Source organism: Lycorma delicatula, chromosome 10, assembly GCF_047948215.1.
Source record: "Lycorma delicatula isolate Av1 chromosome 10, ASM4794821v1, whole genome shotgun sequence".
Classification (NCBI taxonomy): domain Eukaryota; kingdom Metazoa; phylum Arthropoda; class Insecta; order Hemiptera; family Fulgoridae; genus Lycorma; species Lycorma delicatula.
This window is the reverse complement of record NC_134464.1, coordinates 31698478-32851910: the sequence shown is the minus strand read 5'-3', so window position 1 is coordinate 32851910 and position 1153433 is coordinate 31698478. Positions and strand designations below refer to the sequence as shown.

General features: G+C 29.9%; 2 protein-coding genes across 2 annotated transcripts; one reads left to right on the top strand and one right to left on the bottom strand.

Moving 5' to 3' along the window:
* Window positions 1-74556: 74556 nt before the first annotated feature.
* Window positions 74557-150389, bottom strand: LOC142331368 (protein 5NUC-like). The gene is made up of 10 exons (XM_075377219.1): window positions 150207-150389; window positions 140211-140394; window positions 110762-110962; window positions 102617-102818; window positions 100010-100210; window positions 97742-97905; window positions 88953-89049; window positions 82368-82529; window positions 79272-79475; window positions 74557-76053 (listed from the first exon to the last, which is right to left on the bottom strand). The coding sequence occupies exons 1-10, from the start codon at window positions 150371-150373 to the stop codon at window positions 75944-75946; spliced, it is 1692 nt and encodes a 563-aa protein (XP_075233334.1). The 5' UTR covers window positions 150374-150389; the 3' UTR covers window positions 74557-75943.
* Window positions 150390-227691: 77302 nt separating this feature from the next.
* rsh (Rap GTPase activating protein radish) lies at window positions 227692-1139838 on the top strand. The gene is made up of 21 exons (XM_075377737.1): window positions 227692-228004; window positions 235219-235542; window positions 239273-239811; window positions 256821-257128; window positions 278607-279031; window positions 744025-744300; window positions 1059146-1059356; window positions 1059636-1059824; window positions 1102170-1102350; window positions 1107748-1107892; window positions 1109138-1109277; window positions 1112195-1112356; window positions 1114041-1114285; window positions 1116078-1116314; window positions 1117950-1118105; window positions 1118797-1118948; window positions 1121000-1121118; window positions 1127278-1127460; window positions 1127906-1128010; window positions 1132213-1132449; window positions 1139579-1139838. Exons 1-21 carry the CDS (start codon window positions 227692-227694, stop codon window positions 1139750-1139752), a joined length of 4821 nt encoding a protein of 1606 aa, XP_075233852.1. The 3' UTR covers window positions 1139753-1139838.
* The last annotated feature ends 13595 nt before the right edge of the window (window positions 1139839-1153433 follow it).

The following is a 1153433-nucleotide window of genomic DNA, read 5'->3' as shown; positions in this document are numbered from 1 at the left end:
GGCTTGGGATAGGAAATATCATTGATGGTGCATTGACGGAAAGGACCTGCAACCAGATAGAACGCCAGACGAATGATGTTGATAATTACTAATTTAGCCTGTATAATTTTCAATAATAAAACTCAAATTTAGGAAATAGAAGAATTATTTATTTAAACGTGACCCAAAATAAGATGAAATTTTAATTTTTTAATAAAACACATTTTTTATCTGATAATTGATATTTTTTTACTTCATTAGAAAGTAGTGAGTGATATGAAGGTTAAATATGATACAAAAAAACCCGTTTCGGCATACCGGTAGGCCGAGGAATTTCCCCAGTGTTAAACAGGGGATTTCCACCTTTAAAGTTAAGAAAAACTTCAAATTTGTTCAATACGACAATGATTGCATATGAAAAAATGTTGCACATGTATAACATACGACAACCCCCATCTTCTTACAATTTCAGCAACATAAAAAAGTGTTTATGACAAAAGTTTTAGGTAATGTTTAGATGACTAATGATCACTTTAAACCGATATGAAACAGTGTCTATTAAGGAAGGTATGATTTTTTTTTGTCTTCGAAACCCCATCTTTTCAATCTCCTGAGCCAATGGTAGATGATATCAAAAAACTTTACTTAGATAAGTTTTAGGCCCTAATCAAAAGAATAGTAGGAACTTTAAGCGAATTCGATATTTTATTTAATAAGAAAGTTAAAGTGATATTATTTTTTTCGAAAAAGTTCCCCTTTAACAAAACTTTAACAAACTCGACAGAGATTTTGGGTCGTTATATATTATCTATCAATTTGAAAGTGATTGGCGCAAGATTATGGCAGTTATCGCGTCCACAAGAAAGTGAAATATTTGTATAAATTATAAATGTATATATAAATATTTGAACTGACGGTGGTTTTAGGGTCTGGTTTAGGGTTTTTAGGGTCTGCAGGATGTGAAACGCGAAGATATATCAAAATTTTCCGGAAGTCGAATCATGGTATCATTACAATAGGTAGTTTTTTTATGAAACCCACCTTAAATCTGAGAAATAAGCTCTGCACGTGTTCACTCTTTTGACAAAAGCTTTCTAAACATGTTGTCATAATTGCTGGGAAGTGCCGGCAATGTTGCATCGAATTTTTTCTTTAAGATCTTCAGTAGTTGTGATTTATTACTGTATACTTTATCCTTAAAATAATCTCAAAGAAAAACGTCCAACGGTGTCAAGTCATATGATCTTGGCGGTTAATTCACAACACCTTGCTGCGAGATAACAAGACCGTTAAATTTTTCTTCAATAACTGCATGCTTTCATTAGCAGTGGGGCTTGTTGCACAGTCTTGTTAAAACTTCATGCCTTCCACATCTATATCATCAATTTTAGGCCATAAAACATTTGGAATAATCTCACTATGTCGAACTCTATTGATGGTAATTTTCATTTTTCATTTTCAAAGAAGGTACAATCAATCCCTCAGCCCAAAATCAGCACCAAACTGTGGCCCGCCAAGGATGCATAGAAAGTTATCCAATCTTCTTTGGATTTTCTGATCCATAAATTCGACAATTCTGTTTATTGACAAAGCCTGTAAGAAGAAACTATGCCTCATTGCTAAAGATTGATTTTTTCGAAAACCTGTTGTTATTTTAACAATTTCTACGCGTTTTTCAAGTGTGTTCTTTTCAGTAATTTAACCTCAATGTTTACTAATAACAGCATATAAAAATCACTACTCTGGTTTACTCACAAAAAAAGTGGCGAAAAATTTTAAATATCAGTTCATTTTGGAACATCTTTTAAAATTAAGCAAAAGATAAGCCTATATTCACAAATAATAAACATAAAAATATTATCTCGCAAGTGAAACAATTAAAATTTTTCTCCAAAAACAAAACCTTTTACTTAAATTATTACTTACAAAGGTTTTAAATGGAATTAGCTAATATTTTTCTTATTTTTAATAACTGCATAAATGATCTCATCAGTGATGGAGTAACGGAAAAGATATTTACGTATACAGTAGGACGTAATAAGTTATAGAGTCTTATAATGAAAAAAAAAAATTGTAGGATGGGTCGACATATAAATAATTAATGAATACACAAACATTAGATGAATCATAAAAAAGTCACACATAAATAAATTTTGCCACAATTTAGACTAAAAAGCTTTGATTAAGGTTATGACCATTCTCAAAATTAAAATAGATTTCATTATTTCCATAACTGCTTATATCTCTACCACAATTCATTGTATTGATTATTATCTAATTCCTCCGATGGCTAATTATTATTAATTAGTCTAATCATTGTAGTTTTTTTTTGTCCTACTAAATATGGTCCTTGAGTCAAAGAAAACGTTAAGAGCATCTATATAAGACATCATTCCATTTATTGACATATCCAGACGTTACAATTAATTTTAATTGAATTACAGCTTTCGTAAATGGTTTTAATAAATATAGTATAAACTTGACCATTCTGTTTTAAAAATTTAATTAAAAATGCTTTAATATTCTAACTGAATAAAGAAGTTATGAGTAGTTTTGGTCTAATAGTGAAAATTCTTGGTACATGTTTATTATCTCGATCATCCACTCTTTTTCGTAAAATATTAATTTTCATCATTTTATATAATCACTACCGGGAAATTGGCTATGTTTTTATTTCAAAAGTAATACGACAGTGGTTTTCATACCTTATAATTCAATAATAATTGCATTTTATTCAATAGTGTAACCGATGTCGAGATAATAGACATGTACGCCGAGACATCAAATCTATCACCTTAAGCCCGACTTTCGTTAGAAAAATGCTAACTTTACTTCAGACAAGAATATTTACAAAAAAAAAAGAATAAATGTATAACTTCTAATTCTTATTCTATTGGATGTTGGGAATAATAATTCGCCAATTAAGTGTATGATTCTTTGGATTATAATCGGAATGTTTAACATGAAATATGAATTTGGCTAAATACGATTTAGTATGTGTTGTACCATTTCACGGTATTTTTTATTCCGCCGTTAACGGAGCCCCTCAATCGTTTTATATGCTGTGAATGTGCTCTGGAACCGACATATGAATGAAATCTGCTGCCTCCAGTTCGTCGTGTTTTTACACCTTTTAGCAGTCGGAGTAAACTGTAGAACCAATTACAAATGAAATGAAAGAATTAGAAATGAAATGAAAGATGACACAATCTTTCACAATTTTAAGTAAGGCCGACCGGTTAATCATCTCAACAATAAATAATTCTTTTTTCTTAACATATTTCTACGAAAAATCCGTTTTTCAGGCAGTTCTCTGTCTACATTTGATTTTCGGCGGTAGAATAGACTTTGATCAATTTCGACAGCATATTAGGGATGCCAGTTTTTACATAACTATTTTTGTGATGGGTACAAACATATTTCGCGCAAATACAGTTTCAGTTGATAATCGTACCCTTGCAGATATTCAATTGGCGTTCGCAAAAATTGATAGAGATAAGCAGTAATAAGTATAACTTAACGACAGTAACAAAAGGAACCTTTGATCCTTCCGATCAGTTTCCCCTATGCATCTCAATTTTTCCTTCCTTGTACGAAGTAAGGAAGTATTGTAATTGCGAAAAATTTCAATATCAGATTTCAACGAAAATATCCATTTTGACCATCCCTGAATCCATTTTGATTAGTTTCGGCGTGATGTCTGTACATAAGTAGTATTTTGCATAACTCAAAAACGATTAGCCGTAGAATTTTGAAATTTTGGATTTAAGACTGTTGTAATATCTAGTTCACCTTACTTTTTAATTTCGATTGACTTGACCAAAAATCTCCAAAAAATTCAAAAATCCAAAACATTTGGATTTCTTAACTGCAGTAATAAGCCCTCATCCAGGCCTTTTGAACTATATATTATGATTGGTACTTATGGTTCCAGAGTTATAGCCAAATATAATGTTAATTAATGAAATATTTGGATCTTACAAGAGGAAGGCACATCAGTTCGAATCAGACTTCATCTCTTTTTTTTAACCTCTTTTTTCTAATTTAAATATATTGATTTATTAATAATTATTAACCTCAAATTTTATAAAAATATTTTACAATAAATAATAATTCAATAATAACAATAAAAAAATAATAAATATGAAAAAAATTATTAATGAAAAAAAATGTCTGTACTTTTTATTTAAAAAAATAATGTATATGTAATTTAATAGGCGTTCAAGGAAGTCATAAGGTGTCCACATCAGATTTTTTTTTTCTGGCACGAGTTGATACTGCACTTCCAGAACGGTAATTCGCCGAAATGCAATTCATTTCATGACGGATTTTCATACGCAATTCCTAGGCATCATTTCTTGCTCTTTCAAAAATAAAACAGCTTGTTCTGAAATTGGAAGATTCGACATATTTATCGCATAAACGGATGGAAAGAGAAAGTATACTGATGAGGTAACGTGCGCATTTATATCAGTAAGTAACAAAGATTGCGAGGGTTCTTCAGGAGAAGGATCGGGTGGCTCGGGGATGAGAGATACCCCTCTGCGGAACTGTAGTTCGCAAGTGCTTGCAGGAGTGGGCGGTAGCGATGAGGCACGGGGACTCTCGCACCCCCACCGAAATATACCAAGTCCCGGCGGGGATGCCACACTCGGGGTGTCTCCGTTAGAGGCATTGACGTAAAGACCGAGTCCCGGCTCCCAGAGTGGGAACTCAGGGACGGCATAGCCGGGCCTGCTGGATCCAGCTCTGGGGGTTTGAGGCGGGCGCAAAGTGAGATCCGACCGGCGGGCCGAGACGTGGAGGCCCGTTTGAGTATAGGACAGCCCCCTGGTCTGTGTGACCACAGTGCACCTAAGTAATACTTAGCTGCAGAATCTGGCCCGGGGGAGAAGAAGAAAAAAAGAAGGTAACAAAGATCAAAACATGTACGTAAAATGCAGTTTATTATAAGCCGTTTTACTATAATTCATTTATATTATCGGTATTTATATTGCAAACGAAAATACAATAGGGTAATTGTGTTTTTTCTGAGGAATTTGAGTATTACTTTTTCCGAAAACCTACAAACGGTAACGGCTTCCTTGGAGAGATAATAGATATCAGAGAGATAATGATATCAGTACAGTGTAGATAATAGTAATATTAGTTAACTGGTATTAAAATTGTCAGTATTTTTAAAATACTGAGGAAAATACTAGGACCTAGAAATGCAGTATCGTTGGAAAATTACGAAATAACGATGAATTTAACCGGAAGATGGACAAACTATCAGACCCAATTAGCAAACTTAAATTCTACGGACACCTGATGAGAAAGGACAAAAACTGACTGTCTAAGGAAACAACAAAACGACAAATACTGAGCAGTTCAAACAGACCAAAGAAGATTTAAAAGAAACAAAGTTAAAAAAAAAAAATATCACAGATAGAGAAACGTGCAGACAAAACTCAGAACATGTAAAGGAAAGCACAAGAATAGAATATGCATCTAGCAAAGGCGAGAAGAACACTCATGCAAAATGAAAAAGTACTGGGAACAAAAGAAAAGATGTTACTAAATCAAAATATTCATCGTGGCCTACAGGACTACGATTAACAAAAAGAAGAAAAACGTTACCAGCAGGATCATGGCTATTACTACCTATTCTCCTAATGCATTGTACAATAAAATTGAATTTATTTTAGTTTCGACATTAAAAAGTATTGTTTTTGGCAGTAACGTATCATAACGGCCTGATTCATGAATACCAAGAAAGTCTAGATAATTAGTAATTGAAATTTTTATTATCACTAATTTATCGGGATATTATTTGTTGTTCATTAATGGATGTATTATAGTTCAAAAAAAACTTCAAAAAGGCTTGAAACATTACTAACTCATTCAGATAATTTGGATAAATCCAAATTCCAGAATTGTACAACAATGACTTTTGTGATAGAATTAATAAATGTTTCATACAATAACAATAAATAATATTATATTTTACTTTATTTGTGATATTTTGTTTGATATTAAACTATAATATCTATTGTAAAAATACAGACAGATATCGTTTATCTTGGATTATAAGTTCGTTTCAGTATTTAAATTTCATAATACTCAAAATAATTCTTCTTATTTTAAAAACTAAAAAATATATCTAAGCTAAAATTATTGAGTTTTTTAAATAAAATTTAATGAAATTGTTATTTTTTAGTAGTATTTTGTTTAAAGTAGAATAGAAGAATTATAGCTTTCTTAAACGTATAAATATTGTTAGTATCGAAATATAATTACATTCAGTAATACGGTAAATCATATTTAAACAGCTTTATCAACTCATAGTCTTACAATTTGCTTGTTGATTACGTACGTGTCTCTCAACATTTGTAGTTTGATTTCAATCGCGTGTTACGTGAGAGATTAAATGATAATTAGTGTACCGAACGTATCACTGAACAGATTCAAACTAAGGTAATCATGCGTAACTATATCTAATATGTTCATCAATCTATTAAATAACATAAATAACATCATCGAATTCATAGCATTGATAGATATTTATAAAGGTCATTTATTTGTACTGCTATATAATACGATGAATAATCGAAATAATGATTATAATTAAAATGATTAATTATATACAGATCTAATAATGAAATGTAATAAATATTTTGCTTGTAAATATTAATCTGAAATGGAATGTATTTTTTGAGCAGAATTTTTGTATTACATTTTTGTACTTTAATTTAATTTATGATCATCTCGGCGACATAGCTAACCTGTGTAGGTCGGTGACCTTCTTGCAAAAGGGCACAGATTTGATTCTTGGTTCAGGTCAGGAAATTTGTAATCCGAATAATTTGTTATCATTTACAAATTCTAAAATTATTTTTATTTTTTTTCCTTGCACGAAATAAAGGAAGTATTGTGATCGCGAAAAATTTCGGTTTTCAAATTTCAACGGATATATTCATTTTGACCATCCCTGAATCCATTTTGACTAGATTCGGCGTGACGTCTATACGTACGTACGTATGTATCTCCCATAACTCAAAAATCATTAGCCGTAGGATGTTGAAGTTTTGGATTTAGGACTGTTGTAACATCTAGTTGTTCATCTCTCCTTTTCATTACAATCGACTGAACCAAAAGTGTAAAAAAAACCCAAAATTTAAAAAAAAATGGATTTTGGACTGGAAGTATTGTGACCGCGAAAAATTTCGGTTTTCAAATTTCAACGGAAATATCCATTTTGACCATCGCTAAATCCATTTTGACTAGTTTCGGCTTGACGTCTATACGTAAGTACGTATGCATCTCGCATAACTCAAAAATTATTAGCCGTAAGATGTTGAAGTTTTGGATTTAGGACTGTTGTAACATCTATTTGTTTACCTCCCCTTATGATTGCAATCGACTAAACCAAAAGTGTCAAAAAAGCCAAATATTCAAAAAATAAAAATGGATTTTGTACGTTTTCTTAACTGCAATAATAAACTCTCATTGAGAGCTTTTCAACGACTAATCATATGCGGTACTTATTATTTTATTGGTTCCAGAGTTATAGTCAAATAAATTTATATTAATGAAATATTTCTTTCTGTTAGGTGAAGGTACATCGATTCAAATCAGACTTTATCTCCTTTTTTTAACTGTTTTTCTTTTTAATTATCTATATTGATTTATTAATGATTGACAAATAGTTTACAGTCTCTGACTGTAAAAAAAGTTTTACTATAAATAATAATAATTCAATAATAACAATGAAAAAAAGAAAAAATATCCCTAGTTGTTAATAAAATAAAATTTTATGTACTTTTAATTTAAAAAAAAAAATGTGAATATGGAATTTAGTAGAAGTACAAGGAACTCATGTGGTGTCCACATCAGGTTTTTTAAAGTTGTGAACAGTTTCAATAATTAACATGAAAAAAGACCAGAATGCGTTAATACTTTTACGAATGTATTCAACAAACAATTTAGTTACAAGATTTATGAAGCTTATATTGAATTAATTATTGCGCTTAATATATTATAATTCTTTCACAGACGGTATACTATTCTAAACTAGATCTCGTATACCGAGTAAAAAACGTGTTTAATAATTTCTAAACAACAAACGCTGCAGAAAAACGGACGTGTTTAACTAAAGAAACACATGCCACTTTAAGAAAAAAAGTCATTGTTACCAACGGTGTAACAATAATTTCTCTTCATCTTCACGTTGCAAAGATATAGTTTTCAGATTCTTAGGTTATGTAATTTTTGGATGATCTGGTATTATAGGTGATGAAAACACTCACCTAAATTTCAGTTGAAATTAATTTAAAAATTAAATAATTTGTTATAATAAAAAATCTATTTTTTGTGCTTTTACGGTTTCTAAGGTCTTTTAGTTTGTATAAAAAAATCCCAAAACGGTGTTTAGGAATTTTAATAAAAATAACATTTTTATTAAAATTTTAACTGTGCAAGTGAAACTATACGTTCTTGTATCTTCAAGTTGTTAGTAATAAAGGATAATTACCACTGGCATCCTGATGATTCTTGTATACAAATTGTTTTTTTTAAGAAAATAACTTCATTATTAAAAGGATTTTCTTATTGTCTGGATATTTATAGCTTCAAAAATGCTACCATTACCAGAAAAATGATAAAATTACTAACATGATTAATATAATAATTAAAATTAGATTGGTTGAAGGTAAAATTGCTAAGTTCGCTTTAAAAAAAGAAGAAATAATCAATTCTTCCTAAGAAATAAAATCATACGCACCATTATTTATATCGGACAATAATAATGTTACTGTAAATCAGTACAACTCGTTTTTTTATACGGATTTGAATACTAGATCGTGAATACCGGTGACACAGTCATAGACTGTATGTTATCAGGGACAGAGAGGTTTCGTGCGGTAACTGACTTTCTGACACGGATACTCCAGCACAAAGCCAGGGAAGATGGGCGACGAGAGGTTGAGGGACAGCCCCCTGCGGAGCTGCCGTTCGTCTGTGCTTGCATGGATGAGCGGCAATGATGAAGCACTGGGACTCCCTCCCTCATCCCTTAGCGAAAAAACCGAGACCCGGTGGGAGTGCCCTCACTAGAGGTATTGTAGTCAAGACCGAGTCCCGGCTTCTGGGATGGGTTCAGGAACGACATAGTGAATACCAGTCCTAGGGGTTAGAAACATGCAATGAAAAGATCTAACCGGGGGGGGGGGGCTAACTGTCGGACTAGACTTATGGTCGGAGGATGGGGAGGTCCGTTTGAGTAGATAACCCCCTGGGCTGTGCTTTGCTTTGTTGTGGATCCGGCCCGGTGGGTGGGGTGAAAAAAAAGAAAAAGAAAGACTACATTTCATTCACACATATCATCCTCATTCTTCCTCTGATGAAATACGTTACGATGGTTCCGGACGCTAAACAGAAAAAGAAAGTATTCAAATCCTAATAAAAACAACTAACTACCTTTATTAAGATTCGAACCTGAGAACTTCGACTTCGAAATCAGCTGATTTATGACCACGAGTTTACTACACGGGTTGGTCTAGTGGTAATTTAAGTACAATAATTAAATCTATGAGAAACGGCTTTATTATGTTTTCTGCCATTTTTTTAAAATTACTGAAGTATTTAAGAGATGATTTGATTAATTTATTTAAATTAAAATACAAAAATTTTTATTGAAAACATAATATTAATCTATCAATAAATATTGATAAAAAAAATTTTTTAATTAAGTTTTCTAATAAAATCTAAAGGTTTATGCTCAAATAATTTTCATTAAAACCTCAGAATCATTATTGATTTCATTTATTTAATATATTTACATTTTTAATCGACTATTATTTCATGTATTCATTATTTGTTAATTATTAATATGGACTTAATACATTTCTATTTGTTATTGTTATTTTACAATTAATTATATATTTTGGGAAATTGCTCTCTCATCAAAGTTTTATCATGATTTCCCTTGATCCAACCGGAAAAATACTGGATCAGTTACGTTTAACCCTTTCCGGAGGAATCTATGAAAATTATTATGCATCGGTTAGAATAAAATATTCATTTATAATGTTTTGGTGTAAAATTATTTTAAACACATCACATAAATATATATATATATATATTTTTTTTTTATCTGTTGTAATGAATTTAATTAAGAAGTGATAAATTTTCATACCAAAATTTTTAAATATAAATTAAATTAAGCCTTATTACTTGTATATATTTCATTTAGACTCTTTAAATTAAATATTAAAAAAAAAATATTATATAAACATATTTTGAAGATAATTTTTTTGGTAATATTATAAATATATTTACTTGTAAACAATAATTGTGTTTATATTAAAAGTTCCTTATAGTAATAAGGCCCAAATTAAATTTTTAAAAGACTTAAACTTTTAGATAAAAGAAAGATTCTTTAATAATTACATGTATTGTTCATAAAAATTCAGAATTTTATTAAATTAATCCTATGGTGAAGTTTTAGAACGTTAAATTAGTATTTAGAATGTTAAATAAAGTTGAACTTTTTACGCGGTCATTAAAATCGCCGTTCAAAGGCGTAAATTAATAATTTTAAAAATAAATATTTTCATAAACAAATTATTCTAATTATCACAAGTTTAGTCTAAACTGATATAGAATTAGCACGCTTTGATTTGGTGTAATAGTTATAAGAATATAAGACATCTATCAACTCGCCGGGTTAGTCTAGTGGTTAAACTCGTCATGGTAAAACCAGTTCTACGGTTCGAATCTTTGTATCACAGTTGCACTTATATGAATATTAGTGCTAGATACCGATGTTTATTGGTGATTGGGTTTCAATTAGCCACACGTCTCAGGAGCGATCGACCTGAGTCTGTTCAAGACTGCATGTTTACTGGTACGTTTACAATTAACCCACCGGGTTGGTGTACCGATGAACTCGTTACCACAAATCAGCTGGTTTCGCAGTCGAAAGTTCTAAAGTTTAAATTCTAGTAAAGGCAGTTACTTTTATACGGATTTGAATATTAGATCGTTGATACCGATGTTCTCTGGTAGTTTGGTTTCAATTAACAATACAACTCAGGAATGGTCGACCATAGACTGTACACGATTACACTTCATTATATCATATATTCATACATATTATCCTCATTCATCCTCTGAAAGTAATATCTTACGGTGGTTCCGGAGAGTAACAGAAAAATAAAAAAAGGTACATTTACACTTACATCGGATTACGACTGCAGCTACGTCAGGCCTGGCAAGCCGATAACAATGACTGCAGTTGCTAACCTATACTTACACATTCACTGCCGGCAGTAGCTGGAAAACTGGATTAAGAAAACAAGTGTAAGAATTTTTTACTATTCTATTAATAGATTAAAAATCAGAATTTCTTGAATTATCCAAACTACAAGTATAACTGATTTAATGGTTCATTTTTTGGGTAGTCGTATAGTTGTATATTTTTACGAAAAGAAACTGATGCTTCAAATTTTACTTACGTAATTCTTTCTCTTAAAATATTTTTATAAAATACATCTCCTAGCGGATAAATCACAAAAAAATTTCATTAATAAGAAAACGTACTTCTGTTTAACATTTTTAAAAGTTTCCCAGTTTAAAATTAACAGAAATTTGTATCCCTTGAAATTAAAAAAAAAAAAAAAAATAGATCCTCATAATATATGTTACTAAAATGTTGTTTTGTTTAGACAGGGACGGGCCCTTGTTGATAATTCTGACGCAGCTAAAATTTTAATTAATTATAAGGGATGTTCAGATGAAAATTCGTAAAAAAAAATATTGAAATATCGATCTCCTTTCTTATCTATAAACCCAAGTAACTGATGATAATGGGGAAACAAATTCATGTTTTGATTATTTTATCGATTCAAACATTTGCATTATAAATTGAAGTCTTATTATAATTACATATAAATTATTAACAATCTGTATAGGAGTAATTATTAACAATTTTTATATTAATATCAGTACAGATATAAATAATATACAAAGTCAATAGCTACAGCTGTATTCTGTACCACATAACCCACTTTGTACATCATATTATGCGGGACGGAAACCACCTAACCATCTGATAACCTAAAAACTACTCGATGAAATAAAAAGCATTTTTCTACTATATACTTTTCTAAATACTATTTATATTTCTAATATACTAAAATGGTTTTCGGATTATTCAACTTCACAGTTGTACAGTATCAATTTATCTTATTAAATATGCTTCTATTCCCGTACAATAGGGTACTACACATACTACTCATACTACACGTTCTTAACGTATTTTTCCTCTTGTGTTATACATTTGGTTTATTTGCTCGGATTAAATTATGTCAAGGTTACAGAAACTACAAGAACCGCACCTGATACAAGTAAAGAGAGAGAGAGAGAAGTTATGATGCTATATTTTATAAAAATCGACTTACATGGTACTCTAGAATTAGAACTGGTGAGTTTAAGACTCGTTCTATGTTCTAAATATTATTTTCCACCTAATAAAATTACCCCAAATAATTATTCCGTAAGTCAATATTGTCTGGAAATATAATATAATATAATAGGAAACTATCAGCCTAGATTTCATATCTGAAACCTATATTAAACACTTTATATTGAAGGATACAGCCAATAATCGATTATTAATATTGTTATAGTGAGATCAGATAATAATAACATACAATTAAAGTGCGTTAATAAATAGAGCTCGATCTGATAATTATGTCTTTTCCCTAATGAACAAACTGACACAGTTTTAGAACTTTCTGATGCACGATCACACACACACATTTAATTTAGAATATATATCATATTATTTAAATATAATTTTTTTTGTTTATTTATTTCAATAATTCTAACTAAAGCGCGTGCGCATAATGTATTTCATTCCCGCAGGTGTACTCGAGTTCGAAACCCAGCGAAACGAGTTACTTTTTTACACTTGAAATATTATTCATTTATTTAATTCTACCGTTTATCTATGACGTCACAAAATAGAAGACGACTACATCAGCTGTACGTCAGTGCTACACTAGCGCTCCTTGTGGTAAGAGTAGGTACTAATAACGCAGTATACCCACTTAGCCCCTAGTTTATTTAGAGAATTTTTTTTGGAAATATTATTTTTTAATTGTTAATAAATGTGCCTAAGAAAAATAAGACTAAATATTAGACAAAATATCGAGATACTGAGGGTGACCTTGCTCTATAGCCTCACCTTTTTAAGTTGAAAATTAAATGGCATCAATGCCTCATACACAGAAGTAATCTGACCAAGTCCGGACAAAATCCAGAGTTCCAGAGCTGTTCTGGAGATATAAGGTGATTTAGGATGCAACACCTAACACCGAACAGATACACACGTTCATACGAACATCCGGAAAATTTCCATCTGGTTTTTGGGTTCCTTAGGTGTCAAAACGTAATGATCCGGTGAAAACCACATATACTCAAATTGGATCGATTACCCTTCTATAGCTATAGCGATAAGCAGGAAAGTAAAAGAAAAATTAAATTAAAAAAAGATCACAAATTTGTTAAGGAGAGATAATTTTAATATACTGTTAAGAATGTATTATTTAAATTTGATAAATTGAAAACCAAGAGTCAAATTTCACTCTATGAACCATGTAACATAAAAGAATCTCTTATAAAATGTGATTTAGTAATTGACTTTAAATGTCTACCTCCGACGGCAAAGGTGTTGGTATAAATTATATGAATTAGTTTTCGAGCATACGCAATAAAATGCTGAACTGGTAATCAACGCTATCGATTCTCCATATTAGCATGAGAAACTCGGATCAGAATTCAAATACTTGAAAAAAATTCGAAAAATATATTTGAAAAAATTATTTAAATAATTATATAATTCTTCAGGGAATAGTAAGTCGTTTAGAAAAAAAAAGTATTGAAATATGTCAATCTTTTCAAACGTTATAAGAATGAACACAATTTCTCGTCGATAAACATTCTATCTTTCTGGTAGTCTACCAACAGCAGTAATAAAAATGACACAGCTAATTATAAAGTCTTTTCAATTTAAGTCGTATAGTCCTATTATTAATAAGATTACGTTTAAAATCATTTAAAAATTTCAATTAATGTAATGGTAACAAAAGGATTCAATTGGGAAAAGCGATTCCTAAGATTAAATTGATTATCTGTGTACTAAAACCTCTGCTATCTCTTCTCTGCAATTTGGATACATGTTTACTAAGATGAACTTACACTTTAAGGAATTTATAAATATCAATAAACAGTAAAAAAACCAAAAACGTAAAAAAAAAACATTTTTAGATTGAGGCTAATGTCGGTAAAATAGTGTGTGTGTGTGTGTGTGTGTGTGTGTGTGTGTGTGTGTGTGTGTGTGTGTGTGTGTGTGTGTGTGTGTGTGTGTGTGTGTGTATAAATGATGGGATTTGAGATAAAATGTTTAACTAAAACGAAATTGTTATGCTTATATAAAATATTAAATAAATTTCTGATTTATTGAAGAAATGAAAATAAAATAAAAGTTATTTTTATGTATTAATATATTTTGTTTTATCTATTTGTTAGCATTTACAATCGTTACCACATAGGGGTACCATAAGTAAATTTGAGTCATTATAATGACGTGAAGAAATTAAAGACATTAAAGTATACAAAGGTTTTACATCTCAAACATAAGAAAAGCACTTATACAGGTGGTCCACGTAAAGTTCAATACTTAACATATCAGTAGAAATAAATCACAGGAAGAAAACATAAAAACAGTATCATTAATACCAATATATAAAAGCAACACTTGAAATAAAACAGAAATTCGACGGTAAATAGAAGTAGCTGTAATTCGTAGACTATCAAGGTGACGTTCACTGCATAGTGAGAATCATCCTTCGTTTCCACTTCTAGGTTTCTTCTCCAGGTCATTCCTCTGGTTACATCTCCCAGATCCAACAGATGGAAACGTTTCTGTCGCCTGATGTCATCTCTGTAATCCAATAGTATAATCACTGCCAGATAATTTAGATCTTCGTCTAACCTCTTTTTTTGTACTACGAGACAGTTTTTTTGGATCTCTTCGCAAACAAAATGTAATCCTTCATAATCATGAATTTTTAAAAGTTCAGTTTTTAAAAAAGGTATTAAAACGTGTTCAAATAATATCGAAATTTAAAAAAGGTTAATCGATAAAAAGAATAACAGGTGGCTACTAGCCTCTAGTGGTGGAATGGTTAGTCCTGCTCCCAGGATTGTGGTAATAGAGTTGAAACTGTACTTTTGAAAGGAACCTTTTATAAAAGTTAATATTTATTTATAAATTATCTGTAACGATTTAAATCGTGTCAGACTGGAGTCGCCGTCCTGTTAGCTACCGGTCAAACTCCGTTGGAATGATGGTGGAGTCCTTGAAAAGGCTTCAGATATTCTCGCTGCTTCCAGTCTATGCTGAGGAATGCGGCGACCACGGTCGTCTGCCTGACTGACTGCCTATAGATCGAGTACGACTGTAAATTTAAGTGATTGACTTAGACAGTGAGGTCATAATTCTTGTTATGTATGCTCACGATCCTGATACCGTGTAGAATGTTTTTGATACAAATAAATTAATTAATAATAAATGTAGAACATTGAACCTTCCAGAACAATTTTAAGCATGAAGATTGTCTAAATATTATACAATAATTGTATTCCACGATACTTTTATATTAAATTTCTTTATTAATTGTGTTAGGACAATTATTATTATTGCAAAAAGAAAAAACAGCAATAATTTTGATTTTATTTGATTAGTGTTGCGTAAACCTTATATAAATTACAAAAGTTATTTTTTATTGTAATAATGAATAAAAATTAAAAGGTACGAAATATAATTGTGTTTTTACATCATAGGTTCTTGACATATGTAGAGTACTAAATGTGAAGATTGATTAAAATATAACCAAGTTAAAAAATAAAAAATACAAAAATAAAAGGAAACACAATAACTTCTTTTGCTAAGCGCAAATTAAGTTTAACGTGAGTATTTCACGAAAAAAATATTTAAGGACATATCCCATGGGCTTAAAAATTAAGTACCATAATGACTCTTTTTTTTTTTTAATCGAAGAAAGGAAAACTTCTACCAGCCGCCATGTGCCCGGACAGAACAGGAGTGTCGGGCTCTCACCGACTACCAACACGCAAAGACCGGACCCGTCTAAAAGCATTATTCAGTCACGGGAGCGAATTGAAGGATCGACAGTCAGAAGAAGGATATGGGAATCCTACAGGGATCAACGAAGCTACTCCCATCCACGACCGGTTACGGACGAACGCGTTGAATATTTAATAGTACGAATGACTTTAATAGAATAAATATCAATAAAAAAATTTATTGTGCAGACTTTTCTAACCGAATGTTTTTTTTATCCTTCTTAAGTATAAAGCATGAAGAAATTACTTGTTATAATCTTTCTGGTTATAAGAAATAAATACTGGCCTCTGCTTTGTACTTAGTACTCAAGTTTTTTGGCTAATAAATTTACTACGTCCAAATGGATGCGGAGTTTAATTTGCTTGGATAAACTGACTTACTTCCTCGTTATAAGTTGAAATTACTTTAAAATTGTAAAGGTTTTAAAAAATCCCCTTTTAGGATATTTTTTAAATTAAATTTTTCTTTTTTATTAAAAAAATTTCCAATTATGAAGAGTGTGATACACAATGTATTGTCTCTGCTTTTTTAATTGAGTAACCCCTTCGAAGTGCTGGTTGATTCTCTTTTTCTGTTTGTATAAAATAATTATTAACCATCAGATTGGTCAAGCACAATCATGAAGCCCAGTTATCTAATTTAAAAGTAGAAACGTAACTACTGATAAGGTATGATATTTCCCTATTTAATTTGTCTATGGAATTGGATAATAGAATTAATAGATTAAAAGTTTCATTTATCCACTAATATTAGTAAATGGAAAAGTAAAATTATTTTTTTAATTTTATTTTATTTTTATGAAAGGTATGATTATAATGGAAAAAAAAATTAAAAAAAGGTAAAATAGTACAAAGAATAAAATATAAGAACATAAAAAGAATTATACAGAATGATTCAGGAATAACTTCGTGCTTAACTAACTTTTTTAAATTCCCAATAAACAAATAAAACTTCGCAAGAAAACGTTTACAGAATTTATATAAATAAAGTTAATCGAAAGCAATTACAAGGTAATTAAATTTAATTTTTACTTGATAGATAATGTTGATAATATTGGAAGGACAGGTAGAAGGAAAAAATTGTGTAGGCAGGCCACGTTTGGAATATGTAAAACAAATTGTTAGGGATGTAGGATGTAGAGGGTATACTGAAATGAAACGGCTAGCACTAGATAGGGAATCTTGGAGAACTGCATCAAACCAGTCAAATGACAAAAAAAAAAGTTTCTAGGTCTATATAATAAAATAGCACATATTTTGTTGTCCCTTAAATTATTATTCTGTCAACTTAATTGTGTATTTGTATTTATTTGTATTTATTTGTAATTGATTATTGAATTATTATTTTTTGTATGTAAGAAAAAAGTTCATATAAACTATAGGTCTGAAAACGATTCGTTTGCGAGTTTTGGCTTGCGATACATGTTATGATTCTAAACAAAGACATCTCCGTGGCGGAGTACTAACATTTTGTATATTCATATGGAATTCCCGGGTTCAAATCTCGGTCGAATCTTTGGTCGTAATTTATTAATTAATATCTAATATTATTATTAATATTAGATACTACTGCTATTAATACCGGGTGATTCAAAAGGAGTTCACAAATTTAAAAGTATATAAAAATTTATTTAGATAATTTACAGATTCGGTTAAAGGTCTCATTTCCTATGAGAAAAACTCATCTTGTTTTGAATCACGTAGTTTATTAGGACCGTATTTTGTCACCAGAGCTGCCACCAGTGCGTTAAAAATGTATACATTTACTGATGCGAATCATGCTTGCTGTGAGTTGTGGTTTTACAATTTGCAGTCAGCAACTGCAGTTCAACGTAATTTTTGTAGAGAGTGCGGTAGGGGACTTCCTTGTAGGCATACAATTTATTACTCTTGGCACCAAACCTTCGTTGAGACAGGTTTTTGGGCCCTAAGGAAACAAAGACTGTACGGTCCGTTCTTCTAGGAGGAAACCGGAAACGGTATCGTTTATCGGGACATGCTTCTAAGTTTTTTAATTAATCAGTTAGACGATGATGACCAAGATGGACGCCATTACTATCAGCAAGAGGGGAACCACCTCACTACAGCCTAAAAGTCAGAGATTTCCCCGGTCGGTGGATTGGTCGTGAAAGTCCAATTGCTTGGCTACCTAGCTTCTTAGATTTGAACCCGCTAGATTTTTGCTTGTGAGGTTTCATTTAAGATCGGGTTTGTATACTGCCTTTGCCTGCTGATCTTGTTGAGCTAAGACTTCACATTAGCGTCGCAACTGCAGAGGTAACGCCCGACTTGCTGGCTACAGTCTGGGATGAAATCTACTCCAGGTTGGATGTATGTTGTATTACAACTGGAAGCCATATCGAACCAGAGTGAATGTTGGATAACAAACTTGATGTGTTTTTCTATGAAATGAGACCTCAATAAAATCTTTAAAGTTATCTAAATAAATTTTTATATGCTTTTAAATTTGTGAAATCCTTTTTGAATCACCTGGCACTACTGTCTGTTATGAATGCCAATTTATAATATAAATTTACATTCTTATTACGTTAAAATGTAGTGAGAATTTTTATATATTTGAATAAAGCAATTGTAAAGAAATAATTATACTTATTTGAGAATTAAGTTCTTTGCAAAGGATAAAGGATATTTTATGTTTAAATAAAAATCTATTACTCTTCTATATACTTTAAATTTGTTAAACCATATTTACTAATAAATTACTGAAATTAAAAAAATTAAATTATAACTTAAAATCTAAGCGGTTTTTAGATGTACCAAATATTATAAGATTTTTCTTTGTTTTGACGTGAAGAAAAGCATATTCCCATGAATAAATTTTTAAAAAAATCTTGAACTAAGCAATGTTTAAAAATCTAGATATTTTTCTCTAGTAAGTTTAAAATTCGTAGAGAGATTTTAAATTAAATAAAAAAATCTTCTAATATAAAAATAATTAAACTTTAAACAAAATCGAGTCGTCAGTAGTTCTTCATTTTTTCACGTTTTGAAGAATAGCTATGTTGATTTATTTTTACATCTTTAAATCTTTTTACTGAATAATCTGTACATCTTCATTTTGTTGATAAGTAATATTTTAATGAATTAGTGGTTAAAAAGTGTGTGAATGGGAAAGTGTGTATGAAAACCAATTCAGGGAAGGGACCGTAATGATATAAAAATTACAAACTTTTGAAGTCTTTTCTATAGAAGTAAGAAAACCCGGTTCTCCTCTATTACTAATTACTAGAGTTACCAGTACGCAAGCCTAATTATATTACGGCCTGAGGAGTTTATTCATGTTAAATAATATGTACTAACATGAGACGAACGATAGCAGCACTGAACTTGATAATAGTAACGTTCTATGTGTAAATGTATATGTGATACGGTGTCTGTATAAAGGGAATCAAAGTTATGAGGAAAAGTTTATAACTTAAAAATTTTACTAAAAGTTTCAAACTGATAAGTATCAAGTTACTTACTTTTCTTTTACTTATAAAATACGGACTTAGTTACTTAAGTTATACACATGTAAATATATATACATATATATACAGGTTGTCAATATAAAGTTTGGCTTTTAGAGATAAAAAAAGGTGCCTACTGTACGATTGAACTTTCATGATATTTCCGTAGAGTAAACTTGTAACGATATTAGAATAGAAAATACATTTTTACTTCCTTGTACGAAGTAAAGAAAGTATTGTACGTTTAAGAAAAATTTCGGTTTCCAGATTTCAACGGAAATATCCATTTTGACCATCCTTGAATCCATTTCGACTAGTTTCGGTTTGACGTCTGTACGGACGTATGTATCTCACATAACTCAAAAACGATTAGCCGCAGGATGTTAAAATTTTGAAATTAGGACTGTTGTAACATCTAGTTGTGCACCTCTCCTTTTGATTTCAATCAAAAGGACTACAAGTGTCCAAAAAAGCCCAAAATTAAAAAAAAAATGGAATTTGGAATTTTTCTTAACTGCAGTAATAAACTCTCATTGAGAACATTTCTACAATATAAGTGGTACTTATTTTTATTGGTTCCAGAGTTATAACCTAATAAATTTTTAATTAATGAAATATTTGGATCTTACAAGGGGAAGGCACATCGGTTCGAATTCGACTTCATCTCATTTTATTAACTCTTCTTTTTTTAATATAAATATATTGATTTATTAATAAAGCATTAACCTTTGATTGAAATAAAGTTTTACAATAAATAATAATTCAATAATAACAATAAAAATAAAGTATGAAAAAATATCAGAAGTTATTAATGTAATAATATTTTATGCTCTTTTCATTTAACAAAAAGTGTAAATGTAATTTAATTACAAGGTACAATGTAATTACAATGTAATTAACACAAGGAAGTCATGGTGCCTACATCAGATTTTTTTTTCTTTAACGTTAAAAAATACGTATAATAGTAATTCTGGCATATTTGGCCGAACCATTCTATTATAACCTAATTCTAATAATTAGTAAAACTTGTATATTACATCGTAACTTTTCTCAATTTTTCTCTTAAGTATTATTTACTTTTAACAGAAAAAAAATAAATTCAGCTCTTCTAATCAGAAAAATTACAATTGAGCTTAAAAAGTTTTAAAAATAAGTGAAATTATTAATTGAATGAAATTTACGTAAGTTTTTTCCTTATCAAAAATTTTGTTTATTTCTCTGATGATACGGCAGTTTGTAGTGGTTAAATTAGTACAGAAATTAAATAATCATTTCACAACCCTGTAGAACGCTGCTCAAATTTTGTATTTTTCTGTATCGTTATTTGCTTTGGATCTCGGTGTACTCTACGAACAAAATGTATTTTTACCTGAAAAATGCCAACAGTTTTAATGGAAATTCTTTTCCCTCATTACCGTTTATCCATCTTCAATGTACATATTGTACTAATATTCTATATACTGTCCGAATTAAAGGTCTGAATAATTCAATATGAAAAGGATGAGCAAGATAAACAAGTGTGTGACGTACCAGTATTAGTACTACTATTCAAACTACTAAAATTAATGAACTTATAATTTACGATATATACTGCAATATATTTCATTCAGTTAGTAATATCTATCACCGAAAAGACAGCTCGTAAAATATTAATAAAACAAACACTCCTCCGGTGCAGTACTGTTAACACACTATTCTTTCTATTTAGTTACGATCTTAGACTCTACCAGAATTTACAACTCCCAAGTAGGAAGACATCACAAACTAAGGTAGTTGTGGCATGGAGATGCCACAACTACCCTTGAAATATATAGTCTGTTACTTACATAAATACTAATTTTTATTTCTAGAAACGCTTTTTCTCTATCTGAACAGTATTAAATTATATAATAAACTGATTAAAGATAGGCGTTTGACCTGTAAGAAGATGCACATCTAAAAATCATTGTTACAAGGCAGGTTGAACTGTAAGGTTTCGAAACATACAATAATAGAAACAAAAGTGCAAATACATCATCTTTCAATAATTATATTATGTATAACTTTTTTTTGTTACCTGAAATATTCTGTAATAAAATAATAATCATCAATTAAAATATAAAGTCTCTGTGACAGTAGGAAAAACTCACTTCTCAGCATTTGATCACTGTAAATTTGGAATGATTTCCTATACAACACAGTCGCTCATCGTACGCGTTCTCACAATCATCCCTTAAGCATACTGAAATTCAATACTTTCTATATTAATGTTGTAAAACACATAATTCATTTAGGGGAAAAACAATATTATACATTTACTTAGAACCGAATTAGCAATTAAAAAAAAAACTTGATCTACAGAAATCATTATTTTTTAAATACGTAACCATCAGGTTAAACAGTTTTTAATTATAATCACACAACAAAGTCTTATATAACTTCTTATAGAAGTTACATAACGGTTAATCGAGAAAAAAGTTATTTTATCATTTTTTCTGAATTTTTGTCTATTTTTTTATATTTTCTGCAGTTATTTGTTTTTAATTGAAATATTTAGAGCTTTCTGCGAGAAATGTTAAATACCAATTATCTATTTATGAAGTGGTCAAATATATTTTCTTTATAAATCTATTAATTATGTGTTATTAACTTATCATTTATTAAAAGATTATTTTTTCCTAAATATTTCAATGCAAATTCTTATTTATATTATTTTGACGTTAACTAATCCTGATTTTCTATCTTTATAAACTCAAAATTAATTTATTTGTTTTCTCTTTTTTAATTAAAATTAATTTTTTTAAGTAAGAAAAAAATTTAAGTTTAACAGTTTGATGAAAAAGTTATAAAGTACGAAGTAATTACAGAAGATCCAACTTGTATTTTTTCGTACGCTAATACAAATTTAATTGATGTGATTTCCCAATAGATAAATTATGTTAAACAAATGTAAATTTAATTATTTAAAAAATAAACAGCTAATAATATTTTCTGAGATTTTATTTCAATTTTCATCTAATTTTAACATTATTACTGATAATAAATAATATATAATGCTAATCTCGGTTTTCGAATTTGTAGATAAAAATTTTTATCATGTAAATTTTTTTTTTAATTGTTATGAAATATCACCATTTTAACCAGTTTAGAAAAAGGAAAGATGTTATTTCTATTTTATAAAAGTTGTGGTTTTTTTTTCTTTCATTTGATGATATTAATGTTGGAAAATACTGTCTTTTGGGTCGGCTTTAACATCGATATTACGTACTTTATTATTTACGATCAATTTTCTGATCTTACATGGGATTTCTCGTGCAGCCAAGATCCTTCTCATATTTTCGATTACTTTCTTCGTTTCCTGCCGTTCGTTTCAAGGTTCATTAAATTTTTATAGTATTTTATACGTATTGAGTTGGCTAAAACAGCAATAATAAACCCCTGAACGTGCTTATATATATATATATAATATTACGCGTTAATAGTGATTATTTCGTATTGCTTTTTTATTATTTTTATAATTCTATCAACTACTAATAGAAATAATTTGAATTAATTTTAAATAACAACTAATGCAGTTTATTTTTGTGACCTAAATTAGATTATACTTTTTCCTTTTTTTTATTATTCTTACTAATCTAACCAAGAGGTTCCGCCCCATGAAGCCCCAACCACTTTCGATATCCTCAAGGTTGTGAGAATATTAAATATTTTACTAATATTTATTAAAGAGATTTATTTATATGATAGAAGCGCCATAATTTGCACAAAAAAAAACCACTGAAATATACGATTATCTGGGGTTGCCAACCGTTCCAGAGGAGATACGATGATTCGGTACAAGATTGTACAAAATGAGAATGAACAAACATGTGAACTGGCTCGCGATTAGCCTTCTATTTAACAACAGCGATAACGTTAAGCGCCTCAAGTAGTGGCATATATTAGATTTGTAAATTCTCCAAGATTTGAAGTTACAGCTATCCTATAGTGTTGTGCAACTGTCAAAATTCTTCATTTCGTTTTGCCATTTACTTTTGTTGGTTGATTTGTTTCAGTGTTTCTTTGTTTGATTATTTATTTTTTGTGTGATTAATAAAACTATTTTATGACATTTTCTTTGGACTTATCTTTGTTTGTACTCATTTATGTTTATTATATATTTATGCATATTGTATAACGTAAGTATGCATATGCATATATATACAGTTCTTTGAGGGATTTCATGGAAACTCCTCTCTGCATGTGATTTTTTTTTAATTCAAATTTACTTTTTTTTTCTTTTTTTAAACTCCCCCAAGACGACCAGCCTACGCTAAAAAGCTTAACACAGTCGCCTCAGGGTTTCATGGCAGCGCAGTCTGTCCTCCCTAGCTCGTCCGAACTCGGACATCCCATCGGGGTTTCTCGTGCCTCCTCGAAAACATACTAATCACCTCTTCCGGTGATCAGAATTTTTATCCGCAGGAGAGCACCCTTCCAGTCCCTATTGTACCTGGTCAAGACATACATTTCGTTTGTCCTTCACAGTTACGCGTCCCCCCATGCACACCTCGAGGGTCCCCCATGCCATCGAATTCAATTCAAATGCCATCAATTCAAATTTACTTATGGTTCCGGTAAATGTGATCCTATGGTAAATTAAAACTACGGCAAAAAAATCGTTAACAAAAAACAATCATTTTACTTCATTATATTTCTGTTGCCGTGGTGACAAAAATATAATTAAGTAAAAGGATTGGTTTTTGTTACTTTAATATCTTAACCCCCAAGAGGATTCACATCTTGATCTATGACTTAAAACCTTTCATAGGATAACACAAATATATCCTAAAAATCTGAAAGCAATCGGTCGGTTGGTTTTCACGTGATGTTATTGCGGATAACAGAACAAATTTTCACAATTATATATAAAAGTAATTTATTTTAATTAATTTTTTCTTACTGTATATTTATTGTAAACAGCTATCTATTACGTAAACCCACCGGGTTGGTCTAGTGGTTAACGCGTCTTCCCAAATCAGCTGATTTGGAAGTCGAGAGTTACAGCGTTCAAGTCCTAGTAAAGCCAGTTGTTTTTACACGGATTTGAATACTAAATCGTGGATACCGGTGTTCTTTGGTGGTTGGGTTTCAATTAACCACACATCTCAGGAACGGTCGAAATGAGAATGTACAAGACTACACTTCATTTACACTCATATATATCATCCTCATTCATCCTCTAAAGAATTATCTAAACGGTAGTTACCGGAGGCTAAACAGGAAACAAGAGAGCTATCTATTACGTACATTTTATTTTAATAATCTTAAACTTTTTTGAAACAGAAAATCCTTTCAATCACTGTATTTATTAATACAATCATTCTACATTCCAAACAAGAAATCTATTTTCGTTATGTTTTATCGTAACTTCTTCAAGAATTAATTTTAAAAAATAAATAATTCTGACATATTTTATCACTCAAATATCAATTTCACCTAGGAAGGTATGTTAATAGTCAGAACTATCAGACCTGGGATACTGTGCTCATTTTCTCTCCTCTAATTCCACAAAGAATAGGCATACGGCATGCGGTTTCAAGGCGATGAATAATAGGACCTTTGTTTTTTTAAAAACTGTGGTTGCTACCGTCTACCAAGAAATTATTCAACAGTTCATAACCTTACTGCAAGAGAATAAGCGTAACTGCTGGCTGTAACAGAACAGCGCCACTTGCTTTATAGCTCGCTGTACTATGGAAATCCTGCAGGATTTTTATGGAAGAAGAATCATTTCTAAAGGATTGCGGCCACCAAGATTCCCTGATCTGACTAGTCCAGACGTCTTTCTGAAGGGTTACTTAAAAGAAATTGTTTATAGAAACAATCCACACAGCCTGGAGAAATTGAAGACACACATTCCCAATGATATCAAGGAAATAGATAGCGTACATCGAACAAGAGCAGCCAGGAACATGGTCAAACGTGTTGACAAGTATGAAGAAGTGAATGAACATAATTTTCAACAACTTTTATAAATTATTATGTAAGCGCTTGCTATTTATAGACTAAACTAAGTGATGAGGTTTTTAAGTTGAACTACGGATCAAAATAAAAATTTTTTATTACTGAAGCTGAAATACTACGCGACAAGGCGAAGTTCATATTCGAGGAGGAGCGCAGCAACTGTTGTAATTTGCTTTAGACAGAGATGGTGATATAACAGTACAGTCTGGACTCAGTCCTACTGAACAAAGTGACATGCTTTCAATCCGTTCTAAACAAGAAATGTTGTAAGTTTAAAATAGGTTACTGTATTTTTTGGAACCTGAAATTTCTTTCTGATTACGGTAATAACACAAAAATATTTATTTATATTACTGTATTCATAAATGAAATAAATTTTACTTGCAATTAATTACTATAATACAATTAAGTAAACGTTTTCAATAAAACGGTATCATAGTTTACAGCATTACATTCAAAGCTGATAATAATAATTTGGACCTATAGGCCAAAAAGATCGCAACAAGCCTATATCTAGCTTGTTGCGATTCCGTAGCTATCTACGGAATAAAAAATAAAATAATATTTTTATTTTAATGTGGTAAATAATTGAACGATCAATTCTACCTTAATACAGTCCTTAACCAGTTTCATCTGTAGTTTCCGTACAACTACCTTCTGTGATAGGCTAACAATTCTTGATTTCTCAGCTTGTCTCAGTTTCACATCCACCGGAGTTAATTTCCAACTTGTCTTCACTATCTGATGTCTCATAATCGTCCATGCCTATATTTATAATTCCGCTTTCAATGTTTTTTTCGATTAACGCATCTGTTTTTCAGTAAAAATCCATTAATCTGCTGAACTGACTTTTTTCCAGTAATCTACAGTAATTGACGAAATTGCATCTAATGTTAAGGCTCTCACTTCTGTTAATGATATGTGGGACGTATTGTTTTTCTTGAATGTTTTTTTAACTTCATTCAAAATAAATTCAATTAGGTTATAATTTGGGTGGCAAAGTGGCATTGTAATTCGTTTATTATTTAGTATTTCGTTTAATTCATATTGTGTTTCTGAGCAATGTACAGTAGTTTGACAATTTCTAAAAGTTCTTTTTTTTTTGTTAGATCTGGACCGTAGTTAATTTCTTTGGAGCCATTCTTGATCGTTTTTCAGTGAATTGGATAACGGAGGTTTATTTTTTTGTTTATTATTGTAAGGTAAGGTAGGTAATCTATGACTAAAATATAATTTTTCGGTGGTCCTGGGATAACTTGCTTTTCAATATACTTCAAAAATTTTCATTATTCATCTTTTTATGATAATCTTCTGTTTTACTCTTGGAATCGTAGACTAAAAACAACTACTTCTAAGTAACAATTGTTGCAATTGTCATGCAAAGAACACAGAATATTTGTTTTTATCAGTAATAACAAGTTAACAAATAACGTAATGGTTATAAGTACACGCTTATTTTAAACTTTTGACCCATAATTCTATGACTTACACATCTGAACAAAGTTATGAAATATTAAAATAGTAGTGTCCAATAGCTAAAAAAATATACGGTATTTTTTAACTGTAATTTGTAGTAATTTCTACAGTAAAATAAAATTTAACATCTCCAGAAAAATAAAAATAAAATAACCTTATTACTGTACAAAATTCAAATTTTTCTATTGAGTTATTCTTTAGATACAACTCTTCTCGTAGATAATTTTTTTTTATCATGACGCTTATTCCAGTGTACAAAATAGGATTGATTTTCTAATAGAACCCTTTTCTCAATTGCATTATTTATTCTACTACTAATAAAACATCATTTTAAGCATGTGTTTATTACAGTTGATGAAACGATGAATGGAAAGTTTAGCTAGGTATCAACGAAAAAGTGGAAGCAGGGATCGGTCTGCGGTTAAAAGCAAAGTTCAGAAGCAGATCGAAAGTTTTGGCTAACGGAGTACGGATGGTGACGAGGCAAAACAAGTTGCGAACTGTCACAACCGATCCTTTCCTTATCCTTTATTACAACGTTATAATATACAACTATACACATTTTCTTCACCTGTTCTATCCATTTTTAACTTTTCCTCCCAACTCCGTTATTCTTATCATAGTTTTAACTATACTATTTTCATCTTTCTTCTTCTTATTATTATTTTTTCTTAATCAGAGAAAACGCACCTGGAGTTTTACTTGTTTTTACATTAAGAAAGGTAGTTTAGTCCGGTCAATTTTTTTATCCTTTTGTGTTAGCAGTTGTTTATTATTTTTGGTTTACTCTTTGTTACATTATACTAAGTTTAACCGTTTCTATTATCTTCTTTTTGTGTTGCAACTAAAACATACCATCCTTTTAAACAACAACTTACGTAGAAAACTTATGAAGTATAACTTAGAATAAATTATAAACCGCTAAAAATCATCATTTCAACTAATTAAAGTTGAACACGTCCAAGCGCTTTCAGAAAGTAGTTTCTATCATCAGGAACACACTAAGTTATTATGTATGTAATAATGAATAAAACTTTACATATTAATTATATAATTTTTTTGTATATATAACAGTTGATCGTCATGTATGTTAAAATTATGTCAACATAGTTCATTTTGTTCGTATAGTGAGTGGGTTTCAATTGTTATGTATAGTTGAGGGAGAGGATCAGTTTGGCCACCCTAAAAGTCAACAATTATTATTCAGTATTTGTTTGAATAAAATGTCGTTATCAAATTTTGTTTCCTCATTTATCAGCTTGTTATTATTTAAATATATATGAAATTTTCCAAAATATTAGTTTTATATTTATTATTAGAATAATCAAGTATATTAGTAAAATTGCTTGGTCGTAATTATGACTTTTATTTAGAATGTGTTTAGAAAAATAAAAAAAATATATAAATAACGTAAATCCTTCTAAAACAATATTAATTTAATTTAGATAAAGAGGGTATATATAATTTAAAATGTGAGACTGTGATTTAAAATACGGTCGGCATGAGTAATCATTCATTTAAAATCAGGATCAAAGAGGATATAAGTAAATAAAGATTATATAGAAAAATCGAATTTTGCTAAACACATTCTAAATAATAATCATAATAACGACCCAGAAACCTTTATTAATATACTGGATTGTTCTATAAAACTAATATTTTGGAAAAATTTCATATATATTTAAATAATAACAAACTGATAAACGAGGAAACAAAATTTGATAACGACATTCTATTCAAACAAATATTGAATAACAATTCTTGACTTTTATGGTGGCCATGGTGGCCAAACTGATTCTCTCCCTCAACTATACATAACAATTGAAACCCGCTACAAGGACAAGACGTACTACGTTGACATAATTTTAACATACATGACGAGTAGTTGTTATATATACAAAAAAAAAAATTATATAATTAATATGTAAAGTTTTATTCATTTTTACATACATAATAACTTAGTGTGTTCCTGATGGTGGAAATTACTTTCTGAAAGCGCTTGGACGTGTTACATATATAACTAATGGTAAGTGGTTTATATATTTGCAATGCTTTGACAACTTATTTCTGTATTTAAAAACTGGCTCATCGTTTTTCTAAAACGTAATATTAAATTAATTTACATTCTTGATTTATTGTACGTAATCATAATAAATATTTACGAATGATTACTAGTAAGAATTTCACTAACACGCTTTAAAACGAAACAATGTGTTTTGATTTTTTTGCAGAGGAAATTAATTTTATCGTTACTTGAAAATATAACAAGATATTCAGAAATTTCACAAATATAGGCAAAGAAATGCTATATTTATCATGAATAGGAGTTCTACCCAGATAGTTACTTGTTTTAAATCTACCTGAGAGGCATAGTTCAACTATTTATCCATGTTACATTGTTACAATTCACGTAAAAGTATGACGGGAATGGCAGTTTATAAATTAATCCCAGATCGAATAATAAAAACATAAACATAAATTAGAAAAATATTTTCAGTAAAGAAAGGTTATATACATATTTATGTTATTTCTTGGCATAGTCTCCAATCAAATTTAAGTACTTGTATCTTGGAACCAACTTTTCAAATTCCTATTCAAAGAAAAGTTCCGCTAAAGTACCAATTCATTTGGTTGACGTCATCCATGAATTCATCATTGCTTTTAAAGTGTTTAGCCAGCCAATTCTTTAATTTTGTGAAGAGGTGAAAAGCAGACTGAACCAAATCTGGACTGTAAACGAGGTGGTCAAAGTTAAATTTTACAATGGCGGCGGTGTGAGACGGTGCGTTGTCATGGAAAATACGATAACATTCGTTAGCATCCCACGCCGTTTATTCTGTGTCATTCTTTTAAGCTTTTCAGCCTTTCACAATAAACGTTTGTGGTTATTGTCGTACCAAGCTTCATAAACTCTGGCGACAAAATTCCTTTACCGTCCCAAAACATAGCAGCTATCATTTTTTTGTTCAAATGTTATAATTTTTTTTCGGCTTGTTCGACAAGTAAGGTGACCATCCATTGTTTGGACTGTTCGTTTGTCTCAATTTCGATAAATCCATATTTCGTACCCAGTAAAAATCTATCTAGGAATTCGTTTCTTTTATTCTGGTATTACTAAAGAAATCTCTATGCCACTCTTTATTTTTCGTTATTTTTAATTTGCGAAGATCTGTAAATTGTTTCGGTATGTATCATGCATAATACTTATGAAAACTCAATCGGTCTGTAACAATTTTGTAACGAGTGAACCTTAAAATTTGAGGAAAGTGTTTACTATGTTCAGTATTTGTGAAGCTCCGTTTATCAAAATTGAGCATAGTGATGAACATAAAAATAAAATTTGAATTTTCACTTTTTTCATCAAACTTATCACTCGCAATGGAATGTTAAGCTCATCCTTTGTGCACAATAATTCGCCGTCTCCTGAATTATCTGCGCCATTCCCTCTGAAGATTATACTCATTAAATTATTACCATAAACTATGGACAGCAGACAGTGAAACTCGGCTGCAGATATTTCTTCTGATTGCAAAAAACAAATTACACTACAGCCTCCTCAATATTTCATCACGTACAAGTCGAGCGGTACAGAACGATTTTATGTGTGGCGATATTTTATCTTAGATTACATCTACTGAGGTTTGTCAGTCGAAACCGATTTGTTTGTAACGGCAGACTTGTGTTAATTTATTAATTGGTTTCGTATATAAAATTTTCCATGAATGACTGAAATTATTTTGAGTTAAATAAATTTTTATAATCAGTTTTACTTGATATGAAATGAAGATTTAAGCTGGTAAATTTATTTATCTTGTGTGTTTCTTTTCATGTTAGTTGTACGAACAGAAGTCCTCTTAGTCAATTACTTATTAATAAATTTCAGTGAAATTTTTAAACGAATTTGACAAATTATTATCAGTTGAAATGAAAGATAAATTTATTTGTTTGTTACAAATATTTTTTTATAAAAGTAAAATAAAATTATTTAATTAAAAAATAAATATTTTACATTAAATTAAAGAACAACACTCACATAATTCCTTCAATTATTTTGACAATTTCTTGTTTGATTATCTGACTTCTCTTTCAACTGGTCTTACACGATGACGTATATACGTTTGATTATTTAGTTCACCGACGGTTCTGTTAAGTACTCAAGGTTTTACATTATACGTAATGATCATAAATAATACCTTCTTTTAATCCAAAAGTTAATCTGAAAATTGGAAGTGTTCATTAGAAAAAAATCAAGTAATTTTCCGATGAGAGAAAGATTTAAAATACCTGAACATTGCTTATATAGTGAGTAAAAGAATGGTTTGCAATTACTAAAATTTCAGTTTTGTACTTGAATGGCTACCTATTTTTTTTCTATTATATATCTCAAACACACAAACAATTTTCAAAATAACGATGTTATTTTATCACGGATAAGGTTAAATGATAGGAAAGCTTAAGAAGTTTATGTTATCAACATGAAAAAGCGTTATTGATATACTTTGTTGCTAGCAGATGATGTAGCTTATATATATTTTTTCTTTTCTTATTCATGTCAAATTGACCGAAAGTAATATTTCATTTTCACCTGCGCCTATTGTTATTATTATTATTTCTTTTACTATGATCTCTTTTCTTCATCATTGTTATCCCCATTTCCTTTTCTTCTCTTTATTTCTTGTAAACTACAAATATAAGTTGAGTGGAACAAAAAATGACATCTTCTTTCTCAAAATATTATCTATAATCTGTTCTTTTTGTGGTGCCTTGATGTACTTTATACACGATTCCTTGTAATCATTATTACAAATCATCATTCTTAGCGTTATTATATAATGGAATGAAAACATACTTAATAAATTTCAATTTCTTATATGAATATTATCGTTTTTTTTTTTTTTAATTATTAAATAAACGTAGCTGTAAGTAAACCTAATTTATTATTTAGTTAAATATGATTAAATATTAGATACTAATGCAAAATTTTGAGTTTCATATAATAATTTTTATCTTTTTTTCGAACTGGTATCTCTGGCCCATGTGAACAAACTTTATTTTTCCTTTGAAGCTTTAATCTTCTTCCATCTCTCAAGACATCATTTTTCTTAATCTTTCCCTGTGTTCTTTTCTGATTCTCCTGCTGTTCTTTCCTCTTTCATCTTGATATACTTTAAATCTTTTTAAACTCCCGTATTTTTTCTTGAAAATTTCCCTATATAAAATTTCTACTTCTCTTATTCTGATTTCATGGAGGGAGATCCTTTCCTATCTCTAAAAGCCAATTTTTTTTACTTTTGTCTTCATTTATTCTCTTTAAATGACAGTAAAACATTATTATTCGATTTTTAAAATTGTGTCGATTATGTTTTCAAAGTTTCTGTAAGTTAAAATAAGTTTATTTGATCTTAAAACATTTTTATTATTTTCACAGTTTGAGTCTAATATTTTTCTTACTTTTTTGAAAATATTCTCTAATTTTTTTTGACTATTTAATGTTTATCAAATAAGGACTTTTAGTTTTTATAATCGTGTTGTAATATCTGAATTTCATATTATAAGAAATCGATGTTTTATTATAAAATTTTTGGTTTAGTTGGAAAACTATTTCTGTTTTACTTGTCCAATTTTCTTACTCATTTGGTCTAGTCCATTTTTGTTTGTTTGATTACTTCGCCTAAATATTTAAATTTGTTCGTCTTTAATTTTCCCAAATTTTTTTTTCTATTTCTCTTGGGTGTTTTATTGGATTTGACATTATTTCCGTTTTTGAAATGAAATTTGCAGTCCAGTTTTTTTGGCGATTTACTTCAAAATTTCAGTTTGTTTTTGGATTGTGTTTAGGTTATCAGCAAAGATTGCTTGATCATCTACAAAAGTAAAAAGAATCATTGATATTCCTTGGTGTTTTGTTCCAGTATTTGTGATTGGAAGTTTTAGGTTTTCTATTCGTTTCGCCATTCGCAAAATACTTTATCTTAAATAAAGTTAAAAAGAAGTGGCGAGAAACCACTGCCTTGTCTCACACCCGTTTCAGTTTTCATAGTTCTTTCATGAATTTTATTTTTGAAAAGGTTTCTTTAAGAGAGCATTAAAAGATTTTTATGGCAGAAAGAATCCTGGGATAGACGGGTTACCTGCAGAATTACTGTGCAACGTAGGTGAGGAAGCAATAGATAGATTATACAAACTGGTGTGTAATATTTAGCAAAAAGGGAAAGTTCCGTCATACTTTAAAAAAGTGTTTATTGTCATGATACCAAAGAAAGCAGAAGCAGATAAATGTGAAGAATACAGAACAATTAGCTTAACTACTTATGCATTGAAAATCTTAACTAGAATTCTGTACAGAAGAATTGAGAGGAAAGTGGAAATGGAGAGGAAAGTGTTAGAAGACCAATTTGGTTTCAGGAAAAGTATAGGGACAAGGGAAGAAATTTTAACGTTCAGATTAATACTAGAAGGAAGATTAAAGAAAAACAAACCATCATACTTGGCATTTATAGACCTAGAAAAGGCATTCGATAACGTAGACTGGAATAAAATGTTCAGCATTTTAAAACACATTAGGGTTCAAGTATAGAGATAGAAGAACGATTGCTAAAATTTATAGGAACCAAACTGCAACAGTAATAATCGAAGAACGTATGAAAGAAGCCGTAATAAAAGAGGAACTTCGACAAGGGTGTTCCTTATCCCTGTTACTTTTTAATATTTAGAACATACATAGAACTAGCAGTTAATGATGTTAAAGAACAATTTAGATCTGGAGTAACAGTGCAAAATGAAAAGATAGAAACTTTACGATTTGCTGACGATAGTAATTCCTGCCGAGAGTAAAATAAATTTAGAAACAGTGAATGGCATGGAGTCCTATGCAAGAACTACCACATGAAAATAGACAAGAACGAAAGGAAAGTAATGTAGTAATGTAATGTAATGTAGTAGAAAAAAGGTAGATGGACCATTGAAAAAAAAAGGAAGAGAAAAGAATACGGAGGTAGAAGAATTTTGTTATTTGGGAAGTAGAATTAGTAAAGATGGATGAAGAAGGAGCGATATAAAATATCCAATAGCACAGGCGAAACGAGTTTTCAGTCAAAAGATTTTTTAAATTCATAAATATCGAATACTATTTTATCATTTATATAGTCTGAAATTTTTAATTTTATTTTTTATCTTTATTAAATAAATACTATAAATGAATTATATACCATTATAAATTACAATAAAATAAAAATTTGTCATATTTTAATAAAATATTGGCACGGAACTATCTAGCAAAATCACCTTTAATAATTATAATGAATAGACGCTAAATAAGAATATGTATGAAAGAACTGTTTCTACTACAGTTAGTTCACATGTTTTCTGAGAGATATGGTAAACTATAAAATCATTTTAAAAAATATTTTTAGTTGTAAAGAGAAATAAAATATTTATTACATACCGCACATTATGTTCCGCAACGCACGGTCAAGTACAATAGGGCAACAATGAGGCCCGTAAAGCAGAAGAGTTAAATAACTTACCGTTCATCACTGTACTGGAATTGACGCAAATGATGACAAGCACACAGCAATTCCTTATTACGGCACATATATGCGCCGTACCGCAGCGAACGTGTTTAAGTTTTCTAAAAGAAGTAATGATGTGCTATAATTGACAAAACCTATAATCCATTATACATGGTCTAATAGTATCAACTCTGCCTTTCATCTGAAAGTTGCTGAGTTCAAACTTCTGCCAAGCTTGGCTTTTTAATCGTTTTTAATTAGGAAAATGGGAGGATCTCAATTCGATGCGACTTTTTTTAATCTATGTTCACGACTTACTATTGTTCAAATACTCAGATTTCAGTATTTTTTTAATTTTATTTCGTAATAGAATTTAGTGTAGTAATTCTGTTGGTAGCTTTTATCAGATAACCTTAGTAAACGATTTTTTAATAAGACAAATGATATTATCGATATGACAATTTGAACATAATACTTTTTGTATCGACTTCATTGTTCGGTATTGGATTTTTCACAGCGTAATACAGGATATACAAAAAGATATATATCCGGGTTTTTAACTTTGAATTAGAGGAATCAGTTACAAATAAAATCAAACAGTAACACAATTTTTCCTTACAAATTTTCAATGTGATCATCTTTCTCACACAGTACAGATCTAACCGATAAAAAAGTTCGCCCTATACTTTACCAGCAAGTCTGGAGTAGTAGAAATGACAGCTGTTTAAATTCTGTGATTCAAAAAGAATCACATAGGGTCAGGTCAGGTACCTTGAAGGACATAAGAAAAAACTCTTATCATCAGGCCATACCGACCGATCAGCAGTTGGGAAAAAAGTTATAAATAAATCGTTCTCATACAGAGTTATGCAAGAGAGAAGACAAATAAAGGATCTAGGAGAGGATGATAGGATCTTGCTGCCAACTAGAGTTTTCTGGTGCACCGTGCAGTTAAGGAAAGAGCTATGTTTGCAGCATAACCAATTAAATTACTCTTGTTACGAACGGCCCATAAATTTTCCATCGGGATATTGCACAGAAAATACTTAATTTAGGAGAGCCTCTTTCGCATTGTAAGATTTTATTGGAATTTTCTGACTTTCAGATAGAAATTTTATGAATGTTAACTTTTCCACTATGATTAAATGATGACTTGTCATTAAATACAATACGATCAAGAAAGTTGTCTTCTTCATAATGCAACATTTTGATTTCGAAGTCTGCATCCACAACGTAATTGGTAGCTTCCAAAGCCTGTAACAGCTGTAAACTGTATGAAACATATGTAAACGTTTCCTTAAAACCATAATGTACACATTGTCATTACCTGCATTGTTAGTTCACAGTTGGCCTTTCTAACAGATTTTTTAGTACTAGCAGGAAAGATTCCTTGACACATTCAAAATTTTCTTCAAATTCCCTTGATCGACCCGTACTCTTCCATTTATAGACATCCAGTTGTGTCAAACTTATTATGCTATGAACGTATGTTATTGTTACTTGGAGATTTACAGTTAAACGTTCATTAAAGTTCAACATTCATTTCAACGGAACGCATACAGATTCACGTTTAGTTTTGTAAACTGCAAAACAGAGAAAGCTTTCTTTAGGATTCACCAAATTTGCTACTGGCACTATCTAGTGCAAAGATAGGGAATCAATCTGTACCCATGGGCGTAACTAAAACCTTATTTTTTTTCTCTTTAGATTCTAATGTTAAGTTAACAGGGTACAAATCACCCAAAAGAACAAATTGAAGCCCTGATATTCATTTTCTCTACCCGGTACTACACAACAAGAAATCATCGTGATATTCAAATTTTTTACGAGGTAATTGATAAAAATTAGTGAGAAAATGTAAGTAAATTTATGTATATTAGACTTTCAAAGCGGAGTCGTAAAATATTTGCCTTTAAACCAGAAATTAAAGGCGTTAAATTCTCGTCAAAATTTAACATTTTTCAGATGACCAAATTTCATCCGGCAAAAGTAATTAAAAGTAAGCCTATAGTTTTGAGATTAATAAATAAATTTAAATAAATATTCAACATTTATTTAGTTTTATTTTATTTAGTAGAAGCCGTCTGATTACTTTGCTTCTTTTCACTCTTTTTTTATTTTCATCTAAACAGGGATATACTAAATTCTTAGAATGAACTTTTTTCGAATAGCATTTTTCATAAGTTTACTCATACTTTAAATAAAATTAAACAAATAAGTTTTTTTAAAAAAAAATAGCAAAAACGAATATTTAAAAAATAAAAATGCCGTAAAATGTAACATTGATTGTATAATATACATTTGCTTATAATACTTTTACAATATTTTACTTTAAATCATGATTTTTCATTTCAAGGCCTAAATTTTGAACGTAGCTTTACAGCTTTATATGAAGGTGAAACTTGGACGATCGGAGTAACAGAAGAAAAGATTAGAAGCTTTTGAAATGTAGTGCTATAGGAGAATGTTAAAAATCAGACGGCTGGATGAAGTGACAAATGAAGAGGTGTTGCGGCAAATTGATAAAGAAAGAAGCATTTGGACTAATATAGTTAAAAAAAGAGACAGACTTATAGGCCACATATTAAAGCATTCTGGAATAGTCACTTTAATATTGGAGGGACAGTAAGAAGGGAATAATTGTGTAGGCAGGCAACGTTTGCAATATGTAAAACAAATTGTTAGAGATGTAGGATGTAGAGGGTATACTGAAATGAAACGACTAGCACTAGATAGGGAATCTTGGAGAGCTGCATCAAACCAGTCAAATGATTGAAGATAAAAAAAAAAATAATTAATTTTCGGTTGTTATTAATGAATATCTACTTTTAGAAGTCAAACTTTAAATAAATATTTAATTAATTTTTTAGAGCATTAATTTTTGATAAATTGGATGGTATCTTATTATACTATCTTACCATGAGCTTCAAAATTCATCTCATTGTAACAAGAGAATTGATATCTGTAATTAAGATTTGTCTTGTAATTAAAAAAAGCTGAAAAAACTGTGGGATGTTTCTGATGCACGGCTTAAACATACATACACATTTAACTTAATTTATAATTTTATTAAAATATAATATTTTTTCTTTTATTTAATTCAGTAATTCTAGTGACCGTATTTAACTCTCGCGGTTGTGGCGGTACTAGCGGCGACAGTCGGCACTAACTAAACTAATGTAATTTTACCACTTAATGTAATAAATTTCGGTTGTACGATCGGCAGGATGGTGTAGCCGCGAGGCTTAACGGACCAGTACTGAGTTAACAGGGCAATCGAGTCCTAGACCCAGCCAGACCAGTTACTTGTTATACTTCAAATATTATTCATTTATTTAATTCTACCGCTCATCTTCCTTCCTTTTTTCCTGTTCAGTCTCTGGGAATTACCGTCAGGTATTACTTCAGAGGATGAATGAGGATGATATGTCTGAGAGTAAACGAAGTGCAGTCTTGTACAGTCCCAGGTCGATCATTTCTGAGATGTGTGGTTAATTGAAACCCAACCACCAAAGAATAATAGCATTCACGATCTAGTATTTAAATCCGTGTAAATGTAACTGCCTTTACTAGGACTTGAACGCTGGAACTCTCGACTCCAAATCAGCTGATTTGCGAAGACGCGTTCACCACTATACCAACCCGGTGGGTTGACCGCTCATCTACGACGTTACAACGTATCAGATGACTACAAAAACAATTTTTGGGGTGGGGATGCGATTTTGCAAAACGTTTTTTGCAGGTATTGTTATTTTTTAATCGTTAACAAATGTGCTTAAGAAAAATATGACCTTAATTAGGCAAAATCTCGAGATGCTGAGGATGACCTTGCTGTACAGCCTCACCACCTTGACCTTTAAGTTGAAAATTTAATGGCATCAATGCCCTTTACGTTGAAGTAATTTGGTCATGTTTGGTAAAACTCGGTTCAGCAGTTCTGGAGATATAACATGATTTAGAAGCCTACACCGAACACATACACACGTACTAAGGAACATTAACATCTGGAAAATTTCCATCTAGTTTTTTGAGTTCCTTATGTGTCAAAACGTAATGAAACTGTGAAAACCGCATATGCCCAAATTTGACCGATTACAATATTTTGCCTTCCACAACTACAACTCTGGTATAGCGCAATCTAGACAGGAAAGTAAAAAATATGATGAGATTTATATCTTTTTTCCCCTCTGGTTAAGGGAGTAATCTCATTTATGGACAAAGTGTCGGGATCGCCAACAGGTTCCGCAGATGTTACGGCGTATGTAGCCTGCGCCCTACCGACTAAACCTCCACCTCACCAGCCCCCCTCCCAAGGCCGGAAACCGCATTTAAGCATTAGTCAGGCCCAGGAAGTGCCTTCGAGCACAGTGTGTTCAGAGTTCCCGTACATCTTCACTGTCGCCCATCCACGCAAGCACGAACGAACGCCAGCTCTGTAGAGGACTGTATGTCCTCCCTTCGCTCTCCACTCCGGTATCCTACACTTCACTTCCTGAGATTTTCGCTGGTCTTCTGTTCTGACGGTCCGCATGTTATTATCGGGAAGCCTTTCCTCCTCATTTGAGTCGAGTCAGTCATGGCACGCTAAACATGGTTGCATCCCATATCTTCTCATTATCTGTTCACATATCCACCCTGTTCCTTCTCTCGTAGAATCTTTTTGGCTAATTCTGCTACTGCAAGCCACTCTCTATCTCTCCTTAGCATACAATCCAGCATTTTATCTGGTGTCAGTTGGAGGACCCCGATGTCTCTCCGTAGCGGCACCCACTTTCCACAGTCGAAGGTGTGCTGAAGGATATCTACCTCCCCGCTGTAAACACACTCAGTGTCTGCACGTAGGCGGAATCTGTGCAAGTAAGCTCCAAAATCGCCGTGACCAGTGAGGAGCTGTGCAAGGTAGTAATTCAGCTCCCCGTGCCTTCTGGTTTGCCACGATTCAATCCGTGCGATGAGCCTCCAAAAAAAGGTTAACGTAAGCCTGCAAAAAAGTGTTAATGTGAGCCTCCAAAAGCTTAATGTAAGATTTATATCTTACATTAACCTAATTTAGCAAATCCACTTCTGTATAAATATATGTAATTTACAACTACCGTTATTCAAACACGATTTAATTAAAAGTACTTCCCTAAACGTATCGGTTTTTATTTTCAAAAATCTACAATAATTTTAAATAAGTAATAATTAAACATTAAATTTTAACAAAATGTTATTTTATTGTAATAAAATATTTTATATTAAAATGTAAATTAATTTTTAAATTCTCCTTGAACTGTAATAAAGAAAAAGTTTCTCATGTTATGAAAAAAAATTTATTACATATTTTTAAATATTAATTTCTGTTTTTTTCCCCATAAAAATTCGTAACTTATTAAATTATTCAGAATCAAATATTTTACTTTCTATATAATAAAATCTTTTCCTGGAATTTAATATAATTGAGTTGCTAAAACTTATTTTAATAAAAATACCTTACTTCTTGTAAAATATAAATATGTAGGATTTCCAGGAAAGAATGTTTTTTTTCATTTTATTTTTTTTTTATCATCTCTCATTTATTAATAATTTTACGTTGCCAGCTCTGTTGTGTTTTATTTTTACATACAATATCAGCTATTTGTTATTTAACTTAGTATATTACGCTAGTGGTAGCGTCTCGGCCTTTCATCCGCAGGTCCCGTATTCGAGTTAGGCAAAAAAAAAGAAAAAAAACAGCTAACGATAAAAAAATTACGCACCCTCTACACCAGGATTTTTTCTTCTCAACGTTTACTCGACGTTAAAAAGAGTAATAAAAATGGTCATACTCGGCTACGCCTAGCAAGTTATGCAATTCATTTTTAAATTTGAAAGAAGCTAAAAATAACTTTTTTTTAACTTTGGGGGCTCCCATATTCAAGTGAAAGCATTTGGGTAAAATGTAACATTAAAAAAATAATCCTTAAGTGGTAATAAAAGATCTTTTTTAAATTTTTATTTAAAAAGTACTGATACACCATAATTCTAAATAAACAAAGTTGTAATTTTCTAGGAAGGGGTGAAAATTTTGGTTAATTTTTTTTTAAGAAATGCTCAATAGTAAGGGTTATAAAAAAATTAAGATTTTAAAAATTTAAATGTAATGGCTTGTTAAATGGATTTAAAAAATCTTTAAAACTAAAAGAATATCTTTTGTTACCTAATTGGGATAAGCAAAGACTTTTTTTAATGGTTTGAAGGACTATTGATTTAGAAAATATAGATACAAAGATGTCAAAGATACAAAGAAGGGTGAATATTAAATAAAAATTTTTGTTAATTTGTGATTTTGATAAAATAACTTCAACTGTTGTAAAAATATTACTTCCCGAAAATGCCCTAGTAAAGATTTAAAATTTTATTTCGGCCAAAATACCACCCACCCCTTTAACCAATATTTGAAAAAAATTAATATATACTTTCGTCCCAAAACGAAAGTAACGGGGTCCAACGGACCCCGTTTTGGGACGGTCAACGGTCAACGTTTGGGACGGTTTTGGGACGGTCAACGGGGTCCAGAGTTATGATACCAAATATAGGCCAACATACATATATATGTATACACAAACATCCATCTGACTAAAATAGAATTTTTGAATTCTTTGAAGCTTTGGAATAAAAAAAAAATTATTCGCAAATTATTTATAATTAATTTTTATTTTATTTTTTTAAAATGTCTTCTGAATGCTTAAAACTTAGGAGTCCATTTTTTTAGATCTTTTTTGACCCATCCATAAACTTAACCGTTATTGTTATATCGCTATAGTTGGGGGATTTAAAAACTTATACACACACACACTTTTTTTCATTTTTATGTTTTAAATAATTTTTATAACAGACGGTGGCAAGGCAATGTAATTAAACTTCATTACAACAGAAGAAGTAATCTCAATATAGAATTATTATTTAATATAAATAAAATGCTTGAAATTAAAGGTAAAAAGGTAAACCAGGCTCATCTATTTGGCTCTTATCAGAAAATCTGTGATGCTTGCAAGGTCAAATGGTCCGTACACCATATACTATTTGATTGCCCAATCTTTGGAACCATCCAACATAACTTAGAACTAGGTTCAGATATGAAATTTCTATTAAACCAGAAAGACGGTATAAAACGTCTGTTGCGGTTCCTCTCCTACAGTGGAATGAAAAATACATATTGGTGATTTTTGTCTGATTTCCGTATTTTAGTTTTTATTTTTTGTTAATTGTCTATGTTTATTATTTATTGTTTATTTTGTTGTTTTATGTAACACTACATGATAGTGTTAGTTTAGTCACTAATGACTGTGTTGATGCGACTGTAAAAAAAAAAAACAAGGTAAAAATTTTATTTATCCATATTGTGATATAAAAATATAAAGAATTATAATATTTATGGTCCATATTTTTAAAATTTTTGTTTACACAGCAAGTAATACACAGGCACAGATTTGTTTAAAAAATAATAATAGTAATAATAATAATAAAAATTACAATTATAATATGAACAAATACATAATTAGTTGGCCTCTATAACGCGAGTGGCAGCGTATTGCCCTTTCATCTGGAGATCTCGGGTTCGAATCCCGATCAGGCATGGCATTTTCTCACGCTACAGAATTGCTATTTCATCTCATCTTCTGGATGAATTCCTAATGGTGATCCCTGAGGCTAAAAAAAAAGAAATATGTAATTACAATATTCATTTATAGTAAAAAAAATAATTTATTGCGTTATCATAATTCATATAGTTAAGAAGAAAATATTATAAATATACAAATAAAGTTACAATTTTAATTTTATAAAAAGTAAAGACAATACTAGTTTGTTTTTTTTTCTCTTTTTTTTATTAGAGTTTTCTTTTTTTTATCAAAGACAAGAAAATTATGGAAGTTACTTTAGGACATAATACAATGTTAATATTTAAAAATCATACATTAGATATGCATGGATTTCATGGTAATTTGTACTTAGTACCCATCTACATTGATTAACTAACCAAAATAATTTAAAATACTGTTCCAGGAGATATCCGAGAATATTTTTTTCCAAAATACAGTACAGCATCAAGTTACCTGCATTTAAGAAATTTCTTTTTCTTTTGTGTTGCTTACTAGAATTTCTTGGAGGTTATTAAAAACATATATAATCGAATAGTATAGAATTTTCTTACATAAATACATATAAAATCGGAGTGCCTGGGTGTAAGTTCATTTATACAAATTAAACTGAGAGAGAGTTATCTATAAACAAAGATTTAATATAAAAAAGGGCAAAAACTGTTAAATTCTGTACTTGAAATCAGCAATATATTAAGTAGGTTTTTTATATCGAACCCATGTGATGACGAGCTCACTACAAGACCAACCCGGTCTTGTAGTGATCTCGTCATCACAATTCAGTTAATTTCGAAATTCTAAGGTTCAAATCCTAATAAAGATAGTTAATTTTATACGGATTTAAATACTAGATTGTGGATACCGAAGTTCTTTGGAAATTGGGTTTTAATCAACCACACACCTAAGGAATGGTTGACCTGAGACTATACAAGACTACATTTGATTTACATGTGTACATATCATCCTCATTCATTCTCTGAAGTAATATCTTAGGGTGGTTGCGAAGGATAAACAGAAAAAGAAAAGGGTGTTTTATATCTGAAAATTTAAAGGAAAAACAAGAAATTATTTTTAAAAATTCAGGGATTAAATAAATATCATCATTATATTACCCCTCCAAAAATGAATAATTATCACTTTGTTTCTTCACACGCACATGCGCATGTATAATGTCTAAGTTAATGTTATCATCGTTGTAATCGCTAAAACCCTTTTACCTAATTAAATATTCTTAAACTTGGCAAAGTTTAGTTTGTTTAACGGTATTAGATGCTATAAATGATATCATTATTAAACTCTGTAGTAATAAACTGATATCCTTTTAGCGAAATTCTACGCTAAGAGAAATTATTTTATTTTATGAACCGAGAGACCAACAGTCATGATATTAAATTTCATAAAAGGGAATGTGAATTGAGTGAAGGCTGGCCAATCATGTAATCGCATTACTATTTAGTAATAAATGTATTTACATGTATGTGTGTGTGTGTGTGTATATATATATATATATATATATATATATATATATATATATATATATATATATATATATATATGAAGTCACATTATTAAAATTTGGTGCCATGGTTAAAGATTTTCTGAATATTACTTCTTATTAAGTTATACATATTTTAAGTTGCACTCGGCTTTAAATTAGTTAGATGATATTACTTTTATTTTATTTTTTCAAAAAAAACGCTTAATAACATTTTGATTTAAAGGTTAGCTACGTAAATTTTATAAAAAGGTATCCTGTCTTTTGGGGTGAGGGAGGTTCTTAAACTGTTAATTATACATAAAAATCGAAAACCATTAATATACCAGTTTCCAACTATTCGATTGAAATTTTTCGAATGGATAAATAATTCGCAAGTTATAAACAAAAAAAAAAAAAAAACGTTTTAATTACATTATTTTTCGTTTACATAAAAAACCAATATGATTTTTTATCTGCTAAAATATTTTTTTATTGATATTGTAAGACTTAGTATTACTTTAGATGTAATTAAATAATTATAAATAACTTTGATAAGCAGCTTTTATAGCTATTAATCAAACGTAAAGTTTATTTTTTATCTTTATTTATTACATATCTTTTAAACTAAATTCTAGAAAAAAAAACAGATGTTTTGTGTTTATGTTTACTTGAATATTTGTATTAAGAAATTATAATATTATTTTGTAATTTTTATTTATGTTACAGAAGGAATTTCTTTATCCCACAATCGACTGTAGCAATCATTGTAAGTAGGCAATATACAATTTTTTTTATGTATAAATAAAAATATAAAATATCATACGAGTAAGGCATGATAATATAAAGAGTGTTACCATCATACGCATCTTAAAGATACAAAATATATTTTTGGCATGCTTTTATAGTTCTGTATACTTTTTAACATCGTGGAATGTATCTAAAAGTAAAATTACTCTGTTATTCAATCTGTTTATAAGAAAAAAAAGCAATATTTTTAATTAATCATATGAAAAAAATTATAAATTAAAAATATTGTGCTTTTTTACAGAGTAAACGTGAATTTATCATTATATTTAAACGTTCTTTATTCAGTTAAATTACTACTAATGACAGTTTTGATGATGTTTCATAAATTGAATTCCTTATCTTTCCAAAACAATTTTATTTGTGTTTAAATTGAAATGGAATTCTTATAAAAAGACATTTACTACAATAATTTTATGAACTTAAAAAGCTATAAAATCAACATATTCGAACTTTAATAATATAGAACTCTAAAATCCGCTAATTTTGGAAAAATAAAAATATAAATGCATTAATCAATATACTATTTAACTTCTTTTAAACAAGTTTCCTTTTCCTTTTCAGACGAGTATATTCCCGTTCATAAAGGAACTATATTATTAAATACTTAGTACATTTACAAAGTAAATCATTTTAATTTAGTTTATACTTTTATTTTAATGATTTTTTAGAAAGTAATCCTCGTATTGAGGTTACAATATTCTTGCAGAACAGAAAATAACAAAGAATACCATTAGACTAGTCATCGGAATAATATTTAAAAAAATCAATTCACTACACTTATCAAAAGAAAAACCTATATAATATGAACTTGAAACGTATTATTTTTATAAAACTTTATCGGACTTAAATTTTTTTATACTAATTATTTGTTCCACTATAAATTTCTTTTGAAATATCTTTTAATAGTTAAGCCGTTAGGTAATAAGTATTACTCTTATTAAATATTATTATAATTTTATTTATATAAAAATAAAATGAAATTCCACGTAACCAACTACAATTCGTTCTCGTTCTCTTTTCTAGCACTTTTGATCATTCGACCATCCTCAGGAAAAGTTATTCTTCAATTTGAGATCATTAAAATTAAAGTATATAGAAAATTTATAAAATTTTAAAATCACAACTGGTCGTTATAGCATAAAGTTAGTCAGGTCTGTTATTTAAGAATGTCATAGTTGTTGAAACTGAAAAAACTGGATAGATGAAGAAAACTTATATTACGTGGATGTGACGATACAGTACGTTCTTGTGTTAAATAAACTATTGTATCTATTTTTTTTTTCGATTTCCACATTCATTCATTTCTAATTAGAAAATATTTATTTTATTGTTTTTTTCACAAATATTTTTATTATATTTCTCTTATGTTGATCTATTCTATTTTAAATGTAAAACGTTTTATTACCCCTTATTATTTTTATAGATCTATAAAATATTATACTATTTTTAATCTGAAATAATAAAAAACCTTTTTTTTTAGTAATTCACATTAGATAAATATTTAAAATACATATAAATCAACTGTAAATGAGACAATTAAGTGATTTTTATAAATTTCAATAATTTTAGTAGTCCTTGGTGTAAAATAATGCAAATTTCATAATATAATCGTATAAATCGAAAAAAGTAACTGTAACTTCTTTAAACTATTTTTTTTTTTGTCTTCTGTTATTTCACTGGTTTGATGTAAATCTCCAATATTCCCTATGTAGTGTTAGTCGTTTCATTTCGGTATACCTCCTACAACCTACATCCCTACCAATTTTTTTTACATATTCCAAACGTTGCCTGCTTGCACAATGTTTTCCTTCTACCTGTCCCTCCAATATTAAAGCGACTATTCCAGGATGCCTTAATATGTGGCCTATAAGTCTGTCTCTTCTTTTAACTATATTTTCCAAATTCTTCTTTCTTCATCGATTTGCCGCAACACCTCTTCATTTATTACTTTATCTACCTATCTGATTTTTAACATTCTCCTGTAGCACCATATTTCAAAAGCTTCTAATCTTTTCTTCTCAGGCACTCCGATCTTCCAAGTTTCACTTCCATATAAAGCCACGCTCCAAACATACACTTTCAAAAATCTTTTCCTGACGTTTAAATTAAGTTTTGATGTAAACAATTTATATTTCTGACTGAAGGCTCGTTTCGCCTGTGCTATTCGGGATTTTATATCGCTCCTGCTTCGTCCATCTTTGGTAATTCTACTTCCCAAATAACAAAATTCTTCTACCTTCGTAATCTTTTCTCTTCCTATTTTTTTTTTTTTTTTTTCAGTGGTCCATCTAGATTATTACTACGACATTTCATTACTTTCCACTTGTTCTTGTTTATTTTATGCCGTAGTTCTTGCGTTGGACTTCATCCATGCCGTTCATTGTTTCTTCTAAATGTTTTTTACTCTCGGCTAGAATTACTATATCACCAGCAAATCGTAGCATTTTTAACTTTTCACTTTGTGCCGTTTCTCCGGATCTAAATTATTCTTTAACATCATTAACTGCTAGTTCTATGTAAAGATTAAAAAGTAACGGGAATAGGGAACATCCTTGTCGGACTCCCTTTTTTATTACGGCTTCTTTTTTATAATCTTCAATTATTATTATACTGTTTGGTTCCTGTAAATGTTAGCAATTGTTCTTCTATCTCTATATTTTAACTCTAATTGTTTTAAAATGCTGAACATTTTATTCCAGTCTACGTTATCGAATGTCTTTTCTAGCTCTATAAATGCCAAATATGTTTATTTGTTTTTCTTTAATCAGACTATCTAGTACTACGTAAACTAGTAAACTATTTCTGATACCTCACTAGGTAAACGATAACCTTTTTTATACAATTATAAAATTTAAAAAAAAACCTTTATATCAGTTAAAATAAAACTGTCGTTTTTCATATTTAGCTATATCTGATAACATATAATTTTTTTTTTGCAATTTTAAAAGCTTGTTGTAAATTGGAAAATAAAATATCTTTGTTTTTTGTCTCTCTCGCGTTTAAATGAAAAGTAATGTTACAACTTTTTAAAAAGTTGGAAAGTCTATTATATCATTGTAATAACTCATACAGAAATATAGTTACTACTCGTATTTCTGTTTACACTGTCTGCGATAGATATGATATTTTCGGCAACTTATTTTAATGTAAACCGAAGTTTTTCTTGATTTATAGTTGTCACATCTCATCCTGAGTCTTGTATCTCATTTCATGGAAATATTCCTATTAATAATAACATTTGTATGTATACGAAACTCATATCTATCAAACAAAAAAAAAAAATGAAAAAAACTTTCTTCGTTTTTTTTCTTAATATTAATGAAATTTAATGGTTATCGCTTTCAACTTGAAACTTGCAAATTATCTTAAGTTTTTAGCTTTTTATCTTGTTACTTCTTTAATATGAAATATTGTTCTTTGCCCATATTAATTTTCCCACATTTGTAATTTTCCCTTCAAACTCAATATCAGTAATAATGGACCATGTACTTGTAATAGACTGGCAATAAAACAACGAGTTATATACCTGGGTGTGATAGTTAAACCTATATTGTAAAATTAGAACTTGTCTGAATAGGTTTATCACCTCAAAAATATCCTTCACGTAAAACACTTTTACTAAAGTATAAATCCCTGATAGATTCTTTAATAATATTCGGTGTGCAGATATGGGAGTTTGGCAACTGACTCGTATTTAAAAATGATATTTAAACTACAAAAAATAGCGTTTAAGCTGGTTTCAGGCATTTTTTCAAACGACCCAAATTTAAAACTTTATAAACATTTTAATCTGTTGATCCCTCTAGAATTTCTTTTTTTTCTACTTTGTAAATTACTTTTCCAAAATAATAATTACCTAGTAAAACCCAATGCACCCTTTTATTTGCGACGCAAGAAAATTTACATGTACCAAATTATTTTAATTTATATGGTAAGAAGTCTTTACCATCTCAACCAGAGATTTAACAAATCTCAACCATTTTTAATAAATTGTCTTCACATATTTTAAAAATAAATTAAAAGAAAATATCTGAGAAAGAAGTTTTTAATTTTTTATTAGCGAGAATTTCGTAATAGTTATTTTCCTATTAAATAAACGAGATTTCTATTTAATATACGAATATTAAATAAATATTTAACGTATAGTAATTATACTATGAGAAACCCTCGTATAAAAGGAAGTTTAAATTTAAGCCAAACATAACCTAGGCTGGCTAACCTCGCCTAATTAACGTTAAATATACAAATTATATATGTTATTTTCCAACATTGGAGGCAATTAATTAAATTCAGCGCATTTAATACGCACTGATGGTGAAAGTTGATAAAAAAATTGAACAAAGTACAAATAATCTGACTATTTATTTGTATCGTTATCGTTCACCTATGTAGTTAACATATTCTACATATCCTGATTAGCCCTTTCAGTTTATAAAATGCTGAAAATTTGATTAATCACCTCCAGTGTTGGAGAATAACATATTTAATTTGTAATTTTAACCTTAATCAGACTAGGTTAGCGAGCATAGGTTATGTGTGGTTTAAATTTAAACTTCTGTTTTATTTTTACTACGGTTTCTCATAATCTACGCGTATTTACCTTAAAGATTGGTATTGGGTAATTTTTTAATTTCTAGTTTCTAGACCTTACCTGTGATTGTCGGCATATGCCGGGAAAGGTCCGAATGTATAATAATATAAGCAAATATTTCGGTATTTCACCGATATATTACCAAATATTAGGCGCGCGCGCAGAAACACACACGCATACATATATATATAAAACAAGACATTTTTTACTAAAAAATATTAGCTTTATTAATCTCTTGGGCTAACCAGTCAACTATACAAACTTATAAATTAATTACTATAGTTGATCGGTTAACCCGAGAGATTAATAAAGATATTTTTAAGTAAAAAATATGTCTTATTATATTTAATTCTATCCAATTAAGAGGAAAATAAATTTATATAAATTACATTAAAGTTAATTTTCATATATATATATATATAGATACTTAAAAATTAAGTTCATATCGATGCTAAAAATAGGTACCTAGTTAAATATATGCACTCGAGCGCATAATCAAACATAAATTTTGATAAAACTTATATTTATATATTATATTAAAAATAAACATGGCCGCCATTTTGTAATTTGCAAAGGTATTTAAGTCATGATTTTTTGATAATTTTGAAACTTTATTTCAAAGACGCTTACCAAATATTAAGCCCAATTCCTCTACCCGAAGTTGAGATATAAATTTTTATATAAAAATAACAAAATTTTGAACAGTGGGAGAACGAAGGAGAAATCGCCATTTTTCCTAAGTATATTTTTTGTTTAGTTCTACAAGTAGAATCCGAAAAAATATAGTCAGCCCACCATTTTAGAAACACTCTGTATGTATATATATATATATATATTTTTTTTTTTTTTCAAACACGTCTATCTAAATTAAATCTTTTAATTTATGCGTATTTAACAAAAAGTATGAAAAAATCGTTTAAAAAACGTTTATCGGAAATATTTAATTTATACTTTTTTAAGATTATTTTTCGTAAAAAAAAAAAATATTCGAATTCCATATCATCCATTAACTCAGTTCATTCTTGCATAAAAATTAAAATCAATCTATACAATTTTTTTTTTTTTAATTTCATGGAGGAAAGAAAACCAATAAAACGAAACAGATGTTCAGATTATTTTTTCCCCTACAATTTTTAATTGGTATTTAATAAAATATATATAAAATAATCACAAATTCTTTTATGTACTATACATATCATTATTATGGATTTCTTCTTTTTTTAAATTTATTTAATACTAACAATAATATTTAAACAATCTTTAGTATTAATAATTAAACGGATTTAATCTAATACGCTTTGAAACTTTGCAAGTATATCATTGAGGCATCAAATTAAATGTTATTTCATAAATGTACAGCTTATTCTATTACATAGCTAAGTTGTGTTATATAAGTTTCATAACATAAATTAATATATTGTAACTTTGCAATACTTAAGTTGTAATAAGTATATCGTTAGTAAATTATTATTAAAGCTTGTTACATTTATACTTTCTTGGCGCTAAAATATCTAAAACCGACTTTATCTAAAGTCTGAAAAATAACTTTTCCTTCTTACATTTAGTCGATCTATTAAAGTTACTTCCCTTAAATGTTTATTCATATAACATTAATAAATAATTATTATAATTTTTATATACTGTACGGGTGGGGGGACTGATCCGATTATAGAGTATATTAAATGCAAAAGATATTACGATCAATGGACAAAAGTCTGAAATTATATTTCTGTAAACATATATAAAGTGAAACCTATTTTTACTACTAGTAATAAATCCCGTTGAAAAAAAAAACACAACGGAAACTGGAAAATGTATATTTTTTGGCAGTTTTTTTTTTATTAAAATATTAATACTGGAAACGTTTACAGGATGACATCCTTCCAGGAAAAGGAATCTCTGTTCTCATAGTTTTAATTCTGGTTATTCGGGGTTTTTTTTATATGAATTTTAAACTAATATTATTTTTTTGTTCTTTATTTCTTAGAATACTTCACGTATATATTGTACCACTATTTAAAAATTAGCAATGCATGTTAAAAATTAATATCACAAAAAAAAATAAAATAAACAAAAGATATAAATATAAATAATACAAAAAACTAATATAAATTAAACAAAATATATGTTACCTATATATTTGTAAAAATATATTTTGTAAAAATTTATTACAAAGAAAGTAAATGAACATTGGACAGTGTTCAACTTGACTTCAAAATTAAAACTGGTTTGTTGGAATGGGCATCTCGGCTGTAATGTTATGGGGGACGGAAGTAGATTCAATACAATTTACTAAGCTCTATGTTTTAGCACAAGAACTCTCTAGCTTTCTTTATTAGAGAATTAGATCAAAAAGATCCCAATTATATATAAGGATTAGATTGCTTTTTCCGATTTTCCAAGAAAAACGAAATTTTAAGTGTGATTGAAGAATATTCTCAAGAAAATGATTTGAACAACTTAAAAATCACTAAATCGATCCTGTAGAAATTCTTGAAATAAGATTATTTTAATATAAGGTTTTAATCTACTAAGTAATATAAGATATGCGTGAAAGCACCGAATGACTTATAACGAAACCTGTAATGTATCGCAACGCTAGCGTTCGGTAGTCTGTGCTGCCTTAAAGTAAGCGGTGAACTGTAACACCCCAGTCCATTAATCATGCACCACTAAACATTCGACTGTTTCTTGAATCCCTTTGGTTGTTACTAAGTTAGTGCTGGTTACATGTTTTTTTATCGTTCTCATCTCATTCAACTGACACCCATCATAGTTCTTTAATTAGTACACCATAATTAATATATGGTATGTAAGTGTGCAAACATTTTTGTTTGTTATTGTGTGTCAACTTTTTATTTAAATAAAATTAATTCTTATTAATTTATAACTAACAATTATTATTTGTTTTGTATTTTTCTTTTTCCTGTTTAGCCTCCGATAATTACCTTTCAGATAATACTTTAGAGGATGATATGTATGAGGTGTAAGTGAAATGTAGTCTTGTACAGTCTCAGTTCGATCATTCCTGAGATGTGTGGTTATTTGAATCCCAACTACCAAAGAACACCGGTATCCACGATCTAGTATTCAAATCCGTGTAAAAGTAACGAACGTGTAAGTGACTTGAACGCTGGAACTCTCGATTTCCAAATTAGCTGGTTTGGGAAGACGCGTTCACCACTAGACCAACCCGGTGGGTTTATTTATTTTGTACTAGGTGCATGTCTACTGAACGCGTCTTTCCAAATGAGCTGATTTGAAAGTCGAGAATTCCAGCGTTCAAGTCCTAGTAAAGGCAGTTAATTTTATACGAATTTGAATTTTATATCGTGGATACCGGTGTTCTTTGATGGTTAGGTTTCAATTAACCACACATCTCAGGAATGGTCGAACCGAGATTGTACAAGACAACATTTGATTTACACTCATACATATCATCCTCTGAAATAATACTTGAACAATTATTCCTGGAGGCTAAACAGGAAAAGAAAGAAAGCTGCGTGTTTACTGCAAGTTACAATTTATAAAATAATATATGGATTTGTAAAAAATGTTTTTTCTGTAAGATGTGGCTAATTTTAAATATGATTTAGTAATTTTAATTGAACATGTAGAAAATAAGCCCTGCTTGCGGGATAATTTTAATGATGATAATATAAATAAATTAGAATAAAAAGATTTTTAGTAGTAAAACAGTAGGCAAAAATCACTGAATAATAATAACAGAATAATTATTTGTAACTTCTGTAGTTTCCACTAATTTCTTAGTTTTTAAATATATTATACACCCACATACCACACCCAGGTTTAGGAAATTGAAAAAAGAAAAAACAATACTGTTATGTTTTTACATTTTATTATAACAAAATCAATGTGTGTATGATTGAATTTGCACAATGCCAATTATTCAGTCTATGCTGTAAATATTTAATTAAAATCATAGAGATTGTAGTAGATATTTACCTTAATTACTGTCATCATTGTTCGATTTCCATCATCCGTAGAATTTCGATTACCTTCATAATCACTTAACCACAAATAATTGTACTCAATTCCATCGAGAACATTCGAAATACGACAATTCTTGATCGATATTTTAATCAAATCAACTGATATTTCAGACCGAGCCGCAATAATCCACTCACAAATATGTAGTAAATACGATTTCTTAATTTTATTATATATCTCGTGTGTGGTGTTGGTCATTCGATTTATGTAGTGTGTATGGAGTTTGGTTTTTAAATGGTCGGTTTACACAGATATCTACATGTTGAAGAATAGATGATATTCCACCATCGTAACATTCGTCACGCTGACGTGACATTCGCTTTAAATCACGCTGCTATGACTCGTAAAACTGTTCATTATAAGTACGAAGGTTTTCGAAATAAAGAATCTGGTCGACGCTCCCAGATGCATTTAATCTACTTCAGTACTAATTCATTATTCATCCATCTTTTTCTTGTTCTTGTAAGACAATGTCGGGTGGAAATTTTTCACCTTTCGGCAGATGTTTTTAAAAATGATATATGGTGTAATCTTTTCCCGTCCGAATGTATTGTCAGCATCGCCGGGAAAATTTGTTTTTCGTAACCGGTATTTCCCATCTGAACACTCTTTTTACCTAAACTTACAGTTGTTGATGGCATTTCGAAAGTCACCGGTGTCTGGTCCGCATTCCAAATTTGATGTACGGAATAATTTTTTCTTTTTCATAAATTTATGATATATCTTTGAAACGTTGTAATTTATTTTCGTATACTTCTATTAGCTGCTGTGCTATTGTAGTCCTTCAAATAAAAAAACTCTTATCAGCATAGAAATTGACATACTCAGTGGTCAGTTCCGTAAGTTTCCTCTCCTCATTATTTTTAATATAAATTGAGATATCTACTGTTGTTCTTTATGTAAGTGTAAACACGTGTGTTATGTTGATGGCTTAGTTATCAGTTGATTATATTATGTTTAAACTGTATTATTATAATTAACTGTATATTATTCTTTATACATTGAATTACACAGCCATACGAACAGCAATACAGTACAATTCTAACACATAAAATATGTAATCGACTTACATGTTTTAAATTAAGAAAATTTAAAATATGACTAATCAGTGTTTTTAATTATTATCCGTCAATTAGCGCTTCAATATAGAACTAATATAACAAAGTTGGTTATGTGATTCAACACCAAGTTAAGTCTAGGTTTTAATTTAATCCTACCGATATTTAATTAATCGGCGATTTCCAAGGTTTTCATATTACATATTTCTGTAGAAATCGCGTATCCAAACTGAATTACATTCCATATATTTTGTGTTTTTCCGCAGAAGAATTATTTTTTTATGGGCTGAAAAAAATTAGGTTTTTTTTTCTTTCACCATTCACATATCCACTGTACCAAATTTTCTCCCTGTAGTATGATTTCTTTTCTTTTCTAAGGTAAATTATTTTGCCACCAATGTTTTTGTGCATTTTCTTCTGTTATTTCCTATCATAATGAATGCAGCACTGACAGTTTATAGATGCGACATCATTCAACTGACTGGTAAAAAAAGGGATAATTTTTTAATCAAGCATTCAAAATGAGGATTCGAGAAAAAAAAATTATAACATTATCCTCATGAATGACATTACATTACAAGTCATTCGTCACCTTGCAAGTTACGTTAATGAGCAAAATACGATTTATGTTACAGTTTTAATCTGCTAAATTTTTTAAAGTAACAGTATTTTATTATAAAAAAAAAAGGTTATTACGTATTTTTAGACTTGCTAGTTAACGATTTATTGGTGGTATTACTTAAATTATAATTTTTTTTTAAATATAATTTTTGTAATTTTTCAATAATTACTTAATAGAGTAACATATTTTTTCTTAGAATATTTCTTTTTTTAGCAGGGATGTCTGCGGTCTTGGGGTAGGCCCCGTGGCCCCGGGATTCACCTGAGCCAACCTTGTCCTCGGGGGTTCATGTCGGTCCTGGCTAGGCCGGCTAGTACACACATATAATTAAGAAGCCAAATTTTATTTATATTCCACAAAAATAAGATCTGAGCTTGTCTTTTTCGCCTTACCTCCCACATTACGAACATAAGATTTCTGGTGGCTCTAGCGGCTTAATGTGAGATTGGCGAGTTCTGTACCAACAAAACTAGTAATACTTTAATTTAGCATGAATAAAGGCAAGTTGTACATTTTTTAGTACGTAAACTGGACAGACTTTCTTCAAATACTAAAAATTAGTATAATTTTAGAAATAGTTTCGTACATGCTGAATATATCCGATCTGCAGTTTACTCACAAAAGAAGTGTTAAAGCTAAAAACGTTTTAAAGCTATTTAATGGCTCTTAATTTTGAATTACAGTAATGAATTACAATAAAATGATTGATTACTTGTAGGGATAAACTGTAATGTTACAGTTTTTTCCTACAAGGAGTCAGTGTAAGCACCTTTCCTCAATCGCCACACATCTAACTGATAGAATAGGAATGGAATGCAAAGTTAGCGGGAGTTTATAGATTCTCCCTTCGGATCGCAGAACCTGGACAGAGTCCCTAGCTGCTGGATGATTCTAAATCAGGCGTGTTTTTTAAAAGGTTTATTTTAAGTGACGGGTCTAATTTTTCAAGTTTTGTCTTATTTAATATTTAGTATTTTTAAGGACGGATTTAATTGCATTCCAATCCGTTGTTAAACCAGCGTTATCGAACCCACTTTTATGGGCCGACCGCGGAAGGCTAGGCTTATGCAACCTGTCCTCCTGACGTAATTCCCCTTCAGATCGTCCACTGAACTCCTTTCGGTGCTAACGCTTCATAGGCCAGCAGGAATACGCCACAACGGGGCACTAAATATATGGAGGAAGCAATGCGCCCCCTTTTCCGAAGGAGTCGCAATTGCTGATTTATGTTAATTTATATGTAAGTTTTAAAGGAAGGGTTGTGTAGAAGCTCTTCATCCAATTCTGTTATGGCTGCCTTTCAGGACGCATCTCTGCTGGGCTCTTTTCCGGACTCCAGTCCGTGATGTTGGGACGAGTAGAGGGTCTTCCTTCTTCTTCATCTTCTTCTTCACCCTCTTCTTCTTCCGATGACCTCTTCATTCTTCTTTAGCCTGCAATTTCCGAGAATTGGTAGTAACCGAAGTTACATTACATTAACCTTAGTATTCCCGAGGCCCCGAAGGGCTGAACGGAGGAAAGTGCAGGTTTCTTCTATCTTCCATGCTGTCATTGGCTGCTGGGCAGGTGACTGCTGGGTTTGTGACTGCTGGGCTGATGGCTGCTGAGCTCGTTCCCTCATTCTTCTTTCTTGAAAGGAAAGGGAATGGGGAATTTACAATTTGGTGGTACCTATTCGCGATCGCGGTTTTGGGGCGGCGATTGCCTTTTAAGAAGCAAACAGTAGTTCTTTACTCTACATAATATTAATCTCCAGACACACGTGTGCCCGGGAAGGAGTTGGGGGGACCGCATGGCCACAGTGAAGAAACCATTTGTTTATTGTGGTGGCTGTATTGAATTTTTATTTTTGGGATGACAGGATTAAAGGAAGGCCGTTTCCCTCTCTATTTCGGTGAGTGCTTGGTCAGAGACCAAGACGGCACGAGGAGTCGTTCCACACCCACATCTCTCCCGTTTCTGAAACAAGAGAAACAAAACACACGCGGAGCGGAAGTTGCGTCTGGAAAAAAAAGGGGGAACCACAACTTACCGCATTTTATTGTCCTGAGACCGTATAACTCGCTGATTTGTACAGTTTACACTCGAAAACTATTCACTCGCGACCCCGGAAACGTTTCTGACGCGTTTTTTCAGTTTGTGGCTCATGCGATATGGAGGCCCCCAAGCCTGGTTTGTCGATTCTCGGCTCCCGCACCGCACCATCACGGTGGTTCGTCTAGTACGGCGTGAGGCCGCTTCCTTACAACTGTCGGGGTTGGGTCCTCTCGGCAGATGTCCCGAAGTGTTCGGACACAGCCGCTCTCCCGAACAGTCTGTGCGCCTGCGCCACCCCCACCTCGGACACGGATTGCAATCTCGCATCGGATCGGAGAGTGGCGTTCCTGACGAACCACGGAGCTCTAAATATCGTCCGCAACGCAATGTCTTGGACGGCCTCGATCTTCTTTTGAAGCGACGAGCTCAACACTGCCCCCCATGCCGGGTAAGCATATGTCAGAATCGGCAGTACGTACAGCCGAAAAATAAGTAACTTGGTTGCCAGTGGGTACGGGCTGGCACTGTTCAGCAGTGGGTATAGTGAGGCTCTGGCGGCCTTAGCCCTCCTGGTCGCATAATTTACATGTTCGCCGAAGGTAAGCCGCCTGTCCAAGACCACCCCCAGGTACTTGACCGTTTTCTCAAAAGAGATTTTGTCCCCTGAGATTTCCAGCTGCCTGGCCGGTTTGCGTGTCTTGTATGTGAACATCACGGCCACCGATTTTTCACCGTTGACCCTGATTCTCCACATATCGAGCCACGGTTCCACTAAGTCCAGTTGCCTTTGGAGCCTCCGGACCGCGTAATCCACAATTGCGGATTCGTAGAAATTTGCCGTGTAGTCTGCATAAAGGGCCGTTTTAACCCCTTCCGACAGCGGCATATCGTTCACGTACAAAGTGTACAGGAAAGGAGAAAGCACTGCTCCTTGGGGAACCCCAGCGCCTATTTCTCTGGTGGAGGAAATCGTTTCCCCTACGCGCACGACGAAACATCGGTCTAGCAAATATGACCGCATCAGTCTGACATGGCGGTACGGAATCGCCGAGTGCGCTAATTTATAAAGCAGCCCGCTATGCCAAACTTTGTCAAAGGCCTTGGCCACATCCAGAAAAACGGCTGCAGTCACCGCATTCCTGTGCAGGCCTCCGACAAGGTCATCTATTATTTTTACCAGTTGGAGGGTCGTTGAGTGACCCTCCCTGAACCCAAATTGCTCTGCCCGCACTTCTCCCTCCATGTATCGCCTCAGTTTTTCGAGGAAAATATTCTCGAACAACTTAGATAATACCGGTAACAGGGAGGTTGGCCAATAATTCCGTGGGAAAAGTACACTTTTCCCCGATTTTGGTAAACATACGACTTTGGCCGTTTTCCAACAATTCGGGAAATATCCAACGTACAAAATGGACGTGAATATCACCGAAATTGTTGTATATACGGAGGCCGGTATGTTCCGGAATGCACGGGCGCTGATTCCGTCGACACCCGGGGCCTTGTGTCCTTAATGGCTGCGGAAACTTCCGCTTCAGTGACTTGATCAATCTCTAGAGGGGCGTCAGGCGGGATTTTCTCCCGCCTGACGGTAGCAGGCTGTGATGGGCCACCATCATCAGCCTGAGGAGTGGCGGCTGCTGCAGCCCGCTACGGGCTCCGTCTCCATAGGAGGCACGGAGTCCCGGCGTTTCTGGCGCCCGCCCCGCTTTCCTCTCCACCTTCGGACAAATCCGGAGTGGCAGAACGGGGTGGAGGTAGCCTTATTTTCCCCTCCATTAAGGAAAAATAAAGCTACAAAAATTAAAAGAAAAATTAAAATTAAACTTAAAACTACACTTCCTGTAATAAAACACCACACAAAGAAAAATGAAATTAGAAATTAATCTTTCCTTTCATACAGAATAATTTAAAATTAAATTATTCTATATAACTTCACAATAGACCTATACAAAATTTGTATTGGCTATTAAAAAATGTATTAGTAAAGACTTTACAAAGTTCAATTTACATAATACAAAGAATCAGTAGAAATAGAAATCTATTGTAATCTTATCTGAATGAAGACAATGGCCTGCTATACAGGCAGGTACGGCCCGGCGGGTATCCTAACAGCACTCCTGTACATGGTCAGCCAGGTAGCCAGTTGATTTAGGTATAAAGTACTGCAGAAACCGGTCCTAGTAGCACTGCACAGAGACACACTATAAATCACAACCTTCCACTACAAAAGCCAAGGATGGAATCGTTCCTGATAGAATAGTTAATACCGTGCTTTAACCAGTATGTCTGGAATAAGAGAAGCGACAGCTGCTTCAATCCTGTACTTAAAATCGAGCAGATCAGTAGGTAACAGAGACACATACACAAAATCCTTTATAAAACCCAAAAGAAAAAAAATCACATGGAATCAGATTGGGTGATCTTGGAGAACACGCAAACAAGCTTTGTCATTGGCTCCATGCCGACCGATCCAGTGGTCGAGGAAAACGACATTCGACCAAACCAGTGCAGAGTTGTGTCAATGTGGAGACCCACCATCTTGTTGCCAAATGAAAATTGGGGAAAAGTTCTCGTATATAAGAGAAATCGGGTAAAATTTCGCATGCCGGGTTATTTCACGATCTTATCGTTTGATGTACAAACACAAAAGTACAATTTCACTATGTATATATATATATATATATATATATATATATATATACGTGGGTTATTTTTTTTTAAGGTCCAATTGGTCACGAAATTAAAACCACAGTGAAAATGAATTTTTTTTATTTCTAAAAAGTACTTACATAGTTACACTATTTCTCTACATAGTCGCCACTCCGATTAAGATATTTTTTGTAGCGTGCCAAAATGTTGTCCTTCCAGCCAGCGTTTCATGTGAGCAAAGAGTGAAAATCGGATGGAGCCAAGTCCGGACTGTATGGTGGGTGATCAAACACTTCCCAACGAAAACGTCAGTTTCGAAATGGACCAATATCTCGTCCCCTGTGACAATTTTGTTTAAAAAATCTTCTCCTTCGTTGTGGTAGCGCTGGAGAAACGTTAGGGAGGCGTCCATTCTCATTGTTTTTTGATGATCGGACAGCATCTTGGGAACCCATCTCGCACATCGTTGTACTGAAGACTTTCACTTACAATAGTATAGAGAGCTGACCTTGAAATTTCAGGAAACGAATCATTCAATACAGAAATTGTGAACCGACGATTTTCTCGAATTGCCTCATCCACTCGCTCAACGAGATCATCGGTTGACACTCGCTTCCTTCCCTGACCGTCTGCATCATGAACATCTCTACATCCTGCTTTAAAGTAACTGCACCATTGTCGCACTTTGCTGTCACTCATTGAAGTTTCACCGTACACATTACTTATTCGTCGATGAATTTCAACTGCATTACATCACTCATCCTGAAGAAATCGAGTAACCGCACGCTCTTCACACTTGGCGGGAGATGCTATTGTTGTAGACATGTTTACGTGATAGCTGCCTGTTCAGGACTAAACGAAGTGCGCAGCGGGATTGAAGGCCATATTAGGGACGCTGCGCAACACATATGCGCAAAGGTTTATCCGATTTTTGTGCGGGTTTTTAATTTGCGACCGATCGGACCTTGAAAAAACCCTCATATATACAAGTCATATATATTAGCTTGTTTTTTTCTTGATATTTCCTGACCTGATATACCAATTTTAATGAAATTTTGCAAGGTGATTTCTATAAATAAGGTATTGATGACATTCAGTTTTGGTTATAATTTGTCCAGGGAAAGCGCCGATACGTGTCTCAGTGTGGTTTTTTTTCACATAATTTAATGTCTCTTAGATTATTTAAGATATATTCTGATAGTGTTTAGTCTTTTGCAAATGCCTATGAAGAAGCGGTACAAATTAACATTTTTACACTAGCATAACGGTTTAAATATTTTTTTAGAATGTTTATTTAGGAGTCTGCTTCATTTTTAAAAATTTTTATTTATATTTTATGGTTTTAATTAAATTTTTTTTGTATTATTTTGTTACAGAAGGAATTAACAAAAGAGCTTGACAATCATTGTAAGTATAAACGTATTTTATTAAATTACAAGTATCATTTAATTATTTTTGTCTCTATTATTTATGTAATTTATATATTGTGTGTTTAATAATAGAAATTTAATGTACTTGTATAATTTTTCCGTATTATAAAAGAGATAATTAAACTTCCTTACTAATATTCATAATTAATATACATATTTCTTGTGCTTTATGTTTTCCTTCAGCTGTTAAATCTTTCTTTTGTTATTAATTTTATTATAATTTCATCTGTAATTAGTTATATTTTATTTATTAGAATTCCATAACTGGAGTAAAGCGAGTATTCTAAGCCATGATATTTATTCATCAGCTGCTAATTACAAGATCAGACTTATTACATGAATGTTTCGTTATAATAAAAATATCTTTCCATCGAACAAAAAACAACTATTAAATTATTTTGTGTTATTTCAATTTTTTATTACATCACTTATAATACTTTCTAATTAAGTCGTTTTATGTTTTTTTTTTTTTTTTTTTAATAATATTAATTTGTATATTTTTGTGTATTTTGTACATTAAAATTGAAATGTTTCACTGTTATTTTTTTATCTAAAATTAACTCGCTTTGCTTCTCTTATTTTTTTTTTGTATAATTTAAAAATAAGTAATCAAATATTTTTTTTCTAAACTAATTAGAAAATTTGAAGAGCGAAATACATTTCGGACACTTCTTTATCAGATAATTACTATTATTAACGAACAAACACACACACACACATTTACATATATATAAAACAAAGAAAATCTAATTAAATTATTGATAGAATAATCATTAAACATAATAGATTTGAAATACCTATATTTAACTAGGTTATCTGTTTAAAAGTTGTAAGCATATTTTAAAAGTTTGTCCTTGATCAGAAGGAAAAGTATATAAGAGAATTTTACTACCTTGTACAAAAAGTAAAATAAAATGTTTATTTTAAAATATATTTTAAAAGCAAATAATAAACTATAATGTATGTATATATAACGTGTAAAAATAAAAACGTGCGCATGGCTATAAATTTTCAAATTCTACGTATCATAATGAGCAATCTATGAAAAAAGCGATTTATCCTTTTTTCCTTCTGTTCGCCATTTTGTTTATTAAAGAAAAATTTATATCTCAATTTCAAATAGGGAAATGATTATAATATTTAGTGTACATATTTACACTAACTTTCTCTAATAAAAAAAAAATTGGTAAATGTTCGTAAATTTCAGAATAACGACTTCCTCAATTTTTTCATCTTTTATATCTTATAAAAGATGTGTTTTGTCAAATACTTCTTTTTTTTTTTTTTAAGAACATATTTTGTTCTCTAAGATGCGAAGAATTCGAAAATTAATTAGCTAGGTACGTTTTGTAACACTATGCATACATAATTATTTATAAAAATAAGTTCTTAATTTATTTACCAATTAATCTTTTTCTTTATGTTAAGCGTTTTCCCAGAGATTTTTTCTTTCTCAGAACATATAAAAAAATAATTAAAATTATAGGTGGAAAATTAAAATATAGAATGGTTCGTTTCTTTCTTATTTACTGATAGGTAATCAACTTATCAACTGTAATTATAATTTTTGGTAAATAATAGAATTATTTTTGTTACTACCATACTTTTAATATTTGAACGTGATAAATCTAATAATTATCTTTAGAGACTTTATTTGTTTATTAATTATATTTTTTTAATCATTTATTATATGTATTTTTTTATGAAAAAAGGTGTTTAAATTTACCTTTATTTCAAATATTTTCATGTTATTATTGACGATTATTTCCCGTTAGGCGAGCTCGTGAAATTGAGCTAATCATAACTTTACTTCCTTCTTCTCTTTTCTTTTCTTCCCAAATCTCTTCATTCGTTCATTATGTTTCTTCTTCCTCTCCTCCACCCATCATCTTCCTATCGTTTCCCTTTTCTGCACTGCATATGGTTTATACTTGAGAATATATGTTTATTATTTCTAGAACGTTTAGCATAATCAGATTTCTATTTATTATAGTTACTATGCGAGAAGTGCCTAACCGAGCAAAGTTTAGCGTAGTAGCTCGCTCTCTGGACTCCCACTGTGTTCATTATACTCATGCTAGTGAGAATAATGCTGTAAATTACAATTAAAGGCTGTACGAATTGTAAAACTTATCAGTGTACTGTAACCTCTTCAGAGCAACGGTTTGGTTAGCTCAACATTGAAACTTTGAATTATCTGTAGAATGCAGTTTTCAAAATAATCAGCACCTATGTTAAAAATAGTAGTTATAGATGGTTACCCGTACGAAGAACGAGTAAAAATGTTTTTTTGTACAGTTCTTAGCATTACTCGAGAAACACCACGAGGAAGTGTGCATTACTTCTTTTCTCATTTTTTTAAATTTATTTATTTTATTTTTTCATTTCATCCTCCAAACACTAGCACCCTCGTAAGACGTATTCCTGCTAGGCCGGAAAGGGCTAGCACTGAAAGGACATCAGAGGATGGATTGAAGTGGAAACAGGCCGGGAGAACGAAGCTCATACAACCAAATCTCTCACGATCAGCCCATGTCAAAGAATTCTTCCCGGTCTAAAGGATCAGAACTCAAATAACAATTCCGTCCATTAATAAAACAAAATAATTTTAACCGCATCTAAATAAATAATAACCCGCCCGATAAATGAAAGACACAACAGCAAGGGACATTTGGCCAGGTTCTGCGATTATTAGGAAGATACAAATTCTCCCGCTTTGTTTTCCGTTTCGTTAGTTATGTAACTGCTGTGCGCGTCACGCACACAGCAGTAGTGACAATAGCTGTGTTGCTTGAATCGGCCGTGCCGCACACCTTCGCATCATTAAATCTTCTTTTTTCGATCATCAATAGAGATATAAAAAAAAAACATAAACTTCTTTTGTTTTTATTCCACATTTTATTTACAATCGGTTAAATCGTATAGAGATCTTATGTAAATTTGATCATACATATGATTTGAAGGGAAAGGAAGTTCCTATCGAAACTCTACAATAATTACAAGCTAGTATTATAACTTGTGCGGAATGTTCATACACTTAAACTAAGTTCATCAATAAAATGTAATAGGAAGAGATGATGAACTCTGAGAAAGAAAAATGAAAAAAAATAAGTGAAAAAAAAAAACAAAAATAGGGAAGTTTAAATAAACATAAATTACTCAAAGGATGGGTTACCATAAATTAAACAAAGTCATTAAGATCCGGCAAGTGGAGAGATTTAAGCCTTCTAAAGTCCTCTCCGTTACCCAGGAGGTTCAAGACCGAGTGGTTCACGTGGTTTTTCACGCTTCAGTTCCAGATATGAACTGAACCTGAACCAAAAGTTTTTGTAGAAGATTTCATTTCAAATGCTGTAAGTTGTCTCCGAAAACTATTTGGCCAGGAATATAATTTAGTTGTTACTGCAAGCCATTAAAACGGCCACCTTGAAACGGTGAAACATTTTGTAATTGTAATACTCTTATGTTCTTTCCAGGTATAAAAAATTATTTACATGAAACACAACCAAGTAGGCACCGGAATGTAGCGATCACTAGCGGAAAAACCCAATTCGTTCGTATAATTTCTAGAATTAAATTATTAATGTAACTTTCGTTATATCAATTTTTATCATTAAAAAAAGATATTTTTACACAAGAGGTAATCAGTTTTGGACATCTAATAATCCCATTCAGAGACATCGCCCGGAGGGCCTAGCTGTGGAGCTGTACCTAGCTGTGGCAGGGCTCTATCAAACCACCTGATTCTGTCTTCTGTGACACTATTTCAAATGCCTCAGTTTTATCTCTACAAACGATATGCTGGGTTTTTTTGGTTTTTTTTATAATACCTCCCGTACCACCGTTAGGTATTGCTTCAGAGGATGAGATGAATGATTTGTAGCGTGTGTGAAAATGCCATGCCTGATCGGGATTCGAACCCGGTAGCTCTGGATGAAAGGCGAAGACGCTTGTTTTTACTAATCTACCGAAATAAACTCCTTATTTATTATATATTTAATTCATTATTATCATTTTCATTTAGTATATATTATTAACTTTATATATTTGTTTACTTTAATTTAAAATTGAAGTTTTCCTGTTATGAAACATCTCTGGAATCTTTCTTTCATTATTTCTTTTAATATATTACTAATTTCAACGTAAAATAATTGTATAATGAGCGCATATTTATTTTTTTTTATTTTTTGTCATTTTCTCAAAATTCTCGCCTTCAAGGTTTTATTGTTTCTTCTCTATAAAAAATGCAACAGAATACCCCGTTGTTATCTAACGCCGCAATTAGTATTGCAGTTTACCTCATTTTTTACGCTTATTACATTTTCAGTGGTTCTTCTATGCGTATTGTAAATTAACTCTACTTTTTTATATTTCATCAAAAATGCCTAACTCAGCGGCGGAGTAGTAGTATCTCGACTTTTTACCCGGAGATCCCGGGTTCGAATCCCTTTCCTTATTCCTGTTTAGCCTCCGGTAACTACCGTTTAGATAATACTTCAGAGGATGAATGAGGATGATATGTATGAGTGTGAATGAAATGTAGTCTTGTACATTCTCAGTTCGACCATACCTGAGATGTCTGGTTAATTGAAACCCAACCACCAAAGAACACCGGTATCCACGATCTAGTATTCAAATCCGTGTAAAAATAGCTGGTCAAACACGAAATTTTTCATACGCTACAAAATTTTTTCCATATCTCACGCATAAGCTTTCAAGCTTATTTGGGGTGACATATCATCAAGCCAAAAATAAAAATAATTTTATATTATTATGAAATGAATCTATTTTTGTGACACAATATGGTTGCTTTATTTTTTCTTTTTAGATTAACGTATTAAAAAGGTTTTCTTGTACATATTTATTAATTATATCAATATAAAAGGAAATTTTTTAATCATTTCAACAAATAACATTTTATAATTTACGCTTATAAAATGTTTATAATAAATTATTGGTTTTAATAAATTGGTTTTAATAAATTATTGTTTTATAAAATAAAGATTGTGCTTTACGATTTTATTCGACGGAATGTGTTAGGATTTCAGATATTATTTAAAAGACATTATTATTTTTCTACTTTTTTATACTAATTAAAAAACGATATTTAAGATAATTTTATGTTCCTTATTAAAAAACATTCATTCAATTATTAATAATTTAAATTACCTTTAAAACATTCATAAAGTTATATATATTTGTAGGAATTATAAATAACACCAGGTACGATACGAAATTTATTCTTAACTGGTGATTTTAGTTTTGAAAATTTATTATTTAATTATTTTTATTACATTACTTTATTTTATTTTATTATTTTTATTATTTAATATAGTAATATTTTAGTTTTGTTAGTTTCCTTTTTATGTAATTAAATTTACAAATTTTATTGCATACTTAACATACATGTTTTAACTTTATATTCAGTTGATATACAGCTACTGAGTAATATTAATTTGAATATTTTGTAACCGATTAAATTCAACGAATTTTATTATTAAACTTTCAGTTTGATACTCAAAACAATTTGATATTATTTATTATGAAGTTAATTGGAAATTTCTGTTAAATTATTTTATGAATCAAATTTATCATTACAGTTTTCCTGTGAGTAGCAGACTAATAATTGTTTTTACGTCAGGTTTTTTTTCCTGCATTGCTATGTACATAGCACAAGTCTATAGCACAATTAGGATTTTTTTTTAATCTTTGATTTACATTTCAAATTTGAGATGTTATTACTGACTTTTCTAATGTTGGAAGTGGGGAGATATAAATAAACCTTTACGTTTTCAGATATAAGGAGTACGAATATTATTTACATATATCTCTACTTATAAAGAAACTTGTCCTAACTGACCGATCCACTCCTCAACGCCCAGCAAAAACTACTGAAGATGAATTGATGAAATTTTGTATACACCTTCTTACGGTGTAAGTGTATAGTAAGAAAGGATTTTTTGAAATTCCGAGTTTAAAGTGTTAAAATGAAGTAATAATGAAATTTACTATTCTTTATTTTTAGTTTCTGGGCAACAAATAAAGATATCAACTTGATTTTTGGTGGGTGTATTCTTCATGTGAATATCTAAAAACTAATATCTAGATTTTTTGAAATTCTGAGTCTTTAAATAGATGAAATGGATTTTTAAATTCTTTTTGAAACCCATTTATTTTATTTTATTTCTCTAACAAATGAAGATATTAACTTGTCATTTAGTGTGTGTATAATTTTCTTGTGAGTATCTGATAACCAATATCTAATATTTTGAAATTTAGTAAAAGAAAATTTGAACAATGATTGCAAATTTTTCGACTATACTATAGAGATATTCATTAAATTGGAGCTGGTAAATACTCTTCAGATAAATATCTAAAACCCATTTTCGGGTTTTTGGTTTTTTTATTTATTAAGGGAGTGCGCAGTATACGGTGTGGTGGTTCAACCAACACACCCACTTACTTCCTCTGTACTGTATTTGCGACGCGACTGGCTGCACCTACCTCCGGTTACTTGACTAAAAAACATAAAATAATAGTAATTAAACAATTTTAAAAATAATGAGAAAAAAGAACTGTCATCACCTGGTAGTGTTTGTCGGGTAACGCTAAGAACCGGGGAAAAAATATTTTTACCTCTACGAAGGACGGGTAACCAGTATAAGTAATATTTTTAAGATGGCGGCAGACTATTTTGAAACCCTCATTCTTCAGATCACCCAAAGGTTCGGGTTGTGTACTGACCAAACTGTTGCTCTGAAGAAAATACAACAAATTGATATTTTTTTTATAAATTGAAGAGGTTTTAATAATTATTCTCATAAGCATGAGTTTAATGAACACAGAAGTGTATAGAGGGTAGAACTCCTGGCTAGAATGGATAAATATCACTGATCTACTAAATATTCCCTGATCCTGACGGTAAACTACCTGTAGTTTATTTAATAATTTCTTTACCTTATAATTCTATGAATATATATATATATATATATATATATATATATATGAAACACAAATAACCATAGCGCGGGCGAAGCCAACGATGGGAGATGCTGGAATATATAAAATTAATGCTATATATGGAATGCTATGTATAAAATTTTGTTGCTCGAATATCTCCAAAATTGTTAAATCAATTTCATTGAAATTTAGATACATTGCTGTAGTGAATCTGAAGTTTTACATGAGAAAATTTTATGAAGAATTTCTGACAACAAAGCTGCAGGAATTTCCTGTCACGCGGCTATTTATAAATAAAATATAATTAATGACATATTGAAAAAATTCCACATTATAATTACAAGAATATAATATTGGCTTGACGTTAAAACCACAAATTTCAAATCTGGTATTATTAAAAAATAGCATCTATTTCAATACCTTTAAATATTAAAATTATTTTCAGCGCCGTTGAAAATGTATAAATTGATACCTCACACGACCACGTTTGTTTCATTTTGAGTGAAACCCAAAGTGCGAGTCAAAGTTCAGTTTACAAAAAAAATATTTTTTAAAAATATCTTGATTACAGTAAAAAAGGGAGAGAAGAAAATGTTTAAACATACATGATTTTTGTTTTTAAAGCAGTCTTGATTACACTAAAAAAAATTAAAGAAGAAACATTTTTAAAAATGCATGACTTGAGATTGAACCCGGGCTCTTGGTGGGTGGGGTTTGTGACCCCAAATCCAACCAAGAGGTATTAATTTAATCTTTACTTTTTAGTACACATTAATTTATATTTGTTATTAGACAACATTAGAGAAAATCACAATGAAAAACTACCATCATAACGATCAAAAGAAAGCTTAAAAGATTAGAACTTTTTTTTTGGGAGGGGGTGCGATTTTGCAAAAATTTTTATTTCGGATATTATTATTTTTTAATAATTAACAAATGTGCCTAAAAAAATAATACATTAATTAGGTGAAAACTCGAGATACTGAGGGTGACCTTGTTCTACAACCTCATCCGCTTGACCTCTTAGGTTGAAAATTTAAAGGCATCAATGCCCCGTATACAGAAATAATCTGACCAAGTTTGGTCAAAATCGGTTTAGTAGTTCTGTAGATATAATGTGATTAAGAGGCCAACACCGATCACATACATACGTACATTCGAACATTAACATCCGAAACATATCCATCCGATTTTTTGGGTTCCTTAGGTGACAAAACGACAAGATTTGATGGAAATCACATTATTCCTCAATTGGATTGATTAAAATGAGCTATAGCGCTATCTAGACGGGAAAGTAAAAAAATTGTTCATAAGCGTTAATGAGAATATATTAGGTGTTTATAATAATAAGAAAATAATAATTTTTATTATTATTGGAAATGAAGGAATAATTAAAAAAAATTATACATCTCGGATTGGTCTGTCTGTCGTCCTTTTTTATTTTTTATGAATTTAAATGCAGATCAGATTGAAAAATGAATTATTTAAATTATTAAAGAATTAAAAATTAAAAATATACTAAATAAAATAATTAGCTTATATATTTATATATATATATATATATAAATGTTTATATATATATATATATATATATATATATATATATATATATATATATATATATAATACGTAAACACACACACACAAACTCATGATTGTACATTTAAATTATGCTTTCTTTTTTTGAAGTAATTCTGTCTTTGTTTCTACACTCCTTCCCTTCCATGCCCTTACACACACCATCCCAACCTCTTCCTGATCCCACCCTCACCAGTTTCTCTTCTTTTTTTTACTGAGTAGAAAAGAATGACAAAACATATCATACCAGTCCAGTGATTGAAAAAATGGATCTTACATTAATTCTGTATGGATTCTTTCATGAATTCAAAAGTCCTAAACGTAGTTACAGATTTTTTTCCCTATTATGCACTTATACTCTTTCATCCGAAATTTATTGTTTTATTTTTCTTTTGATAGATCCTTTACTCCGTCATCCTATTAATTAACAGTCAAATTCTTTTTGAAATCATTCTTTTTACACTACTGGCCAAAAAGGAGTGTTAAGTTTTTTGGATGTCTGTATGTACTCGTATATATGTTTGTTCCGCCGTAGCAGTTCAACGGCCAAACCGATTCAGATGAAAACCCCGCGATGGAATCCTTACTTTTCCGGGAGTGTCATAGGTTATATAAATATTTATATATATATATATATATATATATATATATATATATATATGTATGTGTATACATATAAATATATGTATTAATGGAGATTTCCCGGTTGAAGCACAAACTTTACACAATTAAATTAATGAAATGTGAACTGTGAGCCTCTGCAATCGGGAAGGCTAATTCATAATTTCTTCAAAAAATAAATTATAAAAAAACATAGCTGGAACAGGTTTTGAAAGTTACAGCTATTTTGTTAGGCATGCACACAATATGTAATATAATCTGTAATATAATATGTATATGATCCGTAATGTACTTAGTATAACTAAGTACATGTGTTTTCTTTGCGAATGGGATAGCCGAGCTAGGGATAAACATTATGTTACCAAAGAGTGGAACAAACGAAACAACTTAACTCCAAATGGGAAAAATATTATTCATGAGCCCTTAGTTGAACACAGAAATATATTTTTACCCGCTCTCCATATCAAACTAGGACTAATGAAAAATTTTTTAAAAGCAATGAAGAATAGTCTCAGATTTTTGTACATCAGGTAGAAATTTCCGAATGTAAATGAAGGAAAAATTAAAGAAGGAATATTTGTTGGTCCTCAAATAAGAGAGTTGGTCAAAGATTATGTATTTAACTCAATGTTAAATAATGTAGAAAGTAGAGCTTGGGCTTCATTAAAAGATGTTTTGCAAAAATTTTCTCGGCAAACAAAAATCTGATAATTACCACGATATTGTTAATCAACTTCTTACTTCATAAGGGCTATGAGATGTAATATGTCCTTGAAAATACATTTCCTCCACTCACATCTGGATTTTTTCCCGGACAACCTTGGAGACGTAAGTGACGAACAAGGTGAACGTTTCCATCAAGACATTTCGGTGATGGAAAGTCGCTATAAAGGGAAATGGAATAACTAACATGCTAGTCGATTACTGTTGGACATTAATTCGGGATGTGCCTGAAGCTATTTATAAAAGAAAAGCATCAACGAAATCATCCTAACACAGGTATGGCTATGCAAAATTATAAATTTTACAGATTTTAACTATATTTTTCCTTAATGTTTTTTGAAGCGTAATTTATTTAAAACTAAGGATGATAGAAAAATTGTATTTACAGATCTGTAATGTACGCAAAAGAACAATTCAAGAAATGGTATCATACTTAGAGAAACATTGAACAATTTTTTTTTTATCTATCAGTGATATACGACACACTAGAGACTAAGATCAAAGAGAATGACCATGTAAAATCCAATTCATACCTACTTTTGATCACGTTAGACTCTTATATATAAATCCTAAGAAATCATGGAAGAAAAACGGATGAAATTTAGTGAAATTTCCATTAAGTCTTTCCAAGATTAATGACATAAGAACAAAATAAAAATCTTAAGAAATTAAACCCTGATGTTTAAATTAGTTAAAGTGTTAGTTTTTTTAGTTAGTGTGTTAGTGGTCTAGTGATTAACTCATCATTGCAAATCAGCTGATTTCGAGGTCGAGAGTTCTAAGATTCAAATCCTAGTAACAGCAGTACTTTTATACGGATCTGAATACTAGATCGTGGATACCGGTGTTCTTTGGTTGGGTTTCAGTTAACCACACATCTCAGGAATGGTCAACCAGAGACCGTACTACACCTCATTTACATTCATATATATATTTATCATCCTCATTCACCCTCTTTAGAATAAATAAATTTATGGTGGTTCCAGAGAATAAACAGAAATAAGAATTAAATCAAATTGAGAATTTTAAACAAAAAAAAAATATAATTTATTAACAAATACAAAAATGCCCTGAAAAGTAAAAAATAAATTATATAAATATCTAATAAATAACCAATAAATAAATGTAATAATTTATAAATTTTAAAATTAAAAGTAATGAAAATATTTAGTTAAATAAAAGCGTGGCGCATACTTTTAATTTTAAAATTTAATAATTATTTCATTTATTTATTAGATATTTATATAATTTATTTTTTACTTTTCAGTGCATTTTTATATTTGTTAATATATTATACTTTTTTGTTTAAAATTCTCAATTTGATTTAATTCTTATTTTTTTACTTTTTAGTGGGTTTTTCTAATTTGTTTCCTTTTTTTATTAATGTTAATATTAATATTAGGTAAATAAAAGTTTTTGTAAAAAATAATTTTTTATATGTATTCAAATATAGTTTTGTAATTTTTTTTTGTTTTTTTGTATTTTTTTAAGACCAAAAAAAGTATAAATATTTATTTTTACACATCGAATACGTGTACCAAATTTCAATCATTTTCATACGATAGTTCATGAAAAATGAAAATTTTCAACTAAATGCATGAATTTAGCATAGGGGTAGAGCGTGGGGGTGGGTCATATCAAATACCGACACCGTAGTGCTGTATTATCATCTAAGTTACATACGTGTACCAAATTTCATTGATTTTCATACGATAGATCAAAAGATATAGCAGTTGGAAGATTTCATTATTCCTAAAGGGAGTTAAATAAAAGCTTTTAATAAAAAGAGAGATAGTTTGTTTTTAGAAATTTAAAAAGCCGGTTTTGGAATTAGTTACCGAGTTGCATTTTTATATATGTGATCGATTTTGATATTCTGATGAAAGCCTAGGTATTTGTATGTTTCGTTTTTGAACGTATTATTATTATTATCATTATTATTATTATTATTATTAGTAGTAGTAGTAGTAGTAGTAGTAGTAGTAGTAGTAGTAGTAGTAGTAATAGTATCTTAATTGACTAGTTAAAGTGCAAGCAGATATTTTATGGTAGGTTAAATAAACGATGAAAAACTGTAAAACAGAATATAAGTTTATTTTGTCCTGATAAATAATTTTGAATGATATACATCCATTGCCGATGGTATGAAACAGTGGAATAACTGTAACAATATAATTAATAAATACTAACTAGAAGACACTACACCTAGGGGCGCATATAATTTTCTTCTAACTAGTTTAACCTTAAATTATAAATTAAAGTAAGTCATAGTATAATTTTAACAGGAGATATTTGAGTCCTTAGGAAAAAGATATTACGCAACAGATCTTTTTAGATATTTCAACTGAATTTATTAAATTTCATTCTTTGATGTTCATAAAAAAGCTCTTTGCAATGTGTCCTCATTACTGAAAATGATAACTTGGTCGTTAGCAAATAAAAGCGTGCAGATACTTCAACTTGCTTCAAAGTTAACACAACAAGAAATTCGTTTTATTTATTCACGTATAATTTCGTCAGTGATAACGGTTAAAAATATATCTTTGTCTCAATAGCGATTTAAACAGAATTTTTTGTATGAAAAAAAAAATTAAGTAATTAATTTATCGTACATTGTCTTGATATAGTTAAAAAATTAACCTAATAAAATTTAGAAAACTCAAGGTAATTTTTTTATTCATAATTTTAATTCGTTATTAAATAAATTTTTATATTCTTTTGATAGACCAAGATGCAGAATTACAAAAAAAATTTAATTGGTAATACACAATTTATATATTATATAAAATCAATTTTTTTTTAATTTTTAATTATTTTTTTGTGCAGTCATCACTCATTTGACTGGTTTGATGCTACTGTCTATTCCTTTCTCTTCTGTATTAATCGTTTAATCTTAGAATGTTTATTAAATCCTATATTTTCAAATATACGTTTTATATAACTCAAGTTTTCCCCTTTTCCTTCTATATGTTTCTTTACCTCCAAATTAACTAAACATGTATGAGTAACGAATACAATGCTAGTTTATTTTACAAGATTCTCCTCTCCTACAAATTTCTCAATTTTCCTACACGTCTTGTTCTAATTTTAACGATCCATGTAGTTTTTAATACTCTCCTGTAACACTACACATCAAAGGCCTCTGTTTTCCTTTACTGTTTTTCCTATTATCCTTGCTTCATTACTATAAAGCGCGACATTTCAACACAAATATTTTCAAAATTTGTTTTCAATTAAAAATTTTTTTCTTTTCTTCATGAAATTTCTTTCTCCTTATAAGTCTACTTTAATATCTACATTATTTTTTTCGACTTTTATAATATTACCATAAAATAGCAAAACTATATAATTTTTAATATATTATATTCACATATTTCAATATTTAATACCTGATTATGTTATATTTTTTTTAAATTCCTTAGAATAATTTAATTATAGAAAATTCTACTGACATTTTAATTTGTTTTCCTTGTTCCTCTCAATTAATGAAAATTAAATTGCTTTATTTCCATTAATTAGCGTAAATCAGTTTATGAATTATCTATTGTACATGAGGAAAAAGAATATGAAAAATAACAGGCTTAAAAAATAAAATAATATTACTTATAAAAAAATATATATAATTACTTAATTATTTGTAATATTATACATTTATGATTATATTAATTACAGTACGTAAATCTACGAAAAGCTAATCAAAGTTTTTTTCTGTTATACTGTTACATATATTTAATGTATATTCAAATAGGTTTAAAAATATTAGGAAGACGGGTAAGTTCAGATATCTTGGCGAAGTAATAAAAATCAAATGGGGTAGCTAGCGAGGCAAATAAAGCTAGAATAAATAAACTACAGAAGGCCTTTAAAAAAATGTATATAAAAAAAGAGGATGGGAAAGATTCGACATTATACCACAATGGTCAGGTCTAGTCGGATATAATGTATAACTCTAAATCAAGGAGAAATCGATAAATTAAATTAGCTGAGTGGAAAATACTAAGAAAGATACTCGGATACTGGAAAACCGATGAGGGTTGGAGATTACAGAAGAACGAAGAACTCTACTACCGTATCACAGATGCCATTAAAAAAAGAAAATTGACCTTTTTAGCGCACTTGACTAGAATGGATGAAAAGAGATTGACAAAAAGGATTTTCAAGAAGACCGATAGAAACAAAACGTAAATTAAGTGGTTTCCTCAGGTGAAAAAATATCTCGTCATTGCAGAGATAAATCCAACAGATGTAAGGTAAATATAACATTTAGGAAGAAGATTCAAGTTTGTGAAGGTTTTCAGAATTGAACCAAAGAGTGTAGCAGTAAAAAATGATCCGCCAAAAAGGAAGGAACAATATAGTTTGAAAATTAAGTTGGAAGAATAGGAGATCAGCCAGGAATTAACTGTTAAACTTGGTCCTGCAGTGGCCGGTAATGAGAGAAAAAAAATAGTGCAATAAAACTAAGTACAGAAAATCAAAGCTATCTTAAAGTTTAGATGCGCAGTAGTCAATTTGCCAGTCGAAAGCAGAATAAAATTCTGATATGTTACACAGTGATCTCTACCAACGCCAATCATTTTGATTCTAATTTTAATATTAACCTGCCTATTAATTTATACCATACACACCTTTGCACTCTCTCTACACAATAACTCTTATCAATACTTTAAAACACTTATGTTAAATAATAAAAATTGAGTAATAAAACTATTTTCATAAAAATAGTAGTATTTTATTATTTATTTAACTTCGGACATTTTTTCTGTTAGATCACACAATATTCAGATAAAATTGCTCCTTAATAACAATGTAAAATTTTTATTTTTTATTATATCATTAAATTGAATAAATTATATAATTTGTTTTTTAAAAATCGTTAAATTATATCCTCTGCTATTTTTAATGTTTCACTCTAACACTTTTTATTTTTAGTATTGGATATTAGAAAGCGTTAGCAATGCGTAATAGTTTTACGTTTATTTTTTATTACCTCTTTTAGATATCTTTACATATTCTTTCCGTTTAATATCAGTACATAATAAAAGTTTTTAATGATATTAATATTTACTATTATAAAAATTAAAAAAAAAAAAATATTAATAATCTCTTATAATAATAAAAATACTTAATTTAATAATTAAACATATTTTAATAATTCTCATTTTCTCCTCCTAAAATCGTAATTCTTCCTGATACCTCAGGATATATAGGTGATTTATGTATTACATATTCCATTATAGCTTTTGTATCAGTCACACCTGAAAGAAAACTTTTATCTATTAATTAATCATAGAATATATTACGTTAAGTTGTTTAAATTAAATAATTTACTTAAATCAGCCTATTGTTGGTACTGGCCATATTCCTTTACTGTTGAAAAATGATAACGAAAGTAGAAAATAATAAATTATACGGCATTACAATTTATTATTAGTTGAAAATTTTTTAGAATAATTTTGATAAAATCAAATCACCATATACCATAAATTGATATAATAATTAATTATTAAAGTGATTTTTCATTGATTATCTTAAATATACATAATGATTCCAAATTTCACGGCAATTTCTCGGGAGATGATTCTATAGCTAAAAATAAGAAAAAAAGTTCATATAAACGTAGGTCAAGTAACGATTCGTTAGCGAATTTCGGCTCACGAAACATTTAGTTCTGCTTTCTGCTCCCTCTGTGAAATTAAACCGTACTAAAATTCTTGGGATAAAAATTGAGGAGTAAATTTGGTGTTTACTTATGGTTTTTTATCTAAGAAATTAAATAAAAGTAATCCCAGACCTCTATCTTACGTAGGTTTTAAGAAAAATGGGATGCATTAAATAATAAAGAAAACAATTTAATTCTCTCATTTTCTCTCTCCTGTTTCCTTAATCCTCTTGGGAGCTCACTCTCTGTTATTTCCCCCTCAATTATTGAAAAACATTTCTAAGAATGTTTTATCTCTTCCAACAAGTGATTATTTGTTTTCGTTGAAAAGAAGATTAAATAACATATTGGTTTCTACTTTCAATAATTGTTAACCTATCATATTTTGTTCTACTGGAAGAGTTTGTACGGCAATTATTATTTTTTCTTCTAAATATATATATATACTTGTTTGTCTTCATGTACCTTTTCGAATCATCAGGGAATTGCATTTATGTTATATTAAACAATATCTCTTACATTTTGTTTTTTTTTTTTTTTTTTAAATTAAATGCTGTAATCTATCAGCATTTAATTTTACGATAGAAACAAGTATAGTCAATCGTGACTTTATTACCTCTTGTAGTTTTGATTAGTAATTATTATAGAACGCACCTACTACACTATTCGTTTGAAAAAAAATTAGTTGATATTTTTACCTTCTTTATTAAAAATACATTTATTATTATTATTATTATTATTATTACTATTACTATTATTATTATCATCATCATCATCAACCCACACTTTCACAGCTTTTTCTTTTGCCGGTGACATTTCCTAAACTCGGAGTAATTTATACCAACGAGATTAGGCTTGCTACTGTTGACTAAGTGCCTTCCGGGCAAATGGCAGGTGTCAATTATACGCTCCTTTGCATTAGCGCGAAGGTCTTCCACTGGATCTTCAGTTTTTCAAGACTGCTGTGCAAAGTAGATGGTATTATTCCCTCCGCAGATATAATTATCGGGATTATATAAACTTCTTTTTTATTCCACATTTCTTTAATTTCAAAAGCAACATCTGTATATTTCTGCAGCTTCTCATTGTGTTTAATGTTTTTGTTACTTGATGGGATGGCTACATCTATTAAGTCGGTTAGTTTATCCATTTTGTCACTACTACTATATCTGGCTTATTACAAGTGATTGGTTTTGCTGTTACAATTCCTTGGTTCCAGAAAAGTTTTGCGTTGTTGTTCTCCAAAAAGGAGGCTGGCTCATTAGTACAATAGGGCCTATTTTGAAACTCTAACTTGTATCTATTGCAGAGTTGTACGTGTACAATTTTTGCTACGTTATTGTGCCTCCTGGTGTACTCCGTCGGAACTAGAATCAAACAACCAGTGATTATATGGTCTATTCTTTCATTGTGTTACATACATAGCCTAAATTTGTTGATATTTTCTTTAAGAATAAATTTCTTAAAATTTCTTGTTGCTACTACTTGATCATGTATGCTACATATAAACTCCTCCGTCTCGGAATGTAACTATGTTTGCACAAGCCAATTGTTTGAAGCTGCTTTGTCGACTCCTTCCTAGTCTAGACGGTGCCTATATCTCCCAAGCAGCTCTTTCCTTCCCCAATCTAGAATTTTATCTGCATTGTTCTCTTTCTTGTGTTCTACGTTGTTAGTCCTGTTGGCTAGGTTTAATGGCGTATGCCGCTACGATGGCTTGATAGAAGGGGTGTTGCTTGCTATGGAAGTAATCCCTTAAGTTTTCGTTCTGGCCGTAGCATAGATTTTTAATATCGAGTACTACTCTCTACTCTTCCACCTTCCTTTATCAGGAGCGTGAATCTTTCTTTTGACGAGTGGATATGATGGGACTTTTCTTGGTAGAATATTTTTGTAGTGACTCGTCTAACTCTGTTTCTTCTTCTTCTTATTATTATTATTGTTATTATTATTCATTTTTGCTCTTAAGGACAGTGTTTAAACTTGAATATTTCATGATTATGCGATCCTAAGTTGTTTTCTCCTTTTTTTCTCTTCCCAAAATCTCTAAATTTTACATTCTTTGACTGTGTTCCTGTTTCCTTTGTTCTTTCCAGTTTGCTCCTTTTTCTTCTTTTCTTTCATTTCTAATTTTGTGTTCATAATTCTGTTTCTAACTTTTCTTCTTTCTCCATCATTTCTCTGTTGATTCCTGTTTGTCTTAAGTCCTCTTCTATTTCGGGATGCCAATTGGTTTTCCTGACTGAGCCGTTCACTACATCATAGATCTTCTTCTTGAGTCTGTTGTTATTCATTGACTCTATCTGCCTGTAGAATGTAATTCTGCACTTTTTTATCATGTCTATGAGAATGTCCGTTCGTTCATATAATTCCCTGGTTGGTCTCTTCATCCATAAGCCATCTCTGCGTACTGCTCAAAAACGTTTTCTAAGTATCTTCCGTCTACTTCTTCTGTTTCTGTGATGTCTGATGCTCTAACTGTGGTAGTTCTGATGTGTACAGACCCTCCGATAGCACAACTGTCTGCACAACTGTCTTATAGTGAAGGAGTTTCGCCCGATTCAATATACTTCGCTTGTTAGTGCAACCATGTGATCTTTTTTATTTTATTGTCAATAAACAGCTTTACCTTATTTTCTTACATTTATTTATTATTAAATAAGTTTGATTTTATTTTAAATAACGTATATTATTGATAAATAAAATATATTTATTGATTAGAAGAATAAACATCTCTATCAAAAACAAAACAGTCATCATCTATACTAAATTGTAATATATTTTTACTCATAATTTAAATTTATAAATTCTTACCAATAGGATTAGCAGCTAATCGTTTTTGTTTAATTATAGTGTATCCATCCCCACCTTCAGCAATAAGTTTACTTGTTAAAACTGTATAGACTTTAGTAGTAACAAGAGGTGTATATCTTGGAACTTTACAAGCACCACATCTCAATTTTATACTAACAACTCTATTACCTGGATCTTCGGTAATATTATATGTCACTTGCATTCCTGAAAAAAAATTTAAAAAAAATTATTATTTTATCTTTTGTAAAAACTTTTATTCTAAAATTTTAAATATCCAAAACGAATAGAAAATGAAAACACTCAGTCTAAATAATGTTACATTCTTTTAGTAAATCTATATATATAAATAACACATATTAGCTTTACAATAAAAATAAAAGAACATTTAAAATGTTTAAAATACATCAGTGTTAATTTTACGAAAGTTTGTAGATTTATTTAAATGGAAACAAAGCTTTCCAGTCGTGTGAAATTTTGTCATAGTTCTGTATACTAGATCATGTAAAGAATGGGGTGTAGTAGACAGGGATTTATTTCAACAATAATCTCTTAGACCACTAGTCAACTTATTTACAGTCTCCTTAACAGTTCGGAAACGAGGTCCTTGAAGATATCCAGACAAGATAATACCACTACTCCTTCAAGGTCTACTAACCTCTCCAGTATTTTAGACGGACTTAAAGTGTGTAGTCAATTTTGCTCAATTCCTATGTTTACATTTAGGGAATAAGACCTCCTTAGTACAACAAAAGGAAAGAGTTAATGTAAGTGGACTATCTAAACAAATAAAAAAAGTGATCGCTGTGGGAGATCAAACCTAGTCTAGGGTTAGGCTTGTTAAAAGGCCTTCAAAAAAAAGGAAAACCTTTTTGAGTACCGAATAGTTTTCTAATTCTACCTGATACATATATTTATATTAAAATTTATGGTATAATTTCATTTTCATAATTCTTCTTTCTTTTTGTAAACATCACGTAAAAAATAAAATTTACTTTTTCTAAAAAAAAAAAATATAAAAAAATAATAAAGTATTCAAATATGTATATATAATTTATTGATTAAAATATACGTACTAAATTTTACAAAAATACATTAAAAAATTAGGTAATTGTAATAAAATTAGATTTAAGTTAATTCTTGGATTCAAATTTATTATTTACTGATATTGAGGTATAAAATTTTCGTAATTTAGATAATTTATTAACAATTTTTTTATGAACAAAATCTTTTTGAAAATCTCTGATAAAATCATAAAAATGGCATGTAACTTTGGTTATTGCCAATTCTCGGAAAGTGCAGGCCAAAGAAGAACGAAGAGGTCATCGGAAGGAGAAGAAGAAAAAGAAGATGAAGAAGAAGGAAGACCCTCTACTCGACCCAACATAACGGACAGGAGTCCGGAAAAGAGCCCAGCAGAGATGCGTCCTGAAAGGCAGCCATCACAGAAGTGGATGAAGAGTTTCTTCTTAACCTTTCCTTTAAAACTTACAATTAAATTAAATTAAATCAGCAACTGCGACCCCTCTGGAGAAGGGGGCGCATTGCTCCCTCCATATAGTTAGTGCCCTGTTGTGGCGTATTCCTGCTAGCCTATGAAGCGTTAGCACCGAAAGGACTTCAGTGGAAGGGGAATTACCTCGGGAGGACAAGTTTCATAAGCCTAGCCTTCCGCGGTCGGCCCATTAAATGGGTTCGATAACGCTGGTTTAACAACGGATTGGAATGAATTAAATCCGTCCTTAAAAACACAAAATATAAAATAAGACAAAAATTGAAAAATTAGACCCGTCACTTAAAATAAACCTTTAAAAACACGCCCGATAGAATCATCCAGCAGCAAGGGACACTGTCCAGGTTCTGCGATCCGTAGGGAGAATCTATAAACTCCCGCCAACTTTGCATTCCATTCTATTCCAAAATCATAAAAGAACTTTTGAATAGTCAAGATTAGAACAGTGAAGTATTTTCCTTCCTTTTATTTTCCCGTCTAGATAGCGCTGTAGAAGAGCTACAGATCTGGAAGGGAAAGTATGATAATAAGTCCTATTTGACCATATGCGGTTTTCACCGGATCTTTAAGTTTTGACACCTACGGAACCCAAAAACCCCAAAATGGATGGAAATTTTTTGGATATTCGTATGTACGTGTATGTGTTTTCTGTGTTGGCCTCTAAATCACCTTATATCTCAAGAACTACTGGACCGATTTTGACCAAACTTGATCAGATTACTTCGTCTATATATGAGGCATTGGTGCCGTTAAATTTTCAAGTTTAAAGATCGAGGGGGTGAGGCTGTAGAGCAAAGTCACCCGCAGTAACTCGAAATTTCGCCTGATTAAAATCATATTTTTCTTATGCGCATTTGTTAACAATTAAAAAATAATAATATTTACAAAAAAGTTTTTTCAAAATCGCACCACCCCCCAAAAAGAAAATGTTCTAAACTTTGAAGCTTTATTGTGATTATATAATGGTTATTTTTCATTGTGATTTCTTCTATTGTTGTCTAATTGCTCATATAAATTAAATTTTATTAAATGGGTGCCCCAAACCCCACCAAACTACCAGAACCGAAAGAAAATCATGCATTTTTTAACATCTTTCCTATTTCCCTTTTTTTATTGCAATCAAGACCCCTTTTAAAAAAATATTTTTTATGAAATTGAACTTTGACTCCTACTTTGTGATTCGTACAAAAAGTAACAAATACGATCATGTGAGGTATCAATTTATACAGTTTCAAGAGCGCTGAAACGATTTTAATATTTAAATTCGTTATTTTAATCTCAAGTTAATATTATTATCTTGTAATTATAATGTAGGATTTTTTTTCAATATATCATTAATATATTAATTATATTTTATTTATAAATAGCCGTGTGACGGGAAAATCCTTCAACTGTGCTGTCAGTTTTTTTTTATATCTATTTTTTATTATAATTTATATTATTAACATTAAATTTAGAATTTTTAAAATAAGTATTAAATCAAACTTTAATTAAATCAAAGTTATATACTTGACCGATATAATTTGACTGATATTGTGAAAATCATTTTGTAAGCTCACAACTTATGTATAAGAAAGATAATTTACCTGATATTTGTAAAAAACAACCAGACCATCCTTTATGTGATGTGTTATATTTAGCCACATTCCATTCCAAAGCTTGTAATAAATCTTGACCTCTTATTTGTATTTTATATATTTCATTATTGTATGGTAAAGCTGTCATTATATCACCAAGCGTCATAACATCTTTAAAAAAAGTCATAATATATTATAAATTTTATTTAAAAATATATGTATATATATAAAATATTTGTATATAATATAAATTAATTTTAAGTGGCATTTTTAAAGAATTTTAAAATATTTTCTTTAATATTTTATAGAAAACAAGACGAAAAATTATGAGAAAAAAAAATTAATCTTTTCTATCAAATTTCACTGTCATCCTTCACTTAAAGGAGACTTGTTTTCAGCCTCTTTTCACTAATCGTCTTTTTTCTGAAAAGAATCGTGCCTGATAAGTGACAAAGTGAAATGGAATGCTACCATGAACAATAAACATCGTCCTATTAAGTACGCCATATCACCTTGGAGCTCTTCATGCAGGAATAACCGTCGAGAGAAGGTTAATATTTGCCGTTTGCATATAGTCCATACTCATGAATATCTCTCATGATTCAGACTTATGCACCCGTTTTGTGTTCGCTGCGACTGCCAACTAACTATACACCGAATCCTCGTGGATTGTATCTGTTATGCGGCTTTGCGTCGGAAGTATAAACTAGGTGCTAACTTCCGAAATATGTTAGGGAATACTGAGACGACGTTATCGAATGTTTTGTGATTTTTTAAGGCCGCCCGTTATATTCCGGTATTTGATTTTTATTATAGTATATTTAGGAATTTTACATCAGTCTAATTTATAAGTTAATTTTAATTGTTTACGATAGTAATATTGTGTCCGGGCGCTGATAACGACACTTAATTGTGCGCCCAGAAAAAAATGGCGTCATCTGTCACCTGGCGTCAATGGCGTCACCTTATTAAATACAAAAAAATTAAATAATTTTTCTACTGGAAAATTGTTATCCAGAATCCACAATGATTTAATTTTGCTTTGATTATATAATTAAATTCTACGTAATATTTTAAGTAATTTGAATCAGTTTCATTTCCCCGGTTTTTCTCTTTCCCTTCCGGGAATAATTATAAGCTTTTTAATAAAAATTATTCTTAATACCCTTCCATTACGTAGAAGTTTTTTTTTTTTTAATTTTACTCTGTAAAAAGATATATTTCACTTCAAGTCTTTATTGAGAAGTAAAGTATTTGCTACACGTATTCCCTTAAAATATCTTTGGAAAGTCATTTCAGTAGCTTGGATAACACTTGACTCTTGACCTTTTAATCCTTAAGTTTCACGATCTTACACACAAGAGAATAGCCTACAGTAACGGTTGTAATAAATTTATAATAATTTAATTGATTCTACTAACGCTTAAATTTTTGTTCGTTGCTGTACAGAAAACGTTTAAGAATTTCTCTACTAATTATTTTTATTATAAATTAACCCTTCCAATGCAAAATAGTTTATCTCCTATACATGTCTTATCTCCTATTTATGTCTTTAAGGACAGGTGATAAAATATAATTATTAAATGTTAACCGGGTATACCTTTGAAAAATTTAGTGTTTTTGAACAATTTAATGTTTTTTTTTTTTTATATGAACCTTTTATACTATATATAATATAGAATATCTCCCTTTGTACGTATATCTTTTTACATTTCGTTCTAAAGCTCAGCACATGCTAATTAAAATTAAATAATTCTTTAGCACGGTATTTGTTGAAAATATTTTACATATAAATTTTTTTCCGGATATCGGTGTAATCTTAAACCAACAGTTTTTGAAATTTATGATGATATTTTAGTTGTTCATTAAAGACTTTATTATAAGAGGTTGGTATATAGTTCACGAAAATTAAATGTTTAAGATTTTATAATTTACTAAAATAAAATCTATGACAAGTATTAAAGCATTTAGTATTTGAACAATAATCCGCTCTTAATTAATTCTGAGATTTCAAACGAAGTTCTGTTCTTCATAATAAAGCGAAATATTAATTTGAATTTCAACTGAGAATTCCCTACCAAGTAATAAGTAAGTATATGTACTCGTAATAATCACAGATAATTAAAATTAACAAATCCTAGAATAATTTTCATTAGCTTATTTGGAAAACATAAAACAAAGTTTTTTTTTCATATTAAGTCTCATTTAAAATGATTATTTTGTCTGAAAATAATAATTTATGACATTATTTTAATTATTATAGAGATAAATAGCTAATAAAATGATTATTTATTCGATGTCAACGGAAATAACGTTACTTTGCTACATAATTCCCGGTTACATTTAAGCACGTGTCCCATACTTCTGTGAGTATTTCATTCCAGTAGTAAATAATTGTTCATCTTCCTGTCTGATTCATTCTTGTTCATTCACTATTGATCCCTTCATTGTTGGCTAATCTGGTGGCATGTAAACAATTTTTGAGAAAAACAAACAAAAAACCTGTGGTGGTCCGAGAATGGGAATGTAAGGTGGATTTGGCAACACCTCCCGAGCTGTGTTGAATATCGTCTCGCGGTATAGGGAAGGTGGAGTTACCATGCAGAAGAATTACGCCTTTTGAGAAAGAATCAGGACTTTTTTCCTTATTGCAGAGTTTTCTCTATTTTCTAGAATGCCTTAATAAATATTCGCTGTTAATTTACGTTGATCTTCCAAATCATTATAGTCTTAAAACACCATTTGTGTTATTCTACCACCTAACGTGTAGGTGTAAGTTTAGAATTTTTCCTAACGGGAAAACTCTGCTGGTTGGATTTCGTTTCAAAATTATGAGTCCACGTTTCATCATGAATTACTATGCGATCGAAAAATATTATTATCTTCTGCGAAAAACTGTTATTTAAGTTTAGTATAAAAATAAATTCGAGTGTCCTTGTGATTTTGATTCGACTATCTTGGAACCACCCTGTGGTAATTTAGCTTATTATGCACAATGAAATGAAATATTTTCATATTCGTACTACAAATTTCAGCATTTTTATAAATTTTTATACGTCAGTACCTGCAAATAAGATCATTAGTTCTGGGTTCTACGTAATTTTTTTTTTATTTTTATTCTACGTTAATATTTTTGTAGAAATATTAACGTAGAATAAAAATAGAAGAATTTTGTTATTTGGGAAGTAGAATTACTAAAGATGGACGAAGCAGGAGCGATATAAAATGCCGAATAGCACAAGCGAAACGAGCCTTCAGTAAGAAATATAATTTGTTTACATCAAAAATTAATTTAAATGTCAGGAAATGATTTTTGAAAGTATATGTTTGGAGTGTCGCTTTATATGGAGGTGAAACTTGGACAATCGGAGTATCTGAGAAGAAAAGATTAGAAGCTTTTGAAATGTGGTGCTATAGGAGAATGTTAAAAATCAGATGGGTGGATAAAGTGACAAATGAAGAGGTACTGCGACAAATAGGTGAAGAAAGAAGCATTTGGAAAAATATAGTTAAAAGAAGAGACAGACTTATAGGCCACATACTAAGGAATCCTGGAATAATCACTTTAATATTGGAAGGACAGGTAGAAGGAAAAAATTGTGTAGGCAGGCTACGTTTGGAATATGTAAAACAAATTGTTAGGGATGTAGGATGTAGAGGGTATACTGAAATGAAACGACTAGCACTAGATAGGGAATCTTGGAGAGCTGCATCAAACCAGTCAAATGACTGAAGACAAAAAAAAAAAAAATATTTGTGTTTCAACATTACCTCATATGTCTTAAATTATTTGTTTCTTTGTTATTTTTTTAAATTAGTAATTAAGAATTTAAAAATAATTTTAATTAAGCCTATTTATAAAATTAAAATAGATCAAATTTAAATAATTTAACACCATAATGTTTTATTAGTTTGAAAGAGATTGGTTTTTAATGAATTACATACATTAAAGTTACCATCTTCAATTAGTCTATACGTTGTGTAAAGATTTATAAATTTTTCATATGCAATTAATATAATTTGAGTTTAAGCCAAGAAAGAGATAATATAATAGTACTAGCTCAAAATAATTTATCATTTTCGGATGGATTAGTCCTGTACAAGTTAATTAAAATGAAGTTTTCCAGTTTTTATAAATATATCAGTAATTCACTATACTTTGTCAGAAAAGTTTAATCCAATATATTTTCTTCAAATACAGTAATTAAAAAAAAAAAACGAGATTAATTATGGGAAAAATTTTAATTTACGTATCATTAACACATTTTCTGCTCAATTTTACAATAAAATATTTTTTAACTCATTCAATTAACTATTGATATCACTTCATCTACAGTTACTGTTGGTAATTAATAATTAAACTTTTAACGAGTAAAAATCACAAGCTGAAATTAACCCGAGATCTTCTGGATAAAAGAAAGACAGTTTTCCACTCTGTCAAGAAAACCGGGATTATAATTTTTTTTTCATTTTGATAATATATGAATTTTGCATGAGAAGATAGGAAATAAAAGAAGAATATTATAAATAATGAAGGTAACGAAATCAGTCGATTATAAGGTCGTTTTGAAGTCTATAACCTTCGGGAAAATTCCACACTTTTTTTGTTATTAATTCGATCAAAACAGAATCAACATACACGCAATAAATAAATATAAGTCTCCAAAAGTATGCTACACAAATTACCATAGCCTAACTGCATTGTTTTACACTGGGAAACAGCCGAAGTTACAAACAAATATAAGCTGGAATTATACAGCGTGAATCCAAAAGAATGACCCGATTTCAAAACCTTTTGACCCATGCACGGTAATGAAATTTTCACCATTTGAAAGTATCCGTCCTAGAGTTTCAAATACCTGCCGCCAGATTTCAGTACTAGAGCTCAAACGTACAGTAACTGTCGTAAACAGCAAGCCGTCTATACAACTGAAGACGTTTTATGATCTACAATTTAGCAAGATGAGTCCGTGAAAACGGTTCAGTTGCGTTTCAAGATCGATCCATCATCCGCTAAGAACATTCGTCCCTGTGATAATTAATTTGAAGAATCGGGCTGTTTATCTAAGGGGAAGAGTCCATACTTCAGAGGAAAATGTACAACTAACTCAAAAAGTATAACCCTTATAGGATATGTGAATCAAAGTGTTTATGTTCCATTATTACCTGCTAATTTGGATTTGCTGAAAAAAAATCAGCTGCAATAACTTCTGTTGCAGAAGACTGTCACAACGCGTTGTAGAAGAACTCAGCTATCATCTTGGTGTTATCCGTGCAACAGATGGAGAGTATTTAAAATTGTATAATTTAGTAAAATATTAAAAATTTTTGAACTGCGCGGAATTGTAACACATTTTTATTATGAAATATGTTCCTTTTCTTATCTTCTCTCCACTTTTTCTCATTATGGATTCTGTAGATACCTGCTAGATATTTTATATCACCCACGGGGCTGGTCTAGTGGTGAACTCATCATCGCAGATCAGTTGATTTTGAATTCGAAAGTTCTAGCGTTCAAGTCCTAGTAAAGGCAGTTACTTTTATACGGATTTGAATACTAGATCTCGGATACCGATGTTCTTTGGTGGCTGGATTTCAATTAACCACACATATCACAAATGGTCGACCTGAGACTACACTTCATTTACATTCATACATATCATCCTTATTCATTCTATAAAGTAATATTTTACGGTGGTTCCGGAGGCTAAACAGAAACGAGAGAGATATTTTATATGAGATTACTAGGACCTTAATGAAACACCAGCACATCCTCCTTTAGTTATATGTATATTCCAAATTGGAATTATATAAACATTTAAAAGTACTTATTATTAGATAAAACTGGTCTGTTTCATTTTTTCAAATGTCAAAATCAATATTTTTTTTAACTACGATAAAATTACAAGTCGGAAAAATAAATAAATTGTGTGGTTAAACAAAAAATGAAGACTTTGCTAGTCAGAAACATTACCTCGTATCTCGCATCAAAAATATTTAATACCTTACCTGACATTTTTTTTATCTAAAGCTGAGATGAAAAAATTCAAATTAATTTAAAAATATTATTTATCAAGCGTTGAGAATTCGATGAGCAGAAGCTTCAACAGTATTTGTAATTTAATTTAATCGTGGACTTCGTTGATCTGAACCAGATTACGACTCTTCATTTTGTTTTCTTATCCCCTGTTATTTTTTTTCGTTCTTTTATGTTTTTCTTTTAATTTAATGAAGTTAACGTATTTTATGCTCTCATATAGGATTTATACAATACCCTAAAGTAATTTTAGTCGTACATTATTACATTCCTATAAGTACTTGCTTTAGTCCTTTTAGGGAAGTGATACAGTTAGCATTGTTAAAAAAAAAAATATGTTTATTACAATTATTAATTTGTTAAAAAGATTGCAATATGAATGAAAATAAATAAATAAACCATATACGTTGTTATAAAATAAACACAAAAAATGAACCTGAAGATCAAAAATTAATTGAAATTTTCATAATATAAAAATATTAAAAAAAAATTAAAATAGACAATTTAAAACGAAAAAATTAGTAAAAATTTTTAATTAAAAAAGAAACAACGCTTACCCTCTTCTAGTTCAACCGATTTTCTAATGGCACCACTAGAAATCATACTAATTGGAGCATCTGTCCATCCTTTTTCACCGTTATATAATTTTGCATTCTAAAATAAAAATGGTAAAAATATAAGTTAAATAAAATGTAGCGTTATTTTTATTATTATTATTATTATTATTATTATTATTATTATTATTATTACTATTATAAAATAGTATGCAATTAATTAATATAAAAATATTTTTTTATTATTTTTATTTGACCTATTTTATAAAAATAAATAAAAATATAAGGTAATATCTTTTTGAAAAATTCTCTCCTTGAATCAATTTTTTTTAAATTCTTTTGTTATTATTTAACGTTTTGAATTCATTATATGGAATTGGTTAAGACATGAAGTAAAATTTTAATATAAAAGTAAGAAACTACGTTGATCCCTGATCAAAAACAATGTAACTCTATTATAAAAAAAAAAAAAATGTATTGGATAAATTCTTTTTTATCTAAGCAAAAATTTATCCGTAAAATATTCAGAAAATTTCGCAATATCTACATGCACTTTTATCGAATCTGAGTCCATTAAGATGCATCCTGTTTTGGTTTCCTGACATCATATACACACATCTACATGAAATCATTTATAAGTATATACTTGTAGCTTGTTACACTCTAGACCAGGTGGGTAGGATGTGTGTTCGCTGCTCCAACTTTATCTTAACTATCATATTCTGATGGTGTCAAGTTTATAAAACATTTATGTAATAGTTGTCAGAAGTTGTGTAACAGAGCAAATAGATTTACTAAAATAAATACAAAATTTGTGATGTACTCATATTTATAAACATATAAAAGTTGGTGTCAAGTTTATAATACATTTATGTAATAGTTGTCAGAAGTTGTGTAACAGAGCAAATAGATTTACTAAAATAAATACAAAATTTGTGATGTACTCATATTTATAAACATATAAAAGAACATGTCGTGAGTGATTCATAATCAACGCCTTGAAAAAACTAGAGAAGGTAAATTTATGAAAATTTATATACGCGTTCTTCTTACAGTGTAAAAAGGATTTTTTCAGATACCAAGGGTTAAATGGAATAACAATGAAATGTAATTTTTTTTTAAATTTCTTAGTACCAAATTAAGATATCGAGTTGATTTTTGGTGAGTGTAATTTTCATGTGAATATCTAAAAACTACTTTCTATATTTTTTGAGATTCTGTTTAAAGGTTAAAAATGAGGTTAAATTAAATTTTTACTATTTTTCGAATTTCACTGTAACAAATGAAGATATCAACAATATTATTAGTGTTCGTACGTAATCTTCATGTGAATATCTAAAAATTTGTTTCTAGATTTCTTAGGTAAAACAATTTCGAACAATGGTTGCAAATTTTACCCATTTCCGGCTATACTAAACGAGATATTAAGTAGATTTGAGCTTGAAAATACTCTTCAGATGAATATTTATTATTCTTTTTCCGGATTTTTTTTAAGTTTTAATATTTTATGGGGTAAAAAACGTAAGTTGCTTTTTATATTTTTATCGTTTTATGCTACAGCTATTAAACCAGTCTTTATGAGATTTAGTTACATTTTGATGGTATTTATGTTTGTAATTCTGATTATGTATTTTGCGTGCGAAGCCGCAAGGAGAAATCGAAAAACTAATTAGTAGTTACTTTACTGACGAAACTGTTATTCTGAAAAAATTACTATACACTGATAGTTTTACAAAATGAACAGGGTTTAATTTTTATTTATCATTAGTATTCTCAGAAGGTGCGCCTATTTCTTGTATAAATGGTGTAAAACACCGATACCCCTTTGCGAGTGTAGTGAAAATCAAACTGTTAAATACATCACAGAAGTTTGCCCTAGGACAACTTATGAAGGGACTCCTGAAGATTTCCTAATTGCGACTCCAGAATCCCTTCCCTCCCTTAATAATAATGAAAAATCTAACAAAAATGGAATAAAAAAATTACATAATGAAAAAAATTATATTTGATAAAATCCAACAGGCGAGTGACTAAAAATTACTACGAGAGACGTAAAGTTAATCATTTTAATTCCGTATTTTTCAGATACATTTAATTCTTTACTTTTTCGTATTGTCTGTAAAAAATAGCAATGAAGGTTCTATCTTTGTCATATTTTTCAGTAGTTTTTTTACGTAAAATTTAATTTAAAAGAAGAATATATAGTAATTTGACTTTCAAAAAATTTCTCAAATGATTACGTTATAGAAAGTATTAAAGGTAGCTAATGTAGCTTTACTATTAGGACTGGGTAGAAAATAATGTGTCTTTGAAAATCACTTAGCTAATATTTCTTCACTATTTGCATAATAGGAACGTTAAAAGAATTTTCTAAATTTTCCCTCTTCAACTGAACAGAAGTGAATTGTAATGTATTCTTTTTCTTTGATCATGTAACTAACTGTATTCTTCAAATCAATTCTTACAAATCCGACATCCTATACATAATTTACAATCTGAATAGAGAAAACGCTGATTTCGCAATTTCTTCCTTCAATTGTAACAAATCTGTCCAATTTACATTAAATCCTATGTTATAACTAAACCAATCTTAAAACCCTTTTAATATTATTAAAATTCTAGTTTTAATTTTTTTTCATACTTGAATTTATATTCTGGAGTAAGTTATCTTTCCTTCTATAAAAAAAAAAATAAAGAGGAAATATTATTTAAATGAATAAATAAAAAATACAAATAATCTGTGTTGTAATATTTTTTTAATATTTATATTTATGTATGTAATCTTTTCTGAAAACAATAACCACTTATTTTTTTTTTAGATTACAATATCCACCTCTATCAGAACAAAACTTTTCTTTCTTTTTCCTGTTTAGCCTCCGGTAACTACCGTTTAGATAATTCTTCAGAGAATGAATGAGGATGATATGTATGAGTGTAAATGAAGTACTGTAGTCTTGTACATTCTCAGTTCGACCATTCCTGTGATGTGTGGTTAATTGAAACCCAACCACCAAAGAACACCGGTATCCATGATCTAATATTCAAATCCGTGTAAAACTAACTGGCTTTAGTAGGACTTGAACGCTGTAACTCTCGACTTCCAAATCAGCTGATTTGGGAAGACGCGTTAACCACTAGACCAACTCGGTGGGTATCAAAACAAAACTATTTTCGTTTAACTCAACACAATATATTAGTATAAGAGAATGGGATTTATTATTATGCTTCTATTGCTATTTATAATAAATTATTAACTATTTGATCTTTACACAAATTTATCAAAAAAAACTGAAAAACAAAAATATAAGGAACGGAACGCAAGAATAGCGGGAGAGTTTTGTATCCCCCTACTAATCACAGAACCTGAACGACTGTCCCTTGCTGCTGTGTCTTTATCGGGCGGGTCATTATTTATTTATTTATTTATAAACAGTTATAGTTATTTTGTTTATTTATGGACGGAATTGTTATTTGCGATCCTTTAAACCGGTGAGAAGTTGTTGACCGGGACTGATCGTGTAAGACTAGGCGCTCATGAGCTTCGTTCCTCCGGCGTGATTCCACTTCATTCCGACCCCCGAAGTCCTTTCGGCGTTAGTGTTTGGAAGAAGCAATGCGCTCCCGTTTCCAGAGGGATTCGCATGTTCTGGCTGGGATATAATTGTAAGTATTAATAAAAGGATGGTGGGTGTTTGGTGAGGTGAAGTTAGAGGACTTTCTTCCCTCAGGCTGTTTTTGTTGCTACTCGGTCATCAACAACTAGTTAGAAATAATATCTCATGGTATTTTCATTACTGAATCGATTTCAATTAAGGTTAGTGTGTAGCTTTTTTTTAGTAATGTTTTTTTTTAAATTTATCATCAATTTAATTGATAATAAAATCAATATATATATATATATATATATATATATATATATAACCTAAATATATTTCTAACCTAAATAATCTTTGAGATAAAAGTTCTATTTATTTTCAGTTTTGTTTACCGTATCACCTGCACATTTCTTTGTCTTTCGTAATAGTTTTTCCCTTTCTGCTCCTTTTTTTTTATTAATTTAACTCACTCTGAATACTTTTCTATATTGCTCGTAAGTTTTGTAAGTTTTTCCAATAAACTTCTCTCTTTTTCGTTAATTAAAAACTCGTCATTAGAATATATCATCTTTAATTTTCAACATTTTCCAGATTATTATTAAATTTGAACAGCTTGTATGTTTTAGCTTTCTAGTTTTCCTATTGCTCAGGTTATATTTCTTCACAAACCCTACACACACACACACACACACACACACACACACACACACACACACACACACACACACACACACACACACACACACACACACACACACACACACACACACACACACACACACGCACGCACGCACACACACACACACACACACATACACACACACACACGCACACACACACGCACACACACACACATGTTTGAAATTTCTTTTAAATTATTAAAAAGTAAGTTATGTTTGATACTAACAGAACTCACTTTTATTTTATGAAAGGTTTCCTTATTTGTACGTCTGATTCTTTGGATTTTTTTTCTTGAATTTTGTTATGAAATAATATTTTAATTAAACTGATATTTCATCAAAAGAAAATGACTAGATTGAAGTAGTTTTTTCTTTTTTAACCTTTTCCCAGTCATGTAATTGATATAATCCGGACTGTTTTTTTTTCTTTTTTTGTGGAAAGTACTAAATTTAATTTATTACGAGACATAAAACAAATATACGTATACAAATACGTATAACAAATATAACATTTTTTTATCCGTATTTGTTACTGAGTTCTTTTAAATAAAATGTATTATTAGTTTTTTTTTTGTTCTTACTTTCTATTTTATCCCAAATTTGTATGATTTCAAGATCTTTCAATATTTTTATTTATTACTATTTGTACTTAGCATCCCTCTTTGTTAATATCCTTCTATTTAAAAAACTTTTTTTTATAAAATCCATTCGTCTGGTTTTAGGTCTATGCCTTTTTCTTCCTCTTTTAACACCCACTTCTATGATTATAAAAATTATATTCATTCCTTCTTACTTCATAATATTGCAAGCTTTCTATAATATTAAAATACAGCAGCTTTCCTTTAGACTGTATGAATTATTACTGATATTATCTATTTCTTGATGACATTATTTCAATTTTGTTCTTTTCTTCATCTCTATAAACCTTTTCAGAAATATTGTCTTTGATAGAGAAAAGGTTTTTAATAAAAGAGACATCTTTCAAACAAATTCAAAAACTAGAAATAATAAAAATGTAAATGTTTTAAGGATATCTATTTATCATATTTCCTCGGTATTATATATGAGCACACATACAAAATATAAACTATAAATAGTAAGTACTTTAACGTTTACAGCTTCTTTAAATTTTTTAGGAGTATTTTAATAAAATCAACTTTAAATTTAAGTTCGACTTAATTAAAAAAAGGAGTAAAGATAAGAATTTTTTTTCTGTTATTTTTAATTTTCCACTTTTATAAGACAACGCCAAATTAAAGATTGATTTTTGTTTTTAATTTGGGGAAAGCATTAGAAAGTTCTTTAAATTTATTTTACACATTTTAATTTTTTTTTTTTTTTCTAGTATTAGCCCAGTTGAAACCGCTACTCATTTGAATAAAGTTTTCTAAGAAATGCAAATGTTAAGAACCATTGTAATAAAAGAAAATAATGCAAAGAAACTACGTAAAAAGTTTCTAGTTTCAGATAAGACCGTCTGGGGGATTTTAAAAATATGTATTATTTCCGTTCAAGTTTACCATATAACATATCTAAAAAAATATTTGAAATGTAAAATTATTATTTATACGAATATATATATATATATATAACAGTATATAAAAATTATTATAATTTTATAACAATGTAATACCAGTCAATAATGAATCAAAATAATGTTAAAATTTATTGCGTAACAGACAATTACTTTTCCTGTAAAAGTATGTGTGGAAACCTCTTTTAACGAAAGCACCAGAGAAATTTCCTCTATGAATTAAAAAAAAAATAATAATCAATTATTCCATCCGTTTGATTAAGAACAAACCTTGAGTATACGTAAAGATAAAAATAAGCAATAATAATAACATACACATTGGTCGAATAATAAACAAGTTCCTTTCATTACAATCGATAGAAAAAATTCTATTTCTTACATAAGTAAACCAGCTTTTTTTATTTTTATTGTATAATTTTTTTTGCGCAAGAAATATTCAAAACATATATAAATTAGAAAACTAAAAGTGGTATCATTTTTTTTTTGTCCAATATTAAAATATATATTCTGTAATTTGTTGAAATAATTAAAAATGACGTGTAGACCGTATACAAATGCATCAAGTTTAAACACACTTACCCACTCTGGCTTATTGTATAAGCGCGTATGAAAAATACATCATTATACAGTCAACATAACCTCAATTTGAGGTTATGTTGAGGTTATTTTGTCTGTTGTTGATATTAAATTGAGCGTAACTCAAGAACGACTCAACCAATCTTCATAAAATTTTCACATGCTCAACTTCACATAAACTACTGCAGCATATATAAGTTTTAATGAAATTAGTTCTATACTTTAGGAAATTTTTGAACAACAAAATTTTATATATGAATGTTATTTTTGAGTTTAGAAACAGAGAATTTTATGTACGAATGATGATTTCATAATCCACATACCTCAAAACTTAAAGAAAATTAATTTTCACTCTAAACCCCACTATGTGACAGAAAAAATACCTCAAATTGAGGTTATGTTGTCTATTGTCGACATTAAATAGAATTTCACTCAGGAACGACTCAATCAATTTTCATGAAATTTTCACACGTACAATATTAAAGCTTATTTAAATTTCAGTAAAATTTATCAAGTAGTTTTGAAGAGATTATCGAGCACAAATGTTATACTTAGGCATAGACTATATATATATATATATATATATATATATATATATATATATATATATATATATAAGGAAATTACATTTTAATTGAATAGTATTTTCGTACTCCTCAAACCTTAAAACGTAAAGAAAATTCAATTTCACACCCTAATCCCATCGTGTGACCAAAAGTAATACCATACTTTTCTTTGAAAATTCGAAAAAAATTAATTAAAAACCGATTTCGGTTTTTATTTACACAAAATATTCAATTTTGTGAATTTTGATTTTTTAACATCAGCTATAAATTTAGGTATAGTTAATTATTGGTTATAATTTTGTTTTTAACTAGGTTTTGTTTATATTTAAGAAAGATTTTTCGCACAAGTCGGTAAGGGCTCACTTCGCCCGACCTTCTTTTCTAGCCAAAGGATTCCAATCCCTGACTCCCCGTTTTGTTCACTTTCCTCATACTTGTAAAAATAACACTGATAAATAACAATTAAAGTCTGTTCTATTAATAAAAACTATCAATATATTGTAATTTCATCAGAGTTGCAATTCGGACAGCATAGGAGTCGAAACTTTGAGGGATCTAAAATATTCGGATTTCAGAGAAATCGAAAGTCGTCCCATCTTAAAAAATAGTACTTATAACTTGTTAACTCGAGAAACAATCCTTTGTACAGATAAAAAAGAATTTTTCTCGGTCTTTATCGTCACCGATAAACACTACGAGTGACCATATTTCGTTTCTTTTTTTTTATTTTTTTATTTTGTTTTTTTAGTCAAGTAACCGGAAATAGGTGCAGCTAGTCGCGATGTGATTGGCCAAAATATATAGATATCCGAAAAAGACAAAAAGAGCTTTTGTGTAGAAAATTTAATTTCATATATTGCATGTGTTCTTCGAATTCAATTTGATCAACGGTTTGGATACATTAATCATCGGCAAAGAAGATACTCTGGTTCTTACTGCTAGCTATTAAAACGGCCACATCTTGTAATGCTGAAACATTTCGTTAACAGTCGTATGCTTTTTCCAGGTATAAAACCTATATTCACTCAGAATTGAAGTTCACAGAATGACTCTGTTCACAGAGGATAACTGTTCACAGAGTGACAGATTCACAAACATGACTAGGTGTTTAAATATATATGTATATCAGACATCAGAAGAAAATTAGGCTATGTATTATTATGCTATAAATATTTAATACTAAACAAAAATGAAAATGATTAAATAATCTTAAAGTAATCAATAAAAATACCATAATTTTTTTTAAAGATTTTTCAGTGGATTTATGTGGGAAAACATAACAATGAAACCCTGATTAGAAAATTCTCTATGGAATAAAAAAAAGATTATCGATCGATTTGGTGAAGTTTAAGGGTCGGAAATGTTTTTAAAAAACGCCAGGAGCTTACTGATCTCTTTTAAATTGATTGAGTCATACAGATGTTTGATTTCTTCTAAAATGAACATTTTTCACAATGTGAAAGAAATATTCTGTAGCTTAGTAACTTAAAAGAAAAAAGAAAAAATATTATCAGAATTATGAACCTTCTGAAATTATCCTACACTTTTCTTTATAGAATACTTATAAATATCATACTGTAATTTTTTGTACGAAAAAGGTTCTCTTGAGTGTAATTTGCATTTGCCAGATATGGAAAATACAATATAATTTTAGAAAAAATTATTTAATTATTTTTAGTACAAAATCATGTTGTAAATATTATTTACATGAATATATTTGTTTTTTCCAGATGAAATTATCCTCAAGATAAAACTAATTAGTTTCATACCTTGTTCAATATTTATTTTTTTATCTATTAAATTATTATTAATTTACGATTCTGAAATAAAAATTACTCACGTAATCAATAATTGCATCTGTTACTAAATTTCCTAAATTACACTCACGTAGTCTACAATAAAAATTATCACCATCTAATTGTACTTTAGATACTCCTATTTTTTCTCTAGTTTTTTCTTCAACTTTTTCACGCCAGTATTCCAATTCATATTGGACTTCTGGAGCTGTAAAAATAATCAAAAATAAATTGATCAGTTATATATAGAGCAAATTATTATATATATATATATATATTTTTTTTTTTTTTTTTTATTAACTATATTAATATTATGAATTCTAAATGGATTATTAAAATATTCTGATGTGTTTTTTCGGTTATTATAATGATTCAGACTAACGTCACGTCAGAGAATCCAATCAACATGCGTTTTTTTAGGTACTGAATAATTACAATAAGAATTGGATCAGTTTGAAACAAAAGTCACTAGAATTTATCAATTTATCAAACCCATATTTATAGTACCTAATTTAATTATTTTTTTTTTTATATTAGAAGGTTAAATTTGCAAATTAAATTCTTAAATTGAAATTAAAAAAAATTAATAATGAATTTAGGGAAACTAAAAGATATCTGAAACAACTACAGATAGTAATCACAAATGTAGTGTAGAAATAATATTAAGTCGGTTCAAATTTTCATCTTTCATCTCGGTTCAAATCCCGATCAATCGTGGTATTTTTCATACGCAAAAAATTCCATTTCAATATGCCTACGTATAAATTTCCCTATAAGCTTCTGAGTTGAATTAATTCTTCCAGCAAAGAAAATAAAACTAATAAAAATTATATTATAATATCAATTTTTCTATATATGATTGTAATACACGAGATCTATACTCGTAATTTATCTATTTTCCTAATGTGTAAGTGTTAATCTGTTCTACTAGTGAACAATAAGCATCTCCCCTCGGCTCAGTGAGATGAGGATGACATGTGTATAAAAAAGAGGGGCCAGTCTTGAACAAATTCAGGCCGACTATTCCTGAGACGTAGCGTCTCCTGAGGTAGCGTCTCGGCCTTTCACCCGGAGGTCCCGGGTTCGAATCCCGGTCAGGCATGGCATTTTTCACACACGCTACAAATCATTCATCTCATCCTCTGTACAGTAATGCTTAACTGCGGCCCCAGAGGTTAATCAGAAAAAAAAAACCACCAATATACTCCGGCCTCCGTGGCGCGAGTGGTAGCGTCTCGACCTTTCATCCAGAGGTTTCGGGTTCGAATCAGGGTCAGGAATGGCATTTTCATACTCGCTACAAATTATTCATCTCATCCTTTGAAGTAATACCTAAGGGTGGTCCCGGAGGTTAAAAAAAAATTATAAAAATAACACCAATGTGTACAGGTATCCATTGTCTAGAGTTCAAATCCGTATAAAAGCGTCTAACTTTTACTAGGAATTGAACCTTATTACCTTCGAGTTTGAAAATCAGTTGTTAAACAATTGATTTGCGATGACGAGTTAACCAATAGACTAGCTTGGTGAGCTACAAAGTATTTATGAGCTGTATTTATGAATTGTATACTATATTTATGAGTTGTATTTAAGTTGGTTTTGGATTCAAATCCCGGATAGGCATGGCAATTTCACGCGCTACAAAATTGTCATTTCACCTCATCTTCTGAAGTAAGACGTAACGGTAGTCCCAGAGGCTAAAAAAAAATTGTGGCAGGAGCCCCTGATATGCATGATAAGCATCTAATATCAAGCAAAGGCAGCCCGTTAATTTTGAACTTCTACTGGAGAAAAAAGCAAAGTCTTCGTAGCGGTTCGAGAATATACACACTACACCAGATTATATTAAGGAGTTACTGAACAAAATTTCTCAAATTCTGTTGAAAGACCTATTTGAGATTTTATTTCTTTTATATATATATATATATATATATATATATATATATAATTAAAACTGTTGACATCTGCTATCTGGAATAGATCTAAGCCTTTTTCCACTACTCCATTCCTGTACCAGAACTTTTTTCCGTAATGGAAAGTACCCAACATTGATAACGACATTTCACTGACCAGATCAAAAATATTGTTTCCATTAAAAACAATACCACCTTAGAACATGGTCAGTTTTCCCTTACCCACTCCAACACTTTTATAGAATACTGAATACCCAATTGTATTATAAACCAGTTATCCTAACCCGCTTCCTTCTTGAGAGTAAATATTTATTGTAATATTCTTGGTTAATATTCCAATTTTTAATTTAAAAAAAGATATTATTAAATAAAAATGAAAAATTCTACGTATTTAATAACCTTGTTCATATTTATGGTTAAGAAGTATTGGATTTCCTTCAGTATATATCATTTCACCATCATCTTTAAAATCAATTAACAAATATCCAAGATATTTTGTGTAAGCATATGCTTGAACAACTGGAACTTTTCTACCTGATGATTGTGTCACTATTGTTGGATAATAACCAACCGGGTTTTCTGTATCCGGATGATCTTTTCCTAAAAAAAAAAAAAAAATTATAATTAAAAATATATTTTAAAAAAAATATATATATCAGACTATAGTAAAATTATACGGGTGTTCAAGAATTATCTCATCAACTTTGGTGTCTTATTAAAAAAAAAAGGTAAGAGTATTTGTCAGTCTTTTTTTCGCAGCCCTGGGATGTTAACTCGGACTGCAGCGCACGAGTTAAATCTTCTGCGATCTACCATGTACGATATTTTGAAGAAGATATTAAAATTACATCCTTTAAATTAAAAATATTACTGCATTTTACACCACAAGATCACATTGCTAGAAAGGAATTTGCTGTGGAAATGATGACCCAAAAATTGAAAATGATTATTACCTTAAAAAAGTAACGATGTAGCTTCGTCTGAGAACAGATGAGATTAGATTTCACGCGTCTGGAAAAGTAAACGCATGGAATGTACGAATGTGGAGATCAAAGAACCCACATGTTACACTTGACTTTATTAGTCAGCTCAAAAATTAATGTTCGTGCGGATTGCTTCACGATCGTGTGATTGGACCTTTTTCTTTTTGCGGAAACGACAGTTAACGCGAATATCTATATGGAAGAAGGGTTTGTTTACCCTCAACTTGAAGAGTTACAACCTGAAATCATATTCCAACAAGATAGAATGCCACCACATTGGGGTTTATTAGCACGTGAATTCCTAACTACACATTCCCAAATCGCTAGATTGGACGTGATGGACTGATCGCTTGGCCACTTCGATTGCTGGATATAACTTCATGTGATTTTGTCCAATGTGGTTTCATCAAGGATACAAAACTCCTGTAGTGAATATTGATGACCTTAAGAAGAGGATTTTTAACGCATTCGAAGTGATATGGTACAACGAACATGGCATGAAATTGATTTCCTCTTCGATATTTTGCAAATTACTAACGGTAAACTCATTGAATGTCTTTGATTACAGGTAAAAACAAAACTTTCAGTTTTAGTGTTTCTAAATTCATGCAACCCGTTTTTGTATCTTAATAAATAAATTATTTACTCAATATCAAAGTTATTTAGATAATTCTTGGACACCCGGTACTTAGTATTTGTAGGTAAGTAAATAATAATTTAACTTTTTAATAGCTATTTAACATTAATACTCCTTTTTTATAATTTAAAAAAAATTATAAATCTACTGAATTTGGGTCTAGATATCACAAACACCAAAAATAAATGTAGCTTGTTTTTATTATATGGTTAATTTTTTTGGTAGAATCTTTTTTTTCAATTTTAGTTCGCTTTTTTGCCACTTTGATCATTGATAATCGTTGACTTCTATTTTTTTATTATCTCCATTACCACGAAAACTAAGATCAAGGAATGACTACATAAATTTTTAAAAAATTTCGATTTTAAAAAATTTACAGACATATAAACTAATAACCATATGTAAATACTCTCCTCTTGGAATAATTTGGTTGAAAATAAACACCCCTCTTAGAGTTCATTGATAATGATAATTTCTCTTATTTGCTCCATAAATCTCTAATGGCGTTGTTTATTTATTTATTTTAAATCAGTAATTCTATACATAACCTCAAAGTTTGTGCATGGGAATATATAAGAAAATTTTATTTCGTAGAAAATGAAAGTTGTCATGGCCTGAATGGAATTCAAAATCCAGGATCTTCTAGATTAAATGTTGACTCACTACTTCCCCATCATGCGTTATTTTTTTTTTTTTAATGTGTTTGTAAAAATCTTTTTATATTTATTAGAATAAAATATTTGTTAATATTATCAAAATTCATCAGTCATTGGAAAAAATAAATTCTGTCCTTAATAAATAATTATATCAACATTTTAGAGTTATTTGGTCTGAGATCGGTCACTTTCGCGTTTTTCATTCCAATTTTCTTTTACTCCCAGATAAACTTTTAAATCTTTTAAACTCCTATTTCCTTTTAGGTGTCTAAAGTTTTATTCTTTATCGGCATTTTTTTAACCTTCTTCTAGACATATCCTTTTCCTTACACGATATGTCCTAACAAGTTATTTTCTCAACTAAATTGTTTTGATTAAGCTTCTATTCTCTTTCTACCTTCTCTTAACTTCGTCACTTTTCACTTTGTTTATATAATCTTCTCCGTTTCCACATTTCAAACACTTTAAATGACCTCATTTTTTTTATTTCTCTTTCTCTTAGTGTTTATGTTCTATATCCCTACATAAATGCATTTCAGACACAACATCTTAAAATATAATTATATCTTAGTAGATATGAAGTTTTTCTTCCTGTTAATAATAATTCTTTAATCTAAATAGTGGAAATAAGATTAAATTTTAAAATAATATTAATTTTTTGAATTTTTATAGGTTTATAAAATAAAATATTATTTAATTATAGTATGACACATATATATAACTAATATACCTGTGTATAAAAATGTATTACTATGTCCGCCAACAACTAAATCTAAATCTGGTACAAATTGAGCAATTTTAAGATCCATTTCAAATCCAGAATGACCTAAAGCAATTAATATATTAACTCCTTTTGCTTTTAATTTGGCCGCTTCTCTACTAACACATGCAACTTCATCCAAAAATATTACACCTCCAGCTTTTGATATCGTCTATAAATAATTAATAAAAATTTAATTAGTACACATATATAATATCTATATTTTAGAATATTTTTATAGATATAACTAAATATATTTAACTTTTTTTTTCTTTTTCAGTTTTTTCCTACCTTCATATAAATAATGTTCCGTAGTTAATTTTAAAAAAAACCCTAATTTCTTGATTAATAGAGGGGTTGTTCTAATCCAGTGTGGGTTTTTTTTATAAAAAAAAATGGTTATTGGAAAAGAAATTTAGGAATCAAGTAACAGTTTGATTGTTGTTTTGACGAATGGAAAATATTCAGTCATTTACTTTAACCTTTTTTGTGTTTTTTCCTTACAAGCTTTAGATTCTACATTTCCTTTTCTTTGTAAATTAACTAAACTTGGATATACGAACCATCTACTCGTATTTAACCCTTAATATACATAATTGTTTTCTTAAATTTCTTTTTTCTCCGATTATTGTAGTCTTAATATAAAAAAATATTGGTCTAAAATTTTTCAAAACGTTATTTTTTCAATTTACCCATGTAATAATTTTATAAATTATTGATTTTTTTCATATTCCCATTATTCATCCTTTTTGTAAAATTATCATTAATTTTTTTTTTAATTAGTGATACGCATTTTCTATGGGATGATTTATAGAATAAAAGAAAAACATATTCTACTGCATTCTAGTTAAATTGTTAAGCACAAATATTTTACAACCAAATATCAAACAATTCCATGGATATTCTTTCCGTTAAAGAACCCATTCTCAGGTGTCTATAATTTCTTTAAAGATAAAAAACGTTTATTGCAACTAATATTTAAACTAGCCAATCCAAAAATGATTTAGCAGTAATAACACGATCCTAATCAGGAAAAAACTTCCTATCTCCAGAAGTATTTCTGGTGGAATGAGAAACCACTTGCTGGAAATTTTTTTTTTTTACAAGTTTTGTTCGGTAGTGCTGATATATCTTAATTTTATATCACTTTTCGTTTTCCTTATCAATATTTAGATTTCATGGATCTACCTTGGAATTTTTTAGGTACTTGCTAAAGATGCTGGTACCTTTCGAATTAGTGTATTCTTAAAAAAACATGGGTGCATACTTAATCAAACCAAGAACTCTCTTATTGGAGACTATACAATAATTCTAATAATTGATGTATCTATCAATTAGGCTTTCTAACCCTTCCTAGAATAAACATGGAAAAAAGATTATTTCCTGTTTCTAAGGAATATTAAAATAACTACTAGCTAAATAAAAAACATTAAACATTAATTACATTACTTGGCTACGTAAAATAATTACGTATACTTGGTATAACGTGAAGAAAACTAAGGCAATATATAAAATGTATTGCGTTGTTTAAGGAAATTATTGTAACACATGTAGTGTATTGCGTCATAAAATGCACTGTATTAACTGGTTTAATTTTCAATTTTGTTGCGTCATCTAATTTATTAATTAAAAATAAATTTTAAAGGATATTAGAAAACATTTTGAGTATTTTACAATGTGTAATTCAATGTAAGAAACTAAGTTATAATACTTGGTTTTATTATATCAATCGATGTATACTGCCAGTCGAACTGTATGTTTTAAACAGTAAGTTAACTTAATTTTAAACGTATGTTTTAAACTAACGTGAGCTTAATTCAATAAAATGTATCATTCTTACCATTGCAGTCAATTAGGTCATAGAGGGACTATTTCTTTTTCAATTATCTGCAGTTAAATTAAGTATTTTATATCAGTTAGTACAACTTGTAGATTAATAAATATTAAAGTTAGTAAAATAAATTTTTTATTGGAAATGTTATTTAAAAATTAGAAGCAAACAGTACCTTCAAATATAATATTTGCAATTTTTATTAAAATAACACGGAACTTAATATTTTATACTGAAAAATAGTTTTTTTTTTTAAATAAATCTAATTTAGGGGCATTCGCCACTACCTCTATACCAAGCTTACTGGTGGAATCCGATGAACTTCCATTGCGTTACAGGAGTAAATACAAGACTATCAAACTCGCGATCAACTGCTTACGACAAATGACCAGAAACGCTCACACTTCGCTAAATAAGGACGTCCTTGACCGCAGTCTTTCAGCCTCAGGCTGCTTCGCTATCTCCAAGAAATAGATCTTCCTGCCCCGAAGATCCTTGAAAAGGGAATTGGATGCGGCGCTCCTTGGTTACGCTCATCTCCAGAGATCGTATACTTACAATCTGGAAGTCGTAAACAGGACACATGTTTCCAGTCAGCTAAAGACCAATTTAACAACACGGCTAAGAAGTACAATGGGTACACTCTCATCTACACAGACGGCTCTGACTCGGCCGACGGATGTGGCTGTTCTGTTATATGTTATACTCCCTGACACCGAGATATTATATAAACTTAATACCTGTTCTGTGTTCTTTTGCGAGGCCTTTGCAATTTACTCTGCCTTGAAAGTTATCGAAACCCGAAGATAGTTTCCTAGTAATTACCGATTCTAGGAGTGTACTTGAGAGCTTAAGCTGCAAACGTTCTGAATCCATCGTCCAGATTATTCATGATATTCTTTCTAGGATAAATAAGACTGTGGTACTGGTATGGATCCCTGGCCATTGTGGCATCCTCGGGAACGAACGGGCCGATGAGGCTGCCAAGAGAGCTGTAATAAATGGCATCCGAGTACAATAGACATGTGAGAGAGATTTCATGAGATCAGTCCGTGTAAAATTGCTGGCTCAGTGGAATAGGTTCTGGCTGCTGAGTCCTCCCACGGCATTACGTAACATACAGGAGAATGTGCTCAAGAAACCTCTTTCACCAAGCAACAGAAGAGACCAAATCATCTTATATCGGCTAAGGATTGAACACACCAGGGCTTACCCACGCTCATCTACTTGGCTCTCCTCAGAAGATCTGTGAGGCTTGCAAGGTCAAATGGTCCGTGCACCATCTGCTCTTTGATTGCCCAATTTTTGGAACCATCCGATAAAACTTAGACCTGGGTTCGGATATGAAATTTCTATTAAACAAGAACGAAGGTGTAAAACGTCTGTTGTGGTACCTCTCCTACAGTGGAATGAAGAATACGATTTAGTGATTTTTGTGTGATTTATGTATTTTATATTTATTGTTGTTACCTTTTATGTTTATTCCTTATTGTTCCTGTTTATTTTTGTTGTTTTATATAATACTACATGATAATGTTACTTTAATCGCTAATGACTATAATTGTTGATGCGACTGTAAATAAAAACGTTAAAAAAAATATAATTTAAACATATTTATTATAATATTTTTATTTATAGTTGCAACAACAATTAAAGTCATTAGCGACTGGAGTGTAACTGTAGACCGCTAAACGTGTTGACTTGGAACAGACTCAGACCGACCATTTTGAGACGTGTGGTTAATTGAACCCCAACCACCAAACAACAGTACCGATATCTACGTTCTAGAATTCAAATTCGAATAAAAGAAACTACCTTTACTAAGTAAAAAATTTCTTTGAACCTAAGAACCATCGACAATCAGCTGATTTACGATGACGAGTTTTACCACTAGACCAACTTGGTGAATTATTTAAATAATAAAACAAATTTTATAAAATTTTTGCAATATTTATTTTTGTAATGAAAATTAAATTAATTCATTCATGTTTTAATTTCGTAGAATTTAATTTTCTCTATAAAACATAACAAAAAAATTTATTTAAAAAAATTTTTAATTTTACTTTTATTATTATTATTCTTTGTTATTTTTTTTTTCATCTTTTTATAGTGAAAAAAATACGAGGTGGAATTGTGAGAAAGAAAATATAGGAGGGTGAAATCTTGGTTGAATATCCCTCACGGGATTTTTGCTTCAATCTTGGTTACATGTTTTCTCAGCGTATTATAAGACAGCAGCAATCTGTAGATTAGCTTCAGGCAACTGCCTTTAGCCACAATTTCATTACTTCAAAACAGTTACCCAACTTACTTAATATATCGTATTATTAAACGTATTATAATAATTATTTCATACAATTTTTTATGTTTTTTTAATTTCTAATAATTTTTTATTATAAATACTTTTTTTTTTAATGTATTGTGTAATTCCTACCGTTTTTTTTTTTTTATATTTTAGGCTTACTTTATCTTTTATAAACATTGAAAAAATTCGATTATCCCATTGTGTACGCATCATATATAACATGATACGTACATTTTTAAAGTAACCTCCCAGACGTTAACTAAAGTATCATTGCCAGACTTAACTAAAATGCCTAGTTTACCCGTTAGAATGCATCTAAAAAAAATTGATGAAAATACACAAGACAAGTTAAACAAAAAATAAAACTGTACATTAAATACATTACCTTGAACTATAATTGAAAAACTAATATTAATTATAGGTATTTTTACACATAAAAATGTACTATAAGATAAATAAAAAAACGATTTTAAGGGAATAATAAATATTCCCATTTTGCAGTCAATCTTTAACTCATATATTTATGAAAAGAATAAATAGATTTTTTTTTTGCTACAGATAAAAAAGCTGACAACACAGTCATAGGACTCTGAAAAGACCTACAACTATGGGTTGAAAAATAACCATCATAGCGATTACAATGAAGCTTCAAAGTTTAGAGCATTTTTTGGGGTGGGAGAGTGATTTTTCAAAAATGTTTTTTGCAGATATTGTCTTTTTTTAATGTTAAAAAATGTGCGTAAGAAAAATAAATCAGTACTTTACAAAAAATAAATGCATTAGAAAAACAAGCGCATTAGAAAAAATAAATATTACATCATAATTAATGTTCTACGAAATAAATAAGCAAATGGTGCAAAACCTTACATTTCATCTAATAACAGTATTTTCTGGATAAATGTACGTATTAAATTCAATAAACACACAGGTTTCATAAGTCTAACAAAAAGTTTCAAGTGAGTATTAGTACAAATAAACGACACGAATGTTCTGATTTTTAAACAAGAGATAGTTTCTCTAGGATAACGATGAAAAAATAAAAATGAAAAAATTATTTACTCAGTTTATGGCAAAGTTGAATTTTTAGAATTCTGAACAACGAATTTCTCGACGTTACTAAATCATAGATCTGTGTTCAAAACCGTTTGAATTACTACCATACTTAACAGTTACAAATTTCTTACATCACTTCTTTTCAACAATACGCTAAAATACACTCAATACTAAAAATACAATACCAACAATACACTCGGCCGATCTCCGCTGCGGTGTGGTAGCGTCTCGGCCTTTCTTCCCGAAGTCGTGGGTTGGAATCCTGGTCAGGAATGACATTTTTCGTAGGCTACAATCTTCAGTTTTCACATTCTCATGTAAGAACTTTTTTGAAAGCTTCTGTAGTTAATTAATACTTTTTTTTTAAAATAAAAAATAAAAAATTAAGCGTTCCCTCATGTTATGAAATATTTAACCCTGAAAATCTTTTCGGAACTCACTTGGTGAAGAAATTTCTTTTTATAACGGTATACAGAGTGTATCATGAACTTCTCCTGGAACATTCATAACTTATTCTAATTGTGAAAATCATGGGAAAAGTTGATACAAACATGTGAGTTGATAAGTTGCTAAGATTTCACTCGGATTTCAGTTACCACGGTGAAATGAGATCGTAATGAAATTTTTAGGATGTTAATTAAGGGGTAAGATTAGTGATTTATTATTGACATTGACTTGAAAAATCGAATAAAATTGATCCCAGAACAGTATCTGCAGTATGTTTTGAGAAATTTCGGATGAAAACCTTGGGTAAAAAACGCTGTTGCTTATGTTTGACGAACCATAATCTTGATAAAAAGATAATAAACACATAAAACTCTTAAACCAAACTTGTACAGAATTCAATTCTGAACAAAATGCTATAAGTTGAATGAAACAAAGAAAATTTAGAATTTTATTTAGAAACAGTATACTAGACCAAATGTATTATACCTATCAGTTTATAATAAATGTTCAAAAATGATCCATTTTCAACACATTTTTTGGCACACTTCTGTGCTTTTGTTCCTATATTTCCTCCTTTACGCTTGTCCTTAAGTTGTTCCACCGCATCTATAATGCGGACAATTAATTCCTTAGGGAAAACATATTTTTGTTTTATATACAATATTTTCCATCAATCTCCTGACGCAAAAATCTAAACGTGTTAGATCAGGCGAACATGGTGGCCAGGAATATCACCAAGTGATCAAATGTCACTAGAAATGATAGTGAAATTTTTCACTAGCCGTAACTCGCAAACAAATCACTTTAGGACGTATGTTTATATGAATTTTTTCCACTGCTTTCCTTGTATTTCTTGTTATTCCTTGTTTTTCTTAGTATATCTGGCATACTATACTTGTTAATTAGTGTGAATGCTATCTTTTTTTTGGGGGGAATAAATAGTGATTCATGTCACCTTCAACCATCACGGTAATGACATTTAACATATATCCTGAAAAGTGGCATACTGCATAGCTACATACTATACATTAGTATAATAATAATAATAATAAGTGTTCTGCCCAAAAGACAGGTTCTAATATGGTCGCCTTCCATTCTGCTCGATTTTGTGCCATCCGTTTCATTTTATAGTAACATCTTTCACATTTATATTGTCTAGCATTATTCGTCTTCGACCTCTTACTTTCCTCCCCGTGACAAATCCTTCCAATTCCATCACCAACAGGCAGTCACGTCTTATCACGTCCCAACCAACCGCATTTTCTTCTTTTTATTATTTCAATAATCGCCCTCTCTTCTCTCACTACCATTAGTATAAAAAAAAACAAAATAAACATTACCTTACAATCGAAATTAAAATTCTTTCTAATGTGAAAAAATTATTTTATTACTCTCATGTTTTTAAGGTAAACATTTTCTGAATTATAAGCAAAAATAGATGCCAAAACTCACGTATGTATGTATGCACGCACACACAAGTACTATTGCGCAATATATATTCATAGCTTTGTGACCAAAATGTTATTATATTTTCTGGGCATAGGGATATGAAAATTGAAACATAAAGTCAATGTTCAAACCTTTTTTTTACGTAAGATAGCAACAAATTACTTTACCTCTGACATGTACAATAATATCATAAAGGCCAATGTAATTTAATATTAAAATGGCTGAAAATTCTTTTGATGATTGTTTTATAATTAAACATTGTATTATAACTTTTGTTCTCATTTTATAAATTAAAAATTAAAAGGAAAGAGAGATGGTTAATTAATATAATATGATTCTTTTAATATTTAAATGAGTAATATTTTAAATTATGTTAAACTCCTTTGTAATTCATTTTATTAAAAAGTCAGTTTTTATTTGCTAAAATTTTATCAGGAATTTTTGTTTAAGTATCTTTTCCTTTTTTTCAAATGGTTTCCTGTCTTTTTGTAAAAGTATACTCTTTAGAGGTTGGTTGACGATAATTTTCAGAATTCTTTCCTGTCTTTAAACAGATGGAATATTGAAGGAGTGATTCTCTTTTGTGTGTAACAAAACTCAACAGATTTCTTCTTTTTATTTGTTGAAATTCTTTTTTCAATCAAGACCTCTTTTACTCTTAGTCTTGATTTTCGTTTCATTAATAAAAGTGAAATATTTTTGTTTTTATTATAATTTTTTTTTAACTGTAACAAAAATATTTTTTTCTTATATTATTTTCTTTTTTAGCTATCTTTTGTTTATGAGTTGATTACTAAGTCTACAGGTTGATTTAGCGATCGACCTGTATGATGTTCTACTTTTAGCATATGAATATATATATATATATATATATAGACATGTAAATATATATATATATATAATAGTTGTATGAAGGTTAAAAAAGATATTAAATCTATATTTAATTTTGAAAAACATAAAAAAGAAGTAATAATAATAATAATATAAATACATATATATATATATATATATATATATAAAATTTCTTTACCTTAGTTTGTGGTGTAACATAGCCGATAATGCCAATATCTGTTCCATTTACATTCAGTACAAGTGAAGATGTCAGTTCCGGTATTTGTAAATCTTCTTCCTCAGATAAATCTATATTACAAGCAACAGCTGGAGTCGAAATATTTTTTAAAAATTTAACTAAATTTTCAACACCTTCATCAAATTCATGATTACCCAAACACTAAAAAATAAAAATATAAAAAACAAATTATAAAATTATTCCCTATAATTAACAATATTATAAATAAATATATATATTACAGAACATATCGTGAGCGATTCATAATCTACGTCCAGCATAGTTATTAAAGATAAATAAATGAAATTTTTTAACAAGTTGTTCGTACTGTGTAAGTCCACACTAAGAAAGAATTTTTTTGAAATTACGAGTTAAAGGGTTAAAATGAAGTAACAATGAAATTTACTACTTTTTTTTTTAAATTTTTCAGTAACAAATGAAGATTTATCAACTTGATTTTTGGTCAGTTTAATCTTCATGTGAATATATAAAAACCAATTTCTAATTTTTGTGAAATTCGGTCTTGAAAGAAATGAAGAAAGGTAAAAAAATTTCGAACAAAATTTCCCATTTACTACTATGCAAAACGAGATATTCACTCGATTTGGGCTTTAAAATACTTTTAAAATATCTAAAAACCATTTTCGGGATTTTTGAATTTTATTAATATATTTTTTTACATTTTTACCGTTTTATGCTACCGCTATTAATCTTTATGAGATTTGGTAACACTGTGGTGGTAATTTATGTTTGTAATCCTGATTATATATTTCGTAAGCGAAGCTGTGATGGGATATCTAAAAGAAAAAAAAAATTAGTGGGTCCTGTACTGATAAACTATTGCTTTGAAGAAATTATAATACATTGATCGTTTTTATAAATTCTTCAGGCTCTAATTTTTATTTATGATTATTATTCTCACGAGTATGAGTTTAATGAAGACAGAACACAGGGGGGTCTTCCCAATCTTCATTAGATTAGACTGGAAGCGAGCCATGACCAGCTAAACATCCCCTAACCGCAATGGGAAACGCAAGTAACCATATAGCGCGGGCGAAGCGGCGACGGGTGTGCTACAAACTCAAAAAAAATACTAAACCACCATATACAGTAAGAAAAACCTAAAAACAAAAAAACTAAACCAATAGACGATTTTCGCGGGATCCCGCATCATCAGTCGGTACATACAGTAATTCTACAATTTCATCAACAAATAACCAAAACAAAAAGAAAATAAAAATGTAGAAAACGTAATACATTTAAAAATATGTATGTGCGCATTTGTGTGTATAGTAATTAATTATATTTCAATTTTATTCTGTAAATACAGAATGATAGATTTAACGTAAAAAATCGGGTGGGGCTTTGTCGGGGCGCACGGCCCCCGACATACATCTATGGGTGATATCTTCACTCGTTATTTCCATTAGTTCGAGTACAGCAGCGGTAGAAGTGCTCGCGCCGTCGGTGTTGTTAACTGAGCGCGCCGTGCCAGCTTTGCGACGCTTCCGAAACAGTCTCGCTCGCTCAGCACCGGACATTGGAGTACCTGGGCGTGGTCCATAATCTCCCCTTTCTAACCTCCGGTAACTACCGTTTAGATAATTCTTCAGAGGATGAATGAGGATGATATGTATGAGTGTAAATGAAGTGTTAGTCTTGTACATTCTCAGTTCGACCATTTCTGAGATGTGTGGTTAATTGAAACCCAACCACCAAAGAACACCGGTATCCACGATCTAGTATTCAAATCCGTGTAAAAATAACTGGCTTTACTAGGACTTCAACGCTGGAACTCTCGTCTTTCAAATCAGCTGATTTGGGAAGACGCGTTCACCACTAAACCAACCCTGTGGGTATCTCGACAAAATCTAGACACAAACACACGAATCACCGCGCTATCACGTCTAAGTCGTGAGCTATACTGAATAGAAATGAGCGAGAGCGCCAATTTTGGCCGAACTGAGCTGTGCCTCCTCCTCGTCAACCCGCTCACCAGTGATCCAAACTCAAAGTCATAGTGACGAGCTGACTATGTAAGTTATAATATGATAACGCATTTACGTCTTTCAGACTAATAGTTGGGAGTTATTAAGGCAAGACGATGTAGACCTTTTCGTTACGCTACGAATTTCTATTCTGATATCCGTACGTTTCGGTGTGATTTTAAAGACGTTCCACATCAAAATATGAAAATCCTCTGATTGAATAAACGGTTTTTATAATTTTCACATGTGGAGATGAGATTTTTAAACAGTAACTTGTTTAAACTTTTCTCTGTTTAAAAGTCGTTCTTAAAATATATTTTCATAATCAATTAAATAAAGAAAGTTTAAAATTTTTTTAAAATTTCTTATAAAATTATTTGATGACCTCTTATGTTAGATCACGGCTTATTTTTTGAGTACGTTATATTTATAATGAGCAAATTAATTTCTCTTCTATTCATTAGCGGAAGTGATAAACATAAAACTATACCCGTTGAAAAAACGGAAATCTCTAAATTGATTGATAAAGACAATAATATAATTTTTTAAATGAATATTGTATTTAATATTTATTTTATCATTACCTACATAAGGGGTCATGGTAAAGGTATACGGGCCATATCGAGTGAGAATTTTTCATGGTTTAGACTGTAGTGAAAAAGATAACGTTTCGCCTTTGACTTTGACTACCTAAAACGAAATTATATTATTTCGTCGTTATTAGTTGTGTTTATTTGTTGATTGTTTCCATTAACGTATATAACAATACTCTTATCGCAGCTGTTGAGAAATACTTTTATTTAAATTATTATAAAGAAAAAAGCTGCAAACGTGAGGTACTATTTATGTTATTGATATTTTTTATGTTATTTCTGTGGACACATTAATCGACATAAAGTGGAAATGTAACTTTTATTATTAATTCATTAATAATAATAATAATAATAATAATAATAATAATAATAATAATAATAATAATAATAATAATAATAATAATAATAATAACTTTTAAAAATTTAACACAAAAAAAATCTATATTAGGATATTTTTCGTAGATTTTTGAGCGTCTCCCAATAGGAGACAGTATCTCATACTCATATTTTTTACAATAGTTTTTATATATTATTTATGAAATATATTTTTTACAAATTATTTAGAATAAAATATGTACACAAATATTTCATCCATGATTTTAATTGGTAATAGAGTAAATTTCATTAAAGAAAATCAATGTAATTATTTATAAAAATTTTCAAATTATAAAATAAGTTTTTCACAACTTATACTGAAGTCGAAATATATATATATAAAAAAAGTAAATGTAAAGATGAACAACTTTATACAATCAAAAGTCAACGAAAAAAATGTATTTAGTCAAAGTTTAGTGTTTATTACAAAATGAAAAAAAACCCTAGTTTGTTCCCCGTCTTCTTTACAACATTGACTTTTGTTTGTATTATCGACTCGAGCAACCAAAAGAAAATTATTATTAAAATTGTCTTAATCAAATTTAAAAAATGCTATTTCTTTGTATAAATCACTATTTGAATCAATACTGTTTTCATCTTGCATTTGGATTGTTTTTCGATATTTTTTTCTTGGCAAAGGCACAAAAAAAATTATAGTTGACAACTTTCGTACCTGTTCTCGTGCATAATATTTAATACTGATTTGAAAAAATAAAATGTCATTTTACTCAAAATAAATTGCAGTTAATAAAAAAAGTAATTCAATAAAACTAATATTTATGGAGGTATTATTTATTAAAATAGCTACCATTTTTGAATTTTTAATCGTGTTTGTTTTACAGAATTATTGGATTTTTCTATAACATTTTCATTAAAATGCCTCAGTTCGTTCTTAAAATTTACATTTTTATTGAAAAAAAAAACACAAAAGATGATGAACAGAGGGAAAATAAAATGAGATAGGGCATTTTTTTATAGATTTTTTATTTATATATGTTAGCTGAATTAGTTCCTTAAGTTTGGCTAACACCTCTTTGGACACTTGTATACTATTATATATATACTAATATATACTATTAATGATTAAAACTTTTAATGGCTACCACTTATGAATTATGTCTATGATATCATTTTAAAATATATCCGAAGTACAATTAAGAGAATCTTTGTTACTGGTTTGAAAGGAATTTTATTGAATATGTATACATAAAATTTTATTAAAATATTTAAATCTGTTCTGAAGATATAAATTATTATTTAAAAAGTACAATATTACGGAGGTAGGGAAAATGAAGCGAGATAAGAAATTTGCTCCCATAAACTTTTTTGTTTATTTTGGTGTCTTGAATCAGTCCCTTACATTTGGCCAACATCTCCCGAGACTCTGTATATATTTTTTTCAGTTCTACCATTCATGATTTTTTAACAATAGAAATATGCTTCTACGACTTTTTTTTTAAACGCTGTTAGTGTTTTATTACTTATAATGGTTTATAAATATTTAAAAGTATAGGCGTTGGATTATTAAATTAATTAGTTATTTATCTTTAATATTTATTTTGTCATGTTCTGATTGACATAAATTTATATTCTGTTTTAAATTCTGTTGAAAGGATTTAACAATAAGAATTATTATTATTATTTGCGTAGGTGTTGTATTTAATAGACTGTTCTGATGACAAGTAGACTTGCTGTTTAATTATTTAATTAGGGTACTATTTACCTACGTAACATCTGGTTGCATAAAATTTATTCATTTCTTTCTATTCATAATGACTTATGTACAGGTAATTTATGATAAATTACTTTAAATATCCTAAATATATGTATGTATAAAATGATAAATATCTACACTAGAAACCCGTTTGTACTAAATAATCTGCATACGTGATTATTTTTATTACTATTATTATTATTTATATATATATATATATATATATATAGGTTTATTTATAATATTTTATTCGAATTTATTGTAGGTTGAATCTTTTACAGGTGAAATCTGTGCCATACTGTCTGGTTTTATTACTATTATTATTTATATTATTTTATACCGAATGTATTTCCTTATTTATTTTATCAAGAGAACAGTTAATAATCATAAAAATATTGTTGATAATTTTGTCAATGGAGCCCTACAAATAAAAAAAAAACCTTCACAAGTTTTCTTACTTAATGAAGATTAAAAAAGTTTTAGACATAAAAGTTATATGAAATTATTAAAAAAGAAAAATAATATTAAAAAAAATTATAACATTATAAATTCTATTTAGCCTGTTAATATATATAAAAGTTAAAATATATATTTAAAAGTAAAATAAAATAATTTTGTTTAAATTTTTAAGGTCTCGATACTTTTTTTTAATTGTATAACACATTTAAATAGGTTGGAAATTTTTCGTTAAAGATTAACAAGTAAAAGATAAAGTTTCCGGAAAAAGTTTTATCAACAGTTTCATTAGATATAAATTACACTATTAACAGCAAACTTAAGTTTTTGAATTTCAAATAAAGACTTAAAAATCACAGTCAAAAAAAATCATTATTACAGTTATTGTTTAATTCTGATTTTCTTTAAAACCTAAAACTTTTTAAACGTCTTTTCTAAAAATTTCAACCAATTTATTGTATGCAACTTATTTTTATTTGAAACGATAATGTATCTCACCCTTACTAAATTATAGCTAACAGAACGTTATAATCAATTTTTTCGAGCAGTTTTTTTTTTATTATTTACAGCTAAAATTAACGACAGTTCTTTCATTTTCTAGTTCTTTCCCTATCTCCGTAGTAAAGTGGTAGCAATTATTCCTTTTATTCAAAAGGTCTCTGAGTTTTAATCCCAATTAAGCATCGCATTATTCACACGCTACGAAATTCATTATCATCCATCATGGTGAGTATTTTTGGACGGTCAGCCTATTGTTGTTTATAAATAAATAAATTGGCATTCAGTAGGACAGACTTTCAAAAAAACTTTTAATTCTTATTTGCGTTAATTTTTTTTATTTTGATATATTTTCTATAAAATTTAGCATGAAAAAATATACTCTAAAAAAATGATAATAGATAAATAAAAGTTTATGAAGGAAATTGGAAGTTCTTGATCAGAATTATCAAAAATATTTTACCGAAATTAGTTAATTTCATCAGCTGAAGGTAATCGCAGTCGAGACTTGAAAAAAATCCTTTTTCATTAATCATTCACTAATCATTCTTTCTTATTAGCCGAAAAATCATTTTTATCAAAATTTCAAACATATTTCATATAAAGATTATTTGAAATTTTATTTTCTTTAATTCTTCATTATCACAAAAGAAACGTCCCCGTAAAATGGAAGAAAACTCCCATTTACAATTTAAAAAAACTGTATTATAATTCTATTTTTCTTTTATTTCCATAGCTTAAAATATCTTATTAAAATTCATTTTCTAAATTAAAAAATAATTTTGTAATAAATTAAAAATCTTTATAACCAGTTTAAAATTATTAAAATATTGCCTTTTTTGCTTAATTAAAACCTAAGATGCTGACTTCTGTGGCTGAGTTGGTAGCGTCTCTGCATTTCATTTGGAGGTACCGGATTCTAATCCCCTTAGGCATACGGCATCTTTTCATAGGCTACCAATTTCCACCTGGCTAATGACCATAGCTGTTGATGTCTGTTCTTTCATAAAAAAAAACAAATCTAAGAGAAAACAATTAAAAAGCAAACAACCCAATCAGGGATGAAAGGTAGTGTACAGAAGTCGGAAATAGTATATCACTTAAAGAATATATATAAAACAAGAAATCCCTTTTAAAAAATACAAAATATAGCCATTATAAGACTGTAATACTTCCAAAAGCTCTATAATGGAGCAGAGAAACAAAAATTATCTGGAAAAAATTAGTAAAATAGTAAAAAAAGGAACTTTATGAAACTTACACGGTCAAAAGTATAAAACAACATTAAAGCTTAAGAAAAAACAGAGGAAATTTATAAATATTTTGAAAAAATACTATGTTTTGTAGGATTTTTGAACGTACTATGACGAAAAGAAGTTCAAATTTGATGGACACCTTTATAAAATAAATACGAGCACATTGACTAAAACATATTTTTTTTTAAAAAAGAAAAACTAAAATAAGCTTGTTTAGAGATGGTGAAAGGATCTAAAAATACTCAATATATCAGAAAACAGAATTCAGAACAGACTAATTTCAGAAAAAGGATAGGTGAATGTGAATTTCCAGCAGATCAGAAGAAAAAACAAAATTGTAAATGGAATGAGAAGATGAAAAGAAAGATGAGTCAAGCGATGAAGAGTTTCTGGAAAAAAATCATATCTGTGTAAATATGATCCTTAGAGGTTAGATCGAAAGAAAAAACTAAGCATCCAAATTAATAAAACTTTTCACCATAATGGGAGAGAATAATTTTTGACCATGTCACTTTTATCTTGGTAGAGTATAACCTGAGCAAATATATGCCAAAAATATATTATGAATAATATATATTTTAATCAAGAGACTTCAATCCATTACTAAATACCAAGTGATAAAATGGCAGCCATCACTTTAGTTTTAGTAAATGTAAGTTTCTTCTTGTTAATAAAGTTCATTAACAACTTTCGAAAAATAGGTATAGTCATTCATGCATAATCATATGACACTCAAGAAAAATAATCATAATTCGAAATAATGAATTGAAATGTTACTGGATACAAACTAAAATTATAAGTTTTTGTTTTAGCTTCGAAAGCAAAGAAAAATTTTCTTTTTTAATGTATACGTTGCAATCTGTTCAACTGGTGAACAATAAGAACCCCCCCCCCTCCCCATAAGGCCCAATGGGATATGGTATGTACGAGTATAACATGAAAATGAGGAGAAGGCTTGTACAGACACAGGCCAATCATTTCTGAGACGTGTGGTTAATTGAACCCCAACCACCAAAGTACACCGGTATCCACTGTCTAGTATTCAAATCCGTATAAAAGCAACTAACATTTAGTAGGATTTGAACCTCAGTACCTTCGATTTTGAAAATCAGCTGTTAAACAACTTATTTGTAATAAAGAGTTTACCAGACCAGTTCGGTGGGCTAAGAATATGAAAAACGTAAGATAAAATGAAAATAAAAATTATATTATAACTTTATAAATAAGCTACACAGATAGCGAAAGTTAGCATGAGAATAATTAATTTTAATAAATAATATTAAAAGAAATAGTTTTTTTTTTTATTTCCACCATATTCCCCCTACTACCTTTTTTTCATTTCTGTTTAGCTCCGGAACCCCGTAAGGTATTATTTCTGAGGATGAATGAGGATGATATATATGAATGTAAATGAATTGTAGCCTTGAACAGTCTCAGGTCAACCATTCCTGAGCTATGGTGGTTAATTGAAATCCAACCATCAAAGAACACCGGTATCCACAATTTATTATTCAAATCCGTATAAAAGTAATTGCCTTTACTAGGATATGAACCTTAGAACTCTTGATTTGGAAAACAGCTGAAAAAACTGTTCTCTTGGACACTTGCAGAGTAATAAGGAATGATGTAACTTCTGGTGCATCAACAATTAGTGGTAGGGAATGGAAAACATAAAGCTCAAATGTGATTAACAGTTCTTTTTGCACACGGGTAATCTTCTCGTCTTTATAATATCGATCAAATATAGATAAAATATTACTTCAAGCCTTGCCACTAGTGGTTCCCAAACTTTTCCGAGTCAATTTGCGCCCTTTTTCAATTAACATTTTTTCATTGGGCCCTACCCCAAGTAAAAGTATGATTACTCGTAAGTAAGAGATAAAATTAAATAAAATTCGTGTGTCTTCATTACTTTTTTACATTATGAACATTAAATTAATAATTATAAATGTCTTGGTTCAGTTAGTTATGAAGCTTTTACAATATTTTGCGGCGCCCCTGTGAAGAGCCACGGCTCCCCGGGACGCTGTGGCGCACTGTTTGGAAATCACTGCTTGCCATAAAAGTCAGTTGAAATGCTGAAAACTGTGGTAAGCCATGCAATGAATAATAATAATAATAATAAAAGTAATCGAAAAAAACTTTAGGAATGATTGATAATACTGGGATTACAGGAGGCGCTATACAAATCTATACAGAATGCTGTAAATACTAAAACCAAAATACTTGCAGAAAAGTATTTGAATTCATGGGTTCTCATTAATTTAATAAAAATTTAAAATAAGTTTTATCTTCAATAGTTTAATATAAGAAATATCTGGCAAAATGGAAATATTTATGTCGTTCTTATTCGAGTTGAAACTTTAGATCGCATCGTCTTGTCTGATTTGCACCCAAATAAGTCATTAAATAGAACACATAATCAGAAAGCTGTGACAGAAATGATGAGGTTGCGTAATCTATCCAATTTATAGGTTTCGTTATTGCAAGTAAACATTTGGACAAGGTTTGCGAGTACCCGGTTAAAAAAAGTGTTTATAACTACAGAATATTATTTATTGAAAAATGAATATTTAACTCGTTTCAGAGTGATGTCGGTTAAGAGCTTGTTGTATGACTATTTATTTAGTATCGCAAAACTAGAATTTTTATTGGTAAATTAGAATTTATTATTGCATATTATAAATATAAATATTTATATTATAATTTTGTAATTAGAGGTAATACACTTTTTTACCATTTTATATAAATATTAAATGTAGATTTAATATTCACATAGAGATTAGAGAAAAGAAGCTAAGTAAAAAAGGAATGATTGTTTAACGAAGAAAAAGAAAGAAATGCCATGGATATTTCCACGGAGAATAAACAACGACAATATAAACTGTTATTTAATAATATCCTATCAGAGCAATACGGTACTGGTGCGAGCGGTCAGAGACTAAGTGTGTCGAACCGTTCGGTTTTTTTTTTTGTTATTTTTTCTAAGATTATCATAGGATTTGGTTAAAATTTATACGGGACCATTATGAAAGTATACTCTTTCGATTAAAAAAAATTATCAAAATCGGTTCACTAAGGTCGGAGATGCGTAACATGCATTTAAAAAAAAAATTGATAGTCCGTTAAAAAGTTCATTCTGCAATAACTTTTTGTAAAAAAAAAAAAGACCTTAGTTCATAACTAATTCTTTCCTCCATAATAACAATTATAAAATTTAGTATTTTTCTAAATTTTATTTCTGAAAATAACAATTCAAAATATAACGATAAATGATTGTAAAAAACATACAGTCACCGTTTTAACTTTATTCTTCACCTAGTAATACAGTTGGATAAAGTTACTCCTAAAATCATAAATAAACTAATAAATTTTTTTTTAAAAGAGTAATTTAAATCAGCCAAGAAATTTTCAATTTTTAAATAAACAGCCTTTATGTAAAACATAATTTTTATGATTTATATATTCTTATATCAATTTTATTGGTAAATAATCCCGTTATGAAATATCATATGGTTTTATTTTCTGTAATTTTTTTTTGTTTAACTTCCGGGACCACCGTCAGAGGATGAGATGAATGATTCGTAGCGTGTGTGAAAATGCCACGCTTGACCGGGGTTTGAACCCGGGACCTCCAGATGAAAGGCCGAGATGCTACCACTCGCGCCACGGAGGCAGGCTTATTTTCTGTAATTGTTTGTTTGTCATTCCGTATTTTTTTTTAATCTTTTACGTAGATTCTGTTAAATATTATACCTTTTACGTATGTTCTAGAATTTTTAACTAGTTCTTAATGATGTATTGTACGTTCAACATTTAAAGTTTAGCATATTATAACTGTCATCATTACACGCCGTTAATGATCTCTAACGAAATAAGAATTGTTCATTAAAGAATTAGAATAATAATAATAATTATGTATAAATAATTTATTCACCATCTTGTCACTTTTTACGTCTTGCCCCTTTAAATGATTTTAAAGGTATAATTATTATGAATTTAATAATAATTCATAAAAATATTATTAATTATTATAATTCCGACTTATTTTAGTGCTATTATTATTATTATTAAAATACTTATTAATATACTTATATTATTCATTATTTAAACTCTTCTTTAATCTTATTGGTATAACAGATTATTAGGAAATTGCTGAACAAGATAATGTTCCACTAGTTTTTTTTACAAAGTTTTTTTGGCTAATTATTAAACGATGTTCAAAAATTTATCGTTTTTTTTAGCAGACGATTTAAGACCTCTGCGGAGTCTTACGTATGATTATAATGCAAAATATAGAAATTATTTTTTACTTCAAATGTCTCTATCGGTATTTCATAAAATAAAACTATATACACACATTCACATGAATTCTTACTTGTATTTTAAGGCATCATGACGTAATGCATTTTAGTATAAAAGGTTGTAAAATAAAAATGACATATAGTTCTTTCCATTATACTCATTTCCCATAAAATTTACACAAGATAAAACATAGGTAGAGATGAGTACCATCATTTTTAAAATCATCTTGAAGATATCATCAGATGTAGAATATTTTAAAATAAATGTTTTATATAGTCTACATAGAAGTTGATTTATTTTGAAGATTTCTTTTAGAAGAAAATTTATTATATCTAAATATATAAAATTTTAAGATTGATAATTCTGATGATAAATAAGTGTAATAAAAGTGATAATAAATAGAAATACTACGTGGAAAGTTTAACGAATTATTTATTAGATGAATTATAATCATTTAATTTTAAATATGGATAAAACTGTTGCATTTCAGGTAGATCTGTCATTAATAATTGTGTTTACAAGTCGTATTAATGATAACGTTATTATATCTGTTTTTCATAGTAAAAAATTGGGTGTTTTATTAGACAAAAGATTTTACTGTTAAGATCAAATTTATTTGTGTTATAATTAAATCAAACTGTATTGTTATTATTTAAAATTTCTTAATAAAACACAAATCATGTCGTCATAAATAAACACATATATTATAGTTACCTAATACGAGTCTTAATATTACCAGATTCGCGTAAAAAAAAAAATCATAATAGTACAAAAAAGGCTGTCAGACTATTGTTTCATGCTCATTAATAAGAATAATGTAGTTCCACATTTAATAAATCATAAAAGTTTATCTATTTATTAATATATTGATAAATGTGTAACCTTTCATAAAAACAATACTTACTTATTCTTAAAAGATAGACACTATCAATTTAGACAAAAGAATTTAACTAAACATAATACGAGAAAATCTGTTGTTAATTTTTTGATGTCATAAATATTTAGAAAAACAGCCATTTAGAAAAAAAACTTTCAATCAATTTAGTTAAAAGGTTAATGAATTTATTTTATAAAAAATATATATATTTTTCTTCCCTGAATTTTTAAATAATATCAATAAAAAATATTTTAAAAAATTCCTCTGACTCTAACGTTTGTATAAATATGTGTTGGACTAATTTAATCCGGAGGTCCCAAATTCGAATCCCGGTCAGGCATCGCATTTCGCTACAACATTTCATATTCCTACTACACAAGCTTCGAGTTTCTGTAGTGAATTTCATTAAGCAAAAAAAAAATAATAATAATAATTCATCGCGTTTTTCTAGGATTCTTTGAGATTGGATTCTTTTTAGGATTGTATATTGGATTCTAGGATTCTTTTAACGTTCTTTGAGATTGGATCGGGTGGCCCTAAGGGCTCTGTGTTAGGCCCTGTGTTGTATTCCATATTCGCTGCGGACATTCCGGTCCTGGATGATTGCATTGTCGCCACGTTCGCTGATGACACTGCTATCCTAGCCGTTAACAAAAACCCTGGCCTAGCCTCGCAGACCCTACAAATGGCGCTGGATCGTGTGCGCGTGTTGCAGAAAAAGTGGAGAATTAAGGCTAATCAGGGTAAGTCGAGGCACGTCACATTTGCCATGCGGAGAGGGACTGTTCCGATATGTACTTCGATAGTGTTTTGATCCCGCAAACGTAGACTGTGCGGTATCTGGGACTTCACCTGGATCGGCATTTGACCTGGAAGTATCACGAGAGGATGAAGAGGAAACAGCTACACACAAGGTAGAAGGAACTTCATTGGCTGCTACGGAGGAACTCAGGCCTCACGTTATCCAACAAGATCTTAATTTACAAGACTATCCTGCGCCCAATCTGGACGTACCATCTAGAATTGTGGGGAACGGCTTGTACTAGTAATGTGGAAATTATACAACGATTTCGGAACAAAGTAGCGAGGGTAATTGCCGAAGCTCCGTGGTTCACGCGGAATGATGAGATTCAGGATTATCTGGAGCTCCCATCGGTTCGTGAGATTGCACGACAGCGCAATGTCAAATACCTGCAGAGGCTTGAGAATCATGTAAACCACTTTGCAATTAATCTAACAGCATAGACGTCTGACGATTGAAACGAGCCCATATACTCGACTTGGGTCTGCATAACGGTTTGCAATCTAACACCATGTGTCCATTGAAATTTAGTCGTCATTTTTTTATTATAACTCCTAGGTCTTCAATTCTATTGTTTTTATCTCTTTATTTATGATCTCAGTCTATGGCCTTCTTGTGTTCTTGGATCATAAATTGTTATTAAAATTCTTCTTTTTTATCTTGAGTTGATTTCCTATTCCAGTTACATTTGTAGTTTATATACCGTAGTAACCTTGTACGGTATGACCAGTAGGTCATAACAACTGTGCTATTATACCGTAATTTTGAATTTATAGAAAGGTTCTTTTTATTGTAAATATTTTTTGTGAAAAATTTAGTTGTTCTATTTTTTATTTCTTGATCTCTATTTCTAGTTTATCTGTTCTGTGTCTATTAATTATTTCTTCAAGATTTTTAAAGTGGTCTGTGATCTTAATTTTGTCATATTTTGTTTCAATTCTCTTTTTTAAATGTTTACTGGCACTTCATCATTTCTATCTTTGGAAAGATTTGCAAGCCTGCTTTTTCAGCTACTTCTTTCAACGGTTAATTTGGTTGATTACTTCTTATTCTAATTTTGCAAAGAGTGCTAAGTCATCGGCAAAAGCTAATTCAATCTTGACGTTCCGATTCTTTGTTCTTATTTTTGCATTTGATGCAATATTTTCCCAGTAAGTTTTCATGACTATCTAAAACCAAATTGAAAAGCCGTCCGTTCCTTGCTTTATTCCTGTTTTTATTTGGAAGATTCGCTGACTTCACGTTGAGAAACAGTTTTGGTTAAAGTGAGTTAATTTAAATTTATGATTTTTTTCAGCATTATATTCTTTTCATGTATCAAATATGATTTCTCTATCTATTGAATTATAAGCCTTTTGAAAATCAATGAATGAAATAAATATGTCTTTGCAATGTTTTAATATCATTTTTATACTGAGAATTTGTTCTGTACAAGATTTATTTCTTCTAAATTGAGTCGATGTTTGGTTCAAGTCTGTTAAGAAGTAGTTTGGAAAATATTTTTTACGTGTCAGGTGATAGTGAGATTCCTCTGTAATTATTGATGACACCAGTTTTTGATGTCAATAACTTTTCTTAAGCAATGGATGAATTAATGTGAGAAGACAATCATCTAGAATTTTTTCTTTTCTCAAAATTTTCTGGAAGAGTTTGGTTGTTTCTGTTATGAATTTCTCATCAGCAAGCTTCCATAATTCTTCGATTAAACTTCAATTTTTGTTTTATAATTATTTAATGACGCTGTTCTTTCTTTTCAAAGTTTAACAACGGTTTCCTTTTAATGCGTTTCTACGCATCCATTTAAAAATTTGGGGAGATCTTTTTTTATCCGTACCACGTACTCATTTCTTACTTGATCTATACAATGCATTATTATTGTGAGCTAATCAAAAGAAAAAACTTTGTGATCATTTTATTTAAAAAATGGATTTATTATAAATAGGTAATATCTCGTTAAAATTTTATTTTTTATTTTACTTAATACAATGTTTATTCAGTTTACTCACTTCATTCATTTTATCTCACTTACTGTTTATTTAAAAAATTTTAAATTCAAATTTATTTTTATGCAGTTAAATTTTTTTGCCTTTTGTTTAAGGATAATAAAAACATATTAAATGCTGCAATGGTTTTCACATCCGGATAACTTAATTGAGATTGAATAAGATATAAAACAGTTAATATACATCTTTGATTCAGATAATTACACGTAAAAATATTTTTATAAAGATAAAAACAACTGCTTGTATTTTTTTAGTAATTTTCTTTTCGGTAATATTAAGTTATAAAAACGAATGTTTTCACAAACAGTGAAATCTGAAAACGTTTGCATAATTGAGTTTTTAGTTATAAGAAGGAAGGTTAATTTTTTTAAATTATTGAAAGAAGGTCCTTTAATATAGGAAATTTGTAAATAACTGCTTTATATTCGGTTACTGAACTAGAATTATCCATAAAATAGATAGTAATTTAATTCAGTGTAATGATATGTAAAATATAGATTATACGTCAATCATGTTTTAAAGTAAAAAAATTATGTATCTCCCTTAGAAAGTGTTAGGCAAATTTATTGGAATACTAATATAATGAATATAAAGGATCAAAATTTTTTATAATTCTTTACAAAAATTATAATTTGTTTAAAAATTTATTAAAATTATTTTTCATAATAAAAATATTAAAACCCACCGTTGGTCTAGTAGTAAAACTCGTCGTCGTAAATCAGCTGATTTCGAAGTCAAGAATTCTAAAGTACAAATCGTAATAAAAGTAGTTGCTTTTATTCGGATTTGAATACTAGATCGTTATTTGGTAGTTGGGTTTCAATAATTCAACCACTCGTTTTAGGAATGATCAGCCTTAGTCTGTTTAAGATTATATATTTACCAGTACATTCACACAGATACTGATGATTCTTAACGATTTTAATTGATGTGAATATGAATAAAAATATTTTTAAAAAAATGTGATCACACAGTTGTAGTACTTACAACTGAAAGTCCACAGAGTTGTAAGTCCTACAAATGTGGGTTGTTTCCGATGGACGGCTTAACACACATATACACACAACTTAAATTAAAACATTTATAATTTTATTTAAATGCAGTATTTCTTCATTTATTTTCATCGATGATTCTAACTAAAGCAAGGGCGCATAGTGCATTTAATTCTCGCAGGTGTGGCGGTACTAACGGCAACGATCAGCACTTATTGTTATGTAATTTTATAACTTACATAGAAAAAAATTCGCTTGTACGATCGGCAGACTGGCGTAGTCGCGAGGTTTAACGCACCAGCTGCCGAGTCAATCGGGCGATCGAGTTTGAGATCCGGCCACCCGGAGTTACATTTTACACTTTAAATATTATTCATTTATTTAATTCTACCGCACATCTGTTACGTCACAACAGAACAGACGACTACAACAGCATTTTTGGGGGTGGAGGTGCGATTTTGCAAAACGTTTTTTTTTTTAAATATTGTTATTTTTAATTAACAAATGTATTTAAGAAATGTATGACCTTAATTAAGCGAAATCTTGAGATGAAGGTGACCTTGCTCTACAGCCTCACCCACTCGACCTTTTACGTTGAAAATTTATAAACATCAATGCCCCCAATAATCTAACCAAGTTTGGTCAAAATCGGTCCAGTAGTTCTGGATATGTAAGGTGATTTACAAACCAACCGAACACACATACGTACATTAATTAATTCGGAAAATTTCTATCCGGTTTTTGTGGTTTTTGGGTTTCTTTGGTCTCAAAATGTCAAGACCCGGTGAAAACCGCAAAAGTCCAAATTGGACCGATTACAATATTTTCCCTTTTTCTTTCTTTTTCCTGTTTATCCTCCGGGAATTACCGTTCAGATAATACTTCAAAGGATGTTATGTATGAGTTTAAATGAAGTGTAGTCTTGTACAGTCTCAGTTCAACCATTCCTTAGATGTATGGTTAATTGAAACCCAACCAGCAAAGAACAACGGTATTCACGATCTAGTATTCAAATCCGTGTAAATATAAATGACTTCACTAGGACTTGAACGATTCGACTTCCAAATAAGCTGATTTGGGAAGACACGTTTACCACTAGACCAAATCGGTGGTTTCAATTCTTTCCCTTCTAGTGCTACGTAATTTTGCTATAGTGTATCTGGACAAAACAAAAAATAAACTAAAAATAAATAAATATTTATTTAATTAAAGAAAATTCATTTCTCATAAACCTTACAAATTAGTAAACATAACATTAAAAAAAAATAATTTAGTAAAATATTTTAATTAGTGCATGTTCATTACATTCTTTTTTAATTTTCAACATGTGTTTATGGATACTACAAAAAGTTTTCGTATAATACATAAAAGACAATTTTTACATGATTTTAATTACTACATTATGTTGTTTAATTTTAACTTAATTATTTTACATTAGGAACAATCTGGTTGACATGTTAAATATTTTTTTTTATTTTTTTTATTATTATAAGTAATGTAATAAGTTTTCCAGTTTATTTTATTTATTTATTTTTTTACAGTGTTTTTGTTAAAAAAAAAAAAATTATAAAATTATGCGCATTGTTTGCACCCTCAAGGAATTAGCAATTAATGAAAAAAAAAGTAAAAACAAAAAATGAAAACATGTATGCGACAGGCAGCGTAGTAGCATAGGCATTTTCAGCCAGCTGTGACCAGCAATTTGTTACTTTACTACTGAGTAGCTATACATACATAACTCGTTTGTGCATATTATTCATATATATATATATAATACTTGTTGAAATACACCAGTAATAGTAAAACGCTGTTCTTCTGCATTATTTTAGTCAAAAAAGATATTTTTTCCGGTTGTAGAAAAACCTTTTTTTTTGTACAACAGTATTCTCTGTTATATTTTTCTTGTTTCCAATGTAATGAAAAAAAAGCCAGACTATATCTTTGGATTTATGGTTTTATTTAAAATACTCGGAAATACATATTCCCCATACACACATATATTTGTTGAAATAATTACTTAATTTTTATTCTGTATTACATTCAGAGGAAGCGATAAATATTCTTTTTCTTTTAATTGACTTTTTCATATTGAATTTTTTAAAAATAAATGGCTTACATATGTATAATACTTTTTGTAAAATTAAATTCTTCATAATATATAACATTTTTCCATGAAACTTTTGTTCATATTGTAAAAATGTTTCTATTTATCGTTCAGTTTCTTTCAAAAAAAAAAAAAGAAATATTTTAATATAGCGTAAAAATTATTTTAAAATAACAAATGAATTCGCATTTTTCCACTTGTCGGTTGCTGTATTAGGTAGATGGCGGTTTCATGTAGCAATTCAATAGCCGTTATAAAACGTAGAACAAGTTACTGGTACCTCATTATCATCCTTAGTCCTTTCCAAATCGATTTTAAGCTTTATAAAATGGAGAAATATTGACTGAAGTCAGTCGTTATTTACCAGTTACAGTATTTACGAACTGGTATAAGGTAACGTTGATGTAGCTACCGTCTTGAGGAAAATGTAAAAATACAATCCAATAAAATATTTTGAAAAATATCGCCTATGAAATTTTTTAATATTTTATATCTAGCAATATTTTTTTTTTCAAAATCGTCATGAACGAATAAATAAAAAACAATCCCGTTTTAAAAAATAGTATCTTTACGATATTTATCTTTGAAAATAAATCAAATTTTAATGTTTTACGAAATAAATGAGTAATAACAATATGTTTTGTTATCAGATATGCTATTTTTTGCTGATACGTTGGAAATCTGATTGAAATACAATCTTTTACAATTACAAAGAGAATTTTTGTATAACATTTAAATTGTCTTTGAAACTCAATTTCCCCCCCACCATCAAAAAGCTTTACTTACGTAAGTTTTAGGTCCTTATCCAAAGAATAGTAGGAAATTTAAACAAATTCGATATTTTACTTAATAAGGAAGTTATAGCAATAGTTTTTTTTTCGAAAAAAAAATAATAAATGTATATATAAACTTTTGAGCTGACGGTGGTTTTTGGGTTTGGGGAATGTGAAATGCGAAGATATGTCGAAATTTTCCGGAAGTCGAATCATGGTACCCATTACAATAGGTAGCTTTTTTATGAAATCTACCTAAAAATATAACCATTCCTGCCTGAAATAATTATTACAGTAAGAAAATTACAAAAACTTTCATATCTTAATTAGAAAATCGGTTGATCTATAAATGCTTAAATTAGATCAGGATAATCATAAAGGATTACTTATTAGGCAAGAAGTGTCAGTTTTTTTTTTTTTTTTTTTTTTTTTTTTTTTTGCTTTTACGACCTCATAGGATCACTTTAGTCCAATTTCTGGGCCAGTCCATTTTGTAATCGGTTCTTCTTATTTCGGAATCGTGTGAGTTGTTTTATTCTTGCTTCTTTCTTTTTGCCCACAACCTTTTGAGGCGTTCTGATTTTTGGTGCCTGTTCTGGTCTGAATACAACCTGTTGGATTTCTTTTTGATTTTAGGTTCAAATGTTATCATATTAGTTTTAATTAGTTTGTCGTATTTTCCAGATTTTGTGATTAGATCTTCTTTGGAGATTCTCAACTCTTCCATTTTTTTTTCATACGTCCTTTATCCATTTCGGTTTTATTGTTCTTTCCCAGTATAAGTTGATTATTTGGTTTGCAAGTCCGGTGTTTTCTGCTCTAAGTAGGTGCCCCAAGAATGAAATTCTTTTTTTCATGAAGAAATTTGTTAGCGGGGTTATTATTTTATATACTTCTTCATTTGGGATTATCCTCCACTGTTCTTCTACTATGTTTTTCTTGTTTATGCATTTTCTGACTATCTTCCTTTCTATCTTTTCAATCCTTTCTACTTCTCTAATTTTGTATGGTCCGAAGAGAGTCTCAATGGTGTATTGTCTTTCTGGAAAAATTACTATTTTGGTAATTTCTGATTTTAGTTTTTGCTGGAGGGAAGGGATTAGAAAAAAGATAAATTAATAGATAGGGTGAAGATAGGAAACTACAACGGGGGAAAGAGAGAGCAGAGATGGATAATTTCAACAGTGGCGTAAGGAACCTGCGGCCAGGCAGAATATCAGATGATGATGAAATGGAAGAATAAATTGATAATAAAAGACTATACAAATAAGGTGTGTTACCATTATTACGATCAAATTTATTTAGAGTTGAACCTAATTGGTAATGTTATAAGGCAATTAGTTGAACATATTTATTTTAAACAAATATAAATAATGTTACAGTTCGTAGGTAACTTATCATAGTTTGAAAAAAAATACAATTATTATTATTATTATTTGAACAAAATACATATAACGAATATGACACAAAAAAATATTTATCATTATCTTTATTGAAGCAGAGCAGTATAAAAATTAAGTTGCCATATTTACTAATGTATATGACACGTTTTTATCGCGTGCGTTTGGACGTAGATAAAAGATCTTATCTCCGTATAAAGCTGATTTTATGGATATATGTAACGAAACATGACGTTTTATTATAGTAATAAAAAATAATTCATTAAGTAACGGTGCAATTTCCTAGTTTTAAAACCATATTTATTGACGTTATTCGTTTTTATTTTCTCTCTTTTATTAAGTACGTGTGTTCTTTAATCTTTAATACGTTGTGACTGAATGGTTTTATTTGTAATAATAAATAATTAATTGTTTAACAATAATCACACGCTATAATAAATCTATTAACACTGTAATTCTATTATGCCTGTCCCTCTGCAAGGTGAAGTGCCTGTAACTATTGGTTATTTGTTTTATATATATATATATATATATATATATATATATTACATGTGATGATATTCTTACCTCCGGGTTAAAATCAAATGAAATTTATAGTTGGTATAAATTGGATCTGCGAATTATAACGAGCGTTAAAGATAGTAATTTTTGAGGTATTGTTTATTATTTTTTATTAAAAAAAAAAAAATAATAATAAAAAAAGAGTTTTTAAAATCGCGTAACAACCAATTAATTTTCCAGTAAAGATATGTGGAAACGTCTTGTAACGGAAATATCAAATAAGTTTCCTCTACAAATTAAAAAAAAAATGATTCCGTCCTTTTGACCAAGAACAAATCTTGAATATACGTATAAAAATAATAATACGCAGTTATAATAATAATAACTTACATATTTGTCAAATTGTAAATATGCTCCTTTTATTAAAACCAATTGAAAAAAATTATATCTCTGTTACTTTACTCACGCTTTTTATTAAATAATTAATATCACTTTTTCTTAGCTTGATATTTACTTTTCAAGTCACAGGTTATTCGCCTTTATCCTTTGGAACGATTAGTTTTATATCGGTGACGTTCTACTATAAGCCCACGTACTATAAATAAAACTTATGAAAAAATAATATTAATTTAAGCAAAAAAAGTTGTTGAGCAGTTCTACGCAAAAAGACCTAATTTTCGATATTTTATTTTGCGTAATTTTATTTCTTGAGCAAGAAATAAATCATTAATTAAATGAAAAAATTAAGGAGCTGAATTTTTTTAAATTTATTATTTTAATATATATTTTGTTTATAAGAAAATTAAAGTATTATAACCGTAATTTGATGAAATAATTAAAAATAAAGATTAGATTTTACACACAAGTATCAACTTTAACTCGCTCACCAATAAGACACTGTATAAGAGCGTATGAAAAATACACCAATACGCCAAACCTCAATTTGAGGTTATGATGTCAATTGAGTGTAACTCAAAAACGACTCAACTAATTTCCATTCCATTTTGACGTGTACAACTTAAGATATACTTATATAGCCAATCTAAATTTCAGTGAAATTGATCAAGTAGTTTTTGGAGATTTTCGGGCCACAAAATATTATACGTGAATAGTATTCTAGTGATCCTCATACCTCAAAAAGTAGAAAAAATTCTTTTTCACCCCCAATTTCACCATGAAATCAAAAAAATAGCTGAAATTGAGGTTAGGTTATGTGTTGTCGACCGTAAATTAAGTGTAACTCTGGAACGAACCAATCTTCATCAAATTTTCACATGTATCAACTTCAGAAACATTATTACAACATAAAACCGTATAACGTTCTGATTTTCAGATCATAATGCATTATATACGTTTGGTTAACAAAATGACCCTACATACAAACATCGAGTTTAAACTTACTCACTACTGCGGGTCACTGCATAAGCGCGTTCGAAAAATACATCAATACAAAGTCAATATAAATTCAATTTGAGATTATGTTGTATGTTGTAAATTAAGTGTAACTGAAGAACGACTCAACCAATGTTCATCAATTTTTTTTTGCTTAACTTCAGATAAACTACTACAGCATATCTAAATTTTAATGAAATTGATTTTGTAATATTGTAGATTTTCGGAGCCACAACTTTCATACATAAGCCTATATGTATAGAAATTACATTTTAAAACAAAGGTATTTTTTTACTCCTCTTACCTCAAAACGTAAAGAAAATTAAATTTACCCCCTCCCCCTCCTTCAAACATGCGACCGAAAAAAATCTTTAATATACTTTTCTTCGAAGTCGGTAAAAAATTTTGTTGTAGAAATGGTTTTTTCAACAAATTATATACATTTAATTTTGCTGTACAAAAATTTTTATTTGTGTAGTTAAATTTGGTAAAATATATTCTGATTAATGAGAAAAAGGTTATTTTTTATTTTTTTATGACGTAGGTAATCGGAAATCGATGTAAATTTAATCTTAATTTGGGACAAATGAGATTTCAATCATTGTTAAATAAATACAAAGAATAGGTTACGATAAATAATTATCATAAATATAAAACCTTCAAAAACTGAATAAATCTAAAAACAAATGCGCATTTCGACTGTCAAGCAATCATTATCAGTATATTATAGGAAAATTGTTAAGATAATTAAAAAAAAAGGAAATAAATAATAGTTGTGCTATATAATAACAGAATCCTTTTTTGTAGCAATTTTGAAATTTTTTAGATTAAAATTCTTCTTACAAGTGTTTTTTTTTTATTGATTTACCGCTACTTTAAATAAAAAAAGATAATATTTTTCAAAAAGTTCCTTTAAAAAATAATAAAACCAACTTTTAGCAAAAATTATTTTAAGTAAAAAAAATATATAGTATTCACATTTGCTCTAATTTTATTTTTTTAACGAACTATGTTCTTGACATCCTAGTGTTCAAGAAATCCTACTGTTCCTTTACCTTGAAACAAGATTAAAAATCAGTTCTTTTATAGGTGCAAGTGTTTTTGATTGTTTTTTTTATTTGTGATGCGGTCTATGAAACTACTCCATAAGTCGGTACGCGTTATTTTGCCGCGTGTCAAAAAAATCGATTTTTAGGTTATAACGACATCTGTTGAATTAATTCAGTAATTAAACTCTCAACTAAATTCAAATTTTGCCAAAAGCTTTTAAAATACCGAAAACGGATCATGAAATACACACTGCGTGCCATTTTAAAAACTATCCCGTAAGTTGGTAATGTTAAAACTCCACTGCAACTTATGGCATGGATTCTTCAGAGCTTGTTGCGATGAAAGTACCGTAATATTTATTATGTTAATCCATTTTTACGAGACTTAGATAATTATTTTTTAAATAAAAAATATTAATTACAAGTTTCAGTCAATTATTTTGCACAAATTTTACTACTATTTTTGTAAAGTTTGTAATGACAGCCAGATGTCTCTATTTCTTTTTTACGTTGTGTATAGTGATGTTCGTGATTTTCTAAGTAATTTTTTTACAATAAGTTGTTTGTTTTTGTTATTCATCTTGTTTCAACTTTATTCATAACAGTTCTTTCAATATGTATTATTAGTAATTTTTTATTTGTTTCTTTGAGTTCAGTAAATGAACTGCCGATGAAATTGGAATTTCTAAAGAATTCTGGAATTCTTGATGTGAAAATAATGTAATTTCATCAGTACTTCCTATGATTCTTCGTTATTAAAAAAATGTTAAAATGATTCTGTTTATTTTTTTAGAATGTATAACATAATATGTTATTCATATTATGTTATGTATAAAATAATTCTACACAAAATTCTGAAAATTTTAATATAATATTCTCATGTAAACATTCTTTCCTTCCTCGGGTATTTAATTTTACTTCTCAAAAACTTTGAATGCATTTTCCCGAAATCAACATTTCAAAAAACGGATTTGAAAAAGGAATTAAAAATTTCATATTTATGATAGAAGCTTAATTTTAGTGACAAAATTTTCAGAATTTTGTGTTCTATTAGAAACAGTGAAAACAAGAAAAATGATTTTTCCTATTATGGTTTCATAGAATGCATTTTTTTAATTAAATTAAACATCGTTTAAACCGAATGGAAATTTGTAGCGTATGAAAAAATGCCATGCCTGACCCGGATTCGAAGCCAGGATCTCCGGGTTCAAGGCTGAGTCGCTACCAACCACGCCATAGAAGCCGGTTTCTTGATTGTTATAAAAACTTTTATTTTATTTAATAACTAATTATTTTATCATTGTAAATTTTTTTTTCTCAATACATAAATCTGTATTTAAAATAAAACTGAAAAAGAGGGAAATGTTTAAATATATTACAGTACTAAGATAACTTCTTTTTTTTTTATAAGTACCATCTGGAGACCAAGAAAATAACTGAATGAAGGAACGGTTTAGTTATTCATCTCAAAGTAGTATTTTAATAACTGTTGAAAAAGTTTTTAAAGAAAATAATTATAAAAGTTCAAAACACGTCGCATACATTTATTTAATTATCATCCTTATTACTATTCTTATATTTTAAATTATTATTATTTGCACATGTAGCTGTAATTTATCGTAACGTTATTAAAATTATAAGTTATATATTTCTAAGTAAAGAAAATTTAAAAACTTATATAAACTGAAATTAACAATTTTCTGTAATGAATATTTATTAATAATAACTAATGTAAGGCCATCAAAACTTTATTACTAGGATATTTATTTTAGTTAGTTTAATTTTTTTTTTTTGTTTAAATCACGTCTTTTCTTTATATCGATTATTCAAAAATGTAACATTACAAAATTTCACTATTTTATTCGAGCGTTATCGTAAATTTATATTTAAATCTTTAATAGTTATCTAGATATAATAAATCAGCTTATTATAGGTATTATTTACAATAAATTGTTTATCAGTAGATAAACCTTTGATTTAAATTTACTTTAGAGTTCGTTACATTATTAATATATAATAAACTCTTACGGCGTCTCATATTTTAGAGTTAACTTTAAAGTAAAATATAACGTTTACGCTTCCGTTTCTTTCTATCAAAGTTTTGTAAAGGTGCATAAGTTCTACTTGGGTGGTTTTGTCATCTTTTGTTATCTTTGATATTTGATAAAAAGTAATTCTTTTCCCATAAGTATATTTTACAAATATAAACCCACTTTATATTACGCTCAGTAGTATTTACGTACATTCTTATCTTAACATTTAAAAAAAAATTGCTTACAATTCTCCACCTTCCCCAAAAATCGAAAATAGCTATCTTTTTGCTGCATATTTTTTAATCGATTTTTTTGCCTTCCTAAGCATAGTAAGTGACAAAAAAAAAATTGGGGACAATATCCCAATATTTTCCACAATTTTTCTTTTCCACTGTCAGAAATAATCTTAGGTTATTTTTTATTGGTCGCATATATTTTTGTGGAATTTTTTCCAGCTTCTTCCACTTAAAATTGTAAACTTAAAAAATCAATTTTTTTTTGGGCTGGTGATTTTGGGGGTTGAGAACGAAACAAACAAAAAAAATACTTTTTTAATTTTTAATTTTTCATGTATCATTATTTTTTCATTACATAATAAAAAATATCCAATGCCAGGAAAGTATAACAACTTTGTTCTCAGCTTTTTACAAGTAGTAAATTTTACAGTCATATATTCTGGATATTGTTAAAAATGATAAAAATTTTAAACATCAACTACATATCCATTAGATTCTATAAGTGGTATTACTTTGGTAAGTTTGCATTCATAAGTAAATATAACCCAAAACAGAATGAGAAAGCGAATATTTTGGTTGAACAATCAATGTTCTACAAAACATTAAATTAAAAAAAAATCAAGTCGGAAAGTAATACCGTACTTTTATTAGAAAAGTCGGTACAAAATAAATGAAAAAAATGGAGTTTACGCTGTTGTACCGGAAATCAGTATTTTTTTTTTTTTTCATTTTAAGACATGCTTAATATTAGATGAAATATATATTTTTATAATTAAAATCAGAGGACTTTTATTAATGTATTGTAGAGTTCTCTATACAGTAATCGTTCTGAAAAGAGATAAGAAGTTTATAAGCATGTTTACACTTAAAAAATAATTTCATTCTAATTCTCATTAGAATCCGTAAATATCTGCGTTGATTAACCGACTAAAACTAAAAATGTTTTGGCTAAATCGACCAATTCTATTGTTCCTTAATTATAAAACATTTCTGATTAAGATCATGAAAAATACAGCCCCACTTTAAATTTATTTTAAAAATGTTAACTAAAATGGTTTTTCAATTGATTTTTATTCCTGGGTTTTTTTTTTAAAAGGAAAAATATTTTACTAATATTACGCTTAAATTACCAATAAATTTTTTTTCGCAGTTTGCTTTTATTATAACAATTCAGAAATTTCCGATTTTCGGGTAGAAGCGTTTGGAATTTTTTCATTTTTCAGGCAACGGTGCAATGCCTGAACAATAAATTTGCCTCAGCAACAAGTTTGACAATTTTTTTAAATTACTAAATAATATTTTCACCATTCATTTTATTGTGATACTTTTAGGAAGAACCGGATTCAAATACCCATAAACTACAGTTCAAAAACCCATTTTTACTTCCTACTTGACATTAATCGTTTTCATATTCCAGCCGTTGTTTTTACCCAAGTTGACAAACCTTTCATAAAAGAGTCTTTGCATTCTTTATTTGATTATCCACCCATATCTTTACCTGTGCATTTATCGCATTAACTTAAGTTTCATCTAGATAATAATTTTTTTTACCTTCTTCCCGAAATCGCTTAATTTTTCTTAAATATTCCCTACGTCATGAAATAACACCTTCGCGTTCAATCAATGAAGAATTATTTTTTTCTGGACATGAAACGAAAATTCATTGATTTTAAAATATGATGGAATGTACTTCTAGAAAACTTCTGCAATTCAGAACCGGTATTCACGGCATTTAATTTTTTTTTTCAATTTTGGAAGCTCGTTATTGAAATGAAACAAATAAACTTCCTTTCTGATAGCGGCTTTAGAAAAATCATCCAACTTTTCAATTGTTTTCATACGCTTTCGAGCCTTTTTAAGGCTAATATGTTTACTATCAAATTTGTGTGTATTATATTAAAAATTATTCTTTCGCTAACTACTGCACTATTTGCTTTCCGAGCAATGTTTCTGACTGCAGTTTCAGGGTTATCTCTTGTTTTAAGGTTATATATACTCTACTGATTATTTCTTTTTCGGAACTATTTAAGAGTTTTACCGGTTTCTGTTTCAAGACAGAATCACTCATTGTTAAAACCTGATTGGTATAAAAATACAGGATAAATTAAAATGAATGAAAATAATACTGAATAAAACTGTTATAAAAAATAACATTTTCTTTTTTCCTGTTTAGCCTCCGGTAATTACCGTTTAAATAATACTTCAGAGGATGAATGAGGATGATATGTATGAGTGTAAATGAAGTGTAGTCTTGTACATTCTCAGTTCGACCATTCCTGAGATGTGTGGTAAATTGAAACCCAACCACCAAAGATCACCGGTATCCACGATCTAGTATTCAAATCCGTGTAAAAATAACTGACTTTACTTGGACTTGAACGCTGGAACTCTCGACTTCCAAATCAACTGATTTGGGAAGACGAATTCACCACTAGACCAACCCGGTGGGTTATAAAAAAGAACTATAAAATTGTATCGTACCGTATGGTGTATAGGGGGCAGCATATTGCTGTGTACATAGGCTGACAGCTGGCTTACCGCGCTGTTAACTATCCTGAACAACTCTGATAATAAACTGCATTCTGTGAAGTATACGGAGCTGTACGAGATGTTTTCGTAAAGGAATGACTATCTAACTGTTCCACCTGCCGGCCTCCGTGGCGCGAGTGGTAGCGTCTCGGCCTTTCATACGGTGGTCCCCAGTTCGAATCCCGGTCAGGCATGGCAGTTTTACACAGGCTACAAATCATTCATCTCATCCTCTGATGCAATACTTCATGGTGTTCCCGGAGGTTAAACAAACGAAAAAAATTTGTTCCACCTGTCCTATCATGCAATATGCACAGCTATACGCAGCACCGTATAACACGATAACATAAACTGAAATAGTTCATTATTTCACTGAAATGACTAAGCATTATAAATTATGTTATTGTTATTAAACATCAATAACAAATACTCAACGAATTTTTTAATTCCTCATCAACGGCATCTTATGGCTCCATACAAGTATTAGATTACAGGACATTATTATACGCATAAAACAATAACTGTACTTGCACGTGGGAGTGACGTGTTCAGCCTAAACTACTGAGATAAACTCAAACATGTTGAATTCATATTTATTTCTGCTTAGTGGTGGCTCGCGTACAGGCACTGTGGAACTGCAGCTTCAATTTAAAATTACCAATAAAATTTAATATAATGAGTTCTTTTTTATTCAATTCTTTATTGTTGTGCAATAAATAATCCTTAAGCTTAATGTCAGTAGCCATCCCCCAGTTTATGAAAAAGATACAAAAAACTTTGTATGAAACTATGCGCTTCACAGTTCCAGCGGCGTGGTATTTGGCTGTTGTGCACATGCGTACATAGGATCCTGCACGCGAGGCTGCAAGGAAGTGAGAGCACTGTCTATCCCGCAGTGCTGACCCTGATGTGCTGGTGGAAGGTAGTTTTTTTTTTACTCCGCGTGTGTATTGTTCGTTGTTCGTTCCCTTTTCTAGTTTAGTCGGTGGAAAGAATATGAAAATGGTTGAGTTGTTTTTTCAGTAGTTATCAGAAGATGGAGGAAAGCAAGGGCTCTTTGATTGTCCAAAAACCCGCTGGAAGGGTGAAAGAGAAGGTAATTAGTAAAACCTAATTATGTATTTGTTTCTGCGTACATAGAAATTTAAATTAAGCACTATTGGACTATAGTGTTTTTAACCGGACATTTTATTAAGTTATTATCTAATAATACTAAAAAATATTATGTGTATTAGCATTTTATTATTTATTCGGTTAAGCCGAATACTGTTTTTAAGCATATTGTGTTAAAAAACTGTGTACCATATTCTTGAATGTGATAAAATGTAGAATTAGATTATTATCCTGCATCAAGCTATTCTATTTGATTCATTTTTTCGGTTCTTTTATTTTACAGAATACTTATCCATGGCCTTGAAAAGGCCCAGAAAAAAGTTTCTTAAGCAGCACCCCCGCTAATTTTAGCTACGAGCTGCCACTTCCCGTAATATAAGGCTCGGGCAAAAAAGAGATTAATTAATTACTCGTAACTTACCATAACATCCAAACCGATTAGGTCAATAAATTTAGCTACTACTTTCCAGTGATGTACAAAATAATATCCGGTACCGACAAAAGTGTCACCAGCATTTAGAAACAATACATGACGTCCTTGTGATTCAGCCTTTTGTTTTAATTCTTGAGCCGCTGTTCTTAAACGACCAAATCCACCGATACATCTGAAAAAATAAAATAAAAATGTGTAAATGTATAAAAATATCAGTTTATTTAATTTTATCAACGATATCTTTTATCAACATTTTTTTATTTCTTTGCTAAATAAAAAAAATAATTTTATAAGTTATTTCATTATTTAATGATAGTTGTACATTTATCATACATATAAGAAATTTTAAAATATCTTGTTCTGTATAAATAAATAAAAATTATGTGGCCACCACATGACTTCCTTGTAGCCCTATTAAATTATATATACATACTTCTTTTTAAATGCAAATTGCATCAAATTTTATTTCATTAATAACTTCTGATATTTTTTCATATTTTTTAAATTATTTTTATTTTTATTGAATTATTATTTATCATCAATTCTGTTTTACAATCAGTGGTTAATAATTATTAATAAATCCATACAATAAATTTAAAAAAAAAATTATAATAAAGGAAAGGAAATCTGATTCGAATCGATGTGCCTTCCCCTTGTAAGATCCAAATATTTCATTAACTAAAATTTTATTTGGGTATTACTCTGGAACCAATGAAAATAGATACCACTTATGATATATTGTGAAAAGCCCTCAATGAGGGCTTATTACTGTAGTTAAGAAAAAGTCCAAAATCAATTTTTTTGGATTTTGGGCTTTTTTGGACACTTTTGTTTCAGTCGATTGCAATCAATAAGGGAGGTGCACAACTACATGTTACTCCAGTCGTAAATCAAAAATTTCAACATCCTACGACTTATCGTTTTTGAGTTATGTGAGTTACATACGTACGTACAGACGTCACGCCGAAACAAGTCAAAATGGATTCAGGGATGGTGAAAATGGATATTTCCGTTGAAATCTTAAAACCGAAATTATTCGTGATCACAATATTTCCTTTACTTTGTTAAAGGAAGTAAACAGAAAAAATGGATTGAAAAGAAAAAAAGGAGTATTCAGAAGAAAATTTAGGATCTAAAATAGAAAATGAAGAATATAGAAAAAGATGTAACAAAGAAATTTTTTAATTTTGAAAATGAAAAAACATCACATGCAATTAGAAAAAAGAATGTTTTAGAAACATTTAATCTTATTTCTTAAGGACAGATTAACTAAAATAATATTTGCACATTTCAATTCTTTGTATTTGAATTTAACAAACGGATAACATAACAAATCATCAAATAGATAAGACAAGTTAAAAAAAAGACATAAAAGAATGGACACTAAAATGAAAAACTTGAAGAAATTAAGAAATTTAAATTTTTTCAAGAAGTAGAAAAAAATCAAGAATACCTGCTCAGAAGAAAGAAAGAAAAATTTTGTGAAAGACTCAAAGAATACTAGAGAAAGAGAATAAAAGAGAAGATATCCCAAAGTTATTTCATGAAATTCAAAGGAGGACAAAACTAGCGGCAAAAGGAGAAAAAAAGATTAGTTGACTTTTTATTCAAATATATATATATACATATATATAATTAATTAATGATTAAATTGTAAAATTTATTTAAGAAAAATATTTTCCTGAATAATAGATAATTCTATTTTTTTTTATGCCATCAGTAACTTAAAGAATCTGATGTTACAGTCACTTTTGTTTCTGACTCGAGTTAATTTTTTAACCACGACATACTTATTACATCCTACATTCTCGATTATCTATTCCAGGTTTTGTTTTTCTTTACGATTTTTACCTTCTCACATCCCTTTATCGCTATAGTTACTAAGCCTGAATGTTTAAATGTCCTATCAACCTAGTTCGTTTATTTATAAAAATCTGCTATAAATTTCTCTCATTTCCAAGTTGTCTTAAGATCTTTCTTGTTTTAATATTATCGAACCACCTGATTTTCAATGTCCTTTTTGTAATACCAAATTTTAAAAAGCCTCTTATTATTTTCCCCTCTCTGTTTTTCCTGTTGTTCATATTTCATTAATATAAACCGCCACGCTCTACATAAACATTTTCAAGCATCTCTTTCTAATTTTGAGATCTACGAGAGCTGGATCAAAAAATAAGTTACACCCTAGCCCTGTTCTTGAACTGAAAGGGATATTTTAAAGTCTTGTGGTGGTAGCATTAGTTGTACTGTCTGCACGCTTTCCCAGAATCAAATCTGCATGACATTCAGTGCGTGTGTAATGTCGTTCTCAATATGGCGGTCCTCTATATGTTTCGTCCAACATAAAACTTCGTTCAATAATTCGTTTTTTGTGGGCAAAAATTTACAATCGTGAAATTCATCGCCAAATTGTTGAGGTATACGGTGAGAATGCAATGACACGCCCCATAATCACAAATGGTGTCAAATGTTTAAAAACGGAAGAAAAAATGTGAGTAACGAACTGCGTCCTGGGCGTCCTTCAACTGTAAACGCAACGGATAACGCGGAACGCGTGAACGAAATGATCTTAAGTAACCGGCGCATTAAAATTAGAGAAATAGCAAGTGAACTTAACATCAATTATGGTAGTGTGTTTACGATTATTCACGATCAGTTTGGTTAGTGTAAGATGTGTGCACGATGGGTGCTACATCTGTTGATCGACAACGACAAACATCAACGTTTTGCGAGTGCTCTTTCTTTTCTTCAACGTTATTCCAGGACTGTTCCACAGTTTTTGAAGCAAATCATCACAGGGTATGAGAGCTGGGTGCTTAATTACACTTCTGAGACTAAACGAGCATCACTTGAATGGAAGTACAAAAATTCACCGCAGCCAAAAAACTGAAAATATCCCCACATATTCTGACAGGATTCTGATGGAGTTGGAGTTGGCGATTCTGATGAAGTTGTTTACAGTAAATTTGTGCCCCGAGGAACAGCAACCAAAGTCAAATGTTTCTGTGAGACTTAAAAAAATTGCGTAACGTCATTAAAGATCGAAAACCGGTAAGATTGAGCGATGGGGTCGTTTTTCTTCACGACAAAGTTACTCCTCATTCAGCTCATGTGACAAAGAAGTTACTGCAAAAATTCAAGTAAGAAGTGTGATCTCATCCGCCTTATAGCCCTGACCTAACATCTAGCGACTATCACCTGTTTGGTCTTCTCAAGCGAGATCTGGGAGGGAGTGTTTCGCTAATGATGAACTGAAAGAAGCGGTTCTTAAACGGTTGAAGGAAAGTGGACGAAATTTTTATGAGAGTGGAATTGAGAAACTTGTCACAAGGTATGAAAAGTGTTTGAAAAAACTTGTTGATTACATCGAAAAATAGATAAAAATATGTAGTTTTTTGTTCAAAAAAAAATTATCTTTAAATACGTGTTTGTTTCATAGAGATCGTGTAACTTACTTTCTGATCGTCCCTTGTAAGTTTGATGTTAGCATAGTTTTATTTAACTTGAAATCTTTCCTTGCTCACCCTAGTCTCCTTTTATTTCTTCCATCCTTTACATTTTTTCTCCTTAAATAACATAATTCCTCCTTTGTAGTTTATTGTGTTACTCCGTACTACAAACACCCATTTAATACTGGGTGTTTGTTTTAAAACACAATCCAAACAAAATACTTTTTGTTAATAGAATAATTTCGGATGAAGAGGTTGGCAGTACTATTTATTGTTGTTATTTTACAATAGCGGATATAATTTTCTATTTCTTTTTTGTGAACAGTTAGTTATTTTTTGTTATCTGTATTTTTTTTTATTAAGAATAAATGGTTTGGAAAACGGAAAAAAGGATTTTTATTGTGGAAAATTGTTTAACAACTAAATTTTTTACTTTATGCCAAGAAGCTTCTCAATTCAGTTCCCGGGTTGTAATATACCAAATAAATCTTCAATTCATCGTTTGATAAAGAAATATAAAGGGACTGGTTCTGTTTGCAATCAGCAACATAGCCGGAGAGGTTAAATACTTAATGACGATACACTGGAAAATGTTAGGGTAAGCTTTTTAAACTCACCTAACAAACCATAAGCAAAAAAAAAAAAATTCTCTGTATAGTACCTTTAAAGCTACCCGTTTACTTAACATAACCCACCAGGTTGATCTAGTGGTAAACTCGTCATCCAAAATGTACTGATTTCGAAGTCGAGAGTTCTAAGGTTCAAATCTTAGTAATGATAATTTTATACGGATTAACTTTTATAAGGATTTGAATACTATATCTTGCATACCGGTATTCTTTGGTGGTTGGTTTCAATTAACTACAAATCTCAGGAATGGTCGACCTGAAACTATTCAAGACTACACTTCATTTTCATTCATATATATATATATATATCATCCTCCGAAGTAATACCTTACGATAGTTCTGGAGGCTAAACAGCAAAAGGAAGAAAGGCTATTTAATATAAAGCCATACCGAATTCATCACGTATCACATGAGTTAAAACCAAATTTATTATGCTACTGTCCACTATCTCCTAGGTTCCACTACTGTCAATAGTTTAATCACTTTATTCAGGAGTGCATTAAAATGTTGGATAATGTATTTTTTACAAATGAGGCTTGGTTTCATTTGAGAGGTTACGTTAGATAGTCGGAATGATCGCTATTGGAGCTCTGAATATCCTCGCATCATCCATTCACGACTTCTACACCCGCAGAAAATTGCTGTGTGGCGTGAAATTTCCAGGCAAAAAATCATTGGCTTCATATTCTATGAAAACACTTTTAATGCAGACCTCTACCGTGAAATTGTAACGGAATTTATTGCAAATCTAGAATTAAATGATAGAGATTCCTGATTTCAACAAGATGCGGCCTTAAGTCACACGGAAAGAGTAACAATGGACCTTTTGAGAAATTCCTTTGATGAAGAGTAATATCTACTGAATAATGGCCAGCTAGGTCACCTGATCTTTCTCCTGCAGATTTGTTTCTCTGAGGATGTCTAAAAAGTTGAGTATTCAAAAATACACACTGTAGGAGAACTGAAAGCAAACGTAAATAAAAACCTAAAAAAAAGGAAGTTAAATTTAAGCCAAACATAACCTATGCTCGCCTCGCTCACTAACCTTATCCAATTAACGTTAAAAATACAAATTATATATGTTATTTTCCAACGTTGGAGGCGATTAATCAAATTTACTGCATTCAGCATGCACTGATGGTGAAAGTTGAATAAAAATAGTTTTATAAGAAAGATTAACCATTTATACAAAGGGCAAACCATTTGACCATTTATTTGTATTGTTATCGCCATCCATGTAGTTAACATATTCTGTATATCCTGATTAGCCCTTTCAATTTATAAAATGCTAAATTTTGATTAAATATTTTATAAATCCAGTGAATTTGATTAATTACAGTAATCTACTTGCACGTGGAAGTGACTGAATGATTCAGCCTACACGATAAGATATTACTCATTCATGCTAAATTCATACTTATATCTGTTGCATCGTTTCCTGAGTTCAATCTTAGATAAATTTATAATTTCAATATTACTCCTAGATTAATTAATAACTTTACTTGACTTGTAACGGAAGAGAATTAATTTAATTTATTTACCGAAAGATTTGGAATTTTTTTTTGTCTTCAGTCATTTGACTGGTTTGATGCAGGTCTCCAAGATTCCCTATCTAGTGCTAGTCGTTTCATTTCGGTGTACCACCTACATCCTACATCCCTAACAATTTGTTTTACTTATCCCAAACGTGGCCTACCTACACAATATTTTCCTTGTACCTGTCCCTCCAATATTAAAGCGACTATTCCAGGATGCCTTAATATGTGGCCTGTAAGTCTGTTTCTTCTTTTAACTATACTTTTCCAAATGCTTCTATCTTCATCGATTTTCTGCAACACCTCAATCTTTTCTTCTCAGATACTCCGATCGTCCACGTTTCACTTCCATGTAAAACGATACTCCAAACATATACTTTCAAAAATCTTTTCCTGACATTAAATTAATTTTTGATGTAAAAAAATTTTATTTCTGACTGAAGGCTCGTTTCGCTTGTGCTATTCGGCATTTTATATCGCTCCTGCTTCGTCCATCTTTAGTAATTCTACTTCCCAAATAACAAAATTCTTCTACCTCCATAATCTTTTCTCTTCCTATTTTCACATTCAGTGGTCCATCTTTGTTATTTCTACTACATTTCATTACTTTCGTTTTGTTCTTGTTTATTTTCATGCGGTAGTTCTTGCGTAGGACTTCATCCATGTCAGTCATTGTTTCTTCTAAATCCTTTTTACTCTCAGCTAGAATTACTATATCGTCAGCAAATCGTGGCATCTTTATCTTTTCACCTTGTACTGTTACTCTGAATATAAATTGTTCTTTAACATCATTAACTGCTAGTTCCATGTAAAGATTAAAAAGACGAAACAATTTTAACCGGACCTCAGCAGTTTCTAAATATTTTTAGTGATTATGTATAAAATATTAATTTACCAAACCAGAAAATTCAAAGAGGGAATAACGTAATATTTATTATTAATTCTTATTAATGATCATAAAATGTATAATTTAAAAAATCTTTATTCACTATAAGGGATTTAAACGCCAGTACTAAAATTCTAAAGGAATAAAACTTGACATTTACGATCAACCTATAAAGAAAACAAAGTTTCAACGGTTTTTCATTTTGTGGGAAATGTCTGAAGATAAAGCTTAGTAAGTGAGTTTTTGGAGAGGAAATCGAAACAAGAAAGTTTTTTTTTTACGAGTGTTATAACCAGTAAAACTGAAAGTTATTAGTCGTTCAACTTCAACCACAATAGGTTACTTTCCAATTGTTCAACTGAAAATAATAGAAAAATTTTGAAAAATACCTACTTAACAAATATAAATTTTGTTTTATGAAGGATTATATATTTATTGATTTATTAGTTTTTGAACTTTAATCGATGAAATTTTATAATTTACGTATAATTATTTCTAAACATTTAAACGATGAAGTATGTTTTTTTTTTACATTAATAACATCTCACAGTCAGTTATTCTTACAACTTTCATAGAATGGTTAATGTTTGATTTTTTTATAACTAAATTTTTTAATTCCATGATATTTATGTATAATTTAAATGGATCTTAAGAAATTATTTTGAAATAAATATGTTTTTTTAACTTTTTACTTCCATATACGAAGTAAAGGAAGCATTGTGATCGCGAAAAATTTCGGTTTTAAGATTTCAACGGAAATATCTATTTTTACCATCCCTGAATCCAGATTGACTAGTTTCGGCGTGACGTCTGTACACACGAATGTATCTTGCATAACTTAAAAACGATTAGCCGTACGATCTTGAAATTTTGGATTTACGACTGGTGTAACATCTAGTTATGCACCTTCCATTTTGATTGCAATCGACTGAACCAAAAGTGTCCAAAATCCAAAAACAATTTGATTTTGCATTTTTTCTTAACTTTAGTAATAAGCCCTCATTGGGAGCTTTTCACAATATATAGTGGTATCTATTTGCATTGGTTCCAGAGTAATAGCCAAATAAAAATTTAGTTAATGAAATATTTAGATCTTACAAGGGGAAGGCACATCGATTCGAATCAGATTTAATTTACTTTTTTATAACTTTTTTTTTAAATTTAATGTACTGATTTATTAATAATTATTAACCTCTGATTGTAGAAAAAACTTTTACGATAAATAATAATTCAATTTTAATAAAAAAAGAAATATAAAAAAATATCAGAAGTTATTAATGAAATAAAATTTTATGTACTTTTAAAAATGTGTATATATAATTTAATAGGCGTAGAAGGAAGTCACGTGATGTACACATTTTTTAAACATTAAATTACTTGTCTATTATTTATAAAGTTTATTTCGGTGGGATTTCTACATTTTTAAGGTAAATTTTAATTCTAAAGATCAATTTGTTTATTATTATAGCAATCTTAACATCACTTTGTATATCTTTTATTCCTGACTATCGCATGACATCAGTGAAAAATCTTTTAACGAGAAAAGGTTGAGATGTTTCAAGGCGGGATGAGACAGCCCTTCCCCAAAATTGTATTCCACAAACATAGACCTGCGTAATTCTCTTTTTTCGTCTCAATCTTTATCGCTTTATCGATTAGGTATATTGGCATATCAGTTCCGAAACAAAAATTATTTTCATCTGGTATTTCGACTTCCCGGATCTTTCCTTCCTTTTCGATCAATATTTCCATTTATTCATGGAAATCGTCCACTATTAATTCTCTGTAAAATTTCTAACAATCTGACGCGATAAAATTTGAACCTCAGAGATGCTTTTAATCTCCAGTTCATTCGAAATATCCTCATTTTTAAGCCTACAATTCCTAAACCTGCTCTCAGGACTATATTTTTGTAATTTCTATTCGTCGCTCCTGCTTTCTGTTTCATTGCCATATAGCAATGTTAGTACAGCTATCATATAATTTTAAGTGGGTATGTCTTGATGCTTTACCTCGTAGTGTCATTTTAATTCTTTCGTAGATGTTATTTTTTTTTTGGTTCGTCAGGACCACTAAGGATAACGTTTGCATAACAGTTCGGAACTTTTTTTGTTTTTCAAATATTTTTTTTCATTTTTTCTTTCTGTTGTTTTTCTTCCTCGGTCCACTTTCTTTCTATATTCCTCTTATTCTTTTTCTCTGTAAACAGATTTTTTTATTAATTTTCTAAATTGGTCTCTTTTTAAATAGATTTCTTTGTAGTTTTTTAAAGTTTGAAGATCGTTTTCTACTTCCCTAAACAGGCTAGTTTTAATAGTTCAACTGTTATAAAAGTTAAATATTTGTTTTGCTATTCGTCTTTTTGCTCATTCTTTATAAAATTATAATCTTCTTCTCTGGATGGTATCTTTTATTTTTACTGTATTTTTATAAATTTTTCTTTCACTTTTTTATGTTATAAATTTCGTCCTAGTAATCGGATCCATATATGTTTTTTAAAATTCTTTTTTTTTTAAATTCTTTATCCGAAAAAAAATTTGTAAACACTCGGCGCTATATAACATCTCCAGAAGATTAACCGTTTTGTAATGTCGGAGTTTAGTATTATGTGGAAGCGATTTTTTAATACATAAATTTCATGTTAAGTTGAACGTTAACACGCCATTCTCTGCGTTCGATCTTTTAGCGATTTATTTTCTAGAACTTTTGGCGTTATTATTTCTCCGAGATATTGAAATTTTGTTACTCTTTTAATTTCCTGATTTTCGAAAATTTTTATTTATTTTTTTTTATTGTTGGGAACCATTTTGTTTTTTCGAAAAAAAATTTTTCAGCCGTTCAATTTTATTAGCACACTCGCTTAATTTCTTTATTTTAATTCGAGCCTCATCTATGTTTTTGTAAATATCCCGATATCGTCTGAGAAGGTTAATAAGGTTGTGTTTATAAATTATTTTTTATAACCTATTTTAACATTTTCTTCAATATTTCGTTTCTCGTGTTCTTTCTTCCATTCTCTAATTACGTTTTCTAGTGTGTAGTTAAAAATGATCATCGAAAGTCCGTCTCCTTGTCTAACGCCTGTTTTTATTTCAAATGGTTCAAAAAGATTTCCAAGAAATTTAACTTTGGATTTTATAAGCATTTTTTATTGTATTTTTTGGTTTTAGAGTATTTATTATTGTATTCATTTTTTTTTTTATTATTATTATTTTGATGGGTTATTTTATTTCTTTAACTGTCAGATATTCTTATAATTATTAATTTTCTCATGCAATCTGTAACCTTGTCGAGAATCAAACCTGGAATCTCAGTTTAGTAATAAGAAATGCTAACTAACATTTGGGATACCAGTTAACTGATTATTAGTTTTTTTTTTATATGATCAGGAAAAATAACTCGCTAAACCTTATTTTATTTTGTTGTAAACAAAGATTTGTATTTAAATTAATACTTAAATTAATAATATTTGTGTATTAACCAACCTTTTTACTTCGGCTTCTTCTGGTTCACATTCTTGTGATTTATAATTTGTTTGTTCAAAACGTGAATGCATATCATTTGTATGTAATACTAATAATTTAAACTCACCTAACACATGAATTCCATAACACAAAAAATTAAAAAAAAAAAACAAAGTACAGAAAAACATGTTTAAAAAAACAAACAAAAAAAAAAACAATAACTAGACAACACTTTTTAAAAACCGTAGTAATTCTTCGTTAAATATCCCTTTTTACGTTAATTAAAAACTCAAATAAAAAAAAGCACATTTCTATTCTCATATTTCACTTGAGTTATACAATTTATTACTGAAATAACTTTGATTTTACTGCAGTCGTAGAGTACATAATATTTGTTTTATTTATTATAATATATATATTCATTAAAAGCAAGTTGTGTAACTTCTACTGTTTATCTCATAGTAATAACATACAGAAATTATCAAAAGACATTTATCTTTTATGATAACCATCTTCGCTTCTTAGTTGTTTATCTCAATGTATATATATATATAGATATATATAAGCCTAATTTGTCTTTCATTGAATCTCTTTAAATATGTTTCTATAATAATATATAGATGTAATAAATAAATACTATCACATGATTTTACTGTGTTTCAGAAATTATATTTTACTAATCACTTAATGGGAAAAAAATGAATTTTTTATGTAATATAATTACTATTTATGAGTTTTATTTTAAATTTCAGTAGAAATTAATAGAAAATTTTAGTTAACAATTACCTGATTTTCACTTATTTTTCAGGTAGAAATTCAAAACTATCGTTAAGATTTACTAAAAATCAAGATCAAGAACTTTTAACGGTGATTTAACTAAAAAAAAATCCAATTAATATTTCAATATGGCGCCCATTTAAAAAAAAAAAAAAGTTACTATTTCGGTTCTCAGTAGTGATAGGAAGTTATGTTTTTGTACTGAACTATATCTGAACGTATGTTTAAACGATGCGTACGAACTAACATAACTTCAGAAAAAAAGTCCCATTAAATCTGCTGGAATCTCGACTGTCTATAAAATACTAAAAAATTCTTGTATTATTCTACTCAACTATTATGCAAAATTTTGGAAACATTGCATTTGTGTTCTCTTTCGTGGTTTAGATTATAGGTTTGAATTCTAAAAGACTGTAATTCATCTAAGCAAATTTCTACTAGATTTTTAGTGTAATAATTCTTTATTTAAATTATGTCGAGGCTGTAGAATAAAATAAACATCTAACAAGTTGTTAAAGATATATCTTAATTAGTCTATAAACTAAGTTGGAATCTCCAACTTTTTTTTATATAAAATTAAAAACAAATAATGTGCAGTAATATAAATATTACTCCAAAAATGACAAATATTATTTTTAAAATATTCTTTTTTCTCTAAGAATAAAATTTACAATCTGTTATAATATTAAAGAAACCATAAGCAAGTACATGATGCAGATCGGCTTCCGACAAAGCTTCTCAAAAATTACATATTAATATTCCTACACAAAACATTTAATCTAAGTTCACATACAAAGTCTAGTCAAGAACAATAACATTTGTTGCTAAACACAAAACAAATATTAATGAACAAAAGAAACGAAGAAACATTGAGAAAAAAAAGAAAAGAAAATTAAGAACGAAAGAATATTAATTAAAATTGAACGAAGTAAAATGATCGATTGATTGGAACACTCATTCAGTTGATGCAGCTCAAACTAGAATCATATAAAGTCACCAAGGTCCAATATATAGAGTCGTTTATACCTTCTAATATCTTCGCTACTGTCTAGAAGGTAAATAGCTAAATAATTCAATTGGTTGTTTAGCCGCAGTTTATACATTATACCGAATCGCTATATTTCTTTCTAACATACGGTGTACCCAGATATTTGCGAATCTCACTGTTTCTTACAAAATTCTTTTAAGAATAAAATGTCGTACAGAAAAAATAAAAAATTTCGGTAGAACCTCCAATTGTTTTTTGTGTAGAAAATAAAAATTAACAGTTAAAAAAGAAATAGGTTCTTTGCATATAGAGAGTCTCTGAGTATACTGGTTTGACAGCGAATAGTATCAAATGACCTTTTTTAAAATTATGGTATCCTATAAAACCCAAGTCCTATTCACAGATTCTAATTTTGTAATTTTTTTTATATTATGAATGACGAAAATTAAGAATAAAAAAAAAAGATTAATTTGTATTACTAAGGGAGAAATTAGTCGGGAATTCTCACGAAATAATTATTTGAGTTAGAAAGTTACCTTTAAAAATGAAAAAAAAACAAACTTTTGTTTGATAATTTAAAAAATCTGCTGAAAATTGTGCCCAAAAATGAAACAGATTATCTAAGGAAAATGAGAAATATTAATTTTTAACAAGTTTCTGAGTTTTATTTTTAGAATTTTTTGTACATTTCGTATGAGAGTTCGTTTTAAGTTAAAAGATAATTTTATAAAATTCTTGCGCAAGATCGACTTTTCGTTACCGACGCCCTTACTATTTCGCAGTTAGAAATGCAATGAATTTCAGGGTACAACGCACTATATACGTTCGATTTACGAGTAGATACACACAAATTTCGAGTTTAAATTCACTCACCACTGAGATTTACTGCTTAAGCCTGTATTAAAAATATACCGTTACACAATTAACAAAACCACAATTTGAGGTTGTTTGTTCTCGTCTTTAATTGAGCGTAACTCAAGAAGGACTCAATCAATCTTTATCAAATTTTCACACGCATAACTTAAGCTACACTACTACAGATATCTAAATTTTACTGATTTACTGAATCTCTAAAATTTAGTAGTTTTGGAGATTTTAGAACCAAAAAATAGAACAATTGGCCATAACTGAAGAACGACTCAACCAATCTTCATAAAATTTTCACATCCTTCAAAACTTCAGATACACCACTACAGCATGTCTAAATCTCAATGAAATTGATCTAATAGTTTAGGAAATTTTCGGACAGCAAAGTTTTGCACAAGAATTATATTTTCGTAATCCTCATACCTAAAAATGTAAACGAAATTCATTGTCACCCCTCAATTCCATCGTACAACCGAAAGTACCGTACTTTTCATCGAAAAGTTGGTAAATATAATATTTTATTTGTTTTTTTTTTAATAAATATTTTATTAATGAAATAAAATTGTATAAATAACAAATGTATTTCAAAATTAAAATTTAAATCGCCCACAAATGTTTAATGCTATTATGACATTTCAAATTACTTGGTAAATAATAGTGTAGCCCAGCTAGTATAATCACCAATTGATAAAAACGAATTAATGACATTAATTCGTTTTTTTTATCACAACTATTATTGTTGATATGTTTAAATTGGTCTATTTTAAAAATTACTTAACTGAATAAAAAAAAAACAAAATTGCATTGAAAACAATAACTGCAATAATATAAATCACCATTGTAACATGTATCATCATTAATATAAATTTATTTCATATAAATTTTATAAAAAAGTTTTTGATTAAAAACATCATAAATCATATTTTATTTTCCTGTTTTATTTAAATAGATATTTATAATAATTAATAACAAATATTTAAAATAATTATAAAACAGTTTAAATTATAAATAACTCCCTATAATTGCATATAATTTGAAATTAACTCACTGCTATGTTTATCTATTTCATAGCAGGGGAATAATTTTCCCATAATTCAGTTAAACCTAGATAAGTGGATCTTGATTAAATGAGAAACCTCTACTGCTGAGACTCACAATGAGGTCCCGAGACTTTTGCATCGAAATATCTCTATTACTGGGAGTAATTAAACCCCTTTTTCTGAGAATTCGTTTTTGAGATTTGTATATACGAATTACATGAAATCAGTTCAGCACCAGTTATATGGAATAAGAGAGGAAAACTATTGAAATTCAGAAGCTATTATACTATACCTTAACTTGAAAACCATTAAAAGTTTCAATAAATTAAAGCCTATAAATTTATAGTAATAATTTGTGCTTATAAAACATGTTCTCTCTCTTTTTCTGTTTAGTCTCCGGAATCGCCGTAAGGTATTATTTCAGAGGATCATTGAGGATGATATGTATGAGTGTAGATGAAGTGTAGTCTTGTACATTCTCAGTTCGACCATTCCTGAGGTGAGTGGTTAATTGAAACCCAACCACCAAAGAACATCGATATCCACGATCTAGTACTCAAATCCGTATAAAAGTAACTGCTATTACTAGGATTTGAAATAAAACATGTCCTGACTGATTCATAATCAACGCCCAGCAAAAACTAGCAAAGATAAAGTGATGAAAATATGTATACAAGTTCTTTTACAGTGTAAGTGCACACTAAGAAAACGGTTTTTTTTTTTTAAATTCCGAGTTTAAAGGGTTAAAATGGAGTAACAATGATATTTACTATTTTTTTTTTTTTTTTTAATTTCTCGTTAACAAATGAAGACATCAATTTGATTGTTTGTGTGTGTAATCTTAATGGAAATATATAAAAACAAATTTCTAGATTTTTTAAGACTTTTAAAGGTGGTGAAGAAAGGAAAAAATTTTATAATGATATCAAATTTTCCCCATTTCCGACTATATTAAACGAGATATTCAGTAGATTTTTGGTTGCAATACTCTTCAAATAAATATCTAAAAATCTCCTTCGATTTTTTAAATTTCGATTCTTTAAAGGTTACGGTGGTGTACCGCGCAGTAGCTTATTCAACATAACCACAACCATGATACTACTGTATAAGCGACTCAACTGACGGCACCTGCCTCTGGTTACTTGATAAAAAACATTAAATTTTTTTTAATGAGAAACGAAGTACGGTCACCTCTTAGTGGTATTTGTCGGGTAACGCTAAGAACGGGGCAAAAAATATTTTTACCCGTACGAAGGGACTTGAACGCTGGAACTTCCAAATCAGCCGATTTGGGAAGACGCGTTCACCAACCCACTAGACCAACCTGGCGGGTTGCGTACGTATGTATGTATGTATCTTACTCGAATAACTCGGAAACGATTAGCCATAGGATGTTGAAATTTTGGATTTAGAATTTTTGTAACATCTAGTTGTGCATCTTCCCTTTTGATTGCAATCAACAGGACCAAAAGTGTCTGGACCAAATAAATTGGATTTTTTACTCTTTCTAAACTGTAGTAATAAGCCCTCATTGAGCGCTTTTCAACGATGTATCGGAAGTGGTACTTATTTTCATTGGTTCCTGAGTTATTGCCAAATAAAATTTTAATTAATGAAACATCTGGATCAGGTAGAAGACATATTGATTCTAATCAGACTTCATCTCCTTTTTTTCTTTAACTTTTTTTTAAATTTAAGTATATTTATTTATTAATACTTATTAACCCATGATTGTATAATCAATAAATAATAATTCAATAATAAATTTTTTTTTAAATATGAAAAAAAAAATTAGAAATTATTAATGAAATAAAATTTTATGTACTTTTCATTTTTAAAAAATGTATGTATATAACGTAATAGGCGTACAAGAAAGTCATGAGGTGTCCACATAAGATTTTTTTAATCTTTAAGAGTTTACAAAATATTATTTTTATTGAATTATGTTTTATTACATAAAATTATTGTGAAAAAAATTGCACATTATTTGTTCAGATCGGATGACAAACAGTTGATATATGGCTGAAAGTTTTTAAGCGAGTCGCAGAAAGCAGGTGTGAAAACAAACAAAATTGTTATAGTGATTAATTTCCACTCTGCACACCTACCGGCAAGCGTTAAGACACGGTCATTTCACATTTATTATTTTTGTTCTAATATCACTAAAGAGAAATTTTTAATTAAAGTGTGAAATTTAAATTAAATATTTCCTTATTAGAGAATCATACAATTATTTGTTTAGATTTCTTGTATAATTTTTAATACTTAATCTTTTTATAGTTGTGGCTGTTATTAAAAATGCTATATGATCTAAGTTTTGAGAAATGATCACTTCGGACCCAAATATTTTTACATTTTTTTTTTTTTAGAAATTATATTCAAAATACAGAGGATAATTTTGATGATAAAACCCACATTTGGTCATGAGAATCAACTGGGTACCAAAATATTTTATTAAGAATTTCGATTTTATTCATCTGTTTTACAGTGCCATCATTTTATCGTGCACATCCTGATACTATACATATAATGTCATTATGGACTATAATACAGAGATACTCATATTTCACTTGATTCATGAAATGTAGTTATATACATACAATGCTGTAATACACATACATACTTGCTGTAAGGCGGTAATGCCTTACAGAAAGTGTTGGAAACGTCTACCATTCTCCTGAAGGCAGGTACGAACCCTTCACACCATATTTTTTGACACCCTTCGTAAGACATCAAGGTTAATGAAATTCATCTCTGCAGTAATGGTTCGCTCCATGTCTTGTAGAGTACGTGGGTTTGCTCGATATACATGTCCTATCAAAAAACCTCAGAGAAAGAAGTCTGGTGATGATAAGTTACATCACCAAACATTTCTTCCAAAAATTCCATGGTTTTTTTGGATGTATCGCATGTTGCCCCGTCTTGTTGCAGGTAACAATAGCGTTCCTTATTGCAGGTAACCTTCATCAGGCTGGAGAGGAGCTTCAAATTGCATAATTATACCCTGGTATGTCGTACTTTCAAGGATTTAGTAAAAAAAAAGTCGGACACTATTCATCGTTGAGAAATCACACGCAAAACCCCTACCATATGTGAGTGCAGCGGCGATTCATGTAAGATTATGGATTTTATGTTGACCATTATTTGTTGTTCTGAATATTGATGTAACCGGTAAGATGAAAATACGTTTCATTACTAATAAAAAACACGTTATCCAGTATGCCATCCCATTATTTTCCAACTGGTTGACAAACCTCTGGTAGTACCTTATTTTTAACAGTATCTGGAAGTTTCAGTTCCTGTACGCAATGTATGTGGTATGCATGTGGACATAATTTCTTTGTGGGTTTTTGTGCGCTTCCGTACGGTATTCCTGTTTCTGATGATGATTTACGCAAACGTTTCCTTGGAGACTATTCAAGTAATGAACGTAGGGCGCAATAAAATGATCGCACTGTACTTTTAATACTATATCATTTTTAAGGAAAAACTCAGTTGATCAAGAGGGTCAAATCAAATCCAGATTTTTTTACAGAACATTTTGATCTTTTCGTAATTTAAATATTTTATATTTAAGTCATTAATATTTAAAAACCGTATGGTGTATGCAAAATTAATACGTATTTTGTTTATTAATTTTAAAATTTATATTTGTCAAGAGCAAAGCTATGCTAGGAAGTTCTGTTTCACAGATTTTTTATTTATTGCCCGGTAGATTTTTTAAGATAACATTTTCAAAAATCATATTTTTTCATGCAAATTTTAAATTCCCTAATTAATCCAGAATAAAATATGTTTATCCACCGGGATGGTCTAGCGGTAAACTCGTCGTCGAAAATCAGCTGATTTCTAAGTCGGAATTCTCAGGTTACTTTTATTCGGAGTTGAATACTAGATAGCGGATACCTGTGTTCTTTGGTGGTTGGGTTTCAATTAACCACACGTCTTAGGAGTAATCGATGTGAGTTTCTTCAAGACTACAAATTTACCGGTGCAGTTACACTGATAAGTCGCTAATAACTTTTATTGTTGATGGGACTAAAAATAAAAGTACTTAACTAAATATGTATATATATTTTATAAAGAAATAAATATGTTGTAAATTCTATTATAAGATATTATTCTATTTTTTTTTCTTTTAAAGGTAAACTTATTCACACATAATCATTACCTTCCGTGGCGCAATTTATTATTCAAAATTTACGAGAATTATCAACACAATGCATAAAAATGATCTAAAATGTACCTTTATAATCTACTTAAATTATTACGTTTTTTCTTGTTTTTTTTTTTTTTTCTTTTTTAAATAAAACACAATAAACATAATTAATAGGGAGCAATTTCCTGTCACATTGTTCTAATTCCATCTTGCAGTTTTTTCACATTTTATTTTGGAATTATTATTTTTTTTCTTTGATAAAATGCTTGAAGCGAGACGGAATGTTTGTATGTATTTTACGAAAGAGAAAACAACAGCTTTTTAAAACAATACAACATTTTGCACAGACTTTATATATGTACGTAATTTTTCTTTTTCAGTGAAGTATATTACATTGATTAGAGTAAAACGTAAAGTTTTTCTCCCTCATTTTCAACCCTTACCGCGCTAATTCTTTTCTTTTTTTCTCTTTTTACGGTTTTTTTTGTAGTTTTCTTTATTTAGAGGCGCTAACAATTACTGCTATTAAATCTCTCTAATGTTTGTCATTTAATTTATAAATTATAAACAAAATAATAATACAAAACATTTCTTTAAAAAAATTTTAATTAAGGAAAAAATATATTAAATTTAATTTCTTTAAATGTTTTTCCTTTTTGCAAAACATTTAAAAATATGTTTTTGTAAACATAGAAACAGTTTTAATATCATTTAAGATATTAATTTAACTTACTCGTTCAACGTTAAAATATTATATATTGTTTAACGCCTTTGGCTTTCAATTTTCACTGCTAAAACGATGTTTTTGTAAACATAGAAACAGTTTTAATATCATTTAAGATATTAATTTAACTTACTCGTTCAACGTTAAAATATTATATATTGTTTAACGCCTTTGGCTTTCAATTTTCACTGCTAAAACGATGTTGATTAGGTATTAGTAAATATTTATATTATTTTTATTGTAAATTCCCGTAGGATTTTTTTTAGTGTTCCCTTTTTATTGCTTATTTATTAATTATTATTCTTTATCAGTTTTCTGGACCAGGAGTTATCCAGGATAGGACGGACGTCTGGAACGCTTTTCAATATTTTCATCTGAAGAAACATTTTTTTTCATTCTTTCAAGGCCATACCTTTACTTACTTCCTCCTTGAATGAAATCTATCTACCATTAAAGTTGGCGAATTTTTGTATGCTTATTTCAATTTCTTTCTGCATTTATAATTTCATCGATACTTTTTTCCTTTATAGATTCGATATAGATGAGCAGATAATTTAAAATTTTTGTTAGTTACATTTTCCAATAAATTACACATAGTAACTTTTATATGAGTTTTTCATTTCTCTATTCTAAATTTTTTGACTGCATTTCTCAAAAATCTAATTTCTGTTTTTGTGTCTAACTTAGACTCAATATCCTTCCAGATGACTACAAGAAATAGTTTTTATTACTTTTTTATTTTAAATTTTTCTAGTTTTGTTAATTTTTGTGTTTACTTTATTGTCAATTCTTTTTAATATACTGATTTTAATTAAATGAAATGTTCATCTTAATTTACATGTCTATTTATTTATTTTTTTATTGTCTTCTATTTACAAATTTATCTGAATAATTGTTTAGCTCCGTAACCACTAATTTAGATGACTTTTTTTTAATATAAAATTAAAAAAGATTTAGGTTAATTTCACTAATAAAAAAATTCATTAATTTTTTATGTCTCTTGGATTTTTGTTTACTTTATTTGAAACTAATCTCAATTCTTTTGCGGATAGACTACAAGCTACTTTAACATTATCCTTATATACATGTAACTAAATACGTATTTGTAAAAAATTCCTATAAAACTTAAAATTTTCATATAATTTTTTATTTTTGCTCTTTTCAATTCTGTACCACTAATAATAAAATATTATCTACTTAATCATTTTTTCCTCACTTTTTCTAATTAATATTAACTGTTTTTGACTGTTATTATAATACGTAATAGAGGAAAATCATTACTGTTCTTGTTAAGCCTTTTAACCGTCAAATGTTTTCATATATATTTTTATGTTAGGTATAAGTTTTTCAATAGTATTTCGATAAAAAGACATGCATAACCTACAAATCGTTCGTTTCAAGAAACATAGTGTGTCGTTGTGTTTGTTGAATGTGCTCACATTTTATTTTGAATGGTGCACTACCATCTAGCGGAAAAAATTGAACTAACAACTGTATTTTTTTTTTTTTTCCCTACTCTCCCCGACCGGATATCCATTTAAGTATACTCAGTCGGGGAGAGTGTCCTTTTACTCTAAGGGAGTGTCCCCTGCCCACCGGTTGTACACCCGGCACGGCAGGTTAGCTCCCCCGGTCTCGGATCTTTAATTTTATTTTATTCGCCTGCCTCTAATCCCCCGCCTCGGAGACGGGGTATGGCTACGCCACCTCCCATCCCCTCAGCAGGGAACCGGGTCTCGGTCATTATGTCTTTGCCTCTAATCAGCGGTACCGCCCCCACTAAGCGCCGAGGCACCCGCAGGAGCGGCACCGCCAACCGGGACTCGGTCTTTTATTTGTCCCACACTCCCCAGGAGTTCCCCCCCTTCTCAGGAACCCGCACACCACGGCGTACGGGCCCTCCACGGAGGGACTGTCCTCCCTACCCTAATTTCACAAACCCCTTCTTCTGTCCTCTTCTTCCTTGGTGCGTAAGATTTCCCCGGCAAACCTACGGAACCAATCCCAGTTATCGTCACTATAGACCATCCAATTTAAGAGGTTTTCAGGTGTAAGTCCGTTGTCCGAAATTTCTCTTCTATTTGGAGCCCATCTTGGGCATACAAACACAGTGTGTTTCGCATCATCAGTGTCTGGGCAGTACACCCATTGTGGGGTAGGTCTTTTTCCAATTCTAAACAAGTAATGGCCGAACGAGCCATGCCCCGTCAACAGTTGTGTCGTATAAAAATCTACATTACCTATTCTATTACTAGTCCACATATTTATGTTAGGGATTAGTCGCCTGGTCCAATCCCCAACTCTAGAGTGTGTCCATTTATCCTGCCACTCTTGATCAATTAGCCGTTCAACCTCATCTTTGGACAGACCCCTATATCTAAATGTTCTTCCTTTAATTTGTAAATCAATGGGTAGAACCTTCGTTAATATACACAACGCGTCGTATGACACTGTTCTGTATCCCGCGGCTACACGCAGTAAAGCAAGCCTGTGTACTCTTTTTAATTTTGTTTTGTTTCTCTGAATATTCATTGTATCTCTCCATATCGGGGCCGCATATAAAATTGCTGACGTGGTAGCCGCAGTTATCAGTCTCCTTATTACCATTTTCGGTGTACCATGGTTCTGGAAAAGAGTCCTCAATGCCTTAATCAAAGGAGTGGCCTTCTTACAAATCATCTCTACGTGTTTGCTAAATCTTAGGCTTTTATCCAAAAGAACCCCTAAATACTTTGCTTCTTTGACCTCCTTAATTCTCTCTCTTCTAATGTTTATATTGAGGTTTCTAATAGGTCTTCTACCTGAAAACACCAAACAACAGGATTTGTTAGGGGATATCTGTAGCATGCTTCCTACCAGCCATTCATCAATTATTCGTAACGCCTGATTTGCTTTATCCTCTAGGTTATTAACTTCTCTGTCTTCTACTAAGATAGCAATGTCATCAGCATATCCAACAACAAAAACCCCCTCGGGATAATCCAATCTAAAAATTTTGTCATAAAAAATATTCCACAGTATAGGCCCAAGGACTGATCCTTGTGGAACTCCTCCAAATATCTCAAATGTGGATTTTCCTTCTAACGTTTTAACCTCAATGAATCTATGGTAAAGGTATTGATTAATCTGGTTGACTAGATAATCACTTATATTCATGGCTTGTAATGCTGCGATAATGACTTTCCAAGGAACAGATCCAAAAGCATTTTTTATATCCAACATTATAATAAGTGGGATTTTCCTAGTTCTCCACGTGCCGTTTCTACTATTTAATGCCCAGGTCTTAACTTTGTCGATCGCGTTTATCGTAGACCGGCCTTTTCTAAAACCATATTGCTCCTCATGTAAACAACCTTTTTCCTCGATTTCTTCTCTGAGTCGGGTTTCTAGTAATCTTTCGACTACCTTACCGATGTTATTTATTAGTGTGATTGGTCTGTATCCTACTTGTTCTTGATTTGGTCCTATTTTAGGAATGAAAACAGTTCTGGCTTCTTTCCAACTATTGGGGAAGTTACGGTTTTGTAAGCCATAACTTGCAACATCCACTAATTCTCAGGGTATGATCCCACTAATTCAACATCCTACTCAACACTCTACTAATTCCCAAGGTCTTTAATGATGGCGGCAGGTATACCATCCGGTCCTGGACGTTTTTTATTTTTTAATTTCATGATGGCTTCCAAAACCTCCTTTTGAGTGAACCTGCCAGCCTGACACTCAATTACCTCTCTATTGAGATCTTCTATTCTGGGAAATAGCAATTTAACCTGTCGTGCCGACATTTCAGCACTCAATGTCGGCACGTATCTTCCCAGGCGTTTGGTCACTATCCTAAATGCCTTTCCCCAGGGATCTACGTTAAGCTCTTCACACAACTCCAGCCATTTCTTTTTTTTAGCTTGTTTGATAAGGAAGTTGAGTATTTTCCTAGCTTGTCTGTATTGCTCTATCGCAAGACGACCTTCTTCTTCCGTTCTATTTCTAGCGCGTAATCTCTGAGCTGCTCTTTTGTATCGTTGCATGATTCTTCTCTGCTCTTCTATCTCTGCAGACCACCAATAAACCGGGTGATATTTATTGTTACTCGGCGGTATTTTAGCTATCTCCTCTTTAATTATATCCTGGAACGCCTCAGGAGTTATTTGTGGACAATTTTTGATTCTGTTTGCTGCGTTGTTGGTAACGCGGTGAATCTGTTGTTCTGTCATTCTACTGAAGATGTTTAACTGTCTTCTTCCTGGTGGGTACTTTCTAAGGGTGACTAAAATGTCCCTATGGTCACTAGCAGTTTCTTCGTTAAGGACCTCAAAGTCGATTGAGTCGGTACGGATCCTACTGTCGATTATAACCAAATCACTCTGGTCTCTCTTCATTACGTATAAATCTTTCGCCTTTTACTAACAACTGTAGTGTGTGCTATAAACAGCACGTTGTTTACATTAACATTTACTGTACATACTATTTTTTTACATTTTGTTAAAAAAAACTATTGTGATATAATTTTTTTTTGTATTTTATAAAAATAAATAAATATAGAATAAATTTTAATGTAAACAACGTACTGTTTATAATACACAATACAATTTATTTTACAGTAGTTAGTTTAATAATTTGCCATTATTTTTCTTCATTTTCATTTTTTGGCATTGTAATGTTTTTATTAATTAATTTTTGTTATAAATATTTAACTAAACTTATATTTTTGTTTTGGGAAACACTGGAAAAAAGAAAACATTGTGGTTAGAGCTGTGTTAAAAAATGATAACTCAAGAAACAGCTAAATATATTCAGGATTCTGAAGCTTTCCGTAGTAAAAGTTTTGTTGTTGTTAGTACACTAAATTCAAGAACATTATTTAGTTACAAATGGCAAAAACATTTAACAAAGTCATGTGTAATGAAAAATAAACCATTTAATAATTTTCGTGATGGGCCATAGGCCCGCCTTTTTTCTAGTGGAACCATTAATGATTGTTTTGTATAACGTACACTTAAATTTATAATATTAAATTATAAACATCTAATTTCATTTACTTTTAGATGCAGTAAAAAATATTCTAATTACATAACTATATTACATACATTATAATCTAGTTCCTGAGTTTAGATCGTTATTATACTGTTAAAAACACTGAAAAAAATTAATTACATCAGTAAACAACCGTCGGCTATGATATCTATGATTTTATGTTGATAGCAACATAAAAAATATAAAATTAATTGTAGCTATACACTTTTTCATGGTATGAGTTTATGTTTTATCCATAAATAAAAAATTTAATTGACTTAGTTCAGTTAAATAATCCTTTTAAATTTTATCTGCACGTTATCAAACCCACTAAGTTAAAAAATTATATTTATAAAATTCTGCGTTTTTTGTGGTAGCTTTATATCTAACAAAGGATTTATGAATTTTTACCTAATTATTATTATTCTAATAAGAAAATTTATTACTTTGAATTTTTAAAAAATTATTTATGATGCTTGGGAAAATCATCAACCTCTTAAAAGACTTAAATTTCAACTCTGAAACAGACTTTAAAAATTAATAACGAAAAAATGTTAATTTTTAAAACTTATCAGTAAATTACCATCCATTTATTAATAACTATCCATATTAATTATATTTTCATGATAAAACCATATCCATTACTCGAATTTTTAATTTTATTTTAATTTCTAAATCTTGCAATAATTTTTGTATTGTAAAAACGATTCTAATTATATAAAACTTAAAATAAATTAACCATTATACTAAAAATACCATTAATGAATTAATCAATAAACCATTAAAAGTAAAAGTTATTTGATATCTAACTTTATCTGAACAGTGTATTATTTTATAGGCACTTATAAAGTTTTCTTTATTAATAAAAAATAAACGAAGATCATGCAAAAGTGTACAGCGAAAATTAATTTTATATTTTTTATGTAGGAAACGCTAATGATTATTTACTGATATAATTATATTTTTTGTTCAATGTTTATATATGGTAATATAACGATCTAAACTCAGGAACTAAGATATAGTGTACGTTGTATAGTTATGTAGTTACGAGTACTTTACTATTGCGTTTAAAAGGAAATTAGGTTTTTAGAATTTAATGTAAAACACGTAAATGTATATTGTACAACGTATTTATTAATGGTTTCATTTAAAAATTTCGTTTTCCTTTTTATGAAATTATACGTAATATAAAATTATAAGAAACATATGGTGGTCAAAAGGGTTGTCAAAAAGAGTATAACATTAGTGCAAGCGAGAAAGAAGGTCCATAGGACGATATGTTTATTCGATATTTTTTGGGTCACAAAGTTTCCAATCCATGTCCCTCGGGCAAAATGAGGGTTTCAGCTGTTCCTTCCCCCATGAAATTGCAGCTGATTTACTAGTTTCTCTTATTCCATTTTAAGGTCTACCCTTCTTTTACTTTTTATTTCTCTTCTTCTTTTTCTTCTTCTTGTTTCATTCTTTTTTCTTTTACCTTGATAAATCCTGTCTGTAAGTCAATAACTGCAAATAGGGTCAATTGTGTCAGTAAATTTTTTGCCATAATTTTAACCTGTTTTCTTATGTTCTTTTTTATTTATTTAGAAAGTTCATTGCTTTTTTAGATTTATGTTTATAATTATATAAGAGTTATGTTTTAAATTACGTAAATTTTTCTCCTTAAGGGTTAAATTGAGTTTGAGAATTTTCATTGATTTTTTATAAAGTAAAAGCAGATATCAATAATGTAAGACGTTTTTATAAAAAATAAATAAATAAAAAGATGAATGCATAAAAATATTGTCTAAGTCGAATAAGTAATTAAAATTTTTTATACAGTATGCAATTTTAAAACTGTAAAAAATTAATTTTAAAACGGTTCGAAGAAACTTATAAAAAAGATTTGTTTATTATTATTATTTTTGTGCAGAGTTCCCGGGTTCTTATCCCGATCAGGCACGACATCTTTTCATACGCTACCAATTTCCACCAAGCTAATGACCACAGCTGTTGATAACCGCTCTTTCATTAAAAAAAAAAAAAAAAAAAAAAATTATTTATTTTTAAGCAGAAAACTCCTTTTATATTATCATAGGATATTTTTATCAACTGCCATTGATTTTTTATACGTATGGAAAAATTTCTTAAAATTTATAATTATAATTTATAATTTATTTTTACATGATTATTATTAAATTTGTGTCATAAAAGTATTTATTTAAGTTAATTTTTTTAAATTAGTTATTACAGTTCCATATTTAATTTTTTTTTCCATTACGTGTAAATTCACGATTTACTTTTTTTTTATAACTTCAGGGTATAACAGTTTGTACGGTATTCAGTTACATTATTAATTAAAAATTATTATTCGTATAATGTTTCCGTTTGTCGGTGATATATATATATATATATATATATATATACATATATATATATAGTTATATAATTTATTTTATCTACATCATCTATTAAGAGTAATTAGGTAAATTTCAAAGGCAAATCTTAACGATAACTCTAACTTCATTTCGTTGTATAAAATTAGACTTGTTTCTCTTTCATTTACTCCATCACCATTTCTTTTTTCTCTCTCTTTATACATATATATAAAACTTCAGCTTCTCATTCCAATCCCCTTAAGATTAAAGGCTCAAGGCGACTGACTTCATTGTATAAATGTAAGCGTAAGACCGCTCTCATCCTACTTAGTATATTTTTATTTTACCTATAGAATCCTTCATACTTCACCCTTTATGAACTTTTCTCAAATTATTTATATCTGTATCCCTTGCATGATCAAATAAAATCAATAACATCAAAGCCAATATAACAATTTTTCTTGTTAAACCTTTAAAAGAAACAATTATAATTAATTTACAGAAGGGAAATTTGTTTATTAATTTATTATATTTGTTTGTATTGTATTCTATTTAAGTAAATCAGTAAGAAAAACATATATTTAAATATTTTTTTTCAAAATTGGCAGCATATATAGTAAATGTTTTTGTATTATTTTTACATTCTCGCGGAATACAGCTAGGTTAATTATTTATTCAAAGGGAAGTATAGTGATAATGTCAAAGATGTGCTTTCGTCCTTTTTTCTTTTTTTTCTTTTGCAAATCTATGTTTTAGGGTCCAACTAGTTCATCTAGATCAAAAAATTTGATGTGGACACCATATGACTTCGTTGTACGCCTATATTAAATTACATATACGCATTTTCAAAAGTACATAAAATGTTATTTCATTAATAACTTCTGATTCTTTTTAATTTTTTTTTTAATTGTTATTATTGAATTATTATTTATTGTAATTTTTTTTACAATCAGAATTTAACAATTATTAATAAATCAATATATTTAAATAAATAAAAAAGTTAAAAAAAGGGAAATGAAAAAAGGAAGAAAATATTGCAAAGAAATAATAAAAAGATTAAGAGAAGATGAAAAATATAAAGAAGAAGAAAACTTTAGGAAAGAATTAAAGGATTAATAGAGGATGATGAATATAAAGAGAGAGAAAATTTGAAAACTACAGAACGTGTACACAAATTAAAATCAGAAGAATTATATCAAACCAAAGAGCGATTAAATGATTGGCAACAAAAAACAAATAAACCAAATGATGATCAACTCCGACTTAGGGAGAATATTGTCCGACAATATCAGAGGAGTAATGAACTAAAAGAAAATAATTTTTTGTAATTTATCAAAGATCGGGCATGTATGCCTCAGTGTATATGTTCTTGTGAGGGTCTATTTTTAAGTCACTCTACTTAACTTTAATGTAAATAAAATTAAACAAAAATTCCAGAATAATTAAATAAAATTAAACAGATAATCCAAAAATAATACGATTCTTAATTATAATTTTCAATTGATATATTGAATAATCAGATGATTCACCAAATCTATTACATATACACATATGTAATAATCCATGTTAAATTACATATACACATTTTTTAAAAGTACGAAACAGTTTATTTTACTAATAATGTCTGATTTTTTTCATTTTTTTTATTTTATTTTTTTTTTTTATTGTTATTGAATAATTATTTATTGTATTTTTTTACAATCACGGATTAATAATTATTAATAAATTAATATATTTAAATTTAAAAAAAAAGTTAAAAGAAAGGAGATGAAGCGGAATTCAAACTGATGTGCTTTTCCCTTGTAAGATCCAAATATTTCATTAATTAAAATTTTATTTGGTTATAACTCTGGAACCAATGAAAATAAGTAGAACTTATATCGTTCAAAATCTCTCAATGAGGGCTTATTACTGAAGTTTTGAAAAAGTAAAAAATCCAAATATTTTGGATTTTGGAATTTGTTTGGACACTTTTAGTTCAGTCGATTGCAATAAAAATGGGAGGTGCACAACTAGATGTTACAACAGCCTAAATCCAAAATTTCAACATTATACGGCTAATCGTTTTTGTGTTATGCGAGATACATACGTACAAACGTCACGCTGAAACTAGTCAAAGTGAATTCAGGGATGGCCAAAATGGATATATCTTAAAACCGAAATTTTTCGCCATCAAAATATTTGCTTTACTTCGTACAAGGAAGTAAAAATCGGAAAAATATAGCTAATAATTTTTAAAAAAAACTTGGATCGTATGTGGCTTTCAAAACAAAACAAAAAAAATCATTAAATACAAAGCACAACCACTAAACAAATATAATTATAATGAATCTTTCTTTCCTTTTCCTGTTTAACCAACGATAATTACCGTTCAAATAATACTTCAGAGAACAAATGGGGACGATATGTATGATTGTAAATGAAGTGTAGTCTTGTACAGTCTCAGTTCGACCATTCCTGAGATATGTGGTTAATTGAAACCCAACTACCAAAGAACACCGGTATCCACGATCTAGTATTCAAATCCGTGTAAAAATAACTGACTTTAGTAGGACTTGAACGCTGGAACTCTCATCTTTCAAATCTGCTTGCTGATTTGGGAAGACGCGTTCACCACTAGGCTAACCCGGTGGGTCATTGTTAATGAATCTGTAATACATAAAGTGAACTACTTCTATTGAATTATGTTCTTCACTTATTAACCGTGAAGATGTTTCAGATAAATTAACATATGAAGCCCTCCGTAATACACTGATATATGCCAACACTGCCAGCATTTTACAACCATCTTATAGACAAATCATATATCGACCAACCAATGAAACCAGTCTAGAATGTTTATATATGTAGAATGTTAATTCTACATATATAAATACACTCACACAAAAGGAAAAAATTTCTTAACACGATAAACGTTAAGAAAAACATAACAACAATAAACCAAAACCATAGATAAAATTCAAATCTAACACTTTTACAACACAATTAAACCGCGACCAAGTATAACCTCAGCTCCAAGGGGTGCCATCGCCTCAAACTACTTTGGAAGAGCACAAGGCTCCGTCCAGGAGTCTTTCTTGATTGCCATAGGGGATCGGAAAAGATTCCCCTCACCGGGACTCCGGTCTTTTTTTTTTTTGTAGAGCTGGGGAATCCATTTTACAGACGCCGAAGCAGTGTCGGGGTCGCTAACAGGTTCCGCTGGTTTTAGAAAGAGCGTATGTATACCTGCGCACTACCGACTAAACCTCCACCCCTGGCTATCCCCCTCACTGGCATAGCTAATAACCCATTCCATCAGGTAGGGGGAGATCGCCCACACACAGTCATACGTCATATCATACTACAAGAACAGATCTTAAGTTAGAAACACAATACAGATTCTTACATGCGATCATGAAATAGTTCAAATCACAATACAAATTATACATGATACATGTACAAATATAGCTAACCATATACAGCAATCAATGTAAGTTTTTTTTTTTTTTACATATCAAAAAAACAAACTAAACATGATATTATCATTCAGAATAGGATAGATACATGTTACATAATACCTAAAACTAAATATTATATACGTACTAGAAGATAAAAACAAAAATACAGAGTATGTCACAGCAGAAGCGCAACCTACAGAAGCTGTACACAGCTGTTACTCATTTTACAGATACAGTACCTACCTAAAATACCAAACCACCCAGACTGCCACCCAACACCTGTGCGAAGTGCCCACAGCTTCATCGCGCCAAGGCAACCCCCACGCACCCGGAGGGCCCCTTAGGCGCTCCGCCGAGGGCCTGCGGGACTCCGGTCTTAACACATCGCCTCTAACGAGGAACCTCAAAGAGATCCCCCGCCGGGGCTACGGTCTTACTTTCTCCCCAACGACACTGCAAGAAAGTCCCCACCCGATCATAGATGAGACGCCGGAGATACAGATGACAGATAAGGCTGTCCCTCACAGATACCACAGTGCAGCTATGTACATATTCATAGTGCTGACGTAGGTGGGGCCACCTTACATCCTCGACCTATGGGTGCATTTCCGTGCGATCTACATGACAGACAGCGAGGTTCCTGTGTGCAGCCCCTCCTCGCGTGGCCGGCCATACCGGCCATGTACATTATTTTAATGTACAGCTTTAAAATAGTTTATCCTTCCTATCATCCGACGATCCTTACAGAGAATTATTTTGTTTACTCTATTTTGAGCTTTTTAATTTTTTCAGTTAAATAATTTGCTGTTGAACTCCATACTTCATCTCCATGCCTAATTAATGATTCAAACATTGATTTATATAGCAAATCAATATTTTTGAATGTAATATAAAAATGAGATAGTCAAATTTACTAGTAATTATATGAAGGTTTTTTAGTAGATTTGTTGTATGACTTTTCCATTTTAATTTACTATCTAAAGTAATTCCTCAATATTTAAATCACTCTACATTTTGCATCACATCCGTTATTATTGATAGTACAATTACAATCATGAGCTTTGATAATTGGAAGCTGATTAGTAAGCTTGTGACTGGTTCTGAAGTGAAACACAACCGTTTTATCTTTATTTAGGCAAAATTACCTTTCATGACTCCATTTCATAAAAGAATTAAATTCTTCCTGAAAACGTGATTTACCTGTTTCAAATAACTTTGAGCAGCCAAGATTACTATGTCATTCGCATACATGAAGACTACAGTATTTTTGTTCGCGGTAAACTTTATCTAAGTACATTAAGAACAATATCGGCCTTAAATGACTTTCTGAGGTACCCCAACGTCAATTTCGACAGGATTACTCAAACTAGAACCAATTGTTACCTCCTGCTTTTTAAATAATTTTAAAATAAGATTACTCCAATTTTTTTCAAACATTGTATCAGAATTGAGAGATTTAGAATGTCAAATGCCTTGATGAAGTCAACAAAAGCTTTAAATATAATTTCCATCATTCAATAATATAATTACAAAAATCTACACCAAGGTTACCATTTTCATAACTAAACTGACAATCACTTAGTAAGAAAAAAATCACTAGAAATAATATCACGTGACACTAGAGCAAGAAAAGTGGCACCAATCATTTAAAATCATCCCAAGAGTGACTCAGAAGTTTATAATTTTAAATTATTGTAAAACATTGAAAAATATCTTCTAACGAATCATTGTCATATATTTTACACGGTAATTAAACGTTTTATTTGTCCTTAACGATCCTAGATGTATCCTTAATATAACATTGGAATGATCATTGTTTTATTATATACAAAATGGCCGAAATCACAATATATTGTTTACTCTACAAAATTGTAATAAATAATTTTTTTATAGTAAAAAATAAAAAAAAAGATTCACCCTCATATTGGAATAATCTGAATACTGATTACTTTCAAAAAAAAAAAAAAAATAGAAATGTAACAGCAAAGAAGACAACACAATCGATGATCAAATAATAGAAATGTGCAACGTACAGTGACAGAGGAGAATACAATTGTATTTGAACGATATTCAATCGGTCACGAACAACTGCCATCATGATCATTCATTTTGCTCCCTTTTTTTTAGTGTCTCCCTCTCTCTCTCTCTTTTTCGATCTCCAGTTGCAAAGCCAATTAGGTCATACCATCGTCAATATCCCTGTTAACGATCTCATTAATAAATAAACGTTTCTAGTGATCTGTGATTTCTCGTTTTTTAACAACGTATTATTATCTTTCATATTTTATTAAATATAATAATACTTTAATATATTATATAATTTACAATAATAACCTTAATAACTAATATAAATTAGAGAGACTTGTATTTTATGTACATTGAAAAAAAACGGCATAAAATTATTTCAGCGCAGTGTTTCTAAAACTTTTATATAAATTTTTTATTATACTTTAACGGAATAATTTCCGTTAAATTAAATAACTGATAAAATTTTTACTGTTTACTTAACAATAATGTAAAAATAATGCAATACTCCTGAATTTTTTAATCCAAAAACTGTCGATTTCATACTATATTTATTTCTTCAAAGAAATGTCTTCTTTTTTTTTTCTTTAATTCAAATTGAAATAACAGGTTTTAATCAAAATTTGTATAACATTATTACTAGTTTAACTATATTATATGAACTTTTCTTTTAAATCTATAATTTGCAAGAAGCTTTGATAGTATAAATACTGCATTTAAAGAAAAGATATTAAAATATAAATATCTTGGGCAAACTTTATTCCTTGAAGTACGCTTGCGTGTAAAAACTGACTGAAATCTTTTCACATAACTGCTCAAAAAAGAGTGTAATGGATTTAGGGTGTATGTATGTATGTATGTTCCACCGTAGCAACTCAACGGTTGAACCGATTTAAATGGATGAAGCGTTGGAATTCTACTACTATCTATATAAATAAAAATATAAATGTTCATTTGTTCAAATTCTTAAATCTGCGAAAGTTCTTCACCGATTGCTTTGAAATTTTTACACAACATTGCGTTTGAATACGTGCGTGTTTTTATATATCTACTATTTATCTCTAAAATGTCACATCTGTGATAGGTAAAACATGCTTTTTTGAAAAACAGCGCTATCTGTTGGACGTAAAAGCAACACAAACTATATTAAATATTTTACAGTTCCATTTCAATATTTCCGATATGTGTGTCCGCTATAAACTAAAAAACGACTGGACAGATTTATGCGCGGGGAAAAGGGAGAAAAGAAAAACTCGGAAATGAAAAATACGGAAAAATTTTAAAAGTTAAAGGGAAGAAGGTAAAAAGATAAAAAGGGGAAAACGGAAAAAATAAAAAAGAAGAAAACTGGGAAAAGGAATTGGAAAGGGGAAAAAGAAAGGTGATGGGGAAAACAGGAAGAGGAAAGGGGAAATAATGTAAGAGAAGGGGTAAAGTAAGGGAAAGAGGTAAAAGGGAAGGGGGGAACGGGAAAACGGAAGTGTGAAAGGGAATATAACAACAACGAAAATGTAAAATGGGGAAATGGTGAAAGAGGGAAGAAAGGGGGAAAAGGAAAAGGTTAAATTTTGTGAAGTTCTGTAATGTTCATTTTGTTAATGTTTTATCAAATTTTCAATTTTGTTCATTTAATATTAATATACATACTCAAATCTAGCAATAGCGAAGCATTTCTGGTTTGCTAGTATATGCCTAAATATATAAATGTAGTAGTGGAGATTTGTCGGTTGAAGCATAAACTTAAATGAATTAAAATAATGAACTGTGAACCTCTACCACTGTATGAACTAGGTTTGAACTTAATGATTCGAATCAGTCGAATGAATAATATCACAATAATAATAGAATTACATTTACGTTAAATAGAATAAAATAATATTATATAAATTTAAAAAAAATCTGTTTAATAATAATGGGCTTCACATGGGGATTGCGTGTGAGGCTAGAATGGTGAAGTGATGCGAGCACCTCGTACGAGGCTAGACCAATCATCACCATCAACTGATAACAAATGGGCTGCCCCTGGGGAACTGTTTTGGGAGGTGCAATAGGGTGCTCTTATAATATCTCGGCAAACAATCGTCCGATTTTCAAAATTCAAACGGAGTATTTGTTAGTATGTTGAAGGCTAAATTTTGCATATGTTAGGTACAATTTCCATCTTACAGATCACGGTTATTGGGAAATGTTTTATTATCTTCACAACCAATTTTCACAATTCAAACGGGTTATTTGCTTGTATAATACAAAAATCGCGATGGAACCAAACCGGAACAAAAAGAGCAACGTTTGTCAGCAATGTTTTTCTTCGACATTCCTGTTTTTTAATATTTAATATTTATCTCTTGTTATAAAATTTTGAAAAAATGCTACCCAAATTGAATATACTGTATAATTTATGTTTGCGAATTTAAATAGAAGTGATGTATTTTATATTTTCTTTAATGGAGTGGAATTTTGGACAACATGAGAGTATTAAAAGCTAACGTTTTCTCAACTGTAAATTTATCGACGAATGCGTAAATTAGTTTGATCGGAAAGAGTGTACACTAATGTCCTTTTAGGGAGTTTATTGACAGTTTCAAAAAAAAATTAGAAGTTATCAATAATTAACAGAAAATTTCAGTATTAAGGCATATTTTGAGCAGGGAAATATATTCTTTACTTCGGTCACTAATTTAAGAAAAATTCAACGGTAAAGAAGTTTTGATTGGAGAATGATATTCACAGGTCTGGAATTTATTACAATAATTCCATTCTTTATCAATAAAATTATTTGTAACCATAGTTAATATACTTATGATTGCACTGATATTTGTCATCCTTCGATAGAAATTGCATGTAAAGAAGATGAATTTTATGTATTATTTGAATTAATATCCGTTTACAAAGATTATAACAATAAATTATTTCATAAAATAAATAAGACGTCAACGAAATTAAATATGATTAACCGAAGTCCATTTATTTGAGCACTATAAATAAACATTCTTTAGATGAAATTAAAATTAATGAGATTAAAATGTATTTTATTATATTAAAATATATTTATATATAAAGACTGTTAGCATTATAAATGTTTTAGACATTGTAAAAGTAAATACATATTTGTATTTTATCATTGTAACTTTTTGATAGGTAAAAAAGTCACGATGTAGATTTTTTAACCTTAAAACTTTTCCCCTTTGACATATGAAAATCGAAACTGTCATGACGTCAACATATTATTATACATAGGAAAATATACGTGCTGGAAAATGATTGATTACATATTTTATGTAAAGAATTTTCCTTTTTTACTTTCCTTTAATATATAACTCAACGCATCTGGACAATATGATAACGGACTCATAGGTCTTAATATTTTATACTTTTAAATTAACTGAAAATGAAATTTTTTTATACGGTAATTAGTGTATTTTATATAGAATTAAAAAAAAATTCTTCTAATTATTTATTTGTAATTAAATTACATATATTTTTGGTTTATATAGTTTAACGATTAGAAATAAAAATATAATTTTAATTCTAATAATCTTTATAGATTTTATCCCAGAAATATAAATAAAAAATATATATTAAAAGATTTTTATCACAACTAATTGAAAATGATTACAAATTTTATTTCTTGTAACATTCTTTTTGCTATAAAAATTTTGAAAAAATTAAACTATATCCAAAAGAAAACAAAAATGAAATAAAAAAATATTGGTGTGTAAAATAAAAATATGATTTTTCATCATTACAATACAATCTTGGGATTCTATTTTTTAAAGTAGAAGCCAATTTTTAAATGAATTACGAGCGTTCAAGATTCGAGTAACGAAATTAATTTGAATTAAGGCTTCATGATAATTCCAAAATTTTGTGCTGACTTTAAAAAACAATTTTTAAATATTGTATTGAGAGCGTAATGGAAAATAGTTTTTTTCTTTTTTAATGTTCGTTTTTTTTTTATTTCAAAGTCTTCGAAGCAGAAATATGGGTAAGGCTACAAAATAGACTGATCGTAAGAGAAAAGAAAATTCTTCTGAAATTAAAAGATCCAAGGAATAGGATGCATAGAATCGTAGAATTCAGAGTCAGGAGTCAAAGTATCGTACATGAGCGCAGAGTCGTCTGTCTAAAATGCGATAATACATGAATGTAAGTTAACAAAAAAAAAAAAATACAGTCTGAATGAGAAGTCGACAAAATTTTATCGGAAAGCGATTTTCAAATGAGATTCAAGAACACAAAGAACATACCGTTTTTTGTTGAGTCATAAAAATATTTGTAATGAAACGCTATATAAAGTTCACATCGGTTGACTATTGCAACAAAGAGTCAACGAGAAAAATTACAAAATGAAAGAGTCGATGAATGATATACTTGTGACAGAAAAGCTTAAACCTAAGGTATTTAATACAAAAGCTTTACAAAAAGCCAGAATAATTATTCTCAAAAATTAGGTAATTTTACAATCTAGATAGTGTATTTAGCCCAATACTACTTTATGATTTAGTTCCACTTGAGGATAGAGAGGGAATAACGTAGGATCATATTGTAAAAAAAATTGGTACCCTTGATTAAATTTTATGCCCGGATAAAAAAAATAATATATATATATATATCAAATTGAAAAATTTTTTGAAGGATAAAAATTCAACCTAAGCGAGAAAATTAAACAAAACATTTAGACGCAAAAATTTAATTCAGTGCTTTTCACTAATGTGCCAACGATCTACGAACCTCTTACCGTAATTTATTTGACCATCTAACAGGATTTATAGTCATTTACTATTATAATTAGGACTACTTACACTCTATATGTAGAAATCATATTTTTATTTCTATTACGCGACTGCCCAAAAAGGAATGTAATGTATGAATGGAATGTAATGTACGATTAAACCGGTTTAGATGTATGACCTTGCGTTGGAATCCTTATGGATCCCCAATCATATAGGAATTTCAGGAAATGAGCTCGCAGATAGTGCGGCAAAAGAGGCTTGTTTTCAGCCTCCTTTTACCAGTTGCGTTTCTTCTAATGATCTCTTCTGTTTCCTGAAGAGGATAGTTCATGACGTGTAGCAAAATGAGTGAGATGCTACTATGAACAATAAACTTCACCCAATTAAAAACATTGTTTTACCGTGGAGTTCCTCATGCAGAAATAACCGACGAGAGGAGTTATTATCTGCCGTTTGCGAATAGGGCACTCATGGATAGCCGACTGACAGTGCACCACATACTTGTAGATTGTATATGTTAGGCGGCATTGCGTCGCAAGTTTAAACTAGGGGCTAACGTGCAAATAATTCTTGGGGCTAGTGAAGTGTTGTTATCTTCTGTTTTATGATTTCGTAGAGCCATTCATTCATAATCAAATATGTAAATTACTGTAGTGTGTTCTAAATATTCATGCTACTTACTGTAATGTAGATTGTCTTTATTTTTTGAGACGTATAATGCGATATTTCTTTGCGTTGTTATTTCGCTTTTAGCATGAGTTATAGGCTTTTTACTTTGAAGACGTATTTTTGCGTATCTTGGTTTTTATATTTTAATTAATCTTTAATTGTCCAGTTTTTATAGAACAAATATCGTACCCGGGCGATGATAACACGAAAGTATTTTCACCCTGAAAAAAAAAACAAAAAAAGTTACAGTGAATGTTTTATATAATCAGGTGATTCAAAAAGAAAGGGAAATAATCTGAAAACTGATTCTTGAGATTCAAATAAGGAAAGATTCACACAAACATATTTCCGAAAACACTTTGTTATCGAGTTACGGGTAGCGAAAAAATTTCGCGCGGAGTTTAGTTTCCCCGGTGAAACTTCAATATAATAGGGGTAAACTTGATGGTTTCTTATGTTTTTTTATCTGAAAAATCGAATTAAACTGGTTTAAAAATTTTACTTCCCGTAGTTTTTATGATGTCCAACGTAAAACACAAATATTCTGAATGAAAAACATTTTTTTAGGTTTGAAGTACAATAAATTTATTAAATGAATAATAAATGCTTAAATTTTATTATCAATAATTGTAGAAAATATTATTCTGAAAAAATTGTTTATGAAAAAGAAACAAAAAACCTAACTTTTATTAATAACAAACTTAACAAAAATCTTATGAATTTGTAAAAGTTAAAAACAATTGTTTTTAGTACAATAAATTCAGATTTTTAAAAATTAAAATATTTGTTATTTACTTTTAAAAATACTCACGCTGGGTTATATTCTAATAATTTATTACACGACTGCCCAAAAAGGAGTGTAATGTATTTAGCGTGTTTGTATGTATATATGTATGTATGTTCCACCGTAGCAGCTCAACGACTGAACCAATTTAGATATATGACCCAGCGTTGGAATCCTTACGTTACCGGGAGTGTCATAGGTTAAATAAATACGCGCGCGCGCGTGTGTGTGTGTAAAATACCTGTATATACAGATATATGTTTAAGTAAATTTAAAAAAATTGAAAACAAAATTATACTATACACAAAATTGTCACTCGTGCGCTCTTTAATTATCCTATATTAAACAATTTTTTTTTTTTTGCATTTATGTTATTTTTAGTTTTTATCTTTGGATATTCTTTTTTTCTTTTTTTTTTATTATTAAAGACAGAGCATTTCGAACTAAATAATATTAATATAAATAACACCTATTGTAAATGCGGTAATTTAACATATGCTTGTTGGTGCTGTTTTATATTGTTTTTCAATGTACTTATCAATTAAATTAGAGTATTGTTTAAATTTAATTTTATTATTCCGTTAGTGATATTAAATTTTTAATTTTTTTCTGTTTCCTTTTAATTCAAATACTCTCTCATTTAATTTTAACGTTTAACACAAAGATTTTAATTATAGTTGAATGCTTTACAGCATTGAAATTAAATTATACTTGTTGAAAATATACATTACAAATGTGATTTATTTTTTTTTAATGAGTTTCAATTTTTAATTAATGATCCTATTAATAATTAATTCCCGGTATTTTTTTATTTAGTTTATGTAATATATTCCTGATTAATATGTTAATTACAACATATCTGTTAAACTATATAAAATACAATTTTTGGAATTTTATACCATTTAAAAAATTTACAAAATATTATATTGCAATAAAAACATATTGAAGTAAAAATGAGTAGTTAGGAAATAAGTTAAGATTTTCTACATATTTTTTTTTTATAATTAGTTTAATATTATAGAGTTCTGCAAAATAGGGTTATCTTACAAGAACTGGAAAAACATAGATAAAAAGGTTTTTTTTATAAATATCTCAAAACCTATTGATTTTTGGCAAGATATTATTATAAAAACAAATTTGAAGCTTATATTCTGTGCAGTTTGGACTAATTTTTGCACCGTACAATTAAAAGAAGCCCAGTTATGATTTACTTATTAAAATTTTTGCATTTATCGACCCCTCTTCAGGAAGAACTTATACTCTTTTTTACATTTTTTTTCTCTTAACTGGAAAATTAAAATTTAGTAAAGAAAAGAAGATTTCAGGGAAATTATTTCTCTACAATTTATTTATTTTTTCTTTGACTATGAAAATCGTATTTTTTTATCTGATATGTTCTAAATATTTTTTTTTTTTAACCGATGAATAAATAAATAAAAAATATGTTTAAAAGGTTATTTTAATTGTAAAATTTAAATTGTTTTAAAAATTTTATTTTAATTTAAATTGTTACTTTTTTTAATAAACTTTTATATTTGATAACATAAGTTAGTTGATTATGTTTGGTTTGTTTGTTTCATTGATCTATTTCTCGTTATTATTTTTTGTTATTTTATTCGTAATTCTCTTTATATTTTAATCACTGTATGTTGCTTTTCATAAATGTAATACCTGTAAATACGATAACTTATATGTATTCCTTTCAGGAGTTTCAATGAGAATTTTTCTTCGTGTCATTGTTTCGTGATTCAATTTACTTATGGTTTCTCTATTTGTGGAACGTATTGTAAATAAACTTTGACGCAAAAAAAAATCTTAAAGGTTATAAAATGTACAATAGGAATGCTTGAAGAACCAGTTTCCTAAATAACGGTAAGTTATATGTATGCGTGTTTCTCTCTCTCACTCTCTCTCTCTATATATATATATAGACTGATTCATGATTGTCAATCTCTCAATATCCTAATCGAGCCGCGAACACGCGACAATTCTGTATAGTATAGTATATATATATAGACCCTGAGCGGCTAGCTCGTAGTCTCCACCCGCTGGATCCACACTATATTCATTATCCTCATGGTTGTAAAAATAGTACTGATAAATAAAAATTAAAGTAATCAGGCTTTACAAATATTTAAAAAAGAAACTAAATTGCAAAAACACAAAATAGTAGTAACTACATTCATTAAAGGCCTTTGACGAGGAAAACTTCATAACTTTACTCCCAAGTGAACTAGTGCCTCGAACTATATCTTAAAACCGTTTCTGGGATAACACATAAAGGTAAATAGATAATAGATATGTGTACGTAAAATATTTTCAGAATTAACTAAAGTTCTTTCTGGCAATAATACTTGTTGCACATTTTCAACTAGTTTTATGAAGTTTTAATTCAAAAACAGAATGTTCACTAACTTATATTTTATTTAAGGACTTGAAGTATAGTTTAATATCATTTTATTTTTAAATATTTAAAGCATGACCAAGATTCGGTCAATTTTGAAGGTATAATAAATAAAAAAATAAAAAAGGAAATTATTGAAAAATAATTTCTCTTAAAAATTTGTTAAATGTATTTTTTTCATTCTTAATTATAAAGTTAATCGCTATAAACGAGTATAAAAAGCATTTTCCTTCAGAGGATTTAAAAGAAAAATAAACATTTAAAAACGTCATTAGTCGGTTTTTTTTATTCTACGAAATAAACAAAGATAACTAATTCTGGAATTTTTCTTTTAAAAACGCTTTTAAAATAATTATATTATTATTTTTTCAAAAATCAATAGTCTTATAGATATAAAAACAAACCCTTTTTTCATTTTGATTTTTCTTCCTTTCGAACCACTATAGACTACTCTATTCGGCAGAAATTTCCAGAATTTTAAATATAATATTTCAAGAGAAATGTAAAAAACCTCTAATTAATTGCTTATTCATTATCTACTACTTTAATAAATTAAATTATTACACTTTAAATTATTACACGATTTGTATTTGTTCCTATTTGTACAAAATACGTAAAGTTAAATTTGTTTCGTTCAATAAAATAGTTAATACTAGTGTTATTTAATGAATTTGAACGTGAGTAGAATGCAATACCAGATTATATAATAGTTATCCCTTTCCTCAGTCCATTCTATTAAAGGGCGCAGGTGTATAGAAACTGAATTTAAGTCGGCGACGGCTTTTAGCTTAGGAAATATCAACTAGATAATGAGCTTAAATCACTCCGTTACACCATTACACTATTAAACTTCCTTTAACCTCATTCCTTGTATAATCCCCCCCCCTTTACACTGCCTTTCAATATTACATTCGTACTCGTATTATGTACTATTGACCTATTATGAATCAAGTTCACTTCATTTTGTTAATTGTTAATCTGGGTAATACAGTTCAATAATTTATTATTACTTAGAGTATATAATGTAATTGGCCGAGTATTGAGAAACTATTTAATCAATAAAGTATTACTTAATTTTCATTTTAAGTTGCGGTGTTCTTAATTATTAAGGTCTCTTCTTTACCGTCTTATCTATTTTTCAGTCTGTTATTCCTAATGTTCTTCTGTCATTTGTTTCTTTTTTCCTTTCCTTTACCTTCTTCGGTTTTTACTTATCCTCCTCGCTTCTTTATTATATATTTTCTCTACATTATCCTCTTCTTTTCCTCCTTCGTCATCTAGGCTATGGTTATTTTTTACCTTTTTCTAATTCTTTCACCTATTCTATTTTCTTTCTATTTATTTTTTTGCTTGTATCCTTTTCTTAATCATTGATTTTTCTTGTCTGTCACCTTCTTTCCTCTTATTTTTAGGTTCCCCCTCAACTTATCTGTATTATTTTTTTCATTGTCTCCTCTTATCTTACTTCCTTTTTTTTCTTATTCCCAAACATCCTTTTTTTATATTCTTTTCTTAAGCTTTCTCTTTTCTTCTTCAATTTTTCTAAGATCATTTCCTTTCTTTCTATTCTTCTTCTTTCTACATTCATAGTTTCTTCTTTTCCAAGGTTTTTTTTATTATTTATTAAAATAATGAGGATAGATTACTTAATAATCTAATTAATTTATCTTATTAGATTATTTATCTTAGAATCTTTTATTACATAGAATATCTTCTTTTTTACCACCTACTACATTAAAAGTTATAGAAATCATTGTAGTTTTTATTAAGAAAATAAATAAATAAAAATTAAATAGTAATTAAAAAAATATTAGGTTCCGTAAAGAATAGAAATTCTTTCTTTTTTTTTTTGTCTTCTTGTCTTTTTGTCTTTTTTGTCTGAGAATTTTTGTAGGGTGTGAAAATGCAATTCTTGACCGGGATTCGAACCCAGGATCTCCGGATGAAAAGCCGAAACGCTACCACTCGCGCCACAGAGGCCGGCTCACTTAGAATTCTCTAAGCTTCCTCAGGTGACAATACACATTCACACACACATCATACAAAATTTTCTTGCGTGCCAAGAAATTAACTGGTGTACCCATCACATCACAGATAACAATATCGATGCAGGTAGGCTTCAAATTCACCACGCCCAGAAAGGAGCTGCGTGAGATACAAACCTACCTCACCCACACATCTATTCGCGGAATTAATTAGCATGTTCATCCACCATTAGGCGAAGTATTTTAACCCTCTTGCCACTCGGTCAGAAGTAAGTCCTTAACTTCGGTCTTTAGACCGAGGCTAGGAGGCTTAACTCAGTCTAAGGTTCAGCTAGCCTCTTAGGACCGAGGCTTTACTCAGTCTGGCTTAATTTTACCAAAGGCGCAGAAATCAGGAAGAAATCTTTTATCAGCCGACGCTCACTAAAGAAGTATTTCCGAACCTATGTTTATATAAATTTCTTCTTTATTTTCACGAATGGAACATGTCCTGAAAGCTTGTTACATTCTGCTTCGTAATCATTCTGTATATATATGAAAATACAATGAATTAATTAAATATCTCTTTAATCTATTTTGCTCTACTTTATTAAACTTTTAATCTGAAAATATTTTACATTCTAAACTCTTAATTACATATTTTATTTGTTGTAATTTATAATTAATTCTGCTGTATACATTTCTTGCAATAATATTTATCATTGTAATAAAATATTTGGTTTTGAAAAGTTTACCCCTGCTTTTAAAAGAGAAGTCTCCGGGAAAAAAATTATACAAAATTTTGTACTTTGTACAACTGCTCTTTTTTTGTGATTAATACATTCACTACATACGCTTAATGATTGTTTGTTGGGATTATGAAATATAAGTTTATTAGCTTATGAAAATTGCAATACTTGATTTAACCCATTTTCCATTTCGTTAATTTAAATTATTGAATTATTACAATCTTACGGAAATAATTTTTTTAAACACTTACTTTAATAAGAAAATGATTTCCTGTCTTTACCGAGAACTATTAATTATTTTTAAATTTTAATGACCACCATATTGAAATTTACCATTGTAAAAATTTGTACAAAAACTACCCTTTTTTTTTTTTTCTTCAGTCATTTGACTGGTTTGATGCAGTTCTCTAAGATTCCCTACCTAGTGCTAGTCGTTTCATTTCAGTATACCCTCTACATCCTACATCCCTAACAATTTGTTTTACATATTCCAAACGTGGCCTGCCTACACAATTTTTTCCTTCTACCTGTCCTTCCAATATTAAAGCGACTATTTCAGGATGCCTTAGTATGTGGCCTATAAGTCTATCTCTTCTTTTAACTATATTTTTCCAAATGCTTCTTACTTCATCTATTTGCCACAATACCTCTTCATTTGTCACTTTATCCAACAATCTGAATTTAACATTCTCCTATAGCACCACATTTCAAAAGCTTCTAATCTTTTCTTCTCAGATACTCCGATCGTCCAAGTTTCACTTCCATATAAAGCGACACTCCAAACATACACTTTCAAAAATCTTTTCCTGACATTTAAATTAATTTTTGATGTAAACAAATTATATTTCTTACTGAAGGCTCGTTTCGTTTGTGCTATTCGGCATTTTATATCGCTCCTGCTTCGTCCATCTTTAGTAATTCTATTTCCCAAATAACAAAATTCTTCTACCTCCATAATATTTTCTCCTCCTATTTTCACATTCAGTGGTCAATCTTTGTTATTTCTACTACATTTCATTAGTTTTGTTTTGTCCTTGTTTATTTTCATGCGATAGTTATTGCGTAGGACTTCATCTATGCCGTTCATTGTTTCTTCTAAATCCTTTTTACTCTCGGCTAGAATTACTATATCATCAGCAAATCGTAGCATCTTTATCTTTTCACCTTGTACTGTTACTCCGAATCTAAATTGTTCTTTAACATCATTAACTGCTAGTTCCATGTAAAGATTAAAAAGTAACGGAGACAGGGAACATCCTTGTCGGACTCCCTTTCTTATTACGGCTTCTTTCTTATGATCTTCAATTATTACTGTTGCTGTTTGGTTCCTGTACATGTTAGCAATTGTTCTTCTATCTCTGTATTTGAACCCTAATTTTTTTAAAATGCTGAACATTTTATTCCAGTCTATGTTATCGAATGCCTTTTCTAGGTCTATAAAAGCCAAGTATGTTGTTTTTCTTTTATCTTCCTTCTACTATTAATCTGAGGCCTAAAATTGCTTCCCTTGTCCCTATACATTTCCTGAAACCAAATTGGTCTTCTCCTAACACTTCTTCCACTCTCCTCTCAATTCTTCTAGTTAAGATTAACTTATTATAGTTACGATTAATCTAACTAGTTAAGAAAAACTACCCAGACATCAGTATAAGCCAGTCTTTAATATATTTTAATTTTTTATACGATTTTTTTTAAAGAATTTATGAAACATTGAATTGCATTACTGGAAAAACAGACAAGAAATAGAATACTTTTTATGCTTAATTCTCCCAAGAAAAACATACAAGAAATATATTATAAAATATATTTTATTCTATGAAGTAATTCTTTAAATATTTTAAATAGAATTATGCTAGTTGCAATATCCATCGCCAGTTAGTTTGAAACTTAATACGCTGGTTCCTAATAGCGATATTAAATCGTCTTATTTCAATTTCTAACCACTTTTCTATCAACCTAACCAGTTTTATTTAATTTTTCATATTGAAAAAACCTAATTAAAAGCATTTTTTATTAATTTCACTTTTATTTATTTATTTTGAAGTGACTCGAAACACGAAAAAATATTATAAAAATATTCCCGTTAACTAGTTAATAAAAATTATTATTCTGATTGTTTTTAACCCAGTTTGAATGTTTCTGTTATTATATATATATACTCCATTTTTATTCTAAAATAATGTTAATTTTATAAAAATGCTTTTATGCAATACAATTTTTTTCGGTGGATTATGGAAAAAAATGTAATTTTACGTATGTTCAATATAAAAAATATTTGAAATTATTCAGATATATATATATATCTTCTTTTTCTTTTAGTACACTTATGCATACTTTTTTGGCGTAACTTTTATTAAGACTACTTTAACCCCTGTAGAAATATTGACCTGTAAGAATATTAATAAATGCTAAAAACGGATGTTGTTCGTATTTCATGTATATTATAATTTAAGATTATAGATAGAATTTAAGATATCATTTCAGTTAGTATTAATATAAAAGTTATAAAACTTGAAAATTTCATTAAAATCAGTTCAAACTATATTATATATTTTAAAAACAAACCTTCGGTTGATTTATCCATACAATATTTTGAAAATTTTCGGATGTCTTTTTACGTACTCGGGGTCTGAAAACAGATTCGTATCTTGTTTTTTTAAGTTATTTACACTAATTTGTTTTATCAGTAGATAGCCAGCCAGGATTTTTTGTTAATTAAAACTTAGTTCTAGTTGCTAGTTGTTAAAGTATGGTTAATCGGATGATTTTATAATAAATCTTTTTTCCGGAAAATAAGGATTATTCATCTGTACCACCCCGATGCGCTACATTAAGTTATTAATAAATATATATATGAAAAAAGTAATACTGTTAAAGAAAATAACAGGTAATAAAGAATATATATATATTTATATATAAATGTAATAAAAGAATAAATATTGGGAATGGTATAACCGTGAAAAATGTACTATGTAACCTCTACACTAAATTATAACGGTAAATAAATTGTAATCGCCGAAAGAAACTGATACAGTAAGAAAATAAATGAAAGTAATGCTGTTGATATAAAATTGTCTCCTGCAAACATTACTTGATTGATTGGTACTATTGATGTAGAGTCTATCATATTTACTTTTTCTTTTCCATCATCCACTTTTTTCCTTCTTTTTATTACTATTATTATTATTATTATAATAAAGAAAATATACCAAAGTAATTTGTTTTTCTTTAATTTTTTCAGTTTTTTTTTGCAGGAGATGTACAGATTATTGAATAAATTAATCTATTTTTTTCTCGGATTATTTCAACTTATATTACTTTAAGCTGATGAATCTATTGCAATAGATTTTATTTTAAATTAACATAAAATTTAGGCAAATAATTGTAGCGGTTGACTTTTAAATCAAATATTCCTGAGATCAATTTTTTAATAAATGTATGATCTCTTTTTAATATTATTTCATCCAATTTGTATTCCTGGTTTAAATATTAAATGTATGTTAAGCTATTCCTAGGTTTTAATAAAAAATATTTTGGTTTCCTAAAAAGTAAATAAATTACTGTTAATATGAAATAATAGAAAGAAATTAGTTACGTAGGGTGATGTGATGGGATTATCTTATCGAAAATGACTGTAAATCTCATGGATTGCAAATCTTGTTAAGGTATAGATTGTTGAGTACAGCTGAATGCAACTGTATACAGCTATTAAATATTAGGCTGAATTAGTAAAAAAAATATTTTGTTAAACAAATATGTGCGTCTCTCTCTCTCTCTCTCTCTCTCTCTCTCTCTCTCTCTCTCTCTCTCTCTCTCTCTCTCTCTCTCTCTCTCTCTCTCTCTCTCTCTCTCTCTCTCTCTCTCTCTCTGTGTGTGTGTGTGTGTGTGTGTGTGTGTGTGTGTGTGCGCGCGCGTGCGTGTGTGTGCGCGCGCGCGTGCGTGTGTGTGTGTGTGTGTGTGTGTGTGTGTGTGTGTGTGTGTGAAGGGTGGGAAGGGGTGTACATAATATTGTATATGAAGAATATTAATAAATGTTTAACAAATAAGAAAAATAATTATGAAAAATATTATATATTAAAATATATACGAGCATATTAAAAACTTTATATATATATATATTCAGTATATAAACAAAATTTAAAGAATTTTTTTTTTTTTTTGCCACAAGGTTAAATTTATAATCCGTTCCAATTTAACGGAACCATAAGTAAATTTCAACACAAAAAATGAATGGAGAGAAGGGTTTGCATTGAATGAAATGTATGTGTACACATATCTTAAATAGTGTATATTGTTACGTTTCTACCCCCTCTTGCCATCGATTGCTGAAACCTAGCGGTGGCTAGGGTGCCCACAGCAAACTATGGTCACCAGACCATCACGCCACTCTACATCACTAGCTGCTCCCTCGAGCACTGTACGTAGCATCTTATACCAGTCTGCACTCATACTTGACCCAAGGCGGTCCTGTCCGGATTGTCTCTCTCAATTCTTGTTCGGATGAACATAACTTTTGTTTTATTTAGCTTATGTTTGCTATCTTTAAAGTTAAATTATAAGTTACAAGTGCTATGTTACAAAATCATTTTAAACCGCCGAGACGGCGTACAATAAAATAATCCTTCAGTAATCAACAACGTGTTGTCTTCATTCATCACCTTTGAACACATACAGTCCACCTCTAAAATCTACCGTAACGCTGTTAACAAAGGGCGTCTCGTCGACGTCGCAACATATATATATATATATATAATAAACATATATAAGTACATACAAAGATGTGTTTAAAGAACATTGATCAAGTTCAGAATATAAAACTCAAAGGAAACATCAACGAATAGTCTTATCAATCGCACAAAGAATAATTAATCAAACAAAGAAACAGTGAAACAAATCAAAGAACCACCACAAGAAAATTTCAAAACGAAATGAAGAATTTTGACGATGCACAACATACTAGGTTAGCTGATTCACCTCAAATCTTGGAAAACTTATAGATCTAATATATACAATCACTTTAGGCGCCTTTCTCGCTGTTGTTATCTAGGAGGTTAATCGTAAGCCACTTCACATGTCTTTTCAGTCCGTTCGATATTGGATATGTGATAATCGATATAGACGATATCTCTCGTATATATAACGACATTAAATTTAGTAAAGGAAGTTTTAGGTTATCTATTTATACGTTGTTTTTTTTTTTGTGATTCATATAGTAGTGAGATTGGTGAGGTTTGAACTGTGATAAACATTCCGGGGGTCATGAGAAGAAAGAAAGAAAATTAATATTGTACAATTTATTGTTTTCGTAATATTGTCCGTTTCATTTTTTCCGAAAGTTAAAACATGTAAAAAAGCGTAAATATTATTTAAGTAGAAGATAAAACTTTTATAATTTAAAAATAACATTGTGTCCCAAAGGGTAGAATATTGGTCAACACACAATTCGAGCCAAGAGAATGAGAGAATACAGAAAAAATGAAACAGAAGATGAAACGGCAAAACGAAATGAAATAGATTACATATGTCACAGTTACGGGCTACAACATCATCACAGGAACGTAAAATTATCGATTGCTTCAATTGGTAACACTTCATCGTATTTCATTTCAGTATAATTTTGGAATTGAATATAGTTTGCATCCAGGTGTGTGAAAAGTATGAATAAAGTTTGCATACATTGTAAAACATTAAAATTTAAAAATGAAGCGCCTGGAATATGTTGTTTGAATGGATAAAGTTAAATTGCCAGTATTGAATATACCGCCTGAACCACATTTGTTTATATATGCGCTAAATGGAATCACCAAAAACATCGTATATCCCAGAGCATTGGCATAATTTTGATTTATTTAATTGAAATACAATTAATATTGAACACTTTATTATTTTAGTAATATAATTTGTCACATATAATCCAAAATTTATTTAATTCATACACTCAAATTTATCAATAACGAAGCTTTGCCGGGCTCACTAGTAAATGAATAACACAAAAGCTGAATAATACACAGTTGTACGACTTTGCTGTCACGCAGCTTTTTTCTGATGCACGGCTTACACACACAACTTAATTAAAAATATTATAAGTTATACATCGAACTTATATATAATATAAGTTCACGCGCATACCATTTCATTCGCACGGGTGTGGCGGTACTAGAGGACACTTTAAATATTATTCATTTATTTAATTCTACCGCTCACCTATGACGTCACAACGTGGAGGACGACTACAACAGCTGTACGTCAGTGGTATACTAGCGCTCTTTGTGGTGAGAAGGGGAACCATTGACGCAGTATAACCACAGCCACTATTTTATTTAAAGCTATTTTTGTAGTGGGGGTCCGATTTAGCAAAAATCTTTATTTTGCAAATTATCTCATTTTTTAATTGTTAAAAAATATGCCTAAGAAAAATAAAACATTAATAAGACGAATTCTCGAGATACTGACGGTGACCTTGCTTTACAGCATCACCTCTTTTAAGTTAAAAATTTAATAGCATCAATGCTTCATATATAGAAGTAATCTGAACTAGTTAGATCAAAATCGGTCCAGTAGTTCTAGAGATATAAGATGATTAAAATGCGACACCTAACACGCACACTTACATACGAACATCCGGAAAATTTCCATACGGTTTTTTTGGTATTTTCGTTCCGTAGGTGTCAAAACGTCAAGATCCGGTGAAAACCGCATATGCCCAAATTGGACAGATTAAAATAATTTCCCTTCTACAGCTACGGATGTAGACGGGAAAGTAAAAACACTAAAATATTTAGATACTTAGTTTTTAATTCTTCTTTAAATTTTTCATTTTGTTAATTTAGTCCGCAGTAAGAATTATAAATTTTGTTTTGGTAGGTGATTTTTTTAATAGAAATATGTTTATGTTTAATTATTTTAATTTTAAATTCACGATTTTTTTTCCGGCTTATGACCACGTGAAGCGACATTTTCCATTCATTTCTTTTTCTTTTAAGCATTCTCTTTCCTGGTTCTCCAATAATTAATTCTGTCGTCGCTTTGTTGTTATCTCTTTTCTGAGCAGACGTTTTTGATTTTTTTTTCTCCTTATTTTGGAAACCCCTGAAATGTTATACTAATTTTCTGAACGTTTTTGAGAAAAATATTTCTTCAGATATTTTCATTTTATTTTAAGCCTTTTTTAAACCTTTGAGATCTACTGATTTTCATTCTTTTTGTCGTAAATTTTTTTTTGAGCCTGTTATCATGTATTATCTATCGTATGGTGTTCAAAGTAATTGGCTCTTCTTTTTCTTATAGAGTTTCAGTTTCATTGTGTTTTTAATGATCTGTATTAAATCCTTTTTTAGTGGTTTTAGGATTTTTTTCAAGATTTTCTTTATTTTTTTTCTACAGCATTTACTTCACTTGATTTCAAACTGAAGATGCATTCTATTGCGTACAGGCCTTTTGAGTTGAGTACCGTATTGTAGTTTCTGATTTTGGCCTTTATTCAGATGTTCTTTTTGTTGTAAATATCTTTTGTTAGTTGATATGCCAATTCTATTTTTCTCGTTCTTGTTCGATTATTATGAAACAATTTATTAATATAGAAAAGTTATTTGAATAATTTTAATTATTATTTTAAAATAATAATAATTAAATATGTAATAAAATAGTTCATTTATAACTTCATAAAATAATGTTGAAAAACTTAAACGTATTAGGCTATATTTTATTTATCGATTTTTAGTATAATAAATCAGCGTTGTATTAACGACATAAAATTTGAATAAGTATTGACCAAAAGCAATAATAATTGTAATTAAAAAAGAAATAAAAAGGGAATTTATATCGAAGCTAATACGGGTAGTTAAAACAAATTATAAAACTACTAAATTAAGTGTGTGCTATTTGCATATCAAACGCAGTTCACTAAAAGGAATAAAGAAAGCGTAAAGCTTTCTATTAAACAATTTTATTGGAATTTAAAGCTTTATGCTGCCAGTAATGAATACATAACTTGTTTCTGTTGAAAACTGTTTTTATTTATTCTAATGATCCAATTACGTTTTAAAATTAGAAAACTTTACATTAAAAATGAAAACTTTATCCGATAATGGAATTCTGTTTATTTAGTCTAATAATGAAAATAAAACAGTTTATGTTTCATGTTCATAAAATTATATTATAATTTGCATCACGATATTGAAATTAAATAAAAATCTGGTAGAACGGTTGTGGGTTAAACTAAAATTGTTGGATACTTCAACGCTAAATAAATTTTCGGATGAAAAACTATATATCCTGGATAGGTCCTTTGCACATATCATTTTCCATTATCTTTTATTTCCGGTTAAAATTTTTAGTTGTTGATTACTTCTATTTTTTTTTTTTTAATATTTATAATTCTTTCCCGATTTCCCTCCGCTACATTTTATTCGTTTATTTTTTTTTTAATCTTTAATCAATACAACAACAGATCGATGGCCAGTAACAATTTCCTATAATGAATTTTGATAGCCTGTGAATAATGCCACGCTTAATTGTACTCAAACCTGGAACTTACGAATGAGAGAGTCGTTCAAAAACCACTCTGCTACAGAGATCGATACTGATTTTCATCTCCACGGAGATGAGACGTAATATCCATCCATCTAGATGGATGTAATGTTTATTTTTAATAAACATTCTTCCTTGATAAGTTCAACTAAATTCAAACTAGTGTCTTTTTTACTCTGAATTCTTCAGATAAGTTTCTTCTGTTTCCATCCATTTTTGCCGTTATTTTTTTATCTGGTTATCCCAAAATAAATATGTTTCAGTTTAATTTAGGTAGATGAATTTTTTAAAGGAAAAATAAAATTTCTTTTTGGGAAATTTGAAGTTGATTTTCTTTTATTTTTTATTGATATCTTTAGTTAGATAATATGGACTCTGATCATAAACCAACCATACATATCAGTTCTTTTTATATTCAAAATAATTTCACGTGAAAATTCAAGTAAATTAAATTTTAATTTTGTGTAAATAAATAATATATGCATATACTACAAATAAAATAAATAAATATTATATACATATTCTTATATTATATAGACCCTTAAATCACACTTCACAGTTACCACCCTCTTATTGTTTTTTTTTTTCAGTCAAACAACACAGATATCTCGTCTTTTTGTCCCTTGGAAATGGATTTTTTAGGTAAATTTCATAAGAAAGCTACCTATTTTAATGGGTACCATGACTGGATTTCCGGAAAATTTCGACATATCTTCGCGTTTCACATCCCCCAAACCCCAAAACTACCGTTATCTCAAAAGTTTATAAATAGATGTATATATACATATTTCACTTTCTTGTGGATACGATACTGCCGTAATTTTGCACCAATCACTTTCAAATTATTCCTTAAAAACCAACTCGTCCCAAATCTCGGTCGAGTTCGTTAACGGCCAAAATCGTACCATGGAGCTGGAAATAGGGGGGAAAACAAAATATCGCTATAACGTTTTCTTATTAAGTAAAATATCGAATTCGTTTAAAGTTCCTACTATTTTTTGGATAAGAGCCTAAAACTTATCTAAGTAAAGTTTTGGATATCAACCATTGGCCCAGGGAGTGGAAAAATGGGGTTTCTAAGATAAAAAAGAATCTTACCTCCCTTAATAGGTATAGTAGTATCGAATCGGTTTAAAGTGGTACTAAGTGCTCCTAACATTACCTACAACTTTTGTCTGAAACAGTTATTAATATGACCAATCCTTACGGCAACGGATGACCTAAATGTTGCTGGAATTTTAAGAAGATTGGGCTTGTCGTATGATAAACATGTGAAACTTTTTTCACATCTAACCGTTGTTGTATTGTGTAAATTTAAAGTGTTTCTTAACTGTAAGGAGGAAATCTTTTTTATCCCCTACTTAGGACGGGTGAAATCTACCTCCACCTTCCGGCATGGCGAAAGGAATTTTTTTCATATGGGCAGCATTTTTTAATTAGTTATTTTGTATTTTAAATAAAAATAAAAGTAAAAATGTAGAATTTCATTTTATTACTTGTGTGTTCATTGCAATCTGTCCAACTAGTAAACAGTAAGCAACCCCCTGAAGCTCAATGAGATGAGGATGATATGTATGACATACAAATAAGGTTTAATTCTGTACAAACTCAAGCCGACCATTCCTGAGACTTGAGGTTAATTGAACCTCAACCACCACAGTACTCCGGTATCCACCGTCTATTATTCAAATCCGTATAAAAGCGACTAACCTTTTTTCGAATTTCAACCTCAGAACATTGGACTTCGAAAATCAGTTGTTAAACATCTGATTTGATCCAATGAGTTAACTACTAGAACAGCCCGATAGGATAAATCATACGTTTTTAATAATAAATAAAAAAATTTTACAATCTGAATTCCTCAGATAAGTTTCTATCTCCATCCATTTTTTACGGTACTCTTTCTTCTGGTTAACCCAATGTAAATATTTTTCAGTTTCATCTAATATTTAGACAAATATTAAAGATGTTCCAAAGAATAAGGAAAAATTAATGAATTTTTCTATGTAAAATAATTAAACCCAACGCTTTAGATAAAAAATTGAATAAAGTTAGAACTAGTAAAATGGATCTTGCACATCACTTAACAAACCATTTATACAATAAAAAAATCAGTTTTCAGAAAAATAAAAATTAGGCATTACCATACAGTTATTAGACCTGAATGGCTTTATGCCAAGGAGAGTCTAAGTATGAACAAGGTAGGCAAAATTGAAGAGCCAGAGAAAAAAGAGAGGAAAGTATTAAGAAAAATATTAGAATCAGTTAAAATTGAAGAGAATATGTGGAGGATTAGAAAAAATGAAGAGATTTATAAATTTAATGACAATTTTTTAGATGTTATAAAGAAAAGAAAACATATTTTTTGGCATCTTTTCAGAACGAAAGAAAAATATACTGACTAATAGAATTTTGAATTTTATCTATAAGAGATCAAAATTTTCTTTGTCCAACAAGGTCTGCTCTACAAGGATTTCTTGAAACCGATATGGACGTACGGGATTGAACTCTTGGGAACCGCCAGTAACAGTAACGTGGAGGTAATTCAACGGTTTCAGAACAAACCACTACGGAACATAACCCACGCGCCGTGGTTAGCGAGGAATGCTGTGATCCACGATTACGTAGGCATTCCATAAGTTGGATGTCTAGTTTCAAGGTATTTGTCCAGGTTGGATAAGCATCTCGCTTTGAATCTGCTTGACAACACCGAGGACGTTAGGAGACTAAAAAGGGTCCACGTACAAACGTAACCGGTTTGGTGTTCACGTTTATTGTTTCTTGGTTGTTTCAAAATTACTGTTTTGTTTACTGTTGTATTTAAAGTTGTTATTTATTTTGTTGTTTTAATGTTAATGTTAACTGGACATTCAAAGTCACTATAAAATGTTATATTATTATGTTGTACTATTGTTTGTTATTTTATAATATTGTTTTTGTATTAGTTGAGGATTATCAATGGGTGGTCCTCTTTCAAGAAATGGTCTGTCATATGACTTACTTACATCCTCATTGTAGAAGCTGATTGTAACTAAATAAAGAAATTCAGCAAAAGAAAAATTTGTTTATAATCAAAAAATTTTAAAAATCTGGTTTAATGAAAATTTAAAAGAAATGAGAAAATTAAATATCATGGAAGAAATAATTTTAAATAGAAATAAATCTGTAAAACAAAGGTTTCCAACAAAAACCGAAAAAGAACTACAGAGTGAAGAGAGAAAGGGGATCTTGTAGAAAGAATGAAGAAATATTGGGGGGGAGTAGAAGTCAAAAGAGAAACATGATTAAGATTTGTAGTACTAAGTGGGACAATTCAAGAAGAAAGAACAAACTAAAAAAATCCTTAAAGAGTAAAAAAAAATATAATTTTTTTTAAAGTGGTAGCCAAATTAAGGAATACTAAAACAGGTTTATTATTTATTTTTTTTAATTTTTATTTTTTATTTTTTTATTTATGACAAACTTCAACAAAACGAAATTTTAAAGAATTGAAAAATTATTAAAGTCTTTTAATATTTTTTAAGTTATCATATAAGTGAAAATATTAAACAAACTTCCATAAAAATTTAATTGAAAGATTTTAACTTTATACCTCAAAAATCAGTTACAATAAATTCCCAGAAAAACATCAACAAAAATGTACTCCATAGATTTATTAAACGGATGATCCGGATTAACTGAAATAAAAATGAAAGGAATTTGGACGTAAGGAATTTAAGAGGATGTTACGATTCATTGCTTAAATGAAATAAAAGTAAATTTATTTTCTTCACATTCTTTCTACCATCAGTTTCCTCTATTTTTGTCACGTTACTCTTTGTACTAATCCCTACTACAAGTTCAATCTCTCATTCTTACGTTATGAACAAGTGCATTCTTTAGATTTCTTCCAAAATGTCCGTCATAATCTCATCTTCAGTATACAAGTATACTTTTTCTAATATTTTTTTTTTTTTTTTAAGTTAGTACGAAAATCTATTACATTTTATATATTTATGACAATTTTCAATTGTTTTAAATTATTTATTCCAAATTTATTTCTTTATAAAATAAATATTTTTTTTTAAATTTACCTACAAGTAAGAGAAATCAATAATTTATATATTTTCCCTTAAATTATTTTCAAATTTTTCAAGTGCATTCTTTAGATTTCTTCCAAAATGTCCGTCATAATCTCATCTTCAGTATACAAGTATACTTTTTCTAATATTTTTTTTTTTTTTAAGTTAGTACGAAAATCTATTACATTTTATATATTTATGACAATTTTCAATTGTTTTAAATTATTTATTCCAAATTTATTTCTTTATAAAATAAATATTTTTTTTTAAATTTACCTACAAGTAAGAGAAATCAATAATTTATATATTTTCTCTTAAATTATTTTTAAATTTTTCCTTGTACTCATATATAAGACAAATTTTTCAAATTTAAAATTTAGAAATAAAAGTATTTAAAAATAATATTTTAATACAGAAATGTCAAAAGAAATTGAGTTAATTTACTCTTAAATTCATTTTAATTGTGTATTAAAATTGGTTAACATATTTTTAATTATATTTTGACGAAAAAATAATTAAAAAAGTCAACGAAAGGTAAATTATTAGCATTTAAAACTTTTTAACCAACTTCAAAAAAGGAAGAGGTTGTCAAATCGACTGTATTTTTTTTATGTATGTTACGAAATATATCCGACGTTAGTAAACCGATTTTGATAATTTTTTTTTAAATCGAAAGAGTATACTTTCGGAATGGTTCCATATAAATTTTAACTAAATCCGGTGATAATCTTCCGAAAAATACCAAATAAACCAAATGGCTCGACACCCTTAGCCGCTGACCGCTTGCACCAGTATCGTATTGCTCTGTTCCTTGTATGAAACCTATAAATTGGATAGATTACGCAACCTCACCATTTGGTATATTAACTGGTTATTTGATTTAACTTATTTGAGTCGAAATCAGACAAGGCTCTACAGTTTTAACTCGACTAAGAGCGATATTAATCTGTCCCTTGGCAGAATTTTTCTTGCCGAGGTCTATCACAGCCCTGTCAAAAGTTGTATCCTGCAGTTTCTGAACAGATATAGCCCAGTTTAATATTAGAGGTATTATGTTGTGCTCGACATCTCCGTATTCCCTTGTCGCATGGAATTTGTACAAACTGGTGACATGACTATGTAACCATTAATTTCTTTCATCCTAAGACCAATAGTCTCGTCATAAAACGTTATAAGTATATCTTCCGGTAACTCTACTTCCTTGTATATCAAGTCAAAGTTGCTCTTGTGTTTCGTTTGATAAAGGTTTGTGTATTAAATTGACACGATAAGCATGACTCTGTAGACTTTCACTCCGTATGAATCGATTGTTGCATGTTTTCATTAGTGAGAATCTACATCCTTGTTGTTGCCATGAATATTTCTCAGAGAAAATATTCAAGCCAGTTCATTCTCTATTTTTCCTTAAACGATCATTTCTTTCTTGGCAACGTCCCTTTAAATGTCGCTGTCTCATTTGAGCAGTGCGTTTAGTAGGCTTATCCATATTTTAATTGTATAATAATAAATATTTATATTATATTGTAATTATTATATATATGTATGTGTGTGTGTGTGTGTGTGTGTGTGTGTGTGTGTGTGTGTGTGTGTGTGTGTGTGTGTGTGTGTGTGTGTGTGTGTGTGTGTGCGTGCGTGTGTGTGTGTGTGTGTGTGTGTGTGTGTGTGTGTGTGTGTGTGTGTGTGTGTAATTTATAAAAATTAAAAAAACCGAATTCAAAAAATAATGGCACTAAAATATGTTACATATAATTATAATTCTATTTATTAATTAAAGTAAAAGTATTTACAACAAATAAATATTTTTGAAGTCGGTACCAGCCAACACAAGTTGGAAAAAACAAAACAAAAAACGATGGATGATCTATATAATACGAGTACAATCATACTTCAAAAAATGCAAAATTGGTAATTGAAGTTTTTCTACAATAAAATGAGATCTACAACAATAAAATGCTACATATAAAAATATGATATTAGAATACTTTATAGATGCTTAGGCACATATATTATCATATAATACCTTAAGTATATATGCCTTAAGGAACTCATGATGAGGTATGATCGTGAGACGCTCTCACGATTTGTTCTTGAGATCCCATTTTACATGTGGGAATCCCGTTTAGCCGCCTAGCGGTTGGTTCAGGTACTAACTTTACCTAACTTTGATTTGTGTTGACTGGCACCGACTTCAAATATAGTTATTTGTTGTAAATATTTTTACTTTAGTTAATAAATAAAAATATAATTATTTGTAACTGTTTAATACTATTATTTTTTGTTTTTTGAAATCGGTTTGCATTTTTATGATTTATTAATCATTTTATTTTTTTATGTTTTTTTTTTTTTCATCAAGGGTTAGGCAGGGGTAATTTGATGGGAACTTTCCTAGCCGGATTTCGATTCTTATGGTATCAATTTAGTAGAGGGTACAAAATACTGACATTTTATTTTAACCTCTGAAAAAAATACCGTTCCTTTTTAGAATTATAATCGAGAATCTTGCAAATCAGATATTAAACGTTAATAATTAACATAATTACTATTTAATATTTAAGTGTTAGTTTATTTTTGAATTTTTAATGTGTAATACAGTGGTCATTGTTTTCAAATATGTATTTTCTTATCAATTCGGATAATTTTTGTACATTAATTACTTTTTTTTTATTAATTTTTATATAATTTATCTTTTTTTTCTACGTTGATTTTTTTAAAGAAATATGATATAGTTTTTTCTTTTTTGAAGAAAAATAAGTTATACTTAATTTTTAATTTTTCAAATTTAAAGATGTATTTTAAGAAATATATAATTTTTTCATTATTAAATAATCTCTTCAAGTATGATAAATAAAAAACGTGTCGTATCTGACACACAGGCTCTCATCACTTCATAGATGATCCTGCTTTTTCCCCCTCCCTTAAAAACATCATGACGTAATTTCAAAAGATTCCTTTGTATCATCACATTTTCTTAAGACAAAATCAAATTATATATTAACAAAAAAAGTAAAATAAGTTTTTTATAGGAATCAGGAAAAACCTTTTTATAATTTTAAACTAAAAAAATAAATAACTCTGCTTCATCATTTTCACCCATAGTTAATTTAATAATAGATAAAAATATAAAATATTTATAATATATATAATATAAAATATGTAAAAAAATAAAGATTACTTTTGGGATTTTCTTTTACTTCTTCGCTTCAGGGATTAAACAGGATTATCTGTTCCGGAAATCGTCTTTGAGGTGAACCAACATCTAACAATCAGATCTTTAGTAGATCTGTATACTTTAGAAGCACCAGCAGCAGCACAACTATCTTTCCTTTTCAATATTTCACAACAATTAATTTTACCTTCCACTTTGAAAAATGTTTGAATGTTTAATTATATCTTCATTTCTTGTTCTACCTTTTAATAATCAGCAACTCACAACTTTTAAACATCGCTTTTACTTTCCCGGCAAATATTGCTATAATAACTAAATTAAAGGGGGCTGATCGTGTCAAAAATGTGCTATCGATTTTATTTTTCCAAATCTTTACGTTGTAGGGCCAAACTAGTTAATCTAGGCCAAAAAACATTTGTATTTGCGTACGTATGTACGAATGTGTATATTTTATTCCATTTAACCTTATATTTCAGGATTGACCCAATTGATTTTCTTCAAATTTGTCTCAAATATTTCTCTGTATAACTGATCATAATAATTTTTTTTTTTAATTCTTAAGAAGGTGGGGCGATACGGTGAAAAAAACGAATTTCTATTTTCTTCAGAGGCACTCTAGTAAAAGACTTTATTTTGGCAATTATGTTTTACCTTCATTGCATATTTAAATAATTCAATAATCTTTTTTTAAAAAAAATCATCCCCTATCTCTTAACTTTGAATTTTTTTTCTGCTCTTTCTCCCTTCGGTTAAAAATATTTTTAAAAAGTTTTTTTGTTATTTTATACGTAATATATAGCGCTATCAAAAATGTTTACAATTTAAAATTTTTGTTTATGTTTACAACATAAAAAACCTTTTCGTTCTTGTTTTAGCCTTTATTGGAGGAGGCGTTAGGTTTAGAGAAAATATTATTTTAAAAAATTTGTTAATCGTAACTTATATATGAATATTTTTAGGAAAATTATTTTAAAATGTATTCCCCAACTTTAAAATATTATATATTCCTTTTAAAGATTTTTTTTATTTTTCTTTGTCACTTTAAGTGCAGTTAAAATTTAATTCAAAAAATTACAATTAAATTGTAAACCATACGGTAAGAGTCTCGCAGATATCATTTCTTAACCCACCGGGTTTGTCTAATTGTGAACGCGTCATCCCAAACCAGCTGATTTGGAAGTCGGGAGTTCCTGCGTTCAAGTCCTAGTAAAGTCAGTTATTTTTACAAGGATTTGAATGTTAGATCGTGGATACCGGTGTTCTTTGGTGGTTGGGTTTCAATTAACCACACATCTCTGGAATGGTCGAACTGAGACTGTATAAGACTACACTCCATTTACACTCATACATATCATTCTTTGAAGTTTTATCTGAAAGGAATTACCGGAGGCTAAACAGGAAAAAGAAAGAAGATATCATTTCTTCCGCACAAAAAACATAAATGTCTGTAATATAAATAAAATTGTTATTAACAAAATTATACAGATTTCAAAAAAAAAAGATTCTATTATCAATCTGTTACTAAAAAATTTAGAATTTTGTCTTAAAAATTATACATGTTAAATAAAACTCTTACCGATTTGATTTTATATGTAATACATATCACATTTACAAAAATAAAACAATTCTTATGATTATTAGTTGTTTAATAAATGAAATCAAGACGGTAAGAGTTTTATTTAACATACTTTTTTTTTAAACATAATTCTAAATTAATAACAGATTTTTATATTAGAAACGTAGTGTCTTTCCTTTTTTGATACCACTATCATTTTGTTAAAAATAGTTTTATTTACAGTACAGAAAGTTTTGTTTTTTGAATGGAAGAAATATCTGCAAGACTCTTACCGTACGGTTTAAAATTTCATTGTAATTTTTTTTGGATATCAGTGCATTTTGTTAGATTATTATATTATTTTTTTATGAATTCCTGATTGTTATCTTATGGATTTATTACCAAAATTTATTGCCTTTCTAGAATAAACAAATAAATATATTTTTTTAATTTCTCGGCCAATTTTTTTGTTGATAGTCGTATCATACACTTCATACCATATTTTTCCTTTTTTTAATAAAACTAGTATAAAGACTTTCAAGAATCGAAGGTCCGTGATATAATATTGCACTTATTACTTTGTAAGTGTAACCCTCGATTTTTATATTATCCATGGTACACTTTCTATATTATTATTAAATGATTTTTTTTTTATTTCTCCATCAATCAATTCAAATAGTTCTAACTGTAGAATAAATCTTTTACCAATCGAATTTATTTCTGTTTCATGTAACAAATTTTTGTTGCCACATTTGCAACACTTCCCTGCAGTTCGTGTTTTATTAGCAGTTATAATCTCTTGTAAACTAACACTTTTATTTTTTTTAATGAAGTGATAGGAATTAAAAAAATTGTTTCATCTTACGTACTTTCATTTACATAATAGCATTTACTATTAAAACAAGCTGTAGTATATTTTCTTTTAAATATTATTATTTCAAGTACATTATCAAATTTTTGTACGCTACCTAGTACTATCAAGTACTGCTACCTAGCGGCGCGATTCGTAGACCTACCTTTGTGAGGAAAACGTGACATATCCGTCCAAGTCCGTCCAATGGAAGAAAAAAAAACGTTTTCTAACAAAATTCGAGGTATTTTTTGAAAGCATTCTTTATTAAAAATCTAATTGAACTGAAATATAATGTTTTCACGTTTTTTTTTTTACCTCATTTTAATTTCACTTTTAGGTTAGGTCATGTATGTATGTGTAGTGCGCGCGCGTGTGTGTGTGTGTGTATGAACATACATGCACGAAAAATATTATGAGATTATAGAGAATAATATAACTTTTATTCTTTCAAAATTTTTAACGGATATTTTAATGCTCAAATTAGAATATCAGTATAACCTAGATAGCAAAAGGAAAGGTAGACTGATGTAGAACGAACGAAAGTGAGAGAGATATATAGAGAGAAAGTTAGAAGTTAGTGATACAGAGAGACCAAGGCAACAGGGAAGGGAAACAAGCGGCAGATGTTGCATTAATAACGGTGTGGGGTACGAGCCATTACCCGGGATAATGATTGTTCCCTCAGGATCCTAGCCGGACTTTACAGGACCTCTTCTTATCCCTCCATTTCCGTTTCAAACATCTCTCTCTTCTTTTCTACTAGTTCATTTTATTTTGCTCGTGATAACCCCCCTCACCATTTAAAGTCGACTTTCTCTTCAACCGACATGATAGTGATATGCCATCTTAAGCTAAGTAAAAAAAAATATACATATATATATATATATATATATATATATATATATATGAAAAGATAAAGAGTTAGACGGTATAAATGTAGAAGGACTTAGATAAAAGCTCATTACTCCTGCTAGTTTTTTCTTCGCACTTACTTGTTTTCATATATTTTTAATATTTAACTTTAAGTCATACAGAATTTTATAACGTATTTTTTTTTAATAACACATTGCATTAATTTGTTCTTTATAGCAACATTTTACTTATAGGAAAAAAAATTAAATGTGTGTTTACTTTCTTAATCGATTTTGAATCGCTTCTTTTATCAGCTAATATCGATATCTGCTTAACTATATGAACAATTATGATAATATTTATGAAATAGTATTGTTTGTTATTGCATTAGAAAAATTAGAATCTAAATGTATATAAAAATTATTATATCTTAGAAACTTTATTTCCGTGGCATATCTGTAAGTTAAAGTGAAATTTAAATAGAATGCAAAATCATTTAGGGTAATTTATAGGATCTCTTCAAAACCTCTTTTCTTTTCATTAAAAATATTCTCAGTTCGATTCCCAGTAAGATTTTCATTTTTCACGTACAATAAAACTCATACAGCCTATAAAATAACTGTTTAGGTAATTGTGAGTGTATTATAATTTACAGTTAATAATAATTTATATAAGTAAAAATGTGAATGTTCGTTTGTTCAAAATCTGAAATCTCCGAAAGTTCTTCACCGATTGCTTTGATATTTTAACACAACCTTGCATTCGAATAAGCGCGTGTTTTTATGTAAGTAAGATGTCACACCTGCGACGGGTAAAAACATTTGTTTTTTTTTTTTTAAAAACAGCGCTATCTGTTGGACTTTATACTAAACTACACTACACTATACTCTATACACGATAAACTAAATATTTTACGATTCCATTTCAATGTTTCCGATATGTGTGTCCTCTATACACAAAAAACTACTGGACCGATTTACGCGCGGGAAAAAAGGGAGAAAAGGAAAAATCGAAAAAGGTAAAAAGGGGAAAATGTAAAAAAGAAAAAAGAGGAAAACGGGAAAAGGAAAAACTGGAAAAATTAAAAAGGGGAAAAGAAGAAAGGAAGATAAGGGAAAGAGAAGTGGTGGAAGGAAAGGGGAAGGGAGAAAGGGAAAATTTTGAGAAGTTCCGTAATGTTCATTTTGTTAATGTTTTATCAAACTTTCAATCGCGTTCATTTAATATATATATATAGTTAATTCTAGCAACATCGAAGTATTGCCAGGTCTGCCTGTAAATAATTAAATTAGTAAAACTCCGTAAACATTATATCTACGCTAATTTCTATTTTGTTTATCTGTTTATATCATAATATATTATGTAGTAAACAATAATTTAAAAAAATAAAACGTAATAATACTAAGTTATTCTTATAAAGATATCTCCTCTATAAAAAAATCTGTAAACTAAAATTAACATTATTATAAGAAAATACAGCAAAAAATTAAATATCAAAAATTAAAGGTTATTTTTAAAATGAACAAAACAGCACGCAATGAAATACAATGCAACTAACATGAAACATTTATGAAATATTTCAGCCTTTTCTGTAATCTTAATATTAATTTATGTGGAACCCTTAAAAAATATTTAATAAAATAATTACTACTATTACAAAAATTGATTTTGGGCAAAATTAATGATTTAATTTTGCCCAAGTTCTGGTATTCTATTCCAAAAATTAGAATTTGGATTTTTAGTTGTAATAACAAAACGCGTTAACTACAAATAAATTATTCATATTTAAAGAAGATTGGGGAATCATCTGGTTATGAAATGTGATAAGAAATAGACTATTTTGAATTGTTATTAGAAGCCTGATTCCATTATTATTTGTTCCCTTATCCTTGCAGTTATACTGTAAATAACCATGTTCTGGTACAAAGTAAAATAAATTATCTTTAAAGTTTTAGAATCAAGAATTTTACTTAATCTTTAGCATATAAAAAGGAAATAATCTTGTCTTCTTTAGTAATTCCTTATATGATTATTTTATAAATTATCCGTGAATACCTCGGTATTTATAAAATTCTACACACTTGATTTCCATACAAGTATTAATAATAATTAGGGTAGAAGCAGTAGTCTTACTATATTAAAACAGTTTATCTACATTCAAGATCAAATGATTAACCTCTAATCATAGATTATCACCGAAATAAATTCATATTAATTGTTGTGCTAATGGTTATTAACTTTTTATTTAACCGTAAAGAAAAAATCACGGTATCATTAGAATATGATACAAGACCGTTTGTAATAAGTTAAAAAGAATATCACAGTTAGGAGATATAAATAAATGCTCCAAGTATAGTTCCTTGAGGAATTAATTTTTAAATTTATAGTTTGTTTTAAGTTTAATACCGTACAAGAAATTCAATAGTTATCTTACTTAAATAATAGAAAAATAATGTGATTTATTGTTTCAAATGATTAACTAAGTCTAATGAAGTGATCAGTACACTAATATTACCGTCAAATCTTTTATAAATTCAGTTTACTACTAAAGCATAAATATCTTGCTTTTCCCTGAATAAAATCAAACAGTTTGTTTTAAAAAATGATTTTTATTAAGAAAATTAATTATTTTAATAAATTCAAATATTTTTAAAACATATGATACTCGTGAAAAATATGCTTTCTATTTTTATTTTGTATCATTGCAACAAGTTATCAACAACAAAATTATACTTTTTTTAATTATAAAATATAAAATTTAAGTTTTTTTTTTCGTTATTTGATTAAAAATACGGTTCAAGAAAAAGACTATTTCTTTTTAAATATTTTCTGATGGTAAAAGATAATCAAGTCATGGTTGAACAACAACCTCTTTCATCTTTGTTATTCATTTCCTGCTATACATCATCTCAATTTCTAGAGTTAGGAAACCATTATGAAAAACGACGGTGTCATATTTCATTCTTTAATAAAACATATGTATATCATCCTCTTTTAACTCGTAGATGTCAAATAAACAGATAACATTTTAGTAATTGTTTAAAAGTAATACAATATTGGTTAACTTTCCACGAATCTGTTTTAAATGCATTAAATCTATTCCCATAAGTAAAACTTGTTTTCATTTCACAACTTTGTTTACTTATTTTATTATATAAAGAAAAACAGAACATTTGTGATGAAAGGAAAAATTTGTTTTTTGAAGGTTATATTTTACGAACCGTTTAATGAAAAAATTGTTTCAAATTTTTACAACGTTTTTTTTTTACTGAGTTGTAATTTTTTTAATTTTATCATAATTACGGCAAATTTCACATAAAGAGAATTCAGATTTTCGCCAGTTTTGCCAGCGGAACAATTATTGAAAGATCCATAAACTCAGAGATTATATTAGAAAAAGATTTAACGTATCAATGAATTTTAAAAACAGTATTTTGTCTGCCGTGTAAATATTAACGAAATATACTTTCAATTGGTAAATTTTAATACGGAAAGGGTATTTTTTAATGTTATTTATCTTTAAATAAAGTTAGGAAATATTATATTTTTACATTTAACTATATTTTTTTTAACAAGTACATATTTTCATAATTTCAAAAACACCATGATGAAAATCAAATCACAATAAATTCAATTATTTTTTTATATAATCTGTTAGCCAATTTATGAGACTTTGAAAGTACACTAGCGGGAAAGAGAATGAAAATGCTTTATTTTATGGTTACTTGGCGGTAACTCACGTAAGTTTTCTTCAGATAAACATTTTAAAAGATAAATCACGAAACTCAAAGACTTAATACTGATTTTTTTCTATTTTATTATTTGCAATTTATAACTTTTCAAAGACAAATTTTTTTGTTTCATTAATCATTTAATATTGAATCTGATTACCTGTTTAACTCCACAACTTGAGACATCTTACTATAATATACAGTACAGAAACCTATAAATATTATAATTGATTTGAGTGATATTTTCTGCCCTTCCTAACATTGTCATTCTAACAATCGTAGTTGACGTATTTCGGAGTACCTCAATTTTCAAAATTACTTTTAGCACTGAATCTTTTTGAGTTGGGATCGTCGAATAAATAACTATGTTAAGCTCCTTTCCCATCCCTACTATCATGGCGTCTTCTATTTTATCCCTTCCTTCAAACGATTAGTTCAAGAAATTATATAACCGTTAGAGATGGAGGGGCAAAGCAGAAGAGACTATAACAGTAGGGATGAGGAATGGGAGGAGCATAACATCGCTATTTATTCGATGATCTCAACTCAGAACACTCAGTATTAAAAGTAGTTTTGAGAGTGGAGGTACTCCGAAATGCATCAACTACGAATGAGTGACAATGTTAGAGGAAGGATAGAAAATAACACTCAAATCGATTACGATAATCCTAACGGTAATATAAAATATTGTGAAAATTTTACAAATATTATCATTATACATATCGTTACATCTTAACATATATTATATTTATTAATAAACGTTTTATATGTTGTTTTTTAACCTGTACTATAATTTTAGTTTTATAGATATTTTTTATGTGTACAAAACCTTAATGTAAAACTTCACACTTTTCATAACATGTTATTAAAGTTATATCTATTGATTAACTTTAAAAAAAAAAAATCTATTAAAGAAATGCAAAACTAATGAAGTGATAAAATGATAAATGCATTTCTTTGATATAATATGTTACTATGTCCAGTATTGTACTATGTTTCAGACGAACAGGACTACAGACGGCTGTGTGAGAAATGAACCATGGCAATGCCTTCTCCTCGTCTCCGACATTACAGGTGTTGCGTCAACGCTTGCTTGCTTCATCTAAATCGCTCTGCTGTGCTTTTATATATTGATTTACATTTTGTGTATCTGTACAGTTACTTTTTCTTTTAATGTTCTTTTTTTAACGATTTTATTATTAAATGTTTCTTGAGAATAAATTTTAATTATTATAATTTAGATTAAATTTTACATAAAAAATTAACACGGTAAAAATTAAAATTAAATTTATCATAATTTAAAAAAATATATATAAATTAAATTATAAAAAAAACAACTGTACAGGCCGTGAAATAAAAAAAAAATCAAGTTTCTGTCAGATTTTTCAGTGTCTGAACATGATATTAGTTCAAATAAAAAACAAATAGAAATTATGGTTGAGATTTTTGAAAGGAAATTTCAAAATCTTAAATTTCAGTCCATAAATACATCTGATTTCATTTAATAAAAAAAAATTATTTTGATATTTACTACTTTATAAATGAGTCGTTCAATAATGTTTTTTTCTCTCATTTACTAGTGCTATTTTTAATCTTTAAAAAAAAAACTTCATATTTTTTTAATTTGCTAAAAGTTCTCAAGATGTTTTACACAGTAATTTATTTAATCTTCAGGTATTGAAAATTTTAATAAAACCGAATAATATCGTAAGCCATGTGACTAGATTTGTTTTTTAACAATTTATTTTTACAATCGGTCGCCAAAAGGATTGCGATCATAAGTAAACTTTTTGGCTAAGAATAACGTGTAAGCAGACTAACCAAAGATATGCATCATCTTTGATAACATAAACAAAGCAATTAGTTAACAAACACAAAGATAACATATAAAGAATAACAAATAATAAAGTCACAAAACATTAAAAATCATCCAAGAAAAGTCACAAATATTAAAGGCAGATAAAAGTAGTATAGATTCTGTAAGTTTAAACTACCAGGATATTTTGTAAATTATAATAAAAATAATGTTGGATAATCCGAAGCTTGTTGATTAGAAGAAAATACTTAAAATTTAATTGGATGAAACGAATATTATATAATTAGTCCGGTTAAATCTGATCTTATTAATTACCCAAAAATAAAAGCGGTTAAATACTGTACCCAAAACAAATATTTGTAGTAAGCGTTTTCAATTTTTTTTTTTAGTAAAATGTAAAATCAATTTTTTTTTAGTAAAATGTAAAATCAATTTTTTTTTGTAAACGTAATAAAGCTTCACTTAAATAAAACCAGTTATATTCATATTTATCATTGAATTTATCTAAAGAAACATAGCACAATAATATATAATCAAATCACATCATCTAATGCGTTGTAACCATAGCAACAACCTAATGAAGTACAGGGCCGATGGTGGAAAGCCATCTTCGGTTAATTAAATATGAAATTTACCAACCATCGTACGGTGTCATTGACCTAGCCGCTTGTGAAAATTTCCTTTCTCAAGCAAACACCACCCGACTGAACACACACACACACACTGTATTATCAGGACTATATATACCAAAACTTACTAGATGTGTTTACAACATACCTTACGTTCATTGGTTATTCGACTGGTACTGCAGGAATCATCAATCTTAGTCTGTTTCTTTATTTTTTTTTCTGAAACTTAAAACCGATAAAATTTCAAATAACTTTCAAGGTTCGCAGCTTAAAATCTTAGCTGATCTGCAAACTGTTCTTTGGCTATACCGAATGAAAAGATTGCCCGGTTTACTGTTCAACGTTTGGTGTGTGAGGTTAATCCGTTACCTGAGATTTTTGCAATACTTAGTGTACGCCCCCTGCTCCAGCTCCTGCCGACACCAGTATACGCCTTGGGAAACTATCTCACCATCCCGATACCATATTTCTTCCTTTAAGTAACACTATTAAATATTCTTTTTATGTAAATATGTCAGTTGATCCTTAGTAAAAATAAACTTTCTATATATTTTTAAAAACTAATAATAAAAACCTTTTGTTGCTGGATCTCTCAGTATTTCTGCTAAATAGAAAATCAGAAAAAAGAAGAAAAAAGACCGTATATATTCGGGAATATGCGGTTTAAACCGCATATTCCCAAACTGGACTGATTGGAATACTTTCCCTTTCAGAGCTATAATTCTGCTATAGCGCTATCTAGACGGGAAAGTAAAAGAATTTGTTAAATTAAAATATTCAGTAAATTTACAATAGAAATTTATAAAATTGAAGCTAAAATACAATTTGACTGAATTTTTCTATTGTGATTTAAATTAGAAATTATTTCATGGTCTGTACGTTATTCAAAAATGATTAATAATATTAATTAATAATAAAAATAATAATTTATTTTTTATAAAATTCAATTAAAATGTAAACAGTATTAATTAATTATTTTTAGAATGCCGGTATATTATGATGAAAAAATTATTTTAAACGATTGATTAGCTCAGCAGAGTGATAAGGCTTGACAATGACAATGACTGATGATTTTTATAATCAGAATGATAATGATGATTAGGATGATGATGATGACAATGATTATTATTTATAACATAATTATGTAATATTTTGATGCTAATTTATTTTAATGATAATGGAATTGATTTGATAATATAATAATTAAGCCTGACGATTTTGAAGCGACTGCATGTAACTTTAAATAGCATAGCATGAGTACATTTCTTTAATATCGCTGCTAGTTTTAATTGTATTGTATTGTATTGTATTGTATTAATGGTTTCTTTAGCATGTTGCTTTCCAGCAGCGGTTATCGTGGAGCGTCGTCAATCTACTTTGATTTCTTCAATTCATTCTGCTTACTTCTTTCTATTATTTCAATTTCTTCTTATGAAATGTAAATTATAATAAAGAGCAAATTAATTTATCAGATTTAAAATTACAGGATTGACATTTTAATATTATTTTAAGTAATAAAGATTATTATTATTGAATATTAATTTGCTTCTTTTGTGTAGTATATTGTTTATCCGAATATATAACTTCAGTTTTAGTTAAATGGAAAACGTTGATGACAAATCTATACAGTAATAAAATTTATTTGCCAAAAAACTTAATAATTTTATACTGGTGTTAACGCTTTGCGCTCCACTTTACTAGTAAGAAAGGTAACGTAATGAGGTAAAGTGTTGTGATTAATGAACGACTCAATCATATTTACCGATTCGTCTACAGATTGCCTAATCGAATTTTGATATTCTACTCATGTTAAGCGGTTCAAAAAATAATGACTTGTACCAATGAAATTTACATTCAGTTTAAAATTATTATGATGTTAACTATTTTACTACTGTACCAAGTTATACAATTAATCCAAATCAATAATTAAAATTATAATTCGTTCAATAGTAAATTATATAATTCACCATAATAAATTAATAAATTTTATTCATTTATTGATATAAATATTTATTTTTATGTTTTTATATTTTATACGGCAATATATAATCCTTAAAAATATTTTCGGGTAAGAAAAGAAAAGCAGTGTTTTCAACACATATAAGATCATAAAAATACGAGAAAAAAATTCAAATTATCCAACAAATTTTATATGGAAAAGAACGTATTACCAATTAAATGACGAAATATATGAAAATATTACATTTTCCAGAAAAAGGAAAACGTTCAAATATTCTACAAAAATGAAAATATTCATACTAAGATTAAAAGAACAGTAGATGATTAATTAATGAACAAATAATCACTCAATCCGATATAATATTTAACAATTTTTATTTGTTAACAGGTTGAGTGCAATGAGAGACATATTTATCTCTCGGGGAACAAATCCAAGACTGATTATTCAAAAAAAAAAATTTTGGATAATTTTTGTTGAATGGTTTTTTTTTTAAATATTTGAATTTATTTTAAAGTAACAATTAATCAGAAATATGTGAAGTATTATTATTGTTTTTTGTACTATTTATAACCAATAAAATTTGAGAGATAAATTTAACCAAAATACGGTGTAGCACTCAACCTGTTAAAAATAAATAATCAGAAGAATTAGTTTCAAGAAATTGTATAGCCGTTAGAGCGGGAGGACAAATCAGAAGAGGACATGACAGTAGCGTGAAGAGTGGGAGGAGCTTAACATCGATATTTATTCGACGATCCCAATACAAGAAGGCTGTTGGACAGACTGAAGGGGAATCGAGCCAAAAGAAAGACGCAATATATTTTTACTCTCCTAAGGTCATCCCAAATAGTCTTCAAACTGATCTGTAAGGATCATAACGCAATCCACAATTCCGTCCATAAACAAAACCAATATGTAACTGACACTAAACAAACATATCTCTCCCCCCTCCCCACGATAATTAGAATGACATAGCAGCCTTTTGTTCAGGTTCTGCGATTAGTAGGGGAATACACAAATCTCATGCTATCCCCTTGCGTTCCGTTCCGTTTCAGGAAAGATCAGTGTTAAAAGTAGGTAATCTGAAACGCCTCAATTATGAATGTTAAGTGACTATGCTAGGAAGGACTCATTCAAATCAAACACGCAGGAAGGACACTCAAATCAACAGCAATGTGTATTATAATTTTAAAAATCAATTAAAATCAGTTGTTTGGTCAAAATGTTTCTTATTTCCCAGTATCAGTTTGGTGGCCGATATACTCGTATAGTGTTTCTATAGAAACAATTACACTTATTTATTTACTATTTCAAAGCCCGTTTGCTCTAATATACTTTTGTAAATGTTACACGTTTATAATTTTAAATTTCTAAAATTTTTATTCTGTTTATCTCATCTTTGATTTTCATAAAACATCAATTAAACTAAGTCAAAATATAATAATTGAAGTGAAATTAAATCTCAAAAAAAAAATTCAATCAAGGTATGTCTCATAAGTATCAACGAATTTTTTAATTCCATTACTAAAGATGAAATGAGATCAAAGAAGATCAAAACATCTCTTTCAAGAAGTTGATCCACTTTAAAATGATTTTACTAGAAATGTTTAATTTTATTATTCTATTCATGCCCTCTTACTTAGCCCCACAATGAGACAAACCTCTCTTTTTTTGAATTAAGTACCTTGTAATTACAATATTCGTGTATCAGATTAAATAGATATTTTTTCTTACACATCAAGAGAAATCGAGAATAAAGGTTACTTTAGAATACAGAAATAATACTTTTAGAATGAAGGTATTACTTCTGAAGAGTATTTCCTGAGTACAGTACTTAAATATCGACTTATATTTTGATTTGAAATAGGCTAACGTTTCAGATTTCATCGAAACTAAAAGAGAAGACTATCTTCTCTTTTAGTTTCGATGAACAGGTAATTAATTTTTCTTTTCCAATTATTTTCAATAAATATATTAATATTTCTACTCTTTGTAATCCAAATGACAGAAAAAAATTCGTTAAAAATTGTATATAAACGTTAAATTTAACTGTGTACTTGATTTTAATTTTTTTTTCGTATCGTAATGTAAAATATTTTTATAAATTTAATTCTCTTTAAAGTATGGTTGTTTTCAACTGATTTACATGATGACTAATCTCATTACTAACCGTCATTGCTGAAAACCAATAATAACCTTTACATATGTAAAACGTATCCATAGTAACGCACATTGTTACCAAGATTATTATGATGTTAAAAATTCGTGTACAATGTCTCAAAATAAAATTAATTATTAGCAATGACAGCTCGTAACTAAAATCAGTGGGAATGATGTTCCACAAAATTATTTTCTGGGAATTTTCAAGCCCATGGTTAAAGTTTTCTTTAAAATAAAAAAACCGAAAAAATGAATCAAACAGAATAGCTGGAAACAGGATAATAATCTAATTCTACACTTTACCACATTCAAAAATATGGTACACGGTTTTGTGCTTAAAAACCATATTCGGTTTAACCGAATAAATAATATAATGTTAATACAGATAATATTTTTTAGTATTATTCGATAATAACTTAATAAAATGTCCGCTTAAAAACACTGTAGTCCAATGGTACTTAATTTAAATTGCTATGTACAAAAGAAAAGGGTACATAATTAGTTCTTACTAATTACCTTCTCTTTCCGCCCTTCCAGCATGTTTTTGGACAGATTTGGTAATCAAAGAGCCCTTGCTTTCCGCCATCTTCTGATCACTACTGAAAAAACAACTAAACCACTTTCATATTCCTTCCACCGACTAAACTAGAAAAGGGAACGAACAAGCAACGTTTCATACACACACGGAGTAAAAAAAAACTACCTTCCACAAGCACGCCAGGGTCGACACTGCGGGAGCGATAGTGCTCTCTCTCTCTTGGAGCCTCGCTTGCAGCTTCCTATGTGCGCATGCGTACAACAGCCAAACACCATGCCGCTGGAACTGTGAAGCGCACAGTTCCATTACAAAACGTTTTGTATTATTTCATAAAATGGGGGATGGCTACTGACATTAAGCTTAAGGATTATATATTGTACAAGTATAAAGAAAGAATTAAAGAAAAAGGACTTATTATATTAAATGTTATCGATAATATCAAGTAGAAATAGGAGGTGCTGTAGTTCCACAGTGCCTATACGCGAGCCGCCATTGATTATTAATCTACTAAAGATGACAAGAATGGTATGTAAACGAAATTTATTCCATTTGTTTACATAATTACTATTTTACTCGAATTATGTTTAAAAAATAAACTGATACAGTTTGAAAATATTGTACGTATTTGTTAGTACTTACTGTTTGATCATATTGTTACTTTTTCATTAAAACCAGTTTTTTTTTTTTTAGTTAAAATTAAAAAACTAAATTTTTTTTGTAGTTGCCGGTTTGAGACGGAACTATTTTACATTAAAAAACAAAAATGAATAAATATTTATTCTACCTAAATCGTTAACATTGCAATAAAGATAGTTACTAAAAAAAAAAATCATTAATTTAATAAATTAAAAAATATATATATTTAAGGTAAAGAAATAAAAGTGTGTTTTATTTTTGTTAACGTTTATTTTCAACAAAGTTTTCTATTTAATTATAAAAAAAGAAATGTTTTAATATAGAAACATAATAAAATATTTTTATTAAGTTATGGTAATTTTATATAAATAAACTATCCATTTAACTAAATACTGAAAAATTATACTCGGATACTCTTAAGTAGAATTAAATACTGTATATCACTAAGAGGCTTTTTCATCATTTCACAGTGTTCTTCTATTAAGGAATATTCACAATAGCTTAAAACGCAATACATAATATATGCACAAATTTAAAAATATATATTTTGCACAATTTTTTTACTATTACTATTATTATCATTATTATTACTATTATTATAATTAAAATTGTTGAATTGTATATGTAATGAGTAATGCATGAATTACAAATTACAAATATTTCGTATATTGTAAATTATTTATATATTAAATTATTTAATTGCACTTGATTTTTTGCTTTTTGACACGTGTTCTGGTTATTGCAGAAGCACGCATATTTCTTTGCTATTTTTATTTTTTAAATAATTTTTTGAAAGTATTTTTGACAGTACAGTATATCATATTTTGAAGTATTTTGTATTTTGTGTAGGTTATAAGGTATAAATAGGTAAGTGAAACATTTCGTGTATTTTGTAATCATAACGGTTTAATCAATCCAAAAATATGGTTTTAAATGAATTTACAAAATATATCTAATGTAGTTAGATATTGTCGATTTTTTTTTGGTAGAGTGGTAGCTCTCCGCCTTTCATCCGGAGGTCCTGGGTTTGAATCTCGGTCAGGTATAACATTTTTCATACCAAACAAAAAATTCATTATACATGTACAAGCTTCTTTGTAAGCTTCTGTATAATTCATCAAGAAAATAAATTCCGGATAATAATTTATAACAAGGAACTAAAGTGAATACAAAATCGTTCTGTTACAGCCGGAAAATTATTTTGAAAATTTTTTAAAAGAATTTTTTTTTTTAATAGTTAATATTTATGTAATATAAAAAACCTGTTAGTTAGGTTTAAAACGATAAAGGTTTTCTGCCATTGTTTTATTTTTTCTTCAGATTAATTCTTTAAAAATTTGTTACAAATTTTTATTTGTTTATGGGTAATTTAAAAAAATAAATTTACGATAAACCTAAAAAATTTGTTCTTCACTTTTCCACTTTTTAACCTTTATAATGATTTTCTCAAAATAACTGAAAATACAGTTGTGATAGCCATTTCCTTTCTTTTAATTTTTCAGTTCAAATAACATGTAAAATTATCAGTTTGTTTTACCATACTTTGTGCCTCATGATTTTTAATATAGCCTAATTTTTAGTGTTTGAAATGAAATCAAAATTAATTTTTTTCGTTTTTTTGTCGAAGTTCTTACATTTGTATTTTGTTTTCTGTAAACTTTATTCATGCCATTTTATTCAGACCCAATTTTTTTTTTTTTTTTTTTTTTTTTGTCTTCAGTCATTTAACTGGTTTGATGCAGCTCTCCAAGATTCCCTTTCTAGTGCTAGTAGTTTCATTTCAGTATACCCTCTACATCCTACATCCCTAACAATTTGTTTTACATATTCCAAACGTGGCCTGCCTACACAATTTTTTCCTTCTACCTGTCCTTCCAATATTAAAGCGACTATTCCAGGATGCCTTAGTATGTGGCCTATAAGTCTATCTCTTCTTTTAACTATATTTTTCCAAATGCTTCTTACTTCATCTATTTGCCACAATACCTCTTCATTTGTCACTTTATCCAACAATCTGAATTTAACATTCTCCTATAGCACCACATTTCAAAAGCTACTAATCTTTTCTTCTCAGATACTCCGATCGTCCAAGTTTCACTTCCATATAAAGCGACGCTCCAAACATATACTTTCAAAAATCTTTTCCTGACATTTAAATTATTTTTGATGTAAACAAATTATATTTCTGACTGAAGGCTCGTTTCGTTTGTGCTATTCGGCATTTTATATCGCTCCTGCTTCGTCCATATTTAGTAATTCTACTTCCCAAATAACAAAATTCTTCTACCTCCGTAATCTTTTCTCCTCCTATTTTCACATTCAGTGGTCAATCTATGTTATTTCTACTACATTTCATTACTTTTGTTTTGTTCTTGTTTATTTTCATGCGATAGTTCTTGCGTAGGACTTCATCTATGCCGTTCATTGTTTCTTCTAAATCCTTTTTACTCTCGGCCAGAATTACTACATCATCAGCAAATCGTAGCATCTTTATCTTTTCACCTTGTACTGTTACTCCGAATCTAAATTGTTCTTTAACATCATACCCAAATTTTCGACATATTTTGTTTAAATCACTTATGTATCAATTATCTGTTTAACAATATTACTTTATGCTAAACATAAACTAGTGTGTTTTTCAACCCCAATTTTTTTTTGTTTTTTACTCTAGATTTCTTGAAAACTATTAAAAATACAGTTTTGGGATTTATTTTTATTTCAGATTTCATATAAAACCAATAAATTTATTCCTTAATTTGGGTCCCAAGAATAACAGTTTTGCTTAATTTTACCGAAAGCGCAGAAATCAGGGCGAAATATTTCACCAACCGACACTTGCTAACCTTCGAAAACCAGCACTGAGTGTAAAAAAGTATCTCGGTCTGGCTGGATCTCGAACTTGATCGCCCGGTTGACTCGGTACCTAATGCGTTAAGCCTTGCGGCTACACCAGCTACCGACCGTACAAGCAAAATCTGTTTTATGAAACTTGTGAAATTACGTTAGTTTAGTTAGCTATTGCCGACCGTCGCCGTTAGTTCCGCCACACCCGTGCGAATTAAATACGGTATCAAATTGAATTGTAACTTAAAACGGTATGCTCGAGCGCTTTAGTTAGAAACATTGAATTAAATATATGAAAAAATATTATATTTAAATAAAATGATAAATACTTTAAGTTGTATGTGTAAGCCGTGCATCAGATACACGCAGATTACGCGGCTAAAGCCGCGTTTCGGGAAAGCCCTACAATGTTGTCAACTTCTTAGCTTATAATCAGATTAATGTTGAACTTTATTTATAACTAATAATTTAATTCTATTACTTGCTAATACGGGAAAAACATCGTTTAGTAAGATTTGCACAAAATAAATTTTTTAAATATGTATTTTAAAACCATTTAAAACCAAATTTATGATTGATTAGAACTTAAACCACCCTTTTATAATCATTGCCTCTTTTCATGAATTTTTCACTTATCTAACTGTACCATGTTTTGTATATATATTTTCTATTTTCCAAAAAAATAGTGTATTGCATGAAAATATTATTGATATAGCCGGAGAAAAAAAAAACAATTTTAATTCTGACTAATAATCTTTTTTATTATATATATTTAAAAAAAAATAAAAACAATAATTTATTTTCCTTAATAAGAAGATTGAATTTTTTAAGACAATTAAAAAATTGTTAAATGAATTATTAAAAGTAATTGCCTAAATGTAAAAGAAATTATATTAAAATACTTTCATTAATAGTAATCGAACAAATAAAACTAAAATGGAAGAATTAACTGACATGGTATTTTACATAGAATTCAATTTTTTTTTAATGTAATCTATCTAAATTAAGATATGTTTTTGCTAGTCTATTTTATGTAATAATTAATTAATTCAAAAATATTTTTACTAAATAACATTATTTTATGAAGCAAATATATATATTCTAAAATATTACTTAACTTCAAAGTGAATTAAAAATAAATAAATATATAATTTTTTTTAAATGTTTTTAGAAGCTTCGTATCAATTTTTTTAAAACGTTCCTTCTTTAATTTCTACATAACATAAGTTCGTATTATATATTTTTTTTATTTTTGTTTGTAGAATTTTGATATGTTAACTTTATTAGCATTATACTTTTGTAGTTATTTTTTTATTTTTTTCCCAAGTAGATAAATCTTTTTTTCCAATTTTTGTTTGTATGCATGAATAAAAAGTATCTTGATTATTGTAACTTAAAAATATTTGTATAATTTTATAAAGTTATTATTTTAACCTGCATTTACAATACACTGGTGAAAAAAATCTGTTTATTTTTTTATTAATAGATGAAACTTTAAAAGTATAAAAATTTATTATATTTTATTTAAGATTTTTTATTACAAAAGAATGCAAATTATATTAGTTGTTGTGTTAATTTAATTCAGTCATGTTTTTTATACTTTTATGTTATATAGGTTAAATTAATTTATTTATTCGTTTTTTTTTTTTAAGTGGGAAGCAGTGTGGGTTAACTGTAGGTTGCTGTCTACCATTTCTTTTTTTTTTTATTTTAGAAATGCACTTTTATTTACTTAACTCTACTCCTTTTACATCCTTTCTTTATAATAAATTAATTATTCAAGCCAGTATATATGAATTTTCATATACAGATATATATTTGTATATAAACATACACAAAATATATCACGAAGTTTTCCCGAAACTTTTATAACCTATTTTACTCGTGTAAATAATGGGAAACGTTCATGTAAAAATATTTCCTAAAATGCTTCGTTTGCGAGTTACGGCTAGTGAAAGATTTCGCTCAGATTTCAGCTACCCCGGTGAAACAAGGTTTGTACTGAAATTTTTAGGATGTTAATTGAGGAGCAGAATTGGTGAATTCTTATAGTTGGTTTTTTGAGTTTATAAATGTTATTGATTTAGCTTACTGTATTATTATTTATTACAACTATTTCCTTTATAAAATAAATTTCTTAAACCTTTGAAAAATAGAAATTTAATCAAAGTTTGTTATTACTTTGTTTATATTCAGAAAAAAAAGATGCTGATCTTTTGTAGTGAATTTTGCTTTGTTTTTTATATTTATACGAAATTTCAACTAAATCAGCCGTAATTATAAAATAATAGTCGAATTTCAAATGTAAACAACTTCGTGAAACATTCTTTTTAATAACTTTATTTATTTCTATTTTTGTTTGCGCAATTTATGGACAGCGCTCAGATAATTTATGTAGCGTTTTTTTCATGTTTTGAGTGATAATTTAACTTATTTTCTTTCTTCTTTCTTAGGTCCAGCTCTTTCCACAACCGTCTTATTTTTCTATTTTTTTAAACTCACGATTATTATTAACTTTCTAAAGAGATCCCTGGTTAAAATATCTTTTTCTACAATTCCGACTTCTTGGAGATCCTTTTTAATTGTTCAAACTATTTATTTTATTTTTCATGCAGATATTTGTCAACTTTTTCATTACTATTTTATTAATAATATAAAAAAATACAGTTATTTTTTTTGGAAATTTTTAACACTGAAATTTGAGATTCTGAAAGAAAGGAGAGTTGTTTGGAAGGGTAAGAAACTGATCAGAAAAATGTATATGAAACAAAAAGAAGCTGTGAAAATAAATGAGAATCTCACAAACTCGTTAGAATTATGCAGATGAATGAGATAAGTCTGCTGTTTATCACGATTCACCCTTTAAGTCGAGGAAATCTTGAAAGAAATACTAAATTTCCAAAAAGAGTAAGCATTGTTAGAAACAAATAAATAAATTTTGTCAGAATTTCTGACGATCTGCCGAGTGCAGGTAAAGACACTCGTAAATTACAAGGAATGATAAAAGGTTTGGAAATAGGGATGAGGGAATACGGGATGAAAATAAATATGAGGAAAACAAAAATCATAAAGGTGAACAAGAGGAAAGATTTTTGTAACAGCAGAAGAAAAGATTGAACAAGTATAAATATAAAGATACCTCGGGACAGTACAAACTGAAAAATGGAGGAGTAAGGAAGCGATTAAGACGAGAATTGCAACGGCAAAGAAGGCTTTTTCAGAAATAAATACCTACTCTGTAGCAACATGCATCTGAACGTAAGGAAGAGATTGGAAAAATGCTGTGTTTGTAATATACGGTAATATACATGGTACGTTAGTGAAACATGCACAAATGTGGAAAAAGGAAAAAAAATAGATTGGGGCATTTGAGATGTGGGTCTGAAGGAGGATGGAAAAAATGAAATGGGTGGACAAAGTGGTAATGTAGAAGAATAAATGAAGACAGAAAAATATTAACGATTATCAAAAGAAGCAGAGGAAACTGGATCGGGTATACAATTAGGGGAAAAAGAATAATAAATACAGTCCTTGAAGGCTCCGTTAAAGATAAAAAAAGAAGATATAGGAAGAGGCTGAAGTTAATAAATGACATAAAGGGTAGTGAAGGTTTTGATGAAACAAAAAGAAAAGCGTACAACAGAAACAGATGGAGACAACCCGTAATTTTTTTTTATGGGTGAAAAACTCCATGGCGTTATCAACGCCAGGATATTAAATTTTATTGAGAAATAAATAAATAAACTGCTAAAAAAGTACAACATTGAAACTAAAAAATTAAAACAAAAACCTTACAACTAATATCACAGCTAAATTGTATTTTTTTTTTTTAAATAGACTTAAAACTAGTATCGCAGTTTTAAAACTAAAATTAGAAATAATCGTAAAATTAAAACCCAAAAATGAAACTAAAACTGAAAATAATTTATCAAAGAGAGGTGTAAAGGGCCCCAACTTGGATAACGGAAAAACTAAAAAACTAAACCTAGGTTAAAAACGTAAAACTAAAAACTTAAAAACTAATATCACTAAAATAAATATAACTACCATCACAGATAAAAAACTTAAAAATAAATAAAAACTATATAAATATATATAAAAACAAAATAAAATTGAAATAAATTTAACAAACTCCGAGGGGAGTGTAAAAGGCTTCTTCTCGGATAACAGACGAAAATATAATTAAAAATCAAACATAACAATAAAAAAAAAGACCACTATTAAAACGTATGTAAAATATTGATATATCTAAGATATAAAAACACCCGGTCCAAAACTTCCTTATTATTACCCAGAATTTGACGAAGGTTCCTGGGCAATTTAAATTTACGACGCAAGACCGCATAACGCCCACAATCCACAAGTATGTTGCGCACCGTCAAGGGGCAGTTGCATCGTACGCATATTTTATTACGTTTACTGGTGACATTAGATAACCGTATGTAGCTCGTATGTCCTATCCGCAATCGGTAGAGGACCACTTCCTCACGACGAGCTTTTGTACATGAGGATTCCCATGGTAACACAGAATCCTTAATGTGCCGGAGTTTGTTGTCAACCGTAGCCGTCCAATCCACTTGTCACTTTGTTCGAAGAGACTGTTTTATATAATTAACAAAGTCAGATGATGCAACATGGGTAAAAGGAGGTTGATTGCATGCGTCTTTAACAGCAAGATCTGCATGTTCATTACCTGCAATTCCCACACGGCTAGGAATCCAACAGAAACTCACTTGTGTGTTCCCATGGTTCAACTCAGCGATTGAGTTATAAATTTCAGTGACAAAAGGATGACGAGAGTAAAAATCTTCTAAAGCATGGAGTGCACTATACGAGTCGCTACAAATAAGGATATGACGGTATTTTGGGTTAACGATATTTAAAGCCTTATTGATGGCATACAGTACTGCAGTAAATATACTTGTAACGTTAGGTAGACCAAACATATCGATTCTGCTATTAACAATAAATTCGCATCCAACGGTATCATCCTGTTTCGATCCATCTGTGTATACCACTGCGTCTCGAAAGGATATGGTGAAATGTTTGCTGATAACCAGTGATGACAGGGACCTGCCAACAGGCATAACATCACAAAATGATTAACACTATTACTAAATTTGATAAAATTATTTACAGTTTGATTTTTTATAAATTTATATTTGCTTTCTAGAGGATATTAATTTTTATATTCAGTCAGTTACAGAAAGGGGATTTTTTATTTAAAATTTATCCAGGAGATAAAATTCTACTTTTAACATCTGTGTAAATTTATTAATTATATTTTTTTATTTATTTTTTACTCATTATTTCTTTAATTGCATAATTAATTTATATACTACATGAGTTTAGAAAAAGTCGAGTTTATCGTTTTTTCTTTATGGTGTATTCATGCATTAAAATTTCGATTTCAGAAAATAATTTGTTGAAATATATTTTCTTTCCTTATTTTCTAATAAAATTAATAGAAAAAAGAACATAGCTAGCGAGGAATTATTCATCTAGAATTAAACTGGTACCCTTTTGAAATTGATCTTTTATAATCCAAAGGTAATAGTAATTTATTCGTTCTTTGAAAAAGACCTGATAGTCCTTTATTATTAATATTTATCAAAAATCCTTCAGATTAGTTTTTTTTTTTTTTTTAACTCTGTACTGCTTTTATTATTTGCTATCTTGACGTAGTTGTATCTAAGGTAATTATTTCAAAAGGTAATTTAATTTGTAGTAACAAGAACTATAACCGTTTCTCTATTATTTGTTCAATGCTTAACTACGTAATGTTACTCTGATTAAATGGTTTCCCTATTTTCTGCTGTTCATTCCGAATAAATGTTGAAACAATATTTATTCATGGGTAGAATATTTACCATTTCAGATGTAATCAATACAATTTATAATTAATTATATTCTTCTAAGCTGAATAAATATTCAACTCATTTCTTTAATAGCCATTAATTTAATCCATTTTCAGTGATATATTCTAATAAAAGTATACAATTAACATTTAAATCCCTAAGTAAAAATGTTAATTCTTTAAATCATTTGAATCAGCGTCATTTTTATATTTTAAATCTTAAATATTTGCCTCTATCTATAACAATTTCTGATTATTCTACATACTTCGGTGTCTCCGAAATACTCATTAAGTATCTTTGTATAAAAATGATTACAAGAAGGAGGACACTGCACCCGTATTTCTTATAACAGATCAACTGCGCATCGTTTACCTGAGTTAAATGTATTTTACTAATGTAAATATTATTGTGATAATACGAAAACACTAATTTTTTTTTTAACTTTCATTTACCCCGCCCCCCAGAGCCTGAACAGCATCTAAGCATAACCCAGCTCCGGAGGATGCCTTCATCTCAAACTATCTCGACAGAACACAAGGTCCCGTCCAGGTAGCCAGGACTTGGTCTTGCAATACATGCCACGCCTCTAGTGAGAGGAATTCCCGATGGAGGAACCCCCAAGGGCATTCCCCATTGGGACCACGGTCTTATATTCCCTCCCTCAGAGGTGCTGCGATGGAGTCTCCGTCCAATCATTGATGTGACCACCCGAAAACACTAATTAAAAAAGAAAAGTAAATTTGTTTACTATTAAATTATAAGAATACAAATTATTCAATTTTGCTTTAAAATTCAGTCATACATTTAAAATGATTGTTTATAAAAATATTTCAAATATTTCATGTACTCCAGTCTGCCCATTTACGTTTACTTATTTTATTTTTTAAAGAAGTCCTTTTGACGTCTGGTTATAGTATCTGTAATAGGTTTGTTTACCCTTTTTTTATTTCATATAAATACGATATCTGTAAAATAAAGACCGCTGGGAAATTTCTTTCCTTAAGGTTGGCAAACCGTGTCGTTCATGGCCATGCTAGTAATGTATACACACTGCATTGTTGACTATAAATTGTCGCGGTGTAGTATCTTTAGTTACGTGTGAGTTATTACGTTACAAAATGAAAAGGAAATTCGACGATGCAGCCCACTGTAAAATACGTGGAATCATAAATTTTTTTAAACCATCAAAACGTTAAGCCGGCTGAAATTCATTGGCAGTTGGTTGCTGTGTACAGTGATAATGTAATGAATGAAATAATTCCGAAGATGATGTGAAACGTTTAAAAATAACAGAATTAATGCGCATAATGAAGAACGTTTGAGGGCCCTCGAGGACTTGTTGAAACACGTCGATGATGAAATCAGAAAAGATCGTCGCTCAACGATTTCCGACCTGCCCCTTCTTTTCCTGATGTTTCAATAGGTGTTATTGGTTCATGATCATTTAGGTTTCAGAAAGGTTTGTGCACGTTGGGTGCCGCACGTCTTAACGGAACGTCACAAAAAATCCGATTGGGATCTTTTCGGAATTTTTCATGCGCTACACTGAGCAAGGGGATGATTTCCTTATTTCAACTGTTATCGGCGTTGAAACATGGATTTTGTATTACACGCCAGAGAGAAAACGGCAGTCAAGTGAATGACGTCATCATCGATCGCCAACCAGACCGACAAAGGTCAAGCCAAGGCCATTTAGACCAAAACTGATGACCACAGTCTTTTGGGATCAGTTTGATTGATTCAGTGCCACGTGAAACGACAATAAATGCAGAATCTCTAATGCGAAACTCTACCTAAGTTACGGCGCGCCATTCAAATTCAGCGACGTGGGCAGCTGACCGAAGTCATCATCCTGCTGCACGATAATACACGTCCATATGTTACGGGTCCGACACGTGATTTTCTGAGAATATTTGGATGGGAAAATTACGATCACCCACAATATAGTCCGGACTTAGCTCCTTCTGATTACCATTTGTTTGGGAAATTGAAAGAAATTTTGAGCGGTAAGCAATTCGCGGGTGAAGATGAACTTAAAAATGCTGTTAATCAGTGGCTAGATGGACTGGCTGCAGAAGAATACGACGAGGATATATTGAAGCGGGTGAATCGCTACGATAAATATCTTAATTCATGTGGCGATTATATAGAGAAATATAAGGTTTAAGAGAAATAATAAATATTTTTAACGTTTTCAGAAAAAGATTTTTGGTAATGAAATAGCCTTTACATTAGAGGTAACCTCTCGTAGTTCTAAAACTGTAGGTGAAAAAATTGTGTTTCTGATACGTATGAAAAAATAATAAAATTTAAATATTTTTTTAGGAAAAAAAGGAGAAAAAATGGAGGATTAATCAGAATAAATCTAAACACGTCACGCTCTCCACGAGAAGGCGTGACTATTCCCAGTCTGAACACGGGTGGTGTCTTGATCTCACAAACAGTGCGTGCGGTGCCTACAATGCACCTATATCAGCGTTTGACCTGTGTCACGTGAAGATAAAAAGAAAACAATCGAACGCGAAATACAGGGAACGGCATCGGCTGCTGCGGAGAAACTCATACCTCTTGTTATCCAATAAAGTTATGATTTACAAAGTTATCCTGCAATCAATCTAGACTTATGGTGTGGATTTGTAGGCAATAGCAAGTAATAATAACGTAGATATCATTCGACGCTTCCAAAACAAGGTAACGAGAACAATTGCAGAAGCACCATGGTTCACATGAAATTCATGAATTTCTGGAGCTTCTGACGGTTCGTGAGGTTGTGAAACGGTGGAGTTTTAAATATCAACAACGATTAGAAAATCACGTCAATCATTTAGCGATCAATCTGCTTGATAACAGTGGGGAGAAAGTTGAAACGTCTCCATGTGGGTTACTGAATGATAGTTCGCAGTTAGTTACTATCGCCAAATCGACTGATATTATTTTTGTTTACTTCTTTATTTACTTTTATGTTTGTAATTAAAAGTCTTGTTCTTTGTTCAACTAGATATTGCTTTATTATTTGTTTGTTTTTTTATTGACTATTTATTAGTTTTTTTGGTTTTATATGTTAATTCCTTGTTTTTATGAACTGTAAAGTGTTGGCAGATGGTATATTGTATACTAATGAACTTAAGATTATTGCTTACTGATAACTTATTATGATTGACTTGTTATGGGAGTTCCTTAAGAACCCCTTACCATGTGCTAATTATCAAAGGATTTACTTATGGTTCTACTTAAAAAGCCGATTATAAAAAAATTATGGTAATAACAGGTTAATGTGCAACAAAAGACTTGCTGTATTCGTGTTGTTCGTTGCAGGTGCACTCACCAGGAAGAAAAAGGGGATTAAGTGAGTGCGCAGTTCGTGAGTGCTCATTTATTAACCTTCCTTTCATTATCTACAATTTTATTTTAACTGTCCAATCACTCCATTTTCAAACATGTATCACCAATAAATTTCCCTTGTACTTTTTCCTGGATGGTAACGTTGGATAATTTACTGTTTAATGTTAAAGCTACGTTCAAATGTAATCGAGATTTATGGTTTTTAAATTCCCGTATTACTAATACATATTATATTAGATTAAAAAATTGATTCGATGAACGTTACTGTCGTTGAAGGGACAAATTCGATAACAAATTGCTAGATTACATTATTTGCAATATATAATTACATAATTAAAGAAAATAACAAAAATTAATAATTTTAACTTTTATGATTTATTTTTATTATTAATTGAACTGTAGAACAATAAATTTATATCTTATAATTTCTTAATATTTTCTAAGTCGTATGAAATTATTTTATGTATGATACAAGACAGAATTTTTCGAATTTTTAAAAAAATGTTTGATTCATTTTCTAATCGACCTTAGGGATCTCTTATGATTTTTTAATATATCTCTTATGATCTTCTTTTAATATAAAGTGATCTTTAGACAGATGAACACATACGTGCGCGCGCAGACAGGCACACACCTTCATTTGACTGGTATAAACGTTTCTTGTATAAGTTTCATTTTTTTAAGGAGTAGATAAAACATATTTCAATTTTTTTTTCTATTTCTAAAAGAATTTTTCTTTTAATTATTTATTACTTAATCTTTGCATTATTATTATTTATTTCCCGTAGTATTTATTTTTTATACTAAACCTTAAAGATTAATTTCTATTTTTATTTTTTTTATTTTACGGTAATTATTTTATTTTTTTTAGATTAACAAAATTTTTTTTTATCAAAAATATTTATTTGTACAAGTGTAAAAAAAGTATTTTAAAATTATTTTTCATTCTGTTAATTTGTTCGTGTAAAATTCATAATATTTTTTTTTATCTGACAAAAAATAATTAGGAGAATATTCAAGAACCATCTAAATAGCATTTAAAAAAAAATAGTAAAAATAAATTTTCGTTTTATTAAATATTTTTTATCAGAATTTATAAAATATTATTAAAAAATTAATGGTAGGAAATTATATCCTAGCAGAAAAATAAATCTTTTTATAAAATGAGTTTTTTCAGTTACTGCTTTGTTTTTTTTTTTTTCTTCTGCATTTAGTACTTATGCAAAGATTTCTTTTATCAAAATATCTTACGTAAAATTAAATTATTATTATTTAAACTATTAAGATTATAGAGACTTGTTTATAATCTTCGTAAATATACTTCTGTATAATTTTTATCTTAAATAATTTTTCTAACTTAATAATTCCACATAAAACCTTTGATGAAGCAGAGATCTATGCGAAAGTACAAAACGTGAAAAAAAAACAAAGCAATAAGCAAAAAAAAATTTTTTTAATAATTAAAAATAAAAATAAATATTATATTTTTAAAAAAAATCGCTTACGATCCTTTATAAATAAAATAAATTAAAGAGGGAATCCAATTAGAAACTGACAATTTAATTTTTAATATCTAAACTCATCTTGATTAGTAATCGTGTTCTAGTAAGGGAAGGTGCAGCCATTTAATCTATGGATTAACATTAAAGGTTAAGAGTTTAACTGATAAAAAATATATATTATAATCTACAGATTTAACCATTAGTTTTACTCTTGGACTGCTTTTGTTTGTTTTATATATTTAATTAAATAAAATCTTACGTTTCTTCCTAAGAATTATTTTTTTTTATTTCCATTTTTATATTTTATTATTTGTATTAATTTTTATTAATTATTTTATAACACTGATGATGATTGTCAAAAATTGAAATGCGATTATGTTCTTGAATGTTCTCATAATCATTTTATTTCGCTTAGCATTAGTATAACTCTTTATTTAGATTTAATCCAATTTTATTATTTTTATATTAGAAGAAAATAAATTTAGTAGATATGTAATTTTTAGTCATTATTAATCAATATAATGGCCTAAAACAAATAGTATTATTTCGATCAAAATAAGTAATATTTATGAAATATTTTAACAAATAATAAATTCAAATTTCTTATTCTAAATTAAAGAGATGTCAGTTAAACTTTTCCTTGCGCTTTTAAGTCAACGATACAATTAATATTTTTATAATTATTTTTTTTTTTTTTACTTAAAATAAAAAATGATCATTTACAATTAATTACGGATAAACTGTAACGAGTGAATTTTAAATTGTACTTATTTTGTTTAGGACAATGACAGCGATTTGTTTCGTGTGCAACCTTCCAATCCTGAGCCACCAGGTGGGTTTGGTTTGGCAGGGAGGCAACGGTTGGGACGACCTTGTACGGGAACAAGTAGAAGAATCGACTTTAAGACAGAGATTGGGGGCGGGCAGAAGGGATTCTGCCGCACAGATAACCAGCATATCGCCACCGACAGAAACACAGGAAACATCTCCACCGGCTACGGCAAGAAGGCGAAGATCCTCTTTAGCGCAACTTACAGATATTCTCAGAGAATGGGGCGGAAGTGGTACAGGAGGAAAGGGTGGTCGCGGTAACAAAGGTATACAAAAAAGATTTTCTTTTCTTTTTTCTCTTTTTCCATCATTTTATTTTTTTTTTATCTTCTTTTTTTGTATAAATTTTTTATCATAATATTTTTGAAAAGTATTATTGATACAAAGAAAGTTTCCTTGAATATCTTTTTTCTATTTTTAAAAATTTGTTCGTAAAATTTAAAATTATTTCTAAAATATTTATATCAATTTAAGCTAAGTAAAATTATATTTAAATGAATTATATTTTAAGGTAAAATATACCAAGAAGCTTAAATTAGACTATAACAACTTTTACAAGATAATAAGTTTAGGCTTACCCTATTTCATAATAATTAAGCAGTATTTTACGAAAAAAAATCATTTTTTTAATTGGTTATAAAACATTGATGTAAATATATACAGTACAACCCCGATATAACGCGGCTCGATATAACGCGAATTATAACCTGTTTCCCAAAATATATCTGAGGATCTGAAAAAATAAAATAGGGTGAAGAAATGCTAGTCCTATCACTTTATTCGATATCGGTGTAAAACCCATCATAAATCCTTTGAAATTGTCAACAATACGCTTCTAATAAAACATCTGTCAATTAGTCACGACCAATTTTAAAGCCTTAGAATTTCCAAAAACATGATACAATAAAACTAAACTATGATTCTAATACAGTAATAGAAAAAATTCTTGATATATTGCACGTGACTCATTTCCTGTAACAGCGATAAGACATCAACGTTGCTGTCTGTACAAGGCACAGTATACGGTACCTGAATTTTATTACGTATTGTGATTTATTCGAGCTGCTTTAACTGTGTTTATCAGTATCGTTAAGTTTTATTACTTGGTTATTTTTTTAGATTTTGTAGTGTTTGTTTTAGTTTGTATTTACCTAACATGTGGTCTAAATGAAAAAAGTATTCTGTAAAGGAATTGTGATTTAAAATTTACTTCTCGAAATAACGCAGGTGTCACGTAAGTCCCCGATAACCGCGTTGTAACGGGATTATACTGTATATATATATATATATATATATATATATATATATTTCTTTAAATTAAATTTTTTTGTAGTCCATATCTCATCTGTAAGTAAAAGTTAGCTAATTATATAATATAAAACTTATTCGGCTACTCCATAAAGTACAAAATTGAAGAATATTCTTACCTTACTTTTTTTTTTTTTTCATTAAAGCGCTTTCGGGCATAAGACCATCTTCAGTAATATTTTTTTTTTAATTTTATTTTTTTACATTTACACAATAGATAACATGATACGTTAAAATTTAAAACAAATATTTGTTCAGTTATATATAATTTATATATATAAGTTTAACATTAATATTTCCTTTTTTTTAACCAATCACAGATCATTAAATCAAACGAATTTTTTTAGATATACAAGTTCAGTTATAATCAAATGTAATATTTATCAGCACGTTCAGTAAATCTAAAACAATCAGCTCTATCTCATAATTATAAAATGTTTTTATTAATAAGGAATAAAAGTACATGATATGGGTCTTATTTTATTTTCTAATAGGGTACATAATTTTTAGTTAACAGAATTAAATTAATTTGATAGTTGTGGGATGTAAGTCATGGTAGGTTGTTGTGGTGGGAAAGCACCATACGAAGGCAATAGCAGGTTGTGTAAATACAGTGATAGAAATGTCTGCCAAGGTATTTGCCTCGGTATTTGCATCTTGACAGAGACCAAACGATGACTTTGTTGTTATCAAGCTTAGAGCATCTAAAAGACAACTTCCAGTAAAGCTCATCAGGGCTAGGAACAAGGGGGTGGTCTGGTGACTGGGATCGTCACAAGGTTATGTTTTCCCCTATGTAAATCAGAATGTATTTTTGAGAAACATATGGCTTGATTCATTTGTCAAGCCATAGTGAAGGTGTGAATGGCTTTCATTTTTTTTGGAAACTTGTACTTTTTTCTTTTTCCTGTTTAGCCTCCGGGAATTATCGTTCAGGTATTACTTCAGAGGATGAATGAGATGATATGTATGAGTGTAAAAGAAGTGTAGTCCTGTACAGTCTCAGTTCGACCATTCCTGAGATGTGTGGTTAATTGAAACCCACGACCAAAGAACACCAGTATTCACGATCTAATATTCAAATCCGTATAAAAGTAACTGCCTTTACACGAGGACTTGAACAGTGGAACTCTTGACTTCCAAATCAACTGATTTGGGAAGACATGTTCACCACTATACCAACCCAGTGGGTTTGAAAACTTGTACTTACCACACCTTTACAGAACTGTTTGTAACACCTGCTTTAATAAGCCTGAACCTCTACATATATGACAATTGGAGATATCAATCGATAATTTATTCAACTTTCAATTACAGCATCACAATGTTAACAGTTAGAGGTTATATTTAAATGCTCAATGAAAAGTAATTAATTATTAATGTGCTACTTACATCCTGAGTAGAAATAATTTGATCTGCTTGAACATTCTGGATTGAATATGCATTCATTGTCTGGTGAAATTTTTTATTGTGTAATGCAATCCCTTCACGGGTAGATTGTTTATTCTTATTATCTTTATTATTTCATATTCTTCAATCCTTTTTCTTAATTTTTGGCTCTACCTGTACCCAGAGTACAGGTAGAGCCATGCTTATGATGCCAGAAGGTATAAATCAACGAATCCTTTGTGTGATCAGGTTGAAGATAACTGTCAATACCTTTGTTTCTTGTCCAGTAACTTCTTGTCAAATAAATTAATTCACCTTAGATTACTGAAAACAGTGTCTTGGAGATTTAATAAAAAATATTTTCTTCAAATTAAAACTGTAAACAAAACTGTTCAGGTTATTACTGGACTATTAAGTCCAGTAATAACACAGCACAATAATTAGCAGTAAATCAAAATAATTTGTGCTTTATACTTTTCTAAAATCAATATTAAAATCATTTAAGTAGGTACTTTTTCTTCCTGTCTTCATTTAATCTATTTATCAATAACTCCTTTAAGTAAGTTTTACTTTGTTTTTAGTCAGTAAACTTATATGTCTAATTTACTTTTGCAATAAGAACGTGCAATAAGTAATGTGAACTGACATGGATGGGTAACCAATGCGAAATAGGTGTTCGCTCCTACATACAGAAAACAAAGTTTAAGTTAAGACTTGACAGGCATGTTGAAAGATTTCCTATATGTTACAAGTTCAAACATTTCAAATATTTTAAACATTAATAAAAACATGACAGTTAAACTTGTAACAGTAAAATTCATAGATTTTGTACTTACCTGCCGTGCTTATATTTTGTATTTTTTAAATCTTAAATTTTTTAATATTTTTATTTTTAGGCACTTACATTTAGGCAAATAATAAGTAATTTTTTCAGTTTTACTGCTCTTGATGATTATTTATAAATTAAATTTATACATTTGCCATAACAATTTCACACACATTATTTAAATAAATATAAATAATGTAAAAATAAAAAGTAGGTACAAGAAAAAAAGATTAAATATTGAGATTTGTTGATAACATTCCTCTGGCAGAAATTAAAAATGAGTTGGCAGAAATTCAGAATGGCATTGGATTTATAGCTAAGAGAGAAATTCAACTTGATAATAAGTAATAGTAAAACAAAGAAAATAAAATGTGAAAGAAAGGAAGATAATGAAAAATAATGGGAGCATAGTAAAGTTTTGGCTTTTAGATACCTTTTTTCTTTTTTCTGTTTCGCTTCCGGTAACTACTGTTCAGATAATACTTCACAGGATAAATGAGGATGATATGTATGAGTATAAATGAAGTGTAGTCTTGTACATTCTCAGTTCGACCATTCCTGAGATGTGTGGTTAATTGAAACCCAACCACCAAAGAACACCGGTATCCACGATCTAGTATTCAAATCCGTGTAAAAATAACTGGCTTTACTAGGACTTGAACGCTGGAACTCTCGACTTCCAAATCAGCTGATTTGGGAAGGTGCATTGACCACTAGACCAACCCGATGGGTTGGCTTTTAGATACCTAGATTTAGTTAATTTGGTTGTAGAGGAACATGCAAAAGGTATAAACTGGGAAGAAAGATGAAGCTAGCATGTATATATAAAACAGATTATTGAGGGCATAGAATATAGTAAATAAATTGAGTGTAAAATATTAACACAGAACAGAAGATAATAAGCAACCGCATCAAACCAGACAACTGACTTTTAATTACAAAAAATATGAAAATAATATTTTTCATATTAATTAAAATGTACTACTTTTAATCTATTCCATGTAATAATTTTAAAAGTATAGTGTAGACAACAGCAATTTGCATAAAAAAAATTAATACTCCTATACTAAACGCCATTTGTTGGTGTGTCTATGTGAGCATTCCCCTTAGCTTAGCACCGAAATGTACCGATCACTAGCGGAAAATCCTGATTCGTTAGTATCAATTTCTAGAGTTAAATTTCTTATTTAACTTTCGTTATATCAATTTTTATCATTCAAAAGAAAATATTTTTACCCAGAGGTAATCAATTTTGGACACCTAATAATCCCATTCCAAGAACCCGCCCGGATGGCCTAGCTGTGGAGGTGTGTCGTAAGCACGCCTTGCAGCTAAGTTACTTTAATAAAATCATTTCTAATTAAGAATTAAATTGAATTTTATGCTTTTGTGTACTTCACAAACTTTATTCATTGTTTATAAACTTGTGGTTCATTTAATATCTGGAAAAGAACTAACTTTAGCTTTAAATTGTAGTCCAGTAAATTTTAGTTTGAACATAATCAGTACACAACTTTTATAATTAATCTGTTTTTTTCTTTTATTTTCATTAAATTTATCTAACATGTTCGTATAAAAGTACATACTACATTATTAAAAATTCAATCAAATGCTTAAAAAGACAGATGTGCTAGCCACCAATTAAGCTACATAATTATTGTACAGAAACAAAATGTCAAATGCAAAAAAGAAATAAAGAAAAGTTGAAAAACTTCTTTTAAAGTGTTATTTAATATTAGATGTAAAACTCGTGTTACTTGCAATCCAACTTTTAAATTTAAATTGAACTACTGGAAATGCTTTTTAGTTCCCAATTGGCATACAAAGACAAGACACAAGTTATAATAAAATAGAATATAAAAGAAAGATTGAAAACTCTTGTAAAATAAAAAAAGGAAAATTTTAAATATATTGGTTTATGTTTCTGTACGCAAAAATTAACTGGTTTATTATTTTTATTAATACAGTAAAATAAATAATTAATTATTAATCAGAAGAGAGAGAGATGCTATCATCCGGGTATAATTTATAACATCTTCCAAACTCTTTCAGTTTTAATTAAGTACTTGATTGAATCAATCTGTAAATTTCATTAAAACAGATAAATCATTTATGAATGTAAAAAGAACAAACAGTTATATAGACTTTCATTTTCAGTCTGTAGTCTAAAAACCGTTTTTTTAACATGTAATTATTTTTTTTTAGTATACATTCATATATTTTTAAAAATGGTAAAAATTTATAATTTAGACATGTATAAATGCATTCAAGACTTGAACAATTTGACTTTTTTTTTAGATAACAGGTATCATATGGTTTGGTCATTTTGCCCTAAGAAAGTTTAATGTGTAAAAAATGCCATGCCTGACCAAGATTCGAATACAGTACCTCCGGATGAAAGGCTTAGATGCTATCACTCCGCCATGGAAATTGACATGTTGTCATAAAAAAATGAGTAAAATGTTAAAAAGATAGAATTAAATTTAAAGAATTTTTTGTGATATTCTTAAGTCATGTACACAGCAATCAAAAATTTGCTAACTTCATAAAAATATTTCCTTAATGCAATCTTTAAAAAACTATTCCTTAATATACTTACTTTTTTCAAAGATCTGCTACCATATATTTTTTGAAAGGAACTAATTTTTTTATTATAAGTAAAATGAATGTGTTTTATCATAAAAAAAATTGAAAATAGAACAATAAAATTATTTCTTTTATATTAAAATGAATATTTTCCTATCATTGACAAACTTATATAAATGAGACTAAGTTTTAAATTAAACTGTAAATATCTCTGGGCTCAAAAAAGTGAGAAATGAGGATATTAGAGTTAGCTTTAAGACCCACCGGGTTGGTCTAGTGGTGAATGGTCTCTTCCCAAATCAGCTGATTTGGAAGTCGAGAGTTCCAGCGTTCAAGTCCTAGTAAAGCCAGTTATTTTTATATGGATTTGAATACTAGATCGTGGATACGTGTTCTTTGGTGGTTGGGTTTCAATTAACCACACATCTCAGGAATGGTCGAACTGAGAATGTACAAGACTACACTTCATTTACACTCAAACATATCATCTATACGTATCATCTATATAAGAATTATCTATATGGTAGTTACCAGAGGCTAAACAAAGAAAAGAAAAGAGTTGGCTTTAAGGTGACACCTGCAGTATAGAAAGCAAAAAAAAATATGAGATTACTTTTGTTTGATCATGTATCAAGAAAAAATATGAAAATAATATTATAAAAATGTTACACATTTCCAACAAATAAAAAAGGGAAAGAGAGAATGGTTCCAAGTAGGTTTCTAAGTACATAAGTTTCTTTATTATAATAATAAGAAACATACTGAATATGAGATGGGGAATTTAGGTTTGAGTGTAGACAAAACCTAGTATAGGAAAATCAATCCCAGGTGATGTGGCAGTTTGTGTCGATGTTGATGTTTTTGCGAACACCAAACTATTTGAAATGGTGAAGATGAAAAGAAGACAAAATCATAAAAATAATTAAATTCAGACTAGTCTGCTTTAATAAGCTGACAGATCTCTTTAAAAAGACAAATAAAATAATTTTAAATAGAAATAAGTTATATTTTGAGAGGTAATAAGGTTATTCATTTATTTATTTAAATAAATAAAGTTATATAAGGTTATTCAGTAGTAAAATAATTTGTCTTAAATAGTTGGATTTTATTTTTGAAAACAGTTTTTTGTATTTTTATAAAAGTCAAAGTGTAGAACTTTGAGGTGTTTTCATCAAACTTCAATGGGTAGTCTTTTACTTTCATAGAGATATATTAAAGTTAATCAAACATTTAGCTAGCAATATTATCCTTTTGTTAATTATAGAATATAATAGTGTTATTTTTACCCTTTCCTTAGCATTTGATTATGATTTACAATATTTTATAAACCAAATACTTTAATTATAGTAATTTGACTACTTTTATTTACAGAATCACAGCTTATCAGACGCGAAACCTTAGCAGATTTGGCACGTTCATTACCTTGGGCAAGATCATCGACCACAGAAGTTGCTAGCATGCGTAAAAGACGGGAGTCATCGGCTGATTCAGGTGTTAAATCTTCATCCACAAAATCCCGACGAGAAAGTCATTCAAGTGCTATATCTGATTTTCGTTCAGATTTAGCTCGTCTTTGGTCTTCTCGACGTGAATCTACCGTGATAATTGCATCATCCACAAGACGTGGATCTGGTGAATCAGCCAGAAGTGGTCGTAGAGATTCAACCACTGTTATCACATCTGCTTCACGTAGAGGTAATTTATTTATTTAAAGATCATCCTACTAAACTTTATTGATAATTTTTCTTTCATTAGTTAGTAGTTTCTTAGTAATAAAATATTAATTCGTTTAATTTTTTTATTGTATTTGTAATTTTTTTAATAAAATTCTCCATCTTTTTGCATTAAGAAATCAAGAGGATGGGAGGACATCTAGAGGAGATCACTTATTTTGTTTTCTTTAGTTTTGGCTGTACATTTTTATAAATGTTACAGGAATATTTCAAAAACAACTCGACCAGTTGAACTGAAATTTTAACTGTAGCTTCTGCTATCCATAGTGATGTTAAATAGTTAAGTCACAAATGAATATTCAGATTCAGATTTAGGTCCAACTTGTGATATATAATGATTCATCCATATGGACTGGAATTCTAACCATTGCTTTTACTGAAAATATTAATTAAATTTAAATAAACATAAATGTTGAAAATGTATATGCGATTATTTGGTGCTCTGACTATTTTCGATGTAAGGTAACAATATTATACTGACATATTTTTGAGCTAGATTATTCAAGCCAGGAAACTAACATCCAGTTGAATTTAAACAAACAATGCCGCAATATACCAAATCTACTTAGAAACTAGGATGGGCCTGCAAAATTTGTTTTGACGGTGCAAAGGTCAGGAGTTGTTTCACTCGCAGAGGTCGTAGAGTACATTGTGTCTGATTGTTTTCTTGTATTAACTAGTTTTCACCAAGCCCACAGAAATGCGGTGTTTTACATTCAAGTGATAAAATACGAGGTACAGAAGAACTTAATTGATACTTTATATGTCAGCATAAAATTACAGGGTGAATACAGGGGTAATTATAGGGTGAATATATTAGACTTATTTTGTTGTAGAAATAAAAAAGTAGATTGTTAAAAAAGTGTTTCTTCTATACTAAAAACTAAAAACTACTGACTCTAGCAACACTGAAACATGAAGAATTTTAATTAGAAAAAACTGATGAATATTTCACATTGTATACCAAACACAAATATGAAATATTTAAGTAGAATAAGTGGAGGTTCAAAGAAATTGGAAAATTTTGGTAATCCAGAGGAAATATGTTCTTAGATTATTAAAAGTTTCCAATTTCTTTACACAATTTTTCACACGCTACAAAAATGTTTGTTCATCTCATCCTCTGAAGCATTACTAAACGGTGGTCCCACAGATTAAGAAGTACAATAATATTAAGTACAATAATTTCTTTACACCTCTACATATTCTACTTAGAGATTTACTCTTTGAGTATCAGTATACCATGTGAAATATTTATTTAATTTCCCTATTTCTCACCAATTAGGTCAGTAATTTTTTTTATATATTTTAGATAGGAAGAAAATTGTTTGACCCTTTTTATTGACTGTTTATTATTGTTTTTAGATTAGAAGAAAAATTTGTACTCTATGATATTAAATAAATTTCATAAATTTTCACCAAGCTTAATTTGTCAGTAAAATGGAAGAGACCATCGGGAACATAGCTGTTAATTTTAATAAACAATTTTATGTATATATTTATGTATTTATTTAAAGTGAAAGATATGAAGTACACTATTTTTATCAGAGACCATACAGTCTTTTAGTATACCAACATAACAATTCTTCCAAAAGATCCTTGTCCCACTACATTAGGTAATAAAGGGCTGAGATACGTTGCATATGGGTATTTCAAGACCAATTTTTGACTCGTTCCATAAACATTGGAGATATAAGATCATCTTTGGGAGTGATCACAAAGTACTCAACTATGCTCAGAATAGTAAATTCACCAGGTTATTCAAATTTGTATAAAGAAATCAACATCTCTGTTTTGCAACACTTTGTGTTGAATTTTCCTTGAAACATGGAATGGAGAAAAGATATAAGAATTGGACCGTGGGCACAATTGACGTTTTGTAAAAATTGAATTAAATCTCTCACAAAACGTAGTTTCTGAGGTATTTACCGTCCATGATTCAGAATATTCTTTCAGTGATAATTATCATCATTCTCTCCATTAGAAGCAAATAAATCCCCTGTGTAACCTAGCTTCTTAGGAATTACTTTGTAGTTTTCATAATTCAAAATTTAAACTAAAAATGCTCAGAAATAATCACTTTATTAGTTTGATCTCCAGCTTTCCTTACAAATAATTCGTCACTGGGCAAAACCACATTTGAAATTGAAAGATCTCTACTTTCAAATTCTACAACTTCAGTACATGATTTCACTGCAGTTCACTGAAAAATATTAAATTAATTTATATTTTCAGTAACCTCTCTCTTTCTTTTCAACTGTCAATACAAATTTATAAACAGTTATCAGATTATTAATTACTGTAGTAAAACTTTTATTACTGTTAAAAAATTGTTTTAATGGAGTACCAGGGAATGGGAAGTAACTTTAATAAAAAAGCATTCTATGGAAGTTTGCTGAGAATAAAAGTACACCAGGCAGTGAATCGGGCGACTTTGAAAACATTATTAAGGGTAATTATTAATTTTATTTAATTTTAATAAGTATGAACGCAACACAGATATGAAAGCATTAACTATTTTTGATTTTAAGTCACCGGAAAGAGAAATTTATCGTCCAAAAATGACATCTTGCAGATTACTGCCATTTTGCCATACACACTCAGTAAAGTTTTAGTCTTGCTAAAGTTGTCCTTTCCATCTTTGTAGAAACTCTACGGGAATTTTAGGATTTTTGGAAGCCCAGTATTATGCTTTAAATTTTGCTTGTTAACTAGCCCTGACATATGACAATGAATCGTTCATCAGTAAATTGTTAACAAGGTCTTCCCTTACATTAATTAACTCATGAGATGACAGAAATTTATCCTATTTTCATATTCACGTTCATGTATTGCATAAGTTGTTTGAATTTTATACGCGTGAGGTTTGAGGTCATTGTGTGTAAGTTCCCGTATATTGCGGTCAGGCCGAGTGACACAGAATGACAACGCGCTGACCAGCGTGGACTTCGATCAAATGCTTCTCACAATCGCGATATTATTAAGGAAGGATACGTACTTTTTTTAAGCCACCACCTTTCTTCTATAGCGTAGAAATCAAAGTTTCAAACCCAAATCTTGATAACATTAGCAGAAAAAACAGCAGGATTTCAATCATTTGCGTAATTTTTTTTTCGAAGTTCACGCTGAGCGATTACGTAACTCCCACCATATTTTGTAAAACATTTTCACAGAGAAGATACGTTATTCTCCAGTCCACTGTTCCATTGCAACAAAACGCTTTTCAGTAAGGTACAAAACGGCAGTAACGGTTTCATCCCTACTCAACTCTATCTCTGGGGAAAAAAAACGAAGTTGCAAATTCACCCGATTCATTGATGAACTATATATTAACTAGACACTGTTTTTTGGAAATATTTTTGCCGAAGTGATTGAAATAGAAATCGTTTATTAAAAAAAAGGCCCTGCTTTTTTATGAAAAGTATAATGAAATTATTTTATTTTTAAATAAATTCAAAAAATAATACAAAAATTAATAATAATCAATATTTAATTTGAATGATTGATCATGTAATTTTGCTCAATCGATCTTTTCACAAAAATACGTAGTTCAAATTCCAGTATTTTCATTTTTTTATCAAACGATGATCAACGAGACAATGGAGGTATTCACTCTATTGATTAAAGACAAATGATTATTTGTTCTTCATTAATTTGAAGTAGTTAATAAACTCTTTTTATAATTTACTTAGGTTCAGGTGAATCAGCTAAAAGTGGTCGAAGAGATTCAATAACAGCAGCGACTCCATCACCGCCAAAAATTCATCATCACCATCATCATCATCACCATCACCACAGGAATCACAGACGACGTGATTCAAGAGCAGGAAGTTCAGAACCGCCAAAATATTACCGAGATGAACAGCGACCATCGACATCATCGACTGCGTCCGATTCCGCTCCTGCTATTCCGCCGTCCACACTATTACCATCGATTGACACAGCATCTCAGGCGCTACCGCCACCGACTATAATTACAAGCTCGGTAACACCCCCACCTACTTCTCCTATCGCACCTACGACACCCTCTGTAGCAACACCTTCCACTCCGACCGCAAAATCTGGTATTGTACCGTCATCGCCTACCACAACAACCGCCGCACCTATACCACCGACCACAACTATAACCACGACTACGACCACTGCCACAACCCCTTCTACTCCACAGCAGCCGCCGATTACAAGTTCTCAACATCCACTAGTAGCTACTAGAAGAGACTCAACAACCCAGGTTTGTTATAAATATAGATCTCACAGTATTATGTGAAATAGACATTATCATTCTTCGTATGGGGAAAAATATATTGTCCTTAAGTATAAATACTTATTGATTCATAATTCAAACATGAACATTAATTAAATACTTAAGTCTTCCTATCCCAATCATTTCCAGGCTTATTGCATATAGAATGCCTAAATTACAAGAACTCCAAACAGTTCATAACTGTCTGAAAAAAAATCATTGTCACTGTACAGTTATTTTCTTACATAAAGAAAGTTATAAATGTCATTATTTAAAACTGTAGACTATTGGAACGAAAAAACCAAAAAAAGTTTAGTAATTCTGATTTTTTAATAAAACATTTTTAAGTGTTTTTGGATGCTTTTGTAACCATTTTCAGGTACTGAAGATGGTCAAAAGAGCAAGTGAAAAGAATTTTAAGTTATTATAAACACTGTATTTACAAAATTTATTGTTTCAAAAGCTTATACAAATTGGTGTTTTTAAACTGATATTTTCTACAATACTTCTAGATTTGCCAATATTTGATTTGGTAATTATTTAATTTAGTGTATATGTTCATGTTTTGACTACTAAACATTGTTAATTGGTCAAGGGGAGCTCATACCATGTATATCACCAATTAAAGTTTGGTAAAGTTAGGTACACTTTTTGAAAAAAAGCAGCTAGGAAGATGAAATATTTACACAGAATATAAGGTATTTAGTTATGCTTACTGAGTTTTTTTTATTGAAAGATCTCTAACTTATTTTTGAGAATTGTTTTTTCACTTTTTTATCAGTTTTTGGGGAATATTACTTTTTTGTCATTTTTTTCTGCACATATTTTTTTCTGCAATGCTATAAAAATCTCAGTAGATGTCCTAGATGTAGATGACACCAAGATGTTCTACATGCTGTGTAATAAGTTCACCTTCTTAGTTGCAGTAATTTTTGAGAAAATGTAGCTTTGGTTTAAAAAATTAAATTTACAGGAATATTAAAAATAAAAAAACTGTGACATAACTCATGTACTTAGTGCATTCTTGCTCCATATTCAGAATCATTTGGGTCATCTTCTTCTATTCTATGCTTTCTCTTGCATGTATTTGCTTCATTTCTTTTTGAAAGTAACTTTTCCACTTCCTTTTCTGCTTTCCTCACCCTTTGTGTATCAAACTGTTTAAAGCTGTTCCCTGCATTTCTTCCAACTGTCAATCCCAGTTTTTCTATCACTTTCACCTTTCATGTTTACATCAATGAAAGTTAACACAAAATCATAAATACCTAATTCATGTGATTTTCATCCAACAAATATTGATATTGGCACCCTCGACCATATAACGAAATTAAAACAATCATTAGGATTTTGTGTCTTCCCATGTAGACACTTACTTAGAAGTTCATCTTGCGACAATTTTCTTATGATTGGTTTTATTGAATCTATGGCAGCTACAGGTACTACATTATTGTGAGTGTAAGGAACTCCATCAGCCAAACCTTTATTATTCTTACACCACGAATTTTCACCTTACAGGCACAGAAAGTGTTGTGGTTTGTCGTCGATCTACTTTTTGTGCAAGTACATTGCCCAGATGTCTTTTTGCATATTGTTCACATTATCTGCATCTCTGCAGATGGCCAAACCATAAGATTTTCATAAGCTGTCAACAGCTTTGTCTGGAAGCCTACTCTTACTACTGATCTTCCCATCCAATACAATATTTCTTTTTAATTCTTGCCTTAGATTATGAAAGGTGAGTATCCATGCGCTTTGCAATATGTGCTATGCATTCTAGCTTTCTTTTAAGTCCTGAAAATTACATAGGAGTTCTTTTTTGTAAACGTATTCTTTCATCAAACGCCAATAATAAAAATTCCCTTTCGGTACGTCAAAAGGTGGAGGTAGATTTCACCAGTGCTAATTAAGTAAAGGATAAAAAATATTTCCACCCTAAAGTTAAGAAAAATTATTAATTTACTCAATATTACAATGGTTGCATGTGAAAAAAGTTTCACATGTTTAGGGTACGACAAGCCCAATCTTCTTACAATTCCTGCAAAATTTTGGTCATCCCTCATCATAAGGGTTGGTCATATCAAAAATTTTAGATAATGTTTAGAGGACTAACAACCACTTTAAAGCAATTCGATACTGTGCCTATTAAAAGAGGTATGATTTTTTTGTCTTCAAAACCCAATTTTTTCTACTCCTTGGTCCAATGGTTGGTGATATTAAAAAACTTCACTTACATAAGTTTTAGGCCCTTATCCAAAGAATAGTAGGAACTTTAAAAAAATTTTATATTTTTCTTAATAAGAAAGTTATAGCAATATTTTGTTTTTTTTTGGAAAAGCCCCCCTATTTCCACCCACATGTTCCGATTTTGGCCGTTCACAAAATCAACCGAGATTTTGGGACAATTTATTTTTAAGGAACAATTTGAAAGTGATTGGAGCAAAATTATGGCAGTTATCATCTTCACAAGAAAGTGAAATATATATATATATATATATATATATATATATAATCTTTTGAACTGACGGTGGTTTTGGGATCTGGCAGATGTGAAATGTGAAGATATGTCAAAATTCTCCGGAAGTTGAATCATGGTACCCATTACAATAGGTAGCTTTCTTATGAAATCTACCTAAAATCATATTATAATTCTTTGGATGGATCATAAATAATTACCAACAATCCTTTTTTCTGTAAAAAAAATAAGGAAGGTGAAGTAGAGTTTATCTCAATGTGTGACAGTTGGCCCTACGTTGTAGAAATTAAATGAACATGAGTTCATTTGGGGTCAGTTAGAAAGCAAATTCTAATTTACCTCACTATTCATTAAAGATATATAAGTACACAACAGTATTCATGGTGTTTTCCAAGAATATCAGAATACAATCCAGATAACGCAAACCACACACCATCCTTAAAGTCATGAAGAAGTCTCATTTGGAGGTCGTGGGGTTTACCCCAGACCAGTGTGGCATATTTTTTTACGAATTTATCCTGTTGAATGAAATTATGCTTTATCCTTAGAGTAAAAGAGAAAAGGATCCAGTATTCCTTGTTCAATGTCACCCAGGAATGATTTACAAAATGTTTTTTGGTCATTCTTAACATAATCCTTAATTTCCTAAACAAAATTTACACTGTAGGGGTTTAACTTTATGCAGTACTCATTGACAAAATTTTCACAAAATACTGTTTGTTATGATAAACACCATATCGACTTATTGAAATTCCAATCAACTTGAAAGCAAATATCAGAGATATTTTTTTTTAAGTATGAACAGCACAAGTTCTTTGTTTCTTTAAATCTGTAATAGAATTGTCGAATGACATTTTTTTCTGTGAATCTTAAATACTTTTTAAGATTATAATTAAGTAGTAAATCTCAATTGATTGTCCCATCCTCGGATATTTCAAACATTAAATATCTAAAAATATTAAAACTTCCAGTACTTCTTTCTTGTATTTGTAAATAACATCTTCTTTCATTTTGTTCATATCTTGACATTTATTAATCAGTATTCTACTTTTCAACATGTTTATTTTTAAAGTCCATTTTTCTATGTTTTCTAGAAAAGTAATAAAATTATACTGCGCTAAATTTTCCTTTTTTCAACGTAATAATATTTTACATCTATCTCAGAATAGAATAGAAATCATAACACAAGAAATTTATATTAAAAAAATTAGTTCAATTATCAACTAACATACCACCAAGAGTTTGTATGTTAAATTTATTTCACAATTTCAGTAAATTTATACAATTGAGTTAAATATATTGAACAGTTACGTAGAAGTTACAAAGTGAAAATTGGAAAATGATTAGACAATTAATGAATTCATTTTTTAGTGAGATGTATACCAAATACAAACAACAAAGGTTAACTTCTCCACAGTGAATACTTTACATTGATGTTTCCACACAACATTCTATATTTGTTGTAACGTTTCAATATTATTGCAAATCACTTTTTTTATCATACTGATTTCATATAATATTTCTAGAAGCGCATAAAATGTAAACCAACGAAATAGTTCATGATACAACTAACTTTTTTTGATTGTTTGCATTCCTATATGGATATTAATCAAGTAGAAATTGAAAAGTTTATTGAGGTTCCAAAGAACTGAGACAGATGCTTGTAAGTTGAACATAACTGGTTGATAAATACAGTGCTAGAAGTGTGATAACTAAAATATAACATACAAAATATACAACTATTCATTACATGATCCAAGGATGTGAGTATAGAGCACAGCTCTATACTATAATCAGGTTATAAACTCTATTTATACAACTTCATATTTTTAATCTTTAGTTAAAATGTAATGCCTTACCAAATTTTTAAAAATCCTTTGTAAATTAGAATGGAGGGAGACAGTGTATAATAACGATTGAGTTTAGTTTAATTGTAGTTAATACCAGGGAATTTTCATTTATTTAAAGGTAAAAATCAAAGAAACTTTTTAAGAAAAACATTTTTCTTAGAAAAACTTCTAAGAAAACAAAAACAAACCTATTGTTTTTTTACAGTCATACCTGTATAAATATCTGAGAAATTTTGACGTAAACTTTATCAATTGAAAAAAAAAACAAATTTAGTGTAATTTGCAATAACTTATAAAAATGTTTGGATTGTTATCTAAACCACTTTGAAATATACATTTTCTGAAATTTTATGTGTTTTTTAAAGTTTAATGTATTTACTTATTTATTTAATAATTTAATTAAATATTCCATATGCAGTAACTATTCCGTATACCTTGCCATACTTCATTTTTACTTCCTTTTACATACTAATTAATTATGTCAGTTGCCTTAGTATACATCAGTTTGGTTTTACTTTATTTGCGTATTACTATGAACATTTTTCTTCTCCAATTCATTCTAACACCTCATCATTTTGAAATTTAGCTATCTAGGATTCAACATGATCCTATAATCCATATTTGAGTTTCTTGTATACCATATTTGTTTTTATTTTTAAAAAAATATTTAATTAATTTAATTTTGTTTAAATTAATCACTTTTGAGTTCCAATACATATAACTGTTATGAATCATTATGTATAAATTATTATATTTGTATACTACAATTCACTACACAATCAACTTTGTGATCAACACAACAAAAGTGTACACATGGGTATCACATGCATTTCAAGGGACTTGTAGAATATATCAACAATATATTTGGTTCAGTTAAGAAACCACTAGGAAAGCCTGGTCAGGTATGTTAATTATTGTATAAATAAATTTCCACTTACCAACAATTTAAAAACTGTAAATCCTAGTACTCTCAGATCTGTTACTCCATCTTCAGCAATATTCTAAAAGAAGTTAATTTAAATCCAAACCTTATTGACGTATGAATTAATTTCATTCTTGATGAATGAATTGGCAATGGTACACTGCCAATACACTGTTTCAATGGTACACTGCCAATGGTACACTGTTTCCAATCTCATTTTAACAATCCTGTCGTTTATCTTGTAAGAATCGTATCTGTTTTCTAAAGAGGGTGGCCCATAAGTGGTAAAGTGAATGGAATGTTAATATTAAAAATAAACTTTGTCCATTTAAGTACACTATCATCAAGAGGAGATTATTGTCTGCATTTGAAAATAGGACACACTAGGCTCACTTACGATATCAAAAACAGAATAACCTTTGCAAATTACCCATATATACTGAACACACATTCAAAATATTAACCATGTCATCCAATTTATGCACAGTTTTAATTAAGCCTAAAATCAACACAGAGAGAACTTCTGTATCTTCTTTCCGCATGAAACAGCCTAAATATCTTTTATTATCATTCCTTATTACACCAGTGGTGATTATTGAGCACCAAACATATTGAATTTAATCTAATCATAAACTTATAGTTATCTTACTTATTGTTTCAACTTTCTTATTCCAAAGAGCAAAAAAGTTCTTTCATGGAGTAAAAAAATTGTACAATTTAAAACTGCTTAACAATTTTTTTGTAAAAATTATTCAATCAAATCAAGTATGATTGTCAAATTTCTCCTGATAATCTGGTTCTACAATGGCTTACGTTCAAGTAATTTTGTCCTATGAACCTCCTACTTGTTCACAATTTTAAACCTATGTGTTCCATTTCTTATAACGTTAGGGAATGTCTAATTTTCTTTTAAATCTGTCTTTCTGCAATTGATTATTAACACATTTCATATTCCTCATTTCTATCTTGTGTCTAATTGCTTTATTTGATAGTCTAAAACTCTTTTTAAATTTTGTTTAGGTGAAAATCCTAAAATCAATATGGAGGAATAATTTATATGAGAAGTTATCAGTTTATAAGAAAATACTCTACAGTAAACTCTGTCAGTTTATAACTATCAAGCTGAAATATTATTCTTGGATAAAAAAAAAAGCTGAGCTTCATGTTTTCATTGTAAATTTATGGCTGATCCAAGAGAGGTTATGATCAATCATTATACCCAAATACTTTTCTAGTGATGATAATTCTTTTGTGTTATATTTATCATAACATTAACATTTTTTTTTCTTTACTTACTTTTAATGTCAGGAATTTTTCAGTTAAAATTAAATGGCTGTGAATGATGTATTGAACGACTAATGTATCTGTTTTCAATTAATTGCATCACTGTTGATGCTAGTAATCAATGGTAATTTCATCTAATAGTAAATAATTCATTGATATTTATTAAAAAATGAAGCTGGAGCTTTGAATTATTAAACTCTGTTGTATTTCAGGTAATAATAGTTTAATTAATGGACCAATAATTTCTAAAAATTCCTTCTGTCTTTTGGCTTAGCTCTTTACATTATTTTATCTATAAGATATCTCCAAAACCATATTAGTTACACATTTTTTTCAAACATTTATATAATGAGTTTAATTCAAACAAAAGCTTATTAATTCTTTTAATGATGAGTAAAAACTCATTATTAAGTTTCAAAGATATGTCCCACAACGTATAGTTAAAACAAACATCAGTACAGTTTTTATAAAGATACCCACTCACATATGACTGATTATCTTTGATTAAATAAAAAGCTCACCAAAGGCTTACAATTCTAAAAGATTAATATAGCATTTCTCCTGATCTATTATAGGTATTATCTTTTATATTTAAATTCTATTAAATATACCACCTAGAACAGAATATTAAGAAAAAACATATCTTACTTTAATTTTTCAGGAAAGTACTTTTGTAGGATCCTGCAGTTATAAATCACTGATGTAAATGTCTACCAAGGCTTTTAGATTGATGGCATCCCAACGAGGCCTGGCTTATTACTATGAGATGTAAAAAGTTAGAGGGTGAAAGACGACTCCCGTTAAAGTCCATCATGGCTAAGAATGGGGAGATGGTGTGGCGACCGGAAGCGTCACAAGGCAGGTGTCTTCCCCTATGGGGTTGGGATGTTGATCCAATCACTTCAAGGATCTTTTCAATCTAATCTTTATATAATTAATATCTTATTAATGTATAGTAAATTATTAAGATAATATAGATTGTTATTATTATTATAAATTATATTATATATATAATATAATTATGTATTATAATATATTATTATACAGGTCAACAAAAAAAAAAATTAAAATAATAAAATAATTATAAAAAAATAAAAAAATGAGATAAAAGTAGGTGAATTACAATGTATTTTTTATGCTGAATCTTAAAATGAAACATATTTTCTTCATCACCCTCAGATTTTTAGTTATGACCCTTTAAAATATTGAGAAACTTCTTAAATAATAGAATACAAAAATAATAATAATTGCAATTAAAATTCCTACCTTTATTTTGCAGACATTTATGATTATCTTAATTTCTTTTTTTTTATTTTCCTTTTGTATTCAGTGATCTCTTTTTATCATCCAGCAGTAGTCACTCATCATAGATTCATCCCATCTGTCTTGATAACATTGTTGCAGCTGCAATATATCTTGGTGGAACCTTTCTTTTTGTTTGTAACTGATGTCACCCAAGTTTAAAGGGAGAAAATCCAAATTACAATGTAAAAAATGAATTTTCAGTAACATTTTGCAACCTAAATTATTGTTGTTCACTACAAGTTCATTTATAAGGTGATCATGGTTTTCAGCTTTTTTGTTTCCAGGGAAACCAGTAACGACATCTTTGAATGATCTCCATGCTGCTAGTTCTTTAGAATTCAGTTTGCTGTCAAACGTATTTTCACAAATTAATATTCTTTTTTGTGGTCCAATGAATATTTCCTCTTTTAATCTGGCTTCACTTAATTGTGAAAAACTTCAGCTAAATATTTAAAGCCATCTCCATCTTTACCTAATGCTTTTACAAAAATCTTTATCAGGCCTAGTTTGATGTGTAGAAGTAGTAAAATAATACAATCTACTTCGACAAGGGGAATACTGACAACATTTTCCTTTCCTGGGGATAACTGGTTTCTTTTTGGCCAGTATTTAACTGCGTAGAGTTTATCTGTAGCTCGAGTATCCTAAAACTGCAAGAAACACATGTATTTTTTAAAGCCACACTGCAGACAAGGAAGAAGCCCTTTCACTTTCAGATCAGCAATGATTTGCTGTGACTTTTCGTCATACTTAATAGCTTTTAAAATTTTTGACATACTTTCATATGTTTCTTTCATTCCTACAGCATGTGGTACTGGTATAGAAGAAAACTTATTTGAGTTATGCAACAACACTGCCTTTAGGCTTCTTTTTAAAGATGAGTCTATAAATAAACGCCAATCATGAATAACACTATTCAATGTCCAGTTCTGACATCAGCCCCCTAACATCATGGCAGGAACAAAGTAAATCTCTTCTAAAGTATTTCAATAAATTTTCATTTTTATTTCTATATACTGATATTTTTGTATTCTTGTTTAATAAATTCCATTCTTTAAGAGGTGAACCTAGGAGTTTTGCATGTTGTTTCAACAAATACAAGTCACGAATTAGGTCGCTAAGTTCTACTTGTGTGATGAGGTGAGGTTCAATATTCGGTTTTTGTGGAGTATAATTAATATCTATTGAAGTTGTGGATTCACTGGTTGATCCTTCTGGGGAATCAGAAATTTCTTTTCAAGAAGTTGGAGCAATCAGAATCAGTAAATCAATACCATGAAGTACTGGTCTCATAGCTGAACAAATATTTAGGTATGTAATACTTCTTTTATTGTTTGAATTTAAACCAGTAACATTTGTTAAGCAAAAATAGCAGTCATCATAATGGTTAGTAGGCTCTTTCCAAAAAGCAAATGCTCTTTATTTCCTTTTGACCAATGGGTTAGTAACTTAGATGCATTTTACATGTAGAGCCCAGGATTTATCTCGGTCTCCCAAAGGACACTTAAAATAATGTTTGTAAGCAGTTTTCAGCAGATTCAATACTGGTTTTCATTTACTTATCGTGGTGAATTCTCTGCAAATGTAACAAAAAATATTTGGAGAATTTTTACGCCCAATTTTTATTCATTGTAAAACTCAAAATGTTTTAATGAATGAAAGTAAAATGAAATATTATAAAAATACTTAATTATAAAAATAATTAAGTTTTAATTTATAAATACTTAATTACTTAAAATACTTCATAAAATTGTTTCACCATAGAGTGCAAAAAACAGAGTGAAACACACACACACAACTTAATAAATCTTATGAAACAATCTTTATGTATATGATAAAACCACTACCACAACTAAAGAACATAGCAGGTCATATCAAGAGTTTAACTTACAGTTTAAGAAAATTTCATCAAGTTGTATTATTCATTACTTGGCTCACTGACATGTCTATACATGTCTGGCTTGACATGAAATGACATCATTCAATTGTTATGTATCAAATGTAGGTCTGTAGCATGCATCACTATATAAATCAGATGTGAATAGCAAACACACAGATGTACTAACTTATTTGTATTGCTTGTCCCCAAATGATGGAACAAATAAATTTAATAAATTTGGGTTGTTTTGGAATACATATTCAGATTCAGCATATAAAATAGTATATAGAACACCTACTCCCTTTTCAGTTCCAAATTTTATATTGACCAGAGTTACTATAAATAAAATTTAGTAATTAATTAATCTAAATAGTTTTAATCTCTATAAAGAAAACAGGACCCACTATAGACTAAGACCAAAATGAATGACAAAGATAAAATCCAATTTATACCTACTTTTGATCCTGTTTAACTCTTGCATATAAATCCTAAGAAATCTCAGATGAAACTTTAGGAATTAATTTATTATTTAAATGAATCAAAGCTTCATCTAAAATAACTCAAAAATTATTTATGTATTTAAAAAAAACATGGAAGAAAAATGGATGAAATTTAATGAAATTAGTTTTAAAAAATGTTCAGTCTTTCCAGGATTAATGATGTAAGAACAAAATAAAAATCTTAAGAAACTAAACCCCGATGTTTAAACATTTGGTTCAGCATTTAAAAGGTGATTTTCAAGAAAATCAAGTAGAATAATTTATCATTCCAGAATGTTGACCACGTTTTAAAAATTTTAATAAAAAATGGCTGTATAAAATTTTATTAAAATCCATTCACCTGCGAAAGTGTTAAACTTTGTAAAAGTGTTAAATCTTAAACTTTGTAATGACAAACTAAATTTCTATAAACATTTAAAAATATTTTCTTTTTTTAAATATCTTGGTTTTTTTAAACATAAATTGACTTAATTATAAAATTACTTACTAAGAAATGCAGCACAAAATTCAATCATGTTATTGAAAATTTTATTAAAAAATAAAATATTTTCAATACAAATAATGTTACATACCAGTTCAAATAGATCTTTAATTTCATGAATTACTTTCTTTAAAAAGTATTTAATTAAGATTTTGACTTTCTGACATGGAATCCCACCCCTTCACTATCATTATGTCTTCAATTTCATTAGTTATTATTTTCTAAAATATTTAATTAAGATCTTGAATTTTCAGTAGGGGGCCCTCCATCCCATGACACTTAATCCCACCCGTCCACTATCATTGTGGTTTTAACAATTCTGTTTTACTTTTCTTTTACTTGTTAGTTTATAAATTAGTTTTTTTCTTATATTATTAGTGTCAACCATTTTGTTTCTATTGTGTACTTTTCTCATTTGGATTTTAGTCCCTTCTTTAAGTTTTTTAGACTGTTGCCTTTTATTTATGAAATAGTTTAAGGTTATTTAGTTTGTTCTTTAAGCTTTTTTAAACAGCTGCCTCTCTTTTATTTATGGAATATTTAATTTAAGGTTGTTTCTTATTTCTCTTTTTATAAAGAAAGTTTCTTTTGTTTCTCTAAATATTATTTACAACTTGTAAATAAATAAAAAAAAAAAAAAAAATGATAATTTTTGAGATGGGGGCCCTCCACCCTACCTCACTTAATCACACCCCACTAATATGGTTATGATTCTACCATTTCTGTTTTACTTATATTATGTTATTTTTAGTTTAATTTATAAATACCTCTTTCCTTAAATTATAGTGTCAATTGTTTTAAATTTCCTTTTTTACTTTTTCTCCTTTGGTTTTTAGTTTCTTCGTTAAGCTTTTTTAAACTGTTTTTAAACTTGCTACCTCTCTTTATCTATGAAATACTTTAAGGTTGTTTCGTAGTTTTCCTTTGATAAAGTTTATTTTGATTCTTTAAACGTTTATTTACAACTTGTATGTCCAATTTCTAGTTTTTCTTGGTTTTAAAACCTTGTTTTGAACTGTTAAGAAGTGTTTTCCTTTTTCTTAAAGTTGTTAATTAACTGATTAAACCTTTTTCAGGAAACTTGACTTTGATATTTAAATTGTCTATGTAGGTCTCTTCCTTATATGTGGCTTTTGTTTTCTTTATTAAATTATAAAATCTTTTTCCTTTTTATGTAACTTGTAAGCTTTGTTAGGCTGAACTTGTATCAGTTTTTAGTTTTTAAGCGATGTTTAACAGATATATTCCTATCAGCTATTTGAATAGAAGTGAATCTTATAATAACATGATGCTGTGTTACTGATTAAACACTTAAAGAAACTTTCTAATTTTGCTTCACTATTAATATTTTTATTAATAAAAGTACAAACACTTTGTAAATATTCTTTATTTAGTTCTTACGTAATAAAAATATCCTAATATTGTGCAGTATGAGCATATGAATATTATCTACTGTGTTGAAGCAGTGTATGTAACCCATTGTTTCTAAACAGAAAGGGACACATTTACTTGTAGCTTTGCATTGTATGTCCCAGTTGCTTTTTATTACTATAATGCATGTAAAGAAAACAAGGCAAAAGTCACAGTTAGAGTAGTCTTCTCTGAGAGCAGCAATGTTCACTAAACAGCCACTCTAAATCTGTATTTTATAAACAATGTAATATGTCAAATATTGCATGACTTTCCTGGCTATTCTGATCAAGTATACAATACTTTGCGCAGTCTTTTAATTGTAAAACTTTCTGGCATCAGTGGAAAACTTTGCAATTAAATCAGTAAAAGTCTTATTTTTATTTTCATAAAAAATGTTTAAGTACAAGTAACAAAACAAAATTTTCTGTACTTTTTAAAATTTTGGGGCATCCATATCAACTAGTCTTTTTTTATTGACTATAATGATTATCAAAGTAAGATTTCAGCATCAAAATTCACAAATTCAAAATAATTTGTTTTATTTTGTGGTCTTTTTTACTCTGTGGGGACAAACTGACAGTTTTCTTTTATAAAAGTGAACCTTAATAAAAAAAATAATAAATCTAAATAAAGGATTGTTTAAAAATATAGTCTAGTGGTGAACTTGTCATCATAAATCAGCTGATTTTGAAGTCAAGAGTTCTGGGGTTCAGATCCTAGCAAGGTTAGTTACTTTTATACAGATTTGAATATTAGATTGTGGATACCGATGTTCGTTGATGGTTGGGTTTCAATTAACCACACATCTCAGGAATGGTTGACCTGAGACTGTAGAAGGATTAAATTTCATTTACATTCATACATATCATCCTGATTCATTCTATGAAGCAATACCTTACAGTGGTTCCATAGGTTAAACAAAAAAAGTATTTAAAAATATTGAAAAAATGAATTATAACTTTTATGGCAGTAATGAAAAAATTGTTTCTTATCTTGGTTCTGAGCTATATTATATGGGTCAAAACTATGGACATTTTAATTTCTCTTAATGGAACAAAGAAAAATAATAAATTGAAATAAATTAAAAAAAGGTTTCTAAAGATATTCATATGTAGGTTAAGCTAAACATAATTGCTTAAATAAAGTTTTCTCTAAATTTAAACAACCTCCAATAAAGGCTAAAACAAGAACATAACAATTTTCAAAAAGATTTTTTTGTTTAAGTTGTATAATCCATATATATCTTCTATTCAGTATTGAAAACTTCATTTTATTTTCAAGCAATCTTTGTATTACTGACTATTGATAGCATGCTGACCCTCCAAAAATCATAGAAAATTAAATTTTATCATCACAAAAGATCATAATTATCACTTTACTAACTGATGATTGGATATTGAATTTTTCCTGACTGGATAACTGAGGTCTTTCCATTTTATGCTTTGTCTTATGATCAATATGTATTCTTTTCAATAATTCACTTCTTTGGTCAAAAAGGTTTTGAATTCCTTACACCACATGAAGTTTGCCACTTTTATGAATACTGAAAATATGTTTTGAAAGCCATCTTATAAAATTTTACAGTAGTTCAGTTTTACAGTTAATAATTAAGTGAATTATTCGAATGCTTAATTCACAAGTTTCAGTAATTATTTCTGTTATAATTCAATTGTGTCCTTGAAGAAGTTTATTAATATGAGATTCCAAAGTTCAAGTTGAAATCTCAACAGTTGTCCTCCATACTGGTCATCAGTAAAACTTGTTTGATTGTTTTGCCCTATTCATCATTTGTACAAATAAGCATAAAAATTTGTTAATTTTTATAACTTTTATCATGTTTTTTAATATTCACTAAATAAATTTTTCTTAATTTTTAGAAAGTAAAGATTTACTACTTATATTTATGTAACATGTAAAATAAATTGTTAGGGATGTAGGATGTAGGGGGTATACCAAAATGAAATGACCAGCACTAGACAGGGAATCTTGGTGAGCTGCATCAAACCAGTCAAATGACTGAAGACAAAAAAAAAGCTTACATCAACAATTTTTCAAAGACATTTTATAACTGAATGGTATTCTTTAAGACTGCAATTTTCAAGAAACCTTGCCATTGTTGAAAGAATGATGGTAGTTCTATGTATTAAAATATTTGTCAAGCATTTTTCAAAAGTTCTTTTTTAGAGTTTTGGTTTTAAATCCTAGAGCAAATCAATCAATTTTTTCTGTTATGAGCTGTTTTATGAAACAAAATCCATTTGTTGTCTAAACAAAGTGAGTTTACGTTATAACTTAAGATTTAGGCATTTTATTTGTAAGTTTGTGTTCAAACTTGTTTTCTGATTTTTTACGAACATTTTCATTCAGTTTCCTTTCTATTACATAGTATAACATGCGTATGTATATCATAAAATTTCTATTTTAATATTTTATGATGTCATAACATTTGTCTTAGACAAGAATGAAGCAGATATTTTATGGAGTAAAAGTTTCTCTCACCAAGTCACTGTAGTTATTCATGACATTATTGTGATTTCCATTCTACTTCCAACGAAATTCACTATTTCCAGTCTGTTTTTCTGCAGCTGCAAGTTAGATACTTCATATTTTAGCCCATCTTTAAGCCTTGCCTCTGTGACCATTCTCTTATTACTCCTCAGTATTTCATCTTTCTCAGTGTAGTACTAAATACTTTAGCAGTTATCGACAATTCTCTTTTTACTTTTTTTAATTTTCACTTTATTAATTTAGTTTTGTTGTAGAGCACAATTTGTTAAATTCCGTACAAAATAAGTGAGGTTTATTGTTTACAGAAATCACTATTATAATAGTTATTATTTTTATGTTATTTGTTCTGACAGCTGCTAAACTAACTGTTAAAAAATTTCTATTGCCATGATTAACTACAGACTAAGTATTTCTATAACAATAACTATGAAGTGATGGATTTTGACTTCTGCTGAAAATTTTTCCTTACCTATCCATTAAAAATATATTGGAATTCTATCCCAGTATTTTTAAAAGTTGGTACTTAATTTGGAAATGTTGTATGGATGAAAGAACATCACAGATAATGTCACTCAATAGAAAATTATGTAGAATTATTATTAATTTGAAATCATAGGTTTTGCTAGATAAAACCCAATCATTTCAGAAAAACTAAGCACTAAATAAATATTAATAACATATATTCTCATGAAAATTTATACAAATTAATAGATATCTGTCATTTAATAGAGTTTTATGAAACTTGGGTCTTAAAGATGTTTTATAGTGTAATTATTATTTTTTGGTCAAAACAATAATATTTTTAAGCAAGTTCAGGTCTAATCAACAATAAAAACAATAATTTACACAAATTTTAACAAAACTAAATTAACTGTGGAAAACTGCAATGTATGTAATCTTGTAAAAAACCCTAAGCAGGGCATTACACATAACATCTTGCAAATCATAACTAAAATATAGAAAATATATAAAAAAATTATAATAAATAATTGTTTTATTCATAGTACATAATAATACATTACATAGATTGAATTAGAAATGGATAGGTGTGATACTCCATGAATAAAATAAAGAATTGACCATCATTTGCCAGGAGAGGTCAAGGAACACCATGCTAAAACCTTGATCAGACTAGTGTCATGAAACACACAATCAATTTTTAAAAATAGAAATGATATTATTGTAAAAAGTAAAAATCCACATTAATAGGCAAAGTAATAAATATGTGAAACAACAGTAAAGCATACAAGTACTAAATAAATAAAATAATTACAAAAAGCATTAATAGTAGTTTTTTAAATACACATTATTGATATCTATACACAACACAAAAGGAGAAAATTCAGAGATTTTTAACTAAAAATAATTTAAAAACTCATTGGTTATTTTTTGAAAGAATTTTTTTTTAATTTTATTTGAAAAAAATTGATAGGAATTTTTTTAAAATTGTTTGACAAGTTATTAAAAAAGGCAATGTGGCATAACACCCTACCTTGCATGCCAAAGTAATACAGTAGTTACATGAAAAATAGTTCTGTTGTCCGGCTTTAATACAGATAATATTTATTAAAAGTCTATGAGGAAAAGAAAAATGTCAAAAATTTTTCCTATGCAAAGTTATAATACATTCCTAAATATAAATAGTTAGATAAGTTAGAATGTTTCATTTTCAAAATGTCAGTGTCATAACTCATATTTGGAGTGTTCCAACGCCAAAGAATGATCTGAGAGGCTATATATCATAAAAATTTATCCTTCTGACTTCTCAAAAGATAATATTACATTTCAGATGGAAATGTATACAGGCATAAAAACAAGAAGGTTTACGTTTTTTAAGGAAAAATTGTAAAACTTATAGAGCACGATATAAATTAACCATTTAGATAATGTTCTGTTTTTTCTATAGGTCAAGACCATCTTAAGAAAATTATTTTTATTGTGTGTGTGTGTGAGCAGAATGTTTGAAATGTAACAATAATAATAAAACAAAACGAGCCTACATGTCACCAATAATTTATTTTCTTTCTGCTACCTTTTTATTTCAGTTCTGAAGTCTGTGTGTTGTTTTTTAGTATTCAAAAGTAGCAATATACCTTGTGTAAAAGTACAACTTGATCTAACTTCTACCAAATTTTAATTTGAAAACAAATGGCAGCCCAGTAATTTACTTTTCAGTCACATTACATTTCTCTTGAAACTATACATTAATTTACTCTCATTTTATTACAGTCTAAATGTTCCATTTTGTTTTTCTTTTACTAAAGTTATGAATTATTTCAATTTTGTATATTCAAAATATTTATACGTAACTGGTAATATATCAAAATTAAATTAAATATATTTATCATGTATTAGTAATAATATCATTTTATTTATTTTTAGGTTTACTTAAAAAATAGAAGAGATTCTCGTTCACATGCCTCTCCAGAACGTCGTACAAACAATAAGGAGGGTACACCTAGTAAATTTCCTAGACTTCCAAGACAGTCAACTGCAATAGATGAAAGCTGCCTTCCTGTAAGCTTACCACCACCTGGTAGAGCTTCTTGTCGTAGGGGATCACAACCGACTGCACTCAGTCCTGATCCTGAAGAAGGTGGCAGAAAAGCTAGAAGAGACTCATTATCCCCAGATTCAGCTAGTTATTCCCGTGGAAGAAGAGACTCTAGATCACATCTTTCTCCTGAAAGGTAATGGTATTAACTTTTACTAGACTGCTCTAGCAGGGGGGAATGTGCTTAAGTGATACAATTATTTAATGTTCTTTTATATTTGTAAAGCCTCGGTAATTACTGTATTTTTTTGTTAAATATTTAATGTTGTGCTTGTTTAAAAAGAAATATATTCTTTGTGTTGAGCTCAAAGACAAGCATGACTTAGATCTTTGGCTCACTGTATAATCTGTTTCATAATAATATTTTATACAAGTGAAAGTAAACAGCTCTAACAATGCAGATTTGTGTCACATTAAAAAGTTAAAAGGCAGATTTTGCAGTCTTTAGAGGCATTATAAGTTTGTTTTAAAAATAATTACTGTTTTAAGAAAAAAAAATATTTTCAACAATAGCTTCAACTGTAACAAAAGTATCATCCTATTTCAAAGATGATGACTACCAATATTTTGATGTTTGAAAAAAATTTTGATTATACTCTGATAATTAGGAAATATATTTTAATTTAAGTAAGTAGTATTTGTTAACAAAAAATAATCATTTGCTATTATTTGGTAATAAATGAAATAATAACAAGTTGAATTAAGTTCGAATATTATTAAAATCTTGTAAGTTCATTAAATTGTACTTTAAAATACACATAAAATTTTTAATTAACTTCAATAAGCTTACATTTAGAGCGCAATAATACAACTAGCCCATATTCCTCTTTAAAACATAAGATTTTAAAAAATAGAAAGAATTCATTAATTGCTATCCCGCTGCTACAATAATACCGACATAAATACTAAAAAATACGAAAATAGATTAAAAAGCCAAACACAACAAAGGCCTGTACATTATGAAAAACCCTTTAACAGTGATTTTATTTTAAATGTACAGATTAATGTAATTTATTTTTCACAAATTTATATAAAATATTAAAAACAGTACAACAGTGACCAGGTTTTTATTTCGAAATTGCACAAATTTTTCAAATTAAGCAACATAACCTACAATGCAGTACGTGAAAAATTGTACGTGCAACAGTAACGCTATCTATGATTATTTCTCCAACAAATTGTGTTATTAAGATTGCAACCGCCACTTAAATTGAACATTTTTATAACCTGTAAAAAGTAATTACTAATTAAACGCGGGGTATTTCTGTCGTTATTCATTGATCAGTACAGTGCATTTACGTACTAACGTTTAACATCTTTATTTTATTAACGTATAATGAGAGAGTAAGTGTTTAAAATTGCATTTTATGCTATTTTTGAACAGGGGAATTATATATTTCTGAATGTAAGAATATTATTTACTTTAATTTTTGGTTTATTCTTTTAACTGTATTTAAAAGATAAATACACAATATTTACTTTAACATAGCCATTTATATTAATGTTAAGAAATCATTATAAATTGATAAAAATGTCTTGTTTGAATATTTTTAATTTGTAGTTTATTTTATTGTTTAAAATTATACCTTTTGAACAGTAAACCAAACCAATTTTATATATAAAATATTTTTAATAACTTACTTTAAAAGTTTTTAGTTATTTTTGTGACTATCTTAATGAATTTTTGCCATTATTCTTATCATTATTTTGTAAGCTAGTCATTGATACTAGTATTTTTAATTGAGCAGATATTTATAATATGGGCAAGAAGTATGTTGAATTTTAATTGCATCACTTCATTTAGCTTATTTCTTTGTGTTTATATATTTCATAATGTTCAAGTGGCTTAAGATGCCCTCTTTTTTTGTATTTAAAGAACATTAAGATTGCTATTAATATTGAAGGAATTGTAATTTGAATCTATTCAAATCTATTTGTATCTATTCATGATTCCTGTGGAAGGTTTTCAAGTGTTCATTTTACATTTGTTTTAAGCTGCTTTCTGTTTGACTACTAATATACAACATTTTGCAGTTGGAACAACATTTTTATACTCTTGGAGCATTATGTTTATTTGGAGATTGTGTTTTTGTGTAATGATTTGTTTTGTTTGCTGTTGTGAAGACCAAATTGTATGTAATTTTCTTTGAGTTTGTTTTTGTTAAAGTGACGTATTTTTTGCTAACATGTGCATATGAAAGTACCATATTATTATACTTGAATATTATGAAATTAAACATAAATAGTAATGGCATATAATGAATTGATATAATTCAAGTCTAAAATAATGTTTGACCTCAGTCTAATTCAAAACAGCTATCAACTAACATAAAATAACAATTATGTTATGCTAACATAACATGTAACATTACATTTCTGTAACATCAGTTACAGAAGACAAGAGCAATTGAAAAAGTTAAAACTAATTTATTAAACAGTTTTATTTATAAAATTGATTTGGTGTCTGGTTGTATCTTGGAGTGAGAAGCTACATTTTTTGTTAGTTTCTTTATGAAAAAATAAAATTTCAACCTTCAATTTATGGTTGATAATCATAGTTTTAGTCAGCTGTAAATAGCTTCCTTGATGTGATAATAGCCTATGGTTTTTTTATAATTAAGAACTGTGGCATGTTTTAGTGAGAATATTAAAAATAAAAAAGGGTTTTTATAACATTTAAAATATTTTTTAAAGGCTGGGAAATAGCTATTAGAAGACAAATTTTTCTTAAAATCATACAAGTTTTATCAATTTTTTTTGAGAAAACTTTAAAAGTCTGTTTTACACCATTTTTTTTTGGAAAGCTGATGAGTAACAATAAATTTTTTAAATGAAATGAACAATTTGGTTAATTTAAAAACATGAATACAAAGAAAATAGCCAATAATTTTGTCAATCAACTTTAGTCCTTTTCTTGTGGAGCATCTTTATTTTCAATAATAATTAGTGCTCTACAATTTAACGGCTACAAAAACAACCACAAGAATATCTTAATGCAATCTTTTTTTAAATATTATAGAAATTGCAGAAGAGCATGTAATTCTGGTTGGTTGTGAGATAGAAATATTAGCATTGATAAATCAAACTGAGTTAACAGCCAAAACTAAATTTCCCAAGAAAATTAACATCAGTATCATAACAAATTATGACATGTAATTTAGAGGGAATTTTAAAGGTATGGTTGTTTATTTTGATTGGTTTTAAAAGAGCCAATTGAAGACTTATGAGTATATATTTAGTTACATAGCATTCAAATCTAATTCTGCACTGAAAAGACAACCTTTATTAAAAACTGAGGCTACCATTTTCATAAGCAGTTTTATAAAATGTTTCAGCAACCTTAAAATTTTCTATATCTAAATTTTCTCTTTCGTGATCGTGTTCTGAAAAACACATAAAATCCAGAAACTTGTTACACAGAAAGTTAATAATTAAATTGTGATAAAACAAAATAATTTTATCATGGGAAGTTGAATAAAATAAAATACTATGCTTTCTTCCATGACACCCAGCAAAAAAAATTTATTTAAAAAGTTTCCCATTATCTTCTCCACTTGACTATTCTTCCATCACTGCAAGTAAGGGATCTGAACGCTTATTTACTGGTAGCTAATCTTCACTATGTCATATTCATTCAATGTCATCCTTTTCAGTTTATGGCATTTTATAGTGATTCCTAACTCCCACCACTCATGAGAACACCTCAGACACTGATGCTACTTGTCCATGATTGTTTAATAAGAATATTTTTATTTCAGTTAACCATCATAACTGGTGGCCATTCCCCTATCCAGAACCCAGGGACTTGCCCTGACACCCACAGCTAGGCACCTAATCTTTAAGTCTCCTTGCCCTAAGGATTGGAAGGATCTCTCTTTTACCTCTCTCTCTTTTTACCTTATTAAATATTTATTATATTTCTATATTTTCCCATTAATGCATAGCATCATTAATATACATGAGGACTGTTTATAAAGTCAGAATAAATTGTAATGTACAAAAATGGCCTCTTAGATCATTATTTCTGTATAAATATTAGTTATTTTGATCCTTAATTAAAAATTGCATAATATTTTCATACAATTTATGTGCTATGTTTGTGAAAAGCATGTCTTTATTTCTGAAAAAGAAATAACAAAAATTACCCCTATTAAATCCATTAAAGAATTATGACACATATAACTCAGTAAAATGCCTTAGCTTACAATAAAATGCATTATTATGCTCTCTTGGCATTACTGTAATTACTGATCTGTCTGTATGTGTAAATTTACAGGATCTAAACAAATAATTTCATTAAAATGCCTTCAAAATTATTTTATTTCATATAGATTCTATTTGCGTATTATTATCTCATTTTTGCTTTACTATTGTTTCATTCATTAAATTTTTATTCATTAATGTGGAATCTAAATACTTCTTCTTTATTATAAATTATTTTATATTTTGTGACTTCTCAGATTAAAATTTTACCATGATTTCCTTAATTCTTCAAGTCTGGGGAAGTTCATTTTTTTAATCATAGAACAGCACATCTGCTATTCATCTCAACATGATTTATACAATCTTTCAGTAAGACATAACATTGCTTATTAAATGAATACAATTCCCATTAATGGTAACGATAGTATTTCTGTTCTCCATAAAGCAAAATTTCTGGTTGTTTTCTTGAGATAATCAAATTGATTTGGTTTGTAACAAAATTAAACTTACTTTTTGCTTTGAAGTGCTTTTTAAAATGCTGTCATCATTATTAAATTTGTATTACACTTATGTAATTCCAGCCTAATGTTCATCTCATCTCTTGGGGCTCCCTTAAAAACTCAGAATGAATTTTTCAAAATATAAAAGGGGGTCGTCAGGTCATTGTTTGGTGCACATAAACATGAATAATGTAGACCAATATTTAACAAATTAAATATATTAACTTTGTGTTCATATTTATGAATGGATTATCTTTGCTAAAAACAGTAGTTGTAGAATAAACCTGAAATCTGAGTTATTTTGTTGTTATTTTTTATATTTAATATCTTCATGATTTAATATATTTAACATTATTTTATGTATTTTTATTTTAAATAATTAATATGGACTATAGCCAAATATATTTTTTATCTAATAATTAATTGGTACTCATTGCTGACAATTTATATAATGTACCGATTACTGATATTTATTATGTACTGATCAGAACAAAAGATTTATGTGTTCAATTATTTATTAATCTCAATAAAACAACTTATTTATTAACATTATTTAACAACAAAATTATAAAGCAGAAAATTTTGTAAATTTTAAGAGACTTGGCTTGAAGAACTTAGAAGAATGTACAATTTAAATACTGTGAGCTTAGAAATGAAAAGAAACATTTACTTTTTTGTACTTTACATACTTAACACCTACCATGTTTGTTATAGTGTTAATTTAGTTATAAAATGGTTAAAAAATTATTCATGAATAAGGCTTGGCTCAATTGATTTATATGATGTACCTTCTTTATTCTTTAAAAAAAGAAAAAAGAATATTATTGTTAAAGTAAATATGAAAGTGTTTGCTCATCTGAATATTTTTATTTACTTATAACAGTAAAATTTGTTGTTATTTCTATATTGAGTAGGAATTTTTTAAAATTTTTAAGTGTGTGAACTTGGAATGTTGAACATTTGTGTTTCTATTTACTTTTTCACCAAACAACATAAAGTTTCCTTAAATAAATAGTATATCATAAATAATTGCCAAGTTTAATTAAATAGACTTTTCTGTTTAGTATAAGATGAAGTAAATGTGTTTACCTACTTATTCATTTCGCACAGTATAAATGTATGTTTAAACTTTCGGCAAATACTTAATCCTAACATAATCAGGCATGTAGCATCTGACATGAAATGAGTTACTGTTTTGAACAAATGGAACAGGATAGTTTATTTCTGGCAGTATATCAACAAATATATATAGTGATACAGTGAAAGTGTATGTAATGTAATATAATATACTTTACAGTTACATTTGAATTTTATAAAAAAATCACATAATTTAGATAAAATATGTTAGATAATATTATATGATTACATTAGATAACAATGCCTATCATAAAATTAGGTGCATTTTAGGCTCTTGGCTTTTCAAGTGAGCTTGCCATCATAATAAACTAAAAAAAAAATTATTACTAATGTCACCAGCTAAGCAAAAGTGTTAAATACGTTAGTAAAATAAATATTATTTATTTTGACTTAATTCTTCAAGTCAAAATATTAAAGCAAAAAATACATAAGATGCTCCTTGTATCTTGTACTCACTGTATGTACAAAATAGAAGCTGTATGGACATGGCAAGGTATTTACTTCTTTCTTTTACGGCCAACTACATGCCGCTTTAAGATTCCTTAGTTTAACATTTTCTCTGAATATATTCTAATTATCAGTCTTGAATGGTGTCCTTGTGTGATGTTTTTTTTGGAATTCAAAGTTATAAACGTTTTTCCTAGTTAAGTCTATAAAATATCAGCGGAAATGTTTAATTTTCTCAGGTCTTTTTTTGTTTTCGTAAAGTTTGGTGTAACTTTATTGCTGCTACAAAACTCAAAAGACTTTTTTAATTAATTAGTTATTATTCATACAGAATTTTTTTCTGTAAAAATATAATCTTCACTTTTAAATTTATGTAAAATATCTCGTGATCTTTTTGTAAGGTATATTATTAGATTTTAATAATTGAATCTCATGTGTGTTATTTAGGGCTAGGATGTTTCTCAGAATATTCTTCTTTTTTTATTTTCTCTCATTTTTTAGCTTTATGTAAAGTGAAGCATTCAATTGTACAAAACCTTTCCAGTTATATCACAGAGTTAAAATGCCCTAATTTTATGTTAATTGATAAAGATTTTTTTATTGTGAATTTGTTCATGTTAGCTGGTATGCATTTTCAATTCTTATTCATCCGAATTTCATTAGGTTTTTTATCATTACCGTTTAGTTGAATTATTTTTCCCAGATATTTAAAATAGTTTAATGTTTTCTGTATTTTGTGTTCAAAAACTTTGTTGAATCTTTTTTGGAGAAAAATTCAGTTTTTTCAATTTGTAATCCTGTTTACTCTGTATTGTCTTTTAAAATATCAAACTGAATTTCAGTCTCTTTTTTTTTCTGTTTGCTAAAACCAAAATTAATATCAATTCTATTTTTTTCAGTGCCCATTTTAAAATTTATTTTATTCAGTTTTGAAAAAAACAAATTTTCATAGTTTTGTCAAAAACTCTCTTAAAGAGAAGAGTAGCCCATCTCCTTCCCTTAAATCTGTTTTAATCTCAAAAGGTTTTGAGATCTTCTTCTTGTAGTAATCAATCCTAGGAGTTTGCAACAGTCTTCCTGCTCCACACAGTCTGTTGTGCGATGATCTCTTTGTTTCCATTTACATTTTACACCCAATATCCTGTATGATTTGTTCAATATACCCTAGTCTTGGTCTTCCTGTTGCATTTTTCCTTCAACTTGGCCCTCTATTATGGTGTGCAACAAACTGTTATGCCGTAAATTCATGTCCTGTCCATATTTCTTGCTATTTCTTTAATAAGCTTTGTAAACCTGGCACCTCATCAATCATTCATAACACTTCTTCACTTTGCTATTTTCTCCTTTTATGTAATCTTCAATAGCCATTGGTAACACCACTGCTCAAATCCATCTATTCCCTTTTATCCTTCTGACCCTATGGTCCATGCTTGTCTGCCATATAGGAAAACATATGAATGTTTTCATCAATTGTTTTCTCAATTTTTTGTTTATATTGTTTGAGGTGAATTTCCTAATTTTCTTACTGAATGCTAATTTTGTCTGCTATATTCTGATATTAATGTTTTTCAAGCTTTGTCCATCTGACATAATTTGAGATATCTCCTGTAAATTTTACACTTGAGAATGTGTCTGTTAATTTTAATTTCTTCACTATTAATTTAATTATTTTAAATTTTAGTATAAAATTTGTATACTTTGATTTCTTCTTTCCAGTTTTTATCGACTTTTTGAAAAAAGGTATGGTATTACTTTCAGTCGCATAGTGAGAGTGGTACACACATTTACCTTTTCTGGTATGAGGAGTATGAAATTACCATTCACTTAAATTGGGGTTTCCCTATATATGCCTATGTAAAAGATTTTGTGGCTAAAAAATCAACAAAACTACCAGATCAATTTCCCTGAAATTTATATATGCTGTAGTAGTGTATCTGAAGTTGTACGTGTGAAAATTTGATGAAGATTCGTTAAGTTTTTATTGAGTTACGCTAAAATTAATCTGGAAAAAATGTGAATGGGGTAAGTTAGAAGATGGTTCGTTTTGATGCTGCAAGTTGGAACGTTGACATTTGTTTATCTGCGATATCTATTGTTAGCTATATTAAACTAAATTAAAAAACAAAATTAAAACCAAATTAAATTAACGAAAAGTCGGTCTTCTTGCGCAAGAGTTTTTTATTATGTAGGTTATGTATTTAAATGTAATGTGTATTTTTAAAAAGGAATCTTACATTCCTCTAATTCCTTTTTAAAATTTTCCCACATAATTGGATACTGTCATTACTATGAATATTATTTGTTTAAATTATTTTAGTTATTTATAAACTGATGCATGGATATTCAAAGTAATAAATACAAAAAAATAAATTACAGTTTAGGTAGCAATAAACTGTAAATAAAAATTAATAATTTTATTATACTATATATATTTGTTGATGATGGTTGACAATGAAAGTTATCCTAACTATCATCTTTCTAAACTAGAAAACTGAACTGAATTTATACAATCTACTCAAAACTCACACTGGGGTTTTCCATCACTCTTCCAACCACCAGTGACTAGTGGATTTCTCTTCCTGACATCAGCTAGTGTTTTTTATGTTGTTGAGTTAATTGGGCCCTTATTTGGAATGTGGCTGAAAAGAGTTAACACAATGTGAACCGAGTTTAAATGACTTTAATTTACCCTAGTTCCCGGGCATTTAAACCAAGAAATTTAAATTTGCGTATGCGTTTAGAAAAAAAATTATATCTTCATTCACCATTGTCCAAATTCCACGAAACTTGCTGAAAATCAGGAGGGGAGATTCTAGTATTGCTTCAAGGTGTGGTACCTCTGAAAGCAGCTTTCTTTATGAAGTGGTACCTGGCAAAACTTACAAATGTACTTTGTTTCTTTTCTAAGTATTTTTGCAACACACACTCTACATGATCTTGTAGGATCATCATGTAGGATTTTTTCCCTCCAGAACTAACAATAACATTAAGAGCATGTTTCTTCATGTCACCACTCAGTCTGTATGTGGGGGGGTCACTAAATGGGGCACGTTTGGTTGGTTGGGAAGGACTTGGTTGAACACTGTCAGTGTCTGGTTCAAAGTCAGAATCTTGTGAGGTTTCCCTTTCTATTGGTGTCCAATTCTTTTCCACAGCCAAAAGAAAGTTCTTATATGTAATTTTTTTGGGGAGGTTCAAACAATTGTATATTCTGAATAAATTCAAAAGACTACAATTTATTAGGAAGATATAATCTTCACTTTTTAATTTATGTAAAATATCTCGCTGCTCTTTTTCTAAGGTACATCATTAGATTTTAATAATTGACCTAATCATTTTTGAATTGCTACCGTATTATACCATTTTCTTGTCTTTCTCATAATTGAGTAATATGACAAGAACTGATCTGCACGAACCACACCTGGTTGTTTTATTGTAAAATGCATACATGCTTGGTTATTTCGTCTCCCGTTTTTCTAACCCTTTTACCAATTGTTTGCTGTTGACTATCATGGATTTTTGAAATCATTCTGATCTCTCTTTTATCTTTCTATCCAATAAGTAGCACACCACCCTTACAGACAAATGTGGATTTCCCTTTTTTCAATTTTTTCAATTTAGCTTTCAAAATGCATGGTAAACCTCTATTAGCCCTTATTATTCCACAAACTGTGGTTTTATTTTCTAATAACCTTTCAGCAATTGATATATTATTGTAAGTTATCTTGGTATACATGATCCCATGAACCAAGATTACAATCAAAGACAGAAAGAATAGTTTTTCTAACCATCTACCTTCCCCAGTATACAGTTCCATGTTACAAACATAACCTGTATTACTTCCACTTACCATTCTGACTAATAACCTATATTTTATCATTTTAGCAGGATTGTATGTTTGAAACTCCAGCCTACCCTACCAGGGAATCATTCCTTCATTTAAAGACAAATTTTGCGTGGGTTTATAAATAGTTTTGAATATATCCAGAAGATTTGAAATAAGAGCTATAATTTTGTACATCTGTCTGTGTTATTTGTTCATTGTTACTAAAATGCCAAAACTGCCAAATTTGTTCAAATCTACTTCTGCTCATCATTTTAGAAAAAAATGGTGTATCAATATAAGAGTCAGTGGCCCAGTCTAATGCGGTCTTTTTGTACTTGTCCTATTACCAAAAGAAGGTCCAAGAATGCTTTCATTTCATTTACAGTCATATTTTTCCATTTGAGAGTTTTAGGTGATTGTCTATGTACTCCTATCAGTTGTTAGTGGTACCTAAATGTTTCATTACACATCAAAACAAAACGATTTTCTCCACAAAAATTAGTTCTATAATATCATTTTTTATTATTGTTATATTTATTAATAATATTTATATATTATTATTTCATTATTAGTAGGTAGAACCATTTCAAAAGGTTCTAAATTTGGTAAATTGTCTATAACTTTCCATGGGTTACCTGAATTTGAGTCATTACTTGAATTAGTTGATTCTGAATCCGAACCGGTATTCAGTGGCACTGGCCTTTTACGAGTACTTTGTTGTTACCCATCAGGTTGGTCTAGTGGTTAATGCGTCTTCCCAAATCAGCTGATTTGGAAAGTCGAGAGTTATAGCGTTCAAGTCCTAGTAAAGCCAGTTATTTTTACACGAATTTGAATACTAGATCGTGGATACCGGTGTTCTTTGGTGGTTGGGTTTCAATTAACCACACATCTCAGGAATGGTCGAACTGAGTATGTACAAGACTACACTTCATTTACACTCATACATATCATCCTCATTCATCCTCTGAAGAATTATCTAAACGGTAGTTACTGGAGGCTAAACAGGAAAAAAGAGAGAGAGTACTTTGTTGTTATATAACACTTCCACTATCACTAGAATCTACATCATCATCTTCACTAAGACAGTCTGACAGTATATCAAAAAGTAATTCGCTTAATTCGTTATCTTTTTCATTGTGTTTATGATTTAAATCCATCAATTTGCACGACGCCATTTTTAGACTGGCTGTAAATCCCATCTTACACAGCTGATATGAATGACATTTTCAAGGTTAAGTATGAACGGGCATTCATTAATGAAACACTTGTGTAAATGTTCAGAGAATATTCAGTCAAGGCTGCGAACATTTAGAACTAATAAGAAGTTCATGAAAAATATAAGAGATGGCATGAGAGTTACCAATGTACTAAACCTGGTGATTCTCGTGAATGGTGTTTTGACAAAACGATACAAATCACGAGAATTCTCACGACTGGTCCACAATGCGTTACAAAAATATAACTCTTTCCATCCCAAACCAAATATTACACAAATGGTCTTACATTGGCCAAATATAGAAGAAATAATCATACTTCAACACACTTCTAAATAAAGTAAATATAAATAAAACCAAAAATATACAACACAGAAATATATCACGCTGACATGCAGGAAAAAACTTGGAGAAAATATCAAATAAATTAAAAAAATCTGGATAAATTTTGGCCATCAGAATAAAATTACTACACGATACAGCCACAAAACAAATGTTGCTACTCTAAAACAGATAAATTGTGTTGCTCTCCTAGTACAAAATTCTAAATATTTAATAAAAAAAAATAATATAGTATATTGTTTTATAGCAGATGCCTTTACATTCGTCATGGTTGTAAGAAAGACACACTTGGTCTCAGTTTTTTCTTGACAGCCAGAGAATGTCTGTCAAGAATCAATGCTTTACATACACTTTCACAACTTAATAGAAGAATTTAATACATTACTAAGTTATATGTACCTTTAAAGCAATTTGTATTGACTGACTTACTGACTGATTCATTAGTTCCCAGCAAAAACTACTACTGAAGATAAATTGATGAAAATTTTTATACATATTCTTCTAAAGCTATAAGTGAACTCTAAGAAAGGATTTTTTAAAATTCCAAGTATAATGGGTTAAAATGGAGTAACAATGAAATTTACTAATATTTTTTTTTAATTTCTCAGTAACACGTGAAGATTCCAACTAGATTTTTGATGTGTGTAATCTTCATGTGAATATCTAAAAACTAACTTCTAAATTTTTAAAAATTTGAACTTGAAAGGCGTGAAAAAAGGTAAAAAAAATTTAAACAATGATTGCAAATTTCTCCCATTTCTGAATATACTAAACAAGATATTCACTAGATTGCGGCTTGCATATACTCTTCATATAAATATCTAAAAACAATTTTTGGGTTCTTCAAATTTGGATTTTTTAAGGGGCGGCTCAACTAACACAACCACTGCTACTATCTGTGCAACACGACTGGTTGCACCTGTCTCTGGTTACTTGACTAAAAAACATAAAATAAGAGTAATTATAAAATTTAAAAAATGAAAAATGAGTACTGTCACCTAGTGGTGTTTGTAAACACCATACTAAGAACTGTGCAAAATACATTTTTACCTGTATGAAGTACGGGTAATCAGTTATAACTAATATTTTTCAGATGGAGACTGATTGTTTTGAAACCCATATTCTTAGATTACTTAAAGTTTTGGGTCCAAAAAAAGTTTTGGCTGACCAAACAATTACTGTGAAGAAATTAAAATACACTGATTTTTTTTAATAAATCAAACAGGCTTTAATTTTTATTTATCATAATTAGTCTCACAAGCATGAGTTAAATGAATACAGCAGGGTCTAAAGGACAGAGCTCTCTGGCTAGACGAGAAGGACAAGCGAAGCGAGCCATAACCAGCTAAATAACCCCTAACTGTGATGGGCATTGCAAGTAACCATATAGCGCAGGTGAAACCATGATTGGGATGCTAAAGATGATGACTAATAAGTCTCAAGGACAATAGTTACACTAGTAAAGTCATTTAGAAATAGCATGTTTAGAACAAAATACAGAAAAAAAAGAAATCAAGATAAACAAATTAAAGAAATAAAAATATTATTCTTACGTAAGGACATTATCTAATCAAACCAAATATCTTGACTTCCAAAAAAAACCAATGAATGAAAAATCCAGAACATAAAGAAAGAAGTTACTTAAAAATAGCATGAATCAACAAATGAAGAAAACTAAATATTAAAGAACCAAAACAAAGAAGAAAAAATTTAACTCCCAACTGTCTTAAAGTTGAAAAAGTGATAATTTTCCTTAAATCATCAATCATAAGGATACTGCTTCAAACAAAAATACCAAGAGCAATTTAAACGCTTTATAATAAAATAAACGTGTATTTGACAACCATTTAATAGATGCAGAGCACAAGCCTATTAATATTTACAATAAACCTAAGTATTCTATTTTTACAAGAAAAAAGTATTTGTTTAAGCTAAAGTTATATTTATCTACAAACTGTGTAGAACAGAGTTATTAATTGAAACTGGTAAACATGATATTACAAATGTTTTTAATTTTATATTAATTATAAAAAAACATGGTAATACATTTGAAAATTAATTAAAGTTCCATGGCTTATTTTTTCATTATCTCATTTTCTGTAATTCCAGTAATAAAAATAAAACGAGAAGCTAATGACCATTGCTGTTGATGCCTGCTCTTTCATAAAAAAAAAAACTATAGAAGATTTTAATGAAAGAAAAACAGAGAAAATGAATGCTTTTTTAAAACAAAGTAGTGACAAAAAACGATCTTGCTTAACAGCGAATGTACATAACAACATTTTTCTATTTTCTTAATATTAATTTTACTTGAATAAATTAATTAACAATACTATTTCTCATAAATTTCATTAATATTTATTTAGTAATTGTAAGAAACATTAATTATGGAACAAACTTTTTATACCTTTGTTAACCTTCTTTTATTAATAATTGCATTTTTCATGACAGTTGATGAAAATTTCATAATGCATCTACAAGATTTCTAAAAAATTATCCCAATATTTGGTATTTTATATTTTATGTGCAATAAAGTATTTAAACATTAAGAATTATTTCTGTTTTAAAAAATTGGTGGTTCCACAATACAGTTAAACCCTGATAATCTAAGACAGTGAAAATCAAGTAAAAAAGATTGCTGTATTCAGATCAGTACATAATATAATACATTATATAAAACCAGATCAAGAGTAGTAAATATAATACTGCAGCAAGGAAAGGAACTGCTCCAAAATTTGCCTGGAGAAGGCAGTTAAAGTCTCAGGAAAATCAGTGGGTCATTACAATAGAATGTGTTAAATAAAGGGGATTTAATTATGACTCTTATTGATGGATAAAAATAATAATTGCTGTAAAACATTTTATCTATAATTTACAACCTCTCTACCCTTGAAATAGGATTTTTTAATAAAACATTCTAGAAGGTAGACACTCTAAAGGAGTAGAAGAGAAAACAAAAGTCATAATAATTTGCGAGTTTAATATTTTTACTATTTTCTTATGTGTGTGGATATATTTCCCATTCCTTATCAAAAAGAAATGGCATATTATTATTGGTTACTGTATGCGATATCACTTGTTTATCACAGTTGATATTTGTTTATTCAGCCAAATATGCAACCCGAAGGTTGATTTTTCAAATCAAAGTAATTTTCTCATTTAAAGTTAAAATGTTTTCTTAAAGCAGGATTTGTTAAAGGAAATTTTATTTAGTTTTTAAATATAGTAAATGATATAAGATTTTGGATTTGATGAATAGACATCAGACTAGATATTCTTCACATCTATAAATTTTATATATTTTGTTCTCGAGCAACAAGCCTTAGGGCATAGTGGAATGAATTTTCAAAAAAAAAATCATTTTATTATAAATCGTATCATATTAAACTTATTTAAAAAAGCCTATTAAAGGTTTTCCTCTCGATTTTCAATGATTTTCTTGGCACCAAAATATCAGCTGAACAGTTCTGTCTTGCTGATATTTATAAAATAAAAGTGCAGTTTTTATTGGATGTAGACTGTCTTTATCAGAAATCTTATTTGAATTATTTGTAATGTCCTTGTCAGCATCATAATTTTCATCTTACTGTCCTTGTTCTATTACTAGATTATTCATAGTGAGAATGATCATTTCATTCTGTTTAAAATTTTGTTAATAGAATCCTTTTTTCAGTTAAATCTTCCATAACTTTTAGATTTTTGAATTTTAATAAATTATATTTATTTGATCAACCTAAGTAGAGAACATAAAATAACATAAATAAAGTAGGATGACTCGTTATTTTATCGTATATGCAAAAATGTTTTCGCGAATTTCTTGCATCATCAGTTGCAATACATTTTTTTTCAAGTGGTTCACATCGAATTACATATTACACATAAATATTATAAAATAATATTTTTTTTTTTTTTTTTTTTTTTTTTTTTATGAAAAAAACATTAAAAACAGTCTAATTTTTAAATTTAATATATAAAAAATGTATATAAAATTGTCCAATTTTTAACTTTGATTCATTGATTTTTATAACTCATATTTAAAAAGTCTAATCATGAAATTTTAACAAAGTTTTTATTGTTTTTTTTATAAATAAATATATATATATATATATATAAAATATTTATGTGTAGTATGTAATTTGATGTGAACAATTTGAAAAAAAAATGTATTATAACTGAAGATGTGGAAAATTTGTGGAAACATTCTTGCATATATGATAAAGTAAGTTAAGTGTCAACCTTCTTTATTTTTGTTCTGTACTTAAGTTTAGCAAATAAATATAATTTTGTGGATTAGTACAGAGGAATATGATTCTTAAAAGAATTGATTTTAGAAAAGTAAATTAATATGAAACCATAGTTAATCAGAGTTTTAATAATTGGGGGTTCTACTGTATCTGTAAATTTATCTATATCTTAGTAGAGTAGTAAACAGCAACTTGTATTTATAATTGCTAGAATTGTGTTAAATCAATTTTTTTCCATTATCATTCATTCATATTAATTAATACTTAATAACAACTTTAATAATTGTTTAAACTGTTGACAGCAGGTTGTTAGCACATTATAATAGCTAATGACCATTTAATATTTTTTCTTACACAGTATTGGTTACTATCAATAACTGAGGTAATAGTTAAATAACAGTTTACATTATAGTTATTACCATGATGCAAATTAAGCATCATTATATTAAAGTTTTTTTTCATATATACTATCCTAATTATTGAACATATCTGTAACCTAATTTTACAACCTAATTTGCAACCTAATTTTTTTTTTTTTTAAATAGCTAGGATACTAAATAACCAATTTTTCTAGAACAAAGGGTAATTATTTAGATTTTACTGTATTCTGAGTACTGTACTATGAGGCATGTTTTTAAAGTAAGTACCGTTTTGAAATTCAGCCACTGCTACACTGCGATCGGTATCCACACATGTGCACTGTGTACCCGCATCCATTTTCTGTAATGGCATCTGTTGGCAAGCCACAGATGTCATTACAGAAATATTCGACTGTGTTTTATGTTTGTTTGTGAGTATTTAAAATGCCTCCTCCTCGAGAATCCCACCGATTCTGAAATATGTGGTGTGATTCATTTTCTTAGCGCTAAAGGCATGAAAGCGGCTGAAATTCTTCATCAGATCAGTGAAGTGTATGGAGAAAACATTATGAGCAATGGAATAGTATGAAAATGGATTAGAGTTTTTAAAGATGGCCGCCAGAATGTTCATGATGAGGAACGGAATAGACGACCTTTCAGTCATTACTGAAGATTTGGTGCAGAAAGTTGATGAAAAAGTGAAAGAGAATAGATGTTTTACAATTTCTTTGCTATCTGAAGAGTTTCCTCAAGTTTCAAGAAGTATTGTCTATGAAATTGTGACCGAAAACTTAAATTATTGAAAATTGTGATAGTGTTGCAGTGGTTATTAAGTCAGGTGGCAGATTTCTATGATGATGGTGTTCAAAAGTTTGTTGCACGATACAAGTGCCTTAATATTGGTGGCAATTATGTAGAAAAGCAGATTAAAGTACAGGCTTTTACGTAAAAATAAGATTGTTAAGAGTAGTGGTCTGGTTTTTTTTTAATTTCAAAACAGTACTTACTTTAAAAACATGTCTCATATGATAATTCAATAAACTGATATATTCATCCAAATACGAGTATGACATGTGTTATCTTTGTGTTTGGGTGGAGACAAATATTGTTATTATGTACAGTTCCTGTATGTATGTGATTAGATTATACCTAATTTTATTATTTTACCTCTCAAACTAAAAAGAAATAAAGAAAAAAGCTATAAAAGAAATATAAAATGTTTTTGTATGCTATAATGACATGTTACTTATAACTACATGTTACTTATAAGTAACATGTAGTTACTTATAATTGTTACTTATAAGTTCCTTTGCAAATGTCAATTTTTTTTTTTTTAATAAAATAATGCTTACCTGTTATTGTTATTAATTTTACTTCAGATTTTATATTATATTTATTACTTTTTTCTAATATGTGTAAATAAATGTTTTGAACAAATCACATAAAAGTTAACATTCTTTTAAAATCTTTTATGTAATTTATGATGAGAAATTTTGTTTAAGATATTTGTTTTCATTATTTCATTAACTAATACTTTACATATAAGCCTTAAGGTAAGATTGAATGTAAAAGTTGGTGAAAATATTTTCATGTATTTTATTTATAAGTTAATTTATTTATTTTAGTATTTTATAAAGATATGTATCATTGTATTTTATAATAAATGTTACAATAAAAATAATAAAAAATACATTTTAGACACTTTTATCACTTAAAAAGGTCAGTAGTTCAAATGCATCAATTTGTGAGGGATAATAGTAATTCCAGATTGTTCCACGTTAACTAGTTCAGTTTTATCTTTAATTGTAAGATTTATATGGTTAATAGTCAAAAAAATAATTTGGACAACACACAGTAAAACTGCATTCAGTATTTTTAACTTTGGCGATCTATATGAAGTAATTCATATGAACATTGTTTTGATCGCATGGTTTTATCTTCCCACTCTTCAACTTTTAGGTTACTACTCCTTTGTGTGTGTTTCAAAAGTTCTAGAACCATCAGATGTAGGGTTAAGTATTTTATAATTTTATATAAATTTTTTTTTTCAGGATTATTTATTATTTTACGTATTCTTATTTTGTTTATTTATTATATTTATGTATTATGGGTTATTATTATTTATTTTTTTATTTAATATTAATTCTATATTATTTACTACTCTGATCAAGGTTTTTTTTCTATTACAATTCTTTCATCTTTTCAGGCAAATGATACATAAATCCTTTTACCCATGGAAAAGCACACCAACCCACTTCTGATGTGAACGAGATGGAAAGACTATTTATTTAATATTTAGATAATGTACTCTGGTATTATTTTTTTACTGCTACCATATAAAACTATAAAAATAGGTTATTAAAAAAAAGAAAGTTTAATGCTATAATTTTTTTTAAGTTGACAATAATGTTGATGAACTTTCTATGAATTTCAATAGAGCTTAAAATTTAACTTTTCAGCAGTTTGTAAAGTCTAAAATTATTATTATTTTTATGAATATAAAATAATTATTTTATATATGAATATTTTTTTTAAATTTATTTGTTTTTTTTTTCAAAAGAGTAATATTAGAAAGAAAATATTTCCACAATGATTCTTTAAATAGATTTTAACAAAACAAATCAACCTTATACTTAGGTACTGGTGAAACTTTTATAAAATGAAATTCATAAAATATTTGGGAATAGAGTAACTATTAAAGGAAAAAATAAAATTGTTATAATTCACTGATATTTTGACTGTCCACAAATTAGTAAAATAACATTTTTAACAGCATGGATTACTTGTGAGGAGAGAAATTCAATTTTAAAATAAATAAATGTAAATAAAGGTTATGAAGTATGAAAAAAAGTAGGGTAATGGGAACTAAATATTTAGGTCAGAGGTCATAACACATCAGAATTTTGTTATTAAGGTAGAAAAATTATAATCATTGAACGAAATGTGGTAGAAGTTAAAAGCAGACTGGCATGAGAAAGTAAAGCTTTCGTTCAGAAATGAAGACTACCAGTAACAAATGCAGATCAAGAGTTAGAAAAATATTATTCAAAATATTTGTTTGGAATGTTGTGCTCTATGATAATGAAATGCTAGAAAAAACAAAAGGAAAAGAATAGCGGTTTTTAAAATATAATCATCAGTCTACAGGAGGATGTTAAAAATTAGGTGGGTTTTTTAAATATGAAGTTAAGAGGTCTTAAGATATATACAGTGGAAAAGAGAGGTCAAAATTGTGCCTCAAATTTCTTTTTTCTTCTATTCATTTTAAGACTTTTTACAATTCCAAATTTCATTGACCCACATAATTTTCAACATCGTCGTGTGGGAGAATAATTATATTTTATATTTTAAAGACCTGTATTGTTTTTCTTTCTGTTTTTCCTATTGTCCATGTTTCATTACGATAAGTGCTACACTTTGCATAAGTATTTTCAAGAAATCTTTTTCTAATTCTTGTATTTGTATAATACTTATTTTTGCTTATAAGGTCTCGTGGCTTTTACCTATCTGTTTTTGATTTCTGTATCATTTCATCCATCCTTCCTAATTTTATTTCGTAAATTAATTAACTGATCAGGATAAAGATTTAATTAATTAAAAGAAAGAAAAATTTAGTTTGAAAATAAATAGTAACACAAAAATAATTAAATTTGACAGACGTGAGGATAATGAGAAATTATTAACACAGGTAGAACATATTAATCAGCAGTCTATTATACTGTTATTAAGTATATTATTAATTAAATAAATAAATTGATTTTTATTGTGATCAGTACATAAAAATACATTATATAGATATTGGTAGATAGCATTATTCTATTACTGCTGGTGTATATTACGGTTCATCTGTCTTAATAATTAATCATTATCCTCCTACCAGTCAAATTTAATTATTTTTTTGTACTTCTATTTATTTTTAAATAAAATTTCCAATAAATCCATGCCATTCAGAATTTCTAGTTACTCATTTTTTGTTTCTGTAAAAGGGTAATGTCGTCTGAAATTAAACATTTAATTTCTTTTTCCTTGGATAGTTACTCTAATCTCAAATTTTCCTGCATTGCTTTGTCTTCAAGTTAAAAAGCAATAAGAACAAGCTACATCGTTGTCCTACTTTTTTCTGATCAGAGTTTGTCTTTCTTCATCTTCTCTTCTTAGCACTACTATCTAATTTTTTGTACAGACTGCATTAAGTCTTTTTTTCCTACACTTCAGTACCATTTTCATTAAAATTTTATGCATTTTGCTCCATTTTAAATTACCAAATGCCTTTTTTAGCTGCTGTTTTGTGGCTTTATTCATTCTAAGCTTGCCTAAATTATTCAGAGCCAAATCTTTTCTTTTGCCGTTATACTATTTCTAAAACCAAACCGGTCTTCTTTTACTATACCTTCTACCAAACGTTCTGTTGTAAATATATCTTATTAAGTATTTTCATTGGATAAGATGTTTAACTTATACTGTAATAGCTGTTACAATTATTTGCCCCTAGTTTCTTTCGTACGGTAACAATTACGCTCTAAAATTTGTGGGTACTTCTCCAGTCTCATAATCTTTTCTTACTGATGTACAAAGCTTATTGAGTCCTACTACTCTTAGACAGCATACTACATTTAGATGCGTGGCGTGAGTGGTAATGTCTCGGTCTTTCATCCAGAGGTCCCGGGTTCAAATTCCAGTCAGCATGGCATTTTCACATGCTACAAATCATTCATCTCGTCCTCTGAAACAGTACCTAATGATGGTCGGGAGGTAAAAAAAAAAAAAAAATATGGTATATCTTACATATTTAATGCTTTGTTCTTACTTAAATCTTTTAGAACTTGGTCACACAACTGATGAATTAAAAAAAAAATAATAAAAATCAGTTGTCAGTTCCTTTTGTTAGTTTTTAATGATTTTATAAGAACAAAGTGATTTATGGTGTTTCTTTACATGCACTCCATCAACCTAATTATGAGTATCATGTTTTAGATAATACTTCAGGTAGATTATAAACAGGTAAATAGATGATTTTTTTAAAGCTTTAATTTCTCCCAATTCAAAAAAAATTGTAATAAATAAGTTAGGTCTATTTAACTACACATCTCAGGAATGGTCGATCTGAGACTGTACAAGACTACACTTCATTTACACTCATACATATCATCCTCATTCATCCTCTGAAGTAACACCTGAATGGTGATTCCCGTAGGCTAAACAGGAGAAAGTAAGTAATATAGGTTTATTTAACTAAAGAAATTCTATTTGTCATATAACAGAACTAATTGTAAAAATCAGTTTCTTCATAGTAAGCAATAACTCAATTTAATTATTTGCTTTTATTTATAATTTTCCAGATCCGGTGAACGTGATGTTTCACCAGTCGGTCGTAGCCGTAGAGGTCGCCTTAGACGACAATCTACATCGATTCAACAGGGAGGTAGACGAGGATCACATTCACCTCGGAGTCCTGAATCGTCATCGACGTGTTCTTCTCGTGACCCTTCGCCATGTAAACCGGTCTCTTCTGCTCCCGTACACGCACCTGCCATTCGTCGACAATCTACTACCGAAGAAATTCTTATCGCGCGCGGATTCCGTCGTCAATCGACGACGGAAGAAATGATACGTTGTCGTAATTTTCGCCGTCAGTCGTCGCAGTCGGAAGATTGTTGCCGGTATCGTGGTCGACGGGATTCGTGTGCTCAAATTACTGATGGTACTCTCGCTACAATGACGGTTGAAACAACAAGCACCTTCTTCGATTCCAGTACACAGACAGGTAAGTTACAGCACTATTTATATTTTATTTGAAATTGTATATTATGTTTTTGTCTTTTTATCTAAATTCTTAAAAACTCTATTCATGTTATCCCTAATTTCTGATACTATATATTTATTCCCTCAAAACTGCTGAATCCTTCCTCTTAAGGACTTTAAAAAAAGCAGAAAAATATTTTGTTGTGTTGTCAAGCAAATTTATTTATTTATGTAAGAATGTTTTATATAAATCGTGTTCAGTTACAACTAAACAATCGTTTTTAATTTTAGAATATATAAATTGTACTTTGGGGTTTCAAATTAAGGGTTTCAATGAAATTTGAAAGCGTGAGTACTTGCTAGGAAAAAATGAAACTTTTTCTATACATCTTATATTGTTGAAAATAAAATTATGTTCTGTTTATGTTTACTCCATTCTTTTTAGATTTGTTTAAAGGGATGTTATACATTTTTTTATTTTCATTGTAATTATCTGTTATGGGGTAAAACTATTACTTCCTATCACTCCCAATTTACTCTGGAATTGACCTACCTAGGCAATCAAAATTTGGAGGGGAAAAAAAAATTTTAGAACTGCAAAAATTTAATAATTTTTAAGAAATTAGTTCCGTAAATTATAAAAAAAAAATTATTGCTTGCGAAGCTTGAGTTTGAGCTATAACAAGATTTTTGCAGGACTTGTTATCCGGTCATGGTAATTTTGAAGTGTATTTGCATGGTATAGGGAGGAGGGAGTCATCCGCCTGCATGTACAGTGGTGAACGGGACTCGGTTGAACACATCCTATTAAGATGTGGTGAATGGATGGATCAATGTAGTTGAGCTGGTATGGCAAATCCAGAACCGGAGGACATAGTCCTGTATATACTATCATTGCATTGTAATTGGAGGAAAGTTGAAGAATACTCGAGGGAGACGCTTCAACGCAAAGATGCAGAAGGCAGAAGAAGAGGGTTCTAGTGTAGGAATGGGTGGACAGCCTTAATCGGGAGGGCCGGCATGCCAAGATGTGTCCGATGATCGATTGGGGACTCCAAGGGAGAATAGGTTATGGAATATAATTGAAGAGACCCAGTACCAGTGGGGGAAATCCAGTGACCTGGGCCCGGTCACCCCCCTCGGCGATTAGAGGCAAGCCGGGGAAGATCCAACCGGTAGGGCCGACCTGCTGGTAGGTGGGGAGGAGGCTCCTTAGAGTTATGAGGACACCCCTGGCTTAGCTTTACTTAATTGTATGACTGGCCCAGGGGAGCAGGGTAGGAAACAAAAAGAAAAAATATCTTTGCAGAAGTGAATCAAGTCGTCAAGTCTTACATAATTAAAATAAATAATTAAATAAACATTGCTAAAAGTCCTACAACTGCGTGTCCTACACGGCAAAATACACATACATACACACACACACACACACACACACAACCTAATGTAATATATTTATCATTTTATTTAAATATAATATTTTTCATTTATTTAATTCAATGATTCTAACCAAAGCACGCTCAAATACCGTATTTAATTCCCGTGGATGTGGCGGTACTAACAACGATGGTCGGCACTAACAAAAGTAATGAAATGTCACAACTTACACAGAACAAATTTCGCTTGTACAATTGGCAGCCTGGTGTAGCCATGAGGATTAACGATCGAGTTCGAGACCCAGCCAGACCGAGTTACTTTTTTACGCTTTAAATATTATTCATTTATTTAATTCTACTGCTCACCTGTTACGTCACAACATAGCCATAGTTTAAAGCATTTTTTTGGGGTGGGGGTGAGATTTTTCAAAGATTTCTTTTGAAAATATTGTTTTTTTTTTTTTAATTAAAAAATATGTCTTAAGAAAAATATGACCTGACTTAGGAGAAATCACGAGATACTGAGGGTATCTGCTGCCTCTCCCCCTTGACCGTTTAAGTTTCAAATTTAATCCATAAGTGTCCCATATATAGAAGTAATCTGACCAAGTTTGGTCAAAATCGGTTTCGTAGTTTTGGAAATATAAGGTGATTTAGAGGCCAACACCGAACACACACATGTACATACAAACATTAACATCTGGAACATTTTCATCTGGTTTTTTTGGTAATTTGAGTTCCTTTTGTGTCAAACCTTGTGAAAGCCGCATATGCCAAAATTGGACTGATATAATACTTTCCCTTTCAGAGCTATGCTTCAACACTATCTAGACAGAAAAGTAAAAATATAAAATAATTCATGATTCAGAAGCTGCTATTGAAAATTATTTTGAGAATATATTTATATACATGTTGAATGGAAAGCAGACAAATCATGTGTGTTATTTTTTTAATTAGCGTTACTTAAAAATTCATTGACAGAAATAATGTTTTTGTAAAAGAAAATTTTTTAATTGTTTTTTTTAAATAAATTGGCGGGAAGATTTTTCAAAAGGTTCTGCAATTTGTTAAAAATAGCAACAGAAACATAAGTTTCTTAGTCAAATTGTTGTGTTAAGTTATTCAAAAACAGTTCTGTTATCTGGTTTGTTAAAGGTAAATATTGTTATTTCTTAGTAAAACAATAAAAATGATAAATTGTTATTTTTCAAGAATAACTCGGCCTGAAGACATTTTGGTGTTTCCTGACCTATTATTTTACTTTTTTTTTGCAAAGATATTGATGTAAATACCACCTCGATTTGCAGCCTAGTGAATTGTGAGTATGTATTATCCAAGTTCCTGGGAAAAATTACTATCCTTTCTTTATTTTACTCACTCTGTCGCTGTAATTTTTGGGTTCTACCATTTGAGCAATTATTCGTATTGGGTATTGTTGCTTCAGTTGTCTACCAAATTCTGAAACTGGTAATTTTACTATTTGAATGACCTCTTTACATACCAGAAGAAAGTTCTTTCCTCAGATATTTCTCCTTTTGCAGGGTTTGTAATAATAAAAAAAAAAACCTGTAACAACTGTATCAGAACTGTTTTGGATATTTAACAGAAAATACTTATCAAATACTTAACTGTCTGTGAATAGATATAAAGCACATTGCATTTACGGAATGGTGAATGCTGGTCTATTATACAAATTGAATAGTTTCAGAATTGTAGAAATGCAAATAAAGTAACAATTTTAACTAGAAACAGATTCTTTTTTCTAATATTTTAGAAAAACATACATTTTACATTTTAGCCTGACCCTAACTGTTTTCTCATTCTCTCACAATACTTCTGTGGCTGTGTTGGGTCTCCATGGGAAGCATAGAGGTAGTGGGCTTATCCAAGAACTTAAAGATTTCTTCATCAACATCTTTCAAATCATATGGCTTGAACATATCACTTAAGTTTGTGTCAAACAGTTCTGTCTTTTGGCTGTCGCAGTATGCTCATCCATTAGGTAACCTTACTGGTGAGAATGGCACCAGCGGCCTTTTGAAATTTCTGATAGCCTCTGTTTATTTATAAATATAAATATAAATATAGTGTTTTACAATAAAAAATGGAGTTGATAAATAATTAAATCGATAAGAAAAAATTTTAAATAAAAGAAAAGTTGGAAAAAATTGTGGTTACTATTATTTTTGCTTAGTAATGCTCAGTGATATATTATTATACTTATTAGATTATAATGACCACATAATACAGATGTATTAAGTTTTTACTGTATCATAATTACTAGTAAAATCTATATATAAGTAGTAATGCGTTGTGTTGTATTATGGTATTACTACTTTTTTCACTTGTTCAACCAACCAGTACAATATGTCAGGAAGTGGTACTAAACCTTGATTGATCTGATTCTTCAAAATTGTTTCAGTTGATTCTGGAGCTATTTTTACATTTTGTACACAATTGTTACACATATGGAAATGTTATGCAAACATTACGCAATGTTATGCAATATTATCTAATGATTTGTGTGTGTGCTTATGCTGAAGTGGAAAGGGTGGTATTTTTATTGGAATTGTACAACAAATTTCTTTTACATTGAAGTTAAGTGTTCCAAGTTAAGTTTTTTTATGTATTATATCATTCATTTCTGATCTTCACACCTCATTTATTAACTTCATCCTGCTTCCTCGCTTCCATTGCAACTCTCAACCATATGTTATAACCATTTACCTTTCCTTTTTTTCTTCCTGCACAATTACTCATACTTTTTTAAATTCTGTTCATTACTTTGTCATTCCTCATTTTATCGGTTCACCATATCTTTTCTATATCCACATCTCAAAAGCCGCAGTCCAATATCTAAAACAAATTGTTACTATGTTAACAGCGATTTATACTTTCCATTATAAATACAGCTTAAAAACATTTTTTTAATTTTATTGACTGAATTAGAATTTTCACATAAAAATTTTAATTTCACAGAAATTAGTTTTACATATGCAATCAAACTTCTTTTTCTAGTTTTTTTTGTGACATTACCACATGCCATTTGTGTTATTCCATGTACCCTATTTGAATGACAAATAGGATTTATCTTAGTGTTCAACTTACTCAAAATTTTACTATCATGAATAGTTTTGGTTTTATATTTAAAAACCTTTTTATTTCCTTTATGTTTATTATTCTTCCTTCGTGCTTTTTACATTCATTAAATGTTCTACTAGCTGAATAACTAAAATATTCAAAATGAATGAATTGGACAATTAATATCAGTTAGTTTAAATTCAATTTGCTTATTACCTGAACTTATTACTTTTTTAACAAGATTTATTAGTTATAACATTATTTTACATTCATAGTATGTTCTGGTTGTATCAGATTAGCAGTACAAATGAGCTCTGGGTCTGTGTGTAAACAGGATGCTCCTTTAGCAATCATCAGGTCTCTTATTGTACTTGTCTTTGTTTCATTACTTCCACTGCAATTGTTGCGGGCAGAAAGAATAAAAGTTACAGTCTCACATTAACACTTTCAGTTTACAAACTAATGTGAGTTAGTGCTTTAAGTTATGCCTAAGAGTCAATTTCGATAAGGTTTCCTACTACAGTGTCACTTAAGTGTATTATTCTAATACAGTACATAGGTTTTATAACTAGAGTGTTTTATAACTAAAGTGTAAAACAATGTATGTTTTGGGTCTATATCATCCTTAACCTTTGAAAAATACATCCAAGCTTGAAAAAACTTACATAGATGAAACTTGGATTGTTTGAAAACTTTTACAGATGCAGATTTGTGTTAGATAAAATAAATAAATAAATAAGCATTCTGTTTATTTACTTATTTTAAAAGATAATTTGTGATTACCTTTCTTAATTATCTTTGATGGGAAATATTTTATAGATTCAGTGAACCTTTTATTAACCTTCTTAACAAGTAAAAATACTATTTTTTCCATGCAATTTGTGTTCCAAATAATTATAATAAGTCTATTTACTATTGGAGTAGAAATAAAATGAAATTTTTCATTAGTCAAAACAAATTAAAAAACACAGCGGTTTGCTACCAATAATTATGTAAACCTTTTGCTTATATTCAACAGAATATTTATCGTGAAATTGTTTTCATTTTTTTGTTAAACACTGTATTAGTATAAAGATAAACTGTAGCCCAGAGGTTAAACAAAATTTTAAGTTAATCACTGAAAGAAGGTTCTCTTGAAAAAAATGATGAAGTTTATAAAATTGTTGCCAATTTTTTAAATGTACTATTGTTTATTTATAAGACTTAAGCTTTTACTTATTACAATGTTAGGATGTGTATATTAAATTCATTATTATACGTCTAGAATATATATATTTAATATGCACATTGTGTGCGAAGACGTTTTCTATTTAATATAAATGTTATATGCATGACTTCATTTGTCTTAATATCCTTCAGTTACGAGCACTAAAGAAAGCGCAATCATAATTTTAGTTTTTTCTTTTCTTTCTTAAGTTTTCTTATTCTACTGTTATATAAAACTGACTTTATATGTACTTTATTTTAAAGTATGTAGTTATTCAGACGTACAGACGTCAGGCGTACAGAAATCTTACTCTTTTTTGTTTTTGTTGTTGTTTTTTTATCATACGCTTAAAAAGTAAAGTAAATAAATTTATTCATAGAAATGTTATTACATGTTTTTTAATGTTTACATGTTACATTAATAACATTAATATTAATAACATTACATGTTATTAATATGTTTTTTTTTACATGTAATAGTGGTACACATTTATGAAAATTACTACATAATCTGTTTCATTAGTAATTTTTTTCTTTCTTCATATTAATCTTAGTAATTCATACCATAAATTTTATAATTTGGTTACAATATTTAATATATTCTTAAAACTATGAGAGTTTTAAATATTCTATTTTACCAAAGGTGGGGGTTAAAATTATTTTATGAATTTATATAAAGAATTATTCGTAGTTCATCATACCTTATTTCCGAATAAAAACAATGCTTTTTATTAAGTTTGAGTGATTATTTTATCCAATTGTAACCATTTGATATGAATTCATAAAAAAAATTTATTAAGACAATTTTTTTATCAACTATTCTTATATATTTCTTTAAAGATAGGAAAATACAAATTGAGATAATCTTCAAATAATTACTGAACAATATACTGTTAATTTATTCATATTTTTTTATTTAGTTGTCAGTAGGTGATTTGATGTGTGATAACACTAAATAATGGAATAACTATTTTCAAGAACAGGCAGTAAACATACTATTCCAAAGCAACTAGGAGAAATGCGCTTCTTCTCACTTCCCATTTATTAGAGGAATATTTAGCTGCTCCTCACTACGGAAAGTCCATTTGAATGTTAATAATTATTTATTCAGTAAGTGAAATTTTCATACTGATCTCAAAAGGACTGATTAATGAACACAACTGTTGTTAGAATAAACAACTGTGGTTGGTACCGTTTGTAATTGAGGTGTTTCATTTGTTGCATAGTCATCATGCTGATACCCTGATCTACCATGAGAAAAGTTTTTTACACCATGTCTGTTCCCGTTTTCTTTTAATTCTAGCCAAACTTTTGAGTTCATGGTAGTTTTGATCTCCATAAAACAGTATCTGTTATTTTTAATGTTCTCCAATCTCCCTCTTTTTTGCATCTTTCTCTGATCCTTCCAGCATCATTTTAATCAATTTTTCTCCTGTCATGATATATCTCTGCCAATTAGCTTTCCTATTCTAAATTGTTCTAATTAAGCTTCTCTTCTTGTTTATGGTTGTTACTTTTTTATTCTGTTTGCCTATAATCTACTCCAGTCTCCTCTGTGGTCATATTTCAGATGCCTTCAGGTTTCTTTTTTCCATTTTTATTGTATCCTTACATCTTATAGAAGTTTTATATTTTATATAGAAGTACATTTCGAAGATAACAAAATACAAAATGGATCTGAGTTTTAACTCCATTTTACTACATAATAGCTGTTTTCATGAATTGCTTCTTTAGTAATTTATTTATTTTTTATAACTATTTGATTTCCACATTTCTACTCTTCTGTTAACATGTGTTAAGTATGTGTACTAATTTATTTATTCTGTTTTACTTTTGTGTAAACATTGGTTTATTGTCTCTTATCCTTATCTTGTTTTCACAACATTAATTTTTATTTTGTATTCTGTCATAATGTTTTTTAATTTTGAAATCATCAGTTGAACATCTTGAGCTTCATCTTAAAAAAAAATTATGTCATTGTGAAACCTAGAGTTATTCTTCTTTCTTTAATGCTCTTAATCCACTTTATGTCATACTTAACTTATCTGAAGGACCCATTCATTCCTTCCTATGTTTTCCAAAATTGTGGAAAAGATTGTGAAAAAATGATGTTTGAGTTTCTTGATTAATAATAATAATGTCTATGTCAAAATCAATTTGAGTTAATAGAAGGTGAGTCTACTGAGGATCCTCTGCTTAATATTTGTTTTACAATATTTTGATATTGTAAATCAAGTTATTTGATTCTCTGAACCACTATGTGGATAATGTGGAGATTAAAAATTACATTTTTAATGTTAGATACTTTGTCAAAAGCTGGCTTTAAGAGAATAGTCTGAAAGCTATTAAGTAATATATTACAGTCTGTTAGAATTCAAAATTGTGTTAAATCTTTTAAATTAGTAACCTATGGTGTCACTCATGGCTCAGTCCTTGGAGCTATTTCATTTTTGATTTATATCTTATCTTTTGATTCATTTATGTCTTATGTTCTAAATTGTTTAAGGGGTCATTAACTAACATGGTAGATGACTACTGCACTAAGCTAAAACTAAACGTTTGCTGGTCCTGAAAAAGGATATGCAATATGGTCATAATTTTGGTTTAGATTTAATAGGTTGTCATTCATAGTAAAACCAAATATATACAGTTTAGTTTAAGAGATCCTTCCAGTTATCTTGATACATCGTATTTGAACTTTTTTTCTACTTGAAGATACTGTATGTAAAAATTGTATGTCAATTGAACTTGTTGATAATATTAAATACTTACATCTGTTGATTGATAAAAAGTGTTCTAGGATTTGCAGTTTGAGAGTGCCAGCAGTTATACGTTGTCAGTACTGAGGCATTTTTATTTTTTAAGGAATATATTTTCTCAATGCTTTTAAGATGGTTTATTTTTCAACTGTTTTTTCTTAACCCCAATATGAGATTAACTGCTGGGGTGAAACAAACTTTTAAAATATTAGTCTTATTATTATTATTCAAAAGAATATTGTAAAATTAATTACATACATTAGGACGATAGAAACTTTCCATTTTTAAGGATTTCAGAATTCCGCCTTTTAGAATTTATGGAGTACTGAATAACCTTTTTGTGAGAGGTGATCATTTAAAGGGTAATTTCATTGTTTTTTTTCTCAAGTAGGTTGAGGGCTTTGAATCATGTTGAGTTCAGGCTAACAATGAATCCTCTAAATGGTTCTGAATCTACACGTTCTCTGCCCCTAAACTATTCAACATGCTGTCTAATGTTACCTCAGCTATGTCAACCCAAAAATTTCTAAAAGGACTTAAAATTTGATTGTTTTTGTTAGACAATGTTGAAAATTTTCTCTTCAAATTGATAGTGAAAATATGTTTTGTTTTTCCCCCTTTGATCTTGTATTTTCGGACGGTATACTGTCTTAAACTTTTAAGATTGTAACTCATAAAACCGGTTTGTTTTAAATTGTAACTTATCTTGTTTTCTTGCACATTTATTATTTTTTAGATAATTTTTTAATTTTGTGATCTTTCATTTTGTATGAAATATGGTGGAGCACCATAATAGCATCATCAACTGCATTTTTTCTTCTTCTGATGTTGCTGATTTCAGTATTTTATTAATTAGGTATCTATCCTCAATTCCACATTCAAAATGTTAATCTCTTTAACTTTTGTTTTGTTTTTGTTATGTGTTGATAATGTTAAGTTAAAAGTGATTTATTGTTCGCTTTTTATGTTTAAATTGTCCATATCTATTAAGTCTAAGTTTGTATTGTGATATTTGTGGAAATAAATAAATTGAATTTGAATCGCCAAATAAACCATTAAATCAATTAAATTATGTTTAAAATACCTTTTATTTATTTATATTTTTTTAAAACGTAAAATGTAATTAACAAAAATATATTTTCCTTTCAAAATTAGCCTAAAATCACAGTTAATTCAAAAATACTAAAATTAGAAGGATACTTATTCCTGTATGAAGTTAATTGTATGTAACACAATCTGTTGGAACGTTTACAAACTTGGTACTCGTTATTAGTTATACTGTTTCCCTATAGATAGCGCTGTTAATCAAACTGCAGCTTGTAAATCACGTTATAAGTAAATATGTGATTATTTACTTATAAATTACTTTTTTGCAAAGCGATGTTACTTATTTATAAAAATGATTATTTTTATTTATGCATTAATAATCCTTAATAAATTGGCTTACCAGAATTTGTTTATTCGAGTTTATGATTTGATTCAAATATTTGATTCAGATTAAAGCCCATCGTTTTTAATTAATTACAGTTAGTTTTCGAAAATTATCTCAGAGTTAAAAAACTATATTTTAAAACCCTAAATGCTAAATGCTTATTCTAAAATAAACCATGAGAAACCGTAAAATGATTGCATTTTCTGATCACTAAACATATGATACCGTTCGGTATTACTAATGCTCAAGAATCTTATATATTATATAATAGATTCTTCTATAATAAATTGTAAAACTCGAGATACAGAAACAATTCATGGGTTTGCATTCAAGACGATTATATTCAGTTCATGCTTGCTAATAGTTAATGTCGTCTATTGAGTTTCTCATAAACGGCTGGTTTCATAACATAATTCATAGTTTTTTATTTTCCTATCTATACAGCAGGTATAGCTATAAAGAAGGGAAAGTATGGGGATCGATCAAAATTAGCCATATCCTGTTTTTCTAAATGTTATACCCACCCCTAAAAATGGTTTTAGTTTTGAAGGGTTATACAAGGCAGTATAAGGGCCGATTTTCGTTGCATTTTTAAAAATATTTTTTGAAAAATTGCACTCTCACTCAAAAAAAATTGTAATAATTTTTAAATGTTGTAGAAAGCAGTACAGTGAGTCTTTTCGCTGCAGTTTTTTCTATTAGCATTTCGGTGGATCCACAAATTTGTTCCCATCAAAGTAGGGTCTTACCCCACTTTGATGGGGTACCCCCTCAGCCATCCCCTCCTTACACATACCACATCCCACTTATCGGCCGGACTACTGCTGTAGTCGCCTACTGTGTTGTGACGTCACAAGTGAGCGGTAGAATTAAATAAATTAATAATATTTAAAGTGTAAAAATGTATTTAAAGTGGCCGCTAGTAACGCTACACCCGCGCTAATGAAATACGGTATGCACGCGCGCTTTATTTAGAATCATTGAATTAAATAAACGCAGCTCCGCCCTCTGCGAAGCTGCCGTTCGCACGTGCCTGCACTAGCGGGCGGTAGCGATGAGGCACCCCCGACTCTCGCACCCCCGAGTGAAAAAGACCGAGTCTCGGTGGAGATGCCCCACTCGAGGTGTTCCCGTTAGAGGAATTGGCATAAAGATCGAGTCCCGGCTACCGGAGTGGGGACCCAGGAACGGCATAGCCGGGACTGGTGGATCCTGCTGTGGGGGTTTGAGGCGGGCGCAAAGTGAGATCCGACCGGATGGCTGAGACGTGGAGGCCCATTAGAGTAAAGGACACTCCTATGGGCTGTGTAACAAGATCCGGCCCGGGGGAGAAAAAAATTAAATAAACAGAGAATATTGTATTTAGATAAAATGATAAATATTTAAAATTAAGTTGTGTATGTGTGTGTGTAAGCCGTGCATCAGAAAAAAAGGCGCGTGATGGGAAAGTCCTACAACTGTGTTGTTAGCTTTTTTTGTTGTTGCATTAAAGTACAAAGTAGAAAATTAATTTAAACAATTTTTTTAAGTGGACGCACAATAAACAATTAATAATTTGTTGTTTGTAATTTGGCGCAAATTTAGAAAATATTTAAAACGAGTAAAGGTTTTTTCAAAATTACTACAATTTTATAGTAAATATTTGTTATCTTTTTTTATATCTGCTTAAAATTTATTTTAACTTTTCGCTGCAATTAACAAATTTTTTGTCACAACTGTTTATTTATTTATTTTTTTTATCTATTTTTAAAATCGTGAGTTACATAAAATTAGAAAGAACTTAGAAGAGTCACGCAGGATCATTTTAAAAATATCATAGAAAAATCAATTATAAGCACATGTAGTAGTCGTAAAGATGAAATTCTAAATTTTAGTTCTTCAATTTAATGATAATGTCAATTTAATGTTTTCATAGCCCGTCGTCTTTAATATCTTTATAAATCAAAGGAGATATCTTATGCGGTTTACATTTAATTAAAAAAAAGACACCGTAAAACAGACACCAGTGTGATTATGTACAAATGATCTTTTTTTTTCCAGCCAGTTTTCCAGCTACTCTCTGGTTTGGGTGTGTGTATAGGCAAATGCAATTACCGTTAATAGCTTGCCAGACCTGAGGTAGCGGAAGTTAGTGTAAATGTACCGGTAAACATAAAGTCTGGAACAGACTCAGGTAGACCACTCCTCACACGTGTGGTTAATTGAAACCCAAATAACACCGGTACTCGTAGTCTAGCATTGAAATCGATAGAAAAGCAACTGCCTTTACAAGGACTCGAACCTTAGAACTATCTACTTCAAAAATCAACTGTTTTTGCGATGGTTTTTTTTTATTTAAATAAAAAAGAGATAAATATTAAAAAACACAACTGTTGAAAAAAATTGCTCTTTTTGTTTTGGTTTGGTTCTACCGTGATTTTGTATTATAGTAGCAAACACCATGTTTGAATTTTGAAAATCGAAAGATCGGTTGCGAAGGTATAACAATATTTCCAAATAACCGTTCTATTAGATCGAGAGTATACTATGTGTGCAAAATTTAGCCTTCAACTTACCCGCTTGAATTTTGAAAATTGGACCATTATTTGCAGAGATATTACTCGTATAAGAGAACCCCATCGCACCTCCCAGAACAGCGCCTAAGGGGCATCCCGTTTGTTAGCAGTTGATTGTGATGATGATTGGTCTAGCCTCGCACGAGATGCTCGCATCAAACACTCTAGTCTCACACGCAGTCCGCACGGGAAGCCCGTTAGTATTAAACAGAAATTTTTTAAAATTATTTAATATCGTTTTATTTTATTTCATTTAACATAGATTTAATTCTGTTTCTTTGTAATATTATTCATTCGATTGATTCGAATCATTCAGTTCAAAGCCAGCTCAGTCACAGTAATAGTGGCTCACAGTTCACAGTTCATTAATTCAGTTCATTAAATTTTGTGCTTCAATCAGCAAATTTCCACTATCACATATTTATATATATAGACATATTTATATAGCCTATGACAATCCCCGTAATGTAAGGGTTCCAACGCGGATTGAACTGCTATGGTGGAACATGCATACAGCCTAAATACATGAAACTACTTTTTTGGGAGTAGTGTAAAAAGAAACGAACATAGTTCATTGTTTTGCATAAGAATAAAGTTAGGAATTTTGTTATTACTCGCTGCATGCAAAATATAACTAGTTTCTTTTTAATCATCAGCTTTATTTTTATTATTTATTAATTTTCATTCAAAATATTTGAATGAAAATGAGTAAAAAATGAAAATTTAGTTTTTACATAAAACATCTCAAAAAGAACTCCTAATTAACGTAAATAAGTATTAAAAATACGTCACAGAAGGTAAAATTAAAAAATTGAAATTGGTTATTGACTAAAATAAACATGGAATGCTAATTTTTATAGTAAATCTTCAAAGAAATATGAAAATATATATATATATATTTTTTTTTAATGTATAACTATATAATGAGTGTTTTAAAAGAGAAATTATTACGTGTCGTAGATATAAACAAACGCTGCCCTTAGACACAATTTCCCTTTACTCTTATATTTTGTTCACAACTGTTAAAAATAAAATACAAGTAAATTTGATAATGTATAATTAAAGATGGGTTTAAAAGGCTTTAGGCAACCACATCCCTGCTGAATTATCTGCTAGAGATAAAAAGTTAATTAATTTAAACTGAACACATATTAAATTAAAAGAACATATTTTAATTAGACCTATATAATATTTCTACTCCAGTATTGTTTCTGTCTTCGCACAGGGTAGGTCTGGTATATTTCGGTTTATTATTATTAGGTTGGGTTTGTGATTCATTTATTTCCTTAAATAATACAGCGTGATTCAGGGAAACGAGAAAGAAGGTTTAATATTTCTATGAAGAAATTACATGTTATTTTTACAAATAACATTTAAATAAAAAAACTGTGCCGTTTAAGAATCCATACGCAAAGTTCTTTGAAAATCAAATTTTGTAGAGTAGCTCCGTCTCTGCATAGAAATTACGCAGCCTCATAGGGAAACTGCGCGGTTCGTTGCAAAAGGTCAAGAGGAATTTCAGCAACTGCTGTTCAGATTTTGGCTGTTAGTTCTTCTGTCGTAGCAGGAGCAACTATAGCAACCCACCGGCTTGGTCTAGTGGTGAACGCGTCTTCCCAAATCAGCTGATTTGGAAGTTGAGAGTTCCAGCGTTCAAGTCCTAGTAAAGTCAGTTAGTTTTACACGGATTTGTATACTTGATCGTGGATACCGGTGTTCTGTGGTGGTTGGGTTTCAATTAACCACACATCTCAGGAACGGTCGAACTGAGTATGTACAAGACTACACTTCATTTACACACTCTTACATATCATCCTAATTCATCCTTTGAAGTATTATCTGAAATGTAATTACCGGAGGCTAAACAGGAAAAAGAAAAAGAGCAACTGTAGAGGACGGCGTATTACTATGCACATAGGCTGATGGCTGGCTTACCGCGCTATTAATTATCTGTGTAATACTATCTAAGTATACGGAGCTATACGAGATGTTTTCGTAAAGGAATGACTATCTAACTGTTCCACCCACTCGACCTATCAGTCTATCTTTCTCGCACGTAGTATGCACAGCTATACGCTGACCGCTGTACTATACACTTTTCGTGTAAGCTGACTCAAAAAGAAGAAATCGTACACCGATAAATCAGAATAGTAGGAGGCCATGGAATGCCACAATTTCTCGAAATTATACGGTTGCCAAACGATTGGCGTATCAATATTCGTCAGGCGTTTGATGTTAATCCATGTTGTTGCAACCACATGCTGTGAATAGGTAATGGAAATGCCTGTAATTGTTGCGCAACAGAATTTTCAGCACGGTGACATATCAATCTGATGCGACTGTTTGCAGTATGCCATCCTAGTTTTAAATAAAAATAGAAGCCTATTATGCCACACGATGACACAGCATACCACACTATAAATTTGTTACTGTTTAGCGGACGCTGGTGTAGCTGTATAGGATTTTCTTATTCCTGAAAACGAAAATTTTGTTTACTAACAAATCCTTAAAGGTGGAAATGGGCTTCGTCGGACATCCATAGTTTGTTAACAGATTAGGATGATATAGGATTTGTTAACAAATTAGGATGATATGTATGAGTGTAAATGAAGTGTAGTCTTGTACAGTCTAGTTCGACCATTCCTGAGACGTGTGGTTAATTGAAACCCAACCACCAAAGAACGCTGGAACCTTCGACTTCCAAATCAGCTGATTTGGGAAGACGCGTTCACCACTAGACCAAGCCGGTGGGTTGCTATAGTTGCTCCTGCTACGATAGAAGAACTAAGAGCCAAAATCCTAACAGAAATTGTTGAAATTCCTCTTGACCTTTTGCGTCGAACCGCACAGTTTCTGTATGAGGCTGCAATAATTTCTGTGCAGAGACAGAGCTACTCTACAAAACTTGATCTTCAAAGAACTTTATGTATGGATTCTTAAATGGCACGGGTTTTTTAAAATTTAAATGTTATAAAGAAATTTATTAAATATAATTTCTTCATAAAAATATTAAACCTTCTCGTTTCCCTGAATGACGCTGTATTTTTTTTCCTCGTTTATCTTTATAGTCGTCCATTTACAGAATTGATAGGGCATTATGTGATCGTTTGTTTTTCTTCCTGGATGATCTGAAAGTTGTAAGGTTGGTAAAATACGTCCTGCAGCAGTATTCTTCTAACACTTAAACTATGCAACTGTAAAGATACTGCATGACAACGATTGAACGGTGTGGGCCTCTTACGACAGCAGCTCGAATAGTCTGATATTGTCTGGCGTTCGAACGGTCCGCACACTGCTTGCAAGTTTTTTCGTTATACAATCTTTTTCCATTCCACAAAATTACGTATCTATGTGCTGACAGTACACGATCGTGGCGTTCTAAATTAAAGTGGCGCGAAATTCTCTATGTGCAACCTCCACACCGTTACTATTTTCATAAAAAGCTTTGATGGGAAAAGCACGTTGTGCATCACCCCCTGTATTCATCATAACTAAATGGCAACATGGCGTGAGCTGGCTTCTGTAAGTAATTGGTTGCTGGCACTCGTTCAGGGCTACCAACACAAATTTAAAAATTTTCCCTTTCCCTAAATCACTCAGTGTAAGGTTAAATTTGTCATTGACATATGTGATTCGTAAATTTGAATGTAATGTTATATCCATTATATCCATTACATAAAAAAATATTAATTATTTAATTCTATTAATAGTTTTGATTGAATACGTTTTATGTTTTCAACAATAATAAATTTTGCTTCGTTTATCCAAATAGATATTAAAAAGGATTTATTAACGTAGATTTGTACATGAATTAGACATTTTGAAGACATGGAGTCCTTTGTAGAGCCGCCTTCGATTAGTGTCCAAAGTGTTACGTTTATGCCAATATTTTTATTACAAGTCAGGCGTGTAGATATTAAAATATTTCCCTGTTTTAGTTTAGGAAATGTTTGTAGGGTACAGATAAACAGATATATAATGTTAATGTCGCAAAGCAAAAACAACTTGAACACTTTTGTTATGGTTTAATTTTCTTTAAGTACAAGTTTGTGAAATAGGAATTGAGGTTAATAAAGGAATTTTGTAAATTTAAAATAATATATGATGGAACGAAAAAAATAATATGACGTACCTTATACATTAGAAACTATATTTGTCAAACGGCAGAAAGTTATACCTGGGTGTATATTATATTGTAAAGAATGAAAGCCATAGTTGAACCTTGAGGAACGCCTGCAAATAGTGGAAGACTAGACTGAGCAGTAGCTTGAAAAACTGACTTTAGAGTTTAGATTTCAAAGGCTTTTATTCGTCTAGGACAGCACTCTAAAAGTGTATTGCTTCCTCTCTAGAAAATTACTAGAAAATTAATTTCCTTATGTAGTCGATGGATGTAAAATGATGAGATCTGAAATCAAATTGATTACTGGAAGTTATTTGAAGCTGTTTTATTAAAGATAAAATTTTGGGCGTGAACAGTTTTTCAAATAGTATGGAATAGAAAAGAACGAGGTTTATTAGGCGATAAGAGTTAGGATAAATTGAGGAGCTTATAAACTGTTGAATCAAATCTTGCAATTAACATAATTGTGATCGTAGCGGTAACGTTGCAAATGCGCCATTTGCCACTTTCAGGGCATAAAATATAATAATTTTTAGTATTTATAGTTATAAAATTGGTTATATCCGTACAAATATGTGTGTTAATTTATATATCTATGTGTGAATACGCACAAAATTATATTCAAATGTAATTTTCAATTGTGGTTTGGGGTTTGCTGTTTTTTTCCCCTTTGAATATACCTTGGAATTTGCGCGTAGTAAATTTTTTTATATTCTCATATTATATATATATTTTATTATTATTTATCTTTTAATTATTATTATTTCCAGTTTTCTTTTGTTTTGAAAAATCTAATATTATAATAAGTTTTAGCGGTCGGTAATTTTATGTATAATAATTGTACGGAATGGAAAAGACGGTAATAAAAGAAACTGTGTCGTGAAAAAATAGAAAACCCTGTTTCGTTTTTGATATTGAACACGCACAAAATAATAGATACGATGACGGGTGTAGTACTTGCCGTTAGTGCGGTATTGAAAACTTCTTTTATTATAAAAGTGGAACGGGTAGAGAGAAAAAGGAAAAATATAGTACAGTACAAGGACATTTCATCTTTCTAAGAGGACTGAAGAGAGCTGACTATTGGTTGTGATGGGTTCAAAGAGTGAGGAAAATAGGATTGAAATGGTAGAAAAATAAGGGGAAGGGGAAGAAAATATGGTGGGAATGAATACAATACCCCCTACATTTACTGATTACTTTTGTAACAATCACCGGGTTCAGATGTTGAAGATAACGCGTATTGTTACAGGGTGCAATATTTATTTATATATAAAACAAATTATTTGTAAATGTGTTTTTGTTTTTATTTTTGTTCGTGTTAAAACTTTATTTTAATTGTGAGTATTCCAATATTACTTTTTCCTGTTGTTAGGATACAAATAGCACGTACCAAGGGAATATATTATTACCATTCAAAATGCTATTCGCGCCATTTGTTTAATTTCTTGAAGTTTTGAGGCCCAATGGGTCGAAAAATATAAAATAAACTCTTAACACTTAATATGTGTATATATATGTACAAAATGGTGGGGCATTTAATTTCACTCATTTAAAAAGGACATTTATTGTACACAGAAATAAATACAACGTTAAATATGACTGAGACGGTTTAGTAAGTTAATGTATTGAATTCACAAAACAGGCCTAATGTCTTGAATGCATCTTTGAGATGTCCTGTTTACAATGACGACATTGCTGCCATCTCCCAGGTGAATTTGCTATGACAAGACGTTAAGACGTTTGTTATGACAAGACGTCATATTCTGGTGGATTCTTTGTAAAGAATTGGATTGGTAATTTTAGAGAGGGTGTAAGTGAAAAACATCTGCTGCAGTAATGTCTGGTGAGTGGGAGGCCACTGAATATCACCACATCGAGAGAGAAATGCCGCCTAAGGAATGCAGCTCGTCCTTACGTGCGCATTGAAAGTCGTGTCATACGGGCTATGGGTTGTGGCACCCTATTGCCATTCCTCAACCATTCTCTTGACATATTGCAGTTGTGATGTCTCACCTCAAATAGGAAAAACCCTTCAAACATGTAATTATAATGTTCGGTATTCACCGTCATCACCCTTGAAGAAGAGAGACTCATTACTCGGTCTCTCTCTTTTTGGAATTACTTCCATGTAATAAGATTGTATACCACACAACAACACTGGCAAAATGGGTACCTTTGGGACGATTCCGTTCGTCACACCAACACCTCCGTTCCTAGCCCTGATGGGCTTTACCGAAGTAATTGATCCTCTAACTCTTCATTATATATTACAGTCATAGTTTGGCCTCTTTCAGGATGTCACTGATGCAAATGCCTCGGTAAACATTTCCTCGCGGATTTGCATGCACTCAATATTAGCAGTTTTATTTATTTACAGAGAGGTTATGCAAGAATATTGCTTTACCACTCATGATTAGGTGATCCTCTCAAGGTCATCGTGCGTGTAATACAGCTATGCCATCTGTTGGCAACGAACGGCAGCGCAACGTTTTTTGCACAGCAGTTAATTTCTGGACAATTTGAGTTTATCCGAGTGACGATGTAAATCATTGTGTAAAATTCATCACAAACTTCTGCCCGATAAATTCAAATGATGGGAATATCATCGCACCGTGTGCCCGTTTCTATGGCTGTTTTCACGTGCTTGATATTTTGCAGATGATTCAACGGTATTTCAACGAGTAAGAACCTTATCCTGAACATTTTTTTGTAAACTGTTTTTGAGAGTTTTCTTGTCTTCTAATTTATTTCATTAACCATTTAGCGTATCTATTTGTTTATGTAAAAAAAAAAGTAATTTTATAACTTATGTATATAAATATATGTATGTATATTTATTATTTAAGTAACGAGTCATTAAAATCTATAAATTTGTAAACATCTGATGGACCCCTTTAGTCTCCTTACGATTCAACATGTCTTTCGTCTTTTTTTTACTTTGGAATGTACTTAAGTAAAGATTTTCAAGTAAGAGTATATTAAACTAACAACTACTTTCTGAACTCAAAGTTAAAAATTAATTTACATCATTGGATGTAACTGTTTTTAATTTTTTTAGTCTATTTTATATATATATATATATATATATATTTATATATATATATATATATAAAATAGACTAAAAAAAAGTGTTTTTTTTTCTAAAAAAAAAGGAATAAAGAAAATAATAAAGTCTAGAGTCCCCATTGCCGAAATACTATTTAAAGATTAACCTCTGGGGTTCATTTAAGTAAAAGGACTTAAAAACAGAAAAAAAGTTAAACCTCACATAATCTAAAATAAATCTTAAGACGATATTTACTTTAATTTCACTGATGTTTTCTTGTGTTGATAAAACAATTTACTCGTAAGGTGCTTAGCTAACCTATGTTAAATCCTGCAATACTGTTATTTCAGTTATTAAAAAAATAATATTGAAGTTAAACCGTAGACCTTGTTAAAACTAAAGGTTTATTATTGTTATTTTCGTTAAAAATCAAATTGAAACAATATGTTTACAATATCAAATGATCACAATATCAAATTTAATATAACTTAACCTTTTAAGGTTAACTTTCTGCGGTAACCAGCACTTTTCACCACCTGTTACACCGTAGCTTCTTCACTCACAAGTAGCCTTGGATTTAAAGTGGGTTGAAGGAGATATGTTTAGGTGTTGTTTAAATGAACCTCATCTTTCTAAGAGGCTAAAAAAAATTTGTTAGTATTAAGTAATCTTTACACTATGAACTGTTATTTTTGCCTTATCTTATATAAAACACAACATTTGACTCAAAGAAACTTAATTATTTTTTAATTTTGAATAGAAGTTTATCTAATTTTTACCAGTTATGAGATAATTTTAGATTTAAAAATTGATGATATTACTGAATTTTCACGGGTATAAAATTTAATCCAACCTAAATAATAAAGTTAAACAAATTCTTATCTTTAACAAATTCTTTCATGAGCCTTAAAAAAATTTGGAAATTAACGTAGCATTAAATGCTTTGTATTTATCTAAGTATATAGTTGTTTTTATATTAACATCAATTTTGGAAATCAATAAAAAATGGAAAATTCAATATATTTAAATAAAGTAAATTAAAAAAACTGCTCAAAATCAGCACCAAAAATTTTTATAAATCTAAGATTTCGATTTTTAATATGTCTCTAAAAATACTGAGGGAATATATAAAAATGCTGGCAAAGGATTAAAAAACTTTTCCGTAGCTGTCCCTTATCTTCAACAAAATTTTGAAATGAAATTATTACAATAAACCTAGTTTTTAAGTAATATTTATTTAATTTTAAATAAAGATTGTAACTTTTATTATTCAGTTTTTACAAATGCAAAAATCAAAATGTATTTAGTGCCATGAAGTTAATAATTTTTCTAAGTAAAATAGAAATGTTGAATGTTATTATTAAATATAAATTATAAGTTAGTTTAATTTTGTTAAACATAGATGCTTAACCAAATATAAGGGGAGCCTTACCATTCACGTAAAATTAATTTTTAAGAAAATAATCCCTAAGTGGTGATAATAAATTTAAAAAAATAACTTTTTGAAAAGATGCAGCCATAAAAGAAAATAAAAAAGTTGTAGTTGAAGTAAATTTTTTTATTAACATGGTGAAAACGTTTGTCTAAGTTTTTTTTTTTAAAGAAATACTAAACGGTAAGGACTATCAAAAGTTTAAGATTTTTACATTTTAAATACAGTGGGTAATTTGCGAGATGGATTTAAATTCAAAATAAATTTATAAAAGATTTTTATAAATTAAAAAAAATTATTTTGTTACCACAAATCACTGGAATGGGAAGGAAAAAAATTTATGGTTGTTTGAAGGCTATTTATGGAAAAAATATAGATGCAAAAACTCCCATTAACTCCTTTCTGAAACAGTATATAGATAAAAAAAGTAAATTATATAAATGTGTATAAGTCATTTTTTGGAAAGGGGGTGAATATTAAATAATGATTTTTGATATTTTATGATCATCATAAAAAAAACTTGTAAGAAACGTTTTTTCCTTAAGTGCCCCAGCAAAGATTTGAAATTTTATAACGGACATAACATCTTTTCAATTTCTCTTTCCAACTTTTGCTAAATTTTATTACTTTATTTCCTCCAAAGGTAGTTTCTGTCTCTCAAGTTTGAAGAAAATCGGTCAACGAGGACCATAGTTGTACAGGCCACGTAGATGAGCATAAACGTCGGTCTGACAAAAATGTTTTTGGATTTGGAAATATTGGAAAAACAGTTTAAAAAAAAATTATTTACTGTTTATTTAAATCTATTTTTTTAACATTTTACTTCCTTGTACGAAGTAAAGGAAGTACTGTGATCGCGAAAAGTTTTCGATTTTCATATTTCAACGGAAATATCCATGTTGACCATCCCTGAATCCATTTTGACTAGTTTCGGCGTGACATTTGTACGTACGTAGGTATCTCACATAACTCAAAAACGATTAACCGTAGGATGATGAAATTTTGATTTAAGACTGTTGTAATATCTAGTTGTGCACCTTCCCTTTTTTTTATTGTAATCGACTGAACCAAAAGTGTTCAAAAAAGCCCAAAATTCCCCAAAAAATTGGATTTTTAACTTTTTCTTAACTGCAATAATAAGTCCTCATTGAGAGCTTTTCGACGATTTATCATAAGTGGTACTTATTTTCATTGGTTCCAGAGTTATAGCCAAATAAAAGTTTAATTAATGAAATACTTGGGTCATATAAGGGGAAAGCACTTCGGCGAGAAAACGATTTCATTTCCTTTTTTTTTTTACTTTTTTTAATTTAAATAGATTGATTTATTAAGAATTATTAACTTGTGATTGAAGAAAAAAATGACCATAAATAATAATTCAATAATAAAAAAAAAAAAATGAAAAAATAAATGTAATGAAAAATATATGTAATTTAATAGGCGTACAAGGAAGTCATGTGATGTTCACAGATTTTTAATTATTATCTTTCAATGAAATCTAATCAAAGGATCAGAATAGTTTATGTTTTTTCGAAAAATTAATTTTTTAATGAGTTTTGTTATAAAAGCATATTAGTTTTGATTGCTTTAATAACTCTCAAAAAAGGTTTTTACGTTTTAATTGGTGAAAAAGTAACAAGAAAAGAAATATTAAATGAAAAGGATAAAAATTGTGTAAAAATATCTAAACCTGCGCTGTATTAATATAAAAGAAAAAGTTACACAATCCTCATTTATTTCAACTATCTAAACGGGGAGTAGGAGTGTCACCGTCGGTAGTCCGGTGTTTTTATTTCTTTTTTTTTTTAAGAAAGTAGTATGAGTTGAAGTAGAGAGTTAGTTACAAATCCATCAATTAAGGGGAATGTAGATCGAAACCATGTACCAGCAAATTGAGTTACATTTCAATTTGAGAAAGAAAGGCGTGGCGTTATATAAACCTATATCTTTTACGACCAAATTTTCATTTGGTGATGTCGTTACAAAGGAAACAATGTTCGTTCATTCTTTGACAAACGTAGTCAGTTCAACTAATGAATATTTATTGTCTAAATGTTGGAAATTTCTGGTGTGGTAGTCTTATTAACTTGTATGTAGAAGTGAGATAATTCAATCTTAAATTAAGTTAAATGATCTAGTTTTGTAATTAAATTCATTAGTAATTAAAATAATAATTATCGTAATTAATTGAGAAAAAAATAAATTTGTACAGTTTCTGTTTAATTACGGAAACATGAATTTCTTAAAAGATCTCTGAAATTTTTATAGTGTTAAGCTAACTCCTTAAAAAAATTGTAATTGTGAATACATTTATTAATGTATCTCTGCTATTTTTACTTACCCGGCTATTATAGTATAAAAAATTCCCTTTCGGCACGCCGGAAGGCGGAGGTAGATTTCACCGGTGCTAGGTAGGGGATAAAAGAGATTTCCACCCTAAAGTTAAAAAAACGTCAAATTTACTCAATACGACAATGGTTGCATGTGAAAAAAGTTTCACATATTTAGAATACGACAAGCCCCATCTTTTTACAATTCCAGCAACATTTTTGTTATTCCTTGCTGTAAGGGTTGGTCATATCAAAAATTATTTCAGACAAAAGTGTTAGGTAATATTTAGAGGATATTAACCATTTAATACCGATTCGATACTGTGCCTATTAAGGAGGTATGATTGTTTTTCTTCGAAACCCCTTTTTTCACCCCCTGAGCCAATGGTTGGTGATATAAAAAACTTTACTTACATACGTTTTCGGTTCTTATCCAAAAAATAGTAGGAACTTTAAAAGAATTCGATATTTTACTTAATAAGAAAGTTATAGTGATTTTTTTTTTGTAAAAGTCCCCATTTCCACCCCCATGGTCCGATTTTGCCCAATAACGAACTCGACTGATATTTTAGGACGAGTTATTTTTAAGGAACAATTTGAAAGTGCTTGGCGCAAAATTAAGCATTTACCGTGTCCACAAGAAAGTGAAATATATATAAATGTATGTTCAAACTTCTGAGCTGACGGTGGTTTTGGGGTCTGGGGGATGTGAAACGCGAAGATATGTCGAAATTTTCCGGAAGTCGAGTCATGGTACCCATTAAAATTAGTTAGCTTTCGTATGAAATCTACCTAACAGTGCATAAAGAAAAGTATTGTGAATGGGTCAAAAGTTTTTGGAACTCGACTTATGGACTTCTTAACATTTGAAGTACCTAAATTAATTAATATAATCAAAAAATTCTGAACAACAATTTTTCATACATTCCGGTCATAAGTGAGATAGTTCTAGAGAGGTTATTATTCGAACAATTTGTTGTGATGATTGCATACATTCATAATTTGGTGAGCTGTCAAACAGGTCTCTAACAAATAAATTTTATTATTATTCAGTAGGTTCGTAAAGTCGCTGTACAGTATGCTTTAGAATTATGCAGTGCTATCTGTTCTTTCAGCGTTAGATTGGTTGCTTTGTGGGTTTGTTGGACGTTGCTCAGTAATAAAGCAAGACGTTAGTTGTTGAGTTGTGATAGAACATGTTTCGTTTCGTGTTTTTCGTTTATCGGAATCAGTCGTTGCGAGAAACTTAATGGTTATTTTGGCAAAAAAGCGAATTTTTCTTATTAAACAAGTCTTTCGTGAAGGTGATAATTATACTGATTGAGTGAAGCACAAGTTTCTGTAAAGTTTCCAAATATTCCTCACCGCAGTGCAGTTGCAATTCTTATCGAAAAATTTCAGGCAGCAGGCTCTGTTGAAGCCGCTGATCGAAGTGGAAGACCTCTTAAAGTAAACGAACACTAGCTGCTTGATATTTCGGATGCTATGGCTAAAAGCACATTAAGGTACTTGAGCACAGCAGCAAGACTTGCTACCTCACATAAAGCTATAAGAAAAAAATTGAAACTTTTTCCCTACAAATTAATGTGTTTTCAAGAACTGAAATTTACAGATCATTCCAAAAGACTAAAATTATTGTTGTTTTATTGACCAAAGTTCCGTAGGTATCCCCGACATTAGGTTTTTTACAGATGAAGTGTGATTTTATCTGGAAGAGTATATTAATTCACAAAATACACAACTGTGGTCGACAACTTACCCCCATAAATTACACGGAAAGTCTTTTCGTGAAACGAAAATTTGAGTCTGGTTCAGTGTGAGTAGAACGCGCATTGTGGGTCCAATCTTTTTTTTTGAAAATACAGTTAATAGTTATCGTTATTGCACTGTTTTAACGGACTTCATTAGTAAGTTAACATAGGTGAAAATCAATCAGGATTGATTCCAACAAGAAGGCGCCACAGTGCACACAACGAACGGGTCAATGGCCTTTTTACAAAATGGCTGGTGAACGAATCATTTTGAGGAGTTTGTAGCCCAGATAACATTCTATAGGGGTTGCGAAACAAGCAGTGTATCGGAACAAACCAATCACGATTGACGGAACTAAAAACCGCATACGTCGAGACATTCCAGTACATCAGTTGATTAAGTGTTTGCAAACAAATTAAAACGTGTGCACTGTTGTAAGAACTCAATTTCAGCACCTTTTATGAACTATTCCAGTTATTGTAATATTCATTTATAAAATATTGAAACAAAGCTGCAAAGTAATAATGAAGATTCGTCATTACATTTCCATAATTCCAGTGCACATCAATTTTCCAACGAACCATATTATTATTATTATTATTATTATTATTATTATTATTGTTATTTTAGTCACATTACCAAGTATCAAATAAATTGGGGTGAAATTAGGAGGAGGGGTTGGGTAGGAGATAAAAGAGGGGGAATTGATAATTATTCTTGCCTTTACGTTGGAAAGAAGTTAACTTTTAAACAACGAAGGTATTTTCAAATAATTAATAATCTGATATGACTCACTTAATTCAGGATGATTAAAGACTACGTAAACTTTCAGGACATGTTCTATCGCGAAAATAAAGAAAAAACTTGTCTAAACATAGGTTCGGAAACGCTTCGTTAGTGAGTGTCGGCTGGTGAAACATTTCGTCCTGATTTTTGCGCCTTAAGCCAGTCTGTAATATTTCGTATCCGAATTAAGGATAAATTTAATTGTTTTATATAGAATCTGACCTGATAACACCGGTAAAAGTATATCTCAGAACTGTATTTTTAGTCGTTTTTGAGAAATCTGGAATAAAAAACCAAAGATTGGATTCGAAAAACGCACTATTTATGTTTGGCGTAAATCATAAATAAATCAAAATCTGCCACCAAGTTTGATGTATTTTGTTTCGTTTAATAAACTTCAAAATTCTTACGTTTATATTTTGTTTTTGTGGATTTTATTTATCATTGTATTCAAAACCAATTTTTCTACAACTTTTGCTTAAAACTTTTATGTGTTTATTACTCATTAACAAAGTTATTTTTCTCCAAATATAAATTAGTGTATTTATTTACCCCAATCGTTTATCTTTTACCACAGATTTCTCAAAAAACTACTAAAAATACTGTTGAGGCCAATTTTTTTTTTCAACTTTTTAAGTCAGATTCCATATAAAACCACTAAATTTACCCCTCAATATGGGTCTCAAGAATTACAGCCTACCTTAATCAAATTATAGTCTAACGAAGCGTTTTCAAATCTACGTTTATATTGATTTTATTGTTTATTTTCACCAGTAGAGCATGCCCAGAAAGTTTGTTAAAAATTAAAATTCAATTTATAAAAATTATCGGTGTACGGTAATTTCTTCAGAGCAACAATTTGGTCAGTACAGGACCTACTAAATCGTTTTTAAATATACAGTCGTGGCTTCGTTCAAGAAATACGTAATCAGAATTAAAAAATAAGTTATCAGTATTTCTTAAAAACGATTTAGTAGTTCTTGTACTGACCAAACTGTTGCTCTGAAGAAATTACAGTACACCGATAATTTTTATAAATTGAATTTTAATTTTTATTTATCATTATTACTTTCTCAAGCATGAGTTTATTGAACACGGGGTCCAGGTTGCAGAGCCCTAACCGGCTAAACATCCGCTGAGTGCGACGGGAAACGCAAGTAACCATATAGCGCGGGCGAAGCCGCAATGGATCTGCTAATTAATAAGTAAAAGTAGTTATTAAGCATTTTTAATACATATGGGGTGATCTATAAATTTCCAGTAATGTACAGTTTATATAACAATTTACAGAAAAACTTTTTGTATTGTTTTTTTTTTGGGATGGGGAAGAGGGTTTTTTTGGTGTTTACTTATAAGTTTGTAAAGATTTTCTGTCGTCATGTATTAAATGTTAGAAGGTATGTAACACCATTGTTATCTCAGCACTAGAAAAAAAGGCATATATACATAAATACATGATTTTTTTTAACGCTAAATTCATGAACGTTATTTAGTTACAAGTGGTAAAAACATTTAACAAAATCATGTGTAATGAAAAATAAACCTTGTAACATTTTCGCTGCGGGCCTATAGTAAATCATTAACAAAAACGTGTAAATAAATAACCTCTAACTTCTTTTACTAAATTAATGTCATACATTCATCGAAAGATCTCTATATCGATAGTTATTGTCTACATCAATATTTTCAAAATAAAAAATGCTGTAAGTACGTATAGCAAACAAACCAACTTCTGGATACCAATGATTACTTACAAATTATTATTTTAAATCTTAACATAACTTGTTAGGGATGTAGGATGTAGAGGGTATACTGAAATGAAACGACTAGCACTAGATAGGGAATCTTGGAGAGCCGCATCAAACCAGTCAAATGACTGAAGACAAAAAAAAAACATAACCAAATATTTATGTATTTTGCATGGATTGTAATTAAGAGGAAATAAAGTAAATGAATGTTTTGGTATCCAGTTGCAGAATATAACAGTACAGGATTTTATAGCGCTCTACGTACATAGCAAACAAAAAATACACTCCAATTTGGGATATCAGATTGATTTCCTTTATTTGCCGGAACTGTTAAAGCGAGTAAATACTAAGCAAAATTACGAACCATTTAATAAAGCGTTGCTTTATTTTTATTTTGTTTACAGCAAATAGGGAATGTATTTTAAATTGAATAACAGGCGATTTTAATTTGTTACAATTTCAATTTAGCGTTGCCGTTATAAAAAAAATATTAACTTTTACAGCTGTCGTATTGTTGGTTTCGTTTTATAATTTCTGCTGCGGTTATAGAAATTATTTAAAAATCTATTCTAGAATTCCTTAAATTACTATTGACAACCCATTTTAGAAAAAAATCATATTTTTAACTCCAAGTTATAATTTGATAACAGTTATACGGTAATCAATTGAAATCGAACCAGTTTAGTAGGGAATAATACTATTAAGCCTTTCGAAAGACAGTCTTTATTTCCTCCACAATTCTATTAAGTTTTTAACATTTTAATTAATTTTTAAAATAGGTAATTAATTTAAGAATTCGTGTTTGTATAAGGATTCAAATAATGGAATTATTTCCATGAAATATTTATTAGAATGGAAAACATATTTATTTTAATAGAAAAAAATTATTTAAAAAATTATGAATTGGTGTGCTTTTAAGAACGCTTTGATAAATAAGAATATTATAAATTAGATCTTTATTAGTTTTCAATTTTTTTTTCTTTGTTTCAAGAAATAATAAAAACTGCTTTAAAAAAAGCCATTTTTCTCATAAGTGAATAATAATTTAATTATAACGATAAATAAAAATAAAAATTTGTCCAAAAAGTAGTTGCACGTTCCAGTTATATTTTTATTTACTTTTTGTACGGTTTTTTTATATATTTTTTTACGTTCATTGATTAAAAAGGATTTACACGGTAGGTAGTAAGGCAACGTCATAGAATAATATTTATCATTATAATTTAATAATGTATTTACTGGTATTAATAACATTCCACTAGCTATTGTTATACGTAGGTAATTTAACAATAATGATAATGATTATTATTATTATTATTATTATTAATAATAATAATGTAATAAAATATCTCGCTGCAACATCTAACGTAACGAAAACAATATGAACTATAATTGAAACATTACAGTATGTTTCTATCCGGGTACGATCAAAGATCCTAATTATTAAATTAAGAGTAACAAAATAAGACATTAACACTCATGCACGCATAACTTTTTCAAATTATCGCATTCTCTTCGTTTCTTCTCTCTTTTTGTCTTTCAACTTCCTTTTCTTTTTAATTTTAGGGAGCATTTATACTATCAGTTATGAACAGTAGTAGATTTCCACCGTTTTTACTTCCTTGCACGAAGTAAAGGCATTATTGTGATCGCAAAAAATGTCGGTTTTCAGATTTCAACGGAAATATCCATTTTCACCATCCTTGAATCCATTTTGACTATTTTCGGCGTTATGTCTGTACGCATATATGTATCTCGCATAACTCAAAAACGATTAGCCGTAGGATGTTTAAATTTTTCATTTAGGACTGTTGTAACATCTAGTTGTATACTTACCCTTTTGATTGCAGTCTAACTGGATCAAAAGTGTTCAAAATCTTAAAAAATTCGGATTTTGGACTTTTTTTTAACTGCAGGAATAAGCCCTCATTGAGAGCTTTTCAACGATGTGTCATAAGTGGTACTTATTTTCATTGGTTCCAGAGTTACAGCTAAATAAAATTTTAATTAATGAAATATTTTGATCGTACAGTGGATGGGGGTTGAAAAAGTTTTCAGAGCGCTAGGGCTGACCGTTTTTGAGATATTTGCGGTTTTCGTCCGAAAATCGGATCCGGTTAAAAAGTAGTAAATTTTCCTAAAATTTCGATATATATTTCACATATGTATCGATATATACATATTGTAGTATATCGATATATAATAATATAACAAGTATTCACCTTAGCACCACGAGACTTTTACTAACGAATCGGGATTTTCCGCTAGAAAAGAAAAAGATCGGTACATTCCGGTACTAAGCTAAGGGGGCGCACTCACAGACACACATACAAATGCCGTTTAGTAGGGTTGGATTATGCTAATGTTCGAGTCGGTGTTTAAAATCGAACGATTAGATATCTAAATTATAAATTATTTTTTAATTTGTTTTATTACAATTCGAATTTATTATGAAAATTATTTTTCTTGTCGATAAAACTGTAATTAAACGAATTGAAATTACGTAAATAAAACTTCGAATTTATTTTTTATAACGTAGATGAAAGTTTAAAAAAGTTTATTTCATGATTTACAAAATTCCCATCCTGCGAACATTTTCTTTTTGTTGTGCCTATTTCAGATTAACGAAGCATTGCACCTAAAAGTGTAATCTATAAACTGACGATGTTTCTAGAGTCAAGAAAGCGGTTATTTTTAATAATTAAAAAAATATTTTTGTTAAATAATCATTAAATATAATAGAATTTATTTTTACCTTTATTGGTCTTTTCTTTTAGGTTTTTGTTTTTTTTTTTTTAATTAAGTCTTATTGGTAAACTTTTAAAGAAACTAGTATCGTAAATTTAAATTACATTAAAAATATTGTCTGAATATGTTTATAATTACTTTAAAAAGAAGTGAGATGTAAGCAATAACAGTAAGAGTAGACCGCATGAAAAATGAAAACTACTCAAGTAACTCCATCTGATAACCCACACAATATAGTATGGGTGTACTCTACTGTAATATGTGGGTATCCCTGTCATCGTCTTAGAGCTCTAGTATACGTATGTATTATAGCGTACTACTTTGTCTGCTACTTTTGGTGAGACGCCAACGCAATAAATTTCATACCCTTTATTCTACGAGTATGTATACTAAAGAGTGCATCTGTGAAAAGGAAATTGCATTCACTACCTTTTCTTCTTTACTGTTCATATCTCTTAGCCGCTTTATATGCATATATATTCTGTACATACATGTAGCCTATTTATATGTGTGTATATATATATATATATATATATATATATATATTTTATAGTATTGCAGTACTTATTCATGTAAGGGGGTAATATTTTTTTAAATACACACCTTCTTGCACGATTTTTAATATATTCTGAGGTTTTATTATAATATGAAAAGGCTATCAGTTTTTATATTATAAAGAAATTATGAACCAATAAGTTTCTCAGGCTTTCGTATACTCTGTGTCATTCAATGTAGTATATAGTAAGTTTAAATTAAATCTAAATCCTGTTTTATTCTACAATATCTACACTAAATAATCATAAATAATAAATAAAATTTAATAAACATTAATAGTTGAGAGTAGTTCTTACATTTTCATTCCGTATGTGTGTGACACACACACACACACACACACATACATATATATATAATATATGTGGGTGAGCAACTTAAAAACGAGCCGCCTATTTGCAGTTGAGTGTCACTTTTAAAGCTGCTACTATTTGCCACCGCTATTGATGTTGCTAATCTCGTCCATAGTTGTCAGTTGTAAAATATTCATGCTTCAGTGCAGTATAGTTTCGTACTTTATAGTTTTTTTTTTTTTAAATACCTTATTCCGTTGTGGAAAGGATTGCTACAGTGGAATCTTATTTGGGTTCTGGATCCTTTCAAAAAACTCGTTAAATATTTTCAGAGAATTTTGCTAACGTCAATATCCCTGCAAAGAGTAGCGTACATAATTCTGTTAAAAAGTGGCATACAACGAGATCGGTTTCAAATGCTAAACGTAATAGCAAATAGAACGCCGTAGGCCATTGCTGAAATTCAAAGAATCTTTCCTGGCCCGAAAAAAATTTACACGTAAGCTTTCTCAACAAAGTGGTGTAAAATACACATTTTACCGTAAGATTCAGTTTCAAGAAATTTAAAACTATATCCTTAATGACTTAGTGATTAGACGTCTTAATTATTTCCACTGGCTTCTGTTGTACTTTGTCGATTGAATGTAGATCTGTCATGTACGTCATCTGTGAAGAAATTGGTTTCGTTTAACTGAGCTTATTAGTTTTCACAAGATTAGGGTATCAGATTATTAAAATTCCTCACCAGAAGTTTGAGCGTTCTCTTCACGATGAGAAAATCGGTGTATGGTGTTTGCTTTTGGTAATAATACGAGTATAGCGAGTTCAATATTTATTGACCTGATTGTCAATACAGAAGTGTACCGTACAATTTTCGAATGCTACGCTCAGTTTACAGATCATGGAAAAGGGTTTTTTTTTTCAACAAAACGGAACAACGTTACACATCAAACGATGCAATAGTACGGGTTCATGCGGCTTGTACTTAAGATCGATCATCAGAGGGCGATGACCAGCAAATCATTCCTCAAATTAATCGCAATTTTTTCCTTTGAAGTCAGTTGAAGGATAGAGTTTTTGAACCAAATCCCTACAATATCGATACACCGGGCTGGATGAACATTGAAAAATTCGAGATTTAATTTGAAATAAACCTTTTTATTTCGTTTATAAAATGTTTTATGTCGCATTTGTGTTTATTCTGTAGGTTTAGGTTTTAAGTTGCTTTCGAAGTCTACCGAAACTTTTTTCATACAAACTTTTATAAAAGGTTTTTAAAGAATTAAATTCTCTACAGGTTTTGTTTAAAAGTTTTATGTGTTTATTACCCAAATGTGTTTATTAACCAAAGTATATTGTACGTCAATTAAAAAAAAAAAAAGGTTGTTTTTACTCCAACCACCGGGTTGGTCTAGTGGTGAATGCGTCTTCCCAAATCAGCTGATTTGGAAGTCGAGAGTTCCAGCGTTCTAGTCCTAGTAAAATCAGTCATTTTTACACGGATTTGAATACTAGGTCGTGGATACCGGTGTTCTTTGGTGGTTGGGTTTCAATTAACCACACATCTCAGGAATGATCCAACTGAGATTGTACAAGAGTACACTTCATTCACACTCATACATATCATCCTCATTCATCCTCTGAAGTATTATCTGATCGGTAATTACCGGAGGATAAACAGGAAAAAGAAAGAAGAAAGATTTACTCCAATTTATTGGTTTTCGCTCCAGATTTCTCAAAAACTACTGCAGATACGGTTCTTTAACCTACTTTAATCGATTTTTCAGGCAAAAAAACAATAAAAAAACACTAATTGTGAATTTTAATTAACGTTCAAAAAGTTTCAGTAAGACCTCATTTCACCGGGGTAGCTGGAATCCCAGTGAAATGGAAAAGATCCAATCTTGATCCAATCTTGAAAATGGACCGTAACTCGCAATCGAAGCAATTTAGGACATATGTTTATATGAACTTTTTTCCATTATTTTCACGAGTAGAACAGGTTCTGAAAGTCCCTGGAGAACTTCGTGATACACACACACACACACACACACACACACACACACACACACTCTCATATATATATATATTTTCTTGTAAATAAATAAATATATATACAAGGTTTCCCATATAAAACGCAACCCAACCTTATATTGGTAGGTATTGAAATAATAAAAAGGCAAGTGTAAATGTAAATGTAATTTTTATTATTACCATCCATTACCTTACATTTAGAGTAAATGTTGGAAGTGGCCGCCATCTTCTTGAATACAAGCTTCAATTCTTTTTACAGCGTTTCTTGCAATTTTTGTCAAAGTTTGTGGCTGGATATTTAATACAGCTTGTTCAATATTGACTTTCAATCGTTCAAGTGTTAGTGGTTTGTTGCTGTAGGCTTTTTCTTTGAGGTAACCCCGTAGAAAAACATCCGCCGCAGTCAAATCTTGAGATCTTGGTGGCCACAAGCCTCGACCGATAACACGATTACCAAAGAATTCCTCGACGAAATCGGAAGTTGAACCTGCGTAGTGCGATATCGCACCGTCATATTGTAGCCAGCAGTGTCTCTGTCTTTCTCTTCAAGAGTGCGATGAACTGAAATAAAATATCCTGATATCGTTCTGCATTAATGGTGTACTCGAAAAAATAGGACCGATTATTTTCTTCCGCGATATCGCGCACCACACGCCCGACTTCTGCGGGTGTAATTGTTTTTCGTGATAAACGTGGGGATTTTCAGCGCTTCAAATTCTACTGTTTTGGCTGTTTACGTAGCCATCCGAATGAAACCGTGCTTCATCTGTGAAAAATAACGAATCCATAACATTAATTCCCTCACGCAGAAATCGACGGAACCGTTGACAATATTGTAGCAGTTTTTCTTTGTCGGGCTCATGAAGTCGATTAACCGTTTGAATGCGATAAGGTCATAATTGTAATTGTTTGGTCGCCCGATGAACAGTTGATTTAGACAAATTAATTTCAGCAGACAAACGTCTGATCGATTTATTTGGCGAGGCGAGTAATCGGCCTTTGATTTCAACGACTGTATCTGTATTCAACACTGACGCAGATCTTTTGTGTTCCTTGTTATTAACAGAACCGGTCTCTCTAAATTTTGCAACTAACCTTAATACTCATGTTTTGTTAGGAGCTGGTTTATCTGGGTACTTATGGCAAAACAAATCCTGCACTGCAACCACTGATTTCGTACTGAAGTACGACTCGACAATGAAAACACGTCCATCTAGCGAAAACACCATCTTGTCTCTAGCAATACGCTGAACGTTATGATTGCATTTTTGTTACTATCGGTAGTGTTCTACTGCGTCGCCGCGATGTTCAGATGTTGGACGATCCATTTCAGTAACGAGTAGGGGTGAGTAAGCTTGACCTTTTGAAATTTCATGGATGTGTGATTGATGGGTTGCGTTTTATATGGGACATTCTGTATATATATATATATATATATATATATATATATATTTATATTATTTATTTATATACACGCACGCGCACAATATTAAAAATATAATATAAAAATATAAAAAATTAAAAATAGAAGAAACAAGCTCGTTTAGAAAATATACATTTGTATTAACGTAATGAATATTTGTTTATTTAAATCCAATATTTTAGCTAAATGTTCATCTTCTTTGTATAAGATGAACGCCTCTGTCAGACGGCAGGCACTGATTGAGTCATCGAGTCAAAAAGTAACAAGTAAGATCTTTCTTAATATAATTGATAATAAAATTTGAGTCATGTAAAATTTACACCTCATTTATCCTCAATATGTATTATATTAATGTATTATCCTCAATATGTATTATTATATTGTGACAGGTTTATTTAGTCATCCTTTGAAGTATTATCTGAACGGTAGTTACCGGAGGATAAACAGGAAAAAGAAAGGTTTATTTAGTCACAAAAGATTTAATACCGAATTTTTATTCTATAGAAATCTATTGTTAAAAAAATAATTTATTTTAATCTCATATAGATTAAAGTGTTATAAATTATTATAACTTAATTTATGATAATTTATTTTACGACTTTTATTTTTAATTTTGGGAGATATAAACATTAAAGGGGGATGAGTTTACCATTAGCAATACTTTTTCTGTGCTGTAGCAGCCGGTTTTACTTAAAATCAGTCGTTAAAAAACGTATAAAAAATACAACTAATTGCTTTTATTAATGTCTGGTTTACATAAATAATCACCTGCCGCCATTATGATTTTACGTATTTCTAACAGAATAGATTATTCTCTCTAAATATTGTTGCAGATTCGTGGGAATGAGTCAAATATAATATATATCTCTCTCTGTCTTTGTTTATAACATTAATATTTAAATGTTATGACCTATATTTTTTACCAGCGTAATATTTTTTACTTTGTAATCCTTTGATGAAATGACGTTTGTTTAATCTAATTTTTATTACTAACTTGGTTGTGAAAGTATTTCATCTAAATTTTTATCCGATTAACTCAGTCTAAGTATAAATTACCTGTTATAAATCAGATTGATAATACAAATTAAATTTCTAACGATCAGTTTTCATTTATTTTTAAAAATCAATAAATAAAGAGATCTAATCATTTAGCCTTTGCGGGTGACGTAGTTATCCTACTACAGATATAGAAGAAACAAATATAAAGTACATCTGTTGGCAGAAAACAAAAATAAAATCAAGTTTAGAAATGTCCTCTGAAAAACAGAATTTATAACCGATGATAAGAACTACGTAGAATAAATAATCTTTGAAAAGAAGCAAAAAATATACAGAGTAGGCAGATTTAAGAATCTCTAGGAGATAATAATAATAAAATTACTCGAAAAAGAAGGAATTAAAAGTAAGATTCGTAAAATGTAAATAACTTATAGACTGACAACGGATGTTAATAAGAAATTCTTAAGCTACGAACTATGACATTACAAAACAATTATTTGCCAAGAAGCCTGTAAGTGTTTAGGAAATTTTGATGTAAGATATATTTTAAACGAAGAATATTAAGGAAGAAACAAAGTTTCACATGTTTAGCATACGGCAAACTCCATAACAGCAAACATTTTGGTCTTACAATATCAGCAACATCTTGGTCGTCCCTTGCCGTAAGGGTTGGTCATATCAAAAATTGTTTCACACAAAAGTTTTAGGTAATGTTTAGAGGACTATGACCATTTTAAACCGAATCGATACTGTGCCTATTAAGGGAGGTATGTTTTTTTTGTTTTCGAAACCCCATTTTTTTTTCCATCCCGTGGGGCAGTGGTTGGCGAGATCAAAAAACTTTTCTTAGGACAGTTTTATGCCCTTATCCAAAGAATAGTAGGAACTTTAAACGAATTCTATATTTTACTTAATAAGAAAATTACAGCAATAAAATTACTTTTTTTCGAAAACCTCCCCCATTTCCATCCCCATGGTCCGATTTTTCCCATTAACGAACTCGATCTAGATTTTGGGTCGTTATATTTTATTTATCAATTTGAAAGTGATTGGCGCAAAATTACGACAGTTATCGTGTCCACAAGAAAGTGAAATGTATATATAAACTTTTGAATTCTCGGTGGTTTTGGGGTCTGGGAGATGTGAAACGCGAAGATATGTCGAAATTTTCCGGAAGTCGAATCATGGTACTCGCTTTCTTATGAAATCTATCTAAAATTTAAAAACGGAAATGCGTAAAAGAAGAATGAGGTTTTTTGACTGATTTATAGAACGAGTGATATTAGACTTACAAAACAATTATTTAACTTTTACAAAGATAGAAAAACAAAAATAGGGTGGCACAGGGAACTAAAACAAGACCTAGAAAAACCTAATAAAGATTGGAAAATAATAATAACTGATAAATCGTTTCGAAAAACAATTGAGGATTTTAAAATGAGAAGGAAAAACCAAAGAATAATACAAAGAGCAAAAACAAGCACTCTCGAAAAGAATGATAAGTACTACTGGAAACAACAGAAAGAAGATGAAAAGAGGAAAGGAAATGCAACGAGATTTAAAAAGGTTTGATCGAAAGAAGAACAGAAAAAGGACTTAAGATCTTCGTTAGACAATTGTGTGCATTCATTAATATTGATGGTACTGTAACACCTGGAACGTCTCAGTAAGTAGAATTCTGGAAATTTAAATCCGTGATGTAAAGATATAATAAATGCTCGGCCAAAAATGTTTAATAAATTTTTTCCCTCAGATTACCGAAGGTAAAACTCGTTGATTATAGTTTCAATGTAAATTTTTAATTCCTTAAATCTGTAGTTTTGAGATCTTGTTAAAAAAAATAATAATATTGGAAATAAAGCAAGATGATTTAAATTTAAAACAAACAGCTGCGTATAACAATTCATGAATAAATAAATTATTTTTATTAAAAGTAAACCGTATGATTTAATGGTTGAATTTATAACATCTGAAAATAGAATATATGAGAGTTGATATATGAATAGAATATATGAAAAAAAATTACTGACAAGTTAATTTTTTGTAGAAATTTGTATATGTCAGTATAACGTTTTTCGCATGAAAAGTTGTTTTTTCGTTCATAGCAATAGGATCTACCTCGATTGCTTTTTTATTAATATCAACTAATTTTTTTTTAACGAGCAAATTTTCTTATCTTAATCTTCTTAAAATATATTTTTAATTTTCTTCATAAATTCACAAGTTAATTTTATTTAAATTAAATTATCTATTGTAATCCGGTAATAGGTTTTTACCAATTAAAATCAACGGAAAGATTTTTTAAATAAAAATATTATGATTACGTTGAGGATTTATAGATTTTTTTTTCAGTTTTATTAATTATCATTAATGATTATTAAATCATAGTAGTAATAATATGAAGTCTTTTCAGATATTTAGAGAATTTTGCCGCAAATATTCAAAAATATTAAATGGAAAATCAAGGAAAGCAATAATAATAAATTTCAAACAGCCTTAGCTTACGCTTGGTTGTAATAATGTACAGGTTGGAACACGAAATGATACAATATTTGGTTTTGTTAAAAATTATTTATTTGAATCACAATACAGAAATGTAAAATACAACGTGTTTACTACAAACCTGGAGATTATGTTCTACTTATCATATGTTCATCGTTACATCTAGCAATTTTTTCAACATGTTATCCTATGTTGTTAGTAACTCGATGAGACATACACTCGGTTATCAGGTTACACGCCTCAATGATCATCACTCCCAGTTCCATTACTGTACGACGATGTTTAGGGAAAATCCTTTCCTTTAGAAATTCCCAAGGAAAATAATCACACGGATTCGAATCGGGACTGTTCTAGGGTCAGTTCTGTCCCCACTTAAAACGATTAGGAAATCGGTTTTAAATCGATCGTTAAAAGTTTCATGTAGAAAGTCTAAAACGATATTTATTGTGTGCGGTCTGCCTCAATACTGCATGAACCACTCGTTTTCTAATTGAAACCCTTTTGCAAGAAGCTGAGGAACAAAATTATTACCCAGCATTTTTAGATAACCTTCACTGTTCACTATCAAAAAAAGAATTACACCATGACTTGAGACAGCGGCTTACACCGTAATTCTTGGAACGTGATGCACCTTTTCATGAAGCATTGTGGATTTTGGAAGCCCATAAATGTACATTTTATTTATTAACGACCCCATCTAGGTGAAAATGTTCCTCATCTGAAAACCAAACGTTGTTCACTATACGTCACGGTTTACAACCCGTTCAGCGAATGCCGATCTTTGATGTATGTTTTCAACTGTTAAATTAGGCAACACCGTTATTTTGTACTGATACAAATACAAATCGGTGTTTAAAATTCGCTACACAGATCGTCTAGAAATCCCAAGTCGTGCTGCTGCTTTTCTTGTTGATTTTCCTGGGCTCCTCAGCAACGCTGCTGTGACGGCTTCGACATTCTATGGAGAACTAATATCGGCAGGCCGTTTGCGCTTACTCTCAAATACTGAACCGTTACTATTAAATTTTAATAATGTCTACGTATAAAGTCTACGTATTTTAAATGAGGGCGACCGCCGAGTTTGAAAATGTGCGCGAAACCGTCTTTGTGTTAACAACACACTTTACGTTTCATTAAAAAAACAACAGTCTTTTTTACTGTTCAACAGTCATTCTTCTTTTATCAGCCATCTAGGAACGATACATACACTCGGAAAGAGAGGAAACTAATATTCATGAACTGCTGTCACTCCTGCCAACATAAAACTCATTAATAATTAATTATTAACCTATACAATTATTGATGGAAGTGTCGGTGGCATCCGGAATGAGGCCTGCCTGATGACTGTGATATGAAATCAATGTTTGAGAATCAATAAGTCGTCCTCCGGTTAAGCCCATCAGGGCTAGGAACGGAGAGGAGTGGTGTGACGACCGGAATGGTCATTCCCTGGTAAGTGTCTTTTCCTTAGGGAGTCACGATGTAATCAGACATGGGAGATAAATTATGGTTCCCTTTCTTATCAATTGATATATCAACAAACACTAAAAGCTTATGCGATAGAAATCTTAATGCTAAGTTTTAAATTAAAGAAACACGTTAAAAAAATAACAAATCTCGAATGCTATTTGTTACATATATTATTTGTTTTAGGGACGGGATTGGTTAAAGAAATGTTTTGGTTACTTATCAACGTCTTGACTAGTACTCAAAGTTTAACAGAGTAAACTTTCCATAAAAGTTTAGGTATTACAATATATGGACTTCATTATGAACAATTATTTCCTCACCTCCTGTAGGTATCTGTCCCAATTTCAATATCGTGGTCTAAAAGAGAATAATTTCGATTTTCCATAATAGACTGACGGCTTTACGTTTGTTTTTAAGGACTTTTGTCAATGTTATAATTTTTTTGTAACTTAATTTTAATTTTTTGCAATTTTTTTAACTTGTTAACCAATGTAATTTTACCAAACATCTGGGAAAACGTTGGACAAGAATTAAGTAATAATGTATGATTTGAAAAGTAAAAAAAAAATTGAATGTGGACATCACGCAACTTCTTGATACGCCTATTAAATTACATATACACATTTAAAAAAAATGAAAGTATATAAAATTTTATTTCATTAATAACTTCTGATATTTTTTTATTTATTGTTATTATTGAATTAAAATTTATCGTAAAAAATCTTTATACAATCATGGTTAATAATTATTAATATATCAATATATTAAAATTAAAAAAAAAAGTTAAAAAAAGGGACATGAAGTCTGATTCGAACCGGTATGCCTTCCCCTTGTAAGATCCAAATATTTCATTAATTAAAAGTTTATTTGGCTGTGAATCTAGAACTAACGAAAATAAGTACCACTTATATCGTTGAAAAGCGCTCAATGACGGCTTATTTCTGCGGTTAAGAAAACTCCAAAATCAAATTTTTTTTGGCTTTTGAGCTTTTTTGGACACTTTTTGTTCAGTTGATTGCAATCAAAAGGAAAGGTGCACAACTAGATGTTAAAACAGTCGTAAATCCGAAATTTCCACATCCTACGGCTAATCGTTTTTAAGCTATGCGAGATACATACGTACGTACAGGCGTCACGCGGAACTAGGGAAAATTAATTCAGGAATGGTCAAAATGGATATTTCCGTTGAAATCTGAGAAACAAAATTTTTCGCGATCACAATACTTCCTCTACTTCGTACAAGGGATTACAAAGAAAAAAGAGTAAAAGAATAAGCTCAGAATGGATGATTAAAAAATTATCATTACAGTTTTTACTTGTAATTATAAATCGATAACAAACTAGTTTACACAATATCTTGATGTGTTGTGAAAAAGATTTTTATTTTTTGACGGAATTATAAAAAAACGCATTTCTAAATTTTTCTGAAATCTTACAATAAATTACTTGATATTTAAGCGAAATAATATGTATTATTAAGATTTTTCATCGAGTTTCTTGTTTTAAAATACAGATATTAAAGAAAAATTATGGATACCAGCGGTTGAAGAAAGGTTTTCATCACTTGATTTCCCTTAATGTCATTAACCATTTCCAGTTTACCTCTTTACACTGTTTACGTTAACTACATTTCTAAGCCTAACCTTTGTCTCTGAAATCATTTTTTTGTACATCGTCGTTGCTTTCTCATTCATTATTATATACTTAATCTTACGTTAGTTTTTCTTTTTTTTTCGTTTTCTATTTGATATTTTATTCTTTTTTTTATTTAGATAAAAATTGGGGATTTAGCGGAAGCAATTCCTCAACAGATGTCGGTCAGTAATTTTCGATATATCTGAAAACAATGCTTACAATATTTCTTATAAAGTTCATTATTTTGATTATTGAAAATTGTAATTAAACCTTCAAAAATTAATTAGAATTGATAATTTCGTTTTTTTTACTTTATTTTAATTTCAACTTTATTAATTTAGTTTCGTTGAAAAGTTGAATTTATTAATTCAGTACAAAATGTGTGAACATTACCAGTATTTCACTGACTGTCTTGAGGTAACAGTTATTATACACGAAGAGAATGTTGTTTCTAACTGAATGTTCTTTATTAATTTTATTATTCTTATAAAGCGATTAAAGTTAAGTATAAGATAGCTGCTGTTGTAAGATATGAATAAAAAGGGTAAAAAAGGTCCGTTATACGATAGAAGTCTGGTAAGTTTTCTTGATTGGTTAGATTAACTTTACATTCGCACCATATATAAAGTAGTAACTTAATTAAATTTGTTTAACCTAGTTATTATTTTGCATAGTGTCGCTGAATAATATATTACGTTTTTACAATTGGATTATGATACGATAGTCTGTCTAGGAAGTCAAGCAGTTGGGATTTCATGTATGATGGATCATCAATTTAATTTTTATTTAAATCAATGGAAAAATTACAAATTTCTTCTTGTTTATTACATTAAATTTTTTTCCATAAAAAAAGTTTTTATGCACATGTTATAACGAAATAAAAAAAGAAGTTGAGAACAAATCCTGTTATCCACTCTGTTGATTTAAATATTTATTAGCTGGAAAATGTGATCTTGAATTATTCTAAATATGAATAAAATTTTATCGAATTAGATTGAAAACCATGCGGAATATCAATAAAGGAACTATGCGTACAGTTTTTTAGATGTTTTTTTTTACTATCCTGACATCATAGCTCTAAGGATAGTATAGTAATCAGTCAAAAAATTGTGTACGATTTTTTTTTTTGGATTTCTCGATCTTTCATACTCCAAGGACTCCAAAAAACAAAAAATTGCGGGGTAAGGTTCGTACGGGCGTTAGCGTGTTTGAAGATTAATAATCTTTTACTGGATAAACTGATTTTAATGAAATTTGGCACGAAGACTCATGTATATGGTTCAATTTGTTTGTAAAAGTTCGGAATTAAAATCTCCTTGGGGTGAGGGGGGTTTTTGGGGATCAATTTTCTCAAAATTTGAACATAACCGCATTTTATATCAAGGTCAGTGCATGCGTACATGCTTATCTTACCAGTTAAAAAAAAAAAAAATTGCCGCAAAATTATTTCCTTTCCAAAAATATGAAAAAGCAGTCATTGTTTTATTATACATTTTATAAACCGATTTTATTTTTAATGTCTTCCTGGGCATAGTAGTAGTAGTAGTAGTAGTAGTAGTAGTGCAAGCTATCCCAAAATATTCTTTGGGGCAATATTTGGGGACGTAGGAACCGATCAAAGTTTAAAGATATCGATATTTTATTTTTCAAAACTTTTTTGGGTTTATTTTAATTTTTAATACTATTAAAGTTTAAATAATTAATTTTTATTCATATTAGAATAAAATTTCATCATAATTCACTTCCCCCCACCACCACAATAAAAAGATATTTTAGGTAACTTTGGTTGTACATTTTTTAATGGAATTTTTTTAGTTTCTTCCATTTAACTTAGTAATTGTAGAAAAATGAAAAAAAATTGTTGGTTGGTGATTTTGGGAAGTGGAAAAATTAAATAATCTGATGTGGACATTACATGACTTCCTTATTCGACTATTAAATTTTATATAACCATTTTTTTAAAATGAATAGTACATAAAATTTTATTTCATTAATACCGTGTATTATATTTTCTTAATTTTGTTTTTATTGATATTTTTGAATTATTATTTATAGTAATTTTTTTTTACAATCAGATGTTAATAAGTATTAATAAATCAGTATATTTTAATTAAAATAATAAGTTAAAAAAAAAAGAAAAGGAGATGAAGTCTGATTCGAACCGATGTGCCTTCCCCTTATAACATCCAAATATTTCATGAATTAAAATCTCATTTGGCTATAACTCTAGTACCAATGAAAGTAAGTACCAGTTATGATATATCGTTGAAAAGCTCTTAATGAGGGCTTATTACTGCAGTCCAAAATCAAATTTTTTGGATTTTGTTTTTTTTTTTTTGATACTTTGGTCCAATCGATTGTGATCAGAAGGACAGGTGCACAACTAGATGTTACATCAGTCCTAAATCCGAAATTTCCACATCCTACGGCTAATGTTTTTAAGCTATGCGAAATACATACCTACGTACGTATATAAATACATACGTACGTATGTATATATGTATACGGACGTATAGACGTCACGCCGAAACTAGTCAGAATGGATTCAGGGATGGTCAAAATGGATATTTCCGTTGAAATCTGAAAACCGAAATTTTTCGCCATCACAGTACTTCCTTTACTTCGCACAAGGAAGTAAAAATATATTTTTTTTTTAATTAAATTTTTTTGTTGTTTGTTAAACGTATAATGATAATTTTAAAGTAAAACTTCATCATAAATTACCTCCACCCCAAGAAATAAATCTTAGGTTACTTTATTGATGTATAATTATTTTTTCCACTGTATAAGAATAATCAACCAATTCCAGAAAAGTTTTACAACTTTGTTGTCAGATTTATTTTAGTCGTTTAAAAGAAATTATGTTTTGTTTTTCCTTGTAATTATAAAATTGTAATAAGCTGTAATTTTAATTATGTTTATATAAATATTTGTGAATTCTGATATGTTTAGTTAGGATATTGCTAAGTTTGTCATAAACACTTAACGTATATCATACACTTTTCTTTTTTAGTATAGCGTGCGGCGTATAGCTGTGCACATTGCGTGCGAGAGATAGAATGATAGGACGGGTGGAACAGTTAGATTGTCATTCCTTTACGAAAATATCTCGTGTAACTCCATATACTTACATAGTATGAAGTACATTCGTTGTCAGTTGTTCAGGATAGTTAATAGCACGATAAGCTTATGTGTACAGCAATACGCCGCTCATTATACGGCATAAAGAGTTACGTGTTGTCTAATAGTATTTTAAACTAGTGTTATTCAATTTAAATACAATCAAAAGATATTGCAAAAAAAAATTTTAAATTGGAGTATTTTTTTTTTGTACTTATCTTAAAATTACTTTTTTATTTTCAAAATTTCAAAATGTTTAAGCGGGAAGCAAAAAGTAGAAAAAATTGTTACAAAACTCTTACCGGCCCGATTTCATTTGTTAAAAAACGAAATTGGGCCGGTAAGAGTTTTGTAACATTTTTTTCTATTTTTTTGCGTATTATATGGAACGCTTCAACATTGTTTATTATCTATTATTGTATATCTATTGTCTATTTCATATATTTAACAAGTATCTTTTTTGTAAACAAAATTCTTAATTAGTAACAAATTTTGTTAATACAAATTTAGTGTCTTACCTTTTTACTTCCTTGTACGAAGTAACGGAAGTATTGTGATCACGAAAACTTTCGTTCCAGAATTTTTGACGTCTGTATGTACGTACGTACGTATATACATAATATCTTATATCTTGCGTAATTCAAAAATTATTAGCGGTAGGATGTTGAAATTTTGAATTTAGGACTGTTGTAACATCTAGTAGTGCACCTCCCCTTTTTTTTTTATTGCAATGACTGAACTAAAAAGGCCCAAAGTTTAATAGAATTTGAGTTTTGGACTTTTTCTTAACTGGCAGTAATAAGCCCTCATTTAGAGCTATATAATAAGTGGCACTTATTTTCATCGGTTCAAGAGTTACAGCCAATTAAAATTTTAATTAATAATATACTTGGATTTCAGAGGAAAGCACATCGGTTCGAATCAGACTTCATCACCTTTTTTTTAACTTTCTTTTTAATTTAAATATATTGATTTATTATTAACTACTAACCTCTCACTGTAAAAAACGTTTTACGATGAATAATAAATAATTCAATAATAACAAAGAAAAAATATTGGAAGTTTTTAATGAAGTAAAATTTTATGTGCTTTTCATTTACAAAAATGTTTAAATGTAATTTAATAGGCGTACTAGGAAATCACGTGTTGTCTACACCATATTTGTTTGATATTAGTATCATTTTGTTAAGAACAGTTTTATTTATATTGCAGAAATGTTTGTTTTTTGAGCGGAGAAATTGTATCTGAGATTCCTACCGTACGGTTTACAATTTTATTGTAATTTTTCTGGATTCAAAAGTTATTAAGCTGCATCCCAAAAATTATAAATTTGACATTATTGTTATAAAATAACAATTGTTTTTTACAAAATAAATTTTATTTGTAAAAAACAATCAAGTTAAGACTGAGTGTCGGGAATATATGCGTGGACAGTTTTTTTCTAATTCACTATTATATCAAAATTATACATGTGAAAAAATTGTAAATAGTTTGCATAGATTCTTTACAATAGTTTTAAAAACTCTTACATTCGTTAACAATATTTTGTTTATTCCATATCAAATTTCCATTTGAATTATTTTATTACAAGATGAGAAATAAAATTAAACTTTTACTGATATAAAAAGATTGGATGTAAGGTTTTTCCATATGTACTGTAAATCACGTAACCCTTATTTTGTTTTCAAATTACTTAAAAAACCTCATTATTTTAGATGATAAAAATAGTTCTTTTTTCCCTTATTTCATCCTTGTAAACAACTATACTTTAATTATAAGACTCCGTTCCTCTTTAATTCGCTGAATTTACTTATTTATATTTTGAGGGACTAATTTGTGTTTAATCATTGAAATGATACGGGACCCTAATTTATGTCTAATTTTTTTTTTATTGCTTTTACACGGAATTCAAGATAAAGTTAATTTTTGTATAGAAATTCTAGCTTATAAATTGAAATTATAAAAGAAATTGGAGAAAAAATTACTGTAGCAGTGTAGTGAAGAATTGCTGTTTCGGATCTAGAAGTCAATCTGCTAAAGAAAGCTTGGGGACGCTAGAAAATTTTTGATTCTCAATGTGGGCATCGGGCGAAACATTTTGAGAATCAATGGTGTAGATTGATAAATATTGGCTTATATTTTTCTAACCGCATTACAGTTTTGTTTTCCTAAAATGTATTATCATTCCGGATTTTTTTTATCTTTGAATTTGGTACTTCTTCTTTTTACGCCCCAATTTTTTTCACATAAAAATTACTTAATATAACATGTTGTATAATAATTAATTAATAGACATTTGAAAATACCACGTAGTAACCTTATAGCTCAACAAAAAAGTACCCAATAATACATTAGAGAAAACATGCTGTTATAAACCGGTTATTTTAAACATTCTCTATGTTTTACATATTAGAAAAATCGATTATATGCATGCTTATAATTATAATTTAACCAAATTTAATAATAAATTCAGTAATTATTGCAATTATTGAATTTAATAATTAAATAATTAAAGCATTATTGTTAATTAATCAAGGTTAGCGAGCGTAGGTTAAGTTTGGTTAGATTATAGTATTTATAATTTCTCTGCAAATACCCACTGATTTTGAATTCTGCCTCTATTATACTTTCTTTTTTGAAAATGAGGCCTCTTCTATTTCTACCGTCATTTCTGGACCATCTACCTTGTTTGGGTTTTTTAATAAATGATCAGTATACACACCTGTCTCAGTTACATTTTCCAATCCGTTATTGCTTCACTTGACAGTAATCTACGTTCGCTTCGCTCGCTAACCTTGACTAATATGTTAAAAATGACCGGTATAAAACAGTATATTATTGTGTTTTCTCTAATATTTTATTCATCAAGTATTATAAAATATGCTATGTTAAATAAATTCTATGTGAAAAAAGAGGGAGAGGCGTAAAACGAAAAAATACCTTCAATTTTAAGATCATCATATTCCTCTCTTTTCAGTTTTATCCTCAGATAAACCTTTAAGTTCTTTATATCTCCAATTTCCTTTTAGATCGTTTATAATTTTCACCCTTTTCCAGGCTCACCCTTTTTACAGCCTTTTTTTGAATCCTTCCTACTAAGCTCCATTTAACCCTACTCTACTCATAAATATGTCTCAGCGGGTTATATTCTATTCTGAATTGTTTTGTTTGTTTAAGGTTCTATTCTCCTTTACACTCCTCGTGACTTCTTTATTTTTCACTTTGTTTTTCTGTTTAATCTTCTCCAGTCTCTTCAATGCCCACTTATTTCAGATGTCTCTAGCCTTTCTTTTACATTTTTTTTTACTGCTATTGATTTTATTTTTGTTTCAATTTTTCAGTCTTTTCTTCACTTATCCAATTCTTTCTTTTTTTCATTTTATTTTTATTTTTTTGTTTCTAATTTTAAAATCATCCGTGGAATATCCTGTGTTTCAATCCTGGTAACACTATGTCTTCTATAAATTTTATATAATTTATTATCCTTTCTCATACAGTCGTTCCTGTATATCCTCTTCCAGTAGTATCCTTGCATCTCTTTCCTTCGTGAAAATTTTAGCATCGAAAGGTAATAAAAATAAGTAGATAATAATAATTGATCGAAGTGTTCAGCAGTTTGGCAGATGGGTATAAAGTTATTTAATGAATTTTTAGCTTTTTTATGGGAGGAGTTTCACATAAGGAAAAAACAAATCCTTTAAAAGGAGGGTTGTAACATTTTTTATTTCCCCCCACATATATTCTTCGATTGTAACACATAATCTGTTTATTTTATTTTCGTGTACAAAATCAACTATTATAATATTATTTTTATTAATGTTACAATATTAACGTTTTACATCCTAGCCGTAGTTTACCCTATATGATTGTATGCGGATTGTATGCGTAATACCCCCGATCGTATGTGGATTAAGTTTGCAATTTAAATATTTTTTTTTTTTTTTTAATTTAGTTTGTATTTATTTACTCCTTCGACTATGGAGTGTAATTTAAATGTACCTCTTGTGAACAAAAATAAATAAGAATTAAATGAAAATAGAGTCATAGCATGAAATAATTAATATCCTTTACAAAGAAATTCTCAAAGTAACATCTATATTTAGTATTCATTTTTTACTTTTTTAGTAGGGTTGTAATGAAGAAGAAAGTTTAGAACATTAGAGAATCTTTTCGTAAGTTAATTACACGTAGAATTAATAAAAGTGTCTAAAAATTGAAATAAAAAAAAATCCCTTTCGGGGCACGCCGGAAAGCGGAGGTAGATTTCACCGGTGCTAAGTAGGGGATAAAAAAGATTTTTACTGAGTACGACAATGGTTGCAGATGAAAAAAAGTTTGAGATGTTTAGCATACGACACGCCCCATCTTCTTACAATCCAGCAAAAATTTGGTCATCGTTGCCGTAAGGGTTTGGTCATATGAAAAATTGTTTTAGACAAAAGTTTTAGGTAATGTGAAAAGGACTAACGACCACTTTAAACCGTTTCGATACTGTGTCTATTAAGGGAGGTATGATTTTCTTTTGTCATCGAAACACCATTTTTTCCACCCCCTGGGCCAATGATTGATGCTATGAAAAAACTTTATTTAAATAAGATTTACGCCCTTACCAAAGAATAGTAGAAAATTTAAAGGAATTCGATATTTTAATTAATAAGAAACTTATAGCGATATTTTGTTTTTTTTTTCTAAAATAAACCCTCCCATAACCCTCCTCCATAGTCCGATTTTGCCCTTTAACGAACTCGACCAAAATTTTTGGTCGTTATATTTTATGTATCAGTTTTAAAGTGATTGGCGCAAAATTACGGCAGTTATCTTGTCCACAAGAATGTGAAATATAAGTATATATAAACTTTTGAACTGACGGTGGTTTTGAGGTCTGGGGGATGTGAAACGCGAAGATATGTCCAAATTTTCGGGAAGTCGAATCATGGTACCCATTACAATAGGTAGCTTTCTTATGAAATCTACCCCTAAAAGAAACTGTATGTAGTAGGCAAATTATCGATTGAAAGTTTAATCCAGAAAGTCATACTTGCTCGTAAATAATGTTGGTTTTTTTTTTGTTAAAAATAAACATCACTTTTTTAAAAATAAATTCGGAACAAATTTATGTTTTAAAAAAGTGTGGTTGTATGCGTGAACAGTGTTCAATATAAATATTAAATAAATCATGAAATATTCTTGTGTTTTATATACTTATGTATACATATAAAATTTTGACACTAACTATTACATCAATTTCATTGCAATTTGGATATGAATGTTAAAATTTGGTGAAAATTGGTTAAGTCTTTCTTGACCGATCAGGATCAGCTGATCTTGGTCAAACCACTTCTGAAGTCTTCTTTTATGCCCTTCAAGAAAAAAACGATGCTGATTATAAACCTGTTTATCCCACAAGATTACATTTTTATTCAGGATTCTTAAACACAATTCATCTATTTAAAATCATTATTATTTATTTCATAAAATGAATTTGAAGATACGGAAGTTGTCGAAAAAAAACCCTATTTTAAAAGATTATAGAGGTATCGTCGCCGCCTGTCTCGTGAATTTGTCATACTTGTCAGAGGGGGTGCTAGTGATTCCCCTCGTTGAATTCAAAGTTATATATTTTTTATTTAATTTTGCTAAAATCCAAATTATTGTACTTTGATGTATTTTGTATTTAATTTTAAACCGTATAGTTATGTAGAAATAGTTTAAAATTTTTGCTCTTTTTTGTTTTATTTTATTAAATTCATTTACTTTAAATTTTATAAACCCTTACGTATTATCATATTGGTATATTTCTGCGTATATTAAGCTATGCATATATTGCATCCTTCAAAATGGAGTTCATACAATATAAACTATCTGTTAAATAAAGGGTGAAAAGGTTTATAATAGTTAATACTCAACCGGGTAAATCTCATATAATAAGGTAAGTCACAGTATATTTTGAGAAATGTATACAGATAAGAAGGTTAAATGAAATAAAGAGTGAAATCGGAAGGTAATGTCTTTTGTAAAAGACAAAGAGAGACTCATAATGGGAAACCGTGAGTTAAACAAAGAGAGAAACGCATAGACTACGCTTTCTAGTTAATTCATGCAAAGCACGTATACTAGATTTATCGCCCAGTGTTCCAAACACGACCTCTGAATTGAGAATTTACCCTTCCGCAGACGTGGGCCTTCAGGCTAGTTCCTTCCTAATATGATTAAATTTTAAGAACTGATCAATAAAACTGAAGTAACTTCTTTTTTTAAAATTAATTCAGTTAATTAATTTTTTTAAATTAAGATTATAAATTAATTATTTTAACAAACTTACACTTAAGTTCATCTCTTTTTTCCTGAAAGTATAATAGTTCAAAAGGTTTATATATAACTTGTAACAACACTTTTGTTTTGATAATTAAATATTCAATTAAACATCTGTAGTAATGTTCAATTTTAAGTTTATTTCATTAAAAAAAGAAGTTCGCTAGTTTCAAATATAGATCTAAGAATTAGGAATAGATAACTGAAAATATTTGTATGACGTCTAGCGCTTAATGTTAGTAATATACGGACAATAAGAAAAATATAAACTAAAAGAATACTGTGTTACAGGAAGTTCTTGAAAAATAGATCGGTTGATAAAATTCAAAATAAAGAAATCTAAAGCTGAATAAGCAGAAGAAAAATTTGTAATAGAATCTTAAGAGATAATTTTGGTAAGCCACTAATAAACCATATAATTTTGATAAATTTATTATTATACGGTTTCGTGAACATAAAATCTATAGAGAAAGGCAATTATTGAAATATAAAACAAATAATTGAGGGTGTATGATGCAAGAATATGTTTTCATCATCTGGTGTGGTTCCTGGTGGCAGATACCCTACGCCATCGTTGTCATTATCCATTTCTGTTCTAAGTTTCTACTCGTTCGCTTGTAGTTTTCAACCTTCACCTCATCTTTTAACTTCATCCTTCTTACTTGCTTCTTTCTCCTTCTACTGACCCTTCCACTGCAGTTGTCAGTTGTCAAGATTCCATTCCTCTAACCACATGTCGTAACCAAAATGCACATTTTTCCATCCTTCTCCATATCCACATCTCAAAAGTCTCAATCCAATCTCTCTCCCTCTTACTGGTCGTCCGTGCTTCATTTTCATAAAGATCTTCTACTCATAACATCATTTTGCTAAACAACTTAATATTAAATTCATACTTTTATTACACAGGAATTTTCTCTTCTTACTGAAGGCTTCCTTGGTCATAGGTTTCCTTATTTTTTATTTCTGTTTAGCTCTTCCAGTCTTCTGTCACAAAATATCTGTAATTTTTTACTACTTAAGTAGTATTGCGGTATTGCGGTTAAAAGTTAACTCAGAAAGGAACTCAAAAGAAAAAATGAAACTTCAAAAAAAAAGAAAAGAAACAGATCTGATGTGGACAACTCGTTTATTTTTTGATATTTTATTTATTTATTTTTTTGTTATTAAATTATTATTCATCGAAAATATATTTTTACAATGAGAGGTTAATAATTATTAATAGGTCAATATATTTAAATTAAAAAAAAAAAAAGATGGAGATGAATTCTGATTTGAACCGATGTGTGCCTTCCCCTATGAACTAAATATTTCATTAATTAAAATTTTATTTGTCTATAACTCTGGAACCAATGAAAATAAGTACCACTTATTATATATCGTTGAAAAACTCTTAATGAGAGCTTATTACTGCAGTTAGAGAAAGAAATATTGAGAAACTCAAATTATGTTGAATGTTTTTTGTACACTTTTGGTTCAGTCGATTGCAATCCAAAAGGGGGGTGCACAACAATATGTTACAACAGTCCTAAATCCAAAATTTCAACATCCTACGTTGAAATTTGAATGTATCTTGCATTCGTTTTTGACTTATGCAAGATATATATGTACGTACATACATATAGACGTCACGCCGAAACTATTTAAAATGGATTCAGGTATGGTCAAAATGAATATTTTCGTTGAAATCTGTTAACCGAATTTTTTTGCGATCACAATACATGCTTTACTTCGTACAAGGAAGTAAAAAGAAACTTCAAAAGAAAGGAACCTAAGAAAAATTAGCTCAGAAAGGAATGTAAAATAATGTCATTTAATTAGAATTACGTTAAGAAAGACGAAAACAAATAAATAAAGATTTACTTCATAGAATTCTATCAAGACTGTCCAGGTTTTCTTGAATTAGGGCCATTATTAAATGTAATTCAAATATACAACCTCCGCCATAAAATTCTTTACATTTACTGGAATGGTTAAAACTACAAAAAATTTCAGATGTGTAAATACAGATATTCCATCGTAGATACATAAACAGATAATAATACTGAATCCTATTGGCTCCCCACTTCATGATTATTCATCCAATGAACAGCCACATCGCCCACTCCGATATGGGAAATATAGTAATTCCACACTTGAATTCTGCCAATACTAGAAGAATTAGAATTTGGTAATTAGTTTATGGAATTTTTAATTCGTTAAATATCTATTAAAATGACCCATATTTATTAAAATATTAATTCTTTAGTATTTATTATTAATGTGTCTAGGTATCTGCGCAATTCAAATCATAATAAAGACAAGTTACTTTTATGTGTATTTGAGTACTAGATCGTGGATACTGGTGTTCTTTGTTGATTGGGTTTCAATTAACCACACTATCAGGAATGGTCGAACTGAGACTGTACAAGACTACAGTTCATTTACATCCATACACATTATCCTCATTCATCCTCTGAAGTAATATCTTACGGTCGTTTTGCAAAGTAAACAGAAAAAAAGGTATCAGTTTCTTTATTGTTTTGATTGTTATTTCCTTTTACTTGTAATTGTTGGATTTATTTATGGTTTATTTTTATTTAATTTTGTTTTTTAAATAAGCCTCTCCGGTTATGATATTTTTACAGGTATAATTTTTGGAGTTTCGATCATCCCAGGTAAATGGAAAAACTTTTACTGTGGAGGTCGTACGTATGATTTTCATTTGATAAATCCTTTTAAGTGAAACGTGGTCAATTATTTATCATATTTTCATGTATTAGATGTTTTTACCAATACCACCGGGTTGATCTAATGGAGAACGCATCTTTCCAAATCAGCCGATTTGGAAGTCGAGAGTTTCAGCGTTCAAGTCTAGTAAAGGTAGTTAGCTTTTAAATACTAGATCGTGGGTACCGGTGTTCTTTGGTGGTCGGGTTTCAATTAACCACACGTCTCAGGAATGATTGAACTGAGACTGTACAAGACTGCACTTGATTTACATTCATACATATCATCCTCATTCATCCTCTAAAGTAATACCTGAACGTTAATTCCCGAAGGCTAAACAGGAAAAAGAAAAAAAATAAGGTTATACATGAATACTGTATAATGAATCACTGGTATTAAAGAGGTTTATATTTTTATTATTATGTAAAACAATGTTTTTGACGTAAAGCTGCCTCATTCATTGTTAACCCGTTAAATTCTCGAAATAGGTCAACTGTGGGCAAAGTGGGTAAAGTGTGGGCATATTGACGGCTACGTTTATTAATAGTTTTTGAAGCACATACGCTTTATTAAAGTGCACGTTTTATGCCCCACTCCGTGAACATATCCATACGGCAATATCTATTGGGCATACGCAAAATATACAAGTCTAATTTGATGCGTTTTATATTGAAGTTTGAAGTACGTAATATTATTTAAATGTAAACATATTAGAACAGCTAACCGTTTTTAATTAGTAAACGGTAAAGATTCAAAAGAAGTAATCTAAGAGGCTTATTACTATTTCATGTATATCTATTATAATTTAATTATTCGAAAAATCCAATTTTAAGTATATTTTATTGAAAAAAAAAATTTAATTGTTGTAGACACACATAAATTTTTCTTCTAATTTTTTTATAATAAATAATATTTTTTTGAAAGGAAGATTTTTATTAAGAAAAGAGAAATTTACGAATGTCAGAGATTAATTTTTTTATTTTAAAAATATATGGAGTTGTATGTAAACAAAACAAAGGCAATAAGAAAGAGAGAAAACCAAATAATATTGGCTTTTGAAAGTTGGTGTTACAAAAAATGTTATAAATTAACCAAGTTGAAAATTAGTTTAAAAACGAATCGTAGAAATTATTGACAGAAGGGGAATTAGGTCGGTAGATTAAGTGCCAAGGTGGCCCGGGATTGGTTATTGTAGAATGAGATTAAGCTTAGAAGATGAAAACTAAAGTTAGATATTAGCTAATAAATAACTAAAGATGTCAGATGTAACAAATATGATAAATTAAATATTAGCACAGAATAAAAAAGGATGGTAGTAACGTACATCAAATTCAGTCAAGTGAACGATGAAATGACGATAGAAAAAAATACTCTTATAACAGTCGCATACAATTTTTTAAAGTAATCGTAGTGCTTTTTTTTTGTTTTTTAATAAAAAAAATTCATCTGTGTATTTTGTATGTGTGTTTTCCAGGAAAACACGTGAGTCATATTATATCAACCAATCATAACCGATTCGAATTCTCCTAACTTTTTCCTTCCCTTTTTGAACCGTTCCAATTTGAATTTATTTCCCTCGGATATGACATGTATAAATAATTCGTTCTTCGTTATCCCTACACCCCTTTAACTTTAACAGCATCCAATGCGGGTCAGTTTTTTTTTATTGGTTTTTTCTGCAGAATATGTGCTCGCGTAGTAAATTTTATTACAACGTCATTTGATCAGAAAAATATACATACAGGCAATTGTATAGTACAAATTTACTCTCCATAAAAAATTATACGACTGTCATTTAGTGATAATTGTTTCTTTTTTCTTTTTTTAATGAAATATAACTCTGTTATGGTAATATAATTTTACGTAATAACCGTGTTTTAATTAAAGCATCGGTATAAGTAATTACAAGTACATGTCAATCATTTTATTCTTTTTAGAGATAGGTAAAGTATTATATACTCAATAAAAAATATTTTTTTTTTAAACGTTTGTAAATTATGAACTGAGCTATTTATCGGCGTTTAAAAGTTAATTGAGCGGTTTTGTTTTAAAATAACAAAAGTTGTAGTTATCTGTTCATATAACGAAATTTTGTCTTTAAAATGTTCTCTGTATATTAGATTCTTTTTATATAATGCAGCTACTAGCAGAGTATAATAATTAAAGAATTTCAAATCAAGTCATAATTTCTCAACTTATCGCAGCTCAAAATGCAAACTTTTTTTTTTCTTATAAAAAACAGATTAATAATTAGATTTGAATATTATTATTTATAAATGCAATAATCGCTAAAATAAATACAAACTAGCGGATCTACCCTTCTGGCCAAAGGCCTCTGCCCTCTGGATCGCCGCTGTATTCGTTATCCTCATAGTTTTGAGAATAATCTCTCCAATAAAAACACATGGTGCGTTGGTTTGTTATGTGCTCACATTTTTATTTTAGCTGCAATTTGCGTAGAGCGGACCACGTTGTGCGCCGGACGGCTGCGCGCAGCCGTTGTTGAGCGCTACCATCTAGCGGAAAAAGATTAACTAACAACTGTATAACAAATTGTATTGTGTACTATAAACAGTACGTCGTTTACATTAACATTTGTTATACTTGTCATTTTTTTACATTATCGTTAAAAGTAACTATTATAGATATAATTTTTTGAATTTTTTTATAAAAATAAATAAGTACATTCTGACCCCGTAGGGGAAGATACCCTCCATGTAACGGTTAAGGTCCCCAGCGCTACCCCTCCGTAACTTGTTCTTATAGGCTTTATCGGACAATATCTTTAATACCTCGGTTACGACATGTTCCAGTCTTAACCTCAGCCAGGATGCCACCGATAAGAATGCTACAAGCAACATTCACATCGGTGTATTACTAACTAAGAACTCTAATGACCGAAACACATTTCACGTCTTAAAAACAAGACTGAAAAACTAAGAAGTGAACGATTTGAAATTACCTATCCGGAATATGTTAATTGAGTTTGACACAGAACAGACAAAATATAACAATAAATAATATAACATAATACTATTGAAACAAGAACATAAAATAAATAATTATAAAATAAATTAAAACAGTAAAAAACACAACAATAACTAATAACCAACAAACAAAACATAACAAAACAAAACAGGAAAAACCCAGGCTGACCCCTATATCCCTTCGGCAATTCTCTCTATAATTTTCCATTATCATCCATTCGGGCAGAATCATCCAGTTGACACGGACATCAAGTGCCGACCCGATAATATCCAGCCGATACATGGTCTTCTTGCGTATCAATTCGTACTTGGGGCACTAATAAAAGACATGGTATGCATCGTCCAATTGTCCGCACTGCAGAGACATGCCCGAGTCCGAAAGGCCGAACTTCCGAAGTCTGTTCCGAAAAGCGCCAAGGCCAGAAAGAAACAGCGTCACATATTATTAGGGGATACCCAAGAGACGTCTCGCAATCCTACAACATTTGGAATAAGATCATGCGTGTAGCGCCCCCCCCCCCCTCTGTCTCTATCCATCTCGACTGCCACAAGGCGGTACCATGTTGTTCTATTTCCTAAATATTTTGTGTAGTCAACCGTCCTGACTTCTTGGCAACATAATGCTGCTGCTTGTTGGAAACAAGCAGATCTAACGGTGTCACGCCTGCAATCACTAAGAACGGCTACCGTGAAATCGTACGGTAGCCACCCGTTACTGTTAATAATGTAAGGCGTTGAGCCCTTAATTATATCTCCCGAAAACCTTTAAATTTTAGCCTACCCGCCCGTTTGGGCGCCGCATATAGCATAATAGCCTCGCAGACGCCCTTATACAAAGTGCTCATGGTTTTGAAATTTTAACCCCAATCGGGATTTATCACACGTCGAATACCAAAGAAGCCACAGTTCTTCTTCGCGACATATTGAAGACGATTCTTAAATGACAATTTCTAGTGGAGAAACACCCTGAGATACTTTTGAGCCTGAACATATCTAATTCGTTGGCCTGTTATCGAACGCTTACTTTTTTTACTCGGGACCTCCGGATGAAAGGCCGAGACGCTACCACTCGCGCCACGGAGGCTGCCCGAAACGCGTACCTGCCACCTCATAGGTAAATGGCCTTTCAAGAGCATCATAGTGGTCTTCTCCGGGCTGAACGTCATCTTATGTTGATGACCCCACAGCTCGAGCACCCTGCAAGTCTGAGTGGCCTGGAGCTCTACCTCCCTCCGCGTGCCTCCTTTGACCAGCAGGTGGCCACATCATAGGCCACAATGAGACACCCGTTGGGCAATCTCAGCTGCAGAAGAAACAAACTCAGCCGCAATCTCAAACTCCATCACCCACAGCAAAGGACCCAGCAGATTGCCCTTGAACAGTGTCTTGCCTACATCATAATTGCCTTCGCAAAGCACCACATCCCAGTGACTGAAGTAATTTTGCATAATTTGCAACTCACTTTCAGTATAATTCTCTCTTTTGAAGTTGAAAAATAGCAGAGGGCCACCACAGGTTATTAAACGCCCTTGAAATGTCCAGGAAAACAGCTAGAACATATTGGTCGTGACGGGTTATTACCACACTCATAACTCGGAATATGGCGTCCTCAGTAACCTTTCCGGGACGAAACCGTACTGGTTCTCCATTAACAATCCGTGCAACCTCAACTTCTCGTTTATACAAAGGTACAAAACCTTTTCAAAGACCTTACCAATGACCGGCAGTAATGTCAAGGGCCTATAGAACGAACTAATAGCGGGGTCCTTGTCGTCACTTGTAAAAAACAATTGACAATTCCCTTCTAACACACCGGGAAATACCCACCAAACAACAATTTATTAAAAAACCCGTGTGATAATTTTCATACTAACCCCTACCAAATGAAAAAGGAACTCCGCTGTTATTCCGTCAAAGCCCCTGGTTTTCCCCTACGTAAGCTGAGCGTACTGATAGCTTGACGCACCTTTGCCTCAGCAATCTCCAAGGTCAGTGTATCTCCGCGAAACTGAGTTTACCTCACTCCGTCCGTACTCGCAGATTAATTGCAGTCTCATCAGCTTTATTGTCCTCAGGCAGTAAATCGTTAAGTAATCGGTGTAATATTTCAGACGAATCTGCGACGTTTGTGTCCCAAGACCCTATACACGACCTCCAGGGATCTTGTTGCCTTGCTCGTGAACAAGGATTAAAATAAATAAGTACGAAGCACCATGCCTTTTGGTACTAACGATGTATATATATATATATATATATATATAAAATATGAAATATAACTAATAATTTTACTTCATTATATTTCTGTTATCATAACAACAGAAATATAATTAAGTAAAATTACCAATCCTTTTTTTCTTTAATGAATATCTGTAAAATACTTAATCATTTTCACACAAACAACAGGATACGAACGCGTCGAGGATCCAGGGGGTGGAGCTCCCGGGCTAGATGTATGACGCCAGGAAGTGGAGCATTTAGTTTAAAAATGGCCGAACAAACTTTCACGATAAAGAGATGAGTGGACGTCCGAGCATTGTGACTGACGATCTGGTCTCCAAAGTTGACGAAAATATTCGTGAAAACCACCGTTTCACAATAACTGAGCTTTCTCTGTTTCCCACAATTTTCACGGACTTTATTGTTTGAAATTGTTTCACAGAAGCTATCCTACCACAAATTTTGTGCAAGATGGGTGCGTCACTGAGTGGTTGAGATCACAGGCGGCAGAATTCTATGACACAGGAATTTCAAAGCTTGTCCACCGCTATGATAACTGCCTGAATTTGTATGGTGATTATGTTGAAAAGTAGTATTTTAGTCCCTCTTTCACATGTATATAATAAAAGGTTTTTCTTGTACTTGGTTTTTTAAAATTCCAAAACATTCCTTACTTTCTGAATAGCCCTCGTGTATATATATATAAATATATATATATATATATATATATATATATATATATATATATATATATATACAAAGTATACGTAAACTAAGTTTAAGTGAAAACAAAAATATTTGAAGGATGCTGAAAGTTTCGATTAAAAAAGTTTTGAATTTAGGAATCATTTAAAATAAAATTATAATAAAATATCTACATCGTTTAAAAGAGCTCAAAACTTGTAAGAATAAAATTAAGCCCTAGTCAAGATATACCTTCTTTATCTCCTCATGTGTTCGAGATCCCTTTCACTTTAAAACTTTGATAGTATCAATTCATCATATGTTGAAGTCATCAAGTTAAATTTAAAGATTTTTAGTTTAGCAAATCTCAAACTATTACTTCAAAACGACGCCAGCTAATACATACCTAATAAATAGAAGTTACTTCTCCATTTTATTTTTATATATATTTTTTTACTTTACACAAAGGTGTAATACAAGAGATAAGTTAGTGATTAAATTTATTATGCGGTACAACTAATACATAACAATCATGTTGAAATGTAAAAAGCCGCAAAAAACATTGTTCGTCGGGCCGAGTGTTGTATTTAATAGGCGGACAGCATTTCCAGCAATTTATTTAATTTTTTTTTTATATTTACTATTTTTCTAATATAATTATTACTTCTGTTTTGTAATATTACAATTTTTTTTTACTACCGACTTAAAATCTGCACATTTTTATTTATTTTGTTTTTATAAACTTCGAAATTCTTACCTTTGAATTTACTTTCTGTATCTTTATTCATATTCATTTTACTAAAAGAATCAAATTTTCTATAATCTTGATTAAAATTTTGATGTGTTTAGTACTTATTTAACAAATTTATTTTATACCAAACATAAAAATATTTGATGTGGACACCGCATGACTTCCTTGTATGCCTATTAAATTACATGCACAGATACAGGGCGTTTCATAATGCTCTTAGGAGTTACAAAAATTCAGTACAAAAAAAAGTATTTCACTTACCTAAATGAAAGTTGTACGAGGAAATGCAGGGACTCAAACAGTTTTTGTTAAAATCGATAAATGTTCAATATGTGCTCCTCTGATGACACGGCACACATCAACACGAAAGTCTAGCTCTTACCAAACTCCTAACATGTAATTTTCGATAAACATTGATTATGCGATTCTTTAGCCCAGCTATATCGTGCGGCATTGATGGGATAAACACCTTATCATTCACGTATTCCCAGAGAAAGAAATCACATGGCGTGAGGGCAGGTGATCTTGGTGGCCACAGCATAATGTGTTGGTCTTCTTCAGACGCACGTCCTATCCAGCGCCGAGGTAATGTGTTAAGGTACTGTCGAACCTCTGTATGAAAATGGGCAGGGACAACCATCTTGCTGGAAAATGAAGTCGTTGAGTAGCTGAGGTATAAGCCATAATTGTAACATATCCAGGTATATCATGCCGGTTACTGTCGTTTCCATAAAAAAAGAACGGTCCATACACTGCCTCACGAGAGATCGTACAAAAAACGTTTACTTTCGGAGAATCCCAAATGTGTTCCACATACGCGTGTGAGTTTTCAGTTCCCCAAACTCGCACGTTATGACGGTTTAATTTGCCACTAATATGGAAAGTAGCTTCATCGCTGAAAATTATCTTGTTTAGAAAACTTTCATCTAACAACATCTTTTCCTGTAACTGTAAACAAAAATCGAGCCTACGTGTTTTATCTCCATCAGAAAGACGCTGGATTAATTGAAGATGGTACGGTTTCCATAATAAACGTTTACGGAGAACTTTCCACACTTGTTTTCGGAATTCCTAATTGTCTGCCTGCAGCCGCAGTCGATTTTGACGGGCTGCGAATGAAACTTGCACGCACACGTCCGACATTGACTTCTGAGGTTGATAGACGACCAGTTGATTTTCGCTTGCACAAGCAACCAGTTTCACTGAATTGTTTATACGATGCACGAATTGAATTGTTACTTGGTGGCTCCTTATGAAATTTCACCCGAAACGCACGTTGCACAGAAATTACTGACTTTGACAAGTGAAATTCTAACACACAAAATAACTTCTCGCTTCCCGTGGCAGCCATTTTCTCTACTGTCGACGCCTAGCGAGCAAATGGTTTACTAACTGCTTAGTATATGTGAAAAAAAAACTTATTTGAAGTACTCTTTCGTACAGTACTTGTTTTATTCTTATGAGTGAAATAGTTTTTTGTTAATGAATTTTCGAAACTCCGAAGAACATTATGAAACGCCCTGTTATATATTTTAAAATTAAAAGAACGTAAAATGTTATTTCATTAATAATTTCTGATATTTTTTTAAATTTTATTGTTATTATTGAATTATTATTTATCCTAAAAATTGTTTTACAATCAGAAGTTAATTATTAATATATCAATATATTTAAATTATATAAAAAAAGAGATGAAGTCTGATTCGAACCGATGTGCTTTCTCTTGTAAGATTCAAATATTTCTTTAATTAAAATTTCATTTGGCTATAACTGGAACCAATGAAAATAAGTACCCCTTATATCGTTAAAAATTTCTCAATGAGGGCTTCATATTGAAGTTAAGAAAAAATCCAAAATCGAAATGTTTTTGGATTTTGGTTTTTATTGGACACTTTTGGTTCTGTCGGTTGCAATGAAAAGGGGAGGTGCACAGCTAGGTGTTACAACAGTCCTAAATCCAAAATTTCAACATCCTACGGCTAATCGTTTTTGCGTTATACGAGATACGTACGTACAGACATCACGCCGAAACTAGTCAAAATGGATTCAGGGATGGTCAAAATGGATATTTTCGTTAAAATTTGGAAGCTGAAATTGTTCAAGCAAGTAATAGTGTGTTTTTCGACCCCAGCTGGTTGTCTTATACCCCACATTTCAAAAATTAGTAGAAATACAATTCTGAAACTTTTTTTCAATTTTTCACGTCAAATTTTATATACAACCAGTTTATAAATAAAGTGGTTTTATTTTCACATAAGTGGTTTTTATATTCATAAGAAAATCTATAAATATTCCGGGAATTTCCAGAAATCCCATGCAGTTTTCTGGAATCGGTGTCCAAAGTCAGCTGCGTCCCTTATTTGTGAAATGTGAATGAGGTGTAGTTTCGTAGAGACACAGGTCGACTATACTTAAGACAAATATGGTTAATTGAAACCCAACCACCAGACACCGGTATCCGCGATCAGGTATCCAAATCCGAATTAAAGCAATTATTTTTATTAGGGTTCAAACTGTGAACTCTTCACTTTGAACTCTTCACTTCGAAATCAGCTCATTTACGACGATGAGTTTTACCACTAGACCAACCCGGCGGGATTATAAAACCACCAAAATTTGTCCCTTAATTTGGGTCCTAAGTATTCAAATCTGGTTTAATTTTGTCAAAGATACAGAAATTAGGACGAAATATTTCGCCAGCCGTTACTCGGTAACGAAGTTTCTAAACTTATGTTTACTCGAATAAGAACTTTCTTGTTTATTGTTAATAAATATAATGTTTCACAAACATATTATAGATAAACATTTTCTATAGTGTAGTTAGTAAATGTCCTAATTACATTCTTTGTGAATCGTATTGTACATACTTGTCTATAAAATTTTTATAAGTAGTTTCAATAATCTTTTCCTTCCCTCTGATTTTTTTCCAATCCTTTCTTTAATAACATAATAAAAATTTTAACAAATCCATAATTTATTAGTATTGTAGTGTTATTCAGTCATATCGATTAAAAAGCTTTTCGTATCTCTTTACTGAGAGTTGTAGTACAAATCTTATTTTAGTACATCTACAATTTTGAAATTGAGTACGGAAATTAAAATAAAAAAAACCTTTAAACAATTAATACTACAGGCTAGTTAAATTTTTAGCGTAATTTTTTTTATGACCCTTACCAAAGTTATGTACCATTGAAATTAATTGATCCTGAGATGATACGGAAAGCCAGAGGAATTATTTTAATCGGCAGAGTGCTGTGTAAATTGTAAAGGAGGGAATTTCGAACAATTACTGGGGTTTGTTGTTTTGTTACCATTTATTATTTCATGTGTTTTATTTTTTTTTGTTTTGCTACGTTATAATGTTTATTATATACAGAAAGAAAAATACAGTTTTCTCTCTTTTTTCGTCTGTTTTGCTTCAATAAAAATCCGATTTTTTTTAACGTTTTTATTTACTTTTTTTAGCTTTTAATTGCATTCATTTTCTCAGAAATAAATACTCCACAAGTTTTGTTATTAAATCTTCTGCATTTATTAATTTATTTAACGAAGCTGTTGTACTACAAACCCAAAAAAAATTAGTTTTTCGACAACAAATTTTGTGTTTTACATCGAATATTTTAAAAACTACATCTATAAACTATCTAAATATCTTTAAAACTAGATACAGTTCTGAGACTTATTTTATCTTATTTCCCAGTTCAAATTACATAAGAAACCATCAACCTTATTCCTTAATTTGGATCCCAAAAATTACAGTAGAGGTTCTTTTTATTAGAAAATCTGAAATCCGGATAAAATCTTTCACTAGCTGTAACTCAAAAACAAAGCTTTTCCCGACCTATGTTTATTTGAACGTTTTTCATTATTTTCACATGTGCTGAAAGTTACTTCGTTGGGCATTATGTATATACGAGGTACAACAATAGAGTAATGAGACTGATTTTTCTTTGCAAGATGTGGCAACCCTGCAGCTTGCGTAGGCACACCATCTTTGACCTTGGTCTATAAGCTACTTCTAGTCCAAGCGGCACATTGATGCAACTGCTCAGTCGTGAGTTGTGTTGTAATAAGTGAACACGTGTTTGTGTCTCTCGTCACAGAAATGAAACCGCAAAATATTGCGCAACAGTATGCCATTTCTTTTTGCGTTAAATCGGGTGAAAACGCGACGAAAACTTATGGTAAGCTTCATAAAGCTTTTGGAGAGGAGGTTATGTCAAGAGCTCAAGTTTTTCGGTGGCATAAAATTTTTTGTGAAGGCAGAACGAATGTTGAAGATGAAGATCGCAGTGGACGACCATCAACCTCACGGACAGTTGTCAACTTGACCAGGGTGCGTGAAATCGTACGATATGATCGAAGATTATCCGTGAAAATGATTGCAGAAGAACTCAACATCGATCGAGAAACGGTTCGTCTAATATTAACTGAAGATCTTGGTATGAGAAAGATTTGTGCAAAAATGGTTCTCAAAAATTTCACACAACAGCGAGAAACACGGAAAAATGTGGCAGCCGATCTGTTAGAGCAAACGGAAATCAATCCAGATTTGTTGAGCCGTGTTATCATTGGTGATGAAGGTTGGTTTTTTCAATACGATCCAGAGGCAAAATGCCAAAGTTCGCAATGGTGCTCAAAGGGATCACCCAGACCAAAAAAAGCTCGCATGTCAAAGTCAAAAGTGAAATACATGCTTGTCTGCTTCTTCAATTCCAAGGGAATTGTTCATAAAGAGCGGGTGCCTCCTGGACAAACGGTTAACCAATATTTCTTCAAAGAAATTTTAGAAAGACTTCGTAAACGTGTTGTTTGTGTCCGTGCCAATATTGCTGATAATTGGATTCTGCATCACGATAATGTGCCATCCCGTACTGCTCTGTCAGTACAGCAATTTTTAACCTCAAAACAAATGTTAGTACTACCACAGCCACCTTATTTACCAGATATCGCTCCGTGCGACTATTTTCTATTTCTAAGAGTCAAAATGGCGGTCAAGGGACACCATTTTCAAATAACGCAAGATGTCCAAAAAGCTGTGACGAGGGTCTTGGAGGATATTACAGAAGATGAGTTCCAGAAATGTTACCATCAATGGCAGAAGCGCTGGAATAAGTGTGTGCAATCAGAGGGGAACTACTTTGAAGGAGACAACACTAAGCATGACTAAAACGGTAAGCAACATTTTTTTTTCACATCAGTCTCATTACTTTATTGTCGCACCTCGTAAGTTTATTTATAAAATAATAAAGAATAAAATTATTTAAAGCAATATAAAACCGTATTTTCTATTATGAGATTCATAATAGGTATTTTTAAACACAAGATTATTCTCTTGAGATAAATAGAAAAAATTTAATAATAGTTTTTTTTTAATCTGGTCTAATAATATTCACCGATAACAAATTAAGATGCAGTGTATATATTTTTGTTTATTTATTGTAATTTTTACATATTATTTATTCCGTATTAGTGACATAAACATTTTTATTAAATATGTCACAAAACCAATAAAATTATTAAAATGTTATATATAGGTATATTACATTTAACTACTTTTTTAAGTTTTTTTTTACCTTTTCATGCAAATATTCTATTACCAAAACAGTTTGTTAAAAGAAATATTATCAACCCGTTATTCTAGCTATAATAGATTTATATTGGAACAGTCTATAGGCTGGAAATACATATACCATATTTGTTTGTCCATAATGTTTTTTTCTTCTCGTATTTTGTCTGTAAAATTCATACAATAGATTGGTGGACTTTGTAAAGTGTATATTCACGTTTTTGTTATATATATATATATATATATATATATATATATATATATATATATATATATCTTTACCAGTATTTGTACAGTCATAATGGAATGGAAAATACAAAATTGAATCTATTCGTAAATTGTATTTCGTTAAAATGGATGTTTGTTATAAAATAAACAGAACTATCATATATTTTTTTATGTAGTATTAGAATATGTGTTTATATTTTTTAGCTTGAAGAACGGTAATAATATATATATATATATACACGCACAAGTATATCTCCGTCAGGAAGAAAGGGTATTTTTGATTTAATTGTTTGTTTTTTTTTTTCTATACGACTATAAAATAGCAAATGGTTGCTGCATGATATATATTTGTGTTTATTTAACCCTAGAACGGCTAAACAATTTTAATGAACCATATATATCAAAGAATTCCTCTTAATAACTGAAGTGACGGTACATGATATATATATATATAATTAATTTGAACACTATGAAAAACAACAAATTCCTTTTACGTAAAATTTATTAACATTAAAGAGTATAGATTTATATTTTAGTAGTTTATATGTCCTCACTTTTTCTTTATTACATCCTGAAAAGGTTTACGTATCGATTCAATTAGTTTTTCACGGGTTTTTTTTATTTCATTGTAAAAAAATCGTATCATAATTGTTGAAAAAAATCGTTGACATTTTTGTTGTACGTTATTCTTTGGCACGTTTTTGTTTACTAATTCACCATAGATTACACTGGTCAACAAAATTTAATTTTTTTGTTTGTTAAATGAGAGTGAATGGCTGATTCTTATAGTATTTTTTATGCTGATTTCATGTATGTTAATAATTTTTTTCTACGGGCTCAGTTTTTTTGTAATTGAAATTTCTTTTGAAACAAAAAAATGTATGATGAACATAATATGACAGTACATTACATGTATTTTATATTCACCTAAAATCTATTTATTTTGAATTTTCTGCTGTAATTTGCTGTAGGTAGATCCCTCTGTAGATTCCAATAGTAGTCAGCTAAATGTTTTGGGCTCCATTTACTATGGTATCATGTTTCCATTGTAGATATCTCCTGGTGAAAGCGTTCTCCATGTTCATCTCTGATGGTATCGAAATTGTTAGGGAAAAAACCCTAATGTGAATGTAAGAAATGGATTTTGAGTGAAATGTTACTCCCAAGTTCTTTGTAGTTTCGAAGGAATTCACTCACAAGTTCTCTGTAGTTACTGGCCTTATGGTTTCCAAGGAAGTCGTTTACCACATTTTGAAGTGATTTCCATGCAACAACCTCCAAATGATTCAAACATTCTTCAAACGCCAGATGAATCATTCGTTTTCTTATTTGTGGTTTAACAAATTTACCTTCCTTTATTTTAGCATCGCCTATATTAGGGAATTTGTTTTTTTAGAAACTGAAACCCTGCACCATTATAATCCATTGCTTTAATAAATGTTTTGAATAAACCTAGCTTAATGTGTAGTGGAGGAAGATACGTTTTTTCTGGTTTTACTAATGCCTGACTAATAACATTCTTCTCTCCTATAGTCAGTACCCTCTCTCTTTGGCCATTGCTCTGTTATGTAATAGTTTTTCCTACCCCTGCTGTCCTAATCACACAAAAAGCAACAGAACTTAGTATATCAAGTTGTAGTTCAAAGTAAAAGCGTTATTACTTTCACATCTCCAGAAATATGCCATAAATATTTCTCATACTGAATCCTGCTCAATACAAGTTTCCTATTTTCATAAGACTCCATCATGTGAACAGCGTATCCTAACGTTATTGATGGGCATTTATTTCCAGTGTGAAGTAGACCAGCTTTCAAACTAAGCTTTGACGAGTCAATAAAAAGTCGCCATTCGTCAGGATGGTGCATATTTCTCAAGAGTCCACATCATTACAGTATATACTATTTTTGTTCTGATAGAAGAAATATTCAAATTCTTACCCTTTGTCACAGAAAACACTTATTTTAGTGTTTGGTTGTAAAAAAGTCATCCTTTCAGTCTCGATGCGAGTATTTCTACTTGATTCTTTGATCAATTTAGATCACGAACCAGATCATTTAATTCTGACTGATTATATTATGAGGTTCAGTGTATCTACTTTCTAAAAATTTTGGATTTCTTTCTTCGTCGCCTGATATGTCAGCACAAGATTCGACATTTTCACCTTCATCTAAGTTCCATGTTTATGGCGGTACTGGAATTGGAAGATCTTGGTAATATGGCATCGCCGCATGGCAGAGGGAATATTTGTAAACGTATTTACGTTCAAAAATGATTATGGTGTTCATGCATGATACTTCCTGAAAACAAGAATGGTAGATACAAAAAAACTATGACTGATAGAAGAATTCTGATTTAATATTTGAAATCAGCATGAAAAATACTGGAAGAATCATTTATTCACTTTCATTTAACAGAATCATTGTTGATCAGTGTTATCGATCCGGTTTGTTGATGATTTAACATCCCATGGAAGAACATTTATACCATTTTCAGTGAAAATTTTTTTTTTTTTTTTTTGTAATGTACGGCAAAGTGCAAGATCTTACTGGAAAATTCCGTCGCCGGCTTGGAAACAATTTTTGTTAGAATGGAATCATTCTCTTCTAGATTAAAAATTAAATTTATCAAAATTCATCATTTCTTCTACTGATCCTGGACCGTGAAAGGTCATACAGCCTCAAAACATTTTTTTGAAGTGTGTTTTGAAGTTTGCAGGATATGAGATTAATGATGTAACCTTATTTGACTTTTGCGTTTAAACTTTGTCTCTGGGACCTGAAAATGTGGTTCGTCAGAAAAGAGAAAATTTTCTATTGTTGTGCTGCACAATTTCCGTGGTGTTTTTATCCCATTGTAGATGTTTCTTGCGTATTATTGCAGTAAGCAATTGGTTTTCACTGGTCTCGATTGAGTATTGAGAGTATTTTACCGACTTCACAGTCTTGATTTAACAGTGGAAATCAACATTTTTCTCATTTTTCTATTTAAATTTACAGCGGTTAACTCAGGATTCATTATGCTTTTTATAATCTGTAAACGGTCTGTTTGAGGAGTTATTTTCCTTTTATGACCACATAATCCTTCTCTTTTGAAAAAAAGAACTAGTATTTTTTAACTCTTTATTACTATTTTTATAAAAACCTAACCTACCTTAAATCTCATCATTCATCCTCTCTGACATGCTTGTGTGTTGAAATAAAGTAATAATTCTGCTATGTTTTCGTGGTTTTTTGGTAAATGAATAACAAAGTTTAAAAAAGATTGTACTATAATACGGTATATCTGATAAAAAAACAATAGAAAATATAGAAAACAATACACGAACTCTAAACTTAAATATACACTGTCTGAAAGGTTATGTTTAACAAAATCATATGGGTAATAGTTGCTGCATTACTCCCAAATTCCGTTAGAAAAATCTAGCAAAATTCCCATAGTGTTCCAGTTAATTTGAGCAGACTATAAATATATATATATATATATATATATATATATATATATATATATATATATATATATATATATATTATTAAATATATAAATTTAAATTATTATTAGTTATTTTAATTTGACTACTTATACAAGTGAAAAAAACAGACTCAAAATTTTCAGACTTCATTTTTATCAAATATATTATATAATACCTCAACAGCCGTACCTCAACAGTTTATCAATTGAATTAAACAAATTAAGTGTCATTTAGTTCACGATAAAAGATTTAACATTTTATATAATAAAATGTAATTTGATAAAATTAATATTTATGGAGCTGTTAATGATTAAAATATTTAAATGACCACCATTTTGGCATTTTCAAACTTATATATTTTTTTAGAACACATTTTTATTTTTTTTATTTTTTATTTCATAAAATATCTCAATCTGTCTTTTAAGAAATAAATTTCTATTGAACAAAACATAAAATGGCGAACAGATTAAAATAAAAAGAGGTAGGTCATTTATCTTCTTGAAATTTGTTGTTTATTTTGATGTCTTGTATTGGAACAAAATGCTGTGTACATATTGGATGGTATTTATACAGGTTTATATACATTTTCGTAAAGATATTGTTAGACAGTTAAAAAAAAAAATGTAATTTAGTTGAAACTAGTACGAAAGTCATATTTAAAGATAGGAGTAGTATTAAGGTATTTACAACCATTTACATTTAATACAATCAAAATCTTGTATTAAATTACCACTAAAACTTCAATATGTTGCAACTTTTATTGTTCAATCGTACGTGACAAACGACATGTAGAAATGATATGTATATATCACGTACGATTGAGGTTTGCCAGTTGAATGATCCCAAGCTTATATATATATATATATATATATATATAAACAAAATGATGCTTATATCAAAAAAGGGAAGACATTACATTTCTATTATCAAAAATCTGTTTTTAATTTAGAATTTTATTACAAAATACATGTTAAATACATGTAACAGACAATAGATATACAATAACTAAAATATAATGTTTAAGCGTTCCCCATATAATGAAATTTATTTTTGGATATCACTGCGTTTTGTTAGATTATTCTTTTATTTTTTTATGACTTACCGATTGTTATCTTATGGATTTATTATTAAAATTTATTACCTTAGAACAAATAAATTGAATTTCACGGCCGATTTGTTTTGTTGATAGTCATATCATTCACTTCAAACCATATTTTTCCTTTTTTAATAAAACTAGTATATTGACCTTCACGAATCGAAGATCTATGATGTAATATTGCACTTATTATTACTTTGTAAATGTAACCCTCGATTGATTATTATCGTATCTTCGGACACACTTTTTATATTATTATTATTAAATGAACTTTTTTTTATTTCTCCATCAATTAGGTCAAATAGTTCTAATTGTAAAATAAAAATTTATTGTAAGATGTTTGAGTCTATTATTAGAATATTACTAAAGAAATCGGGATGATCTTCACATTTCATCCATCGATTGAATTTCATCGGTTTATCAAAATCAGTTGGTAATAACTCTTGTTACTCGTGGTTATAATTGTTGCATTCTTAACGTTCACCACATATTTGACTGCGAAACAGGAAAGCGATGTGACAGCCTTCTGGTGCTTGAGGTGGAAGATACTTGTACCGCATTCAATATTGTTTCTTCAGCATTGGAATTTTTCACAAAACGTTCACGACCAGTATCGAATCGTTGTGGTCTAAGCTTACCTGTTTCTGGAGCTCACCTCTACAAATTCCCTAATGTTTTACCTATCTAGTACTTTTCTATCTGGATAATTTTCCCGGTATTCACGTACAGCAGGCAATCAATTTTTATTTATTTTATTATAAATTAAAATATTAGTCAACTTTCCCAATGAAAACAAATTTGTGGTATCATTGTGGATGAGTTACCGAATAATAATGACACAAACACCGCTCGAATGAATATTAAAATGCTAGACACTAGGTTTAATTGTTGATCAGCTGTTACTGTCAACCAATGAAAAAATAAAAAATTTAATATGTTTTTAAAGGATGTCAAATCAATTTGAAAATTGATTTTATAATTTTTAGCATTTGTATATTATTAGTTCTGTTTAAAATCGTATCACTTTTCCGATCCAGTTTGCGTGTTTTGTTTATAATTTAAGTTGAACTTCTTAAATTTGTGTTTAATTTTAATAGACATTATTTATATCAATTTTCTCAGAATTAGATTTTCTACAAAGTTAACTAGAAAAACTTTATTTGTTTATTAGTAAATTAACGTATTTTATTTCAAATCTAAAAAATTCTATTTTTGACAAAACTTTTTCGTGTTTTACTTTTCTTAAAACCTAAGTGAGATATAGGTCTGGGGACACCTTTATTCAGTTTCTTAGATCAAAAATCAACCATAACGAATCTTAAATTTACCCCTCGATTTATACCACAAAAATTTTAGTACCGTTTAATTTCACAGAGGAGTAGAAAGTAGGGTTAAATGTTTTGAGAACCGAAACTCGCTAATGAACCGTTATATGAACGTCTTTCTTACTTTTTGGCTATAGAATCATCTTCCGAGAAATTTCGTGCAATTTAGAAGCACTCTATGTACATATAACATATAATTGTACTTTTCTTCTTCTTCCATTTATAGAGAAAAAAGTGTTGTATTAATTAAATAAAACTTTGATGAATTAATTTAAAAATCTTAATTATTTTCTGATCATTTTTTTTTCTTTTATTAAATTTTTGTGAGAGTAATATGAAACAAAATATTTAATGATTTTTATTTATTTTTATTTTTTTTTTAAATTTGATACACAAATTTTATTTACAATAAAAATATTTGTTAAAAATAAATAAATTACTACAAAAAGATAGAAATCTGTACCAAAATTTAATAAACAAAAATTGTTATAATTAAATCAATCAAAATTACAGACATTATTACATAAAAATCAATTAGTATTTATCTTAAATAAAAATTAATAATTATAATGTAACAATCTAAAACCAGGTAGGCAAAGAAAGATTAGACCTTAAAATGTCAATTTTCAGAGAAAATTATAAATTAAAAATTTATCAAATAATTAAAGCTTATTTTAAAATTATTTATAGAGATATATTTTTTCATATTTATTTTATGTTTAATAAGCAGTCTAACCCCATAAATATGTTTCAATATACTTTTAAAGTGATTTCTGAATTTCAGATTAGATACAAAATCTCAGTTATTGACCATTCTTGTTTTAAAACTGTGAGAAATAAAGAATTAAAATGTTTTGTTTTTTTATGCGCAAAGAGGATCATTGGAGATATTTTTACAAAGTCACGGGCAATAATGGAGAGTTTTATAGCGTACTTAGCAAAGGAAAGAATTACTGACGGGATCTAGAACTCTGCTTGGCTTTCTCTTGTATTCTGTTTTTGTTTTATAAATTATGATTTCTCGTCCTTTGTTTTGTTTCAATGTGTTGTTATTGTTCCGTATAATATTTTAATGTTTCGTGTTGTGTGTTGAACTCACTTTTACCTTCCACGGGTAAGTAGTTCAATCAGTTCCTTTGTTTAGTTAGGTCTTCTCAGTCTGCTTAAGACTCGGTGAGATGTGTTTTGTTTTGAGTTTATTAAATAGTAGTTCACCGTTGGGAATGGCACTCGTGGGATTTGTATCGGCGGCATCTTGGCTGAGGCGAACTGGAATATGTCAAAAGCCGAGGTTTCGAAGATGACCTCTGGTAAAGCCCATAAGGGCTTGTAACGGAGCGGGCACCAGAGGGTGTCTTCCCATACGGGGTCAGGACTGTAAGTCAAAATGTGGTAAAGAAAAAAACTCGGTATAATCGTTCATTTGAGATTATTCTTGGTTAATAACTAATAAGTCTAATTAATGAATTCAAATTTATCTACGTAGGTTTTAAATAGCAATATTGTTATCCAAATTATATTTCTATCGTATAGATATTGGCAATAACTATACCACAAATAGAAAAAATACCAAAAGATCGAGTAAAAATAAAATCTTGTTTCTCTCAATCAATAGTATACAGTAATTGCAACATAAATTATTAAATAAAATTACTTTTATCAGAAGTAAGTAGGCTAAATAATGATAAACTGCTTCGAACATGTTTTCATCCGTTGTTATTCATCAAATACCGACGATCTAATGTGCGCACATGATATAGATAATTTACAATATAGTATATTTACATTTTGTAAGTTAGGGGGAAAATACTGGATAAAAAAAATATTCCTGGGTTTTAATTTGTTGTATATCTCTTGGATAAGATGTACAATGTGATTTAAGGGTATAATCAAAGAGTATAAAGGACAGTTTTAATTGGCGCGTTGCCATAGATTAATTCGCTATTTCTTTCGGTTGAAACGCCTCTAGAAAAAATGGCTGCTCAGAAATCCTTCTATACTTTTTAGTTTGCTAAATGTGAATCTTAATTATTTTTCAATATGCTTTCCGTCAAAGTTTAATTATGATTCTCCAAATGACAATAACATTGTCATTTTAAACGATCAGATGTATAGACATCCGATCGTTTAAAACTAACTTCCCCTTTATATAGATAAAGGGAAGAGTACGGGAGAAGCATGAGTGAAAAATGTTGAACGCGACAGAGTGTCTTCCCTGTGTGAATTCAGGAATGAGAGTTCAGTTGAGTTCAACACGCCCTGTGATGAACTCAACTGATGTCACCGATGGGAATGTCACGTGTGACATTCCCATCGGTGGCATCCTGACTGAGACAGGTGCCTTTTGCTGAGGTTATGAATATAACATCCGGTAAAGTCTATAAGGGCTAGGTATGGAGGGAGTGGCATGGTGTGACCGAAACTGCCACATGATTAGTGTCTTCCTCTACGGGGTGAGGGTGTCTTTCTTGCGTAATCCTAAAAGTTCTGTTAGCAAGGCCAGCCGTGAATTATTAACACTGATGAAGACAGTGTGAAATATTTTAAGGGAACGCTTACGTATGCATCCATACCATTTACAGTTTCTAGGCTTTCACCGAGTACACAGTGGAAATATTGCAGCATGAAGATGACAACCTTCTTGATAGTATTGTCTTTAGTGATCGGTTAATATCTTAGTGGAAATATTAGCAAACATAATGTCCATATCTTGGTGGTCAGAAAATCCTCATGAACTCTTACTATGTGAAAAGGACTCCTCAGAATTAAATATTTGGGTTATTGCACACAAAACACCCCAACGGCTAGTTTATTTTTCGCTGAAACAAACGTAACAGGAGTTGCTTATTTGAATATGCTGAATAAATGGTTCTTCCCTCAACTGCCAATATGGACCAGATAGTTTAATTTTTCAACTAGATACTGCTCATCCTCATTGGCACAACTCATTACGAGATCAGTTGAATACCATTTTCCCCGACCGCTGGATCAGACTCGTTTGCGGTGCCTACAAGGTCATCCGATCTGACGCTATATAACTTTTCTCTTTGGGGTTTTATGAAGGATCTTTTGTATGTGCCTTGGTTACCTACCTATCTACCCGATTTGAGGGGACATACATTCTGTTTAATTAATTATTGCATATCATTGTCTAAAACGAAAATTATTGGATTTTAAGGAAAATAGCCGGTAAGATCGATAATTTTAAGAATACAATTTAACAAGTAAGTTTTTTTTTTATTCTGTCTTGCCATATTTTATGTAATGTAGTTGAAGTTGTGTGAAAGACGGATGTCCCGGGTTCGAATCCCGCTTAGGCACGGCATTTTCACACGCTACTTGTCATTCATCTTATCTTCTGAAGCAATACTTAACGGTGGTCCCGAAGGTTAAAAAAGAAGACAGAATGGAATAGGTCAATATGTATTATGTTTCTGTTGCTTGCCTTATTTCTGAGAAAGTTATATAAAATATGGTGGTACCAGTACTTTTCTATAGTTAAGCCTGGATGTGTAAAAATGAGTATGGAACAGGTGACGAAAATGTACTTTTTTTTGGGAAGTGTGAAGGACTGATAATATTCGTCAGGATTTATGAGTTTCTTGAGTTTGAACAATATACGAGAGTATATTATTAATGAAAAAAATCAGAGAATACCGAAGAAGGTGTTACATTATGCACCTGTTTGTTATACGGGATTGCATAACGAGAAACATTGAGGAAACTCTGGAAGAAGCCGGATGTAATTTGTGATTTGAAATAATTTATTTTATTCGTCAATCATTTGATTGATTTGATGCAATATCCGATTCCTTTTTGTTCTGTATCATATATATATATATATATATATATATATATATATATATATATTCATCGCTTTATTTATTTTAATGTATGAGTTCTTTAAATAATGTTTATCATATTAAAATTTTATCAAAAAGTAAAATATTTTCAATAAAAATTGTGTTACATACTAGTGCATATAAATGTCTATACATTTTTCCTTATTTTATAGTAGTGTCAACTGTTTTAAATTTTATTTTTGCACTCTTTCTCCTTTGGTTTTTAGTTTCTGCTTTAAACTTTTTTTTTTAAATTGCTGCGTTTCTTTTATATATGAAATATTTTATTCCAAGGTTGTCTTATTTCATCTTATATCATATCATATCTTATATGTCTTATATCATAAACAGTCCGTTTGATTCTTTAAATATTTTTTCTACTAGTAAGTCCGTTTTCTTGTTTCTCTTGAGTTTTAAACCCGGCTTTGAACGGTTAAGTAGCGTTCTCTTTTTCTTAAATGGTGTTAATTAACTGATTAAACCTTTTTCGATTCGGTTTGTTTCTTGCTTCCTAGTCTGATTTTTAAATTATCTACGTAGTTCTTTTCCTTATTTATGGCTCTTGTTTTTTTAAATTTAATTAACTAGAAGAAAAGTTCTTTATTTTCAACTTGTAAATAAATATCTAAAAATAAAAAATATGATAATTTTTGTGATGGGGGCTCTCCACCCCATCACACTTAATCACACCCCTCCGCTATCGTTATGGTTCTACCATTTTTTACTTCTGTTTTACTTATGTTAGTTTTCGTTTAGGTTATAAATACCTTTTTCAATAGTATTATAATAGTGTCAACTGTTTTAAGTTTTCTTTTTGTACTTTGGTTTGGTTTACTCTCTTTTGATTTTTAGTTTCTTTGAGCTTTTTTTTTATTTATGCAATACTTTAATGTTATTTCTTAGTTATTTTTTCATAAAGCTTCTTTTGGTTGTTTAAATGTTTATTTAAGTCCGATTTCTTGTTTCTCTTAGTTTTAAAACCTTGTTTTGAACGGTTAAGAAGTGTTTTCTTTTCTTAACTGTTAATTAACCGATAAAACCTTTTTCGATTATCTTTGTTTTTTAGTTTCTTGTAAACTAGATTTTGATATTTAAATTTTCTTCTTAGGTTTTTCCTTTTATGTGGTTTTTGTTTTCTTTACTTAATTAAAAAAGTTCTTTTCTTCTTTTTATGTAACCTGCAAACTTGTAGGCTTTGTTAGGCTGAACTCGTGAAGTTTTTAGTTCTTAAGTGAAGTTTAATTGATTTACTGCTATCGAATATTGAAATAGAAGTGAATTTTAAAATAATATGACGTCACTATGTTACAATAAATATTTTTTTTTTTAATTTTGCTGCTTTGTTAGATTTTTTATTTATTTCTGTAATAAAAAAAAATGGTAATATATTATGCAATATGTGAGCACATGAATATTCCCTACTGTGTTGAAACAGTGTATATAATTCATTGTTTCAAAACAGAAAGGTATACATTTACATGTAGCGTTACACTTTACGTCCCAGTCTCTTTTTACAACTGTAATGCTTGTAAAGGTAAGGCGTAACAGACATCTTAAACCGTTCGGCTACACTAGCTTTGTGGGCTCAAGAGATTCCAGTTAGAGCAGCCTTCTTTGAGAACAGTTATGATAACTGTTCAGCCAGCATCTGTATTGAACATAGTGGAATGTCCATTGTCAGACAAATATTAGTTGATTTTTCTGTGGATTGGCATGCTGATTGGTTTGACTCGATGAAGAAGGCAATAAGGAAACATTTCAGTCCTTACTTTTCTTAGTAAATCTGGCATGTGATGCTTGTTATTCTTGATGATGGCTTCGCGATTTTTAGAAGTAACTTGTGATTCATATCAGGTCATGTACAACTGTTATGCTCTTATGGAATCTAATCATTCATAAGAATGGTAATCATATTTGCTGTACAATATTATATCAAATATTATGATATAATGATGCGTATATATATATATATATATATATAAAGTGGTAGAGAAAATAAAACAACAGTAAGAATATTAATATTGGAAACGTCAATGATCGGGATATCTTATGAAACAAAATGGCAATCACAGTCAATGTTAGTAGTATTCATTAAATTAAGGAAAAACTAAAATTTATGTATTTTGAAAATTCACTTGTATTGAATATAAAAATTGTTTTCAAAAATGTGGTTGTTGGTCATGCAATGAAGTTTTAGAAAAAAATTTGATGTTCAACATCAGGAATGTTGATTATAATATTCGATGTGATGTAGCATTTTTTACATGAAATTACAGTCAGTAAATACAAGCAACATAGAAACCTGGCTGAAAATGTGTGTGTTATCAACCACGTAAATTATGTATCTTGTTAGTATATGAAACAATTCTGAGGTGGCTGTCTTATACCAGGTGGACTAAAATTCTGTTTTCCTATTTATTTATTACAAAATAGTTAATAAATAATGGTTTATATTGTCATTTCATTTAGGAAGAAACGTTAAAAATGTTGTCATGTTCTTATGCATTCATGCAGTATTTAAACAATGATGTACATATTTTTCTTAAGTTTCATTCTGATTCATAAAATCAGACCAAATATTTAACAGCTTGAGGTGGTTCACATCATTTCTATTTAATAGAAATACCATGTCTTTATTGTTTCACAAGAATAGAAAATTGCAAAATGTCAAATTACTCGAATGCCGTAGTCATTAAGTTGTTGTTCCTTTGGTGACTTAGAATTTGTAAAGTATTAGATCGAGGTAATGTCTAATTTGACCCCTATCTTGCTCAATACACAGGGTTGTTTAATAACTCAAAAATAAAAATAACAGTATCTCGCACTGTTTCATTATATTTATACCCTATTACACCTCCGTTAAAGGAATAAGTTACTGACACTATTTTTTTTTTAAATTCCACGATGTTATCCTTAAATAAATAAATACCTGGTGATGTACAATTGAACCACCTGGTTTCAGTTTCTAATTTATTTTTTAACATAAGTCACAGTAGTAAATTTATTTAAAGCAATAGACGTGTTAATACGAATGCGTTAGAAGCAAAATTATTTTTTTCATTTGAAAAACTTTCATTTAGCTCATAATTTCTGCATTTATTTTATATATATGTTTTTAACCCGTTGTCATTAAGATATTCTAGCTAAAACTTTACAAATTTATTATTTATATGAGCCTATGACTTTTAAGCTTAGTAACTTATTCGTAATAAAGGCAAAACGTGATATTATTTCGTTCAAAGGATATAACATATGGTGCTGAGGAGGTCCACCGAAGAGCGGTGCTTTTGATGCTTGGGAATGGGGCATCGGACTTGGTCCTGCAGCGGTCCCGACAGGAGCGGACAGGGTTTCAACTGCGGGGGCACTAGTCACCAGCGGAAGGACTGTCAGCCCGGAGGCCAAGTGTCCTTCCTGTAATGTGCGGGGAAACTCGCTCAGGGGCTGTGGCTGCAAGGCCACGCACAATATATGAGAGCCCTGCGCTTCGTGGCTTAGGGTTGGGACAGCCCCGTTCAGGAGGGGTGGGATGCTCAGCTGTCCCACCTTCGATGATTGAACGGGGACGCCCTGGCGCACCGTATGGGGGGGAAAGAAAGACCATAATTCCGGTAGGGGATCCCCTTCGAAGTCCCTTATTTGAGGCAAGGCAGTGGCTGAGGTAGTCCCGTCGGGGAAATCCCTTTTGGGTCTTCAGGCATGACACTTGTATGACCGTAGTCCCAATGAGGGGATTCCTTCTGGAATTCTGGGATATCCTTTTTAGAGGCGTGGCACTAAAGATCGAGTCCCGGCTGCCTGGGTGGGGCCTTGGGGATGGCATAGCCGGGCCCAGGGTTCCTGCCTGAGTGGTTTGCAGCGATGGCAACCACCGAAGTTGTGTACTTAAGCACAAAAATTCAGATCTGGCTCTGGGGGTGAGGTTAAAATGAAGGAGAAAAAAAGATTTTACAGATATCGAATTAACAGGACATATCCTTAACGTAAAGTGATTTTACGTAAATTACGCAATTTGATTACATTACAAAAATATTTCTTAAAAGAAAAATAAAGAAAAGAACCTTTAGTCATCACCTTTAATCTAAAAAGTAAATGGGAACCTTTAAAAATATTTTTTTTAAGTCGAAATCAATTTAAAAAAATGAAACCTAAAACATTTTATATTTTGAAAACTTACTATTTCGCATATTGATATGAAGCAGTAGTTATTATAAGTCAGCCATTTATATCCAGGATGTTCCATTTTTTTTCAAACGAATTTTCTGTTTGGCCTTGACTTCAAAAATTGTTATTTAAATTTTCCTTGGTGCCTTTTAACACAATTATTTTAAGAAACGTTTACACAATAAAATGTTGTAGGTTGAAGAAGTATTATTGTGTAAAATAAGACCATTTTTATTTGTTAATATGAAAATCAAAAATTTTCTGTTTACCTTTACTTTAATAACTATAGTATCTCTAGTCTATAAATAAATTAAAAATTAAACCTTTTGTATAAAATGTTTACATATCTATTGAATTTTATTAATGAATGAAAACAAAACCTGACTGGTATTCAAACCTGAAACCTTCTAAGCAATAACAAAAGAAGTAATCATCCTACCGCCACGGGTAAATAATTTCGACGGGTAGTAATTCCAATCACTGATCCCTTCATAAAAAAGAAAGGGCCATAAACTTTGTTGACAGTAATGGCGCAAAACACATTCAACTTCGGAGAGTCTCGTGTTCAATGACTACGCCGGGATTTTCAGTCCCACAAATTCCAACATTGTGGCGATTCACTTAAACCAGAGATTTTAAATGTCGGTTCATCGGAAAATATTAGCCTTACAGAAAATGTGTCATCTTCTAAATCTGGCTAAATAGCAGTGCAAAATTCTAATTTTTTTTCATGATCGCCAGGATGCAATACCTGAACTAACTGTAACTTACACAGCTTCAGATGCAGACGTTCTTTAAGCGTACTCCAGAACGTCGGTTGTGGAATTCTAAGTTCTCTTTCTCTCGACGGCCTCCGTGGCACGAGTGGTAACGTCTCGGCCTTTCATCCGGAGGTCCCGGGTTCGAATCCCGGTCAGGCATGGCATTTTCACACACGCTAAAAATCATTCATCTCATCCTCTGAAGAATGCCTAACGTTGGATCCGGAGGTTAAAAAAAAGTTCTCTTTTTCCGCTTTCTTTGCTTATAGATTTTCTAGGGCTACGTTCGAAAGCGGTTCGGTTACGCTTTGACGTCCGAGGACGATCGGTACTTTTTCCCTTTGCATATGCGACCATCTTCTACGAATTTCTTGTACCAATCACTAATCTGTTTATGACGAGGTGCATCTTTGTTGAACTTAAAATGAAATGCACGTTGCACTGAAACAATGGATTCACTATTTGCATACTGTAGCACACAAAACTACTTTTTCGGTGGCGTCGCCATTTTCTCGTAAACATACCACAGCGCCGCTGTTTGCAGTGAATGGAACTAATATTTAAAATTTTAAACTTTCCTCTATTCAGTGATGTATCATATTTGTCTCTGTCTATTGTCGTTCATTAGTAATAAATACTCCTTTTTGAATAACTTTTATATATATATATATATATATATTATACATACACTGTTTGTTTATAAAGTTACATTAGAATAAATAATAAAATATATAGTTATAGTACACGTTAAGGAAATTTAATTAAATGTAATGAAACAAATCATTTAGTTGAAAAAGATAATTGGTAAACGGAGTACGCGGTTAGCTCCGAATTAACGTATAAATTAAGTAACGTGAAGCTTTGAGTGAAATTAAACGTGTAGCTTCGATGTAGATAGACTGTAGATTGTTAAGACTGACTGTTAGATATACGAGTTAAACTGTAGAATTCAGAATGCTCTCTATATTTACCTTGTATGTATAAAGACAAATATCATATTCAACCTTTGTAAGAAGACCTACCCACCTGTAAATTCTTTGTTATTTAAAACATACAATACAGATCCCTTAGGACTCAAACCCCCATTTCGTATATCTAGGTTAATGTTTTAATGAAAGGTTAACATGTCATTAACTGAACGCGTTCCTATATATAGTACGATATCGTATATTCGTACAAACGAGTACAATTCATTGGATCTTTTTATAGTCTATATTTCTCAATATAAGAAAGAAAATTTGATGAAATTACTTCCCTTCGTCCTTTAAGATTTTAAAAGTAGTTATAGTCATTGATAATGATCTATTTAAGTTGTAAAATTGCGTTATATTTGTATTAATTGCTTATAATTGGTATATAATTCATTTCCTATTCTAAAATCATTTGTTTAACAAAATAATAATATAAAATAAAAATGGACTTAAACAATAATATTTCAAAACTAAATTTCTCAACAATCAAAAAAATAGTTATAAGGATTTTGGTTTTTATTATTTAAATTTTTTTTTATTTTTTATTTTTATTTTTAAATAAATTATTTACCCGTCGTGGTACAATGATTACTTCTTTTGTTATTGCTTAGAAGGTTTCAGGTTTGAGTAATACCAGTCAGGTTTTGTTTTCATTCATTAATAAAATTCAATAGATGTGTAAACATTTTATACATAAGGTTTAATTTTTTTTTGTAGTGAACGTTTTAGTTTATGGGATTCAAGTCTGTTAGGAATAAAAAGAGTATAATACCTTTTTTCCGTTACAAATAATTTTAATTTCCTCGTTGTGTATATTTTAATTATTATTTATTTGTTTCGGAATATGTTTCGTATGTTTTCATCGCGCTCTCTAGGTATTACTACAGTTTGTTCTACGTCAAATGAATTTTAATTCATAATGTTCACTTTTACGGCTTGTACGGCCTGATAGGATCACTTTAATTCAATTTCTAGCTCAGTCCATTTTGTAATCGGTTCTTGTTATTTCCGAATCATGTGAGTTTTATTCTTGCTTCTTTTCTTTTTGCCCACATCTTTTTGAGGCGTTCTTATCTTTGGAACCTGTCCTTTGATTTTAGGTTCAAATGTTATCATATTAGTTTTAATTAGTTTGTCGTATTTTCCAGATTTTGTGATTAAATCTTCTTTGGAGATTCTCAACTCTTTCATATCTTTTCGGACTTCCTTTATCCATTTCGGTTTTGTTGTTCTTTCTCAGTATAAATTAATTATTTGGTTTGCAAGTCTGGTATTTTCTGCTCTAATTAGGTGCCCCACGAATGAAATTCTTTTTTTCCTGAAGAAATTTGTTAGTGGGGTTATTATTTTATATACTTCTTCATTTGGGATTATCCTCCACTGTCCTACTATGTTTTTCTATTTTATGCATTTTCTGACTATCTTCCTTTCTATCTTTTCGATCCTTTCTACCTTCAATTTTGTATGGTCCGAAGAGAGTCTCACTGGCGTATTGTATTTCTGGAAGAATTACTGTTTGGTAATGTCTGATTTTAGTTTTTGTCGATAGGAACTTTTTATTGTTTATGTTTTGGGTAGTTATTAATGATTTTTTAAGTTTCTCAGTTCTTTCTTGCCAGTTTATTCCTCATTGATGTTATGTGTTATGGTATCTCTTAGGTATTTAAATTTTTCCACTAATTCCACTTTGTTTCCGTTTACATTTACATGATTAATGCATAGTGGATCGCTGACGTAATTTTAGTTTTTTCGTATGATATTTTCAAACCTATTTTTTCAGCAAGTTTTTCTAGTGTTTCTATTTGGGTACTAGCTTCTTTTGTGTTGTTTGAGAGGAAGGCTAGATCGTCTGCGAAACAGTTTACTTTAATTTTTGTTCCAATTTTTATTTTTTCTTGATTTAATTTTTCCCATTTTCTAATTATATATTCCAGTGCACAGTTAAATAATATTGGGGATAATCCAATCCCTGTCTTAATCCCGTTTTAACGTTCACTTTATAATTAACATAATTTTTTATGTAATTGTTTGTATGATAATTTTAATATAGAAACAAATTTCATCGAGTGAAAGTCGATAAATTTATTGATGGAACATATTTTTCGAAATTCGTCATTTAATGTTGTTATAATTTATTGTAAATTTCCAATTTGGGAAATTATCTGAAAACAAAATTCAAAATATCTGAATACCGATACTAAGGTTAAGGTTTGAATTTTATTTACGTAATATAAAATATTAATGAAAATTGCAGTTTTCTGACGATTATCATTTATCCAGAAAAAAATCAGTTACATAATTTCAAAATGTTTTGTATGTATCTTTTATTCAAATTTTATTTGCTGTAATTTCTGCAACATGAAATCTTTTACTAATTTATATCCTCAGTAAGAAATATAGAAAACATTCCGCAAGATAAGAGAAGGTAATCCCGTTTGCAATTTATAGTAGTTTAAAATTTTAGTTTGCTTAGGTTTCATCGGTAAGATTTACCGCTAAATTTCATGCTTTTTTCATTTTTATTAATACAAAAAATTTAATGTTCTACCAAAAGATGGGTAGAACGCGCTTTTCATTCAATATGAAAAAGAGTAATTTCAAAAATAGTACTTACAAACATTTTTTTTTTTTGAAAAATTAAAAAAAAAAATGTATTCTAAGAATTTAAATGTAATCAAACTGAACAGGTTAAATTTTTTTTATTCTTTGGTCGAAAATATTTTTTTCGCCAAGAAGAGGTGCCAAAGATAAAAATTTCACGTATCTATGATTTTTCAGTGGCATAAAATAAATTTATTTTGTAACTTTAATTAATTTAGTAATTAGTTGGCAAACGGGCAAGGCAAGTAGCAAACCAACTGTTTGGTGAGCTGAATATTTTCATAATATGAATCTGACTACACCAATATATTTACTCAGAATAAATATGATGCTAAAATGATTTTTCCTGATGTGTTTTCTCTTCTTTCATTTTCTCTTTCGTTGTTTCTAATATAATAATTTATTAGATAATTTTTATTTTTATTATTATTCTTATGAAGTAATATCAACCATTACGTGATGAATAAAAATACAAAAAACAAATTTAATAATAAAAATTTTAAAAATTAGAACAAAAGAAATCATAATATATATTTTTATAGAGGTGGGGAATAAATTTTAGGAAATATTTTTCTAAATATGTTCATAATAAAGGTTCATAGCAAAGGTTAAGCTTTTCATTAATGGAATTCTCTTTAAATCCAACACTCCTTCAATAAAGGCTAAAATAAGAATAGTGAAATCTTCAAAAAGACTTTCTACATTGCAGGTCCGGGGTTTATCATTTAAAAAAAAATTATAGACATTTTTCTAGACAGCTGAAGTATAATATTTTAAAAACGTTTTAAAAAATATTTAAATCGTCGGGAGGGAGAGCAAAAAACAAAAAAAAAATACATTTATTTCAGTTTTAAGATGTGGGAGTTGATTTTTTGAAAATAATTTTTTTTTATAATTGATATATGCATTGTAGGTAACAAATTTGCTTTAAAATACTGTAATTAGCGTACAAAACTAGTACACTAGTGTACAAAATATGCTTTAATATGTTTTCTCTAAAATATGAAGTTAAATGCTTCTGAAGACTCGAAATTAGGTTTACATCTCCCACCCTCTTATCGAAAAAAAAAACAATATGATCATTACTCCATAAATTGAAATATTTTTAGCCAAGTGTGAAGAATCCGTCTGATCAATCCAGGTGTATAAGATGAACCCACCGTGTTAGTCTAGTGGTGAACGCGTCTTCCCAAATCAGCTGATTTGGAAGTCGAGAGTTCCAGCGTTCAAATCCTAGTAAAGCCAGATATTTTTACACGGATTTGAATACTAGATCGTGGATACCGGTGTTCTTTGATGGTTGGGTTTCAATTAACCACACATCTCAGGAATGGTCGAACTGAGAATGTACAAGACTACACTTCATTTACACTCATACACATCATCCTCATTCATCCTCTGAAGAATTATCTTAACGGTAGTTACCAGAGGCTAAACAGGAAAAAGAGAGGTATATAAGATGAAACCCAGTCTAGTGGTTAAATCGTCATCGCAAATCACCTGATTTCGAAGTCGAAAGTTCTAAGGTTCAAATCCTAGTAAAGGTACTAGGAAAAACCGTACTTTTAAACGGTTTGAATACTAGATCATGGATACTGGTGTTCTTTGATGGTTGGGTTTCAGTTAACCACACATCTCAGGAATGGTCGTTTGTGGGTCTGTACAAGATAACACTTCATTTACATCTATACCTATCATACTAATTCATCCTCTGAAATAATACCTTACGCTGGTTCCGGAGGCTAAACGTAAAAAGAAGTTATATTAGATCAAAAGCAGAGCGACACACAAATACGTACATACATACAAATACATATATGTACATAGTACATATATGTATTAGGAAAACGGTATTTTTATACCAATCACTTAACGAAAAGGGAATCACAAGCCGCTATATTTTAACCAATCATAATCCTTCATTTTGTAATCAATAATAGCATGGAAAAGAACCTACCAGTCGAAATGCAACAAGACTTGATCAGACATTTCCAAATTTTGACATAGTGACTAATCATGAATATAAACGCCGTAAACATCACATCATCAACCAACTCATAGACACTACTACTATAACGATTGCAAGGCCTTATAAATGAGACCAACTCTGAAAACAATACGTCTTGATGAACGTTACACAATATGAATAATATCTTGATTGTACCATCATTAAGTACGCCCGTAATTCACAAATTCAAACCCATTATAATTTCTTATATCTAGCACAATTTTTAATTTAATGCATAATGCATGAAAGAACATTGGCTTTAGATCATTTTGATCGTTAAAGCAAGAAAAATATATTTTATTTTATATTTATTATATAATGTTATACATTAGCTGTTTTATTTTTATTTATGTTTTTATAGTTGTAATAGCAATTTTGTTTAATTATTTCGCGCGTTAAAACAACGTCCGACAAACATTTTTTAACAATGAATTTCTACAAGAACAACTTTGCCGTAAGGATCCTGCCGATTTGGAATTTCATTATTGAACATTATGGTAGCCCAAACTCACTGTCAGTTATTTCTTGTTGGGATTTGTGAAAGGTTCCGTTTTATTTACACTTTCTTCCGGCAAATGTTGATAATTGCGAAACCGCATAACAACAGTTGCTGCAGTAACGCTAGATCGTTCAAGTACGGGGCGTATTAACTATCATATGGATATATACCTTACATCCAGAGGGGACCTGAGTATTTGTGAAAATTATAATTAAAATATCATATTTAAACATGTATTTTATAATTCACCGCAAGGTTATATATTTAAAAATAAAGCCTTTTGAAATATGATGAATCTTTTTGATACACACACTGCTTATACTTCTGTCTGTTTGTATTAATGAGTTCTTTTTTGTTCATATAAAAGTATCAAGAGAGATTGGAATTAAAATGTATAAAAATTACGTCCCGGGCGCATACACAGCTCGACTGAGTGATTACTAGTCTCGTTACCGTTCTCATCTGGAACCGAAAAGATTAACTCTTACATCTGTATCTTTTATGATACAGTCTTATTATGTGGTCGAGTAGTCCCCGTTATTAGTTTTTATAACTTAACAGTATTGCTACATAACTTAGAAAAGTTTCATAATTTCCGTTTTCCAGTAAGGTTTGAAATAATCTTTGTGTATTAATTTGAATTCATGAAATCTATATGTATTCAAACAGAATTAGAATATTAGATATTATGTTTTGTATTTTTTTTATGTAAAATTTAATAAATTCGTATTCGTTTGAATATTGAAAAAATGGAATTTCTTCTGAATGTGTATTTTTATAATTTTAGTGTACATCAACTGATTTTATTTTTTTTCTATTCGCTTTTCCCTGTGTCTATTAAATATGATTTACAAAGAATAAAAAAAAAAACAAAGCGGTTATATTAAATTTGAGTAAAAAATTAAATCATATTTTTGATAGAGTATGTTGGTTGATTAATGTTCTTTGAAATGTGAAAAATATAAAAAAGTTTCATTGAAAAATGTGTATTACTTTAATACACATAAATTCATAAAAAAATTGAAAAACTGAAATAGGTTGGAGGTCAGAAGCTTAGATTAATCTTAAAAAATGCTGGCTAAAACATTCCTAATAGTCTAACCAAATTACTCTTAGAGAAAAAAAAATTGTTACCTAGACTTTATTTTAGTAGAAATGGTAAAGGGGCTTATACTAAACTTAAAAAAAAATAAATGCGTGAGCGGTGGTGGGGGAGGGTTGATTTGGGGGGTTGGGGTTTGTATTGAAAAAAAAATTTCCAATATAAAAGATATAGATCATGCAAAATCTATATAATCTTTGTAAAGGTCAGTTTTAACATAAACTGAAAAAATTCGAAAAATCTTGTTTTTTTCCGTTTTTTATTTTTCATTTCCGGAAAAAATAATTTAATTTTAATGAAAATTGGTGAAAGTATACCTTTCTGTGTCTTAGATAATCACAATATATTTTGAAGTCAACTTTCGTCGGAAATCGTAATAATATCATTTTTCAACCCCCCAAATCAACCCTCCACCAACCCCGCTCACGAATTTATTTTTTTTTTACGTTTATTAGCCCCTTTACCATTTTTACTTATAATAGTCCGAATAACAATTTTTTCCCTCTAAATGAGTTATTTCGATAGGTCTATAAGGTTTAGCCGATTATAGTAATATTATATCTTATTTATATTATACAACAAAGTGTTAAAAGATATACCAGAAGCGATATGGACAGTTTAATTTCTTAGCCCACGGAATATAGACTTATTTATTATCTTTTACCCGAAATAGATGTTCGTCGCTGCAACTTTCGGTGTGCATCGATGTCGAACTTAGTTGCAATTTTTTGATTTTACTTTCTGAAACATCGCCGTATTTATTTTATGTTGACAGAGGTCATAAAATAGTAATGTGTTATATTTTAAACTGTATTAAAATTATTTCACGATTTTATTTATCTTTCTTATTTCAACAATCAAGTTGATCTGTTCTTTTCTGATCAACGCATGTTCTTTTCAAGAACTCAGTTTAATGAAAACAGGAAATAGATAAATAAAATTAAACGTATAAGTGTAACCGTTAATAACATATAAACAAGAATATGGCCAGATAAGACATGACGTGAAATAAAGGGAGGGGCATTGACTAAACGTTATACAGGGTCATTCACGGGAAGCGGATGTTTTATAAGTGGGTTGTACTCGGGAGTTCGTGGTGGGAGGGGCACGTGGCTGGTGTCTGACGTTTCCTTTGTTCATAGCATTTACATTTTAGTCGTTGAGATGGAGCCGTGGACGCTATACCGACGCCTGTACGCGTATGACAGTTTTGTGCGAAATGATTAATCCGTAACTGCTGTTCAGCGAGATTTCCGCCGTCAGTTTAATATCCATCGTAATGCAAGTGTCCCTTCTCGTAACACAATATTGCGATGGGTAAACAACCTTCGAACAAGCGGTTCAACATTGAAGAAAAAACCACCGGGTCCCCGACGAACTGCTACCACTCCGGAGAACATCGAACGAGTAATGGAACGTTGTCAGAAGCCCACGCCGCTCTATTCAGAGGCATTCAGCAGCGCTTCAAATGAGAACAAGTACGGTAAGACGAATTCTGCATACAGACGTGCATTTCCATCCTTACAAGATAGCCGTCGTGCAGCAGTTAAACGAGCAAGATTTCACGCAGCGATTACAATTTTGTCGACAAATGGTTACCGTTTTTGAAGAAAATGAAAATTTGTTATTGTTAATGAGTGACAAAGCCCATTTTCATCTGAATGGCTTCGTTAACAAATAGAATTGCCGGTATTGGCCAGAAAGAAACCCACATCGGCTTCACGAGAGACCACTTCATAGCCCAAAGGTGACTGTCTGGTGTGCAATAGGAAAGGTCGGTGTTATTGGACCATATTTCTTTGAAGAAAATGACGCTGCCGTAACTGTAACAGCTGATCGTTACATTGCGATGTTGAATACGTTTTTCATCCCTGAGTTACGAAACCGGGGAATCGATTTTCAAAATGTGTTATTCCAGTAGGATGGAGCTACAGCGCACACAGCGAGGGGAACGATGGCTGTTCTCCGTAACTTGTTTCCGGGACGGATCGTTTCCAGGTTCGGCGACATTCCTTGGCCCCCTCGGTCCCCCGACTTGAGCAGTTGTGATTTTTATCTGTGGGGGTTTCTGAAATCGCGTGTGAACGGCAATAAACCGTGTACATTGGAGGACCTAAAGATCGCAATTCGTCATCACGTCATCCAGATTGATGTAGACATGCTGCAAAGAATTGAGGCCAGTTACCGTGAAAGGCTACAACAATGTATTGCCCAAAATGGACATCACTTGCCGTACATAATTTTTCGTTCACGAGTAAGTAACAAATGCTTTTATTTAACAAGTGTTTCAGTACCAATAAAACTTTTTTAAAGTAAATATTCAATTTTTTATGATTATTATAAAACATCTGGTTCCCGTGAATGACCCTGTATAAAGAAATTTAAAAGTACCAGTACAATAAGTTTTGACAATAGAATGGTTCCAAAACGCGTCAGCATATAATAAAAGAATGAAGCTAAGGAAGGTATACAGTATTCAACATAGAAATTATAATGTTCTTAGCAGAAAAGTTAATAGTAATTATTTATTATCAAAATTAAAAAATATTTATTTCGCCATTTTATTAGTTTTCATTAAAGTTTATGCAAACACACGCACATATACGGAAATATTGGAAGGGAAAACTAAGACTCCATTTCTGTGTAATAGAAATTTTATTAATGAAACATTTAATTTTAATCGGTGTAATCATTAAATCGCAAATTCATCTTTAATGAAATAGGTTTTGCATTTTATTTCTGAATTAGTATCATATCGTAATCAACAAATAAAAGTTAATTACATTTTTATCTATCATTATGCCTATTTAAGAAACAAGATTTCTTTTCAGAAACTACTTGTAAAAATTACTAAGCTAATATTACAATTATAAAATAATTGAAATATATTATTTTACTTTTGATAATAAAAGTTAAATTTAAAAATTTGTTTAAACCGTAAAAAAATAAACTATACAAACGCGATGTATCTGCCGGATACAAAAACTGCACATTCTGTACTTAAAATATACTCACGTAATGAGGTCAGTAACGACAAATTCCGTACTCTAAATAGATAAGGGAAAAATTATTACAAATAATGTAACGTAAAAGTCTTTTACTGGAAAACTACAGCAGATAATAATTTCTATCTACGTGAAATCTATATGCCGGTTTTATATATAACCGAGAGAGGAAAGTTTAAATAAATTATCAACAAATTAAATCACCTAAACTCATTTGCCTAAGTAAATTATAATAATTTCAAAAAGAATGTTCTGCTAATTTTTAAAAATAATTTTTCAACAAAACAAAAAAAATAAATCAGTTTGTAATAATTTTTTTGAAAAATTAGTGCAGTGTACTTCCTCCGAGACCACCATTAGGTATTGCGTCAGAGGATGAGATGAATGATTTGTAGCGTGGGTGAAAAATGGCTTGGTTGACTGGGATTCGAACCCGGGACTTCAGGATGAAAGGCCGAGATGCTACCATTCGCGCCACGGAAGCCGGCAGTACTAGTGCAATATATTATGTATACTGTATATTATTGGCAGTATATTATTTGTACTGCCGTCAGCACTTGTTTACCTCGTCTGTCCAACTTATTATATCGTAACTACATATTGTAAAAACAAAAGTTACCTTGCAACTTGGATTGGAAGTACAGTTACCAGTAATCTTGCTTTCGTCAAAACAATTTGTAATTTATAGTTTAATTTTGAAGAAAAGTATTACATTCTTTTATAAATATAATTTATTCTATTTAATTGTTACATTTTTCATCGGATTCACTTTGTAAATGTACATAAGATATATTTGTACACGTCGGAAAAAAAATAATTTGGTTGAAGTATAGAATGATTTTCTCATTAAAGAAATATTTTAGTCATTTAATCTATTATCATTCTATTATCAGAATAGGGGATTTTATTGTTGAAATCATATTATACGGAAATCGGGAAAAACATATGAAACACACCGTTCAAAGAACATGTCGCAAAAAAGGACATTCCTATTTAAATATCTTCAAATTAAATATTATTAAAAAATTGGATGTGTACATCACATGACTTCCTTGTACGCCTATTAAATTACATAAACACTTTTCTTTCTTTTTTTTTTTTTAATGAAAAGTACATAAAATTTATTTAATAATAACTTCTGATATATTTTTTTTTATTGTTATTATTGAATTATTATTTATTGTAATTTTTTTTTACATTAAGAGGCTAATAATTATTAATAAATTAATATATTTAAATTAAAAATGTTAAAAAAAAAGAGAGATGAAGTCTCTTTCGAACTTATGTGCCTTCCCCTTCAAATATTTCATTAATTAAAATTTCATTTGGCTATAACTCTGGAACCAATGAAAATAAGTACCACTTACATCGTTGAAAAGCTCTCAATGGTTTATTACTGCAGTTAAGATAAAGTCCAAAATCCACCTTTTTGGGGATTTTTCAGCATCCTACGGCTAATCGTTTTGGATTTTGGGTGTTACAAACGTACAGATGTCACGCCAAAACTAGTCAAAATGGATTCAGGGATGGTCAAAATGGATATTTCTGTTGAGATGTGAAAACCGAAATTTTTCGCGATCACAATACTTCCTTTACTTCGAACAAGGAATCAAAAAGGGCAACAAAGTTGTAATACTCTCCTGGGATTCGTTATTTATTTTTATATATTGAAAAAAATAATTATACATGAAAAAAGTGACCTAAGATTTCTGTTTTGGAGTGGGGGTAATTTATAATGAAGTTTTATTTTAAAATTGTCATTACATATCTAAATAAACCCAAAAAATGTTTAAAAAATTTGTATGGTTTTATTCTTTTCTGTTACCCAACCACCAAAATCATTGTCCAATATTTTTTTTATTTTTTTACGTTTACTAAATTAAATCGAAGAAACCAAAAACAATTCCGCTGAAAAATTAAACCAATAAAAAGTTAATTATGATTTCTTTTTTGGTGGTGGGGGTGAATTGAGATGAAATTTTATTGTAATATTATTATTAAATTACGAAAAAGGCGGCCAACTGCCTTATTGAGAAACCTGCGAAAAAGACGCCGCGAACGTTTTACACGGTTTATGTTTCATTATACATAATTTTGATAAATGTTTTTGCCAATTGTAATTAAATAACCTTCATGAATAGCGTACTAACAATAAATACTTTACAATGAAAAGCTTCAGAATCCTGAACAATTTTAGCTGTTTCTTGAGTTATGATTTTTTAACACAGCTTTTACCCTAATGATTTCCTTTCTTATTCCCAAAACACAAATATATTTTTAGATAAGTAGTTCGTATAAAAAATTATAAATCATTCGAGAAGTGTAAATCGTTCGAACGAATGAATCGGCGTACTACCATTGGCTCGCTCTCCGCCAATAGCAGTTGAAATAAAAATGTGAGCACATAGAACAAACAAACAAACCAACCACCATCCTCTGTTTATGGGAAGGGAAGAAGAAGAAGAAGAAGAAAAGAAGTTTATTACTTAACCTTTTAATATTTAAATATAAATATTGCTAAAAATAAGTCGTTTTATTATGAAGCGAATTATAAAGATTCAAGAATTTAATAAGATTTAACAATTATCAGTAAAGAAATATCGCAGCTTTTACAGGCTTGAAAAATCATATGTTTCCGTGGTCAAAATCTGTTATATGCCCACAACGCTTCTGTTGTTACTTCTTAGATGGTGCTACTGAAACTCTATATTGAATTAAGAAAATAGATATATAAAATTATAAATATTATCCTTTCTTTTTCCTGTTTAGCCTCCGGTAACTACCGTTTAGATAATTCTTCAGAGGATGAATGAGGATGATCCAAGCAAACTTAACCTACGCTCGCTAACCTTGACTAGCGAGCATTGGTTAAGTTTCTTTAGATTATATTAATAATTTTATTTATTTATTTTCTTAATTCAATATAGAGTTTCAGTAGCACCATCTAAGAACTAACTAACTAATGGAAATGTTGTAGGCATATAACGGATTTTTGATCGATGTTTTTTTAGATAGCACCGTTCATTAAAAACCCAATTAATTATGTTTTTTATCAAAACGTTAAAGTTATATTTTTAAAAAAATACAAGTTTATAAACATTCTAATTTTTTCAAACTTAGTAGTTAGTAGGTTTTTAAACATTAAAAATTCAGATTGATAATATTTAATTCCACTGACATAACACGTGGATGGAAATGAAAATATTTAAAGTAGGTTGACATCCATATATAAATATATATAAATTTGAGATGAACCACATTATATTATATATCTGCTGAATAAAGAATGGCTGGTTATGCGGTGAAGATGTAGATTTGAAGCATGAAGGTGACAAGAGTTTTTTTATTCTCCTATCGTTCAAGTAGACTTTTAAAAACGAAATTTGTGTTCGCTTTACCTCTGCATACATAAACATACACACGGATATACTACCACAGAAGTGATTGACAAAATGACAGGTACATTCACATATATTTAAAAAAGAAAAGGTACGAAAAAGCACACACACTTACACGTTGAAATTTCAATATTATATTTTTCATTCGGTTTTTTTTTATTTTTCTCTTTTGGTAAGTAAACAAAACTTTGTGAGATATGTAGCCAACAGGGAATAAATAATTTTCAATAGTAAAATATATTCTAGTTAGAATCCAATAATTTTCTCTAAATAAATATTTTAACATTAAGAATTTCCATCTATAAAATATTAGGAATTATTCATTTTATTTTTTAATACCAGATCCGGCAATGCTTAGCTATTGCAAGATTTGAGTTTATATATAGATTAAATGAACACAATTGAAAGTTTGATAAAACATTAACAAAATGAACATTACGGAACTTCACAAAATTTAACTTTTCTCTTTCTCCTTTTCCTTTCCCTCTTCCCCATTTCCTTGTCACCCCTTTTTCCCTTTCACCTTTTTTTCTTTTATCCCCTTTTCCCGCGCGTAAATCGGTCCCGTCTTTCTTTAATCTACAGCGGACACACATACGAACATTGCCTTTTATATATATAGAATAAAAAGTCTGTTAGTATATTTGTTTGGTAAATATTTCGACACCGGGGTCACCTAGCGGGTGTAGTTTTTGCAAAACCTTTTCTTTTCGCGTAACTAATGTATATTCTGAATACGAGACAAATCGGTCCATAAACATAATTTTTCTAAATATCTCAACCCCCAACGCCACGTAGCGGGTCCGTTTTGCGCAAAAATATTTCTTTTCACGTAACTAATATATATTCTAAATAGGAGCGAAATCAGACCATGAATGCAATTTTTCGAAGTATCTCGACTCCAGCGCCACCTAGCGGGTCAAAACTAATTCAGAAACCTTCGCGGGCGTGTGTTCAACAATCACCAATTGCGGTTTTCACCTCATATCTCAAAAAGCCGTTGATTAATAACCTTGATGTTTGATACAAATATTTGGATATAATTATCCCAGTTTTTACCTGATTTTCGATCCTATTGGACCTGGAGGAATCACTGTATCCTTATTTTTTTTATTTATTTTATTGGATTTTCCCTGATAGTATGTCCCGGGAGATGTCGGCCAAAATTAACGAGCTGATGCAAGATATCAAAGTAAATTAAAATGGTCAGGTGAACAAAATCTAGGGAGATTTTGAAAAATCTCCTAAAAAATCATTTAAATCTAAGGAGATTTTCCCTTGTGTTTGCCATTTTTCCTCCTGTTTTAACGGATTGTCCTGGGAAGTGTCAGCCAAACTTAAGGGCATAATTCAGGGCACCGAAATAAACCAAAATTTTTATTTGATAAGGCCCTATCTTGCCTTATTTTCCCTCTTTTTTCCAACTATGTTTTTTTTTTCAATAAAAGTGTATATCTTAAGAACGGATTGAGATATTTTAATGTAGTTGGTACATATGTACTAAACAACATCTTAAACAAAATAGATGAAAATTTAACCTTTGAAAGTTCTAAAATAACTGTCATTTAAATTTTTTAATCATTTATTTGTAGCTCCATAAATATTAGTTTTATCGAATAATGTTTTTTAAGTAAATTGTTAAGTCTTTTATTATGAACAAATAACACCTCATTTATTTACATCGTTTAAGATATGAGTGAATTTTTTTTTAATTCAAAACAAGCATAAAATTCTAGACTGCATAATTTCTAGTCTGCGCCGACAAATAAGTGGATAAGCTGATGCCCAACCGATTTCACATTTTTAAGCGATTTCCAAAAATTTTGGAAATTGCTATGCGCTCGGTTATGTTTATATACATATGTATAAATAATTTACTATTTACCGTCGATCTCCGTGGTGGATAGCATCTTGGCCTTTTATCCGGAGGACTCGGGTTCGTTGTTTTAGTTTCAACCCATAGGTGCCCGGATTCGAATCCCAGTCAGGCCTGAAATTTTTCATACGCTACAAAATTTCACTTCAATATCCCGAACACAAGCTTCAAGCTCATGTGGTTATATCATCAAGCAAAAAAAAAAAAAAATAATCGACTGTGTTTTAAAGAAAATTATATATTATATGGACTAAGAAACAGTAACTATCCTTTATCTGACATTTACATTTTTTTAAAAATTAAATGTCAACAATTTGTCATACTAAATTTTGCGCTCATTAATATTCTTTATTATTATCATCTGTATATACACTCCTCTTTCTCCCCCCTCCCACTCTCTCTCTCTCTTTCAATATATACATTTACACACGAGAGACGTGAGCATAGTCGTCCATAACTCGCAAATGAAAAGAGATAGTCAAATGGAACGAATATGGCATAAATTTACATTTTATTTACTACAAAAATTTATATTTGTTTATTTATATAAAATCTATTTTTATGTAATCACCCATGACAGCTACACATTTATTTCAACAGTGAATCAGGTTTCTCAATCCGTCAATGAAGAATCCTGGCGGTCGTCACTTGATTCATGACGTCACTGTTTACTTCAGTTCATTATCCGTAGTGAAATGAATACCCTTCGTAATCCACTTTTATTCCAGAAAAAAATTGAAAATAGCTGAGATCTATGTCTCGTGAGTGTAGAGTATGTGCAGTAGGTTCAAATTGCAACTTCACAAGAGCCTTACAAGAATTTTGCTGGCATCCATCACAAATAGATTTTACGGTAGCCCAGTTGTACAATAATAGATAGTTATTCTTTCAATATCGTTTTCTGAGTAACGATATCACACACCATCCCAAATTGGATGTTGTTTTTTGATACAATTCATTTTGAAACAATTCATGTACCTCTTTTTGGTGCTTATCTTTCACAACAACTGATCGCGATCTCTGCATTTATGTGCACGTGTGTATATATACATTTATATATATATAGAGAGAGAGAGAAAGAGAGAGAGAGAGAGAGAGAGGGGGGAGTAAGTGAGTGAGCGCCCAGAGAATGAAAATAAACAAATTGTATTACAGTAGCAAAATATAATTATTATTAATTTTATCAGTTTCTACTATTTTTTGCTATTCACCTTTACATTCATTCACATAAATCTCTGTTTTTTAGTTCCTTGTACGATGTAAAATTTCAGTGTCCAGATTTCAACAGAAATATTCATTTTGACCATTCCTGAATTCATTTTGACTAGTTTCGGCGTGATATGTACGTACATATGTATCTCGCATAACTTAAAAACTATTAGCCGTAGGATATTGAAATTTTGGATTTTGGACGTTTTCTTAACTGGAGTTATAAACCCTATTGAGAGCTTTTCAACGATGTATCATAAGTGGTACTTATTTACATTGGTTCCAGAGTTATAGCCAAATTAAATTTTAATTAATGAAATATTTGGATCTTACAAGGGAAGGCACATCGTTTCAAATCCGACTTATTCTCCTTTTTTTAAGTCTTTTTAATTTAAATATATTGATTTATTAATAATTATTAACCTTTGATTGTAAAAAACTTTACGATAAGTAATAATTCAATAATAACAATAAAAAAAAAAGAATATGAAAAAATATCAGAAGTTATTAATGAAATAAAACTTTATGTATTTTCATTTAAAAAAAATGTTAAATATGTAATTTAATTGCGTACAAGGAAGTCCTGTGGTGTGGTGTTCACATCAGTTCTTTAAGAATTTTGTTTTATTAAATGTAACTGAAAACATGTTTTAATATATTAAAAGAACACAGATGTATATTTTTACCATTTGTACCAATGAAATAAAATTAAATAATGGTAAAATAGTGTATTTTACTTTAATAACGAGATGGAAGCATACATTTGTATAGTTTTTAAAAGTCTTTTTAATTAAATTTTATAAAACAGTATTTTAAAGAAGCAGAGATGCTTGTGCAGTGATTAATTATAAACAATATTATTAGAGATAAAAATTAATTTTAATAAAATTTATAAATTCTCTCTGTGTATGTGTAGTGCGCGCGCGCTTGCGTACTTGCATAAAAGGTACTAAATTATATCACAAATGAAATTATTAAATGCGTTTATAAATGAACCTACCTGGATTTTACATTTTCATTACTTCTGTTATTTCATATAATCTCTTTTTTCAAATAGATACCTTTTGCTGCTACGTGAAATTAAATAAAATATATGAACTGTAAACACAATAATCCTTGATATAGTTAAATTATCACATACTGTAAAGGACGTGTTTAATTTAAGTACAACCATGTTACTGGTGTCATGATAGTCGTAGTCACACCGTACGCATTCTCTCCGACAATCGCTCTAGAGTGGCTGTCAATAACGAGCTGGGACTGGAAATCAATCATGTTTTTCAATAGTTCTTACTCTACGTGTTCGAGTCAGATAGAATACCTGTATCTTAACATATACTTTTGTCGGAAAATCTGTTTTTCTTTTTTGAACAAAAATATTTATTTAGAAAATATTTCAAAACCATTGTAATCTGTCTATACCAAATCTTTGAAAAATAAAAATAGTAATATAAATGAAAAAAGATCCTAGTATATGCTTTGATATAAAGTTTTTTTTTTACAAGGAAGTAATATAAAATATCCGTCAGCAGGATTTGCCACAACATGTATTTGATATGTTCGTAACTTTTTTTTATAAGAACTTAGTCTTATAAAGTAAAACGTAATCTAGAAAACAATTTTTGTTTCTTATTACATATCGCATTATTTTCCGTTTTTATTTTTGGATTATTTAGTGAAACAGACCATGGATAATACTGTAATAAATGATATGTTGTTTACCAGATTTTTTCCGATTTAAACATCATTAAATATAGGGTGTTTCATTTTAATCATCCCATGCCATTTTCTCGTAAATTACGCACAATACAAAAAATTGACTCTGATTGGAAGGAGACACCTCTTGGTGACCTTGAACATGACCTTGACCGTTATTTAAGGTTAACACAATCTTTTCAAATGGAATGACCTATTTTTGATCCCACCGATGAAAAGAGCAAAACATTTTGCATTTTTGGAATATGTGTTCACAAACATGATTTTTGAATTATTTGAAGGTCATATGGCCAACCATCAAAGATAGCGTTATACGGGTGCTTGATCTTTTCGCAGGTATATACAATCATTGGTTTCTGAGTTGTTGTGAGAAGAGGATTGCTGCTATCTAGTATTTCCTTGAATCAGCAAATTGTTAATCGGATACCGCATGTGATTAACTCCTAAACCGTGAAATTCAAGAAGCTGGTAAAAATGAAACATAATCATAAAACGTCATGACTAAATTCAAATATGTCGACGTGGCAATTTTCGCAATTTCCACTGCTGCTATCGAAAAAGGTAATTTCATTTGAAAAATCTGAATGACCTTAGAATGACTTCCAATGGGGTCCTCAAGGTCATGGCCAAGGTCGCCGTCGGGTGTACTCCTATCCACATAACATCTGTAAAGTCATTTTTATGCTCTTCCCCATACCTTTGTGAGATAAATGGTCTGGAATATAAATATTCCAGAAATATTGTATGACCTTAAAAAAAGTGTATTTCGTATAACACTATCGCCCATATAATACTATCTCTGATGGTTAGCCGTATGATATTCAAAAAAGGTCCAAGGTCAAATATGTGACCCAATATTCCAATGTAACATTTTTCACTCTTTTCATTGGTGGGGTCAAAAATAGGTAATTCTATTTGAAAATCGTGTTAACCTTGAAATAAAGTCAAGGTCATTTTAAGGTAAAATACAAGATCACCATTAGGTATCCTGCTCCAATCTGAGTAACTTTTGTTATGACATTTTTTTGGATCGTGCATAGTTTACGAGAAAATTGCCTGGGATGATTAAAATGAAACTCTGTATATAATATTTTTATTTTGGTTGTGTTCTACTGATTTGTTAAGATATATTTACTTTTAAAATCTGTCGTTAAAATATATATATCTGTTTACATATTTGTGTAGCCTATGACACACGCTGTAACGGAAGGATCAACGCGAGGTCATACATCTAATTCGGTTCAGCTGTTGAGCTGCTACGGTGGAACAAATATACATACATACAAACGTACGCCTTAAATGCATTGCACTCCTTTTTGGGCAGTCGTTTAAAAAGTTTTTTTTTTTTTTTATACTTTTGTGAACCAAAGATTTGTGTTAAAATACTCTGTAAACTCTCTTAAAAAACAATTATCCAATGGAACTGTTTTGTTTGTTTTTTATTCTTTAAAATTAACAGCTATAGTTAAACTTTAGTATTTATTCCACGCATTACAATAGCCTGATATCTAAATACTGAAAATTTGTTTCTTATTTCTTTACGAGTTCTCCCTGTCAATATTATGTGTTAAAAACATTATTAAAATAATATTTTTATTAAGATTTTATAAAATTCGTTCTATATTTTAAAAGAAAGTTTTTTGTATATAAATACATGGGTGATTTACAAAGAATGTAACATACTTTCAGGATATGATCTACTGGTGAAAATAAAAAAGAGAATTAATAGAAATGCTTTGTCAGCGAGTGTCGACTGGTGAATGATTTCGCCCTAATTTTCGCGCCTTCGGTAAAATTAAACCAGATTGTAATTCTTGGGACCCAAATTAAGGGGTTAAATTTAGTGGTTTTATATAAAATCGAACTTAAAAAATTTAAAGAAATATGTCCCACAATGAATATTTTATCAAGATATCTGTGGTAAAAGACAAAAATTAGGGTTGAAATACACACTATTTTATGTTTGGCATAGTATAACTTATGTTAAATGGGTAATTAACAAAAAAGGTTTTTAATAAAACTTTTTTTTTATAGACGAGTCTGAGAAATGCCATTTACGCACCTCCCCCCCCCCCTATAAATGGGGGAGTGTCGAAATGGCACGGGTTCGGCTAGATGTTATGAAGAGCCTATGTGTACCCGCACCCTACAGACTAAAACACCTATCTCACTGTTTCTCCTCCTCTGGGGTCGGTCCTGCAGTTTAAGCATTGCTCGGGTCCAGGAGGTGGTGCCTTTAGGGTCCAGGGGTCCAGAGTCCCCGTGCTTCATCACCGTCGGCCATCCACACAAGGGCAGACGCACGACGGCTCCACAGGGGGCTGTTCTTCGCCCCTTTACCTTCAAGTCACTTTCCTCGCCTGAGTCTCAGGTCCTTTATATTCAACTCTGATTCCTTGCTGGGTGATCTTCAATTCTCTTACTGAACTGGGTCCTAAATCAGGCTCCTATATCAGGTCCTAGCTTCTCTCTCTTTAGTTTTCAGGATACTTGTTACTAGGTGTACTATCTCCTATTCCGCTCTTCCTATCGACATGTATGGAACTGGTTCTTCCGGAGAAAGAACCCGACGTTTTGTCTGACCACATCCCACCGCTGGCATTGGTAGATGGTGTGCTCATCAGTATCTTCAAGATCGCAGTACCTGCATAGAGGAGACGTTCTCCTGCCAAATCGATGCAGGAAGGACTTGGCTCGCCATGTCCAGAAAGGAGCTGGGTATATAGAAACCTACCTCACCCAGTCATTTCTAAACCCAAACATCTATTCTCGGAATTAATTTACGTGTCCGTACACCAGTAGGTGAGGTGTTCCAGGTCTCCTGCTACTTGGCCAGAAGTACTTAGCCTCGGTCTTAGTCATACCAAGATAAACCAGCCGGAACATCAATGCCACACCGGTAGCATTGATGCACCGGTGGAATCCCGGAGATGACCTCAATAGCAGTTCGCGAAACCAAGCGGTATGCAGCCGCAATATTCGGTTTTTAAAAAAATTAAAAGGCAATTTGATTGTGAGTAAAATGATTTGAATAAAGTTTACAAAAGGTAAATACAACCGTAAGAATGATGAAGTTTATTAAAAACAAAATATGTAGAACTATGGCAGATTTTTATTAGGTATTAAACGATACAAAATTTTCAATAATACAAAAAGACTAATTAAATATTTAAGAAAAATAAAGATTAAATTTAATAAAATGAAAACTCAAAACTATTTATTAGACGTTTTTAAAACCAATTAAAATTTAATTTTATCTAAATTTATTTTTTTCGTAAGTTGGCTTATATTTATGTCTCTCTCTCTTGCGTGTTTGTATGTGCGCACGCGCGCGCGCGTGTGTGATAAAGACAAGTACAATCAACTACTCGTCAAAAAAAATTTATCATAAATGATTCCTTAAAAAAAATTTCCATAATTTTTCGTTTTAATTGTACGTATTTACCACTAAACCACCTAACAGAAAGTATTGGATTTTAAGTATTTACATTCTTAATATTGCATAAAGTATAAGAGACTTAATAAATACGAATTTTCCTTTTCCCTTGAAGTAAAGGTATCATTTCTACCCCTATATTCTGATAAAAATCGGGATGATATAGAAAAGGGTGTTGCAAGAAATTTTTCAATTATAAGTAACTACTATATGCTAGTTATATTTAAAATTTATTAACAGATAAAATTTATTTTATGTAATAGAATAATTTAAGTTTGTGTATAAATGGTGAGGTTGCAAATTGAAAACTTCTTATCAGATGGGTGTTGCACTATCGAAAGATATGTGTTCTAATCCTATTGGGGATATTTCTATAGTATTTTATGTACTTTATGATTTAAATTTATAGTTTTTTTGTTTATCTAGGATTCCTTTTTTTTCAATTAATTTTTAATAAATAAATTATCTGGGATCATCTTTTCCTTTAATTTGTTGTTGGAGATTTGTTTGTTTAAGGAACAAATAAATTTACGATTCCTCTAAATACTGTTTATTGGTAAAAAAGGAAGTATGTCAGGGATTATGTGATAGATTATTTATCAGGATATTATCACGTAAATTCTAGGATTTTTTATGGAAAAAAAATGTTTATTTTCAGTAAATTAACTAACATAAATCGTTTTTTCTGTAGCATCATCATAGCTCTAGTGCTATGCTGCAAGAAGGAAAGTGTGGTAATCAATAAAAAAATGTTGCATTTCTAGACGTTTCATGATTCTGGGACCCCCCCCCCCTGCATACACGTACGTGTGTTGGTGTTTTGAAGCTTAATAACTTTTAACTGGATTAACCCATTTTGATAAAATTTTGTACAGTGACTAGTGTACGTATGGCAATTTGTTGTTAAACAAACCTTTTGGGGTCAATATTCACAAAACTTTGCAAACATAACCCCTTACCTTTATATTAAATTCCGTATATGGGTGCATCTCACAATTTTAAAAAAATGTTGCTCCAAAATTTCCCCCTTCCCCAAAAATCGAAAAACGCTACCTTTTTATTTATCGTATATTTTTTTACCGATTTTTTTTAAAATTTTTAATGTTATAAGTCTTAAGTAATAAACTTTTAATAATATTAAAATTTCTCTATTATTACCTCCCACCCTAAAAAAAAAAATCTTACGTAACTTTTTATTTGTTTTACATTTTTTTAGTGGAATTTTTATTTATTTTCTTCCATTTAACATAGTAAAAGTAGAAAAATCAAAAAATATTTCTAATATAATTTTGATGGTGGGGGCAGAAAAAAATAAAAAGGTTTTGAATTTTTAAACGTTTTTGGTTTATTTAAATATATAATTAAAATTTTACAATAAAATTCATTAAAAATTACCCCTAGACCAAAAAATAAATCGTAGGTAAATTTTTTCATATGTCATTATTTTTCCTTTGCTAATGAATCAATAACTGTCCCCTGGAAATTATTATAACTTTGTTGTCAGTTTTTTTTTATTATTTATTTAACGGGAGACTCTTTTTACTTGCTTGTACAAAGTAAAGGAAGTATTGTGATCGTGGGAAATTTTAGATTTCAAAGGAAATATCCATTTTGACCTTCCCTAAATCCATTTTGACTAGTTTCGACGTTACTTCTGTACGTATGTGTGTGTATGTATCTCTCGCATAACCCAAAAACGACTAGCCGTAGTATGTTGAAATTTTGGGTTTAGGACTGTTGTAACATCTAGTTGTGCGCCTTCTCTTGTGATTGCAATCGACTGAACCAAAAGTGTCCAGAAAGACCCAAAATTCAAAAAGATTTGGATTTTTGACTTTTTCTTAACTGTAGTAATAAGCCCTGATTATGAACTTTTCAAGGATATATCGAAAATGGTACTTATTTTCATTGGTTCCAGAGTTATATCCAAATAAAATTTTAATTAATGAAATATTTGGATCTTACAAGGGTAAGGCACATCGGTTCGAATCAGACTTCATCTCCTTTTATCTTTTAATATTTTCTTTAATTTAAATATATTGATTTATTAATAATTATTAACCTCTGATTGTAAAAAAAAACAAATTACGATAAATAATAATTCAGTAATAATAATAGAAATTATGAAAAAATATCTGAAATTTTTAATGAAATAAATTTTATGTACTTTTCATTTTTTTTAAATGTATAAATGTAATTTAATAGGCGTACAAGGAAATCATGTCTTTTCCTCATCAGATTTTTTTTTATAATTATTTTTTATGCAATGCAGAGATTTTAATATGACAAAACTGATGTAATAGCAAACTTCAATTTTGTAGATTTTTTTTTAAGGATTAGCTGGTATTTTTTGTGCAATAATTGTAATAACAATAATTTGTAATTTCATGACCACAAATTTGTGATAGAACATGTAACAATTGCAGAGCATTTTGAATTATTACAAGAGAGAAAGAAAGCGTGAGAGGGGTAAAAAGCGATAGATGTGTGCGTGTATATGTTCATTCGTGCACGAATCCTGTGTATGATTTGATGTTTGAATTTCAAACTCTTCAAATGACATAATACATTTCCAATTTTTATTAAAAAAAAAGAAAAGTTTCCTTTTTCCTGTTCGCTTGTACGTTTCTTGATTGGCTGGTTGGTTACCACTCTACAGTATGTAGATCAATGGATAAGTTTCTATCCCTATTTTGTAACATCCTATTCCGTGGAGTAAATAGACTGGAAAAGACCAGATATATGAAAAATAACCTTTCCTCAAGAGATTTCATTTTTTTTTTCTCCTTTTTGTAATATATGCTGCTTATAGGTTTTTATATTTCTCTTTCTTTGCTTTCCGGAATTTCTTTTTAATAATAGTAAAAGGTTGCAAAGCCCGTTCATTAGTGAAGAAATAAAACCGCATTTCTATATCAGTTTATTTATTTTTAATAATAACAACTGAAATTTACCGGTATTTGCATGTTTAACTTTTAAATATTCAAATAGTTTTAAATTGTCAATCTTTTCTTATTAGGAATGAAATTAAAACAAAATAGTCTTAAAAATTGGTTTTATTTATACTGATTTTTATTTTTGAATAAACCAGAAAACTTTTAACAAATATTCAGACAAATTAATTTTTTTTTTCATAGTACCTTAACCAATACGTATTTAAAAATATAGTTAGAAGTACCTAAAAAAAGTATACGTATTAACAATCAGTTTAATACAATACTATAAATAAATGGGGAAAAATAATACAAAAGAAGTAAATTAATAAATAAATCCTAATTCTGATCTGAACGGAAAAATGCATAATCACGTCAATATTAGATAAAGTATAAATATAAATTATAAAATAAAACATCTGATGTGGGAACCACTTGAATTCCTTGTACGCCAATTAAATTACATATACACATTTTTTTTTTATTTTTTTTTTTTAAATTAAAAGTGTATAAAATTTTACTTCATTATTAACTTCAGATTTTTTTTATTGTTATTATTGAATTATTATTTATTGTAAAAATATTTCTACAATCACAGGTTAATAATTATTAATGAATCAATACCTTTAAATTAAAAAAAAAAGTAAAAAAGGGAGATGAAGTCTGATTCGAACCGTTGTGCCTTACCCTTGTAAGATCCAAATATTTCGTTAATTAAAATTCCATTTGACTATAACTCTGGAACCAACGAAAATGAGTATTAATATTCCTGAAAAGCTCACATCTCTCAGTGCCCTCACATCTCTCAGTTAGGGCATTAAAAAAAAGCTCAAAATACACTTTTTTGGATTTTGGGCTTTTTTGGACACTTTTGTTTCAGTAGATTGCAATCAAAAGGGAAGGTGCACAACTAGATGTTAACAACAGTCCGAAATGCATAATTTAAACACACTACGGCTAATCGTTTCTGAATTATGCGAGATAACATTCGTACGTTCTTATATACATATGTACGTACAGAAGTCACGCCGAAACTGGTCAAAAATTGGATTCAGGAATGATCAGAAATGATATTTCCGTTGAAATCTGAAAACCTAAATCTTTTGGGATCACAATACCTCCTTTACTTCGTACAAGGAAGTAAAAATAGATGTGTTTCATTTCCATATTAATTTTTTAAGTACAAACCCATAAAATAATATTAATGTAATTACATTAAATATAAACAAATTATTCAAATAATTTACAATTCACAATGGGTTAATGAAAATTATTTGAGCGAATATTTATGTACGTTGAATAAGATATTCAACGTATTTATTTACGTTGATTAAGATTCAGATAATTGTTGTTTTTTATTAATTTTTTTAAATTAATATTATTTAAAAATGCTGACAACAAAGTTGTAGTACTTCCCGGCATCGGTCATTTATTCTTATATAGTGGAAAAATAATGATACATGAAAAAATTTATAAAAATAAAAAAATGGATATTTCAGTTAATAATTCAAAAAATTAGGTTAAAAAATACACAATAAATAAAAAAATAACCTTTTTGATTTTTTGGGAAAGAGGAAGAATTTGGGAGCAAAATTTTTAAATATGGTAAGTTATGCAGTAGCGAGCTTAATATAAAGTAAGGTTATGTTTGCAAAATTTTGTGAAAATTGACCCCAAACTATCTAATCCATCCCTTGGAGATATTGAGCCCAAAACTTTACCCAAAAATTTCCCCATATGCATTAGTCTCTCTGCCAAATTTGATTAAAATCGATTTATCCAGTCAAAATTTATTAAGCTTCAAACATTCCAACACGTACGTACGAAAATTATCTCCCTTATTTTGTTTATCGGGGTCTTTGGGTCATGAAATATCGAAAAATATAAAAATCCCCGTATCCCATTTTTTGTTTTATTACCATACTTTCCTTCTTACAGCATAGCTTTTCAGCTATGATGCCGGGAAAGTAAAATTCATCAACACAGTAATACGAGGTAAGTTCAAAAAGTAACCGAACCTTTTTTAATTACGCGCCAGCGGGATGTTTGTTTGGTGAGTGCGGTTGGCGGCGCTGTGTTGCGAAAAGCTTCCTCTGTAGCGATATTTTCTTGGATTGTTGATATCTCGTTTGGTTTTTGTATTGTTGTTGTTTGAGTGCAATATGTTTGGGTGTTAGTGGCGATTTTTATAATGTGCGTTTTTCGGGAGCAACGATACAACGTAAAATTTTGCGTGAAACTAGGGATAAATTTCACAGAAACTTTTCAAGTTTTGAAACAAGCTTATGGAGATGATGCTCTGAATCGTACGAAATGCTGCGAATGGTTTTCACGATTTAAAGTGGTCGTCAGTCAATTGAAGATGATCTTCGACCAACTGATAACACACAGTTCAGAAAATCAACGATCTGGTGCGTGCAAATTGCCGGTTGACTGTCAGAGAACTTGCAGAAAGGGTTAGCATTTCGATTGGATCATGCCGTGACATTTTGACTGAAGAATTGGACATGCATCGAGTTGCAACAAAGTTTGTTCCTCGTCTCATGACCGAACAGGAGAAAAGATATCGAATGGACAATTTCCGGCAACTTCTTGAACAAGCCGATGACGATGAAACATTCATGCAAAGGAATGGAACGGGAGACGAAAGCTGGGTTTACGGCTACGACATCGAGACAAAAGTTCAATCATCAAAAAATCGCACATTTCAAAAATCGCTGCTAACAGTTAAATATGTTGTATTCAAACAATAATACAAAAACTAAACAATATATCAACAATCCAAGAATATATGGTTACAGAGAAGATTTTGCGGAACACAGTGCTGCCAACCGCATATCACTAAATATCTCCGTTGGCGCGTAATTAAAAAAATCGGTAATTTTTGAACAGACCTAGTATTGTTTACATGAAAATTTTTTTAAATTTTAATACGAAGATAAGTTAACATGTTAGTCTACAGGATTCATATTTATAGGTAATATCCATCAGTATTGTTTCTAAAATATAAAGTTATTTTAAAAATTCGTTAAATAATAAAATAGTTTACAAAATAAAAAATAATAGTTCTAAAATGTTACAAATTATTATATTTTTATTTATTAACTAAAATAAAAATATTTACAACAAATAATTATTCTTGAAGATCGTGCAATCTAACACAAGTTTAACAAAAAAAAATTTATGATATTTATAATACAAATCCTACTTCAAACAGTGTAAAATTGGTAATAGAAGTTTTACTGCAATAAAATGAGATCTAAAATAATATAAAATGAGACATACAAAAATATAACAATATTTTGTAGATGCTTAGATAGATCTATGATCTATCTAAATTGTGTTGTATTCTAGATTTTATTCTAGATTGTGGGTACTGGTGTACTTTGGTGGTTGAGTTTCATTTAACCACACAACTCAGGAATGGTCGACTTGAGACTGCACAAGACTGTACTGCATTCATATACATTCATTAGACATTATACATTCATTCATATATATCATTCTCTGAAGTGATACCTTACGGTAGTTCCGGAGGCTAAACAGAAAAAAGAGAGGTGGATCTATTACCACTGAGTATATATGCCTTAGCGAACTCAAGATGAGGTGTGATCGTGAGATTCTCTCTCTTATATGCTCTTGAGATACCATTTTACAAGTGGGAATCCCGTTAAGCGGCCTAGCGGTTGGTTGAGGTACTAACTTTACGTATTTTATGTTTAATTTGTGTTGGCTGACACGGTCTTCAAAAATTGTTATTTGTTGTAAGTATTTTTACTTTAGTTAATAAATAAAAATATAATTTGTAACATTTTAATACTATAATTTTTTGAAGTCGGTTTTTATTTTTTAAATTATTTTATTTCGCAGTTTTTAGTGTTATATAGTACCTATATATATATTTTATATTTAACGCCTTACCAGTCTTTAACGGAATATTCCGACATGGCCTATGTGCATGATTAGAACCTTTGTCGGAATGTTCCGACTTCAGCTTTTTGTCCGGTTTTAATTCGTTATCTGTTATAATATTCCGTTGTTTTACGATTTCTTTTTTAGTAGTATTCTGCAGTTATAACGCTAGCTATTTGTAAGTTTTAATACAGTGTAAAGTGAGGGATTTTCGTGCGTATTTGATCGTAATTAGCTGACCTGGCTGCTATTAATAGTTGTTTAATTTTGCAAAAGCAGTTATTTGTTGTAAATACTTTTACTTTAGTTAATAAATAAAAATATAATTATTTGTAATTTTGAGTATTATTATTTGTTGAAATCTGTTTTTATTTTTATTTGTTATAAATTATTTTATAAAACCTCCTTTTGAACTGTGCAAGCGGTCAGCGGCTTAGGCTGTTAAACCCTTCAGTTTTATTTCGTATTTCCCTAAAATTATCATCGGACTTGGTTAAAATTTATATGGAACCGTTCCGAAAGTATACTCTTTCGATTAAAATAAATTATCAAAATCGGTTTACTAACGTCGGAGATATTGCGTAACATACATTGAAATAAAAATTGTCGAACTGGTAACCTCCTTATTTGAAGTCTGTTAAAAAGAGTATATAAATAATAGTAATAATAAATAACACTAACAAATAATGTGTTCAAACAATTGACTAAGAAGGATGCATTCTGGTTATGTGTTGTCCCATTAAAATTAAGGATGAAAACATAGGGTTAACTTTTAGAGAATTTTTTTTTATTCGTTTAACAAATGTTTTTAAATTAGGTAATGAAGATTATGTACAGATTAAATATTACTTTTTTTCTATTTCATTTCTGGTAGAGAATATAATTTAAAAAAACTCTGCAACATTATTTGTGTACCGATTCAAGTGTTAAATCTCTTAAGAACATGATAAAGGAAAACTTTAGTTTCTTTTATTATTTATTTTTGTTGAAAATTCTATAAAAAACATAAAACCAGTCTTATCATTCTTTTTAGAATAACAGGAAATAGGTCTTTATAAAAAAAAAAGTAGAATAAGGAAGCGAATTATAAGACAAAGAAATGTAAAAGAATTTAGTAGAAGAGTAAGGATGATGTGTTTCAAAAAAGATCCTTTTAAAATATCCCTTTTATATTATTGTGTAAAATACTTAAGCCTATATTGTTACGTTTTAAAAATAATATGATTCTTTATTTTCTTATCCTTACAATCCATAATAACTTCTTTTTTTTTGTTTTAATACTTTTATTTATAGTCGCATCAATGATTAAAATCATTAGCGGCTTATCAGTATAATGTAACCGTACTGATAAATTAGTCTTGAACAAATTCAGCTCGACCATACATGAGACGTGTGGTTAATTGAAATCCCATTACCAAAGAACACCGGTATCCACGATTTACTATTCAAATCCTACTTTTATTATAAATTACTTATAAAAGCTGCCTTTATTAAATTTGAACCTGAGAACTTTGACTTCGAAAACAAGCTGACTTACGACGATGATTTTACCACTAGACCGACCGACCGGTAGTTATCTCCTGTAATATTTTCAAACAGTATAACTTTACAGTCATCGAATTTGTTTCTGTTATACAAATTTTCTGCTTGTAATAATTAAATATAAAAATTTTAATCCGTTAATAAAATGTACTCAAAGCAATTATGGTTTTCAGATTAACTTTAATAGATAGGCGTGTAAAAAGAATTAAGCCACTTATTATCTACATGGCGTTTATAGGTATGGAAAGAAGCATTTGTTAATTTAGAATGAAATAAAATTTTAAGAAACTGTGGGCTTAAATATAGGGAAAGAAGAATAACCTATAATAATCTGTACAAGATTCAAGATGATAGTTGTATGAGTATGCTGAAACGATAATTATCTGCTGATAGTTGTTTCCTGATTGGACAATTGCTCCTGTATTACCCTTTCATATAATATTATATATCAGAATATAAATTACCCTGAAATAAGAAAAAATAAAGATGTTAATAGACGTTTCCCACTGGGCTCTGATTTTTTCTCTTTAGTCTCCAGAATCACCGTAAGTTATTACTTCAGAGGATCATATGTATGTATGTAAATGAGTGTAGATTTGTGTAGTCTCGTGTAGACCATTCCTGAGATGTGTGGTTAATTGAAACCCAACCACAAAAGAACATCCCAACTCCTGGAGGGGAAGACACCCGCCTTGTGACGATTCCGGTCGCCAGAACACCTCCCCCGTTCCTAGCCTTGATGGGTTTTAACGGGAGTCGTCTTGCGTCGTCTAATTTTTTACATCTCATAGTAATATACCAGGCCTCGTTGAGATGCCACCGATGTAAATGCCTCGGTAGACATTTACATCGGTGTTTTTAAAATCAGCTTTTGCCTCGCTATAGGCCTCGTCCGGTCCACCAAAGAACAGCTTTATCCACGATCTAATTTTCAAATACAAGTAACTGCCTTTAATATTTGAACCTTAAACTCTCGACTTCGAAATCAGCTGATTTGCGATGACGCGTTAACCGCTAAACCAACCCGGTGGGTTGCTGCCCACTGGGCTGGCCCTATGGTAAACTCGTCGTCGCAAATCAGTTGCGTAATAAAAGATTTTCGAAGTCAAAATTTCTGAGGTTCAAATCCTAGTAAACGTCAGTTGGTTTTATACGGATTTCAATACTAGACAATGATACCGGTGTACTTTGGTGGTTGGAGTTCAATTAACTACACACCTCAGGAACGGTCGAACTGAGCCTGCAAAAGACTATACCTCATTTACATGTCTTAAATATCATCCTAATCTCATTGGGCTGAACGGGATTGCTGATTGTCCACTAATTCAACTGATTGCAATATACATATTAAGAATATTTAAAAAAAATATATACTGATTATCTTCTTATTTTTTGGTAGAAATCAAAAATGGATTTTTGAATGAAATTTGTCGCTAGGAGAGATCGTCAATTTGAAAATAAATAAGACGAAGGTAATGAAATATGTCAGAAGGAGAATAATTTTATTAGTACTCTAGATAGAATAGGCGTAATATGACCAAAATATGTTATTTTTTTTTATATTTTTTTTTGAAATTTTTTATTTTATCACAACATGTTTAAAAGCTTACCTTTTTTTTGTAGTCCTTCTGCGATAAAAATTTGTAAAGGTAGAATTTTTCATTAACCTCTACCCCGAGAAACTGTGGTTAAACGAATTTATGTTTCAGATGAAGAAAAATTAGATTTAATTTTGGAATTTTTACATCATCTTTAATTTAAATATTGACCTAGTTTTATTTTGAAATCCAAAAAATTAAATATAAATAAATTCCAGTTAAAAAAGTATATTTTTGAACAAGCTGATAAGTGTTTTCTTATCCGATTACAGTTTTTTTTTTTTAATTTTAAACCAAAAATGTAATATTTTTATTAACAAAAGAATTATTTTTTGTTAATATTTTAAATAACTGTGGTATAAATTATATTTCATAAAACATTATAGAATTACTCGCATAATTCAAATTTTCTTGTGGAACGGCTTCTTATTCCTTTCGTAATGACCGTTATAGTATGCCTTAGAATTTTGGTGTAACCGCAATATATGGCATCCATTCTACTTGTATAATTCACTTCAATTCGTTAAACTGTAAGGGAAATTTTCCAAGATGTAAGGAAAATAACCTGCGTGAATACGTCGAGTACAGATATTGTAATTAATAGAACTACTGAAAAAAAAAGTTCTTTCTCCTAATTTTTATAGAATAGTACTTAAAAAAAAAACATTAAATTACAGGATTTAAAAAAGAAATAAACATTCAAAGTCCTTATTAAAATTTTAATGAAATGTAGTTCCATAAATATTTTTTTAAAAACTCTTACTTTGAACTCACTATTTTATATTTAACTTATTAAAAATATATACACAGTGATTCCAAAATGCACGGCAATCTCTGGGTAGATGATTCTATAGCCAAAAATAAGAAAAACGTTCATGTAAATATAGGTCAGAAAAAGGTTCGTTAGCGAGTTTCGGCTCGCGAAATACTTAACCCTATTTTCTACTCCCTCTGTGAAATTAAATCCAAGTAAATATCCTTTGAATATCTTTCAAGAGTTCTATCAGATTCGTTTGTAAAAAATGCAAGTAACGCTCTCCATTGACTCTCGGTGGTAAGAGAAAAAGACGTATGAAATTATCAACAAGAAGACCACACCACACGTTAAACGAAAACATGCGTTGGAAATCAGTTGTATGAGTATCATGGGAATTTTCTTCTGCCCAAATTTGTTTCGGTGATTTACAATGCCGTTTCTTTAAACAGGATTCATCCGGAGTTTGAATATTACGTAAGAAATCGTGATGTTCACATTTTCTAATTAACCATCGACAGAAGTTCATCTGTTTATCAAAATAAGGTGATAATAACTCTTCTCCGCGTGTTGTTTGGAATGGAAATAATTGTTGCTTTCTTAACGTTCGCCACACATTTGATTGCGTAACATTCTGGCGTTTGAGGTGGGATATACTTGTACCGCATTCGATTTTCTTCTTCAGCGTTGGCTATTTGTCGTAACGTTTACGACCGGCATCGAATCTTTACGGTTTAAATATATACCTGTTTCTCGAACTTGCCTCTCCATAGCCTGAAATGTTTTGCAATCCGATGCTCTTCCATCTGTGTAATTTTCCTGGTATTCACTTACACCAGCCAATCCATTTTATTTACTTTAAATAAATTAAAAATATGTCCGTCAACTCTCTAAATAAAAACATATTTGTTATCACATATTGTGAATGATTGACCGAATAAGAGCACAAACACCGCTCAGTTTGAACATTCAGATGATAAGACACTAAACTTTAATTGTTGTTCAGTTGTTATCGCCAACCTACGAAAAAATAAATAAATTTAATACCTTTTAGAAAAATTTCAAATTTTAAAAAAATAATTTTTAATATTCGTATCTAGATTTTTCTGTTTAAAATCGTATCACTTTTCTGATCCAGTTTGTGTGTTTTGTTTCTATTTAAAGTTGAACTTCTCTTGTTTGTGTTTAATTTTTATTAAACATTATTTACATAAATTTTCTCAGATTTAAATTCTCAATCGGTTAACTAGAAATTTTTATTTGTTTATTGGTAAAGTAACAAAGCTATTTTATTCCAAACCTAAAAACGTGTATTTTCCGATAAAACGTTTTCTTGTTTTACCCCGTTTTTCTTAAAATCTAAGATAGAGGAATGGGACCACTTTTATTCAATTCCTTAGATAAAACCTTAAGGAAGTACCAAATTTACCTCTCGATTTGTATCCCAGGAATTTTAGTTCGGTTTAATTTTACAGAGGAAGCAAAAAGCAGGGCTGAATGTTTCGTGAGCCGAAACTCGCTAACGAACCGTTTAACCGTTTTCTGACCTGAATTTTTATAAACTTTGTTTCTTATTTATTTATCATCTCCCTAGAGATTAGCATGCGATTTTGAATTACCTTTGTGTGTGTGTGTGTGTGCGTGTGTGTGTGTGTGTGCGTGTGCGTGTGTGTGTGTGTGTGTGCGTGTGCGTGCGTGTGTGTGTGCGTGCGTGTGTGTGTGCGTGTGTGTGTGTGTGTGTGTGTGTGTGTGTGTGTGTGTTTTGGTTTATTATTCTTAATCTACATATGTACATGTGTATTCCTAACTATTTTAAGTTTTGTATAGGGTTAGTTAATATATCTTATGAGTCTTAATCAATAATTACATGTTTGAATTGAAGATTTAATTTTATCCTTATATCGTACGTAGTTAAATACGATGATACTTGTTGACGTATAACAATTCTAAATTCAAGTGCAATGTAAAATATGTTATATAGGAGGAAGCATTGTTTGCTCTCCTTAATAGTTTTGATTGAAAAGTTGTGTTTAAGTTGTGTATGATAACTAGTTTTGAATAAAATGAGTTTGAGTACCGTATGCTCAAATGACTTTTATAAAGGTTTATTAAATAAAACCTTTTACTAAGTGTAAATTGTTTTAGGTAATCAAGAAATAGAGCGCTTGTACTTATCCGGCAAACATTTATAATGGTAATTTGTTGATTAAAGTCAGTCGGTTGTCGGGTACGTCTCGAAAAATTTCTCTTTGTGATTTTATGGGAAACCTCTGACGGCATAAAAATGTATTCATTTCTAATGAAGGTGTTTCAAATTCTCATTTCATTAAGTACACCGCGTCTACAAACTTTTGTAAATCAGGCTTTAAAATTAATAATAATAATAACAATAATAATAAAACATCACTTTCTAATAATAATAATAATAATAATATTAGAGTTTCCAATAGAAAATTGTTTCAAATAAATCATACTTAAGTTTCGTAAATCAGGTAGATAGTATATAGTTATTAAATTATTAGGAAATATTTTAAGGTCAACATGTTTTGTATGTGCTTGACAATTACATAATTCCAAACTCGAATTTTTAAAAATAATTTTATTGATATCCGATCATTTATTGGCAACTAGAATTTTTCAAATATGTTTCGCATTTTAAAACAATTATCATTAAAGCTTTGAACAATTTCATCATTTCTTTATTTTTTTTATACACTTTTGTTAGTGTGTGTGTGACATAACAGTACATTTTTCAACACCTGCATTCAAATTAAAGAATATATTTTTTTTATTTAAAGCATCTTGCATAATTCTCTTTTTTTATTTAAAAAAAAATATTGATCGAGAAGGCATTATATTGATGTAGTATTATTCTTAAAAAATGTATGTATGAAAATCAGTTTACAAAGCATTCTTACACGGATTGATTGCATAAACTGACACTTGTATCGCCTCAGTTAAAAACCAATGAACCCACCGGGTTGGTCTAGTGGTTAACGCGTCTTCCCAAATCAGCTGATTTGGAAGTCGAGAGTTACAGCGTTCAAGTCCTAGTAAAGCCAGTTATTTTTACACGGATTTGAATACTAGATCGTGGATACCGGTGTTCTTTGGTGGTTGGGTTTTCAATTAACCACACATCTCAGGAATGGTCGAACTGAGAATGTACAAGACTACATACACTTCATGTACACTCATACATATTATCCTCATTCATCCTCTGAAGAATTATCTAAACGGTAGTTACCGGAGGCTAAACAGGAAAAAGAAAAAGTTAAAAACCAATGGAAATTCATAAAATATACTTCTGCTATAGGATTGATTAAGGCTTCTCTCTAACTGAAAATTAAGAAAAAAGAAATGGAAAAGTCAGAAGTTGTTTAGCATTTCCTATAATGTCCTATAATGGTTTCATTATTTTTTATTTACTAAGGGGAGGGAACCGTCAGTTATTTTATGTGTTTGATTTTATTTTTTTATTTTTTCTTTCCTAATATTTCAATTTTAGATTTTTTATATAATCATTTATTTTTAATTATCTGTTGAATGTATTTATAAAAGCTGCCAACAAAGTTGTAATACTTTCCTGGAATTGGTTATTTATTCTTGAATAGTAGAAAAATAATGTTAATAAAAAAAAAATAATGAAAAGTTTTCTATATTGTGATTGGGATAATTTACGATGAAGTTTTATATTAAAATTATCTTTATATGTTTAAATAAACCAAAAATAATGAAAAACTGAAAAAAAATCTTCTTTTTTTTTAATTTCACCAATTAAATTAACCAATAAAAATTACCTAAGATTCTTTTTTGGGGTGGGGATGAATTAGATGAAATTTTATCCTAATATTATTATTTAAATTTAATAAAAGTTTAAACAAACAAAAGAAAAATGTGAATAATTCAGAAACTCTATATTTTTAAAATTTGATCGGCTACCCTATCACCAGTATTGCCCCTAGAGTATTTTCTTTGGGTCGCTTGCACTATTACTAAGTTTACGAAGAGTTTAAAGAAAATTCTCTTTAAAACATATGCAATAAATAAAAAAGTAGTTTTTTTAATTTTTTTGGAAGGGGGATTTTGGGGCAAAATTAAAAAAGAAATGGTAAGTTAACCATATGCACATATGCACTGAGCATAATATATATAAATTGGGGTTATGTTTGCAAAAGTTTGAGAAAATTGACCCCAAAAAAAAAAAACTACTCTCCATAGAGATATTGGACTCCTAAATTTTACCAACAAATTGCCCCATATACACGAATTTCTGTAAAAAATTGTGTTCCCCTTTTCTCTTTTTTTAGGATTCCTGGGTCATGAAATGTCGAGAAATGTTAAATTATGTTTGATATTGGAAGAATATTAATAAATCAAATCTTGGTTTAACTGGTTATTTTACTATCTGGTATTGAGTTTCATTCTCATAGAAAAAAATACATTAATCAATTGCTCTATACTCTATACGATCTGTCCTATCTTTTCTTAACATAAGTTGTGTTGTACATGAGATAAAAGCGGCTTTAGTAACAGCTACTTTTTCTGATAGTGCTGATGTATAAATATGTCATATATAAATGTCTGATAGTGCTGATGTCTGTATCTAAACTCATTATTAATGAGTTTAGAGCTGGGGACTGATAGGCTGATTTGTAATAATATATTGAGTTGAATAACACTGATTTGAACTAGAATTTTTTGCCTGAGCTAAATCACTCATTGGTTGGTGGTTATTCATGAAAATGGTTACGACGTCTTCATAAGTAATTTGTGTTTAATGTATATTCCGTCAAAAGTAAAGTTACGGCATCAAACATTTTAATATAACTTTAATAACATCTCGTTGTCTTTTTCTCACATTTCTTTACTTTTATTTTTTTAAATTGAATTTCTCTCATGTAATAAATATTTTTTCTAACTTATTTTTGGTTTCTTTAAAAAAAATTCTTTAGCAAATCTTAGTATTTTAATTTTTCTCTCTGGATTCCGGGGTGGATTATTATTCCATTACCAAACTGTTTTTTTTTATTTCTAGAGAAAAAAGGTAATTATTTAGGTACCTCACCCTGAAATCACAAAAAAAGTATCAAATTCATTCATTCATTTTTTTTTTTCATTTAAGGATTATTTTGGGTGTCGGAAAATAGAAAATTAGTAAAAATTTACATAGTGATACAAAAATACACAGATACAAATTATATATTGATATGAAAAAATACTTATATCATAGTGAAACATTCCTCCTCTATGAATCATGAGACCTTGCCGTTGGTGAGGGGGCTTGAGTGCTCAGGGATACAGAGTAGCTGGACCGAAGGTGCAACCATATCGGAGAGGTATCTGTTGAGAGCCAGACTAAGGAATGATTCCTGAAAGAGGGCAGCAGCTCTTTCAGTAGTTGTTAGGGACGGGAGTCACAATGACTTAAACGGCCGTATCAACATCACTCAGTCCTCTGAGTACTGCGCAGCTGAAAGCAATGGAAAACTACAGCTGCTTTTTTTCCAAGAAAATGTGGCTCTCTGCATTTTCACATAGCAATAATGGAGGCGCCTTCCTTGGTAAAATATTCCGGAGGTAAAATAGTCCCCCGTTCGGATCTCCGGGTGGGGACTACTAAGGAAGGGGTCACCAGAAAATTAAAAAATAACATTCTACGAGTCGGAGCGTGGAATGTTAGAAGCTTAAAAAAGGTTGGTAGGCTAGAAAATTTAGGCAGGCCACGTTTGGAGTATGTAAAACAAATTGTTGGGGATGTAGGATGTAGAGGGTATAGTGAAATGAAACGACTAGCACTAGATAGGGAATCTTGGAGAGCTGCATCAAACCAGTCAAATGACTGAAGACAAAAAAAAAGTGAAACATTATATTTAAAGCTATAAACAATTAATTAAACAGTTAATCTGAATCAGATTGCGATGATACTTCTGCAGAATCATCACACACGCGATTTGCCGAATCAATGTATAATTCACTTTTAATTCGCCATAAATGACGAAATCGTGTTTTGTAATCCCAATACTTCCTTTTAAATAAAAATTCGGCCATATATCCGTGGAAATGGTGTTTGTAATTTCCGTAACGCGGCACATAGCTTGTTACTTCCCTCCACTGACGTTCGATTGTCTGCGTATGTGCTCAAGTGTCCGGATCTATAAAATTGTTTTTATGATTCACAGTTAAGTGTTGGAAGCCTCCTGTTTGTAAGCAATGATAAGATTTCCAACAGTCACTAATAACTGTAGTATCTGGGTGCACATAGTGCACCCTTTATAATGCGGAGCAAAGTTTCCTCATTACGTGTTGGTACTAGAACCGTGAAAACTTCTTTTGTCTCGTTGTATTCCACGAAATCTCCAATTTCCATTTATAATTCTGCCGCGATTTTATTTTTGTTTACCGATTTCTACAACTTTTCCTACTCCTCCAATCTTTTTCGAATTAGTACACAAATATTCAAAAACATTTTCCTAAAATATTGTTCCAATCTACCACAGTACTAGACGACAAATTTAGCTCGCTACACAACATATCTTGCCGAGATGGCTTTATTACACAACATTTTATGGAGAAACGTAAAATAACAGGCAATTCTAATTTAGCGGTGGCTAACCATGTATCGGCGTATTGAAAAATCGCTACATTACACTGTTTACTTTCATATTTCTTATGTTTGTTAAGTACACGAAGGCGTTTTCTACAACGGAAAATGTGTCGATCTTCAATCAGTTTAATTTCGTTATTGCACGATGAACATTGTCTGTGTTTCGGCAAAATGCCATGATTGTAAAAAAATTGTCTCACGTTATCAACCGACTAAGAGAATTCAATAAGTGTAATAAATGTAAATGTATAATTTTAACATATACATTTCAGGTCCAGCAGATTTTTTATTTTCATCCGTTGTAGTTCACTCTATTTACTTACTGAACGCTGTAAATTCTATAAAGAAAACTCAGAAAACTGAGACGCCGTGTGAGTATAGGAGACAACAATGTAATGTAATGAATAAGATATAAATAATAAAAGCAGTGTAGCGAATAAGAAAGAATTCTACATTATCCAGAGGTAAGAATCTGCATTATCGAGTGTATCAATATTCAAATATCTACTTTTCCGACACTTCATTTCCGTCATAAAATACATTTCAAAAGATTTTACAACGATTTGATGTGTTTTTGGGGTAAGGCACTTCAACTAAATAATTAAAAAAAAAAATATTGTTTCTTTTATTTATTTTTATTTTTAAGGCTGCAAAGGACCACTTTAGTCAGAATAATTCAAGTGTTTTTTGCTGATTGTTTGGCCTTTTAAGTTCTTAGCTTTTACTTTCTCCCAATATTTAGTCATTCTTAATGATCTCGCTTTACGATCCTCTTCTGAATAATCCCTTTTTGTATAATTAAAAGTTCTTACTTTAAAGTCTGTATTCGGATCTTTAATAACAAATTTTAATTTTTCGGATTTATTAAGTAAATCTTCGTATGTCAAATTTAATTCTTGCGTGTCTTCTTTAATTTCTTTGAAACATAATGGCGGATTTTTTAAAGACCAAAATTGATCGATTATTCTCTTAGTAATCCTATCCTGCGGTAATCTTAACAAGTGTGCGCAGAAAGAAGTTCTTCTTTTTCATAGTATCGATTAAGGATTCCAAGTTTTCGTACAGAAATTTATTAGGCAATAATCTGTACTGATTTTCGTGTTTATATTTTTTGTTTATGCGGGTTCTAAGAATCCTGCGTTCAACTTTAAGCAAAGGTTCAGTCCTATTTTTCTTATTTAATCTAAATAAAGTCTCGTTCGCATAAGTAATTACTGGTTTAACCACAGGTGTGTAATGTCTAATTTTAGTGTTAATCGAAAGCGATTTTTTGTTGTAAGTATTTTTGGTTACTTGTAGCACTTTAAATAATTTATTAAGTCTTTCGGTCCAATTTTGTTTTTCGTTACCATTACAAGTAATGATCTCTCCAAGATATTTAAATTTTTCTACAAGTTCTACTATGTTTCCATTAATATTCACAGAATTAATAACTAAAGGATCTATAGCCATCATTTTAGTCTTTCCTTTTATATATATATATATATATATATATGTGTGTGTATTAAAACATAATCAAAATCAAGGGACAGATTGTATCTTTGCCAAACGTAATAAATTCGAATTTTCCTTTCATTTTTTTACAGTGTATTACTCTTTTCCTGATTAGTTAAAAAAAAAAAATATATATATATATATATAATTCTTGTTTTCTTTATTTTAATCGATATTTCTTGATTTTCAGAAAATGTTATTCCATTTTAAATTGACAAATATTTTCTTTTGATTTAGATATACCGTTCAGAATTATTTCTTCTTTTTAACATTTATTTCAAAGCCATAATGGTATTGTGTTTATGTTATATTTAAAACTGAATTGGTCTTCATCTGATATACCTTCCACAGCAATAACTATTAGGATTTTTTTTTTATGGAACACATGTTACGACAAGTAGTGCGATTTTTCTCATGATTATTTGTTACTGCTTTTCATCGGAAATATAGTTTTATGTTTATTTCAATCAATATTGTAATCCCAAAAGTTTCATTACAATCTGTTTACCCACGCTTGCTTCATACTTTTATACATTCAAGAACAAAAATCACAATAAATCGTTTGGTTCAGTTTTGGAAAAACCTAAGATATAGCATATGATTTTGAATGACGTATCATGTACTAAAGAGAGATTTTAAACGTACTTTACGACCAGAGTACACATATACAGGTATAATAAAATAGTACCGTATTTTTGCAGCGGTTATAACTTTTTTCTGTTTTTACACATCGTATAAAAATTAAAAATTTATCTACCATTACGTTCATGTGATCACTTTTTAAGAGTTTTTTTTTATTTTTTTATTACAAGTTTAAAAGTACATAGTAACACCCCTCCAACCAGGCGTAGTTGGTAGGTGTGTTTGCCGATTTTACAGTTAACAGATAAAATGGCCTTGTAGTTATGTAGGCTAGCATGAGAAGCAACAAGTGTCGGGGTCGGGGAGTTATATTCCTCTACTTTGAAGCTCCACCACTCTCAGTATTGATCAGCTGCCGTAGGAGACGTGACAACGCCGCCCTTTAACTAACCTGTCTACTGCTACACGTTTATGTGGCGCCTCAACAAGTGGCGGCAAATATGCCGATATTTAAACATACTCTCAACATGTGGCGCTACAAGTTAAAAGATGTAATGTTGATTACCAGAAAAATTTATGTATTACGAGTTCTAAGATAGATAAATGTAGCTTGAAATTATACGCCATGTTCATAATCACCTTGAAATTCTTCTTTTAGTAATATTATATTTTTTTTATAACATGATTTATGTTCTTTCTCCTGTCAGGATATATAAAGCTTACGAAGTACTGATTAGAGGTAATAAAAAGGCCAAGAATTGCGTTTAATTCTTATTTTTAGACATATATATTTAAATAATTTAATTTATTTTTTTTAAATATTAAAAGTAATAATTTGAAATGTACAAAATGGTTTTTACACACATACATAGAATATATTTTTCATAATATCTGTTTCATACATCACTGAACTAAGTAAGACCACGGATGTGATTTTTTTTCTTTATTAGAAAATACATACGAACGAATGAAGAACTTATTTAAATTTTCGATCTAAATTTATGCTATTTCTTATTAAAATCCTCCTCATCTTTAGTTAACTAAAATCATGTACTGGAGTTCTGTATATTTCTGTTTTTGTTGTGTTTATTTATTGGCACAGGATAAATAAGAAGCTACAAATAATCTGCAATTGTTTTTTCATTTTTTTTTATTTATTATTTTTATTTCGTATGGTCTCCAACATCTATCGGCAAAAAAAATATTTTTTATAAATTTATTATTGGTGATTTATTGTATAAAAAGTAATTAAAGAAACAAAGATTAATTATGTTTAAATCCGATTACAAACTTGTAATTGTACAAACACCAATGTAAATGTAACAAAAAAAAGAAGAAATTAAATTCACAGATCACATTAACGTTAATAAATTATATTTTTTGGTACATTAATATGCAGTGTAGAAGAAAAATCAGAAGGAAAAATTGCAGAAAATTAACTCGTTAAATGATTACAAAAAAAAGAAAAGAGTATAAAACTTTCTGAACATTTTGACTTTATGGTAAGGTCTATCCTAACCTATAAAGTATAATGCTTACCATACCTCTTTCTTTTTTGCTATTTTAACAAATATTTACGTCAAAAAAAATTCCAAATTTCCCATTGATAAAGATTTAAAACTGTTTTAATCTTAAAAATGCCAATTTAAAAAATAAAATTGAAAATTATTTCAGAATATGGATCGATAAAAAGTTTTAAAAATTAAAGAACTCTTTTTTTGCGGTGGTGTATTCTACAAACTGCTTTGGTAAACAATAAAAATTGTTTCCATTCTTACTACTCTGTTTTAGAGAGAGCGAGAAAATGCTATTGAAAAATAAAAATATTTTCAAACTCATTAGAGACATAGTAAAAAATTAGAAAATTTTTCAAACATTTAATTTAATTTATTTATTTTTATTTAATGATTAATTCACCGAATAATCTCAAAAACTTAAGTCATGCCTGATCGAGACTCGAACCGGAACCTTAAGATTGAGAATTTTACCACTCCACCACGATCTTCGGCAGAATGGTAAGACTATAGTCTTACCATTCTAGTCTATTATAATAGTCTATTATAATAGACTTTATTCTAAAATCTTATATATATAAAAATGAATGTTTGTCTCATATGCGTTCCTACACCATTCATCTGACTGCGATGAAACTTTGGTGAGTTGTTGTGCGCACGCCCGCGAAGGTTTCTGAATTATTTTGGACCCGCTAGGTGGCGCTGGGATCGAGATATTTCGAAAAATTGCATTTGTGGTCCGATTTGGCTCATATTCAGAATGTATGTTACGTAGAACGAAATACCTTTGCAAAAAATAAACCCGGTAGATGGCGCTGGGATTGAAATATTAGAAAAATTATATTTAGAACCGATCTGGCTCATATTCAGAATATATATTAGTTACGTGAAAAGAAAAATTTTTGAAAAATCTATACCCGCTAGGTGGCGTCGGTGTCGAAATATTTACTTAACAAACAAACAAATATAAAAACAGACTTTCTTCTTTATTTTATATATATTTATAAAAGCTAATATTCGTATGGTGTGTCCGTTATGGACTAAAAAGCTACTGGACCGATTTACACGCGGAAAGAGAGAAAGGGAAAAAATGGATTGAGGGTGAAATGGAAAAGGGAAAAGGAAAGGGGGAAAGGCGAAAGGGAAAGGAAATTTTGTGAAGTTCCGTAATGTTAATTTTTTTAATGTTTTATCAAACTTTCAATTGTGTTCATTTAATCTATATTTATACTCGTATCTAGCAACCGAGAAGCATTGCCGGGTCTGCTAGTACCTAATAAGATAAAGGTTGAAAAATATTAGTGATATGCTTATAGTGATTTATTTACAAAAATAAGTTAATTCAATTGATTGAAGTAATTTATCAACGAAAATAATGTTATTAATTACTATAGAAATCTGTTAGGGATACCTCATAGTTTTAGGAGAAGGGTTATTTTTTTTTTAATTTTTCAATAGTATTGTTTTTCTAGTGGCGTATTATTTATGTTTTTTTTTAAACCGAAAATAATTTTTATAAATGCCCTCCTCTTTTCTTGAATTTCAGCAGCTCTTCAATGTTTCGTTAACCCCTCATTTAAAATAAAATACTGAATCGATCTTCTTAATACACAAGTTAACATATTAAATTTCATAATTATAATTAATTTAATTTCCTAATAAGTTAAACTAAGAGTTTGAAACCAAATCAACGTCAATACATACACGCGCGCATGCGCGCTCTCTCTCTCACTCACTCATTCACATTAAATAGATTATTTAGTTTATTTAAATAGATTATATAAATATATATATATATAATGGTATTTAGATTCTAATTTTAGGAATTAAAAACTTAAAAAATAAAAATGCTATCAAATCAGAGATGCGGTTTTTCCGTTTCCGTAGATTCGGAGTAACAGTACAAGGTGAAAAGACAAAGATGCTACGATTTGCTGATGATATAGTAATTCTAGCCGAGAGTAAAAAGGATTTAGAAGAAACAATGAACGGCATAGATGAAGTCCTACGCAAGAACTATCGCATGAAAATAAACAAGAACAAAACAAAAGTAATGAAATGTAGTAGAAAAAACAAAGATGGACCGCTGAATGTGAAAATAGGAAGAGAAAAGATTAAGGAGGTAGAAGAATTTTGTTATTTGGGAAGTAAAATTACTAAAGATGGACGAAGCAGGAGCGATATAAAATGCCGAATAGCACAAGCTAAACGAGCCTTCAGTAAGAAATATAATTTGTTTACATCAAAAATTAATTTAAATGTCAGGAAAAGATTTTTGAAAGTGTATGTTTGGAGTGTCGCTTTATATGGAAGTGAAACTTGGACAATCGGAGTATCTGAGAAGAAAAGATTAGAAGCTTTTGAAATGTGGTGCTATAGGAGAATGTTAAAAATCAGATGGGTGGATAAAGTGACAAATGAAGAGGTATTGCGGCAAATAGATGAAGAAAGAAGCATTTGGAAAAATATAGTTAAAAGAAGAGACAGACTTATAGGCCACATACTAAGGCATCCTGGAATAGTCGCTTTAATATTGGAAGGACAGGCAGAAGGGAAAAATTGTGTAGGCAGGCCACGTTTGGAGTATGTAAAACAAATTGTTGGGGATGTAGGATGTAGAGGGTATACTGAAATGAAACGACTAGCACTAGATAGGGAATCTTGGAGAGCTGCATCAAACCAGTCAAATGACTGAAGACAAAAAAAAAAAAATAAGTTTAATCTTAAAAAAACATTATTGTTAGTTAATTATGACTTAAGATATCGTATGAGATGTTAAAAATTAATTTTATATATTTTTATTCAAATATTAATTTATGCCGCCAACTACTCAAACGACTTATTATATGATTGCCTGCTGTACAAGCATTATTCAGTTAAATTCCCAATTATTTTTTATATCTTCATTTTTTTTCACTACTTTCCTCCGATGTACCACAAGTTATAAGCGTAGCCACCTTTTTTATCGATATACCTCTTTGTCTTCTGCTCTTAATTTTCCCTTTTAATACAATTTTAGTTGATTTTAATTCTGACGGTTTTTTGTTAAGTCGTAATTTTTTTAAAATTTGGCAAGGTCTTCATTAATTATCTTAATAATCTGCATAATTATAAATTATTACACTTCGTTAGTTTTTCTAATTTGTTATTCATTTACTTTATTTATCTATCCCTTTTTTCATTCTATTTCTTTCAAAGGTTCTTAGTGTGCGAATAGTAAGTTTCATTTATGTAAAACTTATGTTTTCTTATAACTTAAAAAAATTTTATTTCTGTTCCTACATTTTATACAGGTTTTATTAATATAAAAAATATATTTTTACTATCATTAGATTCTATTTTATTCATTCATAGGATTTACTTTTAAAAAGAATGGATTATCGTATTGGTACATAACAGTTGATCTACAAATGTTTAAAAATTAATCTTGATATTAAAAATAAAAATAAAGTACAATTTTCAAGAATATATTTATTTATTGTAAATATAAAGGTTGTTATATTTAGGTTTATATTTAACATGAATAACTTTTTCTAGCAGCTTCTGCTAGATTGTTAACAGATAACATGAAATATCAGAATGAATTCAAAATATAATGGCTACAATTCTTCGTAACTTATAGTAGTATAAAATGAAATTCAATTTAAGAATGAACAGATTGATTCCTATCACGCAAAATGTTCAAGCAAAGATTTACGATTCGATTTTACTGATTTAAAAAATATATTTATTTACTATTTTTCATTGTTAGGAGAAAAAAAGAAAATAATGTTGATAATCTTACGAAATATTTTTTCATTGCCCTATATAAGTTTCTATAATTTAAAGCCAATTTTTTAAGAATTTTTGTTAAAATATACGATTCGAACCAGAAACAAGAACAAAATGTCATTTTTTATAAAGAAAAAATTACGCTAAATTATTATGAAATGAAATTTTTCGTAAAGAAATTTATGTGATTCGTTTACAGAAATTGATAATGATAATGTGTAACTAAATACACATTTCATTATTTTTATTTTATTTTTTTAAATCATCATCAGTTATAAGGGTAATGATTAAAAATAAATACAAAAGCATAACAAATAGATGAGTCAGTAGAGATTTTAACCTTGGTAAAATATGTAGAAAAAAGTGTGTGCCGTAGCGAACATGAGCGATTAACTATTTAATTTAAGAAATTAAGGAAAAAGTTTTAGTTTTTTTTTCCATTAGCGGTTTTATTTTTAATTCCATGAAAAAATAAAAATCACCAATAGATAGCTGAGGAAATTTTGCTTCAAAATCCTCTCGGGTACTTTTTTTTATGAGCAAACTAAGGGTGCTAGCGAAATTTTCAATAAGCACCAAACTCGCGTTCTACAGCTATCATACATAAGTAACGTAAATTGAGTGCGCGCAATATACTTCCATAACTCTGTTCCTATTGGAGATAATAACAAAATTCAAAAAGGTATGAATTGGTAAGACCCAAAGCTATAAATTAATTAAATTTTCGAAGTATTTTTAATTTTTGATGCCTGTTAATCCGGATCCTGATTTGAAAGTTGGTGATAAAACGCTTATATCAATAAATAAATTGCACAAAATGAAAAAATCAGAATAGCATTCTGTTTTGGAGCTTACTAGCACTGTACAGATATTTTTTGAATATCGAGAAATACAAATCCCATTAGACCGATGAATAAATGACACATTATTCAGAATAATACTATTGAACATTATCAATAAAAAATATAAGCTACATTAGACTTTAAACTACTAAATAAAACTGGTCACATTAGGCTACGAATAAAATGTTACACTAAACAAATCATGACCGCACTGAGCGGGATCCGGCTCTCGAATGATCGTACGGCCTAACTCGCCGGCCAGCGCTAGTAGATGCTAGAGTGCAGCACCAACCGGCTCAACATGGAACAGAACAATTAGTTTTAGGAAGTTTATTCTTCGTAAACACCTGAAATTGAAGCTACAAACAATTATTATAAAAATGAATGAAAACATATTTTTATCCAATTTTGTAGATTTATGTAAAAATACGTCATTTATCAATATTTAACCTTAAATTTGATTGATGTTGCAAAATTGTACCCTGTTTCAAAAAAAAATCCATTATTTTTTTCCTTTTTTTATTATTTTTTTTTGGTACTTTGTTTTTGTTTATTTATTTAATTTTGTGGAAAAACAAGGTTTTTTGAAAAAAAAATATCTAGTTTTCGTCAGTATTTTGTTTATTTCTAATCTTATGAAAAAATAAATACCACCAGTAGAAAACTAAGAAAAATTTTGCTGAAAAAAGCTCTTGATTACTTTTTTCTTCGTACAAGATTAGGAAATTTAATAAATGATTAATTTATCCATTTTATCTTATTGTATAAGACAAGGGATACAGTTGCGAAACTGGGTAGCTTCGGAAAATAGTTTACCTTAATCCGATTTTGGTGCTTATTGTAAAATTCGCTAGCACCCACAGTTTTGCTCGTAGAAAAATGTACACGGCAGATTTTTACGCGAAATTTCTTCAGCTATCTATTGGTTCTTTTTATTTTTACATTCTATTAAAAATAAACCTGCTACTGGCGAAAAACTAAAAAATTTGTCTTAATTTGTTAATAAACAAATTAAATAGTCCCAAAAAATAGTGAATTAATAAATAGTGAATTCGTTCATTTCCATTAGGGCACACTTTTATTCTTCATACTCTTGTGAACCCAGTCCAATAATTTATTTGCTGTAGTAAATTTTTTCGAGGTTAAGACCTTTTTGAGTCTCTGTTGGCTCAGCTATTAAAGCGTACTTATTTGTTAAATAATTTAACAAAAAAAAAAAAATAATAATCGCACTTATGAAGAATTATAAAAATATTCTACTTGTCTTTGAAAATAAAACAAGGAATCAATACTTAACATCTAAGTTAAACTATGTAGCTTAAATTTAAAAAAAAAGGGATTAGCAAAAAATAAAGTCTATATCATTTTTACTGTGCCGTAGTATCGGCCACCACGCCCTGTTCCACTTTTCTTATTCCATGAATAAGATTACTTTTATTTTAGCAAAAAACAAGAATGTTTAAATTTTCATAGGTATTTTTCTTATGTTAAAAATAATGTACAATTTAATTTTTTTTTTATTTTTTATGATATAAAAACTACCACAAACATTTTCTTCGACATTTTAATAGCTTTTATGACTTTTGTCTCTTGAATTTTATCTAGAAGGTTTAAAGTTTGAATCCCAGTCAGAATTTTTACATCTTACAAAAGTGATTTTTTCATTATTGGTGGTGGTCGTAGTAAATTATCTTTGTTATTTGGGTGAATAAATAACGAATTGAACAATCGATTTCCTCGTTTATTGCTAATAATGAAAGTTTTCTAACTATCTATCTAAGTTTAGTTTCCAACACTTTAAACTTATATTTCTAGTAAATTAGTTTTATGACACGTTACCAAGCAACGTTGGACCACGGTCGATTTTCTTCAACAGTTATTTATTTGTTTTTTAAGCTGCAACGATTGGTATTGTCTTTTTTTTTAGAATCATTAGTTGAGTGACTGGTTTCTTGTTATTCTTCATTACTTTATGATATAAACGTATCTTTCAACGTCATAATATTTACTGTATCCCTAATTATATTTTATATATTTGAATTTTCGTCTTCTTTTAGTTTTTTTTTACATTCTATTTTACTTTTATCACAAAACTAATTAAAACTGAATACCTTAATAAAAGATCTCTGAACTTAGTTCTCTTTTTAAAAGATTTGGCTACATGTTTATCATCTCTCCTATTCGTCTTAAGATTTCTTCATTTCGAATTTCATCAACCCCAATAAAATTCTCAACAGGTTGACTATACTTTATTTTATATTGTTGTTTTTTGGTGATCTAGGGAAATATCTAAGTAATTCTATATTTCTTCTTTATTCTTGGTTTGAATGATTTTTCTTTCCTTTCTCTTCATAACATATTTGCTATTTCTTAGAGCCTCGTATAATCGTTTTTAAATTTTCAAAATTGTGTTCCTATTACATTTCATATCTTCTACACTTAAAAATTGGCGTAATAAAAAAATACATAGTCTAGTGTAGAGGCTAGTTTATAAACTGTTTAAGTAATTGTTGTATTCCCTGATCTGATTGATTAAGGTTGGGTTCAGGAACGTTAAGGAATTTATTACTGGAAATGAGTCATTACAGAGATCCTGTAAGCCCTGTTTGACTAATGCAAGGCTACTTACTATACAGAGTTTTTTATTAGTCTTCAGAGACACTGAAGACTAGAAGAAGACCAGAAGACTAGAAGATGGTGTATTTTAATACACCATCTTTGAATGTGAAACCTTTTAGTGAAAGCGCACTCCTAATTTTGGGGCCTATTATTCGAGTTGTACAGATTATTTTTACCTGCTTGGGAAGTCCCAACCAGTTAAAAATAATCACAGTTCATTAATGATGTAGAACTGGATAAACTCTGTTATTTTCTTTGATAATGCACAATGAATCTTATTTTATTGATTTGCCTTGTGGGATGAGAAGTTAAACACCCACTCTTTCATTAGAATTATTTAAAAAATACCGGTACTTTGTATCCTTTATTTACCTCTCTAACTTTAAATCAATTAAACACAGTTATTTTAATACTTAACTTTTTTTTGACGACGTAAATTTTCTTTTACCTCGACCTACAGGCCGGACGTGTTTAATATGAACCTGCATAACTTAGCCCTAAGGGAGACTTGACAGGAAATTATTGACTCCAGGACTTCTTTTGCCATCTTCGTGCGGACGATCTTAACCGACATCGTAATCACCACGTACCACGATCGTCCGTTCTCCACCGTAATCCCAGTAATTTTCTGTAGGGTAAGCAATCCGAATTATCTCCTGCATGCTTCCCAAAGCTCTAGGAACCGGTCACGCACGAACACCGCATATTCTGCGTTATCCTTCCCGCAATAATCATATCCCGCGGAGGGTGTCAGCGTCCGAGTGCATAGGTATGCCTTGAAACATTCATGACTAATAAAGAACTGGGATAACTGAACCCCATTTCCCGTATATTCGGTACAAACATTTTTGAAGGTTAGGGATCAGTCTATAGTTTTATCGTCTCCTTTCGTCGACAGATGCCATTTCTCCTGCCATCTATGGGTAAGGTATGCCTCCGTCTTACCCGCTCCCTTGTACATCTACTCCCTTTTCCAATTCTTAGCTGTTTGCAAACAGCTAAGAATTGTACGGGCTGTCCTCTTATACAGCGCGTTAATATTTAGCTTATCAACCTAGTTTAATCTTCTTAAAATTCTGCCATAAATATTTCTCGTATTCTATCTACTTAATTTTTTTTAATTTCGATATTTATCAGTAGTATATAAAAAATATCTGTTTAGCTCATTACAATATGAAAAGTACTACAGTTGATGAAAATTTGCTAACATTAAAAATATTTATTTTTTATTAAACACAATTCCTTATAAAATTCTGTTACATTTTTCATAACCGCAAAGGGTAAATGGAAAAAGGGTTGCATTTTGAATAACATCCTTTTCTGGAGTACCTTTACTATCTTGTATTGAATTTTTGGAATAAGTTAAAATTTTTTTTTTTTTTTAGTAAAAATTAATCGAATGATAAATTTTTTTTTCTCTTCATTCATTTGACTGGTTTGATGCATCTCTCCAAGATTCCCTATCTAGTGATAAATATTAAAAATTAAAAAAACATGACTACAAAAAAAAAATTGCTGTTTAATACAGAATAATTACTAATATTATATAATTAAAGAGCGTGTGGGTCGCAGTTTGTATGTACTAGTATAATATTTTTTCAAATATTTTAAATTTATTTATACATATATATATATATATATATATACACACATTTATGTTCTATGTAAGTTGTGAAACATTAGTTTAGTGTACATTAGTTTCTGTGTACATTAGTTTAGTTAGTGCCGACCGTCGCCGCTAGTACCGCCACACCCGCGCGAATTAAATACGATGTGCGCATGCGCTTTAGTTAGAATAATTGAATTAAATAAACTAAAAAATATTATATTTAAGTAAAATGATAAATATTTATGATTAAACATTTTTTTTAGAATTATCGTGTATAAAAAATCTCATAAATTTTGAGACGATTTTGTTATAGAATTTTTTTTTAAATTAATATATTTGCTGTTTGTGTTAAACACTTAATGTGCACTTTTATTCGTTTTAACTAAAGAATTTCAGGATAGGCTGAGTATATAAAAAATTCAACGACTATTGTAGAAAAATTTTTAATTGCGGTTTTCACTTCCGAATAATAATATTAATTATAACAAAAATAATATCAAGTAATAAGCAAGTTTAAAGAAATTGAAAGAAGTCTAAAATTATTAAATATTTCCAAAAAAATAATTTTCGACCGACTACCTTTCAGAAAACTAATGAGTGAATTTAAATTTCCAGAGAAATAGAAAAGGAATGGGCCGACAAAAAAGGGAAAAGTTAAAGGAAAAAAAAGAATTTTAGGAAAGAAAGAAGTCATGCTATTCATGCGTCAACCTTAAGAAATCTGATCGGGAAAAAATAACGTCAACCGAAGAATTAACGAATAATTTAGTCAGTTCATTTTTTTTTCAAGTTGAATGACATTAGAATATGTTAAGCTACTCATTTTAGAAGGAGGAGATTTTCTCTGTAGTTATTTTTACTTGCTAGTACGAAGTAAAGGAAGTACTGTGGTCGCGAAAAATTTCGGTTTTCAGATTTCAACGGAAACATCCACTTTGAGCGTCCCTGAATCCATTTTGACTAGTTTCAGCGTGATGCCTGTACGTATCTCGCATAACTCAAAAACGATTAGTGATAGGATGTTGAAATTTTGGATTTAGGACTGCTGTACTATCTAGCTGTGCATCTCCCCTTTTGAATGCAATCGACTTAAACAAAAAATTTGGATTTGGACTTTTTCTTAACTGCAGTAATAAGCCCTCATTGAGAGCTTTTCAACGATATAAGTGGTACTTATTTTCATCGGTTACAGAGTTATCGCCAAATAAAATTTTAATTAATGAAATATTTTGATCTTACAAGGGGAAGGGACATGGGTTCGAATTCTCCTTTTTTTAATTTAAATAAATTGATCTATTAACAATTGTTAACCTCCGATTGTAAAACGTTTTACAGTAAATATTAATTCAATAATAACAATAAAGTTATTAGTGATATAAAATCCTATGTACTTTTAAAAATATGTATATGTAATTTAATAGGCGTACAAGGAAGTCATGTGGTGTCCAATCAGATTTTTTTTTTAAATATAGATTAGAATTCAATTTTCTTTTTTAAATAAACTAAATTTAAGTTTTCAACAATAAAATTTAATTATTTCCTTGTGTAAATGAATAAATATTTCATATTAAATAAGTATTATTATCCGATTATGCCTTTTTCCGGCTACGCCCATTTTGATCGATTACTGTTTGGATATACGGACGGTATTGCAATAAAAGTAATATGGGCTAATTTGATGCTTAAGTTATCATAAAAGAGAAATTAAATATTGTTTAGAAAGTTAAATACTTACATAATATAATTTTATGATGTTATTGCATCATAAACTAGATCATTGTTGCATAAACATATTAGATAGTAATTTAATTATTTATATACTTTTTTTTATGTTTCAGGTAATATATTCTACTTTATTACTGTAATTACTTCATTACTTTTATCGGTAAGTTAAGTTTTTTTTTATACTTTTCATTGCATATAACAAAAAGGTTTTAAGTATATGTAGGTTTTTCTTTTACTTTCCTGGCATCATAGCTCTTATGCTGCAAAAAGGAAAGTATATCAGTCAAAAAATGAGGTTTGGATTTTTTTTTAATTTCTCGACTTTCCACCACCTAGGGACCCCAAAATACAAATAAAAGAGGTGGGTAATGTTTTTACCTATATACGGTGTGAGCAGGAAGTCCTTTTACGCTAGTTATGAAATTATTTTCAGGATCGGTGCAGCTTACCTGCTATGGATCTAAAACGTCATTTTGGGTTCCACCATGTTCAAAGTACAGCTGTATGTGCCTCTATGTCCGGTTGTTCATTCGCAACAGCATATCAGGGGTGATAATTTCAAATGCTGACCGAACAGCTTCTTGGAACTGCTAGTTGTTGATGTATCTACGTTTTCTCATCTCTTCTTTGACAAAACTCCAGAGTGCATCGTCAGGTGTGATGAGATCAGGGCTTCTTGCTGGCCAAGGCAATGGAGCCGGTATTTCTTCTGATCCTCGTCCGACCCAGCGATTCGGAAAAATTTCATTGAGGCGTCTGCGGTCATTCAAAGCAAAATGCGCTGCTGGAACACCGTCCTGCTGAAACGTGATGATGTCAGCGATCCCTTTTGCCGATAATTCTGAAAGAAACCGCTCTTCGATCATTCTAACTTTGTTCATTAGCTGCGCCACCGAAAAATTAAGGATCAAGGAGGTCGTAATACTCCTTTAAGCAGCTGTCATCCCAGCTCAAATTATGAGGCGAATGACGATTGATTTCCTCAAAAAAATGAGGATTGTCTCTTTCGCCTAGAGAAAACCATTTCCGTTGCGAGAGCTTCGATTAATCGCAAACTCGTCTGAGAACGTGGCGTTCTTTTTGTCGTTAGCTCTCGGAAAGCGTTCATGCAATAAATACGTTGATTGAGATCAGTGTCATTCGATTCATTAACTATGGCTGGACGAATACATATAACTTTCAAGTCCTTCCGCATATAATCTCGCATTGACGATCCTGGAATTCCTAACTCTGCAAAACCGTTTGCGCGTTAATTTCAACGGTGATTGTTGAATCGATACCTCCACAGTAGCACTCAGCTCGAGTGCCCGGCCGCCCACTGCGTGACGCATCAAGAATACTTCCCGTTGCAAAAGCCTTCTTCTCCCAGCTCAATAACGTTTGCCGTGATGGTGACGATTTCTCAAAACGCGCGAAGATGTCATAATGTTCTTCAATGTTTTACCAGTTTATAGACTCGCTCTTCGACAGTGAACGCCACCTGTATCCGCCATCATTCCACATTCGACTACGATTAAGGCTATCTCACGAATGAACACACCGGACAATCTCCATGACGGGTTCCTCCTCAACTTTTCTAGCAGCAGTGCTATATCAGCGGTGAAAATTTGCAACAGTAGAGCCCTATTAAGCTGAATTTATTACAGTGTAAAGGAATTTTCCGCCCACATATTATATACGTGTGTTGGCATCTTTGAAGCTTAATAAATTTTGACTGGGTAAACTGGGAAATTTTGTACAGAAACTCGTGTATACGAATCAATTTTCTCAAATTTTGCAAACATAACCCATTTTATATTAAGCTCAATATATATGCGTGCATATATAGAGTGCACGTACATAATAATAGTGCATGTTACCCCAAAAAAATGCTTTAGGGGCAATATTGTGAGCGGGGGGATCAGAGTATTGAAACATCGGTTTTTTGGAATGTTTTAAAACTTTTTTGGTTTATTTTCATGTATCATTACTTTTCCACTATATAAGAATACCAGGAAACTATTACTACTTTTTGTCATATTTTTCCTTTAGGCCATCCATGGACCAGGTTAAAATCATTTCAGCGTTTAGAATCAAAATTTTACTCCTCAATCATTTTTTTTTCTCCTTTCTTTGGTCCCAGTTGTTTTCACATCCGTCTTCTTTTTCTGTCTCTTGAAATTCATGATTATAAATTAACTTTAAAATATCTTTTTCTGCAACTGCGATCTCTTATTTTGTAGCACATTGTTATTATTTTTAATATTTTTCTTAATTTTATGAGAATATTGATGAATGTGTTTAATATTTAAACACTGTGTTGGATATAAAATTCTTTTTTTTACAGTATTATATTCTATGATTTTATTGTTGACGGAGAATGAATTTTTATTGTACATATTACTGGTCAGTCTGTAAGCATTTTCCATTTTATTACTCTCATTATATTCACCATTCTATCTTTTACATTTGATCGTATTATTTCAATTTTTTCAATAGGTAAATATCTTGTTTTGTGTTTTTTTTTAGATATATATTCGATCTTTTCAAAAGAGATTTGTAAACCCGAATTTTTAGCAACGTCTTTCAAAATATTTATCTGCTTCTTCGTGATTAACTAAGCTGGCCAGGTCATCTGCGAAAGCCAAGTACTGTATCGAAATTTGTCTTTCCTTCATCTTAATTTAAACGGCTTAATATTTCGGTTAGTCATTTCCTTATTCCATTTTTTTTTCATAATTTAATTAAGGATTACATTAAATAAGTGTACGAGATCTTAGCCTTGTCTAAGTACGTTTTTTAATATTGGACGATTTCTCGCATAAATTTTACTTTAGAGGTGATGTTTGTTTAATTAAACTTAATAACTTATTATAGACCCTATATTCTTTAGGAATATTAAATTATCTTTGTATATTCACTGAATAATAAACCTTTTTAAAAACTAAGAATGTTATTTATATTTTGCTATTTGTTTTATTAAAAAATCTAGAATTAGTTTGAGACTTACGATTTATTTTACGTATGATCTGCCCTATCTAAATTCTCCTGGATTTTCGTCTAGATGCAAATCTATTATGTTTTCTAAGTTTGTTTAAAATCAATTTTTAAGTAACTCGGAGTAATGAGAATCCTCTTTGTATTATATATATATATATATATATATATTATATAAATGTATATATATGAGGAGCATTGAAGCTGATTCCCATTCTTGTGGATTATTCCAAATTTTTTTTTACCATTTAGTATAGAGTTAAGGCTAAAATTCTTTAATTTTTTCAATTTCTTTGATTATTCTGTCTTCGCTAGTGGCTTTATTGTTTTTGAGTTGTTAATTGTTTCTATGAATTCCTTTACTTTTGAGGGTGAAATTAGATGATTAAATTCAACGTTAGTTTTGTAATTTTTTATGATTCCATACAATTTAGGAGTTTTTCAAAATATTTTGCTAGAATTTCGCATTTCTAATTATTTTTAGGAGCTGATTTACTATATTATTTTCTAAAATGTCGGTTAGGGGGAATATGAATATATATCCTTTAAAAGTTATTTAGAAGTATTGTGTATTATATATTAGTTTTATGAAAAAATTAAAAAAAAACTAGTTATCAATGAAAACTCTAGAAAGACTTTTACGAACGAACATTCTAATTATTCTCTCAATTATTAATTCATTTCTAACAAAATTATTATCTCTAACTTTTACTTTAGTTACTTACGCCAACCAGTATCTCGTGTTTTGGCGGTTTTATGATTTTTTTTTTTTCAATTATTAAAGCAAATTTTTTTTTCTGTCATGTTAGAATCTTATACATGATTTATAGAATTGATATCTTTATGTTTTATTCATATTAGTAAACTTTCCATTAGTGCGTTTGAACCAATTTGTTAGCTGAAACCGTTATTGCGTAATTATTATTACAAAATTTTAATTTTGGTGGCTATTTTGAGTGAACCCGAAGGCTGTTCTCAGCGATTTAAAAATTTTGTAACCCTCTAATCCGAATCCGAAATCAAAATCAAAATTCGAGACTTCACATGTATACATTCATATTGAATTGCTAACGTTCGTTCCTTGAAAAAATATATATAATTTGGTAAAAAAAAGAAAGATACAGATGTCATGCAATTTCGCTGTTAGTTGAGGATGAAACTTAAAATCTTGTACCGATTCTCATATAGCTCTTTAATTAATGGATGAAAATTATTTTTTTTATCGCAGCACACATTTAAAGCTGGTCAGTATAATATTGTTAATAAGTAATGCACTTCTGGGTAAAAAGGCTCAATATCCCAAAGGATTACGAACAAGATGAGTGCCCGCTCCCTAGAGGAAGCCTGTAGCTTTACTCTTGAGTGAGGGTTGTTTGTTCTGTGGTTCCTCTGAGGCAACATCGTCCTTACTCATTACCTACCCCTTTTAAGATTATAAGTTGTTTAAGTTTTCATCAAGTTGTTTGATTACTCAGACTTGCGCGGTTGCACGTACACTCTCACTCGTACAAACTAAACATAGTCTACCAGTAATAAATAGGAAATTGTAAATATTAGAAGCAAGATTATTAATTAGTCATTAAATACATTTCAATCTTTTCAAACGGAGGGTTCTCATTTTCTTCAGAATGTAAAAGATTACGCTCCACAACGTAATCGAATCGATACGAAAAGAATTTTACCAGTCAAGGAAGTAATTTACAGTGTACCCTTATGATTCCTAAGATCCTAAAGAAATAAATAAATTTATAATCGGAGCTAATCGTAAAAGATTGAAACAAATAAAAGACAAATGATTGTATGAAATTCATTCCCTGCTCGTCATAGACGCTTAAGAGGTGGACTGGTGAACAGAAGTAGGTCGATTCAGGAGGGAAGGTGGACACGTGTGTTGTCTATTTTAACTTGGCTTCACGACGCAAATTTTTCCTTCACTCTTCTCTTCTTAACCAACCTGTATAAATATAGCAGCTACCATCTGAAAACTTTCAAATTTTATGAAAAATTATCATAATTTATCGTTGTAATTTTTAACCATAATGTAAACTTTTGGAACAAAGGTTTGACTGTAATTGAAATACAAAAGTTAACGAGGAAGTGAAATTAAAGTAAATACGAGAACAAACTAATTTGGCCTATCCATTTTCGGTTCTATACGTGAAGGTATGACCCCTCTAGGGGCATTCAGCTATACTTTTCAATTTTTTTAACAAATACACACGTTTGTTCGACATTAGTTTAACACAAGAAATATAACTGCTGTTACGCTATTTGGAATCAATTAATTTATACAGGTTGATTCTGGAGAAAAGGAAAAAAAAATTGGAATATCATGAAAAATTCGGGGGATACAATACTGGGATCTCTTTTATTCGATTTTACAGGTCAAAAAATGTAAGAGACTATCAAGTTTACCCCTTACATAACTCCTTAAAAATTTCAGTATGACCTTATTTCACCGGGGGGCATATGTTTGTATAATTTTTTTTTCATATTTCAAGCTTTAGAATCATTTCCCAAATTAATTCTCTTTTCTTTTAAATCATCCTGCATACTTTTAAAGTAAATTATGATTTATATGAATTTTTAATTCACGTCTAGTAACCATTAATAAATTAATATGTTTATTGTGTTATAATTGAACATTTTTACATATGTTTGCGAATATTTATTACGCCTAAAACTTTCTTTCCGTAACAAAGAATAGGAAATAAATCTGTTGCAGTATAAATTTTATTTTCTTCATTTAATGCAGACAATTAATAGTTCTTTCAGGTTATATATTATTAAGAATATTTATTAGTCGTATATTTTATCATAAAACAATCGTTTATCATTTGATCATATTATTTTTTACGTAGGTTACATATATTTTATAGCCCTTGCATGTCTGATAAATCACGTAAAAGGTTTTCATTTATCTTAAAATAAAACCGAACAATAAAATTCAAATCTAGGATTGCGCGGTGTAATATGATTTTATTTTTTAGTATACCCTTGGTTATATTTTACATTTTTTTTTTAACTGGAGATTGATTATGCTGCGTTAAAACGAAATATAAGCCCGATTTAATTACGCTTTTATAATTAGTATTGTTCAATTTCAGCTAGAATATACCTGAGATAATTTCATTAATCTTCAACAGCTAAAATGCGGCAATAACACGTTTATTAAAGTACAGCCGTGTACGAGTATATATTTAATAAAATTTAAACTTGGATCTTACAGCATCAGAGGATAATTGTTAATAAAATTACAAAATACAAAAAAATGTCAATACAAATACTTGCATAAGTTAATACAAATAATGTTTAGAGGAGAGTGTAAACTGTTTACTGATTGGGTTCACAAAAAAAAATTTTCATTTAAAAATTACATTTTCTGTACTTTACAGTGAGTTCTTTTTAAATCAAAATATCAAAAGAATGACATATTTAAAATGTGATACAATTATAAGAAAAATTATATTATACTCAAAAATCATTAAAATTTCACTTACCAAGTTATAAATGTTCTATATCCTCCTATGTGCTGCACGAATAACATCAAGATGACATATTAATTCTTGCACATCGCGTTGCAGATGCGGAAGAAGATGTTTTCTGTTTCTGCAGCTGTAATCCTATTTTTCAGCTCATTCATATCAGCAGGTAGTAGTAGTAGAGTATAAATACTTTGTTTCACATATTCCCACAATGAAATGACACTAGATGTAATATTTGATAATCTTGAAGGCTACGCTCTATCCAGCGTCGGCCATTTAGAACTAGGTTATGCCGATGCGACGGGACGCCATGTTCTGAAAAATGAATACAGTCTGCATTTAGTGTTGGAAAAAGGCAGTCCTGCAGGATCTCAAAATAAGAATGCCGGTTACTATGTATGACCTTAAAAAGAGGTCATATATTTTTGTATAGGAAGTCGTACAAAGAAACATTTACTTTTGGTGAATTTCGCTCCTCTGTACGATCTCTAGAAAATTCCCATATTCGAAAAGTTTTTCCATGTGAATCTTTACCGTTTAAACGAATTGTTGCTTCGTCACTAAAAATTAATCACAGTAAGAATCTACATTAACTAAGAGCTTACCACAGAAATCTTTATGTGTTCTTTTTTCACTTACTCAAAGAGTTTGTACTATTTGTAATCGATATGACCTGAAATGAAAGCGGCTTCTTAACACACGTCAAATAATCGTGAGGGATTGGAAGTTCATGGCTGGCGCGATAATGGACGTTTTCGGGCTTTGCTGTAAAGCCTACTGAATTCGTTGTAAATTTGAAACGCACATTGACCCTTTATTATGGTCTTGCTAAATTGTAGAACACAAAACGCGTTCTATTTCATAGACGCGATGTTATTTACAACTGAGGTTAGCGAACTTTTGAGCTCTAGTATTTTTTTTTGTATTTATTTTTCTCCTCCTATGGGCCGGCTCAACAATCAAGTATTACTCAGCCCAGGGGAGTATCCTTGCAACTATAATGAACCTCCCCACCTACCGGCAGTACGTCCGGCATGGCAGGTCGGCTCTCCGGTTCCGGATCTTTTCCTTATTCTCATTTCAGCCGCTAAGGCCAGGGACGCCGAACCCGGCTATGCCGTTCCCGGGTCTTTCCCCAGCAACCGAGAGTCGGTCTAGTATTGCAATCTGCGCGCTAGTATTGCAATCTGGCATCCGTCATTTGAAACGCTAGGACGCGTACTTTTAAATGGTGCAGATTTCATTTGCTGACCTTGCGTAGTTTCACATGTGTATAGTTTTGAAATCGGATCATTCTTTTTGATACATGCTGAATATGAAAGTGGTGTATTCATTACCATAGAATATAATGAATTTTTTTAGAAGCATTTCTTAAATATGAAATTCAGTATGAACACTATTTCTAATGTAGGTAGATAACCGATTGATTTGTAAAAAATTTCGGTAACCTCAAAAGAAATATTTGAAGATCCATGGCCTGTATGGTGCTGAGATCCTTAGTTTAATTCATATACCTGTACATTGTTTCACATGTTGGTGTCTTTTCCAAGATATACTTAGGACGCAACTATAGAGTTGTGCTTAGAATTAATTATCGATGAACACGTTAAAATAAAACCGGATATTCCAGGCCTAATTTCTAACAACAATTTTTTGTCAATACCGTTTTAATTTTAAAGTTCGGCTAAATTTGACATAAGAATTATTTTACTTAAACGCATCTCATGTTTTGGAAAGACCTACGCAAAGCTGGGTATGTAACATTAAGTTATCAATTTGATAGTTTTTGAAAAAGACAATAAATATACACCATTCTCGTATTATATCTACTGGGAGTTCTAACACGATTAATTCTTGAATAGGAAACATTTAAAAATTAATTTAAAAACTATATAAAATTAATGCGCATTTGGCTCTTAAACGAGCATCATCATCATAATTGGATACAGGGGAGAATTGGTAGCTAATATGAATGTTTTTCAGTGTTATATAAGGGTACGTAGAACGGTAATCAGTCCGAGTTTGAAGATTAAACGGTTTAAACTGTTTTTAAACCGACTTTCCGCTTTTGACTTGAACTGCCTTAAAAATATTATACGATTTTGAAGACAAGAGCTGGTTCTATTTTACTATATGTTTTCGTTAGTTTGTTTTGTATTACTAATGGTAACAGTGAAAATCAAATTTATTTATATATATATATATATTATATACAGTATATATAGTATATACTGTATATATAGTATATACTGTATATAGTATATAGTATATACTGTATATATATAGTATATATATATATATACTGTACATATACTATATATACAGTATATATAGTATATACTGTATATATATAGTATATATATATATATATATACTGTACATATACTATATATACTGTATATATATATATATATATATATATATATATATATATATATATATATATATATATATATATATATATAGACAGTATATATATATATATATATATATATATATATACAGACAGTATTTGTAAATTGTATTTGTGTATATATTTAATAGTTTTAGAACGTTTTCTACTAACGAATTTATTATAACAACCGTTTAGCATTGTTCTCTTCTTATTTATAAGTTAATTATGTTTCCCATTCGATATGACTTATATAATATTAAGTACGAATAGGAATAAAATAATCAATAAAATAATATAATTGTAAGAGAGAGGTAAAAAAAATATAGGAAAATCAAATTATATATAATTATTTACGATTTAATAGAAATATAAAAATCAATTAATAATTAAATGGTTTGACAACGTGTTTTTGCTTTACACTTCATTTCCAGTATGGAAAACAATAGAGTGAAATAATAAATAAGGCGCATTTAATTTGATTTATTTTATTTTTTTACTTTTTATAATTAAAAAGAGAAAACCAGTACACCACTTGAAAGGTATAGAGAAAATAAAAATTAATGTCCTTTGTTTAATCTAAATTTTTTATTGTATGTTTTGTACAATTCAGTTCGGTTGTTCAAAATCGAATGCAAATTATAGGTAATTAGCTGGAATTCAATATCGTCCAATAACATCTCTTCTAATTAAACAGTACTTTTATTTAAATTTGAATGGAAACTTTTATCAAATCGACTTCGAAATCAATATGTAATCTTTATTTTTTTCGTACATGAGTTTTTTAATATTCAAGTGGTTTTTGTTGTATTGCGATTTCTTTTTAATAGTTTTCTTTTATATTGTATTAATCGGATGCTTTTTCAGCGCTTTTCTATGTATAATGTTATTAGGTTTATAAACCTGATAATTTTTGGTACTTTATTGCTTTTTGGAATTTTAATTAATTTTGTTAAAATTACCCTGATCCATCGTTCTTTGTTTTTTTATAAATTTTGTCTACTTCTTTTATCTTAGAACTTTATTTTAAATAGAAGATTTGTAACGCTTTAGTTTATCTTCACTATGTATAATCTATATAGTATCTTTTAATTTAGGAAAAGTTTTATATCTCCTTAATTTTGAGGAAATCCGTTTCAACGTGACAGAAAGTGTTAAAAAAAATATTTACTTTTTGATTAGTTCTTTACTATTAATTGCCCGTCTAGATAGCGATATAGCTCTACAAGGGAAAGTACTGTAATCGGTTCCATTTGGGCATATGCGGTTTTCACCGGATCTTGACCTTTTGACCCTTAAGGAACTCAAAAAACCGAATGTAAATTTTCCAGATGTTAATGTTCGTATTTATATATATCGTGGTTTACGATGTCGGCCTTTAAATCGCCTTACTACTGGACAGATTTTGACCAAACTTTGTCAGGTTATTTCTATATATGGGGCATTGATGACATTATATTTTCATCTTAAAAAAGCGATCCCCCTCAGTATCTCGAAATTTCGCCTCGTTATTATCATATTTTTCTTAGGCACATTCGTTAACAGTTAAAAAATAACTATAGTTCCAAAAAAATAATTTGTAAAATCGCAAATCCCACCCGAAAAATGCTCTAAACTATTGTTATGTTGTGATGTCACAGGTGAGTGGTAGAATTAAACAAATGAATAATATTTAAATTGTAAAAAACAACCTCGGTCTTGCTGGGTCTCGAACTCGATCGCCCGGTTGCCTCGGTACATGGTGTGTTAAGCCTTGCGGCTACACCAGTCTTCCGACCGTACAAGCGACATTTTTTTTTGCAAGTTGTGAGAATGTATTAGTTTATTTAGTGCCGACCGTCGCCGTTAGTAACATCACATTTGCGCGAATGGAATAATCTATTTTTTCTATCCCGTAAACTGAAAACAATCGCAATACGTTTTCTAATATTTCGTATTCAGTCTTATAATTTATGCGATAAAGTAATTTTTAGAAATAAAGTTTTTTTTTACTTAAGTATAATATCAAAGTAATACCATAAAAATGAAGAATTTGAATTAGAAAATTGCAGTTTCTCGTTTGCGAATACCGCTTAGTTTTATAGGGTTTTTTCATATTATGAATAAAGTTTAAAGATAAGTTTTTGTGTTATTTATTCAGAGAGTTTATTTACGTCATATAATTTCGTATGAATTGAAAAGTAGTTGGTTTTTGTAGCCGGTTAATAAGCACGTTTCCCATAATTTTCCATACATAGAAAAAAATAAACATGTTTTTATAAAGTCCATATTGTATAAGGAAACGATACAAAACTTGTGATGGCGTTGGTGATACGTTCTTGAGATGATTTATATTTTGTATCTTTTCCTGATACACCATTGCCTTTATAAAAAAAAAAAAATGTTTATTTTTTTCTATGCATGGAAACTTATGGGATTACGTGTTCTTATGCAGTGGAGGACACGCATCGAAATGTGTTTTCAAAACAGTGGTAGTTTGCTAAAGCATATTATATAAATAAAAAATGGTTTTCATAAGAAAATTTTATTTTTATATGTATGAAAATTTATGGGACGACATACAATTTCTATTGCATAAAAAGCACTTGTTTGGAAATTTATGAATCGTAAATTAATTTTTACCAAATTTTCATTTAAATTATTAATGACAGTTTTTTGTTCAATTTCATCTATTTTCTATAAATTTACGACATTTCTTACTGAATTAATGAATTGAAGTATATTTAATATCAACATTAAAAATAAATAAATTGAGGTATAAAATCCTTCAAGTTTGAATCCTAATTTGCTATTAAATGTTACCTAAAACAGTATCTCCCATTTACGAATGATAATTATTTCTGACATTTTTACTGGTAGATTGAAATTTGTATAACCTATCATTTTCTGAATTTAAAAAATTTTTCCGTTTTGTAACCGAGTTCACCCATATATGTTTTTTAATGTGGCTGAGGGTCGGAATTTTATGTGTCTTAAATAAATGTTTGTTTTAATTTTTTTCTCTCATTATTTACTAAAATTTCCACAAAATTTTCATATTTGTTTCATTCTACGTACAGAATTAATGTTTTATAAAAATTAAACGTCAGAATAAAACTGTCTGAAAAATAACTTTGTTATTAGTATCTCAATTAACGCTAATTGGCTGGTTAGTTCTATTTCACACCCGGTTACGTACACGAACAATAGTGTATGACGATGTTATGTGCTTTATTGATTCGGATGAACAAATTTCTATTGGTTGATTAAGTTTTGTAATTTTTTATCATATTTTATAAATTATGTGGTTACATCTGTCCATTTTGTAAATTTAAGAGTCATCGAACTGTGTAGTTGTCAATGTTTTTATCGTGAAACAGTTTTCTTTTTATATCATTCATATAAATCACTAAAAAATTATAAAAATCATCGATATCTCTTAACCACGTAAATTCTACATTTATAACCGTAGTAATCGATGTCATTTCTAATTCTACTATTTTTTTATTAGTTGTGTGCTTTCTATATTCCAGTCTGGAACCGATTTTATTTACTACACATTTTTACTTGATTTTATTTAACTCGCAATGTTTTTTTTTTCATGTTTGTCCTTAAATCTTTGCATCCTTAATTTAACATATTTCCTGACAATGCCGATTGATGAAATTTGGCAGATACTAAGGTCGGGTGACAATACAATATTCCACCATTACTTTTGCAAACATCCTTCCGTACAGGGGGAAGTTGAAAATATCTAATATTTTTTTGTCTTTCCCAATGACTGTTTTACATACACTGTATCATTGCATTTATTATACAGCAATTTTAATTATCCTTTCTAATTCCTGAATTTATATCGATTACTAAAAGTAAACTGATTTCCTGCATGAAATTAAAGAGGTATTCTACTTTTGATTTGTTTTCAATATCATCTAGTAGTATTTTATTTTGTCTGTCTGTCAGATACTCTTTTTTTCTGTTTAGCCTCCGGAACCACCGTGAGGTATTACTTCAAATGTTGATATGTATGAATGTATATGAAGTAATCTTGTACTGTCTCAGGTCGGTGATTCCTGAGGTGTGCGGTTAATTGAAAAAGAACACCGGTATCCACGATCTAGTATTCAAATCCGTATTTATTGTTCTGTTAGGTTCTATAATGGCTGTAGTTATCTTGCTATAAGATACCATTAAGTACCTACATTCCAGCGTTCAAGTCCTAGTAAAGGCGGTTATTTTTATACGGATTTGAATACTAGATCGTGGATACCGGTGTTCTTTGGTGGTCGGGTTTCAATTAACCACACATCTCAGGAATGTTTGAACTGAATGTTTGTACAAAACTACACTTACATATCATTCATACATATCATCCTTATTCATCCTCTGAAGTAATACCTGAACGGTAATTCCCCGAGGCTAAACAGGAAAAGAAAGAAAGAACCTACATATAAAATAAAATGAGGAAATGAGGAGTGAATTAATTTCTTTTCATCTACTTATAATTGAGCTGAATGTGGTTTATTCAAATGATATTCTGCCTTATCGATTTTACAATTCACCTTTCATCAAGTGGTGTGAATGTTATTATCTTTAAAGGAAATTGTACTTCATCTATGATTTTATATTAACCTTAGATGTTTTACATGCATCAGAGCCATGAAAGAAGTAAAAAAGGATCAAATAATGCAAAAGAAATAAATTGACATACCCGTTTTCTGTCGGGAAATAACTTACTATGTACTCATTCTCTACGAAGAAGGGGAATTTGTAATATTACTTCGTTTCTTCCTAAATAAAAAAATTTCTTCGACTATATTTTCATTATTGTGCTGTTCTGGTATATTTAAATTGAACTTAACTTTTCCTTCAATTCTTTCACATTTCATTTTGTTTGTTTATTCTCTCAAGTTGAATTTCTCGTTTGTTATTGAATCCATCTGTTCATCGTTTATTTTATTTTTTGTTTTATAGTGAAGATTAATATAATAAAAAAAAAATTAATTTTTCTCTAAAGTGTTGAAAATATATAATAGGTTCAACTTAAAAGTTGTAAAACTTATCTTCTTAACAGAAATTTTGAAGTTGAGTCGCCTCATTAGTTCCGTTTATTATAATAAACAGAGTAAATTATATACACTAAAAGTCCCGTGTTCGAGTTCCAGGTTCGGTTTTGTTTTATTTTTTGTTTTATAGTGAAGATTAATATAATAAAAAAAAAATTAATTTTTCTCTAAAGTGTTGAAAATATATAATAGGTTCAACTTAAAAGTTGTAAAACTTATCTTCTTAACAGAAATTTTGAAGTTGAGTCGCCTCATTAGTTCCGTTTATTATAATAAACAGAGTAAATTATATACACTAAAAGTCCCGTGTTCGAGTTCCAGGTTCGGTTTTGCATTTCTTCGTCAGTTATTACTCATCTTATTAATTAAACGCAGATGAAAGTTAATAAAGAAATCGTCCTACAAAAAAAAATAAAAAACATTAATAAAAAATTTCTTAAAATATGAAAATAGAGACAAAATCGACATCTTTAAATTTAAAGTTTTAGCACGGTGATGATATATAATTTTGTCAAAAGATATTAGTGAAGCGAAAATCGAAAAAGAGACAGAAAAATGTGTAAAAAAATTGTTTTGTAAATTTTATACGAAGAAAAAAAAAATGGTTTTGAAATAGTAAAAGTAAAATGCAAACAATGAGAATTTCAGAAGAATCAATCAAAAGAGTCTTAAAAATTTATATATTTAGATGAAATAATTATCCCGAATTTTTTAAAGAAAGAATCAATAAAACTCAAAACACAAAAAATGGAACTGGTTTATCATCTTACAAGTAATATTAGTAATTTTTCGGAATTTCACAGCTAAAAAAAATCAAAGATTTCTTCTTAATTAATATAAAGTAACAGTAATTAAAATTATTGTATCTGGTTTAAATTTCATTTTTGTTATGAATAAGTTGTAAATATATTTTATATTTAAAATTAATTAGACGAGGTTAGCGTGCGAATATAACGTTAGTTAGGTTAGGTTTGGTTTTCTAATGTCTGGTTAGGTTATGTTGATATATATACGATTCAGCAGTACGGAATCTTTTTTTTTTGCAATTGTATCAGGTGAAAATCGGATCCGCATTTTAAGCATAAATTAGTCCCCACCTTGCAAGAGATCTCCATCTCTGCAAAAAAAAACGGCCACCCCGAATTATTTTCGGCCATACGATGGCAAATAATTGTTCAGTACAATTTTCATATATTGAACAATGTTATGCTTCATACTTTGCCCCCTAACATGGAATAATGAAGAACGAGAAGCAGAAACATTAAACCTAATGAAACCCAACACATATATTACAATCTTACACAATAGCACCACCACACCACGAATTACTGTAGCATCCGAAGTATACATCACATTTTTTTTATCGTAGCATGATAAAACGAACATACACGATGCGAACACACGTCGCATGATACGAACATGCACGTTAGCACCACCACGATACAAATTACTGTATTACCCGAAGTACATCATATATATGTATTTTTTTTCTTTCATTTCCCTTTTCCCCTTTTTTTTTAAAACGAACACGTACAATACGATACACGGTACGAACATACGATGCACGATACAAACACATACGAACATGAACGATAGCCCCACCGCAACACGAATTATTGTAGCACCCGAATTATACATCATACTTTTTTTATTTTTTAACGTAGCACGATCAAACGAACACGCAGAAGCATTAGATTACATAATAGAACCGACAAAAAAAAACACATTGTAATTTGGCACGATTACACCACCACTACACCGTGTGCACTTAAACACGACACACGAAAAAGAGGATAACTAGCTACCCAACACTTCAGCACCACCGTATCACAAATTACAATGGCACTTAAAGAATATAACCCGTTTTTTAAATATATATATAATCAAATGACGACACGCTTAAGACGATTCCATCGGTTTATATAGAAGAGCCCCTAAGGTCCGCAACCAAACATATGCTAGGGGACGATCAGGGATCAGTGAACCTCTACTCACCCTCGTTCACCTCGCCTCGTTCGATTTTCTCGGTTATTTGTGTAGTATGGATGATATGGAAAATATTTAATTATTTTGAAAAAAGGAAAATCATAAGGTGGTTCAAAGAAATCGAAAAAGATCTAAAACGATTAAATATTTGATCCCCGTGGCAGAACGGTAGTGTCTAGCGGTAGCCTTTTATCTGGAGGTCTCGTGTTTGAATCTCGGTCAAACATGGAATTTTTCATAGGCTGCAAAATTTAATTTCCAGATTCCCATGTGTAAGCGTTCAAAGCTTCTAGGATGAATTAATTCATCAAAGGAAAATAATAAAAAAATAATTATCAAGGAGACAAACTTTCAGAAAACTAGAGAAACGCAAAAGTATGCGTATTAGGTGGACCGAAGAAAGGAGAGAAAAGTTAAGGGAATGAATGACAGAATTTAAAAAAAAAGAAAGAAGTCAGGACTATAAATGCGTGATCCTTTAGAGTTCCGGTAGCTGTAAAATAAGTATTTTATTAATACTTTTTTTGAAATCTGTTCTTTTTATTTAGTAAAAGTAGTCGTACTCTAGTTAAATGTTAGGCCTTCATGACATTAAATTAAAAATGAAACGTCAGTTTCTTTATTTGTATTTCTCTTCACTGTAAACATCATTTGAAATAGTTTTTTTTTTAATAATCAGATTTTAAAACACTTTAAATATGAAACAGCTGCATCCAAAAGAAATATCTTACTTTAAATATTCACCATTGACGTCGTGATATATTTAAATAGAAGAGGTTCCGAGAGAAGATATTCTTGACCGTGAATGATTACCGTAGCGTTTATAGAGTCGATAAATTTTGTTAAAATCTCTGGTCGGTAACGGATGTGTAGACTGTATCCCATACTACTTTATCTTTCTCTCTCTCCCTCAATCTCTCTCTTTCTCTGTCTTAAATCCGATCCTGAGTGTAGGAAGTATTAAAGTAGATTTGACAAAATTTACTCCCATAACTCTCTTTTGTTACTTTGAACATACGTTACTTTTATCCGGTTGTAACCTTACTTAATAGCGATCTGAACTATAGTGTAGCACGCTACTTATGCATTAAGGTCAAATAATAGATATTCCTGTCATTTACTACCTATGTTTGTAACTTATATTTCTTTGAGCTATACCCAAAATAACAATAATAAATATTAATAACAAATTATAATATATTTTCGTTGAAGATTAATTTCATTTTAAAATTGTGTTCATTATTTTATATTTTAATTTCATATTTTAAATCGATGCAGGAATTTTTAATTTCTTAATTTTATTTATTTTTGATTCATACTCGTTTAAATTGTTTTATTTTATTCTCTTTTTATCGTCATCTGTGTATTCTAATTAATGTCGTTACCTTCCTTTACAATTTCTACCCTCTATAAAAGCCTTTATTACCAAATATACAAAACTTGAATGTCGTAATACACGGTCCATAAACCTAGTTTTCTCTTTCTTCAAGATTCCGCTACAAATTTTCTCTCGCGTTATATTAATAATAAGATCGTTCCCTGCCGTAAATTCGAATTATATAGTCCCCTAAATTTCAGCATCTAAGGGTTTTCCTTTCTGTTTTACCCTGTTGTCCAAAATTCATATATTTAAAAAAATTTTATTTATATCATTTTTATCTCTAGCTGTATTATAACGTTTGAATTACGCGGGTGGAATCTGTATCATAATGAGGATCATTATAACACCGACTTCGATTATGATACAGGCGTTCAACCAGACAGAAGCGTATATTGTTTAATGTTTCAGCTGTTTTTTTTAGTTTGATCTTAATCCGATTTAGTAATTAGCAAGCAGAGGTTAATTTGAAAAAGCACCGATAGATAACTTATGTTTCTACATTATACTGTTTATCCTTCTGTTAATTATGTTGGTTCTAGCTAAGAAATATATTTAACACCGATCGATGCTAAAGAAAAGACACAACTTTTGACTAAAAACTTATTACCACATTAATTTATTGTTTGATGTTTTTTGAAAAATTAAAAAAAAAAATATTCCGTAAATTCATCCTATCATTGCGCAATATTTTCTCAGCCATAGAAAAATTACTGTGTGCAATTCTTTGTAACGGACATTAATGTGAAGTTTACGAAACTGGCCAGGGCTCATGTCGTAACTTACTTCGCACTCCTACATTGATGGTTATCATTCATTATATAGGCTCGTGGCATAATTTACTATTATTTATTTATTTCATTTTATAATTTATTTTGTGCCAGACAGGAGGAATCTGATGGCAGCACAGTGTTAATAATTACAATTCCAAATAATTATAAAATATTTATAAAGAACAAAAGAAGAAATTACAATTGATTAGATACTTAAAAATAAAATTTAGTTTACAAAAGGAAAATTAATTGAATCAAAGGTTAAATAACAAAAAACAAAGCAAAGTCGTAAATTAATCGATTTGTAATTAATGAGATATCTGTTTTTGTAACGAGGAATCCGTTACCAGTTGACTAAGCTCACAGCTAGAATGAAATAAAACACTCTGCGTATGCACAGTCATGTGTCCTTACAATCACACACACACACACAGATCAAGCACTTAAATCCATGTTGTTGAGAAAAAAAATTAAGAACAAAAAGAAACACTTCGCTGAAAAGTCGTAGCACTAATGGAATTTAGTTTCGGTGCGCCATAACTATTTAAAAGTAGTTTAAAACATTTAATTTTAATATATTTTTATTTTTAATTTAAATATGATTATTTTATTGAAGGATATAGATTACCTTTCTTGTGGTGAACTGATTTTTATGTCTACTTTATTTCGTTCATATCTTCTAAATAAACTAATTTTGTAACTTTCGATGTAGTAATAAATCTGTGACATTTTATTTTCCAATTCACTTTTTAATTCTGTTAAAAGAATAATGCCACTAGCAAATTTCATTATCTTTATTTTTCATCTAATTTGATAGTTAGTCCGCTCTCATTTTATCGTTCGGTTCTTCTATTTCATCTTATATGAATACAAGCTAAAAAGCGATGAGAATAGATTATAAATTTGTCTCTCCCTCTTTTACATATCATTCCTTAACTTTCCTATCTTCAACATTTGTAATATCCACCTGGTTTAGCAGATTGTTTATAATTCTTCTTTCCATTTATAAATACAGAGAATTCATGTTCTATTCTTTTTAAAAGTTAAAATATTTTATTCCAAGTTCTGTTCTTTTTAATATTTTATTGTATTGTATACTAGCAGACCCGGCAGTGCTTCGCTGTTGCTAGATGTTAGTATATATATATAGATTAAATGAACACAATTGAAAGTTTGATAAAACATTGAAAAACTGAACATTACGGAACTTCACAAAATTTAACCTTTCACTTTATAAAAGTCAGAATGTAAATAAATCCAATTGTCAAAACAGCATTACTCTTCGGATTTACTTGAAACTACTCTCTAAACACAGTAGTCGGTTCAAAATACCCCTAACTTTTTTCCTACTGGTTTCTTTCTACTTCTCCGGACAACGCAGACCATTTTGCAAAAACCCGCGCGTAAATTGGTTCTGTAGTTTTGTAGTCTATAGCAGACACACGTACGAAACATTGCCTTTTATATATACAGAAAAAGAAAGTCTGTTTGCATATTTGTTTGTTTTGAAAATATCTCGACAACGGGGCCACCTAGCGGGTGTAGTTTCTGCATTTTTTTTTTCTTTTCACGTAACTAATATATATTCTGAATATGTACCAAATCGCACCATAAATAAAATTTTTCGAAGTATCTCGACCCGAGCGCCACCTAGCAGCTCCAAACTAATTCAGAAACCTTCGCGGGCGTGCGCACAACTCAGCAAAGTTTCATTGCAATCGTGGTATATAACTGGTATAGGGACTCATACGTGGCAAACTAATAAACATTCGTTTTATTATATCTTTATTTTTATTATAGCTGCCTTCTAAATTTGTTATTCAGAATGGCCTCTACTGTAGCGATTGAAACCGACCTTGTTTTTCATCTAATTCATCTTCGATCATATGTTTAATAAATTTATATGTAAAGTATTCTTGTTAGTATAATTGTAATGGCATAGCAATGAGAACTCAACTCTCTATCGCTACGGTTGATGTATAATAAGAGGGATATATCTAAAGTAAGACTACAGGGAAATCTCTCTCCTTAAAGTTGACGGAACTGTGTCGTTCATGGCCACCCTAGTAATTTACGCTCTCTATTATTGTCTGTAATCTGTCGCATTGTAGAAGCTTTGATTACGTGTGAGTTATTACGTTATAAAATGAATATAAAAATCGATGTTGCCGCCGACTGTGAAATACGTGGAGTCATACGTTTTTTAAACCATCAAAACGTTAAGCCGACTGAAATTCGTAGGCAGTTGGTTGCTGTGTACGGTGATAATGTAGTGAATGACAGAAACGTCGAAAAATGATGTGAATGGTTTAGAAATAATAGAATTAATGTGCATGATGAAGAACGTTAGGGGAGACCCTCGATAATCACCGAGGATTTGTTGAAACGCGTCGATGATGAAATCAGAAAAGATCGTCGCTCAACGATTTCCGACCTGACCCTTCTTTTTCCTGATGTTTCAAAAGCTGTTATCGGACGTCGCATTATTCATTACCATTTAGGCTTCAGAAAGTTTTATGCAAGTCGGGGCCGCACGTCTTAACGGAACGTCACAAAAAAGTCAGAAAGGGATCTGCTTCGAAATTTTTGATGCGCTACACAGAAGGTGATGAGTTACTTAATTCAATCGTTACCGGCGATGAAACTTGGATTTCGTATTATACGCCAGAAATAAAATGGCAGTCAATTGAATGGAGTCATCCTCAATATACCAATCAGACCAACAAAGGTCAAGCCACAGCCATTTGGACGCAAACTGATAGCCACAGTCTTTTGCGGTCGGATTGGCATACTGCTGATGGATTTCCTCTCACGTGGAACGACTATAAAAGCAGAAGCCTACTACGAAACTCTACGTAAGTTACGGCGCGCCGTTCAAAATCGTTGATGTGGGTGGCTGACCGACGGCATCGTCCTGCTGTACAATAATGAACGTCCACATGTTGCGGGTCCGACACGTGATTTACTGAGAACATTTGGATGGAAAATTACGATCACCCACCGTATAGTTCGGACTTAGCTTCTTCTGATTACCATTTTTTGGGGGAAATTAAAAGAATTTTTGACTGGTAAGTAATTCGCGGGTGACAGTGAGCTGTGACAGTGGCTAAATTGACTGACGGCAGAAGAATATGACGAGGGTATATTGAAGCTGTTGTATCATTAGGATAAATGTCTTATTTCATGAGGCGATTATAGAGAGTAGTATAAGGTATGTAGTTTAAGAGAAATAAAATAATTTATGTTTTCAGAATAGATTTTTTACAGTGAAACGGTCCTTACTTTAGAGATAACTCTCGTATAATTGATTGATAACCATTTTTTAAAATTAGTTTCTTTTTAATTAAATTTATTATTTTCAATTATCAGTCTAAATTTATAAAGGATACAAATAATTGTTATTTATACTTATCCATATTTTGATTTTTGTATTCTGAAATGTCCTATTTAATTGTGATGACATTCTTTTAAAATACGAGTATATCACTCAAATCTCTAGAAGTTTACTCAGTATTGGTTTTCAGTATGATTGAGGATAATGTATATTTGTCTTAGATTAATATCCTTTTTTTTATTTATAACAGTTAATTTTTTTGATATATATTTATTTTTTTAATAAAAAAGATTTTTTTACAGTTTGGTATAATATGTATATAAATTTATTTAGTAATTTTATTTTTTAAATTCGTTTAAAAAAGATATTTAAGTAGGCTTTATACGCGTATGTCTCTACAACCGATGTAATTATAAATTGTATTTATGTATTAACAATATACCAAGAGACATCTTTTTGGTCACTATATCCGATATGTCATTTTATTCGATGTCACTATAAACGATACTTACTTTATTTTTATATACAACCCAGTTTATACATTTTACACCTACACTGTAAGCTTTCATTTAAATATGTGAATTCACATATTACTGTAGTTTTACTTCTTTTTCACATGTAAAAGAGAATGTTTTCAAGCAAAATATTAATTTCTTATTAAATACGGTCACAATTTTCACATCCAAATTGTTAACAGTGCAGTTGAATAAATGTTTATTGTTTATATTTTGTCACAGGAAAACTTTTATGTTTATTACATTTAATAGTTTCCTTATTTACAACTGGATTTCTCTTTTTTTTTAATAAGAGAATATTGATGAAATATAACATTCGTTTTCTTTTAATGTCACTGTATGCTTTTTAAACCACAAATATAAATAATTTAATTACTAAACGCGTCGGGAACTGTATAGTATTGAATTTCTTTGAAGAATTTTACTCAAAGCAGAAAATTCAACCCCCAGCTCTGTATGTATTTAAAGACAATCATTCAAATATTTGTTTTTTTATTTATTAATGCTGAATAATGTTAATTACTTTATATTTTATAAACATATATATGACGGCGGCTGCAGAGCTTTTTCCTCCGCTACGCAAAGAAAAAAAAAAAAGAAAAAATAAACATATACAAATTTATAAATAAGCACTACCTAAAAAATTCATATTAAAAATCACAAATCGAACTTCAGTTGTTATGGTTTTTAAATTCAGAACAAGCGTGATAACGAGTTGACGGTATATGTAATATTTATAATTTGAAATAAATTTGTGTAAATTCCACAGTAAATAATGAAGCCTTATAGCCTAATTTTTAGGTTAAGTTATATCAATTTTCATGCAAATGTAACTACATTTTAATGGGTAATCGTAAAAATTGATGCGTTATTGTAAATAACGTTTGTGTTAAATTTTACAATAGCGGAGACTAACGAAAGAATATGTAAAAGATTAAGATACGAATATTTATTAATTTTTATAATAGTGCTATTTGATGAAAATTTATTTAAAGTTTGGCTCTTCATCATATTCACTTAAAGTACAAAAAATACAATTAAATATGACCCAATACGTTTGTAATCCACCCAGAGGCAAGCCGATAAAAAAAACCGATGACAAGTGACATTCATCCAAGCATATCGCAGATTATACTTATCATTCTCCGCCCTCCAGAGATTACATCAGGAACTAAGCAATCAAAATAAATCAAAATATCGTATTTTTCAATGAATCACGAGTAGGAATACGATTGACCAATCAAAAAGCACTAAATTCCACATATCCCAACTCTAAGTCATAGATTGATTATCAGTCAGTAAATTACAACCAGTCGTATTCTTTGTTATTTAACCAATCATAAGGTGAGAGGAATTCTTATCATTATCAGGCACAAAATTCCAACCAATCGTATTCTTTGTTTTTTAACCAATCATAAGGTAACAGTAACACTTATCATTATCAGGCACAAAATTCCAACCAATCGTATTCTTTGTTATTTAACCAATCATAAGGTGAGAGGAATTCTTATCATTATCAGGCACAAAATTCCAACCAATCGTATTCTTTGTTTTTTAACCAATCATAAGGTAAGAGTAACACTTATCATTATCAGGCACAAAATTCCAACCAATCGTATTCTTTGTTTTTTAACCAATCATAAGGTGAGAGGAATTCTTAACATTATCAGGCACAAAATTCCAACCAATCGTATTCTTTGTTTTTTAACCAATCATAAGGTGAGAGGAATTCTTATCATTATCAGGCAAGAAATTCCAACCAATCGTATTCTTTGTTTTTTAACCAATCATAAGGTGAGAGGAATTCTTATCATTATCAGGCAAGAAATTCCAACCAATCGTATTCTTTGTTTTTTAACCAATCATAAGGGGCGAGTAACACTTATCATTATCAGGCACAAAATTCCAACCAATCGGATTCTTTGTTTTTTAACCAGTCATTAGGTGAGAGTAACACTTATCATTGTCAGGCAAGAAATTCCAACCAATCGGATTCTTTGTTTTTTAACCAATCATAAGGTGAGGGTAATTAATTTTGTAATACACGACAGATTAATAACAAAACTTTCAATTCACATAACGTATTATCTTTACACTTCATAAGTGTATAAATACAGCTACAGTGGGTATGTGTGTGATTTTCAGTTACACATTTTTAAGAAAATTGGAAGAATCTGCGGTCAATTTTTGTCAGAAACAGGAAACTTCCTCCAAGTGGTGAAGGCAGAAAATCAAGTAAACTAAACTATTTACATGATTATATGCAGTTCATAATTCCATACATAAAACCTTCAGCCCCTCTCACCGGTTAATGTGACAAACCAATCAAATTAAAACTCCGAATCACAAATAAATGAAGCTGAGGAACTTTAAATGCGTTTACAACAAACATCTTTGGTAAAAAAATTGAAAAGAAAACCAATATTGAATGAAATCGTCAAAGCTTTTCTTGGGCTACTTTCGACATAAACAATCCGGTAATGACGGTTGTCCTCGAAAATTCTTCTTACTAAGTCTTCTGTCTTAAGTTAATGAATTATGTGAAGCACAAATTAAAATTTTTAAAAGATGAGCATTGACATTGTTAGTTGAAATGAACGATTTATTCTCCCCCCTCATAGCTACCTTTCATTTCTTTCCTGTGCATCAAACAATTCATCGGCATTCTTTCCTTAAACTCCTATGATACCTTCAGATTACGATGTTAACCGTGCTCATTTGGTTAATTTGTAATTACAATTAAAATTGTATGTTTTATAATTGTTTCGTTTTGTACATACATGATGTTACACATAAAAAGTAATTAAGTAAAAAATTATTGACTTTCAAAACCGTTTAATTTCATTAAAGTATACTACTCACCTCGATGTTTATTAGCATTCTTTCCTCAGTAGGAATACAGGGTCTGTGATGTGTATCTCTTTTAGTAATTATAGGTCCTACTAGCTCAAGTTTGACACTTTTTTTTGACATTTGGTAAAACGACTTGAATTTGTTTTCATTATAGGACAGTTCCTACGCGCACACAAAAGCTCAACTTAGGTTGTTTTCTTCGTTGTTTTCTTACGTTGTTGATCGGCCTTAGTTTCCTCGAAAATATCCTGCACACTACCTGTTCGTTTGTTATTATACACTGTTTCCTCATATCTATCACCCAAAGATTCCAACTTTATCGTAGATCTATAAACTACAAAGTCCGTTCCATCTTTTCAGTATCTTTTTATGCTTCATCCGTTTTAAATAATCCAGCCGGCCTTTTTTCTAGAATTTTACGTGACATCTACATTATCTCCGCTTCCATTTAACTCTTTTCCTTATTTATACTCATCTTGCTTGTTTATAATAAAATAATTCTTCATAATGGTTTTCTTTCAGACATTCTGAGAAAGAAGTCATCGTCCTGCTCTACATGTATATCCAGGACTTATATATCATGTTAAAACTTTAAAAATATAAAATAAAGAAATATATATATATATATATATATATATATATATATATATACATAATTCCTTTTATAATGAATTTATATCAGCACTGAGGCACTGTTGTTTATGTACGTTATTTTTAATTTTTTTCAAGCATTTCATAGGTATATAAATACTATTTAGTATTTATATATTAAAAAAAAGGCAAAAAAAAGGCAAAGGAAAAAGGCAGACGTCAAGGTGTCCGTACTGTCAGGAAGAAGACGACGCGGAACACACCGTATTCAACTGCTATAGATGGGAGGGTCTCAGACATGAAATAAGGCATAATAGACCTGACAACCTGGTTAGCTGGCTAATGCAATCCAATAACAACTGGGATTGGTTTTCCAATTTTGCGAGCACCGTCCTCAAATCTAAAGAGGAAGAGGAGAGGCTTCACAGACGATACGCGCGAGGATAGGGCAGGGAGGACAGTCCCACCTCGGAGGGCCCGTATGCTTAGGTATGCGGGTTCCGGTGATGGGGTGGGAACTCCTGGGGTTGCTTGAAAGAGATAAAGAAAAGACCGAGTCCCGGCCGACGGTATCGGTTCCTGGGGGCGCTTCGGTGCTTGCTGGGGCTGGCGCCGCCGGTTTGAGGCAGGCATAAAAGAGTAAGACCGAGACCCGGTTCTCTGGGTGTGGGGGGCGGCATACCCGGACCTTCCCTTGCGTGCGGAGGATTAGAGGCGGGCAGCAATAAGAAAAGATCCGGAACCGGGTGGGCTGATCTACCGTGCCGGACGTACAGCCGGTGGATGGGGAGGCTCTCTTAGAGTCACAAGGACACATCCCTGGGCCGTGTATACTTGAGTGGATGTCCGGCCCAGGGATGTAGTGGGGGAAAAAAAAAAAAAAAAAAAAATACTATTTAGTGGTAGGGTGAAGCTATTTTCTGTTGTTCTCATTATTATATAGTCGTATACTATGTAAAAAAAAAAAAATTACACGTTAGCCGAGTAAAAGTATCAAACTCATTTATAGAATATAATTAACGTTTACAAATATTTGGGATAGCTCTGTTAACGTTAAACGAAACAAAATTGTTTTTATCATTCCAACACGTGTAAATATCAAATAAATATTCTAAAAGCGTAAAATACAATGATGTATTTTTTCGATTTATATTGATTTCAATGGTTATGAAAAATGTGGTCAGCAGTTTATAGCCTCCTCCAAGACGGCTCGTTTAAAATTTTTGAAAATATTCATATTATAGGAATTCGTTTCTTTTATTCCAAACGAAAACAGAATTTATTACTTGTAGAATAAATAAATTTATTATTTATCATAAATTATTGTTAAATATTAAATGTGTATATATATATTATAAGCAAATGTAGAACGGAGGACGATATCCTTTTTGGGTAAAGATTTTCCATTCGAAAGACTGTCAAAATGTTCATATTTTAGGTGCTGGAATCATACAGGAAAAATAAGAAACAATATGGAAAAATAAAACCAGAATAAATCTGAAAACTACTTTCTAATCACACTAGGTTTAAGTCTTGGACCTGTAAGAAGCACAATTAAAACAGAAGAGCGCTTTAAAATTTAAATTTATTCGATTACTTAAGATTAGTTTGAGGGATAGTGTTTAAGGATAGCCAATTTAACGTAAATACTCAGATCGTTAAAATTTGAAAAACAAAAGCTATTTAATATTTTTATATGTGGTGTAGACATCTGGAAAAGTGTCGTCTTTTATGTTTTAGGCTTGAGAAAGATAAAGAGAATATAGGGTACAGAAGGGGAAGAGCATCGCAGATGATAAACTGGAAACAGTGGTTCCTTGTTTAATCCTAGTTCATTTAAAGTTATAATCCCCAGAATGATTACCAGCCAGGATCTGTTTTGCGGGTAAGTTCAGTTTTCAGACTGGTAATTTTCACTTCAGATATTCTGTAATTATAATATACAGTATAATAAATTTACTAAATATATTTATTACGTAGACATAAAAAAGTAAAAAATAATTTATTAAACATTTTGTAGTTTGATGAAGCTTTCTATACAGTATCTGAATATTAAAAAAAAATACAGTTCGGAAATTAAATTTTTGGGATATAAATTTAAGTCATGGTGCGCGCGTGTGAGTGAGTGTGTGTTTTTTAACTTATTACTTTCTTTTATATAGATTTTTATAGTTACTTTTATATTATTTTATAATTTAAATTAATATTTACTTAATAAACTAAAGTACTACGCTTTAAGTCCCCCGCTTTAGAGCCAAGGTCCGGCTATGCCGTCCAGCGCCTCAGCAGGGAACCGGGACTCGGTCTTTACGTGTTTGGCCTCTAATCGACAGCGCCGACCCTACAAAGAGCCTAGGCTCCCGCAGGGACGACCCCGCCGACCGGGACTTGGTCTTTTATTTTAACCCAAACTCAAACTCCCCTGGAGTTCACCCCCTTCTCAGGTACCCGCACACCAAGGCGTACGGGCCCTCCATGGAGTGCCTGTCCGCCCTACCCTACTGTTTATACTCACATTCTTCTGTCTTCATCCTCTTTGGCCCGCAGGTCCTCCCCGGCGAACCTGCGGAACCATTCCCAGTTCTCATTGTTGTACCCCAACCAGTTTATAAGATTTTCTGGTGTAAGACCATTAATTACTATTTGACCTCTGTTAACCCATCTTGGACATATGACGTATGTCATATGTCCTACAACGTATGTTCGGCATCGTCGTTCTCTGGACAATAGATGCACTGCAGGGTGGCTCTCTTCCCGATCCTATACAGATACTGACCGAAAGAGCCGTGCCCCGACAGTAACTGTGTCATATAAAAATTGACATCTCCGAGTCTATTGTTATTCCAGGTTTTAATATTAGGGATTAGACGTTTGGTCCATTCTCCCACTCTGGACCCTGCCCACTCTTCTTGCCATTCTTGTTCTATAATCCCTTCCATCACTTCTTTCGACATACCGCTGTATCTGAGGGTTCTGGCTTTTATCTGAAGGTCTATGGGTAGGACCCCGGTCAGTACGCACAGCGCGTAATACGATACCGTACAGTAACTAGCAGCTACACGCAGCAATGCCAGTCTATGGACACTTCTCAACTTCTTTTTATTTCGCTGTATGTTCATTGCCGCCCCCCCCATATGGGAGCCGCATACAGTACCGCCGAAGTGATAGCCGCGGTTATCAATCTTCAAATAACCATTTTAGGTGTGCCGTGGTTTTGATATAATCCTCTTAATCCCTTTACAGCAGGAGTAACTCTCCCACAAATCATATCAATATGCTTGCTGAACCTTAAACTTTTGTCCAGAAGTACCCCCAAGTATTTTGTTTCTTTTACTTCATCAATTCTCTGTCCTCTGATATTTATATTCACACTTCTTAATGGTCTTCTACCCGAGAGGACCAGGCAACAGGATTTATTAGCAGCTATTTCTAATTTGTTATCCTCCATCCATTCATCTATTTTTCTAAGCGCTTGGTTTGCCTTGTTCTCCAGTTTATTAATATCTCTGTCTTCTACTAATATTGCGATATCATCCACGTATCCTACTATCGATACCCCTTCGGGGTAGTTCAGCCTGAAGATTTTATCATAGAAAACATTCCATAAGGTTGGGCCAAGGACAGATCCCTGCAGCACCCCTCCGAATACCTGAAATATCGCTTTTCTTTCTAGGGTTTTGACCTCTATGAACCTATTTTGCAGATATTGATCTATCTGATTTACTAAGTATTTACTTATTTGCATGGCTTGAAGCGCCTCAATGATGGCTGTCCAGGGGACCGTACCAAATGCGTTTCTAACATCAAGCATTATGATCATGGGGATTTTTCTAGTCCTTCATGTACCGTTTCTGCAATTTAATGCCCACTTTTACCTTCTCGACTGCGGTCACCGTGGACCGTCTCTTTCTAAATCCGTATTGTTCCGGATGTAGACATTGTTTTTCCTCTATTTGCTCTCTAAGTCTATTTTCTAACAACCTTTCAACTACTTTTCCCATATTTTTTATGAGCGTAATCGGTCTATATGCTGTGTTCTCTTGAATTTGTCCTGCCTTGGGAGGAAGACTGTTCTCGCTTCCTTCCAGCATTCAGGGAAACTTCTATTTTTTAGGTCGTAGCTGGCTACGTCGACTATTTCCCAAGGTACGATCCTAGCTATTATCTTAATGATGGCAGCTGGGATGCCATCTGGGCCGGGGCTTTTCTTATTTTTTAATTTATTTATAGCTTCCATGACCTCTTTTTGTGTAAATCTTCCTCCCTGGCATTCTATCACCTCTCTATTATATTGCTCCTCCGTTCTGGGGAATAACTTTCTGATCTGCAACGCAGCCGTTTCTTCATTCAGTGTCGGAGCTTGTCTCCCAAGCCGCTTGGTTACTATTTTGAAAGCCTTTCCCCAAGGATCAGCATTCAACTCCTCGCATAGTTCTAACCATTTCCTTCTTTTGGCCTGCTTTATGAGGAAGTTAAGCGTCTTTCTCGCTTGCCTATATTGCTCTGTCGCAATGTTACATCCTATTTCCGAACCAACTCTAGCTCGCAACCTCTGGGCCGTCCTCTTGTGTCTTTGCATAATTCTACGCTGTTCCTCTATCTCCCTGGACCACCAGTAGACCATATTGTGTTTAATATTATTTCTCCTCGGTATGTTCGCCATCTCTTGTTTAACTATATTTTGGAAACCGGAAACTATATTTTGGAAACTATATTTGTGTTACCTTCCCGTATACAGTAAGACTAAATGAATAAAGTAATAATTTATCAGTAATGCTCGTAGGAAAAGGTGTTCGGGAGGTTTTTCATGAAAAATTGTCTTAGTTTTCTACTGGTGGTATTTATTTTGTCATCAGATTGAAAATAAACAAAATATTGACGAAAAGTAGAATTATTCGTCAATAACATTCAAATCTAAGGTTAAATACTGAAAAATGACGTATTTTTACATAAATCTATGAAGTTACATAAAAATATCTATTTTCTTTAATTCTTTATAACAATTTGTTTAAAGCGTAATTTTCATGTGTTTACAAAGCGTACTAATATTTACTTCCTAAAACTCCCTGAAAATTGTTTTTGAAAAATCATCTCTGCCATCCTTAAAGTACATGACCTTACAAACAACAATTAAATATTTTTATATTTGTAAAAACAGATTGAATAATGATCGGTTTTAAGTATTAGCTAACGTAAAGGCTGTGTAATCAGCCGAGTAAGGGTTCATAAGTACCTAGGTATTTTGTTTGATAAATTGCTTTTTAGCAACCGCATTAAGCAAGTTGCGGCGGACGCTGTCTCTGTGATGCACAAACTTAGAAGGATTGCTCGGAAAGACTACGGGCTGTCGGGTCGCCAAATGTACTTGGTGTACCGAGGTGTCTTCCAGAGTATGATCGCATACGCGGCGCCAGTCTGGGCGCATAGGTTGGATAGAAATAGAGCACTGCTTCAAAATTTAAGGAGTGCCCAGCGCAGAGCCTTAATAGTATGCACTGGTGTTTTTAAAACAACCTCCTACGAGGCTACCACCGTATTGGGAAAGGCTCTCCCAATCGATTTAGTGGTAAAAGTTCGAGCAGCCATGTGGAAGTTGCGAAGAGGTCGGGAAACCGAGGTATTTGGGATGCGGTTTCGAGCCGGGCTAGAACCGGAGCGGAACGACTATCACAATGCACCAGGTCCAAATTTCGTTCAGTTGCCCATTTCCCGCCTGCGGAAGAGGATATGGAGCCTCGCGATGGATGTATGGCAACATGAATGGCACACCACGAATAAGGAAAGATCCCTGTATAGATTTATACAGGATCTGGGAGGATGGTATGACTCGAATTCATTTTTAAGGGCGTCGGGTGCGCAAGTGCTCACCAACCATGTGAATTTGATGCAATATCTGTTTAGGTTTCGCCTAGCGGCTGATGAGTTGCGTGTCTGCGGGGAGGTCCAGTCGAACTAACATCTTATGTTCGACTGCCCTGCTCTTGGGGGGGGGGGGGCAGAGACCGAGCCACCCTGGAACTTAGAGGTCAGAGGGGAAAACTGGCCGCTCATAAGCGGCAAGTCGATGTGGCGAGAGCGGCATTGTCGGACCGTGTGGGGGTTCCTCGATGAGGTTGCGATGTTCAACCTTCATCGTTAGATTTTAAATTTAAATGGGATTTATTGATTCCTTTAGCGGAGCTGTGGGAAGTCCTTATCCGAAATAATGGCTGGCCGCCAGCCAGTAAAAGCTCCAAGCGCTTTAAATGGTGGACAGGCACTAGCTGGCTGACAGCGACCGAGGCGTGGCGGCTTAAATTGCCGTCTTTTTAACTTGTAACTTTTTTAGTTTTAATTTGTAACAAGGGGTGCGCCTCCCCGATCTAGTTTTAATTTGACAAGTGAGCGGTAGGGACACATAAGCGGGTGCTATACGGCACTCAGCTTAACCGCTCACGCAAGATAGGAGCTCACTAGGAGCATTAGGAATAACGAGGTCGCAAATCTGTTTTGAGGCACAGTAGCCGTTTTTTGGCACAGAAGATTTGGTCTGTGCTCTAGGGCGACCGAATGGGGTGGTGGCGGGAGAGATGCCAGCTAATCAATTAGCCAACGTACTAAAAATACGCTTTTCTAAAAAAAAAATTATAATTTTCAAATAATGATAAATAAACAATTAAATAAGATATATAGGTAGTAACCTCCAGAGCAGAATGCTAAATTTACTTTTTAATTTTTTGCAATTTTTTATTGTTATAATCGTTTTATCAACAACTTGCAAATTTTCACAGTAGATCTGGATTAACGGACAATCAAAAATTAAAAATATTTTGAAAATTTGATTAATTTAATTTAGTCTTGGGTCTTGTGAATCACCTTTTTAATTATCTCTGATAGGAATAGAGTTACGGAAGTTTATTGCGCGCCCTCGAGTTACGTTACTATAGCTGTAGAACGCGAGTTTGGTGCTTATTGAAAAATTCGCTAGCGCCCTTAGTTTTGCTCGTAAAAAAAAATACCCGAGAGGATATTGAAGCAAAATTTCCTCAGCTATCTATTGGTGATTTTTATTTTTATATGTAATTAAAACTAAAACTGTTGTTGGGAAAACTAATCATTTTTCCTTAATTTATTAACAAATTAAATAGTTAATCGCTCATTTCCGCTAGGGCACACTTTTATTCTACATATTTTTCCCAACCCATTCCAATAATTTAATTGTTGTAGTAACTTTTCTCGTGGATAAAATCTCTATTGACTCGGCTAATATAATACGTCAAGTTTATTGTATTCTTGTTTTGTCAGTTAATATTGTTTTGTTCCATATAACTGGCATTTATCTGTATCTATTGCTGCTTCTGTTTTGTAGAGATAATATGGGTGGATTTGATCTACGATTTTACTATTGTGACTTAATTTATTGTTCGTGGATCATCCCTGCAGCAAAATTATGGCTCCTGATATGTATTTTGCGTGTAACCTGAAAACAAACACTTACAATACGGTTTATTTTCATAAAAAATTATGCACCAGTGACACTTTTCATAATTTATAATTTTCTTAGGTTATGTTATTGTAAGTTTCTAGTTGTGACTACCCTATCTTGTAAAAAGGGGATGAAACCTTTCTAAGAGTATCTTCCTTTTTTATTCTCATTATTGTTTTAATGTAGAAAATTATTTTTCTAGATTTTCTTGACTTGGTATTGGTATATTTAAAAATAATTTTTTTTTTCTTTCGAGTAAAAATTTAGTTTATTCTAAAAATATTAGAAATTCGTAAATTTTGACTTTTTTTTTCATTTTTGAGGTTGGTCCACCTCTTATCACCTCTCCGTTGACCCTTTTTTTGCATATTAAGAAACACTAGGAAAATAACCGTTTAATAATATCGATAAAGAAAAGATGCAAAAAATGAAATTTTTTCCTGGTTACATTATTGTCGGTCAGTTGTAAACTGATGGTGCTTTTAAATACATCAATTGTTTTCTGGGAAACTGTCCTTTATTAGTAAATGTATATAAACTTTATTGATAGCCTTTATGTAAATTTCTTTGATGTTCATACCGGTTATTATAATAGAAGATAAACTAACGTAATTTTACTAGGATATTAAAAAAAGAATCCATTATAAAGAGGTTTTCGTAATGACAGGTCGCACTATATTATACCTTATTAATTCTTCTTCTTTCTTCCCGCTTTTTCCCCTTCATACCGACCGGTACTACTTATTCTCAACTTTGTAGGTTAAATTGTGCAGACGTGAAAGATGCTAAGAGATCACTTGAGTGAACGAACTTTCTAATTAATGGAGGCTGTGTGTTCTGTTCAACGTTCAAAACAGTCAGGTGAGGTGAAGTTCTTACCTAATTCATAACCTCATTCTATTTCAACGGACTTACTTACTTTCGTAGTTATACTGTTTAATAAATTATTCTCTACATGCTTAGTTACTTAATATAAACTTATTTTCACTTTTTATACTTCCGGATTGTATAATATAATATTTAATTTTGTCTTAGACCTAATTTAATATTGTTTTTTTCAACCTTTTGGTTTTTTTTTTCATAAAAAGAATAAGTGGAAATCTTTTATTTGTGATTACCGTTTAAATTTTTATTGTGTTTCGTTACGCTCCTCAATCCATTACAAATAAATTATAATTCACTATTTTCAAAATGATTTCCCGAGTTTGTAAATTTCTCTTTTTTAAATCTATGAAGGATTTCAACCCTCCCCCCCACCGTATACTATTAATTAATTAAATACTGACCTCCGTAGTGGAATGGTATCTTATCTGCCTTTCATCCGATAGGTTCTGGGTTCCTATCAGACTTGACATATTTCATTAAAATTTATATATCTTAAAGTAATCGTACTTATTGTTTTGAGGATAGATAAATAAGTAAAATAGCAATCGCTGTATTTTTTGAGTAGATACATTTTTTTTATAATTTTAAATCTAAAAACTAATTTCAATTTGCAAAATTTTCAAAGCTAGAAAATTATAAGTTGTCTTTCCTATTTTTTCAAAATTTTCTGAGTGGTTTTAATCCTTCTTTTTAAACGTAACTCTTCTTGATTTCTCCCACCTCCTTTATATGCATTTATATTTTTTTTAACTTATATAATCATTCGACCAAAAATACAAGAATGAGATTACATTATCGTAAGTTAAACCAGATATTCATGCCAGTACAGATACATATAGTATCTGTATTTAGTTTTATGCTAGATTTTAATATTTTGAACTCAAAATAATAATACATTTTTAAAACTTTACGGGATTATCATTTTCAGTTTTTTTGTTACACATAATTACTTCCGGTAATGAAAAAAAGGTTATGAAATTAATAAATACTGAACTGAAGATTTCAGTTCTGTATTAATTAATACAGACTTTGTTTCAGACGAATTAGTAATATTACGAGACTTTTTAATTTTTTTATTATTAATTAATTATATTTTAATATAAGTAGAAAAACGTTACACGTGCGGTGGTTGTAAGGTACGTATGATTGGTTTAAAGTAGATTTACCTAAGAATCATAGTTCTTATGACATAAATGTAATAGAAATAAATAAAATAGTAAATGATATGAATAAATAAAAATCCTTATAATAGAATTAGTGGAAAATTAATAACGGACTAGTGGAGTAGAGAATTTACCTCAACGGTTTAAATGAGTAGAACCACTTCTTACAGACTTGGATTAACGTATTATACTAGTCGTGTCATATCTTTAGTGAGGAATTTGTAACTTAATAAAAAAAGCTTCATTAAAAATCAAGATAGAAAGTTAAAGATGATGATATTTTAATCATTAATTACTTTTCTGTTAAGTTGTCAAATATCATTTAATTTTTTATTTTTATCTTTAAAAGAAAAACGTTAAAAAAAGAATCTTTTTGAATACCTTTTTAACTTTAGTACAGTGGGAATTGGCGCATAAATATTTAAATATATGTCCTAATTACTTTTCTTATGTGTTTCTAAATTAACGATAATTCTGTTAGCGGCTTTTTTTAACCTATTCCAGCGAGTAATAATATTATTAAAAATTAAAAAAGGTGTTTATGTTGGTATTGATAAGCTATATATATATATATATTTATATAAAACTAGCCGGTCGGGGCTCCGTGGATCTGGAGCCCGGGATCCAGGTCGGCTCAGGCAAAACCTGGAACCGACCCTGGGACTTCCGGACTAACCCTGGGGAGACGGAGCCTATCCTAGGGCGTAAGAGCTCGCCATTCCCCCAGAACTCTGTTTGGTAGGCTTTCCCGTCTTTTATTCTTTTTCCTGTTTAGCCTCCGGTAATTACCGTTCAGATAATACTTCAGAGGATGATATGTATGAATGTGAATGAGGTGTAGTCTTGTACAGTCTCAGTTCAACCATTCTTGAGATGTGTGGTTAATTGAAACCCAACCACCGAAGAACACCGGTATCCGCGATCTAGTACTCAAATCTGTGTAAAAACAACTGACTTTACTAGGACTTGAACGCTGGACTCTCGACTTCCAAATCAGCTGAATTTGGTAAGACGCGTTCACAACTAGACCAACCCGGTTGCCTTTCCCGTCTAGCCAGAGGACTTCGCTCCCACGATGTGTTCGTTTCTCTCATAGTTGTAAGAATAATACTTATAAATAACAATTAAACTACTCAGGCTTTATAGAAACCTGAAAAAGAAACTAAATCTCAAAAGACAAAGGAGTAGTAACAATGGTAACTAAAGTATAACAATTCATAACCTATTTCTGTTGCCGCCGTGACAGAAATATAATAATGAAGTAAAATGATTAATCTTTTTTAATTTAATCAATATATTTAATTCACAACTTTACGTTCAAGGGAGATAGGGCCTCGGTCTATGGCTTAATACCTTTCCTGGGATAATATGACAGTATCCTACAAATTTGAAAGCAATCGGTGGGTTGGTTTTCACGTGATGCAACAAACAGACGACATACAGAAAATAAATCAACTTTATATATATATTAATAGCAAATAATTATTAGTATATCTTGGACAAGTTGATATCTATAAATAAAAATTTGTTTAAATATTTTGTATCAATGCCGTAAATAACTCTCGTGGAAAAAACAGTTATTCGTCTCCTTTGTCTTATGAACAGGCAATCTCGGTAATAATAGTGTATTTTATGTAATTGTGTTATCGTTACAGTAAAACGTCTTTTTCCACAGCAGTTGATTTCACAATTACCAAAATACTTTCTTCACCCCTTATTAATTAATTGTTAATTTAACTTACCATACAAATTTCATATACACCTGATTAAAACAAAAATATCAGTTTTATTTTTATTCTATTTAATTTTTTAATAACCATCACTGATAGAAATATTGGAAAAATACAGAGTGTTCCTGTATTTGAAAAAACGCAACCCATCAATCACTCATTCATGAAATTTCAAAAGTCAAGCTTACTTCCCTACTCGTTACTGAAATGGACTTGTCCAACATCTGAACATCGCGGCGACACAGTAGAACACTACCGATAGTAACAACAATGCAATCATAACGTTCAGTGTATTGCTAGAGACAAGATGGTGTTTTCACTAGATGAACGTGTTTTCATTGTTGAGTCGTACTTCAGTAGAAATCAGTGGTTGAAGTGCAAGATTTGTTTTGCCATAAGTACCCAGATAAACCAGCTCCTAACAAAACAGCAGTATTAAGGTTTGTTGCAAAATTTAGAGAGACCGGTTCTGTTAATAACAAGGAACACAAAAGATCTGCGTCAGTGTTGAATACGGATACAGTCACTGAAATCAAAGACCGATTACTCGCCTCGCCAAATAAATCGATCAGACGTTTGTCTGCTGAAATTAATTTGCCTAAATCAACTGTTCATCGGGCGACCAAACGGTTACAATTACGACCTTATGGCATTCAAACGGTTCATCGACTTCTTGAGCCCGACAAAGAAAAACGGCTACAATATTGTCAACGGTTCCGTCTATTTCTGCGTGAGGGAATTAATGTTATGGATTCGTTATTTTTCACAGATGAAGCACGGTTTCATTTGGATGGCTACGTATACAGCCAAAACAGTAGAATTTGGAGTGATGAAAATCCCCAAGTTTATAACGAAAAACAATTACACCCGCAGAAGTTGGGCGTGTGGTGCGCGATATCGCGGAAGAAAATAATCGGTCCTATTTTTTTCGAGTACACCATTAATGCAGAACGATATCAGGATATTTTATTTCAGTTCATCGCACTCTTGGAAGAGGAAGACAGACACTGCTGGCTACAACATGACGGTGCGACATCGCACTACGCAGGTTCAGCTTCTGATTTCGTTAAGGAATTCTTTGGTAATCGGTTTTGTTATCGGTCTAGGCTTGTGGCCACCATGATCTCCAGATTTGACTGCGGCGGATTTTTTTCTACGGGTTTACCTCAAAGAAAAAGCCTTTGTGTGGGGAAAATGAAAAAAAAAATTGTAATGCGTTTTATACCATTTATAAATTTAATCAAGTAGCTATTTTATTTAGTTACACATTTATAATTTAAAGAAAATTGCGCAATTAAATGAAATTTTATAGGTTAAAAAATAATTATTGAAGTGAGAACATTCTCTAACTTTTACCTTTGATATAAAGGAAGTTATGCTTCAATTTGTCGGTGAAGATATATCACGACTTGTGTAGTTACAAAAAAAAAATTCAGCACAATGCTCAAAAGATTAAAGGAATATTTATTTAGTGGTAATGAAATATGAGAAAATGTTTAATTAATTATTTTTTTTAATTAATTTTAAATTGCTTTACAGTTAGTTATACCCAAACAAACTACAGTTTACCAATTTTCTAGTTTTAGGCTCATTCCTGATGCATAATTAAGTTAATGCTTATAAATTCCAGCAATATTTATGTTATTATGTCGTTGTACTTTAATTAACGGGAAAATTCTGTAACAGTCGAATTGAAACTGGGACTTGATCATCTGCTAATTATTAAGAAAACTTAAATTCTATTTTTACGAAGTATTTTAAAAATTAAAGAAAATTAATTTAAAAAAATATATATTTTAATAATTAAAAACATGAAATACTCTACATGTATTTAATTAAAAAATTAAATAAAATAATCAAGTTTCATCCTTGGGTAAAAGCGTACTGTCTGTGTTACTGATCCCTAATTGATGTATTTATATATTTGTGATACGAATGAATCTTAATAAAAACAATGTTTATTTATTTTTTAATTAAAAAATATCACAATTAAAATTATCGCAATATGGATTAACCAGAAAATAAATATTTTATATTTTTTAAACGTTTATGTGAAAGCCAAAAACTTAATTTTTAATTAAAATTTGTTTAAGAAATGTAAAGAATACAAATATTTTATTTATAGATATCAACAAAAAAAATTTTTTTTTTTTTTTTATATTACATTTAACATTATTTTATCACTCGTCAAAGTTTAGAGATTTCAGTAGTTGTTAGTAAGGATAGAAATTAATTGCTGGACCAGAGACTGCCTCCAACGTCCTACGTTGCCCAGATTATACTGTTAGGAGTACCAATATTACTTTTAAGAACCTCTGGTAGAAGTATGTGTTTTCGCTTTCGAAAAGTAATACGTTGGTATTTTTTCTTATTTATTTTTTGTTCATTATTGCACAATGAAATTGTGCAATTTCTTTCTTAAATAAATAATGTAACTAAATTATATTGACTGAAAAAATGTTTATCGAACTTTTCGATCGTTTTTCTTTCGTCGATGATTAATTTACCACTTTAATTTGAAATTTGTGCGTAGGAGCATTGATGGAAATATTGTAACTTACGAAAAACGCGAAGACTAAAAAGGGGACTCAATACTTCCGGATGAAATGTTCAGGCGTTATTTTATTTTGCCAAGAAGGTTAGAAAATCAAAATTATTTATCTACTGAAGTTGTAGTTGTTACATAATTTTTTTTTGTTCTTTCAATACTTAAAAATAAATTTTATTATATACCATGTGCCTGCACCTTTCTGTTAAATATTCAGCACATCTTTTAGTTATTATTAAAATTGCCTACTTCTGACTGGTTATTATAATCGTAAAATGTTATAATATTATTTACTATATTTGGTCATTTATATATTATTTTAATGGTTAAATGATGTATGTTTTTATTTTTTTTTAAGAATTCTGATTGATTTTGTTTTTTCATGGTAGATAGTTGGTAACCCTGATGAGGTGGGGCAGGGATAACGGTAGGAAATTTTGCTTTCAGTCGCTCGGTCTGGCTGAAAGTGGTAACACTGCCTGGCGTTTTAAGCACGGTTATTACGTACGGGTAGTCCAGACATGTACTTATATTCGTGCGGGAATAAGTTAAACTTTAGATTTCCTTATTAATTATTGTTAAAGTGTTATATTAAAATGTGACAACATTTAATTAAATATGTTTATTAAAATTTTTAATTGTGTGTCAAAATTTATGTTAATACGTTTGTTGTCTAGGAAGATTTGATTTTATTTTTATTTATTTTTTTTGTTTTTATTTTTAAATTACTACAGAATGTAACGGTTGGTAAAATATTTAACTTTAACCAGGATTTCATAAAGTGTAAGTTACAAAAATATTTATTAATTTTTTTTTTTAAGTTAAGTAAGTAGTAACAACAACTTGTTAACGTACATAATACAAACACAAAAGATCTGTACAAGTTTTATTTATAAAATGAATCATTTTTACGCAATATTTGTATTTTTTACATTTCTTAAACAAATTTTAATTAAAAATTAAGTTTTTGGCTTTCACATAAACGTTAAAAAAAATATAAAATTTGTCGTTTCTGGTTAATTCATTTTGCGATAATTTTAATTGTGATATTTTTTATTTAAAAAATAAATAAACATTGTTTTTATTAAGATTCATTCGTATCACAAATATATAAATACATCAATTAGGGATCAGTAACACAGACGGTACACTTTTACCCAAGGATGAAACCTTGATTATTTTATTTAATTTTTAAATTAAATAAATTTAGAGTATTACAGGTTTTTAATTATTAAAATATATATTTTTTTTAATTAATTTTCTTTAATTTTTAAAGTGATCCTTCGTGAAAATAGAATTTAAGTTTTCTTAATAATTAGCAGATGATCAAGTCCCAGTTTCAATTCGACTGTTACAGAATTTTCCCGTTAATTAAACCCCAACGACAACATAACATAAATAATGCTGGAATTTATAAGCTAAATTAAACAAATTTTTCCTTTTTAACTTTTGTTTGAAATTATAACTTGGTTTTCAACTAGTAAAATATTTTTTTATTTAGTAATTAGTTACAGTAGTCACGCTATATCTTTGCCGATGAGTTTAAAGCGAAATACCTGGATTTATAATGACGTGAATAAAAAATCTGATCTGGACACCTCATGACTTTCTTGTACGCTTATTAAATTGTACTCATACACATTTTTTTCTGCAATTCATTTATACTTATTTCTTTTGAAAGTGAGATACGATCCTCCAATTCTTTAATAAAGTGGACAGTTACACACACAATTGCTAAAATATATATTTTTTTTATCAACATCAAATATTTATACAATTTTTAATTTTCTTTACCTGAAATATTAGGTTAGAGTAAAAGTCCCTTTATTACTCTTTAAATAAATGTAAGTCTTATATCTATCATATACTGTTTTTTTTTTTTTTTTTTTAATTATTATGATGTAACCATCAACAAAATGAAAACAAAAACGAAACAGGTGAAGGTTACTAATTTTATAGCAATATTTATTATCAAGCAGACTAAAACAAGTGTATAAATAAAAATAATACGATTCTAAATTATAATTTTCAATTAATATTAAATAATCAGATGTTTCACCAAATCTATTACATATACGCATATGCAATAATGCCCGTTAAATTATAGATACGCATTTTTAAATGTACATAAAATTTTATTTCACTAATGACTTGTGATTTTTTTTTCATATTATTTTTTTGTTATTATTTATTGTAATTTGTTTTACTATCAGAGGTCAATAAATCAATATATTTAAATTAAAAAATAATGAATTTAAAAAAGCGAATGAAGCCGGATTCGAATCGTTGTGCTTTACCCTTGTAAGATCCAAATATTTCATTAATTAAAATTTTATTTTTCTATAACTCTGCAACCAATGAAAATAAGTACCACTTATGTTATATCGTTGAAAAGCTCTCAATGAGGGCTTATTACTGCAGTTAAGAAATAATCCAAAATCCAATACTTTTGAATTTTGGACTTTTTTGAACACTTTGGTCCAGTCGATTGCAATCAAAAGGGGTAGTCCACAACTAAATGTTACAACAGTCCTAAATCAAAAATTTCAACATCCTACAGCTAATCGTTTTTGAGTTACGCAAGATACATACGTACGTACAGACGTCACGCCGAAACTAGTCAAAATGGATTCAGAGATGGTCAAAATGGATTGTTTCGTTGAAATCTGAAAGCCGAAATTTTTCGCAATCACAGTACTTCCTTTACTTCGTACAAGGAAGTAAAAATTAAATATCGTCATATTTTAGTTTTCACCACCTTCATATGTAATTTTATTTTATTACTAAATTTGTTTCCAAAATAAAACCTGAGGTACGGTATTCATTTTGTACTACTTTTCTAGCTAATTTCAATTTAATCCAGTTAAAACCTGCAAAAAGTATAAAAAATTTTTTGTCAATGCCTTATAACAATTTTTTTGTCATAATTTCATCATAAATCAAATATAATAATTTTATCAATAAAAACGTATAAAAATAATGATTTTATTATTCAAATTAAAATAATAATTTTAAAATTATTTTTTGAGATAATTTTATCACACTTCAAATTAAAAAAAAAATTAGTTATTATTTTCTTACGTCCTTTGGAATATAATACTGTATAACGAGGTTTTTTAATAATTCAAAACACACATCATAATTTTTTTGTATTATAATTCGCCTATTTAAATGTTTTTTGGTTAACCGTTTTCCAAAAATGTAGGCCATAAATGAAATATCAGCTTTTAAAAATAAAAATAATAATGTTCTGTTTGTTTATTTAAGCTGAATTAAAAATTCATAAATCAAATATAATAAGTAACACTTTGTTGAAGAAGAATTAATTCTTTAAAATATAAATTTGATTTAATATTTCGTGCATTGCCTCGTAAGCAGTAAACCACTTTTTTTTTGTCTTCAGTCATTTGACTGGTTTGATGCAGCTCTCCAAGATTCCCTATCTAGTGCTAGTCATTTCATTTCAGTATACCCTCTACATCCTACATCCCTAACAATTTGTTTTACATATTCCAAACGTGGCCTGCCTACACAATTTTTCCCTTCTACCTGTCCTTCCAATATTAAAGCGACTATTCCAGGATGCCTTAGTTTGTGGCCTATAAGTCTGTCTCTTCTTTTAATTATATTTTTCCAAATTCTTCTTTCTTCATCTATTTGCCGCAATACCTCTTCATTTGTTACTTTATCCACCCGTTTGATTTTTAACATTCTCCTATAGCACCACATTTCAAAAGCTTCTTATCTTTCCTTCTCAGATACTCCGATCGTCCAAGTTTCACTTCCATATAAAGCGACACTCCAAACATACACTTTCAAAAATCTTTTCCTGACATTTAAATTAATTTTTGATGTAAACAAATTATATTTCTTTCTGAAGGCTCGTTTAGCTTGTGCTATTCGGCATTTTATAAATCACAAGTAAACCACAACAGCGATAAAATCGTTTATTTTATTAGGCGTTCATTACAGTATTTTTTTCTCTCAATTGCAGTTGTTTAGCAACTGTTTTAAAAGTGATTTTTTTAATCCCTGATCTAAAAAGTTAATTCCTTTTAATTACCATGTAAATTTTCTTTTATAAATAAATCAAAAGCTGATAAATAATAAAATTAAAAAAAAAATTCTTTGCATCAAACTAATAATATATCTCTGTTTAATTTTTTAAAATAACCATTCCTGATAGAAATAGCTTTGAAAAATATTTTGTAAATGGAATATGGTTCTTTAAAAAACGCCCAATTTGAGGAACAATAAAAAAAATTACTTATTGGGAAGTTATTAGAATATATTTTTAGAATTTATTCACTTGTACTCTTACATAAACTCGTGATAGGTTAATATTAGAAAAGAATAATTTTCTCTTTAATTTTTCATTCTTTTTTTTATAGGAAAGGTATTTTTAAAGCAACTTTTTTCTGTTAAAATAGGTTATAAGAAAATTGATCGGGAAATAAAATAATTTCACTAAGAATTTTTTATCGTTTATTTATGAAATTATTTATTAAAATTAAAACTCATCAGAAAAGATATAATGAGTCTAAGTACAATACCTTAATCTAAAGGAGTTGATAAATAGACCAGCGGTTACACCTGTGCTCTTTTCACCCGCTAAGATAAACTTCCGCTCGTACTGTATTCTAGTCTCAGGTGTCCTAAAGAATTTTCTTATTTAGCTTATAAGAAAGGAAAATACCAGTTATCTTTAAAATAACAATCCCTGAAAAGAAATAAGTATTAATTGTATAATGGTCGAAACTGGGAAAATATTGATTTAAAAACGGTTATATTTGGTAAATAAAATTAAAAAAAAAAAAATCATAATTAATAGATAAAATTCAGTTAATAAGGTGTACCTTCAGATTCGTTTTTGCGTGTTTTACTTGGAGTAAAATTAAAACCGAATTTCGTGGATGAGTAGGTAGCTTCTCGACATTTTATACGGAGGTCCCGAGTTCGAATCCCGGTAAGGCATGACATCTTTTCATATGCTACCAGTTTCCTTCAGGCTAATCACCATAGGTGTTGATACACGCTCTTTCGTAATAAAAAAAATAAATGTTATAAAAATGGTATTTTCTTTATGTTTTCTTTAATTTTTTTGCTTTAAGAAAAACTTCAATTATGAATCAATAATCGATCCGTGCGTAGGAATTCGGTATTGAAATAAAATAAATCCACTCGCGATGCTTAACCATCATTAGTAAGCGAGTTATCTTTAAGCTCCAACTCGTGGAAAATCCGTAGCATAATTTATAACTTACAAATTTGCTAATAGCAGAATTTGTTAATCCTTTTAGATGTTGAAGTTACTTAAGTTATACGTATAGCAAACATTTATCTTATGCTTGCATATATTAAATTTAATCTTGTATTAACGCACCTACGTATTAAGATGTATTATCTTCTTAAGATGTTAAAATATTTTACTTAGGATCATCATTATTTTCATCAAAATGTTATTTTTCAGATCTACAAATAAAATAAACGAAACTTTTTTTATAAAATTATAATTTTCTTTTAACAGTTAAAAAATTGAAAATATTTTTAAATCGTTAAAAGGTGTACGGATTCCATATTTTATCCATTTCTGGAAAAGTAAAAGTCGATATAAATTCCAAAAAATGATCCTTAGTTTATTTGCTAGCTATTTTTTTCTTAAAATCGTTTTCTAAAGTTTAATTTTCTTAGTAAATCACAAAAAAAACTATTCTATTTCAGGGGGAAGGTATTCTCGTTTAAATTTTTTTTTTTAAATCTTTTAAAATATATATATATATTTAATTTTTTTTCTGTCGGTCTGCGTGGCGCGAGTGGTAGCGTCTCGGCCTTTCATTCGGAGGTCCCGGGTTTGAATCCCAGTCAGGCATGGCATTTTTCACACGCTACTTGTCATTCATCTCATCCTCTGAAGCAATACCTAACGGTGGTTCCGATCGTTAAATAATGAAACATTTTATATCTTTCTCTAAAAATTATTTAAGATATTAATTTTTTTTAATAAGAATGTCTCCTTAGTGGTCAAAGGATAAAATCAGTTTTAATTCATAAAAATCAGTTTTATGAAGCGAATTCCATTTTTCCATTATCATTTTACATTAAAGAAAAAAATATTTTTTCTAAGTAATTTGTTTTAGATTATATTTTTTTAGACATTATTTTTCGTTTAAAAATTTACAATTTTGGCATTCGGAAAGTGCAAATGACGAGAACGTTTTTGTAAAGGAATAGTCACCTTTTAAATTTTAATATATTGCGAAATTTGTAATTTCAAGTAATAAATTACAAAAATGTTTTCCATTGATTGTTAAATTGAGCTCTTGTTAAAATTTAAATAAATATGTTTTCTGAATAAGTTGTTGAAAACGTTATGGACTTGAATTTTTTATGGACTTGTACGTTTTATTAAAATCGATTAGATTCTCCTTGTATAATAGCAGGAATAATAAAGTTATACGATAATCCGCACAATTGAAATTTCATACTGATAATATTTATGACGTACCGTACACATCAGGCCAAAGTAAACTCAAATATTAAATAAGTTTAACCTTGATCTATCATTCGTGAGTAAGTAATGTAAATATAAGATATCTACGTAAAAAAAATCTTAAATAGAAAGTAAAATATTAACCTTATAAATATTACATATACCACTTAGGCGGAATTATAATGTCTGCTAAATACACATTAAAATGTGTGAAATTTTCACTATAATGCAACCGTTATTATACGAACATAACAAGGCCCAAATAAGTTTTTTTTTTTTTAAATTGGCTAATTATTTCTTTCTTACTTACTTTGGAATAATAATACCATATAATGAGGCTGTTCAGTTTGTCAAAACGTATTATTAAGTCACAAAAATTGAATTTTCATTTTGTTTTTTATCCGAGTAAAAATGAATCTTGTAGAAAAATATTTATTTAATTAAAGATTCTAACTTTCAATACTGTTATATTCAAGATTATACTATCATTTATAAGATAAATATAATTCATTTCTAAAAAACCTAACAATATTTATCGGATCAGACAAACAATCGATTTCAAATAAACAAAACGCTGCACTAAAAGAATGATAATTCCTTTCGATGATTCTATTGGCATGTTTTATGACTTTTCCATCGGTTTGAAAGATCTTCCCACCAATTTATATAAAAGCAACTGTTAAAAAATCATTTTAGAAAATCAATATTTTGTTAAGGGTTATCTGATTTCATCAAAAGAAGAAGTAGTTTTTCTTTACTTGACCTTAATTTTGTATATATATATATAAAAAAAAATATATCTTTGTATATAAAAGCTGAAAAAGTATTGCATGCCTTTCCCGGCTAATAATAACAAAAGTTAAAAGAGTTAGAGGTGAATAAAAGAAGTAAGCTTAATAAATTTGCTAAACTATAGGTTTTTCTAAATCTAACACCTTCAATAAAGGTTAAAGTAAGAAAAATAAAATTTTCAAAATTTTTTCTGTATTTTAAGTGCTGGGTCCACAATTAAAAAAAAAGAAAAAAATTACATTTCTTAATACCTATATATCTGAAGTATGACCCTTCAATAAACTTTTGAAAAATATTTAAACCGAAGGGCGATAAATAAAAAAAAAACAAACAAATATATATTTAAATTTTAAGAGGAGGGTTGGTTTTTTTAAAAAGGAATGGATTTTATATATATATATATATTTTGCAGCTAACAAATTTTCATTAATAAAGTTCTCTCTAAAATGCCTCTGAAGAAAATAAAAATTATTTTTTTCACTATTTCCTCACGACCACCTTAACGAATTTGAAAAAAAAATGATACGATCAATGTCCTTTTTATAAATATATTTGAGCCAAATTTGAAAATATTCGGTGTGATCAATCTTGAGATATAAGGCCAAAAAGCTCTCTGACACACATAGGTATGCATATATACATACACACATATATTTTTTACTTCCTTGTACGAAATAAAGGAAGTATTGTGATCGCGAAAAATTTCGGTTTCCAAATTTCAACGGAAATATCTATTTTGACCATCTCTGAATCCATTTTGACTAGTTTCGGCGTGACGTCTGTTCTTACGTACGTATGTATCGCGCATAACTAAAAACCGAGTAACCGTAGGATGTTGAAATTTTGGATTTAGGACTGTTGTAACATCTAGTTGAGTACCTTCCTTTCTTATTGCAGTCGAATAGATCAGAAGTGTATAAAAAAGCCCAAAAACCAAAAAAGTTAGATTTTGGACTTTTTTTAAGTGCAGTAGTAAGCTCTCATTAAGATCTTTTCATCTAAAGTGTTACTTATTTTCATTGGTTCCAGAACTATAGCCAAATAAATTTTTAATTAATGAAATATTTGGATCTTAGGGTGAAGGCAAATCGGTTCAAATCAAACTTCATCTCCTTTTTTTTAATTTAAATATATTGATTTATTAATAATTAACCTGTCGTTATAAAAAAAAATTACGAAATTCAATAATAATTAAAACATTTTAAAAAATATCAGAAGTTGTTAATGAAATAACATTTTATGTACTTTTCATTTTAAAAAATTGTGTATATGTAGGAAGTCATATGGTATACACATCACATTTTTTGGTCTAGATGAACTAGTTGGACACTTAACCGTAAATATTTTTAAAAAATCTGATGTGGACAACACATGACTTCCTTGTACGCCTATTAAATTACATATACACATTTTTTTTTTTTTAAATTGAAACGTTCATTAAATTGTATTTCATTAATAACTGTTATTTTTTCATATATATATATATATATATATATATATATATATATATATATATTGGTTTTTTTTGTATTTTTTTTAATAATTGAATTGTTATTTTAAAAATGATTAAAAATCAAGTTAATAATTATTAATAAATCAATATATTTAAATTAAAAAAAAAGTTATAATAAGGAGATGAAGTCGAATTTGAACCGTTGTGCCATCCCCTTGTAAGATCGAAATATTTCATTAATTAAAATTTTATTTTGCTATAACTCTGGAATCAATTAAAATAATTAACACTTATGATATATCATGAAATAGTTGTCGATGAAGAGTTATCACTGCAGTTAAGAAAAAGTCCATAATCCATTTTTTTTCTTTTCTGGCCATTTTGGTTCAGTCGATTGCAATCAAAAGAGGAGGTGCACAGTCCTAAATCCAAAATTTCAACATTCTAAGGCTAATCGTTTTTTGAGTTATGCAAGATACGTACGTTTGTACAGAGGTCACACCGAAACTAGTCAAAATGGATTCAGGGATGGTCAAAATGGATATTTCCGTTGAAATCTGAAAACCGAAATTTTTCGCGATTACGATAATACAAGGAAGTAAAAAGACCCGATATTTGAGATAATTGTATCTTCAAGATTTACTCTTCATTAAATAAATTCATTTTGATTATTCTTTTTTTGATAGAGGGTAATATTACCATTGTAAAATCTTTTCACGTAACTTCAGCAGTAGGAATTTTTATAGATGAAACAAATTACATTGTTGATTACGAAGCTTTTTTTTGTCGTTACTTAAACTGAATATTTTTATAGAATAATTACATGTAGCCTAATGTAATTCTTATGTTTAAAGTATTTTCCCAAAAAGTCGACAAAACGTATTCAGAATATTTATTATAATATACTAAGTGATTAATGAAGAATGCAGCAAACTCTCAGGACATGTTTTACTGGTGAAGATAAAGAAAAAGTTTTTATAAACATAGTTTCAGAAATGGACGGTCTGCGAATTAAGATTAGAGAGAGATAGCAGAGGCTATGTGCATATCGAAAGAACGTGTTTGTCATATATTAAACTGGACATGCGTAAGCTATCCGCGCTTTTTCTCGCTTTGGACCAAAAACGCATTCGATTGGACATTTCCAAGGTCCTTCTGAGCAATTTATGCAAAACAAGTCAGATTTTTTGCGTCGATTCATAACTGTAGATGAAACGTGGATTCACCACTACACTCCTGAGACGAAACAACAGTCAAACCGTGGACTGAAAGAATGAATCTGTTCCGAAAAAGTTGAAGACGGTTCCATCGGCCGGTAAGGTGATGGCGACTGTTTTTTGGGATAATTACGGAATTTTTTTTATCGATTATCTTCAAAACCGCAAAACAATAACGGGACAGTATTACGCATCATTACTTGACAAGCTGAAGGCAGAAATTAAAAAAAAACGACAATATTTGAAGAAGAAGAAAGTGATTTTCCATCAGGACAATCTGCCTGCTCACGCTTTGACGGTCGCCATGGCTAAAATACAGGAATTCCACTTTGAATTGGTAGACCATTCACCAGATCTAGCCTCAAGCGACTTTTTCTTGTTTCCTAACCTTAATGTTTCGCATGGCGGAAAGAGATTTTCATCGGACGAGGAGATTATCGCATACGTAAACGCCTATTTTGCGAAGAAAGACGCCAGCTACTATTTGGAAGGGTTAAAGAGGTTAGAACATCGCTAGATGACTTGAAAGGAGACTTTTTTGAAAAATAAAACTATATTTGACAGAAAAAATACGTCTTTCTATGTTAAGTTGAAAACTTTTTTGACATCTCTCGTAATTATAGTACTTTTCTAGAAATTTGGTGTAAAAAAAACGAAAGCTAGGGGTCGTAAAACACACTATATTATGTTTGGCGTAAAATAACTTTGTTAAATGTGTAATAAAACTACATAAAATGTTTAAATAAAATTTAAAAGAAAATTTGATTCTTACTAAAATGGTATGTATAAGGTTTGCAGGACTAAATACAAAGGTAAGAATTTTAAAGTTCGTTAAAAACAAAACATATCAAAATGCGAAAAAGAAAAATTTTAACTAAATATTAAACGAAATAAAATTTTCAACATTTTGTGTATTTCTGCATTCTTCCGAAAACCTATCGTGCCTTCATGTTGTTTGTCTGCTTTCTCTTGCTTATTTTTATTATGTTGCTAATTTATCGTCTTTGTGTTTCGTGCAAGATGAAATATTTGTTACGGGCAGCGTTTTCTTTTTAGTGCTAATAAAATTCTACGTAATATTAAAAAATATATAATATAAAATAAATGGGAAATTTTTTTTAAATATAAAAAAAATAATAAAACTTAAGTAAGAATTTAGGACATTAATAAAAATTCTTAGTAAATATTTCTTTTTAATTTAGCGCCATCTTCTAAAATTCATTAATTATTTAAGAATTATTTGAAATAAATATTATTTAATTTTAAAACATTTTTTTTTTTTTTTTGAAGATAGGTTATATTTATCAAAAAAGGTTTTTTTTATAAAATAGCAATAATTAAGAACATAAATTTAATTTTTGTATTCTCGTTAAGTGTTTAGAATATTAAAATATACACCAAAATAATTTCAATTAAAGCTTAAAAAATTTGTGTTATATTTTGTACTAAATATTATGTATTAGCTTTAAATATTCCTTTGCTCTACTATTGTTTCTTTTATTTTTGTTTTAAACTTAATTGTTCTGTTAACGGGAGTTAAAAAATATTTTATATTTGATGCATATTTTTTTATGCTTTCTTACCAAAGCTTTCTAAAGGTATACGTCGATAATTCCAGGAAAATGCATGGAGAACTTCTTTTCTTTATCCTTGGTGTATCGTAATTTCATAATTTTAAGTTATTTGCTGTAATAGATAATTTATACATAATTTAGAATCAATTATTTTAAGGAAACTTATGAAAAATTATCTAGCAAATATAGTCAATAGAAATATAACAAAAATAAACCAAATTATTTGTAATTATTAACTATCTACTTACGATTTGCTTTAAACATTTCTCTACAAAACTTAATTATTAAGTTACTTATTATCAATTTCATAATTTTCTTGTTTTCAAGTATAGTAGTATGTAGCGTAATTTACACGTAAAATATTTACTTGTAAATTACTCTGGTAATCTATTTTAACATTATCAGTCAGATGTAATTAAAAGTTTTACGGTTATAATGTAATGCAAAAAATGTATTAATAGGTACATCGAAACACCTAACATGATGTAAAAGAATAAGTGTTTTTAGATGATTTTAATTTAAATCTTAATTTACTGTGTATAATTTATCAGTTGTTCCTATTATTTACAATAGAAGTAAATAGAGATTTGACGGTTATTTAAATAAATTAGAAAGCAAGAAAAACGACAAAAATACAAAAAAAATTACAAAAATATATTTGATTACATATAAAAAATTATTTTTTAAAAAAAGCTTTTATTTAACTAATATTAATAAAAAAAGGAAACAAATTAGAAAAACCCTCTAAAAAGTAAAAATAAGAATTAAATCAAATTGAGAATTTTGAACAAAAAAATATAATATATTAACAAATATAAAAATGCACTGAAAAGTAAAAAATAAATTATATAAAAATCTCATAAATAACCAATAAATAAATATAATTATTATTAAATTTTAAAATTAAAAGTAATGAAAATATTTAGTTAAATAAAAGCGTGGCGCGTTTTTTTTTTTATAACAATGTTTTCGATTAAGTATTTATAGACATTTGCTGTATTTTAAAATATATGTTTTGTTTAATGATGTTGTTTTGTGTCTAAAAAAGCCCAAAATTCAAATATTTTTGATTTTGGACTTTTTCTTAACTGCAGTAATAGCTTTCATCGAGAGCTTTTCAACAATGTAGTGATACTTATTTTCATAGTTCTAGTTATAGCCAAATAAAATGTTAATTAATGAAATATATTGGATTTTACAAGGGGAGGACACATCGGTTCGAATCCGACTTGATTTCCTTTTTTTAAGTCGTTTTCTATTTAATTTAATATATTGATTTATTAATAATTATTAACCTCTGGTTATAAAAAAAATTGTAATATATAATAATTCAATAACAATAAAAAAAATTAGAAATTATTAGTGAAATAAAATTTTATGTACTTTTAAAAATGTGCATATATAATTTAATAGCTGTCAAGGACGTCATTTGGTGCCCACATCATTTTTTTTTGTAAACGGTTTTTAAGAGTTTTTTTTTCAGTTGTTTCTTCGTTTATTATTATTGTCTGCAAAATTGTTTCGCGAATAATCTTTACTTCTTCTTTTATAAAAGTTCTGTAAGGAGGCGAATACAAATGGAGAATACAGTAGAATATTATTTATTATTAATTAAAAATTCCCGCGACAGTATTTTAAAATGATATGCGTTATTATTACACTCTTTTTCCACCGAGTTGAAATTTCTGAAATATCTTATGTACCATATAGTAAATGAAGTGATGAGCCTTTATTAAAAAGAAATATTCCAGCTATTCTGTTTTAATATGAATATATATATTTTACTCTTGTTTTCTTGTAATAGAAATCCACATTTTTCTTTTGTTCTTTCTTTCAAAATATAAATAACAGATCTTTTTAAAACTGTTACATAATACAGAGTATTCTATATACTGATCTGTCAGTATGAAACTCCTAAATTCTCCTCCACCGTAAATTGCTATTTAAATGGATTATTATCATTATTCATATTTATTTTATGTATAATTTATCAGTAAAAATAAAAGTATAAATAAAGAAAAAATATTTTTTTTAAAGAAATAAATCTTAGTTGAATGCAAACTACGTCCCATAATATTTTCCTAATTGCAAATTAAATTGTGCGGTTTTTCAATTTAAAATTGACAAAATAATTACCCTGGGGGCACTTATTTTACAATGTTAAAATTGGGAAACTAACCTTCCTCACAGGAATCGAATTATGTATTTTAAATTGGCAATATATCGAGTTATATATCATTCTAGTAGTTTTAATGATACAAGTGTCATTTTTCCATTAACTCTGATCAAATGATGGTAATCTACACTATAGTTCACCAATATACGTTCAGATTTCATTATATTTTACCATGCTAGTATTAACATATATATATATATAATACTACATATTTTTGTTTTAGTATATTTAAAATAAAGATTCGGCAAATTTGAATTCAAAAATTTATTTTTTATAAAAAAAAAAATCCTAAAATTTTGATGTAAAATTTATGAATTCTAATTGATTTAATTTATGAACAATAATTAATTAATATAATGAAGGGAAAAACATATCTATAACTTTTTTCTCTTCGTTATGAATGAACAATTAAAAATTAATTTAAACTAATTTATTTATTAATCTTTTTTTAATAAATACATATTTTTGCTGAGAAAATTACCAATTTTTATTAATATTACTAAAAGCTAGATATTCAAATCAATAGATTCAAAATTAAATCTTTCATTTCGAAATCATAACTCCGGTTCCGTTTGTCCTTTTTACTGGTTTCAAAATATCTTGTTACACAGCCTGAATCGTAATCGAAGATCATGAATTATGTTATCTGAACCTATGATAACAATCAAGAAGAGTTAGATCTGAAGCACATGGTGATTGCTAAACTAGATCATGTGTCTACCAGCCAGTCGTTATCAAATTTTGCATTAAATCATACTTTCAGTCAACTAGCAGTGTGGGAAGATAAGCCTCCAATATAAAAATTAGATTTAGATCTGCATTTCCATCAATTAATTGTTCTTCCAACTGGTCATATTTCTTCTTCACGGAAGTTTTTAAATTTCTAGCCTGATCTACTTCCTTCAATAAAAAAATATAATAAAATGTCCAAATTCTACTCATTTATGCATTTTTTATTAAGGTACACTCGTCAGAAAGTATTTAGTATTTAGGCAAAGTTCTTATGTAACTGAGTTTGCCTCAGAACTTACATAAAAAAAAAAAAAACTTATTTGCGTACTAGATCACCCGGATGAAGCCTCTGCATAAATTAACTTTATATGTTTACATCCTGAAAAGATTAAAATAAAATCTTTCGATATATTTTTATAATATTATTACCAAGCCATTGAAACTGAAGATAAGTTGTTGCTTATATTTAAATGGCCTCTGTTGTTAACGGAGCGGAGATTTTTTTGATTTTTTTTTTTACGCCAACAATTTTATTTCATTAAGGCAGATTAAAATGATACGTAGAACGAGGCTATAGTTTCCGTAAAAGATGTATGAGGTTTTTTTTAACATCCATAAGGAATGGTTAGCTCCTTATCTACTTTTACTATTGAAACATATGGGCCCTAAGAATCACAGTTATTCTGTTATATTAATATTTCAAAAATTATAACACATTATCTTATATGGAATTACTTCGGCGCGAGTGGTAGCATCTCAGCCTTTTTACCCGGAGGTCCTGGGTTCGAATCCTGGTCATTTTTCATACACTTTTCCATTCGGGCTAAATAATCATAGTAGTCGATGCCTGAACATCTCACTAAAAAAAAATTGTAAGACATTATTTACATTTCTAAAATTTATATAGAAAGTTTAATAATTTTACTCTACAAAACGACTTTTCTAAGAGTGTGTATGTGTGCGTCCCCTTAGGTTAGCACCGGAATGTACCGATCACTAGCGGAAAATCCCGATTCGTTAGTACACATCTCGTGGTGGTCAGGTGTACAATTGTTATATTATTATAAATCAATATACCGTATATATATATATATATATATTGAAGTTTTTGGAAAATTTAATACTTTAACCGAATCCGAATTTTCTGACGAAAATCGCAAATATCTCGAAAACGGCCGGTCCTAGCGCTTTGTCAGATCTTTCGACCCCCATGACGGGATACGATGGGATGCTACCGTAATATCTCGGCAACCGCTCGTCCGATTTTCACGATTAAAGCGGCATATGTATCAGCAGGTTGAGCACTAACTGTTTAACACATCGGGTACACTATTGATCGACCGAATCTCGGTTATCCGGAAATTAAATCACTTAACTATTGCAAAAATGTAGGGCACCGTTATGTACCGATCACTAGTGGAAAATCTTGATTCGATATTATCAATTTCTAGAGTTAAATTTCTAATTAACATTGGTTATATAAAGCCTTATAATTAAAAAAAAAAAATATTTTTACTCAAGAGGTAATCAATTATGAACACCTAATAATCCCATTCCGAGATGCCGCCCGTCAGGGCAACCCGCCCGGAGGAACTAGTCGCAGAGCGTGCCGTAGTCACGCCTCCGCAGCTAAGCACGCTTTATACTAGCTGCAGGGCTTGCGTACGGCAAGCCTCCGTAGCTAGTATACAACTAAAATGACACACTACTCTTTACAAAATCAAAACAAGAAGCAATTAATCAAATTAATCGATTGAAAGTAGCTGAAAAATTAGACTTGCAGATATCCTTTTCAAAGCCAGAAATGCCAATAAATATCAAAAAAAGACAATAGGCTTTATTCAAGAAAGCCGTTATTTAGTATAGTGAAATTAAGATCACGGTCCAATTTAAAAATCTTAGAGAAATAATTAGTAGAAACGGAGCAGATAAGCAAGTAATTGAGACCAAAAAATACAAATTAGAACGACTAAACTTTTACACAAAAATTTGTTTACAATAAAAAGAACCTTTCTATAAATGGATAATTAAGGGATTATAATGAGTTGTAAGACCAGTAATTTTGTACGGCATGGAAGCTACAAATTTAATTGCAATAGAAAATTTACTCAGTATAGAAAGAAGAATTTTAAGGACTTATGGTCCAAGTAGAACACAGAGTTCAAATAAAAAGATATACGATAAAATTGAAGAACTGGAAGTCGCAATAAGAAAACGACAACTAAAATTCTATTAACACATGATCCGAATGAACCAAACAAGGATAAACAAACAAATATTCAATAAACTCTGGAATTTTAAAGGTCAAAGTGACTATGTTAAGCAGATGAAAGAAGAGCTCAAAAAGTTCAACATTACAGGAAATGACTGTCTAGATCAAAAAGAATACAGAAAGAAAATTTCTGAATTAAATATTCCTGTAGGTGAAAAGAAAAAACTGAAAAAAGAAAAGTTAACATTCCGTATGAACAAAGTGCTTCTGGAAGATTAAGAATAAGAAGAAGAAATAAACTACATGAAATGATGTTTGCACATTTCTTGTAGACCTATCCTCAAAGAAAAAAATAGTTAAAAATGTTATTCGTATGAGAAAAATATTGAATTCAAATGGCTTAAATCATGAAATTCTAGTTCAAAAATATATGAACTATAAGGTTAATTTTTCTGTTTTAATTTTACCTCTTCCGGTGATAAATGTAAAAAAAAATTATCCATTTACAAGTTTAGTTTAATAATTTATATATCTCTTTTATATTTTAAATAAAAGAGAAAGAAAAGCTGGCAAAGTATTGGATGACTCCCGGCTACGCCGGTCAAGTCATACGTACAATATATCTTGTACAACTTTTTTATTGGAAAAAGTTTTGGCAATTCAAATATTAAGGTTCTGACTTTTATTTTTGTAATAAAATAAATTTAATATTTTTATAAAACTAACAAAAATGTATTAAGACGATTAGAAAACATTTTTGGTAACTAAATTTTTTAATTAAATCATTATTTTAAATAGGAAATGAAAAATATTACTTATAAAATATTACAGGGAGGTGTTAGGTTCAAATCCTAGTAAAGGCAGTTACTTTTATATGGATTCGAATACTAGATTGTGGATACCGGTGTTCTTTGGTGATTGGGATTCAGTTAACCGCACATCTCAGGAAAGCTCGGCCTGAGTCTATATAATAGACTCTTATAGTTTACCGGTAAATTTACAGTTACACTTCAGTCACTAATGATTTTAATTGTTGATGTGATTATAAATAAAAAGATATTAAAAACAATAAATAAAATATTACTTTTAAAATTTTACGTCTTAAAAAACTTTTTCAAATTGTTGTAATATGTAATTAAGGACTTAAAATAAATTACTTGAACACTTTATGCGCGTATTGCTAACTTTTAGAAATTTATAAGTATCATGAAATCTGTAGTGGTTGAAACTTTGTTTATTTAAATTTGCGACCAATAAATAAATTTAAAAAATTACTTTACTTTTAATAGCTCTAAGTGCTGAAAAAAATAAATAAATATGATGTTGAACAAAAAAAAAAAAATTATTATTTATAGGTGGGGAGTATATTTAAAAAAATACGAGTATTTTTCTAAAGTTATTCAAGTATACGTATGTTTTTTGGTCTAGATGAAATAGTTGGACCCTAAAACGTAAAGATTTGTAAAAAACCTAATACCCTATTTTTAGCAGGATCACCATATTTTCCTCTTTAATATACCTATTCTAGCTATATTCCTCGGGAAAGTAATTTTATTAAATGTTAAAAACTAATTTATTAAAACGGAGAAGACAAAAAGAAAATTCTTCCCATTTCAACCATACACAGTTATTTTATATTATTTTATAAAATATAAACTTTTGAAACATACAAAATACTAAATAGTGGTTAAAAAAACATGTGAAGTATTCTAACGTAAATAAATGTACTCTCTTTGCCTTGTTAGGGAGATTTCATAAGATCGCTACTTATTGTAACGGGTGCTATGTTTCAACTTCCGGAAAATTTGACATATCTTCGCGTTTCACAATCCCTATCCACAAAACCATCGTTAGTTCAAAAGTTTAAATATATATTTCACTTTCTTGTAGACACGATAACTGCCGTAAGTTTACGCCAATCTCTTTCAAATTGTTACATAAAATATAACGAAAAATCTCTCGGTCTAGTTTGTTATTGGCCAACATTGGACCGTGGAGGTGGAAATGGGGTTTTTTTTTCAAAAAAAATATATCGCTATAACTTTCTTATTAAGTAAAATATCGAATTCATTTGAAGTTCCAACTACTCTTTGGATAAGGGCCCAAAACTTATCTAAGTATATTTTTGATATCACCAACTATTGGCTCAGGAGATGGAAAATATGGGGTTTCGAAGACAAAAAAAAATCGTACTTTCCTTAACACGCACAGTATCGAATCGGTTTAAAGTGGTCGTTAGTCCTCTAAACATTACTTAAAACTTTTGTCTGAAACAATTTTTGATATAACCAGTCCTTACGGCAACGGATGACCAAAATCTTGCTGGAATTGTAAGAAGAGTTGGGACTTATCGTATGCTAAATATGTGAAACTTTTTTTCACATGCAACTATTGTATTGAGTAAATTTGAAGTTTTTCGTTAAGTTAAAGGTGAAAATTTTTTCCCCCTATTTAACACCGGTGAAATCTATCTCCGCATTTCGGCGTGCCGAAAGGGATTTTTTTCTGTAGATAGATTTTTTTTAAATATTTATTGTATGTATATATTTTTTATAATTTTTAAAAAATCAACGTTGTTTTAAGATTCACTAATTAACTTATTATACAATTATTTAAAGTCAACTCATAGAAAAATATTACGGGTTATTTAAATAAAAGTTACTTTTTAAAAATTTATTTAATGTAATCCTACTTATTTGACAATTTTTAAAATTATATTAACCCTGGATAAAGTCTGTTCTTAAAAAAAAATGTTTTAGTTTTGTAAAATTAAGCAGTAAAAACTTTATCGGAAAATAATTATACTTACTACTGTCGGAGATATATTTTACGATCTCGAGGAGCAGCTTCACTTACGATATTCACTGTATCAGTTATTTCACCAACTTTCTTTGTCTGTCAGTTGCATCTCATTGCATGTTTGTAACAATATAAACATCTGAGATTACTTAGAGTTGCTTTCTCTTAGAGTAATGAACATTTTGTACGTACGGCCTCTATGGTGAATTGCACCTGTATATTCATTCTATAATTGCATATATATTCTAGAGTAGAACTGAATATCACCTGCATTTCAACAAGCTTTGTATACTGATAATGCAGCGGATATAGTCGGCTCAGTAAAAAAGGAAGTGGAAAACCACTTCTTACGCATGTTTCACTCTAGAATGGTTGTGCCATTTTTTTTAATTTTTTTTAATAACGGTTTCACGTCAGGTCGCATACTGGTTTTTTTTATTAGACCACACCACTTTTGTTTTACACACCGTATTTCAGTCATATCGATTCTTTAATTTTGTACCTTTCATGCTGCCCTTATTTTCCTTTAAAATAGGTTGTTTTTTTTTAATATTTCTTCCTAATTATCTTATGTTTATTATTGGCAAATTTACTTTCAATAATACTTTTCTTCTTTTGATGTTTCGCTTACATCGTTTATCCTTTGTAATTCTAGTATCTTTAAGTAATTAGTAAGACTTTGTCATTTTACTATAAAGCGAAATGATTTGCAAAAGCAGGACGAGCTAGGCTGATGATTTAATTATTAGCTTAACTAATCAGTAATATAATATTAGTTATACTATAATGAGAGAGACTGTGAGTGTGTGTGTGTGTGTGTGTGTGTGTGCGTGTGTTACTGAAATAGAAAAAATCATTAAATTTAGCTGTCATTCATTTTTCTTAAAAACTTTAATAAATTATAAACAAATAAAAAACTTACAAACATAAATGAACAGACCACACACAGATAGTAAATTTTTATTTTTTCACGAGTGCCTTGAAATTTTTTATTATAAAGCTGTTTTATACATACGAATATTTGTGAAGTTTAATTAAAATTATATTTTCGTTGCATCAGTATAATTTTAACGAAAAGGGTATATATTCATTAATCAGTAGCCAGTTGGGTGTATTAGTGTCGCTCTATTTTTCCTTCCCTAATTATACTTAAAAATAATGATATAGTTTACATATTCGAATTTGTATATGCAAACTTAAATTCTGTGCTTCGTTGTTTCATTTCAGTAATATTAATAATAATAATAATAATAATAATATTAGAGGATTAGACTATTACGTGCAATGCTTAGCTTATGAATCCTTTGGGAAAATGAGCTTTTTTTCATTTTATATATATATATATATTTAGTTCATTCAAAATTGTCGTGCGCAGAATAACATATTGTGGGTTTCTTTCTCCTAATTACAAACAGTAATTATCATGCAAAAAGTTTTCTACTAGCGTAATTAAACTGTAATTTTGTAATCATTTAACGATAATTTTTAAAAAAATTATTATAATTTTTTTTGTCAGGTAAAAAGAATTAATTAAGGTTATAATTTTACTAGCGCGGATCGTATCTAAATAAAAGAGGTCGCCAATATAACAACGTTTCCTACTTGTTTTATGTGCAAGTAACGGCCAAATTATACTCATAATACGTCACGAAATATATTTATACAAACCTATTTTTGGTTTTTATAATTAAAAATCGTGGAATATTAATGTGTTCAGTGCGGAATATATAAAAATACCTATTTAATTAAAAATGCTAAAATATGTTTCATAAACAAAGAAAAAACTGGACAAGGATTTCATAACATCACCGACTTTGCTCGTGACAGATTTTTATTTTAAATACCCCATAAAATTTTTAAATATTAATGGTTTAGTTACATAATATTTATGGTTCAGTTACACAAAAGATAAAATTGTTTAATAAAAAGATTTATGCTTTTTGATTTGACTGCTTTCATTAAAGTACTTTTTTGCCTTAAAAAATAGGCACTATTAAAAATGTAATCAACAAAAAAAAAATTGTTAGTGAAAATTTTTGGCTTCAATTCAGTGAAAATTTTTGGCTTCCTTGATCAAAAGATATTTGTATAATCAAAATTATACTGTACGTAGAGTATAATTCCTAAAAAAAATCAGTCTTTAGTAAAAACATTAGGCTTCAATTAACCATCATTCAAATCAATCATGTGTAATTTTTATTAGTAACCTCAAATTGAAAAACATAGATTATTAGGAATTAAAAAAAATTATTAAATAAATTTCGAAATTTACTTAAACTGTGTATTGACAAAAAAAGAATGAAATTTATTACCGCCTTATTTGAGTGTAGTTAGACGTGCAAACTAGAAATTATGCAATCTGACAATATTTTTCTTGTTTTCACGCATAATTTTTCCAATCCAGTTAAACAATTTCAGTATCTTAAACGTTTGACAACCGATCTGAACGAATAAGATGTCATTTAAAAGGCTGAACATTGTATTTAACGTCTAAGATATTTTTGGGTACGTATTCAATAGATTTCATTAAAATATCTTAATCCGATTTTAGAATATAAATTAATTTTGTAAAACCGCACAATTTCGGACAGGTGGGAAAAAAACGCAAGCATTTTTTTACGTGAACTTATTTGTTTTCTTTTATATCCTGAATATGTTTCTTAAATTTGGCCAACACCTCCCGGGTCACTGTAAACCACTGTAAACCATTTGCCGGTAGGGGAAATACGGATGTTTTGATTCCCCGTTGTCCGATGAGGTAAGAAATCAGGCCAAAGCTGGGATATACTTAGCCCAAAATTTTTTTACAGATACTTTTGAATATCCCCTTACCTAAATAATATTACGTAAAACTTTGAAAGAAGTACTTTCTTCGTACTGAAGCTCAGTTTCCTACAACCAATATATAAAAAGAAAAAATACAAAATTGTGAAAACTACTTTTGTACATTTTTAATTTTGTCCTAAATTTAATGTCATCAATGTCCCACGTAGAGAAATTTTTTGAGCGATTACAGAGATATTAATCAAAATACGGCTAACCCATAAAAACATCTTCTGGAAATTTCTGCGGTTTTTTTTACGTTTTTTGGACTCAAGGGGACGTGAAATTTCAGAAAGTCCGACAAAAAGATTCGCAACATACCTGACATTGAAATTTTGTACCGATCCATCCAGTTCTCCTTTACAATTTTAGTTGCTTCTTTAAGAAGTTAGAACTTCGCCGGTTAAGATTCCGCAGAACTGGAAAACTGGACGGCACGGCGAAGTCAACGAACTATGTTTACAGTTGAAAAAATTGAAACATAAACAAGAAAACGTTATATTTCAGTTCATTCAGCTTTGTAAAAAAGATTACTTTTAAAAAATCCCTGAAATATTGTTAGACAATGTTTTTTCTTCCATTAGATGAATAGTGGGACTCGAATATGTCACTTGTTCCTCAAAAAGGTGGGTTTACGAATCGTGCCACTAGGTAGCAGTACTTGATAGTACTAGGTAGCGTACAAAAAGTTGATAATGTACTTGAAATAGTACAGTTTAAAAGAAAATATATTGCAGCTTGTTTTAATAGTAAATGCTCTTACGTAAATGAAAGTATTGAAGATGAAACAATTTTTTCAATTCCTATCACTTCATTAAAAAAAATTAAAAGTATTAGTTTTTTCAAGAGATTACAGCTGCTAATAAAACATAAAAAAACCCGAACAATAAGAAAGTATTGCAAATGTGGCAACAAAAATATGTTACATAAAACAGAAATAAATTCGATGGGTAAAATTTTTATTTTACAATCAGAATTATTTGAACTAACTGATGGAAAAAAAAAAAAGTTCATTTAATAATAATATAAAAAATGTGTTCACGGATACGATAAAAATCGAGGTTTACATTTACAAAGTAGTGCAATATTACATCACGGATCATCGATTCGTGAAGATCATTAACTAGTTTTATTAAAAAAGGAAAAATATGGTATGAAGTGAATGATAGAATATCAACAAAAAAAAATTGGCCGAGAAATTCAAAAAATATATATTTGTTTGTTCTAGAAAGGCGATAAATTTTTATAATAAATCCATAAGATAACAATCAGTAATTCATAAAAAAAATAAAAGAATATCTAACAAAACGCAGTGATATCTGAAAAAATTATAATGGTAATGTAAACCATACGGTAAGAGTCTCGCAGATAACATTTCTTCCGCTCAAAAAAAAAAATTCTGTAATATAAATAAAACTGTTTTCAACAAAATGATACTGATATTAAAAAAAAAAGGTAAAACTACATTTCTATTATCAAAATCTGTTATTAATTTAGAATTTTATTTAAAAAAAATACATGTTAAATATATTTAATAGACAATAGATATACAATAGTAGATAATAAACAATGTTTAAGCGTTCCATATAATAAGGAAAAAATAGAAAAATTTGTTATAAAACTCGTACTGGCCCGATTTAATTTATTAAACAACGAAATCAAGTGCTAATTAGTGTTAATTAGTTTAATTATCGCTTTTCAAGGTTAATTAAAACCTTGAAAAATGTTCTTTTTTCAATCCTTTAAATCCTGACCTTTTTACTTGGAGCCTAAAGAAACAAAATGAAACATACCAAAATATTACCTAACAAAAAAAAGGCGTTAAATTTGAGTTTTGATATAAAGAAGAATCGAATTTAAATAGATATTAGACGTTAGGAGTTCTTTTCTGGATCATTAGATATGGGTTACTGGAATGCAGGAATTAGTACTAATTTTTTCTCAGTTTTCCAACAGTTTTTTTCTTTGAGTAGTTTAATAGTTTGACTTTTTTTTTAATTTTCTGTCGAGTTAATATATATCTTTTAAAAAAAGCTGACAACAAAGTGGTAACCAGGCGTTGGTTTTTTGTTCTCTTCAGTAGAAGAATAATGAAACATGAAAAAAGTTTAAAAAATTGATTTTTTTTTACTTTTTTCTTCTCTCCCACATCGAAAATCACCTTCCAAGAATTTTTTTCTACATTTACTATGTTAAATGGATGAAGCTAAACAAATTTCACTGAAAAATGTACAACCACAAAATAGAATAGAAATCTTAGTTACCGAAGAATAGGTATGAATATTATGATGAAATTTTATTGTATTATTATTTAGCAGTTTTTACAGTCGTTACGGTTATTTACCGCATCCTACTCTCCAACCCTTCCTATCCTGGGTCGCTTCGTCTAACAAACCACGCTCCTCCACTCTCTTCACCACATCACAACCTCACATCCTCCTTGGCCTTATTAAAAATGGCCTTATTATTACTTAAACTTAAAGCAAAAAATTGTAAAATTCATAAAATCAATAATTATTTATTTTGATCGGCTCTCCTATCCCCAATATTGCTCCCAAAGTATTTTTTTTGGGGTCGTTTGCTTTACTACTATACCCAAGAAGACATAAAACATACGCTATAAACAGAAAAATATATTGTTTCGATCTTTAGGAAAAGGGAAAAATTGGGGGCATTTTTTTTAATTAAGTGGTAAAATAAGCGTGTAAGAATGTGCTGAACTTAGTATGGAGTTATGTTTGCTAAATTTTGAGAAAATCGATCCCAAAGAAAGTCTTTATCCCTTTCCTGGTAAATATTGACCCAAACTCTTACTAAGAAATTGCCCCATATACACAAGTCTCTGTCCCAGATTTCATTAAAATCGGTTTATTTGGTCAAAAGTTATTAAAATTCAAACATGTGAACACACATACGTACTTATCTAAGTACGTACATTTCATCCCCATCACTTTTGTGTTTTTTAGGGGTTCCAGGTTTAAGAAACGTCCAGAAACGCAAAAAGCCTATTCTTCATGTCAAAGAATGGCGAACAGGATTTTTGCATTGAAAGTATGGGTTACCATACTTTCCTTCTCGCACCATAGCTGTAGAGCTATGATATCAGGAAAGTGAAAATCATTCACTAATGTTAAACGGTAATAATATACGTATAATGGAAAAGCCAGATGAATTTCCGTTACAAAAAATGAAATTAAAATTGAACCATTGAGTGCAGAATGAGACTGAATAAAATAATAATAATAATAGTAAACATTATTCAAATTCGTGTAGGTCAAACTGAAATCCTGCTCATTTATGTGTCACTCGTTTAGTCAAGGATACTGTTGAACTTAATTGTTATTTTTACATATGTAAAAATTAAAACCCATCTACAAATAACACAGTTGAAATCTTAGGTTTACGACTCTTCTTATTTATTAATTTTATTACAAAAAGAGAAATAATAGCAACAGAAATGTTTATTATTTATTTAAACCGATAAAAAGTACAAAATTAGTTATTAATTAAATTTTTTTCTAATATTTTCTAATCTAATAATAAAACACCTCAAAAAATATTTTTAAGCTATTTTGAAAAAGATTATTAATGAAATGATTTTTAGATAATTTAAATATATTCTCTAACGATAGGAAATATTTTTAAACCTATTACTGAAACTATATTTAATAAAAAACATAAGTAAGAGAAATATTTATAATATTAGAAATATTAAATTTTAGAGATATAATTTCTCCTTTGATGTTTTTTTTTTAAATATTTAATGATATTAAATATTTTCGAACATTTTTATTTTATTTTTTTAATTTATTTTTATTTTTTGATAAGGTAACACGCACACACGTTCCTGTCAAAATTTTCACAAAGTGCTTTTTTAAATATTGTATTCTTTCTGTATCTCCTCACTGATTGATTCAAATTAATGAAAAATAAAAGGTAATACAGTAGAAGTAATTTTTGTAATAAACAACCTATGGCACCAACACGTTAAACACAGTAAAAAGAAAGGTCTTCTATTAAGCTGACCTTGAAATATTTAAAGAAAATAAATTCCAATTTAAAGGCTTTTTCTCATTTTCTTTTTCTCCTTCTTCTCACTTTCTCTTTCTCACCACGCGCTCTACTCACTCTCTCTCTCTCACCACGTCCGCGTGCGCGCACACACACACACACACACACACACACACACACACACACACACTTACCTACACACAACATACATATATAATTTTATAATTAAACCTTAATATTTTTAATCCAGATACCTAAACATATTGTAACATACTAAAATTCAATATTATTTTTTTTACCCATTTGTATATTTTCCCTTTGTTTAATAATATTGATTGAACAAAAAAAGTGTTTCAATATTTCAGTAGGATTTAATAAAAAAACGTTTCTAATCTAAGAGAGAGACATCTTTATTAGTGACAATAATCGGAGTTGCTTTTTCTAAGAGTAATGTTGTCCATTGTAAATCTAGTAATTATAGTGAACAAAGTGACGGTGATACTTCATGAGATGCGTATCAGTTGAATTTTATAAGGTATTTACTTAGTGGATTGCTGATGAGCAAACCTTATGTTGACATAAATGAAGAAAGTAACTGGAAACCACGTCACTTGGCATTTTTTTTGTCTTCAGTCATTTGACTGGTTTGATGCAGCTCTCCAAGATTCCCTATCTAGTGCTCGTTTCATTTCGGTATACCACCCCTACATCCTACATCCCTAACAATTTGTTTCACGTATTCCAAACATTGCCTGCCTACACAATTTTTTCCTTCTACCTGTCCCTCCAGTATTAAAGCGACTATTCCAGGATGCCTTAATATATGGCCTATAAGTCTGTCTCTTCTTTTAACAATATTTTTCCAAATGCTTCTTTCTTCATCTATTTGCCGCAATACCTCTTTATTTGTCACTTTATCCACCCATCTGATTTTTAACATTCTCCTGTAGCACTACATTTCAAAAGCTTCTAATCTTTTCTTCTCAGGTTCTCCTATCGTCCAAGTTTCACTTCCATATAAAGCGACGCTCCAAACATACACTTTCAAAAATCTTTTCGTGACATTTAAATTAATTTTTGATGTAAACAAATTATATTTCTGACTGAAGGCTTTTTTCGCCTGTGCTATTCGGCATTTTATATCGCTCCTGCTTCGTCCATCTTTAGTAATTCTACTAAAGATGACAAAGAGATGACAAAGCGATAACAAAGAGATAAGTTTAATAAATATATGTATATATATTTCCGAATAACCGTGATCTGTTAGATCGAGAGTGTACTTGATGCATCTAAAAGTTAGCCTCTAACCTACTAACAAAAACCCAGTTTGAAATTTGAAAATCGGACGATGTTTTGCAGGGATATTATAAGAGTACGTCATTGCAGATCCTAGAAAAAGCGCTTCTGGGACACCCAGTTAGTTACCAGTTGACGGTGATGATTGTTTAAGTCTCCCATGAGGTTCTTCCATACCTCACCACTTTAGCCTCACACGCAGTTCCCACGGGACCATTGTTGTTAAACAGAACATTTTTAAATTTACTTAATTTTATTTAATTTAACGTAAATTTAATTCTATTATTTTTATAACATTATTCATTTTATTGATTCAAATCATTCAGTTCAAACCCAGTTCACACAGTGATAAGAGAGTCGCAGTTCATTACATTTGATGATATAAAATTTGACGATATAGCAATTTTTTTACTTATATATATATATATAAATAAGTTGAAAAATGTATTAATAAGTTAATACTAATTCTGATTTTGGTTTGAGAAAGGAACGTATATGATCAATTAATTATTAAATTCTAATTCTTATATTACTCAAAGAAATAAAATAATTAAAGAATTCCCCAATAATAAAAAAATTAATTAATTTTGTTGCTCCAGAAACGATTTTAATAGATTCTTATTTTTATAATAGTAGGTATAGATGTCACATATCCATGAAGACGTTTGTGTTTCGAATGAATTTTAAGTTGATTTTACAGAGGGTATCCCCTCCGATCCTGTTATTATGCCAGAAACATAACACAAACAAGTTAAGCGTGAGAAGACGGATGGGGATTTTTCAGACTTTGTAATATGATCTTTTTACCATCAATTTTTTTTTTGTTTTTTTTTTCTTCGGTAGGGAAGAAGGTAAGTAAAGAAGAAAAAGGGGTACGAGAGCACTGCAAGTTTTGTTTTTTAAGATTGCGCCTTGTGCATCTTAGATTAACACTATGCAAAGAAAATTCAGAGTTAAAATTACACTAAACAGGACTCGCGTAGACGGGTGACAACACATAACTTACACTTATTTGGTGAAATACATTAACACTTACACAAGTAGGAATCCACGTAGGGTCTCGCATGTCAAATGAATTAGATAGCAAGTATGTATTAGCAGGACGGAGTGGACATATGCCTCACAATAACATTAATTTTTTTTTTTTCATGAAATGGAAACCAGTAATACCAAAAAAAAATTAAAGAAAATAATAAAAGTTCACTAACGTATTAACTGTGTTTATAACGATAACTTTTAAAATAAACGTTTATGATTACTATTATTCAAAATAAATACGTAAAAATATATAAATAAAATAAATGTACATAAATTACTGGTAACATTTATCATTCTCTATTGACACAGTAAAAAGCTGCTCAAACATTTTTTTTTTTCATTTATTCAAATATTTTTATTCATTACTAAAAATAATTACCCATGAAAACTTTCGGTTGATGCAGGAATACAATGTTAAGAAATAGTAGTATAATATTTGTCACAAGTCCTGCCTCTTACAGCCGCCTTTTTATTTTATTTTGGCGAATTTAGCAATAACTATAATATACATAACCCAAGTACTTCATAAGAAATGTTTTGTATCGATATATAATTTGATACCTTCATGAAAAAAAAAAAAAATGGTTTTTATATAAATTTTATCTTAAAATAAATAGTAGTATTAATAAAAAAAACTTAAATGCAACTAAACTTGAAATGGATAATGAACTGAATAATTTCTTATTAGTTGTTAGCTATTGCAGAAGAAACTAATTTTGAATAAAAAAGCCCAATAAATATATGGTATATTTTTGTAAAATATATATATATATATATATATATATATATATATAATCCGATTGTGCTTTTTAAATTAAATCTCAGCTCATGTTTGCTTACTTTGTAAGATCTTATCAAAATAGATGACGATGCGAAAGTGAACTATTTATCATTGAAAGTTTACAAACCAGTTCTGTCGCTTTGTAATTGTACAAGTAGTGAGTGCCTTTGTAATTATATGTAGTCGTAAAATGTATTTTAATTTCTGCTTAAAGGAAATCATACTGTATCATCTATGAAAGATTATAGACTTGTATAAAATGTTAGATGAATCCGTAAAAATAAATTAAAAAAATTTTTCAACGGGCTTTTGGAGAGAAACGCATTTAAATTTGAACTGTTTACATTATAGAACGAAGAAGGATTTTTCAAAAAAAAGTTATTACATTAGTGGTGGGAAAGGGTAATTTAACTATATGGGTAGTAATAACTTAATAAAGTCGTTTAAAATCAACCATGATCAACGGTTAAAATAAACCGTTCTTATCAATCGCAACCAAAATTTGGTTTGATTGATAAAATTGTTTTGTTTATCCCGAACAAACAAAAACTCTTTTCCTTTTTAATATTGTGTGTATATATATATATATATATATATATATATATATATATATATTATGAAACGATCAAGTCATAGTAAAATAATTATCACAATGGAACAATTTTTTAAAATCAAAATTGGTAGAATAGTTTAGTCTAAAAAATCTCGAACCAATTATTATCTCACGATACAATATGTGGTTAACTGTCTTTATAGTAGGCTCCAGTCTTGCTACCCAAAAGTCACTTTAGTCACGGAAGACGATTTAAAGCAACCTTCCAACCTATACAGTTCATAAATACAGCGTCAGCACAGCTTGCCCGCCCAAAAGACGCGCGAATTATCCTTTTTCAAGCGGGCTTTAAAGCATCCCAACCACGTAGGGGAAGACACTCGCCTTATGACTCTTCCGGTCACCACCCCCTTCCCGTTCCAAGCCCTGATGGGCTTTAACGGGAAGGGCTTTAAAACAGAGAGAAATGGATGTTTGCCTAAGGCAGATCTAGTTCGGACAACCCACCGTGTAGCTCTAGTGGCGTACGCGTCTTCCCAAATCAGCTGATATGAAAGTTGAGAGTTCCAGCGTTCAAGTCCTAGTAAAGTCAGTTATTTTTACACGGATTCGAATACTAGATCGTGGATACCGGTGTTCTTTGGTGGTTGGGTTTCAATTACACATCTCAGGAATGGTTGAACTGAGACTGTACAAGATTACACTTCATTTACATTTATACATATCAATATTCATCCTCTAAAGTATTATTCGAAAGGTAATTACCGGTCACTAAACAGGAAAAAAAATGATTCAGTTCGGACACTTTACGTGTGGCTACGAGCATAACCAAATCTTTCTTTGGTATCTGATAACTCCAGCGCCTGTGGTTGGTTACTTATGTAACCAACGTTTAATTTCGCTTATTGGAAAAAAAACAATATGATCATTCTTTCAGTAACACTTAATTAAACAACTCACTTTGTACAAATAACTGCACCTGTTTGATTATATTTTAAATTTATTTTGAAACTAATCTTGAAAAGTCAAAATCTTTAGAAAGTCGTAAAGAATACATTTTAATGTGGCTTATCGTGAAGATGATGGTTGCGTACACTATTTATTACCTCATTTTATAAAGAATACTTATTGACGTGTGTTGGTGTGTATCCTGAATCCTAATCTATACTTAGTCTCATATCTGTGTTGTATTGTGTCTGCAAATTTTTATGTAGTTTTATCCCATGTAGTTTAAAAAAATATTAATTTTTTAAATTAATTTTGTTTTATACAAAACTAATCGATTTGCTAACGGAATTTTAAATAATACTATATATAATATAAAGCTACTGTCATTCCAATGTATAGGCTATACTTTATATTTATTTCGTAAAAATAAAGGCGGTGCAGAGTCGTAAGTAAATTTTGGTAATTTATATGCATCACCACGTTCTCTTTTACTCAATACACAGATAGGCTAGTATTATTTTTTATCCTTTTAAATCAATATTTTCCCTGTAACTTTTCCGATTTTAATCTTTTACTATATTTTCTTCGCAAGCAAGACAAAAAGTATTGCATGGATAACAGTTTTAATAAAGACGAATGGGTTTATATAATATTCTTTTTGTATAATTATAAAATAAATTTTATATCTCTATAGATTTTTTTTTAATATATATGTTTATAAATTGTTAGTCAATGTTAGATGACTTACACATTCTATTCCATTCACTTATACAAATGTTCATTGTTCAAATGCAGTGCAAAAAATCTGATTTGGACACAACATGACTTCCATGCACGTCTAATAAATTACATGTACACATTTTCAAAAGTATATAAAATTTTATTTCATTAATAACTTCTAATCTTTTTTTTTAATTGTTATTATTGGATTTACTGCAAAAACATTTTTACAAACAGAGGTTAACAATTATTAATAAATCAATATATATTTAAATTTAAAAAAAAGAAAGGGAAATGAAGTCTGATTCGAACCGATGTGCCTTCCCCTTTTAAGATCCAAATATTTCATTAATTAAAATTTTATTTGGCTATACCTCTGGAACCAATGAAAATAAGTAACACTTATGATGAAAAGCTCTCAATGAGAGCTTATTATTGCTTTTAAGAAAAAGTCAAAAATCCAAATTGTTCGAATTTTGGGCTTTTTTGGACATTTTTGGTCCAGTTGATTGCAATCAAAAGGGGAGGTGCACAACTAGATGTATCAGTCGTAAATCCAAAATTTCAACATCCTTCGGCTAATCGTATTCGAGTTATGCATACATACATACAGGTATAGACGTCATGCCGAAACTAGTCAAAATGGATTCAGGGATGATCAAAATAGATATTTCCATTGCCATCTGAAATCCGACATTTTTTGTAATTACAATACTTCCATGTAAATGAAGTAAAAACGTAATTGGTTGGAATTAACATTTACTATCGCCAATTATGAAATAAATTATTTAAAACAAATTTAGATGAAATTAGTTTTTAATTCGCTTTAAACATGTCTGATAAATTGTTTTATTTGGTTTTTTTTCATTTTTATTTTAAATTTTCACTATTTATTTTTCTAAAATATTTAATTCTTCTGTTTTGTAATATTGAAAATTTTTATTTGTTTAATGCCTAGTTAAAGTTTACCTCATTTAGACGTCGTTTTTAATAAACTTTAAAGAAAGTTTTACAAGTTTTTTTTAATTTTCTGTGGACTTTCTTTATCACATTTTACTCAAAATTGAATTTCTTGTGAGTATTGTTTAAAATCTTTGTGTTTATTATACATTTAATTAACTTATTTTACGCCAAACATAAAATAGTGTGTTCTTCGATCCCAATCATTTGTATTTTACCACTTATTTTTTTTAAAAAACTACTAAAAATACAGTTCTGTGACTTTTTTTTAATTTTTCAGGTCATATTTCATATTTTATATACAATCTCTAAATTTACCCGTTAATTTGAGTCCACAGAATTACAATGTGGTATAGTTTTACCAAAGGCGTAGAAATTTTTCACCAGCCGACACTCACAAACGAAGCGTTTCCGAAACTCTGTTTATATGATTTATATATGTTTATATGAATTTTCTTCTTTATTTTCACCAGTAGAATATTTCTTGAATGTTTTCTGTAAAAAATTGTGTGTACCTTATTGTTACAAAAGATGTTCAAAATCGATGTACTTTTGTACTCGACTGTATCGAGAGTCGTCTGACGCAAAACGTTGTTGATAATTGCGTTGATTTCTCGTTGAATGTTCACCTTCAGTTCATCAATATTGTGAAAGGTTTGATGTGTGACACGTTAATCCGTTTTCTTGGAAGAAGCTGTATTCTTTTTCATTATCAGTTAATTGTGCATAGAATTCTTCTAAAATGGCATCTTCTGAACTGGTAGTAATTCTCCTTTCAGTATCGGCAATGGCCTGTGAAGTCCTAGCGGAAGGTTGTACCCAACCTGTTGAAAGCCATTTTTTAACTAAAACGTGTATCCTACTTTTCACTGGGATACAGGCACTCGGAAATTTTTCTATGAATACTCGATGTGAATATTCAAACGATCCAGAACGAATATAGGCCTCAATTATCTTGGACAGAATAATGCATTTTACACAAGCACAACTGCATTCACAATACTGCACTGCAATAAAACGTATACTGCACTGATACGTAACTACTTGACAAACGGCACCAACAGTCAGTGGTAAATATACATCCAATAGTCGCGCTAGTTGTGCGAGAGTCTTTCATAAATAGTGTTGGGTAGCGGTTTCATTATGGGTTCCGTTTTATGTTGCTAACCCTGTGTATATGTCTCTACTGTTGGGAGTTAGACACGCTGGAACACGTGATATTCCAGTGCCCGCGGTGGGACGTGGAACGCCGCGACTGTACTGCAGTAACTGGAAATCTCTTCGTAACATCGTTGGAACGATGTTACGAAGTTCGGTGAACTTCGACATTGTGACGGGGTTTGTGTCGGGAATACTGCAACTGAAATATCAGGAAGCGAGGGGATGAGGGACAGCTCCGTACGGAGCTGCCGTTCGCCCGTGCTTGCTGCACGGGTGGATGACGGTGGTGATGAAGTGCGGGGACTCTCAAGCCCCTGAGCTAAAATACTGAATCCCGGCGAGGCTATCCCCGTTAAGGGCGAAGCACAAAGGTCCGAGTCCCGGTTGCTGGGTGATGGTTGCCGGGAACGGCAAAGCCGGGCCTGGCGTTTCCCTCGTCTGGCAACTAGAAGCAAAGGCACCTCCCGGAACCGTGCTCATGCTTAATTGGGGATCTGGTTCCGGGAGGTAAGAGGGAAAAAACCCGGTGTATATATGTATATATTTGTGTGTGTTTTGAAGATTTCAAATTCTTCAAAAAAGTGTGAACAAAGAAATGGGACAGATTACAAAGTAAGTTATTTTTGTAATCTGTCCTTAATTTTTAAAAAATGAGACGGCCTTAGGTACTGGAGAGGAAGTTACTAAGTATGTTTGGACTGTGGAAAATTAGTGGAAAGTTTGACATAAAACCTTCGGGTAGTAAGAGAACGAAAAATCTCGTAATCTGAGATCCAAAATTTAAAAAAAAAATTGCTAGATAAATTCCAAATACTTTCTTTTGACCTAAAAAGGCTATTACTTCTCAATCTGTTTAATTTGTTGGCTTATTTTAAATCAAAACTGTACAAGAAATGTCAAGAAGACTTTTTCCAATTCCAATCGGATGCTAAGTACTAAAAATATCATCACTAACCCTTTATTCCCTCTTTGAGGGTGACAGGAAGTGTTTTTTATGTTAATTTTTTTTAATATCGGAGTGATTTGAAAAATGAAATTTTATCGGCAATCCAAGTTCCATTGATAATTTCTCGTATATTATCACTGTAGAGACATTTTGACAGAGTTAAACTACTTAATTGAAGTGTTCAAAAAGTAACAAAATTGTTCAAACTCCATATAAATCTAATTCGCGTAGTTCATGCTTTACTATAACTAAGAGAAAAAAATTCTGATTTACCCATTTCTCTACCAGTAAAGTGAGTGTTGGGGAAAAATTTTACTTTTTTCGACAAAGCATAGTTAGACCTAGTGGGTTATTTAACAGTCAATCAGGAAAATTTGGAGTACTGGGATCCTGCTTGCATTCAATGAACCGCTCCATTATGTGAAAATAGTTATTTAGTATCTATGGGTTTCTTTTATCAAGTTTCACAACCTTCTATGGTGAATCAATTCGTCAATCGAACCCAAGAATGCATTCCTAGTGAATCATGGTGTGATAATTGGATAATGGAATAATTACAAATTATGCTTTCAAAATATATTTTTTTTAAATATGTACTTGTAATATGAATGTATGTACTTGCTAGGTAATTGATTAATTTCTTCATAATGTTTATGTTTAGGCTTGTTATCCAAGACTTATCCTAACTTAAAAAGTAACATAAGGATGATTGCAGAACTTATAAAGCTGCAAAAAACTTTTTTTCCTCTCATTTTAATTCCCTGAAGCTATTATATTTTTAACAGATTATATTTTAAATTAATATTCAAATAGTATTTTATATTAAAAAAAAAAAAAAAAAAATACGGAAATCATAATATTGTGCAGAAGGAAAAATGTATCTGGTTTAGGATAAAAATAATTTCAAATGAGACTACGCATTTTGATTTACATTTTAACGGAGCTCTGAAAGAACTAAATAATAAGATTGTACAATATCCTACATAGATTATCGTGTAGTTTTTAATAAAACTGAATACGCTTTACAGATTAGTATGTAAATTATATTAGATCGGAGAAACGGGTTACTTTTTATTATACCTCGCTTTCAAACTGTAGAATAATTAACGAAACTGTAGAAAGAGAAGAGAAAAGTGTATTACGTGGAAACTATTTCAGTTTCAGGAAAAGCAAAGGATACAAAAAGGAAGATAGATTGAAGCAATCCAAAGCTACGTAATTTAAATTTGTTGGCTTTTAAACAGCGTTTGCCAGTATAAAATGCAATAAAATGTTTAATATTTTAACAGAATTAGAACTGAAATATAGAGAAAGTAACAAAATTTACGATCTGTAAAATCATTTAACTGTAAATAGAATAAAAAACGAGGAAATGTAACCGGATACATAGAAAAAGGGTGACATAAATATATAATTTATTCCCATTGTTTTTAACTTATTTTGAAGAAATAAAAGTAAATAAATGATAAATTATAACGCCCTAAGCGGCAAAAAATTATTATTTTAAGAAACCTCAATTCGGTGCTAAGTTACAAGTTACGTAAGAGTTTCAGTTAAGTTTTATTTAAAAGGATTCAAAATATAATATTTTGGGTATTTAATTAAACTTTCCTTATTTTTTTGTCATCCATTAAAAATACTATTCCCCAATCACAGGCCTAACAGTAAGATAATATTATACTTAAATAAGTTGATTTAAAAAAAAATATATTTAACTAAATAATTAATTATTTTTTCAATATCTTTTTATTTATAATCGGATCAGCAATTAAAGTCATTAGCGATTATCAGTGTAATCTAACCGTACTGGTAAATGATTAATCTTGGACTATCGTATTCACGATTTAGTATTCAAATCTGAATAAAAATATCGGGAATTAAACTTGAGAACCCTCGACTTCGAAATCAGCTGATTTATCATAAGGAATTTTGCCCTAAACCAATGCGGTTAAATCAGTTTAATACAGTGTTTTAAAAGTGACGCAGCCCTATAGGAGAATGTATCGTTCTTTTGTTGCATCTTTAATTGAGGAAAAATAAGTTACACGATAGAGCAGAAAATATTGATTGTCTCCCAATACATTAGATGCGCCAGTTAGCCCAGACCCAGAATGCTTTCACAGAAAAGTGTTGTGTGGATGTACCAAACAAATCCTCTATCAAGCGGGTGTACGATAAGTTCCAAGAGACAGGGAATCTGGAAGATGCAGCTAAAAACGGTCGACCAAAATTGCTAATACCAGAAAAGTCGATCGACGTGTTCAAGTTGCATATTCTGTTAGTCCCAAGAAGTCTGTGGGACGCCTATTTAGTCAGTCTGGTCTCTTCTTTGGTAGTGTCCACACGGTAAATCGTAAGTATTTAAAGATGCATCCACGAATTCATGTTGTTCACGAGGTGTTACCTGCAGTTTGTCGGTGGTTCAGCGATCCGTAACGCCAGATGGGAAAGAACTCGTTGACTGGTTTTGGTCTGACGAGGCATGGTTCCACCTTGATGGATACGTGAATGCATAGAATTCACGAATTTGGAGTACGGAAAAATTCACATCAACTGCACGGACAAAAAGTGAGTGTTTGGTGTGCAATATCACGTAGGCGAATCTTCATGACATTCTTTCACGGCTTAGTGAACAGTGAACGCTACGTACAGATGGTGCAATAATTTGTAAACACTGTACCTGCAGACCGGCTAGATTACATATGGTTTCAGGGACAATGCTGCGGCTAACAACACACAGTGACTTTCTTGGATCAGTGTTTTCATAGAGAAGTGATTTCGAAGGCGTTGTGGCTCCTTCGGTCTCCTGATTTATCCCCTCCTGAAATTTTATTGTGGGAATACCTTAACGATGCTGTTTACAAATATTATTCTCACACCATTCCCAAATCGCCGAGAGAAATTGAACGATGTATCGCTGCAATTCCTCAACATTTGTTTAAGATCATGCAACATCATATTCAATTACGTAAATCGCATGAGAGGCCTCTTTCAGCTACTACTGTATCTTGCTCACTTTTCCATAAGATTGCATCACTTTTTGAACACTCTATTAATTCATTAATTTTCATTAAATGAAAATTAAATGTTTTATAAAAGCTTCAATTTTCCTTCCATTTTCTTTCAATTATGTACTTATTCAATATTTATAAATATAATTTTTTTAATATGAATATAAGGTAGTTATGTGATTGGAATAAATAAATTTCTTTTATATTAAACTTATAAATATTTTTTTCATGAATAAATTAAAATTTATCGGATAGTATATGACACCGGTACGTACAGAAATTTTAATTTTTTTTAAACTACAAATGAAAAATCGTACTTTAACTTTATTTGTTAATATTTTTTTTTTTTTGTATATAGTTTTGTTAAAAGTCTTTGATGTCTTTAATTGTGTTTGTGATGGCTTTATTAATTTCAAAGAGCCAAATTAATTAATATTTTTCTATTAACCTTTGTAAATTAAGCCCCGGTAAAAACCAGACCATCCAATTGACATATACATGTAGAAATATATAACTTCAGTCGGTTATACAATTCAATTTTTACTTCACACCGTTGAATTTTCATGTTGTTCTTCGAGAAAATCGAATATTGTCATCTTACCTTGGATCTTTTCTTTCTGTTTTTATCTCAGGAACCACCATAAGGTATTACTTATGAATGTAAATGAAGTCGCAGGTCGACCATTCCTGAAATGTATGGTTAATTGAAACCCAACACCAAAGAACACTGGTATCCACGATCTAGTATCCAAATCCATATAAAAGGAACTACCTTTAGTAGGATTTGAACCTTAGAACTCTCGACTTCAAAATCAATTATTTGCGATGACAAATTCACCACTAGACCAACCCTTTGGGTTTACCTTAGACCTAATTTTTTTTTTTAATTTCTTATCGATTTATTTATTTTTTTTTTTTACCTAATGAGAAATAATTTTTTTTCATATTTTAGATTAATTTCTTAAAAGAAACAATAAGTTTTAAAAAGTTTGCCCAACTTTATATAAAGTTACACCTTATTATAAGGTAGTATATATTTTGTTAAATTCACAGAATATTTTTAAAAAAAATCAAAGGACAATATTTAATGTTATTAAAATTATAATTACTTCTTTTTAATTTAACATTTTCCTTTACGTAAAATTATTCTTATCCTATTATTTTTTCATATAAAAAAGTTTGATAATTTGAAAATATTATTTAGAATAATTAATAAAAGATGAATTTACGTCTGTAGTAAGCATTATGAAACTGCGTTAACGAAATACTCGTTCATAAAATTATTAAATAGAAAATAAAATCAGTTTTAAAAAATGGAATGCTTCTAAAAAAGATCTTTTGGAGGAGCTAATTCAAAATAATTAATTTTTCTTTGAAATTACCAGTTCCCAGCTCTAAAGTTACCTTCATTAAATGTTAATAGATAAATTCCTTTAGTATGTAATCTAATAATCTTATCTCACTACTATATAAAAAAAAAACTTCTTTTTCGTTCGTTCCCGGTAACCATGAAAACTACCGAAGAGATTTTTACCGAAAAGAAACTACCAGTGATTTTTCAAAAATACTGCACATACGGTACTGAGACGTCGATTTTTCAAGTCGAAACCTTAAGAAATCACTAATTCTGGCCCCTTAATTAGCGTCCTAAAAATGTCAGTTCGACCTCACTTCAACGGGTTTGCTGAATCCGAGAAAAATCTTTCACTCTCTGTAACTTGGAAATGAAACATTTTAAAACATATGTTTTATATGAAGGTTTGCATTATTTCTATAAGTATAATAGGTTATAAAAGTCTCGGAAGAACTTTTTATATTCTAATTACGTTTTTTTTTGTTCGTTAAAAATATTGTTTTGCCAAATTTTTATTATTTGTAAATTTCATATTGATTTTGTTTTTATATTCTCTGTTTAAAATTTGCATGTTTGTGGTTAATCTCGTTGTATAGTTTGTCTCGTTTCTATATAACGTTAATAAGTTTTCGAAAAAATTTAATTTTAGCAGTAAAAGATAATTATGTATAGTTTATCCGGACATTAAGGAAAAAATAAAGTTGTAAGTGGGGAAATTAATATAAAGACGACATAAAATTATTTAGATAATTTAATTTGATAATACGTTTAATGCATCTGTGGGTAAACGTGCGTTGAGTCTATTCAAGCCTTACTATTTAACGCAATTACATTTTATATTTATAATCCTGGGGTCTGAGTTTACCAGTGTGTTTTATTAATATAATTTAAAATATTTCTCTACAGAACAATTAGTTTAACTAGTCATGCATAAAAAATCTTAACTAAAATTCTATACAGAAGAATTGAGAGGAGAGTGGAAGAAGTGTTAGGAGAAGACTAATTTGGTTTCAGGAAAAGTATAGGGACAAGGGAAGACATTCTAGGCCTCAGATTAATAGTAGGAGGAAGATTAAAGAAAAACAAACCAACATACTTGACATTTATAGAACTAGAAAAGGCATTCGATAACGTAGACTGGAATAAAATATTCAGAATTTTAAAAAAAATAGAGTTCAAATACAGAGATAGAAGAACAATTGCTAACATTTACAGGAACCAAACAGCAACAGTAATAATTGAATAACAGAACCCGTAATAAGAAGGGAGTCCGACAAGGATGTTCCCTATCTCCGTTACTTTTTAATCTTTACATAGAACTAGCAGTTAATGATGTTCAAGAACAATTTTTAGATTCGGAGTAACAGCACAAGGTGAAAAGATAAAGATGCTACAATTTGCTGATGATATAGTAATTCTAGCTGAGAGTAAAAAGGATTTAGAAGAAACAACGAACGGCATGGATGAAATCCTACACAAGACTACCGCATGAAAATAAACAAGAACAAAACGAAAGTAATGAAATGTAGTAGAAATAACGAAGATGGACCACTGAATGTAAAAATAGGAGGAGAAAAGATTATGGAGGTAGAAGAATTTTGTTATTTCGGAAGTAGAATTACTAAAGATGGACGAAGCAGGAGCAATATAAAATGCCGAATAGGACAGGCAAAACGAGCCTTCAGTAAGAAATATAATTTGTTTACATCAAAAATTAATTTAAATGTCAGGAAAATATTTTTTGAAGTATATGTTTGGAGCGTCGCTTTATATGGAAGTGAAACTTGGACGATCGGAGTACCTGAGAAGAAAAGATTAGAAGCTTTTGAAATGTGGTACTATAGGAGAGTGTTAAAAATCAGATGGGTGGAAAAAGTGACAGATGATGAGGTGTTACGGCAAATTAATGGAGAAAGAAGCATTTGGAAAAATATAGCTAAAAGAAGACACAGACTTATAGGCCACATATTAAGGCATCCTGAAATAGTCGCTTTAATATCGGAGGGACAGGTAGAAGGAAAAAATTGTTCATGCAGGTAACGTTTGGAATGCGTAAAACAAATTGTTAGGAATGTAGGATGTAGGGAGTATACTGAAATGAAACGACTAGCACTAGATAGGAAATCTTGGAGAGCTGCATTAAATTAGTCAAATGACTGAAGACAAAAAATATAATATTTTGTTTGCAAAAAAATACAATCGCCTTCTCTCCTGAAAATATTGGCAGGTTTCAATTATATTAAAAAGATTATTTGAGATCCATTAGCGAAGAAGCTAGAGGATTATTTTAAAAACTACTACTAACTGGATTAAAAAAGTTAAGGAAGACATGGAAAAGGAGAATATCAAAACTTTAAGTTGTAGAAAACAGGAGTGATTATAAAGGAGTGAAAAAATAATAAAGGACCCTCAGTTTGAAGAAAAACATCGAATGGAATAATTACAAGCTAAATCATATATAATAAATGTATAATTACAAGCTAAATTGTGGTCATAAAAATTTTTTATTCTGATCATTACATAATATATAAATCACGTCGAAAAATTCGAATTAATTACTTAAATATAAACATATTCAAATAACGTTGAGCACATTAAATATAAAAAATAATTCAGAAGGTATTAATGAAAAATGTTTTTCCATTAAACCACATATTTATATACAATTTTTATGGGATGCAGATAAATCAGGGTTTTTATGATTTTTCTTTAATAAGAATTATTTAAAGATTCGTCGGCGAGGAATATTGTTTCTATAAAAAATAATCATTTAGTAGTATTTTACATAAAGTGGGTGGGAAATTTTTTCAAATGGTTCGGTAATTTAATAAAAACGGCAAATAAAAGGAAAATATAAAAAAAATAAAAAATAAAATAAGTTTTAAGTATTATATTGAGTTTCGTAAATAGTTCCGTTGTCTGGTTTGGTAGGAGTCCATATTGTTATTTTTATTATTTCTTTATTAAATTAGTGGATATTTTTTACCAAAGATTGTACATTTATAAATACAAAAACACAAGGGAAAATAAATATATTTAATTTTCTAAATATCGGTTTATAATTTATCCATATATCCGTCGGATAATGATCTCTAATAGCCCATTTTTGTATCTGAAAAACTCGTTTTGCCCTTTGTAGGAGCCCCAACAGACGACTTTATACTTTAGATGGGAATATATGTAACCATAAAGTTTGACTTTGTTATAAACGAAATAAATCTTGTGAGAATTTGTCATCTAAAAAAACACCCAGAAATTTTACTTTATGGGCAAGAGAAATAATATCATTTTTAATAAGAATTTTATCCTTTAATCCGATTCTATAATCTGGCATAAGATTAATTCGAACGGACATATTATTAACTGAAAACGGGCTTTATCTACAATACCAAATACCGTATGTAAATTGATGACATAACTTCATAACTTGTATTCACAAATCAAATTATTAATGTAACGGTGCTGAAATTTGGTACCGACAAAATTTTCACTTTTATTGATTTATTTTTTATTTAAATATCTTTACTTAATGTATTTGTATATTTGATTACGTTAAATTAATATTACATATTACAGTTTAAGTTAAAAGATTATATATATATATATTTATTTAATTACAATTCGTAGTTATTCCATGTTAACATATCAGTGTTTAAAAATGGAATTAGTCAAATCCTTCTGTCAATGAACGGATATGTTGGAACCAGCCATAACGTCTCTACACCTCTTTATAAAACACAGCGTCGTTTGTTGGGCGTGTCCTTTTCATGTTGCTTGACGTACATCAGAGCTATTTTAATACGAAATCATTAGTTCAGGATCATTGATATTACTTTTGGCAGTTGTATTTCCCTGTTTCCATTGTTTTAGTTACGAATAAACTTTCGCTGTATTATTTTCGGTTTTATTATAATTTTCTTCAGTATAGTCATGGTATTCTACCGTAAATTCACCTAACTTTCATTTCCAAACTTTCTCGTCTCACCAAGGTATTCAGTGTTAGATAAATAAGTCATATTTTTATCGAATTTTTCGTGTAGATTAACATTTATAACATTCGATTTTAGCTTTTTCTATGATTTTTTGTTGTATTTAATTGTACACTATTTCAATAATAGGCAACCTATTAAAAGAAATCTACGAGGGATAACTCTTAAGTAAAGACAGCTGGGAAATTACTCTCCTTAAAGTTGGCGAAGCTGTCTCGTTCATGGCCACGCTAGTAATGTACATACTGCATTGCAATCTGTAGGTAGTCTTTGATTACGTGTGAGTTATTACTTTATAAAATGAATAGGAAAGTCGATGACGCCGATAACTGTGAAATATGAGCAGTCATACCTTTTCTAAGCCATCAAAACGGTAAGCCGGTTGAAATTCGTAGGCAGTTGGTTGCTGTATACGTTGATAATATAATGAATGAAAGAAACGTCCGAAAATGTTGTGAAAGGTTAAGAAATAATAGATTTAATGTTCACGATGAAAAAAGTTCGGGGAGGCCCTCGATATTCACCGAGGACTTGTTGAAACGCGTCGATGATGAAATCAGAAAAGATCGTCGTTCAACGATTTCTGACCTGGCCCTTCTTTTTCCTGATGTTTCAAGAGCTGTCATCGGTCGCATTGTTCATGACCATTTAGGCTTCAGAAAAGTTTATGCACATCGGGTGACGCACGTCTTAACGGAACGTCGCAAAAAAATCCGAATAGGATTAACTTTAGAATTTTTGATGCCCTACATAGGAAAGAGTGATGAATTCCATAATTCAATCGTTACTGATCGATTTCGTGCCACGTGAAACGACTGTATATGCAGAAGGCGTCCTGGGCGGCTGACCGACGGCGTCGTCCTACTACACGATAATGCACGTCCACATGTAGCGGGTCCGACACGTGATTTACTGAGAACATTTGATGGGAAATTTACGATTACCCACCATATAGTCCGGACGTAGTTCCTTCTGATTACCATGAAAGAATTTTTGAGTGGTAAGCGATTCGCGGGTGACGATGAACTTAAAAATGCTGTTAAACAGTGGCTAAATGGATTTGGCGGCAGAAAAATACGACGATGGTATATTGAAGCTGGTGTATCGTTACGATGAGTATCTTAATTCATGTGACGATTATATAGAGAAGTAGTATAAGGTATGTAGTTTAAGAGAAATAAAAAATATAAAGTTTTCAGAATAAATATTTTTACAATTTAACGGCCTCTACTTTAGAGATAACCGTTATTATTTAATCTGTTTTAACTTGTGAATATTGTAAAGTTTTCCATCCCATGGTAAATAAATTCTATAAGTTATTAATATTACAATATCGGACCGTCGAATTACATTGTCTAAAATACTGCTGAGTTGAAAATTACAACATGAATAAAAAACATAACTTTGCGATGTATAAATATACGGTGTAAAATTTCTAATTGTTGTGTAATATAAATTGAATCTGCTTATTAGAGCGTTGGTCCCAATTAGTTTGAATTACCCCCGGGTTTTTCAGTGTGTATATATATATGTACTCGTATATCCTTTGCTGTAAATATTTTTGTACAGCTTTTCGGATACACAGCGGTTATATCAGTATTTATTTTATTTAATTTGTTATAACATCGCAAATAAACAACACCTACTCTGTAAGGTTATCAAAGTACAACGCCCGGCCACTGAGTATATAATTTGATTTATTTTTTTCACATGATTCTTCTATAGAAATAAAAAAAAAATCCTGTTTTACTCAGATTTTACTTTTTTCTCCCATTAGTACAGACATATTCTTGTACACAACCGCATATGTCTAAACTTCAAAGCTTCTTTGTTATTACTCTAAGAAGTTTTAAAAGTTTTCTACGTGGTTTTGGCTCTTTCTTTTTTTTATCCGCAGACCTTATCCGTACAGTTTTTTTTCCCCGTTAATATCAGTCTTATCTTTTTGTTCGTACTTTAATCTCTTCGTAGCCCTTTAAGAGACGTGCTATATCTTTCATTCATATGTTAGGAAGTTTCTTGTTTGCCTTATGTCGATTGAATAGAATTTTTTTGGAGTAATTATTACGTTGAAAATGTTTTAAGGTAAGAAAACCATATTGTGTTTTAATTTTGTTGGACTTTACAACAGGTTATGATGATTTTTAAATGATTGTTTACTGCTTTGATGCTTTTAAATGTTTGTTTACAACTGATTTTATGATTTATTTTTTTCTATTCTGTAATAAGGATTTCAATCAAAGACATCTACAGTATTACATATCTCTATACAGTGGTCATATTATTTAATCTAATTTACCTTTATATACTGTTCAAGCTTTTACACTTAATTTCTAGTTCTTAATTTGTACCTATAAAACAACTTGTCCTGACTGGCTGATTAAAGTCCAGTAAAAATTATTGAAAATAAATTGGTAATTCATGTGAATATCTAAAAACTAATTTCTATATTTTTTGAAATGAGAAACAAATCACGGTTACCTTCTATTGGTGTTTGTCGGGTAACGCTAAGAACCGGACAAAATACGTTTTTTATAACTAATATTTTTAAGATGGAACCCGACTATTATGAAACCTATATTCTTAGATCATTGACGTTTCGGGTTCTGTACTGACCAAATTGTTGCTTTGAAAAAATTACAATACAGTGATATTTTTTATAAATTGAACAGGTTTGAATTTCTATTTATCATTATTATTCTCACAAACATGAATTTAATGAACAAAGGGATCCAAGGGCAAAGTCCTCCGGTTAGACGGGAAGGGCAAGAAAAGAGAGCTATAACCGGTTTAATATCCCCTGATCACGAACGAAAACGCAAGCAACCATATAGCGCGGGCGAAGCCGCGACGGTGAAGCTAGTCAATGTATATAAAAAAATCTTGATGACTGACTAATCAACGTACAGCTCACCACATAATCTAACCTAGATTGTTGAATTTTGGACTGTCATTGTCTTTTTAACGTAGGCATTCACTGAAGAAGGATTCTGGAAAACTCCCGTCAGAAAAGAGTAATAAGGAGAGGCAAGTTCTTTTTAAGAAAATTTTATAAAAAAATGTGCATCTCGGAAATTGAAGGTTTAAACTCGAGAAAAAAATTCATATTTTAATTCTTTTATGAAAACAAATTGACACGTATTCACCACTTTTCAAAAATCAAGTTTAGGAGTGCAATAAGTTTTTTATGGAACTATATGAAGCGGGAAAGATATTACAGTCGTCAAAATTAGTATTTTGACTTTTATTTGAAACAAAAAGCCATAATTGTTTAAAAATCCAGTTTGGGGACAAGCGAACGGAACCAAATTTTATATGAAAATTGATTTTTCGAACAAAGATTATATCTAAAGGAAGAGAAGACATAGAACCGAATATATGAGATATTTTTATTTTAAAGTTCAGTACGAAATATCTTTCTTAAAAAGCTACTTGACTTTTATAATCCTTCATTATATTTAAGTAGATTCGTAAATAATTATTTAATATATTTTAGATACGTATTTGAAAGAATCTAAATGTTAAAACTTAATTACATTATTGTTAAAGTACATATCAAAATTATCTTTCTGAAATGAAATTAAACTAATAATTTTATTAAAAGCTATATTTGAAGTTATTCATTCAACCTTTGAACAGTGTTGCCAATTTTAACTCTGCAGTGATATAATAGTTTAATATACCAGTTTCTAGTAGTGTTTGAATTAATTACAATAAAAATTATTATTTATTTTTTTCGGTACTTATATTTCAACGGTTTTATTTAAATTGGTATTTTTTGTTTATTATTGCAAATACACTGTTGTTGAGAGTCTGTTCTTTTGTCAGCGTAATAAAGGAAACTTGTCTATAAATAAAAAATTTGAATATTTTTTTTAGAAAAGTTATTCTTTGCCAAATTAGGTTCAAAAACTTTAAATTAAAAAAAAAAGTTTGGTAAATTTTACTGTTATTTTCACATGGCTTTAAATGTAACAGTTTTACAAGCAATGAAATTAAAATATTTATTATCCCTCCTGATCTTTGTTTGTTTTCTTTTAAATTTAATTGAATTACCGTATTTATTCTAGTATCTCCCGCACGTTTTTCCTTGGAATTGGAGAGAAAAAATAAGGGTGCGGGGCTTACTTGAAACATAGCCTTTAGTCAGGATAATTAAGGTAAAGTAAACGTTTTCTTAGAAGTACCTAAATTCAATCACATAAATATAGTTACATTAGGCTTTCGTTTGTCAATACCGGATGCCACTTATACAGATTATATCCCTAATTATTAACATCCTGTTCATATTATCGATAGGAACGAAGTTACGGTATTTTTATAAAACTGATTCATTCTGTACAGGCTGCATCCAGTTTTAATGACACTACAGTTACAGTATCGGTTACCCATCGTCGTCTTGTCTATTCGCCACAGCAGTGTACTATTTGTACATGTGGACGGTTATGTGCATTTTATCTGTTTAGTTTATCTTGTAAAGTTTAATACGGTGATTTATTTTAATTACGACATTAAAATGAGTACAAGAGGACAGCGTCTACGAGCTTTTACAGTAAATGAAAAACTGTGTGTTATAGAATAGGCTGAAAAAATTGGAAATTGGGCAGCAGGAAGAAAATTTGACGTAGATGAAAGCTGCATTCGAGACTGGCGTAAGAAAAAACAACTTCTGATGAAAGGCACTGGTAATAAAAGGGCTTTTCGTGGGTTAAAACCAAAATACACAGACACAGAAAAAAATTGTACGACTTTGTTATGAAAAAAAGGAAATGCGGTTATGCTGTCACGACAGAAATGTGTCGATCATATGCTCGTGAAATCTCTAAATCATTGAAAAAAGTTGATTTTAAAGCAAGCCGTGGATGGATAACACGATTTTTTGCACGAAATGATTTGTCTTTAAGACGAAAGACGACCATTTCTCAACGACTTCCAGACGCTTATGAACAAAAAATATTACATTTTCACAAATACATAATAAATCTTGAAAAAGATAAAGGCTGTTTGCCTTCTCAAATAGGAAACGCTGATCAAACCCCCGTATATTTTTAAATGCCATTTGACAAAACCTTAAAAAAAAGATGAAAAAAGTGTTACGATTCGCACTGGTGGTAATGAAAAACAAAGGTGTAGTGTTATGCTTTGCATTACTTCTGATGGATCAAAATTTACTACGTACATTGTTTTTAAAAGAAAAACTTTTCCTACCGTACAGGTAACTGGAGTTATTATCAGAGCACAGGAAACAGGTTGGATGGACAAAACCTTAATTTTAGATTGGATCAGGTGTGTAAGGCAAAAGCGATCAGGAGATTTACTTAATAAAAAAAATACCGGTATGCTATAGGGTATGCTACCGGTAGTTATCGGGGGCATACGACTGATAAAGTGAAAGACATTTTAAAAAAGGGTATGACAGACCAAGAAATAATGCCAGGCGGATTTACATCTCTATTGCAACCACTAGATATCTGCATTAATAAACCGTTCAAATCTGCATTAAGACAACTGTTCAGTAAATGGATGGCTGATGAAAATGTCTTTCTTACGCCTACAGGAAGAATCAAACGGCAAGATTTTAACCAGATTTGTGTTTGGATAAAAGATGCTTGGGAAGGTATTTCCATGGAATTAATAAGGAAACGTTTTAAAAAATGCGGAATATCTAATGAACTTGATGGTAGTGAAGACGATCACCTTTGGCAGAGCGACGTGGTGACTACCGGTAACTCTTCTACAGACATTGACAGTGTCAGTGATTAATTAAAAATAAAATCACATATTAAAAACTGTATTGAAATGATCCTTTTCAACATGAGACTTTCTTTTCGTTTTACTGCCCTACTGATTCTGAACTAAACTGGTACTTAGGTAATTGATTATTAATGTAATAATATTGTAATTTAAATGAACGAATTTAAATGCTTTACTTTCTGAATATTTTCGTATTTACATATTTTTTTATCATATATGTTGCACTTTAAAATACTGGTATATACATATACTCGATTTTTTTTAGATTTTTGGTCCGAAAAATCGAGGTGCGGGGCTTATCCGATGGCGGGGGTACTCGAATAAATACGGTATATTTAGAAATTTTTGTAATAAAGGATATATAAAAAACTTAATTTAATTCACTTTAATAATATTATAACAATTATTGTTTTAATCAGTTAAAATATTTATTCTCTGCACAAAAAATTATTTTTGAAAAACCTTTTTTACATCGCTCGCTTAAAATATATAATACTCAAGTCATCGAGTTGAAAAGCATTACCTACTTTTCAAGATGAGAGTTTACTACACTGAGAGTAACAGAAGAGGAGTTGGTTATTCAGTGGAAAGATCTTTGTAATATTAGTTGAAAAAAAAAAACACAATACCAACAGTAGTTTAAAAAAAAATATGCAACTATAGCAAATATTTTAAAGGTAGAGATTAGTAATATATATATATATATATATATATATATATATATATATATATATATATATATATATACACACGAATTATTTTGCCTTGGGTGAGTGAAGTCTTATTTTAGATAGTCTACGAGCAGTAAAAATTAATTTCTGTGTTTGTGTTTACTCATTTGTGTGGAAGTTCTTACTTAACCATTTTTGGAATAAATTTTTAGGGAAAAAAGTTAATTATATTAAAAATAAGCCGCTGCAGTGAAATATTTCTTAATTATATCCGATAATATGAAGTATTTGTTACTGAAAATATTTTTTTCTCAAAAAATATGGAAAACATTCTTTACGATTGATAGAAATTTTATCGATTACTTAATTGTTATACAAAAATAACATTCCATAATTTTAGCATTTTTAAAAATGTTCAGCATTAAATTTTGCTTCGTGCCTATAATTCAGAAGTAATTCAATAATATAAATAGTAGTCGTTGGAGTAATAATAATAATATACAAGTATACTTTCATTCCTTAGATATAAAAATTTCTTCATCCATTCTTACGAGTATATTAGATGAATAGAGGAAGATTAACTAATACTATCTTCAACTATTTCCGTAACAAAAATAAAATAGAAAATCTATAGATAGAGAGAACGATTAAGGATATTAAAGAGTTGGACATTGAAAAGCAAACAATTTAGAACAGAGGAAGATACGAAGAAACAGTGAAAATGTGTAATTGAAGGTTTTCAAGATAGTAACAGAAGAGGAGTTGGCTATTCAGTAGAAAGAAGGAAAGCAGAGAGAGTTGAATAAAAACGTATTGGGAGGAAATATAAGATCGGGAAGGAAGAAGGTAAAAACCTAAATAAGGATTGTTATTCGTGGTTCATAAATGGCCTGTACGAAAGAAAAGGTAACTTTAATTTTCAAAAATATTACAGAATTTTAAAAGTATTAGATAAATATAAACAAGTAGACTTTTAATTTTTTTTATACTCGAATTTTCGAAGTTTGTACTTATTTTTATTTATTAGTTCACCAGTGTATGACCCGAGGTCATTCACAATGCTGGCAAATATATCAATCTTTAATTAATATGTTAATAATTAAAAAAAAAATAATATCTTCCTGTATTATAAATTAGAATTTTTAATACCGATATAAAGGTGTACAAATGTAATGTTAAATAAATAAATAAATAAAAAATAAATTAAAAAAAACAATAATTATAACGTTTTTTCGGTAGTTCTTAATCTGTTCTACTTACAATAATTTATTAACATTCCAATAAATTTTAAATTGAAGTAAATAAAAAAGTAATTCTATGTAGAATAAATGCTAATTACTTCTACTGTAACGAAAATATCCAAAATTCAAAACTTTGTAAATATTAAATTTAATTTAAATATATTATTAAAATTAGCTAACCAATAGTTTAGTGAATTCCCTGAAACCTTTTCGGCCATTTCGCCATCTTCAGGAAGATTGATCTTATAATAATTTAGAATTAAATGATAAAAATATATAAAATTCACAAAATAAAATTGTTAGAATCATAATAATTGATTGTCATAAGTTAAAAATTGTAAAATTTAAAATGAAAGTACATACGTTGGTTTGTAAGAATGTCTCAATTTTTATGATCATAACAATTATTACGTGACGTAGGTACTTTTACTTTAAATTTACAATTTTTAACTTATGACAATCAATTGTTTTGATTCTAACAATTTTATTTTGTAAATTTTTATATATTTTTATAATTTAATTCTAAATTATTATAAGATCAATCCTACTGAAGATGGCAGAATAGCCGAAAACGTTTGAAAGAATTAACTAATCTATTAGTAACTTGATTTTAATATATTTAAATTATATTTTACCAACGATGCCATGTTTACAAAACTTAATATTGAATTAATGATCTGTCATAAAATTTATCAAAAAATAAAATAAACGGTGGAAAAGAAATAAATATTTATTTATTTTAAGGCGCAGATAATATTTTATTATTGTATTCTATTAATATGTCTTCATTTGTGACATATTACGGTCATAAATGTTATATATTGTTATTATAATGTAATATTCTGTATATTTATATCTTACTCATATGCTCTTCTAACCCTCTACTCTACAGGCTAATTATTATACTACATTTACATGTACATATATGCTATATGCAGGCACATACGCAAACGCACACATACACACATACAACACACAGATATTATATGATAGATGCGATAAGTCACTTAATGTGCAATAATTGATCATTATTTACACTTTCTAGCCAATATGAGATAAATCACTAAATGTGCAATAAATCATTATTTATACCTTCTAGCCAATGACACCGTGGTAATTCGGGTCATTGGACGCATCTCGCAATAGGTGCGTCACGAACAATATGTTTAAAGAAATCCTAGTCGTTATAAGATAACAGATACAAGATAGAAGCGATAAGTCTCTATTTGCGTAATTTGTCATCATTATTACTCTTTCTAGCCAATGGTACCATGTAGTAACATACGTAAATGTATATTTACGTATATTATTACAAAGTTATTATTATTATGAGCATTATGATTATTATTGTTGTATTACTATTTTTAAACATTGTCATTGATTTGCGATCATTATTAAATATTATACTGATACAAAAAAGTAAAATAAATATACTTGTACTACTGAATCATATTAATGATATAATTTGTATTTGTATTAGTATAACATTTATGTACCTGTTTTCTTGTTTTAATCAAATTATAAATCGGGAATGAATCATTAAAATTAGCTGCACTGAATAAAAAGCACGATAATCTATAAATTGCGTGCATTAGTGGCAGAGGCAAGTTGTTATTAAGATAAAGGAATAATTGGAATCAGTAGCAGATAGATGCTGTGCTATCAGTGTTCAGTTCTTTCAACGTTTGATTCTAAGAATTACTGTACCTTTCTCCATTAAATTTAATCAACTAGGTCAATCGCTTCCCCTCCATTTCTGCAATCACTAGCGATGCGAGTATGGTGGAGAGCAGTGACTGAAAATTTGTAGCGATTAATATTGCTCCGCAAGGGGAGTTGCTCCTCTACAAATTTAAATGTTCTCCAGCCTGTAGCCACCGATGAAAAAGATGAAATAAATATTTATAGGATAGGAATTTTGTGTACCAGTGTGATTAATTCCTATGCTGTGATTAGTGTATTTCCTAAAATAGAATTTCGCAACATAAGATGAGCCTAGAGTGATAGATGTTAATCTGAAAGGCGTCAATAAAGAGATGTGTCGTGCTTTTGATATGCCTAGAGACTTTAAACAGAGAATATTTTTATGGAACAGAAGCTGGTAGTAAAGCTCACTGCTTCGTATTTCATATCTGTATGTTATATTACAGGAGTTGATAAAACTGAGCGTTCATGCGGAGCAGACAGCAGAATTGTACAATATACTGTTCCGATTCAAATTTCCTCTTTTGTCAAAGCAATGATAAACAACAGCTCTTTTCAATTTAAAATTTTTTTAATTTGTATTATTTTTCATTTACTTAGAAGTGGTTAATTGTTATATTATCAAATTCATCGCTGTATGACGTAAGCTGACGTCATCTCAATATAATTTTATGGAGAAATTCATTTAAATTAAGGATAATAGAATTAAACGAGAATAATGTAGTTGTTAGTTTGTATCATCGTTGTTATTAATTTTATAATGCATTGCAATTTCATTCTGATTATAATAATAATTGCTGCGTTCTTAATGCATGTTAAAAATTAATATATTATTTCAAATCATATCTAGTTATTTTGCTCTAATTTTATTGATACTTTTCTAAAACGTTTTTAGTTACTTATTAGACATAATTTAACAAATCTGAATAACGCAGACACTAATATTTTCAAACGGTTAATTTTTTAAAAAGTTCATAAAAATAAGTAAATATGTAAAATAGTGACAAAACTAACCAAAACTTTATTCAAAAATATGTTATTAATTCTTTTTCTATTTTTCTTTAAATTGTCGGTTTTTAAGTCTGACTAGTTAAAAAAAATTGACATTTGATAAACTTTAATTTTGTTGATTTAAAGAATTCAAGTTTAAATAAATTATATTTTTACGTAAAATACTACATGTATAAAAAAATGTCGTTAGCACGAAACGTAAAACGATAAATTGTAAACGTACACGCAAATGATATCGTTAGAAAGAAACAATAAATGAAATGTAATCCAGAGGAAAGATGTTAATTGGATTCTATTGTGTGTGAGCCAAGGTTACACTAAGTTTTTCAATTTGGCTTTTTTTCTTTCCTGTTTAGCCTCCGGTAATCACCGTTAGATATCGCTTCAGAGGATGAATATGTATGACTGTGAGTGAAATGTAGTCTTGTACAGTCTCAGGTCACATTTCTGAGGTGTGTAGTTAATTGAAACCCAACCACCAAAGAACACCGGTATCCACGATCTAGTATTCAAATCCGTACAAAAATAACTGACTTTACTTGGATTTGATTTACTTTAGATTCTATTAAGCGTGAGACCAGGTTACACTAGGTTATTGAGCGTGCAGGCCTCCGTGGCGCGAGTGGTTGCGTCTCGGCCTTTCATCCGGAGGTCTCGTTTTACCTTTCAAGAAAGATGAAGAAGGAACGAGCCAAGCAGCCACCAGCCGTAGACCGAAGAAAGAAGAAACCTACACTTTCCCCTGTTCCGCCCTTCCGGGCCACGGGACTTTCTAAGGTTAGTGGCGTGTAATTCGATTACTGCCAACTCAACGAAAAGTGCGGGCCAAAGAAGAAAGAAGAAATCAACAAAAGAAGAAAATAGACCCGCAACACGACCCACCGCCACGGATTGGAGTTTGGTAGAAGAGCCCAACAGAGAAACAGGACGAAGGGCAACCACAAAAGAAGATGAAGATCTACAATCCTCTTACCGACCATCCTCAAAACTTACAATTTAATTCAGTCAGCAGATGTGACCACCTCCGGAGAAGGGGACGCATTGCTTCCTCCAAATAACGGCCCCGGTAGGCGTATTCCTGCTAGCCCGAAGGGCGTTAGCACCGAAAGGACTTCACCGGAGGGACTGAAAGGAATCACGCCGGGAGTACGAGGCTCAAAAGCTTCCACGGTCAGATCCAATGAACAATTTTCACGCTGGTCCACACAGATAGGAACGCACATCACCAAATTTGTCCATAAATACAACTTAAAATTTATAACCGCCACTAAATAACCCATGAAACCCGTCCGATAATAGAAAGATACAGCAGCAAGGGACATTGTCCAGGCTCTGCAATTTGTAGGGAGAAATATTGAAACTCCCACCATTCTTGCGTTCCGTTCCATCCCGAGGTCCCGGATTCGAATCCCGGTCAGCCATGCCATTTTCACACACGCTACAAATCATTCATATCATTCTCTGAAGAAATACCTAACGGTGGTCCCGGAGGTTAAAAAAAAAGAAAAAGAAAAGTTATTGAACGTGAGGCAAGGTTACACTAAGTTTTTCATCGGTGGCAGGAGAGATGGGCAGTGAGTCAGGCGGGCCAGTGGACCAGGCGCCTGATCCCGGACGTGAGAGCTTGGGTGGGGCGACGGCATGGAGAGGTGGACTATTTCCTCACCCAGCTGCTCACGGGCCACGGCGATTTCGGCAGTTACCTGCACAGGTTTAAACGCAGGAGATCAGCGACGAAGTGGACACGGTCGAACACACTTGGTTCGACTGTGTCCGGTGGGACGTCGAGAGGAGAAGGGTAGCGGCGTTCTCACCCGACGATGTGGTCAGGCGGATGGTCGGGTCCTCACAGGGATGGCAGGAGTCGGCAGACCTGGCTCACACCATTTTGGACTCGAAGGCTAAAGAGGAACCCCCTCGGTTGCGTGCACGCCTATGAGGTGTGGCTTCTGGTGGATGACTGAGTCGGTGTCGTATTGTATTGTTGTATTTCATTATTTTATTGTTATTATTGTTGTTTTTTGGGAATTAGTGTGATTGGGGTATATGGGTTTCACTTCCCACGCGCGCCCTTGTGGACCACAGGGCGGCGTGAGGAGTATGCTGCGAATGTATGATATATTTGGGTCATGATCTTATAGTGTTGAAATTGTGTGTTTTGTTCTGAATGAAATTGTATATACTGTGAATACTGTGTGCAGAACAGTGCTTGGGGAGCACGCTGGATGGGTGACGTGCAGTCACTGGATAAAAAAAAAAAAAAAAAAGCCTCAAAAAATCTGGAGGCTGGGGTTGAATCGTGGCGACGATTAGGGCCCAGGGAGGTAGCCTTATTGTCTAGGGTGTTCTGGCTCCAGAAGCTGGGGTCGGGGCTCCCCGAGGATGGCATTAAGGACCCTCAGGTATGAGGGGAACGCGGGGGGCAGCGGTGCGTGGAAGGCGTGCCGGCTGCGAGTAGGATAGGGACGGGGAGGGTAGCCCCATAGCGGAGGAGTGGGTTGGCTGCCCGACAGAGGTGGTTGGCTCGCTCTGAAGAGGCTTTGGGGACCCCGGCGGGAGATCCTCCGGTAGGAGGCAGATAGGGGGGGCAGAGACTGCTGCCACGACACTGCAAGGTGACCATGCTATGTCCTAACGGGCGGAGGCTGGTTGCCTTGGGGTGTTTAATAAGATAAATAAAAATAAAAAAGTTTTTCATCTTAATCCACCGTGTTGGTCTAGTGGTGAATACGTCTTCGCAAATCAGCTGATTTCGAAGTCGAGTGTTACAATGTTCAAATCCTAGTAAAGGCATTTATACGTACTTTGTACGTGCTTTTATACTGATTTGAATACTAGATCGTAGCTACCGGTGTTCTTTGGTGGTTGGGATTCAATTAATTACACATCTCAGAAATGTCGACCTGAGACTTTACAAGACTACATTTTACTCACACACATAAATATCATCCTCATTCATCGTCTGACGTAATATCTGACAGTGATTGCCGGAGGCTAAACGGGAAAATAAAGGTTTTCAACTTGCCGGTCTCCGTAGCGCGAGTGGTAGCGTCTCGGTCTTTGTTCCAGAGGTTCCGGTTTCGAATCCCGGTCAGGCATGGCATTTTCATAAGTAAGTTTTTCACCTTGACTTATTACATGGATTTTATCGAGAAAATATTTTGAATATTAAAGTTGCATAAGACGGAATACAATTTTTAAAAAATTTTTTTTATGAAGAAATATTTTTAAATTTTCTTTATAAACAGTTTTTTATAAAAGTTTTTCTTTAAAAAATTTTTCATTTAAGTTGCATAAAAAGAACTTAAAATTTCTGTACGGGAATAATTTATTTTCAAAATAAAAGAAGAATTATCGAAATCGTTTTTTTTTTTTTTTTTGTTTAAGAATTAAAAAAAACTATTTGAATTGAGATTTTATCTGGTTTTACATTTTATTAATTATAAAAATGTGAAATTCAAAATTAAATATAAGAAAAATTGCTCTAATTCCAGTACAAGTGTTAACCGTCAAATTTTATATTTTAATTTATACTATTAGATTGATCTATAACCAGGTAGTACATTAATATACTACAAAACATTTTACAAATAATTTCCATAATAAAACAGCTGTTCATAATAATATCACATTGCATGTTAAGATAAATATCTAAATGTACTTCACTTCGCCTCTTACGTTTAAAATAATTTTTAGTACTGCAAGTTGATTCGTTCATGCTTACCTTATTATAATAATATAGTAACATTACTGTAATGTTTAATATATTTGATCTTGTACTTGAAAACGTAATAGTAAAAAAATATGCCACATATATGACGAATCAACTATTAATTAAAAAGTAAATACTCATAATGTGCGTACACGGGGATCAGAAAATCCTCATGAAATATTGCAGTGTGAACGAGATTCCCCAAAACTTCTTGCGGTTATCCAGACAAATCTGCGGGCAGTTGTTTTTCGTGAAAACAAGTGTGCCTGGAATCAACTATCATGATAGGTTACGAGTATGGCTCTTTCCTCAACATCAACACTAACCGCAGAACTTTATTTGGCAACAAGATAGTGCGTCTCCTCACAGGCATAACGCTGTCCGTGATCGGTTGAATGAAATTCTTCCCGATCGCTGAATTGGGCGCCGGGTACCAGATGACAGGACTGTTTGCCGTGGCCTCCACGTTCGCCCGATCTGACCCCGTGCGATCTTTATCTTTGTGGGTAAAACTGTTTGATTTATGTATAATTTATTAATCTAAGTAAAATTTAATAAACATTACAAAACTTTGAAACGAATATATATATCTATTTTGTAACAATAAATTTATGATAAATAAAAATATTTTTTTATTGAGGTATATGTATATGTTTATTAAAATTATATGCGGCGGGCTGTAGAATCACTCTTTAGTATGATTGAAATCATTACACTTTGGAGGAATGATTTGATAAGACATCACGCTTGGAGTTTTGGTTATGATTCGTGCAGTCATCTAACACGAATATATTCTTTTATATTCACAATTTGTAAGAGACGCTGTTTTGTCTTAATGTTTCATAAAAAGGAATTAGATAATCCTCGAAGAGAAATCGGTTGACAAGCTTTTCCTAGTAATCAGATTAGTTGTTAGTTTACGTTATAGTGCAATTCACAGGTAGGAAACTAGTCTTTGGACAGTTCCATAGGCACAGAGGCTTCTATAAAAAAGCCGGCTCCGCTATCAATATTACTAGAAAATGCTGGCACAATACTATCAGATGAAATTAAAGGTTACAGTCCCCCAGTTCCTGTGACACTTGTACATAAAAGAAGAAATAAGTTTTTATGAAAGTAGAGAAATTAACAAGTCTTCATCGTCATGCTGTCTTTCATTCTCTGCTGTGGGTTTATTTTATCATATTAGAACAAGGTTTATCAATTCTTCATCAAAATCTAATTTCATTACTTACCTTTTTGCACAAATAAAAGTTTACCATGTGATTTTGATTTTTTCAAATTTTGTATTCCATTAAATATATGATGCTGTTTTTGTTTTTTTAAAAGTATAATATTTATAATTTATTTTGATTTTTTACCCGTTTGAGTCTTCTATGACGCGTTAAAAAAACTTCATTTGCATTTAATTTTTTGCCAACATTTTTTCATTCTTTTTCTGTGAGGTCATCATGTAATACAAAAATGTTTTTTCATTGAAATGAACTTCATTGACTTTTTTTTTTCGCAACACATGAGAGTACACATTCATTTGTTAGATTACACCAGTCATCTCACTTTATTTTTGCGGCTGCATGTAGTATAAAATTATGTACAGTACAAGTAAAATGACAGAGTTACTTTCTTTGTAAGTAATGATATTTTTTTTATTTGAGATTGTCACTTGTAAAGTTGAATTTCACCTGCTTTACGGTAATCATATTTATATGAAACAGGATATTTGACTATTGTACTGGAATTTTTATCACAGTATGATTATTATTCCTGGTAATATCTAAGTTATTTTCTGTCGTGAATCAGGTAATGTCACTTATAATCTTTGCGATTTCGATACTTAACACACTTATAAATAAATTTGTATATTTTTGCTAATACCAGATTATCTTTTATCACGGAACTAAAAAGCCTGTGTAAATGGTTTTTGCTATTTCATTAATTGTTAAAAGTGTTAAATTGCTATTGTTCGTTTTATTTAATTGCCTCCTTCTTCATTTTACGAAAAGTTTAATGTTCTGTAGTTTACGGAGATAGTTTTTCATTTAATTAGAACATATGCGTGGTAATAAATTTGATATATAATTAAGTAGCTTTATACAAATTGTAATAATTATGTTCACAGCGGATAATCATACAGTTTCCGATTTCCAGCTTTTATAATCAGATTATTATTATTATTACATTGTTAATAACAACTGCAATAGCATAAATCACTAAACCATAGAAAATGTCAGTATATATTTTAAACTGAAAATTATTTTAGTTGTATGAACCCGCGTTGGAATCCTTACGTTACCGGAAGTGTCATAGGCTATATAAATAAATAAATTTAAAAAATATGAATATTTCGAAGTCGAAATATGATTTCGACTTCGAAATCAGCTGATTTACTAAGACGCGTTCACCACTAGACTAACCCGGTGGGTTTAGAGTTATAAGACTAAATAAACATACTTCCGCATATATACGCACAAACATCCTTCTAACAAAAATAAATAAACTTCGCAGCATGGCGAAGTCCAAAATCTTTTAAATCTTTTATTTATTTTTTTAAATCTCTCCTTTAAGCACAGAATTTATAAAAAAAATCAGTTCTCTTAAATTTTTGTTGACCTATTTTTTCCGTTAAAGTTACAGCTGCAGAACAGACGGGAGATTAAATTTTTGTGTAATACCAATATGATTTTTTTTTTTTTATTTAAATCATTTACTTAAGTTATCTGAAAAACATTATAATGTGATCACCATAATAAAATTTCCTCTAAAAAACGTTAAAAGAATTATGGAAATGGTACTTTTGCTAGCGAATAAGGTTGGTTTAATGAAACATATATTAAAAAGATTACATCCGTATCGAATTGAAAGCACTGCTTCTTTTTTTAGATTAGTTAGAAAAAATCTTTTCTTTGAAACGATTCAAACGTGTACAAAGTCGCTTGTACATTTAGTTTTAATATAAAGTCATTTTTAATAATCTATTTCTACATTTTGCATTTCGCACTTTTATGATTAAATTCAATTAAAATAAATTAATAGTAAAAGTATTTTGTGATTTTATGTATAAATCACAACGAGATAAAGTATCTTTAGTAAAGAACTTCTATTGGGATTTGTTCTATCCCATTTTATTTATTTAACTAAACAAGAAAACTATAAAGAAGTTATACTGTTTTCGAATGCGGTAAGACAAATATTTCATACATATACAAACTAAATCAATAGATTTTAATTTGCGTAAAATATTTATAATTTTTTTTTTATTTGTTGAACATATAAATAGATTGACTTTTTTATTGCGGTATTAAAAACACTTACACCTAATTTTAGTAGATTATTAGATAAAAAATTCGATTGCATCACACAATATTTAATCGTATAATAGATTAAGATTGAGGTTACTTTAATATTTTGGTTGTTATAGTGATTTTTATGCAACTTGTTTATAGATATGTAACTACAAAAAGTACCACTTAAAAAGTATTTTCTCTCTCTATTATCGATTTCTAAAATTATACTGTCTTTTTCATCTTAATAAATGATTAATGATATCTAAAGTTATTATTACGTTATAATTATTTTCTAGAATTTAGCATTTACTTTATCGATTTTACCCGTCGAAGATTCAACTTCATTTTATCCGTTTGTTACTTTCTTATGTGAATAATATATATGGAAAATAAAGTTTGTCATCATTATATTTACACAATATTTTCTGCCAAGAAATTATAGAATAATTAAAAAAGAACTTTACAGCTTTAAAGTCGTAAATAAATTATTCATAATACCTAAAAAGTTAAAAACAAAGTTCGGGTATATTTCCTGGCATTGGTTATTTATTCTAATATAGTAGAAAAATGATACATGAAAAAGTTTAAAAAATTCTAAAAATCGATATTTTTTTCTTTGTTCTGCTTCTCCATTCTCCAAAATCATCTGTTAAGGTAATATTTTTATTTGTGTTCATATTACTGTGTTAAAAAAAAAACCCCTTGAAAAATGTACAATCAATAAAAAGGGACCTAAGATTTTTTCCCTGGTGGGGGGACATTAGGATGAAATTTTACTGTAATATTTTTATTAAAAGTTTAAGTAAAAAAAAAATCGGTTTATTTAAACTTTGTTTGGCTTTCCTATTCTCAATATTCCCCCAAAGTACATTTTTTTGTGTCGTTTACATTATTAGTATGCCTAGGAAGAAATTGAAAAAAAATCGGTTAAAAATATGCAATAAATAAAAACAGCTTTTTTTAGATTTTCGTGGAAGGGGGAGAATTTGGAAGGCAAAACGTTTTTGAAAATGAAAAAGATAAGCATGTACCGCGTTTAATATAAAGTTGGGCTATGTTTACAAAATTTTGAGAAAATTGACCCCAAAGAAATTCCTCTACCACCTGGAGATGTTGACCCCTAACGTTTACCATCCTGACCCCATAGGGGAATACCCGGTCTTCACACCACCCTGTCCATTACCAGCCCTGATTGGCTTCATTGGAGATCGTGTTTTAGATCCTCTAGACTTGATAATACAACATTGTCATCAGGATAGCACAGATGTAAATGCCTCGGCAGACATTCCCATCAGTGTATTTACACAACCAACTATCGCCTTCGAATGGCCTATTCCAACCACGACCACCTACTATAACTTACAACCCCCAACTACCAAATTAACCGATTCGCGGAAGTCGCGAAACCTTCCTCTAACACCGAAGGTTTCGCAAAAAAAAAATCTTCCTATATGTAACTTCAGTATGCACTCAGATCATTACTTGATTGAGTTTTTAAACACCAAAGATACTGGTATACTATCCTTATACCAGCAAAATAAGTGTTGATCGCAACTCTTATTTTAGGGCAATTTTGTCCTAAAATTTAATTTGCTCAAAGTCCTCTTGATTTACTTAAAAATCAAGAAACAGATTCACCAATTTAATAAGCCTCTAACGAAAACATACCTTATCTCCTCCCTCTGCTCTGGTCCGCTTTCGGGAGCGAGGCATTAACACCCTCCGTCACCGCAGCTCCACGCCATGTTCTCCGCACACCCATTCTCATCCTAACTGCGAACATCTAAACTAACCGGGGCTTGATGCCAAAACGCCTATCTTGGCGAAGTAAGCACCCAGGCGAACTCCTAGCTACCCGGGTTGCGACAAATTGCCCCATATACACTAATTCTCAGTAAAAAATGTCATAAAAAATGGTGTATCCAGTCAAAAGTTATTAATCATACGCCAACGCCCATACTTATGTTATTTTGTACATACGTGCGTGCGGAATTTACTCCTCCCCTACTGTTGTTTTATTCTTTGGGGTCCTTGGGTCATGAAATGTTGATAAATACAAAAAAACGCCATAGCCCATTCTTTGACCGATTACCACACACTTTACTTCCAGCAGCAAAGTTCTAGAGCTGTGATTCCAGGATAGAAAAAGATATAAGATCATTTTAAAGGAAAACATATAAATTTTAGACTCGCACATGGCATGAGTAAAAATTCCATCACCACGAGCGCTAATAATGTCAATTCAATTCAGCTAAAAATATGGCTGCTTTACTGGTTTAATTACACTGGCTTGAATTTTTTTTTCATAAGGATTTATTTAAGTTCAAATGTTTGTTCGATCTTTACTTACCGTATTGTTGAACTAAGAGATCAAATCTATGTATTAATTCTAGATATGACATTAGAAATACCGGATGAAGTTTGGCTATGTCAACTTAATGATACAATTATTATTCTGTTATAAAATTTACACCTCGATCGAATCTGTAAGTATTCTGAATAGTTTTATAAAAGTATTCCAATTTTTGAAATTGTTTGTGGTATCTTCATATTTCAGGAAGCTTATAACTTATTCAAAATTATGACAATATTTTCGTTCTATATTTAAGTTTAGTCTAAAAAGTCATTTTTTAATCGATATTTGTTGATTGCATTTTCAAATTCCCTAAATAGAAATAATTTTTTGTTGATTCTTATCAGTTCTTTTTAAATTGTTATTTCTGTCTTTAATAAATTTTTTTTTAGTACTTTCCGTTGTTATTTATGTCACGTCTTCAATCTTTGTCATACTTGCTAAGTTAATCTATTCTATTACACTTCTTTTTTTCATTAATAGTAATATTTTCTCCTTGAAACAACATGTTACTTTCAAACATGATAGTTTTTATTGAGGGCACACGCTATAAACAAACTACTGCTTGCTCTTCCTTAATTCTTTATCCAGGTAAATGCATAATCTTTCTTTCTTGGCTTGCTATTACAATTCTTATTTAATGTCATACTTGCTTTTAACAGTCTTTCCGACCTACAGAAGTTGCTCTACTTATATTCATCCTTATGGTCCTACATTCAAACATGAATAAAATTTCCAGCAACGATTTTAAGTAAATTCTTTCAAGCTCTAGATTCAGTTCTCAACATAGTGTTCTCCCATTTCTAAGCCATTTCATTCTGTTATATGTTTTTTTTTTACCATTTTTGACCAGCAACCTTCACTCTCACCTAATCTTGCCATCGCATCTTTTGCCTTCCTATCATAATTGGGAATCCACATCATAAGATTGGTCCATCATCCACCATTATATCGTAATACCTGCCCCGTCCATTTCCACTTGAATCTCTTTTTATTATATTCAATATGTTCCTCTCTTCTCTGTCTTATCAGGTGACCAAACTTCTCTTCTTGTCACCAACTTCAAACGCTGGACTTTGCGTCCAGCTTTTGATATCCATATATTAAATATGCCATTAAGCAACAGTTTAATATTTTACTACTCTTCTTCAATGGGAGTTTATTGTTCTTACTATACGTACTCTTGTTTAGTCTGTTACACGCTTTTTTCAATTGTTAATAAAATACATGTTATAGTAATTGCCGGATAACATTTTTGTTCCTTTATTTTTTAAATTATTACTTACTATAAATTCCTTATTTTTATAATACATTACTTATATTAATTAGACAATACATATAAACTCCTCGCACCATTCTCTTCTTCTGCCAAGTCCTAATTTTCCTTCTTCGCTTTTATTTTCTTTTCATTTATCTTCTTGACTTTCACAACTTTAAGCGAGTTCATCCTATAAATGATCAAGACTGATTGACAGTCATTTAACTGAAAAGACTTGTCCTATCGTCCGTCGTCTTTCTTTTCACATTACTTTAACCACCTTTTACTTGTTTTCACGATGTAATATCCCCCCCTTCATTTGGCAGATGTCTCTTACTCAATTTCTTGCCTAAAATTGTCCACCTTTAAAATTAATGACGTCAGTCTTTTCTTCGGAATCCTTGTCACTAATTTATTTTATTTTCTCTATTTTATACACGCATACATGACTTTTTAATATCGTTTACATTATAATTTGTATTAGATTTTTAACTTTTTTTTCTTCCACAGATTTTTATTAATGGAAAAAATAAAAAACATTTTCTTTTTTTTAAACTAAAATGATAATGGTGTAGTTTGTTTATGTATATATAATTTCAGGCTTGCTACATAGATCTTCATAAAGTTTAAAACAGGACGCAGTTTAATCTCTTTAATGTCGCAGTGTATATTTGATAATGGTTGGCAACGGGGTAACATCATGTTATTCTTGGAAAAGTTTGTATATTCAAATTCGAGACAATCTTTTTATTTTCTAACGCATTTATTTTCATTATAAAAATAATGGAGGACCGTATCTATAATTGGGCGTAAACTCAATTAAAAAAAAAAAAAAAAAAAAAAAAAACTTAAATAGCTCCGGAAATATCATTAATAAAAATAATTTCTTCATTTAAATTGAGTGTGCAAGTCGTTTTTAATTTATTTTTTATCGTGGAAATAGAAATATTTTTATTTTATCTAAAAATGGTTTAATCATCAAATGCTTAGAATGCTTAGGTTATTTAAAATAAGTTTAAGTTGAAAACGTTAAATATTTTTTATAAGATTATAAAAGTTTCAGTAAAATGATGAGATACACTTAAAAAATGAATCTCCTTTAAGAGATGGTCTTGACAAGATTTTAAATTTAAGGGTAGTATTAATATTTTTAGCAAAGAAATGATTCTCAGTTTACGGAATCGTGTAATTAGAAATCACGTGGTACTCGTCTTTGTAAACGTCATTATAAATACGAGAGGTTATCTCTAAAGTAAAGACTGTTTTATTTTTTTTTAAATTATTCTGAAAACATTATAAATATTTTTTACTTCTCTTAAACTACATACCTTATACTTCTTCTCTATATAATCGCCACATAAATTAAATCATTATTCGTAGCGATACACCAGTTTCAATATACCCTCGTCGTATTCTTCTGCCACCAGTCATTTATTAACTGATTAACAGTATTATTAAGTTCATCGTCACCCTCGAATCGCTTACCGCTCAAAAATTCTTTCAATTTCTCAAACAAATGGTAATCAGAAGGAGCTAAGTCCGGACTATACGGTGGTTGTTCGTAACTCTCCCATCCAAATGTTCTCAGTAAATCACGTGTCGGACCCGCAACATGCGGACGTGCATTATTGTGCAGCAGGACGACGCTGTCGGTAAGCCGCCCACATCGCCGATTTTGAATGGCGCGCCGTAACTTATCTAGAGTTTCACAGTAGGCTTCTGCATTTATAATCGTTCGATGTGGCATGAAATCAGTCAGCAGTAGGCCAACCGATCTCAACAGACTGTGGCCATCATTTTGCGTCCAAATAGCTTTCGCTTCACTTTTGTTGATGTAGCTGGTGATTGAGAATGACGCAGTTCACTTGATTTCCTTTTTCTCACTGGTGTGTAATCCGAAATCTATATTTCATCGCCGGTTGCGATAAAATTAAGGAACTCATCACCTTTTTCTGTTTAGAGCATCAAAAATTCCAAAGCAGATCCCCTTCGGATTTTTTTTGTGGCGTTCCGTTAAGACGTGCGGCAGCCAACGTGCACAATCCTTTCTGAAACCTAACTGGTCCTGAACAATGCGACCCATAACAGCTCTTGAAACATCAGGTTAGAAATCATTGAACGACGATCTTTTCTGATTTCATCATCGACGCGTTTCAACAAATCCTCGGTGATTATAGTGGGCCTCCCCGAACGTTCTTCATCATGCACATTAATTCTGTTATTTTTAAACCTTTTACACAATTTTCCAACGTTTCTTTCATTCATTACATTATCACCGTACACAGCAACCAACCGCCTATGTATTTCAGCCGGCTTAACATTTTGATGGTTTAAAAAACGTGTGATTCCACGTCTTTCACAGTCGGCGGCAACATCGATTTTCCTATTCATTTTATAACCTAACACATACGTAATCAAAGATACTACAACGCGACAACTTACAGACAACAATGCAGCGTCCACATTACTAGCGGTCATGAACGACACAGGTTCGGCAACCTTAATGAGAGAAATTTCCCAGCGGTCTTTACTTTAGAAATATTCCTAGAAATATTTACTTTAGATATTTTAGAATATTTTCTTTAGAAATATTTACTCTTTCACTTAAGTGTTTTGACACAATTTAAAAGATACTGATTGGAATGCTAGATTTATATAATTTTACTCTTATTTGGTAAAAATGTTTTACCTAATAACCGTAAAAAGTGATTATACAAGATAAAATTTTAGAAAATTTTGAAAAATATTAAGTTTTTTGTTTAAGTTTAATTTACGTAATTTATTTTCTAATACTACTTAGACGAACTTGTTAAAACGTAAATTTCAGTTGTTGTTTTTCGTCAATTTTGTTTTCTCTACGATTATTAATATTACATAATTTTTAAATTGATCTATTTACTTATGTTTTACGTTTAATCAAAATCAGAGGTAAAAACTCTAATATAGTTTTTATTACGTTAATTCCAAAGAGTTTTTCTTGGTCGTAATACTTTTACGACTACTTACACCTTTATTGTCCTGTTTCAGATTGTTTAATCGTATAATTAATTAAATTTTCAACAAAACGGAAACAAAATCGTGATGCCTTTCACTAAATTTACTGTTATCTTTTAGCTTTTGAATGTCTTGTCTCAGGCGTAATGTTTTTAATGCGGTTACTTACTGGAGAGTGTTTACAGCTGTAAAGGCCGTCTCTCATATCTCAACCGCAAACTCTTCTACCCCGCCAACTTTCCTCCTCCAAATTCTTTCACTCCCTCGCCGCCATCACCCCAGACATCCATTGCTTTGGAGGTCGTCCACGTTTTCTCTTCTCTCTTGGAGTCCACTTCAACATCCTTCTAGGCCATCTGTACTAGTCACTGTACCGGTCGCCCCAGTTCTTCTTCTGATCTCCTCATTTCTCACGTACCGCATTCTAGAAAGTTCACAAATCCTGCGCAGCACATCCATCTTCTCTCATGTCTTTCCACCGTACAATAACTTGACCTAGCTTCTGACCCGTACAATAAAATGCTCTCAATAACACTTTTGTACAACCTATACTTGGTTGCTCTCCATATCCCTTCAGACCACCACAAAGAATTGTACTTCTTGATAGCAATCCGCCCCAAAGTTATACGATGACTTATATCTTTTACACTATTTCCTTCCTGTGATAATATAAAGCCAAGGTACATAAAATCTTCACATGCCTCGATAATGTAAATTCCCATCTATAGTCAAGTCATCTACTTTTGCACCAGCCACTAGATACTACGTCTTACTAAAATTTTATCTTCAAACCCTACTTAATGAAGGTTTCCGTCAATTTTCTTATCATATAGGTAATATCAAACCGATCTGATGCTATGATGACTTGATCATCTGCAGACAACTTTTATAATACATATACACACACAACCATCATCCACCATCCACCTCCACTCCCATCCTTCTACATTATTCTGCCATTTTTTCAATACCTTAACCAATTAAAGCTTAAACAGAGTGGGAGAAAAACAGCAAACTTGTAGTAAACCCTTTAAAACTTTACAAACATTAACTTCAAAAACTTTGACAGATGTTTTCCCACCTGAACAGCACTTACCAGTCCCTATAAAATAAATTGCTCTTACGTACGTCAGATGAAGGCCACAATTACTAACTTCACCGGTACCGTGTAATAAGCGTTTTCTAGATCTACGAAAACCATGTGAATCTCCAAATTTCTAACTATCCTTTTACTTAAGTTGTGTCAGAATAAAAATATCCCCACATGACCTTCCTGAGGTAAAACTAGCCGGCTCCTCTCTAATCACTTTCAACCTCTATATTCTTATTTTTATAATGCGTCCATATAACCTCCCGATAGATGACGTGACAATTATCCTTTTGTTTTACCTACAGTTTGTTCTAGCTACTTTCTTCTACGAGTATATTGAAGTAATATATATGCCAGTTAAATAATAGTGTTAGTTTCCATCCCTGTGGCATTTCCTGTCCCTCAATAAGACCTCCATTAAAAATACTCTGCAGTAATTCATTCACACGCTTCGGACTATTCTTAATGAGTTCTATTGGAATGTTTCCAGGTCCTGGCGATATCCCATTTTTTTTTCTGTGTCAGTGCCCTATAAATTTCTTCTTTCGTTACTCCACTCACCACCTCCTGCCTTCTATCCCTGAGATCAGAAAACCTTACATTCCCAGCAAATACCTCGCGGTTTTCTTTCGGTTGTCACTGTTCCTTTTAATTTTTTATTATGTAGAAATTGTAAAATTTATTTTAAAATGCCAGAGTTAATAAAGTTTTTTTTTTAACATAATCTGTTAAAATAATAGTTTTACTTTTCTGGTATCATAGATCTAAGGCTATACTACAAGAAAGAAAGTATGGTAATCATTCATAAAATAAGGTATGTGTATTGAGTGTTTAAAGTTTAATATCTTTTGACTGCATGAACCGATTTTTATGAAATTTTGTACAGCTACTCTTGTATATGGGCAATTTAATTTTAAAGATTTGGGGCTATTATCTCAAGCGGGTGGATACATAGTTTTTTGGTGTTAATTTTCTCAAAAGTTTGCAAATATAACCCCACTTTTTATTCAGTTCAGTACATGCGTCTACGCTTATCTCACCATTCGTTTAAAAAAAATTGTTCCAAAAATCACAAAAAGCTATTTTTTAATTTATTGCACACTTTTAACTGATTTTTTGTCCTCCTTGGTATAGTAGTAGTGGAAGTTACACCCAAAAAAACATACTTTAGAAGCAATATTGGCGTGAAGAAGACAATTAAAGTTTAAACATATCGATTTTTTGAATTTTTTAAAACTTTTTGGTTTGTTTTCAGTATAATTATTTTTTCGCTATATAAATAAATAATACCAAGAAAGTTTTACAACTTTTTTGTGAGATTTTTTACGTTATATTAATTTTGATTACATCACAATTAAATTATTAATATCTCAAAAATTTATATTGACTAGATAAAAATAATGAAAGTCATCGATTTGCAATTTAAATATTAAGACTCAAATTTTCTTTCTTTATTTTTTTTTTTTTTACCAAAGAAATATTCATCTGCAAAATACGATAAAGTAATCTGATGATATGGATTGCATCAATTTTATGCGAGCGAGTGTGTGTCTTGTAGAAAAATTTATTCTTATAAATTTTTGTAAATGTATTTCTTAGAGATAAATTTTTAGATTTATTGAAACTTTTGGCAGATTATTTTACAGAACACCGATAGCTCAAAGTGATATGTTAACATATTGATGATAGCTATACATCCGTCACTTTTGTACGCGAGATAAATATTTTATCTTCATATTTTGTTTATTCATTTACTTCACATCGATATAGAAAGAATCTCTTAAATTGCTTATATATAAAAATAAATTTAAATATTCATAAAATATATAATATAGTAATTTGTTTTATTCAAACGTGATTGAGTGAATATGGGTCCTCACCCCCCATCAATCACTCACTCGCTCGCTCTCTCTCTCCATCTCTGATATTTTAAAATAGATTTTATACTTTTAAAAATGTATGTACTATTTTCTGATAAAGTAACAGCCGTGCATTACGAAAGTGCTCACAACACAAAACAACCAAACCCGTGATACTAATACAAACAACTACTGCCCCCTGGTAATGCAGTATGTTGTGCAATACTTCATAGTAGATAGAATTTATTAATTTTTTTCTTAACATTACCTATCCCACTCTTTCTTATAAAATCACTCCTGTAAAGTATAAGAGGCTCCGTAAGAGTTGCTTTCCTTGAAAGTAATGAAGCTCATTACATGATCAGTTATTAAAGTGAACAGAGCGAAGATTGTAATTGCGTTACTGCGGATTTTGTGTCTTATTTATACAGGTGTCCTTTAAAGGTGAGGTCAAACTCTAGGAAGTGATTCTACTTAACAAACCGAAGAAAAAATGTTCAGTGAACATAGGTCCTGAAAACGCATATTTCTCTATCTGTTGGCCAGTTTGTGTTTTTTAAGAAACTGTTGGAGATAACGCTATAAAATCTTGTACTTTACTTTAAACTAACATATTTTAATAGGCAAAAAAATACCGATTTTCTTCGTCGACGAATTTCAAAATGGCAGTCGTTTCAATTTTTCTATCTTTAATATCCTTGAAATTATTAGATTTATCAAATTGTGTTGTAAATTATGAAATATTGAAAATCATAAAATTATGAAGCATTTTTTTGTGAACAAAACGACGCCGTATTCGTAAAAATCCGACGACAAACAGCAGAGTTATTACAAAAAGTAGGCCTAAACCGATATGGAGGCCTTGTTGTTTTTTTTAGTTATCGAGGTTTCTGATTAAAATTGCTAATTTTAGCAATTTTAATTAGAAATTTGGTTTAGTTATCAAGTGAGTCACGATAATAAAAAAGACAAGATGGCTGCCATATCGGTTTAGACCTACTTTTTGCAATAACTCTGTTGCTTGTCGTCGGACTTTTACGACTAAGATGTCGTTTTGTTCAAAAAAAAAATTTTCATACTTTTTATAATACAACACATTTTGATATACTAATAATTCCTAAAATTTTTAAGATTGAAAAATTGGAACTACCGCCATTTTGAAATTTTTTGACGAAGAGTATCGTTATTTATTTATTTTTTATTTAAAAACGTTAGTTTAAAAGAAAGTACAAGGATTCTGTTGCGTTATCTCCAACAGTTTCTTAAAAAACAAAAACTGGCAAACAGATAGAGAAATATGCATTTTCAGGACTTATGTTCACTGAACATTTTTTCTTCGGTATGTTAAGTAGAATCACTTCCTAGAGTTTGACTTCACCTTTTAAGGACACCTCTGTATACTTTGGTGTGTAATTAAATATTTGTCTCTCTGAAAAAGGCTTCAGTAAAGATCATTTTACTCTGTTTTCCTGGTATGAGATGTTGGTTATTCTTGAATATAACTCAAGACCATGTCAGTTTACCTGTAAGATTTACGATTTGACAGATCATACATAAAAAAAAATTAACAACTGGGAATAATAATGGTATACCTTGAAAATATTGTATAATAAATTACAGATTCCTAATAGACATTTTAAAATTAAAACTTTTCCACTATTTTAACTTAAATGTATTGTTTTAAGGCTTATAGGAGTGTGAAAAAATTAAAACCTTAATAGATTGTTCCGTTCCATGTTGAGCCGGTTGGTGCTGCACTCTAGAATCTACTAGCGCTGGCCGGCGAGTTAATCCAATATGACCATTCTACGTTAGAATCCCGCCCAGTGCGGTCGTGTTTTCATTTCAGTCCAAGGGGACTCATAGTTTCTTGATAATGTTCAAGTTCAATTATGACTAAGGTGTCATAAATTCTTAAGGTTAATGTAACTATTGTAATTCAATCAAAATGTCAAGGGCGACAAGAAATTAAGTATAACCATTCAAAAAGAACATATCGTTGCTTCATTTCATCATCTACCATCTCATCAAAAATACAGTCCACACCAGCTCTAAATTCTACTATAGATTTAATGAAAAAAAGTTTTTTTGTTATAATTTAATAATCAAGTAATAATTTCTATTTTTAACCATTATACATAATACTTTTTTTGATAAGTATGTAGGTGTTTGCTTTAGTTTGCAGTCAGTTTTATATTGATATGGGCAAAATATCTGTTACTGCATGATATCCAAACAAATTTTTTAGTAAGAATATGACCGGTACAGAAATAAATTCCGATCATAGATTGGTCATAGAAGACAGAGTTAAAAAATTGAATTAATTATTTATTGATAAAGAATTATGTAATGGAGAATAAAATAAATTTTCTAAAAATAAATAAAAATTGGTTTAAAATAGAAAAAAAAAAAAAGTTAATTTCAGCGTTATAAAATCTGCGATTTAGAAAAATATTTTTATTTTTATAAGTTTCTTTTGTAATTACTATCTTCTTTTTGTTTGACGTATTTAAAAATATCTACAATCCATTTTTTGGAACAGCGAATAAATATGGTTGAATCTCTACAATTGACTTGACGGAGAGAAAGCTATCAGTAGTTAACTCCTCTGTATTCCGCTTACTCTGGTTGGCACTATATAACTGATGGCGATTGATGATAATGACAAATTTTTGGGCGTGTGAAATAATGCAGTCCTTAATATCTGACCGGGATTTTAACACAAAACAACCAGATGAAAGGCAGAGATTTCCAAGGAGATCAGCAATTTTATGTTAATGAAAATTATTATGATGGTTTTACCATCATCAATTTTTAGTAACTTAATAAAACTTTGTTTTAGTTAAATTAAAATAATATAAGTGAAAAGAACTGTATTAAAATCATTAAGCCTGAAATAGGATATTTGGAGGTTGCATGATAACAGTAAATTTGGTTGAACGTAATTACGAATTTGGTTTCGATTTTGATGAAACTTGAAATATAAATTTTAAAAAAATGATCTTAAATTAGAATAATAAAAATGTAAATAGTGTTAAAAAAGTTATTCCCAAAGTATCCCTTTCAGGATTAACGTAATAATGACAGTATTTTTTTTTTAACCTCCGGGACTACCTAACGGTGGTCCCGGATGAGATGAATGACAATTTTTGTACTGTGTGAAAATGCCATGCATGACCGGGATTCGAACCCGAGACCCCTGGATGAAAGGCTGAGACGCTACCACTCGCTTAAATAAATGTTGATAGTAAAAGATTTTTAAACTGATCACGTTACACATGTTTTAAGTTTAATCAAAATCGGAGGTGATGTTAACATAATCCAATATTGAAAAAATTGTTGGCCTCCGTGGAGCGAGTGGTAGCATCTGGGCCTTTCATCCGGAGATCCCAGGTTCGAATCCCGGTTAGGCATAGCATTTTCACACACGCTACAAATCATTTATCTCATTCTCTAAAGCAATACCTATCGGTGGATCCGGAGGTTAAAAAAAAAATTGGATTATGTTAATTAACTTCACCTCCAATTTTTATTATACTTAAAACATGTGTAACGTGATTACTTTAAAAAATAATTTATTGCCATCATTTAGTTATTCAATTATCTATATTGTTATATAAAGAGGAAGATGGTTTTTATTTGTTCTGGATAAACAAAAAACTACTCGAATAGTCACAACTAAAGTTTTATCCATGATTCTTAGCATAATTGGAGAGGTTTTTGAATAGATATCAACTCGAAAAAATATAAAGAATAAATATATATATGTGTATATATATATATATACACACACGCGCACTTCCGAATAACCGTGGTCTGTTAAATCGAGAGTGTACTTGATGGGTGCAAAGGTTAGCCTTCAACCTAACAAATACTTCGTTTGAATTTTGAAAATCCGACGATTGTTTGCAGAGATATCATAAGAGCACCCATTGCACCTCCCAAAACAGCACTCCAGGCGCAACCCGTCTTTTACCAGTTGATGGTTTAGCCTCCCGTGAGGTGCATACCTCACCACCCTAGCTTTACACGCAGTCCCAACAGGAACTCCATTATTGTTAAACCGAAAATTTTTTTATTTTATTTTATTTAACGTAAATTTAATTTATTATTTTTTCTAATCCTATTATTATTTTAATTCTTACTTTCTTTTATTATTATTTTTGTAATATTATTCATTCGATTGATTCGAATCATTCAGTTCAAACCCACCTAACACAGTGATAGGCCGGCCTCCGTGGCGCGAGTGGTAGCGTTTCGGCCTTTCACCCGGAGGTCCCGGGTTCGAATCCCGGTCAGGCATGGCATTTTTCACACACGCCATCATTCAATCATTCATCTCATCCTCTGTACAGTAATGCTTAACTGCGGCCACGGAGGTTAAACAAAAAAAAACCAAAAAAAAAAAAAAACAGTGATAGACTCACAGTTCATTAATTCAATTTATTAAAGCTTGTGCTTCAACTGACAAATTTCCACTACTACATATTTTATATATACATATTTTGTATATAAAATATGTATATATATATGTATAAATATATCTATATACACGAGACTTTTTGAGATGAAATATATCTAAAAAACACTCAGTTATGCCAAGAGACATGGGTAAAGATTTAGTTGCGATTGATTGAGTAGTTTTTTGTTTATCCCTAACAAACAAAAACCCTCTTAGTATAGTTATATAAATATATTTGTGCATGTGTGCGCGTGCGCGCGCTCGAAAGGGTGTAGGCGATTACACATAAACCTACTCAGTGCATGTACGATCCCACACAAGCCCTTCTGAAATTGACGATATAATAACTTTTACTTATACATATAACACTTTAAAAAAAAAATCAGTAAGTTAATGCTAATTCTGATTTTAGTTTGAGAAAGGAACATATAGGACTGACTAATTACTAAATTCTAATTCTTATATAACTCATCGAAATATAATAATTAAAAAATTCTTCAATAATAAAAAAATTAATTAATTTTGTTGCTACAGAAACGATTTTATAGATTCTTACTTCCGTAATAGCAGGTGTAGATGTCACATCCATGAAGACTTTTGTCTTTGGAATGAATTTTAAGTTGATTTTACAGCGGTACCTGTCTCCGATCCTGTTATTATGCCAGAAACATAACACAAACAAGTCAGGCTTGAAAAAACGGGTGGGGATTTTTCAGGGTTAAAAATATTATCTGTATACGATCAACTTTTTTGTTTTATTTTCTTCGGTAGGGAAGAAGGTAAGTAAAGAAGAAAAAAGGTACGAGAGCACTGCAAGTTTTTTTTTTTAAGATTGTGCCTCGCCCATCTTAGACAAACACTATGCAAAGAAAATTCTCAGTTAAAATTACACGAAACAGAACTCGCGTAGACGGGTGAGCATCGTACGTAACTTATTTGGTGAAATACATTAACACTTACGCAAGTAGGAACACACACGTAGGGACTCGCCTGTCAAAGGAATTAGATAACAATTGTGTATTAGCAGGACGGAGTGGACATATCCCTCACAATAACATTAATTTTTTTTTTTTCAAGAATTGAAAACCAGTAATCCCAAAAAAGTTAAAGAAAATAATAAAAGTGCACTAATGTATTAATTGTATTTATAACGATAACTTTTAAAATAAACGTTTATTCAAAAAAAGTACGTAAAAATATATAAATAAAATAAATCTACTTTAAACTACTAGTGATAAAATTTCTCATAGTCTATTGATACAGTAAAAAGCTGTCAAAATAATTTGTTTTCATTTATTCAAATATTTTTATTCGTTACTAAAAATAATTATCCATGAAATCTCTCGGTTGATGCAGGAATACAATGCTACAGAAAGAGTAGTATAATTTCTGTCACAACAAGCCCTGCCTCTCACAGCCGAGTTTTTATTTTGTTTTTGATATACTGTTCAAATAACTGCATTATACATAACCCAAGTATTTCATAAGAAATAATATATACCTATAATTTGATACCTTCATAAAAAAAAAAATGGTTTTTAATAAATTTTTTATCTCTTTTTTATAAAATAATCAGCAGTTTTAATTTAAAAAAAAAAACTTAATACAAATACAAAAATGCATAATGAACAGATTAATTTTTGATTAGTTAACTTTTGTACAAGAAACTAATTATGATAAAAAAGCCCAATAAATATGGTATATTTTTGTAAAAAGAAACATTTTCCGATTATGTTTTTTAAATTAAATCTCAACCCATTTGTGCTTACTTTGTCTTACTTACTTTGTGCTTACTTTATCTTAGCAAAATAGATTATTATGCAAAAGTGAACGATGTATCATTGTAAGTTTACAAACCACGAGTCAGTTTTGCCGCTTTGTAATTGTGCAAGTGCCTTTGTAATTATGTGTCGCCGTAAAACTTATTTTAATTTCTGCTTAAATAAAATCATACTACATCATCCAAGAAAGATATTCAGACATGTATAAAAAAAAGACGAATCCGTAATAATAAAATTAAAAATTTGTGTAATGGGCTTTTGTAGAGAAACGCATTTAAATTTGAGATATTTACATTATAGAACGAACATTTTGAGGGTTTTGTTTAAATAGACATTATTACACTAGCGGTTGGAAAGGGTGTATTACCTGATATTGATTTAGTAATAACTTAATAAGGTTGTTTAAAATCAACCATGATCAACTCTGATCTTGTAAAAACTTGAATAAACTTACGCGTATTTACTTAACAAAATAATAAACTAATTTAGGTTCAAAAACGGCACATAACACGTGGTCAGAAGCAAAATTAACCGTAATCTTGTCTATGTTTACAAAAAGATAAAATTAAATAATAAATTTTATACGTATACCGTTGGTGTATAGTATAAACACAGCCTAATAAACATTCTGTTTTAACTGAATTTTGTTGGTTACACAGCCCTTTGTGAGGGCGTATCTCGAGTAATGCTTTTGCAAAGATTAATTCCACTTTTATTTTTCTGTTTTTGTTAAAATAAACGTATATTTCAAGTTTAATTAAAATCAAGAGGTAAGGACATTAATTCACAATTGCCTCTGTGTTTGATACCAGTAGGCTATTTTTACTGAAATCTCTTTTTACGTGCGCTAATCTTCTTTTCACATCATTCTTACTTCGTACATCTGTTGTTTGTATTTATATTAATTAAATACTTTTCTCTATTCTTGTTAGCATATACTATTTTAATAGTTTACATTTCTCTTTCCTAACTCTTTTCATTACTTTTGTTTTATTCTTAATCACATTCATTTTAAATTTCTCTCCTAATTTTCCGTTCAATATTTCATATGATTTATTATTTTCAGCTTAATAACAATATCATCAGCGAATCCTTGAATTAAAACTCCGAACTGAAGTTTTTTTTCTGCCTTTGTTGCTTATTTTGTACACTAATTGAAGATATCTTGTATAAAGCTTACCTTTTTTTATCATATAGTTTATACGCTACTTGTAAAATTTATATGTAAATAATGCTTATTTCTCTATATTACTTTTTACATCGCGTATTTGTAAGTTGTGCCTTCGAGAATTCCATGGAAAATTTGTCTTATTAAATCAGGCAATCCTATCGTAATAACATTATTATTAATTCGGGTAAAGTTGGATCATGTTTATGTTGTACGTATAAAAAATTGAAGTTCTTTTTACATAAATAAAAGAATTTAATTTCAACGAACGATATTTTTAATTTAATTGTTTAATATTTGAGGATGAGGTACGTAAAAGAATGATTTTTTAAATTGCATTTAAGATTAATGGTAAATTGATAATTATTTTTAAAAGAATTTGGATTATCATAATTGTTGTTGATGTATCCAAATTACGAACCACTAAGTGTTTAAAAGACAGCGTTGAAACTTTCGTAATTTTAAAGAAATTTATGAAAAATATTTAGTAGAGACTACATGGAATTTTCTGTTTATTAAACGACATTACACAATATTTTTAGACGCAGCAGTTTTTAAAAGAATGTAAGAAAAAAAACAATATCGACTCAAATAATAATAATAATTACATAAAAATAGTAAAAGTAAAACTGGTGTATTAAAATTATAAAAATATTTTTTTTTTAATTCATTCATTTTCTTTATTCATTATTATTCCTTACACTTAAGAAGAATCTTCTAACGATCAAATTAAAATTAAAATAAATAATTTATAGATTCAAGCAATGCTGCTTGATGACACCCACTAACTTTCTAAATAAATTAAAATTAAATATGCCCGACGACAAATAAGATAATATTCATAATTATTATAAAAAAGCTCTACAGAAAAGACCCTGGTGATTGTATGTAAATTTATGATATTCATTGTAAATAATTTTCCTAACAATCAGATTAATGATCTTCTAATGAATAAACTTTTTAAGTAGAATTTTTCATTACGATTTCAAACTGTTATTCCGAACATCAAAATTAAGTCGCTACAAATCGTTCTCCGAATATAAATATAATACCGAATGAGCAACTTAAATAACCGTTTTGCTACAGACTAAACATATTTTCAACATTCGCCGAACTTCATAAACGGGACGTATTCCCGAACATCATGAATTGATTTAGGACACCAAAATGAGCAAAATCGTACATATCGTCCTTTTTTGCTTTGTTTTCTCCTGGACGCCATTTTGTGATTTTCAACAAAAACATTATAATTATATATTATAATTTTTATTAATTTACTATTATTAGTTATTATTAGTAATTTTTGTTACATTTAGTGAAGGAAATACAAACAGGCAAAAAATTATCAGCTGGCATTAAGGTGCGCAAGCGTCCTGCTGGTTAATTGTCTGCAATAACTTGTCGAAGGTTTTTACAAATGAGGTATCATTTTATTCAAAATATTATGTTAATAAATTTTGGAAAAGTAAAAATTTGATTAAACAAATAATTACAAAGATATTGAAGATTATAAAATTAAATTTAGCCGTTATTTTGAAATTTTGAAGATGAAGTTTTCAAAATCTTTTATTTTGTAGAATAAAACACTAGTTTTACCCATCTTAATTTAAATAGGTTTACCCGTTCTTCAGAAATAATTTTTTCATGTTGAAAATCACAAGATGGTGTCCAGATAAAAAACAAAGCAAAATAGGACTTATGTCGATATGAACGATTTTGCTCATTCTGGTGTCCTGAATTAATTCATGAAGTTCCGCGAATACGTCTCGGAACATTCTGAATAACATTTTACCAATGAAAAAAAGCTGAAGAAAAAAGCTGACAACACAGTTATAGGCCTTTCCAATCACGCGGCTAAGAGTTGTTTCTGATGCACTACTTACCCACACAACTTCATTTAAAATATTTATCATATTATTTAAATATAATTTTTTCGTTTATTTCATTCAATGATCCTAACTAAAGCACGCGCACACACCATATTTAATTCGCGCGGAAGTGGCAGTACTAAAGGCGATCGTCGAAACTAACTAAACTAATATAATTTTACAAATTATATAGAACAGATTTCACTAGTACGGTCGACAGACTGCTGTAGCCGTGAGTCTTAACGCACTAGGTACCGAGTCGACCGATCGATCGAGTTCGAGATCCAGCCAGGCTGAGTTACTTTTCTTACGCCTTAAATATTATTCATTTATTCAAATTTTACCGCTCACCTGAGACATCACAACATAACATTCGACTAGAAGAGAGTATTTTGTGGTGGGGGTTCGATTTTGAAAAAGTTTTTTTTTGCAAATACTGTTATTTTTTAATTGTTAACAAATGTGCCCAAGAAAAATATGACCTTAATTAGGCGAAATCTGGGGATACTGAGAGTGATCTTGCTCTATAGCCTCACCACCTTGACTTTTTAAGTTGTTAATTTGATGGCGTCAATGGATCTTACATAGAAGTAATCTGAGTAAGTTTGGTCAAAATCGGCCCAGTAGTTCTGAAGATATAAGGTGATTTAGAAGCCATCACCGAATATACTAACGTTTACATCCGGAAAATTTCCATCCGGTTTTTTTTCGGTTCCTTAGGTGTAAAAACGTCAAAATCCGATGAAAAACCGCATATGCCCAAATTGGACTGATTACATTACTTTCTCGTTTAGAGCTATAGCGCTGTGTAGAAATTAAAATAAAATTAAATGTAAATTAAATTCTGTATTTACATTTGTAAAAGTTTACATATTTACCATATTTTTTCTAAAGACGTTCAAAGTGGGCGCCCTGTGCAACGATGGAATTTTGTGCCAAATGATTGAATGTCGCCGGAAGCAAAGTTTTTGTCAATGCGATCGATTTCTTATTATAAATCATATTATAATATGAATTCAATAATCGATATTTATCGATGAAGCCTTTGGTTCACTGATTGTGTGGGGATTTGATTGATAAATTCTATCCTTCAAATATTCCCCAAGAAAATAATCACAACTAAACAGATCTGGGGAGGCCACCGCCGCTATACCGAATATGCAGTAAAAGTTGCTGAAAGTTCGTTCTTCAGTAAAAACCGCGTGAACGCGTGCCAATTAATCCTTTGGTGCGTTACTAAGGTTGCTAATTTTGTAGGAAGATGCTTTTTCACCATCTGTTAACTGAATATAGAATTCTTCGATACACTTTTCTACTTTTAAGTCCGGTCAAAAAATATTTTTCTCGCTACGCGATTATCAGAAACAGCACACCATACACTGATTTTTTCATTGTGAATTGGACGCCGTAACATTCGGTGAAGATTTTCAGTTATCCTTCATCTGGTGTTCTGCGATTTGACACTCTTAGATAGATAAGCGAAACGAATTGTTGTCTAACATGAAATACAGTATCGGGTCTATCTGTCCATCGACAATGTGTTTGAGAAGCCGGTCGCAATAATTAAGACGTTTCGGTTTGTCTGTTCCCACAAATTGCTGTATCGTTCAGCAATTTTGCAATTTGCATTTTGGTTTCAAATTTAAATCGTGAAGATTCTTAAGGCAAGATGTTAATTTTTTGAGTTAACTTTCATATAGATTTTTTTGGACCGGTTACAATTCTTTGAATATCGGCTGTCGTCTGTGGAGTTCTAATAGAAACTCGTCTACTTAGTTTAGCTTTTGAAACAGACGTCGATTTATATTATATTTAACTTGATTGTCTATACTACTCTTTATTGGGATATTGCCATTGGGAAGTCGTTTCGTAAATATTTTAGGCGTTTCTTGAAAGGATTCAGAACGTATATCAGCTTCCAGTATAGCAGCCCTTTCTCCATTGCATTAGGGATTTTAGAAAAATATAACTGCAAAGAACGAAACTATACTGCACTGAAGCTTGGACTGTTTACGGTTGCCGATAATAGACGTTAATTGTAACATACAGATTACTCAACCCTAGTAGCAGTGCCAACTTCGTGGCACGAGTGGTAGCATCTCGGCCTTTCATCTGGAGGTCCCGGGTTTGAATCCTGGTCAGGCATGGTATTTTCGCATGCTACAATGTCATTCACCTCATCCTCTGAAGCAATACCTTACGATGGTCCCGGAGGTTAACAAAAAAATCCCTAGTAGCAGCAGTGACGGTAGCTTACTCAAATAACTGCACTTCGAGCCGGCCCAAATTGGGTTTTGAGTTGCTGGGTTTGTTAATTTTGCATTACTCAGAACGCCAAAGATAGGTATCATTTTTAAATGATTAAAAATTCGTCAACTAAATATTTACCGTTCCAACTTTTATTTAACTATAGGAGATTTATATGAAGACGGCTGTTGCGTGAATAATTGTAGTTATGGGATTTAACTTTTAATTCTTGATTTTGAAAATCGGACATGAAAAATGAATGTTACCTTCGGTTAATCCTTCATCGTAAACGCAACCCTAGTATTCTATTATAGTATGTTGCGCATTATTAACAGCACCTTTATAATACTCATTTACAACAACTTAAGTGACGGCATCAGCAAATTGAAACAATCTGCAACATTTCACAAAGATTTCATAACTTTTGCCACTCTGGACAAAATTTATTAATTATCATTATTTTCTTTTATCCACTCTTTCTAGGGACTGAAGGTTGAAAAATTAACTATTAAAGGCAAAATTGATCCCTCTCCTCGAATAACTTTTAATTTCCCAACATTACTGAATAAGAAAGAATATCAAAAGCCTTTGAAAAGTCGATAAATAGAATATAGTTATCCAAATTGATATTATCGTTAAAAAACGAGGGAATAATTTCTTAAACACTAGGCCGTTCCAAAATCCGTAGTGATAGTTGTCCAAAAATTCATTCACCTATTGAGGTGAATGAATTTTTATATGTATATTGAAAGTTTTCTATGTACACACCGTTCAACAATTTTATCTGTCAATTTTATACAGATTTTAAAAATCTCCTGATATTTTACTTCATGACAACAGTCTATGTTTATAAATAGGGTGAACTATTACAGTTTTTAAAATGTCTATGAAACACCTTTAATATATATATATATATATATATATAATGACTGACGAGTTATTTTATCATATAATAAATTTATAGTCAGAGATTCTTATTAAACCAGGGCTTTCAAATTTATTTTTAAAAAAATTATGTTTATGAATATTACTATTGTTATTTGAAGCATAATGTACTGCGTAGGTTAACCATGCAGGGTATTATATAAAATAAAAATACTGCTTTTAGGTCTTATAGCTTGAGGGATTCCGGGTCTAGTTATGTTGCGAATCGGGTTAGCGTAGTGTATATATATATATTTTATTTTTGTTATTTTCCTGAAACACAATTGAGTAAGCATCCTGTGAAAAGTATAAATTCTAACCTCTTTTCTCAATGTACTTCTGAAAATCTAGAAATTGTATTTTCAACAATGAAATAAAAAATATACTCTGCTCCTTATTTTTCTTTTCGTAGTGAAAGAAAAAGAAAGCATAAGACTTATCATCAGTCAATATTAAATTGGTCTTTCGCGGAGTACACAAGAATAACCACATTCACAAACCTACGCACTTGTGCGCGTTTGTACGAGCACACACATCCATGCACACATATACATCCTAATATTTTATATATATATATATATAGGTATAACAGATGTTTAGAAATGTTGAGCTTCTTTTTCTTAAAATGCTGACTATTTTTATTAAGTTTCCTTGTAACATAGTGAAGGTTGGTTTACGGATTAACGAGAAACGGACGGAAGTTGAGTTTTGTTTCTGATATTGATTCTTTACAAATATTATATTATGTAGGCTATATTTTTTGAAGAAAAGAAATATAATAATATTTTTTTCCCAGGGTTTTTCTTTTGTTAATTTTACAGTATCCTTACAAAATATTCTGATATAATAATAATAATAATATGTTTACATTATTTTTAAATTTAATGTGTAGTTATGAGATAAGCTTTAGTAAAATAAAATTTTTGTGAAGATAGTTATGAGTATTCTGATTACTTTCCCGGATACATAATTACGACTACAGCTATCCAATTTATTTAATTTATTGTAGTACATATCCAATTTTCCTTACAGATTGGAAAGAGTTGGGTAGAAGTGTAAGACAAGGATGTTGTTTGTCTCCCACTTCTTTTAATCATTACGTAGAAGACATATTTAATAATTGTTGAATGGGATGAGAAAGAAGTAAGTACTGAAGATCAGAAGATCGTTTGTATAAGATTTGTGGATGGCTTGGGGATACTGGCGGATGATATTGAAATATCACATAGGATGACTCTGTAACATCGATTTCAGTTACAAGAGATACAGGATGAAATTTAATGAAAGGAAACAGAAGTTATGAGAGTTAATTACAAAGAAAATATAAAAGTGCAAACAAAAGAAGGGAAAGTAGAACAAGTTGAGAAATATAGTTATTTGGGAAACATGATAAATGATAATTATAGTTAATATAATAATAGCCGTGGCGAAAAGGCCTTTAATAAAAGAAAACAAACTGTTTTGTATAAAAAAATAAATTTGGATCTAAAGAAAAGACTGATTAAGTTATACGTATGGCGTGGGCATTTATACGGTTGCAAAACGTGGACTTTGGGTAAGAGAGAGAGAACGATAGGATTCAAGCTATGGGAGTGTGGGTGTGCAAAATGAAGAATAATAAGCGGATAGAAAAATTTAGTAACGACGACGTATTCAAAAGGGTAAAGGAAGAAGGAACACTGTTGCAAACAATTAAAAGGAAAAACGGCTACTGGATTGGTCGTATATTAAGAGAAAGAACTATATTATCAACCGTGATTGAAGGTACTGTGAATAGGGAAAGGAAAAAAGGAAGAAGACTGAAGATAATAGATAACATCAAAAATGGAAGTTGCAAAGTTTGGAGCAGACTGGAGGCCTCAGTGGTGTCAGCGACCTGCCAACGAGCAGATTATCTCAAGATGATGATAGTATGTCACATCCGTTTGGATTTTGTCTGTTATGCAGCGTTTCATTGGAAGTTTAAAGTAGGGGCTAACTTCCAAAATATCTTAGAAAACAATGAGCCGATGTTATTGAATTTTTTTCGATTTTTTAAGGCTGTCCGTTTATATTCAAATATTTATGTTTTCTCAGTAGTATTTTTCATCTATTTATGACATTTGGTATAGCAGATGGTAATTTTATTGTTTTAGTTTAGATTATTAATGTAGTATTATATTACGGTTTTATTTAACTTTTAGCCACGTCACAGGCGTTTTCCATTTATGCTATCTTTTTATATTACTTGAGTTTAATCTAATTTTAATTGTTAATATTTATTTATTTACAATATAAATATCGTGTCCGGACGTTGATGACGATACTTTGTTGTACGTCCGGGGAAAAAATGATGATAATACTTATAATTGACAGTAATGCTAAGCGATCCACATTTTGCATGTCGCCGATTTTGAAGATCTTAAACTTTCATGAACCCCTCTAACCAAAAACATTTTACGAACGTAGTAATACTAAGTGTGTATGTTGGCCTCTTTATTGCGTGATATTTCCATACAAGGTGGACCGATTTGGATCAAATTTGGCAAGAGGATTTCTGTATTATTTTTTTTTTGTCTTCACTCATTTGACTGGTTCGATGCAGCTCTCCAAGATTCCCTATCTAGTGCTAGTCGTTTCATTTCAGTATACCCTCCACATCCTACATCCCTAACAATTTGTTTTACATATTCCAAACGTGGCCTGCCTACACAATTTTTCCCTTCTACCTGTCCTTCCAATATTAAAGCAACTATTCCAGGATGCCTTAGTATGTGGCGTATAAGTCTGTCTCTTCTTTTAACTATATTTTTCCAAATGCTTCTTTCTTCATCTATTTGCCGCAATACCTCTTCATTTGTCACTTTATCCACCCATCTGATTTTTAACATTCTCCTGTAGCACCGCATTTCAAAAGCTTCTAATCTTTTCTTCTCAGATACTCCGATCGTCCAAGTTTCACTTCCATATAAAGCGACACTCCAAAAATATACTTTCAAAAATCTTTTCGTGACATTTAAATTAATTTTTGATGTAAACAAATTATATTTCTTACTGAAGGCTCGTTTTGCTTGTGCTATTCGGCATTTTATATCGCTCCTGCTTCGTCCATCTTTAGTAATTCTACTTCCCAAATAACAAAATTCTTCTACCTCCATAGTCTTTTCTCCTCTTATTTTCAAATTCAGTTGTCCATCTTTGTTATTTCTACTACATTTCATTACTTTTGTTTTGTTGTTGTTTATTTTCATGCGATAGTTCTTGCGTAGGACTTCATCTATGCCGTTCATTGTTTCTTCTAAATCCTTTTTACTCTCGGCTAGAATTACTATATCATCAGCAAATCTTTATCTTTTCACCTTGTTACTGTTACTCCGAATCTAAATTGTTCTTTAACATCATTAACTGCTAGTTCCATGTAAAGATTAAAAAGTAACGGAGATAGGGAACATCCTTGTCGGACTCCCTTTCTTATATATTTCTGTATATGAAATCTATATAAATAATTTATATAAAAAAAGATAATCTTCGTTTTGTATGTGCCCTAATAACTTGTAAACTACTTAACCAATTTCGGTGAAAATTTCACAATTCGTTATTTATTTGTGCCGGAAGTGTTTACTAAGAACGATTTTTTTTAAATTCTAGTTTAAAGGGTTAAACGGGAGTAACAATAAAATTTACAATTTTTTTTTTTTTTAATTTTGCAGTGAAGACATTAACTTGATTTTTGGTGTATTTAATCTTCATATGAATATCTAAAAACGAATTTCTAGGTTTTTCTATGTTCTACCTTGAAAAAATAAACTTTATTTGTTTCTGGACTCAAGTCATATTCTCATATTAATTAGATAATTCCATTACATTACTGACTGATTTTGGTTACATATTTGAGCTATTTAATTGAGTGGTAGAGAATATAAGTCAATTTTTTAATTTCTTTTTTAGTTATCATTTTGTTTGATATCTTCAGATTGAATTAACTGATTTTTATAAAAGCTTGTACGATTATTTCTGAGTATAGGTCACTAATCCTGTTTAGTTTTGGTTACAATCGGTCAAGGGATTGGGAAATACGATCACTATGGGTCTCGCATCTTAAAATTTTACAAAAAAATATTAGTTTTTACATAAGCTTGCATCCTTATAAATATTAATATTTACTTAGTTATCCTTCTAAATTGCTGTGTGTTGAGGCCGAAGCTTCCAGTATCCAGAATTGCATAACTTTCCCGGTTTTGTTGGAAAAGTTATGCTACTTTTTGTCAGCTTTTTTCATGATATTTATTTCATTTTGTATAAAATTAAAACAACCGTATCCGTTATATAAATTTGATTTATTATTTTGCCCAATTATATCATTCAAGGAAATTCAAGAATTATTAATGAAATTTTCATGATAAATATAGATTGTTTTCTATTGATTAGATTAGATTTGTATGTTTTGTTTATCTGCAGACATTTAACTAAAATTTCACTCGGAGACTGAAACAAATTATAAAAAATATATATCGCAAAATATTAACATGTCATTGTTGCATACCTAGAAATTTATTTTCTTTCAAAATAAAAACCCGACTTTTCTATAGAAGATAAACTTTATTTTACAGCAATACGCCTTCAATCACTGTTTAAGCTGAAATTTATTATTTGTAAACTAAAATATTTAAATTTACGATAATCTAAATAAATAAAAGGTAATCTTCGTTTTGTATGTGCCGTAAAAACTCAAAAACTACTTAATCATTTTCTCTGAACATTTTACAATTCGTTATTTATTTGTACCGGCAGTTTTTAGTAAGAAGGATTTTTTGAAATTGTAGTTTAAAGGGTTAAAATGGAGTAACAATAAAATTTACTTTTTTTTCCGGCGGAAAATGATGATATTAACTTGATTTTTGGTGTGTGTAATCATTATGTGAACATTTAAAAACAAATATCTACGTTTTTTTTATGTACGACCTTGAAAAGTGTGAAGAAAATTAAAAATATGTTGAACAATAATTGTAAATCTTCCCCATTTCCGAATTGTTAAACGAGATATTCAGTAAAATTTGACCTTGCATATAATCTTCAGATAAATATTTAAAAAAACATTTTTGGGTTTTTTATTACGATTTTTTAGGAGGTGCGACGGTGTACCAACCAAGAACCCAATCTCACTGTTAATATATGTGGAACGCGACTGGATGTACTTGCCTCCGGTTACTTGACTAAAAAACATAAAACAAAAAAAAATTGACCGCGTCCGGATGCTATTTTTAAATAAAAATGGAATAATTATAATTTCTGAATGAAGTAAAATATTCATTGTTTATGAAAAAGTTAAAAAAAAAAAAATTATCCCAAAAAACCATATGACTCATTATTTTTTTGTACAATTTAATAGGGCATATTTCGTGAGGATATTTTTATGCTTACTAACAAATTAAAAATAATTATAGGTTAAATCTATCGTATTTATTTCACTTTTATAGATGAGTAATTATCTTTAATTTAGATTGATGAATCAATAAAAATATAAGTTTATTAAATTTTGAGTTATCCAAGCGAGATACGAACAAGTAAATGTTTATTATGATTTTTGGACTTTTAACATCGAAATAGAAGGGTTTATATTAAAAAATTACTTAACTTAAATCATTTTTTTTCTAACTCTATCAATTTTCCATATCAGTAAATAATAAATATTTCAAATAAATAAATATGCATTTGTGCACAAACATGAAATGAAACTGATGAAGAAGATTTATTATATTGCGCGCGCGCGTTTGTGTGTGTAGGATTTATCATATTTATTTAGATTTGCAATCATTTTCCATCAGGCACTGTAATTGGATTGGCGTGACTGAATAATTGGAGTAACAAGGAGAGGTTTGATAGTGAGAGTTTTTGAAGGGTTGAGGGTTGGATTTTATGAGATAACTGAATTTTCCGTTGCTACCTTGATCCACTTCATCATTGATGTGGAACAAAGAGAGCTGCAGGATGTGACAATACTAGTACGTATCCTTCCTTCATTGTACATTATTACTGTCAACTTTAGTTGTCTCTTCTCTTTCGTACTCGTTAAACTAAATGCGATTAGAAATTGGAACGAACCGGCTTGACTCGGTGTGGTTGTCTGCTCTTGCCCAGTTGTTGACTATCCTTTGTAAAGATAGTCACGCAAATTTAATGTACATATCTTTGTTTCCGCTCTTTGATTAGTGTCTACTGTATCAGAACGACGGATAACAGCATTCGTATTATTACCCGTTGTTAAACCTTTTTCCTTTAAATTCTTAATAACGAAGAGGAGAGAAAAATATCGTGAAATATAATTATTAATCTATCCCTTTTGCACTAAAATTTAGCTGTAATTTATTTCCCATTGTATTCATCAACATTTCTCTCTGTTGACAAATACTAGAAACTAAATCCGAGTTACCGATTGAATATTCTAAGCTCTTGTATAGGAATTAATTATTATTGATCCACCCCACCCAATTAACGCACATTTAAACAATAATAATCAACAATAATTCTCTTGTGCCTTTCATGTCTTTATTTTTTAAAATAAACAAATAAAATATCAAAATGCAAATCTAAAAGTCGACAAAGCGAAGTTCATATTCGTGGAGGAGCGCAGTACTGTTGTTTTGTTTGGCTATAGACAGAGATGGATTTATAACATAACAGTACAGTCTGGGCTTAATCGTACTGATCAAAGAGATATGCTTCTTGGCAATCCGTCGTAAACAAGAAATGTTGTCCGTTTAAAATAAGTAACTGTATTTTATTTACTTTTATTAGTAATCGTTTTTGTCTTCAGTGGTTTGACTGGTTTGATGCAGCTCTCCAAGATTCCCTATTTAGTGTCAGTCATTTCATTTCGGTGTACCCCCTACATCCTATTCCTAAGAATTTGTTTTTCATATTCCAAATGTTGCCTGCATGCCCAATTTTTCCCATCTACCTGTCCCTCCATTGTCAAAGTGACTATTCCAGGATGAGACAAGATGTTTTGTATAAATCTATCTTTTCTTGTAACACCTGGGTGCCCAGGTGCTCACCAACCATTTCGATTTAAAGCAATATCTGTTTCGGTTCCGCCTGCCGGCTGATGAGTTGTGTGTCTGCGGGGAGGTCCAGTCGAATGAGCATATGATGTTCGACTGTCCCGCTCTTGGAGGCAGAGACCGAGCCACCCTGGAACGCAGAGGTCAGAAGGAAACTTGGCCGCTCACAAACGGCGAGTCAGTGTGGCGAGAGCCGCATTGTCGGACCGTGCGGGAGTTCCTCGATGAGGTTGCGATGTTCAACCGTCATCGCTAGATTTAACGGTAAATTTATATTTTGGTTATATTGATTCCTATTGCGCCGCTGTGGGAAGTCTTTCTTGAGATAATGGCTGGCCACCAGCCAGATATAACCTCCAAGCGCTTTAAATGGTGGACAGGTACTAGCTGGCATTCAGCGACCGAAGCGTGACAGCCAAAATTGCTGTCTTTTTATTTTATTAACTGTTCTTTTGTTTTATTAGTAACAAGGGGTGTTTTAATATTGACAAGTGAGCGACTGGGACACGTAAGCGGGTGGTGTATAGCACCCTGCTTAATCCAATCACGCTGATAGGTAGCTCTGTTCGTCATAATATCATTACTTGAACCAAAGCAATTGATGTAAGAAATTTATACTTTATTTACTTGTACATGCTCTTATTAGTACGATATATTTTCATCATGCTTGTGTTTTAAAGAAAATTTCTATAGTATATGTAAATTTTAAAGGCGGGTCCTTCCTACAAACTGCCTCTAGTTGCCTCCTTTACCCCACTCCTATAACCCGACATGCGGACACATGGTAGTGGTTGCCACAAAAATAATACGTACGTGCTATTTAAAAATAATTTTCGTAATAACTACGCCGTCAAAGAAAATCATAACATTATATAAATAAAACAACTCTATATAATAAACAATATAAATGAACTATATAAATAAACAACTCATTTCATATACTTTTGCATTACGTCATTGTTGCTGTTTATTTATAGCAAAATCTTAGTTTAACATACTTAAAAAAACCCCATATACTTTCAAGAAATAAATTATAGTTGCCACAGCAAATCTACCAGCTTGTGACGTCACATGCTGACATCCCATTATATTATTGTTTTCCAAAACATTACTTTTGCTTGTAATTATTATTTCATTTCTCGACTTACAAACAATAGCGGCGCCCAAACAGTACATTTATGTTGCTGTGTGTTCAAATCTTTCCACTTGAGTTAATTACGTGTATAAAAATGCTTGATGTCTCAATCTTGTAAACAATATCATAAAAATTTATTCATGCAGTTAGAAATGAAGTCTTTCGTCACGTTTATATTTATTCCGTCATTCGTAGTGCACAATTTGTGTATAAAGAAATAAACTTTAGTCCAGTTTATATCGTATTCAGTGAAAGTATTCGGATAGCGTGTTTGTGCGGTAATATTATTTTATAACTACTCGTTGTTTTTCGCAAATTTTTTTAATATTATTTTTGGTTTTATTTTTGTTCGTGTGTTATGAGTGCGGATTGTTATGGCAGAATTTAAATCCGTAGTTAAGAAAGCACCTTAGGAGCCAAGCTTGTGAAATTATCAATAAAGTTCTAAAAGTAGGTAAATTAACTGATTTTAAAGGCATGAAATAACTATAACTGTTATTTTGAAAGAGTCAGGTTTCAAACGGCGTAAAACTGAAAATAAAATAAAACTTTTAATTGAGATATTCCATATCAGGTGGAAGAGAATTTAGTATTTCCAGGCAATGGCTAATTACAGACAAAGCAATGCTGCAATTGTTTAATTGGATGAAACGTACGTTTTAAGTTCGCACTGTTCGACAAAGTCGTGGTCTTATAGTATTTTTGAGAGACTTCATGTGCCGATTAATAAAGCTGATCGTATAATATTATAATTCATGCTGGAGGAGAATTCGGTTTTATTCCGAACGCATTACTAACTTGAAAAACCAGTTCGAAAAGTGGCTACTACCATGACAACATAAATACAGACAATTTGATGATATGGGCGCGTGAAAAATTGATTCCAAATCTTCCACCAATGTCAATAGCAGTTATTGAAAACGCCCCTTATCACAATACAGGTATTGATAAAGCGTCAAATTCTAACTCCAGAAGGAAAGATATAACCTATTGGCTGGAGAAAACGCATATTCCGTATAGTTCAAAAATGCTGAAACCACAGTTACATGACTTAGTAAAGATACATAAAACTAAAGTACAAAAAAATCACTTGGATGAAATTTTGAAAAAGTATGGGCATCGTCTTCTTAAACTTCCATCGTACCATCCTGATTTGAATCCGATCGGTATGGTATGCTCAGCCGTAAGAAGACATTTGGTGAATCATAACACTACATTTTCTTTCACAAATGTTGAAAAATTAACTACAGAGAAAATTAGTTCCATGAATGAAGATTGCTGAAAACCCTTTTATGAAAAAGTAAAAAATATTGAAAAAGAGTATGAATAACTGGAACCACTGAAAGATGAAATGACAGAACTTTATATTATACGTGCAGACTCTGATATTGAAAGTGAAAATGAAAGTGACAGTGATAGTGATTCGTTTAGCGAGGATGCTGGACTTGCTAGAAGTTTGAATTAAATACATGAAGAAAATTCAAGTAAGCTTTCATTTATTATTAAAAATTAATAATTTAGTACAAATAAAGGTTATAAAAGAATTAGTTACGCATTGTTTACAATTCGTAAACGTAAATATGATAGTTATTACCGCGTACAATATGATAATAAGTAATACTTCGATTTGATACGCGGATTGATGTTTTCAGGTCGAGCAGTAATACGCAGTCTGTTCGTGACGTCACAAGCTCGTACATTGGTTGGGCCTAGTATAATTCATATAAATCTTGAACAAAATAATAATTTTATTTTTAATAAATTACATAATATTTCGTTACTATAATAGTGACGTCATAATTAGATACGGTGCAAGTCATTGTAAATTAATTGATGTGAATTATGTGTAATACACGATTTTGGCTGCTGGTGTGAGGAGAAGTCACTGAGTGATGTTAAGAGCAATGGAGGGGATGCCTCCATTGCGTCGTAAGGAAGGACCCGCCTTCAGATATTACATACACTTTAAGAAAACAATTGCTCTTTTTTCAAAATAACAGAGCAAAAGATAAAATACATTTTTTATTCTAGTCGTAACTAAACTAAAGAAAAACTAATGTTTTATTAAATATTGAAATTAAAATGAATCAATTAATTCATTAATATGAAATTAATATAAATAAAAGCCAATAAATAATATAGTATTATTTAACATTATGAGTTGTGATGTGCGTCTGCGTCCATACACATGGACAATAATGTTTAAAACAGCAATCTAATCTGACGGTAGGAGTCGAAATTACTAATATTACTGGACCGTGACTGTGCACAGCAGTAGGTCGTAAACTCTCCAAATGTGAACTTCGCTTTATCGACTAGTATTTTATTTTAGTTACGTCAATTTTATTTATTATTTTTTTTATTATTTTCAAAATGAAATGTGTGTTAAAATATTGTAAATATACTGATTTTTTTATATTTTTACCTTTTTTTTGTTTCCTGAACATAAATCGAATAAAAATATTTTCAATTAGGACGCCCATTTATAAGCTGTAATCTAAATATTACTTTGCATCAAAGTTGGTGATTTTGTTTTTTGTAATTTTCCTACTGACGAGGGATTCTATTCAACTTTTCTGAATTTATAAATACGAAATAAAGAAATATTTTTTCAGCGGTGGAAATTTTAGTGTAAAATTTGAATAAATATTTCCACAAATCTGTGTAGTCGTTTTTTTTAAATTCGTTAACATAAATGTATACATGTTAATGTGGGCTTAAATTTTTGTAGAATAAATTCAAGATATCGTAAAAGTAGAATAATCCGAACAGTTTTTACAAAAAAGATATCTCTTTATTAAAACATAAGATAACAGCTATACCATAAGACATTGCATTTAAACTCATTTAAATAAATAATTAGCCGGCCTCCGTGGCGCAAGTGGTAGCGTCTCGGCCTTTCATGCGGAGGTCCCGGGTTCGAATCCCGGTCAGGCACGGTATTTTTACACACGCTACAAATCATTCATCTCATCCTCTGAACCAATACCTAACGGGTGGTCCCGGAGATTAAAAAATAAATAAATAAATAGCCCTATTCCCGAAGAAATGTTATTTAATATAATTAAATGACTTTCCAGTAGCGTAATTCTACCAAACTGAGCAATTAATTATTTCTACCTTGTGAAAACAGCTTTACTTATCTTTTTAATTAGGTTTAAAATATTTTGTTGCACTTTCATACTGTCTAGATCATTCCAGCTTCCCAGAATTTAATTTTAAGTGGATGATTGTGGATGGCTAAAATGGGAGTTGTGGAGGCCGTCATAAAGGTTTAATTATTTTTTCCACAACTCAAATGGCAGAAAAAGGTCCGAACCGACCTAAGCAAGGAATAAGATCTGAACGCTTATTATCACCAGTGCGCACATATTTAAGATTATGGAATTCTGGGGTGAGGTAGAGGCTAGATGATACGCTGTTTGAAATTTCACATAATGCGCCGAAAATTATGGGCGCAACGATCATCTTACTCTGACTCCAGATCTACTGTGCTGCCGAATTTTGTTGAATATATATATATATATATATATATTGTTGTATAATATATTTTTTAACATTTAAACTTCTTTCAAAACTGAGTTACATATTTATGAAATTCGTTCTTTCCCTTAGTTAAAATACTTTCGTTATTTTTCCTTTTAAATCTCGTGGCATAGATATTTAAAAATTAGTAAGGTACAGTGGTGTACTCCATATTTTTATTCTTAATATGAGTTTCATCCTGTGGTTATGGCATTTTGGTCTTCGAAAAGCTCTCGGCCTGACACAAAGATGGCGCAAGTATGACAAAATGACCATGTTATTTCTCAAGTATAATACTCTGTACGGCGTGCTACTGTTTCAGTTGCTGAGGTTTAGTTTCCTGTTGTGGCAATTGGGTGAACCAAATAAATTTTGACATTTTCCGACAAAAAGATAAAGCTGAAGTACGAGCTGTTAAAACCGGTTTTTTTAAAGATTTAACCCTGAAAGACATAAATAGAGTTAGATCCAATTATAAAGGAAAGGATTCTTCCCCTTTATTTTCAACGGTTAAAAAGAGTGGGCTGCTAATATATATAAACGTGGTGGTACGTCCACTCAAGGTGATAAACACTAAGTACTCTTAAAAACTACTACAAATGACGAAATCGTCACAAAAATCAACAATTTCGTATTAAATGATCGCAGACTGAAGCTTCGCGAGCTTGCTATATTGAAAAACTCGATAGATCGTGTTCACCAAATTTTACACAATGTTTTGCGTATGAAAATGTTTTTTGCCGGATGGGTGTCACTTTTGTACACAATAGACCAAAATCAAATTCAACTGAACACTTCTCGAGGATGTTTAGACTTATTTAAACAGGGTTTCTTCAATGTTTTTTTATATCCCCAGTAAGTATTAGGCTATTCAACAGTGCTATTGAGGCTAAACATCCTTCAAGACCAATGAGAAAGTGCTCATTCACCACGACAAGGCGCTTACACTGGCGTCTCGGGTTGTTGCTGGGTAACGTGATTGCCTACGCTTCGTAATGCTTTCGCATTCTCCGTACTCGCCGGCTCGGAACGATTATTTTTCTTCCTAAATAAAAAAATGGCTCATTGGACGAAGATTCATATCTAACGTGTTATGCGAACAAACCAAATTATTCTGAAGATATCAAAAAGTAGGAAAGTGGTTGATGTAAATGTATCGAATTGCAAGGCGACTACGTTGAAAAATAAAAATAAAAATCTGATGTGGACACCATATGACTTCCTTGTATGCCTATTAAATTACTTATACACATTTTTTGCTGCATTTCATTTAAACTTATTTCATTTGAAAGTCAGATACGATCCTCCAATTCTTTAATAAAGTGTACAGTTACACAATTGCATTGTGGTGGACACCACATGACATCACTTTTTTGTGGTGTCCGTATCACCATTTTATGTTGGTTTATATATTAATTTTGTTTCCTTTCATTCAAGTAGTTATCTGGTATAAGTGACAACGTGTCGGATCCGTAACCATGAACACATTGGTTCGAATCCGACTTCATATACATATATTTTTACCTTTTTTTTTTTTAATTTAAATATATTTATTTATTATATTAACCTCTGTAAAAATTGTTGAATTAAAATGAAAAGTACATAAAATTTTATTTCACTAATAACTTCTTGTTTTTTTCATATTTTTTTATTATTGTTATTATTGAATTGTTATTTACTGTAAAACTTTTTTTACAGAGGTTTATTATTAACAAATCAATATATTTAAATTAAAAATAAAGTTAAAAAAATATAAATTCAAATTTTTTGAATTTTGGGCTTTTTTGTGCACTTTTTATCCAGTCGATTGCAATCAAAAGAGGAGGCGGACTACTAGATGTTACAACAGTGCTAAGTCTAAAATTTAAACATTCTACGGCTTATCGTTTTTGAGTTGTGCGAGATACATACGTATAGACGTCACAAAGAAACTACTCAAAAGGATTCAGGGATGGTCAAAATGGATGTCTCCGTTAAAATGTGAAAACCGAAATTTTTTACGATTACAATAGTTCCTTTACTTCGTACAAGAAAGTAGAAATTAGGAAAAATTTTGTGATTTCTTTGTCAAGCAGGTACTTTCTGGTTGGACCTCGTTTATGATAATATTCTATAAATAAGTTAATTGATTAAGAGTAAAGATGATCCGTTATTAGTAATAATAGTAGTATCATTATTGTTTCGTCCGCTGAAGAACATATCAATCCATCATTTCAAAATCCTTGAAGGACGTGTTCGAGAATGAACAGTCTTTTTTCGCTCCTAATATTTTTTCATACAGATCTAATATTTCATCCGTATTGACCTGGCTACCCTTATTTCTTTGTGTAATTGTACTGTACACATTTCTTTTAGGATTCTCTTTTCTTCTCTTCCCAGAATAATTTCTTTCGAGATCTTACGTTCTTCTAGATCTTCTTCGATCTCTTTAAACCAATTAAAACTGTTCTTCATTTTGTAATTCTTGATTTTATTGAAGATTTTTTTCATCACTCTGGCTCTGACATCCGTAATCTGTGTCCATAATATGCTAGTTTTCGTTTTCTTATGGTATAGGTGACTGATTCTGACATGTTGTAGAGAATCTTGTTGGGAATTATCCACCAAGATTCCTTAGAGTTGGAGTGTATTGTTTAGAATGGTTCTGAGGACTCTTCTATCAGTTAGTTAGAGTTTATCAGTAAGGGATTTAGAGATCAATTTGTAGATCAATCGTTTAAATTTACATGAAATCAAAATATATTGAGTCTCTCGATAAGTATTTATATATAAAAAATGGATACATATTTATTATAACACACATGATTTTGCTATTTGTAACCTTGCCTGGGTATAGTAAAATAAAATGCAAAAACATAGTCTGATAAACGATGTATAATTTAAAGTAAATTGTTTTTCAAAGATATATATTCATTCGGTATTTATTTCATTAAATACGAATATATTAATACTACATATTATTTTAGAAATTGTTTATCAGTACCTTTTTTTTTTATACAGAGTGACTTCACACTTAGTACGGAAACTCCACACTTTGAAACCGTTTCAAAAAGAATACTGTCCTTTCAGGATAAAGTATCAGTCAACCTTTTGACGAGAAATAGAATTTCAGCCCCTTCTTTGAAGATGGCCCACGGATTGTAACTTAAATATTATAAATGATAACATCTTTTGTGTGAAAATCATTTTGAAGGTATCTTTAAGACAAGAAAAATGGTACTAATAAAATGTTAGGACGATGTCTGTACCCAAAATGACGGTGTGATAAAATTTCGATTTCGAAAATTACTAAATTTAATAAGTTCAAATATTAAAATTAAATAAAAAGAAATTACACTGATTTAAATTAAAATTTGATCGAATTTAATTAAGATTTATTTTAAAAGTTTAATTTAAATTTTTAAGAATTAAAAAAATGTTATTTTTAACTTAAAAAATTATTTTTTTTCCAATTTAATAAGTAAATAAATAAAAATATTGTCACCTAATCATGCTGATCAGCTGATTATTGATGGTCTCACCTTTGTTCCAGAAATGAAGCTTACTTCGTTGAAGCTTACTTCGGGGTTTTGTAATGTTCCATTTAGTGTTTCATTACTATACTGTAAGTTTCTTATGAGAATTTATTGTGATCGGTTGGCTAATTGATTTTGTCTACTTTTACCCTATTTGTAAGCTTCTTTTGTTACTTACATCTTTTTTATCTTTTTTTGTAATTGTTTTTTTTTTTACTGAATTTATTGTCCTGTTCTACTGCTATCAATATGTCACTTAAGTGATCAGGAGAGGGTTACACTTTTAATAATGAAAGGCTTTGGTGATAAAGTTAGGTCGTGTAATGAAGTTTGTGTTCAATGCAACATTTAATAATCATAACCCTATTTCAAACAGTACAGTGTCTAAAAATATCAAACGACTTAAAGATACAGGTAGCATTAATAAAAGGGGAAAAAAGGGAGGCCTTAATCTACAATAAATAGTAGCAAATCGTTAGAGATTATGCAAGAATTTATTGAAAATCTTCATTCCTCATCACAAACAGAGCACGAGAACAAAACATTAGCCAAGTTCAGTGATTCTAACATTAAAAAATGAAAATTTCAAGCCCTTAAATATTCGTCTGATGCAAGATAACTATGATCAAAGATTTGAGTTCTGCGACATTATGATGAACAGTATTTGTGCAGTTGCTAATTAATTAAACATAGTTTTTAGTGATGAGGCCACGTGCTTTTTAAATTGTAATTTAAATCGCCATTATTTTCGATATTGGACTGATATTAATCTGCATTGGTATCGTGAGGCACATAAACAGTATCCAGTCAAAGTAAAAGTACGGACAGGTATTGTTGATGGACCATTGATAGGGCTTATCTTTATTAATGAAAATTTAAACGCAGTGAAATATGAGGCTTTGTTTCTTGACCACATCTTTCCACATATTCAAAACGTTGTTGGCTCCAACTTCCTTTTGTCTCAAATTTGATTTGACTCGGATTTGAATTATAAATATGAGAATCAGATATGTCTCAGATTTGATTATCAAATTTTGTTCTTAATTCTGAATTGAAACTGGTGTCTCGAGTCAGATTATCTAATTTTAACCTTAGATATGTGTTTCTGATTTGAGTTTCAGATTTGAATTTTGAATCTGAGAATCGGATCTGTGTCTCAGATTATGGTCTCAGGTTTTCTTCTTAATTCTGCATTGAGATTTATGTTTTGACTCAGAGAATCTGATATAAGCCTCATTGTCTCGAATTTTTAATGCGAGCATCAGATTTGAGTCAGGTTTTTTTTTTCAAATTAGCATCTTATATATGGTCTACAGGTTTATGACTTGAAACAGAGAATCTGATTAAGTGCCACATTTTTGTCTCCAGTCAGTTTAGAGCGTCAGATTTGAATTTTGAATCTGAGAATCAGATCTGTGACTCAGATTATGGTCTCAAATTACCTTCTTAATTCTCAGTCTGAGATTTGTGTTTTGAATCAGAGAATATGATTTAAGTGTCGGATTTTTTTTTCCAATTTGACTTAAGTCTCAGATTTTAATTTTGAATATGAGCATCAAATCTGTGTCTCAGATTATGGTCTAAAGTTTTATTCTTAATTCTGCGTTTGGCTTCAACTTTCAAACATTTGGTTTCAATTAGATGGTGGCCCGCCTAATTTTGGTATTCAGGTACGTGATATTTAAGTGCATTTTTTCTTGGAAGATGAATTGGCCGAAGGGGTCAAATAGAATTCCCAGCAAGATCACCAACTTGTCACCACTTGATTACTTTCTAAGGGCCGCTTAAAAATTATTGTTTATCATAATAAATCCTAAGATATCGATATACAAAATATAATTCGAGAATCAACCCAAAATATCAATAGGAAATCACTGTATAATGCAGTATCATCCTTACAACCAATTGGCACACTGTCAAAAAACAGGAGGCGCACATTTCGAATATTTAAAAAAATAGAATATAAGTAAATAAGCAAACTTTATGTTTAATAAATATTTTTTTTTAAAAATACATTTATTCTATAATAATAATTTTATCAAATTTTTATGAATTTATTTATTTGCGATAATAGTTCCTTAAATTATCAGTGTAATTTTTTCAAAATCCATATTTTATCTAGCCGCAATTTTGGGTACAGACATCGTACCAACTTTTCATTTATACCATTTTTCTTATGATAGAGAGACCTTTAAAATGATGCATCTCACAAAGGGTATTAAATTAAAAATATTTGAGTTACAATACGTGGGTCAGTCCCAAGAAGAGGTAGAAATTCTATTTCTCGTCAAGTAAAGTAATTGACCGATAGCTTATCCTGAAAGTTACAATATTTTATATGGAACGGTTTTAAAGTTGTTGAGTTTTAATACTTTTTACTCGCTCAGTATAAAAATGACATGATATAATCAAATTTCAGTTATATGTGAGACATTAATTATATTAGTTCGTATAAAATGCCAAACCTTATAAAGATTCAAACCTACAAGATGAAAAGCTCAGAAGCTAACTATTCCCATGCATATTATTATTTTTTTAATTTTTTTATTAGCTTTATAAAAAATGAAATTCTCAATTCAATCACAATTTTTTAATGTATTTTCAGCTTTACTCAAAATCAGCAAAATCACAGATTTCAATGAATTTTTTATTTTATTTGTTTTTTTAGGGTAAGTTCCTACAATGCTAAGTAACCATTGGGTCTACAATTGGGAGTAATTTCGCATAACTCACATTGAAGATTTTCAAAATAAGAAATTACGTTGTATTGAGAAGCAATCTGAGGAATAGAAATTTTTTTTATTTTTATTATTATTGTTTAGTACTGGATTTTTGTAGTATATAATAATGATGTAGCAGGTATGATGTAATTATTGTTCAACGTAACTTTGCCTGAAATTTAAAAAACAAAATTGGTGCATAACTTAGGTTTATATTACATATTCTAGAATTCCTGAAAGTTGTATCTTATACTCGCCGAATTTCGTTATTTTCTTGAGTTTTTCTGGGTAAGGATTTCTCTCTATTTGAAACAGATATTTTTCATATGGGCAGTGTATTTTAATTATATTCATCCGTATTTTAAATTAAGGTATAAAATAAGTTTCTTTTAGGTAGATTGTATGAGTACCATGATTCGACTAAGGAAAATTTCAACATATTCGTGTTTCACTTTATTGTGGACACGATAACTGCCGTAATTTTGAGCCAATCACTTTCAAATTAATACATAAAATATAACAACCTAAAATCTTGATCGAGTTTGTTATTCGGCAAACTTGGACCGTGGGGGTGCTTTTTCGAAAAAAAAATTCGTTATAAATTTCTTATTAAGTAAAATATCAAATTCGTTTAAAGTTCTTACTATTTTTTTTGGATAAGAGCCTAAAACCTATCTAAGAAAATTTTTTAGATATCACCAACCGTTGGCTCAAGGGGTGAAAAAATGGAGTTTCGAAGACAAAATAAATTATACCTCCTTTAATAGGCACAGTACGAATAGGTTTAAAGTGGTCTATGCATTACGTAAAACATTTGTCTGAACAATGTTTTATAAAAGCAACCCTTACGGCAAGGGATGACAAAAATTTTGCTGGAATTCTAAGAAGATGGGGCTTGTTGTATGCTAAACATGTGAAACGTTTTTTCACATGTAACCATTGTCGTATGTAGTAAGTTTTAAGTTTTTCTTAACTTTATGGTGGAAATCTTTTTTATCCCCTACTTAGCACCGTTGAAATCTATCTCCGCCTTCCGCAGTGCTGTATGGGACTTTTTGTTATTAATAAATTCATTGTCCACAAAATAAATCCGGCCTTAAAACTATAATTTTTATTAATTTTTTAAATTTCAAGATTTTAAAGTCGACACCACGCTAAGAATTAGGAAATTTTCGATAGTTATTTTATGTCTACTAGAAAAATATGAAATTTAATGAAGAATTTAAAAAAAAAATATTTACCTTTAGTGCTTTTTTTTGCCAGATATATATGTTTTATTTAAGATTATTTTATGCAATCTTAATTGTCTTATTTCTTTTAATTCATTTTCGTCTTATAAATTTCTTTGAAGACTCATGAATTACTTCTACTCTTGTCAAACATGGAAATTTTTCTCCCATGAGATATAACAACCTTTTCTCATTGAAGATATAAGTACACGTAAATTCACCTACAATTTCTAAGAATTCTCTATACAGTCTCTACTGTATATTTTACATTCTTTTATGTATACTTCTTCCTTCTCATGCTGTGTAGAAGTGCATTTGCATTTTATGTGAATCCTCTCAGGCATCGTCGCATCAAACAATATCAGTTTTTTTTTTGGTCCTGTGGTAGATGAGTTATGTGTTTCAATATTTATGAACATACGATTTTTATTTATTGTATATGGCTTACGAGTTCCGTAATGGAGATTTAAATTACTTTATAAAAATATCAGCTGTTTTAATTTTTTGACACGTAGCGTGTTTATAGTTTATGTGAGATGTAATGTGCAGGGTTTTTTTTTAATTGGAACTTTTAGGAAAGAATCGAAGAAATAAATATTTACTCTGAAAGAGAAAAATCTTACTTCTAACAAAACCGAGAAATAAATTTAATCATGATTCCTTCTCGACTCGTTCCGACTACTGTTATTCAGAAATAACTGAATGAAATAACTATTACATTCAGTTATTTCTTAACTGAATGTAATATGATATGGAATACACCAGGGTTAAGGTTTAAGACTTTCACATTTTTTTTAACTATGGGCATTATTTATCTGAACAACCTATATGATAATTTGTAATTATATTTGTCAGGTCCTACATATTTTCTTTTTATATCGTCCCATTTTATGATAAAAAAATCTTATATGGACAACACATGACTTCCTTGCACGCCTATTAAATTACATATACACATTATTACTTCCTTGTACGAAGTAAAGGAATTATTGTGATCGTTAAAAATTTCGGTTTTCAGATTTCAACGGAAATATCCATTTTGACGATCCCTGAATCCATTTTGACTAGTTTCGGCGTGACGTCTATACGTATGTATCTCGCATAACTCAAAAACGATTAGCCGCAGGATGTCGAAATTTTTGATTTAGGAGTTTTGTAATATCTAATTATGCATCTTCCCTTTTGATTGCAATCGACTCGATCAAAAATATCCAAAAGAGCCCAAACTCCAAAAAATTTGGATTTTAGACTTTTTCTTAACTGCAGTAATAAGCCCTCATTGAGCGCTTTACAACAACATATCATAAATGGTACTAATTTTCATTGATTCCAGAGTTATAGCCAAATAAAATTTTAATTAATGAAATATTTGAATCTTACCAGGGGATTGCACATCGGCTCAAATCCGACTTCATCTCCTTTTTTTTATTTAAATATATTGATTTATTAATAATTATTAACCTCTGATTGTAAAAATAATATACAATAAATAACAATTCAATAACACAAATAAAACATATGAAAAAATATCAAAAGTTATTAATGAAATAGAATTTTATATACTTTTCATTAAAAAAAAATGTGTATATGTAATTTAATAGCGAACATTCCGGCCTCCTTGACGCGAATGGTAGCGTCTCGGCCTTTCATCCAGAGGTCCCAGGATCGAATCCCGGTCAGGCAGGAATTTTCACACGTTACAAATCATTTAAATTCAATTGTTATAAATAAATTTAAAAAAAAAATTAAAAATAAAAGGAGAGAAGACAGATTCGAATCGACGTGCTTCCCCTTATAAGATGCAAATATTTCATTAAATGAAATTTTTTTGGCTATAACCCTGGAAGTAATGAAAATGAATACCACTTATGAGATATCGTTGAATAGCTCTGCTGCATTAAGAAAAAATCCAAAATCAAAATTTTTTGCGTTTTGGGATTTTTTGGATACTTTTAGTTCAGTCGATTCCAATCAAAAAGGAAGGGGCATAACTAGATGTTATAGCAATCCTAAATTTAAATTTCAACATCCAATGGATAATCGTTTTTGAGTTATACGAGATACGTATGTACGTACGTACAGACGTCACGCCGAAACTAGTCAAAATGGATTCAGAAATGGTTAAAACGGTTATTTCCGAGGAAATATGAAAAACGAAATTTTTCGTGATCACAATACTTGCTTTACTTCGTACAAGGAAGTAAAAACGTGTCCTGTATGAATTTTTGATTTAAACATATTTGAAATAAATTAGATTATAAAAAAGGTTCAAAAGCTGTTTACAATAATTTATTTAAAATTTAAAACCGAATGGTCACTTGGAGTTTTAAACAATTAACAGTAGATGCTGAGAAAATTATAATATAACAAAGATAGATAGATGAAAAAAAAATAAAAGATTTTATATATATATATATACATGATTAAATCCCAAAAATTAACTTGGTCAACATACAACAAAAAATGCCTTCCGACTAAAACAAAACTTAAACATTATAAAACTGTAGTTCAGCCAGAAGTCACCTACGGAAGCGAGACCCTTTTCAAAATCACTCAGAAAAAACGAAATGATAAAATTTTGAAAATAGAGAGAATTGACAGAACGTGTATCAATAAAAAACACCAAAAAGAAGGCTAATGGTGGATTGTGTCAAATAAGGTGGTGTATGGAGAAATAGGGCCTGTTACTGATACTATGCGGAAAAAAGAATCTCTTTCTTTGGTCATCACATAAGGACACCGGAAACAAGTCTATCAAGAAATATAATTGAAAAGCTCTGGTTCCAAAAGCTAGAAGTAGGATGGATCAAAGAAATAAAAGAAGATATGAAATAATTGGAAATGTCCCTGATCGACCTACAGAATAAAACTGGAAAAATTACAAAGCTAAAAGACAAAAACATTAGATTTAAACAAAAGACAGACAAACGATAAAATATAACGAAGAGGATGTTTACAGATGAAGAAAAGAAAGCAATATCTGAACGGATGAAGAAATACTGGGCAGCTCGGAAGAGTAAAATAACACGCTTTTCTCAGAAAAGATCTAACTAAAATTGACTTAAGTGGTCCCATGTTGGCCGTAAAAGTATAATAATAATATATACATACACCAGCATCCCCATCGCGGCTTCGTCCGCTCTAAATGGTTACTTGCGCGTTTGCTGTCGCGGTCAATTTCTTTTTTTTTACTTTATGTTCCTTATTCACGTAACCAAAAGCAGGTGCAACCAGTCGCGTCGCACACTCAAGGGCAGTGGCTGAGTTGGTTTAATTAGCTGCGCTAAATACCTTGCACCCCTTAAAAAATCAAAATTTATAAAAACCCGGAATTTGTTTTTAGATATTTATGTGAAGAGTATTTATTCATAAGCCCGAGTCTATTGAATGTCTCGTTTAGTGTAATCGGAAATGGTGAACATTTACAATCTTTGTTCAAAATATTTTTACCTTTCTTCACCCATTTTCAAGGTCAAATTTCATAAAATCTAGGAATTTGTTTTTGAATTTAATATATCCCACTAGGAGGTGATCGTACATCGTTTCTCATTTTTTCTAACACCAGCAGACCCAGAAATGCTTCTGAATTGCTAGATTTGAGTATGTGTGTGTGTATTTATATATATATATATATATATATATATACACACACACACACACACACACACACACACACACACACACACATTAAATGAAACAATTGAAAGTTTGAAAAAATATTAAAAAATTGAACATTACGGAACTTCACAAAATTTAACCTTTCACTTTATGAAAGTAAGAATGTAAATAAATCAAATTGACAAAATAACACTAACTATCGAATTTAATTCAAGCTACTCTCCAAACACAGTAGTTGCTTCTAAATACCCTTAACTTTCTTTCTTTTGGTCAGATCGAGTATTTAAATAGCTTTAAACCTCCTCTGGACAACGCGGACCATTTTGCCAAAACCTACACGTAAATCAGTTCAGTAAATTTTTAGTCTAGAGCGGACACACATAACGAACATTGCCTTTATGCCTTCCTAATATAGAAGAAGAAAATCTGTTTGTTTTTTTCGTAAATATCTCGATACCGGCGCCACCTACTGGTTCATTTTTGCAAAAATATTTCTTTCCACGTAACTAATATATATTCTGAATATGAGCCAAATCGGACCATAAATGCAACTTTTTCAAATATTTCAACCCCAACGCCATCTAACGGGTCCACTTTTTGTAGAGGTGTTTCTTTCCATGTAACACATATTCTGAATATGAGCCAAATCGGTCAATAAATACAATTTTTCAAATATCTCGACCCCCCCCAGCGCCATCTAGCGGTTCCAAACCAATTCAGAAACCTTCGCGAGCCTGCGCACAACTTACCACAATTTCATCGCAATTGGATGAAGTAACCCATACGGGACAAGCACACATTAATTTTTATATATATAGAAAATTTACCTAAGAGTATTAAAATTATGCTGAGAATTTTTAAAAACTCACAATTTAGTATAGTCGGATATCGGAAAAATCTGCAATCATTGTTCAATTTTTTTTTTGTATCTTTCTTCATTCCTTTAACAGTTCCAATTTCAAAAAAAAATTATAAATACGTTTTTATATATTTGCATGCAATTACACACACCAAAATGAAGTTGATATGTTCTTTTGTTACCGAGAAATTAAAAAAAAGCCGGGTTTTAAAAAAAATTTAAAACTCATTTTAGCCCTTTAAACAAGGAATTTAAAAAAATTTAGAAATTAGTGTTTAGATATTCACATGAAGATTACACACACGAAAATTCAAGTTGATATCCACATTCGTTACCGAAAAAATTTAAAAATAGTAAATTTTATTGTTACTCCATTTTAACCCTTTAAACTAGATATTAAAAAACATCTGTCATTAGTACGGACTTGCACCATAAGAAGAATGTCTATACACATTTTCATTAAGTTATCTTCAGTAGTTTTTACTGGGCGTTGATTATGAATGACTCACAATATGCTACTTTATATACAATATTAACTATTATACAACATATTTATAAAAAATATTATATAGATATTAATTGGCAAATAAATAATATTTTCAGATAACTTAAAAACGAGTTTTTCTAAAACCACAAATTTATTAGCTCCTGGTAAGCAGTCTGTGTAAATGTTGATAAGGTAACTTTTCGCTTTCGATTGGGATTGCCTAAAATGACAATTAGTATTGTTCACGTTGTTTTAAAAACATTTCTCCTTTTATAGTGTTTATTTGTTTTCATTTCTTTAATTGTTTTCTTATATATAATATTACCTTAGCATCTACTGTTCGATCGGTAAATTTGAAGTAAATTTTTTTTAAGCAGTTTAAAATGTTTTCTTGTTTATAAATTAACCTCGATAACCGTTTGGCATTGTTCGTTATTCTGTATAATAGTTAAATGTATGTTAAAAGTCTTATCTTTTATTTACTTTTTTTTAGTTTAGTTTGTTTGTGCTATATACATTTTATTTTTTGTAATGGTTTTTTTTCTTTATTGATTATTTTAGAGATATATTTTAACTTGTTTCCAAGGAGTGAAGTAAAATTTGTAATGGAAGTTGTTTTTCCAATCTGACTAGCCAATCTGTACGCTTGAATAGTCGGATGAGGGAATTCCCTAGTCGTTTAAAGGGTGAAACTGATAAGAGGTGATCCACCTCTTCCTTTTAAAGAATTACTACAACTAATATTACTTTTACCCATTATACGAACGATATTTGAAGGCAGGAATTTTCATTCCCATTATATTTCAATCATCATTTTCAATCTAATTTCCGTGAGACACACACAGACACTCATTCATATATATTTCGTATGTATATATACATACATACGAAACATCAGTGGTATTTTAGACATGTAACTTTATAAGGAATGTTTTCATTACTTACGGTTGGTTTTAGTGCGAGGTTGGACTGTATATTCATAGGTGATGAGTGAAGACAACGCCTTGTTGCTTGTTGAATAATGGTTTAATGAATCGTAGAGTTAATGAAATGTGTAATTAAACTTGATACATATCTTTACATATTTAATTAAACTTAATAACATATAACTTATCTTAACTAATCGCGATGGCCGTAAAGAGATGTGTTAGAATTTAGAGCTATTGTGGACTGTATTTTTGATGAGATGGTAGATGATGAAATGAAGCAAAGCTATGTTCTTCTTGAATCGTTATATTTAATTTATTGTTACCCTAGACATTTTGATTGAATTACAATAGTTACATTAAACTGAAGAAGGTATGACACTTTAGTCACAATTGAACTTGAACATTATCCAGTCAAAACACGACCGCACTGGGCGGGATTCTAACGTAGAATGATCATATTAGATTAACTTGCCGGCCAGCACTAGTAGATGCTAGAGTGCAGCACCAACCGGTTCAACATGGAACGGAACACTTACAAATAAGTAATCTCGTTATTTCAATATCAAATAAAGTTTTCATAGTTTAACTTACTTTGAAGAGATTCCTTTAATTTCTTTTTTGTTATTAATATTTTCAGGTTTTTTTGTTAATAAACTAATTTGCATTTACAGTTGATCTAGTGGGCTTTTAAGATTTGGAAAATGATCTATAGATTTCACTTAGAAAAACTAAAATGTTGGTTTTCAAGGTTTCGAACCCTGAAAAAAATAGTTAAAAATAATTAAGTATGATATTACTGTTTTTATATTATTAAATAAAAGTTATTACCATTTTATTTTAATATAAACTACATAATTTGATGTAATATGTGTACATCAACAGTATAATAATATAGTAACGACAGTTGATGAACAACGGGTATAGGCAGAATCAATAGGATTGAGAAATATTTTGGAATTAGGAAGAATGAGGCGTAAGAAATTGTTGTAAAAACTTAGGGTTCTAAGCAAAACGTATCAGATTGTTTGTTTATGCTTAAATATTTATTTTATGTTTGATTATGAAATCTGTGATTTACAAACGGAGTGGTTTTACCTAGAAAGAGGAAAGATAATTTTGTGCAATATATATTTACACGTTGAAGATACGATATAAAAAGAGCAGAGAATGAAAAGGTCAGCAAAAAGGAAGAAAAATTATAAATCTTATAAGATTCGCAGAGAGATGGTAATTTATAAGAGATGAAGAAAGAGGTTTTAACAGATGATTAAAAAATTAGAAGATATGACAGAAAATGTTACTTATAACAAAGGGAAGGCCATTAAAGTGTCATAGCCTATATAAGCACCCGACTACAACATAAAATATAGAAGTAATAGTAAATTTCACATAGCTCATTAAATTATTGTATCCTGAAAAAAATGCCTGTAAGAAAAGAAAGAAAAACATGTTTAACTGTTTCTTTGTTGTGTTTTTCATAATTATTCTACGTAGATGTGTGCATAATTGGTAGTCAGGTTTTTTGTTTTTTTAATAATTATTCTATTTAGCGCTTTTTTGTTGTTTCCGTAACCTTACCGTTCTACATACTAGTCATCTAGGTAAGATGCTGGTAAAAGTTTTTTGTTTTCTTAAAAAGGTTTTGCCTCTTAAATAGACATTTTAATGTTAACAGTGATGCAAAACAACGCATACAGCAAATTACAGCGCGCTGGTGGACACTAGCCGAGATGCATTTTTGCTGAGCACTTTTTGCGGTTATGTCTACAGAACCATGAATTTTTTTTTAAAATCGCAAAAGGCAAAAAGTGTTTCTCTTTTATTGTTCTATGGAATACGATGATTAAAATTTGAAATAACCCATATGAGCTACTCCTGTTTCCTTTTTCCGAGAGCACATTTTTCTCCTTTATTTCGAGAACGATGAATTTTCTAAAAAAAATCACAAGAGGGAAAAGGAGAGTTTCATCGTTTTATGGAATACCATCATTCAGATTTGAAATTAGCGTAATTATTTTATTTTTTCCCCCGGTGTAAGCCCTCTCCCCTTTTTTTTGTTAAAACAATTTAAGATAACCTATGTTACTTCCAGATCGAAGACCTGTAACTAACCAAAAGTTGGTTGTAATCGGTTGGATTTGTGAAGCTACAGACGGGAATAAACATACATAACAGATAAACACATTACCGTTTCTTCTACGTATGTAGTCAGGTAACAAGAGATAAATATTAAAAATGAAAAAAAAACTACCAAAAAATAAAAACATTGCTCTTTAATACAGGATGATTAATAAATAATATAGGATAATTAAAGAACATGCGGTTGACAGTTTTGCATATAGTGTAATATTTTTTTTGAATTTTTTAAAATTATTTAAACATATTTTTATATAGCCGTTGACGTAACGATTTCAACGTGGGATCATACACCTAAATCGGTATACATTATTAAATAATTATTCTATAAACCACATTGAGTATTTTGAAAATAAATTAAAGATATTTTACTTCTTCAAAGATCTATCGTACTAAAAACAACTGTTTTTAACTTTTACGAATTATAAGACTTTTTTCTTAAGTTTGAGAACAAAAGTTAATTTATTTTTTGTTTTTCATGAATTTTATTTAATCAATTTTCTCAGAGTAAAATTTTCTACAGATTTTAATAATTAAATTTACGCATTTATTAATCATTTAACAAAGTTATTGTATTTCATACCTAAAAAGATGTTTCGTCACCGAAATTTTCTGTTTTATATTGGATGTCATGAAAACTGCGGGAAATGCAGTTATGGGACCGATTTTATTCGAGTTTTCAGGTCAAAAAAACATAATAAATCGTCAAGTTTACCGCTAATATACTGAAATTTCACCGGGGGAACTGAATCCGCACGAAATATTTCGCTAGCTAAATGATCATGAAAAAGCGTTTTTGTCAAATGTTTGTATAAACTTTTTTCCTTATTTCAACTTCTAGAATCATTTTCCAGATTATTTCCCTTTTCTTTTCAATCACGTGCACATATATATATATATATATATATATATATATAGCCTGTGACACTTCCAGTAACGTTAGGATTCCAACACGGGGTCATACATCTAAATCGGTTCAGCCGTTGAGCTGTTACTATGGAACATTTACACAAGTACATACACCCTAAATACATTACACTTGGGCAGTCATGTAAAAATTAAAAGGTACTATGATGAAAAACGGAATGAAAATTAATGCTGGGAAAACTAAAGTATACAGGATAAGAAACAATGAGATGTCTGTACAAAAAAAGAAGAAATGAACAAGGAAAATAGTACAGTTACTTAAATACAACGTTAAGACAAAATTATAAAAGTGAAAATAAATAATAATAGAAATAACAATTCAAAACGGGAGAAGTATTATAAAGTCATTACGTAATAACGATAAATAGAGTTAAAGATACGCTTTGTAAATTATTATGTTTGAAATACACTTATATATATATATATATATATATATATATATATATATTCAATATCCAGACACTGAAAAAAAAGAAAAACGAAAGAATTAAGGAATTTAAATTATTGACAAGGAAGAGAATAAAGAAAATTAAATAAATAATCGGCTAAGATGAAATATGAACAAGTAATGAGTATAGCAGTCGAGAATAGAAGCTTGATTAGAACATTTTACAATTGGAAAAGCAATTTGTTGGAGAATAACTCGATAGAAGAAGGATTCATTAAAACAGTAGCAGAAGAATCAGAATCAGTAGAAGATGTAAAGAAGAGAAACTGGTAAAAATTAAAATTGTTAGATGATTTAAAAGCAAATGGGAGCACTCAAAACCTCAAAAGTTTAACTGTAAATAGAACCCAACCATGACGGATATTATTCAAGGGATTTATCTCGGCCAAGATAACCAAATACTAATGTGATAAGATGGCTAATCTTACTGTGGTATTTAATCAAGATAATACTGATATTCTTCTTCCGTGTACAATTCATTAAATATGAGAAAACCAAGGTTCTTAGAGTTATTAGAGACTATAATCATATCGATGGAGTATCGTTTCTTCTGTATTTTACACCTTTAATTATACTAACAGTTACCATGTCGTAATGTCATACGTCAAATAAATATAATTAAAGAACTTTCATCTGAAACCTGGTTATACTCCTTGTAAAGGAAAATTGTGTTCTATCTTTGTCATTTACTTTACTTCTTTTAATTTTCCAAAAAAAATGTATATTTGAACTAAAATTTGTATGAATTATAACTCGCGTAATCATTTAAAAATAAAATGGGGTTAAGTAAATTTAATAATAAATCTTAACCGATTTAAGAATTAAAAATCTTATTTTAATTTTTGGTTCTTTTCTGTTATACGCCCTACACTTTTTTTTATCCATTACTTAAAATTTTTTTTCTACATATTCCCTGAAATAAGTTTTGTAACCTATGACCATCCGGGCGCATGACTAGTACTTTTCCATATATACAGTAAAGCAGAACAACTTTATACTTAAATAATAGTGTCTCCCATAACAACGGTTTCACAGCATTCTCTTATATGGCAGCTAACGAAACATTACCTTAACTTTACAAAGAACCATACCGCATTAGAATATTAACAAAATGCAAATTTGCACCTATCATTTTGTAGTTACGCCATTTAAAAGCAGACTTGCTTTACGGAGAAAAAGTACCTGAAAAACTGTGCTGCACAATTAACCCATTCATTTAAAATATTCTAAAAACTTATTAAAATTATCCTGAACAGTAATTCAAATAAGGAAACGTTATTATGGAGAAACATTAATTTTTGTACGCAGAACAACGATATTTTTATTAGAGGGGTTTTCTAATTTGTTTCCTTTTTTTATTAATGTTAATATTAATATTAGTTAAATAAAAGCTTTTTTAAAAAATAATTTTTTGTATGTAATCAAATATGTTTTTGTAATTTTTTTTTGTATTTTTTTTTTATGACTACTATATTGCAGTAAATTGGAACATTGGAAAAATATTTCTTTAATAAAGTTAAAAAATTTTTTATCACCTTACGGTACCTCCATCTACTTCAAAAATTTTTTTTATATTTATTTCTTTTTAGACCAGCGAAAGATTTCGGCCTGATTTCTGGGGAAAGAGTGAAATAAAACAATACTGAAATTTTAGGAAGAGAAATTAAGGGATAAACTTGATAGTTTCTTATTGTTTTTGACCTGAAAAATTGAGGACCATATTTCCGGTAGGTTTCTCAAAAACCAACATAAAACAGAAAAATGTATTTTCTAATAACACGATTTTTTTTTAGGTTTGTAATACTAAAACTTTGTTAAATGACTAATAAATACATACAATTTATTATCAAAAGTTGTAGAGAAGTTAATTCTGAGAGTATTGATCCGAAATAATCCAATAAAAAACAAATGTAAGTTCAAAAAATTTGATTTTATTGCTAACACTTAACGCATGAAAAATTTTAAATGTTACTTCTAGAAAATGAAGGAAACATCAGTTGATACAACGTTAAAGGAATAAAAATGCAATGATATATTTAATAAATGTACAATATAATGTAAATGTTCATCTCATGAAGAACATTTACAACAAGAATTTCCTGTCGTATAACTCCAAATTGAGGCATTATAAAACTGCAGTCTCAGAAACCCTGTATCGGGCAGAATGTCTGCAGTTTTTTCAGAACAAGAAATAGCAAAAGAAGAAATGAATGAAAGATGGAGTTTACAAATTGAAAAGTGAAAAAGAAATTTACAAATATAATCAAAAAATACTGGAATTAATCCAGAAAAGCAAACTACAATTTTATGGACATTTTTGCAGAATGAAAAGCCAAATATTTAAAAAACAGTTATTTAATTTTTACATAAACAGAGCCACAAAGACCAACCGGTTTAAAGAAATAGAAACTAATCTAAAAGAAAACGTTAAACATTTCTAAGGATCTGTTTAAATATAAATTTAGAAAACTGATTCGAGATTTAAGTTTCCAGAAAAAAAAGAAGAGTATAAACCTCAATAGATGGACGAAAGAATGCAAACCTTTTGGGAAAACAGAAAGGAATCAAAACTATGTAAACGTGATTCGTAGTGGTCGGAACGAAAAGAAAAAAAAAGTACAGTAAATTTTCAGAAATATGTCTTACTTCAATAATGCACACTTTAGGATTGCTAGCGTTGCTCTACGCAATCCTGCACGGCTTTCCTTAATTTATTGCGACGGAATCAGTAATGAAAGTAACCAACTTTTCACGCGTATGAACTTTTCTCATGTACACAATACTTTTCATCCAACCCCTCACGAAAAAAATTTAACGATGTTACATCAAATGATCTTGGTGGCCAGGAGTGCAGCCAATTCATCGCTCTGGAAATTGATCATTTAAGTACACAGATACGGCGCATGTGATATGTATAACATTAATGTCATTATTATAATAGAACGGTGTTGTTTATTTATTTATTTTTTCTGGTAAAAACATTGACTCTTCCACCATTACACTGAAACAGACTCACTTCTCTGAAAATCATATATATTTCACACACACAGATAAGATTGTATAACTCAGACATCTCTTAAATCGATAACAATCATGTAATTTTTTTCTTTTATCAGTTTGTTGAATATTCAGAGGTAAGAACGTTTGTCGGGAATCGATTTAGAATTGAAAATACAGGGCTGAGTGTATTTCTATGGGCCGATATACAAACATTATTATATGAATAACAAAATACATACGTGTTTATTTAGGAAAATATTGTGTAAAGAAATATCATAAATAATATAAATGTTTTATCTCATCCACTTCGATTTTTATACTTTTCTAAAATAGAAAAAAAATGAAATAAGTGAAGTTGATTTTTATTTAACAGTAACTACTTGCAGATATTTTATTTATTCTTTGTATTAAGTTTTGTTGTAATTTGTATTAAAATATATATTTAATAATTAATTATATTATTTCAATAAAATTTATAGCTTAAAGCTATAAATTTAATAAATTAATCAATCGTAATTATCAAGCACGTAATGATTTATTTGCAGAAGCGATTTATTATGTTAATATTTATTATTATTAGTGATAATTAGCGTAATATTATATTAGCATACATATAATCAATTTTAATTAATGAATAAATTATTAATTTATTCAAATAAATCATAAAACTGTGATATAATGAAAACAATTTCGTTTAATGGTTTTAAAACCAATATTCAATAGCCGATTTTTAAAAAAAATTGGGATAAAGTTCTAAAATCAACCCGTATATTTTTGACGTCATGTTTTGTAAATGTGCCGATTTCTGTTGAATCCTTTTTTTTTTAATTGTAGAAAAAATCTCTTTGGTAGTTTCTTTATAAATATTTTCATGTAATTTAAGTAAATACTTTTTTTTTTAATATAAAACGATATTGTTGTCTAAATGTATGATTTTCATTAAAAAATAATTTTCTTTTTTTATTAATTAAAAGAAGGGAGGTTTTCAATTCGACTCGTGTTTTGGTTTTTATATTTGTATACTTTGTTTTGTAATATCGAATTTTTTTTTTCTTTCATTTAATACAAAGTTAAAATTTCCCACATCTTAATATGATTTTTTTTAATAAACTTAAAAATTTTTATGTATGTATTTAATTTCTGTGGATTTTATTCATGCCATTTTACTCAGAATCGAAATCTATATAAGTTCTTTTTAAAACTTTTATGTGTTTATTACCCACTTAACAAAGTTATTTTATGTCAAACGTAAAATTGTTTTTCGATCCCAATATTTTGTCTTGGAAAATTTAGTAGTATTAAAAATACAATTCTGGGAGCTATTTTTTTTTTCAATTTTTTCAGATAAGATATATAAAACTACTCCCTCTCCTTCTCTTTTTCCTGTTTAGCCTCCTGTAATTACCGTTCAGAGGATGAATGACGATGATGTGTATGAGTGTAAATGAAGTGTAGTCTTGTACAGTCTCAGTTCGACCATTCCTGACATGTGTAGTTAATTGAAACCCAACCACCAAAGAACATTGGTATCCACGATCTAGTATTCAAATCCGTGTAAAAATAACTGACTTTACTAGGACTTAAACGCTGGTACTCTCAACTTCCAAATCATCTGATTTAGGAAGACGAGTTCGCCACTGGACCAACTCGGTGGGTATCAAAACAAAACTATTTTCGTTTAATATAAAACTACTATTTGCACCTTAATTTTTGTCCCAAAAATTACAGTCTGGCTTGATTTTATCGCACAGAAATCAGGACGAAATCTTTCGCCAGCCGACATTCGGTTACGTAGCATTTCTGAACCTACGTTTATATGAACTTTCTTCTTTATTTTTCCCGTAGAACATTTCTTGAAAGTTTTTACATTCTTACTCTTTACCAAATGGATTAATTTCAACGATTTTTTTTTAATTTGTTTTTTTCGGGGGATTTTTGTGGGAGAAAAACGCTTCCGTGTTGTCATCGCCTGGACATGATATATTTTTGTAATAAACAAAAAATATCATATTATATTTTTCAATTAACATAAAAAAAGAATATCTGCTTTACGGCAATTGACATGAATAGCTGAAATTCAGTACAGTAATTCAAATACTTTAATGTAAATGGACGGCCACATAAGATAACAACATTTCATTAGCCCATAGAATAGTTTGCACGTTAGCCCCTAGATTAAATTTTCGACTCAGTTCCGCATAACAGACACAATCCACAGGGATGTGGTGCACTATTAGTTGGTAGTCGCAGCGAGCACAAAGGGGTGGATCTGTTTGCGCCATCATATATCCATGAATGAGCCTAGTGTGCCCTATTCGTAAACGGCAAATAACCTCCTCTCGTCGGTTATTTCTGCATGAGGAGCTCCACTGTGAAACAGTGTTCATAACTGTGCGAAGTTTATTCATGTTATATTATCCCATTCACTTTCCAAGTGAGTGGGAGAATGCCCATTCACTTTTTACAAATCGAGAGTAGTTCATTCATCGTGAACTACTCTCTCTAGGAAACAGACAAGATCGTTAGAAGTAACGCGATTGGTAAAAGTATGCTGAAAAACAAGCCTCTTGCCGCACTATCTGCGCGCTCATTGCCTGAAATACCTATATGGCTGGGGATCCAGCAGAAGCTCACTTTTGTATTACGTCTAGTCATTTGCTAAATAACACACTGAATCTTACAAACAGTAGGATGTCTGGAGTTTACGTCACATTGCCTAAAAGGCACTCCTGGAAGCTGAGCAAACAAGAACGTGTCGAAATTTTGGGCTAACCGTATGTAAGGCCTTATTAATGGCATACAGATCTTCAATGAAAATACTGGTGATGCTGGAAAGGCCAAACATCTATGTTATGTTGCCAACCACAAAATCATAACCAACAGAATTAACGTTTTTAGAGCCATTCGTATAAACTGTAACATCAGGATTCATTCTATTTATAATATTGTAAAATTTATTTCGTAAAATAACCAGATTTGTTTTTTTTTTAATATACTGATAAAGATCAAAGCAGAAATCAACGAGAGAAGGCCGCCAAGGGGGTAATAACATGAGAAACAGTAAGGACTGCTTAGCATTTTATTTTTATGGAGCGATTACTAAAACGTTTACAATAATGTCAAAATAACTTACGAGTAAAAATTAATAAAAACAAGATGTTTCTTGGTGAAAAAAAAATGATTACTATTTGTGAATACCAAAAAAATTTAGTTGAATCTCAGCAACAGTCTCTTTTATTAGGTTTTTTTTGTTTTCTTTGTTTTTAATACAGTTTTAAAAATATTTTATACTTTTTTTATACAATTTATATAAATCAAGGTGAGATTTCTTCTCGTCTTTGTGTTGCTTAATTTTTTTTTTTTTTATAATCCTTGCGGTTTTTGTACGCTTATTTATAATTTTTATTAAAAATAAAACTAACAAGTTAAAAAAAATTAATTTTGAAAACGCTTAAAAATCAACTTCACAAAAAACTAGTTAAGATGTAACAAATTTGAGGTAATTATTCTTAATTTGGGTTAACAAATTAGAGAATGCAAAATAAGTCGAATTTAAAAAAAATAAAATAAAGATATTACTCTGCATGTAATATCTTCTTCAAAAATATCTTTATCAAATTGCTTTACTCTTAATGCAATTTTTCTTTTAAGTTAATTTAATTTTTTTATTAAATAATATTTTTACTTTTATTTCATCTCGATTACAAAATTAATGAAAGGAATATTAAAAGGTTTGAGGTTACAAGATGTAAAATCACCTACAACGAGATACTTTAATTAATCTAATCTTTGAAATAAGATATTCATTTATTTGATTTTCACCAAGAATGTACATACATTCTTTCTACAAAAAAAAAAAGATAGGTTATATTACAGATCTTTTTCTTGTTCGTAAACGCCCCTAGAAAGTTGAACACAACCCACACTAGTTGCAAGATCATTCATCATTGCTTGACGTCCTTTCTTCTTGAGTTTCATAAATAATTATGGCCTGTCAAATAATTTAAACCAAAGATTAAACTGTGTAGAACTTACCTGATATTATAATAAATTATTACTCTCTCTGTTCAGTAATGTTACGCACTTATATCCATAGATAAATGTGTAGTTTTATGCGTAAAATATTCCATACACATGTTTTAAATATATAAATATTTCTAACATTTACAATCACGTTGGCTAAAGCTACGAGAATTGAGCTGTGGCTTTATATTTATTTTTATCTGTAGTATGTAAATTAAAACTGTTTGCAAAAATTTTATTTAAAATTTAAAAAACTTAATGGCAATTTGGTTTGTTAAACAGTTATCATCAGTAGACCATTGAGAAAGATGGAGGAAATAAAGAACCGTCCAAAGAGGGGACGGTTCCTTGGATAATAAATTGGATTATTTTAAAAACAATTATTACATTTTAGAATACAAAGGAAAACTAAAAGAAATACTGAAACTAGAATAAATTAGCGTTTGGCTCATACATATAGAAAAGCAGATAAACGGGTTGTAACCTAACATAACCTGATAATGCTCATAAAATTAATTTGCTAGAAAAGGGAGTTTTAAAAGATATAATTAATAATTAGGAATTGGATTCATGGTAATTTTAATTTTATTAAGAGTGAAGTAGAAACTTCATTGTTGTAGAAGACCGATATATAATTTTACACAGATCTATTAAAACTTTTTTCGTGAAAATTTTCAACGTATGAAAATAACATTTAACCCTTCCTTTTAATTCATATATTCCTTTTTATATTCATATGTGGGGATATCGTTTTGATTTGATTAAGATTATGTTTATCTATTTTGAGATAAGTTTAATTTAATCAACTTATGAAAAAGGCGTGATAGGCTACATTATTTATGGTTTAGACATTTTTAAAATTTTTAATTTATATTTTGTATTCGGGTTTCTTAAAATGAAAACAGTTGCTTATATTTATTAATCTTGCTGAAAACCCATTCAGTGCAAAGTATTTGATCATGTCTATTTTGTGGCCGAATGTAAAATTAATAGTTATTAAAAAATAAATCGTAGTATTTAGTTTAAATCGCTTTAAGAAAAAATAAAAATTTGAGAAAAAGAAAGTTAATTTTTGTGACGCAACAGTTGCGTCACCGGTCATAGGAGAATAATTATTTCGAGCCATAGGAGAAAAATGTGAATAGTTATTTCTTCTCCCGCATAGAATTGTGTTTTTCTACTTTGGAAACTAATAAATATGTAACCGATAAAGATTTTTTTTAATAAATTAATTTTCGATCGGAAAAGAAAAATGAAAAGTTACTCACCCTTACAACAGCTACTCACCACTCAAACGAAGTGGGTTGATAATCCTTAGTAGCGTTATTTGCACTACAAAAGAAAGGGGTAAGTGAACGACCACTTATTATGGGATATATTTTAATGGATTTATAGTTATTCTAGTCTCTTGTATGAAACTAAACAATTATTTTGAATAATCAAAAAAAAGGTTCCCTGAAATTTTCGGTAGAAATAAAGGAAATAAAATTAATGTGAAAAGATTAAACAATTATAAAAGAAAATTATTTTCATTTAAAAAATAATATTGTTTTATATAATGTACACACACACACACACACACACATATATATATATATATATATAAACTGAACAAAATAAATGAAATTAAATGAAAACTGTTGCTTACATTTTTGATTTTACCGAACTGATGAAAATTTTACAGTTAAATTTTATATATGTAGTTATGTATATTTTTCCTACTTTCTTGAAATAAAGGTAAACAGATTACGTAAATTGACAGAAAAATTAAAATAGGAAAAATCGTTTTGACAAAAACGGGAACTAAAAATGACGCGCAAAAATAAAATAAATGCAAAGTTATACTCAAGGCCGTCCGATCATAATGAAGGACAGACGTTGAATGATGTATAATGGAAGTTCAGAGGAAAAGAGTAAGAATTCGATTGGTGGGGATAGTTTATATTCGTGCAGGTAGTGAAAGCAAGGGTTGTAGCACCGACCAGCGAGGAAACACTAGGCCGACTCAACTTCGCGTCAACGGTCACCAGCACTTAACGGGTTCAAAATAAAAGCAATTAAAAATATTCTATAGTATTCAAAATTATTATTATTTTTTTAAAATAATAATTATTTTTTCCTCTTCTTCTTTCACTAATTAAATTATTAACCTATTTTCTCCTGTGTTTACTTTTCTTTAGCGTGTACTATCGATTGGCTAATAATCGAAATGACCGTCTGACTTTAGATTAAAATAATTTTTTTCCCTTTCTTGAATCGCAATTTATTTTTCATTAAACCTTTCCATATTTCGTTATATATATATATATATATATATATATATATATATATATATATGTGTGTGTGTGTGTGTGTGGGTGTGGGTGTGGGTGTGTAATGTATAGAAATAAATAAACAGAAGTATTCGTATTAATTAATTTTAATTAATATGTTAACATGTTAATTAATATTAATTAATTAATGAGCATTTACTCATTAATGTTTTTATTAATCTCTACCTATTTTCATGATTGTAGTAATTGTAATTAAATATATGTAAATTAGTGTAATTTAATTATATTATTGATAATTTTATTAAAATAAGGAATTCATTAAGTAATTTATATATATCTGATTTTCCATTTTAACCTTCCTTCACAGATTAAATATATGCTTTTGTAAATGTAATACCAAACCGTATTCTCGTTACAAAAATTAATTACCTTTGCTGATTATAATATCGAAAAGAAGTATGGTATAAATCATATTATTTTGAAACTGAAAACAGTCATTTAATAATCTCGTGAAAGATGGTGGTATTTTTTTTTCTTTACAAAATATGGTTCTAAATTTAATAAGATTTTTTTTCTGGTTTGTAACTCGAATATCGACAAGCTATAACGATTTTCAACGTAATTAGGTCATTTGGAATAATTAATACAGCATTTATACAATTAAGGTTTCATTTAGTTCACAATGATTCAATCGTTTCAGTTTATTAATTAATACAAATTATTTGATTACACTGCCGAATGATAAATGATACAAAATTTGAATTGGTCGCCATTTTGGAATTTAAAAATGAATAATTATGATATTTATGAATGGTTCTATTGGATATTTATTTTTACTAAAATATTTTACCCAGTTTGATTAGTAATTTATCTTGAAATTTTATGTACAAGGGAATGGTTTTTCATGATTTTGATTGCAGCAATTAATTATATACTTAACGAGTTGTGTACGAACATAATACACTACTATTTAGAATTTTATTATTATTATTATTCGCGCTTATCTCTTCAATCAATCCGTCTTTATACAGTTCAGAAAATTATATAATTTATTAGAAAGGGGTAGTAATTATTATTATTATTAGATCCGTTTATAATGGTTGATTGGTTGGGTTGTAACCGCTAAACTGTTATATTTATCTCTATATAATCAGACATTCCAAGAGTATCCTCTAATTTTATACCCCATCCCGACAAGTTATATTATACATAGTTTCAAAATTGTTATCGTTATTGAGGTATAAATTAATGTATTATAGCCAAAACTAATTAAATTTTGCATCGATTTAATTCACATAGATAGAAATTTGTAAATTAGTTCAAATTCAATTTTACAAACGTACAAGTTATTCTACAGAATAATTAATTAGATATATAGATAAATATTGAATATGTTTTTAAATTTATTAATAATGTAATTTTTTTACGTAAAAAATTACGTATGTATATATACAGAGTGATTCGTGAGGAGTGAAACAAACTTTCAGAATATGTTCTATTAGAAAAAATAAAGGTCATATAAACATAGGTTTGGAAACGATTCGTTAGCGAGTGTTGGCTGGCGAAAGATTTCGCCCTGAATTTTTCTGGGCGTTAAAATTAGATCAGAGTGCAATTCTTGCCGGCCTCTTTGGCGCTAGTGGTAGCGTCTCGACCTTTCACTCGGAGGTCCCGGGTTCGAATCCCGGTCAAGCATAGCATTTTCACACACGCTACAAATCATTCATCTCATCCTCTCTGAAGTAATACTTAACTGTGGACCCGGAAGTTAAACAAAAAAAAACAGAGTGTAATTTTTGGGACTCAAATTAAGGGGTCAATTTAGTAGTTTTATATGAATCTGATCTGAAAAAAAATTGACAAATTAGGTCCCAGAACTTTATTTTTAGAAGTTTTTAAAAAATCTGGTGTTAAAGAAAAAAAGATTGGGGTCTAAAAAGTTACTTTGCTACGTTTGACATAAAATAACTTTGTTAAATGGGTAGGTAATAAATAAATTGTTGAAACAAAAGAATTTAATTCCGAGTAAAATATTCGGTATAGCGGCGGTGGCCTCCCCAGATCTGTTTAGTTGTGATTATTTTCTTGGGGAATATTTGTAAGATAGAATTTATCAATCAAATCCCCACACTCTCAGTGAACCAAAGGCTTCATCGATAAATATCGATTATTGAATTCATATTATAATATGATTTATAATAAGAAATCGATCGCATTGACAAAAACTTTGCGTCAGGCGACATTCAATCATTTGGCACTAAATTGCATCGCTGCACTGGGCGCCCACTTTGAACGTCTTTAGTAAAAATATGGTAAATATGTAAACTTTTAAAAATGTAAATACAGAATTTTATTCTACATTTAATTTTATTTTAATTTCTACACAGCGCTATAGCTCTAAATGAGAAAGTAATGTAATCAGTCCAATTTGGGCATGTGCGGGTTTTCATCGGATTTTGACATTTTTACACCTAAGGAACCCAAAAAAACCGGATGGAAATTTTCCGGATGTAAACGTTAGTATATTCGGTGATGGCTTCTAAATCACCTTATATCTTCAGAACTACTGGACCGATTTCGACCAAACTTACTCAGATTACTTCTATGTAAGATCCATTGACGCCATTAAATTAGCAACTTAATAAGTCAAGGTGGTGAGGCTATAGAGCAAGATCACCCTCAGTATCCCCAGATTTCGCCTAATTAAGGTCATATTTTTCTTGGGCACATTTGTTAACAATTAAAAAATAACAGTATTTGCAAAAAAATACTTTTTCAAAATCGTACCCCCACCACAAAATACTCTGTTCTAGTCGAATGATATATTGTGACGTCACAGGTGAGCGGTAAAATTTGAATAAATGAGTAATATTAAAGACGTAAGAAAAGTAACTCAGCCTGGCTGGATCTCAAACTCGGTCGATCGGTCGACTCGGTACCTAGTGCGTTAAGACTCACGGCTACAGCAGTCTGTCGACCGTACTAGTGAAATCTGTTCTATATAATTTGTGAAATTATATTAGTTTAGTTAGTTCCGAAGATCGCCATTAGTACTGCCACTTCCGCGCGAATTAAATTTGCTGTGTGCGCGTGCTTTAGTTAGGATCATTGAATGAAATAAACGAAAAAATATTATATTTAAATTATATGATAAATATTTTAAATGAAGTTGTGTGGGTAAGTAGTGCATCAGAAACAACTCTTAGCCGCGTGACTGGAAAGGCCTATAACTGTGTTGTCAGTTGTCAGCATTTTTCTTCAGCTTTTTTTCATTGGTAAAATGTTATTCAGAATGTTCCGAGACGTATTCGCCGAACTTTATGAATTAATTCAGAACACCAGAATGAGAAAAATCGTTCATATCGACATAAATATAATTTTGCTTTTGTTTTTTATCTTTCTTTTCCTGTTTAGCCTCCGGTAACTGCCGTTTAAATAATTCTTCAGAGGATGAATGAGGATGTTATGTATGAGTGTAAAGAAGTGTAGTCTTGTACATTCTCAGATCGACTATTCCTGAGATGTGTGGTTAATTGAAACCCAACCACCAAAGAACACCGGTATCCACGATCTAGTATTCAAATCCGTGTAAATATAACTAACTGGCTTTACTAGGACTTGAACGCTGTAACTCTCAACTTCGATATCAGCTGATTTGCGAAGACACATTCACCACTAGACCAACCCGGTGGGTTAGACTTCATGCTTACACTTGTACTTACGCACGTACAAACATTACCCCTACGTATATTTCTTTTCTTTTGCGGGATCCCTGGGTCATGAAACGTCGATAAATGAAAAAAAAATCATACTCATTTTTATGACTGATTGCCATATTTTCTTTTTTATAGCATAGTCCGCCAGGAAAATAATATATACGACTTAATCATCTTCAGAATGAACAGACGTTAATCTTTTGGACCGTAGTGAAAACGTATTTATAATTAAACAAACAATTTTTTAGATTACTCTGACTGATTTTAATAAAATTTAGTTTCTAAATTTGATTAGTCATTTATTACTTCACCTGTTATGGAATAAGTAATGTTTTCGTTTTGTAATTATGTATTTTATATTAAAAATAGATTTTCATTTTACTGTTTGTTATAATAACAATTCTAATAATTTATACCGATTAATTGGTTTATTTTAGAACAATATGTCAAATGAAAATTGAATATTTAAAAATCCCGTTATCATTTGAAAAGTTCTACAATTTCTTTCTTATAAAATATAATTACTTTTTAATTCAAAAGTAGGATATGGTTTAGGATTTGGTATAAGTTGGATAATCGTTATTTGGTTTTTATTATGAGTTACTTAAGTGATTTACTAAATTACTTCATTTTTTCCCCGACTGTAATGTTAAGAAATATTATGGGGTTAGATGTTACCCAACTGGCACATTAATCATTTTGTTTAGCATTTATCCGATAAAAAACCGCATAGTAGTTCTACAGGTTGCAGCTTATACTACACCAAGATTGCATCGATCAAGGATAGAGTTCACCAGTTGAAAAAGCACCATCCCAACGATGAATATTAGGATTTTCTTGTTGTACAGTTCTTTGCATCCTTGGCTTATTCTAAATTGATTCCGATTTAATTAATAGATTAAATAATAATAAAGAAAAAAACAATTCGTTTCTCCAAGCAATACGAGTACCCATACCCATCCACTGTAATAATCCCGTGAGAGATGAGTTTGTTAAAAATATTGATTTTCTATTCACTATGTTAAATATAAACCGCAAATAAAATTGCTTTGTCTCTAAAAAAAAAAAATTATATGGATATCACGTGGCTTCCTTGTTCACCTATTAAATTATATATACACATTTTTAAAAGTACATAAAATTTTATTTCACTAATAATTTCTGATTTTTTTTCATATATATTTTTTTTATTGTTATTGAATTATTTATTGTAAATTTATTTTTTACAATCACATGTTAATGATTATTTAAAATCAATATATTTAAATAAAAAAATTAAAATAATCATTATTTATATCGTAAAGTTTTTTTACAATCATAGGTTAATAATTATTAATAGATCAATATATTTAAATTCGAAAAAATAAAATAAAAAGAAAATGAAGTTTGATTCGAACCTTTTCGATTCGGACATTTTTGGTCAAATCGATTACAGTCAAAAGGGGAAGTGCACAACTAGTTGTTACAACAGTCCTAAATCCAAAATTCAACATTTTGCTTAAGAAAAACACCTTCATTTAAATTTTGTAGTGTGTGAATGTACATATCTGAACTACACGCGTTCCAAAAGTTCCGAGGTGATTTTAAAAGTTAATAACTTTTGGTATAATAAGTTTTCCCTTTTATTTTCATACTTAAAAATTAGAAGCTTGTAAATTTTCATATGAAGAGATTAAGCGTACAATAGAGTCTCCCCATTATGGGACTTTATTTTGAAAACCAACTATCTAGTACTCCGATTCGAAGAGCCTATCGCAAACTTTTCAACCTAAGAAACGGAGATTAGTATACGCAATCTGATTATTCGTGACAACAGAAATCTGAAATACACTAGCCTCGAACAGGTTGACCACGTTTTGTCATTACAGAGAAAAATATTCGACGTGGAAGAAGATGCAGGAACATCAGTCAGAAGACATGTTGCTCAGCTGAAATTTCCCAGTTGTCTTCACCATATTCTGAGGCATTTATGATTATTTTCCTATAAAATTCAGCTTGTCCGTCACTTGCAAGCTGTAGATTATCAACAACAGCTTCAATATGCGTATCGTTTTCAACAACTTTATAGAGAAGAAAACGACTTTCTCTTTTGATAAATCACGAATTATGAGGCTCTCTTCCATTTGAATGAATTCGTAAATAAATGAACTGTAGATTTTGGGGAACGGAAAACCCAAGACTCGTCTTTGAAAGACGACTTCATCCCACAAAATATACAATTTGGTATGGAATCACTACTCAAGGCATTATCGGACCTTAGTTTTCTAAGGCGAATATGTAATTCTTGTAGCTGTTACTAGTAAACGATATAAAGTCATGCTGTTCTAAGTCCTGAGTTATAAAATATGCCGGAGATGTGTTTTCAGCAGGATGGAGCCGTATCTCACACGGCCAGGTCAACAATGGAGCTCTTAACAAAGATATTCAGTGAACAAATCATATCGAGAAGTTGGAAAATTCCATATTCGTCACGGTAGTCTTATATGATAACCCCCACCTTTTCCTGTGAGATTACCTTAAGGAGACGATTTACATCAGTTAACCTAGAACCCGTGAAAAGCTAAAAGAGTACATCCGAGCTGAAGTCATCCTTTTTAAAAAAGATATTTTAACATCTGTACTGGGAAACACCTTAGAAAGAACAGGAATTTGCGGAATGGTTATCTTACGGGAATAATTTCAAAAAAACTCCATAAATTATATTAACTTGCTGTGCAAACCTTTTTTGTAAACTAAAATACTTAAAAAGGTTATTGGCTTTTGAAATCCCTTAGGAACTTTTGGGACACCTTTATGAAAATTTCTATATATTTATCTGTAAATATTCTTGGGTAGTTATTCCATGTTTAAATGAGTTTTCTGCATTGCAAAACAATCGAATTTATTCAGTAATATGTATACTGTAAATAATTAATACTAAACTTTTTTTTTTAATACTCGAACGTATTACTTAAATTGATTAATAAGTAGAATTAAATGGACTTAATTATACATTTTTTTCTCTGCTATAAATAAGTTGCATTTCGTAGTCCAGAACTGTACGTACTCTGTAATATGTATTTGTTTTCCTTTCGGTTGGATAATTGTAGTTCATTTTGTACTCTGTTGAATTTAACTCGTAAACTAGCATTAGTTAAATCTTCTTCTCCTCTACAGAGATATATAAACTGGCTGTACGGAGTTTTCCGTATAAATATTCAGAGCATGAGCACTTTGTCTGATACGTGGTATAATGAGTATTTATAGTCCAATGTAAATTTAAAATCATGAAAATTTACAAGTAAATTATCTGATAAAAGCTTATTTATAATAGCTAATAATAGCAACTAAACAAAAAATAATAGTAATAATAAAATACACTGTACCCTAAAAGTAGATTTTTTTCTACTTTTTACTTTTTCATAACCCTGTAAATATATGTATATTTCATATAGGTTTTTCCTTTAAAAAAAATCATCCATAACATGAAAAAAATTATAAAAAATTATGATAATAAAAATATCTAGTGAAATGTCAAATAAACTAACATTTATTTTTCTTGTAAGTTAATAAATGTTTTCCTGGAATATTAAAAATTCTGTAAAAGATACTTTTATATACTACCTCCGTATTTTTAGACGTATATAGCCTTTAATTATATCGTAAAAAATAGTTTACGTAAAAAACAATAATAAATGGAATAATTTTTTTTTAAATTAATTTCTCTTGTAGATTTTTTAATAAATATGAAGGTATTAGGAAATTTTAAAATTAGAATTTTAACTGGAAGGAAAATGAAAATAGTTGATTATTATTCAAAGGTAATATTTAGCATATCTAGGAACAATCGTTAAGAGCAGTATAAAATTAATTCCTAATTCTTAATCGAATTTGAAGGTTAGATTTTTATAGTTTGGTCCTTCGTAACGAAAATACAATAATCTTAAGGATTTTACATAATCTGACACAAGATTATTTATAGCTATCTCATTTCCAGTAATAACAAGTATCTAACGCCAGATTTATCAAGAAAAATGAGTTTCCCGTTGCCTTTTTTACTGTACAGTAAATCAATTCTATCGAAATTCATGTGATTTTCTGCATTACTAGTGATACCATCCTTCTGTTTACTAAAGAGATTGGCTATGGTAAACATCATTACTCTCAGTGTGATTAATGGCGTCATATTCCCTGGAAATACTGGGTAGATTGGGTAAAGACAAAACTAATATACCAATTCCTTAAAAAAAGAAAAAAAAAACAATGCACTCAATACGAAAAAAACACAATATGCTTTGTTTTCACACGATAGGAGAATGTTGTGCAATGAAAAATAAATTTGATAAAAAATTAACATAAAAGTAGTAATAAAATGTAAAAGATAAACGAAATTAGATTACACAATTAATAAAAGTTTTAACTAGTCCAAATTATTATCACTTGACATCTATTTAACCGTATTTTATGATACTTAATAATGTAGTACTTTTTTTTGTTTATCTTTTTGTACCCCCTCCTCTGATCCGGACCCATAGTTAAGTATAACGCAGTCCAAGGATGTGTCCTTTAACTCTTACGGGCCTTCCCGCCCACCAGCACATCCGGCAAGGCAATCGGCCCGCCTTTTACTTTATGCCTGCTTCTAACCCCCAGCGAGGAGACTCCAGATCCATCAATGCCTTCATCCCCACACCAGGGGCCGGTTCTCGGTCTTTTGGTACCTTATACCTAAAATGGGGAGTCCCCAAGGGAATCCCCACCGCGACTCTAGTCATGTCTTCCCCCTAAAAGACGTCACGTCCAGATGATCGTCGGCACAGCAGAAAGCGTCACATTTCGTACATGGAGTCCACAGCTGATCATCGGAGCCAGCACACCAGAACATACCGTCCCTCACAGCTGGGGCTGTCCAACATCTCCCGCTAGAAACCCCTCCTCCGTTTCTCATCATCTTTGGATCGAAGCACCGACCGAGAAAAGAGGCTGAACTCATCCCAGCAAGCTGCAAAAAATGTAGTACTGTAAACATTTAAAGATTTAAAAATATATTATTGAGACTTTTGAATAGTTTTAAAAATCTTTCAAAGTGTTGCATAACTTTTCCAGATTTGTTCTTGAAAGATTTTTATTTCAAATACAAACATACTGTTTTTAAATATTAGTAACTTAATTATGAACTTATTAGTCACTAAAAATATTTATAGTTCAATTATTAAAAAAAGATATTAAAATGTTTAGTACCGATTTTATCAAATTACTTTTTTATCTTAAACATGAAGCAGTATTAAAATTATAATTGAAAAAAATCCTAATTCTTTGCAAATATTTTGATCTTTTTAACCAAATAAAACGTTTTTATCATCAGAATTTTTAGTAAAAACGTTTAGGTAACAATTGACCCACTTGCTCGAAAACTAGGTCAAAACAGCAAAAACTTGAAAAATAGATAAATATTACATGTAAAACATTGCCAAAAAAATTAATAACTTGTATGATTCCGTTGCAAGAAAACATTTTAAATAAATTACGCGATTTAATACAAAATTTATTTAATGATATTAGAAGAAATATAATTAAATATGAAATCGCGTGTTGCTTTATCCACTTGTTGGTGGGTAAGGTGGAACTGAAATTATGCCGTCTTATTTCCTGCACAAATCTTTGCGATCGCTTAAACTAGTATTAGCCTTATCTCAACTGTTTGTCAACCTAGGTGAACAAATTAGAAGTCTTTTGTTCAAAATAAAAGACTAAAAGTTTTATCTAATAACAGTATCTATCCAACTAATATTTTTTTGAAATTATTAATAATTAAAAAATTTTAATGCTCGCCATTTTTTAATTTCGAAAGTTAAACTTTTCAAATTTATTTATTTTGAAAAATATTTTGTTGGGTACATATACACCAAATTCCATTAAAATCTCTCATGCCGTTATTAGATTTAATTTTTATTGGAAAAAATCACATGATGGTGGATAGACGAAAAAAGAAACAAGATAAAGCACTTGTCCATATTAATTGTTTGTTTATCTTGTCGTAAATCAGTCCCTTAAGTTTTTTCAATACTTTCGAGAGTACCTTTTTCAGCTATTGCAGTGGTGTATTTATTTAACTGCACATATATATATATATATATATATATATATGTCTGTATGTAAACCCTACAATTTATATATATATATATATATATATAAATATAAACGTTTTTAACATTTTTTTTTATTTGGGTGTGTATGTGTGTTTGTGTTTAAATATTAAAGGTAAATTGATTAAAATTTGTATATATGCTTTTCTTACAATGTAAGTGCACTAACACTATTTTAACCCTTTCAACTTGGGTTTAAAACCCGAGAAAGGATTAAAATGAAATAACAATAAAATTTACTTTTTTTTGTTTTTATATTTCGTTAACAAGTGAAGGTATCAACTTGATTATTGGTGTGTGTAATCTTCATTTGAATATATGAAAAATATTTCTAGATTTTTTTTAAATTCCGAGTTTAAAGGGTTAAAATAGATTTTGAATGTGTTTTAAACCTACCTAATTTTTTTGAATTTCTAGGTAACAAATCAAGATATCAACTTAAGTTTTTGGTATGCAATTCTCATGTAAACATCTACAAACCAATTTCTAGATTTTTTCGAAATTCAGCATTAAAAGGGGTGAAGAAAGGTAAAAAAAAGTTGAATAGTGATTGCAAATTTTCCCCGTTTCAGACTATACTAAACGATATATTCACGAAATTCGGTCTTACAAATAGGTTTAGGTAAATATTAGATAAAATGAGAAACGAAGTACAACCGTAGTAGTGTTTGTTGGGTAATGCTATGAACCGGGTAAAATACATTTTTATCCCTACGAAGTACGGGTAACCAATTATAACTAATATTTTTAAAATGGAGGCCGACTGTTTTGAAACTACATTCTTAGATCACGCACTTTCAGGACCTGTACTGACAGAATTATAATACAATTATAGTTTTTCTTATAAATTGAACAGACTTTAATTTTTATTTGAAAGTATTCTCACAAGTATGAGTTTAATGAATACAGAGGGGTTCAGGGGGCAGAGCCCTGACTGGCTAAACATTCCCTGACCGCATGTGGACGTTAATATTTGTAATATATATTTAGTGTGTAGCCTCCTTGTTCGATGGGAAAAAAATCAGAACTAAATTGAAATATAACTAGCCAAATATTTTTACCAATTTTAAAACTTTTTGGTCAACGGATTTTGGAAATGTGGGGAACTGTTTAGAAATAATGTTGGATTATCCCTCACCCATAAATTCGATTGATTTAAAAATCCCGAATTTTAAATAACTTAATATGTACTTAAATCTTACTAAAGCTCACAGTATTTTGTGGCCACTATACAAAAATTCAAAATGGTAAATGTTACATTCTCTCTTCTAATTATGTACAAAATTTAATGCCATCTCTGCCCCATATATAAACATTTATGGAGCCGTTTTCGAAGAATTTATGTTTTACTCAGTCCAGAGATATTTTTAAAAAATTAGAGTAACACACTTACGTGCGTAATCTTCATGAAATTTTTACGGGTTATTTTTTACGTTTTTTGGAATCAGGGAGTCGTGAAACATTGACATTCGCAAAAACCTGACATCGAAATTTTGGACCGATCTATATACCTTCCCTTTATATATATATAGCTGCTACATATCAATAAAATTATAGCCGGAAAGCGAATTTTCACCTTTATTTCAATTTTATAATAATTAAATTTTAACCATTACGTATCGTTTGTCTAGGAGTTAACAACTGTGTTTTAGGATTTAATATTTTCATATACGTAAACATGATAAAATATTTACAATCAATCATTATAAATTGCTGTCCAGCTGTTATTGAGTGATTGGTTTTACGGTTGATTGATAATTGTTTTTTTTTAGTGAATGGCTTTTTATACACAAACGAAACACATTCGTCAGTGACAATAAATAACCCTTGTTGTAAACCACACTGAGAGAGAGAGAGAGCTCACAAGAGCAGTTCACCTTTAAATAATTTTTTCGAAGTTAATTTTATATGATATATTCATTTCAGTAATTTTATTTTCGTTCGAACAAATTAATTTTACTCGACTGAACAAATTATATATAAAAACTAGTCTACGTTTCATTTTTGCGTGGTTTTTTAACCAATGACTTGACTGATTCTGAACTTGTTTAAATAAAAATTTATTCGGGTATCTTTTAAAACTATGGGTATCTGGCTGAATTATTTATTATACTAGAAGATACTCCCCCATACAATACAAACCCGGGAACAAATGAAGACAAGATAAATCTTAGTGAAAACTCTTCAGTATCTTAAGTAACAGCCAAATCGTTGCAATATGTATTTGAATTGATCAACCAAAAATCATTAAAATAATATGCTGTTCCTATCCTGACTAAAAACACACCTTGGAGTTCCAGAGAAATTTTGGATGAGAAAAGCACTAAGTAATGAAGTGTTGAATTTCTTTGGGAGGTTGGTTAATCTTTTTCCTTATTTTTGAAGAAATCTCTTTCCTGTTTCCTCAGTGTTAGTCTGTCCAATTTAGTTACACGCCTACTGGATCTATAGTATGGATATTGAGATGTATTTAAGAGCTAATTTTTGATATATTTAAGATTTGGTTGAGGAGGCTTTATATAAATACCTTAACAATGGATTCTGTTTCCTATCTGATAGCTGAATTTAGATCTGAGTTACTTGGATAATTTCGAACTTCTAATCTCTCTTTAATATATATCAAAATTCATAAAATTAACAAAATTTTGAATTTTTTAAATTAAACTGGAAAAATCCAGGAATCCCACCACAAAACAACTGTCAAATAATTAATGAATAAAAAATATTATAACCGTCTTTGCATGCATGGAATTCACATTAAGATACCTAAATATGGCTGAAAAATGCTTGTAACTGTCATTAGTCGTATGTTCATTGTGCATTGTATATTTTTCTGGGACTGTACTTTTGTTAATTTCTGTTAAAATGCGTTTAAATTATGAATCGACTACTATCTGTTTAAAAAGAAAACCTTTATTCAAAAAAATAACAATATCCGCTTCTAGAAAAACCAGTCAATAGAACTTTTTGAAATAATTCAACGTAGTAGTTTCGCCTATAAGAAAGTTTTTTATTTTATGTTTCTGTTTATTTAAAAGATCTTCTCACCGATTCATTTAAAATAAAATTAAAAAATTATGTTTTATAGAAACAAGATTACTTTATTGTTGAATATGTAAGTAATATTAATTGAAATTAAAAGTAAAAACCCTGAATTTTCTGCATTTTCGTTTAACTAATTCAAATACTTTTCCTCAAAGTCTTCTAAATTTCACTTCATATAAAGTGAAATTAGTACAAGTAGTATTAGTGTAAAGTATTATTACACATATTATATTAATATATAATATGTGTAAAACTTATGTTTAATAATACATGTATTATATATCATATAAATAAAAATGTAAGTATTTGTTTGTTCAAAATCTTAAAACTCCGAAAGTCCTTCACCGATTGCTTTGAAATTTTGACACAACGCTGCATTCGAATAAGCGCATTTTTTTATGCATATTATTTACATACCTAAGACAGCACCTGTGACAGGGTAAAAAAAAATTTTTTTTTTAAACTGCGCTGTCTGTTGGACGTAAATGCAACACACGCTATATTAAATATTTTACGATTCCATTTCAGTGTTTCCAATATGAGTGTCCGCTATAGACTAAAAACCTACTGCACCGATTTACGCGCGGGGAAAAAGGGAGAAAGGGAAAATCGAATAAGATAAAAAGGGAAGAAGGAGAAAATAGAAAAAAGGGGAAAACGGGGAAAATTAAAAATGGGAAAAGGAAATGGAAAGGAGAAAAATAAAGGGGGAAAGTGAAATAAGGGAAAGAGAAATGGGGAACGAAACGAAAAGGGGAGGAAAAATGGAAAATGAGGAAAGTTAAAGGTGAAATTGGGAAAGGGAAAGGTAAATTTTGCGAAGTTCCGTAATGTTCATTTTGTTAATGTTTTATCAACTTTGAATTGTGTTCATTTAATCTATTTATATATAAATACATGAGAAAGAGAGGAAGAGAGCGAGAGAGATAGAACTTTTTTTTTCCTAGGCGCAAAACGAACACAATATTAAAAATTCAAATTCTACTACAGTAACCAATTAAAGATTAACTTAAAACATTAACAGATATAAAACGTTTATGCCGTATGCTAAATGCGAATAAAAATAAAATTAAAATTGCTTTTCAATAGTTCGTATTATGACCTAATTACCAATATTTCGTTATTATGAAACGAAAATGGAACACTTAACATTTTAATAGAAGTAAAAATTTAATTTCAATTCAGTTTTTCTAATGCGTTAAACTACTACCTGCGTAGATTGAAAATATTTCCAGATTTAAGCCATTAGCGATAGTGTTATTTATTTTAAAGAATTCTATTATTTTTCTGCTTTACGAAGTCTCTTTTTTTAATATACGCGTATGAGAAATTGAAATTTATTTGGATTCACTTAAAATTAAAATTAATTTGAACCTGAAATAAGCTTTATGGTTTCTTAGATTAAGTGTCTCATAAATTAAGTCTGGGCTTTATTATATCGATAAAAAAAATGAAATATGTAATCAATGAGAGAAAATTTTAAATATAATAGTGATGCAGTTGGATATGTAATTGAGCTTATAATAATACAAATTTCTTATACAATTAAAATACGTCTATCCTACTTTTTTCCAATATAAACATGACTTTTTTTTGTACCGTGAATTGTTAAAACAAATCGGTTAGAACACCAGAATAAATAGAAAGCATTTCAAATTTTACCTGTTGCATCTTATTTTATTGTATTAATAATTATAACTAGTTTTTAAATTTATGATCGTAAAAAGAATTAGAGAATTGTATTATAATATTTATTTTGAATTTTCATGACGTAAGCTAATTCCATTAGAGTATTGCATTCCGCCCTTATTTACAATGTATACATCCCTAAGCAAACATGACCTAAGTTATGTGATATATGACACATGCTTATGCAGAATTGTGTGCTGGTAAGTGGCGGATAGTGTTATTATAACACTTTGCATATTACATTATATTAACATGTAGTTCGTATCGGTAACTAGTTTGATTATCTGTCCTTGTTTTATGAAACACGTGTAGACTACATACTGCAACATACTAACAGCGTTATGTAAATATTTCATAGGTTTATTTACTCATCTGTTTTAAAATTTATGGATGTTAATTAAAAGCTTTATTCGACCAGTATTATTTTTTTGTCTTCAGTCATTTGACTGGTTTGATGCAGCTCTCCAAGATTCCCTATCTAGTGCTAGTCGTTTCATTTCAGTATACCCTCTACATCTTACATCCCTAACAATTTGTTTTACATATTCCAAACGTGGCCAGCCTACACAATTTTCCCCTTCTACCTGTCCTTCCAATATTAAAGCGACTATTCCAGGATGCCTTAGTATGTGGCCTATAAGTCTGTCTCTTCTTTTAACAATATTTTATTTTAGTAATTCTACTTCCCAAATAACAAAATTATTCTACCTCCATAATCTTTTCTCCTCCTATTTTCACATTTAGTGGTCCATCTTTGTTATTTCTACAACAATTCATTACTTTTGTTTTGCTATTGTTTATTTTCATGCGATAGTTCTTGCGTAGGACTTCATCTATGCCGTTCATTGTTTCTTCTAAATCCTTTTTACTCTCGGCTAGAATTACTATATCATCAGCAAATCGTAGCATTTTTATCTTTTCACCTTGTACTGTTACTCCGAATCTAAATTTCTTTAACATCATTAACTGCTAGTTCCATGTAAAGATTAAAAAGTAACGGAGATAGGGAACATCCTTGTCGGACTCCCTTTCTTATCACGGCTTCTTTCTTATGTTCATCAATTGTTACTGTTGCTGTTTGGTTCCTGTACATGTTAGCAATTGTCCTTCTATCTCTGTATTTGAACCCTAATTTTTTTAAAATGCTGAACATTTTATTTCAGTCTACGTTATCGAATGCCTTTTCTACGACCAGTATTAAAAAAGAAAAAAAAATTACTTCGATAGGATTTAAAAATCTCTCGCTTCTCAATTATTCATTTAATTATCATGGTACGTATCTCTTCAACCTATACTCCTTGAAAATTACATTTTCAAATGGGTTCCGCTTTAGATAAATGACATCAACACAAATTTTTTTTTAAAATTTAGGTCCCGAAAAATAAAATAATATTTCAGTACTAATTTATTTGTTAATTATACTCGTACATTCTTGTGTAAAATGCATAAATTATACAAATAAATCAACCTTTTATTCTGATCAATACATAATATTAATTTTTATGTGTTAATTATATATATATATATGTTACCGCGAAAGACCGAAATTAGAGAATGCCAATCAATATTCTCCGGTGAATGTTGACACACCAAATACGTCAGTGAAAGATCGAGGTGTTTGCTTATATTATCAAACATTCGGACTTTCGCTGGTATAAGTCGATAAACTCAGAACCTCGTGGGTGACGGAACGATAACTAGAAATTAAAAAAAAATTACCCAATACCAATCTCTAAGCTAAACAGATTACGAGAAACCCTTGTAAAAAAAAATTCATGTGGACACCACGTGACTTCCTTGTACGCCTATTAAATTACATGCAAACAATATTTTTAAAATTAAAAGTACATAAAATTTTATTTCATTAATAAGTCCTGATATTTTTTCATTTTTTTATTGTTATTATTGAATCATTATTTAACGTAAAACCTTTTTTTACAATCGGATATTAATAATTATTAATAAAACAATTTATTTAAATTCGAAAAAAGTTTAAAAATAAAAGAGATGAAGTCTGATTCGAACCGATTGTATTTCCCTTGTAAGATCTAAATATTAATTAAAATTTAAGTTGGCTACAACTCTGGAACCAGTGAAAATAAATACCACTTTTGATATACAGTTGAAAAGCTTTCAATGAGGGCTTATTACTGCAGTTAAGAAAAAGTAAAAGGTCCAATTTTTTTTTGGATTTTGGGCTTTTTTGGGCACTTGGTCCAATCGTTTACAAGCAAAAGGGAAGATGCACAACTAGATGTTACAACAGTCCTAAATCCAAAATTTCAACATTCTACGGCTAATCGTTTTTGAGTTACGCGAGATACATACGTACGTACAGACGTCAGGCCAAAACTAGACAAAGTGGATTCAGCGATGGTCAAAATGGATATTTCCGTTGAAATCTGAAAATCGAAATTTATGAAAAATATTATACGTACATACCAACAAAGGGAAACTTTACATTACATGTGCATTGTAACAAAGTGAGTCTAAATCTTTAACGTTAGATATTCATTCTAACGATGCGAGTACAAGACTAAAGAAAAATTACATAAAGAACAAAGTCTTCAACATAATAACATTTCGTAGAATTAGTGCATTTCCAGGAATACATTCCAGTAATAGTGCTTACATGTACTACTACATACTATATTCTTATATATATTTGTTATGTTAGTACGAGTATATTATATACATTACATAAAATTATATATAAAAATCCTACGACTTCAAAAAAGATTTCTTTAAGTCATGGAAGTTGGATGCAGCAATTTGAAAAATTGTACTACTGTGTTTTATATACATACATACATATAAATTTTTATATTTTAAACTTGTAATGTTTAAGATTCTTTATTACTCGTACTTACAGAACGCTTATTAAAGCAGTGTTTTGTATATTGTTCCAGTTACATTTCAAGAAACTAAAATTTAAACATTGAATTAATCGATAAATTTTATTAGTTAATAATGGAACATTCAAACTTGTTACTTATATAATAATTTTTGCTAAGGTATAATTGAAGTTGAATTTAGAATTAAATGCAACAAGTTGTTACAGTTTCAAAAGTTCAACAAGTGAAATGATGTCGTATAAATTAAAAAGATTCTTTTAACTCGTTGCCAGATTTTAAATATATATATATATATATATATATATGTGTTTAATTTGTTTACTTTTAATTTTAAAATATTTAACGATAATATTTTGGGCTAACGAAAGAAAATTTCTAAGTTTGAACTTATTTATTAATAAAACGATTTAATAATAAAAAATATAATTCTAAAAAATTATGTTACCCTTTTTATAATTTATTTTAGCTATTTTAGCTATTTAGCTAAAATCGAAAAACGAAGTTTGCAACGTGATCTAAATAGATCACGTTGCAAACTTCTTCACTTCTTTCTTTGCTTTTTTTCTTTCATCCCAATTCCTTTTCATTCTCTCCGCGTGTTGTTCTTTTGACCATTTCATTTTACCAGATTTTTTTCCTGTTCATTCGTTCTTGGAAACCACCTAAACATTTTGATTTTAAGGGTGCTACTATTCTAAATATTCTTTTTTGTTATATTTTTAAATTTTAATTTCTTTACTCTAGTCTATTCATTTTATCCTATTTTAGAAGAAAATCAAAAAATTTCCTTAATTAACTTTTACTTAGTCTGTCAAAGTATATTAATTTTCGCTTTTTCATTGTGTCCGTTATTGTTTTCTACATTTTGGTATATTTCATTATTTGCCTGTAATTTTATATATGTTTCTACTCTTTAGGGACCTAATATTTTTTTAAATTGTTCTCCTTTCCTGCTTTTTTATTTGTGTTCAAGTTTAGGTACTCTAACGCACACAAACTTTCAGGTTTTATTATTCTAATGTAATGTACCTTTTTCAAGGTTTTGGTAAAAGGTTTTTATTGTTCTGTAAGGTTTTCCTGTTTTTGAAACTTTGTTACGTTGCTGGCTTTTCTAATCCATTTTTCTTTATAGTATTTTATTTTATTTGTTTTTTAATTTGATAAAAAACAGAAAAAACGTTTATATAAAAAAAAAAATTAAGGACTTGTAATTTTTTCTTTCTGTTTTGTATTTGCGGCTTTTTAGGTCCATATCTTCTATGAAACTACTGCAAAAAATTAATAAATAAACAAACATTTTATCTTATATCAAATTTCTTGATATTTAATTTATTTCTTTACAAATAGTTTGTTGAAATTTTTTGATAATATAAAAGGGTTTAAACGACTTTTTGCTCTTTATAAAAAAAAATGCATGTAGCCCAATGGAATTACAAGACGTTTAAGGTGATGCTTGGCTATATCTACTCCTCATTTAATAAAATATCAATTCAATTGTAGTAAATTTTTTAGTACAATTTTTTTTCTTTATTTTAACCTTTGATTTATCCCATGCCTATATATTTCTTAAAATTTAACTTTTTATCAAATAAAATTTGCAGGTTTCAGATACACACACACACACACACACACACACAGGGATTCCAAATTGCACGGCAGTCTCTCGGGAGATTTTGGGAGCCAAAAATAACAAAAAAAAAGTTCATAAAAACATAGGAAAAAAACGGTCCATTAGCGAGTTTCGGTTCGCGAAATATTTAGCCATGTTTTCTGCTCCCTTTCTGAAATTAAACCGTACTAAAATACTTGGGGTAAATATCGAGGGGTACTCTCCGAGACTACTCTGTCCAGCTGTCCCGGGGGGGGGGATTTATAAAACAATTTGTCTTGACTGACTGACTGATTCATTAACGCCCAGAAAAAACGACTGAAGATAAATTGATGAAAATTTGTACTTCTTACAATTTAAATGCACTCTAAGAAAAGATTTTTTTGAAATTCCGAGTTTAAAGGGTTAAAATAAAGTAACAATGAAATTTATAATTTTTAAATTTCTCCGTAACAAATGAAGATATAAACTTGATTTTTGATATGTTTAATCTTCATTCGAATATCTATAAACCGACTTCTAGACGTTTTGAAAATTCTTAGTTTAAAGGGTTAAAATGGAATTTGGATATTTTTTAAACCCGGTTATTTTTTTAATTTCTTGGTAACAAATGAAGATATCAACTTGATTTTCATTGTGTGTAATATTCATTTGATGTCTAAAAAACCAAATTTTTCGATTTTTCGGAATTCGCCCCCAAAAGGGGGGAAAGAAACAATTTAAACAGTGATTGCAAATATTTCCCATTTCCGATTATTCTAAACGGGATATTCAATAAATTTGGGCTTGCAAATACTCTTCAGATAAATATCTAAAAATCGTTTTCGGGTTTTTTTAATTTCGATTTTTTAAAAGGTATGACGTGTACGGTGCGGCGACTCTACCAACATAGCACTACAACTGTAATTGATTGTGCCACGCCACTGGTTGCACCTGCCTCCGATTATCTGACTATAAAACATAAAATAAAATAAAAAAATTGACCGTGACGGGGATGCTTGTGTGTATTGTTATCACATGTATGCCTAATTTAATATCGGCGGGCGATAACGGTAACAATGATGTGAGCATGCGCACAGTATATGAACGCCTCATTCAAGCATCATGCTCCCACCATGCAATTCTCCCACAATAGTGGCGTTGCAGCCCCACCACTCTCAGGCCCCTCTAAAAGAACGTGCACGAGAGTGAATTGGCAATTCATCGTCGACCACCACCTAGAAGAAATAAGAAGTTCCCTGGCCGGCTCAACGTGGGACCTCCTTTCCCTTTTCCTTTTCTTTTTCCTGTTTAGCCTCCGGTAACTACCGTTTAGATAATTCTTCAGAGGATGATATGTGTGAGTGTAAATGAAGTGTAGTCTTGTACATTCTCAGTTCGACCATTCCTGAGATGTGTGGTTAGTTGAAACCCAACCACCAAAGAACACCGGTGTCCACGATCTAGTATTCAAATCTGTATAAAAATAACTGACTTTACTAGGACTTGAACGCTGGAACTCTCGACTTCCAAATCAGCTGATTTGGGAAGGCGCATTCACCACTAAACCAACCCGGTGGGCAACGTGGGACCTCCTGGTGGATGCCAACATCCTCGCCGGAGCAGCAGGCCTGGCCGGCCCGCCGAGAGGCCGCTGGACGCGGACGATACCTTCCCGCTCCAGCTCCAGCTCGCCGGGCTCAGAAGCAAGAGCCGGCCCAACTTGGGCGGGAAGACCGCCTCAACCACGCCAGCGAAGGACGACTGATGCCGACCCAACACTGCGGGGCTCTGGGAGCCATCACTACCACGCTGTAGTGGGGACCCAACTGCCGCTCAGGGAAACCCCGGTCAGACTTCAATGGACGAGCCGCAACTCCCCGACTTCGCCGGAGACCAGCTTCGGAATCCAACAGCTCTTCTCAGAACTAAAGCCAAAAACGGCCCTTTTCAGGGACACCGCAAGGTTATGAATTACGTACCTTCGATGCCATTCGGCGACAGTATTATATTATAACAGTATTATTATTGTATTTATATATTTGTGCATGCCCGCGTCCTCTCTACCATGAAGTTTACCATTTTAATTTTTTTTATAATTTTTCTTCTTTGTTCTGTTAAGAGATTATATTTCTTTTCCTTTCTCAATAAATCTAGACCATTTATTTATAATTAGACCATTTACCGGTAACACAGTTTTAGTTTTACGTAAAATTAATAATCAGCGAATCTTAAAACATCTCTATTTTTCTCTTAGTGGATTAGCATTCTATTTTAAAATTTTATCTTGAAATCCATTATTACTTCTTCTCTGTACACAAGTTGCGTTAAGACGCTAAAGGAACAGCTATACATCCTTGTTTCATTCCTTTCCATAATAGATCTCTCCCTTTCTAGTCGTAAAACCTTCACAGCTACCTGATTCTTTTTCAGACTATAAATACCTTTTTCTCTTCTATTTCTTAACACTATTTTCTACTAAATTTTAAACACTTTATTTAGAATTGAAATCCATTCATATTTAATGTCTTATCAATATTCCCTAACACAATTTAATATACATTTTTATTTCATTCCGCTTTTTTTGAATATTCTGGGAAATATTTTTCCCCTTTCACTCCCGGTCCTTTTTCTTATCTACTACACTCTTTCACTAAAGAAATTACCTTTTTAAAATTTTGTTTGTAAAATTTGCATCTTTCATTTAAGTTACTCCCTTTTATTGTATTGCAATTATTAATATAACCGTATTGAAATAATAAGACTTAGAGTTTAAGATATTTCTCTACCAAACTTTACGAAATTTTCACCTTAATATTTTTGAAATTCCAAAGGTAAATAATTTGTTTTTAATGTTATATTCTCATATTAATTTTTCTGAACCTTGAATAATTTAAGCATTGAATTCCTGTTCAACTTCTTTCTTTTTTACTTCCTTGTACGAAGTAAAGTAACTATTGTGATAGCGAAAAATTTCGGTTTTCAGATTTCACCGGAAATATTCATTTTGACTAGTTTCGGCGTGACGTCTATACGTACCTAAGTATCTCGCGTAACTCAAAAACAATTAACCGTAATATGTTGAAATTCTGGATTTAGGACTGTTCAAACATCTATAGTTGTGCAAAACTTCCCTTTTGATTGCAATTGACTGGACAGAAAAAAGCACAAAATCCAAAAATTTTGAATTTTGGACATTTTCTTAACTGCAACCAATAACCCGTAATTAAGCTCTTTCAACAATGTATCATATAAGTGGTACTTATTTTCATTGGTTCCAGAGTTATAGCCAAAGAAAATAATAATTAATGTAAGTAACAATTGTATCTTACAAGGGGAAGGCACATCGGTTTAAATCCGACTTCATCTCTTTTTTTACCTTTTTTTTAATTTAAATATATTGATTTATTAATAATTATTAACTTGTGATTTTAAAAAGGTTTTACAAAAAGTAATAATAATAACAATAAATAAAAAAAGTACGAAAAAATATCAGACGTTATTAATGAAATAAAATTTTATTTGCTTTTCATTTAAAAAAATGTGTATATGTAATTTTTTAGTAAGTGTACAAGAGAAGTCATGTGCTGTCCATATCTGATTTTTTCTAAAAGAGTCACCTATAACCAATTGGAAGCTGGGAGTTTGCAGAAAATCCGTTGATTCTATCAACAATTACCGAAAAATATTTTTTTCTGACTGGTAGAAACATTTGATAAATTTTATTCTTTTAGACTTAATTCCTGAACGGTTATTTAAGATTTATTGTTCATTACTTTTGAAACTAAAAATGAAAAAAAATTCCAAAATGGAGGTTTGCATTGTCATTGCTTTTTTACATCAAAATTTCTATTTTTCAATTATTCATTATGTCATTGTTGTAATTATTCATTATGTAATTATTCATTATGTCATAACTTTTCTTTAACATCTACAATGTTTGAGTTGTCCGCTCATGAGATTCTCTGGGTGCTTCAGGTGTTGTGGACTCATAAAGAAAAATAAATCTTTTTTTGCTAGGAAAATGTTTTGAATTTCATTTATTTACGTTTAAAAGTTAGTTGGAAAAGCTCCCGTACTTTATTAACATCGTTCAGCTTAATGAAAATTGAATGTACTTACATACGATGCCTTTACTGTTATTAAAAATAGAATGCATAAAATGATATCATAAAAAAGATGTGCTTCAGTATTTCATACTATTTTCTTCAACTAAACCCTTTTTTCGGTAGGAGGAAAAATCCAGACGCGCTACTGGGTGTGTGTAGTTTCTCTCATAGTGCGAGAACCCACTAGAACACCTCCCCCTTTTATACAGCAGCCCGGATACCTGCATTATGGCATATCTCATGGGCTGTCGTATCACGTGGGTTGGGGAGTTCTGGGCATGTCAGCAGCAGTGACGACCCCGAGAGAACCCTTGCGGCCTTCTTACCCAGGCTGTCCTCTCACCATCCACACTGCTGATGATTATCCTTACTGATGTTCTTCGGCCATCTTTACTCTCAGGATGTTTTCTGCTAAGGTGTTGACCGCCCCCGAAGAAGTCTCGTTGGGCAGCATCAACTCTAGTAGATCTACATCCAGCCGACCCACTTCCGCACTGTAAGAAGGTGTGTCCTACTTTATCCTCACGCTCACAGTAGGAATACGTTGGCACATTTCTCTTCTTCCGTAGAAACAGATAATTGTTGAACGCACCGTGGGTCCATGAGAAGTTGGGTCAACCAAAATTAGTTCCCCATGCTCTCGACAGACCCACCTTCTTACGTTTGGGAGAATGCGAAAGGTCCATCTTCCCAATGTTGACATCTCCCGCAACTCCTGCCACCTTACCAGTACGTTTTCCCGAGCATCCTACTTCGAGACGCCAGCTGCCCGATCCACACTCTCGCCAACTGTCAACTTCACAGGCGACACACCTGCTATGAAGAAGGTAGAATCAGAGGAAAGATTCCGATAGGCGGATGTAACTCTAAGGGCCATCCTTCTTACAATTCTGTTGAACGACGTTCTACATCTTCCGAATCGTAAAGCTCGCTGCCAGATCGGAACTACAGAAGATACCGTCGTTGCAAGGAGCTTTCGCTTTGACGCTGCAGGATCTCCCACATTGGCAATCAAGCTGGTCAGCGTACCGGTCATCTTTTTTGGTTTGCCAATTCATCCACGTGCATGGTGAATTTTCTTTCATTATCAAATTAAACAACAGATATTTCGCACATCTGACCGGTTCCAGCAACGTATCGCCTACCGTGACTCGCACGGGCGGAAGCCACCTCCTTCCCGCCTAAATAAACCCTTGCTAATAAACCCTTATGACAAAGTTTAGTTTATCTGCCATGTTCCAGTTTATTTTTGTTTTTTAACAGTGGTTTTTAACATTAATACTGGATCTATCTTTTTTTTTTTAAGGAAAAAAATGAAGTTAATTACTGATAACTTCAACGTTTTGTATTATTTCTCACATTATTAATAAATTGTTATTCCTAGCAGCTTATTTAATAAAGAATTTAAAAGTGTAACATTGTTTTTAATAATATTTTTTATGTTTTCAGGTAAGTTTTGAACTGGTAACTTAATTTATATTAAGTTTTCTCCATGATGATTACTCAGCTACCTTCTACTGATGGTGAGTAAGCTGATTTAAGTAATATAATATTATCATTATTATTATTATTTAATTATAAATATTGTAGTTATGGGCTTTCTATATAAAAAAAAATATTTGATTAGGTGAATATTTTAGATTAAAATACTTTTTTTTTGTGCAACGTATACAGATTTCTTTCAATTTTCTATCAACAGATAATATCGGAAAATCATTTTTCATTACCAAATTGTATACGTATAAAAATCGGACGAAATTCCATTGTTTCTCGGTTTACTAACGATGTTGATGCACTTATATACTCAATTCGTAACGAAGAACATCCACATTATCGACTCATATTGAAATATTTCAACGTTTTGAAATATTTTTTTTAAATTCAACGCCGGTATTGTTATTCATACAAAGGAAAAATTATACAAAAATCTTGAAAATCCTATCTATGAAAACCTAAAACTAAAGCACCTTAGAGAAAAAAAAACCTTAAAAATTAAAAAACGCATAAAATTCCATTAATTAATAAACATTTTTCAAAACAAGACAATTATTCATATATTAAATTATTTTAAAATTTATTCATTCACAATTTAATTAAATCTTAACAATCAACGATATTAGACGTAAATATTATTGATCTTAAGTGACAGTGCATGTAGTAAAAAACACCCTGATGCGAGTTATCTTCGATCAAAATTAAATATTTATCATATTTTCTGATAAATATTTATATACAGTGATTCTCGTGGAATGCAATAAGCTTTCAGGACATGCTGTACTAGTGAAAATAATGAAGAAAGTTCAAACTTTTGTAAACATAGGTTCGGAAACACCTTCGTTAGCGAGTATAGGCTGACAAAGATTTCACCCTGATTTCAGCGCCTGCACTAAAATTAAGCAAAACTGTAATTCTTAGGATCTAAATTAAGGAATAAATTTAATGGTTTAATATAAAATATCAGATGAAGAATTGAAAAAGATAGGTTCCAGAACTGCAGTTTTAATAGTTTTCACTTAAAAAAAGAAATTTTAAACAAGATTTTTAGAGAATTTGATTCTTAGTAAAATTGTAGGAATAAAGATTACAGAAACTGAATACAAAAGTTAAAAATTTTTCAAGTTATTAAAAGCAAAACACTTAAAAATATCACAGATTTTAATTAGGTATTGACACAAATTTTTCATATTTCAAAATAAAAGAGTTAATTATTTTAGAAAAATTACAAATATAAACACAATATTATCACTTTATAAACAATTAAATAAAGTGCTGAAATGATCTCCGCCACGGTGGATTCAGCATTCTGCCCAACGAACAATGTTTTGGCGTCCTTTCATCTTTCAATAAGCTTGTTTTGTATTAGTTACCGCAGTGACAATTCTAATAACTTTTCTTGTATTACACTTTTGTTCATATACTAATAATTTCAAATGGGAACAGAGGTAGTAGAGCAGAAGTGTTAAGCCAGGCGATCTTGGAGGCAGTTGCTAGGTCTGCCACGTCCAATCCAATTGTTAAAAAAAAAACATATTTAAGTGTTATATAACTGCTAGAGAAATGTGAGAAGTTCCCCCATCGGGGTGGAAAATCATCTATCTTCTTGTTATTTTTCAACAGATCTGGCATTTTATTAGTTCTTTTTGGTGTGTTTTGTTTTTAATAATTTTTGAAATTCTTACTTTAATAACAATTAGTTTTTGTGAACTGTATTCGTACCATTTTACTCACATTCTTTATCAGTTTTTTTTAAAAATGTTCATGAGTATATTATCCATTTAAAAAAATATTTTACCTCAGACATAGAACAATAACCCACCGGGTTGGTCTAGTGGTGAACTCGTCATCACAAATCAGCTAATTTCGAAGTTAAGAGTTCTAAGTTTCAAATCTTAGTAAAGGCAGTTACTTTTATATGGATTTGAATAAAATATCAAGAATACCGGTGTTCTTTGGTGATTGAGTTTCAATTAATCACACATCTCAGGCATGTTCAACCTGAGACTGTATAAAGTACTCTACATTTGCATTCATACATATCATCCTCTGAAGTAATGCCTTACGTTGGTTTCGGAGATTAAGCAGAAAACGAGAGAAACATAGAATAATATGTTTTCGAACCCAATCTTTCGTCTTTTACCTTCCCAAAAACTACTAAAAATATTTATTTTTTTTTTTTCTATTTTTTAAGATCAGATTTTATAGAAAATATCAAATTTTACCCCTTAATTTGGGTCGTAAGGTTTAATTTTACTGAAGGTACAGAAATTAGGGTGAAATCTTTCCTTAACCGACACTCGCTAAAGAAGCGTTTCCGAACCTGTGTTTACGTGAAGTTTCTCTTTATTTTTATCATTAGATCATATCCTAAAAGTTTCTTATATTCTTCGTTCGTCATATGAAGGTCCCGGGTTCAAATACCGGTCATAAATGGCGTTTTTCTTACGTTTAAAAATTTCTGTTTTCATATTTCCATGCTTGACAAGCTTCCGTGTTGAATTAGTTCATCAAGATAAAAGAAATAATTATATATAATTTATCAGTGTGGAATTATCTTATGTGTCCATAATCATCACATAAAGATATTGTTTAAACTTTTTAAAACTGTAAAATTGCTGCTTCAATCAATTTCATAAAAAATATATCTTGCTTCCTTAAAGATTTTCTTTTCGAAAATCGTTTCTTTAGCCCAGGCGTGGCCAACAGTTTTTACCTCTGAACCGAATTGAAAAGAAATGTTTTTTCACGGACGAAACGAAATGTCAAATTAAAAAATGGTAAATACAAAACGATGTTTATGAATAAATGTAAGAAATTTAATACAACAAATCAACGATAAAACTAATGTGACGTGTTAAGTTTATAAATTTCTGTATTTTCTATTATTCAATTGTTTATAAAAAAAAAGCCAATATTGAAAAATTTTTCGCGGGCCTCAAAATTCATTACGCGGGCCGTATGTTGACTTGCCTGCTTTAGCCAGTCAAATATCCAACTTTTCAATAATTTATCGCTATATTTGCATAATTTGGATACTTGCATCTCTTTAAAAAATATATATTTATTTAGAAAAAAAATTTTCGGGAAAAATATAGTTTTTTTTTATATAACTTTAAAAGGTGCCCTAAAAATAATGAGGATGAAATAATCTTTCGTGATGTTTACACTTTGGTTTAACAGAGATTACTTCACGAGGGAAATTTTTAATTTCTTAAGGTAATTTTTAATAGTAACGGAATGAAATCTTAATTTTGTATATCTTACCCTCTCACCAGGAAAATCTTTTGTCGTTTTTCTCAGTAAAAATAAAATTATTTATTTTCTTACTCGCACAAGAAAAATAAATAAATAATAATTGCAAATAAAATTCTTAAGCAACAGTAATTATTTTGTTATGTTTGTTATATTTTATAGAATATTATAATTAAATGTTTTATAAAATTATAACTTACATACATAATGAAATGAACAGTAAGATTTCTTTATTAAAAGCAATACATCAAAGTAAGAAATCACCGCAGCATATTCAAGTTCAAAAAATATTTTTTATTTAATAGTTATATAAAAATAAAATATTAAAATATTTACTGTATTAAGGAAATGTGATTTCATAACAACGTATAATAAAGGATTATTTTAAAACATTAAGATACTAAACTAAAATTTTACGAACAAAGAACGTAGGATTAAATCTTTGAATTTATTCACTGCACAGATGGCATAGTTACTTATATTTGCATAGTAACCGATCTAACTCGGCGCTCGGGTGTTCAGTTTCATCCATTTTTATTTATAGAAAATATATTTCGAATTTGCTATAGAATTCATCTGCAGCATACTACACAGTTTACCTTTAACGACCGAAAAGTTTTCCGCATATTGACTTTTACGTGTCATATATAGCAGATTTACAAATTTCACTGGAAATTTTTCTTTCTATTAAAAACTGTAGTTTTTTATGACATATTTCTGAAAGATTTCAAGATAACTCTCACATATAGTTAGGTTAATCGACTGAATTGTTTATATTTAACAAATTACGTGGTATATTTTCTTTTAAAATATTTATGTATTTATTAATATTTTATTGTTAACTAATAAATTTATAAGAAATTTTAATAAATTAAAATTAACGGAATTTCTTCTTTTTTTAATTTTAGTTTTGGTATGTTCATAAAATATTAATGAAAGCAGTTTTTGTTCACCTACTAGATGAAAATTCTTGTCTTTAAAACACAGTGAATAAATTATAAATTCTCTTTTAAGCAGAATTTGAAGAACATTCATTTAACGATAATTTAAACCGTAATTTTTACTTCCTTTAATAAGGTAAAGAAAGTAGTGTAATCGCTAAAAATTTCGGTTTTCAGATTTCAACGGAATATCCATTTTGACCATCCCTGATTCAATTTTGACTAGTTTCGGCATGACGTCTGTATTTACGTACGTATGTATCTCGAACAATTCGAAAACGATTAGCCGTAGGACGTTAAAATTTTGGATTTAGGATTGTAATAACATTTAGTTGTGCACCTCCCCTTTTGATTGCAATCGACTGGACCAAAAATGTGCAAAAAAGCACAAAAACCAAAACAATTTTCATTTTGGTCTTTTTCTTAACTGCAGTAATAAGCCCTCATCGGGAGCTTTTCAACGATACATCTTAAGTGGTACTAATTTTCATTGGTTCCAGAGTTATAGCCTAATAAAATTTTAATTAATGAAATATTTGGATATTGTAAGGTGAAAACACATAGGTTGGAATCCGACCTCATTTCCTTTATTTAACTTTTTTTTTTAATTTAAATATATTGTTTTACTAATAATTAATTATTAACCTCTGTAAAAATATTTTTACGATAAATAATAATTCAATACAGTAAAAAAAAACAACAAAATATGGAAAAAATCTGAAGTTATAAGTGAAATAAAATTTTATGTACTCTTAAAAATGTGTATATGTAATTTAATAGGTGTACAAGGATGTTATGTGGTGTACACATAAAATTTATTTTAATTAAATAGATACATATTTTTTTACATTATGACAGTCGATTATTTATTTATTTTTTAATAAAAAATGGTTTAAAGTAAAAATTTCATTTAAAAAATGTGCATATTTTTATCTCGTTTCGTTTTCCGGCTCTCCGCCAATCTGTGTTTTTTTTATACTTCCTTGTACGAAGTAAAGGATCGCGAAAAATTTCGGTTTTCAGATTTTTCAAGATTGAGTGAAATAAAATTTTATGTACAAAATGTTTCACAGAGGTTAATAATTGTTAATAAATCAATATATTTAAACTAAAAAAAATTAAGGAAATATATGTATATGAAGTCGGATCCGAACCGATTTGTGCATGGTTACGGATCCGACACGTTCTCCCTTACACCACATAACTACTTGAGCGACGTGAAACAAAAGTAATCTATCTATAAACTAATATAAAATGCTGATACGGACACCACAAAAAAATGTGATGCCATGTGGTGTCCACCATAATGCAATCGTGGAACTATCTTCTTTATTAAAGAATTGGAGGATAGTATCTCACTTTCAAACGAAATAAATTTTAATGAAGTGCAGCAAAAAATGAGAATATTTTTTTAGTAGGCGTACCAGGAAGTCATGTTGTGTCCACATCAGATTTTTTTCTTTTTATTATAAAAATATGGGTAACATTAATAGTATTGAATTTAATTAAATATATTTCTATGTATATTTATTTATTACGTACCTGTTTATCATCTTTCAAGCTATACATAATTAGGCATGTAAAATTAAAAAGCTATATTGTATAAAGTGAAGGATATATATATATATATATATATGTATTAAATCCCAGCGGAGCGTATATATCCTGTGTATTCTCTGCAAGTGCGAGTAAATTGTTCTCTAGTTGGAGGATTTATAGCGGGGGTTCCACTGTGAAAATAAAAACCTCTAAAAAATAATAGTAGATGATATGCTGAAGTATTTAACGCATTGTACAATTCTTTTCCTCCTCCCGGTGTTCTCTAACGAGTTATTGTTTACGCAATTATATCCTACAAAGGTGTTGTACGCTAAATGCGTATACCGTAACTTTAAGTTTCAGCAAAGATAGTCTCTTTGTTATTAAACATAAACAGAAGCGAATACAATGTACGTTACGCAGTAGAACTTTCAGATTTCAGTTGAGAAAGGAAACCCTTTTCCTCGTTTACCTTACAAATGTGGTATTTATCAGTTTTCAAAGCTTCGTGCTGGTCTTAGTTTTGCTTTACCAGCTAAAGTTAATATTTGTATTATCCCTGTAAATAATCTGATGTGTAACCTTACAATAAAACTAGTTTTACTAAATAGAATATTAATTTTATAAAAGTAAATACTTTTTCATCGTTCTTTTTACTGGTTTGAAGGTTTGTTTTAATCCTACCTGTTTAGTGGTAGTTTTCTTTTACATCTTACTTTTTTTTGTCTTCATACATTGAACCGGTTTGATGCAGCTTTCCAAGATTCCCTATCTAGTGCTAGTCGTTTTATTTCAGTATAACCCCTAAATCCTACATCCCTAACAGTTTGTTTTACATATTCCAAACGTTGCCTGTCTGCACAATTGATGCCTTAATATGTGGCCTATAAGTATGTCTCTTCTTTTAATTATATTTTTCCAAATCCTTCTTTCTTCATCGATTTGCCGCAACACCTCTTCATTTGTCACTTTATTCACCCATCTGATTTTTAACATTATCCTATAGCACTACATTTCATAAGCTTCTAATCTCTTTTTCTCAGGTACTCCGATCGTCCAAGATTCACTTCTATATAAAGCAACGTTCCAAACATATACTTTCAAAAATCTTTTCCTGACGTTTAAATTAATTTTTGATGTAAACAAATTATATTTCTGACTGAAGGCTCTATTCACCTGTGCTACTCGGCATTTTATATCGCTCCTGCTTCGTCCATCTTTAGTAATTCTACTTCCCAAATAACAAAATTCTTCTACCTCCATAATCTTTTCTCTTCCTATTTTAACATTCAGTGGTCCATCTTCGTTATTTCTACTACATTTTATTACTTTCGTTTTGTTCTTGTTTTTTTCATGCGGTAGTTCTTGCATAGGACTTCATCCATGCCGTTCATTGTTCCTTCTAAATCCTTTTTACTTTTAGCTAGAATTACTATATCATCAGCAAATCGTAGCATCTTTATCTTTTCACCTTGTACTGTTACTCCTGATCTAAATTGCTGTTTAACTTCTTTAACTGCTAGTTCTATGTAAAGATTAAAAAGTAACGGGGATAGGGAACATCCTTGTCGGACTCCCTTTCTTATTACGGCTTCTTTCTTATGTTCTTCAATTATTACTTCCCCAAAGTGTTTATTTTTTTAAATATTTCTAATTTCTTACAAGTCTTTCCCATACGAACTACTTTAACAGTAGATTTAGACCTCCGGATTAGTTTCGTTTTTTTTTTTTTTTGTTTTTTATGGAGAAATCTCAAAAAAGTATTGCTCTATGACAAAACTATTAATATTAATAATTAAATAGTAATGTATAAATAATAAAGCAAAAAGTTGAAAGAGGCATCACAGCTAAACTTTTTATAGTGCAGCCTTTATAAATTAAACAAAATTATACGGATGTAAATGTCCATAACAAATGAAAGCCACAGAAAAAGTTTCAAGATATTCTTCCCGTACAATAAACAAATTAAACAATTATCTTTATTTAGTGTAAAAGAAATACGAGTAAAACTGATTTTTAACATTTATTCATTCAGTGTTTACCATTAGGGCAGGTCCTATCACGGCTGCAGCTCTCCACCTTGTTCTGTCCTTTGCTAGCCTCTTTCTTACAGCATATTTTCAATTTTTCATAATCCCATCCATCATTTGAAATCTCTTCCTTTCCTTCCATTCACCAATCCTTCTATCGCACCCACTAATAAACACTTTGTTCTCATACAATGTCCTAACTATACTACTTTTTCTATATTCAATCACATTTAGCATTTTCCTGTTCTCTCCGATTCTCCTTAATACTTCTTCATTTGTTAGACACCATGTAACAGAGAGGTTAAAGAGTTGAAGTGGTTATCTTTATCAAAATCGGGATCATGGTGTATTAAGAAGTATCTGAGTGACCCAAATATAGTTTAATCAGGTTCAAACTAGAGAAAAATTAATTTATATAAATTAATTTTATTTTAGAAGAAATTCGTTTAATTTTTTTTAATCAACCCATTACTGATATTTTCCTTTATCATCCAAATCCAAAATAAATCTATTGTTTATCAATCTAGGTTCCTAATACACCACTTTTTATTTACATTAAGCGGGTATTCGTTCCATATTTATCTTCTTATTAACTTTTGTATATTAAATTTATAATCTTTCACCGATTAAAATTTTATTTTAATCAAAAAGATAAAAATTTGATTACGGAAAACTTAATTTTAAAAAGCTCTACCAACTAAATTTACTTTACAAGAAATAAAAATTTAAATACCTCGAATATATCGGTCAATAAAAATTTAATGTATAATGTATTTTTAATTTCTTGTAATAATTACATTTGATGGGTAATTTTTTAATAGAAAATTATCTTGATTTAAATATTTATGACATTCAAATTCTAACTGTTAAATGATTTGTATCGCCTTGTTTTACAGATTTAATTGTAGTTTTTATGTCTGTCATTAGTAATTCACTTTGCATACACGTGTAGTACTATACTAATATCGCAGTAACCACAATCGTGAGCTCATATATATTTATACATTTGTTTATTGTCGGATTTACTTAATGAAAGAAGAGCATAAGTGCACGCAATATATGTTTATAAAAACTGTATATTGTTTACGGGGAATGGTGTACATTTTGGTAGGGGGGTTTATCAGGACGATGACAGCAATGATTGTAATGATCATGATGGTGGGTGTAAAATGGTTGCCTAAAACACAACTTACAAAGTATTATCACATAAACACGTATACCCAGACGTTCGAAGTTACGTACTTTAGTAATGTTGGTTGGTGTCGGAATCGTGTTAAAGAGAAATAAAAAAGTATATAGAGGGAGTGAGAGAGGTTGAGCAAGCGAGGTAACGTGACCTGTTAACGCTTCATTTGCTCTCTCTTTTATGTGTTTCAACACCCATCTTTTGTAACAAAACTAACTCTGCTTGCCATTTCTAATTTTGTATTTCAACATTTCTTTTCTTTTTTTTTTCTATATAAACATTAAGTAAACTTTTGTGTTTTCCTTGATCATTTATTTCATTACTCTACTTAAAATGAATTAAATGAAAAAAAGTTACCTCATTTTTTCTTGGGTGTTTATAAATTTCCATTTTAAAAATTAAAGTTTTTTTGTTGTTATTTCTTTAGGATTTATTTTTTGTTTATTTAATTTTTTCTTTTCATATTTATTACCGCATATTATCTTTTACTGGAGTAAATAAGGTTTTTGTAAAAATAAACCTTAGAAATTAATTTTACTAATATCTATGAAGATAATTTCCAAACACTGGTAAAAAACAAGTTTTAGAGATTATTTTTTATAATTTAAAGTGGAAGTATTTAACAGTAAAATTGAGTAATGAAGTCGGTTTATTTTTTAGATAAAATGCCCATTGAAAACCCATTTTCAATTTCATTCTACTTTTTCCATTCACAGTTTTCATATTTATTTTACTAGAATTTTTTTTATATATAACATAGATCAGCTGATGTACTTTAAAAAAAAAGAATTAGATTTTTAGATAAAATGCCCATTGAAAACCCATTTTCAATTTCATTCTACTTTTTCCATTCACAGTTTTCATATTTATTTTACTAGAATTTTTTTTATATATAACATAGATCAGCTGATGTACTTTAAAAAAAAAAAAAAATTAGAATTATCTTATTATTATTATTCTTAAAAATATTAGCAATTCGATTTCTACATTATATATAAAATCAAACATTTAAACGTTATGAAAATAACACTGGTGACTAACTCTCTGATAATCGATTTAAGACTTGAAAAATTCATTAACAAAAATTAAAATCTACAACTGTACGCATTTCGAATTTTAACAATCATTATCAGGACATGTAAAAGAAATGTAATAAACGTAATAATAATTTGTAAAAATAAAATTAAAAAGAAATATAAATAAAAACAAAGATTCTACTCTCTTGCAATTCTAAAAAAATGTTTTACCTAAACGTTTATAAGAAAATAAATTACAAATAAACAATTATGCTGATCCGTTATAGAATAAATTAGAAAGCAAGGTTATCTTTTTAGTTTAAGTTTAAACGTAGAAGGCCGTTTCGATTGTTAAACAGTCATCATCAGTAGACACTACAGAGAAAGTATATATATATAAAATCGTAGAAAAAAATATATTTTAAAACCATAAAGAAATATTAATTAATAACTAATAATATTTTTTTAAATGTATTTTTATTAGTGATTTTATATAAGAATAATAAATAAAAGTTAAAGTATACAAAACATACTCGTATTATTCTAGGCAATCTGAATAACAACGTAGATTTATTTTATAAATACAACGCAGTTAAGCCTTTGGAGTGACTGCTGGTGAAAACACTCAGTGTTACAGCATCGTTAGATGTAGTACTGATGTTTGAATTAAATTTTAATTAAATGATTTTTATGTGTTCGAATCGTGCGAGAGATTTAAATCGTGTTTGTTCATTTAAATTTTTTTATGTCTTTTTTTGTTGTCAAGTATGTCTACTTGACAACACAAATACTACTGTTGATTAAAACTATTTTATTTTTAATGCTGATGATTAAAATTTTAATGTTGTTTTATGTTTGTTGTTCCTTGTTAGACTCGTTTCAATGAAATGGTTTGCGAAAGTAGAATTGTCGGTGGAGTGACTTTTATATATTCTTTTTATCCTTATGCAAAGCTGCATCCTACTATTTGTTCCGTGGAAAATTTATAATTGTTAAGATAAGCCTCCTTGTTGAGTACATTAACATATTTGACCAAGTACTTTAGAGAATAGAAACGTATAAACACATAAAAACAATATGATACGTGAATAAATAAGATTATATTATTCATACTCGTAAATATATCATCAAATAAAGATTCTATAAAACCTAACTCAAACCACCAGCGCAACATCCAATGACATCACAATACTCTGCGTTTTATGAGAAAGCTTAACTTTAGACCAAATACTATCTCAGAGACTGGTAAAATTATAATAACTTTCTCCTTAAAGTGAGTTAAGTCAATTTTTAAAACTTTCTCATTTATTAATTCTCTCCTTTAAGTATAATTCCTTTTTTCAATTGATTCCTCCTGAGTACATTTTCTAAGTTTTTTTTTGGTCACCATTCAAAACACAGGATTTTGACTTTTTTCTTGTGGAAAGTTTTTTCCACAAGAATAAAATAATCTGTACTGTTTTATCTATCCGATAATAAATTGACTGTTTTTTTAATCATAAAATGATTATATTTTATGTTATATAAATGAGGAAGCTGGTTTTAGTTTCCCTTCACTATAACTTCGAATCTGCGGTGCATCCAACAAAAACAGTCGGGAATCTTCTTATGTTATTGGTGAATTACTACACATCATTACAATTTTTACTTCATATTTTGTAAAATAATAATTGAGGGTTTATTAATAACTCAGTATTATTTATTTATTACGTTGTTAAAATTAAAATATTAGATATAATTTAGTGTCAATGTTATCAATATATCGATTAGAAAAGCTTATTGTATAAGCTACATAATAAATAAATATATATATATACATATACGCACACGCGTACAAGCACATATCATACTATAACATATATGTTTTCCGAGAGTTTCCTTCATCCATCAAACGTCTTGTTCCATCTGTGCCATTGAATCTTTGATTAATGGCTTTTAGTAAAGCACGTACTAAGCTCAACACCGTCTTGCTTGGATAAATATGCCTTTACTTTAATCCCAATTTTCATATTTATTTATTCGTATATTATAGATGTTCCATGACATTTATATTTTACTGGTTATCAAAATTTGTGGTAAAGCTATATTTATCGGTGAGAAATTATGCAATCATTCTATCTGAAATTTTGAAACTAGATTATTTAAAATTATTTCAGACTTGTAGATATTTATCTTAAATAAAATAAACATTTAAAATATTTTTAAACTTTATATTAAATCTCAAGCCCAAACAAATTATTTTTTTATTTATTACAACCTCTCAATAAATTTGTTCACCTTTTGTTGCCAGTAAAATGAAATAGATTAAATAAAAATAATGAAACGTTAAAATTTTGTTGTGAATCGAATCTGAGACTGACAAACAGGAAAGTCAGTATGTTGTACCATATTAGTTGATACCGTATCGAAATAATCATGAAACATAGAAATACTTTGTGCTTATTTATTTTATAGACTTTTCTATTATATTGTATTTACTTTATTTTATATATATATATATATATATATATATATATATCTTCCATTTACTTGAATATATAATAATTTATTTTTTTATATTTAAGTCTAAGTTTATTTTTTAATTAAAAATTATTTGAGAAATCTGTTCATCATGCTATAAAAATGATATTTTTTTAGTATAAAAAAGCAAAGTTACCTTTCTAGATAACTTTTTTGAAAACTGAATTGGAAGCAATTATACACGAACTGGATATCGGCACAAACGAATACTACACAATGAATCTCAACTGTGATCACAGTACGTATGTATGTATTATTAACATATTTTAACTATTTTTAACATTAGCGTTACGTTAAAGGTAAACACCACTAGAGATCAGCAATTATGATAAGTTGCTGAAACATTTTAGTAGCTTTTCATAGTCGTTTGTGTTATTATTTTTTTTAATAGTAAAAGAATTTTTCAACTAAATTATTTTAAAAACTTTACAAATGTTAATTTCACGAATTATGTTTCGGTGACAAACCAAAGCAGTGTATTTCATACATACATCCATTTAGGTTATTTAAGACTGGTTATATTTATTTGTAATTACATGGAATGATTATTGATTGGTACTAAATAAATTTATATGGAAATTTGATTATTTTTATTCGTTTTAATTTGTGAATACCTCGGTTATCTTGTTGGAAATTTTTGTACTGGATTTTGGTTCGTTTGTAAATTGTGAAAATATTTTTCTCCTCGCAGAGTAGTATTTTGTTTTATCGCTAGGATTTTATTATATTTGTGTAATGTTTTGTATGTAACATCGGTGATCACGTGATAACGGTGATCACGTGATAACAGTGATCACTTTACAACGGTGAAGAATTTTAATCATTTGAAATTAATACGGTATCAATTAATATGTTATACCTTTTAAATAATGCTGTCTTAATCGTAATAGTGTAAAAAATTATTGTCTTTGGTTGTAGATTAACCGCCTAAATATATTATTATTTTATACAATTCTTTAGTTTATATAAATTCCAAAGATTTCTTACAATTTTTTATTTATTTATATAGTTCCTGAGAATTGTTTATTTTTAAGATTCTAATAGCACTAAAACTTTTTACTAATCCTGTTCTTAATTTTACTTCCTTGTACGAAATAAAGGAAATATTGTGATCGCTAAAAATTTCGGTTTTCAGATTTCAACGGAAATATCCATTTTGACTAGTTACGGCGTGACGTCTGTACTCTGTATGTACTTACAAATTTATCTCGCATAATTAAAAAACGATTAGCCGTAGGATTTTGTAAGTTTCGATTTAAGACTGGTTTAACATCTGTAACATGTTAAAACGCCAGCGCCTCGTCGCTATCTTCTTTGATTTCAGAAAGGCCTTTGACACGGCTTGGCGACGTGGTATTCTACGCACCCTTATTGAATGGAGAATCAAGGGAAATGTGCTTGCTTTTATTAGGGGTTTCTTAGGTGACTGAACTTTCCGTGTCTGCGTTGGGAATTTTCTCTCGGGTAGCATCATCCTGGAAAATGGAGTACCTCAAGGAAGTGTAGTAAGTGCCGCTTTATTTTCTTTAGTCTTTGACAGTATTACTACGTATGTGCAGATTCCTGTTTCATATTCTTTATTTGTTGATGATTTTTCCGTATATATTGCGTTATTCTGTTGTTCGCCACAGCCGAGAGATTATTGCAGAACACTGTATCTTACCTTGAAGCTTAGTCCAGGGTTACCGGCTTCACATTTTTACCTGAGAAAAAAATGTGTATTCTTTTCTCGCCCGCGGGATCCCTTTATTCCATAAGTCTTTCTCAGTGGAGAGCTAATTTCTATCTCTCCTGATGTCAGAGCTTAGGGTAATTTTTTATAGCCGCTTTACGTGGGTCAAATACATCAGAGAATTATAATCAAAACGTTCCAAACTCTTAGATATGCTACGGGTCCTTAGCAATACCAATTGGGGTACCGATCGGTCATATATGTTGCGTTTTTACTACTCCTTAGTTCGATCCCGATTAGATTACGGTTGTGTCGCCCGCACTTCGGTGCGTAATACCGTGCTTAAAATGATGGATGCTGTACATCATGCTTTCCGTCAGCTTACTACAGGTGCCTTTAGATCAACCCCTGTCGTAAGCAACCTTGTTGACTGCTATGAGTCAACACTTTGGGATAGACGGGACCACGTTTTAGCATCTTATTTTGCCTGTCTTAGGACAGCCAAATCACCCGGCGCTTTAGACGCAATTCTTGGAAATTCTTATTTTCGAAGGTATGAGTACAATCCACGTTATAATTCGCCTGTGGGTATTCGTGCCCGACGTTTACTACGTTTCCGTCGCCTTCTATAAGTGGAAAAATAGAAGGCGCCTTCTATTTTCCCAATTTTCCGTGTTCGTATCCTACGTGGAGAATCAACCATATAAATTTTATGACTTCGTAATATACAATAAAAAATCGAAACCGCCTATTTTCTATCGGCAAATGTTTCACGATATTCTCTCCAACATAAACCCAGACGCAGTAGTATATACGGATGGATCGAAACAGACGGTACCGTTGGATGCGCGTTTATTATTAATAGCCGAACCTATATGTTTGGTCTATCTGGTATTTACGAGTGTCTTTACAGCTGAACTGTATGCTATAAATAAGGCTTGGAGTATCATTAACCCTAAGTACTGTCATATTCATATTTATAGCGACTCGTATAGTTCTCTCCAAGTCTTAGAAAATGTTTATTCCAGGCATCCTATCGTCACCGAAATCTACAATGCAATCGCCGAGTTGAACCGTCAAAACAAAGAAAATCACAAGAAAACAAAACAAACTTTGCATTTTGGACTTTTTCTAACTGCAGTAATAAGTCCTGATTGAGAATTTTCAACGATATATCATAATTAGTATTTATTTTCATTGGTTCCAGAGTTATAGCGGAATAAAATTTTAATTAATGAAATATTTGGATCTTACAAGGGAAGGCACATCGGTTCAAATCCGACTTCATCTCTTATTTACCTGTTTTTTTTAAATTTAAATATATTGATTTATTAATAATTATTAACTTATGATTTGTAAAAAAAATTTACAAAAAAAAATAATTCTATAAAAATAAAAAAAATTACGAAAAAATCAGAAGTTATTATTGAAATAAAATTTTAAGTACTTTTTATTTTAAAAAGATGAGTATATGAAATTTAATAGGCGTACAAGGAAGTTATGTGATGATACCAATATCAGATTTTAAAAAAAAAACATAATCTTTTCATATAAAAAAAAAAAACAATTAATAGAATACAGAACGTGACAGGTGTAATACAGGATAAAAAATATTTCGAGTATGAAGTATATTGTTTTCTACCAGTTGACACCAGTTATAGTTATCACATTTTAAATCATTCGTCTCCGTCAACTCTCCATTTTCCAGTCGAAGGAATGGGGGAAAGCCTACCTTTAATATGTTAAAGAAATTACGTATTTATGAATTTTTCTCACGGGTAAATTTTTTGTAAAATTAATTAAATTGAAGAATTTTCTGTAGTGTAAAATGTTTTGTAATTAATGATGAATCTGTTATGAAATTTAATGAGGAATAAAATTGCGTCGTTATATAAATTAAATAGAATCGTTATAAAGATTTATATCAAAGAAATGGTGGGGGGGGGGGGAATATATAAAAAAAAATTTTTTCACTAGTTATTTTATATTAAGATTGATTTTTGTTCAATATTTTATGTTGTATTAAACTGCCATGAAAAAAGATATGAATATTTAGAAAAAATCTGAAAAAAATTAACGAAAATTCATTTTAAAATATTTTAATTAAAATTAAAAATCTGATGAGGACACCACATGACTTTCTATTACATATACAAATTTTTGAAGTACATAAAATTTTATTTCATTAATAACTTCTGATTTTTTTTTTTGTTATTGTTATTTTTGAATTATTATTATTTATCGTAAATGTTTTTTACAATCAGAGGTTAATAATTATTAATATGAATATGTTTAAATTAAAAAAAAAGTTAATAAAAGAGAAAGAATATGAAGTTTGATTCGAACCGATTTGCCCTTGTAAGATCCAAATATTTCATTAATTAAAATTTCATTTGGTTATAACACTTGAGCCAATAAAAATAAGTACTACTTATGATATGTCGTTGAAAAGTGCTCAGTGACGGCTAATTACTACAGTAAAAAATCCATAGTTTTTTGGATTTTTAACTTTTTGGAACAGTATTGGTTCGGTCGATTGTAATCAGAAACAAAGAGGTGTACAACTAGATGTTACAACAGTCCTAAATCCAAAATTTCGCCAACCTACGGCTAATTGTTTTGAGTTATCCGAGATACCCATGTACGTACGTACGTACGCCGAACTTAGTGAAAATGGATTCAGGGATTGTCAAAATGGATATTTTGTTTAAATCTGAAAAACTGATCGCGAAGATTTTTCACAATCACAATACTTCCTTTACTTCGTACATCGAAATAAAAATTGCATTCAACGTATAACAAACCAATATGTACAGGACGGCATTAAAACGTAATGACATTTTTCATTGGCGCGGAGCTGACAGCACGGCGGTGAGTTCGGATGGAAAAGAGTTGAACAAGCGCTATTTTAATAGCGATGAAGATGTGGTCAGGTGAGAATCGCCTGTTCATTATAGAGTGATTTTTCAAAAATTGTGACTCTTGCCTTACGACCCAGTGTCAGTTCCGCCAGCATCAATGTGAACCGAAGAAGTCGTGTTTCATCTTTAACACTATCTTGTAGCATTTGTAGCACTCTTTTGTTATGGATGCAGAACTTCAAAGGTATAGTTTCTGCTTTAAAAACTAACCCAACAGGAAGATTAAGGACAACGGAGAACGTCGAGCACGTAGGAAAACAGTGGAAACTATCTCCTAACACAACACGCTTCACAATTTCAATTTCATACTGCTCGAAGGAAATGAACTGCGCAGAGTCAAATTTAGTACTAGGAAGATAGAGCAACTTTCCAGACAGCTATTACTGCAGTGGATTATTGGAAACAGAAATTTCCTAGCTCCTAATCTTTCACAGTGAAGACATTGCTTGGCCTGGTCGTTTTCCAGACCTTAGCGTATGTGGTATTTTCCTGTGAGGGTTTCCTAAATCCAGTATACGTAAGTAAATCCCTTAATCTGGATGAATTTAAATACGCAATAAACTATGAAAATGCTGCCACAACTCAAGTGTGGTTAGGTTGTATTTTTTGAAAACTTCGGTGAAATACTTAACGATGGCCAGACGAAAAATGGACATATCGATTATATCATTTTTAAAACTTCAGTGTGAGCTTTTTTCATATCTTTTTTGTAATTATGTTCACGACTACATTGTATTGGAAAAATAATTTTAAAACTTTTTCAACTTTTATACTGTTATTCCTGTTGAAAAACCGTTAGGTTTTCCTACCACGCGCTGTATAACACTTAACCAAAATTAAGTTTAACATTACAAAAATAATAATTTTCTGAACCCAAATATGATATTACCGGTCAACTACCTGGTATGAGTTAAAGAAATAGATACTTAATTTAATTCACAGACTTCAAATCAATTTTCATAATATTCGAAAACTTTGCATAAATGATGGAAAATTTTCCAAAGCCAAAAATATAATGATATATTCATTATCATAGATATTAATTGTAAAAGGGTTTTAAACTAGTTGAATAAAACATCTACTACTTAAAAACTGTAATAATCGTTTGTATGTGTAAGCGGTGCACTTAAGCAAACATTATACAGTAGAAATTTTAGAAACCTCTTCATGTTACTTAAACACTCGTAAAGTGCATGTAAACATCCGTTACTCCCCCTCTTCTACAAAATAAGCTTATAAGTACCATATAAAAGTACGTGATAGTACACGTATGTAAGATTAAATACAGCAATAAAAAAAACAATCAACTTGCAATCATATACATTTTTCTGAGTCCTACAGAAATATCAGTTTTGTTATTTTTACGTGGAGTACGTTCGTTGAATTCGAGAAATTGTTACGAAACAAATTATGGAATTTGAATAGAAAAATACAAAAATCTTTTAAAATATTGGCAGCGGATATTAAATTTTCTGATAAATACGTTTCCTGAATTTGAAATTCTTCGAAGCTAACTTCTTATTTCATAAGATTTCATTTGACATATATATTTTACCCCCTTCCGTTCGTCACACTTTACGGCAGGATTATAAAATTTTAAATTAAAATTACGGTCACAATGGGTGAAGTTTTTACATTTCTGGCTACTAAGTCTCTTAATAATCGATGTATATCACCTACATCACCTGATGTACATTCCTACCTTTTTGTACATCAGACGTCAAAATTTAATACTTAAAAAAAAAAATTAATAAAAATTTAATTTAAAAATTAAATTTAATACCTATAACACTTTATACATACTAGTAGCGTGTACAAAGTTTAAACTAGAAACAATGAATTTGGTATTCGTTGCAAAGATTGACTAAAAACTATATTTCCTAATGTAGTAAAAAATTGTAAATAAAACCTTGTAAAAAATTGTAAAAAATTGTAGTAAATTGTAGTAAAACCTTTCAAATAAAATCAAACTGGTTTAGGAAAATCTTCATTAATCCAGCCACAGCAAAGATGTGAGCCCTGACTATGTTTATCTTCCTACTCTTTTTACGACTATGATTCTAAAATTTAATAATATTCATGCCTATTATAGAAGCAAGGCCAATTTGAAAATCTTTGGCCGATTTATTAATCCAAAACTCACACGGAAAAATACGTATGAATTAACAGAATTTATTCTGAATTCCATTTTTTCTGAATTTCCTAGTAACTTTTTCACACTTTAAATATTATTCATTTATGTAATTTACCGCTCACTTGTGACGCCACAACATAGCAGACGACTACAAAAACTGTCCGTCAACCTTTGAAATATTAACTAAAATAAATAGTTTATATTTAACGTGTAAAAAATAATTTGGTTGGGAAACCTGTGGAATTTCAAATTTCCCGTTCAAAGAGGACGAGGGAAAGGAAATTTCCCACAGGGAAAAAGGGGAATTCCAAGATGGCAGACTGCGACACGAGTGCTCCTTGTGGTGGCAGTATGTTCACTTAGCCACTAGGTTAGAACCCACCGGATTGGTCTAGTGGTGAATGCGTCTTCCGAAATCAGCAAATTTGAAAGTCGAGAGTTCCAGCGTGTAAGTCCTAGTAAAGCCAGCTATTTTACACGGACTTGAATACTAGATCGTGGATACCGGTGTTCTTTGGTGGTTGGGTTTCAATTAACCACACATCATAGGTATGGTCGAACTGAGAATGTACAAGACTACACTTCATTCACACTCATACATATCATCCTCATTCATCCTCTGAAGTATTATCTAAACGGTAGTTACCGGAGGCTAAACAGGAAAAAGAAAAGCCACTAGGTTAGAACATTTTTTTGTGGGATAGGGAGGCGATTTTTCAAATATTGTTATTTTTTAATGGTTAAAAATGTGCCTTAAAGAAAAATATGACCTTAATTAGGCGAAATCTCGAGATACTGAGGATGATCTTGCTCTACAGCCTCACCTCCTTGACCTTTTAAGTTGAAAATTTATTGATATCACTGCCTTATACATAAAAGTAATCTGACCGAGTTTGGTCGAAATCGGTCCAGTTCTGAAGATATAAGGTGATTTTGAGGCCATCACCGCACACACATGTACATAGGCATATTTAACATCCGAAAAAATTCCAGTCGGTTTTTTGGGTTCCTTAAGTGTGAAAACATCAAAATCCGGTATAAATACGGACATATGCCCAAATTGGACCGATTGCAATACTTTCCTTCTAGAACTATAGCTCTGCTATAGTAGTATCTAGACTGGAAAATAAAAATATATATGAATAAACAGAATTTACTTCACCTTTTCTGAATTTTTTAAATTACCCTTTTGAAGCCTAAAAAATAAGTCAATCATAATTTTTAGCCCAATTCTAGATTTTCCTTTGTTTTACTATATATTTCAACCGATGGGAAAGTAGATAATACTGTTTGTTACACGACTTAAAAATTACTTGCTTTATTTTAACTCACAATGTTTTTTTTCATGTTTGTCCTCAAATTTTACATCCTTAATTTAACATATTTTCTGACATAGCAGATTGATGAAATTCTTCACAATTACTTTAGTTGGGTGACAATACAATGTTCCATCATTACTTGTGCAAACATCCTTCCTTAAACTAGGGGTAAACTAAGGTTGTGGGTGTAAAAAATTGCAAAACGGCTAAGCGGGGTTTTAAAGTCCAAATTAACCTACTAATTAAACTCATGCAATGTATGATAATAGTTTGATTAAAGTATGGCAAAAAGTATACATGAAGTTTTAAAAAATTTTTGTAATGTTTTTTTTTAATCTAAGCATTACAAAATAAAGGACCTCTTTATTTATCCATTTAAAAGTCCATTTAAATACAACTTAATTAATATCTGGTATAAGATACCCACTCACCTTAGAATTGTTGGATTACACATTATGTTTTACATAATTTATACACCTAAGGAAACCAAAAAAATCGGATGAAAATTTTCCGGATGTTAATGTTCTTATGTATGTGTTCGGTGTATGTTCGCCCTCTAAATCACCTTATATTTCAAGAATTACTGGGCTGATTTCGATCATACTTGGTCAGATTACTTCTATATTTGTGGCAACCTATATATAGAAATAATTTAATGGAATTAAATTTTGCCATTAAATTTTCTACCTAAAAGGTCAAGGAGGTGAGGCTGTAGAGCACGGTCATTCTCAGAATTTTGAGATTTCCCCAATTAGGGTCATATTTTTTCTTAGCCACATTTTTAACAATTAAAAAATGTTTACAAAAAAAATTCTGCAAAATCGCACCCAATCCCTAAAAATGCTCTAATTTATTGCTATGTTATGACGTAAAGGTGAGCAGTAGAATTAAATAAATGAATAATATTTAAATTGTAAAAAAGTAACTCGGTCTGGTTGGGTGTCCAACTCGATCGCCCGGGTGACTCGGTACCTGGTGTGTTAAGCCACGCGGCTACACCGTCTGCCAACCGTACAAGCGAAATTTGTTCTATGTAGGTTGTGAAATTACATTAGTTTAATTAGTGCCGTCCGTCGCCGCTAGTACCGCCACACCCAACCAAATTAAATACAGTACGCACATACCTTAGAATCATTGATTCTAATGTTACGCAGCTAAAGAGCCGCGTTCCGGGATAATCCTACATCATTGTGATCAGTTTTTTTTTTATTACATAAGAACTAAATAAAAAATTTAACAAAGCAACAAAATTAGAATTTTTTTTTTAACAATATTAAACGTTGTTAACGTAACGTATTGTAATTGTAACATAGTAACGTATATTATTTTTTAATTCACTTTTATCTGATATAAGTACATCTATCCAACTTCGCTTAAGGACTAAAAACTTATACAAAGTTCATCCTAACAAAGCTTACAAGTTTGTAAGTTATATAAAAATAATAGAAGAGCTTTTGCGATAAATAAAGAAAACAAAAGCCACGTATAAGAAAAGACCTACGTAGACAATTTAACACTTAGACAACAAAATAAGATACAAAACTAATAGGAAAAGGTTTAAGCAGTTAATTACCACCATTTAAGAAAAATACAGCATTTCTTAACCGATTAAAACAAGGTATATTAAGGGAAACAAGAAATCAGACTAAAGTAAACATTTAAAAACCAATAGAATGAAGATAAACTCACTAAGTTAAAGAATGACTATGACACCAGACTAGTTTATACTATTATTATTATTGTTTTTGTTGTTTTTTTTTTATTTTTGAGTTATATGGGCATCGACTTCCATGGTCAATGCCCCTATAACTCAAAACCCTTGTCTCATTATTTAACAAAGAGGCCAAAATCAGTAAGATCGGCAGATGTAAGGGTGTGAAGTGTCCTTAATATTTTAATAAAACGAAAATAAACGCAGCATTTAAATATTTAAATAAAAAACGCAACACAAACAAGATGTAACGATCCCTGACATTTATATAAAACACAAAATTAAAATAAAAAAATATTGAAATAAATGTATAGATGTAAAAGAGCATTCGCATGGAGGATTCTCAGTTAAACATTAGATATACTAACTTTCATCAAATGTTTATTATAAACGCGTTAATATAACTCTGGCATGTTGGTAAGCAACTATTTTTTCTTCTTTGCCATTTTCTAAATCAGCAGCAATCTTGCTTTCTTAATCTGTACCTCTCTCTGAGGTTTTCATATATTATACACTCTTCCAGTAAATGCTAAACAGTAAGTGGTTTTTCCCTTACACTGCACATTTGTGTTTCTTCGCCGGTTAACAAATATGAATTTGTTATTCGTGTGTAACCGATTATGGGTTTGATCACCGCCACTTGTTTCCGGTGAGTCAGTTTGCGTTTTATGTCTATTCATAAATTGTTGGCATTCTGGTAGCGTTGTCTGCATTCTCATTTCCTAAGATACCAGCACGCCCTCAACAAATACACATTGGTGTACCCTTTTGGTTTTATACATATCGAACGGGCAAGATGTTTGCGATAAAAATATTATCAACGTTCTGGTTCCGAATAGCAGTAAGTGCACTTAAAGAATCAGAATATATAAGCAATCTTCGTAGAATTGTTAAGTATTGCGAAGAGCTTTCTATATAGTAATTAGCTCTACCGTGTAAACATTGGCCATATGTGGCTGTTTCCACGACCGAGCTTTACCATTTATGCGTATAGAGTATACAACACCATATTCAGTTTTAGGCCCCTCCGTATAACATTTTATACATCCTTCACAGCTACTGATGATTGACAAAAATTCTTATTAAATAATTCTTATTAAATGATCACTGCTGGTTTCTCTTTTAGTTTTCAACAAGAGAGATTTCTCTTGTGCGTAAGTTAGTGAAGGCCACGGTGGTATTTCTCTCGTATAAATTGCTAACGTATTTAGAAAAACAATTCGTGTTTTGTTGCTAACTCATGATACCTATCGTATTCCGGAATAGATAACACCTTGTTCTTGTAATGCAGCCGAAAGGTTATTAACATTTTTATATTCGGTATGAGTGGGAGAGAACCACATATTTGCTGCATATCTTATTGTTAAAATTTCTCTTGTATAATGTAATGGCATTATGCCGGCTCCGTACATTCAATCGAGGCACCGGGCTTGAACGAAAAACGCCTGAGGCATATCTGATTCGGTTGTTATGCATGTCGTCTCACTTTCTTAGATGTGGCTTTCTAGCGGATGAATATGCAATACACTTGAAATTAAATTTCGATTATTACAATGCTTTTCTATAATCGCAGTAATGTCTCTATTTCTTAGCCCCAATTGATGTTCAATAAAGATTTAATATTGTTTAGGGCTTTCTTGCATTTAACTGCCAAATTCTTTTTGTGTAGTCCCCAAATAAGAGATTTATATTATAGAGTAAAAAGCATTCATTTTTTACTGAATAGGATGATCATCCGTTGTTAAAACCAGGATTATGGTGAGTTCTCTTCCTATAGAAGTGTACACATTAAGTTTTTTCTGGTTAAAAATTGAATCCGTTTTTGCAATTTCGGTGAGAGCATTTAACATCGTTCAATTTATACTTCATAACTGTATTGTTACTGGCATATGCTATTACCAGATCATCGATGGAAAAACGCTTTTGCAGATTTCTCCTGGAATGGCTAATATCAGTTTATTGACGGCAATCGTAAAAAAGCCTTGTGATATGTCATTTTTCAATTTTTTTCTGACGAGTATTATTACCGTTAGACAATTAGAAAATTATGCAATAATTCTGTAAGCATAAATGTAAGTTGTAATTTCAAAAGGAAATAACTGTAAATAAAAATATTTAAATTATTAACATTTTTTTTTTGTTATAGATGAGTCTGAGAAATGCCATTTTGATGGAACTCTGATTCCTTGCTGGGTGATTTTTTCAGTCCTCTTACTGATCTGGATCTCTATAATTCATAACGCTTTCTGTTGATCCGTTCTAGATTATAGAAGAAATTTCCTATATTCCTATATACGAGGTGTGATAAAAAAATACGGTGAATGAATTTTTATAGCGGCAACTGCCGACGCTACATCCATATGCTGTAATTTGTCCAACAGCGTGTTCAACTGAGACAGGCAGGGACAAGTTGTAACACGTTCGAGCTTGTCAATCAGCTGCCAGAGTCGCTAGAGTGAGGTTGTGTTTATAGTGTCTGTCTCGCAACATGGATTTTGAACAACGCATTAACATTAAGTTTTGTTTTAAGTTGCAAAAGAGTGCCAAAGAAGCTCACGAAATGTTAGAATCGGTGTACGGCGAAAATGTGGTAACTTTGAAGACTGTGTACAAGTGGTATGACCGATTTAAAAACGGAAATGAGTCTGTTGAGGACGAGCAGCGTGCGGGACGTCCAGTAACCTCAAAAGCAGTTGAAAATATGCAAAAAGTGAAAACCATGGTTCGTTCAAACAGACGAATGACTATTCAAGAGCTATCGGAAGACCTTAACATCTCGTACGGATCCGTTCAAAGCATTTTAACTAATGAATTGCAAATGAGTGCTTCACTCGAGTGGTGAGTTCTTCACCACGACAACGCGCCGTGTCACACGTCGCTTCTCATTCGCGAGTTTTTGGCCGAAAAAAGTGTTCCTGTCTGTCCACATCCCCAAAAATTAAAACTGTGCTTAAAGGAAAACGTTTTGACACCATTGCTGACATTGAGAGGGCCACGACCGAGCAGCTGAAAGCCCTTCCGAAAGACGCCTTCCAGAAATGCTTCCAGTCATGGAGTCAACGTTGGGATAAGTGGACTAGACAAGGACAGTACTTTGAAGGAGATTAAATCGAATTCTATGTAACCTTATTACTTTTTTTAATAAAAAATTATTTACCGTATTTTTTGATCACACCTCGTGTATATATATATATATATATAAATTTAATGTAATATTTAGTAAATAGTTTTCAATTTTTTTTAATTTACTGGTTTAGATATTCTCTCTTAACCCACCGGGTTGGTTTAGTGGTGAATGCGTCTTCCGAAATCAGCAAATTTGAAAGTCGAGAGTTCCAGCGTGCAAGTCCTAGTAAAGTCAGTTATTTTTGCACGGATTTGAATACTAGATCGTGGATACCAGTGTTCTTTGGTGGTTGGGTTTCAATTAACCACACATCTCAGGAATGGTCGAACTGAGAGTGTACAAGATTACACTTCATTTACACTCATACTATCATCATCCTCATTCATCCTATGAAGTATTATCTGAAAGATAATTACCGGAGACTAAACAGGAAAAAGAAAGTAAAGTTATTCTCTCTTCCTTTCTACTATGTCCCAATCTTTTAACATCAACTTAGTTATTACATCCTACGTTTTCAATTGTCTGCTTTACATATTCCGATCTTGGTCTGTCTTAACAGTATATACAGTTTACAGTTTTACTATTATACAAATACATTACAAAATTTAAAAAAATCTAAATATACAAGTGCATTATTCACTTGTCTGTTTCGTCTCTTTACCAGATTCTACTATAAATTTATCTTATTTCCTGTTTGTTATAAAATCTCCTCATTTTTTAATTTCATCGAACCACGTAATTTTTAACATCTTCCAGGTAATTTTTAAATATCATATTTTAAAGTCCTCTATTTTTTGCTATTTTTTCAGTTGTCCATTTTTCATTATCATAAAGCTCTATAATCGACAAACATTTTTAACAAGATCTTTCGTATTCTGTAATCTATATTTCATAGTAACGGGTTTTTTTACATCTCCTTGATTGTGTCTTTTTAGTTTGTATCTTAATCATCATCATCACCATGTTTATATCTTAATTAGTTCGTCGTAACTTTAATAAAAAATGAATATAAAAATTTAATTTAGTTTCAATAAATTTATTGATTATTAAAATAGTCATTTTTTTCATATACGAAGTACCGAAGTAGTAAATCCACTAACTATATAATAGTAACTCAACAACTTTTATACACCTACCCAAAATTAAACAAATGTTCACCAATTTCAGTTAATAATATTCTAGAATGTTCTATTTTTTTTTAATTTTACTATTGTAGCAGTATATAAATATCCGTGCTTTCTTTTAAATATAGCGCTTAACAGTATATTTATATCTCGCTATTTAGTGCTGACAATCCCGTTTAGATGCGATTATACTTGTGTGTTATTTGTGTTTATGTATGTATGTGTATATGTGTGTAAGTTGTATTTTGTTTTTTTATACACAAGAATACAGAATGTTAATAATAAACGATGTTTAAAAGGTTTACATTGCACCGCATTCATTCTTAATCCGACCTGCTGAGTTCTCGTGTACATTAGCAAAATATCTATACTATGTTACATTTTAATTTAATTAGGTTACGTTTTATGAATTCTGTAATAATGTTATTACTAAAAATTCAATTAGATTTCCAGTTTAAATTATATGTGCAGTATTTTAAAGAATTTCTATTTTATCGTTGCCCAGCCAGAGCGGGCGGCTAACAAACGTATTTACTTGCAAGGAAATATTTTTAAAATGCTTTAGTGAATTTCATTAATATTATTTGCATCTTTCTACATAAATATATAAATACCGGAAAAGCTATGTTATATTCTATTTGAATTTAAAGTAATGCAGAGTAGAAAATTTAAAATGTAATTTTAATACTGACTGTTATAGTATTAACTTACCAAATAATATAAAAATCGTTATTCAGATCTAGCAAAACAAAATTATAATATTGAGATTTCAACAGAATAAAATTAATCACTATTTCTTTACCGTAATAACCTTTTTAATTACAAATTATAGATAATATATTCTTATAAATGCTAAATTTTTAGTAGGAGAAGAATTCTACTTCTATACTTTTTTTCACTTTGTATGTATTTCCATGTTGAAGCCGGAATCTTCCACCTAATGGATTATTTATACTGTTTTTTTTTTTAATAAAAAATCCGATGTGGAAATTATATGACGTCCTTGTACGCCTATTAAATTACATTTATACATTTTTTTTTTAATAAAAAGTACACAAAATTTTATTTCATTAATAATTTCTGAAATTTTTTCATATAATTTTTAATTTTTATTATTGAATTATTATTTATTGTAAAAGGTTTAATATAATCGGAGGTTAATAATAATTAATAAATCAATATATTTAAATTAAAATAAAAAGAGATGAAGTCGGATTCGAACCTATGTGCCTTCCCCTTGTAAGATCCAAAAAATTCATTAATTAAAATTATATTTAAGTATAACTCTAGAAACAATGAAAATAAGTACCAATGATATATCATTGAAAGGCTCTCAATGAAGGATTATTATTGCAGTTAAATAAAAGTGCAAAATTAAAAAGAAATTGAATTCTAGGCTTTTTTGGACACTTCTGGTTCATCGATTGCAATCAAAAGGGAAGGTACAAAACTAGATGTTACAATAGTCCTAAATCAAAACTTTTAATATGATATGACTAATTGTTTTTGAGTTATGCGAGATACAACGTACGTACACACATCACGCTAAAACTAGTTAAAATTGATTCAGGAATAGTCAAAATGGATAAAATCTGGGAGTTTGATTCTTCCTCTAGGGATGAGAAGAAACTTTTAGCAGTCATACATTTACTGTACAGTTGTAATGAAGATTTGAACGGTTTATTAATGCAGACATGCAGTGGTTGCAATAGAGATGTCAATCCGCCTGGAATTATTACTTGGTCTGTCATACCATTTTTTGAAATGTCTTTCACTTTATCAGTCGTATGCCCTCCGATAACTATCCATTACTAGCATACCGGTATTTTTTTTATTAAGTAAATTTCCTGATAACTTTTGCCATACACACTTGATCCAATCTAAAATGAAGGTTTCGTCCATCCAACTTGATAACTGTGCCTGATAATAACTCCATTTACCCGTACGTTGGAAAGTTTTTCTTTTAAAAAAAATGTAAGGAGGTAATTTTCTACATCTGTGTTTTTCATTACCACCAGTGCGAATCGTAACACTTTTTCACCTTTTTTGTTTACGGTTTTGTAAAATGGCATTTTTTAATGTCTTCCAGGTTGCTACGGTAACAGTGTAATCAGAACAGAAAAACCGATAAAAATTAGACCAATAAACAAGAATTCTCCCCATCCGTATCTCAGAATACAATTATCATTTAACGCCCTCACCGGCTACTACGGTTACAATATAATCTGCAAAGGAAAACCGATAAAAATTAGACCAAGGAATGGTCAAAATGGATATTTTCGTTAAAATCTGAAAACCGAAATTTTTCGTGATCATAATACTTCCTTTACTTCGTACAAGAAAGTAAAAATGGTATTGTTTCGTTTGCAATTACTCTTGCTTTTTTGTCGTCATCATTGCTTAAAATTAAATGGTTAATGTTGTGCAAACTGATGTGTCTTTGATTTAAATTATTTTAACACGAGAGATTTATAGATCCTTAGAAAAAGGTATAATACTTGTTATCTTTAAACCGAAGAGCCATATTTCGCGTTCGGTTGTTATCACCTTGAAATCTTTATTTTTATGAAGTTGCAGGTTTCTAAACTATTGCATTCATTCTTACGAATAGCTTTTTTCTATCTGCTGCATTTTGTAGATACAACTTCTAATTTAATTAATTTAAATAAAAATAGCTTTAAAGAGTATAAAATTAAATAAAACAAAAGACTGACTTAAAAACAAAAAACTCCCGTAACGAGTAAGATAAATATTAATTTTTGAAGTGAAAATTTGTATAGAGCCAATACTCTTTTTTGGATGGGCATTGAGAATGTCTGATCCGTCAGGTTCTGAAGTGAAATGTTTATTCGTGTAAACTCGGAAGAGCAAAGTTTTAGCCGAGTGCAGGAAACAGTATGCTGGGGGTGATGAATCAGTTTGATATGTCAAAATCCGTGGTGAAACGCTCATTCGGGCAAACATGGATTTGTGGTAAACTCGTCATCGCAGATCAGCTGATTTTGAAGTCGAGAGTTCTAAGGTTCAAATCGTAGTAAAGGCAGTTACTTTTATATGGATTTGAATACTAGATCATGGAAATCGGTGTTCTTTGGTGGTTGGGTTTCAATTAACCACTATCTCAGGAATGATCTACCTGAGACTGTACACGACTACACTTCATTCCACCTCTGAAGTATACCTAACGGTGGTTCCGGAGAAAATACAGAAAAAAGAGTGAGAGAACAGAGGAGCCGAGTTCATACGAGCGAGGAAGAAACAGTCAGTTGAGCGTGGCTTCTCGGCTAAGCTGTTTTTCTTTTTACATTACATTAATAATTGTTGTTCGTTGAACGATTGTGTGTGTGTGTGTGCGCGCGCGCATGCATATATATTTATATATAATTCGTGTAACTGTTATACCTATCTTTCAATATATAAGTTTATTAGAATTTACATCGTTCTAATACTCAAAAATATTATTGAAAGTAATTTCAATCGTTGCGTCGTTCAGGAGAAAATTCTAAGGTACAATATAATAGCCGGAACTATAGAAAAAATGCTGTAGACTGTAGGATATTTGTTATAATCCTGGCTATTATGCTGTAATTTATAATTTTCTGCTGAACGCACGTACTGTGTGTATAAGTCAATTGATGTATTTCTCATACTTATGGCGTTTAACAGAATAATATTTCAAAGTATTTTTAATTATTGAGGTAGCTAATTTCGTGCACTCCATTCATAGTATATATATATATATATATATATATATATAAAATACAGTAATATATTAAGAATGTTAGATAAGATACATCGGATCGGTAAGATATATCGAAGTCTTTAATAGTTTTCTTAAAACCATATTAAATTTAAGTATGTCGACTAACCCAAATGCGAGTACAACAAAATAGGAAATTACAGTTGACGGAGTTTTTTTTAGATATTTATATTACAGTCAATAGTTTTTATCTCATATTTTAGTTACCAAGCCCGTTGTTTTATTTTTAAATATTGAAGCAAAAATAATTTACAAATCAACCACAGCAAGAATCACAGAACAATTGATACATAGTTATAAGTGCGCACAACGTAGATCTATTAATTATATGAATGAAATATATATTTTTTTCTCCTAAAGTGTACGTTGCAATCTATTCAAACGGTAAACAAAATGAAACTCCCCACAGCCCAATGAGATGTATGATATCTAAATGAGATGTAATCTTTTACAGACTCAGGCCGACCGTTCCTGAGACGTAAGGTTAATTGAACCTTAACCATCAAAGTACTTCGGTATCCACTGTCTAGTATTCTGATGATTATAAAATCAACTAACTTTTACTAGGATTTGAACCTCAGACTTTAACTTCAAAAATCAGCTGTTAAACAACTGAATTTACACGACGAGTTTACCATTAGATTTGTACGGTGGGCCTAATTATTATTTAAATATTATAATAATTTAATCGCTATAAAATATTAATATTTATGTCTTGTTCCTGATTCATCCAAATAAAGTCTTCGTAATATTAAAATCATATATTACTTCGAATCGATTAAATCGCCATAGAAGTTTTCATTTCGGTCGCGCGCTCTTAAGCGCACAATTTTTTTTTTAATCTATTTAAATTTAGAAGTTTTAGAGTCGTCATGAAATTAAAGATTGAAGGAATAATTGAAAAAGGATTATTTTTAGGGCGAAAGGAGAGTATAATCTTTTTAAAGGTTTTTTTTTTTATTTTCACCACGTTACAACTTTCTTCACTTCTTTCATGTTTTCTCTCTTCCCAGTACCTCTTTATTCTCTCTTCATGTTGTTATTTGCGTTTTTCCTATGAATAAACTTTATTTATTTAAAAACGATAAAAAGTTCTTCACTTAGTCACGTATCTTAATTTGATTAATTACGTTGTGCATTTCATAAATATAACCAACAATTTTTTTTTTTAATTCTTAATATTATAAATAATTATCGTTTGCATACTGAAATAACATTACATCTGCGTTCAGTTTCGGCTGATTATTCTAAATATCTCTCTTTTTTTTTCTCTCTATATTCTCTACTTTATTTCTTACTCCTCAATATAATAATTTTCGTTCTTTTTTCTCTGCCTTTTTTTAAATTTATTATAACTGAATCGTGTTTTTCTGTTTTCTATAAAGAATGAACACATAATAATGTGTTCATTAATGTGTTCAAGGAATTAATAAATTCCTTCTAAATTAACAGGTATTGTGTTCGATTCCTTGAACAATTACAACTAAGTTTATAATTTTATCTTCATTACAGATTAACTTCGTTTTGCATTAAGAACCTATATAAAAGAGTAACGTACAATAATGTTTCATTTATTTTTTCGAAAGTTAAATTGGATAGGACATAGATAAAATAAAAAAAGAAATGTATCATATAAAATGTAATTGAAGGGGAAGTAGTAGAAAGAGAAAGAAGGAATAGAAATTTTCTTTTCTTCGTATGTCGTAGTGGGTTACGGGAAAGTGAAGGATTGTGCGCACGACAGTGATGATAAATGGAGAATAAAGTACGCTTGGAGGGAAGAAGACATTAGCGTTTACTAGAAGATTTAGACCTGTTTCTCCACTAAACACATATGACGATTTAAGATCACATTTCGTTTAAAAAATATTTAGCAAATCGTATTATTCTTATTTTCTAAAAATAAAAAAATATAAATGAGTTTTATTAAAATCTACGTTATCACTGTTTTTAAATTATAAATATTAGACTGGAATCGTATCAATTTACTTTGACTTTATTTTTTTAATTATTGCGTTTTAAATTTAATTTAAGTACATAAATTTACCGCAAAAGTGTCGGGTATTTAACTCTGTGTAGACAACATGACCCCTCTTCTTTATTGACAGCAGCTTATTTTGTCGTGTTATTTATATAGATTCATCCTTTGATTTATGTATTTTACAGTTATCTTGTTTTCCTTTTTTTATTTGACATTTTATATATATATTATATAAATCATACATGACATTTAAAACTATCGTCTTTCAATAAGTTTTCATACCTCCAGCTTAAATATATTTAAATATTCAGCATCATTTTATAAGTTTACGTAAAAAAAATTACGTATCTTCTTGATAGTTAAATAAAATTTCTGTGAAGTATATTTTCATCTGATAATGTAGTAAACATTATATAGGAATTAATTTTTTCTGATAGAGAAAGGAACTAGCCAATAACTAATTATTAGCTAACAGCACCTCTGTAATATGCTAATATTTTATAAAGCAGAACCGTTGATGGTTATAGTTAAAGTCAAATTTTATAAAATTTTCTACTTATATTTTTGGAAGTGTATACAGAGTGTCCCGGGACGATTCTACTAAACTTCATAGGCGTATTTCTTTCATTAAAATAATGAAAAAAATTATTATGAACATGGGTTCGAAAACACTTCGTTAGCGAGTTACGGCTGGTGAAAGATTTCGCTCTGACTTCTGCTCCTCCACTGAAATGAAACCCTACTGAAATCCTAGGAAGGTAAATTAAGGAGCGAATTTAGTTGTTTCTTATGGTTTTTATCTATATCTTTTTAAAAATGGGTTCAGAACTGTATCACCACTATTTTCTGTGAAATAGGATGTATAAAACAAAAACATTATGTTGAAAAATATAGCTTTTTAATTTTGGCATAATTTTGAGATAAATAGTTAAGGTAGTTCGTTAGTTTTGACGTGAAAACGTCTTTAAAATCACACCGAAATATTCAGGTACCAGAATAGAAAATTAAAGCGTAACGAAAAGGTTTATATCGTTCTGCCTTAATAATTCCTTAATTATTTATCTCAGAGACGTAAATACGGTTTCATTCTATAACTGACATATTCAACTCGCCGATACGACTTTGTTTATATCACCGTCGAGTGGATTAGCTGGGGGGAGCACAGCGCAGATCAGCCAAAACTGGCGCTCTCGCTCATTTCTATTCAGTGTAGCTCACGACTTAGACGTGGTATCGCGGTGATTTGTATGTTCATGTTTAGATTTTGTCGAGATAAATCGATTTAAGTAATAATAAGTGTATTTTGAACATTATATATGTGTAAAAAATTACATTAAACATGTAAAAAAGTATAAACATTCAGTATGTCATCCTCAGCCCGCGCAAAAGCCAGCCAGAAATATAATTTATGCTTATCGTTGAAAAGGGGAGGTAATAGGTCATGCACGGGTACCCCAATGTCCGGTCTCGAGCAATGTTCGGTGTCGTCGCAAAGCTGGCACGGCGCGCTCAGTGATCTACGTCGACGCGCGTGCACCTCTACCAGTATCTGTATCCGAACTAATGGACATAACGAGTGAAAATAGCATCCATGCATCTATCAAAGACGAAATATTGTCGTCGAATATTAGTCGAGATAAATATCATGTACTGCATAGTGTCTTTTACGTTAAAATTAAATTTAATACGCAGTCAATGTCTGGTTTTCATTTCAATCCAATACACTAAAAGTGACTCGCTGACATACAGACCGACCAATTTATCTGTAAAGCTGGCCGAATGAAGGAACTAAAATTTTCCATCGGAAACTTTCAGTTTTGTTCAAAAAATACGATGGTGACTCTCCCATTTAACTCTACAGATAAGTTGGTCGGTCTGTAGCTCGGAGGAACTTCATCCGTCTGTAACGTTTCACGTTAAACCAACAGTCGTGCGCCCCGACACAGCCCCACCCGATTTTTTATTTCTCTTTATAAAGTAGGGCAGTGGAACAAGGAGTTTTTCAAATGATTTTGTGACATAATTACATGTAAATAGAAATGAGACCCTTTTATATAAAATGCAATAATTATTTACGATTTATATTGTATTAAATTTCCTTTACTTTTTAAAAATTAAAACATTTTTAAATGAGCTACATGGTATCGAATACATTGGTTAATAAGTGATATCCGAAAATACTCTTCTTATCAAGCATCAGTTTAAATAATTTTTTTAATTAGGCTATATTTCAAATTCGTATAATTACGTTATCTATCTATAAACTGTTTAGATTACAGGTATTCCCAAAGTAAGTAGTTTTAAGCTATTAGACAGCGTGTCTTAGGTGGTAAAGTTTATCTCCAAAACAGGAAATGAGGTGTCCGAGAAAGATGTCACTTTAATCGTTTATCGTCATTCCAGTAGATCCGCTGTGGTACCACCCGATTACAATCAAATTTAAACGTGAATCTCATAAGGGATTTCTATAGCTGTAAGCATTGCTCCGTATCTCTGAGAAATAATGGGGATTGTGTCATCATCTTCGAAAATATATTTAGGTAATGCCGATTCTTCACATTAGAGTAATTTTAGCACTGTGCAGTAGTTTTCTTTGCACAACGTAATGAATTTTCCCTTATTCTAGTAACAGTTAATTTTTTGTTTAACATTATCATTAATGTCAAAATGCACTTCATCTGGCACGATAATCTATTTAAAAAATTAGTCTATGTGAAAACTTCTATTGCGATCTAATCGTTTCGAAGTAATATATATATATATATCGTATTACATTAATGATCGTAATATTATTGGGACATTATTTGGACGAATCAGGAACAAGTCGTAAATTAATATTATATATTGATTAAATTCGTATTTATAATTCATTAAACTGAAGTACAGAATTGTAATAAATTTTATACGGGTAAAATTTGAGATTGTAGTGTAGAATACGTCGAACACTGCTGTCCGACGTGTTTTAAGAAGGGACTGAAGAACGAAATGAATTTTGAATAACCGCTGTTCCAGCTCACACACGCGTCTCTCTCACTCTCTCTCTCTCATTCTCTCTCTCTCTCTCTCATTCTCTCTCTCTATAGAATAAGTACTGTTTATGTATTACCAACTAATACATTACACATTTTACCCTTGTCGTTTCATTATTCAACTCATTTCAAAGTAGCATTTTGTGAAGGTATCTTCCGTGCCCACTCGCATTTAATCTTAACGCACACGGGTTACTGATTTGAATACAATAAATACATTCCTTTCGAATACGCCGTTCTCGCAACGATCATTTGTCTACGTTGGTTAATGTAAGTTTACTACTGAACACAGACTGCATAACTGGACGGTTCCATCGAGAAATATATTTTCTCTCACTTCTCTTTAGGGTTGGCTATCGCCACTCACTGTAAACAGCCACACTTTATTTGTTAATTTAACCAGTTATCATGAGCTTTTTATGAGCTTTTCTTGTGGTTATGTATTAAAACTTGATGTACGAGGAAAGGTACAGAGAATTATATCCCTCATTCATTGAGAATTTTTTTTTAAATCAGTATTGTTGTCAAAAATACAGTTAGAAAGAAATAATATTTTTGGTGTATTTTTTTTTAATGTAAACTGCTTTCCCCGTAAAACTTATTTTATAAATGTTTCTGATATTATTATTATTTAATTATATTGTATTTTAGTATTTTTCTTCATTATTCCTGTATTTTTCCCTAAATAGTAGGGTCAGAGGATTTTTCAAAAGATCAGAGGATTGTGGGATAACAGCCACCCCTAAAAAGTACTGAAAATAATGTGTTGCAATTCTTTTAATAATAGGTAGTTTAAAACGTATTGATTCTTTGGCGCTCGATATAGCGTTAGCGTAATCTGGCAAAAGTCAAGGAAGACTGGCGTGTAAGCAATCATGACATCGCCAATAACCTAAACATCATCATCACCATATAACATTAAACCGTTTAGAGAAAGCTGCTTACAAAAATAAGGTCGACGTTTGGGTGCCACATGATCTGACTTACAATTTATTCAGTCGGAATTTCTTGCTGCAAATATCTACTGAAACGTAACGAAGTCGAGTCATTTCTGAAGCGGTTGATCACGAGTGATAAAAATTGGATAATCTAGGACAAAAATTTGCAAAAAAAATCGTGGGTAAAACAAGGAAAAGTTCTACGGTCTGTGGTAAAGTGTACACCAGGAAGGTTATGCTGTGCGTTTGGTGGGATTGGAAGGGCATTGTGCATCGCGAAGTGCTATCGTCAGGCAGAATGATAGACTCAGATCTGTCCTATCGACAATTAGAGCGATTGTATCTAGCAATTCAAAAGAAATAGCCTGAACTGGTCAACAGAAAGGGTGTCACATACGAAACTGGCAAAGCCAGACCGTGTACATCTTTAACAACCCGTCAGAAATTGAGAGAATCTGGCTAGGAGGTTGTAACGCATCCGCTGTTTAGCCTGGACCTACTACTGTCGGATTATCATTTGTTTCGGTTTCTGCAGAACTCCCTGAACGATGTTAAGTTAGTTTCAGAAGATGCCTGTGAAAACCACGTGTCACTAATTTTTTGACCAGAACCTCAGAAGTTCTATAGCGATGAGATTATGCTGTGTGCCGGAAAAATGGCAGAAGGTCTTCGAAAAAATGGTGTATATGTGGTCTCATAAAGTTATTTTCCAATAACAATAAATGTAATCTCAAGTTTGGCCTCCAAAGGATCAATACTTCTTAGACAACCTGATATTATGCGATTTGTTTGATAAAAAATATGCATTGTTTTTTTTTTTTTTTGCAAATAAGACGTAGTCTATCAGGATGGAGGTATTTTTCAGTCTTAATCATAAATTTAACAAAGACATTTATAAGCTGTAACAATTTACTTGTCAAATATTGTAATCCGAGGTGTTTATGAAACCTTAAGACCATGAACTTAGCACAAGTTTTAATTTTTGTTTTAAGATTTTTCACTTTCTACCTGTTTATTAAATTATTCTAAAACATTTTTTTAATTGGTTTAAGAAAATGAATTACAAACCTATTAAAAAATAAAGTAAATAAGTTCATTACGTAAGAAAATAAAATAATTCGTACGAGGAATGATATTTTTGAAATTTATTACGTTTTATATTATGTGTTCTGTGTAAAAACTGAAAGATTTCAGCAAAATCTTTACAAACTTTTTCTTATCATTTACTCTTTGAAAATAATTTTTTATTAAATATTTTTCGAGGACTTTCCTATCAGTATAAAGAAAATATATTAGGTGTTATAAGCTGAAATTCACTTAAATAAAAGATTTCATTGGAAAATATTTAATAAATTTGTGAATAGAAAAAACTGAAACCGTTAAAGAAGCTATTCATAATATTCCAATTATGTTACCGATTATGATTAGTAAATATAAAGAAATTTATAAAGATAAATAAAATAAAACAAGTAACTTTTTTATAGCTACTACTCGTTTGAATTATTTGATTTTATTCTTGGTGGTAATCTTTTAATTTGAGTATAATTAGTTCATCCTAAATTTTATTTTACTGTTTTATAAATTTTACTTTTTGTCTACCTCTACATATTTTACTTGCTATTCATCCCTCTTATATCAAATTAGCTCAATATGAGCGTCTTAATGCACGGCACACTAAATTATAGTTGACCTAATTACAAGATTCTGTCTCAAATTATTATCCTTTTTTAAAAATCTCTTTGTTTTCTCTTTCATCAGTTCACCTAACCTTTTAATAGCAAATTTCAAAGGCTATATATTCTTTGTCTTTCTGAAATTTGTATTACCTAAGCTTTATTACCATATAGCGCTACACTTCCCGAAATATTTTTAATAATATTTTCCTTATTTTAAAATCTATATTTTATACTAGCAGAATTCATTTATACGTGAATGCTTTACTTGTTTGTATCAGTTTGCTTCTGATCTTACTTAATTTTGACTAGCCTTTGTAATTTCATTCTGTAAACAGCAAAATTCTTTACATTTATGTATATTATATTCTCTTATCTTAATATCCTCCTTTTTATTACACTTCATTATCTTTATAACAACCTCTTATTGAAGTTTAATTTAAATTTTTCTCCCGGCAAAAATAATTAACATTAATATATCTTATATATAAAAACGAAACTTTGTTAGTTTTCAAGAGCATCACGTGAGAACCAAACGACCGATTGATTTCAAATCTTTAAGATACACTTCGGGTTATCTCAGGGATATTTTTAAGCCGAAGATCTAGCCCTAGCCTCCTTAAGGGTGAAGTTGGGAATTTAAAGATATTCATGAAACAAAAATGAATCCTTTTACTTCATTAAATTTTTGTCACCATAGCAATAGAAATATAATGAACTAAAATGACTAATTCTTTTTTTTAATGAGTATTTATAAAGTAGCACCCGAATAAGGCTTTCCCTCCTGGACCCGCGACACGTTCGTACCCTCATTTTTGTGAGAATAAAGTATTTTACTGAATTATTTTAAGAAAATAAATATTATCATTTCGCTACGATGAAATTAGTTTAGTGATTTTTTTTAGCTATAGCTCGGCTTCGCCGGGGTTCTCATCCAGGCATCGTTTCGCTTTGCTCTTTGAATCGTAAAAGGAAAATAGATTTTTGAAAACTGATTTATTTATCGTAATCGTGTAAAGATACATAATTTTAACTTTAGTTATAAAATTACTGTAATTAAGAAAGTTTTACTATTTGTTTTTGCGGTACTTTAATTATTTATTTCGATCTCTTATCTCTATTAAATAATTTTACTGTAAAGCTTCGCAATAGACAGAATTTGCTGTTTTTCTTTCTTCTTTAGTAAAAATAATCATTCCTTTTCAACTTCCTACTCTAGACCATCCAACGTAGAGTTGTCCATGAGAAACTCACGGATCTTCTAAATCCAGACCCACAACTTTCACAGTTTGCCCTTGGGCTTTGTTTACTGTAATCGCATATAATAATCAAAAAGGAAATTGAATTTTATTAAATTCTAATGGAAGATCGAGATTATTGGAAATAATAGTTATTCTAACCGATAACTTTAAATAACAATCACCAACATTTTTTATTTTTTATTTGTCATATCAATAAATAATTAAAAAAATAATATTTGGCTATTTAAAAAAAAAGTTGTTTAGCCGGATTTGTGCAATAGAAATATGCGTTTTACTGCCGCATGAGCAGTCGCATCGAAAAAAAGAACATAAAAAACACCCTTGCAATAAAGAGAAACCTTTTGTCGAATTAGATTTTTTTGTACACCTATGGGGTCCTTAATCTTGCATTTCAAAGAAATCAACTCCTTTTTACTTCCTTGTACGAAGTAAAGGAAGTATTGTGGTCGCGAATAATTTCGGTTTCCAGATTTCAACGGAAATTTTGACCATCCCTGAATCCATTTTTAACTAGTTTCGGCGTGACATATTTACGGTACGTATATGCGTATGTATCTCGCATAAATCAAAAACGATTAGCAATAGGATGTTGAAATTTTTGATATAGGTCTATTGTAACATCTAGTTGTGCACCTCCTTTTTTTATTGCAGTCGACTGAACCAAAAGTGTCCGAAAAACCCAAAATCAAAAACATTTGGATTTTGGACTTTTTGATAACTGCAGTAATAGCCCCCATTGAGAGCTTTTCAAAGACATATCATAAGTTGTACTTATTTGTATTGATTCCAGCGTTATATCCAAATAAAATTTTAATTAATGAAATATTTGGATCTTACAAGGAGAAGGCAAGTCTTCGAATCACACTTCATCTCCTTTTCTGTAACTTTTTTTTTAAATTTAAATGTATTGATTTATTAATAATCATTAACCCCTGATTGTAAAAAAAATGTTTATGATAAATAATAACAATAAAAATAAAAAAAATGAAAATATTCAGCAGTTACTAATGAAATAAAATTTTATGTACTTTTCATTTTTTATATATATATATATAGAAGATATAGATATGAATATACATAACGAAGCAACCGGATGATCGAAGTATAACTTTTGGTTGCAAACGTTAGCCCTTGTACAGCTAGCAAATACACTGTTTGAGTTTTTTAAATTGGCCGTACCGTTCCAGAGATATAAGTAAATTTCGGAAAAATAACGGATAACCGAATGATTTAGCGTACATCTTTTTATGCAAACGTTAGCATTCAACATGGTAAAAAATAAGCCTTTTCAATTTTTATTATTGGTCATACCGTCTCGTAGATATAACTGAATTTCGGAATAAGAGAAAACCCGGACAACCGGATAATCGAGAGTATAAAAGAAAAACGTATAAAACACCCTGCAGTAAATAGAAACTTTTTGCCGGATTAGATTTTTTTGTATACCTATGGGGTTCTTAATCTTGCATTACAAAGAATTTTTTTCTATTCATATATAGATTTAATATTTCCACTTTTATAGTTACTACTATTCTTTCTTTCGTCATTTATTTGTCTTTTATCAAATATTTGTCAAGTAGTGTATATTTCCTTCCTTGTAGTTTTCTTTTTGTTTGTACGTAATGTTACCCCTTTTCATTATTAATTTCTCTTCTTCTTCCTTCCATGTTGTTTTTTCAATCTGTTTCATTATGTCCTCCAAGAAGAGATCGAGTCTTGGACGATCATCTACTTCCCAGGGTTTTAGGAGAAAAAGAAAAGAGATTAACGCCTGGAGGTTGAACGATCATATAAATGCGAAAGTTTCTCACAACCATAGAATAACGATCATGTTGGAGATCAAGCGAAGCGTGCAATGATCGGCTCGTGTATATATAAAAATACCTACAAATTTCTACCGGCATTTATGTAATAAAAAATATATTAAAGATTTAAACAGTTCAATAAAAAAAATTATGCAAAGTCGTTTTAGATCGTCCAAGTCGAAATCAGGAACTGGTTTAGAAACAATTTAAAATTCAATGTAGCCTAATAGGCCAAAATTTTAAGATCAATAGCTTTTATATTTGTTAGTAATTGTAGACATATAATGTATATATATACTTTTTTTACGAACGCTTTGATGTGTTCCGAGTTCAATAATAATAAAACTAAACAATTCACTTAGCGCGCTTTGCATTTTACTCTTATTCAACTTATTTAGCACTGAGTTCTTAGCTGAATACATTTTCAGAAACGAAGTAAAATACCTGTAAATTACCAATTCGTGGACCTGAACGATGTTTGGTTGACTTTTGGTCGTTAGGTGAAGGATTGGATGAGGTTTAGTTGTTTATTTATTGGCCCGCAACAGAATAAATCTCGTACAACTTGGTTCCTCGTATAATATTCATAAATTATAATTATACATAAAAATATTTATAAAATAACATATCAAATATAAATAAAAATAAAGGAATAATATACGTAATAACTTGGTCACGAAGTTATACATAAATCATAGTATAAATATAAAAAGACAAAAAATTAATATAAAATATAACGTACGTAGTTAGACATATAATACATGCAGGTGAATATTAAAGTATAGTTACGGCTTCATTTCAAAACTGAATTATACTAGAAGGAAGAAACAAGAGCGGATCTACATAGTTAGAAAAATTTACCTCTACCTAATATAACACTAATAACTAATAATATGCAACACTATAGCATATTAGATGGGTAAGTCAACTGATATTATTTACTTTATTTATAGCAATATATTTCATTTCAAAATTTAGTTAAATATTTTAATAAAATGAGAAGTTAATAATTTGCATTGTTGTAATGAAACAGCTGATTTACTAATCTAATTTTGTAATATTTTTACTTTCTTGTACGAAGTAAAGGAAGTTCTGTGACCACGAAAAATCTCGGTTTTCAGATTTCAACGGAAATTTTCATTTTGACCATCCCTGATCCATTTTGACTAGTTTCGGCGTGATTTCTGTACGTACGTACGTATGTACGTTGTATCTCGCATAACTCAAAAATGATTAGCCGTAAGATGTTGAAATTGTGGATTTAGGAATGTTGTAACATCTAGTTGTGCACTTCTCCTTTTGAATGCAATTGACTGGACCAAAATTGTCCAAAAAAGCCCAAAATCTAAAAAAATTTTAATTTTGGATTTTTTCTTAACTGCAGCAATAAGCTCTCATTGAGACCTTTTCAAAGATATATCGTAAGTTGTACTTATTTTCTTTGGTTCCAGAGTTACACCCAAATAAAAATTTAATTAATGAAATACTTGAATCTTACAAGGGGTAGGCACATCGGTTCGAATCCGACTTCATCTCTTTTTTTTTTAATTTAAATATATTGATTTATTAATAATTATTAAACTCTGATTGTAAAAAAATAATAATTCAGTAATAACAACAAAAAATATGAAAAAATTTCAAGTTATTAATTAAATAAAATTTCATTTAATAAATTAAACGTGTTTAAACACATTTTAAAAAATGTGTTTGTGTAATTTAATAGGTGTACAAGGAATTCATGTAGTGTCGAGATAAGATTTTTTTTAATTAAAACATTATTTAAATGTTTTCCAAAATTTACTGCATTAAGTGGTTTTCGACGAAAATATTCAAGTAAACGTTGAAATTAAACATAAATATTGTAATTAGAACAAAAATACTCGTTATATCATTTTACCTAGCCATTTAATTTTTAGTATCGTTGCAAATTATTAGTTATTCTGTATTATTGTGAAGGCTGTTATTAAAGTTTCTTATTAGATGCAATTCTGAAGGTAATAAGAAATAAAAACATTATTACCGGGCGGTTTACCTCGTTTTATTACTACCGCGATTTTTCCGTTTTTGCAACTTTGATTGCTTACATCGAAAACGAGGGCATTTATCGAAAAACGTTTTCAACATCGTTTTTCTTGTATTACTTTAATTTAAAATCATGTATCTATAACATCTACATCTTCCTATTTTAAAAAAAAGTTTGATTCAATATGATGGCGGACAGAAATCTTAAACACGCCACGAAGTAATAATTTTGTAACTATGCAGATTCGTATTTGTTTCTACTTCCTAGTATCCCTCGGTTTTGAGATAAAAAGCCGTTTTCGTATTTTAATATTACGTATATTATTTTGTAGAAAACCACGCTGCTTCACGTATTTTTACAGTTTGATAGAAGTCTACAATTTGATAGAAGTTGTTGAAAAAGGAAAATGATGGAGGACTAACTGTATCATAATTATACTTAGTGGTAAATTTTCTTAACTAGAATTAAAATATCAATGAATTAAAATATAACGAGAAAAGGGATTTTTTTTCCGAATGTAAGTAAAATATTTAAAATTGAGAAATTTAAATATCTACGTCAGTAATCTGACGTAGATATCAAACAGACGCAACAAAATATAACCAAGAGTGTTTCTTTAGTAAACCTCTACCTATTCCCGGGTGGCTGTTTAATTTTTGTACTAAAGGAAAGAAAAAGTTTGTTACAGAATTTATTTAAGCAATTCAACCTAAAATGTTTTATCAGTAATGTGCTGCTTCTTTCTGGGTAATTGCAAGCGGAAAGGAGCCATGCTGCCTAGAAGGACGATGAAGGTATTCTGTGGGTGCGGTTGTTTTTGTTACTTATCCACTCTTTCCTTATCGTTGATTTTCTTCCTCTTTTATTTAAGGATCAATGGATAACATTAGTTTATATCCTTTTCTATCTAACAATCACCGATTTAAACCAGAAAGAGATTTACATTACCGAGAAACATTTTTCGTCAATTTTTTTCTCTTAGCATTTTACTTTAAAATCATGTATCTACCACGTACAGATTCCTATTTAAAAAATAAAATTGATTCAATGTGCGGAAAAAATTTCAGACACATTTTAAAGTAGTAATTTTGTAACTGTAGAACCGTTCTCGTTTTTTATATTTTAGTTACCTTCATTTATTATATATAAAGCCTTTTCAAATCTTTAATATAATCCGATATACTGTTACGTATAATACATATATATATATATATATATATATATATATATATATATATATATATACACGAGTATAAAATAATATTTAAAATATATATATATCAATCTAAATATCATTCAGTTTTTTAGAATCAGTTTAAAAATTAGTATTCTTTTTTAATAGAACATTTTAACTCCATAAAACATACCGTACGATTAAGTTTGAGATATTTAAAAATAAAACTCCCTTGTAATTTATTTAGCTTCGAAGACGAGCAAGTATATCAGCTCATTTATAAGCGTCATGTTGTTTGTTGGCTTAGAATAGGAGATCTTTGGGATTGAGTACCCGGGATCAAGTTTAGACTAGAGACTAGTTAAGGGGTCCGAGGAGAATAATCCCTAAACTACCCCGTGTTGAAATACACGGCAGTTATATGAAATAGCAGTTCAACTTGTACCTCGAGTATTAAATACAAGGCTTTCTATTATATCTTATCTAATCTAATCTGCAGAAGGAAATAATATAAACTCATTCTAGACTCGTAATGATAATATTATCAGAAAATCTAATCTATCCAATCGGGCGATATATAAATTTTATAGCTTATGTACTTAAAATAAATAATATATATTCGGTTTCTAGATCATAAAGGTTCTCTGTATTAGCCTGGCACATAAAATAAGCTACATTAAATCTGTGTCCGAATATAAAGGAAAAAGTCGATTAGAGTGTATAAAATATAAAACAAAAACTGGGAAAAAAACACATTGCTACGAACAATCCAAGTAGAAACCGAATAATTACAATAATAAATAAATAATATAATTACAATACTTTAATATAAATATACCATAAATTACTAATAAACAATATATCATAAATGACGCAATTCTGTTTATGTCCACCTCCATTTTTTGTTTTATGTAAATTGTTATTGAGCATTTCTTTTTTATTTTATATCCGTTCAGGATAATCTTTAGTGTAATACCGCAAATTTATTCATAGATGGCGTTATGATAAAAATTATTTATACTATTTTCAGTGTTATTTAATAATCTGCATACTAATATTTTTATTGTCTATGATACCATTTCGAGGTTGTATAGAGGTTAAAAAATCGGATTTTGTTTAGAAAAATTGACAGATCGTGGTCTAACCGAACCTTTTAAATTTTAACACTATTAGTATTTCGATTTTTTTTTTACCTATTTTTGTAGTTTCTGAATAACATGGCACAGCTTAGCGAACAAATGATGTAACACAACTCTATAGATACTATCAAATTACAAACAATGGATCCAACACCCTATTGTTCTGGTTTAATAGAGCCGTATCAGATATCTGAGAGGCTTCCGGATTACCTTACAACTCACTAACACCGCTTTTAACGAGTGATTTAACTGTTAGCTTTTGTATTTCATAAAGTTTTTCATTTTACTCTTAAAACACACGTTACGTTGTTATTTTTATTAAAAGATTTCTAAAACGTTAAACTAAAGATTTTGATTAAATTACAGTTTTGTGAAATATAATAATAATTTCTTTAGTTTGATCTCATTGGATGAGTAAAACCCTCGTACAAAATATGTCATGCAGGGCTTAGACTAATGATGCTTGTCGACATATAACGTGATAACTCGAGCGTTATTTTAAATAGATTACAAAGGAAGATATGCAGTGTTATCGAGTTGATAGAACTTCCGTTAATGTTAATCATACTATCTCTAACAACCCGTAAAGCAAATTTCTTAGTATTTTATTACGTGCAAAATTCTCTTTCAATTATAAAATTGATTACTTTTATAAAGGAATCAAATCTTTTATTTTTGAAACGCCTTAACGAAAGGCTATGCTTGTTATAGTATTATATATTTATTATGCTTAAATATTTCCGACTGAAGTAAGCTACGATACATCTCTTGAAACTCCCTCAAAAAATCGAAACCGGTTTTCAAAATACAATAATGGAGCTTTCAAATTATTATATGACCCTCAAAATTATGATCATGTAGACTGGTACTTAGAAAGTTGAGAATGTTAACTTATTCGTTTTTATTTATGAATGTATAATCTGTGCTCAAGAGAATATAATTATTTTTTTATCAAATATTATCCATCTGTATCAAACCAAACAACAAAACTCTTATTGTGTAACTCAACACTTGTTCGGCTTGGTCGAAAATACCAAATTCCGTATACCATTGTATATAGTTAGGTTTCATTCGTGTTATTTATAATTCACTATTAATAATAAAAATTAATTTTCATTTAAAATAGGACTTTTAAAATATAAAGATCTTTCAGATAGCTCCGTTCGGCTGTACTAGGCTACGGTCGGATTCACACAGCTTTTGATAAATACACGGCTCGGCTCCGTTCGGATGCACTCGGCTCCTGACGATTCAGCGGCTCCGTACAGTTCACACAACTCTTTTCGGATGCACTCGGCTCCTGTCGGCTGCTTTCCGATACGTACAGTTCACACAGCTCTTGACAAATTTACGTCTCCGTTCTACTATACAAGTAGATTTGCTCTATTGTCAGACCAGTCTTCGATCAGTCTCCAAGGACTGAACATGCACTGGTTACATGATGTTACATATAGACTTAACAAGTTTAATAATTAATTACAGTATATTAAGTAAGTACGTATATTAATTACAAATTCAATGAATTTATTACATAGAGATTTTTTAAGTTTAATAGTGGTTTATATATATATTTATGGATGACAATTAAAATCTATAATAAAAAATAATTTATAAACGCAACTACATAAAGCCGTAATTTATTTAAAAGAATCAGCGAACTTTGACAACCATACTTCCGTTGTTTTTTTTTTTTTGGTATATTATTGAACCAATTAAAAGGTTTTCCATTTATTTAAAATGAAATTAGTAGATTGTACTTTTATAAAAACAATATTCTGTAAATGAATTTTTGAATAACATTAATGTTAATTAATGTTATTGTTAATAACATTAGTGTTATGTAAAAACTAAATTTTTTATATTCCTTTCAACATATATATTTAAATATGTGTTTAAATAATTTTCGTTAACGCCTTTTAAATTGTAATTTATATTGCAGAAACGTTTTACCGACTTTTCAAATTAAAGTACGGTACTTTCGATTGCACAATGTGTTGAAATTGAATTTTCTTTATTTTGAGGTCTGAAGAGTACAAAATAAACCATTCACTTAAAATGTAATTTCCTTATATATATATATATATATACATAAAATTTGTGGGTTGAAGATCTCCAAAACTACTAGGTCAATTTCACTGAAATTTAGATATACTGTAGTAGTGTATCTGAAATTGTGCAAGTGAAACTTTTATGAAGATTGGTTGAGTTTTTCTTCGCTTACCCTCAATTTAAGGTCGATAACAGACAAAATAACCTCAATTTGAAGTTATGTTGACTTTCTATTGGTGTAATTTTCATACGCGCTTATGCAGCACCTCACTGCGGCGAGTGAATCTCAAACTTGCTTGTATATAGGGTCTACTAGTTATTTCATCAAATTACGATTATAATAATTTAATATTCTTATAAACAGAAGATATATTTTAAATTAACTTTTAAAAAAATTATACCTCATTTTTGTCATTTTTTCTTCTTTTAGTTTAGGAGCACATCAACCCATTCTTGATGTGATCTACACGTGTATGTAATATATTGTTAATATATAATAAGAAAAAAGGATTCTTATAAGAACGTACCGATAAGAATAAAAGATTTATTCGTTTATTAATTTAGCAGTTATTAAACTAAATAATAAAGAAACATAATCAAGAACCGTTTAAAATGTATGAAATATAAAAATTAATACGCTTAGCCAATCTACACTGAAATAAAAAGGTTAGTTTACAGTCTTGGCTGTACAGCTTTAACTTTGCTAATAGATTTATCACGTTGTCATGTTTACAATTATAAGAATTTTTTTTCCTGAGAAAACAATTACTTATGCTATATTATCAGGGAATAGAAAAGTGAGGATAGTAGTCATGGTTTCCTGGAATTTTTTGTAAACATAAATTCTTCTTTCAACTTGGACAGTTCACAGTTACTTTCTTATTTTATTTATTTATTAATTTTTTAATAACTTCTACCAGAGATATTTTTGTAGTAATTTGTAAATGATAGTTTTGACTGGTTATTTAATTTGGTAAATATAATTAATTATTTGTTGTTTAAATATTTGTATTATTCTAATGATGACTGGTTATTAGTTGAAATACGTGATTAATTTTAAATCTAATTATGAAGTTTTATTATTTTGTTAACTTTTCTTTGAACTTTTTAATTGCCATTTATTTGAAAATATTTTTTAATATTATAATAATATCTTTGATGATAATGAGTAATAATAATAATGTTACATTATAATCTAACGGTTTACTTTAATCTCATGAACCATATTCTGCACCCTTTGGAAGGATATGGTAATAAGCTGGTAGATTGAAGTCATTTCATCGCAAATAATAAACAAAGGGATGAATGTGGTTAACAATAGGTAGCAATCACTGCCTTTAATTTACTAGACCGTTGAAGATTAGGATACCCAATACGTAATCCAGATGACTCGTACAATACGGTACAGTGTTTAACATCCATGAATCAACAACGCTTAAATTAAAAATCCATTGATGTACCACCGATCTACGTTAATTTTTTTATGAAAAAATTAGAATTTTAGAAAAAGAGATTTTTCATCGACAGTTATTTTATTGTGAATGATAGATAGTAGAAGGTTAAAATGATATTCGAGATACAAACCGATATTAACACATTCGAATTTATGAAATATATTTTTAAAAATATTTATTTCGCCAAAATCCAAAAAGGAAATCTATCCTGGGAAAAGATACATACAGCCATACCGTAAATCACTCTTTCGTTTTTATTCGCTTTTAACATACGACACCAGCTTACTACATGGCAGCAGCTTTACTGATATTAATAATGTATAAGGCATTATCTGGTTGTGACCGGTAGTCTAAATTTTGATATTTTTATGTTCTTTGGAAAATCGTTTCTTCTTTCTGTTTTAAACCACAAAGATTGATTACGGATACATCCTTCAGCTCATAACAAATTACTTACAATTTATTGCAACCAGGTAAGAAGAATAGGAAAGCCATTTATGTGCGTCATCAGAATTTCCGAAAAATTAGTATCAAAATGAAAGTCCATTTCTTCTTCGTAGTTATTATTCAGTCCTGCGCTCATTTCATAATCCAGATAAACTTAAAAAATTCTGTGAAAATATAATTTTGAACTTTTTTCTTTTTCCCCCGTGGACCGGATCTGCAGTCAAGCATGACCCAGTCCAGGGGCGTGTCCTTGCGACTCTAATGGGCCTCCCCACCTGCCGGCAGTTGGTCTAGCATGGCAGATCGGCCCGCCGGTTCTGGATCTTCTTATTTTAATTTGCCTGCCTCTAACTTCAGAGGCGGGGATAACCGGGCTCGTCTATACCGTTCCCGGGACCCCGCCCCATCCGTCGGAACTCGGTTTTTCTTCGAATTTTTTTTTTCTTTTTTGACCCGGCGGTTGGGAGTCTCTGTGCCGCCTCACTTCCGCTCACCTGTGCAAGCACGAACGAACCGCAGCTCAGCAGGGAGCTGTCCTTCCCTACCACGTATTCCAACCCGGCTTCAGTCTGCCCCCCGTTCTTTTTCCTCCCTCTTTAGGATGTCTGCGGCCAGAATTTTGATAAACGGCTACATATAATGTTCTCCGCTTCAACACTTAGTTTATGAGATTACCCGGTTATATTAACTAGTTATTTTCAGTTCTTGGAAAACGATTGAATATTGTCTCTCCTCAGATTCGTTCTCTCGTTGTACATTTAAAAATAATTTCCCTAGCAGATGATTCACCTATGAACAATTTTTAGAATAGCATAGATTACCCTCACTTTGCGTACTTGAAATATTACGAATAATTCTCACTACCTTAACAATCAATATTTAAATTATCCATTCTTTGTCAACAACACATTATTAACGAATTGTTCATGACCATTTACTGCTTAAATAATCTTTGTTAAACAAGTTGTTAACCAGTTGGGACAGTAACCAATTTTTCTTTGCATACATCCATGACTTCTTATTCCAGACTCATAACAATATACCCTACCTAAATGTAATTTATTTTTACTTGTAAATATGACTACGTGAAAGAACATTTAAATCAATTAGGACATACCCTAACAATCATCATTACCTAGTTACCTTAACAACTTTCATATATAAAATATACACGAGTATATTTAACAATCTTTTGAAACCCATCAGCAAATGAGAAGTCGATTTTTCATTCAGAAATTTTATCTAATTATCTTTTTTGTTGAACATATTTCATGTTATGATTATATTATTTTACTAATTAATGTCGTAACAGGTTAATAAATTTAGTAATATCATTCTAAATATCTGACTTCTTTAAAAAAATATATAAGTTTCAATACTACACAATGTACAAAAGAATAACCCTTTTTTCAATAATTATGAGGTATAATAAAGTTGAATACATTTTATCTATATACGTTAGACCTCCATTAAGTTAAAAATTGTTTTCGTTTTTTTCTTCTTTTATTTAAAATTAATGGTTTTATAATATTTTATTAACATATTTAGTCAAATTATATTTTGTTTTTATTATATTTACAATGTAATATAATAAAATCGAAAATTACTTTTATAGTATAATTCCTTCATAAAATCGTTTTAATAAAAGTAGATTTATACTATTATTAATTATACTAGATACATACATTTTTATATTCCCGACAGTCAATACTGATCGACCTTATTCTAGAAAAAAAATAAATCGATAACTGAAATAATTACTGTTTGATATATATATATATTTTACAAAAATAGCTGGCCTGGAAAGGGTTAAAAAGTAAATATGTACGCGACCCAAATGTGGTTGTTTCCCATGAGATGAGATTTTAAAAGGTTTTCCATATTCTCTTACGAAACAGTTTTTAGTGGTATTTATTTGTTTTTATATCAGTTTTCTATATAAAATTTTATATGTAATTTTGTTATAGTTATTTTTATTTTTAATTAATTTGATTTTTTTATTTAATACTTTTTTAATAAAGATGTATATTTATATATAAACCCAAACAGTATTTATTTTTTTCTAATTTTATGGTAATAATTAAAAAAAAAATAAATGTATGATCTGTTTTTCACATTTAAAAAACTATTAAAGATAGAAGTACCATATTCTCAGGATTTGGGTTCGAATCTCTTTTAGAACAGGGTTACTTGATATCAATAAATGTTAATAATAATGTTTTATTTATATTAAACAGCTTGTTATTTAACCTAGATGATTCCTTTAGTATGATTTTGCCACAAACATCTTCGATTTATCTTATTTTCAACAACCTTTTCTGTGTTTTGGTTAACAAAAGAAATAATTAAGTTTAAGCTGTTAATTTTTGTTAAAATATACATTTATAAAAAGTCACAGTATAAAAAGAAAATATATAAAGCTTGTTCATTTTTTTATTATTTCAATTAAAACTTAAGAAAATAAGTTGAAAGAATAATTTTATTTTTCGAGATAAACAATGATTAAATAAGTTTTAAGGTATTTTTTTAATAAATGATTTTCTACTTCCGTAACTTTGATAAAATATTTTTAAAAAATATGTAGTCAATATTAATCAAAATATGCGTTTTTAATAAATTTATCTTCGTAAAATTCTGTATTTTGTGCTAGTGGTTTGTCCCCGTGTATTATTTCTTATGAATATTTTATTTTATCTCACAAATGGTGTATTTACAATCATTCCGATTAAGAAACTACTAGTAAATTTCATTACAAAAAGCCTGTGAAAAGGGATTTCCAGCGAACACCTTCAATAATGCGTACGTATATAAATAAATTAGTTTGTTGTTTTCTCCAACCGGTTTACCAGCTACTGCTGTATCTGGGTGTGTGAGCATAGGCAAATGTAATTAATGTTACCGGATTGCCAGGCCTGACGTAACTGCAGATTTAATGCAATTTTAAAAGGATCTGGTAAACATGTAGTTTGGAACACACTTTGGTCGACCACTCCCCTCAGTCATGTGGTTAATCGAGACCCAACTGCTAAAGAACACAGTCAACAATCTATTATTAAAATCCATATAAAAGCAACTACTTTAACAAGGACTCGAACCTTAGAACTATCTATTTCGAAAATCAGCTGATTTTGCGGTGATGAGTTTAATCACTAGACTAACCCGGCGAGGTATATCAATAAACTACATAAACTCAAAACGTCTTTATATATAAACACACTTGCGTTAAATTAATTTGTGTCATAAATATTCAAAGATGACAATAGTCTAGTGAAAAAACAAACAAAAAAGAACCCATATTATTAAAAATTAGATGCAGATAAACAAAATAGTAACATAACAAATTTACGAGAAGATATAGAAGGGTGCGGTGCTCCATACTAAGGCCTCCTACACAACTACGATTTATTAACCTTATTAGTAACGTTGTTATCAGTGAAGAAATAGGCCATGTTTAGGTTCCGTGTGGTAATTTAATAAATTTTAATTGCTGATTTCATTAAATTTAAAAACAATGTTACTCAATTTTTTTTAATTTGAATTCCTATTGGTCAAAGTATATATATTTTTCTTTTAATTATAATATTAGCAGTTAAAAATTATAACGGTTAAATATACAATATGAAGTTAATTTTGATAAAATTTAAAAAAAAGTAAACTTGTTTTTTAGAATTAATAAGTAACTAAATTGATTGTATCATGTCATTATTTTATAAAATTGATTTAAACTGTACCGATTGATTTAAACTTGTTCGGCCATGAAATTAACTAAAGAATTCTTTAGAGTCCTGTAAACCTATAATATTTTATCTGATTATAAACTAACGTATTTTTCTTTATTTCTTAGTCTTGAACGATTCATTAAACTAGTAACATGTCGCATCTGTATTTTTTATTTATTCAATGCTCAATTTATTGATACAGCGCCATTAGACTTTTGGTCTTCTAATACAAAGTTCCATCAGGCATGTTACCTACTAAAGCTAGGCACGTTCCCTACCGACTAAACCGACTAAACCTTACAACTCCCCTCGCGAAACCAGACCCGCAATTAAGCAGTCCCGGGGCTTTGTAAATGCTTAATTGCGAGTCTGGCTCCGGGAGGGGTGTTGGTGAGGTAGTTAGGTTTAGTCTGTAAGACGCAGGCACGCAAACGCATTTTAATAAACTCTAGCGGAACCTGTTGCGAGTCAGGAATTGTATTATCGCTATTAATTAGAAATATACATTGATTATACGTTTCGTTTGAACTGTTAAGATAAATCAGGATCCTTCGGTTTTGTAACATTTTTAACGGAGTGGTAAGACAAGCTGCATGCTATAGTCATAATTATTCGGGTGCCTCGCTCGCCAACGAGTCAACCTTCTGATTTTCTTTAATTCCAGTATGTTATGTATCCATTGAAAGACAACTGAAACATTAACTTAACCTAATCTACCAACAGGCTGTTTAATCTCAAATATTCTTGATATTACTGGGAAACAACGAGATCTCTTGGAGGACAGGTTTAGAATCACAGAACGTACTACTTTCTTGGGAATTTCAGTCTGGGCACAAGAGCTGTTTTAAAGCGATGTTAATTGCTTTCAGTTCTTCTTCGAAATATGTTTGATGTCATCCTAGGTAAAAAAGATTGAAAAGAGAACCATAGATACCAACTCCCACGCACTCGCCATTCTCCGTCAAAGAGTCGTCAGTATAAATATGGAATCATTCTGGCTCGGGATAGTGATTTTGTATAAATTTTTGCGCGATGTATTTCAATAGTATCCTATCAACATCCGATCTCTTCAACGGCTCACCTAAATCCAGCCTTGTTTTAATGTTGAAAGCTTTTTTTGAATGCACTTTTGGTCCAGTTGGTTGCAGTCAAAAGGGGAGGTGCACAACTAGTTGTTACAACAGTCCTAAATCCAAAATTTCAACATTCTACGACTAATCCTTTTTGAGTTATGTTACGCCTGTACGTACGTACGTACAGACGTCACACCGAAACTAGTCAAAATAGTTTCAGTGATGGTCAAAATGTATATTTTCATTGAAATCTGAAAACCGAAATTTTTCGCGATTACAATACTTCCTTGTACGTAGGAAATAGGAACTAAGGTCGAGATCCTTCTTCTGCCTGCTCTTGTTCTTAATACATTCTTTGATGGGTGTCTGAAGTAATTGATAATTTTTATATTACTTATCGTATATTTTTTAAACATATACTCCATATCCAATGATACAATCGAATAACGAGCTATTATTTATCACAATATTTAATTTCTATTTATTAAATTTTTTTATTTTCTATTCCTAGTGCATACGTTCTGTTCAATTCATCTGGTCAATTCGTGAACACTAAGCAATCCGCTACGACCCACTGAGATAAGAATGATATGTATGACGGGTAAATGAAATATAGTTTGTATAGATTTAGATCATCCATTCCTGAGATGTTTGTTAATTGAATCCCAACCATCAACGTAAACGGGTGTCCACTGTCTAGTATTCAAATTTATTAATTCAACATTCAATTTTTTACAGCAATTAACTAAAATTGAAAAGAAGCTGCTTACACAAAACTTAGTAAATATTGTGCGATAATTTTATCGCATACTACGTACATTACTTGAACAATCTTCCAAGAAAATGTTAGCGTAAATTATCATCGCAGGAAATCGTACCTGAATGCACAAAAGGCCCCAAAGAAGTACAATTCCGTACAGGAACTGTAACCTCCAGACACTGTTAAAAGAATAAGGTACTGCCAGTTGTTTATCAGCCAGGTGGAAAGTAATGGGATGGGCATACTGGATAAGTAATAAGTAAAATAATAATAAATGTGTTTTTTTGGTGATGAGGCATATTTTCTACTTAGCGGTTACATCAGTAGTCTGAACAACATATATTGGTAAACACAAAATCCACACATCGTACATGAATCGCCGATACACTCAGAGAAGGAGGGGGGTTGTTGTGTAATTTCTCGAAGACGAATAATGGGTCCGAATTTTATTTTTACGAACCCCTTGACAGCCCGGCATACCACGATATAATTTTGCTATTAGTAGCTCTTCTCCAGCCTGATGAACTCTATTGTTACCGGAAACAAGACGGGGCTACGGGCCATACATCCCAAAACACCATGTACTTTTTGGAAGAAATGTGTTTGGTGATCGCATGATTTCAAAAGGTCTGTGGCCCTCTCGTTCCACAGAACTGTTTCTGGGGAACGAAAGGGCTATTTCCGACTTTTTTTTCTGGGAGTTTTTGAAAAGAAGTGTACATCGAACAAACCCATCTACTCTAGAAGACTTCTATCTCTCTTTTTCTATTTAGCCTGCGGAACCACTGTAAAGTATTACTTCAGAGCACGTATGAGGATGATATGTTAATGTAAATGAAGTGTAGTCTTATACAGTCTCTGGTCGACCGTTCCTGAGAAGTTTGGTTAATTGAAACCTAACCACCAAAGAACACCTGTACCCACGATCTAGTATTCAAATCAGTATAAAAGTAACCAACCGCCTTTACTAGATTTGAACCTTGGAACTTTCGACTTTGAAATCGGCTGATTTACGATGACGAGTTAACCACTAGACCAGCCCGGTGGGCACCCTACAAGACTTGGAGTGAACCACTACTGCGGAGATTAATTCCATTAACCCAACTGTTCTACTAAGGGTATCAAAAAATATAGTGCGAAAGGTTTCCTACTTTCAACAAAATGGTGGGTATTTTCAATACTTGCTGTAAGACATTACCAGTTGTGCGTAAATACATTTCACGAATCAAATCAAATGTGAGTATCTCTGTAATTCAGTCCGTAGTGGAATTATAGTGCATATGTGTACACGGTAAAATGATCGCACTGTATTCTTTGATGGAATTAATAACTTTACAAAAGTTTAATTTTTCCTTTTGTAATAAAGCAATTAATAACAATCTTTTATTTAGATTGTTACGTAATTATTCGTTAATTATATCACAACAGAATTGCGTAGATTTCTTTATGAAACTCAGTTGATAAAAACTACTTCGGTATTTGCTTGAAAGGATCAAACAAAACAATGGGAAAGCCTTCTTCAGAGCAATGACGCAAAATAAAAATATTACTAAATAAAATAGAGAAGCCGGTTAAGTTTGCATTTTAATTAATAATATAAATATATGATGATGCAGAGGAAATAAAATATTAATTAAAAATTAAATAATAATTTTTTTGTTGTTGAACTAAAATTTACTTATGGATCTTCCTGACGAAACCATACGTAAATAATATGTTAAAATACCGTATGGGAGAGGGCCATTCATTGATGACTCCCCCAGAGAAAACAAAACGTAAATGATTATAATAATGTAAACGTTCATGTTAAACGTATTTATTGTAACACGTAAGATCTAATAAACATTCATTATGTCAAAGCACTATCATTTGACGTTCATTAAAATTATTTGAATATAATACATAACCGCCACTAAATAACATCCATCCCAACCCCGTATGGAGAAGACACCCTTCTCCACCTTGCGACCTTGTGACGTTACCGGTCGCCACACCACCTCCTCCGTTCCGAGCCCTTAGGGGCTTTACCGGAGGTCGTCTTTAGACCCTCTAGCTGATTACAAGTCACAGTCATCAGCCAGGCCTCGGTCGGAATGCCACCGATGTTGATGCCTCGGCAGACATTTACATCAGTAAAATACTTATCAAATTTTGCCTTCACGTAGGCCTCAAATGGACATCTTCACATCCAACCTAACATGATTCCCTCGAACTAACTAACCGAAAACACGGAAGCGAGAACCCCGCGCCTAGTCCTAATTTGACAGTACCGTTCGTGACTGTGAATGCCACAGAAAACGAACGAATTTAAATTTAAATCAGTGTTACACTCGTACCAATCAATATTATGTTTTACGCATCGTAGAAATTCAGATCTACACTAAATAACACCCAATATCCCGCCCGATAATAGAAAGATACAGCAGCAAGGAACATTGTCCAGGCTCTGCAATCTGTAGGGAGAAATAATGAAACTCCCGCCATTCTTGCGTTCCGTTCCAGGAGATTATTTTCATTTGTTTTTTTTTTTAAATCATCAAAAGTGATGTATTTTCATGAAAATCAACTTATTTTTTGTAAGTCGAACTGAATTATTAGGAAGATCTTTTGAAAGGGTAAGTAATTTATAAAAAATGTATTTATAAAGAAAAGGAACAAAGTTCTTTCTTGCAGTCTGAATAAATGGACAGTAACATGTTACATTGAAATAGCTCTTTTTCGTACAAGTAAATTTCCTGAGTATATATATATATATTTAGTAATTAACGATTCTTAATAGAAAGTTATACACATTCATAAATATATCCGTATGAAAAATAAGAAGTTTTTTCTGTTGAACAGGTTTTTCAATTGGAACGGATTCCAAATAATGAATTGTTTTGATTTTGTTTTAATCTTATGAAACAATTATTAAAAATGTTTAATTTAAATAAGTAAATAAAAAATATAAACAAAAAGTTAATAAAAAATATACACTTGTTTTCCCGTGTAAATAAAAAAATAGAACGTTGTTAAACGGTTTTGAATTATTTAGTTACTAATAAATGGAGAATTTTGGTTTTTGTTTCTTTATATTTTGGAACATTTAAGGCGCAAAGGGTTTGAGATGTAAAGGTCAAAAGAAACAATAATAACAGATGAACACTTATCTTACAGTTTATTCTGTACTTGTATAAGTGGCTCTAGGAATTCTTTGAAAAATATACCACCTACGATTTTCATTGTGCTAAATTGGCGTCAATTTAACACAAAACTTAAAAATTGGCGTCAATAACATTTAAAAACTTTTTTAAATGTTATCTGGATTTCTTATTATTACAATTTTATATAGTCATATATTTTTTTATAATTATAATATCTAATTAAATGTTTATTGTTAAATATTAGTATTATTTAATTTACAAGTATTTGAAAATTCTTGTAAATATTAAAAATACAAAAGTATGTATACCTTAAAAATAATAAAAATAACGTTTTAACCAAATATTTTTCTTATCGATTTGCCTACTTGTATTCCGAACGTTACATCAACAAAATTTAATTTCACGCTAGTACTCAATCATAACTCTAAAATCAGTTAACAATATTCGTATAAGAAAAGTATCGTATTAAAAAAAATCCACTACTACCAATGTTCTGCACGAACTTACGTCGTAATCTATCAAAGATTAAACAAATTATTTTTAATATTAAGGAAAATAAAGAAAAAAGTCGTACGTTTTTTCTTCAAAAAGAATTTCCTTGCCCTTGAATAAATACAGGATCTTAGGAAATACTAAGCGATATTTAATTAATTTATTTTTTGACATTTATATCTACTCAACGTAATACGTACGACATAAATATAGATTTTTATGTCGTTTCGTTAATAGTGTCTGTTTTTTTTTTATTAACAAATACGAATTATTTCTGTAAAGAATTTCTAATTATTTTATGATTCATAAATTATCCACTTAAATTTTTATTGATTTATTAAATTAATTTACTCTTTTACAATATTGAAACTGTTGTAGCAGGTGATTCAAAAAGGATTTCACAATTTTAAAAGGACATAAAAATCTATTTAGGTAAGTTACAGATTCGATTGACTTCTCATTACGAAGCAAACTACATCAAATTTTAACTCCCATAGTTCATTAGTACCGAATTCGGCCACCAAGGCTGTCACCAGTGTTATTAAAAATAAATACATTTACTAGTGTGGAACGTGCTCGTTGCGTGCTTTGGTTTCTCGATTTTCTGGCAACTGCATTTCAACGTGATTTTCGTAAAGTACGGAAGGAAGCCTCCGGGTAGACAAACAATTACTCTTGGCATTAAACCTTCGTAGAGATAGACTGTTTTGTTAAACATACAAAATCACCAGGACCTCCACGCGTCTATAAGGCTGCTGTGGAACAACTCAAAGAAAGCATTGTACGTAGTACTAAGAAATCAACTCGTCACGTAAGACTGGCATTCTATAAACGACTGTTTGGCGCGTATTATGTAAACGATAGCACTTTAAGCTATACAAACTAATCGTGGTTCAACACATTACAGGTGACGGCAAAGTTGCTCGGCTGCAGTTTTATGTGGGAATGATGAATAGTATTGCAGACAACGATACATTTTTAGGCAGTATAATTTTTAGTAATGAGTTAACGTTTCACATCAACGGCAAGGTGAACACCCATAACTCCCGAATATGGCGTAACGAAAATCCTCATGAAACTTTGCAGCACTTTGTGAACGCTCTAATGTCAATTTTTTTTGTGTCATAAGCAAACAAAGATTGTACGGTCCGTTCTTCTTCCAGGAGGCAACCATATGTGGTTTTACTGGACATGCCTCAAAATTTTCTAATTCCTCACTTAGACGATGATTACCAAGATGGACATCATTACTATTAGCAAGATGAGGCACTACCTCATTGCCGCCTAGAAGTCCGAATTTTCTTGATTCCCAAGTCGGTGGACTGGTCGTGAAGATCCAATTGCATGGCCACCTCGCTTCCCCCAGATTTGACCCCACTAGAATTTTTTCTTGTGGGATTTCATTAAAGACAGGGTTTACGTTACGCCATTTCCTGTTGATCTTGTTGGGGTAAGACTTCGAATTACAGAGCCGAGCTACAGAGGTAACGTCTGCCTTGCTGGCTACAATCTGGAATGAAATCGACTTCAGGTGTAATGTATGTCGCATTACAAATGGAATCCATATCGAACCAAAGTGAATATTGGGTGACAAACTTAGTTAGGTTTTCTATGTAATGAGACCCCAACAGAATTTGTAAGCTATCTCAATAAATTTTTATGTAATTTTTAAGTTTAATTTTTTTCTGAATTGCCTGTTAAAATAGGAACTGTTAAATTAATTTATTTTTGTGTTTGTTACATTAGTCCCCAATCTTTTTAACAGTTGATAGAAATGCAATTCATTTGAAATACATAAAGAAATTTGTGAAAATAATAGAAATTTCATTTGTAGTGTTGATTTTTATCTTAATATCAATTAGAAAGGCATTTCATTGGCAACAGAAGTTTGGTGATAGGGAAGCTACTTAATTCCTCATTTTTCTTAAAATAGTGAGGCATAAAATGTTTATTATTCTTTAAAATGGATATATCGTCTTCTAGAATAAGTTTTTACTAATATTAGTTGGCCTAAAATATATAAATTATTTTAAATTGTTCTATTTAATATCTTCATGATAATTTCTAATTAATTCTTCAGACTAAATAATGTTTTGAAAATTAATAAATTTTTTTTGTGGTTTTTGTTTTTTTTAATCTTCATGGTATGTAATTTATTTTAAATCCTAAAGATTATTTGAATTTCAACAAATTAAAAATATCCTTATCGTTCTCAATAAATCGTCTAATTGAGATTATTTTTTTAATATTTACTTCGTGATAATAATCGGTGCAGAAATTCTAATCTTACAATGGATAAATTAAGCCCCTTTATTATCAAATATACCTTCTTTTTTTTTTGTCCAGTCATTTGACTGGTTTGATGCAGCTCTCCAAGATTCCCTATCTAGTGCTAGTCGTTTCATTTCAGTATACCCTCTACATCCTACATCCCTAACAATTTGTTTTACATATTCCAAACGTGGCCTGCCTACACAATTTTTTTCCTTCTACCTGTCCTTCCAATATTAAAGCCACTATTCCAGGATGCCTTAGTATGTGGCCTATAAGTCTGTCTCTTCTTTTAGATATATTTTTCCAAATGATTCTTTCTTCATCTATTTGCCGCAATACCTCTTCATTTGTCACTTTACCCATCTGATTTTTAACATTCAACTATAGCACCGCATTTCAAAAGCTTCTAATCTTTTCTTCTCAGATACTCCGATTGTCCAAGTTTCACTTCCATATAAAGCGACACTCCAAACATACACTTTCAAAAATCTTTTCCTATATTCAAATATACTACCCTACCGAAATTCCTCTTCCTGTCCTTCCAATATTAAAGCGACTATTCCAGGATGCCTTAGTATGTGGCCTATAAGTCTGTCTCTTCTTTTAACTATATTTTTCCAAATGATTCTTTCTTCATCTATTTGCCGCAATACCTCTTCATTTGTCACTTTATCCACCCATCTGATTTTTAACATTCAACTATAGCACCACATTTCAAAAGCTTCTAATCTTTTCTTCTCAGATACTCCGATTGTCCAAGTTTCACTTCCATATAAAGCGACACTCCAAACATACACTTTCAAAAATCTTTTCCTATATTCAAATATACTACCCTACCGAAATTCCTCTTCCTGATAGTAATCGGATTGCTACATTGTTGCACAATATTGCACAGCTTAATGTTTAAACTGTCCTCTTTGTTACCAATGTTGAAAATTATCTTTGTTTCTAAAAATTTGTAGTTTCTTTTTTATTTACTTTTTACTATCAATGGAAAAATAACGAAAAATATTCTTTATTTATATTTGAAAGAATTCTATTTTTATCACTTGTTTTTCCAATTTTCTCTTGAGGCTCTAGATAATTTATTGTCTGGAAAGATTCTACCACCTTCCTGATATCAATTCTACTTGAAGTCATGTGAACTGGATATTTTTACCGCGTGAAAAATCTTCGTCATATTTTTTTCCTGAATAAGATTAATTCTTTAAAACAGTAAATCAAATATTTAAAAAAATTTCACTCCTAGCTAAAGTAAGTTAGATTTCTTCTTGCATATCATAAATTTTCGTTTAAAACATTGAATTAAAGATTTTTCCAATTTGAACTGCATATTACTCTGAAAAATAAATTAACTTAGCCCATAACTATTTGATCTATTAAACTCTGCGTAGTAGAAAATTACTTATGCCCTGATAATCTTCTATTCAAGAAAAATAATAAAAAATGAAAATAATTATAAAACGTTCAAATAAATAGGTTAAAAGGTTGGAAATTTTATGAAGGTGTATTTTTAGTGTGGAAGGGTACGTCATTTCCCTTTATTAATCATTGAAAATTATTCTCACCGTAGTAATGAAGTATTTATTAAAATAAATAAACTAAAATAATTAAAAATATATTAAGTTCAGTAAGTTGAAGCAGTTAAAATGTTAGAAAAAATTAATAAAACGTCAACACGAGTATTTAGTGGTACAAATGTTTTTTCTTAATTTTTTTTATTTAATCCTTCATTGATATTATTTTTTATATTTTCACGGGAAAATATTATTCAAGCATTCACATTATTATTCCAAAAAATTATAATTCCAAAATGTAACAGAATAATGTACAGAAATTATATATGTAAACCGTATATAATATATTTTTAAGTATATCTGTACATATGTAGGAACTTCTCCTGTTTCTCTCTCTCTCTCTCTCTCTCTCTCTCTCTCTCTCTTTTCTGTTTAGACTCTGGAACCACTGTAAAGTATTACCTTAGAGGATGAATGAGAATGATATATATGAATGTAAAGTGTACTCTTGTCCAATCTCAGGCCGACCATTCCTAAGATGAGTGATAAATTGAAACCAGACTAAGAAAAAACACCGATATCGACGATCTAGTATGCAAATCCGTATAAAAGTAACTGTCTTTACTAGGATTTGAACCTTAGAATTCTAGACTTCGAAAATAGCAACTTGTCTTGACTGACTGATTCATCACACCCAGCCAAAAGTACTATGAAAATTTATATCTATGAAAATTTATATATATGTTCTTCTTACACTGTAAGTGCACACTGACAGAATTTTTTGAAATTCCGTGTTCAAATGAGTAACAATGAAATTTACTGATTTTATTTATTTTTTTCCTGTAACAAATGAAGATAGCAACTTGATTTTTAGATTTTTTTGTGTGTAATCTTCATGTAAATATCTATCTTAAAACAAATTTTTAGATCTTCCGAAATTCGGCCTTGAATGGGGTGAGAAGGTTTTTTTAATAATGTGCAAACAATTCTCGTGTTCAACTATACTTATCTACAGTAATTCAGTAGATTTGGGCTTTTAATTACTCTTTAGATAAATATCTAAAATCCTTTTTCGGGATTTTCTGAATTTCCGTTTTTTAAGGGAGGCGACAGTGTGTGATATGGTGGCTCAACTAACACAGCTACTGCCACTGTTAAATGTATGTGCGACGTGACTGCAGGTGCGACGTGCACCTGCTTCCGATTACTTGACTAAAAAACATAAAATAAAATTAAAAATTGACCGCTACGGGAAACGCAAGTATATAGGTATAGTATATAGGCCGGGCGAAGCCGCTACAGGAATGCATTACAGGTATGCTACAGGAATGCGTGTATATATATATATACACGCGCAAACATACAAACATACACATGCGCGCGCGCGCGCGCATAAACTCACAATTGTTCCGGAAAGTGTTGTTCAGAATTAAAGGATTCATTTAAGACATCAAAATAAACAAAAATGTTCTGGTGAACAAATGCCCTATCTAACTTTATTTTCCCTCTGTTTGACATTATGTTTTTTTCAATAAGAATCTCTATCTTAAAAACGGACTGATATATATTAATGAAATTTGATGTACCTGTATCCAATAACATATTCTTCACTGTAAATAAGTTTGAAGATTTTAAATTTCAAAATGGTGGCTATTAAAACCTTTTTTTCCTGAGCTCACAACAAAGTGTTGTTATCAGCACCCGGGCAGATTATTACTGCAGCAAGCAATTTAGCCTAACAATATCAAACTTAAAAATTTAAATAACAGCAATATAAAGTAATTACGACTAAAATCAGTTATTAAAACGCGCTTAAATGGTACAAATGGGCAAAACACATTTAGGAATAATCAAATATGCGAATATAGTTGCACGGTCATAAGAAACAGCCCCTCATTAATTGCTCTGTAAATATTATTTTTATTGAATTATATTTTATTAGAAAATTAGCCAGTCAGAGTTGCTTCGATCGCCGGACCGTCTAGCCAGGGACTTTGCCCCCTAGACTTTCGACGCATTCGTTTCCTCATTTTTGTGAGAATATTAAGTTTTACAGAAATATTTTAAGAAAAACTATTAGTATGTAGAGAATATTTTTCTGAACATTTGGTGTTTTTATTTTTAAAATAGGCTTAAGGAGTGTGTAGATATGGATTTAATAGTTTCTAATAGAAATATAATGTTTAACGCTAATATATAATATATATACATGGAGTTGGCTTGTGTGTTCGTGTGAGATTGTGTTATTTGCCAGTCCCGCTGTTGCTATTGGCGCACAGCGGACCACGTGATGCGCCGGCCGGATGCGCGCCAACTACTCTCTCCCGCTAAATTTAAAAAAAATTTTACTTCTATATATTAATTACTTTCTTTTATTAATAAATAATAATAAGTAAATTGAAATACAATACAACATAAATAAAAATAATTACGCTTAGAAATTAAATTGAATAATCTGTAAATTAATTGACAACGGAATGCTTCTAGCGGCAAAGAGTCGTGGAGGGAGCCGTATGCAGCCGCCATTGGTCCGTTCTGCGCCAATAGCAGCATATAAAATAAAAATATGAACACAAACGACAAACAAACCCACGCACCATAAATTTTTATAGATATTTTCAATGAAATTTTAAGCATTTTTTACAAACAAAATGACTTATGGTAAATGTAAATTTTATTAAATTATCTTAATCATTTCGTAAGAAATAAACCTTTACTGAAAAATAAAACACACACAAAATTGCTGACAGAATAAAAATGAAGCGTGGTAGGGCATTATACAAATGCACATACTTATCTATTTCGATGTCTTTATCTTATCAGTTTGACCAAAACGTCGTCGCACACTCAGTATACACATATATATTATATATTTATATATATAATATATATTTATAAATAAACATATTTATAAATAAATCATTAAACTATGAAAGTCAAGACCTGTAAAATAGCTGTGTTAAGGGATATTTTTACTTTCTAGTGTAGCGCTGTAGCAGATTTATAGCTTTAGAACAGAAAGTATTGTAATCGGACCAATTTGGGCATATGCGGTTTTCACCGGATCTTTAAGTTTTAACACATAAGTAACCCAAAAAACCGGATGGAAAATTTTCCGGGTGTTCGTATGTACGTGTGTGTTTGTTCTGTGTCTCACCATAAATCACCTTATATCTCCAGAACTACTCGACCGATTTTCACCAAACTTGGTCAGATTACTTCTGTATATGGGGCATTGATGCCATTAAATTTTTGTACTTAAAATATCAAGGGGGTGAGGAGAGACTGTAGAGTAATCCTATCCTAAGTAATTCGAGATTTCGCCTAATTAAGGTCTTATTTTTCTTAGGAACATTTGTTAACAATTAAAAAATGTTTGCAAAATCGCACCCCATCCAAAAAATGCCCTAAATAAATTAGCAGCTTAGCGAGTATACTACGTCATTAGTACCCCTTCTCACCACAAGGAGCGCTAGTGTAGCACTGGTGTACAGCTGCAGTAGTCTTCTGCCTTCTGATAAAATTAAATCAATGTAATATCTAAAGAGTAAAAAGTATTTAAAGTCATCCCTAGTACCACCATACCTGTGTGAATTAAACACGGTATGCGCGTGCGCTTTAGTTAGAATCATTGAATTAAATAAACAAAAAAATATTATATTTAAATAAAATTATGAATATTTAAATTAAGTTGTGTGTGTAAGTCGTACATCAGAAAAAAGCCGCGTAACGGCAAAGTCATACAACTGTGTTGTCAGATTTATTTTTTCCTTTACGAAATTTTACACTTTACATAATCTTTTATTATTTATTAAAATTTACCTGTAAAGTAAAAAAAAAAAAATTAGGTTGCACAGATAAATTTTTAAGTTCATATTTTTGTATTTTAACAAATTAAAATTTTTAACGTAATAATATGTTAATTTATAAAGTCTGTTTAATTTATTAATATGGTGTTATTAGAATAATAAACGTATATTTAGTTGAGAGAAAATTACGTTGAAATTCATCTGGTATAGTAGGGAATTTTATTTCTCATATAAAGGATATATATATTTCAGCTACGAGTAAATCTAGATTTACCACGTTATTCCCAACGCTTTATATAACCATTATTTTATACATCGTCATTATTTTTTTTTAAAGATTTTAATTATTTTAAAATTGACTAACATAATTTATTTTAAAGTGAAAATTTATAAAAACTTGTAAGTTATCTTTCTTTGTTAATTAAATTTTTTACAAAGGTTGATGCAAAGAGCGGTTTGTATTTGATGTGGCCCTGCTGTTTGAATTAGAGTTTTAATAATCTTTCGTGTTTGTGATGTGTTCAAAGGTGTGGTATGGTTAAAATAAAGTTTATTAATTTATTACTATTATTTTTATTACTTTCATTATATTTATAATTATTTCTTAACCGTGTTTAGTTTATGAAGTTCTTGAATATTTTTCTTTAAATCAATATTGCTCTTGAAAATAAATTTATTTGCTCTTTTATGATTCGGCTCAATGAAGTGGTTTCCGAAAAGGGGTTCAGTACTAGTGTGAATGGTTTTTTCGTGTCTTTTTTTGTCGTAAAATTTTGTGCGATTTCAAATCTCTATACACATAATGTATTTTTTGTTTAAAACGGCTTTTACGTACGTTAGTCGAAAAAACTTACAACGGGAATACCAAAGGTATTTATTCTACAAAATAAAAATAAAAAATCACCGGAATTGGTTCATTCGATGTTTTATAAGATTTAAACAAATATAAAAAGAGATTGATTCGTAAACAAATATAAATTATACGTGGGTTTGATTTAGAACATCTTAATTTTTTTGAAGTCTGTTAATAAGAATTTTCTTTTCATTACATTAAACAGGTTTATTCGGGCCACTATTAAAATTTACAGAAATACACCCTAAAAATATTGTATGAGAGCTTTAATATTTTTCCTAATAAATTTAGTGTTTTTTTTTGTCTTCAGTCATTTGACTGGTTTGATGCAGCTCTCCCAGATTCCCTACCTAGTGCTAGTCGTTTCATTTCGGAATAATCCCATACATCCTACATCCCTAACAATTTGTTTTACATATTCCAAACATTGCCTTTATCTGTAGAACCACATTTCAAAAGCTTCTAATCTTTTCTTCTCAGGTACTCCGATCGTCCAAGTTTTACTTCCATATAAAACTTTATAAACATATTAAGTGCATTTAAAATTTTTATTTTCAAACATAGCATATCAGTTAGGGATTCGATAAATTTTTTGTTTAAAAATTATTAAAATTGGTTGAATAATTTTTTCATATGAATCATATACACACAGAATTATATTTTCAATCTTTCTTTGAAATACGAAAAAATAGGAATAAATTATTACATTTTTATAACCAGGAATAAATAAATACCAATTGCGTTAGTCGTTTGTTAAGAGGATATTAAAGATATAACAAAGATGGGTGAACTCTTTGTATCTTATACAGAATAGACGTTTATCTGCTCTCGTGTAACACTTCCTCAGAAGTGCCTCTACAAAGGTAATTGAAGAACTCTATTGATCTAATGTTGACTTGATATTCGGTTTAGCTAGTATTATACAGAGTATAACCACAATGAATAAGGCATATGATCCTCTTTTGATGAAATTTTGTCTGTCTATGTTCGTTTACTTTATAGATAAAGGTAGTGAAATTGATTTTTTTTTTCTTTTCATTCCCAAATTTTTAATTTTACCTTCGCTAACCTGTAACGTAATAAATAAAAAAGGGTGTGCGAAAAGAAGATGTAAATATTTTTTCTAGCATCGTGTTCATCATACCAGTATTATGAAGAAAATATAAATTTAATTTAAAATAGTAAAACCAAATTAAAAATATTTAAAATGTACTTTTTATTACATATATAAAATATACAACTTATTATGTTGACCTAAACGGCAGAGTAATAGCGTCTCTGCTTTTCATCCGGAATATTCTTGTTCAAATCCCGTTTAGATTGATATTTTTCAAACGTTACGAAATTTATCGACCGTAAAGTAACTGTAATTGGACGTACTATAAGCCTGCAGTTGCTTTAAGAATAAATAAATTTCACATTTTCATTTAATTTCTATTTTTTAAATCGGTTCAAAACTTATTAAAAAACGTAATTTTATAAGGAAATTAGAATTTTTTTTTTACAGAAAGTGGAAATAGCGTATCATTCATTTCATTGAAAGCCTGTGTAAAAAAAAATCAAAATCAATAAAACCCAGTTAAGACCTGTAAAACAGTATTCCTTTCGTTCAGAAACACACAGTATTTTTTTTTTTTTTACAGAATATTAAAAAAATATATGTTACGGATTTTTAATTTTTTTATTAATTTAAAAAAAATTATTACCGATGTAAAAATATAGAAGTAAAAGTATTATTACTCCATTTTAGGATATATTTTTTTTAAATACGGTTTGATTGTGTTTAATGTTTAACATTTTTAAGGGATTTAAGTTTTTATTTTAAAAAAAAAGCTTGACACAGTTGTAGGAATTTCCCGTCACGTGGTTGTTTTCTGATCACGGCTTATACACACAACTTAATTTAAAATACATCAGGGCTACACTAGCGCTCCTGGTTGTGACAGGGGGTACTATTGACGCAGTACCCTTAGCCGCTAGTTTAGAGCATTTTTTTGAGGTGGGGGTGCGATTTTAAAAATAAGAAATTATATTTGTAAAAAAAACATGTTTTGCAAATATTATTTTTTAATTGTTAACAAATGTGCCTAAGAAATATAAGACCTCATTTAGACGAAATCTTGAGATACTGAGGGTCACCTTGCTTTACAGCCTCACCGCCTGGACCTTTTAATTAGAAGATTTAGAGGCATCAATGAGCTATGTATAGAAATAATCTAAACAAGTTTGGTCAAAATCGGTCCAGTAGTTTTCGAGATATAAGGTGATTTAGAGTGCGACACCGAGAACATACACATGTACGTACGAACATCCGAAAAATTTCCATCCGGTTTTTTATATTCCTTAGGTATCAAAACGTCAAGATACCCAAATTGGACCGATTACAATACTTTCCCTTCTAACGCTATAGTTCTGCTATAGCGCTAGACGGGAAAGTAAAAAGAAAAACCTTATGAAATAAAACCGTTCACAAGAAAGAAACAACACATATAAGACAGAAATATAAAATTTGATAAAAATAAAAAGGAAATATTGGGAAATTCCGTAGAGAAGCTTTTATTGAACATAAGCTAAGGCTCTGTAGAATACGGGAATATTATATATACAGTGTATATATATATATATATATATATACATATTAAATAAAACCATTAACTACAACAATAATTTTTAAATGGTACACCTAAATTAAATTCCTGAGTAAAAAACATAAAACATAAATGTATACGTTTATTACTCAGTGATTGAAATAGAATGAATTGACCTGCTACTATTAATAGTGATAATAATTAATTAATTATTAATCATTTATAATAGATTATGGAACTATTGCTTTACATTAGTTTATATTTTAAATAAGAATTATAAATCTCCATTGCTTTATTTATTTGTTTTTTTTGTTCATTAAGGCTATCTTTAAACCACGATTACATAATTTGGCTATTTTTAGATAATAAAATCTTTATTACTGCTCATCTATGCCTCTTTTTCTTCTTTATTTTCTGCACTCCACTTGAGATTTCATTTAGATTTTATTTTTTCTTGTAACTTGGATTCAAGAAATCTATCAATTTCATAAATATATCAGTTTCATATATACATTTTTTTTTATCTTTAGTTTATTTAGGGTGTCTTCGATTTTGTTTGTAGGAATATTTATTATATTTTTTTTTTCCATTAATAAAATTAACAATGTACTTTGTCCCTCCGTTATTGTTCATTTTTTATAGATTCCCGTAGAATTTTATCCTTCTTTTCCTTACCGAGGTTTCAGTATTTTCTAATTCCTGATATAAAAAACATTTCCTCTTTTCTTATTGGGTACATTTCATCCTTACATTTCGGACCATTTATTTTTTTGAGAATTTTTTCATCTGTGCTTATGTTTTTGCTACAAAATGTTTTTGTGTTTCTGAACCACATAAGGTTTCTGGAAGAAATACTTTTTCATAGTGTCTTAAGTGAGTTTTCTTGATTTGAATTTTTTATTGTATAGGTTTCCAATTAAATGGTACACCGTTTCCATTTTCTGTACTCTAGTTTTCATTTCCTCTTTTTTTAGTCATGTTGACGATTATCATTACTCGTTAATATTTGAATTTATTTATCCTTTTCATTATTTTAGTTTCGATACTTTTAAGTTTTTTTTGTTTTTGATTTGAGTACTGAGTAGCCATTCTGTTTTTTTCATATGAAAGTTTTTAACGTATTTTATTTGCATGATTTTCTAAGATTTGGCTTTTTGTTTTATTTGTTATTCTGTTTTTTTTGTTTTTTTTATTATTTTTATTTTACTTCCAAGTGTAATGGATTTAAATTTTTACTATTGATTTCAGATATTGACATGTCTGTTCAGTTTATTTTCCTTTATGATATTAGCTAATTAGATTTTTTTTTAATTGTATTTTATTTGTTTGAAAAATGGTTTATATGTAGTCGAATAATTCATTCTATTTCAGTGCCTGAAATTTGTTATATATCTTTGTAATATAAATGTAATATATTATTAATGTAATTTATAATAATATAATATGCTATTTATAATGCATATGTAGTATATATAAAATATATTGATACAGTACTGTATCATTGGCTAGCCAAAACACATTTACATATTTATTTTAATTTTATATTCTGACGTTGTATTTTATATATGTAGATTTTAATTTCCATAATTGTTTTTTTTTTATATATTTACAAAAAGTGATTTTCAAAAAAAAATTTTTTTTTAATTTATATTTTAATTCTTAATTTTCAATTTTAATTTGATAAAAAAATGAAATTACATATATTAGAAAAAAGCTTTTATAAATATTTTAAATGTCTTCGAATTTAATATGTAGTTTTATATAAAAATTAAAAAAATGAAAATTACAACTGAAGATGTGGGTTGCCTCGAAAGCGTTATTGTAAAGTTATGAAAAAATAAAATAAGTATCATCTTATTTACTTGTTAATTTCTTTATTTAGCTGGATCAAGTTGGATTATACATACAATATATATATATATATATATATATATATATTATAACAAGCCAATATTAAGCAATGACGTCAAAAAAAGGCAAAATATATTTATAGAATGTGTAATTAGGTAAAGAAATTTTTAATTTTAAAAATGTGTTTTTAATTCAACTGGAATAGATTTAATAGGGAATCACAAGACATTTTTGTTAAAAATTTTAAAAATAAAATCATCAAAACCGTCAGTTAAGAATGTTTGGGTAACCGTTTGGATTCAATTGTAAATCTGCTCCTTTTATTTTATTTAAATTTGCTAAAAATGTATTTGTTACGAGGGAACTACGAAAACATTTTTTTTGGTTTTTTTTAATATCTATGTTTACAATAACCAAACATATATACATTGTAATTTCTATTTCTTGCATGTTATTTCATACTTGACCGTCTTAAATTTATTTTAAAATTTTGTAAACTAACAATTTCTCAATTGGTTTGGAAAATTTGGCTTCTAAAATTTATTTAACATCTCAAAATAGTAACTTTTCGAATAAAATTAACGATTGTTAGATCGAAAATCCCGTAACAAATATGAGTTTTATATTATGTATATACCGTAATATAAGTAACTTAGACGTTACGTCACTGTCTAGGCTGATTTATTGTAATTTTATTTTAAAGAGGGCTTAATATAAACTGAATTCCTGCCCTTTTATATAAGCTACTTCACTTTGTTTTGTAAATTTATTTACTGGAGTATAGAATTAATTAAATTTTCAGTTTCAGATACTTAAGAGAAAGAGTTTAACCGGAAATTTACTGTCAGTTTCTTTTTTTACATGAAATGAAATTTCTGTTGATAAGAAAAATGTTTAGTAATAATAACTTAATTAACAAAAAAAAACCGTTCTTGCGATATATGAAATAACTTCATCCCAACTGGTAACAGAAAGAAACGTAAGAAAGATGAACAAATAAGCGATCAATGTATTTCACATACACTAAATAGAATGATTCCATAAATTTTTGCCAACTTTATAGGCTTACTCCAATATTATAATAAAAAAGGGTTCATAATAAACATACTTCGAAAATGCTTTGTTTTTTAATTACCGCCGGCGAAAGATTTATCCCAGATCTCTTTTAATGTTTGTCGTCATTGCTTAATATTGCCTTGTTATAAAATATACATATATGCTACTATAGTTTTATATTTACATATTAATTTATTTTATTGTAAAAACTTATAAAAAGTAGTATAACAATACTAGACTAGAATTTTATCGAGATATTTTATTGAGCAATTTACTGAACAATCTACGTGCAGTGTTGCATGAAAAATTGAAAATTGGATATTGGTACTACGTATACAGTAGTTTTCGAGAAAAATTGGATTTTAAAAGCACGGTTTTTAAATTTGGTATAAATTTACTTTTTTAAATCGCCAATAAATATTCAAATAAAGCCAAGTTTTATTTGGCAATTTATGTAAATAGATTTCTGTTCAAACAAAATTTGTTTAGAATCTAATTAAAGTAAAAATTCGAATAATATTTTAATAATCAATTTCCAATGAAAAGCAAACAACAACAAAAATTTTGAAAGCCATACAGTACAACTCGCGAATTGAAATGTATTTTACTCAATTGAATTAAAATATATTTAATTTTATAACAAAACCTAACACACAATTTAATTAACTTAAAGTGATATTAAATTAACTATTTAAAATGGTCCCGTAGTGTCGAAAGAACATTCCAACGCAACGATTTTCAGTGTTTTAAATTCTTTTTTTTTTTTAATTTTCTTTATATATTATTGTAAAATCAACATTAATTATCACTTCATAACTTTGGTAAACTTATAAATAATAGTGTTTTAACTCCTTAGCCCCTTGAAATATGTTTTTTAAGGAAGAATTTGTTGTTTAATAAATTACTCTAAACACTGGATAATGTGTTAAAGGAAGGAGAAAAATTGTTTTAAAAATCTTTTATTTGTTTAAAAAAAATTCCCTTTTGGTACGTCGGAAGGCGGAGGTAGATTTCACCGGTGCTTAGTAGAGGATAAAAAAATTTCCACCTTAAAGTTAAGAAAAACTTCAGATTTACTCAATACGACAAGGTTGCATGTGAAAAAATTTTCACGTGTTTAGCATACGACAAGCTCCATCTTGCAATTCCACCAACATTTTGGTCATTCCTTGCTGTAAGGGTTGGTCATACCAAAAATTGTTTCAGACAAAAGTTTTCGGTAATGTTGAAAGGACTAATGACCACTTTAAACCGATTCCATATTGCCTATTAAGGAAAGTATGGTAAAATAGACGGAGCATACAGGAAAGTTAAGGAAAATTTTGGGGTACATAAATTAAAATCTAATAATGTGTTAAACAAAGATGGTACACCGATATATAATACGAAAGGTAAAGTCGATAGATGGGTGGAATATATTGAAGAGTTATACGGAGGAAATGAATTAGAAAATGGTGTTATAGAGGAAGAAGAGGAAGTTGAGGAGGATGAAATGGGAGAAACAATACTGAGATCTGAATTTAAGAGAGCATTAAAAGATTTAAATGGCAGAAAGGCTCCTGGAATAGACGGAATACCTGTAGAATTACTGCGCAGTGCAGGTGAGGAAGCGATTGATAGATTATACAAACTGGTGTGGAATATTTATGAAAAAGGGGAATTTCCGTCAGGCTTCAAAAAAAGTGTTATAGTCATGATACCAAAGAAAGCAGGGGCAGATAAATATGAAGAATACAGAACAATTAGTTTAATTAGTCATGCATCAAAAATCTTAACAAGAATTCTATACAGAAGAATTGAGAGGAGAGTATAGGAAGTGTTAGGAGAAGACCAATTTGGTTTCAGGAAAAGTATAGGGACAAGGGAAGCAATTTTAGGCCTCAGATTAATAGTAGAAGGAAGATTAAAGAAAAACAAACCAACATACTTGGCGTTTATAGACCTAGAAAAGGCATTCGATAACGTAGAGTGGAATAAAATGTTCAGCATTTAAAAAAAATTAGGGTTCAAATACAGAGATAGAAGAACAATTGCTAACATGTACCGGAACCAAACAGCAACAGTAACAATTGAAGAACATAAGAAAGAAGCCGTAATAAGAAAGGGAGTCCGATAAGGATGTTCCCTATCTCCGTTACTTTTTAATCTTTACATGGAACTAGCAGTTAATGATGTTAAAGAACAATTTAGATTCGGAGAAACAGTACAAGGTGAAAAGATAAAGATGCTACGATTTGTTGATGATATAGTAATTCTAGCCGAGAGTAAAAAGGATTTAGAAGAAACAATGAACGGCATAGATGAAGTCCTACGCAAAAACTATCGCATTAAAATAAACAAGAACAAAACAAAAGTAATGAAATGTAGTAGAAATAACAAAGATGGACCACTGAATGTGAAAATAGGAGGAGAAAAGATTACGGAGGTAGAAGAATTTTGTTATTTGGGAAGTAGAATTACTAAAGATGGACGAAGCAGGAGCGATATAAAATGCCGAATAGCACAAGCTAAACGAGCCTACAGTAAGAAATATAATTTGTTTACATCAAAAATTAATTTAAATGTCAGGAAAAGATTTTTGAAAGTGTATGTTTGGAGTGTCGCTTTATATGGAAGTGAAACTTGGACGATCGGAGTATCTGAGAAGAAAAGATTAGAAGCTTTTGAAATGTGGTGCTATAGGAGAATGTTAAAAATCAGACGGGTGGATAAAGTGACAAATGATGAGGTATTGCGGCAAATAGATGAAGAAAGAAGCTTTTGGAAAAATATAGTTAAAAGAAGAGACAGACTTATCGGCCACATACTAAGGCATCCTGGAATAGTCGCTTTAATATTGGAAGGACAGGTAGAAGAGAAAAATTGTGTAGGCAGGCCACGTTTGGAATATGTAAAACAAATTGTTAGGGATGTAGGATGTGGAGGATATACTGAAATGAAACGACTAGCACTAGATAGGGAACCTTGGATAGCTGCATCAAACCAGTCAAATGACTGAACACAAAAAAAAGGAAGGTATGATTATTTGTTTTCAAAATCTCATTTTTTCCACCTCCTGGGCCAATGGTTGGTGATATCAATTAAATTTACTTAGCTAAGGCTTAGGCTCTTATCCAAAAAATAGTAGGAACTTTAAACGAATTCAATATTTTACTTAATAAAAAAGTTATAGCAATACATTTTTTTTCGAAAAAGCCACCCCATTTCCATTCCCGTGGTCCGATTTTGGCTGTTAACGAACTCAACCGAAATGTTGGGTCGTTATATTTTATCAATTTGAAAGTGTTTGGCACAAAATTACGGCAGTTATCGTGTCCACAAGAATGTGAAATATATATAAACTTTTGAACTGACGGTGGTTTAGGGTCTGGGGGATGTGAAACGCGAAGATATGTCGAAATTTTCCGGAAATCGAATCATGGTTCCTTACAATACGTAACTTTATCATGATATCTGCCTAAAAACGCATAGTCCAATCAAGCTGATATAAGTTGTATTCGTGTAAAATATTCTTTTCTAATTGATACGATTTTATTTATACGAAGTAGTTATCGTTATTTTATCAATAAAGGAAATGGAATAATAAGCTTTCTACGTTAGTCATCGTAAGCATATCATAGTTGGTGTTTCGTCTAAAGTTACCTTCCTGTAATGTCACACCGAAATTTTGTATAAAAACGTATTTTAAAAATTATAATTTTTTAATATAAAATTTAAATATATAATATTAAAGTTGTCAATAATGGATGATTTGTGAAATTGTAATTATGTTGTAGTTAGTAAAAGTTGATTCTATGTTAGTGATGTTTGGTCATACCAGGACTCTACCCACCTACTTTGTGAACAAAACAGATATTGATATTCTTTACATATGTGAAGAAAAAATTTCAATTTGAAATATTTAAAATTGAAATATTTTCGTAACTAAGGACTTCTTTAAAAAAAATCTGATGTTGACACCACATGACTTCCTTGTACGCGTGTTATGCATATAAATCTTTTTTAACATGAAAGTACATTAAATTTTATTTCATTAATCATATCTGATATTTTTTCATATTTTTTTTTATTTTTATTGTTATTATTAAATTATTATTTATCGTAAAGTGTGTTTTGCAGTCACTAATTATTAATAAATCAATATATTTAAATTAAAAAAAAAAAAGGAGATGGAGTCTGATTCGAACCGATGTGCCTTCCCCTTTTAAGATCCAAATATTTCATTAATCAAAATTTAATTTGGCTATAACTCTGGAACCAATGAAAGTAAGTACCAATTACGATATATCGTTGAAAATCTCTCAATGAGGGCTTTTTACTGCAGTTTAGAGCTTTTTTTGGGCACTTTTGGTTCAGTCGATTGCATTTAAAAGGGAAGGTGCACAACTAGATCTTACAACAGTCCTAAATCCAAAATTAATTTCCTAAGGCTAATCGTTTTTGAGTAATCCGAGATACATACGTACGTACATACAGATGTCACGCCGAAACTAGTCAAAATGGATATTTCCGTTGAAATATGAAAACCGAAATTTATCGCGATCAAAATATTTCCTTTAATCCGTACAAGTAAGTAAAAATTACATTTTTGTTACATGAAATTTTCGTATACGATATTAATTTTTTTCAATATTGGATGATTTGTGAGTTTTTAATTACGTTATAGTTGGTAAATGTTGAATCTATGTTAGTGGTGTTTGGTCATTCCACCACATTACACACCTATTTTATGAACAAAACCGATATGGATATTTTTTTACATATTGAAACATTTTCTTATCTAAGGACTTCCTTTAAAAAAAAAGAAAAGATTTCTGGTGTAAATATAGCAAACGATGTTCACGGTTATGAGTGAAGCATATTAATTGATATAAGAAGTTACATTTTGTTAAAATTTATAGAAAAGTGTAAAAATATTTAAAATTTTGCGTTCAGCACTTTACCGCTTTACAAAAAGAAGAAGAAGAAGAAGAAGAATGACGAGGTGTCGTATCAGACCACTGAAGTTACGATAACAGCTAATCGTCGAATTATATATGTCACAAAAGTAATCAAATAATTCTAATTCGTAGCTGTAAAAAAATTATTGGAGAAGAACTAAAAACGATTGAGAAAACAGAATATTTGACTTTTCTTTACAAAAACTTGTTCGTTACAGGTGTAGCAGAACCAATCAAAAAATTTTCTTCACATAAAAAAATCTATAAAACTAAATTTATTAATATATGAATTAATTTATTTTTTTTCATTTTTTTGTGTTGGACTTGTGTCGAACGCCTAAGTCAGAAGGGAAGTTCAGACATTCTATAAAAGGGTTGTTGCAGGCTAGAGAATTTTCCTTAAAGAGTATATAAAATCACTAGTATAAGACACACACTACTTGCCTATCTTTATTTGTACATTAGCGGCATGATATCTGAATAGTAGAAATAAAAATAAGGTGAAATTTCTGAGGAATAAGGTGACAACTGAAGTGATCCGAAAAAAATGAGGTATGTTATTTTCTGGAAGGAATAAATAACACAAAACGTGAAAGAACAAAAAAGATTAGTTATATAATAAAGCGACCGCAAAAACGGTGGATGGATTCGATCAAAATGGATGGATGATGAGACCTTGAAACTGCGGTTTCTTCATATACAAAAGCGGGGATGTATTGTTGACGTACTTAACTGAAATATTCTGGAGCAGGGAAAAAGCTGAAGAGAAGGAAAGGAAGCGTAGTGATAATAATAATAATTTTTTCCTTAGTCCCTCTTTACATTACGAAAACCTACAAATAGCAAACAAATTTGCTCATCTCAGGAAAGTATACATTCGGTAGTTTCACTGCATAATACAACAAAGTGCGACATACAAATATATTTACTGTTTTATTTTCATTTTATGAAAAGTTAAAACAGTATTAATATATGTATTCCTTTTATATTGACGTAAAATGTCGGTGTGTGCGCGTGTATTTGTATTTAACACTCACTACATGTACACGTAAACAAAAAACTATTTGTCAATTTTATACATACTATGTATCGTTATAACAGATGAGAAGCAGTAAGAGTTTCATTTTAAAGTCTTTACCAGTAAAAACAAAATTTTAAATTGGTATCACTTTCTTTTAAATTTAAAAAGTTATATAGGATAATAAAAAATAACTACTGTTTTATTATATTTTACTGTCGTAGATAGAGAAGAAAGAGAGGGTTTTATTATTTTTCTTTTCTAATTGGACTAACCAATTTTCATGCGGTAAAATTTTATGGTGCATTAAAAAAGAAGTTGGAATAGTGTTTCTTGAAGTTATTTGAATATTATTATAATTAATATTATTATTAAACCAGCTGTTTTATTAATTTATAAAATGTATATAATTTTTACAAAAACAAATTTAAAAATACTTTTATTTTTTTAACTTTAATATAACTTTTTATTATACGTTTTTATTTAGTTTATTATGAAATTTATATTAATAATGATCAGATTTTAAAGTTAACGCATTGACCGATATACTTAGTACAAAATTCCTGATGGAAGATATTATCTCTCAAGTTATCTATATACTTTTATATATAAGGTGCTATAAATAAATAAATACAGGTTTTTTTTCTTTAACCTCCAGAACCACCGTTACGTATTGGCCACCGTTACGTATTAGAGTGCAAAAATGCCATGCCTGACCGGGATTCCAACCCGGGACCTTCTGAAAGGCCGAGACGCTACCACTAGCGCCACGGAAGCCGGCGAAAAATACTACCGGTTTAAAATTCATTATTACCACATGTAAATATATATGATCAGGTTTTTATTAGTATAAAAATTGTGGTTGTACCATTTTTGTTTAAAAGTAAAATGTTCTAATCTATATCAAAATGATTCGCAAATTTCTTCTTAATAATTGAATATTTTTGGCTATGTCAAATATTCAGATTTTTCATTTTGATTGTAGGCAGAAGATGTCTTGAGGGGATCTTGTTAATCAAAACATTTGTTCTAAATAAGTTTGTTTATCTTATAGTGCACTTCCTCCGAGATTTCCTCGTTCTTTTTTTATCATCCACTTCTTTTCCGTAATCCCGTCTTTCTCATTGTCTCTATAAATGTAAGTCTGTTTCTATGTAGGTCCTCTTTTCTATATTGTAAACAGCAAATTGTTGACTTTATATATCCTTGGTATTGTCGATTATGGGAACTACCTTTGTATTGATTCAGGAACTTCCACACTTTCTGATCCTCATACAATAAGTTTAACTTAAGTTGATGTTTTAACCTATGTTTGTGTTTTTAAATACAAACCATTTCTTTTTCCTGTTTAACCTCCGGTAATTGCCTTTCATATAATATTTCAGAGGATGAATGACAATGATATATATGAGTGTAAATGAAGTGTAGTCTTGTACAGTCTCAGTTCGACCATTCCTGAGATGTGTGGTTGATTGAAACCTAACCACCAAAGAACACCAGTATCCACGATATAGTATTCAAATCCGTGTAAAAATAACTGACTTTACTAAGACTTGAACGCTGGAACTCTCGGCTTCCAAATCAGCTGATTTGGGAAGACGCATTCACCACTAGACCAAACCGGTGGGTTTAAATACAAACCTTTTCTTTTCTTTTTCCTGTTTAGCCTCCGGTAACTACCGTTTAGATAATACTTCAGAGGATGAATGAGGATGATATGTATGAGTGTAAATTAAGTGTAAAAATAACTGACTTTACTAAAACTTGAACGCTGGAACTCTCGGCTTCCAAATCAGCTGATTTGGGAAGACGGGTTCACCACTAGACCAACCCGATGGGTCTTAAATACAAGTCTAATATACTGGAACTTAACAGGAAAACGAAATGGGCACAAACTTACAGGACCTACAATCCAAGTTTCGTTCCCCTACTATGAATACTACTACATTAAAAAATTCTTTTATCCAACCTCTCTCATTTTCTATCAGTAATGGAGTTGAGTATGCCTGGAATATCAACTCGCCTAAATCAATGTATAGGGACAAAGTGAAAAAGCGAACGCTAGTAACATTCATCGTTGTCTAAAAGTTGTTTATCGTAATAAAACTCTCGATTGAGTAGATGAGCAACTCAACCGCTTACTGTGAGTAGATGGAAAATGAAATTTCGTGATTCAAAAATTAGTAAATGGATGAAAACCTAACATAGGTCGATCATTTTCTGTGGCTGATAAGTATCAAAATGAAGTGGATTGATTCAAAGTGACTGTCGTTTACACATCTCATCGCCATCCAAATATGCGTTCGAAAGAACAAGTAGGACATTTTATTGCACAAATGAGCTACCGCAAAATCTGTCCCCGGTGGTTCAAACTTACAAAAAATAACAAACAACAAACAGAATATGAAAACAACTTTTGAAACATTAACATGAATTTCCTTTTCAATATTGTGATATTGAAATGAAACTCGGATGCATCATTACTATACAGAAGAAAAACCTCATAGTATAGAATACCGGCACCTATGGTTCACCGCAATAAAAAAATTTCAAAATACAACACTCTGCAAAAAAATGTTTTTTGACATTGTTCTAGGATTTCAGATACATTATCTGGCTGACGGAAAGTGGGACTACTGTAAATTTTGTGCGATAAATACAGGCGACGTTAAAACAAATTAAGAAATGGCTGAGTCGTGATCGACGATTATGGAGCCTATAATTTTGCAACACTGTAATATCGGTCTTACGTCGCGTGCAACTGTCAAGGCTCTTGTAAAGTTTGAAATTTCAACCTATTCCACACTGTCTAACTCAACCAATTTTGCATCCTTCCTTTTCTTTTTCTGTTTAGCCTGAGGAACCACCGTAAGGTATTACTTCAGAGTATGAATGTAAATAAAGTGTAGTCTTATACAGTCTCAGATCGACCGTTCCTGAGATGTGTGGTTAATTGAAACCCTACCACCAAAGAAAACCGGTATCCATGAGCTAGTGGATACCTTTTGAATTTTGCATCCTGAGTTTTTTTATTTTACTATTTAAAAGGAGAGGGAAGAGACGAATTATACTTCCCGCAATTATAGAGGGATATTAAGGGTATTCATTCTACTACAGATGATGAAATAAAGGACGCGGTGAGGTTGTGGATCACGGAAAGGACGCCGACATTCATCATTGACGGAATGAAATAGCTGGTTTAGCATTGTGAGAAAGATGTACTTCTATATAAGTTACATAAATGTAAAATATAATATATGAATCTATTACATGTCGTGAGTGATTCATAATCAACGCCCAATTAATGAAGATAAATTGATGAAAATTTGTATTCGCGTTTTTCTTACGGTATAAGTGCACACTAAGAAAGGAATTTTTTTGAAATTTCTAGTTAAAAAGGATTAAAATGAAGTAGCAATGAAATCTACTATTTTTTTTTTTTTTTACTTTCTCTTACAAATAAAGATAATTTCTCTAACAAATAAAGATATCAACAAGATTTTTTGATGTGTGAAATCTTCATGTGAATATTCTAAATTTTTTTAAATCAACCTTGAAAAGGGTAAAGAATGATAAAAAATTTTCCAACAATGATTGTAAAAATTCCCCATTTCCGACTATACTAAACGAGATATTCACTTTTGAAAATGCTCTTCAGATAAATATTAAAAACCGTTTTCGGGTTTTCTGAATTTTAATATTTATTGGGTAAAAAATATAAATTATTTTTTAAAATATTTTTACCGTTTTTTGCTACCTCTATTGAATCATCTTTTTCAGATTTGGTAACATTGAGATGGTAATTAATGTTTGTAATTTTGATTGTGTATTTCACGAGCGAAGCCGCGTTGGGAAATATAAGAACCAATCAGTTGGTTCTACATTGACAAAACTGTTGCTCTGAAGAAATGAGAATACATTAATAGTTTTTATAAATTGAACAGGCTTTTATTTTTATTCATTCTCACAAGCATGAGTTTAATGAACACTGGGCGTCCAGAGGGCAGAGCCTCCTGACTAAACGAGAAGGGTGAACGAAACAAGCCCAGACTGGGTAAAAATTCCCCTTGACCTCGACAGGAAAGGCAAATAAGTAACCCATTTAACCATATAGCGCAGGCGAAGCCGCGATGGATGCTAATTACAATATATATTTATATTTATAATATAAATGTGTGTGTGTGTGTGTATATATATTCATGTAATCGAATGAGGGAGTTGAGTACATCCAGTAATTTGTAACTATCGACATACACATATTAATTGTTCTTTAAATAGATTCTTAATAAAATAATCCAGAAAAAATGTTGTAATTATTTTTGTATGTAAAATTGATTCTTACAACCATGTTTTAGTTATAAAATTGCAATAGGTCTATGCAAGACTTTCTTTTATAAATTAAACTGTAGTTATTTATTTTACTATAAAGGCTGCCTTTCATGTTCTAGACTACCTTTCTCATTGATCTTCCTTAGATTAAATATTTTAACAACTACGTAGTAAAATTCTTAAACTTAAGCTACATTATTTCCTCCAGCGTAACATTTTCTTTTTTTTTTTTTTTTTTTTTTTGTTGAACTCAAAACGAATTCTACAGTTTGATATCATAATAACTTTTTTAAAAAATGTTATTTTGTACGTTTATTTTTTATAAATAAAAAAGGTTTTATAATATATCATGTTTTAAAATAATGATATGTGTGTGTGTGTATATATATATATATATATATATATATATATATATATATATATATATATATACACCCTAATATGGGAATATATAAGTATATATATATATAAGTTACCATAAAATATGTACCATAAGTGTTCTGTATATCGTAAAAATTGGAATTTTAGTTATAATGGATAACTATTCGTTAATTATCGCGTTGGTCACAGATTTCTTAGGCAAGAAACGTATTCTTTGTCTTGTATTACGGTTCCAATGACATGTGTTTAACTGGATTTACTGCCTATTTTTTAATTATTTGTATTACCAGTAAGATACCGTAAATCTTCTCGTCACAAAAAATTCTTTCTGTTTATGTACCCAGAGTATGTATTTATTTGAGTATAAATACAAGTACTACTGACTTCTCAATTGTTTCATATCAGTTTTAATAATTTGTTTATTTTATGATAAGCAATTATAATAAACTAAATGTTTTTCATTACTCGTTGTAAGAACTTCCTGAGTCCAAAGATGCAAAATAAACAAGAGGAAATTTTGTTGCGTTTATTAGCGGTCGGTTTTTTCGACTGGTATGATGATTTATGTGCTATTGATTTGTGTTAAATTTCTATGACAGTTGAAGAAGAAGTGAGAGTTTTTTGGTAAAAAGGGGTCATTGAAAAGTTTATTATTAACAATTTAAATATTAGAATATCTTCTCCATCAGTATCATTACAAAGAAATAATCAATAACTTTTTTTTTTTTTTTAAACTGACTAAAGGATAAAGTCGTTTGAGACCTACGATTCCTCTACTTTATCTTTCTGATTACTCCCTAGTACTCATCTGGTGAAGTTTTTAAAAACTATAAGTTGCAGAGAAAAAATATTTGAATAAACCAACTTTTAGAACTCCTCTCTCTTCCGTAATAGAAGTACTCCGTTCTTTTCTTCTACAAAATAAAAAAAACGAATCTGGTTTAAATTTGTTAAAATTTTGAAATATAATTCAAAATATTAATGTAATAACCTTAATTAATGTAGGAACACAAAAGTGCATAGCTGCCGACGATGGAAAGATATAATATTTTTTAATTAAAAGTTATTTGTTTTATTAATTCACACGAGTTTAATTACTTTTTTGTAAAGTATCAGAAATCAGTAAATAAATTATAAAAAATGAAAGACAAACATAAACAATAATTTTCAATCTTTTTTCCAGTGGGATAAAAATCATATTTTAATTTTTGTAAAAAGATAAACCAGAATTTTAACGAAAAATAAAAGAAAAATTATTATTTTTTTGTTTTTGGATCATATTAATAAAAAATCCCTTTTGGTACGCCAGAAGGCGGAGGTAGATTGTACCGGTGCTAAGTATAGGATACAAAAATTTCCATCTTAAAGTTAAAAAAAATTCAAATTTCCTCAATACGACAATGGTTGTATGTGAAAAAAGTTTCACATGTATAACATACGACAAGCCTTTCTTACAATTCCACCAATATTTTCGTCATCCCTTGCCGTAAGGGTGGGTCATATCAAAAAATTGTTTCAGACAAACGTTTTAGGTAATGTTTAGAGGACTAACGACCACTTTAAACCGATTCGATACTGTGCCTATCAAGGGAGGTATATTTTTTGTCTTGGAAGCCCCATTTTATTCACCCACTGAGCCAATGGTTGGTGATATCGAAAAACTTTACTTAGATAATTTTTAGGCCCTTATCCATAGAATGGTAAAAACTTTAAAAGAATTCGATATTTTACTTAACAAGAAAGTTACAGCGATATTGTTTTTTTTCGAAAAAACAATCCCAGGTTCCGATTTTGCCCATTAACTAACTTGACGGAGATTTTTGGTCGTATTTTATGTCTCAATTTGAAAGTGATTGGCGCAAATTTACAGCAGTTATCGTGTCCACAAGAAAGTGAAATATATATATATATATAAACTTTTGAACTGACAGTAGATTTGTGGTCTGGGTATGTGAAACGAGAAGATATGTCGAAATTTTCCGGAAGTCGAATTATTGTACTCGTTACAATAAGTAGCTTTCTTATGAAATCTATCTAGAAGTAGCTTTCTCCAAATGTTACTAAAACGGTAATCGATAACGTCAAAGTACTTAAACTTTTTAAGTGCTTAAAATTTCACTGCTGGTGCTAAATTTGTATAACTTCTATACAAATTTTTAAATTTTGTGCAAAAATAAATATTTTAAAACTGAGTTAAACCATACGAGGTTTCATTTTTTAACCGACTTCAAAGGAGGTTATGTATTAGACCCGTATATTTTTTGTATGTTTATTCGCACATAACTTTTTCCCTATTATTCGATTGAAATAAATTTTGTTGCAATCGACGCAGCTTCTTTTCGCGGTAGTACCTTGATGTTGAAAACATTTTTTAGACACGAAAAATCGGTCTGAAAATTGATAAAAATAGTTTTTTCGCGGTCTGGCGGGTAGGTAGGGGCAATGGGAATCCTGATATTTTATTTGTATGATGTTATATGGTGTTCTGTAGGGCAGGTAATGTGAGTTTCTACACAAGATATGTACCAAAAATGATAAAAAATCGAGATATTTCGTCATAAACATTTCAGACCCAGTATACATTATATATTCGTATAATATACAGCATCGGTAGGGACAATGGGAATCTTATAATTCTATATACATGCATCACATTATATGATCTTGATATCGGTTCCATTTTTTAAAAAATAATTAGTATAAATTAAATTTTAAAATACAATCTTTTTTTTTTACAATAATAAACATATTAAAATTTTATCATGATTTTTATAAACAATTTTTGAGTTATGTAGATTGTAAATTTTGCGAAGCTGCATTCTTTTTATTATTTTTATTAATGGGAAATGGTTCATTAAGATCTTATAACATGTAGTGAATAGATTTAAAAACACAATGTTATAAAATTAAGAGAGTTCATACATATTTATTTAAACATATTTTTTTTGTAATGACCTCAATTTTTGTTTACTTAGAAACAACGGATCAAGTTTTTTTTCATTTTATTCTTTGAAGTTTATTCCTTACAAGAATGAGTACTTTAATCTAAAGGAAAACATTAAAAAAAGATCCTATAAAGGAAAATAATATTAAAGATACTTCGTCCAAAATTTCAGTTATTTATTTACAACCAGCAGCATCTAATGATTTTTATTTTAATGTTGGAAAAAGAAATCCTTTAAGTTGGTATTTTATACTTTATTAAAAATTAAGTGAAATGAAGTCAATGAATACTTGAAATGATTAACTCATGCAACAAATTTTTCTAAAAATATAATAATTATTTATGAATAATTATATATATATATATATATATATATATATCGATAAATAATTTATTTTAATTACAATTAATCTGATATTTATAAACAAATATGTTCCAGAATTTATTTTGATGTATTGTACGTAACGTACATGATGATAATTACAGTTGATTTCTCTAAAAGTAATGATGGTTGCTACACAGCTCGACCGTGGGATAAATTGTATTGCTGAATGTCAACAGTATTTTAGTTGATCTGCTACTCTAATATGTAAGAATATTTTCCGTTAAGTTAAGAAAGCAAATGGATACCACTTGGTTCCTCATTCTCTTTAATAGTATAGTATATCTACATTATGAAAAGGCTTTGAAGTCCCGACTTTAACAGATAGACACTTTTTCTTTTTCTTTTTTTTTTGTTCGTTTAACCTCCAGGACATCCGTTAGGTATTGCTAGATGGTTGACAATGCAGCGTGTGAAATTGCCATGCACATGACCGGGATTCGAACCCGGGACCTCCGGATGAAAGACAGAGACGCTACCACTCGTGCCACGGAGGCGGGCTAAACTTATTGTTTTGTAAGTAACCCGCCGGGTTAGTCTAACGATTAAACTCGTCATCGCAAAATCAGCTGATTTTCGAAATCGAGACATCTAAGGTCCGAATTCTTGTTAAGGCTGTTGCTTTTATGTAGATTTGAATACTGTATGGATACCGGTGTTCTTTGGTGGTTGGGTCTCAATTAACCATACGTCTCAGAAGCGGTCGACCTGGGTCTATTCCAGACTACATGTTTACCGGTACATTTGCACTCGCATTGCAGTTATGTCAGACCTGGCAAGCCGTTAGCGGTAATTTTGCATTTGATTATATATAGACCCGGCAATACCTGGAAAACTGTTTACATAACAAAACAAACAAAGAAAACAAACAAATATATATAAGCAAAATTTTATAATTTTTGAAATATTTTTTTTCGAATTCAAATAGAAAACAGTCGGCCATTTTTTTGTTCTACAGAAATATATTTATTAACGTATAAAAATAATCGAAGATTAATTTTTCTATAAAAACTAATATTCTTACCTAACATGATTGGTGTATACATAATAAAAAAATAATTTGGATGAGCCTAATCGAATTTACATACATCCTAATCTTTTGTAATCGTTTCATTTACTTTATTTCGCATGAAAAGTTTCCCCTTTTATCGAAGCTATTATGAAATAGAACTCAGTGCAATTTACTTTTTGCCTTACTCTTTCTCCCTCTACTTTTCATTCTTTCTCTCTCTCTCCACCCTCTCTCTTTATTCTCTTTTTCTTTCTTTAATCGATTTTAATATCTGAAAGTAATAATCTCTCCACTTAACTCTACTTTTTTTTATACCCTACTTTTTTAAAACAAAAGAACTGCTCATTTTGTTTACAGTCCTGTAATCAGGTCGTTTTATGATTATATAGAATTCTTTTTATTCATTGTTTTATACAAGAATTGTTGATATAAGAATTAAACTTTTTAACGCTATTGTATCTATATTAATATATAAAATGTATTTTCTGTTTGTTGGTTAACTTTAAAAGTCTCTTTAAATTTTTCCCCAAATAAAACGAAGAAAATAATACAAAAAGCTGAATTAATTTTGAGATATTAATTTTTATTTTTATTCCTTATCGGACATGAAACCGTCATTATAAATTTATTATTAAAAGATTTTGTTTTTCTAGAAATTATTTTCAAATTAATATTTTTACTAAAATCTATCCACAGCGAATAATAATAATAATAATAGATTGTTCCTGTTAGAAAGAAGAAAAAACTTTCTTTGAAAATTTCAACGAAGAATTTCTATAAAAGTTTTCTTAAATGTCATTTGCTCGAAATTCTTTACTAAAATGTATCATTTATCGGAAAATTTAATAACTTAATTAAAAATGTTGATCCTTTGTTCGAAATGAAGAATTAACCATCCCAAGTTAGATTGCAATTGTAGTTTAAACTATTTATATTTCAAATTTTTTCTGTCGGTGAAGGGAAAACATACACAAACCATGTGGTCTCGAACTTCATAGAAATGTGGGATTCTCCCTTGGGATCTACCCATAAAACCTCTTCCCGATCACCACATGGAATCAAAGCCCATCTTTCGGTATTATCCCAGCACTTATGTGTCTTGCCTCCGTCCATAACCCCATTGCTGGACCTACGTTTGAAAACCTCGAGGTTCTATGATTTTGTTTTTAATTCATTTTTGATCTCCTACAAGGGAGGCTCAGAGGGAATTTATTCATCCCTTTTTTTCATCCCCCAACTTTGTCCGAATGATCTTTATTGACATCGTGGACGCTGCGCGCCACGACCGTTATGTTTGTAACATATTCCCAATGATTTTCTATGCGGTAAGCAAGCAGAATTCTCCCCTTCCCTGTGTTGCAGGAAGTGATCGCACATTAACATCGTGTGTTTTGCGGTATTCTCTTTCTCGCAATGATTAGATTCTGCGGAGGATCTCACCGTCCACGCGCTTAAGTACGCCTTAAAAATCAATGATCGTTAAGGAACCGGGTAACTCGATTCCCAGTTCCCTGTGTTTTCTGCACAGCCATCTCTAAAGGTCCGGGATCGTCCGTTGGTTCATCTGCCTTTCGTGTCTCCGAATCCGCTCTCCTGTACATTTCTTTCTCTTCCGAACGAGGAGATTCAGAGGCGCAAGTCCGGCCACTGGATTCAACCTGATTCGTCTTATCTGATGACATTCTGCCATAAATTTCTCTCCAGTCCTATTCGTTGTAAGACGTATTCATTTACTACTTTTTGATATTCTTAATTGTAACGTAATTTTTATCGTTGATGATAATTTTGTAGATCATGTTATGTGTTTTACATTCACTTTTTCTTAACGTAATTGATGTTATGGAATAGAATATTAAGTTTTAAAAATGTTAATAAATTCTATTAAATTAAAATAAATATATATATTTTTAAAATTTAAAGAATAAATAGTTTAGCTTACCAAATTTGTTTAAATTACAAAATAAGAAACGCTCGAAATACTTTTTTATAAAATGTAATTTAAAGTTTAAATCTAGATTACCTTACTGATTGTTTTACACTCATCAACGGTAGGAAATATTTTAAAAATACTGATAAATGAATTAATAAAGAAATTAAAATTATTTAAGAAAAAAAACAATAATTAATAAAAAATATAATATACTGGTATTTTCTTAAAAATTTTTACGGAATAAAATTAAAAAACATTAACAACAGTTATCCTTTCAGCCAATCCTAATAAAAAAAGTATATAATTAGCTGAAAATTACCGAAATCCATTCAAATTTCCCACTTCATTACCTATCTCGAAACAGGTATTTTCTTCTTGTTATTTGATGTCTAAAGAAAGATGGAGGTAGGTTGAAACCTAAACCAATCAAACAGATATCCCCTCCTTTAAACAAAATTTAAAATAGAGGATAACCGTTTAATGTTCTTTTTCAAGGAACGTTCACAAAAGTTATGTTGTATTGTCTTTACAAATTAATTTATAAATGTAAGATTTTTCGTTTGATTTACTGTTTCCAAACAGTAAAAAAATCGAAAAATCTAAATAAACAGTAAAATCTAGGAAATTTTATGTGATTTCGTAAGTGTGATTTTTTAACTATATTTTTCCCTTCTTTTATACGAAAAGCAGTGTCATTTTTTTCAGTGCTCTTTCTTATTTTTTTTTTTTCTAACGTTATGAAACAAATCCGAGTTGCTGTATTTGCCAAATGTGTTTATTAATTTATTTTCTGTAGGTTGTTAATGGTTTTTTTTCAGTATAACCGTTGATCTCAGTTGTAACTATAATAAAATTAATTTCTCTGCAATAAATTTTCACATCAAATGGCACCAGAGTTTGGTGTATAAACCATCGCATTTTAATGTTTACATTTTACATTCGTTTAGTATATATACTTAAATTTTATTATGTATAAAACCGTATTTGTTTTCTTTCTTTTTTTATTTTATTTCATTAATTTTATTTTTTTTTACATATGGTATCTTTTATGGCGCTACATTTTTACCATTTCTTCTTTTTTTATAAACCAAATAATACCGATTTTTAATCGGGTTAAATCATCTTCAAACGGTTAAAAACGTTTTATATATATTTGTTATCAGCTATAGTTTGTAAAGGAAAACATATACTCGTATGTATGTATGTATATATATATATATATATATATATAGGTTAAAAATGTCGAAGGCAGGTTTATTGTGATTGTTGACGTTGCGCATTGGCCTGTATTTTGGTTAATATCTCCCCAGACTGACTCAACGTAAATTCGTCGAAAATTACTCAAAAAAAATTCTATATATATGGGACACTAATGGCATTAAACTTTGGACAAAATTGAAGAGGTGAATGTAGCTTTCACTTTTTTGAAATTTTGTATATTGATCGTAAAAATTTAAGCTTCAATACGATAAAAGTAAATATTAAGTTTTTATGTTTAGTGCCTCTTACATTTTTTAGCTTCATTCTTTATCACTTGTTGACAGGATTCGGAACCACTCCGTTGTTAAAAGTTATTATACTCCAGTACAATAAGTGTGCTTCAAAGTTTACTTAAGTGTACTTCAGTGCAATAAGTTTTGACAATGGAGTGGTTCTGAAACGCGTCAAGTGATAAAAGAATGAAGTAAAGAAAGGTAAGCAGTCCTAAATATAGGGATAATAGTAGATCTTAGTAGATCTACTACTACTAATAGTAGCAGTAATAATCTACTATAGTGTAGTGTAGAAATGATAATAGTAACTATTATATTAACAACAATTTTTTTACGTATTAGGTTATTTCAAATTCAGTAATTTTAATTCAGTAGGAATAAGAGGTTATTCAACGTTATTTCAAACGAGTTTTTACCTCGTTTCTGGAGAAAAAGTCGATTGAAAAGTTTGAAATTTGGATTAAAAGGTATTTGGTTATATACATTCCGGTTATGGTTTGATTTTCGACCCTATCAGATAAGGAGACATCACACCACCAGTATTTTTTCTTTACTAGACAGAATGCCCGTGGAGATGCCGGCCAATCTTCGGAGACTGAGTCGGTACCTGAAAATAAGCAAAAAAAATTAAAACAATTGCGTAAGGGCGTGGACACACTGCGGAAACGAAGCTTCATGGTGTAAAATAACCTATACGCAGTGTACACAAATCTTAAATTTTTTTATTAATAAGAAATATGAAATACACATATTATAAAAAATATTTATTTACATAAAACGTACAAAACTTTAAATATATCATTGAAGTTTAATCATTATTATAAGTTGGAGCATCTGTTTTCTATACTATATGGTCAGCTGTATTACATCAGATTCAGCATAGTGGAAGATCAACTAGCGTGTGACGCTTTTTCGTGACGCTCGCTTTTTCTCAGTTAATTCCCCATCCCGAATTCTGCATTAAGAATCTTCGCTTCATAAACTCGTATAGATGAATCCTCTATGCTGGAATCTCAGTTATTTTCCCTTCGTTCTCTATTTTGTATTTTTTCAATAAAAATGTGTATCTTAAAACGGATTGAGGTATTTTATTAAAATTTGATATAAAAGTACCCTAAAACATTTACAAAATAAGGAAGTATAAACATTTTACATTTGAAAATTCCAAATTGATGACCTTTTAATTTTCTTATCATTAACAGCTGTTTAAATCCTGGTTTTATCGAATTGTTTTATTTAATGAAACGTTAACCTTTTTATTGTGAACAAAATTACACCTGATATATTCAAATCAATTGACATATAGTTGCAATATAACTGATATTCATAAAGTGAAATGCAAAAATTACGCATGAATATAGGCATAAAATTGTCATACTGGGTAATCTCCAGTTTGCAGCCCTATAGACAAGCGATAACGTACTAACCGATTTCACATTTATTTGTTTTTTCTAAAAATATTAACCAAATTTTATATTAATTCGTTAGTTTGAATTAAATTTTTTCTTATAAGGAAAATAAACAACTTTTTTTATTAATTTTTAATTTGGTAACATTGCTAAATTCGGCACTAACTAGTAAAATATCTAGGAAGATACTTAGAACCCGATTTTTAAAATTTTTTACTAAATTTGTTGTATAAAAACGATTTAAAAAATCGTTCCTATTTGTATTTCATAATTTATTTGATGAATTAAAAAAAAAAAAATGATGTTAATATTTAAAAACCCAACGATGTTTTTGAAATAAAGGTTTATCAAGGACGAGGCCGGGAAAGTTATGCAACCCCTTTCCGGCTTTTATCAATTACTTTTCAAAGAGAAAAACTAATATAAAATGAAAACAAATATTAATTAAACAAAAACAAATATAAATGTTATAAAACAATACTAACCAGAACCATTCTCAAATATTACATTTAAATTAATATTTAATGTCATTTTACTTTTGTCTATTTGCTGTGAATTGTGAAATTTTATCCTCATCGTGCAATAAAAGAATTCCGATAAAAATTATATTATCATCAAACACAATTTTATTTCATAAAACATATGCTTTCTTCATAAAAAAATTACTTTCCGCCTTGTTAACTTTAAAAATTTTAATAATACATAGTTTTTCTTGTAATTCGAATAACAATATTTGAACAGGAATTTTAAAAATTCCTGTTAAAAATTCGTAAAATATTTATTAGAAACTCTAGAAATGTTTTTTCTTTAGAAATATTTTCTTTTTAACTTTAAAAGCAATAAGTAAAATTCTTTATTTGTGTGATCATTCATTTTACGAACGATGTATTTTTCCTCTTTCTGATAAAAGAGAATTTCTACCATTTTTTTTTTTTGTTAACAAAAAATAACAATAAAAAAATAAACCGTAAATTCCAAATTTATTTCGCTTTAAATTATTAAAAAACAGAAAGAATTAATCCCCACCGAATGATAAGTTAAGTAATCTATGGTTAAACTACACGTTAAACTTATGAGATACAAGATACTTATGCAGAAAATTCTTGTAATTACAAAGTAAAGATATGGTATTTTTTGGACTGATTTTTTATAGGAGGAAGACTTACAAATATTAATGTGCAACACTGTATACGGGTTAGTGAAAAACAACAGAAAGCGTCATTACTCCTTACTTTCTATCCTGGCACTACATACTTGTTATTCTTAAAAATGTAGGAACACCTAGAATGTACGTATTCTTTCTAATGCGGCACTAAAACAATATAATAATAAAGAGTTGTAGAAATGTATATACTTTTACGATTACACTACATATGTAAAACATTCATCATACCTATAATTCTTCAAAATGGTGTTACAGAGGAAGAAGAGGAAGTTGAGGAGGATGAAATGGGGGAAACAATACTGAGATCTGAATTTAAGAGAGCATTAAAAGATTTAAATGGCAGAAAGGCTCCTGGAATAGACGGAATACCTGTAGAATTACTGCGCAGTGCAGGTGAAGAAGCGATTGATAGATTATACAAACTGGTGTGTAATATTTATGAAAAAGGGGAATTTCGGTCAGACTTCAAAAAAAGTGTTATAGTCACGATACGAAAGAAAGCAGGGGCAGATAAATGTGAAGAATACAGAACAATTAGTTTAACTAGTCATGCATCGAAAATCTTAACTTGAATTCTATACAGAAGAATTGAGAGGAGAGTAGAAGAAGTGTTAGGAGAAGACCAATTTGGTTTCAGGAAAAGTATAGGGACAAGGGAAGAAATTTTAGGCCTCAGATTAATAGTAGAAGAAAGATTAAAGAAAAACAAACCAACATACTTGGCGTTTATAGACCTAAAAAAGGCGTTCGATAACGTAGACTGGAATAAAATGTTCAGCATTTTAAAAAAATTAGGGTTCAAATTCAGAGATAGAAGAACAATTGCTAACATGTACAGGAACCAAACAGCAACAGTAGCAATTGAAGAACATAAGAAAGAAGCCGTAATAAGAAAGGGAGTCCGACAAGGATGTTCCCTATCTCCGTTACTTTTCAATCTTTACATGGAACTAGCAGTTAATGATGTTAAAGAACAATTTAGATTCGGAGTAACAGTACAAGGTGAAAAGATAAAGATGCTACGATTTGCTGATGATATAGTAATTCTAGCCGAGAGTAAAAAGGATTTAGAAGAAACAATGAACGGCATAGATGAAGTCCTACGCAAGAACTATCGCATTAAAATAAACAAGAACAAAACAAAAGTAATGAAATGTAGTAGAAATAACAAAGATGGACCACTGAATGTGAAAATAGGAGGAGAAAAGATTACGGAGGTAGAAGAATTTTGTTATTTGGGAAGTAGAATTACTAAAGATGGACGCAGCAGGAGCGATATAAAATGCCGAATAGCACAAGCTAAACGAGCCTTCAGTAAGAAATATAATTTGTTTACATCAAAAATTAATTTAAATGTCAGGAAAAGATTTCATAGGAAAGTGTATGTTTGGAGCGTGGCTTTATATGGAAGTGAAACTTGGACAATCTGAGTATCTGAGAAGAAAAGATTAGAAGCTTTTGAAATGTGGTGCTATAGGAGAATGTTAAAAATCAGATGGGTGGAAAATGTGACAAATGAAGAGGTATTGCGGCAAATAGATGAAGAAAGAAGTATTTGGAAAAATATAGTTAAAAGAAGAGACAGACTTATAGGCCACATACTAAGGAATCCTGGAATAGTCGCTTTAATATTGGAAGGAGAGGTAGAAGGAAAACATTGTGTAGGCAAGCCACGTTTGGAATATGTAAAACAAATTGTTAGGGTTGTAGGATGTAAAGGGTACACTGAAATGAAACGACTAGCACTAGATAGGGAATCTTGGAGAGCTGCATCAAACCAGTCAAATGACTGAAGACAAAAAAAAAATAATTCTGCAATTGCTATATTACGAGGGTAAGTCAATTATTATCCGCAATGTAGTTATAAATTTTATTACAATACAAATAGGAATCTTACATGTACAACATTTTTCAACATAGTCCCCTTGCTTTTCAATGCACTTAGTCCATCGTTGCAGAAGCTTCCTGATGCCCTGATAAAAGAAGGTTTTCGGTTGAGCTGAGAGCCAGGCATGCACTGCTTCTTTCACTGTTTCGTCTGAGGTAAATCGACGGCCCCTTAATGCCTGTTTGAGTGGACTAAACAACTGGTAGTCAGAAGGGGCAAGATCAGGACTATACGGAGGACGAACCAGTACTTCAAACTTGAGTTTCTGGAACGTTTCAGCAGTGTGAGCAGCAGTATGTGGACGGGCATTGTCGTGCAACAATAAGCATCTCACTGTAACGCGCACTATTTATTGTCGTGCCCCTTTCCTCATAATGTTCCAGTACTGGGCCTTTTGCATCCCAAAAAAACGTAAGCATCAGTTTTCCACTGTATGGTAGGGTCTTGAATTTTTTTTCAGGGCGAATTGGGATGTTTCAATTCCATACTCTGTTGTTTACACTCTGGCTCGTAATGATGGATTCTGTTTTGTCATTACTGGTGATTCTGTCTTAAGAAGATGTCCCGTTCATTACCATAGCGATCCAAATGTTTTTGGCAGATGTCTAAGCGCGTTTGTTTATGCAACTGCGTAAGTTGTTTTGGTACCCATCTTGCACAGACTTTATGACCTAAGTCTGTTGTGGATGATTTCGTAGGCAGAACCGTGACTAATTTGCAGACGTTGTACCATTTCACCAATAGTTACTAGTCTGTCCAAGGAAACCATGTCACGTATACGCTCAATGTTTTCCTCATTTATGGCGGTAAACGGTCGACCGGCTCTTCGTCGTGCGTAACACTTGTGCGACCATTTTTGAATTTTTTAATCCATTCGTAGACACTACGTTGCGGCAACACACTCTTCCTGTACTGTACCGAAAGTCTTCGATGAATTTCGGCCCCTGGTACACGATCCGACCACAAAAAACGGATCGCTGAACGTTGCTCTTCTTTGGTCCAAACAGAAAGCAGATATGGTTAACAGCAGGGCATCATCGATAATGAAACTAACCTAGCAGCATCAAACCTGCACAGATATAACAACAATATAACCACGCATGCGTAATCTAAGCAACACGAGAGTACTACCAACATAAACAAAAATATAACTAAATTGCGGATAATAATTGACTTACCCTCGTATATAATAAATAAATAGCCAGAGCTTACCTTCAAAAATATAATATCAAGAGTAAAATTCAGAGTACATATTTTGCGCTTCCTTCGAAATTAAAACAGGATTAAGACAAGGAGCTAGACTAACATATCTGCTTTTCAACCTCATTTCGGATAAAACACTAAAAACCTTCTGGGAAAAGAACGAAAAAGGTATAAAGATAGGGACAAAAAATCACCATAACTGAAGTCAGACGTTTGGCCTTTGCGGATGACCTAACTGCTAGCAGAAGCAGAGGAAGAAAAGATTCAACAGAGAACATCTAACAGAAGCGGCTGAGAGAACAGGCCTACAGATATCTTTAGGAAAATCTGAAATAATTCCCGGCATCAAAATATATCACAAAAAGAAAATTAGCACACAATACGAAAATGTTAAAGTGGTGTCTAGTTTCAAATATCTAGGGAAATCAATCATATATAACAGTATACAAATAGAGTGGCAATAAAAACAGAACGAATAAGTAGGATAAATAAAATTTCATGACCAAACATATGTACAATAAAAATAACCTCTCAAAAAGGATTAACAGACGTTACGTTACATTAGTGAGACTAGTGTTACTGAACAGAAGTGAAACATTACACCTTACCGACCTGGAACCGTTAAAGAAAGTTTAACACTAAGCCTAGGTCTCAAGTAAACAACAGAAGAATACAAACTGAAATCCAACCGAGAACTGAATGAAGAAATATAGGAGACCGAAAAATCGATAAAAGAAGGCGACTGGGATTCCTGAGTCGTGTGTTCAGAATGGATGAACAAAAAGTAAATAAACAAATATTCATCAAACTATGGGAACTAAAAGACCAACCATGGGTATGTGCAGCAAATTAAGATTAAACCGAAAATAAAAGATAGAAACCTGTTCAGACAAAAAGTACACAAAGTTGATTCTGAAACGATGAGAAAGGAAAAGTATCATATCAAACTGAAATGAAGAGAATGTCTAGATTCCATATTTTTGTTTTCAGTTTTGTTATTTTTTTATTTTAGATTTTATTGTTGATTTTTTTCTAAACGACTGCGGAAACAATGAAACAATATTGAGAGGGAAAAAGAAACCAGAAAAATTTATATTTGCGTGATCGTAACCACAATTTTATTTTAAATTAACTGTACTTTAATTACATAATACAACTCGGTAAAATTATTAAATTCATTTTTGTTATTTAAGAAACAAAATAATTGTCAATAAAAAAAATAACTGTATAGGTTACAGATTGCGTGTTTGATTTAATGTAAAAAGGAGTTTTCTTTTTCGTTTTTCTAATCGAAACAACTAATCGAAAAACGGAAACAATATTACTTAACTGACATGGTTTATAGCTTTTATTGATCCGCCAAAATACATAATACAAAAGATGTAATCATCGAATATATTTGATTTTGTGTTTTCTTTTAATTACTCGTAGAAAAAGAGGAATCTTTAAGAAAAGGAAATTTATAATTTTTCAGAGCAACTGAAAAATTGATTTTAAGAAAGTTATTTCTTATTACGGAATGACTATATGAAATTTTCTAATTTTCTATGTTATTTATATCTTAAAGAAGTTTGTTATATTGGCCTATTTTGTGTTACCTTAATGTTATGCGTTGGCTTGAAAATACATATTCCTTTCTCGGAGAGAAATTCGAAATAATATAAATAATAATAGTAAAACAAAGATAATAATATATATTATATGATAGGTAAAAGGATACTAGGAATTACGTATTACAATTGGATGGATACAGCAATACACTAGACGTTACAGAATTATACTGATTACAGAAAAAATTGTAACATTAAAAAAAAAAAAATCTGACAACAAAGGTTTAATCCTTTCCTGACACTGGTTATTTATACTGAGTGTATCACGAAGTTCTCCCGGGACTAATCATAAGTTATTCAAGTCGTGAAAATAATGGGAAAAGTTCATAAACACGTATGTCCTAAAATGCTTCGTTTGCGAGTTACGGCTAGTGAAAGATTTCGCGCGGAATTCAGCTTCCCCGGTGAAATGAAGTCGTACTGAAATTTTTAGGATTTTAATTAAGAGGAAGAATTAGTGATTTCTTATAGTTTTTGACATGAAAACATCCAATAAAATTGGTCCCAAAACCGTATCTGCAAAGGATTTTGAGATATCTGGGGTGAAAACCAATCAATTGCGGTAAAACCCCTGTTTTTTCTATGTTTTACTTTGTTAAATGGGCAATAAACACATAAAATCTTTAAACAAAACCTGTAGACTAATTCTGGACAAAACGTGATGTAAGTTAAATAAAACAAAGAAAGTTAAAAGATTCGAATTTTATTTTGAAACAGACCAAAATTCATTACACATGTCAGAGTGTATCCCGGGAGAACTCCGTATAGTGGAAAAAAAATTGTTCATGAAAAAATTACCTTTCTTTTTTTTGGTGGGGTGGGTAAGGGTAATTTACGATGAATTTCTATTTTGAAAGTATCATTGTACGTTTAAATAAGCCAAAATAGATTTCAAAAGTCATCCACCGTGTTGGTATAGTGGTGAACGCGTCTTCGCAAATCAGATGATTTCGAAGTCGAGAGTTCCAGTGATCAAGTCCTAGTAAAGGCATTTACTTTTATGCGGATCTGAATACTAGATCGTGAATACCGGTGTTCTTTGGTGACTGGGTTTCAATTAACCACACATCTCAGGAATGGTGAACCAGACCGACAAGACTACACATATCACTCATACATATCATCCTCTGACGTAATACGTTACGGTGGTTCTGGAGGCTAAACAGAAAAAGTGAAACAGAGAGAAAGGTTGTTAATCTTGGGACCCAAATTAAGGTATAAACTTATTGGTTTTATATGAAATTTGACCTGAAAAATTAATAATTTAATTAAATATTCATTGCTTGCCAAAAAAATGTAATAAAATAACTTAATTGTTGGAATCAGCTGTTAGTAATACTAACTTATGAAATAAATTATTTCAAACTCATTTAGATAATATTATTTTTAATTACTTATAAAAATGTTTATTAAACTGTTTTTCATTTTTTAAACGCTAATTGTATATTTTTCTAAAATGTTTAATTTTTTCTTTTGTAATATTGGAAAAGTCTTGTTTAATACTTAGTTAAAATCTGTCACATTTTGATATGTTTTATTTTTAATAAACTTTGAAATTCTTACGTTTTTAATTAGTTCCTGTAAGCTTTATTCATACCATTTTACCCAAAATCAAATTCTCTACAAGTTTTTTTTAAAACTTATACGTGTTTATTTCCCATTATTAATGTTATTTTACTACAGATGTTTTTCAATCCAACTTTTTTTTGTATTTTACCATCCCAGATTTCTTAAAAATTACTAAAAATACAGTTGTTACTTATTTTTATTTATTTTTTTAGATCTCAATCGCTAAATTTATCCCTTAATTTGGATCACAAGGATTACAGTCTGGCTTAATTTTATCGAAGGTCCAGAAATCAGGACAGAATCTTCCGCTAACGAAGAGTTTCCGAACCTATGTTTATATGAACTTTATTTTCACCGGTAGAACATATCCTGAAAGTTTGTTACATTCTTCGTGAATCACTTAGCGTATATTTAATTAAATTATAAAATACTACTGTTATTTTTTTCAATTCCTATCAAACCCCTTATCATTTTCTACGAATAATAATAATTTACGTTATCACAACGTAAATTGTTATAATAATCATAACGGATCCGGGTTCGAATTAAACACTCGTTTTAAGAATAAATTTAATTGGTGTAAAAGGTATTAATCCCTTGAGTTCAAAATTAAAAAAAATAAATACACAATAAGCATAGTAAGTGAAAAAGAAAGAATAAAGCCTAATATTATCGCGTGACTACTCTAAACTACTGCTTCTCTCTGTGTTAATATTTTATGAACTTTATGAAGGAAACAGAATGAAGTAATAGACCGTAGTTATTTTTATCGTGTAATACATATGTTTTTAGTTGAAAACTAAATCTTATTTTAACCGATTATCAAAATCCACTTCTCTTCGTAAATACATAAAATAATAAAAAAACCCTAATGTAATTGTAATGCCACAAAACAAGCGATTTCCTACAGAATTATAATGTTATTTTTCTACGATAACGATTATACGACATCCGAGTGACAATGAAAGTTTTTTTTCTTAAGAATTCACATGAATTCTGTTTTACTTTTATCAATGATAAATAGTTATTTAATTTTTTCTATGGCTATCTTATTTAAAAAAAAAAAAAACAATAGTAAAACAGTATCAGTGGTTTCGTATTACTTACTCGGTCTTACATCTGGAAAGTTGTAGGATCAGATTACGGTGAAGCTTGTTACTTTCTACAGCTAAAATACATGCACTTTTTACGTTTTTTTAATACCTATCAAACCTCATATCATTTTCTACGAACAATAATTTACGTTACATCTTAATGTGCACACCGGTGTTTATTTCAAATTCAACCCTGATTTTAAAAATAAATTTAATTAATGTAAAAAGTACTATTAAATGAATTCCTAGAATTCAAAATTAAAAAATAATAATAATATGATCGCATGAATACTCTAAACTATTACTTTCGGTATTGTGAATTAAATAATGAAAAAAAAAAACAGCATATTATGAATAAAATCAGTAAATGATTCATTAGGATGAACTTCGAAGCTACCTCCGCATTGAAGTCGGTTTCCGATCGGGTTTAGAATTCTCCGTTCTTTAGTATCAAGATACGATTGATATGAGGAATATCGTTTCACTGTCATTTAATCGAGTAAACAGTTTTATCACCTCGCCGTGTGAGACCTCTTTTATCGACAGACGCTTTCGTGGAAACTGGGCCATTGTCGAAGCCGGCTGTTCTGATTAATCTCAATATAGAGAGTGACCAATAACAATTTGTGTTACGCCCTTATAAAAATTTTTATGGTAAAACTAAGAAAGGATCGATAAGGAAGGGATAAGAAATACGAGGAAAAGAGAAAAATATTCATTTTGAAGTGGTTCACCACCTTGTTCCTTCCTAACTCTAAGTGTATCCAATTTACCCTTCACAAATTTTATAAATATTAAATAAAAGATTTGTAAAATGCATTTATGCCGACAGTATACTACTGACTCAGGAATAAACTTTCATTGACGCTGAAGAAAAAAATAGCTTTAATACACTGATGTCCGTTCGGAAAGTTTCTGTGCACGGTAATTATGGAAGCGTAATGACGAAACTTTCATAATTATTACTTTGTATTTTATTTTATTATTTTATAAAAATGGGTATTAAAATTTGTTTTTGTCTCGATTAAAATTACAAATGTCTCAATTACAATTTATTTTTATGTTTTTTCTCAATTTGCAAACATTTTAACCGGCTGATGTACTGGAATGTCTCGTACGTATGCCGTCATTGCAGTTAGTTCGTCAATCGTGCGTGATCTGTTGCGATACACTACTTGTTTCGCTACTCCCTACATAAAATAATCTGGAGGAGTCAGATCCAGCGATCGTGCAGATCACAAACCACTCGAAACAATTCGTTCAACAAAGACGTTTCTTAAAATTCATTGACCTATTAGCTGTGTGCGCTGTGGCGCCATCTTGTTGGAACCATCTGCGATTGATTTCAACATCTGTTAACTGATAATAGTCTAGCCGGTATCTTTTGTGGGTTGAACTTTTTCTATATGATGGCTAACTTTTGTTTTATTTTCCTGAATATCATTAGAAATGATTATTTTGTTATGCGCTGGTTGAAAAAGGTGTGCTTAAATTTCTATTGAACCAAACCTAAGAAAATCACAAAAATATCAATTTTTTTTCTCCTGTTTCCCTAGATAATTGTTCATTTTAGAGAAAAGATCGAGGTAAAAAAAGTTTTGTTATTAAATTTTACACTCAACATCATCGGTTGCAAATCGAAAAATACATTATTATTGATGCAAAAATAGTAATAACTGGCAAAAAAACAAGATTTTTTTGGAAATGTTTTTCGAGTACTTACTTTATACATCGGACCTTCAGATTTTGGATCAAATAACTTTTTGATATGATAAAGAATACGCCAAATTTAAAAATAAATCAGTCTGACAGTTTTTGCCCAATAAATTTGTAATCCAGATTTAAAAAAAAAAATACAATTTTTCGAAATTGTGTAGAGCCTGAAAAATATCTCTAGGCACGTGAAAATTTAATCACGTATAAAAGAGCACTTAAACTTTCAAATGCATTTTAAAGAATTTAAATAAATCGGTTAATTAGGAGAGCCTAGGAAATTTTTCAAACGTACTTGCAATTTTACCTAACAAAATTTTTTTAAGCGGTTTTACTAGGATTTAAACCCTAGAACTCTCGACTATTTGGGACAACCCGCGTACTTTTAAAAAGATTTTAAAGAATATTTATATATTGTTTACGTAAAGTTATCTCAACCCTACCATTTCTTAAGTTTTTTTTTCATGTAAGCCTTACCATGCACATGATTGTGGTAAATTAATTTATTTATTGTTTTTATATGAAATCTGACCTGAAAAACTGAATTAAAAAAATACAAAAAAATTAAAAAAATATATTTGATTACATATAAAAAGTTATTTTTTAAAAAAGCATTTATTTAACTAATATTAATATTAACATTAATAAAAAAAGGAAACAAATTAGAAAGACCCTCTAAAAAGTAAAAAATAAGAATTAAATCAAATTGAGAATTTTAAACAAAAAAAATATAATATATTAACAAATATAAAAATGCACTGAAAAGTAAAAAATAAATTATGTAAATATCTAATAAAGTGCCAATAAATAAAAAAAATAATAAATGTAATAATTATTTATTGTTATTATTATTTATATAATTTATTTTTTACTTTTCAGTGCATTTTTATGTTTGTTAATATATTTATTTTTTTTTTGTTTAAAATTTTCAAATTGATTTAATTCTTATTTTTTACTTTGTAGAGGGTTTTTCTAATTTGTTTCCTTTTTTTATTAATATTAGTTAAATAAAAGCTTTTTTTAAAAAATAATTTTTTATATATAATGAAATATATTTTTGTAATTTTTTTATTTTTTTGTATTTTTTTTTTTTTTTTATCTTTTACCTTTTAGTTTTAATGAACAATAAACTTTTTACATCCAAAAAAAATATTCTTAATAATATTTATATCTGAATATAAGTGTTTGTTCAAGTTTGTTTATTTATTAAGATTAAAAAGTAAAAATATTTATTTATACACATCGAAGTTACATACGTGTACCAAATTTCAATCATTTTCATACGATAGTTCATGAGAAATGAAAATTTTCAACTAAACGCTCAAAACTAAAAGTTCATAGAAACTAAATACCAACGTAAAAATTTCAAAGTTTATTAAAAACTAAACATATCAAAATATGGAAGATCTTAACTAGGTATTACACATAACAAAATTTTCAATATTACATAACAAACTACTCTGTATTTGAACCACTCTGTATTTGAAGTTGTACTGCATGTAACTGTTCTATGGTTATTTAATATTTCTGATGTTGTTTTTATAAAAAATAAAAAAGAGGAATCGTACAGTTATCAGACTTGTAGGAATAGTTTTTAGAACTTTAATTCTGATCATCCTTAATTTAAAAAAAAAAATTGATTAATATATACAAATGCATCCCATGAGTAATTTAGTAGCATATGATTAATATAGGAAGTTATTCTCAATCGGTAATCATTAAAAAAAGTAATTTGAAATAAATTTAATCTTAAGGTCAGTAATAATCTGTAAATTCAATTTTAAATACGCAATAATATGAAAATTATTTTAATCCCCAGTTTAAATTGGATTTATATGTAATCATAACTGTTGAAAAAATATTTTTTTCTAATGTTCTCTTTAACTTTCATTAAGCCTAATTTAAATTTTCTACAAAATATTTTAATTAAATATTTAAATTTTAAATGTATATTTTTAGTATTTAAAAATAAATTATTGTTTTTATTTTAAATTAAGCGGCAGCAGATGCTTTTAAACATTATTTTTTAATGAATTTCTCGCCTAGTTATTTTTATAAACAGTTTTTAACTTTTATATGTCTCTTTATGGCTTTGTTTTTCTTCATAATATTATACTTTTATTTATTCAAATCTTATTTATTAAAATTTCTTTTTATTAACTTTAAAGTGTAGTTTAGAAAACTTCACCTATTGTTTGACATATTGTTCTTATATTTCTTTAGAGAAATTCCTTATTTCACGGATAATATAACAAGTTTCAACCAAAAACGGAACTATAGAAGAATATTCATACTATATATTTGTTGACCCACTTTTAAAATTAAATCTCTTATTTTAAATAATACAATTTTAAAATGGAAATAAAGAAAAAACATATATGGAGATTTTTATTGAAATCTCTGATATCTTATTTATAATTTAAAAAAATTACAATCTTATCTAATCAATTAAAAATCAGTCTTATTTACAATTTAAAAATCAATCTCGTGAGGTTCTGATGTCCCGTTTTTTTGTTTTTTTTTTTTTTTATATTGATCTTAATTTGTGTAACCATTCGATTCTTTTTAAGACAATTCTTAATAAAATTATTTAACCATGTAAGCGGACCTACAATTTGAATTAATTAATTAAAGTTACGTAAGAATTTTGATTTACAAACATCATATTTTGATCTAAAATATTAATGAAAAATCATTTACTTCCTTAGAAAATAAAAACTTTTTTGAACTTCATCCTTTAAAAAGTTATATAAATAAAAAAAGATTATATTTTCTTTTAGTAAAAAAAATAGTGTGGTATTTTAAATTAGATATTTTTATATACACAAAAATTTATAATAATTAATTTATTATTAATTGTTTGTTAATATTATTTCAATCTAATACATTTATTTAACAATTATAAAAATGTTTCATAAATAATATTGATTAAATATAATTTCTTTTAACCTGATTGAGTTTTTTTAATTCTAAAAATGAATTTTCTGTATAATACATTTTTTTTATATTTTACCATTATAATTTTTTTTTTTTTTTTTTTTGAAATGGTGTTATAGAGGAAGAACAAACTAGATGGAATATACAAACTGGTGTGGAATATTTATGAAAAAGGGGAATTTCCGTCAGACTTCAAAAAAAGTGTTATAGTCATGATACCAAAGAAAGCAGGGGCAGATAAATGTGAAGAATACAGAACAATTAGTTTAACTAGTCATGCATCAAAAATCTTAACTAGAATTCTATACAGAAGAATTGAGAGGAGAGTGGAAGTGTTAGGAGAAGACCAATTTGGTTTCAGGAAAAGTATAGAGACAAGGGAAGCAATTTTAGGCCTCAGATTAATAGTAGAAGGAAGATTAAAGAAAAAAAAACCGACATACTTGGCGTTTATAGACCTAGAAAAGGCATTCGATAACGTAGACTGGAATAAAATGTTCAGCATTTTTAAAAAATTAGGGTTCAAATACAGAGATTGAAGAACAATTGCTAACATGTACAGGAACCAAACAGCAACAGTAACAATTGAACATAAGAAAAAAGCCGTAATAAGAAAGGGAGTCCAACAAGGATGTTCCCTACCTCCGTTACTTTTTAATCTTTACATGGAACTAGCACTTAATGATGTTAAAGAACAATTTAGATTCGGAGTAACAGTACAAGGTGAAAAGATAAAGATGCTACGATTTGCTGATGATATAGTAATTCTAGCCGAGAGTAAAAAGGATTTAGAAGAAACAATGAACGGCATAGATGAAGTCCTACGCAAGAACTATCGCATTAAAATAAACAAGGACAAAACAAAAGTAATGAAATGTAGTAGAAATAACAAAGATGGACCACTGAATGTGAAAATAGGAGGAGAAAAGATTACGGAGGTAGAAGAATTTTGTTATTTGGGAAGTAGAATTACTAAAGATGGACGCAGCAGGAGCGATATAAAATGCCGAATAGCACAAGCTAAACGAGCCTTCAGTAAGAAATATAATTTGTTTACATCAAAAATTAATTTAAATGTCAGGAAAAGATTTCATAGGAAAGTGTATGTTTGGAGCGTGGCTTTATATGGAAGTGAAACTTGGACAATCTGAGTATCTGAGAAGAAAAGATTAGAAGCTTTTGAAATGCGGTGCTATAGGAGAATGTTAAAAATCAGATGGGTGGAAAATGTGACAAAGAAGAGGTATTGCGGCAAATAGATGAAGAAAGAAGTATTTGGAAAAATATAGTTAAAAGAAGAGACAGACTTATAGGCCACATACTAAGGCATACTGGAATAGTCGCTTTAACATTGGAAGGACAGGTAGAAGGGAAAAATTGTGTAGGAAGGCCACGTTTGGAATATGTAAAACAAATTGTTAGGGATGTAGGATGTAGAGGGTATACTGAAATGAAACGACTAGCACTAGATAGGGAATCTTGGAGAGCTGCATCAAACCAGTCAAATGACTGAAGACAAAAAAAAAAATTTTTTTGACATGTTTAGAATTGATCTTATATTTTCCCCCGTTTTAACAAACTGTAATCATTTTTAATGAACTTTATTGGTGTCGTCATTAAAAATTGGGTGAAGTATTAATAATTATAATAATTGTTTAAGATCAGTAATGTTTTCGGCTATACATATATTTTGATAAGATTTTTTTTAAATGTATTCTTCTATTTATAAAAAGAGAATTTTTTATTTATAGATAGAAACTGTTATAATGCTACCGATCAAAATTCACTTTTTAATTTTTTTAACTGGAAAATAGAAAATGTATATAATCTTTTTTTTTGACTCCTCAAAAACACTAAGGAGACGTTTTTTAAGTTTGATTTTTTTAACTGTTGTTCCTCGAGTATAACGATTCACGGACATATATATTCAAACCGACGGTGCCAGAGCGCGTGCTTGTATAATACGCACATTGAAAAATTTATGAAGAAAAAGTTTTATAATATATTCAAATCTGTATATAAACGTACCGGTAATTATGTAAATTTATGTTTTCATACCAGTTTTAAATAACCTTATTAGAAAAAGAAATAAATACCCAGAAGTTAAAAATTGATTAAAGTAGTTCATGGTCTACCATGTACAATGACTTAAATTAGTATCAGAATAGATTTGACTTTATTTCTTTTAAAAGTTCCAGTTCATTACTAAAACTCTCACTAAACCACTGGAAGGAGAATACGAGCGAAGTATATTTAATTTTTTTCTGTTTTATGTTAAAACTCGATTTAATGCCTGTATTAAACGCTCATAAAAGTTATTAAAAGGATATTTACGATTAGCTACTAACTATATTTTTTCTTTGTAATTTTTCTTGTTAGATTGAAAAAAAAATCAATTTGGATAGATAGTTTTTAACAAAGGTTAAGTAAATAGCATTCCTGAAAATTTGAAAAATATCGTAATTATATTCTTCCTTTCTACAAGAAGGGAATGAAGAAATACGATAAAAAATTATAATAAATAAAATTTGGGTTAAATAAGAAAAATGGAGTTATATGTAGAGAAATCTTCAAAAATAGATTTATCATCATTATCTTGAAAGAAAATAAATACAAGTTGCTCGTTGTAGGTTCATAACTGGCGCTGTGGTAGAGTGGCTGCGGACGATAATAGAGCAATTAATGTAACATAATTTTATTAACGGAGTACCAACTAATATTATTATCATCGGCGTTTTGTAATAATAGGTAACAAGAAAACTATTATCCAATCCTTTGCGGCAAAGAGAAAATAATTCCAACTATTCCAGGAGTGTCTAAAAGGGGTAATATTTCCTTCAAAAAATCAATCAACACAAATTTATTTTGGTTGATAGAAGTATAGAATCGTTTTTAACGTGTTATTTTGACAGCGTTTTAAAAAAAACATAGTCATTCTGTTCTTAGACTGCCTTCTTATTACTAATAATATTTCTATCCGATTGAGCTCATTTTGGGAATAATAATAAAATGGATGGCCGATCGAAACGTCTCGTATATGTCTCGTTGAAGCAAAAGTTGCTTCTGTAGAAGCTGATACCTTGGTAAAATATTTCCTGCATGAAAAATGTTTCCTGCCCCGAAACCGGTGGGGGAAGCCAGAAATGGTGTACCCCCATTAGAGTAGGCAAGATATGAAAAATCCCGGGACCGGTGGGGGACGTCAGAGACGGCGTACCATCAGTAGAGTGGGCAAGGAAAACAAAAAGATCCAACAGGCGACCCGACCTGCCATTGGTAGAGTCGTTTGAGTTAAAAAGACACCCGGATATCTTGCGATGCTTAGCTGAAGAGCCGATACAGGAGTCAGGGAAAAAATTACTTTCCGTAATACCTAACGGTGGTCCAGGAGGTTAATAATTTCTGTTAATTTAAAAAATTATATATCATTACCGAGATTTGTCTTCAAAATAATAATGAAAAACTAAAAAAATTTGGGTATATTTTTTAGTAGTATAAAATGAGGTTTTTGACTACTGCTTATAACCTTTCTTTTATACCGTGTAAAACACTTAAATTCTCTATTAACAGCTTACTGATTTAATTTTTTTCCACGATCCTCACCCAGGCTGGTTGTTTTTAGATTCGTGTTTTTCCATTTACCGGCCATTGTCCATTAAATAGCTATTTCAGTCAAGAATTGTTTTTTTTTTAAAGTAGCATTTTAGTCTTTGTAAGCTGCTTACAAAATCGTGATTAGAAAAGAATGTTTAAAGATAAATGTTTTATACAATCTATTAATTCTTAGTACGTTTTTACTAATTAATTTAGTCCATTCATTTCACTATAAATTCCTTTATTTTAGGGTAAACCGTGATTAAAAATTTAAGCATTTCCGATAGTGTATTTTAAGCCAATACGTTTGTTTACAAGTACATCAACTTAATTAGTATACCAAATAGTTGAGCGTTAAGTAAATAAACTTAATTAAGATTTACTGCAATCTACTGGATTTTGTTGTTTAAATGTAAACTAGTTTACGTAAGTAACGAGAGATTATACAAAGAAAAATATGTATTTCCGTTTGAGAAACTATAACTATTTAGTTAAATAGATAACTATACAAACGAATATCTTAAGAGGTATTTTGTTAAGCTGTAAGTTACAGTAATTTATGGTGGAAAAGCGTGTAATTTTTTTATTTGATTCATGTAATTTTTATTAAATCAATTCGGCCACTTTTTTAAAGTAAAAATAAACAAACCGACAACAATAATTCTAAATTATATTTATATTATATTCCAAATATATGTAGATAAGCTGAACTAAATACAAAATTTTTCTTTATACAATTAAATACACAAAATAGACCCCGTGTGGTTATTTTATACAGATTAAAATGCATTACTATGTGCGTGGTATTATTAAAAAAATAATAAATTTAAAAAAGTCATATATATATATATATAATCCGTCAGTAATATATATCCTCTGAAATTATTTTTTTAAAATACGGCCTTTATGCTAAATATACAGGAAAGTTTACCCTAAAAAATGTTTCTGTACAGTCATTTATTCGTTATTTGTGGGCGTTTTTTTTTCAATTACATTTTTTCATTATCCTACATGATTCCCAATGGCAGTTACAGATTAGTTTTTGTATTACGGTATTTTTTTTTGCAATTACCTGTTGACTGCTTTTGTATTCAGTAGGAATTAAACATATATCAGTTGAATGCGTTTATCTTTCAATCTTTCACTAGTAATTAAACTGGTTTATTTTTTTACTCAAATTGACCAACAAAAGTACAAGGTTGTACGTATTTTTATATATATGAAAATAGAAGAACAAATTAACTAGTGATGAATAGAAATGTACGAACATATAAACGTACGCAATCGGGCATACAAATACATTCATACGTACATAAATAAATAAAACAACTAAAAACGTGCAATGACAAATTAAACGATACTTTATCGACTACTGGGTTTTTTTGTTATTACTTTTTTTTTAGATATTTTTCATTAAACTGTTATTTGGTCATCATTTAAATTAACTTATAAATAATTAAAACGTACTTTTACGTTCCCGGTTGTAAACAGTTATAAAAAAAGTAATTTTACAATCTTTCAAAAGAAATAGATCCCACACGCCCGCGTACATTCCCCTCGTATTTTTGGGTTTCTTATTTAAAATTTTCCTGGTAACAAATATAAAATAATCTCTTTGTAAGCAATTGTTTTGAGTGTGTGTGTGTGTTTGTTTGTTTGTTTTTCTCTCACGCTTTCTCTCCCTGTTGCCCAATTATCTGTTTTATATATTCGAATGGTTTAACGTATAATTATGAAATTTGTTGTAGAAATGTAAATACATATATATACACATCTTACTTAAAAATGCGAAAGTTTGTGGAACTGTTTGTCTGTATGAAATAGCATTATTTTTTTCATTTTTTTTATTTTGTGTGTGTTTAACCTCCGGCTCTACCGTTAGATACTACTACAGAAGATGAGATGAATGATTTGTAGCGAGCGTGAAAATGCCATGACCGGGATTCGAACCTACGGATGAAAGGCCGAGACGCTACCACTCGGTCCACGGAGGCTGGCAATTAGCATCCAGCGAGAACAATCTACTCTCAATCGAACAATTGATTGTTTCTAGGGAAGTTTTTAAGCGATGGATCGAGGCCTTAGCCCCTTTGAGGTTCAGATATTCATTAAAGAAAGAAAAATTAATTATTTCTATCACCATGGCAACAGAAAAACAATGAAGTAAATAACTAATTTTCTTTTGTTTAATGAGTGTTTGTAAAATATTTAATATTCTCACAACCATGAGGTTAAATAACGCGTTGGGGATCCAGAAGTCAGAGTCCCCTGGCTAGACCCCGGTTAGTATATATATAAATTAAAACTATTGATTCTATTAATTTAATTTATTTATTTTTATTTAAATGAGAGTTCTGTCACAATAACTTTGGCAAAAATGAACGATTTTGAAATATTTTATCTATTTTTTTAATTTTTTATAGAGATGTTGTCTGGGTAGATATAAATCAAATTTATCACACTTATCTTTATGTTATAAAATAAAGTTTATTTTGAAATAACCTGAAATAGTTTAGATATTTTTAAACTATGTCTTATATTACTTTAAAACAATCAATTTTGTACAAAGCTAAAACTATGGTATGTTAAACATTTATTCTTTACTCAAAAGATTTTTCATGAGTGATGCAGATTTAAAAATGAAACAATATTGACTTGGAATGAAATTACGACAGTTTTTTTTTTTAGTTATAAATGACAGCAATCTGTAGAAAATAAAATGTTTTATTTATTAAATATTAGATTCGGTCTGCATGAACTGGTTACAATTTGAGAAACTGTTGTTTTACCGAATTTTGAAGTACTCTACCGTTTTTTGTTAAAATTTTAAGAAACTTCACTAGTGCCCTGTAATAATTCACGAAGGATTATTAAACGATAGAAAATTTTCTATTATAAAAACTGAATTACCCCAACAATGAAAAAAAAACATCTAAAAGTGTAAAATCTCGTAAAAATTCATTAGCAGTCAGAGCTTCCTAGTCGTAACCAAGTCAAAAAATTTTAATTTTCTACAAGTAATTTGATAATGTATTATATATTAAATATTATATATTATTAATGATTAGTAAACATTTAAAATTGTCTTACATATAAAAAAAAATAATAAGATTTATTTAAAAGTGGACTTTAAAAATTATACAAAAAAGCTATAAATTTCTTAAACCATGCGAAAACTGATGAATAGTACGTTTCCTTAATATTAAACATGCTCCATATATCCGCCCCTTCTCTCAACCCACTTTTTCAAACGTTTTACCATGTTTCATTGAATTTCTTCAATTTTTAACCGTTTAAAACAATCGTTACCCTTTCTGTAAATTAATTTAGATTTATGATTTTCACAGAATACATCTCGTACTTAAAAATTTTCTGTACGCTAAAATCAAAGGAATTGAGACCAGGATATCATACCGTATTTTGCAGAGCCCTTTCATCTAATCAAACGTCCAGAAACATGTCGATAACTTCATAGCTTACACTTTCTACATAATGAAGGCGGGCATCATCTTAAATAAATCACTAAGTAAGGAACCCGATCACATCAAAAACTGATGTTCCATGAAGCAATATATTGGAGTAATTGTCTTTTTTACTTCCAATTAGAGGAGGAATAGACAAAATATGTTTTTGCCTCATTAACCACTCGATACAATCAATCTTTGATAGCCTCATTTCTTTTTGGTGAATCACTTGAAATTTATGTTTCTGTACACCTGCGTGTTCGTCTACCCAGTAATAAAAAAACTATCTTTAATCTTTCGTGATTAAAGATTTATCTTCACTTTTTGTCTGCATAGAACGTATTTAATCTGATAAGAATACTTCCACAGGTTCCAGAATTTATATTTAATCAGCATATTGTAAAAGTTAATCGTTTTAAGTTTTTCTACTTAGTGACAGATTTTAGAATATAATTTAACATTAATTCGAATTGTACGCTCACACAAATGTTTAATTTGTGGGTATTATTTTTAAATTATTGAATATATATATATATACACACACACACGGTTACATGGTTTTATTTGTATTAGAAAACACATTTATCAAATTCGAAAAAGAGGTAAAATTTTCAGAAAAAACTTTTCTATCGTTATTCTACTTGTGAATTCATTTGATTCGTCTGTTAACGATTTACTGAGATAATCTCTTGACAGTTTTTTCTCCCACTTGTTATTGTTGACAGTTCATTCATACTTCAAACTTCTTCATCTTGAAAATTTCTAAAAACACTTTCTTTATTTCATTAATAATGTTATTATCTCCTTTTATTTATGACAAGTTATACTTTTTATTTACAATAAATTTATTTATTTAATCATTATTAATGCATTTCTCTTGTAATTTCTTAAGAAGTGGCTTGTCGTATTAAGATAATGGTGCCATTTTTATCAGATATAAAATTAATTATAGAGTTTGTTTTTTCTTATGTACCCTTAAAGGACAGTACAGAATTTAAGTATAGAAAACTTTTTTGTTACATTAAAACGGGTGAATTAATTTCATAGAATTGTATTTTTTTTTATATGGAGGTATAATAAACGCCCTCTCTACGTTATGTTGGCACTTAAGTACGATCCAAAATATTTTTTCTAATCTAAAATACAAGAAAGTAATTTTGTAGGCGTAACATCCACCAATTTTCGTAAAAAAAGAAATTTAATGAAGCTTTTTTTACGGAAAAAACATTAAAAAATAAGTATAAATATATATGTATATAAAAACAGCTGTATCACCAAGTTCTTCCGGGACTTTTACTTACTTTTATCTTACTAGTGAAAATAATGGAAAAGTTAAAATAAAGATGTGTCCTAAAATGCTTCGTTTGTGAGTTATGGCTAATGAAAGATTTTGCTCGGATTTCAAATACCCTGGTGAAATGAGGTCATGTTGAAATTTTTAAAACATTAATTAAAGGGCAGAATTACTGAATTTTTTAATGATTTTTGACCTGAAAAATGCAAATAAAATAGGTCCAAGAACCAACCGTATCTGAAGTTTTCAGATATTTCAGATACGGTTTCTGAATTTTCTGCTAAAATTCAGATATTTGTGGCGAAAAAAAATAATTTGTGGTAAAAAACCGTGTTTTTACCTTCTTGTACGAAGTAAAGGAAGTATTGTGATCGCAAAAAAATTCTATATCTATATAATAATTATTCTATGAAAATATCCAGTATTAAGTAACGACAAAAAACGCTTCTTATCGGTTATTGACAATGTAATTTTTTTCGTCTATAAAACTCCTACTGCTCAAGTTACTTGAAAAGATTTTACAATGGTAATATTACCCGCTATCAAAAAAGGAATAATCAAAATGAATTTATTTAATGAAGAGTAAATCTTGAAGATACAAATATCTCAAATATGTGGTCTTTTTACTTCCTTGTATTATAGTAATCGCGAAAAATTTCGGTTTGCAGATTTCAACGGAAATATCCATTTTGACCATCCCTGAGTCCATTTTGACTAGCTTCGGCGTGACGTCTGTACGTACGTGAATGGACGCCTCCCTAACGTTTCTCCATCGCTACCACAATGAAGGAGAAGATTTTTTTGAACAAAATTGTCACAGGGGACGAGACATGGGTCCATTTCGAAACTAAAGAAAAAAAAGAACAATCCAAACAGTGGATGCATTCTCATTCTTCCAGTAAACCAAAGAAGTTCAAGCGAACCTTCTCCAACAGAATGTGTATGGCTACTTTGTTCCGGGACCGGAATGTAGTTCTCTTGGTGGAATTCATGGAACGTGCCACGACTATCACTGCAGCCTCATACTGCGTGACTCTTCAACGTCTACGAAGGGCAATTCAGAATAAGCGGAAATGACTGTTGCCATCAGGCATTGTCTTTCTCCATGACAATGCTCGGCCGCACAATGCAGTTGTAACAAAGAAGCTCCTGCAGCGTTTTCGTCGGGAAGTGTTTGATCACCCACCATACACTTGGCTCCATCCGATTTTCTCATCTTTGCTCACATGAAATGCTGGCTAGGAGGACAATATTTTTGCATAGACATCGAGCTGCAGACCAGCGTAGGAACATGACTGGAAACACAGGCGGCTCCGTTCTATGAAGAGGGTATTGGAAAGTTGGTACCACGCTACGACAAATGTCTAGATCGGAGTGGCGACTATGTAGAGAAATAGCGTAACTATGTAAGTACTAGTTACAAATAAAAAGTTTTTATTTTCACTGTGGTTTTAATTTCGTGACCGATCGGACCTTGAAAAAAAATAACCCTCGTATAATAACAATAAAAAAAAACATAAAAAAATATCAGAAGTTATCAATGAAATAAAATTTTATGTACTTTTCATTTAAAAAAAATGTTTATATGTAATTTAATAGGAGGACAAGGAAGTCCTGTGGTGTCCTCATCAAATTTTTTATGTGACGTAAAACAATTTCGTTAGATGGGTAATAACAGAACTTGTAGAGAATTTGTATCTGAACGAAATGGTGTAAAATAAGTTGAATGAACAAATAGAAGTTAGAAAAAATCTAATTCGATTTAGAAGCAGTACACTAGTCAAAAGTGCATTATCCGTACCAGTTTACAATAAATGTTCAAAAATTAGCGCTTTTTTCAATACATTTCTAGGTATCCTTCTTTTGTTGCTCTTTTTAGTTCTTCAGGGCTGTCCTTAAATTGCTCAGCCGCATCCCTAATGCGGATAATTAAATCCTCACGAAAATCTATTTTGTTTTCACCTGAAATTTGTCAAAAACTACTGAAGATACGGTTTTAGACCTATTTTATCGACTTTTCAGGTCTAAAACCATAAAAAAATTACCAATTCGTCCTTAATTAACGTGCTGAAAACTTCAGGACGACCTTATTTAACCGGGGCTTACTAAACTTCTGGACGACCTTATTTAACCGGGGATTGCTAAACTTCAGGACGACCTTATTTAACCGGGGGTTGCTAAACTTCAGGACGACCTTATTAAACCGGAGATGCTAAACTTCAGGATGACCTTATTTAACCGGGTTGCTAAAATCCGAGCGAAATCTTTCACTAGCCGTAACTTGCAAACGGACCATTTTAGGACATATGTATGAACTTTCTCCATTATATTCACGAGTAGAATAGATTATGAAAAGTCCCGGGAGAACTTCATGATTCACTATGTATATATAATTTCACGATTCTTTTTTAAGCTCGAGGATGTTATTTAGCGGTCAGCGCCAGTTTAATAAAATCTATCATCAGTTAATAAGTTGTGATATATAATTTATTTTAAATTTAGTAGTACATATCAAATTCACGTACTTCGTATGAATTTAATTTGCAAAACGTTTTACGTTTATGTTTGTATAAATAAATTGTCAATTAAATAATATTTAAGTATTTATTATTACTTTTGTTAAAATTTCAGGAGACTGAATATTTCCAATTTTGTTTTAATTAAAAAAATATTAATAAATGATTATTTTTAATTAATATTTACCAAATAATTTTTTTTTTTGTACTAACAAAATATTTGTTTGCTTTCTTTTGAATGATATATTGTTTATTCATACTGAAAAGTCTTATTCATTCAAAATACATGGAATTAGTTACCCCAGATTTTCACGAACGTTTGGATTTATGCCTATCTTATTTAATAGAAAGAAATTGGGAGACATGATTACCCGCTTCAAAAACCTTTGCAAAAAATGTTACTTAAAATCGAAAACTAGTCTGCCACTTCGATTTTTAAACAACTATCAGTAAACATATAAATAAGATTGTACGTAAAAAAGAATTTCAATAATAAATTTCTTGGAGCATATGGACAGGACGAATTATAAGATATTACACTTAACCAACCTCGAAAATTTGCTCAAAATCGAAAGAAGTTTACTAAGGAAAATTCATGGTCCAAAGGTAACAGAAGAAGGACACATACTGAAATCTAACAAGAATATCTAGAAAAATCAAAAAGACTTAGAAACAGCGAAAAGAAAAAAAAGGTTAAATTTTATGGGGCATATGATCAGAATGGACCTAAACAGATTTAATTGAACAAATATTTTATAGGCTGTGAAACATGAGAGTCAAATCAAATTACCTGAAAGAATGGAAGAGAACCTGCAAAGGATAGGCTTGAAAAAAGAAAACTATTTCGATTAACTTCCGAAGAATAATTTGCAATGTTGAAGCTGTTGCGGCAGAAAAAAGAACAAGAAAAAATAGACAGATGAGAAAAAACAAAGTTGTGCTAACAAAATTAGAAACGTATGGAAGAAGAAAAAAGAAGCTACAAAGACATTATATTTGCATGGTCTTATGTTAGCTGTTTTACATAAACAAAAGAAAGAATAAACAATTCTACGAATAAACAGTATTTATGAAATTATAAAATATTAACACAAATAAGTTATTTATAATAAGTACTTCCAGGAATTTCTGTTTACAAATAAATAGTTACACAAGTAAGTTTCTTGTGCTAAGCAAACCAAATAGAAAGCATAAATTAAGTTACAAATTATTTAAACCTCAAACCAAACTGATCGGCAGGCTGGATTGGAAGTTTTGATTCTTTTTTTTACTTTTATTCTTATTCCAAATTTCGCATAAAAAATATTATTTTATAGTGCTTTATAACTTCTGTTTATTTCTCAATTAATATCTTTTATTATTTTTAGTAATTGATAATAAAATTGAACGGCAAAAATAAATACATATACGGACATGATGATGATATTTTTTTTACACTATTTCCAAATAGATTGGAAAATAATATCATGTTCAAAATTAAACTATTACATAAAACCTAATCTTAGATGGTCATAAGGATTTTCAGTAAATTTTGTACCTATGTTTTAACCATTAACCCAAGAAAGCCTAACGATTATGCGCTTAATCTCCCTTTAGAGGATATAAGCCCCTTTTAACCCAGTTTGGAGTTGAACATTTCAATAAGCTTCTTTAGATGGTTTCTTGGTAGTAAAAGAAACCAAACTATTTAGGACCTATGGTTTAAGAGATATGATGAATGAATAGTTAGTAATTGTTATTTCGTATAAATATAGATTCGAGTTAATATATTAAAATATTTCCGCGATTGAACCGAAGAAAGGGTTTAGTTAGTCATATAAATAAGATCAAATAATTAATTTATAAATTACGTAATTAAAAAAATCTGATTGACCACCACATGACTTCCTTGTACGTCTTCTAAATTGCATATACTCAATTTTAAAAGTACATAAAATTTTATTTCATTAATAAATAATTTCGGATATTTTTCATTATATTTTTTTTATTGAATTATTATTTATCGTAAAAATGTTTTTACAATCAGTGGTTAATAATTATTAATAAATCAATATATTTAAATTAAAATAAAAAATTATTTTTTAAAAAAAGCTTTTATTTAATATTAATATTAACATTAATAAAAAAGGGGAAAAAATTGGAAAACCCCTTTAAAAAGTAAAAAATAAGATTTAAATCAAATTGAGAATTTTAAACAAAAAAATTATAATATATTAACAAATATAAAAATGCACTGAAAAGTAAAAAATTAATTATATAAATATCTAATAAATAAAAAAAAAATAAATGTAATAATTATCAAATTTTAAAATTAAAAGTAATGAAAATATTTAGTTAAATAAAAGCGTGGCGCAGTTTTTATAATTTATGTAAAACAACACAACATTTATTTTTACAACAATTAATCTTCATTTTCATTTTCAATAACGACGCGAGGAGGCGGAAAGGTCTGCTGGAACCTCTCCAGTTGAGACTGACTAGCTACAAGTAACAATCTGGGAAAATGCCCCCACTCGTTTTCTTTGTACGTGTTCTCACATAGTTGAAGTTCATCCTCGAATTCTGGTTGTAATCTAAGCCATATTGAACGCACTCCTTCCACTAAAAGTTTCATTTTAATTAATTATGAATTTTTATTTAATGAATTCATAATTACGATTACAATTATAATAATGATAATAATTAATAATTTTTCAGATTACCGTCAAAATGTAATAACTTTGTGCAAGATTTCTAAATTTAATTTTTATTTTTATTCTTATTAACCCTTAAAAGTCATCTCGGTGCAAATTTGTACCATCAAAGAATTAAAACGAGTTATTTTATTAAAGATAAATTAAGTATAACATGTACTAAACAACCTCATTAAACAAAAAATATATTTAAAATACTGCAAATGTCTATAAATACTTATTCGAAAGCATTGTTATAAAAACTGCGCCCCGCTTTATTTAACTAAATATTTTCATTACTTTTAATTTTAAAATTTAATAATTATTAGATTTATTTATTAGGTATTTATATAATTTATTTTTTTACTTTTCAGTGCATTTTTTTACTTGTTAATATATTATATTTTTTTGTTTAAAATTCTCAATTTAATTCTTATTTTTTACTTTTTAGTGGGTTTTTCTAATTTGTGTCCTTTTTTTATTAATGTTAATATTAATATTAGTTAAATAAAAGCTTTTTTAAAATTTATATATGTAATTATTATATATGTAATCAAATATATTTTTGTAATTCTTTTTTTTTTATATTGTTTTTTATTTTTTACTTTTTAGTTTTAATGAACAATAAACTTATTACATCCAAAAAAAAATATTCTTAATAATATTTATATCTGGATATAATTGTTTGTTCAAGTTTGTTTGTTTATTAAGACTAAAAAGTAAAAATATTTATTTTTATACAACGAAATTACATACGTGTACCAAATTTCAACATTTTCATACGATAGTTCTTGAGAAATGAAAATTTTCAACTAAATGCATGAATTTAGTGTAGGGGTAGCGCGTGATGGGTGGGGGTGGGTCATATTCAAATTCTAATACCGTAGTATTGTATTGTCATTGAAGTTACATACGTGTACCACATTTCATTGATTTTCATACGATAGATCAAATGATATAGCAGTTGCAAGATTTGATTATAACTAAAGCAAGTTAAAAAAAAAAAAAAAAAAAAAGTTAAAAAAAGGAGATAAAATCTTATTCGAACCGATGTGCCTTCCGCTTGTAAGATCCAAATGTTTCATTAATTAAAATTTTATTTGGCTATAACTCTTGAACCAATGAAAATAAGTACCACTTATGATATATAAAAGCTCTCAATGAGATTACTGCAGTCAAGAAAAAGTCCAAAATACATTTTTTTTTAATTTTGGGCTTTTTTGGACTCTTTTGGTCCAGTTGATTGCAATCAAAAGGTAAGGTGCACAAGTAGATGTTCTACTTGTAACATATTAGAACTGTAACAGTTCTAAATCCAAAATTTCAACATCCTACGGCTAAATTTTTTTGAGTTATGCGAGATACATACGTACCTACAGACGTCACGCTGAAACTAGTCAAAATGGATTCAAGGATTGTCAAAATGGATATTTTCGTTGAAATCTGAAAACTGAAATTTTTCGCGATCACAATACTTCCTTTACTTCGTACAAGAAAGTAAAAATATGTATTTATGTGTTATTTGTAATGTAAAACAATAATTATGATATAGAATCAGTCGTGAAAACTATATTAAAATGTGAATTATTACTCTTCTTTAATCAGATATGAGTAGAAATGATAAAAGTTTTAACAAGGTAAATGTTCTTTTTGTTTTTTTTAAAACCTCTTAGTCATAAAAAGGGATCCTTTAGATGATAATCTAGCGGAATTTTTTTTTTAAAGATGTATTTTACATACTATTTACTCTTCTCAAAAATTTATAAATATTTTCTGTTATTTATTTTGGACTATTTATTTTTGTTTTTTAATCATTTTTATTTCTGTTTGGTATGAAATAACGGGCATGAAAAGCTGTGGTCATTAGCCCGGTTGAAGTTGGTAGCGTATGAAAAGATCCCATGCCTGATCGGGATTCGAATCCGGGACCTCCGCATGAAATGTCGAGACGCTACTTACTTATCCACAGAAGTCGGCCTGATCTATATAAATGAAATACTGTATTCGTTTTTGTGTATCGTAATAACTCAAAAACTATTTAACCGATTTCGCTAAAGATTTCACAATTTTCAGTCACCGGAAGTGTTTACATGTATCTGTGTTTACTCCCGGGGCTAAATTTTGTCCCGGGAATGTTTACGTCTTACAGTTCCATACGATTAACACCGTTTAAAAGAAATACACTGAACATTTAAAAACACTTACCTTTATTTTCAGTCAATTTCACTACAAATTGAATCCCCAATTTATTGATTTTGTTATATTATTTCTTATCATTGTTTTAATAGCTTAAAAAAATGTAAAGCAAAAATTTTAACTGGTAAATTTAAAGGAGATGTGCTGCTACCACGGATACTAATGTTTCTAACAAATATGTCATTCCAATTCAAACGTTTCCAATTTCCAATTAAACTGACTTTAGCAATAACGATAAACAAATCACAAGGTCAGTCGATGCAAGCGTTTGAATTGAATTTGGAAAATCCATATTTTTGTCATGGTCAATTATACGTTGCACGCTCCCGTGTAGGAAAACCTAGCGATTTGTTTATGCATGCGTCAAATGGAACCGCCCAAAAACATCGTATATCCCAAACCATTGCAATGATTTTGATTTATGTAATTGAAATACAATAATATTGAATCGTTATTGTACATTTTATTATTTTATATAATACAAAATTTATTTAATTCATGCACTCAGATTTAGCAATAGCGAAGCATTGCCGGGTTCGCTTGTAATTACTAATAACTTAATTTTAAGAATTTTATTAACAAAAAAGATAAGTTCAACCGTTAATTGTGTTTTTTTTTTTGTCTTCAGTCATTTGACTGGTTTGATGCAGCTCTCCAAGATTCCCTATCTAGTGCTAGTCGTTTCATTTCAGTATACCCTCTACATGCTACATCCCTAACAATTTGTTTTACATATTCCAAACGTGACCTGCCTACACAATTTTTTCCTTCTACCTGTCCTTCCAATATCAAAGCGACTATTCCAGTATGCCTTAGTATGTAGCCTATAAGTCTGTCTCTTCTTTTAACTATATTTTTCCAAATGCTTCTTTCTTCATTTGTCACTTTATCCACCCATCTGATTTTTAACATTCTCCTATAGCACCACATTTCAAAAGCTTCTAATCTTTTCTTCTCAGATACTCCGATCGTCCAAGTTTCACTTCGATATAAAGCGACGCTCCAAACATACACTTTCAAAAATCTTTTCCTGACATTTATATTAATTTTTGACGTAAACAAATTATATTTCTTACTGAAGGCTCGTTTCGCTTGTGCTATTCGGCATTTTATATCGCTCCTGCTTCTTCCATCATTAGAAATTCTACTTCCCAAATAACAAAATTCTTCTACCTCCATAATCTTTTCTCCTCCTATTTTCACATTCAGTGGTCCATCTTTGATATTTCTACTACATTTCATTACATTTGTTTTGTTCTTGTTTATTTTCATACGATAGTTCTTGCGTAGGACTTCATCTATGCCGTTCATTGTTTCTTCTAAATCCTTTTTACTCTCGGCTAGAATTACTATATCATCAGCAAATCGTAGCATCTTTATCTTTTCACCTTGTAAATTATTCTTCAACATCATTAACTGCTAGTTCCATGTAAAGATTAAAAAGTAACGGAGATAGGGAACATCCTTGTCGGACTCCCTTTCTTATTACGGCTTCTTTCTTATGTTCTTCAATTGTTACTGTTGCTGTTGGTTCCTGTACATGTTAGCAATTGTTCTTCTATCTCTGTATTTGAACCCTAATTATTTTAAAATGCTGAACATTTTATTCCAGTCTACGTTATCGAATGCCTTTTCTAGGTCTATAAACGCCAAGTATGTTGGTTTGTTTTTCTTTAATCTTCCTTCTACTATTAATCTGAGGCCTAAAATTGCTTCCCTTGTCCCTATACTTTTTCTGAAACCAAATTGGTCTTCTCCTATCACTTCCTCCACTCTCCTCTCGATTCTTCTGTATAGAATTCTAGTTAAGATTTTTGATGCATGACTGGTTAAACTAATTGTTCTGTATTCTTCACATTTATCTGCCCCTGCTTTCTTTGGTATCATGACTATAACACTTTTATTGAAGTCTGACGGAAATTTTCTTTTTTCATAAATATTACACACCAGTTTGTATAATCTATCAATCGCTTCCTCACCTGCACTGCGCAGTAATTCTACAGGTATTCCATCTATTCCAGGAGCCTTTCTGCCATTTAAATCTTTTAATGCTCTCTTAAATTCACATCTCAGTATTGTTTCTCCCATTTCATCCTCCTTAACTTCCTCTATAACAGGTAATATAATTACGGTAATATAATTATTATTTTCTATATAAAGCCTAAACAATGAAATGTTTGGAGAAATGTTATAGTCAGTTCCTTTCTTTCTCTGAGAATGATACTGCAGTAAAAAAATGTACATGACATGATTTAATTTACCTTGTAATATTTTTTTTAAAGTTTTTTCTAACTCGATCAATAAAATATTTGTGTCAATTGTTAATCTCAATGCTCTTAAAATACGGTCTACTTTGTTTAATAATGTAAATATTTGTAACTGGGGTAACATTTATTCCATTATAAAGTTAAGCTCTTACAAGAGTGACAGCACATATAGTAGTTTTCCGTGTCCATTTCAGTAATAATTTTGATGTCGTGGTACTATAATTAACGAGAAATTCATGTAAAATAATACAAACTTGTATCTTACTACTGGATATGTTGATAGACGTACAATAAAAATAAATAAATTTTCATTTAATGGAAGTACGTTACCGACTTAAAATAATTTAAAGAGCATTTAGAGAAAATTTATGTAAATTATATTTATCAGTAAATTACTTAGTAAACCAAAGTAACTTTTTTTTACTATCATAATAATATTAAAAATATTTTTCAAAATATTTAAAAACTTGCTTTATATTTTTTAGTCACACTTTAATCAAATTATTATCATGCATTGCACATGATTTTAATTAGTAGGTTAATTTGAATTTCAAAAGATATCATCGTTTATATATTTATATATATATATAAGTATATATATATATACATACTCTATATGTGATGACGAAATAGGAAACGTCAAATTCGAACCACAAAAACTCCTGTATCAGGTTTTTGTCATTTTTCTATATCAAGCTATCGGATTTTTCCCCAAAAATCCCGCATAGCCGTTTTGCAGATTTGCAATTTTTTACACTCGCACCTTTAATAACCCCCCGTACAGAGAGATGTTTGCAAAAGTAATATTAGAATATTGTATTGTCACCCGACCTTAGTAACTGTGAAAACTTTCATCAATCGGCAATCTCTGGAAGTATGTTAAATTAAGGATGCAAGATTTCAGAAAAAACATAAAAAAAATATTGTGAGTTAAAGAAAAGGAAGTAAAAAAATAAATAAATAATGTTTTTTTCGCTTATTTTAAATCCAACTGGATAAATATTTTACAGATTTATATTATAAAGAAAATTCGTGAATAGATAATTTCATTCATAAACAAATAAAAATCTAAAACGTCAATTTTGAGAGTTATGAATGGTAAATTAAAAATAAAAATTAAAAATTTAAAGAAAAATAAAATAAAAGTGAACAAAGAAGAAAAGGTAATAAATAAATTAATAATAAATAATATTACAGTAGTGATTGTTCAGTATTTATTGGTAATTGGGTTTTTAATATTTATTTTACATGTATTTATACAATTGTCTAAGAAGTTGAAATAATATATTCTTAGGCAGTTCAAATCAAAAAAGTGTACGCAGCTTAAAAATAATCTTAACTACTTAACCTCCACGCCGTAATAAATCCAATTCCAAATATCCGTCGCCTATTTAGGGTTACGTAATATTCTTGTTTTTGACAATATTTCCAGGCACTTACTACTAATGATTTTTTAGTAATTGGAATGATCATTTTGATTTACATTTTTTATTGTATTGGTACAGTTTTTGGAGGTTTCCTCCAAAAATTTTTATTTAATTCATTTGATTAAAACGTATATAAATTTATTTTTAGCAACTATAACTTAATGCCTATTTTAAAATGATTCGAATAATAATTTTTTACCTTTAGTCCGAGCGAGATTCAAATCTAGTACCTTACGAATGAATGCCAGAGAACCCGGTAAGAAGCTTATTTACATATTATCTAACGACCACCTCTATGTACATTACGTATATTCAAATCGTATCAAAAGGTTTCTCATCCTCTCAAAAATAAATAAATTTTACTAATAACATTTTAATTTTTTCTCAAAAAGTCTGTAAAACTAGTTGATTTTTTGTTTTTAATATGAAAATATATTAATTTTTCAATATAAATCTTTTTTCTGGTTGCTGTATAAGTTTTGAGATGAGAACGATAATGTATCCTTAAATAGAAAAAAATGAACGATAAGAAACAAAATCACCCGCATCCATAGAATACATTCATCGTTCCTTCCAGGCAGCGTGTTTCCTTTTACACTCAATCCTTCGCGAGGTCGAGACATCTTTACCTAGATAGAAGTAGCACATTACTGATAAAACATTTTACATTGAATGGCTCAAATAAATGCTATAACGAAATTTTGCTTTTCTTCATTACAGAAATTAAACAGCCATCTGAGAACAGATACAGGTTTACCAAAGGAACATTTCTTTGTTATCCTTATTGTCTTCGGCTGAACCAGAAAAACTTCATTCATTTAAGGTTATTGACGTTGATATTTTCCTATCTCCATTTTAAATATTTTACTTTCACTCGGGGAAAAAAAAATTCTTTTCTCGTTGAATCTTAATTTATTGATATTTTAATTCTAGTTAAGAAGATTTTCTAAAGATAAGTATAATTATGATGCGGTTAGTGTCCACAATTTTATTTTTTCAACAACTTCTACCAAATGCTAAAGATATGTGAGGCAACGTGGTTTTTTACAAAATAATTTATACAGAGTAATATTAAAGTACGAAACAGCTTCATATTTCAAAACTAAGGAATATCTAGAAGTTAGGAACAAGTGCGAATCTATATAGTTATAAAATTATTGCTTTACGGTGTGTTCGACATATCCGCCGCCATCTTGGATCCGCCATATTGAATCAAACATTTTTACTTCCTTGTATGAAGTAAAGGAAGTATTGTGATTATGTAAAATTTCAGTTTTTAGATTTAAACGGAAATATCCATTTTGACCATCCCTGAATCCATTTTGACTAGTTTCGGCGTGACGTCTGTACGTAAGTATGTATCTCGCATAACTCAAACATAATTAGCCATAGAATGTTGAAATTTTGGATTTAGGACTGGTGTAACATGTAGTTGTGCACTTTTTTATTGCAACCGACTGAACCAAAAGTGTTCAAAAAAGCCCAAAATCCAAAAAAATTTTGACTTTGGAATTTTTCTTAACTGCAGTAATCAGCCCTCATTGAGAGATTTTCATCGACATATCATAAGTGGTACTTATTTTCTTTGCTTTCAGAGTTATAACCCAAGAAAATTTTAATTATTGAAATATTTACACCGCGCAAGGGGAAGGTACATCGGTTCAACTCCGACTTAAATTCCTTTTTTTTAAATTAAATGTGTTGATTTATTAATAATTAATTATTAACCTCTGATTGTAAAAAAATGTGTATGTAATTTAATAGTCCTACAAGGAAGTCATGTGGTGTCCACATCGGTTTTTTTTATTAGTAAAGTGGACATCTGATACATGTTTATAATGTAACAGCATTTTTTTTATCAGTAAAGTTGACATTTAATACATAGCGTAATATTATTAGAAAAACACGATGATGAATGCCATTTCTGGATAAATGTCTTCGTTTTCGAGTTGTAAGCAAAGTTGCAAAAACAGAAAAATCGTGGTAATAATAAAATGAGGTAAAACACCACCGCGAACTAACTTTTCTATTTTCGTATTACCTTCAGAATTACATCCAAGAACAAATTTAGTTACTGTTGAAATGTATGACACAAACACTAATAGTAACAGCCTTCACAATAGTTAACAACACTAATAATAATAATTTGCAACACTACGACAAATTTATTGGCTAGAACAACTGACACACTCCTTTAATTTTTTTATTATTTAATTTAAAAATTTTCATAATGTTTACGGTTCTAAATTAGTTAACAAATAATTTTTTTTTTAAATTTAAACATTTTGAAATTTAAAGAAATGTTTTGCTAATTTAGAGTAGTAAAGCAGGTATTACTTTACAACAATTCAATTTGTATTACGTTACCGTAATGAAAATTACTGATTTTTATTTACTTTTAAAATTGTAAATTATTAATTACTATATATTATTATTTATTATTGGGATGGCTTTTATTGTTAGTATTTGGGTCATTAATTCTAACATTAAACCTTTAAAGTTAGTTATTGGATGTAATTCTGAAGGTAATACGAAATAAAACTGTAATTTTGGGACGTTTTACCTCGTTTTATTATAATGCGATTTTTCTTTACAAATATGATATAATACAAATATAATAGATTTTTTTTTTACAAATATAATAGCTTATAACTCGAAAACCTGATCCTGTATCGAGAAATAGTTTTTGCAGTCGTTTTTCTCATAAAATTTTACATTAAAATTATGTATCACATGCACATCTTTCCGTTTAAAAAAATTTTTGATTCAATATGGCTGATCCAAGATGGCGAACAAAAATTTCAAACATACCATAAAGTAGTAATTTTGTAACTAAGTAGATCCGCGCTTATTTCTATCACCTAGTAACTCTCAGTTTTTAAACATGAAGCAGTTTCCATACTTTTATATCACTGTGTATATTAAAATATTATCATTTTGAATGACCTAAAAACCGGTTTCTCAACTTTAAGAAACCTATAAAATTTTGCAAAATGACGGTAATACTTGACACCTAAAAGTTGTAGTTGTTAAATTCGGCTAAGTCTTCATTTTCATTCTCAGATAAACAGTAGGTTTTGTATTTATTATTAAATTTCCTGCCATTTAGTTCGAGTCATCTTCTTTCTTCTGTCCTAACTCATTCAAAAAGTATAAAATAAATAACATATTTTTATATTCTGTAAATTAAAAACGTAGGTCCTGTAAGAAAAATTAAATTATTTTTATTTCTATAAATGTATCTTTAGAACATTCAATAATAATTTTATTAATTGTGTAAAAGGAAATCCAGTATGCAAATCAAGATTTTTTTACGAAATGTTCATATATTTTTATCTGTGTGTTATGTATTTGAGAGTACGTACAGGTGAAAGTATGTATACTATTTTTTAGTTTGTTTTTTTTTTGTAAAGGAATGAAATATTGGAAATGTGTACGTAGTTATTGTAAAGCTGAGAGAAAACTTGTGTAGGGGAAAAAAAGATGAAAGTTATAAATCGTTACTGACAACCAGAATAAATTCCTGCGTTAGTAAATGTAAAAGTGCAAAGCTCTATTTGAACGTCTTCTACCATATATATTCTACTAGTTTTAAATTGACAAATCTGTTGTCCAGATCAAAAACATATCCAGTATTCAATGTACCATGAAGACTACTCGTAAAAATATCATTTTTCTTCGAACGTTTTTGTATCTTTAAAAATAATTTATTGCTAAAGGTTTTCTATTTTTTTCACACTGTTGTTTAATTACCCTTAATTTGCTTTTCAACTAGATTTTTTTTTTTAATTGAACCATTGTTTCTGACAGCTAAATCAATGATCCTATGTTTGATTTACGGCAAAAATCAATATTTTACGTTTATTTAATAATTAATTAAAAGCTAATTTTCCAGTTACTATATACATTTTGGCTGACAATTGTCATTATAAAAAATTCAGGCTAACTTACTATTAATGAACTTTTGATTTTGCTGGAACATCCAATTAAAATATAATTTAACACTTTTAACTCCATTTTTATCATTATTTTTGACGTATTTGTTTTTTTTTTATCATTTTGAGTTAAATTAGGTTTTATCAAAATCTTGATAATCAATTTAATACACTAAAATTATGTTTTAATTAAAAACTTAAAATTTTGATTTAAATATATTAATATAAAATTTATTAATAAAATTAAAATTATTATTATTATTAATAAAATTAAGAATTAATTTTATATTAAAATTAAGAATTAGATTTAAGAAAACGCAAAAATAAATTATCAAAAGTTTGATGTTAAGTTCATAAATTAACCCGTAATTTTTTTTTATAAAAGTTATCAAACTGGAATACATACACTTTCTGTACCTACAGTAAATACCCGAGTAACTTTTGACCCAATGAGTAAAATCAACTTCAGAAACAGCTAACCATACTGTTATTATTTCTACTAACTTTCCTTGAAAAAGTGATGTTTCGGTTGCGGAACATATTACATCTGGCCGGTTCACTACAAAACTAATTAAAATCACTTCTGTCTCTGAAATTGTTAAATAAGTATTAAACTTTTTTTATTTTTTATTTTAATCTTTGTTTTACGGTAAGGAGATCAAAATGTAATGTGTTTAGTTTTAATTGCTAGGGGGATATGTTAAAAAAGCAACGCAGATTAAATTTTATTTCTGGTCTTGTTTTTTATTTTTTCATCTGTTACCACTTAAAATTTCATTATGTCCTTTTTTTTTACATCTAAAAGTGGTTTCACCTTCACTAATATTATTATAAGCTACTAAAAAAAAAAGGTTCACCAGCTCTTTACATTTGTTAATGAAAGAATACAGGTGTATTGGAGGTGTTATAATATTGTAAAAAAAAAAATTACTGGAAAATAAGTCATATTATTGAATAAATTAAATATAAACCTGTTCATTTGAACATTATTTTTGTAAGAAAATGTTTAAACTATAATAAAAATATTATAAAAGTATGCTTTCTTTTACATTGGCATTTTCAGTTTTCTAGCTCCGTAATCTGGGTAAAAGTCTCATCTTAAAAACATTGACTTTTATTTTTCTCTATCATCAAATTTCCTGTGCTAATCTAAAAAAAAAATTGTATTTGCTGTTAAGAAATTAAAATCTAAATGATTCTTCATGCTAATAGAAAGTTTAATAAAAATAATAGAAAATGTATGTACTAATCATCAGTGCACAGTGCAATTTTATATATATATATATATATATACAAAAATCAATGTTTGTTTGCCTGTCTGTTCCAACTTAATTCGAGATCTACCGGACAGATTCGCTTAAAATTTTGCACACTAACACTTTGAAGCCCAGCGGTGAACATAGGCTAATTTTTTTTGGACCTCCGACATAACGAAATTTAAAACCCTTTATTTCTTCCTTAAAGCGTATTTAATTTTCAAAATTACGTTGATTTTCAAGAAAAATTTAATTTTTAGCTAACATTTTTTTTCAGTATTGAATCGATTAATTTTGAAAAGGGCTGAGGTTTTAACGTTCAATTATTCCTAATTTTCAATTGATTTAGCGCACATGCATATGTAACTTTTACGATTCATTCATTTACAATTTTTTACAGCTGTTTAAAAACATAAATAAATAGCTGCTTTTGTTTATCATGGGTGTGTTACTAATTTAAGCTGTGTAAAGTATTTAACTGCAATCTTTTAAATTCTGTGACTTTTTTCAAAGCATCATACTATGCCTAAAAGACATTCTTCAATCGGCAGAAATATAAAAAAAAGCACTTATGATGAAAACTGTTGGTGCGGCAGAGACTGAAGATGAAAGACAGTCAAGATTTGAAAGCGACCGAATACACACAGCCCAATCCTGTTCGACTGAAACAACTGAGCAACGGGAAATGCGATATGCCACCGTTACTGTATGTGTGACTGACTGCACCTGCCTCCGGTTATTTGACTAATAAATATAAAATAAAAAGATTGACCACCGCGGGAAACGCAGGTAACCATGTAGCGCGAGCAAAGCTGAGCCTGGGAGCTAGTATATATATATATATATATATATATATATATGTAAACAACATGTCGTCAGAGATTCATAATCAACACCCAGCAAAGACTAATACTGAAAATAAATTGATGAAAATTTGTGTACACGTTTTTCTTATGGTGTAAGAAAGGATATTTGAAATTCCGAGTTTGAAGAGTTAAAATGGATTTTTTAATTTTTTTTTTTTTTGAAACCCGGCTGGTTTTTTAATTTCTCGATAACAAATAAAAATATAAGATATTTATGTATTTCGCGAGCGAAATGACGGGAAATCTAAGAACCATTTATTGGACCCTGTACCGACAAAACAATCTGAAGAAATTACAAATACCCTTATAGTTTTTAAAAATTGACCTGGCTTTAATTTTTATTTAACCTCACGAGCATGAGTATAATGACGATAAGGGGTCAAGGAAACAGAACCCCACCGAATAAACACCCCCTGACCACGACGGGAAACGCAGGTAATCATATTGCGCGAGTGAAGCCGCGACTGTGAGGACAGTATATTTACACACTAGCCAGGACCTACAACGCGTTCTTTAACCCCCGTGGTTTTGAGAAAATTAAATATTTTATAGAGTTTCATTAAAGGAAAAGGAATTAGTCATTTTATGTCGTTTTTTTGCCATGATAACAGAAGTATAATGAAATAAAATGACTAATTTTTGTTTCTTTAATAAATCTTTAGTATTTTAAACTCCACGGGCACTAGGGCCTCGATCTGTGACTTCCCTGGGGGTAAACAAATGTGTCCTGTAAATTTGAAAGCAATCGGGCGGTTGGTTCTTGCGTTATGCACTTTGAAACAAACAGACAGAATCACAAACGTTTGTATTTATATACAAGATATATCATCCTGAGATAAGATATATATACCTTAGGTAAACACCTTAGGTAACATATATACAAGATATCTTTTTAACGATATTTATCCAGGGAATTGTGTACGTAAAATAGATCGTTTAATAACTATTTTTTTTAAATTAATTTAACCGTTTTGAAATTATAATTGCGCAAACTAAGTTTCTCAACTTCGGATTTTGTGATGATTGGTTCGCTCAGCCCGATTGGTTTGTCAAAGCTGCGTTTGTTGTCACTTTTTGAACACTCTGTAGTTAGGGTGGAAATATATTGCATTTGCATATCTCTAACCATTTTAGAGATAACTTATCACATGTATGTATCAGTATGTTGTATCTTTTACAGGAAATTTGACAATCTTCGTGTAACATATGGCAATTAATTGATATAATCTGAATTCTAATGTAATAATGGTACATATTTATCTTAATCAGTGAGTTTATTTACTTTTATTTTTTAAATCTGTACTTAATAGAATTAAATATTTAACAAATAGAGAGGGATATTTAACTTAAATATCTATACCTAATTCTTATTCTGGACCGTATATATTCTCTGTAAATATCTTGGGTTTTGAATAAATTAATTCTGATCAATAACAATAACAATTAAAAGAATAGGTTATGTATTTTAACTGACGTTAAGTTAGTGCACTCATTTCTAAATAGGATTACAGCTAGGAAATTTAGATCCATGTTATTACCTCTTATTTTTGCTGTGTTAACTCTGCGATTGTGTAGCAGTGGCAGAATTCAGAATAGATTAGGAATTAATACAGGAAGAGGAACTTTCAAATGCTAAAATTTATCCCTCTGGTATAATGTCAGAAAAAGTGGAAGTTGTAAGCGGATAATTGAATTCAAAACGACTTATTAATTTTACACCTACATTTTTTACGTAAGTAATTAGCGCCGCTCTGGAGAAACTAATATTAAATGCTACTATTGCGAATAGTAGGCTTGCTGATTAAATTTTAATAATTACCTCATTTTCTCTGATGTAAGAAATTGAGGGTGACATCAACCCATTATGAAATAAAAATAGTTCTTTCATTCGTATACATCTCCCTTCAGTTAAAAACTTGGATTCTAATAATAACTTTACTTTTGATTAAACGTTTTGATTAACGTTTAAATCTTAAAATTTAGAGGTAGATTCTAATATAAAGTGTGATAAGCTAATAAGGCCCTCATTAATTTCTGTTATCAAGTTGTTATATGTGATATCTTGGTTAGTTTACAAGTCATATACTCCATATTAAAAGTTAAAACTTTTAACGTACATTAAAGAAAAGTACATGAGATGTACATGGGACGTATATGAGTAATTAAAGAAAATTCTTCTAGTTTTATTTGCATGACTTGAAAGTACACATTTATTTTAAATACGAATAGAAAGATGGAACGAATGACGTATGAAAGAAAATAAATTTGATAACGTGTCAGAAGTCGAATCTATTTTAAACGAACTCAAACTGATGTTTGCAAAATTTGAACGGATTATCTTTTATAATGTTATGTTTTTATTACTATTATATTATTCAAAAATGGTTTTATTAATTACTATAAATAACTTTATTGTGAATTTTTTATTAATATATTAATAAATCTATCTACTCTCAATAATTCAAACGATAAGATAATTGACTATTATATTGAAAATATTAGGTTCGATCACCAACTAGGATTGTAATCTCTTTTATCGATTACCCACTCATTCTGTTAACGTAAACAATAATTATTATTTTTATTGAAAATAGGTTTTCGTACGTCCAGAAATATTAATGAAATCATTAAAAATATACGTGAATAATTTTATTTTTTAATAATTTTTCTAATTTATACTCTTCTTTTCGTCTTTATTTTGTAATCTTGATCGGAATGAAGATTCTTATTAAGGGAATAAGAAAATATTCGCCGGCTATAGTGGTAGGCTATAATGGTACTAGGGAGATAAAATACCTGAAGTGGAACAAAGCCAGCAGATGCTTGCTAGCATCGAAGGAAGAGTTGATACTTGAAAGGCTAGCGGAAAAACTGCGAAAATAGAATTACCCTGTCCTCTACATCGAGTCTTAAAGTTATTGACCTATTTTCTTTTTAACTTAATTGATGTCGAAAATTTTACAAAACAACTTCGTTTTTTTTTTTTTTTGTTAAAGGAACTTTTATAAAATTAAATTTAAAAAAGGAATCTAACCTCAATCTATTGAATAATTTAAGACGTACCGTATTTTTTTTTTAAATACGTAATACTTTTTGTTGCTATAAAAATTCTTTCTCAAATTAAAGTTTTCAGGTTATTTTTTTACATATTTTGCGAATACTAGATTATTAGTATACTTACTGTTCAATTTTTACCTTACTTTAATCATATTTTGCAAATGATTTTTCATTCAGTTACATAAAAATGTTTTATATCAGAAAAACATTCATGTGAAATTACTGTAATTGATGGTAGGAGAAAATTTTTGTGATCAAAGATTTTTTCTTAAGTATTATTTTTAAGTACAAGGAAGTATTGTAATCGCGAAAAATTAGGGTTATCAATGGCTATCCCTGAATCAATTTTGACTAGTTTCGCCGTGACGTATTGACGTACGTATGTATCCCTTAAAACTCAAATACGATTAGCCACAGAATGCTGAAATTTTGGATTCAGGACTGTTGTAACATCTAGTTGTGCAACTTCCTTTTGATTGCAATTGACTGAACCAGAAGTATCCAAAAAATCCCAAAAACCCACAAAATTTTAATTTTGAACTTTTTCCTAACTGCAGTAATTAGTCCTCATTGAGAGATTTTCAACGATATATTATACCATAAGCCATAGTTATTTTCATTGGTTTCAGAGTTATAGCCCGATAAAATGTTAAGTAATGAAATATTTGGATCTGACAAGGGGAAGACATCGGTTCGAACCCAACTTCATTTCCTTTTGTTTTTAATTTAAATATATTGATTTATTAATAATTATTAACCTGTGATTGTAAAAAAAATGTGTATATCTAAATTAATAGGCATACAAGGAAGTCTTGTGGTGTCCACATCAGATTTTTAATAAAATTACAAGCTCTTTTGGGATAATCAAATTGATATTATTTATAACAAAATAGAACCGTATTATTGTTTTGCTTTCAAGCACCTTAATAAAACGCTAAATAAAATCTTAATAATACAATTGTCCTCAATCCAAAATTTCAACATTCTACGGCTAATCGTTTTTGAGTTATGCGAGATACGTACGTACGTGCGTACATACACACGTAAATACATACATACGTACGTACAGACGTCACGCCGAAACTAGTAAAAATGCAATCAGAGATGGTCAAAATGGATATTTCCATTGAAATCTGAAAACCGAAATTTTTCGCGATCATAATACTTCCTTTACTTCGTACAAGTAAATAAAAATTCAGATATTTCGCTTTAAGGGCAGTAGAAATACGATCGTTATTATTAATGAGAATTCTGTACACGCGATCAACAATTATAACTACTTGAGAAGCACAATAAAACGATTTTAACCATATTTAAATTAATATGTTTACAATATCAATTCAGTGGTTAATTTTATAAATTTCAATTTGTTTTAAATAATTATCTTCAGGTATAGATACTGTTGCGTCGTTACGAAAAGGGATGTGAAGCTAAATTATATAAAGAATAAAAAAAAATTTCATATGAAATATTTTCAGCACTTTGACTTCACCGTTCTTTTACTTTCCTGGCTTCATAGGTCTAAAGCTATACTGTAAGAAAGATAGTGTGGTAATCAGTTAAAAAATGAGGTATGGGATTTTTTGCATTTATCCACGTTTCATGAACCTGAGACCCGAAAAAACAAAAAAAATGTTAGCTTAATATTATGTTAGTATGTATGTACGTGTGGTGGCATGTTTAAAGCTTATTAACCTTTGACCGGATAAACCAATTTTGATGAATTTGGGTACCGTTTATGGGGGAATCTGTTTGTAAAGGTTTTGAGCTTAATATTTCCAGAGAAGTAGATAGTTTCTTTGCGGTCAATTTTTGTCAAAATTTTGCAAAAATAATCTCATTTAAATTAAGCTCAGTAGATGCGTACATGCTTGTACTACTATTTAATAAACAATTTCCCCTGAATTCTCCCGCTTCCCCAAAAATCAAAAAAGCTATCTATTTATTTATCGCATATTTTTAATCGAATTTGTTTTATCTTCCGAAACATACTAGTAGTGCAAATGGCGAAAAAATGCTTCGGAGCAATATTGATGATTAGGAAGCCAATCAAACTAAATAAAATATCGATTTTATGAATTTTTAAAAGTTTTCTTTTTTTTTTGTTTTTCTAAACTGTAATGATAATATTATAATAAAATTTCATCACAATTCAGCCCATCCACAAAAACTGAATCTTAATTAACTTCTTATTGGTTGTACATTCTTCAGTGGAATTTTTTTTCCTTTTATCATAATAAACGTAGACAAATCCAAAAGTTTTCTTGGAAGATGATTTTGAGGGAGAAGAAAAAAGTAAAAGAATATCGAGTTTTTGAATTTTTTTAAACTTTTTCAGTTGTCACTATATAAGTTTTTTTCACTATATAAGTGCTTTATAAGTGTTTTTTTCACTATATAAGAATAAATAATCAATACCATAAAACTTTTATTTTGTAATACTTAAGAAATGTTACAACTGGTATTTGGTCAAGCGCAGAATAATTCTAATAGTACCAGTAAAAACATTTATGTATCGCTTATGATGGTTATAATAAAACATATTATATCTAAAATAGTGGTTTAGATTAAAAATAGAAAAGTGCATTAAACCGATCAGATGATTGATAATTAAACTAGATTAATATTAAAAATATGGCAACAAGAATTCAAAGTTAAAACAAAAACTGAAATTACTTTTAAACATATTTATTTTACTGCAGTGTTAACTGCTGCCTATCCCGTTGAATGTGAAAAATTTTATTAATAGAGAATGTAGTAGTGAGAAATGGATGGATCATTTTCAATTCATTTTAATGGTACATTTCAGAGAACATTGATTACCTGCCATAGTACAACATGCATATACCAGTCCAACTGTCAGTGCTGGCAACTTCAAGTGACAAACTTATTCGTTCTGACAGAATCGTCATTCATCAGGTTAGCCAACAGCACTGCTATTATTATAATCTACCCTATATATTTTCGTCCAATATTTTTTCCTTAAAAAACAAAAGTAATTTCTTTTTGGGTGAATAATTTATAAAGAACCATCTTTTTAACCGTACAAATAAATGAGATGTATTGCATCATCTCATTGTAGAATATTTACATACATTTTATGCAAAAAATTAAGTAATAATAAAAATTAAATAGAGCACGCCAATAAATATGTAGCGATTGGTTAATCACCATCATTGTTTTCTTGATTTAATCTCAAGCCTGTTCATAGATCAATCGTTTTGCCTACATATTTTTTCCTTCTGGTTTATACACTTACGCATGTATTAGCAGACGCTATATCATCATACAAAGTATACGATGAATTCATCATAGTTGTAACCTTCTGAAAAAAGTTAAGATAATTTCGTTTCAATCGGTTTGAATTTACAATTTTATTTTTTTCTTATTACCCACTCCTCAGTTAAGAATGATATATATGTTGCTTCCTTATTTAGATATATTATTATAAAATTCCAGAAGAATTTAATTTTTTTTTTATTTTTTTTTATTTTAGGATCTCTTATAAAGGTGAAAATCAAATCATTTTACAGTTATAGAGCTCAGTGACATGGAATAAATTATTTTTGTATATGTTATATTAATTTTCAAAAATAGGTTTGTTCACCATCACAAAAAAAAAATCTTCAGTGCATAAAAATTTGTTACCTATGCCTGAATAATATCCGTACCAACTGATAAGGATATATCGATACCAACTGAAATACGGACATAAATCTAAATTTCAGCTAAATATTTTAGTTTTTAATTTTTTGGCTGTTGTCCTCGTGTCTTTTTTCTTTTTTTGTTATTCTTATTTCATAACGGGTTTTTTGTCTTGCGTTAGAATTTTATTCATTTCTAATATTATATATATATATATATATATATATATATATATATATATATTTTTTTTTTTTTTTTTTTTTTGATATATTTTTATTTATAGTCGCATGAACAATAAAGTCTTTAGCGACTGCTTTGCAACGATAAATGTACCGGTAAAGATGTTGTTTACCGGTACATAATAGTACATAATTTACCTCGGACGTTTTAGGTAGGTTGTTAAATTCGGCCGGAGACAGGTACCATGGTATAATGTCCACAGGAATGTATGCGAGCGGTGTGGTCACGTACCCGACGTCCTTGTAGGTAGGAGCTACGCCGGGCTGTTTACCGGACGCCGCTCGGGCCTCTGTCCATTGCGTCTTGCCGGTGAGATGTTTAAACTGGTAACCGCACGTCCACATGAAGCGGTGATGATTAAACCGCAGACGGCCGGTCTTGAAGTTGGAGACCGGCATGTGGATGAAGTCTGTACCTCCGGTCGCAGAGTTGAGGGCCGTGGCGGCAGCGCCATCCTTTTTAGCTACCTTTGCAGGAGGTTCGTTAGCCATAGCTGTATCCGCTGTACGACTACCTGACATTCGTGGATATAATACGCCGGTAACGGATTCCACTCCGTATTTGATTGAAAGACTAGTGGCGCCCACAAGGCTATGCCAATTCCCAGTCCTAGCGAAATTGCCAGCAAAATCCCCGATCGCAGATCTATCAGCTGCACGTATATGATGATGTTCTGTGGCCGATTCGTATCTACGATCGTGCTCATTACCTTGCCCTTGCTCATTACCGTGCTCATAATTACCTTGCCAGGGCCAAGGTAATTATGACCGGGGAAATTCATACAACAGACTGGTCGACGGTCCACAAGTGCGGTCTTATATACCGCACACAGCTCGTCCCTCCCCACCGCCGCATGATCGCGTACTGGATACTTGTCCGGATCTGGGAACCAGATCCCGCCTCACACCTCACAGACGAACAGCATGTCTGAATGTATCGGAGGTTCCGGAGCAGACTATTTACAGACTCAGGTCAGCCATTCCTGAGACTTGTAGTTAATTGAACTCCAACCCCCAGAGGACACCTATATCTACGATCTAGTATTCAAATCCGAATAAAAGCGATTATCTGTATTAGGTTTTGAACCTAAGAACCCCCGACTTTGAAATCTGCTGATTTACGATGACGAATTTTACCACTCGACCGACCTGGTGGGTTTTTAATATATATTATTATTTTAATATAAAATTCTTTTTTATTGAAATTAAAATTTATTGTATTGTAAAATATATTCGACTGTAATGGGTACATTTTTCCAGTAATAATATTTAATAGAAAATATAAGTTATGTTTAGTTTTCATTAGTTAACATTTATGATAGATTTTGTTTAAAATTTGTATTTTTATCAGAAAGGCAATTTGTTCATCTTTTTTTGTATATTATAAAAAATTATAAAAGCTAATAAATAAACGCTAAAACAAGACAAACTATTTTAAAAGAAAGAATTTTTTTGATTTCATGAATAATAATCTACGAGTTAGAAAAATATTATTTTTGACAGTCTGAAAATAGCATGAAAATATTTTTCTATTTATTTTGTAACAGTAGGTTTAAAAAATAATATAAATGTAAATCAAAATATATAAAATTTTTAATAGAAAAGTTGTATACTACTTTGTTGAACGGATAAAATATTTATTATTTATGCACGACAACTTCTCATTGTATAGCAGTAATGTATCTCCACTAAAAGAAAGATGCAAAGGCGATATAAGACGATGAATGTATTCGTCCAATTAGATATTAATGAATTAATATCAATCTACTGACAGTAATATGAGATAAATAATTCTAGCCAATCGGCACTGTTTATCTTTAATTATTTTATTTTATATTACTTTTTTCTTTTAAACGTAACAGAAATCTTAATAATTGTTAAATTTTTTAATGCAATTTAAATGGAATAATATAATTTTTTTAAATAATTCAATACACCATAATCCAATTGGGATTTGTGTGTGTACGCGCGTGTGTGTCTGTGTTTATAAAATTTGAATCTACAGGAAACCAAATTTTTTAATTTGTACATTTTCCTTCTAGTTACACATCAATATGAAAAGTATTGATTAACGCAAGTATTCAATACAACAACGCTACAATTTTTATGTTCATGTCTTCTTAGTAGGGTTACGGTTAAGAAGTATTTTCCGTAAAATTCTAAATATAAATAAATTGGATTTTATGCAAGTTAATTTTTTTTACAAAATTAAGTAGTAAAAACGTAGAATTTAATTTTTTTAATAATAAATAATAATATAAATTTACTCTTTCATCTCGTAAAGTAGTCTGCATTTCGATGAAAAAAAGTAATAAAAAAACTTTTATTTATGAAAATACAAGGGTAAGGAAATTAATAATACTCATAGTTCGAAAATGTACTCTCAAAGCAGGCGGCGCTATAAACTAATTGAAGTCCGTTGTATGGAATTTCCTGTAGAGTATTCTAAGTAACTCGTCAGCCTACCTTACCCCTTCTTTTCATACTATTGAGGGTGATACCACCCCTAGCTAGTAGTCAGTCGTTGGCCTAGTCAACAAGCTTCCTCCCCCTCCGTATGCTTACCGGTCGACTGCTTTTCTATTCTACTCCTCCTTCTCCAACTTCCTGTAAAAAGCTTTGTTGAACTATCTGCTCATCTCAGCCAGTATTGTACACCCGACTGGAGTTAACCTAAGCGTATTTATATATTTAAAACATAACTCATGCAAATTTTTATATAATAAATTTCATATGAATTGTGTAATATTCTACCGTATAAAATATATATATTTTTTAATGAATTTGTTTCAGTTTTCGATTATCATAGATATTTCATTACCTAAATTGTGTTTATTTTTCGTTATACTTGCACACTTTCCTCTAAAATTTGTAATATTAAAAGTTATTGATGTAAATAAACACAATAATAATTTAAATATTTTAAATACATTTAACTTTATATGATAGCTTTGTAATGTAAAATATAATTTTTAACCGTAAATGTGTATCTTGTAAATATTTTTATAATTGCCCTCGCGAAAAAAGAATTTTTTTTTAATTTAAGTCTAAATATATCGAGAATCTATTTTTTTTTTGTTTTGCACACAATTTTGGCTTACAATTATTGTAATAAAAAAATTGTAAAATATTTTCAACCTTATTGATTGCGAATAAAACAACATTGGTTAATTTCCGATTAAAATGAACTAAATTGGATTGGTTAATCGCGAATGAAAAAGTTTTATATGTTTAAATTTTTTATATGTTGTAGCACGGATGAGAATTGCTTGGAATTATCTTACAACTTGTTTAAAAAACTTGGTGTGTAGCATAATTTTCAAATAAAGGGTCATTTACGGGAACCGGATGTTTTTAAAATAATCATAAAAAATAAAATCAGTTCATTTGTTACAAAACGTCCTAATTTAAGGTGCAGTACGTTTTTTATGTATGACTTTAATACCCAGGTACTTTTTGCGCAAATAATCTTATGCTGTCTCCTTAAATAATTAATAATAACCTTATGGTGATCTTCTTTTTTCTTTACATATATATATATATATATCCGAAAATATGTGAGTTGCGCCGTAAAATATGTTGATAAGCAAATTAATGTATAATCTCTCTTTAATAAAGCATTTTTAAAAGAATATGTATTTCTTGAAAATATTTCAAACATTTTAACAAAAAATACGTTTAGATTTGCCTAGCAGGTCGTTTAGGTGTACTTCAAAGAATAGTTTCATGTTGTTTAAGAAAAATAAATCAGAAAAAAATTAGATTTCTGTTCCAATTTTCCTTTAGTTTCTCTGAAGTGAATATTTAAAGAATGATGGAATAGTTTTCCTCTCTCTTTATTTTTTGTTGCTTGTCTGTAAATCTATAAATAATAAATTGAATGCGAGTTACATTGATGGAAAGAAATACTAAGCTTTATGAAACGTTCGTGCAAGGAAATTTTTTTATTTATTTCATCAGTGTAAACACAGACGTTTTGAGGCAAATTCGCATAAAAAAATAATTAGTAAAAAGAATAAATTAAAATTTTTATTTAATTGAAACAGAAACTTTTTTAGATATAGTTAAAAGAAAATATTAACCGACTATAAATTAACTTATGTCTAGTAAAAATGTGCTCAAAAACATGCTAATGTGGTAGAAATGAAATAAGGATGATAATTATGTCAACACATAAATAATATTTTCATTATTTTATAAAATATCAAATTTTCTCGCCAATATTAATTTTCTAATTCTTTCAGTTGTCTAGCCTTGCGTCTATATATTTGTACAATGGGTGTGACGTATTTAATTAAATTGGTTTTTTGAACTCAATATTTTAACAGATTATTGTATATTTTCTGTTGCTACTATACTTAGATTAATTTTAATTGAGAGCTGAAATATATATGTATATAAATTTAAAGGTCATGAAATTCTGTGCAGTTGTGGATTACAATAATCTTTCAAACTTTGATCGACAGTGGTATCCGTTACCAATCCCCAGGACCAATCATTCAATTCATTTTCCTCCGTAGTTGTACTTACTTTATTTCTATGCTACTAAAAAAAACAAACAGCTCTTTTCTTTTTCAGGAATATCAAATTTTAAACACTCTTTTAAAACATAAAACCTTTAAATAAGTTAATTGAATTTCCTAATTTATACCAACATCAAAACTCGTGGTTTGTACTCACGTATCTGTTATTCACAAACCATATAGATCCTTCACCAAGGCAACGATTCTCCTTCATTTCCTCTCTTTATCTGAGCTGCATTCCTTTCGTTAATCGTAGCAATCATACTTGTCAATCTATCTGCTCATCGGTCTACTCATACTCTCCTTCCATTAATTTCCTTATTCAGGATCTTTAAATGCTATATTTATTTCCCACGAAACATGAAACATCTAAGTTGTATAAATTCCGTTCATTTTAGTCTATTGTATTCCTTTGTATCTTGTTTTTCTTAGAGTTTTATCTTTTTTAAGATATTTTCAAACACATTCAATTTCAAAAACGGAAAAATTCCGTCCTTCAATAAAACAACCTTGCATGCAGTTATTATTATCATCATTATTAATATTATTATTGTTGTTATTGTTATTATTATTATTATTATTACCAGTTTTTGTTTCCAAATTTTCTTTTAATACGAGTAATTAATATTTTATTTCATTTCTGTAAAACTGCTAAGTTCATTTTGTTAATTTAATTTAACAAGCGTGTTTCTTGTTGTAAAGTATTTAAATAATCAGTTCTATTCAAAACTAGTGATTCCTTATACGTTTCTCAAGAAACTAATTTAAAAAAAATACAAGCGTTCTATTTTGCATGAATACTTAACTTCAATTTTTAGGATTATCGTGTCACTGATATATTGAGAATATATAACGGGTTTCCAAGTCAATATGCTAGGAAAGTAATGTGTAATATCTAAGGATGCTATGATATACATTAAAAGTCCATTTATAAAGAGTGTTTATAAAATTGTAATATTTTCAATAATATTAAATTATTATAATTTATTACGTGATAATATTAATGAAATTAATCCAGTTGAGAACGTATCAAGTTATTTAATTTTATTAGGGAGAAATTGAAAACTGTTTTTTTTTTTTTTTTAATCTAGAATGACACTTTAATAATCGTTATATAACTTTATTATTTACGTAGGAATTAATTTGAATAAATGTCATTTTCTTTGTCATAAAACGCTTAAGATTTTTTTGTAATAGCATAACATTTAAATAAATAAGCGGTTGCAAAGATATTAACAATTAAAAAGTCTACATGCCGCCATTTTGAAATTTATTTAGAGATCAGGTACATTATTTTTATATAAGTAAATCTCTAGATACACTAGCAGTATACGAAATTTCAGCATTATATACCATTAACCATTCCTGAGAAATAGATTTTTATGTTAAAAATACAAATTGGCAGATTGCCGGTAAGCTGAACGTTTCCGGGCATATATTGATATAAAGTTTTTTTCTTTATTTCAGTCTGGGGGGACCACTCCCTGAATTCTTTAAACGGTATTTATAAACATTATATATAACGATTTTCAGTTGAACGCAGTGAAATAAGAAATAAAAACATTAACTATTACTTAACGACCATCCGAAACATTTTTTCTGGATATTTGTGATAATAGTACTGATAAAAAATTCAATCTTACCTTCAAATTTTGGCATTTTTGCTTTGAAGTTTTCAAAATTAAATATCTTTTATTATATCGATTAGTTTAAAAGTAATATTTTATTTTTGTAACATTTTTATTAATAAAATGACTTAACTGTCATATTTTTTATATTAAGATTTTGTGTTTGCGGCAAATAAAAATTAAGGTTTTTTAAATATTAAATAACTTTTTAATGTTGATAAGACAGTATATTTAAAAGTTACATAAGTTGAAAAATTAAATATTTTGTAAATACACTTACAAAAAGCACAATTTAAACAAAAAATAAAGTTACATCACCAAGTGACTGAACTGTAAATTCCTTACATACAAAAACGGAAATCACAAAATAAAAGGTAATAAAAACACTGAAAAATATGTACCTGAACTATATTAAATTACAGTACGAACATGTTACTGCGATCAACGTTATCGTAAATAATATTATCAACGTGCATTGTTATAAATGCGATTTACGTTTAGAAGTTGAACAACGAATATCATATCATGGTCACAAAATCGACGTTTCGTAATTCGAATTTTAAAGGATGTATCCTTTAACGTTCCGTGAAAAACGTAAAATATTTCTACGAGGAAAACTTGTTTGAAGGACCATAAATCTTCTTTTCAATTTTCCCCCAAATGTGTTCCACATTTTTTTCTTAAGAAACCGTGTTTTTGTTTACAATTTCAATCATATTTTAATACATAATTTGTTGCACATTGCTAATTGGTTGCAGTGTTATTAAAACTTAAGTAAAGATTCGAGTTTTATTGATGTAATTCTTTTGTCTGCAAAGTAATAATTACCTGTACTGTTAGAAGATACTAATGATGTATTCTGTAGCATAACACCAGTGACGTATCCACAACATTATAACTTTATTTTAAATAACCTTTATGTTTCATTTTACTATTTTAAAACACGCAAATTGGTTGATTTATATTTGTCGGATACGTGAGCTAATTCGTATTCAGAAATTTGTTTAATTATTCTATACATACATATATATATATATATATATATATATATATATATATATATAGGTAATGTAATGTACGTGTAATGGTTTATGGCTGTCAAGTTATGAACAATAAACTGGCGATATTAGCGCCACGGGATTTTATATAACCAATATTACTGTTCTGTATGATAATTAATCCTTGTGGTCCGTATAATAGACAAATATATATTTATAAAACTGCTTTTCTGGTCGGATGTTGTTTTAGTTGTTAGTTAAATAAGCAAAGTTAATAAATGTTTATTATAGCCAAATTAGATTTTAAATTAAGCTTTTTTATGGACTTTCTATGTTAATACGTATTTATTTATACACCACGGACTTCCTGTAAAAGGATTTCTTTGCCCACGGAGACAAAGTACCCAAGGGAAGGAATAACCTATGAAAGAATATGAGGTGGTCACCTTTTTATAATAATGTTTTTTTTTTTAATAGACCACACAATATGTAAACTATAGTGAAAAATTATTGGAAAAAAATTTCATAATGAAAATAACAATTTTTAGCGGATTTCAAAATAGAATTTGAAAAAATCGCTACTGCACTCGGACAGATTCTCTAAGGGAATGTTGGGGAGGCCAGCTTTTCATTATGTTTTGGAATCTCCTGAACACGGTTCTGCAATCTTTATATATATATATATATATATATATATATATATATATATATATATATAAGATATTATCTTGTACATATAAGATAATTTTGCCTGTGAACGGTCATTTAGACTAGGCGCGGGGTCCGCGGTCTCGGTTAGTTAGTTTGAGAAGAAATATGTTTAGGCTGGATGTGAAGATGTCCGTTGTGAAGAGGCCTACGTGAAGGCAAAATTTGTTTTGTATTTTACTGAAGCAAATGTCTGCAGAGGCATTTACATCGGTGGCATCACGATCGTCACCTGGCTGATGACTGTGAGATGTAATCAGTTAGAGGGTCTAAAGACGACTTCCGGTAAAGCCTCTCATGGCTCGGAACGAAGGGGGTGGTGTGACGACCGGTAATGCCACAAGGTGGGTGTCTTCCCCTACGAGGTTGAGATGCGTTCTACCAGACGTAGATCTTAATTGATTTTAATGAAAGGTGGTACAATATTTTAAACCTAGTAGAAATTGAACCCTATTTATTTTTAAAAGAATCAGTTCGCAGGAACTTTTTCAAGGTTTTCATGTTGTAATTGGGAGAGTGACGTGTTAAAAAACCAAGATAAGATATTTATATTATCTTGGAACGCCACCAGATGCGAGCTGGTTTCTCAGTGGTCTTAAAACATTATGTTTGTAATCTAAAACATATTTTTGCGAATATCATTAGTTGCGAGCTGGTTTCACATGATTAAAATTCTACATTTTCTTGAAGACAAGATCAGATTTTTGCGATTATCGTTAGGTGCGAGCTAGTTTTGCTATAGTAGGAATTTCGCGATAAGTACTAGTTTTGCTCGTAATTTAGTTTCGCAATAATCCAAAATGTGATCTAGTATGAAGGAATGGGGTTGGTGTCCAAAAAATCAGTTTTAAAGTTTTAATCATTTTGGGTCAGTTTTGGATCAATTTAAACCTTTTCCTTTTTGTGTGTACGGTTCCAAAATCACACAAATTATGGGTCAGTATCAATATGGGTTGTTGACAAGAAGTAGTGTTAAGCAATTGACGCAGCCACAAGTCAACAAGTATGTGGAAAGGAGGAAGAAAAAACACAAATATACAAACTTAATATATCCAACTCGTAATATGACAAAAGAACACATGGTACGAACATAACATGAAATTCAAAAAAAAACACTGAAAGCAATATTATTTTCAAAAATCATTGCAACAGAACAACATCCTTTCTTTCTTAACTAGAACCGAAAATCTGTCCTGAAGTACGACAGAATTTCTACTTATACTCTGAGGAAAATATTTTTTGAATACCTCTCAACAAAACTGTTAAAATTCTTTCTAAAAATGTTGGGTTTTAGTCTGTAGTTTTATTTAATAAAAATATTCGACTAATAGAGAATATTAAAAGATAATTTTCCAGAGGTAAGGTTATATGTAAACGGTATATTTGAACGCTTTCCTTCTGCATTAGAACCATACACTTGATTTATGATTTAAGCCCTTCTTTAAATATTTATATATCTTTTTTTTTTTATTTTTTTTTTTTACAGAACCTTCCCCTCTGTACGATAACAATCATTACCACGAGGAATGTCTGCGATGCAACTCTTGCGGCCTCAATTTAACGGGCCCGAATCAAAAGAGGGCGCGTCGCTTCAAGAACCACATCCTGTGTGACCTTCACTTCGCCGACGTTGCTCTAATGGAATGCTCCGACTTCATGCAACAATTGCGCAGCTTCAAACCGCAGAGTTTGGGCTGTGCTGTTGCCCGTAGAAAGTCATCCACTACACTTATATTTCCCCTACCTCCGCAAGCTTGTTCAGGTAAGAATTTTTTTAAAAATACATTTGTCTAAGTAATTTATGTTTTTATTGTTATTGTTTTTTAAAACTTTATCTTATATTCGGTTATATAATTTAAATTGCTAACCTATGAGTATATTAAATTTGTTTCGCTTACTTTTGAATAACTTGCTATTCATCTTTAAGAACTTTAAGGCGATTAGAAATGTATACATATAATCATAAAAAAATTTCTGTTGTTTGTGCAATAGAGAACAAATATTTTATTTTTACTTCCGTATCCAAATATGAAAAAGGAAATGAACACAGTTTTAATTATGAACAAATAAAAATATTAGATGTGATGATGTAAATAACGCTAGGAGATTGATACTTTGAATGATTCATATTTTCAAATGTAAAAATTCTATCAACAACAGAACGGATATTAATGGTTTAAGTGTGGTGTATATTCTATTATAATTTAATATATTTTATCTGATTTAAATGGAATGATAAACGATTAATATATAGGATTATATTTTGTAAAAGAATTGCTATTTTGATATAAATATACGATTTATTATTAATCAAATTTCCAGTTTGGCTGAATAATAAGACCAGTCCAATATTGTTTAACATATGATTAAGTAGGTTGTTTTCAGTTACACTTCAGAAAGCTTCGAATTTGAAGCGAAACGTCGTTTTATTTTTTATTTTTTTGTATAATACTATTATAATATTATGAAATGGTTGTGTTACCTAAAGATTTATACAATAAAATATTTGGTACTTTTTCGTTTCTTCCTCCCCAAAAGTTGGCAAGTTTTTCACGTGGAAATAACTCAAACTAGCAGTAAATATTGATAATAACAATAACCAGGTTATATAGATAACCCAATATAACAATTTATATTACAGTAAATTACGGTTATTGGATTTATAATTTACTTTAACCGATCATTTTAACCATTTTAACATAATTTACATATTAAAAATATACGCATTATTGCTTATAATTACAGATATAAATTATAAATATAATCTTTTTTCTTTTTTTTTAACCTCCAGGACCACCGTTAGGCATTGCTTCAGAGGATGAGATGAATGATTTGTAGCTTGTGTAAAAATGCCAGACCTGATCGGGATTCGAACCCGGTACCACCGGATTAAAGGCCGAGACGCGCAACGGAGGCCGGCATATGTATAATCAAAGCAAACTTAACCTACGCTCGCTTCGCTCCCTAACCTCGATTAATTAACAGTTTTGATTATTTAAATAATAAATAATTGTAATAATTAGTGAATTTATTATTTCGCCGTTATTTATTATTTAATTTTACTAGCGTTCAGTATTTACTTTTTTTTACACATTTCAGTATATTTTTTCTTCTCATCTCGTTGGGTCTTTTGTTTTTTGTTTAATATAAGATCTTTAATATCTTAAAAATAAATAGATATTTATCTTTAAAAACATTACAATCTCATTTTATTTTGTGATTATTATTTATAAAAATTAATAATAATTTTCTTCTACATATCTCAGTTGAAATTTAATTTATTGTTTACTTATAATATGGGATTTATTGATCGTATAATTTCTGTTTTTTGCTTCTTTTTTCTTTTTATTGTTTTTACTTGAGTGACTAATTTTAATTTATACATAATTTGTTAATTTGTTTAGTTTTTTTTTTTAATTATCTCGTATTTTATTTTTTGTGTGAATAGACCAACAAATGATGCCGCAAATATCATTGTTTAGTCTTTTTCATTCTTTCGCCCCATAATTTCTTCATGTGTACGGATTTGATTTTTTTATCTTCTTCGAGCCATTTCCTACAACTGGGTTTTTTCTTTTCTATAGGTATTTTCAAATTATACAAGAACTTTCTAAAATCATTTATTTATTTTGAACTTAAAGTTTTTATTTTTTTGAAGGTCGTAAATACCATTAAAATTTTATTTTTTTCTATTTATTTCATTATAATTGTTTTTATTCAATCTTAATTTATTATTATTATTACCATTATTATTTTTTGGTTGTATTTTGCGTGTTTTATTACATCTTGTTCATGTGTAGCTAGACTGGTTCAGCTTATAAACATAATTAAGCCCTTCCTTTCTTATCAGCTAATTAAGGCATTAAATAAATCAACCGATCTCTTAACAGTCCTCTGTATTTACTCTTTTCTATTTTTAAATTATATTAAGTGTGGATTATGGTTAGTATCATCTAACATCTCAGACGTGGTCTTCCAGAGTGGTTTCTCGAGTTATAATTAACTGTTTCTAATTGCTGTATTATTATTTGCTTAAAAGTTATTTGAAAAAATGCAGTAAAATTTAGTAAATATTTTACCCATTTAATAATTTTTTTTTTTGTTTCCTTATGAAATATATGATTGTTAGAAGTAGTAAATTATACAGTACTTGAAGAAGTATTTGCAATTTCCCCCGGACGACATTATTGATTGGTCACGTCTGAACTACACAATTGTCAGTCTACTGTTTAATATAGCTCCCGATATAAAAGTTATTTCTGACTATATTTTTGGATGCTTACGATTTCTTCGTTTCCAATAAATTCTTAAAGGTTGTAATTTTACATAAATATATTTTAATTTCCAGATTTGTTTTAAAATTCATTTCTTTTTTAAAAATAAATAAATATACTTTAAATGAGTAGGTTTTTTTAATAATATTGTCCGTAATTGTAGTCTTGTAAAATATTTTTATCATTCTGCTAATATAATTTTGAGTTAATTCTTAATGATATGAATAAAAAATCGGTTTCTATATCCTGTTTCATGAAAGATGATAATCGAGTCTAGAACCACGTGCCTAAAGCGGAAATTTGCAAAAATTATACATGGCTCAGTCCTTATTTATTAGTTTAATTTAATACTGTACAATAGTTAATTTAAATATAATTATTTTTGTTCTTTGCTAGTGATAATAATGAATAATTAATTATATTTGATTTTTAATGTACTTTTCATAAAGAATCTTAAAGACCGCAGAATACACAATTTCATGCATAAAATATTTCACAAGATATTTTTCCTAGAAATTTATCAATTTTAACGGTTATTAGAAATATTAACGTCACCTTTTTCAAAACGTATAATAAAACAGTTCAAATTCTAAAAAAATCTTTGTTTGTATAAAGGAACGAATAGGATTTTGAATGACTATTAATGGATTGAATAGATTCGAGTGAGTGAAAAAAAGGAACAAAAACCAGTAAAAGTCAGTAATAAGCTTTTGGTCCACTGGTCCGGGTATACAATTGCAGAGTAGGCAAATGATATAAATAATATATGTGTGTGTATATATATTAAAAACCGTTAAACATAAATATATAAAATTCGTCTAATTTTTTTTGTAATATTTGCTGAGTACTATCTCACAGATTTCTGCTTGTTCAGAACAGGATTTTTATGAAAAATTTATTTCAGAAATAACAGAAAAAGTTGTTTGTTTCAGTCTTTGAAAATAAATGATATATTTAAAACCAAATTATCTTAACTATTGAGGTAAGAATTACTTATCTCATTTTTAAACTTTTAATATGTATTCAATTAATCTTTCATTAAAAAACTTTTGCTAAGTGGAATTAGAGATCCATACAAAATATTCAATGAAGATTTTAGGAAAAGAAAAAGAAGTTTTTAATTAATTTTAACAAAATGATTAATAAATGCTTCAAAGACTCAATTCGTCAAATTATTTATTAATAATTAATTGTTTTAATATTTTTTTCTTCTATTTAATTTTGTTGGGCGAATTTTCCACTAACACCTATCGTCAAAACTTATAATCATAATATAGTATAACTAATAAAATAAATATAATTTTTTTTTTACCGCTTGAGAGCAATCGGTAACCGCCTAGAAGACTTTACTTCGGTGGGCCCGAAATGACGTGGTTGAAGACTAGTCCCGTTAGTGCAGCTTGAAGCTGATCTCCCAACAGGGTCCCTCTTGGATCATTGAGACATCACGACATCCCTCCCGGTTGCCTTGATGACTCTCCCTCCAGGGTCCTCAATGCGTCATCAGAACGTCCTGATCCAGCTATCTGATGGACCCGAACGCCCTCAGCAAAGAGACTGACTCCCTGGCCTTTTTTTTTTTACAATTACAAGTTTTAAATTTGACCAGTAATGTTCACTTTATAACAAAATGATATTATTTAACGATTTTAAATGTTTTATTAATTTAATAGCCGGTCGGGTGAGTTCCGACCGTCTATTAAGAGGGCTCTGCCCTCTGGACCCCCGCGGCCAGAGGGGGGAAACAACCAATTGTTTGACATTCTCGTCTAGTCAGGACCCCCCATTGTTCGTTACCTTCTCGTTGTAAGATTAATACCGATAAGAAACAATTAAGGTTTGCAGATTTTATAGAAAGCTGAACAATTTTAATTATAAAAGACAGAATAGTAGTAATTATGGTAACTAAAATACATAGAACTTTGACGAGGAAAATTCCACAACCTATTGCAGTTGCCGTGGTGACAGAAATATAAGAATAAATTAAACGTATTAATCGTTTTTTCTTTAATGAATATTTTTAATTCACAATCTAGTAATATCTAATTATTATAGTCAAATTGGGAAAACTGGCAATCATTTTCGAAATATTTTTACCTTTCTTCACTCTTTTGAAGGTCAAATTTCGACAAATTTAAAAATCGGATTTTAGATATTTAAGTGAAAATTACATATACCAAAAATCAAGTTGATAACTTCATTTTTTACCTAGAAATTAAAAAAAATTGCCGGATGTAAAAAAAATTCAAAATTCATTTTAACCTTTTAAAGTTTGAATTTAAAAAATTTAGAATTTAGTTTTCATTTAGAATGCGTAATTTTCATGTGAACATCAATCACATGAAAATTAAGCACACCAAAAATCAATTGATATCTTCCTTCTTTAACGAGAAATTAAAAAAAGTAGTAAATCTCATTTTTTTCTCCATTTTAACCCTTTGAACTCGGAATTACAAAAAAAAAAATGTTTTCTTATTGTACACTTACACCGTATAAGACAAACGTATATACAAATTTTCAGCAATTTATCTTCAGTAGTTTTTGCTGGACGTTTACAATTATTACCTTGAAGTAATGATTGTAATTATTACAATAATTACTTAAAGATAATCCGATAAATGTTATATCACTTAAAAGATAAAAAATATATAATTATTATAAATTTAAAGCAAAAAACATCCATAGTCATTTCGTTTGTTATAGCGATCAATATTTCATTCTATTTCACCAAAAGGAGAAATTACTTACTTATCATTCTTAAGAAGGAAGTCTACCTTCTAAATCTTAAAAACATTGTTTTAGTGAAATTTTTTGCGAGAATTAATCTCTATTTATTTCTGAACAATTAGCTGTAATTTTTTTTACTCGTACGTTGTATCTAAGTTACAAAAAGAATAAATAAACATATGTCATGAAGCAGTTTGACGCGAAAAACAAAAAAATGAGTTTATTTTTCAAATGCCTGTTACTTGGAAACTACGAAGATAAAAAGACGATTAAAATAAATTTGGATTACACCTAAAGCATGCAAGACATGCAAAACATTTAGTTCCAATTAAAGGTTTTCTGAAAACGAGTTACTAAGACGTTGTCTCCAAGGACAAACACACAATGCAAACGAAAGCCTAAATAATTGTATTTGGAGACATTGCGCAACAAAACGTGAAGCGCTTCAAAAAAACTAGTTGAAATGGTTGCAGCTCAAGGAGTGTAATTTTGGATGCAATAGTGTTTTAAATTCTACGGAAAGAGTTGGCATATCTCTGGGAAAGATTTTACGTCGGAGGAAAGACAAATGACGAAAGCGTAAATTGTTGAACCTGACTGAAGAATTACAAAAGAGAAGAATAAGGATGAAGCATCATAAAATTATCGAAGGATAAAAGATAAAAGAAGATGAGCGCCTCGCACATGGAGGAGGCGCCCCATGTGCGCCTGCTTGACTAAAACTAGTCAATATGGCAAGTGAAAATTTAATACAATCTTCAAACAGCGTTTTTCGCAAATTTTGTTTTTTTTCATGTAGTGTATTGCTAGGAAGAATATATCTTTAGAACCGTGATAGCTAGAGCTGTATTTTTATTTTTTTCAGCTTGCTCACAAATATTCATTCTTTAGTGTGATAAGAGTCAGATTTGTTATTTGCTTTTTTTAGAATTCTAAAAGAAAGCAAAATGAAAAAAGATTCAGGATTTTTTTATTTAAAAATTAAAAAATTATCTGTTTCTTAGCAACAATATTTTTTAAAACGCTTTTTAAAATCATAGAACTTAGTTTTCTCTTTAATTTGACACTAGTTTGAATAAAATATCTCTTAACAATAACGAAGAAATATTCCTCCTGGTAAAGCACTATTTTTCTACGTCATCCCCCCTATTTTAGAAGATCGGATGAATATTTCTGAAAGGTTTTTATTTCTTTCTAATGCTTATTAAACAAATAATTTATTGTGGTAAAAAACCCATTGCTGTAACAGAACGGTAAAAAAAATCCCTTTCGGCACGTCAGAAGACAGAAGTAAATTTCACCGGTGCTAAGTAGGGGGATAAAAAAGATTTCCACCTTAAAGTTAAGAAAGACTTCAAATTTAATCAATACGACAAGAGTTGCATGTGAAAAAACTTACACATAATTAGTTTACGACAAGCCTCATCTTCTTAAAACTCCAGCAACATTTTGGTCATCCTTTCCCGTAAAGGTTCGTCATATAAAAAATTGTTTCAGACAAAAGTTACAGTTAATGTTTAGCGGACTAACGACCATTTTAAACCTATTTGATACTGTGCCTATTAAGGGAGGTATGAATTTTTTGTCTTCGAAACCCCATTTTTTCCATCCCCTGGGCCAGTGGATGGTAATATCAATAACCTTTACTTAGATAAGTTTTAGGCCCTAATTCAGAGAATAGTAGAAACTTTAAAGTAATTTGATATTTTACATAATATGAAAATTATAGCGATATTTTGTTTTTTTTGAAAAAGCTCTCCGATGGTCCGATTTTGCCCATTAACGAAGTCGACCAAGATTTTGGGTCTGTATATCTTACGTATCAATTTGAATGGCGCAAAATTATGGCATTGTCGTGTCCACAAGGATGTGAAATATATATTTGAATATATATAAACTTTTGAACTGACGGTGGTTTTGGGGTCTGGGAGATGTGATACGCAAAGGTATGTCGAAATTTTCCGAAAGTCGAATCACGATACCCATTACAATAGATAGCTTTCTTATGAAATCTACCTAAAACTTGTTCTGAAGTTAGACTCCCCCCTTAAATTATGTACATCAGATATATTTACTCTATAAATAATAACCTCTTACTATGCACTATAATGAGACTAAATATAAAAAAACAACACAGAAAATTTTAATTGGGAAACGTAAACAACGCTTTGTAATTCATCTGATAATCTAGAAAATTATAGAACCGTATTCAACATACTTTTTATTAATTTCAACAATAAATTTAACCAATAAAGAAGTCCAATAAAATAGTTAGCTTGGTAATTAATACACTCCTGTTGTATTTCATTATGGATTTTAAAAGTGACGCCTAATCTATAAGCGGGTTGCGGCTCGTTGAGAAAAATTACTTGTTTGCGTACACTCGGACATAGATTTGAATTTGTTATTATTATATTTTTACGTAATTGATAAATGAAATTATGTGAAATGATTTTAAGTACTGTTACGAACTTAAAATTCGTATAATTTAGTGGTAAATTTTCTACATTAGAAACATTAGAGACTGTTTCTAACTGTTATGTATTTTACGTATTGTCTAATTAGTAAGTCAATAATAGACGATTTAAATTGTATAAATTATATAAATAAGACTCGAAGTTGGATCGTATACACGTAAGAAATTCTGATATTTATATCCACTTTAATGTCGTCACCATAAAAAAATACTTTAATATATACATAAACATAAACGCGAAGACTGTTTACGTAAACGTAACCAGAAATTTACGACATAAAACATAAAATTGATAGTGAATATATATTTTACTACATTTTCTAAGCTTTACACATCTTTAGTACCATTTTTACCTTCTACATTTCTTATATTTTATGCTCACATTAATGTTTACATTATAAGAGTTAACATGGAATAGCTTATCTAACTACTTAGAGAAATTTTATGTTTATACTCACTTAAGACAAAATTATAATTTTTCATTTTTACCTCACTACTCCTGGAAGAGTATAAATTATTTAGGTTATATGTTCGTTTCTTTACGACCCTTTAATTTTAGAATAAATAAACCAATTTTTATGAAATATTTATAAAAAGATTTGAATCAATCCATCGAGTAGCAGTTATGATTGTTTTAAGTATTTGAAGAAAATAGAATGGCACCGTTTTGTTGACAAATGAAGTTCTGTGTTTCGTATTGCAATTGAAGAAAGAGCCTTAGTTGTAGCATATCAAGATAGTTCATTCAAAACACAGTTGTTTCCGCGAAAAAGAACGGCCTATAAATTTGCAGTCGGAATACGGCAAGAAAGGTTTCTGTTTTGAGGGATCTTGTTCACATTGCAATATTTCGGGAGGATTCTTTTATATCCCCAGATGCGCACATTATGAGTGCGTATTTCCATTGCCTACTTCCATTAACATGAAATGTTGATCGGTCACTGAATACGACACGATAAAAAAAGTCTTCATCGTCACAGAGCATCATTTCGTTTGGAAAGCTTGCACGCAAACTGTAATCTATAGGTTTTAGAGCTTGCACAGCTAAAACTATTTGAATTGTTCTTTCATTTCAAGTATAATTAATGAATGTTTGTGAAACTTGTGAAATATTACGTAGTTTTAAAACTCCGATATTAATTATGAAACTTGTGAAAGACATGATATTTTGTTCCAATCCAACTGATTTGGATTACAAATCGATTCAGAACAATAACTATTTTTAATAAATCGTGGCAATAATTTTCTGGAAAAATCTGTCATAATTGATTAAACACTGAGATTCAAAAAGAACACAAGAATAACATTTAAATGCACCTACTAAATTTGGTTGGTGTACTAAATGTGTAAAAATAAAAAAGATTTTTCCTATTTTTTTATTAGTAATTGTTGACACTGATTTTTATCCCGTGTAGTATTGAATATTTCCGACTTTCATTTATTTTAATATATTTACTATAAATCACAAAGTTATAAATTGGGAAATAAAGATACATAATAGGATATTCAAAAAATAAAACAGATGATGTTATGCCACTATTATTAATTGTGTGTGCATGCGAAATGCACGCGAGCAGGTTTCTTATATTTTATTTAAATAAAACTTTTTCGAATAAGAACTACTGAATATTATTATGCCTGTCCAGATGGTAGCAATTTTTGATTTTTGAATTTCAAATCTATCATCTGTTATAATCTTAATTATGAAGCGATACATCATAAGACCTTTTGGTGTCATTAAAACTTATTACGGAAATTCGCGTCATGTGGAAAGAATATTTTTAAACTTCATTACGTTTTCGGTCCGCGTAATCACCATCTGTTCACAGTATACAATGTAGCTTCTAGGAGAGCAGTTATGAAAAAAATATACGAACACCTGAGCTTCTCGATTAGTTGAAGATATTGCCACAATTTTTGAAAGAAAGTGTATCCAATCCAAAAAGTCATTTATTCATCATTCATAGTGATAAGGTTTTAAATTCGTAATGAAAAGGTTTCATTACGAATTTTAAACAAATATTTCGCGCGCGTTTTAGATTCAGTTGTCATAGGAATTGAACCCATTAGACCACAGATAGCACCGTCGGGTAGATTGCATAGTTTTAAAAAATAATAATATCCGGTGACAAAGGTCACGTATATCTTAATAAGTAGGTTAACGAATCAAATCGTCACATCTGGGGCAGTAAGAAATAAACTTCAAAAGAAATGCGTGAACAGGGAATTCATTTGTAATAAGGCACTGTTTGGAACGGTTTATGGAGTAGAAAATTTATTGGGTCCTACATTTATTTAAAAATAAGCGCTGTCAGTGGTCGGTAAACGCTACCGCACATGATAAATTCTTTCGTGAAGCCAAAATCGATTGATATGGACCTTTATAAAATTATTTGAACAACAAGACTATCAGACAAAATTGTCGTTCTTGTTATCAACACTTGTTTTGTTGGTATTAGGATAGCTGCTTTGTTGTTTACTGACAATCAAATAATCATTTGAGTGTATAATATAATTGAAGTTAGATATAGGAAAACTTTTTGTGCGAAACCTTAGGTGTTAGGGCAGGCGCGGTAATTGCATTTCCGTGAATCGGTTAATTTGATATTTGAGGATTGTGGTTGGAAGAGGCCGTACGAAGACGTAATAGGTTGAGTAAATACACCGATGGAAGATGGAAATATCTTACCAGGCATTTGCATCGGTCGCTTCCTGACAGAGGCCAGACTGATGACAGTGTTGTGTTATCAAGTTTAAAGGGTCTAAAAGACGACTTCCAGTAAAGCTCATCAGGATTAGGAACGGAATGGGTGGCGTAGCGTGCCGGATCATTACAAGGCGGATGTCTTCTCCTACGGGGTCAGGATTTACTCTATAGACAATGAAAGGAAGATTATATTCAATGGGAGAACTTTTTCTAGAGTCAATGATGTTAATTAGCCTCAAAAATCAAGCGATTTGAAACCATCAGATTATTTTGTATGGAATTATGTGAAAATTTAGCTTTATGTCAGTTCACAGCATATCTTTTAGCTCATAGACGAGATTCGATTACTAATCCGTTAAACTGTATTATAATTATATTCGGATATTGATAGCGTCTATAAATGGATATACTGTGTGCATAAAAGTTTACAGTTTATATTGCCGATATTACTTTTCATACACATTTGTGATCGATCGTATATTTAGTTAAAATAAATATGTTTAAAATTCTTTAAAACGTTTAATTTTTAAAAAAATCTATAAAAGGTAGTCCTTTCCTGAAATGTTAATAGATATTTTATTTATTTGTATTACAAGCCATTACTAAAGGGTTGAGACCTGAAATAAGATACTATTAACACAAAATAAAGCACGGCCATTCACAAAAAAGAATAACCGTATAAGGTAATTTAGGCAGATCTTTTTATTAAGTTGAATAAATAATATTTGCATTTTGGTAACAAATATTCAACATTACAAGTGACACTTTAATTCACCGGAAGAACTAACTTAGGAAATGTAACTTTTGAGCAAAAATGATTTACATTCGTCGTCGCAACCATAAAATAAACTGAGACGGATAACGTAAAACAACAAACTTACTTACTTCTTTCCTTAGGGAACAATGCATTACATTAAAGCTGTCGCTATTCGCTAACGGAAAGAATTACATAAACTTTATTAGAAATAGTTGTTAAAATATTAAAAAAATTAATTTTTAAAATTTGAAAATAGAAAATATTAAAGTGAAAAGGTAATTTAAAATAAATTTTAATTCACTGTAAATTTATTAAAGAAAAAGTTAGTAACTGATATTTACAAAAAAAGAAAAGAAAAAATACGACTTGTAATAAATGTAATCAATAAATATGATTTACATGTTGATTTTAAAATATTTTAGAAATTTTGAGGTTAACATTTTCTTCTGTGTCCTCTGAGTCACTGTGTGAATTTCATTTTCAATTGAGATTTTTTAAACCGAATTAAAAAAAGGATATTTTCAATTCCGAGTCTTATATATTATTTCTATATTTTTTCTTACGGTTATACTCTTTCAAATGCATTGATTTCAGTGATTCTTTTTTTTTCTGGTGAAATCTTTTCTTGCAGTAAGTTTCTTCTAGAAATTTAACTGGAATATTTCATAAACGAAACTTATGTTTGAAGTAGTCCGATTTCATTATAATATTCCGAGTGTTTTTGCCTGAAAATTCAATAAAATTAGTTGAAAATTTTTTACTAAAAAATAAATAAATTAATTTTTTTTTCTAGACTTTTTAAGCTTAGGCTCGTAACGATCCTTTATACCGTTTTTTGTATTAATTTTCTTGCATTAAAGTTGACTTTCAATCACCTCACGCTTCGTACAACCAAATAAAAATAAACTATTATTAATGACTGATCTTTGCAGGAAATGAGATACGCTAAATCACTGATTCTCAAACTTTTTCCACCACCGACCGTATTGAGAATCAAAGATTTTCTAGCGCCCGCAACATTTTTAAACTTGTCATCGGTTAAAAATAATAATTGCAATTGGTGTTTTTAAACAATGCATATTTTATTTTTGAGTAACGACTTACATTTTAAATGAGAGCAATTTCTCACCGATTTTTTTTTAATTTGATGATTTTTGAAGTCTGAAGTATACTGTCAAAAAGTAGAATATTCAAGCTTTAATTTTTTTCTAATCGTCTCTCTAGGCCTCTTCGTTGCAAAGTTGAAGCAGTTTGAATACAATCATTTCTTATCATAAAATATAGATTTTCCTTTATTCTTTTGTACTAGTGTAGTAGGTATTTAATATTAGTTTAAAATATCAGGAAAACATAATTTTTGCCCTATTTTTTTAATCAGCTATCGCCTTTCTAAACCGTCTTAACGCCGCCAATTTTCTGTGGGCGCTTCTACCGCCTCCCCTGAAGACCTCCAGTGCCCACAATGCAGCGTTATCACCCACTTTGAGAACTAATGTTGTAAACCATTACCAAACGTACCAGCCAACATACTTGTACTACCTCCCCCGTTTCGTTGGTGGACAGGCTCAATAATACCTTTATATTATAACTAATATTATAATTATTAGGGATGGAATATTAATAAAAGTGTGTAAAATTGGTATTAAGAAAGCAGTTTTTCTTATAAAAAGGACACCTTTAAAAAAAGTATACTTTTTATTCTATAAAAAAATAAGATTCCTTGTATTAGTTTTCTATTTGTGTCTACGACATATGAAAAAGCATCTGAATTACAAATGGTTCTAGTCAAATTTTTTTTCTGAAAGTTGTGATGTTAGTTGTTAGGTTCAGTTCTTGACCCGCTGGGTTGGTCTAGTAGTGAACGCGTCTTCGCAAATCAGCTGATTTCGAAGTCGAGAGTTCCAACGTTCAAATTCTAGTAAACGCGGTTACTTTTATTTGGATTTGAATACTAGATCTTGGATACCGGTATCCTTTGGTGGGTTGGTTTCAATTAACCACACATCTCAGAAATGGTCGTCCTGAGACTGTACAAGACTACACTTCACTTACATTCGTACATATCATTCTCATTCATTCATCCTCTGAAGTAATACCTGACTGTGATTCCCGGAGGCTGAACAGGAAAAAACAAGCGTCAGTCCTCGAGATAACTAGAGTGAAGGTATTGCGTATCGTAGGTGTTGCGTATATTAAATCCGTTTCTTTAAGGAAAAGATGGGAAACTACTTCAATCTTTGCATTTTCTAGAAATTTTGAAATATAATGCGTGTTATTTTTGAAAATGATTATACCGTTGAGGCGTACTGGGTCACGTGTAGGATCTACAACCGTATCCAACTTACAGAAATGCTTAAAGGAATTTTGTACTCGTAAAGGCTCCACGTAATGAATATGTGTTATCGAAACTGCTAGAAGAATTTAGCTTCCAGAAATATGTGATTACTGTAAACTGAAATTTTTACCTTTCGAATAAAGATACCGAAGTATTTTAATTTAAATCCTGGGATCAAATCCTTGCTTTTATGTTTACAGGTATTGTATAATGCTTCTTCAAGTAATAAAGTTCTGCAACTAGAATATTTTTGGAATCATGCAAATACAGATGGCAAAATGACGAAGTTCATTGTACATCACAATACCGTATAATAGTGGTCATTCGCCTCAAAACTCAAAGTAGTTCGCGAACATTCTTCTATGAATGGCACCCGCACCGTCGTCTAGTATTCCTACTCCTGCTGTACGCTAAGTGAGGTGAAGGTTTGCCCCTGTCTTTGTCAACCAAACTGTCGGCTGGCTTATGCGGGATGGGCGAGCGGAGTTTGTTGTACTGTCTAACCAGACGACATCATCCGATTACAAAAAACGTGACACATTTATATATAAAATGCAAACACAAGATAGTACAAGTACAATAAACACAGCAATTGACAAGGGGCAAATTTTCAGTTCATGTATTGTACCTAGTATACTAATGATAAACCAGTGTAGATTTTAAATATTAATATAAATGTCAACTATGTATGAAAGCCGAGCTTTGTGCATTTATTTCTACGTAATTAAGTAGTGTTTTGCTAACCTAACTCTACTAAAATTAGTTGAGAAACTTCTTGTTAAACGCTACTAAGTGCTTACGCGTTCCTAAATTACGAGCATATAAAACATAATAACACGGCGGTTTTCACTTGTTCATTTTAAAAGGTTTACTAGACTCCCAAATTTGTGTAGCTCTGTTATAACGTAAATTAAACTTAAAACTTCGCCAATTTTGACAATAAGTTAATAAGTCAATTTTTTCTAATAAAAGCATTCTTACTTCATGAAAAACGATTTTTAAATGATAAGAGATATTTGGGGCCTTGCAAAACATGGTTTTGCTTTTGAATATGTTTATATAGAACCTTCTTAACATAATAAATCTCAAAATCATTTATTACTCCCTGGAATTTAAATGATTAAATGATTCCACGATCTTTCGATTACTAAATATGAATAATTTACAATCCACTATACCGTTCAGTATATTAAATTAGTTTTTATCTTACTTTATAATATAGGTCAAGAAAATAAAGAATAGAAACGAAGATTAATTCAGATGGCAGTTTAAGAAAATACATACGAGTATAATACTTGATGTTATAAATTTTCTTCCGTTTCAATGATATATTATGTAAAATTTTCTAAGATTCTTTATGGAACTTGGAATCGTATAAAATAACAATCATATAAATCTATAATACATACGATTTATATTTTATATATGTAGTTCGATTATTTTCTTTTCACAGTAAGAAAATAAAAGATCCCCTACAATTCTTTTGTCAGTTTAAATTATTTTCCTTTTCCAGTGATAGAATTATCGTTGGAATACTTGAAGTGTAGAAATACTGTGAAGAAAAATGTTTATAAAATGAATAACAGTATTTTTTTTAAATATAAAAAAAATTAATTGCATAGACTATGGTAATTAACATTCAGAAATAGGATTTAAGAAATCCTGAGAAAATTTATAAATGCTAGTAATAGTAATTTAAATTAATAGTAAGTGCTAGTAATACTAGTAATTATAATTGATATAAAAGGTCATATTTTAATATTTGGGTACGTATTAGCAATTTCAAGTTTTTTTTTTAAATCATCTTCGGTAAATTCAAATTAGTAATCTTGTATGTTTTTTTTAAATGACGTTTTAAGTTATTTTTTAAATTTAAAAAAAATTTTATGGTGATCGTTTTTTTAAAGCCGAAATAAACAAGCTTTTTGTAAAACAGAAAATAATTTAGGAAATATTTTACAACTGAAAATAAAGAGAGACAAAAGTTTATAAGAACATGAATAAGGAAACGCTTCGTTTTCTAGTCATAACTTGAAAAAAATGTTATGCCGACTTTTATTCTAGGAGTAAATTGAAGCCGTATTGAAATTATTTGAATTTAAATCTATAAATATGATAATTTTTAGCCTGAAAAAATGAATAAAATAGATCCAGAACAGAACTTTAACAATTTTTGAGAATGTTATTATAAAAAAAAAAATAATAAATTTGTGTCGCAAAACACGATTTTTTTAGATTTATTGTACGAGTGTTTTAACTTTGTTAGTCAGTAAACAAATATAATTTTCAAGAAAGATTTGTAGAAAATGTAATTATAAGAGAATTTATAAAAGTTTACTCATCAACTGAGATTGAAAAACTAAAAAAATTTTGCTTTTAATAAAAAGAAAACAGACTGGCAGAAAAATACTACATTATAATTTTAAACCAAAGCAAGAACCATTTCAGCTCTGAAAAAATTTACAAATAAAATCAAGTGTTCAAAATAAATAAAAACTAATTACGATATTAGTCGTATTTCCTTTCCTTAATCGTATTATCCTTTTTAATTTTAATTCCCCCTGCCCCCCAAATAGTTCAATATGTTCGATCATTTATTTATTTGAGTTTGTTTCATATTTTTCTGTTTTTCCTATCTGCCAGTCACATTTCATATTAGTAACACTTCATATTTCTGATATCTCTTTCCCTAGTTCTTCAGAAAGTCCATTTGTGTTGTTTTTGCGTTGTAGCGCTTCTTGGAATCTTTTATTTTCATCGTTTAATATTCACTTTAAAATTTATCTCTCTCTCTCTCTCTCTCTCTCTCTCTCTCTCTCTCTCTCTCGCCCTCTCTCTCTCTCTCTCTCTATCTATCTATCTACTATCTATCTATCTACCTCTCTCTTTCTAGATTTTCTTGGACTTATAAGAACAATTTGCCTCTTGTTCTTTAGAAGAAATCTAAAATTAGTTTTGTCGACCTGCTAATTCAATCTAAATAAATAGGAGTAAAATGCAATTCGTTTTTTCCTTTCGTGTCTGACAGTTTTTCAATTTTAGTATAAAGTTTGTTATTTGGAATTAATTTTACCTAATTATAAAAATTTAGAACCTAATTTTTTCTTATAATTTTCCTTTCTTTTTTTTCTACATTTTCTAGCACACCTTTGTTGCTACACAGAATTTATCACAGTTTTATAGTGACGAAATTTTTATTTCCATGATGATGTTTTAATTTTAATTTGTTCTATAAAAACAAAATTAAGAAATGAAAATGCACTATTTGGAAATATTTTTTGAAAAAATAAATTCAAAAATATTTCGTGTTGTAAGTTTGCATAATTAACATCTGATTAATTTGACTCCTAGGTCACGTAAACTAGGAGTGTTTTACAATAATTTTTCAGACATCACTTGAGATGTAGTTGCAGGATCTGTTTTACTTTATTTTTCAGGTCAAAAACCGTAGGTAAAACCTTCATTTTCCGCTTTATTAAATTTCCATGAATTCATTTTACCCTTGAGCCTAAATCTAAACGAAATTTTTCGCAAATTATAATTCGAAAACGAAACGTTTTTGGACCCATATTTATATGAACGTTTTTCTATTTGTAGAATATTTTATTACATTATTTTTTCTTCTGAGACCTTGTATATATTCTACAATCCCAAAATATATCTATTAGTACACATACAAAACGTGTGTGGGTAATGCGTATATTTTGGGATTTTTAAAATATATACCTAGTGGTTATATTTATTAAACTTAAATATTTAAAAAGCTTGCGATTGGATAAAATTATAAATAATTTTATTCTTCTTTTTTAAATGGGTACAGTGTTCCAACTAATTTCCAAATTCAAATACGAAGATACTCTCTTAATATTTTGGGAGACATCAGTCTAAATAATAAAAACAAAGAATGCAATAAGGTGATAATAGCACCATACTAGATCAGAAAAAGCTGCATTAAGTACCTAAAAATTGCACCTAATTTGGTCTAAGTAGTACAGCGGAAAGTTTACGGTAAGGTAAACAAGGAAGTACATTCATTATCCACTCTCATGTTAAAGATCTGCAACGCGCCCGAAAAGGTTCGCACAGTCAGTTTAGACTGTAGTGTTTTGTACATACTTTCGCGCGTATATCAGATTTACATATATGTATAAATCGTTGTAATGTTTGTAAGTATTATATATATATATATATATATATATATATATATATATATATATATATATAATACTGTATATTATTATTTATAATTCGGTGGGGATTTAGCCATGACCCCCACCGTGTTGGATAACCCTCATTCTTGTGAGAATAATACTGATAAATAACGATCCATGCCTGTTCAGTTTATAAAAACTATCAGTGAGTTGTAATTTCTTCAAAGCAACAGTTTAGTCAGCACAGTACTTGAAACGTTTGAAGTGTGCGGGTTTCAGAGAATAGTCGGAGCCCACATTAAAAATAGAAGTTATAGCTAGATTGGTAAAAGTATTTTTCGCAGTTCTTCAAGTATTAACTGACAAGCACCACGAGGAGGTAACCGTACTTATTTTCTCTTTTTTTATAATTTTATATTTTTTTGGTTAATGTAAGTTTAGGTTTTTTGGTTGCGATTGGCAGGTTCAGCCAATCGCGTCGCACAAACAGTAACAGCAGTGGGGCTGTGTTGAATGCGCCACCGTGTCGTATACCGTCGCATCTTTAAAGCTAATTTTATTCAGAACTGAGAGTTATCAAATAAGACAAATAATTTTTAATGCTATATTTTATAAAACTATATGTTATAAAAACTTTTTATAGAAAATTTAATCTTAAATCACTGCAAGAGGTTTTTGAATTCGATTTGACCAACGATTTAGACATAGTAAAGTTGAATGGCAAGAAAGAACATAATCCGGTTGTTACCTGTACCGCAAATCATTAAATCAGCCCACCATCTTGAAAAGTGAAACATTTCGTAACGGCAATATCCCATGTTCTTTCCAGGTATAAAACCTATAAAATAGAAATAAATAAAATTATTCAATCCAACTTACAAGCAATTAAAATATAAAATCTCAAGATCTTTCGGTTCTTAAACCAGGATTCGTCAGGAGAATTAAAATATTACAGAATAAAGTCAAGATTATAATAAAATAACAGTCATGACTGTACGGATATTATCAATATACTCAAATGATCTTTTAGTATACTGATAATATTCGTACAATCATGACTGTTACTTTATTAAAATCTTGACTTTATTTTGTAGTATTTTAATGCTCCTGACGATGGTTTAAGAACCGAAAGAGCGTATGATTTTATATTTTAATTGCTGGTAAGTTGGATTTAATAATTTTATTTATTTTTATTTTATTAGATTATATCAGCAAAAACCATGTCAGAAATTTATATAAAACCTATATTTGGATAAGATTTCTGTTCAGTTGGTTGAGTCAGTTTTTGAGAGAATTAGTAACGAACTCACAGAAACCATTAAATTGTTATATATATATATATATACACACACACCTTCTGTTGAGAACTGGTTTCCTTTTTTAAAGATTTTTCTTCTAGTGTTAGTTGAATAAATCTTTTATTCAAATTATTACATAATAATACGTCAATGTAAGGTAAATTATAAAAAAAAAGATTATAAGATAAAAAAAATAATTTTTATTGAAGTCCATATTAATTTTTTAAATAAAAACAAATGAAATAATGTTGCGGTAAATATATTAAGTAAAAAATATTATTACAAAATAATTCACAGTTGCAAAGCCGCTATTGAAAACTATTTTGAGAACGTACTCATACGTGTATTACGTTACGTTGAAGGAATGTAGATAAATCGTTGTTTTGGTTGTTACTGGAAAAACTGAAGTAGAGGTATCGGAGAAGGCAAACGCAGCGATACGAATGGCAGAAGTCTGGATCTCTACTAAAGGCTTAAAACTTTCGCATGGTAAAACAAAATACGTAGTCATGACAAGTCGTAGGAGAATATCTGACATCCTAATTCGAGTAGGGGGTAATCTTGTCCAGCAACAGACTTCAGCCAAATATTTAGGGATCTGGCTTAACAAGAGGAGGAGTTTTACGGCACACGTGAATGAAATACGTAAACGAGCTGAATGCACGGTCAAAAATCTTAGCAGATTACTCGGTAATATGACAGGATCCAGAACTGCGAAGCGTAAGATTTACGCTCACGTAGTTAATTCCATCTTACTTTACGGTATACAAGTCTGGGAAAGAGCTCTGCGTGCCGACAAGAACAGAAGAGCCCTTGAAGGAATTCAACGGCGCATGGGCTTAAGAGTGATATGCGCATATTCTTCAGTGTCCACCGAGGCAGTACTCGTAATTGCAGGAGTTCCTCCGCTTAAACAACTGGCGGAGATGCGAGTGAGTATAGCATGTGGACAACCTTCTAAAGAAGCATATGAAGAGATGCTGCGTAATTGGCAACATCGTTGGGATGTAGCCAACACGGGACGATGGACACATCGTTTGATACCTTTGATCCGACCATGGATAGAAAGGAAGTTCGGGGACATAAATTACTGGATAACGCAATTTTTTACAGGGCATGGGTCGTTCAGGTTCTATTTATGTGCGAGACTAAGGGTAGATAACAACTGTCCTTACTGTGGGGCTTATGATTCCCCTGAACATGTAGTATTTGAATGTAACCGTTGGACTGAAAGCAGGCAATCCTGTGTAAGACGTATAGGGCCATTATCTACGAAGAATGTGGTGGATAAAATGCTACTTAACGAGGATAACTTTAATGTGATCTCGTCGTTTATAACCGCAGTTATAAAGAAGAAAGATGAGGAAGCTCGTCAAGAAGAAACCGCTCGCTGATGACGGCTTGTCGTAGGTGGAATTTCCACCTACGAAATAAAAGATCTAACCGGTGAACTGACCTGCCGTGCCGGACATACAGCCGGCGGGCGGGGAGGCGAGCTAGAGTAAAGGGCACTCCTCTGGCGCGAGTCAAACTTGATTGTAGATCCGTTCCAGGGGAGTAGGTGGGAATATAAAAAAAAAAAAATAAATAAAAATAAATTTTTTTTTTTTTTTTTATACATTTACGAACACGCCTCTGTTTTTGATGAAATATGGAATATATCTTATTTAAAACCTAAGGTATTCGTTACAATAGAAATTATTCTCTGAAACGCATTTCATTCGATTTACGCCCCTTGTAAGTTACGTGAAATAGCATTTTACACGAGTTACGCCCCTCGTAAGTAAATACGAATTTTTGAATGCGGCAAAATGTCGTTATTTTGCACTGTACACGTGTTATTTACATTAATTGCTGAATAAATAATTTGGTGTCAGTTAAATTTAATTAGGAATAGGGTTAGATCTGCTTAACTTGAGCAGAAGTCTTGAATTGTGACTTCATCAGATAAATGACTAAGTTTCTGCCAAATTTATAAATTATTTATAATCCGACCTAACCTAATGTTAACCTTGACCTAAACTCAATTAAATTTCACTCAAAGTTATTTAATCCGTAAATAACGTACGTATATTGTACATTTACCAAAACCCACACTTTAAATAACTTAATTTTATCTTAAGTGAATGCACTCCCGTTCTTAATTTCTGTAAAATCAAATTATTTAGTCCGATAATAAAGTACATTACACTTGTACAGTGCTGAATAACAAAATTTTTGGTAGGCCCTAATTACGGTATATTCCAAATTTTATCAAAATCAGAAGCAGGTTCGTAAATGTAAAAAATTACCTTCTTTTTAATTACTGTTATAATTAAAATGATCAGCAAGATATTATTTTTTTTTAAATCGTTTAATTGCATTTTAAATAAAGGCGGATTTGTGCAAAAATTTCTCAATAAGCAAAACATAGCTTTACAATGATTGAAGTATATATATGACTAGCATCGGTGGCGACTGGACGCTTCAATGGGCTAGTGAAACAAATTTGAATTTTAACTAACCTTTTTGTACTTTCAACACTTTTTCACTTTCTTTTTCATCTTAAATTTGTTTGACGCACACCCGGGGGATAATTCCTTATCCAACAATACGATTTATGGGAAGTTGTGTTGATGGCGTATTGTGCACAGCCGTCGTCTTTCCTTAGCGTATTTTATATATATATATATATATGTGTGTGTGTAGAGAAAGAGAGAGAGCGATTGATGAGAAGATTTTTCAAATGTTTCGGCAATTTATTAAAAATGCAACGGAATTATAATAAGATCTTTTTTCATAAGCCGAAATGTTGAGTTGCACGAAAAGAATTCCTTTATTCTGATAGATATTGTTATTTTTTTCAAAATACGTGACCGCTCTTTTTTAGCCAAGTTTGTTCGTTCATAAATAGTATAAAAACAAGTTTAATATATTTAATTTTCTAAATATTACTCTTCACGATTCATGCTTTACGCACCATATAATGGATCTGACACCCCATTTTTGTATCTTAAAAGCTCGTTCTGATATTTTGAGGAGTCCTTAAGAGATATACTTTATATGGAAATATTTGTAGGTATAATAAATATTTAATTATGATGACAATCTTAGTTTTTTATTAATGAGCTTAATAGAAACAGTAGAGCAAAGCAGTACGATTTGTTAAACATAAAATTAACAATCCGCTAGATTTTTAATAAAATAATGAATGCCGTCTGAACAATACATATAATAGTTAACATCATAACCTTATAACTATTATAACATCATTGTTATAATAGTATAACAATTATTAAATTATTATTTAAACGTAAATGAAAATGGAGTGTTGTACAAGAAATATACATACAAAATAGACTAAAATGGGTTTATGGTAAGTGATCGATAGAATTATTATTATTCCGTTGTTAAAAAACCATTTCTGTGCTTCTACTTCAATTAGTATGCCATTTGTTTTAAAATTCATTACCATTTTTCGTTAAATAATGTTCAGGCTATTCAGATATTTTTTTTTCTAAATTAATACAATTATCTTATAAATATCACCTTCGCAGACTGATATTGCTTTTTCTGTCTACTTTAGTAAAATGAATAAAATAATAATGAAATTTTTACTTATATCAAATTAAAACAATCTGACAATACAGTTGTTCACAGATCATGTTACTACAACACAGTTCCTTCAACTGTGGGCTGTTTCTGATGCACTACTTACACATACAACTTAATGTAAAATATTTATCGTTTTATTTAAATATAATATTTTTTTCGTTTATTTAATTCTAACGAAAGCGATCGCGCATACCGTATTTAATTCGTACAAGGGTGGCGGGACTAGCGGCGAGGATCGGCACTAACTAAAGTAATGTAATTTCACAACTTACATAAAACAAATTTCGTTTGTGCGATCGGCAGACTGGTGTAGCCGCGAGGTTTAATGCGCCAGTACCGAGTCAACCGGACGATCGAGTTCGAAACCCAGCCAGACCGACTTAATTTTTTACACTTAAAAAACTATTCGTTTATTTAATTCTATCGCTCACCTGTGACGTCACTACATAGCAGATGATTACAACAGCTCTACGTCGGTGCAACCAACCTTTGAAATACTTACCAAATTAAATATAATAAATAATTATTATTTAAAGTGTAAAAAATAATTTGGGTGGAAACCCTGTGAAATTTTTAATTTCCCGGTCCAAAAGGACCAGGGCAAAGGAAATTCTCCACAGGGGAAAAGGGAAATTCCAAGGTAGTGGACTGCGAAACTAGTCCTCCATGTGGTGACAGGGGATACTACTGACGCAGTATGCTCACTTAGCCTCTAGTTTAGAGCATTTTTGTGGTAGGGATGAGATTTTGAAAAATGCATTTTATAAATATTGTTACTTTTTTACTGTTAACAAATGTACCTAAGAAAATTATGACCTTAATTAGGCGAAATCACGAGATACTGGGGGTAACTTTGTTCTACAGCCTCATCCCTTTGACCTTAAGTTAAAAATTTAATGGCATCAATGCCTCATATATAGAAGTAATCTAGCCAAGTTTGGTCAAAATCGGTCCAGTAGTTCTGGAGATATAAGATGATTTATAGACCAACACCAAACACACACGTACATTAACATCCGGAAAATTTCCATCCGATTTTTTGGGTTCCTTAAGTGTCAAAACGTGAAGATCCGATGAAAACCGCATATACCTAAATTGGACCGATTATAATACTTTCCCTTCTAGAGCTACATCTCTGCTGTAGCGCTATCTAGACGGATAAGTAAAACATACGCAAAAATTTTATGAATGTTAAATATATTTTCTTATTTTATTCTTTATCGGCAAAAATTCAATCCTTTACAGATTTTTTTTTTTTTTTTTTTTTTTAATTCGTTAACATGGTTTTAGAAGGCAAAAAACGCCTACATATTTCGAAAATTTAACGTGCAACGTTTTTATTTATATTATTTGTTTGGTTATTTATGAAATAAAATAATTATTTTATTTTCATGAAAAAATAAAAATCAGTATAAATTATTACTAGATGGCTGATTTAAGAACCAATTCTTTATTACAGGTTATAATATAACCGTAATTTTATATCGGTTATAATTATAAAGTAAATTAACTAATGTTAACGAACCTTGAATATTTTGTAACATTCCGTACTTAACTTTACAAAATAAGAATTGTGCAAATACACAGTCGGACAAGTGGTGGTAATTCACAACAGACAGGAAAACTGTATTAACATACGATAGTAGAGGTTTAAGGTGTTAAAACATTAAGCTGTTAATGGTCTACGTAATTCCAAGTAAACAAACAGTAGATTAGCGTAGAATGTATGAGATTTTAGTATAAATTTATTTCTTTGTTACAACACATTTACATTGTAAAGAAATAGTAGGATTTTGACATAAAAGAACTTTACTAAAAAAAAATAATCGAATTATGATGTTGCTTTATGTAAAATAAAATAAGTAAATTTAATGATAGAAAATAAAATAATTATGTATATATATATATATATATATATATATATAGTTAATTATAAGTATAAATCGATTATTAAAATGAAAATTACATATTTAAAAAATATATTTTTATAGCCAACATCACCATATATAGTTACTTGTCCTAAATAACATTGCGCAAGGTCCCTTGCCCAGTTTTCGTTTCGATTAAACTTTATTTACTGTTAGATGTTTAAGATCTTGATACCTCCCATTTCCTTTTAGATCTTCTACAATTTTTACTCATTTCCGGTGACTTTTTTTTAACACCTTCTACTGATCCTTCTGGCACTGTTTTAATCAAACCTTCTCCCTTGTTGATTTTTTCTCAACGAATTAACTTTCCGATTCTGAAGTGTTACGATTTAAGTTCTATTCTCGTTAATTTTTCACTTATCCAAACGTTAAATTTTTTTCCGATCTCTTCCATATTCATATTTCAAATACCCCTTCCTTTCTTTTCTCATTGTTCTTGTTTCATATACTTTCACTCAAAATGGATAGTTTACAAGACGTTTCTTCAACTCTTCACACCATCGTAATAATAATAATTTTTTCTGTCTGTTATATTTCCCCTTAAGTTATTATCCTTTTTTTAATTTCTTGTTCATTTTTCCAATCTTCTGTTAACATGGTACGTAAGTATTTTGATACCTGTTCAATTTTTCCTGCTTTTGTAAAGGTATTCACTGGCTTCTTCCTCATTAATCTAGTCTACTAACATTAATTTTCATTCCATATTCTGTTGCAATGCATATTTATTAACTTATGTATATATATATATATATATATATATATATATATATATATACACGACACGTACTTATCTGCTGTCAGATTTCATGAATGCCTTGCAAGCCATTAGTGATATGTACTCTAGAAACCTGTTGTCTGTAATATACAGTATATCATCTCTAAAATGACTCAACGTAGTACAACTGTTAGCTTCTGCTGGATCCCCAATCCGCCTGGAATTTCAGGCAATGACAGCGCCGATTGTGTGTCAAAAGCGGTTGTTCGCAGCCTCCTTTCGCTAATTGAATGATCTTGTCGGTTTTCTGTCGACTGTGGTTCGTTATGAGAGGCAAAATGAATAGAATGCTACCATCCGTAATAAACTTTGACCGGTTAAGGAGCTCTTCATGTAGGAATGTCACCCTGAAGTTCTTCATGTACGAATAACCGTCGTGAGGAATTTATTATTTGCCGTTTGCGAATAGGGGACACTAGCTAGGCTCACTCGTGGATATCTTCTTTTTGTTTACTGTTTACCTCCGGGACCATCGTTACGTATTGCTTCAGAGGATGAGATGACGAAATGAACGACAAGTAGCGTGTGAAAATGCCATGTCTGAACGGAATTCGAATTTGGATGACCTCCGGATGAAAGGCCTAAACGATACCACTCGCGCCTTGGAGGCCGGCCACTCATGGATATCTGATGACTTAGGGCTGATGCACCCGTTTGTCGTCACTTGACTTCCAACCGGTAGTACATCACATACTTTTGGATTGGGTATGTTATGCTGCATTGCGTTTGAGAGGGTAACATACGAGATATCTTTGGCAAAAATGTATCGATATTTCTAATGTTCTAAAATTTGTTAAGGCCGAACATCTGGATTCAGGAATTTGATTAATACCTTAATATGTTTTTGCCTTTTCAAAAAGTTTTATTGTTTTATGTTAGATTTTTAATATTGTTTTTATTTTAGTGGGTTTTAGTTTTTAATTTAATTTTAGTATTTAATGATCATTTATTTACAATGGAAATATTACGTCCGGGCGCTGATGAAGACAGTTCGTTGTGTGCCAAGGGAAAAAGTATATATATAAATGTGTAATAAACATTATACGTAACATTTTGTGTATATATATATTAATTTAATTTATCAAATTTTATCCTAGCAGCTTAATGTAATTATTATCTAAATTTTATTGGTCAAAAATTCCTCCTTAATGAATTTTTTTGTGAATACTTGGAATGATCACAGATTAGATTATAAAACTTTTTTTTTTAATAAAAATGTACAAAAATTTTTTTGATTACCGAGTTTATTCGCTTTCAGTTAGGTATCAATTAGAATCACTTACACAATTATCGATACTAATGTCGGCTTTGTATGATTTTTAATTTTATGTATAATTTACATGAATAAATTATTATTATGAAATCTATCATTTTTTTCCTTTCTTTCTTATTATGTTTCATTTTTTTCATAGATATGCAGTTTATTATTTTTGCAATTCGTTTACAATGTCGGTATATCATCTACATTTTATCAAGATTGATGTTTATTTTCCATATTATTATAATTTTATAATAATTAGAGATACTGATAATTAAAAATAACTTTTTTTTTTGTTACTCATATATAAATTTTGCAACCGGTAACAGTTGTAGGTGCCCTGACATGAGTCATTGCAAAAATAATAGCAAAATCTGAAGGATAACAAATAAACTATGACGCACTAAATAAGGAAAAGAAACAGTGAAGTGGTTTACCGTTGCATTTTTCATTGACCTGAATGCTGTTAGAACACAGCATTGCAAACTGAAATACGGCTGATATTTAGCTTAATGCCATTTGCTTTGTTCACCTTAGGGACTGACTGGTCACATCAAAACAGTCGACAACAATGTTGTATTACTTTCCTGACATTGATTATTTATTCTTACTTAGTGGTAAAATAATGATGAATTAAAAAAATTACCTAAGATTTTTATTTGCGGTGGGGGGTATTGTTGTTGTTTTGTTATATTGTTTGTTGTTGTTTTGTGGTGGGAGATAATTAAGTATGATGAAGTTTTATTGTAAAATTATCATTATATTTTTAAATGCACAAAAAGAGGTTTAAAGACTCAAAAAATTGGTATTTTTTATTTTCTTCTTCTTCCTCATCTCGAACGTTACTTCCCAAGAAAGTTTTTTGATTTTCTACGGTTATTACATTAAACGGAAAAACTAGAAAAAAATTTAAACCAATAAAAAGTTATCTAAGATTTATTTAATGATGATGAGGGGTGTAATATGGAAGTTTTTCAATGTAATATTATTTTTAAAAAGGTTAAATATCAAAAAGTGTTGTAAAAGATTTAAAAAAAAAAAATTGTTTGTAACTTTTAACTTTTATCGGCTCCCCCACTCCCAATTTTTCGCCCAATATATTGCTTTTTTTGGGCCACTTCCACTAGTAATGCCTAGGAAAACAAAAATATTCGTTTAAAAAATATGCAATAAATGAAAAGATAGGTTTTTTCAATATTTGGAGAGGGAGCATTTTGGGACAAAGTTTTTTTTTTTTTTATAAATACTAAGATAAGAATTCACGCATGTACTGAGCTTAATGTAAAGTAGGGTTACGTTTGTAAAATTTTGAGAAAATTGACCCCAAAAATCTACGTATCCCACCCCTTGGAGATATTAACCCTAAACTTTTACCAACAAATTACCTTGTATACACGAGTCTCCATACAAAATTTCATCAAAATCGGTAGATTCAGTCAAAGTTATTAAGTTTCAAACACGCCAACACACCTACATACGTACGAACATTACCCCCACTTTTTTTTTTTTTTTGGGTTTGTTGGTCATGAAACGTAGAGAAATGTAGATAAAAAACCTATACCCCATTTTTTGACTGATTACCATCCTTTCTTTCTTACAGTATTGCTCTAGAAAGTAAAACGTGATTATTCTCAGAAAAAAAAAACTCTGATTGGAGCTTCTCGCACCTCAAATGTTTTTAATTTTTCATAGCCATAACCTAGAATGGGTCAGATAATGCAAAGGTATAAATGTTTTCGGTTATCCTGGAATTCTGTAGAGGAATAAAAATGTATAAGAATTAATAATTTATTTTACTGTTCTAATTTTATTTATTTTTGACATTTAATTTAATTTACTTGAGTTAAATATATCTTATATTAAGCGTTATTTATTTCATTGTATTAAGTTCACAGTTCATGTGGTTGTTTTGAGGTTTGTAGTTGAAAGGTGTATTAGAAATGTCTAACTGGGTTTTAAAGTTTCAGTGTATAAATTTTGCATTATAATCCCTAGGAATATTTATTTAGTTATAATCTTCCTGACACTCTGTACAATAATGAAAGGAAGTAATAGGAGAGAGAGATTTTACGGATTTAAGGAGAATATCCGACGGAGATCTCTTAAAATTATGGGTTTTTTCGTGATTGATTTTTAAGAAAATTCAATTTTAGTTTAATTTCTTCTTTCACTAAATTACATTAGTCTTTCTGACATTGAAACCCATAAAGTTTTTAAAGAACTTTTTTTCAGAATTATCCACTTTCTGTTTTTAGCCAAAATTATTTTTGTTTTTTCTGTACGCTCAAACATATTTTATCAACCAAAAAATGTAAAGGTACTTAAAAATACATTCCATATATATATATTTTTTTTATTTTAAACAAGACTGCTTCGTTTTTATGATTTATATTTGCATCATAGTGTGTTTTAGTAAAATTTTTTGTTGAAACAGAAATGTATATAGAGTGACTTACGAAGAATTTAACAAACTTTCAGAACATATTCCGCTGATGAAAATAAAGAAGAAAGTTCATATAAACATTCGTTGGGGAACGTCTCATTACAGAGTGTCGGCTGGCAAAAGATTTCATCCTCATTTTTGCGTCTTTGGTAAAATTAAGCCAGACAGTAATTCTTGGTATCCAAATTAAGGGGATAAGGTTTTTGGTTTTACTTGAATGAAATCTGACCTAAAACTATATTTTCCCAGAACTGTATTTTCTCTAATTTTTGAAGAATTTATAGTAAAAGACTAACGATTGAGGTAAAAAAAAAAAAAAAAAAAAAAAATTATGTTTGGCGTAAAAAGCTTTGTTAAATAGTTAAAAAATAATATTTTTAAATTTGTAGAAAATTTGATTGTGAATAACATGGTTTGAATAAAAGTATATTGAAACTGAATGCAATCGTAAGAATTTCGTAGTTTATTAGAAACAAAATATAATGTTGTAAATTTTAAACCGGTATTAAACAAAAATATTACGAAACAAAAACATTAAAATGTTAAAAAATAAAAAAAATTAATATTTTAAAAAGAAACGAATAATCAAATAAAAGTTCAAAGCATTATCTTTGAAGTTTTATTAATTTTTTTAATATTTAATTTAATGTTTAATTTTTTATTAAAAAAAATTAATTTTATCTAAATTTGTTTGGATTAATTTATTTCATAAGTTGGCAATAGTAACAGCTGATTCCAACAATTAAGTTTTTGATATTGCATTTTAACAGCAGTAAACATTAAAATAAGCGAATGGAAACGCATTATTATCTAATAATGTCATAAATTTTTCAATGAAGTATACGCAGACATCATTTTTGTTTATACTCGTAGGATATGTAACGAAAACGCACGATTTGGAGAGAAAAAATACCATCAACGATTTCTGAATATTTGTATTTTTAATGAATACCATTTAAAAAAATGTTTATGCCAAAAATAAAATAGTGCGTTTTTTGACCCAATTTTTTTGTTTTTTACTCGTGATTCTAGAAAAATAATGAGAAAAACAGTTTTGGGATTTTTTCAATGTTTTACGTAAGATTTTATATAAAAACACTAAATTTACCCCTTAGTTTAAGTCTCAAGAATTAGTCTGGCTTATTTTTAACGAAGACGCAGAAATCAGCGGAAATCTTTCGCCAGCTGACGACATTCACTAATGAAGCGTTTCCAAACCTAAGTTTATATGAACTTTCTTCTTTATTTTCACCAGTAAAATATGCCCTGAAGATTTGTTGTATTATTTGCAAATCATTTGGTGTATATGTACATTTTATATAAACATATAAGGTAACAAAAAAGTGTACCTGGTTTTATTTTCAGATTTTACGAATTAAAAGAACAAAAATGTTCAATTAAAATAATGACTTTGTCCACCAGTTTGTATTTTTTAAAGAAAACATTTTATCTCATGATCGGATTTATAAATCACTGTAATATTTTATAAGCAGGTTTACACCTGTTTACGCTACAATAAATGAAAAATTACGCTGAAAATCATTAATAAATTTAAAAATAAAATTATATCTTGTTACTCATTATGTTTATCAAAATATATTTTAAAAGACAAAAAGTTAAGCCTTTCATTATAAACAAAATAACACTGAATATCCGTCGGAAAGCAACCGAGTTATTACAAAAATTGATGATATAATTGGAATGTTTCGTATTCTACCCATTTAAATTAATTATTTTAATAAATTTGAATTTTTTTCATACTTTCTAGCCTAAAAGCATGAATTTCAGGAGAAAAGGAAAACAAAATAATCATTTTTCCGTGGAAAATATTTTATTTTAAGTAGATTCCAAATATAGTTAAGTATACTTTTAAATGTAATTTCAACCCATTTTAATAGAAAAAAACCTATTTGGAAGTTTAACTTGTGGTTTTCCCATCTTAGGAAAATTATAAAATGTGGTAACCGGATTAAATAATGGGTAATTATTAAAGTACATTAAAAAAAAATTAATTCGTCCAGATTAAAAAGAAGCTTGAAGTAAATAAAATGATTAGAAAATAATGTAAAAAGAGTACTCGGCAAGATATTTATCATTTCTCTCATTCAATTTACGAAGATAATATCTAATTTTAGACTAATTAGTCGACGTTAACGACGGAGCAATTGAGATTGGTAAAAGTAAGGGTTTCTTTTTAATTTCAACTGCTTATGATCTCGTAAATTAGCTATGAAATTAAGTAAATCGTAATATAACTGTTTTTTTGTAATCATAAGTTTTTGAAGTGAAAATTTATTTATGAAGAACGAAATTAAATTTCGTTTTTATAATGGATTCTGTCTACGTTACGAACTGCGAGACAGTAATTCAATATGAATTAGCGATAACCACGTGGCCACTAGCATTCGTTCCCCCTTTTAACTAACCAAGAAATACATAATTCAAGATGACTGTAACAGATTACAAAAATTAATCTTTATTTTTCTTTATATATTATATAAAGAAAATATTATTTTTATATATCTTTTTATAAGAAAAAGAAAATTATATTATTTTTATATATATTTTCTTTATATATGCGTTGGCGTGCCGTGCCACCTCAGCTGGGCCCTCCGGACGGGTTGCTCTGGCGGGCGAGGTCGTGGAATGGGATTATTAGGTGCCCAAAATTGATTACCTTTTGTGTAAAAATATTTTTTTTAACGTGAAAATTGAAATAACGAAAGTTAAATTAGAAATTGAACTCTTGAAATTGTTACTAACGAATCGGAATTTTCCGCTAGTAATCGGTAAATTCCGGTGCCTTCTTTTTGGTTATAGTGTTAGTTATTTTATGAATAAAAAAATCACATAAATAAATGAAAAATACGTAATAAAATTTTTAAAACACCATTCTTGAACGACTGAAAGGTACAAAATAATTTTAGGACGGTATCTCAGAATGGATTTAACAAGTTTTGATGGTGATGTATAAGATTATGTGAAAGTCGTAGCTTCAAATTAAAAATGTCATGTTTTTGAACATGAAATTTTTTCTTATGCGTGTTTGCACACCACTCTTTAGACCATACCTCACGCATAAGAAAAAATTGACAAAAACATCAAATTTTTAATTTAAAGCTGACTTTCACATAATCTTACATGCACCATCAAACCTTGTTGTCAAATCCATTCTGCGATACCATCCTAAAATTATTTTTTACATTTTAGTGCGCTTAATTTAAGATTGGTGTTTTAAAGATTTTTATTTTATATTTTTTAACCTTCATAAGTTTATTCTTTACAGCTGCGCTAGCGCACAAGTTTGAGCGTATTTAGAGAAAGATCGGATCGCTACGTTTTACGTGGGTGAGTGCAATTAAAATATAGGGCTAAACTATTTAATTTTCTGATAACCAAGAACCGGTTGATCAAGAGCGTACCCGATGGATTAAACAGTTACCGCTTGACCTGCTGGTACATAGGCCGTTTGAATCTTAAAATCGGTCGATTGGTTGCCGATATATTATGGTGGTTCACCATCGCACCCCCTCCACAATTTTTTAACGGTGCCTCGGCACACTTGAAAATATTGTCAACCGACGGATACCACTGAGAGACGATGGAATGTAATCTTGGGGATCGAAAAAATTTTTCAGAGCGCTAGGACGGACTATTTCTAGATATTTGCGATTTTCGTCTGAAAATTTGGTACTAAATTTTCCCAAAACCTATATATATAAAATATTATATTTTATAAGTATATTATATATATATATATATATATATATATATATAATAATAATAATAATAATAATAATATAACAGTATAGATCTGACCACCACGACACATGTACTAACGATCGGGATTTTCCGCGCTAGTGATCGATACATTCTGGTGCTAAGCTAAGGAAGACACACATACAAATGCCGTTTACTAGGGTCGGATTAACCTTACTGTGTTAACCCACCGGTTTGTCTAGTGGTGAACGCGACTTCCCAAATCAGCTGATTTGGAAGTCGAGAATTCCAGCGTTCAAGGCCTAGTAAAGTCAGTTATTTTTACACGGGTTTAAATACTAGATCGTGGATATCGGTGGGGGTTGGGTTTCAATTAACCACACATCTCAGGAATGGTCGAACTGAGACTGTACAAGACTACACTTCATTTACACTCATACATATCATCCTCATTCATCCTCTAAATATTATCTGAAAGGTAATTACCGGAGGCTAAACAGGAAAAAGAAAGAAAGTTTACTGTGTTACTAGAATCCAACTCGTAATCTATTATATAAATGCGAAAGTTTGTCCGTTTTCAACAGGATCACGCGAGTACAAACCGATCAATTGCTTTCAAATTTTCTACGTATATTCGTGTTATCTCAGGGAAGGTTTTAACCGTAGATTGAGGCCCTGGCCTCCTTGGAGGTGAAATTGTGAATTATTCTTCTTGAATGACGGTTTTTGATGTTTTTCGACTTAAAAATAATAGACTATGCGTTTTATAACATGTCCGAATTTCAGCTGTCTATCTCAAGCCCTTCCGGAGAATGTATTCTAGGGTAATGAAAATGGGACCCAAAAAGAATAATATGATCGTCTAGTCAAGAACGAGAAAAACGTTGAAGGAAAGAAAGTTTTTCTGGCCTTAATTGTTATTTATTCTCCTAATAATGAAGATAACGAACACAGTGGTGGTTCAGACGGAAAGGACAAGCGAAGTAAGCCCTGCTAGTGGTTAAATAAATTTCACCAATCTTTGAGATATTTTATAGAAAAGATGTTGACAAATTTATCTAAATTTCGGTGCTTTTGTTATTCTTGTTGTTAAATATAACTGGAAAAAGCAATTATGTTTAATCAGACTATAAAAATGAAAACCTGTAAAATGTCAAAATTATTATTTTAAATTTAAAATCGGTTTTAGTATTCATTTTTTTTGTTTATTTTTAACCTTACAATTATATCCCAAAAATTTTATTATATAATTTTGTAAACTTAAACATAAATTTCTATATAATATTGAATTGAAATTCCAATGAAAAGGGATTTTTAAAAGGTGTAAATATTATTTTATATAAAATTATAATCGGTTATTGACTATTTATATTAGTAAAATTATAAATTATTCACGCTTGAAAGTTATTAGATAAACGACAGTCCTTATAAGCAATATTTTGGAACAGTTAATTTTTATGTTGTATATACAATCAGTGTCAATGGTTGTTAAATTTAACTCATTATACCTTGTCCGTTAAATGCTTCAATAAACGCTATTATACTGCATCTGAAACTGAAATCACATTATATAATCAATGACGATAAATTAGTTTAAATTTACAACAGTGTAAGTTAAACTGACTGTAATTATTGTTCAGTTTCATGTCCTCTTTATTAATGATAAATAAACCATCTAACTCTTTTCTTCTTACTTATGTAAAACATATAAATTTGTTGTTATTCTAGTTGAGTTCAACAGCTGTTTTATATTATATATATTTTTTTCTTTGTAATAGTATTATTAGTCTAAATCAATCTCTTTAAAATGATGTTCACAGCCATTAAATGTAGTGAATATATCATATGTGGGTTTGAATATATCATCTGAATTTTTAACGGGTTTCACTATCGATAAACAACCCTATATTTGGCTCAATAAAGAAGACGATGGGAAACCGGTTCACTCCTGAATTTCCACGGTGAACCTGGAATGAGAAGATTTTCATTTTTGAAATAGGCTGAAAGAGTGACTCACGTCGGGTAGCCTACAATCGTTATGGTATATTGAAATACATCCATAATCCTGGTTTTTACACAGAAGCATCTATGTTGAGCCATCAGCATGTACCACTCGTGTATGAGTCCTGATAAAAATTACAACTATAAATTATTTTGTATTATTATTATTATGTAACTATAAGAATTACATTTTTAATAAGTTTAAATTATAATTTTTTCATCCTATAAACATAATCTTATCTCAACATTTCATTTTCATTAGATTTTAAAGTTCAAAAACGTCTTGGATATTAATAATAATGAGAAAAGAACAAGCGTATTTTAGTTGATAATAAGATATGGGATTTAAAACCTATGTGAAGTGTTGAAATTTTAAAAACTTCTATCCTAGAGTTTATCTTTCCTCTGTGTGTTGGAAGTAATTCCCCATATAGTTGTCGTGTAATTTTGAATTCATTGCTCTTCAACGTATAAAACCTTTCACTTCGTAAAATATATTTTTATACCACAGAGATTTCCTTTATAAGTGAATACCGTATTTTTTTTTTTTTTATAAATAAATTTTCAATATTGTTAAATGTAGAATATATTTATATATGTATCTATATATTGTAACTTACTGTATTTTACCGCTCGGAATTTGTTTTATAAAATACGTATAAATAATGTCATATTGACTTCTGTTTATTCTGTAAAATATTGTTATTGTATTGAAGTAAATAAGTGCTTTTAAAGTATTTTTGCGATCAGACATTTCATCGATTTGACATAATTCTACAGTATTTTTTATTTCAAAAATATTCTGAGGACCATCCAGCACTAATATATTGCCGTTTAGTATTCTGTAATTCATACGGTTTAAATTCAAACAATCTGGTTTAATATATAGTAGTTTTTTTTTTATTCTAAATTGCTTAGTAATTGTTGTTTTGTTTTGATAGTTTTATTAACGACACTGTCTTGGAAATGATTTATTTATTACGTATAATATTACTGAAGCAAACATAATTTATCGGAGACTTTCTTCCTCGACATGATAACTTATAGTATTCTATTTTACACGGTATTTTACAAATACAAGTAACAAATTTTAAAAGATATGTTGTTGAGTTTAATAATAATAGAATTAAGAGAAATAACAAAAATTATAATTTTTAAATTAAAATAATAATTAAGGATTAACGAATTAAAAATGAAATTAAAATTCCGATCTCCGGGGGCGGTGTGGTAACGTCGTAGCCTTTCAACCGGAGTTCAATATATTTCAAGTTCATATGCTACAAATTTCGATTCTCATAGGGAAAAAATTGACTAAAGCAATCGATGCCCCTCATCTAAAAAAAAAAGGAATAATAACTTGGAGAATCTCTCAAGAAGACGACTGACTTAACGTATGAAAACATTAATTTTAAATTACATTCCTGAAGCGCTGAAAATATATAAATATCTTTATTATAAATACAACAAAAAGAATGACCAATTTCAAAACCGTACTCGTACATCTATGTAAAAGCATAGTCAGTGAATGAAATTCAAACCATTTGAAAGTGCTCGTCCTAGAGTTTCAAATAAGGGTCGCATATTTCAATACTAGTGCTCAAGCTTACGCTAACTTCAATCGTTAACAGCATGTCGTCTATACAACAGTAAGCGTTTTGTATTTAACAATTTAATAGATAGAGTCCGTAATAACTGTACAGGGTGCGCTTCAACAACATTTTAAGATTGAGCTACCATCGGTTAAGTAAATTCGTCTCTTATATAAACAATTTCAAGAAACGGGGTGTTTATGCAAGGGGAAGAATCCGCGCACTTCTGAGGAAAATACACATCGATTTTAAGGAGCTTTTTTTTAAAAAGTCCATTCGATGCACTAGCCCAGAACTTGTGATCCCTCATACGACTGTTTGGCGTGTGTAAAGAGGACGGTTGCATTTTAGGCCATACCAGTTACAATCACTGCAAGCTCTGCTTGTAAGTGACAAAAGAAAACTGAAAGATTTCTCTTATAAGCTGTTTTTTGATATTAAAGGCAATAGGTTTTAACCGCGATTAGTTTTAGTGATGAAACAACATTTCGTTAGACGGTGAAGTTTCATGTCACAATGTTCTCATACGGGAACTTAGAATTCGTACGAGATTAAATAACAGGAACGAAATTTACCAGACGTTAATGTCTTTGAGCGGTTTCATTTACAAACATCTATGTCTTTCTTTGTTGAAGAAAACATAGTAACATATCGGTTTAAAATAAGTTCATTCTTTTGGTACACTCTGTATTATAAAGGCACAAAATTCGTAAAAGAAGAGCATGGACATACTTACTAACCACGGATCTAAGGTAAAAAACGATACCCAGAATCAATGAAATTATTGACAATACTGCATGGCAGTTATAAGAACAAAAGACCCCGCCGAACCTTCAATGATTGGACACTAAATATAAACCTGAATTGAGCAATCAAAAATCCACTGGACAAGAAATCCCCACCCTAAAATAAATAAAAGTAGACTAAAACTTATTTTCTAATTTAAAAGTGTAATTGTTATATACTGATTCCGTATTGATTATATATACATATTTATTTATTTATTTATATATATATTGTCGCCGGATGGCCTCGACGACACGTGGCACTTACTAACCTTATGGTAGCCCTGAAAAGGGCCGTTTTTGTCGTCGATTGGCTTCGACAGCTAGTTGTAGATAGCTTATGGTAGCCCTGAGAAGGGCTGTTGTGAAATGGCTTCGACGGCTCGTAATTAATAACCTACTGGTGGCCATGAAAAGAGCTGTTTTTTGCGTTATCTCTGAGAAGAGCTGCTGGGTCCGGAAGCTGGTCTCCTGCGAGTTGCGGCTTGTCCATTGAAGTCCGACTGAGTCCGTCTGAGGGCTTTCCCTCAGCGGCAGTTGGATCCCCACTACAGCGTGGCAGTGGTGGCCCCCAGAGCCCCGCAGTGTCGGGTCGGCGTCGGTCGTCCTTCACCGGCTTGGCCGAGGCGGTTCTCTCCATCCGATCTCATGCTGAGCCGGCTCCAGCTGCTGATACCGCCGGCCAGGGTGATTGAAGCCCGGCGCGCTGGAGCTGGAGCAGGAAGGTAGCGTCCGCGTCTAGCAGCTCCCTCGGCGGGCCGACCAGGCGTGCTGCTCCAGCGGGGATTTAGTATCCGCTGGGAGGTCCCATGTTGAGGCGACCAAGGAACTTCTGTCTTCTTCCATCTTCTTTTTCTTCTTGGTCTTCTCCAGGTGGTGGTCGACAATGAATTGGAAATTCACTCTCGGACACGCTCTTTTATTGGAGTCTGAGAGTGGAGGGACTGCAGTACCGCTATGGTGGAAGAACTGCGCGGTGGAAGTGATGCTGTATCAGCGTGTCCGTATACTGTGCACCAGCTCGCATCTGAGTTGCCACCGTATTCGCCCGCCGATATTAAATTAGGCATATATGTGTAACAATATATATATATATATATATATATATATATATATATATATATATAAGGAAAGTATATTACTTCCTAATACGATTGAATTTACCGCACAAGTTTGATGGGTTGGTAAGTTAGGCATGGTGCAGGGTATAAAAAGAATAAGAAATTAATAAATATGGGTCGTGATAATGACTAATTGAATCAGACTAACAAAGAATTGTTTGTATAAGAATTTGTAAAAGAGGGGCACAATGTGAATAATAACTTTGATTGTTGTTTCTTTGGTTTACTGGTAAGCTTTATAATTAATTAATTAGCAGCTATAAAATTTATAAGTAGAAAAATTTACCTTGATTTACAGAAAAACATTTCAGTTTATATATTTGTGTTAAACCCCAAGAAAAGAATAAAAAAATATAAAAGATATTACATTTATATTGAGCCAAAAATTACCTCAAGATTCTTAAGAAAGTTTACCTTGAATAAATAGTCAGCCTTAGACAATCAGTAACATGTTTAAAAAAATTTGAAAATAAATTTAAAAAAATTATTCTATATATGAAATTAAAGGCATATTAATCAAATTTTAGTTTTTTATACTTTTCAAAAAAGAAGAGGTTCAATTTGATCTGATTTTACGTTCAAGCTTTCATAAATGCACCGAGTAATATATATTTATGTAAGGGAAGAAAGATTAGTTTTCCTTAGTTTCTGGGAAAACATTTTTTCCTAATTAACATAACTATTAAATTGTTTTAACAATAAATGATTTTACCTACTTAGAAAATTTGAAGGATTATATTAATTTTTTTTTGTGAAAATTGCTTATTAAATTGTGATTGCTTGATTATAATTTGCCAGTTATTATGATATTGCGCGAGAACTTCATTTGGTAAAACTTGGGGTAAAATAATATTTCCTTCATTTCAGAGATATTCCTCATTAATTCACAATCTTTAACAGTCAACTTCTATGTCGTTTCTCTTCATTCATTTTTTTTTCAACTTTTATTAAAACCAAATATTATCAGGTTTTTCACATCTTTCATTTCTTTAGAACCTTTTATATATATATGTAGCCTTAAAAATATTTTGCGCGGTAATATAAGTTTAATAAATATTTAAAGGCAATTTAAAATCAATCAATAAAATTTCTTAAGATAAATAATTAGTACTGGAAAGAAAACAAAATAAAAAAATACCATTTGTTACAAATTTAATAAATATAATTTACAGAATTTAAAAATATTGAGTTTTGACAAATAATATCTGAAATTCTCATTCCATGATTTATGAGTGTTCCAAAATAGATACAAGTGAAAAGAATTGAATTTTGTACACAACATCTGATACTGTTACATTTCTGGGAAAGAAAATCCCGGGACAATAAGATAATTATCCTTTTCTTTACGGAATTACCATTTTCAAATAAATTGTAAAAAAAAAATTGTTTTCGTAACTATTTTTAATAAATCTAATATTTTATTAATTTTAATAAATATTACTTTTCCGTCTAGATGTAGCGTAATAACACAGTTGTAGCTGTAGAAAGAAAAGTATTGTAATCGGTCCAATTTGGGCATATGTAGTTTTCATCGGATCTCGACGTTTTGGCACCTAAGGAACCCAAAAAACTGAGATGGAATTTTTTTGGTTCATATGTACGTGTGTGTGTTCGGCCTCTAAATCACCTTATATCTCAAAAAGAACTACTGGACCGATTTTGACGAAACTTGTTCAGATTACTTCTATATATGTGTCATTGATACCATTAAATTTTAGACTTAAAAGGTTAAAGGGATGAGGCTGTAGAGCAAAGTCAGCCTCAGTATCTCGAGATTTCGTCTAATTAATGTCTTATTTTTCTTAGGCATATTTGTTAACAATTAAAAAATAACAATAATTGCAAAAAAGATTTTTCAACTCCCCCACCCCGAAAAATGATGTTGTAGTCATCTGCTATGTTTTCACGTTAGAGTTGAGCGGTTGAATTAAATAAATGAATGATATTTAAAGTGTAAAAAAGTAACTCGGCTGGCTGGGTCACAAACTCGATTGCCCGGTTGACTAGGTACTTGGTGCGTTAAGCGTCGCGGCTACACCGGTTTGCCGACCGTACAAGTAAAATTTGTTCTATGTAAGTTGTGAAATTACATTAGTCTAGCTAGTGTCAGCCAACGCCGTTAGTACCGCCACACACGCGCGAATTAAATACGGTATGCCCGCGCGCTTAGAATCATTGAATTAATTAAATGAAAAAGTATTATATTTAAATAAAATGATAAATATTTTAAATTAGGTTGTGTGTGTAAGCCGTGCATCAGAAAAAAATTCGCGTGGCGGGAAAGTCCTAAAATTGTGTAGTCAATTTTTTTTTTTCATACAAAGTTTTTCTACAAAAATAATATTATTAGAACTTTATTATAAAAAGCTGTCAATTGAAGAAGAAGAAAAAACAGTTCTCAAGAAATGGTAAAGCTGAGAATATAATTTTGTAAAGGTTCAGAATTTTTTATCATAACTGGATTTATTTATTAATTACTTATCTGTTAATATACCGTATTGCAAATCAATTATTATAATTTATTTTTTAATCTTCCTAAAAGTTCTTGTATAGTGCTTGAATAAACAGATGAATAAAAAACAGTGTAATGGGCTACATTCCATTTCTGCTGTGTGAAACGCAAAAGACATCGTGAATCTCATACTAAGAATATCAGATCGTAATAATTTCAGTATTTTATTTGTAAATTTGTTTACATATAGTTCAGTTCAATCTTAATTAAAATTAATAAATTACAATAGTATTTAACTGACTTTTGTTATTCTAATTAAATAAATTATAATAAAATATAAGATTTACACTTCCATTGATTGTTTAAATTAAACTAATTAGTAACATTTTAATAGAAACTAGTTATTATAAAAATCATCGGCCGTTGAAAAGAACAGCCTTAATCTGTATGCAACACTGTGCATGAGTTTATAGGGGTGCAGGAGTGATCCCATTGCAATGACATCGATTCGGCTACACATTGAAATTCATAGCGTTTTGTCCTGACCAGGAGTACGAACGAACAGTCCCTATTCGTATATCTAACCTCCTATACTTTCCCTTCGCCATATTTCCTTCTTCCGTCACTTTATATATATATATATATATATATATATACTGTAGGGTAAAAACACACGTTGTAAAAACAGAAGGTATGACATACGTATCTGCGCGTTTTCAATAAGAACTAAATTATTAACTGTATATATGGGTTAATACGTATATACATATCATACAAATAAAGTGTTATATTTTATGTTTTGAAATACTCGATATAAGTTACAAACATTGATTTTAATTCATTTAGAGGTAATTTTACGAAATTCATTATTTCAAATTCATAAAAAAAAGTATCCGATAAAGTAAAATAAAATTGTTCTAACTAAATTATCTGTGTAGTTTCATTTTTTCCAGGTTATATAATCTATAATGAATAATAACGCCGGACTAATTCTTTAGTTCATTTATTTGATAAACGTTAAAATATTCCTTCACTTCACATCTTAACTACAGCTACGTCTGACTTGAACAACTCCGCCGTTGTCGTTGAAGCATGAAAAATTATCGTTCGTCACTAAACTCTCTCTTTCACACACTCAAACTATTTTTCGTTTTAAAAACATTTCACTGATCCATATTTTAATATTAATTAGTCTTATATATTTCATTTTATAAAAAATACATATTTTTACAACTTACACAATTTTATTTTTATGAAAATTTTAAGTTACAATAAAAACTAAAAATATAATTTTTTATAAAACATGAATTATTTATAAACATGAATTAATCATTTATCATCAACATTTCAGAAATAATTTGTAGTTTTCCTCACTGTTTGTACTAAATTCAATCATAATAAATTCAATCATACAATAAAATTGAATTTAATATAGTGAAAATTAAAGTACAAGATGGCATTTTCGATCTTAATTGTTCTTAATGAAGGTTTTAACATTTATCAAGAAAAATATTTTTACTCGCAAAATATAGCTCTTTTTTCATGGATACCGGTTGTCAGTAACTCTGGAGGAGGTATTTCTATGGAATCCCAATGCTATTTTTTTGAAGTTTTATTTCTTTTGTAAAATGTAAGTTTATCAAAAATCAATAAAACTCATCCCTTGTTTCTCATTCTCTCTCACTCTCTCTCTCACTCTTTCTCTCTCACCCACACACACACACACACGCAGGGAGAGAGAGAGAGTTGTAGAGAAAAATCTCGGATACGAACATTACGATTAAAGATAGATAAAAATTATTGATAGTATAACCGCTGAGAGACGAACTATAAATTAAAGTGACGTTATGATTACGTCGCGTCGGAATTGGAAGGAAGAGCACATATTCAATCAACAGCGGCGTTGATTTGACACCACACCTTCCACCATATATCTACTTCCCCTTGATTAAGAAAGATAGCAGTCTCATATTGCAAGTGAAAATTTTACAAAAAAAATTAATACATCGTCGATTCATCTAATAGCAAAGGAACCATAATACAAAGTTTCGTAAAAATCGAAACCCAATTTTCGTTATTAATATCCTAATAGACGTGCAATAATAAAATATTTATAATTGCACTAGTAAATAATTTTTTGTCAATCCCCTTTTAAAATTTTTGGAGTTTTTCGTCGGGCGAATAATAGATTTTTTTTCATGACCCCCATTATCGATGAAAATGACTTTTATTAAAAAAAAAATAACATTCATTTTGATAAGTTTTTTAAAAGAATGAATACTATATTGTTAAACTATCACTATTATATCGTAGATGAAATAAAATGGTTTATAAATATATATTTCAGTAGATAGTTTCGGTTAAAACAATTATGCTTAGACAGAGCATATTTAAAAATTTTTTTTTTCTTGGTTGTCATGGATACATCGAGTAAGGTTAAATAGAAAATAAAGAAGGATAATTTTCCTTTAATTTTTTTTTTTATTTTTTACTTAAATTTCAATAATGAAATTAAATTATATAACCTTTTGCGGAATTCTGCACCAGAAGACTTTCGTTTCCGACGATCTATTTCGCATTCAGAAACGTACTGATTTTCAGAATACAATGAACTTCATACGTTCGATTAACGAGCAGACTTAACACAACGAGCATTAAGTTTCAACTCACGCACCACTCTGACTCATACAAAAGCGCGTATGAAAAATTCACCACTACACAGTCAACATAACCTCAATTTTTTTTCAAATTTAAATTGAGCGTAACTCAATAGCGAATTCACCAGTCTTCATAACATTTTCACATGCACAACTTCAGGTATACTGTTACAACACATCTAAATTTCAATAGAATTGTTGTAGTAGTTTTGGAGATTTTCGAGCCACAATATTTTACACGTACATACATTTTATCCACCGCATTCAGCATGCACTGACGACGAAAGTTGAATAAAAATATTTTAATAAAAAACTGAACAAAGGGCAAACCATCTCACCATTTATTTGTACCGTTATCGTTCATCCATACAGTTAACATATTCTTATATCCTGATGGCCTTTTAATTTATAAAATGCTGAAAATTTGATTATTTTTTTTTTATAAATGCGGTAAATTTTATTAATTTTATTAATTGTCTGCAATGTTAGCAAACGAATTAGCCTAGGTTATGTGTGGCTTAAACTTACTTTTTTTACGAGGATTTCTCGTAATCTGTTTACCTTAGAAATTAGTATCGGGTGATTTTTTTTTAATTTCTAGTTGTCGTTTTGATCTCCACCAGAGCTTATCTGTGTTTATCGACATATGCCGGCGAAGGTCCAAAAAAGCAAATATTTAAGTCTTTCACGGACGTATTTGGTATACGTAGACATTCACCAGAGAATATCGACGTTTGCTAGATATCGATCTTTCACGGTAACATATATATATAATTTAAGCGAATTGTATTTTTGTACTCTACATATCTCAGATCATAAAGAAACTTAATTTTTTCCCCATTCCCACACTGCGACCGATAGTAATACCCTAATTTTTTTTTTTGGAAAAGTCGGTAAAAAGATAATTGGGACTAAAAGATCATCTGTTTACGAAATTATATATTTTTTTACGGCTATTATTGAGCGAATTATTTAACTTCAAATAACTGATATAGTATACTGATATACGAGGTCTGTACATAAAGCAATGAGATGGTTTTTTTCTTTTGGCAGCCAAATTGGCAACACTATAAAAATACTGGTAAAAATATGGTTATATGAACAGCTGATTTATATTAGGTATTAATATTTTTAGTCTATTATTGCCATGTGAGACGCACACAAACTTTTCGTGAAACAAGTTTTTGTTGTGCATTACAAAAATGAGTGATAATAATTATGAGCAACGTTGTGCAATCGAGTTATGTGTTAAACTCGGTGAGAATGCTACTGAAACTTTTTTCAAAATTGAAAAGAACGTATGGAGATACGAGCCCAAATTTTTAGGTGGTTTAAAGTATTTTCAGATGGTTGGGAATCGGTTGTGGACGATCCACGCACTGGAAGACTGTTAACGTCAAAAAGTGAAGGCAATGTTGAGCGAATCGGAGACTTGATACGGTACGACCGGCTATTAACTGTCAGAATGATTGCAGAACAGTTAAATTTGAACCGTACCACAGTCCATCAAATTTTGACAAACGAATTGGACATGAAAAAGGTTTGTGCAAAATTAGTCTCCAAAAACTTCACAGTTGAACACCATGTAGAAGTGATTATACACCATGGATTGTAAATACGTCACATTACTATATTTACAGACCTCGTAGATGTTAAGCATATTTATCAGTGGATATAGATTATGCCTTACCTAATAAACCCAAAAGAAACGAATCGTATTCAAAAAAAAATAAATGAATAAATAAATATTACTAGTAATATTTTTAGACATGCTGTAAAAAAAATTAGTTTATTTACATATTATGTATATATATATATATGTAAAGTTGCAAAGTAGAATTTTCATCTTAAATTATTTTTTAAGATAGGTTGAATTTTAAGTTCATTCATAAAAACAGGAACATCATTCCCAATTTTTAATAGTAATTCTTCCTGCTTTATTTAATAATAATATTTAAATAAAGTATTAACTTAAATCTGTTTCTGACGTAATCAGAAGAGAATTATTTTTGTTTATCTTATTTATTTTATATTATGTCAGAAGACATTGTTTTACCGTTAATAACTTTTGATCTAATACCAATTTAAATTATAAGTTTAAAAACTAATTTTTATTGCTTTCATTAGAAAAAAAAAAATATATAATTGAAAAGCTTTCAAAGTAAAACAGATAAAAGAAAGTTTTCTTATTTATTTAACACAATATAACAATAATAAAATAGCAGCTGTTTTAAAATTTAATAAGTTATATATCAAAGTAATCCATTTATGAGTTGTTTCGTCGATGTGCGAAAAAAGAATTATAAAACTGATAACTTTTATTTTTTCGTTTATCTCTCTTGAGGATTTTTCTTATAGAAATTCTGTTCATGAATTATTCTGAGAGGAGGGAAAAAACAAAAAATCATTGTTTACTGGACTATGAGGTATTTTTTATTAATAAGGAAGAAAACTCTGTTATGAAAGATAAATATTTAATGATTGACAGTTGTATTTTTTTATGTATATATATATATATATATATATATATATATATAAGTTTTGAATTGAATTTAATCTACTTTTCTTCTGTTTTTCAAATTTTATCAATTTTTTCTTTAATGCTTACAAATTTGTCATTCATTTCCGAATAAAGGTATTTAGAAAGACAATATATTTTTATTTCCTTTGCTAAGTATAGTAATGCAGAGTATTAGCGATTAGCGGCAATACGTATTTAATTAAAAAAAAAAAAAAAGAAATAGAGAGATAAATGTTCATGCCGCATTTTCTGTCTGAGGGATTAAACTTGTTGCAAAACTTGTTGAAAAAAATTGTAATATCACACAATAAATTACTACATTAAAGGACGAATGAAACCTGATTGATTATATAGTTTTTGATTGATATAGTATAAATTATTACAATTTTTTTTTATCTCACAAATCGTATATTTATAATCGGTTCCGATTAAGAAATAAGTAAATTCTATTATAAAAAGCACACGAAAAGAGGTTTCCAGCGAACACTCAATAAAACATTCACATATAAATAAACTACGTATACATTAAAAGTCTATATAAATAAAAATACCACACTTGCATTAATCGGGATCACAAAGATTGAAAAGGTCACAATAGTCTAGTGAAAAGACTAACAAAAAAAATCCACAACATTATTAAATTTCAAGCAAAAGAAAAAATCTTTATTTACTTAAAAATTAATTAATTAAATGGAAAATGGTTTTAATTTGAAATGAGACTTCATTAAACAAACATCTCCCTGTTTTCATTTGCTTAAAAAAGAATAAAATATTCTTTTTTATTCCTTTTTTAAGATATAGAATAATAAATAAAGCAGCTCATTTCCCAGTGATTGAAATTAAACTTTTTCAACAAATTACTCCCCGATATTTTAAAGCATATTTGGAAAAAGGGCTCATCTTTATCCAGTTCCCATTATCCAATCAGTTCATGAAATCGAATGTTTTTTGTTCTTCCATTTCTTCATCTTGAAATCTTATAAAGCCCGACATAAAAATAATTAAAATTAAATACATCGTTATACTCTGCTATAAAAAAGGCACAAAATTGGCCTGGGGGATGCCGTCTTCTTAGTTTAGTCTTGTGTGTGTGTGTGTGTGTCAGTTGCCGGGCCAGCTGCTGCTCCTTACTCCGCTGCTGTTGGCGCAGAGCGGACCACACGGTGCGCAGAGCCGACTCTTTTCTGCTACCTCTGCTCTTTTTTTTTCTTTCTCACAGTCTGTTGTAACGCACTTTTAAATAATTCGTTAAACAAAGAATCTTTTTTTTTACTGCTAAATATTAAATAATAATCCCTTTCTTTTATTAAGTATGAATAATAATTTTATCAATAATTAATTTAAATATTAATAAGAATTGTTAATCTTTGATTTCAATTTAATATAAATTATAAAAATTTATTATACAGTTGTTAGTTCAATTTTTTTCGCTAGATGGTAGCGCTCAACGACGGCTTCGCGTAGCCGCTCGGCGCACCACCTGGTCCGCTCTGAACCAATAGCAGCTAAACTAAAAGTGTAAGTACATACAACAAACAAATCAACGCAACATAAATTTTTATTGGAGAGATTAGGTCGACAAAGAAACTTTTACTTTGTCTTCAATAATAATAATTAGTTCAACTGTGTAAATTTTATTATTCCTTTGAAAAAACTATTAAACATAAGTAAAATTATACTTACTATATATGCATCGCATATCAGACTTCAAATTTTTATATATATCGAACATTTTTGATTATGAATTAATTTAGGGTTAGTTATAAGAATGCTCTAAGAGGGTTTTATTTGATTCGAAATCCTCATTAATTTTGCGATCATTAATTGGAAACCAAATTCATCGGTATATCACATCCACGGTATAGGCTACTTTGCTTCCCGGTTACTTTAGACTAGATAACCTATTTATATAAACGCATTTGGATATATTTCTAAAGACTGTAATTAACACTATCAGTAACTTGAGGTTATAGAAAAAAAGACGACTTCGGAAAGAAAACCTCTAACTCTTTAGTTACGTCTTAGTTTGGGCAAAGTAAATGTGATATCTGTTATTAGATTTTTAAATGTACGAATCAGTTTATTATAAATACAGAGCGATTCCAAATTGCACGGCAGGCTCTCGGCAGATGTTTCTATAGCCAAAAAAATAAGAAAAACGTTCTTATAAACATAGGTCAGAATTTATTAGCGAGTTTCGCCTCGCGAAACATTAGCCCTGCTTTCTGCTCCTTGCGTGAAATAAAACCGTACTAAAATTCTTGGAATAAATGTGGTACTTCCTTATAGTTATTGATTTAGGAAATTGAATAAAAGTGGTCCCATCTCACTTGGGTTTTAAGAAAAACGGGTAATACACGAAAACCTTTCTTCGGAAAATACACACTTTTAGTTCTGGAATAAAATAACTTACCAATAAACAAATAAAAAATTTTACCTAACTTTATAGAGAATTTAATTCTGAGAAAATAGATGTAAATAACGTCTTATTTTCATTTAGATTGTTGAAAAATTGTTCTGTTTAAAATCGTATCATATTTCCGTTCCAGTTTTTGGGTGTTGTTTCTAATTAAAGTTGAACTTCTGAAATTTGTGTTAAATTTTAATAGACATTAATTACATAAATTTTCTTAGAATAAAATTATTTACAGATTTTGGTATAAAATTTTATTTATTTACTAGCAATTTATATAAGTTTCTTAAACCTAAAACACGATGTTTTGCGATAACATTTTTTTCGTGATTTACAATAACTTTTTTCAAAAATTATTATTGATGATACATTTCTGGGATTGTCTTATTCAATTTTTAGGTTTTCATTTATACAGAGTGCTACCGCATAATTTGCTGATTTGAAGGTCAATAAAAACAAATATGTTACAGTTATCGTTGTAATTGTTTTTTCACCATATGCTACTACATTGGAAATTTACTTTTACAATGTTTTGAAAGTTGAATCCAACAAGTGGCGCCCCCCATTGGCGATACACTGATTTACCCGAAGCGTCGGTCTACTCTTTCCAGCATACCAAGGGGTATGGTGGCTATTGCTTACCCTTGGATGATCGGTTTACACGAGGGATTTTAGACACCCCCATAAAAAATAGTCACAAGGGACTAAATCGGGTGAGTGCACAGACCACTGAAGATGATCCCGCAAAGAGATCAGGCGCCCAGGGAAGTTTTCCTGCAGAATACGCATTGCAGTGTGCCGTGGCTCCATCCTGCTGAAACGACACATCCCCAACATCCATTTCATCAAGCCTTGGCAAAAAAAATGCTTCGATCATTGTCACATAGCATCAGAATTCACTATAACTACGTCATTCTCTTCAAAAAAGTAAGGACCAATAATCCCTACTCTGGACAATGCACACCAACAGCTACACGTTCACAATGAAGGGACCTCTCATGAAGTTCTCTGGGATTATTATCACTCCAGTAATGCATGTTCTGCTAGTTCACGCATCCAGAAAGATGAAAACGAGCCTCTTCACTAAAGAAAACAAGCGCGTCATCAGGCAAAGTTTCAAGGAACGCTTCACATGCATATTGCTGAGCTCCACAGTCGTGTTCAGTGAGTTCTTGCCCTACAGCCAACTTGTAAGGATGAAAGTGGAGGTCATCGTGAAGAATTCTCCTCACATAACGATCAGACATTCCGAGGGCAGTTACATGCTTGCGTGCCGAGCACCAAGGAGAGCGCAAAAAAGACTGCCTTACCGCCTTAATGTTTTCGTGCGATCTCACAGACCGTTCCCCTGATCTTCTTTTTTCAACACTGACAGTTCTCCTGAATGTGTTTGCTCACGTAACAATCGATTGCCGGCCAGGAACACGACCTCGGATGGAAATCTTGACTGTGTGCGGAATGCACGTTGCGTAGCGACGATCGAGCGACCATTAGAAAAGTAACCCTCTACGGAAAACGCGTGCTGTTCCTTCATCCACCACATTCTCAATACTGAAGTGGAAGGGAGAAAAAACTTCCGGACCCACCCGTTCGAAGGAGATCATCCGCACCTTCTAACGGCTAAACCTCGCTTCCTGGAGCCTAATTCAAAGCAGCAAATTATGCTGCTGCACCCGGCATTAAACCGTAAAAATTACCCTTTAATTTAGGTCCCAGGAATTTCAATGTAGCTTAAAATATGAAGGGTAAAAACCTGTTCATAAGCTAAAAACTACTTGAGCAGACATCTGGGCGAAATTGTTTGCAAAGTATAACTCGAAACAAAGCTTTTCTAAATTTATGTTTATACAGCTTTTTTTCTTAAGTTTCTTTTGTTCAACTTGTCCAGAAGTTCTTTCCGTTTCCACGTAAGACACTGTTTAATGACATAATTATATTCGTGAAATATTTCGATTTGTTTTTAATAACCTAAATATATTTTCCGGTTTTATTTCGTTTCATTGACATAATGTTAATTTTTTCGGAATAAAATTAATTTCAAACATTATTTTAAACTAGTTATTAAATAGTGAACAAAAAAAAAATATTAAGACTTGTTTAATTTTAACGAATGTCTTTATATTCTGATGATTTTTACGTTCACAAAAATATACTTATTAATTCTATATTAAAAATGTTAAAACAGTCTTCTTCTTTTTCTCCTTAACCCGGAGGTTGGTGGGTCTTTAGTTCCTTCCTCTCTAGGGCCAATCTCTTGACTTCCGTGTATGATAATCCTGACGTAAATTCATCCATGAATTCTTGTCTTGGTCTTTGTGTCTTTCTGTTATTAAAACAGCATTATCACGGTTAAAACACAGTGTTGAAGATCTGTAGATGAACAGTAAATGATCATCATAAATGGTATCATAGTACCAAAATACAATTTTTGTTTTAAGATTAAAACAAAATTTTCTCAGCTAAAAATTATATTAAAAAGTAAAAGATTACATTTTTTAAATATAATTACAAAACTAATTAATTCAATAGCTTCTTTCAGAATTTAGTAATTTTGATTTACGTAAAAGAGAATGAATATACTAACAAAGCTTAAATTTCTCATTATCAAAAGGTATTACTGACAACATAGTTTCATTAACTACTACTTTCGTTAAAATAACTCTTAAAAACCAATCTCATAATAATTCTTGCAAATTGAATTGTCTTGTACCCGCATGGGTCGAAGAAGAAAGACAATCCTATTATGTCTTTCTGGAATGTTAATTAATATAATGGGATAAAACTTAATTTAAATCGCTATATATTTACGCACGCAAGCGAATCCCATACAAACTCACTTGTTTATAGGAGGATTATGAATATTGCAACTGTCGCCGGTTTTACCTTAGAAAGCGTAATTTGCTTAAAAAAATAAATTAAAAACAAAATTTCACCCGGTAAAATGTTTAAAACTGATTGTTAATATATTTTAAAATCTTTGACTTTTCTTCTTATTTACTTAAATTTTTATTTTGCATAAGTATTGTTAAAAATTTTATTTCAAATACTTTTTCAATTAATCAGTTTTCATAATATATTAATAAATTCATATTTTTAGAGAAAATGGGAAATAGATAAATATAAATACACAAACTGTTACGTAATTTCTCATGACATTTTTTTTCAAAACAAAATTATTATTTGAAAGTTTCGCGAATATTAAGGATAATTTTTTAAAAATAAGAATGTCCATGAACAATTTTATTGGTATGTATTGATTTTCATTAAAAATTCGTAAAAAGAACTGCTGGGCCGATCTAAAACTTTTTTACCGCTATTTTTATTGAATTCGAGAATGTTTTTATGTAAATTTATTACAGCTAACTTCATGTAAGGTAATGAAACAACTTCATGTAATAAGGAATGAAATAGTTTATAATAAAAAAGCAATTCTAATTTCGTATAAAAGATATTTTGTAGTAATGTAATAAAGCGTGAAAAGAGTTGTAACAGTAATGATAAAAGAAAAACAATATTAGTATATTTTAATTGCCAACCATAAATTATTACAAATACAGCGATCGTTGGATAATAACTATTTTTATTATGAAAATATTACGAGTACAGTTAAATAATTCCTTTACTCAATAACTTTCTTACTTTACTTCTCTATATATGTGACCGTCGATAACATTCATGCATTTTATAACGGTCCATTCGTTTCAAAATACCCTTAACATATTCGTTTACCATCACTACATTTAACCACTGCTTGTTAGCTCTTTTTTGTGAACGTTCCTCGTGACTCACAAATTGTTAATTTTAACGTTATGAAAACGTCGATCGGAGCTAGGTCCTTATTTTTTTCTGTTACTAATTTTTGGGCCGCACCTGCTTTTATACGAACACAGCCCCCCCATAAAAAATCAAGTTTAATCATCCCTGCTCATTTTCTGCTATCTTTGTTAGGATTATTGACACCGACATTCTAAACACTTTCGTACCACATCCATGTTTTGCACCACAGTCTCCATTACCTTATCAGAAATTAATAAGCTAAATCTCTCAGACACGCTTTTCTGTGATGCAGAAAACTGTCACATTCAAGTACGGCATGTTCTGTAGTGTCTTCCCTCCGCATTAATTGCTTCCAGCGAAGGGTCTCGGCATCTGCGGGTACAGATATACTTTGAAGCAAACGTGATCGGACAGAAACTGAGTCCTCTCGTTCCTAGTGCTTTCGGTACAACCATCTCTAAAAATCCGGACCGGTATACGAGTTTATCTATTCTTCGTAGATTGATCTCATCTTTTTCTGCTATCTGCGAAGAAGCGATGCCTTCGTCTTATTTGGTTCCTGGTGTATCCTCCCTCCTCCGAACACGACGAATTGTAGACATCGTTTTCCATCCACCCCACTGATAATTTCTATCGACCAGTATAACTTCCAGAGTGTTTCATTAGTAGGCTTAATTGTCATTTTTTTTATTAAAGTCCATCATATCACAGGAAATTTCATCACAACACCAAAAGATCGTACATACATATACAGTTATATTTTTATTTATTTATTTATTTTTTTTTTAACTGAAGAAAATTAAAATCAAGTGACTGAAGTTTCATCTCCTGAAGACATCGGCAACCATGATTCATCACTAACAATAACTCAAATCAAAAAATGCATCAACCTTTTCCGTCTTTAAAATTTCAAATGATACCTTCATCTAAATTTCTTATTTTATCTTCGATTAACCTATTAACGTGTACGTTTCCCAAATCGCACAATTCTTATTAAATTAATAATAAATAAATTCGATATACGAAAATTGAATCGCCGATTTTCTTTTTATTTCATTGCCAATCTTTATTTAGATGTTTGATGATGGTCGCTCGAAACGCTGTGTATTGTATTCTTTAGAAATTATCTCTTCATATTTCACGCACTCCTTTCATTCATCACATTTGTAACGTATTTAACACCCAGTTACCTTTTAATCTCTGCTGTTGTTTTGTTTTGAAAGTCCAAAAAGCGTACATTACCTAATTTTAACAGTTTTACTAATGTTGATTGTTTTGTTGGATTTACAATTATACACCTCTCACGTAAGTGATCATAAAATGTTATGGAAAAATGAGTTTAATATGTATCGATTTAGAATTTCCCAAGAATTCCAACATACGCTTCAGAATGTATGAGAGGTTGTTTCCTTCAATATGTATCTCATGTTTGTTAAAATTAATAGTATTATTGTAAAAAAGTTATGATTTTGTAATAATTTTATCATCATATGTAAGGCTAAATAAGTTTATAATACGTCTGGTTTAATTTTATAAAAGTTTCTTGTTATTGATATAGGGAATAGAATATATAATATATATATATATATATATATATATATATATATATATATATATATATATATATATATATATATATATATATAGAATATAGAATAGAATATATATCATCAAAAATATATATTAAATTTTTCTTCGTCCTGACCATCTTAGGATCATGTTTAAATAATTTGTTTTTTTTCTTTTCCCATAACTTCCTAATTATCTCTATATGTTTTTTTTCTTATTTTATCTTTCAAGTTTTATCTTTTCTTAAAACTTAGATTCATAAACTAATTTTTTATTTTTTAGTTCCTCGAGGTATTTTTCTATCTGTTTGTACCGGTATGTTTTTCTCTTTTTACTGCCTTGTACCAAGTAAAGGAAGTATTATGATCACGAAAAATTTCGGTTTTCAGATTTCAACGGAAATATCTATTTTGATCATCACTGAATTAATTTTGACTAGTTTCGGCGTGACGTTTGTAAGTATGCTTGTATGTACGTTTGTGTCTCACATATCTCAAAAACGATTAACTATAGCACGTTGAAATTTTGGATTTAAGACTGATGTAGCATCTAGTTCTGCACTTCCCTTTTTTACTGCAATCGAGTGAACCGAAAGTGTCAAAAAACGACCAAAATCCCAAAATTTTGAATTTTGGACTTTTTTTAACTGCATAAATAAGCCCTCATTGAGAGCTTTTCAGCCATACATCATAAGTGGTACTTTTTTCATTGGTTCCAGAGTTAAAGTCAATTTTAATTTATGAAATATTTGGATCTTATAAAGGAAAGCACATCGATTCGAATCAGACTTCATTTCCTTTTCTTTTGTTTTAATTTAAATATATAATTATTAACCTCTGATTGTTAAAAAATGTTTACGATAAATTAGAATTCAATAAGTTATTAATGAAATAATTTTTTTTGAATTTTTAATTTTTTTTAAATGTGTATATGTAATTTAATAGTCGTACAAGGAAGTCATCTGCTGTCCACGTCAGATTTTTTTCATTAATAAAATTAACAATGTTTTTTGTTTATTGTTCATTGTTTATAGATTCCCGTAGGATTTTTATCTTCTTCTCCTCATTAACTTGGTATAACTCTTCTGCTTTTCTTATTCTCTACATTCAATCCTTATATTTCGCATCATATATTTTTCAGACATTTCTTTTTTCAACTCTGTTTATATTTTTGATAAAGAGTTTTTGTATTATTTCTGAACCACACAAGGCTTTTGGAAGGATTACTGTTCTATAGTGCCTTAATTGGCTTTTCTTGATGCGGATTCTTTTTTTGTACAGGTTTCCAATTAAATGATACACTGTTTCCACTTTCTGTACTCTAGTTTTCATTTCTTTTGTTTTCAGTCATCTCGGGGTTATAACTTCTAAATATTTGAATTAATTTATTCCTTTGATTATTTTATTTTCTGATATTTCAGTTTTTAATTTTTAATTTGAGTATTAGACAGTCGTTCTGTATTTTTTTTCATATGAAATTTATAAACCCATTTTATTTGCGTGGTTTTCTAAGCTTTGGATTGTTTGTTTTATTTCTTCCTTTGTTGTTTACTAAAAGTACTTAACCATCTGTAAAAATCAAAGTATCAATCCCAAGTTTTTTAAAATTTTATCTCAAGTTTTACTGTTTTTGAGAAATTTATGTTTTTAAATGTTTTTATCCGTCCTTTTATTACATTATTACCTGGTTCAGTAGAGTAGAATTGGGGAAAGTCCATCGCCTTGTCTTATACCAATTTTTATTTCAAATTGATCTGATAATTCTGTCAGTGTTTCTTTATTTATAATTATTATTTTATTATCAAATTTTAATTTTTCAAGAATTTTAAAGCAGAATTCACGATGTATTGTTTGAATCGTATGCTTGTTTTTGAAGTTGATGAATACTAATAAATATATCTTTTCCTTTTATTTTAGTGTAACTTATTTTTTTTTTATGTGAATTTTTACGGGCATCGACTGCTAAGGTCATTAGCCCTCGTCACATTCTTTAAAAGAAATTATTATCTCCATCAGGATCGTCATATGTAAGGGTGTAAAGGGCCCTTACATTTTATTTAAAAACACAAACTTCACAATAAACATTAAAACATGAAGGACAAGGACAATCACAAACACTTACGGGGTGTAAAGGGCCCCAATATTAAAATTTGAGATAGGATCTCAAAAGACCATGAACTTAAAATTAAAATTAAACTAATCAATACCATATCCTTCTTTCTTCTACGAAGTCTCATTTATAGTTTGCTTAAGCACCCTCGGGGCGACCAGAACCGCCGTTGAGCAGTATATCAGTCGTGCCAGGGTGCCGTGGCAGTTGATTCCTTCTTATATCAGGCCATAGGCATGCACGGCGTACACCCATAGCCTCGCGCCCTCAATCCACCCTTGAGTGTCCCCCATGCCATCATCGGACACACCCCGAATCACTGCTCTTGAATGCAGGTGAGCCAAAATGGCCTAGGCAAGAGGGCTACCTCCCGTCACTATACGTGCCACGCTTCGAGACTCCCTTATATGTATATATAAAACTACCGCTTAGAGTATCTCTTACCACAGCTTTAATTATTTAAAGCTTTAACTTATTATTTGTTTCAAGTTAAAAATTTTTGTTAAAAAAAATTATTTATTTGTTATTATTATTATGCTTTTTATAGTTAAAAATAGATAAATAAAACCATTATTATATAAATATTCAATTCAATCGCTTTTATTAACTGATACAATTGCTTACCTTTTCTTAGTGATATTTTATACTACTTTATTTTCGTGTCGTAATATTATCACCACTTTAATATATACATAATAAGCACGTTTTAAAATCCAGTTAACATTCATTTAATTAACATTTTAAGACTTCAAGATTAAATAAAGTTTATTATTTTAATTTACTTGTCTAACAAATTTATGGAAAAAGAAAAATAATAATAGCTATTATAAATTGTGTTCATGAATATAATTATGAAATTTGCACGCGTAGTTGCATGTAATGTTTTTTTTTTTTTTTTAATATAAATCATATTTTATAATAATTAAAATTATTTTTATAAAAATAATAACGATAATATAGTAGAATTTATTTTCTTATTCAAGAAAACTAATTTTGGTGTTATAATAATTTACTTATAATTATGATCTGTATTCAAATATGTTAAACAACGCACCTACACATTACTTTTTTTTATTTGATAATTTTTAAAAGACTATATTGTATTATATGGTATCTAAGATTAAGTTTACTAATTATTTCCGGGATAGTTAAGAATACTGACTTTTTGCTTAATTATTTCACTCAAAGATAACGGATTATTTCATTGATATAAGTCTTAGTACGAGTATAGCTGCAGTAGGCAGTATAATTATTTCAATGGGGATTACTAATGTAATGAAACCCTAAATTATAATAAGCTTATATCTCTAAATTGCGTATACTGCCTTGAATACTAGGCATACTATTTTAAATAAAAAAGTAAATAAGTCTAACGGTATCTTTTCTTTAAATAGAAATTCGAAATTACTAAATTTCGTAAATAAAAAAATAAAAATTAATCATCATCTGTTTACGTACGTGACGATTTATTGTCACGAATAAATAATGTTTATTTCACCAAATTAACTCTCTTCTTCTGATGACATCCACAAACATATTATGATAATTTTAGTACAGAAGTAAAAATAAAAACTCCAGCAAAGGGTTTCCTAACTTACCCAGCTTTGTTTCGAGCGATTTTTATTTTAAATACCCGAAGGTTTTTAAAATATTTATGAATATTATACAATTTTTGATAAGAAAAAAAATTCTCATTCTGTATCTTCATTTTGAATAGATGACTTTTTCTATCATTCAGTCACTATTTTCAGAGAATATTTCCTAAAAAAAAAAAGCTGACCACACAGTTGTAGAACATTCCCCCTACGCGGCTTTTTCCGGATGCATGGCTTACACACACACACAATTTAAATTAAATTTTTATCATTTTATTTAAATATAAATATATTGTTTATTTAAGTCAATCATTCTAACTAAAGCGAGCGTGCATACCGTATTTCATTCGCGCGGGTGTGGCGGTACTAGCGGCCACTTTAAATACTATTCATTTATCTAATTCTACCGCTCATCTGTGACGTTACAACATAGAATACGACTACAACAGCTGTACGTTAGTGCTACACTAGCGCTCGTTGTGGTGAGAGGGGGTATAATGACACACTGTACCCATTTAGCTACTAGTTTATTTAGAGCATTTAGGTAGGGGGGTTGCTATTTAAAAAAGTTTTTTTTTTAAATTATTATTATTTTTAATTGTTAACTAATGTGCCTAAGAAAAATAAGACCTTAATTAGGCGAAATTTCAAGATACTGAGAGTAACCTTACTATACAGCCGCACTCCTCTGACCTTTTAAATTGAAAATTTAATAGCGTCAATGCTTCTTCATATATAGAAGTAATCTGCCCATGTTTGGTCAAACTCGATCGAGTAGTTCTGAAAACATAAGGTAATTAAGGTGTGACACACCTAACACCGAACACACACACACCACACACGTACATACGAACATTCGGAAAATTTTCATCCGGTTTTTGGGTTCCTTAGGTATCAAAACTTAAAGATCCGGTGCAAACCGCGTATGTTCAAATTGGAACGATTACCATGCTTTCCCTTCTATAGATACAGGCTCTACTCCAGCGCTAGGCGGGAAAGCAAAATAAAAAAAAAAATTAATAAAAGAATTTGGGTCCCGCTTCACCTTCTTCCTCAACAGCTACCTCATATAACATTTTTAATAATACCACAACTTAAATATCTGATGTGGATACCACATGACTTCCTTGTACGCCAATTAAATTACATATACACAATTTTTTATAATCAGAGATTAATAATTATTAATAAATAATTTTTTTTCTAAATTAAAATTAAAGTTGAAAAAGGAAATACAAAAGGAATATTTAAAAGATAATTTATTTTACCCGAGTTTTGCACCGTAAGTGGCGTGTGATATTGAAGATTCGATTAATAAAAACATTTTTACCTCAACAATTCATATATGTTTATCTTCCTTTCATGTGTATCTTCCTTCAGAGAATATTTTTGTTAACATAACTCAAGCATTGTAAATTCGAGTAATGTTTTACTCAATGTATTCATTCATTGGTGAACAAATTTTATATTTTTTTATTATTTTAAAATGTATTATTTTTTTTAAAATTAATTACAAATATTTCTGCATAAATGGATTTAAAAGCGGGTGGGCAGTTTACACCATTTATATAATTTTCAAACTCGGCTGTACAATTTTTATAAACTGAATTTAATTGTTTGTTATAGAGACCTTACGTTTCGCTAAATGGAAATATCTCAGTAATGATCAACTGGAACTGGAAAAATTAAAGAAAAAAAAAAGAGGACGATCAAAGAGAATAGGTGTTGACGTTACAGTTATTTAGGTAATTATTAATTTAGAATTTCCCACCCTGTTTGTAAAACTTCATCTGTTTTTAGAAGAAAATAACTTGACTTTTTCCTTCCATGGATTTCATCAATTTTTCTGCTTTCTGAGATTCCATTATCGAAATGCAAGAAACATTCGCGTCAATCCATCAATTAGATCTCAGCAGTAATCAAACAGGTTAAAAAAAAATTAGCTTAAAGTTTTCTTCAACCTGCTGTATATTCTCTTATCAAGTTTATTTGTATTTATTTAAATCCTTTATTTCATTTTCATCTTCATTCTCTTCTGCTTCCAGTCAGACAACTGGATAGCCAGATAACTTCTATTTCCTTTTAAATCACCAATAATTTCACTATTTTGTTCTCTTCTTTCCTTTTTCTATTAATTTTTTTAGCAATGATTTAATCGACTTTAACCTCTTCCGACAACTGAATTTCCTAGACTTAGATTTTTATGGTTAAGCTTATATTTTTTTTCTCCTGTTATTTGGTTTTTCGCTGTATCTATACACTTCAGTTGCCTTAATTCCCACATTTAAATTCTCTCTTCATTTCTTTATCCCGTTTTTCTTAGCGTCCATGTTTCACATCCAAGCAAAAATACTTGTCAAATTTAAGATTATGCTTTTTTAAGTTTAACTCTTTCTTATTATATTTTTATTTTTTTAACTAAATAGTTTCTTAATTATTTCTATCTATTTATTAATTATTTTTATAATAAATTATGACCATTCCACCGCCGACCTCTTCATTGAAGTAGTAATGTTCTCCTTTCATCCGGTAGGTCCTGAGTTTGAACCGCTATCAGGTTTGACATTTTTCCAAACGCTTCAAAAATTTGTCTCATCAACGAATTTAATTGAGTGGTTAGCCTGTAGGTGCTTGAATAAGGAAATAAATTATTTCCTGATAACATCCTATTTATTTTTATATACTAATCTACTTGAACAAGACGTACTTATGAAGGTTTGCTATCATTGTATTATCTTATGCAGATAATGGACTTATTTGCAGTTAGTTTTATCTGAAATGCCAAAATATTGCGTAAAAGGTCATTATACGGTATCAACTACGTAACAAAACTACTTCAAAAGCTTTTTGACCGGTTAATTAAAGCTGAAAAAAATCCTGCTTATATGAATCTGACGTCAGTAATGTAATATGTCTTGTTACAAGTGCAAGTTATATATTATTATAATTTTTTTTACATAATATCTTTCAGTATTATTCAATCAGTTCTAATTTAAATATTTATTATGAATTACACATTAAAACTTTCAGAAACACGACTTTAAATTCATTTCATTTAATTTGTTTTATTATATTCTTAGATGAAGAAATTTCATTTTACCGCGCTTGTTTTTGAAAACGTTCCAAATTATAAAACGAGTACTTTTTTATTAGAAAATCAAAACTTTTATTTAATAAATTGCATTACGAAAGTTTCCTTTTATCATCAATTATTAATTAATTTTTTTTTCTTTTATGAATATCTTTAATTGGCAACTTTACCCCCAAGCGGGCTAGGACCACCATCTACGGCTTAAAACCTCCCCTGGGATAACAAGAAATGTACCTTGAAAATTTGAAAGGGATCGGTCGGTTGGTTCTCGCTCGATGCAAAAACTAACAGACAAAATTTCGGTTTGATGTACAAGATATAAAGATTTTGTTTGTTTTAATAATTTTGGACAAGTTTGTTTGTATATAATAAATCCACCGGTTTGATCTAGTGGTGAACTCGTCGTTGCAAATCAGCGGATTTCGAATTTGAGAGGTCGAAGGATCAAATCCTAGTAAAGGTAGGATTTTACATGAATTTAAATACGAGATCGTGGATACCGGTGTTCTTTCTGAGGGGGGTTTTCTCCCTCTACTAAACCCGGTCAAACAAGGCCGGACCCGCTTTTCCAGCATAACTCGGTGCAGGGGGGGGATTGCCACTGCCTCTAACCACCCGAGTGGCCACACTGGGCCCGGCAATGCCGTTCCCAACAATACCACCAAAGCAGCCGAGACTAAGTCTATATGCCTCGCTTCTAGTCAGGGTCCCCCCGGAATGGAACCCCTACCGGGTATGTGGTCTTTTCAGTTGCCGTTGCTTCTAACCATCCGAGTGAGCAGACTGGGCCTGGCCATGCCGTTCCAAGTAGCACTACCCGGACGGCCGGGATTAGGTCTTCTCCTTACCTCGCCTCTTTTTCTTCCTCTCCTGACATTCTTCATACATCTTCCTCGTACTGTAGTTCTTCAAAACCCTTCGTTCTCAGAATACCACTAATCATAACCCAGTTCTAGAACCTACGCCTGACAATATCGTAGCAGCTGTGCTGCACAGCTGCTACGATATTGTCAGGCGTAACCTCGACAATCACCGCAAGGACCTCCCTGCTATCCTCGGTCCGCTTGGCACAATGGAAGATGGTGTGTTCCGCCGAGTCACTGTTCTCGCAGTAGAAGCACCGATCCGACCTCTTCCGCTTCCTCTCAAACAGATACTTATTGAAGCAGCCGTGGCCGGACAGTAATTGTTCGACCGACAGTTCTCCATGTCTTCTTGTTAGCCACGGCTTCAACTCCAGGATTAGCCTCCAGATCCACCTACTCACCTGTGATCTATCCCACCTTGCCTGCCAGCTTTCCAGTAGCATCTGTCTTGTCTGGCCCCTTGGCAGGACCTCTGCTCTTTTGGTGATATCTTCTGGCACTTCCTGGGTGGTTGGGTTTCAATTAACCACACGTCTCAGGAATGGTCGACCTGAGACTGTACAAGACTACACTTCATTTACATTCATACATATCATCCACATTCATCCTTTAAAGTAATACTTTACGATTGTTCCGGAGTCTTAACAGAAAAATAAAGTCTACATAATAATTATTAAGATGCAACTGAATCGTACACATGAATTAAAAGTGACTGTACTACTCTTTTTTTAGATGACCGTTTCGCTTTTTCTTTATCTAGAAAAGGTAAAGTATATAATAATACAAGCATTAATACTGCAATAACTTATACTTAAACGACTAGCTTTGTCAAATCGAAGCCTACATACTTCTTGATGGATATTAAGTATAAAAATTCCTAAGTGTTAATTTTGTATTTTTTTTTCTGCAGAAACCCCATTTGGTTTTGATTAAAAGAAAGATTTGAAAACATTGGCGCATTGTACACCATTAAATATAATCTACTCTTGCATTGTTCCTTTACAAATACTCGTACATAAACTAAATGTGTTGTGTGTTGTTTGGAAGAGTTGGTGTACTACATATATATATAAATAGTAATATTTTACGAGAAAAATAAATGATTATAGTTGTAATAAAATACAATGCAGGAAGTTTCCTAAGTTTCCCTTATTTGCATTTACGGAAATAGGTTACATTAAGAAAGTTGCATGTTACATTACAGTATGTGTCAAGTTATAATTTATATATATGTTAGTACGTATTTATTGTTTAAAACATATATATATTTTTTAATACTAAAGTTCATTGTAAATTTTTTAATTATTGCAATTCATTTAAGCAGCTATAGCCGTGTTAATGCACCGTTTGATACATGAAAATCAATTTTAAGTTACATCGAACCCGACAAAAGTGGATGTGATCTTCGTTAACTTATATTCTATTTGTGTCATTTTCTACTAGGGTGGTATCAGAAAGCACATCAACTAACAAAAATTTCACGAAATTTTTCCCTTCTAAATTTTGAAAGATAGATTTGTGTAAAATAAAGTTATTTTATAACTTTCGTTCTGAAAACTGGTTTTAATCATTACTATTATGATTACGATGATGTGATAAAGTGTAAACAAATTTGATTAGAGCAAGTTAGATTTTTGTGTTTTTCTTGATTTATTAATTTATTAATTCACCACAGACGTTTTGAAGTTTACCACTGCGTGGGTAAAGAAACGAAATTTTGTAGCGAATGAAAAATGCCTGCCTGACCGAGATTTGAATCCGGTACCTCCGGATGTTAGGCTGAGATACTACTACGCCGCCATGAAGATCCGTAATTTCTCAGAAGATTGAATAGATATTCCACTTAACCCCAGAACTCACTAAAAAATACTTTTTAATTCATTATCCAGGTATAATTTTATACGAAAAATTAATATTTGTAAAATCTTTCATAATTTCTCTTAAAATTATTATTATTATTTATTAATTGTTATTTCCAAAAAAAAATAAATTTATATAATTTTTATTTTAAAATGAATAGTACGCTTAGTGATGATACATTTTTGTGTATTTAATTATGGATTAAATAAGGACATGTGAAACTTTTAGACAACTGTTCAAATTTAAAATTAACTAAGGTAATTTCGGTAATTATTTATTTATTAAATATTAATCAGGCAGAAAAGGTTTTTTTTTTTAAATTTAAGTGTTATCCAGTTTTAGTCTTTTTTAATAAAGGAATTTATTAATAAATTGAAGAAATTTTGGTATAGAAATAGACAATTGTTGAACTATGGTAATTTTTTTATTGTTTTCAATTTGTTTTAATATAAAAGCATTCTGTTTTCATTAAAAAAATCTGAAATATCTGTTTTTGATCCGTCTTTTAGATTCGTTCCACATCACTAAGTCATCTGTTCACGGCATTTTCTGCGTACATTAGTTTCCAGATTAAAAAAAGATTACTGTTTCTTTTTCTCAAATGATTTAGCATATCTAACGCTAAAATAGTGTAATATAATTTTGTTTTATTACAGAAACGGATGCATTAAACTATTGTTTTCAATATCTGTTCCCAGTCTTTATTTTAACTGAAACGCATGTAAAACAACTGAAGTGCATGAAGCACCAATCAGAATTTATTTGTTTAAGAATAGTGATATTCATTGTATTTCAGATCCTATGCTGAAATAAAGGTTTCAGAGCTGTAAATCTCCTGCGTTTTAGTGAGCTTGGTTTGCTGAATGGTAACCGTATATTTGAATTAGTAAAGAAAATATTAATATTTAAAAAGATTAGTTGACGCGTTAGATCAGTTAATATTTAAAAAGATCAGTTGGATGCTGGATCGGCAACTTTTGTTTGCTACCTATGACGTCTTGTCCTAGTGCATTATCTCCTTTACTGTACTACTAAATTCTTTATAGTACCAACACTAATTTAGACACCATAGGTAAAACTACTCTTTTTCTGTTTGGCCTCCGGAACCGCCGTAAGGTGTTACTTCAAAGGACAAATGAGGATGATATGTATGAATGTATATGAAGTGTAGTCTTGTACAGACTCAGGTCGACCATTCCTGAGATATGTGGTTAATTGAATCCCAACCACCAAAGAACACCGCTAGCCACGATCTACTATTCAAATCCGTATAAAAGTAAACTACCTTTTCTAGGATTTGATCCTTAAAACTCTCGACTTCGAAATCAGCTGATTTGCGATACGACTTAATCACTAGACCACCCTGGTGAGGTGTAGGTAGAACTACTGTATATCGATATGTTTACGCTTTCTAAAGGTTATTACGCTTGGATAAGGTTATTAGTTGTTATGTTAGATTTTTTTTTTACGAGACTATTGGCTCAACTGCTGTGGTCATTATCCAAATGGAAATTTGTAGCGTATGAAAAATACGATGCCTGACTGGGATTCGAACCTCCGGATGAAAGGACAAGTCGCTACCACTCCGCCACTGAGATCGGCATGTTATGTTAGAGGATTTAATAAATATATTCCTTTTTATGGATTATCTTACTTTCGTTTCTAACTATCTAATCTCTTTAACAAAGATATTTCGATTGAAATTATTTTATTTTTAGTTTATACTTTTTCCGATATCTCAATTTTATATTATTCCTTTGATTTGTTTTATTGTGACAATAAAATGTAGAAGAAAGAGTTACAAACAATTTGATGTCAAACAGTCACAAAACTTTGGCAGTGAAAAATATTTTTTAAAAACCCGGGAGTTATTTTTCGGTCCAGTTCACTTGATTCTTTCCATGACAAAGTCGTTCTTATAATCATGTACATCATGTTACGTGTATTTAACTTTACCTAGAATTTACATTATTTATAGGTTATTATTTAATATTCTACTTTTAATTGTATACTGAACATAGATTATTTTTAATTGAACGAAGAGAATAATAAGTATTATTCATTCAAAAAAGATCGGTAATTGTTTTTTATAACTTTCCCAGCTTCTCCGGTCATTTTACGAAACTCATTTTTGAAAAAATTTTCTATGCCAGAAAGTTTTTTCAATTATCATTTTAATCCCTGTTTGTATGTTTATCACAAAATAAACAAATTTATGAATTTTTTTCACATTTTTATGTGAAAAAGTATTTTTTTCTAATTTTATGATATACAGTTAAATAAATAAATATTAAAAAAGTGATTATTTCTATAATGCGGAGGACTTAATGAAAGTTAAACGGTGGAACTATTGTTTCGTGTTCTTGAAAAATAAAAAAAATTATTTTTCATTTTTGGGGTTCCCATACTCAAATGGAAGCATTCAGATAATTTTTTTTTTTTTTTGTATAATCCCCAAAGATGACAAATTTAAAAAAAGAATTTTTTATAATTATTAAAAAAAAATTGGAAAGATACGGCCATAATTCTAAATAAACAAAGTTGTAATTTTCGTGGAATGGAATAAAACCTTTCGTAAATTTATTTTTTTGCTAGAAATATTATAGTGTAAAGGCCATCAAAAAATTAAGATTTTTAAATTTAAATTGCAATGGTAACTTGCAAGATGAATTTAAATTTAAAATATATTTACAAATCTTATGTAGATACCACATGACTTCCTTGTGTGTCTATTAAATTACATATACGCACGTTTTTTTTAATGAATATTACATAAAATTATATTTCATTAAAACCTTCTATTTCTTTTTTTTATTGTTGTTATTGAATTATTATTTATTGTAATTTTTTTTACAATCAGAGATTAATAATTATTAATAAATCAATATATTTAAATTAAAAAAAAAAGTTAAAAAAAGAAGATGAAATCTGATTCGAACCGATGTGCCTTCCCCATAAGATCCAAATATTTCATTAGTTAAAATTTCATTTTGCTATAACTCTGGAACCAATGAAAATAAGTACCAATTATGATACATCGTTGAAAATCGCTCATTGAGGGCTTATTACTGTACTTTAGAAAAAGTTCAAAATCTAAATTTTTTATGAATTTTGGACTTTTTTGGACACTTTTGGTTCAGTTAATTGCAATCAAAACGGTTGGTGCACAACTAGATGTTACTACAGCCTAAATCCAAAATTTCAACATCCTACGGCTAATCGTTTTTAAGTTATGTGAGATACATACGTACCTACAGACGTCACGCCGAAACTAGTTAAAATGGATTCAGGGATGGTCAAGATGGATATTTCCGTTGAAATCTAAAAACCGAAATTTTTCGCGATAAAAATCCTTTCTTTACTTCGTACAAGGAAGTAAAAATAAAAATAAAAAAAAAATTTTGCTACTACAGACCATTGGCATACGATAAGCAAAAAAATTTGTCGTTTTTTTGAGAGGATGAATATTACATAAAAATTTTTGGTAATTTGTCATCCTGATAATAAATTCCAACTTTCGTAAAAAATTTTTTTCTAAAGTGCCCAAGCAAAAATTTTTAATTTATTTCGGCCAAATTGTCCCACCATTTTTTTCAGTTTTTGCAAAAATTAATGCATTTTCCTTCTCAGTTTTTCCTCTTTGTCTACTAAATTTAAAAAAACATCGGTCTACGTGGTCCAGAGTTGAAAGATCAAATACTAGGCCAACATACATACGCACTTTTGTCAGAAAAACAAAAATCAAATTTTTTTGGATTTTGGAATACAAAATCTATTTCGCAAATTATTTACAATTTATTTTTTGTTAATTTTTTTTTCTTTGTCTCTTATAGAATAAAACTTAAAGATCAATTTTTTTTTACCGACATACACTTTCCTGTAATAGCTAGAATATATTTAATAGAATCTATTAGCAGAATATATAGCTACAGCAGGAAAAGTAAATAGAATGTAAAAATTAAATACATGAATATACTTATTTTAACTAAGCATTAATAATAATAATAATAACAAATCCCATAGCAAAAAAATTTTACTGAATTGTTTTTATTTCATCATGTAAAGCTAATGCAAAATTCAAGTGTTTGTCACAATGTTATATATTCTGGACCTTTTCATGAATATTTATACTTACAGGAATTGTCCTTTTAATCAAAGATCACGTAACGAATGTTCTCAATTTTCCACCTGATAATTTTTTTAAAAAATAATAATTAATAATTTTTTTTTACCAAGATCTAAGAAAAACGTTTTCATAAAATTATTAAAAATAAATTATGTAGAAAGGTGTTGTATTATTGGAACTAGTATAGATGAGAACCGATAACTAAACAAACTAATTCAATTACTTTTACATGATGAAATTATAAATTTCTTATTTATAATATTAAATATCCATCATGATAAGATAATAAAGTTATGAAATCATCAACTTGGTTGTGATTTATGAAAATTAAATAGCAGTAGAATCGATTTATATATATATTCGTATAAATTGTGGGAACACGTGATAAGTTATAAATATCTCTACTGTTATTGATAAACGTGCCGATTGGGGATCCGTATATCTTTGTTTCTTGGTCGTTTTCATTCCAATATCCTTGCTTTGTATTGTATTTCATTTAACTATATACCTTGTATAATTGATTCGATTCAATAGCAGTTACGTAAATTGACTTCTTGGTTATGTGACTCATAACTTATATAACTGCAAAAAACAATATTACAGTTAGATCAGGCAAAATGTTTTGTTGCTAGAGTATTTGTTCTAATTACTATCTCATGTACCTAACTTTGGCTATTGTTCAACTTATAGTAACAATATTGCTTTTTGTATATGGTTTTCATACAAAAGTATGTGGAACTGTATAATTTAAACCTTATAAGTTGGAAAACAAGATTACGCTGAAAAATCGTATACAGAAAATCTACTTAAAACAGGATTGCTATTTCGATAAATAAATAGTTATCATCAATAAATACCTCCTTAAATGTATTAATAAATAAATAAGTGAAAGAAGAATAAATAATAACACTAATGAAAAATTGACATATAAACAGTACTTATTTACTCTACAATATTTTTTTTACGTAATCGTAATATAAAGCATAAATTTAGCTTTAAAAAATTCAGACCACTTAAAATCCAATTCCGACACCCCCATACTACACTTCATACATTTAAGAAATATATAAATTCCATCAATTTTGAAATAATCAAAGAGTTGTCCCCGCCCGTGAATAAACTTGTAATGGAAAGTAACCGCTTTTAATTTCGTATGATTGGAAATTGTTAAAAGATATTTTTTTATTAAGTTAAATTCAATAAAGCTGTTAGATAATGGATATCTATCGTTATTCAGTAAATGAGATTACTGCAACGCTGTTGATAAAGAATTGTGTAATTCCTGTATGATTCGTAGATTTTGTTTAACCAACGTTTTAAATAAACTGATTTATAACTTCCAGGGAGGGCTACGCCTGGATTTTCTAGTCATCTGTACTCATAACGAGTCAAATTCTGCTTTGTCCTAAGTACTCTTAAATTACAATTATAGTCTTTACAAATCAATTTATAAATGACTATGTTTCGACAGTTTTAGTTTTATCTTTAGTGTTTTGGAGGACAAAGATCGGTTACCTGGACGTAGCTATAGTAATACCGAATGATTCATAAAGAAATTTACAACTTTAAAAGCGTATTAAAATTTATTTTGCTAACTTACACGTTTGAGTTGAGATCTCATTTCACAGAAAAGGATACAAAGTTTGTCACCCAACATTCTTTGGTTCGATATGGCTTCCGACGTACAGCCCATATGAAGTCGATTTCATTCCAGATTGTAGCCAGCAAGTCGAGCATTACTTCTGCAGCCGCGGCGTTAATTCGAAGTCTTAATTCAACAAGACCAGCAGGCAAAAGTAGCACATAAACCTTTTTTTAATAAAACCTCACAAGAAAAAATGTAGCAGAGTCAAATCTGGGATCGAGGTGGTAATGCAATTGGACTATCACGACCGATCTACCAACCTGGGAATCGAGTATCAAGAAATTTTAGGACTATTATTAATATTATTATTATTTATTGTTTACAATCAGATGTTAATAATTATTAAAAAATCAATATATTTAAGTTAAATTAAAAGGAGATGAAGTCTAATTCGAACTGACATGCCTTACTTTGTAAGATCCAAATATTTCATTAATTAAAATTTTATTTGGCTATAACTCTAGAACCAATGAAAATAAGTACCAGTATATGTGGGTGAAAATCTCTGAATGATAACTTATTAGTGCAGTTAAGAAAAACTCCAATTTTTCTCTGATTTCTGGCTTTTTCGGACACATTTGGTCCAGTCTATTGTAATCAAAAAAGAAGGTGCACAACTAGATGTTACAACAGTCCTAAATCCAAAATTTCAACATTCTACGGCTAATCGTTTTTGATTTATGCGAGATACATACGTAGGTACGTACGATATATCATGTATGTGCGTATGTATGATGTGAGAAAAACGATTTAAATAAAGATCATCAAGAAAAATTATTATTTTTACTTCGTTGTACGAAGTAAAGGAAGTATTGTGATCGCAAAAAATTTCGGTTTTCAGATTTCAACGGAAATATCAATTTTGACTATCCCTGAATCCATTTCAACTAGTGTCGGCGTGACGTATGTACTTTTACGTATGTATGTCACATAGCAAAAACGATTAGCCGTAGAATGTTGAAATTTTGGATTTAGGATTGTTGTACCATCTAATTGTGAACCTCCCCTTTTGATTGCAATCCACTGGACTAAAAGTGTCCAAAAAATGCCGAAATCAAAACATTTTGGATTTTTTACTTTTTCTTAACTGCAGTAATACGCCCTCATTGAAAGCTTTTCAACAAAATATCATAAATGGTACTTATTTTCATTGGTTCCAGAGTTATAGCCAAATAAAATTTTAATTAATGAATTATTTGGATATTACAAGGGGAACGCATATCAGTTCCAACCGACTTCATTTCCTTTTTCTTTTTTAACTTTTTTTTTTTAATTTAAATATATTGATTTGTTAATAATTATTAACCTCTGATTGTAAAAAACGTTTTACAGTAAATAATAATTCAATAGCAATAAAAAAAAAATGAAAAAATCAGAAGTTGTTAGTGAATAAATTTGATGTATTTTTCATTTTAATACAATAATTTTTGCAGAGGTTAATAATTATTAATAAATCAATTTATTTAAATTTATAAAAAAAAAGTTTAAAAAAAATTATATATGAAGTCAGATTCGAGTCGATGTGTCCATAGTTACGAATCCGACACGTTCTCACTTACACCACATAACTACTTGAGGGACGTGAAACAAAATTAATATATTAACTAATATAAAATACTGATAGGGACTTGAAAAAAAATGTGATGCATTGTGGTCCATCACAACGTAATTATATAACTGTCCACTTTATTAAAGAATTGGAAGATCGTATCTCGCTTTCAAATGAAATCAGTTTAATTGAAGTACAGCAATAAATGTGTATATGTAATTTAATAGGTTTACAAGGAAGTTATGTGGTGTCTACATCAGATTTTTTAAATAATTTTTCATTTTATTATTTCCGTACAAAGTTTTAAAAATCATATTATTTTTTTTATTTTTTACTTCCTGTTATAATAAGATGATTATAATTTCAATGTTAAAAGAAGATGTAAATGGCTTTGCTCAAAGTAAGCTAACAATAAATGACTTTCATTTTCAAGCGTTTAAAAAACTGGAAGTATATTCATCTTGTATAAAAAGCATGTATAACTTCTTTTCTTTTTTTTTTTTTTACTTTACTTTCTGAGTGCAGATGACTATAAATAATGCAAATGTGCAGTCGCGTCCATGCATTAAAACAACTAGGAAAAAATACATTTCAAACATTGTTTTTAAAAGAAACGTAGCTATTTATTCCTGAAATGTTTAACACTGTTTTCTTCTCACTTCCTTAGTGATTCAGATACGGACCCACGCACAGCACGCGCGCGCATTTGCTCACATAAATTTTCTACGTTTCTCTCTCTCTCTATAACTCGATAAAAATTTTAAAGCTTTTAACTTTATCATTGTTTAATAAATCAACCTTATACCGTTTACGTCAGCGAATTAATAATTTAAAGTCAGAAAAACCGATTTTTTTTTTTCATTTTGGTTATTTACTTTAAAATAAATATTTTATTCGACAGTATTCTGTTGAATTTCAGTAACAAAGCTCATGTTTTAATCTCAGTAATTAACATTTCTGATTTATAATATTCCATTTCCGATTGAAAATAAACAATATTTTTATAAATCGTTTATCTGTCTACATTATGACCTCTGATAACAGTTTTCATCATATGGTTATCTGCTTTAAGGCAGGTGCTTTGCACCATATCAGTCTCTTTAATTCTTGGCTAAATTTTTAATTTTTGATAATTCTAATTTCCTTTTAGATCGTTCATAAAATCATTTAACTTTTTTTTAAACTTTCACAAAATTTTTGTAGCACCGTTTTATTCAATTTTTCTCCTCTAATTGTACGTTCCAACTAGCTTTCCTATTCTCAATTGTTTTGATTAATTTTCCATTCTTATTCATTCTCCTCGTTATTTTTCTAATTTAAGTTTTTTTCTATTCGTCTAATTTTCTCTATGTTCACATTTTAAACGCTTCCTTCCTTTTCTTTCTCCCTTCTTTTTAGTATTCATATTAAAGAAGATTCCAACATAACGCTTAAGAAGAAACTTTACTGTTTCTTTTTGTTAACTACTTACTTATTCGTTTCTTTTCTTTTTTCTATTTCATTTCCATTTTTGCAATCTTTTTTCATGTTATCTAAATATCTGTACCGTTCTACTTCTTTAGTTCTTCCTTTATCATCGGCGTATTATTTCCCCATCTCTTCATTATTTTTGTTTCCTTCCAATGTGGTACATCTAATTTTAAAATAAGCTTTTGAATATCCTGTATGTTTTATTTTAAAAGTTCCAATGTTCCACGAACGTTAATGATGTTTCTCTTTTTCTCCTTTTATTCTGAATTCTTCAAATTCCTGATCAATTTTTAAACACATATAAGGTTGCTGATAGGCAGCATCCTTACAGTATCTCTCTGTATTTTAACATTTCCAATTTATTTTAAAATGTTTAATGCGCCGTGAACAATATTTGATTTTTTAACGAATTTAGTGTTGATATGTTATTATTTGATACAATAATTCTGTATGTTTGATTTCATAATCATTAGGTTCCATATTTATTTTCCAAAAGGAGTCACTGTAGTGGGTGATTTCATTAAAAGTCGTAATTCCGATAAGGAAATTTACTTTTTTTAGTGTTAATATTATTTTATTTCTTTTAATTTTACTTTTAGCGCTTGTGGTGAAAAAAAGAGCCTTTGAAAATGTGTAAGTTTCTGATAAAACTAAAAAATAAATAACAGTTGCGAGGTCAAATAAAAAAGTGGAATTATTCATTATATATCACATTATTATGTCCACCAATCAAAAAACTGTATCCTTGACTCAAAAACGGTAATTATAAAATACCTACGTCTTAATACTATTTCAATTAGTTACTCCTTAACAAAAAAAACTCAATAAGAGTTTTCATCTGAATGATCGACTAATAATTGGTTAGATACTTCTACTGTCTCACAGATTTTAGGATGTGTGATATTCTTCCTTAAGGAATCTTGTAGTACACCAGTTCTCAAGTAATTAATTTAATTTCTCAAGGAAAAATAGCTTTTACTTTTTAGCTCTTCAACGAAAATATTGTTGGAAAACAATGAGATGTTCTCCATATAAAACCTCCCAGATATTCCGAGAGAATTTGGCAAAAGGCTGTTTGTTTTATCCAATAAGCCTTCAATAGCCATAAGGTTTTATGGAGGGATCCTTATATTTTTTCTAAAAGTCTTGTATTGCTATTTCTCTAAAAACTGATCATCGATTCTTACCACTCCCATTCATTTTTCCTTTTATCCGTTTTGGATTCTAAAAAAATATACTAAACATATATAAAGAAGTAATAATTTAATCTAATAATTACCTCTTTGATAACATGGTTCCGTTTGATTTCATTTTATTCCACCAGAGTTATATGTATTCCTTTAGTATACTGGTAGGACCGGGACAGTCATGATTGTTTATAAATTTTAACTATGATTTTTAAATTTTGACTTTAATACATTAATTTTAACTCCTGATGATAGCTTCCAAGTAAGCCGAAAGATCTAGAGAACTTGCTCATAAGGTGGATTATATTATTTTTTTATTTATTTATTTAACATATCAGCGGTACCATGTTTGAGAAATTAATTCACCCTAAAATTGACAAGAAATTGAAAAATATTCAAAATGCCATTATATTTAAAATATGTAACCGCTGCAATCCCCAAAAAAATGGAATGATGCAACTCCTGGACTTTACTTTCCCGTGGACAAAGTTTTTGAAAAACTTCAATATTCTCCCGATTTCACTAAAAATTTTATTTTGAGAAACTTCCTTTGCCTAAATATTTCAGTTTATCTGGTAAATTTTCAATAGCGAATAACTTTGAGTGCAGTAGCCCACATATAATTAATTACTAAAGAAATATTTCCAATTTTTGAAGTTCTATAAGCATATTACGCGGGCGAAGCCGAGACTGGTGATGGTTTGATTTTATAACCGTTTAATCATTATTTTTAATAATTGAAATTTTATTGGACAATTATATTAATTTCAATTCCTTTTATGTAGATCCGATTGAAGAAAAAAGTTTTTAGATAAAATATAATACAGATTGACTGAGAAAGTAGAAGATTGCTTAGCCATGGGAATTTTTTTAAGTAATAATACATTTACAATTCTGATTATTATAATATGTACTCAGCAGTTTTCTATTCAAAGTTAAACGCTTTTCTTGAAATGTTCTGGAAAGAGGAATCACGCTGACCTACTTAAAAAACTACATAGATAAAGGTTATTGAGTAAACTATTTTTCTTTTTTTTTTCTTTTTAGTGTTCTCTGATTTTTTTAAAGTATTCTTTGTCATGAGATAACTCTTAAAAAAAAAAATCATAAATTTCATTTCTTTTAATTTTCTAGTCACGTCCTTACTGTCGACGTCGACTGTGCTTTTTTTCTGTCGACGACGTTCCTGCAACAAAAAAGTCACAATTCTTTGATGGCTCTAATCTTTATGAAACTTTTATCATTTTATTTTCAATTATCGAAAGTTTTTTTAAAGCTTGGTATCATTTTATTAATTAAAACAAAAATTGGAGATACAACTATATTTTAGTTAAACAAAGTCGTAATGAAATTTTGTATTGGCTTGTACATTTAGCGTTTATATGTATGGTTTAGCATAATTATCTGAAAGTTTTAAAAATATAAAAAATATAAAACTATGAGTTAATACCTAAAAATTTTGTTATTCAGGTAGTTTATACTACTAAACGTATGAATGTAATAAATCTCAGAAAGTATGTTTTACCATTCCTCTGGCACGTTTATTACAATCTCTTGATTTATGTATTGTATTTTTATGTAAATCCAGTACTTTTTAATTAATCTCATAGAAAATGTTATTGAGGTGAGTGTCAGTAGAAAAGAGTTGGCTTTAATATACACCTCCAAATTTTTAATTAAATATTATTCTTTAAATTAATCACGTACTAATACGTGATTTATATAATATAATTTTAATTATATAATAATACAATACGTCAGCGAGACTCTATTCGGACCATACAAAATTGGAGAATTAGAATGGATCGAAAAGACAGAAAGGAAGATAGTCAGAAAATGCATAAACATGAAAAACATAGTAGAAGGACAGTGGAGGATAATCGTAAATGAAGAGGTATATAAAATAATAACTCCATTAATAAATCTCTTCATGAAAAAAAGAATTTTATTCCTGGGGCACCTACTTGGAGCAGAAAACACTAGACTAGCAAATCAAATAATTAACTTATACCGAGAAGGAACAACAAAACCGAAATGGGTAAAGGAAGTATGAAAAGATATGGAAGAGTTGAGAATCTCCAACGAAAATCTAATCACAAAATCTGGAAAGTACGACAAACTAAAACTAATATGATAACATTTGAACATAAAATCAAAAAGTAATCCAGCAGGGTGTATTCAGACGAGGACAGGCGGCAAAGATCAGAACTCCTCAAAAATATGTTGGCAAAAAGAAAAGAAGCAAGAATAAAACAACTCACACGATTCGAAAATAAGAAGGACCGATTACAAAATGGACTGGCTCAAAAATTGAACTAAAGTGATCCTATGAGGTCGTAAAATCAAAAAAAAAAAAAAAAAAAAATATGTACTATGATGTAACCTGGTCTTTCTGATAAAATTATTTTTTTTTTTTTTGTATACCATTGATTTTTAGGCAAAGAAAATATTTTTAACTTTCATTATCCTGAAAGAAAGTAAAATTACGAGGTTCAGTTCAAAAATATACGCAACAGTTTACTGAGAATTACACAAAAATTTGGATGAAGGTTACTAAGATTATAAACAGCTAAATTACAATAATTCTATTGCTTAAATAAAAAAATCACGTAATCTGATGTAACCTCGTCTTTCTGATAAAATTAGTTTTTTTTTGTATACCATTGATTTTTAGGCAAAAAACACTTTTAAAATCACTTTTCAGTAGATTTGACAAGGTTTTTCAACTACAAATTATTATTATTTTTTTTTATGAACTATCAGAATTTTATTAAAATGTTAATCTCCTTGCATATCTTAGAAACAATTTGTCTAAATGTTATAATTAACGGATAGAATCAGTGATGAAATATCGGGGTTAGTAATATCTGTGAGCAACATATTCATTTAAGAAAAAGAGGTAAATTGCGAAAGAAAGAAAATAAACAGAAAATAGTCTGTGAAATTATTCTTTAAAACTTAAAAAAAAAAGCTGTATAATATATCTAATTAGGTATACCTAATTTAGGTATCAGGATGCAATGTTGCGGTGTATTCTTGTATTTTTATCCTATGTATTTGTATTTAAAATAATACTATTCTAAATGACCTATCTCAAAGTCTTGAACCATTCATTGTAATCGTTTTCGTAAACGACAAGATCGTATTTAAATATGAATATATTTATTTAAAACAAATCAAAAATTGTGCGATTACAGCTCAAAAAAGTTAGCTACTGCATAGATTGTAAACATCTAATTTTAAATATGGATAAAACTGTTAATTGAGCTTCTCAAATTGTTTTAAACATTTTTTGATCACGGTGATAAAATTCCCATTTATGATAACGATAGTGTTTCATTGTCCGTAAAGCGAAATTACTGAATTTTTAATAAAATGATTATTTCTCGTGGGATTATCAAACCGATTTCATTTTTAACAAAATAAAACTGTATTGTTTTACTTTGAAGCGCGTTAATAAAACGCTAATTTTTTTTTCATTATTAAATATTTATTATACCATTTACCGTCTAAAGTATAATGACATCTCTTGGGATTCCCTAAAAAAGTAAGAACGAATTTCTTAGATATAAAAATTGGGTGTCAGATAAGGGCCCTAGCGGATTCAAGTATAAGTGTGGACCCTGGCGTCCATAAGTTTGAATCGTGTTTAGTCATATTTAGAAAATTAAATACGTTTGCCCTTGTGTTTATATTTTCGAATATATGCATTTTCGAATATGTACTAAAAAAAAAAAAAATAGTTACTTATTCACAAAAATTAACAATATCCACCTTTACCAGACCACAGAAGGGAACTGTTTTTGTATAAGTAAACACAATACATCGGCTTACAAAAAATACCTTATTTTGCTTCCGCCATTTTTAATAAATTACCTAACCGTTTGAAAGGTTTTCCCACACAGTTTATTTAAAATACTATTAAAATATTTTCTTTTACGAAATAATATTCTGTCGATGAATTTTTTACGGTACTAATTAAAAAAATAATATTAATTTTAAAAAACCTGATATTTTTTATTCATCACTTTTAACTTGTGTACAAATATGTGTAAAAGTAATTTTTAATAAACTTATCTGAATATTTATTATTTTGTCGTAATTTTTTTTTTTATTTAATGTATTTACCTTAACATTATTTCATGTGTTTTATTTAACAATTAAAATGGACTTCTTCGCATCTATTTTTACTTGCTTTTCTGTAATTCAGTGTTTTTTTTCATGTTTGTTCTCAAATCTTGCATCCTTAATTTAACATACTTCCTGACATTGCAGAATGATGAAATTTTACACAGTTACTAACTACGGGTGACAATACAATATTCCACCATTACGTTTGCAAACATCCCTCTGTACGGGAGTAAAATAAAACTTCATTATTTCGTTATTTTGTATAGTAAATGTTTGATTGAAACTTTTTTTGATATTTTATAAATATATTAGAAATTTCAATATATGATGTTATCTTTTGAAATCCAAATTAACCTACTAATTAAAGTCAAACAATGTATGATAATAATTTGATTAAATAACTACTAAAAAGTATAAAGCAACTAAAAAATTTTGTAATATTATTTAAATTATAATTTGTTTTTATATTTATAATTAATCTTGAAAACATATGATTCATATAATGTATTATTAAGTACCAATGAGAATAGAAGATTTATTCATCACGACAGGAGTATTAATGTCTATTATGTTAGATTAAAATGCTTTGTATATTTTTGGGGGATTAACTTGTACGGTTATTCCTTAAAAAATGTATAATTTCTTACTAGTGTTGGTTGATCTACGTACAAAGTTATGCAAGTATATTTCTATCATTAGGTGTCATTATTTTTGTAATTTATATTACGTTACGCATTAGTGTGGTTGTATCGTAATAATTAACTACAATATTGTGAGCGCGTACTAGATATTCTATTATACTTAAATCTTCATTTTAATAACGGTAATTAATTGTCGTGCATGCATATATTAAACGATATAAAATGTATGCGAAACCCCACGTTTTTAATGAATGGTGTTATCATATAAGAATTATAATTAGAATAGTATTAATAGTTGGATTGATGAATATTCCTGTAATTGCTGTCCCTTAATGATATCAAATAAGGACAGTTAGAATCGTAAACAATGTCCACAGTAATGCAAGCTGTTGGCAAGATTACCACGCTGATACGAAAAGGGTAAAGCATATGGTATTGTGTTACAGTGTGTTATCAGTATGGTACTTGTTACTACATAATTAATTGCTTATGTACTGTCATGTATTTATTTGTCGTGTTTTTTGTTACAATTTGTAGTAATTATCATTAAGACTTATCGTAATACTACGTATTTTAATTGATTCGTTATTTAATTCTTACCGTTTTATTTTCTTCTCTTTTATTTAATTTAGTTAGACATTTATTTGTTTTGTTTTGTTTTTATCTCCGTAGAAAAATATCGCAACAAAGATACTCCGTTGTTGGTTTCTTAGAAGAGTTTTTATTAATATATTAAATTCTTGCAATAGATTAACGTAGTTACTATTTCTCATTTTCCGATTATAGATATATCGCTGCTATGTATCAGCTATAAAAAGAATGTATATAGATAGGTCGAAAATTTCGATGTCGGGTTTTTTTGCGAATGTTGACTTTTTTGGCCCTCTTAGTCCAAAAAAAAAACCATGTAAATTTCCAGAAAATGTACCTATACATAAATATATTGTCTTATTTACATGTCAAGGTACGTGTATGCATATCGTACACATATTAATCGACATGTGTACGTTGGTATTTGTATCGACCTGTATTTTAATTAATACCGGGTGAATCAAAAAGGACCTCACAATTTTAAAAGCATATAAAAATATATTTAGGTACTCTTTGCCGGCTTTTTTAAACCTGTTTTATTATTTAAAATTAGACTTAACTATAAACTAGGTTGCGAGCGGTAGCGTCTCAGCCTTTCATCCGGAGGTCCCGGGTTTGAATCCCGGTCAGGCTTGGCGTTTACACACACTACAAATCATTCTTCTCATCACCTAACGGTGATCCCGGAGGTTAAAAAAAGAAAAAAAAACTAGGTTGTGATAGATCTATACTGAGTGAGAGTATTATATCTAAATTCATAAAATTGAAGGAATTGTTGTCTGGCCGAAAGTGCATGTTACATGATAACAAATCTGTTCCTGTTTCATAACTGTCCATTTTAATTTTAATAACGGTATAATTGTTTTGTCCATGTACTTGATACTTCATAATAAGGGCCATTAACGCAAAAACTACCCGTAATATTAATTAGAAGGAGCTAATTAGTAGCTCCGTAAAGGGCTTGTGCAAAAAAAACGTTTTTTTAGTAAACTTTATAGCGTACACCCTTACAATATATTTAAATAAAGGTTTATTTTATACAATTATAGAATTTATGCTGGTTTTGTGGTACATTTAGTACGAAAGAAGATTAAGTTATTTGAACTTTATATATATATATATATATATGTATATTTTTATTTCCATCATTTAGGAACGGCTCATCTGATTTTAACGAAATTTTCAAATAGATTTATTTAAACCGCGATCTTGTAATTTCTGAATTTAATATATTTTTCGGAGTCCAGAGAAAAAAAAAGTCCAACATAAACCACAAAACGAAATTTTATCATAAATTGAGACTGTAAAATCAGAAATAAAAAAAGGATGGTAGATATCTTGCGTTATCGCTAAAGGAAATACTATGTTCTGACAGCAAGATTATAGACTGAAGCTCTGAACCAGTTACTTAAACATGAAAACTTTAAATTATTTATCAAATCACTACTTTGTCGAGCTTTACCGCGAAATCCAAAATCGTTATCAGAATTCCTGAGAGTTTCAATTTTCAAAGCTCGCTTGTCTTTTCATAAATTTATAATCCACAATTTGAAAAGGAAAATAAACATATCTTTTCAATTTTTAGGATAATAGGTTTGGTAAATTGGATTTGGAATTTAGTATTCGGAAATGTTCTAAGCCTGACTCGGATAAACATCCGGTTACCGATGAACAGGTAATCGTGAAATTTAGTATGATAATACGTGATTTTGTAGCATTGATACTGTTAAATTTAGTTTGAAAATCGAAGAACAGGATTGATTAGTTCCCTTTTATTAATAGTGGGATTAAATACAGTCGGGAAATTTTTAATGACTATGCTTTTTTTATATAAAAAATAAATTTGTTTTTTCTTTTTTTGTCATACAAATAATTTTTTTTCTACAGATTTATTAAAGGGTTCTTTCTTCGAGATTAATTTTAATTATTTCGGGTAAGTTTTATATTATAAATCGACAAATACATTTTCGCGTGAGAAAAAATAAAGAGTAAAGTATTATCAAAGTAAAGTCTTACTTTTTTTTAGTTAGGGATGGTTTGAGCGAAAGGGAAGGAAAGGGGTTCGGATAAATTAGGATGAGATGAAGAATTGAAAACGAAAGTGCTTTCCTTCCTCCTTCTCCTATTCTCATTTTCCTCCTTCCTATTCCACTTTTTTTAACCAATCTTATACGTATACTCTTTCCCCTGAGTTACACTTTTCGACATCATTTTCCTATATCGCCTTTATAACTCGATAGGAAACCTTCTTACAATTTTAATACTGAAACGCTTTATCAAACATTACTTATACAGTATAAAATTGATGAATAAAATTCTCTTTTTGAATAATAATTTATATCGATATATTTTCTGTAATCAATTATTGTCAAAGAATCTTATTTTTTCTTATTATTGTTCGTTTGATTCTTAATAAAATAAACTTCTGTTGTATCTGGAATTTATTATCCACTGATATTTATGAATAATTTAATTTCGTTTCTATTATGTTGCTCGATATTATATCAGTTTCTCATCAAATTTTATGATTGAATATTAATGTGAAATTCTGAATTATCTCTACTATATAGATCACACAAATTATTTACAATAATGGAATTTTTTTAACCAAACATATTTATCGCATCTAATTATTTATTTATTCTTTGTATTATTATTATTATTTTTTTTTTTTTTGTGTGTATGAATGTATAAATTCAAAGAATAATGCTTGAATAAATACTGAATTAATCAATTCTAGATATTCCACCGACAAGAGTTCTTTTTATTACAGTGCTGTGATTTATTCATCTTGAGATCTTTTCATTTCGAAGAATTAAATTAGGTAATTCTTTAAATCGCTTTGTATCATTATAAAGTACTACTCGCTAATCTAAAAATAATAATTTAAAATCACCTATTACAATAGTGTGTAATTAATATTAAGAAATATTCCAGCTGTTTCGTCTAATCAAATAACAGTTGTATCAAAAATAGTCAGCAGGTAACAACTATATCTATATCCGAAGACAATTATTTAAGAAGTACTTAAAAAACAATATTATTAATTTAAATTATTCACGGAATGGATTATCATCTGATTTAAATATGGATAAAACTGCTACATTGTATTTTTAAGGTAGACGTAATGCTGCTAATCACGTGAATAGAATTCTTATTAATGATAGACATAGTATTTCTGTTGGTTATTAACAGAAATTTCTAGCTGGTTTATTAGATGAGATATTCTCCTGGGATGATCACGTTTGAAACAAAATCAAACCGTACTGTTTTGCTCTGAAATACCTTAATAAAACGCCGACTTTCATTATTATTAAATATTTATTTCGCTTAAATACGTACCCGTCTGAATTATAATATCTATTGAGAGCTCCTTCAAAATGTCAGAATTAATTTTCAGGATACAAAAATAAGTTGTTACATCATTTTTACGTCATCTACGGTATAAGTACTAGTCATGTAGACCAATATATAAAAAAATTTTCTTTTTAATTATCCATCTGTTTATATTTCTATGAATAAGCAATCTTTATTAAAAAGATTGGTTAGTTATTCTTTAAAAAATTACAGTATACACCTCAATCAAATCAGTAACAAAACTATTTTATGTAATTTAACACAATGCTTTGGCTAACAAGAAAATAGCTTTAGTATGTTTTCGTTGTCATTTTTAATAGATTACCGAAAAAATGTTAAAATCTTCCCTTGAATTCATTCTTTTTCTTATACAAAAAATGTTGAATTTTTAAATAATATTGACTGATTTTTTTTAATATTTTTTTTTACTTGAAATTTCGGTACTTAAGTATTTGCCCGTCGACCAATAAATTGCAAACTTTTGGGTGGTTGTAAATATCACCCGATATAACCATTATATTACCATTTTAAGTAGATTTCATAAGAAAGCCTACGTATAGTTACCATGATTCGACTTCCGGAAAATTTCGCCATATCTTCGCGTTTGACATCTCCCAGACCCCAAAACCATCGTCTGCTCAAAAGTTTATATATATAATTTTCTTGTGGACATGATAACTGCCGTAATTTTGCGCCAATCAGTTTCAAATTGTTTCTTAAAAATAAATTATCCCAAAATCCCGGTTGAGTTCGTTAACGGCCAAAATCGGACTATAAGGGTGAAAATGGTGGTACTTTTTTTAAAAAACAAAATATCGCTATAACTTTCTTATTAATTAATATATCGAATTCGTTTAAAGCTCCTACCATTCCTTGGATTAGGGCCTAAAACTTATCTAAGTAAAGATTCTTGATATCACCAACCATTGGTCCAGGGGGTGAAAAAAATCGAGTTTTGAAGAAACAAAAAATCATACCTCCCTTAATAGTCACAGAATCAAATCGGTTTAAAGTGGTCGTTAGTCCTCTAAAGATTATCTAAAACTTTTATCTGAAAAAATGTTCGATATGGCCAACCCTTACGGCAAGGGAGATGACCAAAGTATTGCTGGAATTGTAAGAAAATGGGACTTGTCGTATACTAAACATGTTAAACTTTTTTACACATACAACCATTGTCGTATTGAGTAAATTTGAAGTTTTTTTTAAGGTGGAAATCTTTCTTATCCTCTACTTAGCACCAGTGAAATCTATCTCCGCTTTCCGGCGTGCCGAAAGGAATTTTTTATAACTATATATATTATTTCTTTTATAGATATAATTTAACCAAACTTAACCTACGCTCGCTAACCTTGACTGATTAACACAGTAATGTTTTGAGTATTTAAATAATAAATTGAATAATTATTGCAATTATTTATTATTTGAAGAACCAAAACATTACTGTTAATTCGTCGAGGTTAGCGAGCGAAGCGAGCTTGATGATTAAGGAGTTTAGGGAGATGCAAACCCTTTTTTAAAATACCGATTTGTTTAGTTACTGAAACTTTTTCTATTTATTTAAACATATAATAATATTTTTTATAATAAATCTTCATCACAAATTATCCTGATCATAAAAAAGAAATCTTACATAACTTTTTTCGTGTATCATTATTTTTCCACTATATAAGAATAAATAATTGAATAAGTATAAAAACTTTGTTATCAGATTTTTTTTATGATTAGGAATTATTGATTTAAATATCTTATGACCCTAATTTAATTAAATATGAGGTTAGTTATAGAAATTTATTGAATTAAAAATTGAATACTATTATTTTTATTAGATTTAAAAGAATTGTAATTATTATAAATCTTCAGTTATTGCGATAATTTGTTTTACTATTTTTAGCATTAAAAGTAAAATTTATCGTCGTTTATAACAGTGGATTTGCTCATGTTTTAAAAAAAACGTATAACATTAAATTTTCATTCAATTGATTTATGCGTTTTTATTAATGAATAACATCATGTTCATCACATATTGCCCACAAATGTAAATTTTACTAAAAGCGAATATTTTTGTTTCATCCATATTTTTCCTACCCTCTATATACGTTTAACATCGTTATATATTTTTTTAAAGTCATTAAAAGTAAAATATGGATGTTTTTAAGTCTGTTAGCTTATATAAAAATCATATTCAAATTTACCATAAAAACTATTTTTTTTTTTTATCGTTGTTATAGAAACTGTAGTTCTTGATCAGTTAAAACCGAATATTTTCATGTTTTAGCCTGCTTTACTCATTTTTTTTCCCTCTCTTTTTCGTTACTGTTGTTTTATTAAAAATACGTTTATAGGTTTTCTTATGTATTAAAATTATTCCCTCAGATTTCAAACATATGGCAAACTGATTTATATACAGATTTTTTAATCGATAAAATCAAATATACTTTTAAATTTATTTAAATTTGTTTTTTTGTAATCTATGTTTAAATATTTGATAAATATTTTTACCAAAAGGGATGAAAAGTTATATTTTAGGTCTAAAGTTTAAATAATTTTTATTAGAAAAATCCAGGTATATTGACAAAGTTATTTATGTATTATAATATATATATATATATATATATATATATATATATTTGGTCGGCGAAAAGGCATCTCTGTATTTAAATGCAAAAGTAAAACAGGGTTAGTTTTCATGTTTCAAATAAAGTTTATTAAACAAAATATGTGTCGCATTGATCGACAATGTTTTGCCATTTTTGAGTTAAGACCATAACCTCTTACTGTAAAAACTTTGCGTTTAACTTTGCGTTTTTTTGAACGAAACACTGTGACAAGTGATTTTTGACAGGCCTCTTTTAAAGCCAAGTTAATACCGTTGAGAGGCAACCAACGAAAACAATTTCGTAAAAATAGATGAATTTTTTCAGTATTTAACTATGAATGAAAATACGATGCATCGATTAAATTCCACAAAGCATTTTGTAATATTTCCCACTACAGCCGCTCCTAATTCTTTTTTGTAATCTTATTCGACACTTATACGTGTTTTTCTCGCCATGAAGAGCATCTGGATTCCCTTAAATACGGAATTCTACATCCTTTTTATCTGTAGTATGTATCGAAACAAATGGTAGTCTAACGATGCAAGATCGGAATTATACGAAAATACGGAAATTATAAAAAAAATACGGAATTATATCAAAATATCCCATCCAAGCTGTCTCAATCTTCCACGGATCACCAAAGAAATGTGAGGTCTGCCGTTGTCTTAATAAAAAATTACGCCTTTTCTAATGTTTAATTCTGGTCGTTTTTATCTCCTTGCTGTAATCTTTCATTAGTAGAGGTTAGAATCAATCGTTTAACCGGGTGGCAGAACTCATAGTGAACAAATCCTGATTCAATCACAAGCACGCGCCCACAAACACACAAACACAAAGAAAGAGAGAGAAAGGATCACTGTTTTTGGTGTCAATCCTGGCTTTTCTACCATTTTAGGAGCTTTATTTTGCTTCATCACTATATTTTTCATACATTATTGTCGTACGCGAGCCATTTTTCATTACCCGTTCAAATAAACCGTTCAAAAATGGTTCGATTCTGTTCCATTTTAAGACCAATTACGATTTACATATGAAAATTCGATCCGTTATTCATGGTTAAATCATGTCGCACCCAAACATTGAGTTTTTTTATTATCTAGCCTTTTTCAAACGGTTTAACATTTTTTTAAATTATTTTTTTTTAACTTGTTAACAATGTTTTTACTTTTTTTTTTAAATACGTCTTCCTCAGGATTTATAAAAAATAATGATTGTTTAATGATGAAAAATATTTCAAGTTTTTATAACAGTTTAAAGAGTATTCTTTTTACAGTTTATGATAAAAGGCAAGAAACGTAAACAATTTCATAAAAGTAGATGAAATTTTTTCAATCTTTAACTATAAATGAAAATATGATGCATCGATTAAATTCCATAAAGCATTTTTTTTGTGATCTTTCTCACTAAAGTCGCCCCTAATTCTTCTTTGTAATCTTATCTAATACGTATATAAATACTTGTTTTTCCTCCGTGAACAGCATCTAGTTCCCCTGAAATACGGAATTCTACATCCTTTTTTCTAAAGTAGATTTTTTTCACCTTATATTTAGTGAGGTAAATGTTTAAATTAAATTATATTTAAATTATATTTAATTTAATATTAATGTAAATGTACAATGTATATCATTATATTCTTGATAGCCATCTTAATTAATTCTTTTCTAAACGGTTATAGTTATAGAGAATTTAAGGAAATACCGGAATTTGCTTTAATTTTTATTTTTTTAAATAACAAAGGTTTAATACAGAAGGTTTAATTTTATAGAAGTTACTATTTCCGAGCATTATAATATGAACACACTTGTTTCATGGCGCCAATACGTCCATTATCTGGTATTTAATCTGTCATTATAGCTAAAGCCACTTATAACCTTATGATAGCTCTACAATGACATCAGTATGAAATCGTAAGGAATTTAACTGCAACTCGTGATACAAATTTATTCCAGCTCGAGTCTGGTCGTAGCGCTCTGGTCAGCATCTAATCGAGAATTACTCGCAGCAATTTCAGAGGACCAAGATAGTCTCATTCGTTTAGCAGACTTTGAATTATAAGAAAATTTACTTCTCTTTCTTGAAGGTATATTTTTTAACTTTTGACAATTCAGTATCGACAGCCAAAATAAAAAATAAAAAACCATAAAATCTCACTAATTGTGCTTATTTAACTAATTAAAATAATAATAACAGTTTAACAATAAACACTAGCTGGCCGGAGCTCGCTTCGCTCACTCGACCGTCCAGCCAGGGCGTTCCGCCTCCTGGGCCCGGAGCCCAGCTCAATCCATGCGAACCCCGGGACCGAATCAGGTTTACTATAATTAATATTATATTAATAGATATTAATATTTTAATATAAAAATATTAAAACATTTAAAAGTATATACGTAGATCTGAACTCAGAGATCTTTTTCTTTTAACATGGTAACAGAATAAAAAATAAAATGAAATAAAAGGATTCTTTTGTTTTTCAATGACTGCCTCTAATATCCTTACCCTCATTAGGAATATCATGATAATTCAGATTAGATGTAATGATAAAGTCTTTAAGGTATAAATCTGCAAATTTTTAATAAAATCTGTCCCGTAGTTTTTACATGAAGAGTGTTCAAGAAGGACCCTAGTTATCATCTTATTATATGTATAGATTACCCGCATTCTTTAATAGATCATCAATTAATAAGCTTTTTTTCATTACAGTCACTTCCATAATGTACCTGCAGTTTTCAGTTTCATTACAATTAGTATAATACACATTATAATAAGGGTATTATTATATTACCCTTCCGGTAATCTCAGGTACTAATTCAAATAGGAGAGGAGACAAATACGAGATAGAACGTGATAAAACATTTCTAAACGTAGCTACATAAATTGCATTATTTTTTTCTTAAGACATCTTCAAGTTTAGTTAACTTGGCACAAAAAATTTAGTATAGAAGATAAAAACTGTTACAGAATACAAAAAGATAAAGCTATATTAAGGAGATTACTAAGTGTGTTGAATGTACTAAATAATTTCAAATTGAAATATTAGCATAGAACAGAAAGGAAGAAAGGAATGAATAACATTAAACTATCCATACTTTTGTTAACAAAAAATACAAATTGAATTATATAAAAAAATATTGTTTAAAGAAACATTTTGTTAAAATTATGGATTTTCAACCGGAAGTCAAATTTCCGAAATGACAGCAAAAGTTAATCTATAAACTTGAATTTCAATTGCATTCTTCTGATTTAATGCTTTATTTTTGTATAAAGCTCTATTAATCTTTAACGGATAATTATTTAGTGGATTCCGAACATGAAATTAATTTTTCTTTTACATATGCATATTACTTACAACCTACGTGAAGCAGTGTTGCGTAAAATTAGAAAAAAAAACTAGATATAGTGCCATATTAATTCTAGAATTTCATCCGATGTTACGGAAACTATTTCTCTACTACCTACGGTCCGTAAATCCACCCACATATAACTTATCGTAACACCGTTTTACATTTTACACCCTCATACTTAAATGCTTATTCATATATGAAACCCCATTAATATTTCAGTTAACATGAAAAGGAAGCTATGAATTTATAAAACATGTTTGAACGAAGTTAGATAGAATATTTGTAATAAAACTAAATTTATTTCATTCGTGGGTTTGTTTTAGAAATAAATAACAGGTACAAACATAATTAGATGAAAGCAAAAATTCTGATATAAGTAAAATAAATAATAAAATAAACCTTCACCTAAATTGAATTCTATATTTTTTAGTTTTTTAATTACCTTGAATTAAAAATGTAAAAACGTATTCTAATTATGGATCGACAAATATTTTTCTTCATATCTCAGTAACATATTTATCAAAACTAAGGAATTTTATAATAAAAAATTGTACATCAGGTAAATTGATTTATAAAATTAATTTTTTTTAAAATTTTTAAATTATTTTTTATACGCCACTTAAATTTACACATCGTAAAGTGAGGAGGTGTTTCTATCTTTTATTCAGAAGATTTTGGGTTCAAATTTCCTTGTCAGAGTTAGAATTTTATACAAAATTCATAGGTGCAGAATTAATCTTTCGTCATATAAGAAAAAGGAGAGAAGCTGCAACTGATGATCTTGTAGTTCTTGGCTTTGGTTAAAGGGCGTCTGAATTTTAGTTTATATAAATGAAGCCAAGATTATATTATAATTTTTAAAAAAAATTTTTAATAATAAATATCCCCAAAAAATCTAATATTATGAATTCTGGTAGATTTCTATTTTTTCAGCGTTTTTGTTGTCTTGATAATTATGTATTATTTTTCTACAATTAAATGTCATCAAGATATGAGTAGATTTCATTAAAATACCAGTAGATGGTGGTATACTTTTACTTTTTTATTGTTATTTTAGTTGTAAAATAAATCTACTTAAATACATAAAATCGATTTCGAAAGATGAGATAAAAATGAAAATAAACCTGAAAACACAGTTGTAGAACTTTCCTGTCAGGCGACTTTTTATTGATGCACGGCTAACACACACATACCCGTATATACACAATTTAACTTAAAGCATTTAACATTTTATTTAAATATAATATTTATTTATTTAATTCAGTGATTATAACTAAAGCGCGCGCGCATACCGTATTTCATTCGCGCGGGTGTGGCGGTATTAGCGGCCACTTTAAATTTCTTTTTTATACTTTAAATATTATTATTCCTTTATTTACTTCCACCGCTAACCTATAACATTTCAACGTAGCAGATGACTACAACTGCTGTACGTCAGTGCTTCACTAGCGTTCCGTGTGGGGAGAGGGGTTATTATTGACGTAGTATACCCACTTAGCCGCTAATTTATTTAGAGCATTTTTTGGGGGCCGGGGTTCGATTTTGCAAATGTTATTAATATTTATTTAACAAATCTGCCTAAGAAATGTAAGATTTTAATTAAGGGAAATCTCGTGCTACTGCGGGTGATCTTGCTATACAGCCCTAATGACATCAATGTCCCGTATGTAGAAGTAATTCACTAAGTTTGATCAAAATCGGTCCCGTAATTCTGGAGATATAAGGAGTGCGACACCGAACACACATACGAACATCTGGAAAATTTCCATCCGGTTTTTTAGGTTCCTTAAGGATCAAAACGTTAAGATTCAATGAAACCCGAAAATTGTCGGTCCAAATTTAGGCCGATTACAATACTTTCCCTTCTAATACTATAGCGCTAGACGGGAAAGTAAAAAATAGAGCTTTTTAATTCTTTTCACATCGGTAAAAGCAATCATATCATCGGCTAACAAACATTAATTTGGCGCTTGCTTGGTAAAATCGAAATTTAAAAATGATTTTAATTATATTTTATTTTTCAGGGTATTACCTGAAGCCAGTTTTTTAAGGTTTATTTTATTTTAAACTTTAGGTTTATTTTTATTTAGAATATACATATATAAAATAACTCCACCATTTGAATAAAATCCATTTACAAGAAACTTAAAGTCGAAATACCTGCATTTCGATGAAAATAATGAATGAATGAAGTTCGGTATCTACATCCGGCTATGAGTTAAATCTCCTTGAAATGTGTTGAACGTTTGTAATTTTTTTTTTACTTCAAGCTTTTCCGCTAATTTTCTTGAGTTACCGGTGAAAAATATTTTAATAATTGTAATGACTTCAGGCTTTAATATATCATTGTAATATAAAAATCCAATAATAATGATGAAAAGCAAGTAAAAACCGTCCAAAACCAGCACATTGTTTTAATTTTTCTTAAAACTACGCTTGAATTTTTTGGAAGAAAATTACTATGAATCTATACAGAACAAAGATAATCACTCATATCACCCAAATATGGTCGTTATTTCAGTATTAATTCACGTCGTGATATATGAATCATGTGATCTAAATTCGTGGACATGAAGATTTAACATATTTTAGATAAAAACGCAACCTCTTTTTTTTATATCGATTGAAAATATTTTAAAATATATCCTTTGTGATATTTTTTAGCAAAGGAAGTCTCTGTTCATCCATTTTCATAGTGAGTTTAGAATCAATAGTTATTTTTGAGGTTGGTCAAACAATTTTCAGAAATGATTTTTATCTGTTATCAGGCGAAATCGTTTGATTACGACATCAAGGAATATATATATATATATATATATATATATATATATATATATATACTTTTAAATATAACACTTTTTTAAATATATATATATATTTATATTTATTTATAAATTTGTCTTTCTCTTTTAAACATTTATATGCAATGTCAGTTTTGGAATACGAATCAATCTAGCTTAATACCTGAAATGTTTATTAGCTTGGTATTAAAAAAAGGTTACTACAACAGTAAAATACAAGTTACTGAAGAATAAAATAAATAACTTATGTCTCTTATTTGTATATTATGAACGTAGTAATAAATAAGAATTATAATTTCTTACAGGAAACATCTTTCTATGATTATCATTCTTTCGTTTAATACCTAATTAAAAATCTGTCACATTTTGGTATGTTTTGTTTTTAATAAACATTGAAGTTCTTATGTTTGTATTTAGTTCCTGTGGTGTTTATCCATACCGTTATACTCAGATCAGATTTTCTATAAGTTTTTTTAAAACTTTTATGTATTTATTATCCGTTGAACAAAGTTAAAATCTACCGAGTTGGTCTAGTGGTAAAATCGTCGTCATAAATCTGCTGATTTCGAAGTTCAAAGTTCTCAGTTTCTAATCCTAATAAAAGTAGATAGTTGCTTTTATTCGAATTTGAATACTATGTCATGGATACCGGTTTTCTTTGGTGGTTGGGCTTTAATTAACCATAATTCTTAGGAATGGTCGGCCTGAGTTTGTTCAAGACTACACATTTGTCGGTACGGTTACATTACCACTGATAAGTCGCTAATGACTTTAATTTTTGATGCGAATAAAAATAAAAGTATTAAAAAAAAACAAAGCTTTTTATGCCAAATATAAAATAATGTGTTTTTGATCCCCAATCCTTTGTCTTTTACTCTAAGATTCCTCGAAAACCACTAAAAATACAATTTGGAGCTTACCAGTTTTTCCGGTTAGATTTCGTATAAAACCACAAAATTTGCTTTTTAATTTGTGTCCTAAGAATTATAGTCTTTCTTTATTTCATCGAAGGCGCAGAAATCAGTGCGAACTCTTTCGCCAGCCGACACTCTGTAACAAAGCGTTTCTGAACCTATATTTTTGTATGAACTTCCTTCTTTATTTTCACCTGTAGAATATGTAGCGAAACTTTATTACGTTGTTCATGAATCAATCTTTATATAATACCTCAAATTTTACCTAGTTATTGTTTATATTGTAATTTAAAAAACAAATATAAAATTTTCAGATTTAATCGTACTCTATTTCATCTTTCATCATTCACGTCATTTCAGTGTAATTTATTTTCAACTGTAAAATGATCTAAATTAATGAAAAATCTTTAATATTTAGGTTATATCTTATTTTCTATTTTTTTGCAACGTCACATGTACAGTTTCTTTACCCGTTATTCACTTCATCAACCATTCCTCATACAACATTCGGTTTCATTGATAACATTATAACTTAATAATCATTGTTATTTATTGTTGATGTCGAATAGATTGTAATGATGCAGGAAGTAATGAAGAAAAATCTATGTAATTATTAAATCCTATTTTATATAGCATCCTTAAATTAAATTTTCTAGTTAGTATATTATAAATTAATTTTCTTTTGAAGAGAATTTACAAAAATGTTAATGATAATTATGACTGACTTCATTTAATTATGAAGTTAAATTTTCAAAATTAATTAATTAAAATATGAAATAATTATGTTTAACTTTAAAAACGGAATTAAATTTACTACAAAAACAGTTATTTAACGGATAATTCATTTTATCAATAGCGATGAAATGTAGTTTTTTACTCCCATTTCTAGAAATAGCAAATAAATGGGAGTAACTACTCACGTCAACTACATTCTTTGTTTTCATAAACAGTAAATTTTCTTTTAACTAAAGATAGATTAAATGAAATCGGGTAATCCGAATTATCGGAAAAATATTTAATTACTTTTCAATATAAAAAAAAAACGATTTTAAAATGTATAACTCACAAGAAGGCGATGGAACAAGTTATAACAAATCCAATATTTACTAAATATACCTATTATATAGGAAAAATAATAAGCGTGGTACTTAAAGTAGAAACACCTAAACCGTTATTCCTTCCCGTTTAACTATAAATCATTTTATTAATTTTTATATCCAGTGGTTTCATTTTCCTTTATGATCATTTATATGTGATTACAAAATCTGCTAATAAGAAATTGGTTCGTTCTTTTACTTCGAATAATTGGAATATAGTGAAAATTACCGTGATCAGTTGACTATCATGCAATTTTATTTTAATTTTTTTTTTTTATAAAATAATTATTAAAATTGATTCTAAATCTGTTTTTTAGAATGTTTTCTAAAAACATTCTAAAGAGAATGGGGCGCATTTCTCCCTCCAAATAACTAGAGCTCCGGTAAGCGCATTCCTGCTAGCTCATAGGTGCTGGTACCGAAAGGACTTCAGCGGATGGACTGAAGGGGAATCACGCGGGGATTACTAAGCTCAAAAGCTTAGTCTCTCACGGTCAGAACCAGTAAATAAATTTCACGATGGTCCATACGGAGAGGAACGCAAATTACCAAATCCTTCCATAAATAAAACTTAAAATTTATAACCGCCACTAAATAACCGATGAAATCCGCCTGATAATAGAAACATACGGCAGCAAGGGACATTGTCCAGGCTCTGCGATCTGTAGGAAGAAATATTGAAACTCCAGCCATTCTTGCGTTCCGTTCCGTTTAATAGAAAAACAATATTATTGTGCAGACTGTGGTCTTTAATTGTAGTAGTATTGATGTTTATGGTTCATAACATAGGAAGAGAAATAGAAAAGAGTAGAGGGAATGAAAAGAGATATTAGAGAAACGGTGCAGTACGATTATTTAAGGGTGGATGTAGGCGATAAGGGTGGAGGACAGAGTAAGAAAAGTAGAAAAAGCTTACTCGGTAAAAGTACTCAGTGTGCAAATACTAATGACTTTACCAAATTAAAACTCGAAAGTCTCAAATGAAGAGGTATTCAGACAAAGTGAGAACGCTTAGAGATCGTACACAGCATCATTTTCCTTTTAAACATACACATTCGCTTCTTTCAAAATAATCATGAATTAATTATTAAAAAATTAAAAATATAGAAATAATTGCATTCAGTACCTGCTTACTCTTCACGTAAAATTGATAATTAATTTGTACAATACAATTAGCATTTAATCTAATATGTTTTTTTTTTTTTTTTTTTTTTTTTAAATATTGTTTAATTATAAATATTAAATTAGTAATAAATGAAAATTGCAGAAAACAATAATTTTTCGTAAGTATGTTTGTCTTCAGGAACTAAAACTGTACCAGTAATCTAGAGCATATCATACACAGCACATTATAAAAAATATAAAGTTATTTACTGTCTCAAAACCTATTGCCGCACATCATCATGCAATCCCCTAACGAAGTGTAAAAGATATACAGCCATATAAATGTCTCCTTTATTATTATTCGTTACGATAACTGTCGCGTATTGAAAATTATTATTCTTTTTTTTTAAATCCACCATCATTTACTTCACTTGTATCTCAGATATATTACATTAATCGCAGCCTTAAGAAGCTTTATCGTATAATGTTACAGTGTTACATTACGATTATTGCTGCGTAGAAAGAAGGAATGTGATTGGCTGCAGCTGGTTTACTGGATGGTAAAGGGTAGACTTGTGTTTAGAATTAATGGAGGTGGGAGGGTGATAGGCGGTGAAGATTGGAAAACACAAGTGACCAATAACATATTCTTTCTCCAGACCCAGTCTTATGTTCCATTTACATTAATAACGTACCATTCCATGTAAAATATCCACCGACTAATGAATCTTCACGTTCACTTGTTATTGTAAACAAACAAAAATTTTTTGCCGTCTCCTTTTTGTCATAAAATGATACTTAATACATATTACCTCTTCATAATCGAAGAAATTCCATAGAGCACATCAGTTTAACTAATCGATAAATAAATTTATCCATAGATAAATTAATTAATCGCTTGACCGACTTCAAAAAATGAAATGATTTGTCATATAAATTTTCTGATGAATCATAATTGAAGTTTAAACTAAAACCAGCGAAATTCTTCATTCTTAAAAATCGTATAGCTGTTCATACCTGTAGTAAACTTAAGGAGGATAAATTGGCAGACAGACGATCAAAGAGAAATATAAATATTTAGACCTTTAGATTTTCGGTAGGGGAAGATCAGTGACCTCTGACAGGAGCGTATCGATCTGAGAGTAGAGATGAATTTTTACTACTTAGCTGCGGAAATAGAGCGGTACATCTGACAAATATTTATTTGTGTATGAGTGCATTGCATTTAAATTTATGCTTATATGTTGTCTGGTAATATATAACTACATTAACGGGTACCTCCTGATTTTTTAAATTACGTACTGGAGAATTTATCATAAATCTGTGAATGACCATCCATATACAGTTAGACTTTTAATTATATATACATATATGTGTGTGTGTGTGTGTGGGTGTGAGAGTGTGTGTGTATCTCTGACTGATATACCCGTATATCCACTTTCCGCGGCAAAAGTGGTGGCATCTCAATCTGTCAAAAGGAAGGTCGTGGATTCGAATCCTAGTCAAGTATGGGATTTTTCTTACGCTTCAGAATTCAGTTCAGTATTCCTATATACAAGGTTTAAAGCTATGTGGTAAATTAATCATAATTATCTATCATTAACACATACAAGTCGAACTGCCTGGTGCTCCTTCATGTAGATACTCATTAATTACTAGAAACAGAACATTTAGTCAAATTCTACAAATATTTCATAGAAACCTTTTTTTTTTTAATTTTATTTGGTTTAATTCTTTTCCTCCTAAAAAATCTTTCATTTTAGTCCATAGTGGTTAAATCTCAGACTATCCACGTAGTATGTACAAAGACTTTTGAAATTTCACAAGTTCTGTGAAATTTATTTACATCTTTTTTTTGTTTTCAGAAAAATGCATTCTGAAGGTACGAAATTAAAAAAAAAAAAATGTCGTAAACGAAGGGAGATGAATTTTACTTTTTTATTTTAAAATGCACCCTAAGTAAATAAATGTCAAAAATATATGTCTTGCCCTACTAAGCGAGTCACTATAAGATATTTTATGTTAAGAATCAACAGGCATTAATAGGATAAATTCACCTAAATTGCTATGTCTAGTTAAAATATGTTATTTTTAATATTTATTTAAAAATAGGTGACGTAATTCATGAGTGAGTGATCCCGAACAAACAGTAGAAAAGACAAAAATAAAAATAATGGGCACAAACTGAAATAAACGAAGAAATTTTAAACTTAACTCCTTTTGCTTTAGTTTTGTATAGAGGCAAAAAAATAACATGAAAATAAAAATCTAATACCTGTATTTAGCCGTACTTAAATTAATTATTCAGTACATAGATAATGCTCGCTACAAAAAAATAAATTAGTCGTCTTACTACAAAAAACGTTGTATAGTAAAATTTTATATTAAATAGCTGATCATAAAAATGTTTAAATAAATTTTTATTAATAAAATAATGCTAACATAATATTACATTTTTTATTTTTTTAATTTCTCTAGGGAAAATATTACAGCTGTCTGCTGCAGAACGTAATTTAGTTGGCATAATTTAGTTAGTTGGATTATCACACGAAAAATTATGCTGAAAAATGATACCCGCTCTCTTTTTAAGTTTTACTACTTGGTTATATATTTTTTTTTTTTTTGTCTTCAGTCATTTGACTGGTTTGATGCAGCTCTCCAAGATTCCCTATCTAGTGCTAGTCGTTTCATTTCAGTATACCCTCTACATCCTACATCCCTAACAATTTGTTTTACATATTCCAAACGTGGCCTGCCTACACAATTTTTTCCTTCTACCTGTCCTTCCAATATTAAAGCGACTATTCCAGGATGCCCTAGTATGTGGCCTATAAGTCTGTTTCTTCTTTTAACTATATTTTTCCAAATGCTTCTTTTTTCATCTATTTGCCGCAATACCTCTTCATTTGTCACTTTATCCACCCATCTGATTTTTAACATTCTCCTATAGCACTACATTTCAAAAGCTTCTAATCTTTTCTTCTCAGATACTCCGATTGTCCAAGTTTCACTTCCATATAAAGCGACACTCCAAACATATACTTTCAAAAATCTTTTCCTGAGATTTAAATTAATTTTTGATGTAAACAAATTATATTTCTTACTGAAGGCTCGTTTAGCTTGTGCTATTCGGCATTTTATATCGCTCCTGCTTCGTCCATCTTTAGTAATTTTACTTCCCAAATAACAAAATTCTTCTACCTCCATAATCTTTTCTCCTCCTATTTTCACATTTAGTGGTCCATCTTTGTTATTTCTACTACATTTCATTACTTTTGTTTTGTTCTTGTTTATTTTCATGCGATAGTTCTTGTGTAGGACTTCATCTATGCCGTTCATTGTTTCTTCTAAATCCTTTTTACTCTCGGCTAGAATTACTATATCATCAGCAAATCGTAGCATCTTTATCTTTTCACCTTGTACTGTTACTCCGAATCTAAATTGTTCTTTAACATCATTAACTGCTAGTTCCATGTAAAGATTAAAAAGTAACGGAGATAGGGAACATCCTTGTCGGACTCCCTTTCTTATTAGGGCTTCTTTCTTATGTTCTTCAATTGTTATTGTTGCTGTTTGGTTTCTGTACATGTTAGCAACTGTTCGTCTATCTCTGTATTTGAACCCTAATTTTTTTTAAAATGCTGAACATTTTATTCCAATCTACGTTATCGAAAGCCTTTTCTAGGTCTATAAACGCCAAGTATGTCGGTTTGTTTTTCTTTAATCTTCCTTCTACTATTAATCTGAGGCCTAAAATTGCTTCCCTTGTCCCTATACTTTTCCTGAAACCAAATTGGTCTTCTTCTAACACTTCCTCCACTCTCCTCTCAATTCTTCTGTATAAAATTCTAGTTAAGATTTTTGATGCATGACTAGTTAAACTAATTGTTCTATATTCTTCACATTTATCTGCCCCTGCTTTCTTTGGTATCATAACTATAACACTTTTTTTGAAGTCTGACGGAAATTCCCCTTTTTCATAAATATATAAATGGATAAATAAACACTTAAAATAATTTTAAAATTTCAATAAAACGTTGAATTGTTGCCTCAATGTGAGACAATAAACCATAAGTACTATCAAGCCGTTTTCAACAGTTATGTGAAAAAATCCAAAAATAGATCGGAGTTATGGTGAGACAAATTATGATTCCTTCACCACAACAACGCGCCCGCACACTTAGATTTGTTAATTCGTCAATGTTGAGCCAAAAATCAGATGACTGTCCTCCCTCAGCCTTCCTGCTCTCCAGCCCTGGCTCCTTTGGATTTTTTCTTATTTCCGAAATTAAAATCGATATGAAGGACCCCATTTTGAGACTAGTGGTGACAATAAAGCAAATTCGTCATGGACCTTACGGACCATTTTAAACGAAGCTATACAGGACTGCTTCGGGAAGTGGAAACACCGCTGAGAAAAGTATGTGAATACGGGAGGGGACAAGGAACCAATAAGCTGTAAAATTAATAATAAAGATTAAAAAGATAAGTTCAGTTATTTTCTGAATATAACTCGTACATAAACGTAGAGAAAAATTAATATTTGGGTTAATGTGTAAAGATAAATATATATAAAATTCTGAAAGGAAAAGAAAATAAACTCTTATCATTTAATTCAATAATAATTTATATCACTGCGTGCGCGCGCGCGCACTCTCACAAACATAAACGCAACTTTACTGTTAAATATTTTAAATAAATAAGTTAGTAAAAATTAACCAAAAATACTCTACAATAGAGTCCCACATTATTGTTGATATTTACCAGATAATAGTAATGCATCTATTAAAGATTTAAAGAATAAAGCTGAGAACCAAGTTACTTGTATAAGAAAATTTATAAGAAAGTAGAAAAATAATGATACACGAAAAAAGTAATTATCAATTTTTTAAATTGATAATTAAAAAATTTGGTTAAAATAAAATATATAATAAATCAAAAGAGAGCTTTTTTCAATTTTTGGCGGAAGGGGGATAATCTGTGGGCATTTTTTTAAAAAATGTTAATAAATGCATATACGCTTGTACTGAGTTTAATATAAACTACAATTATATTTGCAAAATTTGGAGAAAATTGACCACGAATAAACTATCTACCCTACCCTTTGGAGATATTAACTCCAAATATTTACCACAAAATTGCCCTATATGTGTAAATTATAAATAAATAAAAAAATCTTTTATAAGGAATTACGTATATTTTATAATTTATAAAACATTAAAAAAATAGGAGTTTCCATTTTCTTAAAAATTTAACTTCCGTAAAACGATCTAATTTTCATCTTCAGGAATATAAATATTTTTATTGTTGTTTCTATAAAAGATACAATATATATTTCATGACTAACTTCTTTTTAAATATAAAAAACGCGTAGCTTAATATTTATATCCGATTATTCCAAAAGGAAGATATATGTTGAAGAAAGTATTTTAGTTTGTTTGTGTTCTTGTAACTCCAGCACAAGTTTACCGATATTTATATAATAGTTACTAAATTATTCTATTTAAACTAAAGAGTAGTACAACTAAAGAGTAATTAGTATAACTAAAGAGTAGTACGAGTATTTATGTAATGATTTATAAAAAACCAAATACCGAAACGTAAACGCTATTTTATGAAAATAGAAAAACCAAAATTATCTGAAAAAAATATCCCGTGTGATGTTAAAAATATTTGAAAATCGATGGCTACATAACAATACATATCTAAATTATTTTAGACAAGTTATTTAAAGTAGAGTGATTCCCCTCCCCCCACCATTCGGGGAACTGAATTGGTTCGCCAATTCAGGTTACTTAAAATGATTTTTATTTATACCAATAGAAATTTTTAAGTGAACAGTTTAGAATCTTTAGTCAAAGAAAAGGAAATTAATATCACATTTTTAAATTATCATAATAATTTTCGTTTGAAAATTGATTTTACAATAAAAAAAAAAAAAATGAATAAACAGAAATTTTCAAATAAAATATTTTTCCATTTTTAAACAAAATTAACTATTTATTTTACTTTTCTTTCATTATAGCCCTAGAGCTATACTACAAGAAGGAACGTATGGTAATCAGTTAAAAAATGGGGTACAGTTTTTTATCCCCAAAAAAACAAAGAAATGTGAAGAGGTAATAATAGTACGTATATATATATATATATATATATATATTATATATATATATACAACATAGTATATATATTATGTACTATGTTGGCATATTTGAAGCTTAATAATTTTTGACTAGGTAAACCGGTTTTGATGAAATTTTGCAGAAGAGGGGAAAAAAGGCCGTACATATTAACGGAACAGCTTCCTTTACGCCACTTATTCTTTTTTTTATGTTTAGCTTCCGGACCTACGGTAAGATATTATTTCTGAGGATGAATAAGAAATATATATATATATATAAAACGATGATATTTAAGGATGATGAATAAGAATGAATGTAAATTAAGTGGTGTCTTGTACAGTCTCAGGTCGACTATTTCTAAGATGTGTGTGGTTAATTGAAACTAACCACCAAAGAACACCGGTATCCGCAATATATTATTCAAATTCGTTTAAAAGTAACTGCCTTTACTAGGATTTGAACCTTAGAACTCTCGACTTCGAAATCAGCTGATTTGCGATGACGAGTTCATCACTGGGTTGGTCTAGTGATGAACTTGCACTTATTGCCTTCCTTTTCTTTTTTCTACAGAAGTATATGTTTTCCCTCATTTTTGCTGGTTTTTTCATATTTTTGTTTATTTATAAAGGTAGAATTTTATTTATGTCATAATCTAAAAGAAGTTATGACTTAAAAAAAATTTTTTTTTTCAATTTTTAAAATAGGTTAATCGAATTCGACTTGTATCTAAAATTTCATTTTTTAAATTACATTTTTGGAATGAATGCCAAAAATTATTACAGTATTTTTTTTTTTAAATTTTGTACCAGCTTCTTATAAAAGTTTAAATTTAAAGAAGATTTGGAAAAGTATTATTTTTTTAATCGGTTTTTTATGCTTTTATAAGTTTATTTTATTTAACTGTTTTTGGCAAATGTTATAAGAATAGTTAGAGATATTGGAAACGATTTTTTATACATAATTAAGATACTCAAAACCGTATTTTCGTTTTCTGTATAACCTTTGTAACTTTTATTTTTAAGATAAGTAATTTTTGTGTGATATATTGTGATAAAATGTTTAGTTTTATTTGATTTTTTATTTAATTAATGATTTTAAACCTTATTAAAACACCTTTTATTATTATTATTATATTTCTTTAAATAAATTAATTAATCAATCGCAATACTGATAAGTTCATTTTGAAATGATAATATGTTTGTTTACCAACCAGAGATTTTGGTTTCAAATCCAAATCGCACGAAGTAATTTTGAAATAATATCACTGCAATATATTTTATCTCGTAGATTATCAGGAAGTTTTGGTATCGGATTGTAAAAATTTTTCCAAACCTTTTCATTTAATCCCAGAAAAACTTCTGTTCTGAGTTAGATATAGATAAAAAAATTATATTTTTATCGAATTTTAATAAATAAGAAAGTTACTAAAACAATGAGAAAATAATTTTAGTAGTAAAAACATTTTCAAGTTAAATTAAATTTTAAGCGCTCATTCAAATACATTTATGGCAACAATTTTTTTTTTATTTTTTTTTTTTTTTATTATTAATAAATAAATCCGTCTATACTTGACAATTTCATTTATTTTGCTTCATCGTTCATCAGTCCTTTTATATGTACGTTTGTGTACTCTCGCGTGCACGAGTTATGTTGATAATTAATATTAAACCTTTAGATTATTAGATTATTTCAGCCAGAACGATATTAGTATTGTCATTTGAACTTATGAACTCTTCTCATTTGTTAGCATTCGATAACATAATATCACACTCGACATTAGCAGTCGACTGTTTTAGCAAAGATTTATCTAATTATAATTAATATTTAACACTTTATACTCTAATTTTATTATTTCTGTTATATACGTTTTATAATTAAAATTAACGTATTGTTTAATTTGTAAAACGAACGTTTATGTTAAAACTTTACCCGACAGAATTTATAATTTGCATAAAAATTTCACGTGTATTGTATTGGTTTTTATTGTATAATATTATTACATTAGGTGAGTTTTAAGAAATATCTGTATATAATGACATAATAACGTAACATAGGACTTAAATTAACATGGTTTTTAATTTAAATAAATATTTGAACTCTGCATATTTCACATAATTCTACTAAGAGTATTATGTCCATGTCAATATATAATTGTTATATTTTCTTTAATTAAATAACCTTTCTCCGTAAATAATTTTTGCTTTTCCGTCTAGATAGCTATATCTATTGTAATCTTTCCAATTTGGGAAAATGCGGTTTCTACAGAATCTAGACGTTATGACACCTATGGAACCGAATGGAAATTTTACCGGTTGTCTCGGCACCTGGTGCGTTACGCCTTGCAGTTATACCAGTCTGCCGACCGTACAAGCTAAATTTTATCTATATATGTTGTGAAATTACATTAGTTTTTAGTTAGTGCCGACCGTTCGCTTTAGTTAAGTCATTGAAATAAATAAATGAAAAAAGTTATATTTAAATAAAATGATAAATATTTTTAATTAATTTGTGTGTGTAAGAAGTGCATCAGAAACAACCCACAGTTGTAGGACTTGTCAGTTTTTTTATCGTTATATTTAATGAATTTTGATAAAGGTTGTAGGTGGAAATTTATCTGGATAATATACCTTACTATGAAAGGATGACTTCTGTTCTCTTCGTAAAGGAAAAATAATTAAATAAATATGAATTTTTTGGGAGGAAAAATTACAAAAAATAACTTCAATATTTCTTGAAAAGCATTGTTTTATTTAGTTTTTAAAGTTTTATGAGATTCCTTATTTTTTATTTCCGAAAACATTCCTTGGTTACAGAAAATTATACATTATAATTGCGTAATTATAATGGATTTAAACATTACAATTATACTGCATTTGAACATTCTGACCTCCTTAGGGAAGTCACTCGCCCTGTGACGTTTCCAGTCGCCACACCGCCCCCTTCCTTCATACCCGTGATGGGCTTTACCGGAGGTCGTCTTATAGACCCCTAAATCTGATTATATATCACACCATCAGTTTGGTCTCCGTCAGGATGACACCTCTTCCATTTGAATAGCAATAAATATTTAATTAAGAGAATAGAATAGCGCTTGTATGCCATTATCTAACTATGTCTAATGAAGAACAATGTCAATTATCTAATGAAGAATACGGAGACTCATTTTTGTTATGGGTTCTGCAATGGAAACGCACGCTGCACAGTGAGAATACCATCAAAGATTTCGGAATAGCAGGATTCCAGGTCAGAGAAAGTTTACTTCGGTATTTCTGTGCTTATATCATCAAATCATTGCCGTTTTTTCTTCATATGCTGCTGAAAGGCGAGAACATTCTGTCGGGAAAGAAGAAAATAATTCAACTCGAATTTTTTATCGCACTGAAATGCCAAAAGATATAGCGAAAATTTTGAAAATATAAACTCTACTGTTTTAATCTGCAAAAGATATAAAATTTATTTTTCAGAGAACTTCCTGTTCATTAATATTTTTGTCACTAAATTCTGAACTATATTAATAACGTAGATTCTATTTTGTTTACCGATGAAGCTTCATTTATTTGAAATGGAATTAGTTATACAAGGCAGTAGAATTTTGAAAGCCCATACAGTACCGTCAAAACTGGATACCAACGCAAGTTCCACGTAAATATTTAGTTCATTATTATAGGCAGCAAAATTTTGGAACCACTTATTTATTTTTTGTGATCGCGAAAAATTTCGGTTTTCAGATTTCAACGGAAATCCATTTTGATCATCCCTGAATCCATTTTGATTAATTTCGGCGTGACGTCTGTACGTACGTATGTACATATGTATTTTGCATAATTCAAAAAGGATTAGCAGTAGGATGTAGAAATTTTGGATTTAGGACTGAGGTAACACCTAGTTGTGCGTCTCCTCTTTTTATTGCAATTGACTTGATCAATAATGTCCAAAAAAGCCCAAAATAAAAAAAGTTGGGATTTTTTACTTTTTTTTAACTGCAGTAATAAGCCCTCATTGCAGCTTTTCAGCGATATATCATAAGTGGTACTTATTTTCATTGGTTCCAGAGTTGCAGCCAAATAAAATTTTATTTAATGAAATATTTTGATCTTACAAGGAGAAGGCATATCTGTTCGAATTCGACTTCATTTCCTTTTTTTTAACTTTTGTTTTTTAATTTAAACATATTGATTTATTAATAATTATTAACCTGTGATTGTAAAAAAAATTTACAGTAAATAATAATTCAATAACAATAAGATATATATATATATATATATATATATATATATATGAAAAAATCAGAAGTTATTCGTGAAATAAAATTTTATGTATTTTTAAAAATGTGTATATGTAATTTAATAGGCGTACAAGGAAGTCATATGGTGTCCATATCAGATTTTTTAATTTTGTAATCTAATTCTTTTAGTGTGATAGATTTTTTTTTAAATTTCAGGTAAAAAGTCATGAAATTTTATAAATTTTTTTTATCAAAATTTGACTTTGCTTTCCTTCCGGATAACAGGAAAAAAAGAGTTCTTTTTTTTTAAATATCCATAAGAATTGTATCATTGTTCTATAATGTCCAATTTATTGTACTTTTGGTATATGTTTTTCTATAGGCCGTTTTCATGTTAAGTAGAAATATTTTTAAAAATATATTTATAATTACTAAAAATATTCACGCGAATTTATGCGTGTTTATTTTCAGACAGAAAAAATCCTTTCTTGCGATCACGCACGATTTAAAAAAGTTTTCAATATCTAATACGCACATTACGTCATTCCAGTTCCAAAATTTATATAATACATTATTCTTATTTAACTTTTTTCAAATTTTCTACTTTCAGATAACATAATTAGATAAATATTAATTAAAGTTTAATAAAATTACATAATTTTTTACTTTCTATTATATAAATAAATTTTTAAATTAATTTACATTTTTTTGAAATTTAAAACAAAATAATTACCGTTACAGAACTTATTTTTAAAAAACATTTAAAAAAGATTATTTTTCAGTTATCGATTAGAATGGGTGAACCTTAACACGTTTTCATCTTGCCACACATAGTAGTTAGATGATGGATGAGGCTATTGCCCGAATGAATCTGATTCCTTTTTATTTTTTATTTTAAATCCATTATTGATCAGTTTAGTCATTGATGAATATTTTATATAATATTTCCCTAATATTATTATACTTTCTCTAGAATTTATTATCTAAATTATTTTTATATCTAAAGATTATAGAAAATTGATTTTTGCATAATATTACTATGTTATGTTGTTTTCATAGCAATTAATTAAAGTTATCGTTCTTTGTTTCGGAATATATAGGATTTTTTTCCTTCTTTTGTATATATTTTCAATTTTAAAGCTCAAAAGATTATGTGTTTGCCTGCAAATCAATATGACTATTTTTAGTAAAAAAATTTAGGAATTTACATGAAGAGTTTATAAAAATTGTTCCCTAATGATTAAATTCTTTCCTTAATAATTTTAAAACATTTCTAACACTTTCGGAATGAAAATTGAAAATGTCCAGCCAAAACTTACCCTTTTAATTATTGTTTATAGAGTAATCCCGGAGTATAATTAAATAGAAATTTCAAGTCAGCATCTCCATCGAATTATTAATTTCAATTTAATATCTTAGAAGTAGGGTGTCCTATTTAAAGCGCAGCGCATCAATCGGCCTTTAAAGCTGCGAACTCGTCCAAGTAAACATCACGCCGACGCAGTAGACTGCTAATATTAGTCATAAAAAAGCGATCATAACGCTTAGTGCTTTATTTTAGAGAAGTTGGTGTTTTCACAAGACGAACTTATTTTTATTCTCGAGTCGTACTTTAGCACGCCTACACTGTTTGCAGTGCAAGAATATTTTTTTATCAATTACCGTGTTAAACAGCACCTAACTAAACATCTAATTTTTGAGATAGTGACTAAATTTAGAGAGACGTGTTCTGTTAATAGCAAGGAACACAAAAGATCGATGACAGTATTGAATGCAGACATAGTCGCTGAAATTAAAACCGATTAACTTCCTCGCTAAAAAAAAATAAATTGGACGCTTGTCAGGTGAAATTAATTTACCAAAATCAACCGTTCATCGGACAACAAAGAATTAAACTTACGAGCATATCGAATTCAAATAGTTCATCAACTTCTTCAGCGAGACAAAGAAAAACGGCTAGATTATTGTCATCGCTTTTATCGATTCGTACGTGAGGGTGTTCATGTTATGGATTCGATTTTTTTCACAGACGAGGCGTGGTTTCGCCTGGACGGTACGTAAGCAGCCATAACAGTTGCATTTGGAACGCTGAAAATTCCTACGCGTATCATGAAAAACATCTGCATTCGCAGAAAATGAGCGTATGTGTACCATAGTCACGAAAAAGATGATTAGTCCTCTTTTCTTCGAATACATCATCACTGCAGAACGATATCAGAATATTTTATTGCAATTTATTGCTCTCTTGGAAAAGGAAGATCAATAATGCCGGTTTCAACATGATGGTGCAACATACCCTACACATTCAACTTTTAATTTCGTTAACGAGTATTTTAGTGATCGCGTTATTGATCATGGCTTATGATCACATAAATCTCCAGATTTTACTGCGCCAGTTTCTTTTCTTTGGTCTTATTTTTCTTTGGAATTACATCAAAGAAAAAGCCTACAACAGCAAACAACGAACACTTGAACAACTGAAGGTCAGTATCGAACAAGCTGTTTTAAGTATCAACCCACAAGCTCTGAAAGCAGTTGAATTAAATACAATAAAAAGGGTAGAAGTGTATATTCATGAAGATGGCGGCTGTTTCCAGCATTTATTCTAGAATTTAAGGTATTGGAAAGTTCGGAAATAAATAAATTACAAATGTCTTTTTTTAGTTAAATCTACCGCTTGACCTAGATGGGTTGTGTTTTATATGAGACACCCTGGATCATTAATTTTAGAATAAATGTTTTGCTCGTATCGCAATTACACGAAATCGTTACATATTAAAAAAGGATACTTTAGTTTTTATTTAATCTGTATCGGTTCTGTCATTATAAAATCAAATATACACTAGAATTATGATAACAAAATTTAATTCCGTTTATCTTTTTTAAGGATTGTTAGCAAAGAAAATTAGTGACACTCCATATTACGCGTGTCAGCCTCTGTTGAGTTCTAAATCACATTGAGATATCAGGTAATGAAGTTGCAGGTATCGCTTCCAAAGAAACATTTACTTAATTAACTTTTACTTATCATCTATTGGCAGCTGATCTTTTTATTAATTGTTTAAAATTTTGTAACGAAAAGCAAAACGATTGGACGGCCGCTTTTTATTAATCTTGCACGATTATGAAGGCGGTTTACTGTAGAGTTTCTCTAGCAGAAAAATAGTTGAAAGTTGTGATCTGCCATTTGCGTTTAGAACGTACTAGTTGATTTTACTGCCAGTTGAAGAACTTCCTATGTTGGACGTTTTGGCTTCGTTGTAAGGCATAAACGAATTACGCAAACAATAGTTATGGATTACATTGAAGGGAAACGATATAGTGGAAGATCAAGCCTCCAATATATAAATAAAATAATAATAGATATCAGATGTAATTCTTATGAAGAAATGAAGTTGTTAGGTTTATAAAAACAGTTTCCGATTAATCTGTGCATTGAAAACAAAACATAAATAGAAAGAAAGAAATTAAATTAAGTGTTTGTAAAGATAATAATAATATTCAATTTTTGAGTGTCGTAATGTTTTTAGCATATTAATATTTGATTGATTTGGATTTTCTTCTGAGAAAATCCGGATCCCTACCGGGAATCAAACCAGGAACCTTTAATTTAGTAATCCGTAATGCTATTTCCTGAGTTACTGAATTCATCAAGAATAAATAAATTGAAAATAACTTTTATAATTTAACGTTATTGACAATGAAATTTGAACGGTTGGCAATTCAAACCGTATAGAAGGAACGTAAATATTTTCAGCAAGCTTTAAAAATTATAGGTTTCATAATACCTAGGTTCCCATCTAGTTTATATTATATTCTACGTTATCAAATTACACCATTCATAGTAAACAATTTTTGTGGATAAAAATCAAACGCGTTGACAGTTCGATATTTTAAGGTAAAACTAAGTGTCACTCACTTTTACCGGACGTAGGGCTGAGTCAATGAAGCTCTACGGGAGAGGCCATATATACATATATAGTTGGTAAAGAGGGATAATATTAAAAGGGCTTGCAAGAGAGAGAGTGAGTGAGAAAGATACGATAAAGTGGGGAAGGGTTAATAATATCGATCAACCAGTATATATGGCCGTCTAGCTTCACTCAGCCATTTGCTTGCTTTCATTCACGTCTGTCGTATCTCATAACTAATAACATAAAGGAGAACTCTTATAATAAAATCTTAAAACGTGAAAGGTCAGATTTTTTCTCATATATTTGAAAAAATTTGCTTATTAAAAATTAAAATAAGTGCAGTATCAAATTATCGATAACGATAGAAAAATTTAATAAACATTGTATTAGAAAAAAAAATTTATAAAACTAATAAAAATAATTTAAAAACAAAACAAAAAGGAACAAAATACTTATAAAAAAGAGAAAAAATTTCGGTAGTATCGTTGCCAAAATTATAAAATATTTTTATTAAAGTTTGTGTTGGTGCATTAAGAATTTATTATTTCACAAAAGTAGGGTTTCGTAGAAAAGAGAACCTCATTATGAATTAAATAAAAAAAAAGATTCTGAATTTAATCGGCATTTGCTTAGAACGTAAAATTTGTATCCCTCCTACAACATAGTAGATTTTAAAAATTAAAATGATTTTATTATTTTTTTTATTTTCGAATATATATATTTAATTTTTAGTTTGATTTTTTTGTTAAATCATGAAAAAGTTATAAATATGATAAATTTAATCCTGTGCTAAGTATATTCTGTCGTAACATATAAAACGAAATAAAAACACCATTAATAATACAATGTTGGGGTATTGAAAAAAAATTGTTAAATATTTAAAAATCTACTATTTGTTGTAAATTTTCCAAATTGTTGTCGATATGAATATATTTTTTATAAAGAATAAAATAATAATGGAAGTAGATCGAAATTGTAAAAAGGTAAATATTTATTTAATCTTAGCAATTTCGGTAATAATACACCCTCACATTTAGAAAGAATTAAAAGGTACTCATAGCTAGATAATGTTCATTTACATGGAATGGAATGGAATGCAAAGTTGGCAGGAGTCTATTACTCCCTACTTTATCGCAGAACCTGGACAGAGTCCCTTGCTGCTGGATCTTTCTAATCGGGCTTGTTTTTTTAAAGGGTTAATTTTTAATCTCGGATCTAATTTTTCAATTTTTGTCTATTATTATTTTAGTGAATTTAAGACGGATTTAATTGCATTCCAATCCGTTGTTGAACCAGCGTTATCGAGCCCATTTCATGGGCCGACCGCGGAAGGCTAGGCTTATAAAGCCTGTCCTCCCGACGTAATTCCCCTTCAGACCGTCCACTGAAGTCCTTTCGGTGCTAACTCTTTAATAGGCTAGCAGGAATACGCCACAACGGGGCACTAGCTATAAGGAGGGAGCAATGCGTCCCCTTTTCCGGAGGAGTCGCAATTGCTGGGTTATTTTATCTGATTGTAAGTTTTGAAATAGGAGAGGTTGTGTAGAAGCTCTTCATCCGCTTCTGGTATGGCTGCCCTTCAGGACGTATCTCTGCTGGGCTTTGTTCCGGACTCCAGTCCGTGATGTTGAGGCGAGTGGTTGGTCTTCCTTCTTCTTCATCTTCTCCCTCTTCTTCTCCCGAAGACCTCTTCGTTCTTCTTTGGCCTGCACTTTCCAGAATTGGTAGTAACCGAAGTTACATACCATTAACCTTGTAATTCCCGAAGCCCCGAAGGGCTGAACGGGGGAAAGTGCAGGTTTCTTCGTTCTTCTGTGCTGTCAGTGGCTGCTGGGCAGGTCGCTGCTGGGCAGGTGGCTGCTGGGCTTGTGACTGCTGTGCTGATGGCTGCTGGGCTCGTTCCCTCTTTCTTCTTTCTTGAAAGGAAAGGAAGGTAATAGGGAACTTACAAATGGTGATACCTATTCGCGATCGCGGTTTTGGGGCGGCGATTTTTGTGGAAGAAGTAATTCATTTACAAGAAAATAATAAATAAATATATATATATAGAATGTTTTTGTGTGTCCGTTTGTCTTTTACAGTTACAGATCTGTATAAAAGACAAACGTGATGAAATTTTGCACAATTTTGAACAGTCCAAACAAAAGGAAAGTTGTTATTTAAATTTCATTTTGAAAAACCTTGCCCAACCCGTTTCTTCAATCGTTCATTGTAGCCTATAACCAACCTCAAATTTGGTGATTAAGTTTACAAAAATATAGCAATAAATTAAATAAAGTCGTTACTATGAAAATTGATAATTATTGGAAAAATTTTTTTCGAATAGTAGAACAAGTTGAAAAATAATAATATTGATAAATTCCAGCTTTCAGATGACATCGTTTGGAGCTCAAGAATATGGGTTATGCTTACTTTTAAGGAAAAGGTCCACGTTTACCGCAAAACTGGATTATTTCTTCCTCTTCCATTTGATAAACCGAAATTTTTACAAGTTTACTTCATAGGAAATAAAAAATTACAGTGTGATCAGCGATGTGCTAATATAACTGGCGTGTGACAAGACATTGATTTAAATCTGCAGAGACTATTTAATTCACACAATCATTCAGTGCAAATGATTAATACAGCATTAGAAAGGATGCGTTCGGACGAATACAAAGTAAACATACAGGCAAATAAGAGGCCTTCTGGTGGAGTCGAGTTCTGGACGGCACTGAGTACAGACGTGTGTTCTTAGCTCTGCGTTTTTATGCTTTTTGACTGGTATTTTTGGATATTTTATCGGATTTGGACTTTGGAATCTTTAGTGGTATGGTTAACGGACATATGTGTGAAATATTTTGAGTTTTGGTCACGGATTAATTAAGTTATTAGAAAAAATTTGGGGGGCACCTGCCCGTGTGGGGTGTCGTTGGATTCGGAATCGTCCCCTGATTCCAAATCCATACAATGAGGAGACGTAGCTCACTTGCCGTGGAAGATACAGCCTCCCAAGTCGCTGGGCACTCGCGGGGAAGTTCTGGAAGGAGGTAGAGTGTTACTGAGGGTACAGAAGACATGGACACCACAACACTCAGCCAAGACAAGGCCAAATGGAAGACAATAGAGGGTAGAGGTGACAAGAGAGCAAGAGCGGGATCGTCCGAAGAAGAGGAGGCCCCTCCTAATCTAAATGCACTGGAAATGCACTGTTGCAACTAAGACATTTGACCGACAGGGCAAGTGCCACAGCGATAAAGGCCCATGAGAGAGAACTTACAGAGATTTACAAGGAACTACAAAGGATAAGTAAGGAAGCACCTGACACGAATTCCCAGAGTACACAAACTGAGGGCTATCATAGGAATGAGATGTCGGATATATTGGATGTTGATTTGTCAGACGAACAGTTAATAGAAAGACTGCCCACTCGATGGTCAACTTGGGTGATGAATCGACTCACCCAAGAAAATACATTGAAACCGGGAGATGATATGATCTTCGTAGACTTGAATGGACTGAGACCGAACAGCCAGTATGCTGGGACTACATTGGGAGCAATCTTACAAGAATCTACGATCCTTGAGGAAGAGAAAATTACTACTAATGCTACAAAATATGTGGTGATTTACGACTCCAGCGAGGGTGAGAAGGCTATGGCCTCTCACATCATAAAAGCTCTTCGAAGAGTGGTGGGAAGGCCTGAGTCAGTGGTTTTCGTCGTACCCACTGGCCCGTCGGGTATTCTGGTTAGAAAAATTGTTATATACCTTATGAGGAAAAATAAGACACTACCTAGAATGATACTCCCTAATCTGGGAGATCACGGAAGAGTGAGGTCCAGGTCTACTTCAGCGAGAAGGGGAACCCCACCGGTTATAGAAAGTAAAACAGTGATAGTTAAGGCTCCGGGAAAATCTTATGCTGACCTCCTGAAGACAATGAAAGAGAAGGTCAAGGCGGAGGAAGCTGGTAAAATATTGTCTATCAAGAAGGGTAGAGATCAGCAGCTTGAAGTCAGAATAAATGGATCGCAGAAAGCGGGGGAATTTTCCTCCCTACTAAAAAATAGAGCAGAGGACCTACAAGTTAATATTAGAACAAAGGGGGACCGCAGAACGGTGGTTCATGTAAAGGATATGCTTTGCGACACCAAGGAATGTGAGGTCAAGGAGGCGGTAGAAAAAGTATTGGGTACGGGGGAAAGTTTTCAGATTACATCCCTCAGGGAAGCGTATGGAAACACAATGAACGCCACGGTGGTTACCACACAAAAGAATGCAGTAAAACTCATTGCATCAAGGCTAAGAGTAGGATGGGTGTGTTGCCGGACAGAAATCGAGAGGTGTTACCGCTGCTGGGGTACCGGGCATAGTAGAAGAGAATGTCGAGGTCCAGACCGCTCGGACCTACGCTTTAACTGTGGGAAACCTGGCCATGAAATCAGAGACTGTAAGGAGACAACACGATGCCTGGAATGTAATATTACGTTGCACAGGACTGGCAGTACGAGTTGTGATAAAAGTCATGAATAGAGTGATCCTAATTAATAATAATAGAAGTCGCTTGTCTTGTGATCTGTCTGAAGAAATTGCAACAAGATACGATGCCGACTTCTTGATGGCCACGGAACCAAATGTGTACTTAGCGGCCAGGGGACAATGGGTGACTGACAGGAATGGGGATGTGGCCATCAGGAGGATTGCAGGCAATGTGGACTACAACCTGTATCATAGGGGTGATGGTATTGTAGCCGTAGAGTTAAGCAATATAATAATAATAGGAATTTACATTAGTCCTTATTGTACTACGGAAGCCTTTAAAAATAGACTTTTTGACTTACAGCAAGTCATGACGCGCTCCTGTAAGAGAACGCTTGTCCTAGGAGATTTCAATTGTAAGACAGCGCTAGCTGTTGCGGCCTACACGAATATTAGAGGAAGAATACTAGAGGAACTGCTTGAGGCTAATGGCGCGAATTGTGTTAACGACGGGACCGCCACTTATAGCGCAAGAGGACATAATTCGATAATTGATTTGGTTATAATCGACAGTAGGATCCGTACTGACTCAATTGACTTTGAGGTCCTTAACGAAGAAACTGCTAGTGACCATAGGGCCATTTTAGTCACCCTTAGAGAGTACCCACCAGGAAGAAGACAGTTAATCATCTTCAGTAGAATGACAGAGCAACAGATTCACCGCGTTACCAACAACGCAGCAAACAGAATCAAAAATTGTCCACAAATAACTCCTGAAGCGTTCCAGGATATAATTAAAGAGGAGATAGCTAAAATACCGCCGAGTAACAATAAATATCACCCGGTTTATTGGTGGTCTGCAGAGATAGAAGAGCAGAGAAGAATCATGCAACGATACAAAAGAGTAGCTCAGAGATTACGCGCTAGAAATAGAACGGAAGAAGAAGGTCGTCTTGCGATAGAGCAATACAGACAAGCTAGAAAAATACTCAACTTCCTTATCAAACAAGCTAAAAAAAAGAAATGGCTGGAGTTGTGTGAAGAGCTTAACGTAGATCCCTGGGGAAAGGCATTTAGGATAGTGACCAAACGCCTGGAAAGATACGTGCCGACATTGAGTGCTGAAATGTCGGCACGACAGGTTAAATTGCTATTTCCCAGAATAGAAGATCTCAATAGAGAGGTAATTGAGTGTCAGGCTGGCAGGTTCACTCAAAAGGAGGTTTTGGAAGCCATCATGAAATTAAAAAATAAAAAAAGTCCAGGACCGGATGGCATACCTGCCGCCATCATTAAAGACCTTGCCAGGATCATACCCTGGGAATTAGTGGATGTTGCAAGTTATGGCTTACAAAACCGTAACTTCCCCAATAGTTGGAAAGAAGCCTTCCTAAAATAGGACCAAATCAAGAACATGTAGGATACAGACCAATCACACTAATAAATAACATGGGTAAGGTAGTCGAAAGACTACTAGAAACCCGACTCAGAGAAGAAATCGAGGAAAAAGATTGTTTACATGAGGAGCAATATGGTTTTAGAAAAGGCCGGTCTACGATAAACGCGATCGACAAAGTTAAGACCTGGGCATTAAATAGTAGAAACGGCACGTGGGGAACTAGGAAAATCCCACTTATTATAATGTTGGATATAAAAAATGCTTTTGGATCTGTTCCTTGGAAAGCCATTGTCGCAGCATTACAAGCCATGAATATAAGTGATTATCTAGTCAACCAGATTAATCATTACCTTTACCATAGATTCATTGAGGTTAAAACGTTAGAAGGAAAATCCACATTTGAGATATTTGGAGGAGTTCCACAAGGATCAGTCCTTGGGCCTATACTGTAGAATATTTTTTATGACAAAATTAATATATTGATAACAAAATTCTCTGCACAAAGACATTTTAACGTGCATTAATAAGATACTCAGAAGTCGTTAAATTTTTTTTAATTTCATATTAGTAGTATTTATTGTAGATATAACCCGTCAGTTTGCTCTAGTGGTAAAACTTGTCCTCGTAAATCAGCTGATTTCAAAGTCGAGAGTTGTCATGTTCAAATCCTAATGACGTAATTGCTTTTATTCGGATTTAACTAGATCGTGGATGCCGGTGTTCTTTGTCGATTCGGTTTCAATTATCCACACATCTCACCCATGGTCGGCCTAAGATTGTACAAGACTACACCTTATTCATGTGTCACGAACATGGGACGCGGCTGTCTACGGGCTCTGATTCCAAAAAGCTGCATGAGATGTCTGAAAACTTCAAGAATATTCTTAAGAAAATAAATTAATTAACTGTAGATATTTAGATATGTTGGTTCAATTAATTTCATAAATGAATGACTCTGATAGTCAATCTATCTTTGTTATCTGGATGACTGGTCCAAATATTCACTATTTCATGCAAATCAACGGATGTCGTCATTTAAATAATAGTTTTATAGTATATACATAATAGGCCAAGCTTCAGTTTTATGAAAGCAAAATATAATTAATAATTTAACAGGTAAGATGAGGGATTACGTGATGTGTTAATTCGTTTAAATTCCACGCTGATCAAAGAAACGGACCGTATTGAATACATTTATAACGTAAAGAATTTTGTTAAAAAGATTTTTGTATTTTTAAAATCCGACAATTTCTGAATATTAAGAAGTAAAATAAAAATCTAGAGCGGTTCACTGTTTGATCTATAGCCCAACCTTTCCTTATATATGTATATCATACAGCCACTCGAGTATTATTATAGAGAGTACAATAAAAATAAATGTAAAGAAATAGTAGTATATTGTAGAAAAAATTTAGAACGATCATAAAATGTAAATTTTCTAATATTTACGAACGGATATTAAGTATTTTTGGAATACAGGAATTCTTTTGAATGTACTAAAAGGGAATTGTTACAACCTATGAATATCAATGAGTATGATAATAATAAAGATGTCTAATTCAGATAATAAATGAAATGTTTTCCAATTCCTACTTAACAGTTAAGATCCTTTTTCAAGTAAATTCGTGTAGTCATTTATATATGTATATATATATATATATATATATATATATATATATATATATATATATATTATATATTTCGTACAAGCTTCTTAACTGCAGTGTCCCTATATAATAACCGATCTTTACCTTTCTTATGTACTTAGTTTAATAATACTAAGATTACACAAAGTATTAACATTGTCGAATATCAGTAGATGAAGTTGTAATAAGTAAAACCCTTCAAACGACTATCCAAGCCCTAGGTAGCTAACTAACCAAGTTACTAAATAACAAAACTTGACTTTCAACTTCTGTATACGTAAGGAAACTTTTTCTACACCCTTCGTTTCTTAATCATCTACTTCATCATCGTAATTTCTTTGCCCATTAAGTATACAAACTCGACGTTAAAATTACGCACGGTGCGGTTGTAGAGTAATGCAAATTAAACTAACTTTTCAACCAAACTTCCTTATAATCTTCTCTTATTCTTCCTTTTATTTCTTTTTAGGATTATTTTAAGTTAAAATCGTGTATTTATTTGTTTACTTATTTACAATTCCTTCTTTCCTACTTCTTTTTAAACCCTTATCTTCTCCCATATTCTTCAACCTCATCACTATTAATATATCCTTCTTGTTTTTCTTCTCCGGGTTGGTCATGGTCATTTCTATATATTTCTTTTTTTTTCTCCGTTCTTTTCCTTCCTTCTTCGTATTATTCAATACATGTGTATAATTTGTATTTTTGTAATTTTACGGTCTACCAATAATTTTATTTTTTCAAAAAAAATATTTTTAAAAAGTTCTTAGAATACGTTTATTTTACAATGATTCTGTAAACTTTTTTTTTTAATTTTTATTCTTTATTCACGGTTTACTTTCCTTCAATAAATATCTATGAGCTCATTCATAATTTTTTTAGCTTTTTTTTTCATGTCTTTTTTTCTTTTTGATTTTAAAATCAATTTCAAGTAAGAAAACCAGATGAAAGATATTTTGCATTGAAATTATATATATATAATTAAAAAAGATATATATATATATCTTTTTTTAAGAACTTTAATTGGTGTTTTGGTAACAAAAAAAATTTCAAATTTATTTTTAATAATATTCCAATAAATGCCGTTTAATTTTCCGATTATTGACGCTGTCTTTTTTACACTTTCCTTAAATCATTTCGAATACCGTGATTTTTTTGTGTAATTTACTCCAAGAATTGTTTCTACCTATGAATAGATATCATCTTTAACACAAATATTACCCTCTCGTATGTTATTTATATATAAACTCGTGTTTTTTTTCGTTCATTGCCGCTTTCATATACAGTTTACCTAGAATATGCGATGCGATTTTTTTTTAATTTACATCCGTAATTTATTTAAAGTGTATATTTTGAAATTTGACCATGTCACATGAACGTTAACGTTAATACAGAGATGTTGTTATTGGAAATGTAAAAATAATGCGATGAGGTCATTTTATGACATCATGAATGTATTGTGATTATAAAATAATAGCAATTATCTATTACAATTAATATTTCCTAGGAAGTGTTTGAAATTTCCTCTTATTAGTAATTTCTTTATGATTTTTTTTAAACTTCAGTTGGTTTTTTTTTTAATTTTCTAATTAGTAACCCTTTTTTTAATCAATGGATACATTTAAAAAAAAAAAAAGTGTATTTAAGAACAAGATATTTTGTCGGTTTATAAGTTCTTCCTACTATTGTTAATAAAATGGTAATGTGAATTGTAGCGAAAGAAAAATACATTTTTTTGATGAAAATTGCTGATATATGCCAAGAATGAATTGATGTATACTCGTATGTTCAGTAATGTAATATTTTATTGTACAATTAATTTCATCACTCCATTTTTTCAACAATTATTAATGAATCGGTGTTACATCACGGATTTACACTTTACTCCATAATTTCTGTTTCTCTTCTTGTATTTCGTATTAAGAGAGAGAAAAAATTTTCTCTCTCTTTCTCTTCTTGTATTTGGGTCTTCATTTACATAAGCTAATCGTATTATTCTTGGTCTTCTTCCAATTCTATTTGGTAGAAAAATTTTTTTTGCGACTCTCATTAAACATTCTCTTGAATTGCCTGAACCAATCGTATGTCCTGTTCAATTCTCTTTTTAGGTGTTCTACATTCAAATTTTCTCTTAATACAGTATTTCTGCATTCGATCTCTTCGTGTTTTCGATCGTACGCCTTAAAACTTAATCTCAGACAATTGTTTTTACTTTTTTCTCGTCTTATAGTTAACCAACACTGTTTATCTTACAGATGTTATAAAAATCGTAGGGTTTTATAAAAATCAACTAAAGTAGTAACTTTGAGCTTTTTCAAAATAGTAGCGTGTTTATTATTAAAAAAAGGGAAATTTATATTTCCTCTTTTTTTATTCTTTGTATATCTCATCGAAGAAAAATACATTTTTTTTTTTAATTTCAAAATAATATATACTCGTACACATATGTTTATATATCTGTATGTAGGTGTGTGTTTATGTGTGTGTATGTGTGTGCTCGTGACTGTCTTTGGCTTTATAATTATTGCACGGTTTAACCTAAAATCATATTCAGGGTGGCGCGCGAAATGATCCTACATTTGGTTTTGTTAGAGAATATTTATTTGAATCGAAATACAGTAAAATAAAATACAACGTGTTTATTATATACCTGGAGATTATGTTCTGCTTGTCACACGTTCAATATGATGACCATCACGTCTAGCAACTGCTTCAACACGAACTCTTATCTTGTTAATAACTCGACGACACGTATCCTCGATATTCTCGATGCACGCCTGAATGATCAGTATTCGCAGTCCATCACTGTACGAGAAGATTTAGGAAAAATCTTTTCCTGTACAGATCCCCAAAGAAAATAATCACACGGATTCAATTTTCAGGGGCCAGTTTTGTCCACACGCAAAACGATTAGGAAATCGGTTTGAAATGACACTTTTGCTAAAAATGTTTCATGCAGAAATTTTAAAACAACATTAGCCGGGTGCGGTTTGGCTCCATGTTGGATTAACCACTCGTTTTCTAATCGAAACTGAGGAACAAAATTATTACTCAGTATTTTTAGATAACTTCACTGTTCACTGTCTGTTCAAAAAAGAATGGCTACTACGTGACTATTACTATTACTCCGTGACTGGAAATAGCGGGCCGTACCGTAATTCTTGAAGCATGATGCACCTTTTCATGAAGCAAGATTTCATGATTTTCGGAAGCCCAAAAACGTACGTTTTGTTTATTAACAACCCCGTGTCGGTGAAAATGTGCCTCATCTGAAAACCAAACATTGTTCAACAGTAAGTCTCGGTTCACAGACCGATCGGCGAATACCATTCTTTGATGTTTGATGTCAACTGTTAATTTAGGCAACAATTATTTTCTACGGATACAAATGCAATTCGGTTTTAAAATTTGCTGCACAGATCGCCTAGAAATCCCAAGTTGTGCTGCTGCGTTTCTTGTTGATTTTCCCGGGCTCCTCAGCAACTTTGCTCCGACAGCTTCGACGACATTCCGTGGGGAACGAACACCGGCAGACTGTTCGCGCATACTCTCAAATACTGAACCATCTCTATTAAATTTTTCGTAAAGTCTACGTATTGTTTTAAATGATGCTCAAACCCGTCTTTGTATCAGCATCATACTATTAATTTCATTAAAAAACAACAGTCTTTACGCGCTGCTTAACAGACAGTCTTCCTTGTCAGACATCTTCGAACGATATACAAACAGCGCTCGGAAAGAGAAGAAACGAATATTCATGAACTGCTATCACTTCTGCCAACATAAAACTGTTTAATTACTAACCTAAACAATTATTGCCATAACAAATGTTGTATCATTTCGTGCGACACCCTGTACTTTAGATTAAATATTAAAGAGGAATGAATTATAAAATATTTATAAAGTTATTGAAGAATGTCTCACCTTGGAATGATTACTGGAACATACAAGTAATAATAAGAAAAGTGCGTATTCCATAATAAGGGTTAGATCTTTTACCCTTTAAACTCTTCAGAGTTTCTGTAGTTACCTATTGTCACGTATTATATGGTTCCTGATTTGCATATAAACGAATATTTATATGTTCAGATAGATCAATGAGTCCCGTATCCAAAAAACGTGTTTGTAATGATGATTTTTTTTTACAAACATGACAATACTTAATAAATAAACCATATTTTATGTTTAATTTTTATTGCTGGATTAATTTACAGATACAACTATTTTTATTAAAACTTCTATTTAAAAAAAAATAAATATTAATTTAAATATAAATATATATATATATATATATATATATTTATATTTTTTTCTAATTTTAAATTTGATTTTACCCTAAATTCATTTTAAAGAATATTGTATTGGTAACAACTCTTCATAAGAAATCAAGTAATGATTTCTTCTTTAATCTGTAAAAAGTTCTGAGAACCTATAATTTGTTATTATTCTTTATGTGATTATTAACATAATCACATAAAACATGTTATTTATTTCTTTAGTCTTGATCAATTTGTCAAACGAGTAAAATGTCTCGTCTTTCTTAGGATTTTAAAAATTAGCTTATTTAAAGTTTTAAACAATGTACCAAATCTTTAATAGTAAGAATTTATATGTTGCGCGAATTCTAAAATGTTAAAATAACATGTTTTCAATTAAAGTAAATTACAGTATTAATAATAACCTAATAATAGCGATTTACTTTTTAATAGCAATTTAATTGAATTATTACTAACCTTTAAATATTTTGTTTATTTTAATTATTTACGTAACCGGAAATTCTGTACGATTCATTAGAATTTTATTAGGCTGTTTTTAACTAATTGAAATATAAATTACACAAAAACTCTTAAGTTCTGCTTTTAGAATGAAAATTAATTCAAAAGAAAACTAATTGATTTAGTAATTAAAATAACAAAATATAAAACACTTTTTACTTTCACCACTAATAAAGAAAAACATTAAGAAATAAAGTTAAAATAAAATAATTACGAGCAAAGAGTAAAAAATTATCATAATTATTAAAGTCATGCTAATAATTAAAAAGTAACAAAAATTTCTTAAATGATACTAAAATTACTAAATTTGTTAAAAAATATTTTTAATTAGCGTACGTAATTATATTATCTACAAATTCAATAAAACAAAGTCGCATTTCTGAGAATGTTATTAAACCATAAGAAAAAGACAAATTGATTCAAAGAAGAAAGAAAAAAGCAACTTCATCACCTGAAATAAATGGGTAATTTCTTCTGGAAATTTATATTAAGAAATATAATTTAAGGAAGTCATATCCGTTAAATCCATAGATAATACATTAAATATATCTATAAAATAATACAACATAATATTTTTTCAAACAAAATTTTTAACAAATAAAATGTAAGAGATAAAACTTCAACGTAACTTCACCGCCCAATGTCATCCACATAGAACTCCTAAAAGTTTCATGGCTGACTTAATATTTAATTTCTAATCTTCAAGAATTACATTGAATTTATGTCATCGTTGTTCCTATATCAAATTACAATACCTTGGATCTATATAATGTATTTATGGATGTATATCCATTCATCGTAATCTCATTAAACACAACTTTTTTGAGTCCGATTTCCTGGCATAGAGGTAAGCTACAAGAAGAAAAGTATGGTAATCAGTCAAAAAATGGGGTACGTCTTTTTTGCATTTCTAGTCGTTTCATGACTAGTAATTACTAAATATTTAAATTCCTCTCCGTTTTACAAAATATTACAATCACATCCGTTATTATTCATAGTTCAATTACAGTCGTGAGCTTTATAATTGGAGCTTTATATTAGTAAGCTATTCACTGGCTATGAAGTGAACCACTATTTAGGTAAAGTTGCCTTTCACGAGTCCATTTCATAAAAGAATTAAAATCTACCTGAAGACGTCATTCAGCTGTTTCAAACAACTTATCACCAGCCAAGATTAGTATGTCATCCGCATACATGAAGACTCTACAGTGTTTTAGTTTGCGGTAGACTTTGTCCAAATACATTAAGAACATTATCGGCCCTAAATGACCTCCTGAGGTACCCCAACATCAATTTCAACAGGTTCATTCAAACAAGAACCAATTTTTACCACAAACTTCCTACTTTTTAAGTAATTTTCAAATAAACTCTTTCCACTCCAATCTCTTTCAAACATCGTATCAAGATTGAGTGATTTAGGGTGTCAAATTCCTTGCTGAAATCAACAAAAGCGTCTACGACATTATTTCCATCATCCAAGCATTCACTAATATAAGTAGAAAATTTACAACCAGGTTACCAACTCCTTACGAAGTGACAATCGGTTAGAAAATTATTATCATTCAAATATTTATTAAGATAATTCACTATATATATATATATATATCGCATACTTTTTCTAACCCTGATAGTTCAGCTGTCGGTCAATCTACGATCCCCATTTTTATAAATAGGTCTAACTATGACGACGTTCATTAAATTAAGGAAAACCCTTTCCGCGAGGAAAAATTTATGATTTTAATTAATAAAGGGGTAATCTCATTTGCAATATTCGTTAAATCTCAAGCTCTCTAATTGAATGAATTCCAGGAAATTTGTTGATATTTATTTGTTATAGTATTTTCTTAATAACTCCAATTGTTGTTGCGATTAAATAAAAATTAACTGAATCTAATAAAATTTTAATATTAATTTTGATTTTTAAATTTGATTAGCATAAAGTTTAACTGATTTTTTTTATAAACAAGACTTGTTCTCTTCCGTATCTCAGATTACAGTTATCATTTACGCCATCGCCGTTTACTACTGTAACAATATAATCTGAATAGAAAAGCCGATAAAAATTAGACCAATGAACAGGAATTGTCCTTCTCCGTATCTCAGATTACAGTTATCATTTAACGCCCTCGCAGGTTAATACATTAACAATATACCGTGTTTATTCGAATACCCCCCACCATAGAATAAGCCCCGCACCACGATTTTCCGAGCCGAAAATCTAAAAAAAAAATCGAGTATATACCGGTATTTTAAAGTAGAACAGATATGATAAATAAATTTATACTGAATTAAAATTTTTATACTAATAAAAATTAACTGATTTAAAACAAACCCAGCCAACACAAGTTGGCTGGGCTTCTTTTACAACTAGTACAAAATTATTAGCTTATTAAAAAGAAATAAATAATTTTTAGCTTAAAATTTAATTAACCATTCATAAGCCTACCTGGCTGGTCTAGTGGTTAACCTCGTCATTGCAAACGTCAAAGTCGAGATCTAAGGTTAAAATCCTACTAATGGCATTTTTACTTTTATACAGATTCGAATACTAGATCGTGGATACCGGTGTTTTTGATGGTTGGGTTTCAGTTAACCACACATCTCAGGAATGGTCGACCTGAGACTGTACAAGTCTTAACTTCATTTACATTCATATATATCATCCTCTGAAGTAATACCTTACAGTGGTTCCGGAAGGTAAACAGAAGACTATTCATAATCTGTTGAAAAGGTTCCTTAAATGCCCTTCTATTCATACAAATGTATTTTCTATAAGAGTATGTATCATTAGATATCCTTCTGAAGTACTAAGAACGGTGATCAACTTTTATTTAACTTCTATTTCTTTTAATGTTTTCACACTTCTTTTTGTGCTTAACGCTTCTTCCTTGTATCAATTTTTCTTCTCCTTTTTTCACTTCCCTGTTTTTTTATAATTTTTCTATATTTGTGTTAATAACAGCTTCTGTGGTTATTTGTTTTTCTTTTACATCTTTAAAGGTTTCTGCAAACCATTTTAGTTCCATCTTTTTTTTGCAAATTAATCGAATATTTTTATTGTTAATCTATTATTAATCATTTTATAAGATGGTCGTAAAATTTTACTCTTTTCTTTTTGATTGTATAAGAGAATTTTTCAGTCTTTCGTTGAGTTATACTTTCCAGCCTTCTTCAATTTCACACTCGATAAAAGTAAAAGCGTTTTATATGTGCTTGAAATTTTTTGTAATGAGTTATCAGGTTTATTACGGTTGTAGATAAGAAGTGTGTTTAAATGTAAAATTGTAAGCCAATTTTTTTAAGCTTTAATCAAATCTAGGGAAATTTTAGGGCTATTTATTGCTAGGTCTACTTAATTTTTAGGTCATTATTTCACTTTTTAGGTACTGAATTTATTTATAAATATTTATCGGAATTTATTATTAAAATTTGGTTTGCAAAAATAAATAACACTTTTCAAGAAATAAAAATATATTTTAGATAAAATAAAACCTTCATTATGTCAATTTTATGGTGTACATATCTATTTACCCATTCTTACCGCAGTTTTGCTTTACCAGTTTTTGTAGTACAAATTTTTTTTAACTTCTAAGTGTTTTACTTTTCACTTAATACTTCCTCTGTAAAAGCTAATAATGTGAAGCGATTTAGCCTGAAAAAATCTATATTTTCCTATTGTACAATATTAAAAAATGAATTACTAAATTTTACGATTCAGTTATCAAGTAAAATATTAATTTAAAAAAATTTTGTAATGTTAGTATATTATCTTTCTTTTTTAATTTTATGAAAATATCCAGTCTTCTAAGATTTCTTCTTTTGTTGTACGGGGGTGTAAATTTCTTTAGTTTAAAGAACAGTAATATTTATGAGAGACAGTAAATTTACGGAGCACTGTTTTCAGGCTTCCATCCACGTGTTTCTTTACTAAAATATACTGTATATACGTATACATTTTAGTATTCGCGCGCGTGTGTATCTACGCGCGTAGTTATAAAAATATGATGCAAATATATTAACATTTTATTTTTTTTATTTTCGTTATACTGTATTTTGCAGTTAACACTCTTTTCTATTTCTTTTCTACCCTATTCGCTGTCTCTTTCATTTTATTTTACTTTATTTCTTGTTTCATCCCCTTTCTTAAAACCTACAATTATTCTACATGTAACTTTGTCGGTGACAAATTGCATCGCCTTTAACTTTATGTACCATGTTTTTTCTTTCTTGATTGTAATGATAACACGTGTCTTAACACCCACACCTACACGTACATATACACACACACACACACACCACAATGTATATTTATTTATAAAAAAAGAGAGATTTAAAAAAGCAGACATGAAATTATTAATAAATAAATTTATACGGCAACTTAAATTTACACTGATGAACATGAAAAAGATTGAATTATTAATTTTTTGTTAAATAACTTAAAATGGTGTACACAGTATTTAAATAATTTTCAATAGTTTATTAAATCATCCCTTGGATACCCGTATAAATTTAATGTATAGCACCGATACCCCAAAATTCATTTTGTTTAGAAAAAAGAAATAAACAAAACATTAATATTGATTAATATTTTTTATCGATCTCCGTGACGTAGAGTCAGTGTCTATGCCTCTCATCGGGAGGTGCTGGGATCGAGTCCCAGTCATTTATGACATTTTTTCATCCGTTAAAATAAATTAATTTCATTATCTTCCATAGACAACTGATACAGTGTGTGTCAGCCAGAATAAAATGGAATATTTTGGAGTTAATTACTGTTGGCCTTTCTTTACTTAAAGTCATTTTATATATATTAAACATATCTATTCATTGTTTCAAGAGAAGAAATGTAAATATTTAAAAAATATATATACTCGTATATGTGTTTGTTTTGCTCCATTCAGTTTTCGAGCAACTGCCAGCTTTGTGTGTATGTTCGTGTGTGTTTGTTTTTGTTTGTTTGTTTGTTTGTTTGTTTGTTTGTTTGTTTGTTTGTTTGTTTGTTTGTTTGTTTGTTTGTTTGTTTGTTTGTTTGTTTGTTTGTTTGTTTGTTTGTTTGTTTGTTTGTTTGTTTGTTTATTTGTTTGTTTGCTTGTTTGTTTGTTCAGGCAAACGTAATAACCGCTACCGGCTTTCCAGGCCTGACGTAGCTTCAGTGTAACAGTAAATGTATCGGTAAAAATGTAGTCTTGAACAGACTCAGGTCGACCACTCCTGTGATGCGTGGTGAATTAAACCCAACCGCTAAAGAACACCGGTATCCACAATCTAACATTCAAATCCATATAAAAGCAACTGCCTTTACAAGAACACCTTAGTACTTTCAACTTCGAAAATTCATGAATTTATGAAATTTATGAATAGAAATGTATAATAGTATTAAATTGGCAATTCTATTCATAATTAATATTTTTTTAATGTTTAACCATCGATATATAATCATCGTGCCTATGAATTAAATAATTTATAAATATAACACACAATACAAGCGTAATTTTAAATTAATTATAGAATATATTTTGTTAATTATTAGCTAAAGGATATTGTAAGGCCAACTATATATATGTACACACATATATATATATATATATATATATATATATATATATACACATACACACACACACAAAGCGTTAGTTATTATATTATTAATTAGGTCAAATCATGACTTGTAATTAATATCTTCTGTACTTATACGAATAATAAATGGCTTTAACCGTTGAAGTACATAAAGCATTATATATATATATATATATATATATATTAATTTTATTTATATATTTTGATTAATTAAAGTTCGTAAATCTTTTTTTAGTATTTAAAAATTTAACATCCTGTAAATCTTTCAGTCCGATCACTATGATAGAAGTTAAAGAGTTCTTTTTCATCATTCATCCATAGTTTTTCAAAATTACAAAAAAATTAATTCATGGACGTTAAAATGTTGAAAAATAGGATCGCTGTGGTCAAATTCTTATTGATAAGAATATAGTAGTGAGATCGTATTGTACCTTAGTTGTATTCTTTAAAAATTTCTTGAAAGATTTTAATGATAGTTAGCTGTGAATTTTCCGGTTTTTTTTCTGCTAGGTATAATCATGTTACGTAAGACGGGAGTGTAAGACTTCGTGAAGAAGTCAAAAAAAAAAGCTGACAAGAAAGTTGTTATGCGTTCTTGGAATTGATTATTTATTTATATATAGTGGAAAAACTACATATATTGATAAAATATTATACATTGAGCTTTAGGTACATGAAAAAATTTTCATAATTTTTTTTTTTTTGGAGTGAAGGTTTTATTGTGAACTAGCAGACCTAGCAATGCTTCGCTATTGCTATATATATATATAGAGAGAGAGAGAGAGAGAGAGAGGGAGAGAGAGAAAGAGAGTTTAAATGAACACAATTGAAAATTTGATAAAAAAATTAAAAACTGAACTTAACAAATTTTACCTTTCACTTATTCTCCTTCCCCTTTTCCCTTTCCCCCTTTTCCCTTTCCCCCTTTTCCCTTTCCCCTTTCTCCCTCACCCTCTTCCAGTTTCCTTTTTTCCCTTCATCGTTTTCCCCTTTTCTCTTTCAGCTTTTCCCCTTTTTGTCTTTTGCCCGCAAACACATACGTACATGCGTTTTATATATATATATATATATATATATATATATATATATATATATATATATACATATAGAATAAAAAAGTCTGTTTGTATATTTGTTTGTTTGTTTCGTAAATATCTCGATACCGGCCCCACCTAACAGGTATAGTTTTTGCCAAAATATTTCTTTTCACGTAACTAATATTCATTCATATTCTGAATAACCAAATCGGTCCATAAATATAATTTTTCTAAATATCTCAACCCCAGCGCCATCTAGCGGGTTCAGTTTTTGCTGAGATAATTCTTTACATGTAAGTAACATGTATTCTGAATATGAGGCAAATCAAACCGTAAATACAATTTTTCGAAATATCTCGACGCCAGTACCACCTAGCGGGTCCAAACTAATTCAGAGACCTTCCCTGGCATGCGTCCAACCATTCCCCAAAGTTTCATCGCTATCGGATGAACGGTTTAGGAAGGCATAAGAGACATACAGACGGACAAACATTCATTTTTATGATATTCATTTTTATAGATTTTTCGTAATATATTTAAATAAACAAAAAAAGTTTAAAAAATTTGATAAATTTGTATTTTTTTCGGTTCGTTCACCACCAAAATCACCTTTCATGACTTTTTTTACTACGTTTACAAAAACCAATTAATTAAACTGAAAAAATTTTAAAAAAATTTCACCGGGAAGTGTTCAATCAATAAAAAGTTACCTAAGTTAATGTTTTTTTGTTTTTTTTTATTACGGTGGGATGGACGGAATTATGAAATAATTTCTTTTAATATTATTATTAAAAGTTTATATAAACCAAAAAAATATATATATATTCAAAAAATAAATAATTTGAACTTTGATCGGCTAACCCACTCCTAACGTTACCCCCAAAGTATTTTTTTGGAGCCAGTTACATTACTACTATGCTTAGAAAGACGTAAAAGAAAGTTCGGTTAAAAATATGCAATAAATAAAAAGTAACTTTTTAGGTTTTAGGAAGGGGGAATTTTGGGACAATTTTTTTCTGTTAATATAAGCATGCACCCATGCATTAAGCTTAATATAAACTGGAGTTATCTTAGCAAAATATTGAGAAAATTGACCCGAAAAAACCTATCTATCTACACTCTCTGGAGATATTAACCGCAAAACTTTACCAAGAAATTCCTTATACACACTAATTTCTTTACAAAATGGGTTTGTCCAGTGAAAAGTTAAGCTTAAAACACGCCAATACATGTACGTATGTACGTATGAACATTATCCTCCGCTAATTTTTTTTTCTGAAGTCCCTGGGTGATGAAACGTTGAGAAATATAATAAAACAATAATCCATTTTTTTACTGATGGTTACATCGATTTTTTCCATACTTTCCTTGTTGCATCGTAACTCTTAGAACCATGACGCCACGAAATTAAATATGATTCTAATTCTATCTTAAACTGAATGTATTATAATAATACAAAAACATTATTGCAGGAGTACGTAGGCTGATCCTGCTTAATCTTTAGGTAATTGATAAATTTTTCTAATCGTATTTACTTTAAATTTAAATTTATATTAAAAACAAAGCTAAGATGTTATGTATATTTAATCTAACAGTATAAATTCCATAAAACCCAGAAGGTGAAGTGACTATAATTAAAATAAAAGAAACAAATTTTAAGAGATTTATTTTAAAGAACACAAATGGGTTAGTATCGTGATACATATATAACAATAAAAAATTAAGTTGCACACAAAATTTCTTCGTATTTATTATATATTTAGTTTCTTTCATTGTGATGGCATGTTAATTGTAATAATAATAATTTTATTATTATTATTTCATATTTTGTACACAGGTTATACTCCAAGTAAAATAAAATAAAAATTTATTTACGATGCTTGAAATTTATAAATTATTTATCTTTTTAATTAAACAAGAAATCCATTAGGTTGAATTAAATTGCACAGCCCGTTACAAAGAAAAATATTTCAATGGCTTGAAACACATTTTACTGGGTAAAAATACAAAATAAAAAAATATTATTGTTTATAGAATTTTTTAAATAATTAATCTAAAAAAAAAATCATTTAAAAAAAGAGATATTAAAGTTACAAAAACTCTGATTCTAATTGCTAGATAGGTAGTACAGAGATTTATCGGTACTGTGAAATTAACATAAAAACATTATTATTAAATTTTGTTTTTAAGTAAAGTTCAGTGTTAAAGCACAAAAAAAATGTCAAAACATTTTTAAATATATAAAAAATAATTTTTGGATTAATTTATTATGGTATTCTCCTAAAAAATACAAGTCAAAACAAGAACTTTTATAAGTTACGAAGAAAATGACGTTACTTATAATCACTATTAAATATTTCGACTGATTAAATTAAAAAGCAATTGATTAAAGGATGGATTAAATAATAAATTACATATATTGTTACATCGACCTCTTATTAGAAGGACACATCATAAAAAGGAGAGAAGTTAATTAAAAAAATGTTAGAAGAATCTGTCAAAAGAAGAGAAGCCGAAAAGATTAAAAATTAAAATTGAATATTAGCAATCAGGAAATAGAATAGTTGGAAATAGAATATAATGTAGATGGACGTAGTTCAAGGGTATCTTAGGGCAAATTATCATATAATGATGATAACATACGTGCATATATTTGGTTCGTTTAAGCATTAAATTAGAATTAAAGTATGAATTGTACATACCGAATAAATATAGTCTGTTTATCCTTCAACCTCTTGGTCATTGGTTTGGTTTTAAAAAACCTGTTAAAAGCTCTACGTGAATTAAATCGTAGAAATAATTCCAAATATTCGTTGTTAAAAAACACGCGTGACTATTTAAAGTTTAAAACGCTTATTTGATACTTAGGGTGGGGCTAGATTACTGGACCGACGATTGGTGTCTTACTTTTTACGAAGTCCAATCGTGGTATATTTCATCCCCTCCATCTACTATTACTAATTTATGTGTTTATACTTTTTAAACATACATATGATAATTAGTTCCTTGTACGAAGTAAAGGAAGTATAGCGATCGCGAAAAATTTCAGATTTCAACGAAAATATCCATTTTGACTATTCCTAAATCCATTTTGACTAGTTTCGGCGTGATGTCTGTACGTACGTAGGTATCTCACATAACTGAAAAACGATTAGCCGTAGTATGTTGAAATTTTGGATTTAGACTGTTGTAATATCTAGTTGTGCACCTCCCGTTTTATTCATTTATTTATTTAGCCGTATGGCACCAAGATACAACACCAATTACAGTCAAAAATTACAAACAAACATCTAAAAAATTAATATAAGCTATTGATTCTGGAGTCATCATCAGGAAATCCTCAGGAGTCTCTTCATAAACTGTCCTAAGTCAAACTTCTGTGATGTGTTTAACAATTTGATTTTCACCACACTCGCAAAGTGGCGTCGATTTTTTACCCCATTTATACAGGAAATAGGCGCACCTTCCATGCTGAGTTCGTATTCTGTTCAACGTTGACCATCTCTTACGTGGCAAGTCAAAACCCGGAGGCTTTTGAGTAATACGTGGAATTTGGTTATTCTGCTTTGTGGTCCATCCTTGACGCCAGGCGTCAGTTAGGTTAAATCCTTCCTCTGTGGCAGCAATTGCTGATTTGATCTCTCCTTTCTAGATCCTTTTTTCTCTTGGCTTTCTAGATCTCTCCTTTTGATTGCAATCGACTGGGCCAAAAGTGTCCAAAAAAAGCCCAAAGAATTTGGATTTTTGACTTTTTGTTAACTGCAGTAGTAAGCTCTCATTATGAATTTTTCAACAATATATCATACTTATTTTCATTGGTTCCAGAGTTATAGCCAAACAAAATTTTAATTAATGAAATATTTGGATCTTATAAGGGATTCAAATCCGACTTTATCTCCTTTTTTTAATTTAAATATATTGAACTATAAATAATTGTTAACCTCTGATTTAAAAAAAAAAATGTGCAACAAATAATAATTCAATAACAATAAACAAAAAATGTGCTATGTAATTTAATGTAAGTACAAGGAAGTCATGTTGTGTCCACATGAACTTTTTTCTATTTTTTCTTATGGATTAATATAATTAGCATTATTAAAATTACTCGTTCGATTTTTTAAATATGAATCCTGTTAAGATAAGCCAAGACGCTTTTTGCAATTAAGATGATAACCGTTTCTTCATTAATTTGTAAATATAAATATAAACAGATTATTAGATTATTTTTCACGCCATTTAATTTAAGTTCTTCGGTATACCAATCGATCTTTTTTTTTTTCACTTTATCTGTTCGGAAAGCTTATAATTATATACGTTATTTGTTTGTTTTATTTTTAAAGATATTTTGTTCATGTATGATCTTTTTTATCACCAATTAACTCTTTAATTAACACGATTCCAGTAATAATAATTACAATAATTTTAACAGTGTTAGATGTGACTCATGTACGTAGTATCTGCATTTAATTACCGAACCCAAATTAACACAATAATGCTATAATTATCAACGTAGCAGTACGCTTTGCCTGCATCAGTCCTTGACCACAATTGTAGTCATCATTAAAGCATTTCATGCTGGTCACGAAACTGGGCTGCGTTCTTGTTACAACGGTAGAATTTACATTTCACTTAATTAATTCTGTATTATTACCACCAATCTCATTTCCTTTACGACATTTTCGTATTGAACATCTTATTTAATTACATATTTTATTAATAGAATTCTATTTTTTTTTTTTTTTAATTTAAATCAAAAAGAGAAAAGATTTATTAAAAATTATGTTTTATTTATTTTTTAACAATCTGGGGTAAAATGTGAAGTATAAAAATATTAAAAATATGCTAAGTGGTAGATAAAATCATAAATGATCAGCTGAAATATCTACGATTCAGAAATTAAGCAAATGTAATTTTTTTTTTTTTATAGTCGCATCAACAATTATAGCCATTAGCGTTTACAGTAACACTATCATGTAGTGTTACGTAAAACAACAAAAATAAACAATAAAGAAACAGGAACAATAAATAATAAACATAGATAAGTGACAACAATAAATATAAAATCAGACAAAATCACTAAATCGTATTCTTCTTCATTCCACTGTAGGAGAGGAACCGCAATAAATGTTTTTAGCTTCATTCTGGTTTAATAAAAATTTCATTTCCGAACCCAGGTCTAAGTTTTGACGGATGATTCCAAAGATTAGGCAATCAAAGAGCAGGTGGTAAACGGATCATTTTACCTTGCAAGCCTCACGGATCTTCTGAGGAGAGCTAAGGAGTGTGGGTAAACCTGGTGTGTCCAATCCTTAGCCGAGTTAAGATGACGTGGGTTTCTCGGCATTCTCCCGGATGTTATGTAATGTCGTGGGAGGACTTAGCAGCCAGAATCTATTTCACTCTTTTTTTCCAGTTTAGCCTCCGGTAACTACCGTTTAGATAATTCTTCAGAGGATGAATGAGGATGATATGTATGAGTGTAAATGAAGTGTAGTCTTGTACATTCTCAGTTCGACCATTCCTGAGATGTGTGGTTAATTGAAACCCAACCACCAAAGAACACCGGTATCCACGATCTAGTATTTAAATCCATGTAAAAATAACTGGCTTTACTAGGACTTGAACGCTGTAACTCTCGACTTCCAAATCAGCTGATTTGGAAAGACGCGTTAACCACTAGACCAACCCGGTGGGTAGAATCTATTTCACTGAGCTCGCAATTTTACACGGACTGATCTCATGAAGTCTCTCTCACATGTCGATTGTACTCGGATACCATTTATTGCAGCTCTCTAAGTAATTTGGTTTTATTCGTATATAAAGTAAAAGCTTGTACGTTTCCTATTTCTTTTAAAAATTTATATTTTTTCAAATCTGTGCAAAATTAAGGGTTAAAATGCTGCTGCTGTTTATGTGGTACTAACATCAGAAATTTGTTGGAAGAAAAAACTTTTTTTTTCTTATTTTTAATGAGTTTTAATTTAGGCTTTTTTCCTTAAAAAGTGTATTTTTATTTATAAACGTGAAAGGAAACCCACTATTCGTGGCAGTTTCATCTGTCCCTTAATAACCTTATCTGTACCACCCTACTAACCATATTGCTATTAACTTTTTTTTCTTAGATTACCTTTTCTACCTTGTTACGTTAAACCGTATAAGTTGTTATAAATAAACTCCTTCAGCCCGTTATTCATTACCACTAGATAAAACTTAGAAAATGGAAAATCAGAAATGGATCTATTAATGGAACGTCAACGTACTTCCAATCGGTATTTGTAACAGTGGAAATAAAAGTGAAAACTGATTATTTAATAAATAATTATATGAAATCTTTTGTGATAAAATTATTAGAAAGTAATTATTGACCAAAAGAATTCTGCTACAAAAAAATACGATAATATCTTAAAGGAAACTTTTTTTTTCTTGTTTGATTTTATCATCACCACATAAGCTTGAAACTTGTGCGCGGAATATGGAAATGGAATTTTGTAGCGTATGAAAAATGCCGTGCCTGTCCTGAATTTGAATCCGGAACCTCGGGATGAAGAGCCGAGATGCTATTATTCGGCCACGGAGATTGGCAAAATATAATATAATTTGGTTATTATATTATCTATCCGCAGTTAGTTCCTTTTTTCTTTGATTTTTAATTTATGAAATTATGCTCAATTTTGAACGTTTTCTTGAATATCTGTATATTTTCTAGATGCATTCACTCTTCGATCGGTATATTAAAATGCATTTTCTCACCAAATTTTCCAGTCATAGCAAAATTAAAATAATAGTTACTTGAATAATTTCCACATAACCTGCATGAAGTTTCATAGAAATTTATCTTCTTAGATAACCAGTGATTGAGTTTCCCGTTATCTATATTCATGATCACTCACCTACAAACATAATTCATGAAAAGCGGATGGAATGGTGCGGAATCTTAAGTTACTTATAAGAACAGTATTCTACCTTTTCTACCGTAGGAAAAGTGGGACAAAAGAAAACATTATTTATTATTTATTAAGCGAATTTTTATTTAAGCAGTTTTTTCGTTAAGGCCTGCTATGATCCTTGCCAAGTTTATTTTTTCTTCTCTTCCCAGTAATTCATCATCTTATCGGATTGGGTTTCTTCGTTCTTTTTATCAGGTATTCGGTTCTGTTTTATATTTCTTTGTTAGTTCTTTTGTCAGTCTCTTTGTTAGTTTAGTTAGTCTTGAAATTAATTGATACTTTGGATCAATTCCTTATACTCTTATCTGTTGTTGATCACTTCCGGTTGAGTTCTTTCATATCTTCAACTACCAGTTTATATGCGTTTATACATTCTATGAATTTCAGAATTCTTTTGGTTATCCCTTCCGCGGGAATTTTATTGATGTACCGTAGAAACATCAGTCCTCTTTTCTTAAAGGTGGTTGTGAGTTTTTCTTTAGTCTGATATACCTTCGTTGAATCTTAATTTGTATTTTTCTTGACCTCTTTCCAGGTCAAGAATCTTTCTCAGGATTCTCTTTCCTTCTTTTTCAGTTCTTATTAGCTTTCCAGTTCTTAGTATTTTATTGTTCAAGGATATGCACTCTATTGCGAATAGGCTTTCTGGTTTGGTCACTGAAGTATAGTGTCTTATGTTGGCGTTTATTGAAATGAATTTCTTGGTGTTTATGTCATGAAAGTTTCATTTGGAATGCCAATCGCACCTTTCTTGACCTCTTTTTTTGTAATTCTTTCGGCAGGCCTGTTGGTATTATTATTTCGTCTAAATATCAATACTTTTCGACTGATCTTTTATCTTACCATATATTGTATTTAACGTCTGTATCAAGTTAATTGTCTTCATTTCTGTTTCTCAATTCAAGATCTGTAGCCCGTTCTTCTCTGCTGAATGTTGTTTTGCCGTCTGCAGGATCGCCATATTATCAGAAAAATTTAGGCAAAGCTTCTTATCATTTTTTTATTTTATTTTTATTTTTTTATGTAAACTATGAGTGCCCTCAATAACAATGCCCGTATGAAAAAAGGGTTAGAAGGAATGGTAAAAATCGAGAAATCTGCATCTAGAGCTAATATAAAAATATATAAAATAATATAATAATATATAAAAACGGATTAAAGACAAATGTTTTTTTAAATACTACTTCCGAGCGTAAATCAACATTCTCCGGTATATGGAATATTAATAATTTTTTTTTTTACATTAGCTCATGTACATATGCACATCTTTACAAAATACAAATTCAAAAAGAATGTTATCCAGATCTATTTTTAAAATTTTTGTACACAGTTACTATAAATTTCCAAAAAAAATTTCTAAGCTTTACCAAGAAATTATTAGCAAATATTTGAATTATATCAGTTATTTTTTTGTCTTCAGTCATTTGACTGGTTTGATGCTGCTCTCCAAGATTCCCTACCTAGCGCTACTCGTTTCATTTCGGTATACCCCCTACATCCTACATCCCTAACAATTTATTTTACATATTCCAAACGTTGCCTGCCTACACAATTTTTTTCCTTCTACCTGTCCCTCCAATATTAAAGCGACTATTCCAGGATGCCTTAATATGTGGCCTATAGGTCTGTCTCTTCTTTTAGCTATATTTTTCCAAATGCTTCTTTCTTCATCTATTTGCCGCAACACCTCTTCATTATATCAGTTATAAACCGTCTAATATTTAAGAATGATGATGAAATCAAATAAAAAGATCACCTACGATTATTACGTAATTCATTTCAAAAATGATTTCATGGGGAAGTGGTACCGTGTCGGCCTTTTATCCCGTTGTCCCAGGTTTGGATACCGATCAGGCATGGCATTTTTTATACACTACAAAATTTAATTTCCCTATTTCTGCGTACATGCTTCAAAGCTTTTATAGTGAATTATTCATCTAGCAAAAATAAAATTCCCATTAAAATTGGCCGCGAACGTCTATCGGAGAGAAAAAAATGCTTCATTATATTTTAAATGGAAAAAATTGAAATATTTGATTTAAAAAAAAAAAAGGTGAGTAAATAATGAAAAATAAAATAATAAAAAACCTTTAAAAAATGTTAAGTTCTCGAATAAAAATTTCAATTTTTTTTACCATTCGGGAAACCTATTATATGTCATCATGAATGGTTGTTATTTCATTTATTATTGTGCTTTTTCATTTTTTCCTTTGAAAACATCGGAATAATATTAAAAAGTAATTATGGAATATAAGCTACAAATAATTTTTGTATAAGGCTTCTTTCGTTTAATTTTTTTTTTTTTTATTCTGTTTGAAGTAATAATTTATATTCTAAATTAAACTTTTTTAATACCGAGAAAAACTTTAAAAATTAAATTAACATGATATTTTTCTCAAAGAAACGAAGGTATTAAATTTCAGTATAAAACTTGCAGTAATGAATATTGTTTAATTATAACAAAACTTTATTAGTTTTCCTTTTTAATACAAGTAATAAGAAAATCGTTACTTTCATTAGTTTAAATTTATCTACTTACTAACCAGTCGGGGCTCGCTTCGCTCGAGTCCCCTAAGTAGACGATACAACAAAGGTATTCATTCATTTTTACAGAAACCTAAAAATTAACTAAATTACGTTTACAAAAGACAGTATAGTAATAAATATGTTCACTAAAGTACACAGGCCTTTGACGAGGAAACCTCCACAACCTATTTCTATTGCCACGGTGACAGAAATACAGGGCGTTTCAGAATGTTCTTCGAAGTTTCGAAAATTCATTAACAAAAAACTATTTCACTCATAAAAATAAAACAAGTACTGTACGAACGAGTACTTCAAATAGTTTATTTCCACATATACTAGGCAGTTAGTACACCATTTGTTCGCTAGGGGTCGACAGTAGAGAAAATGGCTGCCACGGGAAGCGAGAAGTCGTTTTGTGTGTTAGAATTTCCCTTGTCATGGTCAGTAATTTCTGTGCAACGTGCGTTTCGGTTGAAATTTCATAAGGAGCCACCAAGTAACAATTCAATTCGTGCATGGTATAAACAGTTCAGTGAAACTGGTTGCTTGTGCAAGCGAAAATTATCTGGTCGTCCATCGACCTCAGAAGTCAATGTCGAACGTGTGCGTGCAAGTTTCATTCGCAGCCTGTCAAAATCGGCTGCGGCTGCAGGCAGTGAATTAGGAATTCCGAAAATTCTCCGTAAACGTTTATTATGCAAACCGTACCGTCTTCAATTAATCCAGCGTCTTTCTGATGGAGATAAAACACGTAGGCTCGATTTTTGTTTACAATTACAGGAAAAGATGTTGTTAGATGAAAGTTTTCTAAACAATATAATTTTCAGCGATAAAGCTACTTTCCATATTAGCGGCAAAGTAAACCGTCATAACGTGCGAGTTTGGGGAACTGAAAACCCACACGCTTATGTGAAACACATTCGGGATTCTCCGAAAGTAAACTTTTTTGTGCGATCTCTCGTGAGGCAATGTATGGGCCTTTTTTATGGAAACGACAGTAACCGGCATGATATACCTGGATATGTTACAATTATGGCCTATGCTTCAGCTATTCAACGACTTCATTCTCCAGCAAGATGGTTTTCATGCCCATTTTCATAACGAGGTTCAACAGTACCTTAATACAACATTCCCTCGGCGCTGGATAGGACGTGCGTCTGAAGAAGACCAACCAACACATTATGCTGTGGCCACCAAGATCACCAGATCTCACGCCATGTGATTTCTTTCTCTGGGCTTACGTAAAAGATAAGTTGTTTATCCCACAAATGCCGCACAATATCTCTGAGCTAAAGGATCCCATAATCAATGCAATCAACTCTATCGAAAATGACATTTAAAACGAGTTTGGCAAGAGCTAGACTTTCGTGTTGATGTGTGCCGTGTCACCAGAGAAGCACATATTGAACATTTATAGATTTTAACAAAAACTGTCCCTGCATCACCTCGTACAACCTTCATTTAGGTAAGCGAAATACTTTTTTTGTACTGAATTTTTGTAACTCCTAAGAACATTATGAAACGCCCTGTATAATAATGAATTAAATGGATAATCTTTAGTTCACAAATTTACCCCCAAGGGGGCTAGGACCTCAGTCTGTGACTTAATATCTTACCTGAGATAACACGAATGTATCCTGCAAATTTGAAAGAAATCGGTTGGTTGGTATTCCTGTGATACGAGAACAAAGAAATATACAAACTTTTCTTTTATAAGATATTTACACATATATAATACGTATGTACTCGTACGTGCCTTATTTCTTTTTATTTAAAAAATTAGAATCAGCAGAGTTGTAAAGAAACGCAAAGGTAAATTTAGATCAAATTTGGTTGTTTCACTACAGTAGATTACAACAAGCTTACGCTCAAATACAGCGACCTATTTCTCTTTTTTTACGATTAAAAATGAGATTTTAAAACGATACTTGACTGGGATTCGAACTCAGAACCATCTAGTGAGCTGCAGAAACCATACCACTTCGCCGTAAACGTAGTAAATATTATTTTTGTTATATCTTGTAAATTAAAATTATTTAGGCAATTTATGAATTATGTTTTGATTTATAACAGAAAGAGCTACACTGTTTTTTATTCCACACTATTTATCCATTTATCATCACTACACTCCTACACTATTTATCCATTTTTAATCATTTGATGCCTCAGAGGTCAAATTTGGTTTCTTTGAGAATTCAATAGGCTGTTCAGCAGCAATAAAAAATCGCTGTAGTGCAATAGACTTGGCGTGGTGATCATCAACAGTGCTTAATACAATAAAACGGGAAAATACATCACTTTTCATCTTCTCTTGTAGGCCGAGCATGGAATGCTTGTACTTGAAGATAATTGTTCCATTTTTCGGATGTAATGTATTTCTTATTTCAAGTCATCTGCATCAGTTTGGTTATGACATCAGACAAAAATTGAAATAGTAAAAAAGCTTAATTTTACTATTCTATTTTAAAAATGGAATTGAAATTCTTTTTTAAAGAATAATTGCTTGAACATAGCTAAGTAACCTAATGTTAGTATTTGGTTTGTCCCTGACAAATAATTATTTTTTTATATTACGCATATATCATTTCATTTTTTAGAATTTTTATTTCTCTTTTATTATAAAACTAGAAAAAAAGCAGGCCCGTCTCGAAAATGTTACATGGTTTATATTTTAGTACACACGATTTTGTTAATTGTTTTTACCAATTTAACTAAATAACGTTCATGAATTTAGAGTACTAACAACAACAACAAAAACTTCAATATACTGAACATTTTTAGCTGTTTTTTGAGTTGTGATTTTTTAACCCAGCTCTAACCTCAGTGTTTCCCTTTTTTATCCCCAAAACACAAATATAATTTTAGATAAATTGTTTGTATCAAGAAGTATAAATCGTTCATGAGCTGCGCGCAGCCGCCCGGCGCACCACCATTAATCCGCTCGGCGCCAATAGCAGCTAAAATAAAAATGTGACACACAACAAACTAAAAAACAAACCCACGGACCAACCATTTTTATGGAGAGTGATGTATATATTTTTCTTCATAATTTTTGTGATGACAATACTAATAATCAAATACATTTACAATACTAAGTTGAGCCCCTGGTTAGACCGAAATGGCGAGCGAAACAATCTCTGCGGGTCTGTGTTTGGCCCTGTTACCTCTGGAGGCCCCAGAAAATCCAGGTGGTCCAAACGCAGAGTCCTCGGGTTCGCTTCGCTCCCCGGCCTGCTAGTGTATATATATATATATATATACACACTACTCAGTAAACACTAACGGGTGTATCGGTCTTAATTCATTAGATGTCCATGTGTAAGATTAGTATGCTCTATTCATAAACGGCAAATAATAAATTCTTGATAGTTATTCCGGATTGAAGAGCATTATGGTAGCACAGTATCCTTGATGTATCTGAGTTTATTATATACTTATCACCTTAGTAGTAACCCAATTACCTTCCCTATATATATATATAGCATATATTTAATAACTATATATATATATATATAGCATATATATTGCTATACGTTAAAATCCGGAGTATCATTTTGCTGAAATAACAAGAAGGCTTTTTTAAATTGCATTAGTAGAACATTTTCCTTGAGTATTTTCGTTACATCCTGATTAGCTCTTATATAAATACATTAAAAATAGAAATTTTACCAACGTAATGGGATTCCACAAAAATAAATTACAAAAAAAAGTTGAAATACGGAGAGGAACTAAAAATAAATAAAACGCTATTAACTGACAAATTTAGTTCTGTATAAAAGCCCTGTATACTAAAAAGCTACTAAAATACTAAACTCCTGATGGCTTCGACACATTAAACTTTTTTTTTAACAACGCAATCGATCGCTGTTTAAAAGATAAAATTATTTTTAATTATTTAAATTAATAATTCGTAACTAAAATGGTTATTACTGTTAAAACTAAAAAACCGTTTTCGAATATCGTTTAATTTGGCGAAAATAAAAATAATGATAGTTATTTGGTAGAATATAGGACGAATTTTTAAATATAATTGTTTTTTATATATATTTAACACAGAAGTAAGATAAAATTCAAGTAAAATTACAAATTAGTCCATAAGCGAATTTTAATTTAGTTTTTTCACTATTTTTAAAACTTTTCCTTAGTTTTTTCATTACTTTTGAAGATAAAATTTCTGTAATGTATCAGATTAACAAAAAAACTGATTAGTGAACAAATGATCACCCGTGACCGTTTATCATTATTATGAAGCGAGTTATTAAAGTTTAAATTCATCGTCAAAGATATATTGCAACAGATTGTTAACAATAGATTTTGATTTTTATCATTATAATTTTTTTAAACTTTTTTTCATATATTTAAATCAAAAAGCATCCTGTTATTCATTAAAATTTATATATAGATGTTCTCAAAAAAAAAAAACATACAATTCATTAAGAAAGATGATGAATCAAAGTATTGTACACATATGTTCTAAAAAGTTCGAAAAACTGTACCCAATAAACATTTTCTAATAACAAATACAAATACTAATTACGAGAAAAGATTAAAAAGTATTTTAAAATACGCTCACGTAAACCTACGTGTAAACATACGTGAAAAAGGTTTGCTGTAAGTATTCAGATTTTGTTCCAGAGTCCACCTGCAATTAAAATTATGAAGTACACTTCAGTAAGTAAAGGTTTAACAACTAAGGATGAAAGGAAAACTTACAAACGGTACAATACTATTTTATAACCGATTGCGAAATGAATGTTTAGTCAAACCACCGAGCCTCTTATGTGAAAATTTTAAAGACATGTGAAATTAATTAATTTTTAATCGTTTTTATCTTTACACCAACTTTTCTTGGTTTTGTAAGCATAAGTGGAGCTGGTGAATTAGGAATTTTATGGTCAAATGTTAGTTTAATTAAAAATTTAAAAAAATAGTACTTATTTATAATTGTATACACTTCAATTTAATTAATATTTTACCTTGAATAACACCATAAGCTTACAAAAAAAACGCGGAAGAATAAAAAAAGTAATTAAAAAAATAAACACCCAGTAAAAAAAATACGTGATTTGTGTAGACTTTGTTTTAGATTAATATATTTCTTTTTACTTCGACACTACGCGACTATATATCACATGCACCCATTTAACACGTGCGCCATTTTTTGTCCGGAATGGCGAATGCAAAAGTAGCCTACACGTCGTACGTGGATTTTAAGGTTTTATATTGATGATGAGGTAATCATTAAAATTATATATATATATATATATATATATATAATATATATATTCCAGTGAAATAAAATGTTAGATAAAACAAAAACTTGGTTACGAGTAATTACTGATATTAAACTAGTAGCTTAACTCTCGCCAGACTTATCGGAATTTATCCTTAGCATTTTTCTCACAAAGACTATTCTTATTTAATACAAAGATATTTTTAGCTATCATTTTGTAGTTATTTTATGAACAGTTTTCATTGTGACAATAGAAATACAAAATGGGTGTAAAAAAGAGACTGCGTTCATTCGCCGTCGAAGAAACTTTACGTGTTATTGTCTACGCAGTGAAGCATGAAAATCGTTCTACAAGCAAAAAATTCGATATAGCTGAAACCTGCATTCGCGACTAGTAAAAGGTAGAAAATGAATTTTTCATAGCCAATAAAAATAACAGAAAAGGAAAAGACGAATTACATTTACGCCCGTTTTTTTAGAATGAATAAGAGTAGATTGCCAAAACGCAAGAACAGAGGTAAACTTTCTGAAGAACGAAGGAAGGAGATATCAGAAAGAATGAAAAGATACTGGGCAGATAGAAAAAAAGAAATAACCGCAAATAAATAATGATCTAACGTGTTCCAACGTGAACTAAACGAAGAAAAGACTGACTTAGAAAAAGTGCATTAAAAGTGGAAAAATAGTTATTCTTAAGTTGTTTAAATTTCGACCTTTAAAGTCACTAACAGTTTATTAATGCGTGTAAATTTTTGATAGATTGTAATTCCCTTAACCCACCGGGTTGGTCTAGTGGTGAACGCGTCTTCCAAATCAGCTGATTTGGAAGTCGAGAGTTCCAGGGTTCAAATCCAAGAAAAGATATTTACTTTTATACGGATTTGAATACTAGATCGTGGATACCGGTGTACTTTGGTGGTTGGGTTTCAATTAACCACACATCTTAGGAATGGTCGAACTGAGACTATACAAGACTACACTTCATTTACACTCATACATATCATCCTCATTCATTCTCTGAAGTAATACCTGAATGTAATTCCCGGAGGGTAAACAGGAAAAAGAGTTTTTATTTCCTGTCTAGCTCAATAGTAGAGTTTTACTAGAAGTTAAATCGGTCCAATTTGGCTTTTAAAGTTTTCACCGGATTTTGACGTTTTGACACCTAAGGAATTTAAAAAACCGGATGGAAATTTTCCGGATGTTAGTATGTACGTGTGTTCGGTATCGCCCTCTAAATCGCCTTATATCTCCAGAACTACTAGACCGATTTCGACCAGACTTGTTCTGATTACTACTAAATTTGAGACATTGATGCCATTAAATTTTCAACTTAAAAGGTCTGGGGGTGAGGCTGTAGAAAAAAGTCACCCTCAGTATCTCGAAATTTCGCCTAATTAAGGTCTCATTTTTCTTAGGCGCATTTGTTAATAATTAAAAAATAATAATATTTGCACAAAAACGTTTTTGCAAAATCTCACCCCACCCCAGAAAGTGTTCTAAACTAGAAGCTAAGTGAGTGTAATGCGTCAGTAGTACCCTGTACAAGGAGCGCTAATGTAGCACTGACGTACAACTGTTGTAGTCGGCCGCTATGTTGTGACACGTCACAGGTGAGCGGTAGAATTAAATAAATGAATAATATTTAAAGTGTAAAAAAGTAACTCGTCTCGCTGGGTTTCGAACTCGAGTACTTGCGAGAATGAAATACATTATGCGCGCGCGCTTTAGTTAGAATCATTGAATTAAATATACAAAAAATATCGTTTTAAATAAGATTATAAATATTTTTAATTAAGTTGTATGTGTATGTGTGTGTAAGCCATGCATCAGAAAAAGCCGTGTGATGAAAGTCCTGCAATTATGTTGTCAGATTTTTTTTTTTATTTGATGCCGCCTGCTATAGTTTAAGTAAAAAATATTGAAAAGTTATTATTTTTTACTTAATAAATGTTATTTATTTCACTTTTTAGTGCAATGTTTTTTAAAGTTCGTTTTATTTCTTCTATGTTTATTTCATTTAAGCAAATGTGTCAATAAATTGTAGTCCTGTAACATAACAAGATAAGAAAGTGATATTTGTTGTTTCCTGTTATTTATTTCAAATTAAATTCACTAATATATAAAAATAATTGTGTACTACAAGCTTCATTATTATCATCCAAGTTTTTATTTTATTATTATTCACTAATTAATATTTTATTATTAAACATTTTTATATAACAAATTTAAAACAATTATATCGCGTTAAGATTATAAATGTACACATCTATCAAACCAAACTGTATTTATATTATTTTTTAACTTTCGAAAAATAATTTAAGGTCAATTACTACTCGTTCTTTGTTTTAATCGAGTTTTATCATTTTATATTAAGGTGAAACTAACAGTTTTTCTTCAAGTAATTTATTTATTTTTATCTCTTTATTTCAGGTAATTCTTCTTCAACAAGTTTTCTCATAAATCATATTATATAACCCACTTTACACACAACCGGTGAGTTATTATATAAATTAATATTTTATTTAAAATTTATTCAATGGATTAGGTTAATACTGATATATATTTCTGACCCTCTTACGTACAATTCATTTAAACCAAATTTCTTAGATTAATTAACTTAAATAAATAATTAGAAGGTCTGTTTGGAAAGTTCTCGGCCTTACAAAGAAAACACGGAATTTCTAAAAATGTTTTAACATAATCACCTTGCTATTTGACACAATAAGACACGATTTTCGATTTTTAATATCCTCTTTATAATATGAATTTTCTAAAGCTCCAGAATAAGCGGTTGTCTCAATTTTGAACTCATCATTTGATATGAATCTTCGTCCAGTTAGCCATTTATCCAGGTTTAGCAAGAGAGAGTAATCCCTGAGAATCAAATACAGTGAATACGGCGCATGTGGAGGCTCTTCAAAGCATAGGTCAACGGAATTTTGCAGCAACAAAATATTCATGCAGGCGTGTTAAAGTAAGGAAAAAATACTTTCTTTATGACCAGACGTGGACGTTTAACTTGAATAGCACCCTTTAATCGGTCCAGTAGTGAAACGAAATACTCTTCGGTGATGGTCCTGCTTTTTTTCCAGGTAGTTTATGAGCACCACGTCGCGGGAATCCTAAAACATCCGTGAATTATCTAGCAGGTGGAACCGTTTTCGCTTCCTTTGACACAGTTTTACCTGCTCTCACCGACTGTTTAGTTTCGGGCGTGTAATGATAAATTCATATCTCATTTACCGTTACGAAACGTCAAAGGTACTCAGAGAAAACGCATTTTACACTCCTGAGAAATGTTCCATCGAGTGTGTTATTAGTTGATTGTTAACAATTTTACCCGTCGAACAGAAAACTTTTTCATACGCAAAACGTCGTACAAAATGTAATGGATACTGTCTATCGAAGTACTTTCTATGTCAGCAAGCTGGTGTACCTTCAGGCGATCATTTAATACGGCATTGTTGATTTTTGTGACGATTTCTTCGGTTGTAGCTATTTTTGGGTATCCTGAGATTTCATCATTTGAGTGGATATTCGATCTGTCTTTAAACACAGGAGCGTATTTTTTTGTCATCGAAAAACGAAGAGGCAAATCCTTTAAAGTGTACCTATTTTTTTTTTTTTGTAAGTCCATTGGGATTAAATCTTTTAAAACAAAGTCTTTTATAACATCTCGAAACCCATCGGTTTAGTGGTTAACTCGTTGTCGCAAATTAGTTGTTTATAGCTTATTCTCGAAGTCAAAGGTTCTGAGGTTTAAATCGAAGTAAAATTTAGTTTATTTTATACGAACTTAAATACTAGATGGTGAATACCGGTTTACTTTGGTTCAATTAACTACACGTCTCAAGAGTTGTCGGCCTGAGTCTGTAGAAGACTACTACATCTCATTTACATGCCGTACATATCATCCTCATCTCATTGAGCCATGGGGGGGAGGGAGTTGCTTATTGTTCACTAGTTTAACAGATTGCAACGTATAGCGGGCGGCGTATGCACATTGCGTGCGAGAGAGATAGATTGATAGGACGGGTGGAACGGTTAGATAATCATTCCGTTACGAAAAAATCTTGTACAGCTACGTATACTTAAATAGTATGCAGTACATAGTCAAATTCATAAAATATTTTTAGGATAGTTAATAGCGCAATAAGGCAGCCGTCAGCCTATGTGCATAGCAATACGCCGCCCGCTGTACACATTAGGAAAATAAATAAAATATAACATTTCGAACTTCATCCTTTTTTCAGAAAATGTCAGAACTTGTTTGCTTTTCTCGATCGTCACAAGCAAGCATCTAAACTTCGTAGCACGCCATTTAAAGAATTATACTTATTTGGTCATATTTGCGCCATCTTTGTGTTTGGCAGAAAAGTTTCCGAATGATCCTAGTAATACTTAAGTGTCATTACTGACCTCCATATCGAAGTGATAATCTCTCTTAGTAAAAGAAAATATTCGGTCTAAATCATATTTACAGGTTAACCAACTTTTTAACTTAAATATAGTACGTTCTGACTTTTTATTTACTTTTTATACGTTCTGGATAGGTTATTTATGAGTAATAAATATATAAAAGAGGAAAAATTTATCGATTAATATTATTTAAATTAAAATCCCGGTCAGGTATGGCATCATTTCATACGCTACCAATGTCCACCGGGCTAATGACCGTAGCTGTTGATGTCCGATCTTACATTAAAAAAAAGAAAGAATTTCAGTGTTTTATCACTGAAAAAATCGCATTGAGTATTTATTTATATATATTTAGATTAATTATTTATCTTTATTATTTAATTTTATTTTTATTTTTACATTATAAATATATATATATTGTTTATTTATATTGTACAAGTTTTCTCATCTTAGATTTATTTATTAAGTTGAACAATTGAATTTCCCAGAAAATGTTTCGTTTCAAACTTATTTAAAATTCAGCTATTATGTAAATATAATTCTTGAATTTTACTAAGTATTTCTTTACATTAACTTATACCAACCATCAGAGTTATAAGTGTTTTAAAGTGATACAGTAATAATAATGTTTTGTAAAAATATTATTTTTACAATTAAAAATCCAGAACGAAAAGTTTGTAACTTGAAAGTTATGAATTTTCATATTTTTATCTTTTCATATATTCAGTAACTTTTTACGTCTATTTATCCTAATTTTTCAGAGCTTAGTTTGCAAAGGATTTGAGAGGAATTTTACAGTCTGATTCTCTTCCTGGTTTCAATATACTAATGCAGGGGTTTATTTTTAAATGAAGAAATGTTGTAAATTTTGTATTCACTTGGGATATCCGATGTATCAATTTAGTGATGTTCCATTTTAATAATTTAATTATTCCGTTGAAAAATAAACATAATTATTTTTACTTTCCTGGCATCATAGCTCTAAAGCTATGCTGCAAGAAGGAAAGTATGATAATAAATTGAAAAATGGAGTATGCGTTTTTTGAGTTTCTCGACATTTCATGACCCAGGAACCCCAAAAAACAAAATAAAATGTGGTGGGGATATGTTCTTTCGTGTGTTTGTGTGTTTCAAGATTAATAACTTTTGATTGTATAAACAGATTTTAATGAAATTTGATACTCATTATATGAAGAAATTAGTTTGTAAAATTTTGACATCAGTACCTCTAGGTGGTGGGGTAACTAGTTTTTTGGGGTAAATTTTCTCAAAAGTTTGCAAACATAACTGCACTTTATATTAAACTCACTACATGCGTGAATGCGTATCTTAACATTTTTTAAAACATTTTTATAAAACTTTGTGTGTCACAATGTTCGTGATACTCTGTATAAATACGCGTGTTTTATTGGCTTTAATAGATAAATTTAAATACTGAAAATTTGTTTTTATTTTTTCTCTTTATTCATGAGATTGAATATTCTTCAGCAGTAAAGGATATTCGCTCTTATAAGTCGAATCAAAAGAAAACAATTATGTTTTAGTTCTGTACACTTTATTTATTTATCTTTTTATTATAATTAATTTTTCTGCTTAAATTTTTAATTTTTTTTTTATTTCATTTTTTCTTACAAAAAAAAATGGAGAATCTACTTCATCTTATATAAGATTCTTCTTCCTACGTAAGTACGCTGAAGTAAGATTTTGTCTAATATCTACTTCCTTCATGCTTACAGATTAATAGACTGCTTAATACAACACTGAAAACTTTTATCAATTTTTTTAACCTATTCCTATCAGAATAAGTAATAAATATTTTTAATGAAACTAATATTTTTATTTTCTTATTCTTTTTTCTTTCATTAGCGCTTCAATAACGCAACGGTATAGCTTAATTAAAAAAGATTTCAATATATATAAATATATATTTATTAATCTTTTTTTAATATTAGAGAACCAGCATAATCTTTTAAACATTTTTAATCAAACTTGTCTAAGGTATCAGTCTGTTTTCTTTCATATTTAAAATAATATCCAAATTCTTTAACTTTTTTTTTTTTATATATTGAAAATATTTTTTGTTTTTAAAAGAAGTAAATATTAAGTACAGAATTTTCATCCAAAACTTTTATTCAGATAAGTCACTTTTTTACTAATAAAAATATTTTTTACTTGTACACAATAACAACTGGAAAAATAAAAGCACAAATTTAAATTTAATTTTAAATTAAAATATAGTACTTTAATGAAATGTATGTCTTAATATTAAGTAGAGGCTATTTTTTTTTAAAAGAAGGAGAGTTTTAGTTAGTGGCTTTACACTCTATCCAAGTATAAGAATCACTAATATTATTATCGGTATTGTTTTTTCTGAGAGTAATAATGTATATTATAAAGTTAACCGATCCGTGTTGAGAGTGAAGGAGTCACTCGTAGAGAATAATTTGGATAGGCACCCTATTGTGCAACAGTTATTTAGCTCAAAAATAGCAACAAGAAACTACTTCACACCTCAATATCGTTAATTAAACAAATTACGGAATTTTATTTTGGGATGGTAATGTAAGTTTTAAAAATAACTTTAATTTCATGTTAGATTGTGTATAATCCAACTTTTCTAACATATATTCATTGTCTAAAGATTTTTCATAATCATTAATTGCGCAATACACGGTGATTCCAAATTGCACGGAATTCTCTCAGGAGATGATTTTATAACCAAAAATTAAAAAAATTTCACATAAACATAGCTCAGAAAACGGTTCGTTACCGAGTTTCGGCTAGCAAAACATTTAGTCCTGCTTTCTGCTCCCTATGTGAGATTAAACTATACTAAAATTCTTAGGGTATAAATGGAGGGGTAAATTTGGTGCTTCCTTATAGTTTTTATGTAAGAAATTGAATAAAAGTAGTACCAGTACTCTTTCAGGTTTTTAAAACCATTTTAAGAAAAATGGAGTAAAACACGAAAAAGTTTTGTCGGAAAATACACTTTTTTAGGTTTGGAATAAAATAACGGTTAATTTACCATTAAAAAAATAAATTTTTCTAGTTAACTTTTGTAAATAACGTCTATTAAAATTAAACACAAATGAGAGGAAGTTCAACTCTAATTAGAAACTAAACACACAAAGTGGATCGTTAAAGTGTTACGATTTTGAGGAGAATAATTATCATCAATGTTTGAATAACATAATGTAAATGAAAACAAATATAAAACTTAATAAATAATAGAAAAAATTGAATAAAAAATAGATTTACAAATCACTTACTTCTTTTTATAAAAATTATTAAATATCAAAACGGTTACTTGATAAATGTACAAATATTTCTTCAAAGGATTTGTTCAATCTGTCCCTCATTCTGTTCAATGCTTGGTTTAGCTCGGCGAATCCATTGCGCCATCATTGATAAACCGCAACTGCACTCTATCTACTAGTGAAATATCTTCCAAGAGTTCCATCAGATTTGTTTGCAAAAAATGCAATACCGCTTTCCATTGCGCCTTAACAGTACAAAAAAAAAGGTTTATGAGATTATCACCAAGAAGACCACACCACAACGAAAACATGTTGGAAATGATTTATAGCGGTCTCATGAGGAGATTTTTCTGCCCAGATGTGAGTGTTAGATAATTTACCATGCCATCTCTGGGTAAAACAGGTTTCATTACTAATTAGCATATTACTTAGGAATTCTGTATGATGTTCACATTTTCTAATTAACCGTCGATAGAATTTTATCCGTTTATGAGAATCGGTGGTAATAACTCTTATGCACGTGTTGTATGGAATAGGTATAATTGTTGCTCACGTAACGTTCGCCGCACACTTAATGCGAAACATAAAAGCGTTGTGATAACCTTCTGGTGCTTGAGGTGGGAGATACTGGTACCGCATTCGATATGGCTTCTTCACCGTTGGTACTTTTCACAAAACGTTCACGGCCATTATCGAATCGTTATGGTTTAACCATACCTGTTTCTCGAACTCGCCTCTCCAAATGTTTTACGATCCGGAACTCTTCGATCTGGAAAATTTTCCCGGTATTCATGCACAGCAGCCGATCCATTTTTACTTACTGTATCATGATTTAATAATTAATATAATCCGTCAACTCTCCAAATGAAAACAAATTTGTATCACCCGCTGTGAATAACTGACCGAACAATGACAGTACAAACACCGCTCAAATGAATATTCAAATGATAGTAGACACTAAGCTTAATTGTTCATCAGCTGTTATTGCCGACCAATAAAAAAATTAAAATTTTTAATATGTTTTAAAGGATGTCTTTCAAATTTATTTTTATAATTTTTTGCATTGTATATAACATTTTCTGTTTAAAATCACATCTCTTTTCACATTAGATTTGTGTGTTGGTTTTGTTTCTAGTTAAATATGAACTTCTTAAATTTATGTTTAATTTTAATAGACGTTACTTACAAAATTTTCTCAAAATGTAATCTTCTACAAGTTTAACTAGAAAAATTTATTTTTGTTTATTGATATATTAACAAAGTTATTTTATTCCAAACCTAAAAAAATGTATTTTCCTAAAAACATGTTTTATGTTTTACCCCGTTTTTTCTTAAGAGTTGAGTAATATAGAGATCTCTCACCACTTTTATTCAATTTCTTTGTTGAAAAACTATAAGGAAGTACAAAATTTACTTGTCCATTTGTACTCCAAGAATTTTAGTACGGTTAATTTCAGATAGGGAACAGAAACCAGGGGTAAATGTTTCCCAAGCCAAAAATCGCTAACGAACCGTTTTGTGACCTATTTTTACATGAACTCTTTTTCTTATTTCCGACTATAAAATCATCTTCCGAGAGATTACTGTGCAATTTGGAAACACGTATATTTGAAATGTTCTAATTTCTTTTCAAAGCTCTATTGCCTAATCTAGTGTTTTCTATTATCCTAATCCATGTTTTTAGTGTTCACGGTATGAAGTGGACGGAGAAATAAACAAGTTTGTGACGTACTACAACTCAGTATTACTCGTACGATAAAAATTAGTCTTGAATTGGTAAATGGCATGTACAAAGCATATTCCGTTTCAATAATCCATCTGTTTGCTGGCGCTACCACTAGAAAGGTATTACTGATATAAAAGTACGGCCCCACAATATTACTACCTCATTGCATTTCTTTCAAACTAATTACACGTGGTCTTTATGTTTATCGGTAAATCCTTCTTTTTTTTTTGTAATTTTATTTATTTATAAAACAATTTGCAGTGGTTGTTCGCTTATTTTTTTATTAAAAATAAAATGAAAATTTGAATCTATATATCCTTTTATTATCTAACCTAAATAATTTTAAGGAAAATTTTCAACCGTAAGTAAAATATTTTCAAAAGCAGATCAATGTATCTCAGGAAATAATTTTCTTCAACGTTTTTATTTGATCAATTTTGGTGTACTGGTAAAGACAATCTATTTATTGCATAGAATGTAATAGGACTATGTATATTACAGTATCGTGTGAATATGATATTTGATTTTTTTTTTAAACTGATCATTACAAAATATATACATCATATACATACATATATATATATATGAGAAGTAAGAACGGAAAAAAAAAAATATATATATATATATATATATATGTATATGAGAAGCAAGAACGGAAAATCCTCAGGAAAATCCACGGCGCGGTCCTTAGAGACGGTACCTAGATCAAACGATCCATAAACGAATTATATGAAAACCCAGATTCCATCACCGAAAAGTTTAGGAAAAGACGCCTACAATTCTACGAACGCTTATGCAGGATGGGTGAAGGTAGATTCAATAAGAAAACTTTCAACATGGTCAAGGCGAGTAAGTTAAAATCCATTTGGATGAAAGATACACAAGACGACCTGGAACGGCTGAACATCTCAGAAGAAGAAATCAAGGACAAAAGGAAATTTAGGGATGAAATTAAAAATAAGAAATTTGAACAGGGGCAAAAAAGAGAAACGATAAAATAAGATGGACGGTGGAGAGGAAGAAGAAACATAGTGAACGGATGAAGAGGTTTTGGAAAGAAAAGAATAGAGAAGAAAATCCATGATTGGAACAAGTTCACGAGCTCTCCTGAAGGGGAATAATCGGAAATAATAACATATATTTTAAATACATACATAATTACAGTCGTTATACTCTTTCATACATATAATAAAATATGTAATAATAGTTGATATTATAACAAGAAGAAAATTATTAAGATAAAGTAATTGCGAGTAACAGATTGTGATATAGAAAGTAAGAGTGCTTATATTAATAAATAACAAAAGAGGTGCTGAAGAGAAAGAGAGAAAATAAGCACGTTATAAAGACAAATAGCTGAAACATACATGCATATATATATCACTTTACCTTTACAATCTCATCTTTTCCAAAACCAAATTGCGGTTCCTCATAAATATTTCCCAACTTTAATATCGTGAAATTCATGTTATATCATAATTTACTTTTTGTTACAAGCGTGTAATACACTTTGTAACGTACGTAAATGTACAGATTTAATGTTTAATTTATCTTTCTTATTGCAGATCTAATTATCAATGTCTTCTGTAATATTAAAGCACCGTTTTCCTTTTAATCAATTTAATTATAATATTTCACGTTCATTAATTTTTCAATATATTACAGTTTAATCGAGACAAAAAGTAACATATATCTTAAAATAATGAGTAGATATCGGTAGTCCAATTAACAAAGACTAAAGTAGTGGTTATGGAGAGGTATTACTGTATCGTGAACCGAAGACAAATTACTCGTGTTGTTCGGTTTCCTTTAAAATTGATTCAAATTAGATTAAACTAATAATAAATGTTAAGTTTAATGCTTGATTTAAATTTCTTTAAATGAAAAATTTTACAACTTAACAATATTTGATCAAATTAAAACACTTGTAATAATACTCATTTTTTACGATGTAATACTGCTATTTTTTTTTTTTTGTCATTATCAATAAATATTCTTGTTAAACAATTTTAGTTTAACCGAGATTTTCACAATAGAGTGATTGATTACCTCTCTTTGTAACATTATACCAAATACAGATCGAAAATTCAACTACAGTTCAAGTAACAAGCCGAACAAGCAATTTTTTTTAGATTTGAATAACTACTTACTTAATTCAAAACATATAAATAGTATCATTTCTAAAATTTTATTTTCCCGTCTAGCACTACAGATTTAGAAGGGAAAATATTGTAATCGGTCCAATTTGGGCATATGAGGTTTTCACCGGATCTTTACGTTTTGACACGTAAGAAACCCAAAAAACCGGGAGGAAATTTTCCGGATGTTCGCATGTACGTACGTGTATTTTCGGTCTTACACTCCATATATATCCAGAACTATTGGACCGATTTTTACCAAACTTGGTCAGATTACTTCTCTATAATTAAATATAAATTTAAACATTAAATTTTCAACTTCAAAGGTCAATGAGGCTGTAGAGCAAGGTCACCCTCAGATCCTCCCAAGATTCAGATACCCATGATATCCCAAGATTTCGTCTAATTAATGTCTTATTTTTCTTAGTCACATTTGTTAATTAAAAAATAATAATATTTGCAAAATCGCATCCCCACCCCAAAAGGTGATCTAAATGGTCTAGCGGCTAAGTGGATATAATGCCTCAATAGTACCCTTCTCACCACAAGGAGCCCTAGTGTAGCTCTGACATACACCTGTTGTAGTCACATTCTTTCTTTCCTGTTTAGCCTCCGGTAACTACCGTTCGGATAATACTTCAGAGGATGAATGAGGATGATATGTATGAGTGTAAATGAAGTGTAGTCTTGTACATTCTCAGTTCGACCATTCCTGAGATGTTGTAGTCACCTGCTATGTTGTTTCGTCACAGGTGAGCGGTAGACGAGAAATACAGGGTAGAGAGGTCTAAAGGAAAAACAGAACAAGAGGCCAAAGAGGAAATCTATACTTTGTGGCAAGGAAAATGGAATAATGATGGTGCGGGTCAATGGACGAGGCGGCTCATCCCTGAGATTGCACAGTGGGTTAGAAGAGGATGCGGTAAAATGGATCATTACTTGATACAATTTTTCAGCGGACACGGTGTATTTAATTATTATTTAAATAAAATAGGCAGGAGGGATGAAGCAACCTGTATGCATTGTGACCAACTTGACGATGTGGAACACACTTTTTTCATATGTGACAGGTGGGAGGTTTTGAGATTTAACCAGAACATCAACGGATTAACACCTGATAATATAGTGCAATTTACGACTAGCAGTGAACGTAACTGGAACACAGTAGCAGGATATGTTAGGCAGATTCTAACCCAGAAATATGTTGATGAAAGAAGCCAAGGATATTAGTATAGACTAGGGTAGGGAGGACAGCCCTAGCGAGGAGGGCCGGCATGCCGAGGTGTGTCGGTTCCAATGAGCCGCTGGGGACTCCGGGGGCTCTTAGATAGGAACACTGGAAAAGGATGATCAGTGAAAAGATCCGACACCACGTCACGGCTAATCAGGTATGGCGTGGTGTCAGAATTGGGCAACTAAAATAAGGACCTCTCAAAAAGAGCTGAACCGGCGGGCCGAACTGTCATGCCGGACGTACAGCCGGTGGGCGCGGGCAGGCCCATTAGAGTCTAAAGACACTCCCTTGGGCGGCGTTATACCAGCAAGTCGGTCCGGCCCAGGGGAGATGAAAGGGGGAAAAAAATGAGCGGTAGAATTAAATAAATGTCTAATATTTAAAGTGTAAAAAAGTATTTAAAGTGGCCTCTAGTACCGCCACACACGCACGAATGAAATACGGTATGCACGCGCGCATTAGTTAATATCATTGAATTAATTAACAAAAAATATTATATTTAAATAAGATGATATATATTTTAAATTAAGTTGTGTGTGTACAAGTCATGTTTCAGAAAAAAGCCTGAACGGGAAAGTTGTACGACTGTAGCTTTTTTTTCAATTTAATTTTTTTTTTTATTTACTAGAAGAATCTTTGGAAAGAATATTTTTCAGAATTTGAACGTTGAGATAGATACCGTTTTTCACGAAAATTCTATTTTTTTAAATCATATTTGAATAATTGATATGTTATTACGTAATAAAATATTTAGTAATATAATTTTAATAAATAAAATTTAAATTGATTTAATCATAAAAAAAAGAATTTTCAAGATATTATTATTGTTTAAAAGATTAATGGACAGCTATTTTTTTTTTCTTTTAACTGAAATTAACGTATCATCATATTTTAATTATTTATTTTATTAGAGCTTCGGTGTAAATATGTATTTCATACATGATAATTCATTCCGATAACGTATATATGTAAATTTCTATTTTAAAAACACAAAAAAATTAACTTGGAAACAAAGAATAAATCGCTTTTTTCACAAAACAATTTGCTGCTTACATTGATAACTAGATTTAGAAAATGTATAGTCAAGACTTATTTTAGCTATTCTCCTTCACCCTCCAAAAATATTCACATACATACATATATATATATATATATATATATATATATATATTTATTTATTTTTTTTTATTTTTTTTTTTTTAATCTGAGGCTATAGAACAGTATTGATTTTTTTGCATTGATTAAATAAAGTCTACTACCTTTTATTTATTTTCTTTTACAACTTTTTTTTTAAAGAAAAGAGAAAGAAATACAAATCTACATACACTTTTACAATAATACTTTAACATATATTTTTATTTTATCTGGTTTCCTACTCTTTAACTACATTAAAGTGTATTCACACACAATATTGTATTCGCAGTTCTTAAAGCTAACCATTATATACTTTCTTTTTTTTTTACTCTGAAAACTTCTTACAGAATAGTAACTAACTTTTAAACTTTCCTTTGTTATCACTTGAAAAAAAAACTTTTTTCTTTGTTCAGAAAAACATTATAAAAGGAATTGCAATAATACTTCGTTAGAAAAAAAATAAGTTTATTTTACTTCATAAATGTTGTATTTCTGTTACTGTAATTTTCTTTTCTCTAATAATTTAGTTTATATAATTTTTAATTTTTTTTTTCTTATATTACAACCCAGCATTTATTCATTTGTTTTTATAAATATTTATTAGATAACTAACTGTTTGTTAAACTGCAATGATTGTAGATGTAATACTGCACACGAGAAACATTTGAAAGTAAGATTTGTCATGTTCAAGAATAACAAACTTCAATGATTGTCATATCAGAAAAAGTAAATAAGTTTGAAGCCGTCGTAAAACGATACCTTTCTTTATGAAGTTGTTTCTGGAGATATAGATTAAAAATGAGTTTGTTTTGATGTAAGCCCTATCACTGCATTTTTTACGTTAATATTAAGTACTTCAATTCGTAGAAACGAATTCGGAAGAAATCATAATAATACATATAACTTATAATGGAAAATGTTATATTTTTGCGTAATATCTTTGTATTACTAATATTACAAATCTTGAAAATTTTATTCTATAATTTTTCGAAATAATAAACACCGTTATCCAGTGTTTAAAGAACAAATTTAGTTTTTATTTACAGCACTCAACAGTGTTTTATGTGCAATCTTGAAGCAACACAATTAAGTTTTAGTTTACGCATTTCTTTATCGGATAGCAGCTGCGTTAGATCGTTGCACAGACCAGCTGTAGTGAACCCGGGTATCAGTACCACGGCGTAACTAGAAGAAGAAGGACAGTGGTTCCCAAAAACAAAATCGGTGACTGTCCGAACAATAGACATTAGTCTAGCGAAGAAATTTTTCAAGTGACAAAAGTATATCTAATTGTTGTAAATAACTTTTGGAATCCGGAAACGTTCTGAACGAACACTCTCCGGGTAGACCTAAAACAAGTGCCAAAAACACAGAAAGAATTTGATTGTCTTTACAACAAAGTCCAAACATTTTCAGTTCGTAATATTAGTCTTCAAATAAACAATTTTTTTTTGCATCGGAGGAGGGAAAATCTGCATCCAGATGCCCACTTGTCCGTACTGCTGGGTGTATGGGGTTTCCCGCAGAAGGTGGTGACCACTAAAATCCCTCCCCATCCACGACGTCATGACCTAATCAGGAATTCGTCGCCGTCATTCGTGTTAACGGGGACAACTATGTAGCCTTTGAGCCATTGTTTCAGGGGTCCCCCGAGGGTACCCAGCAGCGACGATCCGGTTGGATCCCCGCTACCCACCCCCGAGGGCTGCCTTCCACCATCGCTCTGCGGCAGAATACTACCCTATCGGTTCTCTTCCTCGATCATTTTCTTTGAAATGACTTCTCGAAACCACTTGGAACACCGATCTCAGCCATCCTTGAAGAGAGTACACGTCTTCCGGGGTGATGTCTTCCCCAACCGTCTCATAGCCTCCCAACGTGGGCAAGCCAGAAATGCTTGCTCACATCATCTGTTAGATCACAGTATTACCATCTCGGACTCGCCTGTGATGCCATCGACCACAGCTTCTAGCGTCTCCCGGGGGCACCCAGTAGCGGTGATCAGGTAGGACCCCCGCTTCCCACCCCCGAGGGCTGGCCTTCCACCATCGCTCTCCGGCAGTACACAACCCTGTTGATTCCTAAAAACACTAAACACATTCCTAAAAATACCATGATGTTCGCAAACGATTGAAACTTCATCCTTATAAACTGTTGCTACTACATGAATTTAAACCTAACAAACCACAAAAAATCCTATTTGTAAGAGGGATGTCTCACCTCATTTCTGCTGATGATAACTACCTTTTATTTCTTCATGAAGCAACATCTCAGCGATTCAGCTGAGACATCTTAGCGATTCAGTGAATCGCTATAATTGTCGCGTACGGGCTCAGAACATCCATACCAATCGGTAGTATTCTTCCGCAACTGTCCGAAAGTGAATGTCTGGTGTGTTATCATGCATAATCAAATTATTGGCCGATAATTTTTTTTTCAATGAGCACATTATTATGGGCATAGTTTACCCGGACTTGTTAGAGAAAACCGATAACCAGAGAAGCTCCCGTCACTTGGCCACTGCGATGTCCCGATTTGATGTCGATGAATTTCTTTTTGGGGGCTATGTAAAAAGCATCGTACATCAAGAAAAAATCCAGTCACTTGACCATCTGCACTAAAGAGCAACAGCAGCTGTGTAAACTATTCTTGCTTGCCAGTGTGGAATGAGATGGATTATCATCGGTTTGACAAATGTAGAACTATAAAATTTGCTCATATTGAATTACATTACAGAGAAGCTGAATGTAATTCAGCTTCTCTGAATTACATACAGAGAAAAATCTAGATTTTTTTTTAATTTCATGTAATAAAAGACGTAAATCTGTAATTTTAAGTGTAATAAAATAAATTTAATTTAAAACAGCAGAATTCTTTTTCGGACTTTCGTTATACATAATGAAATAAAGCTGTGTTTTTCTAAATTACAGGAAATAAGTTGGTTCAAAATTAGTTTAAATAATGATAAAAGAACACGTAAAAGTGTAGAAATTTTACACTATGAAAAATACCTGTATAAAGTTGTGAAATTATTGTTCATTAATTTTTGTTTTAAGAAACCTTTTTATCCTTTTTATTTGTAAAAATAAAGAAATTTTACTTTGCTTTATTTTACTTCTCGGGTTCTTTTGATTAAAGAGCTGCGTTGTGTTTCTTTTTTTAACACAATCATGGCTATTGTATACTTAAAATAATAATATTGTGACTGCGAGTAGTTGTGATTTATCATAGACCGTTAAATAAACTCGATTTCGTGGTCCAATAGCGTGGGTTGATGTATAAGTAAAATATATTGTTTGAATTATTTGATGTTGATAATAATAATAGTATTAATAATAATACCGTAATTTTATCTTAAGTTCACATCTTGATTTCACCATCGATTATATTTCATACTTAATAGAATAGCATGATTTTACCATTAATTACAACCGCTATACATTCTTAATTAGTTACTCAGGTTTATTTATTGAGGTTCTTGAATCCTCAATATGTTCAGTGTTTGATATACTTGCAGAAAAACCGGTAGAATACAAGAAATATAGAAATAAGTGATTAGTGAAAAAGTTTAATTTTCTACAGCGGAACCCATAAAAAAAACAAATAACAATTCTTGAGCATAGCCTCCTCCAGAAAACAGGCTTCTGTCCTCCCCGATCGGTCAGGAAATTTTCATTTAGGATGTGTATTATACAAATCTGCTCCAACCCGCATAAATTTTTCGTGCATGTATTTAGGTTCCACAACCGTAACACTGTAGGTAACCTGACATAACACAAAATGACAATAAAAAAGTAATTTTTATGAATAACAAGCATCCCATGCCAGGCTTACTAAGAAGAGTGAGGAATAAAGCAGATTCCAGTTTTCTTCACTATAACAAACACACTGCTCTGTGAATCAGCGTGCCAAGCCCGCGCTAAATGCAGATAATATTCAACCATACAATTAAGCATCTTACAGCTTTTCTTGGAACTGGTTGTACAATGAACATCATTATTTTCAGAAACCACTCTGATTATTGGTAATATCTTAAATAATTTAGGTGCGTCACGGTTTTCATTTTGATATATATATACTACATAATATCTACTGATGATTATTATTTAACAATCAAAATCAAAATGGCCAATTACGTTTAAATATTAAGCAACCTTTTCTGGAAATAAATTTTGGAGCATTTTTTAAATTTTGTTTACAATATCAATACGGCTTTTACACGTCTAGGATAGTTAGGAGTGTTTACTGGAAATAATTATAACACTTCGATTGCAAAAATTCAAACAACTTTTAGGTGATGATTACGTATATAAAAATCAATTCGTTCAATTTTTAAATATAAAATTTACGCAAAACAAACAAAACAAGGATTTTATATAATATTCTAATTTAACGACTTAAAATAATCCAAATCTATTCTAAAATTTATGCGTCTTTTTAAGCGTAAAATGAACCGCTGAATATTCACTTGATTCATATAAAAAATAGGGAGGAAGGTACTATAAATTATAACCTTTATAATGTTGTGAATACAATTTAAAATGGTTGTTAGAATAAATATTCTTTACTCATCTCGGCCTTAACTAATGTTATTTTTCTCACGTCATGATTCGTAGAACATTGGTAACATTTTTCTTTCACGAAAAATTAACTCTTCATGATTTTATTTTTAAATGAAGTACGGTATACGTTGCCTGAATTTTTATTTCTTATTTATTTTGTGTTTCAGACAGGATTTTTATTTTTTTAGCATCATTTATATATTATAGGGGTGAGGATGTCGTCCCTTCAACCAATATGGCGTTCCTAATCCTTTAGGACATTTAAAAATTAAAAATTACAGCCTTGTAATAAATTATAAATTTATTATTTGTATTTTTTTTCATTTGCAATTTTAATAATACAAACTACATATTAGAAATAATATTTATTAATAACAATAAATTTAGGGGGAAAAAAATATTTTTTTAATAATTTTAATTCCTTTTTCATGTCTTCTGAAAAATAAATTAATCTTCAGATTTTATTTAAACGATTGTAATTAAAAAACTACTATTTCCAATATCCACAAATTAAAAGTCCTGATTTATCATGTTATAAATACTAATATAACATTAACATAAATTAATGTTCTCAAACAATTAGTTATTTCATAACAAGATAAAACTACGTACTGTAATATTTCCAGTTACAATTCTCCAGTTAAAACAAAATTTGAAAAGGAATCCCTAATGCTGATGTTCATTGTTAATCTCCATGAGGAGATTAGTAATATCTTCGTCTTTTATACAGAAGGTTCTAGTTTCAAATCCCGATCAGGCTGGTACTTTACGTAATTCGTTAGAAATACTTTCATTTTTTTTTCCACGCACAAAATTTGAGGGATATGTGATAAACGCATCATTTAATAAATAAAGGATTGGGATTATTGAAGGAGCTGACAGGAGTAATATGTACAGGTGGTTTTTCCGAGAATGGCTGAATGGGTCAACCGCAGCTTTGGTGTATCACCTACTGGTTGACCCAACTTTTATCTGGCTACGGCGTGTTTCAGGTGTACTTACATGCTGGAAGGAGAGCCGACGATCCCTTTTGCCTTTCTTGTGGAGAGCTCGACGATACACCGGAATACGTCGTGTTCGACTGCCGGACGTGGGCTACTGAACGTCGCTCGTAGTAAGTCGGTGACTGGGTGTCTTACAGTTGACACAATCATAGATTGTATGTTATCAGAAGCAGTGAGGTTTCGTGCGGTAACTGACTTTGTGACACGGATACTCCGGCAACGCCACGGATGATGGGCCAGCGAAGGGTTGAGGGACAGCCCCCCTGGAGAGCTGCTGTTAGTCTGTACTTGCACGGTTAGGCGGCTGTGATAAGGCACTGGGACTCTTTCATCTCTTAGCGAAAAAAACTGAGACCCGGTGTAGGTGCCCTGCACAGGGTGCTCTCACTAGAAGTATTGCCGTCAAGGCCGAGTCCCGGCTTCTGGGGAAGGGTCCAGGAACGACATAGTCGGGCTTGGATACCTCGCCCTAGGGGTTAGAGGCAGGCAATGAAAAGATCTAACCGGCGGGCTGACCTGTCGGGCTAGACTCAAGGCTCGCGGACGGGGAGGCTCATTTGAGTAGACAACATCCTGGGCTGTGCTTTGCTTTGCTGAGATCCGACCCGGGGGGGGGGCGGTAGGGTGGGAAAAAAAAGAATAATTAAATAATTATTATAACATTCCAGACAATATTCCCTCGCATATGTCGTGCCTGAATCATTGAATTCTTGTTGTATTATTTCACAATGATATAGTCGTCTTTTAAGTTTTTTTTTTGTTTTTTAGTGATTAATAAGACTTTTACGTTTGTAACCAACTTTTCATACAATACGTTTTGAAACATCTGAATTTTTCTTAACTACACTAATACCTCATGGGACCTCATGGGAGCTTTTCAACGATATATCATAAGCGATACTTATTTTTATTAGTTACAGGGTTATATCCAAATAAAATTTTAATTAAATGAAATATTTGGATCTTACAAGGGGAAGGCACATCGTTTCAAATCCGACTTCATCTCATTTTTTAAAGTTTTTTTTTTCTAAATATATTGATTTATTAATAATTATTAACCTCTGATTTTAAAAAAAAATACAATAAATAATAATTAAATAATAACAATAAAAAATATATGAAAAAATTTCAGACGTTATAAATGAAATAAAATTTGATGTACTTTTCATTTTAAAAAAAAATGTGTATATGTAATTTAATAGGCGTACAAGGAAGTCTTCAACTTCAAAGTCTTCAAGTCTTCAACTGAAAACACTTCAGTTTTTTTCTATTAACAGCATAATACTGTGCTGCTGTGTTGTAGAATGCATGAAAATGTATGAATTAATAATTAATATGAGAAAATATTAAATTGATGAATTTTTTTTTTTTTTTTTTTTTGTTAATCGCATTCATAAGGCGTCTTCAATTGATTATTTGACCACAAATCGCACTACTAGTAAAATACAGACGAGAATCTAAAAGCTGTGATTTCTAGAAGACATATGATTTGAAGTTTTTGACTTGTAAAAAAGCTCCAAATTTATTATCTTCACTATTTAGTTACCACCGTAGTATTTAGAAACGATAATTATTCTATTTATATGAAATACATTTTAACTTTAAGTAAAACTAATAATACAATATTATTTTATCGAAAAGGAATTTATATTACGTATATATGACTGATTACAAGTGTTAGTAGATTTTAATAATTTCTTTTTCTTTTTTTTCAATATTAAATTGAATCTTATAAAACTTAAATTTATTAAACGATGAAATTTTGTAATAAATAAAGATCAGCGAAAATTTTTATTGGAAAATTGTTTTTTAATAAAAACGGATTTTATTTTAGAATCAAAGAATTTAATTTTTATCTCAAAATAAAAACAATACTTAAATCGAACAAGAAATAATTATTCTAAAATCAAACCTAATTTACGACACTATTCATACTCATGTTAAACACATACGCAAAAGAAACCAGATTTTTTAATAATACTATTTTTTTTTCGAAATTACTGTTCATCAGAAGTACAAATAACTGCAAGAAAATATCATGCATGTATAAACTTAATCTAAATAATAATTTCTTTATTCTGTTCAGTAATGCGACATATTTTTGAATATCAAGAAAATCTCTTGACTTCTAGGCGATAGTTAGGTGGTACCCCGTATTGCTGATAGTAATGGCGTCCATCTTGGTCATCATCGTCTAACTGTGGAATTAGAAAATTCGAAGCACGTCCAATTAAACGGTTGCATTCTGCAAGAAAAACCGGCCGTTCTATCTGGAAGAAAAACAACCCTTCTCAACGAAGGTTTGGTGCCAAGAGTAAACTGTACGCCCACTAGGAGGTTCCCCAACGTACTTTTTAGGAAAATTACGTTGAACTGTAGTTGCTGACTGCAAATCGTGAAACCAAAACACATAGCAAGCACGTTCCGCACCAGTGAATGTATCCATTTTTAACAGTGGTGATAGCGCTGGTGGCCGAAGTCGTTAATAATGAACTACGCGAGTCAAAACTTGATGTGTTATGTTATGAAATGATACCTCAACCAATTTGTAAGTTATCTCTATAAATTTTTGTATGCTTTTAAAATTTTGAAGTTCTTTTTTAATCATTCGAGTTTATACGTATAAAATTTGTAGTTCAAAGATTTCTAAAACTACTTCATAAATGTCATTGAAATTTAGATATTCTGTAGTAATGCATCTGAAGATGTGCATGTTAAAATTTAATGAAGAATGATTGAATCATTCTTGAGTTACGCTCAATTTAAGGCCGAAAAAATTTGAGGTTATGTCGACTGTGTAGTGGTGAATTTTTCACATGCATTTCACGCGCTGAGTCTCAGAGGTAAGCGAGTTGAAACTTGATGTTTGTGTGTAGAATCTATTAGTTAATCGAACGTATTTAGCATGTTATAAATTAGGTGTTATCGATAGCAAAATAGTGAGACCGTCGGAAACGAAAAGTCGTTTATCGGTTGAAGAGTTTGTTATAATGGCATGTTCTTTTTATAAATCACTAAACTTACGACTGTATTTTACTGGAAATGGGAATATGTGCCAATATTTTTATTTTTATAAGCTGATAAAACCCGGTTCAGGAAATTGTACAAAGAATTAAGCCAATCTTATTCTATTTTCGAAACGGTAATTAATTTTTTTTTTCATATCAGAAGAAATTTAATTATAATAAATTATTTTTGATTACATATATTCATTGAGGAAAAAAATGAACAATGGAGATAAATCATTCGCTAATTTGTAATTTAACATACTAAATTTTAATACACGGTGATTAATATTTCTTTTTTGTTTTTTTCTTTTATCAGAAACACTTTTTTTTAACTGAAACTCTATTAGATTACAACCTGTCCGCCCTTTCTTTATCTTTTAATATTTTCTCCCTTTTCCTTTGCTATTATTCTGTGCAATAATTTCTTTTTTATTTTAATGTTAACACGCGAAGAACCCATCTTTCTCTTTTTAAATTTCATTAATATAGTTAATTTAAAGACCAACCGGAAGCGTTATGATTCTCCTTTTACAATTACATTAAATCCATTCGTTCAAATTTCAAATACCACTTAAATTATGTAATTAATAAAAGAATATTTTGAGAAGGATTTTAACAAATAATAATATTCAGAATTTTAATCTGTTTACAATATAAAAATTTTCTTTTTTTTCTCTTACTTAAGTAACTTATTTAACGTTAATGGAAGAAACTTAATGGAAGGTAAACTGCTTCTAATGTTCGAATTATACAACCCTGTGCGGTGAAAATATTCCTTAAGGTTTTTTAAGAATGATATACTGACATCATATTTAAGCGACTTATATATGAAAAGTATAGGTTCATTAAAAAGACTTATCTGTTCATTTCGAGAAAAGGTTATTCCTGTTAAAATCATTTTTTTTAAATCAATCTGGATGTTCCCGTACCGTACTCAGATTTTTGGCTATTCTAAAAATAAAAAGCAATTTAAAATTGATTTAAGCTTTTCAATCAAATTTTCTTCATTTAGTCGTTCTATATCCCGTATTACGTATTTTCTGTAGTCATATATTATATTGTGATTTAAAAGTTTCTTTCGTAGAAGTTTACTCTCTAAACTGCCGATTAAAAAGAATCCGCGGGTAAATATTACTTTGAGGCAAATATATTCAAGAAAATAATGCTACACATAATTAAATACGTAAATGATTTTTAATCTAAAAATACACTGTATTTTTTCAATAATCGTTCAGCAGTAACAAATATTTATACCACATTATTTTCAAAATTAACTGTTTACAAACGTCAATTTTCGTGTTACTCCAGTATGTTTTCTAAAAAACTCCCCGATCATTTTTAACGTTCAAATAATACAAAGTATTCTAATCAAAAAATAGATGAATGAGTAAAACGCAATATATATTTTAAATTACCAAATTGAAATACAAAAATAATCCACACAAATAAAAATAAATTTAACATATTACTATAATGAATAGCATAGAACAAAATAAATAAATATTAACATTGAAAAATTTATATTTTTTTTTTATAGTCGCATCAACAATTAAAGTCATTAGCGACTCATCAGTGTAATGTAACTGTACCGGTAAATGTATAGTCTTGAACAAACTCAGGCCGACCACCCCTGAGATGAGTGGTTAATTGAAACCCTACCGCCAAAAATCGTTGGTATCCACTATCTAGTATTAAATCCGAATAAAAACAATCTTTATTCGGATTTGAATCTGAAAACTCTCGACTTTAGCTAATTTACGATGACGAGTTTATCACTAGACCACCCAGTGGGTTAAATTTAAAATTAAGTTAAACAATCTCCATGTTGAATTATAATTGTATATCAAATCCGTATAACATATATGAAAGTATAAGATTAAAGTTTATTGATCGTATTGCTTACAATTCACTGGAAAAAAAAATCATGATGTTTCTTGAATTGGAAATAATTCTACGAAATGTTCTACAAGTGGAAATTTAAAAAAAATGTTCACATTAAAATCCCATTAAATGGAAGAACAAACCTAGAAATAATTTGTTTTTGAGTTTAGTAGAAATTAATTAACTATTGTAGGCGATACAATATATGAAAAATTAAGGATAGATAGCGTAAAAAATTATAAAGTAAAAAAGAAAGATTACAAAAAAAAGTGTAGAAAAAAGGGTTTAGTCTATTATTACCTCAACTTTATGAATCCATTTCTTAACAGTGGAAAAGAATGGTCAACTTAGAAGATATTGGCATCAAGATATTCTGCGAGGATAGAATATAAAATGTAAGTGTACAAAGATGTAGCATTACATAAAAGTACACTTCAATGCCTCTCATTCTTCACTACAGAGAAATAGCGTTATTCTATAAAATAACTAATCTAGTTCGTTAAAATATAAATAATTTATTTTTTAGTAGTTAACATTTCTTCTTTTACATAGTGACGCTTATTCTGCGTTTGTATTTTTTATATCAAATGAGAAATTATTTATAATTTATTTGGTACGGAATAAATCAAAATAAATGAAGAGACTAGATCAGTCATACAGAAATTTATTTTAAAATTATTATTAGTTAATATTTAATCTACCTTTCATGTTTATTTATTTAACATAAAACTTCTTGAAATCTTTATTTCAAATCATTTTATTTTATATTTGATACTCTGTTTGACTTACGCCAAAAAATTTATATTTTTTTAATTTTTATATGATTGTAAATATACAGTGTCATTAATCTTATTTTTTCGTCATTTATTCTGTATCACTTGGATGACAGTCTTGAAATTACACAGTAAAACAAATATATATGTTATGAACCATCTCGCCTAAAGACCGTTAATACGTTGTGGTAGATTTTAGAGCGAGGTTGGACTGTATTTTCACAGGTGATGAATAAACACAACGCCTTGTTGCTTGTTGAATTGTTATTTAATTTTTTGTCGTCGTAACATTTCGATAACGTTTAATTAAACTTAATAAAGCATATAAGACTGAATAGCATATGACTTAATAACATATAAGTATAAAACTAATATAAGCGTTCATCCGGACTGAATGTGCAACACGACCGCTCTGGGTCAGATTCGAGCGCCGAATGAACAGAAGTCGCTACATTATAATGACCACCTCTTGCGGTATTATGACGTAGGACATCGCGTGATCAGATCGCCTGACCTAGCTTGTCGGAGAGCCCTAGCCCTCGCTAGGTAGCAGCACCCGACGGCACAAGTGGAACTGAATAATGTATATTAATTTTTTTTCTCCTGCTCCCCTGGGTCGGATCGACATTCAAGCAATACTCAACCCAGGGGACGGATCTTTTATTCACCTCATTTGCCTGCCTCAAATCACTGAGGCGGGGTAACCGGGCCCGGCTATGCCGTTCCCAGGCCCCGCCACAGTAACCGGGACTCGGCAAGACCGAGTCTCGGTTTGAATAGATTGTATACGTATAAATTAAAGAAGAGTAAATTGTATAAGGTTAACAGATACATGGTTTGTTTTTTAGAAGATAAAATATAGGAAATTCAGCAGCAACAACAAATAATTTCAAAATTAGTAGACAGGATGTGAAATGAAAATTAATATAAGGAAGAAAAATTAGTGAAGCTAAGAGAAATAAGAAAATGAATTTCTGAGTGAAAGAAGGAAGAATTGAAAGTAAATCAGTACAAATACTACGATAGTTTGTTAACAAAAAATTATAAAACTATAAGCGAAATAAAAATATGAATAATAATAGCTAATTAAGTGTTTAAAAGAAAAAAACAGTTGTTTTTTAATACGATATGTAGAGTTAGAAGTAAATATGTCTAGTAAGACTAGAAGAAACATCTTTTAAAATTTTGAGTGTAATTCTGTTCAGATGTGAAAATTTTATATTACGAAAAGGATTTGGAAGCATTTTGAGATCTGGTTTTTGAGAAGATTTACAAGTAAAATGAATTCCACGAAAAAGTGAAAAATGAATGTGTAGTGAGCACAGTTATCAAATAGGAGCTTAATCAAAACAATTTTGAATAGGAAGTTAAATAACTGGACTTATTAATTAGAGGAAAAGAATTGATTAATACACTGTTAGAATATGCAAAAAATAAAAAAATTATAAATAATCTTTATGATAATATGGGAGCTATTAGGATGTTAAAGCTTAGCTAGAATAAAGAGAATAGAGGTAAAAGTAGCGCAAGGGATCTGCCTAAGACGACGGCTGTAATTATATAAATTTGTGACAAAAGGAGTAGGACTAAGTGAAGAAGAAATTCCATGAATTATTGAGGTAGAGGTTCCATGATTGAGGTGTATGGGGTAGATTTGCAAGCAGAATAATAATTAGAAAATATGTATAAATGATTTACTTTATCTATGAATGATTGTCGTAAAATTTTTATCAACATAATAGATATAATTTTATAAAAATATATATTATAATTTCCCATATGAATGTTATATAAAAATTAGGAGAAAAATGTAAAAAATTTTAAGTAATATTTTTTTTCTTATAAATAGAACTTTGGAATAATTTAATTTTGAATTCGGTTGAAATTAAGTATTATAGGCAAGAGAAGCTTGCTTATATTTTCCCAACAGGTAAGAGAGAGAGTAAGAGAATATAAATATATTTAAACATCAAAATACTTAGTTAACTTTAGTTTTCAGCAATATTCAAAGAAAAATCTAAAATCATATTTTGATGTTCACTTTTGTAAACGTTGAATTTAAAAATTAATCGATATGCCCCAATGTATTTTTTTTTTTTTTTAATTACTTCAGATACTTAATTTATCTAATTAACTTTACTGTAAAAACAACAAAAATGTATGAATAAAAAAAAAATTATCTAGGAAAAGTAGAAAGGTTAAACAAAGCATTTTAAAAAAAAAGAAGGAATTCGATGGCTAAAACAACAATGAATTACATGTCACGGTAATGTTATCGAGACTTTAGTTGCTTGAATGTTATGTAAAAAATTCATTAAGCTACATTTATTAGAAAGAAATAGAGAATGGGAGAGAAAAAGAGAGAAAATAGTACAAGCAATGGGGAAAGAGAGAGAGTGAGTGAGCAGTGAAACAAACAAGTTTATTTTCTTTTTTCCAGAAATCTCGGAGATAACTTATTTTTCATGACAAAGCTTAGCTGGTTTTTTTCCTTTGACCTCATTTTTTAAATAAATTTAAAAAAAATAATAAATTATACATTATCACAAAACACACACACACACACACACACACACACACACACACATATATATACATATATATAAACCCACGATAATATAAACATACACACACATATATATATATATATATATATATATATGTGTGTGTGTGTCTGTGTGTGTGTGTGTGCTCGAAACATAAAATAGCGTAAAAATAATTAGATCTGCTAAAAAAATTAACTTCAGCCAAATTTTACTCAGCATACATACTCAGGTTTGTGCTGTCAAAATATATTTCAGCACATTTAAATTTAACTAGGTACACCAATTTCGTTTTTCAGCATTTTATTCTGATTGTACTAAAAAAAAATTATAATTGTAGTTAAAATTTTAATTATAATTTATTCAGTACCTTTAACTTGGAATACATTAACAATAAATTATACAGTAGCAATAAAGCACGTTCGCTCATAAATATATATATATATATATATATATATATATATATATATATATATATAACGGGCTCTAGAAAACCGCTGTTGGCAAATTCATTCATTGAAATGCAAAATGTGGAAGCGTTTACAGGATGATAATTCTCTAGAGAAAGAAGCATGGATTCCCTTTCGAACGTTACTACATTTTTTCTTGTTTTATGGGTTAATTTTTGGTGTATTATGGTTTATATATTTATATATATATATATATATATATATATATATATATATATATATATTTTTTAATGTTTTAAAATATATTTTATTGTTTCGTATAATATACAGCTGTTTCCAAATCAATCGTATATGTTAAAAAAAAAAAAAACATTTTTACGTATTTTTAGTGAAATAGTTCTGAAAATAACTATTTTTAAGTAAATCGTTTGATAATAAACACATGATAAGGGGTTCTTAAGGAACTCCCATAATAAGCCAATTCATAATAATAGATATCAGTAATGGTAAAGTACATAGAAAAAATATTTCTGCCAACACTTTCTGAAAGAAAAATAAAGTCTCAATTAAAAAAAAAAACACATAATCAAGCGGTAGCTAGTCGAATAAAGAGCAAAACAACATGTAGATGTATTTACAAAAAAAAAAAAAAAAAATTAAGTAAAAAATAATATCACTTGATTTGGCCATAGTAACTACAAACTGTCATTCAGTAACCCCTAAGTCATTGATTCTTAAACCTTTTCGCCCACCGCCCACATTGAGAATAACAATTTCTAACGCCCCAAAATTTTTAAACTTACTATCTGTTAAAAATAATAATTGCAGTTGCTGTTTTTAATATGCGCTCTTAAAAACAGCAACTGCAGTTATTGTATTTAATTTTTTGTACTAGGGTAGTAGTTATTTAATTTTAGTTTGAAATACCAGGAAAACATGATTTTGCCTTTTTTTTTAATCAGCCTTCCTAGCGCTCCCCCCCTGAAGTCCTCCAGCGCTCACAAGAAGGCGTTATAGCTCACTTTGAAAACAAATGCCGTAAGTCAAGCACATATAGTCGTTTCAACCTTCGGACGTCTCTATCAAGCAGATTGATCGCTAAGTGGTTGATGTGATTTTCTAGTCGTTAGTGTTTAATACTGCGCTGTCTCACAACTTCACGAACCGTCGGATGCTTCAGATATTCGTGATTTTCATCATTCCTTGTGAACCATGGTGCCTCTGCAATTGTTCTCGTTGCCTTGTTTTAGAAGCGTTGTATGACATCTACATTACTATTACTTGCTGTTCTCCACATACACGTCATAAGTCCAGATCGGTCGTAGGATAACTTTGTAAATCAGAACTTTATTGGACAACATGAGATGTGAGTTTCTCCGTAGCAGCCGATGCAGTTCCCTATATTTCGCGTTCAGTTGTTTTTTTCATCTTCACGCGACAATTCCAGGTCAAACGCCGGAAGAGGTGAAGAATAAAGTAAAGTTCTTAAAAGAACCAATTTCGTAATATCTCTTAACGAGAATAAACAACATGTCTTCTTAGCCAGTATTATATCGGCTATAATTTGGATCCTCATTGTAATGGTGGGAATTGATTTGTTGCGGAAGGAGTAGATGCATACAATTTATGAGGACATTTTATTTTATAAGTAGGAACAGAAAAAGCATCAGTCGTTACTAATTCAAGACACTTAAAGAAGATCTGTGACAAACTATAAGGATTTTAAGTTTTGACATAAAATTTTTCTGGTTTTCTGGATCGAGGAATTAGGATTTGGATGGGAATTCGATATTTTCAATGGCTAAGGAAGTTGGTTGATTTTATTTCCGGTTTTTCGGGAAAATAACGCTTTTTAAACCGTCCCCAGTCGTACGCGAAATCTTCTGATGAATAGCTGCACACAGACCAACCTTGAGGATTTTCTGAATGTATATGAAGAGAAATCGAGTACAAACGAAAAACCATTTGATAATCCCGAGGGTGTGTGTAAGAATTTGACCTATTTAGGTGCGTTGCCGATTTCTACTTCAAATACTATTGTAGTTAAAATGTCACAGGAGTGTTAAGATTTCATCAAAATTTATGAGTCCAAACCGTGACTTTAGTTAGTGAAAAACAAGGAATTTCACGACAAGACCAAAAATGATGCTTGATTAATTGAAAAATTAAAGATTGTTGAACCAGCTGCTAAAAGAAAAACTTTGCTAAAAAAAATTAGTAACTTGAGAAGTTTTACTAAAATCACTAACTCGTCACTAAATCGTCAATCTTATTACCAAAATTTTTAATGTCGCACTGAGTTCTGGTGAGATGCTATCGGTGCTCACATTATAGTACCTTATTTCTAAACGGTTGGTGTACTCGTTGATTACAGATTTAAATAAGTTCCTTTGGTCATCCTTGTATAGTTACGCCAATTTTTAGGCGCTTCTTTCAACTCGGAAAGCAGGTTCAAATAGGAATACGCACTTAAAACAACCAGGACATTATCATCTAAACCCGCGATAATCTAAACTTACTAAGCACACTGAGAGGTTTTCTTGTGCCTGCACGTGTGTCAGGAAATTGCGGCCTGGTCGATAAATTCTCAAGGTCTTTGCAGTTATTCCTCGAAGGATTTCCCTTGCGTCTTTGGGCCGCTTAAAAATTTCTGAAAAATTATACCCAGGAAATGATCAATACCAAAATTATATTAATTAAACCCGTTAAAACACTAAAAAAAAAACCAAGCATGTTTTTATAAAAAGTTTTTTATATTATAAGATGAGGAATGATGTAATTTCCGTTGTAGAATTACATACTCCACTTATTAAAAAGAAATATTAGTTTGTAATATAACTTAACATCATACATTAAAACCAGATTGTGTTTTACACCGGTAGTAGTCTTATTATGACAATCTCATATATTTAATACAACTTACTATTTTTTATTAGATCTGTCTCGGAATTACCATTATCAATTCTGAAATTAAATTACATAGAAGTGTACTGAGTTTTACGTTAGGAAGATAGTAATTTCATTTTATGTACATGTAATATATTAGACGTAATGTTTTTGTGTCCGATTTTATGTCATTAATTTCGTATATATATATATATCCTATTGAAGAGGATTCTACAGTTTGTATAGTAGTTATTCATAAAGAGGATTTATCTCTCTTCGGAAAGATAATCCTGTTGAAACGGGTCATGGAGAAATAGTGATTATTGTTAACTCTTAGCTTTAATACCACATATTTCCTCTATTTAACTTCATGCATGATATCGTTATGATGATAAATTTTCATCAGTATTAATACGTATCTGATTAAAATAATCATTCTTCATTTGAATCTGAAAAATGTTCATATAATCAGAGGTTTCATTATATTTTTTTCATATTTATATCTTTAGATAGATGATGTCGCTAGACTCACCACTTTTTTGTTAAACACAAAAGATTTCATATAGTTATGAAATATTACATATAGTTCTAGATATGAATTTAAAAACAACAAAAAGGGTTTACACGGATTTAATTTTATTTTAAATATTTATTAAATGATTTTTAATTATGTGTTTAATATTTTCATAAATAGTTTGAGTAAATGATAGTTTCGTTATAATTTCATATCGTGTAATATTACTAAGAAACTCTATAAATAAATAATAAAATAAATTTAAGCATTAATTTCCCGCGAATATAGCTAGAATAGCAATATTAATCGAGAAGTATGGTGATCATGTCATACACATGTACGTATGTATGACGCGTCGCCCTGGTTTTGCTCTTATATCTCAGGTTTGACCAGAATGATATTCGTCAATTTCTATGTATGGGGTAACGATCATATTAATTTTCTCTTTTCAAAATTCGTTTACTGGCTGGAGAGGTATCGTGAGAAAACCAATTTCGATTTTTTCCAAAGGCATTTTAGAAAAAACTTTATTAAACCAAATTTCTCTGTTTAGTATTGTTTACCTTTCTTAGCTTCATTCTTTTATCACTTGTTGACGCGTTTCGGAACTACTCCATTTTCAAAACATATTGTACTAGTACTTTTAAATTTATTTTTATCTGGTGTTTAATCGACGCCCCTCCCTATATTTAACGTCATTCCTTATCTGGCCTCTTGTTTATTTGTGATTAATGGTTATACTTATCTTTTAATTTTTTTTCCTATTTACTGTTTTCGATAAATTCAGATTCTTCAAAATGACATCCGCTTGATTTTAATTTGTTCATTTATGATCGTTTTATTGTTACGTTATATTTTTACTAAAAGAGATTTTTAATAGTAACGTAGAAGAGAAATATATATATAACAATATTGGTATATATAACAGTATTGGTATGTACAAAATAAAATGTAAATGCATTCCTACATACAATGGACAAACGGGAAGAAAATTAAAATTGACGTATAATAATAACGTAATACATGAGATACCCCCAATGAAAATGGGGGTAAAAATTATGAAATTATTTCACAAATGTGTTAATGAAGAATGAACATTTTAGAAAATTTAGAAATCTTTAAATTAAAACGTGAGCTAAAATATACGCAGTACTAAAAATAGAAACTATACTGATCTTAGCAGGAAAGATAATAGTAATTGTTATCTTAACAACAATTTAAAGCAAATTTGTTACCTTTTTTTTCGGACCCATTTAACCACTCAGGGCAACCGGTAATCGCCTAGAAGACGCTGCCTCAGTCGGCCCTGAGTGACGTGCATACAGCTTAAATCGCTGTCCTATCCGTCGGGGTCCCTCCTGGTTCACTGAGTTATCATGAGCATCACTTCTAGTAGCCACGACGCCCCTCCCCAGAAAGGCTACTCTACCAGTATATATACCCTAATCAGAGTCCGGGTATGCACCCCACGCATACCTCCCACCCCGAATCGCGCGCCCACCTCACATACCTTGAGGGTCCTCAATGCTTCATCGGAGCGCCCCAGTCCAACCACTCTTGCATGTGGATGGACTAAAATCGTCCACTGCATTGAGGCCACCTCCCTTGTCCCTACGCGTGTCCACGATTTTACCCCTGGCGACCTTGTTTTTTTTTCTCCAGTCCTTTTTGTGTTTGGTTTTTTCTATATAATGCACTCATTTATACAAATATGTGTTTCCCAGGCAGTACCCCCCTGGGCGTACTCCTAGCATTTCTAGGCGTTATATTTTTTGAACTCTTACCAGTCATGATGTACCTAAGAACCTACAGGATAGCAACAGAAAATGGCAAAAGGAATAAAAACTTACAACTAGACATAATTAAATGACAAGACTTCACAAGTTCCTTATAAACAACACAGCAGAAGTCCTTGCTTAATATGGAGGCAAATAAAAGACACGTATACAAAATCATTTTTTTTTTTAATGTACACGAAAAAACAAAAGACCTAACTAAATAGGTCTCGTAAATGTGAGCCCTCCGGACTCCTGGGTACACATTGCTCACAGAAAGCCCGGCCTTGAGTTGATCCAAGCCGAAAAGAGAAAACATCAGATAACACACTTCACCGGAATAACAATAAAAAATTCACGGCCATTTGACGTATCTTACAAAAACCTACATAGCAAATATAGAACAATTACATTTTTGAATTAACAAAACAAAATAAAACATTAAATGTCGAGGAATGATAGTAACAATAACAATAGCTGCAACAGTCCTTATTTGCATCACCTTGAACCTGTGAGCCTCACCGCCAATATTGTCCGCTAGCCCTTTCAGTCAGGGCTCCATTCTATCATCTCTTCCAGCATGGTCTTTAGGATGCACGTGTTCAACCTGGACACCTCTTCCCACTGTTGTCGTCCCCGAAGCGTATGGCCAACCGTATTCTCTGGCTTCAGCCAGTCCAGCCCTTGTAGCCGGCAACGATTCAACCCCCGTTCACATCTCTGTAGATGTCAACGGTGGTTGACGTTTGCTCCAGGGTGTCCAGCTGCCCACAATAAACACAGAATGGGGAGTTTTTCGTCGCTTGAACTTGAAAAGATAAGTCCCGTATTCCCCGTGCCCCGAAAGAAACTGAGTCAGCAAATGGGAAACCTCACCATGCTTCCTCAGAATCCAGGGGTCAGTTGGGGATCAACCGTCGAGTCCAAGCGCCTTTTCGTGAAACATCCCAAAGGCCCTGCCATTTCTGCAGTAGTAGCTGTCGTGCCGCCGTCTTCGATGTACCCTGCTGCATCCCTTTCAGCTCTTTGGCCCGGATTGAAATCGGAGGGATGCCCGCAATCACTTCCACCCCATCCCCCGATATGCAGCCGTCACCTTTATCGCTGCTCTTCGCTGCAGTTAGGCCAGGTAAATTTGTTACCTGTAATGCGTATAAAAGTTCTCCAAAAACTTTTTCAAACGATCAACTCACCTCTTAAAATTAAATTATATTTTTATTTTGTTCTTTTGCTCTGTCTCCCTTCGATTTAAATGTTCGTCAAAAAAGTTTTAAAAGTTTTTACTTCACATGTATGAAGAAATTTCTACAATTTAAAATTTTTTTCCAGGACCTAAAATACGAAAAGAATCTTTGAAAATTTTCTTTTCCTTATTTTATCCTCCTCTATTGAAGAGAGTATTAGATGTAGAGAAAACTTTACTTATCAAATTTTTTAAGCCTATAAATGAATATTTTTAGAAAAAGTTTTCTTAAAATTTATTCAGAATCCCTAAAAAATATATTTTCAATTTTTTTTTTGTTCTTGCTCTTAATTTTTATTACTATTAGCCGGGAAAGTCATGATTATCCCAGCTTAATACTTTGCCAGCTTTTAAAACTACCTTCTATTGAAGCCTTTTGAACATGAATTTTATCTCTGGAACCAATCTTAAGAAATTATCTCTTTCCTTAATTTTCAGTTAACACCACAAAGGCCTCAATTTTTTTAATGAAAATGTTGATAAAATGTAACACTATGAAAAAGAGAAAGTATAATAGCATTTTATAATTTTCTTCTTCAATATTTAATTAAGAATAACAAATAATTAATAATAATAATCAAATCTATTGAGTAATTAAGACGCTTCAAACGAAAACTATACGATTTGATTTCTTTTTTATGTTCCCGTCTAGAAATCGCTAAAGCAGAGCTGTAGCTCTAGAAGGCAATTGTAATCAGTATTGTAATCAGTTCAATTTTGGCATATGCGTTTTACACCAAATCCTAACTTTTTGACACCTAAGGAAACCCAAAAACCAAAGAAACGGGATAAAAATTTTCCGGATGTTAATGTTCGTATGTTTGTGTGTTCTATGTTGGTCTCTAAATCACCTTTTATATCCAGAAGTAATCGATCGATTTTGACCAAACCTGGTCAGATTACTTCTATATATAAGGTATCGATACCATTAAATTTTTAACTTAAAAGGTCAAGGAGGTGAGGCTGTAGAGTACGATCTACAGCCTCGCGCGCATGAAATGGTATTCGCGCGAGCATTAGTTAGAATCGTTGAATTAAATAACCGAAAATATATTATATTTAACTAAAATTATAAATATTTTAATTAAGTGGCGTGTGTAAGCCGTGCATCAGAAACAACTTAGCTGTTAGCCTTTTTAAGTAGCATCGGGCCCTAAAATCATTAGCCACAAAAAAATTCTATAGCAAGCTAGTGACCTACAGCATAACTTTACTCATCTGTGGTAAGTAGTTTATTTAAATTCATTTCGATAGTTGATGTTCTACCTTAGTTAGATCCTTCAATTTTTAAGATGTCGCAGAACTATCTGTTGTTCAAAGGAACCAGTTTGATTTTGTTATAAACGAAATACTTTAGTTTTCTCTCGAAATTCTTTCACCTGTAAAGATCCCCAAGAATATGTGCCACTATGGAAAATACAAATAATAATAATATGTTCATTTTTTCATATAGTTCACGTGAATAGCAACATTATATAGATCTACCTGAGAAAAATACTGCAGTTTTTTATCGATTTTATTTAAATTGAATACTTACAATTTAATAATTGTTAGTTTTAATTGTAATTGCAATAAAATCTTTACAGTTTCAACTGGAATTGACTGGTACGAGTTTTTACCAATATTTCTTTCTCTTCAATAATTCAATATTTTATATCAGTAACATTTTTTATTGGTATCACACAATGGAGAATTGGCTAGAAGAAATTTTGACATACAATTCTTTAAATCTATCTACCTGTTTATAAGACATTCAGCTTAAACTCGATTTTATCATTTATTTGTTTTGACAGTAACAGATATCTCAAGAGGAAATGTTACCTCGGCATCTATATCCATAACGTGTGTGTTAACTATGTTGTACCTGTCTAGTTATGACACAGCGTATTATAATAATATAACTTCGTAATAGCATAAGGTGTTGTGTAGATAGGTACAAATGTCAAATTTTACAGAATTCGTAATAAATAAAAATGTGAAAAATATAATGCTGACGTGTAAAATTTATTACACAAACCTTCACGTGTATTACCCTCATCTCCTGATGCTGTTAAATTATTTACAAACGTCCTTTATTTCCTGTTCAGCATAATGAAAATTTTTATAAGTATTTATTTTACTTAAAAATATTTTTACATTACGATAATTCTTAAGGATAAATGTATTTTTAGTTACAAAAAATTACGCCGTTTTTTTTTCTTTGAAAGGAAATTCTTTCAGTAAAAATTCTCATTAATAAAAATAACATTTTCATCACAAATGTTTCAATAGTCATCAACAATTTAGAAAATTTAGTTGATTCTAAGCTGAATTCAGTCCAGCTGTAACTCTTTGTATTACAACAGTAATGATTTAAAATTAATTCCCGAAGTAACTCACTCCAAATGGTAATCTACTGTAATAATTTCATAAAGGATAAGAAAGTAATTTATTAATAATTACCATCCAAAGATATGCTTAAAAAATGTATTTCGATTATCATCTCATTATTGCTCTTCCTTTACTTTATTTTTCAATTCCTTTACACTTATTAACTTGTTAAAATATACGGCAATGATACATCGTACGTAAAGTTTTAGAATAGTGGTCTGTATATCTATTAACCTTTTCCCTAACGAAATAAATACTAAGATTTGTAAAAATAACTGTGAAATGGTTGATTTGAAACTCATTTACTGAAAAATAAATGGATTTGCTGGAGAACAACCTGTCTTTATCGCAAAGTTTATCCCGATCGTAGATAGCCTTCCTGAAATAATAAACAATCTATTTTTATACCGCGGTTGTGTCTTGTGGTGTTATTAGAAACAGAATAATCTTTGCAGGATGAAGTGATTTTCAAAAAATATTATCGTTTAATTTTCAAAGGATTGTTTATTGTATAAATAGTTTTGGAATTTCTTTGAGTAAAACGTTGTACGATTAAATAAAAAACTAAAGTATTATTAAAATGGAACCTATTATGAAAATATGATGTCAGATGTGATAATGAAATAGTAATAATAAAAACAATAGCAGTAGAAAATCTAACTACCAAACTCCCAACTTAAATAAATTGTGTTTAGCCCCACTTGTCAAGAATAACAATACAAGGGAAAGGATCCAAAACCACATCAATACACACGCGCACACAGACGAACACATAGTTTATACAGTACGTTAACAAATGTGCTGATACTGTTGCTTAAGATACATGTTAGCATAACAATAGATGGAGGTGTCGGCAACCATATTAACGTCTTCATTTCAAATAAACTCCCATTCCCTCTGAACTATAATAAATAACATAACTCATTTTGTCTTGTCTTAACTTACAGACGATAATATATATATTCAGTAAAGCATGCCCTATTGCATAACTCCCTTTACTATTGGAATAAATTATTTATTTGTCGTTGAACAATTTATTTCTATCAAGTAAACCCGGAATACAATATTCATGTTTGTTTTTTTATTTATTATACAATCGATATTTGTTAAAATAAAGTCTTTATTACTTTCCCTGTTATACTTGTTCAGTTTACTGTACTGTTTACTAATACAGTAAGAGAAAGTATACGAATCGGGTCAAATTCTACTATATACGGGTTTATATAGATCTTGACCCTGTTACAAGCAAAAACACAATTTTAACATTGAAATATTCTGGGAGGATATATGTTGGACTGTTTTTTGTTTATTATCTCTGTAATGAAATGACCGATTTGGATGAAATTAGGCTCGATGATTTCTATTCTTAGGGCATTGATGCCGTTTTAAGTTTTTTTACAGTTAGTCAAGGAGTTACATGATATATATTTCGACTATTGCTCGATGAGAATTCTATTCAATATTGGTCTGCGATATGAGAAGTAAGAAACAAAGTATAATAAGATGCGGTAGAGGTGCTCGCGCCGTCGGCGTTGTTCACTGAGAGCGCCGTGCCAGCTTTGCGACGCTCCCGAAACAGTTTCGCTCGCTCCGTACTGGATATTAAGATATCTGTGCGTGGCCCATAAACTCCCCTTTCCAACGATATGCATAAATTATATTTCCAGCTGGCTTTAGCGTGGACTGAGGCTGACATATTGAATTTTTATACTTTTTGCACGTTTACTTTAATTTTTTACTCATAATTATTGCCCAAAAACCACTTATTATTACTTAAATCGATCTATCTCGACACTCTTTAACACAAACACGCGTATCACCACGCTATCACGTCTCATTCGTCAGCTATACTGAATGGAAATGAGCGAGAGCGCCAGGTTTGGTCGATCTGCTCTGTCCCCCTCACCTGTGACGCAAACTCAGTCATATCGACGAGCTGACCATATAATTTTATAACTTAGAAGACGTAAATTCGGTGCCATAAAATGACACCGAATTTACGCCTCTGAGGCTAATAGTTAGGGATTTATTAAGGCAGGACGATATAGACCTTTCGGTTACGCTACAAATATCTGTTCTGGTACCCGTATGTTTCGATGTGATTTTAAAGGCGTTTCAGGTCAAAAACCGAATGCGAATTTTCCGGATGTTAATGTTCGTATGTACGTGAGAGTGTTCGGTATTGGTCTCTAAATCAATTATATCTCCAGAACTACGGAACCAATTTTAAACAAAATTGGTCAGATTACTTTTATATAGGAGGCATTGATGTCATTAAATTTTCAACTTAAAAGGTCAAGGAGGTGAGGCTATAGAACTATGTAACCCTCAGTATCTCGAGATTTTGCCTAATTAAGAGTTGTATTTTTTATATTTGTTAAAAATAACAATATCTGCAAAAAATATTTGCAAAACGTACCCCCGCCTAAAATTCTGTTATAGTCGACTGCTATGTTTTGATGTCACAAGTGCGCAGTAGGATTAAATAAATGAATAATATTGTGTACTTGAATGATTTTTTTTAACCTCCGGATTCACCGTTAGGCATTCTTCAGAGGATGAGAGGAATAATTTGTAGCGTGTGTAAAAATGCCATGCCTGATCGGGATTCGAATCCTGGACCTCCGGATGAAAGGCCGAGACGCTACCACTCGCGCCACGGAGGCCGGCGTACGTGAATAATTAAAGTGTAAAAACGGAACTAAGTCTCGCCGGATCTGTAGTTTTATAAAAATTTGAATTCTAGATCGTGAATACCGGTGTTCTTTGGTGGATAGGTTTCAATTAACCCCATATCTCAGAAATAGTCGAACTGAGACTGCACTTCATTTACACTCGTACATATCATCCTCATTCATCCTCTGAAGTAACACCTGAACGGTGATTCCCGGAGGCTAAACAGGAGAAAGTAAGTCTCGCCGGATCTCGCGCTCGATCGCCCGGTTGACTCGACACCTAGTGCGTTAAGTCTCGTAGCTACACCAGTGTGCCGACCGTACAAGCTAAATTTGTTTTATGTAAGTTGTGAAATTATATTGGTTTAATTAGTGGCGACCATCGCCGCTAGTACCGCCACATCCGCGCGAATTAAATACGGTATGCGCGTGCGCTTTAGTTAGAATCATTGAATAAAAATCAACGAAAAAGTATTATATTTAAATAAAATGATAAATATATTAAATTGCGTGTATATGTGTGTGTAAGCACTGCATCAGAAACAATGCACAGCTGTAAGACTCTCCCGAAGCCGCGTGACGGGAAACTATGTTGTCTGCTTCTATTTAATTAAATTTTTTAATTGAATCAAATTTTTAAAAAGTTTGAAAAAAAAGTTTAAAATGTCGAAAAATATTTCACACTATACAATACATCACACCATAAAGTAGTAATTTTATGACTATGTAGATTTGCAATTGTTTCTACCCCTCAAGCTTAATATCACCCTGCAGCATAATAACAACTTTAATATCACCCTGTACAGTATATAAACAAAAGTTTATAGCATTAACGCGGAGCATTGAATACCACAGAATAATTAAACGAATAAAAAGATGAAAGTACGAAGCACTACAAGTTTTTTTAAACTTTGACGAGTAGCACAAAAAATTTATTTTTCATGAAGAGGGACTCGCTCGATGATAAATATTTCAAGTTAATAAATATTAGACATTATTAATAATTCAGTCGTATAAAGTGGTATCTCTGTTTAAAACAACTTCATTCATCATTCTGCTAAAGTAAAGATTATGTTGTTAACGCTTGTTTTAAAACCAATAGAACTGATCCAAATTAAAATAGTATGCGTAAATTAAATAATGTATATCATTGAAGCAACTTAATTTTTTATTTTACTTTTTTTTACGGAACACAAAATTAATATGATAATTAAAACAAATTTAAACATTTATATTTACAGACTTCAGTTTACTGCATAGATAGCGTTGTCATGAAAAATTACGCCTTTCACGTACCTAAGAAAATAATGGTAAAATAGAATTACCTATTTAATAGTTACATCTCAAGAATATTTTATCAGAATTTAATAAATTAAATACCAATGTAAATTCAATAATTATTCTAAATTATAGTCGTAGGAACATAAAACTATCACTTATAGAACGTGGTGTGTATGTCGGTGATTCCAAATTTGACTTTACGAAAAAATCGATACTTTCTTTGTTTGAGCTTTACTGATCACGTAATATTTGAAGTATCTAGATAAATTTACTCCCAAAATCATATTGAAATTTTAATAAAAATATTGGTAAAGAAATTCATGAATTAAGCATAGCAGTTCGTGAATTTAAAAAAGATTATCGGAACGTACATATACATACATATTGTCCGCGAAGAACGTAAATAACAAAAATCCTGACGTATCCTTGTTTCTACAGGCGTTAGTAACTCTACTGCTGTCAGTAATAAATGGGTGTTAATATAAATAATTCTTTATTTTTCACTGTTTATTTTTACAACTTATTATTATTTCCCCCGGTGATCAACTTAAAATCGAACTTCAGTTATTTGAATGCATTTTAAATGTTGATACTACTAGCACCACTGTTGATTACACTGTGTATGTATGTATGATATTTCTCCCGTATATTTTTGTGTGTTGTAAACCGTGAATGCTTCATTGCAGTACAATTTCATTCTTTACAGTTGTGTTTTTCTAAAATTCTTTATTCTATCGAGCAAAGGATTGCTTCAGTAGAAACATCGTGCGTTTCTGAATCCGTTCAAGAATATTGATTTTATTACTTCCTTTTACGAAGTAAAGGTAGTATTGTGATGGCGAAAAATTTCGGTTTTCAGATTACAATGGAAATATCCATTTTGACCATCCCTGAATCCATTTTACTAATTTCAGCGTGACGTGTATACGTATGTATGTATCTCGCGTAACTCAAAAACGATTGGTCGTAGGAAGTTGTGGATTTAGTACTGTTGTAATATCTAGGTGTGCATCTCCCCTTTTGTTCTGCAAACCTGAACCAAAAGTGTCCAAAAAAGCCCAAAATCAAAACATTTTGGATTTTGGATTTTTTGTTAACTACTGTAATAAGCCCTCATTCAGAGCTTTTCAACGATATATCATAAGTGGTACTTATTTTTATTGGTTCTAGAGTTACAGCTAACTAAAAGTTTAATTAATAAAATATTTGGATCTTACAAGGGAAAGGCACATCGGTTCGAATCCGACTTCATATACGTCTTTTTTTAACTTTTTGTTTAATTTAAATATATGATTTATTTATTCTTATTATCCTCTGATTGTAAAAAAAAACCTTTCACAATAAATAATTATTCAATAATAACAATAAAAAAAAAATATATGAAAAAATATCAGAAGTTATTAATGAAATAAAATTTTATGCACTTTTCATTTTAAAAACAATGTGTATTTGTAATTTAATAGGCGTACAAGGAAGTCATGTGGTGTCCACATCAGAATTATTATATCAATATTCTCAGAATTAAATTCTGTATCACTTTAATCATATTTTTGTTCATTGACAATTTAACAAAGTTATTTTACGCCAAAGCTAAAAAAACTTGTTTTTAAACTCAATCTTTTTGTTTATTACACCCTATTTTGTCGAAAATAATTGGGTTACAGTTCTGGAACTCTTTTTTTTTTAATTTTTCAGGTCAATAACCATAAGAAACTGCCCTTAAAAAATTTGCCTCTTAATTTACTTTACCACAATTTCAATAGAGCTTCATTTCAGTGGAGAAGCAGAAATCTAGGCGAAATCTTTCACTAGCCGTAACTCGCTAACGAAGCGTTTTCGGAACAATTTTTATATGAAATTTTTTCGTTATTTTAATTAGAGAGAGAGATAAGCATATGAAGTTTAGCAGAATCCTTCCGGTATACTCTGAATATTACATTAGGAATGGGTATGCTCTCCATTCTTTATCTGTGCTTATGAATAAACATCATCATAATAAAATCCTGATCGAAGTACCTAGCATTAAATAAAATTAAAAAATAAAAATACAGATGTGGTGAATATGGTGAAGATTTAAAATTTTAAATACATGAAATAACAGTAAATTAGTTATATGAATAAAATAGATAAATAAAATAACTTTAGCTATTTAATGAATACAATAAAAAGAATTACTTTCAACTGTGCACCAGCGTAATACATCATTATGTACAAATTATTAAAAATAGTTGTTTTTTTTTTTTGTTTATGTAAACTAAGATGTTTTCAGTTAGTGTATTTTTACCATTCCTATTAACTCGCTCTTGGATTGTGTATGTGAGTTTGGACTATGTATGTGAGATTCATGGTACGGAACCTTTCAGTCGAATTTTAAAGCACTTCCGCTTATCCATTCGCTCTGAAATTTTGCATACAGGTTTGCTCCTGATGACAACACATTTTAGCAACATCTTCAAGTCGCTAAGATGCACCTAAGTTGCTAAGTGAAAAAAATGTCCCTTGAACTTATGCAACCTCGATTACATGCATATTTTCTTAGTGAAAGAAATTTTAAGCGAGATATATATTAGAGTATACAAATGCTACTATAAATTCTGTATAGTAGCGACTGAAGTTTTTGGAAAATTTAGTACTTTTTAACCGGATCCGAATTTTCAGATGAAAATCGCAAATATCTCGAAAACGGTCGGTACTAGCGCTCTGAAAAATTTTTTCGACCCCCCCTGTCGCCCCATCCGCTCCCAGTAGTACCCATCACATGATAATATTCTCAAGTGCCCCCGGGGTGCCGTTTGGAAACTGAGGAAGGGGATGCGATGGGATAGCACCGTAATATCTTGGCAACCGCGCGTCCGATTTTCACATTCAAACGGCGTATATATTAGCAGGTCGAGCGCTAACTGTTCAACATATCGGGAACACTCTCTTGATCGACCGGAGTTTGGTTAACCAGAAATTAAATCGTTTATCTCTATGTTTTGAATGAATTTACCCACCGTAAAAAGTATTGATCCGATCTTTCGCTAAATGCGCTCATACCTGTGCGCTAGCATAGTTATAAAGTATGAACTTATGATGACTGAAAAGTAGAAATTAAAAAATGTATCAACATTCTTTTTTTTAAACCACTCATATTAATAAATGCACTAAAAAGTAGAAAATTAAAAAAAAAATTTGAAACACCATTCTTAAATTAAACGCACTTAAAGTAAAAAATAAATTTAGGACGGTATCCCACAATGGATTTGACAACAAGGTCTGATGATATGTAAGATTATGTGAAAGTCATAGCTTCAAATTAAAAATTTCATGTTTTTGCCAATTTTTTTCATATGCGTGATGAATGGCCTAAAGAGTGGGGTGCATGAGCACCCCACATTTTTAAGCTATGACTTTATAGGATATATATTTATATAAGACTTTTTAGGATATGATAGATGTCTTGTATAGATTTATACAGGACTTGGGGGGATGGGTACGCCTCTGGTTCGTTTTAAAAGGCAGCGGGAGCCCAAGTGCTCTCCAACCACGCGAATTTGAACCAATATTTGTTTCAGTTCCACCTGGCAGCTCCTGAGCTGTGCATTTGCGGGGAGGTCCAGTCGAACAAACGCATGATGTTCGACTGCCTAGCTCTTGGGGGGGCCAGAACTCAGGCCACCCTGGAACTTAGGGGTCAAGGGGAAAATTGGCCGCTCATATGCGGCGAGTCAATGTGGCGTGAGCCGTACTGTCGGACCGTGTGGGAGTTCCTTGATGCCGTTGCTGTGTTCAACCGGAATCAGTAGTTTAAGGGATATAAGACAACTACCGCTATCCGTAGGAAGCTATCCTCGAGAAATGGCTGGCCATCGGTCAAATATATCTCCAAGCGCTATAATATGGTGAACAGGTACTTGCTGGCATTCAGCAACGTAGGCGTGGCAACAAATTGCTGTCCTTGACAGAATGAATTTTAATTTATTGACAAGTTATATATTTTAGTATGTAGACGGGATGCGCCTACCCATTTTAGTAATATATGACAAGTGAACGGTGGGACACGCAAGCGAGTGGTGTAGGGCATCACGCTTATTCCGCTCACGCAGTTAGGTAAGCTCTAGGAGCTAATTAAGATATTGGTCGCTAAACCGTTTTGAGGAACAGTAGCCGTTTGTGGTACGGACATTTGGTCTTATGCTTTAGGGTGACCGAATGGGGTGGTGGTGGGAGAAATGCCAGACAAACCAAAAGCTTTTTGTCAAATACATTCTGAGATACCGTCCTAATTTTTTTTTTACCTTTTTGCGCGTTTAATTTAAGAGTGTTTTATAAAAATATCTTTACACATTTTTTATTTTCTACTTTTTAGTGTATTTGATACAAGAGTGAGTAGTTTTTAAAAAGCTTTTTTTATTTATTTTTAATATGTTTCCCATCACATATCTATTGATAAGAAAGGGAGTCCAACAAGGATGTTCTCTATCTCCGTTACTTTTTAATCTTTACATGGAACTAGCAGTTAATGATGTTAAAGAACAATTTAGATTCGGAGTAACAGTACAAGGTGAAAAGATAAAGATGCTACGATTTGCTGATGATATAGTAATTCTAGCCGAGAATAAAAAGGATTTAGAAGAAACAATGAACGGCATAGATGAAGTCCTACGTAAGAACTATCGCATGAAAATAAACAAGAACAAAACAAAAGTAATGAAATGTAGTAGAAATAACAAAGATGGACCACTGAATGTGAAAATAGGAGGAGAAAAGATTATGGAGGTAGAAGAATTTTGTTATTTGGGAAGTAGAATTACTAAAGATGGACGAAGCAGGAGCGATATAAAATGCCGAATAGCACAAGCTAAACGAGCCTTCAGTAAGAAATATAAGTTGTTTACATCAAAAATTAATTTAAATGTCAGGAAAAGATTTTTGAAAGTGTATGTTTGGAGTGTCGCTTTATATGGAAGTGAAACTTGGACAATCGGAGTATCTGAGAAGAAAAGGTTAGAAGCTTTTGAAATGTGGTGCTATAGGAGAATGTTAAAAATCAGATGGGTGGATAAAGTGACAAATGAAGAGGTGTTGCGGCAAATAGATGAAGAAAGAAGCATTTGGAAAAATATAGTTAAAAGAAGAGACTTATAGGCCACATACTAAGGCATCCTGCAATAGTCGCTTTGATATTGGAAGGACAGGTAGAAGGGAAAAATTGTGTAGGCAGGCCACGTATGGAATATGTAAAACAAATTGTTAGGGATGTAGGATGTAGAGGGTATACTGAAATGAAACGACTAGCACTAGATAGGGAATCTTGGAGAGCTGCATCAAACCAGTCAAATGACTGAAGACAAAAAAAAAAAAAAATCTATTGATTTATAAAAAAGTTCAGCCATTTATTATCCTCCTTTCTATAAATAACGTAAAATACAATAATTCATGGAAAAGATTAGTTGCTAATATTTTATATAAGTACACTACTTAAAAAAAAAGAAAAATATTTTACAGTAAATAAAATAGCAATAATTCTTTTTCTCAGGAGAGATAAGTGACTACTGAGTGGTATTATAGATATATTTATTTGAAATAAGCAGTTTTGAGGGTTGAATTTTGTTGTACCGTTATCTTTCTATCAAATAATATAAGGTTATTTGCTGATTCAGTTTTTTCAAACGTTCAGAGCAGTTAGTCTAAAATGCTGATTTGAGAGGTGCTCCTTTAGTAAATTTCCTCTCCGTTTTAAATATTAATACGTTTTAACAATGAGTTATATTTAATAATTAAATGGTATTCTTACATAAAATTTTAGAATTTATTATTCAAAATATTTTTATTTCATAATGAAATGCCAATTCTTTTATTATATGAACGAATAAAATAAATCAATATATTTTAGGTAGGCGAATTTTTAAAAAATAATAAATTTTCTATTTAAACTTTAAAAATAGAATGAAAATATTATTAAGCTTTTCTTATTGCATTTTCTAAATTTAAATTTTATTTTTAAGCAAATTTTTAAAGATTTACTTCATTAATTCTCAATAACGTGTAATTTTTGGCACTTCGTAAATTGTGAGAAAATAACAATACAGCAGTTAAATAGGCTAGCAGTTTGAATCTATGCATAGCGTAGATTACAATATAAAACATTATGTTTGTGTTTTTATATATATATATATATATATATATATATATAAAGGTGTCCAAAATTGAGGTATCATTTTAATTTTGCTGCCATTTTTTTTCTACTTGTAATTTTTATTCGAAATTTTTATTTACAGATTCTAAATACATTCCGGTTAGTTAATATGGAACGTTACACGAAGGAACAACGTGTTTTTATTATTAAAACATTTTTTGAAAATGGCAAAATTTTCAAGTTGTAATTAGGAAATTTAGAACAAAATTCGGTAGTGAAAATGCTCCAAAAATCGTGCCATCAAGCTGATGGCTGAGAAATTTGACGAAACTGGATCCGTTCATTGATAATAGAAACAAAATGTATCAACGTAGTGGTCGTTCAACCGAGAATATAGCAGCTGTGAGCAGAAGTGTTGAAGAAGATCCAAAAACATCCATTCGTCATCGTTCGCAGCAATTAAACATCAAACGATCCACATTATTCAACATTTTGCATCGTGATCTCCATTTAAAGGTTTATAAGATCCAGCTGATCACGCATTACGTCGGCAATTCGTTTCTTGGGCCATCGAAAAACAAGAAGAAAATGAGAATTTTCTTAACAAAATAATCTTCACCGACGAAGCCCATTTCCAGCTCAATGGCTACGTCAGCAAGCAGAATTGCCGCATTTAGGGTGAACAGAATCAAAGAGTTACTTTAGAGCAACCATTACATCCACAAAAAGTTACGGTTTGGTGTGGTTTGTGGTCCAGAGGAATCATCGGACCATATTTTTTTGAAAACGAAAATGGAAATGCGATTACGGTCAATAGAAATCGCTACAGGGAGATGATCCGAAGCTTTTTGTGACGGAAAATTGATGATTTAGACGTAGAGAATATGTGGTTTCAACAGGATGGTGCCACTTGTCACACAGCAAGAGAAACAATGGATCTTTTGAAAGAAAAGTTCGAAAATCGCATTATTTCTCGTAGAGGAGAGTAAATTGGCCACCAAGATCGTGCGATTTGACACCTTTAGATTTTTTTTGTGGGGTTTTTGACATCGAAAGTGTACAGCAATAATCCCACAACAGTTCAAGAGCTTAAAACCAACATTATCGAGCAGATATCAACCGTTGACAACAGTTTATTGAAAAACGTGATTGATAATTTTGGTAAAAGATTGTGAGCCTGCCGAGCCAGTAGGGGGAGGTCACTTGACCGACATAATTTTTCATTTTTAACCGGAACCTAGTTGTAATAAACTGAAATAAAAATGTTTTTAATATCTGAAAAAAAGTCTTTTTTTATTAAAATTAAAATTATACCTCAATTTTGGACACCCTTATATAAATATATATATATAATGATTTTAGTCAAGTAGCCGGAGGCAGGTACAGCCATTCGCGTCGCACATACTAGAGTAACAATGGTTTTGTTGGTTGAGCCGACACGCCATATATTACCGCAGTACTTAAAACATCGAAATTAAAAAGAAACCAAAAATGGTGTTTTAATATTTATCTGAAAAGTATTTTCTATCCCAAATCTACTGACTATCCTGTTATTATTTCATAACATTTTTTATCATAATGAAATGTCAATTCTTTAATTACAGGTACGAATGAAAAACAAGTTAATATCTTACTTAGGTAGGTGAATTTTTCAAAGCTAATATATTTTCTTTTTAGATTTAAAAAAAATATAGTAAGATTTTCATTTTACACTTACCAAAAACTTTTTTTTTATTTTTAAAACAAATGAATAAATATTAATCTATTTTTTCTGAACATTTCCGACTAAAGGTGAAAAATGGGGAAAAATTTGCAATCACTGTTCAAAATTATTTTACCTTTTTCACCCCTTTCAAGGCCGAATTTCGATAAATTGATTTTTAAATATTTGCATAAAGATTACAAACACACAAAAAACCAAGTCGATTCAAAAATATAGTCGGGTTTCGAAAATCCACTTTATCCCTTTAAATACGGAATTTAAAAAACTAGAAATTGTGTTCAGATATTCACGCGAAGATTACAAACAACGAAAATCAATTTGATATCTTCATTTGTTATTGATAAATTTAAAAAAATAATAAATAAATTGTTACTCCATTTTACACCTTTAAATTTGGAATTTCAGAAACTCCTATTCTATTGTGTCCTTTCACCGTAAGAATAAATTGGGAAAATTTCATCAATTTATCTTTAGTAGTTTTTGCTGGGCGTTGATTAGGAATCACTCTCGACATGGTCTTTTATATATTTAATAGCCGGCCCGTTTACCCAGAACCTGGACCCTCCAGGCTCAGTTACGCCCACGCGATTACCGGAGCCAACTCAGGAGCTCCTCGGGGCCTCCCGGGGCCAAGGGACCTACCCCATAGCCGCAGAGCTCGCTTCGCTCACCATTCCCAATTTACTGGGACGATCGGACATCCATAGAGCTTGCTTCGGTCTTTATTCCCATTTGATTCGAATTGATACCCAGATTGATTCGAATCATTCAGTTTAAACTCATCTCACACTGTGATAGAGACCACAGTTTACTGTTCATAAATTTAATTCATTAAAGTCCGTGTTTTAACCGGCAAATCTCCCGTTACTACATGAATATAAATATATATATATATATATATATTATTTTTCGAGATTTTTTGAGATAAAATATATCTAAAAACCTTCTCAGTTATTCCAAGAAACAAGATTAAAAATTTGGTTGCGATTGATCGAGTAGTTTTTTTGTTTATCCCGAAAAAACAAAAACACTCTTCCTCTTTATATATTAGTATATAGAGTACAGAAATAGGAGTATACATACATACATACACACACACACACACATATATATATATATATATACATACGAGGTTCGACAATAAAGTAATGAGACTGATTTTTCTTTGCAAGATGTGGCAACCCTGCACCTTGCGTAGGCACACCATCTTTGACCTTGGTCTATAAGCTACTTCTAGTCCAAGCGGCACATTGATGCAACTGCTCAGTCGTGAGTTGTGCTGTAATAAGTGAACACGTGTTTGTGTCTCTCGTCACACAAATGAAACCGCATAATATTGCGCAACAGTATGCCATTTCTTTTTGCGTTAAATCGGGTGAAAACACGACGACAAGTTATGGTAAGCTTCAGAAGGCTTTTGGAGAGAAGGTTATATCAAGAGCTCAAGTTTTTCGGTAGCATAAAATTTTTAGTGAAGGCAGAACGAATGTTGAAGATGAAGACCGCAGTGGACGACCATCAACCACACGGACAGATGTCAACTTGACCAGGGTGCGTGAAATCGTACGATCTGATCGAAGATTATCCGTGAAAATGATCGCAGAAGAACTCAACATCAATCGAGAAATGGTTCGTCTAATATTAACTGAAGATATTTGTATGAGAAAGATTTGTGCAAAATGGTCTCTAATAATCTCACACAACAGCGAGAAACACGGAAAAATGTGGCAGTCGATCTGTTAGGGCAAACTGAAATCAATCCAGATTTGTTGCGCCGTGTTATCACTGGTGATGAAGGTTATTTTTTCAATACAATCCAGAGACAAAACGCCAAAGTTCGCAATGGTGCTCAAAGGGATCACCCCGACCAAAAAAAGCTCACATGTCAAAGTCAAAAGTGAAATGCATGCTTGTGTGCTTCTTCGATTCCAAGGGAATTGTTTATAAAAATGGGTGCCTCGTGGACAAACAGTTAACCAATATTTCTGCAAAGAAATTTTAGAAAGGCTTCGTAAACGCGTTCTTCGTGTCCGTGCCAACATTGCTGATAATTTGATTCTGCATCACGATAATGCGCCATCCCGTACTGCTCTGTCAGTACAGCAATTTTTAACCTCAAAACAAATTTCTGTACTACCACAGCCACCTTATTCACCAGATATCGCTCCGTGCGACTTCTTTCTATTTCCAAGAGTCAAACTTGCGGTCAAGGGACACCATTTTCAAACAACACAAGATGTCCAAAAAGCTTTGACGAGGGTCTTGTAGGATATTACAGAAGATGAGTTCCAGAAATGTTACCATCAATGGCAGAAGCGCTTGGAATAAATGTGTGCAATCAGAGGGGAACTACATTGAAGGAGACAACACTAAACATGACTAAAACGGCAAGCAACTTTTTTTTTCTCATCAGTCTATATCTCTTAGTATAAGAATATTGTATTGTTTATTTTTGTGAAAACTATTTGGAAAATTTGAAAATGTTATTTTTAAATCTGTATATTTGGTTTTTCTTTATTTTCATTATTACTCTATTAAAAATATACTATTAAACCATAAGGGAAATTCTTCAATAAAATGAATAAAAAATGTTTTCTTGAAAACGGTGCATTTCTTAGGAAATAATGTTTGAACATACTTTTAATGAAAGGTAGATACGGATTAAATTAGGAACCTTCCCCTTTTTTGAAAGTTGACATAAATGAAATGTAATATATTACCGTTTTCAATTTAAAGAACTTTATTACAGACATGTGTGCTTATAACCCATACATATTTATCAGTTTTTTTCTTTAAAGAAAATTACAGAGATCGGTCAATATTAATTTTACATCTTTATGTAATTAATTTTAGTTTAGGTTACCCGAAAGAGTAAACAAAAAAATGTACGAATACGTAGCGTAACATGTACGTAGAATATTAACAGGTCTAATCTTCGAGAAAAAAAAATAGAAAATTACATTCAACTTTAATTGACTGATAAGAGTTTGTTTACGTAACAAAACAATTTTAATATTTTCATTTAAATTTTTCCCTCCTTCTCATTCCTCTTTCAGTAACTTTCTATACTACCTCTTCTTTTTCATTTAACTTTTTTTTTGTGGTAAGTTTAGTGCTTTTAAGTATCTAACATCATATTAATGAGTACAACTCTGAAGCTAAATAAAAAGAATGTAAGCTTAGTTAGTATAAAAATTATATTACACCGCCGTTGAAACAACTATTAAAGTGTATGTTTTTTTTTATTTATTTTTTTTTTACATTTTTCTACCCTCTAGGTTCTTTTCGTACGTTGTTCTTAAAATTATAATATTTTTGTGAAACATATATATATATGTTTCATATATATGAAAGGATTGTGTATATATATATATATATACAATTCAATTTTTTTTTTTTTAATGTGACTGTATTGTAATTTTACACAAACTTTTTAATGTTTAAATATTTTCAGGTACGTATTCCTATACTGTTTTATAGAATTCTCTTGGTTTAAAACTATAGAAAAATCTTTTTTTAAAAGGCATTTTACCTACGCAAGTAAAAGTTTATATACTCGATTCACTTTAAAAGCTATCCTCTTGTAACTTGTAAGTAACTTGTAGTTTACATGGTGTTTTAATAGGCTTTTCTCGAAAGTTACATGTCTTAGCATAAAAATGATATGTTTTGATTTTTTATGTTTCATGTTTTCTTGACTGAATTGAATTATTTACAAATTAATTAAATGACAGCTATATGTAAAGTTATATCACTCTGTCGACAAAAACTAGATAGGCGATAAAGTATTATATAAATACTGATAACTACTAACTAATTGAGTCACGCGGTACTTTGCTACACTAAAATAATCGCACACGCTACAGTAAAATCTCACTACTACAAATAACAGCTAGGGTAGCTCTTACCCTAAACACAGTATACTTATAATGATAATGCAGTCGGAGCTAAGTTTATTTATTTACTTAAAAGTTTGTGTTTATTTAATATTTTATTTTATTTATTTATTTCTGTAAGAATATATCAATGGATTTATAATTTTACCTACTTATAAATATTTTGTAAAATTTACTTTCTTACTTGTAATCTTCAGGCGGCATGAATTTTTTTTAACTATTTATTTGCAGTCGGTTTCTCCAACTGGTACCACAAGTAAATCATATGACACTATGGCGTGAGAGAGGATCATATAAAGATATTTCTCAACAAAAACGCAATAGATAATCTGTAAATAACCAATAACAAAATTAAGCTGGAGATACGTTACTGATGTTTAAAATGTCCGATCAGTGAATAACACAACTAATACAAGTGGTAAATAACACAAATACCGAATAACGATTTACCTTGAAACACATTAAGAAAGCTGAATCTGAAATACATATCTTCGTCACTTCTAGGTGGCATAAATGTGGCTTTTTTTTACTCTATCCCCCAGTTCGGATCCACATTCCAACCCCGTAGGGGGAAGTCACCCACCTTGTGACGTTACCGGTAGCCACACCACCCCCTCCATTCCAAGCCCTGAGGGCCTTTACCGGAGGTCGTCTTTAGACCCTCTAACTGATTACATCTCACAATCATCAGCCAGGACTCCGTCGGAATGCCACCGATGTAAATGCCTCGGCAGACATTTGCATTAATAAAAAATACAAATCAAATTTCACTTTCACGTAGACCTCAAACGGACATCTTCACATCCAACTTAACACGATTCCTTCAAACTAACTGACCGAAAGGGCCGGATCCACAACAAAGCAAAGCATAGCCCAGGAGTCGTCTACTCAAACGGGCCTCCCCGTCCGCCGGTCATAAGTCTAGTCCCACAGGTCAGCCCGCCGGTTAGATATTTTCATCGCCTGCCTCTAACCGCTAGGGTGGGGTATCTTAGTATTCAACTAAGTCGTTCCTGGATCCCACCCCAGAAGTCGGGACTGTGCCTTGACGTCATTGCCTCCACCTGTGTAGGCACTCACACCTGGTCTTGGTCTTTTTCGCGAATGGATGAGGGAGTCCCAGTGCCTCATCACTGCCGCCCATCCGTGCAAGCACAGACGAACAGCAGCATCGCAGGGGGCTGTCCTTCAGTCCTCGTCATCCCATCCTCACTGGCTTTGTGCTGGAGTATCTGTGTCACAAAATCAGTTACCGCACGAAACCTTTCTGCCTCTGATAACGTACAGCCTATGAATGTGTTAATTGTAAGGGGCCCAGGCACCAACTCATAGCAGCTCACGTCCGGCAGTCGAACACGATATGTTCCGGTGTATGGAGCTCTCCGCAAGAAAGGTAAAAGGGGTCGTCCGCTCTTCTCCTGGCATGTAAATATACCCGAAACACGCCGTGGCCAGATAAAAGCATGAACGTGTTGATTAGTTTGTGTATCATGCACCTAAAATCTGAGCTTTTATAAACGATTTAGTGTATAAAAAAGGGCATCTGTTGTATTTGGTTTTCTATAGATTTTAAAATTGTGTTTTCTGTTCGATGAAGAAAATTTGTATGTATTCAAAAACAGAATTTAATTTACGGTGAATTTGTTAATGTTATATTATAATTTTTTGATATTCTCTTTCAATATCTTAATAAAATAACGTACTACTTTATTGTTAAAAATTACGCTCAAGAAATATTATTTTCAAAAAAATTTACATAAGTTCGCTATTAAAAATAAATAGTTCTGTATAATTTTCACCTTCAAATGGATAAAAACAAATTGTATTACACCATTTTTACTTTCTAAGGAAAAGTATGATGATCGGTCAAAATTTGGCATATCCGGTTTTCACCGAATCTTGATGTATTGATCCCTAAGGACCCCAGAAAACCGAAAAATGGCATCGAAATTTCCACGAAAAAATGTGCGTACGTATGTATGTGTTGGCGTGTATATCGCCTTATATCTCCAGAACTACTTGACCAATTTCAACTTTCAATTCAAAAGGTGAGGTGGTGGGGGATACAGGGGAAAAAACGAAATCTTCTCCAGATATTGCATAATTAAGGTTACATATTTTTTTGATAATTTTGTGAATATTAATAAATTAAAAAAATGTTGTCAAAAAGAAATTTCTAAATTTCACTCCCACCGCTAAAAATGGTTTTAATTTTGAAGATTCATAGAAGGCGTTACAAGGTTGCATTTTTTTTTTTAATATTTTTGTGAACAATTATAAAAAAACCTTCTTTTGTGAAAAAGTTTTTGCCAAATTGCACCCAAACTCCAAAAAGTAGTCATAATTTTGAAAGATTGTAGAAGATAGTATTGTTTTTATAGTTTTTCGCGTCAGTTGTTCTCTATTAGCATCTCATTGGATCTACAAATTTGTTCCCCATCCCAAGTGAAATCCAGCTACCGTCCCCCTTATACACCCCACTGCTGTATACGTCTGCTATGTTGTGACGTCACAGTTGAGCGGTAGAATTAAATAAATGAATAATATTTAAAATTTAAAAATTTATTTAAAGTGGCCGCTAGTACCGCCACACCCGCGTGAATGAAATACGGTATGCGCGCGCGCGCTTTAGTTAGAATCTTTGAATTAAACAAAAAATATTGTTATGTAAATAAAATGATAAATATTTTACATTTTACTCGTATATTAAGTTGTGTGTGTAAGCCGTGTGTCAGAGAAAAAAGCCGCGTGACGGGAAAGTCCTACAACTGTCAACTTTTTTTCTTTTGTAAAGAATTTTTTTTAATTTATTACTGAACTTTTGTAATAGCATCAAAAATGTGTATTATTGAAAATACCATTAAAAAAATATATTTTGGACTAATTTCAAAAAAAAAAACTTTAATTTTTTTTTTAAAAACATATTTCCCTTTATTGAACTTGTTCTACTTGATACAGAAAAATAGTAAACTACAGTTTATTAAGTTAAAGTTCAGTTCAAAAAAAAAAAAATAGAAATCAAATATTTGAGGGTGAAATTCTTTTTTCTATTTTCTTTTCCAATTTTTATTCAATCTTATTATTTTTTAATCAGCTAAGTACAAGTTCTAATAAAGTTCTCATAAATATTGAAATATACCTTCCTGTACACCAATACTTTCCTAACCTTGTTATCTGATTTTATTTAACTTAAATGAAAACCAATCTACCTAAATAGTAATATACTACACTAAATTTAATGATTGTAAACTTTTCGATTTATAACAAAAATTATATTCGTATATAATATATATATATATATATATATATATATATATGTATATAATATAATGGGGCAGATTGATAGCGTGTATGTCTTTTATCCGGAAAGTGTTGGGTTCGAATCCTGATCTTAGTCAGGCTTGGCTTTTTTCACATTCATAAATATTTCATATCATATTCCCACCCAAAACCCCCGAATTTATATAGTAAATTATCTAACTAACAAAAAAAACAAATATATATATAGCGTGATTCACAAAGAACATAATAAGTTTTTAGGACATGTGTTACTGATGAAAATAAAGAAGAAAATTCATAAAAATAAGTTCAGAAACACTTCTTTAGCGAGTGTCGGCTTGCGAAAGATTTCCTCCTGATTTTTGCGCCTCCGGTAAATTATTCTGCGGCAACAGATTATTTGTTTCCCAGGTCACATTTCATATAAAATCACTAAATTATCCCTTAATTTGGGTCTTAAGAGTTATAGTCTGGATTAATTTTACCAGCAGCGCAGAAATCAGGGCGAAAAATTTCGCCCTGATTGTATTTTCAGGATAAGTATATTCATGTATAAAATTTATTACGTTTACTTTATTTACCTAACTTTAAAAAAATAATATTAGGCAAATAGGCGACGTTATTGACATATCCTTCAGTTCGATACTTTCAGTTATTAAACACAAATTTCGTAATATTATTTGGTAGGACTTTAATTTCTTCAATGTTGATATTCAATTCTTTAATCGATCGTAGTTTACTTTTATAAATGTTTGTTTAAATAACCACATCAAAAAAAATACACAGACTTGAATTTAGACATCTTATGACTAACTAATTTTTCCATTCTATTAAAAAAATCAATAACCCGCTATTTGTAAAATATTAGGTATTCTAATGACGTAATTTAGCACCATCTTGCTGGAACCATAGTTCATTATCATTCTAATTCTAATAAATTTCTAGTTCATAACAGTGTACTACTGAACTGTAGTTATTAACTGTTGCGTTGTTTAATTAAAAGAAATAAGTAACAACTATCAAACGTTGTCAATGGATGAAATTGCGGAATGGTTCACGCATTCAGTCACATTCATAACACATTCAATCATTCAAACAAAACGTTAGATTTTCCGACTAGAAGCTCCTGGAATTCTGTTATGTACAGTCTTGTTGAATTAAACACACCGGGTTGGTCTAGTGGTGAACGCGTTTTCCCAAATCAGCTGATTTGAAAGTCGAGAGTTCCAGAGTTCAAGTCCTAGTAAAGCCAGTTATTTTTACACGGATTTGAATACTAGATCGTGGATACCGGTGTTCTTTGGTGGTTGGGTTTCAATTAACCACACATCTCAGAAATGGTAGAACTGAGACTGAATGGTAGGAATGAGACTGTACAAGACTATACTTCATTTACACTCATACATATCACCCTCATTTATACTCTGAGTATTTTCTGAAAGGTAATTACCGGAGGCTAAACAGGAAAAAGAAAATCTTGTTGAATGAAAATGAGCTTCGTTGACATAATTATATTTTATAACACACAACTCTTATCACTTAAGGCGATTTAATATACCATTTTACAAAATATTTAGAACGATTTGAATTTTTTCGAGTGTGAAGAAAGATTACGTTGTTCTGTTCAAACGCAAAGTGATATTGAATATCGTTCTGAGAATAGTTTAAAGATATGTAAAACTCCTTATTTTATCAATTGACAATTTTCAGAGCCCGATAAACTAGAGACGGGCTAGTAAACGTATTTAATATACTTCTGGTGTTTGAAATTTATTTATATCTTTATAATAAATAATTCCGTGAAGGAATTCATTTGAAAATGCATAATAGTTTTTCTACGAAATCTTCTTTGAACATCTTTTATTGATTTATTTTAAATGAACTCGATAAAGATTAGTATACGATGTTAAACTGAAAAATTTCTACTTCCATTCTGTAGTAAATTGCGTTCAATGTACAGTACTTATTTACTCCTCTTCAATTAATACTATAGTAAAACAACAAAAAAAACCTGTATTCTCGTACTGTATTAGTTATATAGATATATATATTTAACTTAAATGTAATTTATTTTAGTTTATTTTCCTCTTGACTGGATAGAATTAAATATAATAAGACATATTTAACTTAAAAATATTATCTTTATAAATCTCTTGCGTTAACCACTATACAAACTTATAAATTATGACGCCTTTAACCGGCGTTAAACTTAATGAAATAAATAAATAAATTTTAAATTAATATTTATATTGGTACGCGTGTTAAAGGCGTCATAATTTATAAGTTTGTATAGTTGATTGGTTAACCCAAGAGATTAATAAAGCTATTATTTTTAAGAAAAATATGTCTTATATATAATAAGACACACACTTGGTGTGTGTGTGTGTGTGTGTGTGTGTGTGTGTGTGTGTGTGTGTGTGTGTGTGTGTGTGTGTGTGTGTGTGTGTGTGTGTGTGTGTGTGTGTGTGTGTGTGTGTGTGTGTGTGTGTGTGTGTGTGTGTGTGTGTGTGTGTGGTCATCAGGAAGCTCAAATTATCCAGAAAAACAAGAATCTTCCTCTATATCAATACTAGATTTACATTGAAATCATTAAAAAAAAATACGTAAAACATTTTAGTACATTTAACTGAAGACACTCAACTCAATATTATCGAAAAATATTTAAGATAAATCTTCAACGTAGAACAGATTTTGCCTCTCTATTATAAACAAGGCGTATAAAAATCAATGACATTTGCTTGAGTAATGGTACGCAATTCAATTCTCTGTATCTGTAAAGAAATAAATTGTGCTGTATTCAGTTTTCTTGGATAACAAATTACATAACCTGTGTTCATATATTGGCTACATATTCTCTTTTATTATTTGCAAAATATGTAAATAGACCGGCAGTTTGATTTATTCATTCTTGTTTTTTATTTGTTCCTTTTCTATATTACTTGACTTTTCATTCATTTAAAAAAAAAAGGATTATGAAATAAAATATGAAAACGAATAAACAACTAAATGAAAATTGTTTTTTGTATATTTTACAATATATTATTTAATTTTTTTTTCTTGTTGCTTTTTAAATTATCAATAAGATGAATGTGTTAGTTACTCTGATAATTTTTGATTATTTTGCTACGTTAGCAATGATAAATTACAGGCACCCACGTTTTGACAAAAAAACCTTTTTTTTAACAAATATTATTCTTTGCTTTTTTTGTAGTCTGGTCTATTGTGAATAAGATGGTGGTTTTATATTTTTTTTTTTTACATATCTTTTTCCAAAATTTGGAAAAAAATAATAAATTCTGATTACAAAGAGAAAATTACGTTTTTGTGCAATAAAAGCAGTTTTTTCAAAACCATGTAGCTAATGAACGAAAAAATATAGAAAAATGAGTACTTTCATAAAAAACTGTATTTATTCCTCTATTAGTTTCATATTTATAACACAGAATGCACTGTATTTATGATTTTCAACTAGGTTATGCAGCCTAGTTGGTCTTATGTGTCGTTTTTGGATGTTGGGATGTTGTTTTTAGATGATTTGGAAGTCATATAACCATCACATGTACTGTTGTGTCGAATGTTCAATTCGGGTGTTTTTTTAATATTGGGAGGCAATATATTTCGAGTTGTATGATAGATAGAGAAATGATATGTATATCAAAATTATTCAGAAAATCTAGCTGTATGATCTGTTGCATGACCATTGATGAATTTGATGTCCATAATTCTTTATAACGTCCTGTTTGAAAAATATTATGTTTTTACTTTTATTTTTTATTTTTTTCATGCAGCATAAAAAGCTAACCACATCTATTACAACCAGTGCTAAGAATCATAGATTATAATTCTATCTTTAATTTGAAACTAATCTCAAAGCAGTAGGTTTATAAATAACCAAAATATACAGTCGCCAGTAAAACTCAGCATTTCAACCCCCTTCCATTTTTTAAGGCTGCAATTGAAATTTGGCGAAAATAATTTATGAAAGTGTTCTACAAACTGAGATAAACTTGTATATAAAAAATTGCATTTGTAATTCAGGAGTAGTAGAAAATTATCTTTTGGGTACCTTCCGCCCTTTTAAATTCTGTCACTCTAAAATTAAAACGCTTTTATTAATGATTCCTGTATTCTTTTAGTGTTATTTGTAGTTTATTTTAAGAAGGTTTTAATAAATTGTGATAATATTCTGAGTTTTCGAAAAATATTTTGGGTGATTTTTAAAAAACCTCTCCAATTTTCTTTCGTTTTTATGAAAGAAAAAGAATGGGCCCCGAATCAAAAAAACTGCATTCGATAACTGGAGATTTCCAAGTTTTTTTTTATAGTCATTTTTATATAAGTCATAGAGTACAAAATTAATTTTGTGATTTGCTGTTCATGACGTAATACATGTTAATCAATACTAATGATTTTTCTTTCTATACAACCCACATACAGACGGGAAATATTTAATCATTTTATTTACCAATCTCATTTCATTTACGACATAATTACCTTGTAAGATTCTTTGATAATTATTTATTACTACATATATTTTCTCACTCGACTAATCAAAACAACCATCGATTTCTTTTTTAATAGCTAATTATTCCTTAATAAAATAACTAATACTTGATAAATTGCTGATAACTGGAAAACCGTTATTTAAAAATGCTCAGATTGACCCAGGACAATGAGAAAGAATTAATTACACAGTGGTTAACAGTTTTATATTTCTCTTGCACGTTGGTCGTAAAGTGGATTTTGATCATAATTAAAGAAAAACGTACTTTTCTTTAATTCTCGCCATTTGTTTTTAATTTAAAGAAAAATTTATCACTGAGATGAAATTACGTAGGAACTGGGATGCGTAATATAAATTTTGTAAGAAAATCGTTAGCAATGATTAATCTGTATTATCTTATGAACAGCAATCCACATTATGTAGTTCTAGTGAAAATTTATAGAGGAATAAAATGTACCCTTCTTTGATTGTTAAACGTTTTTATAAAAAGTTATTAATCTTAAAATTCATTTTGCCTTTTCTATTTGTTTGTTATGCGCGCGCGATTAGGTATCTAAATTACTTAGATTACAACTCACGCGCGCATTCATGATGTACTTTTATAAGTAATATTTTTTTAAAGTTAAGTGCCTGATGTTTTAATACTGAAACTTTTTACTGTAACGTCCTTGAAGATTTAATTAAAACTAAACATTTATATATTTAAAGTGTTTTAACAGTATTAATAAATATGCTTGCAATGTTTTTTTATTAAAAACAAATTATAAGGAACGAAGCAAATTTATTATGAATTATATATATATATATATCCATTTTTTCAAGTTTTACTCTATTTTTAACTTTCAGGACATGTTCTACTGTTGAAAATAATTAAAATGCTTTTTTTTCGAGTTACGGATAGTGAAAGATTTCGCCCGAATTTTAGCTCTTCTAATAAAAAGGAAGCCCTACTGTAATTTTTGGGACCGAAATTATGGAGTGAAGTTGTTGGTTTCTTATGTAATTTGAGCTGGGAAATAGGATAAAACAGGTCCCAAAACTGTAAACTTCAGTAGTTTTTATGATACGTGACCGTAACACACAAAATTCGGTGACGAAAAACAAATATTTTTTAGGTTTGTAGTACAATAGCTTTGTTAACTGACTAATAATTGCGAAATATTTAGTAAAAAAACTTGTATAGAATTTAATTCTGAGAAAATTAATGTAAATACAAGCAGTAAAAAGTAAAGAAACTTTCAAAAGTCGGTTTTTTATTGAAGCAAAACAGACGAAATTTTGACAGAAAATCGCATTGTTCTTTCTGTACCATAAGAAATCACCTACATTACTCCTTAATTTGCATCCTAAAAATTACAGTAGAGCTTCTTTTTATTGGAAGAGCTGAAATCCGGGCGAAATCTTTCACTATCCGTAACTCGAAAAAAAAAGCGTTTCCAGACCTATGTTTATCTGAACTTTTTTCATTATTTTCACCAGTAAAACACGTCCTGAAAGTTTCTCCCCTTCTTTGTAGGACACTTTGTATATATACAATGGAACTTATTGTCTATCGTTTATTAAAAAATGTTTTCATAAATTATCAAGTAATAAGATACGAAATAAAATGTAGAAAAATATTAAATAGAAATTAAAAAGAAGCATTATATTTAGATGAAAGAAGAAATAACGGGTCAATAATCTAAAAAAAGAAGATATTGTTCTTTAGACCACTAAAACTATTTGTTTTTCATAATCCGACTGAAACGTTTTTGGCTTACGTCTTGCGTATCTAACTTTTATCGATTATCTTTCAATAGGTAAGTAGTAAACTTAATTTTATTTAATTACTTTAGAATATAAAACTCAAAATATTTTTTTAAGAGTTGCAATCGTTTTCTGATTGTTAGTAAAACGCCTTTTTATATAGAAAGGTGGAGCTGTTTTTCAAAATTGTGTATAATATTTTAATTGAAAATTCTATGAGCTGTAAGATTTTTGATAATGTAATATTATTTTGAGTATTAAAAAAAGTTAATACACTATAGAATTGTTTTGTATAAGGTCCAATGGAAAACGGACATAGTTTGCTCGAAAAAAGGAATGTATTATACTGATCAAATTTTTTCAAGTATTAACATAAAATATTTCGTTTTGAATTACAGTCGGTAAAAAATATCATGTTAAATCTGTTTCAAAATTAAAACGGTGTAATATCTGATACACAAATTATCTGCCAATATTTTTCGGAAAAATTGTTATAAATAACAAAAAATATGCTCGAAAATTTCGTTTTTTTTTTAGTTTTACGTAAACTACAAATATTAATCCGGCCGGTGATAACGCGAAAGCTTTTTTCCTTTCTCTCAAAAAAAAAAAAAATGAATTAAAATTAATAAACATAGCGTTAAACTCATATAAATTTGATTTTTTATAGATAAACTAAAGTGAGGTACAGTTTAACCCAACCTTTTAGTAAAATTCGGCTGTTTATTTTATTCTCGTAAGGAATTAATGACCAGAGAGTTTTTCCATTTTTTTATGAAAGTTTTCAATAAGGTCTACTCGTAAGTGCGAAGTATTTATAACAATTTTTAATAAGTTTTCCATTTCGAAAAGAATTGTTTTTTTTACGAAGTGATTGAGAGATACGGTGGACAGAAAGTTTCGTCGTCAATTCTTTGCTTCGCAAACTGATCTCCTTTCTACTGCAGACGCGATATACTTCTAGTTTCACGTTTCATTTTCCGTCTGTTTACCAGCGGCTACGCATTAGATACTCCATTTTTACAAGTTTTACTTTATTTTTAAGCTTAAAAGTTTCTTAGATTTTTTATGACTGTTAAGTTTTATCGTAACTTTCTCAATATAGTATTAAATTCTTCTTTTCTTGATCATACTATTTAAAGTAGAATTTAAAAATGAATAAATTGAAGAAAAAACATGGAGATATAGTTGATGTACCTCTTTAAAAGTCATGAGTAATTTATGGTATTTCCTGATGATATAATATTAATTTTATTTAAAAAAATAATAAATAACTTAATTTTAAATAAATTGGTTGTAAGCTCTTTAAAATCGCTTGCTCATCTATTAAAATTTACAACGGAAGCATAGTAAGTCCATTTATTCGTAGATTGAAATATTGTGCTTCTTAAAGACATTCCTGGTTTAATAAGGTGAATGTTTTAGTTATATTTCCAACTTTCTGATAAAATTCCTGTCAATCTCTTATATCCTTTTTTAATTATGCCGATCTCTGTATTTTCCATAATTACATCCTACTTTTTTGAAAAAGAGAAATAATTTCTTTTTTCTTTTTTTTTAACCTCCGGAACCCCACCGTTCGGTATTGCTTCAGAGGATGACATAGATGATTTATAGCGTGTGTGAAAATACCATGCATGACCGGGATTCGAACCCGAGACCTCCGGATGGAAAGCCGAGACGCTACCACTCGCACCACGGAGGCCGGTTTATCTTCTTTTACAAACAAACATTAAGAAAACGTAAATATTAAATGAAAATTTTTAATAGTGTAGAAATGCATCTCAGTCGCACAATATTTCTGGGTTTTCTATCGTTAAATATTATCAACAATTGTAATATTTTTACCTCGTTAACTTCTCTTTGGCCCTAATTCACCTTACCACTTTAACCTTCTCTCACGTGTAGTTTCTGAAAATAAGTCAAATGTTTTTAGGTTGCTGTACTATTATTAATGCAAGATCTTTCTCCTCATTATTTAGATATTTTATTCTACTGTAAACATCACTCTCTTTCCTTCTTATAAAATAATACTATTTTTCTTTTCATTTCTTAATAGAAAAGAGGATTGATATCCTCTTTTCAATACCATGATAATCCTTTGTTATTAGGTACTTTTTGTACGTTCATTTTTTTTTAAATCGCCTTACCAAAGTCTTTAATCTAAAATTATATTCTTTTTTTAATCCCAATTATTTGATAATTATCGTAGCTTGATGCAATGTTATATTTATCTTTACTTATTCGTTATATTTATTCATGTATCTCCCTTCGAGACCTTGCCAAATCAGTTAGTTATATTTCCACGCTAACTACTGCTTGTTATTTCTCCGACCATTACTATGTTGTTAAATTCTAGTGTAAAATAAATTCTGTCCTATTGATCTAGATGGAAGTTAGAAGCTATTACATTCATTATATGAACATTGAACGCAGTTCTTGCGAACTTAGAATCAAGAAAGCTACACTTTGTATTTGGAAAATCCTAGAATATTGTATAAATCAATGAAATATCATATTTTATCTATTACTATTCTTTTATCGTTTAATTTAATATTCATATTTTAGTTATTAAAAAAAATGAAAATCCATTTTCGCATTGTCAAATAATTTTAGCCAAAAAATATTTACTTAATTTCCCAGGAATCCTTGTTGTATTATTAGTATTTTAAGTTTGAAAATTTAAAACAAAATAAATCGTTAATCAGTATCAATTTCTCAAAAATTAGTAAAATATTTATTAGTTTTTTTGTGAAAGTTGATTTTTCTTTTAAAACTTTTCCTTTTTAAAAAATGTTATTTTTAATATGAACTTTAAATTAAAAAAAAAATCAATTACTATTGCACAGAGGAAACGGTAAAAATCTCTGAATACAAGATAAATTTACAGAGCGCTAATTAAAACAACTTTAAAAATGGAATATGATTAAAGACTACCCTACTTCAAATTATATCTTTTATAATGAATTTGGGATTGGTGTGAGATTTTAAGATAAACAATTAGTAACACTTACTTTGGAACCGATTTAAAAAATTCAAAAGTTTAAAGATCATCATCTTCATAACACGGTCTTACACCTGACTGATCCTAGACAAAATTCATCTGTTTCGTCATTCCAGTGCTTTCTCGGACGACCTCTCTTCCTCCTTCCTAATGAGGCGTAATTAAAAGTCTGTTTGGTAATTCTTGAATCCTCCATTCTTCCTACGTGTTTCTTCAATCCCTTTCTATAATCTGTTATCACATCAATTATGGAAGTAATACTGAAGTCTCTTCTAACACCTTAATCGAGTGTTCTTATCGCACCTTTAAGCCCCTCAAGAAATTGATTTCGGTGTCCTCTAAAGACCTTATTTCATTTCTCCTTAAAATCTAAGCCTCACTCCTATATAAAAGGCTAGTACAATATGGTCTTGTACAACTTTAACATAGTTTCTTGTATACCGTTTATCCTTAAATCTTACTTTATTATCCCACAGACACGTATAAACCTATTAGTTTTATTGAAACTATTTTCATCCGTAACAAAGAAGAGAATACATCCAAAAAGGTAAAAAAAATTACCTGTTCAAAGGCAGTATTATTCAGTATCATTTTATTTAATTAAATATAAATTTAAAGAGATGTTAAATAATAGCCTAATAATTTTTTTAGTCGATTTTTTTATTGATACTTAAGATATAGGTTGGCGTAGAAGAAAATGAAGCTCATAATGTAAAACAAAGTTTGTAAAAACGTGACTAAAGAGAAACCACCACTTAATTCATAGAAATGATATTGAATAACTACTATAATTGAAAACTGAAGTTATTTTGAATACGAATAAAATGTGTAACTTTTTTTTTATTATCTCAATTTTTTTGAATTTTTTTTATGTTTTGCACGCATGATTATAAGTTAATTACTAACTTTTAAATTTAATATCACGTTATAACGATCTAGTACTAATTAATGATCATAAGGAATAAATAAATATTATTATTATTTATCGTGTTCTTGGCATAAAGTTTTTAATCTAAAAAAAATTTCCATTGGTATTAATAGGTAGAAATGTGTGGGGAAGATAATTCAACAAATTAAAACAGAATCTTTTAAATTTGTGCATGTGGTAGTAATTAAATCTTGAACTTATATAAAAATAGTATAAATTGAGATCAAATTAAAAATCTTATCTTTTTTAGGTTGTTTTATTAAAGAAAAAGAAATTTTGCATTATTAAAAAAAAATAATTTAATATATAAGTAAATAGATATTTAAAAATGTTACAAACTAATGAAGAAAATATATTAATAAGGATTAACACAATGAAAAGATATGAATAAAGTAATAATAATAAGAACAATACTAATGCAATGTAGTGAAAATTTGATTGATTTGACATTTACGAGTTCCGTAACAACTAAGAAGAGTGGGAAGTGGCAGATATTTGACCTCCTTATAACGTCAGTCAACTTCTCTCTACAGCCTGTCAACGCCCTGTGTGAAATTGTGGTTAAAAGGTCGGAGAAGTGGTATTGGTTGTGTTAGGGTTGTTAAATCCTAATCTCTAGGCACTTTCTATAGGTGTTGTCAAGAGTTTTTCTCGCTTTATTCGTTTTTTCAGATATCTGTATGATATACGTACTACTTTCTATAGTTATAAATATTTTTTTCTACAACAAAAGGAGCACAGTAACAACGAACCATCGTTCCATAAGAATATGTATTACTTTTGTACTTCCTTGTACGAAGTAAAGGAAGTATTGTGATCACGAAAAATTTCGGTTTTCAGATATCAACGGAAATATCAATTTTGACCTTCCCTGAATATATTTTTACTAGTTTCGGCTTGACGTCTGTATATACGTATGTATCTCACATAACTTAAAAACGATTAGCTGTAGTATGTTGAAATTTTTTATTTAGGACTGTTGTAACATCTAGTTGTGCACCTCCCTTTTCGATTGGAATCGACTGAACCAAAAAAGCCCAAAATTCAAAAATTATTGGGTATTGGGTTTGTAAAATTTGGTTGTAAAATAATTTTAATAAATAATAACAAAAACGAAAAAAAATTATGAAAATATATCAGAAGTTATTAGCGAAATAAAGTTTTATGTACTTTAAAAATGTAATTTAATAGGCATTACATATGTGTATATGTAATAAATTTGGTGAAACATGTAATTATTAAATATTAATTGAAAATTATAATTTAGAATCGTATTATTTTTGGTTTTTCTATTTCAATTTCTGTTTAATTTTATTTAATTATTCTAGAATTTCAGTTAAATTTTATCTACATTAAAGTTAACTATAGAGTGATTGAAAGATACACCCTCACAAGAAAAAATATACACTAAGCGTACATCCCGAACTTTGATAAATTGCAAAAAATTCTTATCTTTTAGTTCATTACCCCTCTGATATTGTCGGACAATATTCTTCCTAAGTCGGAATTGATCATCATTTCGTTTATTTGTTTTTTGTTGCCGATCATTTAATCGTTCTTTGGAAAAGGATAATTAATAAATAACTGCTGATATTTTTCATAATTTTTTTTTTATTGTTATTATTGACTTATTATTTATCGTACATTTTTTTTACAATCAACGATTAACATTTATTAATAAATCAATATATTTAAATTAAACAAAAAAAAGTTAAAATAAAAAAGGAAATGAAGTCTGATTCGAACCGAAGTGCCTTCCCTTGTAATTTCCAAATATTTCATTAATTAAAATTTGTCTATAACTCTGGAATCAATGAAAATAAGTACCGTTTATGATATATAGTTGAAAAACTCTCAATGAGGGCTTAAGAAAATGTCCAAAATCAATTTTTTTTTTTTTATTTTGGGCTTTTTTGGACACTTTTGGTTCAGCCGATTGCAATCAAAAGGGAAGATACACAACTAGATGCTAACATTCCTAAATTCAAAATTTCAACATCCTACGGCTAATCGTTGTGAGTTATTCGAGATACATACGTACGTACAGACGTCACGCCGAAACTACTCAAAATGGATTCAGAGATGATCAGAATGAATATTTTCGCGATCACAATACTTCCTTTTCTTCGTAAAAGGAAGTAAAAACAGTAAAAAGCTCACTAAGAATGAACTAAGATTGCCTGGAAAGCAGGAAGAATTATTTTTTACTTTAACATTACGCACTTATATTCATGTAAAATAAATGAAACTCAAAAGATTTTCTTTTAAATGTTTAAATTTATTATTTATTAAAATAAAACAATTTTTTTCAAATCATATATGTGCATCTTGTAATCTTTCGTTAAAAATACAGCTTTCATAAATGTTATTTAAAAGAACACAACTTCGTTTATACAATTTTTTTTTCGGAAATCATTAAAACGATTTAATAAAACGTACGTTTAACATTCATAAGTTACTATTATATATATCAAATTAATAATCTCCTTTGTTAATAGATTAAAAATTTCTAGGAAGGAAGCCCCTATTTTTTATTTTTGAATTTCTCTTTAAAAAAATTCAATTATTTTTTTTACCTCATTTTCGTCGACTGAAACATTGACTAAACTGCATTCAAGGCGTTTAAGTCATCGTCCAAAAATAAGTTATTTTCACTAAAACAATTAAGAGGAAATGTTTGAACTAATTTTTTCCGATTAGTTTACCTAGGAACATGTTAGATCATTTATTTATTTCCGTTTGTTTTTTTCCTGTTTTTCTATCTGCCCCATTACCTCTACATTTTTTTCTGATATCTCTTTCTTTCGTCTTTCAGAAAGTTGATCTGTGTTGTTCTTGCGTTTTGGCCCTTCTTGGAACCTTTTATTTTTAAAATTTTCTTTCTCTTATAATTTATTCTGTTATCTTCAGTTCTTTTAGGTATTCTTGAACTTTTATTAATCATTTTCCTTCGGTTTTTTTTTTTTTTTTACTTTGGAAGAAATCAAAAAAATTGTTTAGTCAATCTACTATTATTCATTCTAAATAAATGGGAATAAAATGCATTTCATTTTTTCCTTATCGTGTCTTACAGTTTTTCAATTTTAGTATAAAGTTTGTTATTTGAAATTAATTTTACCTGATTATTCTGAAATTCAAGAAATGTTTTTTTCTAATTCTCCTTTCTTTTTTTCTAGTTTTTCTAGCAGACCTTCATTGCCCAGTTTTAGGGTGTCTGCCGCATAGAGTGCTTCCGGCTTTATCACAGTTTTATAGTTAACTAATTTATAAATTGTATTTTTTAAATTAATTTTTTTTTCAAATTTTATTCTCTTTAATTTTTTTGTCTTAAAAATTTTTTCTATAATTTATCCGAGGAAGAAATCATAAATTTAAATTTTCATTGAAATATTGCTGGAGTTCGTGATAAAAATTTTTTAAAGCGTTAAAAAATAATAGTAGTGTCATTCAAAAAACAAATACGTATATTCTGATGGTATGTAAAGAAAAATCTTCAATTTCATACATCATTACCATTTACCATCTTTTTTATTTATTTTTTACTTAACACAGTTTTTGTGATAAATTAAATTAACCAATTTCAAAAATCTTATTATTTAAAGAAATGATATCTAAAATCTTTTTAAACTCCAAGTTAACTGTGAAGTAGGAAGAAAGGTTAACTGTCAATGAATGGTTTTTTTAAGTTTATACCTTCATAGACTGTAAACGATTAAACTAATTTCAATAGATTTTGTGTCAAACTTACGTAAAATATTTACAGTTATATAAGGTACAACCCACCGGGTTGGTCTAGTGGTGAACGCGTCTTCCCAAATCACCTGATTTGGAAGTCGAGAGTTCCAGCGTTCAAGTCCTAGTAAAGCCAGCTATTTTTGCACAGACTTGAATACTAGATCGTGGATACCGGTGTTCTTTGGTGGTTGGGTTTCAATTAACCACACATCTCAGGTATAGTCAAACTGAGACTGTACAAGACTACACTTCATTCACACTCATACATATCATCCTGTGAAGTATTATCTAAACGGTAGTTACCGGAGGCTAAACAGGAAAAAGAAAGAGTTATATAAGGTACACCTATTATCATTTGAGATTTATGGTTATTGAATTATCGAAGTGTGTTATCGTCTATTGCGTGTGAGCGACTGATGTGTCAAACCAATCACTTCGTAATTGTTTACTCTCTTGGTATGATAATATAACTTTTATAAAAATTTCTACCAATTAATTTAGGATTTACTCGTGCACCGATTTTTTTAACGAAAACATCTTATTTGTTTATTTAACGCTTTTCTTGAAATATATCGATTACTTTAAGCTACTATTTTTATTGTTTCTTTTTCATTACTGTTTCTACCTCCTAGGTAAATTAGAATAGAATTTTTGTCATATGCCTGTTACAAACTATAATAATAATTTTAATTATATCCAGATTACTTTTCAGAAGTAAAAATAAATACATGTGCAGCTATAACTGTTTCATAAACAAGATTCTGATTGTCTATGCATCATTACACTATTGCCTGTTGCATACGTTTTGCGATTCATATGAATCTTCAGAGCTTCATATGATACAGTATGGTCTTTACATTAACAGTAATATCCAAACTAACGAAATTTTCATTTTTTGACTTAATTTTGTCTTTAATGTGCTGAATCAGCAATCATCTTCTGAACATTTTCTATAAGTAGGTTTTCCAAGTACGAAGGTGGTCAAAAATGTAATGATGTATTTGATAACTTTAAAAAACCTTATTCTGAATCTAATAGTCTTCCTTAAGTGTAAGACACTGCTTTCAGCGGTTCAAACGCGAAATCCAGGCCACCTTTCGAAAGCACTCTGTATTTCATCTTTACGGCTTTTATGATCTCTAGATTTCTCAAATTTTCACCCTTTCAGCTCCTTCTTCACCTCTGAAAACAGCCAAAAGTCGCAGGGAACTAGATCTAGTTATGATGAGTGAGGAACTGTTTTAATTTTTTTCTATTTAAAAATTCTCAGATTATCAAAGAGACTTCAGGAGTGCGCATTAACGTGATACAACAGAATCCAAGTTTCTTCAATTTTCTACCCTGAACGTTTTTTTTTTTCTGAAGTGAGTCAGGATTGTCTTCAACACATCGATATACCAAAGAACATTTAAAATGTCAGTAAATAAATTCTTCATGATTAAAAAAGATGATCATCATGACTTTACCTGCGCTTTGTGCAGCTTTCGCTTTTTTCAGAGGTGGTTAAAGAAGTTAACTTCTTTTGGGAGCTTTTTGGTTTCATCTCAGGATCATAATGGAACATCCAAGACTCGTCAACAATTATTACATTATACTAAAAGCGTGTTTCTTCTTTCTTGTAGCGAGCCAACCATTCTTGGTAGACGAATATGCGGTACTTCTTGGTCAAGCGTTAAGAGCCGCATAATCCAACGACACGCGACGTATTTCATATGCATCCGCTCGCTCAGATTATTGTGCGGACTGATTTTTGAGATATGAGATAGAACACACCGATATCCACACACCCATACGACGATCTTCTCGAATGATAGCGCTGGATTCATCGTAACCTCGTTAATCGACGTGCTTGGTCGTCCCACTCTCATCATGTCTTCCACGCTCTGTCGTCCGACCAAAAATACGTCACGCCAATAAAACATGTTTCACGTGATACACACTCTTCAATGAATGCTTCTTTCAACATTTCGTTCGTTCGGAATGTTTTTTTTTTTTTAAATTGACACAAAACTGAATCGCATAACGTTGATCGATATTTTTTTCATGCACACACTTACACGAACGATCACTGACATTCAGTGACCGTAAAAATCAACAAAAAAATGACACGGGAAATAGACAACACATTTCCATATATGTATGAATTATTGTATGTAATATAAACTGTTTACCAATATATTATTGTTTCCCTCTAGCGCTTTCGGCTATTCTGCCATCTTCAGGAGGAATTATAATTTTTTATTAACGTATTAGTAATAATAATAATATATTGGTAATCAGTTTATATTATAGACAATAATTTATTTTATTTTATCAACGGTGCCACGTCAGAAAAACTTAACTTGTATGAATGCAGTACTGCCACTTTGCACGATTTAAATTTCTCTGCGAAAATCAGTCTCATTACTTTTTGCACTTGTTGAGTTCATTGGTTCTTAGAGATGTAACTTTTTTGGATACTTTCATTTGTTTTTTTTCTAGATTTTTGTATGTTATAAAATAGAAGAAAGGAACACGTTAAAAATTAATGAAATGTTGAAACGTAGATAGAAATATTTATCATTAAAAGAAAGTAATCCTAGAAAAAAAGTTATTGAGACCGAAAGAAAAGTTAATCAAATCACAGCTGTAAAACTTGTATGTACCATTATTTATTTATACCTACAGAGAAAAATAAGATAAAGAACTAGAAATCTTAAAAAACTAAATTGTAAAAATAATTTACTTAATTATTTATTTTTAATCAAAAAGCTCCAGTAAGTTTCCATGTTTATATTTCATTTTAATACGATTTGAATTGAATTGCATTATCATTAAATTAATTCACTAAACATTTTTTTTTTTAAACAGAGATATCAAAAAATTAAAAGAAATTATTCAAAATATATAACTGCAGAAATAAAAGAATAAAAATATATAAATGCCATTTATTAAATAGCATTTGAATATAAAAATCTTTAATATCATTCAAATAATGTACGACTATCATAAATTTCGTAATCCATATTTGTCTGTCATTCGTAGTTCATTAAAAATTTGGCGGCGACTTCAAAAAAGTGAATTTCAAAGATTGTATTGAGGGCGTAATGAAAAATTATATTTTTCCTTTTCAGTGTATTTTTTATTTTTAATCGGTTTCAAAACAAATAAATTTGTAGGCTAGTATGATACATGAAAATTATGTTAGTTGTCTACTTTTTATTTTAAATTGAAAAAACAAATTATATTTTCACAATAATAATTGTTTTTATAGTTTAGCGATAACAGTTCAAGATATGATTACATTATTAAATATTTAAAACACCATTAAGATATTAATTCGATATTTTTATTGTAAAAAGAAAATACTGTTTTAAAATGAGCTACAATTGTCATAAGTTTAGTGTTATTTTTCTTATACAATTATAAAAATGTATAGATTGTTATTTTTAAATGTTTTTATTAAATAATAATTTTTATCTTACTGCTTTTAAAACTTTTGTAATAAAAGTAAACCTTAATTTTATACGTAACATTTCTTTATTGTTCTTTAGTTTTGTTGCAAAATATATTTAGGAATTCAAATAAAGTAAAATAAAACAAAGCCTTTAAACAACTTATTACATTATATGTTGTTCTTCATATTTTTATTTACAGGCTGTATTAAAAATCTTTTTTTAGTAGATTTTTATTATATTTTTTCTTTATATAAAACCATATATTTAGGCTTATATCTTTGAGAAAATATTATGTTTTATTATGCTTTTTATTTCTTCTTGAAAAGTATAATTTTATTATTTATTTATGATATCGTTTTAAATGTCAACAGATGTAGAATTTAGCTATTGTATATTTATTAAACTAATAAAAATACCGCACTGGATCGGTCTAGTGGTAAACTGATGGTCGTAAATCAGCTGATTTCGAAGTCCTAATAAAGGTATTTGCTTTTATTCGCATTTAGATACTAGATCGTGGATACCGGTGTTCTTTGGTGGTTGGATTTCAATTAACCACACACCTCAGGAATGGTCGGCTTGAATCTGTTCAAGATTACGCGTCTACCAGAAGATTCACGCAGATCTTGATGAGTCGCTAATGACTTGTTGAATGCAACTATAAATAAAAATATTTAAAAAATAATCTTTTTCTGTAAAAAATCTTTCTTAATCGCTTAAAAATAATTGTTTATGAATTATAAACATAAGAAGAAGGGAGAGAGGGTAAATTAAAAACCTAAAGGTTGATCTAGATCAATCGTATTGAAGTAGATCTTTAGAAGTAATTTTATCAAGTAATTTTAGGTGTAAAAATAAAAAAACTAAATGGATTCTTATCTATAAAAAAGGATGGTGCGTGGATTTTTTTTTTGTCTGTTTGTCGTATGTGCTCACATTTTTATTTTAGCGGCTATTGCGCAGAGCGGACCAATGGTGGTACACCGGGCGGCTACGCGCAGCGTACGAACAGTTCATTCGTTCGAACGATTTTACTTCTGAAACGATTCATTCGTTGGAACGATTTCATTTCTGAAACAATTTATTCGTTCGAACGATTTATACTTCTGAACGATTCATTTCTTAGAACGAATTAAACTTCTTCATACGAAGGATTTATCTAAAATTATAATTTTGTTTTTGGGGATAAAAACTGAAAATATTAGGGTTTGAGTAGTGTTAAAAAATCACAACTCAAGGAACAGCTAAAAATTTACAGGATTTTGAAGCTTTTCGTTGTAAAAGTTTTTTTATTGTTAGTACGCCAAATTCATGCACGTTATTTAGTTACAATTGACAAATGAAATATAAAGTTAATTGACTAATAATTAATTACAAATATTTTTTTTACAAGATAAAAAGACTGTCTCCCGTTTGACAGAGAACAGAATATCCGAGTCGATCATTTTTCATAAGGTTTTTAGATGCAGTAATTATACGGTTTACATGTTTTAACTAGAGTAAGCGATGAGGTATAAATAATTTAGATTGACAGGCAAGACGGGGGTGATGAATTGTAAGTAATTTAGATTGATATGTGAGGCGGGCGGTGGACACTTCCAGTCAGGTAGGCTGGAAGTCCCTCCAGCTTAGCGGTATTCCTTTACTAATATAATTCACTACAATGATCTTGATTAAATATCAACTTTATCATAAACTGTATAACTTATTGAAAGATTGATTATTTATTCTTTTTTTTTTTCATAATTATTTTGATTTTTTAGTTCTAGATAACTTGTTTTATATGAAATTTAATATTTAAAAAAATATATGATATTAAAATAAATATAAATATTATTTTATTTTTTAAATAAAGTTTTATACATTAATCATGTCACTCTAGTAGATTCAATTAATTATTTAATCCAATAAAGTAATTAATTAAGGTAAAGTAATCATAAAATATGTTAAACAAATAGTAATAAATATAGACTGGTATTGTCACTTGAAACAATGTAATATTATATCATTCTGTAATATCTGTCAACTATAGACTTTTATACTAGATAGCGGGTTAAATTAATTAATTAAAGTAACTATTCCATTAATTTATAATAATAATAATAGTACTAGAAATAATAATTAATTATGACAGGTTTTATATGTTAGGTCTAATATTGATTGAAGTCTTTCTTTTTTTGTATCCTTAATGGAACGGAGCAGGTATTACAGTATATTCGATTAACCATTAATTTGTATTAAATTTTATACTCGTATTTGTCAACATTATTAACACTTCTATTAACAATAAATTTGTATCTGTAAAATATCTGTTAATTTAATCTCGGTAAGAAATTTTGTATATAAATGTATCAAATTAACTTATATATCCTTTGAGAAATTGAGGATAACTTTGTAAAATGCTGAATAATAGTATTAAACAACGGATAGGATTTAAAGGTAAGGAGGAGTGAAGGGAGAATAAAAAAAGTAAAAATTTACAGATATTTGGGGACTATGGCGACAACAAACTGAAAGAAAGCAATGAGGAAAGATATCGATGGCAAAGGAAGCCTTCAATAAGATGAGGAAATTATTATCCAGTAAAGGTTTGAACAGAGTAAGGGAAGAAGATTTTTGTCAAATGTATGTATTAAGCATCTACGATGAGGTAGAGAGAGAGAAACTAGACTGAAGTTTTTGAGATCTGGATATGGAGAAGAATGGAGAAAGTAAGATAGATAGATAAAATGAGGAATGAAGAAGTAAGGAAACGGGATAAAAGAAGAAAGTGCACCTTTGCGGGAAGAATAAGAAAAAATTAATCTAGGACATGTGGTTAGAGAAAGTCTTGACAACTGAACCAGAAATGTTCAGTAGAAGGGAAAGAGATGTGAAAGAATAGAGTTAATAGATGAGGTAAATATTGGTAACCATAAGGAGATGGAGAATTGGGACAGAGATGGATGGAGAGGCGTAAGGGACCTGCCGCCAGACAGAAGTTCTCAATAGAAGACGGTGGCCTCCACGTTCTCCAGATTTTTTCGTTGTAATTTTTTCTTTTGGGCCTATTTGAGGGATAGAATTTATGAAACAAATCTTTACATTATCGATGAACTGAAGGCGTACATTCATCAAGAAATCGACGGCATTGACAACATTTTTTTTTGCGTCGGGTGATTCTCATTATGAGCACAAAAGTGTATCACTGTGCAAGCCGTTCATTTCGAATATATTTTGTAAAAATATGGTAAATATGTAAATGGAGAACTTATTTTAACTTATTTTTTAATTTCATTCATAAAATATTACACGTCTCAACTTTGTTTAGTCTGTAGGAGTATATCTTGACATTTGATATAAATGAAATTTTTTTTATTAAATCTTTTTTTTTTATTAATTTAATTTTTATTAATACCTCGAAAACACTTCATTTAATTTTGTTAACGGAAATATTTTTAAAAAAACTGAATTTATTTTTTAGATTTCATTTATGAAAATCATTTAACTACCTCTGACATAAAATAATTTAATTAGCAACTAAAATTAATATCACACGAAAAATTACGCTGTAATGTATAACACGCTGATATTAACTCTTACCGGTCACTCACTGGTAGAGTTATCTAGATAAATTTACACCTGAAACACTTTCTAAAAATTCAGTGGATACAAAAATAAAACAATTATTCAGACCGGCTAAGTAATTTCTTAGTTTTAGGCGATCATCGGTTGATGGACTGTAAAAGGGACATTCCGATTTATATATTAAAACTGACATGTATATAGAAACCAAATCCGTTTTGAACTCCATTTAACATGTTAATAGTAACATAAAATTAAAATTTTTTATTATTTTTAAAAAAATATATTTTTACTTTTTTTGTTTCAGGTAATATACATCAGACCACCTGTTTTCATAGTTCATATAATAATAGATTATATATATGTATAAAGGTAAGTTAAATAATTAAACTGTACCTTCTAAGTAACATGTTGTTTTATTAGATGCGCGGAAATCAAGCTATTGTGGGAATATAAAATCACTGTTGCCAATATATTTCTTAGTATTTTACTTAAGTTATTACACAAAATAATGTTGACGTATATGAATTTTAGTTTATTTTTATAGTTTTTTTTTTGTTTGTTTTAGTAGCAAAGTTGAAAGATAGTTAAAAAGAATAATAATAAAGCAGGGAGTTAAAAAAATAGTAATAAAAATAATCTAACGCCCCGGAATTTAATCACAGGATCAGCAGGAAGTTTTTCATCCTTGTTAATCCTATCAGAAAGTTTAATAACAGCTAATTCTCCCTCTAGAAACCTCGCGTTTAATACCTTCACCTATTCTGGTTATATATATATATATATATATATATATTCTGGTTGCACGTAATATATATATATATATATATATATATTAAACAACCAACTCTACTTGTTTTTAAAAATATTTCAACAAAAACAAATTTTATTAATGAGCATTTACATGTTATTTTGCTACCACTATCTCTTCTTATATTCTCCTCCGGTCATCGTCCTCTCTCATTCTCGTGCTATTTTCTCTCTCTTTTTAATTCTCGCTCCTCTAATTCTCTACGTTATTTATTTTTTCTTCATCATTTTCATAAATTTCACATTATATTCTGAATTATAATTCAGGTATTAATTATAGAATAATGTGATAGAATACTAATACAAAAATTAAATGTATATAATAAATCTTAAATATTATAATAAAGAAAACTATATATATATATATATATTATTATATCACGCTAGAATTTATTTGAATTATTTTTATTATTTTTACCTGACCTACTTTTTACCTATTACAATACTTTATTGTAATATCCCATTATCTAATTGAAATTTTATGATTGACGTATATAAACGTTCTACTGTATTATATCTATTAGTGTTTTTGTTTCACATTATTATTGTTATTATTATTATTCCTTGTATAATTATAATTTTTAACCATTTGTTTTAAATTATTTCATAGCATATTTATCGATAATCACTTTTGTATTCAATCATTTTAGAAATTTGTTATTATTTAGTTGAAAATATTTTAAAAAATCCGTAACATGATAATAAATCTTATTTATATGTATTTTCGTCAGGTTTTCTATTCTGTTTTTTCAAAATATATTTATTTGTTTTCTAATTAGTTATTTTATTATATAGTTTTAGATATTTTATTTGGTATTTTATAATATTCACTTATAAAATTTGATAGATTGATAGAGTAATAAACGAAAACAATTTTAAAGTGAATTAGAGTAAAAAGAAATTTATTGAAAAATCGTTTATAAAGGACAGTTATTTGGTCATATATTAAGAAATTGAGATTTAATGATTTTTTCTTTAGAAGAAATTGTAATGGATAGAAAGCACAGTAAAGGAAAGAAAAAATAAGAATGCGTCAACTAATATGGTTATCCACCCTTAGGCAAGACCTTTGCACAATGTCCCGATTTCATATCCAATTAAAATATATAAAACAGATAGTTAAGGATTTAGGGTGTAGAAAGTAAGTTGGAGTTAAATTATTGACGCGGAATAAAGAAGAGGGCTTCAAATCAGTCATAAGAATATGAAAATTGTTATTGTTGGTTGTCAACCAACAATGAATTATGAAATAAAAATTAATTTTTTTATGAAAGTAGATCATAAATGGTTTAGGTACAAGAATTTATTGAAAAAATGTAATGCCAAAAAAGAAAGGAAAAGGTTGAGTACGCAAGTATTACCTCCCTCCTTGAGTAGTGTGTGTTTGCGTGTAAAGATTTTTATTTTGTTTTTATAGTTATATAAAGATGACGAAATCACAAACACTTATCGCTTTGTAATACAAAAAAATCTAATTTTTTTAAGCGTCAGCATTTTTTCAGATCGCGAAAATCTATAAAATTGTTTATAGTATATAAAACAATTTGTATTCAATCGTGATCGTATATGTACCTCAAAAATATATATATTAGACAGTAATTTAAATAATTCAGATTTATATTATGCTGAAACAAGTAAATATTATCTATGTATCTAAAAAAAATGTGAAATAACATTTTTTATTAGATTCACCATATCTGAATTCCGATAAATTTACTCATTCCCGAAATAGCATAATTATCTGTTATATAAAATGATTATAGTCAGTGAATGAAAACATTACTAAATAAAAAATAGTTGATATTTTCTCTGTGTAACCTGTAATTTTTTCCTAATTATTAATCTTGATAAATTTATTCTTAAAACTTCTTACAAAGTTTAATAAATATAAATAAAAACCAGGGGTGGATCTAGCGAATGAATTTGGGGGGCTATAGATGGCAAGGGGTCACATTTTCCTACACCCTTCTAATTGGGTCGGTTGTATAATATTTCATACACTTTTATAGGATATATATTATATTCTGAACTATTTTTATCGTTTAACCAATCATTAGTATTGCTGTAAAAGAGCCAAAAAGGACGGTTTCGGCAAAACCAAAAAAGAGCTTAAGTTTCTTCAAGTTTATTTTGATTTATAAAAATTAAGCTGTAAGTTATTCAAAATGATCCTCAGGGGAACTCCAGAAGCTAAATTAACTTTAAGCTCGGACTGTATAGTCCTAACAACTTTAATCAAAACTGCCATGTAAAAAATCAAAATTATATGATAATATAATACGGGATAAAAAATAATAACATAAAAGATTTAAATTAAGTTGATTTTTATTTGTTCATCGATTTCAATATTTATAATTAATACATTACAATCCTAAATTTTACACATTTTATTTCATTCAATAATCTATTTATAAAATAATTTCATCTCGATAATTACGCATCTTAACATACCCGATCGATAACGCGATTTATTTGCATGTCGTTATGAATATGCGTTAGGGCAATTGACGTCAGCCTCCCGATTATCTATTAAGAAGAAAGATATATTCACGTTAATTACAGAGTTGCAGCTTGCAACTGTTTTTTTTTTGACAACACATTAATAGTAAAATGTTTAAATTCTTTGCAAATAGGTTTTCAAAAAGCATGTCCAATTCTAAATTTTGAAGGACCAATTCTAAAGGCAGCCTTGCACTTAGGAGGGCTATGGCCCCCATGGCCCCCTCCCTATATCCGCTCCTGCTAAAAAGAAGGGGGCTGAATGATTCGTATTAAAACAACAATTTTAAAACACAATATTTTTTTAAACTTTAATTTTCATGATTGAAAATCTAACTGTATCTGTTAATCGTGTAGACAACATGGATTTTTTTTAAAAAAAGGATCAGATTTCAGAATTTTTAAATTTTTTGTAATTTCTGATATACTGGGATCCTTTGTCCCAGTTTTGGGACAAAGTATTTCCTTTCTGGGATCCTTTGTCCCAGTTTTTCAAGTTGTTATTAAAAATGTTACAGCTATCCAAGAAGGACGATGAAACCCACCGGGTTGGTCTAGTGGTGAACGCGTCTTCCCAAATCAGCTGATTTAGAAGTCGAGAGTTCCAGCGTTCAAGTCCTGGTAAAGCCAGTTATTTTTACACGGATTTGAATACTAGATCGTGGATACCGGTGTTCTTTGGTGGTTGGGTTTCAATTAACCACACATCTCAGGAATGGTCGAACTGAGAATGTACAAGACACTTCATTTACACTCATACATATCATCCTCATTCATCCTCTGAAATATTATCTGAAAGGTAATTACCGGAGGCTAAGCAGGAAAAAGAAAGAAAGAAGGGCGTTGAAATGGGATCCAAAGTTTTTTACTAAAAATTTTGAAATATTTTTTTAACACTTATACCCTAAATACATTAAAATTTTTATTAAAAACAAGTCAACTGCGATCCAAAATATTTTACTGTGAATTTTGATTTTTTCTGCAATATACTTTTAATTCTGCGTAAATTTTGAGATAAAACTATAATTTTTTAAGGGGTTCAAATTTAATCCAAATTTTTAGTGAAGAATTTGATCTTTTCTGTATTTGTTGGACAAATTTGCTTCCTGTATCCGATCAGCCAAATCAATAAAAACACTATTCACTGTTATTAATAGTACTAATGATGATTGTAATCATTAATAACTTATCTTTAATAATAATATTTATAATTTTCATTTTCATTTATTTTATTTAAAAAAGTTATTAACTTTATCGTATTAACTATTTTTCCAATGTTTTTTTAATTTCATAATATTTTTAAATGGAACGAATTGTATATTAAATGGTCACGTTAACAAAACTTAACTGTCAATACTGAGCCAGTACTAAACACCAATGAATTAAATTAATTCATACGCAGTATCCTCAGAAACTAAATTTTGGCATAAATTGTTGCATCTTAAGTAAAATAAAAGAAAACTACCATCCATCCAGAAAAATATTGGATCACATATTACGGTATCGGCAAAGAGCGGTCTACTAGGTCAGTTATATCTCTACTGGATTAATTCTTTGGAAATTCTTAAAACATAATTTTACAAAACCAAATAGTAAATATTAATGACCTGAGAAAATTTATAGCAGAGGAAGCAACACAATACATCTAATATTCATCCATTCATAGTGTTCTGCCTGCCATTAGGGCAGATCCTGTCATGGCTGCTGCTCTCTACCTTGTTCTATCCTTTGCTAACCTCTTTATTACAGCATATTTTCCTTTTTCCATATAGTCCCATCCATCATTTGAAATCTCTTCCTTCCACTTCCTTTCTCTCCATTTATCAAACCTTCTATCGCATCCACTAATAAACAACACCTTCTCAAACAATTTCCTAGCCTAGTGGTTCCCAAACGTTTCCGAGTCGCGGGCCCTATCCTAAGTAAAAGTGTGACTAGTCGTAAATAAGAGATAAAAATAAATAAAACTCGTGTATCTTCATTATTTTTTTATTTTATTAACATTAAATTAATAATTATAAATGTCTTGGTTCAATTAATTATGAAGCTTTTACATTATTTCGTGGCACCCCTTTGAAGAATCCGCGGCTCCTCGGGGCGCCGCGGCGCACAGTTTTTGGAATCACTGTCTTAGCCGCTTCTTTTTTCTACATTCAATCTCATTTAGCATTTTCCTGTTCTCTCCGATTCTCCTTAATACTTCTTCATTTGTTACATGGTTTTACTACCTGACAGATCATTCTGCGCCACACCCATACCTCATGTCTCAGTTTGTTTTCTGTCTGCCTTTCTCATCGTCTACGTTTCAGCTCCGTAGAGGATCACACTCCAAATAAAACATTTCATTAATCTCTTCCTTAACGCTAAGTTTAATTTTCCACATAGCAGTCTTCCCTTTTTTTAAATGCCTATTTCTTGATATTCTTGTTTTAATTTCTACTATGCAAGTCGGTCATCAGGTCCTAGTATGAATACAAATAAATTCTTAACGAATTTCACTTGAGATTAGCACACAGCCCAGATTTATCAACCACTTCGAAGAGCGAGTTTAAAAAATTTGTGTTTTACATAATTTACCATTTATCTTTGAAGTTTTGTAATAATTGATTTTTTTTTTACCGTTTTGTGTATTTCATTTCGATTTACGTAATCCGGTATTTTATTCAAAATAAGAGCATGTATTGTTCATAAGTTATTGAATAAAATGTTGAATTGTTTTCACAAAATTAGCTTTTATAATTAAGCTATTAAATACAGTGTTTATTTATTTATTACACAATAATAGTAATAATAATAATTTTTGGTGTAGGAAGTTATTTCTTAAGCGGTTTTTGCTTTGTTCAATTTTTCTAAAACAGGAATAGTTATCTAAAAATCTACTATAACAACTTTTTCTCGTCAAATTTGAACTATTAAGTCACATATCACAATATATTTTTTTTAAATTATGATTGGATTGAAGATAGCGTAGATAAATTTCATTTTTATATCTATTCACATTATATATATATATATATATATATATATATATATATATATATGTTTCTACCGTATAATCACATAGTCATTTTTGTAATACGAAGCTATTTCTAGAATATTCTTCCACCTTTAGAAAACGTAAGTCTATTTGTATATTTAGGTTATATATTCCTTGTTTTCCTAACATCTGAAACGTTTGTTGGATCTGACTTATTCATTTATTTATATAAACTTTGAGGAAAGTTTAAGTTGTAATTTTAACTCTACAACTTGGTAAGCAAAGATAACATCGAGGTATTTTAACTAAGAGCATCAAATAAAAAATAACCTTCTACAATAAAAACGGAATCGAAAGGAATCTAAAATCTTAATTTGAATACGGTTAAATCCTAACGTAAAGCGTATCATTGAAATTTCACTTGTATACGTTTTACGTAATACAGCAATAAATACAGATCGACCATAAGCAGAAAGGACATCACCTCTTTGTTGCTATATATGGTGGAGATGGTAAAAACTGCTATTGAAATTATTCCTTTACGCCTTTAAGTACCTTTGTACCTATTTTAAATAATATACAAAAAAATATTTTTAGTTTTGTCAGTTAGATATATCCATTTTATTAAAGTTTACTAGTTCATATAAATTAAGTACCAGAAACTAGTGTTACTGTTAAAGACCAGTAATTAAGTACTTAATCTACTAAATTAAGTACATATTAATTTTGGTTATTAAAATTATTTTCCAAACTGCATAGTGGTGGAGTAGCGTCTCGCCTTTCAACCGGAGGTTCCCGGATTTTAGTCCAATTAAGAAAAATATTTTTCACGTGATAAAAACTGAATTATCATCTATTAGTAATTGTAATTGGGCGTCAATCTGTTATTTCTGTATAAATAAATAACGAATAAAAATATAAATAATAAAATTGTCTACCACTTACTTAATATTAATTTGTGAATTTTCTTTTTTTATAAATGTATAATTATAGCGGATGTATTTGTAGCCGTTTATTATTTTTTATGTATGTTTATTTTATTTATTTTTTATGTTATGTATATTTATGAATTTGTCGGCAGTATGAGAAATATATCAAGACTAATATATCCAACAAAAGTGACGGCCAAACTAATGTCAGTAGACTGGTTATTAAAGTATCTCATCCAGTGGTATTTTTTGCTCGTTGTCGATCAGTGCAATGTAACTCTACTGTAAGTAGGTCGGTATTACTTATTACATTTTGATTTTTTTTTTTTTAATTCCAGTTTGATTTAAAATTTATTCATACCATAAAATAAAACATTTTCTAGTTACAGAGAACAAATCGTACATTAAAGTTTAATATGTAGTATCTACTGGATGCTTTCATCCGGTACAGATTTCTTTTTAATAACCCGTTTGATGTAAGTAATTTAAAATTTTCCTTTTTCACAGTTGATAGTAATCCGAATTGGATTTCAAAGTTTTCAAAGAGTACTAATGTTATAATATGTTTAAAATATTGCTAGCCTAATAAAGATTTTTAGAAAGTATGTATATTTCCGTTATGTACCTATTGTTTTCGACAACTTTGAGTTATTGATAAATAAAATTTAATTACGATTTTTTTTTACAAATTTAAAACAAACTATACATTGACTGCTTTAAAACATGTAAGTTAATATAGTACATATTACAATACTGTGCCTTGTTCCTGTTTAAAAAATAAATCCCTTTTGACACGCCGGAAGGCGGAGGTAGATTTCACCGGTGCTAAATAGGGGATAAAAAGGATTTCCGCCTTAAAGTTAAGAAAAACTTCAAGTTTGCTCAATATGACAATGGTTGCATGTGAAAAATGTTTCACGTGTTTAGCATACGACAAGCCCCATCTTCTTATAATTACAGCAATATTTTGGTTATTTTTTGCCGTAAGGATTGGTCATATAATTAATAATAAATTGTTTCAGACAAAAGTTTTAGAAAATGTTTACAGGACCAACGACCACTTTAAACCGATTCGATACTGTGCTTATTTAGGGAGGTATGATTTTTTGTCTTCTAAACTCTATTTTTTCCACCCCCTGGGCGGATTTGGTTATTTCAAAAAAAATTTATTTAGATAAGTCTTAAGCCCTAATCCAAAAAATACTAGGAACTTAAAACGAATTCGTTATTTAACTTAATAAGAGAGTTATAGCGATATTTTGTTTTTCCTAAAATGCCCCCTCCCCCCATTTCCACCCAATATGGTCCGATTTTGACCATTAACGAACTCGACCAAGATTTTGGGTCATTATATTTTATTTATCAATTTGAAAGTGATTGGCGCAAAATTACGGTAGGTATCTTGTCCACAAGAAAGTGAAATATGAAGTGTGATATATATATGTGTGTGTGTGTATGTGTGTGTGTGTGTGTATTATATATATATATATATATATGTAATACTTAATTAATTTTATACACGTACGTATATCAAAAAAAGTTTTTTTTTCAGTTTGTAAATATTTTAAAATTTAAAAGATGTATTTCTTTTGAAAGTTCACTGAATATTAAATGACTCCAAATTATACGTCACTGCGCTACAGAAATCGATGGGTTGTAACATAGTGAGGACTAAGTAACAGTGATAATAAACAAACTAACACTTTTAAAAAATTTCTGTATAACTTTTCATTTTGTACATTTTTTTTAGATTAATAATTAAATTGTCTGAAAGAAACTAACCCCGGGTACACCTGAAGAACTTACTTTACAAAAAAAAAATAATCATCTATATTTCTCATCTCGTAGAAAGTAGGTTTAATATTTTAAAAAATTAGTACAGAATATTGAAAATTGAAATCCTCCTCTATTTTTTGAAGTTTGTTAAGAAAATATTAAATTTAAGGTGATGGAATGTCGCAATAGAAAAGTGCTAGGAATTCTGTGAAGATTAAAATGGCAAAAATTGGCTCGGTCAAATCTATTTTATTTTAATAGCCTTCGATAATATCTCCTAAACAAAAATTTATTTTAGTTTTTAATTAACAATTTATGGCCTGGCAATTTAAATTTCTTAGAAATTATTGGTAAGCTCATTACACTAACAAAAGACGCAACTGCATAAGAACGAATAAAACTATAATAAACATCCGGAATAGCATATGATTCAATCAAACCAAGTAATATTTTTATGAACATAAAGATTTCCTACATTGTTCCCCTTTTTTGGAATTTATTTTAACTTCATTTTATAGAGAGTAATTGTTTAAAAATAAAACTAACAACAAGCTGTAGGACTTTTCCGATACGCGGCTTTTTTCTAATGCACGGCTTACAGGCTTACACATACACACACACACACACACACACACACACACACACACACACACACAACTTAATTAAAAATATTTATATTTTTTTAAATATAATTTTTTTTCGTTTATTTAATTCCGTATTCCGTATTAGCCCATACCGTATTTCTTTCGCGCTGGTGTGGCGGTACTAGCGGCTACTTTAAATAGTATTCATTTATTTAATTCTACCGGTCACCTGTGACGTCACAACATGACAGACGACTACAGAAGCTGTCAGTGCTACCCCAGCGCTGCTTGTGGTGAGAAGGAGTACTAATGAATCAATATACCCACTTAGCCGCTTGTTTATTTAGAACATTTTTTTTTTGTGGTGGGGGTGCGATTTTGCAAAAATATATTTTTTTAGAAATATTATTATTTTTCAATTGTTAACAAATGTGCCTAAGAAAAGTAAGACCTTAATTAGGCGAAATCACGAGATATTGAGAGGTGATCTTGCTTATATATGGAAGTGAAACTTGGACAATCGGAGTATCTGAGAAGAAAAGGTTAGAAGCTTTTGAAAGGTGGTGCTATAGGAGAATGTTAAAAATCAGATGGGTGGATAAAGTGACAAATGAGGAGGTATTGCGGCAAATAGATGAAGAAAGAAGCATTTGGAAAAATATAGTTAAAAGAAGAGACAGACTTATAGGCCACATACTAAGGCATCCTGGAATAGTCGCTTTAATTTTGGAAGGACAGGTAGAAGGGAAAAATTGTGTAGGCAGGCCACGTTTGGAATATGTAAAACAAATTGTTAGGGATGTAGGATGTAGAGGGTATACTGAAATGAAACGACTAGCACTAGATAGGGAATCTTGGAGAGCTGCATCAAACCAGTCAAGTGACTGAAGACAAAAAAAAAAAAAGATCTTGCTGTACACCGTCACCCCTTTGACCTTTTAAATTGAAAATGTAATGACATCAATGCTTCATATTCGAGAATATAGAAGTAATCTGACCAAGTTTGGTCAAAATCAGTCGAGTAGTTCTCGAGATATAATGTCATTTACGGTTCGACACCCGACACACACACAAACGTGCATACCAAGATCCGGAAAATTTCCAACCAGTTTTTTGGTTTTTTTGGGTTCCTTAGGTGTCAAAAGTCAAGATCCGGTGAAAACCGCTTATACCCAAATTGGACCGATTACAATATTTTTCCTTCTAAGGCTATAGCTCTGCTACAGCGCTAGCCGAGAAAGTAATATTATAAAAGTTTTTTTTTTTTATTTTATTTTTAATTATTTATCTTTTTTTTGATTTGTAAATAGAGTAAATCTATTTTAATTTAAAATCAGTTATTATGGTGTCATCTATTTAAGTAATCTTTTAGTTAGTTAAAATAGCTCGTATTTTCTTATTTGTTGAAACACTTCATATAAAAAAATATTATTATGTATTTATTTTTTAAACATTAAGAACAGGCTAATTGCCCAATCCATCATAGCCACTGTTGAGAAATGAATCTTTATAACTTGTGAAAATTGCTAATCGTGACTGGTATTAGAACCCGTGATCAACCGGATGAAAAGAAAAATTGCAACCTTTCTGCCTCAGAGGTCGGCATTGTATTGTAATTGAACTGTTAGCGTGTAATCACTAAATGAAATAAATGTTATATGATTATAATTTAAATATTTAAGTATTATGTAATATTTATATTTGAATATTATATAATTATAATTTAATAAACAGAGACTTTTTAATCTATTATTCTATGTATAAGTACTATGTGCTAAATAATATTTTTGATTTTGCAAATTTTCCTTTTTTTAATTTTGTCTAAACAAAATTAATTCTGGGTTTTTTATTGCATATTATCTTGATAGTGATATTTCGGCTTTAGGACTAAGAGTATCTTATGGGGCACTTAGAACGTATGAAATTTTTAAGTCCATCGCTAAAATAATGGACTCTTCGCCATTGAATAGATGTGAGACGACTAATGACATATCTTTAAAAATGAACTTTTAATGGGAGAATGTTAAAATTTAAAATCAGCTGAATAAATTATATCGTGATGAAAATGTGATATCTATTGTCTTCGAATGGCTTCGACGGCACGTAATTCATAACCTTGTGGTGGCCCTGAAAAGGACCGTTTATTAGCGTAAGCTCTGAGAAGGGCTGTTGTTTCCGGAAGCTGGTCTCCGGTGAAGTCGGGGAATTGCGGCTCGTCCATTGAAGTCCGACCGGGCTTTCCCTCAGCGGTAGTTGGGTCCCCACTACAGCGTGGCAGTGGTGGCTCCCAGATTCTCGCAGTGTCGGATCGGCGTCGGTCGTCTTTCGCCGGCGCGGTTCTCCCCGAGCGATCCCACGCTGGGCCGGCTCTTGCTGCTGAGCCCGGCGAGCTGGATTGGAGCGGGAAGGTATCGTCTGCGTCCAGCGGCTCCCTCGGCGAGCCGGCCAGGCCTGCTGCTCCGGCAGGGATGTTGGCATCCGCCGGGAGGTCTCACGTTGAGCCAGCCAGGGAACTTCTTCTTCCTCAACTTCTTCTTCAAGTGGTGGTCGACGATGAATTGCGTTCACTCTAGTGGTGAACGCTTTTTTTATTGGTGCCTGAAAGTAGTGGAGCTGCAGCGCCGCTATGGTGGGTAAACTGCGTGGTGGGAGTAATGTGCGCCCCGCTCACATTGTTGGTGCCGTTATCGCCCGCCAATATTAAATTAAGCGTGTGTGTGTGTGTGTGTGTGTGTGTGTGTGTGTGTGTGTGTGTGTGTGTGTGTGTGTCTAATTTATGTAAGTTATTTATATTCACGTGTCCCTCTGTACAATTGTACGTTTGATATTTATTTAATTTACGAAACTATACTATCTGAATAACATGTAAAAATGGATATTTATATATAAATCCTAATAATTATTTTTGTATAAGCGCTTTATACTAAGGCTTTATTAAAGCCTTTCTATGCGCTTGTCTCTTTCTTGGTTCCCGAGACACATTTGTAGGAGGGGGTCGGCAATATGAAGGGGGTGTATTGCCTTGCAATTTAAAAAATAAGAATAATTTTTTTTTATAATCTAACCTAAATTTGTTAAATCTACTTACTTTTTAATTTAAGTTATTTAAATCTTGAATGGCTATACTATACATTAGTTCGTAGTAAATACCGAAACACACACAAACTTAGTAAGTGATTTGTTGTACTTTGTTATTTAATGTTTAATGTAGACCGTTGTTAATTGGATTAGGAAGAAAACTTTTGATGCAGAAAGGGGTAAAACGCTTAATTCTGAATAAATATAGACTATAATTGGATCTACGTTAAATCAGTATAAAAGTGGGGTTTCTTGTTTGTTTGGTTTTTGTCTAACAACAAAAACCAGAAAACAAACAGGGCAGTAAGGAAAATTTAGTTTCGGAAAAACTTTGCTTTATAAATCCTGAATTTTTTTTGTGTGTTACATTTTACATTTATAATTTATACTATGTTTCTGTTTATATTATTTATCTTACTTCCTCATATTGAGCTCAAAATTGAAAATGCTTTAATATTTTTGCGATTTTTGTTTCTTTATTTTATTTTCTAACTGTCTTCTTCTCCCCAATTAATATTACTATTTAACTATTTCTTTTTTATCTTCTTTTTCTTCATAAGATCTTTATCAGGAAATCATTATATCTTTTCCAATATTTCGTTAATTTTTAGATGATTTGTATGATTTTAAATATAAAATTAATTGAATAATACATAGTTTATACAGAATGAAAATTTTGTTGTTTCAAAAAACATCTTTTTCAATATACCTCATTATATCGTTAATTAAGATATCGATCTATCTGATTTGTCAGATATCGTGTATGAACATTATTAATCTTTTTTAATGAATCTTTTTGGATAAATTTTTATTAATTCCGATTGAAATCATACGTTTGTCTTAATATAAATTATATTTATAATATTTACGAGTATATAGGCCTCTATCAAATACAGGCCTCTTGACAAATAATGCTTTTATGTAATTTACTTCCACAGAATCAGCTTACTGGTACCAGTAATATTTTTAATACATATAGAGATTTAAAAACAAGTTTTTTTACTCTCTCTAAAAATACGAGTATAAGAGAAAGTATTATAACGAGATATTCTGAGAATGCACAAGTCCAAAAATTATTTAAAAACAAGGTCGTGGTTCTACATATATGTATATATATATGGCGTATACTGTAGAATGATGGAACACTTAATAACAAAATCTGGTATAGTGCCCGGTGACGAATACAAGATTACTCTCAATGGCAAATCGCATTGATGCTATACTTTTTCTGAAAAGAAAAGCGGTTTTTTCCTTTTTTTTATGAATGATTAAACTGATTTTAATAAAAATTGAAATGTGAACTTATCCCAACTCTAATTAATATTTCAATAGTGTTTTTAAGTCGTAAGTTTAAAAACTAATCTACCTACCTCCAAACTTATTAAAAATTCTGATGTGGACATCACATGACTGACTTCCTTGTACGCCTATTAAATTACATATACACATTTTTTGCTGCACTTCATTTAAACTTATTTCATTTGAAAGTGAGTACGATCCTCCAATTCTTTAATAAAATGGACAGTTACACAATTGCTGAAACTAGAGAACGTGTACACAATTTAAAATTAGAAGAATTATATCAAACCAAAGAACGATTAAATGATCGGCAACAAAAAACAAATAAACGAAATGATGATCAATTCCGACGTACGAAGAATATTGACCGACAATATCAGAAGAATATAATGAACGAAAAGATAAAAACTTTTTGCTATTTAAGATCAGGCGTGTATACCTCAATGTATATATTGTTCTTGTGAGGGTCTATTTTTCAGTCACTCAGTAGTTAACTTTAATATAGATAAAATTAAACAGAAATTTCAGAATAATTAAAGAAGATTAAACAGAAATTAAACTAGGAAATCCAAAACGAGTAGGATTCTAAATTATAATATTCAATTAATACTAAATAATCAGACGTTTCACCAAATCTATGACATATACACATATAATATGTGATATATACACATTATCTTCTTCTACCTATCTCGTTTATTAATTTGTTTAAGCACCCTCGGGGCGACCAGAACCGCCGTTAAGCAGTATATCAGTCGCGCCAGGGTGCCGTGGCAGTTGACTCCTCCTTATTAACAGACTACAAGCATGCATTGCGCCCACCCATAGCCTCGTACCCTCAGTCCACCCTTGAGGGTCCCCCATGCCATCATTGGACACACCCCGACTCACTGCTCTTGAATGCAGACGAGCCAGGGTGGCCTAGGCAAGAGGGCTACCTCCCGTCACTATACGTGCCCCGCTTCAAGACTCCCATATATGAATGAAACTACCTCTTAGAGATTCTTTAACACAGCTTTAAAATTTCCATTTTTATAGACTTTTAAGAAATCCACTGGCGTGTAAATATGCAACTATTTTTCTTTCATTTCCATTAGCTAAATCAGCAGTAAAATCATTTCTTAGACGGAACCTCTTTCTGAGGTCCTCATATATGGTACACTCTTCTATTAGATGCTTGATTGTCAGTGTTTTATTACAAACACCGCAGATTGGTCTCTCTTCGCCGGTTAACAAATATGAATTAGTTAATCGCGTATGACCGATTCTAAGTCTGGTCACAGCTACTTGTTCTGGACGAGTCAACTTCACGTCGCTTTTCCATTTATATGGAGAAGTTTTTACTGAGTTTAATTTGGTATTTAAATTCCTCCATTCATTATTCCACTTGGTTTTTACTACGTTAGACAGTTTTTAACATCTGCCACTCTTACAGGAAATGCATCTAAATCATCGCAGACTGTTGCCTTTCTGGCAGCTTCGTCTGCGCTCTCATTACCTGTAATACCAGCATGCCCTGGAGTCCATACAAATACGCATCGCTGTCCTCGTTGATTTAAAACGTATAAAATGGACAGGATGTTTGAAATTAGGTTATCCTTAATGTTTTTGTTCCGAATTGCAACAAGTGCACTTAGAGAATCGGAACAAATTAGCACTCTCTCTTCGCAATAATGTTCTGTGAAGCGAAGAGCTTGCTGAATGGCAGTAAGTTCTGCCGTATAAACACTGGCCATATCTGGTAGTTTCCAGTTAGTTGCAGGTATTATACTGGCAATACTCAAATATGCAGGCAGTAAACCAGTCCTCTCACTTCGGCTCCAGCCATACCAATATATTCCGCATTATTTTACCCAACTCACAACAATATATGAATTTTAACAGAAATAGGCATTTAGTATAAACTGATTGATGGGGGTCCCCACCATTATCTGTACTAAGGAGTTGAACACTCTTTAGTATAGAAAACTCCACGTAGATGTATATAATGAATAAAAGTTTTTGATACCCATTTTTTCCCATTTCTTGAGGTTTTCAGATCTTCTGATTCTCAATATGTTTAGAAAATTTGAGTGAAAATCAGTTTGTATGGATAAGTGATTGTGCGCGTGCGCGTAACGCAAACGCAAACGCGTTACCACACTAAATTTTACTTGTACAAAAATTGAATAAGTTAGTATTAACAGAAATTAAATTATAATTTTATTTTTATTTTACCTGTATCCTATCATAAACAAAAAAAGAGGCATAGATTAGCATGTTTTGGCTAGCCTGGGTTGGAGTTTTCAGTAGTATTTAAGCTAACTTTGTACTTTCAACTTAGATTGTCTAAATAATGTTGTTTAATTTTTAATCAACTACTTTTAGCCTTTTTTTTTTTTTTTTTTTTTTTTATGAAGCCAAAAATACTTTTTACGTTGTTTTATTAAGCGTTTGGCATTTATTTGTTTTTACTATCAACATATATCTTTTAAATGCTTTTATTGGTTTTATGTTTGTTTTTATATTTAAATTGCCATTTATTAATTCTCTTATATCCAGTAAAGATGATTATTTAACAATTAAAGTAAGCATTTATTGTATTTTAATAATTTTTATGGTTGGTATATTAAAATTGTTTCATAATTTTGAATTTTCTCGGTGTTGAATGTACTTAATTTAAAATCTAATGACTTTACTTTTTTTTTTTTCTTTATTAGTAGTAAGACTATAATTTCACCTCATCATCGATCCTTTTTCCCCGCATTTTCTTACCCTTGATCCCTTCTTTTCATTAATTATTAGAGTTTTACCCTTAGATTTTACCCACCTACATAGCGCAGATCTAGGTGGGTAAAATCAGCACATGAGGGTGCCAAGATTTGTAAAACTGGTACTCTCTTTGGTGTTGTTATCTGGGGATACTCTTAGCTGCCTACATGCCGATCTACATAGGTATGTAGATCATATCTATGTAGATCATACCTATGTAGATTATATCTATGTAGTTGTGATCGTAGATCATAGTCGGTATGTAGGTACATACCGACTAGCAGCGGTATCATGCTTCACCTGAACGCTTGTCTTTAGACTATAACAATTTTCAATTAGGCTTTTTTACAAATACAGGGATTCCGTTCCTGTAATTTGTACAGGAACTGAGCTATTGAACATGTGCAAAAAGACTAACTAAAAATTGTTGTAGCCTAAAGACAAGCGTTTAGGTGAAGCATGTTATAACTGCTAGTACAGCTTATTTTTTTATAAATCCCAAGTATCTTTTTATGAGGTTTATAGCTTTCTATTTCCTTCAATTTTATTTGTTTATGATAAAAAGCTACAAAATATTTATTGCTATAAATAATAAATTTTATATTTTTTAAGCTTTATTTATTTTTTATTATAAAAATAAATCATTCGTTCAAAATAATTTTGAAAAAATTTTAAAAAGGATTATTCTAATTACTAATTTGTAAGTAAATCTTATCAAGATTATTTATTTTAAGTTGAAATGTATAAATATTGTTTTTACAGATTAGATTTAAATTTTATTAAAAAGTGAGAAAAAAAAATTATGAAATGTAATTTAAGAAGTTGAGGTACTTTGTATTTCGCTAACAACTTTTCAGAATAACGTTTCATTAAAAATAAAAAATTGAAAGTGAGTAAAGTTTTTTCCTAACTTTTTTTAATTTTTGTTATAAGTACTTCAAACATTTTATCTACTTATTTTTATAACAGATCAGTAGAAATGAATATTGCATGTATTATTTAAATTGTATGTAGTAATTAATTGTATAAGCCACATACATAGTTTCTTTTTTTGTGTTTTTTTTTTAGTCTTACCAACTTAAGGTTCTGCGTTCAAATCCTGATTAATCTAAGGATTCTTTTATTATTAAATTTAAGCTTTGTTTAAGATTATTTAGCACATCTAACAAAATTTTAAATATCTTTAATTAAAAAAAAAATGGTGTTACATATTGTTGGGCATAGGTTTGTAGTTACTAGAAAGATAAATTAATTAATGTCTTATTTGGGGTTCAGACTTGGTGTCAGGAATTGAGCCCAGGATCTTGGGTATAGCTGAAAGCTCACTCTATAAGTAACATCAAGGTGGTCAGTTTTCAAAATTTATCAGAAAATTAATATTCTTCTTCACTTCACCGGTAAGCTATGCAGCCTGCTCCAGTACCATCTTCTCAGAGGTCTTCCTGTTCTTCCATCTGGTCTATTTTTCAGAATTTTAGCTGGCAGGTGTTCTTCTGACATTCCATCAATATGAGATCACCAGTTATATTTATACTGCTTAATAGTCTCTAACAGATGAGGTATCAATAACTCATTTTTCAATTTATCACTCTTACTGTTCAACTTAGTGAACTCAGCTGTTCCTCTCAAGAACCACATTTTTGCTGATTTTATTAAAAATATCTCTCTGCTCATTGTAACCCAGGTTTCTCTATTACATAATAATGCAACTTGGCAAGTGTCTGTAGAATTTCATCCTTGATTCGTTCTTTAAGTTCTACAAATGGTTCCAGGTATTACTCTAAACTTGTTGAGCTTTTTAAAACATCTTCATCTTTGAAAAACAATTCGTCACACCCAAGGTTATTAAACTGTGAAATGTTTATTCGAATTGAATATTATTTATGACGATTTTTGTCCTGATTGGAAACTACCCTATAAAAGTCATTTGTCTTCGATTTCAAAGCTCCCTGTAAAAGCCATTTGTTTTCGATTTTAAAGTTCCAATTTTATTTTATACGAGGGATATCTCTAAATTAAAGACCGCTGGGAAATTTCTCTCCTTAGGTTGGTGAACCTGTGTCGTTTATGATCACGCTAGTAATTTGCACACTGCATTGTTATCTGTAAGCTGTCGCGTTGTAGTATCTTTGATTACGTGTAAGTTATTACGTTATAAAATTAACAGGAAAATCACTGTTGCCACCTTTTTTTTTGTCTTCAGTCATTTGACTGGTTTGATGCAGCTCTCCAAGATTCCCTATCTAGTGCTAGTCGTTTCATTTCAGTATACCCTCTACATCCTACATCCCTAACAATTTGTTTTACATATTCCAAACGTGGGCTGCCTACACAATTTTTTCCTTCTACCTGTCCTTCCAATATTAAAGCGACTATTCCAGGATGCCTTAGTATGTGACCTATAAGTCTATCTCTTCTTTTAACTATATTTTTCCAAATGCTTCTTTCTTCATCTATTTGCCACTGTGAAATACGCGGAGTCATACGTTTTTTAAACCACAAAATGTTAAACCGGCTGAAATTCATACTCAGTTGGTTGCTGTGTTAGGTGATAATGTAATGAATGAAAGAAACGTCCGAAGATGTTGTGAAAGGTTTAGAAATAACAGCATAAATGTACATGATAAAGAAAGTTCGGAGAAGCCCTCGATAATCACAGAGGACTTGTTGAAACGCGTCATGATGAAATCAGAAAAGGTCGTCGCTCAATGATTTCCGACCTGGCCCTTCTTTTTCCTTTTTGAATTATGATCAAATATTAACATTAAGTTTTATCTAAAAATCTATGATGTTAGCTTAGTATCCATCCTGAAATCCTGTAGAATAAATTTCTTAAAACTTCCTACTGTGCTTCAAAGATATTTTCCTCTATATTTCTGGAAAATTGACAAATAGATTTAAGTAAAATCTTAAATACAATTTTTACCCAAGTGAGTTTACTTTCATCTGATATTAATAAAATACCTCTTAAAAAAGAAGTTAGGAGAGAATAAATAAAATATTTCAATCAAGGAAAAAGAAGAAAAAAATCATTTCCTCAAATTCATTTGTTAATAAGCAGTGGCAGTGCCCTTAATGCTACCACTGTATCCAATCATCCCTGTCCCAAGCTGTCATTTTTATAGTTTGTAATCTTCATCTTACCTATAAACTTCATCTTTTTCCACATTTTGTTTCTCCTTCTGCTGAACCCTTCCAATGAAATTGTCAAGGTTCCTCTAACCATTATTCCACTTTCTGTAACCACATATCCTAAACGTTTCCTTTTTTTTATGTGATTCCCATATAACTGCACTTTCTTCTTTAATTCTGTTTATTACTTTCTGTTTCTTCACTTTATTTGTTCATCTTACTTTCTTCATATCCAAATATCAAACACCTCAATCTAGTTCATTTTCCATGATAAGGAAGAAGGAGGATTCATACTTAGTGAAAGAAGAGGAAAGATTTCACTTCCATATGACAACATACTCCTTATACAGCATTTGTCTAACCTCCTCCTTAACTCGTAAGTCCAGACTTTTACTACGTACTGATTCCTTCTCCTTACTGACTACCACATACCTACCTTGACTTACCACTTTATTAAAAGCGTTATAAATCGAAAGTTTAAATGAAAGTTCCTTAATTATCTATCAACATACATTAATATCAAGGTAAACAGTACATACTATAATTAATGGTGTGAATATAATTCCTGACAATCCTCAAAGGGAATCTGTAGCAGTCTTCAGGATGACTACGGGTCATGACTGCCTTGCAGAACATCTTTTTACAATGAAAATCTTTGCATTTCCTGTGTGTGTTATCTGTAGAAGTGAAGGTTCTGTTATGAATTGTGGACATTTAAAAGTATGTAAAAAACTGATTGATTCTTGGATACATGTCAGTTGGAACATTGTACTTGAAGGCTAGAAATCTAATGGTTGATATTGTATCAATAGAGTGAGCATTGAATAAATAAATAAAAAATATTGATAACTATTGTGGTTTGGATAGAAGTGTTACATAAATTCATAGCTCTATTAGTAAAACCTTTGTGATTTGTTAAAAGTAAATAAATTGAGGATATTTGATAAATTTTTTCTGAAGAAACAAAACACTAATGTTTTTTTTGAACTAATTACAATTCTTTAATGAAAACAGTTTATAATAAACTGTAATTAAATTTATTTGCATGCTACCTCAGTTTCAAAAGTTTTTATTCAAATTCTATGCTTGGTATTGATTTTATAAGTAGTAAATGAATATAATAAAATTAGTAAACAATTTTTTTTTTTTATTACTAATAATTTTAACAAATATTATTATTAAAATTGGTAGTAGAAGATTTAATATTCCAAGAGTAAACAAGATAATTATTAGAAATTAATTGTACTTTAATATTGAGTTCTAATTAATGTTAGTTCCTCTTTGATCTGCTGAAAAGTTCATTATAAATTTTTTTATTCTTTCTTCTTCATTATTTCTTCTTGACATTATTAAATTTATCGGCTTTGGTTTTTATAGGTGGCAGACTGAAAATTGTAACAGTAGATTTTAAATGAAAGATGTGACATTCACATCTTTCATTTAAAAAAATGAATTGTAACAGTGAAAAACATCATTGCTTTTTTGTAACCAACATAATATATATCTATACACAGATTATTAGAACTGGCTAAAACTTATATTTATACACCGACTTAACAGAAATGGCTAATCTGAAAACGCACAATTTTTAACAAAATTATGACCTTATAATCATCAACATTCACCAGTTTTGTGCTACGTGCTATAGCAATAATTAATCGTATTTTTACGATATGAAAAATTGTTTTTTAATGTTTTTTTTTATTTATTTAATCAAAACTTTCAACTAATATCACAAATGAAAGACTAAACTCGAATCTTTCATCTTCAGTCTAAGACAGAAACTCTGTTAATGAGACTGTAATGTTTATTTTTTGTTCTCTCCATAAAATAACCATTACGTGTCTATTCCTTTAAAATATATGTAACTTCGTTTTATTTTTAAGAATAGCTTCTATTCATTGTACTTGTACAATCAGTTAAAAATAAACATACCTGTAAGTAGGTTCTTTTAAATTATCTCTCATCTTTTTGACAAGTAATTTGAAAAATCCTGTTATATACAGTGTAATATCAACTGTCTGAAACATTATCAGTTCACGTATTTATTTCACTTCCAACAACCTGCAAGGTTACATCCAAGTAATTCTGTACTAATAAATACAATAAAATGTTCTTCAGTACAACTAGATTTAGAATTAATCATGTTTACTTTCAATGTATTATTTTTAAGCTTAAATTTATTATCTTTGTTCATATAGAAGCTTTTTACTTAATCAAAAGATTAAACATCTCTTTAAAATATGAATAAAACGGTTAAAATCATAATTTGAGAAATAATTTTAAATTGTGTCGTTTAATTGACAGAATTTAAAAATTGTTGTCATTTTGTTGAGTGTTTTTTAAATAAAACATTCCGTCTTATATTATAATGTATTAAATTAAGACATAATGAATGAAATTCCATAAAACTAGGAATTTACTACCTGTATAATGTAGTATTGGAAGAAATACCCATATCTCCATCTTATTTAGAGATATTCAATCATTTAATATTCCGATCAGCAGAAAATGAAATATACCAGTTGAAAAGAATTTTTTAAATGTAATTCTGCTAGTGTACTTAAAACAAAAAATTTCATTAAGAATTTCTTAATGCCTTGATGCAGTGACAACTTTTATTAGTATCAAAATAAAAAACTATTAAAAATAAAACGAACAGTTCTAAAGGCATTACAATTAAGTAATCAATACGTCATTTATTAACTGATATCTTATTGAAAATTTTGAGAAAAAATCTGAGCAGATAAGCAGGTAACCGGAATTATACCAAAAATTATTAACATTTTTGATCAATAATAAATATTGTATTATTTTTTATTTAACTAATTACTCTCGTTTTTATAAATTCAAATAAAAATGTCATACCACGTACATATCGTACAAAAATGTTAAAGTTAATGCCTTCGCAGAATTATATATCTGTGAATAAATACAAAAAAGTATATAAATACATTATACTGTTTTCTGCAACAAGTCAAAGCGGTCAGAGTTAATGTATTTCTCATTTTTCATTGAAACAGGCGTCGTGTAAAATTCTCATATGTATCATCATAATTCCTCGTATTTTCTTACTTCATGTTCTTTTTTTTTATCATCGAAAGGGAAAGCTCTGCCAGCAGCGACGACCCCTAGGGGCTGTTGCTGATAAACTCACACGCAATTTAGCTAATGGGGTCACGATTTCCAAGGCCCCTATCTTGGCAGATAGAGCACCCAAACGGGATCCTAACCACCCGGTTCACAATCTAACCATTAATTCTAAATTTTCTCAACCACGGTCTCAAGAACCAAATACTTCATATACTCCTGATTTTCTACATTCATACAATACATGGAAGGCATAATCTCAATCACCCCACACTGCAGACTTAAGCCCTCAACCTTGCCAAATCGAGCCAATCTGTCCCTAAAGGCACCATGCTTGTAAAGAAATTGAGTTACATACCTTTTTGGACGTATCCAAGAGGAATACCGCAAGCATCTAACATCTGCGAAAAGACCGTGCGTATAACGCCTATTCGCCGTCTCATCTTACCTAGCTTTCCTTACTTGATATCCATTTTATTGAATCTCTTTTAATTTTTCAAATTCAACTCACCAAACTTCCTACCCTTGCTGTTGCTCAGACGCAAGAACGTGTGTGGGTTTAAACCCGGTGATTACCGAACCGCATCGTGAGAGATTATTCTGTAGTCTTCTGTTACTGTCAACAACAAGAAAGCCCTTCAATAATATATCCCGGAAAACTTTTAAATTTTATCCTATCCGCTCATACAGGTGCGCCATAAAGCATGATTGGATTGCACTCACCCTTATATAGGATACTCATTGTTCTAAAATTCAGGCCCCAATCCAGATTAACCACACTTCGAATACTAAAGAAGGCAATACTTCTTGAATCTAAAGTTCTCGTCAAGGAAAACCCCGAGGTACTTTTGAACCTAAACGTATTTTATTCGTTGACCTGACATCGAAACATGGACCCTCTGCATCGCAGCCAAAGTTCCTTAAGCAGCAGCATCGTAGCTTTATGCGGATCGATAGCTATTTTATGTTCATGGCCTCACAGCTCAAGTATCCTAAAAGACCGAAATGCTCTGAGCTCGACCTCATTCTGCGAGCGTCCTTCGACGCTTGTCATCAGCATAAGCCGCGACGTGACACCCCTAAGCAACCTCTGCCACATCAGAAAATCGAACTTGACAGTCAACAAAAACAACAACAAGATGCCCAGCAACACTGCTTTGGGGCAACCCTTTGATAGTGCCTTCCCTCATATATAGAAGCAACACATCTCGATGACTGAAATAACTTTGCAATACTTGCAATGCATTTCTATTACATCCTCCTTTCTGAAGTTGAAATAAAGCAGATTGTTTAACGCACAGGAAATGTCCAGGAAATCCCTGAGACATATTCCGCTTCGCTGCCAGAAACAATACCTTGTGCCCTCATTATGGCATCCTCCGTGCCCTTACCGGGACGAAAACCGTATTGATCCTCCATCAATATACGTGAAGTCAATTTCTCATTTATACGGAGATATAAAGCATTTTCAAAAACTACCAATAACTGGCAGCAGTGTCAGAGGCCTATAAGAAGTACTAACGGTAGGATTCTTGTCGCCACCCTTAAACAAGATTTTAACAATTCCCGTTTTCCAACAGTTTGGAAAATATTCTTAAAGAGCATCCTGTTAAACACCTTAGAGATAGTTCTACTACTACAAAGCGAACAAGGAGCTCCACCGTTATCCCGTCATAGGCAGGAACCTTACATCTGCCAAGGCAACAGATATAACTTCCAAAAATAAAACATCCTCGCGAAATAAGGCAGTCTCACGCCCTACCCGCAGATGACATGCACTTTTATTCGCCTCTGTCATCGGACAACAGATCATTCAAAACTGTTTGTAATATTTCAGTTTTATCTGAAATAACACCGTGCCAGGTTGAGAGAGCAGACAGAAGAATGTCCTTCTTTCGTTTGTGTCTTAACAGTTGACTTCACAAGGGTCTTTGTTGCGCTGTTCTTGGACAAAAGAACGCCAGGAATCCCTTTTAGCCTTCCTTACTTTATGAAAATAGGAACGTCTACGTTCTCTATAATCGGTAACAAGTTTTCAGAAAACGTAGGGATTTTATCCCAGACCTCAAGATGACGTTCAGCAGGATCTCGATAATGAAAATATCTTGCAACATTAAGATGTAGGTTCTGAATATCTACATGAAAGCAAGAAGACAGAATCAAGTTCCCTTCGGCACAGAATAACGGAAATACTTTCAGAATTACTACAGAATTTCTTCCAACGAATAAAACCTGGCAGATCATCAGACACTGTATAAAGATGTTGCAGCAATACAATATCATGCCTTCGTCGCAATGCTATCTCACCCATTTCTACCTGAACAAATTTAAGCACTCAATTGCCCAAACTTAACCATCCAGTGTTAAAATCACTTTGACAACCCATCAACAGAGCTCTTATGTTCCTTCCTAAATTTCTTATAATTGATACACGAGGAGCCTCAGATTTTTCAGGGCAGTCCTCACTTTTATATCCCTCACCACCCCAGTGTGCAGAGATGGAAGGTAGATCACAAAACTTGGCTCTATGATTATACCTACAACACTTAAAGCGTCGTCGTACATCAATGTATTCCTTGACTCTGCAAGAAGAGCTTTGTGTCAGAGGGCAGATTGTTCCTGGATCGCAGGACTCGCCTCAAATACTCCGTGGGAGCGTTCTTCATTGCGCCTACCCGACATTCAGACTTGAAAGTCGCTTCATCCAACTGAGTCTTTTGCTTCTAATCAGTCATCACCTCATCCTCAGCCAGATTTCAATCGATGTCATATACATGACTCTTGGACGCCTCTTCCTGTTTGGATCGACCTTCATATCTGACTTGCGATCTTCACTTGAAAACTTTCCTTGTAATCAGCAATGACGATTTCCCTTTTTTGTTTCTCCTATGTTGCGAATTTTCAGGTTCAACCTCTTACTACGAAAGACAACCTGGAATTCATCATTCATTTCTTTATTGGTTTTTGTTGTCCCCTCTTTCCTATTCACGAAAATGACCTCAGGCTGCCTTCGAGACAGACTGGTCTCTCTTATGGCTTTCAGATCTTACGCGTAGACGTTACGCTAACGTCTACGCTGTGTCGGAACCGACTTAGGAGCAGTGACAGGAACAGAAACCATCTGTCTCACTACAACCTCCCTCACCGCAGCAGGCTTTGGAGCCTTTCAACATTATGACTTTAGATGCCCTTGGGGATTACCCTTCCCTTACTCTCGCAGAAGCACTCTTTGGGTTCTCCGGAAGCAATTGCTCAAACTGTTTGAAGGTCCTCTTAAGGAAACAACTACCTGCATTCCCATTAGACTTCAAAAACTACTCAATGACATCTTACATTCTTACAGACCCGGGATGAAACCCCTGCCTGCTGTTCCTCCTCATCAGAAGAGCCTGAAGAATCATCGATCCTTACCTCAGGAACCTGGAACTCGGACTCACCATTATCACCTGACAGAGCCTGATTTTAACAACCTGCATGAGTTTAACCCACCCTGAGTTTAACCCAGGGTGCCTTAGCATATATTTTTTTCGTCAGCCCAGAAACTGCCCCGTCCTAGTGGTCGTAGACTACGGCTGGCATTTTCTCCTTTCTCCCACCTTTTCGTGATTTTACGCTCCATAGACGTAACTGCTTCTGTACCTTTTCAGGAGGTTCGTGCTAGAGGCATCAAATGACTGATAATCATCAGATTATTTATACTCCCTGTCGGTGAGGTGACGATAGTTAATACCGATTTTCTTGTTGTTTCTGAAAGGGTCGAAGAATCTATATTCACACATTATTTCCTCTCTTATTCTCTCTATATTCACACATTTTTTTCTCTTATTGAAATATGAGAAAAAAAATCTTATACAAAATATGTAATTTCATTTTAACTTAAATTTTAAATGTCTATTTTCCGATAGTTAATTTCTAGTTAATCTCATATTGTATCAATCTGTATAATACGAAACCGCGATAAATTTTTAATCGTAAAAGAAATTCTACAATTTTCTAATAAATTCTTTGCAAGTTTTTTTTTTGTTAGATTAACAACCAATATTGATTTTATAAAATTGCCATTTTGTTTATACATTCTGTTGAAGTTTAACAGTAGACTTGAATAAGCAAAAAAAAAATATTAAGATGCATGTACGTAAACAACTTTCCAACTACTTTTAAGTAATAAATTTTCGGTGCTATTGTATGAGTACATCAACATTAATTTTTTTCAATAAAATATCTAAATCATACTTTTATTTTTTTTAAATGTTATTCCCATTCGTATCTGGTGTATGAATGTAGATAAAATAAATTTGAAAAAGCTATACCATTAATCCTTCTCATATTCAGTGTACATAAGGGAAACAAACAAAACGCCCTCTTAGTAAGGGATTTACCGAGAGAGAATTTTTTTCTACTAAAAATATTCTTTACAGTTAATTTAATTTCCTTACCGTTCTTCTGAATTATCAAGGGTGACCATGCTAAAACTTTGATTAGAATAACATCACAAAATATCCAAATATAATTTGTATAAAATGATAATTATTAAAGCCTATATTAATGTTTTGAAATATAATTACATAAAATAATTTTTAATATAAGTACATTATGACTACAAGTTATAAAATAAGTAACTCATAAAATAACTATATGATAAACAATTTAGAAGGCGTTAATTATAATTATTTGAGTACATGTTGACATTGAATTGAAATGCAGAAATTCGAAGGTTTGTCTTATTCACTTAAATAAGTACTTTTTTTAATTTATCGATAACGTAATATTTTTGATATAAAAGAATGTCTTTTAATTTTATTGTAAATAAATTGGAAGATTTTTAAATGGATTTTTAATTTTTAAAATGAAAACATAAGCATAATAAATTATAGTCTTCTTCAGAATTGTTGGCTAACTAGGAAAGGTTCTTGTAAGCTAAACTTTTGTTCATTAACAAAAAAAAAATCTTTTATCTACCCTGGAAGAAGTGGATATTTTTTTTTTTTTTTAAGAAAAATGACTTTTAGTAAAGATTGTACTTTTATAAATAATATAAAAAAACATAGTTAGATGTTTTAAATTTACTAAATATCGGTCCAAATATCGGTACCGATACTAAATATCCATGAATACGAAACAATCTAACAGCCTATTTTTTTTTTCTTGTAAACTCATTTTGACATTTTAAGGGAGCTTTAAGAGGTGTTTTACTTAAGAAGGAAACACACGTAGGCGCAGAAAATATTTAAATAATGATTACCAACTAAGCGCTTTATATAAATTTTTCAAAGGAAAACAAAAAGAGTTGATTTTATTTGTAATAAAATCAATGTAATTATCCTAAGGCAATTTTTCATCTATAGAACATTCAGAATTTTTTTAATTATAAGAAACAGAAAAAGCTGAAACGCTTCTTTTTTTTTTGGTTCAGTGAGTAGGAACCCCATTTACGGGCGAAGTGTGAGACTGGCAAACAGGTTCCGCAAGATGTTATTAAATGTGCGTTTGTGTACCTGCGCCCTGCCGACTAAACCTCCTATGTCACCAACTCTCCTCCCGAGGCCGGATCCGCAATTAAGTATTTCACAGCTTCGAGAGGGGCCTTTGAGCTCAGGAATCCAGAATCCCCATTCATCATCACCGTCGCCCATCCTCGCAAGCGCGGACGCACGACAACTCCGCAGGGGACTGTCCATTACCTGACTGTCCTTTTCTTTGCCTGATCGCAGGACTTTACTACAGATTACTTGATCTTCCTGATCAGTCCATTTTTAGTGATCCGGGTCTGTACCATGCCTCTTCTTAGCTCAGAGATACAAAAGTCCTCCCGCTTCCACGCCACTGCCCACGCGAACAAGCCCAGACGTATGACGACTCTACGAAAGGCTGTTCCCTATCCTCTCACTCCCCAGTTCTTCCGTTTAATTACCCCAGCTATGTTGGTAGCTATCGTGGAGAAGTGACGCTTGTTCTACAACATCTTATAGATGACATTTTCCACAAAAGTCCTACAATTGTGGGTTGTTACTGATGCACGGCATACCCACTCAACTTAATTAAAAATATTTCTCATTCTATTTAATATAATATTTTTTCTTTAAATCAGTGATTCTAACTGAAGCTCGTGCGCATACCGTATTTAATTCGCGCTGGTGTGGCGGTACTGCGGTGACGATCGACCGAACATAAACATACATACATGGGAACATTAACATCTGAAAAATTTCATTCCGGTTTTTTGGGTTACTTAGGTGTCGAAACGTGAAGATCCGGTGAAAACCGCATATGTCCAAATGGACCGATTACAATACTTTTCTTTCTACAGCTATAGCTTTGCTATAGCGCTATCTAGACGGGAAAGTAAAAACTACCGTTATCATTAATGGAAATTTTATCTACGCGATTAGTAACGTTACGTCTATTTGAGACTCAAAATACAATGGTTTTATTTTCGTTTAAAACTATGTGATTATAATTCTAGTTTATGTCGGCACGTCAAATATGAATGGATAATATGAGACGCTATCGGTAACTCCATCCCTCTCTATCGTGTTCATCTTAATTGAAGCATTCTTTTATTCTAAACGAATTTTATTTAAAGTGACAAATATGGCGGCAACACATCTTCTAATCCGTATGGAATCCGCTTAAAGATGTCATTTATCAAAAGAGATATTGTCATTGATAAAATTCTTTATTCTTACTGCACTTAATTTTTCCTTTAGATAGAATCAAAATTTTGTCAGAATTACGAAGAAACCATGCAACACTTAGTAAATGAATATTACACAAAAGGATAAAAGCAGTAAGGTTACATTTCACTTAATGGAAATTTTTTAATGCTTGTTATTTTTGACGAAAAAATATCTTAATATCAAAACACGAAGAAAATTTCTCCAAGCTTTCAGACCAACGACTGAAGAATTACATATTACGACAGAATTCATTAAATTTCTTTTGTTGAAGTGTGAAAAATGGAATCACTTTTTTGCCTTCACTGTAACTTTTCAAGTGTAATTACAAAAACTTTTCCAGGAAAGTTTAAATGAAAAGGGCTGTTTTTTATTTATTTATTTTTTTTGTAAACTTTGTGACATCCTACAGTTCATTCACATTGTTTGAAAGTAATTTTTTTTAAATTTTATTTGAACTTATATTTTAAATTTCATTAAAAAAATTGGTAAAAATTTTCGAATAATTTATTGTTGTATTTTTTATAAATCACTGAATAAGAACAATAATTTTATTTTCATTGTACCCATAAAATTTGTTTCAAAAAATTTAATTATTTACATGGGTTTCTTTTTTTTATTGTTATTAAACAAAATAATGTAATATCTATTTTCTAAATTGTATAAATTAAATTTCCACTTACCAACAATTTAATAAGTGTAAATCCTAATATTTTCGAAGTTATTACTCCGTCTTCAAGGATTTTCAGGTATGTTAATCTAAAATTAAAATCAACAATCGTTTTTAAATTAAACCTATGTTCATAATTGTCGGTCGTCAAAAATAAAATTAATTCGTACGTCTATAAGACAGTAACGTCATGTTTGTAAGATGTTTGCGATTATTATGTCCACGATAAAACTATTAAATCCGACATAAAATAAAGGTTGTCAATTCTACATAACTTATATTACCCTACAAAAAGTGACATTTATTAAATGTCGAAACTTTCACTAATTTACAACGGAACTTTAAAGTTATCTATCTACATTTATTACTTTTTATATTATGTATTAGAATATCGATTTTCGTAGGGAACACTTTTCGATTTTAATAGGTTAGTTGACCAATATCGATTTTTTTCCAATTAAACCTTTCTTGATATTAACGATATTTAAAATTCAAGAAAAGTATTATATTTTAGTGAAAAATACATTAATAATTTAATATATAAAAACTAAATACCCAAAAAAAAAATAATTGAAAAAATTGTTTATTCTAAATTGTGAATTTTTTTGCGTTCAAGGGCAATTTAAAAAAAAATTACATTACGAACTTAGTGAAATGTGTAACTAAGCTTGGAATATACACGTGTTCCAAATAAGCTTGAATTGAATGAGTTAATTGTTATTAATAACAATTAAGTTGTAATGCTATGAAGGAATAACAAAATAACAATTAAAAATGGTGTATAATTCATTGCCTGAGTGAATATAAATCATAAGTTTCATTGTTTTCATCCCTACATATCAGGGTGTTATTAATGATTAGAATTAATGAAGTATGTATAATTTTTTGTAACCATACTGCATTATTTTTATAGTAAACATTATGTAAATTAAACATTGCATTTTAACAATAATTTTAGAATAATTTATTTTTCTTTCATTAATAATGATGAAATATTAGTATATGTAATGATATCCTAGTATTTTTCCAGCAATTATAATATGACCGATTGTAAATAATGTGCAGCAAAAAAAGAGAAACAAAAATTATAAAATGACGGTTGGGTTGGTCATTAATTTATCTTTGTCTATTACTTGTACTTCCACAGTAAATAGACGATTAGCATATTAATATATAACAAATAATTTCAACGATTTTAGATTCAAATTATTAATTAATTAGTTATATAAGTAATTTGGCTCCAGGGGAACAATGAAAAAGACCGTAATTTTTTTTTATCAAAATTGCATCGTAGTTTTTATAATTTCTGATTTATTGTAAATCAGTTTTAAGGGTTGGTTATTCGTTAGTATTTTTAAATCAATATAGTTTTTATCAAGTAAATCAAACTTCATTTATAATCAACTATATTCCATGCAGTAAGTATTTTATAAAGATTATATTAAAAAAATTATCGGAACTTTCTAGTAACAGAATATAATGTATTAACTAAATATTACATAATTTAACTAAATTTTAGATGATTTATATAATTCTAAAATGTTAATAATACGAGGGTAAGTCAATTATTATCCGCAATGTAGTTATAAATTTTATTGCAATACAAATAGGAAACTTACATGTACATCATTTTTCAGCATAGTCCCTTTGCATTTCAACGCACTTGGTCCATTGTTGCACAAGCTTCCTGATGCCCTCATAAAAGAAGGTTTTCGGTTGAGCTGGCTCGCAGCACAACCGAAACATAACTGTATAAACAGGCGATACTTATGCAACCGATTGAAATAAGTAATAAAATTCAATTGATAATTTCATATGAATTTAACAAAATTGAATAAGATTTAATTAGGTATAAAATCCGATAAGAATATTTAGAAAAAAATGTTAACTTATTTTCAGTTAACCAGATATTCCCGGTATTCGAACCCAGGACATCAGGAAACTTGGGGTTTTGCTCATCCTCTGAAGCAATACCTAACGGTGGTCCCGCAAGTAAAAAAAAAAAAAAAAAACCAGTTTAGTATAATAGCTAATCATGACTGGTAGCTATTTTCCAAAATAGAAATTAATGATTTTTTTATTTTATCATTTTTACCTCAATTTTTAGAAAAGTTTTCAATAAACACAAAAACATTTTTCTTAAATAATTAGAACAGAATTAGTACTTAGGTTTTCCCCAAACCACGTATTAGGTACTATCTGGTAACACGAATATTTTACAGTCAATCACTAATAAATTGTTACTTTTAGTACTTTTATTTGCTTTATGAAATTAACATACCACATAAGCTCCGAAGTTAGTGCGTAGGAATATGAAAAGGAAATTTTTTACCGTATAAATACTTGACCGGGATTTAAACCCGAAACGCTACCTCTCTGTCGCGGAGATCGGCGGATTGGCTACCACTGCCAAGTTGCTTAAGAGGTTGCTTAAGAGCCAAGTTGATTTGTTCTTTGTTCGACTAGCTGTCGCTTGATTATTTGTTTGTTTTTTTGTTTATTGACTATTTATTTGTTTATTGGTTTTTATTTGTCAATTGTTTGTTTTTATGGATTATGAAGTGTTGGCAGATATATATTTTACGAATGAATTTTAAGATTACTGGTATCTGCTGTGTATTATAATGGATTGACTTATTATGTGAGTTCCTTAAGAACCCCCTATCATGTGCTTATTATCAAACGATTTACTTAAGGAGCCGATTATAAATACACTGGTAGCAGGGAAAAAAGTTTCTTCTTTGCTGTTAAATGTTTCTACGTTAAATATTCCACAATAAACTTTTTTTGTCAAAGCGCACTTTATGAAGATACTGTTCTAATTCTTTCTCAGTTCCCCTGTAGTCCACAGAGTGCCTACTTTCTCTCCAGTGCCTGTCTTTCTATCAATTATATGGATATCTACTTTCTCCTATCGGGTGGAAAGTCAAGGTATAAGGAAGTGTGGGTGCCGTATAAAAAAAAATTATTATATTTATTTAGATTCAACAAACACTTTTAAAATGTTAAATTTCTGTTAAAATCTTGTATCAGGTTTTAAATTACATATATCATGGTGTAAAGTATTCTATATCATCACTCACAATTCATTTAAAAGCTGTAACAGCAGTTTTAAGAATAAATATTGAATTTTTATGTATATTTTTCTCTCATTTTTTTCGTTTAACATAAAAAGTTAAGTGGATAAGTCCCGTTTCAGAAACAGGAAATTAATACAATTCTGCCACCTGAGTCATAATATAACTTTTTTTTTAATATATCCGATATTTCTATTTTATTTTTTAAAGATCCGTTTACAAAATTTACATATTTTCCCTATAAACATAATTTTTAAAACTTTTTTTTTTTAATTTTTTATTAAAAAAACAAATAGATTTGTAAAATTATAATTTTTTAATTTATTTATTTAAGTAGGTTGACTCTTATAAAATATATTTTTAGTTCCTTAGATATAAAAGAAAAGCTCTTCTGAACGGTATTGTAATAAAATATGTGTAGAAACCTTTGCAACAAAAAAGGCAAATCTAAACCAGATATGCGTTTTGATATATATATATATATATATATATATATATATATATATGGACTGCTTAGTAAAGATGGGGAGTGCAGTTAATATAGATATTTGTTAGCCAATTTTTTTTATTTTAGCTTAAGATGTCCAAGTTTGTTATTTATATGTGTATGTGTATATATTTATTTTTATGTATTATTATTTTTTTTTTTTTTTAATTACTTTCCTTTCTACAGTTATAACGGGAAAATATATAGATCGGTAAAAAAAAAATTATAAAATAAGTTTTGTGACAGGAGATATTTTTTTTTTTTTTTAAATAAAAGAACGTTCATTTAAACAAATTGTAAATAATCTGGGAAAAAAAAATATCTTCCTTCAGAGTTATTTTTGTCATTCAGACGTTTGTGGGTATGTACATACAAATGTTGGCCTGAATTTGGTCTTATAACTCTGAACTCCATTCACCGATTTTCTTAAAATTTGGTAGACAGATACTTCCTTCGGGAGAATAGAATCTACTAAGTTTTTGCAAAAGTTGGAAAAAGGAGTGGATTTGTTTTGGCCGAAATAAAATTTCAAATCTTTACTGGGCCAGTTATTTAAAAATTTATTTAGATAACTTACAAATTCGGTTTAAGTCTCATTTCATACAAAAAACATCAAGGTTTTGACTCACAGTCAGAAACTTCATGAAAGTTCATTAGTACCGAATTCGGCCACCAATGCTGTCACCAGTATTATTAAAAATGGATACATTTACTGGTGCGGAACGCGCTCGCTGTGTGTTTTGGTTTCACGATTTGCAGTCAGTAACTGCAGTTCAACGTAATTTTCGTAAGGAGTCTCCTAGTAGGAGACTCCTAGGAAGCCGTAGGAATCCTCCCAACGGTAGGGAGCCTCCTAATAAGCGTACAGTTTACTCTTGGCACCAAATCTTCGTTGAGACAAGTTGTTCTGGTAAACATTCAAAATTACCAGGATGCCCACACGTCCTTGAAACTGCTGTGGATCATCTGATAAAACTTTGCACTAGTCCTAAGAAACCAACTCTACGTGCATCACGTGAGACTGGCATTCCACATAGGACGTTTGGCGCATATTTTGTAAAGGATTGCACTTGAAGCCGTAAAAATTAGCCACAGTTCAACAGATTACGAACACGACAAAATTGTTCGGCTGCAGTTTTGTGAAGTTTTGAAGTTCTTTTTGAATCACCCGGGATTTCTTGTAAAAATAATTACCCAAAATTTTCATCTTCTTCCTGCAAAATTACAACTTTGTTTACTCGTATTTATAATTATGGTTGTATCTTTGTATATTTTAAGCAATTTTAAAAGTCTTTAATTTATATTTGTTATCACCACTTGCGTATTATTTTCTTAAAGATTAATTTTATCAGAATGCTTCTCCTTGAGTATGGAAGTTATATAAAAAAATGTCGTAATTTTTAATACGCAAAACGTATTTTATTAAAAAAATAGAATCATTAAAACAACTTATACCTCTCCTAATGGGGGAGCTTTAAAATTTTTATTTTTGTATTTATTCGTTTATGTATCATAAAATTAGAAATAAATATTTTTATATAATAATCTGAAAAAAAAATCATAATTTTGGTTATTGTTTTTCAATAAAAAGCAATATTTTATCGTAAAGATACAAATAGAGCTTAAAATGATTGAAGTGCATAATTTGACTGGAATAGCCGAGAAGCACTGCCAGCTTTTTTTATTTTATAAATACTGGCAAATGTCTTTTAATGTGCTTATTATTTTTAGTTTTATATAATCTTTTTCTGATTTTTTTGCTGGCTTATTTTTATTTTATTGATTCATTACATTTCCTGTTGATGTTTTTTTAACAATCGAAATGTGTATCTGCTTAAACACTTTCATCTTTTGTAAACTAATAAGAATTTTTTTTTTTTCTTTAAGAAGTGAATAATTTTTCCGAAATACTGGTATTTTTATGTAAATTGTAATTGAATTTTTAAAATTTCTGATTAATTACTCCTAATCTTGAAAACTATTTTGTGCGCGTTCGTGTGTATGTATAAATAAGGGTGTATAGATAGAGGAGTAGCTTAAGGAAGATTTTACTTTTCATTACCTGGCTTCGACCATTCCGGAAGTATTTGCTTGGTCTACTCTGACGTGGTAGCCAATCTAGTGGTTGTCATCAGATTACTGTTTCTGTAGAAAGTCATCTTTAAAAATAAACAATCTTGAAACGAAGCCCACCTATATCTTGTCTCCGGACATTATTAACCCGAGATTATGACACTCATTAGAGGTATAAATCTAGACGGGTAAGACCTTGGAAGTGAAAAAGTAGCTTATACCTGATCTGTTCTGGGTTTTGCCACTGGTCTTGTAGTAATAAATGAAAAGCCCCACTATGTAGTGTATCGTCTAGCAAAATCACCCACTACTGAAACTGAAATGAGATATAAACCTCTATCGTGATTCGGTAAATGTTTCCCGAAATGGTGGGTTAGTAAAATAAAAATAAAAAACCAGTAAATTTGTTATGTACTCGCATTAGATCACACAAACCCAAATATTCGTTTTAAGGGTGTCACAACATAGCGGACGATAACTGCTGTACGTCAGTGCTACCAACCTTGAAATGTTACTAAATTAAATTAAATAAATAATTAATATTTAAAGTATAAAAATAATTTGGTTGACTACCCCGTAGAATTTAAAATTTCCCGGTCCAAGAGAGCGAGGGAAAAGGAAATTCCAAGATGGTGAACTGCGACAGTAACACTCCTTGTGGTGACAGGGGATACTATTGACGCACTATGCCAGCCACTAGTTTACAGCATTTCTTGGGGTAAGAATGCGATTTTGCAAAAAACGTTTTCAAAGATTTTTTAATTGTTTGCAAATGTTCCTAAGAAAAATACGACCTTAATGGGCGGAATATCGAAATACTGAGGGTGACCTTGCTGTATAGCCTTGGCCTTTTAAGATGAAAATTTATTGAATTAATGCCCGATATATAGAAGTAATCTGACCATGTTTGGTCAAAATTGGTCCAGTAGTTCTTGATATATAAGATGATTTAGAGGCTGACATCGAACATACATGTGTACATACGAATTCCGGAAAATTTCCATCCGGTTTTTTAGGTTCCTTAGGTGTCAAAACGTCAAGATCCGGTGAAAACCGCATATGCCCAAATTGGACCGATTACAATACTTTCCCTTCTAGTGCTATAGCGGTCTCTATATGGAAAGTAAAGAAGTATTTCAGTGTCGTTTGATGTGTTTGGAGAAACTGTCATGAGCAGTTTTAGGAAATATTGCAATTTATTACATCTAGTGGTTTTTATTTGGAGGAAAGAATATTTTCGTACTTAAATGCTTGCAAAATTTCACGTTATGCGTTATGTGCGAATCAACAAGTTCGTTTTGCAGAACTATGTTGAATGGTACTATGAAAATTGTATTTTTATTTACACTAGTTCTATCGTATCTGTTAGCTCACCAAACAAAATTTAACTCTTTTCAAAAGCGCGAAACGAATTAATGTGAAACCAAAGTTTAAGTTCAAAGTTTCTGTATACTTTGCATATAATCTCGTTTTTAAAAGTTTGGTGGATTCGTTCATACACATTTTTTTTGTAATTTCCTCTGTAATTTAGGTAATTTATTAACATAATACATACGCGCTTCTTCATCACAGATGAAGAAAAGTAATCTTCATTTTGATTCTAAAAATTCTATTATTACCTAGAATTTCATATTTTATACACCTGTAATATGAAAAAACAAAAATGTTTTAATTATATTAAATAATTTTCATATCGAGTTACAATATTTTTTTTTAGTTTCAATTAATTTACTTAATCAGCACTTTTTGCTCACCCTATAAATTTGGAGATCTTATATTTTCAAAGAAATTCCATGATTTACAAAGAAGATCCAAAGAAAATCCATTAATTTTTACACAAAAAAAAGGTCCTACTGGAAAGGATTAAAAAAGATCCGCAATTTTATTTAATTCGTAAGCTTTTTTAATTGTTTTAAAAAATTACAATCAGTCTGATTAGTGTAAACTTGCGTAAGTTTTTATAAGCTAATTACAAAATAGAACTTGAAGTGAGTAAGGACATATAATTTCGTTAATAACTTAAACCGGTATCAATTATCTAATACTGTACATTACCAACTTTATGAACATTTAATTGCCTAGTATAAAGTTCGGAACTATAGTTAAGTTTTAAGTTTTAGTAACTAATGCTTCCCTTTAATAATCTTAAATTAAATAAAATACAAGTACATATGTACGGTGAAAGCGCTTCTAATTTAAATGTTAACTATACAGAATTTAACGATATTTTTTTTATATTAATTATGATAATTTGTATTAAGATATGAAATAATTTAAAATCGTTGAGAAAAATTTTCAAGAACTTTTATTATTAAAAAAATTCAAGGAAAATCTATAATTAATAAGAAAAAAAACGAGTGGTCACTATAAAAAAATTCTACTTAATTTATAAAATTTAAAAAACTGAAAACTAAGAAATAACATTAGTTGTTGCGATCCGCGTTTATGGAAAGAGGTTAAATACTAATGTAATGCACCATTTAAATTTTATCACTGATGACTGACTAACATCCTTTTCTCTTCCCATTTATGCATGTAAAGATACGAATAATTTGGTTTACCTCAAGAAAGTCAGACGTCATAGAATTTCTTATTTTATACTAAAAGATAGTAAAATAATTTGTTAATGTTTGCACGATAGAGAATCTGTAATTAGCATTTTTAGGAAATATTGCAATTTATTACATCTAGTGGTTATTCTTTCACGCAAAAACTATTCAACCGATTTTGTTGAAGTTTTCTATGAAGTTTTTTCTAGTTACGCCTGGAAATACCATAGGACTATCGACGTAACGAAATGTTTCATTGTTTCAAGATAGAAGCCGTTTTAAGGACATGCGGTAACAACCGGGTTATGTTTCATGCCGATATTCAAGTTTATTATAGCCAAGCCGTCGGTCACATAGAATTTCAGAAACTAATTGTAGTAATTGAAATTAAGTTTTTTCTATTAAAAATCTCTTTTTTTCGATATCTGTTTTGATTATAAAGCAGCTACGGTGTACGACGTACATTTATTTAGAATTGCTCTTCACATTCAAGCGTTTCAAGTTTTTTTTCTTCTCCCCCGGGCCGGATCCTGCAGTTAAGTATTACACAGCCCAGAGAACGTCCTTTACTCTAACGGGCGTTCACTTCTCGGCCCGCCGGTAGGATCTCTCTTTGCCCCCGCCTCCAACTCCCAGAGTAGGATCCACCAGGCCCGGCTATGCCGTCCTGGGTCCCCACTCCAGTAGCCGGGACCCGGGCTTTATGCCAATGCCTTTAACAGGGACACTCTGAGCGGGCATCCCCGCCGAGACCGAGTCTTTTTCGCTCGGGAGTGCGAAAGTCCTCGTGCCTCATCGCTACCGCCCACTCGTGCAAGCACGTACGAACGGCAGCTCTGCAGTTGGCTGTCCCTCGTCCCCGAGCCCCCCGATCCTTCTCCTGAAGAACCCTCGCCACGAATCCTGTAACGGTATCAAAATTCTTGGGGCTCCACAATATGGTGGCGATGATGTTCTCCACCCTGAGCGGTCCGGTAATCGCCGAAAAAGCTAGGCGGTAATCATCCACTGCGGGCACCGGAACACAACGTGTTCTGGAGTATCCGGGTCGCCGCAGTAAGGACAGTAGAGGTCATCCGCCTTCCTCCTACCGCACAGGTAGGCGCGGAAGACCCCCATGGCCGGTCGGGAATTGCGTGAGCGTTTCAAGTTTGCGCTTAAAGTTGCTTTTAAGATGACAATAAATAAATTAAAAGGCCTGACACTGCGAACGGGTCATCTCACTTGGAGAATCAGTGCTTCTCAAGGGCAGTTATATGATGCGGCTTGCTGCAAAACCTCCTATGTGAGCAATCTGTATACTCCAGAGAGAAAAGCAATAACTATTGTAAACAACTCCGATCTTTAAAATGTTATTCATAAACTGTTCTACAAAAAAAGTTAAAAATATAAAATAAAAAACGAAAAAAAGCATTAAAAACCGGTGCTAAATACTTTTTTACCCTACGAAAGACGAGTTATAAATATACTATTTTTAAAATGGGCGCCGACTGTTTTGAAAACCATATATACTTCAGAAAGTTTCAAGTCCTGTACAAGTTAAATTGATGCTCTGAAGAAATTACAAGACACAGATAGTTTTTATAAATTGGATAGGCTTTAATTGTTATTTATCAGTATTATTCTCACAAACATGAGGTAAATTAACACAGTGGGGGAGCCCTAGCCTGGAAGGACGAGCGATTTGACCGGCTTGTTATAAATATTACAGTCTGCTTATTAATATTAAACGAAGTAATCTTCTTTTATCATGGATAATTTTGTGTTTACAGAATTTTCTGTTACGCGTACCTATTATTTTGTTAATTTTTAACAACTAAATCTATGTTTCGCTGCTATATATATATATATATATATATATATATATATATATATATATGATCACACTTCACACAAATTTGTGTAATTCCTAAATCTACGTATAGTGTCAGCAGATTTCATTCTGCCTAAAATCTTTTTAGTCTTTTATTAATTTTCTTTTGATATCCTTTTACGTCATCCATCATTTTTAATTTTATTTTATTTTAAAGAATTTAAAATTTTGATATTTTTACTACTCAATATCCGCTTTTCTATTTCCGTTCAGTATATTTAATATTTATTCGCCGAAAAGTAAGACGAAATATGATAATTTAAAATTATTAAATATTAAACAACGTTTTTGAAACCATTGGAACTTTAACTTTCAGAAGAATTTTCGAATTAATTAGTTACATCTTTTTATGTGGAGTTACCGGTAGAAATCTTCTAACGAGTATAGTTTTTGATAAAATTATTATATATCCTGGTTACAATATTTTACAAGAGTATGAAAATATTGACATATTACGTAATTAGAAACATACATATAAAATATATTATACATTAGTATCGTTATGTTAATGACATTATACATCTAAAACAATAAACTATCGAAGATGTCGCAAACATTCCTCACATCCATTGACAAAATATATTTAACTTCAAAGTACGTATGAACGCAATAACAAATCACTCAGTTTTCTTGTCCTCACCATATACAAAATATATTGTTTTATAAACCCTTTTTAAATTTAATAGAAAATCCATTACATTTATTATATTATTACATAACTATCACATTTATCCATGACATATGTAGCTATCATACACAGCATAATCATACAACGTTCTAATACATGTTAGGCGCTTACGATTTTGTCAGCCGAAAATTATATTGAAGTACATAATCGATAAAATATTTATCACGAGTTAATTTATTAGCCCTCCAATACTGTTAGACCTATATAAAGTACAAAAGAAAACGTGCAACGTATGTGACTGTTAAAGCGATTGAAAATATTTCTCGATTATAATTACGGTACAACTCCAATTTCTAGTGCACAATAGTTTTAATTTCTTTAATAAGTTTCATTTAGTTTCATATTATTCTAATTAAATTGCTTTTAAAAAATACGTATTTTTTCAATATTTTTTAGTTTCATAAATACTGTCAATGTTGACTAAATAATTCACAGATATTTTGCATAGGCCTTCATTCATTACGTTAAATAATACTAATAAATCTGTCACCTAGTATCTAATTAGAAAATATAACAGTATACGCTTGGAAATGTGTTTATTCGTACATTTTTTTGTTTTGTTGATAAAATTAAACGTGGCGTTGTATTGTAAATATATATATATATATGTTTGTTTGTTTGTCCCGTATGCGTTCGTATACCACTCATCCGATTGCGATGAAACTTTGGTGACTTTTACGCACACCCGCGAAAGTTTTTGAATTAGTTTGGACTGGCTTGGTGGTGCTAGGGTCGAGATAGTTCGAAAAATTGTTTTTATGGTCCGATTTGGCTCATATTCAGAATATATGTTATTTACATGGAAAGTAATACCTATGCAAAAAATGGGCCCGCTAGATGGCGCTGGAGTTGAGATATTTGGAGAAATTGCATTATGGTCAGATTTGGTTCACCGACTTTCTTTTCTATATACATGTAAAAGACAATGTGTGTCCGCTATAGACTAAAAAACTACTGGATCGATTTACGCTCGGGGAAAAGATAAAAAAGAAAAAGATAAAAATGGTGATAGTGGAAAGGGTGGTAGGAAAAAAGGGAGATAGGGAAAGAGTGAAAGGTTAAATTTTGTGAAGTTACGTAATGTTAATTTTTTAATGTTTTATCAATATTTCAATTGTGTTCATTTAATCTACGTATATACTCAAATCTAGCAATAGCAAAGCATTGCTGGGTCAGCTAGTGTATAATATATATATATATATATATATATATATATATATATATATATATATAAATAAAATAAACTTACCGAATACATATTACGTGTACGTAAAAATGTTTTATACAGTAATTTATCTGAAATAATGATTCATAAATAACGAAAACAAGCAATTATAAAAATGTTTATAAAAATCATTTTATTAGCAATCATTATCATCATCTGTTGTTCTGCCAGGCGGCAGGTCCCTTACGCCACCTCTGCCTCCAACTATCCCTGTCCTAATCCTTCTCCTTCATACCCTTGCAGTTTCCAATATTCATATCATCTATTTACTTCATTCTTCTTCTTCCTCGTTTCTTTTTCTCCTTATACTGATCCTTCCAATGCAACTGTCAAAATTCCGTTTCCTCTAACTACTGTTCTAACCAGTTTCCTTTTATTTTGTGTACTTCCCATTGAAGTGCTCTTCCTTCTTTAATCCTGTTCATTATTACCTCAATCCTCACTTTATCCGTCCATCTTTATTATCCTTCCTTTTTAATAGTCACATCTGAAAATATTCTGAATAATCGATATGAGAATATTTTCAATATCGATAATGTTACTTATTAATTAATAATACTTTTTAAGCTGTTGTAAAATTTATATTATAAATTAAATATTAATGAAATGCTGTCGTATAAGTTATATTAAAATAATAAGAAGATTTACAATATTGTGAAAGAGAATAGGAAAGTCTATGATTGTTTAGGTACTTAACTGAAAATGCCAAACGAAACGCTAAAGAAAATTTTAATTGAAGAGTATTGAAAGAATAATTAGAGAAATACAAAGACTGAGATGGTTAAATTATTTAAAGGAAGGTTTTAAAAGGAGAAGGAGGTTGAGAAACTTTTCAAAGTGGAATTTTGGAGATATAAAATTAAGAGGTCATTGACCTTCAGCCTGATCCAATAGCAACTGGATCAAGGAATGAGTGACTAGTAAAATTGTGGTGATGATTTAATTAATATTGATTTTTTATACTTCTTTTTAACATATATACATGACCTTTCTGATGTACTAAAATTTTATCGTAGAAAGAATAAATACACATGTTTTCTTAAAATCTACATGAGGGTTATGTTGACGGGGTTTAAAAATTTATTTGTTAAGTTGGTTAAAGCTTACCTATGCTTCAGTTTTTATATGCAAACCTGTATTGCAAATGTTTTATATCGCACTATTCTCTAGGTATTAATTACCGACTTTAATTTTTTTTAGAGATTTTCGAAGAAAAGTACGGTATTATTTGCGTGGTGGGATTGGGGAGGAATGAAAATGAATCTTCTTTACGTCTTGAAAAGTACGAAAATTCCATTCACTTAAAATCCGGTTTTCTCTACATATAGACCTACGTATAAAACTTTTTGGCTCGAAAATTTACAAAACTACTTCATCAAATACATTGAAATTTAGATATGCTGAAGTAGTTCATCTGAAGACACCTACTGGATTGGTCTAGTGGTGAACGCGTATTCCCAAATCAGCTGATTTGGAAGTCGAGAGTTACAGCGTTGAAGTCCTAGTAAAATTATTTTTATACGAATTTGAATATTGGGTCGTGGATACCGATGTTCTTTGGTGATTGGGTTTCGATTAACCGCACATCTCAGGAATGGTCGAACTAAGGCTGTATAAGACTATACTTCATTTACAGTCATACGTATCATCCTCATTCATTCTCTGAAGTATTATCTTAAAGGTAATTACCGTAGGCTAAACAGGAAGAAGAAAGAAGTTTTTCTGAAGTAGTGCATGTGAAAATTTGATGAAGATTGAGTTGTTCTTGAATTACTCTCAATTTAACCTCGACAACAGACAACATAACTCAATTTGAAGTTACGTTGATTGTGATGTATTTTTCGTACACTTTTTACACTTATTTCACACTTATACACTTATTTTTCATACAGTGAGTCACAGCGGTAAGTAAGCCGAAACTTAATCCTTGTGTGTGTAAGGTCTACTCGTTAATCGAATTATGTAGTGCGTTATATTCTGAAAATCAGTGCGTTTCTGACTGCGAAATAGTAAGGGCGTTGGAAACGAATAGTCTGTCTTCTTGCGCAGAAGTGCGTAAGAGTTTTTTCCTTTGAAGTTCTTTTTCTCAAAATTTTTTTAGCGTTTATTTGATAGAATCTGGTATTATTGAGCTATCAGAGTATTTCTGCGGCCAACCTTATAGAAGGAATTTACTGTAAAAACTTTTAGCGTGTGAAAAATGTCACGGCTGATCCGGGATTCGAACCTGTAGCGTCTGGATGAAAAATAGAAGCTTTATCAGTATACACAAAGAATTGACTTTGAAGTATTTAAGGTTACATGTAATGACTATTTTAATGATGTTCGTACAATATTTATTCCACGTTTCCCGTTAATTTTTTACGTGTATTTTTTTGTAAACTTAATTATAATTTTTGTTAATATGTAATTTAGGTACATTGGTTTATGTTTAAAACTTTTTTTATTATTATAATACACTGTTATAATTCGTATTTTGTTTGATAAAATTACCCGGAAACAGGAAATTTAATCTATTTTACTTTATTTTAATAAATTTAATTAAAACTTATAAAATTAGACTAACGATCCAATCTAACACAGTCCATATTCAGCTTAAATTATAATAACACAAATTCCATCATACGTTTCAAACTAAAGTACATAGAATCATTTAAGTTTATACGAATAAGTTTAACAAAACTTCAGGCTACGATATCTTTAATAAAACTGTCAAGATGTCTTAAAGAAGTAGAAGAGAAACAAAAAATTCAATGATAAATAAAAGAAGTAAAATCACTTTTCATTAAACTCTTCCTTTTCCTTTTCTTACAATAAGATAGATACACCATATATATATTTATCAAGTTTTTATTTTATTTCCTCCTAGTAATAAAAAAAGAGCAAACATGTTTTAGAAATAAAGTTTACAAGAATTGTTTTTTACCAAGAAAAAAATGGAAGAACCATTTTCGATTTCGTGAACATTTTAAGGCCAACAGAACTCAAGGTTAACTTTGTTGTTTTATATATTTTGTAAATAAAAACTAAATTAAGTTTTCTTTATTTAACGTTAATTTTAAAAATATTGAAAAAATTCAAAACATTATTTCAATGATTAAACGTGTAAATTATGATAGTTAAATAATATGAATTCGTACTATAAAACTATCTGGAATTTTTTCTTTATTGGCTATTTCCTAGCTCTTTTGCTGCTGCAATAGCATAGCTATAAAGGAGAAATTACCATTTTCCAACATTTTATGTATCGGGTCCACATTTCATTTTTTTGGACCCCCTCAGTCCAAAAAAATGCAAAAGTTTTAGAAATCTACAAATGTGTATGTATGTACCGAGTGTACGTACGTGCTTTGGCCTGTATTTTGATTATTTTCTCCGGATTTCAACGTAAACTTTTCGAAAATCAATTGAAAAATATCTATATTTGAGGGAGTTAAAAAAAAGGGCATGGATAGTTATCGCTATTTTAATTTTCGACTGTTTTGATTTTATATGTAGTGGTTGTAGAAAATTGAGCAAAAAGTACGATGAAAATTTTAAATCAAGTTGTTTAAAATTCAAACGTTTTATGTTTTAATGAAACGTAAGATCGAATTTAGGGTTGAGGTATATTCAATATCATTTCTAAACACTGTCAGGCTCTTATTTCGAAAACTCGTTGACCAAAAAAATTGAAATTTGGCACAAATATCTAGCTATATATATATTTCCAAGCTTTGGTTTGATTTTTGATCCCGAACGGAAAGGGGCCCACGTGTACGGTACCCACACTTTTTTTTTTAAATAAACTATAATTTTTGTTGGGATTGTTAAATGACATTACCAACAAAAAAGCAATTTCAGATACTTCAATTTTTTTTTTAAATTGTGACTTATTAAAATTATTACGAGATCAGTGTAGCAAATGGGTCAGATGAGATCTAATATTTTTACTAATTTCAATTTTTTAACTCTAAGTGTAAACTCAGTATAATTTTGATGATGAGAACATCATTTATTCCAGGAGGTCAACTGGGACTCAAATTTTATATTTTTACGTTGCAATATGTTCAACTAGTGAACAATAAGCAACCCGTCCCCCCTTGGGCCAATAATATGAGGATGATATGTATGACATGTAATTAGATATAGTCTTGTACAGGCTCAGATCGATCATTTTTTAATCGTGTGATTAATTAAATCCAACCACCAACGTTCGGGAGGCTCGGGGATGAGGGACAGCCCTCTGCGGAGCTGATTTTTGCACGTGTTTGCACGAGTGGCGGTAAGGCACGGGGACTCTCTCGCAACCCCCGAGTGAAAAAGATCGAGTCCCGGCTCCCGGAGTGAGGACCCAGGGATGGCATAGCCGGGCCTGGTGGATCCTACTCTGGGGGTTTGAGGCGGGCGCAAAGTGAAATCCGACCGAAGGGCCGAGACGTGGATGCCCGTTAGAGTAAAGGACACTCCCCTGGGCTGTGTAATACTTAACTGCTGGATCCGGTCCGGGGGAGAAAAAGAAAACAAAGTGAAAAAAAAAGAAAAAAACCACCAACGTACAGCGGTATCCACTGTTTATTATTCAAATCCATATAAAAGCGATAAACCTTTACTAGGATTTGAATCCCAGAACTTGGAAAATCAGCTGTTAAACAACTGGTTTGCAACGACAAGTTAACCACTATACCACAGCGGTGGGCTTATTTATGGCGTATTTAAAATAAAAATCTGATGTCGACACTACATGACTTCCTTGTACGCCTATTAAATTACATATACATTGTTTTTAAATGAAAAATACATAAAATTTTATTTCATTAATAACTTCTGGTATATTTCATATATTTTTTAATGTTATTATAGAATTTATTATGTTTTTTTTTACAATCAAGGTTAATAATTATTAACAAATCAATTTATTTAATTAAAAACAAAAAAAGTTAAAAAGATAAAATTCAAAATCCATTTTTTTTGGATTTTGGGCTTTTTTTGGACACTTATGGTCCAGTCAATTGTAATCAAAAGGGGAGGTGCACAACTAGATGTTACAATAATTCTAAAATCAAAATTTCAACATCCTACGGCTAATCGTTTTTGAGTTATGCGATAAACATACATGCGTACAGACGTCACGCCAAAATGGACTCAGGGGTGGTCAAAATGGATATTTTCGTTGAAATCTGAAAACCGAAATGTTTCGCCATCACATACTTTATTTACTTCGTACAAGGAATTAACAATCGTTCAAGTGCAAAGCCGGAAAATTCCACAATCCTTTGTTTATTTTTTTTAATTTCAGCATTTTATAATCTTATTTTTTAATTAAAACTAATATTTTGGTGATCTTTATTCCATATAAAATTAAACCTTCTCTCACAAATTTGAGATTTTAAGAAATAAAATGTTAATTAAATTAAAACATAAGATTACGTAAACGTTTTCAATACTTTTAGAACTTAAAGCTAGAAACATTTGTTCAGGGTAAATTTAAATCATTTTTGAGTAGGAAACAAATCCGTAAGTTTGCATTCTAAAAAAATAATAAAGTTAATCGTGAAGGGATCTTGAAAAATGTATAAAATCTTATATTATTATTTTCTTTTCCTCCTTCTAAACATTTTTTTTTTATTAAATTTTTGCCTTAACAATATTTCCTGTCTACTGGAAACGAGATATGAGATGGTGGATTTTTTTTGTTGGGATTCTTAAGCATCTATAAAAACGCAAGGAAATTCTCCAATGAATTTCTCATACAATCGCAACTTTCTAAAAGCTACAGTATAAAGAACTGGAGCTGTTGTTTTGGAATTATGCTTGATATACTTATGTAACCATGACTACCAAAGTTAACTGCAAGAAGTGGTCTCACAACGAAAAATACATATTTTTAGGCTAATTTGAGCATTTTTTAAACTTTATTTTTTGTGTTTCACTAGTAAACAGCTATTTAAGAGGTAATTTAAGCCAATCTTGAAATTACCTATGAAAAATAATAAATGGTTGCATTTTTGAAAGGGTATTCGTAGTCCGAATTTTAATTTTATGTGAAATGTTTTTACCCTTCAATATCCTTTAAAATTATGTCACCATCCAACCCATTACATTTAAAAATTTTAATTTGGCTTCCGTGGATGCTTGGTGTTGGGTGATCTCATGCATAAAAATAGATCTTTTGAGATAGGAGTTTTTTACTAAATTTAATTTTTCCGTGTTTAATCGTTAAAAAGTTATTTAAGTGTTATATGTTTGAAAACCGTTAAATAACTTTCGAATCTTTATATGTATTATATATTTTTTTTTTTAATTTCAAATTAATTAATGATATTCATCCTGTATTGATGCAGTTGTTAATTCAAGAAAAAAAGTCAATTAATTTGAGTAGTATATATATTATTCATATCTCAGGAACTGTTTGATCTTTAGTTTTTTTGGGGAGTAAAACAGCTCATGTATGGTATATAATTGTATAAGTATTTTTAATCAGTTATTTAGAATAGGGAAGTATTAATATTTTGAAAATGTTTTCCGCTCTAGTGGGATTTTACTTTATCATTCGTAAGTAATTTATCAAAAGGATAATATAAAAACTTTTTATTAATAAAATATCACTCCGTATTCTTAAAATATAGGATTTTTATTTAATAGTTTTACTTTTTTCTTTTTTCTAATCATGAATATTTTCTTTGTTTTTTTTTTTTACTGAACTTTACATTTTACCAGGTAAAAATAATTGTCTACGTATTATTGTACGAATGATCTTTGTTAAATAGTCTAATTGTAAAAAAAAATCGAAAATCTTGTCATTTAAGATATTTTTTTTTTTAAATATTTTATGATAGCTTATGGTAAATATGTTGTCACGTATAAGTTTAATTTATGTAAATTTTTGTAACTTTTTACTTGTTTAACACGCTAATCTAAAACCAGCTACTTTATTATTTGCTTATTCATTTATTTTAATAAGAATTTTAATAGACATAATAATAATAGTAATTTAACAATTTCAAACTTTGCATTAAGTGGGAGAAGGCTTATATTTAAACGATTTATGTAAATTCTGAAAAACTTTAGTAACATTTTAATCAGTTTCTTTTTTTTTTGTAATATTAAAAGTTCTTCTACTAATCTGGTTATCAAATAAATTAACCTGGTTGAATACACATAAAATGGTTTAAGCTTATTTAATAGGAATTTGCATTCTTTTTTTTATATAAAATAAATACTTGCGTGATTAATATTAATGTAATTGGAATAGATTAGTATTTTCCGTTTGTGTTAATTTACCTTTTCACCGTTCATTGACAAATTTTACCTTAAAATCTAATAGTAGGCAATAAGAAGAAAAAAAGTAAATGAAAAAAGAGATTTGAAATACGTAAATTTATATATATTCAGAGTGATTCGCAAAGATTGTAACAGAATTTTAGGACTTTCTTCTGGTGAAAATAATGAAGAAAGATGATAAAAAACCATAGTTCGGAAAAGCTTCATTAGCGAGTATCAGCTGACGAAATATATTGTCCTGATTTCTGCGCCTTCGGTAAAATTAACTAAAAATAGCTAAAGCGAAAAAAGATAATTTACATTTTGTAGAGGTGGGGAATAAATTAAAAAAATATTTTTCCAGAAATAATCAAACATAGAATAAGCTTAACAAATTTGGTTAAGTAAAGTTTTCTATAAATCTAACACCTCCCTAGAAACTAAAATAATAAAAACAAAATTTTCAAAATAATATATCTTGTAGGTAATTTAGTCGGGGGTGTATAATTTAAAGAGATTTTAGACATTTTTTGATAAGTCTTTATATGAAGTATAAACTTTCAAAAATTGTTTTGAAAAATTCTTAACCAAAAGGAAATAGAGCGTAAGAACAAAAAATATATATATTTCAATTTTAAGAAGGGGGAAGAATTAAAAAAAAAAATTATTTTTGGATTATATATATATATATATATATATATATATGCGCTGTAAGGAAACAAATTGCTTTAATAAAATGTTCTCTAAAAGGCTTCTGAAGAAAATCATAATTAGGACATTGAAGGAAATCAATGCCTTATATATAAAGATATTTGAGCCAAATTTGTGAAGAAAATCGGCTGGGTCAAACCTGAAGAATAGAGCCAAAAGCATTGCGATACATAGGTACGCACGTAAAATTACACGTATGTAATTAATACGCACGTATGTTTTTTGGCCTAGATCATTGATTCCCAAAGTGGTCCAGGTAGACACCCAGGGGTCCACGAGAGACTCGACGCGGGTCTACGTTGGCGTGAAAAAAAAATGGGTGTTCACAATTCGTAAGCGGGGGTCCACGAAAATTCATCTGGTTTCGATAGTGAAGAACTAAAATGTTGGCTTGACTTTGCGTATCAATGTAGTACATCCCTCCCATTAAAATTTTTACTATTTTGTGATTGTCATTGTAGAAGTTACATTACGTTATTAATGTTTAATTTTAATTATATTACGACAATTTTATTATATTACATTGCAATATGATAACAATAATAATTAATAGCGTAATGATTACATATTTGATTAAATGCAACACAAAAAAATATACTATTTTTCTTTTGCTTTTTACCACTCTGAATGGGATGTTTTCTAAATAAAATAATTGAAAATTTACTGCTTTCTTGTGCTGTGAGTAGATGTCAAAAATGTAAAGTTGAATGGAAGCATTTTTTTAGATCGGCCAACTTTACTTTTTTGACATCCCCTCACAGCACAGTCAATCAAAAATTAACCAATCAATTCTCACTTTTTTTCGGAAGCTGTTAGTTCGTGGAACTCAGACGTAACGCAAATTTTCATAGTTAGATCTAATCTTCACATTTTCCGTCGACTGGAAATATGATAGAAATGTAGCTGCAGGGGGTTCACCGAAACCAGCAAAATTTTGAAAGTGGTCTATGAGAAAAATAGGTTTGGAAACCTCTGGCCTAGATGAAGTAATTGGATCCTAAAACGTAAAAGATTTCCAAAACTTCTGATACCCTATTTTTGATATGATCACGATACTTTCCCCTTTAATATAACTATTCTAGCTGTATTAGCCGGAAAAGTAAAGAGATACGTAAAATGCATGAAATAAGAAATTTTTTTTAGTGACATCGATAAAATTATAATAGGTGAATGAAAAAAAAGATAAATATTTTACACTAAAAATCAAAAAAGAGACCAAAATTTTTTTTTTCTTTTATTAAAAGTAAAAATGTATGTGGTGTATTAGTGTTAGTAGTTCTTGAATAGAAACTCATAAATAACAAAATTATGTACCACAATCTCGTTTATAGCTCGTTTACTCCAATCCAATCACTCACTAACGATGACGCTCGGAATAAATTCCAAGTCATTCACCACGAGCCACTTTTAAAATGCCATGCCAAAATGTATAATTCAGAGATGGAATAATATTCCATAACCTGTACGCAATGACAAGAAACATTTTATAACTGTCAAATGGGTTTGTATAACGATAAAACTAGGGTAAAAACCCGGCCTTATGTTTTACCACTAACTGCGGTAGCAAAAGTAATTTTATCAATTAACTATTTAGGTTAATAGTATTTTAAATACTTAATTGAATCGTCAAAATAACAGTACAATAAATTCGTCGATTTTCAATCAGAAAAGATAAAAAGACTAAATTGGATAAATGAGTCCATCGTGCAAAAAATATTGTACTGTACGTATAAAAAAGTTAACTTTTTAAACAAAAGTTACATAAAAATAAAAGTACTAAAAAAAAATAATTATTAATTCTGATTTCAATTTTTTTAAATTGGCGCCAAATTAAAAACGAATTACAATCACAACTTATTAACCGTTAATTTGGTGACGACTAAAATATATATATATATATATATATATATATATATATATCATTTTCTAATTTTTTAATGTTGTAAATTGTATCTTAGAACTAAATACTTACTTTCAAACATTAGATTCAAACACACGTTACACAATTTTCCCGACTTTGCATTGACTGATTTTTATACCAAAAATGTCAAAGAATTTTTAAATATTAATCACTTAATTTTACGTACAATTGCGAAAAATATCAAAATTTTCAGTAAAAAATTGGGTTCGATTTGACCTCCTATTCAATTTACTTAAAAATTAAGCTGTATTAAAGGTATATTAAGAAAAAAATTCTTAATAAAAATATTTTTGTCCATCAATTAAAGCTTGTTCAACACCGAAGTGGGGAATAAAAAATTTTATTAAATAAAGCATTTTATTTAAATATAACGCTTTTAATAATGCTGTAACATGAAAAACAAACGCTAAAAATAATATAAAATTAAAAAAAAAATATCAACATTTTTAAAACAGGTCCCATGAGGTTTTTCTTTTTTTTAAAAAAAGTTTGCATTTCGTCTATATATTACTAGATACAATATTACTGGGTAGGATTTTTAACCGTGAAGATTAAATTTTTTAAAATTAATCCGAATAAAATAATTAATTTTAAATTTTACTGCTTCCGTTTAGCCCCTTGTTTTTTGGGGGCTTAAAGTTTGTTTCTAAGAGTTATTTTATTATTTACCTCAGTAAATCGGGCTGAATATATGCATTGGTATTCAACAAACCTAAAAAAATTATAGTTTACTAAAACCTATGGAGACAGACTTATAGGTCACATAATAAGGCATTCTGGAATAGTCGCTTTAATATTGGAAGGACAGGTAGAAGGAAAAAATTGTGTAGGCCACGTTTGGAATATGTAAAACAAATTCTTAGGGATGTAGGATGTAGTGGGTATATTGAAATGAAACGACTAGCACTAGATAGGGAATCTTGGAGAGCTGTATCAAACCAGTCAAATGACTGAAGACAAAAAAAAACCCTATGGGTATATGCTCCCTGTCCGATAGGATCGAAATTAGTCTGAAAATAATCTTGGGATATATGTAACCAAATATTTGTATAGAAATTTAATTTTTTCGGTAAATTAATTTTCAAGGTAAGGTTATTTTGATTTTGGATTCGGATTAAACATTGTTAGAGAATTAAGAAAATATACGAACGGTCACGATCGGCCGTCGGGTTCACCTCAAATGGCCGGTAAAATTAAAATTTTGTAAATAATGATTACTCAATATCGGTGTAACCTATCAAGATGGTTCAAATACGTTAATATAATGTTTATTAAAATGAATAAATATAAATTTTGTAAATCAAATGTAAAGCACCAAAATGGTGAAAAAACTAACTTTTTGAAAATTGAAAAAATGCTATAAATCCCCTAAAACAGAGTTAAATTAATTTTAACTTAGCGTGTAAGAACCCATTATAGATTTATTTAAAAAATAATAAATTAATTTGCGCCACCTGCTGAATTTTTAAAAAAAATTTAAAACTTAGAATTAGAAAAATGTGTAACGTTTTAATTTTAACAGATACTGAAAAGGAATCAGTATCATATAACATTATAAATTATGATTAACATAATATGTGAGTATTGATTTGATCGGCCAACAAATAATAATCACGTGATCTAAGGGAACTTTAAAACAGAAAAAGAATCCCGTAAAGACTTATGTAAATTTAATGTACAATAATGACATTATTAACATTCAATTAATTATACTGTTAATGACATATATTAAATATTATATACAATATAAAAAAGATTTAGAAGAAATAATGAAAGGCTTGGATGAAGTCCTACGCAAGATCATGAAAATAAACAAGAACAAAACGAAAGTAATGAAATGTATTACAGATAATGTAGATAGACTAGTGAATATAAAAATAGGAAAAGAAAAGACTATTTAGGTAGAATTACTAAAGATGGACAAAGCAGGAGCTATATAAAATGCCGAATAATGCGGGAAACGAGCTTTCAGTCAGAAATATAATTTGCTTACATGAAAAATTAATTTAAACGTCAGGAAAACATTTTTGAAAGTATATGTTTGGAGCGTAGCTTTACATAGAAGTGAAACTTGAACAATCGAAGAAAAGATTAGACGCTTTTGAAATGTAGTGCTGTAGGACAGTGTTAAAAATAAGATAGGTGGATAAAGTGACAAAACGTAGGTGTTGCGGCAAATTGATGAAGAAAGAAGCATTTGGAAAAATATAGCTAAAAGAAGAGACAGACTTATAGGCCACATATTAAGACATTCTGGAATAGTCGCTTTGATATTGCAGAGACAGGTTTTTGGGAAAAATTGTGCAGGCAGGCTACGTATGGAATACGTAAAGCAAATTGTTTGGGATGTAGGATGTAGGGAGTATACCAAAATGAAATGACGCACTAGATAGGGAATATTTGAGAGCTGCATCAAACCAGTCAAATGATTGAAGACAAAAAAAATACAATGTATATTTTACGCACGTATAAAATCTATAAAAAATACTACAAACAATAATACTCAAATACATTATATAAACATGTAATATGTAAAAATCTGAATTAACTGTAAGTTAGCGATAATAACTTTGTTGGAAATGAATTAATTATAATTGAGAGAACAGTTACAATAAAAAGAATGTTTGTTCGGTAAAGTCTTACTAGACTTTTCATTGATAACTGGTTAACAATTGAAATGAACATCCAGGTTTAGATTTTCAAACTATAAGTTAAATATTTTTATAAAATATCTTTTAGAGCGTAATTTATATTCCAGTATTTTTATTTCAATAACCATTTACATAGTTCTTTATTTGTATTCTTATTAATAGATCAGCATTTAACTGATAGGGTGTAAAAGATTATCGAAACTTTTATTTATTGTAACATTAAAAAAAATATATATATATATAAAATCTGCTGAGACGACTAAAGATAATACAAATGTTTAAAAAGATTTCTAATTAATATATCTCAAATAAAAAAAAATTGTGTGTGTGTGCGCGCGCGCGCGTGTGTGTGTGTGCGCGCGCGCGCGCGTGTGTGTGTCAGTTATTTCCAATGAAAGCTGATAAAGGATTACATTATTGGCATTCTTTATTTTTCCTTTTTTTTTATTAAATTCATCAAAAACTGAAGAAAGGAAAATACTTGGAAACTGAAGTACAATTATTTAGTTATTTGAGTTCATTTATTTTGTTTTATAAAAAACAAAATCAATTATTTTTAACTGAAAGTAAATAAATAACTTTTATTCAACCAATATTATTATTATTATTATTTTTATTGTTATTATTATTTAATACCGCCGACCACCGTAGCGGAGAGTAGTAGCGTACCACACCACCCCTCTCTTTCATCGGGTAAGTCCTGGGTTTGAATCCCAGTCAGGCTTTTTATTTTTCACGTATTATAAAAATTCAAATCTTGGCAGCGACTTTAAATTAATGATAATAGTAGTTGCTTAAAAAGAAAAAATAATAATACTTAGTATTTTATAAAAATGTTGTTAAAATAATATTCTGTAGTAAAACTAATTTTTTTTTTAATTAAAAATTAAAGAAATGAATTACATATTTATTCAAAAAATTATAATTAATGGTGTTTAAACTAATAATTAAAAAACGTTATTATTTTTACTTTCTCGATTTTTAATCATCAGTAAAGCTCTATTATTGCTGTATCATAGCTATCATTTTTTTTTTAGTAATCTATTAATTTTTATTACTTATCAGTATTATGTATATGCACATAATTGCAATTAATAGCATTTTACGATGTATATTCATGAATTTTTTTTTTTCAAAGTGATATCCAAATTTTGTTTTATGAATTTTTATGTATGTGATGAAGTGTTTTTTATTTGTTTATAATGTTTAAATTTTTTTTTTCTTGTTATAAATTTTAATTTTATTGGTCAGTTTATTTTTATGAAATCCATTGATTTAGTGTTTGTTATACAGTATTTTATACATACATGTTTTTAAAAAAAATTGTTATGTGTTTATTACCGATTTAACAGTTATTTTACGACAACATAAAAAACACATAGTATGTTTTTCGACTCCAGTTTTATGTATTTTATTAAAATTTCTCAAAAACTATTAAAATTACAGTTCTGGGACTTTTTTTATTCAATATTTCAGGTCAGATGTCATATAAAACCATTAAATTTTCCCCTGAATTTAGATCCCAAGAATTACAGTCTGGCTTAACTTTACAGAACCATAAGAAAACACTAATTCTCCCCCTTAATTAACGTCCTAAAGATTTCAGTACGACCTCATTTCACCAGGGTAGCTGAAATACGAGAGAAATCTTTCACTAGCAGTACATAAGAAAATATAGATGATGGTAATGTAAATGTATTTCTATTAACATGAGTTGACGGGATATTCAGTTATGAAGTTCGTATAAAAGGAAATTTATACTTAAAAATTTCGCACCTTACGCTATCAGCCAGTCGTATCTTTGGATTAGAAATTAAGGATTCCTAAACTATGCACCACAACATCTAGAGGCGCCAGGGTCGCTGAGGTTTATCAATTTTTTTTATATTTAATTATTTATACCTCTGGCAATTAAATTTCATTTTGGATTAAGGATACGTGGATAGCATCTGTCATACCAATTTTTTTTATACCTATTCTATCATTTGGCTTTAGATTAATACTTCTTTTTCTTTTGTTTTTTACCTTCTTGTACGAAGTAAAGGATGTTTTGCGATCAGGAAAAATTTTCGTTTTCAGATTTCGATAGAAATATCCATTTTGACCATCTCTGAATCCATTTTGACTAAATTCGGCGTGACGTACGTATCTATGTGTGTATCTCACATAACTCAAATACGATTAGCCGTAGAATGTAAAAATGTTGGATTTAGGACTACTGTAACATTTAGTTGTGCACCTTCCATTTTTATTGCAATCGACTGGACCAAGAGTTTCCAAAAAATACCGAAATCCAATAAAATTTGAAATATGGATTTTTTCTTAATTGCAGTAATTGAGAGCATTTCAACGATATATCACAAATGGTACTTATTTTCATTGGTTCCAGAGTTATAGCCAAATAAAATTTTAATTAATGAAATATTTGGATCTTATAATAGGAAGGCACTTCGGTTCGAATCCGACTTCATCTGCTTAATTTTTTTTTTTTATTTAAATATATTGATTTATTAATGATTATTAACCTCTGATTGTAAAAAAATTTACAATAAATAATAATTCAATAATAACAATATAAAAAAAAAATAAGCAAAAATGTCAAAGTTATTAATGAAATAAAATTTTATGTACTTTTAAAAGTGTGTATATGTAATTTAATAGGCGTATAAGGAAGTCATGTGGTTTCCAAATCAGATTTTTATAACTGTTTTTATTATTTTAATAATTTTGCTAGTCTAGATTTAAGTAAAAATTTTCAATTTTCAATTGAAACTTTTTAGAAAATACTTTAAAAAAATAATTAACGATGTATACAGTTCAAAGTATTGACTATATCTTTCTTAATTTGGAACCAAATTTTAAGTTATGAAAAGTGTTATTACCAGCTGATTACAAAGATAATTTTTATTCAGTTTTAATAACAGTACTACCAACTGTTATAAAAAATATGAAAAAATATCAGAATTAATTAATAAAATAAAATTTTATGTACTTTTCATTTAAAAAAAATGTATCTACGTAATTTAATAGGCGTACAGGGAAATCATACGTCAGACTTTTTAGTTTTACGTTTAGATTATGATAATCGATTATGGCATCAATTTTAATTAATATTAGTAGACATTCTGTTTTGTAAGTGAATTTTACAAAATTCACTTACGTAGTTCTTCATTCCATCTATCTTTTTCCTAAGAAGTAATATCAGTCTACAGGTCACTTAGCCAATCAGTGTATGCCTCAATTGTTATAAAATATTTCGGCTGTTTCGTTTATTTAATTTTCTAAAACATTTTGGAATTGCATATAAAATCAGTAGCAAACTAGCTTCATCCAGTTCTTATAATATGGTTGACCTTACTTTTTATGTACACGATTTAATATTATAAATATACGTAACAAATTTTTGTATGTGTTTATTTTTATATGCGCAACACTTTTAAGGGATTTGATAAACACTGAGTTAACTGAAAGTCAGTGAAACTAATAAATTTCTTTTAACTTCATTTATTGCTAGAGTCATTGAATATTTTTTTATGCATTAACTTTTAAATTATTTCTGATGTAATGTTTACATTGATAGAATCAATCATAAGTTCAAACGTTTCGCTGAAGGAGAGAATAACTCCTTTAGCGAGAAAAACGTGTCTGATGTACACGTTTGCAATTTATTTTGTTACTTTGAATTTACTGAAAATTATCTCGTTTTGATCAGTTGTCGTATTAGTAAATTTTTCATTTCATCTCGATCAAAAAAATGAAAAAAAATAAAACAAGAAGTAATTTTTAAAAAAATTAATAATTTGCTTTTCTATAAATAGATCATTTCGTTTTCAACAAAATAATATTTATAAAGTTGCCTATTTTCGCAAGAACACAATGAAAAGCAAGAGGCGCGACCTCAGCTATTTTGCATCTTAACTACGTAGATGATAAATACGAAAGTGCGCCTAATATATAGCCAAATTTATATATATTATTTTGTTGAAAACGAAATGATCTATTAAATACATGTTTTTTTATTTACAAAAAAAACATGTATTTAATTTTTTTTTTTTTTTTTTTGTTTTAATTTTACGTTAAGTTCCAAATATTTATTCTGACACTCATCTACTGAAAAACTCAATTTTACTCGCTTTCACTCTACGGTTAACGGTGCCGCAGCAATACTCATGCGCCGTAGATGCGGATGAGTAGTACACATGCTCAGAAGATGGATGGGAGTAGTACACATGCGCAGTAGGTAGATTTTTAGGTAGGTAATTTTTTTAGTCTATGAAAGATCCCATGCCTGATCGGGATTTGAACCCAGGACTTTCGGATGAAAAACCGAGACGCTACCACTCGCGCCACGGAGACCGGCGCCTCGTTTTAATATTAACACGGAATGAAATTGGATAAATATGGACTGAAAATATATAACACTTTAGTAACACATCGACTGTGCTGTTGAAAGAAAATGCTGGAAATAACAAAACATCCTTACGTTAAAGATGAAATAAATTATTTCATAAAAATTTATACCATTGAATTAATATTATTTATTCCATTTTCGGTTTCTTCTCAGTGTTTTTCGTAATTTCTTATTTATACTCGTATAATGCATTTTTTCGCTAAACAAGCTCTTTTAAGTATAGATTTACTAAATATTTTGCTGTGTTAGATTTTATGTTTTACACACACACACACACACATATATATATATATATATATATATATATATATATATGGTTCAGAAAAGAAAATAATACTTGTATATAAATTGTAATCCTATAAAAAAAAGTTGAGTAGATGATAACGTAATTATGATTGAACAAATTTTAATTAAGTAAAAATGTTTATTAATCGATACAGAAAATAAGGAAAGAATTTTTCTGTGAAAAACTAAATTAATTTTTTTCTTTTTATAAAAAAAAATTCTTTTTATAAAAAAGTTAATCGATTTTATATTTGTAATAATTACACACTTAATGATTATCAGCATTTTATTTGTTGTTGTTTACGTGCAGACGTCTCTCTATAAACTATTTCGTCATAGACGCGTGTAACATTGGTATTAGATAGACGAATATTGGTATTAGATATGCATGTTTGTGCATATTATCTATTTATGAAATGTATTACAAATTTGCAGAATAATAATGGAGATTCGTGTTCAAGCTTATTGCAAATACCTTACTACACACACACATATATATATATATATATATATATATATACATAGTGTTTATCTATTTTGCGAGAGAGAGAGTGTGTGTGTATGTGTGTGTGTGTGTGTGTGTGTGTGTGTGTGTATGTGTGTGTATGTGAATTGGAATCTTCACTGACTGCTTCTCTCACTGCTAATTCTCTCATTTCCTAAGTAAATCAATTTTTTTATAACTATTCTTAATTTTAAATGAAATGCACGAGATACGAATTACAAAATTTATTTGAATTAAGGCTTCAGGGTAATTCTAAAATTTGGCGCCGACTTAAAAAAATAAGTTTCAAAAATTGCATTGAGGGCGTAGTGAAAAAATTATTTTATCCTTTTCAGTGCAGCTTCTTTATACACGACTGCCCAAAAAGGAGTGTAATATATTTAGGGTGTATGTATGTTTCTTCCACCGTAGCAGCTCGACGGCTGAACCGTTCTTTAATTATCCTATATTAAAGAACCATGTTTGTCGGCAATGTTTTTTTTTTGCAGTCATGTATTTTCATTTTAATACGTATTTATCTGTTGTTTTTGGAATTCGTTCAACATTTTTCAAAGTTTTATTTTATTCTTTCTATGATTAATTCACCTTATAAACTTCGTAATTTGTGCATGGGAATACGAATTTGAAATTTTGTAGCGTATAAAAAATGCCATGCCTGACCGGGATTCTTACCCCGGACCTCCGGATGAAAGGCCGAGACACTACCATTCCACCACGAAGATCGATATTATTATTATGTTGTTTAAACGTATTTGCACCTTGTATTCGAAACTAAAACTTTGTTGGAATATATACAAAATATATTTTAAAGATCTCTATTTCGAATGAAAACTTTTTGTATTGAAAATGTCGCCTGATATAAACATGTAAGTGTAGTTCAAAAACGACTTATCTGAAAAATTATTTAATAATCTTGAACTCATTTTTTATTTATTAACATCTATGTTTCCAAATAAATTTTATAAAAGTCAATTGTGTGTAAATAATTTAGAAAAGAATAAAGGTTATAGATAAAATAGTCGCTTATTAAATTTTTATAAATACGTATTAGTGAGGTATGTAATTTCAAAACCAGGCAACAAACTCTGTTGTACGTAGCCAGTTCAATTTTTTGAGATAAATTTATTTCATACTTTTTTTTTAATATAAGAAAAATGTATTGTATTTAATTATAAAATATTATACGTTTTACTGAAAAAAAATTGTATTTTAATATTTTATAGAGTAAAATTTAACAGCTTTTGTTTTCGGCTAGTGAATAATTGGGACGATACGTCTGGTTTACATATTATAATTTGAATGTTGCAATAAATGTATAAAACCACCACTGTTACACGTTCACAAACAGAATTGTTTCTAATTAAAAGAATATTGTACAGTATAGAATACCAATTTATTAGAATCAATTATGGTTCAGTTCGTGATCAGAAAAACTGAGATATATTTTTATTTAAAAAATATTTTTAAATTTATAAAAATTGTAATTTAAATCATGTTGAATTTTGTTTTTCTTTTTCTATAAATTAAATTTTTTATGTATCTATATTACTGGTAGATTAGCATAATATATATATATATATATATAATAATGTATTGTATTTAATTAAACATCTTTATCCTTGTCGGTGTCATGGCAAACATCTTCATTGAAGAAAAAGAAGACGACAAAAGAAAGATATCACATTAAAAATTCAACAGGCAGAGAAACCAGAACTGCTTGGGTCAGTTCACTCTAAGCTCGAACACCAAGCCCTGGGCTTTACGACGTTTGGTGTTCTACCTTACAGTGAGCGGGCTCCAGTAACACGCGAAAGGACGATATCATTTCATCTGTTATTGTTACCATAGCGACAGGAAAGAACAGTGTTTGTTAAAATACAACGAATACATGAAAACCAAGCATTAACCGCACGCATCAACTACTGTACCAGATTTAGTTTCGAAACTTCGTAACCATGGTAACGTATATGTACATTTGTCAGTTTGTATAGCTTAAGCGTTCACATCATTATTATTAAATATATTCATTCTCTCTCTCACTCACTCTTTCTCTCTCTCTCTCTCTCTCTCTATATATATATATATATATATATATATATATATATATATATATATATATATATATATATATATATATATATATATATATTTATTGTTTTTATAATTAGTCATCCTTGTTTTTATGTTAAATTTGTAGTTTCTTTTCTTTCGCTTTTCTCCTTCTTATTCATACATATTATGTATTATTTTATTTAAAAAATTTAATTTCCCACGCTTTTGCTTATTAGTTCTTATAATTTTAATCATTATACGTATTAGTTAACTGTTTTATACAGTTATAATTTTTTGTTACTTATAAAGTTGTAAATTTTTTTTATTTTTTAAAACTTTATTTAGTATTTAATATGCTATTTTCTTGAAAGGGATGATTGCCTCTGATTGCTTAAAATTATAATAATTAATAAATACTAAATAATTTTAATTTGATTATTTTGAAATTTTCAATAATCTCAAACGAACAAATAATTTGAATGCATTATTAATTTGATAAAATTATTATTTTTTTAAGTAATTAAATTAATTATATTTATAAAAAATGTTAAAAATATATTGAAATACATAAAAAAGAGTTATGTTAAATTATTATTAAAATAAAATGCTACAAGTAGACGCTTTAAAATCAGTTACAAAAAACTTAAGCATTAAATAAACATATTTTATATATAAAATAGTATTAAGTAATTATCAATATAAAATTAAAAAATCATTTATAAAAATTCGAAAATTCTATATAAATGAAAAAATATCGGATATATATTTAATTAACTAAATAAACAAGACACTAGAAAATCTATACCTCTACCAGAGTTAGTGAATACAAATAAATGAATAAATAAAATTAAAACTTTATTTTAAAAAAGAATAAGAAGTTTCATTTTAGTCAATCCCAGTAGAAAGCGTAAAGATAATTTTTTATTCAACAGTTTTTTCTTCACTTTTATTCAATAAACGCTGTTATAAATATTTTTTGCACGTTTTAGGTGACCTGACATAAGATATTCATTCCCAAAAATGATTCACCATTTGGGGAGTGAAATTTCCATAGCCTTTTTCACCTGGCCAAATATAATATTCTACATTACAATGTTAAGATGTTTAAAATTTAGGTGATATTTTTTACTTTAAATTGTCATCTTCACAACATAAATAGCTTGTATTTTATATAAATAACATTACTTTCAGAGAAAGCAGCTCTGAAAAACAAATTAACGTTCTCGCTATTTTAGATATTAATGGAGTTTTCATAAGTCGTTTACCTCTGTCACAATGGAAAAAAGGGAAAAAATAATAAAAATTTGCAAATAAGAGAAGAGCACCGTACTTGAATATTTACATTTTATAAAACTTTTCAATATCCTGTTCTCCATTTTCTATATATTCCGTACAACGAGTATAAATGAATCACAAGTTCAAAATAATAATAAATTTTTTACCTTGATAACCGTGAATTATGCATTTACAATTGATTTTTCAGTTTTGATAAAGCAAAATAAAATTTTTCTCTTTATTAGAATTATAGAATTATATTATATGAATTTACCCCATCGAATAAGATTATAAGGCCTCAAGTCACTTGAGCGCGGAAACCAATCGATCGTTCCACTGAATGCCGTGCGTGGCATAACCGATTCTTCTTCAAATTTTTCATCTAAAAATATTTCAAATTTCTGTACCAAATTGAGCTAATACTCTTATCTTTTTGTTAGGTAAGTGATTGAATTACATAATTAAATATTTTTTCCCACGTCTGATCAAAAAAAAATATGATCCTAATAATTCAGAATTAGATTTTCGGAATCGTTTCCGAAATCGTAATATTAGATAAATCCAGCATTATTTCTTTAAAATAATCAAATTTTCAATAAGAATAACTATGATGATTAACACGTCAATGTTTTTAAATTAAGTCTTATCAATTCCTTAAACTGATTATCAGATATGCTACATTATGGATCACTAATATTTCGCAGAACTCTATTTGTCAATTGAAATTATCGTCATTACGAAAGTAAAGTAAAAATGGGAAATAAGACTTAAATTTTTAATTCTTTAACGACCGTTGCACTCTCCTTCACGATATTTTTAGTTCAAAGGATGCTTTCCACTTTAAGTTTACATAAGATTGAATAAAAATTGTTCGATTTCTTTAGTACAAACAGATTAAAGTTCTACAAACTTTGATTCGTCACCAACTCTTTTTTAGTCATTTCACTTTTTTATATGTAATTTTCGAATTTATTTTCCAGATGGTAATAGCGCATCTAAAATCGTATTATTTCAATTTGTTATGAACTTCAGAGGTATATTTTCATATCTACCATAATTAAAGCGTGGAAACTCGTTGTTTAGTGATAAATTTACTTTTTTTTGGTCAACTTTGTTTAATTTTAACTAGAAATTTATCTCTAAGCTATATAAATGGCATTGAAAAAATTCAATTTAATTTGGATCAAATTGACTTAAATAAAATTAAATAAAAATTAAAATGAGTTAAATCCGCTTAAATTGATTCGATAAGAAGGTTCGAGCCTCTTAGTTTTAATATTTATTTAAATTATTGTTTTATTTTATAGACCAATAAAATCAATAAAATGTATTGAATTATTAAATTTATAATTAATTAGCGTCTCATTTTATAAAATAATTCTTCTTGTAATGTAATTTTTTAAGTATGTTTAATATTATACTCATAAATAATTTTTGTTTTTAAGTTTAACTAGCCATCTTTATAATTAGATTTGTAATTTTAGATATAAAATAAATGAATATGATTTTTGTTATAAATAATTTGTGTGTGTGTGTGTTTTATATAATTGATATATTAAAAGCAATAGTGTATATGTGATATTGCACAGGAAAATTCATCTTAGCTTTCGAAAAACAAAAATGAGCTGTTTCAATTTTCTACCTTTTAAGGAAATTTTATACGTCTTTTTGAAATTTAGAAAATACCTCAGTTGAGGTACCTGTTGGTTTTCATTTGGCCAAATATACTATTCTACATTAGAATGCTAAGATGATTAAAATTTAGGTAATATTTTACTTTAAATTTTAAATTGTCATCTTCACAGCATAAATAGGTTGTATTTTATATAAAGAACATTACTTTCAGAGAAAGCAGCTCTGAATAACAAATTAATGTTCTCGCCATTTTAGATATTAATGGAGTTTTCATAATCGTTTACCTCTGTCGCAGTTGAAAAAAAAGGAAAAAAATAATAAAAATTTGCAAATAAGAGAATAGCATCATACTAACAGAACTTGTGGGAAATTAAGTTTAAAAATATCTAAAGTTTAATAATTAAATTATACTTTAGGAATACTGATTTAGGCATGTGACATTCTCTTCAGAGTTTTGTGCTTATTTCAGTGGTATAATGTAAATTTCTATTGAATACAATTTCTATGTTATGAAAGAAAAACATTATACGGTTACTGGAAAGTAACGTTCCCGTAGTCATAATTTATTTATAACTAATTTAGTTATTTAGAATGTAATATTAACCCACCCGGTTGGTCTAGTGGTAAACTCGTCTTAAATCAGCTGATTTCGAAATCGAAATTCTCATGTTCAGATCCTAGTAAAGGTTGTTACTTTTATACGGATTTAAATACTAGATCGTAAATACCGGTGTTCTTTGGTGGTTGGATTTCAATTAACCACACATTTCAGGAATAGTCGACCTGAGACTGTACAAGACTATACTTCATTGACATTCATACATATCCTCATTCATCCTCTGAAGTAATAACTTACGGTGGTTCCTGAGGCTAAACAGAAAAAAAAGAAATCCTAGTGCTAAACTCGTCGTCTTAAATCAGCTTATTTAAAAATCGAAGTTCTTAGGTTCAAATCCTAATAAAGGTAGTTGCTTTTATTTGAATTTTAATACTAGATTCTGGATACCGGTGTTGTGTGGTGGTTGGGTTACAATTACCATACGTCTCAGGAATGGTCGGCCTGAGTTTTTTCAACCATTTACCGGTACAATTATATTACACTAATAAGTCCCTAATGACTTTTAATTTTGATGCAACTATAAATAAAAGATATTAAAAATGTAATATTTATATCATTTATAAGTGCATTATGTATTAATTTCTCTTTTTTTTTAATTTTGACTGTTTAATTTGCTTTAATTGCCTTTTTTCCTTGGATGAGATTTATTCCTGAATTGGTGACGGGAAAATGTACTTGGAGGTACACTCGTTGAGCAGAAAGTTCATCAACAATTTCTTGTAAAATATTTCAATAGTTGACTCATTACTTGTAGCATTGGACAAAGAATTTTTTTTCTGAACAATATGGTTTGTTTTTTTATATAGATATATATTCCTAGCTTAGTTTAGTCTACTTTTAAAATTTCCTCGGAAAAGTCAACTTGAATATTTTCATAATTGTTAATCCAGTTAGAAATAACTTTCTTCTGATTTTGAAGTTATCTGGAACACCATTACATTTTTTTCAGCAGAAAGTTTTAAGCGACTGTAACTGAAAATATCTGGAATAATTTACCATTTTTTTTTTTTTAAATAATTCCCACTCGTAAATTTTTATAATTACGTTATCAGCCACACAACATTGGTACTTTAAGTTTGGAGTGTTGTTTCTTCAGTAACCTCTGCCACCTCATTTAAAGGACATTCTTAATTTAAAAAAAAAAAAAATTAAATGCCCAGTCGTAAGCAAATTTGGTATGACCAAACCGGCAGGAAGAATAAATTAATGGATGCATTTATACCACCATTTAAACTCTATAGTTTAGGAAGTCCAAAGCAATATTATTCTTATTCTGAGGCACGCGCGCTCATGCACACACACACACACACACACACACACACACACACACGCGCGCGCGCGCGCACACGCACGCACACACACACGCGCACACACACACACACACACACACACACACACACACAGTAACCTGCATGGAGGAATAAGTATTTTTCGCCTACATCAAATTTTATTAAAAACACTACCTTATATAAAAAAACAATACATAAAAAAATTGTTTATAATATTTAAGTTTTTGCTACTTTGAAGAAAATCATACCTTAACTTCCATTATATAAAATACTGTTGCGTGTTATCAGTTTGCCAAGGACATCGAGAGACAGCACTCGTTAAAATTGTTGTATGTGTAGTTTTTATTTACTCTAGAATAACTTTCTATGTACATAATAATTGCACAAGTAAAATTATGATTTTACTATGAAAACTTTAATAAAATTCTAAATTTAACAAGTAATTATAACAGCGAAATTTTTTTTGTCTTCAGTCATTTGACTGGTTTGATACTACCTCTCCAAGATTCCCTATCTAGTGCCAGCCGTTTTATTTTGGTATACCCCTACATCCTACATCCCTGAAAATTTGTTTTATATATTCCAAACGCTGCCTGCCTGCACAATTTCTCCCTTCTACCTGTACCTCCAATATTAAAGCGACTATTCCAGGATGCCTTAATATATGGCTTATAACTCGTGACTCTTCTTTTAACTATATTTTTCCAAATGCTTCTTTCTTCATCGATTTGCCGCAACACCTCTTCATTTGTCACTTTATCCACCCATTAGATTTTTAACATTCTCCTATACCACCACATTTCAAAAGCTTCTAATCTTTTCTTCTCAGGTACTCCGATCGTCCAAGTTTCACTTCCATATAAAGCTACGTCCAAACATATACTTTCAAAAATATCTTCACGTTTAAACTAATTTTTGTTATAAGCAAATTATATTTCTGACTGAAAGCTCGTTTCGCTTGTGCTATTCTACATTTTATATCGCTCCTACTTTGTTTATCTTTAATAATACTAGTTCCCAAATAACAAAATTCTTCTTCCCCTATAATCTTTTCTCTTCGTATTTTTATATTCAGTGGTCAATCTACAATATTATTTCTACTACATTTCATTACTTTCGTTTTGTTCTTTATTTTCATGCGGTAGTACTTGCATAGGACTTTATCCATGCCGTTTATTGTTTCTTCTGAATCCTTTTTACTATCAGCTAGAATTACTATATCATCAGGAAATCGTAGCATTTATCTTTTCACCTTATACTGTTGCTCCGGATCTAAATTTCTCTTTAATATCATTAACTGCTAGTTCTAGGTAAATATTAAAAAGTAACGAGGATAGGGAACATCCTTGTCCGTTTTTTATTACGGCTTCTTTCTTCTTATTCTTCAATTATTACTGTTGCTGTTTGGTTCCTGTAAATAATAGTAATTGTTCTTCTATCTGTGTTCTTGAACCCTAATCTTTTTAAAATGCTGAACTTTATATTCCAGTCTACGTTATCGAAAGCCTTTTCTAGGTCTATAAACGCCAAGTATGTTGGTTTGTTTTTCTTTAATCTTCCTTCTACTATTAATCTGAGGCCTAAAATTGCTTCCCTTGTCCCTATACTTTTCCTGAAACCAAATTGGTCTTCTCCTAAAGACCTTTTCCACTCTCCTCTGAATTTTTCTGTACAAAATTCAAGTTAAGATTTTTGAAAAAAAAAATTAATTATAATTTTTTTTTTAATTAAATATTTAAATAAATTAAAATATTACTTAATTTTTTTTTTTTAATTAAAAAAGAATTTTTTTTTAATCTTAACTATCAGCGAGATATCAATAAAAAAAATCATTAATAAAGTTTATACAAGAATACTTAGTATATTTAATACTAAGTATTGAAGTTTATACTTCAATACTTAGAAAAGGAAACTAGTTTAAACGCTTTTCAATTATCTCGTTTCCTGTTTACAACGTACTCACCGAACAGATTCCCGTACTTAAACACATACAAGAACACTGTCCCAAAACCGAATATTTTCGTGACGCACACCTCAGTCGCACGATCGACTGTTATTATCGCATACTCATTTTGAATTTTACCGCATACTATCCTCGCATTTATCACACGTTGTACTGAAGTTCGGAAAGAAATGCAAGGATATGGAGGGATATTTTATTCCCCCTATTCATTTTAGAGCTTGGACATCAGTCCTTTGCTACTTTTAATTCTTCTTATTCGTTTTTTCGAATATTTAATTTTGGTGGCGGTTATATATTTTTTTCTATTTTAAGATAAACGGGAGTTGGGGTTTGGTTTCCGATTGTTTGTATGTTAAGTTTTGAAGTATTTTATTTGAAAGATTAGCAAGATATTTGCGTCCTTCTCCCGATGCGATACCTCTTCAGTCCATCCACAAAGCCCTTAGGTGCTAGTGCCTTATAGTCTAGTAGAAATGCTCCTTGATGGGACCCTTGTTTTTTGGGGGTCCAGTGCAATCCCTTCGTGTAGGAAGTCCTATGAGGTGTCTGTAAGCGGTGCCTGACTAATAAGATTAAGGAAAGGTAGAAAATCTTATCATCGTAACTAAGTTCGGAATGGAACGAAAGCAAGGATAACGGGGGGGATACGTGTCCCCCTATTCATCGCAGAGCCTGAACATCGGTCCCTTTCTTTAGGTCTTTTTTATCGAACGTATTTGCTTATTTAATGATGGTTATATATTTGGTTTGTTTATGGATTGTGCTCCGATCATTACAAATCAAATTGAAATGTCATTAGTTTGGTTATCCTTGAGAGACTAGCAAGGTAATTGTGTCTTTTTCCCGGTACGATTCCCTTTTAGTCCAATCACTGAAGGTCTTTCAGTCGAGCAGGAATGTTCCTGATGAGACTCTAGTTATTGGAGGGTGCAATGCATTTCCTTCGATAAAAGTTCACTTGTCCTCGGCAGTATTTATACCTCCGGGCCTAGTTCAAGCCCTAGGTTCGATCCACCTTTTCATTGGTTCAATCGTATAATCGTTTCTATTGTCCAAATCTTCTGTACCATACTAGAAATCAGTTTTTCCTACATTGTTGTGGTTTTTTTTCTTGTCAATTCTTTTTTCGATTTTTGTTCTTCATTATTAGAAGCTAGAGAAGCTTCTAATAATAACGGATAGAGAATCCGTTAGAGTTCCATTGTGGAAGTTAAGGTAAATTTTCTTAACTACATTAAATTTTTAAAAAGCATTTTTTCCTTCCACAGAGTAAGAAATTAAAAAAAAAAAAAGAATTTGAAAAAATTCAAAATTACGAAAATTTCATCATATTTCGCAATTTTCACTTTCATGCAAAAATTTGCTTCTGGAAGTTAGGATACGTTTTCCTGCGCATTATGTAACAGTAATAAAACAACTAAATTTTCATTTAATAATATTAAATGTAGTATTAAAATAATACTACAATGCTACATATTAATTATTTAATACTATATAATTTAATATTATGTAATATTAAATGTGGTATTTTTCATTTAGAAATTTTCATATAACATAATTTGTTTCAAAGTTTTATATAAAATGAAATGTTTTATTACATAATTATATTTTTGTTAAAATATAATTTGCTTTTATATGTTATCTTAATTAAACCAATATAAATAATTGTTTATTCAATAATATTAAATATACCACTGTTAGTATTATAAGTATTATACATCAATAATTATAATTGATTTTTATAAGTTTGTAATTTTAATATAATATAAGATTGTATGCTCTAATAACCAAAATATGTACAAAATAAAATCCTACTACGTTTGACGTTATTTTATTGATATTATAATTAAATTAAAAAATGTATATTAGGTTTACATTTAATTTATCTATAAATGTTAATAGAGTAATAAATTTTATATATAAAAGTTATAAATTTTAAATATATATATATATATCTGTAAATTCTATAACTTCAACAAAAAAAATTCTCTAAAGTTTACAGTTCCAATACATTAAAATTTATCTTTACCTTGGTTTTTCTGACAATTAGTTAACAATCTGTCATAAGAGCACTGCTCAAAATTTTAAATCTATCTATAAAGTAAGATTTTCATATCAATTTTGAAATTATTCGTGCGAGGAAAAGATATACTCCCTACTTTTGCCTTTTGTGTTAGTCAAAATATCATAGTAGGACTACAGTGTACTTGATGCACAATACATTCTATGATTTGCATAAACTGTAAATAAAATAAAGCATCTTAGCAATATTAGAAAAAAAGGAATGTCAAATTATATTTTCCCGCGCTTTAAAATGTAAATAATTCATTTCTTTTTATTTTAAATTTTTTTTATTAAAGTAATAAAAAATAACAGTCATTATTTTGGTATAATTTATATTTTAGCCATATATATTTTTAACAGCCATTATAACGTGTGATTCAAAATGAATATCGGAGTTTTAAAGTTACGTAATATTTATTAAATTTTACTTATATTGATAAATTGTACGTGAAAGGAAACGGCAAACAGGTTTTCCTATATGTTCAATGTAACCATTCATTACACACCACATCCAGCCGATAAGAGATACTTTAATCATCAGAGATACTTTAATCATCCCATACTTTAATCAGCAAGTCTGGAGTAATTGATGCGACAGCTGCTTCAATCCTGCACCTCAAGTCAGATAGGTCAGCCGGTACCGATGATATGTAAACGTGATCCTTTATAAATCCCAAAGAAAAAATTTGCACGGGATCAGATCGGACAAACGTGGAGACCACGATAAACAAGCCCTGTCATCTGGTCACCGGCGACCGACCCAACGGTCGGATAGAATTTCATTCAACCGATCATTTATAACGTTATACCAGTGAAAAGGCGCACCATCTTGTTGCCAAATAAAGTTCTGCGATTCGTATTGCAGTTGAGGAAATCCATAGTTGTAGTATATCAAGATACCTCATTCCAGACAGATTTATTTCCGCAAAAAAGAACTGCCAGTAAAATTCCCCTATGGATTCGGCACAAAAAAACATTCAGTTTTGGGGAGTCTCGTTTTCACTACAATACTTCATGAGGATTTTCTGATTTCCAGATACGCATATTATGAGTGTTTACTTTTTCATTATCATGAAAGATCGATTTGTCACTTAATACGACCCGATAAAGAAAGTCTTCATCGATACGGTGCATCACTTTATTTGCGAAAGTAGCACGCAAACAATAATCTGTAAATTTTAGAACTTATGACAGCTGTAAACGATATGGATGCAGTTGTAAGCGTTTCCTTACAAACCTCCACACAGAATTCATTGGAATTGCTAATTTGCGGCTAGCCTTTCTATCGCATTTTCTAGGGCTACGCACAAAAGACTTTCTTACACGTTCAACAATGTCTTCGGACACACTCGGTAGTCCTGTACTCTTCCCTTTACAAATACAGCCAGTGGTTTCAAATTGTTTATACCATCTACAAATACTATTTTCACTCGGGGAATCACAACAGAACTTACGTTGAACGGTGATTACAGACTAACACTTTGCAAACTCCAAGACACAAAATGCTTTCTGTTGACGGGTCGCCATCTTTGCTACTAGCGCTTTCAAGTGGAAGGTACTGGAAAGTTTTTAAGCTTGCGCACAGCTAAAACTGTTTTGAGTTGCTCTTACATTTCATATATAATTAATCAGTGTACGTGAAACTTCAGAAATGTGATTTAGCTTTAAAATTCCAATATTCATTTTGAAACACTTTAAGCTACATAATTTAATAATTTTTTTTTAGTATTGCTATATCCTTAAAAAAAATCGCTATTGGATATATAATTAATATTTTCGTCAATCGATATGACTGTATCTAATGCAACGGTACGCTAAATTGATGCAAAGAATTTAGCGGTTAATTAAAAGCTTTTAAGTGAATTTATATTTGTATTAATTAATTTATGTATTTCTACTCAAATTACCAGTCTAAATTTTTAAATAGTGACAGTTTTAAATTTCTGTTATAAAAATTATTATAATACGAGTTTATTTATAAATGTTAATTATAAAACTGAAAATGGAGATTTTAAAGCCTTATTACAACCAAATTAAACATCACATTACAAGACATAAAATTTGATGAGTAAAAATAAAAAACCATATTTCAGATTATGTTAAAATTACATTTCAATTTTTTTTCTTTATAAGATCCTTTATAAAACGAGTTTTTCTTAGTTTTTCTGTAAGTATAATCGAATTTAATTATAATAATAAACTCAGCTTACCAATAGATTACTTAATTCCCTCAAACGTTTTCGGCTGTTCCGCCATCTTCTGGAGGATTGATTTTATAATAATTTAGAATTAAAATATATGAAATTCACAAAATATAATTGTTATAATCATAACAAGTGATCGTTATGAGTCAAAAATTGCAAATTTAAACTAAAAGTAAGTCTGTCCGGTTTGTAAGAATGTAACAATTGGTGATATTCATTGGTGAATGGTGAATGTTTGACTTATAACGATCAATTGTTATGATTCTAACAATTCTATCTTGTGAATTTTATATATTTTTATATTTTAATTCTAAATTGTTATAAAATCAATCCTCCTGAAGATGACGGAATAGCCGAAAACGTTTGAGGAAATTAACTAATATATTGATAAGCTGATTTTAATACTATATTTAAATTAAATTTTATTTTACCAACGGTGCCATGTTTGCAAAACTTAAGTATAATCGAATCTATGGATTTCTTGCCGTTTTAAATGAAATTTCAATAACATATCATTCAATTTAATAAATTTGAATAATATAAAATAAAATAAGAATTTACTTTAAAAATAACACCGCTTGTCAAACCTTTTCAAAATTCTCGAACCGGCAAATATTCGAAATCAAACCAACATATTTTATACGCTACCTGATTTTTTTTTTAGTGATTTTCGGAGCCGTTGTTGGAATTCAATATGTAAGGAAAACTTATCAAAGGAGATTAAATACGCGGTGAGACGTACACTGATTGACAGTAATTGATTTTAATTCAATATGTAGGCAGTAACAACATACATGTTCTAGTTTGCGGATTTCTCATGATAACCAAAACCAGTTTAGACAAGCTGTTTATCACCACAACTGCTCCGTATTTCCCCATCCCACTCACAACTAAGTTACAGGGAAATTAATATGATTTAACCCGTTACCATATACTTAAAAATCGGTTATTAAAAGTTTACAAAATATAATTATGTATTTTATCACTGGGAGATGATTCAAATTATTATAAATTCTATGCACATTTTGCAAATATACATTAACATTGTTGTCAGCTTCTTTTTTTAATATTTTATAATAAATATTTTTATATTGCTAGAATACTTGAATGATTTGAATAATTATGATATGACACCGGATATGATAACTTTTATAACAATAATTTTGGCCGTATAACCATTTGCTACATCTGGCAGTTTCCATGAGTGGACTTCTCCATTTACATATACGGAGTATCCAACATCGTGTTCGGTTTTAGAACCATCAGTATTGGATCTTTATGTATCCATCATAACTACTGATGGTTGTCAAAAATTTCTATTGGATAATTACTCCTGGTTGCTCTTTTATCTTTCCATAAGAGAGATCCAATCTTGTGCTTACCGCTGGTAAAAGGCATGGCAATTCTCTTGTAGAAATTACTAATTTTTTTTTTTTTGTAAAGCGATCCCATATTTCCTTGTCAGTTCATGATACCTTATTCCAACTGATCTGGAATAGACCTCCCGTTAAAGCCCATCAGCGCTAGGAACGGAGGGGAGGTGTGTGGCGACCGAAGCGTCAAAGGGCGAGTGTCATCCCCTACGGGGTTGGGATGGTCTGAAATAGAGTAGGACATTCAAGATGTCCGGATGAGACCTGCAACCAAGGCAAAAGCTAAGTTAAAAAATCACCAATGTAAATGTCTACCGAGACATTTACATCGGTGGCATCCCAACCGAGGCTTTGCTTATTACTATGAGGTGTAATCAGTTAGAAGGTCTGAAGACGACTCTCGTTAAAGCCCATCAGGGCTAGAAACGGAGAGGGGTGTGGCGACCGGAATCGTCACAAGGTCTTCCCCTACGGGAATTAAGATGATCTGGAATAGGTTGCATGACGTTCATATAATGCAACCAAAGGGTGATAACAGATAATAATTTGATTTTAATAAAGCCTAATTTCTTTAAATAATCTATTAGCAAAATTATGGAACGTAAAATTGGATTAGTGTAAAAAAAGACAAAGAGCATCTTTTTCATAGATAATTTATATAAATTCCTACTAATTTTCTTAAATAAACTGAAAAGTTTTTAGAATAATGTAAAAAAAAAACAATACAGAATTTAATATGATATAAAATTAGGTTTTACCATGAAATAGCTCATCACAGAATTTTATAATTCTTCTAGAAAGACTCTTTTTTCGTGATACTGCTATATTTGGTTTAATTACGAGTAGTAATACTAACAGTTCAATTGGTTAGAATTTATTTCAATTAATTGTATATTATGATTTTTGTAAAAATCTATTAACAGTAGTAATAAAATAAAAGAACAGATAATAATTTATTTGTTAATAGTAATAATAATAATGAAAGAAGTGAAAATTACTTTTAATTCTACTGTTTATGCTTCGACATTTGCTCAAAGAAAAAACAGTTTGTTTTGCTCGACAGTTTGTTTCCCTAGCGTTTAACGAACCGAATCTTATTGCCTTTTAGTAGTTTCTCTCAAGCCGCTTAAGAAAGTACGAGAAATCATTGATTCTAATCCTAGCAACCCTCATTTACTAGAAGTCCCGGAAAAAGTTTTTCTATTACTGATAGCATTTCTTTTTAATTCTATAAACAACCTTATAAATAAAAATAAGACTGTCTTATTTTCTTATATGTAAAATTATTATTTTTTTAATAGATATTTATCTGGAACAATAGAAAAGCTTACAGCAATTAGTGGCACACTGCTAACTCTTATAACAGTTGGTAGTACTGTTATTAAAACTGAATAAAAATTATCTTTGTAATCAGCTGGTAATAACACTTTTCATAACTTAAAATTTGGTTCCAAATTAAGAAAGATATAGTCAATACTTTGAACTGTATACATCGTTAATTATTTTTTTTAAATATTTTCTAAAAAGTTTCAATTGAAAATTGAAAATTTTTACTTAAATCTAGACTAGCAAAATTATTAAAATAATAAAAACAGTTATAAAAATCTGATTTGGAAACCACATGACTTCCTTATACGCCTATTAAATTACATATACACATTTTTAAAAGTACATAAAATTTTATTTCATTAATAACTTTGACATTTTTGCTTATTTTTTTTATATTGTTATTCTTAAATTATTATTTATTGTATATTTTTTTAACAATTAGAGGTTCATAATTATTAATAAATCAATATATATTTCAATTTAAAAAAAATTAAAAAAAGCAGATGAAGTGGGATTCGAACCGATGTGCCTTCTTCCCCTTGTTAGATCCAAATATTTCATTAATTAAAATTTGATTTGGCTATAAGTCTGAAACCAATGAAAATAAGTACCACTTATGTGATATATCGTTGAAATGCTCTCGATTAGAGCTTATTACTGCAGGTAAGAAAAAGTCCAAAATTCAAATTTGTTTTGAATTTTCGGTTTTTTTTATATTTTTGATCCAGTCGATTGCAATCCAAAGGGAAGGTGGACAACTAGATGTTACAACAGTCCTAAATCCAAAATTTCAACATCCTACTGCTAATCATTTTTGAGTTATGCGAGATACATACGCACATACTTACAGACGTCATGCCGAAACTAGTCAAAATGGATTCAGGGATGGTCAAAATGGATATTTCTGTTGAAATCTAAAAACCGAAATTTTTCGTGAACACAACACTTCCTTTACTACGTACAAGGAAGTAAAAATTAAAAAACACTACTGTTAAAAAATTAAAAAAATTAATTGAACCAAAAAGAAAAACGACAATAAATCGAACTAAAAAAAAAGAAGAAAGCAAGGTATAGAAATGAAGGACTAAAAATCGTTATACAGTATTTAATTAAATAAAATAACGGGTGACTTATCAATTTTCAGACAGTTTTAATTTATTTAAATATATTTTTCATGTTGTAGAAATAGCAGGCGTTAAAGGTTGTCAAATGATTAAGTTCTTACCAGGTCCTACATCGATAAGAAAATTCTTTCCTTCAACGATATATTAAATCTTCAATGATAATATTTAAATGCAGTCGGATGGCTCTTAAATATAGAATAATTACTATTCAGAGCTTTGTAATATAGAACAATTACTACTGAAGAGTCCCCAACTGCATTTAAATATTTTCGTTGAAGAACAAAATTATATTTAATTCTACTTTCCTCTGTCCCCTAAAGCATCAAATTCGACAATAGTGGGCTCGATCCTCCATCCGATGCCGACAGAATAACTTCTAATCGTGCTATCATCAAACTCTACAAAGACCGTTTCTGGTAGCTCGCCGGCCTCAAACTGGTCTCGAGGTTTAGCGCAGGCCACTCGATTTTTCTGACCGTATCATTTAATGTTTATTCTGGTTTTTTTCCATCGTGAGTATGTATTATAGTAGCAAATACCCCCATTGGATTTTGAAAATCGAACGATTGTGTGCAGAGATATTATAAGAGCACCCCATTGTACCTCCCAAAACAGCGCCTCAGCTGGACCCTGTTTGTTACCAGTTGATCATGATTAGTCTAGCCTCGTACGAGGTGCTCGCATCACCTCACCATTCTAGCCTCACTCGCAGTTTCCACGGGAAGACCATTATTATTAAACTGAATTTTTTTAAATTTATTTAATAGTATTTTATTTACCGTCAATTTAATTGAGCCACAGCGCTATATACCTTCGCATCCCTTAAAAAAATCGGAATTATAAAAACCCGAAAATAGTTCATATATATTTATCTGAGGAGTATTTGCAAGCCCACATCTACTGAACATCTCTTTTGTTATAGTCAGGATTGAAATACAAAAATAATAAATAATAATAATAATTTGGAAAATTTACAATCATTGTTCAAACATTTTTTACCTTTCTAATCCCCTTTCAAGTTCGAATTTTAAAAATCTTGAAGTTGGTTTATTGACATGAAGATTATACTCACCAAAAATCAAGTTGATTTCTTCATTTATAACCGATAAATTAAATAAATAACAGGGTTTCAAAAAAAAATTTAAAGATCAAATTTAACCCTTGAAACTCGGAATGAAATTCAAAAAATCTAGAAATTGGTTTTTAGATGTTCATAATCAATCGATTTAAACCCATCTCACACATTCACAGTTCACAATTCATTAAAGTTTGTGCTTCCGGTTGAAGCACACACAACTGCTCTATTAAATTTTATATACTCGTATATTATATATATATATATAATCTAGAGATTTTTGGAGATGAAATATATCTAAAAACCTTCTTATTTTTTGCTAAGAAACATGGGTAAAAATTTAGTTGCGAAAGATGGAGTAGTTTTTTTGTTTATCCCTCTATTTTTTGTTTAAGAAAAACCCTCTTCCTCTTTACATAATAGTATAGATTACTTTATTTAATGTAAATTTAATTGTGTAATATTATTCATTCGATTGTTTCGAATCGAATCGAATTCAGATCAAACCCTGTTAACGCATCATTAATTCAATTCATTAAGGTTTGTGTTTCAACCCGCAAACTTTCATTTTACTCGTTTTTTTTAGTATATTAATTGTACTTCTTACCTTTTTTTAATTTTGGTTCTAGTGAGTTTTACGATACAGGACATAGTTTTTGATTTTTCACAATTTAAAATATTCTTTCAAAATAATTGGCCAAAATTTTCCAATTTTCGATATATTTTTCGTCAGTGTTTTGTCATATTTGTAAAATTCAAATTTCGGGGATTTAAATTGGAGATTTAATTTACAAATATTTTAATTTTTTTTAACATATCGCGTAAAATGGGGTGTGGTTTATTTTCATTTTTTGACGTTTCATGACCCACACCCTAAAAAGCTTGCCGTAAGGGTTGGTCATATCAAAAATTGTTTCAGACAAACGTTTTAGGTAATATTTAAAGACTAACGACCACTTTATATAGATTCGATCTTGTGCCTATTAAGGGGGCTACGATTTTTTTGTCCTTGAAACCCCATTTTTCCACCCCTTGGCCCTTATCTAAAAAATAGTAGCAACTTTAAACGAATTCGTTATTTTACTTAAAGTTATAGCAGTATTTTGTTTTCACTGTTTTTTTGTTTTTTTTTGTTTTGGATATCCCTTGCCGTAAAGGTTGATCATATCAAAAATTGTTTCAGACAAGATTTTTAGGTAATGTTAGAGGACTAACGACCACTTTAAACCAATAAGATACTTTGCCTATTAATGGAGGTATGATGTTTTTGTCTTCAAAACCTATTAATTTTTAAACTTCATCATAAATTACCCGCACCTGAAAAAAAGAAATCTTAGATAGCTTTTTTCACGCATCATTATTTTGCCACCATATAAAAATAAATAATCAATGCCTGTAAAGCATAACTTTGTTGCCAGCTTTTTTGGTAAAATTTTTATCTGATGGTCCAATGAAAGAAGTATACATCCAGTATCGTCTCTGTATGTTACGCTAATAATATAGTCACCAAGATCTATGAGTCCATAACTTAAAAATTTAAAACTTGATTTTGTATTTTTCTGTCGTGGTTGTATTCCTCTCATTATCTTTAGAAAAGTAGTACAGGTTGTGTACAGTTTGGATCAATTGTTTTGAAGATAACATAAGAAAACAGGTAATTCAATCACCTTTAACCGTATATATATATATATATATATATATATATATATATATATATATATTATACCTTTGAGAATAAAATTAATTTAATACTCCTAATCATCGAATAATTCGACAAATTCCTTAATACAAGTAGACGAGAAAATTAGTAATATATAAGCTAATAATAATAGTATAGCATAACAATATAATAGCATAGTATGATATTATTTTAGCAGGCATAAAACCTGATTGTTAATACTTTTTTCTTACGTAACATGAAAAATGATGAGATGGTTTACCATCTATTGATTTCCTTAACCCTTTTTATCATAAAGAAAGACGTACCAGTATTATAGATACATGAATGTCGAAATAAAGCTTTTAACCAACTCTGAAAGATTAAAAAAAAATAAAATAAAATACGGTTACTTTCAATTATTTCACAGCATCATGAGTGATGAGTGTAAACCAGACAACTATGTCAGTTGCACATATCATATATAGTTGACACTGACAGATTTATACAGGGAGAAGTTAAGATAATTAATTGTTCTTTTCCATTTAAAAATGTAACTGTCAACTCAAAGGATAGAGATGAAAATACTTAATTCCTTTTCATTCTCATTAATAATTAAAACGTGTTAAAATTTCTGTTATACATATTATATTTCTGTAAAAATATAAGCGACAGATAAGCCCGGATATAATAATAATAATAAAAGAAAAAAAAATACGGAAGTTTGGTCTTTACATTATTCATAACGTAATATTTCATATCATTGTATCTATTTTATATTAAACTGAAGAAAATTAAAAAATTTCTGAAGCATTAATTATACTCTGTACGACTATTTTTGCATGGTTATTCATCTCAAGCTATAACTGTCGAATATCTCAACATAATTTTTTTTCTTTATGAATTTAACGTAATCCTAATTGCAATCGAGTATTTTTAAAAAGTATTTTCACTACCTTGACGGAAAAATATTTTTATTTTTTATTATTTATTTTCAAAAAATGAACTTTTCAAAATAAAATAAGCTGACTTAAAAAAATTGTATTAAAGATTAAAATTTATTTTTCGATACTTCTTTAAATTTCTACTTTAGAAATCAATTGAAAATTAAAAAAAAAACAGTTATTAACAAATTAAAAATATATAATTTATCGTCGAATTCTAAAAATAGATATTAAAAAAGAATTACAAAGTATTATTTAAAAAGTCTTTTAACGGTTTTAAAATTATATTTACTTTTTAATAAAAAAGTTAATTTTACTTTACATTTGTCTTTTGTTCTAAAAGGTAATTCATATAAATAAAAAAATTCCTTAAAAGAAACAGTAGAAAACTGTACTTTAATAAAAATAGCAAAATGAATACAAAGAAACAACATATAGATATTCCACCGAACGTAAACTAAATCATTTTAGAATGCGGGATTTACCGGCTGATTTTTGAGTTATGTTTTATGTTTTTATAAATAAGTACGTATAGACGTTTCGCCGAAACTAGTCTAAATGATTCAGTAATATTCAAAATGGATATTTTCGTTAAAATCTGAAACCGAAATTTTTCGCGTTTACAATACTTCCTTTATTTCGTACAAGGAAGTAAAATGGCGGTTTCATTTTGCGTGATGAGAAAAGAGTAAAATCATGTAAACGTGCTAATCCATGATTATTTAATTGTGAAAAAAGCTTTTATATGAAGGAAAGTGCATAATAAAGCGCCATTACTGCGTATCATGTTAGTGTATGTTTTTTTTTTTTAGTGAGTGAAAACTCGCGACCTTTCATAAGAAGCTTAACTACTGTAAATAACTCCCGTTTGTCGTTCTCTTGTGTTAGAGTTTTTAACGGAGATTCAATCGACTTCCAAACGGGGATTCTTGATGAATCCGTATTGTAATAATGTGTTAAAATATATATAGGTCAGAGAAAAATATTTCCAATTAATATAATTTTCTAAAGAATAATGTAGAAAAATTAAGATTTAATTGGTATATTTATAAAAACAAGTTTTTTCTTCCTTGTTCCTATTATAAAATTGAATATTCAATCGTAACATTGAATATATTTTATAAATTATTAACTAATGATGTTTATTACATATTCAATTAGAATAATCATTCAATTATTATGTTACATATTCAATTTTTTTATATTGTCATCGTTAAATTTTAAATAAGAAAATGTGAAAAAATGATTTCTATTAGTGTGAAAAATTTCTTTAAACTGAACGATGCTTTTCATAGACACTTTACTTTTATTTCTTAAATTAAATTAAATAATTTGTACTACTAAAATGTACTACTTAATCGGGAAAAGATTTTAATTGGATGCTCAACAGTGAGTTTTTAAAATCTGAATGAAATTTTAAGTAAAAATTGAAACTAATAGAATGTCATAAAACTATCACGCGACTAAAGCTGTGATGCGGGAAAGTACTACAACTGAGGGTTTTTTCAGACGCACGGCTTAAACACACATACACACACACACACAATTTAAAATATTTATCGTTTTATTTAAACGTAATATATTTTAATTTATTTAATTCAATCATTCTTACTAAAGCGCGCGTGCATAATTTTCGCGGGTGTGACGGTACTAGCGGCGAATATCGATATTAACTAAACCGATGTAATTTCACAACTTACATGGAACAAATTTCGCTTGTATGGTCGGCAGATCGGTGTTGCTGCGAGACTTAGCGCACCAGGTACCGAGTCAACCGGGCGATCGAGTTCCGAGACTTAGGCCGAGTTACTTTTTTTACACTTTAAATATTATTCATTTATTTAATTCTCCCGCTCGCCTGTGACGTTACAACATAGCAGACGTTTACAACAGTATTTTTTGGTATGGGGGTGCGATTTGTAAAACTTTTTTTGCAAATATTGTTACTTTTTAAATTTTAACAAAGGTGCCTAAGTAGAATATGACCTTAATTATGTGAAATCTCGAGATACTGAAGGTGACCTTGCTCTACAGCCTCACCCCCGCGACCTTTTAAGTTGAAAATTTAATGGCATCAATGTCCCATACATAGAAGTAATTTGACCAAATTGGTTAAAATCGGTTCTGTAGTTCTGGAGATATAAAGTGATTTAGATGTCAACACCAAACACACGCACTTACATATTGAAATTAACATCCGGAAGTTTTCCATCCGATTTTTTGGGTTCCTTAGATGTCTAAACGTCAAGATTTGGTGAAAACCGCAAATGCCCAAATTGGGTCGATTACAATACTTTCCCTTTTAGAGCTATAGCGCTAGTCGGGAAAGTAAAAATATATTAATCTATCACTCGGATAAACTGTAATAAAATATTTATAATTCCATGAAATAGAAAGTTGTGACTAACCTATGAGTTACACCCATCGGGTCTAGTGGGGTCTAGTGGTTAACGCGTCTTCCCAAATCAGCTGATTTGGAAAGTCGAGAGTTACAGCGTTCAAGTCCTAGTAAAGCCAGTTATTTTTACACGGATTTGAATACTAGATCGTGGATACCGGTGTTCTTTGGTGGTTGGGTTTCAATTAACCAGACATCTCAGGAATGGTCGAACTGAGAATGTACAAGACTACACTTCATTTACACTCATACATATCATTCTCATTCATCCTCTGAAGAATTATCTAAACGGTAGTTACCGGAGGCTAAACAGGAAAAAGAGAGAACCTATGAGTTACGAACACACTTATCTCTCTGTATTTAAAAAACTGTAACTTCTATTAAAAATGCGACTAAAAAGATTCATCCTATCAGTAAGATTTAAGTATGATAGCTATGACGTAATAGATTACGTATTCAAGCCAATCTGTGATCGGGATTGTTATAAACGATGTTTAAAACTACTTTTCTTCTTATTATTTTTAAAAATAGTATAAAATTCTTATAATTGCATTATATTTATTATTTTTATCAGAAAATTGTTAACATAATATTTATGAGTCCATTAGATACAAAATCGGACTGACCAACTATTAGTACTTACTCAGACCACTGTATATCTCTACTGGTTAAAATATAACATATTTACAAAAAAATAACTATTGAGAACGAAGCCCATTATTACGAAGTGGTCAAGCAATAAGATTTAATGGTAGTGTTATTGTCTGTGATTACAAAGGGTTATATTGTATCTTCCAACTAGTCAAATTCATAAAAATCAATTTCCAAACATATCTCCGTTATTTTTTAAGTCAATATAAAATTCTTATGATTACATGATTTTATTTTTATTGAAATTTTAACAAATTAAAAATTTCATTAAAATGTTATTAAGTAAATTTGATCAAAAACCAGGTTTTTAATTCATGAGATTTTTAATTTATGATTGAAAACCTCTTCTGGCCGTTTGATCTACATCTAAAAGTTTTACAAAAAAATCTACTAAAAAATACTAATAAAATATAACCAATAAATAACATTCTAAAGTTGATTTTACGTTTATTGATGACGTAATATTAGATTGCATATTCTAACCAATCGGAAGCCGGAATAAAAAAAAAAATAAACTTCTTCCATATATATTTATAATCAATAATATCTTATTACAAAACCCCTATTAATACACTGATTTTAACTGATAAGGTTGCAACAAATTAAAAAAAATTATATTATTCCATATTTTGTTTTGTAACGATGAATTAACTCATTAATTCATCATATAAACTTTTGAAAGCTTGTGCGTGGGAATTTTGTAGCGTATGAAAAATTCCATGCCTGACCCGGATATGAACCTAGGACTCTCGGAGGAAAGATGAGATGCTACGCCTCCACCACCAAGATCGGCAAATTAAGTTTAATACACCATTTATGATTATACGAAATAATTAGTAATAACAAGTAAATTATTAGAAATAACAAGTAATTACTATTCAATTTTAATCTACTTTTTTAAATGTATAACGTCTTTGCGAAAATGTTCAGTTTAAAAATAATAAATATCTATGAATTACAATCAAACAGTAAGATTTGAAGGTAATATTACTAGATGTTTATACATACAGAATTTTTAAAAAGTGATTTAATGTTATGGGAGAATGAGTAAATTAGAATAGTTGTAGAAAGTGGGCTCCATTATGCGATTCACATAATTGAATATGACGTTGCATGCTTTTAAACACATGTTGTAAAGTTTGTTGAGGAACTACAGCGACAAATCGTTCAATTTCGCTCTGCAATTCGGGAATGATGTGAGGATGAGTTTTATAAGCGGCATCCTTAAGAGGTATCTTTACAAGAAAAAATTCAGGAGGGGATAAATCAGGAAACCGAGGGGGCCAAAACCCCTTCGAAATCATTTATCCATGACATCAATGATTCGAGAAAGTCATAGTGTTGTTGGCTGTATGATCTGTAGCATTTTCCTGTTGAAACCACGTGTACTCTAGCCGGTCTGCAGTATATTGTTTACAAATCGTTTCACCATATGTAACGCTCGCTATTCACTGTGCCGTGAAAGAATTTCACGAAGATTCGTTTACGTGACATTGCATACCAATCATCCAGTCTTTATCCGTGCTGAGAAGACTCGTGCAGCTTATGTAGATTTTCCGTACATAAAATGCGTGAATTCTGTGCATTCACATATCCATTAAGGTGGAACCGTGCCTCGTCAGGCCGAAACCGATCAACGAGACGGTTTCTCGTTGACGTTACAGATGACATGAACCACTGACAGAAAGCTGCACGTTTTCCAGTGTATGCACCTAACAAACAAATCGTGAACAACACAAATTCAGTACGGATGCATCTTTAAACACTTGCGCGATGCCGTGTAGCCACTACTGAAGGAGAGACAAGACCGGCTAGATAGGCGTCGCACAGACGTCTTGAGACCAACAGAGTATGCAGCTTGCACGTCGATCAACTTCCCTGGTGTTAGCACTTTCGGTCGAGCACTTTTGGCTAATGTATTGAGAAACAGTGAATATTCTGTGCTGCATTGGGTATCCCATTTTTCCTCAATTAAACTACCGACAAAAGAAGAAAATATTCTTCCATAAGGTTGCGTCACTTTTTGAACACTGTAGTAGTATTAGATTAAATATTTTATTATATTAAATATTTCAGTCGATCAAAGATCGGATGTAAATACTCAATTTATGGATCTATATTTCTTTTCTTTATTTTTCATACTGATATAAAATTTCAAAGACCATCCTGTAAAATAAATACTAACATTTTGTTAAATCATAAGATGTATATAGAGATTATCTTTATTGTTTTAAAATATGAATATCTGGCTTGGCATAAAATTAATATGAAAATTTTATAAATACAAGTTTAATTGTTGTTAATTGAAAATAGACCACGGTAATAAATGTTTCATTTTTGTACGAAACGTATAAAATTCAAAGGAAGAAAATTGTGTTTTTATTAATATTTAATTAATATTATTTAATGTACAGGGTCCGGCATATTAATCTGACGATTTTGTAGTAAGTGTTATGTTGGTACCTCTGTCAATGAGAAGGCGGGAGTGTTGTACATAGGTAGGTCTATTCATGCTATTTCAGTAGCCAGTATGTCGTGGTCGGGTGTACAACGAGCGTTCGTGATTGAAGCCTATTTTAAAAATAAAGATTAACACAGCGTTATTGTAACACAGCGTTTATTTCGCAGACATTTCTATTTAAATCGACATGCGTCTGTTCCTAGTAGGAATACGATATTGTTGTGGGTGAAGAATTTTAGGAACACATCGTCTGCTTTAAAAATGAAACCAACAGGACGAAAACGGACTGTGAGAACGCCTGAAAACAGTAACGCTGTAAGATTAGCTGTTACGCGGTCTCCACGACGTTCAGCAATGAGACATGCTGCTGCGCTAGCCATTTCTGATCGAAGTGTACGACGAATTCTTCATGCCGACCTGAAATTCCGTCCGTATAAGATGATTTTAGTGCAGCAACTTAATGCAAATGATTGGGAGTCTCGCAAAGCAGCTTGCGAGGTCATCCTCGAAAATGTCCTCCAGGATGCCATTATTCTTTTAAGTGACGAGGCGCATTTTCATCTGTCAGGATTTGTGAATAAACAAAATTATCGTTATTGGGCTTCGCATAATCCGCGGTAAATTCTTGAAAAACCACTTCACAGTCGATATGTTACAGTGTGGTTGCGATTTCAAAGTTCGGCATAATTGGCCGATATTTTTTTGAAGAGTTAAATCGCAGAGTAACAGTAACATCTCATCGATACGTAAACATATTGAATGATTTTATGCGACCGAAACCGAATGACTTTCAAGGACATGAAATTTGGTTTCAACAGAATGGTGCCACCGCCCATACGGCGAGAATCGCAATGGATTTCTGCGAGAAACCTGTCCTGGACGTTTAATTTCCCGATTTGGCGACATTCCTTGGCCAGCGCGTTCACCTGATCTGGCTGTTTGTGAATTTTTCTGTAGGGGTATCTCAAACATAAAGTCTTCAGTAGTCGACCACAGTCAATTGCAGAACTCAAGGAGGCCATTCAACGAGAAATTGAAGCGGTTCCACAAGTGATGATTGAGCGAGCAATGTCAAATTTTAGAATGAGGTTAAGTGAGTGTGTGAGGAGTAATAGAAAACATTTGGACGACATAATATTCAAATGAAAAAAATCTATGTAAGTAATTCACTATAAATTGCAAAAATTGATCTTAATTTGATATATTAAATGTTTTAATAGTACAAAAAACAGTTTAATTATTATCCCTCAAAAATCGTCAGGTTTATATGCCGGACCCTGTATTTATATAATTAATATTAAATTTAAGGTCAAATTTATAGGAAAATTTTATAAATTTTTTTAATTTATATTTATTAAATTTGATATTAATAGGATTTTTTTTTAATTAATTGTTTAGAAAATTAATTTAATTTAATGAATATTTATTTTATTAGTTAATTTGACGTGAGTTCAGATGTAATGATCTGTATAAATTAGGTTAGTTATTCTATTGTTATAATAAACAATAGATGTAACGTAGTAATACAACAATAGAAATCAATGACTATCTTTTGATAGTAGGTAGGCAATAATTATATGTTCGTTCAACGTACGCGTATATCACTGATGGAACAATTTACACGGTGGAAGTTTGTTTTATAACATTATATTAGAGTTTCCTTATAACTTTGTGTACGTAAACTTCCTTTCTTTTAATTACAGAAAGGATTAAATCAATTAATTTCAATATATTCTTGTCTTTCTTCCGTTAAACGTAGCAAGACAAATCTATAAAAATAATTTTTACTTTCCCAGCTCTAGCTCTACTGCGTAGCAGCTATAACTGTAAAAGAAAAGTAAATAGATCGGTCCAAAATTTTGATGTCTAGTTTTTTGCAAATATCTACGTTTCACGACCCCTGAGACCAAAAGATCTGTTTTTTGAAAATCCACAGAAATTTCTGGTAGCTGTTTCACACATTAGTGAACTGATAAAAAGGTAAATTATCCGTTGAACTTTCTGGAGTTAGTTATTAGGTTTTAGTTCTTAGCTATTACTTTGGAAGTTAATCATTTCCTATAAAGATGGAAGTATGTGTGCACTTATAAACTGCTCGGCCTATCATTTATATAAATAAAAATGTAAATGTTCGTTTGTTCAAAATCTTAAATCTCAGAAACTTCTTCACCGATTGCTTTGAAATTTTGACACAACATTGCATTCGAATACGCGCGTGTTTTTATATACCTACCATTTATATACCTAAGATGTCACATCTGTGACAGGCAAAAACATGCTTTTTTTTAAAAACAGCGCTGTCTGTTGGACGTAAAACCAACACACACTATACTAAATATTTTACGATTCCATTTCAGTATTTCCGATATGTGAGTCCGCTATAGACTAAAAAACTACTGGACCGATTTACGCGCGGGGAAAAAGTCAGAAAGGGAAAACTTGAAAAAGGGAAATAGGGAAAAATCGGAAAAGGAAATGGAAAGGGAAAAGGAAAAAAGGGGCAGGAGGAAATGAAAGGGAATATGTTAAACATGAAAATGGGAAAAGAAAAATGAGGAAAGGGGGTGGGAATGGTGGGAGGGAAAAAGGGGTGAAAGGAAAAGGTCAAATTTTGTGAAGTTCCGTAATGTTAATTTTGTTGATGTTTTATGAAACTTTCAATTGTATTCATTTAATCTATCTATATATATATACTCAAATCTAGCAATAGCGAAGTATTGCTGGGTCTGCTAGTCAATAAACAAAAATGAGCAGATTAAAATTACACAATCATTTGTGTTTCATTTAAATTTGATTTTATACACTCAAAATATCTATCGTAGAAAATAACTCTTTGTTTTTTTTTTCTCCAACTAGTTTTCCAACCACAGCCAGGTCTGAGTGTGTTATACAGGCAAATGTACCGATAAAAATACAGTCTGGAACAGACTAAAATCGACCATTACTGAGTAGTTTGATTAATTGAAACTCAACTACCAAAGAACACCGGTATCCATGAACTAGTATTCAAATCCGTAAAAAAGTAATGCCTTTACTAGGATTTGATCCTTAGAACTCTTGACTACGAAATCAGCTGATTTGCGATGACGAGTTCACCGCTAGACCAACCCGGTGGGTTAGAAAATACTTTTTTATAAATAGGTACTTCGGAATGTCTACCTCAAAATTGTACTTTAATAAGTTCCAATTAATCTTATCAAAACATCTTTTACAAATCAATTAGAACCTCGGTCTGCAAGGCTTTGTAGCACCTACAGCTACAAAGGGAAGTAAATAGATCTGTCCAAAATTTTGATATTTGATTTTTTTACGAATGTCGGAGTTTTACAACCCCCTGAGTCCGAGAAACTAAAAAAACCATACAAACTTTCGGAAAATGTATATATGTGTGTTGACGTTTACTTTGATTAATAAATCCGGTGCGATAATAAATTAATAAATATTAAATATTTATAATATAATATAAAATATTATTTATAATATTATAAATTATTAATTCCTATTAAATTTTGGAAAAAATTAAAAAATGTGGTGTGTTAGTTTTCGCTGTTTTAAATGTTTCACTCCTTGTTTAACTGTATGATGAAATTATTTATTACATTATATATAATTACTAAGTTTTAAGTCAAAGATTTAGGGGTAAAGGATATTCAACATTATATCTAAACAGTTTTTGCCCCATAACTCGAAAACCTGTTGACCAAAAAACATCAGAAAGACATCAAAACAAAAGAAAAGGGCTATCCAAATTATGCAATCTGATAATTTTCTGTTTACCCACTAAAACAATTTCAGCCACATCACTACCATCTATCTAACGATATGGACAAATGAGGTATCATTTTGTTCACAATAAAAAGCTTGCTATTTTATATAATAAAAAAAAAATCTGATAAAATTAATATTGACTGAACTATTTATTAGTGATAAAAATATTTTAATGGCCCTTTTAATTTCCAAATGTTTTTTTTTTTTTTTTTTTTGTCTTCAGTCATTTGACTGGTTTGATGCAGCTCTCCAAGATTCCCTATCTAGTGCTAGTCGTTTCATTTCAGTATACCCTCTATATCCTACATCCCCAACAATTTGTTTTACATATTCCAAACGTGGCCTGCCTACACAATTTTTCCCTTCTACCTGTCCTTCCAATATTAAAGCGACTATTCCAGGATGCCTTAGTATGTGGCCTATAAGTCTGTCTCTTCTTTTAACTATATTTTTCCAAATGCTTCTTTCTTCATCTATTTGCCGCAATACCTCTTCATTTGTCACTTTATCCACCCATCTGATTTTTAACATTCTCCTATAGCACCGCATTTCAAAAGCTTCTAATCTTTTCTTCTCAGATACTCCGATCGTCCAAGTTTCACTTCCATATAAAGCGACACTCCAAACATACACTTTCAAAAATCTTTTCCTGACATTTAAATTAATTTTTGATGTAAACAAATTATATTTCTTACTGAAGGCTCGTTTAGCTTGTGCTATTCGACATTTTATATCGCTCCTGCTTCGTCCATCTTTAGTAATTCTACTTCCCAAATAACAAAATTCTTCTACCTCCATAATCTTTTCTCCTCCTATTTTCACATTCAGTGGTCCATCTTTGTTATTTCTACTACATTTCATTACTTTTGTTTTGTTCTTGTTTATTTTCATGCGATAGTTCTTGCGTAGGACTTCATCTATGCCGTTCATTGTTTCTTCTAAATCCTTATAAATCCTTATAAATCCTTATAAAATCCATATAAAGCGACACTCCAAACATACACTTTCAAAAATCTTTTCCTGACATTTAAATTAATTTTTGATGTAAACAAATTATATTTCTTACTGAAGGCTCGTTTAGCTTGTGCTATTCGGCATTTTATATCACTCCTGCTTCATCCATCTTTAGTAATTCTACTTCCCAAATAACAAAATTCTTCTACCTCCATAATCTTTTCTCCTCCTATTTTCACATTCAGTGGTCCATCTTTGTTATTTCTACTACATTTCATTACTTTTGTTTTGTTCTTGTTTATTTTCATGCGATAGTTCTTGCGTAGGACTTCATCTATGCCGTTCATTGTTTCTTCTAAATCCTTTTTACTCTCGGCTAGAATTACTATATCATCAGCAAATCGTAGCATCTTTATCTTTTCACCTTGTATTGTTACTCCGAATCTAAATTGTTCTTTAACATCATTAACTGCTAGTTCCATGTAAATATTAAAAAGTAATGGGGACAGGGAACATCCTTGTCGGACTCCCTTTCTTATTACGGCTTCTTTCTTATGTTCTTCAATTGTTACTGTTGCTGTTTGGTTCCTGTACATGTTAGCAATTGTTCTTCTATCTCTGTATTTGAAGCCTAATTTTTTTTAAATGCTGAGCATTTTATTCCAGTCTACGTTATCGAATGCCTTTTCTAGGTCTATAAACGCCAAGTATGTTGGTTTGTTTTTCTTTAATCTTCCTTCTACTATTAATCTGAGGCCTAAAATTGCTTCCCTTGTCCCTATACCTTTCCTGAAACCAAATTGGTCTTCTCCTAACACTTCCTCCACTCTCCTCTCAATTCTTCTGTATAGAATTCTAGTTAAGATTTTTGATGCATGACTAGTTAAATTAAAAACTTTAAGCTAAAATTTACTTAATATTTTTAACACCTAGGATTACTTTGTTTTTCATCAACTTAACATTGCTGCCATAATCTTCATACTACAAAGAAATATCATTAATAATTCCTTTTTAACTACTATTTTTTATTATTAGTATTATTGTTATTACTATTATTATTATCATCATCTCTTAAAAACTTTAACCATTGTTTGATACTATTAAAAATCTTTCGATTTTTTAAAGAAATCTCTCCTGTTTTTTTTTTTACTTTCCTGTCTAGATAGTACTATAGCAGGGCTATAGAGCTCTAGAAGGTAAAGTATTGTAATCAGTCCAATTTGAGGATTTGCGGTTTTCACTGAATCTTGACGTTTTGACACCTAAGGAACCCAAAAGACCAGATGGAAATTTTCCAGATGTTAATGTTTGTATGTATGTGTGTGTGTGTGTTTTTGGTGTTGGCCTCTAAATCATCTTATATCCAGAACTACTGGACCGATTTTGATCAAACTTGGTCAGTTTACTTCTGTATATGGGGCATTGGTGCCATTAAATTTTCAACTTAAAAGGTAAAAGGGGGTGAGCTGTAGAACAAGATCTCAAGATTTTTATTAATTAAGGTCATATTTTTCTTAGACACATTTGTTAACAATTAAAAAAACAATATTTGTAAAAAAAAATTTTTCAAAATCGCACCCCCACCTCAAAAAATGCTGTGTAGTCTGCTATGTTATGATGTTACAGGTGAACGAATTAAATGATTGAAAAATATTTAAAATGTAAAATAGTAACTCGGTCTGGCTGCATCTCGAACTCGATTGCCCTGTTGACTTGATACCTAGTGTGTTATGCCTCGTGGCTACACCAGCTTCTGTCTGTATAAGCAAAATTTATTCTATGTAGGTTGTGAAATTACATTAGTTTAGTTAGTGCCGATCATTGCCGCTAGTAACACCACACCTGTAAAAATTAAGTACGGTATATCCGTGCGCTTTAGTTAGAATCATTGAATGAAATAAATGAAAAAATATTATATTTTAATAAAATTTTAAATTAAGTTTTGTGTGTAAGCTATGCATCAGAAACAACCCACAGTTGTAGTCCTACAATTGAGTTGTCAGCTTTTTTCTTATGTCTGTAACAGTTCATCTCTAATTATAAAAAGAAAAACATAAGGCAACAGTAATTGGGTTCAGCGTGTTGTGAAAATTAATAAATAAATAAACATTTTAATTATCATGAGATAAAAGATATTTACTTCATAAGACATAAGATTTATTTATTAGCTTTATTACAGTAAGTTTAGTTATTGTTACTCTTTCTAGTGTAATAGTTTTGTTGATGGGATAAATGATGACCAAATTATACATTATCCAGGAATTTAGTGTAGTACTAAATGAAAAAGACACTTAAACCATATTGATCAAATTGACCATATACGAAATGTAAACTTAATTTTAATTTCATTTTTTCTTTTAAATCATCAGTCATTTGCCTGGTTTGATGCTATTCTTCACTTCTTTCTATTCTATCTAAACTTTTAACCTTAACATAATTACTACATCTAATATTCTAATTGATAATTGTAATCCTTCTTTTCCTCTACAATTTTTACCTTCTATACATCACTCTATCACCAAATGAATTTTACACATTTGTCTCAATATATAACTCAGCAACAGTTCATTCTTTTACAAGATTCTGCCGGAAAGTTTTATCCTCTACTATTTATCTTAAAACCTCTTCATTTCATTGATCCACATAATTTTTGAAATCCTTTTATAAAATAGCATTTCAAAGACTTAGTACTTTCCTTTCTGCTTTTCTGATTGTCCATGTTCCATTGTCATAAAATGCTACAATTCACATGAACACCTTTTCTAACAATTTCTGCTTGTCAGTTTGATTTTAATTTTACTTCATCTAACCTTCATAATTTTACTTCCTAAATATCAAAAATATTTCTTTCAGGTATAAGAAAGAAAATGATGAAAAAAGTTAGATAAACTTTCTTTTGCATTTCATTAACTTTTTTTTTAAAAAAAAAAAAGTTTAAAAAGTATTTCTTAAAACTAAAAGTAAAAGTATATTGCTTTTTAAAAAATGTACTTTTCTTATTATAATTAAGCCATGTATTAAAAAATATAATTTATGAATATATTGAAATAAATAAAAAGAGTTTTATTGTGGACTTAATATGCTTAGCATTAAGTCGCTTAATGCTTGCTAGCATTAGTCGCTTAATGCACCATATGTAATACGTCACCGTATTACATATGTAATACGGTGACGTATTACATATGGTGACGATGTTTTAATATTTATTAACTTAGTATTACATATGGTTACAATGTTTTAATATTTATAGCTTGTAATTCATATAACAATCATCTTTCATAAAATTAAAGGACCATTATGATTTATCTTTAATTTTATATTTAAGTCTGTTATTTTTACTATAGTCATTATTTTATAACAGAATATTTGAGGTATTTTATCCATCAATGAAATAAGTTTTACTTTTTAGCTTTATGTGCATGTAATAAGATTATAAAAATCACCATCAGTAAAAAGAAGTGAGCAGTGTGTAATAAAAAATATATATATATTTCTTAATGAAATGTTCAATGTCCCATAAATAAATACTAAATATAAAAAACACGTGATTTTTTTATTTAAAAATTTCTGTTAATAAAATTACTTTATTTTCTCTGTAGCAAAAAATTTTCTTTTCTAAAAAAAATTGTAACTTTGAATAATTATATTTTAAATTATGGTTTCTTTTTAAATATTATTATCTTCAACTAGCTCTTATGTATATATTTTATCAAAAGATATAAAATAAATGCGATAATAGGTGAAAAAAATCAAATCCTTGCAGGGAACTAGACCTAGGATCTGCTTACTGAGAAACCATACTGATTAACACTGTTTTGTTTGAATACTGATTAATAACAGTACTTTATATCATTAAGAACAATATTTCTATATATATATATTATTTAGCAGTTCAGTGATTAACACATTCATTGATGAGATATAACAGTTATAAATTGTTCTGTCATGTCTGGTTTACTTTCAAATTGTTTTAAATTAGAATAAGGCTAGAACACTGGTCATAGATATTAGAACATGTGTTGACCAGAGTATAGTGACTCGTAAACAAGACGGACAAGTTGTTAGCTGTCATTGAATTTTACTTTCAATAAGCAATCATACTTTTGTTGGTTTCATAGTTCAGTAGGTTGGTGGGTGCTTTTAGCTTGGAAGCTGGAAGCTGGATGCTGGCAAGTATCCATTGGCACTTGTTGTTCTGGCAGCCTATATGTGTGATTGTAAGAGTTCTTGCTAAGAATGCTGGACCTAGTGATTTATGATCCATATATTTATCAGTCAGTTGCTATGAAGAATGCATATTCAGAAGCCCCTGAATAATCTGAACCCCAGGTAATCCACAATACTGGGTAATCCAAACTAAAAACAAGAAAATGCACAAAAAAAATATTTGGTATTTTGCAAATTCACAAGAAGTTTTAAAGTTTAATTTACATCCCTCTTTACATTGACTTTTTGACTAATTTTTGCTAAAAATAAACTCATGTTTATTTTTAGCACAGTAAAGTAACAAATTACTCCCTCTGTAGAATCTGTTAGAAACATTTACCTTCTGTGATTAAAAATGATGAAAATGTAAGCACTAGTCTAAGTAAACAAACAGAAAGCATGGTAGAAATGACTAGAACTGTTAACCTTAAACCAAGAATCACTAAAGAAGATAATATAATCACCAATAATAATATTATTGAAGCAGTACAACAAGGGTTAGATGAAAATGTTGAAAATTATGATGAAATTGAAGTAGAGCGAAGAGCGTAAAGCATGAAGAAGCAGTAATATATTTTAACACTTGTATTCAATGTGCAACAAAGAACAACATACCACCGCATGAAGTACTTTTATTGGCCCAAATATGAAAAGACGCGGTAGAATAATCACTAAATTCAATGAAAAAGACAAAAATCATTGAATTTTTAAAAAAATAATAATAAACTCCATTTTTAGAATGTAAATATCAATACAGTAGGAAATAAAAGCATCGTTTGTGTACTAAAAGAAAGAGTTTCAGCACTTATTTCAACTTCCAAAACTTGAACCCTCAATAATCCAAATTTTCATAATTCGAATAGCCGTGTATTTTTAGTAGTTTGGTTTATTCAGAGGTTTTTGTATCTAGAATGATAATTCCAAAGAAATTTAGTCATGTCGCCTGTCTTTACAAATATTAGTCATAATTCGGTAATTAACAGGATATTTTGAAGTCTCTGATAATATTAGAATAATGTTAAAAGCACTGATGTAGATTGTGAAATCCTGTAGTGGAAATCTAAATAATTGATGGTAAGTTCACTAAATTTAATTATGGGATGGGTAGTGAGGTTGTTTTTTTTAAGTAAGCATGTTCCTGTTCTTAACCAGTTTTGTAATTTCTGGGGGAAAACAAGTTTTGTATCATACTTTAAAGAGCACAGCACAAAGTCATTAATCAACAATATGTCACTTCTACCTAGCTAAAATTGTCACATGCTCTATTACCAACATATACCCGCCCTGGGATAAGCAGCAAATAGAGTACGATACTTCACAACATGCAGTATCAAGGCCAAAGCTCAGCAAACAATTAGTTTTAAGCTTAGAAGGTCATAACTTAGTAATCAAATGTTAATTAAATAACTATAATAAATTAATGAATAATAATAATAGTATTAATAACATAGTAATTTTTAATTATTAATTTGGATTACTGAATAAGTCCAAACTGATATATTCTACTAATTATATTTTGCCAAAATTATTATAATTTTATTTTTCGGTTAATTTAGATGAGTTCTGTGAAGAATTTCCCCACAACCTCATCCCAACACCCGGATACTGGATTGAATGCTCACGGCAAAAGATCACTTCGGATACCATCTGGGATGAATCAGAAAGTGAAAGAGATGAAGAAGGTCAGGAAGATGATGTTGCTGAAGAACCAACTAGAGATCCACTTCTTGAAGATGCTGAGGAAGAAGAAGAAGAAGAAGAACCAAGGTAAAATTTTTAATTACTTTAGTTTCTATCAATTTTATGTGTATTTCCTTACAATATATAAAAAATTACTAGTCGGTTATTTTTAGTAATAATAAAAGATTTTAGTTTTAATAATAATTTTTTAATTTTTTCTAAAATTATTTTGAATAGCAATTTCCAAATATAAATAGTTGCATTAAATGTAAGTAAAATATAGTTATTTATTAACAATCGTTTTTTTCAAATGTAATCGATAAAAAAGTAAATAATTTAAATTAAATGTATTTGATGGATTTTTAGAAAGAAGACTGTTATTGAAGAACAATGGGAAAAAAACCAAGGGTTCGAGTTAACTTCAGTTGAACAAGAAACTTATGAAAAGTATTTCTATGGAACAGAGCATTGGAATTACTTCACAAATGATGAAGATTTAGGTCCAGTTATATTAAGTATTAAACAAGAAATACTCAATGGCAGAGATCAATTTAGGTGAGTGATTTAAATATTTTTCTAATTCATTTAATTTTTGTTGGTATTAACAACAAAGGTCAAGTCAGTAGACTTACAGACTACTTTAAGATTGGTAAATAACTGTGTAAATAACTATTATTTATACTGTAGATATATAAATATTTTATTAGCTTAATATGCAATTACACATTACATGTATCATATCAGGAATGGGTAGGTGTGATATTCCATGGTTATCATAAAATTCCTCCAGTATTTGCCTTGAAAAACAAGGAAAATCATCAGAAAATCTTAATCAAAAAACATTATTAAATACTGAATTAATAAATAAATAAAACGGGAGGTGTTGTAACATAAAAATAACAATTATATTAAAAAAAATAATATATATATATATATATATATATATATATATATAGTGAAGGATATAGGCGGTAATTATTTTCATTCAAAAGATTTCATACATTACAAATTTTCATACTTCATTTCCTGAAATAATTAAGCATTATAAAGGATGTCTGCCCATAAAAATTCCACTAAATCCCTTCTGCTTAATCATAGAAAAATTGGGAAAAATTAATGTTAAAAGATTAAATAATACATGAATGCAAAGATAATAAAAAAATTAAAATCAATACAAAATATAATACCAAATTGTAATGCATTAATTGAAAATTATTTGAATAGTTGTACACATTAAACAAAAATACACAATGGTTTAGTACAAATTCTACTGGTACCCTAATGAAAAATTATCCTCCGTCTTACATTATCTGTAAATAAATTTCTTATATACATAAATATTTATGATCTTCCTTGAATCTTTTAACAAGAAAAGATTGTATCATACAGCTATTTATACTTTCTAGAATGTCACAGCCAAACATAATTACGTCTTCCCATCAGATTTCTTTATTACTAGCTCTAAATACATATTAGAAAAAAATAATATAAAATTATGCTACTTCAACCATCAGCACCGCAAACTGGAACTTGTAATAAGTATAGTAAAACAACAGAATTTCTTTTTTTTTAAATATTACTTTTTATATATAAAGCTTTTATTGTCAATTGTTAAATTAAACAAATTTTTATTATTATTTTTTATTTTAATTTTCATTTGCTAGCTAATCATATTTTCCTTTCAAAGAAATTATTTATTTATATTTTAACCATAAATAATACAAACTTATTCACTGTATGCCACTTGACTAGATTTGAAGCAAGTGGTTTTAACTATAACCTTGCTGCTACTTGAATATTACATATTGAATTATTTCAAGTGTTTATTTTCAATTGTAATACTAAGCCAGTAAAGTGCATTACGTAGGCCCTTTGTTTATTTTTCTCTTGATCATACACCCCCAGCAATGCTACATTTATTTACACGTACTGAAAAACATAGGTTCATATATGAGATCCCAATTTTATGTTCATAATACGTGTAATCTAAATTTATTTATGTTAGATATTATAAAGAAATATTTTGCAAACCTGTTTGGTGGAGTGGTAGCATCTGTCTTTCATCTGGAAGTTTGAGGTTTGAATCACAGTCAGTCATGGCATTTTTCACATGTTCCTAAATTTCATATCACAGTAACTCTAACAGATTGGAATCAGAAAGGATACAAGTTGTAAAAATCCTGCCTAAGCCCCCCCCCCCTGAAAAGAAGCTGGGGAAAAACAATAATTAAAAAATATATTTGTAAAATATTTTTAAATGTTAATGTTAAAAATTATTTATTAAACATTCTTTACTAAAGTTTTTTCGTATGTCATAAACTTTTTTCATAAATTAAAATGAATGTTTTATATCAGGAGATATTTGATTAATTGGATGCAAGTCTTTAATTCCTTCTCTTTTTGTTAATATTTTAATCTTAAAGAGATTTACTACACACAACCTAGATCCTTAATTTTGTTTTTTCTTCCTTGCAATTTTTGTCTTCTATTCTTCCTTCCATAATTAAGCTACTAAACAATGGATTACTTGAAATGCAAATATTAAAAAGTGTTCTCAATTTGAACACATTACTTAGCAAAAAAGTAATCCTGTTAGGAATAAATTTCAAAAGTCTTTAATTTTCTTTCTGGCTTTCTTATTATCTATTGTTTCATTTTCATAAATTGTCACATTCTATAAAACACAATCAGATGTCTTATTTCTATTTTTTCCCCTCAGTTTACCTTGATCTGTCCAGATAAATGCTAGGGAAATTCCTTTCATCTCTGTAGAATAGCACATCTCCCCATTTCTGATGCGATCTATGTAATGTACAGAATTATGAACTAATCTGAATAAATATTTATTTATTTATTCAACTTTTCATACTTGCATCTTTCTACCAAAATTATTATTATTCACACATTTCTATGAAAATAGTGTACTAACACATTCAATTTTTCTTACGATTATTGTGGTTAATTTTTCCAAATGAAAGGAAACAATAATACAAAGAAAACATTATGAGCTGGAAAACCAACTTCTGTCTACAGAGTTTTAACATATCTCCTTCTCTCTCCGAAGGATCTAGATTGAAATCTTAATTATTTTTGATAATTTCCATACAATGCAAACAATAGAGTGACTAAAGATGAATCAGTTATTGATTGACTTTCATAATTGATGAAAGATCCTTCAATAAACATAAAATATGAAATATAATTATTGATTAATTAATAGCATATTTATGTGCAATGTAAGTCGTAAAACATATTTTATTTAATCATAAATGTATGTCGATTTTTTCATATGTAAGTATCAGAGGAAGCACGATCAGTCATAAAACACAAATTTTACAGGAGAGCGGTTTGGAAGTTTCCAATTCTCAACTTTCTTATCATGTAACTTAAACACGTTCCTATTTCTGTTCTTTAATCTTCATATAGTTTCTAAATAAATTCATTTTATTACTTTTTAAAATTCTTTAAATAAAATAAAGATGCTCTTTTTAGGACATCTTTAAAAAATGTTTTGACATTAACTAGGTTATGAAAATCAAAGAGTTTAATAATATCTCTTCATTCTGATTGGCCCTTTTATGGGCTGGATATTCTCCGATAATTTTAGATATTTTTTTCTCTTACTTGACTTAATTCTCTTGTTAAAATTTTTATTTTGTGGGAAACTTTGAGTTGTGGGTTAGCTTGTGGGTTTTTATGTCAAAGAGATCCCAAAAATCATCGATTTTTATTTGGTTCCTTCTCGTACGAGTATTTTATTGAGTGTTGATCAAAGTGTATGTTTTGTTTTCATATTTTATTTTTAAAAGGATAATCCACAAGAGGGGAATTAAGATTTATTATAGAATTTATAATTTTTGTTTGTTTGTAATAAATGCAGCTCCAAGTAGTGGCATGTTACACATAAATACTCTATCCAATTTCCCTTTTAGAATTCTGTATTCTTCAGATTCAAAATAGTTTAGATATTTTATTTCCTGGAACGCTAATAGGGAGATCTAAAACATTTTTAATTTCTTTCATTTTATCAATATTTAAAAGAAAATTTTAATTAATTGTTCCTCTGAAAAATATTTTTTCTTTGCATTAAAATTTTGAAGGTTTTCAAGAGGTTATGATGCCTTCAAAGCATGTAGATTGGTGACTTCAGATACCATGTTCATCTGTGCCATTTTAAAGGTAGTGGATTTTCCCAAAAGATTATCGTCTATGGAGTGGTTTTATTTTTGAATGGCTTGACCATCATGCTTAGAGATTTATTGAAAATTATAAGGTGCATGAAATAAGTTCCACCAAAGAACAAGGCTGGAATTGTTAGTTCCAGAATTTGCCATCTTTAGTTCACTATTTTTTCTGAAAAATGTTTATCCAGGAACACTACATGGAGGCAAGTCGTGATCCTAACCAAAATTTTATCAGAAAAATTTACATCCAAAACTTTGCACAGAATTTTTTCCTGGCAGTGCTGACACCTTCAAGGTGTCAGATGATATTAGCAATACATTAAGTAATCACTAGTTTTATACTGACTACTTCCAGCCATCAGATATTTCTTGAAATAAATTATTTTTTTGGTGGTTGGGAGTCATTTTATTCCATCTCAGCCTTAAAAGCAAAAGAGGAAAAATGCAGGAATAAATTAAAATATTTAAATTTTTTTAAATAAGTTAGTCGTTCAATAATTATAAAAATCTCCATATTCATGAAGCAAAACTTATAATAAACTAAAACATAGTTCTTTCATTCTCCAACATCCATATCAAGCTATATGTTTTTCATCCAAAAGTTGTAGGCCTGAATCCCGATTAGCCATGGCAAAAACCACTCGCTACAAAATTAATCTTGAGCAATAAAAGCAATTTTAAATAAAATATATAAAAGAAATATATCAAAATACATGCAGTAAAAACTTAACATACAACTTCTTCTTCTTCATGCATATAAGGCCTAAAAGACCATGCAAATTGTTCAGCATTTGCCTCCAGTTGTTTGTATCAGGAACTTTTCTTTCCATTTTTTCACTCGCAGAACTTCTAACTTGGAATTAGTTTGATCCACCCAATTTGATCTTACTCTGCTTATGAGTCTAGGTTCAAATGGATTAGATCTTCCTTAGTTGGTCTTTCATCAATAAATTGGTACAGATGTCTTAACGATTGTAATCACTTACTAATTGCTGTTTCTTTTATGCTAAGCTATGGTTTTTTTCTTCAGCTCCATTCATTTGTTGCAGTATCTTTTATTGGTCCATAAATTATTCTTGATGTTCACTGAGGAACAAAAAGTAATTTTTTTTTGTCTCAGGAAGAAAAATATGATTCTGTTAGTATTTTTTCTCTCCTGAATTCACATATAATATCAGTTTTTTCCCCATCATGCAAGGTTTCTAAGAGACAAGCATTTATAATTTCAAACCTTTTAATACTTTCTGCATTCGTAACTACACAATATTCAAATATTAGACTCACCTAGAAAGTAAGAAATGATGATTTTCTGCAATATTTCACCTGTGGAGCATCCCTCTTGATGGTCCAACAATAATCAGCCAGCATATCAGGATTCCATTTGCCTTGATACCTCTTTTCCATAGCTGAAATCTTTTGATGAAAGTGTTTCCTGTGCTCATCGCTCACTGTGCCAAGATTTTCCAGGAAGAAGTCTAGATGCGAATGCAGCAAGTGTACTTTTAAGGATATATTACAACCTAAATTTTTATAAGATTGTTGACAATATCACGGTAATTTTCTGTCTTTTGATTTCCCAAAAAACTAGCAACATTTTTTAATGCTTGCCAAGCTGCTTTCTCCAGTGAATTCAATATTTCCTCAAACTTTTCATCATGCGTTAGTGATCGTATTTCTGGACTCACAAATATTCCTTCTTTAATTTTTGCATCACTAATTTTAGGAAACTTTGTTTTAAGTACATGAAACCAGGAGTCTTGTCCATGGCCTTGACAAAATTCTTTATTAATCCTAGTTTGATATGTAACAGAGGTAGATACACATTTTTAGGATTGCACAGTGGGTAATGTTTCACATTCTTCTGTTCAGTAATAAGTAATTCATGTTTAGGCCATTATTTTCTAGCGAAATGGTTTTTTCTGTCCCTACTATCCCATTCACATAAAAATTGGAATGCAACAAAAATGATTCTAATAAAATCTAAACTAGCACTTCTTTATACAGTAGAATTGAATTTAACAGATTGTTCTCTACAAAGAAACTGAATCAGTAAAGTATAAATTTGGAAATTTATTAAAAATGTAATACTAAAAAAAAAAGAAAAAATTTACTTACAGATTAGCTTTTTTTTGTTGATTGAAATGTAAGATAGTTTTTAAAGGTTTACTTAATTACAAATAAGGTCTTTGAAAGTTTAATGATAATACTAAGGTCATTAAAAACCAGCATAAGATTATATTGAATATGTACAGAGATAGACATGATACTGTAAAATAATGATACAAGAGAAGAAGCAGATGTTAAACATGGAGTAAAATGTAAAAGAGTGAAGGATCTATTGTATAGCTATTGAATGTTAAATTGGAAATAGTGATTGACTGAAGATCTGAGCTATGTGAAAGGAAGAAACGGAGTGTAATTTGGCTATATAGTAGAGAGAATGGCTAATAATGGAAGAAGTATTATTTTAATGCTACCTAGATTATTGAATAGTGATTGAAATAGAAACAGCACTATTCAGTCAGTTACACTCCAAGCACTGAATAGTCTCAATAATGGTGCTCAGTAGCGAACACCACATCAGAAAAGGAAGGGAGACAGCTGTTTAATCACTTAGCAGCGGTGGTTTGTTTATGGAAAATTCCCTTCTCTTTTCTTACCCCTATTCAAGTAAAGTATTGATCAATATTTTGAAACAGAAAAATTGTCGCAAAATTTTATGAAAATTGGAAAACTCATTTGGTCATAATTGTATTACAAATGCAATTAATTTTTAACCGAGACATATTAAATTTCAAAACAAAGACTTAATTGTATGGGATGAGTACACTTGTCTTTAAAAAAAATTTTTATGATAGTTAACATACATCTATGAGGAGAAAATATTTGTAGATAAAAATTTTAAGAAAATCATTTTTAGATGAATTTGTGGTTAATTTAATATTTTAGGTTCATTTTACTTATTTTTTACTTCCTTGTACAAATTAAAGGAAGAATTACAAGTGCAAAAAAATTCGATTTTCACATTTCAACAGAAAAATCCATTTTCACTATCCATGAATCCATTTTGACTAATTTCAGCGTGACATCTGTATGTATGTATCTCACACAACTCAAAAACAATTAGCCGTAGAATATGGAAATTTTGGACTGTTGTAACATCTAGTTGTGCACCTTCCCTTTTGATTACTATTAAAAAGTGTCCAAAAAAGACCAAAATCCAAAAAAAATTGAATTATGGACTTTTTCTTAACTGCAGTAATCAGCCCTCATTGAGATCTTTTTAACGATGTATCATATGTGGTTCTTATTTTCATAGGTTCCAGAGTTATAACCAAATAATAGTTTAATTAATGAAATATTTGGATCGTACAAGGGGAAGGCACATTGGTTCGAATTCGACTTCATTTCTTTTTTTTAACTTTTTTTCTTTTAATTTAAATACGAAGGGTTTTTTCAAGGTCCGATCGGTCACGAAATTAAAACCACAGTGAAAATAAAAGTTTTTATATTTGTAAGTAGTTACATAGTTACGCTATATCTCTACATAGTCGCCACTCCGATTTAGACATTTGTCGTAGCGTGGTACAAACTTTCCAATACCCTCGTCATAGAACGGAGCCGCTTGTGTTTTCAGCCATGTTTCTACGCTGGTCTGCAGCTCGATGTCTGTGCCAAAATTTTGTCCTCCTAGCCAGCGTTTCATGTGAGCAAAGAGGTGAAAATCGGATGGAGCCAAGTCCGGGCTGTATGGTGGGTGATCAAACACTTCCCGACGAAATCGCTGCAGGAGCTTCTTTGTTACAGCTGCAGTGTGCGGTCGAGCATCGTCATGGAGAAAAATGACAACATTCCTTTCCGCTTATTCCGAATTGCCCTTCGTAGACGTTGAAGAGTCACGCAGTATGAGGCTGCAGTAATGGTCGTGCCACGTTCCATGAATTCCGCCAACAGAACTCCATTCCGGTCCCAGAATACAGTAGCCATATACTTTCTGTTGGAGAAGGTTCGCTTGAACTTCTTTGATTTACTGGGAGTATGAGAATGCATCCACTGTTTGGATTGTTCTTTTGTTTCTTCAGTTTCGAAATGGACCCGTGTCTCGTCCCTTGTGAAAATGTTGTTCAAAAAATCTTCTCCTTCATTGTGGTAGCGCTGGAGAAACGTTAGGGAGGCGCTACATTGTTTTGTGATGGTCGGACAGCATCTTGGGAACCCATCCTCGCACACAGTTTGCGGTACTGAAGTCTCTCACTCACAATGGTGTAGAGAGCTGACCTTGAAATTTCAGGAAACGAATCACTCAATACAGAAATTGTGAACCGACGATTTTCTCGAATCTCCTTATCCACTCGCTCAACGAGATCATCGGTTGACACTCGCTTCCTTCCCTGACCGCCTGCATCATGAACATCTGCACGTCCTGCTTTAAAGTTCCTGCACTATTGTCGCACTTTGCTGTGACTCATTAAAGTTTCACCGTACACATTACTTATACGTCGATGAATTTTAGCTGCATTACAACCCCCAGCCTGAAGAAATCGAATTTACCGCACGCACTTCACACTTGGCGGGAGTTGCTATTGTTGTAGACATGTTTACGTGCTAGCTGCGTGTTCAGAACTAAACGAAGTGACGCGGCGTGATTGAAGGCCATACTAGAGACGCTGCGCAACACATATGCGCAAAGGTTCATCCGAGTTTTGCGCCGGTTTTTATTTTGCGGCCGATCAGACCTTGAAAAAAAATAACCCTCGTATTTATTCATGTGAATATCTCAAATTCTAATTTTTTTGTTAAAATATATTTTTTATTATCAAATAAACACGCAGGTATTGTATATCTTTAACCGTACGTATAATTCCTTATTCGTGGTTTTTACGAGAAATTTAGAACGTAAAGATAAAAAAAATAAAGAATGGAGAATAGAACAAAAAGAATAAATAATTTAGAATAAAGAACGTATAGATTGTACTCGCACATGGGTTCTTCGCTCGTAGTTTTTTTTATAAATTAGTTAATGCATTGGGTAGATGAGATATGATTTCATATATTCATTTGTGATGTTCTTTATACATCAGTATGAAAACAATTTCTGTATCTATTAAAATCAACTAAGTAAATATTTTATTTAATGTGTGTGAGAGGGCGGGATTCCCGCGCATTTATATATACACAGAGTGTTTCTAAAATGGTGGGCTGGCTATACTTTTTCGGTTTACTCGTAAAACTAATCAAAAAATATCCTTAGCAAAAATGGCAATTTCTCCTTCGTTTTTCCCCTGTCCGCCATTTTGTTATTTTTATATAAATATTTTACCTCAAGTTCGGATAGACGAATCACATTAATATTTGGTAAGAATCTTTGTAATAAAGTTTTAAAATTAGCAGAAAATCATGACTAAAAACCTTTGTAAATTTCAAAATGGCGGCCATGTTTATTTTTCAATCCGTTATATCTCCATAAATATTAGTTTTATAAAAATTTATTTTATTTTCTAAAATATTAAGCCTTTTATTTTGAACAAAATTACTTTTTATTTTTTGAAATTCGTTAACAAAAATAGTCGAGTTACGGGAGAAAATTTATGTTGTTAATTGATGTAATTCCAGTTATTAAGTCTATTATTGTGAGAAAATTATTATTTAAACTGATACTAATATAAAATACCAGCATTTAAAACACACCGGGTTAATCTAGTGGTGAAAGCGTCTTTCCAGAAGAACTGATTTGGAAGTCTTGAAATTCCAGCGTTCAAGACCTTGTAAATTCAGTTATTTTTATATGGATTTGAATATTAGATGGTGTTTACCGGTGTTCTTTGGTGGTTGGGTTTCAATTAACCACACGTCTCAGGAATGGTCGAATAGAGACTGTACAGGACTACACTTCATTTACAATCATACATATCTTCCTCTGAAGTATTATCTGAACGGTAATTTTCACAGGCTAAATAGGAACAAGAAAATAAATACTAGAATTAACAATAAATAAAAACAATTAATATTTCATCGAATTGAACGTAAAATGGACATTAAAACAGATACAAAATGACAACATCAATTTTCTGCCATAACTCGGCTATTTGTTAACCGATTTAAAAAAAATAAAATGTCATTTTGTTTAAAATAAAAGGCTTAATATTTTAGCAATAACATACATTTTTATAAAACTAATATTTATGAAGATGTAACGGATTGAATAATAAACATGGCCGCCATTTTGTAATTTACAAAGGTTTTTAAGTCCTGATTTTTTTTTATAGTTTAAAAATTTTATTACAAGACGCTTATCAAATAATAATGAGATTCCTCCATTCGAACTTGAGATATAAATTTTTATATAAAAATAACAAAATGGCGGACGGGGGAGAACGAAGGAGATATTTCCATTTTCCCAAGTATATTTTTTGTTTAGTTTTACTAGTAGAATCCGTAAAAGTATAGCCAACCCACCATTTTAGAAACAATCTGTATATATGTATATATATATATATAAAAGATAATTTATTCAATGATTCTAATGTACTTCACTCATCATTGGCTCATAATCGTTCTCTCTCCTCGCTCTCTCTCTCTCGCTCTCTCTCTCTCACTGTCTCTCACTCTCTAAAAAGAAATTTTAATCTAAACTGTGGTTAGCTAATGCTTAATTATTTCTTAACAACATTTATTTTTAAAGAAATTACAGTTTTTTATAGTATATGTTCCACGTCTTCATATCTGTCAAAAATAAAAACCAATAAATTGGGGTAAAGCCCCTGTTTTTTTTATGTTTGATGAACTACTTTCTTATATTGGTAATAAATACGTAAAACCTGTAAATATAACTTATACAGAATTTAATTATGAACAAAATGGTGTAAGATTAGTTGAATAAAACAAAGAAAAGTTGGAATAATTCGAATTTTATTTAGGTACAGTACATTACTGCATTTGTTAGAAAATTACTTATTTAATGTAAATAAAAACCAAATTCTTTTTTGTGACGTGAAAATTTTGTACAAACATAATTTACTGTTAAAAAATAAAAAACTTGAAATTTTGCAACAATTGTGAAATGGAAATAAATAAATAAAGAATATTGAGATAATTTTTTTTTTAATAATGAAAGAAATACAATAAAGTATTTTAAATATTATTTCGTAAAGTATTTAAATTTTAAATACCACCATTCATTGGGAATTATTTTCACTGTCGGTTTTTAAATATTTTTTTTTTTAAGTTCCAGACAAAGTTATTGTTATTGATCTTTAAAATTTAAATGTCCTCTGGTCTTTAAAATACGTTTTTAATCTTTTATTCTAATATGATCAGCTTACATTTAAATTTTAAAATAATTACTTTTTATCTTTCTTATTTTTAAAATATTATTTTAATTCTATTTTTTTTTTAATTTAATTTTTTTTTTAATTTTATTTTATTTTAATTTTTATTTTATTTTATTTTATTTTACTGTACTAATTATTAGGTAAATTTCCTAAGAAACCTTCTTACTGTAATGTATACCATAATTCCATCTCCGGAAAATTTCGACATATCTTCGCGTTTCACATACCCTAGACCCAAAAACCATCGTCAGCTCAAACATTTATATATATTTCACTTTCTTTTGGACACGATAACTGCCGTAATTTTCCGCCAATCACTTTCAAATTGTTCCTTAAAAATAACTCGTCCCAAAATCACGGTCGATTTCGTTAATGGCCAAAAATCTGACAATACGGGTGGAAATCCCACCCGCCATTTCCACCCGTATGGCCTGATCACGAAGTTCTCTCGGAATTTTTACTAGTTATTGATTTATTAATAATTAACCTCTAATTTTAAACAAAGTTTTTTTAACTAATTTTTTTTTAACTTTTTTTTTAATTTAAATATATTGATTTATTAATAATTATTCACCTCTGATTGTAAAAAAAAAAAAAAATTGTGTATTTGTAATTTAACAGGCGTACAAGGAAGTCATGTGGTGTCCACATCAGATTTCTTTTCATCATAAATCTGCTATAAAACTATTTCAAATTTGTTATATCTTGATTCAGTTTTTACATACAAAAGTGGATAATTTACAAATCTGCGTAAGAATATTATAGAACTCCCTTTTACGTTTAACAGATGAAATATGATTTTGTAAAACCCATTTCCCTTATATTAACATAATTAATGGATAGTCCCAAAGATAATATAACTAAGAGATTGCTGTATTCTACAATATTATGACAAATTTTATATGATGTTTCTAAAGATAAATTTATACTAATAAACGTGAATTCAGATTCAAAATTGTAAATATCTAATACTTTTTATTTATTAAGAAATTGTTTTTATTTACTTTTTAATTTTTTTATAATTTTGTCTCTAATAAATGTTTATCATTTTTAAATAAAGTAACTTTAAGAATTAGTTCACTTAGAATCGGCACACGCATTAGTTCTATTATTTTCAGTATTTCTTGTATTTATATTCTTCTTATTAAATAATGCGGTTTATCGTAACAAAATAATAATATTAACAGAAAGAAATTTTATTCCTTATTGTGAATGAAAGAACAAAAGAAATAAAGAAACATTATTAGATTTAATTAAAATAATAAAAAAAGAAAAATACAAGCAAGCTATAAACAAACAGTTTCAAATGTCTAAAGAAACAGAACAGTTGTTTTAGACAGATGACAAAGGAATATGGTGTGTAGTGGTAATGGTATCGGTCAATATAATTGAGAAAGGAATGACGTAATTTTATACAACCCTGAATGATGTTTGTGACAAGAACCGTTGGTAGTGTCACAAAAGAGTCTTGTATAATGTTACAATCTTTAAGTAAATTAGATAACAATTCAAAAAAATACAATACTTTTCCTTTTTTTGTCACAGGTATTCGCCTTTTTTTGTCTCATTATATTGAATCAAATTAATTTTACTGTAGTAACAATAAGTTTAGTTTATTTTCTTATTCTTTCTTCTTATATTACAACTCCTTCTGATCATAAATCTGGTTGAAAAATACTTTTTAGTCCACGATGCAGGGGTAGGAAAAAACTAACCAGTACTCAATAATATTTAGCTCAGGACGAATACAGATAATTTTTTTTTTGTAAAAACCTAATCTAAATTTATATAGCTTTTGTAAAGACACTTGTGGTTTAGTACAAATAGTAGTATAAGGATTAGGTTCTTGTGTTAATAATATCCGTCATAAAAACAATTTATTGTACCATTATAAATATAATTTTTCTCATAGTAAATTATTTATTTGGAATAACATCTGCATCATGCTTTGTTTATTTCTTCCAGCACATAAAAAATACATTTTTTTGGAAAAGTGACTTTTAAATGATTTCAAAATTATGGTTGTCCACCATGTTAAACTCTACTCTCTTCTATGTCATCTAAACTTTTAACTTTTTGTTAATTCGTTTCTTATTAGATCATTAATACTCCTTAATTTTTCACCTCTCTTTTTTTGTATTTTCTACTGATCCTTCTAACATTGTTTTAATCAATCTTTCTTCTCTCGTTTGTCAAATTAATTATCTTTCATATTCTGAATATTTCTAATTAAGTTTTCATTCTCATTTACTCCTCTTCTTGTTACTTACTTTTTCACTCTGTTTATTTAAGCTTCACCAGTCTTCTACACGTCCATATTTCAAATACCTTCAGGCTTTCTTTTGTCCTTCTTCACAGTATCCATACAGAAATTAATCCCGAATATAACACTTCAAATGATGCTTGTGTAATTCCATCTTACTATACAGAGTGATTCAGGAGGATAGGGCAATACTTTAATAACTCATTCTAGTGGCTAAAAATAAGAAAAAAGTTCATATAAACATAGGTTCGAAAACGCTTCGTTAGCGAGTTATATAGGGTGAAAGATTTCGCCCGACTTTCAGTTCCTCCGGGTAAATTAAGGCTTTCTGAAATTCTGGGAAGGTCAATTAAGGAGCACATTCAATTGTTTCTTATGGTTTTTGAGCTGGGAAATCGAAAAAAATGGGTCTTAGAACTTTATCTCTCTTAGTTTCTAAGATATCCCATGTAAAACGCCAACAATAGGGTCAAAAAACACATTTTTTTTACGTTTGACGTACAATAACGATGTTAAATTCACAATAAATCATAAATTTTTTAAACATAAATTGTAGAGAATTTAATTATAAGAAGATTGATGTAAATAATGTCAACAAAAAAGAAATAAAATTTTAAACATGTCGACTTTTATTAACAACAAAACCGACGAAAACTTAGAAGGAAATGTTACAAAAAAAGAAATATTAACAAATTTTGCTTGGTCATACCTGTGTTAGAATGATTTCGCGGATGTTTTTCTATTATAAATAGCCTCAGGCACATCCCGAATTAATGTCCAACGGTAATCGGCTAGCATGTTAGCATTCCATTTCCCTTTATAGCGGCTTTCCATCACCGAAATGTCTTGGTGGAAACGTTCACCGTGTTCGTCACTTACATCTCCGAGGTTGTCCGGGAAAAAATCCAGATGTGAGTGGAGGAAATGTATTTTCAAACATATTACATCCCATAGCTCTGTATGAAGTAAAACGTTGATTCACAATATCGTAGTAATTGTCGAATTTTTGTTTCCCGAGAAAATTTTTGTAAACATCTTTAAATGAAGCCCAAGCTGCACTTTCTGCATTATTTAACATTGAGTTACACATCATCTTTGATCAGCTCTCTTATTTGAGGACTAACAAATATTCCTTCCATAATTTTTCCTTCACTTACATTCGGAAATTTCTGCCTGATGAACAAAAGTCTGGGACTATCATTGCTTTTACAAAGTTTTTCATTAGTCCTAGCTTGATGAGAAATGGAGGTAAAAATATGTTTTTGGGTTCAACTAAGGGTTCATGAATAATATTTTTCCCGTTTGGAGTTAAGTTGTCTCGTTTCTTACTCTCTTTGGTCACATAATGCCTACCTCGGCTGTCCCATTCGCAAAAAAAACATATGTAGTTAATATAGCCTAACAAAATAGCTATAACTTTCAAATCACCACATATATTCCAGCTACGTTTATTATCATTTATTTTTTCAAGAACGTCTTTCATCATTGCATGTCTCTTTAAAAATAATACCATAAGCGATTGGTATCGAAGAATATTTGTTACCGTTGTGTAGTAGAACCGCTTTTTAACTATACTTGGACAAACCTATGAAAAGGCGCCAGTTCAGAGGTTTATGAATTGTCCTAAGTACAACATAAGCTCATCAATATTTGTGCAATAAACCAAATTATTTTCATCAATAAACTACTGAGAAAAATTCTTTTTGTCGGCTTCGAAAGCCCGAAATTTTTGTATTTGTTTTGAAGTAAATTCTAACCTTGCAGTCTTGATCCTAAAAGTTCACCTTAATTTTTTGATAAATTTAAATCCCTAACCAAGTCATTTAATTTACCTTATGATATAAGATGTGGCTTATTGGAAGATAATTCAAAATCAAAATCATTGTTGTCTTCTTCAGTACTGTCTGATTCTTCATCGCTGCTTTCGAAACATACATTCAAAGGAATAATTTCGCTGTGAGATACAGGCCTGATTGCAGATTGCAATGAAGGATATTTTACAGTATGTTTAGATTTTTTAGAAATTCCAGACACACTTGTTAAACAAAAGTAACAATCGGTTACACGATCCTTTGGTTCACACCAAACCATAGGTACACCAAATGGTAAAGCCTTCCGTGTACCTTTCAGCCATCCTCTTATATATACAGAACAATTAGTGCATACTATATGAGGATCCCGCGTCTTATCCTATTCGCCAATTTTACACTGAAAGTACAAATGATATGCTTTTTTTAATTAAAGGTGTAATGTTTTTCTATTTGATTTTACAGTAAACTCACCACATACATAAGAAAAGGCATCCACATCATTTACACAATTTAGAGGCACTGCACTGTTAACAAAATTAATTCATTACTAAATCCAGTGCTTAATACAAACAACACAACTGTGTTTTCAGCTACATGTTTTGACCTGCAGATATGATTAATCTTGTCCATGAAGGCTCATTCTTCAGTATTAGATACGATATCATAATATGTGACTTTGATATGATTTAATTCTTTGTCTAGTATTGTTTATTTGTAGCTTACAAATTATGTTAACAAAGTTAAACAATAAAATTGAGCTAACAAAATACAATATAGGACCTTAAAATGCTAACTATAGTTGAAAAATGGAAAAAATCCTTTAATTTAAATTTCAAAATTTTTCAACAATGATGGGTGATAGAAAGATTCTGAGTTCATATTCGTTTTCAACATAAAAAACCTGTGTATCGCAGGTTACGAAACAAAAATTATGTTTATCAGCGTAATCTTTTAATACAATTGTAAACTATTCGGTTTTGTACTGTGCACAGTAAGAAATATTTATAAGTACGCTAAATATTTTTAAAGAAATTATTGTCTGAAATTAAACAAAATGATAACGCATTTTAATTGTAGACAAATTTTTTCTATTTATGTAAATAGTTAAACATGCTGTATTGCAGAATACTCGATTTCTGAATATGACTAATGTTATGATAAAAGAGTAATATAATTCCCTGCGCAGCGACTGTCTGCCTCGTGCAAGCAAAGTTTTACATTCAACATGCGCGCTATATCCGAACTGTTTTATTTGTTTAATTACTGTCGAACATAAAAAAATATTTTAATTTTTTTCTACAAACCTTTTTATTCCAACACTCTTTTAGAATACTTTTGTATAGGTAACTAAAAACTAAAGTAATTTCAGAATGTGATTAATTTTTTAGCCTAACTTTAATATTGTTAGAATTGTCAGATAAACACGAATTTGACCCTGTTTTAAATTAAAAATAAATTTAGAGTCAAATAATACAGATAAAAATTAATTATTCCTGCTTCACGGTATCTCTGTTGTGTATCTCTACGTAGTCATGGGATGAGAATTCTTATCTACAACCAACTTACATGACTTCAAATCAGCTGATTTGGAAGTCGAGAGTTCCAGCGTTCAAGTTCTAGTAAAGTCAGTTACTTTTACGTGGATTTGAATACTAGATGGTGGATATCGGTGTTCTTTGGTGGTTGGGTTTCGATTAACCACATATCTCAGAAATGGTCGACCTGAGACTGTACACGACTACACTTCATTTACATCCTGTGAAGCAGTACCTTATGGTGGAGGATAAACAGAAAAGAAACCCGGTGGTTTTTTTTTATTTATTTTTTTATCCTCCGGGACCACCGTTAGGTATTGCTAAGGATGAGATAAATGATTTGTAGCGTGTGAAAATGTCATGACGTTTGGTCAGTACAGGACCCGAAATTTTGAGTGATCTAAGAATGTGGGTTTCAGATCAGTCGGTCTCCATCTTAAAAATATTATTTATAACTGGTTACCCGTACTTCGCACAAAATTTATTTTACCCGATTCTTAGTGTTACCCTACAAACACCACTAGGAGGTGATCGTACTTTGTTCTCGTACTTTTTTACTTTTCTGTTATTTGTTTTTAGTTAATTAATCGGAGGCAGGTCGTGTCGTATATTCAGTAACAGTGGCTGTGTTGGTCGAGCCGCTGTAAACCATCGCATCCCTTAAAAAAATCGAAATTCAAAAAAATCCGAAAATGGTTTTTAGTTATCTATCTGAAGAGTATTTACAACCCCAAATCTAGTGAATATCTCGTTTAATATAGATGGGAATAGGAAAAATTTTCGTACATTGTTAAATTTTTTTACCTTTCTTTTTCCTTTTCAAAGTCGAATTTCGAAAAAATCTAGAAATGGGTTTTTAGATATTTACATGAAAATTACATACACAAAAAAATCAAGTTGATATCTAAATCTATTTTTGAAAACTTAAAAAAATAATAAAATTTATTGTTACTCCATTTTAACCCTTTAAACTTGGAATTTCAGAGAATCCTTTCTTAGCGTGCATTTATACTATAAGAACATCTATACAAGTTATCATCAATTTATCTTCAATAATTTTTGCTGGGCACTGATGAATCAGTCAGTCAGTCTGTCAAGACAAGTTGGTTTATAAGAGTGGCGGCTCGTAGCTAAAATTAGTGGAGATGCTGCTCCAGAAATCTTTTTCTGGGTGCCTTTTCAAGGCCATGATTAAAGTTTTCTGTAAAACAAAAGAAATGAAAAAAAATGAATCAAACAGAACAGCTGGAAGCAGGATAATAATCTGATTCTATACTGTATCACATTCAAGATATGGTACACAATTTTTAAGCACATTGTGCTTAAATATGTTTTTGTAACTTAATAAAATGTCTGCTTAAAAACACTATAGTCCAATGGTGCTTAATTTAAATTTCTATATACACAGAAACAAATATATAATTAGTTTTTACTAATTACCTTCTATTTTGCCCTTCCAGCGTGTTTTTGGATAGATTTGACGGTTAAAGAGCTCTTGCTTTCCGCCATCTTCTGATCACTACTGAAAAAACAACTAAACCGCTTTCATATTCCTTCCACCGACTAAACTGGAAAAGGGAATGAATAAGGAACATTTCATATACACGCGGAGTAAAAAAATAACTACTGTCCACCATCATGCCAGGGTCGCACTGCAGGAGTGACAGTGCTCTCTCTATCTTGCAGCCTTGTGTGCAGCTTCCTATATGCGCATGCAAATAACAGCCAAATACCACATCACTGGAACTGAGAAGCACACAGTTCCATACAAAGATTTTTGTATCTTTTTCATAAACTGGGGGATGGCTACTGACAATAAGTTTATTGATTATATATTGTAGAAGTATAAAGAAAGAATTAAAGAAAAAATAACTCATTATATTAAATATTACCGATAATATCAAGTGGAACTAGAGAGTGCTGCAGTTCTGCAGTGCCTATATCCGAGTCGCCACTGGTTATTAGATATAGATATTACATTATTACACAATATAATAAATTACATTTATAATATATTAAGTACATTATGTAATTTATTAATATAATAAAATAATAAATGTTAATGCAGTATTTACTTTTTTCAAATACTATAATATTTGACATCTGTTCATTTGTTAACAAGTAGAATGAAAAGGATGAGCAATCTGTTCTTTACGTTTTATTATTCTCAGAATATTTTAAAGGATTAATTATAATACTTGAGTGCAGTTATTGTTTACATGTCACCTTTTTTTATTATAAACCTGAACTTTCAACATTTTAAGAAAGATATGCTTACATAAAAGATAATAAAAGCTGATTCTTTTATATTTAACATACTTTCTTACAAGTTTTATTTTACTTCAGCAGTTAAAAATAAAACTACATTTAACAGACATTTGAAATCGCTTAGAACTAAATAAGAACAATGGTTAGTTTAATTTTGTGTGATGATAATTTAGTGAATAGATTGTATATTAAATAAATATTTAGTAAGAAACTTAAAAGTATCTTCCCTAAATAATTTAGGGGAATTATTTTCAATATAATCTTCCCCAAAACTAATACAGTTATCCCATCACTTTATCAGTTCCCAAAACCCCTGGTATATAAAAGTTGTTGGAAGACTATTACAGATATATTCACACCTCACATTTAACAGTTTCATCGCCCACAAAATGTTTCTACCCAAATGAGTTTTTATCAAACAAATATATGAGACATTTGGAGGTAGGTAAAGGCTGTAAGGCAGATGTTGAAACAGCTAAATGTTTGTGTTCATCAATTTTCTCCTGGGTTAATCAAGCCATATGAGACCTGACTTCGTTGAGATGAAGCAATAATCCTCTAGTCAGTGGTGTGGATGTTTCTTTGAACTGGAACTCGAAACATGAATAGAAGCTACAGTATTATCTTTATCACATCTTTTCTGAAAATAGGTTGACAGTTTTCTTTGTCAATCCTAAAATACTATTAAGCATAACCTTGCCAACTGAGAGAGCAACCTTGTTTTATTTTTAAACAAAAGTAAAGAAGAATGTCTCCATACCTTGATTTGAGATGGTAATGATGTATCCAAGTTTCATTCCTATAAAGCATTTCTTCTTCTTTATCAATATACCAAGACAGCTATTGCAAATAACTCCTATTCGATTCATATTGGCTTCATTGGTCAATTTATACGTTACCCACTGTGAGACTTCCCTAAAATTTAAACAATTATGAATTATGCGGAAGGCTAGAATATCCTGTTTGCTGTACATGTTGTGTGCTGTTTTCCATTACTCACCTGTCAGCCTGAATCATTTTCTCTATTCGAAACGCTAATGGTCAGTTACAATCTGACCAGGACATCTAGATTAGTCTTCATCAAAATTATTTGAGTATCCTTGAGAGAATTTATGGATCCTGTTGAGCTTTATATGACAAACTTTTAACTATAAACAGGAAACATATCATTATGAATTTTTTTTTGCAAAAAGTCCTTTAATCCACAAAAAATTACAATAAAATGTTATTTCTCTTACATACATTCATCAAAGAGTGTTCCCAATTTTAAATGGAACTTTTCATGCATATTTGAATCTACTATCTAGCAACTGCTAACTGATTATCCAGAGTTAACTAAATATGAATGTTTTAATACGTGGTTTATCTATTTAATTTGTCTATTTACAAGATTGTGCCACATACTTCTTTCCTCTCCTACTTGTTTTAAGGCCTCTTTACTTTAAACCTTATCAGCTACTTCTTATAATATTACATTTCAAAAACTCTATTTTCTACAATTTTAATGATATTATTATTTCCAAAAATAATAGATTTATCATAAAATTAGATTAAAAAGTATGAGTGGATTTAATCAATTCAAATTCAGGTGTCAATTCATAAATCTTATCAATAGATTAATTTTCCTTATTTCATAAATATTCATATCACACGTCCATGCACAAGCCTCGACTTGTGATAAATTTGTCATCTGACAAAAAAAATTTCATTTAAACACAAGACAAAAAATGAATCTCAAAACCATCTGTGCATATTTAATGCCATATTTCAACATGGCTGACATTTTTTGTTTCTCAGAACCTTTCAAAATAGATAAATTCGCTTTGCTAGACTCCATTGTGGAATTATAGAATCTCTGCCTTTTATTCAGAAAGTTTGGATTCCAATCCCAGTCAGATTTGGCAAATATATTATAAAATCTTTTTTTCATAATTAAAAGAAAAAAAGAGTTATAATAGAGTATTAACTTTTAGTCACCAGTGTTAAATAAATGAAATATAATATAATATGAAATAGCATACTCTGTTAAAATCAGTTCAAAAATTTATAATAGATAATGAATGCTTCTTAAACAATTTGAGATCTGACAAATTATTAACTGAAGATATTCAGTATAGAAATCATATTATGCAAAATGCAGTATATCTTCATTATTAACTGGCTTCTAAAAGAAGGATCATCCTTTGGGTTTATTTTTTTACACATATCCGGCAGGGGGAATTACTCTTCTCTATATTAACTGATTACATTTTTTTTTCTTTTAAGAAGTTTCTCTTTTGTATCATTGTGTCTTTTGACATAATTTAAGTGGAAGATATTTTAAACAAAGGATTATACTATTTATACAAATATTTTGTGAAGATTTATTATCATTGCTTAGAATTGGATCGTTACTGTAACGATACAGAGCTTTTTGGTATGCTGACAAAAATAATTCATGTTGCCATATTATGCTTTTCAACTTATATTCATCTTTATGTTGTTTATTTCTCTGAATTATTTTCTTTCTTTTATCAAGATGTAGTTTGCCTTTGTGTTTCTTGTGATCACCTTTTTTCAGGTAATTTTCTGTAAGCTTATACATATTTAAAATAAAAATATGTAAAATAAAATAATATTTTAATAAAAATATAACAAGTTCATCTTCAAAAAATGTTGCATTACAAATTACAAAACAAAACTTTTTTAATTTTGACTTTTTAAATTGGGATTAAATTAAAGATTAAGTTATTGGTTGTTTTAAATTTTTCAAAAACATTCTAAAAAATAATTTAATTTCTTAAATTTAATTTCATCCCTGGGGAAGAATTAAAATTTAAGCTCCGTTGCCAGGAATCCTGGCCATTATTTTTAGGATATAAGAGCCTCTTAATTTTCTTAGAGATTTTGAGGATATTAGCTAAATTAATACATTAAAAAAACCAAGTTTTCACTAAAAGTAAAACCTAGAACCTACTATATTAAATTAAGTAATATTCCTTATTTGAATTACAGATGCTGTCTTAGTGAAATAAAGTAAAAATATATATATTTTTTTAAATTCAGACAAAAAAATTATACTTGAATAAACTAATATAATTAAATATTCACTTTAATTATTGAAAAAATACCTATAAAATATTGTTTTCAAGCTAGAAATATTTTTTAATGATAATAAAAAAGAAGATACATATATACATTTAATTTATTGGTGGTATTAGAAATGAGTTAGGTAATGGAAGGAAGAGTGTTTTGCTATGGCACTGTTCCAAAAGGAAATAAAAGAAAAACAAAATGATTTATCTTTTATATGTACAAGGATAAAATGTTTTAAAATAGATAATAAATTGTTTCATAATCTGTTGAAATGAATTATTAGGTGGTAAGTTTTATATTTTGTTAAAGGAATTAATTACTTACGGTTACAAGTAAATTTTTTATCTATTTCTTTCATCAATATATCAATTTTTTGATATATTAGGCTATAATGAAACATTATTTTATTGAATTTAATTTAACTTTTTAGGATTGAAAATATATGAATTCTCATCTAACACATTTTAAACCGTGTCACTTAAACATTTATATGAATGAAATATCTATTTTTCTGTATGGGACTTAAATTGTGCTTCTGGTATTGCTTTTAGTATAATGGCTACTAAATCAGTTGGTCTCTGGTTTAATTCCTGGTAAGAATTTGTATATTGGAAAGTTATTAATTTGAATATAGATAATTTAAATTTTCTATTAATTATAAATTTTTCCCTTGGTCCCTTAAAATTTGTATAATCAGGAAAATCTCTGTATCTCAATTAATAAAAATATTAAAATCTAATCTCTAATTTCTAATGAAACTAATAAAAGCACACCAGTTCCAACTAACTGGTAATTCTTAAAATCATTTGAATGGCCATTATTTTTAATATCTTCAAGAGTTCATTTCATATTATGGTTTTTCAATGATCTATCACATATTATACTCAGCTCATTTATATGTGAAGTCAAGTAAGATATCATTAAAGTGTTTAAATTTGTTCTAATTACTTAAGTTGTCTGTTAAGCCATTTGAGATTATAGTACAAAAATTTGTAGTAGAAAGAGACATCTTGTAATTTTTTTTGTAAAGAGACATCTAAATTGATGGGCTATTTATTAATCGACCCAGTTTTAGTTAATTCAATAACAGAGAGATATGTAAAAGGTAAAAATTATACAGAGCAATAAATATTTTAATATATAAAACAGGTAATTGTGGATGTAAAATTTAATAATTATGTTAAGATTAAAATATTAGCAAAGAACAGAAAAAGTAGAGAATAGGTTCAAACGAGTCAACTGACTGATGACTTCACAAAAAAAAAAATATATATATATAAATGTAATACTCCCATTGTTTTCTTTATCTGTCATTGTTCATTTTGATTTGTACTCATCATCCAAGTCAGTGAATGTGTATTTAAAATATTAACGTTTGTGTTAATGATGAAGAAAAGGTGTTACGTTCACCACCTTTTCTAAAAAGGACAGGATTTTAGTATCTTTACCACTTCACAGCAATCTGTTATAAAGGAATAAATGAACCTGAGATATCATGGGCTATTGAATCATTAAATACCTAATGTACCTATTTGGAAAATATAAATATAGTTTTAAATGGTATAATCATCAAAAGTTATATTAATTACACCAAATTATATTCTCTCTGTTTGATTATTGAAAAACAAAATTTTTATGATCTTGATTAACACATTAAACTGCCCTTATAAGTCATATGATTTAAACGTTATTTAAATTTATTTATGGCCAAAGCCATATTTAACAAAGTTGGGTTTTAAAATGTTTTGCACAGTTAGGTGAGGTTAATAAATATAATTTATCTTAATAAAAACTATTTATTGGCTCTTATTTTAAAATATCAGTTTTTATTTCAAATAAATAACAATACAAATATTTTATACAAATTACACTTAAAATCAAGTAATATTATGAGTTATTTTCATTGTTTAAATTGTTTAAAAATTTCTTCAATTTAATAGATGCAGATTGAATCATGTGCTTATTTTGGACATATGAATCTGTACATTTTATTAGAGATAGTAAGTAATATTTCTGAGCATTTTATCAAACACATTAGAATGATATATCTTAAGTAGATGGTCTTTATAATATTCATACACATTCAGTCACTAAGAGAAAATAATTTTATTGAAAATTTCAATATAATCATTAAAAAATATAATTAAAACATTCCCCTCTTTTGATATACTGGCCTTAAGTTTTTTTTAAAATAGGATTATCTGCAAATCAAACAAAAATATGTTGCATATGGGGAATTATTTTGTGTGTAAACTTGGTATGGTTCCAATATTCTTTATAGTCAAAATATTTTTAGAAAAGTTTATTCAGTTTTATTTACTCAATTCTTCTTTAAATATACACATAACTACAGCATTAGAGGATCTTGATTTTAAAAAATTTCCATATCAATTCACTTTGAGCTATGAATATGCATTGAAAATAATAATTATTATATTAAATCATTATGTATTGCATTAAAAAAGTAATTTTTACAATAGTACTAATATTTTCACTTCAAAAAGTAATTTAAATGCAAACTTGTTAAGACCCATTAAATCTTTTTTTATAAATTTTAACAGAAGATTTTATTATGTCACAGCAAAGCATTATAGAACCTGCATCACACCAAAAAAAAAAATGGTAAAATATTGCATGACTGTCCCAGCTATTTAATAAAAATTAAAAGATTTAAAGCCAAAAAACATAAAACACAGAATATGCATTTTTTGAGACGGGTAATAAATTTTTAAAATTTTTTTCTATACATATAATCATATATAGGTTAAACTTAACTTTGTTTAAAGTTTTCTCTAAATCTAAATAATAAAGCTAAAACAAAAAAAAGGAAATTTTCAAAAAACTTTTCACATTTTAGGTCTGGTTCTATGTATGAAGTATATTGTTCAAAAAACTTTTGAAAAATATTAAAACCAAATTAAGATGGAGCAAAAGAACAGAAAACATAATTTAATTTTAAAGGTAATAGATTTTTTTTTAAGTTTTATTAGTTATTGCATATGGTAGGTAACATATTTACTTTAATAAAGTTTTCTCAAAAATGTCTATGAAGAAAATCGAAATTGTTTTTTTCATGATATTCTCCCAACCCCTTAACAAATTTTGAAAAAAAATTAATATGATACATATACAGACCCATATACAGAAATATTTTAGTCAAATTTGAAAAAAATCAGTTTGGTAAGCCCTGTGATTTAAAATCAAAAGTAGGGCGACACACAAAAATACATAAGTACATACACGTATACATTTTTCTTTTGGTGTATTTAAACTAGTTGGACCCTAAAAGTAAAGATTTGTTAAAACCCAATATCTCCATTTTTTGACAGATCACCACCATACTTTTCCCTTTAATATAGTTACTTGCCAGGAAAATAAAAGAAATTATAAAATGCTCTTTTTTTCCAGAAAATTATTATATAAACTTTTTAATTGAAAAACAAATGCAACCATCTCATTAATTTAGTTTCTTTACGTGTGTACTTATAAGTACACACTTATAAGTAAGTACTTTTATAAGTAAAATGTTTGTAATAAATGATATTTTTTAATAAAATGATTTCATTATTGTTTACGTGTAAAGTTGTAGGCTATTTTTGTGACCCCCTTTTCATGTCACTGCAAGCCCAGGTTGAGAAGGGCTGCTCTAGAATATGCCCAAATTGTCATAAGACTGATTGTATTTGTCTTAATAGAGTATGAATACATTTAATGACAGATATAATCGAAGGTGAATTACTGAAAAAGGATCTGCAGTTTGGAGATAAATCTTGTAATTTGACACAAAGCACATCCCAACTAATTAAAAAAAAATATAGATACTAATTTTAAAAAAAAACACAATTTATCTGCCTGCTGTTCAACAGGTATGCAAACATATATGTTTGCTCAAAATAGTTTTCAATAGCGACATCTGAATTGTGAATTACTTTATTATAATTCTTAAATTTAATATGTTTCCTTAACATTATTTCATATGCTTATATTTAAATAATTATTTATAATTTGTTTTTATATTTATGTTATCGTATATTGAAGTGATCTGTATAATGTATTTGTACTATATAAAAATACATTATATAGATCATGTCAATATAAGATAACATAGCAAAACACAATCGAGATAAAAAAAATATATTTACTATTGACAATGGAATCTCAAGCCCAGAAATGACCATAGGGCTTCACAATTACTAAATAACATTAATATTTTTTCAAATAGGCATGTACTCTTATCACTTATAACAAATAGAAAGTTTTAACAAATAAATGAATTTTAAAATAAATCGACATCAATGACCATTCTTCTGTAATAAATTCTAATGCTACACAGTGAAACCTCTCCCATGGTGTATAACTCTAGCGATTATAAAACTGATTTAGGCCATTGGCATTTTACCTTGCCTCACACTCTTCAATTTCAGGCCATTGGAATTTTACCTTGCCCCACACTCTTCAATTTCCAAGATGTTATTCCCTTTAATCTAGGTATTCACTAGCAGACTGTAATACTTTCTCATACTTTGCTATACTTTCTTTAGTAACATAAATTCACATTTTTTAACATAAAAGATAAGCACATTATATATGTCAGTTTTTCTTTTTTCAGTACATATTTTCTACTACTTTACTAAAGAATCATTAAAAATTTTATCTGAATTTATTTTAAATTACTTCTTTTTTTCATTAAATTTTAATATTCATATCATTAATATTTTTTTTAATAGTCTTTTTAAGAAAATCAGCTAGTAGTGGGATTCCATAATAAAGAATACATAATAAAATTACTTTAAAGTATGCTGAAACGAATCCATAAAGTTATTAAAACTAAGCGCTTATTAATAATTTTCCTAAGTAATAGTTTCATAAGGGCTTTATATATATATATATATATATATATATATATATATATATGAGAAAATTATGCAAATCAGGTTACCAAAGACTTCACCCTTATGAAACTACTACTTAGGAAAATTTTTAATAAGCGCTTAGTTTTAATAACACACACATATATATATATATATATATATATATATGTTTTTGTTTTTAGTTTACTGTCATTTTTATGTGCAACTTTGTTATAAAGCAGTATAATAAATATATTCAGCATTTCCTTTAAAGCACTTTCATTAGATACCCACTTAGAGCTTAAAAAATGTTCATTCTATCCTGAATGTGATTCTGTTTAGGACATAATGGCATCTACTGGCTACTATTTTACTTTCTTCAAATCATGAATATTCTATCTATTTTATCGTTGAGATGAGTTGTTGGATTTATGAAAATCAATATATCTGGATATGGTAATCTGTAATAAAAAACTTACTTGTCATTTAAATCAGTTAAACTCATACATACAGAGAAGGTGCAATCCACGTAAACATTACTTCTTGACTGATTATCAAAAAACAAAATTATTAAAATTTCACAATATATTTCCTTAATTTAAATAAATATACTATACCAAATTTCTTTTAACAGCCTCATCAACATACATTAGCAATGTCAATAAAAACTTATTTTATTTTATTTTATTTATTTTTTTATTAAAAAGAAATTTAATAATTTGTTTTTTAATAGTAAAAAGGAAAAAATATAACTAAAACTAAAAGGTGAAATAAAAAGAAATAGAAAAATATATATATGAACTGTTATAAAGACATCATTGAAACCATTCCAAACCCAAACTCCCAAAAATATGCAGCAAAATTAAATGGTTAGCCAAATTAAATGACTGCAATTTCAAGAAATAGTTTAGATAGTTAGAATAGAACAGATAACTTGTTAATATTTGCAAGAATTTCAGAAATAAAATTACACCATTAAAATTCAATTCTAAACATCTTTCTGATACCAATAGAGAAATTATCTCACAATTCAGAAAAAAGAAGACTTTTAGTAGCTTTTTCGAAAGTCTGAGTACAGTGATAATTTGCCATTTGATAATCTGTCACTCTACTGATCTCCATGGCAAAATGGTAGTATCTCTGCCTTTCATCTGAAAGGTCCAGTTTTTAGTTCTGATTAGGCGTGGCATTTTTTTTATAGTATTATCCGATTCCTGTTTGAGAAAATAAATAAATAACAGAATAGGTTTATAATTAACAAGTGCAAAGTTTATTAAATTACTTTAGCTTATTTACTTTATTTACTTATTTACTTTAGCTTATTACTTTAGTTTATTAGGAAAATAACCATCTATAAGGCTTTTGTTAAAAAAGATAGGTCAATATCAGTTCTAAGTTTTTTTAATTCAATTAAGCAACTAGGTTTCCAGAAAAAAGATTTATTTGCATAATTTAATTTAAAAGAGTTAAGTTATTTATCTAATGCGGTTGTAAGTAATGGGTATAGGAATATATTTCCCAGAACTTTTATGAAATAATCATTAATCACTTTAGATCATTTGATAAAAGAGAATGTACTAAATGTAAAAAAAATTAATGAATACAAAACATTTTTAGTGTTGTTTGTTTTTTCATGTTAAACATCTGTCGTTAGTAGTTTAATGCAATATACAGACACATTATTAACTAAAATAAATATTTGTTAATGGCATTTTATAGATAAAATTAACTTTGAAAACCTGTTATTGCTAGTTTTGAAGGGGGGAAGCAATGTGGTCATTTGAGATAACGTAAATTGTTTTTTCCCTATTATCCAAGCCAAGCTGTCTATTGTCTCATCAACCTCTTGTTTTATGCAGTATTCTACTCCATCTATTGTACGTACATGAATGAATACATATATAACTGGCTAGCCATCTCTTTTGTTTTTATTTTTATTTGTTTATGATTCATTTTAATTTAAGAGAAATCATTGTTACAGTGATTACTTCCAGTATATATAAATATGTGTATATATTTTTTTTACTTTAAATTCAATATTTGTATGATGACGCTTATTTATTCCATTTTTGTTTGTTTATTTTTGTGAAAGTTAATAATTTTATTAAAAATACAACTATTTGTAATTTTTACTTCTTCGTAACTTCTTTTGTTTGTAGTAAAGGAAGTACTGTGATCACAAAAAATTTCAGTTTTCAAATTTCAATGGAAATATCCATTTTGATCATCCCTGAATCTATTGTGACTAGTTTTGGCAAGATGTCTGTATGCACATATGTAACTTGCATAATTCAAAAACGATTAGCCATAGAATGTTGAAATTTTGGATTTAGGACCGTTGTAACATCTAGTTGTGCACCTCCCCTTTTGATTGCAATTGACTGAACCAAAAGTGTCCAAAAAAGCCCAAAATTAAAAAAGTTAAGATGTGGACTTTCTTAATTGCAGTAATAACCTCTCATTGAGAGCTTTTCAACGATTCATCATAAGTGGTACTTATGTTCATTGGTTATAGAGTTGTAGCCAAATAAAAGTTTAGTTAATGAAATTCTTGGATGTTATAAGGGAAAGCCCATCGGTTCAAATCAGAATTCATCGCCTTTTATTTTTTTTTTAACTGATTTTATTGGTTTATTAATAATTATTAACCTGTGACAAAAAAAATTTACAATAAATAATTATTCAATAATAACAATAAAAAAATATGAAAAAAATTAGAAGTTATTAGTGAAATAAAATTTTATGTACTTTTAAAAATTTGTGTAGAGTTTCTAATTTAATAGATCTTACACATATATATATATGTAATATAGATTTGGTGAAACATTTAATAGCAATTAAAAATTATAATTTAGAATTGCATTATTTTTGGATTTTCTATTTTAATTTCTGTTCAATTTTATTTAATTATTCTGGAATTTCAGTTTATATTAATTTTATCTACATTAAAGTTAACTACAGAGTGACTGGAAAATAAATCCTCACAAGAACATACGAGATGTGTGAGAAAAGTAATGAGATTGGTAACACTGCAAGCAATCTGGCAATGCTGTGTCTACCGGTCTATGCTAGACCGGTTCCCTTCCAAATGCTTAGTATGAGTTTCAACTCTGTTCAGCCAACACATTACTTTTGACAGCGTCATCAGTGAAGTTGTGTTTTTGTTTTATGTTGTGTATAGCAACGTTGTGCAATCAAGTTTTGTGTTAAACTTGGGGAATCCACGAGTGTGAACTTTAAAAAGTTGAAACAGGCTTATGGGGAACATTGCTTATCAAGAGCACAAGTTTTCCGTTGGCACAAATCATTTTTGGAAGGCCAAGAACACGTTGAACTTCAACCTCGCTCAGGGAGACCTTCAACTTCAAAATCTGATGAAAAAGTTGAGCATGTGAGGGTTCTTGTGAGATCAGACCGTCGTTTAACAATAAGGATGATGAGTGAACAGTTAAATTTAAATACTTTCACCACACATCAAATTTTGAGACGATTTGGACATGCGAAATTGGTGCCGAAAAACCTCACAACGGAACAGAAGGACAATCAAAGAAACGTGCGTTGATGTTCTTGAGAGGATTGACAATGTCCAAGAATTCTTCAATCGTGTGATCACAGGTGATGAATCCTGGATATTTGAGTACGATCCTGAAACAAAGCGGCAAAGCGAAGAGTGGCCCACTCCGTCATCTCCTAGACGGAAAAAATATCGAATGAGCAAATCAAAATCAAAACCATGCTGATTTGCTTTTTTGACAGTAGGGTGATTTGCTTTTCTTTGGTATCTGCCAAACCTCCAGAACAAACTGCCAACCAAGTGTTTTACAAAGGTGTCCTTGAAAGGCTCAGGAAAAGAGTGATTCACTTGAGACCAGACATTGCAGACAAGTGGATGCTTCATCATGACAATGCCCCGTGTCACACGGCCATTTCCATCACGGAATTTTTGACCTCAAAACGCATTCCTACGGTTCCTCAACCCCCCCCCCCTATTCACCTGATTTGAGTCCTTGTGACTTTTTCCTTTTCCCGAAATTGAAACATGTCTTAAAAGGACGTCATTTTGGAACTCTGAAGAACATTCAAAAGACTGTGACCGACCAGTTAAAAGCCCTACCAGTTGAAGCCTTCCAGCACTGCTACCAGGAGTGGGAACAACGTCTCTGCCGGTGTGTAGCTGCCCAAGGGAACTACTTTGAAGGGGATAATATTGTTGTTTGAAAAAATAAAAACTTTGGTAAGTAAAAAGTCAGTCTCATTACTTTTCTCACACACCTCGTATACTGAGGCATACATGCCCGATCTTTAATAAATTGCAAAAAATTCTTATCTTTTAGGTCATTACTCCTCAGATATTGTCGGACAATATTCTCCCTAAGTCGAAGTTGATCATCATTTCATTTATTTGTTTTTTGTTGCCAATCATTTAATCGTTCTTTGATTTGATATAATTCTTCTGGTCTTATTTTGTGTACATGTTCTCTAGTTTTCAAATTTTCTCTTTCTATATTCATCATCCTCTCTTAATCTTTTTATTCTTCCCTTGGTCTTAACGTTTTCTTCCCCTTTATATCTATCATCTACTTTTAATCTTTTTATTCTTTTTTTCTTTGTAACATTTTATTCCCGTTTATTTTTTTGGTTTGCAACATTTTCTTCTTATTTTCCTTTTTTCATTTTCCTTTTTTTAAATTTAAATATATTGATTTATTAATCTCTGATTGTAAAAAAGAATTTACAATAAATAATTTAATAATAACAATAAGAAAAAAATCATAAGTTATTAGGTAAATACTTTTAGGTACTTTTAAAAATGTGTAAATGTAATTTAATATTTACACAAGAAAGTAAAGTAGTGTCCACATCAGATTTTTTTTAACGATTTTGAGTCTGTAACTTTTATTATATATAAAATAAGTTTGTTAAAATTCTAGAGTACACCTAAGTTACAAGACATTTATTCATTCCCTTCAGCAATGTTTAACTCAGAAAATTTCCAGCAAACTTAAAAAACTTATTTCTGTATTCTTTTTTTTTACATACACACTTTTTATCAATTTTTATATTTATTTAGTCCCAAAGGTAATTTATAAATCTACTACATTAAGAGTATGTATAATGTGTTACTCCCATTATATAGTTATTTCCAATTTTTTTTTGATAAGAAATAAAATTTCAGGAATATGAAAAATATCAAGTCTGATTAGGATTTGAACCCAGAACCTTCCGAATGAAAGGTAGAGAGGCTATTACTCCACTATGAAATTCAGTGTTTCCTTTACCTCTACCTCCAAATTATCATATTTTTTCTACTGTGACCAACAGAGATTTTCTGTTACTAGTATGCTTGTACAAACCAACAAATAGAACCATAAGTATAATTGAATATTACTAACTAAAATGTACATTGAAACTTCTCTTATTTAGAATAATGTGAGCAACGTACAATATTGTTCTTATCACAAAATATTCAAGTACAATTCAGTTTAGTTTATAGTAATAAAATATTATTCTATGGTGGGTAGAAATTTAGGTTATTCTGTTTTTTTTGTACTTTTAGTATTTTGAGGTTCCTTGAACAAAATAAGGTGAAAAATGTCCTATGATATAATTCTGTAATCATATATACACAACGAAGATGTGTGGGTATGTGTGTCAGTATTTATTTTACTTAATATCTCTGGAACATGTGAAAGTGTAATTATGAAATTTGGTATAGTGATTTGTATACTTACATAGTGCATTAATGTTATTAAATTCTTATAGACAAGGAAGTGGGGTAATCCCTCTTTAACAGATATTAGGGTTAAATATAATCAGGAAAATATGCATATATTATTTTTTATACATTTAATATTATATTTATATCAAGATAACAATATTAGAAGTACTTTTATCCTAAATGTTAAATGGTTCATAATAGTCATTAAACCTAATTCTATATACTTTTTTATTATATTTTCATTAAAATAACTTAATATATAATAATAGTACATATATATATATATATATATATATATATATATATAAGTACATATATGTACTTCATTATATATATATATATATATATATATATATATATATATATATATATATATATATATACTAGTAGCAGAACCGTTGCAGCTTCACTCATGTTATCTGGTTAATTGTGTCTCCCATCTTGTCAGAGGATGTTTAGCCAGTCAGAGCTCACTTCACTAGCCCTTCCTGTCTAGCCAGAGGGCCCTACCCTTTGGACACCGCTGTGTTCATTAAACTCATGCTTGTGAGAATAACAATGATAAATAAAAACCAAAGCCTGTTCAATTTACAAAAAATATTATTATATTGTAATTTCTTTAGAGCAACAGTTTGGTCAGTACAGGACCCGAAACTTTGAGTGATCTAAGAATGTGGGTTTCAAAACAGACGGCCTCCTTCTTAAAAATATTAGTTATAACTGGTTACCCATAAGAAGTATAGGTAAAAATGTATTTTGCCAGGTCTTTATCGTTACCCAATAAACACTACTAGGAAGTGATCATACTTTGTTTCTCTTCTTTTTTTTTTTAAATTACTTTTATTTTATGTTTTTTAGTCAAGTAACTGGAGGCAGATGCAGCCAGTCATATTATACATATATGGCAGTAACAGTGGTTGTGTCGGTTAAGTCACCTCACCATACACCGTCACACCTCTTAAAATATCTAAATTCAGAAAAACCTGAAAATGGTTTTTAGATGTTTATCTGAAGAGTATTTGCAACCCCAATCTAGTGAATATCTCATTTAGTATAGTCAGAAATGGGGAAAATTTCATTCATTGTTTTTTTTTTACCTTTCTTCATCCCTTCAAGGTTGAATTTCAAAAATTCAAGAAATTGTTTTTTTTATATTTACATGAATATTGCACACACCAAAAATCAAGTTGATATCTTCATTTGTTAAAAAATAGCCATGTTTCAAAAGGACTTCAAAATCCATTTTAACACTTTAAACTCAGAATTTCCAAAAATCCTTTCATAGTTTGCATTTACACCATAAAAAGAACATGTATACAAAACTCCATTTGCCTTCAGTAGTTTTTGCTGGGTGTTGAATCGTCATTTTATGTTAATATATATATATATATATTCACAGTTTAATAAGTTTTCAATTTTCATTATTAAGATAAATTTAATCTATATATGAAAATATTATTAGTACTAAATGCACTTATTTCAAACATTGAAATAAATACAATTAAAAGTAAGTCTCATCAATTTTGATTTTAAATAACTGATCAAATAAACAGAATACCCATTCAATATAAAAGCTTGATGTGGAAACTAGTACCCTTAGAAAAAACTGTTTGAGGATTAACAATTGATTTTATTTTAACAATAACTTTATAAAGGAAAAGTATACAAAAAAACAAATGAAAAAGAAGGCAAGTAAGTACTGTGGGAACAATCAATATCGAGTATTAATTAAAGATAGAACAAAATATAAGTGAATATTATTAGTGCCTGATAACACTTTAAAATCAGGACAGCATAGACCCAGAAAAGGATATAACATTTAGACCATACATACTACATTTATATAATATTAATAATGATAATAATAGACTCTATGTAACAATAATAAAATATTAAGCAGTTTGATTCATGTTTTAAACTAGTGAGAATGAAAAACCAAACTAAATTTGCTATAAACAGCATAAGTAATGAGATATTCTAAGCCTAGGCATCCAAAAATATTATCATATTTGTAAAATTAAAGAACACTCAAAACAATAAAACCTCAACACCATGAAGTCCACAGAGTCAAAAATATACCTTACCTTTACCTTTAAATATGTCTAATCAACTCTTATTTTAGTATCATCAGGTACACTATTAAAAGCTTTCAATGTCATTTAGACAAATGATCTCTTAAAGATTGCAAAACTTGATTGGACAGAACATATGTATCGACATCACAAAGAAGTTCATGGACACAACTATAAAGATCTGTATAATTATCATTTCTAGTATAACAGATTTTCAGTACTTATAAACATATAAAATAAATATATAAACATATTAATGTAGGGATCCCAAGTTCTTCAAATAAGGGATCTGCCTCATTAAACCTGCTCCTCCCCAAGATTAATCACACTAAGTGACACACTCATACATCATCATCATATATATATATATATAAAGGCAAAATAATGATGTCTAAGTTGACAGTAAAAAATAACCCATACTTACCTGTGGGCACTCCTACTCATCCTCAATTTTTATTTTTTATGCAAAAATAATTTAAAATTCCTGTAATTATTTAAAAATCAGTTCTTGCTTTTTACCTCTGAAAAATCTTATCTCTGTAGTTGCTTTTGTGTAATGAATACTTGCCCACCAAGCTGGTCTAGTGATTAACTCCTCGTCACAAATCAGTTGTTTAAGAGCTGATTTTCAAAGTTGAAGGATCTGAGGTTCAGATCCTAGTTAAAGTTAGTTGCTTTTATATGGATTTGAATACTAGACAATGGATACCAGTGTACTCTAATGGTTAGGGTTTAATTAACCACATATCTCAGGAATCGTAAGCCTGAATCTGTGTAAGACTACACTTCATTTACATGTCATACATATCATCTTCATTTCATTGGACCGTGGAGGGGTTGCTTATTGTTCACTAGTTGAACAGATTGCAACATGTTAGTTAAATAAAGAATGGATCTATCCCTTAAACTTATAAAATTATCATCACCCATAAGTAAGATTAATTCCAAGATCATTATTTACTCTGGTTTATTTACAGTTCTTACCCTCAGACTAAATTAAAAAATTATGCTTAATTAGAATAAACCTACCAACATGGCATATGTAGATCTGGAGAAGACTTTTGTTAATATATAATGAAATAAAATATTTAACACTTTAAGAAATTATGGACTTTGTTCATAATTTCTTAAATGTAATAAAAGAAGAATTATTTACAGTCTGTATTAAAATCATTGTGGTTGTTATAAGATAGAAGATGAAGAAAGACATATGTTCATTTAGAAAGAAGTAAGACAAAAATAAATTCTACCCTTATTGCTTTTCAACTATTATGCAAATATAAAAAAGGAATTGAAAAAATGTTTGAAAAAATGATTTTTGAATGAAAAATGTTTTACAAAATTCCTGGAGCAGTTCGTGAATTCAGTAACCTTACAAGAGAAGTAAATATAACAAAACTGCATTTGATTCCTTAAATTGTACGAAAGGTACATTATTAGAAGCAAAATAATAGTATGTCTGAGTTGACATAATACAAAATAATCCAAACAGTCAGTTGGCGTTCCTGCTTTTCCACAATTAAGATTATTAAAGAGTAGATATTTCTACTCTCTCAATGGATGAGAAAGTAGGAATACTAAGATTTATTGATAGGATAGTTTTTTGGGCAAAAAATTAATTCAAGTTAGAAAACATACTGACTGGCACAGATTTAATAATGCAAGAAGAGAATATCAGTTTAAAAATAAATAAGACTTAAACAAAAGTAATAAACTTTGAGAGAGCGGAAGTTAATAAGGAATTAAATAATAAAATAGAGAAAGCACAATAGATCAGATGTCACAAAATTTTTTTATCTTGATAGTAAAATTACAAAGTGATGAAGTAAGATACACCGTAAAATAGATTAACACAAACTTTATACAAAATAAGAAAAATTCTTTAAAATATTGTGCAGAATCTAGTTTTTTAAGGTTGTGAAATGTAGAAAAAACAGAAAAGGAAAAGACCTAGAGCCTTTAATAATGTGAAGAATATTGAAACTAGGATGGGTCAATAAAATTCAACTTAAAGAAAGCTTATGAAGATTAGGAAAGCTGAGAAGTTTGCAATTAAATCTTGTTAAGATACAAACTAGGTTGGTGGGCCAAATGTTAAGACAGAGTTTAATTAATCTGTTAATAGCAGCATTAATAGAGTATAAAAACAACAGAAAGAAAAAGACAATTGGAATAAATAAAACTATTAATGGAGGATGAAGGATATAATAAATATTTAGGTTAAAATATTAGCACATAATAGAAAGGAATGGAAAAAATGTAACAAATATGTAACTTTAACAAGATTGAATTGATTTTAATCACTAATTTTATGTAGCGTATAATAAGATTACATGGCACATGTTGGCATCAATAATGAATGCTAAAATAGTACTTGTTTAAAGTGAGTGCTCCTCAGTTACTTTCTAATAAAACTACCATTTTAGTTGTTTAATTACAGTAATTTATAAGAATAATGATATAACTTTCAAGAGATCATTTCATCGACATGCAGTATTAATTCATTATGTATATTTGTAATTATATTCAGATTGTATGTTTTAATAAATTTTTTATAGAGATAATAATATTTTATTCAACTTATTTTACAACCAAGTTAACTTTGAATGCAGAAATATGTTAACTAATTACTTCTTTTCAAGTACATTTTTTAAGATGAACCGAAATACAACTTTCATCATTTTACAGAAAACTGAAATATGTAAACAATAATCTTTTGACTATTATAAGTGCAACTTTATAATTTTATTTTCTTTCATAAGAAAAACAAATCTTACAGAAAGTAATGAATCAAGAAGAGAGAATTGGTTTTTGATTGGGATATCAACCTGAGCATCTCAGCATGGGTTCTTTTTACTTTTTTTGGTTCTTTTCCTTTTTATACTTGTAGAGAAATTAAAAAAAGAAAGAAAAATTAGTAAGAATAAAATAAAAGTAATAATAACTGAATAACAAGTATACAGAATGCACTATGAGATAATGATTAACAGAAAATTTTACACATCAAAAATTGAAAGTTTGTTTTATAGACTGTAAAATTTGAAAAGATAAAGTTTCTTAGAAAGATATAAAAAGCAGAAAATTACAGGAAAGGAAAACTTTTATGCAGAAAATAAATTCACTTGTGTTATTTTTAAATATATATTTTTAGAAGTTATTATTATTGATTTATTTATTTACTTTAACATGAAAGTTTTAAAAGTTTACCTGTTTCTGAGCTGAAAGGCTGCTACTGGTTTTATTTTACCACTGGATATAATGCTAGTATCTGGATTAATGTTTTGAAAGATCTTTGATGTTCATGTTGTGGAGTGCGAGTGATTTAAATCATTTTTATATGTCATGTGTTAATACTTCATTGGATAAAAAATTCAATTTTTTTAAATATTTCAAAACAATGTTACACAGTAGTGAACCATAGACAGTAAAAAGCCAGAAAGAAAAAATTAAAAGGTTTTGAAATATGTAGCCAAAGAATGTTGAAAATCTGAATTCTTAGTTTTGAAATTTGAAGGATTGATGAAGTTTTAAATACTGAAATTTTAAGGAATATTTTAAATCAGAGAAGTTTCTGATAAATATTTATAAAAATAATCAGATGTTATTAGTCATATCATAATATATTACGGATTAAAAATTAAATCAGAAATAAAGGTAAATTAAAAAAGTAAGTTTTTATTGTAAATTAAATAAAGGTACATTAAGGTTATTTTTTTTTTTTGAGGTTGTTTAAGGAATATGTTGAACTAATATTAATTATATAGAAAAGGATGTAAAGGAGTAAAACCTGTATAACAAAACAAAATTAAAATATATGATGCTTATGTTAGAGATTGAAGGTTATAATAAATATTTTAAAATTAAAACATTATCATAAATTAAAATTTGCATGCGTTAACTGCCATAACCATAGTGTTGTAATATATCTGACACAAGACACAAATTACTATAAAAAAACTACATAAATATTCTCAAGAATAATAGACATTTTAAACAGCTTCTCTCTCTTTGGTATTCATTCCTGTGATTGGTTGGCAGCAAGTCGCCAAATTTCTCAATCCTAAGCCTTCCTTTTCAGCTCGGCATAGATTTACCTGAAGAAGATTACATCATTCTGGCTGTTACTCGGGATATCTGTAGATCTTTAATACACTGGTTTCCGATTGTCTTGTGAATTTTATACCATTGGCTGTTTAGCTCATCCTCCTTTAGAAGGCATTTCTACCTTCTACGACAAGAGAGTCCCCTTCCCTTATCCCCTCATCTGCCATCCTCAGAAGCCATTGCAACTCGGTAGGGGTTAGACTCCTTATTTCAGTTGTCACTCGCCCCCTGCATTTGTTAGCCATTTTAAATACAAAATGTTGCCCTTACTCTACCATGGGGAGATGAATGTCAGGATTTTCCCTTCCTTGACTCTAGGACCATTAGGCATTTCCTACACTCTCGAGTACTTATAGAGAGATAATCTCGGTTACTTTAAACAGCTTAATAACTTTATTAAGGTGTGACTTAACTTTATAAAGTAAGCATGCCATGCTCACTTAGGAAAGTGATTAATGAAAGTACTTTACTAAGTTCTCACTTACAAAAGAAAATAATAAGTGAATTCTTAGGAATAATGAGTGCTCACTTATTATTCTTAAGAATGCTTAAATTCTCTAGAATAATAAGCATTTTATACCTCTTACAAAAGTAAGTAAGCATGCCGTGCTCACTTAGGAAAGTAATAAAGGAAAGTACTCTCCTTAGAAAAGTGCTCACTTAGCAAAGTACATTAAGTGCATAATCATTATGTTGTAATCCAACTGACAGACACAAATTACAAGAAAGAATGATCTAACAAATTTATACAACTTAATAAAATAAGTAAGCATGTCATGCTTACTTAGGAAATTGATGATTGAAGAGGTTTCCCATTTGCTTTTCATTGAGGCAAATATATGGTTACATATTATCACCATGCCAAACCTATTAAAAAGCAATATTCAACTCTACAAATGATACATTTACTCTGTTCATCACAGGATCTGACTACAATAAGATCATTGCTTTCAGAGAAAATATCTAAAACTGATGCCTTTTTACTCAGATATTTTATTACACACCATAGCTATAACAAAAACCAAGATGGATAGAGTAAATCAACAAATTAATTGTTATGAAACAATATCTCTGTTATTATATGTATCTGTTATGAAACAAAGTATTTTAAACATATTATCACTCAAATGACAACTCAAAAAGTATATTTCTAAAACTTTTCCAGCTGTATTTATTTGTATTTATCATGGGTTAAAGGAGAAATACTACATCTGTTATCTGATTTACATTAAAAAAAATGCAATTTCATCATTGTCCCATATATTCACAAGCCAACATAGATTTTAATGACTATGTAGGTTCACTCATTTCATGGATATTAAGAAAAAATAGACACATCACATGAACACCTGCATACTGAATTGCACATTAATTTTATCATTCAGTTAATGGTTTTAGCTTTGCATTTTTGGACTTTGGAGGACCTCGAGGACCTCAGTAGGTCAAGAAATACAAAAAAAAATGCTGATAACACAGTTCTAGGACTTTTCTACCACAAGTCTTTTTTCTGATGCACAGCTTACTCACACAACTTAATTTAAAATATTTATCATTTTATTTAAATATAATATGTTTTGTTTATTTAATTCAATGATTCCAGCTAAAGCATGCACGCATACCATATTTTCTTCTGGTTATGACTACACTAGTGCTCCTTGTGGTAACAGGGATATTGTTGATGCAGTATACCCACTGAGCCACTAGTTTAGAGCATGCTTTTGGGTGGGGGTACGATTTTGCAAAACTTTTTTTGCAGATATTATTATTTTTCAATTGTTAACAAATGTGCCTAAGAAAAATAACCTTAATTGGGCAAAATCTCGAGTTACTGAGGATGACCTTGTTCTACACCCTCACCCCCTTGACCTTTTAAGTTGAAAATTTAATAGCACCTCATTGCCCCATATATAGAAATAATCTGACCAAAACTGGTTGAATAGTTCTGGAGATATAAGGTGATTTAGAGGGCGATACCAAATACACACACACGCGCGCGCGCGCGCGCGCGCACGAACATACAAATATCCAGAAAATTTCCATCCAGTTTTTTGGGTTCCTTAGATAAAAAACGTCTAGATCTGGTGAAAACCACATATGCCCAAATTGGACCGATTACAATACTTTCCCTGCTATAACTATAGCTGTGCTATACTGCTAGATGGAAAAGTAATTGAACACCCAAAACATAACTAATTACAATATCCTCTTTCACATTTATTTTCTACGTAATGTATTTTTTTTTTATACTGATTTTACTTGTATTATTTCCGTTTTTAATCCTTCATTATTTATTTATATGATCTACTTTTTTAGTAATTTCTAAGTCTTTTTTACTGCTTTATATCATTTATTTTAATTTGCCAAATTCCATTTTTCATTGTAACTTTTTTTATGTCTTAAAAAACTTTACATTTCATCATAACTTAAGACCATGTCAATGATTTGATCTCATGATCATAACTTGAGATCACAGATCTCATAAATTGAGATCTATGTTCAGAGAACCCCAGACATGGATCCCCCTTGTCTGTTCCAAGATAGATTTTAAAGTCCATAATTTGGTTTCTAAAATCTCTGCCTAATCACTATATAGTCCTACCTAGCTACCTTATACACCTTGCTTCATCCTTGGCTAGTTTTTCTTTAATGATTTTTTGTATTATTAACGATTAGTGCAAAATTCTAAATGCTTACCATAAATCAGCCCATAACTCAACCAACTGAGTCATAAAAGTTAAATAAACAGTTTTTATTTAAAAATGTTTTTTATATAACAGAATAAAAAAATTCCTTTTTGGCAGGCCAGAAGGCGGAGATAGATTTCACCGATGCTAAGTAGGGGCTGAAAAAGATTTCCAGCTTAAAGTTAAGAAAAACTTCAAACTTACTCAATACTTCAATTACTCAATACAACAATGGTTGCATGTGAAAAAAGTTTTACATGTTTAGCATATGATAAGTCCCATCTTCTTACAATCCCAGCAACAATTTGGTCATCCCTTGCCGTAAGGGTTGGTCATATCAAAAATTGTTTCAGACAAAAGTTTTAGGTAATGTTTAGAGGACTAATGACCATTTTAAACTGATTCCATACTCTGCTTATTAAGGGAGGTATGATTTTTTGTCTTCAAAACCCCATCTTTACCAACCCCTGGGCCAATGGTTGGTGATACTTTACTCACATAAGTTGTATTTCCTTATCCAAAGAATAGTAGGAACTTAAAAACAAATTCAATATTTTACTTAATAAGAAAGTTATAGCGATATTTTGGTTTTCTTAAAAAGCCCCCCCTTTTCCACCCCCATGGTTCGATTTTGGTCATTAATGAACTCAACCGAGATTTTGGAACGAGTTATTTTTAAGGAATAATTTGAAAGTGATTGGCACAAAATTATGGCAGTTATCGTGTCCACAAGAAAGTGAAAAATATATAAATGTATATATAAACTTTTGATACAAAACCTCAAAACAGTGGTTTTGGGGTCTGGGGGATATGAAACGCGAAGATATGTTGAAATTTTTCAGAAGTTGAATCATGGTACCCATTACAATAGGTAACTTTCTTATGAAATCTACCTAAAACAAAGCCTTATAAAATATGGTGAGTTTGTGATAAGTACTGGAGTTGGATCAAAGTTACTCAATCTGAATATTAATAATTTTATTTACTGGTTGAATTTTTTTCAGGATACTTGTACGAGCCATCAGCTATACAGTCCATGGTTTAATTCCTGCCTCTTGTGTGTTTGCTGACCGGTATAACCGAGAAGAAGTGGTACGCTCCCTTGGTAAAGAAGTTAATATTAATCCTCCCCTTACCCTAGGACAACTGCCAGATACCCCTGAGGAATTGCTCAAATTAGATCAGGTAACTAATATTAATCACGTGCATCCTAATAGCAAAATATAACTTTTTACAAAAACTGATTATCACTTACTTTATGTTTAATATTGTTATTCCTTTATCTATTCTTTATGTTAAGCAGTTTCGCAAAGATCTCTTCTTTGTCAGAAGGCATGAAATTGCATTTATAGAATTAAAAACTTATCTTAAAAAATTAAAATATAACACCATCTCAATCACTGGTAGAAAAACTGATTTTGTTTTGTAAATAATAATATGGCTTATATTGTAAACCTACCTCTCTAAATTTAATTTTTCAAGATATCTGTTTAATCCAATATCTATAATCTCATACCTTTTATTGAAGCTGCAAACCCACTTAACGTAAATAAAAAAGGAGGGAGTATTAACATTAAGCAGTAATATTTATTAATTATTTCTATTCTAGAGCTATTATAATGTTTTTAAATATAACCTGATACTCAGTTATATTTTGTATAAATTTATTTGCTTATTCTTGTATTTAAGCATACCATTTCAATTATCTATAGATTTCAGTTAACAAGTTAATTAATTCTATAAATATTGATGAAAATAATTTTTTGATTTATTTATATTAACAAAATTTAATTTTTTGTTTGTTAAATGAGAGTAAATAGCTGATTATTATAGTATTTTTATGCTGATTTCATATTGTTAATAGATTTTTTCTATCAGGCTCAACTTTTTTGTAATTGAGATTTCTTTTGAAACAAAAAAAAGGTATGGTGATTGTAATATAACAATACATTACATATGTTTTGTAGTCACCTAAAATCTATTTCTTTTGGATTTTCTTCTGTAATTTGCTGCAGGTAAATCCCTCTTTAGATTCCAGCAGTAACCAGCTAACATTTTTGGGTTCCATTTTCCCTGATATGTTTCCATTGTAGATATCTCCTGGTGAAAGCGTTCTCCATGTTCATCACTGATAGCACTGAAATTGTTAGGGAAAAAATCCAAATGTGTATGTAAGAAGTGGATTTTGAGTGACATGTTACACCCAAGTTCTTTGTAGTTTTTGAAGGAATTAACTTACAAGTTCTGTGTAGTTACTGGCCTTAGGGTTTCCAAGGAAGTTTTTTGCCACATTTTGAAATGATTTCCATGCAGCAACCTCCAATTTAATCAAACATTCTTCAAACGTCAGATCACTTATTAGTTTTCTTATTTGTGGTCTAACAAAAATATACCTTCCTTTATTTTAGCATCGCTTATATTAGGGAATTTATTTTTTAGAAACTGAAACCTGCACCATTATGATCCATTGTTTTAATAAATTTTTTTTATAAATATAGCTTAATGTGTAGTGGCAGAAGATAAACTTTTTCTGATTTTACTAATGCCTGACTAACAACATTCTTCTCTCCTATAGTCAGTACCTCTCTCTTTGGTCACTGCTCTTTTATGTAATGGTTTTTCCTATCCCTGCTGTCCCACTCGCAGAAAAAGCAACAGAACTTAGTGTATTCAAGTTGCAGTCCAAATAAAAGTGCTATTACTTCCAGATCTCCACAAACATGCCATAAGTATTTTCCATACTGAATGCTGCTTAATACAAGTTTTATAAGTCTCCTTCATGTGAACAGCGTATGTAATGGTATTGATGGGTATTTATTCCCAATGTGAAATAGACCAGCTTTCAAAGTAAGCTTTGACGAGTCAGTAAAAAGTCACCATTTGTCAGAATGGAATTTTGATAATTATTTTTTTATTTTGTAAAATAATTTACTTTATTGGTCTAGTTGTAAGTTTTCCACTTAAGGGAAAAATTTTTAAATAAAATAAAGTCCGGTTTTTCATTTAGATATTTTTTTTTTAGATATTTATATTAAGGTATTTTTTTCCTTTTTTTTGTTACCGTTACTTAGTCTTGGATTGTTATATTGTGTAAAATACTCTTATATTAATGTTACAGCCTGATATTCATTCTGTTATAAGAAATATTTTCACATGAAAATTCTCATATTTGAAGACCACCTTACCTTGTGCATCATTTCTCTGTCTTATTTTTATCAAGATGCAGGCAGTGTTTTTTATAGACCTACCCAAACTTAGAATAAAAATAAAAAATGTAAAATAAATTATAATTTTTTATTATAATAAAACCAATTAAAAAACTGCAAAAAGAAACTAAAAAATAGTACCATATTACTTTTAAGTTTTGGTTTTTAGTCGGCACATAATTAAAGGTTTATGAGTTGTGGTAGTTGTTTAATTTGGTACTGACTTATGTAAAAACTTAAAGAACAATAAAAAATTAGTAATTATTAGTTTATTAAACAGTTTTTTCAATAATTTTTATCTTTCTTAAAGTTAATTATTTTTCAACTTTCGATTTATAAATTGGCATGGTATTCAATACCATTTAAATGAAAGAAAGATTTTTTAAAGATTCTAAAAAATTCTAATTTTTTATTTTCATTCTTCTTACTGGATGAGTACCTCTTTTCCCCTAATTCTTAAAGAGTTTTCACAATATAAAGAACTTCAACATTTTAATAGTTTTCCAATGTGTTGAGACTTACTGGCAAGGTTTTGATTTTTACATAATATGAGAACTTTCTCAAACTTTACTGTACCCTCAGCATTACCAACAAATCAGGCCATTTTATATTGAAGTAAATAGTTCAAGTATAAACCAGAAGGAATAATTGTATTAAATAAGGAGCTGGTAAAAAATTGCTTTCTTTTGATTAATTATGATTGTTTAATCTCTATTATTTTAATTTAATAAATGTTTTATATTTTCATTTTTTTTAAAACATAAGTATTGGTTAATAATAATACATATATATATATATATATATATATGACTGAAGTACAGTGCAGCAAACTTATAAAATTTTTTTATAATTCTGTACTGCTGCTCAACATTTCATTAAAACTAATTATGGTTTATCTAATAAAGAATTTCATTTTACTTCTTAATTGAAATAATATTTCAGTGATGTTTTTAAAATTGGAAAACCAGAATTTGCATAACGCCATGAAATAAAAGTGTAGTAAGCATTTATACATATACATATGCATACATATACTTTAAAAATGTGAAAAGAATTTTATCTCTCTTAAAACATTTTTTTTTTAAATGAATACAGAAATTTAAGTCAATGTAATATAAAATAAAGTTATTTGATTTTTACTTTTCTTTATTTGTTTAAAAGAAAGCAGAGATGTGATGGAAAATGTAATAGATTTGATATGTTTTATAAAAGCTGAAACAGTATAAAGAAAAAAGAATAAAAGAAATGTTTATTAGAATCAAGTTTCTCTTAGAAACAGATTTATTGATTTTATCAAATATGGTTAAACTTCATATTTGTTACAATATGTTGATGTATAGACAGACCTTTGCATGAGTTAACCAAATACTTTCTGGTATATTTTAAGACATAATAATATAAATTTAATTACCTTGTGCTCCTCTAAGTACCAATTACCTAGAAAGGAACCCAAATTATTATTTTTTTTAAATTTCAAATGAAAATTTTTCATATTTATGTAAATCTTGTACAATAAATCTTTTACCAAAATACATCCTGAGTAAGTGAATCAGGAAGTAGTTCTGTCAAATGGTGCAAGAATCCCCAGTTTAAAATTTTAAAAACATTCTTAATTTCTACATCTTAAATAACCTTTATTATTAAAAGGATGAACCTTCACTACTTGTGATATTGAAGGGTGAATGTTTGTGGAGGGGGTAAAAATATTTGTTTAGGTTCAACTAAGGGCTCGCAAATAATATATTTCCCATTTGAAGTTAAGTTGTCTCGTTTCTTCCACTCTTTGATAAAATAATTTTTATCTCTAACTCAGCTTACCAATTCTCAAAGAAAACACATATACTTAGTGTAGCCTAATTGCACGCCTAACAAAATAGCTTTAACTTTCGAATCACCACATATGTTCCAGTTATGTTTTTATAATTTATTTTTTCAAGAACGTCCTTCATCACATTGTATGTCTCTTTCAAATTAATACCATAAGCGATTAGTATCGAAGGATATTTGTTACCATTGTGTAATAGAACCACTTGTAAACTACACATGGACGAATCTATGAAAAAACACCCGTCCTCAGGTTTATGAACTTGTCCTAAGTACAACATAAGCTCATCAATATTTGTGCAATAAACCAAATTATTTTCATCAATAAAGTACTGAGATAGTTCTTTTCGTCAGCTTCGAAAGCCTAAAATTTTTGTATTTTTTTAAAGTAAATTCCAACCTTGCAGTCTTCATATAGTATTCAACAGTATATTTTTAAAACTTCTATTTTATTAATAAAAAGAATAAAGATTTTCAACAGAGTTATGTGCGCTTTATAAAAGAAAATATTTTATTTTAAATAAACTGATGGGAAGTTCTTTACATGTAAATAAATAGGTATTAATAAAATAATTATATATGCTTATCTCCATGGCAGAGTAGGAGCATCTCTGCCTTCCATCCTGAAGTTCTGGGTTTGAGTTCAAGTAGGCATGTCATTTTTCATATTCTTAAAGATATTCATTATAATCCAACATAACTTCTATTGGGCATTAGTCCGTAATTTCTGATGAATAAATAAACAAATGAATAATTTCTCATGCAGCAAAGTGTCATGTTTACATAAAAATAGTTCTGTTATATATGATTTTATATTGATAGTTGTTGTTATTTTTTAGGACTTTTTTCTTTTCTTTCACTTTTTACATGACTGCCCAAAAAGAAGTGTAATGTATTTAGAGTGTTTGTATGTGTGTGTGTGTGTATGTATATTTGTTCCACTGTAGCAGCTCAACAGCTGAACCAATTTAGATGTATGACCCCATGTTGGAATCCTTATGTTACTGGGAGTGTCTAAGGCTATATAAATATGTACGTTAAATAAATTAAAAAAATTTGTACAAATCTATCAGATGAATGAGTCATTTTTTAATAACTCACATCTCAATACTTCATTCTGAATGATTCGGAAACCTCGTATCTCATATTTGTAAAGTTGTTGTCTTACTAGTGTTTTTACTCTACTGCCCAAAAAATATTTATTTTGTATGTATGTGTGTTTGTTCCATCGTAGCAACTCAATAACTGAACCAATTGTCACTCACACACTCTACATTTATCCTCTATTAGTAATTATCCTATATTAAAGAGCAATATTTTTTCTTTTGTAGACATGTTTTTTAAATTTTAATATTTATTTCTTGTTTAATGCTGTAACCTATTGCCCAAGTCCAAAATGTCATTGGTTACGAGGAATACGTGTCAGTACTGAAGTGGTGGAATGTATTTTTATTAATGTAGTTTTAATATGTGCAATATATCAAGCCTGAAGGGATCAACCACAGATGTTTATAAATGAAATTTAATTATTTTTTATTTATTTGATTTTCAGGTGTTCATTAAGTCAGAACTGAAGGTAGGAGTTATATACGTTAAAGAAGGACAGTATACCGAAGAGGAAATCTTGGATAATAACGAAAATAGTCCTTTATTCCAAGAGTTCCTACAAATCCTTGGGGATAAAGTACGTTTGAAAGGTAAGATAGTCTTTGTAAGAGACTTTGAAAACATTTTAAGTGCAATCAATTTTTCTTTTTATCATTACTGTTTAAGTAGTTGGTTTAATTAATATTGTATATCAGCACTGGTTTTTTTTTGCAATCAGATTTCCTAAGGATCATGCGTGCATAGTCTTGACTCCTTTCTTTTTCAATTTCTTTAAACCAGATTATTTTTGCTTTCCTTTTTTTTCAAAAAAATTAAATATGTTTTATTAGTCTAGTGTCATTCATTCTATGTAAGTGACCATACAATTTCAGTCTCCTTTTACTCAACTGCTCAAAAAGGAGTGTAATGTTTTTAGAATGTATGTTTGTTCCACTATACAGCTCAACAGCTGAATCGATTTACATGTTTGCCCCACATTGGAATTCTTATGTTACCAGTGTCGTCAGCTACATATGTATAAGTAAATTTTAAAAAATTATATATAAATACTATATACATAATTGTCACTCACACGCTCTTTAATTATCATATACTAGTAATTTTACTATATTTAAGAGCAATGTTTGTTCCTGGCAGTTGTATTTTTATTAATTTTTAATATTTACCTCTTGTTCTGACTGTATGGTTTCTTTTTCAAAATATTGGTAAATTTCTCAATTTTTTTTTATGCTTCAAGTTTTGGGTTGTGGATTTTTCTTAAAATTCTTTTTTCAAGTTTTACTCAATTTTCCTCAGAGATTCTGTACATATTTTGCACTATATAATGCTTCCAGTAAAACTATGGTTTTATAGTGTCTTAATTTTACATTTTTTGATAAGGATTTTCTATTATGAATGTTTCTTGTAAGATGATTAGTCATTTACATTTTCTGTGTTCTGGCTTTTATTCCTTTTTCTAAAAAATTAGGGGTAATTATTTCTTCTAAATATTTTATCCTTAGGATCTTGACTGATTTTCTTCTGAAATTTTTGTTGTTTTGATTCTACTTTTACTATTGGAAAATAGTTTTGTTTCTTCATATGGAAATTTTAAATAATTTGTTTAAATTACAATACCATCAGCAAATGCTAAAATAATTATTATTATTTGTATTTTTGTTTATCTTGAGTATTTAGATTTTCCTATTTCATTCTTGAATTAATGTTTCCAGGGCATAATTGAATATTATTGGTGATAGACCATCACCTTTTCTCACTCTAGTTTTTATTTATTAGTTAATAAAGTACTCCAGCACCTTATTAATTTACTAATGAATTTTAATTTGTGTTTTTAGGGTTTGATAAGTATAAAGGAGGTTTGGACACAGTACATGATCTAACTGGACTGTACTCTGTGTACACAAACTGGAGAAGTATAGAGATCATGTTTCACGTTTCCACACAGCTGCCTTATGAGAAACACGACCCGCAGAAGGTAATAGTAACAATATTTCTATATAGAATGAAAATATCTAAATCTTTAAAAAACTGCATGTTTAATACTGCAAGATTTTTTAGCCAGTATTCTTTTTTTATTTCATTCAAAGTCTATCTCTTCTCATTCCATTAAGTATTATTTGTGACAATTTATGAATACTTTTGGTAATGTTTCCACTGTTACTTTTGCAATCCATGTATCTTTACTCTGCCCAGATGTCTCAACTTACATCATTAACGATAATGAACCTTCATGATGGCAGTAATATTTTTCAGAACAGTTCACATTAATCAAGATCTACAATTGGTTGTTCTTTTATTTGCAACCTTATTTAGAATTTAAAAGCTCTTGAATATTGAATAAAAAAGTGTGAATCAATGTATCAGAAAAAAAACATTAACAATTTTCTTTTTGTGGCCAATAAAATATTTCTTACCATCAGTAGGAAATGCATAATTAGTTTGATATGAGTATTTTAAATATAAAAGTAGATAGAATATTATAAAAGGACATAGAGCTAGATGAAGAGGTTGAAAAATAATTTTTTTGAAGTACAATTTTTATGGGAAATTTGCATCTGAATTTTGATATATATATATATATATATATATATATATATACAGAAAAAAATAAAGAAGCAAAACAAAACTACAAGTACTCATTGTTGAGAGTTGTGTAATCAATTTGGAATCTGAATCTCTGAAGCACTTGAGAAAACATATAACAAAAATGTTACATGTTTTGTTAATAGATGATTAACTGATTCTACCAACCAATCAAACACTGAATCTCTTCACTTAATAAGTTGGATGATCCAAAGGGTTAATGCTTACTTTCCCTTACATATGATTGATAGTTAGGGGCCATCACAGACGAATTATATTTTAACTTTATTGGCTCCTCAATACTGCCTGTACTATTAACATCTCTATTTTTGGGCTCAATTAACAGCACAATCTAGCCTAAAGTTGTAACAAGCTAACCTATTACATAAAGAAGCCACACAATTTACTTAAAGACCTCAATTCAGCAAAACTCCACTGAACAGGTTTGCATACTGGCTTCTAGATTTTTTAGTCTCAGATTTAATTTTTAGATTTAGTTAAAATGCACTTAAAATTATGTCAGAGGTTATATAACATCAAAAAAAACTTCTGGAGATTTCTGAAATATCATACAAATCTACCAATTAATCTTCACTTCAGCATAATAGTTGCCAGTATTATCAGTCTATTTAAACAATTAATTAAATACCATATTTAAATCTTTTTAATAAGCACATAAATCAAACTATTTAAATTACCCAAATTAAAAAAATAATATTACCATTTCAGTAGCTGAGCACCAAAATATAAGACGTTGATTGCTTTTGTAATTTAAGTAACATTACACATATATATGAATGAATAACTACCGTAAACGTCTGTTGAAATAAATTGGAAAACAAGATTACGCTCAAAAACTGTTAATACATTTTTTTTTTAACTCTAGTACTAGATGATTTTTAAACAAAAATCAGCAAAAGATGCTGGAAAAGGGTATTTATAAGAGAATTAGTAAACAAATAAGTGAAAAAAAGAAAGAAAGAGAATGTATGAAGTGATAAACAGTTCTTATGAAAGAATATTTTTAATATTTTTTTTAGAACTAGAAGACTATAATCTGATTTTAGAATCTGGAAGAGAAGAGTTTTGAATACAAACAACAGATGTTGTGGGCAATCCCAATAAACGTGTAAATTTATCTTTAAAAAGTCTAAACCACAGAAACCTCTAAGGTTGCCCACCAGAACCTAATAGAAAATTTTTGTAAATATGTTTCATAATTCTATTTTCCAATTAATCAGAATTATAGATTAATTTATCATATATTTTTTGTACTAAAATATAATATTATAAAAAAATATGTTTAATTACATGAATTTAGATGTATGCATACAAGTGTAAATTTGTTGAAAAGTTATTCTGTGGGAAAATATCATTAGCATGTTGTATCGTACTATTGCAATCTGAGGTTTCCCCAGATCATTGATTTTATTGCTCGATTCATGCTCCTAGAAATATATTTTCTCTTTATATAATTTTTAAACATATTCTTTTTGAGAAAACAAAATGGGAATAATTTTATTAATTAATGGGGTCGTGCAATCCTGTTACAAATTGTGACAATACTTGGATTAATCACAGTCATTGAAACAACAATGTTGATAACAGTTGTTATTCCTCACAAGTATCAATATGAAGATATCAAATATGAATTTTCACAACAGCATGATTATGTTAACAGTCTTTTCTTTATTATCAAGTCTTGATTCATTATGGATATGCTCTTCAATGATAAACTACCAATAAAGAGTACTACATAACTGTTCTTCATTGGTTAAGAGTTAATGTTCAACACAAGAGACAGCTTTTGGAAATGGTGATTAGAAAATTATTTTTCAACAACTCTCTAGCCCATGCATTACAACCTATCCAAAGATTCTTTGCAAAAAACAGGATTGAATATCTTCAGCTTGCTCCCTGCAACTTTTGGCTCTTTTTTAAGATTAAAATTCTGCTTAAATGAAAGAGATTTGAAGATAAAAAAGACACAAAAGAAATGCAACTAGAAGACTTATGAAACTCACTAAAAACAACTTTGAGAACATTACTGAGATAAGTGTTACATCAGAAGGGGCCTACTTTAGAAGGAACACGTCACTGAATTAATCAGGTTAGGTTTTTTGTTTTTATGACCCAAAGTCAGATACTTTTTGATGACACCTTGTATTGCTTAGTGTTTATTTTTTGAGTTTATCAGTAAAATATAAAACAATGTATATATTACATTTCTTTAAATTTCAATTTATTGCAATTTTATTAACACTAAATATTTAAATTTCAATAATATTTTTATTTTTGTTTCTGTTTAGCTACAAAGGAAACGACACATAGGCAACGATATAGTTTGTGTTGTATTCCTTGAAGCAGATAACACATCATTTTCCCCTGCATGTATTAAATCACACTTCCTGCATACATTTATTTTAGTTCGAACAAGTCCTAGAATTAAAAGAAAACCAACCAGATATGAGGTAAAAAAAATATTTTTTCTTTTTAATATTTTTCTTACTTAGTTCTATTTATTGATATGAAAATTATAATGAGATATTAATGATTATTAATAAATCAATATATTTAAATTTAAAAAAAAAGGAGAAGAAGTCTGATTTGAACCAGTGTGCCTTCCCCTAAAATCCAATTATTTCATTAATTAAAATTTTATTTGGCTATAACTCTGGAACCAATGAAAATAAGTACCACTTATAATATATTGCTGAAAAGCTCTCAATGAGGGTTTATTACTGCAGTTAAGAAAAAGTTCAAAATTCAATTTTTTTTGGACTTTGGGCTTTTTTAGACACTTTTGCTTCAGTCAATTGCAATCAAAAGGGGTGTTGTACAACAACATGTTACAACAGACCTAAATCCAAAATTTCAACATCCTACGGCTAGTTGTTTTTGAGTTATGCAAGATACATACGTACATATGTACGTATGTACAGAAGTCACGCCAAAACTAGTCAAAATGGATTCAGGGATGGTCAAAATGGATATTTCCATTGAAATCTGGAAACCAAAATTTTTCATGATTACAATACTTCCTTTACATCGTACAAGGAAGTAAAAACCAGTAAAAAGGTTATTCTGAGTGATCTATTCTACCACTTATGGAATATTCTTCAAAATTTCCTTAACAATTTTCTCAAAGTAATCTTAAAATCTATTTAATATAATACTTGAAAAGTAATTTTCTCATCAACAATTTTATGTTTTCTAGAAAGGTGTGGTCTATACAGTTTGATTTTCAAACAGATCAAAATCATTATTGTGATTTTAGTCAGTCATTTTCTTATCATTATAAATAAAATATTCTAGTGATTAATGAGAAGTTTATTTTTCAATACATTTCAAAATAAACGTGCTGAAGCTCCAAAGATTACCAAACTTTGAAAGAGTTTTCATTCTTCATCTTTTAATAATTTTTAATAAATTGTGAGACTTTTCACTGCTTAGTTTAACTGTTTTACTTTGACTATTTTTAAACTTAGAGACCATGGTGTAATAAAAGTAGGCTTACACTTTTATCAGTCCAGCTGGATAAAAGTTTTATATATATATATATATATAAGATAATTTTGCAACCTAATTTTCAGGCTATATCCTGTAAAAAAGAGTTAATTAATTTTTTCACATTAATTTTTACAGGATCCAGCTTCAAAATTAAGAAAGTTAATAAATAACAAGCAGCATATAGTAGTTGACTTGTTTCTCTTAGCACCGATGTGCATATTTTGAGTATCTTATTCAGTTATGAACATTTCATTTGGCTGAAAACACAGTACAGAGGTTAATAAGTTACTTTTATGTATGAAAGTTCAGTTTAGGTATGGGCATTCTAGTTAATTTTTCATTTTTATCATTTTCTCATTTTTACCTCCAGCCATCAGTTATTTACGTTTAATTAACAAAACAACTTGGCTTGGTGGACCACAGATGTAAAATTAGTATTGTATACTGTAACTTCACAAAAAAGAGATATAAGAATTACTCACAGAACTTGATTGCATAAACCTCTACCAAGTGTCTATAGAGCTCCAAAGTATCGTATGAATCATTCAATGTTTTATTCAATTTTCTTAACATGTAAATAAAATGTTTTTTTCTCTTTCCAAGATAATTTTTTTATTGACTAAATTATTTAATTAATTTTTACAGGTTTCTGTTGTTACAAGGGATGAAGTCGGTGCCTATAAGCCTTATTTATGGGAACAGTCTGTATTTGATAAAGGTCCGATGTTTCGTGAATGGTTATTAACAAAAATAGTTAATGGAGAAAGAGCTAGTTATTCTGCACCAAAATTTGCAAGAATGCAAGAAAGAACACGCAGTCAAATGTTAGAAGATATTGTTGCTAATTTAGCTAATCATGCTGAGACTGGACAAATACCTAAGCCATACAGGTAGTGTATAATTATTTTGTAGTAGTATTCCTTTTTTAAGGATATTATTTTTTAAATATTTACATTTTACATCAGGAAAATCCAGAATTTGTTTCTTGGGAGGACATGATACATAAATCGCAGTGGTTGTTATGATCTATTTTTAGTGATACTGCTAAAGGATGTGCCTGGAACTACTTATTTTATTATAGCAGTCTTGGACATGTTTCTACATTATACTTTAACAAGGAAGGTAGACAGTAGCGGCCATCTTTCCAGACCGGTATCAAAACAGATCAATCAGCGACATTAGTAATAGAGCAGATAAAGCAACATAAACTTTAAAAAAAATCCTTGTAAAACCATATCATTTACTGTATCCACATACACCAGTTTAATTTTTTATAAGCTATCGAATGTGTATATTTCATTTGTAATCACTCTGTTTATATACCCACTCACTGCTGCCCATACTGTACAGGAGATTCAGTAGTTTAAAAGTGGATAAATTATGTTAATCCTCCCACATGTAAAATCTTAGATTTTTATTCTTGATCAAAAATTAAATGGCTTGGTTTACAATGTTTAGAAAAAAGCGAAGAATTGAAAATAGCAATAGAGGATTGGTTGAAATTACTGGCAATGGATTGTTTTATGCACAAAAAAATATTATCTTCTGTTAAGTGCTTATTGTACTTAATGACTATAAAAAGACAAATGGCTCATAATTATACAGAAACTAAATAAATATTTATCACATGTGTAATAATAAAATAGTATGTATAATTTTATCTTTTTTTCAAATAAGATAATATCAAAACTATTATGTCATTAGTGTTCATATTTACTAATAAATTATGAATTTCTTATAAATTGTTGAGTAGCACTTGATCCCAGTGGTATGTAACACTTGATCCCAGTGGTATGTAAAAAGACCTTTATGTTCTAACATCATCAATATTTAGGCAAATTCTGTATTCGTTTTAAATTACTTTCTAGTTGAACTCAATGCAAATTTTCTTTGAAAAATTTCATCTTCTTTTGCAAAATTTCCATAACCTCAGTAATGACAATGATAAAAGAAATTTATAATCAAGTTTATATAAAGATACAGTTGGATTTTCATTGTCATAAGTTTTCCAAACTTCTAAAATCATGTTTTTAATACAAAGTTATGTTTTTATAAAATCATATTTTCCCTTATTATAGAGATGTTGTGTGTTACCAGTCGTGTTTAGGATCTACATAGAGATTAGTATGAGTATTTCATTTGTCAAATGTAAAAAAATAGGTGTAGAAATATCAGATGAATTATATTTTCATCTTGTTTATTCATAAAAGACCAAGTAATAATATCACAGGATGGAGAAGATACTAATTTAATGTTTAAGAAACTACCCAAGGAATACAAGAAGTGGTATTTCAAAATAAATTTTGATAAGATGACCTGACTAATTAATCTGATGATTATTTATACATAGGAAAAATCTACAAAAAGAGAAAGTTTCACTTATTTGGATTCACTTGTAGTCTGAAATGAAACGTCAATGGAAGTTCAGAAAAGAATCTCCTTGGATAGGAAGGTCATTAGAATTTTAACCACATGCTGTGGAATAAGAATATCAGTAATAAAAAAAGTAGTAGTAATTTTTTTTTTATTACTTATTTTTAATTTATTTTTACAATTGTGTGTCTTGTGTATTCTTCATTAGCATGTTCTGTTATGTTACTTTAATTTTTATTTTTTTATTACTGTACTGTTATATTACATTTTTTTTTTTTAAGTTTATTTAATAACTTTTTTCTGTTATAGACGAGGATCATGGCGACCCATTGGTCACATGCGACCATCAAGCCCATTATTAGATTCAGTAAGAGATAGATTTGAAGATTATGACCAATTAGCCAAAGATTTCACTAGAGTTTTTCTTAATAATGAAGAAAATGTTGCACTTAATGCAAATTTATTTGATGTAGTTTTTCTTGTTGGCCAATCAAAACAGAAAATGCGATTCATTGGAGTTCGTGCAATCCTTGGTGTTAGAAGTCGGTGAGTACTAATTTTAGTTACACATACACAAGATTATTGTAATATTGTAATAAACTAGTTTAATCTATGTTACAATAAATATTTTATCTTTCTTCAAACTAGGGCTGCACATTACCAGCAATTAATTCATTACACGTTTACCCTAATCGAACTGTGTATAACCATAGGACATAGGACCATAGGAAATTGTAAGGGAATCTAGTTAATCACCTTAACCAGGACTTAAATAGCTATATGACATATTTTTGAAATGTAAATTTTGTTCCAAACTCACTGAAAAAAATTGTATTACATAAGATTTTTAAAAACTTTTTCAATATGTTTTCAGTCATCCTTGCAGTGATGCTGACTGACTAGTGATGTTATTTTCATGGTGGGATCAGTTGATATTACTGCTGGTAATTTTGTTTAATTAGTTAGTCATTCTAAGTATTTGTTTATAAAAAACAGGGAAAGCAGCTCACATATTTTAAAAATCTGGATATAATATAGCCTTCAAAACAACAGAAAAAGCAAACCATTACATAAAAAACACTATCACTAAACAAACATACTGTCCTTTGAATACATAAATTAAACTGTTGCAAATGCATGATGTTCATATTGGTCAAATGGTCAGCAGTTTTAAAGATAAAATAAACAATTAAAAGCTCTATTTGGGGGTTAAAGTAGCATTTGCTTATAACCTTAAAAGGCCTATTTGGAACGAAATAAATATTTGCTAATTACCTCAGAGACTTCAAGCAGAAATTCTCTAATAATAATAACAATTTTTCTATTCTACACAAACACAGAAAAGGTTCACATCTTAACTCACCTGAATATTTTGAAATTCAAGAATATAATAGTGACTTTTTTGTTTATTTCAATCTAAATTCTTGATTTGAAATTCTTGAAATTTCTTTATTTGGCAAGTCAAGATTTATTAGATACAGTTGAAAAATTAATTGATTAAATTGATGATAATCAGTCATCTCTGTAAAAAATAATTTTTTTTACCAAGTAATTTTATCTTTATTTACATATTATATTTATATTTATAATGAAGTATTTTATGTATTAAATGTAAATTAAACATCTGCATAACTGTGATGTATCATTATTTTTAAATTACTCATGTCGAATAAAACTTGTCAGAGATATTTCTGTGCTATACAATTCTGGAAATAGATATATTTTCTTTTTTCTTTCAGTATTCATTTAAACGAGTTAAATTTAAAATCATTGATTAGTAATATGTTACTCCATGTGAAATGAGTGTGGCTTTTCATCTTGTACAAACCTTTTTTCATTACCAACTCCTTCTTCCCTTGATTTTTGTTACCGCAGGACAGGCTTCCACAAGGTACATGCTACAGTCATGTAGACTTGTAACACTAATGCATGTTTGGCATATCAGAATTGGATAGAGAAACAACTACCAATTTTGTATTCAATAACTCTCCTATCTGGTGGCTGCGCAAAAGCCTATTAGCTGAAGTACGTATTTGGTAAATTTGAGCTTCCTAATTTCTCCTAAAATAAAATTAAATACAATGAGTCAATTAATAGCCATCTTAGATTTCCTATACATTTTTTTAAAAATAAAATTACAACACAGCAGTTAAATTTTAATGAAGTTTTTTCTTTTTTCAGAGTTTTTCAAGAAATGTTATATGGAATCTCTACTGGTTTTGGTTCACCGCAAGTGCCCGTTGCTGAGTTATTAGCACGGGCTGTACCCAGTCTTCCTAGCCCTCAAAAACCAAAAAGTAGTAATTTTTTACAAGTGCCAGATATTGAAACTCCTAGGTGTGTATCGCATATTTTATTATTTTACGTATGTTGATAAGCAATGTAACAATGAAAACAAGATATTTTGCACTCTTTACACTTGTAAGGAAGCAATTATTTTTTCTATTAAATTGCACGTTTGTAAAGTAAATGGCTTGCATTTATATTGTAATGTAATCACATTAAAAAATAAAAACACAGAATATTCTATTTTATGTATATAATCAACACCTGTTGATTGTTTAAATCTGCCTGCAATAACTTGAAGAAAACATGAAATAACTCTAATAAAACTACTGTATTTTATGTAGAAATACATGACTATTTTGTACAGGTCTCATATTACTCCTACTCAGGAAAATAACATAAAACATCCATCATCTATCAACGAATTATATCTGTTTTACAAAAATAAATACTAAAGCTTAGGAATTAAAGACGTTACTTCACAATTTAAAGAACATTTATTTGTAAGAATAATACTTCTCTTCCATTAAATAATGGATTTATATAATTAAATAGCAATGTAAAATAACACAATTTTTTTTTACATTTACTTGCACAAGTATTAAATTGTCAAAATGGAATCAATTAAGGTAAATTCTTTATTATTTAAGTTGTGTTTTCTTTTAAATTTTTGCTGATTAAATTAAACTTTTGTTTCAATTCATCATTATATTTTATTAATGTAATATTATTTCTTTTTAAGACCAAAAAGTGTGCCCAGTTCTCCAATGGTGAAAAGAGCATTTTCACGATTAGGTACATTAACAGCTGGTTGGGGTCGTTCAATTAGAAAACAGCATTCACATTTGTCAGCTGATGATAAAAAGAAATGGGCCTCTTCACAAGACTGTTCAAGTAAGTTTTCATGATTTTTTTTTTAACTTTTTCCTAATGTTTATTGCAGTGTGTAAAATTATAAAGTACTTTTTAGAACTATTCACTTCTAGAGTTAATCCAAACGAACAACAAAACAATATATTAATTTTACTGTATAACATCAGAATAATGTTTCTGATATATTATTCAATGCTTAATCTGCTCCCATTATCCAGACTTCCATGAGTTAGCAATTCATCTACATCTTCACTTATCTTTAACAATTTTCTTCTATGACCTTTTTTACATCATTGACATTTTCTTTCAATTCTCCCTACCACAGTATCATATTACCTCTTACTAGGTTTCCCTCTACTCTACACCTTCCTCTTTTGCTTAAAAAAAAAAATTATGAATTTTTTTGATCCATTATTTGAATCCTACAAAGAATCCTGCATTCTTCACAGTTATTCATATCATTTCAGTTTATTTTCCTAGCTCTATTTATCATTATATCCATACCTATATACTGTTATCCTTTCATATTTTATTATGTCCATTCTCTTTTTCCCCAGTATTTTTTTCAAAAACGTTTTTTCTGTCTAATGAATTTTACTTCTTTCTTAAACTTACTTTCTATGTGATACACAATTTAATAAAATATATTGCGATGCTTAATCACAAACTAAATGTATTGTCTAGAAAATTTGGATGATCATGTAAACCAATCATGTACCTTAAATTCCAGCATATAATTTGATATTTAAAAACCAAAAATATAATTTTAAAAAAAATTGTCAACAACTTATATGCTAGAGCTTAAGTATTTTCTGTTTTCTATTCTAAGGCAGATTTATATCACTTTCTCCCCATTTTCTCCATTCCTTTATGTTCATTGTTTTCTTGTTTTAATTATTTTTATTGTTGTTTCTTGAGATCATCAACTAGTTCAGTTATTTTTTCTTTCTCTTTTTCCTCCCTCTGTTTATTGTCACAACACTAATTAAACCTCCAAATATATGAACAACTCAATTTTTCAGTTTAATGATAATCTGGAACATCTATCTTTCCTCATTCATATATCATGTGTAGAACATGTTTTTTTTTTTTGTGGAATCCCTGAATAGGAAATAGAATCCTTAAACTATTTCACAGGAATAGAAGTTTGCCATCCCACTGTTCCCTAATAAAAAAGTGACTACTTTGTTGACTAAGGATACCAGCATGATGTCAATTTTGAACTCTAATGCCAGTGGCTGATCCAATTTCCATGAAACTGTCAGAGAAAGGAGTAGAAAATAATGAAATGAAGAGGAAGGAAATAGCTACCTTCAGAAGAGCTGTCTTTAATTAAGGCAGTTTGCCATATTTTTATAGGTGAGGATATGAGGTGAATGACAAGAGTTAGTCTTGGACAAAGCAAGAGTTAAGTTGTCACAATTAGAAGCAGTATCTCTACAATTTAATTGATTTTCATCCCTTTTTCCTTAAATAAGTTACTTGTAAATTGTATTAGCCATCACTCTATCATGATGCTGGTTCCTTGTAGCAGTCATCTGAGAAGGCTGTTCTCGTTTGGTGCTTAGTAGAATAATTCCTCTTCTAGTGGGATTGCCCAGGGCTTGACCAAATAACTAAATTAGTGACTGAACTCTTTATTGAGCAGTCAGTTCTATAATTCCCCCTAAAATCTAACATCTAGAAGTAATAATAATGATATTTACAAAAATTAAACAAAGCTTTTTTTAACATTATGATAAAATGAAAGAGAAGAAAATATTTTTATAAGTTTATACAGAAAAAATTCTCCTACTTAAAATTAGACTACTATCAATCTCCCAAGGAGCTTGAAGAACATTTTTAAATGATTGTTCCATTGACACAGCTTCCTCTTTTTTATTCATGATTCCTTCTTCCCTAGATTAATAGGTACCACAAAATTTGGTTAGCTGCATCACTAGCTCTGATTACAAATTTGAGGAGGTAGCAGTCAATGGAATAGCAGTTCCTGATAACTTATTCATGTATTACATTTATTTATTTTTTCTTATTTTCTATTATTTTTTCAATCTTACTTATAATTTTTGCAGATAAAGAGGGAAAAGAAAAAGAAAAGGATAAAGGAGCAGCACCACAACTTGCTGTACCACGTCTTAGTGTATGTGCAGATGTACAAAAAGTAGATCGTGCAAAATTAGCTCAAATAGAGGTAAATAACTTAGTGGTATATTATTAGTTGAGATAATCCATTTAATCAGAATTTGTAAATGAAATTTGAATGAACTGAAGAAAATTTGAATTATTTAAAACAATTTTAATTAAATTTATATTTTAGTAATGAATGTTTCTTTATTTTAAAATTACTTGTTCTTTAAAAAGAAAAACATTGGTGGTATTAAGATTTTTATACCTCATTACTATGCCAGGTGTCCAAAAAAGAACCCCAGATTTTCAAGAATTAATACAGTTTTTATTTTGCAGCACTCAGTAATGTTTTACAGATAATCTTGAAGCAACAACAAATAAGTTTTAGTTTACACATTCTCCATCAGATAGAAACTACATTAGACTTTTACACAGACCAAGTTGTTATGAGCCCAGGCTTCAGTATTATGGAGTCACCACAAGAAAAAATGCAATATGTACTAATTTTCAGAAACAAAATCAGTAACTACAGTACAAAGAAATTATGCATAAGTCTATCATAGCAATTCTCCAAGTGACAAAAAAATACATAAGTGGTGTGAACAGTTTTGGAAATCAGAAGCATTTTTGAAAGGACACTAAGTACTTTAATTTCCTAAAGTACACATTTGTAAATAAATGGTTTTGTTGAGGATCAGACAAACATATTAGTTCATAAATTTTGTCTTCCATGAAACCGAAGGTTCGCAGATACATTTCTTTGTTCCTGAGCCAATAAATTTTTGTTGCTGTTTTATTTCTAATAACATGAAGAACAAAATTAATTTACCAATGTAATTGAAATAATTGAAAACAGAAAATGCTCAAAAACAAACATTAAAAAAAGTACAACTATAATCTAATACTGTACGGTTATTCCATTAATTAAACAATCATCAATAGAAAACAAGGAATTAGTATAATAAAAAAAAAATAATAAATAAATAAAAGGTTAGTAGCTAAGTAAATAATGCATTTCTATCACTTGAAGAATATTTCTACCTGTGTTTATAAAATTAAAATAACTAATGAATCAAATGGTGATTAAAGACTATACTAAATATTATTTTTTGAAAACAGAGATTAGCTTAAAAATAGTATTAATCATTCAAACTCCCAATTCAGAATCACCCTCCTCAGTATTGTGTATACACCTTAAATAGGATCAGATAAATATGTATCTCAAGAAAGACAGGGATAGCATGAACCTTATCAAAGAAATACTTATTTCAAAGGGAATAATCATTTACTGTTCTTATGATGAAAACTTTCACAAAAAAGTTTTGTAATAAGTTTAAACTTTTTTTATATACAGGTGATTCAGGAACAAAGGGAAATAATATGGAAACTGATTCTAGAGTTTAAAATAAGGAAAAATTCACACAAACATTTTTGTCTACTTTGCTAAGAGTTTAGGCAGACAAAACATTTCACCTGGATTTCAGTTCCCCAATTAAATGAAGTCATACTGAAATTTTTATGGCATGATGCCTTAAAAATACAATACAAAAACACTACACAACTTGATTCTCAAAAATATTTAAACACAATCAAAATTATGTCAAAAACAACTAACCACCTAACATTTATTATATAACATGTAACCACATGTATCTAATATGTAACCACAATTTTATGACAACAGTGAGTAGTATTCAGATTAACTTCAAAGCATACAAATAGTGTTGGCAATCTAATTTTTCAAAGGTCATAATTTATTCTACTAAAAACAGCTGTTTTTAATTTTTACAAATACACAAATATTTTCTGTTAAGTTTTGTTTTTAATAATAAAAGTTGACTTTTCTTTTGTTTTTCATAGACTTTATTACATCAGTTTTGTCAGAATTATGTTTTCCAGTTTTTGCTAATAAAATTTTCATATTTAACAAATTATTGTATTTCAATCCTCCTCTATGAATCATGAGACCTTGCCGTTGGTGAGGGGGCTTGAGTGCTCAGGGATAAAGAGTAGCTGGACCGAAGGTGCAACCATATCGGAGAGGTATCTGTTGAGAGCCAGACTAAGGAATGATTCCTGAAAGAGGGCAGCAGCTCTTTCAGTAGTTGTTAGGGGCATGAGTCACAATGACTTAAACGGCCATATCAACATCACTCAGTCCTCTGAGTACTGCGCAGCTGAAAGCAATGGAAAACTACAGCTGCTTTTTTTCCAAGAAAATGTAGCTCTCTGCATTTTCATATAGCAATGATGGAGGCGCCTTCCTTGGTAAAATATTCCGGAGGTAAACTAGTCCCCCGTTCGGATCTCCGGGTGGGGACTACTAAGGAAGGGGTCACCAGAAAACTAAAAAATAACATTCTACGAGTTGGAGCGTGGATGTTAGAAGCTTAAAAAAGGTTGGTAGGCTAGAAAATTTAAAAAGGGAAATGGATAGGGTAAATGTGGATATAGTAGGAATTAGTGAGGTGAGGTGGGAAGAGGAAGGCGACTTTTGGTCAGGTGATTTTAGAGTAATTAACTCAGCTTCAAATAATGGGCAGGCAGGGATAGGTTTCATAATGAACAAGAAGATAGGGAAGAGAGTAGAGTATTTCAAAACGCATAGCGATAGAATCATTGAAATAAGGATAAAATCAAAACCTAAACCGACAACGATTGTTAACATCTATATGCCTACAAGCGCCCATGATGATGATGAGGTAGAGTGTGTATACGAAGAGATTGATGAAGCAATTAAACACGTAAAAGGAGATAAAAATTTAATAATAGTTGGAGATTGGAATGCAAGCATTGGAAAAGGCAAGGAAGGAAATATAGTGGGTGAATACGGGCTGGGAAAAAGGAATGAAAGAGGGGACCGACTTATAGAGTTTTGCACGAAGTATAATTTAGTAATTGCCAACACCCAATTTAAAAATCATAATAGAAGAATATACACTTGGAAAAAGCCAGGCGATACTGCAAGGTATCAGATAGATTATATCATGGTTAAGCAAAGATTTAGAAATCAACTCGTTGACTGCAAAACTTACCCTGGAGCAGACATTGATAGCGACCATAATTTGGTGATAATGAAATGTAGATTGGGGTTTAAAAACCTGAAGAAAAGGTGTCAGATGAATCGGTGGAATTTAGAGAAGCTTGAGAAAGAGGAGGTAAAGAAGATTTTTGAGGAGGACATCGCAAGAGGTCTGAGTAAAAAAGATAAGGTAGAAAATGTAGAAGAAGAATGGGAGAATGTTAAAAAGGAAATTCTTAAATCAGCAGAAGCAAACTTAGGCGGAATAAAGAGAACTGGTAGAAAACCTTGGGTTTCAGACGATATATTGCAGCTGATGGATGAACTTAGAAAATATAAGAATGCTAGTGATGAAGAAAGTAAAAGGAACTATCGGCAATTAAGAAATGCTATAAACAGGAAGTGCAAACAGGCGAAAGAAGAGTGGATTAAAGAAAAGTGTTCAGAAGTGGAAAGAGAAATGAACATTGGTAAAATAGGCGGAGCATACAGAAAATTTAAGGAAAATTTTGGGGTACATAAATTAAAATCTAACAATGTGTTAAACAAAGATGGTACACCAATATATAATACGAAAGGTAAAGTCGATAGATGGGTGGAATATATTGAAGAGTTATACGGAGGAAATGAATTAGAAAATGGTGTTATAGAGGAAGAAGAGGAAGTTGAGGAGGATGAAATGCGAGAAACAATACTGAGATCTGAATTTAAGAGAGCATTAAAAGATTTAAATGGCAGAAAGGCTCCTGGAATAGACGGAATACCTGTAGAATTACTGCGCAGTGCAGGTGAGGAAGCGATTGATAGATTATACAAACTGGTGTGTAATATTTATGAAAAAGGGGAATTTCCGTCAGACTTCAAAAAAAGTGTTATAGTCATGATACCAAAGAAAGCAGGGGCAGATAAATGTGAAGAATACAGAACAATTAGTTTAACTAGTCATGCATCAAAAATCTTAACTAGAATTCTATACAGAAGAATTGAGAGGAGAGTAGAAGAAGTGTTAGGAGAAGACCAATTTGGTTTCAGGAAAAGTATAGGGACAAGGGAAGCAATTTTAGGCCTCAGATTTATAGTAGAAGGAAGATTAAAGAAAAACAAACCAACATACTTGGCGTTTATAGACCTAGAAAAGGCATTCGATAACGTAGAGTGGAATAAAATTCTCAGCATTTTAAAAAAATTAGGGTTCAAATACAGAGATAGAAGAACAATTGCTAACATGTACAGGAACCAAACAGCAACAGTAACAATTGAAGAACATAAGAAAGAAGCCGTAATAAGAAAGGGAGTCCGAAAAGGATGTTCCCTATCTTCGTTACTTTTTAATCTTTACATGGAACTAGCAGTTAATGATGTTAAAGAACAATTTAGATTCGGAGTAACAGTACAAAGTGAAAAGATAAAGATGCTACGATTTGCTGATGATATAGTAATTCTAGCCGAGAGTAAAAAGGATTTAGAAGAAACAATGAACGGCATAGATGAAGTCCTATGCAAGAACTATCGCATGAAAATAAACAAGAACAAAACAAAAGTAATGAAATGTAGTAGAAATAACAAAGATGGACCACTGAATGTGAAAATAGGAGGAGAAAAGATTATGGAGGTAGAAGAATTTTGTTATTTGGGAAGTAGAATTACTAAAGATGGACGAAGCAGGAGCGATATAAAATGCCGAATAGCACAAGCTAAACGAGCCTTCAGTAAGAAATATAATTTGTTTACATCAAAAATTAATTTAAATGTCAGGAAAAGATTTTTGAAAGTGTATGTTTGGAGTGTCGCTTTATATGGTAGTGAAACTTGGACAATCGGAGTATCTGAGAAGAAAAGATTAGAAGCTTTTGAAATGCGGTGCTATAGGAGAATGTTAAAAATCAGATGGGTGGATAAAGTGACAAACAAAGATGTATTGCGGCAAATAGATGAAGAAAGAAGCATTTGGAAAAATATAGTTAAAAGAAGAGACAGACTTATAGGCCACATCCTAAGGCATCCTGGAATAGTCGCTTTAATATTGGAAGGACAGGTAGAAGGAAAAAATTGTGTAGGCAGGCCACGTTTGGAATATGTAAAACAAATTGTTAGGGATGTAGGATGTAGAGGGTATACTGAAATGAAACGACTAGCACTAGATAGGGAATCTTGGAGAGCTGCATCAAACCAGTCAAATGACTGAAGACAAAAAAAAAAAAATCCTAAAAAAATGTGTTTTTGTCAACTTTTTTTTTGTTTTGCATTGGATAGCATTTAAAATATGGGAGTTACAGTTCTGGGACCTGTTTTATTCGATTTTTCAGATCAAAATACATTAGAAACCATCAACAGCTTAAAAATTTCAATATGACCTCGTTTCACTTGGAGAACTGAAATCGAGATGAAAATTTTCTCTAACCATAATTCGATAAGAAAGCATTTTCTGGCATCTGTTTATATGAACGTTTTTCCTTATTTCAAGCGCTAGAATCATTTCTGAAATTATTTCCCTTTACTACTGAATTACTCTGTATATTATTAGTTATTGTTGGCCACCTATTATCACACAACAATGAAATTTCTCCATTGTTGTTAACAAAGGGTGTCTCAAATAACTAATCTCTTTTCTATCATATACTTTTTTTTTAAATGAATGATTATTGCACTATTTTTTGTTTTTAAATAACTTCTTTTTTTCTTTATACACAGTTTTGAACATTTATATTTTTAACTTATTTTATTATACTTTTACTTTTTAATTATTTTATTATAATTATAACTTTACATAATTTTACAAATCACTAAGATGATCAGTTTCTTTTAAGAGAATAATTTAAGTTTTTCCTAAAAGCCATCTTCAACATAAATCATCAGTAATACATTTTTAAAAAAGGAGATGTAGAACATGGTAATGAATTTGAAATATTCTAGTCTGCAGCGAGGCACTTAACAATGGTTACAATAAAAGAGTTCCTAATGAATTTCATAATAACCAGTTAAGCTTTTTTGAGCTAACTGTGTGTAAGCAAATAATCAGGATGACAAAAGTTTAAAAAACAAATTGTAATTACATTTGGATATGATGTAAGGATAAATACATAGAAATACAAAACCATACTTTTCATTTTATATACAGACGTAAATTTGTACCACACTAATGTAAATTTATGTTTATTAAAACAATACCCTAATTTTGTTTTTATCTTTCATTTGTTTCAGTTTTCAATAATTGAATTTGATCCGGACACCTTCAGGATTCTTCTAGATTACTTGCATACAAGTTCTTGTCCACTGACATGTGCCAATATTCCAGGATTAATCTGTGCAGCTGAACATTATGATCTTCCTGAATTATTACAAGCATGTTTTCATCATGCAAAACAATTTCTTAGGATAGAAGTTGTAAGATTTACATTTGTTTATTTTAGTTAATTAAATTTTTTAGAAATATATCATTTTTTTTATTTTAGTACTACAATCGCTGTCATGTTATATATTTACTTTAATAAGGAAAATAGGGGATGGATGGAATATGGTGGGAGAAAAAATGCCATACCTTAATTGGTAGTTAAACACAAGACCAGATGTTCTAGAAGCCAACATGCTTACTACTAAATCTAAATCTAATTGCTAATGATTTTTAAAATTTGACTTTAATGCATAATTTTAACTCCTGATGATGGCTTCCAAGTAAGCCGAAAGATCTAGAGAACATAGCAACATACTGGTAAGATGGATGATTATATTAATTGTTAATTTATTAATTTAACATATCAGCGGTACCATGTTTGAGAAATTATATTTATTTGAACTTAATTTATTCATATGTACTTTTTATTTGTTACAGGTCTGTATAATGTTGTGTTCTTTGGAAAACTATTACTGGAGATATACCTCAGCTTCAGAACTTGTAAACATGATTCTTGCTTTTGTTGAAACCAGAGCACATCAGGTAATATATAAATTTAGATTCCTTTTATTAAACATGGCCCGTTGGTAACAATACATAAATATTTATATAATTATAGGAGGGTTATTTTTTTCAAAGTCTAATCGGTCGCAAAATAAAAACCCGCGCAAAAATTGGATGAACCTTTGCATACATGTGTTGCGCAGCGTCTCTAGTATGGCCTTCAATCACGCCGTGTCACTTCGTTTAGTTCTGAACACGCAGCTAGCACGTAAACATGTCTACAACAATAACATCTCCCCCCAAATGTGAAGTGCGTGCGGTAATTCGATTTCTTCAGGCTGAGGGGTGTAATGCAGCTGAAATTCATCGACGAATAAGTAATGTGTATGGTGAAACTTGAACGAGTGACAGCAAAGTGCGATAATAGTGCAGGAACTTTAAAACAGGACGTACAGATGTTCATGATGCAGGCGGTCAGGGAAGGAAGCGAGTGTCAACCGATGATCTCGTTGAGCGAGTGGATGAGACAATTCGAGAAAATCGTCGGTTCACAATTTCTGTATTGAGTGATTAGTTTCCTGAAATTTCAAGGTCAGCTCTCTACACCATTGTGAGTGAGAGACCTCAGTACCCCAAACTGTGTGTGAGATGGGCTCCCAAGATGCCTTCCGACCGCCACAAAACAATGAAAATGGACGCCTCCCTAACGTTTCTCCAGCATTACCACAATGAAGGAGAAGATTTTTTGAACAAAATTGTCACAGGGGACGAGACAAGAGTCCATTTCGAAACTGAAGAAACAAAAGAACAATCCAAACAGTGGATGCATACTCATTCTCCCAGTAAACCAAAGAAGTTCAAGCGAATCTTCTCCAACAGAAAGTGTATAGCTACTGTGTTCTGGGACCGGAATAGAGTTCTCTTTGTGGAATTCATGGAACGTGGCACTACCATTACTGCAGCCTCATACTCCGTGACTCTTCAACATCTACGAAGAGCAATTCAGAATAAGTGGAAAGGAATGTTGTCATCAGGCATTGTCTTTCTCCATGACAATGCTCAGCCACACACTGCAGCTGTAAGAAAGAAGCTCCTGCAGCGTTTTCGTTGGGAAGTGTTTGATCACCCACCATACAGCATGGACTGAGCTCCATCCGATTTTCACCTCTATGCTCACTTTCCAATACCCTCCGTTCTATGACGAGGGTATTGGAAAGTTGGTACCACGCTACGACAAATGTCTAAATCGGAGTGGCGACTATGTAGAGAAATAGCATAACTATGCAAGTACTTGTTACAAATACAACATTTTTTTTTCACTGTGGTTTTAATTTTGTGACCGATCAGACCTTGAAAAAAATAACCCTCGTATTTTCCATTTACCAACATTCATTAATAGAAAATATGTTCAAGCACTTTCGGAGATTATACTCCATCCTCATGAACAATGATGATATACTTTATAAATGTTTACTTCACATATCAATAATTTTAATGAAATAAATTTTTAAAATAAATATAACAATTGGTCATCAAGGAGTTAAAATAAGTCAAATTATATGTTGTGTCAATAAGAAGGTAACAATTGTTATGTTTATTGGAATAGTTTCACCAACTTAAGAGTAAAAATTATTGTTTAAAATTTGTTATAAGTAAATATATATAACATTTTTCCAAAATATTTGTTTTATTAAGGTTATTAGAATATTCAAGAATTTTAATAAAATTATTTGGGTTGTAATTGTGATTATGTTCTACAATATGTCTGGCAAAATTGGATCTTTCTATGTTTTCTTTATTTATACAGTTGATGTGTTCATTAATTCTAATCAAAGACGATCAATTAGTCATCCCAATATATTCCAAGTCGCAGTTTGCATGTTTTAAACTGTTTACTTCCTGTTTATCTAAATTAGATTTATTATTGTTTTATTATTTTAGTAGGATCTCTGTTACTTATATTGTTTATTATTTTGTTATTCATTGTGTATGCAGTTTCTAATTCAAATGATTTAAATATTTTATTAAATTTCTTGTAATTTATATTGTATTCAATTTTACCATATTTTTTCTGTTATTACTATTTGTTAGTTTTATATTATTTTTTAAATAAATTTTATTTTTTATTTTTGCACATAATTTGTTTTTACATTTTCATTGTATACATTAGTTATAGCTATATATTTGACGTTATCTAATTCATTGTTTAATTTTGTATTTTTATGTTTTAAATATTTTATAGCTCTATATAAAGGGTCCGGCATATAAACCTGACGATTTTTGAGGGATAATAATTAAACTGTGTTTCGTACTATTAAAACATTTAAAACACCAAATTAAATCAAATTTTTGCAATTTATAGTGAATTACTTACATCGATTTTTTTTATTTGAATATTATGTCGTCCAAATGTTTTTCATTACTCCTCACACACTCACTTAACCTCATTTTAAAATTTAACATTGCTCGCTCAATCATCACTTGTGGAACTGCTTCAATTTCTCGTTGAATGGCCTCCTTGAGTTCTGCAATTGGCTGTGGTCGACTACTGAAGACTTTATGTTTGAGATACCACCACAGAAAAAAATCAAAAACAGCCAGATAAGGTGAACGTGCTGGCCATTTCCCCCACCACTGGAACAGTCAGCATGGACCAGATAGAGATTATTGAAGTGGTCTCCGATCACCTGTTCTGACGCCGTGTGAATTTTTCCTTTGGTAGTTTTATAAAGGATTTTGTGTATGTGTCACCACTACCTATTGATCTACCCGATTTGAGACACAGGATTGAAGTAGTTCCCATTTCCATTGCTCCCGACGTGCTGGTTAAAGTATGGAACTCTCATATTAGTTGGATGTTGCGGTATGACAAAAGTCCCCACATTGAACATTTTAGAGAAAAATAGTAAGAGTTACTCCCTCATTTTATTTGTGATTCATTAAATTGAGATAAATTAAAAAAAATTAGCTTAAAACCCTTATTTTCTTTTGTATATTCTGTATACCATTCGAAAGAAACTTCTTTGAATCTCAACTCAATCTTATCGTTTTTCTTCATTAATTGATTTTGTAGCCACTTCTGTTCTGGTTTTTAGTTCCTTTTCAGTTATGCAATCTTCTGTATAGATACTTTCTAAATACCTGTAATGTTTCACGAAACCAGAATAGGTAGGTTTTAAGTTTATATGTCAGTATACGAAGGAAAATTAATATATTTTATACATTTATAATAATTTTTTAACTAAAAAAATGATCATCTTGAAAAAATATAAGAATATATTTTTATCTGTGCAGTTTTAAAATCAAATAAAAAGTTCCTTCTAAATTCCTATTTTTATCTAGGTAAAAACATTAATTGCACTGAAAGTAGATATAGTCAATTCCCAATTATCCACAATAATAAGAGGATTCGTGATCCTCTTCCCAATGACTTGAAAGAGATCACGGATAATATAAAATCAATTATAATAAGTTATAATGGTAAATAATAAAATATTATTATATTAATAATAATGTTCAAAAGTTTATTCAAAATATGTATTAACATATTATAGATGTTCACTATCACTGATTCTACAAATAAATTGATTGTACATCCAGTAATGTATGTACTATGTAAAGAATTAACAAACATTTATTAAAAGTACAGTAGGTAACAAGTAAAAAGTACATAGGCATTAAAACCAAATTAATAAATTGTGTATTTTACTCTTTCAAATTTTTCTTTTAAATAAGACACATATGATTGTTGTTTTAATGTCTGAAAACTTACTTTTAATTGCACTTTGTAGTTGTGTAGCATAATAATATTGCACAATAAACTCTACAGTCCTATCATATCCACAATGAACAATAGGACAACCAACATTAGCATAATCAAAACAAGCACACATTCAAGTAGCAAATGAATGAAGGAATAAAACCTATCACAGAATGTCAAAAAAAACTTTAAATTTTTAACTTCTTTAAAAATTTTGAAAACTTTTTTTCCGAGAGGCATCACGGTTAAGCTGCACGAAGTTAACTCGTTTGCAGATAATCAGGAGTTGACTGTATATGGAAAATAAACAAGTGAGGCAAATGTTAACTTTTTCAAGTTACTAGATATAGCAAATATAGCGATCTTATACTTGAACTTACTAATTTCACTTTGAAATATTATACCAAACCAGAAATTTATAAGGATTTACTATAAAGCTAAATGTTACTGTTTAATTACTGACATCACTATTATTTGTTAGCTGTTTCAGACACCAGATTTTCTAACATTATCTGAATCAATGGTTCAGATGATCATGTGCCGTAATTTAGAAGTACCCGAGGTACGCAAATTTGAAGCAATGTTGAGCTGGGCTCGACATAGAATACGCACAAAAACATCTTCAAAATTAGATGCTAAACTTGAATTTAAGTGCATTATGGAAAGATTAGCACGTGATCTTAAACTATATAGAATATCACCTCAGGAGCTAATCAAGGTAATTATTTATTATAATTTTCTTTGGTTTGTATTTATTGTTATTAGTATCAATTTTTTTTACTAAGTAATAATTTTTTTTTTTTTTTGTAAGTTTCATTTCCAGTTTACTTTTTCTGGCTATAGTTCTGTTGCTCTTATGTAGTAGATACATCTATAAAGAGAAAGAATATAGAGTGTTTAAAAATTTTGATGTCTGATTTTATGCAAATTTCAATGTTTCATGACTCCCTAAATCCAAAAAATATTTTAAAAAGCCATACAAATTTATATGTACATGTGTTGGCGTGTATTTTTATTGATATCTCCAGACTTGTTCTACATAAATTGTTTGAAAATGAATCAAAAAATTCTATACTGGGGCATTGATTGCACAAATTTGAATAGAATCAACAAAAGAGACTAGCTTTTATCATTTTGAAATTTTTTTTATTTTTGTGTTTGGTCTTAAAAAATGTATCTTTAATCCAATAAAAATACTTATTAAGTTATTTGAAATTCCGAAGTTTTAAGTCCATCAGATTTAAGGGTAAGGTGGGATATTCAACATTATTACTAAACAGTTTTTGTCCCATGTTTTGAAACCCATTGACCAAAATAATTTAAATTTGGGACAAATATCTGGTTATACGTATCCCAGTTCTGGCTTGATTTTCATCTCATCAGACAAGGGACTGTACCCATATTTTTCCTCCCCACCTGGTACTATACAGGTGTCCCACAAGGTCTTGGAAAAATTTAAGAAATTGATTCAAGACATCTAAATAAACAAGAATGTTTATGAACAAATGCCCCCTTTTCTTACTTCATTTTACATCTACCCACCATTTCATTTTTTTTAAATAATAATTTATATCTTCTGAATGGACTGAATACTTTAATGAAATTTGGTGTACATGTACCTAACAACAGCTTGCACAAATTTTATCTTTGAAAATTCCAAAACTTCGCCCATTAACATTTTTTTAATCATTAATATTTCCTTAATATTAGATGTACTGAATTATGTTTTATTAGATAAAATATTAACCTTTTTATTGTGAACAAAATGACATCTCATCTGTTTAAATTGATTGATAAACAATTGAGATATGGCTGAAATTGTTTAAATTGACTGCACAAATTATGTTTTAGTTAACAGTGACAAAATAGTCAGAGTGCATAATTTCTTGTCTGTAGGTCTATAAACAAGCAGGTAAGCAATTATACTCCCTGAGCCTTCTCTCCTTTAAGCAATTATACTCTTTTAAAGTAAATTTTGATGATAAAAACTTCATATGGTTAATGGGGTCAACTGGTACCCAAAATATTTTACTAAGAATTTTGATGTTTTTCTCAGTTATAGTTTTATATTGCATAATTTTTAAGGTAGACAAAATTTGATCAAGAGGGTCAAATCGGACCCAAATTTTTTTGCTGAATGTTTTCATATTTTTCTCAATTGTACTCTAAATGTCACATAATTAAGTCATTAATATTTATAAAGTGTATGGCATATTTGAAAAAAAAATCTGTTAAGAACAAAGCTGCTGTTAAGCAAATCTTTACCAACTTTTTTTAATCACGGTTTTCATTAGTCAAACAATTTCAAAAAACAAATTTTAAACAAATTAGTCAAACAAGTTTTCATTAGTCAAACAATCCAGATTAGGGGACCTAGTACTCTGCCCTGTGGACATACTTTTGACAGGGTCTTTCCTACTTCTGAGCCGCTGTTACGAATGGCTAAAATAGCTTAAGAGAGTCTCTATCTCAAGTGCTTCTGCAATTAAAACAACACAGAGAGTCATAACAAATTATTGAAGGCCCTGGATGTGTCCAAAAATACGCCAAGAACATACCTACACTCACTTGATGAAGCTATATCCATTACTCTTAGTATGGCATCCTGTGTGCCCTTTCCTACTTCTGAGCCGCTGTTACGAAGGGCTAAAATAGCTTAAGAGAGTCTCTATCTCAAGTGCTTCTGCAATTAAAACAACACAGAGGGTCATAACAAATTATTGAAGGCCCTGGATGTGTCCAAAAATACGCCAAGAACATACCTACACTCACTTGATGAAGCTATATCCATTACTCTTAGTATGGCATCCTGTGTGCCCTTGCCAGGGTGAAAACCATATTGGTCGCCCATCAACAAATGATCAGAAGTTAACTTGCTATTTATATGGAGGTACAGATTTTTCTCAAAAACCTTTCCTATCAGAGGTTAAGAAAAAGTTACTGTAGTGTCCTTCTCACCACCTTTTGAAGAGCAGTTTTAATTCCCCATGTTTCCAACAAACTGGAAAATATCTAGCAAAAAGCATCCTATTAAAAACCCTAGTCAGGGGATCAATAATCACGAGCAATGTGCTTACAAGGAGCTCCACAGTGATATAATCATATCTGGGGGCTCTATTCCTAGCTAGACTTCAGATTACCTAATGGACTTCTGCCTTGGTAATCTCAGAAGACTGTTTCTTAGAATGAAAACCTGCGACTTCCCTATGGAAATGTCTATGATATGAGTCTCACCAATCTCAGTATCATCAGGCTGCAGATGTTCATCAGAAAACTGAGTACACAATCTTTATCTATTACAACATCATCCTGGGTCACGAGAGCCGATAGAACAATGTCTTTTTTCCTCTTATGACCAAGAACTCTACATACAATGCCCCATCGGTCTTTGTTTCCCTGCTCTTTACAAAAGAGCACCAGGAATCATGCTTAGAAGAGCTAACCTTGTGAAAGTACTCAGTCCTTTTCCTATGATAGTCCGTAAGCAAAGCTGCACGCCAGTCAGGATCACCCTCACATTGAGTATCTCTCCTAAGCCAGCCCACAGTTCACTTCATTGTGGTCAAGTCCTGACTCCACCAGCCAACTACTCTCTCACAACCTGTACCTCAGGGAATGGAATTTTCAGCGTCTTCAATAACCGCAGAAGAAAAACCCTCTGCAAAAAAGTCCTCTAATGGGAGCTCATCCAAATTTTGAGTAAAGGGTCAAAGCCTGGCCGCAAGAAGATTATAAAATTTGGGTCAGTCTGCCCTTCTGTGCAGGAAGCACCCCTGATGAACAGAAACATGCCCTCTGGGTTCAAACCTCACAGAGGTTTGAACCACAGAGGTTAGGTCTACAACCCTCTGGGTTGTAGACATCGCACAACCCATCTACCAAATGAAAAACTATTAGCTGATGATCGCTCACACAGTCATCAACAACAGACCAATTATGAATCCTACCAGGGATAATCTTCCCAATAATAACATCAATGTTAGTACCATGGAAAGCCCTCCATCCATCAACCATGCCAGTGTAGGTAGCCAACTCGCCTGCAGCATTGAACATTTTTTAATTATGTTGCGTGATGAAACCTTCGACTAATTTGCTACTAACATCCATGATTCCTTTGTGCCAAACAAACGATTTGGCATTTGCATCAATCAACAGCTGTAAGTATTGGACATCCATCAACAAGCTTGAGAATTCTATTCCAGCTTTCCCAACAACTAGTTCCAAAACATTCACGAAAAGCTTGACAACATGATGTGTATCAGAGGCTTGCTCTCCTATCTGACAGCTCCTAAATTAATTTTTTTAAAGTGAGACCTTCAAACATATACTTCTCTGTTTGGACTATTATCAACTCATTTTTTTTACTGCTCTTCAGTTTATTTACTTACACTTTATTCCATTACACGCTATTCCATTCATATCCATTCATTTATCCCAAAAACTGGATAGAAATTTTCTGGATGTTAATGTTTGTATGTATGTGTGTTCGGTGTTAGCCTCTAAATCACCTTATATCTCCTGAACTATTGAAATGATTTTGACCAAACTTGGTCAGATTACTTTTATATATGAGGCATTGATGGCATTAAATTTTCAACTTAAAAGGTCAATGGGGTGAGACTGTACAGAAAGGTAACCCGTAGTTTTTTGAGATTTCACCTAATTAAGTTCACATTTTCCTTAGGCACATTTTTTAACAATTAAAAAACAGCAATATCTGCAAAAAATACTTTTGCAAAGTCACACCCTTACCCCAAATGCTCTAAACTATTGCAGTGTTGTGACATCACTGGTGAGCGGTAAAATTAAATTAATGAATAATATTTAAAGTGTAAAAAAGTAACACAGTCTGCCGTGTTTTGATGTTGATCACCCAATAGACTCAGTATCTGTGTGTTAAGCCTCGCAGCTACTCCAGTATGCCATAAGTTGTGAAATGTAATGCCATTGTGAAATGTAAATGTAACACCATCAGTTGTGAAATTACATTATTTTAGTTAGTGTTGACCATTGCCACTAGTACTGCCACTCCCGCCCAAATTAAATACAGTATGCGTGCGTGCTTTAGTTAGAATCATTGAATTAAATAAACAAAAAATATTATATTTAAATAAAATGATAAATATTTTAATTTAAGTTTGTATAAGCTGTGCATCAAAAACAACTCACAGTTGTCGGACTTTCCCATCACACGGCAGGAAAGTCCTAGATCTGTGTTGTCAGTTTTTTTCTCAATTTTCACTTAAACCCTTTAATAAAAATTCCAATATAACAATTATAAAATGCTAGTGACAAAATGTTTTCTTCTTTTAAATTTTATTTAATAAAAAAAAATTTGTTTTTATTCTGTGCATAAAGGTTTTTATTCCTTATACAAATTAAATGAATTTAATTTTTTAATGCAATTAAATATAGCCTTATCCAAATATGATAAATATTAATATTTTTTGACATAACCTCAAAAAAGTAATTAATAAGCTAAGTTATATACGTATAATTTTAATTATTTAATAAAAAGTATGTCAATACCCACATATGAGTAAAAGTAAGTAATATTACCTTCTATTCATGTATTTTATATATTACATTTTTAAAAATTTTGATCATTTTTTTTAACTTAGACAAATAAGAAGTATCTATATCAGTGGTTCTCAATCTTTCAGGCTCTGTGCCCCCCTTTGAACACTGATGTGAGGTCACGCTTCCCCACCACCATCACTACCACCAACATATGTGGTCAATTAGAATATGAAACTGAAGCTGGTTACATTAGGTTAGGTTAGGCTAGCTGAAGCTGATTATTAAATTAAACTTCAGATAATTTTATTCACAACATTTAATATTACTACATGTACATTTTTTGTCAACATATTACGATTAATATACGATTTGATTAATTTTGAAATCAAAGAATCATAGAACTAAATAAAAATTTATTTGAAGTAATCTACAATCTATGTGAGGTAGTTATGCATGTAATATCAGTCACTTTCGCAAATTAATGAGAGGGCTGGCTCTGCTTGTCCTTGACAAATTTTTGAATATTTGGTTGTAACTGTGAAAAGCACACCTCAGATCACTTCAATTGGTCCTTCGATGGTCCTTCAATTCATTTATTAGTTGTAGTGGAAGATTTTTTGTATCATCAAGGAGGTCTTTCGCTTTTGAAAAGGATAAAAAGTTGGGCTCTGAACTCTGAAGGCAGCGTTGCCAAAGAGCTATCTTTTCTGTGAAACCCTTAACTGTATCATAAGTCTTCAAAATGTTATTCTGACCTTGTAGCTTCAGATTAGAAAGTTGAGTCTTTTGAAAAAGTCTGATAAATATGCCAAGTAAAAGATAAATTTATCATCTATAAACTTGCTGTACAGATCATCTTGTCCTGAAGTCATCAAAAAAATGTCAACTTCCGATTTTAAGTTAAGTAATCTAGCAAGCATATTACCTTTGGACAGCCAACAAACTTATGTGTGAAAAAAGAGAGTTTCTTGGTCACTGTTGAATTCTTGACACAACGCCTCAAAGAGTCTGGTGCTCAAAGCGCTGTATTTGACATGGTTTACTATTTTAATTGCTATGTTTAAAGCAACATTGAGTGATTCAGGTAGAATCTGAAAGACTAAAGCTTATATGTGAATGGTACAATGAGAACCAATTAGTTTAGGGTTTCTTTTTCTTAGCCAATTCTATAAATCTTGATCAGCATCCTGTCATGGCTTGGGCTCCATCATTACAATTCCAATAACTTTTTCCGCAGTAAGGTCATTAGCTGCTAAAAAAGTATGAAGAGTAGAAAACATATCAACAGCTTTAGTTGTCATTTCAAGAGATTTTGAAAACAATATTTCCTCAAAGAATTGTTTTCCTTCAATAAATCTGCAGTAAAACAATAACTGTGCATGTTTTGAAATGTTAGTTGTTTCATCACACTGCAAAGAAAAGAATGGGGAGCTCTTTAGTTTTTGCATAACTTGATTTGGCAATAAAAGTCAGTAGGCTTATCTTTCAGAGCAGAAAAATTTGTAGTCAAATGTCATTCCAAACGTCCAGGCCGCATTGCATCATTACTCAGAACAACATGGCAAATAGCACACTGAGGTAAATGACTACCATTTTTCTCAATGAAGGTTGAGATCTTTAATATAGTCCACATTTAATATAGTCTTCATTATATAGACTTTTCTTTTATAGTGATTTAGCCATTTTTAGTCCTACTACAACAACATACAAATTGTCACTCTCACCTTTTAATGGTTTAAAACAAACAACACAAGCATCAAGAATCACAGCAAAAATGGCGGCTCACAGCTACACTGTCATGCAGAGACGAATCACATGACTGACAACACTGTACGCATGATGCCGGATGATGATGGATTAGGGATAACAAAAAGAAAGCAGCTCAGTGAGTAACTGTTCTCACACTCTTACAGTGCCAGACGTATGACATTTATCATGTTATTACAATAATTGTGTCTTCAAGAACAACGTACAAAAATTACGATAATTTTGAAAATATGCATGCAACCTCAAAACTGAGGAAATTATAGTTTTACTTTTTTATTTTTTTTTTAAATACTCTCACACCTCCCTTGAAATTCTTCTATGTCCCCCAGGTTGAGAACCACAATCTATATAATGAATAATCATCAAAACATGCATATAATGATATTTAGCATGTAATATAAAATAATCATTCAAAAATTTATAGTTTTAAATAATATAAAATAATCTACATTTAACTAGTAGAAAAAATAATAATTTTGATATTTTATACTAAAATTGAATTTTATTTTTATTTTGTAATTTATATTATCATCATTAATTTTTTATTTTTAAATTTGCAGGTAGTGCTTCCAAGTAAAGCTATTAAAAATGAAAGAATTCTTGAAACACTTATGTTTCAAGCAAATTCCGGTATGTATAGAATACAAGATAGCTATCTGGAAGCATGTCAACAAAGACTTCAGAAACAGGATTCAAGATTCAGTGAGTTTGAATCATTCGATTACGGTATATAACACCAGGCCAAGGAGACATTAACATAGATTCAAACAATTCAAACTGTAATTGGTTTGGCCTATGAATATTATTATTACTATCATTATTATTATTACTGTTATAATTACTGGACTAAACTATTAATATTGTTAATTAAAAACTTTAAGTGTTCTTTAAGTGATGTGCTGTTTGGATCGTATTATGTAACTGATCTGTTTTTATATTTATTACTCTGCTTTATTTTATGTTATTGTTTATTTTATTTCTCGATTATTACTTTTTGTACTATAAAATGGAATTCCATTATTTATATAATTTACAATGAATTATTTTATTTTTTGTTATGACCATTACTAAAGATTACATAATTTATTTGATACGAAAATTAAACTTATAATAATAAATAATAATGATTTTATTTTTATATTTAAATCAAATTTTTAAATTATTACTTTAATACAAATTGTCCAAAAAGTAGGATCTATTTTTGAACAGCATTCACAGCAAGGTGAGCAATTTGCCCATATTTATTGTCATTCAGCTGCAACTATCCAGTAAGTTTATTCATACAAGTTTTACATCAATAGGCCTGTACATTTTATATGGTTATATTAAATCTTGAATTTTAGTTTGATTCTTTCTAGTTGTAAAAAAATATCATTAAGTATTAGTAACTGTAAAATATCTTTTATGAGTTACCGATTTAAAATTACACAGTATTACTACTGTTCTCCTGGCATTTTAAAACCAATACTGTATTGCCTATTCTAAGTTACAGCATGTTCTAATTTATAATAACTTTCTTATTGAAAATGTATGTACAGTATTTTTATTCTTTGAAAATAAAATTCAAAAAAGAAAAATATAATAAATAATACCACTATAAATTTATATAAATTTTTACTCTTATGAAGCATTTTTATGTATGCATAACATACATTTTTCAATTTTATTTAACTGATAACAGTTTTCAGTTATCACGGAATAGGAATAGTTTTTACAAATAAGAAGAGTAGATGTTTCTGGCTCTACATCATTCATATATAATATATATGTACATTTCATTTTATTTATAATTACTAACTAATAATGATTATCTATATAAGTAGCAAACTAATATATTCATTTATATACATATATATATATGTGTGTGTGTGTGTGTATATATATATATATATATATATATATATATATATATATATGTAAAGCGGACTATAACAGTGTCTGAGATTGCAGATGTACCTCTCTACATTTTTAATATTTTAATTATGTTTTTAAGTTAATTTTTAACAATATATTCTGATGAAGCAGAGATTTCTTCTGTAGTATAAAATGTTGAACAAAAAGTAAAGGAATAGTGTAAAAGTAATTTTTATAAAAACATATTCTGCTGCTAAAATGCAATTTGCTAGATTTTTTGTTAACATACATATACATTTTCTAATAGACCATCTGATTAGTTATTTTAAACAGCTCAACTTTAGGGAACACTTTTACATTCTGTCAATCCATCAAATTTTAAGTCAAAATATTATTCATACACGTTTAATTTAATCAAGGCAGCAGTTTTATAAATTGCCAAATTGTTAAGAAGTACTTTCTGTCATACTTTAAAATAGGCTAATTTTTCTTAGGCATAACTTAGGAAATATTAGTTATCCTATACCACTATACCAACATATACCACTATATATATAGTGGTATATATATATATATATATATATATATATATATATATATATATATATATATATATAGTGGTGTTCAGATACATCAAACAGTGTATACCCTTCTCAAACTAAGTCTGGTGATCTATGAATTTTATCTGCTCGTGTTAAAATATTATTAAATTTTACTTAAAATTTAATAGAAAATTTATTGAAAAAATACAAGTATTTAATAAAAGAGTCCTTTAATAACTGGTAAAATGATTCACTAAAAATATTTAATATTTAGTTTATCAGTTAGATAATAATATGCTGCTAAAAAACAAACAAATTATAATGTGTATAGATTTTTGTACCTTGACATCCTAATGTGCAACACTGAATATGTTAGTCTCAGTGAAGTAAACAAAGATAAAAAACCACTTCATTCCTCACTTTTCAATAAGCCTGGAATGGTATACTTATTAACTTAAGAATAACAGGAGTTTCAAGACATGATTTTTATCATGTCATGTCTCTATATGTATGGTAGATAGTGGTATCAGTAGAGAGTAAAATCAGATAGAAGTTGAATAAAAGAAATTCAAACAACTATTTAGTCAATGAATATGGATTAATTCCTAACCTTAATCATTATATGGATGCTGTGGGCCAAAAGTTATACCCAATTTCTTTATGAAAGATCCTTATTTATATGATATTCAGTCAATGTAATATGTAATTTCCAATTTTTTTTATTTAATGATGAAGAATTTCTTATTAGATTTTTTTTTTAATATGTTTAAACATTCTGATGCAAAATTAAAAGCAAAATATATACAAAATTCCAGTCTGACTGGTAACTTTAGGATTTTTTTTTTTTAATTTAGAGAAATCATTTCCTTTCAAATGGATACTATACATATTTATAAATGTTTTGTGAAAAAATAAATCTCAACTTTCTAGTCTGAAGATTTATATTTACTTGCAGTATAAATCTCTAAAAGAAGATATAGCAGATATTAATTTCTTGTTACAAGAATGTTCACTTGTAAGCACAGAATATTAAAAATAAATGATTAATAATAAAAAAAGAAGATAACATTGTATGTTATTATTATGTATCTGAAACTGCATACAATAACTATGCTATATTTATTATTTCCTATAACATACAAACAGTACATTTAATGCAACATATCTTGACAGAAGAAGTACGTTAGACTATTCCTTTACACTATCCATTCCAGTTTTTCCATTGACTGTAACACATATAAATCATCTGAGATATAAGAACCACAAGTTAGAGTTGCTTTCACTGAAAATAATGATCTTCATCATAAAACCAGATCCTGTGGTAATCACAGTGAAAGTAGAACTTAGTAAACTAGAATCTCCTGAATTTCAATGACCTTGGCATGCTAATGTGTAACATTGAGTATGTTACTCTCGGAGAAGAAAACACTTCATTTCTTACTTTTCAATAAGCCTAGGATGGATGCTAATTAACTTGAAAATAGCAATACTGGTTCCAAGAGTGACTTGTATCTATGCCAAATCACAACCATTTTAGTTATGGCAAGAAACATACAAATGTGTAGCCACATAAAATACTTATTCATACTGTCTCCAAATATTTCGTACTATTAAGTTTGAATTTTTATTTCATACAGCTGTCATTACTTATTGGTTACCTGTTCATAATCAGTAGACTTTAATGAAAATCTTTTTAGTTGCAAAAACTAAGACAAATAAAATTAATAATTAAAAATACTGTAATAGAACAGTATTTCCAAGAACTGATGTGCAATGAATTTTTCTATGATACAAATAATCTTACTTTTCTCACACGGTTATCCCCCAACAAGAAAAATTGTTAAATAAGAAATGTTTCAAAAGATATGTCATTGAAACTGGAACACTCATTGCAAAAAAGTAAAAATGAATTCTATCCTCTGCACACAACGTGAGCTAAAATAAAAATGATTTATAATTAAAAAACTTGACACAGATTGTTATAGTCAACCAGGAATTATAAATATCTTCCAATAAAGTTATGAGACCTAATTCTCAATTAAAATTTTTATTAAAAAACAGTTATGTCGATCCATTTGCAATACCAGCATCAGCATAATTTATCACTTACTTGAACAAAATCAAAGATAACTGCAATAAACTGGTAATGCTTCTCACAATTATAAAAAATCTAGAATGCAGGAATGTTCTTAATTGATCTTCAGCATTTACTAAATTGAAAATAAAACCAAAGGATTCAACTCCAGTTTATTATTCATGATGAATTGATCTACAAACAGATGATCTATGATTTTATTATAGTTCAGGTCTAACTCTATTGCCAGGGTAAGTGTATGTTTTTCTTTATTCCCACACTACATTGTTTAATAAGTAAAACCGTTGGCTAATTCAAAAAATGAAATTATATGAGGCCTTACCTAAAAGATAGAATACTTTACTCCACAACAATGTTGTTTTAGTGAGAGAACATAATCTTTTACTATAAAAATCACTCAAAATGTTTTTTTTTAAACACAAGAAGCAAGAAGGGTAAGACTTAAGGGTTAATTAGAGTGTTTTTCATGAAATAAATAAAAAATATTACATTTTGAGATTTAATAAAATTGTTCAGCTATTAAATAGCAGATGTGGAATTATTTTTTTTTTACAAACATCCAGAAATGTTATTGGTCAAAGACATGACATAGGATTGTCTAAAAATAATTTTAATTAAAATAGATATTTTATTTTATAGATAGAAAAAAATGATCAAAAATAAAAATAAAAAACAGATTTTTCAATCACTGGTATTTGAAGGAAAAAAAGAAGCTATAGCTTTTTAAAACTATCCTACCCAAATGAAAAAAAAAAAAAAACAAATCAAGATGAGCATAAAAGATCCATTGCTGAGAAAATTTAATTAAAAGAAAATAAAGAATTCAGGCAAATTTAAATTAAAAAACAAGATAAGTAAAGTAAAGAAGCAATAATTTATTCACTGAAATTAATTCAGGCATCATTGTAAAAACTAAACTAAATTGTGACATTATTTTATAATTTGTCATAAGATTCACAAAAGTCAGTTGAATATACGCTTTCTTAATGATTACAATGGCTGATGTATAGTTCAAATTTCTACATGTTTAGGAACATAGCAGAAACTCCAATGGATATTGAGCTATCAAGAATTAAGGTAGATACCCACGTCTAATATTATTGATTGCATAGCAAATGTCAGATTACTGATGATAACATATTTGTAAATTTATTAAATCACAATCCTCTGTAACTTAATATATCTAATAAAAATAAATAATTAAATAATGATTTTTTTTTTTCACCTTCATGATTTTTCAGCTTCTGTAGTGAAGGTTAATACTTCTTTCCTCCATATCAGAGTAATAGCATCAACATTTTTCACTTTGATGGTTTCAGGTTCAAACTCTATTCAGGTGTGAAATTTTTCACAAATTACAATTTGCATATTTCATTCCCTTGATTATAAGTAATTGATGTCTAAAAAGGTATCAGAACATAGAAATCCTGCCAAACTTCTGTCTAAGGTTAGAAAAAATGGGAAGAATAGGCAATTGTTATTAATATTAGTTTATTAAACTAATAAATGATAAATTAACTAATTAACGATAAACAATTAACTAATTAATTAATGATTAATAAAGATAAATTTTATTTATTGTTACCAGTCACTGATTAAGACGATTTAAAGTGTCAGATCAAAAAACCAAACAAAAAAACAAGTAATTTCTGAAAAAGAAAATCACCAAATTTTATGCTATAAATATTTCAAAAATTCTAATATTAATCTACTGATTTTAAACCAATACATTTAAAAATTTTCAATACAAAATGAATCTATATATTAAATTATTTATTTAATATCACTTTAAACTACTCATTAATAGCACTCATAAATACCATTAAAAAACATTATAATTTCATTAGATCTAGGAAAAAATTATATAATCTAATTAATTTATATCTATTAGAATATATGTTTTATATGATGAAATTTATTTGTATGTATGATGTTTACCAAAAAGAAAAGTTCTATTGTATTTTTATAAAATTTATTTTTATTGTAAATCACTACTAATATTATTAGTACTATTATTATTATTATTAATGCTATATTTGTCTATTTAAATGTTTTTATTTATATTTATATATGAAAAAAAAGGAATATATATTTGTAATTAAAATAACTGTTCATATTACATAAATGTGGTAAATGTAACACCAATTTTCTTCAAATTAAAGTTATAAAATATTAACAAAAAATAATAATGATTTTATAATTATTATAATAACTTATTTTTCTTTTTTTTTAAATTATTTTTATTTCATTGAACTTATTATTTATTATTATGTAATATAATTAAATTTTTATTACATAAAAAATTTGGTTTTACCGTAATAAGATGGTTTATTACTTACTGTATATAGTGAATTAATGAGTAAATATTCCATATCACTTTTGTAATAATTATTTTTAATTTTATATTTAAGGGAGTATTGGATAACAAAAAATATTTGTTTGTTTTTTTGTGCAACTTTGGAATCTTAAAATGTGTTGGTTTTAAAAATTCTTCAGTTTGGAAAACTAGGAATTTTTTCAGAACTACTATTTATGTGTTTGTTGTTTCTGTAGTGCATAGAAAAAGTATAAACTTTATCAAAATTTTAAACTGCAAAATGACTTTAATTTTGAAAAAATACATATTTGATTTTTATATCTGTACTGTAATTAGATTACTATAATTTAGGTTTAGATAAATGTATTTTTCTTTGTGTAGTTATATATACCTATTTCATTGAATAAGGCAGTGTATACGTATTTCAGTCTTTCAAAATACAAACAGATAATTTATTACTTTACGCAATCTTTCACATAATTTCTTATGGCTGTGACACATGTAAGGACCATCTGAGGCATCAGAGTTACCAATTGCTTTCTTTTGTAGTAATGATGTTCATATAACTATACAATCGGCCTCTATAGTGAACAGAATAAAGGAATCACTTGTGTAGAACTGAATAACTCATCTACCTATTGCATGCTGATGTTTACCCATGTATACAGTTCTCTGAAGGAGGCAACAGGAAAATACTTTACACTTCACTTTTTTTAATAATTATGGCATGGGATGCTTGAAAATGGCTTTTCAGTAGTGACTTTTGGCTTACGTCTGGTCATCTAAAACTGTTAGTTACAGTACCTAACAGACATGATTATTTATTTGATAATCAGAAGTAAATCATTCATACAGGTATTTCAAACAACCAAGATTTCCATTTATGGCAGGTAAGGTGGACTGAATTGTCCAATGCCCATTACATGCATGGTGTTTTTCCTGATTTGAGAAGTATACTAGTTAGATAGATTTCCTCCAGTTGGCATACTACACAGTTTCTTTCTTTTGGACATGGTGCTTTACGAGAAACGTTGGCCAGATTTGGTCTGATTAATTATTCAGTTTGTGCCTGGAGTGTAGGATCATTGATAATTGGCGCCATGTCTTATATGTCTGGCCCAGGTACTTAGCTGAATGTGCCAAAGTAGCTAGAGAACTTATGAGGATCAGTTTTGGTTTTGATCTGCAAATTAATTGGAAAACCGAAAGGGAATGGAGCATAGTTGCTGGCTTTCTTAGATTCTTAGCCCTGTGGAGAATGGTTAAGGAGGTCTGGTGCTGTTACACATGTACATATAAAATAGCAACCCGGCTGGCTAAGGGCCTGCCCGCATGTACAGCAGGCTACAAGCTCTATTGTATTTCAAAGGTTGCTCTATGCATTTATTATTATTATTAATTGTTATTTACATAACAATAAGTATGTTAAACAAAACTATTAAATTCCTAATGACAAACCAGACCAGACTTAATGTTTATAAACAATAAATCTTTCAAAGTCTTATAAAAATATCAAAAGAGAGTTACAAAATGTTTAAAAATTTGCATGAACACTTTTCTAATCTTTCTCAGTGATACCCAGCACTGTAATTTTAGCTAAGGTTATTATTAGAGATTTATTTCAGACATGTATTTAGTCATCCACTAGCAACAATAAGAGCTGAAACTGCATTACAAAGTACGCAGTACTAGGAAAAACAGAATTAAGATAGATAAAAAAAATCATTTAAAGTGCAATACTTTAAGTAAAAAGAGCCTGTTATGTGTAAATTTGGTTTAATATGACCTGAATAATGTTTAATCTCTATTGACAACTGTCATGTACAATATCATAAATTAAAAAAATTTTTATAAATATTATGTAAATTTTTTTTGAGAGATTCAATTTTGATATACAAAATTTTAAACGAATAGAATGGAGTAATTATTTATATTACATTCATGAAAGTTTGCTAATTAGTACTAAAAATATATAAAAAAATAAAGTATTATACACTAAACTTACATAAAAATTTTATGAAAGTTGTGTTCACTATTTAATTTTTTTTAGAATTAAGCTTTACACACTACTAAATATTTGTATTTATCAATAGAAACTGGTTGCTTTCATTTTATATAGTACTATTCTTATAGAACAAGTTTAATTTTTATTCCAAACAGTGAATTTTTTTTTAACTGACTGGGTTGATCTAGTGGTAAAACTTGTCATCATAAATCAGCAGATTTCAGTCAAGAGTTCTAAGGTTGAAATCCTAATACAGGTAGTTGCTTTTATTTGGATTTGAATATTAGATTGTGGATACTGATGTTCTTTGGTGGTTGGGTTTCAATTAACCACACATTTCAGGAATGGTCGGCCTGAGTCTGTTCAAGACTATATGTTTACCAGTACATTTACACAGATGTTGATCAGTTGCTAATGACTTTAATTATTGACGTGACTATAAAAAAAAAAAATTTTTTAAATCTGTATTTGATTTTATGATTACATATGATTACTTCATATGAATCTTACACATTTAAAGATCCCAAAGGCTAAATAAAAAGAAAAGTTAGACGTATTGTGTAAGAGCTATCCTAGCTGTTGTTTGTAGTAGTGAGATTTCACAGCAGCGTGTGGGTTGTGTTAGTGCAGTAATGTACCAGGTGACAGTTTGTTAGTCCTCACCAATATTTAAATAATACTTTATCATCTATCATGTTTTTGTCAACAGGGATATAATTTTAAATATAGCTGCCATGTAATTAATTCATAAATAACTCAGTTCAATCAATGTCAAATGAAAACATCAAATATAAATAAAAAATAAAACATCAAAACAAATAATTTATATGCATAACTTTTGAGACAGTCTATTACAACTCTATGCAGTTTGTTTACAACAGGATTCCTCTTAAAGTGAATCAACTGTACCAAAAATATTTCAAATTGTGTCAAATTAAACTGAGAATTTTCATTTTAATTTAAATATAATAGATTGAACAATTCTTTTAATTTAATAAAATATGTTTAATTTTTTTAAAAATATTACAGTTACTTGTCTGCTGTTGTGTGTAAAAATTTTAAAGAATCAAACATAAAAATTTATTTAGAATCAAATATTATTATTAAGTTTTGTAGTTAACGTATTCTGTAGTTAATTATTATTTACATATTATAAAAAATTGTGATATGGAATATTTACTTCTTTTAAAATATTGTATTTTAAAATTTAAAAATAGTTGTAAATATTAGTTGATTATAAATTTATAAGGAATTAATTTATCAATTATTATTGTAGTTTTTGTTAATGGAATTCCATTTACTGAAGTCATTTATTGTCTTTCCGCTGATAAAGACATAATCTGGAAATTAAGCACATTTTATATTATTTACATTGAAGATTCATAATCTGTTCAAAATAAATAAAATTGTAAATTTTTTTATTTAGGATAATTCCATAATCTTTCTAAGAAGAAAGGGTTAAAAACACAACCTGGTCATTTGTCTGCTTTCTGAACTCTTATATACCACTCTCAAAACTGAAGCATCTGTATCTGTTTTCTTTCATACCCATTCACAGAATTCAGTTTAAATACCGTTTGGCTTAAAATTTGTTTTGTATGTATTTAGAATTAAACTACAATGAATTTTAGTCTAAAATAAAGACTATCATGTTTTTCGTTTTATTTAATCATCATAGTGACTCAATACTAACTTGCATAACTGAATGTTGGATGTCATTTGTTTATATGTAGCTAACAGCTGGATTCTCATGCTATAATTAAACTTCTTTTTAAGAATCCTTTCCTCTGGTTAATGTTTTAAAATATAATTAATTTTTATTCATTTTTTTTTTCAACAAAATTGCTTAGACATACACAATCAATCATACTTCAGTTAGTTTGTTCTAATTTTATATTATAACTAGATTGGAGAAAGGAATTATGTCATCTTTTTTTTAAAGATTTTCCACAATAGGCATTCTTAATTTAATTATATTCTTATTAAAAAATTATGAAATTAAATTATTTTCTTATGATTCCCTTAAACTTATGCAGTTTATTGTAGTAAAACTAAATATATATATTTATACCAGTTTGTATTACGCAGCATGATGAAAAATGAAGACTTGAAAATTTTCTAATAATTAAACTATTCACTTTAATGATTAATAGAATATTTTCTTCCAAAAAGTCTTTTAGAGTAAATTATCACCATCTTCTCTTCAGTAACTGGAAGAACTGGTATGAGACAGTGCTACCAGACATTATGGAGCTGTAATTAGCTCCAGAAGATATTTCTTCTGATAGAAAATATTTCTTTAATTTGAAAGCGAGTCTTTTAAAATTAAATAATTCCTCTATTTTCTGTATTAAACTCTTATCTATTAAATTATAGAAACACCTGCTACTTAGTGTAAATAAGTGGGTTTGTAAAATTTATTTTTTATTTATTCATTTGAAATGATAACATGCTGAATTACACTACCTAACTTCTACATTTTAAAAGTTCTAAGTATCAAATAATGTATGATACTTGCTTTATTGTTATTTTTATTATGATAATGAGAGATTAAATTTGTAGAATACAAAAAACATTAAACTTGACAAGAATTCAGATGAATAACTTTCCAAAAGAAAGGTAAATGCTATTATTTTCTTACAAGAACATACAAGTCTGTAAACAATTTCACCAATGTTCACATTAATTAACAGAGATACTAATTGAAAAAGAGTTAGTTGAAGGACAGCATCTTAATATGTACATGACTCGCAAATTAAAAAAAAATACTAGTACATGTTTTTGCAGTTTTTGTTAAAATGAGAGAATAAGATATTTAGTCAGGTCCTTCTAGATCTGATATTATTTAAATTGCAATGACAAAAGTTAAGTTTTTTTAATGAAATCCAGTTAAACATAAATTACTAATTTAGTAAAACTTAATCCTGATTTTATTGTATCATTGAGACAATAAAGTCAAAGGGACGTGTACTTGGTGGAAATTGATTTTCTTTTATTAGAATTTTGTTGCCTTTTTTATCTACAACTGACCAGTAACTGATAAAAAGTGTTTTATATTTAACTTCAGAGAAAATTTACATTCTTCTAAATGTGCAAAAATTTAATATGTATATTTACTTCCAGATTTTGTCTGTTATATTTCTTAAAATACTGTAAAAATATATGTAAGTTTAATATTAATTAATTAATATTAATTGATATATATATATCATTTTATTATACTGGAATTTAATTAAAAATTTAAAAATACCCCACTTGGCTCTATTATAGGATTTGAAAGTTAGGGAAGCAGTTCTTTTTTTCAAATTTATTATTCTTCTCAGAATCAGGTAAGGCGAGCCAGCTCAATTCCTTTCTTGATTAACCAAAAATATCAAGTATATGGATGTAAAGTTGAAAATTCTATATCAATTGTTGTGTAAATAGATTCTATAGAAATCAGTGAACATAAAGTATAGTATTTATTTTCAAGTAAATAAAACTGTTTTTATTGAAATTTATTATTTTAAGTGATTAGTTCTGAAATAAAAAAATAATTTTTATTTCAGTAGTACATATTCTAAAATATGTAGAATAACTTAACAATAGCAAAAGTTTTATTATTAGAAAACAAAAAGAATTTTTACATCATTTGACAAGCAAATTCAAGGTAAATTGTCTTAAAACTGTAATTAAAACAGTTTATGTAACATTTTAAAAATTATTTAAAAATTAACATTGTTGAAAAAATACATCCAATAAAAAAATAATGAAGAAATATTAAAAAAAAGAATTATAACTGAACAAATATTGTTCTAAATCATATTTTCCTTCACAATTAAAAACTGATTATGCTGTAAGATTACATTTAGATTTTAGAATAAAAATTAGATTACCTGATTAGCACATCAGTTTGCAGTTATGCGCATCCCATGAAAAGATATCAATGTATAATCTGAGGGCTACCTCAGGTGATACTTTGTATAGTATCAAGGTAGTTTTTCTTGATTCGCAATCCTGTGAGACAACATTCATTTACTATTATCCATCTCTTTACCATTCATAACCTAACCTTTAGCATATCCTTGATACGGTAAAAAGAATCCTTCCCAGAAATTTTTGTTAATTCCATGTATATACCTCTTTGAGTCTCTGTGTCCATGATATTTATGTCATTTAGTGTGTTAGGTATGCCTATCCAAGGACTTTGTTTTCTACTTAGTGCCTGTACAAAAAGCCCACACCAGAACTCATCTGCATATCAGGTAAAGATATCTTAGATTTCCCTTACATAATACAGTGTAATACAGTTAATATAAAAGATAAATCTGAAGTAAACAAAATTTTAGACTTAATTCTATATTTATTACATTGTCATAGATCAGTAAAGTTTAATATAATGAGTCTGCTGCACTTTGGATGAGTAATCATATTCTGTTAATGTTTAGTACATAGGAATTTTACAAAAGGGTTAGACCTAGGTAATCATAGTTATTAATTTCCTTACATCAAAATCTAATGCTAAATTCCAGTATATATAAAATATATAAGAAAAATTAAAATATTATTAAATGTACTTGTATAAATTTATGTTTTGTGGTACATAACATTATTATCATTTAAAAATGAATTTGTTTAAAGGAACGCATGACGATTGATGATACGCTTATTGTATTATATATTTATATGTATATAACTAAATATAATATTATATATTTAGGAGGAAGTAATGAAATACCTAGAATCTTTGCAAATATAATTACATTTAAAATTGTGAGAACATGATGTTCTATTAAAATATAATTACAAGATTGTCAACTTATAAATTGCACCCATTTATTATTTATATTAAACAATCTTTTCTTTTGTATGTTTATTTTGTTAATGTTTCTGAAATACTGTACAGTAGAGTCTCATAAAACTGACCTAAAATGAGCATAAAAAGACATCTTATATATGTCTGGTTTTTTAAGAAGAAGCCTTTCGAAATACCTTGATTGAATAAAAACATAACAAAGATTTTTTAACATAAACATTTAAATCAAATAAATAAACTGTAAATAAAAAAAAACAGCTGTCTAATCATAACATAATTCTCAGATAAAATCTATGATTTTATAAATCTGATAAATTTCAAATGAAATTTTAAAAAGCTTTAAAAAGTATTTGCTAAACCTTCCTAATTGTATTTAACCTTGCTTTGGGTTAAAGGGGAATACCCCCGTTACTGCCTAACCATAATATAATAACTCTACCGACTTCCCTGATTCTCATAAAAATTGAATAGTATTAGTATACTTGATACACTTCACCACACAAAATTTCATGATTATATTGCACTTATTTGCTTGTTGTAGAGGTATTAATAAACTACACACTAATACATTCACCTGACGTATATCCTCACCTATTCATATATTAATAAATTCTAGCTTTTTGCTGACTCAGAGGACTGAAGAACAGTGAAAAATACAAAACACTAAACATCCAAAATTTTGGTTCATAATAATACTTTCCTTTAATATTGACTGAGCAAAATGAGGTTCTGTTTTGATTCAACCTTTTGGATTTACATCTATCTGTTTATGATGGAGTTACAGCAAAATATGTTTTCCAATAAATT

What these genes read in the sequence shown, in the direction of transcription:
- LOC142331368 (XM_075377219.1), bottom strand. Translation starts at nt 150,373, where the DNA reads ATGTTTTTCTGTACTTTGTTTTTTTTTTTTAATTTTTTGTGTTATGGA. An exon ending in ATGTTACACCACAAACTAAG is followed by an intron (nt 102,819 to 110,761) that starts GTAAAGAAATTT and finishes AATTATTTATAG; the next exon opens with ACGATATCAAAAGCTGGAGG. An exon ending in CAGATGCAATTATTGATTAC is followed by an intron (nt 89,050 to 97,741) that starts GTGAGTAATTTT and finishes TTTTTATTTTAG; the next exon opens with AATGCAAAATTATATAACGG.
- rsh (XM_075377737.1), top strand. Translation starts at nt 227,692, where the DNA reads ATGACAGCGATTTGTTTCGTGTGCAACCTTCCAATCCTGAGCCACCAG. An exon ending in AATTGCTCAAATTAGATCAG is followed by an intron (nt 1,102,351 to 1,107,747) that starts GTAACTAATATT and finishes TTTGATTTTCAG; the next exon opens with GTGTTCATTAAGTCAGAACT. An exon ending in CAAATACCTAAGCCATACAG is followed by an intron (nt 1,114,286 to 1,116,077) that starts GTAGTGTATAAT and finishes TTTCTGTTATAG; the next exon opens with ACGAGGATCATGGCGACCCA.